The sequence below is a fragment of the Eupeodes corollae genome, chromosome 1 (assembly GCF_945859685.1).
Source record: "Eupeodes corollae chromosome 1, idEupCoro1.1, whole genome shotgun sequence".
Taxonomy (NCBI): Eukaryota; Metazoa; Arthropoda; class Insecta; order Diptera; family Syrphidae; genus Eupeodes; species Eupeodes corollae.
In genome coordinates this window covers 109,266,596-110,399,471 of record NC_079147.1, presented here as the reverse complement: position 1 = coordinate 110,399,471, position 1,132,876 = coordinate 109,266,596, and the positions used below count along the sequence as shown (strand labels likewise).

General features: G+C 35.0%; 17 protein-coding genes, 1 long non-coding RNA gene and 2 other non-coding genes across 42 annotated transcripts; 8 read left to right on the top strand and 12 right to left on the bottom strand.

Moving 5' to 3' along the window:
* Nucleotides 1-177,395: 177,395 nt before the first annotated feature.
* Nucleotides 177,396-625,467, bottom strand: LOC129953701 (protein lap4). 16 transcript variants are annotated; one of them, XM_056067064.1, is made up of 33 exons: nt 623,782-625,467; nt 560,763-560,880; nt 468,692-468,860; nt 468,370-468,615; nt 468,112-468,279; nt 460,297-460,663; nt 453,166-453,217; nt 452,480-452,557; nt 426,870-427,096; nt 422,438-422,695; nt 422,264-422,346; nt 421,916-422,187; nt 359,682-360,037; nt 351,669-351,914; nt 351,302-351,502; nt 351,036-351,222; nt 347,420-347,817; nt 341,453-341,740; nt 331,371-331,481; nt 323,356-323,535; nt 317,096-317,254; nt 312,457-312,655; nt 312,260-312,342; nt 311,995-312,186; nt 307,043-307,210; nt 276,807-278,300; nt 276,264-276,635; nt 264,957-265,056; nt 257,191-257,410; nt 225,665-226,012; nt 225,227-225,359; nt 211,337-211,516; nt 187,621-188,337 (listed from the first exon to the last, which is right to left on the bottom strand). In XM_056067064.1, exons 1-33 carry the CDS (start codon nt 623,941-623,943, stop codon nt 188,329-188,331), a joined length of 7,824 nt encoding a protein of 2,607 aa, XP_055923039.1. In that variant the 5' UTR covers nt 623,944-625,467; the 3' UTR covers nt 187,621-188,328. The 16 variants fall into 16 exon arrangements, with proteins under 16 accessions (XP_055923040.1, XP_055923039.1, XP_055923041.1 ...); XM_056067050.1 differs by lacking the exon at nt 187,621-188,337 and adding an exon at nt 194,978-197,619; XM_056067052.1 differs by lacking the exon at nt 187,621-188,337 and adding an exon at nt 194,978-197,619 and having other exon boundaries at nt 211,337-211,513.
* A 7,442-nt stretch (nt 625,468-632,909) lies between these two features.
* On the bottom strand, nt 632,910-634,610 carry LOC129941532 (mannose-6-phosphate isomerase). The gene is made up of 3 exons (XM_056050203.1): nt 634,108-634,610; nt 633,738-634,035; nt 632,910-633,680 (listed from the first exon to the last, which is right to left on the bottom strand). The coding sequence occupies exons 1-3, from the start codon at nt 634,411-634,413 to the stop codon at nt 633,082-633,084; spliced, it is 1,203 nt and encodes a 400-aa protein (XP_055906178.1). The 5' UTR covers nt 634,414-634,610; the 3' UTR covers nt 632,910-633,081.
* A 6,427-nt stretch (nt 634,611-641,037) lies between these two features.
* Nucleotides 641,038-650,012, bottom strand: LOC129943325 (eclosion hormone). Of its 2 annotated transcripts, none has more exons than XM_056052670.1 (3): nt 649,950-650,012; nt 641,670-641,785; nt 641,038-641,567 (listed from the first exon to the last, which is right to left on the bottom strand). In XM_056052670.1, the coding sequence occupies exons 2-3, from the start codon at nt 641,776-641,778 to the stop codon at nt 641,383-641,385; spliced, it is 294 nt and encodes a 97-aa protein (XP_055908645.1). In that variant the 5' UTR covers nt 641,779-641,785; nt 649,950-650,012; the 3' UTR covers nt 641,038-641,382. The 2 variants fall into 2 exon arrangements, with proteins under 2 accessions (XP_055908645.1, XP_055908644.1); XM_056052669.1 differs by lacking the exon at nt 649,950-650,012 and adding an exon at nt 643,399-643,659.
* LOC129943324 (U-Kazal-Dg21.2-like) lies at nt 646,166-865,734 on the bottom strand. Its single transcript, XM_056052668.1, has 4 exons — nt 865,439-865,734; nt 865,211-865,366; nt 865,101-865,151; nt 646,166-646,185 (listed from the first exon to the last, which is right to left on the bottom strand). Exons 1-3 carry the CDS (start codon nt 865,659-865,661, stop codon nt 865,114-865,116), a joined length of 417 nt encoding a protein of 138 aa, XP_055908643.1. The 5' UTR covers nt 865,662-865,734; the 3' UTR covers nt 646,166-646,185; nt 865,101-865,113.
* LOC129943321 (peroxidase) lies at nt 652,468-755,384 on the bottom strand. The gene is made up of 10 exons (XM_056052664.1): nt 754,598-755,384; nt 711,304-711,474; nt 700,091-700,170; nt 699,931-700,021; nt 668,408-668,796; nt 668,145-668,318; nt 659,213-660,143; nt 658,861-659,139; nt 658,646-658,742; nt 652,468-653,210 (listed from the first exon to the last, which is right to left on the bottom strand). The coding sequence occupies exons 1-10, from the start codon at nt 754,606-754,608 to the stop codon at nt 653,166-653,168; spliced, it is 2,268 nt and encodes a 755-aa protein (XP_055908639.1). The 5' UTR covers nt 754,609-755,384; the 3' UTR covers nt 652,468-653,165.
* LOC129943320 (uncharacterized protein K02A2.6-like) lies at nt 817,029-821,733 on the top strand. Its single transcript, XM_056052661.1, has 2 exons — nt 817,029-817,423; nt 817,482-821,733. The coding sequence occupies exon 2, from the start codon at nt 817,576-817,578 to the stop codon at nt 821,488-821,490; it is 3,915 nt and encodes a 1,304-aa protein (XP_055908636.1). The 5' UTR covers nt 817,029-817,423; nt 817,482-817,575; the 3' UTR covers nt 821,491-821,733.
* Nucleotides 825,068-825,761, bottom strand: LOC129943322 (U-Kazal-Dg21.2-like). Its single transcript, XM_056052665.1, has 3 exons — nt 825,482-825,761; nt 825,262-825,420; nt 825,068-825,208 (listed from the first exon to the last, which is right to left on the bottom strand). Exons 1-3 carry the CDS (start codon nt 825,702-825,704, stop codon nt 825,171-825,173), a joined length of 420 nt encoding a protein of 139 aa, XP_055908640.1. The 5' UTR covers nt 825,705-825,761; the 3' UTR covers nt 825,068-825,170.
* On the top strand, nt 828,783-829,479 carry LOC129943326 (uncharacterized). Its single transcript, XR_008781210.1, has 2 exons — nt 828,783-829,259; nt 829,326-829,479. It is a non-coding gene; the product is annotated as an uncharacterized LOC129943326 (long non-coding RNA).
* On the bottom strand, nt 838,266-841,959 carry LOC129943323 (U-Kazal-Dg21.2-like). Of its 2 annotated transcripts, none has more exons than XM_056052666.1 (3): nt 841,702-841,959; nt 838,495-838,653; nt 838,266-838,409 (listed from the first exon to the last, which is right to left on the bottom strand). In XM_056052666.1, the coding sequence occupies exons 1-3, from the start codon at nt 841,922-841,924 to the stop codon at nt 838,372-838,374; spliced, it is 420 nt and encodes a 139-aa protein (XP_055908641.1). In that variant the 5' UTR covers nt 841,925-841,959; the 3' UTR covers nt 838,266-838,371. The 2 variants fall into 2 exon arrangements, with proteins under 2 accessions (XP_055908641.1, XP_055908642.1); XM_056052667.1 differs by having other exon boundaries at nt 838,495-838,650.
* Nucleotides 865,735-871,433: 5,699 nt separating the features above from the next.
* LOC129942691 (uncharacterized) lies at nt 871,434-871,964 on the top strand. The gene has a single exon (XM_056051741.1). The coding sequence runs from the start codon at nt 871,434-871,436 to the stop codon at nt 871,962-871,964; it is 531 nt and encodes a 176-aa protein (XP_055907716.1).
* Nucleotides 871,965-877,130: 5,166 nt separating this feature from the next.
* Nucleotides 877,131-877,841, bottom strand: LOC129940553 (uncharacterized). The gene is made up of 3 exons (XM_056048930.1): nt 877,561-877,841; nt 877,347-877,502; nt 877,131-877,286 (listed from the first exon to the last, which is right to left on the bottom strand). Exons 1-3 carry the CDS (start codon nt 877,778-877,780, stop codon nt 877,234-877,236), a joined length of 429 nt encoding a protein of 142 aa, XP_055904905.1. The 5' UTR covers nt 877,781-877,841; the 3' UTR covers nt 877,131-877,233.
* Nucleotides 877,842-881,510: 3,669 nt separating this feature from the next.
* Nucleotides 881,511-882,947, bottom strand: LOC129942684 (uncharacterized). Its single transcript, XM_056051727.1, has one exon. The coding sequence runs from the start codon at nt 882,945-882,947 to the stop codon at nt 881,511-881,513; it is 1,437 nt and encodes a 478-aa protein (XP_055907702.1).
* Nucleotides 882,948-885,661: 2,714 nt separating this feature from the next.
* On the bottom strand, nt 885,662-886,380 carry LOC129943262 (U-Kazal-Dg21.2-like). The gene is made up of 3 exons (XM_056052570.1): nt 886,142-886,380; nt 885,917-886,072; nt 885,662-885,857 (listed from the first exon to the last, which is right to left on the bottom strand). The coding sequence occupies exons 1-3, from the start codon at nt 886,359-886,361 to the stop codon at nt 885,808-885,810; spliced, it is 426 nt and encodes a 141-aa protein (XP_055908545.1). The 5' UTR covers nt 886,362-886,380; the 3' UTR covers nt 885,662-885,807.
* A 182-nt stretch (nt 886,381-886,562) lies between these two features.
* On the bottom strand, nt 886,563-887,960 carry LOC129941723 (U-Kazal-Dg21.2-like). The gene is made up of 3 exons (XM_056050424.1): nt 887,695-887,960; nt 887,457-887,633; nt 886,563-886,725 (listed from the first exon to the last, which is right to left on the bottom strand). Exons 1-3 carry the CDS (start codon nt 887,906-887,908, stop codon nt 886,679-886,681), a joined length of 438 nt encoding a protein of 145 aa, XP_055906399.1. The 5' UTR covers nt 887,909-887,960; the 3' UTR covers nt 886,563-886,678.
* A 5,511-nt stretch (nt 887,961-893,471) lies between these two features.
* Nucleotides 893,472-893,544, top strand: Trnak-uuu (transfer RNA lysine (anticodon UUU)). Its single transcript has one exon. It is a non-coding gene; the product is annotated as a tRNA-Lys (tRNA).
* A 7,650-nt stretch (nt 893,545-901,194) lies between these two features.
* LOC129938800 (leucine-rich repeat protein soc-2 homolog) lies at nt 901,195-929,109 on the top strand. 2 transcript variants are annotated; one of them, XM_056046566.1, is made up of 4 exons: nt 901,195-901,461; nt 913,333-914,365; nt 914,419-915,920; nt 928,255-929,109. In XM_056046566.1, the coding sequence occupies exons 2-3, from the start codon at nt 913,449-913,451 to the stop codon at nt 915,287-915,289; spliced, it is 1,788 nt and encodes a 595-aa protein (XP_055902541.1). In that variant the 5' UTR covers nt 901,195-901,461; nt 913,333-913,448; the 3' UTR covers nt 915,290-915,920; nt 928,255-929,109. The 2 variants fall into 2 exon arrangements, with proteins under 2 accessions (XP_055902541.1, XP_055902540.1); XM_056046565.1 differs by having other exon boundaries at nt 901,195-901,465.
* A 6,463-nt stretch (nt 929,110-935,572) lies between these two features.
* Nucleotides 935,573-935,644, top strand: Trnad-guc (transfer RNA aspartic acid (anticodon GUC)). The gene has a single exon. It is a non-coding gene; the product is annotated as a tRNA-Asp (tRNA).
* A 9,906-nt stretch (nt 935,645-945,550) lies between these two features.
* Nucleotides 945,551-946,450, top strand: LOC129939588 (protein CREG1). Its single transcript, XM_056047656.1, has 3 exons — nt 945,551-946,040; nt 946,111-946,192; nt 946,249-946,450. Exons 1-3 carry the CDS (start codon nt 945,582-945,584, stop codon nt 946,383-946,385), a joined length of 678 nt encoding a protein of 225 aa, XP_055903631.1. The 5' UTR covers nt 945,551-945,581; the 3' UTR covers nt 946,386-946,450.
* A 6,814-nt stretch (nt 946,451-953,264) lies between these two features.
* On the top strand, nt 953,265-1,034,946 carry LOC129942925 (transcription factor IIIB 90 kDa subunit). Its single transcript, XM_056052078.1, has 7 exons — nt 953,265-953,865; nt 953,938-954,042; nt 1,032,978-1,033,127; nt 1,033,200-1,033,426; nt 1,033,488-1,034,227; nt 1,034,352-1,034,470; nt 1,034,534-1,034,946. The coding sequence occupies exons 1-7, from the start codon at nt 953,424-953,426 to the stop codon at nt 1,034,665-1,034,667; spliced, it is 1,917 nt and encodes a 638-aa protein (XP_055908053.1). The 5' UTR covers nt 953,265-953,423; the 3' UTR covers nt 1,034,668-1,034,946.
* LOC129942924 (BTB/POZ domain-containing protein 3) lies at nt 970,481-1,001,332 on the bottom strand. Of its 5 annotated transcripts, none has more exons than XM_056052075.1 (6): nt 1,001,131-1,001,332; nt 995,842-996,333; nt 972,089-972,457; nt 971,877-972,024; nt 971,603-971,819; nt 970,481-971,532 (listed from the first exon to the last, which is right to left on the bottom strand). In XM_056052075.1, the coding sequence occupies exons 2-6, from the start codon at nt 996,215-996,217 to the stop codon at nt 970,627-970,629; spliced, it is 2,016 nt and encodes a 671-aa protein (XP_055908050.1). In that variant the 5' UTR covers nt 996,218-996,333; nt 1,001,131-1,001,332; the 3' UTR covers nt 970,481-970,626. The 5 variants fall into 5 exon arrangements, with proteins under 5 accessions (XP_055908050.1, XP_055908048.1, XP_055908051.1 ...); XM_056052073.1 differs by lacking the exon at nt 1,001,131-1,001,332 and adding an exon at nt 996,959-997,227; XM_056052076.1 differs by lacking the exon at nt 1,001,131-1,001,332 and adding an exon at nt 996,959-997,227 and having other exon boundaries at nt 995,842-996,296.
* Nucleotides 1,034,947-1,132,876: the final 97,930 nt, after the last annotated feature.

Genomic DNA, 1,132,876 nt, shown 5'->3' with positions numbered 1-1,132,876 from the left:
TAATCCTCGAAAAACAGACCTCGTCCTTTTTACACGGAAACACAAGATCCCAGTAATTGTACCTATTTCAATAACAGGTGAACCACTAATCAAGCCAAATATCTTGTTCTGATTTTGGACAAAAAATTAACTTGGAAAACCTAATATTCAAGAAAGAGCTAAAAAAGCTACAGAAGTTGTTTTGCTTTGCAAGAAATCCATAGGAAGCAAATGGGGTTTTTACCTCGTATAACCTATTGGCTATCCACATCGGTCATCCCGACCAATACTTATGTACGAGGTTGCAGTATATGGTGGACTGCACGGGAGAAAGGTCACATACTACGACAAACTCAGCAGAGTCTACGCACTGCATGTCTCTGCATAAGCGGAGCATTGCGAACCACACCTTCAGCAGCGTTAAACACTCTCCTCCATTTGATACCCCTCGACTTCTTCAGCAAACAAGTGGCAGCGAGACTTAACGCCTCATCTCAAGGGACCAACAACAATGTGTTGCACTCCATCATTTTGAACCTCTTTGGTTCTATACCAAAGTACATAGACTACACTATTCCTAAACCCAAATTTGGAAAAAAGTTCAAGGTATCCATTCCATCCAGAGATGAATGGGAAGACAAAAAACTCCTGGATGACAAAACCATTAATTTTTAGATGGATTCGAGACAAATGAGGGGGTTGGTAGTGGTGTTTACTCAGAAAAGCTTAATCTCCCTAATCATCGTAGCGTCTTCCAAGCGGAAATTTTAGCGATCAAAGAGGCTTAGAATAAACGCGATATCAACTTCTGATATCCGCATCTTCTCTGACAGTCAGGCTGCTATTAAATTTTTTGACGGTTTTTTATTATTTTGACAGGTCTTCTTTCTGGCTACTGCCGATGAGTTTTCTTGGGAATTTTGTACTATACTATTTATAGAATTCCAAAAAAACAAGGGTATTGTACCATAAGGAATCTAACTATCTATTTATCACTACTCTACGAACACATCCATAGAGCCTGAAGGAGGTATCGAACGTACCAACGTCCAAAAATGAATGAAACTAAAATAGACTTAGATACTGGAATAGAAGTTGAATCTCTCAGTATCAGCAGGATTCCAGCTTACCTTTTATTTGCAGTGATGCTACTGTGGATGTTACATTTGTTCAATACTACTGATGGCATTTCCGAAAGATCACTCCTACTTCTGGTGAAACACCAGATATAAAATCAAAAATCCTTGGCAAGTTCCCATAGATCGATGATGGGTTATGAACCTAGACATTTTCCAAGGACTTATTTCTTAGTCTAGATACTCAAAGAAAATAAACGTAACAAACTCATAAATAAACAAACCTAAGCAAATTGCTGAATTCGGTTTAAATTTTTTAAGCAAAACTCTGGGTGTGATAAATACGAAGGAAGTATGAAAACACTTTCACGTCAATCATATCCAACAAGGAGACAGAATAATATAAATATACTTATGCTTATAACATAAAACATTATAAGTAGTCACATATGCGTGGGGTATACCAAAACGAACCACCGCACTAGCACCTACCCTGTATAAATTCTACCAAAGCTATAGATACACCTCAAAAAGGATACATCTCTAGCTTCCTCTAGGATCAAACATTAACGTACAAGAAAAGTATGAAGAAACTTTTTCACACGACCCAACTCATGGAAAATGATAGAAGAGAAGATATTTTCTGGTCTTTTCTTTAAAATTACCATACCGTACCATAACGATTTCTTTTTCGGAATTTTTTCGTTTTTTGAGAAACTTTATTTTAAAAACAAAGCGGAGATGTTAATACGAGTATAGGTATACGACCGACAACGACGAACTCGAGGCTTGCCTGTATATAGTGTGGTGTGCTCTTTAAGTATAAAGTTCCAGGATCCAGATGGAGGACTTCCATCAACAGCACAACGCGCGTTATAGTAATTTAAGCTCTCAAGGCACTCATTAGAGTCAAGCAAAATAAAAGTCCTGTACATTATTCAAGCCGTTGCCATCGCCATAGCCATCACCATCACCATCGCCAACGCTATCACCATCGCTGTTGCCATCATCGTCATCGTTGTCATATACAGTGGGCCAACTAAGTAGGTATTATAGGAATTTTTCAATGTAATTTACTTTCAAGTTTTGGGTAAACGAGCAGGTAGTCCTTATGTTTATGAAGTCTTTAAAAGGGTGATTCGTAGATGATGCAATGAAAACTTATATTATGAACGATATAATACAAATTAAGTCTGCGTCAATGCAGCACGTAATTTTTCCTTAAAATTGTGGTACAAAACAAAAATAGTATTGGACAAAAATGGAAGTGAAGTTAGCACGAGCGAGCATTAATGACCACGGATATATGATCCTATGATCATATATCCGTGTGTCCTGTGTGGTTCAACGTTGCCCCTTCCCAGATGGAGAAGTTTCGGGTGTTCGAGCGGCAGTGTTTAAGACGCTGTACCGGCTTATATCGAACAGCCGAATCTTCTTATTGTGCATTACTTTTCAAACGAGGTCCTATACAACGGGGCTCGAATTAACAGAATTGACAATTTCGTGATAAAACTCGTTTGAGGTCTCATTGCAAGAGCTATGTCTTCGACCAACAATTTAATTTTCGGGGCGTTCTATCCGAACGACGAGTATTTTGAGAGTGCACGCTTGAGCGGCTTCATTCCCCCAGAGGCATTCCTCTTTTTAGATAGATGCGGTCTGATACAGGATAGATTGGCAGTTCCGTTAATCTACCACGTCAGACGAAGAACCGTGGATAGGCGACTCCTGTACAATCGGGACGTCATGGCACAAGGCGGAGCAGAGCTCTTTCGGTTCAGTAGGGCTGTGTCCGAACGGACCGAACTGATAGGGTGAAGCAGGAGAACCAGTTTTGGTGGCTTCAATCGGCACTTGATATTGGGTAGTTGGGATTTGGTTTTAAGCCTTGGCCGGCTTACATACTTTGTTTTATGTTTAGGGTTTAGTTTTAAGTAGAATAGGCATGGTGGCACGAAAAAAAAAAATTAAAAAAAAAAAAAAATAATAATTAAAAAAAAAAACATTAAAAAACATTAAAAAAAAAATAAATAAAAATAAAAAAAAAAAACACAACGAAATATGAAAAACAAAAATGTTAGATAATTAGATTTGCTGCTGTGGTTGTTCTAGTTTTAAGTAGTTTATAGGTAGAATAGGTAGTTTAAGTTAGTTTTTAAGTTTTATTTAAGGACCTTATTTTAAGTAGTTTGTAAGTAAAAATAAATAAAAAAAAGGTTATTGATATTAGTTTTTTCAAAATTTTCTAATAAAAACAAAACAAATAAAATTTAAATTGAAGTAAAATAGATCTTAAGGCCGAAAGGCATTAGTAATTAGTGATATAGTTTAGCTTAGAGTGTCCGTATGGGACCATTAAGTTAGTTGTAAGTTATGGATAATTAGGCTAGTTTTATGAATTTTTGTCTAACTTTAAGATAGGTTTAAGATTGAATAAATAAAAATGAATTTAAAAAAAAAAAAAAAAAAAAAAAAAAAATATATGATCCTATGGGATGTCGACCGATTAAGTTTATTAATGGGAACTTGCTGACATAATAATTTTTTGACGCTGTCGGGCAGGATGTTCCATTGAAATATAGACGACGATAGCCAATAATCCCGTCTTCCCGACTTAGACGAAGTGACGATTACGATATCTGAGCTGATGTCTAACTAAGCCACTATAGCCAACGGCTTGAATACCGAGCTCTTCAAAGCGATTGGAGATATATTGTGTTAGGAGCGTGCACCAACTTATTTGTAGGATTTGGACGGATAAATGGAACCTTAACATTGTTTGCCGAATACTGAAAAAAGGAGACCCTTTTAACTACAGCAACTACAGAGGAATCAGTCTACTTACCATCGCTTACAAAATCATCTCTGTCATAATATGTGAACTACCTTTTAGGTCCATATCAGTGTGGTTTTAGACAGGAAAATTTCACAGTCGATCAAATATTCACATTACGGCAGATCCTGGAAACAAAACCAAGAACATCAAATCGACACCCACCATCTCTTCATCGATTTTCAGGCCGCATATGACAGAATCTACTGCAAAACTTGTACTTTTGTACAGGATAACCATGGAGAATTCTCGCTGCTACATTAAGGTTGGAAACAATTTAACAGAACCTTTCGATGTCAAAAAAGGTTTGGGACAATATTTGCATAGCCATGCACTTTATTTAACATCTTCCATGTCGACACTAGAGGCACTATCTTTCAAAAATCTATCCAATTATAAGCATATAAAATATAAGCTTTATATTTTAATTCGAGTTGGATGTGATCAACGCTGAAGGCGTAACAGAAGCGAATTCGATGGCAAAAATGGCGGCGAAAAGAAATTATATTTATTTGACAGCTAACTGAAGATGTTTGAAAGCAGCAGCAGGGTTGCCAGAATACATGAACTTCCCCTTACTTAATTTAGATACCGTTCGACCTGTTTTCGGGGTCGCTCAGATCGTCTCAGCTCCGGTGTCGTACTCGAGGAATTCTTAACTGGATTCAAAGTTTGCTGTGATGATTCCAGATTCACGTTTACTGAAAGTGAAGACGAATTCAGCGTTATATCGTTATTACTTAAGTTCTGTTGAAAGAAAAAAAGAAAATGGACTACATGGAAAAGCAATACAAATCCAATCACATCATTTTTTCTATATGAAACAATTTAAAGGAGAACGCATCTGAATCAAATTTTAGACCGCCAAGACTTAACCTTCGAAGACGTCACAGAGCTTCTTTCAAGAAGAAGTCAAACTCGGTTGCTTGTGAGAACTGGAAACAACAAATTAACCTCACAAATCTTAAACAATTCCGGCAGGTTAAAGGGATCTCTTGTTTACATAAATTCTGACTAAACATGAGATGAGCAGAGAAAAAGTCAAATCTTGTTGCAAATAAGACACGCTATCAAGTAAAAACATCCATCCTCTGGAAAACTTTATTGTGATAATCGAGATGGGCTGGAGGTACTGAGAGAGATGTTTTGAGAAATACCCCAGCGGAGAGAGAGGTCCAAGGTTTGGATCCTTATAAAAGGATACCCAGTCGGCCAAGACCGATCTTGGCACCTCCCAGACTAGAAAAACCGCTGACAATACGAGTGGTTAGAAAGGAAAGACACCATACTGTAGCAGCGCAACCCATCGTGCCAAAATCCTCGGTGAGCTCCACCATGGCAAAAGTCCGGGAGCAGCGGGTACAGGCCCTCCAAGCCTACAAGGAGAAACGGAAGATGGACAAGGTGGCCAACCGATCGACTATTAAAGTCGTTGTCACAAACCGACCGGATTGAACCATGGTGGACCAACACAAACCCAGTACCAGTCGCCAAGACATGGCATGTTGTGCCATAATTGAAGGAACTGGCCCGAGTCCAAGTGATCCTTTCGAGGGGATCCAACTATCGGGAAGAATCACCAAAGAAGGTTTATGGTCCACCGCCCGCCCCTGGGGTTCAGTAATGGTGTTAATGAACCGAATAGGAACGAGGAACCATAAACAAAAATAACAATCAACGTACCGAATTGATGACATAAGTTAATTTTTATTATGAATTGTTAATTATTATTTAATAAGGACTGAACATTTTTTTTGTAAAATACTTACTTATACTTACCGTTTTTTTATATACCAGGAAACCTTCAAAACGAGAAGGTTCTCGTCTAAAAAAGGAAGCGAGATGTGTAACGAAGCGTCACACTCCTACTACCGGCGACACCAATCAACCGCCATATGCATACCCACCAAGTGAAATAAGTGACACCAACACGTCATTATAGAGTTCACATTTGGTTCCTGCAGGAGAATTGGCTTATGGACCCAAGAAATCCGAAGAAATTTAAGCTTGCTCGCCGAAGTTTATTAAAGGTTTTGAGCTTTATATTCAGAAGCACAAGTTTCCCCTTCTCTATTAAGAGTCGATGGGCCGTTGCTCCATAGCGTGCTGTGTAGTAAACAACAAAATATTGTGCTGTTCCCCTTCACACTTCTGGTGTCGAAGGGCAATTGCCGAATTATTGTGTTATTCCCATTCACCCTTCCGGTGTCGACGGGCTCTTGACCGTAGAATTAAGTTCGTATATAACAGGTATTATTATCTATAGGTATCCTATTGTTTAGTCTTTATCTTAGCCGCTTTTTTGGTTTAGAAAAAATAAAATCTGAAAAAGGAAAATCCATTTGGAAAAGAGTAGTTTGGTCAACTCTCTATACTCGAGTTTCGTGCTTTCTCGAGACAACCCTGGAGTCCGGCGAGCTAACCTCAGCCTAAGGAAAAGAAGCATCGCAAAGTTAAATTAAGTTAAGTTTGCCTTCACTTGACATCTTTTGACTTAATAAATATTTCTAGCTCCCTTTGCCGTTAGAACAGATTTAGCTTTCGGACAGAGTAGAAAATTTGTTTCATCTCCGTTGAATACACGACTAGCTAGTCCTGTATAGAGTCAAACCAATGGAATAAATCAGTCACAGACACATTTGTGCTGGCCGAAGAAACAGGATCAACTGTTCTGAAGGTCACAGAAAGATGACGTTTTACAAAGGATGTGAATCACCCTCTTCTAGGCATTTAATCGCTTCCGAATGAAATTTCTCTTTGATTTTGTTTCAGGAACTCCTGCAAAACATAAACGAGATCCTCCTCTCGTTTGGGAATTCCCTTTTCTTGACACACTTTTAACCAATCAACAGTTGGGCCGTTTATTTTGAAAATGGCATAAGTCAATTTTGTTTTAAGTCGAGATATTTAAGATATTTGTTATACCGTTAATTACCAATACTTCTCTCGAAGAAATCTCAATAGTTCTCAACTTATTGAGTGCAAATTTTTTAAAAATGAAAAGATACCGTTCAATTGTATTTAGAGTTGCCATTAACTCGTTTTTTTTAAAAAAAGTGACTTATGCCGCTTTCAAAATAAACGGCTCAATTATTAATTCTTCTGCTTATGTTAAAACAGTTTCTGGTCCGGGACGTGTCATCGAAAAATAAGAGCTTAAACGAAATTGTAACGTAGATCTGGGCATTGAACTTAAAAGAAGCTGCTTTTTTGGATATCAACCCTCTTCTTATTTTCGTTAAAGCTTCCAAGATGTTTTCTTCTCCATAATTCTTTGAAAAAGAATTATATTTTTTTAATAGCTGACTGAAGTTTTCATCGCTTGAAAGCAGCAACACAGTTGCCAGAATATATCACAAACCTTTTAAGCAATACAAATCGACAGACGAGATGGGAATTTATCAGTGTGGGGGTCGCATCCTAGCCTCTTTTTTCACATATTGACGCTAATCAGTGGGTTTTGAAATTAGGAAATTATGGTTTCTGTGTGGTTTTTCGTTTTCGTTCGACGCCGCTGATGTACATTTTTCTATGTCCTGTATACTGTTTCTTCCCATAATATGGAAGTCTTAAGTCATAATATTCAACAACCTGTCTGATACTTCTTATTACAACTGCAATTCACCTCACCAAGTCCAGGAATATCAAAGTTTGTTTTATTGCTGAGATAGATCAAAGAGACGAAAATAATTTAAAAAGTTGAGAAATAAATTTTCAAATACTTACCCTGGTTTTTCCTAATTTTCTAGTGGATAACAGATGACGAGCTTTTTCGTATCTCAATCATTTTCTGAACTCGTTTGGTTCCATCGATGAATGTTGAAAGATAACAACAATATAAAAAGTTTTTATTGATAAAAAAATACCATGTCAATTAGCGTTCATTCGTATTGCAACCCAAAAAAAAAAAATAAAAGTATGAAAGAAGTAAATAATTCAATGCAAAGTATCCTTGATTTCATCGATACTTATAAATACATCTACATATACTAGTATTACTCTTCGATCAGAAGACCTCCTTTTTAAACTCCTCGTCGTCGTCAAGTCAGCGACATGGAGCAAGGACTGCCTCGTAAAATATCACAGTTAATGGCTTGGAATAACGTAAACAAGTCAATTAATGTGATTTACTCTTTCAACTTTGGTAGGTAAGGCATATTCATCCCCCTACAATGTATCTGATGGTCTCCTTCATACATATACAAGTATACATATACGTAATGTACAAATATACAGTTGAACTAATAGGCAGGAGACGTAAAGAAACCTTGTCTACTTATATTGGCATTGATGATCCATTTAAATTCAATTACCGGAGCAATTGATCGTAAGAATCCTTTAAAATTTAATTTATTCCTGGAAGTGAAAAAAGGTTGTTTACTACAAAATATATGAAATTAAAAAAAAAGAAAATTAAGAAAATAAACATTTTTGTCTATGCTTGATAAATGTTTAATTAAATAAATGTTTACTAACTAATACATGAACGTTCAGCAGTTTTTTGTTTTTTATTGAAGTAACGTCTTATACGGGTACTTACTCTTTCTGATGTAACCCTTGCCTTAATTTCTTTATGCTTCTACAGGAGTCAACTTACACACCGAAGATGTGATTAAACTCTGGTAAAAAATATGTTTATAATACGACAGAATTAGTACATGTTTTTTTTTTAACAAAAACTAAAAAATATATATTAAGCAAAACATAAACCTTACCCCAAATGTGTTATTACTGAAAAAAATGTACAATTTTTATGTGACAACGCATTAAAAGTATAGTGGCTTTATCCTGCATAACAATTTACTTGAATATCTTATTTTAATTGATATTAAAATCCTGTCTTTGTCAATTTTCTAATTTTCATTAATGTATTGCTTTACGTATTGCGTACATTTCAGAAAAGAAAACGAAAGAGTATTTTTAACGGATCCAGGCTATTAATCAGGGGCAAGGGGTCACACACTTAACATAAAGACCAGTTTTTACTCATCACTATCAGTTCCAACTCTCAACTAACCGCGGTAAACATCGGGTGAATAGAACCTCAACTGGAGATTGGGTTCTAACCCCAGTGGAAGATGTTGGGTGCAGCAAACGAAAGAGGGGGGAGTTCTTTCCACTAAGGAACCTATCCTTATCCAGACGGCAGGGGGAGAATTCTCGAGTCCAAGGACTTAGATGGCTAGGGCATTTAGAGGGAATGTACATCAACGCTCCAGCCCGGAATGTCTTGGAATCTAACCCCGCGACTCAGGTGGCGTACGCTGGTGGAAGAAGACCTCAACTATCTCAACCAACTTGGCGTCCAAAACTAGATAGAGCTAGCTAATGACCGAGCTGGCTGGACACGCATGTTGGTTGAGGCCCAGGTACACCCCGGACTGTAGCACCATCTTAGGTAAGTCAATACCTAAAAATGTTCTTGAATGTTCTGTAAAGGAGGATGACATTGCATTTCACGCAAAAATAAAATAAATTGTTTTAAAATGTAGCTTGCTTTAAAAAAAAAAACTGTTCTAGTGATAGAAGTATCTCACAGACTTTAATCAGTGAGAGGAACCAATGGTTAAGCTAAAACGGTACGGAACCGAATTTGGCCGGGATGCCACAACTATACATGGTTTTATACTGCTCGTCTTTGTAGATGCTGTCATATGCGGCCTTGATTTAGATGAAAAGAGAGTGGGTGTCGATTTGGTGTTCTTTGGTTTTTTCCAGGATGTACCGTAATGTGAATGTTTGATCGACTGTGAACTTTTCTGGTCTAAAATCACACTGAAAAGGACCTATCAGGTTGTTGACGATGGGCTTTAGACGTTCACATAATATGTGGCGTAATATTATAACGCCAGAGAAGGTTTTGTAAGCTATGTTAAGTAGTCTGATTCCTGTATAATTGGTGCAGTTTAGAGGGTCTCTTTTTTTCAGGATCGGGCAAACAATAATCAGGTTCAATTCATCGGGCATGCTTTCTTCCAACCAAATCTTACAGATAAGTTTATGCACGCTCCTAAACAACTTATCTACAGCTGCTTTAAACAGATCGGCATTCAAGCCATATTCTCCGTCGGCTTTTTTTAGATTTCAGCTTAGTTATGGCAATCTTTACTTCGTCTAAGTCGCGAAGACGGAATAGTTGGCTTTCGTCATCTTCCTGCCTGACAGCGGAATATGGTTCGTTGTTGCCATTACATAGTCTGCAGAAGTGGTCCTTACATATCCTCAGCATTGACTGCGGTTCCACTATGATGTTTCCACTTTCGTCTTTGCAGCCTTCTGTTCTAGCTGCATGTACTTATGAATTTCCTTTCACCTGTTCATAAAAAATTCGAACTTTATTCCTGCTTTTAACCTCTCAACATCTGAGAAGTCGGTGTTGCTCATGGCTCTTCTGCTCATAGTGTTCATAAACAGATCTCATCAAACCTAGGCTTCGTTGTTGGTGGTTGCTCGAAACCCAGCACGTCAGAGGTGAGAACTTTGGGAGAGGTTACTTTTAACTCGGTCGCAGAAGAATTTGGCGATCTCTTGCAATTGTAGCCGTTAGACGTTGTACCTTCTCCCTGCATCTCCCTGTTTTGCCTTGGGTCTGGAAACCCAAAACTACCTACTTTACAACAAGGTAGTGGTCCGAGTCGATGTTAGCTCCTCGGAAAGTTCGGACATCCATGATGCATTAAGCGTGTCTAGCGTCGATCGCAATATGCTCAATCTGGTTGACAGTAGATTTATCTATAGAACTCGAAGATCCTTTGTGGATGTTGAGGTGCAGAAAACGCGTACTGTCGTACCATGACGTTTCGCCCCACAGCAAAATCTATGAGCCTGAATCCGTTGTCGGAAGTGTTGTCATGCAGGCTGTTTTTCAAGATTATTCCACCAAAGATGTCTCCCTTCCTAGCTTGGCATTAAATTCGCCCAGGACAATTTTAATATCGTAGCTAGGACACTGCTCTTACACTTTGTCTAAGAGCTCGAAGAACATATCTTTGGCGTTGTCATTCTTCTCTTCTGTGTGCGTGTGAGCGCATATCAGTCTAGTGTTGTTGAATTTCTGGCCGCTTGTGTTCTCTTGAATGCACTTGTCTGAACATTTTTCCACAATAGAGTCACTTTTATTTTCACGCTCTTGTCAAAAAATATAAACTGCTCTCCTTAAGAATGAGTAAGACAGACTTTAGTTGTGACCACAAATATACAAATATTGACCTTGAAAATAATTATTGTACGTAAATTTAATTGCCAATGACGTCGTAAAAGATGTCTCGAAGTAATTAAATTAAGTGTTAACAAGTCAAAGACCATGAATAGGTGGATAATTATCCAATGCTCCCAGGCATTGACAAAGTGCAACTTGCCATGAAGCGAACAAAGCTGTATAATGCGAATACTTGCCGTAAGCGTCAAATGTTAATAATTTAGCTTTAATCATATTAAGACGCACAACACAAAACACAACAAGGATGAAGTTAACATCGTATAAGCATCTTTGCCTTTAGGCCATGTTCATATGTATCTATCTCTATCTTTATCTGGTACATACAAGTACACAATCACACTCGCTTAAAGAAGGATGGCGATGAGGAGCGAAGTGAAACAGGAACAGGATGTGTGAATGAGAATGGTAAGGGTGGTGTTTCAATACGTTTCACCATCACTAGAACCATGACACCATAGCACCAGCCACACAACACATATAGAATGTATACATTTTACCAAGACCAACGGCCGACGACGAGGACGAGAGCAGAAGGCACTTTGCTTTGAATTGGAAATAGTTTGAAAAGGTCTAAGACGAAGAAGAAGGTCAGTTAAGTTGGGCTTCGGTTTGGTCTATAAAAAATAACTCCTTGCTTAAGTGGTACAAAACGTTACGGTGAATGCTTTCAGTGTTGTGTCGGTCGTTTCTCGTTCTCGTTCTCGGTTGTTCCAGACACGCACTTAACAATTCAATGTGTCACTTGGCTGATTTGCAAAAGGACAACGTAATTGAATGTAAAACCGAAAGGAGTTTTCATGGAAATCTTTTATTTTAACTTAGCTCGTGGGACAGGATGGGACGGGACGGGATAGACATTGTATATGTATTGTATAAAGTCAGAGTAAAGCCAGCACTTAAATACGACGACTTATCTCTTATGCAATGGTGGCACTGGTGGTTTCGAATGGCCCATACAGTTTTCTATATACGAGTATGTAAAACAAATATGAAGTTGAAGTATCCCTGAAGCCCAAAGGCTGTCTTTTGCTATACTATAGTATAATTTTAGCTATGGTTCCTTTTGTGTACCTACATTTTGGTCTTAAGTAATGGCTTAGTAGAGTGCTTTTAAGAATTACTGTTCTGTTTGATGTACTCTACACATAAGAAATTAATTTGTGAAAAGAGGTACAATAAGCTCTGATGTAAAAAATACCTAATTATGTGAATTTTATTTTGAAACAGTTAATGGGTTTAAAAAGAATCAACAATTTCATGCGAAGTTTCTTATGTCTCCATGATAATGTAAGGAATGCAGTGTGTTAGGAAAATTTCATAGAATTTCAATACTGTAATGTACTTTCATCGAAAAAAATATAGGTTAAAAGTTAAATTAAATCAAAATTTATTCTTCCAAGTTCTGTTTTAAAAATTAAGTTTCTTATAATTTTGTGAAGATATTTTCTTAAGTGCTGCTGCTCCAAGGCCCAAACAATCTGAAGCGATTACGAAGATTGGACTTTTTAAGCGCATGGCCAGAAATTTAGTCAAAATTCTCTCCCGGCTAGTTCGTGAAATAATGAACTTAAAAATTATTGAGATGGATTGAGTGTTTTTGTCCTTGAATTAAGTTTTACACTACCGGTTATACAGGCTTCAATTTTCTTGAATTATATTTCAGCTTCCAACCAAATTTTGCTTCAAAGCTCAAATTTATTGTATTTGTTCAAGCTTTCTGTAGTTATTCTCAGTAAGTTTTGCTTTAAATGAAGTTCGCAGAACCGTGTTCAGCAGCTGGTCAAAACTTAATCTTTTTTCTACGATTGAGTGTAACACTTTTCTTGGGATGAGTATTTTCCAGTATTAATTGTCTCTGATGTATGACCTAAGATAGACTGCTCAAAAAGTCATAATACCGCTTATAGCGAAAGAAGAATAAGTACCAACTTACTTATTGACAGAAATGGTTTTTCAATTGGCGCGGTAGTATTTTGGAGCCCCGTGGTGGCCATTTTGTTTAGGTAAAATTTGTCAAATCTTTTGTTTATTATTCAGTTGTTTATCCCAAATCATTATGGCAAGTAACACGATTGAATAGAAGCGTTCAAATGATAAAACTTTATTATCAATATGAGTAATAGTTAACGCAAACGGTGCGTGCATTGCACCCATTTACGGTAGACGACCGGTTCAGTCAATCAACCATAACCGCCAGTTTAAGGAACGCAAGATAGTAAGAGAACCTCGTGGCGTCTGAAAGGACCCGAGGTGGTCTATTCCTCGCCGTGCACAAAAACTCGGCCTTTCGTAGACTTCAACTTAGTAGAGTGCTTTTAAGAATTACTGTTCTGTTTGATGTACTCTACACATAAGAAATTAATTTGTGAAAAGAGGTACAATAAGCTCTGATGTAAAAAATACCTAATTATGTGAATTTTATTTTGAAACAGTTAATGGGTTTAAAAAGAATCAACAATTTCATGCGAAGTTTCTTATGTCTCCATGATAATGTAAGGAATGCAGTGTGTTAGGAAAATTTCATAGAATTTCAATACTGTAATGTACTTTCATCGAAAAAAATATAGGTTAAAAGTTAAATTAAATCAAAATTTATTCTTCCAAGTTCTGTTTTAAAAATTAAGTTTCTTATAATTTTGTGAAGATATTTTCTTAAGTGCTGCTGCTCCAAGGCCCAAACAATCTGAAGCGATTACGAAGATTGGACTTTTTAAGCGCATGGCCAGAAATTTAGTCAAAATTCTCTCCCGGCTAGTTCGTGAAATAATGAACTTAAAAATTATTGAGATGGATTGAGTGTTTTTGTCCTTGAATTAAGTTTTACACTACCGGTTATACAGGCTTCAATTTTCTTGAATTATATTTCAGCTTCCAACCAAATTTTGCTTCAAAGCTCAAATTTATTGTATTTGTTCAAGCTTTCTGTAGTTATTCTCAGTAAGTTTTGCTTTAAATGAAGTTCGCAGAACCGTGTTCAGCAGCTGGTCAAAACTTAATCTTTTTTCTACGATTGAGTGTAACACTTTTCTTGGGATGAGTATTTTCCAGTATTAGGTGTCTCTGATGTATGACCTAAGATAGACTGCTCAAAAAGTCATAATACCGCTTATAGCGAAAGAAGAATAAGTACCAACTTACTTATTGACAGAAATGGTTTTTCAATTGGCGCGGTAGTATTTTGGAGCCCCGTGGTGGCCATTTTGTTTAGGTAAAATTTGTCAAATCTTTTGTTTATTATTCAGTTGTTTATCCCAAATCATTATGGCAAGTAACACGATTGAATAGAAGCGTTCAAATGATAAAACTTTATTATCAATATGAGTAATAGTTAACGCAAACGGTGCGTGCATTGCACCCATTTACGGTAGACGACCGGTTCAGTCAATCAACCATAACCGCCAGTTTAAGGAACGCAAGATAGTAAGAGAACCTCGTGGCGTCTGAAAGGACCCGAGGTGGTCTATTCCTCGCCGTGCACAAAAACTCGGCCTTTCGTAGACTTCAACTTGGTGAATTTCGGGTCGGGAATTGGCCTACATGGCCATAAGCAACGCCGTTCGTTCGCTGACTGGGCCTCGAATCGTTTGGAACAGGACTCGTTTTTGGATAAATGGCTGTGTTAATAAGCAAAATAGCCGTATATGGGACGAAAAGTTACCGTTTTGTGTGGGTTTTGGCCCGGTGGCGCGGCGTGACTGGTCCGTATTTTTTTTTAAAACGACGTTAGTGAAGCGGTCAGGGTCTTCAGCAAGCCCTACATAAGGATGATAACTAATTTCTTATGTACCAAATTGAACAGCTAGACTTTTTGCTGTGGGGTTTCTTGAAGTCGCAGGTTTATGCAAATAAACCAAAATTGATCGATGCCGTTAAAAAGAACATAGCACATGCCATCACTTAAATTCAGCGGATCTATGCGGAAGAGTCATTTAAAATTGGACCACTCGGGTCCGTGCCACTGTAAGAAGCCAAGACGGGTATTTAAATGATGTCATATTCCACACTTAATGGCTCACATGCGTCTTTCAAATAAAAAAGAAATTTTGTTAGTACCTAACACACAGCTTGTTTTATTCCATTGCAACATCTACATAACTTTTCAACAAAGATTTGAAAATAAGATTTATTTCATTTTCAAAAAACTAATTAACAACTATTTAGATTCTCAAATCTATTAAGCATGGCATCAGGCAGACGGCAAGCCCGATTGACATAATTTACTCACAGTCAATGGTATTCTAAAAGTTAAGGTATATTGAGCACTTTTCGATGAAATGCAAAATGACTACCCTCACCGACATGTTACAAAATGTGCAAGTGCTTGGAAGATCGTCGCTGTGCGACATGAAGTTCTATCTTACCATCTCTTCTCTTAGCTTAAATAAAGCCGATATTTATTTTTGTTTAGAATCAATCCTAAACTAATTTCTTCCACAAAGATTTAGTTGAAGAACAGTGAATTTCGCGGTAGTTGTCTGGATACATCTCCTGTTTATGGATTGGGAATAATATCGCTTCATTGAAGCTATTGAAGGTTTCCAACCATTTCAAAAAATTCAACCGTAATTCTAACAGCAAGTGTTGCTTTTCCATCTTTAAGCTTGTTAGCAGCCAGTGTTTGTTAGCATTTCAACAGATAGTTTGTCACTAATTTGAATTTACTTTGAAGCCATAATCTCAATTTTTTGAAAACATATTTTAGTCGAAAATCAACTTCTACCCACTTTTAGTAAAGCTGCCAATTCAATTTTTCTCAGAATTTTACCAGAGATTAAAAACGTTATTTATGGAAAATAACCTTCTTTGTAATACAAGGAAATTTTATAAGTTTATAAATATCAAACGTAAATCCGATGGGTTTCCACCTGCAATGAGTTTCTCCAACATAATCTTCTCAGATCCAACAACCATACCAAATCTATTTGCTAAATACTTTAGCAATTAATATACCGAATATCTTGATGAACATGATCCACACTACTTTAGTTATTTAGAAGGTTGCACTCAAACCTCTCTTTCATCGTTTACAATAACTGAAGAAATGGAACTTGCCAAAATCGTAAACCTCAAAGAAAACTTTAGCTATGGTCCTAATGGCGTCCCATCAGCTGTTCTAAAAAAATATATGCATTCTCTGTCAAAGCCTGTTTTTGTACATTTGAACACTCTCTTTCTCAAGGTGTGTTTCCTCATATATGAAACGATTCATGAATATTTCCCATTCATAAACAAGGACATAAAATTGAAATTAACAATAAAAGACCTATTGCTAAACTTTCATGCATTCCAAAACTTTTTGAAAGCTTAGTTCATGATTCCGTTTATTTCCATTGGAACCCTTAGTCTCCCCGCTCAACATGTTTTTTTTCAAGGTAGATCCACCACGACTAACTTAATTGAATTTATATGCCCTCGAGAATGTCAATAAAGTTGATGTTGTATACACTGGGGTGGAATCGGCTGAGGTGATTGTTGATAAATGACAATCAAAATGATCGATTTTGATCAACATAAGGTGATAGTCAAATTGATACCTAAAAAGCTATCACGAAAAAATTTGATAGTCGTTTTCAAACAAATTTGTTTATTCCGAATAGAGCTACCAGACGCTTACAAAAACGACTGAAAAATGTTCTTAGTTCACTTTGTTTCTTTTAAAAAACACATTCCTGTGGCCGACAAAGCTTACGACTATCGAAAAAAAAGCAAGAAAAGTAAGAATTTTATTCAAAATCAGCCAATTTGAAACTTTTATTTAGATATTTTATAAGAATCAATTTAAAATTTCACCAAGGCAACAAAGAATTTTGACAATTTGAATCTGAAATTGTTCAATCGAATTGAATTGAGTTGAATCATCTTACGCAGACGGAATGAAAATGATAGTCAATTTGACTATCCAAAAATTGTTAGTCAACAATCACCATAGCCAATTCCGCCCCTGATTACAGCAAAGCCTTTGATAAAATATCCCATAACATAATTTATCTCAAACTAAGAGCCCTATAGGCTTTCTATCTATATTTATAAACTGGATAAGGTTCTATCTTGCGAATAGAACTTATAGAGTCCTTTTCCGTAATTATACATGCAACTTCTGGAGTCCCACAAGGTAGTCACCTTGGTCCCCTTATCTTCGTCTATTCTGTTAGCGATGTCTGTCTTAAATTTAGTATCTCAGAAAAAAATGTTTAAGACTATCGCTACTTCATCTGATTTCTTACTTTTACAAAATGATCTTAATATCTTTTTGTTTGGTGCATGCATAATTTCCTAGAGTCAAATGTAGGTAAATGTAAGCAAATAAACTTTTGATTAGGGCCCACATGAATTAATGTTGAAAACTGATGACAAGAACTTAAAAAAAAAACTGTTAAGTTAGTGTTAAGTTATAGCTTGTAATAAGCTGAATAAATAAATAAATATGGTTAAATTAGTTAAAAAATTATGTTTTAGAATAACTTGTTTTCAATCCGAAAATTAAACATCAACTGCATTGGCTGGCACTGTCTCACAACCTATAGAATAACTATAGGGAAGACTTAAAAACGTTCTTCTTGTAAGACGACATTCTCGCTACTTTTAATCAGTGTGCTGCATAGTTGCTTCTTTAATTTTGTTAAAGAGCACGCTAAGAACATGAAGACATTTTTATTTCTGCAAAAGTAAAACTATTTTTTTTTGTCTGAAATACATGTGTTTTCAAGGAGAATGTGTAGCGTTTCATATTTTTGACGGTATCACTTGTCGAAGCTTGCACTATTTTCTTCGAATTAAGTCGGGTAGCATTTCTGATACACCTAGAATATTCACTTGATTTGATATTTATAATTTACTTTTTCGCCTGATGCTAATGGCTGATTGCTTTAAACCTTTATTCCTACTTATCAATTCATTTCCTAAAACATTCAATTTTGTTTTTAATTATAAATTAATGTTTATATTTAGGTTGGTATAGAGTTAAAGAAATAGTTCTTTCTATAGAAGTTTCTATAAATAGAATAGTAAATCTCTTCCTGTATTATTATTTATTCAGCAATATCTCTTGAGACGTCATCATCATAGTGTGCTATTGACAGGACACAAAATGTGACATTTATCGCGATGCCAACAACCTATGTGTATCCAACCTACCAATCCAGGACTATCCGTCAAAGTAATCAACTAGAAAATAAATTAAAAGTAAACACTAAACTCTAAACAACCAGGTACAGTGCTACTTTTCTGCAGTTGCTAACATAATACTCAGACGTCTATATCCGCCTACCTACCTTTAGTCGTCTTCGTTGTAGGCATTAAACAAAGCCGAATAAGAAACATGTGGCCATTTCAAAAACCCCTACAAAAATAAGAACACAAACAAAGAACTAGGGGAACAAATTACACATTCGTGAGAGGACATTAATGAAGCGAAATAAAAGAAAACATAAGACGACGACACGATGCGAAGGAATGAATCATAAATAAACAAGGAACAACGTAAGGAAGAACGAAAATTAAACAAAGACAAACAGAAGCACTTTTTCTAGAGCTTTACAGGATCTATAGCTAATACCTGCTACGTCTTGTAATGGTTGCCACTATAGAAATGTGTGTGTATTTTTTTAGAGGGTTTAAAGCTCCGAACAACAATTTTTGTTTTAAACTGAACTTTCTTTACAAACTTTCAAAAAAACAAGCTGGTAATAATAATTATGGTTATAGCCTTCAACCTGAAACACCAAAGTTGAAAAACTAAACTACTAACCAATGGAATAAATTTTTGCTGCAACGCTTTGTCTTAGGTAATTATTCCAATGATATGCATTCTGTCTTCATGAAAGCTCAATAAAGTAGTGTCGATATTAATTAACTGATATTTGGAAATGGCCTTTTTGACAAGACGAGATCAGAATAAAATACGTCATTTAGGAATGATAGCATTTCACATTCTCGATGTGCGGTTAAAAAAAGAATCTCTATACCTGACGTTACGTTCGAAATTGTGCTTAAGGTTAAACTGATGAGCATTATGAAAATTGCGCATATTGTAGTTGAATTGTTTGAGGAGGGAAATACAACGGGCTTATTTGACAGAACACTGTTTGTAAAAATATTGGTAAAACAACAGAATGCATGAAACATTGCGGCGATGTTCAAATGATGTAAATGTTTAGGTTATAGTTCTACCGCCTATTATTTTCAAAGCGGACCAAGAGACTTAAATTTGTTTTAGGGTCACTTGCCTAGATATGCGAGTCTTATTCAATTTTGGAACAAATAAAGCCTTTGTAAATTATAGCCATATCAGTAATGATGAAAGTGTAAGTGCCACTCATTGAAGTGGCATCGGCAGCATTGAAGGAGGTGGAGGAGAGTAGACAGGTTTTGAAGCAATAAATTCTGTACGAATATGAAAAACTGACGGTACCTACTGTCATCAGTGAAATAATTTAGCGGGTTAAAAGGTTCAGACCAAAAAGATTACTTATAAAAATAAAGAGGAACGTTGGAGGAAAAACGGAGCCCTGGTGCACACCAACGTTTACTCTGTGGATATCAGATTTGAACCCGTCCAATACGGCTTGAATTGTACGGTTCGACCCAACACAGAAACAATTCATTAATACCAAATGCACGCATTTTCCATAAGAGAACTTGATGCCAAACTATATCAAATTCCTTTAAAATATCAAGGGCATTAATCTTACTTCTCTAAACGATGTGAAGTGGACCTTTTCCTATGAAATGTCATTAAGAAGATTTCTTAAGCTTCCATACTTTTTAACAACTTGTGAAAGGAGTGGCGTAAGTTCTATATAACAGTTTGAGGGGAAGAATGATTCGCCTATTTTAGGGACAGGCTGGACAGAAGCTAGATAGAGATATAAGAGATTGAAAAGCTGACGCATTGGTTTTGCCAGCGTTTAAGAACACTGCTTCAGAACAATAGCGGTCATACTATTCGGCTGGATAAAATTAAGAGAATTGCAAGGCATATATAATAAAAACAAGCAAAAGAATCGACGAAGACGTAGTGTTGAGCACATTTTTTACAAATGAGCAGAAATGTGTACTACCTTTACGACATTGTAATATTTAAATAATAATTAATCCAATATGTCCCTCACAGGTTATTCTAGGTTCTTGAAACTTATTCCGGTTTTCCTCAGTTGGGTTGGCTTCGAGTATCCGAAAACTAACGTCTTTAACCCTAAGAAAACCTTTTAACAGCTCGAACCAAACCATTAGTTCTTTTAAGGGCTTAATAGATTTTACCATATTCAAGATAAAATGTCTCATTCCACAAAGAGTTAAGCATATCAAGACTGGAATCGACGTCACTATCTATGAAGCATAGTAACCAGTTAAAATCCCTGAAGAAGTCGTTGCGACCGTCCCAGTTGGTTTTCATATGGTTCTTGTAGGGGTTTCAACTTAAACTGTTTTTTAACTTCCCATAGGAAGTTATTGTAATGGGTCCGATTTGTCAAATTGAAAATTTTGACATTTCTTGACGTTTCAAGATCCCCAGAGTCGAAATAAAAGATTTTTAGAAAGATGTCTGTGCGTGCGTGTGCGTGTGTGTACGTCCGTACGTTCGCGACGTTTTTTCGTCGTCCATAGCTCAAGAACCAGAAGAGATATCGACTTCAAATAAATTTTGTTATACAGATAATAAGGCAGAAAGATGCAGAAGGGACTCTCAAGAAAATTGCGTGCGTGGTTTTTTTACCATAGCAGTTTGAAAAAAAGGTGAAAATTTTGGTTAACCCTAAATATCTTACGAACCAAAAATGCTAGAGACTTGAATTAAATTTTGTATAATATACTAACGTGATACCCAACAGGTATATTTTTTGAAAAAAATTAATATAACGGTTTTTTTTATAAACCTGAAAAAAAATTTGGGACCTCTAAAATTTTACGACTAAAATATGATTTCATCTCTAAAACAATTTTGCGCAACGAAGAATAATGTTTTTGACATCTGATAAAATTTTGAAAAAAATCTTATTGATAGTTTTTTTTATAAAAAATAAAAATCTAAAAAAAAACATTACTCAAAGTTCGTAAAAATTAAATATCGATTCAAATATCTTTTCAAAAACTTGAAATTTAGGTTTCAAGCTTATTTTATCTTATAAGAAATATTGTTTTCAACATTTGGTAAATTTTTTTAAAAATTCGAATTGACAGTTTTTTTACAAAAAATTAAAATCTAAAAAAAACAATACTAAAACTTGGTCAAAATTTACTTTCGGCTCAAATAGTTTTTCAAAAATGAAAAATATTAGCTTCAAACTTATTTTATTTCACAGAAAATATTGTTTTCAATATTCAGTCATTTTTATATAAAAATCTTTTTTTCATAAAAAATAAAATCTAAAAAAAATAGTACGCAAATTTGGTAAAAATTGATACGAGTACATATAGACAAACTTTTAAGCAAGACAAATCGACAGACGGGATGGGAAGTTATCAGTGTGGGTCGCATCCCAGCCTCTTTTTTGTTTTGGTATGTGAAATAAGCAGAAATAACACAATGTTTTGATGTGCTAAAGGTAATAATACACTAAAAATAAATTCGGTGTTGCAGCAGTCCGTTGAGAACTAGGGCCTAGTGACTTACAACTATTAACCATTCCTTTGTGAGAGTAATATTCTTCAGGATGGAGGGGACCTACAGTTTTAAAGCCGAATCCGAACGGCTAATTTGATAAAGCACTTATCATGAAAAGATTTAATGTTATAGGATTTACCAATACCTCACAAGAGGCAATACCCGGGAAAAAAAAATTAGGTGGCACAGGCCAAGACCCCAAGACCTCTCGCATGACAGTGCAACGCACTAACAATCATGTCAGGGGCACTACGGCGATAATACACTGACCGTATATTTATTAGGATGATAGGTAAAAAACAAGTAAAGAGTGTTGAGGGACTGACCTACAACGTCAGGAATTCTCTTCAGAGTTGGAAAGCGCATGTAAGAAGTCGAATTGCCATCCAAACTTGGGCCACCATAAATAAAACAGGTATGAATGATGCGCCTTTGGGCGGTGAATTTAAGCTACATATGATTAAAATATGTGTTGATGCACTGACCATACTGTGATAGAAGTTGATAGGCAACATCATTCCCTTTATATACTGCTATACCATGATAATATGCCCATAATAAGAAAAGAATAAAGGCACTAAACTTTGACCGTGAAGGTTAAACCCCCAGTGATCGGTGGTTTCACCAATCTGAGTCTCGCTAATGATCGCTAGATCCAAATTTGAGGTCTTAGCATTTGTCTATTTAAAAACAATTCGATACGCTTAATATATTTTTATATCGGGCTTATTTATTCTCTATTGAGTCAAATATTAAATATAAAAGTGAACATTTTTGTAAGTTCATTAATAATAAGAGCAAAACCAATGGCTATCTTAGCTGTATGAAGTACTTGAATAAATCACCGAGTGATGTTGAAGAAATTCGTAACTTATTTGCTGTTTATTTTCAGTCTGTTTACTCCACAAACATTCTAACGAATGTTTGTATACCAAGAGTTTCTTCTATAATTAACATAGGGTCTATGGTTCTGACGTTAGTAGAATCGGCATATAAGATTCAGATACCAACACAAATGCAGGCCCTGATGGGATCCCACAAATTGTATTGCTTAAATGTGCCTCATCTTCAGCTATTCCATTGACAGCCATTTTCAACATATCGCTCTCGAAAGGTTAATTTTTAGAGTGTTGGAAACTGTCTTATATTACACCAATTTTTAAATCTGGATCTGAACAAGAAATTACAAACTATATACCAATGAGAAAAATATCTGCTATTCCTAGATTATTTGAGAAATAAGTCTGTGACAAGCTTACTTTTCAATTAAAAGATTTTTTATCCGATTTCCAAAACGGCTTCATATCTAGAATATCCACAACACCTAATCTTACATTAATGACTAACTAAATAATAAATAATTTTGAAACCGATCGTCGTTTTACTGATTTTGCTAAAGCATTTGACCGACTTAACACCCATCATATTGTTTTGCACAAACTTTTGAAACTAGGATTTCATTGTAAGCTTCTGGATTGGTTGAAATGTGATTTAACATCGAGAGTTCAAGTCGTTAAGATTGACGAATATTACTTTGTTCAAATATTGGTTCCAGCTGGTGTCCCTCAGGGTACCCACTGAGGCCATTTAAAGTTCCTCCTTTTTAAAAGTGATGTTCCCAAAATGTTTCAAAATTCGCAGTGTCTTTTTTTTGCGGATGACCTTTAACTATATCGTTGTATTAAATGTTGCGAGGATTGTGTTTCATTAAATTATGACGTAAATAAATTAGCAGATTACTTTCTTACTTATTTAACGTGGCGCTACAGAACGAGGCGGACCAGGGTCTCAACCAACATGCGCCTTCAGCCAGCTCGATTCCTACCTCGCTGTCTCCAGTTTTGCACGCCAAGTTGGTTTAGGTACTCACCCACCTGCCATGGTGACGTTTTGTCCAACACGCCTTTGTTCAATGGCCTTTTTTTGTGACAGCATATACTTGGTCTTCCCCTCATTGACCACTAAACCCATCTTCTTCGCTTCCGTCGCAATACTCAAAAACGCTCCACTGATATCATGCTTTGATCTTCCAATTATGTCAGTTTCATCTGCGTATTCGAGTAATTGGATGGCCCTTTGGAAGATAGTGCCTCTAGTGTTGACGGTTGAGTTTTGCACAATTCTTTCCAGAACGATATTGAAGAAGTCGCATGGCAGTGCATCGCCTTGTCTAAAATCTATTTTTGACAAATGCATCGGTACGATCTTTTCCGACCTTGATAGAACAGCGTGCAATCTGCACAAACGGGTAAGTTTGAATTTGAAGCTCCTGGGTTTTTTCCAAGATCTTTCCGTAATGTGAATATTTGGTCGATAGTGGAATTTCCTGGTCTGAAGCCACACTGATAATGACCTATTAGGTTGTTGACGAACGGCTTCAGACGTTCACATATTATGGCAGAAAGGATCTTATATTTATGTCTCTGTAGTTAGCGCAATATAGAACATCTCCAATTTTATGTGTTAGGCAAACTATGCTGAGCATGCATCGGGCATGCTTTCTTCCGACCATATTTTGCAGATGAGTTGGTGCATGCTCCCTACCAAGTCATCGCCTGCTGCTTTGAATAATTTGGCAGCGATGCCGTCAGCTCCATCAGCTTTGTTTGGCTTTAGTTTACATAAAGCTATCTTTGCTTCGTTCGCTGCGTGCGCTTGCCCGCATTTGTCGTCAAATCAGGGGTGCCGCTGCTTAATGCAGGTAGCATAGGACTCCTCTAGAGGTTACTAGAGGCTCGATCGGAAAAGAACATGGCAGGCTCTTATGATTGAGCCGCCTAACGTAGAAACTTCTTACTCAACTTAATTGTTTTGGCGTGGATTTGGATATTCGTTGCCGTACCTTGGCTAAAACGAGGTAGTGGTCCGAGTCAATGTTGGCTCCTCGGAAAGTTCGGATATCCTGTATACTGGAGAAGTGTCATGCGTCTATCACAATGTGGTCAATCTGGTTGACAGATGATTGATCAGGAGGTTTCTATGTCCCCTTGTCAACATAAAGATGTGTGAACTGCGTACTAGCTACCAGAACGTCTCGACCCGCAGCGAAATCGACCAGCCTGAATCCGTTATCGGTGGTAGTGTCGTGCAGGCTGTATCTCCCGATTGTGTCACCAAAGATGTCTTCTCTTCCTAGCTTGGCGTTAGAATCTGCTAAGATAATTTGAATGCTAATCCAGGGCACTGCCTATACGTCTGTTTCAATTGCTTGATGAATCTGTCTATGCTGTCTTCATCTTTCTCCTCTGTTGGGGCGTGCGCGCATATTAGTGTTGGAGAATTTAGCCTTGATGGGGATTTTCGTGATGCGCTCGCTCACTCCGTTGAAACTCAAGACTTTTTGACTTAGTCTAGTTCCAACAACAAATCCACACCCAAAAGACGCTGTCTTTGTTCTCGGTAGCAGTCGTCGTAGTATACATCGCATCTTTTAGTTTACGTTTGCCCGATCCTTCCCATCGCACTTCTTGGATGACGTTTATATCTGTCTCACACCAGTTTAGGGCTTCCGCTAATGGTTCAGCTGCACGTGGTCTGTTAAGGGACCTAACATTCCACCTACAGATTCGAAGTTCGTTGTCTTTAATTCGCTTGCGTGGGTGGTCAACAGTGAATCCGTGCGTATCCGAGTCTTGTAGATGCTTCGCAACTAATGTATTTTTTACGTAGTCAGGAAGTCACGCCGATTTCCGAGGAGCTTAAATCGACTCGAACAACTACCTCCTTGTTACCAAGGAGGTGAGAGTAGGAGTTGATAGAGAGAGTATTAGTAGATTGGTTTCATTTAAACTCCTTATATCTTAATATTTCAAAATGACAAGTTATATCTTGCTTTCGTTAGATTTCTCCAATCTTTTACTAGCATTAAATTGATATTTTTACATTGGATCGTGTGGCATAAAAGAAATGTTTAGGTGTTATCCTTTATTTTTCTTCCGATCGATCTTTTCTTAAGTACTGCAACACAGTTTGGATGCCTTACTATAATAACTCAATTGTAAGAATCGAGAAAATCCAGAAAAATATTTCAAGGTTTATGTATTAAAAACTTCATAGTTGTATTGTTATTCCGTCGTATGAAACTGGAGGTCTCTTATTTGGAATATACACTGCGATAATGTTTATTAGAGATGTACTTACTAATCATACTGAATGTGTTCAACTTCCAGCAGTTCTATCAGTTTGTACTAGTATGGACGTTTTAAGAATTGCACTAGAGATACCTTTAAAATGTATGTTTTAAATGTACTTAGATCTACTTGACGTTTGTTGGAAAATAGTTTTGATTTAAGTTTAACTTAAATTCTCCTTAACAACTCAATGTTAAATTATTAAAAGTGGCAACAGTGCCTTCCAAAAAGTAAATACTGCTTTCTTTTTGTTTTTACTGCTCTGACACCTATCAGACACAAAAATTGTACTTGAATAAGCAGTACATCAAAAAATGTACATTTTTCGACGTATATTGAGGCATGCATTTCAGTAGCAAGGAAAAAAACTAAGGATCTCATTAAAATCCATGAATGTTAAACAAGCATTTTTATATTTTTCGTCTTCTGATGCTGCTTTTTTGTAATTGTGTCGAGGAATTCATTAGGGTTTTTCTTTCTTTGTATTACACGAAATGTTGTATCATAAACAAAACAACAACAAAAAACAAAGAGATTTTTGATGTTTAAAGAACGTAGTTGGTTTTGGTTGGTTTAAATATTATACCATCATGAAGCTTCCTTGAGTGTTATGAGATAACATTATATATGGAATAATATTTACATTTCATATTTAGCAAAAACAAGAAATCTGTTGCAGGTTATTACTTTTAATATAAATTAACAAAAATGAAAAATAAAAACAATATTGAAAACAGTAAAAGAACATTCCATTGTGCCCGTGACGTCGATAACAAGGCAAGACTATACGTTAATTGGAATAATTATGAAAGTATCCAATCTTTTTGGATAAATGAGACAATTTTTTTTTAAACTCCCAAGGAAATAATTAATTCTTAAATCCTAGATGTGCCTTTCACTAACTTTCACTATTTCACTTAATAAGGTGGCGCTACGGTCAGAGGCGGACCTGGGCCTGGGCTAATGTCAGCTTAGTCCCTAGCTAGCTGTCCAGTTCCGCACGATAAGTTGGTCAGGTCCTCACCCGCCTGCGTTTGCCACCTGATTTTTCTTCTGCGCCGTCTCTCTTGATTGAATTTGAAGACTTTCCAGCCTAGAGCGTTGACGTCCATTCTCTAAACAGCCATCTAAGTCATTTGATTTGTATTCTTCATCTTCTCATCTACTCTCCATCTATGTAGATGGGACCGAAAATCACCTGAAGAATTTTTCTCACGAAGCTGGCTAAGATACTCTGATCTTTCTTTTAATCAGCGCTATTGAAAAGAACCAGTATGATGAGCGACTCAAAAATGGTGATTTTAGATACTTGAAAGTTTACTACCAATTGCCTTCTAAGTCCAAACAAGCAGAGTTATCTGAATTTATATTGGTGCCTAGGCAGAGAAAGTCCTTAACTACCTCAAAGTTACAGCTGTCCGTGGTGAAGTTTTGTTCAAGACGTCGTCGTTCAATTTCGTCTTCTCTGCTTCCGTCGCAAAACTTTTTTGACATCAAATGCATGGGTGAGATCTTTTCCGACCTTGATAAAGCAGCGTTCTCTATTGTTCTCAAAGCTTGCCAGGGATGTTGAAACTGGACATTGTAAAGCTGTTCCCTATAGTTGCTGTTATATCACGGCTTTTAAATCTATTAGGAAATTATGATTACCCTACTCTACCTAACGCTCTTGATATACAAAGCAAACAAATAGCTGCAAGCTCTCCTATTCGCCTCAAAGCTTCATCCCAGTGGGTTAACAAAAACATTGGCCACTCCAAAATTCTTAAGTATTAAAAATCAATTTAAAAGCACACAGACTTCACAATTCAACATAAAATTCAAGATGTTTGTACCTTCCAGATCTTTCAGGGAGAATAGGGCGTTCCTGGAATGGAATTCTACGGGTTGATGGAGATATGTACTCTTAACAACTAAAATTAAGTCTTTCATTCTGATTTCCCAATTGTTCTAGAGTATTCAAGGCAGCAAATTTGCCGATAAAAGAGGTGTTGTCTTTACTTACTTCCTACTTAGGTCCTCAGACCTGTTAAGTGCTTTGGGAACCCCTGAAAGGGCATAGAGCCTCTCCGGTTTCCGGAGGTGTGTTTCAGCTTCCTCCAGCTTTTTCCTAGTGACGCTGATTCCGCCTCGACTGTCCTGCGCCATGTGCTTATTGGTCGTCCAGCTCTTGCGTGAGAGGATTCCACTGCATTGCTTGGCCTGCAATACAGTCGTTACCTTTTCAAAGCGTATGTCAAATCCATTGCCACTTACGCCTTCGTATTATAGGGCCTATAGGTTCCTGGCCTGTCCTTCTATGAAGGACCTCATTTGATAAAAGTTATTTTCGACAGCATACCGAACACCGCTTTTGCTTTGCTGATGAGGCAGATGACGTCTTGTTTAGTCCCGCCTTCGATTGAGACGATACTTCCAAGGTTGCGAGGAAACATTTATTTGAGAGGATGGTCGGGTTCGAGGCTGATAATTTTTGTTTTGCTGGCATTAATTTTCAGCCCCACAACTTCTACTTGTCTCTCCACACTTGTTGTCATTTGATGGAGCTCCATGATCCTATGAGATAGTAAGAAAACATCGTCAGCGTAATCTAAGTGCTTTAAATAGGATATCAAATTCCGTTGGATGACTCCGCTACCTGACAAAGCTGCGTGCAGTATATCGCTTATCACCAACAAAAACAATATTGGCGACAGAATACTGCCCTGTCTGACTCATATGTTGCTTTAATAATAGCAATTAGTTTTTCTAAGATGCCTCTCCTTCGTAAAGCTAACCAGATATACTCCCTGTTAACGCTACCAAAGGCCTTCTCGAAGGCGATGAACAGCAGGTGTAGTAGTGATCGATATTCAACGCAATGTTCCATAATGATCTGCAGGGTGTTGATATGATCAATACAGGAGGATCCAGCGTGGAATCCTGCTTATTCAGCATCGAGTGTGGAATCAAGGTGTTCTCTGATGCGTTCCAGTATGACTTTTGCTACTATTTTGGCAACGGCAGGTAGAACGCAAATTAATCTCCAGTTTTCGCACTTTGTAAGATCTCCTTTTTTTGGGAGATTGATGATAATTCCCTTCTTCCACTCATGGGGGAAGCTTTCGGTGGCCAAGGCTTTTTTTATGAGCGAATGAAGCAGTTGGTGACGTTGGCGCTGCTTGTAAAAGCTCTGCGGGAATTTCATCAAGTCCTACTACTTTGTTGTTCTTAAGTGCTTTAATTAAGGCAACGATCTCATCTTTACTGCAAGGTGCGTTGACGATTCGTGGATTAGTTTGTTCAGGCGCTTTAGAAGGTTTTTAGCTGCATTTTGTTTGCAAACACTGGATTAAAAACCAAGTAAAAGTGTTCTTTCCACCTTCTGACTTGCTCATCCACCAGTTCGGTGATGGTAGACAGTACCGTCTACATCTTTCACCAGGTGTTGACTTAATCTGTGTACACCGGCCAGCTTTTTGGTTATTTTGTAAATAATTCTGCTCTCGCATATGTTTGCAACATCTTCTGCTTCTTGCGCCAATGTATTGATGTAGCTACGCTTGTCACTGCGCACACTGCGGTGAACCTCTATCTTTTTCATGTGGTACGAGGAATCCAGCTGATTTCTTTCTTCCCCTTGTGCAAAAGCTATTCGAGCCCTTAACTGTTTGCGTTCGTTAATCCTTTCCCAAGATTTTTCTGAAAGCCAAGTGTTATTCTTTCCCTCTTTCCAACTGAATATTCTGTCAGCACCTGAAATGAAAACATTTTTCACAGCATTCCAATGATGTTCGATGTCGTTATGTACTGTGCTACTGATTTTTCTGATTTCGTAAGACACGTGGTCCCTGAATTGTTGACACGTTGTGATACCCGTTAGTCTGGCGATAATGAATTTATTATTCTGATGGATCTTCGAACTCTAGCTGTCTTAGGTAGCTATCATTAAGTGGTAGTGACGGGCAAGACCCATGTCGGCACCTCTTCTGTTTCGGACATCCAAGACACTGTTTAATAAAAATATAATTTAAAATCATGAAAAATTAATTTAAAATAAACCAATATGGTGTTCAAAATATGCGTTTCGACCCGATGCAATGGTTGGGCTCATCAGAAGATGACCATTGCACGTGCACCTTGTCTTGACGCATATTTTCTCGAATAAATCGAGAATCCATATAATATGACCTACATAGAGCTACTGTGACTGCTTCTAAAGCGTCGACTAATCGCGAATATTTAATTTGGTTGGAAGACACTTGCTTTTCCGTCGATACCCGGCTGATTTTATGACCCAGTTTGTGTTCAAACATAGTCCCACCAATCACAAGGCTATTGGCGTTGCAGAAGTCAATGCACCTTTCATTGAATTTGCCAACACCATGAACACCCATCTCATGCCTTACCCCTTTGTTGTTTCTGCCAACATACGCATTGAGGTCCCCATAACCAAAATAATATATCCGCATGCAATGTAGGCGGATCCTAGTTAGGTGAAAAAGCATTCTTTCTTTTCATCAGTCGTACTCTACTCTGAAACCTAGCTTTGATAAGCCTTTCTACCAAGGGGCTCCCATGAAATAAGGCTTCTGATTGCCGTTTTTGCAAGGAGTTACCAAACTATACGAGTAGCTTCTTGAGCGTTTCCTGGATCATGACCAGAGTAGAGCAGTACAGTGTTACGTGTCGGTGACTTGTATTTTCCCGACCCCAACTATCGTACTTCCCTTAACCCTTAGATATCTATCCTGTACCGCTTAAATTCTTTCTTAAATTGGAAGAATCTGGCATTGTGCGGACCTTCATTCCTGCTTCCAGAAGCGTTCTCACAATGTTCGGGTACAAGAGCCAAAAGTCGTCAACGAGTTATCATTAATTATCTTGTCTTACAGACTGAAACATTGAGCTTAAAAGAAAGCCTCAAGATTCATTTGGTATTACAATGGTTGATTGAACTGGCCTACTCGATTATGGACAACTACTTTAACCTAACGTAACATATTGGCATAAACCTCCTCAAGGCTATCTATGTTTCTTTTTTTTTGTCTTCTGCACTGGTCGTCCTACTGGTCTCTTGCTTTCTAGTCTTCATTTCGTTGTCATTTTTGTCCAATTTTGCCCCTAAAGTCTAGATACATGACCTGCGCAGCTCCATTTAAATCTTCTTGTTATAATAATTCCGGTTCTATTGCGAATATCTTTATTTTGTTCCCTTTGACTTGATCGTATGTTCAGAACTTTCCTTTCCATGTTGGTCCTTAATTAAGAGTATTTTTAATACTTATCTAACTCTTAAAGGAATAATAATTTCGAGTCTTAGAACTCATTGAATCCTGTAATAAATTGTACGAGATATTAAATATGAAACCAAAATACCTCAAAAAGTTTAAAACGTCTATAAAACAAAACAATTCGCTTCTTCCACTTCCATTTCCAGGGCCATCACAACAACACCAAAACATATAAAATTGAAAACGATTTTTCAAAAACAGGACTTAACCTTTTTTTTAACCTCCATCATTCCTTTTCTAGCCCAACACCTCCCTCAAACCCCAAAAGAGCAGGACAAAACAAATAGGTGCGTTACTATATACCCAGGCTAAGTTTACAAATTCCATTTCTTCATCACCTCCCTCTTAATACCTTCCCTCCGATAGGATACTAACATGTATACGAGTATATGTGGTTCGAACATCGTCGAAGGTTCTTTGAATTATTTAGAGCTTTACTCTTTACATCTTTTGCAAGTTTCAAGGATAAATATCTCTGACATACGAATTTCGTTGCACTTGTTTATAGTTAGGTATGGTATCGGGTTAGGTAAGGTTAGGCAAGGATATAGGAACACCAAACATCCAATTCATCTCTTTGCGAACGTCTATAACATTATTTCACTCAATAAAGTTTGTCTTCCATGTGGGTTGAGTTTAGATGGGTACCCGAGCCCGTGTGTATAGGTTTAGGTATGATACAGTATAGGTATACAGTAGAAAACCCCTCTCTAAGCCTCTGTATATCTCTGCACATATAGGAAAAAAGGATGCATTACACCAACCAAACCAACCAACCCTCCTTTATTTAGACAAGGGTGAGTATTGATGCAGTGGTTACCCATCGATCCGTGGAATGAAGTTGCTCTACAAATATAAGTAAGGCGATATTTGAAATTTCCGTTTACTTTCATGAAATGCCAGGTAGGGAAATGGTGTTGCAGATTACCAAAACGTCCGTAGTTCCTCACAACACCTATACCAAATCATATAAGTCCTATCCTCTGGGAAATTGAAGGGCGTTAGGGTGGAGAAGTGAGTATCGGTGAGATAGATTTACTGTACATAGAAAAGTAGCTGCAGATATACAAACATTTCGGGCTGTACATCTTTGTCTATAGATCTCAAGCTATTTGGTACGCCTCAGGTGCGGTGGTAATTTATTCAAGTTGACTATTTCGCAATTTTGCTCAAGCTTTTTTTATTCTAAATTGTTGTCCTCGATGTGGAAATGTGGAAGAAAAATGAGACTGAAATATCTCAGTCAGTAGTGAAGATTTTCATTCATTTGTTCTTGGCCAAAAGGCGAAAAGAGAATTTAAATTTACTAGAATTAGGTTTATACATATAAAAAATGTATAGATAAGGTTCACTATAGAAAATAGAAAGATGCTGCAAGGTTTTGATTTTCTATCTCTGTTTCTCAAGACATTGGGCTTCTTTATTTTTAAAGTATCTATCCGTTGGTAAGCCATCAAATATGTGAAATATAGGAAAGTTGTATAAGCTTATTTCTAGGTTTTTTGTATTTTATGTCAATATCAGTTGTAGAAAATTCGACTAAGACATGCGGACATATTTTCAAATAAAATTACAACAGACAAATCGAATACCTTTAAATATAGCGTTGGAGGTATGTCTTTAGTATGTTTTCATGAATTATTAGACTTAAGTAAAAATTGATGTGACAAGGTGTAGATTTAGCAGGTAATGATGTTTACCTCATGCATTAAAAACATTTATCTCTATATATCCAAGTAGATAAGGAGGTCTAGGTTTTGGGGCTAAAATGTATTGCTTTGTATTTGGTTTTTGTTAATCTTCAAAAACAAACATGACCTTTTTTGTAAGATTAGATAAAACTTAATGGAAAAGAAGAACAAAAAAATATAATGCGCAATATCAATCGATTTTAATTTTTTTTTTAAATAATTAGCAAACACTAAAAGGGTTTTTTATACTTTTAATATGCCAAAGACACAGTGTGAGCATTAGGAAAAGAGGGAAGGGTTGGATAGGAGGTGTCGGTGTACATTGGTTTTAAATTTCTGAACATTGCAATGACAGGGAAAGATAGAGCGTGGCAAGGCGTTCCACATTCGCGTAGTACGGCTAAAAAAAGAATCTCTGTACTTCATAGTACGTCCGAAGTTGGGCTCAAGGGTAAACTGATGGGCATTCCTAGAAGCGCGGGTATCACGGTTAAATTGTTTAAGGGGAGGAATGCAACTGGCTATTTCACTAGAGCATATTCCGTTAAAATAACGGTAAAAAAGGGTGAGGCAAGAAACCTTGTGTCGATGTTCGAGTGATGTAAACGAGTTGATGATGTTTATGTCACCAATCATTTTAAAAGCTCTTTTTTGAATACTGTCCAAGAGGCTTAAATAAGTTACTGGAGCACCAGCCCAGAGATGAGAGTTATATTTAAGTTTCGGACGTATATAGGTTTTGTAGATTGTAGCCAGATCAGACGGAGAAAAAAATTTCTTGCAACGTCTCAAAAAACCTAGACATCTTGCGGCATTTTTGGCAATATCGCGTATGTGATCGCTCCACAAAAGGTGGTTGCTGATGCACATTCCGAGGATGTCAAGATTTTATGTTTCGTTGATGCAAGTGCCACTCATAGATAGTGGCAAAGACGGACGAAGCAAGACAGCATTGCGTTTTCGAAGCATTAAATTCCACACGATTTTTTATTCCCATTGTACAATGCTGTGTAGGTCGGAATTTAATGAGCTAATCATATTTTGCCGTTGCAGTTCCACATCCGAAGAGGAGGGTTGTGAGTCTGGAAACGAATATGAAAAGCTAAGAGTGCTATCGTCAGCGAAACAATGTATTGGATTAGAAGTAGCAGACAGGAGATCATTTATAAAAATCAGGAAGAGGGTCGGAGACAAAACGGAGCCCTTGGGCACACCAGCGTTTATTTTATGAGCTTCAGACTTGAATCCGTCCAAAACAACTTGTATTGAACGGTTCGAAAGAAAATTTCTAATCCAACGAAGAAGAGATTCGTCGATACCGAAAGCACGCATTTTCGATAAGAGAGCAAGATGCCAAACTTTATCAAATGCCATTGAAATATCAAGTGCAATAATCTTACTTTCTCCAAAACGATGTAAAGATCTGTTCCACTGTTCGGTGAGATGAACCATGAGATCACCAGTGGACCTATTGCTACGAAAGCCGTATTGCCGGTCATTAAGAAGCTTCCGTTCTTCAAGATATTTCTTAAGCTGATAATTAATCAGCGTTTCCATGACCTTAGAAAGAAGGGACGTTAGTGCTATCGGTCGGTAATTTGTGGGAGAAGAAGATTCGCCGTTTTTTTGGAATTGGCTGAACAAATGCAGTTTTCCAACTACTCGGAACGAGCCCAGAAGAATAGGATAGATGGAAAAGCTTACGCAGTGGTTTTTAATAGCGGGGATACCATCTGGGCCAGCGGATTTATGAATGTTGAGATCTTTAAGAACTCTCGCCACAGTTCGAGTACGAAAAAAGATTGGTCCCATAGAATCATTTACGCGTTCAAGAACTGGAGGAGTCATGACACTATCTGGTTAGGTGGAATCTTCGGCGAACTGCCTTGCAAATAAGTTAGCTTTATCAATAGAGCTAACTAAAGTAGTGTCATTGACAACAAGACAACAATTTGTCTGCCAATAAATGTAAGTCCAATGCAAAGAAGAAAAAAGTTTTTACGTCTTCAATATTTTTTTCAATATAGGAATACAAGAAATCATTGTGTTTTTCGTTTATATTTGCGTGTTCTAGAATGCAATTTTTGAGCTCCGAACATTTTATTAAGTAACTTTAATTTAACATTGTAGTTCATGTTTTTGGGTCATGTGTTAAAATTCCCATTAAACATTTTCGAATGATTTATTTGTTTTGTCAAATTGTTAGGTTAAAGTGGCTGTCCCACATGGAAACGGATAGACTTAGGCCAGTTTAATGGTCCATTGTGTTGAATTGAAATTGGTCCATTGTGATACCACATGAATCTTCAGGCTTTCTCCTAAGCTCAATGGAACAAGGGTGAGTCCCTTACGAAACGTGAGAGGCTGATTATGCTGATATGATCTAGATCGTTTAAAACGTTAAAGAATAATCTCCTAGGTATTTCTTGCGTTTTTGTTGGGTTAAACTTAAGCTCCCGCAAAAGTTTTAAATAATTTGAAATTTGTTAATTAGTCAAACATTTATTTAGTGTTAAAAGCGTTCTGGGGCTAAATAAGGAGGTGAGTCAGCAGTTGGTGTTAGATTAAGTAAACTAACAAGCATATTTACACCAAAATGTCCTTGAGACGAACGCCCCCTAACAATTCCCAACGCAAAAGAAATAATGCTGATAATTCAGCAAAGAGGCAGCATAGAGACTTAAATCCATCTCCCTTATCATCGATGGGCAATTCATCGTTATCGGATTCGTCGAGAATGGTGGTAGGGAATTTGGCAGTTGACGATCTAAGATGATAAACTTCTTGATGATAAACTGAAAAACATGGCAACGAAGGCGGACATGGAGGGTATTAGCACTGAATTGTATCAGCTTCAACAAAGTAACAAATCGCTGCAAACACAGCTGGAAAACATGCAGACACGATATTCAACCTTGGAGCGACAGGTGGAGATGCTCGAAAAAAAGTCCAAGGAGCAGAATGTAATTGTTCACTTGCCAAAACAAAATGGTGTTAGTGCCATTGAAAAAACGAAATCTCTTTGTCTTGAAGTGTTACGGTCTGACAATGTTGACAAAATCAGAAGTGTAAGTGAGCTCCATTCGAATGGAAATGTTGCAAATATTATTGTCAAGTTACAAGACAAAAATGATGCAATTCTAGGGCAAATTTTGTCGCCACTGGTATTTCGATGCACAAGGACTTTCCCATGGCAGCTGTTTGGAATGGAGAGGAATTTTTTTTTATGTTTTTATGTGAATTCAATATTTTAAGGTAACATTTAATTTACGTTTGAAATTCATCCACTTTTCTAATGAAACAATAGACATTTTCATTAAAGGAATATGATATTTCAATAGAAGATTTTTGGAATGGTTTCAAACGGAATCAGCTGTTCGACAAGGCTGTACGCTGAGCCCTCTTCTATTCGAACTTTTTAACAGATTATATTTCTGGAGGAGTTGAGTTTGCGGGACCACTATAAAGGCTCTTTTCTTCGCTGACGACATAGTACTTCTATCAGCAGCACCACAAACGCTTCAATTGATGATCAACCAACTATATAGGTACTGTACTACGTGGAAACTCCAAGTGAACCTTAACAAATCGAAAATACTGGTCTTCTGAAATGGAGGTGGAAGAAATAGTCAGAATGAAAGATGGTCCTTTAATTCAATACCTATTGAGGTCTTAAATGAGTTTAAATACCTAGGAGTATGTTTTACAAAAAACTTAAGTATGGAAAAACATCTTAATAAAAAACTCTCTAAGGGCAAGAGTGTGATTGGAGCTACAAGGAAAAAGTGTTTTGTAAACAAAAGTATTGCGCATAGCTGTAAGTTTCGTTTATTTGAAGCAGTGTCCGGAATCAGTACTATTTTATGCATCGCAAGTATGGGGTTACAAACAATACGATAGCGTAGAAAAGTTGCTGAGATTTGTTATCAAAAGGATATTTCACCTGCCGCCCAATACACCAAACTACGTAGTTGCATTAGAAACTGGTCTCTCACCACTCTTTATTCAGACGCTGAAAAGTCAGTTATAAAAGTTCTACATATGAATAATGATAGACTTCCAAAGAAAGCAGCTTTGTACGTAATCAACCGAAGTCTCAGTTGGTATGAGGAATGGAAGGAGCTCGCGCAGTGGTGTGGTATCGAAGTTAACCTACATGTTGGAAATCTCAATGAATGGAGGGGTAAACAGTACGAGCTTATTGCCTTCGTTGACGAGAAGCTTAGGGAGAAGTACATTCAAGATGCAGTCAGCTCTAACCACAGAGTAATCTACACTCAACTTTGTCATAATCTAGGCCCAAAACTCTAGAGATGAGAATTGTGTGGAAGAAATTTCATCGATGTTGAGACTTCGTGGTGAACTTCTTCAACTAATTTATATGCCACACAGAGAGGATCTCCCAATCTTATGTAATTTGTGTAACCTCAGGGAAAGAGAAGATGTTTTTCATTTCCTAGGGAAATGTCCGGATTTAATGGAAACTAGGCGATCTTTCGTCGTCGGCTGCAACTTCTTAACTGAGGCAGAAATGATAGCCTATCTAAATTAAATGGAGGTGAAAAAACTGTTTATGTAGTGCAAGATAGCACAAGCTTATCGAAACAGAATTCTCAATGAATTCTTGAACAAATTTATATTAATACAATTTTTTGATAATTAAAAAGCTTGGACACAGTGTGATTATGTTATAGTAATTTAATTAAAATGTTAACCTGGCAGACGGCATTGCCATGCTATACTTGATTATTTAATCTTTATACTGTACATTATTTAAATTTGAAAATAAAATCACTTTACTACACTATTTTCTTTAGTACATCAGGTAGAAGACAATACTATAGAAAAACTTTGTAAATAGTGATAAGCTTATGAAACTTGAATATGTACATATGTATGTACAATACACACATGTACTGATTAGTTCTATAAATAGTTTTTATGTGAATTCAATATTTTATGGTATTATTTAATTTACGTTTGAAATTCATCCACTTTTCTAATGAAACAATAGAAATTTTCAGGAACGGAAGATGATATTTCAACAGAAGATGAGCCCAAACGCTTTCAAAATGTATTAATTTTAAGAATCCAACATTTCATGGAATTTCATATTTTTTTTGTTTGTCAATTATAATATATGAGCATACTACTTCTTCAACAACACACTAGCGCCCTCTGCTTTGGACACACTGACATAAATTTATGATTTGATAAATTTACGATTCCATGTAACTATATACATATGAACTATATCTATGAGTGTTGTTCTATTGTAGCTCCATATAGACTTTTGATTGCTCTTCCCTTGAATCATCATGCGATGATAAGGATGATGACGATGGCGAAGGTTTGTAGTTGTAGTCTTGAAAGTTTCATAGTGACAATTTTCCTAGCTGCTTTTGTTATAATGTTCGTCGTTAAGAGGACACGTTGCTGTCATTGTCGAGATGTGTATAAGAATGAACAATAACCACCGGACTCGTTCGAGTGAAGGCGTATATTATATACCTATGTGTATGATGTGTGTGCTGTGCTGTACTTTGCTGCAAGCTGCAACTGTTTTGGAAGTTTATATGCACGCAGCATCCTCATTACCATTTTCATTATGACCATCATCAGTGCCGTATTCCTTTTCACTGTCAGTTTGCATTCGCATCTACACAACATACTCGTAACATTTATATGGATATGCGCATATTGCAGAAAATTATATAGACAGGGATCCAAGAATAGCTCCATACCCTTTAAGGATATGTTATATGATTTCGCCTTGGTGTCTACGGTTCAGGAGTCACACATCTATACTCGTAACTCGCGTTGCACATCAACTTCAGCTTCTAGCCAAATGCGAATACGAATGCGAATGCGAATGAGTAAGCATTAAGCAACAACATTTTAAGTTCATATTCAACATCATCATGTTGGAGTGCTGCAATCTGATCTCCGCATTTGCAGATGTGAACTGAAAACTGAGAACTCAGAACTGACGCATCTGAATACATATCCTTTCCAATTTGTTTAGCCTTAAGTTTGAATTTTCTCCGCTTTGCTGTCTGTGTCCCTGGTCCTGTTCTTGTGCCACTGATGATGGAGTCTAGTCTAGGTTTATAGGTAGATTGTGAGTTGGGGGAGGGGGATCTTTTTTTTTTGAGAGCTTTCTTACTATATTTGGTTGGGTACGTCTACGTATGCACAATCGTTAATCGTATTATAACATAAAAGTTTAAAACGCACGCGAGTGTATCCTGACAGTTTTCCTGAGCTTAGTGAGATGTCGGGGTGTATATATATACAGAGGGGAGACAAGAAAGGACACATCATGAGCATGACCTGCTGGTATACTCAGCATTAATCATCAAGAGTCCTTCTATTTTCACTTTAGTTTTTCAAGCCATGGTCTTTGTGATCTTCCCACTGTTTTTTCGCCTCTATCCTTATACATATACGCATGTGTATGTATTTACCCATCAGTGTGTTCAGTATGCACATTGCACACCCACTTTAGGTAATATGTATACTTGGGACAGAACAAAAAAAGGAATACATAGAAGGAAGCGGAAGGTCCTGTCCCACATGGCTATGAAAGTGTGTTCAAAAGACAAACGAGTGATGAGAATCTCTAGAGAGATTTAAAATGAAAACACACAGAGACAAAAAAAAAACAAACCTAGCGTCCTCGTCCTCATCTTCGTCCTCATAGCCGTTATCGTTGTTGGTATAAATACGGATTTGTGAGGCAAGAAGAGGGCATATTTTACAGAGTTCAACGCGATGAACACTTAGCACAAAACAAGGCAAACAATTTCCTGTACCTCATTATTATGCGGAAGCAGAGGGATTGAGGACACCATTTCTCTTTCTTTTTTTTGGTTGGAACAAAAAAAATGTTAAGAAATTTTGTTACACAAACTTTTGAGCTAAAACGAAAACAACAACAAAACCATTCCCAACACTACATGTGTGTTTTTAACGTTTGTTAAGATTTCTGAATCGCTGTTGTTCCTGGTTTAAGAAAGATATCAAAGCGTTTTTGCAAACTTTTTGAGTGCGATGTTGAACATAGATTAAAAGATAATTTTCGGATAAAAGTGCAAGATAGATATGGGCTAAATAAAGACTACCTAGGTACCTACTATATGGATGTGGTTTGATGTGATTGTTGCTTAAAAAGCCATAAGAATATAAAGTTATAGCTTTAAGTTAAAGAAATGAACATGAAGACGCATAGAGCACTCTAGTATTTTTATTTAATCGATAAATAAATGGAATCGACTGAAATTGTTCTTTTTGTTAGAGCAAATTGTATTCCTGAAAACAGGGATATAGAAGGTTAAGGTTGGGAAAAACAGCATTGTATAAAGTACTCCGCATTCTTGATGTGTGGCTGAAAAGATAATTTGTGAATTTAATAGAGCTTACCTAAGGAAGTACCGATGAGAATTCCGTGAAATAAGAATATTACAGTCGAATTGTTTGAGAGGCTCTTTAGACAGAACTGATCTATGAAACGAAGAAAGAGATTGATAATTTCTATGGTGTTAAAGAGATGTCGAAAATTCTGCTATAATATTATTTTTTTTATTTTAAAGGCTTTTTAGATTATGTACAATATATCTGATAGATGTTTTTTTTTAGAGTCAGAGGGGTTTAAATTGGCAACACTATTTTAATTGAAGGCTATTTTTACAGCCGTTAAGGGTTTTATTTACTTTCCATAGGAAGTTATTATAATTTGTCTTATTTGTCATATTAAAAATATTGACATTTCTCGACGTTAGAAGCTGCTAAGAGTCAAAATAAAAGATATTTAGAGAGTTGCCTGTGCGTGAGTGTGTACGTATGTACGTTCGTACGTTCTTAATCCTTACGATGGCGAAGTTTTTTCGTCCATAGCTCAAGAATCAGCTGAGATATCAACTTCAAATGAATTTTGTTACGCAGATAAAAACACAGAAGGATACAGAAAGATGCAGAAACGACATAGCAATTTAAAAAAAAGTGACAATTTTAGTTAACCCAACACATCTCACGAACATCCAACTAACTATTTTTTTATGAATCAAAAAACTCATCAAAGCTGATCATTTTTGTTTTGCAGGGATTAATTTTCAGCCCCACAGCCACAACTTCTGCTTGTCTCTCCACACTTGTTGTCATTTGACGGAGGTCCATGGTCCTATGAGAGAGTTAGCAAATATCGTAATCCAAGTGCTTTAAGTAGGATGTCAATGTTCATTGCATTGCTCCGCTTCCTGACAAGCTGCGCAGTACATCGATTATCTCCAACGAAAACAATATTGGCGATAGAATACAGCTCTGTCTGACTCATGTGTTGCTTTAATTATAGCAATTAGTTTTCCTGAGATGCCTCTCCTTCGTAAAGCTTACAAGATATACTCTGGGAATTCCATCAATTCCTACCGCTTTGTTGTTCTTAAGTGCTTTAATTGCCACAACGATCTCATCTTTACTGTGGGTGTGCTGTGGATTCGTGGATAAGTTTGTTCAGGCGCTTAAAAAAGCATCTGCTTTCTGACTTGCTCATCCACCGAACTTATCACAGTACCGACTACTTCTTTAACCAGGCGTTTTCTAAAGCTGGTCAGCTCTTTGGTTATCCGTACTACATCCGTTGATGTAGTTACGCTTGTCACGGTACACACTGCGGTGTACTTCTCTCTGTTTTCTTTCTTCCCCTTGTGCAGCAGTTATTCGAGCCCTAAACTGTTTGCGTTCGTTAATCCTTTCCCAAGATTCTTCTCAAAGCTAAGTATTGTTCTTTCCTTCTTTTCCACTGCTTATTCTGTCAGCACCTGAAATTAAATCATTTTTTACAGCATTCAAATGGTGTTCTTCTATTTCGGACATCCAAGAGACTGCTTCTAAGGCATCGACTAATCGCGAAGTGGTCAATTTGATTGGAAGACACTTGTCTGTCCGTTAACACCCAGCTAATTTTATGACACAGTTTGTGTTCAAACATAGTACCACCAATCACAAGGCTATTGGCGTTGCAAGAGTCAATGAACCTCTCAACATTATCATTGCATTTGCCGACACCATGAACACCCATTACATGCCTTAGCCCGTTGATGTTTCTGCCAACTTTCCCATTGAGGTCGCCCATAACCAAAACAATATCTCCACGGAGAATGTTGTTTTAGGCGGTTCCTAGTTGACTGTAAAACCATTCTTTCTCTTCATCAGATGCGAACTCCGTCGGGGCGTAACACTGTATGATGGTGACGGGTCGTACTCCTCTACTCTGAAACCTAGCTTTGATAAGCCTTTCTCCCAAGGGGCTCCCACGAAATAAGGCTTCTGATTGCTGTTTTTGTAAGGAGTAACCAAACTCCAGCTTCTTGAGCGTTTCCTGGATCATGACCAGAGTAGAACAATATAGTGTTACGTGTCGGTGCCTTGTATTTGCCTAATCGCAACCATCGCACTTCGCTTAACCCTAAGATATCTATTCTGTACCGCATAAATTCTCTCTCTAATTGGAAGAATCTGGAAGCGTCCTCACATTCCAGAAACCAATCCTCAACAAGTCATCATTAAATATCATAGGCGTAATTTCGGTTTCAATGGGGGATGGAGTTCAGTAAAGCAGAGTGCTAATCTGCGTAACGTATCCTGAAGAGTCATTAAACTTCGCCCTTGCAATCTTTGCTAACTTATGTAAGTTGTGATACACAAATCATTGCCTGGGGCCACCGCGAGCAAGAACTTCGACATGACAAGAAAGTTGCATTGCTGACCAAGTTTTACGCAATCACCAACTACCCGATCTGCCATGCCGCAGGCACCCCACAGTTTTCTTACAAAACATAAAACCCTAAAAGAAACAACACTAAAACTTGGTTAAAATTTACTTTCGACTCAAATATCTCTTCAAAACCTAAAAACATTGGCTTTTAAATCAATTAAATCATAAAGAAAATATTGTTGTTGGTAAATTTCCTCTAAAAATCAAACAATTATATTACTTTAAGATAATTTCGGTCATAGAATTTGTATTTATTTACAAAAGAAATCAAACTTTTAAGAAATTCTACTAAATTTGATAAAAATTGGTTTTTCGACTAAAATCTCGTTAGTTAAAAATACATTTTGATTTCAAAATACTATTTCAGTATTTTGCAAAATATTGTTGGTAATTCTTAAAATTTTAAAAATAATTCAATTCACAACTTTTTTAACAAAACATGAAAACCTACAAACTTTTAAGCAAGACAAATCGGGATCGGAAGTTAGCAGTTTGGGTCGCATCCCACCCTCTTTTTTAAATATGGTTTAGCATTTTAACACAAATCATGCTTCCTTTTTTTAATTTTCATGGGCGGATTGAGTTTAGCCATGGAGCTTATTTTTGGTTGAAAGGAAATGTCAATCATATATGTATATGCTAAATTGCTAGGACAACGTTAGATCTGATTTTTTTACATTGTGCAGTCTTTTCGATGAAAGTACCATCCATTGGATAGTAGTATTGGGGGACGGTTACGGTTTTGTGACAGTAGATAGCATTGAGTTTTTGAAGCATTAAAAGCGTTTCTAATACCCCATTGAACAATTCCGTCAAGATCAGAAATTAATGAACTTATCATAAGCTGCCGTTGATATTTCACATCTGAAAAACAAGGATGAGAATGTAAAAACGAAAATGAAAAGCTGAGGGTACTGTTATAAGCGACATAAAAATAAGGAAGAGCGTCGGAGACAAAACGGAGCCCTGTGGCACACCAGCGTTTATTTTGTGGATATCAGATTTTGAGCCCGTTCAATACAACTTGAACGGCCTGACCCAACAAAGAAGAGATTCATCAATACTAAAAGCACGCATGCTTGGTGCCAAACTCTTTCAAATGCCTTTAAAATATCAAGTACAACAATCTTACTTTCTCCAAAACGATGTAAAGATTTGTTCCATGGTTCGGTGCGACAAACCATGAGATTACTAGAGGATCTATTGCAACGAAATCCATACTGCCGGTCATTAAGAATTTTCCGTTCTTTTTGATAATTCTTAAGCTGAAAATTAATCAGGGACAAGTTGGACAGATTCTGTTTTCCATCCGCTCGGGAAAAGATCTGTAGAGTAGGGAAGATTTAAAAGCTTATTCAGTGGTTTTATCAACCCGACGATTGACTACTTTCAGCGGGGATATGTAAGCTTACTAGTCTACTGTACTCGGTGAATTATGAATATAAAAAGTGCCATTTTTCAAAAAGTATATAATGTTTTTGCTGTTTCTTGCTTCTACAATCCCATTTAGAAATATTGATCAATAGCTAGCTTTATTCAAAAAGTAGTCTCCTACAAAAAATCATATAAAAAGTCAGTTTAAATGGTTTATTTTGTATTATAACTGCTTCAGAAAAGATTCAACAACGTTGCTCACATATAAACCAGTTTATTCAAAACCATAGGTAAACTACTGTTTAAGGGTTAAATGGTCAGTCGTCTAAGGATTTTCAAGAAATAGCCAACAAACTAAAATTTGATTGGTTTCCATAAAAAAGAGTTTGGATAAGGTAGCTCACTTTATCTTAAAGTAATTGGGCATTATTTCTGTTAACGTCAAAATGTACCTACCTTTGCATACTTCCATACCGTAACACCTTCTTTTAAGTCTTTTTCCCACAAAACAAATAAGTTTTCTTACAAAAATGTGCGATGAGCATTAAACTTTGGGTGGATTATCAATTATTTGAAAAAATAATGCAAACTGTATCAATCGATATACCCAGCCAAGATACGTGCCTTGGATAGTGCGTTCGTCTTACATCGCAAACAAGTGAAAGCTCATTCCAAACACATTCGCTCACCTACGCACTACAAAGCATCATCTCAACTTAAAACGGACAAGAGAAAAATATCCTTTGCCAAACTATCTCAACCAAGTTAATCCAATTTCTGAGCCACATAATTATTCCCGTGCTACCGAACCGACAGCCGAACCTAGCATGTTTGTCGACTCTCTACGTGTTTTTTTACTATAGGTATACCTACCTTCCCATCCTCATAATATCGAAACAAAAAAGAGATAAAATATATACGATAAGCCACCCACTCTTCCAGGCCCTATAAGCTATAACTATACACTTGAAAACAACCACGTCTCAAGTTCAGCTCGTTCATAATACAACAACGGCAACGAAAAACGAAACGCTCCGGCATGCACGGCCTGATCGGCAATTCCACATCACACTTTTTAGCCGGGTCTGTGATGGACGAAACGATGAATAACCCTGTAGCAGGGCTAAATTGAGAGAATATACACTGTCATAACTGCCTGCCTGAGGCTGGAGCGCACCGTAGGAGCCTGCTTATAACATAGAAACTCAAACTAAAATGGTAAAACCAAAACCTATTATGCTTAATCCTCAAAATGATGGCCATGGTAATAAAAACTCGGAAATAAAAGCTCACCTAGCAAAAATATTTTTGTAGCTGTTTGTGTGAGTATGTTCAATCACAACACACATATCTACATATATCTATTTTTATACATGTATAGATATACAAACGTGAAGAAGCTATGAAAGAAAAAGCAGGACGAAGCTTTTCAACCATAATACATTTTCTTTAACCCATGCGGACACGTGCACATAGACGAGACGCAATCAGACTAGCTTGATACACCTCTGTTGCCTTGGACCCGGGAAGCATGGACTTTGGAAGAGACAAGCTGTGTCTTTAAGAGGCATCACAGTTATTTGCAAAAATAAACAAACATTTATGGCAATCTGGCGAGATTCTGGGAAGCCAAGTTAGGAGAATTTCGGAACCATTTGAAATTGATAAAATCAAAAAGACTTACATTTTCAAACATGACCATTTGGGTTGTATCTCTTAAAAAATTCGTGTTATACAGCGAATAGTTCAGGGCTGATAGAAGTAGAGATATAAATGACACAAGAAAATTTTTCCGTAGTTCAGAAATATTTTAACATTATTGCAAATTTTGTCTTTCTCGTCGTCTCAAATTTTGAAACTAGGATTCGAAGCTTTGCTTAGCTGGAACGTTGATGTTCATTCAGTGGATGTTACCGAGCTATCGTAGTCTTGATACAGCTCGTACCATTCACGACTAAATCTTCTCCTTCATTCGCCTTTGGAAAATATAGGGCCAAATATTTTTCCGCGGTTCGTTAGAGTAATTCTGTAATCCTTTTAAAGATAGCGCCATTAACATCCAACACCACTTTTGCGCGCTATCTGATCCAGGACTATGTTGGAGTAAACCACATGATAGCGCATCTCCTTGCCTGAACCATGCATATTTCGGATGAGCTGTAACCGCGAATTTTATAACATCACGCGACATAGATTTTTCGGGATCGAGTTAGGAATCCTGTAGGAAATACTAAGGAAGGTTATACTCGTACCTCTGTTTTTTGCAGGACATAATATGGTGTTTTTGTATATTGGGCATATTGAGATATTTGTTCAATTGAACCATTTTTGTTATATGAAGGCCAAGTGACGATGCGTAGTCAGTTATCAGCTAATCAGAATACATAATTTTGTAAATTAAAACATTCACACAGATATCTACAAACTATGGTTTTGAGATTATTTGATGACCAATCAAAATATCTTCGATTATGGTTGATCTTAGCCAACGTTGTCAACCGAGTTGGTGATGAACGGTAAGGAAAGAGCAAGTCTCGTTGTCGGCAAAAAAGTCTTCCCTACTGGGTGTTGAGACTTTGTCTTCATTGAATGATAATATGCTTCTCTGTTCTTCAATTGCTTCCTAATTGATACCTATTTAGCAGCTGTTGGAAAAGCTGCGTAAACACGTCTACAATTCCCTGTGCTTCCTTCAGTGATTATACAATTAAATTCGTTGTTTAGAAGAATCAGCAGCATCTGTTCCTGGTGGTACTGGACTCGAGATACCAGAGCTGAAAAGCTTTGAATGATCTTTTCTTTAACGTTACTCCTCTAGATGCTCTTGTTTTCCGAAGCAGCATATGCATTCGTGAAGTTTCCATCTTCTGCTTCAGTAACGCCCATTCATCATCATACCACGACTTCTTTTCCCTGGTAGTCTCGGGTTCTTCTCTTGACGCTTGTGCATGGGATTACGTCATTCTGTTGCTGCTAAGGCATGCAATAAGGAATTTCTGCTTTTGTTGGTTGTGATTGCTTTCTTTTCGTTGCAGATTCGGGCTCTAAATTTTGTCACAACAAGAAAGTGGTCAGAGTCCACATTTACATCCGGGACGGTTCACACGTCTTAGATGTTGATCAGTGCCTTGCACCAATTGGAACTTAATCGATTTAATTGGCAATTTGACCATCCGACGATCACTGTATCTATCCTAGTATCCTACTTATTGCAATATAACAAGCTGCTTTCAATTAGTTCATATTTCAATTTATGGCTTTCGCATTAAAGTCACGGACCACAACATTGACATCGGATAAAATCCGTCCAGGAAGTTGTAGAACACCTCCAACACTCCTCCGCTCAACTGTTAGAAGCTGGCTCGGAAGGTGGATCTGAAGTGGATCACAGCCAGGATCGTTAATTGGCTTGAAGTCAATGTCTTACGCACTAACCATCAATCTGTACAGCCATGGGTTTGGTGTTGCAAATTTATCCGTTAAATTATAGCAAGTCATGATATAAAGTCATGAATTTTGCCTGGCGGTTAACTACTTGGATATAATGTAAGCACGTGACTTGTATGAAAATATACAGCTCGAGGCCCTCAGTTGTCAGTTCCTACAACACCCAACCATTCACAGTAACCAATTTTAAAGTTAGCGTTGTTTGACCGAAGATGGCTCTGCATTCTCGAGAATTTTCTCAGATGACTCCTGAAAATAAAGGACTTTTCTATCCCTCTACCTTTTCAGAATTATCACCCCTTCCCACACAAAAAAAGTCATACAAGCCAACGTTTATGTAACAAGTCACGTTTATGTTAAGAACTGGGGCCTAGTGACTTACAACTCTCAACCATTCCTGTGTGCGAGTAATGTTGTCAGGAATGGAGTGGACCTACAGTTTATATGCCGAATCCGAAGTGCTTATTTGAGAAAGCACTTTTACATGACAAGAGTTACTCTTGGAGAATTTGTCAATTCCTCGCAAGAGGTAGTACACGTGAAAAGACTTTAGATGGCATAGGCAGGGATTGAACTCAAGACCTCTGGCATGATAGTCCAACGCACTAACCATCATGCCACGGGTACCACTTAACCTTAGGATTAACTAGCCTTATTTGTATATGCAAATCTTTGAACAGGCGGACCTCTCTTTCTTCGCAACTCGTGGGACCAAAGATGAATACAAACAAAAAAGAAAAGAATGATGAGACCGGTATATCTTCAAGACTGGGTGGCAGTTTGGCGTCAAAGCTTGCGGCCAACAGAGAGAAGGGAGTAGTGGTAATCCATGGACCCTTCACTGCTGTTGGTAGTAACGAAAGAAGGAATTACAGTAGTGGCAGGGTTGTGAATAATGGCCCTACCACTATACGACTGAGATTACATCCAGAAATTGAAAGGGTGATCAAAGGCGGCAAGCTGCGAAAATCTTAAAGGCCTCTGGTGCATCATTGCCAACTGAAAGGACACCGCAGCAAACCATTCGTGTTTTATGGGCAAACAGTGTTCTTGCTGCAACAAGGACCAGGAAAGACTCTACGTCTAAACGTGTAAGTTCTTTTGATGGGGCCATATCGACAACACGTCCATCCTGAAATCTGATCGTCTCGATCAGTTCTATAAATATATTTAATTACTTTATAATTTGCATTAATTTGATAAAAAGTGATCCTTCCAAATATATTATCTTATAGTTTGGTATTCTTATGTTGATGTTCCTGGTCATTATCCGAGTCCATGCGACAAGCCTAAATAATACCTTCGTATGGTAGTTGTGTCATTTGACAATCCTCTATATCTCTTACCACGTATCTATGATTCGGAAGAACCTCATGTATTTTATAGGGTCCCTTATATTTTGGTATAAACTTTTTGTTCGTTCCAATAGTAGTGTCAATATTCCGAATAACCACGAAATCTTTTATAAATTCAATAGGAGGTCGATAACTTCTGGCAATGATCTCCGAATTTCTAATCTGTGAACTTTCAATATTCTTTGAAGCATTCATTCGCATACTGTCAAGGCTTCGATCACTTGATTCAAACTTATTATCTAAGCATTCAGTAAGAGCATCAATTTCTATTTCTCTTTGTTGTACATAAAATAAAAATTTAGAAGAAATCTGTCCAGTGGCTGAATGAACGGAATTATTTACAGCATACTTAACTTTCGTTAGCATCTTTGTCCAATCAGAGTGTTGTATAGGTTCAGATAACTTACTTAACATTGATTTCAATACTCAATTCACTCGCTCTACCTGGCCATTAGCTTGAGCTGATCAGTGGCAATTTGTACGTGTTCAATGTTATTTTTAACCAGGTATTTGCTAATTTCTAAAGATGTGAAACAAGTTCCCCTTATCACTTACGATTTTCCTAGGCCGACTAAAATATTAAAAATATTTAGCTAAACATTCACAAACTTCTTTTGAACTTGTTGAATTAACTGCACACAATTACTAAAATATGTTTTCCTTTAGAACGAATACTTGGAAGAGGCCAAATTGGTCAATATGGACTGTGTCAAACGGAATTGCTTATTTCGGAATGAAACGAAAAGTATTGTTTCTATTTTGGACCGGAATCGAGAACATAATACACTTTAAACAATTTTTAATAAAATTTCCTACCTTTTCTTTAATTTTCGAAAACCAATTTGTCAATACCCAAATCACATATTTTCTAAAGTGCAGAACGAATGATGTTATTTTCCATTTCAGTTTGTACATATTATATAAGTAATCTATCTGCAGGAGTTTTTCTATAAACTAAACCATTTTGAAGGACGAAATTAGAAGCTGAGGCAATCTCTAATCGGTTTCTTAATTGTACAATCCTCTCACCCCTATTTTGTGTGAGGTGCAACTTTTAATCGATGTCATCGGAATCGGAATCGATAACGCAAATTGTTTGTTCGTTTTCTCCATTAGTTTTAATCGAAATTGGACGGTGCCAACTCAAAGCGTCCACATGACCCATTAATGTACCACTTGTATGTTTTATGCAAGTGCAACTGCTCCAATTTTAGGTTCCATCGAGCTATGCGCTAAACTGACTTTTTGCCTTTCTAACGTTAATGCTAAAGAATCACAATCTGTGATAATTCGGAACGGAATGCCATCCAAATAATTATGGCACTTTTCTAGCGAATAAATTATTTCCAATTCATAGCTATGAAATTTATATTCAGACTCAGTTGTTGATTTCGATAAGTAGACAACTGGATGGATCATCTTGGCGCTGCATGAGAATTCCACCTTAGCCAAGCGAACTAGCATCAGAATGTAGTTCTGTTTCTTTTTCTAGACTAAAAATTGACAGAAGTTGACTCGTTATTAATTTACTATAGAGAAGCTCAAAGGTGTCAACACATTTTTCATCGAAATTAAACGGAATGTTTGGTTTAGTCAAATCTTTTAATGGCTTTGCAATGGCTGAAAAAGGCGGAATAAATTGTCGGTAGTAGGAAAATAATTCTAAACATTTTTGTAGCGCTTTAACATTTTTCGCAATCGGAAGATGCTTAATTGCAGTCGAATGATTATTATTTGGCCGAATGCCTTTTGAACTAACAGTAAAACCTCAATATTCAATTTCTTCATAACAAAATTTGTATTTACTCGTTTTAATCTCTATTCGGAACTCAGCCAACCGCCTTAAAACTTTTTTGAGATTGTACAATATGTTCTTCAATAGTCGCAGTGGCTAACGTAATGTCATCAAAATATACTACTACGGAACCTTCATCAATAAACTGACGTAAAATAAATATCATAAACCTCTCAAAATAAGCCGGACCTTTTTTAAACCATAAGGCAATCTCGTGTATTCATAATGTCCATCAGGCGTTACAAATGCGGTAAATTGTATTGAATCTTCGTCAATCGGGATATGATGGAAACCATTTCTTAGATCCAAAATTGTAAAATATTTCTTTCCATCCAGTCTTCCTAAACAATCGTCTATTAATGGAATAGAAAAACTATCTAGCACAAGAATCTTATTTAGTGGTCGATAATCAACGCATAGCCTTTTGTCATTATCTTTTTTTTGGACTAAAACTAAGGGGAAAGTGTATGCAGATTCACTAAGGCTTATAATTCCTATTCCTAATAAATTTGTACTTTATTTTTTTTTTATTTATGACAATTTTCTTGTCAGAAAAAGATAGTCTCCAAGAAGGATAACTAATCGGCATATTAGAGGTAAGACGAAGTTTTATAGAGAAATCGTGCTTAATAGCTGGGAATATTGTCAAGATCGAAATATTACATAACATAAGTTTGGATTTATGTCATACTTATCTTGCGTTTCTTTTAATATATCGATAGCAAACACATAAGGTAATGAATTCTTTTCAACTTGTTGAAGCATATCACATGAAGCAATAATCGTATGCGGAAGTAGACTCCATAATGAACAATGGACCGACATATCAGGATAATGTTTAGGTAATGACTTGAACACACAATGTAACACTTCATCATTCATTTTTATTTTTTTTTAAATCTGAATTTACATTAATTTTAATTTTGATTTGAAACGATTGTAAAAATTCGGACCCAACAGAACAGAAGGAATACAGAGTCCGGAACATCATAAATTAATTTTTTTTATAAATATCATTAAATCCTATTTTAACTCCATATTGTCCCAGTTGAAAGCTTAAGTAAATGTATCGGACTACCGGTATCAAAAAGAGAAAGATATGTGTTACAATGCGGAACAGAATCACTAGTAGGAAAAACAGAACTTACAGAATTTACTTCTTTACAAATCTTGACATCGGATCCACATCAGAATGGTTTTGATTAGGACCGGAACAGAATTCGTCAATCAATGCAACAGTGCGTGCATTTTTGGGGGTAACTTCAGGCAATCCTTCAGAATATGAACTGTTGGACCACATCTGAAGCATGATCTTTTTTGTGGTTTAGAATGTGGACAAGAAGTGGAAAAATGTCCCATGTCAGAGCAATTGTAGCATTGAACAAGTATTTTTTCGAAGTCACCAAAGGAAAACTTGAATTTAGGTTTGGATTAATTTTGATGCTAGGCAACTTGCGCTGAATATGATGCGGAATTTGTCGTTCTGTTAATAACTGAATTTGATCCTCGTAGTTGAGCATAACGGTGGGCCAGTTTTTTTAATTCATCGATTGTGCGTGCTGAGTACAATGCTGAGTGGCGATGCAAGCGGAACGCGCATGGAACCCATCAATGATAAATTGAATAATTTGTTTTTCATCAATATCAGGACGTGATATTGATGCATTTTAAAAATGTAGCCAATAATGGACATTTGCTGACACAAATGGAGTACTTCGCATCTAGCCAATAATTTCGGAAACTGAATAATTGTGTGTTAAAAGCAGGAATGAAGTTCGAAAGTTTTATGAACAGGTGAAACGAAATTCACAGGTAAATAAACCTAGAACCGAAGGCTGCAAAGACGAAAGTGGAAACAACATAGTGGAACCACAGTCAATGCTGAGGATATTTAAGGACCACTTCTGCAGACTATATAACGGCAAAAAAAAAACGAATTCCGCTGTCAGACAGGATGATCCATTCAACATAGAAGACGGAAGCTAACAATCCCGTCCTCCAGACTTAGACAAAGTAAAGATTGCCATATCTAAGGGTGAAGTCTAATAATTGAATACCGAGCTCTTTAAAGCATAAAATAAGCCGGTTAGGAGCATGCATCAACTTATCTGTAAACATGGTCGGAAGAAAGCATGCCCGATGAATTTATTGTTTCCCCGATCCTGAAAAAAGGAGACCCTCTTGACTGCACCAACTAAAGACGCATCAGTCTACTTAACATCGCCTATAAAATCTTCTCTGTCATAATGGGTGAAAGTCTATGGCCCATCGTCAACAACCTGATAGTTCCTTATCAGTGAGGTTTTAGACCAGGAAAGTCCACAGTCGATCAAATATTCACATTCCCGCAGATCCTGGAAAAAAACCAAAGAACACCAAGTCGACACCATCTTTTCATCGATTTGAAGGCCGCACATGACAGCATCAACAGAAGCGAGCTGTACAGAGCAATGTCTTGTTTTGGCATCTCTGCCAAAACTCGTCCGTCTGTGCAGGATGACCATGGAGAATTCACGCTGCTCCATAAAGGTTGGAAACAACTTAACAGAACCTTTCGACGTCAAAAAAGGTTTTATACAAAGTGATGCGCTGCCATTCGATTTTTTTAACATCGTTCCTGAAAGAATAGTTTAGAGCCCACATGTCAATACTAGAGGCACTTTCTCTGTCCAATTACTAGCATATGCTGATGACACTGACATAATCGGAAGATTATGAAGAAATGCATGCTGTCGTCAAGAAAGGACCTATAACACCGACGTTTTGGTCAAAACTTCACCATAGACCGACGTAACTTTGAGGCAGTCAAGGACTTTATTTAACTAGGCTCCGCTGTAAACGCAGAAAACAACACCAGAGCGGTGAGATAAAACGTAGAATAACTCTTGCCAACCGCTGTTTCTTAAGGCTAAGAGAGCAATTGAGTGGTTAAGTAATCTCTCGAGGGACCAAAGTGTCGCTATATAAGAACGTTATCATCCCCGTTCTGCTATACGGTGCAGAAGCATGGACTCTCACAAAAGCGATGAAAGCACAGGGCAGTGCAGTAGGGGAAGACCATAGATCAGGTGGCGCGCACAAGTGGAAAGTGACCTCATCCAACTTAGATTGCGAAACTGGAGAAATCTAGCTAGGGACCGAGCTAGATGGAGAAGTTTATTTTGTGAGGCCATAGTTCACACTTGACTGTAGCGCAACCTTAAGTAAGTAGGAATAAGTGTTTCCAAAATAATCCAAACAATTTGGTCCAGAAATCAGAACTTGATTCGTCAAGTTGTAAGAATATATATCGGCGAATTATAATTTGAACACATAATCACCGTGAAGGGAATCACATGCTCGCTCAAAAGTTCAGATCTATTTCTTAGCATCGTATGTATCATCACCAGAAAACAATATGGTAAGGAATATTAAATGTCCTTAAACGAAGGTTGATACGAATGCCACGAAGAACTTGCAATTAGCTTCTTGTCGAGCTAGTTCACGACTCAATTCAATAAGCTTAAGTTTCTTTTCAATCATCTGAATTTCCTTATCCATCTCAGCTTCATTTCCAGGAACGGATTTTTAAATCTGTTGTGACAAATCGGAATGTATTGTCTTAGCAAGACATTCAATATTTTCTGCTTCCATGAAATGGTCTTCGGAATAATTGTCTTCAGAATTTTCTTCATAAAGCTCACGTAGTTGTGCAACTCTTGCATTTGCTGCAAATTGTATATTTCGCTCGGTTGACCAAACTACTAATTCTTGCTTCTTCATTGTTGATGACATTATATCTTGGCTTATATTTAAAATTGTGGAAAATTAAATAAACGTTGAAGGTATTTAAGGCTGGCCCACTTCTGAAATTGTGGACGATGACTTGGTTTAAAAGATATTTTTATATATCAATTTGTTTAATGATTTTCATATTCTCTATTTTTACTCTGACATCGATTTAATAAAAAATAGTAAGCACGAAGTTAAAATTATACAAGTAGATAAGAAATACATGAATGTGAGATATATGTATGCAACTTAGGATGGTATAAATACATATTTACAGATTGGATAAAATAGCTCAAATCGAACCTTAGTATATGAAAACAATTGTTCTAGTGAAATTCGTATTTCCCATTTCTCACTGTCTCACCAAATTTATAGTAAGATCTAAAGGTAAGAATGGGTGTCGCCAATGTCGTCTACTCCATTTTACGTAACTACTGGTCCTTGGACGAAAATCTATATGTCCATATGTACCTCGTAGACAAATATACTTATAGGTACTTCATAGAATGGAAGGCATAACAACCTTTGAAATCGTTTATCAAACAAAAAGCCTGTAATTATAATGGCTACACCGGTGTTGCAGGTGAACGGACGGATACGGATACGATTGGCACTCAGAATAACTGCTGAACCTAACTTTAATACGACCGACGTACTAATACCTAAGTGTATAGGTATATGGTGATGGTGACGACCACGACGCACATTTAAAAGGCCTTAAAGGTGATTTGTTTACTTCATGTGAATCCTTCGGGGTTTTCAGTCCTTCGAATACTTTGGACATATAGATATGCTTCCATAGTCCCTTTTCGACGCTTTATGTTTGGAGGCAAGAATGTTTTTTCTTTCTTGTCGTTTGGTCACTTTTGTGTGATTGCTAAAATATATGTATGGGTATGCGTACGAATGGTCACATTAAGCTAAAATAAAAACAAAACAAAATAAAAGGACAACCATCAGCACCGAGCTATAATTGAGCAAATTATTTTCGTTATTGTGCATTATACAGCGTAGCGTTAAGACGTAGAACAGTACGTACAACACATAACACTATCAGCTATATTATGGGAAGTGATATTTCTTCAGTATTGTGACATTAAATGCGAAGACCTGCTATGAACGGAAGTACCTTGCTATTTCCGAAAGAAATTATTCGTGTATGCAAACAAGTGTGTGTTCAAACGGCATATACTCAATACTCATACACGAACGTAGTAAGGATTTCTTGATGTAAGGACTACATACAATACAAATGACAAAACAAAACTTACTATATTAATTAAGTGTAATGACCGATGAAAAAAATCGACGGAAATATACATACAGAAGGCAGAAGGTGGGTGTTTTATTAATGAAGTGTTTCAAAAAGGACATTCAAAGGAGCGAATAATTATTTCGTTAGGATGTGCTTTAATTTTCCATTTAGAGTATAAATAATAATTTATTTTCGTTCGCTAACATACTTACAATGACTATGTTTTAAGCTATGATTTTTAAAATTTGAAAAAGAGGACATAAAGGATAAAAGGATAAAAGGACTGCTACTTAACTGCAATTAAACTGCCCTGCACATTTAGCTTCGTGTCACTGGTGACTGGGTGCGAGACAAAGACCAGTTTATCGATCATCCATCAGCTTTTAAACATAGGAAGGGAGATCGTAGTCATCCGTTTGTAGATTAATAGATGTGATCCTCCACTATCCATCTAGGTAGACGGGATCAAAAATCACCAGACGCATATTTCTCTCGAAGCATAATACGACGCTTTCTTCTTTATATGACAGGATCCAGGCCTCAGCGCCATAAAAGAGAACCACGATGATAAGTGTCTCATACTTACTTACTTAAGGTGGCGATACAGTCCTGTGTGAACTAGGGCCTCACCCAACAAACTTCTCCATCTAGCTCGGTCCCTAGCTAGATGTCTCCAGTTTTGCGATCCAAGTTGGGTGAGGTCACTTTCCACTTGACCCAGCCATCTTAGTCGTTGTACTTTTACCCTTCTAGGTAAGTCTACGTCGCTGTACAGCCCGCACAGCTCGTCGTTCCATCTTCTTATCCACTCCCCTTCGATCCTGTATATGCTGTCATATGTGGCCTTGAAATTGATGAAATGATGGTGGGTGTCGATTTGGTGTTCTTGGGGTTTTTCAGGATCTGCCGTAATGTGAATATTTGATCGACTGTGGACTTTCATGGTCTAAAACCACACTGATAAGGAACTATCAGGTTGTTGACGTTGGGCTTAAGACGTTCACATATTACGGCAGAGAAGATTTTATGGGCGATGTTAAGTAGACGGATTCCTCTATAGTTGGTGCAGTTAAGAGGGTTTCCTTTTTACAGGATCGGACAAACAATACTGAGGTTCCATTCATCGGGAACGCTTTCTTCCAACTATATCTTACAGATAAGTTGGTGGATGCTCCTAGCCAAAATATCTCTAGCTGCTTTAAAGAGCTTGGCATTCAAGCCATCCGCTCCAGCGGCTTTATTAGACTTCAGCTTAGATATGGTAATCGTCTTAGTCGGGAGGACGGGATTGTTGGCTTTCGTCGTCTATGTTGAATAGATCATCTTGCATGACAGCGAAATTCGGTTCATCGTCGCTGTTATGCAGAGCTCATTAGCAGCTTTCGTCCTTTTATGCAGCACCGCTTTGCAAGCCTGTTGTTTGGCTGGATTTTTCTGCTGACGTTCCTCATCAAACCAGGGGTTAATAGCTGGTGACAGCTTGAAACCCAGCACTTCAGAGGCTGCTTCTGTGATTGCATCTTGGCAATGTTACCACTGGTTTTCGATACATTCTGTTGGCGGCAGTCAACTTCGAGAGAGGTTACTTGTAACTCGGTCGGAAAAGGATTTGGCGATTGTAGCCGTTCGACGTTGTACCTTCTCGCAGCAACTTCCTGTTTTGCCTTGGGTCTGGAAACCCGAAGTGAACAGAACGAGGTAGTTGTACGAGTCGATTTTAGCTCCTCGGTAAGGTTGGATACCCATGGTGCTGGAAGTTTGTCTGGCGTTGATCGTAATATGGTCAATGTGGTTGATGGTAGATTGATCTGGAGAAGTTCAAATGCCTTTCTGGATATTGAGGTGTGGAAAACACTTGCTGGCTAATATGACGTTTCGCCCCGCAGCACAGTCTATGACCCTGAATCCGTTGTCGGAAGTGTTGTCGTGCAGGCTTTTTTCCCCGATCATTTCACCAAAGATGTATTCCCTTCCTAGCTTTGCATTAAAATCACCCAGGACAATTATAAAATCGTCGCCTTGATCCGTATGGTCATGAGGCGCTCATTGATGTGCCTATAGCTCACGAATTCTCGCCTAAGTCTGGCTCCAATGACAAAGCCGCATCCAAATAAGAGCTGTTGGTTTTCGTGGTAGTAGTCACCATACTAAATGTTACGGGACCTTACATTCCATATCCATAGTTCGTGCTTATCCGAAGAAAAACCCCAAACAAGAGGGTCAGATCCTTAGTATAACTCCAAGAATGGGGAACCAGATAAAATCGCTCCTTATATGACTGGGCTCCGAATAAGTCGAAGAAGCCCTATAAATAAAAGGTGTTCACTAAGAAGTTCAACCTTACTGGAACTGTAGGCACCACCGTTGATTCCATCTCGGGAATTCCTTGGCTGCCGTCTGCATAAGAAGAGGTGCCTTAGTGAAAATACCTCTACCCATCTCTCTCGTTTGCTGACCCCAACAACTTTCCACTGGGGTTGGATCCCAATCTACAGTTGAGGTACTAGGCACCCAATGTTCACCACGGGGAGGTATGAGTAGGAGTTGATAGACAGAGGTGGGTTTTGTGAAAAACCTGTGGACGCTTGTGTCCTCTTGAATGCACATGTCTACCATTTGAGCATTCAGTCTCATAGATGATAATTTGAGATGCTCGAGAGATAGCTATACTACTTAATTACCCTCTCCAAAGAAGAATCGATTTGCAAGAGTTATTCTTCGAGTTATTCAGTGTTGTTGACGTTGTCTATATTTATGGCAGTGTCTATGAAGACAAAGTGCTTAAGTACTACCAAGTTAGGACGTTTGTCCAAGTTGTAATATATTTTTTTGATGACAGCATAACATTGGTATTGCTCTTATTGACCACTAAATCCATTTTCTCGTCTTTGGTCTAAAAACGCACCAATTACAGCACGCTTTGTCAATATCATCGGCGTGTCCCAGTAATTGTATAGACGTTTCGAAGATTGTACCACTAGTGTTTACGGTTGAGTATTGCACAATTCATTCCAAAATAATGTTGAAGCAGTCAGATGACAGTGCATCAAAAATCAAATGGGGTGGCGCAACAGTCCGTTGTGAACCAGGGCCTAGTGACTCACAACTCTCAACCATTCCTGTGTGCGAGTAATTTTGTCAGGAATGGAGGGGACCTACAATTTTATGCCGAATCCGAACGGCTAGTTTGAGAAAGCACTTTTTCATGACAAGAATTACTCTTGAAGGATTTGTCAATTCCTCGCAAGAGGCAGTACCCGCGAAAATTATTTTTTTTTTAAATTAAGGTGGCACAGGCAGGGATTGAACCCAAGACCCCTTGCATGACAGTCCAACGCACTAACCATCATGCCACGGGTACTACTGACAGTGCATCACTTTGTCTTAAACTTTGTTTGACTTCAAACGCATCGGTAAGATTTTTTCTGAACTTGATAGAGCACCACGTATTCTACAGAACGCTGACTTTTCTGGTCTGGGGCCACACTGATATAGATTAAGATGTTAACATAACATCTTCCAAGTCATCGCCTGCTGCTTTGAATAATTCTTCCAGGTGGGGTAGGAAGAATCGCTGATCTGCGCGCCCTAGGTTAAGTGGTTCTATCTCCCTTACAACGGAATTCCATTCATCATCTCCATTACAGATTTCGGTTCGTGGCTAGCACGATTGGCAGATTTTTCTTAACCTTTCGTTAAAATTTACGAACCTCATTCCTGTTAAGACATCCCTTTATCTCAACGGTCACACGCTTCTCGTGCTAACTTTTTTTCATATAAACAGCCTCGCCAGCAGCTCTGGTCCTTCTGTAGAGTGCCGTTTTGTATGTCTGTTTCTTAGCTTCATGCATTGGCCGGCATTCGTCATCAAAGCAGGGGTTACACTGTAGTGGCTTTGTGAAACCTAGAACTCCACAGGTAGCATCTCTGATGGCTGCAAGACAATGTTGCAACTGGTTATGCAGGCAGCATAGGATTTCTTAAAAGGTTGTTAGATACTTGATCAGAAAAGGACATGGCAGGCCCTCTCGATTGTAGCCGTCTTACCTGTACCGGCATCTTCTCACAGTACTTTCTTGTTTTAGCTTGGCTCTGACTATCCGTAGCCGTACATTGGCTACAACGAGTAATGGTCCAAATCAATGTTGGTCCCTGGGAATGTTCTGACAACCTGTATACTGAAGAAGTGTCGTGCGTCGATCATAATGTGATCGATCTGGTTGACAGTTGATTGGTCAGGAGATTTCCATGTCCCCTTGTGGATATCAAGATGTGTGAACTGCATGCTCGCTACCAGAACATGTTGTCGGAGATATTGTCGTGAAGGCTGTATCTCCCGATTATGCCAATAAGGATGTCTTCACTTTCTACCTCGGCGTTAAAATTTCCTAAGACAATTTTAATGTCATAGCTTTATCTTTTTCTTCTGTTTGGTTGCACTTGGTGTCTATTAAGGGACCTAACATTTCACGTATAGATCCGAATTTCGTTGGCCTTATTTCGTTTGTTTGGTCATCAATCCGTCCGTATCCGAGAATTGTGTTCAGGCAGTCAGCCCGGCGGCAAAACCTCCAATCTTGAGGGCCAGATCCTTCCTTAGTATAACACCAGCTTCATAAAAGGCTGGTCTCCGAATATATCCTGTAAAAGCCCTTTAAAGTATATAATAAGTAGTTCAACCTTACTGGAACTACAGACGTCGCGTTCGTGAGCATAGATTGAGCGTTCTTCTTTATTTGAACTTTGAATCCAATGCTCCATCAATTAAATTTAAAAATCATAGTACCTACTTTGAAATACAAAAATTAAACTTCCGTCAAAATTTAATATAATAGCCTTTACGTTTATGTACACATCACTTTCCTTCATTAGTTTATGTTCTCTCCCTGGTATGTTTCAAAATTGATTACTGATAGCTCTTACTTCACTACAAAATAAATTAATTTCATACCGAGACTCAGCTTTGGTTCGAAGGACACTGATAACACTGGTTGAAGTTTAATTGCCAACCAACAAAGCTGCATACTGCACAGCTTATTATATGATTGCATAAGTGGCTGCTACATAGTGCGTTCGTTCGAAGAAAAGAGCCCTTGAAACGCTTGTATCCCTATATTTCCGTAACTATAGATTGACCCATTGCATATTAGACATTGTATACCTACAACAAAACCATCAGATCCTTAAACATTTGTTTGAAATACGGAAACTGAACTCAGGGCAGTTGAGTGTGTATCAAATGGAAATAAAACTAATTAAGTATAGCCACTCAGGTGTGCACCATGTTTCAAATTCTACATATTTTGTACGAACATTTATACTATGTCTGATGTGATTGAAAAGGATCTGAAAAAAATAAAAATGTCCCATACACATTGGGATAGCAGACAAAATGTATTTAGATAGTTTTGGCCCACCTGAGCATGACAAAAGATAAAATCATTTATTTTGTATGGTTTCGGGCTTTGCACAGAGATGTTAAAGTTTTATTTTTAAAAAGTGATTTAGGTCATATTTTTAGATGTTGCAATTTTGTCCTTTTGGATTGTATCTATTGTCATGACTTGTTTTTTATTAATGATATACGAGTAGACGATGTAGCATTGTATGATCAACTTTGCGCATCTGCTTTATCAAAACATGACTTAATTTTTTCGAGGATCATATCCATTTTTGAATATTCTGACAAAAAATATCATACTGTGAGTTGCGACTTCAAAAATAATAATAATCAGCTTCTTAAAGAGCACACTAGAGTCATTAATTGCTAGAGTATATTTTGTATGCCGTCCACTAACAAACAATTGCAATTCCTTAATAAAATTTTCCAAATCCTTTACAATACTTATGTTACTTTAAAAACTAAAATTCTTAAACAAAACCCTAGTTTGAGTTCTGTGGATGCTGCTGATGTTGTTGAAAGTCTGCTTTCCGTGAAGTCAAGTGCTGTCGGTGTTAACAAAATTAACCATACATTTTTAAAATGGTTTTGCAAATTTGGTTGGCATACACTACATTTGCGTTAAATATTATGTTGATGTCTAGAGTTTTTTCAGACCTACCTAAATATACTAAAGGAACTGAATACAAACCTATCTCAATTCTACCATAGTTGTCTAAATTTTCGAGAGAGTTTTTCAGATACAAATCAACACTTATTTCACAGCAAACTGTTTATAAAAAATAAATTAGGTAACTTAACAGTCCATAGAGAACCAGGGGCTAGTGACTTACAGCTCTCAACCATTTCTGTGTGCCTGAAACTGCAGGGATAGAGTGGACCTACAGTATATATGCCGAATCCGAACGAATAATTAGAGAAAGCACTTTTTCATGACAAGGATTACTTTTGGAGAATTTGTCTTTTCCTCGCAAGAGGCAGAACCCGTGAATTTTTTTTCAATTAAGGGGTCACAGGCAGGGATTGAACCCAAGACCTCTCGGATGACGGTCCAACGCACTAACCATCCCGCCACGGGTACATACCAGCAAACTGTTTGCTTTCGGAAAAAACACAACTTCCTTGCATTACTGAAGACATAAGACAAGACGATGTAACTTTCTTAGTTTTGCTTGATTTCCAAAGGCTTTTGACACTGTCAACCGCTAAGTATATGTTTTCTTATTTGACTAACAGTTCAAATTTGAAGCAGTTCAAATTGGTGAATGTTTGTCCAGGTTTTTACCTACTTCGTCCGGTGTTCCTCAAGGGTCGATATAGGGTCCTCTACTATTCTGTATCTATGTCAATGAGCTTCCAAGTTTGATTGAAAACTGTTGACGACATTCAACTCCATCAAAATGTGCTCCCCTTATATAAATGACGACCTTGACAACATTTCAAACTGGTTTAACTTAAATAGTCTTTTCTTGAGCTCTTAAAAATCAAAAAGCGTAGTGATTTCTAAAAAGATTCTTGATCTCTAAAAACTTGGGGGTAACTTTAACTGCTTACTAACATGGGACAACCTTGTCAATACAATTATAGGGCAAGTGTATGGGGCCGTACATTCTTTATGGGTAACCCAGTATTTTACACCCTCACATGTTGCTTATTACCAAAACTTTGTTAATACAAATCTTAACATATGGTTGTGAATTATAGTGCAACTGTAGTTATGATAGTAAACGTAACTTGATGTTACTTTCAACAATATTGTTTTCATATTTTGATAAAATTAATTTCCCTACCTCTTGAGGATCTCTTAAATTGATTCATTCTCGCTATAAATATTTAACATCCCAACGTCAACAAGAATTAAAAATACTATAAGAGATTATTTTTGAAATACTTACCTACTTACTTACTTAAGGTGGCGCTACAGTCCGGGGCAGACCTGGGCCTCAACCAACATGCGTCTCCAGCCAGATCGGTCCCTAGCAAGCTGTCTTCAGTTCCGCACGCCAAGTTGGTTGAGGTATTCACCCACCTGAGTACGCCACCTGAGTAGCGGTCTCCCTCTACTGCGCTGTCCCTCGTGATTGGATTCGAAGACCTTCCGGGCTGGAGCGTTGATGTCCATTCGTTATATATGACCTAGCCATCTGAGCCTTTGGACTTTAATTCTGCTCACTTTGTCAGTGTCGCTGTACAGCCCGTACAGTTTGTCGTTATATGTACTCCTCCATTCTCCATCTATGCAGGCGGGACTAAAAACCATCCAAAATTTTTATGTTGAAGCATCCTAAGACGGTCTCATCTTTCTTTGACAGAGTCTAGGCCTCAGCGCCATAAATAAGTACCGGGATAATAAGTGTCTTATAGATGGTGATTTTAGATGCTCGGGATAGGTCTTTACTATTCAATTGCCTTCTTAGTATGATTTCAGCGCTAGTAAAGTTGTCGAAATTTATAGCGGTGCCTAAGTAGACAAAGTCTTCAACCACCTTAAAGTTGTAGCTGTCCATGGTGACATATGCAATGTTAAGGAAACTGATGCCTCCGTAGTTGGCTCAATTTAGAGGGTTTCCTTTCTTAGGTATTGGGCAAACTATGCTGAGATTCCACTTTTCGGGCATGCTTTCTTCCGACCATATTATGCAGATGAGTTGGTGCATGCTCCCTAATAAGTCATCGCCTGCTGCTTTGAATTGTCCGGCAGCGATGCCGTCAGCTCCAGCAGCTTTGTTTGACTTAAGTTTAGATAAAGCTATCTGCACTTCGTCAAGGTCGGGTAGGGGGAATTGTTGATCTGGCTTACAGGCTTCGGTTCGTGGCTGGTAACCTTGGGAGTTTGTTTTACCTTTTAGTAAAATTTACAAACCTCATTCCTGCTGTGACATCCCTCTTTCTCCTCGATCACGCGCTTCTCATGCTCTCTGCCCTGCTGGTAGGGCTCACGAGCAGCTTTGGTCTTTCTGTGCAGCGCCTGTATGCCTCTTGTTGCGGTGGCTGTGTTAAACCTATGACTTCAGAGGCGGCATCTCTGATGGCTGCAAGGAAATGTTGCCACTGGTTTCAATGCTTTATGCAGGCAGCATATGACTCCTTAAGAGGTTATTAGAGACTCGATCGGAAAAGGACATGGCAGTCTCTTGCGATTGTAGCCGTCTAACGTCGAATCTTCTTAGTGTACTTCCTTGTTTTGGCTTGGATCGGGATATACGTAGCCATACCTTGGCTGCAACGAGGTAGTGGTCCGAGGAAATGTTGGCCCCTCGGATTGTTCGGACATCCTGTATACTCTTGTGGATATTGAGATGTGTGAACTGTGTAATAGCTACCAGAGCTTATGTTTTCGAATTTAGCCTTGATGCGGATTGTCGTGATGCACTCGCTCAAAATAATCAAATCAAATGGGGTGGCGCAACAGTCCGTTGTGAACCAGGGCCTAGTGACTTACAACTCTCAACCATTCCTGTGTGCGAGTACTGTTGTCAGGAATAGAAGGGACCTACAATTTTGGGCCGAATCCGAACGGCTAGTTTTGAGAAAGCACTTTTTCATGACAAGAATTACTCTTGAAGGATTTGTCAATTCCTCGCAAGAGGCAGTACCCGCGAAAATTATTTTTTTTAAATTAAGGTGGCACAGGCAGGGATTGAACCCAAGACCCCTTACATGACAGTCCAACGCACTAACCATCATGCTACGGGTACTACTCGCTCACACTGCTGAAACTCAAGACTTTTTGCTTGAGTCTAGTTCCATCAACAAATTCACACACAAATAGACGCTGTCTTTGTTTAGGGCTTCCGCTAATTGTTCGGCTGCACGTGGTCTGTTAAGGGACCTAATATTTCACGTACAGATCCGAAGTTCGTTGTCCTTATTTCGTTTGCGTGGGTTGTTAACAGTGAATCTGTCCGTATCCGAAACTTGTTGGTGCTTCGCAAATAATGTTACTTATTACGTGGTCAGAAAGTCAACCCGACGGCACAACCCCCAACCTGGAGGGCTAGATTCTTAGTATAACTTCAAGGACGGGGAGCTGAATAAACCGCTCCTCACAGCCCTGTGCTCCGAATATGTCGAAGAAGCCCTAAAGGGTGTTCATTAAGTAGCTCAACTTGACTGGAACTGTAGACGCCAATGTTGATTCCATCTTGAGAATTCGTCCGATGCCGTCTGGATAAGGAGAGGTGCAACCTCTCTCCCCTCTCTCGTTTGCTGCCTGGGGTTAGAACCCAATCTGCAGTTGAGGTACTAGGCACCCGATGTTGACCGCGAGGAGGTGAGAGTAGGAGTTGATTGACAGAGGTGGGTTTGAGAAAAACCTGTGGACGCTTGTGTTCCTTGAATGCACATGTCTATAATTTGAACATTTGATTTTATTTTTGAAATAGCATTCAAATATTTTAAATTATATTATTCCATTGTTTAATTGAAATTAGTCTTTCTCATATTAAAATTTCGCTTGCTCTTTAAGATACTAGCTGATCCGAGGAACTTTGTTCCGACTTTTTGTTTTATAATCAGGTGCGAAAACAAACAACGCAGGTGGTCTTCCAACCACTGAACATTCGACATATAATTGACCATGAGAAAAATATGGGTGTTCTAGATTGAAACCACAAACTTTTAAAGATTGGCCTTATGATTTGTTGATGGTCATGACAAATGCAAGACGGATCGGGAATTAAACTCTTTTTAATTCAAACGACAGGTTGGTATTGGTCATCGGGATCCACGGAATGAGAACTTTCTCAATTTAGTTTATATGGATTTGAGTTTCGGCGATTTGAGGCAAGCGTTTATTTCGTCGGCAACCGTGGATCTGGGAATTACTGACAGTGTTTGGTGGAAATCGCCAGACAGTAAAAGCATTGCTCCTCCAAAACATCTCGAGTCATTTCGTAAATCTTTCAGTGTTCGGTTAAGTGTTTCTTATATGAATACAATGGCTCAGGTGGTGGAGTCAGCAATGGCATTATCACTTTACGGCTTTGTCGGGAAAGATTCGATCGTCTAAGTCACGGCATTGTTAATTAAACTTTACTTCAATTCAGTGTGAGTCATTTGCGATTTGTTATTCCAAGTCTGATTCTTTTTTGTAATACCACGTTCTAATGTGACTGGCGTTTTATGTCAAGTCATACGGGAACGCTGTCGACCGGTCCGTCACTTGGCTCTAAGCTACCTACCATCATTTTAAAACCCATGCTTCGAAGTCTCTTTTTTGTTGGATTAGTAATTTCTTGGGACCATTTAGAAACAATACATTTGTGGGATATTCTCAAAATAAATTCTGGTGCACATTAGGGTTCAGTTTTTGCTCCTATACTCTTTCAGCACCGAACTTTCATTTTTAGAAATTTGGCTTTACTTCTGATATGGCAGTAACCTATGGTGTTTATTATTGTGGTACTTGAATGCAATAAGAATTCGTGGTGTTCAGCACAAAACATTATAATAATGATACATCTTTAAAATGCTTTCTCAAACACAAGGTATAATCTTAAAAGTTTTCAAAATTCCCTGAATAAAATTATTTAACCATCACTGTCCCAACAACTATGCCCAATTGCAAGTTGCAACAATCTGACCCAAACTGCGCTTCGTCCTTCTGCAATGCCAATCCCGTATCCTAAACTCTACTTTAAATCTTTTGACATGACTAGCGACAAATTCAATATGTAGGTACGAGCATACCCCTCATATTTGAGTTCTGCGACTGTGACTGCAGTTTTGCTCAGTAGATAGGTATCCTGAATCCTCATGATGCAGGATGAAGTCTGTCGTAGTCCTCGTCTTTGGTACAACTATATGACAGCAACTAGATTTAGACAGATGTAGCAACACAAGCATGCAGCTGTTCATCATATTGAAATTCAAGCCAACATTTCTCATCATACGAATCTTTTATTTCACAATTCACATACAAAAACCGTTCTCCGTTTCTGATGATGTTCTATGCCCGTCGCTCGTCCCGTCGTTGTCGTTTAAAAAGGTTTGAGGGTAAAATATTAGAAAATGCATGCAACCTTCATCCAGTCGCACCCAGCCACCCAGGATGACAACGAAGACACATAATGTCGTCGTTGGATTAAAGCCTTCGTCTCTCTCTTTATGAACTCAAGCCCAAGGACATCATTCAACCTGGGTTATGTGTTTTGCCTTATTTTCTACTCGCAGAGAAGTGCCCGTGTACTCCTCGATTGCAGGGCCTGCTAGCAAGTGCATGCATAACTGCACGGGCGATGAGCACACGCTACATGGACAAAGTTTTTGGAACTTTTATCCTTCCAGCCCCCAAAAAGGATTTCATATTTTGTTTTGAACTAATCTAAACAATACGTTTTGGGTAAAAGAGAGGTGAGGGAGGTAATATATGTAGATTTAATCGAGTAGTTTTGTTTGGGGTTGAAGTTTTAACCTCATAATTATTCATATGGTATTGTGAAGCTGCCTGTAAGGGTTCTAACGAATCGATTAGTAAACTTGACGTTTTTTTCATACGTTAAAGTTCAATCTAATGGATTTTAAGAGTTATAAATGTTTATAGAGCGCAAAGGGGTTAGTGGTTCAGAACGAAAAAAAAAACATAATGAATAATGCCTAGCAAAAACACTGGAAAAATAGGAGTAAACCTTAAAAGTTACAAGGAGGTCAATCTTAAGAAGGACAAACGTTTACTTATGTAGATTTTAAATGCCAAGGAGTTTGGTTCCTCTAGATTTCAATGTAACAACTTCCTCCTATGTTCGCCAGATTATTTCTTATGTTGTGAAGATTTTGGAACACTCGGGATTATTTGCTGAAACCTTTGTCTAAGCAACATTATATCCAGCCTCAAATCAGAGTAGTTTGTAGCTTCAACATTTCAGATTATGTTTAAGCCTTTTGTATTTTTTTTTTTGTCATTTGGTTCATAATAACCAAATGTCAAACAATACATTTTAAGGTTAAAGATAAAATAGATGGGAATTGCAATGTTCCTAAAAATCAATAGGATTTTCAATTTTTAAAGCTCTATGCAGAAAAAACAAATATTTTCTTTGTTCTTTCATTTTCTTTAAAACAAACATGAATTGGAAATATGAACACTATTGGTTTGTAGACCCAATAAAATTAAAGCACTTTTCATAAAAAGATTTTAATTATTTTTTGGCCCGTTTCTTCATCGTATTGTCGACCCTCATTTTGCAGGAATTAATTTAATCACTTCATGCCGAATCTAGTTTCTGATTGTCTCCCTGTCATTTTTCTTAAAAAAAATATTCTTGCACACTTTCTCAAGGTGAATTTTCACAGATTTAAAAATTCTCATTTGTAATCCTAGTAGACAAGAAGGGCTCGAAGGGAGATTTTAACAATTATCGACCCATTGCCAAGCTATCTCATATAGCTAAGCTTTTTTAAAGTATTTTGTACAGAATGTTGAGTTACTACTGCAAATCACTTATGTTCCCTAGACAACATAGTTTTTTATATGCAGCTACTAACCTTGTTGAATTTGAATCTTTCTATGTTAATTTCATATATTTCAGTGAGGCATTTGACAAAATCTCTTATAGACTTATACTCTTCAGATTGTTATTTCTAATTGTGGGGTGCCATTGGCATGCTAGATCGGGTAGTTGGTGATTGCCTAAAACTTGGTTTAGGCCAGCAATGCAACTTTCTTGAAATGTTGAAGTTCTTGCTTTACCTCATCGTGGCGGGCCGCGGGCAATTATTTGTGTATCCCTACATACATAAGTTAGCTAAAATTGCATGGCCGAAGTTTCCTGACTCTTCAGGATAGGTTACGCAGATTATCACTCTGCGTAACTGAACTCCATCCCGCAACAGAAACCGAAATTACGCCTCGGATATAATTAATGCATGTGATGGGTGTTAATGGTGTCGGCAAATTCAATGATAATGGTGAGAGGTTCATTGACTTCTGCAACGCCAATAGCCTTGTGATTGGTAGAACTATGTTTGAACACAAACTGTTTCATAAAATAAGCTAGGTGTCAACGCACAAGTAAGTGTCTTCCAACCTAATTGACCCCTTGGAAGTCCGAAACAGAAGAAGCGCAAACATGGGACTTGCCCGTGACCACCATTCAATGATAGCTACCCTAAAATTGCGTACAGCTACAGTTTGAAAATCCAACGGAATAACACTAGCCCCTAAGTTCATTAACTTAAGGATCTCACGACGTGTCAACAATTCAGGGACCACCCGTCTTACGAAATAAAAACAATCAGCAGCACAGTATATGACGACATCAAACACTATTATAATGCTGTGTAAATTTTTTTCATTTCAGGTGCTGATAGAAAAGTCAATCGAAAAGAAGGAAAAAACAACACTTGGCTTTCAGAAGAATCTCGGGAAAGGATCAACGTACGCAAACAGTTAGGGGCTCCAATAACTTCTGCAGAAGGAGAAGAAAGAAATGTACCACAAGAAAAAGGGAGAGGTTCACCGCAGTGTGCGCAGTAACAAGCGTAACTACATCAACGCATTGGCACCTAAAGCAGAAGACAGCAGGACCGTTTACAGAATAACCAAAGAGCTGACCGGTACACACAGCTTAAGGCAACAGCTGGTGAAAGAAGTAGACGGTACTGTGATAAGTTCGTTGGATGAGCAAATCAGAGGGTGGAAAGAACACTTTTCCTCGGTTTTTTAACCGAGTGTTTGCAAACAACGTGCAACCGATGCCTTTTGAAGCGCCTGAGCAAACTAATCCCCAAATCCGCATTGCACCTCCCAGTAAAGATGAGATCCTTGCCGCAAGTAAAGCACTTAAGAACAACAAAGCGGAAGGACTTGATGAAATTCCCGCAGAGCTTTTACAAGCAGCGCCAACGTCACCAAGCAAACTGCTTCATTCGCTCATAAAAAAAACCCTTGGCCACCGAAAGCTTCCCCAATGAGTGGAAGAAGGGAATTATCGTCCAGCTCCCAAAAACAGGAGATCTTACAAAGTGCGAAAACTGGAGATTAATTTGCGTTCTACCTGCCGTTGCCAAATTAGTAGCAAAAGTTATACTGGAACGCATCAGCGAACACCTGGAGGCCACACTCGAAGGCCTTTGATAGCGTTAACAGGGAGTATATCTGGTTAGCTTTGTGGAGGAGAGGCATCTCAGGAAAACTAATTGCTATTATTAAAACAGCATATGATGGATCCAAGTTTCACATTCTGCACGATGGTAGTTTTTCAGATGATTTTGAAATCCGAAGCCGAGTCAGACAGGGCTGTATTATGTCGCCAACATTGTTTTTGTTGGTGATAAGCGATGTACTGCGCTCAGCTCTTTTAGGTAAGGAAGGGATATAATTGACTTTGACATCCTATTTAAAGCACTTGGAGGAATAACTCTATCAGCTTAGAACAAAGCTGCGACTGTTTCGCACAAATGTTGAATCTGTGTTTTTTATGGGTGCAGCACTTGGATGGTTACTTCATCCATTACAAGAAAGCTACAAACCTTCGTGAATAGATGTCTTCGTAACAATCTAAGGATTTTCTGGTCAAACCGTATATCAGATGAGGTCCTTCATAGAAGGACAGGTCAGGAACCTACAGAATCTATAATAGGAAGACATAAGAGGCAATGGATTGGACATACACTTCGAAAAGGTAACGACTTTATGGCAGGCCAAGCATACAGTGGAATCCGCTCGCACAAGAAGGAAAAAGAGCTGGACGATCGAGAAGCACATTTCGCGGGACAGTCGAGGCGGAATCAACGTTACTAGACAAGAGTTGGAGGGAGCTGAAAGACATCTCCGTTAAACGAACACGATGGCGCGTAGGCGTAGTACAGCCCCTATGTCCCTTAAGGGGTTAACAACGGACTTAACAGGTCTGAGGACCTAAGTCAGTATGTGTTTCATCAATACATGACTCTTCCCCAATTCGACATGATTTTCACTGTTTTATAGCTTGGTATCTTAAAAACAGGTTTGAACTTAATATTGCCAAGCAATCCCTCTTTCAATTTAACGCTTAAAAACTCCTCCCCGTCTCTAACTTTTGCGTAATCAAATTCACATTTACCGTTAATAACCTTGAAAGTTTTTTTTTATCCCTATGTAACACGGTCCCTAATAACCTAACCTTTGTTCGCCCATCAAGTTCGCGTCACAAGTTTGATCCAGCTTGATGGAAAATTTATTTCGACTTAGTCATTTCATTTAGGCATTTTCTTAACAAAATGTGCTTACGCGCGCTTAAAGTCGTTTGTATGCTAAAACGGTATCTCGACATATTTTTTTAAGCTCTCAAAAGAACTTTTAAAAATGCTCAGATTACGACCACAATAATTGCAAACTTCAAATGCTTTTAAGCGATTAAGTATAGATTTATATATCGAAGATAAAAACAACGCCAAAAAACACTTTGAGCGCTGTCGCTAACTCTAAGTGGAGCGCTTGCTGAACATACCAAGTTCATATCACTTTACGAGGTGCACACACCACTTAATTCTAAGACGAGCTTAGGATAATGTCCCAATAAGCAATAAGTATTACTTTTATAGATAGTCTTTTCGAAGGACAAATACCTGACCATTGACTTTGAATACGCATCCTCCGCACTTGTCGATTCTCACGATTGAGTGTGCTGCCGGGACCACATGTCATGCAGTTCCATATAGTTCAATTTGGGCCATAAGAAATTAGTTATCATCGTTATGTAGCGCTCGCTATTGACGGTGACCGCCCCACTAACGTCATTTTCAAAAATATACGCACCAATTACGCCACCGCCGGCCCAAAATCCACACCAAACGGTAACTTTTTAAGGATGCATTATGGCGTGGGTTGGTGTCATCCCATATACGGCAATTTTTCTTCTTAACACAGCCATTCATACAAAATTGCACCTCGTCACTAAAGACGATTTTTCGGGGTCCCCTTCCAAACGATTCGAAGCATAGTAAGCGAGCAAATGTTATTTTCTATGGTCATGGGCTTTAAGTTCCTGTGTCGGTTGGATGTGGATCTTGTACGGGTGTAGGCCCAAGTCCCGACCCAAAATTCGAAAAGTTTAAGTCTGCGAAAGGCCGAGTTCTTGTGCACGGCAAGGAATATACTAACTCGGGTTCTGCTGTACACTTTCACGGACCGCGGCGATGTTTTCCGCCGATCTTTGCCTTCCTTGTTCTAAAATTTGGCGACCAAACGTTGAAGAACCCACTGTGAAGGGCCACGACGTCTATCGTAAAATGGATGCAATGCGCAGAACGTTTGCGTACACGAATAATCATTTTGAAAACAAAGTTTTATTATTTGAACGTGCTGTTCAATCGTGCTACTTACCATGTTGATGATTTAACTGATGTCTCTAAATCAAAATGGCTACCACGGGGCCTTAAAATATATCCACGCCATTTTATAAACCCTACAATACCGGCAATTACTTTTGTTTGAAAAAAAGTTTTTGATATTGGTGCCTGCGTGGCGACTTTACATACCCTCAGAGAAACAATGGAGTGTGAACTGGTGTGAACCCCGAGAATTGGAGGTTAAATCCAGAGATCCCGCCATGGGGTCCAACCGCAGGTGCTTTTATCCAATAAAAACTGTTGATATTGGCGTCTGCCTGGGGACTTTACATACCTTTGTTTTAATAATACTAAGCAAGGATAAGGTTGTGTCCAACATTTTTTAAACTCTGCCCATTTTCGCTTGATGTTCTTCTGCTTAGCACCCTCTGCAGCTTTTCATTCCACTTCATGGCCTTTGTTGTTTGTGGCTCTTCTCTTCACCGAACTGTCAATTTTGCTCTAAGGCATTCTTTTGAAAGATCTGAAATAACCTTGCAGAGGCCTACTTGCCTTTGGTTGACTATCAATTCGAAGTGTCTTTACCACTCTTCGATACTATTCTATGTCCTAGGAAAATAAGTTTCACTTGAAGTGGCTTCCGTTGTCCCGAACTCGGGCTTGTACCAGGCTCTTGATTTCGAGTCGACCCATTGTCGTTGGAACTACAAAAAAGTAGCTTCAACCAGCCATCACTTTGACTCCGACAGTAGCTGAATCGTCTGCCTTGTTCGTAGCAGGATGCTTTTTCACTCCTAGTATATATCCTTTGAAAGTACAAACAGTTCACCGTCAGTATATTTAATACGCTCGACAATGTTGATTTCCTAAGGAGTGGTGGGCTAATTAAAGAGGCTTGCTCGCATTCAATGAATCCATTTTCTGAGCGGCTTTTGAGGAAAGACTTGGACCATCCTCTACGGCTCTGCGGGACATTCTGTATAGAAAAAAAAACATGTTTAATTTACTCTTCAATGATTAATTAATTGATGGATAAATTTGCAAACAATATTTAGTGATAACTCTGACTGGTTGACCGTAACATACAAACAAAATTAAAATAAAGTTTTCTTCTGTGAAATTGAACCAAGTTTTTTTAAACAGCCCTCACGGTTTTGATAATTTTATACGAAACTTTAAGAAACAACCTATGAAATTATTTTTAGACATCTTTCCTACAAAACTTTTAGTCCACAGAAATAACTGAATAACCAATATTTCAAATTGTACTTCAATAAAAAAAAATTCAATAGAACCCAAGCAAAAAGGATAATTCTTCATTTCTATTAACACCTCAGCATCGCATCAGCTAGCTGAAGGAATATCAAATATAGATAAAAACTTTTCCTTTCTGAAGAAAACACAAATTCTTTAAAAGAAAAACAGTATTATTCATGTGGTCTTAAAGTTGCTATACCTAACCAAAAATCTCCATAACTATGTTGTAGGTGTAACGTTTGGAGGAATTTCTGAATTTCTTATAACTTTTGTGATTGTAGATAAGTCAGATAAATTGAGTTTGCCGTTTGGTTTGCTTGCGAAGAGGCTGGCATTTTGTTCGAAAACTGGGATTAGTATATCTTGTGAAAGTTTAATAAATTTCGTAAGTGTTCTCAGAGTTCACTCTCGCCAACTTCAATCCTTATTCCTCACCTTTCAAGTATATAATGGCAGAAGCCGTGCGCCATCCATGGTGCAGAAATCGATTAAATGTGCGGGTTTGGTTTGTCGGAAAGTTATGCCAAAGTAATTTCGGATAGATAATCTCATATTTCTAGCTGATAAAATTATTATTGTTATTGACTATTGTGATTGATGAGGTGTTGAATTTCAAATGTTTTAGTTTGATATTTTTTACCGATTATTGTTTTATCAAATTGATGCAGAATCCGCATTGAATCCGCACTCGCATCCTAAAACCACAATTACTTTTATTAAAAAATATCATTTCTTTGTGGTTTTTTTTTTAATTATTGAAGGCTTATAAAGTGCTTACTTGAATTTATGTTTTTATATTATTTTAATTCATAAGGAATAAGTCATAAGCTGGTTCCGATGAGTTGAATATTTATACTTCATTCCTCTCATTTTTGTATTACATTTTATAATAAAAGGTTGTAATTTCTGTCTAATAACGTTTTATCCATTTTGTGGTTTCAAAAGCATATAGGGCTGGAATTCGACGTATGTCAAACTAAGTTGTCAAACCAATTTTTTTCCAATTAAAAGTCAGACAAACAACCTTTTTATTTTGATTTACTTAACTTTCCAACTACTTAAGCAATTGATTGTGATAAAATTGGAGGGGACTAGACTGGTTACAAATAATGTAAGGCCTGTGCGTGTGTTTCTTTGTTTCGCTAGAACCACTAAAAATACCGCTTCCACGTCTTTCTCAGGAATTACGACTGTCTTACGTATTTTGCATTTGGACCTACACCCAGTGGCGTAGCTACCGCTGTATCAGCTGTATCCATGTAGCAGGGCCCCCGAGATATAGGGGCCCCCAAAGATATAGAGCACAAGACGTGTGTAAAAAAACTCACTTAAATATTTAATTAAGTTTTATTACAAAAAAAATGTTCTGATCATAATTTTTTACATGCGTCAAATATTTTTTTTCCTGTGTATCTTTTTCTTTTTTTCATGTCCTACCAACCAACAATACTACAACTTCAACCTGCAAACACTTTTTTATTCGAGCTTTCAAAATATATCGTCCTGCCTGACACAGCCACCAACTCCAACATCACACAGAAATACAAACCAGCGACCAGCGGTAGATTAAAAAATACTAAGGTACTTGCATGAACTAACAGCTGAAAAATTCGAATACTCCATTCCGAACCCTGTATTTATCTACAACCAAAAAAAGTCCCGTTAATTATTGTTTGAGTGAACTAGGCAAACCGTATTTCAATTCAACACGGCCAAGAAAAAGAAAGAAAACAAAAGAAATTCAGTGATCTACTTAAAAAGTCCAAGGATTTAGCCAACGATTGGGGAGTGACGCGTGTCTTCAAAAATAAAAGGAGGAAAATAACGAAGCGGTGTTTTGATGAGTTGGCAGAAGATCATAGAATTTTTGATCTGGAAATTTACTTCAAAGTCAATATTTACTATTCCTGCTTGGACATTTTGATTGGACAAACTCAGCAAAGATTTCAAAGCCTTCATAGTCTTAGTAGTATGTTTGAAGTTTTGGAAACGGATAAGCTTTTATCGTTCTTAAATGATGAGATAAATCAAGGTTCAAAAAAGCTAGTGGAAAAGTACAATATAAGTGCAATCAACTATAGCTCTAAAAACATGCCTTAAATCCGAAATCCTCAAAATTCATTCCATAAAAGAACTTGCTAAATTATTAGTCATCGAATTTAATAGTCTTGCTTCTAGTTTTCCTGAAGTAATAACAGCATGCTTTCTCTTTTTGACTCTTCCGGTAACCACAGCAACAGCTGAAAGATCTTTTTCCAAGCTGAAAATAATAAAAAATTATCTCAGAACTTCAATGGGACAGAAGAGGTTGTTCGATTTATCAATTTTATCAATAGAAGCAGATAATCTTGAAAAACTGAAATCTTCTTCAGGTATGGAAGATTTAATAAATAAATTTGCAGACAAAAAGGCAGGGAAAGTAGTACTTTGAGAAGAAGTGCAAATATTATTTAATTTTTGTTTGAGCTTTATAAAACATGTATCTATATATTATGTAGTATGTATTTATGTTAAAGTTCCTATGTCGTTATACATTGAATTAAATTTAACTTATTTATTGACGTTAGTTTTTTAATTTAAAAAAAGGTTATAAGGTTATGGCCCAGTTTTGGTAAGAGGTAGTGGGGCCCAAAAAAAATTGGATACAGGGCCCCAAAGGTCTAGCTACGCCATTGCCTACACCTACATCCATATTAAGTCCAGCTCATACAACAACAGCTGTTGCAATATTATAAGCTGGCATCAAGCCATATTTTTATAATCATGCTTCGTTATTTTTTTAGTTTTCTTCTTATTAGTTATTAAATCGTAAATTTGTTCAAAAAATGTTTTTCTTTGACTTTTTTTATTATTATTTTTTCGAAATTTTCATAAATAATTTCATTCTGATTTCAAATCATCAAAGGATTGTTTAGAAAAAAGGAAAATTATATGGCAAACCTTACAATTCTCAACCAGAATAACGTGCAAGACCTACCATTGCTTCCTGGGGAAAATTGACGTGAGTGGCTCTATTTTGAAGAAGTTTTTAAAACAACAACAATCGAAGAAAGATTCAGCAACAAGGAGAATGTTGCTCGTCTTCATAAGGCTTTGAAATGGAAAGCATATACAAAGTTGGCGTCAAAGAGTGATCCCAAGATTTGCTTGTTGGCAGTAAAGGTAAATGGCTACGTTGCTGATGTCAGATCTATGAACAGGGAAGCTGATAGATCTGAAGCCTCAAAACTTCGTGCAGGTTTATACCAAGAGTGGAAGAAAATAAAGTCGAGTATTCAGAATATTAACTTTGTTGATTTAGCAAATTTGTTATCGAAAAGTTATTGATTTGCCTCCAGATCTAATTTGGCAACTAGCTTCTGTTCAATCTGAATCAAAAAGATGTGAAATTTACTCGACAAGTTTTGACTCATCAAACACAAACATTAAAAACTTCTGTTGTTCAGTCGTTGTGTAAGCAGTGTAATAAAGAGCAACATCATTTATATCAGTGTGCTCAGTTCAAAGCATTGCGACAGGATCAAAGACTTTCGTTTGTAAAAGAGAATTTTATATGCTCCATTTGTTTGGATCCCTCTTAACACGATTGGAGAGTTTGTGCCATGAAGAGAACATGTGGTATTAACGCTTTCCTTGACGATGGTTCGTCCTTGACAATGCTAGAAAAATAATTGTTTGATGATCTTGGCATAAATGAGTTCCAGAAGATTTGACTCTGTAAGGAATTAAACGTGTGACTCGTTTGGAAAATTCTTTTCAAACAACTTTGGCAGTGTCTGGTTTTTATAAGTCAAAGCTAAATTTTTAAAAAAACGTGTATGCAGTGAACTTAAAGTTTAAGTATCCTCATTTGGTATATGCTAAGCCAGAGATTTTAATTGAACTGGATCAAGCCCAATTTATCTTGGGTCATGGACAACGTCACGGAAATGACGAAGAAAGAAGAAACGTGTGCTCAAAAAATTCTTCTTGGGTGGATGGTGTATGGAAGCACTAATCAAACTTCTTCAAGCCCATGTGTTTTTTGTGTTCACAAAGTTTGCAGATCTACAATGATTTCCCTTTTCATGATGCTATAAAACAAGAAGATGATTCAAGGCCGAGAAGTCAGTCGAGGAATTGATATAATGGAGAGATGCCTAAAATGTGTGGGCATCGTATTTTGTACATTGTTGAGAATACAAATAAGATGCCAGTTAAACCAAGATGCGTTGATTATGTATCTGCTAAAGTCAATGGAGTTTGGCTTGTTTAAATTTCGCGAGCAAATGATAGCTGTAAATGCTGATGTAAAAGAGATGTTCCATCAAATCCTTATCAAGGAAGAGGATCAGCAATGCCAAAGATTTTTATGGAGAGATGGTGACAGTGCACGCCAGCCTATTTATACTTTGGTTGGGTGGTAATTGATCTCCCAGCTTACTAGCTCTCTAGCTTGCTATCTCCAGTTTTGAATAGCTGGTGAACTTCGACCTTAACTTAATCAATCCTGCAGAGATGAGGTCTGCCTCTGTTTCTGGTTCCCTCAGGCTTAGCATTTGTTACCCTACGTGCTGGAGCTTCAATGTTCATTCGCTCTTCATGGCCTAGCCATCTTAAACGTTGAACACGTAGTTTTTTGAACAGTGACTACGACAAGTCCCTGTTCGTACAGTTCGTGATTGTATAGTATCCGTCAGATATTATTTTGCCTGTCAACACAATCCGGTCCATATAATGCACGTAGAACCTTCCTCTCGAAGATATCAAGGGATCCTTCATTCACCCGGAAAAGCGTTCATGCTTCTGCACTATAAAGTAAGACTGGTATGATCAATGTTTTTTACAGTGTAACCTTGGTACTTCGCGCGATAGGACCTTATTCCTCGATTGCTTAGTAAGGCCTAAAAAACAGTGATAGTAATTCTTCCTTCAATTTCAGCACTAATGATATTTGCAGAATGTACCAATTATATAAATTCGTTTTCCAGATTTTCCAGCCCTTAAGCCAAACTGATAATGGCCAATCAGTTCATCTGTGCTTCAGGCTTTTTTCGACTTCAGCCTAGTTCTAGGAACTCTGATCTCATTCAGGCTAGGTGGGTGAAACTCTAGATAATCAACTAAATAGATTTGTCAACTCTGCTCGTTGGCGGGATCGTGGGTTTCGTAGCCATTAAGCAACTCTCCACTACAGTATTTCTATCCTTATCTTTGCATGCTCCAAGGCGGCTATTGAATCCCGTTGTTTGCCTCTTGGTTCTTCTGTAAAAGCTCTTCACCTTTTTTATACTAAAGCATTCTTGGATTTCCTCGACGCCAAGGTAATCATGGCCATGGGCAGACGAGAAATTCGTGTCTTCCTTTGATGCCATAGTCTGTATGCCTCGTTTAAACCTTCTCCTCCTGGTCGATGTTCACCTAATAGTTTCCATGGATATTCGCATGCGCAGATTTGCACCAACAAGATGGTGGTCGGAATCTATGTTGGTTGATTTGTACGTGCGAACGCCAAGTATGCTTTCGCCAATAGGAATATGATCGATTTGGTTGCGGGTTCGATCATCAGGGCACCGCTAAGTAGTTTTATGGATATCCAAGACGAGGGAAACTGGAGCTACTCAGCACGATGTTCTTTTCGGCTAGGGAGTCAATAGGCCTGAGTCCGTTTCCAGACGTGATGTCGTGCTGGTTATTTCTTTCGATTGACATACTAAAGATGGCTTCCTTACCAATCTTGGTATTTAAGTCTCCCAAGAGAATGTTAACGTCATTCAAGAGGCATTGGTTGTAGGTTTTGTGAGGAGCTCATACAATTCTTTGGGCATGCACTTTAAAAAAGCTCAGGTGGTGGAATTTGTTGCCCGCATCTAAATAAACGCTTCCTCCCATCGAGTTAGCACTTTCAATAGCAGGATATCGCATCCTGCTATCTTCCTATTGCCTCGTCCATTGCATCGCATTTAGTGCTGTCGCATGACCTTTGATTTCTGCGAGGGTATCGACAAGCTGCTTTGCTTTTGTGCGGCCGATTGAGTACCCGCACATATTATACACAAGCACGTAATAGTTTGTCCGTTTTTCGTATGCGGGGGAGGGGGTGTCGTCAACGCTATTAGTCCATTCAACCGACGCACGCTATTACTTGTTTTTTCATCACAATCGGGTTTTCCTTTTAGAGGTTGCAGCTGGTGCAGCGATCTTATGTCTTTTGCTCCTACTTCCTGAGAAGGTAACTTAGGTGTCACAGCTCTGGATCCAATGGATCCTTTCGGCTATCCAGCAGGAACAATTTAAAATTTGTTTATCTCAACATAAATGTTGTTATTAATATTCTGTTAAAGTTTAAAGAAAAATAAATCTACAGACGGGGAAGAAAGTTATCAGTGTGGGTCGCATCCCAGCATATTTTTAATTAATTCAAATTTGGTTTTTTTTAGGGTTTTGATTGGTTGTGTCCTCCAAAACAAACAGTGGCATAATTTTATAATATTCGGCCACATTTAACCCGTCAGCCTTATCCCAGGAGCAAGTTCGTTATTCATTTATACAACTCTAAATAAAAACCATGCAGAAATCCTTTTTTAACTTCATTTGCAAGGACATCAAATGCTTTCTGTCCAAGCTTTTATTATTCATGGCTTTTACTTTTTAAATAAGTTAAAACCATCTGTGGTACAATTTTCATTAAAATGTTTCTTTTTTTTTTATTTATTTAATTGTTTTAAAAAGTAAATTACGAGTGTCCATGGATTGTCATTCTAGATGTAATTATACTCATGTGTGTGTCAAATCGTGTTGCGTATCACAAACATCACTGCTCCACTTGTCATTCAGGTTATGGCTTCATTATCCTGTCAAGGTCATTTTATATATTTTTTAGCATCCTTGAAATATTTATGTAGGAATAAGTTTTTTGATTTATATTCATGATGTAACATACTGTCTGCGGAGTTAATACATAATTCGATTAACAAGTCCATTACTTTTTTATTTTTAAATATATGTGAAGGTACAATATCCTGTATATTAAGGTACATCGCCTTTATGTACATATGTATGTACAGATGTTGTCGGTGTTTATGTTTCGAGAATTATTTGTCTTTTGTTGAAATATGCAACAATTCTCTTTTGTCTAATTTCAACCTTACACACAGAGAAAAACCAATGTAAATTCAAAAAAAATAAACATGATTCAACATTTTTTACCAATGATTTTGCTTCATAGATGTTTCATGTTGATTTAATATGTTATTTTCGTAAAAAAAATAAAATTAATTTAATCTTAAATCATGTTATTATAACATGTGAATTAAAGTTAAATTGATATTGATCTCATGTTAAAATAACTTTATAATTCATTTTGAATCATCTTTATGGTCATGTCGATTCAACTTGGAAGACCTTGTTAAAACAATTTAGTTTTCCTTTTAAATTGATTCGAACATTCCTTTTGAATCGTTTTGATCATCATGTTAAATCAATTTTACTAATCCTGTTAAAATAATTTTGTTCACGTGTTTAAACAACATGACTTTTCCTTTTAAATCGTATCGCAAGATATTGTTTAATCGTCAAAATGATAAACAGGTATAAATAAAAAAGCAAACAAATATGTTAGTTATATTATATATTTTATTTTTTTTGTATTAGTTTATGTATATTAATGTTAAACAGTAATTTCAAATCTTTGTTTCTTAAATATATTTACCCATAATTCCTAAAAAAAGACGTAAATGAGGTTTGTGAACTCTTAGAGTTCTTAAAAAAAATGATTGAACACGTTTATCAAAATGTTAAAGCTCAACTTCATAACGCAAGAAATAAATTTTGTACAAACTTAAGCAAAATAATATGGTTTATAAAGTTTACACAATTCATTGGCTATATGTAGTTAAAAAACAGTTTTTTTATATTTGCAAACAAAAGATTTGTATTACATCAAAAAATAAATTAGCAAAGATTTTATGAAAATTCTCCTATGGTTCAGTCTTAATTTAAAAAAAAAGTGTAAACTTACTAGCTTGGGAGCCTTTGGATTAGATTAGTGTCAATTCGTCAAAAAATCGAAGTAAGTTGCAGATGATTTTAGTGCCAGTTGTAATGTAAATGTTCGATGCCTTTATCCTTCACATCCTTTCAATTTAAAGAAATTTCAAGATAGAGAAACTTTTAAAATGGACACGTCAACCTCTGTAGTGGTACGAATCTGAGTTAAAGGTTCGTTTTCCAATTGTAAAGATTCATTTATTTTGCTTCCAAAGCTTACTTCCAGGGCTACCACAAGGAATGAAGTAAGATTCCTGAAAATTAAAATCTAAAATACAGTTATTTATCGAAAAGTTTCGACAAAATATGCCTACTTTTATTTCATAAGGGAATCGCTGCAGTATGTCTTCTAATTATGTTAGAAAATCCTGCTGCTGTTTCAATAAATGTCACCCAAAATTATATTGATGAAACTAGCTAGAAAGGAATCACTTCAATGGCCGTTGGTTTCTAAAGTCTAAAACTAAAAAAAAATTAGTTTTAACTTCTAAAAATAAAATTTAAACATTATTCAATTATTAAAAATATTATTTTTTGTCTACCTTAGATAGGTTTAAGTTCCGACTTGCCCAAACACATGTAATAGTTGATGTTGGCGCAAAACTGGTCTGGCTTCCCAACCAAAAACCGAAAGGGTATCATCATCAATTTCAAACTATGTCATAAGTAGACAGGAAAACAATTAAATATAAAAATAAATAAGTGCATTAACAAATATCTCACTCTTTCTCCAACTGAATAATGTTTCTTGGAAACCCGCGCTGAGATCAGTCGGTTGAATAGCTTCTTGAATATATTCTTGTTACAAGTCAATTAAATTTGTTCAATAAATCGTCCAACTTTTTTTTTTGTTCATTTTGTTTTCTTAAATAATTTGTAGGCTTATTATTATATTGACTTCACTGTTCGTTACAAAATTTATTGTTTCATCTACTTCGACCTACTGTGAATGAACAGAAGAATATTCGTTTTCTTTTGAACTTATTTAAACTCACTTTTCACTAAGAAACTTTTCACTTCATAAAATCCTTCGGACACGAGACGCGACTATAATATAAATAAACTGATAGACTTCTAAATGTTTTCCAGTTACCTAGTTCGGAAAAATAACGGCACTTCATATTAATTTTGTAGAATTCAATACATAATAATATTATTTCAACAAGATCTCATATTAAAATAAGAACTATCAATTTAATTTCATGGAGCTTCGATTTGTTCTAACACGACCCAATCTTATTTCAATATGATTAAATTTTGAAACAAAATTGAATTCGTGTGATTGCGTTATTACAATACATTCTTTGTAACGGAATAGTTTTTGTCATTCCTAAATTAAATAAAAGGGTATTTATGTGGGGAATACTGAATACAACTCGATATTTATATTTTCAACTTTCTTTCATAATAAATATTTCATTTAAAAAGTAAAATTAATTGTACTTTAATTCTGAAAAAAATTCAATTTGAACAATATATGTACATATATGATTTTATGTAAACGTTACGATTTCTTCAACACGACCCAATCTAATTAAATCAACATATTAAGGATTTTTATTTCAAATAGCTTTCACTTACTTATTCAAGATGTTTCTAAGATCAAAAACTTTTATTTTAACAATAAACAATTTTATAATGGAATTTCTGTATTGAGCATTTCATTTTAACATTGTTGAATGTCAATTCTATATGAAGCAATGTAATTTTAACATGAATCTTCTTGTGTTGTCTTCCATACCTTGCGTATTTTTAAATTATTGATATTATTGTACACAATGACATGATTTAATATTAAATCAAAATGAAACAACATTGAATCGTAATTAAATCATTTAACAAAGAACACATCGCGTATTATAAAAATCGACAATTCTTCCCTTTGATTTTACATTGCATTATTTTTCTGTGTGTAAGCCTTCAAATCCTGTTTTTTTTGTGTGTCTTTGTTGGTTTTACAAAGGTGAAATCATTTATGAGAGTTTGTTTGAATGTAATAAATATTCCTTTCAAATAATTACAACGAAATCCATTAGGGACTGGTTGTACATGATGTGCATTTTTATGAGTCAAATAAATGAAAAAGTGAATTTTTTGTTGTTGTTGCTTTTGTTTAAATAAACCAAATTGATATGCATGGTGTGTTGTAAACCTTCCTGGACTTTGACTTTTAGTAGATATACCTATCTAATCTATGTATGTTTTCCTATGCTACCCACTTTTATTCTACAGTGCTGTTTAAAAAAAATCAACATTCTCGATGCGCGGTTTAAAAAGGATCTCTATATTTGAAAGCACGTTTAAAATTGAGCTCAAGGGTATACAGATGAGCAGTGTTTAAGATGTGGAATCCAACCCGCTAATTCGACAGAAACAACGCGGTGAAAATGTGTCCGTTATAGCTGTACCGGCTTTAATTTTCAAACCCCTGATTTTTGATTCTATTTAAAGAGATTTCAACTTGTCTTAGGGGTTATATTTAGCAACCAGGTCAGAAGGGGTAAAACACTTTTTGCACCGTCGTCGTCGGGATAAATCTTAAGTGCTTAGCAGAATTTTTACAATGTCGAATATGTGATCATTTTATAAAAGGTGATCTGTGACACACATACCAAACCGAGTACTGAAAATTGATTAGTTTCTTGAATTTAAGTGCCACTCACGAATACCGGAATCGGGATTGATTTATTCTTTAACGAAAAGAGACAGCTATCTATCTATCCAACAATCGTCCAATTGCACTTACGTCCTTTCTTTACAAGATCATGGAAATGGACCAACGGCAGGTCATGATAAGCTCATTAGATTCTGATATTGACAGCATTGTCCGATGGGGAATCAAAAACTGTGTAGAATCTAATGCTTTGAAAACTCAATGATGTCAGTGGTACTTCCATCGAGGAGACTGAACAGCTTTCAGTCGTAGGTATGAGCTTTACAACCCACTTGTTGTGGCGCTATCACATATTTGACATCGCCAAAAATGCTGATACTTGTTCATTTCTCTCTGGAGATGCAAGAAGTTTTTTACCCTTTCTTATCTGGCTATAATCTATAAAGCCTATATTTGTCCGAAACTCGAGTACAATTCCCACTTGAGTCTCTTGGACAGAATTAAGATGAGAGCTCTAAAATATAGAAAGGTGACAGTCGTCTAAATGAAACTTTTGTATCTTTCGAGCACCGTCGCGTCGTAGCCTGTCATCATTTGATAGCTATTTTAATACACAATGCTCTAATGAAATAGCCAGTTGCTTTCCTTCCCTCAAAGAATTCAACCGTAATACCCGTCCTCCTAGGAATGCCCATCAGTTTATTGTTGAGCCCAATTTCGGCTGTAATGCAAAGTACAGAGTTTCTTTCTTTAGTCGCACTACACGAATGTGGAATGCTTTACCAGACACAATATCTCCAAATCATTACAATGTGCAGAAATTCAAAACAAATGTGCATTGTCGTCGTCGCGAATTTAAATAGACAAAAGTGGCCGAAAAGCCCTAGTTTATTAACATAAGTAAGAAAGTCGGAAATTAAACACCAGCATTTATTTTAGGAATATCAAAATCGAAATTGTTGAAAGAAGGTGTCGGTGCACATTGGTTTTGAACTCCTGATAATTCCAATGGCTGGGTGAAACAGAGTGTATTAAGGCATTCCACATTCGCGGAGTACGGCTAAAGAACCAATCTCTGAACTTGACACAAGAGTCTTGAGTAAGTTGCAGGTGCACCAGCCCAGAGATGAGAGTTAGATTCAATCTTTGGACGTATATAAGTTTTGTAGATAACACCCAGATCAAAGGGAGAGAAAAAATTCTTTCATCGCTTTTGAAAACCCAAACATCTTGCGGCATTTACATTTTTGGCGACATCGCGTATGTGATCATTCCACAAGAGGTAGTTGGTGATACACATACCGAGAATATCAAGATGTTCGGTCTTCTGCAAGTGCCATCTATGTATAATAGCAAGGGGGTATATCTCGCTTTAACGATACAAGAAAACATTGGGTTTTCGAAGCATTAAATTCCACTCGGTTTCTTAATCCCCATTGTAAATTGCTCTTTAGGTCGAAATTAAATGAGATTTTTATATTTTGTTGTTACAGTTCCATTACCGGATGAAGAGGGATGTGAATCTGTAAACGAATATGAAAAGCTAAGAGTACTATCGTCGGCGAAACAATGTGTTGGTTTAGAAGTTGAAGACAGAATATCATTAACAAAAATGAGAAAGAGTGTTGGAGCAGCATTTATTTTATGGTTTTCAGACTTGAATTGATCCAATACAACTTTCATTGAACGATTCGAAAGGTAATTACTTATCCAAAAAAGAAGGGATTCATGAAAACATGGGAATAGTCTGCTCGGAACGAGACCTGAGGACAGATGAAAAAGCTTTCGGAGTGGTTTTGCCAGCGTTGAAGAACACCTCTTCAGAACAATAGGGGGGTACCATCCGGATCTTTTAGTAGTACAAGTGCGAAAAAAGATTGGCCCCATAGAATCATCAACGCGTTCAAACTTATTTCGCGTTTTGAATTAAACCATAACTTCTCTTTGGGTTTAATAGATTATACCCGTATCGGGTAGATAAATCATAAAAGGATTAAAACCGCACAAAAATAAATCCTTTTAAAATTTAAAAAGTTTCTTAAAAAGTTTTATAAAATTCAAGAAAAAAACTTGGCCAACATTTTCTTCAACGGCACTGTATAGTGTTAGCTCCTTACAGGGTTTTTTCGATGTTAAACACATATCTACATAAAGTCAGAAGTCTTACTTATTTGTGAGTGTTTGTGTCAATATAGATAGTGAGGAAAAAAGTTTCTGGGATTTATAGTTTTAAACTAACACAGATATTGTGAAACTAACCTATAACTTTTTCTCTTTTTTTTAACTAAACAAAACTAAAAAAAAAGGTTTAAACTAAAAAATCAGAAAATTTAATTATTGATTAACATGGCCTTAGGTACCTTTTTTCGGTTAGATATTTGCTTCAAAAACAACAAATTAAAGTAGATGTGTGGGTTTATTGACAAGACTAGCCTTTGGGAACACACTCGGTACTTTTATATCTAATAATTTAAATATGAAAAATAGAATCGGATTAATTTTTAAACGCATCGAAATAAGCGAAATTTTCTTTATGCCTGTTTGCGTTGGTAATTTTTAATTTTTTCACATCGCAAAGGAATTTTTGCATGAAAACCACATCACAACAATGGTATCATTTCCTTCAAACCTTCTAAACCTTCTTCGTTATTTTGAGAAATCAAAAATTTTCCTCTTTTTAGTATTTGTTCATATCTTATTTAAGATACTTATACAAAATAATGTTAAAGCGATATTAAATTATTGTGAGTGTATTATGGCACAATTTATTCAACAATAAGATAAAGTTGATTTAACTGAACTAAAGCGAATGTGGAACGCATTCTTGAAAGTGTTGTGGATAGTCCAGAAACAACGCAGGGTGTTTTGGCCAACTCGGATTGTTACACATCATTGAGAAGAGTTTAATAATCGTATTAAAGATGTTTAAATACAAAATCCAATTGTTTTAAGACACAAGAACTTATTGAAACCTTGCTAGACTAACAAATTTTACTCATTCAAATTATTGGGCTATTCCTTCACTTCTACTGCCGTCAACATTGTAACCAAGTGAAAGATATCGCTTTATGATAGCTCATTCTTTGAGGCTGGCGGTTACTGATAATCCTTAATGTGGATTCACTTACTTACTAAACTTCCTACTTGGGCATCAAAGAGCAAACTTTTCCTTCTATTACGGTCAATAGCTATAGTTTTTTTAATTGCGCACTCCAAGTTATATGAGGCCACTTTCCCCAGTCATCCTCTAATGCCCTGTTTTGTGAACTGGATTTGAAGACTCTCCGGGCAGTAGAACTGGTTTCCATGTGCTCTAAGTAACCCAGCCATCATAGCCGTTTGACTTTTATCCTTCTGTCTACGATGCTGTACAGCTCATACACTTTATTGTTCTAATTTCTCCTTCAGCTCACATTCTATGCATACGGGACCGAAGAAGCGAATAAAGGTGCTTTCATCCGTTTTTGTCATAGTTAATGTTTCTGAGGTAAGATGGTCTTATATAGTGTCACTTTGGTAGCTCGAGAGAGGACTATACTACTCAACTGCTCAATCATGAGGTGCTCGTTGATGCACCTATAGCTCAAGACTTCTTATCTAAGTCCAAATCCAATGACAAACGTACTTACTAACTTAGGTCCCCAGACCTGTTAAATCCTTTGGGAACCCCTTAAGGGGCATAAGGCCTCTACTACGCCCTACGTACCATCGTGTACGGTTTACGGAGATGTGTTTCAGCTCCTTCCAACTTTTGCCTAGTGACGCTGATTCCGCCTCGACTGTTCTGTGCCATGTGTATCTCGCTTGTCCAGCTCTTCTTCTTCTTGTATGAGCGGACTCCACTGTATTGCTTGGCCTGCAATACAGTCGTTACCTTTTCGAAGCGTATGTCCAATCCATTGCCACTTACGCCTTCGTATTATAGAGTGTATAGGTCCCTGGCCTGTTCTTCTATGAAGGACCTCATTTGATATACGGTTTGGCCAGAATGTTACGAAGACATCTATTCACGAAGGTTTGCAACTTTCTTGTTATGAATGCACTCATAAAAAGCACAAATTCGACATTTGTGCAAAACAGTCGTAGCTTTGTTCTTAAGCTGATAGTTATTTTTTCCAAATCTTCGATAGCAAACCCAACGCAGCGGATGATGCAGTTCGCTTGATGACGTTTGCGCTGTTGTAAAAGTTCTGTGGGAATTCCATCGAGTCATACCGCTCCGTTGTTCTTAAGTGCTTTAATTGCAGTAACGGTTTCATAGTTACTGGGAGGTGCGGTACGGATTCGGGGATTAGTTTTCTCAGGCACTTCAAAGGCATCGGATGCATGTTGTTTGCAAAAGCTCGGTTTAAAACCGAGGAAAAGTATTCTTTCCAGCTTCTGTCTTGCTCATATACCGAACTTATCACAGTTGTGCACCGGCCAGCTCTTTGGTTATTCTGTAAACGGTCCTCCTATCGCACCTGTAAGCAGCATCTTCTGCTTCTTGAGCCAATGCGTTAATGTAGTTACGCTTGTCACGTCGCACACTGCGGTGAACCTCTATCTTTTTTACGTGGTACGAGAACTCCAACTAATTTCTTTCTTCCCTTTGTGCAGCAGTTATTCGAGCCCTTAGCTGTTTGCGTTAGTTGATTTTTTCCCCAAGATTCTTCTGAAAGCCATGTGTTGTTCTTTCCTTCTTTCTTTTCGACTGACTTTTCTGTCAGCACCTTAAATAAAACATTTTTTACAGCATTAGAATGGGCCGTTATGTACTGTACTGCTGATTGTTCTCATTTCGTAAGACAGGTGGTCCCTGAATTATTGACGAATCGTGAGATTCTTTAGTCTTGCTATAATGAATTTGGGGGCTAGTGTTATTCTGTTGGATCCTCGAACTGTAGCTGTACGCAATTTTAGGGTAGCTATCATTAAGTGGTGGTCGCGGGAGAGTCCTATGTAGGCGCCTCTTCTGTTTCGGACATCCAAGAGACTGCGACGACTAATCGCGAAGTGGTCAATTTGGAAGACACTTGCCTGTCCGTTGACACCCAGCTAATTTTATGACACAGCTTGTGTTCAAACATAGTGCCAGCAATTACAAGGCTATTGGCGTTGCAGAAATCAATGAACCTCTCACCATTATCATTGCATTTGCCGACGCCTTGAACACCCATCACAATATGCCTTAGCTCGTGTTGTTTCTGCCAACCTTAGCATTAAGATCTCCCATAACTAATATAATATCTCCGCGGACAGTGTTGTTGTAGGCGGATCCTTGTTGACTGTAAAAGCATTCTTTCTCTTCATCAGATGCGAACTCCATCCCGTTGTATGATGATGACGGGTCGTACTCTTCTCTAAAAACTAGTTTTGATAAGCCTTTACCCCGAAGGGGTTCCCACGAAGTAAGGCTTCTGATTGTCGTTTTTGTAAGGAGTAACCGAACTCCAGCTTCTTTTGCTTTTCGTGGATCATGACCAGAGTAGAGTAGTACAGTGTTACGTGTCGGTGACTTGTATTTGCCCGATCCCAAAAATTTCGCACTTCTCAAAACCCTAAAATATCTTTCCTGTACCGTATAAATTTTCTCTCTAATTGGAAGAATCTAGCAAGAATCGTCCTCTTATTCCAGAAACCAATCCTCAGCTAGTTATCATCAATTATCCGAAGCGTAATTCGGTTTCCATAGCGGTATGGAGTTCAGTTAAGCAGAGTGCTAATCTGCTTAACCTCTCCTGAAGAGTCAGGAAACTTCGCCCTTGCAAATTTTGCTAACTTATGTATTATAGGGATACACAAATAATTACGCGCGGACCACCACGAGGAGGTAAGGCAAGAACTTCAACATTCCAGATGCTTAGCCGAATTTCATTGTCCTTAAATAGTTTGCCTGGGTTTTCAACAGTTAATACGTCCATATACTAGTCTTGTTGGTGCTTTTCCCTTAAGTGTTCAAGAAGTCAACCTGAGGCACGAAGAACCTAGTTCTTGATTTAACTCCGAGGGCAAAGGCCGGCATAATCGCTCCTTACAGGCCTGGACTCCTAATATGTGGATGTCCAACTTAACTGGAACTGTAGACGCCATTGTTGATAACAACTTAACAATTTTTTACTGGTGTTGGAACTCAATCTCCAGTTAAGATACCATTGACCCGACATTCACCGAGGGGAGTCAAGAGAAGAAGTTAATAGAGTGTAATAGATTTTGAAAAAAATCTGTTCCCTCTTCAATGCAAATGTCTACCATTTGTACAATGTGAATTCAGCAAGATTTTATTAACAAATTAAAAATACAAAAGATAGTTTCACTTTAAATAAAGTTTTTTGTCCACCCTGTATGAGTGTGTTCGACTCGTCTTTATATGAATTAAAAAGATTGCGACTAAAGCTTAATGTTTTTGCGTGATTAAATAAAATATATCAGTTCTCCATCGTTTTATAAAACGGATTAAATTCAAACAAATCCATATTAGCCAAAGTGAACAAGAAAATTCTCATACTTAAAAACTTAGCGCCTTATGAAACCACAAACAGAATATTCGAATCCCTTATATCAGATTACAATATTCTTGCTTAGATTTTAAAAGCACAAAATTATATGCTCTAAGCATAAATTGGTTATAATCCATTCACACAGTTTACACACAGAAGCTAAACAACGAGGTATAGGTGTATGGAAAACTGTCTCCATATCCGACCAAGAGCCAGACCAGACCTATGGATATAAGGACCAAGGACGAAGAGTCCTGACTCAAGGTGCTTCTGTTTATTTCAATCTGCTTCCATGTACAAATATACATATGTATATTTAAATTCTAGTATAAAGTGTGTGTGGTATAGTGTGTTTGAGGGGGGTAGGTGTTGGTATATGAGTTTGGTATATGGGAATTTCCATTAAATCTTTCATTTTATCTCGGTCCTTATACTCCTTCCTCTAAAGAATGTGACATTCAAAACTAATGATAATAAATTTTCGTCTTATGTTTCCGAACGCAACAAAGATAAGAAAACAACGTAATTTATAATACCAACTCGCTTTATATTATGTACTCTGACTCTCTGTCTCTGGAACTCGTACTTTGTTGGGAACTTTGATTCCAAAGCCAAAACGCTTCGCCTTTTCCCAAACACCCCTGATAATTTAACTTAGCTTCTATTCGAAGGCACACAGAAGAAAAGGTTGTATTGTCTAGGGATGGACTGGAATGGGTTGAGATGGAGATGGAATTTTTTTTCTAATAGCTTAGTCATTTCTTCGGGCAAGAGAAATTGAAAACATATTTTCAAAAATGTTTACATTAACATTATTTTCCTTGACTATTTTTGCTACAGCTTGTGTATATTGTGACGTGACGAAAAATGTTTTCGAAGTTGCGTGTTCACAACAACACCAACGATAATGTTATTCGCTGTCATTCCAGTGTTTCCCAAGTAATTGAAGTCAATATGAACATTGAAAATCAAAATGCCGAGAGAAGTTCCACTTTGATATGAATTTTCAGTATTTGCTTCCACCTCTCAGTAGATTTTAGTCTTTTAACCAAATGCTAAGTTATACACATTTTTTCTGCTCAAAACAGTTTTTTGTTTCTTAGGAAACTTAATTGCATTAGGAAAAAAATTATAATATTGTACTAGATGTCAAAATTGCACGTCATGTTTTTTGGATTCCAGTGGGGAACGCTCAAACTATGTTAAACAAAAATTTTAATAAATTTTCTACGATGGGTGAGTCCCGATTCCTAAAAAATGGGAGCTGCAACGAAAAATATACAAAGCTTGTCGTCGCTCAAGCTACGAGCACTTTAAAAGACAATATCTTCAAACAAACACCAATTGCAAGAACTTGTGTTTCCAAAAAAAAAGTACTTTGAGACAGAAGCTAGATGGTTAACGAATTGTATGAACTTCATTTTGGACACAGATAACCAACGAAGAAGTAGATGCAGCAATGAACAAAATGAAAGATGGAAAAGCGACAGGCTCCAATGGGATACCAGCGGAAGTTATTAAGTATGAACCCTTGATTTAATAAGCAGCTTACTGCAGTTTACAACGAGGTGTTGGGAATAGGTATGTTTTCTCGAGAATTTAGGGAATCAATAATTTTTCCGGTCCACAAAAAAGGAAGCTGGTCTGAGATGTCGAACCATCGAGGAATATGTTGTTTAAATTCGTATTATAAAATATTACATTACATTTAACACTACTCAGTACATAAATGTACAGAGTAGAGAACACAGCACCTTGAGCAAGTAGACTATGCAAGGTGATAACAACACAAGACATTAATACAAGACAGAAGGACAGAAGAGAAATTACAACATACAGAAAGAAAACATGACAACAGAACCCGGTAGGTTTCGAGACGGTCCCCTATCTATCTACTAACCACACTCACTGATGCTTGATTTCGGTGATCGATGGGAACTGAAGCTTTATCAGTGACTAGGCCGTTGCCCTATATTATAAAATATTTACAGCTCTTCTGCAAACACGGCTCAGTAAATGGATTAAAGATGATAAACTGTTGAAAGAATTTCAGGCAGGCTTTAGATCTGGTAACTCAACAATTGATCATATCTTTGTTCTGTAAAGCTTTGCGGATTCATTTATAAAAAGAAGTTATACGTGTTTTTTGTGGATTTTAACTCTGTATTTGACACGTTGTACAGGCAAGCTCTTTTCTATAAGCTCTTTGCTATGGGAATGTCGTTAAAATTTGGGAGAGTCCAGCAAAGCCTGTATATGGATACTAAGACAGCAGTTTGGAATGGTACAGAAAGGTCGGATTAGTTCAGAATTGAATCAGGCGTTAGACAAGGTTGTACGATGAGTTCAAGCCTTCGCTCTATTATCGAAGAATTGGTATTTATCGATGAATTTGTCGACTTCTTACCTTCTGGTATCGAGCACGCGGATGATTTTGTGGTTCTCGCGTCATCTCCAGAATCACTACAGCTTATGATAAACCAGATTTGTATGTACTGTAAAATATGAAACCTAATAGTAAACATGGAAAAGTCCAAGACCACGATTTTCAAGAACGGAGGAGGTAGAAACTGCCGTAATGAAAAATGGAACTACAATTGTGAAAATATTATAGAGATTGTCAAAGCGTTCAAATACCTTGGAGTGATTTTGACAACAAAATTTAAATATAGCCACGCATCTGAGAGAAAAGCTTACAAATGCAAAAGCAGCCATCTTGGAGTAGGTGTTTCTCAAACAAAAATATCGCACACAGCAGTAAGTATTCTCTTTTAAAGACAGTAGCAGAAAGAATCTTGTTCTATGCAGCTCAGACAATATGAAAATGTATGCAAATTGTTACCCTTCTACGTTTAAAGGGTCTTCCGGCTGCCACCAAATACGCTAAATTATAAAGTTATGTTGGAAACGGTACTGCAGCCACTCTTTGTGCGATGATATGTTGTGGGGAAAATGCCTTAATGAAGCAACTGAGTCTCTGCACAGAACAATTTACAGTCAACTCAATCACAATTTGGAGGCAAAACAATATGTCTTCGGTCTGAAGGTTCGGAACACATCCAAAATCATTACTTCTTCACCATAAAGGTGAGTTTAAGAAAAGCATGTTTGACAATTTCAAAATTCAATCTATCAATCTACGGTAAATTTGAAAATGCGAAAAAAATATGGCTTATAAAATTTTGCGAAACGATTTGGGTTAAGCATTTAGACTGCCTTATTTTGTTTTATGACTTTTATGAGCATCTCCAGCCAGTTAGAGATCCTGAATGAACAAAATTTGCAATGTGATGAAATCATACCTCACACTTTATTAAGAGCAATACAAATTGCTCAGTTTATTGTTTCCTTAACTGTGATCAAGCAATTTTTAGCCTTTTTAAGAATCTTACTGAGTTTCTCCAAAAAAATTGCTATCTCAGCTGCTGCGTAAAATATGCGCACCATCTTTATGAAGAAATTGTTGAAATGCGACATAATTCCGAAACAAGATTTGATATCATATTTAAAGCAGCTAAGGAAATGACTGATAAAATGGAGTTACAATTGGAAAATCCACGAATTGTTGTCAAACGGACAAATCGAGATAACTATGCGGGTGACCCGGAAGAATATTTTCGTCGGCCTGTCTGTGTTCCTTTTTTGGACTATTTGTTGCTTACTTACTTAAGGCCTCACTCAACAAACTTCTCCATCTAGCTCGGTCCGTATCCAGATGTCTCCAGTTTCTTTCTCCAGCTCTTCCTCTACTGCGTTGTCCTGTGGGTGTGGATTCGAAGACTTTCCGGGCCAAAGAATTGGTTTCCATGCGCTCTACGTGACTCAGCCATTTTTATCATTGGACTTTTACCCTTCTGGCTAGGTCTACGTTAGTGTACAGCCCGTATAGCTCGTCGTTTCATTTTCTCAACCACGCTACTTCGATGCATACGGGACCTTAGATCACACGAAGAACTTTCTCGAACCGACCCAAGGTGCTTTCATCCGCTTTTGTAATAGTCCATGCTTCTGCACCGTATAGCAGGACGGGAATGATAAGGGTCTTATAAAGCGACACTTTGGTCCCTCGAGAGAGGACTTTACCACTCAATTGCTTTCTTAGTCTAAAGAAACAGCGGTTAGCAAGAGTTATTCTGCGTTTGATCTCAGCGCTGCTGTTGTTTTCAGCGTTTATAGCGGAGCCTAGGTAGACGAAGTCCTTGACTACGTTACGTCTATCGATGATGACTTTTGACTGAGACCTCGGTGTTGTATGTCCTTTCTTAACGACAGCATGTACTTTGTTTTGCCCTCATTAACCGTCTAACCCATTTTTGGCGCCTCTGCCTCAATACTCAAAAAAGCCCCATTGACATCACGTTAAGTTCTTCCGATTAAGTCAGTGGCTTCAGCATATGCAAGTAATTGGACAGACTTTTTAAAAATAGTGCATCTAGTGTTGACGTGTGAGCTCTGCACTATTCTTACAGGTACAATGTTAGAAAAATCGCATGACAGCGGATTACCTTCTCTAAAACATTTTTTGACATCGAAAGGTTCTGTTAAATTGGTTTTAAATTTCATGGGCAGCGTGAATTCTCAATGGCCACCCTGCACAAACGGACGAGTTTGATAGGCATGCCAAAACTAGACACGTCTCTATACAGCTTGTCATATATCATATAAATATCATATGCAGCCATGCGGCCTTGAAATCGATGAAAAGATGGTGGGCGTCGATTTTGTGCTCTTGGGTTTTTCCCAGGATCAGGCGTGATGTGAATATTTGATCGACTGTAGGATTTCCAATTCTAAGCCACATTGATAAGGACCTATCAGTTTGTTGACGATGGGCTTAAGACGTTCACATATTACGGCAGAGAAAATTTTACTGTAGATGTTAAGTAGACATTCCTCTATAGTTGGTGCAGTTTAGAGGGTCTCCTTTTTTCAGGATTGCTCAAACAATACTGAGGTTCCATTCATCGGGCATGCGCTCTTGCGACCATATCTTACAAATAAGTTGGTGCATGCTCCTAACCAACCTATTTCTAAAGATCTCGGAAGGCTTTATTAGACTTCAGGTTGGATATGGCAATCTTTACTTCATCTAAGTCGGGAGGATGGGATTGTCAGTTTTCGTAGTCTATATTTAAGCACCCTGAATGACAGCGAAATTTGATTCGTCGTCGTCGTTATACTTGTACAGTCTGAAGAAGTAGTCCTTATATATCCTCAGCGTTGACTACGTTTCCACTATGATGTTTCCACTTTCGTCATTGCAACCTTCGGTTCTAGGTTTATGTACCTATGAATTTCGTTTCACCTGTTCATAAAACTATCGAACTTCATTCCTGCTTTTAAACCTCTCAACATCTTCGACCGCACGCTTCTCATGCCCTCTCTTTTTCCTTCTGAGAAGTCGGCGTGAGCAGCTCTCGTGCTTTTATGCAACTCCCCTTTGCGTGCTTGTTGTTTGGCTGCATTTGTCTGCCGACATTCCTCATCAAACCAGGGGTTCCGTGTTGATGGCTGCTTGAAACCCAGCACATCAAAGGCGGCTTCTCTGATTGCATCTTGGCAATATTGCCACTGGTTTTCGATACATTGTGTTGGCGGCAGAGAACTTCGAGCGAGGTACTTGTAACTCGGTGGGAAAAGGATTTGGCGATCTCTCGCGATTGTAGCCGTTCAACGTTGTACCCTCTCCAAGCATCTCCAATCTTTTCTTTATTTTTGTAAATAATTTAGCTAGTATTTTCCTCAATTTTATAGTCAACTTCTTTTCGCCGATGACATGAAGTTTTTTCGTTGTATAAAATCTATTAATGGCTGTCATCTCTTACAAAACGATATTTCGAAATTATCCCAATGGTGCACGAAAAGCAATTTATTTTCAAATATCGCTTAATTTCAATGTTTTTCCTTTTGCTGCAACTTCTCTGAAATCATTTTTGACTACAAAATTGAGAAGTTGAGAAGTTCTGGAAAGAGCAAGGGAGAAGAAAAATCTTAGTGTAGCTTTTGACCCTAAACTTAACTTTGTTAGACACATTGAATTTAGTGCATCAAAAGCAAATTCCATGCTCAGTTTTATCAAACGCAAACGTTAAAAATAGACGCAAACTGTTTTATGTGATGTTTATAACTAATATTCTATCATATCATAATCAAATATCCTTTTTTGTTGTCTTTAATAAATTTGTACAGCTCATCGCGATAACTTGTTTTGTTTGTTTTGAGAAGAGAGTTAATTACGTAAAAACTGAACCAATATCCCGCTGTGTCAAAGAATTAAACTTAATTTAAAATTGTATTTATTTTGATTTTCAATTAAGGTCTTTGAAAAATAAACTTTTATTGTGTTTTCATTTTAATTGATCTTATATATTTTGATTATGTATGAACAAATTAATTGTATATTTTTATTTATATTTTATTTTAACAAATTTTTTTAATAAAATTATATTTTATGTGTTAATATTAAACTCAAGCACATTCAATAAATTGGGCCTACATACACATGTTAATATTTATCTAATGGTCTAATTGTAAATTTCTTATCTTGTATTGATAAATAAATAAAATACAAACAATTTTAATGAACTAAATAAAACAACATATCAGCGACTACAAATTTTCAACCTAGTGCTTATATTAATATGGTCAACTTACTTTTCTCGAAGCCTGTAGTAAACGAAGTACAACATCTTACTTTTTAAAATAAAAATTAAATCGCAAAATAACGACTACGATTAAGATTTACTATGGTAACAACTCTCTATTAATAAAAACAAGCTAAACTACATTATACTTACGATTTAAACTCACGATAATTTTAATAGGATCAGTATTGTTAACCCAAGATTTCACGATACCTATGCCTTTACAAATTCGACATTAAAAACCACCATTCTAAGCTTATTAAAAATCTCAAAAAACGGTAACTTTTTATTACCAATCCTGCCTTACATTTCAATTAAGAAACTTCCTATTATGGTTGATTTATGTATAAAGTCATAATGCATTTTATGGTTTTCCTTCATGCATGCACTCGAACTTACTATAAACTAGAAGGGCAGAAAGGGAGTTATCAAAAGTGCTCTCTCCTATACCTCTTAAAGGCTTTAAAACACTACTTTATTGACTATCGTTGCCAACATCTAAAGTGATTTTTATTTACACACTCGTTTCAGACTTGTCATCAGTCGTTGTCGTTCTCGTCGTCTTTATCGTCTCGTTCTCCTCGTAAAACTACTTAACAATAAGGCACAATAATAAAATCGTATTTACGAATAGGTAAGCTACATATATGACAGTCAGGCAGTCTTTTCCGTCACGGAACAATTGCATTGTTGTATAACTTAAAGCTTTTATAAATGCACATTGCATATATGAGCACAGGCATACGGAACACTGATGGCGGATCTTCCGCTAGACCACAGAAGCAAAGTAAAGTCCTCGGAAATTCTATTATTTCCGTTAATGTAAGGAAAACTCTTCAAAAACCACTTGAAGGAGACGAGCAAGGCTCCTGTGGAACTGAAAATGCATTCAATCTCAGATGTATAGTCCCAACTTCAACCAACCGTTCTGCGTCATGACAAAATAACATTTTGACGTAACCAAGAATAAGTAGTGTATTCTAAGTTTAAACGAAGACAAAATTCAAGAACACAAAACCCTACCCCAACTCACCCTTCCACCGCTCTTCCATGCCGACGCATTTGATGAGTGACGTTTATTTCTTTGTAAAACCGACATTCGCCATTGACATCCTGTGAGTGGCCACTTGAAGTTTATATGAAAGTTGTATATTGTAACAATGTATAAAAGGAAAGCAACAAGTATCTGCATAGTGCATAAGCCCCAACAAAAAGTTTTCATGGAAAAGGAGAATCTCACCAAGCTTCGTTTTAACTTTTGTTGGTAATCCAATTTGTTTCATAAAAATATTGAAGTAGTTTAGAGACAATGATTGATAGAATTCTTAGAGTTTGGCGATATTCATTTTTCTAATCGATATCCTAATATTTGCATAATTTACTAGCTGACCCGGCAGACTTCGAACCGCCTCAATCGATAAATAAAAGACCTACACTTTTGTGTGAAATAAACTAAAAACAAACAAAAGCGACCGGATGTAGGTCCTCGACATGTTTTTTTTTTGTCGCCAAAATTCTTCGTTCGATCAGCTAATTTTAGTCATTGAACTGTCATGCTATAGGTTGGAAAAAACGCTGTATAAGATCCACTTTAGATTCCACCAAAAATTCAAGACCAAAATAAGCCGGTCTGGCCGCTCTCGAGCTTAAAATTGATAAAGAGGTAGCATTAAAACAAGAGGCCGTCATTGGACACTTAGATACATTTCATCCCGTCTGACCACGTTTCCACATTCCACATTCGCGTAGTACGGCTAAACAAATAATCTCTATACTTCGTAGAACGACCGGAGTTGGGCTCAAGGGTAAACTGATGGGCATTCTTAGAAGCGCGGATATTACGGTTAAATTGTTTAAGGGGAGGAGTGTAACTGGCTTTTTCACTAGAGCATAGTCCATTTACATAGCGGTAAAAAAGCGTGAGAGTTGATGATGTTCATGTCAGCAATCAATTTAAAAGTTCTCTTTGAATAGTGTCCAAGAGGCTTAAATAAGTCACTGGAGCACTAGCCCAGAGATGAGAGTTATATTCAAGTTTCGAACGTGTATTGGTTTTGTAGATTGTAGCAAGATCAGACGGAGAGAAAAATTTCTTAAATCTTTTCAAAAGACCTAGACATCTTGCCGTATTTTTGGCGACATCGCTCCACAAAAGGTGTTTATGTGTGTTGTGTGTCCGATATGTGCGAGATGGATGTCGAGGTTTTCAGTTTGGTTTATGCAAGTGCCAGTCATGGATAGTGGCAAAGAGGGTTTATCTCGCTTTAACTATACAAGACAGCATTGTGTTTTCGAAGCATTAAATTTCCCAATTGTAAAATGCTGTGTAGGTCGGAATTTAATGAGCTTTTTATATTTTGCCGTTACAGAAGAATATGTAAAGCTGAGAGTGCCCTCGTCAGCGAAACAATGTATTGGATTAGAAGAAGCATACAGGAGATCATTTATAAAAATGAGGAAAAGGGTTAGAGACAAAACGGAGCCCTGGGGCACACCACCATTTATATTATGGGTTTTACTCTTGAATCCGTCCAAAAAAAATTGTAACGAAGAATAGATTCGTCATTACCAAAAACACGCCTTTTCGATAAAAGAGCAAGATGCCAGACTTTATCAAATGCCTTTAAAATATCAAGAGCAATAATATTACTTTCTCTAAAACGATGTAAAGATTTGTTTCACTGTTCGGTGAGATAACCCACGAGATCACCATTAAGATGCTTCCGTTCCTCATGATATTTCTTAAGCTGATAACTAATCAGCGTTTCCATGACTTTTGAAAAAAGGGACGTTAGTGCTATTGGTCGATAATTAGTGGGAGACGAAGATTCAACTTTTTTTGGCATTCTCTGAACAAATGCAGTTTTTCAACTACTCGGAACGAGCCCAAAAAAATAGTATAGATGGAAAAGCTTACGCAGTGGTTTTACCAGAGAATAACTGCTTATAACATCAACACGCGGCAGTGAGCCCTAATTTGATGGCAAGTTCTGCTGCCTCAGGCATTGTTTATCGCATAGTTCTTGAAAATAACCAAAAGGATTAACGCAAATATTTACTCTTTCTTATTTGGGCAAATGATTCGAGTGAGTTTCTCTTTCTAAGCTACCAAAACACAACAATTACACTTCCTTGTTAACCTTTGGTATTGGCTTAGTCTATATATATACTTTTTTGAGCAATGAAAAACCAATACCCTATGCATAGAGGATAAACCACAGACACCAGGCTTCATTTGTATATCTACTGGTACTTATTGTTTGTATACAGTATACAGTCCTGTGTTTACCACCTTTCGCAAGATTTAATCTTAGGAAGGAAGTAAACCGCAGCTTCTTGCGTTCGGTCACAAGTTGAGAATTTTCTCAATGCAGTTTTAAGTTATGCCTTTTTTAATAACTATGAATTACTCAGTATCATTCATCATCCAGCTGCACTGATTTCTCTTACTTGCTTCCCAGCGGCCACTTCGTGCAGGTGCAAGTAAACGCTTCTTCCTTCCAAATTGTAGACAGGCATATAGCATCCCCACATCTACACGGAAGTCTGTTTGACTCCCGGTTTTGCTGGCGTGCAAGAATACCTCTCAGAATAATAGCGGGGATACCTTCTGGACCAGCGGAATAATGAATGTTGAGATCTTTAAGAACTCTCGCACAATTCGAGTAGTAGTAGTAGTAGTACCCGTGGCATGATGGTTACTGCGTTGGACTGTCATGCAAGGGGTCTTGGGTTCAACCCACACAAAATTTAGTCCTGCTTTCGAGGAAATACAAATTCCGCATGTTCATTGTTCCACCTACCTATATTGAAGGAATCCAATTGAAGATCTCAGACGAGGCTAAGTATTGAAGTATTATTTTGGGCCAAAAAAACTAAATTGGAAACGTAATATACAAAAAAGAATCAAAGAAGATCCTTTAGCTCTCTTTTCTTGCAAAAAAGCTATTGGAAATATATGGGGCTTACAACCCTCAATAAGATCGATTTTAATGTACAATGTGGTAATATGGTGGATAACTTTAGAAAAGGCTATTAACCAAAGTATAACGTTCAGCAGACATTCTATACCCCCTAGATATTTCTGGGAGAATAGGAAGACGAGTCCATTCACTTTGTACTCTGACCCATTAAAGTTAAGTCTCTCATTTCGCATTCTCAATTATTGTAGCGTGTTGCAGGCGGAACTTTTGGAGATAAAAGAAATCTTGCCATAGCTTAAAGAACACGTGAAATCCGTATTTTCTCAGAAAGTAAGACCGCTATCAAATCTCTGGACTCTGACTCTACAAACTCTAAACAGTCGATAACTGTCGATCATCTCTAATAGAGATGGCACAGCAGTTTAATATTTACTTTTGCTGGGTTCCGGGCCATAGAGACACTCTAAACCTGATAAAAGCTGGAATTCCAATCGATACATGGAAACTATTGCAAATGCAAGATGCTATTAAGAAGGCAAGCATAAGAGGGAATAGCATCACCACGTGTCGGGTCAGAAAAAACATTTGGCCTACACTCCATTTAAAGATCTTAAGCTGCTTGCTATCTCTAAGAAGATCGCATATAAGTTCGATAATCGGGGTCCTAGCCAAACACTCAAGACACTGTTTAAAAGAAAAGCACACCACGTGGCTAAGGCGTATTGTCAAATGACTTTTGCAGAAGCTATATGGATCAGAAAATTGGATTAAACAGTTCTTCACTTCCACTGTACATGCCCTACACTACTTGAGGTAAAGAAGGGCAGGTACGCAATAATTACCTAGGAGAATTCTTCTACAATTATTTAATGACCTCAATCATATTAACATAACCAGTTTTTGATGTTTCGTTAGGGACTCAAACTGATTTCATTGACCTTAGAAGAAAGCTTCAAGTAGGCACTTAAACTGTCATAAGCAGGGTTAGGATTTTGTTGACCTACAAAATTTAAAAAAAAGTCAAAACAAAACACTTAAAAAGGCAAAGAAAAGGCATTTATTAAGAAGTTATAACTAAAGTAGTGTGTGAAAATAAACAAAAATGCATTTTATTATTGTAGCATTGGAATACCAAGAGTTTTTTAAAGTTCCCAGGTAGCAATCTTCTTGGGTTGTCCCTTAGAAGTTCTTTCAAGGAGCTAAAAGATCTCTCAACTTCAACTGAAACGAGTGGAGCCCATATAAAACTTTTAACATTATTCATTTCGTGGAGATCATTAACAAAAATAAGATACAGTGTTGGCGATAGAACAGAGCCCTGGGGCACACCAGCATTTATTTTGTGGTTTTCAGACTTGAATCCATCCAATACAACTTATATTGAACGATTCGAAACGTAATTATTAATCCAAATTAGGAGGTATTCATGGAACCCGAAAGCACCCATTTTCGATAAGAGAGCCTGATGGCAAACCCTATCAAATGCTTTTGAAATCTTGAACTCGTGAATTTAAAAAATTAATTCTGAGCAGACTTCGCTAGTTTCAAAATAATTACATACAATTATTTAATTACTATATATCGTTTTTAAGGTGATTGAAAAGGCTTCTCGATTTCGAGCAAATGCTTTAAAAATTTAATTCCGGTTTTAAAGCTTCTGAAAACTGTTATTAAACACGACCGAACTGGAATGTGGTGCACATGAATATTGTTATAAGTTTAAAAAAGTCAGTTTTTTTAGTTTTATATTCTCAAATCAGGCTTAATTTTGCTTAAAACGTGGTTTTTAAGAATACAAATCTTGAGTCAAAAAGAAAAAGTGAAGGATAATTAAAAAGGAAAATACGAATATCTAAAATTGCTCATGCTTGATTTGTGTGGCCGTGTGATGGTAAGTGAGCAGAAATGTTATGCCAGAGGTCTTATGTTCAATCCTTGCCTGTTCATTCTAAAGTGTTGCGAGGAATTGACAAAACTTCCCACAGTATTTCCTATTATGAAGAGTGCTTACTAAAATAAGCCGCCAATTAAACTGCAGATCACCTCCATCTCTGACATTACTTGACATATCACAAGAAAGGTTGAGCGTTATAAGACACTAGACCTTAGTTCTCTACTGCATATATTAACTTCATATAAGAATTTATTTTAATGGGTCCGATTTTTCAAATTGAAAAATTTGCCTTTCCTCGACGTTTTAAGGCCCCAAGAATCGAAATAATAGATTTTTAGAAAGATGTATGTGCGTGGCGTGTGTCCATTAGGGTGTCCCTTATTTTCCAACAATTTTTTTTTCTTACGCACACGGCATAATTTTGTTCGTTAGAGCTTAAAACCGTTGTAAACAAATTTTTGCATCATTTGAAATTCATTTACTATACCCGACTTCCAATCAAAGTATGTCATGCAGTTTATGTAGGGAAATAGCGTATGTCCCAAAATATTTGCTAGTATATCGTCATTTTTAGATTCGATAACAATTAAAATTAAATTTTTAGAAGATGGCAAAGCAAGTAAGAACTGCTAAATTTATTTTTTTAGTGGGAAATATAAACCACCAAATAACAGGAAAGTTCAAACCTCGTTATTCGTGAGTGCTTAATTTTTTGGGAAAAGGCAAGAATACCCACAAAGGCACTTCCTCATTGTGTAAAAAAACTTGTGAAACTGTATGAGTGAGGTGTGGAAAGACCTGCAAAAAAATTCAAAGAAAACTCAGGATATATTCAAACGAAGGGAAGAGGAGTTTCAAAGTGATCTGGATAATCTGTTTGATTTAGCACATGCCGATGCATTGGTAAAAATCAAAATTGAAGAAGATAAAATGTTTTTACTGCGTCAGAGGGAACCAGGAAGACCAGGTTGCCTAATTGGCGTCGACAAAAAAATGATGGAAAAGGAAGAAAGGGCTAAACAAAGAATATTACAAGAGGAAAACAGATTACGAAAGTCGACAATACCATCTAGCTCTACGGCTTCAACAGGGTGTTTACTGTACCAACAACTTGGCGATGATACCGATACGACGTCCATTAGTTCTGAAGGCCATATAGAACATCCGCCAACAACAATTGAAACAGAAACAGTACAATCTGAAATTTTGAAAAAAAGAGGAAGAAAAGAATTTCTCAGTGCTAAGCTAGTATCAGTCCTAGACAGATGCCAATTAAGCATTCGAGATTCTGTTTATATTCTTCAGGCTACAGTAGAAGCCCTCGGACTAAACGTTGAAGATTTTCCAATCAATAAATCCTCAATTCAACGTGTTCGGACGCAGATGAGAAAAAAAAGAGCTGCATCTATAAAAACTGATTTCAGAAATGATGTTCCTGAAGTTGTTACTGTTCACTGGGATGGAAAATTACTACCTGGGCTTACCGTAAGAGCTTGCAAAGAAGAACGACTTCCTATCGTTATAACGTTTGGTAGTAAGGAACAACTCCTTTCTGTTCCTAAGCTTGAAAATTCTTCTGGAAAAGAACAATCTGCAGCTGTTTATCGAGCAATAAGTGATTGGAACCTTGAAAGTAATATACAGATAATGTGCTGTGATACAACAGCATCAAATACCGGACGCTTCAATGGTGCGTGTGTGCTTTTAGAGCAGATACTTGAAAGGGAATTGTTACTTTTTGGGTGTCGACATCACATTTATGAACTTGTTTTGAAAAGCGTATTTGAAACTAAAATTCGGCAGGTAACAATAAGCCCAGACATTCCCCTTTTTAAAAAGTTTCGAGACAATTGGAAAAATATCGATTCTTCTACTGTTCAAACTTGCAGTGAGACTAAAAGAAAGCATTCCCGAGAAACAACAATAAACGAATTGCTTGGTTTTTATTCTGCTGAACTGCAGAAAACAATAGTGAGAGATGACTACCGCGAGCTTATTGAGCTTTCTGTCATATTTTTGGGAGGAAATAGTAAAAAAAGAATTTAAGATCCGACCACCAGGTGCAATGCATCAAGCAAGATGGATGGCAAGAGCAATTTATTCACTGAAAATATATTTATTGCAGTCCCAGCTTAAATTAAGCAAGCAGGAAAGGGAAGGGCTTGAAGATATTTGTTTTTTTATTACCACCACTTACGTTCGACCATGGCTTGGGTGCAATTTGGCTGTAAAGGCCCCATTTCAAGACTTGGGTTTTATAAAAGCCTTAAAAAACTACGAACGTATCGATTCGGCAATTTCAAGTGCAGCCTTAAATAAATTTTGTCTGCATTTATACTATTTTACCGAAGAAACAGTACTTCTATCCCTTTTCGATGACAATGTTGATGTTGAAACAAAAACAATTTAACGAATGATGGTTCTTTAGATAGCTTTAAAAGATATGTTCCTTCAAAGGATGAACTGCGATGTTCATTATATGGTATTTTTCCTTAAAACTTTTGCATTAAATCAAGTTTTTAAAACAAAATTTCAATTTTATTCTAGATAAAACCCTCGAACAATTTGTGACCGTCAAGAGTAAAAATTTGTTTTCTCGGTTAAAAATAAATGACTCTTTCCTTGACACTGTCCATATCTCAGAAATCGACTTGAAATAAATTTTCTCATCTCACGAACAAATAACTAAATTATATACTATCTATTGTAACTTTATACCAAACAAGTATTTTTTTGGAAAAAAATCCAATAAACGGTTCTTTTTATAAATAAACAAAAACTGAAAAAAAATATTTGTTCCCTCGAAAATTGTACGAACAAAAAATGATTTAATCTCCAATACAATTGTGAGCAACGAAGAATAAGGTTTTTAACATCTCGTAAAATTTTGAGAAAAATTGAATTAAGTTTTCTTTACAAAAATTTAAAACCTAAAAAAAAATAACAAAAGTTGATAAAAATTGTAAAACTTGAATTGCAATTATAAATAAAAAAGAACAATAAATAATAATAAGACTTAAATAATAATTTTAAACTATAATCCATATTAATACTTCATAATTATATCTATAATAATAATATAAAAATATCAATTAAAATAATACTTGTTATAATAAAACATAATTATAATACTAATACTTAATATAATACTGATACTTCATAATAAATAAAAGTATAGTATCTTAACCTAATAAACTTAATAGTAAAACACGATAATAATGCATTATGATATTAAAACCTAGTAATAATACTTATTAATAATACATAAAATATCTATAAGAATACTTAAACATAATATTAATACTTAATAATGAAGCATAAAACATACTTATAATAATATCTTAACTATAATATTACCTACTTCTAATAGTAACAAATAAATACATATGCCAATAATATTATAACTACTATTATAATAATACGTACTTACATACTTATAATAATAATAATGATAATAATAATAATAATGATAATAATAATAATATTAATAATTAATCGAGCGATCCAGAGTGTTCCTACAGCAGAACATGCCAAAATACCGATCGTAACGGTCCATAACATCACCCGATGTACACACCAAAAGTACAAAAGCACTTCTTGTAGACGAAATTTTCCGACAATTGAAGATCAGGTAGCTTATCTTTTTGTTCTTCGATGTTGTCTATGAGCTTAAGGTATTCCATAGATTTAAAACTAGGATCCTCAAGATTAAAATGCAACACATCGCAGGGATTTTTCAACATTGAGACCTCGGAAATCAATGCGTCAACCCCATGTACTCGCGAAAGCGCATCCGGTACCACGTTCTGAGATCCTTTTCGATGCTCTATACACTTCAACCACTTCAAACTCGCATGATCGGTCAAAATTTTAAACGGATGGCCCTCTACGTATGCATGAAACTTCAGCCAGGCATCTACGCTCAGTCACACTGTAATTGCGCTGGGCCGAGTTAAGCTTCTGAGAGTTGTAGTAAATAGGACGTTCATTGCCACTTTCGTCCAGCTGGCTAAGCACACAACCAACACCGGGGTTAGAAGCATCGCAAAGAATGATGAATTCCTTCGAAAAATATGGGTTTACTAGGAGCGGCGCGGAAGTTAGGGATGTTTTGAGTTGGTGGAAAGCTTCCACTGCTTCTTCGTTGAAGACAAATTTCTTACCTTTCTTTAAAGTATCTGTCATCGGTGCAGCTAGTGAAGAGAAGTTTCTAACAAACCGTCTATATCAACCTGCCATTCCCAAGAAGCGTCTCACTTGTTTCGGTGTTGTGGGTGTAGGAAAATCCGTCATTAAACAACCATCTCCAACTATGTAACCCAATTACTTCAATTCCTTGAAGCAGAATTTCGACTTCTGGACGTTCATTGTTAGTCCTCCTTCTTTCAGACGACCAGCCAAAATCTTCAACAGTTCGGTGTGCTCTTCAAACGCGCTTGATACGACCAGAAAATCATCCAAGTATGGGAAGATTTTTTCTCGCAGCTCATGAGGTACCACTTTGTCCATTAATCTGACCATGCGTTGTGGAGCATTACAGATACCGAATGGCAATACGCAGAAATTACTTTTGCGTATTAACGATTAAGTTGCTTAAGCAACAGTAATTATATAACCTGTTTATCATGAGCTGTAACGCTTCCGGCGAATACGCAAACATGACAATATCATCTGCAAATAATAAGGCCTTCATATGTGTTCCTGCGAAATCCACGCCACCAGGAAGATAATCAATCAGGTCATTTATAAAAAGTGAGAACAAAGTGGGGCTCAATGTGCAGCCTTGCCTTACTCCCGATGAGGTCACAAACCAATCTGACAACACTGCACCATTCCATACAGCCGCTCGAGTTCCTCTATAGAGATTCTCTAGCGCACGTCCAAATTTCATCGATAACCCCGCGTTATATAGCTTATAGAATAAGGCACCTCTATTTATTGTATCGAATGCAGCTTGAAAGTCGATGAAAAATACATATAATTTCTTTTTTTGAGCGATAAAGCTTTCTGCAAGACTCGGAGTACAAAAATATTGTCCATTGTAGAGTAGCCTGCTCTAAAACCTGCTTGAAACTCTTTCAGTATGTTCTGAGACTTAATCCTGTTGTTGAGCTTTTCTGCATCATCGTTGTGAGAATTTTATAATATGTTGCATTCAAGAAGGAAATGCCCCGATAGTTTGAAGCATCCGAGTATGATCCTTTCTTATGTATTGTGAATACAACAGCTTCTTGAAATTCATTCACTACCAAATTCCCTTCTATGACTTTATTGAACATCGTTAGAAGTCGATCATTAAGTGCAGAAGTGCCATATTTGTAAAATTCGGCTGGGATACCGTTTGCGCCTGCTGCTTTTCCATCTTTCAGAGTACATAATGCTTGGTCCAATTCTTGTGCAGTAAACTGCGAGTCCAATATTTCATTGGTTATACCAGGTGTTGCATATTGCCACATAGATGGCATCATTTCTGGGTTGAGGAGTTAAATAATATTGGCTTCAACCTAATTTTACTTACTTACTTACTTAAGGTGGCGCTACAGTCCGGGGCGGACCTGGGCCTCAACCAACAAGCGTCTCCAGCCAGCTCGGTCCCTAGCTAGCTGTCTCCAGTTTCGCACGCCAAGTTGGTTGAGGTCCTCTCCCACCTGGGTGCGCCACCTGAGTCGCGGTCTTCCTCTACTGCGCCGTCCCTCGGGATTGGATTCGAAGACCTTCCGGGCTGGAGCGTTGATGTCCATCCGCTCTACATGACCTAGCCATCTAAGCCGTTGGACTTTGATTCTGCTAACTAGGTCAGTGTCGCTGTACAGCCTGTACAGCTCGTCGTTATATCTTCTCCTCCATTCTCCATCTATGCGTACGGGACCAAAAATCGCCCGAAGAATTTTTCTCTCGAAGCATCCTAAGACGCTCTCATCTTTCTTTGACAGGGTCCAGGCCTCAGCGCCATAAATGAGAACCGGGATAATGAGTGTCTTATAGATGGTGATTTTACATGCTCGAGAGAGGACTTTACTTCTCAATTGCCTTCTAAGTCCAAAGAAGCAGCGATTTGCAAGAGTTATTCTTCGTTTGATTTCAGCGCTGGTGTCGTTGTCTGCATTAATAGCGGTGCCTAGGTAGACAAAGTCCTTAACTACCTCAAAGTTATAGCTGTCCATGGTGACGTTTTGTCCAAGACGTCGTCGTTCAGTGTCCTTTTTTGATGACAGCATATACTTGGTCTTGCCCTCATTGACCACTAAACCCATCTTCTTCGCTTCCGTCGCAATGCTCAAAAACGCTCCACTGACATCACGCTTTGATCTTCCAATTATGTCAATATCATCTGCGTATCCGAGTAATTGGATGGATCTTTGGAAGATTGTGCCTCTAGTGTTGACGATTGAGTTTTGCACAATTCTTTCCAGAACGATGTTGAAGAAGTCGCATGACAGTGCATCGCCTTGTCTAAAACCTTTTTTGACATCAAATGCATCGGTAAGATCTTTTCCGACCTTGATAGAGCAGCGTGCATTCTCCATCGTCATTCTGCACAAACGGATAAGTTTGACAGGGATGCCAAAACTAGACATTGCTCGGTAGAGCTTTTCCCTATAGATGCTGTCATACGCGGCTTTAAAATCGATAAAGAGATGGTGGGTATCGATTTGAAGCTCCTGGGTTTTTTCCAAGATCTGCCGTAGTGTGAATATTTGGTCGATAGTGGACTTTCCTGGTCTGAAGCCACACTGATAAGGACCAATCAGGTTGTTGACGAATGGCTTCAGACGTTCACATAATACGGCAGAGAGGATCTTATACGCAATGTTAAGGAGACTGATGCCTCTGTAGTTGGCGCAGTTTAGAGGGTCTCCTTTCTTATGTATCGGGCACACTATGCTGAGATTCCACTCATCGGGCATGCTTTCTTCCGACCAAATTTTGCAGATGAGTTGGTGCATGCTCCCTACCAAGTCATCGCCTGCTGCTTTGAATAGTTCGGCGGTGATGCCGTCAGCTCCAGCAGCTTTGTTTGACTTAAGTTTAGATATAGCTATCTTCACTTCGTCAAGGTCGGGTAGGCGGAATTGTTGATCTGCGTCGCCGAGGTTGAGTGGTTCTATCTCCCTTACAGCGGAGTTCGGTTCGTCATCGCCGTTATATAATTTGGAGAAGTGATCTTTCCATATTCTCAGCATCGACTGTGGTTCTACTACGATGTTCCCTTGATCGTCTTTACAGGCTTCGGTTCGTGGCTGGTACCCTTGAGAGGTTTTTTTTACCTTTTGGTAAAATTTACGAACCTCATTCCTGTTGTGACATCCCTCTATCTCCTCGATCGCGCGCTTCTCATGCTCTCTTTTTTTCCGTCTAAGAAGCCGGTGTTCCTCTCTCCTCTTCTGCTCGTAGAGCTCGCGAGCAGCTCTAGTCCTTTTGTGCAGCGCCGTTTTGTATGCCTCTTGTTTCTCTGCGTGCGCTTGCCGGCATTCGTCGTCAAACCAGGGGTTTCGCTGTGGTGGCCTACCTAATTTTACTCACAGAAAATATAATTTTCGACATTCAGTAAGTTTTTTATTAAAATTCAACAGACATTTTTTTCATACAAAAACAAATAGAATGAACAAAAACTATTACGCCAATTTGGTAAAAAATGATTTTCGGCTTTCGGTATCTCATGAAAAATAAAAGTCACATTAATTTCATTCATCCAATTTGTATTTGTTTATATAAGAAATAAAAACTTTGAAGATATGCTACTAAAATTGGTCAAAATTCGTTTTCGACAAAAAGCCCGGTTAACAAAAATAGATTTTGAAATCAAATCAATTTCCTCGTATGCAAAATGTTATTGGTGATTTTTAAATTGTTTAGAATAATTTAACTGATAACTTTTGTAACAATGCACGAAAACCTAAAATCTTTTTAAGCAAGACAAATCGATAGACAGGATGGGAAGTTATCAGTGTGGGCGCATCCCAGCCTCTTTTTTTACTCCTTATAATGACGCATAAATGCTCGTAAGGCTATTTCGTAAACTTCAGTTTTGTTGGAATTTTTGGAAGACAAACTATTGAAATCATTTTGTATTTCCTCGTTGAGGCGAAATTCAGCTTTTTTAAGTGGTAATTCAGTTATTCTCGAAATCTGGTTACAGTGATGAATTATTTAGTTAACATGAAACATGTTTTCTACAGTGTATAAGAACACATTAAATTTTGCATAAAAGCCCACATAAAAACATAACTGTTATAAAAGGCTTAAGTAATTTGTAAAACATACAAACAAAAACATTTAAATAATTTAACCACTGCTAAACAGAAAAAACTATGGAAATATGTGTGACTTTATTATATTAATAAATGTCACTGCCACATGCATAATATTGTTAATATATGTACATATGTTTTTCAACACATGTGTTCTTTCCACTATATAATATTAAGTATATATACAAATGTATATAATATCTAACATAGAACCGGAAGTGAACTGTTAAATTTTATTATCTCTCGACTTTAAATTAATTTGGGTTAATTAAAATGCAACTGCTGCCTCAGTGGGATAATTTAGGTGTCATTTTTTGAATTTTGCAAAAGTCTACTCGGCTTGAGCTTCAGTGCAATTTATTCCCATAGACTTATATCTAAATATATTCAATAGAGATGAATGTATATATGATAAGAAAAAATTGACAAAAATGTGTATTTGTTTATTTAATGATGCATTACATGGTATTTATTCATCATGGGATTTAAGCAATTATTTTTATGTTTTGTTCAATTTAATTATTGAAAACAAAAGCATAACACACGAACAAAAAAAGGAGTACATTTTTAATATTTAAATAAAGAACACAACAACAAAAACATAGCTTAATGGCTTTTGAATCAATTGCGCTCAATTTATTTAATCGCATTGAATATCTATATTGGGAATTTAATTGTTAACATGTGTACACGTTTATATAAAAAGAGAATTAATATCTTTGATAAGGTTAGCGTAAATATTTTACCATACTTAGCTTTAATAACAGTTTCTTGGAATGAAGGTAAGATATCTTTAAGCAAGCATGGTTAAACGTTAAAGGTTAAATGTTAAAGATTAAAAATTAAAGGTTAAAGTTAGAGTTGGTTTAAGTGGGCCGTGATGGAGTAGGATACACTCAGCCAAGTTTAATAGAACCTTGTGATACTACATGAATCTTGAGGCTTTCTTCTAAGCTTAATAAAACCAGTTTGAGTCCCTTACGAAACGTGAAAGACTGATAATGTTAATATGGTTAAGATCGTTTGGATCTATATAGACAAATTCTCTTAGGTTATTTTTGATTTTTTGAGCTAGAACGGGGCATTTGCAGAGAAGCTGAAGAACTGTTTCTCTTCCTTATACTAACTGCTTCTAAAAAAGTCATTTGAGAATACACCTAACCGCATAGCGTGCTTTCCTATTAGACCATGCCCGGTTATGACACCGATTATCAAGGTTTTATATGATCTGCTAAGAGACAGCAAGCACCTTGAGCACTTGAAATATAGTGTGTTGCAGATGTTTTGACACGTGGTGATATTTCAACTGATATTTGCCTTCTTCATAGGCAATAGTTTATGACTTGGTTATACTACATTAGCCGAACTTGGTAAAATGTGTTGTATTGTAACATTCCTGGCGAGTTCATCTGCCTTACAGTTTCATGGAATTTTTCTTTGGCCCGTTTATCAGAAAGGGTGAATATTAAACAGTTGTGCCAACTTCATCAGAGTTCATCGACAGTTATGGACTGTTGTAGAGTTTTGAGGGACAGAGTCCAGGGATACAATAACAAGCTGACTATCTGAGGTAATACGGATATCAGATGTTCATATCACGTTTTATTTGAGCCAGGACAAGACATCTTTTATCGACAAAAGTTTTACCTGAAATATGTTACAATGGCTAGAAAGGCGGAATGAGAGACTTAATTTTAGTTGTTTAGAGTACACATCTCCACCAATCCCTTCTTTTGTTGTTTATCCATCTGTGTAAAAGTGGATCGTCTCATCTTTCAGGATTGTCCTATCGCCCAGAAAGATCTGGAAGGTAAAGATATCTAGAAGTGTCTGTTGCAGAATTGCAATTGGGGGACAGTGTAGTCTGTGCTATTTCAAATAGATTATAAATACTTAAGAACTATTTAGTGGAAAATGTAGTTGGTAACTCACTGCGATGAAGCTTTGAATCGAATAGTAGAGCTTGCCGCTATTTGAATTCTTTTTATATCAATGGGTATCAATGAAAACAAATGAAACGCGATAAAATAGCAAGCTTAATATATTTTATTCTTTATTAAATAAACGCGGAGATGATCTGTCGATAAATACTAATAATGGACTGTGTCCTGCGCCCACAAAGTATAGGTTTTTATACTTCTTTCAAGTTCGCAACTACCGCTATTTGGGAGCGACAATGGAGGATGGACAATATGGTGTATGTCGATTCTGTTGATGTTGATGCTCTGTGGTCATGTTATAATTTGTATTTTTCGGTCGCAACAACAGTTACTTGGGATTTGGGAACGACCGATGTTGATGATGATGTTGACTTCTAAGCTTTGTATTTTTCGGTCGCAAGTACCGCTAGGTGGGAACGACGGATGTCGATGGTGTAAGGCAGGGTTGTTGCGGATGTACAACTTTTGACATCCGCGGAAGCGGATGCGGATTTTTTGAGGCCCACATCCGCGGATGCGGATTTTAGAACATATTACTTAAAAACAATTTTAAGTCCAAAAATAAAGGAAATTTTTATTGATTATCTTTGCGTTTAATATTAAATTTAAAATGGGTGAGTCATATTTAATAAAAAGCAAGATTGCAGCCTTCTCAGACTGTAATCTGTTTCTTAGTGGATCGTATATAAATCCAGCTCCGCTAAATAGTTATTCGCTGAGAACACTGGCTGGTGGAAGTGATAAATACCTCAGTGCAGCTTTGGAGAGCCTTTTAAAGTCTGTGTGATGGACTTTCCAGCAATCAAGTGGATTATTATCCAATTCTAGTCTTTTTTTATTTCGGTAACATGCTCCCTTCGGAGAAGTGCTTCGTGACTAGCGTTAGTAGATTCTCCTTTAACTTCGTCTTCAGCATCATTTTCATATGGCTTCTGAAGCAAGCCTTTGTTTTATGTTTATAAAAAAATATCATACCTGCATCTTCTTTCTTTTTTTTTTTTAAATATTTTCATTGTTGGCGCTCTCAAATAAAACAAACTCTTCTGGGTGCTTTGACTTCAAGTGGTTTTTAAACGAGGAAGTCGTGCGTCCTTTTCGTGAGTATGTTTTACGACATATTTTGGATTGGAACTTGTCAGGATCATTTTTATTTAAATTAATTATTTTGTTGGTGGTAGCATTTATGTTCTGTATTAGTATCACTTTTTCACTTAATATATAAAAATAAACTGTGTCCTCTTGCCACTTAGCAAGAGCTTTTATGTTCTCAAATCTGTGACCATTGCATATGACTTGTTGTTGCTTTTGTCGTCGCCTAATTGGGAACGATATTTTTTAATTTAATATTTTTACTAAGGGTTAAAGGGTCGTTTGTATTGATCATGGTATAGTATGCCGTGTTGTTGCTTTTTTTCGAATTTGAAAAAAAACGTTAAAAAACATCCGCATCCGCAACAAACTTCGCATCAGTTTATGCGGATGCGGATGCTGATGTTGGAATTATTGTGAATAATCCGCAATTGCGGATGCGAATATTCGCAAACATCCCTAGTGCGAAGACAGTGCAAGTGCATTAGATGGCCTTGGCATTGGACTAGTTGTGAGTAGATGATTACTTCTGTGCTAGGGCAAGTGCGATTGACAACAACAGCTATTCTTGACAGGTTAATGATGAAGGCGTGCTAATAAATTGCAAAGGTTTTATAGCTGGCCATGGCCAACGTTTGCTTTTGGCATTTCAATGCGAGGTTCTGCAATACTGGAAAGTGGTGACCCAACCAGAAAATGTCCTGGTGTGAGGGCTGTCAAGTCGTTAGGATTACTGGTCATTGGAGTGAGAGGCCTGCTGTTTATAACTGCCTCAATTTGGCAGCAAACTGTTGTCATCTTTTCAAATGACAGCAGCACTTGACCAATAATTCGTCGAAGATGGTGCTTGGCGACCTTCACAGCTGCCTCGCAGATACCTCCAAAGTTGGGGGAGCGTGGTGGAATAAAACTAAATTAAATTCCATCTTGAAGACACTCTTGACGAATGGTTTCTTTGTGCTGCTCAGACATGAACAATGTATGCAACTCTCTAAGTTCCCGAAGTGCTCCTGTAAAATTAGTAGCATTGTCTGATTAGGTATATCTTCATGCACTTACCCCTGCGAGCAATAAACCGCTTGAGTGCCAAAATGAACGATGATGATGAAAGGTCAGATACTAATTCCAAATGGACGGCCTTAGAACTGAAGCACACGAAAATTGCCAAATAGATTTTGTATTGTGCAGGTCCTCTAATGCGATGTGAAACATATAGTGGTCCACAGTAATCAAGTCCTGTTATGCTAAAGGGTCTAGGGAGGCTGCCCATTATTTGTTGCGCTAGAACAGGCTTATTGCGATAGCACATGTAACATCGATGAAACAAGTACTCCTCGTACTGTGCTTTTTACATCCAAAATCCAAAATCTTTGTCTCAAGATATTATACAATGTTTGAGGACCAGCGTGTTTGTTGCTATAGTAATGATGAAGAATGAGGGTGTAAATGAATGGATGCGATTTTGGCAGCAAAATTAGGTGCATTGCATCATATGTTAGTGTTGAGTTTGATATTCGTCCTCCAACTCGGACAAGTCCATTTTTGGTGAATGGTAAAAGTTGTTGTATACTTGATTCAGGAGGCTTTCCTTTTTTAAGGTTATTGATTTCCTCGGCGAAAGTGTTGTGTTGAATCGTGCCGAGTAGGCACCTGAGAGTTTTGTCAAATTCTAATGCTGTTATGGGTCCACTGATATTGGGCTTGGTTTTTTTGAAGACACGGTTGTTAATGTGCCTGCGAACATAACAAAATATACAAATTAATTTGGAAAAATTGTAATGATATTTGCCATTCAAAATTATGTCAAAGGTGCGATGTGCAACAAGAATTATATTTTGTTTCCGCTGTTCAGTAATCTTTTCTTCCTCGGGATTGTTGTGAAGTTTGGGCCAATCTTGTTCGGATAGTCGCAAAAGGTTAGGACCCTGAAACCAAAATTTGTTACCAATGAGTTCGTGTGGGAACACTCCTCGTGAAACCAGATACGCAGGATTGTCCGAAGTTGAAATGTAATTCCATGTGAAGTGTGGAAAATTTTGAATTTTTGCGACTCGATTGCTCACGAAGGTGGTCCATCGACATGGTTCAGATGCTAGCCAAGCCAGAACGATCGTTGAATCAGTCCAGCAGTAGGTCTTTATTTATTGTTCAATTGGAAACTGTTGTGCACCTTCTCACTGCTAAGTGTGTGGCACAGCTTGTACCATAGGTGACTGTTTTCAGCATATAGCTTTCGATTGCCTTCGTTTTGTAGTTGCTTTCACTTTCTGCAATACCTGTGAAGAAAAACCAGATCTTTATTTGGAGTGCTTCAACAAAAAACATTAATTTCAATGTATTTTTATGCTTTACATTATGTTTCTAAGAGTTAAAGTACTTATTTTTTATTTTTTGCATAAAAGTCCAAGAACTTCAGTTATTTATGAATTGTTTTTAATTTTTTAATAAAAGTGCCAATAACATCCAAAATTTTCGAGATATCAGACTTTTTTTTTCTTACTGTAAAATAACTGACTTTAAACTAGGTGCCCAGAAAGAAAAAATAATGTTTTACTCTTGCACCACTGAAATAATGCTGGAACAAGAACATATAGAGCATGGACCACCGGTGGTAAATGTGGCCTCATGGGAATAATTTTCATGACCCACCAATGTGTCATGTGGCATTCAACGTCAACAACGAGCGGTATATAACGATGATAACTAAGTTTTCATGGTCCAACTTGAACCATATGGACCTGTGGTTTTTGGAACAAAAGATAGTTACAGTAGCTCTTTGGGCTCTTTCTTGTGTATTGCGTTTCCAAATTAGTTTTTTGTCGGTCTAAAAATAAGTCCAAAATACTTAGCCTTGTCTGAAAGCTTCATTTGGATACCTTTAATATAGGGTTAGGTTAGGGTTTACATATGAAATTTTTTATTTTCTTGAAAATAGGGCCGAATCGGTTTTGTGTGGGTTGACACCCAGTCCACACCGATCAGACCAAGGTATAATTTTGGCATTTTGTAAGAGTTCTTTTAGGGTATTACATCATCCGCATTATATGTCCGCTTCGATAAGCTTAAATTTCATTTATCACCAGGTTTCAGAGAAGAAGGGATAGAATAACACCTTGCAGTGTCTCTCTACTAACAAATCTTCTAATAGAAAAGTTATGCAATTTTAAGTTAAGGATTCTGCTAGTCAGTATTAATTTAATTAACTCCTCAAGCGAACGATCTTCATTGATAAATGTTAGTGCAGATGCCAAATAATTATGAAGAAAACAGCACATGAATGAGCTCGGTAATAAGACTTCGAAAATGTCTTTTGGTTGAAGACCAATCCTGTTTTAAGCTCAGAGATTATGCTTACTTTTGCTGCTAACTATGGCATTGTGTTATCATTGACTAACCAAGTGATTAATTAAATTCTTGCCAGTTAAGCAGAGTTTGGTGTTTGAACAGTAAAATTTCCGATGTCTTGAATATTTCTTATTGGTCATTCTTCTTCCCGTCATTTGGTAATCAAATATGAAGTAAGATTGTTAATCAAAACCAAAAGTCCTAATTAATCAGCAAATGTCAAACTCTAAATAAGAAAATCAAATAAGCTAATTCATTCGAATATGCTTTTAATTAAAAATATAGGTCCAACATGGCAGTCCTATGGAACTTCTTGCAGCCAGATTAACTGGTTCTAACATATCTTCTTTTTTTCAAAAGAACAACGTTATTTAAAGAAAAGAAGCCAATCTATACATAAGACATAAAATATCCTTACTTTCCTCCTACCAAAATAAAATGTACTTAAAATCATATTTTTAATATTTTCCCAGAACTTTAATTCGAAAAACATGAAGAAATAAGCGGCCGGAAAAAAATGATTGCACAAAAAATAAATGTTTGCTCTGTCATCTTGTCGAGTCTTCGGTTAAAAAAAGGGATATAAACGCAAAATCTGAAAGTGCACTTAGTTTCAGTGCCGTCGGAGGAATAAATTATTATTTTCAAGGCATCGTGAAGGTAGAGACAATTGTTCTTTGGAGAATTCTCTTATTTTCACCTACTCAAAATATATTTAAATTCCTATAAATATATGAGAGAAGGGAGATACGATGCGGATTCCGTCATCTGGAAGGGGAATGATTGATGTGATGGTATGTGATTGTGGTAAGGATATTAATTTCAAGATTTAGATGAGGAAAAACCCAAAAAAAATATTAAATGTCATTATTATTTTCAGGTGAAAGCACTTTTTATGATGACGTGGTGGTATCTGGGGGACTTTGAAATTAAGTTGCTTTTGGATGAGAAATTTGTTTTTAACCTTAAAATCCTAAAATATTGCACCCCATTTCTGCTGCTGTTTATTGACAAACAAAAAAGAAACACTCAAGTGGGCAACAGGGGACATAAGAAAGTGGAACTTTTTCCAATATACGTTCTTTTTTCTTCTTGAGAATAAATTAATTTATATTTGGATTGAAGAATCACAATTGTGACACTTCTGATTCACGTGTGTAGGGGTTTATCGTATAAACCTGGAAGAATCTTTCTTTATTGTTTATGTGTTCATTATTTATAAGAGTAAAATACACCTAATAAAATTATGTCAAATTTATGTCAATTTCAGCACCACATAATGGAAGAAGATTTCTTGAAATTTGGAATCAATTCATGTGGATTGTGATAAGGTGCACACGTGCATAAGAAACATTCTTATGTTCAATTCAAATACCTACGTCAGCAAAAGGTCCTTAATAATAATTCAAAACAATGGCTTCACTTAAAAAAATGTCGTTTAAAGGGTGTCTTAAAATAAATCAAAATTTGTCATTATTTTATATCTGGTAGTTTAGAGCGTAAGCAGTTTTACAATACTTCTCATCCGTTAACCCTAGGGGCACAACCGTTTAAAGGTCCATCGAATAACTTAGATACTTCCATGATATTGACACAATTGGAAGATCAAAGCGTGGTTTCAGTGGAGCGTTTTTAAGCATTTCTACTGAACTAAGAAGATGGGTACATGCTGTCATCAAAAAAAAAAAAAACTTTGAACTATGACGTCTTGGACAAAACATCATCACGAAATTTAACTTTGAGGTAGTTAAGGACTATTTCTTTCAAGGCACCGCTTAAAGCTCAGAAAACGACACTATCGCTGAAACAAAACGAAGAATAACTCTTACAAGCCGCTGCTTATGGCGATGAGGCCTCGACCCTGTTAAAGAAATATGAGAGCATCTTTTTAACGTCTTCATAAATGGAGAGTGCATTAGAAGATACCACGGCCAACTGTACGCGCTTTACAGCGACACGGAATTACTGATTAAAAAAATAAAAGTCCCACGTTTAGATTTCTGAGTCATGTAGAGCGAATGGACATCAACGCCCAGCCCGGAAGGTCTTCGAATCCAATCTCAACGGCCAGCGTAGGAGAGGAAAACTGCGACTCAGGTGGCTCATGCAGGTGGAAAAGGCCCTCAACTAACTTGACGTGTGAAACTGGAGAGAGCTAGCTAGGGACCGAGCTGGCTGGAGACGCGTGTTGGTTGAGGCCCAGGTCCGCCCTGGACTTTATCACCACCTTAAATACATAAGTATTATGTTCACGTACATTACTCGCAAACAAGAATAGTCGGAGTGTTTGAAGTCATAAACTCTTGTTCCCTAAAAAAGCGTATCCGTACTAAATATATGAATTCAATCTTCGATTACGTCTACGTAAAAGATCAAAACAACGTCTGCCGCATCAGAAAGTGATTAATAGAGTAGACCACTCCTGTAATAATATTATAGGTATGAATTATACTATCAGAGCAACATTATTTATTTATTTATTTCTTTATTATCAAGTAAATAAATTACAAATGACAATAATTTTTGTATAAAGCCTAGCTACCAGGGACTATCAGCTAGATACATAAAAATCTTAAGAGTACAAAAAATATAATATGAGCAAATACATAGGTACAGGGTGTTATAATTTGCAAATAATAATAAACTAATGATAACATTATTTAGTGAATAATTAATTATAATAATTTGGATAATAAATGAATAACTTAAATTAGATGTTCAATTTTTAATAATTTTAATATTTTAAAAACAGTTTTTATATTAATTTCGGTTGGATTTTTTAGCAGATCGACAAATGAACAGTTTTTAAGAGTATTAGATGTCTGGTTTAACTTCTGGCATAACAATAGATGATCGAATGTAAGGGTGGAATGTGTATCACAGAGATGGCAAGCTGGCGGTGAAGATCTAGTGAAAAGATGACTGTGCGTGAGATTTGTGTGACCCATGCGGAGACGGAGAAATGATCTCATCATAACTTTAGGGCAGTTTGGCGGATAGAGCATCTGTATAGAAAGTGGTTTTATTCTGGAGTAGTGATGAACGTAATCCTTCCAGACGTCGATTTTTTTTTTGTGCCAGTTTTTATGAATTAAAGCTTTTAAATCTTTGTTGTTGTGGAGATAAAATGAAATTAGTGGTTCTTTGCTTGCCGCTTTAGCAGCCATATCGGCTGCCTCGTTACCATTAATTCCTACGTGACCAGGTATCCACATAATTTTCAGTTTAGTGGAATTTTTTATCAAGGAATCTCGGATATATTCTATGATTGGGGTTTTGTTGTTTACGTTTTTGATGGCGTAAATTGTAGATAAACTGTCAGTGCAGATTATCGTTTTTTTAAAAAGATTAATTTTTGTAGCTTGGAATACAGCTAGAGCTTCAGCCGAAAACACCGAACAAAATTGTGGCAACAATCCTTTGCTGAGGAGATTTTTATTTTCGTCTACTATAGCGAATGTAGTAAAATCATCGGTTTTTGAGCCATCGGTGAATACAAGGTTCCAATTTTCGTTTTTATATTTGTTTACTATATCCTTGTACAATGCTTGGTATGTTTGGTTGTTTGTGGAGTTTTTAGGCATCTTGTTCAGTTCCGTGTTAAATGTTGAATCTGAAATTAACCAAGGAGGATAAGTTGTAGCTTTATGGGTTCGAATATCAAGTGAGATATCCCAAGATCGAGCAATGCTTATTGCATTATATATTGTAGATTGAATTTTTGGTATCCTTTTCCGAGATAGAGTTCGTTTGGCATCGATAGAAACAGGCGATTTAGGTGAGAATATCAGCTTCGGGATTAGAAGAGAGGTTAAATAGTCAAATCTTTCCTCGATTGAAGGGAGGCCAGCTTCTGCTAACATGTTCTTAACTGGGGTAGTCCTAAATGCTTTTAGGCAACATCGGATAGCTGAGTGATACTGGGGTCTTATCAATTGGAGTGTATTGTTTGCGCATTTTCCGTAGATGACAAGGCCATAGTCGATTTTGGATAAGATAATAGATTTGATGACTCTGATAACTGCATTCATATGTGAAAAACTTTTGTTTGAAGATAAATATTTTACTATATTTAATCTGGTAACTAGGCTTTTTTTAAGCATTAAACAGTGATTCTTAAAACTAAATTTATTATCAAATATTATACCTAAAATTTTAATAAAATCAACATTATTTATATTTGTGTTATTGAAAGAAAGTGGTATTGTTTTCGGACAATTTGTTTTTTTACAAATGTGTAGAATTTTGGTTTTATCAAAGGAAATGGAAGATCCAGAAAGCTTAGACCATTCGTTAATCTCTGAAAGCACATTTGAAAACGTGTTATTTACATGTGAAATTTCTTTTGATTTTGACATAATAATCAAGTCATCGGCGTACAGGGAATGACGAAGGCTGCTAAATCTTGTTAAAATTTCACTTAGTTCGTTAAAAGCTATTATGAATATAGTGACAGAGAGTGGAGATCCTTGTGGGATACCATTCTCTGTGCCTTTTATAGATGAATAAACATTGTTTACTTTAATGCGAAATTTTCTATTTGTTAGGAAAGCTGTTATGTACTTTAACATTTTTGGACCGATTTGCCAATCTATAAGTTTTTTTATAATAATGTGTATTCCAATCCTATCAAAAGCCTTCTCAAAGTCAATTGATAGTATTGAAATATGATTTTTAGTAGAGAGAGCGGAGGTTATGAAATCGTCGACATGCAACAAAGCGTCGGTTGTTGATCGACCGTGCTTAAATGCAACTTGGTTAATGTCTGTAAGATTTTTCTTTTCTAGGTACCATAGAAGTCGTTTTGAAACAATTTTTTCTAGTACCTTACCAACGCAAGGTAATAAAGATATCGGGCGGAAACTGTTTATTTCATTTATTGGTTTTCCAGGTTTTTGGATGGGAACAATGGTCGCGGTCTTCCATGTTTGTGGAATAACTCCTTTGTCAAAAACTTGGTTGAAAAGTGAAATTAAACGCAATTTAAGTAAATGAGGTGAGTTTTTTAGCATAGGGTATGATATTCTATCGAAACCAGGTGTTTTACCTTTTGCTGAGGCAAGAACACTTTCGAGCTCAAGAATATTTATTGGAAGTTCTATAGATCGAGCAGAGGACGATAATCTGTAGGTTGGGGGAGAGTTACTATCAGAAGCATATTTGGCATTAATAAATTCAATTGGGAAATTTGAGTCTTCGGCATAAGAAGCCCATGTATTTGCAAAGTAGTTAGCTATATCGAGAGGTGAAGTAAGGGTTGTAGTTTCAGTATTCATAGAAATTAAAGAATGGGTAGTGAAGTTGCCAGTGAGAGATCTTATGCCTAACCAAAGTTGTTTTGTTGGAGTTTGAGGGTTGATGTTGGATGTAAATTTTTCATAAGATTGTTTTTTAGATATTTTGGCTGCCTTGCGAAATGCTGCGTTAGATTTACGATAAGCTATAAGATTACCTTGGCTTGGAGATTTTTTGAAGTTTTGCCAGGCTTTTTGTTTGACCTGTCGGAGATTTTTTATTTCTTCATTGAACCAAGGTAAATTCCTTTTTGGGCAGGGATGAGATTGAGGGATAGCTACATTAGCAGCACTTCTGATACATTTAGTGATAATTGCTGCTTCCTGATTGATATTTAAAGATGGTGAGGTAGAGATTAAACGATCATTAATTTTAGTTTGAAAGATAGGCCAGTCAGCTCTGTCAGTCTGATACTTTGGCTTGCTTTTTTGTATATTGTTTCTAGATCCAAGATTAATAGTGGTAACAATCGGATAATGGTCACTGCCATGTAAATCAGGAAGTACTTGCCAAGTGGAAATGGGATAAAGCTGGGGGGACACAAGAGAGAGGTCGACATGTGTAAACGAGCCGTGAGTAGAAAAGTGGGTGGGGGAGCCATCATTTAATATGGCAAGGTTTGAGGTGGACAAAAAATTTTCAACGATTTTTCCCCTTGAATTGGTTATTGGAGATCCCCATATGGGACTCCAAGAATTAAAGTCGCCTGTTAACAGCACAGGAGTCTGAATGCTATTAGTAATAGCTTCTATATCATATGCGGAAAAACTTTGGCCTGGAGGAATATATAAAGATAGAATGGTAATTTTACTTGTTAGTTCAATTTCAACTGCAATAGTAGAAATTGGTGAATTAATTTGGATATGTTTGTGAGGAATGGAATTATGGACTAAAAGCCCAGTGCCTTGCTTGGCAGATGAATTTATTGGGAGATTGTGGAAAAATGAAGAATAATGTTTTGGTGGGTGTGAGTTAGAATTGTTATGTAAATGAGTTTCTTGTAAAGAGATGATTGAAGGTTTGAGATCATTTATTAATAACTGCAGTTCGTGAAAGTTATTAAAATAACCGTTTAGGTTCCATTGCAAAACCTTGAGCATAACTGTCATACGAAAAATCATTAAAAACAATATAATTAAATATTGGGATAAGATTTGAACTGCAGAAAAATCATTTGTCAGCGTCGGCCTCCATCGGTGGACGAAAAACAACACCCTTTACTGTCCAAAACTCCAACACAAGATCGAAAGTAGCATGAGAGACAATTGGTGCAATCAATTAATCATAGCTCCACTCAACCCTCAGGCCCCGAACCTGTTATGAAGCATAATAGGACAGCAGAGTGAAATTCTCACCACCGATGGAGGCGTTGGGCTGACAAAGACAAGTTTACTTACGTATCGTTATCTACATTCATATCGGAATAAAAAAAGCTTTGTTGTTCAGAGAACATTTGAGATGTGTTGTTTTGTTGCTGAGAGATAATTTGAGAAGAAGAGTTGTTTTGTTGTTGAGAGATAATTTCAGAAGAAATGTTGTTTAGTTGATGGGAAATTGTGATTGAAGAGTTTGGATTATTTATGTTAATTTCGTTAATATTAGCTTGTAAAGGGGGGTTTGAAGGGGGAATACATTGAACAGTTGGATTATTTGCGTTTGATAGATTTGTTTGGCGTGAAGGAATGGGAGGTAGTAGGGAGGAGGGGGTGGATTGAGGTTGGGATTTGTGAGTTTCGTTTGTAATTTGATTATTTTTTTGGTTTTTCTTTTCGATATTATTATTTTTTTGTTGGTAATTATTTTTTTCTGAGCTAATGTTATTTTTCGTTAGGAGGGTAGACTTGTTATCTATGTTATAATTTTGTTTGGATGGGTTTAGTGTGTTTGCTGTTAAGAAATTTGGATTTACTGTTTGTTTAGTGACGTCAGCGAATGAACCGGTTGATATTTTGGGTTGTATAGGATTGCTCTCCCTATGTAAGCGTTTTGCTTCTGAAATTGTACATTTATTTCTAGTTTGAATAGTTAATATTTCTTTCATTTGTACGTATTTGGGACATGTTTTATCAGAGGAGCGATGTGGCTCACTGCAATTTGCACACATGGTGCGGTTACAAGGGTCAGGGACGTGAGGAGGTAGGCTACACGTTTCACAAGTTGGGTTAGCGGAACATTTTTTAGTTGTGTGTCCCAGAAGTTGGCAGTTTCTGCACCTCATGGGATTAGGGATATATTCATTAACCTTAGCATTGTACCAGCCAATTAAAACGGTTTCAGGTGGTTGGAAACGGTCAAACGTAAATAACATTAATCCTGTCGGCTTTTGTTTACCTTCTTGTAATTTTGTAAATTTATATATTTCGGTAACTCCTTGTGTTTTCATCTCCGACACAATTTCAGTTTCTTCGACATTAATTAACCATGGAGCGTAGACTATTCCCTTGGAGGAATTAAGTCGCTCGTGGAGGGATACAGTGACAGGGCAGAGGTTGGAGAGGTTGGTAACAGCTAAGAATCTGTCCGCAACTGTTTGATCTTTTGTTAAAATGAGGAGCCTACCATCCCGTAATTGAGATATACTTTCGTATTTTGTGCTGATTGCATCGATAGCTTTACTTAGCAAGAAAACACTCACTGAAGACAAAGGTTTATCTGGGTTCTGGGGGGCTATGAGGATAAATCGGGGGTTATTTTTGGGTGTGGTGATTTTTTTAATAGCAGGAAAGTCAACGAAAGAGGAATGTCCAGTTTTAGATTTTTTAGATAGAGGTTCGGGAGGAGGATCGACGATTAGGCCGTCGAACATGTTCCCGGGCCTTAATTTTGGCCCTGGGGCCATGCTTTTAGAGGTTAGGATTCACTACACTCGCGAGGTGTAACACACGCGGAACGGGAGTAGGAGAAAAAAGCACAGAGGAGTAAAGGTATGGGAAATAAATAGAAAAAAGAGAGCGTAGGAGTACGCAAGCGAAACACAAGAGATCACAAGCCAATAAACGAGATGTTTGCTGCTTGAAAGCTAGTCGGAGACCGAGAGCAACATTATAGAACAGCATCCGACTACCTGATTCCAAACATATTGAGGATTATTTCCTAGAAATGTCAAAATCCTTCAGTTTAACACAAAAACAATCTCCTCCCGTTATTTTACACAAATATTATCTTAAAAGCAAACATTTCTATCAACATACATAAATACTATACAACCAACAGTACAAAAATAAGAGTATATACTTGACTAGAAATAGGAATACCTACATAAGCTAGATCCGTTGCTCTGACATCTTCCTGTGAGGAAGAGAAAATAATAATTGAATTGGAATCCAGGCGTCACATTTATGATATTATATTATGATGATGCCAGGATAGAGACGAGGACGAGGACGACTCGACGCAACGCACGAGGATGTATCCTGTTTGTATATTCACATTTAAGTTCCACCCTAATGGTATGTTGTTTAAATACAAGGACTTCTGTTTTTAGTTTAAAATATATATGAATATTTACGCCACCAAACATGGTGACCATCTGATGTGAATTTGGGAAACAAACATTTGTATCACTCAGCTTTTGCTTGATTTTTACTAACCCTTAGATTTTAAATATAATTCGTTTTAAAAAGCCGGTAATAAGTCCGTTGGGAACCCCTTAACGGGCATAATGCACGGTTTCCGGAGATTTTTTTCAGCTCCCCCCCTATTCACGAAGGTTTGCAGCTTCTTTTTCTGTTTCGCCTCCGATGGAAACGATATTTCCAATGCATTAAAAGTTCTCCACTTTTTCCACCGGTTGCGAGGAAATATTTATTTGATAGGATGGTCGGGTTCCGAGGCTGATCATTTTTGTTTTGCCGGAATTAATTTTCAGCCCCCCACAACTTCTGCTTATCTCTCCACACTTGTTGTCATTTTATGGAGATCCATGATTCTATTAGTTAGTCTGGGATGCCTCTCCTCCGCAAAGCTAACTAGATATACTCCCTGTTAACTCTATCAAAGACTAAGGGACTTCTCGAAGTAGATGAACAGCAGGTGTAGTGGTTATTAATATTCAAAGTACTGTTCAATTATGAACCCAGGGTATTGATGTGATTAATACAGAAGGATCCAGCGTGGTATCCTGCTTGTTCGGCATCGAGTGTGGCCTCAAGGTGTTCTCTGATGCGTTTCAGTACGACTTTTGCTTCTATTTTCGCAACGGCAGGTAGAACGCAAATCACTCCCCAATTTTCGGGCTTTTTTAGATCTCCTTTTTTTGGAGCTTGATGATAATTCCCTTTTTCCACTCATCTGGGAAGCTTTCGGTTGTCTAGACTTCTTTTATGAGCGGATGAAGCATTCGCTTCATGACGTTGGCGCTGCTTGTAAAAGATCTGTAGGAATTCCATGAAGTATTACCGCTTTGTTGTTCTTAAGTGCTTTAACTGGGGCAACGATCTCATCTTTCCTGGGAGGTGCTATGCGGATTCGGGGATTTTTTAAGGAATTGAGGAATCGTGGTCAGTTATATGAGTATTTTGATCAAGACTCAAGCGGGATTTAGATCAGGGTACTTTACAAAAGATAATATTTTCATTGTCAGGAAGCTAGCTGAAAGCTTTATTAAACAAGGAAGAAAATTGTATGCATTCTTTATTGACTTCAAAACAGAATTCGACTCAATAAAACCAACCGAGGTGCTTCATTCTACAAGCTATATGCTCTGGGCTTGTCTCTGAAGTTCGGACGCGTTCTCAAAGAGCTGTATAGAGGAACATAGGCTGTAGTGGGGAACAAAGCTGAGCTTCCTGATTGGTTCACAACCAACTTGGAAGTAAGACAGTGTCTTCATAGATGACCTTGTAGATTACCTTCCAAGTGTTGTTGATTTAGCAGGATTCCGTATTAAGGAATTAAGGTTTGCTGATGATATAGTAAGTAATTAATTACTTGATTATGCTAGAAACCGGACTATCACCTCTAATTATAAAGACCCTAAAGATGCAAGCGGATTATCTCCTGCGCGTTTTTCCTATGAACGAATACCGACTTGTAAAAAAATTAGTAGTAAAACTTGTAGAAGACAAAATCATTGGTACAGTGAGTGGTCGAGTCTTCCAGAAGGATTCAACTTACATTTTAATTTAAATGGTACAAGGTTATAGCAGCGGTAGATGAGAAGTGTAGAGCAGAATATGCTGCTGAAGCAGTTGGGTCCTTGTTCAGAACAACTTACAGTATTCTCAACCATAATCTCGCAGAAAGGAGCTACTTCTATGATGCAAATAATGTTAACGTCATTGCTACAATGGTCAAGTTAAGAAGCGAACTTATCAACACGAACTTCATACTGCACAGACCTGATTTACTACTGGAGTGTACTATTTGCAATTTAGCAAAACGAGAGATCGTCATACAATTCGTCGGAACGTGCCCAACTTTAACTTTAAGGGAAACTAGAAGAAATATTCTTGGGAGTGACTTTTATCAGGGGAACAAGTTTTTAAGATGCTGAATGAGATGGATGTCTTCAAGCTCTATAACTATTGCAAAGTTGGACAACGATATAAAAATAGAGTTATGATTGAAGACTTGTGACGCTTTAAATTTGCTAGTCATTTGTTTTTTTTTTCTCTGTTGTTAAATTGGCCTTTTTAAAATGCTTTTTTTTTGTTAATTTAATGTATTTAAGTTGCAAATACCATGCTATTATGATTTTTGTATTAAAATACTCATATAATAATTGTAAAATTAATCTTTAAATCAATAAAAATCAATTATCTATCTATCTATCTATCTAAGGAGTTTCCAGAAGGTCATTTAACATTCAATGTTGTTAAGGTGCCGTATGAAACGTTGCAAGTCCCAAACAGATAATTTTAATTTTATTCTTTCGAATTGAAGATTGTTCTGAATGCATTCGTCATTAAAAAAGTCCACCTATATTAAATAAAGGATTAACTTCTGTTGAATTCACATACAACGCATACGGTCACCGTATTAAATTTGTATCTGCATGTCCTTAAAATATCTCAGCAAGTACAAGCAGGCGAGTGGATTACGCTGTTGATAATTATAACTTCTTTGGAATTTATCTTTTAGTTAAATATTTCGTAGACAGAAGGAAAGTGGTCATAAGATGTCAAGACGACAAAAATATTATGTTTTCTTAACTTTTGTTGTTGTTGTTGCAGGAGCGTTATAATGAAATAAATGTCTGGTGTTAGCAGCATACATTTTCTCGCGTAATTTATTACAAGCGAATAATTAGATTTTTTTTTGTCTGTCTAACTTTACTTAGCTTAGCTTAGCTTTTCCTAAAAGTCATTGTTTTAAGCATTTTATTAAAATCTCATTGGATGGAATGTTAATGTTGTTTCAAAATATTTACAGTGTACTTGTATACGCACAGGAAGGGGGTGGTGTATATTATGTTTGTTAAACAGGGGAGCACATTTAATTGATTTATTAACAAGCGAATGGTCCCGCTTAGAAAAGTAAGTTGGTATTGAATGTTTATAAAAGACAAAGAGTGACAATGTGACAGTCGAAGCGCATAAGTTGATGCTGCTTATGTAAGTGTAATTAACATTTTTGTTTAATGATTTAAATGCGATAATAAGCGTGCTTGACATTGTAATTATAAATTTAGACGACACGAAGAGGGATAGCTAACTGGTATATATATTTACTATGGTATAATGCTGTAATGCTTATACTCAGGTTCTATCTGATGAATAAGGATCAGTGCTTGATAAAATAATGTTGTTACATCAGGAATGATTCGTTTTAAATTTATGACATTTTACACCGGCGAAGTGGAGAGGACTCTTCTTCTAATTCCATAAAAGTAAAATACTTGGTTGCAGGATTAAAATAATTATTCTGCATCGGAATACTGTTGATATTCAAGAGCTGCAATGTTCTTAATACAAGAACTAGTACCCGTGGCGTGTTAGTTTTGGGTTCAATCAATGCCTATGCTATATAAAGCTTTTTTCACAAATCTTTCAAGAGTAATTAATATCATGAAAAGTGCTTTTTCAAATTATCCGTCCTGAAACATCATAAAACTGTAGGTCCCCTACATCCCTGAAAAAGACTAAAAACCAGTTCAAGTACAGAGAATTATAAAAAGTGATTTATTAGATATTATTTTTTTTTGCAACACTGGCTTAAACAGCTGACACACGTTTCGCGTTTTGTCTCACTGTCAAGCGTCTTCAGAACAACGTTTGCAAATTGTTGAATTTTATTATCAAAATGCGTGCTCTGTTAAGAAAAATCGTTGCGCGCTTCTTCCATTTTATGGTCAGTTTAATCCAAAGAAGCGGCAATTCGGACCATTGTGATTAAATTTTGCACTAAATTTACATTTTTGGACATTAAACTACCCACAGGCTTAAGTAGAGTGTGAACTGAAGAAAATATCGCAGCTGTTTCGGACAGTGTTAATGATGACCAATTATCGATTCGTCGCCGTTTGCAGCAATTGGGACTCTGTTACTCAACAACGTATAAAATCATGCCGAAGGATTTAGGTGTGATGACTTTCAAAATACAGTTGGTTCAAGAATTGACGCCGAACGACCTACTGCAACTTAACATTTTTGGTAAATACACAGAACAAAAAAAGTCATTCTATTGACTATTTTGGTAGTCAATATAACTATTTGGTAGTCAATTTTCAGCCGATAACAGCGATAGGCAATAGAACAAAATTTTGGGATCCTACAACTGTAGTAGTCAATATGACAACTTTGGTTGAAGGAATTTGAAACGCCGGTTGTCATATTGACTAATATGTAGCAATCAATATGGCAACTGCGGTAGTCAATATGAAATCTGCGGTAGTCAATACGACAACTTTGGTAGTCAATATGAAAACTATGGTAGTCAATATTATATCTGCGGTAGTCAATACAAGAACTGCGGTAGTCAATATGACAACTGCGGTAGTAATACACCACAAATAAAACAACAGACTTAACGTAGGTAGCATTATTGACAGTTTTGAATTCATGTTTCTATGAAATTCCAAATATGTTCACACGCTGTTGGATATTTTAAATTGAACAAAAAAAGCATTTGAAACAGATGCCCAGAGCTCTTGATGCAAGTATTAGAGGTTGAATAGTTTCACCTCTCGATTTCCGGAATGCTATGTTGTCCTCTAATACTTTGCGTTGTCTCTCATTCAAAGATGAATGCCACCAGTAACTCTTGATGGTGAACTTGCTTCTTGACTTGGCTCCGGTGTTAGATTTTCTTGAAACTGCTGCTATATAAAATAATTACAAGTGAATACTTTTAATGTTTTCCTTCAGCAAGTTTTTTGATGCTTTCCAATGATTTTGCCAAAAGGAAGGTATTGATGTGTTGGTGCATAGAACATTAATCTAATAACGGAATAAAAAAAACATGCATATAAACGTGGTCATAAGTTTGTAGCAAATTTGTGCTCACTTAAGAACTGTTTTAGAAAAACTTCATATCTTCGAAATAAAAAAAACTTACCTGTTAATAATTTTTACCTTCATTTAAGTATTCAAAAAAAGCATTGCCTAATGTGTAGAAAAACAAATTGAAAATATATGAAGGTTTTTTTTTTGTATTTTTGATTTTCAACAACTCTTCATTTGAAACTAAAATCAAACGAAAATAAAGGCGCAGCATTTTTTTAAATTTTGGACTCTTTTAGAAAATTTCTAAATATTTAGGGAATTACTAACTTGTAAATTGTTAAACCCATAAAAAAAGATTGTTTAAAATGTTGTGTCAAAGTTTTCAACAAATAATTTTATGTTATTTGATTAATTTTAAAAGAGGTCGTCATAATTTGGTTAAATTTCAGGTTGGCTATCGACGATTGTTAATACGACGACTTTTTTTTCTGTGTGGGCCGTAGATCCACTTTTGTACCGAAAAATTGTGTTTAGTGACGAAGCCTATTTTTAGCCCAATGGGTACGTAAATAAGCAGAATTGTCGATTTAAGAGTGAATATCAGCCAGAAGCATTGCAAGAGCTACCAATGCATCCAGAAAAAGTTACAGTTTGGTGCGGTTTATGGGCTGGTGGCATCATTGGACAGTACCAAAGATAATGCGAATCGTAACGTAACTGTGAATGGTGAGCTGTACTGGAAGAAAATCGGCTTTATTAATCGAGCTTGCAAGAGAAGTGTCATCGGAAACGAATTCCGGAATCGACGACGACCCAAAATATTATATAAAGTTTCGAAAGATGATGGATGGACTTATTCGGGGTATTCTTTGATACTCTGATTTTCAGCAGTAATAGCGTCTTCGGTACGTACACAACGGCAGCGCGGAGGCGTCTCTGGTGTTAGGTACTTTAAGAACAACTTTATTTTGTACATTAAAACTTCTAGTCGTGTCGTCTAGACACGTTTTTGAATTTTAAACATTTTTTAGCCATTGTCTTTATTTATTTCACTATACTAACTTAAACATTTTACCGAACCTAAGATCACGTAAAGCAATCTCTTTATATTATTAAATATACTCATAAGGCCCTTTTTACTTGAGAAATTTTAAGAACTATATAGAAACTATTTTGAAGTCTTGATCTTAATTAAACATTACGATGGTATAGAAGCCGTCAAGAGTGGGTCCCACGGTTCAGTCCGTCTATCTGTCTGTCAGTCCTCTGACTACAGCCAAGTCAATTTGGTTGAAAACCATTTCTTAAAAGTTTTTAGTTGTTTTTGTTGGTTTTCGTGTTTTGTTAAAAAAGATGTTGGTTTAATTTTTCTAAAATGATTAAGGAAAAAACCCAACTATAGTGCGCATATGATGAAATAGTTAGATTTCAAAATTTTTGCTTAAAAGATCTTTAGTCTAGATTTTTAACAATTTATGTAGCATTTCTTGAAAATGTATATTTCGTATACCTACAGGGTTATCCATTTTAAGGTTTCAATAATAAACGTAAATATAACGCGTATAAAATATTTTTTTTCATGATATTTCTTTTTTATTATAAAGTTTCAACGTTGAAACTATGTGAAAGACTCCATCAATTAAATGAGCATTACGCGAATTGTTGCAAGCATCGACAAATATTGGGCGGTATCTCAGCCATAAATAAAGGAATGTTGGTTTTGTAGTGCTCAAGAGTTAAATATTCATCTACTTAAACAAGTTCTTTCGCATAGCCCCAAAAAAAAGGACAGCGGTGTCAAATAGCATGATCCTGGTGGCCAGTTGATATCGCCAAGATGAGAAATTACGTGACAAAGAAATGTTTCTTGCAGTAAAGCCATATTTGCTCGAGTTGTGTGGGTTTTGTGGTATGTGGCACAGACTTGTTGAAATCACATATTATCCAAGTTGTATTTCTTAATAGCAAAAAAAGTCGGTTATCGTATGACCATAACGCTCCGGATTTCGTCGTCGTTTTGAAGAAGTAAGGTCCAATCACACTGGAGAAATGTGCTCCGTTGCTAAAAAAGACTTGTATACACTAATTGTATATTGCCGTTCTCCTCCTTTTGTTCAAGCACCCATTCAACGTATCTCCGACGTTGTGAATGGTCAGCTGGCTCCGTTATTGTGTGAGCTGGACTTAATATGAATGTAGGTATAGTTCCAAATGCAAAATACGCCATATTATGCCGTAAGACATTAGATAGTCCTATATCATAAGAAAAAAGAGGCTGGGATGCGACCCACACTGATAACTTCCCACCCCGTCTTCCGATTTGTCTTGCTTAAATGTTTGTCTATATGTACTCGTATCAATTTCTGCCAAATTTTGTAGATGTTATTTTTTATGAAAAAACGGACTGTTGGATTTTTATATACAAATTACTGAATATCAAAAACAATATTTTTGTGAAATAAAATAAGTTTGAAGCCAATATTTTTAATTTTTGAAAAGCTATTTGAGTCGAAAGTAAATTTTATCCAAGTTTTAGTATTGTTTTTTTCTTAGAGTTTTATTTTTTGTAAAAAAAACTATCAATTCGATTTTTTTCAAAAATTTACTGAATGTTGAAAACAATATTTCTTATAAGCAAAATTAGTTTGAAGCCAATTTTTCAAATTTTTGAAAAGATATTTGAGTCGAAAATCAATTTTTACCAACTTTTGTTAATTTTTCGTAAAAAAAACTGCCAACTAGTTTTTTCAAAATTTTACTGAATGTTGACAACAATATTATTTGAAAGATAAAAGTAAATCAAAGCTAATATCTCAAAGTTTTGAAAAGATATTTGAGTCGAAAAACTATTTTTACCAACTTTTATTAATTTTTTTTATATTTTTTTGTTTTTGTAGATAAACTGTCAATTTGATTTTTCTCAACATATTTCAGAATGTTGGAATCCACATTTATTATGAAATAAAATAAGTTTGCAGTCTAAATTTCAAGTTTTTGAAAAGATATTTGAATCGATATTCAATTTTTACCAACTTTGAGTAATGATTTTTTTAGATTTTTATTTGTTATAAAAAAAACTGTTAATTCAATTTTTCTCAAAATTTTATTAGATATCAAAAACATTTTTTTCGTTGCACAAAATTGTTTTGGAGATCAAATCATATTTAAGTCATAAAGTTTTGGGGGTGACAAATTTTTTTTTCAGTTTTTTTGATTTATAAAAAAAAAACCGTTGAATGGATTTTTTTCAAAAAATGTACTTCTTTGATATAACGTTACAATATATTATATAAAATTTATTTCAAGTCTCTAGAGTTTTTGGTTCGTAAAATATTTAGGGCTAACCAAAATTGTCACCTTTTTTTCAAACTGCTATGGTAAAAAAAAACACCCACGAAATTTTCTTGAGAGCCCTTCCTGCATCTTTCTGTCTTATTATCTGTATAACAAAATTTATTTGAAGTCGATATCTCTTCTGGTTCTTGAGCTATGAATGACTAAAAAAACGTCGCGAACGTACGTACACACCCACGCACAGACATCTTTCTAAAAATCTCTTATTTCGATTCTAGGGACCTTGAAACGTCGAGAAATGTCAAAATTTTCAATTTGACAAATCGGACACATTACAATAACTTCCTATAGGTAGTTAAAAAGAAGAATCCACATATTCGGTTCTTCAGCAAAACGTTCACTTACAGCAGCGATATTTTCAGTGGTACCAGTGAACGGATAATGTACACTGTACAGGTCCTATAATATCTGTTACCAATCTAGGCTCTTCAAATTTCTTCACAATTTTGCCAATTGCGTGTCTAGTTGGCAGATTATATAAACCATAATCTCTTCTTAAAGCACGTGGCTGTGGGAGAATCATAATTTTTGTAGTATGTTTTATTTTAACAAATTGTATGCGCTGTGGGATAGTTAGCGATCCATTTTCGTAAATGTGGGACTTTCAACTGAAACAAACATTTTTTTTTGAGATAAATCGAATTAACATTTTTTTCTTACAAAATATAAAAAAACACAATACTAAAACTTGGTAAACATTTATTTTCGACTCAAATATCTTTCCAAAAATTAAAAATATTGGCTTCAAACTAAAAAAAGTAGTACTAAAATTAGTTAAAATTGGTTTCCTACTAAATATCTCATTAACAAAATTTGGGTTTGAAATCAAATTATTTCATTATAAGCAAAACATTGTTGGTAATTTTTTTAATTTGTATGAATAATTTAACTCACTACTTTTTTAACAAAACACGAAAACCTCTTAAGCAAGACAAAACGGCTGACGGCATGGGAAGTTATCAATGTGGGTCGCATACCAGCCTCTTTTTTTCAAAATTCCTCTAGCGGTATTGGTTCGTGAAATATTTTGGGTAAGCTACATTTTTCCCTTTTTTATTTTTAAATTGCTATGGTAAATAAAAAACACAAAGCAATTTTTTTTGAGATCCCTTTCAGCATCTTTCTTTATTACACAATTCATTCATTTGAAATCGATATCACCTCGGCTTTTTTTTATAATAAACACACACTCAAGGGGATATTACTACCCTTATTATGCAGAGGCCCAGTGTGAGCAATAGAAAGAGGAGAGAGGGTTTAAAAGGAGATGTCGGTGCACATTGGTTTTGAATTCCTGAACATTGCAATGACTAGGAAAAACAGAGTGTGGTAAGGCATTCCACATTCGCGTAGTACGGCTAAAGAACGAATCTCTGTATTTGACAGTACGACCGAAGTTGGGCTCGAGGAAATACTGATGAGCATTCCTAGAAGCGCGAGTATTACGTTTGAACTGTTTAAGGGGAGGAATGCAACTGGCTATTTCACTAGAGCATAGGCCGTTAAAATAACGGTAAAAAAGGGTCAGACAAGAGACCTTACGCCGATGTTCAAGCGAAGTAAATGAACTTATGATGATATTATCATCTATCAATTTAAATGCTCTATGTTCAATACTATCTAAGAGGCTTAAGTAAGTTGCAGGAGCACCAGCCCAGAGATGGGAGTTATACTCAAGCTTTGGACGTATGTAAGTCTTGTAGGTAACAGATAGATCAGAAGGGGTGAAATATTTCTTGCATCGCCTAAGGAAACCCAAACACCTTGTGGCATTTTTAGCGACATCGCGTATGTGATCATTCCACCAGAGATGGTTGGTGACACACATATCGAGAATATCGAGGTGTTCAGTCTCTCATACAAGACAGCATTGGGTTTTCGAAGCATTAAATTCCACGCGGTTTTTGAATCCCCATTGAACAATGCTGTTTAGATCGGAATTTAATGAGCTTATCATATTTTGTCGTTGCAGTTCCACATCTGAAGAAGAGGGATGTGAGTCTGAAAACGAATATGAAAAGCTAAGAGTACTATCGTCAGCAAAACAATGTATTGGATTAGATGTTGCAGACAGAAGATCATTAATAAATATGAGAAAGAGTGTTGGAGATAAAACAGAGCCCTGGGGCACACCAGCATTTATTTTATGGCTTTCAGACTTGAATCCATCCAATACTACTTGTATTGAACGATCCGAAAGGTAATTACTAATCTAATGAAGCAGGGATTCATTCATTGAGATATGGACGACGAAAAAAGCTTTCCAAACGTATGTACAATGTACACATACACACGGACACACAGACATCACTCTAAAATCTTTAATTTAGATTCTAGTAACCTTGAAACGTCGAGAAGTGTCAATTCGATAATTCGGACCGATTAGAGAACTTATTAACTAACTAGAATTAAAAAACTTGTAAAGCGAAGGTTTTTGCTTTATTAAATAGCATGTAAATTTTTCAAAACAAACTTATTTTGCAGTTAGATTTTTAAGTACATAGGAAATATTTTGTAAAACACTTCTCATCAAGTTTATGTGATTTACACGGAGTTATATGTTCATTCCTTCAAATAAATATTTCGTCCACATTATTCTGTTGGGATACTCATATCCGTAAAATGTTAGTTATAGCTTAAATTGTTTTGGGGAAAATAAGAACAATTTGTCAAACTACCCATTTTCGAATCTCATTCCAGATACAACTTCCATCAGTGAATACTTTTTACAAAAGTAAAGAAATGATTAATGAAATATCCTGTTCTATAGATCCCATCAAAAAACCCTTTAAACAGCAGAACAACAACAAAATTTCACATTAAGCATTAACCTTCCAGCTAAAATAGTTTTCCAACGCGCACCAAACCCGTACCGAAACATTCCAAACTTTTACCCATTATTTTGGAGCAAACGACTCGTCGTTAATATTTCACACGCTTTCTTAATTATGATCCACCATCATAATTCCTTACCATCCCCTATATCCACCCTACTGTTATTGGTTGACGACGGCAGCCGCGCGCCGCCCGCCGCGCTGCTATACAATGTGAGAGAGTAAACTTAATTTTGAATTAATTTTTAATAGCTCAAAAAACGTTTGTATGTGTTTCAACCTTTTTTCTTGTTAAATGGGTTAATTATAGCAGAAGCAGGTTCAGTAGTCAGAAAGTGCACGGCTTGATTCACACTCCAGTCAGTGGACTTTTCCTATTTTGGCTAAAAGCCAACTTTTAATGGTCGGTCGCCTCAACAAGAGTCTGAAGCAATCCGATGAAGATGTCGTTTCGTTTGGAAGGAGGCACTGCTGTGGCGGCGGCCAGTGTCAGCGTGCAACAATTTAGTTGCACTCGCCACGAATTGTGTGCCAATTTACACCCATCAACGACCACGATAGCGACTGAAGGCAATTCCACCACAACCATTGAAAGCTAGAATAGAAAAATACTTATACATATAATCTTTATAAAGACGGACTTGAAAATTGACCAAAAAAGAGGACGAAGTCTTACAGTTTACCTATCATGAAAATTTAATCCCATTATTTTATGGTCCGTCTGAGCTAAAGGCGACTGAGCATGCAACAAAATAAGGATAATTGTTGCTTCTCAATAAAGGATATACTTTTAAAAAGGATTTATCTTAATTAAGATATTATAAGCTTTGATTAGAGACACTGACCAGGGGTTTAATTTATTTTGGCACATATTATGGTCATCGTTTTCGTCTTCGTCTCCGAGTTCGGCGTCGACGTTTTTCCTGGTATATGTCATAATCCTTAATTTGGCAGGATTTTGTAAATTTCATTTCAAACTTCTCTAGGAAGTAATGGACTTACAATTTTTTCCCATCAGATGCTTCTCTGCTTCATTATAATAGTATGGTATGGTCTTTGGACTTGGGATGGTTGAGAATTATATGAGAGGTAATTATAGTTCTTGTGCACATGAAGCTAATTCTGGAAATTCATTATTTAATTATAAGTTAATCAAGGCGAGAGGAGGAGTGGTTGTGTCTGTGATGTGGGAAAGGGAAGGAAGTGAAAGTTTTGAAATTGCTTAAAATGACTTTAATTGAATTTTGTTTCAAGTCATTAAATTTTTATAAATTATTGTCTCACTGACTACTCATGGAATAAATTGAAATATTTTTTTTTGTATTAAAGGGTGTAAAAGGTAAAAGTATAAATTAAATTGCTAAATAACACCGTTACTAAAATATTTGAGGAAAAGTAATTTTACGGTCTCACAGACCAATGCGCGGGTATAGGAAGGTAAAACATTAATGTAAGATCTTGAGAGATTTCCAAGTGGATAAAAAACAGCATTTGTCCAGCCTTTTCTCCTAACCCTTTAACTATCGTTCTATTGCACTTACGTCCCTTTTTTCCAAGGTCATGGAAACGCTGATCAATTTTCAGCTCAAGAAGTATGTTGAAGAACGGAAGCTTCTTAATGACCGGCAGTATAGCTTTCGTAGCAATAGGTCCACTGGTGATCTCATGGTTTATCTCACCGAACAGTGGAACAGAGCTTTACACCGTTTTGGAGAAAGTAAGATTATTGAACTTGATATTTCAAAGGCATTTGGCAACAAGCTGTAGTATGTCCTGTCATGCAAGGGTTCAATCCTTGCCTGTGCCAATTAACTTTTTTCACTGGAACTGCTTCTTGCGAGGAATTGACAAATCCTTCCAGAGTATATCTTGTCTTGAAAAAGTGCTTTCTCAAATTAGCCGTTCGGATTCGGCACATAAACTGTAGGTCCCTTCCATATTTGATAACATTACTCGCACACAGGAATGGTTGAGAGTTTTAAGTCACTAGGCTCAGGTTCTTCAGGGACTGTTGCGCCACTTCATTTTTAGATGTTCATTCTTGTTCTTCGCATGAGGAAAACCAATGGCAGCGTACGATAAGTTCTGATCTTGACAGCAATGCCCAATGGGGATTCAAAAACCGTGTGGTAACTCCACACTTCGCTTCGAAAACTCAATGCTGTCTACTGTTGCAAAAGCCAAACAATTTAGCGGTAATACGTGTACTTCTGGAAAAACTTACCAGTTAACAATTAAGCCCAACTTCGGACGTAACTACTGTTAAGTATACAGATTCTTTCTTTAGCCGGACTATACGAATGTGGAACGATTTACCAGCATCAATATTTCTCATACATTACAATGTCCATTGGCGTCTCGCATCCCCTTTCTAATTGTGTCCTATTTTCCTGATTGCTTGCTCTGTGTTTAATAATTAAAAGAGTATTCATAAAGATTTTGGGCCCGCAAACAGGGCCCAGTCGGTCAGAACAACACTTAAAAAAAGAAATCTTAGTTTTGTATTGTCATTGGAGTAGAAAAACCCTTTTTCCATAGTTAAACATTTTTTTTAAAAACATAGTTCACGGTAAAAGTTACAAAAACAAATAAGTCGAGAAAAACTATACCAAAGAAAATCGTTAAAAATGCTAAACTTGAATTGCTTTTGAAATAATTTGTATCTCGTTAAATACTCAGTTCTTACTAACTTCAGACCGTCAGCAATAAAATTGTCTTGATATATTTCAAAATCTTAAGTACACAATTGCCAACAACTTCAATTAGTTCTCTGATTTTAGAACACCCTTTTTGTTTCTATAAAAATTAAAGAATTTATTTGACTCACTGTCACAGCCAACGACGCTGCATTTTTAACATTAGACTGGGTCTAATTTTACCAATGGAGCTATTTTTAACAAGAAAGATTTGGTTTGAGTATAGTAAATAGATAGGGTAGCTTCCTACCATCTACCAAAAAATAGGTACAAAATAAATGCTATGTTTTTGCTGAATCGTGGGAATTCAAGCGAATATGTTGTTTCTTCCAAAAATGTTTACTTTTATATTAAACATTTATTGCTACCACGAAAAGCAAAAGTTTGTTGAAAAATTAATATTCTGTAAATTAAATACGATAGAATGTCAGATAATTTTTCTGGATAATTCATCCGCAATATCAATTCTGAGTAAACACTTACAATTTATTTTACGCAAATACGTGAAACATTTCCGGGAAAAAGCAAAATGAGTTGAATCAATATTCAATCATTTAAATTTGTATTATTAAACGATAACTGTTTACATTTTCAAAGTAATATCTGTAAAGTATCATCGTCATTTATTTAGTCTATTCTTTCAAATCATCATGTCGCACATGTAGTTCAAAAGTGACACAACTCAAAATTTGAGTTATTATCAAAAAAGTTCCAAAAACTTTCACACAACATATTTATTAAAGGTGCATTTACCTAGAATGAGATCAAACTACCTTCGACAAAAATCACACATTTTCAGTTGTTACCTGGTCCTCGCAGCAAACAAGTGTGCCAAGTGAAATCCAAAGTGACTTATATTGAGTTGTGTCATTTATGGTGTTTAAAACTATAAAATTTCTGTGCGTTAATTTGAATTGAGACACTTTTGTTGATTCCTAGGTGAACATTTTTGTATGTTATTTTGAGTTAAACCACTTTAGTTGACTGAGGTAAATATGAATACTTTGTTTTATTTTGAGTTCCATCACCATTGAAAAATGATCAATTGAGATTTAGAGTTGTGTCTCTTTTGATGATTTATTAAAAATTTAAGTTTTTTAAGTTTAAATTAAGACAAAATAGTTTCAATTTAAAACAAAACTTTCGATCTGTATGTCGCGAATATGTTTATATGTTTAGTTCCTAAATATTGTCTTTTTTGATACATTTTTCGACCGTTTTTTGAGTTATGACACTTTTGATGTTTGAATTTTATGTATGTATACATTTTTTTCAGTAATTGAAAGATATTTACAATGCATTCAATGAGTCGTGCAAGATTCATGGTGCTAATGGCAACCCACAATTTACAAGCTCATTCATATGCAATCTATCCCAAGCCAAACGATGATTTGCTTCAAAATCAAGAAAACCACCAAACAAATTTTATTAATTTACCGACGGAGATCAAGATAATCTCCACCTGCCCGATCTCACAACGAATCTTGATGAAAGTAATGCAGGTAATGTGTTGTGCAATTTAGATGATCATATGATGCAAATGGAAACCCAAAATTTTAAAATGGTTACATCTACAATTAATTCGTTGAGCGAGGGTTCGATCCAAAATATAGAAAACGAAAAAGAATTCAACAATTCAACCACAACTGAAGATTTAACCAACCAGCCCAGCACATCAAATCGTGAAATTTCATATAACTCGGAGTGCCCCTCACAGATTCGTTTAACTAAGCTTAAGCAAGTAAACTACAGCATTTCTCCTATAAACAGCGTGAAAGTGATCATAATTCTGCTGACTTTGAAGTCAGTTCTTCCAACTGTGGAGGTAGTTCTTCAGACGCCGCCGTGTCGGTAGAAAACAAAGAAGAAGTAGAGAAAAAAGGAAGAAAAAGGGAACGAAAACCTGAAAATTGGACAAAAAAAAAGTTAAGCTGTTAAGAAACTCTGGGAAAGCATATGTGTCATCATCGAAAATTAAGAAACAATTTTCTGCGAAGAAAGTTCGTTTACCATGTGGAGAAAAGTGTAGATTAGGTTGCAGTGCGAAAATGAATGACAATACCAGGAAGGAAATTTTCAAAAACTACTGAGATCTTGCTGATGTGCAAAAACAGAGAGAATTAATTGCCAGACACACTTATGAAATCAAACCAAAATACCGGTATTCAAGTACAAATGATTTTAGAAAATTAAATACAGGATTTTTTTTGAAGTAAGCACCAATCGTATAAGAGTATGCAAGGCATTTTTTAAAGCCACCCTTGACTTTAATGATAGACCAATTCGAACGGCATTACAGAAGATAAATGACACCGGTTTCGTTCAGTGCGAGATGAAAGGAAAGCATGGGAAACAGCCCAGTGTTGATCCTGAAATTAAGGAGAGTGTCAGAAATTTTATTAACTCTATTCCTAGAGTAGAATCACACTATTTAAGAGCTCAAACTACACGGGAATTTATTGAGAGTGGAAAAATCTTTCAGATCTTTACCGTGATTAAAAAAAAATCGAGAGGAAATTCAGCTTCCATTTGCTCAATCTTCAATGTTTAAACGCATATTTCAAGGAGAGTTTAACATCTCATTTTATATACCAAAGAAAGACCAGTGTGATCTCTGTGAGTAGTTTAAAAATGCAGATGAAGAAGGGAAACAGTCGTTGCTCGAGTCTTTCAACACCCACCAAAAAGAAAATGAGCTATATCGCAAAGAAAAGGACACTAATAAAAAAATGTCAAATGGTACACACGTTGCGGTGTATGACCTACAGGCAGTTATGCCATTACCAAGAGGACTTGTTTCTTCATTTTATTACGAAAATAAAATGAACTGCTTCAATTTCACCATAAGTGACTTAAATCTGAAATTTGTGGAGTGTTACTTCTGAAATGAGACAGAAGGCAAACGAGATGCAGTGGAAATTGGGAGCTGCGTGCTTCATTATATAAAAATGTTGTCAGAAAAACACAATAATGCAGATTTGGACATTGTTTTTTACTCAGATAACTGTTGCGGCCAACAGAAAAACAAATATTTGCTATCTGCCTACGCATATGCGTTCAACGTTCAACGTTCTAAAAAAAATGGTCCACCATATCACGTTCACGAGCTTACTTACAAGGATTTCTATGATTTAAAAACTCTGCAAGAAGAACGGGGAAGTAAGTTTACAGTTGATACTGATAGGATGCAAGTGAAGTGGCACGATATTAAGTTTATACGTGTGGAAAAAGAACACCCTTATGCATTCTTCTACTTAACTTCTTATAAAGATGAGGTTTACAAAAGATTTATCGTACGCAACGTAAGAAAAAGACAACCTTCAGAATCTATTAATTTTTATCTCGGATTGACCCAAGCGTACTCAAAAAAATTCCTTTGGCTGACAACAAAAAAAAGATATACAAGATCCAATAAACAAAATATAATTCCAAAATCTTATTTCGATTTATTTTATAAAAACATACTTGCTTTAGATTAAGAAACATTGTATGATTGTTGTATGAATCTTCAACATTATTTCCTTTTCATTTTTAATACATTAATCATAAATTTAATCATTTAATCATAGTTATTACATTGCAATATTTCCTTATTTCATTATATTTATTTATTTATTTAGATTAACGACTTTTATGTTTATTCTGCTATGACTTTCAAAAAGCTTTTTTAATTCTTTTTATACCTAAATAAAAACAAAGAACGGTTTTAAAAATGACCTTTTTCTTATGATGATTTCTTAAAATCTTATCCCCCGACTCGGTAAGGTAAAACTACTTATGAACTGGTATCATCCAGCATTTTTCTTGACAATATGATTTAATACTAAATCAAAACTGTCACAACTCAAAAAAAAATCAACAATAGTGGCACAACTCAAAATAGTACATTCCTGTTGGAAAGAAATGATCGTCAAAACTGTCATAACTTTAAAAACATAGTTTTCAAGGTTTCCAAAACAAGATTAACGCAAATATTATTTCCATTGTGATTCATTTGCTTTTGTCAACACAGTTCAATTTGTAGTTAAACCTAGTCTAACAATATCGTTTTTTGCCTTTTCTGAAAAACTAAGATTTTTGAGTTGTGTCACTTTTGAACTACATGTGCGATGCATATTATCCTCTAGAGTTTATGAATAACTTACAACCAATAGGCTTTTCGCACCAAGTCCTAAGCCCGGTTTCGCGAAATTATCGGTTTTTGCCCGAAAAACTATCTCGAAAACTCAAGTTTTTCCATACATTTTTGGTAAACCACAAGTTTTATATAAAACCTCTCGAAACTAGTAGTAATTCAAAGAATTTAAAGTTGAACTAAACAAACAAACCTTTCGAAACATTTAGACAAAACAGCTGATGACTGCTGTCAAAACAAATATTTCATTTTGAAATAAATTTGGTTGTGTAACATTATTTATGAAATTTCCTTACAAAATAAGAATTATTGCCTTTTTTTATTTACAGAATATGGAAAAAAAAAAAGGAAAACTTTGGGGGAACTGCGTGGCAACAAAAAAACGTCGAGAATAAAAGCCCGGTGACTATTTACGGCATTGGCGGTTCTTTTATGATCTTTCAGAAGTTCAAACGCTCTTTGTTAGGCGAGGAACCGCAATTCACTATGGTTGATGGCGTGACATCCCCAAGGACGAGGAAGACTTGCTCATAGTTCGTAATAACGTTTCCAAGGGATGGGTCTTGTTGCAACAAATATGTTCGACGCTTTCGCTTACTACCTGGAGAAAGACTTTCCGGTAACTCCGTTCAAGAAAGGCCATAAGTTCATTTGTGGAGGCTATGTGCTATGTCGCAGCGGGCTAGGAAAAGTTGAAAATTGTTCCAGTGAATAAAACCACAACAGTGGGCTTGGGCTATCGCCCCTTGATGGACAGCGATGTCAACATCAAGAAGATCCTCAGTCCTTTGGACAAGCCAGTCGAGTCCTCAAAGGAAGAGACCAAAGAGATGGTCAGTGATCTTCAGTGATCGCTCTGGATGAGTGTGATTTTCGTACGAATCTGAAACTAGCAATTGACCTTTCCTGCTCCGGCCAAAAGGACCTACACGAAATCGTTCAGAATCTTCTCAACCCCACCTATATAAGTTGCTCGGACGGCCACAATATATGGCGATTCTGAAGGGCCATTTTGCCAGCAGAATCAATTGTCATAAGCTAAGTATTTTGGATTGAATTTGTTGCGAAAGAAGAAGAAAATGTTTTAAATAAAACGAATTTTTATTGTAACAGTTTTGTTTGTTGTTGATTCTATGATATATTTTCTAGACAATTAGCTTCTCCTTAGTGACTTGTTCATACTGATTGAAGTGAACAAAGAGGAGGAGGACTTCAGTTGAAACTCTTCTTCGAGACAAGCTAGTGTTACGCTAAAATCAATTTGAATTGGTTAGAATTCATTTTATTTTTACAAATAATTTGAGAAGAACAAAACTTTTTACTCCCAAGTTTTTCCATCAATACAACATTTGACAGCCGGTGTTAAATAAATTTAAATGTCAAATGAAAACGTGTCAATGTTCGGCGTGAACGACTTTCGGCTTTTCCAAAACTTTTATCCGAAAAACCGGTTTTGGGTTTGGTGTGAAAATGAAAAGGCTATAAGGGTGGAGCTACAGTCCACAAGATGTCACCACCTGATCCTCGGTCTTCTACCTCCTGTCCTGTGAGTGTGGATTTGAAGACTTTAAGGGCAAGAAAAATGGTTTACATGCGCTCTACGTAACTCGTTATGAGAAGTCGAGGTTCATCTCTCCTCTTCTGCTCATAAAGCTCGACTGCAGCTCTCTTCCTCCTATTCAGTGCTTATCTGTTTGCTTGTTGTTTGGCTGCATTTTCCTGCCGACATTTCTAACCAAACTAGGAGTTCCATGTTGGTGGCTGCTTAAAACCCTTCACGTAAGAATCCGCTTGTCTGATTATGCATTATCAATATTGCCACTGTATCTCGATCCATTGTGTTGGCGGCAGAAAAGGTAGTTTCTTGCGATTGTAGCCGGTTGAAGTTGTATCTTCCCCCAGAGTCTCCCTGTTTTGCCTTGGGTCGGGGAACCGGAAGTGCTTCCTTGGCTACAACGATTAAGTGGTCCGTGGTGATGTTAGGTACTCTTGAATTTTAGACATCCAAAATGCTGGAAGCGTATCTAACCTCGATCACAATATGGTTAATCTGGTTGACGGTAGATTGATCTGTAGTATACTTAAAGTTCCAAGTTGACGTTTCGCCCGCATCAAAATCGATGAGCCTGATTCTGTTATCTGAAGTGCTGCCGTGCAAACTGTTTTTTCCGATTATTCCACCAAAGGTGTCTTACCTTCCTAGTTCAGCAATAAAATCGCTTAGAACAAATTTAATATCGTAGCTAGCACACTGCTCATATGGTTTTTTTCTAAGAGCTCGAAGAACTTACCCTTGGTTTTGTCATTCTTTTGCTCTGTAGGGCGTGCACGGCTAATGTTTTTGAATTTAGCCTTGATGAAGATGGTCTTGAGGCACTTGTTGATGCACCTAAAGCTCAAGACTTGTTGCCTAGGTGTGGCTCTAATGAAAAAGCCGCACCAGCAGTTACCATCGTAAATATCCTCCTTTTGCCCGGCCCATCCAATCGCATTTCCTGAATGACAGTAATATAAGCTTTAAAGCAGTCTAGAGCCTCTGCTAATTCTTCGGCCACACGTGGTCTGTTAAGCCACCTAACATTCAAAGTGCATATCCGAAGTTCGTTGTCCTTAATTCGTTTGCGTAGGTTGTCAACAGTAAATCCGTCCGTATCAGAGGCTTGTTGGTGCTTCGCAATTATGAGGTTTTTACGTGGCCAGGAAGTCACCCCGACGGCACAAACCCCAACCTGGAGGGCCAGATCCTATATAACTATAAGGATGGGGAGCCGGATAAATCCGCTCACTATAGGCCTGGGCTCCGAATAATTCGTATAAGCCCTATAAGGTTTGAACTAAGTAGTTCAATCTTACTGGAACTGTAGACGCCACCGTTGATTCCATCTCGGGAATTCCTCCGTTGCCTTAGTGGAAAAACCTCTCCTCCCCTCTATCGTTTGCTGCCCCAACAACTTTCTACTGGGGTTGGAACCCAGTCTCCAGTTGATTTACTAGGCACCCGATGTTCGCCACGCGGAGGTAAGAGTTGAAGTTGATAGACAGAGGTGGGTTTTGAAAAAACCTGTGGACGCTTGTGTCCTCTTAAATGCACATGTCTACCAATTGAACATCAAAAAAAATATTCTTATAAATAAACTATTGTTGCAGACATTGCTTGAGTATGTCAAATGAAAAACAGCCCAACAACTTTATAGAATGCCTTTAATGCTTGCGATGCGTCTTTATATACGACAGTTCATCGTTAAAAAAATCCATCCTGAAAAAAATTCTTTTGAGTACACAATTGAAATCAGCAGAAAAAGACAAAATCTTCTTTTCATCTAGCGCTTTCTTGTGTTTCATGCTTTAAAATTCAAATATAAAAAAATAATAAACTTGATCTACTACAATGGGGGAGACTAACTAGATAGCTGTCACTGTCAAAATTTGAACAGTCAAAGTAATTTTGCTTTGTTGTTAAGTTTAAACTGTAAGATTGTTTTCATTTTCATTACAAATTTTATTCATAAGAATAATTGTGAAAAATGCCTGGAAAGGGCCGAAAACTGACTTCACTTTCAATTAAACAAAAATCTACAAATCCTCCGTCTGGTTGAAAGCAAAACAAAATCAAGAAAGGAGATTGGTGAAGAATTTAAATTAACCGCGTGGGAAAAAAACAAAACAAAGTTGGAAAAAGCTCCACAAACAAACCAAAACTCTAAACAAAAAGTAAAGAAATGGTTTGATCAAATGCGATCCCAAAATGGAATAATCAGGCGAATTCAGGTAATGAACAAGGCTAAAGAGCTTGCTGTTAAATTAAATGAAGACTTTGGGCCAACAAGTCACAGTAGATTGATCTATAGAACTCCAAGTTCCTTTGTGGATGTTGAGGTGTAGAAAACGCGTACTTACGTACCATTACGTTTCGCCCCACAGCAAAATCGATGAGTTTGAGTCCGCTATCTGAAGTATTTTCGTTCAGATTTTGTTTCCCAATTATTTCACCAAAGATGTCTTCCCTTCCTAGCTTGGCCATAAAATCGCTAAGAACAATTTTGAATATCACAGCTAGGGCACTGCTCATATGCTTTTTTCTAAGAGCTCGAAAAACTTTTCCTTGATTTTGCCATTCTTTTGTTCTGTGGGGCATTGCTTGGAGGGCGCTCGTTAATAGGTGCATCAATGACTGTAATGACAAAGCCGCTCCCAAATAAGCGTTGTTGGTTTTCTCGATAAAGCAGTCTAGACTTTCCGCTAATTCTTTGGCTGCACGTCGTCGTCTATTAAGAAACCTAACATTCCAAGTTCGTTGTCCTTAAATCGTTTGAGTGGGTTGTCCGCAGTGAACCGTCGCTATTCTGGGCTTGTTGATGCTTCGTAACTAGTTTGTCTTTTCGTGGTGAAGGAGTCACCCTGACACACGAATTTTAATTTAAAAAAACCAGGTCTTTGATTTAACTCCAAGGGCAAACGTCGATATAACCGCTCCTTACAAGCCTTGGCTCCGAAGCCTATAAGGTATTCACTATGTAGTTCAACATAACTGGAACTGTAGGCGCCACCGTTGATTCCATCTTGAGAATTTGTCCGCTGCCGTCTGGTTCAGCAGATTTGCCTCAGTGGAAAAACCTCTCCCTCTCTCTCGGTTTTCACCCCCAACAACTTTCCAACAGAGTTGGAACTCAATCTCCAGCAGAGGTACTCATCACCCGATATTCACCGTGAAGGGGTGAGAGCAGGAGTTAGTAGACAGAGGTGGGTTTTTTTGAGAAGAAAAACCTATGAACGCAATTAAGTGTATAAAATCATTCCATTAAATTAATAAACAATCATTCAAGACGTATGCCAGTGAAATGCAAGACTCTCCGAAAATATAAATACACCAGAAGTTGTCGAATTTTGTAAATAATCTTCTTAGTCTGAAAAAGTACGAAATTAATTGAGTTTTCTAAATGAGGTTTCGAGATGGAGACACTGCAGATTTCCAAACATTGTTAAGGACAATAAGCAATAAACCTACCAAAACGAATAAAAATATCGATGATATTTCTGATTGCACTTAATGAAGGACCCTGTACACACAAATGCGTTTCATCCTGAAATTCCATCAATCCCTAATGATGATATAACTCTAACCTGGTTGAGTTTTGCGACTCCAGCAACAGTATAGGTTAACCACTTTAAATTTACTTTGAAGCTGCAAAAAAAAACGGTAAGCTTCTACACACAAAACTATTGATTCGATTACGAAATAAAGGAAAACAAACTATACTTTTTGCTTTAAGCCCTATTACCCACTCGTACCCACTCTCATTGAAGCTTTTGAGAATGTTTTTTATATTGCAAAGTGTACTTCGAATATCGTTAAGGCTATAAGACCCTTAAAGACAACAATATACTCTATAGTCTTGTATACGACATCAGATAAAACACAAGCAAAAATGCATCCTGTAAAATATCGAACGTTAACTAGTTCATGAAAGAAAGACCGAACGAAAAAAGCTTCCAGGGTGATGGCCCAAAATTCATGGAATCATGGAAAACGCTAAGGAGAATTAAAATTCCTTTCCACGCCCAAAACCACTTTTCTTTTATTCCTGTGTGAAATATGTGTGCCAATGTTTGTGAGACAATTGATTCAGAATAAAGCAACAATTGCTTTCTATTTCACTTGGCCGAGTTCGAAATTGAGCAGTATTTCAAGTCGGGGAGAGAGATTGTGAACCGTTTGGTGGGAAGGGTCCTGCGCAGTTGATGGGAAAACCGCAACAGGCAGTTTTGTTATTAGTATTAATTTTCCTACACACAATTTTCTTTCCCTTTTTTTGAAGTTTTGAAACGCAAAACCGTAAAACGAAAACTGGGTATGTAGGTTTTTAGGGATTTGATGTTGAGGAAGGGCTATGCAAAGGTATTGGTATACATCACTCGTATACTGGTTGCAGATGGTTTTTACTATTTTAACAATTTAAGAATCGGATTTTGTTCGTTATTCATTTCTTTATTTCTGCCCTTAAATGCAGAAATCATGCCATTAAGGGAAGTATTATAAAGCACTCTTGGAAGGATTCAACCCAAAACATTTCTTTTTATTGATTCTTTGCCTTAAAATCAAGAGCGTTGACTTAACACTGAATGATTTATGAATTTCTTGGGAATTCTGAAAACTCAATGGGATTTATTTAATGACAAAAAAGAAAACAAAAGAGATTTTATTTCTGGGAAATAAAAATACAGTTTTTATTATGTCCTTTTGTTCTGAGAAGTAAAGTTTGTTTTTGAGTTGCAGAAATACAAGTTAGGCAAGGTGGGTGTATATTAATGAGGAAGACAGGTATGAATGTGCCACTAAGCATTTTAATTCAATTAAAAATTCATTTTGAACTTCAGACAGTGATACAAGATTCGATTGAATACTCGAACGTTCATATTTGCTCATTTTAACCAATCTCGAAAACAGTTTGAAAACGCTTTTAAGAAGAAAAAAGATCAAAATCGTCTATCTAATGAAATCCAAAAGTTGAAGCTACCTAAATTATACACGTCAACTGAAAGTCTGAGTGAAACATAATATATTGTTTTTGACAGACGGCTCATGAATAAATCCTTTAAGTTCCATTGATAAACATCAGACCTCAGGCAACAACGGATGGGTTTGCGTTAGATTGAATACGTACATATATGTATGTTGAGCTGGTTCCCCATCTTCATACCCTTTACAAAAAGTAAGCATGTCAATGAACCATGCATATTATATTGTATCGTATGATGTTGAAGCTCACAAGGCCCGCGGGTGTTTTCTTGTATGTTTCTTTGGCTTTTGTTTCAGAAATAAAAAAAATTGTAAATAAATATAAGTTGAGTTTTGAATTTGTAGCAAAATAAATTGAAGTCGAAAAACTATCACAACAAACTCATTCCTGAAAAAATCGAAACTCTTTTTCAAAATGGTGAAAGACTTAAAAAGAAAAATGTTTGTACCAGTACCAGTAAATAATTATTTATGTGGTCAATCATAATATTAAATGGCCATTTACCAACGGCTATAGGTTGGGTTAAAGTGATGGAGTAGGACACACTTAGAACGGTTTAATGGCCCATTGTGATGCCACATGAATCTTGAGGCTCTCTTCAAAGCTCAATGAAATCAGTTTGAGTCCCTTAGGAAACTTAAGAGACTGATTAGGTACCTCTATATGATTGAAATCTCCGTAGAGCAGGGCATGTACGGAAGAGTGAAGAACTGTTTCCTCCTCTTCCTCATCCATACAGCTTCTGCTTCATTTGAGAATACGCATAGCTGCCTGGAGTGCTTTTAGACAGAACACGGTTCACCGATTATTAAGCTTCATTATATCTGTTCAGAGAAAGCAACAAAGTGAAGATAGCTATATATAAACTGAAGTCAAACAAAGCTTCAGGAGCTGACGGCATTGCTGACGAACTATTCAAAGCAGCAGGCGATGACTTGGTAGGAAGCATGCAAAAACTCATCTGCAAAATATGGTTGGAAAAGAGCAAGCCCGATGAGTGGAATTTCAGCATAGTTTACCGATACATAAGAAAGGAGACCCTCTTAATTGCGCCAACTATAGAGGCATCAGTGTCTTAAACATTGCATATAAGATCCTCTCTGCCGTACTATGTGAACGTCTGAAGCCGTTTGTCAACAACCCGATAGGTCCTTATCAGTGTGGTTTCAGCCCAGGGAAGTCCAACATCGATCTTAAAAAAACTCAGGAACTTCAAATCGATACCCACCATTTTTTTATCGATTTTGAAGCCTAGTATGACTGCATTTATAGCGAAGAGTTCTACAATGTCTAGTTTTGGTATCCCTATCAAACTTATCCGTTTTTTTGGAGAATGCACGTTGCTCTATCAAGGTCGGAAAAGATCCCACAGATGCATTTGATGTCAAAAGAGGTTTTAGACAAGGCGATGCACTATAATGCGATTTCTTCAACATTCTTCTAAAAGAACTGTGCAAAACTAGACTTAACTAGAGCCAAAGTCTCGGACAAAATGTCACCATGGACGAGCATCTTAAAAGGAGTTAGTTGAGGACTTTGTCTACCTAGGCACTGTTACAAATTTAGACAACTTCACTAGCGCTGAAATCGATAGAAGAAAATCTCTTTCAAATCGCTGTTTATTTGAACTTAGAATGCAATTGAGTAGTAAAGTCCTCTTTCGAGCATCTTAAAATCAATATCTATAAGACACTCATCATCCTGATTCTTATTTATGGCGCTGAGGCCTCGACCCTGTCAAAGAAAGATGAACGCGTCTTAGAATGCTTCGTGAGAAAAATTCTTCGGGTGTTTTTTGGTCCGGTATGCATAGATGGAGAATAGAGGAGAAAATACAACGACGAACTGTACGGGCTGTACAGCGACACTGACCTAGTAAGCAGAATTAAAGTCCAACGGCTTAGATGGCTAGGTAATGTAGAGCGGATGGATATTAACGCTCCAACCCAGAAGGTTTTCCAATCCAATCCCGAGGGACGGTGCAGTAGAGGAAGACCGCGATTCAGGTGGTGTACGCAGTTGGGTGAAGACCTCAAAAAACTTGGCGTGCGAAACTGAAGACAGCTAGTTAGAAACCGATCTGGCTGGAGACTCATGTTGGTTGACTCCTAGGTCCTCCCCGGACTGTAGCTGTAAGTAAGTAAGTTGGAGAAAGCAAGCATCCTGAGCGTTTGACAAGAGTATCCAGTTTCGCACTCCCCCACAGAAAAGAAGGATGACAATACCAAAGATATGTTCTTCGAGCTCTTAGACAAAACATATGAGCAGTGTCCTAGCTACGATATTAAAATTGTCCCAAGCGATTCTAATGCCAAGCTAGGAAGGGAAGACATCTTTGGTGAAATAATTGGGAAAAACAGCCTGGGAGACAATACTTCCGACAACGAATTTAAGCTCATAGATTTTGCTGCGTTTGAATTCCGCTGTCAAGCAGGATGATCCATTCAACATAGCCGACGAAAGCCAACAATCTCATCCTCCCGACTTAGACCAAGTAAAGATTACCATATCTAAGCTGAGTCTAATAAAGCCGCTGGAGCAGATGGTTTGAATGCCGAGCTCTTTAAAGCAGCTGGATATAAATTGTTAAGGAGCATGCACCAACTTATCTGTAAGATATGGTCAGAAGAAAGCATGCATGCATGAAAGCGTAATATGTAAACGTCTTAAGCCCATTGTTTACAATCTGATAGGTCCTTATCAATGTGGTTTTAGACCAGGAAAGTCCACAGTCGATTAAATATACGGCAGAACCTGGAAAAAACCGAAGAACACGGTGTCGAAGTATGGACTATGACAAAAGCGGATGAAAGCCCCTTGGGTCGGCTCGAGAGATAAGTGCTTCGTGTGATCTACGGTCCCTGATGCATCGAAGGGGAGTGGAGGAGAAGATAGAACGTACGGGCTGAACAGCAACGTTGACTTAGCTAGAAGGCTAATAGTCCAACGTTTAAGATGGTTTTGTTACGTAGAGCGCATGGAAACCAATTGTCGGCCCATAAAATCTTCGAATGCACACCCACAGGACAGTGCAGAAGAGGAAAACCGCGGATCAAGTTGGCGCGCACAAGTGGAAAGTGACCTCACCCAACTTGGAAACTGGAGACATCTAGCTAGTGACCGAGCTAGATGGAGAAGTTTGTTTGGTGAGACCCTAGTTCGAACAGGACTGTAGCGTCACCTTAAGTAAGTTAGTAAGCCCCATATATTACCAATAGCGTTTTTTCGTGCTCGAAATAATTATCGGTGAAAAAATGTATGTTATAAAATGGCCAGCGTAGCCCTTTAAATTGAATCACGCGCAAAATCTATTGAGGATTCTAGAACGAAGAGCAAATCTCCAGAAACTGAAAAGGAAGCAGAAATCAACATGAATTTTTGCACTGAATTATTTAAGTCACAACGGTGTGATTTCAAACGTATATACTTTTACTAAAGAGTATTAGCGCAACAAAATTAGATATTATTATTTTGTACTTACTTACGATAGAACTTAAGTCTGGAACTGTCCAGGGCTTCAAAGAACATGAGTCTTTAGCCAGCTCGTACCGTAGCTAGCTATCTACAGTTTCACACGTTCTCATCTTGCCTTGACAACGTCAATCCGAAGCTCCATACACCTGAATGATGAGTGTCTTGTAAAAGGGGATTTTAGTTCCCAAGGAGATTACTTGTCTCCTGAATTGCGTTCTGTCAAATAGTTATTCTCCGTTTCATTTCAACTATTGCGTGGTTTTCTAAAATAAAAGTAGTACTCATGTAGACAAAATCCGCAACTACTAGTACTTCAATGTTTTAGCAGTTCATGTTAACGTTTTGTTCTTTGTTTTTCATTTTGTGTGTTGAGTGTTATTGCTAACTTTGATTGTTAAAGAAACTTAGTACAAAACCTGGAAAAACAAATACTTTCTTACTTATAAACGGTCAGGTAGGAAGATACTTTTTCCTTCAATTATTTTGCGTTCTGGGCTGCAAGGTCCCTTCTGTCGTCGAATTCAAGCGCTCTGTTGAATAACCGCCTGGTCCCTGTAGCGGAGATATGGTCTTTCTCGACTTCTTGAACCTGGGACCTGAGTCTTGACTTAATATTCGTTATCGTTGGTCTTTTTCAGAATTTGCGTTAATGTGAATATTGTGTATATTGTTGATCTGCCTGGTTTGCAGCTAGAACATTGGTACGTGCCGATCATAGGGTTGCAAAAAGGTTTAAGACTCTCTCAAAATACGTTGTATAGAATCTTGTAAGCAATATTAATCAGGGACGTGCCTCCCTAATTTTAGCTAGACACAAGGTAATTTTTATGTAGATTGGGCATATTGAGTAATTTGACTAGTCATCGGTCAAACTTTCGCTACCCAAATTCGGATGATTAGCTAGTGCATGCCCCCTCTCAGTTACTAGAAGAGTTCCACAGCTAGACCACCATAGCCCGCGGCATTTTTAATCTTTCTTATCTTCAATACTGGTTCTTCATTAACTGATCTTCTGCTTCTTTACTCCTCAATTATTTCCACTACAAAATTTTCATTCAGCAGTTATTAGAAATGCTGATGTATGTCTACATTGCACTGTGCTTCGGCGACTAGGCTATTTAGAGTTGCTGCTTCTATAACCAGATGAAGTTTGCTTTGCAGTTTTGTTAGACCGGCATTTGATGATAGAGATGCTGGAGATACTTGAGTTTAGAAGCTGTAAATGTACAGCGCACCCTCTACCAAACCACGAATTCTGAAGTGTCTGACATTTCCTAGAGTTCAGATGAAGTTTATAATTTGTTAATTTCGAAGTTCTTTTTACTTAACATTACATTACACGCTACTCAGCACATAAATGTACAGAGTAAAGAACGCAGCACCTTGAGCGACTAGATTATATAAGGTGATAACAACACAAAACATTAATACACGACAGACTGACACAAGAGAAAGAACATATGACAACAGCACACAGGTTTCTAGACGGTTCCCCATCTCTACTCTACTAACCCCGCTCACTGATTCTTGATTTCGGTGATCCTAGAAACCGAAGCTTTATCAGTGACTAGGCCGTTGCCTTACCTTCTGGTCGGGTTCTTAAATTCGTCACGACAACGAAGTGGTAAGAGTCAACGTTTAGCACCCGCAAGTTTCACATGCCAAAACACTTTCTTGTTAGACTTCTCAGTTTCATCGGCTCGAGCATGTCCACATATATAAAGCTCATGTTTTAGAAGGTAGGTTTAAAGCGGAACACAGTCATGAACCATTTCTCTTTCACTGGCTTTCGGCACAACAAAATACTTGCCACTACAAACAGCGATCCATAATAATAATTTCCCTAGATTTTTGAGTTAATTTTCCATAATCGTAAATTTGTATTATCATATTAAAAAAAATGCGGGAAAAAAAGATAGTAGACATAACCTTAGTTAAATTCTTTTATCTTTAACAGTATAGAGTTTTGGAAAGGTCCTTACCGTACGAGCATCTCTACTTTTGATATTTTTTTTTTGTTTTTTGCAGACATAATAAAACGATATCGTTACGCTGAAAGAAGCAATTTCGTTTCATTGTTATGGGACCTTGGAACTCTAAGAAAACACCCTCTTTCCTGACCCCTTTCCCATTATTACGATAAATATTATGTGTTCAACTTATTTTACGATAACCCAATGGAATATTCTTTTTGCACGTAGTCTATACTTCCCAATTGGCATCAGGGAGGAATATTTAGCGCATGTACTGAAACAGCAAGGAAACAGCTAAGAATTTTGAATAAAATTATTTATTTTGGCATCAGACGCCTTTTTCCGAGAAAATCCTCAGGAACACAACACAATGACATTGACAATGCTACGAAACAAACAATAATAAGCTTTTTGGGTATTAAACGAAACACGTTGTATAACTTTGTTCAGCCTCCATTCTCAAGCCTCCCACTGCCGCACTCTGGCACTTTAACAGGTGATACAATCTGAAAATGTAGATATTTGGTGTAAGTATGCGTCACCCGCACCATTTGCACGTTCAATCAAACGCAACGTGCCATCAGCAGCCAGCACAGCTCAAGAAGTGGCACGGTAGCTCAATGCAGCATGAGTATTGACTGCACACGCACTTTAATATCCTTTTCGAACTCGAATAACGTGACTTGAATATTCACCTAAATATATGTAAGATGGGTTTTTCTACCGTGTCGAACCGAACGAAATCGACGTCCGTTATTCCTTGCATTCGAAATCATGTTTCTTACAATATTCAATACTATTTGAGGAGGGAGAGAAAGAGGTTGTTACAGTTACAGGCCGATGGACGAGGCAAATATGCTTACTTTATAACTTCGCCCATCTGACAGTTATCTCCGGTTGCTATTAATCGAATAAAAAGCTCATCTTCTCCGACCTCTTATCCATCTACTCGTACGTATCGGTTGGTGTCGGTTTAACGTTTGGCACGTCTACCGCTCTCACACCTTTCTAGGTACGATTGAACCCACTCAAAGATTGCATTCTAAATATTGAAGGGTTGGCTGTAAAATAAGGTTGAAACTCCATTAAGCAAACGAGTGCGAATAAATGTGTCTATGTTTTACTTGTAAGTGGGTTTAGGTACACCATTTACGAGTACCTCCCTTCTAACCTACATATTCTCCATCGTTCCATCGTTCTGCCAGGTATGTGGGAGTCGAGTAGGTATAACCAAATATTTATCGAAAATCCTTCAGGCACAGTCGTCGGTGGCGGCGGCGTCATCGTCATCGTCATTTCGTCGACATCGTCGTCGTCTTCAGAAAAAGTAGCATGGAATTACCGAACGTTATCCCAATCCCAATTCCAATCTTCTCCCAGGGCACGTTGCTGAGCTGATACGAAGTTAAAAAAATGGTATAAGTAACCATCGGTTTTATGTTCATGGATCAAAGCGAGCTAAAGATACGTCGTCTACGTCTAGCATTGCGAATGGGCCAAAAATTCGTAGTTGGTGAGCGAAAACTAAGTAGAGATATATAGAAAGCTCGTTTTCGATGGCGTGGATTTGCTTGAAATATATTTTTAAGAAGACCAAGTTAAAGCACCAATCTTATACTCGTATACACCAGAAGCAGAAACACCCATCGCCCAAATCTTTCGCTGCCATTTGTGACAATGTGAGGATTAAAAGACCATTATTGGTGGTTTTGTATAGATTAGTAGCGTTCCTTTCTGGATAAGCTTTGGTTTTGAAAAAATAAAAGATATTTAATATTTTGTGCACGAATTCGTATGTATATATTTTTGGTAACCTAAAAATAAATTTGTAAATATTTACAGTCTTCTATTTCAATGTGTACCTGTTAAGGGATTCCTAAATAGCTGGGCCATCTAGACTTAATGCGACAACATAAAAACTCAAAGCATAAAGTTTAATGTTGAACATAAGCTATGTTTCCATACTTTCAATTTCGTCGCTCTTAATTGTTTCCAGCAGACGAAGAAGAGAGGAGTTTTCGAAATATTCCTAACCAACTTACTTAAGGTTAGAGCGTTGGACTGACGATCTGAGAACCGCGGTTTCACGGGACCAAGTCCCTTGTTAGTGACGAAGGTTGAGCTTCAGCTCATCTTCGACTCAATAAAAAACAAAAAGTCAGCAGGTGTCGACGGTATATCTAACGTTGTACTGAGACATTTACCGATGGAGGCAATTGACATTTATACTACACTCTTTAATACTGCATATTTGCATTGGAAAACCGCTGTGGTTCATCCTCTCCCGAAAAAGGGAAAGGACAACTCCAACCCGTCAAATCTTTGGTCGATAAGTCTTCTTCCGAGCATCAGCAAAGTTTTCGAAAAGATCATTAAGAGCGCTCTGACTAAGTGGGCTGCGGACAACAAAATAATTCCGGATAAACAGTTCGGGTTCAAGGCCGGTCATGACACAATTCATGCTGCGTCTTAACTCCTTTCTGATATCCAATGGAATAAATCAAAACAACAATTCACAGGTGCTGTTCTGGTTGATTTGGAAAAGGCCTTTGACACCGTATGGTTAGAGGGTTTTTACCTAAAACTGAGCAGGCTTGGCATAAGCAAGCCATTGTTGTATATATTTTATGATATGCTTAACGGCAGTAAGTTTGTTGTCAAAAGTGGCAATGTAACTTCTGACACAACGTTCTTAATTGAAATTGGTCTTCAACAGGGAGGTGTGAATTCGCTGATTCTCTTCAGCGATCTGATAGATAGACTAACAAAGGCAACTACATACGCCGAAGATAATTGCGTACAGAACGGCCCGAAAGGTTGAGGTTATTAGAACTCTTGCAGCGTGTTTTTGACAAGAATCAGTGATATTGCGACGACTTTAAATCAAAAATAAATGTCCAGAAGTGGGAGACAATTCTGTTCCGGGATCTGTTGGCTAGGGCCACGAGGGATACATGTAAGAATTGGCGCAAGATGGTCATCGTTGATCTTCACGGTTAGCCATTAGCGAGCAAAAGTGTAGTAAAGTACCCCGGTATCTGATTAGATCAGTATTTATATTTCGACAGACATATAAATGCTGCTCTGACCAGGGCCTTCGCTCTGACGAAACGCTTGTTTTAGCAGTCGGCTTGACCCAGAGTGAAGGTAATTTGCTACATGGCCCTCATACGGCCGATGATCGTTTATGGTTGTCCTGTGTGGTTCAACGTTGCCACTTCCCAGATGGAGAGGTTTGGGGTGTTCGAGCGGCAGTGTTTACGACGCTGTACCGGCTTATATCGAGCAGCCGAATCTTCTTACGTGATTACTATTCCACCGTGGTCCTATGCAACGAATCAACAGAATTTACAATTTCGTGATAAAGCTTTGGATAGGCGACTCCTGTATAATTGCGACGTCATGGCACAAGGCGGAGCAGAGCTTGTTCGGTTTAGTAGGACTGCAATTGCCTTCTAAGTCCAAACAAGCAGTGATTGTTTCCATCTACGAGTAAGAGCCGTTTTGTATGCCTGTTGTTAAGCTGCGTGCTGTTGCTGGCAATAGTCGTTAAACCTTTCGCTGTTTTGTTCGTGTGCACTTCAAAGGCGACATCTCTGATGGCTGGAAGACAATTGTGCCACTGGTTTTAAATGCTTGATGCAGGCAGCATAACGATTCTTAAAATGGTTTTAATGACTCGGATGAGGACATGGCAGTCTCTTGCGATTGTAGTCGTCTAACGTCAAATCTTCCAACAGTACTTCCTTGTATTGGCTTGCTTTGAGATATCCGTAGTCACGTACAACGAAGTACTTGGCCAGCAAAAAATTGGTTGCAGGCTGTATCTCCCGATCGTGTCACCAAAGATGTCTTTTCTTTAATGAATGTCATGGCTCAAAGAATATGTCTTTGGTGTCTTCACATCCGCTCATATGAGGTTTATGTTGACAAATTTAGCCTTGATTGTAGTGATGCGCTCGCCTAAACTATTGAAATTCAAAACTTTTTGCCTGAGTCTATAGTTCCAACAATAAATCCACACCCAACTAGTCGGTGGCTTTGTTTTCGAATTAGTTAGCCTCTTAATATGTCAGTCAGTGGGATTCGTCTTCATTCTTCTGCCCATAGTTGATGATTTCGTCAGAGAAACTACTCAAAACATTTATTGGATACTGTTTACTGATCCCGAAAATTAGTTTTTTTCTACGACTTCCCTCGCGAATATATTCAGATTGTATTCAAACCATATAAAGAAAACAAATCTTATAAACTACAATAAAAAGTCTCCATTTTTTTGGTTAAATGAAAAAATAAGGAAATACAAAGTTTATCGTAAACTTTCATGTTTTTATCAGTTTGTAATTATTAGATGGACGAAATTACGAAATTCTCTTGTTCAATATTCACTTATCCTAAGAATGTCAAGTTAAATCAAAATATCGTAATCCTATTTATTTACTTGGACCAAAATTACTTATTCTATTTTTATTTTAAATGTAACCATTGAACATAATCAAGTTTCATTTCTTCACTCCTTATTCAAATTAGTTTATTTCAAATCCAAAACATTTTCGTTTGTCGGGTTTTAATTTTAAAATTTTTGTGTAGATATTGTAATTCGAGACCTCGCAGGAAAATAATGAAATAAGCAACAATAACCCTACATTCAACTTCTCATTTATAACTTCTTCAGAAAATTGAATACCATATAATCGTACCTGCTACGAGAAAACTTTTTCATTATAAAATCTTCACTGACATAGCTACAGCAAGCCTTTCCTTAGCTTAGTGTATAATGCATCCATTATAAAACCTTCATACATTTAGTATAACAAAACGTTCAAACTCTTCCACGTGGCTAACTTCAATTTCTTTGGGCGGGTTAAAAAAAACAAATTCTTAAACAAAAATTGCCATTTTCTAAAAACAAAATATATTAAAAAAAGCTGAAAAAACTAATATTTGTCACTCCTTTCAAAGACACTTTAAGGGCTGTAAGGGTAAAATTTCATTCCTAATTGAAAATACTTTGAATTTATAACCGTTCCTTAATCTGTCAATTTCCATGCAAACTCACAGCACTTTATAAGAATTTGTCATCTAGAAAAAAAGGGGTTAAGAGAATAGCTTCATATAAAACCTTGTCTTCTATAAGGGAACGACCTACTTTCATAGACTTTTAACTCGACGCTCCTTTCTTGTTTCTACCAAAAGGGGTGTACTTTACTTACTTAGCTACTATATAGTAGTTAAGTGACGCAGGCAGTAGTGAGGCGAATAACTGTGTTGATGTCTATCACAGTGGGACAGGTACAGGTTTTCATTAGGTTTTTTTTAAATTGAAAACACTGCACGACAAGATTTTGTTTCAGGCATTCAATTGTACTTTTTCAATCGGTTTGACTTTAAAAAAAGGTTTTTGGTTGGAAATATTATTTTTCAAAATACAAGTTAAAACACATTTACAATAATTTTTTGGGCTATCTAAATTCATGAAGAAGCTTTTTTTTCAATAGAACTCTTGATGTTTTCCAAATGTGTCGTCCTTTTCTTCGATATGTATTTGGAAAATTTATAATATATGACAAAATGTTCAAAAAATTTTCATAAGTTGTTACGATTCCCGAAAAAATCTTAAAGAAATGTTTAACCATTTGTGCAAAAACAGTTTTCAACCGAAAAAATCAAAACGGATTAAGGGAATTTTTTTCGTGACAAATCCGTCGCTTAAACAATTTGATCATATAAACTTTTTGAAATGCAAAGAAAATAAAAATAATGTTGAGCAGATAGTTAAAATCACAATTCGCATTTACAGCCAGAACTAAATATTAATTAAAAAACGTATTTTTCAAAACTAATAAAGACTAATAACTAATGTAAACTTTCAGAGAGGTAAGATGATAAAATTATTAAAAATGTTTCTAGAAAAGAAAGATTTGTACTTTACCAAAACATCACAATTAAAAAACGTATTTTTGTCTAGACTGGAGACTGTAGATTAAATTGAAACGCTATGTGCTTTAATAACAAACATACTCTTCTTAAAATATAATAAAAGCGGTATAACTGTCAACTTACCAAAACAACACTTACTGATCAACTTTTCGATTTTACTTTGGTTTTTATCAAGTTTTTGAATTTTAATTGTGTCCTTCTATTTTGTCAGCGTTACTAGAAACCAACTTAGAAAGTTAACCCAAAAAATAGATTTAGAAGTCTTATCCTGAATATTATAGGATCATTTAATTAGCTGATATATAGTTCTAACATAGGTGTTATAATTTAGAAGTCATGGTCCAATAATTTTATTTCTAGCCCACTCAGAAAAAGGGGTTAAGTGTCTGATATTTAATATGTGTATTGTAATGATTTGTGACAGTTCTAAATTTGTCAATGTATTTTATGTTTACATTTAATAAAACAAAATGTTTAGTACAATGATGCCAATAAAGAATTTCCAGGCCTGTGCATTGGTTTTCATGCGATCTACGTAACCCAGCCTTATCATTCATTAGACCTTTATCCTTTTGGCTAAGTCTGCTAAGTCGTTCTATTTTCTTCTCCAATCACCTTCCATGCATAGGGGACCGTATATCACGCAAAGAACTTTTCTCTCGAAACGACCCCAAATGCTTTCATCCGCTTTTGTCATAATCCATGCTTCTGCACCGTATAGCAGAACGGGGATGATGAGGGTCTTATATAGCTACGCTATGGTCCCTTGAGGGAAGACTTTCCTACTCAATTGCTTTCTTAGCCCAAAGAAACAGCGGTAAGCAAGAATTATTCTTTTGTCAGCGTTACTAGAAACCAACTTAGAAAGTTAACCCAAAAAATAGATTTAGAAGTCTTATCCTGAATATTATAGGATCATTTAATTAGCTGATATATAGTTCTAACATAGGTGTTATAATTTAGAAGTCATGGTCCAATAATTTTATTTCTAGCCCACTCAGAAAAAGGGGTTAAGTGTCTGATATTTAATATGTGTATTGTAATGATTTGTGACAGTTCTAAATTTGTCAATGTATTTTATGTTTACATTTAATAAAACAAAATGTTTAGTACAATGATGCCAATAAAGAATTTCCAGGCCTGTGCATTGGTTTTCATGCGATCTACGTAACCCAGCCTTATCATTCATTAGACCTTTATCCTTTTGGCTAAGTCTGCTAAGTCGTTCTATTTTCTTCTCCAATCACCTTCCATGCATAGGGGACCGTATATCACGCAAAGAACTTTTCTCTCGAAACGACCCCAAATGCTTTCATCCGCTTTTGTCATAATCCATGCTTCTGCACCGTATAGCAGAACGGGGATGATGAGGGTCTTATATAGCTACGCTATGGTCCCTTGAGGGAAGACTTTCCTACTCAATTGCTTTCTTAGCCCAAAGAAACAGCGGTAAGCAAGAATTATTCTTCGTTTGATCTCAACGCTGGTGTTGCTTTCTGCGTTAATAGCGGAGCCTAGGGAGACGAAGTTCAAGACTACCTCAAAAGCTCCTTGACATCACGCTGAGTTCTTCCGATTATGTCAATGATATCAGCATATGCTAGTAATTGGACATACTTTTGAAAGATAGTGCCTCTAGTGTTATAGTCTGAGTTCTGCACTATTCTTTCAAGCACGATGTTAAGAAAATCGCATGGCAGCGCACCACCCTGTTCAAAACCTTTTTGACATCGAAAGGTTCTGTGAAGTTGTTTCCATCCTTTGTTGAGCAGCGTGAATTCTCTGTGTTCATCCTGCACAAACGGCAGGGATGCCAAAAAATCGAAAAGTTAGAAGATGCAAAACTCGGCTTCAATTAAAATTTCAGGTAAAATTATAAACTAAGTACAACCTAAAAACTAAAACTAAAAGCCTTATATTGCAAGTTTTAAGATCCTATAACAAACTGTGAAATAGTTTTGAAATAGGGGCGATAGTTTAGAATTCATAGTCCGGTATATTTATTTCTAGCCATTCACGGGTTTAAATGTCTTATATTAAATATGTGTCTTCTAATTTGTCGAAATAAGTTGTGACGGCTCTAAATTTTGCAATGTTTTTTATGTTTAAATTAAAAAAAAAAACCGTTTTCCTGATAAAATGTCAACTTAGCAATGAACCCACAAAATACCTCAAATATAGGAGTTATGGTTTATTAACTTTGTCTTTAACTAACCGTTTGTTAGTTTTGATAAATTGTATTTTGTTTAAGTTGTAATACATGTGTAAAATAAATAAAGAGCTTTACCCTAAAGATTCTGTCCCCAAAATTTTGGAATTTTGAAATATATTAATTTCAGAATCAGAATAAAAAAATTTAATATGTTCTCTGGTTTATTCTAATTTTTTTTTCATACCAGCACCGCTTAAAAAAGTTCTCTAAAGGATTCTGACAAAGTCTAAATTTATGTGTACCTTAACCTTAGATTTATATATTTCAAGGGCTTAAGTGACAACTTTAGTTAAAAGATTATTTTAGAGAAGCTGTTGTCCAGCCAGATATGATTTAATTATTTATTTTGGACGACTCTTTGCATATAAAAGCATTCCAAGATTCCAACAGTTTCCTAAATATAAAAATAGTATGTCCTGGTCTTGTTGGTCTTTCCATAAATGCAAAAAACGCTACAAAAATAAAGATGCAGTAACCCAAAACATGCGAAAGTTCACCAGAAAATTATGATATTTTTCGTAGTAAAATACAACAGGATCTGTTATTAAACATTTTCTGGATTTTGTTGACGTATTCTTTTCGGAATTAATATCCTTGAAATTCTTATTCAAATCTCAGTTCTCGAGTATCCAAAGCCAATCACTTTAAAAAGTAGATATCGTTAATCTTTTAAGATCCTAAAAATGTATTTATTTAAAAGAAAATTTTAAAAACAATACTATAAGAAAGCTTAACATTTGTGCGTCAAAAAAACAACATCGAGTTGAGGCGAGTTTCAGGAACTTTAAGGCAAGTAGAAGTTTTGTGATTAGGATATTAAAAATGCTGTTTACTCAAAATACATCGCTATAGGTTCCCATAATCGCAACCACTTTAAAAAAAGCTTTAAAACAAAATAGTTTCACTCGAAATATTATAGAAATTACATTTTGTGTGCAAAATAATAATTAAAATGCTTTTTTTATTCCCTTAAATACAAAGTTTTGGTATTCCAATTTCTTACGAATTAAGTTTATTAAACACAAAAGTTAAGGTTTATTTCTTTAAGTGAAACTACGATTATTTTTGTGAGTATTTTTAAGATTATTAAAAATGTTTTAGTTGTTTTTGAAAAACTAAACGCCTTTTTGTGAATACAATTACTAAGAAATCTGCAGATGAAATTCTACATTATACGTATTATCACCCCTATCTACTTGCCATGAGGTAAATATTGGTTTAGATATGCTTGTTTGGTATCACGTTACAATATATACTTTAAAATTAATTAAGTCTTTGGCATTATTGGTTCGGGAGATATTTTGGGATAGTCAAAATGTTCACCTTTTTTTAACTTCCCATAGGAAGTTATTGTAATGGGTCCGATTTGTCAAATTGAAAATTTTGACATTTCTCGACGTTTCAAGGTCCCTAGAGTCGAAATAAAAGATTTTTAGAAAGATGTCTGTGCGTGCGTGTGTACGTACGTTTGTACGTCCGTACGTCCGTACGTTCGCGACGTTTTTTGTCGTCCATAGCTCAAGAACCAGAAGAGATATCGACTTCAAATAAATTTTGTTATACAGATAATAAGGCAGAAAGATGCAGAAAGGGCTCTCAAGAAAATTGCGAGGGTGGTTTTTTTACCATAGCAGTTTGAAAAAAAAGTGAAAATTTTGGTTTACCCTAAATATCTTACAAACCAAAACCGCTAGAGACTTTAAATTTAATATAATGTATTGTAACGTGATATCAAAAAAGTATATTTTTTGAAAAAATCCATTTGCCGGTTTCTTTTTATAAATCAAAAATGATTTCATCTCCAAACAATTTTGTGCAACGAATAATAATGTTTTTGACATCTGATAAGATTTTGAGAAAAATCGATAATTGTCAGTTTTTTTTTTATAAAAAATAGAAATTAAAAAAAAAATTACTCAAAGTTGATAAAAATTGAATATCGATTCAAATATCTTTTCAAAAACTTGAAATTTAGGCTTCAAACATATTTCTGAAAAATGTAAAAAAAATCAAATTGACATTTTTATTACAAAAAATAAAAACCTAAATACAAATTAACAAAAGTTGGTAAAAATTGATTTCCGACTCAAATATCTTTTGAAAACTGTGAGATATTGGCTTTAATTTACTTTTAACTTTCAAAAAGTATTGTTGTCAACATTCAGTAAAATTTTTGAAAAAAAAAATATAATTGACAGTTTTTTTACAAAAAATTAAAACACCGAAAAAAAATTAAGAAAAGTTGATAAAAAATGATTATCGACTCAAATATCTTTCCAAAATTTTGAGATAATAGCTTCTAACTAATTTTACTTATAAGAAATATTGTTTTCAACATTTGGACAAATTTTGAAAAAAATCGAATGAACAGTTTTTAAAAAAAAAATAAAAACCTACAAAAATTGTATAAAAGTTGGTAAATTTGACTTTCGACTCACATATCTTTTAAAAAATTGTAGACATTGGCTTTAAACTACTTTTATCTTTCAAAAAATATTGTTGTTAACATTCAGTAAAATTTTGAAAAAAATCGAAGTGACAGTTTTAGTAAAAAAAAATTTAAAAACCTAAACAAAATTTAACAAAAGTTGGTAAAAATTGATTTTCAACTCAACCTCAACTCAAGTACGATAACTTTGGCGCCGAGATATAATAACGGTTTTTGGTAGAGGGGCTTAATACAAGCATTTTTTACTATAGGAGGGGGGGGGTCTATCTCCCCCCGTTTAGGCGGTAGGGGCAATTTAAAAACACATGTACTTTAAATGGAAAAAAAATAATTAAAAAATAACGGTAATACTTACAATTAAGTATTATACCTTTTTTTAAAGCCAACACTTGTGTCTAGTAGCTTGTTTTTAAATCAAGTCAAAACTATGCATAGTTTGCGAAAAACACTGTTTTGAACTCAAAATTTGGTCAAAAAAAAAGTTAAAAATATGGTTTAGAGTGTAATATTTCGAAACTTTTAGATTATCTACAATTTTTTTTTTTAGAATACATTGCCCTTATTTATTTTTTAACGAAAACTGAAAACTAGATGTTTCTATGTCTTCTAGTTTTTGAGAAAATTGAAAATTACCAAAACAAAATATTTCAATTAAATTACTTTTTTATATCCAGTTTATTTAGATGAATATGAAATTTTGCATGCACTCACCGAACCTTTCACCCTCTCCACCTTGCACCCACCCTAACTCGCACCCACCCCAAATCCTATAGTGAGCCCAAGCAGGGGGGCATCTTAATGTTTGCATTAGAAATTTCGTATATACCTACTTTGAAAAATATACTATAAATATAAATACTTTGAAACTTTGAATGCACCTCATCTTGCACTCACCGAACCTTGCTCCCTCCTCACTTTGCACGCACTCCAACTTGCACCCACCCCAAATCCTATAGTGAGCCCAAGCAGGGGGGTTGCAGGGGGGCAGCATGCCCCCCTTACGGATCCCACTGTTGCATACAACCAAACTTGCACCTACCATTGTTACTATCAAAATAAGATTTTTGAAGCAAAAAAAAAGAATTAAATTAAAATAGTAGTTGTGGTTATTTTCAATTTTCTCAAAAACTAAAAGACATAAAATCATCTAGTTTTCAGTTTTCGATCAAAAATAAATAAGGGCAATGTATTCTAAAAAAAAAAATTGTAGATAATCTAAAAGTTTTGAAATATTACACTCTAAACCATATTTTTAACTTTTTTTTTTACCAAATTTTGAGTTTAAAACAGTGTTTTTCGCAAACTATGCATAGTTTTGACTTGATTTAAAAACAAGCTACTAGACACAAGTGTTGGCTTTAAAAAAAGGTATAATACTTAATTGTAAGTATTACCGTTATTTTTTAATTATTTTTTTTCCATTTAAAGTACATGTTTTTTTAAATTGCCCCTACCGCCTAAACGGGGGGAGATAGACCCCCCCTCCCATAGTAAAAAATGCTTGTATTAAGCCCCTCTACCAAAAACCGTTATTATATCTCGGCGCCAAAGTTATCGTACTCGTGCCAATTTTATCTTATAAGAAATATTGTTTTCTATTTAAAAAAAAAAAAACGAATTGACAGTTTTTCCTACAAAAATTAAAACTTAAACAAAAAAAAACATACTAAAACTTGGTAAAAATTTACTTTCGAATCAAATAGCTTTTCAAAAATTAAAAATATTGGCTTCAAACTCATTTTATTTCACAGAAAATATCCCTTTTTTCATTAAAAATAGTACGCAAATTTGGTAAAAATTGATACGAGTACATATAGACAAACTTTTAAGCAAGGCAAATCGACAGGCGGGATGGGAACTTATCAGTGTGGGTCGCATCCCACCTCTTTCTTTTTTAGGTTTTTAGTCTTTTGTATAAAACTGTCTATTTGATTTTTCTAAAAATTTCACCCGATGTTGAAAACGTTATTCTTAGTAGAACAAAATTGTTTTGGAGATAAATATTTTTTTTTTCAGATTTTTTGATTGATAGAAAAAACAGTTGGTTGGAATTTTTTTCAAAAATATGCTTGCTTGATATCTCGTTACAATATATACAATATATAATTTAAAATTTAATTCAACGCTTTGGCGTTATTGGTTCGTAAGATAATTGGATTCAAATGTCACATTTTTTGGTAAAAAAAAACCACCCACTTAATTTTTTTGAGAATCCTTTCAGCATCTTTCTGAATTATTATCTGTATACCTAAATTTATTTGAAGTCGATATCTCTACTGGTTCTTGAGCTTTGGACGACGAAAAAAAAGTCTTGAAAATATGACAAATCGGACCAATTAAAGTTACTTCCTTTTGGAAAATAATAGTCTGCCAGGGGGGTCATGGCCCCTTCTACTAGAAACTAAACGAATTTTGCTTAAATTTTTCATTACAATCAATCATTTTATTAAACAATTTGATACGTTTTAGTCAGCTTTTTGAAATTTGCCCTTGTTTTTCATACAACCAACCCCACTATGACAGTCGCATCTTGTTTTTTGAAGCAAAAATTTGTTGCAAGTAGGAAGTATAATTCAATTTCCCAGATGAAATATGTATTAAAAATTGTTTTGGAAGAAGACTTCCTTTTTCTCTTTATTTAAACATTTTTTATTTTTTACTTTTACTCCAGATATTTCGAAAAATTCACTTTAACACTCCTTGCGTCCTTTTTTTTTGTTTGAATTTGTCATAATAAACTTTTGATTGACATTCAAGAGTCAGTCCTGATAAAGTTGAATTGATGTTTGGGAGCCGTCAATAAGAAAAAGAACTTAGCTTCGAATACGAATTAATTATTCATGAGTATTGAACTTGGGATACAAAATAATAATAATAAAAAAAGGACATTTTTCTCTTCTGCCTGTGTGTTATGTACCACCTTATAGTTTTGTTTTATATCTACTTTGAGCAAAATTACATTCACATTAGTTTACATTTCAGGACAAGAAACTGTATCTCAAGACGTGTCAGCTATACATTCTATATATTCTTTTTTGTTTGCTATTTTTTGTATAAAATGTTTGGACTTTTTGGTGACATTAAATAGTTTGACATATTTGACACACTGACATGACATAAGAAGGCGAGATTGTTATTATTTTGTTTTGAAGAAAACTTTGTCGATAACTAGCTGTCACAAGAGTTTTGAACATACATAACATAAAAGGTGTTAATTCCAGAATTTTAAATCTCTGGCATCATTTCTACTTGTCTATAGTTTATATAAAAGTTACTGTTCATGATTAAATTATAAATTATGCAATATTAAATTTTCAACTTGGTACCTGTTTGGGTATAGTTTTAAAAAGCTTAATATATAATGCATGACTTATGGAAAACGATTCGACACAAAGATTAAAATATTCATAATGCTTAAATTGTATTTCCAAGGAAATTGTCACACAAAACGCTGGGAACACATTCCTGAACCGATTCAAGAGCATATGTAACATAATAAGCTGTATGGAAAACCATACGTTAAGTTGAAGTGTGGTAACTCAATATATGAAACTACCTTATTTAAAAATTAACATCATGACTGGTTCTTGCATTTGGTATTCTAAATTCTGACTCTGGTGGGTAATTTAGAACTTTAATTAATAACGTGTTCGTAAAAAGCAAAAAATATAAGATTCAAAATAGAAACATAAAGAACAGAATGTTGGATAAGTGAACGTATAGATGGAAGACTGTTTAAAAAATAGTAAAAAGTCCTTGATTTTTAAGCCAACTAGCTATGTATTTTTTAGGTGAAATGGTATCAAGAAATACCATTTCAACTTTTAAGATTAATATTTATAGGTCACTCATACGTTTTTCTTTTGTCCCTTTAAATTGTATGATAGCTTTATTTTGTCCATAACTTAAAGATGTTGGTAAGACATATTCTTCGAACACTTTTATAAAACAAATAATCAGACTACGAAATTAGCATTGTTTTAGGAGATTTCAACGACAAACTAGCAAAAGAAGACATTTTTGGTGGCACAGTAAGGAGATACAGCCTGCACGACACCACTTCCAACAAAGGATTCAGGCTGATCGATTCAACTGTCAACAAAATTGAAAACATTGCGATGGCACTTCTCCAGCATACAGGATTAAAATAAATATATAAATAAATAGAGTGGCGCAACAGTCCATGAAGAACCAGGGCCTAGTGACTTACAACTCACAACCATTCCTGTGTGCGAGTAATGTTGTCAGAGATGGTAGGGACCTACAGTTTATATGCCGAATCAGAACATAGGACCCCTTGCATGACAGTCCAACGCACTAACTCTCACGCTACGGGTACTACAGGATTCCGAGGGCGAATATTGAGTCGGACCACTACCTCATTGTAGCTAAGGTACGGCTACGGATATCCCGATCTAAGCCAAAACAAAGAAGTACTGTGAGAACATTCGACGTGACGGCTACAATCGCACGATATTGCAATGTCCTTTTCCGATCGAGTCTCTAAAAACCTTTCAAAAAGTCTTATGCTGCCTGCATCAAGCATTTAAAACCAGTGGCAATATTGTTTTCGAGCCATCAGAGATGCCGCCAATGAGGTGATAGGTTTCACACCGCCACTACAGCGAAACCCCTATTTTGCAACAGGCATATTTAACGGCGCTGCACAGAAGCCAGAGCTACTCGCGAGCTCTACTAGCAGAAGAGGATTGCAAAACACCGGCTTCTTAGAAGGAAAAAGGGCAGCATGAGAAACGCATGACCCAGGCGATAGAGGGACGTCACAACTGGATAAAGCACGTACATTTTACCAGAAGGTAAACAAAACTTCCAAGAGGAGAGGCCACGAACCGAAGCCTATAAAGACGATCATGGGAACATCGTATTAGAACCGCCGTTTGTGCTAAGAAAGATGAAAAGACCATTTCTCAAATTTATATAAAGGCGATGGTTATAGAATTGCGCTGTGATTGAGGAAGGCGACGCAGAACAAAAATTCCGCATATGAGAATTCGACGAAGTGAAGATAGCTACATAAAAACTGAAGTCTAACAAAGCTGCTGGAGCTGACGGCAACGCTGCCGAATTATTCAAAGTAGCAGGCGATGACTTGGTAGGGGGAGCACCGATGAGTGGAATCGCAGCATAGTTTTCCCAATACACAAGAAATGAGGATCTCTGAATTGCGCCAACTACAAAACGAACGGCTGAATCCGTTCGCCTACAGCCTGAATGGTCCTTATCAGAGTGGATTCAGACCATTGACCAAATATTCACATTACTGCAGTTTGAAATAAAAATAGGAACTTCAAATCGATACCCACTATAGCTTGATCCATTTTAAAGCTGCGTATTAAGACCATCTATAGAGAACAGCCTTACAGAGAAATGTCTAGTTTTGGAATCCCGGTCAAATGATGATCGAGAAATCACGCTACTCTATCAACGTCAGAAAAGATCTTAACGATGCATTTGATGTCAAAATGTATTTTAGACAACACAAAGCAATGTCATGCGAATTCTTCAATATCGTTCTGGAAAGAATTGTGCAAAGCTCAACCGTCAACACTAGAGTCACAATCTTCCAAAGGTCCATACATGTAATTACTTAATTATTTGGAAAAGCTGAAGATATTGACATATTTTGAAGTTGAAAGCGTGATATCCAGTGGTGGGTTTTTGAGAATTGCAACGGAGGTAAAGAAGATGGGTTAGTGGTCAAGGAGTGCAAGATCAAGAATATGTTGTCATCAAAAAAGGACATTGAACAACGATGTCTTGGACAAAACATCATCATATACATTGTACAGCTATAACTTTGAGGTAGTTAAGGACTTTGTCTACAAAGGAACTGCTATAAATTCAGTAAATGAAACTAGCGCTAGAATCAAACGAATATTAACTTTTGCAAATTGCTCCTACTTTGAAAAATTGAGAGTAAAGTCCTCTCTCGAGTATCTTAAATAAGCATCTATAGGAATCTCATCATCTCGGTTCTAATTTATCGGGCTGAGGCCTGAAACCTGTCAAAAAAAGATGAGAACGTCTAAGGATGCTTCGAGGCAAAAACTCTTTAGGTAATTATTGATCACGTCTGCATAGATGGAGAGTGGAGGAGATACAACGACGAACTGTACAGCAACACTGACCTAATTAATAGAATAAAAGTCCTACCACTTAAATGGCTGGGTCATGAAGAGCGAATGGACATCAGCCCGGAAGGTCATCGAATCAAATACCGAGGAGGCGTACGCAGGTGGGAGAGGATCATAGACAACTTGGAGTGAAAACTCCGAATTGGATGCATACACATGTCTCCACCCCGGACTGAAGCGCCTTCTTAAGTAAAGTAAATCAAAAACTAAAAAAACTTAAGTTTGTGGTACGAATCTGCCAAATAGAGAAGTCAACCCACAAAATTTGAAAGAATTGAAAAAAATTAGAAAAAGACTATCGACTATCGTTGTTCGAAAGATAGGATAATTTTGTAAAGGGTGTCCCAAAATTAACGCAAGATTTGAATTAAATAGAAAACGCCGTTTTTAGTCTTTTGATAGTTATATTTTTATTGACTCGTAAAGTACATAGGATTGGGTTATGTATGGAATAACACATCGGACAAACGGCCTCCACGGCTTTGCATGCACATGCGCACTCTTTTGTTGAAATTTTCCATGACCATTCTGCATAAATGTGGCTGAATTTCGTTGATGCAGCGTTGAATCTCCTCCTTTAATGCACGGGTTGTTGTGGGCTTGTTTAAATAGACTTATGATTTCAAATAACCCCATAAAAAGAAGTCTAATGGTGTTAAATCACACAATCTAGGAGGCCAATTTTGATCACCAAAACGAGAGAGTACACGACCTGGAAATGTCTCATGCAGTAATTGAATTGTTTCACGGGCTGTATGACATGTGGCGCCGTCTTGTTGAAACCGCATATTGGACTCATCAATATCATCCGATTTTGGCAGAAAGAACTGTGTAATCATGTCGCGATATCGAGCACCAGTAACAGTCACTACTTGACCAGCATCATTTTCAAAAAAATATGGCCCAATTATGCCTCCAGCCCAAAATATACACCATACAGTCACGCGTTGTGGATGCATTTGTTTTTTGACAATCACATGTGGGTTCTCCGAACCCCAAATGCTGCAATTTTGGCGATTGACAAAGCTATCAAGATGAAAATGTGCTTCATCGCTTAGGATGATTTTGCTCGAAAAATCAGGGTCTATTTGTTGATGTCTAATAATCCATTCAACGAACTCTCTTCTCTGTCCATGGTCATTAGGCTTCAATTGTTGTGTTAATTGAATTTTGTAAGCATGAAGACACAGATCTTTGGTGAGTATACGCTGTAGAGAGGTTCTTGAAATTTGCAATTCTTGTCCACGACGCACGTCGAATTGAGGTTCCTGGATTGTCCGCAACACTCTCACGCACTGCTTCGACATTCACATTTGAACGGCTTGTTTTTGGACGACCAGTGTGTTTGGCGTCTACAACGGATCCAGTCTCCATGAATTTTTCAATTAATCTCTTCACAGTTGACGAAGTTAAAACACTATTCCGACCATATTTTGTATGAAATTTTCGAACTGCAGCCGCCAAGCTTTCACTATTTTTTGAAATACTCTTTAATAATGAAGACACGTTATTCTATCGTGTAACACTCCATTTTTAATAACCCTATACTGTTAGCTGTCAAATTGCTTTTTTTTCAGGGTTGCCAACACTTCACTGCACAAATGGCGGCAAATTCAAATCTTGCGTTAATTTTGCGACATCCTTTATAAGTGAAATGACACCAAAACGGTGCTGTTACTCCTATTAGCTTCATACTACCATGGCAACCACGTTTCAACGGTCTGCAGAAGTGATAAATCAGAAGTACAACACAAATTAAGCTGTCCAAAAGACGTAAAAGACTTTTATATATTCATGGGAGAACGAGACCACGTTTATCAACTTCGAGCCGCATATGGATTAGACCGAAGGTCCAAAAAGTGTTGGCATCGTCTTTTTAGGGGAATGCTATCAATTTGTTTCGTAAACTCATTTATCGTTCACTCCAAAATAAGTGTAAAAGTATCCCTTCTGGTGTATAAGAGATGTGTTGCTCTAGGACGTCTGTCACAAAGGATTTTCGTGTTGACAAACGTGCTTTAAAAAGAAAATCACATGATGACGAATCGCCACAATGCAAAAAAAAGGGTGCAAGGTACTAAATCCCCGGGAACCTAGTACACTGAGGGACTTGATTCAAACTCAGTGAGAACGAAATCCACTTTAGGAAAGTCGTTTTAGTTGTTTCCAAACTTTGTTGGAACTTACTCCACTTTTTAATGAGAAGTTTTTACACGTTTAAAAATAAGATCAGGAAACTAATTTTCAACAACAGCTAACAAGCTGTTATAACTAACTCTAGTCTAAACAGTTAGTTAATATTTTTAAAAGTCTGAATCGGGATTTTTTCGACAGTATCTTCTCGATATTCTGAAATGAATCAAAAGAAAGTTTAAAAAATTCTGAATCTCGCAAGTGGTGCTTTCAAGATTCTGAAAATAATGACAAAAAAAATCGCGTGATTTTCAATAAAAAAGATGACTTACAACACGAAATGTCAGCAAAATAGGATTCAGAGCCACAGATCGCAAGACCCTTATCAAATAAAGAATGATTTCTTATCTACTATCTTTTTGGCAATACTGGTTTAAAAAGCTGACGCAAGTTTCGTGTTTTGTTTCACTGTCAACATTTTTTAATTTGGTCTATAATTTGACCATGAATCGTCTTACGAACGAACAACGCTTGCAAATCACTGAATTTTATTATCAAAATGTGTGCTCTGTTAAGAAAGTTCATATCACGCTTCTTCCATTAATGGTCGACTATTCGGGCTATTAAGACTATATTTCGCACCAAATTTACATTGTTGGTCATTAAACCAATTCGTCGCCGTTCGCAGCAATTGGGCCTCTGTTACTCAACAACGTGGCAAATTTTGCGGAAGATGTGATGCCCTTCTAAATACAGGTGGTGCAAGCCACCGAACGACCTACTCCATCTTAAAATTCTTGGTGAATGGGGTCTCGGGAAGTCGGCCGAGGATCCAATTTTTTTCCATTCCGCTCACGTTCGGGAGCGGTCAATTTTCCGCCTAAATCGTGCAATTTATAACCTTCAGACAATTTTTTGTGGAGCTATGTTAAAGCTCATGTCTATACAGACAAGCCTGCTTCAATTGACGCATTGAAAGACAACATTGAAGCATTTATTCGTGAAATACCGCTGAAATGTTGGAAAGAGTATATCAAAAATTGGACTTATTTGCATGAAATAATATTCGAACATTAAATTATATGGACCGTATTATCGATTGTATGTGTTTTTTTTAACTTTCCTAAAGCTTTTAAAAAATCGTTCCATCGGTCGTACTATGCCCTTATTGTAGAACAATTGTTCAGGGATTTTCGAAAGTGTTTTTGTAGATCATTAAATTGTTTCGTTTTTCAAAGTTGTTTCTTTTTTTAATTTGTTATTTTTTTTAGTTTTCTGACATGAATTATTTAAAAAATAGGATTTTCTTTTTAAATACGTACATACATATCTAGGCACATTATACCTTTAGTTCAAAATTGAAATTATTTTTATAATTTAATTTGATGTAAAGTTTTTCAAAATAGCATTTGTTTCAATTAGTTTAATAAAATTTACCATTTAATATATTAAATTCAATTTTGTCTTTTTACAACTTGGAATTAATTGCACTTTCAGAGGGAACTAAAACTGCATCCTTTTTTCAGAAATAGATTCCCATCTAACTTGAGAACATAGGCCACTTTGCTAAAGTGCATTTCGTTCTCACTGAGTGGGAGCTAAGTCCCGGGGACTTCTTAACTTAGAGCATACTATAGCCTTCTCGTTATTGAATAGTCTTATCTTTAAAATAACTTAAATTTGTTTCCCAAACTGTTATTCCAAGCTTCTTGCATCTTTCGTCACGGGCGGCGGCGGAGAGTGCTGCCATTTTTATGACCTTCTTTTGTGAGACTTTATTATGGATTGTTAAAAACTTCTACCCTTACTTTTTTTGACAAATAACCAAAAAAACCACTTTGTCACTTTCACCTTGCTTCGACAAAGTGCTTTGTGGTATGATTACAAAAATGATTATCTTCAAAGCGTTTTGTATAAGTTTAATGAACTTTTAAAAACAAAGTGTACAACATTTAATTGAAGATACTTACTTTTATTATCCCAAACTTAATGCCGATCTATTTATCTTAAAGAAAATAAACAAATTTGATGGAACATAATTTTGTATGTTAAACTTTATTTTATTGACAAAATTAAGTAAAACAATAAATCTTTTATTTGAAATGTCGAAAATCAGTTTTAGCTTACAATTTTTCACATCAAATCATCGTTACCGTACAAAAATATTTCAAATCTAAGTTACCTTTCTTGCATTATTATACATAAACAATTTTATAAAAATAATTTTAGGTACGTACTCCTTTTTTATATCGTTAGTTCGTTTCAAGTCCCGCAACTTAAATTCTTATGAATACAAAAGCCTCTCAATAATAAGTAGAAATATAGGTTGTAAAATTTCATTGCTTTTGGTGTCCTTTTTTATTTGTATTTTGTTTTTGTGTTTCAAGGACATTCCTTTATTTTGTTGCTTTATTAAAATCTCCTCCAATTTACATCCCGAATCCACTCCAGAGTCGTTGTAGTATCGTGTTGAAGCTGAATTGGATGTTTTCAATGTTGTGCGTACATCGCCATTCATGTTAATTTGCATAAAGAAAAAAATAAAAGAAAGAAATAAAATTAACAAAATAAAAATGAAATCATTTGCATATGCATAGTCAATTAAATTAAAATTTGAATGTCACAATTTTTCAGCCGAAATATAAATTTGAATTGCTTCGCTTGAGCTTGCAAATATTATGGAAATACCCAGTTTTATTAACAAGGCTAAAATTATTATGACGGTACTTCTCGTCATCAAAACGAATTCCATCTTGTTTCCGCTCCCTATTGTCAGTGCATAAAGCAGGTATTTATGTAGGGTACTATAGGTACTTTTACATAAATTCAAGGAATTTTACAGGATCTCTTCTTAATGTGTTTTGGGACTTACTTAAATTAATTTGATTTCTTTAAGTTAAATGTAAAATTATACTAGTAGCACTTAATATAGGATTTAGGCCAAAGTTTCATTTCTGTAGATCGATTTAAATGGGAGGATACTAGAGATGTTAAGAAAGAGAACAATTTGTGTATCGGAAATATCTGTATCCAAGTACTTGAATAACTGATTCTGAGAATTTCACTACCTCGAATATTTAAATAACCCTTTAGACGCGAGCATACTTTGTTAGCTATTCTCTAAACTACTTTAACTACTTTCTATCTCCCCTCGTTTATTCGGTAGGGGAATTTAAAAAAAATATTATTTAAAATAGAAAAATACTATTTTTCTAAATAAATATACATGAGATAGCAATAAATAAATGTCAATTGTTGTTTGATTGAAAGCCTAACTCCAAACAAATGTTAAAACAATTAGCAAGAGTTGCACCATAGAGAAAGAGTTAAACAAAGGGTAAAGGGCTTAACAATAACCTCTTTAATTGGAGATAGATGGATTCTTGCAGCAAAAGAAAAAAACACAAAAGTCCCTATGGTTCAATGTTGAAGAAGATTTCTTTAAATTCTTAAGAAAAAATCAATCGAAGCAGTATCAAAAAAAAAAGGACTATGATCCAATCACGTTGTAGGGTTACAAAAGTTGTTAGTTGAATTATTGTTTTAAAATTACCAACAATATTTTTTATGTAAAGAAATAGTTTAGTTTGAAAATCTAGTTTTGTTAAATAAATTTTTGGTCGAAAACAAATTTTTACCAATTTAAGTAGCATTTCTTCAATTTTTACAAATTGGATGAACGAAATTAAATTGAGAACCGAACATCAATTTTTACCAATTTTGCGTATTATTTCTATTTAATGGTAGACATGTGCCTTCAAGAGAAGACAAGCGTCCCAAGCGCCTCATAAACATCCGCATCAAGACTAAGTTCGGACAAATAAGACTAATATGTAGCACCCGTAGCATGATGGTTAGTGCGTTAGACTGTCATGCAAGAGGTCTTGCATCAATCCCTGCCTGTGCAATCAAAAGCTTTTTTCACGGGTACTGCCTCTTGTGAGGAATCGACAAATCCTAAAAGAGTAATTCTGTCACGAAAAGTGTTTGCTCAAATTAGACTCTCGGATTCGGCTTAAAATTGTAGGTCCCGTCCATCCCTGTCAACAGTATTCGCACACAGGAATGGTTGAGAGTTTAAAGTTACTAGGCCCTAGTTCTCAACGGACCACCTAATTCATATAATTTTTTTAAGACCAATATTCTCACACGCCCTCATAGAAGAGAGGGTGACATTTCCAAGGATATATTCTTTGAGTTCTTGGGAAAAGCTCTTTTTTATACTTTTATTTTATTATTTACTCAGTAAAATTTACAATTTGTACGTTTCTGCAAAGCCTAAGCTTTATACAGTCAGCAAATTCACAAAGCAGTTGTCCTGTATTTTTGTTCTTTTGAAACCCGTACTGACTTTTGTTTAAGTGAATGCTTTTCGATGAATCTTTGCAATCTGTTTAAAACTATTCCTTCATGACAATTTATGAGGACAGGGAGTATTGAAATCGGTCTATAATTTGATAGTTGGTTCTTCAATCCACTTTTGTAAATTCATCTTACAACAGAAGGTTTAAGATGATTAGGTATTTTTGCATCGGTTAGGCTTAGATTTATTTTGTTTGTACAATATTGGAACAAATAAATCAGCATTATTCTTAATGTCGACCGAGCTTATCCCATCTATTCTAGGGGACTTATTCAGATTCACCCCAAGTGACTTTATAATCGTGTTAACCTCACAATCATCTGTAGCATATGTAAAAATTGTGTTTACTTGATGAGTATTTGTGGGTATGGATGTTTTCAAATCACATTAATGTATTGTATATATCTTTAAGTTCAGAAGCGACAGTATTATACCTACATTGTTCCATTTTCCTCTTTTAAAATAGAAAAAAGTTGGTTTAATTTATAATTGTTTATGTGAGTATTACTAATAATTTGTTTTTCATCGTGTCTTTCAGTTTTAATATAATACAGTGGTGGTAGTGGTCAGGGTTCAAACTTCACTTTGATCGAAGCAAATCTACACCAGTTTTGAGGGAGAAAACAAATCTACTTCGCCACTCCGCTTTTTTCAGATCGGCTCCTTTATTCCACATTAAAAAATTGTTAAACCAAAAATGTTTCAAAAGAAAGTGTTTTCGAAATAAAACACAATATTCAAATGCGGGACTTACCATCAATTTTGAAATTGATCCAGCCATTTCCTTATAATAAAATACCTCTATTGAGGTATTAAGTGATGAATGGAGATCATTCATTATACACAATATAAGCAACGTAGTTGAGCAAGATTTAGTTAGCTTTTGGTACTCATTAAAAATAACCACTAATAAAATGGAAGAACTTATGTTCCAAAACTTATAGCCGCAGCTGAGAGAAAGTGTTCCGAAATGAATTTATTGAAAACTAAAATAAAAAATCGTTTGCATGTCAATACAATTGAAAATTTAATGTTTTCACGATCATTAATAGCAGACCAAAAACAAATTTTTGAACCACCGCTTGAACTGATTAAATTTATAAGAAACTTTAAATTTGTCCAAGACAAATACATTCTTAAATAAAATCAATAAAAACCAGAAATATTTATAGTATGCATTATGAATAGTTTTTAGTTTCTGAAGTCTAAAATCGTTTGTGATTAATTTTTTGTTTAAAAAAACTAATATTTTTGTTAAAAATATAGTTTTTGAAAACTTTAGTTTTTTTGTTTTCAACTCTTATTTCTTATTTAATTTAGTCTATAAGATATTAAGTTTAAGGTATTGAAGTCTGAATGAATTTATGTGATTTTTTTGTTAAAAATACCTATTTATTTCCGTTAAATAAATTTTTATTAAAAATACAGTTTTTGAAAACTTGAGTTCTTCTTTCATTTTAAAATCTACTTCGCAAATTTTTGATTTACTTCACTTTTGCTGCAAATCTGCTCTGAAATTTTGTTATTGAGGTTCGAACCCTTGTAGTGGTCTGTAGTTTTCTTTTCAATTACTACAGTGTTAATTGGATTATCTACTTTACTAACTAAGATGTGATCAATCAAAAACATAGTTCCATTTTGTGAATCAATTCTCATGCACTTTGTAATTACGTTCAAAAGTCTCGACGATGATAGCATCTCCAAACAGTGGCCAGGACCCGCAATTAATTGGCCCCCAAATCCACCAACTCAAAATAAATGAATCTATACAAGAATTATACTATACAGAAAACGAAATTAGGTTAGTAGATAGTAACAGAAAAACAAGCTTTATTTTACTCTCCGTTCCGTTAAAATTCTCCTCCTCAACATCTTAAACTTCTGGCAACATGAATCTTCGGCACACATTTTGACTTTTCAACTCACTCCATAAACAAACACAAAGTTGTCCCATGATAAATCATTCATCGCAGATCATTTATACAAATGTGGGAACTCAGGAAAAGGATACATTCCCTATTTATCAGCAAATATTTGTATTTAGGTGAAATTAGATCAGCAAAATATTTTTCCCTAAGTGTTGACGGTACACCCGAACTTTCTCATATCGACTAATTGACTTTTGTAATTCGGTATGTGAAAAATTGTATTCCCATCCAAAGGTTTTAAAAATGTAAACCTTTTCAAGAGCATAAATCTGCATATTTGGTTGATTCAATCTTGAAATTTCTAGAATACCATAATATTTCAATAGAGGATTGTAGAGGACAAAGCTATGATAATGCGTCTTATATGTCGGGAAAATATTCTGGTTTGCAAGCAACATTAAATGAGAAGTGCGAATTTGCTACCTTTGTACCTTGTGCAGCACATTCTCTTAACTTAGTAGGCCTTCATGCGGCTGGTTGTGTGCAGGAGGCAACAAGTTTCTTTCAAGTGGTTCAAAAAATATACAACTTTTTTTCTGCTTCTACCCATCGCTGTAATAAGTTGAATGAATGTTTAGGTTCATATAGAGTTTTTAAAAGCCTTTCTGAAACAAGATGGTCTGCACGAACTGATGCAGTTAACGCGCTCCACCCTGGTTATAAGCAAATAACTGAAGACTTGACATCTATCTCTAGAGATCCAGAGCAAGCTCCTGGCCTAAAAAGCGAAGCTCTAAGCCTGTCCAAGAAAATGTCATAACTGGAGTTCCTCATTTCAACAGAAATTTAAAGCACAATATTAGAAAGAATTCAAAAAACCAGCATGAGTCTTCAAAAAGAAACTATAACGATTGACGTTGTTGCCAATTTGCTTTGTTCACTATGTTCTTTCATAAATGATATAAGGAAGAATTTTGATAAATTTGAAGCGTGTGCCAAAATTCAGAATCCGGATGCTAATTATAAAGACTTAATACAACGAAAAATAGTAATTAATTCATCGTTTGTGGCGTTTTTTGTCGATTGCAATATTTGACTTCAGTGGAGTTGAAAAGTTCTTGCGAACAACTCTCAAAAAACCATAGATAAAAAATGAACTTCGAAGCACAATGGAAGATAGACTAAACAGCTTGTCAATTTTATCAATTGAAAAGGAATTACTACAGAAAATTGAATTTGATGACTTAATTCATGATTTGGCAACTGACAAAGTCAGAAAAGTATGCCTTCAATAATATTTTATTGTAAACTTAAACTAACATATACATATATCTAAAAAAAACATATCCATACAAACATATAAAAGAAATAACCTTACATAAAATGGAAGGTAAATTAAAAAAAATATATAAAAGTATACAAAAATACCTGTTTAAAATTTGTTTTAGTCCTTTTTAAAAAGTAAAGATATTTTAAAAAGAAAACACAAATCAATTTTAAAATGATTTTTTTATCCTAAAGAATTAAAAAAAATATATTATACCTACTTTTTTTGGCCCCCAAAAGTCTAAAGATCCTGTCTCCAAATAGTCTTTTACACAGCTTATATTTAATTTAGATTTTTTAACATCAATATTTATATTACCCATAACAATACATTCTCCTTTTTTTTTCTTTTAAATCATTACCAAGTTCTTTAATAAATGAAACTTTGCTTAAACCAGGAGGTCTATTTATTGCAGCCATATTTGTTGTTTTATTTTCCTCTGTGAACTGGATTTTAATGCTTTAAAAAAAATGAGGACGAAGGTACTCTTTGGTGATTTATATTATTACGAATAAACATTATAATTCTTACTCCTCTTGTCTTACTACTGCGATGTAACGTTTCTCTTTAAAATCCATTAAGTTTTTTACTTTGGTGGAATAATCAGAAAAAAGCAGACTGCACGACAATACTTCCGATAACGCATGCAGGCTTGTCGATTTTGCTGCGGACAAAATGTCATTGTAGCAATTACATTAGAAATGCTTCCAAATCCACTGATACCATTACCTCGTTGTAGCCATGATCGGGTTTCCAGACCTAAGGCAAAATTTAGTGAACGTAGAACGTCAAACTTTTAAAACGCAAGATATCGCGAAATCCTTCTCCGACCAAGTTACAAGTATCCTCTTTCGAATCTTATCTGCAGCTAATACACAATGGCAGCATTGCCAAGATGCAATCACAGAAGCCGCCTCTGACGTGTTGGGTTTCAAAAACAGAAAGCATATGAAGCGTGCGGTCGAAGATGTTAAGCTGTTCTAAGAAGTTCGAAAATTGTATGGCTCCGACTTCCCCCTCTTTCCGACTTAGACAAAGTTAAGATTGAAATGGCTTGAATACCAAGCTCTTCAAAGCAGCTGGAGATAATTTGGTTAGAAGCGTGCACCAACTTATCTGCCAGATATGGTTTCAAGAAAGCATTCCCGATGATTGGAACCTCTGCATTCTTTGTTCGACACTAACCTTCTCTTTATCGAGTTCAAGCCCGAATATAACAACAATTTCTTTCAAAAGTCCGTCCAATGCCGCAATTAGTAGCATATGCTGATGACATTGACATAATCGCAATAACTTATGGCGATGTCAATGAGGCTTTTATAGGTATTGGAGCAAAGCCCGAAAAACGACTACATACTGTCATAAAGAAAGGATCTACAAAACCGACGGCGCCTTAGTTACTTGGAATTAGTTAAGGACTTTGTCTACCGAGACTCCGCTATGAAAACAGAAAATAACACCAGGCACTGCGAATAAACATAAATTACAGGATTGTAGCGCCACCTTAAGTAACTAAGTAAGTTAAATAACGAATTTTTGAGGATATTTTATAATAATGCATAAAATATTTCTGAAGGAACCTTAATCGTTTTCCTTAATTTGTTCTACGACTCAGGAAACAAATTTAATATTTTCTAGACATGAAAACCTTAATTGGAAATAATTAAAATCAAAAATTAAAATGAGCCTTGAAAGCGTGACTATTCCGAAAAAGGAAAAAAAAAGATGTATTTAAAAAACTTGCAATACATATCTTAGAACTTATTAAAGTAAGAAACATTCATCGAAAAAATTACCGTCAACCCTTTTCTTGATAAATGTTTTCCCATTTTAATAAACGCATTACTGAGCAGATACAAATAAATCGTAATAGAAAATGGAACACAAAACTGAGCTTTATGGATAAAAACGCAAAACCATTCTGGAACATTGTAAAATTAGTTAAGAACAAAAACCGTAAAATACCATTTTTGAAGGATTCTTCTCAACATTTGTTCCACGCATAGCAAATCTATTTTGTACAAAGTTTTTCAAAAAATCACTTAGTTTCTCAGCATTGGGAGGACTTTAGTAACTAAAGAAATTGCTAGTAAAACAATTGAAAGATTCGATACTACAAACGGAATAACTCCTCTTAATGCATTTGTAGAAAAAGGAAATGTAAACAATGCAAACTCGAAAGCAAGGAGGTCTGGACAAATTAAAAAATAGTTACACAAGTAACTGACTTACGTTCGAATAAAATATTTAACGCCTTTATAATTAATTCGTGCTTTAAATTGCAATACTTCCCTCATAATTGGAAAAAATCAAGGGTTGTCCCTGTGCTTAAGGCTGGAAAAGCACCAGATGATCCTGAAAGCTACAGACAAATCAGTTTGCTGAGCAACATAAAAAAAAGGTTTTTAAAAAAATACTGAAACAACATATTTTGAAAGTTATTTCATATAAAGACATTCTCCCCGATATACAATTTGGCTTCCGGAGATCTCACAGCACAACTCACTAGATTAAACGAATTTGCAATCATGTTCTAGACCATCGTTCCCGTATTCAATCAACGGGCATGATATTGTTAGACATCGAAAAGGGTTTTGATTCCGTATGACACAATGGTATTATAAACGGTGATTTTTTAAGAGCTTGAAAACTTTTTTAAAAAAAAAACGCATACAATTTGCAAAATCGCATCGATTCTTTATTTGAAACGTTAGATTAGTCCATGAAATTTACTTTTTGAAGATAATTTCATTTAAATGTTGACCGCGGCTGCGTCTTAGGTGGTCCATTCGGAAAGTCCAATTTTGGGTAACTTTTTCGAGCATTTCGGCCGGAATAGTTCTTCCATTTTTGGCAACAAAAAGTTTGTTAGCATTGAACGATAGCGATCGCCATTCACCGTAACGTTGCGTCCAACAGCATCTTTGAAAAAATACGGTCCAATGATTCCACCAGCGTACACACCACACCAAACAGTGCATTTTTCGGGATGCATGGGCAGTTCTTGAACGGCTTCTGGTTGCTCTTCACTCCAAATGCGGCAATTTTGCTTATTTACGTAGCCGTTCAACCAGAAATGAGCCTCATCGCTGAACAAAATTTGTCGATAAAAAAGCGGATTTTCTGCCAACTTTTTTAGGGCCCATTCACTGAAAATTCGACGTTGTGGCAGATCGTTCGGCTTCAGTTCTTGCACGAGCTGTATTTTATATGGTTTTACACCAAGATCTTTGCGTAAAATCTTCCATGTGGTCGAATAACACAAACCCAATTGCTTCGAACGGCGACGAATCGAAATTTCACGGTCTTCAGCAACACTCTCAGAAACAGACGCAATATTCTCTTCTGTACGCACTGTACGCATTCGTGTGGTTGGTTTAATGTCCAATAAAGTAAACTGAGTGCGAAACTTGGTCACAATCGCATTAATTGTTTGCTCACTTGGTCGATTATGTAGACCATAAATCGGACGTAAAGCGCGAAACACATTTCGAACCGAACACTGATTTTGGTAATAAAATTCAATGATTTGCAAGCGTTGCTCGTTAGTAAGTCTATTCATGATGAAATGTCAAAGCATCCTGAGCATCTTTCTTTTTGACACCATGTCTGAAATCCCGCGTGATCTGTCAAATACTAATGCATGACAATCCTAACCTCAAAAAAATCACCCTTTATTATAATTGGAGGATTTGGAAATTGATTAGTTCCTTTAATACTTGGTGCTCCTGATATAGCTTTTCCTCGTATAAATAATATAAGTTTTTGATTAGTACCCCCATCTTTAACTCTTCTATTAGTAAGAAGAATAGTTGATAATAGGGCTGGAACTGGTTGATATACAATTTGGCTTCCGGAGATCTCACACCACAACTCACCAGATTAAACGAATTTGCAATCCTGTTCTAGACCATCGTTCCCGTGGTCAATCAACGGGCATGATATTGTTAGACATCGATAAGGCTTTTAATTCCGTATGGCTCAATGGTATTATACATAAAATGATACAGTTTGACTTTCCTTTGTATTTTTGTAAAATTCTTCAGAGTTTCTTTTTCGATAGATGGTATCAAGTTCATGTCAATTGTAATGTTTCTATGTCGTTATTTGTCAATTTCGGCGTCCTCCAAGTCTCAGTACTTGGTCCGGCCTTGTATTAAATTTACATTTCGGATTTTCTAGGTCTACCGCAATGCGAATCAGCTATTTTCGCTGATGACAATGCAGTATTTTCATGAATTTTCTCTCAACATTGAGACAAATCTTAAACATGCGATCGAAGTACTTAAAAAATATTATACAAAATGGAAAATAAAGCTGAATGTGGGGAAAACGCAAGTCATCTTCTTTACACGAAAATGAAAACCTTGCTATCTTCCCAGCAATCAGCTATATGTAAGTGGTACCACAATTAAATGGGAGCACTCTGTTAAGTAATTAGGTGTTCATCTCGATTCAAAACTAACTTTTTACCAACATGTTCAAAATACTCTTAAACAAATGAGTAATATTTTGGATAAAGGTTTTTTAAGTATATTTCTTCTATTTTCGTCTTAACTATTTATTATATTTTTTTTTCTCCCAAGATAATGTTTCATTTGTAAGACATAATTATTATCAAATTTCTGAATTGTAAAATGAGCGGTCATAGACTTTTTTAAACATAGTTTTTACAAAAAAAATAATCTACTACTAAGTCTCACGATACAACTACATTTAATTACAAAATTAAATACTTACCTTTATATTCATTTAATTAACTATTAATTAGCCACAAAATAAAAAAACCAAGCGTACTTCTTTTAATTTGAAATGCTTTTATTAATTATTTTTCTTTTATATGTATATTCATCTACGTACAAATATCTTAATTAATGTTAATAGCTTACTAATATTATAATTGTATGCGTATTTTATTCTGATTAAACATACATACATATAACATTTGGTTGCATAAAAAGATATACAATATTTAATCATTATATAATTTTTGTATAAAATTTATTTTTGTTTTGTAAAATTACAATTATTTATGCACTACAAATACACGTAATTAATTTTTGTTGTTGGTGTACAATATTAATGTAAGAAAATATTCAAAATTAAAAAATAAAAGTGTATTAATTATAAGACAATTAAAATACAAACAAAACTATTTAGGTATTAAAATATATAAAATAAAATAGCAACATACAAGTATTATTATAATTCTTTTTATAACAAATAATGTTGAGTGGAATGTAAAGATTTATTTTAAATATTAAACAAAATAAAATAACTTGGTCATAAAATAGACATACTGACTACAGGACGCAAATATTTGTATGGTTTTTATTAATATCAGTATACTTTTAAAAAATAAATGTCAGAAACTGTTTGAATTTTGTTTTAATTTTTCAAAAAGCTTTCAAAATTGGAATGTCGATTTTCACAAAGTCCCCTCCGAGATGAATATTTATTGATTTCTGTAAGGTCTACAGGAATTATGTGTGTGATGGTTGCAGCTTACGATTTCTAAAATTTAAGCAAATAAAAATGAATAAATTAAAAACTTAAAAATATATAAATTTCTTTTTATTGTATTTAACTATGTACGTAAAAAAATGTAAAAAATATTATAATTTTTATAATACAAAGGGTGACGTTAGCATATTATTTCTTTTCATTGGGAGCAAAGGGAAAATGATACTTGAAAATGATGTTTTATTTTTCTATATGTAAATAAATGAAAAACTTTTAAAGTTTCAAATACAAAAATAAACCAATGAAGTATGGATTGTTTATTTTTTGTTTTACTAAAATTCTATTTAAGATGATGATTAGCAAAAATGTTTGATGTTGATTTAGCGGAATAAATAAAAAAGTACCATTTTTATATACAAAGTGGTTCACATAAATTTCGAAAGTTAATAAGAGGATAATTGGTTGAAATAAAAATAATAATTGATATTTGGTATGGAGTTTGTGTATGTCAAGAAATTACTAAAATAAACTATTCAAGGTCGCAGAAACAACATATATACTGTGCGATAACTTCTTTTTCTTTACGTCATTGTTTAATAGTGAGCATTAAAAAATAAAACTTATTCCATAAAATTGTGTGAAAAAGAAGTTTTACAATTTGATAATGAACAAAAGAATCCCCTAGAAGAATTTGTTGTGGAAAATTAAATAATTTATTAATTTATTAAAGTTCTGAAAATAAAAATGGGAGAAAAAAACAGATTTGCCTAATGACTTCAACATTCTCGATGTGCGGTTTAAGAAAGAATATCTGCACAATACGCCGAAATTGGATCTGGCCCTCCAGGTTAGGGGTTGTGCCGTCGGGGTGACTTCCTGACCACGGAAAAATACTTTAGTTGCGAAGCACCAACAAGCCTCATATACGGACGGATTTACTTTTGACAACCCACGCAAACAAAATAAGGACAACGAACTTCGGATTTGTACGTGGAATGTTAGGTCGCTTAACAGACTGCAATTAGCGGAAATCCTCAACTGTTTCAAGGCAGATATTCTATATTACATCAAAGAAGTGCGATGGAATGGACCGGGCAAACGCAAACTAAAAGACTGCGTGTATACTACGGCGACTTAAGCTTAATATGTCCGTATGCTCCAACAGAGGAGAGAGATGAAAACACCAAAGACATATTCTTTGAGCTCTTGGACAAGACATATGAGCAGTGCCCTGGCTATATGGCCTGCCTGCCGCCACCTCCGAGAACGAATTCAGACTGATCGATTGCACTGCGGGGTGAGTTGTTCTGGTAGCTGGTACGTAGTTCACACATCTCAATATCCACAAGGGGACATGGAAATCTCCTGATCAATCAACTTGCAACCACATTGACCACATTGCGATCGACGCGCGACACTTCTCCAGTATACAGGATGTCCGAATATTCCGAGGGTCCACCATTAACTCCGATCACTACCTCGTTATAGCCAAGCCTCTAATAACCTCTTAAGGAGTCCTATTCTGCCTAAATACCTGGTTTGACGACGAATGCCGGCAAGTGCACGCAGCGAAACAACAAACATACAACATGTACAGAAGTACCAGAGCTGCTCGCGAGTTCTACGAACAGAAGAGGACGAGGCACACCGGCTTCTAAGATGGAAAAAAAGAGACCTTGAGAAGCGCGCGATCGAGGAGATAGAGGGATGTCACAACAGGAATGAGGTTCATAAATTTCATAAAAAGGTAAAAAAAACTCCCAAGGCTACCAGCCACGAATCGAAGCCTGGAAGGACGATCAGGGGAACATCGGAGTAGAATATAGGAAGACCACTTCTTCAAATTATATAACGGCGATGATGAACCAAATTCCGCTGTAAGGGAGATAAAACCACTGAACCAAGGCGACGCAGATCAACAATTTCGCCTACCCGACCTCGACGAAGTGAAGATAGCTAAACTGGAGTCAAACAAAGCTGCTTGGGCTGACGGCATTGTTGGCAAACTATTCAAAGCACCAACTCACCTGCATAATATGGTCGGAAGAAAGCATGCCCGATAAGTGCAATCTCAGAATAGTGTGCCCGATACATAAGAAAGCAGACCCTTTAAATTGCGCCAACTACAGAGGCATCAGTCTCCTTAACATTGCATATAAGATCATCTCTGCCGTATTATGTAAACGTCTGAAGCCGTTCGTCAACAACCCGATAAATCTTTATCAGTGTGGCTTCAGACTAGGAAAATCTACTATCGACTAAATATTCCAATACGGCAGAAAAAACTCAGGACCTTTAAATCGATACCCACCATCTCTTCATCGATTTTAAAGCCGCGTATAACAGCATCTATAAGGAAGAGCTCTACCGAGCAATGTCTAGTTTTGTAATCCCCGTCAAACTTATCCGTTTGTGCAGAATGACGATGGAGAATGCACACTGCTTTATCAAGGTCGGAAAGGATCTTACCGATGCATTTGATGTCGAAAAGAGTTTTAGACAAGGCGATGGACTGTCATGCGACTTCTTTAATATAGTTCTGGAAAGAATTGTGCAAAACGCAACCGTCAACACTAGAGGCACAATCTTCCAAAGGTCCATCCAATTACTCGGATACGCAGATGATATTGACATAATTGGAAGATCAAAGCGTGTTGACAGTGGATCAATTTTGAGCATTGCGACGGAAGCGAAGAAGATGAATTTAGTGGTCAATGAGTGCAAGACCAAGTATATGCTGTCATCAAAAAAGGACATTAAACAACGACGTCTTGGACAAAACGTCACCATGGAAAGCTATAACTTTGAGGTAGTTAAGGACTTTGTCTACCTAGACACCGCTATTAACACAGACAATGACACCAGCGCTGAAAGTAACTCTTGCAAATCGCTTCTTCTTTGGACTTAGAAGGCAATTGAGAAGTAAAGTCCTCTCTCGAGCATCTAAAATCACCATCTATAAGACATTCCGGTTCTCATTTATGGCGCTGGGGCCTGGACTCTGTCAAAGAGAGATGAGACCGTCTTAGGATGCTTCGAGAGAAAAATTCTACGGGTGATTTTTGATCACGTACTCATAGATAGAGAATAAGAAGAAGATATAACGACGAACTGTACGGCCTGTACACTGTACAGCGCTACTAACCTAGTTAGCAGAATTAAAGTCCAACGGCTTAGATGGCTTGGTCATGTAGAGGTAATGGACATCAACGCTCCAGCCCGGAAAGTCTTCTACCTTCTACTACTTCAATATTCTCATTACTTCAATATTCTGTTTGAAAATGTTTACTTGCCATATCAAACCTATGAATTCCCGGGATGGAGTAGGACACATTTAGTCCAATTTAATGGCCTATTGTGATACCACATGAATCTTAAGGCTTTCTTCTAAGCTCAATGGAATCAGTTTGAGTCCTTTATGAAACGTGATTATGTTATGATTGAGATCGTTCAGATTGTTATAGAAGAATTCTCCTAGGTAATTTTTGCATTTTTGAGCTAGATTAGGCCATGTACAGAGAATGTAAAGAACTGTTTCCTCCTATTTACATACAGCTTCTGGAAAAGTCATTTTAGAATACGCCTAGTTGCGTGGCGTGATTTTCTATAAGACAGTGCCCGGTTATGACACCGATTATCGAGCTTATATCCAATCTGCTTAAGGATAGCAAGGACCTTGAGCGCTTTAAATTTAGTGTAACCCTGTTATTTTTCGTCACCTACCAATCTTTATCCTTAAAAAAATGCTGAAAAATGTTAACTAAATCGTTCTCAATAGACAAACGCAGAACGGTATAAAAGCAATGTTTGGCCTCATTACGAATTCATAGTCTTAAGGTTACAACCTGATGTTCTTGGAATATATACACATATGTAAAATTGGAGTATAGATTAGAAATCAGCACTAAAAATTGACTCTAAAACGAATTAGTCAAAAACATAATAATAGGTACATTCAAAGTTAATTCAAAACTAACTCATCTCGTCATATGAAAAATTCCGAAAAGTAAGTGAGGTACAAAAATGATTCAAACTTTATCTAAAAGTCAAAGATTTGTGCTTCGCAAAATCACCACACAATTAATTTTTAAGTGATATGATGTGTGACTTTGACTTTGAATAAAAACGTTTTTGGTTGTCTTAGTCATTTTTAAAATGGCATATTTTATAAATATTTAAAAAAAAGTTTCTTTTGTTTGTGCAACAGAAAAAGTAAACGAAATTTTGTTGACCAGTGTAATTTGCCATGCTTTCAAAAAAGCTAAAAAAGGATTTAATAAAGCAATAACTATACTTTACGAAAATGTATCGTTTTAAGGAGATCATCGTGTATTGAAATATGCCTTGTTTTACTTTAACGTGCAGAACTTTTTGGAATGTCAATAATATTCAAATACTAGGGATTTAATATATTGAATCTATTAGTAGCCAAATAATAGTCATCTTTTTAGCTAAAGCGTTCGAAAAACGTTGTTGGTTGTGCATCACTCTACAATATCAGTGATTTGGGATGCACATACCAAGAGGTGAATGCTGTTCAATCTCCTCGATGAAAATACCACCTATTTTGCGACAAATGACAGCATTGAGTTTTTGAAGCATAAAATTCTACACGGTTTTTAATTCCCCATTGAACAATTCTGTGAAGATCAGAATTTAATGAGCTTATCATACGCTGCCCTTGGTATTCCACATCCGAAGAACAAGGATGAGAATCTAAAAATGAATACGAAGAGCTGAGGGTATTATCATCAGTCAAAGAATTTAGTGGTTTAGAAGTTTCAGACAAAAGATCATTTATACAAATTGGGAAGAGTGTTGGAGACAAAACGGAGCCCTGGGGTACACCAGCTTTTATGTGTGGATATCAGATTTGAACCCGTCCCATACTACTTCAATTGGATAGTCCGAAAGGTACTGAAGATTCTTGCAAAGGACCACATAAATTATGTAATTTTTTATTAATGTATCGAAAGTTACCAGCGTAGGGAAAGATTAAAAAAAAAAATCATATGAAATTATGGCCGATGATCGCTTATGGTTGTCCTGTGTCGTTCAACGTTGCCCCTTCCCAGATGGAGAAGTTTCGGGTGTTCGAGCGGCAGTGTTAACGACGCTGTATCGGCTTATATCGAACAGCCGAATCTTCTTACGTGCATTAATATTCCAATGAGGTTCTACACAAGGAGGCTCAAATCAACAGAATTGACAATTTCGTAATAAAACTCGTTCGCATCTATCCTAACGACGAGTATTTTGAGCTCCTTCATTTCATCAGAGGCATTCCTCTTATTAGATAGATGTGGTCTGATTCAGAATAGATTGGCAGTTCCGCTAATCTACCACGTCAGACGACGATGGGCGAATCCTGTACAATCCCTGACGTCTTGGCACAAGGCGAAGCGAACGGGACCTAACTGATAGGGTGAAGCAGGAAAACCAGTTTTGGTGGCTTTAATCGGCACTAGATAGTGTATAGTCAGGATGGGATTTTAAGCCTTGACCAGCTTACATCATTGTTTTATAGTTTTGGGGTTTAGTTTTAAGAAGAATAGGCAACTTATAGTAATCGTATGGGACCAGTAAGTTATGGTTAATTAGGCTAGTTTTATTTAATTTTGTCAAGCTAAAAGAATTAATAATTAAAAATTAATTACAAAAAAAAAATTTAAAAAGTGCGTTGCATTGTCATGTTGGAGGTCTTGGGATCAAACCCTGCCTGCGACATGTAAAGTTAGTAATTCTTGTGATGACAAGTGCTTTCTCAAAATATAAACCGATCGGAATCGGCTTAAAGCCGTGGGAATAGTAAACAGTTATAAGTTTTCACTAGGCCCTGTTCTCAAAGGGCTCTTACACCACCTAATTTATCTATTTTTTATAATAACATTTTTGGCAATTTAAAAAAAAATTCTGCCTCTGAACTTCTTAAAGCTTTTAGTTTCTGTTTTTGAGAATGAAATTTTCAAATCCTCGCAATTTAAAAAAAGGAAGAAACAAAAAAATGTTATCCCATTTTTGAAACTATTCATAAAATAAATCATGGGTCAAATTTTATATGTTTTTTTTTACAGTTATTTAAAAAACAATATAAATTAAAAAGTTGTGGTACGAATTGAGTTTTCAATTTTGATATATAAAACAAATTTTCAAAGCATACGACAAGTTTTATCATGTAACAACTTTATTCATTTAAATGATTTTGAGACTATTTTTCATAAAAAGTTAATTTTCAAAACAAACTGCTAAGTAATTGGAACAAAACATGGCCTTTATTTCAATTCTAAGATAGAAACCATCCAAGATCAGATTTAATACAGAGCTGTTGAAAAGACGAGAGACCAAAAGTCAGCATTATGTTTCAACTTATAATTAAAGTTTTTGTGTAAAATTAAATCGAATAATTTCAATTTCAAAAATGGAACATCCTGTCTGCAATGTTTAAATAAATAAATATACAAAAACAAAAAAAATAAAGTTACCTATATTTCGAAATCACTCACTTCTGTGTTCCTTCCCCCATCAAAGCCACTTGAGGGCATATACGAGTATGTATAAATCCTTATAGTTTTGTTTTTATTGTTTTGGTTTTTCTTGTGTTTCATCCTTTTAGCTTTGTTGATTTCCTTCAATGTATACGAGTATGAGTTGAGTGTATGCGTCTAATTTAATTTAGTTTACAATTTTATACTTTTTGTTTTTCTGTTTTGTTTTTTAGTTTTATTGTTTGCTTCGTTCTTTAAACAAAATTGTTTACATCAATATCTCGAATGGCTTTTGTTTATCAGGGTTATTGTTGTGTTTTGTTTTTTGAGAGAGGTTTTCGGGTTATCCTTTGAGCGGTATTGAATCGTAACACACGGGATTGGAGACGACTACGACGACGAGCGACGTGGTTGAGAGGGTAGGAGGAGGTGAAAAGGACGATGATGATGATGATGAAGGACGGTTATGGTGTATAGTAGCAAAGGGGACGAAGAATATTCATTTTGCTTTCCTTTGACCCTTTCGTTTCGCTTTTCCTTTATTGTTAGAATTATTTACCACAGTTGTGGAGGAGTTGTTTGTTGAAGAAGAGGAGGAGGAGGATGATGAGGAGATTGGTTTAGTGCTGCTACTTGCCATAGCTATGCTCCGTGGTATGCCACTGCTGGTGATGACCTTTGTAACCGTGGTTGTGGTTGTTGTGATGCCATTCGTAGAGCTCACAGATTTGGTTGTCTTTCGTATTTCGGACGATGATTCGTAACCATCTTCTGGTGGGCTATCGTAGTCCTCGTCGTTGTCCTGATTTCGGCCTGCATCACCATCATCATTGTTATCTACGATAACTTTATCTAGATTGATGTTTTTCTTGGTCTCTGCTGGAAATATTTGGGCCGACGACGATGACGCCGACTCCGACAAGGACAACGACAATGAGAAGTCTTCATCATTTCGACTGGTGTGCTTGTTATCAACAGCATCATTTTCAAATTGAATATCTACTGCTCCTTCGTCCTTCAATTGCCCGAAATGTCCCTGTGACAAAGACGATGGGCATATCGCAGTTGAAGGCGAAGGCGAAGTTGAAGTTGAAGTTATCGTCGCATGTTGTTTATCTTCTCCTCCAGCAAAAGCAGAATCAGAAGCAGCAGCCATGACATAGTCTTTCTTGTTTTCGTCTTCGTGGTTTCCATTGTTTTCGCTTGTTGTCCTAAGGTTGTTGTTTTGGTTTATTAGATTTCCGGAAGTTGGAGCTGTTGTTGCCGGCAGTGGTTGTGGTAATGGTGGCTGTGGAAGGCTGAGATCGAGAGGTTGAGATGATGATGATAGTTTTTCTGTATCTTGTTGGTTTTCAGATTTACCATCTGTTCCAGCGCTATTTGCTTTTGAAACCAACTGCAATTGAGGGGGTATTATTAAAGTTTTGTTTAGATTTGTTACAGAGAGATCTATCGGAGTCATCTTGGATTTGGTGGACTGGCCGTGAAGGGGTGTGGTTGTGTTCGGATTTGTATACACTCTACAACCGTAAACTTCATCATCGGTTTCTCCATCATCATCATCATCATCTTCATCATCGTCGTCATCATCATCATCGTCGTCATCATCATCATCATCATCTTCCTCATCACCATCCTCCTCTTCTTCTTCATCATCATCATCGTCATCATCGTCCTCATCATCATCATCTTTGTTGTTTTGAGCAAGGAATTGTTTCAATTTCATTTGAATTTGATTTCGATTTGAATCTTCAGAGTCTGTTAACGTTGTCGTCGATGATAGCACAAAAGTTCGATTACCATTTCCATTTTTATCCTTGTAATTGATAAAGCTGTTACATCCTCCTCCATCCACTTGGTCGTCCCCGTCGTCATCGTCATCGCGTTCAAACCCATAATCATCATCCAAGTCCTCATCGTCATCATCTGAGGATTTTGTTTCTTCTTTTTCCTCAAGGCTCCTCGATAAATTCAACTTTACTCTTTTATTCTCCAACAGTTCCTCAAGGACATTTTTCATTTTTGCATTTAATGACAACTCAGGCTTATCTTCGCCGTACACTTCAGTTAGAGATGACGGTGTCGTTGGTGCGGTGGTGGTGTACGTAGACGTAGTAGACATAGAATAACTGTAATCCTGGGGGTGTGAAATTATTTTGGTGTATCGTTTGGATTGCCGAGGAGTGTCCTCCTCAAGTTCGTCCTGTTGTTTTTCTGCTTCTTCTTCTTCTTCATGGTTTTTCGTTTCCTCCCCATCGTTATCGAATGATGGATAGCTGCAATCTGTTGGTCGACCTACCGCTATACTTTGGGCACAACCGTCACCGGCTATGATCGGGTTTATAACTTCGACAATTGTGTGTTTGGGGAAGCAGGCACCATCGACCGAGGACGATGAAGTAGTCCTAGTCGTGGCTGCCTCAGATGAATTTTGCTGCATTGTTAATGCGGTGCTAGTAGTTGTTTTTACAACCGTGCTGGTGGTGTTTAGTGTTTTAAATACTCTATCTTCTTCTATAAAATTACCGTTTTTGTTCATTTTAATGATATCACCATCACCATCACCGTCGCTATCGCCATCCTCGAGGACGTTATCGTCCTTTTGGTTCTTCTTTTTATTTTTGGCATCATCATTATCATCATGATTATCATGGTCGTTATCGTTATTGTGGTTGTCGTTGTTCGGATGGTCGTCATCTGTTCGAAGGAATAACTTTTCTGAATTTGCATGAACCGTTACTATGGATGCATTATCGTCGTCATCCTCCTCACTAGCCGATACGGTTACGGTTTCCTTTTCCGGATCTTGTAATTCCAATGAGATTATTTTCTCTCGACATGTTTCAACCTAAAATTATTATGACGACAAAAATGTGTTGTGGAAGAGACAGAGGTAAATATTTATACAAAATAAAAATTTTAAAAAAAATAACTACTTATTTTTAACACTGCAAAAGCATTGTGTACAGAAGAAAAAGCTGATAATAAAACAAGGTGTCCTTTTTCCGAAAATGTAGATATAAATAATTATAAAAGCTTGTAGAAAAATCAGTGTGATACAAAACAGTTTAAGGATAATAGAAGAAACCAAATTTACACAAGAACAATAACTTTTTGTCGAATGTAAAGCAAGATCTTATAATATTATTTTTTGTATTAAAATTGTCAAATAATTTCTATTGCAAATAGCACAGCACGCCTCATGCAAGTTTAAATAAAAATTTTTATAAATAATGTTTTCATAAATAACATGCATAAAATATTACAAACACATTGGATTTTTATCTTAGAAGCAAGGAACTTACAAATTGAACCACCTTAAACCACAGTTTGACATAAATATAAAATTTTGACTTTTTAATAAAAGAATTGCTAAAAAATTTTGAGTCAATTTGAAGACCTGGCAAAATATACAAGAAAAATTTAAAATCATCAAAATAAATCAAAAAGTCGATTTTTAAAATAATTTATTTTTGTCTAATAAATACCGGATAAAGAGTCCATTATTAATACAAACAACTATTAAAACGTCATTGGCATTAAATGTAAACAATGGAAAACATTAATATCGTGTACTCGTAATTCCTTATACTAAAGATTTTAAAAAAACGATGTTATCATTCCAAAATATGTATAACTTTACGGAGTTTCCAAACCTTATACCCCCCCCCCCTCTGCGAGATTACTGTCTTTATTTTCGTAGGAATTCAATTGGATTCAATACTTAGCGTATTGCGTTAATGCCTTTACAGTTTAGTTGTATAAGTAAAGATTTCATCGACAGTTTTATAAGTTATTTAACGATATTCACCAAAAAGCGGTTTGCTTACAAAAACTACTAAAATCTTTGTTTTCACACAATTTATAATTTCGAAAAACTTTAGTAAGATCTTTCCTAAAAGAAAGGGCAAATATTCAGGTTCTTCAGAAGTAACCTTGAATAGGAGATCAATAATTTGATATTTAGTTGCCTCTAAAGTCCAGAAATTTTTCTTCAATTCTATCTAATTTTTTTTACGCACGGATTTACGTGCATGGATTCTGTAAGTATTTACAACTTTCAAAATTGTTTTTTCTTTATAAAATAGAAAAACTTTTAATATCTTACAAAGTTAAGAAATCTACGTTTTAAATTTATATTGCTTGGACCACTCTAGAACTGAGATTTACAAAAAAATTCCAAGAATATAAATTTCACAAAAACAGGTAAAAGATTCATATTAATTATTTCAATATAAAATCTATGAATGTCCCGAGAACTGAAGTGAAAAGAGATTCCGGAATGTGTAATTTGTGAGTGCAACACTAAAGTCTCGTCCCAACTTATTTGTTTACCTTTAATTTGTATAGTAAATATGTACTAAGATGCACATATATTTTTTTTTCAAGAACCAAACATTTTTATTTTTTTTTTTGATTTTTTTAAGATCAAAAATATTTTCAAAAGATTCCTGCAAAACAGTAATTTTCTAGAATTTATCTTCTAGCACCAGCTTCAATCTTCGAATAAGCAGACTGATAACGATATTAATAATTGAGTCCGAAAAAATACGTCATAAAAGCAAAAAAATTCTTCGCAAACGATTCTGTTTTATTTTTAACACAATTTCTAACATTTCTGAGTGAAATGCACAAAAAACCCTTTTAACTACTGTATTTTAGCTCTCAAATATGGCATTTTTAGAAAACTATTGCAATATCTATGATAGATAAAGATATTTACAAATAGAAACTTTGTAAATTTGTTATTAGGAGATCGATATGCTTTAAAACCCTCGTTAAGGATTGTGTGAAAACGAAACAAAAACATTAAACGATGAGAATTGGGGCATTCTCATCGTAGCTTTTCTACAATCGAGTAGTTGTTATTGAAGTACGACCTAGACATTTTCAACAGCCCTTTTGACTGGATATTATAATAAAGGTCCTTCATCAGAAGTGGGATTCATCCTAAGCCAGCGTATAATCAATTAAGAATTTTGATTATTGGGAAAAAAGTTTGCGATGTTTCTGAATAAATAGTTGGAAGAAAAGTCCAGGTATTCGGAGTTTTGGAATGAGAAAGGAAAAAGATTTTTTTTTTTATTTTTGTCTTATATTTTTATTTGTCCAGTTCTGTGTTTGAAAAGAAATACAATACAATAAACACGGCTATTAATAAAGGTCGGGAGAGTGGTGTTTGGGAGGTTGCTGTTCAGAACGATCAGCAAAATTTAATCAGTTAAAAAGCAGTTAATGATAGACAAAAAATAATTAATAGTTTTCTTGTCTTCGACTCTGTTCGTTTGCGTGTAGATATTAAAAAATGGTGTGAAGATTTTAATTTAAGTGTTAAGCGAGACAGTTTAGAACATTTTGATATTATACCACGAATTCAATCTGTATTATTGGGAAGACCTTAAGCCTGGTTTGAAAAATGTGGTTTCTGCATTATCAATGGGTAGATTTGCTTTCGTCGTTGATTCATAACTTTGCTAGTGGTATCAATGTTGTCGCGGTTTCGGGGAGGGTGGCGAATTTTTAAAGTTATGAATCTATCTCACACAATGATTTTATCATGGCGAAAATTGCTTAAATTCACCAGTTACCATTTGAAATTCCTGAAGAGATGATAGTTCGATTTGTTATTGGTTGTTGAGATAGTTACTCTTCTTTTGCTAGCCCTGTTATATTAGTTCAATAAAGAATGGTAATCATCGAATGTGTGTCGATGTTCGTACAATAACAATTAAAGACCGTTATTTATTGCCAAGAATAGATAATAGACCAATAAGCTAGGACTACATTTTTCGTCTTTGAACATGTCATTGGGATTTTGTCAGATGCCTATAGCTGCAGCTTCAATGGAAAAAAACTGCATTTGTGACTTCTGAAGGGCATTTCAAATTCTTAAGAATGTCTTTGGGATTATCAAATTTTTATGCAGTTTTTTAGACATTACGCCTTTTAGGATTGAAATTAAAAGTAAAATTGCATTGGTTTTATATAAATGATGTAGTTATAACGTCATCAAGTGCCGAAGAAGGCATAAAGCCTTGATCTTGTATTGAAAGCTTTTCATTGAATATTGAAAAATGCAAATTTCTTCAGATACAAATTAAATATCGTGGCAGAGAAGTATCAGTTGAAGGTATAAGCACGAGCTCCAAAAAAAGATGCACTTATGCCTAAGTTATCTTAGTCTATTTGGTGTGGCTTAAAGCCGTCTACCAGGTTGACAGTAAATAAATAAATATCGTAAGTTAATTTACAAACCAAATTTAAAAAAACTTAAAAAAAAAGAATTTCTAAAATATTAAAAATATTAAAAATCTGCCTCTAAAATTCGTTTTCTGTATCGAAGTGCAGCTACTGTATAGTTGTATAAAACACCCCATCCTTTTTCGCCGTTTAAGATGCTTATTGTCTCTCCTTCTTCAAGGGTTTTTTTAAGAAATACCATAACACGAAGTTCTTCTTAGTTGGACAAACCGCAAGAAAATGGAAAACGTCCTCCCTGGTGTTGATGTTGCAACTTCGCAAATAATTGGTAGATCCGTACGGTGCGTGGGGTATAAAATTTAAACTTATTATTTCACCTCTTATTTTAAAGACATTACTGATTTTTCAACAAAATAGCAATCAAGAAAGTATGTGTTTTCACAAAGATAATAGTTTAATTTGCTATAGTAATTCCTATACAGTGAAGCTAAAGCATCTTCAGTGTATCTATCTTATAAGATTCTATCAAATTTATCTAACAACAAGTTGAATTTCTCTCTTAGTTAGGAAGGTTGTTCTTTTGTCTGGATATCTAACTCTACTCCACACTCTGATGCGATGTCTATCCACACATTGCAAATACTTCCACCCGTTCGAATAATATTACTATGTTTGGTATTTTAGTGTCTTCCATCTCTAGAACTTTGACAACATAATTAAAATGCAATTTTAGGGTATTCAAAAACATGGGGGGAGACAAGTTTCAATAATCAACATATAATTTGGAGTATTTTTGGAAAATGTCATACATGTGTGTGTTGTGGATTGCACAATCATCATAGTATAATATCTAAGGTAGGTAGGTTCATAAAGCTTGTTCATATCCAATTTACACCTATATCGCCCGTATCAACATTAAAACTTTAATTAATGTTCAAAGTCTTGATTCGGCGATAGCTTCCACAAATCACTCGAGTATAAGAATACCTTGAAATTTCTTTTAAAATTTACGACACCACATCATTAGCAGACGTAAAGAATATTTTCAAATACGTCAAAATACTATTACATATGACAGGTGAAGTAGTAAATTTTGGATAATGACAACTCTTTAAAAAATAGCGAAGACATTTTTCGACCGATTCATATTTTCTGTATCCCCAAACTGTGCGACACGTAATTGTAACTAATTCAGCGTCCCCAAATCGATGAAATTGCTCGTTTAGCATCTGATAGTTTTTCATCGAGATGTATATTTACATTTAAGTTCGCCGATATTATCATACCAAGATATTTGTATTTGCGTACTATCTCCACATCTTCTCCATTGAACTTCTACTTTTCAAAGCAAGCATATCGACCGCCACCGTCTCTGAACGCCATTGTTGAATAACCCTTTCTAAACCAAGCTTGGAATTCTGTTAGAATTCTCTTGTCTTGCACCCATTGACTAAGTCTTTTGTATAATAACGCAGCAAACAATTTGGCTGAGGTGTTTAAAAACGAAATTCCCCTGTAGTTTGCTGAATCTTTGTAATCACCTTATTTGTGAATCGGAAAAATAATGGATTTTTAAAACTTTCGGAAACTTCGGCTGTTTCGAAGATTCGGTTGAACTCCACGGTTAGTAATTTCATAAACTCGTTTGTTGAATTTTTATAAAATTCAAATGGGATTCGATCATTTCCCAGGGCTTTATTTAGCTGTGAGTTGTTTATGGCTTCCTGAATATCTTCAAGAGCAAAAAGTGCATCCAAATTTCCATCTAGAAACATAGGGGCCGCATATTCAAATAAAGGAGATAATAATGGGAAGAAGGCTTTTAAAGAGGGTTCTCAGCAGAGGAGCATTTAACGACAGCGAAATAGTCACAGTTATATTTTGTTGTTCACATGCTGCCTGTTTATCATAACAAATTCGTTTAAAATCGTTGTTGGCTTCGTTATAGAGTACTTTGAAAATATTGGAATTATATTTATTTGATCTCAAAAGTTTTAAAAATTTAACAGATTTATTTCTAGCTTTCAGGCATTCTGCATTAAACCATTTTTGTTTAAATAAAATGTTAACACTTGGTAATTTACTAGGCGGGATAGCTTTCTTTATGAATTCCGTTAAGGTTTCAGTATCAACTGGGCTATGTAGCAATTTTAGATTTTCAAGATTTGCATTTAAGTTGTGCTGATAGCTTTCGCGAATTCTTTTGTTCCAAACAAGTTTCGGTAAAAGTCCTAATCGCCTTATGCTCTTCTGGTTTAAGCTCGCAGTAAAGGAAAATGTGACTTATAATGGCATATGAGACAAAATATAACAGTTTCGAGTTGGAAACTAATTTTTTAGGTATTCGATTTACTTTAGTAAGTGACTCTAAAGCAATAAAAGCCACAAAAGATAAACGCAATTTAATGCCAGGAATTGGACGATGGTGGATTTATCTATAAGATTTTGAATTTGATATAGTTTATCGCAAGGGGTTAATGGTTCAACATGTCGATTATCTAAGTAAAAATCTACCCACTAAAAATGTTACAGACTTTAAAATTTCAAAGATAACTGTTTGTATGTAGAACAAACATTTGATATAATGAATCAAAAGTAAGAGAAAAAGATACTCCATCTATTTCAAAAAACACTATAGTCGGAGGTCTTTTATACCGAAAAGATAAAAGTGGCGCTAAGTTATGCCTTTCCCAAAAATGTTGATTGATTTCTATTCGAAAATAACATGAAAGTAATGGCCCTATAGGTTTGGAAAAAACTATTTTGAAAATTAAAAACCATTTTTGGATGCCGTCGATGGCAAGGAATGTCAGAAAATGTATAGAATTACGAGTATGTACGATACAATGCATTATAGGTTTTATACCTTGGAGTGCCTTTGATGACTTTAAGAAAATGTGTTAAGCAAATGGAATTGAACACCATATGATTGCTCCAGGAATAATCATAGTAAATGGTTAAGTAGAACCATATGTTGACACGGTTGCAAATCTTTTAAGAACTTATTTTGATATTAACACGGAATGGGCATCTTACCTTAGTCGAATATAACTTACGTTGAACAGAACAATCAACAATATTTAAGTGATAGGAATAATGCTTTTTGACCGGTATAAGATAATGTTGATCACTAGATTTAAAGGTAAATTTATTTAAATGTCTAATTGAGAAATCGGTGATCTGTTTCGAGTTATAAAATGTTTTGTTTCAAATTTTGTATGTAAATTATGCAATAGAAAAGCTTTAGATTGCCTCCGAGCTATTGTAAGGATTTAATCAATTAAATCAATTGGTTTATTTTTGAAAACCACTTTTGAATTTGTTGGTACAAAAGACAAGCTTAATATTGCCTCTAAACAATTGTAAACTTTGAAGTTGTTGGGACAATAGACAAGCTTAAAGTTGTAGATGTTCTTAATGGTGAATATGTTCAACCTTTTGCATTAAATCTTGATTCTACTTTCTTTATTTTGTTAATAAAGAGAAAATGTTGTTATTGCGTTATAACAAAATTCGTTTTGTTTAAGATTTTGCAACGATTTAAAAACAATCTGGGAATGCGAACATTTTTGTGATGATTATGCCTGAATTCAATTTAATTTTGTTTGTATTGGTTCAAATTGTTGACAAAATTATAATTGTTACTTTTCTTTTTATTGTTAAATGTTTATTTCTTTTGATGTTCAAATTTACATATTATCCCTAATGTTGATTCAATAAAACGGTTTGATATATTAAATCGGATTCAAAATAAATTTTTAACTTATAAATTTGAAATGATTGAGAGCGCTGCATATTGCAAGATGGCCGTGATAGATAAAGATATTTACAAATTATAACTTTTGTAAATTTGTTGTTAGGAGATCGATATGCTTTGAAAACGTCGTAAAGGATTGTTTGAAAACGAAACAAAAACAATAAATAATTTTCGTCTAGTGAAAAGTGAAACAATGAGAATTGGGGCATTCTCATCGTAGCTTTTCTAGAATCGAGTCGTTGTTATTAAAATACGACCTAGAAATATTCAACAGTCCTTTTGACTGGAAATTATTATAAAGGTCCTTCTAGGCCCTTTCATGTATATTCATAACAAATGAAACAAAAAACTCTTTACACATATTTTTAACTTTTTTCTTGGGCGATGCTCCTACATCGCACTGTGCGTGTCGCATCGATCACGTATATAGCCCAAAGTTTGCAATTGAAAAAACGTCAAAAACGCCTCTCTCGATACTTTGTTTGGATATCTTGAATCTTCTTTAAAATTTGCTTCGAACAAAATTATTCAATAATAATAATTCAAGTATTATTTTCGTACTGAATGTCCACAGTTTCGATTGTATGGTTTGGATTTAAATTCATAACTAGGTAAGAATTTTTCATATTCATCACCTTAGGTTTCAATTAATTTCTCAACTTCGGTGAATTTGTTTGAATATCAAAAAACTAGGTTAACCCTTGTTTGCATATCAAGGTTAACATTTTGTGTACCTCATTTTTCAATTTAATAAAGTTTTTTTATTTTCTATAGTTTCTTTATTTTTCTCACTCAAAAATATTATTTGTTTACCTTGACTCACCTTCGAAAGGAATCAAATTTCTTAATTTTTAATAATTCAGCTTTCAAAAACCTATTTATATGTATAGTGGCAGTAAAAATTAAAGCTGTAATAATTTAAACGATTGCAAATGTTTAACATAGAGCCCGCACCTTTTGCCAGAAACATTAACGAGAAAGGAAACCTTTCAAAGTTAAATTATTATTATTATTTTTTTCCATCAGAAGTTTTGTGGTAATAAAATCCAGAAATGGCGAAAAAAAAACTCCCAACACAAAAATCCAGGTTAAAGTAAAAAGTTTTATAAATAAATTAAATAAACACAAATACATAACCAACAATAACAGAAAGTTAAATTTATAATCCCAACAAAATCAAAATAAAAGTATTTAGGAATTTTGACGTTTTCACAGCACAGCCATTAGTGTGTGGCTAAAATGTGTGTGTGCAAGGAGCATCAGATGAGCTTAATTATTATATTGTTGGTAGACCAAAAGCATGTATGTCCTTAGTTCAAGTCCTCTCGTCCTGGCTGGCTGAATGGTAAGTCGGTTTTGTGTAAATAATGGTTACTTGTTGTAGATTTTGTTTTGTTGCAACTTTGTTTGTCCTTCTCTTTATTATTATCTTTTCGATAGAATGTAAAAGTTTTATTTTTGTTTTTTAATGGAAATGCAACAAAAGTTTTTGGTCATAGTTTTGACTATATTTGCAATGTTATTTTTTCAATCTAAAGTATTATTTTTTTTTTCAGCAATTTAAGTTCAAAAAATGTTTCATGTTTTTAATGTGGGAAACAAACATAATTTTTTGAATAAATGTCAGAGGAAAATTTATTCGAAAAAAAAAATTATTTTTTTATTCAAGACGTCTGGTTAGAGTAAAAATGTTAGATTTCAATAACTTGTGTGCTAAAAGGCAACACTGTTTGTCTAATCATTTTTTTTTATATCAGCTGTCATCCTTCATACAGCCCGATTAACTGGATATGTGAAAGGGACTCTGAGGAGTCTTGCATCAGGATATAGGGACGACAAAGGCATGGATTCGAAAGCAGAGATCATTTTGGAAATGGAGCCAAATTAATATTTTGGTAAAAGATAAACGATTTTCTAATGATATTTGTTTTTTTTTAGCTGAACTTTATGGCAGAAATGGGGCCAAGGCAAAAAGTTGAGGAATTTAGGCGGCTCATTAACACAAAGATCAATCAAAATCAAACTATGGCAGAATGTATTCCAGAGTTTAAAACAAAGGTGTGTGTTTCAAGTATAGTTGCTGAAGACCAAATTGGACAAGGATTTGTTGGTCTTCATACTCCTGGATAGGCTTTCGGATGACAATAAAGACATGCAATCTGGTTTTGATGCTCAAAGAAGTTTCACGGAGCTTGACATAGTGTTCACTCGGCTCTTAGAATTTAGTGACCGAAAGAAAGATTCAACAGTGACGACAAATACAGCATTCTTTTCCAAAGGAAAGCTCAAACCGAAAAGGTTTTCTAACTTAAAGAAAGATAATTCGTACGACTACCGAAAGTAAAAGAATGGGAGGAAATAAGGCGAAAGATTGTCTGCAACGTAGTGAAAAGATTAAGAACGTACAATCGATTGAAATCGATGATAACAAGTACGGGTTTATTGTTACAAGAACAATTTGCTTTCGGAATTTCGAATGAAGTGACAGTTTGGTGCCTTGATTTTTGAGCCACGTGATACATGTGCTCGAACCGATAATTTTTTAACACTTTAAGGACTTACTTATGGAAATGAGGCAGAAAATCTTTTTTTCCATTAGTAAAGCAACCAAACTTGGAATGAAAGTTACATTTGAAGATCGTCATGCTAGAATATACGAAAAGAATCGAAAGCTTTTGATAACGTCAGAGAAGAAGCCTGGACTTATCCTAATATAGGCGAAAATATCAGGCTTTTTTGGACATCCATGGCATTTACTTGCAAGAAGGATGTGGCACAAAAGGATGTTGCATGTTTCAGTGTACATATTTCAGTGTACTTAATAAGAAGCAAAAATGAAGCGTTAAAAAAATGCAAGGCCTACGAAACTTTTGCAGAAAAACATGTGGATTTTTGGAAATGTAAGTCCATCGGAAAGAGAGCATATGTTTTGGATTAAGGGAACAGCATTGGGAGTTGGTAGACCAAGTAAAGTAAATAAGATTTTTAAAAGAAGTTTAAAGCACACGGTTTCGTAGAGAAGCAAAAAGCAAGGCTGGTGAGTAAAGGGTATGAACAAATTCCTGTATTTGGCAGCATAGATACGTACTCCCTCGTAGTTAGCAAACAGACAACTAATTGCACGATTGTTGCATTTTTCAACATTGAGCAGACCATGTATTTCATTAATTGTAAATGCTCTATCCCAGTATGTTATGGAACCTACACATCAAGACTGAACTGTCATAAGGTACTTAGTTTAGGTTAGGTTAAAGTGGCTGACCGTGATGGAGAAGGACACACTTATAAATAAATTAGGTGGCTCAGCAGTCCGTTGAGAACTAGGGCCTAGTGAATTACTTTTGGAGGATCTATCAATTCCTCGCAAGAGGGCGTACTCGTGAAAAAACTTTAGATGGCACAGTCAGGGAAGGACACACTTAACCCAGTTTAATAGCAATTGTGATGCTACATACATTTTGAGTCTTTCTTCTTAGCTCAATAAATCCAGTTCGAGTCTCTTACGAATCATGAAAAAACTGTTTATGTTGATATGTTTTAGATCGTTTATATCGTTATATAGGGCCCGTCAAGTAATTTTTTTTTTGAAAAGCTATAAAAACACGAAGTGTAGCTTTGCCTTCCTGTTAAAACCAAATGTTGCCAATAGCCTGCTCTTCATTTTTTGTGAACACAAATTCGTTCAACAGGCAATTGACTGTAACTGCCACTCATTTTAGAAGAAAAAAGGCCCAATTATGCCTCTGGACCAAAATCCGTACCAAACAGGGTCTCGTTTTGATTGTATCGGCTTTTCAATGTAAGCGTGCGGGTTCTTTAAGCCCTAAATGCGACAATTTTGCTTGTTTACATGCCCTCTAAGACCAAAATAAGCTTCATGAAAAGATGATTTTTTTGCCAAAATTGGCATCTTCTTTAAGCGTTGCTCCCAGTATTGTTCAAGCTGTTGTTTTCTTATCATGTGCGATATTATGATTAAAAAAAAGTTTATAAAGTTTGTTGGAAATTAAATTGAATTAAAAAACCACAGTGTGGTTAATAAGGCCAACACCATGTTTTCTCGATTGCATTTTTTTGTTTTATTTTTTTTATTTTGAAGGTTAAAATGTCTAAACAAAGTCCAAAACAACGGAAGACATGATGAAAGCCATATCTGCAATAGAAAACAAAAAAAGGGTTCTTTGAAGGGGACCAAAACTTATAATGTTTCGAGAACCACACTGAGGGGATTGGCGGCAAAAAAAGAAGTACCGTTAGAAGAAGTGGTCAGCGCCAAACTAGGAAGAAAGCCTATTTTTCTCCTGAATTACAAGAGTAACTAGTGAATTACTTTTTGGAAATGAAAAAAAAGAAACTATTCTGCCTAACAATTAACCACATTAGGTCCTTAGCTTTCCAGCTTACCATTAAGAACAGAATTCCAAATCCATTTTCTATTACCAGAGAAGTTGCATGCAAGGACTGGCTTCGTTTGTTCCTTCGACACTATCCATCATCGTCGTTCCTTCAGCCGACTGGAACATAATTAGCAAGAGCTTCCGGATTTTCGAAGGAAAACGTCGCCATTTTTTCGACAAACTGGAATTGCTTATGAACAAGTACCATTAACCTCTAAATAAAATATATAACGTGGATGAAACGGGCATTTCTGTTGTCCTGTCAAAAATTCCAAAAGTACTTGCGTTTAAAGATCGAAAACAAGTTGGAGCATTAACTTCAGCAGCAAAAGGTTCTTCCGTAACTTCTATATTGTGCATGTGTGCAGGAGGTTCATTTGTTCCTCCTATGTTTATCTTTCCGAGGAAAAGAGATAACCCCCAGTTAATGAAGATTGCGCCACCAGGCTCCATATATTCAAATCATCCATCCAGATGGGTGCAAACTAGCTTATATACTAGATGGTTCAAGCACTTTTTGGAATTGGTCAAACCATCCTCATCATCACCGGTGCTGCTTATAAAGGATGGGCATGCAAGTCATACCAGGAATATAGAAATTGTGGACCATGCAAGAACAAATTATGTGCACATTCTATCGATTTCTCCGCATTCATAAATTGGGCCATAAAATACAGCCACTTGACAAGACCTTTATGGGAGCCTTAAAAAAGAACTTGACTGAGGAAATTCGACGATATGTTATCAATAACACAACAGCCTTAACCCACTTCGACATAATTGAGCTATTCGGTCGAGCCTTCCTTAAGAATCAAACTGGCAGTTAATGGTTTTTCGACGACAGGAATACGTCCATTTAATAAAAAAGTCTTTTAAGACCAAAATTTTTAGGTATCAGAAGAAATTGATATAACAGAAACTCAACCTAATGTGGACAATCCTGCGTCTAACAAACCATGTCATATCGAGGGTAAGATTCATATGGAGCCATCAACTTAAGCTGGAATAAGATTTATTTCGGAAATAATGAAATGCAGACCAAAACCTACAAATGAACCGGAATTGCAAGCTCCTGGAACTATTTCTAAGAAGAGTCTTCTTCATCAGAAAGCAATGAAAGCAATTTTATTATAGACCAAGGTTCCCATCCAAGCCCCGATAAAAGTAATCAGGAAGATGCTAAACGCATCTATTGCTTGAGCTTATACTCGGATGATAAGGATGGCGAGACTTGGGTACAATGTGTTGTGTGTTCATTCATTAAAAGTATTAAGTTACTTTCCCGAGACCGCTTTAGTAACGTCATCCGTATAGACAATCACTCTGAAACCCTCCGCATCCAGGATTTCATTTACTACCAGGTTCCAGAGGAGAGGGGATAGAACACCACCTTGTGGCGTCCCTCTACTAACGTATCTTCTAGCAGAAGAATTGCCAGTTTTGTGTTAACTATTCTCCTAGTCAGCATTAAATGATTTAACTCCTCAAATACTCTACAGTCAGAGATTTCAGTGCAAATGTGCCCACGTTGTTAAGAGCCCCTGCGATGCCAAGGAAAGCAACGATAGTGAAATCTCTATGATTGAGTGAGTATTCGATGATGCATACTTATGTGTGTAACGCCGTTTCCGCTGATTTGGCTTTTCAAAACAGACAGAAGTCCTGTATCAATATATGCCGTTCAATGGGTATCAATCAATCTTTCATAAGGTACTTACTTGGCACTAAATGTTCTAAAATTGTTTTCAGAAAAACAAACCAAAAGCTTGAATACAATTTGTTTACAAAAATCCTTAAATAATTTGAATTCTTGAAAGGACATATTTTTTAAAACTTCAATAACCGTACCTAGAATCATTTAACAACTAGGAATTTCAAAATTTTTGATTTGATGTGCCTTAAATATAATAATGTGCATAATGGTGCCTTGAGAACGATGATAAAGGTGCAGTTGTGCAAATGAATGGGTGCTAAAATGTTATGTATATTGTACAAGAGAAAATGTGATTGAATCATATGTATTTTTGAATATCAAAACCGAAAAAAATCAAGATTTTTGTACATAAGCTTAGGTACTAAAAAAAAGTTCTTTCTAATTTTCCAAATTCTCTACCCAATAAAAATAAGCTTCTAATTGACTATAATTACAAAAGGTTTTGAAAAAAAAAGAACACAAACACAACATAATGGATATACCGCAACAAACTAACCTCTGTTTCGATGATTTTTTCAATATATTCAACAGTTCGGAATTGAGGTCGTCCAGTTAATGGACACGGAACCTCTTCTGTTCGTCGTACAACTTTTTCATCAAGGACCTTTTCCCTTTCGCGAACAACAATTGGCCCCTGACTTGATTTAATAGCAATTTTTGGAAAAATAACTATCTGCTATAAGAATAATAAAATTTAAATATTTATATATATTTTTTTTCTTTTAAATAAATTCATAATGGATAAATAGTAAAAAAAAGTAAACGATATAAATAAACAAGAGTATAGAAATAGTGGAAGATAATAATGACAAATTTATCGACAATAATTGAATATCAGAAATAAGTCTATTAAGTTTCATTTTGCACTTTGAAAAATCTTATTTCATAGTGAATCACCATCATGATGATGATTGTTGTTAAAATCTATAGTTTCGGTATTATATAGATGTTTTGCATAAGGTGGTTCAAAAAATTAAATTGGTTGAATCTTGCAAAGATTTATTTGGAATTTTAATGATTTTATGTTTTTATTTAAGTTGACAACATTATAACATTTAAATAAAAAGATTTATATGATGAAATAGTTACAGGGGTCATGTCCTCCCACCCCTCTGAGAGATCATTTTTTTTTTTTCATTTTCGTAAGATTTTTTTTGCTAGAAATTCTACTTTTAACTGAGCAATTGACCAAGAACATACTATGGATTGGAAAATCTAGGCTAATTCTAATCGCTCAACACAAATTCATAACCAGGGTAGGCCCTTAAGCTAATGCAGTGAAGTTGTATAAGTAAAGATTTCATCGAGAGATTTTATAGTTATTTAAAGATATTAACCAAAAACAGGTTTACTGTCATAAACCGCTTAAATCTCTGTTTTCACACAATTTATAATTTAGACAAACTTAGTAATTCTTCTCTTTTCTCTGGTAGAAAGTAAATATTCAGGTTGTTAAAAAATAACCTAGAATCACAGGTCAACAATTTGATATTCAGTTGCCTTTAAATTTCTGAAATTCTTTTACAATTATAGGTTATTTTTGTTTATGCACATAAAAAGTACAAAGCTTTCTTAAAGTGGGTTGTTTCTTTTAAAATTGATTTTCTGTTGAAAAAAATTTAAGATCTTACAAGATTAAAGAAATCTGCTTTTTGAAGTGAATTTGCTTTGCGTACTCTATTTTGTTAAACAATTTAACAAAATAGTAAAAGTGACACTTTTCTTACACTAATGGCGTCTTACACTACCTTGAACGTCGAACTTGTCGATTTGTAGAAGCTGAGTAAGGTCAATGATTCTTGAGAATTTTCTATTGATGAGTCCTAAAACTAAAGGACGTTCTTCCCTCTATCTTTCCAGAATCATCACATTTCCCAAATAAACAAGTTCAACAAGCCAAAGTTTATGTTGCCGACTCCCAACCCACCTCCCACGTTGTAATGGCGAAAAAGCTAGACAACGCTCCTCTCTCCGGTGATCCTTCTCACCCTAGATAACCTAGCTCAATTGATGTTTACCGATCCCAATCATTTCCTTACATATCAGAATGATGATCTTAACATAAACTGACTCGCTATCCTATCTCTTAATTTCCAACCGCTAGCTTATCTCGACTCTAAAAAAGACTCGTGCCGATGATCAGCCTGGCTGGGGGCCCAATTCAAAAATAGCTCAGTCTCTAACGGAGTATCCGGATAACCTGACGAACTCCAGATTAACTATGCTTATCTGTATATGCGAATCTCTGTACAGACGGACATCTCTTTCTCTTTCTTCGCAACCAAAGATGAATACAAACAAAAAAGATATGAATGATGAGACCGGTATCTCTTCAAGACCGGGAGGCAGTTTGGCGTCAAAACCTCTTGCCGTATCTCCTGCGGCCAACACAAAGAGTAGTGCAATTCATGGACCCTCCTCTGCTGTTGGTAGCAACGAGAGTGGGAAGGTAGCGATACCTAATTCCAGTAGTGGCAGGGTTGGGAATAATGGCCCTACCACTACTACTGAGAGTACATTCAACAATGGAAAGGGGAAACTGTCAAAAAGCCTATGCAGACAAAGGCGGCAAGCTGCGAAAATCCTAAAGTCCTCTGGTGCATCATTGGAGGCTGAAAGGACACCACAGTAAACCGCTCGCGTTTGCAAACAGTTTTCTTGCTGCAACAAGGACCAGTAAAGACTCTACGTCTATACGTGAAATGTCTCTTGAGGGGGCCATACCGACACCAAAATGGCCTCGTGTGCACAACACAAGCACTCCCCTCAATCCCATCAAGAACTTAGCCAGCTTCAGTGACGACACGAAGGGCAAAGTCGTGGTTGCGGTCATTGACAGGAGTGATGATGATGACACAATATCAGCTGATCGTTGCGGCAGCTGGTCAAGGTTTTATACCGATGGTTCAAAAACAAAAGAAGGGGTTGGTGGAGGTGTGTACTCTGAACGACTGAAATTAAGTCTCTCATTCCGCCTTCCCAATCATTGTAGCGTGTTCCAGGCGGGAGTTTTGGCGATAAAAGAAGTCTTGTCTTGGCTCAAAGAAAACGTGATATCAACATCTGATATCTGTATTTTTTCAGATAGTCAGGCTGCTATCAAATCTCTGGACTCTGTGTCTACAAATTCTAACAGCCTATAACTGTCGATCATCTCTTATGGAGATGACACAACAGTTTAATATTCACCTTTGCTGGGTCCCGGGCCATAGAGACATTCAGTAAGGTAGATGAACTCGGCTGGAACGGTACAGTGCAGCCCATCCTACCACGTTTGGCTCACACTGGCAAACTAATCGCTACTTGTAAACTGTTGCTAATGCAAGAACTTATGAAGAAGGCAAACACCAGGTGGAACAACATCACCACGTGTCAGGTCACAAAAAACATATGCCGAACACTTGATTAAAAATATTCAACGTGCTTGCTGTCTCTTAGCAGATCACGTAGTCGATAATAGCTGTCATAACCGGACGCTGTCGTATTCTCAAATGACTTTTGCAGAAGCTGTATGGGCGAGGAAGAGGAGGGAATAATTCTTAATCATCGCTGTACATGCCCTGCTCTGGCTCAAAAACACAAGAATTAGGATTATAAGGAGAATTCTGCATTACTAGCGACTGGCAAGTTTCTACCCACTATCAGTGAACAAACCGAATACGCCCTCTCGTTGGTAAGCAAATGGACGAGGAACTGTGGGCTGACAGTCAATCCAGTTAAAACAGAACTAGTGCTATTTGCAAACAAGCGCAATATACCTGATTTTAAAATACCTTCAATTGAAGGCTGCCCTCTTAAAATCTCTGATCACGTAAAGTATCTCGGTGTGATCTTAGATATAAAACTAAACTGGGACCTGAACACCAAAGATAGATTAAAAAAGGCATCAATTGCCTTTTACTCCTGCAATAGAATTTTCAGGAAAAACTGGGGACCAATCCCTAAAATTATCAGATGGATGTATTCTGCAATAATTAGACAATACTAACCTATGGTAATTTGGTATGGTTGAAAGCTTTAGAAAAGAGCACGAACCTGCAAGCTTTGACAAAAATTCAAAGACTTGCGTGCACTGGCATTACGGGAGCAATAAGATCCACTCCAACTGCGGGAATGGAAGTTATACTCAATCTAATTCCCCTAGACCACCTTGTTGAAGAATCTGCGGCCAAAAGTGCCCTGAGGCTTAGTCAAACTAAAGTCTGGATAAACAGTTCCATAGGACATGCCCAGATCCTTCATAAAGTAATGGGTCATAGTACTACAACAGACTATAAAATACCCGAACTTGATTTTCATAAACCATTCCAGGTTGCCATCCCAAGCAGAGAGGAATGGATGGATAATATACCATACTCCAGTGAGGCGTCAATAGCTATCTATGCTGATGGCTATTAAATGGACACTGGTGTAGGGGTAGGCTTCTATTCTGAATCTTCCAAGGTAACCGCCTCGCTTAGGCGTCCAAACTGCAGTAGCGTCTTCCAAGCGGAGGTCTTGGCAGTGACAACAGCTGCTAAAAAGGTATCAATGATGGCGATACCACGAGCTGATATCACCTTTTACATTGATAGCCAAGCGGCAATAAAAGTAGTTACTGCAACTGAGGTAAAATCAAAGTTCGTTTTATGCTGCCGCGAAGAGCTTAAGGTTCTTGGCGCACAGCACAACATTTGACTCTGCTGGGTCCCAGGCCACAACGATATACTAGGCAACGAGAAAGCCGATGAACTAGCAAGATTAGGGTCAATGCTTCACGTAAGCGAAGCTCAGCTAGTTACAACCCTAACAGTTATTTAAAACAGGAAATCTCAAAAAGTATAACTATCAAGGCCGATGAAAGGTGTGACCTTCTTGCCACCTGCGGCACTACAAGAAAGATCTGGACTTGTTTTAATAAACAAAGAACGGAAAGAATTATGCAGCTACACAATGGATCACTTCAATCTCTTGTAAGTATAATCACCGGACATAATCTGTTAGGTTTTTAATGTGAAAAAGATGAGAATCAGTTCAGATGATCTATGCGGAGTATGCGGTGACGAAGAGGTTCATGAAGACACTCCGCACTTTTTGTGTCACTGTCCCGCACTCTCCCATCAAAGGAAGAAACTGCTTGGCAACAATTTCTTCGGGGATTTAGAAGAACTCTCTAGTACGCCAGGTACTAATATTCTGAACGCCGTCAAAGCCTCTAAATGGATTGACTAACTGAACACATAGGTTTTTCTTATTAGTTGAGTAGCAATACTCACGGGTATCACAATGGATCTGTATTGATCTAAGTGTGACGGTAAAGACATCAACTGTCAGCCCCTCAACCTAACCTAACCTAACCTAACCTAACATAGAAGAATTCTTCTTTAAAATTACTCCAAACTTGTTTCTTTGTCCTTATTTGTTTTTTTCTATGGGGGTACAGTTCTGGAGCAGTTCAAAAATATTTTTTGTTGGATTGAAAGAAGTCAAGACTTAAGAAAATTTAATAAAATTTATAGTTTCGTTTTTTTTTTAATCAAAATATTTGTATGGTGCTTAGTTTAACGCTTAGTAACGCGAATTAGCTTAAAAACTTAAATTCCAAGTTTGATCTCAATCAACCCAAAGGTTTTGGCTGTAGGGGCGGGGACAGACGTGCGGAATAGTGGGACCCGTTTTTTTAGACTTCTCTACCATCGAAATGTCAAGTTTGTTTAAAATCTCAACACTTGCCATATTTGTAGTACCTATGTGTTTCAGTTAAATAATATAATTACTAAAAGTGTCACTTCAATATGTGATGTATGTAGGTACGAGCACGTAAGCGTATAAGCTTAAAATTCACAATATGTTATTTTAATTTTGTCAGCCTCCTTTACAAACCATTATAAAATATTTTCAAGCAGTCCCCAAAACCTCGTCTTTATGTTAAGTGTATGACTGACCGGACCCCATCCCCCTGATTAAAAGTTTGGATTCACCCTTGCGGACGGTATTGCTGTTAGGGATAGGAAGCTCCTAATCAATTAGTTTGAGGCTACTTTTTTCCAAGGGCGCCACAGACATAGCTTCTCGTGTGAGGCCAAGTACCGATTATCTTCGGGATTGCTGCCAGGAGCGCGAATGATTTCAGCCCTCTGTTTTATTCTTTCATCCGCTTCTCCTAAATGTATGACGGACAAGCTTAGGTCACCGAAGAATATTCTAGTTTTCGACAAGGGACAGGGAACGTAGTAAGTAGTAGTACGAGCCGAATATTCCGGGGTAACGGTCTAAGAGAATATCGGACAAGCCCAGCAAGACACCTCAAAATGTAAACTACGACTTATTGTTATCTATGCAATAACAAACAAAAACCAGCTAACCATGACATGACAGACAAAGTTGTGTCGCTCCCAAGTACATGGTTTATTTTTGTAATATTTCTTGCGTTAAGTTTTGCGTTCGAATGCAAAGAAGAACCGGAACAATACAATTTGTGAACATATTCTCGATACATTAAGTATTTCCAAGGAAAATAGACTTTTGTCTAATCATTTTGACAAAAAGTGGAAATCAGCTGGATTGAGAAATGACAGATTTCGCCTGAAGTACAAAGAATGGTTGAAATTTACCAGTTTTAAATTAGAATGTTGCAATTATAATGATAATTATGAAGGAATGGATCAGCAGCACTCTAAGAGTGAAAGACCAAAACAATATGTTGCTGAATGCACACCTTAATCTGAACGCTTAAAAGTCGTGCTATTTTCGAGTCCAGAACTACACCAAAACTTATGCATATACGACCCAAATAGATTCACCTTCCAGTGAAATCCACATAGTTGCCGATGTTATACAAGAAGGAATATAGCGTCCCCATACTGCTAAAAAATTTAAGATATTACTGAAGAAGTTTAATCAAATTCGGCAACACACCAATGTGGAGGCACTTTCTTTATACATTGATACAAAACTCACGAGGTCACATATTGTATCCGTCAATTTATAGTTTAGCAAAAGCTAAAAAAGAGTGCTTTCTGCCTGAAGATTCAAATTGTTTGGAAGAATTAAGTGCTTTCATTAATATAAAGGATAGAGTTTTAAGAATATGGTTTAAAACATTTACATGCTTGAATTAAGGCACTTTAATTCTTTTTAAACAAAGGTCACAGACTTATCGTACGAAAATAGGCTGTAATTTTCAAATTTGTTTCAAATCGGAAATGGGTTCAATTGTATACAAACCAAAACCTGGCCTTGGAAAAACACATGAAGGCAATACTGAGCTTTGAAAATGATAGGCGATAAAACTATAACCGAAACAATTACGTCACTCGAACACTGCCGCTATGTTTCATGCCTTTCGTTGTTCTACCGATATTTTTACAGTATTCTGTTGAATTAGCCAGTTGCATTCCCTCTTCAAACAATTCAGTCGGAATACTCGTACTTCTAGGAATACACAGCAGTTAAACCTTGAGCTCAATTTCCGAAGAATTTCAAGAATGTGGAATGTTTCACCCAGTTTTGATTTTCCCATCATTTTGATATTCAAAACTTTAAGCCCAATTTGTATTGGTATCTTCTATTTATTGCTTTCCTGTTTTCCTAAAGCTCGCACTGTGTTTAAAATTTAAACATGTTGAGGGTATAAATAAACCCTTGAAACCCGTAAATCATAAAACAAAAATAGACAACTGATACTGTAGCTGCACAACGGTAACCCAATGCCAATCTGTGTTCACAAATTTTTGGCAATATGCCAATAGGACAACTCTCTGAGGAAAGTCAATAGGCTTGGAAAAAAGAGTGCAAACATTTCTGAATTTTTCATATAAGAACAAATTCTAGGATTAGCTCTGAAAGAGACCTGTTAAATATATGCTTTTGATAACATTAGATCCTTTCATAGATTCTTTTCGATAAAAACCCTTAAACAATCTAACTTTGATTGCATCGCGAGTCCTCCCATTTTAAGTAGGAAAACCTAATTCAGCCGCAAACGCAAGCTAGCGAACAAACTAGGATGATAGTAATTTGAATTTTGAACCCTAAGGTCTTAATACACGTCGTAAATTATATATACCTAATGTATCTTAAAAGTTCTAACTCTTATTTTTTAAGGTATTGTTCATGTCATGCGTTCTAAAAATACACTTTTAATCCTTGAAATTTCAATTAAATGTTTCTAAATTCAGTTTGGTTTTTTAAAGTTTCATCTTCTCTTTAAAAAGAAATATGTATGTAAGTCTTTGAGCAATACCAGACACACACGATACATTATCCCACCAAGACATTCTAACACTTTTCAAGGCTAATTTTCAAATGAAATATATTATAAAAAAAAACTTTACTTCTATCCTTATCAAAGTTTGTTTTTATATCTGAAATCGATGCTCAACTAAACTTCATTTACAAATATTTTATTCATTCGTTTCAAAATAAGGACGAATTTCGCTGTAACACATTACTGACCCACAAAATCCATTTAATATACTTTCGATCTAAATATTTATGAGAGAATTATATGCACATTTGTATATATATGTATATTCATGCATAACTAGAAGCACATGCACGTGCACAGTACGTATACAATATTATAGCTAGACCTAGAAACTCAAGCTTGACCATTACAGTTTTATAGGGAAATTGAAAAAGCCTGCAATTGATTTAATCCAATTTGAGTGCATTTTCATTTCAGAATGTACTCCCTTCAACAAATTTATTACTATTCGGCACGATTCTGTACTTTTTTTAAAATAGTTTTTTTTTTTTAGATTAAACTGTTTTACTCGATTGGTAGGAAATGTTTTATCTTCTTAATTAAGTTCGAACTCATGAAAGGATTTCACGGATATTTTATTTTGGATTTTATGTAAAAGGATAAAATGTCACAAATCAAAGTCATGTCAAATATGTACAATATTTGTCCACGTCTACTTGACTTTCGTCATAAACTTAAGTAAATGTAGATACTCGTTTAAGGTACTCTGAAGTCTGAATTGACATGACTATTTAATCATTCGTTAATGAATTTAAAAAAAAATTAATTGAAAATATATACACAAATGTACATATATAAATATATTTTATTGAAAATAATATAGACTACTCAGAAAAATAAGAAATAAGTAGTATCGGTCTAGGAGAACTAAAGGGTTTATTCAATTGGCGCGAGTAGATTTTGGCGCTCTGTGGCGGCCATTTTGTTTTGGTGACATCTGTAAAATCTTTTGTTTATTATTCAGTTGTTTATGCCAAATCATCATGGCAAGTTGCACTATTAAACATGACGTTCAAATGATAATACTTTATTATCAAAATGAGTGTTCGTTACGGCAAATATTTTGCGTCGGGACTTGGGCCTACACCCGTACAAAATCCAACTGACGCAAGAGCTCAGAGCTCATGACCATAGACAACGCAGTTTGTTCGCTGACTGGGCTTCGCTTCGTTTGGAAGAGGACGCCCAATTTCGGTTGACAAATCATTTTTAGTAACGAGACGCGTTTTTGGATGAAGTATTAACAAACAAAATTGCGTGTATGGGACGAAACCAACCCACGCGAGGTTCATCAGGTGATAATGCATTCTCAAAAAGTTACCGTTAGGTGTGGATTTTTAAGCGTCCGTACTTTTTTTGAAAACGATGCTAGTCAGGAGGGCACCGGCAACAGAAACTATGATAACTAATTTCTTATGGCCCAAATTGAACCGTATGAACCTAGACGACATGTGGTTCCAGCAGGACAGCGTGCCACACAGAAAAACGCTACGATTGACATTTTGCATTAATGATTTGAGGGTAACGTTTTTTATGGCAGTGGTGATGTGAATTGGCCACCAAGGCCAAGGTGATTTAACCCTGCTAGACTTTTTCCTGTGAGGTTTCTTGAAGTCGCAGGTCTATGCAAATAAACCACAATCGACCGATGCCCTAAAGTTAAACATAATTTAGAATAAATAGACCAGAACGTCGTGGACATCCTAAGCAGTTTAAAACAACCTGATTTAATCTTATAAAGATTAGATTTCTTCCTGGAAAAAAGTTAATTTGCTGAATAGATTTGAAAGGTGTTTCAAGTTTAAGATGTGATTTTTATCCATAGCTGGGAAAGACAGAGTGTGGTAAGGAATTTCACATTCACGTAGTACGGCTAAAGAACGAATCTTTATATTTGACAGTACGACTGAAGTTGGGCTCGAGGGTTTACTGAAGACCATTTCTAGAAGCGCGAGTATCACAGTTTTACTGTTTAAGAGGAGAAATTCAGCTTACTATTTCTCTTAAGCTTAAACCATTAAAGTAGAGGTGAAAAAGGGTGCTCTACGTTCCATACTGTTCAAAAGGCTTCAGTTAAGTTGCAGGAACACCAGCAAAGAGGATTGGAGTTATATTCAAGCTTCGAACGTATGGAAGTCTTGTAGATAAAAGTCAGCTCAGAAGGGGAGACAAATTTCTTGCATCACCTTAATAAAGCCCAAACAGGTTTCGGATTTTTTGTCGGCATTGCAAAAGTCTCATTGATTTCGCAAAACATTTTATTGGATTAGAAGTTGCAGACAGGAGATCATTAATACAAATGAAAAAGAGTGTTGGACATAGAACAGAGCCCTGATCTCTTAGAATTATTGCCATATTACGGAGAAGATTGGTCCCATAGAATCAACAAAATCTTCAAGCACAGCCGGTGTCATAACACTCACTCGCAGCGTTGAACTGGCGGCGAATTTCCTACAAAGAGATAAGCTTTTTCACTAGCGTATTTGATGGTATGGAAGTGCACGTCTAAAATGAATCTCCATAACCAACTGGATGTTGTAAAAGACTGTTTCAAACGTTCCAAGTTAGACAAAACGTATCAAACAAAAATCCTAAAAGAATTGTCTTGAGGGCGTTGTATCATCAATGAAACCTTAAAATTACTACTATGTTTTATTGAAGGTTAGCTATTTAAGGCTACTATACTCACATGCTCATTAAAGCTTGCCATCAAAATTGTTTTTACATGGAGGTTTTTTGGAAGAGATCTAGGGCAATTTAATTCGAAGAAGGCAAGTTGTTATGAGAAAGTGGAATAACGTTTGCTTTAAGAAAACATTTACTTATAGTACTTTAAAAAAAAAACTTTTCATACAATTTTTCTGATGGAACTCTAAACTTATGTCAAAATGCATTAATATGTAAAAAGAAATTGAATATTATTGTAAAACTTTAAGCTATATTTAAATGGAGGCGGATTCAAATTCTGCTAGTGAACCAAAAATACAAAATTTTTGTGAAGTGCTTGGTCTAAATCTAATGTTTAATTGAGTTCGCTCCAATAATGACAATTTTACTTCTTGGTATAACAACTAAGCCATCATTTTTAGCTTGTCCGAGAAATAAAAATGTCACTCGGATATCAGGCCAACATTTCAAGTGCATATTACTAACAAAACCTTTCAATGTCAAACAAGACAAGGTCCTTGAAGGAATTGTGCGGAGCTCCTACGTCAACACTAGACGCATTATCTTTCAAAAAACTATCTGAAATGACAATGACATAATCGGAAGAATTCAGTGTGATGTCAATAAGGCTTTTTGTGAGTATTGAGTTAGAGGCGTCTCAAATACAATAAACGGTTAAAAAGTATATGCTGTCATCAAGAAAGGAACTACAACACCCACGTCTCGGTTATAATGTCAGCATCGACAGACGTCTACCTAGCAACCGTTATGAACACAGAAAACAACACCAGCGCTAAGATCAAATGAAGAATTACTCTTCCTAACCGCTGTTTTTTTGGGCAAAGAAAGCAATTGGATAGATATACCGTGCACACTGTACATGCACTATAACCAAAGCTGATGAAAGCAACTTGGGGCGTTTCGAGAGAAAAGTTCTTCAAATGATCTAAGGTAACGTATGCATAGAAGTTGTGGAGTGAAGGACAAGATGGAACGACGAGCTGTACAGGCTGTACAGCGAGGTAGACTTAGCCGGAAAGATGGCTGGGTCACGTAGAGCGCATGAACTTGACAGCGCAATAGAGGAAGACCGCGGATCAGGTGGCGCGCAGAAGTAGACAGTGCCCTTACCCAACTTGGATTGTGCAATTGGAGACATTTAGCTAAGGACCGAGAGCTAAATAAAGAAGCTTGTTAGGTGAAGCCCTAGTTCAGTAAGTAAATCTAGATAACTATAGCGTGAGTTAAAGTCATTGGGAATTTGAAACCGTTAAAATCATTTCTTCAAAATTTGTTTGTTTTATGTCTTAAAGTAAAGAGGAGTGTATTTATACCCAAACGTTTTACAGAGCGAAATATTACAGTTCGAAACTTTAATGAGCGATTTTCGGAAGAAAGCTGAGTAATAATTTCGGATAGGCCCAAACAGTACGTAGTGAAATGTGAAACCTTAACTTATTATTTACTGATATCTGAAGCCTTCAAATTTCAGCAACAATCAAACATGTTTTAATAACAAATTGGTTTTTGCGTCGTCGTGTTAAAAGCTGAAACATTGAATGCCTGATATGTCAGAGAAGTATATTAAATTCTACACAGTTTATGATTCCCCATTTTAATGTTGTTAACTTTTTGGAAGTAATCATCTTAGGTGATATTTCATAATCGTTCTCTTTCTCTATAAACATGAACATTATAGAGACAGCTTTTGTCAAAACGGCTTTCAGTTTATATAAATATCGTTTTTTCAGGCTATAAGTGTCTACAGTTGAATGAGCTTCTCAAATGATGTATTCAAAAAATCTAGATCTGGTTCAACTTGATTCGTAGAAGATACATCAGGGCCGGATTGAGGGCAGGGTAACCGGGCGTGATTATTTAATTATATTAATCTTAAATAACATTATTTTTGTTCACTCCAAACAGGCAATCAGTGAAATATCAAAATCATATTACAATGCTACAAATATTAATGGCAAAAACAATGGGATGCAGGCTCAAACCTTGTTGTGGTCATTCTCTGAATTTAGTGGGAAAGGCCAATTTTTAGTCTTGAAAAAGCTCAGCAACACTCGTTGACTTTGTCGAGCTGAAGCTACGAAAGCCTTAGTCAACGGCTATTCGGAAATTGAAAAAGCTCTTACCAGCATATCTTCCAATAAAGAACAAAAAGACAATGAAGCAACGCACTTTCTACAGTGGTCTCGAAACCGCTGCATCATTTTGGAACGATATCCTGGAGCGATTTAACGCAACAAAAAAAATGTTGCAAGACCCGAAAACGATTCAAATCTGTGACGCAAGAAAAAATACAAAGTATCCGCCTTCATCCCAGTGATTCACCAGCTATCCGTTTCTCTTACTGAAAGATTGCATGCCTATGAAGCTCTGCGTTCGAGGTTTGGGTTCCTAAATCACATCGAGAAGATGGATGATGAAAATTTGCACGCTGCAGCACAGTCATTGGTAAAAGTGTATGCGAATGATTTAGAGCCTAGTCTTCGTTATGAGTAGGTTCAATTTGTGTCTTTGATTGGCTCAAACAAAAAGGATTATGGAACAGATCAACGGCCGAACTATTTTACTACCAAATTCTCGAAAGTCAAAATTTCAGTGCTACATTCCAAAACGTGTATTTGCATTGAGAATGTATTTAGTTTTGATTGTAAAAAATTGCACTGGGATGCTCTCATTTTGAAAAATGAAATTTATAAAAATAGGCTTCGAACCACCATGGGACGAAACCGTCTATCGAAGCTTTCTCTCCTGAGCATTGAAAGGATTTACTCCGAGAACTGGATTTCAACAAAATCATCAACGATTTGTCGGCGAAAAAAACTCGAAACGTTCCGTTCGTCAATTCAAAATTTAATTTCAGATAATTTTTTGTCCGTTTTTATTTATATGTATGTTTTTGTTCAATACTAAAGTAATCTGCTTGGTTTCACAATTAATTTATTTATTGAAAAACTCGAGTGAAAAAAATGGTTTACTTTTTTTTGAAAATAATTTGTTGCGAAGGAGCCTCGTCCTAAACCTTATTGCGCCGAGGCCTCTGGACCTCTAATTCCGGCCCTGCCATTCACTTCCAAAACCCTTACAAAAATTGAAGCTTTAAAGGTTGAAAACAAGCTCTAATTCCACGGGACAAGAGTGTTTAAGCTCATTTGTTTCAAATGGCCCACATTAAATAGGAAAATCCTGTGTTTTTATAAGATGGCAGCTAAATTGTAGTTATTTCAGGGAAATACAAGTCTAACTCCGTGGCAGGAATAATTTTCTTTTTTTTTTAAATTCAAAGTGAAGAAATTTTGTTAGTAACAGTATTTTCTTTTTTTTTAATATTTATTTTAATTTAATTACACTCATGCAACCATTTTGTGTTAATATTAAAAAACAAATGTTATATTTTATCTGTCCTACTTAATTAGATATTAATTTAATTTTTCACATGCGGTGTCAAAATCATACCTGATGAGATTGTGTCTCCTCCAAAAGATCGTCTGCCATTTTACTCATATTTTTAATGACATCTTGTGCCTGGACTGCGCCTTGTTCAAGTGACTTGAGTCTAGCTGCTCTCCACGCTGCTCTTTTTTCGGCACTAAGCAAAAATAAAATTAAATTTTTAGTTATTTTTATTCCATTAAAAATAATATTAAACATATTTTGATCACTTTTTTTTTGTCACAGAAAAAGATAAAAATGCAAATCACCAAAAACAAAATTCGAATAGAAAAATCGAAGAAAAAAAAATAAAATATTTACAAAATTTTCATTCACCACTACACACTAGGTATAGATACATATACAAGTATATCAACTGAATACATGTGCAGACGAATTTTTGAACAATAAATTTAAGCAATTTTGGAATTTATAAAAATTGTAAAAAAGAAATCAACTTACTTCTGTTGCGCCTTAGTTAGACGAGTCGCGGTCAAAGTCGTCGAAGCATCAACTTGACTCGTATTCGAATTCGAATCGGGTGTTGACGTTGAGCTTTCTTCAAGTAGTCGGGCGCGTTTTTCAGCATTTGCTGTGCGAACAGGTATACGACTTGTTACCGGAAGCTGTGTCGTGTCTAGCTGTAGTTGGGGTGGTGCAAATACTGGTACCTTAATCTTGGGCTTTGGCAACAATGATGGCTTGTTCAATGGGGACTTAGAACTAGCTGACCCCGAGCCTTGAGATGGAATTGTTGATGATGTGCTTCTTGATGCTGTTGTTGTTTCAGAGGTGGTTGTACTATGTGCACTAGTTTTGTTTTATTTTTTAAATTTGATTTTGAATTTATTGAAGTTTTGATTGTCGAATTCAATTGGAACCACATTTTTGATGAGCCAATTGAAATTGTGTATATTTGTGTGTGTTTGTGTGTAGAGTGTGTAGATTTTTAAATTTATGGAACATTGTAAGAAAAGTGCCCAAAGAAATTCAAAAAATATAGAAAAAAAAGTAAAAAAAAGGAAATAGTAAATATTGTAGCTTAAAAATTGAATCCTTTATTTCGGTGAAAGTTTTTTGTTTTGATGAATCTCATTGATGTTGAGGGTTGAGAGGTCTGGCTGATGGTATGATGATGGTTAGTTACAGGAAGTTTAGATTTGTTTTCACAGAAATTGCAGATGATATGTTTACATGGGAGGATGATGTACAGTGGGGTATGTAATGCAAAAATTGTAACACATAAAGCATGCTCTAGAGAACTTCTATTTCATTAAACTTTTTTTGTAATCTGTTCCAATATTTTTTTTAAACGATTGATGATTTTAACAATGCAAAAATATCTGTAGTTTTTGTTATTACTTAATCAATAAGGAATTGGAAATGATTTATGTATTTTCCAGCTTAAGAATTTTTTTAATTTTAGTGGGGGCTTAACCCCTTAATACTTAAATACTAACTTAAATGTTAACCTATAACTATAGTTGAAGTGGGTCAAAAAGAATTTGAGGTTATAGGTGCTAATTTTGAAATCAAATGAACTTGGATTCGAATTAACCTACCGAATCATATAGGTTAAGGTGACATGAGTTGGTAAATAGAAATGGCGAAGAACAGTATGTCAGCAATTTCTTTCCGGTCCTGTAATGAGTTGAGATTTAACAGACGAAGATGATCACGATAAGGGGGTAAGATGAAAAGATTTTCTCCCAAGGAAGGTATTTAAGAAATCCTCATTGGATGTTTTCTATTCTTGATGTGTTATCTTGATATGGAGACTATATCTGGGTCACATATTCAAGTAGACGTCGGAAAATGGCATGGAAAGCGATCGGGTAACGTAAGGGTTTCGACCATCTTTTAACAAAACCTAATGCAGAGCTGCGCAAAAACATATGAGCAGTGTCCTAGCTACAATATTAAAATTGTCCTGGGAGATTTTAACGCCGAGCTAGGAAGGGCAGACGACAAGAACATGGTAGCCAGTACACGATTTCATATCTCAACATCCATAAAAGACCTTGGAGTTCTGCAGATTAATCTACTGTAAAATAGATTTAACATATTAGGATCGAGCATCATAGATGCCCGAACCTCCAGAGGAGCTTACATCGACTCAAAATATTATCCGTTGTAGCCAAGGTAGCATTATCGGTTTCCAAACCCAAGGCAAAACACGGAGATGCTGGGAGAAAATACAACGGCTACATTCGCAAGAGATCCCCAAATCCTGTTCTGAACGAGTCTCAAGTAACCTCTTTAGAAGTTATCTACCACCAACAAAATGTATCGAGACCCAGTGGCAACATTCTTAAGATGGAATCAGAAAAACTGCCTCTGACGTTCTGGGTATCAACAACCACCCACGGGAAACCCTTGATTTAATGAAGAATGTCGACAGGTAAATACAGCCAAACAAAAGGCACGCAAAGCGGAGCTGCAAAGAAGGACGAGAGCTGATCACGAGCTCTCCAGAAGAGGAGAGAATAACTCCGACTTCTCAGAAAGGAGCTAGGAAACGATCTGGATGGAGAAGTTTGTTAGTTGGCGTCATAGTTCATACAGGAATTTGGCGCCAACTTAAGTAGGTAAGTAATGCAGAATTGGCCTTGTGAATTATTTTGTCAATGTGAAGTAAAAATTTCAGTTCAAGGTCACATAAAAGGCGGAGTTTTGGTATACCGTGTTGGGAAAGCACTTTTTCATGAAAGAATGACTCTTGGGGTATTTGTCAAATTCTCACAAGAGACAGGTTTATTTGCACAGACAGGGATTTAACCCACGACCTTTTGCGTGACAGTTCGACCATCATTTCAAGGGTACAACCATGGATTGCACTGATTTTGAAAAATTTCTAATCATCAGCGTGAAGGGATATTTGACAATATTTAATGACCAGGTCAATGTCATTAAGGATAAAGAGGAAAGAACCTAAATGACTACCTTGGGGAACACCAGAAGTGGAAAGAATAGGATTGGGTTAAGCGGATCTAATCCATTTTAGGAAAAGAAGTTCAAAAGCTAAAGAGGAGAGTTTGAAGACTATAAGACTTGATAGACGCATTGAAAGAGAAAAGGAAAATGGCAGGAAGATCATCAGGGTTCGGAGTGAACTTATTATTTAGTTGAGAAAATTTGTGTTCAATGGCTGATGGAGAAATGCAATCGGGGCAGAAAGGATCCAACGAAGAATTCGGTAAATACTTAAACTAGGTCTGATCTGGTCTAAGGAAAACTTGTGAGAATACATTTTTAAAATGTATCGCCATTTGAAGTTTCTTTAATGAGGCAATAACTGAAAGAAGGATTAGGGATCATTGATACGGTTAGCTTGAGTTTTATGTACTTAAAAAAAGTCAGTTGGGTATTGAGAGCGTAAAAATATTACCCACAGTTTGTTCCTTTGGTTGCGCAGCTTTCTAAGTTTTATACGGTTTTTGATTCTTATAATGCTGTCAAGTTCAGATTTTAGTAAGCTTATTATACGCTGCCGTCGCGTCGGTAGTCGACATCCGAAGATGAAGAACAAGGACAAGAATCTAAAAATGAATATGAAAAGCTGAAACAATACTTCTTGAATTATACTGTTTCGAAAGGTAATTTTTAACCCAACGAAGAAGAAATTTATCAATACTAAATGAAAGTATTTTCGATGAGAGAGCTTGATGATAAACTCTTTCAAATGCTCTTGAATTATGAAGTACAATAATCTTACTTTCTCGAAAACGGTGTCAAAATTTTTGTCCACTCTTAGGTGAGATAAACCATTAGATCACCAGTGAAAGACAGACTGCCGGTCATTAAGAAGCTTTCGTTTTTCAAGATATTACTTAGGCTGAAAATTTATCAGCGGTTCCATGGTCTTGGAAAGAGTTGACGTAAATGCAATCGGTCGGTTTTTAGATGGGTTAGAGTTAAGCTGGGAAAATGCTGCTTTTCATCCACTGAAAAAGAGACCTGTAGAATAAGACAGATAAAAAACTTAGGCAGTGGTTTTGTCAGCATTGAAGATCTTTAAGTAATCTAGCATAGCAGCTGTAAGAGTCCAAAAGAAGATTCGTTCCATAGAATCGTTTCCTCTTTTAGGTACAGAAGTAGTCATGTCACTCATTGGCAGCATCGCATAAACAGCAAGCTGTGTTGCAAGCAAATTGGCTTTATCAATCGAGCTTACAAAAGAAGTGCCATTGAAGCGTAGGATCCGACACACATTTTTTAAGAAAGACCAGACATTTTTACTACCTCTAGGACTTTGCAGTATTTTTCGTCGTAATTTCTGGCAATATGTCTGTTACCGTTATTTGTGGATAGTTTGAACATATTCCGGTTTTAAACAGTGGCGTTGACTTTATAAATTCGGAAACTAAGATCTTTGATCCTAATAACTAGCTTGAATCGAACCGTGAGATTTTCACTAAGAATTAAATTTGTAACCATATATGCGCTGGAATCTACCAAGTCCTATCGAGGAAGCATGGTGACCAGTTAAAGTTCCGAAAGAAATCGTTGAGACCTTCCCAGTTGGCTTTCTCATACTGCTTTAACTTTTTCGTAGGGGTTTTCACTTTAATTTTACCATATTTATTAGGATCGGAGGTAAGAAACAAGTCAATAGTGTTGGCGGATTGAACGTCAGAAATCCTCAACAAAGACATCAACATACTTTCCTTTGAGTGTTGTCTGACCAGAATAGCGCAACCAGGTAGAATTGTGTTCATTAAAATGGCCGGTAGCAACGAACTCGCTGTGCCGAAAATGGAATACAATTCTCTGGATAGTGAAGGACAGCGCATTAAATTCGTTAGAAGTCGAATTGCTATCCAGACTTGGAACGCTGAATTTGAACCACTTATAAGTAAAATTTGTGTTCGTACACTGACCATTGTACGTTGGTAGAAGTTGAAAGACAACATCATCAGGTTCATTAACGGCTAGACCATGATGAGAAAAGAATAAAGGCACTAAGCTTGAACCGTGAAGGTCAAACCCCAAGTGGTCTGTGGTTTCACCAACCTAATTTTCGCTTAGTGCCAAAACAGCTGCCCTATTCAAAAAACCTTTCACTTTTTTAAATTTAAACAATTTAAAAGTGCACAAAATTGAAGCCAAGGTAACACAAAGACTAACTTTTTTCCTTAATTCCATCATTTCACACTAACATCCGACATGAAACATGCATTCTTCTCCTAAATCTTTCTTATTGAATTTCATTTTTCTTTCGACATCAAAATCAATTCGTAAAATCTCAATTGAAAATCACTCTTCTTACATTTTATAGTTCAATTCAAACTTCTCTGTTGGCAAACCTCAAGAGTTAGTATGGCATTTTGTTATACCTGATGGGTTGGGTATTATGGCTTAGGATGAACGACATTTAACCTTCGACTTAAATTAAAAAATAAAATAAGAAAAAATCGCAAGTGCAAGAAAATAAAAGTTTCCATTTTTTGTTTTATTTTTTTTAAACAAAACCAAAAATGGGGGTAAAAAGTTTTTTCAATTGAAAGCTTAAACGAACAAGGATGAAATAAAATAAATGAAACAACAGAAAAAGAATTTTAAAAAATAAATCTGCCAAAAACAACTCTCGTCAATTAAAATTGAAACTTGGTCCTTTCGAACAAATCAGAGCAAATAAAATGAATATAAGTAACGATGTATGTATGTATAGGTACAAGTACAAGTAACGAACTTTTGTACAACTTTAACACAAGAACAAAACTTATTCCACAGCGTCAATCGGCTTTTAATTGTTAAATGTAAGTTTTTTTTGTTTATTTATTTTAGTTTTCAAAAAAAAAAGAAGATATTTTCAAAAACAAAACAAGAGATACAATCCATTGCAAACGACGCACGGCGCGGCGGCGACGGGCGATGCTTTTATGTATTATTAAAAGCCTTTTAATTTAGAAATTAAATGCACATTGAATGATAGAAGTTTGCAATTGCAATTGACCTAGTTCCCCGAGCTCTTTACATAGGTTAGGATAGTTAAGGTTAGGTTAGATTAGGTTAGTGTATACACTTGAGGCAGTGAGGGTGAAATATTAGTAAGCAAATGAAAGCAAAAGCATGTTTTTATATAATTGTTAAATCTTTTAACGTACAAATCCAAATTTACAAACTGAAGCCCCCCAACTACACAATAATTCATCTCAATCTGACTTATATAGGTTAGGATTTGAGTCTCGAAAACAACCACCAATCAAACATTCGATGTTAGGTTTATTTTTGTTAGTTAAATTATGATTTCGATGACTTTTCATGTGACTTCGTGTCACATGAATAGGGATAAGGTTTTTTCGGTATTATTATTGACGATATTTTTCAAACCCTTAGGTTTTTTGGAAAAACCCAAAATGTGGTATGTATAAAGTTTATATTGCAAACACAAATTTTAGATTAAGTCGATAAATGTAGGTTTTCTCCAGGTTTGTGTGTCACATAAAAAGGGACACGATCTAAGCTTGAATTTAAATAAAATTGGGTGGGGCCAAAGTCCGTCGCGAACTAGGGCCTAGTGATTTACAACTCTCTACCATTCCTGTGTTGGAGGACTGTTATTAGGGATGGAGAGGACCTACAGTTTAAAGCCGAATCCAAACAGTAATTTTGACAGCACTTTTTCATGACAAGAATTACTCTTGGAGAATTTGTCAATACTTCACGGCAGTACCCGTGAAGTAACTTTAGATGGCATAGGCAGGGATCGAACACAAGACCTCTGGCTTGACAGTTTAACGCACTAACCATCATGTGGATGTGTGTTTTAAATCAAATAAAAGGATACTCTGATTGTTTGGGAGCTTAAATTGATAGAATAAATAAGTATGGGCAGAGGTAAGGGTCTAACCAAGTGGGAATTTGAGTCCATATCTTATAGTCAGCAAAATTAAAAGAATTTCAAATGTTGTATGCAACTACATCAGGGATCCAGAAAGATATGGAATAAACCACAAAGAAGAGCTAAGAAAGCCACACCATTTCAGGAAAGGCAGGCGACAGTGAGAGTTGTTTCAAGGCTTTCCAACAGTAAAACCTTGCTCGGTGATACAGAAGGCATACCATTTACAACAACAACAAATTTAGAAAAAAACACCTTTGAATGCTGCACGCAAGAGCCAACGAATTTATTTTGCAACAAATCACATCAGGTGGAAGTGAGCTTGGCATACCATCGTCTTATCCGATGGAAAAAAATTAACTTTGACGGACCTGATGGATATAACTGCTATTTCCATAATTTAAGAATAGAATAAATCTGTCTTGAAAAACGGCACAGCGTAGGAAGCTTTTACAGGACCATACAGCTGGATTTTCAAAGCTCTAAAATGAAGGGAAGCACTTAACAATCGATTTCGGGACGAGCACTTGTTGTCCTTGCGGTACGTATTAGTGAATTATTTTGTTGGAAAGTCCATCGATGTTCACTTAATATAATTCACTAATACATAATGCAAGAAAAACAAGAACTTAGATTTAGGGGCAAAATGTAAATCTTTTACCATGGCTCTCATATTCTCCCAACCTAAACATTATGGATAACTTTTAAGGAAAGTCTACGAAGGAGGGCGGCAGTACTAAAAAAAACGAAGAGATTATTGAAGCCATAAAACGGTCCTGGGCCCAAATTTCGCTTAAATATCTGACAGCACTCATACACCACAGGTTACTTTGAAGTAATTTAGAAATCAGGAGGCGTAAGCACAAATTACTTAAAATTATTTAAATCCATTTATTGAAACCAGTATTTACCTTGGTTAGGCTAGGACACACCAAGGCCAGTTTCATCGCCCATTGTGATACGACATGAATCTTGAGGCTCTCTTCTCATTGAAAACAGTTTGAGTCTCTTACGAAACGTGAGAGGCTGACTATTTTAATATGATTGAAATCGTTTAGATCGTTATGGAAGAATTCTCCAAGGTGATTCTTGCGTTTTTGAGCTAGAACAGGGCATGTATAGAGAAGGTGAAGAACTGTTTCCTAATTACACGGATTATCGAGCTTATAAGCGATCTGCTAAGAGAGCTCTTTAAATCTAGTGTAGGAGAGATGTTTTTTGTGACTTGACATGTGCTGATGTTATTCCACATGATGTTTGCCTTCTTCATCTTGCGTTAGCAACAGTTTACATATAGCGATTGGTATGACAGCATTATCCAAACGTGGTAGAATGGGTTGTACAGTACCATTCCTGGTAAGTTCATCTGCCTTAAAGTTTCTTGGAAAGTTTCTATGGCACGGCACCCAGCAAAGGTAAATAATTAACTGTTGTGCCTTCTCCATTAGCGATGATCGATATTTTATGGACTTTTTAGAGTTTGCAGAGACAGAGTCCAGAGATTTGATAGCGGCCTGAAAAATACGGATAGGACAAGACTTCTTTTATCACCAAAAGTTCCGGCTGGAACAATCTACAATGGAAGGCGGAATGAGTGACTGAATTTCAGTCGTTCAGACTGCACACCACCACTAACCCCTTCATTTGTTTTTTATCCATCTGTTTCAAAGTGAATTGACGTGTCTTCCCGAAATGTTCTATCCTCCCAGAAATATCTTCAGGATATCGAAATCCGTAAGATTCTGCCGAATTGCAGTTCGGGAAGAGTGTAGTCTGTGTGCCTTGGAATTGATTCTTATTACTTAAGAATTATGGAGTCCAAAAAGCAGAGCTTGCAGCTTTTTGTTTGCTAAATATATCAAGACTTGTTAGGGAAAGTAGGGTATCCAGTGCCACAGGTCGGGTCGTGCGAAGTGATCCGCTTATACATAAGCAAGTTGAGCATTGGCCTTTATTTAATTTGTCGCGTTTTATAACTTTTCCAATTGACCAATCCACCATACTGGCACACCGGTCATTAAAATAGGTCCCATTTATTACCAATAGCTTTTTTGCAAGAAAAGAGGGCTACAGTAGTTTTTTTTTTACTCTTTCTTGTATATTACGTGTCCATTTTAGTTTTTTGTCTAGAATAAGACCCACGAACTTAGGATCGCCTGAGAATTTTAATTGGATTTATTTAATAAAGGAAAGGTTAACAAATGGAATTTTGTATTTCATCGAATTCGGATTTGTGTGGGTTAACACCCAGTCCACATCGATCAGCCCATAATATTAAGTGTAAGGCATTATGAAAGAGTTATTGAAAAGTGTTAAACCTAAACCATAACATTAATTTGTTATTTTCTTTACTTTAAAGGGGTTTTACAAGTAAACTAAGATCTAGTCCCTATTCATGTGACACGGAAAAGCCACCATAAAACTTTTGTTTATCAACTAAATTCAAGTTTTTCTTTTGCAATAAAATTTAGTACATACCTTATTTGGGTATTTTTCTTAAAAACGTAAGGTTTTAAAAAATATCGTCAACTAAAAACAAGAAAAAGCTTATCCCTATTGAATTGACACGAAGTGTATGCATAAGCTTGGTGCATGGGTAGTAAGTTAAATAAAAATAAATAAAACAGGTTACCAAATTGTTTTTTTTTTTAGTTTAAATTTTGTGCTTTTATTTATAACAAACAAATAAAAGTTTTATTTTATTTACTTGAAGATTTTTTTTTTTTATTTTACAAAAAGAGTGATAAAAATGTTTTAATATATTTTTTGTTTTGTCATTTATAAATATAAATATATAATATGTATAATATGTAGAGTTTTCATATAAAAACAGCAGAGTTAGCATTATTAAAAATTAAAAATTAGTATTAAAAAGACATCATTATCAACATTGTGTACATAAAATGCTTACGTATACCTTTTACCAACTAGCATAAAAGATTTTATTTAAAATATGTTTACTTTATTTTTAATTTTTATTTATTTTAGTTTAACAAATTGAGCTACCTATAACCTAATACTAAAAGATGAATTATAATGTTGGTATATTTATATATTTGCCATACAAAAATTTACTTTACATTGTGAAATAAAATAATTAATTAGTTAAAATTGTTTAAAAAAAAACAGCACAGAAGAAAAATACTATTCGTTGAAATGGATTTTGTTTTATTTCTAGTCTAGATTTTATTTTATTTTAAATATTTATTTTTAATTGAAAATAAACAAAAACAAAATGTATGCAGGTGTTTTTGTTTTGAGGAAACAGAAAACATGTAAATGTAGTTTAAAAATAAAATTTAAAAATTTTAGCTTCTAAATACTGCTTCAATTTCTTCGAGTGGATTCCTAGAAACAATGTAAAAGTAAAAGAAAAAAGATTGTGTGAATGTGACAAATTTTAATTTCTGACAAAACACGCATTTTATTGAATGAGCTGATAAAAAAAAAACAAAAACGAACACAAATGATGATTATATTTTATTTTATTTTATTTCTTAAAATTTATTTTGATTGAAGCACAAAACAGTGAAATTCGGTGAAGGTTTGTGTGACGTTGGGCGGTGAGAAGTAATTTCGAGTTTTAAATTAAACATTTTTCAAAAAATAAAATGATAAAACAACAAAGGAAGATATAAATTGTAAAATAACAAAAGATTCAATTTTCTATTTGTTTAATATTTTATTCTAACTTTCCCTAAACTTTCATCTAACGAATACTTTTTTTTTAGGGGGATTAACTACAAAAGCTCAAACTTTGACTGAATGTTGATTAAGTATTATAGACATATTTTCAAACTCTTGGACAAGACATATGAGCAGATGCACTTTCCATGACATTAAAATTGTTTTAAAAGCTTAAGAGATTTTAACGCCAAGCTGGGAAAAGACGACATCTTTGGTGGCTTAATCGGGAGATACAGCCTGCACGACACCACCTACGACAACGGATTCAACCAGATTGACCAGATTGCGATCGACGCACGTCACTTCTAAAGTATACAGGACGTCCGAATATTCCGAGGGGCTATAATTGACTCGGACTACTAGGATACGGCTACCAATATGCCGATTCAAGACACAACAAAGGAGTACTGTGAGAAGATTCGAAGTTAGACGGTTACAATCGCCAAATACTGACATTTTCTTTTCTGATCGAATCTGTAACAATATCCTAAGAAGTTCTGTGCTGCCTGCACTAAGCATTAAAAACCGTCGGCAACATTGCCTTGCTGCCATGCGAGATACCGCCCCTGAAGTGTAAGGTTTCACACGGCCAGCAAAACGAAACCCTGGTTTGACGACGAATGCCGAAAAGTGCACGGAGCTAAGCAACAGGAATGCAAAATGGCGAAAGACCAGAGCTGCTCGCGAGCTCAACGAGCAAAAGAAAAGAAAGGACGACCACCGGTTTCTTAGATAAGAAAAAGAGCACGAGAAGCGTGCGATCGAAAAAAAAACCTCCCAAGGGTACCAGCCACGAACATCGTAGTAGGACCGCAGTCTATCCTGAGATAATGGAGAGACCACTTCTCCAAATTATATAACGTCGAATTCTTCTGTAAGAGAGATAGAAGCAATTAACCTAGGCTACGCAGAACAACAATTCCGCCTAGTCGAAATCGACAAGGTGAAGATAGCTATATCGAAACCAAAGTCCAACAAAGCTGATGGCATCGTTGTAGAATTATTCATAGGAAAAGGCGATGACTTGGTAGGGAGCATGGACCAACCCATCTGCAAAATATGGTCGGAAGAAAGCATGCCCGATAAGTGGAATCTCGGCATAGTTTGCTTAATACTCAAGGAATAAGACACTTTTGCGCCAACTACAGAGGCATCAGGCTTCTGAACATCGTATACAGGTAAGATATTTCCTGCCGTATTATGTGAACGTTTAAAACTTTTTGTCAACAACCTGATAGGTTCATATCAGCAACGTAGCTTCAGAATCGGAAAGTCCACCATCAACCTAATATTCACATTGCAGCAGATATTAAAAAAAACCAAGAGCTTCAAATCTATACCACCCACCTCTTTATCGATTTTAAAGCCTCGGCAGGAGCTTCTGCAGAGAAGTTTTGTAATCTTTGGCAAACTTATCCGCTTTTTGCAGAATGATGATGTTGAATGCACGCTACACTGTCAGTATTTGAAAAGGTCTCACCGATGCATTTAATGTCAAAAAAGGTTTGTGACAAAGCGATTTACTGTAACGCGACTTTTTCAATATTGTTATGGAAAAAATTGGGCAAAACTAAACTTAACAAGAGGCACAATCTTCCAATGGTCCATTCAATTACTCGGATACGCCGATGATATTGACACAATTGGAAGCTCAAAGCGTGATGTCAGTGGAGCGTTTTTGAGCATTGCGACGGAATCGGAGAAGATGGATTTAATTGTCAATGGGGGCAAGACCAAGTATATGCTGTCATTAAAAAAGGACATTAAACAACGACGTCTTTAACAAAACGTAACCATGGACAGCTATAACTTCGAGGTAGGTAACGACTTTGTCCACCTAGATACCACTTTCAATTCAGACAGCGCTGAAATCAAACGAGGAATTACTCTTGCAAATCGCTGCTTCTTTGGACTTGAAGGCAATTTAGTAGTAAATTCCTCTCTCGCGCATCTAAAAGGCAATCATTATACCGGTTCTCATTTATGGCGCTGCAGCCTAGACCATTTTAAAGAAAGATAAGAGCGTCTTAGAATGCTTCGAGAAAAAAATTCTTCGGGTGATTTTTGGTCCCGTTTGCATAGATGGAGAGTGGATGAGAAGACATAACGACGAACGGCACGGTCCTGGGCCATGTATAGCGTATGGACATGCACGCTCCAACCCGGAAGGTCTTCGAATCCAAAGGCGAGACACGGCGCAATAGAGGAAAACCGCGACACAGGTGGCGCACGCAATTGGAAAAAGACCTCAACTAACTTGGCGTGCGAAACTGGAGACAGCTAGTTAGGGAAGAAGCTGGCTGAAGACGCATGTTGGTTGAGAACCAGGTCCGCCCCGGACTCTAGCATCACATTAAGTAAGTATTCATAAATGATGAGTCTCAAACAACGTGAAAAACACAGGCATTTGGATTCGAAAGGATCTGCCATTCAATTGCCGAAAAAAGAGGCTAATGCTAAGTGGGTTATGCAATCAAGCCAAAAAATCCTCAGATTTCATCACATTTTTGTTTTAAGAAATATGACACAAACGTTCATTGATAAAAAGTTAAAGTTGTACGCTCTCTTTGTTAACTTTGAAGCCCCCTTTGACAAAGTAAATCGTCAAGCTCTGTTCTTTAAACTTTAAAGTAAAGGAGAGACAACTATCTGGTTGGTTTTTTAATATTTACAAGCGTTTAACAAAGATGCAAAATAAGTCCAATTTGCTTCATCGTTGATGATCTTTAGCTGAGGGAGTAGAATTTGCAGGAACAAAACTAAGGGGTTGTTTTTTGCTGATGATCTGTAGCTCTCTGCTTATTCTCCTGAAGCTCTGCAAATGATAATAAGCGGGCTACATGCTTATTGTCAACACTGGAGATTGTCTGTTAGTTTGGTGGAAAAAGGTATGCCAGGACGGAACAGTGGAACTACAGTCGAAATATTATCGAAATTGTAAAACACTACGAATATGTCAAAACATCTGAGCGAAAAGCTCGCTGGGGCTATAACGATTTGAACGCTTCCTCGAGTCAGTCATGTTTTATGTTGCGCAAGATTGGGGTTGTGAAAAGTTTGGTATTGTAGAGCAAATTCAAAGATTTTTTCTAAAAGGAACTTACGGTCTACCCTCAAAATCACGGACGGCTTGAGCTCTTTAAAAACAAATTTAAATTGCATATTGACTATTTTATAAAAGTTATGCTTCTTCCAAATGACACCTGCCAAAAAAAAGCTCTATTTGCCTAACAACGAAAATCATTGTGGTTTGAATAATGGTGCAACATAGCAATGGTATGTGGAATGCAACTGAATGTTTCTTTGGGAAACGTCGGGAATTGAAAGGAACTTGGAGATCAAAACTACTTTCAGGTCATATCTTCAACTTCTAAAATGAAAGAAGAGTTTAAAAATCTTAGCTATCAGCGGCACAGAGAAAATCTAAGAACAGAATGTTCAATGTGTCTTTCATTTCTTGCTCGAGTGCCCGGTACTGCAGGAATTCGGAAAAAAATCTATTCAGTGAAATTGAAACGATGAAATACTTGATTGGAAAGGGATTGGGAAGCAGAAAGATGTACAGATTACAAATAATCAATAAGGTACATATTTTAGAACTCAATTAAGCATAATAGTTAAATATCTATCTATCATAAAGTATGTTAACCATTTTCATGATTGTTTTATTTATTTGTTCCATTAGTATATTTATTTGTATCGTCTATCAAATTTTACATCATTCAATTTTATTGTAGAGAAAAATTATGCATCCATGTTTATGTCGTGATGCTTTATTATTCTTTTTTAATTAACACAAAAATATGCAAACAAACTGTTTCCTTCCCATAAATGAAAAATAAAACTTAAAATAGTTCGTATAAACTTTTATAGCGGCAACATTTTTAACATTTTTTTGGCATCATATATTTTCAAACTAACAAAAATATGCTTTTAAGAGAATCTATGATGGTGTAGGAAAGCAAAAAACTATATTTTTTAATTTACGTTTGCTGCTCTATGCCTTCACTATCTCGTCCTTTAATTTGAAATTGTAGGAAAATAAAAACTCGTCACGATAGAAAGTATAAAAATAACGTATCCTCTGTTTTTTGTCTGTTTTAAGGGCTTCAAAAAAACAAGGGCATTAACCACATTGGGGTTTTAATTTATGACTGACTGGAGGCAGAATTTATTACCCAGATTCATTCTAAAGGCTGTTCTGGACTGCACACACTAAATCTCAAATGTATGTTTGACTATAATAATTATGGTGACCAGATTACTGACTATATCTTTTATCTTTTTTGTGCTTTTATGGAACCTTAAAGATATTGAGATCGAATTTTTTAAAAATCACTTTAAAATTTTGAATTGTACACAAGAATATCGACTAAAAATAAATAAAATTAGATATCAAAACAAATTTGAAGCAATTTTTAGAATTTTCGTTTGGACATTGCACTTTTAAATGTTTTGCTAGCTCTTTTGTTGAACGAATTTCCGAAAAACTAAAATTGTGTTCAATATTTTTTTTGAATTTTTTTCTAACTAGACCAACTAAACTCACTGTGAGATATTTGATTTATTTGAATGTTATCAAATGACTTTTATATTTCAAAAAATATAGCTTTTGATGTTATTTATTTAGCTTTATCCGGTATAATTCGTGATGGTTTTTTCAAATCTAAAGTCTATTTCTTCGGTTTTCAGTCAAAATATTTATAGTAAAGGGTGACGTACAAATGGTGCTACGAAAATAAAACGTAGTACCATGCTTTGCAGTTCGTCATTTTCGTCTAAAGGGAATTTAGGTGGGAGTTTGGTGGTTATCCCATAAGTAAATGGACAATTATGAGGCTGGCGAACATGTTTGCCTAATCTGAAAGTAGTGTTAGGGATTCCAATCGCCACTGTAGCATTGGCAATACAGGCTAATTCAAGCTTTGTGACTTCAAACTTGTCGGGGCATATTGGAGGTAGCAGACGGTCATTACAGCGGATAATTCAAGATTACTTAAACTTGTTTCCGTACAAAATCCAATTTACAATAAGGTAAACCCTCAGGAAAAGACAACACATTGATTTATTGTGTGTTCATGTTAGAAGAGGCCCATTATGACCTAAACGGCTAAAAAGCAAAATTGCCATATTTGGAGTAAATAAATCCAGAAATTCTCTATGAGACGGAACTTCACCAAGAACGAGGCGCAGTTTCATCAAGGTGTGTTGTCGGCCATACTTCCTTAGAAGAATACGGTATAACAGCAACTGTCAATGGAAACCGTTTTTTAAAGATGTTAAATGAATTTTTCTGAACTGCACATATAGCCAGCCAAATAATGTCGAAGCTTCAAAGAAAATTCTCGAAAAAATTGATTTCTCCACTCCAGAACTTCACTTTGAGCAGGCCCTCAAGGTCACCTGACCTGAAGCAGAAGGTCTGCAAAACGAAACCCATGAATTTGATTGAATCGAAGCAGCTCATAATGACAATAACTAAGGCGATAAAAACTCCAACGTTATCAAGATATTAAATTAATCTTAAAGAAAGGTTGAAGCATTTGTGCTACAACGGTTTTCTAAACGGATTGAGATTAATTTTTGTTTGTCTCTCGATTTTTTCAAAACTTTTATAAAATATTAAATACAATATGTATTTTGAATGAGATCAGTTTGTTGTTGTTTTGGAAAAATAACTTGTCCATTGCACTTTTCTTAAAAAAAAATAACTTAAAGTGGATTGAAATATCAGTTTTAAGTTCCTGACATTCTTAGTCGCAAACCCATTTTTATCAATTCTAGCAACGTTTTTTGAAAGTTTTAATTTATTATAAAACAATCACTGATTGGGTTTTTCTTAAAACGTATCTTGATTTAGGAAATGACATTTTGCATAGAATTAAATAATTTATAATACCTTTACTATTCTCGAAATAAACAATTCGAAACATCAGTTATTACCAATTTTGCATAGTATTTTCCTGCACATTCTAATTTTTAATGAAAAAAAAAGCTGACTGAGAGTTTTTCACTGTGCTTTTATTCTTTATAAAAAATCCGTTACTTATATTTTTTTAAAACTTTTCTCAGCTTTTAATATAAAGTTATTATAATTTAATCCGATTTGTTGTTTTCTACATTTCAAGGTATCCTAGGGACCTTGCAAATTTTTTTTCGAGACATGTCTGTGTATACGTTCGGAGGTCCGTACGTTCGGAAAGCTTTGTTCGTTGTCCAAACCTCAACATATAGTAGATATATCGGCTTTAAATAAATGTTCTTATACAGATCATAACATAGAAAGATGTAGAAAGGACTTTCAAACCAAGTGAGTGGGTGTTTTTTTTTACCATAGCAATTTAAAAATATCCCACGAACAAAAAACGCTATCGAATTAAGTGTTAAATTATGTAATATGATGTGATACCCGACTTATAAAATTTTGAACTAACGTTTTTTTTTATAAATACAAAAAAACTGAAAAAATAATAAAATTTCACCTCAATTATTTAAAGAACAACAACTTATTTTATTTCCAAAATAATTGTATGCAACGAACAAAACTTTATTATCTTTTTAAAAATTAAAGATATTGGCTGTAAACTAATTTCATATTATGAGAAATACAGTTTTTAACATTGGATGAAACTTTGAGAAAAATCGTATTGACAGTTTTTTTCTTAACATGGCAAAAATTGGTTTTAGACTCGAATATCTTTTCAAAAATTCAATAAAATTTTGAGAAAAATCGTATAAACATTTTTTTTTACAAAAGTTGAAAATCTAAGAAATATTACTTAATATTGGCAAAAATTGGTTTTCGACTAAAATATCTTTTTAAAAAATTAAAAATTTGGATCCAAACTAAGTTCATAGCATTAAAAACATTATTTTTAACATTTAAAAAACTTTTATAAAAATCTAACAGTCAGTTTTTTTCATACAAATTTGAATCTACATAAAATACTACACAAAATTGGTAAAAATTCCCAATACCTCATAAAGAAATGAAGGTATTGACTTCAAAATGATTTTATTCTGTGCTAATTTTTCTTAAAAGAATCTTAGCTGTATTAGTTTATATGAAAATGCTACTAAAATTGGTAAACATAGATTTACGGCTAAAAGTCTCGTTCACAAAAATAAATTTCAAAATCTAACTATTTCAACAGATGCAAATTGTTAATGGCAATTTTTAGTTCATTAAAAAAATCAACTGACAACTATTTTAATAAAACACGAAAACCTACAAAAACTTGATTAGTAAAGGTTTTCGACTCAAGACATAGAAAGATATTGACTTCAAATTATTCATCTCACAAAAAACATTGTTATGAATATTTGTATCTATAGTAATGGGTCGCATCCTCGCCTCTTTTTTAAAATTGTTAGAGCAAACAAATCACCTACTTCATTTTTGTAAGTCTTTTTCATTTATTTGAAGTCAATATCTCTACTGGTTCTTGAGATATAGTAATGGTACGTTCACATGCACAAACAAGGCAATTTTTTTAAACGTATTTTTCAAAACTATGAAGGTACTAAATTCAATTTTTGTTCAAAACGACATTTAGAGTCAAATAAAGATTAAAAACTAATGAGAATTTCTAGAAACTAAGTAAGATAGTAAAATGATTTAAGTTGTTTCTAGACAAAAATATTTAAACAAAATTGGATGATTGAACTTATAATGAGAAAAAGTTATCGAGGAGGAATGGTCACCGTATAACTCTAACGTGTTCTCATACAGGCTTCATATTTAGGACATTATGTTCGTAATTTTGTGTGCTTTGTTCTCGCTTATTTTGAGAAATCACATATGCATATGGTGTTAGTGCGGAATAGATACATACATGTGTTTGTGTAAGATCCTTATTAGAACAATCAATGAACACACAAAAACCAAAAAAAGGTTTTCAATTACCCTCACACACACATAATCAACCAGTAAAAGTAATTATTGTTTTTTTCTTTTTGTTTTCTTTGCTTTGTTTGAGTAAATTTTAAAGGATAAATAATTAAAAATCGATTTGGGTAACAAAAACACAAAAGGAATGAATACGGGATGATTGACTTCGATGATAAGAAGATTTCCGCCAACGGCCGCCGCCACCGTCGTCGCCGCCGCCAATTGTAATAAAATTTATGAATAATTAATTTAGGATGTCGCTATTGGGTTTGGTTGCAAGCAAAGAGGTTGAGAAGGGTTTTGCCAGCCCAGATGACGGCAATTCCAATTAATTTACAATCCTGCCTCTGAAATTGCCGCCTATATACTATATACCGCTACTCGCATCCCCACTTAACTATGTACATACCATCAAATGGAGATTAAGATTATTTGCTGTGCGATGATGGGCAAACAAAACGAAATGAAAACACAAGACAAAAAAAAGAAGAAAACTGTTTTTAACATTTAAATAAATTAGGGTTATTTTCTGTTCCATCGAGCGTCTAATTTGAAATTTCATTCTTGAGGGATTTAATATTTTTAATTTGATCTTCAACGTTTAACTGTTTGTTTTTGGGATGTTATGCCTACACTACATGCTTCTACCTTTTTTATTCTGTAAGTTATTTTTTTTTGTTGATAATTAAGAAATAAGAATGATTTTTGAAAACCACTCTTCGAAAATTAGATTTTTCTTAGTATTTTAATGAAAGGGTTATCATCTTATTAGCGCGTGAGGGTAAATTATTTTGTTTTTTTACGATTGTGAGCCTGGTTTCAAGAATTTTCCCTGGTGTTCCATCTGCCGGATACATGGTTGAAAATCTTTCCCTATATCGAGGAATGTTGGGAGTGGCATTATAGCTTCCTCGCAGCGGGCGCTGGCAGCCGAATATGGTAGGACTAGTCCTCCAAGGTTTGGGAAAGGGGATAGTGACATCTTACCAGGATAACCCACAACAACTAAGAACCGAAAAACAAGTCTCGAAAACGAAATGGAAAGGAACATTGACGACGACATAAGTAACGAAATCGGCTTAACCATTTATGAATTTTCTAATAGAATGTAAGAATGCTCTTAAGAGCCCGATCTGCACAATAGCTAGCCGATGTCCTTAATATTTATAAGTCAGACTTAACAGCACTGAAAGAACGATTATGAGAAACATTACAACAGCACCCCCCCCCCCAAAAGTACGTGCTCGGGGTAGGTTTTCTAGACAGCCAAAGAGTAATACATTGTACCCGCATCATGATGGTTACTGTGTTGGACTGTCATGCCAAAGGCCTTGGGTTCGATCCCTTCCTATGCCATCTAAAGTTTTTTTTCCACGGTACTGCCTCTTGTGAGGAATTGACAAATTCTCCAAGAATAATTCTTATCATGAAAAGTGCTTTCTCAAATAAGCCGTTCGGATTAAAACTGTAGGTCCCCTCCATCCCTGATAACAGTACTCGCACACAGGAATGGTTGAGAGTTGTAAGTCGCAAGCATCTAGTTCTCAACGGGCTGTTGCTCCATCCAATTTATTTATTTTTTTTTATAATCAATTTCAACGCTATAATTGATGCCTGTGCAAAGTTAAGAGCTCCAACCACATTAAAGTTCACGAAGATTTCTACTCCGAACTCGTAGAGTGGAACTTCAACGCCTGCCCAAGGTATGGCGTTAAATCATCCTTAGTGACTAGAACACGCCAGTACTCAGGAACACTAAAGGAAATGGCCCCCTGAGTACTAAGTTCCCGCGTAAAGATATCTACAAGTTCACCTGAGTATCTCTTAATGGAGTAATTTGCAACCAAATTGACCAAACGAGTTGATAGACTGCCGCCGAAGTGCGAGTGTGATCGCGATACGTTCGTATCGAGGTTCAACCATCGACTCGCAAGATAGTGATACGAGTCAATGGCGGCACCTCGATACGAACGTATCGTGATCACACTTGGTTGGTATGGTGCTTTAAGGGCGGATTGCCAAGATTAGATGGTTTTCAAGCTCGAATTAACATGGCTGTGCTGCGAGATGAAAATATTTGCAATGACTTCATGAACGCATACTAAGGCCAACCTTCAAAGAGCTCGAAGTAGAGGACAGAGTAAGTTCAGCATCCAGTTTTTCGGGTGTTGAAGGGAATTGGAAACGCCTTAAGACTAAAGCCATTAGTACTGTGAACTCCATCTCAGCCAGAAGTCACAAAGATAGAACACTGTAGCAATCTCATTAAACCTCATATCGAAGACGCTCAGCAAAACATTGGAAAAACTTTACGGCGAAAGAAGAAAGCTTTCAACAAGAACATCAGCTGTAAAGTGGAGAAACATATACAGCGAAATACACACCAAGCACGAAAGTTCCAACAATCCGTCCAAAACATGACGCAGTAAACAACTGTCTGATGTTAAGATGGAGAGGGAAATCTGATCACCGATCTCAAAGGCATTCTGGATAAAGATCAGCTTACCGAACAAATAGTGAATTCATCATTTCAAGAAGACAATGTCATGCTGCAGCCACTAAGCATTAAAGAAGTCGAAAAGGCGGTAAAGCGGCTGAAAGAAAACAAAACCTCGGGTGCTGATGAGCCAAGTAAAGGTACTCGGATTGCTATCCAGATCCAACGATATCTTCAATGGGTTCCGACAAGTGAACGGGATTTCCTGCCAACAGAGCCTACTATATCTTATCAAGAATCTTTAAATCCAAATATCTCACCGTAAATTCCTAACTGTTGCTTTATAAGAATCTGGTCGTGACAGTTCCCAGCCAAAGCCACCTTAGCCTTTTAACAGTGCTTCATAGAAAAGTCTTGGAGAAGAATAATTGGCCCAACAATTTCGGACGGGGTTTAACTATGAGATATACACAATAAACCGCAAAGCCTGGGCACGTAGCTCGCATGAGCGAAGAAAAAACCGCCCGCAAAGACCTTTTCGGTATGATTTATGATACAACATTGCGGGGAAGACAATCCTTTGTCTGAAAGATACGATCGGTGCTTTTTGGGGGTGCGCAATTGGATAGCGTCGGCCAGTAACCAGGAAAAATGGAGAACTATGTTGAACGAGGACCGGACCAGATCTTGGTTGAAGCATTAATGTCAGAGTCACTGGCCACACTAACGACAACAAAGAGTAAAGTGCTGTAGCCTGAAGATCAGGGTAAAGATTAAAAATTGATATACTATCTATAAGACCCTCATCATCCAGATTCTCATTTATGGCGCTGAATCTTCGACCCTATCAAAGAAGGATGAAAGTGTCTTAGGGTGGTTCGGGAGAAAATTTTTCGGGGGTTCAACGCTTAAGATGGCTTGGTTATGTAAATCAAATGGACAATAGCATTTCAGCACGAAAGGAGGGTTGGTTGAGGCCTAGGGCCACCCCGGACTGAAGCCACCTTAAGTAAGTAAGTAAGCCATGTCAAACATAAGGTGTTACATTATCAAAGGTCAAAGTTGGTGAAGTAATATTTGTTGTTAAAGATTTTATAGCAATGTTACTAATTTAAAATAGTTTTTTATTGCAGAGATAAAAACTTTTTCTGTCTTCAGAATTTCATTGAGAATTCCTCTCATTAAGAAAAATATAGTCCTTAATTTTTGAATTGCTTTTGACGTACAGTACATAGGCAGACAAACTTCCTTCCTTCTTTAAGAATCTTTAACATTATAAAAATTAAATTTTCTTCATGCTTCTTTATGAAGTACAAAACAAACATCCAACAAGGACCAAATTACTTATACAGCTACTGGCAATTTTACCTACGGTTCTTTTTTAATCATTATAATGTACCCACCTATATTGCGCTAAGTATAGTGGTGTTCCTACGCATTCGTTACACCTGATCTGTATCAATTTAGGGGCAAGTTCCATAAGTTCCAGTGTTATGTAGTAACGAAGGCGATGTTATCAGGATGCGGATGGTGTAGAAGATGGCAGCAGCTTTTTGTAGGACTATTAACAAGTGCTTGTCACGTTTTAACGGATGGCAAAATGAAAATGAGGGAATTACAAAAAGAAATGGAGATGAAGATGGAGGGAAGAGAAGCCGCCCATCCACAATATAACGTAATTCTTCTGGCAATTTTATAGATACTTTTGCTTTACATTTAAAGGTATTTTATATAAAAAAGAAATCAAATAAAATAATTTTTACTTTTTTAAGAAGTAAAATGATAAGAACTAGATTTTTTTTTAAGATGTTCTTTCGTGAGGGAGTTCGTAAAAATTAACAACATGTCGTTGGCTAAATAGAAATAGATGTCATTCAGAATTCACTGATAAATTTTCATTGCCCAAGGAATTTGTAAGTTCTGTAAAATGTATCCAAATCGGTGTGTCAAGTTATCAGTGAAGGAGGCGGCAATTACAATGTGGTTTTGAAAATCGTTATTATTTAAAGCCGTTTAGATAAAATGAAATTCAGAAATTATTTTAAATTTGTAAGACGCATGTTCTTCGTAATATTTAAGGTAAACAAGTGAAGCATGAGGATTTAAGGAGACGCAAATATAACTTTGAGAGGGTTCGAAAAGATATTTCGGTGAACATTGGTTTTGAATTCTAAATATTGCAATGATAGGGAAAGACAGAGCGTTGTGAGAAAAATTTCACATTCGTGTAGTTCGGCTAAAGAACCAATATCTGTACTTGACAGTACCATCGAAGTTGGATCCAAGGGTATGATGATTACTATTTCTAGAAGCGCGAGAATTGGGGTTGAACTGTTTAAGAGATGAAATTCAACTCGTAATTTCTCTAGAAATTAAACTTTACGACGACGATGTTCAAGCGACTTACAGGAATCAACGATGATATTATCACTAATCAATTTAAATGTTCTATGTCCAAAGATGAGAGTTATACTCAAGCTTTGGACATGTAAAAGTCTTGCAAATGACAACCAGATCAGAAGGCGTGACAAATTTTTTGCACCGCCTTGTTTGGAAATCCAAACACCTTACGGAATTTTTGGCGAGGTGGTTGCTGACACACATACCGAGAATATCGAGATTTTTATTCTCATAGATGTAAGTGCCATCCATGGATAATGGCTTGAGGACTATATTTCCCTTTCACCATACAAGACAGAATTGGGTTTTCAAAGCATTAAACTCCATGTGGGTTTTTACTCCCCATTGACCAATGCTGTTTAAGTCGGAATTTAATGAGGTTATGATATTCTGTCGTTGCAGTTCCACATCAAAAGAAGTCGGGTGTGAGCGTCAAAGCGAATATGAAAAGCTAAGAGTACTTTCGTCAGCGAAACAATGCAATGGTTTAAAAGTTGCAGACTGGAGATTATTAATAAAACAAGAAAGAGTGTTGGAAATAGAACAGAGCCCTGGGGCACACCAGCATTTATTTATTTTGTGGTTTTCAGACTTGAATCCATCCAATACTTCTTGTACCATGAGATCACAATTGGACCTATTGCTGCGAAAGCTGTACTGTCGGTCATTACGAAGCTTTCGGTTGTTGTTTCCATGGCCGTGGAAAGAAGAGACGTTAGTGCAATCCTTCGCTATTTAGAGGGTGAGGAGTTATAAGGAGTAAGACAGATAAAAAAGATTACGCAGTGGTCTTGGTAGCCTTGAAGAACACCTCTTTAGAACAATAGCAAGGACATTGAAGGGAACTGTCTGGCAAAGAGATTAGGTTTCTTTAAAGAGCAAACAATAGGAAAGTCATTTACAATGAGCTTAGGAATTGAGGAAGAGGAAGAATTCTTCAAATGACCAAAGGTTTTAACCGCCTTTGGGGCAATGCAGTTTTTTTTGCCGTGGACATGTATAAATTTGGTCAACCGAATTAGACATTGAAGGCCTTCCTGGCTTGATTGAACTCTTTTTGGAATGAAATGTATATTGAATTCTTTTCCACATAAAAACCAATACTTTTTAATGTTTTAATTGATTAATCAACGAATTTTGTTGAGATAAAAAACTAGATGTCAACCTAAATACCTCCAAAACCTGCCAGGTTTTATTGATGTTATGGTCGCATTTGAATTAAGGCTACGATGTTAACTAGCGAATAGAAAAAAAGACTGACCACTATCAGTAAAGTCAGAGCAAGCTAACTTCAAAACTGAAAGAAAAATTGTCCTTAGAACAACAAGACCGCAGAATTTAGAGGCCTTCATTTGAGATATTTAAATGCGGAAGTTTTACTTGAGAAGTATTAAAAAGTTATAACCTACAAGGAATATTGGTTTGAGGACAACAAACAGAGGACTAGGCTATTAGCGTAACCTTAAGGGCACATCGCTATATGTGGCCAAGTCCTTCAAAATTTGTTTAAAAAAAAAATCAACTAAAACACAGGTCGTAAAACGATGTTTCGTATCTGCAAATTAAAAGTTGTCAAATATTATTATCCTTATATCTTCCAAACTAAAAATACTCCTTTCTGTTTCTACTTTGATCACGTTGTTGTGTTTTCTAATTTTCTCAAAGTATTCTAAATAAAATCATCTTAAAATTTATTGGAAGAGAAAAGGAACCAAGAAGGGAAGTTACAAAATATTGGCAACAAAAAAAAAAGAAAATTAATGAAAACAAAGAAACAATCAAAGAAAGTTTTCTCATTTATTCGTCTAAGAAAATTCAAATACCGCGCCTTTCGTTGAAAATCGCAACTTTACAATTCACAAACATACATATACCATTAAGAGAGGAATGTAATATCGCTGTTTTTTTTTTTATTTTTTGCTTTAATCAACTTAACTTGTCAAGGAAAAAATTCTTTTTTTTATTATTTTTGTTGCTCTTTTTATAAGGACGACGACTTTGCAGACGACGCGGAGGATGAACTTCGCCTTTTATTTTTTGGGATTAAATCGACAGATGATACACCATGCAAACAAAAACAAACTCTCACACTTTGGAATGAAAGGAATTTCTGAATAAGACCGACAAAATGTTTATTAATCTTTATGCTTAGATAAATACAAAATTTGTATTTGCTAAAAAAAGAAAAAAGTTATGCTTCTTGTTTTATTAATAAGGATATAATTTTATTCATACAGGATATTCGCAGAGATTTCCAAATAAATACATATTTATTTTTCTGAGAGGGATATGAGATGGGTATAAACATAAAGATATAAAAAGTCTTTAAACTTAAACAGAATATGTACTGATATTATACTTTTTGCTTGGGTTGTACAATCGATTTGACAAATCTAATAAAGTTTTTAAGATAATGAATGAAGATAAGACCTTGAAGAGATATTAGAAATATCATCAAAGCATACACATAATATAGGGACTGTTTGGAACAGCAGGAGACATGGCGACATTATTAGACCTAATGTTTTTCAACTCCCCGTCGTAGAAGTTATACTAAGGCTTTGGTCTTCTAATAAAAATATCCTAGTTGCGAAGCACCAACAAGTTTCTGATATGGACGGTTTTAATGATGATGAACCAAGCAAACGAAATAATGACAACGATTTTCGGATCTGTACGTGGAATTTTAGGTCCCTTAATATACCAAGTGCAGCTGAATAATTAGCGGAAGCCCTAAACTGCTGCAAGGCAGAAATTACCGCCATCCTAGAACAAAGGCAGCGACGATTTCCTGTGGATTTGTTGCTGGAACCAGACTCAGGTAGAAAGTATTGAGTTTTAATAGTGTGACCGAGCGCATCACGGCTATACGGATCGAGGATAAATATGCAACATAAGCCCATTATGAGGGCGCAAGTCCCAACAGAATAAAAAGGTGAAGAGAGAAATATTCGTCGAGCTCTTAAACAAGACATATGAACAGTGCCCTGTTTAAGACCTTAAAATTGTCTTAGGAGCGTTCAACGCTAAGGAGGGAACTTTGGTGGCACAATAGGGAGATACGGCACACCGCACAGCAAAGCTGCTAGCGAGCTCTACGATCAGAAAAGCAGAGAGGAGCACCGACTTCTTAGGTCGAAGTGATGTCACATCAGGTATGAGGTTTGTAAATTTCAACATGAAGTAAAAAAAACCTCCCAAAGCTACCAGCCACGAACCGAAACCTTTAACAACGATGAGGGGGACATCGAAGTAAAACTGCATTCTATGCTGCGAATGTGGGAAGAACATTTCTTCCAAGTTATATAACGACGATGACGATTCGAATTCCGCATTAAGGGAGATAGAACCACTCCACCTAGGCGACATAGAACAACAACTCTGCCTGCTCGACCTCGACGAAGTGTAGACAGCTCTTTCGAAACTAAAGTCCAATAAAACTACTGGAGCTGATGAATAGCTTCCAAATTATTAGAAGCAGCAGGTGGTGACTTGGTAGGAAGTATGCACCAATGGAGTATTTACGCTGCTCCACCAAGCTAGGAAAAGATTTCACCGATGCATTCGATGTCGAAAAAAGTTTTAGACAATTCACTGTCATGCAACTTCTTCACCATCGTTCTGGAAAGAGGCACAATCTTTCAAAGTTATATGCAATTATTCGGATACGCCGATGATATTCACATAATTGGAAGATCAAAGTGTGATGGCATCAGCGCTGAAATCAAACCAAGAATAACTCTTGCAATTCGCTGCTTCTTTGAAATTGGAAGGCAATTAAGTAGTATAGTTCTATCTCTAGCATATTGAATCACAATCTATAAGACTCTCATCATCCTTGTTCTCATTTATTGCTCTGAGCTCTGAACCCTGTCAAAACAAGATGAGAAAGTTCTAGGACGCTCCAAGAGAAAAATTCTTTGGGTGATTTTTGGTCCTGAGAGTGAAGGAGAATATACAACTGCAAACTGTACTGGCTGTACAGTGACACTGACCTGGCTAAAAGAATAAAATTCAAACGACTCAGATGGCTGAGTCATGTGGAGCAGGTGGACATTTACGCTCCAGCCCGGAAAGTCTTCGAATGCAATCCCGAGGGACGGCGCACTACTCAGCTGGCGAAGGCAGGTTGGTGAAGACCCCAAACAAATTGGACGCGATACGCGAGACATCTAGCTAGAAACCGAGCTGGCTGGAGATGCATGTTGGTAAGATCCCAAGTCCGTCCCGGACTCAAGCGTGACATTAAGTAATTAGCTTGATACTTACTTTCGAGACATTATTGCCGTAATAATTCCGCACGATTGCTTAATAACTGTTATCAAAAACAGCAGGAGCAGCCATTTATGTAAATGTTCAATATGCACCTGATATCATTCATGTTTCTTCGAAATTGAATCCATAATTCAGTTCCTCAGAGACTAAATGTTTTCGGTAGAAAAAAATTTTATTATAGTTATAGTTCTTTTAAAAAAATATGAAAAACTATGTTCAAGCTAAACTGTTGACGAAAACCAACCCAACAATTGATGTAATTTGAAAACCCTAAGGTCGCGAGACACAATCTAAAGCTCAAAATAAAGTTTTTTTAATCTGTTACACGGATTGCATATTGCCCCAAATTTGGCAATATTCGAGGTTACATTTCCAATTTATAGCAATTAGTTTTACGCCTAGCGGTATTGGTCCGTGTTTCTTTTTTTAAACGATGTCTGCTCCTTTTGATGTTATATACTGTCTGTGAAACGAAATTTATTTGAAATTGATATCTTCTCTGTTCTCTAGATATCTATATGGCCGTCGAAAAAAGGCGTACGGACTTAGGTACATAACACATATCTTTCTAGAAACCTTTGATTTGGATTCTAGGGACCTTTAAATGTGGCCAAGAAATTTAAAAATTTTCAGGTCGACGAATCGTACCGATTTCAATAACTTGCTATGGGAATTAAGGTTACGCTAGTTTAAAGTTAAGAATACGCGTGGCGTGTTTTCCTATTCGTTTATCCAGATATGACATCGTGCCTGTCCACCTCATAAGTGTAACCAACCCGTATTTGAATAGCAATATCAAATTAGCCGTAAATGACGGTGCAAATTCCTTTTATGAGTATCTTACTTCCTTTGTCCTTGTTTACTGCAAGAATCTCTTAACTTAACTTAACAGATTTATCAGTGTAAAACAATTATCTGATGAGATAATATGCTATAAAACAAAATAACATAGTTTTTTTTACCTACTGTAAACCTAGTGACATACTCTTAGAGATACGAGGTTGAGAAAGAAAGGGTTTTACTGTACCATTTCTGTGGAATTCATCTGCCTAACAATATGGGAAGTTAAAAACTACAAATTTCTAAAGAGTTCTCCAAAATTCCAAGTAATATGTTTAGTTAGCAGAATTAATCATGACAATGAAAACGGCTTAAAACGATTTAAAAAAAAGAGTTGGGATGCGACCCACACTGATAACTTCCCATTTCGTCTGTCGATTAGTCGTTTGCAGGTCTTCGTGTTTTGTTAAACAAAAGTTATCAGTTAAATTGTTCTAAAAAATATAAAAATCACCAACAATATTTTGCATATGATAAAAGAGGTTGAATTCAAAATCTATTTTTGTTAACGAGATTTTTATTTGAGACCCAATTTTTACCAATATTAGTAAATTTCTTAAAAGTTTTTTTTTGGAAGAATGAAATTAATTTGAGTTCAGTGTATTCTATTATTCACGAGATTCGAGGACCGAACATCATTTTTTACCAACTTAACTTCCTATTTTGTTTAGCTACTAATTTTTTATGAAAAAACTGACTGTTAGATTTTTATAAAAAAATACTGAAAGTTGAAAACAATATTTTTTATAAAATAAAATTAATTCAAACCCAATGTCTTAAATTTTTGAAAAGATATTTGAGTCAAAAATCAATTTTTACGAACTTTTATTATTTTTTTTAAGTATTTATTTTTTGTAAGAAAACTGTAAATTCGTTTTTTTATTAAAATTTTACCGAATTTTCAAAAAAATATTTCCTATAAGATAAAATTAGTTTGAAGCTTATATTTTTTTTAATTTTTGAAAAGATATTTGAGTCTAAAATATGTTTTTACTCACTTTTATAAATTGTTTGTATGTTTTTATTTTTTATAAAAAAACTGTCAATTCGATTTTTTGCAAAATTTTACAGACATACAAAAGATAAAATAAGTTTAGAGCTAATGTCTTATAAAGTTTTGGAAATATATTTAAGTCGAAAATAAGTTGTTTACCAATTATTGTTAATTTTTTTTAGGTTTATGTTTTTTTTTGTAAAAAAAACTTTCAATTCGATGTTTCTCAAAATTGTTCCTGATAAAACGTTATTTTTCGTTGCACAAAACTGGTTTGAAGATAAAACCATTTTTTTTAAATTTTGGAGGTGACACATTTTTTTTCAGTTTTTTTGTATTTATAAAAAAAGCGTTGATTGTTTTTTTTTTTCAAAAATATACTTGTTTGGTATCACGCTACAATATATGCTATACAATTTAATTCAAGTCTATAGCGTTATTGGTTCGTGAGATATTAAGTGTCAACCAAAATGTCACCTTTTTTACTTGGGACACATAGGATACACATACATATGTATATGGCAAGTTTTGCATTCGTGCAAAATTTCGAACTCGAGATTTTAATCAAATATGATATTATGATGGTAGAGAAGTCGAAAAAAATGGGTTCGCCGATGCCGTCCGGTGTGTTTTGTCTCTTTGTCCACGCTCCTACAGCCTAAACCATTGCGTCGATTGAGTTCAAACTTGGAAGTTAAGATTTTGAACAGATTCGCATTAGGCGTTTTTTTTTCATTTTTGTTTTTTATCAAAACTAATAGTGGCCACCATACAATTTGTTTGGTTAAAAAACCAAAATTTGAATTTTCTCAAAAACAAACCGATAGATTTTTTTTTAATTTTCTCTAAAATTTTATTTTCTTGACTTCTTGTAATAAGAAAAACATATTTTTGTATTGCCTCAGAAAGGTACCGCTCATAGAACCGTTATTTCGTTTTTTAATTTTCTCAGCAACTTATGAACCGATTTCAATAATTTTTTTTTGAATAAGGTCTTATATTGTCTTTTCAAATTTTTATTTTTCGGATTTTAAAAAAAATCATTGAATTATTTTTTCAAAATTCTATATCTCAAAAACGGGTCAACATTTATTCGCGAAATTGAAATGTAGAGCGTATATTTACAATTACTAAACAATTGCATACCAAACATTTTTTTAAAGCAAAATTGGAAAATTTTATATATACAAAATTAATTTAAAAAACCACTGCAACGATTTTCAAAAAAAAATTGAAAAATCTAGGGTTTTTATTTATAAAATGGATTTAAAATTTTTTAAGGAAAACTTATTTTTCAGGTAAAATTTTGAATCCTAAATTTTTTTTTCAATTATTTTAACTCTGCATGAGCCCGAAAGAGCGTATTGTTTTCCATTATTATCTGTAAAAAAAAATTATTTAAAGTCGATATCTTTTCGGGTTTTTAAGCTTTGGATGACGAAAAAACGTAGAGACCGTTTGGATGTACGAACGTACGTATGCCCGCAGGCACAGGCATCTTTCCAAAAATCATTTATTTCGACTCTAGGGGCTTTGAAATGGAGAGAAATGTAAAAATTTTCAATTCGACAAATCGGACCCATTACAATAATTTGCTATGGGAAAGGGTTTTCCTATAAAGAGGAAGAGCATTTGAATACGTACGTATAAAAATATAAAGAAAAATCAAAGTTAGTACCGGCATCAAAGTTTGTTTGTAAGGAAAAAGTACTTACATCAGAACATTATTTTACCTTCAGTACTGCCGAATCCATGAGTTATTTCTTAATTTATTTATGGTTACAGTAACTTGCATCTTTATTTTAAACTTAAAAGACACAGCAGAATAGAAACATTCTATGTTAAAATGCTGCTAAGTGAAAAAGAATTGGAACCTCACCATAGTCCTAGAGCTACTTGCATCAATATCTATTCAAGCAAGATACCTGCACCCTTTTCTAACTTAATTTCGAACTTTAACCTTCAAAATTCTTAATTGAATTTAATATAAAACAAATAATTTAAATTATATGATACAGTTACATGTATTTTATTTTCTTACCTAAAACCTTAATTTTTAATTGAAATTCTATTTAAAAAATTAAATTGAAAAAAAAACATTTGTTATTAAAAGCAAACAAAAAAATAATACTACGAAAAAAAAAGAAGAAAACTCAAGCAAAATAAAGCAAAAACCCGAAACCACTTCTCACTTCCCGTTATTTAAGGACTATATTATTATACTTTCTGCAGTGCAGTGTGCTATTTTGAGTGTATTTGTGTATTATTTTTGTGCATATGTATAAAAATTGAGTACATGATTGTAAGTAAAGTAGGATACCTACATTTTATTATTTTTGTTTAAGAAGAAAACATTTTAAAGAAAATAAAAATAATTAAAAAGAACTCGAACTTTCACCGCAATTTACAAAGAAAAGAAGAAGGAACAAAAAATAAGCGAAACGAGAGAATAAATGGAAGAAAAAACTGATTGAAGGACGAAAAATGGTTTTAAAAAAAAAACAACAATGACGATGAAGACGGTGACGACGACACAGAGACGCGGCGCGTCCTGGCAGTGATCATCATCGTGGTAGTCATCATCATCATCATCATTTTAAAAAAATCATCATGCACTTACCTCGTGTCCTCGGAATCACAGTTCTCATTATCATCGCCGCCATTATCACTGTTTGCATTATCATCCACATCGTCCTGGTTATGTTCGCATTGCTCCATTATGTCATTGGATCCGTCCAGTAATCTGGTCTTCTTATCACGTCTTATTGTTGCAATTTTTTTCTCTTCTTCTTGTTTCAACTTTTCAACTTCATCTTTCGATAGGAAGGAGAAAACTTTTTCTATTTCGTAGAAGACAAAAACAAAAAAAAGAAACAACAAACAGAACAAAAATTAAAGTAAATGAGTGGATACCGTTACGAGCTTCAAATCATAAAAAGGACTTCTATAGAATACCTAGTCTCCTCGTAGTGTATGTAGGAAAAGGAATATAGAACGAAAGAAAACAAAAAATCATCTTGTTTCGCTGAGTGCTCTTTGCTTCAACTCAGCCCGTGCCACGCCGGCCACCGCTCCGCATAAGGAAAAGAAATAGGTGGGTGGGTCTGGGATCTAGGATCTGAGATCTGGGGTATCTCGGTTGGGTGGTTTATTTTTTTAAGTGGTGTTAGCCATTTTTTCTTCTCCTATTCAATTAATACAAAGGAACTAATTGTGAATGGTGGAAGCAGTAAAATAACTAAAAGTTGCCATTCAAAGAGAATAATATGCAATAAGAACAGCAAGTGGGTGCGGATGCGGGAGAGTAATTTGAATTGAAATAAGTTGAAGTCCTGAAAAAGGCGCACGTTGTTGAAATTATATCCACTTTCCACTGGATGGACTTTAATGTTATATATAAGAGCGAATCGAGATGTTTTAAATGCGTTTTTTGTTTTTTTCGTTGAGGGAATTGAGTAGGGGGTGGAAGTAAATGGCTTTAGCTTTCCATACATTTTTGTTATGTTCAGCTTATAGTGCCCAAAAGAGGAAGACCTGATTAAAGAAAAATTAAAGACTTCCAACAGAATTCAATGGGGCACGTGTGAGATATAAAGTAGTAGGGTTTTAAATTTGATAAAGAAGTCTCTATAGTTTGACCTGGTTAACTAAATACTTGTACGTTCCAGTTAAAACACAAAACACATAGTTATTTGATGTGTTAATCTTGTAAGTTTGACGGCTAAGTCAATCTTTAATCGCCATAAAAACTATAATTAATAGTGACTTTTAAAAGCCTACGGTAAATAGAAAAAACTTGCTAGATCGCCACACGCATAATCTTAGGCTTATCAAAGTTTGCAAAACTATCCATTTTTAAGTCTTGATAGTTTGAGTAATACTTTAAGAAAATAAAATAAAATTGATGAGTTCACCTCTTAACTTAAATAACAAACTGATTTTTTGTATACTGTTTTTTGCCAAGAAGTAGGTTTTTTGGTTCAAGAAAAAGTTAACTTTACTGTAGTAAGATGTTTCAGCTTCACTCATAAGCTTATCGTATCATGTTGCCGACTTTTTTCAGCAAGTCGTCAGAATTCCACTTAAGCACCTCGATACTTTCGTCTGCTGATATTGGAAAAGTAGTTGAGCATTCAATAGCCAGTTTCTTGCACTCTTTAACACACGAAACTTCAGAATTGATAGCTTGTGTGAGTACTGTTGGCGGAATTCTTTCGTCACCCATCGCCAAAACTCTTGACACGTAGTTGAAATGTATTTTAAGTGTGTCTAAAAAGAGGGGTCCTATTCCTGTTTCAAGATGTAACATATAGTTGCGCCTCGTACTTGGCAACTTGAAAGTAATTTTAATAAAACAAACGGATGAACTTTTTCATAGCTTCAAACGATCGATATCCCCAATCCCCATACTTGTGCTCCGTAAAACAGTATTGCAATTGCGGTAGCTCAAAATTCTTTGTGTTTAGCTATGTGCGAAACCTCATTTCTTAGAATGCAACTTCTCCACACAGAAGACGTAGCACTTCTTTGCGTAGACTTTGCTTCAGATAATTTGGATTGTAAATGTTTTTCTAGATTCAAGTTAGAAGCAAAACTCTCAGATACTATTATTCCTTTACTATTTCTATCGGTTCCTCGTCAAACGTCCATTTCTCCCTCCTGAAATATCTCCCCACCACCGTTTCTGAATATCATCATTTTTGATTTAGAAAGCTTTACTTCCAGATTCCATGTTTTGCAATAAAGTTGAAGCCTATTTATCTTTAACTGCATCCCGTCTATAGTTTCAGCTAAGAAAACTATATCGTCCGCTATCATCAGTCCTGGAATATTCTTTTCTCTTATACTATTATCTACCACCTTTTAACGAATCAGTTATGTCATTAATGTATGAGATAAAGAGAAGATTAAAACGCATCCTTGCTTAACGCCCATTGACGTACCAAACTTATCTGAAAGATAATTTCCATCCCAAACTCGTACGACATTTTTCTTCGCACGTGGTTCTAATGACAGGTATAAGTTTAGTTGAGATTCCATATTTATAAAGCTTGTAAAAAAGAGTTTCCCGGGGAAAATCCACAAAAAAGCGTAAAGCTTTTTTCCTTTACTTTTATTAATATTAGCAATATTTATTAAGGAAAGAATTTGGTCAATTGTAGAGTAGTTTTTCCTTAATCCAGCTTGGAATTCGTTTAATGTTTGCTCATATTTGAGCTACTCGTCGAGTCTATTATATAATACAGAACCAAGGATCTTTATTTCTGTGTTTAAAAACGAGATGACTCTATAATTTGATGGATCTTCAAAACTACCTTTTTATATAGCAGACAAATAATTGCCTTTCGAAAACTCTCTGGGACGTCAGCGGTGTCGAAAATTGTGTTGTACTCCAAAGTTAGAAGCCGTAAGAAATCTGGTGTAATATTTTAAAAATATTCATACAGTGTTCTATCCTCCCCTGGTGCTTTATCTTTTTTTGCTTTTATAATAACTTTTTTTACCTCATTTTGGGATATAGTCGCATCCAGACTCATTAATTAATGAAAGCGGTGCATATTGAAATAATGGTGCTATGTGTGAAGTGTTGAACAAACTTGTAAAATTGATTTTCAATTGTTCAATGTGCAGTATTGTAGCCGTTGGAATCTTTTTTCCACTCACAAGGCCAATTGCTTTCCAGAACTCCATGGAGTTATTCGCGCTGTTTACTATTTCGATGTTTTTTCCATCAAAATTTCGCTTTTTTGCTTTACAAAGATTTTTTAATTGTTTGTTCGCTGTCACATAGAGGATTCTAAAATTGATGTTATTGGTCGTTCTGAATAATTTGAAGTACGCAAAAGATAGGTTCCTAGCTCTCATGCAATCACTGTCAAACCAGTTTTGCTTATTTATTCAAGTTATTCAATAACACTGGTCGACAAGATGTTCTTAATGGCATTAAAATTGCATTTTTCGAACTTTTTTTGGTGGCCTTAATTAAAATCATACTTAAAAATTAATGTATCACGGCAGGTTTTTGAGACATCACTTTTTGAAATTCGAAAAAAACACGTATAGCTTTTTGAGCCTATCTCATTTGGTTTTCGAAATCTATAATCTTTTTCTTTAATATTTTTTTGAAATATATATGTACATAAATTATTTCAAATATTTATAATATTCAAAAATCCTTCAAAAGTTGTTAGATTTCATCTGTCTCACAAAAATCTAAAAGAAACGCTAAATCGTTTTCACTAAAATTATTTTTCACAGAAAAGGAAAAACAGTTTGAAAATAAGTATAATTCTTGTAATCTGTTGTCTAAACAGTTTTTTTAAATATTTTACAAAATATGAAATTAGTATTGGAAACGGGTATTTTTAAAATTTGATCTAATAGTAAACTTTTTAGTTTGGATTCAAATTTTTCATATAATAAAAACCTGAAGTGAAAGAAGCATTTAAAGGCGATATTCGAATTTAGGACATCTTAATCCTCTAATTAAGAGTATTGTTTTATTTTTGGGACACAAAAAAAAAGCAATTTGTTTGAACAGCGTAATTGTTGGTCTTTGACTGTTGGTAGCGGCCATATTCTGAAAACTACATTCATCCAACTGGCTATCATTTAGGTTAGGTACATGGAATGGCGATTGATGACGTTATCGCCACAATTAGATCAATGCATACCGATTGTTGTGATACCATGAAGTGTTGAATTTTCCTGAGAATTAAATATAAAGACCTATGATGTCTATGGATTGTCTTCCTCTTGCTATTTAAAGGTTTTGATAAAGCCTAATATGCTTCCTGAAATGTCTTCCAGTTCTTCAAAATTATTGAACAAGTGTATGTCTAAAAGATTTCTTCTAGTATGGCATAGTGATGTGTTTACATCATTTCAGCCTTTCCACATATTATCGGTGGTAAGCCGCAAAATTGTGTTAACCTAACAAATTGTAACCTGTTATTATGCTCACAAGCAATCTTACGGATTAGTTGTCGAATTTGGCCATCATTTCCAAGCCGTTGCACCGATTTCAAAGCTTTTCCGTATTTCATTGGTTTCTTTAAGTATCATTTCAACTAAGGACCTGTTTTAGTTCACCCACAAGATGGGGTGTTTATACGTCAGTCTTTTTACGGGATTGCTTAAGTGTTCTACCTAGCCTGGCCAGCTCATCAGCTCTTTCGTCCCCACGTTCATCACTGTGACCTGGTACTCAGAAGCAGAAGCTTTAGTTCTTTGCGACAATAATTTACAAGCTTCCATCGTAATAGCGTTATCATTAAAACCTGTTTTGCGGCGTTACTCATTACCAATACCTCGACTTGAATGACACTGCTTTCATCTGGGAGTCTAAAGGAGTTGGCAAGATTGAGACTTTTAGCATCCGTTTCCGAGCCTTCAATATTTATATGGATATTTTTGACTCACTCATGTGTGAAACATTGTTCACCCATTTGTTCCTATCAGGAAAGATAGCACTAAAAGGTTTAGTGAAGTTCTGACAGGGCGCCATTAAGTCTGTGATAACATTGTTTTCTATGTACTTCCGTAGAATCTATGCATATCCTAAAAATAAATAAATTGGGTGGCGCAACAGTCCGTTTGAGAACTAGGGTCTAGTGAATGACAACTCTCAACCGTTCCTGTGTGCGAGTACTGTTGTCAGGGATTAAAAGGACCTACAGTTTTAAGCCGAATCCGAACGGAAAATTTGAGAAAGCACTTTTCATGACAAGAATTACTCTTGGAGAATTTGTCAATTCCTCACAAGAGGCAGTACCCGTGAAAAAACTTTAGGTGGCATAGGCAGGGATCGAACCCAAGACCCGGGCATGACAGTCCTTCGCACTAATCATCATGCCACGGGTACTGGACTATGCATAACTTATGTGTCTGATTTTCCAGCAACCGAAAGATACTATTTGCAGCAGTTTTTTTGTACATATAGATCCAGGGGTAAGAGATTGATTATTGCTTCCATTTATACAGTGGTCCTCATCGCCTCTTTTATGAATATACATGCCATTCTCTGTACCCTATTGAGTCTATTGAGGGTTCTTAAATTTGTAGATTTGTCTAACGCAATTTACAATAACATTTTACCGTAAGTGAGTAGTGGTCTGACAATTGCAGTGTGCATCCACAATATTGTCTAGAATAGTAATCTTTGATTACTTCTAGCTTTTTTGCTGATTTGATAATTTAATTGGAGTTCCATCTATTCTAGCGATTGTATATTCTGGAATGTTCCTTTTATTTGTAAAAAGATCTAAGTCTGTTTAAGAGGGTAAATCGTCAAGCCACCATTTTTTTCGTCAATGTACAAATTTTTGATACAGCTTAGTTCAGTTCTTCGCTTATAGTAGTTAAGAATTTTCCTATCACCAGTAGAGCCAAATCATCAGCGTAAGCTACTGCTTTGACACCACTGTATTCCAGTTTGTTAAGGATTTCGTCCATGACTGGAATCCAGATTTTTCTATTTGGAAACCTGTGAGGGGTTTTTTGACTGCACTGGAGTAAAAAGTTTTACACCTCTTCTTTACCTGCTGTTCTACTTTAAAAAAAGACCTTTCTAGAAGACTTCTATTATAACGATCTAACCGAATTGAAACACACTAACATGATTACCTTTTCAAGTTTTATAATTTACTCCAATGTTTTCAATGAGCTCAGATTCATCTGGTATTACAATGGGCAAAAAGAATGGCGTAAGTGTGTCCTAATCCATCATGGACAGTCATTTTAACCTAACCTTACTTTACCTCAAGGTATATAATTTTCGGGTAGACTACGATCAGAGCAATGTCAAGTTTTGGTATCCCTGTCAAACTTATCCGTATGTGCAGCATGAAGATGGAGAATACACGTTGCTCTATTAAGGTCAGAAAAGATCTTACCGATACATTTGATGTCAAAGAAGGTGGTTTACTGTCATGCTACTTCTTCAACATCGTTTTTGAAATAATTGTGCAAAACTTAACCGACAACACAACAGGCACGATTTTATAAAGGTCTATACAATTATTAAATTATTGTAATACGCCGATTACATTGACTTAATAAGAAGAACAAAGAGTTATGTCAGAGAAGCGTTTTTGGCCATTACGACAGAAGCGGAGAAGATGGGTGTAGTGGTCAATGAGGCAATGGTATGATATCATAAAAAAAGTACACTGAACGACGACATCTAGGACACAACGTCACTACAAACAGCTATAACTTTGAGGAAGTTAAATACTTGTCTACGTAGGCACTGCTATTAATTCAGACAAAGAAACCAGCGCTGAAATCAAACTTGCAAATTGATTGATCTTTGGAGGTAGAAGGCAACTGAGTGGTAAAGTCCTCTTTTAGGCATCTAAAATCACCATTTGTAAGACACTCATCATCCCGGCGATGATTCCAGGGCCCTTTCAAAGAAAGATGAGAGCGTCTTAGGGTTCTTTGAGATAAAAATTCTTCGGGTGCTGGTTAAAAGAATAAAAGTTCAACGACTTTGATGACTGGGTCATATAGAGCGAATGGACATTTCAACTCCAGCCTGGAAGGTTTTTGACTTTTAACCAACTTAATATGCGAAACTGGAGACACCGAGCTAGGGACCGGGCTGGCTGGAAACACTTTTGGTTCAGACCCAGGTCCGCCCTGGACTGTAACGCAACTTTAAAAATTGATGAACTTCTAGACGGATGAAAATTTTCAGGAATTACCTCTTCAAATAATATTCAGTTAAAAAGTTCAAGGCATTGTTCTAGAAAGAGTTCTACAGAAACCCTATTAGAAACTGAGAAAACTTTTCCACAAGGATGGATTAAGCATTTTGACATCTTTTATAGGGTAACAGTAATCTTTCCAAGATTAAAACTAACAGCAGTGTGGTGGATGCATCTAGCACCTACTAAGCATTCTTGGGTCGACGGAAATCGGTCTTCCGTAGACTAAAACTTGGCAAAATTTAAATCAATTCAGAAAATAATGAATGGGCTCAAAGATAATTGGAAGCTGATTTAATGTGCATCGAAAAACCAAAAGATTTTTGAAAACATGAGTACTACAACAAACAAAATTGTGGAATATGATATAATCCCAATTTCTAATTGACATGTCATCCAAGACATCCAACGCACCTGAAAAAAGTCCCTGTTTAGTTTAGGAGAGCAAAACAGGTCGGAAACTACCCAATTATATTTTTTGGACTGAAAGGATGATATTGATATGACACCAAGATATATGGTTTCAGCAGGATAGAGAGTCACCATGTGGTACGATTTTATACTATTATAGACTTTTCTTAATGGGTTTTCCAAACTCTATGGTCGTCGTTTTTATGATTTGACTATATTTAAGAACAATTTTTTAAACAAATAAGAATGAAAATAATAAACTCACCTGCTTTCTGTGCGGGCTTATGTTGATCCTCCATAGCCGATTCAAAGAACCTCTTTTTATCCGAAACTGATTTGGGTGTTTTAGCTGATGTTGGTGGGGACTGCAAAATGATTAAATCAAATTATTATAATTTACAAAAAGAAGCAAGAACAAGAAAATTATAATAAATGATAAAATAATGTTAAAGAAAAATAAAAAATATAAATAAATATTAAAAAAAATAATAATAAATACTATATACGTAATATTTCGTAAGCGCACCAAGGGGAAAAGAAAAAAACAAAATCTCGCAACATCACAAAATTACGAATACAAAAAAAAACAAAGTTAAAGTAAAAGTAAAAAAAATATCAAAACAAGGATAAAAGAATAAATTCAAGTTTCATAAGTCAGTGTAAAATTACAGATGCTTCACCATTAATCACCAAAGATAAAGAAAGGAAACACAGGGCAAAACTTGTAGGTGTATATTATTATCGCCTTGCTCATTTTGAGGGCGGACGGGGGAGGAAAACTTATTTTCAAAGATTAAACATATTTTTCTCCGATGGGATGTTGAAACAATTCAAGAGGAGCAGAGCAGGTTGAAGAGAAGAGGAGGAAAATTTTGGGGTGGGGGTGGGGAGAAAGAATGCAAATTCTGAACAGTCGTTTAGGATTGTTGTTGCAACAATTTCCCAATCTACTTTCACATTCAAGCCCTCCTCCTCCCACCTCGTTAGTTCTTAAAGCCAACAACACCATCAGCTCCCATTAATTAGAGCTGTTCGAACAAAAATTAATTTCACATCAGATTAGAATTTTCAATTAAATTCAATATCAAGGATAAGAAGGAGGCACTCCTCCATTTCGTCGGTGGGAGCGGGCGGCGCGGCGCGGTCCTCTTCGGAGAGTGCATCTCAACAACCAACGCTATCTCTGAAAATAGCTCGTTGCTCGTTTTTAATCCGGATCCCTTGCTTGTGCTGGTGCTTGCTCCTTTAGAAGCCATCTCCACATCTTGATAGGATTTTCTCTCATTATGGGAATTAATTTCATATTTATGGGAATTTTAATACGGTTAGTGGCATGAGAGACGAATTCGAGGTTAGAGAAGTTCAAGAAATCGTTACACACCGGCATTTTACAAAATTTTAATTATGCCATCGCATCGCATCGTGTCATTTTTATTTTTAATGGCTGATGGTGGATACAAATAGCAGTAGCAGTAGCAGCTGGGTAATCGCGCAAAAAGGGTCGATATAGGGTACAGATCAGATGTGGGATATCTTTTCCTAGTTTGGTTCGTCAACACAGCACCTCATAGCTCGAACTCTATGTTATTCTCTTGAATTGACACCAAGGCAAATTAAATTTCAAATCATTGATTAGCTTGATACGAGATTGGTTGGTTGATTGGCTGGTTGGTTGATAGGTTGGTAAGATGGTGCTCCTGGTCCTGGGAGATTTAGCTTCTTGGGCAAACACATTAAACGATATATAAAGGAACGAAAATGGAGCAAGTTTCCGTGGTGAAATGTCAATTAGCCGTTTATTGATGTGGATGCAATTATGTGGATGATTTGCTAATGACACGAGACGACGAGAACGAGGACGACAACGACAACGACGACGCCAACTATTGGAAAATTAAGGTTCTCCTAGAGCTCTAAATTAAGATAAGATAGATTTTAGGTTCAATTATAGATTGTATATAATTATTTTCGAATTTGAGGTTAACGTTCAGGGTGCTACTTTGTTGGTAAATGTATAGACAAAAACTGTTGAATTTTATTTAATGGGCCATAAATAACTGGAAATAATTTAATTCCGGGGTTGTGTGATGATGATGATTTATTAACTTATTTATTTGGATGGAATTATGAATAATATTGAGAAATATTTGTTGGTTTTTAAATTCAAGTTTTTTTAAAACCGTAAATGACTGATTCTTCTAAAATGTTGCTAAGTTATTTATTGAGCACAAACATTTTTATAAGCCAAAGAGCTTCTTAAAAAATCATGAAATATCCGTTTTTTAAATGTTTCTTAAACCAGGAAGATCCTTTATTACAAATCGGAAAATTTTGCCAAAGAAATGTTTTCATTTTTCTAACATTCGAAGCTTTAGAAACGAAGTGTCGAAGTGAAAACTAGAAATGGAATACTTGATAATTTTATACATCTTCATTTAAAAATACAAATCAGAAATCAAAGAATGCTTTGCCGTACAGATTTGAAAAATTTGAAAAATTGTTTTAAACTCCAAACAATATTCTTTTTTCGGTCAACTTAAATTTGTAGGGTATAATTTGTAACTTTTTTTGTAAATCAAAACTGTCGGTAGATACTAATTGAAGAAAAGAGGCTGGGATACGCCCACACTCATGACTTCCCCATCCGTGCTCATCTGTCGATTTTTATAAAACTTGAACAAAATTCTATCTTTTTTTATAATAAGCGCACCCTCAAGGGGATATTACTACACTTATTATGCAGAGGCACTATGTGAGCAGAGAACTAGGAACACACATTGTATGGTAAAGCATTCCACATTCGAGTAGTACGGCTAAAGAATGAATCTCTGTATTTGACAGTACAACCGAAGTTGGGCTCGAGGGTTTTACTGATGATGAGCATTCCTAGAAGTGCGAGCATTACGGTTGAAATTTTGTATTGGCTTTTTCCCTATAGCATATATCATTAAAGCAACGGTAAAAAGGGTAACACAAAAAATGTTACTACAATTTTTAAGAGACGTTAAGAAACTAATGATGATATTATCACCAATTTAATCAATGTATATGCTCTACGTTTAATACCGTCCAAAAGGCCTAAGTAAGTCGCAGGAGCTCCAGCCTAGAGAAGGGAGTTATAGTCAAGCGTTGGACGTATGTTTTGTATGTTTTTTTACAAATGACTTAAAATGTGTACTTCCTTTGGGACAATGCAGTATTATTTTTTGGCGAAATTTTTAGTCGCATTTCTTATTAATTTTCTGTCGTTTTTGAACGTCTGTGCGCGCCTGTGTACGTTTATACGTTCGCTATTTGATTTCGCCGTCCATAGGTCAAAAACCAGAAAAGATATCGAAGTCAAATACATTTTTTCATACAGATAATAATGCAGAAATTTCCAGAAATCATATATTGTAATGTATTTTTCTGTATTAACGTTTTTTTTTTATAAATCAAAAGAAACTGAAAAAAATGTGTCACCTCGAAATTGTACGAATACAAAATGATTTCATCTTCAAACCAATTTTGTGCAACGAAAAATAACTTTTCTAACATCTGGTAAAATTTTGAGAAAAATCAAATTGATAATTTTTTTTTATGAAAAATAAAAACATAGCTTAAAGTTGATGAAAATCCAATTTCGACTCAAATATCTTTCCAAAAACTTGAAATTTTGGCGTCAAACTTATTTTATATTATAAAAAAATATTGTTTTCAACGTTCGGCAAAATTTTGAGAAAAATCGAATTGACAGTTTTTTTAAATAAAAACATAAAAAACCTAGAAAAACATTAACAAAAGTTGGTAAAAATTGAATGTCGACTCAAATATATTTTCAAAACTTTGAGCTGTTAGCTTTTAACCACTTTAATCTTTTAAAAAATATTGTTTTTAAATTTTCAGTAAAATTTTGAGAAAAATCGAATTGACAGTTTTTTTACAAAAAATAAAAACTTAAAAGAAAATCTAACAAATGTTCGTAAAAATTGATTTTCGACTCAAATATCTTTTAAAAACTTTGAGATATTGGCATAAACTACTTTTCTATAAAAAATAAAACCCTAAAAAAGAAAACAATACTAAAACTTGGTAAAAATTTACTTTCGACTCAAATAGCTTTTCAAAAATTAAAAGTATTGTCTTCAAACTTTTTTTATTTCACAGAAAATATTGTTTTCGATATTCAGTGGTTTTTTTTTATAAAAATCCAACAGTCCGTTTTTTCATTAAAAAATAAAATCTACAAAAAATAGAACGTAAATTTGGTAAAAATTGATTTAAAAAAAAATTTTGCAAATTCGGTAAATTGATGTTCGGTTCTTGATACCTCTTAAATTATTTTATTTATCCAACTTGTAAAAATTTAAGAAATGCTACTAAAATTTTTGAAAATTTTGAAATCTATTTAAAAAAAATTGATTTTCACACTAAACTATTTCCTTGTATGAAAAATATTGTTGGTTATTTTAAAATTTTTAATTATATTTTAGTTTTTCAATTTTTGAATTCTTTAAAAAATCGTTGATTGAATATTTTTTAAAATCAAATTTAGTACAAATTCAAATTATATAATATACAATTTTTCTGTGTTATGATCTGTATACAGAGGTTTATGTGAAGTCAATATCTTTACTGGTTTTTAAGATAGATATGACGAAAACGGACATATGTATGAACGTACGCACGCACAATGATAAGCACAGACATCTTTCTTAGAATCTTTGATTTAGATTCTAGGGACCTTGAAACGTCGCTCGAGAAATGTCAACATTTTTAATTTGACAATCGAACCAATTACAATAACTTCCTATATAAAGTTCAAATTTTATAATTACAATTTAAATACTCTTAGAGTTTAGTTTGTTTATCGTTCGTGGGGAAATAAAAAATATATTTTTTCTTGAATTTAAAAGCAATGATAATTTTCAATTAACTTCAACATTGTTAACAACAACCTAGAAACAAAAAAAAATCAAGTTTCTGGGAATCTTTCAAGTTCTCGTAGATTGTTCTCATAATTTGCATACAATGCATACATAGCCTTAAGACTACACTTGCTCAATTGTGAATAGCTATAGGGTCACAATCCTAAAACAAGTAACAATGCTTCATCTCTTGAAGTAATTCACACGATATCAGTGCTGTCGTCATCATGACACTCAGTTGAAACAAAAGCAGTTTTAAAACTTTGAATACTTTTAAACAAGAGTAAATACACTTAATTTTGAAGTAATCAAATAGGTTATATTTTAAAATAAATATGAATGTTTATTTTTAATTCAAGAAAATTTTATATGTTCAAATCATCAAGTTGAAACGCTCTAAAATTTATTTTCAAAAATACAAAAAAGTCAAATAAATAGAAAAAAAGAAATTTGCATTTTTAAGATTAATGACAATATAATAAGTAAGTTTTTGTATGTCCAAAAAATATCTCAATTTGTTGGTACTATTTAACCTAACTTACAAAAACGAAAGCTCTCTCTTCAAAACAACACTTTATATCTTATCTTTCAAAAGCATTACAAAGTTTCAAAATATTTCTACAATATGGCAACGCATACCGCTCTAGAGTTATCCATTATTGTGTCATGCTTTTAGTAAGTCTATAGTTTGAAGCTAACTACAAGATAAGATAAACTTTATATGTTTTGAAGGTAAACACATTTTGCAATTCGTGGAAATCAAAAATTAACTTTACTTTGCAGTCAAAGGTTTCACTTTAGTTATCTTTTGAATTTCGTTGGTGTAATTACATTAGCTGCTCTACAGAAATTTTAGCAGTATATTGTTTCGAGAACTTAAGGAAGAACTAAAAATATAATCGAAGGAGGGGCAGTTGCTTTTTATTATAGTTTTGTTTTTTTGTTAATATATTTTGATTAATTTGTTTAATGTGTTGAATTTAAGGAAAAATATACTTGTTTTTGGTTTGATTTTTTTGTTGGTGATTTTATTTCATTTTTTTTCTGGAAATTATTCATAAAGAAAGAACAAAAAGAGATAAAAATGAAGAAAGTTCATTATGAATAAAAACGTTCATGCCAGAAATGTAGGTCAGTTTACCAAAACACTCAAAATGTCTTATTGAACCTAAATTATAAAGGGTGTCGAACATTTGTATAGTAAAGTTTTGGCAATCTTAAATTAAAAACAAAGTAACAACGGACTGTTTGAGGTCAGTAAACACGAAGGATTAATAAACAAGACAATAACAAAATTTAAGAATTTAACAAATAAAAAATAAATAAATGAAGAACCAGGGCCTAGTGACTTACAACTCTTAACCTGTGCGAGTAATGTTGTCAGAGATGGAAGAATTTAACAAAATATGGTTAAAATATTTAGTCAATTTCATAAACTTACAAAGAAATTAAGATCGATTGTTTTGTTAAGGTTTTACTTGAACATGACATAATATCGAGCGTCTTGACATATTTAATTTGTGAACGCATCCTTTTACTAATCATCGAACTGTCATTATCAACCTATTCAGTATTCATTTCCAACAAAGTGAAGTAGAAGAACGTCTCCAAATTACAAATAATTTCTATTGGAATTGGGAGTTGGTGACCTCAGCTTTTAAAATCCTTAAATTTTTAAGTGACGAAGATCATTTTTGGCTCAATAAGTTCGTCAATAAAAAAATATGCCTTATGGGTTGGGTCAAAAATCAATATTCACATTTGCTTTATGAAGCACCACTTCATCCACAAAAAATAACTTTTTGGTGCGATTTAAATGTCAGTGACGTTATTGGGCCACATTTTTGTCTGCTGTGAATTACGGAATACTTTTGAGCCGAATTGGACGGTATAGTTTTGGACGACATGTAGTTTCAACACGATGGTGATAGAAGCAACCTACATAAACTAACAATTCATTTATTGAAGAGTAAGTTTGATGAGCATGTTGTCTCAAGAAAAGGGGCTAGACTATTTTCGTTAGGGCTAAGTTATGGTTTATGCCAACATGCCGACAACGTTAAAAGACGTTAGAGCCAACATTGATGAAAAAGACGAGGTCGATTTAACGAAAATTAGATATAACGAATCGAGTTATGCAAAGGTAGCCACTGTGGTCATGAAAATGAGTTTCATTCACCATTGTTTTGGTTGTACTTGAAGTCGACAGTAAAGTTCCGAAATATCTCTAAATTTTTACCTTTTACGTTCATATTATTTATTATAACATGACGATCTTTGAACTTATTTGCAGAGGCTTTTGGTTCAAATCAAAACTTGTAACTTTTTATGAGTCAATCTTTAAAGATAGTCCTTAAACATAGCCCAAAGATTACATTTTTCAATATCTCAGTTTCTTAAAAAGTGAATTTCTTGGGTACTTACGTACAAAGTAGTGTTCTTCTCCAAATAAGTTTTGTTTGCCAACAAAAAATAAACACTTCCAATTATGTTTCTACGAACACCTTTTCATCAATATAAAAATACCATAAATTAGATCATTTTGAGAGAAGAAATTAAGTCCTAAAATAAAGTGAAAACAGTTCAATGGAATACACACTTTTTTATTGTTTGAATTAAAACGACTATTTAATCAAATTAAATGCAAGAATTTCTTAACGAACAATGAGTGCGTTCAGTAACTAATTATTTTCTTTAAGTCGAGTTCACACCAAAGTGTTGTAAAATCATTTCGCATTTCTATGTTATGAATCACGCTCAAGGAAAAAACAAAGAATATTTTTTAAATTTCTATTGATGCAAAAAACATCCTTAAATTTTATTGAAATAAAAATATTGTTTTGACTAGCTAAAAATGTAAGCACTTAGTCTTCTAGTGAAATAGTCTATGGTTATCAAACCTGAGCTGACAACTGTCAAACATTTGTTTAAAGGTTGCAATCACTTAACTTAATATATTCTATAGGGTTTTTAATTTGGCGCGGGTAGATTTTGGCACCGCATTACGGCCATTTTGTTTTGGTGACATCTATCAAATGTTTTGTTTATTATTTAGTTGCTTGTAACAAATAATCATCATGGCAAGTTACACGATTGAACAGCACGTTCAAATGATAAAACTTTATTATCGAAATAAGTGTTTCGTTAACGCAAACGTTGAGCGCATTGAGCTTATTTTACGGTAGACGTAGCGGCATCTTACAGTCGACTTTTCAACGTTTTGTGGCCAAATTTGAGACGACTGGTTTAGTAAACAATCAGCCAACACCCGTACGTTCAAGTAACAGCCGAGAACATCGCCGCGGTCCGTGAAATTATACACCACAACTCGAAGCAGTCTATTCCTCACCGTGCACAAGAACTCGGCCTTTCGCAGACTTCAACTAAGCGAATTTTGCGACGGGACTTGGGCTTACACCGGTACAAGATCCAACTGACCCAGGGGCTAATAGTTCATAACCATAGGCAACGCGGTTTGTTCGCTGATTGGGATTGGAATCGTTTGGCAGAGGACCCCAATTATGGCCGAAAAATCATCTTTAGTGACGAGGCGATAATGCATCCTTGGTCCGCAGTTTTTTAAAAACGACGTTATTGAGGCGGTCACCGTCTTCAGGATAGATTGGCAGTTCCGCTGCTCTACCACTTCAGACAACAAACCGTAGATAGGCGACTCCCGTACAATCGGGACGTCATGGCACAAGTCGGAACAGAGCTCCTTCGGTTCAGTAGGGCTGTGTCCGAACGGGACCGAGCTGATAGGGTGAAGCAGGAGAACCAGTTTTGGTGGCTTCAATCGGCACTTGATAGTGGGTAGTCGGGATGGGGTTTTAAGCCTTAGCCGGCTTACATACTTATGTTATAGTTTTAAGGTTTTAAATAGAACAAGCATGGTCGCACAAAAAAAAGGACAACAAATATGAAAACAAAAAATGTTAGATATTTAGATTTACGGCTGTGGGTGCTCTAGTTTTAAGAAGATTTTAGGTAGCTTAAGTAAGCTTTAAGTTTTATATTAAGGACCTTTCTTAAGTAGTTTTAAATAAAAAATAAAAAAGGATATTGATATTAGTTTTTTTTTTTTTCAAATTTTCTAATAAATACAAAAATAAATAAAATTTAATTGAAGTAAAATAGATCCTAGGGCCGAAAGGCCTTAGTATCTAGTGTTAGTTTAACTTAGAGTTTCCGTATTGGACCAGTAAGCTAGTTGTAATTTATGGTTAATTAGGCTGGTCTTATGAATTTTTGTCAAGCTTTAAGATAGGTTTAAGATTGAAGTAATAAAAATGAATACAAAAAAAAGTGCAATGGACTGTCTTGCAAGGGGTATTGGGTTCAGTCCCTGCCTGTGCCACCTAACTTTCTCCACGGGTAGGTACTGCCTCTTGCGAGGAATTGACAAATCCTCCAAGAGTAATTTTTGCCATGAAAAGTTCTTTTTAAAATTAGCCGTTCGGATTCGGCATATAAACTGTATGTCCCTTCCATCTCTGACAACATTACTCGCACACAGGAATGGTTGAGAGTTGCAAGGTTCTGGGTCTTCATGGACTGTTGCGCCACCTAATTTATTTTTATTTATAAGGAACAGATCTTTTTTTAAGATCTGTAGGTGAAGTTTCAGGAAAAGAATTGTTACCAGCATTACGAATGGTTTTAATAATTTTTGCAGCTTCTTTGTTGACACAAATGAAGTTAGTTTCAGGTGGAATGTTTTGAAAGCTATTTTTGAACCTGTCCCAGTTAGCACGTTGAATGATATATCTTGGAATATGTACCGGAAGATTATGCTGTGTGTTAAGTCGGTTGTTTTTAGAATTTTTAAAGGGGCATATTTTAAAAACCATATGTGATAAAAAAATGTAAAGGTGAGATTCCAACTAAGGACATCTTTATCCTATAAATAAGTATTGTTCTGTTTGTGGAACCGAAAAAATTTGTCTACCAGTGTGATGTAAAGAAAGCTTGAAGAATGTAATTATCTTATTTCAAAATCGTGCACTGTATCAAATGGTTGATACAGACATTTAGAAAAAAAAATCTATTCAATTATTTACGCAAATTCAATTCCAAACTGATATTTCTAACAGGCGTATTAGTATTTTATTTGTCTTCTATAAACTCATTTCGCTTTGATAAAGTTATTGAAAAAAACTTTTGCTAAATTAGTTAGAAAAAAGAAAGATATTTGTAAAGTTCAGTTTACAATTTAAAAAGAAAGTATTTTTCTAATCAAAACAAAATCGAAATTCAGTTGCTACCATCAATGTCCAGAATTGAAATGTTTCAAATATCAGGATACTTATAAATAAGGCAACTAAGATCCAGACTATCCTAATAAGTCCAAACTGTTTCAGAAGTTTAACACGAATGATCCGGTTCATATTCGACACTATCCGTATTAGTTAGTTTAAAAAACAGGTTCTTTATTTTACTTAAAACATTTAAAAAAAAACAAATTCTATAAAAATTTAAGGACAACACAAATTAAAAAACCATACAAACTTTTGTAGATTTATTATTAAAACAAAAATATAATAAATCAAAACTAATAAAAAGTATTTCATTGAAATGGTGAAAATATGTCTTAAAATAAAATATATAATGTGTCCTTAATTGTGCATTCTATTTCTATTTAACAAATTAAAAAATAATATATGTAAGGGTCTTTATAACTGTTGTGTTGTATAATAAAATGTTAAACTAAACTCACTGTACTATGGGTATGGTTATATAATGGATGAAGGGCTTAATCAATCAAGAGACAAGAACAAGGACGACAGAACGGTCGGTGTGTACCTGTATGGCAAAGGGAATTTGTGAATTTTAATCATCCTGAAAATTAAAGACACGTTCAACGGAATTTCGATTTTTTCCAATTATTGCGGAAAAAAGGATTTGACTCTACAGTCTACAGTCCTACATCAGACAGTTGTCTCTTTTCCAACAGAGCCTGTTGGTGTAGTCGGTAGCGAAGGCAATGGTGATGACTTGCATCCTTGTGACGTCATAAAGTCCAGTTGAGGCTGCGACAGGGAACGAACTTTTATCGGAATTAAAGGGCCACCTGGTTTTTTTGCAAATTTCTTTGGCGGCAGCGGTGGAGGTGTGGAGGGGGAGGATGGGCTGCGGAAGTATGCCACAGATGCAGCACTATTGCTGCGACTACCGAAGTTCATGCTATCAAAGATGGCCGCCGAATTACTGTAAATGGATTCTTCCTCTATGGTCGAATAGATTTCCTCGGCAGTTTCGTAATACGAGTTGACATCATTATGCGAGGGAGCTGGTGGCGCTGTTGGTGGCGACGAGGGAAGCTCGGGCTTCGATAGATTATGGTAGGTATTTTCAAAGAAAAGTTTTTGAGACAGTTTGGTCTGAGCTTGGGCTTGGTGTTGGGATTGGGATTGAATGGGTTCTGTTAAGGGTTTCGGCGGCGGAGGAGCAGGATGCATTGGTGCAGACAAATATTCACTGCTTTGAATATTCAAGACGGACGACAACGACGGTGGTTTCGAAGAGGATGGTTGAGGAAATAGTGTTTGTGGTGGAAGCGGCGGTGGTGGTTGTTCAATTGGTGACTTGTTCGGCTGCACTAGAGAGGGTAGCACCACATTACCATTTTCTGTCGTAGGACTCACCACCGTTGTACTGTCACTCACCATTAAACGTCCTGGTGTTAGCTGGTAGTGATGATGATGATGATGCTGCTGTTGCTGTTGTTGCACTTGGAACGGAGATGATGCCCCACCGCCGACACCGGGAGATATTGGAATCGGTCCGAGGCTTGTGGACGACGAGGACGCAAAGCTCGTCATACTGGGATAGCCTAGATGTTGGAAATAAGGCGATTGAGGTGTGGTACTGTGGATGGGAGATGGTTGGACATTGTAATAATGTGATGTGTGTTGTGGAATGGGCAAACTGTTGTACTGTACAGGAAGGATTTGTGGCGTTGGGAATATTTGTGTGGATGTTAGTATGGGTCCGTGATGAGACTGTTGATGAGAATAAAGGGATGATGCTTGCTGCTGCTGATGTGTTTGTTGTTGTTGTTGTTGTTGTGACAACGAGGACCAGGATGACGTTTGAAAGTTGTTTTCAGTTTGAGTTTGATACAATAAGGATTGATTAGTGTAATTGGAAATTGTCGTATCGGATGATACATTAGAAGGGTCGGAATCATAATCTAGAAACGGATTTACCGGATGTTTTCTGGTTAAGGCGTTACTCCTCCATGTTGTTGATGTTGCTGTTGCTGATGCTGCTGCTGCTGATGATGATTCAGAGGCTGTGGTCGAGGATGATGATGCTAGGGATCTACGAAGCTCATTCTCTTGAAGCAATATGGTCCTGTGTACTTCCTCTGTAACGAGGATACTGTCGGGTGAGTTTTCATGGACAAAGTCCTTTGGTCGTTTAGCTGTGGCCGGAGAAGGAGGTGGTAATTGCGGCTTTTGTGTTGGCGATGGACTTAGGGCAAGTGGCGGTAATACCTCTAAGTACTGCGAATTTAAATCGAATTGTTTCGGAAGAGTGTCATAGTTTACCGGTGGTGGTGGAGGACTTTCTTTAGGCCGCGTCACACCGATTTTCGCAGGAATTTTTGGATTTTTCACAACCTCATGAATGGTATTAGTCTTGGCATTGTGTTCGAACACTGCAAAATCACCGTGGCCAACGTCTGCGTTTTGGAATGTTTCAAGGGCCTCATTACGGCGTATATCAGCGTGCTTAATTCTTGGCTTTGGAGGTGGAAGGGGTTTCATTGGTTTATGGGATAAGTTTTCGGTCGACTTCGAATGAGATGGAGAGCTTAGCGAAGGACTGCTTTCGGAGAGAAGATCATCGTTCGATTTCGAAAGCGAACGGTCATTTCTCCCCAGAACAAAATTAACCCTCGATCCCTTCTTTTGGGAATAGAGCTTGGCCATTTTTTCATATTCGTCAGGTTGACTTTTTTCAAGGAATGCTTCACGGAATGGATTGTCGCGTTCGATTTCATCGAATGTCGATGGCGTTCGTCGTCCAGGAATGTCATAGTCGAAATGTTGGTCCTGATGTCTGATTTCTGCGAGTACGGGTGACTCAATTTCTTTAATTCGGGCAACCGTAGGCACTATTGGTGGCAGTTTTTCAGGTTTGTACTTTTCCAGGGTGGAATTGTTCGAAGAGGAAGGACTGGACGATCGCAGGATTCCTTTGCGTGGACGTCGTCGGTAGTTGTATTCCTGTTCGGAGTCATATTGACGACTGCTCATAACCGACGTATCGGGTGTTTTGGGTCTCTCATAATCTGACTTGGAGCGTTCGTCTGCGCTCAGGTCGAAGCTGACTGATTTTCTATGACTGTAGTCAGGGGTGCTGCGGCCGGAGCCGAATTTCTGTTGCGAGTGGTATTGGTCCTCTGAGTCTGATTCGAATGGATGACGTTGAGAGCCAGATTCGTCATCTTCATTCTCGGCCTCCTCATCATCATCGTCTTCTTCTTCTACGTCCTCGATAAAGACCTCTTCGACCTGCTTAATTGGCAGAACTTTGGGTCTTTCCAGTCCAACGCTTTGATTGTGAACCATTTGCTTGTATTCGAACCTAGGATCGACTGGTGCACGCTTAGATGTTTCATCTTGTTTGCCACCAGTTGGCGTTGGTGATCTCGGTAATAGTGGAGTTTTCTCTTTAATTTGTTTATGAATTGTCTAAAGTTTTCGATTTGTTTTTTTTTTTTTTTGATAATTTCAATTAGTATTGAATATTTTTTTATTTTTGTTGCAATACAAAAAGAGAGAGAAAAATATAAATTTATTATTTAGTTAAAATGTTATTGTAAAAATTGTTTATTTTTTGTTTTCAGTAAATCGCCGATGAAATGTTTTTTTGTCAAATAAACAATAAAAAGCACACTGAATTTTACGAATTAGCTAGCTTTTGTGATAACTTTTATATTTCTTTCAGAACTGAATGTAAGACATGTTTTGTGTATGAGATCGGTGCTGATATGAGATGACGTCACAAATTTATTTTGATTTTTGGTTTTATATAGACGGACAAATAATAGACATTTTTTCTAATTAAAATGTTTGTTTTTTTTATTGACATGAGTGAAGTTTAAAAAGTCTGTTTGGTATGAAGTTCTTAAGGAGACAACACAAATTCTTTTGAAATTATAAACACAAAAATATACATTTGTATAAAACATTGAACTTATTGCAAAGAAATGTTAAATTTTTCGTGAAATTATATTAACGACGTGGCATAACAATAACGTCAATAATAAATGCAGTAATAAACTAATAAATCTATATTAAATTCTAAATTTTGTTAAAGCAACAAATGACTTCTAACTATAAACTACATTTGGTTGTTTCGTGAGTTTGATAAAGAACATTCATAAAAAACAGTTTTGCATATTTTTTTTTTATTTTATTGTTAAATAAGAATTAATCAAATAAATTTATTTAGTTAAAAATAAAAGATTTAGATTTTAACTACAAGTTTGAAAATATGATTTTTAGAACACTGTGGTAATTGCAGTTCAAGCCGATTAATCGAGTCGATGGCTGTCGAATTCAGATGCAAATTCAACTCTAGCAAAGATCAATGGCGAATCTAAGGAGGGAGAGATGGGTCCTAGGGGTCATGAAGACTGTAGACTAAGAACATAATGTACATCGGAAATCCAGCCCTATTCCAATCGCTAGGCACAAATTTATAAACTTTTGACCATTTAAAGAACAATTTCAGAGAGGGGTCATATGAGCCATGAAGCTTTAGTTAGTCATTAAATGATATTCACCAAAAAAAGGGTTTTCTGTCAAAAACAACTAAAATATTTGTTTAAACACAATTTAGAAATTGGAAAAACTTTAAATTATTTTTATAAGATATTTTCTAAAAGAGGAAGAGCAAATATTGAGGTCCTTAAGAAGTAACCTCACAAATTTGACATCAAGTTGCAAATTGACTTGGTACGTGTTTCGCAACATTTGAAAAATTTTAGCGGGTCCCAACAGGAAGCTATCAGTGTGGGTCGCAAGTCTCTTCTTTCTTCAAAGTTGATTTTATATCAGTTACAAAAACTTTTAGATCTTAAAAAAATTTAAGAAATTCGCTTTGGCTTTGGCAAAAACAGCAAGTGGCACTTTCGTAAAACAAATCTATTTTCTATATTCTATTGACTAAATATTAAAGCTTTGAATCTCGAGAAGTGAAGTGAAAACAGATTCTTCATAATATAATGTTTTCAATTTAGGTGCTGACAGAATATTCTGTCGTCAACGCAATCAGTTAAGGTCTTAAATAACTGATGCAGAAGAGAAAGAAAGAAACAAGCTGGAGTCCTCGTATCGCATGAAAAAGAGAGATGTTCACCGCAGTGTGCTACATCAACGCATTGGTGCAAGAAGCAAAAGATGCTGCAAACAGGTGCGACAGCAGGACCATTTACAGAATAACCAAAGAGCTGACTGGTACACACAGCTGAAAGCAACTCCTGGTGAAAGAAGAACACGCTACTGTAGTAAGCTCGGTGGATGAGCAAGTCAGAAGGTGGAAAGAACACTTTTCCTTGGTTTTAAACCGAGCGTCTGCAAGCAACGTGCAACCAATACCTTCTGAAGCGCCTGAAAAAACTAATCCACGAATCCGCACCGCATCTCACAGGAAAGATGAGATCGTTGTCGCAATTAAAGCTCTTAAGAACAACAAAGCGGTAGTACTTGATGGAATTCCCGCAAAGCTTTTACAAGCAGCGCCAACGTCATCAATCGAACTGCTTCATAAACTCATAAAAGAATCCTGGACCACCGAAAGCTTCCCCAATGAGTGGAAGAAGGGAATTATCGTCAAGGTCCCAAGAAAAGGAGATCTTACAAAGTGTGAAAATTGGAGAGGAATCTGCGTTCTAACTGCCGTTGCCATAAAAGTAGCAAAAGTCATACTGCAACGCATCAGAGAACACCTTGAGGCCACACTCGATGTCGAACAAGCAGAATTCCGCGCTGGATCCTCCTGTATTGATAATATTAATTATTGAACAGTGCGTTGAATATCGATCCCCACTACACCTGCCGTTCATCAACTTAAAAAAGGCCTTTGATAGTGTCAACAGGGAGTACATCCGGTAAGCTTTGCAGAGGAGTGGCATGCCAGAAAACTAATTGCTATTATGAAAACAACATATACAATTATACATGGATCCAAGTGTCACGTTCTGCACGATGGTAAGTTCTCAGATGATTTTCAAATCCCCAGCGGCGTCAGAGAGGGCTGTATTTTGTCTGTACTGCGCTCAGCTCTGTCAAGTAGCGGAGCGATCCAATGGACTTTGACATCCTATTTAAGGCACTTGGATTACGCGGACGATGTTTGCTTACTCTTTCATAGAATCATGGATCTCAATCAAATGACAACAAGTCTTTAGAGAGAAGCAGAAGTTGTGAGGCTAAAAATTAATTCCGGCAAAATAAAAATGATCAGCCTTGAAACCCGACCATCCTCTCAAGTATTTCCTCGCAATCGTTGGAAAAAGTGGACAGCTTTCAATACCTTGGAAGTATTGTTTTCATAGAAGGCGGAACCGAGCAAGACGTCATCTGCCGCATCGGCAAAGCAAAAGCGGCGTTCTGTATAATGTCGAAAATTTGGAGGAATAACTCTATCAGCTTAAGAACAAAGACTGTTTCGCACAAATGTCGAATCTGTGCTTCTTTATGGGTGCAGCACTTGGAAGTTTACTTCAGCCATAACAAGAAAGCTGCAAACCTTCGTAAATAGATGCCTTTGTAAGATCCTAAGAATTTTCTGGCCAAACCGTAATTCAAATGAGGTCCTTCATAAAAGGACAGGTTAGGGACCTATAGACTCTATAATACGAAGACGCAAGTGGCAATGGGTTGGACATACGTTTCGAAAATGTAACGATTGCATTATAGGCCAAGCAATGCAGTAGAGTCCACTTACACAAGAAGGAAGAAGAGCTAGTCGACCGAGAAGAACTTGGCGCTAGACAGTCAAGGAGGATTCAGCGTCACTAGGCAAGAGTTGGAGGGAGCTGAAACACATCTCGGGAAACCGTACACGATGGCGGATAGGCGTAGTATTGGCCCTATGCCTCTTAAAGGGTCCCTAACGGATTTTACAGGTCTGAGGACCTAAATCAAAAATCATAATATAATTTTCCAGTGTCACATTAAAGTTTCTTCAAAACTTTTTTTTTAGCATTAATTTTGTTCTATATTTAATTTTTAGAAAAACGCTTTGAAAAGAGTCAAAAACCCTCTAAACTATTGTAATTTAGCTTCAGACAACTGAGTACTAAAATAATTATATAACTACAGCTACATAGGTTCGCAATATCGTGGCATTTAAGGGGTTATTAATAGCCTTAACATGTTTAAAGTTTAATATTTAAACACAGTGCGAGCTTTAGGAAAATAGGGAATTAAAGAGGAGATACCGATGCACATTGGGGTTAAAGTTTTGAATATCAAAATGATAGAAAAAAAAACAGAGCTGGGTAAAACATTCCACATTCTCTATGTGCGGTTAAAAAAAGAATAACTATACTTGACAGTATGTCCGAAATTGAAATTATTTTCTGTTTTCTAATATTCGATCGATTTCATAATTTCGAATACTTTTTGAAATGACTTCAAGTGAAATTAAAACAACTGACATACATCACAACGGTCAGTAAATAATTTTGTTCATTGTCATAAAGTGTGCTCTTTAACAAAATATTTATACAAAAAATGGTGTTTCCTTATTTGAACTGTATTGATCCACATTTTCCAACACAGTTTGGGAAAGACTCTGCTATCGAAGTATAGTTTTTAAAAGAACGATATTTTTGGTATAGAGAAGACATTTGGTATGTTGGGAAATCATTTTATGGTAAACGCTTTATTCCTTCGTTTAAAAAAAGTTGGAAAAAGGAACTTCTATCGAATCATGTACATTCTGTAAAAAGCTTAAGATTTATTTCCTTTAAGTCCAAATTCTAATATTTTTCAACAATTTCTTAGAATTCAAATCTAAAAACACGCAAGCTTAATCTGGACCAGTGTGTTTTCAGATTTGAATTCTAAGAAATTGTTGAAGAGTATTAATATTTTGACTTAAAGGAAATAAACCTTAATTCTCTTGAAAATCGCAAGTTTCGAAATTATAGAACACAGAAATTAGCTACGTTTTGAAGTAAAAAAAGAAGGAAATCGATTTGGTAAAAACGAATTTCAGAACTATAATCAGAACTATATTTTAAATCCGTTTCAATTTATTTCGAGTGAAAATGAAATGTAGAACCTATCTGTTATAGTTGGCACTTTAGCCCCAGAAATATGTAAATGTATAAGGTTAAGATACACTTTATGTGATTTCAATTCTGTCAGCCTACTTTGCTGAACATTAAAGCACATTTCTAAGTGGTTTTTAAAAACTCGTCTTTATGTTAAATGTGTAATCAATCAAATGGTTTAAAGTCTTAATCCGCTTCTGCTAAGAACTAGAAATGTTTTTAATATAATCACCAAAGCGAAAACATGTATGCGAGAAAAGTTCCTAGTCTTAAAACTTCCGTAAACTATTTTTGTATTTACCTAAACTAAGTTGAAACATAGGCGTATAAAAATTAGTGCTTCTGTAAAGAAAATTAGAGTCTTACGCATTTTTAAAACACAATATTTTGTATATTAGGCGTTAAAAACCTTAATTTCATTTCACTAACTGCTAAATTCGATTCTAATTGTATTTCAAAGGTTTTAAAAATATTAATTTCCGAGAAAGAAAGGACACTCAAAAGTGGTTATTAAAGTCACATTCTATTCCATCAATTCAAATAAATGAACAACAACGACGTCGAAAAGGACTACTAACTCAAACCACACAAGTCATTAAGGACAATAGGTAATTTATATTACAAACACCATTATCATAATGAAATAAAAAAAATATAATTTCACAATAAATTTCATAAATGAGAAAATAAAAATATATAAAAATTCTACATAAATTAAACAAAAACATCACAAAAACATATTTAATGACTCCAGAACAATAATCATCAGCGTCAACATCTCCATCACCGACCGCAAATCAAGAGCTGTTGAATAAGGACCTTTTACGAGTACCTACTACTTCAAAATTTACTCGAAGTATATTTAATGTTAAAAATATATAAAATTATAAATAAAAACAACACTGAAACAAAACAGTTGAGAGCTCAAAATTCCTTATTTTTGCTTGCTTTCTTTGGAAATTATGAAAAGAACAATATCTAGGACGACTATACTTACGACGAAAACAATGGATATGCCATTTGAGATGCCTTGACAGGAGTCAAGACTTTTTATTTTCATTCGCAAGACTTTATACCAGTTAAATGTATGTTTTTTATGTGTACTACCCTCCACCCCTTCCGCATTAAATTTAAATGTAAAAGAAGCAAAGTTAAAGCGACCGAAAAAGAACTTATTTTTCATTTTTATTATCCTTTTTCTGCTTCACAAACACAAGCTACCTGTCATCTCCGAAAGTGTACCGACTTTTTTATTTTTCTACTCGTTATTCAAAACGATGTATAATATGACATCTGACAGCATAATGCCATTAAAAACCAATTTACTATAAATTGCGTATGTATGCGTTAACTTCACAGGACTGGATGGGTAGCTAGATGGGTATGGAATGGCTTGAAAGAGCTTCGATTTCAAGCTCTGACATTTGCAAATAGGAAAATGATATCCTGTCCACGACCAGTCGAAAGGGGGGGGGGGTTGTTGTTGAGATATAAAATGAAATGGGGCTTACATACAGCAATTTAATAAATTAAATTAATTGCTCGCTGATTTGGTAACGTTTGCTCTCTGAAATAATTTGATTGCTTCTTCAGTTTTTTTTGTTGGAACAGTTGTTGGGTATCTGGCTCCGTTTTTGTTTTCTTACTTTTTTTTCGTCCTCTCCGGTTGGTCTGTTTTTGTAAATATTATTATGAGACTCGTTCCCCCCCTAAGTTAAAAAGATTACAAATTCTCTTAAGAAATTACTTGGGTCTATTGGGAGAGACTTTCCTATTTTATTTTTATTTGGTGTTTATTTGATTTTTCATGCTTTAATGCTTATTTCATCCACAAAATCGCACAAAAATGGAACAAGGACACGAGGACAAGGACAAGGACAAGGACCTTACCTATACTCTACTACTTGTGTATTTGCGTTGATTTAATTTGTATGCAAAAGTTATTCAGTGCGAGATAAAGGGACAAGGACATCATCAGGACAACAACATTTTTGGTTTTGTTTAAGTGTTAAACAAGTGAAATAATGTAAATAAATTGGTCGCACGTATTTCTCGCACTTAGTTTATATAGACTGTTTAGGGGATGCTTATTTGGTATAAACATGGGTTTGGCATTCCTTCCCTACTCCCCATTGTATATACTACGTGTTTAGTTTTAAAATTTAATCTAAATTCAGGGGTAGGTAGGTATTCAAAGAATTTACAGAATTTAAGAATTTTCAATGAAAACAAAACAAAACAAAACAAAAAATACAAAATTAAAACACCCAAAACATCAGCACACAAAAACACACAATATACTCCTATTTAAGAATGTATATGTGCCTGTTTTAATACCTTCCAAAAAAAGTGTGTGGGCTTTTGCACGAAAGCAATAATTTAAAATGTTGTTTAAAAGAATTTGAAAATTTAATTTAATGATTTCGTAAAGTTCTCATTATTCTTGTTCAGGTTTCAAACTTATGTTCGTATATAAATTTGGGTAGATATTGAGAAAGTTATGACTTCCTTTTGTATAGTATCGTAAAAGAACTTAGTTGGAAAGTTAAAATACCTACTAGTAAAGTTTTGGGGAGTAAATTATTGCCTTTTTGTAAATATAAATAAAAATCGTCAGGGAGGACCTTAAGATAAACACAAAGTATGTACTTGGTCATTTTAAACGTTTTGGTTCTAGTGAAAAAGATGAGTTGATTTCGAAATATTGCCCAAATAATGGTGATGAGCTTTCCTTAGATAAGGTATTTTAAAGATTCTGTTTAAAAGAGGAATTTGAATTTTATAGGTGGGTATTTTAAGAGACGAAACGGAATTGAAAACCATTTATGGAGCGACAAATTGATTTTAGATATTTCCAAGAAAAAATACTTATATTCTATAAAATCATAGAATGGCACACACTCAAGTTTACTTCTGTTGCAACAATTGTTTCCAATAATATTTCTTGCCTAAGCTCGATTGATAAAGCCAATTTGCTTGAAGCACAATTTGCTGTTTTTCAAAGCGGCCAATGAGTGTCATGGCTCCTTCCTTACTCGAAAGCGTAAACGATTTTATGGAACGAATCTTCTTTCGTACAGTTGCTAGAGTACTAAGAGATCTTGACATTCAGAAATCCGCTGGATCTAATAGTATACCCGCTGAGAAAACCTCACTGTGATAGGTTTTTGATGTATCCTATTCTACTGGTCTCTTCCCGAGAGGGTGGTAAGCTGCATTTGTCCAGCCAGTCAATTAAAAAGGCGGATTCTCTACTTCCTCCAACTTTCGTATTGTCGCACTTACTTCCCTTCTTTCCAAGATTATGGAAACTATGATAAATTCTCAGCTTAAGAAACATCTTGAGAACCGAAAGATTCTTAATGAACAGCAGTATGGTTTTCGTAACAATAGGTCCAATGTGTGATGTCATGGTTTATCTCACAAAGCAGTGGGACAAATCTTTGGGACAAATCCACAAACCATGTGGAGAAAGTAAGAGTATTGCACTTGATATTTCAAAAAGGCATTTAATAGAGTTTGGCAGCAAGCTCCTTTATCGAAAATGAGTGCTTTTGGTATTGATGAATCTCTTCTTTGTGGGGTTAGAAATGACCTTTCGAACAGTTTAATTCAAGTAGTATTGGACGGGTTAAATCTGATTTCCACAATATAATCGCTGAAGTGCCTCAGGGCTCCGTTTTGTCTCCGACACTATTCCTTTTTTTATTAATGGTCTTTTGACTGGAACTTTTAACTCACTAAACTGTTTCGCTGATGACAGAACTCCCAGTTTTTCATATTCGGTTTTAGATTTTAAATCCTTGTTCCGCCGATGTGGAGGCGCATTAAATTCGGGCCTTGATCAAAAACCGTGTCGAATTTAATGTTTCGAAAATTCAATGACTTCTACTGTCGAAAAAGTGTATAACTCTCTCCTAATGCGACTATCTCTAGGTGATACCTGTATTGAGGAGACTGAACAGCTTTCAGTTCTAGGTATGTGTATCACAAACTCCTAGTAAGTGTTTAGGTTGTCTCCAACGATGCAAAAAGTTGTTTACCCCTTCTGATGTGGCTATAGTTTACAATTGGTTTAGTTTGGAAAAAATACAACACCGACGGAAGGTCTCATTCCTATAACTGTCTTTAATAACAACGCTCTAGTTAAATTCCCAGTTGCCTTCCTCCTTTTAAACAATTCGAACGTAGTACCCGTTCTTCGATAATGAGTGTCATAACCGGACACTGTCTAAAAGGAAAGCACGCAACGTCACTAGGCGCATTCTCAAATGACTTTTGCAGAAGCTGTATGGACGAGGAAGAGGAGGAAACAGTTCTACATCTTCTCTGTACATGCCATGCTCTGGCTCGAAAACGCAACAATCACCTAAGAGAATTCTTCTTTAACGATCTAAATAATATCAACCTTGGTCCATTGAAGGAAGCCTCAAAATTCATGTGGTATCACAATGGGGCATTAAACTGGCCAAATGTGTCCGTTTCCATCTTAGACAGCCACTTTAACCTAACTAACCCGTACTTCTAAGAATGCTTATCAGTTTGCCCTCTATACCAATTTCAGACGTACTGTTAAGTATTGGGATACTTTTTTAAGCCGCACTTCATGAATGTGGAATATTAATACTTTCTTATTGCCTGCATTGTAGCTTATCATTATAAGGCTAATTATATGCCCTTGAGTGCGCGCATAATATAAAAAAACTTCCTTTTTAAAATGGGGTATAGAGCTACTTTTTCAATTGAGAACTTAAATCTGAAATCAGTGCAAACATTCGATTGCAAGCATGTGATTTAGTTGAGTAATTGCTATAATCAAAAATGAAGCACTATGACATGAAACGAGTTTCCACCATCATTTTGTTGAACCAAACGTTTGTTGACACAAATTATCTCAAGAAAAGGGACTCGTGAATTGGAAACCTCTATCAGAAATTATTTCATAAGCCAACATTTTAAAAATTTTAATTCCTTTTCTTATTTTATTGTGTAATTTAATTTATTGACGACTAACATTTATTTGAATTTGCAGAATTGCAGAACTAGTAATAAATTACTAGAATGCATTACGTGGCGCAACAGTTCGTAAAGGACCAGGGTGTAGTGACTTAAAACTCTCAATTATAATTGTGTGCGAGTCATTTCAGGGATGGATGGGACTCACAATTTGCTGATTCCTAACGATTCATTTAAGGAAACAATTTTCATGACAAGAATTACTTTTTAAGGATTTGACAGAAGCCGTGAAAAAAAACTTTAAGTGGTACACGTAGGTATTGAACCCAAGTCCTCTAGCAATACAATCCAACGTACTAAAACTGCAACAGTAACTTATTCAAAGCATAGGTAATTTGTATAACAGTCTTTTTCTTCGATGGCACTCCAAATGATGATTAGACCCAATTCAGAAAAAAAATACAAATGTTCTAGATGACAAATTTTGTAAATTGATTGACAATTTTTGCAGGAATTCCAGTATGCGCCATACAGAAACGCTTATGCACATTCTACACAACTGAAAAACATTTAACACAACTGAAAAACATTTAACAGTTAAATTTAATATTTGAACCCAATGAATACAGCATCTCTTCCACACATGCAGGAAGAGATAATTCATATTTATGTTTATTAAAAAACTAAATTGAATTTTCAAAAACTCTTGACATCTCTCTCGCAATAACCCAATACGTCTGAAGCCACCCGTAGTTTTAATTTGATTTTATAAAGTTAGCAGAACAAATATTAGCAGAGAAAATATTAATCTTTGGTATAAAACCAATTTTCTCACCCTGAATTTCCACCTTCCCAAAAATTATCCTAACCTACTTTTATTATCTTAATATTCTTAAATACCGATCAAAATAAAACTGAGCATAGACATGATTTTGTCTTATCGTCAGAAACTTTGTTTTAAATCCTGGATCCTATAAACTAAACTTCGAAAAGATGAATTGCAAACCACTTATCTTCGTTACCATTGATAAGCATTAGCAGCGTTACACAATTTTTATGATGAACTTCTGTTACCGGCAGAATGGTCCACACACCACCGTTCACAAAAATATTCCACACGTTACATCTTCGGCCTTAACTCAACCTAAGACCGCTTATGATGTAAGAGAGAACTCATCCCAACACATTAAAATACTGGGATATTAACTTATCGCAGGAAATGGTTTGTGCATTCGATTACTTGGTCCAAGTACACAAACCATTTAATTTGATATATTGTTTTCCCAGTATTTTACATGTTCATTATAATAAATAGTTCAGTTTTCAAGAAATTATAAATTGTTATATGGATTAAAAATATAATTTGTAGTCTATAAAATGCCATTTCCTTAAACAACTTGTTTGTTAAGATTGGTTATTTTAAAAGCTGGGAAAAGGAGTCTTGCTAACGACTTGCTTAGAGCGATTTTAGGTTGCTCAGACCCTACACAAAATGCCTTTTTTTGGTATTTTTATGTAACACAAAGGCATTGAAGCCTTATAGAATCTGAAACTATTTTTAATATGGATTTACGGAACTTTGAACGAAGCTTTTAAAAAACACTTCGTATTTACTCACACGTTGAAAGTTGTTCTTTATTGTAGTGCCAATCAATGTTTTTACATTCAAAATTTTCAATCACATTTTTTGGAAATATTTTAATTTTAGGTAAGTAGAATTTTCTTCGCACAGGGTCTAAGATTTATCTTTAAATAAGGTTTCCCTCTTTGAAGACTTTAGGAACTTTTTACTCACTCCACTAGGTTCTACATACGTTTAAAGAAACGGTCAAAAAAGTACTCAGGTGAAAAATTAGAATTCCCTGGTTCCCTAAATTCGAAACTTATAATTCTTTTTAGACAAATAAACATTTTGAATACGTTAACAAATATATATATTTATATATTTACTTTTGTTTTGTTTATTTTAAATAAATTTTAATATAATTATAATTTCTCTTTTTGAAATATACATTTTACAATTATTAATAAATCCTTTTTGATAATATTCTTAATAATTAAATTTTAATCCTATTTATTTTTATTTTCTTTAATTTATTTAAATATAAATAGGAGACTGTTATTTGTTTATTTAAAAAGCTTTTATTTTTGTATTGCATTCTTTGTGTAGGAAAAATATTATTAAAATTAATAAAAAAACCTATAAAGTTTGATGACTGATGTAAAAAAAAGTTGACATTTAAAACTGTAATTAATAATTATATTTTTTTGAGTTTTTTTTAATAGAAATTTTAAATTCTGTTTTTAATTTTAAAACTACTGTAACAAGTGTCAACAATTTATTTGTTTAAAATTAGCTAACATTGATTGCTTACTTTTTATTATGTGTATATAGTTTTGTTGGTTTTTGCAATTAAAATTATTAATTTATGGAACTTTAAGTTACTTAATTTTTTGTTATATTTGTTTTGTTTTAGATAATCTGAAGCATATTTTGAATAAATTTTATTTTATTTAATGTTTTTTAAAAAACCTATTTGGACCTTGATAAGTATAATTTTGTTTTATTTTTGTATTTTTTTTTTTTGTTTAACATTTTTATAAATTTAGTTAGAAATTAATTTTGTATTTGTTATTGTTTTACGTAGGAGGGATTTGTGTCATTGTAAACTTTTGTCAAATTTTGACAAGTAGTATTTTGTTCTTATTTAAAAAAGGAATTATTAAATTAAATCTTTGTACAACTATTTTTTGTTTTGGATGAAGAACTTTGTAATTGAAGTTGTGCAAAATGTAAAAAGGTTTTTGAAAATTATTGAATTTATAAACTATTATCAAGCGAATTTAATTTGTTTTCAAAATGAAATGCATTTGACCTAAATTTTAAGGATTCAATCTAACTCAGAGAAGTTAAAGTCGACATCGACGATTACAATTCAGATGCATCGCTATTTATATGAAAGTAACCACAAAAACCATCAAATTAGGACAAGCTTCAAGATTGTGCAATTTATTAATTATAGTTCGTGGGATTTTGAAACCACATGAAAGCGATTCAAAAGAATCGTAGTATTTGTTACTTATACCCGAATTATAATTACGTATGCATATAATTAAGACTTCAAGTACTAAGAAGCCCTTCAAGAGGTATTTCCAAATGGAAGCTTACACCTTAGAACTTTTACTGTGTACCTCTAAACCAATAAATAAATTGTCATTGTGCCATAAGCCAGTTATTAAAAACTCAATTAAAGGAATTTGTTATATCAACAAATTAATCGGGGGCTTAGAGCGTGAGAAGTATCAACTCTTCTATGGACTTTATTAGTTTACTAAACTTTAGTAAAAATGGACAGTTTTTGTGAAAGTAGCTTTTTCTTTTAAATATTTAAAAATAAACTGATTATGCAATTAATGGTACCTTATTGTTATAAATTAGCTATAAAAAATAAATATGTTTAGCACTTTCAAAATTGGGAAAATTAAGTATGGAATGAATTGTAGCCTTTGTTTAAAAATAGTTCTCGAAAAAAAAAGCTCCAACCAATGATTTTAACTAGATTTAAAAAGACAGTGTAGACAGGAACGAACTATACCGTGCCATGTTGGGTTGTGGTATCCCTACCTAACTGATACGACTTATCAGGATGACGTTGGAAAATGCTCGTTGCTGCTTCTAAATTGGAAGAGACTCAAGTGAAATCCTCGAAACCACCAGAGGCATTCGACAAGGCGATGCAATGTCATGTAGCTGCTTCAATATTGTTCTTGAAAGATTGGTGCGCAACACCAACGCTAATACAAGTGGCACATCTTTCAAAAATCCACACAACATCTTGGATATGCAGATGACATCGACAGTATGGGAAAAAACCAATCGAGCAGCGACGGGTTAATTCTCTTATATTGAGTCTGAGGCGAAGAAAATGGGTCTTGACATTAACAAGGACAAAACGAAGTATTTACTGTCGTCAAATAGAGTCCAGTCACACCGTTGACTAGGTCAAAATGTGACATTTGACAGGTATAACTTCGAGGTGGTAAACGAATTTGTTTATGGGCACTGCTGTTAATTCCGCAAATGACATCAGCGCGGAGGTCAAACGTAGAATTACCCTTGCTAATCGCTGTTTCTAAGCAAGCAGTTTAGTAATAAGACCCTATCCCGAAGTACCAAAGAGACACTGTACAAAACCTTAATCATCCCAGTCTTGCTGTATGGTGCAGGAGCATAGACCCTCTCCCAGGCGGATGAAGGATCTCTTGCTATTTTAGAGATGAAGGTTCTTCGTACGATCTAAGGTCTGGTTTGTGTCGACAGGCAAAGTAACATATGAGTTAGGCGAACTGTACAGCGACTAGTCACTGGTAAAAAAAACTGCATGTTCAACTCTTAAGATGGCTAGGGCATGTCGAGCAAATGAACATCGAAGCACCAGCCCGTAAGGTATTCAACGCCAAGTCTGAGGGATCAAGAAGCAGAGGCAAGCCTCATCTCCGGTGGAGTGATCAAGTTGAGGTCGACGCACGTCAACTTGGTGTTCGAAACTAGATGCAGCAAGTAAGCTGACGCAAGTTATTACCAGGAGCACAATGCGCTGTAGCGCCAACTAAGGTACAGAAAATATATTTAAAAATGGGGGATGTGTAATTAAAACTGGATGATCAACTTATTAAAAAAAAAAGAATCTACGATTAATTTCATTTTTAGAGGTCCCAATTTCTAGCATTGTAGTACCCGTGGCATGATGGTTAGTGCGTTGGACTGTCATGCAAGGGGTCTTGGGTTCAATCCCTGCTGTGCCACCTTAATTTTAAAAAATAATTTTCGCGGGTACTGCCTCTTGCGAGGAATTGACAAATCCTTCAAGAGTAATTCTTGTCATGAAAAAGTGCTTTCTCAAACTAGCCGTTCGGATTCGGCATAAAAATTGTAGGTCCCCTCCATTCCTGACAACATTACTCGCACACAGGAATGGTTGAGAGTTGTAAGGCACTAGGCCCTGGTTCACAACGGACTGTTGCGCCACCCCATTTGATTTTTGATTTGAATTTCTAGCATTACTTAACATTGTCCATCGCTTCAAGGTCTACCTGGGAGAATAATTAATTTTTGACAGATTAACTTTTATACATACGACGGGGTTGATGGAGTTGTGTTCTTCTACGCACTTAATCTGTGTCTCTCATTTCGACTCCCGATCCCAGTCAGAACTTCTGGAAGTCAAAGAAGCCTCTTCTTGGCGAAAACGTGATATGGACTACCAATATAGGCATCTTCTCAGATAGTCAAGCTACCCTAAGATGATTGGACTGTGTTTCAATAAACTCACCAAGAGCCCGAAACTGTCGATCACCTCCTATGTGGAGATAGCGGAGCAGATCAACATTTAACTACTTTGGGTGCCGGGTCATTGAGACATATCAGGAAATTTCAAGGTTGACGAACTTGCAAAATTATGCAACAACCTTAGCTTTGATGGGGACAACATCCAACATCGGTATAACCCTAACTACTTCAAAAATTATTCTAAAGCATGATACCATAAAAAAAATCAAACTACATATGGTCTAATACAACCACTCGTCGGCCAACTAAATTAATTTAGCCAATGCTTGATGCTACCAGGCGACTCATTTTGATTGGTAGATTGCACATTAGCTCGGTTATAGGAATTTTTACAGCCTTTATACGTTGCTTAATGCGTTTCCACTTGGAAATCATAAATAAATTGGGTTGCTCAACAGTCCGTTGAGAACTAGGGCCTAATGACTAATAACTCTCAAAAAATCCTGTGTGCGAGTACTGTTGTCAGGGATGGAAGGGACCTACAGTTTTACGCCGAATCCGAACGGCTTGTTTGAGAAAGCACTTTTCATGACAAGAATTAATCTTTGACAGTTTGTAAAATTTTCGCAAGAGGCAGTACCCATGAAAATACCTTTAGATGGTACAGGCAGGGATAGACCAAAGACCTCTGGCATGACAGTCCAACGGACTAACCATTATGCCACGGGTACTGACTCATAGTTAATACAAGCGATTTTTGAAGAAGCTGCATTGTAAGGAAGAAGAAGAGGAGACAGTGTTTCACTTTATATATTCATGTCCGTTCCTGTCACAAAGACGAAAACTCTATCTTGGAGACTTTTACTACAATGATCATAGTGATCTAAGCAATTTCGACATCTATTGTCACAAATGCTTGATATCCCGTACCTCTAGCTGGTTTAACGTGTAAGTTAAATCTTTAAATCCAGGGGTATCACAACGGACCAACTATTGGTCAAGTGTTTTAGGACGTTTTTTCGTCAACAGCCACCTTAACCTAACCTTCCCCAATTTTACCAAGAACAAGGTTAGTCCTGAAAGTACCCGACTTGACTTTTAGTTAGTGGTTGTTGTTGTAATGAATGACTACAATAGAGAGTACCAATTTTATAAAACTTAAGTTCGTAGTTTGACAACGATACGTTGTTCAGAATTTGTTTGGCAGCCATCAATAGTGTACGCTCTCACTGAATTTGTAAACATGGATAAATGTGGTGATACAATACTTTCATTTGAAAGGCCTCATTCCTACCAATATCAAAGTAAAGCTAGATTCTACTTTGGGGCAGTCTGCTTCTTTGCTTACAACAGTAAAATATTGATTGGCAGAGTTTAAACGAGGTCCTACGAGCTGCCAAGCCGAATTGAGGTGACCACGCCAGAAATGGTGAATAAAATCCACAAAATGATATTGGGTGACCGTCGACTAAAAGTGCGCGATCTAGCAGACATAGTTGGCATTTACAAAAGTGCTGTACAACGGATATTGGACATAAGAAAGCTGTGCGCAAGATGAATGCCGCGATTCCTCACATGGAACAAAAACAGCGTAGTAAGGATATTGCAATCGAGTGTTTGACGAAGTTTCACAGCAATAGAGCAGAGTTTTTGAATTAATTCATAACCAAATGATTCCAGCACTCCACCTCTGAGACGAAGAAACTGTCAAAACAATGGACTGAAAGGGCAGAATCAGTTCCAAATAAGGCGAACACAGTTCCATCTGCAGGCAAGGTTATTGCGTCAGTATTTTGGAATACGTCTGGGATAATTTTCATTGATTATTCTCACAAGGGAACAACTATCAACAGCGAGTATTATGCGAACCTATTGCAGCGTTTGAGTGACGAAATCATGAAAAAACGGACGCATTTGGCGAAAAATAAAGTTTGGTTTTATCAAGACAAAACCAGTTAACACATCCCTTATCGCAATGGCCAAAATCAATGAGCTAAAGTTCGAATTGGTACCTCACGCACCTTCTGCTTCCAAACTTGAAAAAAAATGTGTCGGTGGTAAAAGATTTCAACCACTCTGATACGCAGATGATATTGACATAATGTGAAGATCAAAGCGTGATGTCAGTGGAGCGTTTTTGAGCATTACGGCGGAAGCGAAGAAAATGGGTTTAGTGGTCAATGAGGGCCAGACCAAGTATATGCTGTCATCAAAAAAGAACAAAGAACGACGACGTCTTGGACAAAACGTCACCATGGACAGCTATAACTTTGAGGTAGTTAAGGACTTTGTCTCCCTGGGAAACGCTATTAATACAGACAACGGCACCAGCGCTGAAATCAAACGAAGAATAACTCTTGTAAATCGCTGCTTCTTTGGTCTTAGAAGGCAATTGAGAAGTAAAGTCCTCTCTCGAGCATCTAAAATCACCATCTATAACACATTCATCATCCCGGTTATCATTTATGGCGCTGAGGCCTGCACCCTGTCAAAGAAAGATGAGAACGTCTTAGGATGCTTAAAGAGAAAAATTCTTCGTGTGATTTTTGGTCCCGTACGCATAGATGGAGAATAGAGGAGAAGATATAACGACGGACTGTACGGGCTGTACAGCGACACTGACCTAGTTAGCAGATTCTAAGTCCAACGGCTTAGATGGCTGGGTTATGTAGAGCGAATGGACATCAACGCCCCAGCCCGGAAGGTCTTCGAATCCAATCCCGAGGGAGGGCGCAGTAGAGGAAGACCGCGACTCAGGTGGCGCAATCAGGTTGGTAAAGACCTCAACCAACTTGGCGTGCGAAACTGGGGACAGCTAGCTAGGGACCGAGCTGGCTGGTGAGGGTGACGCATGTTGGTTGAGGCCCAGGTCCGCCTCAAGACTGTAGCACCACCTTAAGTAAGTAAGTAAGGTAAAAGATTTCTTGTTTAACTTAATAGGTTTGTTAATCAAAAGATGCGTTAAAGTTCGGCTAAACTTCCACACTCGCTGCATAAATCACCGCTTCATCTAAAAACAAATAACTAACAAATAACTATTTGGTACGTTTTACATACAAAAAAAATAAATTAGGTGGAGCAACAGTCCATAGAAAACTAGGACCCAGCGACTTAGCATAATTCTCAACCATTCCTTTAGACATTTCTGTACTCTACGGGACCAACAGTTCTTATGCCAAATCCGAACGGATAATTGGAGAAGCAATGATAACTCTTGGAGAAATTGGTGTCAATACCTTACAAGAGACAGTAGACGAAAACAAAACTTTAGATTACACAGCCAGGGTTTGAAGTAAAAACCTCTAGAATGACAGTCCTATGCACTTACCATCACGCCACTAGTACTGCACTACATTACTACTAAATTCGTTTTGCATGCTGACGGTTTTATTCATCCATATTTTTAGTCGTGTTGTTTTGGATTGTATTTGAAGATATGGACTTGGATAATATCTGGATTGAACAGGAAGCTCCACAGCACAGCTGACAATATATTTATTGAAGAGTAAGTTTGATGAGCGTAATTTCTCAAGAAATGTATCAGTCAATTTTTCGCTTCGTTCGTACAGTTTAAACTCTGTAGACTATTTTCTTTAGGGCTACGTTAATTTATTGGATTATGCCAATAAGCCGACGCTACACAATTTCGCAACCAATTTCGTTAGAAATCTGTGGCCAAGTCATCAAAAATTTCCCTGGCCGTATGAACGAAGTCGACTTTAATTCAAAAATGTTTTGATTGCCCTGCAAGGGGGTGATGATAAAGATTGTGAAATATCTTAAATTATTTGCGATTTTTTTAACAAAAAAGTTGCAAACTCCTTATTTCAAAACTGTTTAGCTCTTGATTCTTTTTTTAAACCATTGCTCAAGAATTCATTTACAACAAAAAAAAAGCTACAATTAACTACATACTCAATTTTTAACTGCTAACTTAAAAGTTGTAGTCTTTTCAATATAAAAACCATAATTGCAAATAAATTTAATTTTTGAATTTTATGGTAATGCTACATTTTAAACTTGTAGGTACTTTCTTTTTCTATTTTGAAAATATTACGTGCATTTACGATATAAGACCTTATCTAAAACATATCAATTCAAAAAGATACATCTACACTTACTACCTGAATATATAGATATTTAATTAATAATAAAAGTTTTAAATAGTGACGATAGTATATGTATTTATTAAGGTTAAGGTACATTCATGTGAGTTCAGTGTTTTTTTTTAATTTTTTGAGTTTTTGCAAATAGGTAAGTATGTATATAATGTATTCTATATGTGTGTATATATATATTTATATGTATTGTAAAAAAGTATTGCCGATATACCATGGATGTTAGTTATTGGTTCTGTATTTCATTTGTTTTTGTTTTGTTTATACATTAATTTTTATCCCAGTTTTGTCATGTACATATTTACAAGGACTAAAAATATGACGACCTATCATATACACATACATAGTACACATATAATGAACGTCGACATTTATTTGTTAAGTTAATTTGCTAGATTTTTTTTAAGTTTAATTTATAAGAGTGTTAAACATTTAAATTTTAAAATTACACTAAAATATAAAATTTTAAATTAAATATAATTATTTTGAAGGAAATATATATTATTTTTTTTCTGTGTATTTTCTTTTGTTTATTAACTACTTTTTTTTTACTTTTTTCATTATAATTTTTAAACTAGTATTTCAGTCTTGTATTGAGTAAATTCCGCTTGTTAAGTTATATTTTGATCGTAATTCTGTAATGAGTAAAAATAAAAGTTTTTTTTGTTGTTTTTGTTTTCTTTTTAACAAAATAAATTAAAATTTTTAGTTAATTGATTTTTTTTATTTTTACTTGACACCAAATAGAAGATAAAAAAACACACATCGATTTTTAGCAAGCTTAATATAATATTTAATAAGTCTGGCAATAGTTTGAAATTATAGAGAAAAACAAAACATACGGAAATTACAATATACACACATCTCACATTATTCGTATGTTTTTAAATTTTCATGCAATTATTGTTTAAGTAGAGAAATTAGGTTTTAATAAAACTCGTTAAATTTTTATGTTAACGTTCAACGAAAACATGCTGTTCATTTTTTACATTTTTGTAGAACCATTTTTTAGGGTTCTTTGTCGTTTTCTAAAAAATACAGTCTTGAAAGAATAAGTAATTTATAAATAGTTAACTTTTATTAAAAAGTAGGATCAAAAATAAACTTATGTATAAGGCCCTATCGAAAATCCTCACAGGAGTAACTTTTTGCTTGTTACCCCGCTTTTAGAAGCAGTGCCAACGTCATCAAGCGATCTGCTTCATTCGCTTATAAACGAAGCTTGGCTCGCAGAAAGCTTTCCCGATAAAATTCCTACCGGAGTCATCCAAGCTTAATTTTTGTTACAAAGCCACCATTTACGTAGATTGCGTATATATCATTTGTGTAAAGTCTTCTGAATCGTCCCTCTTTATAGCAAAACTATTTTCAGTGACTTTTCCTAAACACTCATATGTATGGTTGTGTTTCTGAATGTAAAGAGCTAAGACAGACTACTAGACTCTGTTTCATTCTTGTTATATTCCTGTTTTATATACTTAATAGCTAATAGCTAACCAGAGCTTCTATCTAAATTATGAAAAACATTATGCTGCGATTTTGGTTGATGGAAAAGCAGTGGTAATTGCATTGAGACCAATCCAATATTTTTTGGCAGTGCAAATAAGAACAACTCAGTTTTAATATATCTTTTTTGGTGGATTGAAAGTTTAGTTTAGCTAACGAAAGGAGGTTGTTGTTTGAGTCAAAAATTGCGAAGGAAGTACCTTTTTCGTATTTGCAGAAATTAGAAAAGATAATTGTCCAAAGGATTCAATAACTCTTGAAATTAGAGGGCTGATAGTTTTTTTTAAGATTTTGATTCAGTCCGAGAGAATTGGAGATTCATAGGATACAAGTATTTTTTCTACAAGTCTTAATTAAAGGAATTCTTTTTTTCTTTGATTGATGAGAAACCACCTTCTTCGAGGATACTTTTTATTTAACTGGTTCTGAAGGCTTTGATACTGGTTTAGATTGCGGCGTGGTAGTATGCTTTTAGAGGTTGGCTGTAAACCAAATTTTGCAAAAATAGCAAGGTCGTAATCAATTTTCGATAGTATAACAGCTTTTGTAACGTTTATCAATCACTTGATATTTATTTATGTTAAGCCTGTTAGCCAAATTCATTCTTAATGCTAAACAATGTTCCTTAAAGCAAAATTTTCAATCAAAAACAATTGCAAGTATGCTTAGTTTACTAACAGCAGGAACTTTCTACAAATATGCAAGAATTTGCTTTGGTTCAAGGATTCAGCTTTCAAACTCAATGTTATTAAAGGGATCTCAATGGCTTCAGCACAGGGGGTTAACGAAGGTAGCACGTAGTTTGTATTCATGGCAAGGAGTTTGGATTCACGGAATGAGCAGGAGAAGTTGGAGTGGCAAGATTATGTGGACCAACATTCTACATTGTGAAATTTTTGCCGAATCTGTCAGAGGACCGGGCCTCTTATCAATATAACCTTGATAATATAAGGCGAATAGTTACCAGTGAGGATCTTTATGTGCTCGCTTCCATGAAGAAAAGAGTTTCTCTTCAAAGAGGCCAAAGGCAAGTGTTGACCTTAAGCAAACGATTTTTGAGTAGAGCAATGAAAATAACTGAGTTTCATTTGATCCCAAAAAAGGGAGATTTTACAAAGTACGAAAACTGGAGAGGGAATTGCGTTTTACCTGCCATTGCGAAAATAGTAGCAAAAATCATATTGGAGCGCATCAGAGAACACCTTGAAGCCACAATTAATTCCGCAGATTCCCGAGCGGGATCGTATTAAGTACTACTACACCTGCTGTTCATCGACTTTGAGGGCTGTATTCTGTCGCTAATATTGTTTTTGCTGGTGATAAGCGATGTAATGCATGTATATGGTTCAAAGTCTATTGGATCCAATGGACTTTGACCTCCTATTTAAAGCACTTGGATTACGTGGACGATGTTTGCTTCCTCTTTCATAGGATTATAGATCTCCATCAAATAACAAGTGTGGAGAGAGAAACAGAAATCATGGGGCTGGAAATTAATTCCGGCAAAACAAAAATGATCAGCTTCGGAATCCGAACATTCTCTCAAATAAATATTTCTTTACAATCGGTGGAGAAAGTGGAGCGAATTTCAATACCTTAGAAGTATCATCTCCATCGAAGGCGGAACCGAAGAAGACGTTCGGTATGTTGTCAAAAATTTGGAGGAATAACTTTACCAGCTTAAGAACAAATCTACGACTGGACTTGGAGGAAGCTGAAACATATCTTAGGAAACCGGCCACCTACGGATTTAACACGTCTTAGGACCTAACTAAGTAAGTAAGTCGTTGCCCGATAACAATAAACGGGGGAATATTTTTTGGATAATTATGCGTGCACGTTAATTCCCAAAGTTCTAGTTAGGGAGCGTTCGAACATTATTTTAATACCATATGGTCAATTTAATTTAGACCTTACCCATTCTTAAATCTTAAGCCTTAACGTGGTTTAAATTTAAGGTAGTATAATTTTGTACATTATAATAGGAGCAGAGAGAATTACAGATAAGACTTATTTCAATTCTTCCAATAGATGATTTTTTATTTAAAAAATTAGAGGTTGAAATATAAAGTAATATACCAAATTAAAATTAAGAATACTAACATTAACAAGTAATTAAAATAAATTAAAAAGATAAGCTTAAATAATAATAATAAAAAACATTAACATTATTATTTGCATTGTCCTTGCGCCCGAGAGGTTTTGAAAGGTTTCAATACACATGGGTTTTGAATTTCTAAATATTGCAAATTGATAAATACAGAGCGTGGTAAGAAATTTTACATTCGCTAAAAAACGAATTTCTCTATACACGAAAGTACCAGCGACATTGAGTATAAATTGTTAAAATAATATTTAAAAAGGGTGTAACAAGAAACTTCAGGACGCAATTTAACCAATTATAAAGCCTGTCAAAGAGGCTTAAGTAAGTTGCAGAAACATTAATTCAGAGATGGGAGTTATAATTAAGCTTTGGACGAATATAAGTCTTGTAGATATCAGCATAATTAGAGAAGGAAAAACATTTCTTGCATCGACTTAGGAAACCCACACATTTTGGGGCAATTTTGAGCGACTTATCGTGTGTGATCGTTCCACAGGCTATGCTTAGTGATACACTTACCGAGGATATCGAGAATTTTTATCTATACAAGACAGCATGAGGTTTTGGAATCAATAAATTTCATGCGTTCTTGTATGTCCCAGTTTGGAAATGCTGCTTAGGTCGGAATTTAATGAGCTTATCATATTTTGCCGTTGCAGTTCCAAAACCGAAGAGGTGGAATGTGTGTCTGAATACCAATATGACAAGCTAAGAGTACTATCGTTAGCGAAACAATTAATTGTATTAGAAATTGCAGACAAGAGATCATAAATGAAAATGAGAAATAGAGTAGGAGACATAACAGCACTCTGTGGCACACCAGCATTTATTGTTTAGTTTTCACACTTGAACCCATCCAATACTTCTGTTATTGAACGATCCGAAAAGTTATTACTAATCCGATGAACGAGGGATTCATAAGAATCAAAAGCACGTATTCTCGATAAGAGAGGCTGATGCTAAGCCCTATCAAATGCTTTTAAAATATCAAGTATCAATAATCTTAAGATGTCTCATTTTTCACTGAGGTAAACCATGAGATCACCAGTTATCCTATTTTTACGAAAGCCGTACTGACGGTCATTAAGAAGCTCTCAATATTCGAGATATTTCTTGAGCTGATAATAATTAATCAGCGTTTCCTTAACCTTGGAAAAAAGGCATGTAAGTGTTCGCCTTTTTTGGAGATTGGCTCTAGAAATGGTGTTTTCCATCTTCTCCGATCAAGACCTTCGGAGTAGATGCAAAAGTATTACGCATTGGTTTTGCAAGCGTTGAATATCATCTCTTCAGAAAAATAACTGTGATACAATTAGAAAGAGAATGCAAAGTATAAAAAGTTTGAAATTTGTTTAGGTCCATTTCATCCCGACAATTGTGTATATATTCAATTGCAAGGACTTTTTCCTAAAAATAAAAATCATTTTTATTTAGTATAAAACTACTTACATAAAATAAACAAGTTTCTTTTTTTTAAGTTATCCCAAAAATCAAAAATCGTTGTAAGGATATGTAGCTATTTAATATTTAAGACAATATAAATGAAAGAATACAAAATGGGACCACATTGAAAACATCAAAAAGTAGTTTATGTCCTTAACCCAACGTAACCTAGATTACCTATGTAGACAAAGGATTCTTTATTCAAAGCTTCAATAAATAAACCTAGACATTCCCAAAACGAAACGAATACAAATAATAAAAAAAAAAAAACAAAGAAAAATAGACAAAACACTCGTTGGAAATTGAAAATTCTTAAGCTTGAAAAAGATCTACTCGGACGTAAAATGATATAATTGCCTCAGAGACAAAATGTATATACACAAATACAGAAACATATACATATACAGACGTATAAAGACAAGATAACTACATATGTTAAAGATTATGTATAATGGAGTATGTTTGTGTACATCTATGTCCAAAATAAAAGGAACACTTAAAGAAAAATCTAATAAACTAGTTTTTTTTTTTTATTTTAGGGGGCATTGATTTAAAAATTATGTCCGTTTTCTTAAATATAAAAGGAGACTAGCACTTAAAAACCGCTTGAAGTAATTTCAAAACCGCATAAAAGAAACACATCCAATACGAAATTTTTGTGAAGCCTTTAGAAAATACGGACTCCAAAACATCGAATATTCTTCTTTAGAAATCTCAAAGTATCTAGTGAGCTAAATGAAAAAGGTTTTACTAAAAACACAAAACTGTCTTCAAATATAATGCATACCCATTTCAAGGATCTACAGCTAGCAAGTAACCTTTGAGACGCTGAAAGATGGAAAAGCAGAAGGTTCGAATGATATTCCATGGAATTATTTAAGAACTGTCATGTTCCTAGATCACCGTTTAAAACTTTTTAATAAAGTTTTGGAGGGAGAACTGTCGTCAAAGAATTTCGGGATGCCATTCCCATCCACAAACTACAGAGGGATTTCCTTTTAAAATGCATCTTACAAGCTAAGACCCATAAGCGTCTCGTTAGTTGGATTGAGAACTTGCTGAGGGAGTTTCAGGCTTAATTTAGACCAGGATATTTAGCGATAGATAACATTTTTATATCTAGGAGCTTAACAGAGGAAAAATCTGATACAATTGATCAAAGGGCACTATTATATAAGCTGTCTCGGGTTTTCATTAAAGATTGATCGTGTCCTTGAAAAGTTGTATAGAGGAACCTGGGCGGCAGTAAGGAATTCTCTGACTGGTTTGAAACCTTATCGTGAGTGCTACAAGGTTGTACAGAAGGGCTACTTTTTTGCACTATTCATAGACGATATAGTCATGTTTTTGCACACTCTCCGGAAATTCTGCAGCCCATGATTAACATGGTTTATCAGTATTTCCAGCTGTGGAATTAATAATTAACACTCGTTAAGAAGTTTGTGATTATTAAAAGTGGTGGTGGACGTATTGCTTCATAAATAAGTCTATAGCGCAAAGCAGCAAGTTTAAAGTCCTTGGGTCTATGGGGATGTAAACACTACAATTCGGTGGAGAAACTCTTACCGCACTGTTTAAAAAAAATATTTCATTTGTCGCAATACGCTAAACTACGTCGTCATGTTGGAAACAGTTCTTTATTCTTTGTTTATAAGAAGATTGAAGTTACACACCGGCTTCTTGATGAACGTTTCTAAAATCAATGAAAGGAGTGGCCATAAAAGCGATTCAAGATCAAAACAGTTGGTTCCAAGAAATGAATGTCAAATAAATTTTAATATACCCATCGAGGATTTTTCAGCCGCTAAAGAAATCTTGTATGAAGTAATTTTAAGGGTTGATAAGAAATTAAAAGCTATTTTTAGCATTCCAATAATGTCCATAAGATCTCTATGATGCTCAGGTTAGGTTAGGTTTGGTTAAAGTGGCTGTCCGTGATGGAGTAGGAAACAATTTGGTAAGTTTAATGGCCCATTGTCAATACCGCAGGAATCATAAGGTTTTCTTCTAAGCTCAATGAAACCAATTTAAGTCCCTTACGAAACGTGAAGGACTAATATGATTTAGATCTTTTAGATCGTTATAGAAAAATTCTCTAGGCAATTCTTGGATTTTTAAGCTGTAACAGGGCATTTACAGAGGATGTGAAGAACTATTTCCTCTTCTTCCTCATCCATACAGTTTCTTCAAGTCACTAGAGAAGTGCCGTGCCAGGTTATGACACCGATTATGGAGCTTATATGCGATCTGCTTAGAGATAGCAAGCACTATAAATAAATAAATTAGGTGGCGCAACAGTCCATGAAGAACCAGGGCCTAGTGACTTACAACTCTCAACCATTCCTGTGTGCGCGTAATGCTGTCAGGGATGGAAGGGACCTACAGTTTTAATACCAAATCCGAACGGCTAATTTAAGAAAATACTTTTTCATTACAAGAATTCATATCGAGCATTTGTCAATTCCTCGCAAGAGGCAGTACCAGTGAAAAAAGCTAGGTGGCACAGGCAGGGATTGAACCCAAGACCCCTTCCACGACAGTCCAACGCACTAACCATCACGCTACGGGTACTACTAACGTCACATACTAGTCAGATGTTTTTCTTAACCTGGCTTCTTCATAGCGTCTTGCATTTGCATTAGCAATAGTTTACATGAAGCGATTGTAATGGCAGCATTAGCCAAACGTGGTAGAATGGGTTGAACTGTCCTATTTCTGGCGAACTCATCTGCTTTACAATTTCCTTGAGAGTCTCTATAGCCCGTCACCCATAAAGGGTGAATATTGAACTGTTGTGCAAACTTCATTTATGGACAGTTATAGAGTTTTTAGAAACAAAGTCCAGAGATTTGATAGCGGCCTAACTATCAAAGAAAATACGGATATCAGATGTTGATCACAAATTTTTTTTATTCCAAAACAAGACTTCTTTTATCGCCAAAAGTTCCACCTGAAACTTACACGATACAATGAGCGGGAAGGCGGAATGAGAGACTTATAGTCGTTCGAAGTACACAACTCCACCAACATCTTCATTTTTTTATCCATCTGTGTAAAAGGTGGCTGACTCGTCTTTCAGGAATGTCCTATCCTACCAAAGAGATCTGGAAGGCATAGAAATCTGTAAGATTCTGTCGAATTACAATTGTATGGGATGGTATATAGTCTTTGGGCTTTGGAATTGATTCTAAATGCTTAAGAATTATGGAGTGGCCAGTGTTGTTGTTAATCCACTGCGATGAAGCTTTGAAGCGAACAGCAGAGCTTGCTGCTATTTGTTTGCTAAATGTTTAAAGAGGTATTAGATAGAGTAGAGTGTCCAATGTCGCAGATGGTTTCGTGCGAAGCGATCCCCTTATACACAGACAAGCTGAAAGTTGGACTCTATCTAGTTTGTCAAGTATAGCTTTTTCTTCAGCTTTTTGGTCAGACTAAAAAGTGAACTTATTGTTTTCAATTGCATTTCATACTGTTCTGAGTTACCGCTAGAGTGTAGGTAATATGTTGCAACCTGTCAAAAAGTGTGGATACTCATACTCACACTTCTTGGCAAAATGCCTTTTTCTCAGAGAAATCAGAAGAAATGTATTCTAAAAATGTTTTTTTATCGGAAAATCAAGTTATACGTTTATTGAATTAAATAAATGTTGTCAAACCGCACGAATTTTGCAAAATTGCGCTAAGATATATAACTTCTATGATGAACGAAGATTTCTGTTTCTACTAATTTCTTAATTATTTTTTATTGTTCAATCCCTTTTTTTAATATTAAAAAGAAATTATATCGAGGGTTTTTCATGTTTATTGTGTTAACCTGGTATAATGACTTTAGTAAACTTTGTAATTTGTTATAATATATATTGTAAATGTTGCTGGAATTCAATTAATTTTTGTATCTATCTATCTATCTACATGTGTACTTTACTAAATATTTATAATTAAAATTTAGATCTTCTGTCTTGCAATACTGCAAAAGAAACAAATAGCAAAAATTAAGTTATGTTCCTATTATTTTGGCCATAACTGTTATGTATGTACCTATCTTAGAATCTGGAGCTGAACATACACACAAGCAAAACAACACCAATTAAAAGAAAATAAGATAAGCACACCAAAAATCCAACATCAACACAGAATCAATGAAAACAAAAAAGGACACAAAACAAACTAAACTCACTGTGCGTGAGGATAAAGAGAAGTTAAGCACAGGATAATGAAAGGATATCGTTTAATTTTCCTCTTTATAAACTCATGAGTGTTACTTATTGTGGGTGTGTTGTGTGTGTGTGTTGTGTTTTGTGTGCGTCAAAGGAACAATTAAAAGGTTAGAAATTGAGATGGCCTTGAGAAATAGAAACATTTATCATAATTCAAGAATTTCCGACTTACAACCAAAAAAACATACAATAAAAATGATTTGAGTAGGAATGTATCTCATTTTTTCGTTAATCGAATTTTCATAACATTCTGAATTAAATACATAATTAAAAAAAAGGATGAAAAATGTTAAACGCACATTAATATGGGGTTTAACAAATATGTATGTATGTATTGTATAGGTATATATGCAACACGTTGTAATGGGAGCAATAAATTATAACAACACTATAATGAAATGGCAAAAAAATTATAATAATAATAAAAATAATGAATGATTTGAGTGCGAAAATGGTGCTTTTACATCATAATGAAGTTTATTTTTATATGTATTTTATTTAAGGACATACCTGTGATTGGGGCGGTCCTGGTATTGATGGATTTGTATCCAATGTATGTTTTGATATGACCACAGTTGTTGTTTTTTGGATTTTATCTTCATGATGTTCCGATGGGGATTTTGGTGGAACATTATCGGCTAAGGCTAAAACTTCAGCTGCTCTAACTATATCTAGTACCTAAGAAACAAATTAAAATATTAAGAATTTAGAATTAGTAAATTTTGTTTGTTTGAAAAAAAGTATTTCGAAAACTGTTTTGACAATTCTTATCTATACAAAATATCAAAAATTCTGAAATCCTTAACACAGGGTTTTTCAACAGGGACGCTACAAAAGAAGAGCTACAGGGACAGCAAACGACACCATGTTTCTTGCCGCTATCTTGACATTTCTCTTCAGTAAGTTTTGCCATTTCATGATGAAAAGATATACGAGCCAAAAACCAGTCCAAATTATTTAAATTTAATACTGAATGTCGGAGTCAGTGGCATCAAGGTTAATCGTCATAATAATTGAGCGTCTAGAGGAAAAATTTGAATCTACTGGCATAGAACAAAATGTTCCCGTGCCAGTGAGACAAAGAAGTGCCCGCCCGTAGTGTCGAGAATATTGCTGCCCTTAAGCTCCAGTTGCAGACAGCCCAAATGTGTGTCTCACACGTCGCGTCTTTCTCAAGCGTTGGGCAAATCTGTGACGTCGTTGTGGCGAATTTTTCGAAAAGATTTTGGCCTACATCCTTTCAAATTTAAATTGACGCAAGAACCGAAGCCGCTGATCACCAGAAGCGTTGTATGTACGCGAATTGGGCTGAGCAACAACTTGAAAACGATTCGGATTTTCAAGTTGACTATTGCCTGTGGGGCTACGTCAAGTGTATGGTCTATGCCAACAAGCCAGCGACGATTGATGAACTTCGTACGAATATCGAATTTGAAATTGCAGCAGTATCGGCAGATTTATGCTTGAAAACCCTCGAACATTGGGTTCAGTGCCTGGACTTCTGCAAGCGTGCCCGTGGTCATGCAAAAGAAATCAAGTTAAATACATCGAACGTACTTTCACAGGAATAAAGAATTTCATTGATATCCAAAACCGTTTTGTTTTATTTAAAAAACTTTTGTAGCGCTCGTATTTTGTAAACAGCAGACCTAAGATCGTTTTTTCGGTTAGATTGTTTAAGTTTGTTTTCCAATTATAATGTTTTACTACATCTTCTTTTTGAAACAGGTTTTATTCATTATTACTGAATTGAAACGGATTATCCATTTTGCGGTTTCTAGAGTATAAGGCTGGAATTTGACAATGATCAAACTAAGTTGTTAAACCAATTCTTTGTTGTTGTCAGTTTGACATTTACCAAAATGGATCGCTAAACTATCGCACAATACCTTCAAATTTTTAAAACCTTCAACAAAAAAGGTGATGATTGGTGTTATAGATATTTAAAGGCCTGTGCATCATCGCTCGTACCACTCAAAATATCGCTGCAGTAAGTGCAAGTGTTACTGAAGACCCGATTGTGTCGATTCCTCATCGTTCTCAAAAATTAGGACTGTCTTACGGCACATCTATAACTACATCCATATAAATTCCAGCCAACACAATAACTGAAGCCCGCTGAGTGCCAACCATTCAAAACGTCGTAGATACGTCTAATGGGTGCTTAAACAACAGACGGTGGACTGCAATTTTTTTTAGCGACGATGTACATTTTTCACTCGGTCGGTATTTTAGTAAACAAAGTTGTCGTATTTCAGGTTTTTGAGAATCCTCAAGTAATTGAAGAGAAGCCATTACATCCACAAAAAGTCACATTTTTTGGAAGGTGTGATTGGACCGTTTTTTTTGCCTCCTATTGAAGAATACGGCTTTGGGAATATGTGGTTCCTATAAGACGGTGCCACATGCCACACAGCTCGAACGAATATATCTCAATTGTAAGAGACATTTCCTGACCGCGTAGTTTCTCATTGTGGCGTTATCAACTGTCCATTTCTGAGAGGCAATTCGAAAGATCGTGTTTATGCAGACAAATCTTTCACTCTTTCAAAAATAACGTGGGGGTCATTTAAATGTTGTAGTAATTCACACATGATGTCAAAGTTCAAACTTTATAAAAAAAATAGCAAAATGGGTAAAATTGTATAAAATAAAATTTAATTCGCTAGCGTTATTGGCATAGACATCTCTCTAAAAATCTTTTATTTAAATTCTTTAGACCTTTAAAGTAATGTCGAAATGATTAATCCGACAAGTCGGACCGATTACATTGACTTCCTTTAAGATGTTAAAACGTATCTGTGTTGCATATGCAAAAAAACACTGGTCCCCTAAATTACTTCATTTTCAATCCCACAAACAAAACAACAATTTTTTAAGCCGTCCAAAATTCGAATCTTGCCTTCAAAGTTTTCTATCACATCAGCTTAAAAAATGCTTGAAACAACAAGGCTAAGTTTACAATCAAACTATTTCTTTACAATAAATTGTATGATGATTTTGGAACGTTCAAAACTGTCTCTTCTTCATTTTATTAATGATTCATTAGTCTCGTAAATACAAGTTATATGTAAATATGAGTCTTTATTTGACTTTATATGAGGCTTTGAGAAAACATTCAATTTGATACCCTCATAGTTTTTGAAAAATACATTTTGGCCTTAATTTTTAGTGTTAATTTTGAATCCAAACTTTAATTTAAACTATTTCCTCAAAATCTAAAAATACCCGTTTTCAACATTACTTTTTTAGTTTTTAAGATTTTTTTAAAAACTTGATGTGTGTTAAAGATTTGTGTAGACAACAAGAATCAACCTACTTTCAAACCGTTTTTCTTTTTTCTGTCGAAAACCACTTCAGCAAAAATGGTTAAGCGTTTCTTTAATATTTTTGTTAGACAAGTGCAATCTAACAACTTATTAAGATTTTTCTAATATCATATGAAAAAATATAAATGAAGCGTTTAGTTGAAGAATGGAGTAAGTGACATGTTTTCGATTTTGGTTTTTTTTTGTCGAAAAATGAGAATGCCTTGCGAAAATTTTAATTTCTGTTTGATCTACGTGGCGCTACGATTTCTATTTTCTTGTTTGGCGCTTTCATTTTTGGTATAAAAGGTTTACTAACAACTAAAAATTGTATAATATGAGTGACAGAATGGGCTAACATCGCTTAACTCCTTTTTGGGTGGAATAAAAATAGCTTTAAGAAAATGTATTTTGCATGAAGGAGTTAAGTGCTTATTTAGCCTTTAAATTGAAAATAGCACCGAATAAGAGAAAAATGTCGAATATTTTGTCAGTCGACATTTTTACCGACAAATAATTAACACGAAATTTAATCTGTCTTTCTGCCTACCAAGAAGTGACACTTTTAGCATTTGTGACTCTGGTAAAAACTCAGCTAAACACCAAAATGATTCTTAAGTCGAAAAATTGACTGAGAAAAAGCTCGGTCCGATCCCAACGTCTTCTATAATACTTTTGACCTCAAGCAAATCAATAAATTAAAAAATTTGGTGGCGCAACAGTCCGTTGGGAACCAGGGCCTAGTGACTAACAACTCTCAAGCATTTCTGTGTGCGAGTACTGTTGTCAGGAATTTTAGGCCCAATCCGAGCGGATAATTTGAGAAAGCACTTTCATGCTTTTACTAAAATTAACCACGTCTAAGGTATTTTGCTTAAGGCAGGTGTTGTTCTATAAATCTAGGAATCCATGTCATTACTTCCGATGTCTAGATTTCGTATATGTTAACCTGGACCGAAGATGTTGCAGACAGAGGATGCACCGAGGTAATGAGTGGACTCTATACATTCTTTCAAGAATGTGAAATCGCAGAAAAGAGGAAACATCTGATTGCATGTACTGATTCTTGCCTTGGACAAAGCTAAAACTTCTTTTTACTGTGCCTATACAAAGTCCTCATTTTGACGGAATATTTTGAACTGATTGAAGACAATTTCTTGAAGTTGGCCATATTTTTCTTGACAGCGCCAGCGATTTTGGAAGAATCGAAAAAGTTATAAAAAAAGAAACCATTTACACTCTGAGCAATACCGACAAATACTAAAAAGTGCCAACGAACAAAGAACCACTTTCGATCATTAGAAAATCTTCCAGTAAAATTAAACGTTAAAAATGATACAAAAAATATATTAAATGAAAAAATCAATTTTCGTGATAGCGTTACATGACTTCGAATAAACAAATATGGATTCTTTTCTTCTAATTAATGCTACGAGAAAGATGCTTTATTCAATGGAGCTGTTATAACAAAAAACATCCGCATAGTTCCAGACAAAAACCAAGATTTTTTCGTCCGAGAAAAAAAAATAAAGCAGCTTTCTGTTGAGAGTATAAAAAAATAAAGAAACAACAACCATGCGATAAGAAAATAACTTTTCAAAATAAAAAGAAAAAAAATAATTTGAATGTTAGCCCCTTTTTTTCTTAAAAATTCAAAGCACTAAACACATTAAATATAACCAGCTTCTCGATTGAAATAATAGTAACATTGGTTAAAAGGTATTATATTTCTTGTTTTATTAGTTCTCAACAAAAAACTTAAAGTCCTTATATCTCGAAATGTTACAAATGTCATTTAATCCCTTCTTCACCCAAACGCTTCAAATATTTCAACTGAATATTGAAGAAATGAAATATAGATTTGGAAAACCATCGTGGATTTTAAAGCTACTTCGTAATTTTAGATAACATCATGTTCCTCGAATTTTAAAAAGAAATATCTCATTACCTAACGTAATAGGTACACTAATTTTGAAGTCGAATTTGAATTAAGATCATCAAAATCAAAACCCATCGGAGAAGGGCAATTTTATTTAATCACCAATTTTCAATCCGTAAGAGTTTACATTTTTAAATAAATTTGTATTTTTTTTAAATATCCATGTTTCGAAATTTCTAATGTTCGTAAATTTTAAAGAATTAACACTAAAATACCTTTTCGGGGGTGCTCTTTTCTTTCGTGCTAACCAATGACTGCTCAGAGTTGACCAAAGCAACAACATCTTGCGATGTTTGAGGAACTCCACTATTTACAACATTATCTGAATGTAAATTGCTCTGCAGCGGCACCTGTTCGTTATTCGTGTTCGTTTTTGTCGCAAAAACTTCGAAATCCTGTAAATTAGACTAAATATAATATTTTATTTTTTTTAAATACAATTACAATTTTGTAACAAAAAACTAAAAATTTATTTCTTACTTGTCGCATACGATCATCTTCATCTCGATCCAAACTTGATATACTTTGACTTAGTTCTGAGCCAGTTTCCGAAGTTCTTGATCCTGAATTATACAAGAAAAAAAAGGAAAAAATAAAAATTAGTATACGGATTTAATTTAATTTTTTTTAGCTGAATAAATTATAGTGAATATATTATTATTGATTTCAAGACATACCACGTCCACTGCTTGTTGAATTTAATCCTGTACTCATGCCTCCAGCTGTGCCAATAGAATGAATTAAACTCGATTTGTCATAGCCTTTGCATACGACCAAGTGTATCTCATTGCCAGCTGTACGCAGGATATTCACTGCATCCTGGTGTGCAGCACCCAGCAGGGAATTTCCATTAACTTCAAGAAGACGCATTCCAACCTGATGAAAGAGGATTTGATTTAGAATTCAATATATAAACGACGATAAACTACAAGACGACAAAGACGAAGGAAGACGACATTGGGTTTGAGCTTTAGAGTATATATGTATAGGGAGATGTTAATTTCAATTTGGTTTTGAGTGTTTGGATGGAAAATAAGGTGTTGAACTCGATTCCCATTGAATATGGATGAAGTACAGAATTGAATTTGAATTTATATAGCACCGTTTTTATTTGCACATTCACATGGTACACGGTTGTGCAATTAGGGAGTGTTGAAATTACAACTTCAGGGAATTTAGATATTCAGCTAAATATACTCCTGAAGATTTAAATGAAATTGTCCTTTAGTTTTATTGCATTTTCCTTTTACGAGTTTTTAAAACTTGATTAGATCCTAGACGTTCTTTGTTCATGTGAAGATAATGCAAAAATTCAAAGGTACCACAAGTGCCATGAGGACTACACCAACTGCAGCCTCAGAGACATTACTCTCGTTAGCCCCTATCGATATATTCGCGAAGGAACTGGCGGCCAAAAGGGCAAACAGGAAGAGTTTTTGCTTTGGTCACTGGAACACAAGGATCACTTAAAACGTAGACATTGCCACTTAGGCAAACTATTTAAAGCCGCTCACAGATTCTAACAAAGTAGAACAACAGAAATTCCTACAAAGTAGGGCTAGATGGAAAACAAGGTAAAGCAAATAAACCCTGTTACGGATGGTTCCAAAACGGGGGAGGGGGTAGGGTCTGTCCTATTTAAATGTAATATTCCCCTAGAAAAATCAATAAACATTCCAAATAACTGCAGATTTTTTCAAGCAGAAGTACTTTCGATTTCTGAAGCCGATTAAGATCTTTTCCATATTTGGAAGACAAATGCAATCAAGGTTATATTTGACACTGTCCCAAAGTCAAGACTGGTGCAGCAATGTCGTAACTCAGCGAAACTAACACGGTCACCCTCTGTTGGATCCCAGGACACTGTGACTTTCACAGTAATCAAATGGCAGACAAATTAGCCAAAAAAGGATGAAGACTCAGTCAAAGCCATATGGTATCAATACTCGTGTTTTTTCTAGTATAGTAGAAAATTTCCAAGAAAACCCATCGTAAGAAGACCTGTCAGAATAATAATAAAAAAAAACACAAATAAAAAAAAGTTTTGTGAAAATCAAAAAAGTACCTTCAACAAACAAAAAACTAACCGAAACTAATAAAATGGACAATTTTGGAGAAGAAATGGTAAGAAAACATCTGGAAATTGAGATTCTATAAAAAAAGTTAATTCAATAACTGCAGATTTGACATAAAATAAAAACTTCAAGAAGGGGGTTTGTTCGTAGAGTACTACATTAACATGTGGTGTTTCTTCTTTATTTACCTAAATCGAGTTGAAATGAGCTTGATTCGACTCGATTTCGGTTGGGGATCGGAGTCACCATTTGCATTTTAGAAAGTGCTGTCAAACTTAATCATTTTTAAATCTTCTTGTGCGGTGAAAACACATGATTCCGAATGCACAACTACTCAACGAACACTACATTTGAGAACGGAATCACATAAGATCCATTCGAGACTCGTATAAATGTCGAAAACCCATCCGTTGTAAGATTTTACTTTAACTTTTATCGATAGTATTCATACTGTGGACATTGTTTTTGTTATTCGTGTAAAGTTCTACTGTATTATTGATATATATTTTCCAACAAAACACGGGCAATGATATACAGGTCAATGAACAAATTCGCCAAAGTTTCATTAAAACCGCAAACAGCAGTTGAGCAGCTTTTGAAACTTGCAAATTTTCTAGGAATCTTTGGCCAAAGATTTCCACCGGTAAAACAAAATTCGTTTTGCCTCTGCTGTTCTCAATAATAGGTCACAGCTAATTGGGCTCCCGCATGATCCCAATCCTTTCAATTTCGTGGTTAACACAATAAATCCAAGTGAGGTGTTTTCTCGATCTTAAAAGATGCATCGCCCCATACAACTTCGTCGCATTGTACCTTTGACGTTCGTTAGTCAATAAGGTGTACAAATATAGAATAATTAATAAACATTGTACTTGCTTAAATTTTCGTATAAGACTTATAGCTTTGCCAAACCACTAAATAACCTTTATTTATAGGGACCAACTTTTTTCGTTTTTTATTTAACGATATTTTTTGAACTCTTATGTGTTTTTGTAGTTTAGTTTATATAACGAACAAAATGTTTGGATTTAAATGATAAATACAAGCTTTATGGAGGTCACTTTCCACTTTCTCTACTGCGCTCCTGCTTGCCGGAGCATTGGTTTCCATGCGCTTTACGTGACCAACCCATCTTAGTCGTTGGACTTTTACCATTCTGGCTAAGTCTACTTCACTGTAAAGCCCGTACAGCTCTTCTCCTACACTCCCCTTCGATGCATACGGGACCGCTGATCACACGAAGAATTTTTCTCTCGAAACAACACCAAGGTGCTTTCATCCGCTTTTTTCAAGGACTTTACCACTTAATTGCTTTCTTAACAGAATGAAATAGCGGTTAGCAAGAGTTATTCTTCGTTTGATCTAAGCGTTGGTGTTGTTTTCTGCGTTTACAGAGGAGTCTAGGTAGACGAAGTGCTTAACTACCTCAAAGTAACGTCTGTCGATGGTGACGTTTTGACCAAGACGTCGGTATTGTAAGTCCTTTTTTGACGACAGCATGTACTCTCAAAAGCCCCATTGACATCACGCTGAGTTCTTCCGATTATGTCAATGTCATCAGAATAATTGGACAGACTTTTAAACTTTTTTTTGACATCGAAAGGTTCTGTTAAGTTGTTTCCCATCTTTATGGAGCAGCGTGAGTTCTGCAATATGGTCAATCTGGTTGACGCTAGATTGATCTGGAGACCTCCAAGTTTCTTTGTGGATGCTGCCGTGTGGAAAACGCGTACTGGCTACCATGACGTGTCGCCCCGCAGCAAAATCTATGAACCTGAACCCGTAGTGCGAAGTGTTGTCGTGCAGGCTGTTTTTCCCGATTATTCCACCAACGATGTCTGCCCTTCCCAGCTTGGCATTAAAACCACCTATTACAATTTTAATATCATAGCTAGGACACTGCTCATATGTTTTGTGAAAGAGCTCGAAGAACATATCATTGGTGTTGTCGTCTTTCTCTTCTATCAGGCTAATGTTGCCGAATTTAGCCTTGAAGCGTTCGGTCATGAGGCGCTCGTTGCTGCACCTATAGCTCAAGACTTCTTGCCAATGACAAAATCGCATCGCAAATAAGCACTGTTAATTTTCGTCGTACCAGTCACAGTAGTAAATATTGCAGTTTTTCATCCTCTTTTTGCCCGGCCCATCCCATCGTATTTCCTGCTTTATAGCAGCCTAAGGCCTCCGCTATTTCTTCGGCCGCACGTGTTCTGTTAAGGGACCTAACATTCCACCGGCATATCCGAAGTTCGTTGTCTTTAATTTGTTTGCGTAGGTTGTCAACAATAAATCCGTCCGTATGCGAGCTCAATTGTTGCAAAATTAATTCAATTGTGTTTTTTTTTTTTGGTGTCGTATATGGTCGGCTTTCTGTATTACCCCAGCAACAGTCAATCTACTAGCATTTACCTTACCTTGATTTTGAAGTAGATCTGAAATGATGTGGCTCTAACTTTGTGATTTCTTTCAATACCTCTTTGGGTCCGTGAGGGTATAAAGTGGAATTTTGGCCTTTGTTAGACCCTTACCTCTACTCATACTTCTTGATTGTATCAAATTAACACTCGTATTAAGCTCTCAGACAATCAGAGTATCTTTTTATCTAATTCAAAACACGCTAAAAGGTGAATTTAGATCTTGTCCCTATTTATGTGACACAAAAAAAAAATGTATAGAACTTGCATTTATCAACTTAATCCGAAATTTTGTTTTGAAATATAAACTAAATACATACTTTATTCATTTCTCATTCGGGGTTTTCCAAAGATCCCAAGGGTTTGAAAAATATCGTCAAATAAAGAAAAAACAAGCTGGTCCCTATTCATGTGACACGAAGTGTATTTATCCCTTTTTTTTTGTTCATTAGGCAGTAAAAATAAGTCAAAATAAAAATATCTGTGCGGCTCATAAAGATTTTAAAATTAAATGAAATAAAATAAATACATTTTCAATATTAAGACGAGTCTGGAAAAATAAAACACAGAAATCTCCAGGGGATGAAGAAAAACAAAGACATTGCAATTTTTGTCTTATTCGTGTCTGCAAGAATTAAATCCATTTCAATGAACGAGTAACCCAATTAAATCAACAAAAAAGAAAAACAGGATCACACTGAAAGGAGTAGGGAGGAATCCTTTAAATTTATACAAAACATACAAGAAAGCAAGAAATAAAAACCCATCCCCTAACCACCCCTAGGGATACAGAAAAAAAGTAAAATAAATAAAATTGTGAAACTCACCTTAAGCCTTCCGTCACGTCTTGCAGCTCCTACTGAATTAATTTTGGATACAAATACACCCTCGTCTGTTGGATCCACCGGATTGCCGCGCTGACCATTCAGGCCACCCTTAATGTGCATTCCCAGGCGTTCACCGTCAGTTTTTCGGATAACAATTGTCTGTGAAGATAAGGTACAACAAAAAAAAGAAAAAAAAAAGGAAAAAGAAGGGTAAGTGAGGAAAAAACAACAACAAGAAATATTGTATCCTTTGACAAATGAGAGAAAGGATTTAATGTTCTTTTTTTTTGTTAATTTCTATCTGAAAAGTTATAGTCCCTGAAATAGAGTTGCAAACAACTTTTTTTTTCAAAATTTTAAAATCCCTTAAAAATAAATCCAACAAATATAATGTTCGTTCTTTTTTGTTTAAAAATTATATTAAAGACAGTAGTTGAAGATAATCAAAGTTAGTTTTCTGATAAATTATTGCCAATGAAGCTCTTTGTAAGATAAAGCAATTAATTTATAAATTATTGGAATCAAATATAAAACCAAATTCATAAAATGCAACTCTATAGTCCCAGGATATTACTTTTTCTAGCTTGATTCAGTTAATTAGGTATTGAGTTTTTTTATTTTTATTTTGTTATCATGAGCATCTCAAAGATATAAGAAGCAAGGTTACGGATTGTGTAATTAAGCTTTTCTACAAGTAAAAATATATTAAATAATTAGAAAAAGGGTTGCTGTGGAAATTTATGTCCGTTCTTTTCTTTTTTTGTTGCTAAGTACTTCATTAAATTAGCTTTGATTTTTTGTATGATTTTTATTTAGATTAATCTACAGGCATAAGATTAAGTGTGTTTGAATAACTTGTAGACTTGTGTTTCTTATATTTTTTTGGTGTAGTTATAAAAATTCTTTGAAATTCAAATTGTTTAAAAATAGAAGAAAAATTTATATTTTTAGTTTTAATCAAAATGTATAAATTTCTTATTAATACAAATTATTATTGTTTAAAAAAGAAATTGGCCCGAGCACAATCTACGACCCCAGTATCAATCTAGAGCAAGCTGCCCCTATAACCCCTCTGCTTTATTACATTATAGGATTTCAGATAGGTGCGAAGATGAGTCTTTGCAGAATTTCTTACTTCTCGTGGACTTAGTTCACTGCACCGTATCGATTTTTAATTGAATTATTGTCATGGCACTAAGACTAACAAAAAAAAGACCTGGGCATAACTCTTGTCTCCGAAACTATTCATCATATGATTTTGAACAAGAAAGAATCCAAAAAGCACTTGTTCTTTGATCATAGATATAGCCAATTCAATATTAATGTGGATAAAAACCCTAGTCCAACGACGGAAAATTAACGTTTCTACATTTAGAAACATATTCAAAGTTTAATAGAACCGGGATTATCTAGTCCTTTCTCTTAAGCCCGTAAGCTTGACAATAAAGTCAACGACCTCACATTATCTTTGAATAGATCGTTAGACTTAGAGCTCGATTTGCTCAGAAGAGAATGTAGGAAACTCTTTATACAAGCCAAAGCTACAAGACTATAACTTCTCACTAGGATTCTGACCAAGAATCTTAAAGAAGTTTATGAATTTATAAAAAGGCACTAAGGAAATCTAAGCGATTTTCCTGTCAGTCTTTCTGTGTCATAAAAAAATGAAACTTTTGAAACCTCCAGGCTACGGAATATTCTCTGAACTAATAAAGTGATAATAAGCTTCCTGAAAAATGCAGACGACTCCTAGACAATTTTAAGTTCGGAATCGCTGAACTTACTACTGGATACTCACTTTCCTAGTAGCTTTCTAACCGCAACTTGTAACAATAGAATTCGTTCAAGTTTTAGTGTAACATATCTACAAGATCTGATCACAGGGGACAGTCTGAATAAGCTCTAAACAGTTTCGAACCAATACATCTGCAAGAACCAAATGGCATATCAGCTGAACTACAAAAAGCCTCAGTTATAAATACAAAAGGCCTACAAGCAATTACAAGCTATCTCTATCTGGTTCATATTCCCTCGGAATGGAGAGAAGTAAAAGTAGTTTTTATACCCAAGGAAGTTAAATGCTATCAAGTCAACTTTAAAGAGCTGCCATCATTTATTCTTAAGACCTTAGAAAGGTTGATTGATATCCATCAAAGGGCAAGTATTGATACAAGATTTCTGTCTATGTCGAAACATGAATAATGTAAAGGCAAATCGGTGGCGGAAACGACCATCATCTGCTATTAGCTACAATTGGACTACGAACAGCTGCTATCCAGAGACGTACACGGCAACCTGATAAAAATTTAATACAATCGCTTTTAGTGACCCACATACTTGTCGTGATTTTGCAAAACTCTTCCCATTGAGACGTTGTGGGGCACGGTAAAAATAAATATAAATAATAAAACTGATGCTGATGTGTGAGACGAGACAGGAGGGTCAGATTAGACAGATTCTCAGAAAGCGCTGAGGAAGCTGCAAGAAGAGGTAACGCGAGGATGCTGTACAAAATCACTAAAGATCTTGTAGGCCAACAAAGTATTATCAACCGCCCTATTCCTGACACGAACGGTAGACTTTTAGTGTCAATGAAAGATCAATTGCGGAGATGGAAGGAGCACTTCTGTACATTGCTGAACGATAACCAGAATGCAAATGCAAATGCTAATGCAAATCATCTAATGTCGAACACACGCAGATCTACCAGAAGCATTAATATTGACCCCCCGACTTGCACGGAAATAAGAACCGCGTAAAATCTTTTAAAGAATAACAAAGCAGCTGGGCTGGATGGCATACCTACCGAATTCCTCAAAGCAGACCCAGACTTGGCTGCCGGTATTTTGTTGCCAATTGTTAAGTCTGTTTGGGAAAACGAAACCTTTCCCAGGGAATGGAAGGACGGGGTTATCGTCAAGCTACCAAAAAAGAATTGCAATAACGGGCGTGAAAGCACAATTCTGTCCGTATTTCCAAAGTTAAGGGCAACCATCAATCTCGAGAGGATAAATATAAGTTCGAGTTGGCGCTCAAGAGCCATCAAGCGAGATTTCGCAGTGGTCGATAATGTGTCGACCGCACTAACACCTTGCGAATTATTCTTGAACAATCGTCGGAGTACCAAGTACAAAGAGTCTTACAACAACGCAAGGTGTTTCGTTTTGCACAATGGACAGCTTTCCGACGCATTTGAAGTGCGGCAGAGAGACAGGGTGATGTCTTGTCACCGATTCTGTTCTTGCTTGAGATGACTGCTACGGTGGGTGAGCACGAGAGACTGGCGAATAATGAAGAAAACAATGGCGCTGGAAGGAAGCATTAAGCCATTTGGACTATGCTCACGACATATGCTTAATGGCAAACAGAAATGGAGACCTCAACCAAATGCGCCACTCTCTTCAACAAAATGGGGAGCTGGCTGGCTTAATTATTAATGCCAGTAAGACTGAGTTAATGTGAGACAAGCCACTTGTCTCACATTAACTAGTAGAAGAGGTCACCCAGTTCAACTATCTGGGAAGCTTTTTGGCACTCGATGGTGGAACGGATCTGGATGTCACCAATAGAATAAATAAAGCCCGTAGTGCATTCGGAATACTTTCTAAAGTGTGGAACTCCAGGAAAATAACGCTCTGTACCAAGTTAGAGTTGTTTGAGTCCAACGTAAAATCCGTGGTGCTATATGCCTGCGAAACGTGGAAGTGCTCTGCTGACATGTCGAGAAGGTTGCAAACTTCTGTCAACCGCTGTCTACGTTACATCCTGAACATCCGGTGGCCACAAAGCATATCTAACGATGAACTGTGGCTCAGGACTGGGCAAACAAAAGTGGATGTTGACATCGCGCAGAGAAAGTGGCACTGGATTGGCCACATATTGAGGAATCAATAGCAAAGCACTTGGAGACATGGTCCCAGCTGAGGTATTGTGCTAGAAATAGAGAGAGATGGAAGGAACTGGTTGCCGCAATATGCTCCAGGAAGAGTTAAAGTGCTGCTACTAGCAGCCGGAAACGAAGAAGAAGAACACCCGTGGCATGATGGTTAGTGCGTTGGACTGTCATGCGAGAGGTGTTGGGTTCAATCCCGGCCTAAAGTTATATTCACAGGTACTGCCTCTTGCGAGGAATTGACAAATTCTACAAGAGTAATTCTTGTCATGAAAAAGTGTTTTCTCAAATTAGCCGTTCGGATTTGGCATATAAGCTGCAGGTCCCCTAAATCCCTGCAATTACTCGCACACAGGAATGGTTGAGAGTTGTAAGTCACTAGGCCCAAGTTCTCTACGGACTGTTGCGCCACCTAAAAAGTTTAGCTATAACGATGCAGTTCCAATTTTCAAGGGACATTAATTTCAAATTTTTTAAAATCCAAATTTTTTAACAGATATAACAGATACCGATTAAAGAATCGGTCAAAAGCTTTCTAATTTTTTTTGTCGTCAACGACTTTCTATTTCGGTAGAAGTTGTTGTAAACTTAGTTTTAATATTAGTTTGCTTACTAATATTTTAAAAAATTTTAATATTCAAATAATTTATTACTAAAATTTTGGAAAAGTTGATAAATTTGTTCGATATTTCTTTTTAACTTCCTCTTTTCTATTTAAAAATTTATAAGCACTAAGTTATTAGGATTATCAACTTTAAAAGCGTCCAAATTAATACAACTATTACATTTTTTAATTGACCGAAAAATAAAAAATTAGTTGTTTTTGAAATATTTTGTGTGATTAAACAAAAATGTTAGTATTTAGAATAGATTTTAGTTTTTTCATAAAACTAGAATAAAAAAAAGGGCTTACAAATGTGCTGAAAAACATGCGTTTGTATCTAATTATAATTAAGTTGTCTTAGACTCTAGCTCACTACAAAAATCAAAGCTTGAACAAGCAAAATTCTTTATCAATTCAATTTTTAATTTAATTTATTTTACAAATTATATCCCAAAAAACGTTTTTAATTTGAGTTTTAAAGTTCTTAAACTTTTGTAGGAAAAACAACGTTTAAATAGTTTTGATTAGACAAATACAAACGCACGCTTAACAATCTCTTCCTCCCTATTAACTTTAAGACTAATCCTTTTTCGAAAACATAATTACAAATTTTCAATATTACGTGCAACTCAGTGGTGCTTCAAACGAATCAAAAAATCAATAAAACTACTTAAACATGAAACTTTAAATATTAATTTTTTTTAAACATTTTTTCTTTTTTGGAAGTAAGTTCTTGAATTTAAGTAAAACGAGAATCCTTGTGGCAACACTTAAACTAATTTCATGGGAAACCAACCTTGAAAACTTTTACTTTCGCTGCACCTATACTATGCATAAATATATATATGCATTGGATGATGGTACGAAAACGAGGCAAGGAAAGGCAATTACCTTCTATTCAGTCGGTATATAGCTTAGCTACATATTTTCACAAGGCTTTAGATCTTTACAAAATTTTCCTGTACCTAAACCAAAGTCTCAAAGTACCCAGAAAGAATAATTCAAAAGTAATATAACTAAAGTAGGTAGGTACTTAGTTTTAGTTTTTTTGTTTTTTTATTTTTTGTCAAGCTCATAGAAAATATTCTCAAGAAGTCTACCACCAAGATGCTTTGAGAGCTCTTGATAAAAGTTCACCACTTTTTCCTGGTTTATTCTACTTTCATTTTATTTTTTACCATAACCACAAATAATTATGTTTTAAAATATAAGAAAAAATAAAATATTTTCTACACTTAAGGTCTTGAAAATGTTATGTTAGGTACTTGAGGAAATAAGAAAGAAAGAATTAAGATGTAAAAAGTATCTTATGAGCTTATTCAATTCTTCAAGAAATAAAGACAAGTGTAGTAGGACACGTAAGGTTTCATTTCAATTGAAGTTTTTTGTTTGTGTTTGTGTTTGTGTCGGTGTGTGTGTTTTGTTTTTAATTCTTTTAATGATGTATGAAATTTAATGTATCTTTTGTCTTACCTCAGTTGGTACATAATTAACTTGGCAGTGCTTGCGATTATTAGAAGCAAAAATTAAAAGAGGGTATTTATAATTTTGATTAAGCATATTTAATTAAAATGACTAAGATACAAGATGCTAGCAGTTCTTGATATTTTTAAATTTATATTAATTTAATTAGTACTAAGGAAGGACATGCAATCTAGTGAAAATATGCATTTTCGAAATATATCTACAGTTAATTTATTAATAATTATCTATAAAAAAAATGTAAATTTTTGTATGAAATAATTGATATACATTTTTATTTACCTGGAATCCAACTGGTAATGGGTCATGTTGAATAAAAAGTGAGATTTCATCACCAGGTTGGAGTAATTCCATGACCGCCTCTTGATGTGTGGCCCGGGCAACATCAACACCATTGACCTTTAAAATCCTATCACCCATTCGAAGTTTGCCACATTTTGCTGCAATACCTTCTGGTACAATCTGCAAGGTTCAAACAAATGATATTTTATGATATAGTTTGGTAAATATTTATGATTTATTAAGTTAGTAGATACATTTAAGTTAGGTATAAATTTTAAGGATTAATAAGTTTGTCAAAAAATTTAAGAAAGGTTTGGGATACGGCAACCTTTGATTGAATGGTCTTTTTGAAGGTTTTCCGTTTGAAATATCATAATGAGAAGGATATTTTTATTAAACCTAAGAATTTTGCTATAATTCAGTTTTCAAAAACATAATTGTATATGCAATGAGTTACAAAAAATGGCCCAATCATACTATATCAAGTGTTGTTATTATTTCGATAAAATACCGCTTCATTTTTGCAAAAATATTAGGTGTCAACGCCTTCGAGATCGTCACCAAACAGCGGTTGAATTCTCTCACAGACTTTAATCAGTGAAAGGGATCACTTTAAATGTTTAAATTTAAAAGGTGGGGCGGTATTTATTTGAGATTGATCTGGTCGTACACCAAGACTCACGATACAGCACGAGCGAATGGAATTTGCTCGCCTTTACCAAGATTGAACGAGGCCGACTAGGGTATAGTTCTCTTCACTGATAAGTCCAGGTATTGTCTACGCTCACCAGATGGACGTAAGAGAGCGTGGGGAAGATCAGGTGAAAGATGCAATTCGACAACAGTTGACCGGCGGAAAAATTTTTGGGTAGGTCACGTAATGCTGTGGGCAGGAATTTCCGCGCACGGAATAATTGAGTTATGCAAAGTGGAACTCCAATTGTTACATCTACAACATTTCGAAGAAAATGGGTTAGTTTCGCACTATTTATGAGTAAACATTTCTTGCTGATTAAAGATAATGCGAGACCTCACGTTGCTAAAAGTGCATCAGGAACTACTTGGAAAAAATAGAAATTGTTTTGATGGCTTGGCCTGCCATGATCCCAAACTTTTTTGGTACCTGCTGAAAAAATGATAAGCTTTTCCCGAGACACTAAGTGGGCAGAGATCTGGTCAGATTGAGGAGTGCCATAATTAGGACGACAAGATCGTAAAAAACCTTATTCAAATCATGCCGAGGCGAATTAAAGCTTTAATAGATGGTATAGGGGAGACAATACCAATTAAGAATAAGAGGACAGCCCTATTACAAAAACATTAAACAATTTCATACAATTTTGACCAATGGATGATCCAGGGGGGTCATATGAGCCATAAGGCTCATACCTACACTTAAGTTGTATAAGTAAAGATTTCATGTAAAGATTTGTTAGTAATTTAACGACATTCACCAAAAACTGGTTTTCTGTGAAAAACAACTTAAATGTTTGTTACATTCGTTACATTTTTTCATATAATTTGTTTCTAATAAAAAGAGCAAATATTGAGGTTTTTAAGAAGCAACTTTGACTAAGAGATCTTGCGTGCCCTACAGCCTAACATTTATTTAGGAAATATTTGTAACCTAGTTTGCAAGTTCTAGCAACCTAGTCGTGCATTATATTTCTTTCAAAATTGATTTTCTGTTGAATAAAACTTTAAAGATCTGAACAAATTAAAGAAATATACTTTGAAGTGAATTTGCTTTAGATGTTCTAGAACTCAGATTTCAACACGAATTTCAAGAATATAAATGTCCCAAAAACAGCAAAAATTGGCACTTTTGTTAAACTCATTGACTAACATTTTTATCTCCACAATTTTTAAGTTTTGTTGACTCCTTTCAGATCAAAATATTTTCTAGCACCAGCTCCAATCTACGAGTAAGCAGACTAATAGCGATAGTAATAAAAAACACCTAAAAACTAAGTCCGAAAAATGTACTTCTTTCTCATTTTCTGGGTTTTTGAATTTTTGTTTTGTTTTTCACATTAATAAAAATGAATATTTTCTTTTTTGTAAAAAAGCTACGTTTAAAAATGTCTTCCATTTCTGCGTGAAACCAACAAAAATCCTCTAAACTATTGTGTTTTGCTCTTAAATATGACATATTTAGAAAACTGTTGGAATCTTGGAATGCTTTCATGTGTAGAGAGCCCCCCCCCTGATTAAAAGTCTAGATCCGCCTTGTATATGGCGGTCTAGGTATATATTTCGCGGTTTCAAAAGAATAGGGCTGGAATTCGAGTTCAGTTTAATGCCAGACATTTACGAAAATGGATCGCTTAACTATCGCTTATTAAAACCTAAAATGGTGATTCTGCCACAACCACATATCGTGCTTTAAAAATAGATTATGGTTTACACAATCGTTTGACTACGCAAGCAATTGGCAAAAATGTGAAGAAATTTGAAGAGACTGAATTGGTTACAGATATTGTAAGGTAAGGTGTGTGCATCCTACCATTGCTCCTACCACTGAAAATATCTCTGCTGTATTTGAAGACAGGTTATTACATTCACAATAAGTCAATGTTTAGTTCGCTCTTTGGTCCGGATGTGTGACTGGACCTTACTTCTTCGAAAACAACGATGAAACGGCTGTCACTATAGGAGCTATGATAATAATTATGGTGATATGATAACCGACTTTTTTTGCATGCTATTGAAGAACTGTCAAACTTAATCATTTTTAAATCTTCTTGTGCGATGGAAACACCAAAAAGATTAATTTAATCTAAACTAAAATAAACCTTTGGTGGAAACATAGCAAACCTTAATTATCTTTTCTATTGTTTTCTCTTGCAAAATAAGCCCAGTTAGTCCATTTTAATTAACAAAACTAAATAATATCAACAGTAACAGATTGATTTGTTTCCCAATGGATAACACATGATTTCAAATACACAACAACTCAACGAACACAGTCATCGAGATACAAATGCAATATCAATCTAACCAACATTTGAGAACGAAATTACACAAGATCCATTGACCATTCGAGACTCGTATAAATGTCAAAAACCCATCAGTAGTTAAATTCTACTTTAACTTTTATCGGTAGTATCCATACTGCGGATATTGATATTGTTATTCGTGTTAAATCCTTCTATCCTATTGATAGATTTTCCAAAAAAAACACGTGTATTGGTTCGTGGGATATTTTAGGTTACCTAAAATGTTCACTTTTTTTTGAATTGCTATGGTAAAAAAACACCCACTCAATTTTTGTTAGATTTTTTTCTTCATTATTATCTGTGTAACAAAATTTATTCAAAGTCGTTATCTCCACTGGTTATGAGAAAAAAACTTCCTAAACGTACGGATGTACGGGCGGTCAAAATTACAGTACCGAAGCTTTTTCTAGGGACCTTAAAACGTCCAGAAATGTGAAAATTTTCAATTCGACAAATCGGAACTTTTTTTTATTTAAAGCAAACAATTCTGGGCCTAAATGGCCCCACATGAACTTGTCATACATTTTGTGTCCAGAGTTTTTATTTCTTTCTTTACTAAATGTCAAATTTAATAATTTAAGAATATTAAATTTTAACAATATATCGCAACAAAGAAAGCATACAAATTATTTATTGTCCAGTTTTATGCATTTCTCATAAAAGAAACATTAAATTTAGTATCAATAGCCACTTTAAATTGTTTTCTTTATAGTTTTAAGGTTCACAGAGCTTGTATAAGCATAAACACATAACAAGTTCCGATCAAACAAATTAAATTCTTCGAATAAAATGTTTTTTCTTTGAATTTTAAATTGTTCATATTCAAAAAATCAAATTCTTAGAAAATAAAATGTATATAGACAAAAACAAAAAGATTCGGATACATATACTTTTACTCTTGAATGCCGACTTTGTATAGATTTAAATTTCCATCTGTGTTTCATTTTTCTAATGAATTCATAATTTGAACATCTGCTTCCGGGAAGAAATTATACTTTTAAAGGATCTATTTAAAATGTTTTTTAAGCAATTGATATGCTTTATCGTGCAACATATGCCCTTACATTTATATATGTACCTAATAAAATTTATATTTTTATAGACATCTAGAAATACGTTGAAATTGATTGAAACTGAATTGTGAAATTGGCAATTAAAGACAAATTATATTATTATTGGTCAAAAATTAAAAATAGGTCTTATTAAAGGCAAGAAAAACTGAAACTACATATGTACTGAAAGCTTTAGACAAATAACTACTTTTAAATAATCTGTAGTTGGGGAGTTCCTGGCACGGGTTCGCCATTTTATTAAATTTTAATACAAAATTGTATTCATTTGTTCATAAAGACATATTTTTGTGTGTAATATTTTACCAATCTAAAACTACTGTCATAATTGTAGAAGCAATTAGTTTTGATAAAATATGTATAAAATGTATAATGAATTCGAATCTTTGCAAACAAACATTGGTTAAATTTTAAAGTATTCAAAAACTATACTTTATTGACCATAAACAGCAGCGGAGGAATTCGCAAGATGAAATCAACGCTGGTGTCTATAAAGAGCGGTTATGCCGGCTCTCGCCCTTGGAGTTTATACCAAGGACCTGATTCTTCAGGTCGAAAGTCGTGAGTCAGGGTGACTTTCTGACCACGTAAAGAATAACCAGTTGCCAGTACCATAAAGCCTTGGATACGGGTGGATTGAATGTTGACAATCCTGGTAAATGATGTAAGCACAACGAACTCCAGAATGTTAGATCCCTTAAGAGACCACATGCAGCTGAAAAACTAGCAGATGCCTTATAAGCAGACATTACCGTCATCTAGGAAATGCGATGAGATGGGCCCAGCAAAACGATCGAAAACTCTACTATATTGACTGTTACAGAGAAAACCAACAACGCATACGTGGAAGTTGCATTGTAGTTGTAACCGGACTTAGGCAACAAGTCTAGAGCTATAGGATCATCAACGAGCGGCTAATGTCCATGCGCATCAAGGCTGAATTTGGCGACACCCACAAAGGAATTTAGATCAATCTACCGTTGTCCCGATTGACCGTATTGTGATCGACACTAGCCACGTTTTCAGTATCATGGATGTCCGAACTTTTCGCTGCATAGATGAACGAGAGCTGCTCACTATCTCTATGAGCAAAAGAGAAGAGAAGAACACCGACTTCTCAGGAGGAAGAAGAGAGAGCATGAAAAGCGTGCGGTTGAAGATGTTGAGAGGTTTAAAAGCAAGAATGAAGTTCGAAAAAACGAAATCCACCGAACCAAAAACAGGAAAGACGAAAGTGAAAACAACATAGTGGACCTGCAGTCAATGCTAAGGAAATTGATGGACCACTTCTGCAAACTTTATAACGCCGACGACGAACCGAATTCCGCTTTCAGGGAAGATAATCTCTTTAAAATAGACAACGTTAGCCAGCAATCCCGTCTTCCCGACTTAGACGAAGTAAAGATTGCCATATCTTAGCTGAAGGTGAAGCTAACAAAGCCGATAGCTTTGATGAAAAGCTCTTCAAAGTAGCGGGAGATAATTTGCTTAGGAGCATGTATAAACTTCGGAAGAAAGCATGCCCGATGAATGCATGCCCGATGAATGGAACCTTAGCATTGTTTGCCAGAACTAAAAATAGGAGACCCTCTAAACCACATCACTTATAGAGGAATTGTTCTACTTAACATCGCTTATAAAATCTTATCTGTCTTAATATTTAAACGTCTAAAGCCCATCGTCATCAACTTGATGGATCCTTATCAATGTGTTTTAAGACCAGAATGACCATGGAGAATTCGTGCTGCTCAATCCATAAAGGTCAAATACAACTTACTAGAATCTTTCGGTGTCAAAAGACTGTCATGCGACTTAATTAATAACGTCCTCGAAGTGCAGAGCTCCCACACTAGAGGTATGTCCAATTACTAGAATATGCTGATGATATTGACATAATCGGAGGAACTCAGCGTGATCTCAATGGGGCATTTGAGAGTATTGAAGCAGAAGCGGCAAAAATGGATTTAACGGCTAATAGGTGCAAAACAAAGTACATGCTGTCATCAAGGAAGAACTTACAACACCGACGTATCGGTCAAAACGTCACCATCGACATACGTAACTTTGAGGTAGTCAAGGACTTCGTTTACCTAGGATCCGCTATGAATGCAGGAAACGACACCAGCGCTGAGATCAAACGAAGAATAACTCTTGCTAACCGCTTTTTAATTAGGCTAAGAAAGCAATTGAGCAATTGAGCCCTCTCTCGAGCTACCACAGTGTATATATAAGACCCCCATCATCACCGTATTGCTACACAGCGCAGAAGCATGGACTATAACGAAAGCGGATGAAAGCACTTCGGGTCGTTTTAAGAAAAAAATTGTTCGCTTTATCTACGGTCCCGTATGCATAGAATGCGAGTGGAGGAGAAGATGGAACGCCGAGCTGTACGGGCTGTACAGCAACATAGATACCAACGACTTAGATGGCTGGAAAAGTCTTCGAATCCATGCGCATGGGACAGCGTTGTACAGGAGTGCACAACTAGAGCTTTAAAAAAAGAAAAAAGAATTTCTATACTTGACAGTACACCCGAAATTGAGCTCAAGGGTAACTGACGAGCATTCCTGGAAGTGCGAGTATAAACGCTGAAACGTGTAAGGGGTGAAATGCAATTGGCTAATTCGACAGAGCATTGTTTGTAAAAATATCGATAAAACAACGAAAGGCATGAAACATTGCGGCGAAGTTCTAGCGCCCATCATTTTTGAAACCTTTTTGTATTATATTCAAGAGATTTAAAGTTGTTTTATTGGAACCTGCCCAGATATGCAAATTATATTCAAGCTTTGGACGGATGAAGGCTTTTGTAAACTACAGCCAGGTCGGAAAGGGTGACAAATTTCTTGCACCGTGCGTCGAAGAAGTTATAAGCACCTTGCAGAATTTTTGGCAAAATCAAATATATGATCATTCCATAAAAGGTGATCTGTGATACACATACCGCGAGCTGACAATTGATTAGTTTCCTGGATGCAAGTGCCACTCATAGATAGTAGCATCGGGGGTGTGTTATGCTTTAACGACAGGAGATTGCATTAAGTTTTCGAAGCATTCAATTCTACACGGTTTCTGACTCCCCATTGCACAGTGCTGTCAAGATCAGAATTTAATGAGCTTATTATGCTGAGGGTTCTGTCGTCTGCGAAACAGTTTATGGATTATAGGTGGCAGACATAAGATCATTTAAGAGGATCGGAGACAAAACGGAGCCCTGGGGAACACCAGCTATTGGACGATAGTTAGAGGGAGAGGAGGATTCGCCTTTTCCTTTTTTAGGTTCAGGCTGAAAAAATGCTATTTTCCATCCGCTCGGAAAGAGACCTGTAGAGTAGAAAAGATGTAAAAGCTTACGCAGTGGTTTTGCTAGCGTTGAAGAACACCTCTCCTGAAAATTGAGGAGATGCTATCGTTGAATATGAAATAACAGGTTTTTCTAACTTGTTTGAACTTATTCTGGTTTCCGTCAGTCGGTTTGGCTTTATAACAACGGAAACTTGCATCTCTCAACCAAATTACCTCTTAACAGCTTGAATCAAACCATGAGTTTTCTTTGGGTTTGATAGATTTGACCCTATTCGGGATAAAGTTTTTCATTCCACAAAGAATTAAATTTGTAACCATATCTGTGCTGGAATCCACGCAACTATCGAGGAAACATAGTGACCAGACAAAAAAATAGGTACTTTTGTCGATCTAAGCACTGAAAATTGGAATACAACTCGTTCGAACAAAGATTTGTAAAATTTTTCACTAATATTTGTTAAACTGTGATTGTAGTGTTTTCTACAAAAAAAACTTAAAATTTGTTCTGATCCATTCATTTTCCCAAAATAAAAAAAATAATTATCTTATTTTAAACCTTCTTAATTTCATCACTGATTCTTTTTCAAAAAACATTGGTAAGATGCAATAATTTAAATTTAAAAATAAATCTACTTACGTGAGAAATAAATACTCCAGGTTCTCGTGCCCCAAACGGCACACAGGAATGATCTGTACCACCGATTATGCTAAAACCTAAGGAACCTTGATTCTTCGGCAGAATGACTTCCTAAAGGTTTAAAATAAAAAAAAAATAAACAAAAAATAAATTATGGAACATTTTCTATAAATTAAAAAAATCAATTTACTGCTGTCAAAGAGATACAACAAAAGAAACTAAGCTTATAGAGTTTGTATATAAAATGTAGGTCGAATGTGAATTATGATTTAAGATATTTACAAAAAAATTTACATTAACATTAAAAGAACAATAACAAAAGCAAACCCAACGAATGAAAGTAGGTACGCGTATACATATATGTTTTGAAATTTCGGTATTAACAGAAAATAAAATCCAAAAAATACAAAAAAAAACAACCATTAAAACCATTTCCCAAAAAAAGATACAAAGATAAAGATAAAATTTCTGCAAGAACACTGTGATGGTGCATGAGAGACTATTATGGGAACAAAGAAAAACTCCTCGCATTTATCTAAAGCGAAAATGCATACAAGGATGTGACTGTGTGTCTTTTTATGTATTTACATGTGTTTTTATTTGTTTTAGATATATATGTATTGTATATGAATAAAGGCAAATCCATTCGATGATTCCAAAAGCCCCAGAAGCAATAGGATAGCAGAAGCAGCAGGAGCAGCAGCAGCAACAACTGAAAAAAGGACTCTGCATCCGATTACAGAGTTTCCACAAAAACATACATGCACCAACACCAGTTCAGCTAGTATTCTCATCACAACTAGAAAACTGTATATAATAAATTAGGACCAACATGGCCAAAAAACAGAAAAAAAAACATGGAAAACGGATGCGGATGTTGTATGATTGTGTGTAGATTTAGATGAAGAGTATGTGAATGAATGCGAATGAAAATATATAAAAGTATGCGTAGATCGGAAAATGAATGCAAATAAAGTGTAAATGAGCCATGTGCCAGGCCAGCAGCAATATTCCCTTGTGATTAAGCTTGAGGATGAAGATGATGGCATATAGCTGTATGCGGTGCGGAGGGAGGTACTTTCCCATTTATACATTTTAAGCTGAAATCAGTAGCAAAAGCTTCAAATTTTTTAAACTTATTTCTTCTACGAGTAAGTACATATGTATAACCACAGTACCGCGAGGTAAATGAACAAAAATAAAGGACCTCTTTTTATATATAGCTTATGAATGGAAGAAGGTACAAAAGAGAGATAAAGTATAACAGTAAGGAATGCTATGTAAATTTTATTTTTATTTTTTAAAGTGTGCATCACGTATCAATAAAAAAAAAAAAACATACAAACAAATTTGTAAGGAAAATTTAAAAAGAAAAACTCTAAGAATTTATACATTTGGCTGTGATTTTCATTTAAATACAACATTAAAGGTTTTAACTACTTGAAATTGTGCGCATTATATATATTTAAGATTTAAGAAAGAACCAACACACACACACACTCGGTGAAGACAAATTTTAAGTAATTATACAATCTTAAGAATACAAAAATAAAGCTGTGAGAAATATTATTATTAAATTTGAATATTTTCAGGAAGCTAAGTTAAGTTTTAAGGATAACGAATGATATCTTATTTAATTTGATATTCTGATAAATAAAATTGATTAAAGTCAAATTGTATTATTTAAAGTATAAAAGAGAGTAATATAGTGTTCGAAAGTCGCATCATAGAGTTAAAAAGGAGGCTGGGATGCGACCCACACTGACAACTTCCCTTCCCGTCTGTCGATTTGTCTTGCTTAAAAGTTTGAAGGTTTTCGTGTTGGGTTAAGAAAGTTGTCAATTGATTTATTCTTAATAATCAATTTGAGAGACATCAAGAACCGAAAATCAAATTTTACTAAATTTGCGTACTATTTTTTGTAGATTTTATTTTTATTTTATAAAAAACGAACAGATTTTTATAAAAAAAAAATACTAAATATCAAAAACAATATTTTCTGTTAAGTAAAAAAAACAATATTTTTAATTTTTGAAAAGCTATTTGAGTCTAAAGTAAATTTCGACCAAGTTTAAATATGACTTTTTTTAGGTTTTTATTTTTTTGTAAAAAAAACTGTCAAATAGATTTTTCTCAAAATCTGAATAAATGTTGATAACAATATTTCTTATAAGTGAAAATTAGTTGAAAGCCATAATCTCAAATTTTTAAAGAGATATTTGAGTCCAAAATCAATTTTCCGAACTTTTATTTATTTACTTTTGTAAATTTTTGTTTAGGTTTTTAATTTTTCGTAAAAAAAAATGTCAGTTCGTTTTCATTTAAAATAAATACAAAAAAAAATCGTTTTTTTTTTCGTAAAGTTTTCGAGTTGACACTTTTCGAAGTCGATATCTTTATTGGTTCTTGGGATATGGAGGACGAAAAAAACTTCCCGAACGAACCCACAGATTCTCTCTCTAAAAATCTTTTATTTAGATTTTAGGGACCTTGAAACGTCGAGAAATGTAAAAATTTTCAATTCGACAAATCGAACCGATTACAATAACTTTCTATTTGAATCTAAAAAATATTTTGAGTAATTTGCAAAAAGTGTACTTGATCTCCTAATATTATGTTGACCTGTTCCAAAATAAGAAGACTTTTTAGATGTTCACTTTTTCAGGACTGCTTTCAAAGTCATAATCTAATATCAATGTACTATTGCCTATACCGTTTTTAAGTTCATAAAATTCATAATGATACAAAAGAAGTCTTTTCTATTTACAATCACATATCAAGATTCCGTTTGAAACTGAAATCAAAGACAGTCAAGTTCTAATGTTTCTGTAAATCTCATTTTAGATGTTACAACTTTTGACAGGAAATCGGTCATAAATTAAAAAAAATATAGGTTACTATTTATATGTTGAAAATATATTACAAAATTATTGTGGCTATTTTCTTTTTATTCCGAAATAGCTATTTCAGATTTTTTAGAATGTTAACTAAGTTCAGTTTATAATATGAAAAATTCAATTGTTTAGTCAAATTTTCAAAAACTATATTCTTGTACCTTGATTCCGAAAGAAGGCATTCATTTATGACAAATATTTTAAATATTCGCTTATCTGTTTTTAACCAAATTTGAACACATTTATTTTCGACAGTTTTAAAGCTTGCTTTTAGAAGTTATTGAGAGTTTTTTGAAATGCTTCTACAAATCGAACATTTTGCAGCTTTCAAATAAGACATTATTGAAAACATATAATACATATGATCTATGATCTTCATAAAAATTAAAATTCCAAAAACTAAATAAAATTAAAAAAAAAAAAACAAACATTTATTAAGTAAAAAAAAGTTAAAATTTTGTTTTATGTTGTTTAATTTATGTGTAAATAGGTTTTCTTCATCGACTTCAATAAAAACTGTGAATGTTGTGAAAGATGTTTAAGAAGAAACGTGTTCTTTTTCCTACATGTAAAATGTCAAATTTTAAGTCAAAGTTTTTCAAGACGAAAATACTAATTTTGTTTCTATTTTCAATGTAAAATTGTACTATTAATCCAAGAAATGAAATTTTATCTTGGCTAAGGTATAAAAAAGTTTTTGAAACTATTTTCAGTACTTACTCGTCAGATGGTGAATTAAATTCATTTTGCACCCGTGTAGAAGACTTGTTTTAAATGACAATACAAAAATTATTAGAAATTTTCAAATGTCGTATGTCAATGGTATCTGACAGTTTCAAACGTAATCTGATATTGGTTCCGAAATTGTAAAATGTCTTAATCAATGATAGTTTAAACGTCCGGGGGGAGCGGTGATATTTGACATCGATTCATTTTCAAGAGTAACGATTGCTACTTTACTGAGCGTTTTTTACTTTTACGACGAATAAGTACGGCGGACTCCCGAAAACATTGAATTGATGGAAAAGGACAACCTCACTGGGACGTCCAAGAACGATTATTTAACGATTTATTTAAAAAAAGGATTTAAAATTCTATCAATTCAAAATCCAAATCGTTCAAGTACTCGAAGAAGTGATTTTGATTCACGCAAACATTTTTGTGTGACGATCTTGTTGAATCCCATTTGTTTTAAAGCGACGAAGCTCATTTTCATTTAAACGGTCACGTTAATAAAGAAAACTGCCATAGCTATACTCCAAGAACCCATAAATCTCGATTAAAATACCAAAAGCTAGAACATTGCCCAAGGTTAACTGATGTAGTGCGCCTTATCCACATGGAATAATTGGACCATTTTTTGTCAATAGTGAAAACAGATTTTGCTGAACCTTAGTTAATCCATTGTTTTCATCGTTAACGTGGTTCTAACAGGATTCGATGAATTTGCTTTAGGAAGCTTTAACTCAAAAACTTATCAGTATCTTAACACCAATAGATTTTTTTTATGGGGATAGCTCAAAGAGAGAGAGTTTACAGAAACAATCCCCGAACTGTAATGAACCTAAAAGGAAATATTCCTCGAGAAATCAGGGCAACTGAATCAAGTTTACTGAAGCGTCTGGCGCGTAATACCAGGTTCTATTTTGAACAGTGCGAGCAACTCGACGGAAGACATTTCGATGACATTTTATTTAAAAATTGAAATCCGCATTATTAGAGTGTAGTTTAATATTTTAAATGAAACAATATATCAAACAGATTTGTTTTAACTAAATATTAGAAACAAAAGGGTGATTTTTAAGCTATTATCTTTTTGGCAATATTGGTTTAAACAGCTGACGCCCATTTCGTGTTTTGTTTCACTGTCAAAAATCGTCAGTTTGGCCTATAATTTAACCATGAATCGTCTTTTAAACGAACAACGCTTGCAAATTATTGAATTTTATTATTGAAATGCGTGCTCTGTTAAGAAGGTTCGTAGCGCGTTTCTTCCATTTTATGGCCAGTTTAATGGACCAACTGAAGCGGACATTAAACCACCAACACGCTTTCGTAGAGTGCCAACTGAAGAAAATATCGCAGCTGTATCGGCCAGTGTTAATGATGACCCACGTTTACAATTTTGCGGAAGGATTTAGGTTTGATGCCTTTCAAAATACTGCTAGTGCAAGAATTGAAGCCGAACGAATTACTGCAACGTATAATTTTTGATGCATCTAGGAAAGTTGGCCGACGATTCACTCTTTTATTGAAAAATTGTGTTCAGCGACGAAGCTCATTTTTGGCTCAATGGGCACGTAAATAAGCAGAATTGTCGATTTTAGAGTGAATATCAGCCATAACCATTGCAAGACCTACCAATGCATCCACAAAAAGTCACAGTTTGGTGCTGTTTATTGGCTGGTGGCATTATTGGACCGTACTTCTTCAAAGATGATAAGAATCGTAACGTAACTGTGAATAATGAGGGCTACCGTGAGATGATATCCAACTTGTTTTGCCCAAAACGCAAGAGTTTGATTTGCATGGCATTTATTTTCAACAAGACGGTCCAACATGCCACACAGCACGCGCAAAAATAGACTTATTGAGAGGCGAGTTCGGTTTACATTTTGTTCCACGTTCGGGACTGGGCAATTGCCCGCCTATATCGTGCGATTAAACGCCTTTAGATTATTTTTTGTGGGGCTATGTAAAGCTGATGTCTATACAGACAAGCCTGCTTCAATTGACACATTGGAAGATGACATTGAAGCATTTATTAGTGAGATACCGACCGAAATGTTGGAAAAAGTAAGCCAAAACTTTAAATTAAATGCACCGTACTATCGATTCAAATAAAGATTTAATGCATTTTTCTGATTTGTATGTGTTTTTTTTTTCGAAACACTTTTGCCTTAACTGATTTGAAGAAGATGAGTCCTAGCCAATTTTTTTTATTTTTTCCCTTTCTATTGTTCTAGTTTTCAAAAAAATATAAAAATTACTTCGTCTTTTTTAGAAAAAAAATTATTTACAAACATGTAAGTAGCTCCCAAAAAGATGTTAACTTTTGTGACACCTCTTTCAAATATTTTGGACTTTATGTGTGTCCACGTTGTCTTTTTTTTAAACTAAAGCACTTGGATTACGCGGACTATGTTTGCTTACTCTCTCATAGGATCATGGATCTCAATCAAATGACAACAAGTGTTGAGAGAGAAGCAGAAGTTGTGGGGTTCCAGCAAAACAAAAATAATCAGCCCCAAAACCCGAGCATTCTCTCAAATAAATATTTTCTCGCAACCGTTGGAAAAAGTGGTACCTTGGAAGTTTCGTTTTCATCAAAGGCGGAGCCGAACAAGATGTCATCTGACGCATAGGCAAAAGAGACGGTCGATATGTTGTCGAAAATTTTGAGGAATAAATCTGTCAGCTTAAGAGCAAAGCTACGACTGATTCGCACAAATGTCGAATCTGTGCTTCTTTATGGGTGCAGCATTTGGAAGATTACTTTAGCCATAACAAGAAAGATGCAAACCTTCGTGAATGGATGTCTACGTAACATCCTAAGGATTTGCTGGCCAAACCGTATATCAAATGAGGTCCTTCATAGAAGGACAGGCCAGATAATGGATTGGATACGCTTCAAAAAGGTGACGACTGGAATCCGCTCACACAAAAAGGAAGATCTATACGACCGAGAAGCACATTACGGAGGACAGTCGAGGAGGAATCAGCGTCATAAGGCAAGAGTTGGAGGAAGCTGAAACACGTATTCGTAGTACAGGCCCTATGCCCCTTAAGGGGTTCCCAAAGGACTTAACAGGTTTGAGGCACTAAGTTTGTTTTTAAAATAAGCACAAAACTACTAATTTGGCTTCCTTTCCTTATCAGTGTTATAAAATTGTAGAAAAGCATTCTCAAACGGATGTGGTTTATTAGTCAAGTTAATCACCTATTTTCAATTTAAAACCTATCTCACAGGTAGAAAACAAATTGTTAGGCTTGGTGACTTGGAGTCTAGACCGATCTTAGTTCATTTAAGTGTTTCCGAAGGTAGCTTGTCCAATTATGATTCTCCATCAGTTTCAACATCTTAATATTTGCATACGAAATTAAAATTTTTAAAGTTACATACTCGTATAATTATAATGTTGCAAACAATACATTTTAAAGTTTGAAAATTGGTGTGAAAAAAACTGATCTTAACCTTAATGTGTCAAAGTGTTCTGAGTTAACTTACAGTCACTTAGCAAAACTCAGTAAGAGTTCGCGAGATTAAGAAACCTTGAATCAAGGCGTAAAATGTTTAGTGTTTTGTTTAATAGTAATATTCTTTCAAATTACATTGATTAGGATTTTTGCTTTCTTTGATTAATATTTATGCACCTTTTCGATCTTTAAGGACGCTAAATTTCATATTTAATGTTTTCATTCAATAAATTATAACCAGCGTCAGCGTTGCACGTTGTTCAGTTTTGAATATGTACTTTAATGAACTAATAACACACATAGTTCAAAAAGTCTCCGTACAGCAGCTTTTTTTTTGTTGATTCTGAGATAAAATTCTTATTATTAATCATTATTAAACAAGTATTTTGAAAATAGTTTTGGGGTCGAAATAATGTATTTAAAATACTGTTTTTCAAAATGCTGTTAATAAGGCTAAAAAACAAAAATCGTTTGAACAATGTAAAAAAGTGCGCACTTTTTTACATTATCAAAACGCTATTTACAGCATTTTGAAATCAGAATACTTTTTTGAACCAAATTAATTGATCTTTCAAAACTTCCAGTATTATACAGTAGTATGAGTTACAGTATTTTGACAATACAGCATTTTGAGACACAGTATTTTAAATGTACAGTATTTTGAAAAACAGAATATTAACCATACAGTATTATGATCATACAGAATTTTGACAATACAGTATTTTAAAATACAACATTTCGACCCGCCCCTTGAAAATCGCAATTTTTTTGAAATTTGGTAAAAAAATATAAAGGTGGAAACTAAGTTTTTTATCAATACTACCACTTTGGTTTTTACATTAATTCCTACTTTTTTTTCAAAAAACACAAAAATTAAGCTGCTGTTCGGAGACTTTTTGGACTATGCGTATATCTTACAAGAAATCAATTTAAAAATTCATTATTAACATTATTGCATAAATTCTTGTAATTTTTCCGATTTATGTAAATCAATATATATATTTATCAATATTTAATTATAACAAAAAATTTGTATATATTTTATAAGCAAAACTGTGGATTGTAGATTTTTTCAAATGCAGTTAATTTTTTTGTTATTTCTATTTCCTTTCTACTTATATCAGCTTTTATTTTATTTAAACTTCAAGAATATACAAAATATAAGCTTGACTAGACCGTAAAGGCTCTTAATGTACTTTTAAGTAAATTTGTACAACCAAAATGGTGCATTTATAAAGAAAAAATAGGCTGGGATGCATCTTTTACCAACAATATTTTTCATATAAAGAAATAGTTTACTCGTAGTTTGAAAATCTATCTCAAAGTTTTGAAAAAATATTTGAGTCGAAAATCAATTTTTATCAAATTTTATTAATTTTTTTGTTAGTTTTTTCGTAAGAAAATTGCCAATTCTATTTTTCTCAAAATTTTTCAGATTGCTGAAAACAATATAATTATAAGCTTAAATTAGTTGGAAGCCATAATCTCAAATATTTGAAAAGATATTTGAGTCGAATTTCAATATTTACCAACTTTGAGTAATGTTTTTTTTAGGTTTTTATTTTTATAAAAAAAAACTGTCCATTCGATGTTTCTCAAAATTCTACTAGATGTTAAAAATTTTATTTTTTGTTGTTTTGGAGATAAAATTATTTTGTATTCCTTAAATTTTAAAAATGACAAATTTTTTGTCCAGTTTTTTCGATTTATAAAAAAAAAACGATAATTGGTAAAAAAAAAAACCAGCCACGCAATTTTTTTGAGAGTCTTTTCTGAATCTTTTTGAATTATTATCTGTACAACAACATTTATTTGAAGTCGAAATCTCTTCTGATTCTTGAGCTATGGAGGACGAAAAAAACGTCGCGAAAGTACAGAAATACGGACGTTAAGACGTACGAACGTACGTAAACACGCACGCACCGACATCTTTCTAAAAATTTTTTATATCGACTCTAGGGACCTTGAAACGTCGAGAAATGTCAAAATTTTCAATCGGACACATTACAATAACTTTTTAGATATCAATTTTATCGATCAAAATTTTAGTTCTGTTATTAACCGTAGGAAAATCTTGAACTCATAACTTTTAAAATCGTTTTTCAAAGTTAAAAACAAATTTAAATCTTTTTTGCGTTAATTAATTAAGTAAGAAAAATAAATATTTTTTGTGTTAAATTTGATTTTCATTTAAGTAGCTTAACAGAAGTTTTAGGACAAGCATTTTAATTTAGATTTTTAGTGAAGAACTTAAATTGGTTGAATAAATTAGAAGTAATTTTATTTTTTATTTTTTTATTTAAGAATTCATTTTTAAAAAATATTTAAAAAAAATTTCCTGCGGTTTTAAAACTGGCCCCGATCTTACTAATGCCAAGAATTGTTTATTTAGATTATCTAACTTATCGGTATAACTTTTACGCCTGTTATAAATAAAATTCTCAATTAAGTTCAATTTTGTTAAAGAATTAAACACGACAAACATAAGTTTGATTTCAATTTCGGATCCAGTTTTTTAAAATGAGTATTATTCTGATATTATTTTAATTGAAAAAACCATGTTTTCGTTTTAGTATAAATAAATAAATGCTTGTTTTTAGTTTTAAGTTTTTGTTATTGTGATTATTAAGTTAAAGTATAAAATTTAAAACCTTAAAAAATAAAGAGTGTGTGTGTATTGATTAAATTTATTTACATTTCCTATCAACTTTTTCACGACACCAATGAGGATGGTTTATAAAAATAAGGTATTTATGTGTTTAAATGTTTTTTGTTTTAGTAAAATTTTTATCAAAATAACAAGAAAAAAAATATTTCTAATTTTTTAAAACAAAATTTAAAGAATTACATTTATTGTTTTTTTTTTTATATTACAAAAGAAAATTGAAAATTAAAAGTTACAAATTAACAAAAAAAAAAAATTAATAAATAATTGAAGTGAAGCTTAGCATTTTACGTGTTAATTTTTTGGTTTGATAACGTGATAATCACCTCACTAATTAGCGGTTCCATCAAATGATTATCAGTGACCCGGGTCATAACCGTCTCCGTGAATGTCGACTTTGTTATTGTTTCTGTTATGAGACCTAATTCGGTGGGTGCCGGAGGCAACATTGGTAGATCCGGTACGGCCTTATTAACGGTGACTGTGACAGATGGACCAACACCATCGTGTTTTGCCATATGTACTTGATGTTGGCTACCACCACTCAAAAAGTGCGCAGGAATCATTGCTTGGAAATCATCACTTGTCAGTGGCCTTGGTGGGGGTTGTGCCATCTTAAATTTTGGATTTTCAATTTTTTTTTTGTTTATTTTTTTAATTTATTTTTAAGTTTAGTTTTGTCAGTAACATCAAAGGGAAGTGTGGTTTAATGATTGTTTTAGCAATGAACCAATTTTTATTTTTTGGTTATAAAACATTTTTGTATTTTTATATATATATAAAAAAAAGAGAAGAGAAGAAAAAGGAAAAATAAGATGATAATAGGAATTTTATAATTTTGTTATGTTTTGTTATTCCTATTTTCTTAATGCTTTAAAATTTAAAAAAAAGCTTAAAATAACTTACATATAATGTAATTTTGGTTTTAATAAACTATGACATTTTTTGCAATTTATAAATATTATCTTTACTTTATGTTAAATATTATTTATTTACAAGTCATACATTAAAGATGAAGGTAAAAAGTTACTTTAAAATGATGGAAATTAAAAAAAAATGTATGTAAAAATTATTTAACAATAAAGTAGACATTACAATAATTGGGGATGCAAAATTTAATATTACATTTGCCAATCCAAAACGACATTAAATTAAATGATTTTATTGATCTTATGATGCAGATGCTTATGGGTGCATGCACGATTTATATTTGCAATGAGTTTTATTTCGCCAAACTAATAAGAAATCATTTTTTTTATATAAGAAATTTTTTTTAAATAATAAATTTGTTTTATTTTGTTATTATTTTTTTAATTTAAATAAATCACTCAAAAAATAAATCACACATTTGGGATTTTAGTTGAATTATTTAAAAAGGAGATTCAGGAAGGTATAAAAACGGGAATATTTGTATTATTTGATATTTTTTTAAGATAAATCAGCAGAGAAAATAAAAAAATATGTTTTTTTTAAACAAAACCAAAATTCCAGGTCGAGCCCCCAAATTTAATTTAATATCATAATGTAAGTTCGGATTTGAAGTATTTTTTTTATTGGGGTCAATAATATGATCTTAACCTAGCCATTGTGGATAGACTTAAAAGGTTATTGATACCTTTAATTTGGTTGTTAAAGAAACCTATAAACAGATATAAGAATTACAATATAAATGTATTTATTTCACAGGAATAAAAACTGGTTGACGATATAAATTGTGGATTTCAATTATCGAAGTGCACAATTTTATTTTTTTATGCACTGGAGCGTGTGCGCATCATTTTACTTTATAGAATTCTGAACCAAATTCAAATCGAATTAATTTTCAAAGTCTGAGCTTACAACAAACAAAGCTTATGTGGAAAAATTAATAATAAAAAATATTGTAATTGGAAAATATTTGAGATGTTTTTTTAAAATTATAAATTTAATAAAAAAAAATGTTATCTTTTGAGAAAAAGTTCTTCAATCTTTCGCTTGAGAATGCGACCATTTAAAAACGTTAAGCATATTACGACCATTAATTTTGATTAAGTTCACCGACAAATATTTAAACATCTTGTGTTTTTTTTGGGATTTCATATATAAATTAGTAAGAAATTGAAATTATAACTTAAGGAAACTGATTGGTCGTATAATCAAACTGCCGGTCCAAACTGTTAAGAGGTTCAAAAGCAAAAATGAACTTCGAAAGTTTTATGAGCAGGTGAAACGAAATTCACAAGTACATAAACTTCAAACCGAAGGCTGCAAAGTCGAAAGAGGATATATCTCAGGACATGGAAATACCACTCTTGCAGATTTTATAACGGCGACGACAAACCGAATTCTACTGTCAGGCAGGATGATCTATTTAATATAGACGACGAAAGCCAACAATCCCGTCTTCCCGACTAAGACGACGCAAAAATTGCCTTATCTAACCTGAAGACTAACAAAACCACTTGTGCAAATGACTTCAATGCCGAACTTCTCAGAGCAGCTGAAGATAATATGGTTAGGAGCATGCACCAACTTATCTATGTAAGATATTGTCAGAAGAAAGCATGCCCGAAAAATGGAACATTGTTATTAAGAGTTCGATTCTGAAAAAAGGATACCTTCTTAACTGGACCAACTATAGAGAATTCTACTTCTTGGAGCTCATCGTCAAAAACCTAATAGGTCCTTATCAGCGTGTTTTAAGACCAGTAAAGCCCATAGTCGTTCAAATATTCACAATAGGGCAGATCATGGAAAAATACCAAGGACGTCAAATCGGCACCAACCATCCCTTAATCGATTTCAAGACCGCATATTACAGCATTTACAGCGAAGAGCTATATAGAGCCATGTAATTCCTGGCAAACTTGTCTGTTTGTGCACGATGGCCATGGCCACATTTTTGGATGACAAAAAAGTCTTCTTTAACATTGTCCTTGAAAAAATGAACACTTTTTTAAAAACTCTGTCAAATTACTAGCATATGCTAATGATATTGATATGATCGGGAGAACTCAGCGTGATGTCAGTGGGGCTTTTGTGAGTATCGAGACAGAGGTGACTAAAGTGCCGCTAAACGAGTATATTGCCCTCATCATCCCCTTCTTAATATACGCTGCAGAAGCATTGACTATGACAAAAGCGGATGAAAACACTTTGGGTCCTTTGGGAGAAAAGTTCTTCGTATGATCTACTTGATGGAAAAACGAGTTGTGAAGTCTTCGAATCCACCCGCAATGAGCAGCGTGTTAGAGAAAAACCTGGGATCAGGTGGCAAGTGGAAAGTGACCTCACCCAACTTGGAGTGCGCAACTGGAGACATCTAGTTAGGGACTGAGCTTGATAGAAAAGTTTGTTGAGTGCGGCACTAGTTCACACATGACTGTTCACCTTAAGTAAGTAAGTATACTACAGATAATATCTATTTCCGTATTATTTAACAACTTGGTCGAGACAGCTTACAAGAACAATGCTATATTTGTATTATTAGATTACATCGACCAGAGAATGAAAGACCGATTTGATTCTAAACAAAGTGTAAACCAGAATGGAAAGAAAGATTTGAATTTTCTTAGCTTCAGTTTTTTAAAACACTTGCCAAGAAAATTTTGTAGATTTAATTCTATAAGCCAGTTGTATTACAGTTGGTACGGAGTCACCAAAAGATTTTGTAGGACTATACAAAAATTCATAACAAGCCTTTAAAAAAAAAGATCAAATAAAAATTGAGTCTTCATCTCATTGGAAAACACAGACAAAAATTAAATTACCAAACATTAGCTGAAATAAATTGAAAAAAATCGAACGTCAACGAGTTATCAAACGTTCCAATGTCTTAAAATGAAAAACTCTTAAACTGATTTCGATACTCAAATAAAAGTCAAATTCCTATCTGCAGCACAATTTCACTTTGCCTTTTATCTGCAGTGGTCCTACTGCCGATATTTTACTCAGAACCGTCTTTTGTTGGAAAATCTATCAAAAGTATAGTAAGATTTTGCACGAATAACAAAACCAATATCCGTAGTATGAATAGTACCGATAAAAAGTAAAGTAGAATCTTACTGCGGATGGGCTTTTGACATTTATACGAATCTCGCATGGATCTTATGTGATTTCGTTCTCAAATGTTGGAACGATTGATATTGAATTTGTATCTCGATAGCTGTGTTCGTTGAGTAGTTATAAATTTGGAATCATGTGTTTTCCATTGGGAAAAAAATCAAGCTGTTACTGTTTGTATTACTTAGTTTTGTTAGTGAAAATGGACTAACTTGGCTTATTTTGCAAGAGAAAACAATAGAAAAGATAATAAAGTTTTACTGTTTCCACCAAATGTTTATCGCAGTTTAGTTTAAATAAATCTTTTTGGTGTTTCCACCGCACAAGAAGATTTAAAAATGATTAAGTTTGACAGCACTTTCTAAAATGCAAATGGTGTTTCGATGTGTTAAGTGATGACAATGAAGAACTGATAAGTTCAGCACCATATAAGAATATGGAGTAGCATGTGCAACGGACATGCAAATACACAGACCATAATGCATTATCAGTGTAACCGACTCCTATACAAAAGTTTTTCTTTAGAATCAAGCTCATTTCAACTCGATTCAGGCATATATAGAATTAAGGCTAGCTTCAAGCTCGCTAAGGCACCACATGCTAATGTAGTAGTCTACAAACAAACCCCCTTTTAGGAGCAATTGTTAAATTAAATGTTTGTATAGAATCTCAATTTTCAGATGTTTTCTTAACATTTCTTCTTGAAAATTGTCCATTTTATTTGTTTTATTTAGTTTTTTTTTTTGCTTAATTTAATTTTAAATTTTGATTTTCACGAAACTTTCTTGTATTTGTGCTTTTTGTATTAATTTTCAATTTTTAAATACAAAAATTTGGCTACTGCCGATGCGTTTTCTTGGGAATTTCTTACCATAGGTACTATTTATAAAATGCCAAAAAAACACGGGTAATAGAAATGGAAGAAAAACACTCTTATGTTTGTTAGCAGACTTAATTAAAATCCTTGTACTTTTGTATGAGCATAAATTGGAAGTTGATAGATTCACAAGAAAGGAATCAGAACAGATTTTTAAAAAATTTATTAAAGTCCATTCCTTACTTATTCTCAACTGACAGTTTTCAAATTATACCTTACCTTTTAGAAACCATAGTACTAGTGTAAATTTCTCTTAATTCAATCAAAATGGCATAATTTTATTTTTTTAAGGAAAAAACTACATTAATTTAATTTAAACTGCGCCTACAACACGTAATTCTTGAAGGTCTTACACTATAGTTGAATCCTTGATTAAACTTATCTATCATCTTTATCAAAGTCTTTTGCTTCGCAATTAAGCCAATTCAACTAATTCCCTTCTTTTTGTTTTTATTTTTTTTTTGGCTTCAACTTTCTTCGTTTAAATGAAACACTAAAGTCAAAATGAATTGATATTCATTAAATTTGAACGAACGAAACGCTTATTTCAATTTAAGGATAAATATTTGTTCTAAATCCTTTCGTTTCGTTTCTTTTACTTTTCTTTCTTTATTATGATACGTATACATTATATTAGCTTAGCTATAAAGCTGAGGCTACATCATAGATAAAGTATTATATAAAGATAAATAGCATTCATTAAGACTATAGTATTATCCGCAAGAAAACTACTTAATTCAATGAGGTATCCCTTTTCATTAACCCCAAAAACAGTGTAGCCTTGTTAGCCGTTGCGTTCGTTTGTGGGGATGATATGATGGCGGGCTAAAATAGGGTCAGCTATAAAAGTTACAAGGGTGAAGAAAAGAAGACAAATATATAGAAATATAGAGAGATAGAAAGAGAAAGGAGAGAAAGTTAAGAAAAATCAGGACTGAGGACTAAGGACTTAGGACAAACCAAACAAACAGAACGACCGAATGTAATTTAATTAAATCTTACTGCTATTCCTATATAAACGTCAACAACAACAACAACAATTTGAACAAACACAACAACAAAACATATGATTTCTTATTAGTTAATGAAACTTTATGAATGGCGATTTGGCGAGCAAAACAAAAACAACAAATATTTCTTTTTCATAATTTTGTTCCCATACGAATACGAAAAAAATACATATTGGTTTATGTTAAGACTTAAGGAACACACAATTTTAATAAAATGAAATTTAATTTAAAACTAAATAAAAAACATATGACAACATAAACAAAATATGTAAATAAAAATTTAAAAACCTTAAATTATAAATTTAAACAAAATAATAAAATACAGGATATATTAGTATTAAGGTATTTGAAGCTATAAATCTTACCTGAGTTTCGACATCTCCGCTGGTAGTTGTTGTTGCTGTTGAAGTTGAAGTCGAAGTTGAACCATTTTGCGACGGAGGCGAATGATCCGATGGAATGGAATTTGAATGTTGTCCCACCCGATGGCGTGGCGCTGGAACTGGTTGTCCTGTAACAGCATCAACAATTGTGTCCGGGGTAGCTGCTCCTGATGGCGTTGGAATGCGATTTGAGTCGAAACCATTTGTCTTTGTCGTCATTGCGGTCGATGGCGATGGCGGCGGCGGCGTTGAATCATTTTTATTGTTCGACGAATCGTAGGCAAATGATGGAGTGATGTATTTGGGTTGTTGTTGGTGTTGTGATTGTGATTGTGGGGCGAATTCTTCGGCAATGTCACCGATGGAACGATTCAGCCCAGCTGTTGGTTGGAGTGGTTGTTATGGTTTTACTTAATTGATTTAATTTTATTTTTGTTTCTGTTATTTTCTTTTTAATTAGTGAATGGGATATCTTTTGGGGTTTAAAATTTTCATGTTAAATTTAATTGACCACAATCATTGTTTTTTTTTTGTACGTAATTCTGTTTTGAGCCCAGAAATAAAATGGTAGCTTTTGGGTGTTTCCATAAATCTGAAATTTATTTAAAGTCGATTGGAAAGTGAAATTAACTCGGTGTACTTTAAACCCTTCAAATAATGTGGCGGAAAAAAACGGTTGAGACGTGGTCAAGAAGAATGTATAATTTGTGTACCTTAATACATAAAACAATAAAGATAATACCTCTTTGATTAAACTTAAAGTTAACTCAATATTTATGCCTACAAATTAAATTGAATAGAATTCAGTCAAAAAATTAAACTAAAATATTTTACTTCATTTCATTATTGATACGCGTAATAACCATCATATCTAATTTATCGATACACAAAATAAAAAAAGTCACCATATTGGCTATTTCGGTAGTCAAATTGACAGCAAAATAATCAATTTTTAGGCGATAAACGCGAACGTCAATAGGACAAATTTTGGTTGTCAATTTTGAGAACCGACCTTTTTTACCAGTCAATAGTCAATATGACAAATTGGCAGTCAATATGACAACTGCGGTAGTCAATACGAAAACTGCGGTAGTCAATATAGAAACGTTGGTAGTCAATATGACAACTGCGGTAGTCAAAATGATAACTGCGGAGGTCAATAAGAAAACTGCGGTAGTCAATATGAAAATTGCGGTAGTCAATATGACAACTGCGGTAGTCAATATGACAACTGCGGTAGTCAATACGAAAACTGCGGTAGTCAATATGACAACAACGGTAGTCAATATGAAAACGTTGGTAGTCAATATGATAACTGCGGTAGTCAAAATGATAACTGCGGAGGTCAATGAGAAAACTGCGGTAGTCAATATGAAAATTGCGGTAGTCAATATGAAGACTGCGGTAGTCAATACGAAAACTGCGGTAGTCAATATAGAAACGTTGGTAGTCAATATGACAACTGCGGTAGTCAAAATGATAACTGCGGAGGTCAATACGAAAACTGCGGTAGTCAATATAGAAACGTTGGTAGTCAATATGATAACTGCGGTAGTCAAAATGATAACTGCGGAGGTCAATAAGAAAACTGCGGTAGTCAATATGAAAATTGCGGTAGTCAATATGACAACTGCGGTAGTCAATATGACAACTGCGGTAGTCAATACGAAAACTGCGGTAGTCAATATGAAGTTGTTTTATCAACTACTTTTGTTGTCATAATTGAATATTGATCTATTGACTAACTTGTAATCAATTCTTTGAAATAAGGTTGTCATGTTAACTATTTTGGTAGCCAATGCGACAATTTGGCCAAATTTTAAGTTGACTATAGACAATATTACAACTTTTTTGTTTTCTGTGTATGATAGACGGTGTCGTATTTTTTAAATGACATGAAATGTCAGTACTTATTTAAAACTTTTAAAATTGAAAGCTATAAAATACACTCAGGAAGACATTCTTATAAAGATATCTTAGCAGAATAAATCGTTACTTGTATTAACGTTTAAACAATTAAAATGTAAAAAAGCTGTAAGAAGTTTTTCCTTAAAGTTTTGAAAGACTTTGGTAAATTGGAAAATTTATGTACAGAATATCTCAACAATTTATTTGTTTTCTGTTAAATGTTTTCAAAATTAAGGAATAGCAAAAATAATTTATGGTCAAAAATGTCAAAGCATACATTTTAAGAATTTGCAAGAAAATTGCTGGAAACGTTCCTAAAAATTATAAGACATTTGTAACAATGAATTCGAGATTTTGTGATACATGATTTGGTTTTTTAAACTATCAAAAGTTAAAATCAAATGTCAGATTTCTCATCTTTACCATTTTACACTATTTTGATGTTTTTAAAGCTAATAAAATCTTAAATCAGTTATTTTCAGTCAAAAAATGGTTAAAAAGAATACAAATTAAGTTTAATATTTCCAAGTTGATAAAATTTAATTTTTGGTATAAATAAATATATTATAATTTATTTATAAAACAAAAAACTTGTGATTTAATTCATTGTCGAAACCTAATAATATTGGATCAAAATAAATAATTTCTTAAATAGAATTGACTTAAAATTTTATCGTGAAATTAAAACATATATTTTACTAATTTTAAAATTTTTGCTTGAACCAAATTTTGACTTTTTCGTTTGCTTACAAAATTATTGTAATCTAGTCACGTTATACAGAAAATTTTAATACACTGGTCGGCAAAATACCCTTTACTTTCTGTCCCACAAAGAAACCAGATGTCTTTAATTTGAATCTCGCCTTTAAATTTACCTTTTAAATCAGGTTTTTCAAATATGCCTTTTTAAAAATGCTAAAAACAACTAAAAACAGGACTAGGCTTAAACTCTAAACTATTTCTTAATAATAAATTGTATAATGATTTTGCAAAACAGAAACCTTTCTCTTCTTGGAAAAATTTAAATCATTTTAGTGTCTTCCTTACTTTCGGAAAATTGGTTATAAGTCTTTATTTGATTTTATACGAAGTTTTGAGAAAACCTTGAATTTTATACTTTTATAGTTTTAATAAATACATTTTGAAGTTAATTTTCAGAGCGATTTTAGAATCATAACATTAATCTTACCTATTTGCAACCATGTTTTGAAAATAAACGTTTTTAACATTATTTGTTAATATATTTCGAAAACTTGATTTAAAAGAATCGTTAGGATAATAGAATCTTAAATAAAAAAAGCTTCATATGAAATCCAAAAACGTATGAAGATTTTTCGAATATTATTTGAAATAATATAAATATTTCAACTAAATATTGAAGAAAAAAATCTACTTTTTAAATGTAGATAGACTCAAAAATTCTATATCCGTGTTCTTCTCGGATAACATGTTGAATTATTTCCCAACACCAATAACTACCTGTTTTGCAAGAAACTGAAATACTCTATCAATAGAATTTATTTTTAAAACTAAAACAACACTTTCTAACATATATTTCCAATACCATTTTATCCTTGGGTCATTTCCATTCAACAGAAAAAGATCCTTGTTCATATTAAACAAGTATTTGCCAATGATTGTACGATTCTTTTTTCCTATTTATATTTCATGCTCCTAGGAGTATACTCACCTGGACGATTGGCCAAATATCCCGACGGGCTTAATGCATTTAAAACTGACGGACTACGTGGACTTAATGGCGGCTCTAGTGGTCCTTGGATTTCACGTTGCAAAACCAATCGCACGAATCGCTGGTGGTCCGTTAAAAGTTGTACAGCTGCGTCATGGTAGGCATTTGTCATATTATTTCCGTTTATCTGATAGAAAAAAGGAATAACACGTAACTCACGCCGTCGTTTCGTAAAAAAAAAATCATGAAGAAGAACCACAACTCACCGCCAAAACCCGATCGCCAACCATTATTTTACCATCGCGATGAGCCAAACCACCTTCGGTGATACGTGATATGAAAATACCATCACAGTTATCTTTGAACGGCGGAGAACCTTTACCACCGGCAATACTAAATCCTAGACCCTGGTTAATTTGATCCCTTATCAGTGTTGTATGGAGGGTAACTTTATGAACAGGAAGGTCCTAAATAATAAATCAATGTACGTAATTTTTTTTGTTTGGTTTTTTGGTTAAGAGGGATTTATTTGTTCGTCCTTTTCTTTAGGAGGATTTTAAATTTTTTGAAAGGTGAAAAGGGTACATGAAGTACCTATGTAGATATATTTAGCTTTTTGGGGCTAGAGCATACCTTGCCATTTTCTAAAGTTCCATTTGTGGTAGCCGGGACTATGTTGGTTGTGGCAGGTATAATATGTTCAACATTTTGTGGCTGATACTGTTGCTGTTGTTGCTGATGTTGTGATGCGGTAGCGTTGTTGGTGGTTATCATCATATTCTGTTGGTCCTGATAATTGTATTCATTTGGGAGGATTTCAATGGGCGGTGGGATGGATTTATCGTGACGGACATTTTGTGGTCGGGTTTCAACTGAAATCTAAATATTTTGTCGTTTTTTTTTTTAATTTTGTTAGGTTCGAGACCATTTTGTTTTGTATGGTGTAATGCGTTGGTTTTTATTTTATGTATATTTTGCTTTTGTAAGTAAACCATTGAATCACTTGTTTAATAATTTTACTAGCAATGCATTTTTAAAAAATATTAAAAACTATTAAATTTAAGATCCAAAATAAAAATGGTGCAATGGATCGCTCAAGACCGTTTCTGAAAACTTAAAACCAATATCAATTTGAATTTCTTCACACAGATATTTGATGTTTGATAAACGTAAGTTGAAATTTCTATGCATATACATATATTTGACATTTGTACACTTAATGTCAACTTTTTTGTATTGGAATGGATTCACAATAAAATTGTTTCGATTAGGTTTGGATTTTAAAACAGCAAATTTGTGCAGCCTGTTTTTAAATTTAATCAAACCAACAAAACCAAATTTTCCTAAATATTGATTAATGAATTTTCAAATTTTTTAATCGAGGCATTCAGAGTGTAATGCAAGTATAATATTTCATATGTCACTATGTGAGTAAAGGAAAGGGATCGTCCGTGTGAATGAATTTTAACCTTGTCTATTACATTATATGTACATAAATGTTCTCATTAAACTCAGGGTTCAAGATAAAAAACTATTTTTATCTAAAGCTTTTGACAACAAAGTTAGAAAACATATGATACGAAAGTTAAAATTTAAGTACATTTTAAAAGTCTGCATTGGATTTGAATAAAATGTTCGAATTGAAATTTATAAAAAGCAAAATATTCTTGGCGTTTTTAACTTGATTTTGCATTAACTAGTTCTCTGTCAAAGTTCTCAAGATGATTGCATGAAAGCAAAATCAAAGGAAAATATTGTAAACATAGAAGATTATTTTTTTAAAGCTGTATACAAAAAAAAAACGATTTCTGTTTATCTCCAAAATTTTAATAATTTTTTCAAAATTATCAAATAAATTGATACTTTTATTAAATTGTTACTTACACAAAACAAAAATTTCCAATGCAAAAGACAAAGTTAAAAATGTCATTTTTTTTGATATAGAAACGTTTGGAAGAATTTACATTTAAACAAAAATATTGATAGTCGAGGTTTCCGGAGGAAATACCTATTTTAAAAGCTTTTCAAGAAGATCAGTAAAAGAAACAGTGACAGCTAAAAAATTCACCAAATATTAAAAACAATGACGCAAAATTTTAAACAACCAATTGTTAAGGGGTTAACAATTTACTAGTTATCAATTTAATAACTATTTATCAATTTACTAAGGGAGTCCAACATTTTAAACCTATCTTTTCGTTTTGCTTACTAGTGAGTTGATAATTGTCTTTTATTAAGGAACTTGCATCGAAACATGTCTAAAAAGTGACAGTTCGTGAAAATAAAAAACAAAGCAACTACGCTTAAACGGACCCATTAGTTGGAATTTCAAACTCTAGACTGGACCATTCCATCCACTGCTCTTATAAGACTAATTGTACAGATGTTATATGAATTTAGTAAATTGTGTGATTTAGACTTTAGTAAATTGTTGAGGGGTAGTAAGATGTTAAAATTGTTTAAAATTAGGTAAATCATCCTTTAAGTTAAGCAAGTTGTTAACAATAAATTTGACAAATTACTAAATCATTTGAAATTTTGCGCCAATGACTTTTATTAGATAAAATTAGTTTGAAGTGAATACCTTCAATTGTTGCCAAGACATTTGCGTCGAAAATCAGTATTCACCAAATTTTGAAAGTGTTTATTTTTTTAGGTTTTTATTTTCTGTAGACAAAATAGATACTTCAATTTTTCAAAAACAATAAAACAAATAATATATTCAATAAAATATAGGTTTTGAGTTTAGGAATTAAACAAAAAAATTATATATTTTAAATATGCAGAACTTTCTAATGAAATATTGCATTTTGACAACTTAGAAACTAACTCTAAGGAATGGAAACAAATGACACAGAAAAAAGTGTCAAATTATTTAAATGACAAAAGAAATTATAATTAGTGAAAACTGACGTAAAATTAAATTTATTGTCAGTATGATTACATTTTTAAAGTGTTGCATACTTTATGGTACTAACACAATTTTTTTTAATACTTTTGGCAAGCATTTTTAATCATCCACTTAATAGGTTACTGTCATGCAATGTGTATAAAAACACTAATAACTTGATTGTATAAACTTACGGTTTAATGATCTTTTCGTTTTAAAATTCTAAAATTTCAATCCCCTAGAACTTTTTAAACCAGCAATTTATATTTTCCTGAATTATGTTGAAAGCTATACATAGATTGGTCAATTCATCAATAAACATTCCTTGCAACTTTACTAAAGAATGCTTAGGCTGCTCTTTTAGACGTGTGGTTTTTACAAAAAAATTTAAAGACGTGTGGTTTTTTAAAAGTTGGGGCCGTGTGTCAGCAAAAACGCGCCAAATATTCTCTTCAAAGGTGTCAATAGTTTTGGGCTAAACAGCGTTGACAAGCGACTTCGAACAACAAAATAAATAAATAAACAGTCCATGAAAAACCAGGGCCTAAAAACTTACAAACTCTGAAACGTTCCTGTGTTCGAGTAATGTTGAAAGAGATGGAAGGGACATATGTATGCCGAATCCGAACGGCTAATTTGAGAAAGCACTTTTCATGAAAAGAATTACTCTTGGAAAATTTGTCAATTCCTAGCAAGAGGCAGCACCCGTGAAAAAGTTAGGTGGCACAGGTAGAGATTGAACCCAAGAACCCTTGCATGACCAACGCACTAACCATCACGCTACGGGTAGGAAACATAAAGCATACTAATGTTAAATGGCACGATCTTGGACCGGAAATATTTTAATTACCAAAACTTTCCATTAATAAATTGATTGTTTAGTTTTCGACAACATTTCGTTGGTAATAAATTTACGCTACTTGCAAATGTTTTTCAGGAGTTAGTCTATGCATTAAGAAATGGCAAATCAAATTAGGTTCAGGCGACTTATAAGAGACTTGAAAGTAAAGCAAGTTTCTATAAAATCCAATTGGCCAGCTGCCAAAAAATTGCCTTTCAATTAAGGCAACGCGAACGATGTTTCCTTACTTTCTCATAGGTTCATGGATCTTCATCAAATAACAACAAGTGTGGAGAGAGAAGCAGAAGTCGTGAGGCTGACTATTAATTCCGGCAAAACTAAAATGATCAGCCTCGGATCTTCTCAAATAAATATTTTCTCGCAACCGGTGGAGAAATTGGAAAGCTTTCAACACCTTGAAAATATCGTTTTCGTGGAAGGCGGAACCGAACAAGACGTTATCTGCTGCATCGGCAAAGTAAAAGCGGCGTTCGGTATGTTGTGAAAAATTTGGAGGAATAAGTCTATCAGCTTAAGAACAAAGCTGCGACTGTTTCGCACAAATGTCGAATCTGTCCTTTTTTATGGGTGCAGCACTTGAAAGGTTACTCCAGGCATTACAAGAAAGCTGCAAACCGTCGTGAATAGATGTCTTCGTAACATCCTAAGATTTTCTGGCCATTTCATAGAAGAACAGGTCAAGACATATAGACTCTATAATACGAAGGTGTTATTGGCAATGAATTGGACATAAACTTCGAAAAGGTAACGACTGCATTGCAGGCCAAGCAATTCAGTGAAAGCCGCTCTCACACGAAAGAAGAAGATCTGGACGACAGAGAAGCACATTGTGCAGGGCAGTCACTAGGTAAAAGTAGGAGGGAGCTGAAACACATCTCCTTAAACCATACACGTGGCCCCTTTGCCCCTTAAGGGGTTCCCAACGGACTTAACAGGTTTGAGAACCTACTCGTAAGTAAGTAAGTAAGTAAGGCAACTTTATTGCAAAGTTGACTGTAAAGTGAGACAAAAAATTCCTCGGTTCCACTCGTGTCAAAATGACAGCTAATCATAATGTTGCATACAACTGAAAGCTGAACTTTATTAAAATGTAATTAAATTTTTTTGTAATATTCTAAAATTGGAAAAGGAATTAATAATATCTATTCAAAATACAATCTACAAGTCGAGAAGGAATTGTAGCTTGCCTGAGGAGTTTTTGTGTATTCAATTATATTTGTGGTAGTTTTTGCTCGATCAACTGAAGTTAGAAATTAGTGAAGTAAAGTTCCGAGTTTAAAGTTTCAAAAATTTGAAAAAACTAACTAGTTGCCTTAGTCTAAATGTACGTTCAAGGAAAGGAAATTACTGCTAATAAAGTCGCTTATATTGGCTGAACCTGTCAATTTGAAAACCAGACGTCATTAAAAACACTCTTTACTTAAAATTAGGTGATTGGCCCTTCGAATAAGAAGATGTGTAGAACCAAGGATTCTGAGACATTTTTCGACAAAAACTTTCCTAACTTAAATCAATAAAAGAGCTAGATTGCAACTATGACTATTTTTGCAGACATCACTGAAATAAATTTATGTCATTTCATTTAAGGCGCTTTTCAAAAATATATATAAATCTCATTAGATACCAATACAGTTTTTGAGTCTTGACATTAATGTCAAAATTTAAATTATAATGCAAATTTGTGTGTCTTATGGAAAAGTTAATGATACAAAAAGAAAACCAAATTTTCTAAGAAACTTATCATATCACTATCGTATTTAATGGTAGTGGTGTGCCCCAAACCCCTTTCATTCGTTGTAGATGTTGACGTTGTTGCCTTTGTCGTCTGCTCTGGTTTTTGGTTTTGGTTTTCGTTTTCGGTTTTGGTCTTCAATATCAATAGCATCTTCAAAACGAAATATGCATCCAAAAGTAAATTTGACAAGAAATCGATTCGATGACGACGGGATAAATTTCTTGATAGCTCTTTGCACCCTTGAATTCGAAGAATCTCAGCTGTACACACTTTTCCAAGTAAATTATTCACATTTATTGGATTTTTCTTTTTCTTCTTCTTCTTGAACTTCCCGTCTTTGAGGAGAAGACTAGAAATGTTACCATATGTGGTGTTTATGGTGTACTCGTGACCGTATAAGAGTATTCTCAAGAAACAGTCCAAAGAACCTCTTTCGAGTCACTTAAATTTTCTTCTACTTTTACTTTTTTTTGTGTGTCGTTTCTTTGTTCCTTTTTATTCGGATAGCTGTACAGTGCTCAAGTGAATATGTATATGTATGTTCACTGAATCTTCGAAATATAGGACCGTTCGTATTTTTTTTTATTTCAAACGCAATCTTATGTCACTTGTTGTATTTTCCCCTCGAGACGAATTTTATTTCTTAGATATTTTTGTATTTTTCGTTAAGAAGAGTTGAGCCTTTATACGAAGTAAACTTGGGACACAATAGTTGTTGCATTTTACTTTTGATAGTATGCGAGTACGTATGTATAAATGAAATGATCCTTGGAAGAAGTTTTTCTAGTTTTTGGAAAAAAATATTTTAAAATTCGTTTAGTTTTGGACAAAACGACACAAGAAAGCACTTAATGTAGAAGGTCTGAGACGTTTGCCTCTTTTTTCCTTCTTTGAACCTGGACTTACTCCTATATACTAGTGTATATCTTAATAATAATATATGTACAATAATTTACTACTTTGTTGACAGACAAAAGCAAAACATTTATCTTGATGGAATGACATATGGATGAGATACTTTTAAGCAATTTGTTAAGATTTATAAAAATTATTTTTAAAAAAGTTTTTATTTTTAGGATAGAAAGAGAGTAGAACTGTGTCACTAAGTTGATGGGGAACTTTACCCTTTACAAAAAACCATTATTTTATTAATAAATAAGTAACTAAAGATAAATCATTGATTGGAAAACAAGGACACCTTATTGACTATTTGAGAATATTGTTATTTTTTAAAGTTTTTTATGACTTGGTTCAGATAATTCTTTTAGTTTTCCATTTTTTTGGAAGCAAAAACTACAACGCGCACTTAAAGGGTTACGACACAGGCAAGCAATTAAGAAAGGAGGATAGGGTTACTAAGGGGAAACCGATGAACATTGGTTTTGAATGTCTGCACAGTATAATGAGTGGAAAACATTGAGCCTGGTAAAGCATTTCACATTCGTGAAGTGCGGCTAAGGAAAGAATCCCAGTACCTAATATTTCATCCTAGAAGTACGGCTATTACGGTTAAATTGTTTAAGGGGAAGAATTTTTCATGAAAATAACGATAAAACATTCATGACCATGGCGGTGTTCAAGAGAATCGAATGTTTTAGAAATAAAATGATCTCCTATCATCCTTAAAGCTCTCTTTGAAAAGACTCATGTACATTATTAGGACTCCAGCCCAAATATGGAAATTATACTTGAGTTTTGGACGAATAAAAGCTTTTTAAATTATATCCGGATCAGAAGGGGTACAACACTTTTAGCATCGCCAGAGAAAACCTAAACACTTAGCAGCATTTTTGGCGATCTCGAAGATGTGATAACTCCTCAACAAATTGTTTGTGATTCACACACCTAGAACTGAAAGCTTTTCAAGTACCACCTACAATGGATAGTGGCTTTGGGTAAAGAGCAATGCTTTTGCGATAGTAGTTTTCGAAGCAAGGTTTTTGATGTCCCATTGCTGTCAAGATCAAAATTTAATGAGCTTAGCAGACACTGATGTTCGCAGTCAACATCCGAAGAACAAGGATGAGAATCTTAAAACGAATATGAAAAGCTGAGAGTATTGCTATCAGCGAAACAATTAAGTGGATTAGAAGTATCAGATAAAAGATCATTTACAAAAATAAAAAAAAACAGAGTTTTTTTTTGTGGACATCAGGTTTGAAACCGTCCAATACTACTTGAATTGATAAGTCCGAAAGGTAAATACTAACCCAACAAAGAAGATATTCAACAATACCAAAGGCGTGCATTTTCGATAAGAGAACTTGATGCAAAACTTTATCAAATGCCTTTGAAAAGCTCAGTGGTAAATATGCAAAATAATTGTAATAATTTAAAACACTACTCGAGCCCGATGGCTAGTGCGTAGGACTTTGATGGCAGAAGTCTAAAGTTGAACTAATTTCTGTGCCATTGTAAGTTTTTTCATAGGTACCTGCCTCTTTCGAAGAATTGAAAAGTGGAAAAGTGTGACTTCAAGAAATTGTGGACCATAATTCATCAAGTGCTTGTAGACCTTAATTCATCAACGAGTTTGGTGAAAAATACAGTAGCTGAATTTTGCATATTGGACGCTAGAAATGATTGATCGAAAAGTCATCTTTTTGGTCGAGGTCTGTTTTGGAATCAAGTTTCTCAAAAGCCGTCGAAAATACAGTAATAGAGCAGAAGCTATTTTATGTGTGTACTGTTTTAAAAAGTTTAAAAGTATTTCTTGCAACTTTCTTATGATTGAATGGATCATTTCTTTACTTTGCAGACAATTCAAGTTCTTAACACCCATCAAAGCTTATGCTTTGGTGGATGCCAATATGGAGGATTTCTACTGCTACTGAAAAGACATAAAGAATTTGGTTAACAATAAAAGATCTTGCACAGAATTATAGGACCTTCCCTTTGTGCTTGAGCCCTTTTTTTCTATATATTTTCAACAAGCTTTCATATTCATAATAAATTCAACACGCACTTTTTAAAAATGAAAAGTCGATAGAAAAACTTTTCTTTTTTTCCAAATTCCATCATTGAAAACTTTAAAAATCTCATTAATTTTTCCTTTGACAAATTCCAGATTCAATATTTTCAAAACAAACAACAATTTTAACTCTCTTTTATCCTAACAAATAAGAACTACCCCAACCATTATAACAATCCCCAGCTTACCTGTGATAATGAACCATCTTCGCTGAATATTGGATGACCTATCAGTCGAGTTACCTCACGTTGCACAACCAATACCAATACAGTACCACAAGCCTTCAAAACTTGAACAGCCAAATAATGATCAGCATTCTCTACAGATCTTCCATTAACTTTGATAACTTTATCACCGACTTTAAGCCCCGACAAATCAGCTGGTCCTCCTTCGGTAACACGTGAAATGAATATACCCTCATCGTTACCCTTAAACGGAGTTGAACCCTTGCCACCGGCTATGCTCAAACCCAATCCAGCTGCTGTCCGTTCAATATGGATCTCATATTGCTCTGTTCGCAGTTCTGTAACACCATCTGGGACATCTGAAAGAAAATATAGAGAAACAACAATGACCACAATTAATATAAAGCTCTACAAGTATAGTCGAATGCACATAAAGGACATAAAAGGGAAAAACTAGTTGCTGATGCCATGTTGCAATGCAAACCCAACAACAAGGGTTGCATAACTCTGTTTGTATTCAAGTCACGAAATGTAATTACAGGTATAAAAGGACAAAGCCAGACCCAGACTCAGACCTAGAGCCAGAGCCAAAACCACCACTGTTACCAAGTTACCATGGAGCCATGGATAGATACATCAAAAATTAATCAAAACCATGGCAGGAAAAAGGCCACATAGAAAAATCCACCTCTATATGGATGCGAATGGAACATTGTACTTTTACACCATAACATCAGCTACCACACCACCTCACCTCACCACCTCTGCTGCCCTATGGAACCTCTCAACTATACGAGGACGAGAAGAACTAAAGTGCAGCACGGTCGGTGAGGCTGTGATTGTTGCTGTTGCCGGTGTCCTTTTTAAACATGACTCTCAGGTCGCTCTCTCACCGTAATAATTCTTGTCCCTGTTCGAACTAGAACCAGAACCAGAGTACGTTGTGATTATTCGAACTTTTTTATCCTTTCTCTTTAGCGAATTGTAGGGACTCCTGCCGGATGACAGAGAACTGCGTAGACTTCCGGTTGCTAACGAGGGACTGTTTCTGCCATCACCGCCATCGTAAAATGTTGGCCTGCTCTGATTACTTCGTGAGAACAACGATGAGGACTGCCCACTTGAACGAGGCAGAGAATTGGTGCCCTCTTTGACTTTTAGTTTCACGCTAAACATTGTTTCAGCTTTTTTACGGTCGTCGTCGCCGCACCGTGCGTCGTCGCTCCTCCAGGGGTTGTATCCTGTGTGCTGCTTTTCGGTTTTAATTTGCTTTATCTTATGGGAATTATATCCTTTTCGCACGAGGACTTCTATTCATGTGAAGTTCCTACAACATTTTTCTGACCTTTAAACAGACATAGAATAAAAGTTAGAAAAGAAAAAAAATGAACATTTGTAAAAATTGATTAAGTCCTGTACGTATATCCTTTTTTTCCCCAAGGTTAAGGGTAAAGTGCAATTGGAATTCTATATCACATTATATGTATGCAGTGTGAAGGAGATGCAAGACCTATATCGCAAGGAGGAGAGAATTACACTTCCCTTTTTATTCGAATTGACGTTCGGTTTTCATGTGAAAAAGATTAAGTCAGTGGCAATGGGAAAACTTCGTTTACACTCATGAAATTGCAATTTAGATTGTGTTTCTTTTTTCTACCGTCTCAATGTCGTCGTGTCGGAGTCATTGTCGGGGTCGTTCTTGTATCTTCCTTTGGAATGTGAGTCATGTCGAAAAGATTTGTGACAACGAAAGAACTTTGGGAACATTAGAAAACATCATTGTGTAAAGTTTTCTTTGGGAGCGATGATTGGCAAGACAAGTCCGTAGTAAAGGTTGACAGCGCCCTCTCTTTAAAAAAGAAAAATTGACTTCTTACCGAAAACTGGTTAGAAGATTAATTTAGATTAATAATTTCTATCTACAAGATACATTTGCAAGTAAAGTTCTTAGACCACCCCCTCCCTAATTTTACGAATACACATTATAAACCTTACGAAGGTTTGAATTCACTATCATCGGTGTTGAAGGTTTCTCTTAAAAATCGAGATTTATTTGAAATTTAAGGACCAAAATTATGATCCAAAATGATCAATCTATAAAACTCAAGACACACTCGAGAAATTGGCCCCAAAATTCTCTTCGGCTGTCCGCCCATATGTCAAGTATATTTCGTATTGAAAAGTAAATCCTGCACTGACAACAACAGTCGCACTCTAATGCTTTAGCACCGAGTATACGAGGATTGTAATTTGACATAAAAATGGAATAAAAGAGCTAAGGACACATCTTTCGAACATGATGTTGTTTGACATAAAAATGAGTTTATGAGATGAGATGAGAATAAATGATGAACAACAACTATATTACTTATGTACATATTCTGCGGTTGGGTTGTTTAAGGATATTTTTGTTGTTTTCTTTTATGAGGTTATAATCATTTTGGTTATAAAAATACGGATGAGTTGGAGTATTCTTGAAGTACAAGTACATTTATGCAATACTTTTTTTGATCAATAAATGTATCTATAATACTTTATATGTAATGAAGTTACACCTAATGAAATTCAGATACATACATGGAAAGAGAAAAAAAAAACTCTAATAAAATTTTAATTTTTTTATATTTTATGATTTTACCAATTTGAGTTTTTTTTACTACCAATTTTAAAGACAACGTGTACAAAAATTGAAAGGGACATGAATCTCTTAATACAATTCATATTGCACTAACGGGTGTTTTTTAAACGTGTGGTTTTCAATTAGACAATGCCTTTCTTTGGAATTGATCCTTTTGGCAGATGTCAATTGATTTAAGCTTGTGCAAATTTATTACCAACAAAAAAACAACACAGCATACATTTTTATCGAAGGAGACTTTATGAGCGCTATAATAAAGTGTTTTTTTACTTGTAGCAGCGTGACCTCCAAGATCGTGCGATTTAACGCCGCTGGATTACATTTTGTGGGGTTATGTGAAGTCACTTGTCGAAACTGCCTTCATTGCTGCAAAATGTGGTCGAAAATTTGGACTTCCCGTAGGAAGCTATTGTAACATTTTTCGAATTGAAAATGTTAACATTTCTCGATGTTTTAAGGTCTCTAGAGTCTAAATAAAAGATTTTTAGAGAGATGTCTGTGCTTGCTTGTGTACGTACGTTGGTACGGATGTTCGGGATCGACTTAAAAAGGTGCTCTCAAATAGGTAGAGTGGATGAATTTCTTACCATAGCAATTTTAAAAACCCAACATATCTCACAAAACGATGACACTAGGGACTTTAATTAAATTGTTAATTAATATTGTGACTTATCAAATTTTGCAACAATTCAACAAAGGGTTTTTTATAAATTCAAAACAAACTGATTAAAAACAAACTGCAAAAAAATTAATATCACCTCGAATATTTTACGAAAAAAAAAATTATTTTATGTCCAAAACAATTTTATGAAACAAAGAATAACGTTTTTGACATCTGGTAAAATTTTGAGAAAGTAACTAAAAGTTGATAAAAATTGATTTTCGTGTCAAATATCTTTTCAAAATTTAAGATATTAGCTTCAAACTAATTACGTCTTTTAGAAAAAAACTAAAAATTTGTAAAACATGGGTTTCGACTAAAAATCTCGTAAGCAAAAATAGATCTTGAAATCAAGCTACAATCATTATATTAAAAACATTGTTGATAATTTGTAGTTATTTTTCTTTAGAAAAATTTAATTGACAAATTTTTAAACAAAACGCGAGAACCAAAACAAAAAATTAATAAGAAAATGTTTTTGACTCTAGTCTTAGGAAAACAAACCAAGAGATTCACTACGAATTATTTACTTCACACAGATTATTGTTATAAATATTTTTTTTTCAACGTTTTAAACAAGACAAATCGGCAGACGGGGTTAAAAGCTATTGATGTGGGTCGCATCCCAGCCTCTTATTTTACTTCTTTTCAATGAATTTGGGAACGAAATAGACAATTTTTTAAATACAGAGAAATATCATGTTTTCCAATATGGACTTGTCAATTTTTGTTTTTAAATAAAACGCAAACCATTTCACAGAAATTTCAAAAATCTTTTTTATTGACTTGAAGAAAAATTTAAAATATTTATGAATGGAACTCGATTGCCATAATGTGGCCACCGTAGTCACGTTTTCATCGGTCAATTTGTTGCGATCTTTTTCGATGATTCCGCCACACATTTTACCTGAAGTAGCAGCTATTTGCATTCAATTATTATCTCTTAAGATCTCATTGACTTTGGTAGTTTGGCATTACCCAATGACTTAACTTGGCCCCAAAGAATAAAGTTTAAAGGCGTTATATCGCCCGAACGAGATATCTCATATCTTGAGAGATAACACGCTAATCAAATATACTCTTTCATATCTTCTTATTTCGTCAAAAAATAATCGGTAATCATTGCAGTAAAATGAGGATTGCCCAGTAACGATTTTACTGAATAAGTTAACAATGACAGTTCGATGAGTAGTGAAAGAGTGTGTTCACAAATTAAATTCAAAGCTGTCAAGTCATTGCTGAAAACCCCTTTATTTGAAAAAAAAAAAACACTTAAGTTAACTAGTTTGAGCCAAAGTTAGAATTTTGCATATGAATGCGCAGACTTGTATAATACCCTTTCGTCGATATTAAAGGGAACAGCAATTAACTTGAAATATTTTTCTAATACGATAATTTGATATTTTTTTAAATAAATAAAGACAATGTTCTTCCGGAATTTATTCTCCCTACATTATTTAATTCCGAAAGGAAATTTTTAAACATTATTAATGAAAGAGAAACATTCAGAAATTCCCATAAAATAATTAGTTTTTTACTTTTTTAACGATGATGTTTAAATCTTTACACTATAAAACCTTGATTAATATCTTTGTGATGTAATTTGAATTTATTTATGAATTTATTAATTCGTAAAAAATGGATTTTAAGTTCTACTTTCCTTCAGTTCCAACCTCTTAAAACACATAAGCTCAAAAATAAATTAAAACCCCAAAGTTGACATTACAAGAAACCATTTGCCATTTGGTAGAAACATGCTTACTTTTAGGAAATCTTCAATAAGTTTGACTCATACAAATTAAACTGCCATCCTACTGCTTCAAAATGAATTATTTACAAAATATTTGCCTCTTACTTTCCTCATAAAAAATGACTAAAATATGAAATATGAATGCATATTTCTACAAGTGTTCAAATTATAAAACAATTAAAGAAAAACTCAGCTGTTCGTATTAGTGGTGCTTCCGAATTACCGAGTGTTTGAACTACTGTGATCTTATTGTATTCCTTTTCAATTCGATATTTCGGAACAGTACCATTGATAACTTTTTTTGTTTTTGAGAAAATATTAAAATAACTTTACAAATTTCATTGTGAATATGCAGACAAATTACATGTCGTAAATAACAAGTAAAATTCAAATAATTGTTATTAATTCAGTTATAAAAATGTTACAGCCATTTTTAGAAATTTCCTAAGCTTAACAGTTTCCTAAAGTTAAAATTACGAAAGGGCTGTTTTAAGAGCAGAAGATGAAATAATTTATTCAAAAGTTGGGAATTCCAATTAATAAGTCCTTTTAAGCGTAATTGCTTTGTTTATTTTTACGAACTTTCACTTTTTGAACATATTTGGATGCTACATTTTTTTTTGTAGTACCATACTTGCTACCTAGCAAGTTGTTGAAATCTGAAGAAGTAGTTTAAAATATCGCGCCTTTATATTTATTGTGGGACAAGTGCTTAAGAAAGTAAGTCTATAGTTGATTCGATAATTCATACTAAAAATGGTTTATATATCCATATTTCAAATATTTATTTTTGAACAGTTCATTTTTTTAGTCATTCTGAAATTTCATCAAAATCGTTCTATTCGTTCGAAAAAAGTTCAAAAATCAATTAAAAAAAAGAGACGTGACAGTTAAATAAGTTACAAATTAAATTTATCAGGAAGAAACAAGATCCTGTAAACGTTCCATAATTTATTTCATTTACAAAGAAAAAATTCTGTCGATTTATCTTGCTTTACAAGTTTGTAGGCTTTTGTGTTTTGTTAAAGAAAAGTCGTCATTTGCATCATTTAAAAAAGAGGCTGGGATGCGACCCACACTGACAACTTCCCATCCCGTCTGTCAATTTGTCCTGCTTAAATTATTCTTAAAAAAATTAAAATAACCAACAATATTTTTCACAAAAGAAAATAGTTTTGTTAAATAGATTTTCAGTCGAGAACAAATATTTACTAATTTTAGTAGCATTTCTTAAATTTTTACAAATTGGATGAATGAACTTATTTTGAGAGATATCAAGAACCAAACATCAATTTTTACCAAATTTTCGTACTATTTTTTGTAAATTTTATTTTTGTATGAAAAAACGGACCGTTGGATTTTTATAAAAAAAAAACAACTGAATATCGAAAACAATATTTTCTGTGAAATAAAAAGTATGAAGACACTATTTTAAATTTTTGAAAAGCTATTTGACTCTACAGTAAGTAAATGTTTACCTACTTTTATTAATTTTTGTTTAAGTTTTTATTTTTTGTAAAAAAACAGTCCATTAGATTTTTATCAAAATTTCAATGAATGTTGACAACAATTTTTTTTTTTAAGACAAAAGTAGTTCTAAGCCAATATCTCAAAGTTCTCAAAAGATATTTGAGTCGAAAATCAAGTTTTAACTACTTTTGTTAAATTTTGTTTTAAGCTTTTATTTACTTTTTGTAAAAAAGGGTCTTTAAGATTTTTATCAAAATTTTACTGAATGTAGAAAACAATATTTTTTAAAAGATAAAAGTAGCTTTAAGCCAATAACTCAAAGTTCCGAAAAGATATTTGAGTCGAAAATCATTTTTTACCAACTTTTGTTAAACTTTCTTTTAAGTTTTTATTTTTTGTAAAAAAAAAATTGTCAATTTGATTTTTGTCAAAATTTTTCCGAATGTTGAAAACAATATTTTTTATAAGTTAAGATAAGAGGGAAGCCATAATCCCAAATTTATGAAAAGATATTTGAGTCGAAATCAATTTTTACCAACTTTTAATTTTGTTTGTTTAGCTTTTTATTTTTTTTTGTAAAAAAAACTATCAATGCGATTTTTCTCAAATTTTTCCAAATGTTGAAAACAATATTTCTTATAAGATAAAATAAGTTAGAAGCCATAATCCTAAGTTTTTGAAAAGATATTTGAGTTGAAACTCAATTTTTACTAACTTTGAGTAATGTTTCTTTTTAGGTTTTTATTTTTTATAAAAAAAAACTGTCAATTTGATGTTCCTCAAAATTTTACAAGATGTTAAAAACGTTATTTTTGTTGCACACAATTTTTTTGTGTGGAAATCATTTTGTATTCGTAAAGTTTTCGAGGTGACAAATTTTTGTTTCAGTTTCTTTGATTTATAAAAAAAAATGTTAACTAGATTTTTTTTACAAAAATATGTTAGTTTGGTATCACGTTACAGTATATAAAATAAAATTTAATTCAAGTCTCTAGCGTCATTGGTTCGTGAGATATTTAGGGTTGACCAAAATTGTAACCTTTTTTGTAACTGCTATGGTAAAAAAACCACTTACGCAATTTTTTTGGAAGTTCTTTCTGCATTATTATCTGTATATATAAAATTAGGTTGAAGTCGATATCTCTTCTCGTTCTTGAGCAATGGACGACGAAAAAAACGTCGCAAACGTACGAACGTACGTACACACACAGCACAGACATCTTTCATTAAATCTTTTATTTCGACTCTAGGGATCTTAAAACGTCGAAAAATATCAACATGTTCAGTTCGACAAATCGGACCCAATACAATAACTTCCTATGGGAAGTTAAAAACGACTTGATACACATATTTTGTATCTTAAGTTTGGGATAAGTTAAAAAATGGTTCACTAACCCTACATCTAAATATTTCAATTCGAATTTCTGAATTGATTTTGTAATTAATTTTCTCCATCCAAATTTGTATCGAAAGCCACCCTCCAGCACAAAATTTGACTATGTTATGAGTATCTACATAAATATATACATTTCTAACCAAACCAACTTGAAAAATGTTCTTACACGTGTTAAACATCCCTTAACTCAAAAATATTTTAACTTTATTTAGATACGTTACATGATTTGCATGATTTTGTTTGATTTAACTTATTGTTTTCCTACAAAAAAATAATACCTATAATCTTATTCTATCATGTATCCCACTTGATTTAGGGAAGTTATCCTTTCAAAACCCTTATAATATCCTTAATACATAATCCTCATAATATTTTATTTTGAAACAAAAACAGAAACAAAAGACAAATATAATAATATAATAAAAACAAAAACAAACAAACCTAATTTACATACAAACATGCATAATATCAATTCAAATCGAATTACAATAAATCTAAATACAAAACATTTCTACAAATTTTATCTATAAAAACATCAAAAAAATGCCTTCGGTGAAACTTCGCTTAACCATAAAGGTAAATCCTGCCTATCTATTATACCTTGTATTGTATTTTGCTGTATTGGAAGGTATATTATAGAAATAGATACATTTGAGCTGTAAAAATTCTATTATCTATTGAATATGGTTGTTTTTTATTTTATTGTTTTTTATTTTCTTTACCCTTCGCAGAGATAAAGTTTAAACTATATAAATACACTCAGGACCTAGTCTTCCATAAAATAATCTTGTTGCATATCAGACTTTCAGGAACACAAAGCTTCCTTCCAATCTTCATATATCCACATTTGTTTTTGTAAAGAAAACAAACTGAAAAAAAAGTAAACAAACAATAATAAAAAATAACAGAAACAAATATAAAACACCTTTTAACAGCTCATTCGCCAAAATATTGGCACCCTTATTGTTTTCTCTGCCAGAACGAAAATGAACGTATGGTTCCCTTCATTGATTTCTGCCATTTCCGTCGCCCTATTCCTACGACCAACCTACTGCTATCCTCATTTCAAAGTGAACTACCTACCTACTAAAGGTGCGAAAAAGGCTATGAAAAACGGTAGCACTACCTGAGCTGAGATCCGTATCCGTAGTATACTTTTACCCAGTTATACGCCGAACCGAACAGAAGGACGAGGTCGAGAAAAGACGAGTAGCGTATAGAAGCGTCTTTTTATATTTCCTATCCAAAGTCATAAAATTTGTTCGCCAATATATTTTTATATTTTTCCATTTCCGATTTATATCTTTTCGATTTTTGTTGGTTTTTTCATCTCACACCAAATTCGATCATAAGAAAAGATATCTCTTCCCTTCTGCTTTTAGTAATGGCAGCTTTTTTCGTTTTGTTCTTCCGTTTACCATTGACGTTAGGGCGTTGCCGTGTTGTCGTTGTCGGCAGGATGGCGCACGGAAGTGTATCTTTTCCGCTGTTTTCGCTCGCCATTTACTGGGTATTTATTTAGTTACTTTATTTCGGAAAAAAAGGAAGGAGAAGAGCAAAATGTTCATCCTTGGTTGAGTTTTGCGGTGGGTTGATGTTATACAATTAACACAAAAGCGTAGATATAATCTCCTGAGCCTACAAAAATCTCCTGCGGAATCAAAAGTCCTTAATAATATTGTGGCCCTATATTGTAAATTTGAAAATGATATTATTTGGAGAAAAAATATTTTGAAGAATTAATATTTTCTCAGGAATTCATAGAAAAAATTTGTAGCCTAACAATAATTAATTTTAAGAAATTTTAATGGTTAATGTTTTAAACTGAGAGGTTTTTTGAATTTCATGAATTTTAACGAGTGAATCCAACCGTTGGGCCTTAAGTTGATAGGGAACAGCAAAAACTAACTTAGTAGACATCAATATTCAACTTAATTTAAAAAATACTAGATCACTGGTATTTTTTAGAAAAGCATCAGTAGGTTCCTGTAGTACCCGTGGAATAATAGTTAGTGCGTTGACTTCCAAAGAGATAGCAAGTGTTTACAAGTGATTTATAGTTAATTTAAAATTAAAAAGTGCATTTGTAGGGTTTTCTTTTTAAGAAGGCAGTAAGCCACATTTTCAACAACTAATCGGTAGCCTAGTGGAGGTGGCGTCCGAACACAACTCCAAGGGTCGTGGGTTCGAATCCCGTGCGGAGTGCACTAGAAATCTTGAAGCTTTTTTTCACAATCGTGAAATCGTAGATTTTATAGATTGGGAAAAAAAGCAAATGGAGAAGGAGAGGAAAGCAGGGGTATCGAAAGATACCTCTGCCAATACATCAGGTGATGTTACTGTGGCGCAAGCAGCGGTACAAAAAATCACCGAAACAACATCAGACCAGTCAACGGACCAATGGGCCATTGTTAAGAGAAAGAGGCAATCTCCCAATTTGGTAAAGCGAACCAATCCAGCTAAGCGGAACGCTAATAAAAAAAAAATGGAAGAAAAGACGAAAGGTGTGACGTCAGAGCACGAAACATCGGAGAGTGACGACTCTGGGAGCCCAGATTACGTCTCAGAGGGTGGAGAAGGGCAGTTTAGGTCACCGAAATATAGGAACAAGATCCTATCGGAGCCAGAACCGCCAACAAATAAATCGTTGGAGGGGGAGGTGGACCAAATCCTCCAAGAAGAGAATCAACTGATGGAGGCACTGCAAACTAAACAGGCTGCCATCAGTAAATTTGAAGAAAGCCTAAAAAAACTAAAGGAGGAAATAGAGCCACTCCTCAGTCAACTTAAGCTTAAGCAGGAAGCGCGCCGGCAGCAAGTGGCAGCGCAACGCCAACTGCAACAAAAACAACAACCACAGCAGCAAAAACAACCACCACCCAAGCCCGCTCCCAAAAACACAGGAGCGGAGCAAAATAAAAAGAAGCCAGCAGCAGCGACAGGCCCAATTGCTGAAGGCCCATCGACGTCGGCTAAGGCCAAACAGCAGCAACAACAACAGCTTAAACAACAGCAGCAGAAACAGCAGCAGCAGCAACCGAAACAGCAGCAGCCGAAACAGCAGCAGCCGAAACAGCAGCAGCAAAAACAGCAGCAGCAACACCAGAAACAACCACAGCCCAAGGAGAAGGTGCCACCAATTAGAACCTATCAGGTTGACCTGCAGGACTTGAAACAGGTATGTAAGTCGGCCACTAAGGGGAATTTTTTACTTAATATTTTGAACGAAAAAGAAAAGCGGTATTCGGTGCAGTGCTTCTCACTGGCCGAATACAAGCTAGTGAAAGAGTTATTAAAAGAGGCCACAGCTGAGTTCTTCAGCTTCACGCCCAAATGTGAGAAATTTAAGACGGTCCTTCTGAAGGGCATAAGTTCCTGCACGGAACCGGAGGAGCTCTTAGCTGAGCTCCGCCAAAAAGCTAGTGACGATCTCGATTTTATCGGGATCAAGCCTTTCACTACGGTGAAGTCCAGACGAGGGGGTTATAGGCTGCCAATGTTCCTCGTAACATTATCGCCCCAAAGCAGTGTTAATAGTGTCAAGGGAATCAAATCTCTCGACAATCAAACTGTACGCTGGGAGACATTAAAAAGGCACGACGACATTCTACAATGTACGAAGTGCCAGAGGTTTGGCCATGCCAATGCCAATTGCAATATGCAGTTGCGTTGTGTGAGGTGCGGAGAAACCCACAAAGAAGGAGAATGCAAGCTGGGGAATGAGCGGGTTGAGGATTTGACCCTGCTCAAGTGTGTCCTTTGTGGAAACCAAGGGCACCCGGCTAGCTATAGGGGTTGCCCTAAGGTCCAACAAATGAAACAGAAACAGGCCAGTCAAAAAGCCGAAAAAAGTAGACAGGCTCCAACACAAAAATTCGTAGATCCCAAATTTTCCTACGCCCAAATGGTGTCAGGGAATGGGAACACGAGACAGGCTCCACCAACGGTTGCCCCAAAGGCCTCTGTGCCTAAGGCACCAGAGGTGCAGCCTGACATTGTAGCCTTGTTGTTGAGCATTCAAGGTCAACTAACAGGACTGCAAAGTCAGATAAAGGAGCAAGGCAAAAGGGTAGATCATCTCTACTCTTTGTTGCCTGGCCTGGCGCAATTTAGATCATAATGGGCGCGCTGCCGGAGACGCGCCTTAAAGTCCTAGCTGTGAATGTAAATTCACTGATTAGGATTGAACGAAGAGCCAATATGTTCCAAGTGTTGACAGACTACAGTCCCGATGTGTTTATGGCTAGCGAAACTAAGCTAAACCACAAACACAAATTGACTCATAAAAATTACAATATCGTAAGAAGAGACCGGCCCGACTCCACTCAAGGGGGTGGTGTCGCTCTCTTTATACGAAAAGGCATTAATTATAAAGTCATATACAACAATGAATTGCGAAAGCTCAAGACGCTAGAAGTTTGCGTTGTATGCATCTCTCTCACTCAAGGGAAGCGGATGTATATGATTGCTGCTTATGCGGCTGGAGCTCCGCAGGTTACTTACTTTGTTTCAGAACTCGAGATTCTTTTTAGGGAACTGAAACTGAGCTTGGAAGAAAACTATTTCATCATGGCCGGTGATTTGAACGCAAAACATGAAGATTGGGGAAATCAACATAGTAATCCCAGAGGTAATCATCTTTTTAATTTGATGAATCTTTACAGCGTTGAATATGGCATCGACCTGTTGGCTACCGAAAAGCCATCGTATCCAAGAAGCGGCTCCTTTCTGGATCTTTTGCTGTACGATACTAGACTGACAGTAACAGACAAAGTAGGTAATCACCCTCGAAACTGCTTACAGACAGTCGAGTACGACAGTGATCACTGCGGACTGGCTGCTGTAATGCAGATTCCGAACGAACGCGTAGAGTTGGAGGAATACGTTGCAACGCACTCTTACAATTACAGTAAGATGCGTTGGCCTCGTTTCACCAACGCCTTAGCGAGAGAACTTCGTTCGAGTGACATAGCCCCACCAAACAACAGAAACCTGACAAATACAGAAATTGACCAACATTTACAACAGATGGACGAAACAATAAAACGAACGATGGAACGGACAATCCCAAAGTACAGAGAACGGGACCAAATGGACGCTTACAGAAACGCGACAATTGACGCACTGCGAAAGCACAAGAGTGGCTTACTGACAAGACTCAAAAACTTGTACAGACGACTTACAGACCCACACGACTTGGAGGTTAGGACACTGAAGTCATCAATAAAAAATGTCAATCTGTTGATTAAGGAGAACTACAGGCTATCAATTAACAAGTACTGGGACTGCAAGATCCGGTCAGTTAATTCGAGTGACCCTAGTATGTTCCCCAAAATCAACAAGATATTCAGGAAAAAGAACGATAATGACCTTCCGTGTCTTAAACTCCAAAGAACTGAAGAGAACAGAGACGTACTCAGGACAGCGCAAATAGATCCAGAGGAAGCCATCTTTGACGATGACTTTTACATAATTGAAGATCCGAAGGAAAAAGTGGAGGCGGTGGGAGCTGCTTTCCAGCAAGTGTACAAGGTGAATGTTAGCATTCGCCCCAACCACGACCTGGAAAACAGAGCCCTACTTAATCACTTTTACCTCCGTAATGATATCACACATTGGCGATCTGAGAACCGCGGTTTCATGTGGTTCAATGACGATTCCTTGGCAAATGCCATAATCGCCGAGCAAACGGGACCAAGTCCCTTGTTAGTGACGAAGGTTGAGCTTCAACTCATCTTCAATTCAATAAAAAATAAAAAGTCAGCAGGTGTCGATGGCATATCCAACGTTGTACTAAGACATTTACCGACGGAAGCAATTGACATTTACACTACACTCTTCAACAATGCACTGAATAATGCATATTATCCAGTGCATTGGAAGACCGCTGTGGTTCATCCTCTCCCGAAAAAGGGAAAGGACAACTCCAACCCGTCAAATCTTCGGTCGATAAGTCTTCTTCCGAGCATCAGCAAAGTTTACGAAAAGATCATTAATAGGGCTCTGACTAAGTGGGCTGCGGACAACAAAATAATTCCGGATAAACAGTTCGGGTTCAAGGCGGGTCATGACACAATTCATGCTGCGTCTAAACTCGTTTCTGATATCCAATGGAATAAATCAAAACAACAATGCACAGGTGCTGTCCTGGTTGATTTGGAAAAGGCCTTTGACACCGTATGGTTAGAGGGTCTTTACCTAAAACTGAGCAGGCTTGGCATAAGCAAGCCATTGTTGTATATAATTTATGATATGCTTAACGGTAGAAAGTTTGTTGTCAAAAGTGGCAATGTAACTTCTACCACAACATTCTCAATTAAAAATGGTCTTCAACAGGGAGCGGTGAATTCGCCGATTCTCTTCAGCATTTACACCAGCGATCTGATAGGTAGTCTTACAAAGGCAATTGCGTACGCCGACGATCTAATTGCGTACAGAACGGCCCGAAGGGTTGAGGTTATTAGAATTCTCTTGCAGCGTGATTTCGACAAGATTCAGCGATATTGCGACGACTGGAAACTGAAAATAAATGTCCAGAAGTCAGAGACAATTCTGTTCCGGACTCCGTTGGCTGGGGCCACGAGGGATACGTGCAAGAATTGGCGCAAGATGGTCATCGTTGATCTTCACGGGCAGCCATTGGCGAGCAAAAGTGTAGTGAAGTACCTCGGTATCTGGTTAGATCAGTATTTATATTTCGACAGACATATAAATGCTGCTCTGACCAGGGCCAGAGGAGCCTTCGCTCTGACGAAACGGCTGTTTTTTAGCAGTCGGCTTGACCCCAGAGTGAAGGTAATTTGCTACATGGCCCTCATACGGCCAATGATCGTGTATGGTTGTCCTGTGTGGTTCAACGTTGCCCCTTCCCAGATGGAGAAGTTTCGGGTGTTCGAGCGGCAGTGTTTACGACGCTGTACCGGCTTATATCGAACAGCCGAATCTTCTTATGTGCATTATTATTCCAACGAGGTCCTGTACAACGGGGCTCGAATCAACAGAATTGACAATTTCGTGATAAAACTCGTTCGAGGTCACATTGCAAGAGCTATGTCTTCGACCAACAATTTAATTTTCGGGCCGTTCTATCCGAACGACGAGTATTTAGAGAGTGCACGCTTGAGCGGCTTCATTCCACCAGAGGCATTCCTCTTTTTAGACAAATGCGGTCTGATACAGGATAGATTGGCAGTCCCGTTAATCTACCACGTCAGACGAAGAACCGTGGATAGGCGACTCCTGTACAATCGGGACGTCATGGCACAAGGCGGAGCAGAGCTCCTTCGGTTCAGTAGGGCTGTGTCCGAACGGGACCGAACTGATAGGGTGAAGCAGGAGAACCAGTTTTGGTGGCTTCAATCGGCACTTGATAATGGGTAGTCGGGATGGGGTTTAAGCCTTGGCCGGCTTACATACTTGTTTTATAGTTTTAGGGTTTAGTTTTAAGTAGAATAGGCATGGTGGCACAAAAAAAAATACAAAAAAAATTAAAAAATAAAAAGAAAAAAAAAACAAAAGAAAATTAAAAACAAAAAAAATCAAAGAAAAAAAAAAAAACATGGAATAAAAAAAAAAAAAAAACATACAAAAAAGACAGTAAAATATAAAATCAAAAAACGTTAGATTTGCTGCTGTGGTTGTTCTAGTTTTAAGTAGTTTATAGGTAGAATAGGTACTTTTAGTTAGTTTTAAGTTTTATTTAAGGACCTTATTTTAAGTAGTTTGTAAGTAAAAATAAATAAAAAAAAGGATATTGATATTAGTTTTTTGTTCAAATTTTCTAATAAATACAAAAATAAATGAAATAAAATTTAAATTGAAGTAAAATAGATCTTAAGGCCGAAAGGCATTAGTAATTAGTGTTATAGTTTAGCTTAGAGTGTCCGTATGGGACCATTAAGTTAGTTGTAAGTTATGGATAATTAGGCTAGTTTTATGAATTTTTGTCTAGCTTTAAGATAGGTTAAGGATTGAATAAATAAAAATGAATTTGGAAAAAAAAAAAAAAGTGCGTTGGACTGTCATGCCAGAGGTCTTGGGTTCAATCCCTGCCTGTGTCACCTTATTTTAAAAAAAATTAATTTTCGCGGGTACTGCCTCTTGCGAGGAATTGACAAATCCTTCAAGAGTAATTCTTGTCATGAAAAAGTGCTTTCTCAAATTAGCCATTCGGATTCGGCTTACTGTAAACTGTTGGTGCCCTCCATCCCTCAAAACATTACTCACCAGAAATGGTTGAGAATTGTAAGTCACTAGGACCTAGTTCTCGACGGATTGTTGCATCACCAAATTTAATTATTTATCCGTAGGTTACTTAACATTTTAAATGAGTATAAAAATACAAATATACTGAATAATACGATACTCGTAAGTTTAAACTTAAAGTTTTAACTTCACATAGGAAGTTATTGTAATGGGTCCGATTTGTCGAATTGAAAATTTTGACATTTCTCGACGTTTCAAGGTCCCTACAGTCTGAATAAAAAAAAATTCAAGAAAGGTGTCGGTGCGTGCGTGTGTACGTACGTTCGTACGTTCGCTACGTTTTATCCGTAGTCCATAGCTTAGGTTAGGTTAGGTTATAGTGGCTGTCCAAGATGGAACGGACACACTTAAGCCAGTTTAATGGCCCATTGTGATACCACATGAATCTTGAGGTTTCCTCCTAAGCTCAATGGAACCAGTTAGAGTCTCTTACGAAACGTGAGAGGCTGATTATCCCGATATGATTTAGATCGTTTAGATCGTTAAAGAAGAATTCTCCTAGGTAATTCTTGCGCTTTCGAGCTAGAGCAGGGCATGTGCAGAGAAGATGAAAAACCGTTTCTTCCTCTTCCTCGTCCATACAGCTTCTGCAAAAGTCATTTGAGAATACGCCTAGTCTCATGGCGTGCTTTCCTATTAGACAGTGTCCGGTTATGACACCTATTATCGAGCTTATATACGATCTGCTCAGAGAGAGCAAGCACCTTGAACGTTTTAAATCCAGTGTTGGCCAGATGTTTTTTGTGGCTTGACACGTGGTGATGTTGGTCCACCTGGTGCCTGCCCTCCTCACAGCGTATGCATTAGTAGCAGTTTACAAGTAGCGATTGGTATGCCAGTACTTGCCAAACGTGGTAGGATGGGTTGTACTGTACCGTTCCTGGCGAGTTCATCTGCCTTACGGTTACCTGGAATGTCTCTATGGCCCGGCACCAAGCAAAAGTGAATATTAAACTGTTGCGCCATCTCCATTAGAGATGATCGAGAGTTATGGTCTGTTATAGAGTTTGTAGAGACTGAGTCCAGAGATTTGATAGCGGCCTGGCTGTCGGAGAAAATAAGGATATCAGATGTTGATATCACGTTTTCTTTGAGCCAAGACAAGACTTCCTTAATCGCCAAAAGTTCCGCCTGGAACACGCTACAATGATTGGGAAGGCGGAATGAGAGACTTAATTTCAGTCGTTCAGAGTACACACCACCACCAACCCCTTCTTTGGTCTTTGAGCCATTTGTGTAAAAGTGGATTGACTCATCCTCTAAGAATGTCCTATCCTCCCAAAAAGATCTGGTAGGTATAGAAATCTGGAAATTCCTATCGAATTGTAGTTGGGGGATGGTGTAGTCTGTGTGCTTTGGAATTGATTCTAAGTACCTTAGAATTACGGAGTGGCCAATGTCCATAGCTTAAGAACCAGAAGAGATATCGAATTCAAATAAATATTCTTATACAGATAATAATGCAAAAAGAAGCAAAAAGTGTTTTCAAGAAAATTGCGTAGCCATTTTTTTTTTACCAGAAGCTTATTTTGGTAAATCTTAAATATCTCACGAACTAATTACGCTACAGATTTGAATTAAATTGTATATTATACATTCTAACGTGAAAAAAATCTAATTAACGGTTTTTTATAAATCGAAAAAAAAAACTGAAGAAAAAAATGTGTCACCTCGAAAATTTTACGAATAAAAAATGATTTCATCTCAAAATCAATTTTGTGCAACGAAAAAAAATGTTTTCAATACCTGGTAAAATTTAGAGAGAAATCGAATTAACAGTTTTTTTTATAAAAAATAAAAACCTAAAAAACAATTAACCAAAAGTTGGTAAAAATTGAATTTATAAAAAAATATTGTTTTCAGCATTCAGAAGAATGTTTAGAAAAATCAAATTGACAGTTTATTTTTACAAAAAATAAGAACCCAAACAAAAAATTTAATGAAAGTTGGTAAACATTTATTTTCGACTCAAATATCTTTTCAAAACTTTGAGAAAGTGCCTTTAAACTACTTTTATTTTTTTAAAATATTTGTTTTCAACATTCGATAAAATTTTGAGAAAAATCAAATTTTTAGTTTTTTTTTACAAAAAAAATAAAAACCTAAAAAAACATTAATGAAAGTTGGTAAAGATTGATTTTCGTTCAAATATCTTTTCAAAACTTTGAGATAATGGCTTTTAACTACTTTTGTCTCTAAAAATTATTGTTGTCAACATTCAGTAACATTTTGAGAAAAATCGAATTGAAAGTTTTCTTTTACAAAAAATGAAAACCAAAAAAAAAAACAATACTAAATCTTGGTAAAAATTTACTTTCTACTCAAATAGCTTCTCAAAAATTAAAAATATTGTCTTCAAATTTTTTTATTTCACAGAAAATAATGTTTTCGATATTCAGTTGTTTGTTTTTTAAAAATCCAACAGTCCGGTTTTTCATAAAAAAATAAAGTCTACAAAAAATAGTGCGCTTGATATCTCTCAAATTAATTTAGTTCATCAAATTTGTAAAGATTTAAGAAATGCTACTAAATTTAGTAAACATTTGTTTTCGAATAAAAATCTTTTTAAGAAAACTAGATTTTTAAACTAAACTATTTCTTTATATAAAAATTATTGTTGGTAATTTGAAAATTTTTAGGAATAATGCAACTGACAATTTTTTTTAACCCAGCACGAAAACCCACAAACTTTTAAGCAAGAAAATCAACAGACTGTATTTAAAGTTGTTAGTGTGGGTCGCATCCCAGCCTCTTTTTTTTTAAAGTTTGACTTCAACTTCAAAATCAATTCATCCCATCAGGTTTTTCAGATGCAAAATCTAATGGTTCGAAAAAATCTTTATACTAGGCATTCTTAGGCCATTTAAATTCATTTAGTAGTTTTTTTCCGGATTGATTTTCCAAATATTCAATTCCTAACTTTTATATTTGGAGTATACATTTTGAGTAGGTATCTAACTTATTTTATAAGAAATCCTCCTTATTTTCATGTCAGTCCTTACCTGCCATATATTAACGTTAAAAGAACGCTAAAGCATTTATGCTAAAATGGTTCCTAACAGAAAAACACAAAATCAGCACTACAAATTAAGAAGTAGAAGTACTATTCAAAAACATGAAAGAATTATATATAAAGTCAAATGAAGACTCATAAGTCATCTCATTAACAATGAGATGTAATCAGCCAGAAGCATTGAAAGAGCTACAAATGCATCCAGAAAAAGTCACAGTTTGGTGCGCTTTATGGGCTGGTGGCGAATTGTAACGTAACTCTGAATGGTGAGATGACATCCAACTTTTTTTGGCCAAAATGCAAGAGCTTGACTTGCATGACATGTGCAGGTTTCAAAAAGACGGTGCCACATCACCCACAACATGCGCAACAATGGACTTATTGAGAGGCGAGTTCGGTAAAATGTTGGAAAGAGTATGTCAAAATTGGACTAAGCGGATAGACCATTTGAGGCGCAATCAAGGTCAATATTTGCATAATATGATCTTTAAATATTAAATTATATGGACCGTACTGTCGATTCAAATAAAGATGTCATGCATTTTTCTGAATTGTATGTGTTTTTTTTTTTAAAACTTTCCTATAGCTTTTAAAAAATCACTGTTTAGAAAGACGAGATTCGAATTAAGGCCATCTTAATCCTTAAAAAGAAAGAGGCTGGGATGCTACCCACAGCATGTCCCATCTGTCAATTCGCTTACTAAAAACTTATAACAAAAATATTCATAACAATATTTTGTGTGAGATAAATAATTTAAAGTCAATATCTTTTTTTGTTCTCCTAAGACCTTAGGCGAAAACCATTTGTTATCAGTTTTTGTTGTTTTTGTAGGTTGTGTTAAAAAAGTTGTCAATTGGAAGTTTTCTAAACGATCAACTAAAAATTATCCACAATATTTTGCATATGATGAAATAGTTTGATTTCAAAATCTATTTTTGTACTCTACATTTTTAGTCGAAAGTCAATTTTTACCAATTTAAGTGGCATTTTTTAAAAATTTGTATTTCTTATATAAACAAATACACATTGGATTTTTCTAACAAGATTCGGCACAAAATAAAATCATTTTGAAGTCAATACCTTCATTTAATCAATCAATCGAACATCAAGCTTTACCGAATTCGGGTACTATTTTTTGAAGATTTGAATTGTTATGAAAAAAACTGAGTGTTGGATTTTTTTTAAAAATTTGACTACATAAATGAACATTTTACAGAAAATAAAAAATCAATATATGAAGATGATGATAAGATACATATGCTTTAACGTGAATTCACCGATGACGATGTAATATTAAAATATTAATTTCCATGTGACTGATGTATAATTATTATTCCATTCGACATATTTTTTGAAAGAAGAAAAATAATAACTTCCTTTTTCATGTTCCCTTCCTTTTTGTCAACGTACTTTTTTCTTTATAAAGTTAATCAAAAACAAAATGTATATGTTTTACATGCTTCATGTTCTTCAATGGTCCTTCCGATTCTGTTTCGAATGTTCTTATTTATTTTTTTAACTTTGATCAATGAAAGTAACAGAGAGAATGTACCCAGCTTTCTTTGATGTCGATTTAATGGTTTCCGGCATCAGCTGCTATATTTGGTAGTAGATCGGATATACAAATCCATTTAAAATGACTAATTTAATAATCCAAAATAAAATCTTGTTCCATTTAAACCTATGTACATATGTACGTATATGAAGGTTCTCTGCCCACACATGCACACGTGGTGTATAAGCAAATATACAATAGACCCAATCAATTATTATTCGACATAATAGAATCTCTCATCGAAGTTAAATCCTGAAATAAGTTTTGGGCAAAAGATACCAAACAAATAGAATCAATAAGACCAAATAAGTAAAAACTTTTACATGATTTGTATCTTTATATTCACATCATTCAAGTCGACTTCTTTTTCGACGTCTTCAAAAAAAAATAAAACTTTATACAATTAAGTATTGTCAACCAACCAAACTACTGAATACGTAATTTAAGGCAAAGTATAAAAATAAAACATCTATGGGTTCCAAATTGAACAACTTTGAGAAACTAAAAAAAGGAAATACTTTTTTGGCTACTTTCAATTAAGTCTATTCATTTTCTTATGTCAAAGATTCTGATTTTGAATAAACAAAAATTTATTAAATTAGACGAAACCCAACAACCAACTTTTGACCATCATGTATCCCGCATCATCAGCAAAAATCAACACCTCTTCATCTTCTTCCACTTCTAACTCAAGACGTACGTAATGTAAACACAATTTCATCTTTTATGCTAACAGTAAGACAAATGTTCATCAAACAAGAAGAAGTTCAAAGAAAACCACCAAATGATGACATTGTGGTCAGGTCACCTTCCATATCGTTCCGAGAAGATTTCAGTTCTTGAGGCTTTGACTTATACGTAAATTTGAACAATCAGCACATCTTACCACACCAACCACCAGGCCACAAAGAAAATTAACGAACATTTGGGTTTTGTAATCGAGATCGAGTAGAAACTTATAGAACCACCAGCAACGCTAGTTCCAAGGAAAAGTTAAACTTGTTTAAAAGATTTTCTGTGCCAAATTGACGTCGAAATATTCGCAACCACACAAGATTTAAATTAATTCCGAATTGATGCGTTGGTCGACCTTTGATGTTGATGGACTGACAATGGCAAGAAATGATATACATTTATACCCGCCCACCCACTAAGCGACAAGATTATATTTTTATGAAACTTTCTTTAGAAAAGTGAAACTACAAGTTGAACTATTCCGGGCTCTATCAAGAGTCATTTAGAAAAAAGTTTTAACAATTTACTCCTGTACTTATACGAAGTACCTTTTAATTAAGCGCATGTACTCGTATCCGATGATGCGAAGATGGGGTTTTTAATTAAAAATTGATGCTGAAACATTGTACAACAGTCATCTTGGGGATAATTTTGTACTTGACACTGATGTGACTCTTTAAAAGAGATCGTTTTAAGCTAATGAAATCAATTTATTATCAATCCGATATTAATAACTATATTATTTCAGATGTAGAGAAGATGATGTATGAATAGTGTTTAGTTTATGGTCAGTTTAAATTACCCGTAATGCTCTTAATGATTCATCGGATAAAAATTAGTCTTCAACAATTTTTTTTTATTTTAAATAAGTGAGTCCTAATAAGCTCATTAATGTACCATATCCACTTTTTAAAAATTTAATTTAACGTCTTGAATCTGTGGTGAAAGAGAAAAAAATTTGTTGCAACATTTAACACTAGCAGAAAAAAACTTTTTTTAAAATAAATATAGTTATGATATCTAAGGCCGGCCATTTATGACACAAAATAACTGCGAGGCTTGATGGTGTTGTAAAAGGGTTTTTTTTTGTGCGGTTTGCACAATTAAATGTTGCTTTGATGCTTCCCAAGCCCTCAGAGAGCACAGCGGCCAGCGGGTACCAACTATAGTACTCCTATGATTTCTAAACCGACAAACCTAAGCAAACCCTCGGGTAGCAAAGCCAGCCATAGCAGAGCTACTCAGGAACCAGTTTAACAGAGCCACCTTCATTCTTCACAAAATTGCCAAAAATAAAGCGGCCGTAACAGTTCATGGAGAAGGACGCTGAGGACGAAATTAAGTACCAAAAAGTTATCGACGAGTACAATAACCTTTTGGCTACTCAAGAAAAGGCCGTTAAGCGTAACAAATCTCATTCTTGACGAAATTACCAAACATGAGGCGCCCGGAACAGTTCATGAGAAGGACGCTGAGGACAAAATTAAGTACCAGAAGTTTATCGAGGAGTGCAATAACCTTTTTGTTTCTCAAGAAAACGTCGTTAAGCTTAACAAATCTTAGGAAGTGGCCCTTCCAGCTGAGAAAAAGAGTAAGCTTGATAGTCGGACAAAAAAAGGTATTGTGCCATCTCCCTGAGCAGCACAATCGCATACTCTAAGTGAGGTTGTCAGGAATGACCTTAAATTATCGATGAGCGCTCAACCAACAGCAAAGGTCTGCTAGCGGTGTGGAACGGCATCGAAGGCAAAAGCCTTTACTTATACTTTTTTTCAAAAGTGAGGAACCCTACTCTAGTTTTGACTCTGGTGAAATTCGTAAACGAGTTTTCCAGGGAATTCTTTAGAGAAATCATTGCTAAGAAATTACTGGGAGAGCTTGAAGCTCAAGTTCATCTCAGCTAAGGACTTTCCTAGATAGCCTAAGGCTCGCATTTCCCTTCATGGTCATTAAACCAAGCGGACAGGAGCTGACCCACAGTCTTCAGAGGATATATGCTCTAATTCCAATGAATGACTGGGTTGTCATTAAGGCAGAAGAGCCGCAGAATACCAGTGCCTCTTACCTTCTGAAAATTACCGAGGAACGCAGAGGGGCTCTTGAAAAATCCAGTAACAAATTGCATTTAGGAATCAGGAACGTTAAAATTAAAATCCCGCAAAACCAGGTACCAGTAGCCAACAAAGGTGATAAAGAGGTTGTCGACGATACGGTGGTTCCTAGTTGCACAAGCTCCACTGGAAATTGGAAATGCTTAACGTTGTCCAGGCTATTCTGAAACAATCTAAGTGTTAAGAATTCTGATAATTAAAAATCAAGGATGCGAATTGAAATAAAAATTGAACAAAAATATTCAAATGCCTACCCTGATAAATAATTTCCTAAATAATTCAAGGTCTTAAGAAAGTCCAAAGCAGTCAGAAGTCAGGTGCTGAAGTGGATGATATTTCTTAACCGTTGTTATGGTACTTTCCAATGGAAGGCCATTTTGTTTCACGGATCTAAATTGCTGCAAGAACAATCAAGGCAAAGCATCTCATTTCCATAAAGGTTGGCAGATGATGCTGCCATGTACATATGTTTTAAGGGACAAAAATGCAAACCCATAGTCTCCAAAGCAAATAAAAATAAAAAACTTCAAATATTGAAAAGTTTCGCAGATGTTGAAACACCAACTTGGACTTCTACTAATAAAATATAATTTTCTAGAGCACTAATGACAAGTTATCAGTGTGGGTCACATCCCAGCTTTTATTGACACCGCAATTGTTTATTTTTAAACTAAGGTCAAAGCAGGTATAAAAAGTCTAAACATTTTATAGGATATTTTAGTTTTTCGAGAATATTTTCTTTCTTTTGTTTGGAAAACTCAAAAAAAAAAAGTATATTTTGATTTAAAAAGTGCTAAAAAATATTTATCAAGGTATCTTTAAGGTTGCCTATCATTTTAACAGATTTTTGTTTATGTCTAAGCGAATACAAAATAGTCAAAAAGGGATTTCTAATTATATTACACAGAAAATATTTGTTTTTATTTTTTAACAAAAGGGAAATGAACACAAACTTTTTTAAACACATAATTAACGACTTAACCAAAGGCGAAGAGCGAAAAAGTGGAACAAATTGCACCCTGATTCTTATTAACAATAATTATTATATTCGTGCCTAAAATGAAAATGGTTAGAAAAAAAATAATAAAAACTAAAAACCTATCTTAGCTACACTGAAGTGACAAAATATAATTCAAATTGTATTACTCATCCAAACAGTATAAATTGTATCTATGGACATAAGTACATGTACTTTTACATTAACATTCAATACACTATACCCATCGAAACAGGTAACAGAAAAATATTATTTTATTAGGCAATATGTATCTACAGAATGGAATTTTATACGCCCTCCTATACATTTATGTCACCATTACAAATTTTGATAATCAAGATAATGAACATAGCAAACATTCATATCTGAAAATATGAAAATATGAAAACGCTACTACAAAAACAACAAACAGAAAAAACTGGGGTGCTTTTGGTGTGCGATTGTGACACACGAAGAATAACTTTACAACAATTTAATCAGTTTTAGACTGATAAGGGCGTCAGGTAGAACCTAAAGCGACTTCACCCTTTACTTATGGAAAAATAAAACCACAATAAAATCTGATGCACTTGATAATATTTTAGGACGTTTTTATTTTTTGGTGAATGTTTTTGTGTAACAGTAACAGTAACCTTGGCCATTTAGCGATGATATTATAGATTTATATGTGTGTTAAGGTATATAGCAATATTGACCTTTAGATAAAAGAAATATATAATATCAATCAATATTGTTTTATTTTTAGGCACAGGTGAAAATGTAGAACAGTCACGATAAACAACAATTTGATAAGTATAGAAACAATGTAAATAAATAAAAGAAAAAAATGTACATTCCTCAGCAAAAATTATATAATTTTTCAAAATAGCAAAATGATGACAAATAAAAAAAGATAAAGCAGGAATGAGTCAAAGTTTAAAGACACTTTTTTAATTTTTAACTTCCCATAAGAAGTTATTGTAAACGGTCCGATTTGTCGAATTGAAAATTTAGACATTTCTCGACTTTTTAAGGTCTAAGTAAAATAACTAAATTAGCAACAATATTTTGCATATGATAAAATAGTTTGATTTCAAAATCTATTCTTGTTACCGAGGTTTTTAGTCGTAAACCAATTTTTACCAATTTAAGAAGTTATTTTGGAAAGTTACTGTTTCCTACATAAGCAAATACATTTTGAATTTTTCAAAGAAAATATAGCACAGAATGAAATCATTTTAAAGTCAATATCTTCATTTATTCACGAGATATTGAGAATCAAACACCCATTTTATTAAAAAACTGTTGTGTTTTTATAAAAATAATTTACTGAATGTCTGAAACAATATTTTTTATAAGATGAAATAACTTTGAAGCCCATGTTTTTAATTTTTGAAAAGATATTATAGTAGAAAATCAATTTTCGACAACTTAATTAATGTTTTTTAAGTTTTTATTTCTTTTTGGAAAAAAAATTGTCAATCTTCAGATGTCGAAAAATACATTCTTCGTTTCGTAAAGTTATTTTCTAGATACAAAAATACGAGAGGACAATTATAGTTTTAAGTTTTTTTGATTTTTTTGATTTAAAAAAAAACAGTGAGTTTTATTATATAAAATTTAATTCAAGTCGAAAGCGTTATTGGTTCGTGAGATATTTTGGCTTAACCACCCATTAAATTTTTTTGAAAGTTCTTTCTGAATCTCTCAGTGTTTTTGTCTGTATAACAAAATTTATTTGAAGTCGATATCTTTACTGGTTCTTGAGACATGCACGACGAAAAAAGCTCTCGAACGTTTGTAAACAAAAAATATATCTCTCTAAATATCTTTTATTTTGATTCTAGGGAACTTTTTATTTATTTTTGAAGAATTTTTAATTCTACAAATCGGACCGAATTACAATAACTTTCTTAGTTAAAAACTTTAAATATATTTGTCGGCTCGAATATTTTAAGATTAAAAATGATTGTATCTCCTAAATAATTCTATGCATCGAAGAATAACGTTTTTGACATCTGGTAAAATTTCAAAAAATGTAATTGTCAGTTTTTTTTTTAAACTACAAATCTAAAAGAATTACTCCTAAGAATTGGTAATCATTGATTTTTAAATTGCTTAAAGACAAAACAACCAAAAACGGTTTTTTTTAAGCATAAGTTAGTTGCTGTTGATTCTCATTGTTTTGAGTTCTTATTACAATTAATATGAAGTTTCTAAACTCCTTTACCAATCCACTTGATCTCATTGAGACAATCCAATGGGGAAGCACCAAAAAATCCTCTGGACCTGATAAAATTTCCAATTTCGTCCTAAAAAGACTTTATATCAACAACAGTTATTTCCCCGACAAATGGAAAACAGCAAAAATATTCCCAATCCCCAAAAAACAGGAGCAAGTAGTGTGAATGACTTTCGCCCTATATCCTTGCTTCATAATCTCAGCAAACTTCTTGAACTGCTGATCCTCAGAAAACTTCACTTACTAAGCCTAGTGCAGCATAACCAGTTCGGCTTTAAGGCCAAACATTCCACGTTCAACGCATTGTACTGCTCACACCATCCGCTACTGATCATCATTAAAAACTATAATTAATTTTATAATGTTAGTCTCAGATAGAATATTTAAAAATATACTTTAAAATTTAACTGAATACCTAAGCAGAGCCCCTTCTGTGGTCGCAAATTCTTATCAATGTCATAGCTCGCTCCAAATTGTACAAAATTAACATAATTATCTTGGAGCTTATAATAAATACCACTAGATGGGTGAAGTTTCAAAAAAAATTGAATTTCAAACTTAAATAGTCTTAAAAAAATACGTTTTAGATTTATTTTTTGGTACTTATTTCGAATTCAAGCTCTAATTCTAACTATTTGTTCAAATTTTAAAAATACCCGTTTTCAACATGGTTTTTATATTTTTTAATATATTTCTAGAACTTGATATAATAGGATTGCTTAGATAACAGATACGTTCAAACCGTTTTGACTTTTTCTGTTGAAAACCATTCTAGCAAAATGGTTTAGCGATTCTATTGGATTTCGAATATTAAATGAAACAATATAAATTTGTCAAATTAATTTTGAAGAAAAGGATTCCTAATTTGGAGAATCATGACGGATTTATTGAAAAAAAGCTACTTCATAAATTTAGATAGCTGCAAAAAACCTTAGAAATTTGAAACTGATATCTGGAAAACCTGACGTGATATATTAATTTTGAAGTCGGATTTGAATAAGGCCGCGAAAACCTATTGTAAAAGTGCAATTTTAGTGCCTTATCGACCAGTTTATTTAAAAAAAAAAAAATTGATTGACAATTTTTTTTACAAAGGAAAACCTACTAAACTAATAAATTGCTTATTGCCTCTTATTAAAAAACGAACATCCAAACAGGTCTATAAAATGAAAGTTCATGAAAATATACAAAGCAACTACGCTTAAATGGACCTATTAATTGGAATTCCCAACTGTTGACTGGATCAATCTATTCACTGCTTAAGAATAATTGTACAGATGTCATATAAAGTTAGAAAATTGCTAAAAATTAAAGTCAGCCATTCCGTGTTTTTAAATTTGATAAATTTTTAAGAGATAGTAAGATGTTAAAATCGTTCAAAATTGAGTAAATCATTTTTTAAACTTAGCGAATTGCTTGAAATGGCTTTAAAATTATAAAAATATATTGATTTAACTGACTAATCTTAAGATCAGTTTAAACTTAAGTTTTTGATTGCATATCTAAAATTGAATCTAATTTCTTTTGAAATCTTGTTACAATTAAAACAAGATTCAAAATCTGTCTTATAATTTTCACACTAATAACAACAGCTTTTAAGAATAATCTAACTTAGGTAATAGTGCGGTTTAATTCCAAAAGGGCGAGAATGCACAACTTGACAAAATAAAGGCAAACCTCCATCAGCTACCCTTGTGTTAAATGTTAAGCTAGACAATCCATCTATACGAGAGTATGTGTGTTCTAAAATTCATTTGCCTATCAAATTACATCAAACTAGGTACTTTTAATTTTTGCTAGTCACAGACATTCGGCTGCACTTTTAAATATATTCACGTAACATTATCCAAAGCTCAACATGTCAATACTTATTATGCACATTCGTCACATTGTGTCATTAATCCCATAAAAAGAAACCTAATTACGACCGATAACACTAAAGTGCAATAAAATATAACAAAAGAATTAAAACAAAATTGAAATTTAAAATAAAATATAAAACGCACATTCGAGTGCGCCATTATTGATTTTATTTCTTCTGCTTCCTTACTTTCCAAACCGAAGCAACAATAGAAAAAAAAAATATATAAAAAATGAGCAACACAACAGAGAAAAATCAATTTTCTTTGAGAAAATACAAAACATAATCAAAGAAAAAAACACAAAAGCAAAACACAAAAGCATCTAATAAAATAGGTATGAAAAATATAACAAGTAAAATAACTTTTTCCAACAGAAAACAGAAAACACCATCACATCACATTCTACGAATATGGCTTAGAGTTTGAGGATAATTTTGAAAATATCTAAATTGAATCTGACAATAAAAAGCATCTAGTTGTTTTCATTTTGACAATTCGTTCCACAATGTCCAACATCCATACGGAAAAAGAGTTCAAAAAACAGAGAGATATCCGAGGGATACAAAAAATAAACAAAAACTAAAATAAGATATATATATTTTAGATACAAAGATAAACATCACTCACAAAAGACACGAACCAGCAGCTACAGCAACAGCAACAGCAGCAGCAGCAACAGAATGTATGAATAAATTCACTCACGTCCTGCAAACAATCAGTCAGTGAGTCAGAAATCAATTACTGAATCCCACCTCCTGGGCCTGGCTTTAGCTCTATGTGTCTTCTGCTTTAGTTCTGGGTACTGGCTACTAGATACTACATACTGGGTGCTGGGTGCTGCTGCTGATGCCATAGCTGTCATCTAGTCTCTATGCATGCAGATGACCAAAATCACTCATGCGATCGAATGAAAACTAAATCTCAGTACAAACAAAACCAGAGAATTGTTTTGTATCTCATTTGTCAACATAATACTCGCACAAAAACGTAAACAGGACCGAAAAATCACCGAAGGTCAGAAACATCAAAAGTAAAAAAACATCAAAATATACTGACTGCTAGATGAGGGAAGTGATGAAATGGAGTGGGCAGGGGACAGAGGGGGAGAGAGTGGGCGTCCGGTGCATAAAAGTTTTCCCACAAACTGGAGTGACCATTTTTCGAGTCTGTCAACAGCAGAGTTAAGATATAAGAAATAATTTTCGAAATCAATTTCAACTTTTAATTCAATTACAAGTAATCAGTCATTAGTAATTGCCCTTTTTCCATTACAATTACTTGTAATTAAACAAGTATTCGTTTGAATTACTTTTACTTGTAATTGAAAAAAGAGGCTGGAATGCGACCCAGCCCAGATAACTTCCCATTAGTACCTGCTAAAAACCTTCACCTGGTACTTTTTGTAACAAATCAATTCTATTAATCCGAGATATTATTAAAAGAGTGGAGTGGATATGTAATCCCGTGGCAAGATCCACAAGGCATTAGGGAAAAGAATGATAACGAACTTCCCTGTCTGAAACTCAAAGGAACTGAAGGGAACAGATCTAGACGAAGCCATCTTTGATGATCACTTTTATATAATTGAAGATCCAAGGGAAAAGGTGGAAGCAGTGTTAGTAGCTTTTCAGCAGAGTGTACAAGATGAATTCAACCCAACCACGAGCTTAAAAATAGAGCCTTACTTCATCACTGTTACCTTAGAAATGACATGATAAAAAAGCGACCTGAGAGCCACGGTTTCATGCGGTTCAATGACGATTTCTTGGCAAATGCTATAATCACCGAGGAAACGGGACAAGCCTCTTGTTAATAAAAAATAAAAAGGCATTCGGTGTACTAAGGCATTTACCGATAGAGGCAATTCACATTTTTAGCACAATAATGCACTTAAGATGCATATAATCCAGAAGACCGCAATGGATCATCTTCTGACCTCTCCTGAAAAAGGGAAAGAACAACTCCAACCCGTCAAATCTTCGGTCAATAAGTCTTTTTCCGAGGATTAGCGAAGTCATCATCTGACTAAGTGGGATAGACAGTTCATGCTGCTTCCAAACTTATTTCTGATAACCAATGGAATAACAAAAAACAATGCACATAGTCTTTCGACACGGCATGATCAAAGGGTCTTTTTCTAAAATTAAGCAGGCTTGGCATAAGCAAACCATTATTGTATATACTTTGTGAGTGGTAATGTAACTTCTACTACAACATTTTAAATTAAAAATGGTCTTTAACAAGAAGAATTAACCGATTCTATTCAGCATTTCCATCAGCAATCTGATAGGTAGTTTAATAAAGGCAATTGCGCACGCCGACGATCTAATTGTGTGGAGAACGGTTTCGAAAGGTTAAGGTTATTAGAATTCAGCGATATTACGACGACTTGAAACAGAAAATAGACGCCCACAAGTCGGAGACAATGCTGTTCCGGAGTAAATTGGCTAGGGTCACGTGGAATACGTTCAAGAATTTGCGCAAAATGGTCATCGTTGATCTTCACAATCAAAGATTTACGAGCAAAAGTTTAATGAAGTACTTCGGTATTTGGTTGGATCAATTTTCATATATTTCGACAGACACATAAATGCCAGAGGAGCTTTCGGTCTGACGAAACGGCTGTCTTACAGTAGTCGGCTTGACCCCAGGGTGAAGGTAATTAGCTACATTGCCCTGATTCGGCCGATGATCGTTTATAGTTGTCTTGTGTGGGTCAACGTTGACCCTTCTCAAATGGAGAAGTTTACTATTACTACTATTCAAAGGAGGTCTTATAGAACAGGCCCCGACAATTTCATGATAAACTCGTTCGAGGTCACATTGCCAGAGCTTTGTCTTTCACCAACAATTAAATTTTCGGGGCGTTCTATCCGAACGACAAGCGGCTTGAGCGGCTTCATTCCACCAGTGACATTCCCCTTTTTAAATAGATGCAGTCTGAAACAGAATAGATTGGCAGTTTCGCTAATCTACCATGTCAGACGAAGAACCGTGAATAGGTAACTCCTTTACAATCGGTTCGTCATAGAATAAGGCGGAGCAGAGCTTATTCGGTCAAGTACTTGTATTGCTGCTTCCGAACGGAACCGAATCAATAGGATGAAGCAGGAAAACCAGTTGTGGTGGTTTCAATCGGCAATTGATAGTGAGTACTTGGGATGGGGTTTAAAACCTTTGCCGGCTTACATATGCAACTGTTTTATGGTTTTAGGGTTTAGTTTTAAGGTTATAAAGAATATAGAAAAAAAAAAAATATAATATAAAACACAAAAAAAATTGACCATTTGACCAAAAGCCATTAGAATTATGTATTACAGTTTACCTAACAATGTCCGCATATGTTAGTTGTAAGTAATGTTTAATTAGGCTAGTTTTATGAATTTTTGTCTAGCTTTAAGAAAGTTTTAAGAAAATTATTAATAATTTAAAAAAAGTGCGTTCGACTGTCACGCCAGAGGTCTTGAATTCAAACCCTGTCTGTCTGGCAAATCATTCAAAAGTAATTCTTATCATGAAAAGTGCATTTTCAAATTAGCAGTTCGGAATCAGCTTAAAACTGTAGGTCCCCACCGTTCCTGACAAAATTACTCGCACACAGGTATTTTGTTTCTCTCAATTGTTAAAGGTAATGAAACAACTCGAGGTAACTTTGATTCAAGTTTTTGGGTTCTTTTACATCTTTTCTCATTATTTTGAATATCTATAGATTTTATATTTAATTTTAAGTTTTCGTTAAAATAAATTGAACCAAAATGGAAATACATTTTTCCTTCGGGTTTTATTTTTTCTCTCATTGTAAGAGTTATCGTAAATTAAATTTCCTTCCTTGAAACATTGAAATTTTTCTAAAAAATAAATTGAAATGTCGTTGGATTAGACTGTTCAAAGAAAATTAATTTTGAGGGATAATCCATGTATGAACAGCATTTTTTCGAGGAAAAGTTATTTTTCGCTGGGAATTAAAGTCCTTTGGGGTCAATTTTTGTTTACAAAAAAGTACAGCACAATAATTCAATTCATCACTGTCGGAGTTGGATAATACTTGAGTGGATTTCTATACATATTTTTTAAGAAAGGTAAAAATAATAAAAAGAAAAATTCGTTGATACAGAAAACTGAATTCTGAAAATCGAAGAAGTCGAATATAATGTGAATGTTACTTTTTATTATGCAAAGAATTACACAAGAACAACTTTTAGAAATCGCAAAGGGATCTTAACTTCTTTTTATTCCGTAAGAAGGCAGTGTTTGGTTCATAAACGTAAGACCGGGTATGCTCGAAAAAGTGGCTTAAACTTTTACCGACAGAATGGTGTTCATCCAACTACAAAGCAATATTGCAGAAATTACTTTGTAACAAAAAATGTCATTTGTAATCTTACAAATCCCAAATGATAATGGTTTCATTGAATTTATTGTTCTATTTAAAAAACGATTCTCAAGAAATGACTATAAAGAAAAACGGTTATAAAACTATGGTTTAGTTAGCAAAGAAATTTGTTTGGATCAACAAATTTGTTCCAACTGACCTCGACTAAGTAAAGCCAACTACATGTGGTTCATTTATTTCAATTCACGTTTAATTTTGTGGGTCAAATGAAGTTTTCAAAACTGCTTTTTTCACAATTTTAACGATTTTAAACACGCGTGTTAAATATTAAAAATATAAAACTTCACCTAGGTGCAGTAGGTATGACAGTGAAACATTAACATTGATGTATAAAAGTCGGCACTGGCTTAACTCACATTAACAGTAGCAGCATAAGTCTGATTATTTCACGTTAGTGTCGACTGGAATTGACAAGTCACTCATCTTGTTTCTAACTCCCAGTCTTTCGGAATTAGTGTCCATCAACTATTGGAAAGGAACAAACACCATACAAAAATGGTTAAAAGATGCTAACCAAGAGAGCATGGTTTTCAAGAACCTTTACATTCTTCTTCAATTTCGTATTTAAAATAACTTAAAGTTTCTAAAAACAATGATAATTCTAGAGCTATAAAATATTCGTTCAAAGTATTTTTATATTATTTTGACCGAATTTTGAGCTTCACCTGAGCGAAATATCAATTTAAATTAGGAATAAGTGTTGGACCACAGATTCTAGATATTGAGAAACCAATTCGAATAAATTACGACAAGATCAAAAAGAGACATTTATTTCCAATTTTTCCGATGAAACTAACAGTTGGAGTCAAATATCTTTAACTTCACATAGAAAGTAATTGTAATCGGTCCGATTTGTCAAATTAAAAATGTTTACATTTCTCTACGTTTCAAAGTCAATAGAATCTAAATAAAAGACTTTTAGAGAGAGGTTTGTGCGTGAGTGTATACGTACGTTCGGGAAGCATTTTTCGTCGTCCATATCTCAAGAACCTGTAGAGTTCGACTTCAAACAAATTTTGTTTTTAAGAAAAACATCGGTTAAAATTTTGAAAAAAGCCAAATTGACAGTTTTTGATGAAAAATAAAAAACCTAAAAAACATTACTACAACTTGTTAAAAATTGCGTTAATATATTGGCTTCAAACTAATTTCTTTTTACAGAAAATATTGTTTTTGACATTTAGTACAATTTTTATAAAAATCCAACAAGGAATTTTTCATAAGAATTGAAATCGCAAAACTGATAAAAATTTGGTGTTCGTTTCGAGATTTCTCGAGAATAAATGAAGGTATTAACTTCAAAATAATTTTCTTGGAAAACATGAAATAAGAACTTTCTAGAAATGCTTAAACAGAATTTGAAATCAAACTATTTCATCATATGCAAAATATTGTTGGTAATTTTTAGTTCAACATTTACAAAAATTAAACTGAATTTTTTAAAGAAACACGAAAACCTATAAAATCAACAACTCATTGATAAGAAATGGGTTTAGACTCAAGCATTAAGAGAATAATAAAAAATATTGACTTAAAATTATTTATCTTATTATTATTTAAGTTTTAAGTAAGACGGGAAAGGAAGTGTCGGATCCTAGTTTTTTTTTTTTGTTTAAAGTCATAAAAGGACTGGTTAAAGTAGCCTCAAAAACACAAAACAGTTTGTTTTCATGAAATCAAATACAAAATGTCAACGGTTTATTAAAAAAAACATGGAATGTGAACAATGCTCAAAATGATTATAAAGGAAAAATAAAGTTTTCAAACATTAATTTTGATTGAACGAAAACATTTAATTTGTGGTGAAAAATCAGGGTTCAAGCTTCGATAACTGCAAACACTTAAAAATTCAAATACAGACTTACTCAACCTATTCTTAGCCATATAAGATCTTTAAACTTCACTATTTACACCAAAAAATAACCCAGAACGGTCACACTAATTTGAAAATCCATTTGCGTGCATAGTCAATATATCTATCTATCTTTCTATCTTTTCATCCTCAATGATGGTCCACGACAAAAATATTTAAGAACGGATGTTGAATTGAAAAGTGTGTGCGGGCTATAGTGGGGGTCCGGGTGTAGATAAATTTCGTATCTTTTTATATATACTTCCTGTGTGTTGTTAGTCCTTTTCATGCAAATATAATGCATCTGGCGAATTTTTATGCGTGTGTGTGTGTGTTTCTTAGATTGAGAGTTAGTGTGAGTAGTAGAGTGAGTGTTGTGATGTGATGTCCAAACAAGTGTATATCCTTTCCTGCCAATTGGGAAATTTATTTTCCTGGGAAAATTGTATATTTTGTCCTTGTATCTATCTATGTTTATGTTTAGGTATATTTTTATTTTCTTTATGTGATGTGTATCTGTTTGTGTTTTACATATTTACGAAAAAAAGGAAAAAATCAAATGTAAAAGAAAAACAAAACTTTTTCCTTTGAATTTGTTGAAACATTCCAATATCTGAATGGACTCGTCTTTATCATCATCATCATCATCCTCATCGTAGTCGTCATAATCATCATCTAATCCACAAAAGGACCAAGTTGAATTTGGTAAGTAGGTATAGGATTTTTCTATATCCTCTCAAAATTAAATTTTCAAATTTTCAAATTTTGTTCCAAGTCAAACCAACCAAACAGAAAATTTTTTTTATATTATCATGTGCGGTAGTTTCGAAGCACGAAAGTTGCTGTTTTTACATAAGTTTTTGAGTTAACCTCCCTCTTTTTTTTAAAGAATTCCAATTGCACTTAATATTTTATTCCAAGCAAACCAAATTTGCATAGTTTCGATAAAACAAAAATAAAAAAATACAAAACAAAAAAGAAATATTATGAATAAACGAATACCGTTCTAGCCGGAAACTTAGTCGGTCGTTTAAATTTAATTGAATCAACAACAAACAATACGACAGAATAGAAAAATTATTTCAAAACAAATATAAACGTCAGTGTATACGTATTTATATAGAAATATAAAACAAAATCATTTCGGAAAAAGCAAACAAAAATTTTAGTTTTTTTTCTTTTTTAATGAGCGCAAAAACAAACGTATCTTCCCAACAAATGTTAAATTATGACTGGACTTGGTTGACGCAACCATTGATAAAGTATCGCGAAACACCTTCGCTCGATATTCGAGATACTAGATACAAGATTGTGTGTGGCAGTGGAATGGTGGAAGCACTTGCCTCATACCGCCAACGAATGTGACTTGTGGTAGGGGAACAATAAAAGTCTGATATAATTAAAGGTACTTTTGTCAAGTGTTTTGCTTTCTTTAATTTTTCATTTTCATTATTTGTATGTCTTTTTATGGAGTCTCATTCTCAGTATCTTCTCTTTTATTTATTCATCACATTTCATCACATTTTGTTGTGTTTCTCAACTTCTATGTACGTAATGTACTTATACTCGTACAACGTATCTAGGTACTGGTATTATGTTTATTTTTTTCAAAATGTTGGTTTTATTGAAAAAAGCTTTCGTCTAGCAGGGGATATTTTAAGTATGGTTGTTTAACACTTTATGCCTATAATGATACTCTCACACCTCGCTTCATTTGCTGTGGGAGAATTTTTGGGTTAGTTTGGGGAAAATTATAAATAGAAAAATCGAAAGGGGTGGAAGTACACTTGTGGCGGAAAGTATTGTGTCGCTTTTTTTTAGCTTTTTCAAAAAAGAAAGAATATATTCTAAGGATAGAAAATTACAAACCTGTTCTATCAGATAACAATAGGTATTTCGATTTAAGTGAATTTAAATTTTTACTTAAATTTTCTGCCTTTCGAATATCAATTTTATTATAAATGTTCTGTATTCAAAGTTTTGGAAGAATCCGTCTTAAATGATTTTATAGTTTATTCTTACAACAAAGTTAAATTATTAATGATTCGTAAAATTAAATGTTTCCACGAATATAATTTTCAAACATTTGTATTTGTTTTGTTCTTTTACGATTTTCCAAAAAGTCGAAAAAAAGAACACTATTTGCACTTAAAACATTAAAAAATCTAAATTGTCAGTGAAGTTTGTTAAGAAAAATATTTGCTTACATTTTTGTCAATCAATGAATTAAAAATTAGTAAAATGTATTTTAAAATGTTTGTGCTAAAATATAATGAAAAACTTAACTTATGGCAACAAAACAAGCTGGGGATCTATTTATCACACCGCCTCACGGGCTTCTTTAGACTTTTCGGGGCCCTGGGCCCAAAAGGACTTCGTACTATTTTTCGTTCTATTAAGTCTTTATAATTAGCACCTGGATTCTGAATTTTGGCACACGCTTCAAATTTCTTAAAATTCTCCCTTAGATCATTTATAGAAGAACATAGTGAACAAAGCAAATTGGCAGCAACGTCAATCGTTATTGTTTCTGTTTGAAGGTTTTTGCCGGTTTTATGAATTCTTTCTAATATTGTGCTCCAAATTTCTGTTGAAATGAGGAACTCCAGTTTTTAAATTTTCTTAGACAAGGCTTCAGTTATTTGCTTTTAACCATGATCATGCATCATCTCGTGCAGACCATCTTTTAAGAACTCTATGTGAACCTTAACATTCATTCAATTTAGTCCAGCGATGCATAGAAGCAGAAAAAAAGTTGTATATTTTTTGAACCACTTGAAAGAAACTTGTTACCTCCAGTTCATAACCAGCCGCATGAAAGCCTACTAAATTACGAGAATGTGCTGCACAAGGTACAAAGGTAACGTATTCACACTTCTCCTTTAATCTTGATTGCAAACCAGAATATTTTCCCGACATATTAGACGAATTATCATAGCTTGTCCTCTACACTCCTCTATTGAATTATCATGATTTCCCGAAATGTCAAGATTGTGTCAGCCAAATATTCAGATTTATGCTCTTCAATAGGTATACATTTTAAGAACCTTACGATGGGAAAACAATTTTTAATATAACGGATTAGAAAAGTCAGTATAACGGATATGAGAAAGGTCGTGTGTACTGTCAACACTTGTAGAGTAGAACGAAAGCAGAGTTGTTAAAATAATGTTGACAGCGTGTGCAGGTGTATGATTAAGGATGAATGTTGTTAGAAGTTTAAGACGCCACAGTACCGGCTGACATACCTCCGAGTTCTAATAACGACGTTTACAACAAATTAAATGACTGCATAGAAAATATCGATGTTCTTTTAGAAATAGAAGATGAAGTTTTAATCGTAGGTTGCCTACCATACCTGAATTGGGCTAAAATGAATAACGATGCCAACAGTACTTACTCCTCTTTTAAAGGAAATGTTCCTCACTTAAATTCAATTAATTTTAAAATAAACAAAGATACAGTTGCGCAGCGTATCATGAAATTGGATGAGTGTTTAAGTCCAGGCCCTGATAGTGTACCATCCTCCATCTTAAAAAAGATGTGTTGCTTATTTATCATATATACATGTTTATTATGTGTTTAGTTAAAGAGTTCGCTTTTCCTTATATCTGAAAAAGTGCATTCATTATACCTGTGCACAAGAAAGGTGCTTAAAATGAAGAAATGAACTACAGATCTATAGCTAAATTATCTGTGATACCGTAACTGTTCAAGTCTATTGAATGTAATGTTCTTTCATTTCATTAAACTTAAATCATATGTTATAATCGTTAAAAAGAAATCTATAATTAGTAATTTAATCAACTTTACAGCCTTATGTTTAATGTTTTTGGAAAACTTGGATAAGTCGATTGTATATTTATTGATTTTAGTAAAGCCTTTGACAAGTTATGTAACAGAACATTAGTCTTAAAAATAAACAATCAAGGTTTTAACATCAACTTTTATAAATTTATAGTATTGTATTTCGTAATGAGTATTCGGATCAATTTGTTGTAAGTTCTGGAGTCTCACAGAGAAGCCATTTAGGTCCAATTTTATTTATTTTATTTACAGGGTCCGGCAAAAAAACCTCCCGTATTTTTAGACGTTTATATATAGAGCTATTTATAGATAAAATGGTATTCCGGGTATAGATAGATAGAGGTCTACGTGCCGTCTTTAGTTATCATAATGGCGTGGCATGGTGAGCATCGCTCATTTGTCCGTCATGGTGGTTCTGCGGTTAGTAATCGTAGAGCATTTGACACTCGATTTCAACTTGGACGACATGATCCTGTTCCGGATAGAAAAAAATTCAAGTTTAGTTATCAAACTTAACAGCAACAGCAAGCAATAACGCCGGATAATGTGGCACGTGTAAGTAAGTCTATCCAGCAATCTCCGAGGCGTTCATCACTTAAACATGCAGCTGCCATTGGATTGTCTGATAGGAGTGTAAGACAAATTTTGCACACACATCTTCATATGCATCCCTACAAAATGATGATTGCACAAGAATTAAGTGAGAGAGATTTTCAAACTCGCAGAGCTGTTTGTGAAGACATTCTTCAAAACATTCCCGTTGGTGCTGTTTTAATTTCGTCTGACGAGTCCCATTTCCATTTATCGGGTACTGTAAATAAACACAATTTCCGATACTGGGCAACAGAAAACCCTCAAGAAATTCATTAACGACCACTATACAGCCCTTATGTGACAGTTTGGTGTGCTGTTGCTGAATTTGGTGTGTTAGGTCCATATTTTTTCAAAAAAAGTTACAGTGAATGCCAATCGCTACTGTCACATGATTGAGACCATCCTCCAACCAAACTTAAATCAGTCAACTAAGAACTACAAAGAAGTCTGGTTCCAACAAGATGGAGCCACAGCACACACTTCACGGCGTTTACTAAGCATTTCTAGAGAGATTTCACTCAGTAAGTGACAGCCATAAATGACTCGGTTTTGATCATACAAAATTCGGTCGACCTTATTTACGCTGACGGTATTAAATCAAAAATATAAAATAAACTTCTGACTGTTTACATTTGCAAAGAGACTTGTAAGTTTGTAGGGAATGGTGATGGTCTTAAATGTTGACAACTGTAAGATTATAAGTTTTACACAATGTTTCTGTGTTTTCTGATTAAGGTGTTATTGTTGGATCCAAGTTTACTTTTAATTATCAGTTAAACAACATAGTTAAGAAAACTAAAAGGATTCAAGGATTTATAAATAGATTCGCTCGCGATTTTCATGACTCTTAAGATCTAAATCTTCTTGTTTTCATTTGTAAGACTTAAATTTGAATATTAGTTGTATATTGGTCACCTAACTACGTCGCCATTCATACATCAAGACTTGAAGCAGTTCAGAAAAAATATATGCGTATTTGCCTCTGTTTTCTTCAATAATTACATATGAACACTTAAAGGCTCGGTTAAGTAAACCTTCCAACACTCAACAGTCATAGAAAGTATTTGGAATTTTGTTTTATAGTTGGGTCAATATTATCTCAATAAGTTCTTAGTCAGTCAAATTTTTAGTAGTTTTAGTCCTAAAAGTATAAGATTAAAAAAACTTAAATAGACGTAAAAATCCATATAAAAATGAATTACAGTTCGTTACTCTCGCTAAAACTCGAGAACGGCTGGACCGATTTGGCTAATTTTGGTCTCGAATTATTTTTGTAAGTCCAGAGAAGGTTTAAGCAATGAATAAATATTTAAATTCTTGGAGTATGCGTTGAGCCAGCAGTTGCAACGAGAACAAAATTACGACATTGTAGCATTGGTCGAAAAAGTTCATAAAAATGTTTCACAGTTTAATCAACAACAAAGAATTGCGTACATCATTTTGATAGAAGTTGTAAACAGTAGATCTGGTTGATTTTATGTTCATGCTGCTCCCAGAGGAGCCGGAAAAACGTTTTTAATTTCATTACTTTGTAGCTCTAGCTTTGGTTTCATTTGGCTGTGGATTTTGCTATAAGTTGAGCGAACTACACATTCTACCATGAAATTTTCTATTATACACGCAAATCAACGAAATGGAAGCGGGGAGAAATAATGTATTTTAAAATACTGTATGGTAAACATTCTGTATGATATTGTATGCTAATTTAAAAAAGTGTATTTCAAAATGCTGTAGACTCAAAATACTTTATCTCATAATACTTTATCTTCAAATTCTTTATCTCAAAAAGATGTAATGAGGTAAACATTTACAAGCTTTAAAACATAAACATTTTGTGTTTCAGTATTTTGCTCACACAATATTTTGTACTTAAAATATTTTTAATGACAGTATTTTGAAATAAATTATTTTAAATACAGTATTATTATCATTACAATATTTTGATTTCAACCCTAACGCAACATTAATTTGCAACGAAGCGCCTAAAATAGCGCAATAGACTGTTATAAGGTGAATTTCGCAATATTCTTCCATTGATTCCCCATTCAAATGTTACAGATGAATTAAACTCATGCCTAAAGTCATCATACAAGTATTTGTTTCAGTTAGTAAGGACACTCTCATTTATAACTAACATGCGAGTATTTTTGCAGAAGATGAATCTGCAAGTGTCTTTGCCGAGCAGTTTTAAGTCGTTCGACATTTTTAAGTCGCCTCGACCGGAGTCCTCCCATTCTATCACATCCCAGACTAAAAAGAGGAGCTTGTACAGCGTGTTTTTCGAAATATGGTGCAGAACAATTCAATACAAGTTATTTTTGGATTACTGGAACACAAGACTAAATCTTTCTTATTGTTGATTTCACCGATCATTCAAGGGCTAACACACATCATCAAAAATAACACGATTGTCTAATCTTTTTTTTTCATTAATATACTATTATTTTCAACTCGTACAACTCTCATTACCTAATGCAGATTTAATATTTGTCTGGAATAAATTAAATTCCAAATGACAAAAACTCATATTTATTTTCCACATTATCAACTTTCGCTTACCACTGTTTAGGTATTTCTTTCTTAATTATAATTAAATGATGAACCTCATTATATCGATAATTGAAGCATTAACATGCCTAAAGAGAACCCTTGCGCAGCTCTGCTCGACTCTGCGACTTTACAACTTTCCTTATCAACATATAAAGTGGAAAGCGATAAGAGCGATTAATGCCTATCATTAGGTAAAACGCAAAAGATATACAGCTCGCAGAAGTATTCGTAGGTAGGTACGAGTATGGAGTATAGCTTTTAGGCGTGAACTTTTTGTTGGAAACAGGTGGTTAGCACAGGTGTATGATGTGAAAAGACCCACTCACCTACTGTGAATCGTGCATCGCTGCCGTATAATTTCATGAGCATCGCAGTATCGTCGTCATGTCTCTGAATTGTATATAGATACTTTTTTCATAATCATGAATGTAGTCCATGTTTTTCCCAGGGTCGTAGGCATAAAAGTTATTGGGAGGGGATTATAGAATAAGGTTCTCGAAGACAGTGCAGCTCATGGCAACTGGATAACTTTTGAGACATCATCTTTTTTGTAATATTAACTTAGGCGATTGTTCAATACCATCTATAGCCCCTTGACTACGCCTTTGACATTAGGGAAGAGTCTAGATTCTGTAGTCAGCACTCGCACGAAAAATTGTCGAACAGGGACAAATATTGATAAATTGATTATATACGTTTTTGTTCTGTTCCCTCAATAGGTACGTGGTAGTTTCGGGGGATGTGTGGATTCGTGGATCTATGGATGCATGGATGTGTTTTTTTTTTTTTTGGGTGGCAGACTCTCTTGGCAGACGCAACACTCTCCCAACCCCATCACTGCAAAACACACATCACGTTCGCAGAAGCTTAATGCTTCCACCTGTACGTGAGAGGCATAGTAAAAAAAGGTCGATGATTTCCTAAGAGTAATTATAATGTGCACAACAAGTAGAAGTTGGAGCTGAAGCTGAAGCACTGTAGTGGCATCAGTAGGCTTGGCAGTGGCACAAAGTCAGATATACTCCGAGAGATGGAGAGAGAATATATATGTGCGGTCGTGGTGTAGTCACAAGCCCAGAGTCATCAGAGTCGGAAAATGTTGAAGAATGTGACCTAATTTATGCATATCGCATGTGTCGAGCCTCGTAGGTATCTGATTGCTAGTAATTGGAGCAAAAATTTCATCTTCAGTTACACACAGGGATGTACGAGAGATGGGATAGCTCAATCGATCATTAGATGCGTGTATAGTCCGTGTATAGAATCCGTATAGAATCCCCGAAGTCGTTGTCGTTGTCGTTGTCAACTATCGTCATCGTTTGGTGTTGTTGTCAAATAAAAGAGATGATGCTTCAGCAAAAGGTGTGGTTCATTGAAAAGGCTTCATTAATAGACAGAAACACACAACAAAACAGATTAAGAAGGAGGGAGGGGGCGAATATGTATGAATTTGATATCATCCCAACTAAACTTATATTCGCAAAGGTATAGTATGTGATGCATCACAAGGAATATGCGTTCGATTGGATTGCAAGCAAAATGAAAGGATGCCGATGATGCGCCGCTCTTTGTGCATTAGAGCATAATTAAAATAAACAGAAATAAGTTGGAAAGTAAACATCTTATACTCGTACTAGAATATAGTCTGAGCATCTGGAGTTGAAAGGCTTTGAAAATGGGAAAGAAATTTGTCTCAAGTGATGATTATAAAAATATAAGATTTTCCATTGTATTGAACTTACAATAAGGTTTGGAGTAATTATCATTGCAAAGTGGGTGATACCTCTAAGCAGAGAGCAAGCTCGATATTTGGTGTCATAACTGAGGAATTATCTAATAGGAAAGGCTATATATGTGCATAAACATATTACAAAACTTTATAAAACCGGGACTATTTAGTGCTTCCACTAACGCTTGAACTTGACAATAAAGTCAATGACCTCTCCTTAGCTTTGAATAGATCATTAGAAATTGCTTGTCCACTTATACTCATAAGAGGAAACCACAATGGGTGGCCTCACAGCTTGACTCGCTCAGAGGAGTAGGTAGGAAAAAGAGTTTCCAAGCTAAAGCCACAAGACAAGCCTCTTACTGGGATTCTTACAAGGAATCCCTAGGAATTTATAAGAAGGCACTAAGGTAATCTAAGCGATCTTCCTGGTGATCCTTCGAGGCATCTTTCAACTTATTCAGCCATACCAAGCTGTCTGCAAAATGCAAATGGCTCCTGGACAATTTCAAGTGAAGAATTGCCGAACTTACTGCTGCTACTTTTAACAATCGAACTTCGAACCATTTAAACATGCAATGGCCAAATGGCATAATACCATCTGAACTACAAAAAGCCGAAGGCATACTTGCAACAATCCTTGAGGTAATTTTGAGACGCCGTTTATATATTTTGTATTGGTAGAACCGAAAAAGGGAAAGGACAACTACAACCCGTCAAATCTTGGGTCGATAAGTCTTCTTCCGAGCATCAGCAAAGTTTTCGGGAAGATCATCAGTAGGGCTCTGACTAACTGGGCTGCGGACAAAAATAAAAGTTTGTTGTCAAAAGTGGCAATGTAACTTCTACTACAACATTCACAATTAAAAATGGTCTTCAACAGGGAGCGGTGAATTCGCCGATTCTCTTCAGCCTTTACACCAGCAGTCTTACAAAGGCAATTTCGTACGCCGACGATCTAATTGTGTACAGAACGGCCCGAAAGGTTGAGGTTATTAGAATTCACTTGCAGCGTGATTTCGACTAGATACAGCGTTATTGCGACAAGTGGAAACAGAAAATAAATGTCCAGAAGTCGGAGACAATTCTGTTCCGGACTCTGTTGGCAATGGTCACGAGTGATATCTACGTGCAAGAATTGGTCATCGTTAATCTGCACGGGCAGCCATTAGCGGAAAAAAGTGTTGTGAAGTACTTCGGTATCTGGTTTGATTAATATTTCGGAGCCTTCGCTCTGACGAAACGGCTGTTTTACAGCAGTCGGCTTGACCCCAGAGTGAAGGTAATTTGCTACATGACCCTCATACGGCCGATGATCGTTTATTATTGTCCTGTATGGTTCACACTGCCCTTCTTAATGGAGAAGTTTCGGGTGTTCGAGCAGCAGTGTTTACGATGCTCTACAGGCTTATATCGAACAGCCGAATCTTCTTACGTGCATTACTATTCCAAAGAGGTCTTATACAACGGGGCTCGATCCAACAAAATTGACAATTTCGTGATAAAACTCGTTTGAGGTCACATTGCCAGAGCTTTGTCTTCATTCCACCAGAGGCATTCCTCTTTTTAGACAGATGCGGTCTGATACAGGATAGATTGGCAGTTCCGCTAATCTACCACGTCAGACGTCATATATAGGCGGATAGGCGACTACTCCTGTATAATCGGGACGTCATAGCACAAGGCGGAGCAGAGCTCCTGCGGTTCAGTAGGGCTGTGCCCTAATGGGACCGAACTAAAGCAGGATAACCAGGTTTGGTAAATAAAATTGAATTCAAGTTAAATAGAACTTAGGGAAAAGGAATTAGAATTAAGTTTAACTAAGAGTGTCCGTATCGTCCGTTCGGATTCGGCATATAAACTGTAGGTCCCCTATATTCCTAAAATTACTCGCACACAGATTTGGTTGAGAGTTGTAAGTCAATAGGCCCTGGGTTTCTGCGGACTGTTGCGCCACTAAATTCATTTTATTTTTAGAGTGTCCGTATGGGACAGCAAGTTAGTTCTAAGTTATGGTTAATTAGGCTAGTTTTATGAATTTTTGTCCAGCTTTAAGAAAGGTTTAAGAATGAATTAATAAAAATGGATAGATACAAAAAAATAAAAGAAAAAGTGGTGTTTTGTTCGATCCCAGCCTATGACATCTAAAATTTTTTTTTCACGGGTACTGCCTCATCCAAGGAATTGACAAATTCTCCAAAGGTAATTCTGTCATGAATAGTTCTTTCTCAAATTAGGCGTTCGTATTCGGCTTAAGTACTTGCACACAGGAATTAATGAGAGTTCCAAAGTGATCAAAGTGCTTGCTTCTCCAAGCAAATCGCATATAAGCTCGAAAACCGGGCACTGTGACATGCTGATGGTATTGGAAAGCAAGCCACACGGCTAGTCTTATTCTCAAATGACTTTTACAAACACTGTATAGATGAGAAAGAGGAGGAAACAGCTACTCACCTCCACTGTACAGTGTACATACCATGCTCTAGCTCAAAACACAAGAATTGCCTAGGAGAATTCTTCTATAATGATCTAAACAAGCTCAATCATTTTAACATAATCAGATTCTCACGTTTCTTAAGGGACTCAAACTGGTTTCATTGAGCTTAGAAAAAAGCCTTAAGATACATGTGGTATCACGATTGGCCATTAAACTGCCCTAGCTTGTATCTTACTCCATCACGGACAGCCACTTTAAACTAACCCAGCCTAACCATGTTCAATTGCATTAAGGCACTTTTACTCAAGACCAAATTATACTCGTCCAATAAAAAGATTTACTGGCTAAGATTCAGATCTCCGACCGTCAATAAAGGACATTATTCTATGTATGTCACACAAAAGAAGCATTTTATTGTGTCTCGAAAAATCTACACTTAGCTAGGGCCGCCCAAGGGTATTTTGTATCTAAAATTGCTTAAGAGCTTCAGTTACTGTAAGCGGGGAAAACTTCATTTCAAGTTATAGCAAAACTTCTATGAAATGTATTTTTGATTTTTCCACCATGATTTGTGTTTTTCTCTTTAAAAAAACTCTTAATCGAAAACAATGTGGTACACATGTACATAAACCTTAAATGTTTTTCGTAACTTCCTTCTTAAAGATACCATCACATTCCCCAAACATAGGTATAGGTACATTTTTTTAGTCCTTTACCGAGAAGTTCTTTTTCGTATTTTTATTTAACTTTGTAAAGTTCGATCGTTAATAAAGAAAAAAGAAAAAAACGAAGTTCATTTGAAAAGTTTTCAGCCTAATAATAATAGATTGTGCAATTGTGGATTTTTTCTCGGTCCATTATATTATTTTTCCATTATAATCTTTTTATTTTTTAACTCTAATGGCATATATTATATTCCGTAAAAATATACACTAACATACAAAAAGAAGAATGTGGTGAGATTGTATCCTGTTTTTTTGAAATAGCAATCATCAATTGAAGAAAATTGCTTATACCAAGAAAAGAAAGAAGAGAAAGTTTATGAAGTTTAGTTATGAGGGCTAAGACTTAATCGTAGGGTGGATGGTAGTTAAGGACATGCAGAAGTACATTCCATTTTCTTGTTTGTTTGTTTATTTATTTCTTGGAAAAATTTAACTTTTATTGAAAGAGTTTTGGTTGTGATGTTCTTAGAGACTTATTTAAGTTAAACAGAATCTATGATGGTAATTTGGCAATAATAGGATTCCAAATTTTCTTTTAGGAATTATTTTGAGTGTGAAAATAAAAATGAAAAAAAAAACAAGAAAATGTTTTCAATGTTTACCCTTAGCCCTTCACGCTACAAAGTTTTATATAGATCAAGAATAAACTTTGCTTAACTGTTGCAGTTTATAAGTTTAGTCTTCTATTATACGCAGGAAAAAAGAACTTTTTGGAATAAGTACCGTTTAAATATAACATCCCCTTTTAAAAGTTTTGCTTACTACGAGTAGAAAATGTTTTTATTTTTTTTTGCTAAGGTATTATCTGTCAAATTAGAAGCTTAAAACACAAATTTGACAATTGACGGTTGAAAGCTGGTAGATGAAAATTGAAAACTTTCCTCGTCGACTATTAAAAAAGTAATTGAAGAGTTTAATTTAGGGATGTTTAGTACACTGTTTTTGAATCGGTTTTATAAGAGTCCACTTTATGTTTAATTTTTTCTGAAAATTATCTGTCAGCTGCTGTCTATCTTTTTTGTTCAGCCCTGTCTACAGACGGCTTCTGATTTTGGTTTTGTCTTTACGCTTCAGGTTGCAAAACTGTTGAACACGTGGCAAATGAGAATATGGAAATATGAAATACATACTATCCGAATTCAATTTTCTACGAAACGTTTGCAAAAATGTAAAATTCGAGGAAATAAAGTCCAAATCTGTCAAATCAAGCCAAAAATAAGACATGAGTATTAAGGTAGCGATACCTAAACAAAGGTGGCAAGCTTCAAGAATCCTGAAAGGCTCTGGTGCATCATTGGAGGCTGGAAGGACACCGCAGCAAACCGCTCGCTTCGGTGTGCACTATACCAGCACCTTCAATATAATCAAAAAACCTAGTTTCAGTAACATCACGAAGGGCAAAGTCGTGGTTGCGGTCATTGACAGAATGATGTCACAATTTCGGCTGATCGTCGGCAGTTTGTCAAGGTAAAGCTCTCGGGTGTCTTTCAAAGCATTTTGAGAGAGCTTCCAGAACCCCTTCCCTTCACAAGCGATGGGGGTTGGCATCAAGGTCATGTCAAACTTATGGTTTGTGGCGATCAGAGGTCTGCTTACATGTATATGTACAAGCTTGCTGTCAGACGGTAAGGTGAAGTTTTGCCAGATGCGAAGCTCGAGGTTGATGCTAAGGAAGACATTTCTAGTGGACCTAGAGCCCATATTTGGATTCCAATCGAACCTCTTGGTATCGAGGACATTCTCGCAATGATCAAGGTTTGCAATCCATCCCCGCCGACTCACTATTTTAAGATCGCAAAAGCTCGAGGAGGTGAAGGATAGTCTTAATAAGAGTACCATTAGGGAACTCAATAAAGAATCCCTTGATCCTCTAGGCCTGACCTCAATTAACTATGGATTTAAAACAATCAATATTTGATACAAAAAAAGATGAGGATATCGCAGATAGCTGGCCTCCAGCAACACTCGAAGGCGAACTCGCGGTTGGAAGGCCTGGGACGTCGTCTTCCCTCCTACCGGAATTCGGCGATGTACCCATGCCCTCTTCGATCACGACTCGACCTTTTAAAAAAGTCGACAACAGTCATACCTCCATGGAGACTGGGAACTACATAAATATGGTTCTTTTGAGCGAGGACGAACTCTTTAGTTCATCCTCAGCTCGCTTAATTTTTGGGAGAGACGTTAACGCTCATCACACTGTATGGAGGAGTCCAGATATAAACGACAGAAATGAGTCTCTTTTTGATTATATTCCACTACTGATACTAATCTCTTAGTAAGTAATGTTGGAAATGAACCAACCTTTATTACTACTAAAACTCGACTAGAAGTCCTAGACATAACTCTTGTCTCCGATACTATTCACCATATGATCTTGGACTGGAAAGTATCCAAAGAACACTCGTTCTCTGATCATAGATATATCCTGTTTAATGTCAATGTGGATGAAAACTCTAGTCCATTGACTTTTCCAAATTATTGGAAAACCAGCTGGGCTACATACAGTAACTTATTACAAAAGTTACTAAAACCTGGACTATCTAGTCCTTCCTCTTAAGCTAATGAACTTCACAACAAAGTCATTGACCTCACCTCAGCTATGAACGGTTAGCTAGAAATTGCTTGTCCATTTATACACATAAGAGGAAACCACAATGGTGAGCTTGACGCGCTCAGGAAAGAATGCGAAAACTTTTCAACCGAGCCAAAGCCGCAAGACTAGCCTTGTAAGAATTTATAAGAAGGCAATAAGGAAATCTAACCGATTTTCCTGGCGATCCTTCTGTGGCACGAAAGAAGAAACTTCTGAAGCATTTAGGTTACGGAAAATTCTTTCAACTAATCCAGCGATATCAAGCTGCTTGAAAAATGCAGACGGCTCCTGGACAAATTCAAGTAATGAATCGCTGAACTTACTACTGGACACTCACTTTTCTGGTAGTTCTCTTACCGAAACTTGCAACAGTCATATACATTCAAGTCTCAATACAACATATCCACAAGGTCTGATCACAAGGGACAAGCTACAATGGGCTCTCGACAGCTTCAAACCATTTAAATCTGCAGAACCAGATGGAATAATACCAGCCGAGCTACAAAATACTTCTGACATAATTGCACCAATCCTTGAGGCAATTTTTACCAGCTGTCTTTACCTGGTCTATATTCCCTCGGCATGGAGAGAAGTAAAAGTTGTTTTTATACCCAAAGCAGGTAAATGCTAGCAAGTCAATCCTTAAGATGTACGTCCTTTAAGTCTATCATCATTCCTTGTTAAGACCTTGGAAAGATTGATTGATACAAGTATTGATACAAGACTTCTGTCTTCGTCTCAACATGCTTACGGTAAAGGTAAATCGGTGGAAACAGCGTTACACACCTTAGTACGCACTGTCGTATATTCTTTCCATCATAAAGAGTTCACTATGGTTGCTTTCCTTGACATCGAAGGTGCCTTTAACAACGGGGACACATCTGCACTAACATCTCTAAATATAGAGAGTTCGCTTCGAGAGTTTATTTATTTATTGCTGACTAGCAGAATAATGAACTCAAAACTGGAGGAACACCGCAAGGTGGTGTTCTATCCCCTCTCCTCTAGAACCTAGTTGTGAATAAAATCTTAACTAGTCTGGATGCGGAGGGTTCAGGGTGATCGCCTATGCGGACGACATTGCTATAGCAGTTTCAGGAAATCATCTTAACACTTTAAAAGAACTCTTACAAAATGACTTAGACATTTGTCAACCCTCCCTATATTAAAGGAATCCAATTAAAATTATCAGACGAGGCCAACTACCTTGGTCTTGTCTTAGATACAAAACTAAATTGGAAGCGTACATGAAAGAGTTAAAAAAATCGTGTTCCAGGAAGAACTTATGGAGATAAAAGAAGTCTTGTCCTGGCTTAAAGAAAACATAATATCAACATCTTATATCCGTATTTTCTCAGATAATCAGGCTCTACAAACTCTATAACAGTCCATAACTGTTGATCATCTCTAATGGAGATGGCATTACAGTTTAGTATTCGAGCTTAGGAAAAAGCCTCAAGATTCATGTGGTATTACAATGGACCATTAAACTGGCCTAAGTGTGTCCTATTCCATCACGGACAGCCACTTTAACTAACCATGATGATTTTGCAAATGTGTGTAACGACGTTTCCACCGATATGCCTTTACAATAAACGAGGAAATATGGACCAGATATAAACAGATGTTAAAAATTGTCCCAAGGATTGGTGCAATTATGTCTGAGGCTTTTTGTAGTTCGGCTGATATTGTGCCATCGAAATTCTAAAACATATACATATGTATATCAAAGTACCCGTGGCGCGATGGTTAGTGCGTTGGACAGTCATGCGAGAGGTCTTGGGTTCGATCCCTGCCTGTGCCACCGAAAGCTTTTTTCACGGGTACTGCCTCTTGCGAGAAATTAACAAATTCTCCAAGAATATATAAACTGTAGGTCCCCTTCATCCCTGCATTTACTCGCACACACGAATGGTTAAAAGTTGTAAGTCACTAGCCTCTGGTTCTCTACAGACTGTTGCGCCATCTTATTTATTTATTTTTTTTATATCAAAAATTTTAATATTTTAGAAACTTTTTATTAGAAATTTTAATTTAATAAAATGTGGAAAAATCGACGGAAACAACAAAAAGGCAGGAGCATCTACCTAATCCTTCACCATCTATCCTATTCGTTTAATTTTTATATTTTGTTGGCCAAGGACATGTTGATGTCCTTCTACTTAAGATGTATACATGTTCTTCTTCTTTCAAATCGCCGATAAAACTTCTCTCTCAAAAAGATATCTTAAACTTTTTAATACGTTATGACGACCGTGAACCCATGAATTCATTTTTCCTTAATAAGGGACGAATTTCAAAAAGAGTAAAGAATTTTGTAAGTTTACATTTACCTATATATTTCATTAGGAGTAATCTTTCGATAAAATGTATGGGTTCTTTTTGGATTTTTTCCTTTAAAGTTATGAGTGAGGTAAGGCGAAACTGAACTTAGTAAAATATTTTATTATATAATCGCCTGATCAGCAGTTTCATTGACATATGAAAATAAAATAATCTTTTTGTTATAAAATGTTCTTAGAAAAATCTCGACATGGAAAGAAGAATATTTTCGAATCTAATTCCTTGCTTCGTTCCATAAACGAAATGTTTGAAAAAGGTTACCTAGATGACTATGCCTTGGAAAGCCTTAAGTATAAAAAGAAAAAGGATATTGCTTTTATGAACCTAAAATTGAAATTAAAAGATAACATTTTCCGGATTCTACATTCAACTTCAATCATAAAAATACCTAAATCCTCTAAAAGATATAAAACGATACGAATTCTTTGATTCCAACTACAAATTAACCATCATCACCAGCGAAATACCTTTAAAAATATCCTAATCGTGGAATTATTTGATTCAAAGCTCAAATCAACCATCAGATGAATGAACCTTCCATCAACTCCCCACACAATAAAATGAAAGATATATAAATCCTCCCTTCTACAAAACTCCGATGTCTGAGTCTGTGAGTCATTCTGTCAAAAAAAAAGGAAGAAGATGAAGAAAATCCTTCAACTTTTTTAAATTAAAATTCAAAACAAAAAAATACGACAAATTTAAATTAAGGTACGAGACAGTACAATGTCTTAGGTTGGGTACATTATGAGATATTCCAAAAGAAGCAAAGCCACTGAAGGCTTAGTTTTTTTTTTTCTTTTATTATTTTTGTTTAAAATTTTATCCTTTTAGCGCTATCGACCGTTTAAAAATGTATTTTGACCTTTTTCTTTATTAACATTAAACAAGATTACACAAGTCGTCGTCTTCGTCTTATTTTTCTTCTTCTTCGTCATGAGCTTAGAAGAAAATTTTGCATAAACAAAAAAAAGATACAAATCTGGTTAAAAAGCTGATAAAATATCTTTGTATTCCGGTTGGCCTTAATGTGAATCCCATTTTCTTCTTACACGTACTATATAAACTCTTTGCGATTAAGGGTTGACATTCTTTAAAGAAAAAACATTTCCTTTATTAAGTTTTTTTTTTATTTTTCATTTTGGTGGTTGATTGAAAAATGCAAAAAAAAGAACTATTTGACAAATGGAAGCTTAGGAGTTTTATGAACTGGATACAAAACTGTTGTTGTCTAATTTTTGAGACGTTTTTTCAAGGAAAAGCTTTGGAAATAAAAGAAAGGTAAAATTTATATTTATGTTCCTTAATAACGTATGAATATTAAATTTTTAGGATAAAGTTGAAAAATTTGTTGTTATTACTTTGTATAAATTGGTGGTATGGTTTTAAAAAAACTATCCTCTGTGAAATTTTAAAGTTATGGCATAGCCGTCAGTTGGCAAAGTACATATTGGTGCATCTATATGTGTAAAGCGATGTATATTTATTATATTTGAGTGTGTCTTGAAAATAATTATTATTTGATTGGTTAAGGTTGAGATGGGAGCAAATAAGTCTGGTCTCTGACTGTTGAGCTTCTGTTTAAAACGATTCTCGTACAAAGTCTTCTATTCTAAGGAACATTTTTCTGTCGATATAAGTTGTTTAGATCGATGTGAATAATTTGTTTACAGGTATTGGAAATATTCTGCCACTTTATGATCCACCAACCCATGTTGCGAAATTTATACATGAGCATTTTCTTTGTCAAACGAGTATCTATCTGATTGTGAAGCAACAAATTTCGTTGGAGTTCTTCTACTGCTTCAAATTCATCTATTCATCAATTATGGTTTGAGAAAATACTCCTCCATGTCATATTCAATAAACTTAGGGAGGACTTCGACTTTTCAATAAGATGGTATTGGAATCCATAGCTGAGTTGAACTTGACTCATAGATAATCATAGTCTTTAGTGACTTCAAGACGGTGTCCAGTGCAGTACCAACTGCCTCTTACAACACTATGAGATCTTTTAAATACTTGCATGATTTTGGATTTTTCGACATTTATTGTAGGTATGTTTAAAGCCGGTTTATCAGGAGCTGTGCATTTTCTGGTGTCTCTGAAAAAACTTACACTTAAATATTTTTTTCACGGGTACTGCCTCTTGCGAGTAATTGACATATTCTCCAAGAGCAATTCTGGTGCTTATGCTTTCTCGAATTAGCCGTTCGGATTTGGCTTGAAACTGTATGTCCCATCCATCCCTGATAGCAGTACTTGCACACGGGAATAGTTAAGAGTTGTAAGTCACTAGGCCCTAGTTCTCAACGGACTGTTAGGTTAGGTTATGCTAACGTGGCTGCGGATTTAGAATCCAATAACTGAGGCCAAAAGAAAAGTCCCATTGTGATACCACATGAATCTAGAGAATTACTTCTTACTAGTCGAACCATTTTGAGCTTTTTATAAAGCGAAGAAGATATTTGATATCCTTTTTAGCTAGTTCAAAAGAGTAGTCTCCCAGATGAAGTTTGCGTCTTAGTGAAAGAGCAGGGCAAGTGCAGAGAAGGTGAGAGATTAGGGAGCTAATATGAATTCTGATTTGAGATAACAAATTTTTAGAGTGCTTTAGGTCCAGTGAAGGCCATATGAGTTTTGTGGCTGCGCATGTTGGTAAATTGTGCCACCTAGGGTTTGCTATCGTAAAAGCTCTTTCTTTTAGCAGAAGTTTACATGTAGCTATCGGTATACCTATTTTCTCTCTTTCAGGTGAAATAGGTATGACGGTTCCATTTTTAGCGAGTTCATCGGCTCTACAATTTCCTGTGATGTCTCTGTGGCCCGGCACCCAACAGAGGTGAATGTTAAATTGCTGTGCCATCTGTATAAGAGACGATCGGCAATCGAGGGCCGTTTGGTTGAGACACCGTCAAGAGGTTTAATAGCAGCTTGACTGTCAGAGAAGGTGCGGATATCAGAAGTTGATATCACGTTTTCTCTTAGCCAGGAGAGAACCTCTTTGATCGCTAAAATTTCCGCTTGGAAGACGCTACAATAAGCTTTTCTGAGTACACACTACTACCAACTCCCTCATTTGTCTTGGATCCATCTGTATAAAAATGAATACTTTTGTTATCCAGGAGTTTTTTGTCTTCTCATTCATCTCTGGATGGAATGGATACCTTGAAGTTTTTTCCAAATTGGGGTTTTGCAATAGTGTAGTGCATGTACTTTGGTATAGAACCAAAGAGGTTCAAAATGATGGAGTGCCCCTCATTGTTGTTGGTCCATTGAGATGAGGCGTCGAGGCTTATCGCTGTACTCGCTGCCACTTGTTTACTGAAGATGTCGAGGGGTATCAGATGAAGGAGAGTGTATTAGGATGTTCTTCTGTGACGGCGATATCAACACCATCGGCATATGCAACCATTCTGTAGCCTTCCCTCTCAAGGGATATTAGTAGTTCGTTAACCACTATGTTCCACAGGAGAGGGGATAGAGCACCACCTTCCGGAGTGAATCTACTCACAGACCTTTTTATGTAAAAATCTCAGAATTTAGAGTTGATGATCCTGCTTTTTAGCATTAGATTAATCAACTCACAGATTGAGTATTCGACGTTTAGGGTCGTCACAGCAGAAGTGCAACGGTCTGTTGCGCCACCCGATTTATTATTTTATTTTTGAAATCGCAAATTTCGAAAACTGTTGGAATCTTGGCTTCTTATATGTAGGGACGAGGGAGTAATCCAATTGAAATAATTAGACCATGTCTTGCTAGACATGGTCTATTCTTATAACTAAAGTTTTCACTTTAGCTCTTGAAATATGTAAATGTAAAGTTAAGATACACATCATCTTATATAAATTAAAATTAAATAAAGTTACATGACGAAGAGCCTTGACTATGATATAAACCACCGGTTTCAGAAAGATCAAGAAAAATCATTGAGCGCTCTTAGTGAAAAGATGAAGGACCGTCTGAAACATGTTTTGTAATTTTATATAAGTATTATTTTTCTATTAGAACCATCTTTATGAGAAAGAACTTTCGACACAAAGCTACAGAATTTTTCGTCCCAGGAACAAAAGCATACTTTTCTTATAGTTTTTGATGCACTGAATTTGAATCCAAAGTCGAAAAAATTCTTTCATGTCAGAACTTTGAAATATATATGAAAACCTCAAAGAAAATGATATGCCCCAAAAACGAGAACTGATCGAAAATATTGGAATCTAAATTCGAAATCAGAAGACATATTGACAAGATTGAAACTGAATTTAAAAGCAAAACATAAGTTCTCTCATAAACCGATACAAATTAAGTTCAGAAGATTACCTTACTTGAAAAGCGAGTTTTTGTAGTTTTGTAACCTGAATATTTTAAAACCTCACGTACTACAGCAATTCTGACTTCAGATTCGGAATTCGCATACTAAAATCCTTAAGAAAAGTATAGCTTTATTAAAAGTTGGATTTCGTTGAAGACCAGTGTAATTTTATTGTTTACTTATCCACCAATCCATGCTGCCCAACTTTAAGGTTCATGATTAAGGTTTTTTTTTTAGAGATTCCAAGTTAAGAGAGTTTATACATAACTTCGTTTCTATTGATAAGGTCGACAGCTGCTTAAATAAAAAAAAATATTTGTCCACTGTACGGTAATTCTTCCTGAATCCGATTTTTCTAATCTGTTCATTAGAATCCCCCAAATAGTTTTTCTAAACAATTCATAAATGAAATTCTCCGGTAACTTGCAACATCGTTCGGATCACCTTTCTTATGAATAGGGAAAATAACTGAATTTTTGAACGAAGAGAGGAAGATGGCGGTTGTTAAAATGTTATTGAAAAGTAATTCTAACTTTTTCGTAAAAGTCGGTGTTACATTTTGAATTATTTTTACGGAAATATAATTCACCTAAAATGCTTTTCCATCTTCAGCTTTTTGAACGACGATTATTATTTCATAAGTGTCTATTTAAGAGTCCAAAATTTCTTCAATAACCAGGGGTTCTACATATAGGCAAAGGATAAATTGAACTTACTGGACAGTAGGTTTTTGAAATGGTGTGGTAGTTGATTTGAGGACAGATATATACAAATTACAAAATTGAATCCATATAACTTGGCTAATTTTCAAAAGTCTTTTCAATTCAAGACCCAACTTAAAGATTTAGCTTGAATATTTCCAAAGAAGAGGCAATGTGCAATGCAAAGGTGTATCAAAATGGAAGATCTTCAGGAGCAGGATTTGACTGAAAATTTCTAGATTATGTTTAATTCAATTTATAAAGAAATTGAAGAAACTTCCGAGGAATCGATGCTACGGGAAATTCTTTTTACTCTTTCCAGCTATGTCAAGCTGTCTGAAAAATGCAGATGGCTAATGGACAATTTTAAGTGAAGAATCGTTGAACTTATGAACTTTCTACTGGATACTCACTTTCCTGGTAGCTATCTAACCGCAACTTGTAACAATCAAATTCGTTCAGGTCCCAAGTTAACATATAAACAAAGTCTGATCACAAGGGCAAGCTACAACAGCTTCGAAGAATTGAAATCTGCACGAAAAGTCTCAGTCATAATTGCGCTAATTTTTGAGGTTTTTTTTTTTAAAGGCAAGTATTGATACAAGACTTCTGTAGAGGGTTCACTTCAGGACTTAAAACTGGGCAACTATTAGAAGATTCGTTAGTAGATAGTTAGTGTATTATGTAGTAAATGAAATTCTAATTGGTCTGTATGTGGAGGGTTTCAGAGTGATAACTTTGTTTTAGGAAAGCATTTAAACACTAAAAGAACTCTTAAAAAATGCTTAGGACAAACTAATACTTTTGGCTGATCGTCGGACTTGGTGTTAACCCACACAAATTCGAATTAGTCCTATTTCCGATGAAATACAAAATTCGATATGTTAACCCTCCTATACATTTAAGATTTAAGGTATCCAATTAAAGCTCTTATACGAGACTAAGTGTCTGGGTTTTATTTTAGAGAAAGAAATATTTTTTTTTCATATATCTTAATTAAGGATAAAAGGTTTGAATCGCTCGACAACTTAAGTAAAAAGAGATTCTGCAATCTGTAAATTGTGAGTGACACACTATAGTTTTTTTCCAACTTATTTGTTTACCTTAATTTGTTTTTATTTAGTTTTTAAACAAATTATGTTCTTAAATGCACCTATTTCCTTAAATTCAAGAACCAAGCATTTTTCTCTCTTTAGTTTTTAAGGTTTGTTGACTCATTTAATATTGAAATGTTTCAAAATGCTCACGCAAAATAGTCATTTTTTTAGAATTTTTCTTCTAGCATCAGCTCCAATCTACGAGTAGTTTAGTTAAAGTTTAATGGACTTCTTTATTTCTTAGAATAATAACATTTCATAATATTAATTTCTAAAGCCTAATTGGTATGGCCTATTTGGCCGTTTACCAGAGTGACATATTATAATATGAATTCATTAAAAAAATACAGAAATTGTTAAAATTTGTTTTGTTTACTATTTTATATAATTAAAAATCTTCTTCAATAATAGCTTTTCTATAACGCAGTGCTGTGATAACATAGTTGTTAAGTCCATCCCATCCCTGGTCGCCGTTGAGTATGCTGAGCATTTCTCCTTCTTCCAAGTTGCGTTTGTTGAAGTATCTCAACCGAATTTCAAGCAGAACAGGACATATTTCAATAAAATGAAATGTATCTTCACGCGCTTTCAAGTTACATAGACTACACAGTAAAGGAAGATCTGGTCGGTGGGGTACAAAGTTGAGACTAAGCAATTCTCCTCTTGCTTTGAAAATAATATTTATTTTATTTGATGAGTTCTTATTTAGAAGGTACGAGTTCTGTTGAAGGTTATAGTTAAGACGATTATAGTAGCATCTAGACAGAGAAGAACTTGCTTCCGATGCAAATCTCTCAAACAAGATGCTTCCAAAATTTTCGAGGATCTTATTGAACTTTCTCCTTAGCATTGACGGTTGTTCCCTTGAGGATATGTTCATGATTGTACCACATGTTTCGGCGAGGTTAGTCCATTCTTCGAACATTGATCCTTTTCCTTAATTAGCTGCTCTTAGAACTTTTTTTGGTATCCGATTACCATCCATTTCAAATACCTTTACAATGTAGTTGAAGTGTATTGCGAGGGTGTCCATAATCAAAGTAGGTGTACCTGTTTCTAGGTAAACCATGTAGTTTGGGGTAGTTTTTGGTAGTCGAAGTATTCTTTTCAAAAAATATCTTAGGAATTTTTCCACAGATTCAAAGGAGGAATATCCCCAAACTTGCGTTCGGAATGTTGTCTCATATTCAGGGTTGAGGTTACCAAAACTCCTAGGTATTTGTACTCGCGCACAATGTCGATTGTCTGTCCGTTATATTGCCACTGCTCATTTCTTGAATATCTGCCACCCCCACCTCTGAAAATCATCATCTTCGAGTTTTGCAAATTAACTTCCAGATTCCATCGATTGCAATATATTGCAAGCCTGTTTATCATCAGCTGCATGCCATCTACTGTTTCGGAGAATAGCACGATGTCATCTGCATACTTAAGGGCTGGAACAGTCAATCTTTCTACGGTGATTCCACCTCTCACTTCATCAGTAATATCATTTATGAAAATTATAAATAGGAGGGCGCTAAGAATACAGCCTTTCTTAAGACCAGTTACTGTTGCAAACTCCTCGAATATAGACTCGTCATCCCAAACGTAAGCTAAGTTGTTGTCGTACATCGCTCTTAGCACGTTTATAACTTTATTTGACACACCTGATACAGATAGCTTGTAAAAGAGAGCTTGACGGTCGACAGAGTCAAAAGCTGCACGGAAGTCTATAAAGAAAGCGTATAATTTCTTCTGCTTCCTTTTATAAAGATCAGCAATGTTCAGCAGTGAAAAAATATGGTCTATGGTTGAATACCTTTTCCTGAAACCAGACTGGAATTCCGATAGAATGTTCTTGTCCTGAATAAGTCCAGCAAATAGCTTAGCGCAGGTGTTAAGAAAAGAAATCCCTCTGTAATTTGCTGGGTCCTCGTAGCTACCTTTTTTGTGAAGCGGAAAAATAATTGACTTATGAAAAAGTTCCGGAACAGAGGCACTTTCGAAAATTCGTTTGAGTTCGGATGTTAAAAGAAAGATAATTTTTTCCGTGGCGTGTTTGAAGAATTCAAAGGGGATCCGGTCATCCGCTGGGGCTTTGTTTAATTTTGCATTTGCAAAAACTTCTTTCACTTCTTGGATCGAAAAAGGGGCATCTAAGTACTCATCGAGGATCGAGGGAGCTGCATATTGCACCAAAGGACCATTTGTTGAGCCATTGAGAAGGCTGATGAAGTAGTCTCTAAGATCAGATGCCTGCAAACCCAGAGCGATAGTAATAATTTTTCCATTGAGATGCTTAAGAGCTTTCCAAAACTCTGAAGATGAGCGGGTGTTATTTATAGCATTCAACATCAAACCATTTTTGTTTAATTAATGCTTTATATTTTTTTTTTGCGGATTGTTTTTCGGGTTTGCTTTCTTAATCATTTCTAGAAGGGTGTTTATATCAGCACGAATATCCAAATTTCCAAGCGTCTCCAGTTCTTTGTTTAAGTTTGTTTGGTAAACGTTTCGGTTCCTATCGTTCCAAATCAGTTTTGGAACAAGGTTAAGCTGTCTTGTATTGACTGGAGATTGTGATGTTGTACATTTCAAGCGGCATATGATCTGAAAACGTTTCGACTCCTATTTCAAAATTACTTATGACATCATTTCATTTTCCAGATATGAAGCAATAGTCAATGACAGAACAACTAGATCCTCTAATGAAGATATACTCCCCTTTAGCGACTCCTTCACAACTTCCATTTAGAACATGACAGTTGAATTCATCTTCAAGTTCCAAGATTTATCTACGAGTAAGCAGACTGATAACGATAGTAATAACCGACTCCTCGAAATTGAGTCAGAAAATAATAAACGTCAAAAAAGCCAGAAATTTTTCATATCAAATGATGCTTTATTTGCCTACGAAAAAAGATCATATTTTTCTGGCAAACTTTTCTTGAAAATATGCGTTAAATGCATTAAATACACTCTAAACTTTTATATTTTAGCTCCTTAATAAGGCATAATTAGAATACTGTTAGAATCTTGGAATATTTTCACATATGTATAAGGAAGCCTTCCAATTAAGTAATGAGACCAAAACTTGACAACAGTGTTCTAAAATAATCTAAAAACTAGAGTTATCACTTAAGCCTTTGAAATGTGGAATTAAAAAGTTAAGATACACAACATTTTGTTATTTAAATTGTATCACCCTCCTTTAAAGCGGTGCTCAATAGCTCATCTTTATGTTAAGTTCAGTGTTATGTTAAGTGACCCCCTCCTGATTAAAATCAAAGCTCTTTACATTCAAAAACCTAACCATACATTCTATGCTTGCTTACCCCAAATATACGTGTTTAAGAAAGAGCACTTAAAATAGTTATGGTATAAAGAAGAATGATCCCGAAGACATTACACAAATTAAATGTTGCAATCTAAGCTCGGTTAAATCCGGTAGGCATTTTAACCAAAGAACTAGGAATATCTCACGTCTCACGTCTATCTCATTTTTGTGCCTTAAACCTGGACTTCTTCATTTTATTTATATGTTAAAAATTATCTTGATTCTCACTGTCCAAACACTTCCTGCATTCTTAAGAGTAGAGTAGTGCTCCTAAGAATTGTTCAGCAGTGTGTAATGAACTATTAAATCTTGGCTCTGATTTTCAGAAGTCATAACAATCTAAATTGTTATTCCTTTTTAGTGATAATCAAAAACACCCCCTTTACAATTTATTCTTACATAGAACAAAAATCATTTTCCAATATAAAAACAATACAAAAATTTAAAAAAAACTAACATTTTAAAAACTCATAGAGAGTACAAACCACCAACTAAAATGAACTTTTTCCATTTCATAGTTTATTTTGGAAGCGAACATGAAAATTCAACCAATTAACAACGGTTGAATAAATTTGAAATAATTTTTTAACTTTTTTGAATACTCGTATGTTTTTACGGAGAATCGCCACAAAATAAACATGAAAAATGCAAATCGTTTTCAAATGAACAACAGAAAAACAAAATGAAGAAAAGTGCATTTCATATGATACACAAATAAAAAAATAAAAAATCCCATCCACCAAAAAATAATAAAAATAAATTAAAAATCAAAGTGAACCCAAAATATACCAACAAAAGAAAAGAAAAAAAATAAACAAAACAATACAATATTATTAAATACAAACCAAAATAAAGAATTTTATTGAACAAAAGTTATATAAATTAAAATAAAAGAAAAACAAAAAGAAAATTATAAAAAAATGAATCTTAAGTCGAGAGAAAATTTTGTTAACAGAAAAAAATAAAACAATTAAAAAAAAATATGTAACTTTAGCATCTTCGTGACTTGAAACAGTAAAAATTCATAGAAAAGATTCTTAGAAATTATTTATGAGTATTTTATGTGCGATTAACGGTTTGTTTTTGTTTTTTAAAGACACTCACCCTCATGCATTTGCACGGGTATTGGGGTTGAGGCTTGTGATGATGGTGGTATGGGCGATAGGGATGATTCAAATGGAGCCCCAATTGAGTTATCATTGGTTGCTTCAGCAATTAATTCGGGAGCTTCTTCGATTGGCGATGTAACAGTTGTGATAACTACTTGCTTAGTTTGAAGTTCTTGTTTCTTCATAGCATTTGCTAGCAATTCAGTAGTTTGCTTATCAAGAACTCCGTGTTGGACACGTTTGTTTTTCAAATGATGGGGTGTATCTCTGAAATAGATTTCAAAACCAAAATCAGTTACAACTTTGAAATTAATGTTTATCGTTATTAAGTAAGCTGACTTACCTTCGGTGTAGTTTCATTGGCCTAGTATAAAAGTCATCTTCTTTATCGTCTACATTGAAACCAACTTTTCGTTCATTAAAATCCTATTTCAAAGATTAACATAAATTAATTTAAATGAAACGGTTAAAAATGTTGTTGAATGTCCAGGAAGTGGTTTATGTTTGAAATACTTACATATTCGTCGTCATCGTCTTCTTCATCTTCGTTTGAAGATTGTGAATTGGCCGCTTCTCTTGCACCAGTTGGTGAAACCAAGGGTTCTTGTTCAGAATTTAGTGTGGGTTTATGGTTTGATGTTGAAACCAAAGAGGGCGCTACAATAGCTTGAGTTGGTGAAGTTGGAAGCAGTGGTTCGGTTTGTGTTTCTGCTAAATTTTCCATTGTTGATGAATTCATTTCGTTTCTCACCGACGATGAAGGTTTCGATGAACTCTGTACAAATAAGAAAAATTACGAGTATAAACATTTGTTTCTGTTATCTACATATTATACGAATTATGTACATGGGCATTTCTGTTATTTATCTGTTTAAAATGTAATGTTTTTGAAAGTCAATAATAATAGTTATTGTACAGTGGATCCCACGACTTATCGGCACATGGAATATATATTTTTGAATTACATTTTAAACGAGAAAACGTAAGGAGAGTGTAGAACTTTATAACCATTTTATATGACATATGTATATACACGTTTATGTTTTAATTAAGCGAAAATTACAATTTAAAACATTAAACAGCAAATTAATATTAGAAATCAAAAGAAACTCTTTAATTTCGTATATTACACATAATAGGACACTAAATATTTATTACCAGGTTGTGTAACTCTTCGATTTAATGGCATCGACATACTAAAGAGACAAGTTTTTACCATACTTAAGGACGTCCTTTTTGCCATTGTTCTTGAAGGTTCGTCTTAAGTTCGTTAATGCTTCTAAAGTTCTTTTGAATAACTCGAGGTCCAAGTTCATCTCAAATATCCTCGAGTGCAGGTTAGGTGACTTTATCTTTATTTTAGGTACCTTTGGGCAGTTATACAATAACCATGACCTTGCTGTGTATTATGAGTCCTGGTATAGAACTGGCACTGTTTCAAAATATGGAAGTTAGTAATTTGATATACACAATATGATAGTTTCGAACACCATAACTTGCAACACATCTTGATATATTGACCGACCTACCGCCATGGTTAACAGTAGATCGAGTATAAAAATAAAAAACTAGGTGGCACAACAGTCCGTAGAGAACCAGGGCCTAGTCACTTACAACTCTCAACCATTCCTGTGTGCGAGTAATTGCAGGGATGGAGGGAACCTACAGTTTATATGCCGAATACGAACGGCTAATTTGAGACATAACTTTTTCATGACAAGAATCACTCTTGGAGAGTTTGTCAAGTCCTCGCAAGAGGCATTAGCCTTGAATAAAACTTTAGGTGGCACAGGCAGGGATCCAACCCAAGACCTCTCGCATGACAGACCAACGCACTAGCCATCATTCCACGGGTACTACAGTAGCTCGAGTATGCTTAAGAGAAAATTCTTCATCTGTTTTCCGACATACAGTACTGCTATTAGATGGGACTTTGATCGATAAAACGGGTTTTTTAAGATAAATTATTCTTTTTAAATTGAACAAAAAAAATTGTTTAAAAATCGCGGGAAAAAAATATTATAAAAAAATAAAATGCAGAAATGTTAGTGCTTTGAAAAAAAAACATCACAAAAAGAAATTTCAAAGAAATATTCCATTCAAGAATAAACTTTTTATAGAATCAAAGTGGAAAGGTGTTATGCCATCATAAAGGAAGAAGGCCTCAAAGCACAACAGTAAAAGATGATTGAAAAATAACAAATTTCTTCCGAAGAAAACCAAGAAAAGCAAAAATTCAACTTGGGTTAACCATTGACCTATCAACTATCAGACGCCGCCGCACACTGCAGTTTGGATTGCGTTGGTTTTAAATAGCAAAAGAGCCATTTATTGTTAAAAAATGTGAAAGCTCGTTTGGCTTTTTCAAAAACTCATCTCAATTGGAGTCCCCAAAAATGGGAAACGGTCTTATTTGCTGACGAATCAAAGTTCAGTATGCACGGATCGGGTGGAAAACATGTCAGAAAGCCAAGAGGAGAGAGGCTAAATCCAAAATACAATAAAGGGACGATCAAGTATAGAGGTAGTTTAATTTTGGTCTTAGACTGCTTCTTTGGCCAAGGAATCGGGCCAATTTGACAAGTGGAGAGCATAATGAAGTCTGAAGACTATGTAGACATCGTTTGTAACAGCATGCTGCCTTATGCTTATTGGGATATGGACGTTCCAACAAGACAATGATCCCAAATACAAGTCTAAGTTGACCACAAAATGGATTGCAGAAAAAAGATTGAGGTTTTACCATGGCCAGCCCATTCCCCAGACCAAGACCCAATGAGAACTTGTGGGAAATTGTGAAGAGAAGAACTTGGAACAACATTTTAGGCACAAAAGTGACCTCTTCGCTGGAATTCAGAGGCATTGAAATGATATTCCAAAAACGCTTTTTAATAACCCTATTGCTTCAATGACCAGAAGATATACAGCCGTTATTAAAAATAAAGGGTATGCAATTAAATATAAACATTTCCTTGCCTTGAAGTAAGAAAACAGTTTGAAATTTAGTTGTAAGACCTAAGTTGCAAATGTTTTGCACGGCAATTTTACCAACTATGAAAGTATTTTGTTATTTATTTTCTAATTAAGTGAAGAGTGTTCATTTTGTTTCCAACAATTATAACGTAATATCAAAAGAGTTTAAAAAACTTAAAAAATAATTTTGCTGCTTGATTTTCTAAACAATTGTTTTTTTTTTTTAAGAAAAATGTTGGAGGTTCTAGTTGCAAATGTTTTGCCCAGTACTGTACATGCGTACATTATTCCATTTGAACCATTAAGGTTCATTTTTCTTTCGTCCGTGAATAAAACCTGATTTATAATATTTTTCTATATCTACGGATTGACAAACAATGAACAGCTTTTTAGCTTTCGTCAACAACCTGATAGATGCTTATAAGTGTAGGTAAAGACCAGAAAAGTCCACCATTGACCAAATATTCACATTTCGGTAGATCGAGGAAAAACCCAGGAACTTCAAATCGATACCAATCTTCTTATCTAGTTTTGGTATCCCTGTCAAACGTATCCGTTTGCTATATCAAGGTCGAAAAAGATTTCAAGATCAATTTAGTGGTCAATGGGGGCAAGACCAAGTATATGCTTTCATTAAAAAAAGGACATTGAACGACGACATCTTGGACAAAACGTTAACATGGACAGCTTTTATGGCTGAAACACAAACACGCTTCAGCTTCAGTTTCGCCTGATGTTTACGAGTTCAGCCATAGGAATTCAATGCATGCTATCACAATGAAGCTCCGATCTCACGTTTCATTTGACATTCGTAAGGAAAACGGGAACTCTAGTTCAAGTTTGCTGAACATTTGCTTTGTCTGAGAGCTTAACACCTGTAAAAAAGTCAACAAACAAAATACATTTGCCTTTGGTGGGATTCCCATTGGTTATTATAGGCTGTGTTAGCTACTTCCGCGATAAATTAAATTTGTTCGATTTTAAAACTCATATTTTTTTTATTTTGAGAAATAATAACAGCTGTTAATGATAGAAGTGCCATTTTAGAAATTTCATATTGGAAGTGTCATTCAAAGCAACCTCGAAGCAGGCACAACGTAACGCAGACGAAGCTGAAGCGTGTTTGTGTTTCAGCCATTACTTTGAGCTTGTTAATGACATCAACGCTCCAGCCCGGAATGTCTTCGAATTCAATCCTTTAAGTAAGTAAGTACACCTTTTTATGCAAGGCTGTACGGTCATTTCGGTCACTAATTCGATAGTGATACTTCTTCTGGTGGTTTTTTTGCTGAGTTTTTTACTTGTGGCGTCTTTTAAAAAAATCTTTAGAGATTCCAAAAATAAGAAGAGATTTTAGTTGATTAGTATAAAAGCTAGCTTCTCATCATACTCATCTCCAGCTTTTAATTTTCTGTTCACATTGTATCGTAAAATTATTTAATGGACTGTGTAATGGCTCTGTTGAAAAGCTTTTGCTATTTCTAATACTGATCTCCTACCCTGGCTACGAACGAAAACAATTTAAGAGTTTCCAAAGCGTTTATTTTCTTTTTATTTCGACGTTAAGCAGGAAGCTACCTTAAACATACGTAAAAGTCTTCTGTAATACAAGGTTAATAATAATATTGTCAATTGGCTTGAAAACTAAAACGTTACAGAGTTACTACAGTTTAAAAACAGTTAGAACTCGACTACTTATTTATTTAAACTTACTTTAGGCTTAAATGTGTTTTAAAGTCTTGCTTAAGTTCTACTTTGTCTATACATTTCCTTGGAGAAATTGCATTGCAAAAATGTACATTCTCTTTGTCCGATTAGACGTGGGAGCCACTGTATACATAACATAATGTGAACATTTTAAACTATATTTTTACATTTCTATATTTTTTTCTAATTTATCTGTTTTTAATAATAATATGTCTATTTCTTCGCATTCAGAATCAGCATATTTAATCAAGCTTAAACTTAAAATTTACCTCTTCTGACAGTGTATCCAAATTGGTTCCTTCTTCTGCTCTACTGCGTTCTTTCGCAAATAATTTGTGCGCCTTTGCTTTAAGCTCCTTGGGATGAGGTGTATTTTGTCGCACAAAAGGTGTATCCTTTTCGGTGCTGGAATCTTCTGAAAATTTAACGGAATGTGTTCTCGATTGTTCGCGTTCTTCCCAACCTTCGGAATCGGATTCTTGGTCTTTTCCAGTTCCTTCAATAAAAATAGAAAAAAATATTATTATTGATTTATTAAATAATTAAATATTAAAAGTAAAATACTATCATGCTAAAAATATCTTTTGTATAGGTTTGTATGTATTTTATATAAACTTGCTAATGTATTATTCAAAATGCTTAGCAATCGGTTAGGATATAATTTGATATGAATAACAAGCATTATTGTTAGCGGATTAATATTTTATAAAAATGTTTATAGTCGTTTTGTTCGATGTTTAAGACACATACAAGATATTCTTTAGGTTTACTTCAATTACATGCTGATATATTTTATATGAATTGAACGGAACTACCATGAAGTAATTTAACTAATTTATTTTTGTTTATTATAATTTAAAAATAATAATACGTTTTTATTTAGCAGTATTCGCTGCTCCAATGATGAAACCCTTAATCGTATTTAAAGTTTATTTTTGATATATTTCAAAAAAAAGTCTTAAGAGTCATGTTTAGTTGTAGTTTCCAAGTAGTGTCCAAGACTCAGACCATTTTGGCAACTTCGATTGCTCTATAAACTAGCACGTTGTGAAGTTTTATAATGGAATCATGCTTTTAGCTTTATGCCATATCAGGTCTTTTAAAATGTCATACCATCGTTTTTAACCATAAGAAGGTTTGGATTGTGAGTGGTAAAATGCATTTTATTACATTGGTGTTGCAAATGGCAGCATCTGTCAAACCTATCATGACATTTGGTAGACCTACCTACTTTGATACTTGACAATTCAACTAATTATAAAGAGGCTGGTTTGCCACCTATACTGATAGCTTCCCATCCCGTCTGTCGATTTGTCTTGCTTAAAAGGTTTGTAGATTTTCTAGTTTTGCTAAAAAAGTTGTCGATTTAATTATTCTAAAAATGATGAAATAGTTTTATTTCAAAATCTATTTTTGCTAACGAGAGTTTAAGAGAAAAACAATTTTAGCAGCATTTATTGAAAGTTTTTATTTCTTATAAAAAAAATACAGATAGGATTTTTTTTAAGAATATTATTCACAGAATAAAATCATTTTGAAGTCAATACCTTTATTTAAATAAACCCAACATCAATTTTTACCAGCAGCGTACTGTTTTTTGTAGATTTTAATTTTTTTGAAAAAAGCTGACTTGGATTTTAATAAAAGTTTTACTGAATGTCGAAAACTATATTTTCTATAGGATGAAATTAATTTGAAGCCAATATCTTTAGTTTTTAAGAAGGTTTTTAAGTTGAAAATCAATTTTTACCAAATTTTAGTAATGTTTTGTTAAGGTTTTTATTTTTTGTAAAAAAAAAACTGTCAATTTGATTTTTTTCATAACTTTACCAGCTGCCAAAAACGTTATTCTTTGTTGCATAAAATTACTTTGGAGAGAAATATTCGAGGTGTTGTTTATTTTTTTTTATTTATAAAAACGTTAATTCACTTTGCTATCACTGCACAATAGGGCGTCTCGTCAATTTTTTTTTGGAACAACTTAACGAAAGACCCCTCAAAAGTATTGACGAATATAGTTTGGCAAAAATAAGAAAGAAAAAATCAAGTCTACTTTTGGGCCTTTACCGCGTCTTGAAATGTATTAAAATATGCAATTTTTCTTTCAAATTTTTGCATTTTCAAACTTTATTTATTTAGTTATTTAATAGTGTTTTTAGCACTTGGCGCTGATATATTGAAAGTTTGGTAGGTAACATCTTTTTGGTTTTTATCAGACTTAATTTCTTAAAAAATGGTTAATTTGTCCTTATTAGGCACCTACCAATTATACTATTCGTTCGTCGCAAGATTCCTTTATATTAATTTAGTATTTATGAATTCTTTTAATTCGTATTTCAAAATAAAATATAAGTATAACGGATCTATATCTAGTTAACTGCGGTGTGAAACGCAACGTTTTTCAAATTTAAAAAAAAAATCGAACATAAGATTTGTATGTATTTGTTCGATTCGCTTCATCGCTAGTAGAAAAAGCCGCCTACTTGATTCTTTTTAAAAATTCAGTTTTCTGTGACGTTTTCTATAAAAGTTTTGGTAACTTGGAAAAGAAATTATGTAAATAAATCAATTGTTGAAGTGTTTATGGTAGTGTTTGTATTGTGTTATAATTGGGTTGTATTTTTGCTATTATTTAATCATCTTCGTCAAAATGAGCTCTGGACCTCAACGACAAGAAACAATGGTACCTTTTTCGGACCCTTTAGAGAACTTAAAAAAAAATCAGTTACCAACAGTAAAAGAAGTAGTAAAATATGTTCTTTTGTCACAAAGCCATCTGAAAACAAAATATAATGGTAAAAATCCGACAAATTCCGAAGTTTTTCATATTGTGAGTACAGAAATCGAAAATATTTGGAAAAGTGCGTCGATTCCAGTTGTGTGTCATAGTCGAATCTTACAATTAATCAAAATTCACTTCGATAAATATTTGACTCTTAAAAGATATCCTAATTCGAAAAAAAAATGTAAGCTATAACAGCAAATTGCAAGACTTTATCAATCTTTTAAGTACAAAATTGTTTGACATTGCATCGTGTAAGTGTGATGCATTTGATAAATGTCATTGTGAAAAGGATAAAAAAGTACCTGTTAATGAAAGGTCATTTTTAATAGACCAAAGAAGTGATAGCAAAATGGTGATCGAAGCTGTTGACAAAGTTGAAACTTTAAGAATTCAAAAGCGAAAAGAACGTTGTGCATTAAATCACCAAAGAGTTTCCTTTTCTGTCTTACCAAGTTTATTAAATGTGGTCGATACAGCAGAGTCCGTTGAATCTATAGAAAGAAGAAACAATTCAGTGGAACCATCCGAGACAGTCTATATATCAGAGCCATCAACATCATCAGGTAAGCGCAATTTACTTGATCTACCATCTGTAGCAAGAGTTTGCGACAGATACGGCCTTTCTGTCCGATCTGCTGCAGCGGTGGCTTCAGCAGTCCTCCAGGATGTTGGAATTATAAAAGCCGATAATACCACTCTTGTTATTGATAAAAACAAAATACATCGAGCATTGTTGAAATCAAGAGACAGTTTATCAAACTAAAATTATGATATCTTACTTCGAGGTATATATTTTTATGGAAGAAAAGATAAGACTCTTATTTCAGAGAGAAAAGAAGCGCTTCATTATCAAAAATAAGTTCCAGAAGAGCATATTTCAATTCTTGCAGAACCACAATCAATATTCTTGGGTCACGTAACTCCGAAGCATGGTACCGGAAATGATATGCAATTCAATTTTAGATTTTTTAAATATAAGGGATTTGATTTACAAACTGATGGGACTGCCACCAATACGAGTTGGAAAGGAGAAGTTATTTGCAACATTTAAATGGAACTAGGTCGACCATTACAGTGGGCAACATGTTTACTTAATGCGAACGAATTGCCACTAAGACATCTTTTCACCAACTTAGATGAATTCTGGCCCGATTGGTAAGGCACTAAATGATTATGAAAACACTAAAGTTCCTTAGTTTTCACCTGTTTTTGGAAATGTACCTGATATTGAACAAAAAATCGTTGATCATTTGAGTACAGAACAAAAATATCTCTTTGAAATGTGTCAAGCTATCAAATCGGGTTACTGCTCTCCCGGATTAGCAATCCGACACTCTTGGTTCCAGTACTCCATCTGAGAATCTAAAACTGCTTGTAGAATACATAGTCAAAGTTTAGCAAGATTTTTGTTTTCTGTTAAAAACAAGCCGTTATTGATAGATGAGGCCAATCACATATTTGATTGAATATTTTTCTCAAGACGGTTACCGCAAAATTTGATATTAATCATCGATGCTGTCATTGAAAGAAATGCTTTTTATGTGCACCCCGAGAACCTTTTAGTGGCAATGCTCTTCGTCAAAAGGATTTATGTCAAAGAACCTGCTCTAAAACGGATCTATAAGGCCAGACAAAAGAATATATCGAACCGAATATTTAAACCACCAAGTATAAAATTTAACGCTACAGAATATACCGATATAATTTTTTGGAATGAATGTGAAATAACACCACCTGTTTTAAAAGATTTATATTATATACAATTTTATTCAAGTCGGGGAGGTATCAAACGTACGTAAAGTCTTATAAAAGTCAAATCTTTATCCGGACCAGGATTTCACTTTACATTTTATCTGCGGTGATTCTACCGCAGAAGTTGTATTTGTTTTTTAAACAAGTTTCTACTGCTAACACTGCTAACTTGTGTGAATAACTTTTGTTAGAAGCATTAATATTTTCATTAAAAACAAAATTATTTCAATTAATACTATTTTTTCTTAAATGAGTTCAAGATCGAATGACGTCTTAAAAAATTACAAAAGTTAGTAAATTATTATATTTTTGAAAATGATTTAATAAAGATTCATAATTTTTTTATATTTCAAACGAATTGTGAAAAATTATGAATGAAATATAAATGTTGTTTTTTCTTACCATACATTTTTAAGAACTTTAAAAAATGATTTATTCAATTAATGTGTGGAAAGATTTAAATTAATAGTTAAAAAAAAATCTTATCATCACTTCAGAAATAAGTGAATATTCTCAAAAAATATATTTAAACGAATAATTTTAAATAAGAAAATTGTTTATTTATTTTTAGTTTTTGTACATTTTAACATTTGTTTAAGGAACAATGCTCTTGTTTTGTTATGTGATGTCAGTTCGACACGATTCAAAATGCAAAATAACATCAGAGTCTTTTTAAATAAGGCGAAACCGGAAGACTGATTTATATGAACGAGGGACGATTAAGTTTTTTTAAATTCATATTTGTATAATTAATTGACAATCAAATTAAATTTATGATTTTTTTTGATAACAGCACTTTATAGAATATTTCATTTTAATAAAATTTGTCATCAAAACAGCTTGAAGTGGCATATTTTTAAATATACGAGTATAACGTTGGTTTATTTTTTTCAATATAATTGATACACCGATTTTCAGGAAAGCACTTATCCATCAATGTCAATCTAAATCATCATATCAAAGAAGCGGAAATCTTGTTGTATTCCTAATAAAAAATATGCGTTTGTTTCAAAGGAAATAATTTGAGGGTGGTTATATTTTATTGTCGTTTATCCTGAAATGGGGTAAAACAAAAGTAGTACCCTAGTTTTGAAGAAAAATAACACACTTTTGACAGATTATGTTTGAAAGAATTTTGAGGATGGAGTATTTTATAATTAAAGCATTCGTTATTTAACAATATAGTTTCATATTTGAATGGAAGAATTTAAATGCGTAATTTCAGAATAAAAGCGGCTACACCAATAAAGTTCCAAATGATGATCACGAAGCTTTATTAATACTGCAAAATGTGAAACTTGACAGTAAATCCCAAATAATGGTATTTGGGAGAGGAAAAATACAGCGTCACGGGAATTGTATATGGATATATGAAAGAGAACCAGTTACGATAGTGGAGCACTATAAATATCTTGGCCTTACAGTAAAAAAATAACTTAAATATCCATTTAGAAGACAAACTTAAGAACGCAAAAACAGCTTTAAAATATACACAAAGACATTAGTTTACGAACAAACTACCAACTCTTTGAATCAACGACGACACCCACGTAAAATGTTCCACATTGCGACAGAGCTCTCATCAATGTTCATTACGTCTTTGAAGCTTAACTTCGATTATATCCTTTAGGTTCTTAATATAAACGTTACACTACTAACTGGGATTGTGGTAACAATCGTTCTTGAAAAAAATGCATAATGTTTTGAACAGTGGAAAGAGCCGACTGAGAGAGCTAAATGTCCTCTACTTCTAGAAATAGGAAATTCTCTGCAGTTGAAAGCAAATTTCATGTATAACATCCTTAATGTTCTCGACGAAAAAAAAATAGATAAGAATCATTCATAGAAGTAGTGCGGTCATTCACCTATACTATAAGCTATTTTGATATAAGCTCCGGAGTTGACCAATTATCAACAAGCAAGAGAAGAGCTTTTGCGTAAGACAACACAAACCAGACCTCTCCATTCAATTCAATCCTTGTAATATGAACACCCGAAAGATCAATTGCACTTCACAGAAATTTGCCTAATACTTATCGAACCGAGAAAACTATATCTTGGAAGAAGCCATTTATACAACGAACAAAGTTCTTCAAATAGTTAATGGAAGAAATTGAACGGCTTTATATACAAGGGAGAGAGGATTTGAAAGGAGGTGTCGGTGAACATTGGTTTTAAATTTCTGAATATTGCAATGACAGAGTGGGATTATGCAATATGCATTCGTCATTCTCGCAGAAAGGTTAATTAAACGAATCACTGTACTTGACAGTACGACCGAAGTTAGGCTTGAAGGTATACTGAAGAGAATTCCTGTCTGTTTCTCTAAAAGAGCATAAACCGTTTAAGTAAAAAAGTGTAGGCCAAGAAACTTTACGACTATTTTCAAGCGACGTAAAGGAATCAAAAATGATGTTATCACGAATCAGTTTAAACGATTTACGTCCAATACTCTCCAAGATGCTTACATAAGTTACTGGAGCACCAAGCCAAAGATGGGAGTTACACTTAAGCTTTGGACGTATATTATCTTGTAGATAACAGCTAGATCATAGAGGGAGACAAGTTTCTTCCATCGCCTTAGAAAACAGAATCACCTTGCGGCGTTTTTGGCGATATCATTCATGTGTTATCATTCATCAAGAGGTGGTTGGTGAAACACATACCTAGAATATCGTGTTCAGTCTCATTGATGCTGTTTTTACTTCCTCGTGGCATGACTGTCATGCGTGAGGTCTTGGGTTTGATTCCTGCCTGTGCCACCTAACTTTTTTCACGGGTACTGCCTCCTGCGAGGAATTGACAAATTCTCCAAGAGTAATTCTTGTCATGAAAAAGTGCTTTCTCAAATTAGCCGTTCGGATTCGGCATATAAACTGTGGTCTCTTCCATTCCTGACAACAGTACACAGGAATGGGTGAGAGTTGTAGTCACTAGGCACTGGTTCTCTACGGACTGTTGCGCCACCTAATTTATTAATTTTATTTTTTACTTCCTCATTTCACAATGTTGTTTAGGTCGGAATTTAATGAGCTTATCATTTTTTCCCCTGCAGTTCAACATCAAAAGAAGCGGGATGTGAATTTGGGAACGACTATGAAAAGCTTAGAGTACTATTGTCAGCAAAAAACATTGTAGTTCATTAGAAAACGCAAACAGGAGGTCATTATTAATAATTATAAAGATGTTGGAGATAAAACAGAGCCCTGGGGTACACCAGCATATATTCTGTTGTTCTTAGACTGGAACTCTTGCAATACTATTTGTAATGAACGATCTGAAAGGTAATTACTAATTCAATGAAGGAGGGATTCATGGAAACCGAAATCACGCATTTTCGATACAAGAGCCTGATGCCTAACCTTATTAAATGCTTTTGAAATAACAATAATTTTATTTTATCTAAAACGATGTAAAGATTTGGTTCACTGGTCGGTTGAGATGAACCATGAGATCACCAGTGGAGCTATTCCTGCGAAAATCGTACTGTCAGTCATTAAGAAGCTTTCGGTCTTCAAGATTCTTGAGCTGAAAATTAATCAGCTTTTCCATGACATTGGAAAGAAGTGACGGTATTACAATCGATCGGTGATTAGAAAGTGGGGAAGATTCGTCTTTTTTGTGGATGGACGAGACAAATGCTCTTTTCCATCCGCTCGGAACGATACCTGAGGAGTAGGACAGATGAAAAAGCTTACGCAGTGGTTTTGCCAGCGTTGAAAAACACCTCTTCAAACCAATAGCGGGGATACCATTCAGGCTAGGGGGTTGATAAATATAAACCAACGGTGTCTGATTTTTAGAATTTTTGTAATGCGTCTTAAAACTTAATTCAAAAATCGATGATGGATGGTTTCAAATGTAATAAATTTAATAAAATACAAAATATAGTAAGAACACGGGTAAACATAACTCTGTTTTTTTATTAGTTTTATTTAAATTATTTAAATTAAAATAAACGTAATGCATGTATCCAAACACACATTTTGCATAAGATTAGTAATTATTTCAAATAGATTCATCTGAAAGGGCAGAAAAATGACTACCGGGTCAGCTAGTTAGTAATAAACAAAAGAAAATTTGATGTCGCATCAATTGAAGAAATTTTGTATATGAGTCGGAAATTGTGCCGCTGATAATTTCTTACGCCCGACTATTAAATGGGCAGTCTAAGTAACTCAAAAGCACACAACGCACTTGGACTTAATTGAGCTAAAATTAATTTGAATTTAACAATAACTCTTGATGGATCTTTACAAAAAGAATGTCTAAGCTGTTGGTAAAAAATCTTAAAGATGTTTTCTTCCAAAATTTTAAAAGTAAAATTGTCCTTCTTTAAAAATCAATGGAAACTTTGTGAATGTGTCAAACGCCATGTAACGTTTTCTTTTTATCTAGTGCTTATTTCGTAAATGGTAGCACTAGGTCATGTCTGATATTACAGATAATAAGTTCTATCCTTCCGCTGAACGAATATGGTTGTGTATACGCTTGAACAATGCTGGGAACAACGCTTAAAGAAGATGCCGATTTTGCCAAAAAAAATTATCTTTTCAGATGAAGTACATTTTGAGCGGGTATGTAAACAAGCAAAATTGTCGCATTTAGGCACAGAAAACCCGAACGCATAATTAAATATCCGTTACACCCAAAACGAGTCACAATTTGGTGCGGAATTTGGTCCAGAGGTATAATTGGGCCATTTTTCATCGAAAATGAGCGCGGAGTGTGCGTTACAGTCAATGGTCATGTTGAACGAATTTTTATTCACAAAAATTGAAGAGGGGGATATTGGTTTCAACAGGACGGCCGGCGCTGCGGTACGTGCCACGCCCAAGCTGCACTCGATGATTTTAAAGCATTTAAAAAAAAAGAAGTTATTGGCGGACCCTTTATGAAAAGTCTAAGTATTCTTTTTCGACATCCACCGAATTCATTATAAACTTTTTATCTTCAAACTTAGACGCTAATCCGTCACTATTTAAATGCTATAAAATACTAAAAACTGAATGTGAATCAAATCTAAGATTTATTTCTTTCAAAATTGGAGTTAATGCTGAGTTTGCTAATTCTATATTCAAACCATCATTTGGCCTTGCAGGATCAAAATTCGGAAATTTGAACACATTCCAAAAAACATACCATTGATGGGGATCAAATAAAACTATAATTAATGATGTACTACCATAAATCCAGAGGGGTTCGAACTAAACTACCTGCTTTATACCTTGCATCTAGTCTTGACGACTATGATATAATAATTATTGTGGAATCCTGGCTTTGGAGTGGAATCTCTGATTCTGAAATTTTTGAAACTCTTACATCACCTTTCTCAAGGATCGTTGTTTTACTGGAGAAGATTGTGGTGGTGGTATAGTTTTTGGAATCTCCGTGGTATAATAGGAGGCTGGCTCACCTTAAAAACCTAAAAACAAATCTTTTGCCAGGTTTAAGAAACCCAACGATTTGAAAGATAAAACTCAATTTTGTAAGCTTCGTAAAGAATTAATTGTTCTCAGTAAATTCTCCACAAAAATTATGTCATGAACGCTGAAGTGAACTTAAAATGCGACCCAAAGCGATTCTGGTCTTTTAATAATTCTAAACGGAAATCAATTGGGATCCCCATCTATGAATTTTAAAGGTGAAAAATCTACTGAGGTTAGTAAGACACTTGAACTTTTTGCTCAGTTTCTTGAATCCGTATACTCTAACGCTTAGCGATATACTTTCATTCCTTCTCATGATCAGCCCAAAGTTGATATTGGGTTCATACAGCTTAATTTTGCGGATGTTTTAGAAGGATTACAAAGTCTCAAACACAACGCTAAACCTGGTGTGGATGGCATTCTTGCAATTGTCTTAAACGATTTTTAACCGTTCTTTGTCTTCCGGAATATCTCTGAACGAATGGAAATCATCTTTCTTAATTTTAATTTTTAAATCGGGCTCTAAAAACAACGTTGAAAACTATAGGGGAATTTGTAAGTTATCTGTCATTCCTAAACTTTAAGAAAGTTAAATTAAAATAAAACTTGATTTTCTTGTGAAGGAACATGTTAGTGTGCCCAACATGGATTTATCTCTGGAAAAATCTATTGAAACCCCAAGCCAAGTTGATGCTATTTATACTGACTTCAGCAAAGCCTTCTATTCTGTATGTCACAATATATTGCTTCAAGTATTCGACATACACTCGAGTCTACTTCAGTGGATCGGCTCATTCCTAATTAGTAGAGTGCAAGGCCTATAAAATGTACTTCAGGTGTCCCTCAAGGTAGTCATCTTGGTCCTTAGCTGTTTATAATATTTATTGATGATATTGTCAACCATATTAATTTTAGCCAATGTTTAATAAAGGGTGATTTTTTTGAGGTTAGGATTTTCATGCATTAGTATTTGACAGATCACGCGGGATTTCAGACATGGTGTCAAAGAGAAAGATGCTCAGTATGCTATGACATCATTTCATCATGAATAGACTTACTAACGAGCAACGCTTGCAAATCATTGAATTTTATTACCAAATTCAGTGTTCGGTTCGAAATGTGTTTCGCGCTTTACGTCCGATTTATGGTCTACATAATCGACCAAGTGAGCAAACAATTATTGCGATTGTGACCAAGTTTCGCACTCAGTTTACTTTATTGGACATTAAACCAACCACACGAATGCGTACAGTGCGTACAGAAGAGATTCGACCACATGGAAGATTTTACGCAAAGATCTTGGTGTAAAACCGTATAAAATACAGCTCGTGCAAGAACTGAAGCCGAACGATCTGCCACAACGTCGAATTTTCAGTGAATGGGCCCTAGAAAAGTTGGCAGAAAATCAGCTTTTTTATCGACAAAATTTGTTCAGCGATGAGGCTCATTTCTGGTTGAATGGCTACGTAAATAAGCAAAATTGCCGCATTTGGAGTGAAGAGCAACCAGAAGCCGTTCAAGAACTGCCCATGCATCCCGAAAAATGCACTGTTTGGTGTGGTTTGTACGCTGGTGGAATCATTGGACCGTATTTTTTCAAAGATGCTGTTGGACGCAACGTTACGGTGAATGGCGATCGCTATCGTTTAATGCTAACAAAGTTTTTGTTGCCAAAAATGGAAGAACTGAACTTGGTCGACTTGTGGTTTCAACAAGATGGCGCTACATGCCACACAGCTCGCGATTCTATGGCCATTTTGAGGGAAAACTTCGGAGAACAATTCATCTCAAGGAATGGACCGGTAAGTTATCCACCAAGATCATGCGATTTGACGCCTTTAGACTATTTTTTGTGGGGCTACGTCAAGTCTAAAGTCTACACAAATAAGCCAGCAACTATTCCAGCTTTGGAAGACAACATTTCCGAAGAAATTCGGGCTATTCCGGCCGAAATGCTCGAAAAAGTTACCCAAAATTGGACTTTCCGAATGGACCACCTAAGACGCAGCCGCGGTCAACATTTAAATAAAATTATCTTCAAAAAGTAAATGTCATGGACCAATCTAACGTTTCAAATAAAGAATCGATTATGCGTTTTTTTTTTTTAAAGTTCTCAAGCTCTTAAAAAATCACCGTTTATATGCTGATGACCTCAAACTTTTTTGAAAGTAACAAGCGACTACGACTGCATTAAACTTCAAATGGATTTAGACAACTTACCCTGTTGGTGTAAGTCAAACAGCCTTAACCTTAACTTTAAAAAATGCTTTGTTATTTCTATCTCCAAGAAACATTTTATTTACGAGTTTCCTTATACTCTGGGATCCAAAACTTTTAAAGTTAAAGATCTAGGGGTTACATTCGATCACAAATGTTCTTTTGTTTATCATGTTGATGCCATCGTCGCCAAAGCTAACTCAATGTTAGGATTTATAAAAAGAAATTCAACTCATTTTTCCGACCCCTACACCTTTGTTGCATTCTATACTACTTTGGTAAGATCTATTTTGGAATATGCTGATGTCATCTGGAACCCTCACCAACAACTATTCTCCGATAGAATTCAAAAGATCCAAAATCGTTTTACAAGGTATGTTTTTTATAAAATCCATTGGAATTTCTGTCCAAACTCCCTAGCCAGGCAAAGCCTTCTAGGTCTGCAGATGCTCAAATCTCGTAGAACTATTCATATTATAATTTTTGTGCGTGATATTATGTGCTACCATATTAAATGCTCTACATTACTGTCTTTAATTTTTATTTATGCTATAACAAGACCATTGAGGGAAAGACACCTTCTTTTTCAACCTAGAACTAGAATAAAGTACGGAATGAATAAACCAATTTCAAAGTCAGTTAGGGAGTTCATTGAAATAAATGGACCGGACGTCTTGATCTTTCATTTTCCAGAATAAAATTAAAAAATGATTTATTGTACTTATTTATAAGAATGTAATTTCGTTATTGTTTAATGTTAACTTTATTTACTAAATAATTCTAAAGTAATCTGTGGAGCTTCTTACTCGTAAGTTAAATAAATAAATAAATCTAAATAACTATCAAGTTAATGTGATAATTGTTTGGAATCATTACTGAACTAGTAGACTTAAGCGCCTAGGTGCTATTATGATTACAATTATTTGGAAAAGTCTTAAAATGGCAATCTATTTTTTTGTCAAATGTCAAATCAAACTTATTGACAATAGCATCAACAACATTTACTTCCAATATAAACAAATTTAAAGCATGCTTCTCTTAATCAAATTCTGAAGCCATTTTTTATTTATTTTAAAATGTATAGCTTTTTCGTCAAAATCAAAACAATGAGGCCTTCATCATAAGAACCACCTTAATGTTAATACTCAAGAATTAAAAGATTACACTTTATAATACAAGTTTCATTAAAATATTCTAATTATTTTTGGCACGCTTCGACTTCGACACACAATTTTAAAAGTCTTGAATTGTGTTACAAAAAAGGACATGTTGTGTTTTTGTGATGCAAATAAGGACATTTTGTTGACATGTATGAAGCAAATTTATTAATTGGAAAAATGCACTAAATTGTTTTAAATATCATCATTATTATGATGATCATTTTGCTTATACGTTTGATCTAGTTTAAAAACACAACTGGAATCACCCACAGCCCAGGCGGCGCAACCGGCCGCTGCCGTCGAGCTGTTCATCGTCGCCGTCGTCGGTCTCGCGCCGCCCGCCCGCCTCCGAATAAGTATGTTTTCTATCTTCATTTAAACATTTTTTTTTTTTGTTTATTTAAACAAAAGTAAACGTGTGCGCATAGTTTTCTCAAATTCTAGAAAATGAAATTAAATTTTAAAAACAAGAAAAGAAAAAGAATTAAAACAAAACATTCATCTCAAACTCAAAAATTCAATTTGTGTTTTCGAAAATAAATCTGGTATGTATATTAATGTGTATTTATTCTTCTTGTTTTTAACTAATTTATAAGAGTACAGCTATTTAATTTCGATTTATTTTTAGGATTTGTATTCTCTTATATTTTTTTTTCTTTTAATCATTGAACAAAATAAAAATTCGAAAATTAAAAATATTTTCTTTTTTTTGTCTGTATTTAAAATTAATATGCATCACTTTGCATTTTACACAAAGATGCAAACATAAGAAAATGTACGTATTTCATAAATAATTATAGATACAATTATTTTGAGGAAGAATTGGGTCAAGATGCACCATCAGTGCAATTAACAGCTGATTGAGAGATGTGCGTCTTATTTAGAGTACAGATTTTAATGATAAATCACTTGACTTTTGAAATTTTGTGAGAGAAATTTATTACACGAGCCAAATCAACTCAAAAGTGAATTACCTATCTATGAATATGTATCTTTTTATGTTCTTTCTTTTTGAATGTGTATAAAAATGTAGATATGTATATATTTTGATGAAGTGTCTTTATTGAGTGGACATTTATATTTAACACTTATATTTTGGTATTTAAGTGTAAATTGAAAACTGACATGTGTTCAAATTTATGATTTGCAAATTGAGAGCAAACATTTTATACCTCCATTGAGTTATAAACAAAAGAATAAATTGAATAAAGGGTGATTTTTTAACTATTATCTTTTTGGCAACACTGCTTTAAACAGCTGAAGAACGTTTCGTGTTTTGTTTTACTATCAAACATCTTCAGTTTGGTCTATAATTCAACCATGAATCGTCTTACAAACGGACAACACTTGTAAATTATTGAACTTTATTATCAAAATTCGTGCTCTCTTAAGAAAGTTCATCGCGCGCTTCTTCCATTTTATAGTCAGTTTAATCGACCCACAGAAGCGGCTATACTAAGCAGAATTGTCGATTTTGGAGTGGATATCGGTCAGAAGCATTGCATCTAGCAAAAGTCAGAGTTTGGTGAGGTTTATGGGGTGGAGGCATCATTGGAACGTACTTCTTCAAAGATGATGCGAATCGTAACAGAACTGTAAATGGTGAGCGCTACCGTGAGATAATATTCTTTTTTTAGAAGAAAATGAAAGAGCTTGATTAGCTTGACATATGATTTCAACTAGACGGTGCCACATGCTACACAGCAACAATGGATTTTTTGAGAGGCGAGTTCGATGAACATTTTATTTCACGTTCGGGACCGGTCAATTACTTGCCTAGATCGTGCGATTTTAAGCCTTTAGACCATTTCTTGTGGGGCTATGTCAAAGCTCATGTCTATACAGAGAAGCCAACATTGAAGCATTTATTCGTGAGATACCGACCGAAATGTTGGAAAGAGTATGCCAAAATTGGACTAAGCGGATGGACCATTTGAGGCGCAGTTAAGGTCACCATTTAAATGAAATAATCTTCAAACATTAAATTATATGGACCGTACTATCGATTAAAAGAAAGATGTCATGCATTCTTCTGAATTGTATGTATGTGTTTTTTAACTTTCCTATAGCTTTTAAAAAATCACCCATTACAATTTTTTTAAAATTATTTTAAGTTTATCAAGTTTATGGTGACAGAGATGTTTTTCATAAAATTAATACTAAGATAATTTTGGAACGTCTGTGAAATATGTAGGATATTTTCTCTAAAATTGTTTTATCAGACCATTCAATAAAAGTAAGGTAATTGTAGGTTTGGTTAAAGTGACTGTCCGTAGTACAGTAGGAGACACTTTGGCCAGTTTAATGGCTAATTGTGATACCACATGAATCCCTTACGAAACGTGAAAGACTGATTATGTTAATATGATTGAGATCGTCAAGATCGTTATAGAGGAATTCTCTTTCGTTTTTGAGCTAGAGCAGGGCATGTACAGAGTAGGTGAAGAACTGTTGCCTCCTCTTCTTCATATATACAGCTTCTGCGAAAGTAATTTCAGAATACGCCTAGCTGCGTGGCATGCTTTTCTATTTGACAGTGCCCTGTTGTGACAACAATTATCGAGCTTATATGTGATCTGCTTAGAGATAGCAAGAGCCTTAAACGCATTAAATCTAGCGTAGGCCAGATGTTTTTCGAGCCCTGACATGTGGTGATGCTATTCCACCTGATGTTTGCTTTTTTGATAGCGTCTTGCACTGGAAATAGTTTACATGTAGCGATTGGTATGCCAGCATTAGCAAAACGTAGTAACATTGGTTCTACTCTACCATTTCTGCCGAGTTCATCTGCCTTTCAATTTCCGGCACCCAGCAAAAGTGAATATTAAAATATTGTGCCATCTCCATTAGAGATGATCGACAGTTATGAATTTTGATAGATTTCGTAGAAAAAGTCCAGAGATTTGATAGCGGCCTGACTATCAGAGAAAGTAAGTATATCATGTTGATATGACGTTTTCTTTAAGCTAAGACAAACCTTCTTTTATCGTCAAAAGTTCCTCCTGAAACACGCAACAACGATGAAATGATAGACTTAATTTCAGTCGTTCAGAGTACAACCCGCCATCAAACCTTGAAATTGCTTTATTCAATGATTATACTACGGCTTTGGTCGGTTCGAAGAACTTAAGTATTCTCGAAATTGGACCATACCACAAATTACTCTACGCTTGAATCAAAAAATGTTTTATTAAAAGCTTTGTAGAAAATATAGTTAACCACCTAAAAAAATGAGTATTTTAAATTAGAAAGAAATTAGTGAAAACCCTATCTTTTTGGATTTTTGATATATTTAAATTATTTTAATGAAAACTTTAACGGCTAATTCCTTCACAAAGTTCTAAAAACATTTTAAATCTCGATCTACTAACTCTTGGTTTATACTTGAAATTTAGTTTTTAAAATATTAAGAACTCGGAAATATCTTCATTTAAAATAATTTGTATGGAACTGAAGTTAAAATCTGTCTCTCTGAGTTTTAAAGACATGGATCCAGTTTTTTTTAAGTTCTACGGAATATATTCTTGCTTTCCAGACACCCCTTCATTTTGCTTGACATTACAAAAAATGTTGTTTGAATTCTGCAATGTTTTCCATTTTTGAAGTTCCCATTTCGTCAAGTCGGGATTAGAGCACTAAATTGACACAAAAAGAGCCCTTAATTTCTGCATCATTAGAATTTCGAAATTCGATTGTGAAAGCTGGAAAAGCTTTACGGACTTATTTTTTTTTTCAATTTTAACTTAAATCAATTTATTTTTAAATTAACATAATAAAAATTGGTTTTAGGTAAATTGGAACAAAATTAAGATACGGAAACTTGAAAAACGGAAAACTTGGTAAACTTCCGGTAAAGTTTGGGTCTCAAGGAATTTTGAATAAGGAAACAAATGGAGGAACCAAAGGTTTATAAAGGAAAGAGTAAGACGTCGGGTGACATACAAAAAAAACGTCTGCATTGCGCCAGTATATCTCAGTTGACAGAATACGAACTGGCGGTGGACCAGAAAATTCACCCAGAAATTTTGAAACGGACATGACCGGTGAAGTATTGCAGATAAAAAGTGTTTATGGCGTTTGTATGCGTTTCCATGGTGAACTAATAATCTTAAACATACGACCATTTATATCTAAAGAAGATATAATGGGCCCAAAAGCTCTAAAAGCTAATTCAAAGCTCCGCTTTAACTATTGAAATAACTTCTTCTTTATAAAAAGAATCAGTAACAGCAAAAGTTGTTCGACTTGCTGAATTCCATGAGCTCAGATTGACGTCTTTCCGCCTGGACAGTGCAAAAAAAATGTCTGAACATCAGCAAAGACGAAAGCTGCAAAATGAGCTGACAACAAAATAATTTGAGTTTTGGAATGCGGCTATCAAATTAAATCAATTTATTCGTTACCTTGGATGTGGATGATGTAAATGACTAAATGAAGCATCTCCATACATTATTTTTGTCAGACGAAATCATCGAAAAAAAATGGATGTTGTCTCAATTATTAATTGTAGCGCGTTTCTTCAAATAAAATATTAGTTTAGTCGCTATAATCATGGAAGAGCCAATCACGAAAAATTTGATATTTTTACAAAGTTATACAGAAACTCAATAAACCAATTTCAAAAATGTGTGCACATGGAATACATAACTAAAAAATGTTCGCTTTTGTTTGTTGAGGAAATTGTGTTTCAATTAAACCAAATTTTCGAACGAACTAGACTCCCAATTTATCGGAGTTTTAAATCAAACCAAATTCTAAATTCAAGTTCTCAAGGGCTTAAAGCGACTTGAATAAATGAGTTAGATCTCGATCGATTTCTAATTTTTACTTTAACCGAGTTTTTACGGCTAGAACTTTGTGAAGAAATTGGATGTAAGTGAAACAAAAACGAGAATTCACACTATTGTAAATATTATAATTTCTAGAAAAATAAACCAATTTACGGGTATTGAAGGCTTTTCAAAGGGTTTTTTGGTGTCCCGTGGCAGCCACGTTGTTTTGGAGACATCTGTTCAATCTTTTGCTTCGTCCTATTTTACGGTAGACGTGGTGGCCCTTTACAGTCGACTCTGCAACGTTTTGCGGCCAAATTTGAGACGACCGGTTCAGTAAACAATCAGCTCGTACTTTCAAGGAACGCAAGATCGACCGAGAAGATCACCACGTTCCGTGAAAGTGTACATCAGAACCCGAAGCACTCTATTCCTCGCCGTGCACAAAAACTCGGACTTTCGCAGACTTAAACTTGGCGTATTCGCGTTGGAACTTGGGCATACACCCGTACAAGATCGAACTGACCCAGAAGCTCAAACTTCATGACCATAGACAATGACGTTTGTTCGCTGACTGGGCATTAAATCGTTCGGAAGGAGACCCCAATTATGGCCGAAAAATCATCTTTAATGACGAGGCGCATTTTTGGATGAATGGCTGTGCTAACAAGCAAAATTTCCGTATTCGGGACGACACCAACCCACGCGAGGTTCACCAGGAGATAATGCATCCTCAGAAAGTTACCGTTTGGTGTGTATTTCGTGATTTTGGGCCGTCGGCGTAATTGGTCCGTACTGATTTGAAAACGACGTTAGTAAGGCGGTCAACGTTAATACCGAGTGCCACAAACTAATTTCTTATGGCCTAAATTGAACCATGTGGACCTAGACAACGTGTGGTTTCAGCAGGACGATGCTGCATGCCCGACAGCATTAACCAGTTGTCCAGTTATATATTTCAATATAAACTGAAAACAGTTTTATCCGCGTTAGAATTTTTCATTTCAGAAATTTAGCAATACAAATTACTTGTAATTGTTTTTATCTTTTTTGGCTAAATGCCTTCAATTTAAATTTACAAATAATAACTAGTTCAGAATAGTACGCGAAAATCTATATTTTTAATACTTCATCATACTTTAAACTAAGTAATGTATTGTAACCGATTTCTTATAAATGAAAGCTGCTATGTGTCAACAAATACTAAATATGTTTTATCTTTTAATTTCATATAAAAAGTAAGCATGAGTTAAAATTCTACAACAGTTTCAGCGTAAAAAAAAATAACAATTGAATATCTATGGAACTATAAAACTACATTTACTGTTCAAAAGTTTTACACGGAAATTGATTACTCTGTCTTCATGAAAGAAAACGTCCCATAACCTTTTCTCTACAGAATTCTATTTTCAAAACTTCTTAAAAGTTTTCATATCTACATATTTTGAAATTTGTTTCTAAAGAACCTTATATAACTCACTACGCTTGAAGTTAAAAATCTTGACTTATATTGGCCTTCTTTGACAAATTTTCATTTGATTGTAACTCTATACTTTCAAATTACACTAAGCGGCCAGTACAAACCACACTTGTGTGCACAACGGTGTACTGACACCCGTGCGGCATTCTGCCACATTAAATCGTTTTGTTGTGAAAGAGATCTCAAAGAGGAAAGGTCAGAATGGATGACGTTTAAGTTTTTAATAAAACAACTTGCTACGCACCACACTCAACTTAGATGCAACTGAATAGTTAATTTGCACATATGCGCGCGTCCTCGCCCCATACACATCACATCGATTAAGATGCCAACACAGAAAAATCAAAAGCTTTTGATTGTATATGCACCGTGTATGACACCGAAAATCTTTGTCTGCTCCAGCCCACAAAGAGCAAACATTTCTGCACACCTAAAAAAGTGTGACCACAAGTGTGGTGTCTATGGGCCGCTTTAAATACTCAATGTCAACATTAATTTATTTCTCAAAAAAAAAAAGAAAACACAATTAAATTATGTTTAAAGTAACGAATTTCCGGAAATGATTTGATTTTGATTGCCGATTTGAAAATTCTATCCTTAATTAGTAAAACAAGATACCAACGTTGTGTTGATATGTGCGGTTTTCAAATTATGTGTCTGATTTGTAAAGATACATTCTATTGGAATGAGGAATTTTAACTAACTTATATATCTTATTAACATTTAAATTCCAAGTGATGGATTTAGACAATAGATATTCAATTGAATGCATTTTAATAATCAAAACTCATTAAAGTGATAATTTTGAAACCTAATTTAATATTTTTTTTTTCAATTTTACTTTAAACTGATTTCACTTTGAAAAGAAAACACTTACTTTTATCGAAAAAAAAAGAAACTCCCCGTTAATATTATGTTAATCAGTTGAACAATTAGCAAAGACTATTACCCTGAAATTGATATTGCAGTGCTTTTAAAGGAACCCCTCAGAATTCATCTTAGAAATTAATATATAAGAAAAAATAAAGTTTAAAGTTTATTATCTACTCTACTTCTATACTTTGCCCTCAGAGACTTATCTTCCTGATGCTCAACTTTGATTATTATTATACGAGTAGTTTCTTAATTCCTATGTCGTAAACACTTGTTTTTTTTGTCTGTTGCACACTTATTATGGCAGGATGCACTTCAATGGAGCACTAAAACTTATTCACAGTTAATTAAGATCCCCAACAATTATTCAGCAACAAAGTTTGCACCCAGGATAAGCAGACCCGGATTTACACAAAAGACACCGGCCTGGAAGGGCAGGTAACTGCGGCGCAATAAAAATGAGAACAAAATTGTGAAATTCTGTAAACCAGAAATATTTTAGTAGAAATGTTAACACGTCCTTTAAGCAATATTCAAAACCTCAATGAAAAACATCATTTGGTTAGGTCAACAAACCGGCGGCACGCACAGTGATTCCTCAAATAGCCCAAAAGTCAGTTCTAAAGAAAAACACATCAAGTGCCTATAAATCAAAATGTATATCAATATTTCTTCTTTCAGAATATGTATGCCTTTTTTAGCTCAAATTGGCGAAAACCTTAAAATTTGTACCAGAATTAAAACACTGATTTCCACTTCTTTAGATTGAAGCAATATGATCAAGCGAATCGATATTTTTATGCTGAAAGAACTTACGAAACATGGACAATATTTATAAAAAAAAAATTATAAAATCGATGATTTAGGAGAAGAATAGTAAATTCTGGAAATCTCTGGTTGGAGCTTGTTCAGAGAAAAAATAACATGCTTTTAGCTTAAAACAGTGCCTGGCTTGATTTTGATTAATATTTAAGTTCTGAACAAGACCGAGTAGATGTGAATAATACGCAAACATGTCAAGGCAGACCAAAAAAGCCATTTCTGGAAAGCTCGTCTAGAACCAAGATTAGACTTATTACAGAGATAGTTAACGTCATCGATGAAGATATCGCTTGTGCTTAAAAAAAATATCAATCCAAAGATAATGGTCCAATTAAACAACTTGATTCAAATAATGGTTTAAGGCTTTTGGCTGAGGCAAAATTGTCAAAATATCAGGACCAAATCGTATCAAAAACTTGGTAAACCAAAAAACTAAACCCGATGTTTCTCCAAGCTATGTAAAGGTTCTTAAAAAGAAGCAAGAATGTTAGCTAGGACTTCGAACAATACAAATATCGGATTTATTAGCTGATGTTTCGCCTGAAGAACTCGTTAAACATACACCTGAACGCATCGTAGAACCCCAATGAGAAATTTTTGGAAATTTTGATTGTTATTTTCGCAATAAAAATAATTAAAAACAAAGTTTTGTGTGATATTGTAAAACTAGTCCCTTAATTGTTTAACTGTGTTAATAGTAAAAATGTTTCGTGTTTGCTCCAACGGATAAATTCCGTCTCCAATATATTAGTGTCGTATGTCTGAATAGAACCACGTGTTGTGTTCGTCGTTTGGAAGAATATAACTTCACTCTGGCTACATCAACTCTTGATTTAGACAATCCAACTCTAATCGGCGAATGGGGATTTGATGGAAGCAGTGGACAGTCCGAATGTATAGCAAATTCAGCGATTCGCAAGAAGGCTCTGAATATGAAATTAAAATTGTAAGTCGAAATCCTCGATCAGTATCAACTCGATACTGCCAACCCATACCTTTTCAATTAAAAAAAGACATGGCTGACTTGAGCAGAGTTGTATAAACGGACTCAATGAAACAATTATACATATGTTGGACCGTTTTATCAGCGTAAAGCATATACTTAAATTGACGGTAAAATATGCAATGCCTTGATGTGACTAGGCTTCACAACAAGTATTTTATTTCGTGGAGGAAAACCAAGTTGTATGAATGACATTCGAAGCTCCTTAGAAAGAACCACAAATGCAAATTACCCAGACTTTGGCGTAACTCCACTCCAGGTTTTTTAAGTTCTTTATCTATTTAGCCTATAGGTTGGATTTTAAAAAATGGTGTACAGGTAGTAATGAGAAACATCTTATGGACACAAAACGTATCCAAGTAGAATTTAGAAAAATTGTGTTGATAGTCGACAAGCCGAAACAAGGTTTAGAGAAATCAAACAATGGAAATACTTCCCGCAGATTGTTCTCAAACCCATCTGTACCTTCTCAAATGACTGGAGTAAAACAGTCGATTATCGAAAGATGTGCTGTCATTTTTAAAACTTTAGCAAGCTGTTTTTCAATAAATGCCGAAACTTTTCAGGAATACACTCAAGAAACAGCCCGAGAAATCGTTGCAGAGTATCCTTGGTACCCATTGCCAGCTTCGGTCTAAAAGGTTCTAATTCATGGCGGTCAAATAGTGAAATATTCCATATTGCCTATTTCCGTTCAAAAAACATGAGTCAAATATCAAGGACCTCAACAAACACCGATTTGTTAAATAGATAAGTGCTGACTTCAAGCCCTTTGCTTTCTAATGGAAGAAGGAAATATATCAACCGTTTCCATCTGAATGTGTGTGTAAGTTATCGATGATTAAGAAAGAAAATGTTACTACCGATAAATACAAAATAAAACATACGAGGGTGGTCCTGCAGTCGGCGCCACTATCACAAGTGTAATTTACTAACGTATAGAACATTTTCTTAGACTACTACAATCGAAATTTCAAAATTGGTAAATCGCCTACACGACATCCCATCTGGTAACGGACTCAGACTTATCGACATCTTAGCTGAGAAAAACCTGGTGTTGAGTAGCACCAGATTCCCTCGCTCAGATATCCACAAAGGTACTTGGCGGTCCCCCGATGATCGAACATGCAACCAAGACCCACTGGCAGCTTTGCAAACAATCCATCAGGAATGATGCTAGGTTTTTCACAGCCGACACCAAGGTTTGATTTTGAATGTGCTCAGGCAAACAAAGCCAAAACGGAGGCATACAGATTGTGGCAGCAAAGGATGACACGATCTTCCCGCCAGGTCTACGTCGATAAGAGAAGGGATGGGAACCGCTTGCTGAGAAGTAAGAAAAAAGCCCTTGAGCAGAGTGAAGTCAAGGAGATCCAGTTATGTTTGAACAGGAAACAGGTGCGGGGTTTTATAGAAGAGTCAAAAAGAAAACAACGGGATTCACCAGCCGCCTTAGAGCCTGCAAAGATAAGGAGGGGAGATCATTTCAACCAGCTGCTTAATGGTGATGAACAGCCACGTCAAATCCATTTGGTTGACGATCTAGAGTTCCACCCACCCGACCAGAGTGAGATCAAACTAGCCGTCATTAGGCTGAAGTTGAACAAAACGGCCGGTGATGACGGTCTGCTGGCGGAGCTTTTTAAGTACGCTGGAGCAGATCTGGTAAGGAGCATGCACCATTTAGTTACTAAAATTTGGTCGTAAGAAAGCTAACTACAGAGGTATTAGCCTTTTAAACATCGCGTACAAGATCTTGTCCAGCGTATTATGTGAACGCCTGAAGCCATTTACTGACGAACTACCATCTACCGTGTCATGTTGAGTTTTGGTATCCCTACCAAACTGATATGACTTATCAGGATGACGCTGGAAAATGCTAGTTGCTGCGTCAAAATTGGAAGAGAATCGATCGAAATCACCAGAGGACTTCGACAAGGCGATGCGCTGTCATGTAGCTGCTTCAATATTGTTCTTGAAAGAGTGGTGCACAACACGAACGCCAATACAAGTGGCACCATCTTTCAAAAATCCACATAATATATTGGATATGCGATGACGGGTGCTTTCTCCAATGTCGAGTCTGAGGCGAAGAAAATGGGTCTTGACATTAACGAGGACAAAACGAAGTATTTACTGTATAGACTTCTTCAAAATGTGACAATTGACAGGCACAACTTCGAGGTGGTAAACAAATTTGTTTATCTGGGCACTGCTGTAAATTCTGCAAATGACAAAATCGCGGATATCAAACGCAGAATTAGCCTTGCTAATCTCTGTTTCTTTGGCCTAAGTAAGCAGTTGATGAATAAGGCCCTATCGCAAAGTACCAAAGAGACACTGCACAAAACTTCAATCATCCCAGTCTTGCTGAATGGTGGAGAAACATGGTCCCTCTCCCAGGCGGATGAAGGACCTCTTGCTATCTTCGAGAGGAAGGTTCTGCGTCCGATCTATGGTCCGGTTTATTTCGACAGGCAAAGTAACATCTGGCGGAGAAGATTTAATTAGGAGTTATACGAGCTGTACAGCGGAAAGGTAATGGCCACTGTTTTCTGGGTTTTACAAGGTCTGATCTCAATCGAAGACCTAGAAAAAGGCATCACAAGTCTTTACTATGCCGAATTATTGGCCCGCTTTGAACAGGAAGAACGACCGTATTTGGCAAAGACCATCATGACAACGCACCGGCTCACACCTCCGCCCTCGCAACAGCCTGGACGCAGTCACTATCGCCACAGGAGCATACTTTACAGACCCTGAGAAAACCTAATTTTTAGACGGATTAAAGAAATTGGAAGTTAAAAGTCGACTATGTTGAAAAATAAATGAAAACTTTTTTAAAATATTTTTACATCTTTTTCTCTAGAATGCGGCCCTGAAAAGAACACACACTACCTAATCCTTGCCAATGAATTGTAAACTTATTTTAAAAATCCAATTAAGCAGAAACTTTTCCACAAGCAAACTCTTCCACAATTGCATGGAATTCGTGGTGTTAGTTATTTTTTGTTTTCAAAATATTTTCCAAACTATTAACTTTAATTAACTTGCAGGCTTGCAGCACAAATAATTGTATTTTAAGCAACACCAACAACAGGCTGGATAAGTCAAACAAAATAACGAAACATGGGAAACTTATTTGAAAATATGACCAACTTTTTAAAGTTAGTCTTTTTAATTTCATGTATGTACATCGCCAATTATTTTTTTAAAAAGAATTTGAATTCAACATGTTTGGTTCTTACAAGGTCTACAATCAAATAGCAGCAAATTGATTAATTAATATTTAATTTTTAGTTATAATGTTTTATTTTGCTTCATATCTATATGCAAGACGTTAAGCGTATCTATAAATATGGCTGCTGCGTATCAAAAAATTAAAAACTAATTAGTTAATGAAATAGTCACACAAACAATCAACAGAAACATAATACACAATTTTATGCAGGCTTAATTTTTCAAATGCTTTATGGATGCGGTATAACGATTATAATATTATTTTAAAAATTTTATTTTTATTATTTATTGGTTATACTCTTGCGTGCATATTGATAAGGACTCTCGGAGGGAGGCCGCTTCAAACCTGGTTGATGGTATGCAAAGAGGAGTTCGGCTGAGTTGAATTTTTCGCTAGATCTGTATAGTTGGCCCGGGGAATAATCTTTTGGGAAATTTATTTTATTTAAATAAAAATAATATTGCTAAGTTTTTATAAACTAGGGTAAGTATAATAAGTTGAGGGTTAAGTTTTTTTATTTTTGTTTTGCAGAAGTTCACTGAAGAAATTGTAAATTTAGTCGAAAATATTTTTGCAATACAATCACATGAGATACAAATTCGATTTATCATGTGGGCTTTAGTTTAAAAAGTTGATGAAAGCATCAATTGATTATTGAAACAATTTGTTTTTTTTTTAGTAATATTTGAATATCATAAACTAATGGCTTTGAGACGATAAATGTAATTTACCAATTATCAAGAATTGTTTATTTTCTTGATATCATATTGTGTAAGAAATTTGGAAAAAGTGAACTAGAACAATAATACAATTTCTTGAGTGACATCTCAACTTTATATTTGTTTAAGAACTTGATAAATTTATACATTTTTGGAAACTTGATTTTTAAAGAAAACAAAATTATGCATTATTTCTTAACTAAATGTGTGTTGTATTCCAAAGTTATTTTATATTTATGTTAAAAATATATTGAATGTATAATTTTTTGTCTGTTCTCAATTTTCTTTATTTAAACAACATAAATTACTTACCAGGAACTGTTGGTTGATATTCTAGTTGTGGTAGAAGAAAGCATGTTAGGACCTACAAAAAATAAAAGAAAAACAAATGTTTTTGAATTTGATTTGGAACAAACATTGATAATTGAGGTAAATTATAATAATAATAGTAGAGGTGGTAATATGGAACCTGTTGTTAGATCGGAGCTTCTAGAACCAAGTATTTTAGTGCCGTTTATTTTTTACATTTTACATTTCAATAAATTATCCCTCCTTGGGCCAACTGAGACGTTTGACGCCCGAGCATAAGGTTCTACAAGAGAAGCAGTCGAAAGCATTGATAAGATTTTGAAAGAAGTGTCGAAGAACAACTTTCCGCCATGCAGAATTTTTAGTGTGGATGGAAGTCGTATATCTGTGGGTCAAGGCAAAGTACTACAGTCAATTGCTTCGCGAGGAAAGAAGCATGTTGATGGTGTGTAACTGCTAAAGAACTTGGCCTATTAATTACAATTGTGTGCGCCATGAGTGCTAACGGAATTTTCATACCATATGATGATATTTCCACGAAAAAATATGAAAGATTTATTTATGAAAGGTGCTTCACCAGATGCAATTGGCAGATTCATGAATACAAATGAACCTGTTTACTACTAAAAGGTTTGAACATTTTACTGAAAAAACTATACCATCCGAAACTTCGCCAGTGCTTCCGATTTTGTATGGTCATAACACACATACCATTAATTTATATGTTCCTGAAAAGGATCGAAACATTCATGCATACATCATAAGCTTGCACCCTCAAGACATTTATGGAGCATTTGAAAACCTTTTTTTTTTTGTTTTACGAACAAGTTAACTATGTGAGCAATTAAGAAAAAGATCATTAGGTCTTCTTAATCTCTTGAGAAGATATGAAATTCCAAGTGTAAGGTTAGATTACTTGAAGATTAACAAACTTTACAAAAATACTTGTAAAGACAAAAAAAAAGAAGTATGAAGAAAATTTAGTCGTTTACTTAAGTCGAAGTAAAGATTCAGCCGAGTTTTGGCCTATAACGAGGAAACCTAATGGAAATTCTAAAGTAAAAATTTCAGCAGCAGTAGTGCAGGCAATAAGTTATCATTTTTCTTCACTTTTAAATTCTTCAACACAAATATCTTGGAGTTATGCACGACTATCAACTTGGATTGAGAAACTCAATAAGAATATAACTGAAAATGAAGTGAGTTGTGTTCTACAAAGTCTTAAAGATTGGCAAGGCCGCTGGATCAAATGGTTAACCAGCTGAGTTCTTTAAAAATAGCAAAATTTTGTTTAAGATGAAATTAAAAGAAACGCTAAACATTATGTTCAAATTTGGAGTTTCACTTCTTTGAAACCCTAATAATGCCAATCCACAAGAAGGTTGATGTAGAAGACCCTACAAAGTATAGAGGAATATCGTTTCTGAATGCAGCTTGAAAAATAGTCACAATCGTTCTTTACGGAAGACTGAACAGTTGGGTTCAAGAAGAAAACAAACTAAACTAATTTAAAAGTGGTTTTCGTAAAGGATATATTACAATGCTTCGTTTACTTGCGCAGTGGAAACTGGACGCATTTTTTGTCGATTTCCAAGCAGCTTTTGATACTGTAAATAGTAATGCTTTACTATACAAGCTATTTAACCAAGGAGTGGCAACTAATTTTGTCAACATTATTGAAAAACTGTACCAAAACACCACAGCATACATTTATAATGGAAAAGAAATATTAGAGAGGATTGAAGTGAACTAAAAAGTAAGCCAAGGCCCTTTGATGTTAAAACTTTTTCTAGATGATTTGGTTGAATATCTCAATGGTGAGGTGGAGTTTGCTAACAAAAGGATCAAAGTGATCATGTATGCTGATGACATTGTCATTCTTGCGGGGTCACCAACTGCTCTACATTTGATGATCAATAAACTGGAAGAATATTGCCAAGTGTGGAATCTAGAAGTTAATCCGGAAAAATCAAAAGTCCTGGTTTTTAAGAATGGAAGAACGGCAAGAGGCGAGCAATGAAAATATTCTATTTATTTAGGAACGGAGTTCACTTTCAATTTAAAAATAGACCCTGAATGCGGTTCAATTGAAGAAGATGCTTTACCAAGTAATATCCGTCACTGGTGAGAATGAAAGGTATGCGCATATGAAAGAGGTCGCTCATCAACAGAGAGGCAATATTATTCAGAGTACGTATTTCATCTTAACGACAGAAACCAGTTCACCAATATAACAATTCTATCATTGGATCCTTATTTAGGATAAGAGGAGAAACAATCAGACTAAACTTTAGGCCCATCGTAACAAGGTTATCGATCTTTGCACCTCCTGTAATCAGCATGAGAGAGTATTACACTTCGTGTACACGCTTGTCTAATGCTGACGGAGATAAGGCGTATTCACTTTGAAAAAAGCTTGCTGCAAGTTGAAGAGGTTATGAACTACCTGAATGGTGCGAACTGGATGCGCCTTTGCGAATTCTACAAAGAAGCGATAAAATACAGAGCCCGAATCATCGATGAATATATTTTGATCAAACCAATAACAGGCATAAGAATCCGTTTACCGAATACATTTTTGTCCAAGATTTAGGGAACAAGCCTTCGGCTATATGTACATCATCGAGCACCTCATGACTATCCCCATCAAGGCGTAGTTCGGCAACGTAAGCTTAATATGCGCATTGCGCATACGCCCCAACAGAAGAGAAGGAATACAACTTCAAGGATATGTCCTCCGAGCTCCTGAACAAGCATATGAGCAGTGTATCTACGATATTAAAATGGTCCTGGTCGAATTAAATGTCAAGCTAGGAAGTGAAGACATCTTTGGTAGAATGATCGGGATAAACAACCTGTACGAGAACACTTCCGATAACGGATTCTGGCTAATTGATTTTGCTACGGGGCGAAACGTCATTGTAGCCTGTACGCCTTTTCCACACCTTAACATCTACAAAGGAACTTGGAATTCTCCAGATCATTCTACCGATAACCAGATTGACACGCATCCAGCATCAAGGATATCCAAACTTTCCGAGGAGCTAACATCCACTCGGACCACTATCTCGTTGTTGCCAAGGTAGCAATTCAGGTTTCCAGACCCAAAACAAAACAGGGAGATGCTGGAAAAAAATACAACATCGAACGGCTACAATCGCAGGAGATCGCCCACTGCTTCTCCAACCGAGTCCCAAGTAACCTCTTTTAAAGTTCTCTGTCGCTATTACAATGTATTGCGAACCAGTGGCAACATTGAGAATATGCAATCAGAGAAACTAGCTCTAACGAAATGGGTTTTAAACAGCCACCAACATGGAACCCCTGGTTTGATGAGGAATGTCGGCAAGCAAACGTAGCCAAACAACAGGCACTCAAAGCGGGGCTGCATAGAAGACCGAGAGCTGCTCACAAGCTCTATGAGCACAAGCGGAGAGAGGAACACCCACTCCTTAGAAGGAAAAAGAGAGACTTTAAAGGAAGAAATTTAGTTCGAAAGTTTTATGAGCAGGTGAAACGAAATTCGCAAGTACATTAACTTCGAACTGAAGGCTGCAAAGACAAAAGAAGAAAGTGTAAACATCATAGTGAAACCGCAGTCAATGCTGAGTATGTGGAAGGACCACTTCTGCAGACTATACAACTTTAAAAACGAACCGAATACCGCTGTCAGGCGCGATGATCCATTCAATATAAACGACAAAATCCAATAGTTCCGCCTTCCGACTTAGACAAAGTAAATTTTGCCATATCCAAGCTGAAGTCTTACAAAGCCGTTCGCCGGAGCATGTACCAACTTATCTGGAAGATATGGTCGGAAGAGCATGCTCTATGAATGGAACCTTAGAATATGAAAAAAGGAGACCCTCTAAACTGCACCAACTATAGAGTCTACTTAACATCGCTTACAAAATCTTCTCTACCTTAATATGTGAACCTGATAGGTCCTTATCAGTGTGTCTTTGGAACAGGAAAGATTATTGTCGATTAAATATTCAAATTACTGCATATCCTAGAAAAAACTCAACAAACTTCAAAACTTGTCGGTGTGTGCAGGGTGAATTCGCGGTACTTCATAAAAGTTGAAAACAATTTAAATCTTCGAATCTGCGTCCAGAGAACAGCGCAGTAGAGCTTTCTCTATTAGGTGGCACGTACAAGTGGAATGTGTCGTTACCCAACTTGGAGTGCGCAGCTAGACATCGACTTATTGACCGAGCTAGATAGCGAATTTTTTTGGGTAAGGCAATTGTTCACACAGTAAGTATCTTTTTTAGATCTCTTAAAGTTGATTGTATTTTCAGACCAAAGTTTTATTAAATAAACATAACAGCTTCATAGATGTCGAAGTTGTATATAATTGAGTTTTAAGTAATTTAAAAAATTCGTTAAGTCCGAAGAAAAATTTTTTAAACATTTCAGAAACATTTAAACATTTCTAAAATGGTTCTGCAATGTTTCGCAAATGTTTCTAAAATATTTTCTTTGGTCTAGACGCTCGCAAAACATTCTGTTGATGTAACGTTTTTGTTTTATCAAATGGTTTTCTATTTCCCATCGAATAAGAACATTTTTGAAATGTTTCTGCAAAGTTTCTGAATTTTTTTTAAACAAAAGGGAAACATTTTTAAAAACAATATTTCCTGAAATATTTCTTATGGTGTGGACACATAAGAACATAATTTTAGTTGCGCAAAATTTTTCCTAACAATTCGTCTCAAATCTAAGGTTCAATTTAAACACCGACCGATATATGCTCAAACAACAACTTCAAAGTATTTTCTATTCCTCTTTTTTATAAATGGTGGTTAAACTTTAAGGGCCGTTGTGGAATGTGAACCATACCCAAACGTTTTTTTCTGCATTTTATTTGACATTTCTTTATTCCAGACTAATTTAATTTGAACCATGGAAAGATACACAATCAAGAAAAGCGTTAAATTTATTCAGGCTTTTCATGAAAATGGGCGTTCAAATCAAAATGGAGTGTGGCTAAAAAGAATTCCACATAAACTCGTCGTCGTGCCAAACAATTGCACTTGCCATGCTCGTCGTTGGTTAACATTTTACATAAAGATTGACAACAACTAAAGCCTCTTGAAAATTATGATTGTTGAAAAACAAATGTACCCAAAAAGGAAACTGTTTTGTGCGGTTTATGGGCTAGCGGCATCATCGGGCCGTATTGCCCGTGTTTACGATTTAATTTACCCGCCAAGATCAAGTGATTTAATACCATTGGACTTCTTTCTTTTGGGTTATTAGAAAGAATAGATGAACGTCGATAAGCCAGCAACAATTCAAGAGCTAAAGGATAGAAAATACGGCGGCACATTAACGGCATCGAACATCAACAATGAATCAGCGTCATCAAAAATTTGAGAACAATATTATCATTATTAAAAAGAAGTGACAATAATTTTCTTGATATTTCAAAAGCATTTGATAGGGTTTGGCATCAGGCTCTCTTATCGAAAATGCGTGCTTTCGTTTTTCATGAATCCCTCCTTCACTAGATTGGTACCTTTCGAATCGTTCAATACAAGTACCTAGTATTGGGTAGATTTAAGTCTGAAAACCACAAAATAAATGCTGGTGTGCCCCAGGTCTCTGTTCTATCTCCAACACTCTTTCTTATATTTATTAATGATCTGTCTGCAACTTCTAATCGTATTGGATTGATTGTTTCGATGACGGTAGTACCCTTAGTTTTTTATATTCGTTCCTAGACTCATATCCCACTTCTTTGGATGTGGAAATGCAACCACAAAATATGATAAGCTCATTAAATTCCGACCTAAACAGTATTGTACGGAAATTTTCGATATTCCCGGAATGTGTATCACCAACCACTTTTTGTGGAAAGATTACACACGCGATGCCGCCAAAAATGCCGCAAGATATTTAGATTATCTAAAGACGATGCAAGTAGTTGTCTTGCAACTCTAATATGGCTGTTATTAAGAAGACTTATAAATGTCCAAAGCTTGAGTATAAATCTCATATCTGGACTGGTGTTCTAAGCCTCTTATTTAAGCCTCTTGGACAGTATTGAACGTAGAGCATTTAAATTGATTGGTGATAATATCATCATAGGATCATTTACGTCGCTCGAACATCGTCGTAAAGTTTCCTGCCTCACCCTCTTTTACTGTTATTTTAACGGCCTATGCTCTAGTGAGCCAGCTGCATTCCTCCCCTTACAACATCTCAACCGTAACTCGTACTTCTAGGAATGCTGATCAGTATACCCTCGAGCACAACTTCGGTCGTACTGTCAAGTACAGAGATTCGTTCTCTTGTTGGAATTCCGTCAAACACTCTGTCTTTCCCAGCTATTGCATTATTCAGGAATTCAATCCCTCTTTCCCTTACCTATTGCTCACACTTTGTCTTTACATAATAAGGGCAGTAATATTCCCTTGAGTGTGCTTCGTTCAAAATCAAATTCGATTCTTAAAATTTAACCACCCTTTAAATACAAACAGAAAAATGTTTTTTATTTGTTTTCTTATTATTATATTTGACTTTTTACCCTTTAACCAAAAAAAGGAAATCTCCACACAATTGTACATAAGTTTGAAAGTGATCGGTAGCGGCCTTTATTTTAAATTGTTGTAAATTGGCTGATTAATTATTTTCTCGATGTCTACGCATCACTTTAAGTTTAAAACAAAACTAGGGGCAGTCACATAAGGAACGCCTTGTTTTGCAACTAAAAGTTCCATGTGAGCCCTTGCGTTAAGTAGCTAACACAGACTGGAGATCGTTGATATTATTATGTATTTCCGGGATCAATTAATGTTGTTGCACAAATTTAGAAATCTTTTTTAAAGATACATTTTATAAGCACTCTGGTTAATGAGGAGCTTGGCCTAAGAAGATAGCAGAATATCAAAGCATTAAAACATAACTAAGAATAAAATTTTCCAATTTCAAATGCATATCAAAATCATTAATTGCATTCTCGTTTTGCGCTGTCGGGGATCTCTGAAATTAAAATGTACCGCCACATCGGCATAACGGCTTCTACATTATTAATTAATATCATTACCAGAATTTGCAATGATTGTACATATACATAATGCATACATAGGAGTATAATGTAAGACTGCAGTTTAATTATAATCTTACCTGTTCGCCAGTTGTTTCATCAACATCCGGTTGAAATGTCAGCAACGGTTGAGCTTGATTCTCTGACAGCCATACAGCTTTCAATTGTAAATTAACTAAAGAATACGGTAAATACTGCAGCTGATTGCCAGATACATCTAAAACATGTAACAATGTACAATTGCCCAGCTCCGGTGGAAGCTTCTTCAATTTATTATCCCTTAGACTAAGAACGCCCAATTTTGTGCACATACCAATTTCTAATGGTATATAATCGAGGGCGTTACGATCCACATTTAAATTACTTAATTTAGTCATCCGACCAATGGATGGGGGAAGTTCCGTTAAGAAATTTTCAGTTAATATTAATTCTTGCATATTTTCACATCTGAAATTAAAAAAAGAAAGACAGAAAATTAAATTTAATGAAAGACATTTGATATTTCCAATCCAGAGATTTATTAAAGAATTATTACTAATTTAAGATCATTAACCTTTGAAGCTATGTAAATACCTTACCTACTTACAATAATCAAGAAAAGTATCTACAAATAACTTTTAACTAACGGTGAGAAACTTAATCGAGTTCTTCTTTTTCTAATTATTATTTGCATCTTTTTCTATTCGGTGACTTCATCTGTTCGGGTGCTAGATAATTATTCATTTCTATTTTTACTAAACATATTCTCAAGCCCTCACTCTGTTCACAAAGTATACATTTATAGACTGGTTTATGGTTAGAAGTATCATCTCTTTATTCCAACTCCAAGCCAATAAACAATCAGTAATAAATTCAAAACTTCTCCAATTGAAATAGATGATTCCGAACATACCTTTTGTAGCTATGTCAAGGTCAACAACTTTATTGGTATTAAAAATAAACAACTCTTTTAATATTGACATAAAAACCTGTTAGAAATATTTACCTGTTAATCAAGTGTTGCACCGTTTGAATACTCATACTCATAAGCTGAAGCTCCATAATGGAAAATGGAATGGAAATTGTTTATCTTTAAGATTATAATAAATATGGGAGGGAGAAGAAAGATTAATTTACCTATTTCGTCATAACTTGTAAGCAAAATGCGTATTAAAACTTGTTTGTAGTGTGATTTTATTGATTTAAAAAAAAGATAAAAACTGAATTCCTAAGCGCCAAAACATGCGTATCATAAACATAGGCTCGTTATCTTTTGTTTATGGTATTACAACACACATTTTAAAAATATTTACTATAAAGGGTGTTCCATAATTACACTTTTCTCATTAACGAAATTTGAAAATGCACTAATGGTCTATTTTTCTTTGAAATGACAAAATTAACACATACAAATAAAAGGTAATGTCTAGAAACTGAGTTATTAACATACAAAACATTGCAGGGGATAGTTTTGACAACATGCACGTTAAAAATGTTAAAATTTTTTAAGATGGGAAAATTTTATTCATAATAGCTCCAAATGGACCGGAAACCACAACACATAGAACTTTGGCCTGATTCCTTAAAATTGTCAAGCGAAAATTCTATAAATGTATCACACTTTTCTGAGAAGTTTTTATTTTATGAAATATTGACAGGTTAGGCGTGAGTGGGGCACTTTTGGACACTTTGAAAAGTGTTGATTAAATCTGATTTTAAAGCATGCTGGGACAGAAAAGAGCTACAGAAGTTAACGAAGATGACATAAAGAGGGCTATCACATCCGTTTAAAAAAAAAACAATGACCCTTAGAGGTGCTGATTTTATAGAATTAAAAAATATAAACAAAATGAAGCGCTCAAAAGTCAAGACTATTCAAGCAATTTCTCTACAAGACAAGTTTTTACCACCACTGAAAAAGATATGCTAGAGTATTACTTACTTTGAAGTTCAAAAATGAATTATGGTTTAACATATGTACATCCAAAGTCGAACGTTAGCATTCCAAGTTGCTACACTGCTAAAAAAATTCCCTAAGCAGTGAACTGAAAATAGACAAGCTGGGATCGATTGCATTAAAGGCTTCATGAAAAGACACACCAACCTAGTATGCTTGCTGATGGAGCACGCACCAATCGGTAGTGTAGGTTATGTTAACAGCCCCACTACACTAGTGGTTGGATGACGGGAGTGCTTTTCATTAAAGTTCTTGAACACATAAGAAAAAGCAAGTTGAACAAATAACGACATGATCTTACAATTGATGGACAATCATGAAAGCCATTGCACAATAGAAGCAATCAAGTTTTGCTGAGAAAATTGTATTGTTCTGGTTACTCTTCTCCCTAACTGTACTCATGGTCTTCTGCCTCTCGGTGTAGTTTGGGGACCATTTATAATATAATAATAATCCTGGTAAAACTATTACAATAAGCGATATTGCTTGTATTGCCAATACTGCCCTTACTGCAGCATTTGTTCCAAAAAATATAGTTTCAGTTCTTGCAAAATCTGAAACTATATTTCCGTTTTAAAGAAATTTTGTCACGGACGAAAATTTTGTGTGCAGAGCTCACAAACCGACAATTCCCAGAGTATTCTACTTCTCAAGTAGAGTAAAATATTTTTCCTTTACCACAAGTTGTTGAACCAGTACTGTTCGCTGAAAACAATGAATCAGATACTTTCAAGGAAATTCTTATTTCACCTCAATTTGCAAGGCCGCTCCCGAAAGCTGGTCTGAGACAAAACACTAGGAAGAACGGAGGGAAAATCCCGTATTTTAACAGAGACACCAAACAAAAATGAGTTTCAGAATTCCTGCATGAAACGTCAATATCAAATATAATTACTTGCTGCATTTCAAAACTGATAACAAATCGAGATCGTTTAAAAAAAACTAATTTATAGACTCAAACTTAAGTTTATTTGCATTTCTATCAGTTCAATTATGTAAGGAGTCAATAATTTGAAAACAAAGATTTTTAAGATGGTTGTAAGCAAAAAGTTTTCAAATGTGCCCCTCTTCCCTACAAATTTTTCAGAAAAATACAATGACAAAATTGTCCTGAAAATTTTAGTGTACAATCTTCAAATGTGTTAATATCTAAAAACGATAAAGTAGGGAACAAAACCTTTGTATTTCGTTTCATTTTTTATCGCTTCTGGAAGAATTTTGTTAATGTTAGAAGAACAGAACGCTGGCATTCTTCCAATTTTTAGAAAAGCCACAGTTTGCGAAATTCCCGATGGAGTCTATAACAACCTCTTAAGGAGTCCTATGCTGCTTGTATTAAGCATTAAAAACCTTTGGCAACATTGTTTTGCAGTCATCAGAGATAACGCCTCTGAAGTGCTAGGTTTCACACGAATACCACAGCGATGACGAATCGAATTCCGCTGAAAGGGAGATAGAACTACTTAACCTAGGCGACGCAAATCCGCCTACCCGAACTCGACGAAGTGAAGATAGCTTTATCGAAATTAAAATCCAACAAAGCTGCTGGAGCTTACGGCATCGCTGCCGAACTATTCAAAGTAGCAGGCGATGACATGATAGAGAGCATGGACCAACTCATCTGCAAAATATTGTCTGAAGAAAGCATGCCCGATTAGTGGAATATCAGCTTAGTTTGCCCACAACAAAAGAGACTCACTGAATTGGACCAACTACAGAGGCATCAGCTTCTTAAACATCGCTTATCAGATCCTTTTTGCCGTTTTATGTGAACGTCTGAAGCTGTTCGTAATCAACCTAAAAGGGTTATATCAGTAAGGCTTCAGACCAGGAAAGTCCACTATCGACTTTAAATCTTCGTATGACAGCATCTATAGGGAAGAGCTCTACAGAGCAATGTCTAGTTTTGGCATCCCTGTCAAGCTTATCCGTTTGTGCACAATGATGAAAGAGAATGCACACGGCTCTGTCAAGGTCGGAAAAAATCTCACCGATGCATTTGATGTCAAATAAGGTTTTAGACAAGGCGACTTTTTCAACATCGTTCTGGAAGGAATTGTGCAAAACTCAACCGTCAACATTAGAGGCACAATCTTCCGAAGGTCCAATCCAATTACTCGGATAAGCCGATGATAATGAATATCAAAGCGTAATGTCAGTAGAGCGTTTTTGAGCATTGCGACGGAAGCGAAGAAGATGGGTTTAGTGGTAAATGGGGCAAGACCAAGTATATGCTGCCATCAAAAAAGGGCATTGAACAACGACGTCTTGGACAAAACGTCACCATTGACAGCTATTACTTTTAGGTAGTTAAGGACTTTGTTTAGCAAGGCACCGCTAAATTCAGACAACGACACCAGTGCTGAAATCAAACCAAGAATAACATTTGCAAATCTCTGCTTCTTTGGACTTAGAAGGAATTTGAGAAGTAAAGTCCTCTCTCAAACATCTAAAATAACTATCTATAAGACACTCCTCATCCCGGTTCTCATTTATAGCGCTAAGACCTGGACCCTGTCAAAGAAAAATTAGAACGTCTTAGGATGCTTCGAGGCTAAAATTTTTCGGGTGATTTTTGGTCCCGTCTGCATAGATGGAGTGGAGGAGAAGATACAGCGACGAACTGTACGGGCTGTACAGCTACACTGACCTGGTTAAAAGAATAAAAGTCCAATGACTTAGATGGGTGGGTCACGTTCACGTCAGACGACGCAGTAAAAGAAGAATACAACTCAACCTCAACCAACTTGTCGGGCGAAACTGGAGACAGCTAGCTAGAGACCGAGCTGGCTGTAGACGCATGTTGGTTAAGGGCCTGGTCCAACCCGGACTGGAGTACCACCTTAAGTACGTATGTAACTAAGTTTGCAAAATTGGCAATAATCTCATATCCATAAGTCAAGGAAAATTATTTTTAAGTATCCCAATACATTTTCGACAAGCCTTCTTTATTTCTTATGATCCCTTAAAAATGTTCTCAGTGCTTTATTTTGTTTGATTTGGTGTGCGATTACATGTGCGTTTTTTTTCAAATTGACAATTTGTTCGTCCATAACCACTGTCCCCTTATAATATGAAAGCAGTAGAAAATGGCTTCATCCATTTTGCCATTTTCTTACTAATAAATTGCTTCTCATAACCCTAACATTTTGAACGGATCCTGGCCACCAGGCAGAGACATTAAAGAACTCTAAGTTCGAGCCACAACCATTGAATGGTCACCATTTCTATCCAGGAACGCTCTTCAAGGTGCATAAATTCTTATAAAAGAACCATCAAAAATTCCAGAAATACATGAACAAATTGAACAACTCTTAAAACGCTGTAATACTGATACAGAAATTCCGGCCAGTGCATTTCTTCTAACAAAAGTTGTTCTACCATTAAATAGCAAACACAAATTGATTGTTTTGAGTTCCACTTTGAGTTGCATTTTCAACTTCCCATATGAAGTTATTGTAATTTGTTCACTTTGTCGAATTGAAAATTTTGACATTTATCGACGTGTCAAGGTCTCTAGAGCCGATATAAAAGATTTTTAGAGACATGTCTGTGCTCGAGTGTGTATTACGTTCGAGAAGTTTTTTTTTTGGGAATCCATACCTTAAAAACTTCACAAAAAAAAAAGATTTTATCTTCAAAATAGTTTTTAACATCTGGTCAAATTTCGAAAAAAATCGAATAGACTTTTTGTACAAAATAATAAAACCTAAAAAACAATTGACAAAAGTTGGTAAAATTTGATTTTCAACTCAAATATCTTTTCAGAATATTAAGATATTGGCTTTAAACTAAATTTAAAAAATATTGTTTTCAACATTCTATTAAATTTTGAGAAAAATCGAATTGATTTTTTCGTTTACAATAAATAAAAATCTAAAAAAAACTTATGAAAGTTGGTAAAAATTGATTTTCGACTCAAATATCTTTCCAAAAATCAAAAATATTGGTATCAAACTAATTTTATTTCACGGAAAATATTTTTTTCGACTAAAAATCTCGTTAACTAAAACAGATTTTGATAACTTTTTTAACAAGCTTTTTAGCAATACAAATCGACAGATGGGATGGGAAGTTATCAGTGTGGGTCGCATCCCAACCCCGTTTTTCAATTCATAAAAGAAATGTCAGTAGGTACAAATTTTTCGGAAAAATACGTTACGAAAAGATGACAATTGTAGGTTATTTTAATATTAATCTAGAAATTTGTAAAATTGTTTATGGGAAAGATTTTGAAAATTGTCAAATTGTAAATTAACAAAGTGTGTTCTGCCGCAATTGTCAATGTTTATGAAATAGATCCCCCCGTGAAATAAAGCCAAGTGAAATAAGGCTAAATTTCAAGAATTTGTCTTATTTTACGTTTGTAAAGTGTAATAAAGCCAATTTTCAACAGCTGGTCTCACTTCAACTTAAACAAAGTGCAATATAGCCAAATCGGTTTTATTGGTGTGGGTTGTCAGTAATGGAAAGAAATTTGGCATACAATCAACCTCGCACCTTCCATAAATCGTATAGTGGGGGGTTTCAGGGATATTATTTCTCAAAGTGGTTTGGTCTAATTTCACTTGGTAACTGCTGAAAATTGAAATTATTAGTGCAATAAGGCCAGGTTTTGAAAGTTATTCTTACTTCACTTGGCATTGGATCTGTATAGCTTTTCTTACACATTAACGCTTTTACAAACTTTCTCACTAAACCTGGAATTTACTCTTTCAAACTCCCATTTTCGTAAACAATTATAATTTCAGTCTTAAATATAAATGTTTTAACTTGTTGTTCGGAAAGACTACAAACACCAGCGTATGATAAACTCATTAAATTCTAATCTGAATTTAATGCTGTCCACTGTTGCAAAAGCGTAACCCTCCCCCAATGCCACTATTCATGGATAGTCATTAATTGGTTGGTTGAACGCTTTCAGTTCTAGGAATGTGCATCACAAACCACTTGTTGTGGATTGATTACATATTTGACATCGCCAAAAATGCTACTAAGTGTTAAGGTTTTTTCCGAAGATGCAAGACTCTTTTTACCCCTTCAAATCTGGCTATAATTTACTAAGCTTTTATTCCTCCAAAACTCGGTTACAACTCTCATATTTTAGCTGGTGCTCCAATAACGTACTTGAGTCTTTTGGATAGATTTGAAACAAGAGCTCTAAAATGATAGGGGATCGATCTCTTACCTCTGTGAAGTATTTAGTTGCATTCCTCCTCTTAAGCAATTCAACCGTAAAACCCGTTCTGCTAGGAATGTCCATCAGTTTACTCTTGAGCCCAATATCGGACGTACTGTTAAGGACAGAGATTCTTTCTTTAGCCGCACTACACGAATGTGGAATGCTTTACCAGATTCAATATTTCCCTCTAATAACAATGAACATACATTCAAAACCAATGTGCATCGGTTTCTCTTTTTTAATCCTATCCTCCTTCCTAATTGCTAGCACTGTCTTTCATCATTATAAGGATGTTTATAACCCTTTAGTGCGCAAAATATAAAACCGATTAAAACTTAATCTTTAAAAACCCAAATTTTTGAACACCAATACATACGAAAATATTGTATTCTTCTTTGGCTATATAATTCGAATACTAGCACAATGGTTTTTGAAAAATAAGTTAAAAAAAACATGGTCCTACAAAAAAAACTGCATAACTTTCATAACGATTTTTTTCAGCTTTAATGAAAATCAATAAATTTATGATGCTCGAGGGACTTAAAATATCAAGTTAACGAGAATAATATAAAAACCTTAAAAATTACATTTAATGGATTCTATTTTTATCTTCTCATTTCCTAGAAAAAATGAATTACGTAGGCTTTTTTCTTTTTTAACTAAGAATACCCTATGTTATGGTTGTCTCTTGCATATGTAATACACACATAAATACAATTTTCATTTAATCAAATTTAAATAACTTTAAAAAAAAATACATAAAAATATAAAACTTACGCTCCAATAGTTGTATTTACACTTTGTAAACGATTTTGGTCCAATTTTAAAATAGTTAAACGACTTAATTTAGCAATTCCATCTGGCAATGATTCTAATAAATTTTGTGATAAATGTAAATCAGTTAAATTTTCCAGGCCACCAATTTCTTCGGGCAGTTCTTCAAGTCTATAAATAAAAAAAAATAAATTAATTAATTTTAATTGAAAACTAGATATGTCACTATCACAATCATTCATGTCTAAAAAGAAATCTTACCTATTTTCAGATACGTCAAGGCAAATCAAATTCCGCAACAAACCAATTTCAGGTGGTAATTTCTGCAATTGATTGTGATCCAACCAAAGTTCTTGCAGTGCAGGTAAATACCCCAAATGTGGGGGTAAATCTTCGATTTCATTGTCACCTAAATCAAGACGTTCTAATTTTGTTAATCGGCTAATTGATTCAGGAAGAAGTTTTATTAGATTCTCTCTCAGTTCCAGAGATTCAAGTTGTGTTAAACTGGAAAAAAGTTTCAAAGAAATAAATTGTGATTAAAAGTTTGTAAAATCACTTCTTAAAATGACTTCAAACTCACCTTCCGAAATCTGCCGGCAGCGATGTCAATGACATATCATTAAGGCCTAACACTGTAAGATTTTTTAACTGTGAAAATCCAGCTGGTAATCTTGGAATTGGATTTGAACTAAAATCAGCTACTTGTAGGCTTTGTAGATGCTTAATGTCATCAGGAATGTCTGGAATATCTATAAAAAAGAACAAAATAAAAATCAATAAGTAAATTCAATCATAGAATTGGAAAAATTCATATCAAATTTATTTTCAAAGGCAAACAAAATTTTAAAAAATTCCAACAAAATTCTGTTTTCGAATCAAACACAATAATCCTTTTTGTGTTATGGGACATAACCGCATTAGTTGTTGGGATATATTGGCATTTGGATGAAAGGCCGTGCACTTTATTTAATTTTATTGCCTCACCGCATTTACCACAACAGCAATAAATGTATGTAGGATGAAGGGTAGGTGCTACAATAAAACATTTATTTTGTATATGGTAGGATAGTGGCTAGTTCCACACCCAAAAAGTAAACATTCAACGGACAATATGTACTCAGAGGAATGCGACAGAATTTAGCTTTTTTATATATTTTTTAATGGCTGTTTTTTCTACACAGGTTAGCAAAGCTTGAAAAAAAAATTCATTAAAAGGGCCCCAATGGGTTTCGTTTTCTTGCTTTTCAAGTTGAATTAGTACTATAGAGCTTTCATTTTGATATTTAAAAACAATCAAGTATTTTTTTTTTGAAAAATCAATGAATTTTTCTTTTATGGTAAAGAACAATGAAATATTGTAAACTATAGCATGAATTTCCCATAGTCAATTCGCAGTTGTAGCAAAAATAGGAAACATTTCTGGTCATTTGTAACAATACGTCATCGTTGGTTCCGACGCAAGCTCGTTTCTAATGACATTCCCTCTGTTAGCCTGATTGATAAAGCCGATTTGCTTGCAGCCCAATTTGCTCTTAATTCGATGCTGCCAATGAGTGACATGATTCCGCCTGTACTTGAAAGCGTAAACGGTTCTATCCAGCGAATCTTCTCTCGCACTCGTATAGTTGCTAGAGTACTTGTTCAAAAGAGGTGTTCTTCAACGCTGACAAAATCACTGCTTAACTTTTTTTCTTTTCTACTCTACAGGTCTCTTTCCGAGTGAATGGAAAACAGCATTTATACAGCCTCTCTCTAAAAAAGGCAAATCCTTTTCACCCTTTAACTATTGTCCAATTACACTTATGTCCTTTCTTTTTAGGGTCATGGAAACGCTGCTCATTTTTCCAGCAGTATGGCTTTCGCAGCAATAGGTCCACTGGTGATCTTTTGGTTCATCTCACCGAACATCGTTTTGAAGAAAGGACACTTATTGCACTCGATATACTTCAAAGGCATTTGTTGGGTTCAGAACCTTTCAGACTGCTCAATTCAAATAGAATTGGACGGGTTCAAACCAGATATTCATAAAATAAAAGCTGGTGTACCCCAGGGTTCCGTTTTGCCTCCGAAACTACTCTTTTAAAAATGATTTTTTGTATGAAACTTCTAACCAACTAAATTGTTTCGCTGGTGGTACTCTCAGCTTTCGATATTCGTTTTAAGATTCCTATCCTTGTCTTCCCGATGTGAACTATCAACGGCAGCTTATGAAAAGCTATTATATTTTGATCTTGACAGCATTGTGCAATGAGTAATCAAAAACCGTGTAGAATTTAATGCCTCGAAAAGTCAATGCTGGCTACTGTCTCAAAGGCGTTACTCTCCCCCAATGCTGTCTACTATCCATGGGTCTTTCGATCTAGCTTCTTATTTATAAAGCCTATATTTGTCGGAAAATCCAGTACAATTCCCATATCAGGGAATAACCCACTTGAGTCTCTTAGGCAGAATTCAAAAGAAAGCTCTAAAAATGATAAGTGACGTTGTCGACGAGTCATAAGATTTCATATCTGTCATTATTTTATCGTTATTTTCATTAGCAATGCTTAAGTTAAATATCCAGTTGCATTCCTCCCCTCAAACACTTCAACCGTAATAAGTCTAAGTCTAATCATTATGAAGGTGCTCATAACACCTTTAGTCCGCGCACAATATACAAACAAATAATAATTCGAATAAGTCACGAATTCTATTTTTAAGTGATAGCATAGACCCGTGGTATGATGGTTAGTGGGACTGTCATTCTAGAGGTCTTGGGTTCGATCCCTGGCTGTGCCATCTAAAGTTTTTTCATGGGTACTGCCTCTTGCGAGGAATTGATGCATTTTACAAAAGTAATTCCTGTCATGAAAAAGTGTTTTCTGAAAAATTAGCCGTGCCTTAAAAATTGGGTGGCGCAACAGTCCGTTGTGAACCAGGGCCTAGTGACTTACAACTCTCAACCATTCCTGTGTGAGAGTACTGTTGTAAGGAATGGAAGGGACGTATAGTTCATATGCCGAATCCGAACGGCTAATTTGAGAAAGCACTTTTTCATGACAAGAATTACTCTTGAAGAATTTGTCAATTCACCAATGGCACAGGTAGGGATTTAACCCAAGACCCCTTGCATGATAGTTTAACCATCATGCTACGGGTACTATTTATTGCCTTATTGACAATAAAATATTATAAAATGTTTTATTCTGAGTTGCAACAGAAATAAACACCTAAATCTTTAAATGTGACAGAGTATTTACTGTGATATACAATAATCAAATACACTACCAATTCGTTTTTTAGTAAAAGTTATCGTCTGACATTTTAAAGGGTTGAGGGCAAGACTATTTACTATTTTTCCCACACAAAAATCCAAAACTATAAATGTCGTATTGTAAACTTTATTATTTTAAAAATGTTAATATCATCATCAAAAATGACTTGCGCGCTGACAGACGTTTAGTTGTTAAAAGACAGGATGAATAGTATGGGACCAAGGTGGCTTCCCTGGGGAACACCAGCTTGAGCAACAATATTTCTTTTTTAACTCATAGTATCTGTTTTCAAGGTTAGAAAAATGGTAAAAACAGAGTTTTAAGTTCAAATAAAATAATTCCATAGATAAGCTGGTCAAAAGTTTTAGAAGGGTCAGTGTATACACAGTAAACTTCATAATTTTGTTGTAAAACGTATGAAAATATGTTTGAAAATGTGAGAAGATTTGTAACAGTTGATTTGTTTTCACAAAACCATGTTGCTTTTGGTAAAAAAGACATACTAATAAATCATACAATCTCACAAACAACTTGTTCGAAAAGTTAAGCAAGGCAAGAACGTTTTGAAAATGGGCGTGTAGTATTTTATAACTGTCTTGTATTATTTTTTCGTTTTTATTATAATTGGTGTAAAACATGAGTTCTTCCGTATACTTGAAAATTTGCCTGTCTTTAGGAAAAGTTTGAAGGGTTACACTTTTTAAATACTATATTGAGGAATACCAATTGGAAACCAATCATCATTTAGCAAAAGAAGATCAAGGAGCGTACTTTATAGCACAAGAATATGACTGCAGCTACTTTACGAAAAGATGGAAAGATTATGAAAATATACAGTCTGTTTCACAGGAATAGAGACCAAAACAAGTAGATATAACTCATGATGTTTTAGACGTACAATTATTTTATTAGTATTCTACCATACACAAATAAGTGCCATTTTAAGTTTTGAAGCGAACATCGAGCATATTACGTCCATCTTGTTTGAAGCAAGAAGTCAGTGAGTGAGGCAACTTTTCGTCTATTAATTAAATTTCCGTATTCATTACATCCTCAAGTTCGTCTAGAGTGCGTAGTCTTGCCTGCATATCTCCGAAACATAAAACTAGGCGTCTGGGAAACTCCTCGTGTACGACGTTCATTGTGGCGTTCGCAGTGTGACTAGTTGCTCCATCTTGTTGAAACCAGACTTTTGACAGTTTGACTTCTCCTACGAAACTAATTTTAAAAAGATAGTAAGCATGTAAATGTAACGGGAACTATTGACAGTTGCCGTGGATCTTTGTTCCTCAAAAAAGTAAGGACCAATGACTAATATTTTTTTGGAAAGGGCACACCAAACCGTCATCGACAATCGTTTGTGGAGGCTTAATGGGTTTTCCGCAATACAATAAATGAATTTTTGCTTATTTACAAAACCGTCGAGGTGAAAATGCTCTTCATCACTCATAAATAACAGCAAATCGTCATTCATTTCAAATAACGTCAGCAACTCTATTGCAAATTCTGAAGGTTAGTGATCATCAGTGGGTTTCAACTGTTGAACAATTGTCAACTTATAAAGATGGAAGTTCAACTCTCGCTTGACGATACATCGAACGAATGAACGATTAATGCGTAAGACCTAAGTTTGTTTGCGCGTCTTGGACTTTGTAGAACAGCTGCTCTTGCCATTTCCATATTTTCGGGAGTTGTTACACTACTTACGTGGCCAGGTGAGTCGTACGGGAATACACGCTAAAGGAAACTTCACAGCTCCATTGTGGAAACTTTATGGCATTAGGTATCAAATTATCTAAATGAGAACTTTCCGACTTGCTCACACTAAGAGAAAAATCCATCTATTTTTAGCAGTGAACTCAATTCTTTTTTACATGTTCTACACTATTTTAAGTCAAGTTGTCTTTTCTCTAGACAAAAAAGAGCCGTACCCGAAAATCCACGAAATTCTACTTCTTTATGACGTTGATTGGTCCTCTGAATAATCCAGGTTTTCGACCTCGAGGTCTGAACGAAAGATAGCAAAAAATAGATAAAACCGCCAAAATCGTTAGTTTTTTTCAGGTATTGCTGGTTTCAATCCTGATCGGTTTCGAGCCATTATTTTTTTCATTTTGAGCCCATAAAACTATTGATCTATCGATATCAAAGCTCAACATTTTATATTTTTTGACTGATGCAATTCAATTTTTCTTTTTCCAAATCCAGTACTGACTTCATTCATTTTTTCAACTACGATTTGACATTTCAACTATAAAACGAAAACCCGGCATTTGCATAGTGGTTTTCTAACTCTCTATACATACGAGTATTGTTTGTCTGCCTATACGAGTATTGTAGAATTTTTGCGGTAAGGTTAGCCAATTAATTAGGTGGTTCGTGAGTTTGTTTACCTACCTTCATATCTCTACCATTCTAATGCGGCCAAGCATTAATCATTTACAATTGGCTACAAAAATTAAAAAAAATATAGAAGTTAAAAACCTTTTTATAGCCGCGCGACTTTTTCATTCAAATGGCCGGCACATTGTATTGTTTAAAATTCTAAATGTTTTGTTTCTATTATTCTTTTGCAAGGTATGTAATATATACAATACATACTTAAGGGTTGTTGACCAAGCTGAAAACAAGCTCATTTGTTGGTCTAAATAAGTTGTCTGGCTTTGTGGGTTGGATGTCAGTCGTTGAAAAATTCAACCCATAAAGAATAAAAAAGAAAGAAAAAATAAACTAGAACGAAATTATAAACGGGGAGACCTCTATATAAAAGGTTGTAAGTCGTTTATATAAAGGTTTAATAAGCTGCTTGATACAGAAGAATGCATTTGTTTTCTTTTATTTCCTATTTTTTCTGTGGTTTCAAAATAAAAACGTGGTAAGAAACAACCTAGGTAGGTATATAACGCAACAGATATTTTATACCTACCTATATGGCTTACACATTACACCATATATGGCAGGGGAGGGGCTCACAGCTATCCGTCACCGATCCGATGGCTTGATATTTTTTTTTTTTAATTTTATTTCTTCCGTCTTTTATTTCTATAGCATGACACATTTGGACTTAGGCGATGATGTGAGCGAATATGAGCCCAATGACCTATTTTATCAAAGTTACACAATCATTTATTTTTTGAGAGGCTATTTTTACGAGTGGGGAGACGAGTATTTTAAAGAACTTACATTTTTTGTCTGATTATGAGTACAATACAACGGAACTTTTGGTATAAGGATGAGCTAATGAAAAAATGTAGAGCAATGTTCAAGGCACATACAATGGATTTTAGAATTAGGTTACTTAGAAGCGTGCGTAATGCAGGTAAGAAGTATGAGGTCCTATACGACGTGGAATTAAAAAGGTATTAAGGCACGGAAAACTTATGGGGTATATCAGATTTCACACTAATTATCACACCACTGGTTAAAGTTTTTGGTTGGAATATGTCATCGCTAAGGTTTAATGATAGAACTTTGAGATTTTTGAGCTTATAGGAATAGACTAACTTAATTACATGAAGCCATATCAACAAAATTAAAAAAAAAGGAAGTTCGTTTTGCAACACTTGAAATAAGAACTATCAATGAAGTAGGAACATACAAACGTAGGCACAGAAATAAGAAATTATAGAATGCTGCACGGAATTTCTTTACAACAAATGAGTTCCTTCTGCACGATATTAAATAAAGTTAAACTAAATGTTCTAATAATTTACATTTAGAATGGTGATAATTTATTACGGAAACTCGTGTTAAATGGAGGAAATGTTAATTTTGTTTTATTTTGAAGGTAACCTAGATTAAGAACGATTACGCTTAAACATTTTGAATGTTTACATTATGTGAGAAAGACTACATCGTTTAAATGACCGCCACGCGAATTGTTGCAAGCATCGATTCTTTTTAGGCAATTTTCAACCACTTTTTGTGTTATCTCAGTAATAACTTGACGAATATTGGTTTTTAAGTGCTCAAGAGTAAAGGTTTATCTCCACAAACACGGTCTTTCGCGTAGCCCCACAAACAAAAATTCCAGCGGTGTCAAATCGCATGATCTTGGCGGCCAGTGGCATTTCACATTAAAGTCTCAAACGCTAAAAGCTGTTGACCAGAGTACTTCAAACAAAACTTGAAGATCATCTTACAATCTAAAGAAAATTCCAAATTATTTTTTTGAAGATGCGTATTATCATTTCAAAATAACGAAAATCAGTGAAGATACGTTACTATCTGAAAGGTATCAAAACAGAGATTGTATATTTTGGACCGACATTTGAAAGAAAGACGTTCTTTTCAATTTTTTCGGATAATTCCCCCTCTCCAAAGAACACTCATCTTCTGATCAAAGCTATATCCAGTTCAATATCAACGTGGATGAAAACTCTAGTCCATTGACTTTTCGAAATTATCGGAAACCTGGCTGGACTTCATGCAGGAACTTAGTACAAAGTTTGCTAAAACCTGGACTATCTAGTCCTTCCTCTAACGCTAAAGAACTTGTCAACAAAGTCAATGACCTCACAAAAGCTATGAACAGATCGCTTGAAATCGCTTGCCAACTTTTACTCATAAGAGTAAACCTTAATGGTGGGCCTCAGAGCTTGACTCGCTTAGAAGAGAATGCAGGAAACTCTTCAAGCGAGCCAAAGCCGCCAAACTAGCCCCTCACTGGGATTCTTGCAAGGAATACCTAAGAATTTACAAGAAGGCGCTAAGGAAATCTAAGCGATCTTCCTGGCGATCCTTCTGCGACACGATAGAAGAAACTTCTGAAGCCTCTGGGTTACGGAAAATTCTTTCAACCAATCTAGCGATGCCAATCCGCTTGAAAAATGCAGACGGCTCTTGGACGAAGTCAAGTAATGAATCGCTGAACTTACTTCTGGCCACTCAATTTCCTGGTAGTTCCCTTACCGAAACTTGAAACAGTCATATACGTTCAAGTTCCAATACAATATGTCCACAAGGTCTGATCACAAGGGACAATCTACAATGAACTCTCAACAGCTTCAAATCGCTTGTCCACTTATACTCATAAGAGGAACGATGAAACCACAATGGTGGGCCTCAGAGCTTGACTCGCTCAGTAAAGAATGCAGGAAACTCTTCAACCGAGCCAAAGCCCTAAGACTAGCCTTTCACTGGGATTCCCTAAGAATTTACAAGAAGGCGCTAAGGAAATCTAAGCGATCTTCCTGGCAATATTTCTGTGGCTGATAGAAGAAACTTCTGAAGCTTCTGGGTTACGGAAAATGCTTTTAACCAATCTAGCGATGCCAAGCCGCTTGAAAAATGCAGACGGCTACTGGACGAACTCAAGTAATGTATCGCTGAACTTACTACTGGCCTTTCACTTTCCTGGTAGTGCCCTTAATGAAACTTGAAACAGTCATATACATTCAAGTTCTAATACAACATATCTACAATGTCTGATCACATGGGATAAGCTATGATGGGTTTTCAACAGCTTCAAACCATTTAAATCTGCAGAACCAGGTGAAATAATAGCAGCCGAACTACAAAAGACTTCTGACATAATTGCACCAATCCTGGAGGCAATTTTTACCAGCTGTCTTTTCCTGGTACATGTTCCCTCGGCATGGAGGGAAGTTAAAGTTGTTTTCAAAGCAGGTAAATGCTCGCCAGTCAATCCTTCTTAAGACCTTGGTAAGATTGATTGATATCCATTTAAAGGCAAGTATCGATACAAGACTTCTGTCTTCGGCCAAACATGCCTACTGTAAAGGTAAATCGGTGGAAACAGCGATACACACTTTAGTACGCACCGTCGAATATTCATTCCATCATAAAGAGTCCACTATGGTTGCTTGACGTCGAAGGTGCCTTTAACAACGTGGACGCATCTGCAATCACATCTGCACTAGCATCTCTAAATGTAGAGAGTTCGCTTCAGGAGTTAATTTATTTAAAGCTTACTAGCAGAATAATTAACTCAACACTGGGCAACTCTTCTAGCAGATAATTCTATAGTAGAGGAACACCGCAAGGTGGTGTTCTATCCCTAGTCTGGGTGCGGAGGGTTCAGGGTGATTGCCTATGCGGACGACGTTGCTATAGAAGTTCAGAAAAACACCTTAACACCTTAAAAGAACTCTTACAAAATGCCTAAGACAGACTTATACTTTGGGCTGATCGGTGTGGACTGGGTGTTAACCCAGGAGGAGATATAAAATTCCAATTGTCAACCCTCCCTATATTAAAGGAATCCAATTAAAATTCTCAGACGAGGCCAAATACCTGAGTCTTGTCTTAGATTAAAAACTAAATTGGAAACGCAACGTAAAGGACAGAGTCAAAGAAGCTACTGTAGCGCCCTTTTCTTGCAAAACAGATATTGGTAATAGATAGGACTTACAACCAAGAATCACGGTAATTAGACTGATTTAAGTGTACGTTGTGGCAGTATAGTGGACTGCTTTAGAAAAAGCTATAAGCCGGGATAAACTAAATAAAGTCCAAAGTTCAGCTTACCTATAAATAAGCGGATCGCTTCGCACGACCTCATCTGCGGCACTGGACACCTTACTCTACATAACACTTCTTGATATATTTATCAGACAAATAGCTGCAAGCTCTGCTATTCACCTCAATGCTTCTTTGCAGTGGACTAACAACAACATTGGCCACTCCGTAATTCTTAAGTATTTAGAGTCAATTCCAGAGCACACATGCGACACCATTGAACTGCAATTCGACGGAACCTTTCAGATTTCTAGACCTTCCAGACCTCTTTGAGAAGATAGGGTTTTCCTGGAAGACGAGTCAATCCATCTTGTATAAAATTATGTATCGTGTTTTCTAATACTTTGAAATACATTATTTTTCTTTAATTTTATAACAATACTATTTATTTAAGTAATGAATGACAGAACTTCAACATTCAAAACGTTACTTAAAATTTCCTTAAGATTTTTTTTATATAGCAAGACATCTTCATTACCCATGGCCTAAACATAACTAGTTACTTACCGACTTTTTGTACCGTCTTAAGTCTCAACCAACAATTCTATCAGGGTGCTTGTGAACAAAAATGATACCGAGGGTCATAAAATCCATTTCTGTTTTCTCGATAAGAGGCACTTTATAATAAGACAAGACTGTGGTTATCCTCCTTTTAGCAGAATATAATGCTTTTCACAGCTATACCATAAAACGACCCCAAAAATCATAACATAACCTTAAACCAATGTATAATTAGAATTTAACATTTCATTACAAACATTCTTAAGATTCTCTCTTTTCTAAAAAAAAACTTATACGAAAACACACAAAATTAAATCGATTTGAAATCAAAAGAAAATAATAATCCAGATTCATTTTCGAGAGTTCTGAGTGTGTATACAATATTTTTGATTTAATATTAGAGAAAGCGGAACAAAGGGGGATTTGAGAAAAAGGAAGGCATATTTCAAAAGCACTTATCCTATAAATATTTCCAAAACCATTGTCAAGAGAGGAGACACAATGCCTTGAAACAACAACAATACAAAAACACACAACATAAGCACTTCATAATTTTACATTTTACCTACACTGCTTACAGTTATGGCCAAAATAATATGAACAGAACTTAATTGTTAGTAATTATGTATGTTTGTTGGACTTGTGAGAGGTAACACATTTTTCAATTAACATTTTCTTAATTTTTGGTTTTTAAAAAGCAATATTGGATGCCATTTTTGGCAATTGTAATGAGTTTGAAAAATTGTGACTGGTAAAGCATTTCACATTCGTGTAGTGCGAAAAAAGAATCTATTTACTTAACAGTACGAAAAAAATTGGTATTTCTAGAAGACGGTTGATTTGTTTGAGGGAAGGAATCCAACTAGCTATTTCTCAACAGCAATATTTTATGTCAATAGCGATGAAATAATGACAGATAATAAACTTGCAACGGCGCGCACAGTGGCCCGTTTTGAATTCTTTGGTTCCAAAAATCATATCTCCTAAAAGAATAAAGATATTACTAAATTCTTTTTTATCTTGAAGGAAATTTTCAAGGCTAAAAAAATTGTTACTTTAAAAGAAATTGTTAACAGGATGTTTCTGAAATTTGTGTTAAAATAAGAAGTTTTAACACAGGTGATAAACATAACGGTATTTTAAAATGCAATCTTCAAAATCAATTTTTTAAGTAATCTGAGTGAATTGAAACAGTAGAGCAAAAGGGACCAATTCGAGTAAAACTAAGAAAAAAGTATTTTTTTTTTTAATTTTCAGGCATTTTTTTATTTTCCAGTATTCAAAAAACATAATGTATTTGGTTATTTATTACAAGTCAAACAGTGGAAAAATAATTAAAGACAACACAAATTAATATATAAACACTAAATTTTTTGAAAACTATCATCTAAGTCCGGGGAAATGTGTAATAAACTCATAATTTCTGAAGAGTTCCGTTCTTTCAAATCTTTTTTGGCTTCTCACATGCCTTAAGGAAGAAAGAAGAGGTTGCAAGCATGTTAAATAGGTCCTCATTCTGCCAAATTCTTGAAACTTTACAAGTATATTGATATTGATATTTCTTATAGTCTTTATTTTTGCATTCCTGATCTTCTTCTGACAGTTCTCCAAGTGGTAGTGATTGATATTCAATGATATTTTGACTATGAACCAAATTTTTGTTTTAAAAGCTCTGCCGTTTTTTTAGTATACTCCCAAAATTTATCTGCATTCACTACGTCTCTGCAATTCAAAACGTGCAATATTACTTTCAGCCTCATTATAACTTCTCCATTGACTTCTCCAGGTATTCAAGTGGTTGCACAAGACCGTTCAAAAAACCTTCTTGATGTGTTTCCGTCATAAGTGTTTCCAAACCCTTGCTTTGGTATATCCACATCAAGGCCAAGTTCATCGCGAAAACGCCTTTGGATCTCTTGTTTTCTTCTCTTTTCAGCCTTCGTGGTCCCAATCAAATCATCAGTGCCATCTCCTTCTTCTCGAAGGGTATACGCAACCTTAAAAATAAATTAAATGCATCTGATTCTAGCGTGCAGTGGAGAGATTCCATATTCGTAATTATGTTCATCCACAATTAATTCATCTTTATTGAGGTTTTTTTGTGTCGTTTTGCATATAGGACATGATTATTTTAGTCTAATGTTTCATCTTTTTATATCCTAGAGTAAATACCTGCATTCAAGACTCTTTTAATACTCATACTAATTTTACTTAAAGACACCTTAATAAAAATACCTGTCTGTCTACCCTTATACTGACATGTTCCAAAATTGTTTTATCCTTAAATCTTATCAATAAATTCCTAATATTTATCATAAAAATAACTGATCATTATTCAATCGTTCTTGAAAGCAAATGCATTATTTAAAATTTTATAACAAGATTAAAAATGACTCAGCTGATCTTTTGGGTTTACGTTAAGTTATGTATAAGGATTCCGAATCAGAGAGTTGGCACCACTTGTTGTATCTTTTTTTTTCTATAAAAATTGAAGTCGAAAAAGTGTGCAAAAAGTAATGTTTCCAAAAACGTTAAATTTAAACAATTACGTTTTGTTTGAATTATCAATCTAAACAATGGCAAGGCATATTATGAAAACAAAAACGAAAAGCGTTTCGAAGCCCTTTTTCTAGATTTTACATTCAAAGTTAAGAAAAAAATTAAAAAAAGTATCATCATAAACAATCATTAACTTTGGCCTGCTCTATAAGGAACACCAATAACCTAAATTTAATAATTTTTTCGATTACTGGAGCTCCAAATATCTGTGAATCCAATGAACTAAAAAGTTTTTCATTAAAGACCCACTCGAAAATTGAATATTGCAAGCAGTTTTGCATAAACGGGCCACTGTGCGGCGGCGCTCAGTCACCTATTATTTTTAAAGCCCTCTTTTGAATTCTTTGTAAGAACCTCAAATGAGCTTTTGATACGCTTCGGTTGGTAGTCCACATCCGAAGGACAAGGATGAGAATCTAGAACCGAACATCAAAAGCTGAGGGTACTGTCATCAGTGAAACAAGTAAGTGGGTTAGAAGTTTTAGATAAAAGATCGTGTATAAAAAAATGAAATAGTGTTAGAGACAAAACGGAACCTTGGGGCACACCAGTTTATTTTGTGGTTATCAGATTTAAAAACGTACAATACAACTTGAATTGAACGGGCCAAAAGGTAGTTTCTAGCCCAACAAAGAAGAGATTTATCAATACCAAATACACCCATTTTCGATAAGAGAGCCAAACTCTATCAAATGGCTTTGAAATATCAAGTGCAATAATCTTTCTTTCTCCAAAACGATTTAAAAATTTGTTTCCATTGTTCGGTGAGATAAATCATGAGATCAATAAAATGATTCTTAAGTCGAGGCATTTAGAATGCCACTATCATCAAAGTATACTTGGGATTATTATCCTGCTTAAAACAACATTTCAAGAAATACAATTTTCATCCCAAAAGCAAGAAATGTTTCTATTATTTTGACCACAACTGTATGTTGATGAAAACATAATTGTTGGTATTGCTATATTCGTGCAAAATATACTTTCCTACCTACTTTTCAGGTGTAGAATATATGTATGTATGTGAGGAAGGTTGATAGATAGATATGTTATATGTATCTAAGCCTGATGTGATGTTATGGACAATGTACAGTACATCGGAGAACAATAATGATGTGAAGTGTTCTATAAAGGTATATCTACAGTCTACACACATACAAGACACTCGAGGCGATATAAATAAATTTTGTGTTGTCTTCTCGAATCCAACAGGCCAAAAGCTAAACAAAATCAATAATTGTCTAGAATTGGAACATCCATAAATCAAGACGGAAAAAGAGAAGGTTCTGCTTGTTTTCGTAGTTCCTTTCGCTCAATTTTTTTCATTTCTTTTTTAGCTTAGCGAAATACAGTTAACCCATAGTCATGTATTTGACAAGAAATATTTTCATGCCGTCCGTCCTACCTCTGTGTATAATTCAACTTGAACTCAAGAACTGGGAGATTCTGCGGGGGCTTTACACAAGCAATCCAATGTCACGGATTTGCATCGAGAGCTCATGAGTAATACCTATGATATCTATGTATATAATTCTTCTGTTGCCAACAGCGGCATGGCTATCAGCTTAGCATTGTGGTAATGTGTCTTATTCAGCCCACATGAAAGCCGATGAATGCAGTTAACTGTGCTTGAGCTAGAACTATACTTTCCTCACACATCATCGCCTTGCTTCTATTTTAACGCAACGCAGCGAAGGTGGCAATTAAAGTGGAGGTCTATCGTATATGCGAATTTACTGTCATGTCATGGAGATTATCAACAATGCTGTGTAGACTTTTTTTTGATTCAAACTTTTACTGAAAAATGTCAATTGGAAATGTCAAATGTCAAAGGCTCAGATGAAAAAAGAGTCCGAAACTACAAATAACTTTTGATTTTGAATTATTAATTTCAATTGGAAGTTTCAAATGCTCAATTTACACGGGCAAATTTTGGCGCCCGGTTGCGGCCATGTTGTTTTGGTGACATCTGTCAAATGTTTTGTTGATTATTCAGTTGTTTATTTACTTTATTATCAAAATGACTGTTCGTTAGCCAAACGTTAAGCACATTGCGCCCATTTTACGGTAGAAGGTGTGGCCCTTCACAGTCTTCAACGTTTGGTGGCCAATTTGAGACGATCGGTTCAGTAAGCAATCATCCAACACCAATTCGTTTAAGAAACGCAAGATCAGCAGTCGTCGTTCATAAGAACTCGACATTTCGCAGACTTTGCGAATTTTTCGGGACTTGGACCTGCACCCTGGATGCACCATGGACAACGCCGTTGTTTATTTGCTGACTGGGCTTCGAATCGTTTGGAACTCCAATTTTTGCCGAAAAATTATCTTTAGTGACGAAGTGCATTATTGGATGACTGGCTGCGATAACAAGTGAAATTGCCGTATATGGGACGACGCCAAACCAATCGATATTCACCAGGTCATAATGTATGCTCAAAAAGTTACCGTTTGGTGTGTGATTTGGGCCGGCGGTGTAATTGGTCCGTACTTTTTTGAAAACGAGGTTAGTGAGGCGATCACCGCCAACAGCGAGCGCTACATAACGATGAAAACTAGTTTCTCATGGCCCAAATGGAACCATATGGACCAAGAAGACATGTGGTTCCAGGGGGAAGGTGCTTCGTGCCACACAGCAAACGCCACGATCAACATTTTGTATTAACGATTTGAGGGTAAAGTTACCTCTCACAGTTGTACATCACCCCTGCCACCAATGTCATGCGCTTTATCCCTGCTAGACTTTTTACCGTAGACTTTCTTGAAGTTTCATTTCTATGCCAATAAACCCCAATCGACCGATGCACTTAAGGTAAACAGAACACAGACCATCGCTCAAATTCAGCCGAATATATGCGGATGAATCATTGAAAATTGGGCCACTCAGATTCGTGCCACAACCGAAAGAAGCCGAGGGGGTCATTTCAATGATGTGATATAAAAAAATAATTTAGTTAATACCTCGCACACAGCTTGTTTTATGTCATTTCAACATCTCCACGCCCTTATTTCTATTTTAAGCACTTTGAGGAAGATTCTTACTTCGATTCTACACGAAAGGCTTACCAAATGGATCGAAGAAAAAAACCTTTTAAGTATAATCCAAGCTGGTTTTCGGTCGCTTCTCAATTATGGATCAAATATTTGCTTTGTCAAGCATTGCTAGAGAATCCATTGAGCTTGCTTCGTAGATTTCAAGGCAGCATTTGAAAATGTAAACAGACAGGCTTTGCTGTTCAAGCTTTCAACGATAGGAATCTCTCGAAAATTATTAACCATGTACTCTAAATATCTTGCTTCATCTAGTGCATCTGTATGTGGCATGGAATGGACTTCTAAGAATGATTTGAAACAACTGTAGGTGTTCCACAGGGCTGTATTTTAAGTCCACTACTTTTTGCTTTGTTTGTTGACGACATTTGTGATATACTCCCAGGAAGGATATCGTATGCTGATATACAAATTAATGTTCTGTTATATGCTGATGACTTGGTACTCCTCTGCAATTACTAATAAACACGCTGAATGCATTTCATCAATACAAGAAAGACAAAGGTGATGATTTTTGAAGCACGTCAAACGAGAAGACAACTCGACGAAAAATGGTCTTTCAATAATATAAAAATCGACGTTGTGCAAGAGTTTAAGTACCTGGATTACACACAATCTCAATTTTTCAAAATATGCCAAACAAAAAAGTAATGAAGCAAAACTAGCCTTCATTATGATGTGGACTAAGTTCTTTATATTTATAACCAACATCTATCCAGAGCGAATTCAACATTGTCTGGGAGCACTTATAAGAATCTCAATCACCAAATTTCTTCCGGAATGAACTATTTCCGTAATGAATACTCGGCTGAAATTATAAGCTACATATTTAGAGCACGTGTGGAAGTTCTTAGCTTTAACTTTATGCCTCATCGAGCAGATTTACCACAAATATGATGGCTTTGCAATAGAAGAGAAAATGAAGATATGAACTATTTTATTGCCATTTGCCCAATACTGCAGAAAATCCGCCTACTCTATTTTGTTGAGAGCAACATTTCTCCAAGCAGACTTTACGAAATATTAAACGGAGAAGTGTTTCACATCATTTCAAAATTGGCAATTGGTCTACTATTTGGTTCTTTTATAAGCTGATCTCATCTAACATCTGTCAAATTTGAATTCACTAAAACTAACGTCGTTAAACTTCTACAAATTAAACTCTTTTAGTTGAATTCATTCCTAAAAGATTGTACTCTTTTATAAACATCTGACATCTGTCAAATTTGAATTTACTAAAACTAAAGTTGATTTGTAAAAATCATCTCACACAGTACTGTTTCAATACCCTTTTAAATACAAAAACATAGGGTAGATAAATTGGGTTAATACTTTAAAGTTGTTAACTTGATTTGAGATTTGAATGAATTGCAGTTAGAAGGCACACCACCTTTACCTATGACATACATTTTTACATACCTAAGTAGGATTTTATATGTTTTATAAAAACAACAGGTGAACGACTAGAAGACGCCAACGCCAATACCAATACCAAGTCATCAACAACTTTTAACTAAGCTTCTATAGGGCCTATGATAATAATGGCGGCGGCGGTGATGGTGTCATCGACCTAGACATAACCATGATTAAGATCTTCGCGCGAACCAGAAAGATTACCGCGGTGGTTATTTCGCACCGTTTCAGTACAGCTTACATATGCAAATGCGAAGATTAATCATCAAAGCGATGTGTGTACGTCAAGAGGGTACAGTATAATGTTTGCGTTCATTGGCCGACCGACATATCATCCACAAAACGTCAAACGAGAACATTAAAAACACTGAATGTAGGTTTATATGTACTCTAAGAACGTAGGAAAGAACATATAAAAATACATGATTATTATGGTACTTGTGTTCTCATTTTTATGATGCGGTATATGAGCCATGATTTTGGTACGAAGAGTTCGGTGTGGCCGCGGCCCCGGCCCTAGCGCTCAGAGACTTCGTGTAAGTGAAGTGTTTCCTCATTGTTTACACTTAATGAAAGAAATTGCTTGAGGAAAGGTAAGTACTTTTCAAAGAGTTTATAGAACCTATAGCTATACCATACGTACTTTTATCTAGCCAACCAACCGACCACATAAAAACACTTTTGGTGCATGTATTATAGCCCTTTAGTGCAAATACATACATATACAAGACGCATACAGTTGTATTATGGTTAAGTTCTTATAGTCTACTTTATTTCTTTTTATAAATGCACTTTAATGAATAGACGAAGTTTTAATGTTGAACAAAAATATGGAAGGAAGTTAACAAGGGTGGTCGCCAACTATAAGATTGAAAAGTTCTTCTTTTGTTGATTTTGTTTTAAGCTTTTATTGAGGCCAAGTCAAAACAAAAAAAAAATTATACTTTTGTGGGATCACTTTATTTACAACTGCACCAAAGGATATAACTACTTAAAGGGGACTACAATTTGGGTTAAGTTGTTACTTATGTAAAGCGTTTTGGTACTTGAAGTTTTTGAGTACAAGGAACTCCACATTCGTGTAGTACGGCTAAAGAACGAATCTCTTTACTTGACAGTACGACCGAAGTTGAGCTCGAGGGTATACTGAAGAACATTCCTAGAAGCGCGAGTGTTACGGTTGAACCGTTTAAGGGGAGAAATGCAACTCGCTATTGCCCTAGAGCATAAACCATTAAAATAACGGTAAAAGAGGGTGATACAAGAAACATTTCGACGATGTTAAAACGACGTAAATGATCTTACGATGGTAATATCACCAATCAATCTAAATGCTCTACGTTTAATACTGTCCAAGAGGCTTAAGTAAGTTGCAGGAGCACCAGTCCAGATATGGGAGTTATATACAAGCTTTGGACGTATATAAGTCTTGTAGATAACAGCCAGATCAAAGGGGGAGAAAAACTTCTTGCAACACCCTAGAAAACCCAAACATCTGGCAGCATTTTTGGCGACATCGCGTGGGTGATCTTTCCACAAAAGGTGGTTGGTAATACAAATACCGAGAATATCGAAATTTTCAGTCTCCTCGATGCAAGTGCACTCTGTGAATAATGGCAAGGGGGGTATATCTCGCTTCAATGATACAGACAGGCAGACAGTATTGGGTTTTCGAAGCATTAAATTCCATGCGGTTTTTTAATCCCCGTTGTAGAATGCTGCTTAGGTCGGGATTTAATGAGCTTATCATATTTTGTCGTTGCAGTTCCATATCCGAAGAAGAGGGATGTAAATCCGAAAACGAATATGAAAAGCTAAGAGTTTTGTCAGTAAAACAATGTATTGGATTAGAAGTTGCAGACAGAAGATCATTAATAGAAAATGAGAAAGAGTGTTGGAGATAGAGCAGAGCCCTGGGGCACACCAGCATTTATTTTTTGGTTTTCAGAGTTGAATCCATCCAATACTACTTGTATTGAACGATTCGGAAGGTAATTACTAATCCAATGATGAAGGGATTCATGCAAATCGAAAGAGATCCTGATGCCAAACCCTTTCAAATGCTTTTGAAATGTCAAGTGCCAGTAATTATGCAGGCTTTTGAAAAAAAAATGCCCCTAGTGTTGATGTTGGAGCTCTGCACTTTTCTTTTAAGGATGATTTTAAAGTAATCGCATTGCAGCGCATCACCTTGTCTAAAGACTTTTTTGACATCTACCGATTCTGTAAAGTTATTTCCAACCCTTTTGGAGAATACAGCTGGTCCCTGTAGATGCTGTTATATACGGCATTGAAATCGATGACTAGGTGGTGGTTGATAATTTGATGTTCTTGGCTTTTTAAAGTCTATAGGTATTCAAAATTATGATATACTTTCAATTCAAAATTAGAGAACTTTTTTACTGAATTGTTTCCATTTTGCAACATTCTACTTTAGACTATTTCGAAGACACAAAAGACAATACCTTTCTAAAAAAGGAATGCTTCAATAAAAACAAGGCACATTTCTAGGGAAACATTAATAAAATTAGCCAGTACTTGGTGAAGAAATAATTGCTTACTTCAAATGGTACACTGACTCGATTGTGTTCTTGTGGTGTAAGAATTTTAATGGTGGATGTTTATAAGGGGGATTTTTATATTCTCTACTAAAAAAGAAAGGATTAGGTTTTGGTTTAACTTGATTATTCGAATGGTTAATGGTGCCAGTGAGTTTAAGATTTTTTTAAAAGTATTTTGAAGAAAATTTAAAAACAAAATGATACAATTTTACAATTTATTTATATTACTTATGCTGAACTACATTTTAATTTTAGTCTAAATAAACTAGCGACTAGCTTTTTAGTGATGTTTTGAGATTGTTATTTGCCTACTGTAAAGGCCAATCGGTGGAAACAGCGTTACACACCTTAATACGTACAATTAAATACTTCCTTCATCAAAGAGAGTTCACCTTGGGTGCTTTCCCTGACATCGATGGTGCTTTTAACAACATGGACACATCTTCACTAACAACTAGTTCACTTAATGCTACTAGAAGAATATTTAACTCAAAACTGGACAACTCTTCTTCTAGGAGATTCTTAAGCAGAGGGAACAAACTAACGTTAGAACTTAAGACTAATATTATTCTTAGGTTTATAGATTTACTATACTTTAAGTAATTTGTAAAAAAAAGCTAAACTGAAGTATTGAAACAAATTAATTTAACTGTTTTACTTTTAAAATCATTGCTTACTGAAAATATACATGTATAAAAATTAATACTTGTTGTAAACTGAAATCAATTGGTTGAGGGGACTGTTTTTACCATAGTTCGATCCGCTTGATATACGACGTAAAGGAACTTGTCGTCTAATACTTGAACGGGTTTAAATAAAGTTTAACTGTTTCAAAATTGATGGTGATATGACTGACCCATTCATTAATTTTATAATAAAGCACAGCTGAATGTACTCTCTGTGTTTAGAAAGCGATAGAAGATTTATGAGCATGAGTCTATGATTGTTTGGTGGAAGTTCGTCGAGCCTATTGAACTATTGGAAGAAATGGAGGCAGAAGCGCATGAATCTTCTTTTTACTCCTTCTACTCTGTTTATATCAACTGAATAAAAGGGAGCCTATATTATGCAGCCATATTCCAATATTGGTCTTACAAATGACACTTAAAGAAGTTTAAGAATATAAGGGTCGCGAAAATCATGTGAAAACCGTTTTATAAACCCGAGTGTCTTAGTTGCTTTTTTAATAATGTAGTCATAATGATTTGTAAAAGTTAATTTTAAATCAAGAATAATACCTAGGTCAGAGAAAGAATAGAGAGGTTAGTCAAATAAGAAGAGTCTAATTGATAACTAAAATTCAAAACATTTTGTTTGCGTGTAAAACACATTGATTTACAAAATAAACAGTTAAGGTCCAAAGTGGCTACCTTGTGGTACGCTAGAGTTGGTTTACAAATATGATGACCGCTTATTCCTTAAAACTACTCTGTATGGTCTATTGTACGTCGAAACCCAACTAACAAGCTTATCGTTAAAGCCTTGGGATTTAAGTTTGGAAGTTAATGTTTTATGGCACAATCTGTGTGAAGACACAGTCAACTTGTTTCGGTTTTTCAAACGAATCTTAACAAAAAGAACTGAAATGAAAGAGGTTGAACAAAACCATGTTGACTGTCACAACTTATAGACTTACAATTAAACGATATGACTTTACCAATAATGGGCTCAAATAACTTAGGGATGACGGGCAGTTTTGCGATGGGAAGATAATCTTGTATTTCATTTTTACTACCCTTTTTATGTATCGGTGTTATGTACGAACTCTTCCAAATTTCAGGAAAAATTGAAGATTTCAGCGATTCATTTAAAAGAATATGAAGAGGATAGGATAAATAGGATGCGCATTTTTTCAAAATATAAGAAGGTACACCATCTGGAAAAGGGCTATACCAAACTTCAAGTTCTGAAGCTTTGCGAACGATTTTTTCAGAGATTCAAAGACTAATTGAATTCAAATGAGGGAAATTTTGTGAGAGGGCCAATGACTCAGGCGTTTGACAGAAATTCGCTACTTCGAAAGCATCTTCGAAAAATTTTGCAAACATATTTGAAATTTTTTCAGAGTCATGGCTAAGTTCGTTGTTGAAAGACATGCAGTTTGGTTACCCGTCAGTATTTCTCTTACTATTAACAAAGCTCTAAAAGTTTGTTGGGTTGTCTTTTATGTCGGTTTCAGTATTTAAAATAAAGTCATAATAAAGAATATCTGAATAGTCAATAAACATATTTCTTATCAGCTTTTATTTTATTATATTTAATCCAGGACTTGTTTCTTTAAATTTTTAAGTTTTTTAGGCAAGAGTCAAACCATGAAGGATATTTAGAAATATTGCGCGGTTTTCGATGATGTGGTCTCATAAAAAAAGTTAAAGAGAAAACAGTAGAATTTATAGAACATAGCATTAATGTCACAGTTCTCAAACAAATGATTCCAGTTAACATTAAATAACAGATTGAAAAGTTCATTAAGTCCGCATTTTTTAAAGTTAAATTCAAGATTTTCTTTGGAGCAATTAGGAACATTACATACATTTAAATTAAAATATAGGTCTTATGTTGGGTGATGTCGGTCTTCTTCGACAACTAGGGTATTGGCTGAATTAACAGCAATACCAGCATCAAGTGTGTCCGAGAAGATTATAAGGTTCAATAATTTGTTGAAGTTAAATTGGCTTAGTCCACACGAGGAAAGACCGTCAATTGTCAAGAATTCGATGGAAAAGGACATGTTAATACCCTCTGCTATGGAACCTGGTGGAAAATGAAATCCTAACTCGTCTGAAGTACCCGTTGTATGATGGTTAGTGCGATGGATCCATCCCTGATATGCCACCTAAAGTTTTTTTCACGGGTACTGCCTCCTGCGAGGAATCGACAAAGTCTCCAAGAGTAATTCTTGTCATGAAAAGTGCTTTCTCAAATTTGCTTAAAACTTTAGTTCCCTTTTATTTATGACAACAGTACTCGCACACAGGAATGGTTGAGAGTTGTCAGCCCTAGTTCCCTAACTCATCTGGATGCGAAGGGTTTCAGAGTGATTGCCTATACGGATGACGTTGCTTTGGAGATCTCAGGAAAGCATCTTAACACCTCAAAAGAAGTCTTACAAAATGTCTTATACAAATAAATACCTTGGGCTGATCCTTGTGGACTTGGTGTCAACCCACACAAAACGAATTGGTCCTATTTTCCAGGAAATATTAAATTCTACATATTTACCCTGTCTATATTATAGGAATTCAATTAAAGTTCTCAGACGAGGCTAAGTACCAGGTTCTGATAAAGAAGACCGAATTTGAAACCGTAATGTCAAGAGATAGTCTAAAAAGATATTGCAACTCTCTTTCCTTGCAAAAAAAGCTATTGGTAATAAATGGGGCTTAAAACGCATTGGTTATACACTTCGGTAATCAGACCGATTTTAATGTACGGCCGACGCGGCGGCAGCCAGTATGGTGGATTGCTGGGGCTATGTTCAAGCCGATCGCTTCGGACGAACCCTTCTGCGGCACTCGATTCCCTACTGTACCTAACACATCTTGACATACACCTCAAAGCTTCATCACAGTTGGCGACTCAGTAATTCTTAAGTATTTAGAATCAAAGCACACATGGGACACCGTCCCCCAACTTTAATTCGACAGAAAGATCCTGATTTCTATACTTTCCAGATCTTTCTGGGAAGATAGGGCTTTCCTGGAAGACGAGCCAATCCACTTTTACACAGGTGGGTCAAAAACATATGAAGGGGTTGGTGGAGGCGAATTATTCTGAACACCTTCCCGATCATTGTAGCGTACTCCAGGCGGAACTTTTGGAGATAAAAGAAGTCTTGTCTTGGCTTAAAGAACGCGTCATAACATCTGATATCTGTATTTTCTCAAACAGTGATGCTACTGTCAAATATCTGGGCTCTTTCTTTACAAACTTGATACCAGTCTATAACTTTGATCTCTAATAGAGATAGCACAACAGTTTAATAGACACCTTTGGTGGATGCCGGGCCATAGAGAAATTGAAGAAAATTGTAGGACAGATGAATTCGCCAGAAATGGTACAGTACAACTCATTCTACCATGTTTGGCTCATGCTTTCTTGGCATACCAATCGCTACATGTTACCTATTGCGAAGGCAAGTTGCTATGAAGAAAGCAAACATCAGCTGGAAAAACATAACCACGTGTCAAGTGACAACACTGGATTTAAAATGCTTATGGTGCTTGCTATCCAAGCGGATCGCATATAAGCTAGCTGCTAGATTATCAGCTTTAGCTAAAAACGCGAGAATTACCTAGGAGAATTCTTCGATAACAATCTTAACGATCTGAATCATATTAACATAATCAGTCTTTTACGTTTCGTAAAGGACTTAAATTGGTTTCATTGAGCTAAGAATTTAATGAACTTATCATACATTGCCATTGAAGATGAAAAATTGAGTACTATCGCAGCAGGTAAGTAGAAGTTTCAGGCAGGAGGTCATTAATAAAAATGAAAAACAGTTCAGGAGAAAGAACACAGCCTTGGGGCACACCAAAAATGATTTTGTGTTTCTCAGACTTCAAACAAAGGTTCGAAAGGTAATTGCTAATCCAACCCAGAAACGATGCCTCAAAACTGATAACTGATTCCAAAATATTTCAAATGCTTCGAATTATCATGCGCACTAATCTTACTTTCTCCTAAACGATGTAAATATTTGTTCCACTGTTCGGTTGGATAAACCATCAGATAACCAGTGGACGTATTTCGACTAAAGCAATACTAACGGTCATTGGGAAACCTTTGGTTTTTCAGCTCTTTCTTGAGTTAATACTTAACTGGCGTTTTCAGGATATTGGAAACAACGAACGTAAGTGTGATCAAGTAGATAATTCGAGGGAAAGGAGGATTCGACTTTCCTGGACATTGACTGAACAAATGTCGTTTTCTATCTGTTTGGAATGAGACCCGAAGAGCGGGATTCTTGAAAACCCTTACGCAGTGGTTTTGCCCGCATTGACAAACAACTCTTCAGAATAAAAGCGGATTGCCAAAGCGGGCTGCCAACAGGGTCACCGGATTAGCTTGTGAAGATCTTTTGATAATTCGGTTAATAATCGTGTAGGAGAAAAGATTGGTCCCATTAAATTATTAACAGTCTCAAGTATAAGCGTATTCATAACTCTCTTTGGCAGCGTTAAATTGGTGACGAGCTGCCTAGTGTACATAAGTAAAAAAAAAAATGAAAGAATTTGCATTCCCGGCTAAGAAATAAAATTTCAACAAATTTAAAACAGATTCACGAAACGTTCTCACGCATGTAAACACATTTACACTACTTTATTAAATATCATTCATCATTTGTAAAACAATAATTTCCATCATTTAAATAAAATTAATCCTACAAGCTTATGACATGTTCATAAAGCCGAAATCAGGTGAACAATAAATGAAATTCAACATTCCACACAACCCACACATCCGTTTGCCACAACACGACCACCTCAACTAAATTAATCATCAACTGGTGGTGTTTAACACTCTTTGTGAAAAGCATTAAAAAAATGTAATAAATTTTCAAAATTGCACACGAAAAACATAAGATTATATATTTATGTTAAAAATGTCCTTTAGCAATATTGTGGTAAAACTTAATCACTTAATCCATAAAACGAACACGTGTTTTGTTTGGGTTTAATAAATGTGGAACAACATTATCATCATCATTATCATTGTCGTTTATATCAGAAACTATACCTTTTCAATCTCACTTAGTTACCATATCAGAGGAACCCTCGAAGCACATATCGCAGCATCGATCGCCCTCTGATGCTTTATTTGACACATTTCGAATGAAAAGATTCCGATGTGATATCCGAAAGGCATCCTACAGATACACTACACAATAAAGATACCTGAAAATGCTTCAAAAACTAAATTTCCCATCTGTGATGAAACTGTGAAAATTTCCAGAATTCTATAGTCAACGCTGTTTTGAATAGAAATCCTATTTGTATCTAGTTTCTATAGTATAGAAGTGGATGTTATTTCGTCATTTTCCGAATACGTAGGTAGGTTTACATGATATCTATAGACATCGCACAATATAAGGATAAAAGACTCCTTATAGACAAAACAATAACTCTAAAGAGGCGAACATAAAAGAGATGAAAATCCATTTTCAGTTCTATGTGCTACATGACCATCGGATGTAGATAGAAAAGCTTTGCCAAGAAATATTAGGCAAGCAAAAAGGTATAGATAAAATCGGGTGGAGTGGAGGAAAGAAAAAATTCGAAAATTAAATGCACTCTTTTGAACGTTTGCCAAAATCAAGGCAAAACTTAAGGACGCGGCGACATGAAGGGGTTCCATTAACGTGCTTGAATAAAACTTTGAATAAATTAAATTATTTTACTATTTTTGATTGACATAATTCAAACCATCTTCAAGAACTTCAAATAAGTCCACTATTATTAAAAAACTTTTCTTTGTTTTTTAAAAACTTAAGTGGTTTTGAACTAATGCATATTCGAGGCATCAATTTTTTGCATGATCAAAAATACTAGTATAATTTCCCCAAATGTAGTCTTTCCTGGTAGCTCTAATATAATTAATAACATTGTACCAAATAGGCGTGACAATACATTATATCCCCCACAAGGTCTAGTCACTAGGGAAAAACTCAAATGGGCTATTAACAGCTTTAAGCCATGTAAATCTGCAGGTCAGGATGGTATAATTCCAGCTGAACTGCAAGAATATGAAAGTTTTCTAATACCCATCCTAGAAAACATCTTCAAGGGATGCCTTAAATTGGCATACATCCCGATGTCTTGGAGACAAGTTTAAGTCGTTTTTATAAAAAAAGCTGGAAAATCCAGCCACGGTAACCCTAAAGACCTAAGACCTATCAGCTTATCATCATTCCTTCTCAAAACTTTTAAACGTTTGATCGATATCCACTTAAGGGTAAGTATTGATAAGTCTCTCCTTTCAAAGGCTCAACACGCCTACAACAAAGGGAAATCAGTTTAAGCGGCTCTACACACAGTAGCCCTGTTCTCCTGTAAAAAGGCTATTGGTAATTAATGGGGCCTACCACCCCGCATAAAACACTGGCTATCTCGGTCATATAAGACTGATCCTTATTTATGGAGTAGAGGTATGGTGGACGGCGCTGTCCAAAGCAAAGTCCAAGCCTGCCTCAGTATGGGAGGAGCACTTCGATTTACCACCTGTGACTCACTGTTCTGTTACATCTAATACCACTGGACATTTTCAGCAAGCAAACGGCCGCTAATAGAGCCATACGGCCGCTAATAGAGCCATACGGCTTCAAGCCTCCTCTCTGTGGATCAATAATGGAATTGGCCACACCACTATTTTGAACTCGTTCAGAACTATAAACAGTAATATTGACTACAACATACCCCATCCTCAGTCTAATAACTATAGCTTCAAAGTGACTATACGTCCCAGGTCTTCTTGGGAGAATACATCATTTTTGAACGATGATTCTATAAACTTTTATACTGACGGAACAAAAACGGAGGATGGGTTGGTGGAGGCGTATACTCAGGTAGACTAAACTTAATTCTATCCTTTCGTCTACCCGATCATTGTAGCGTGTTCCAAGCAGAAATCTTGGCTATAAAAGAAGTCCTATCATGGCTTAGAGAAAACGTTATATCAACTTATGATATACGCATCTTCTCATCTCTTACGAAGATGGCTACACAGTTCGACATTCACCTTTTCTGGGCGCCGCGCCATAGAGACATTCCAGGAAATTGCAAAGCTGACAAACGTGCAAAAAGAGGAACAATTTTACCTCTGCTGGCTCACAATGCTAGCATAGGTATCCCCTTAGCTACATGTAAACTCATGCTAAAGCAAGATACCATAGAGAAAATAAACTTCAGGTGGAATTACACCACCACCACCTGTTTAGCGACTAAACTAATTTGGCCTAATCTTAGCGCCAGGGGCTCAAAACAATTAATCTCTCTGAGTAGATTGCTCATTAGCTACGTTATTGGTGTCCTGACTGAACACTGCTTGATAGAAAGGCATGCTATTCGACTTGGAGCCCCTGCAAATGATTTTTGTAGGAGTTGCATAGACGAGGAGGAGGATGAGACAATCTCTCATCTTCTGGGCACATGTCCTGCCTCATCACAAAGACGTAGTATCCACCTTGGAGACTACTACTTCAACGATACCAGCGACCTAAAAAATTCTGACATTATTAGTCTCCTACGCTTCATTCGGAGCTCCAATCGGTTCGACGAGTTAAGCTGATCAACTGATCCATGTGGTATCACAACGTACCATACTTTGGTCTAAGTGTGTTGGACTTCCCAACCAACAGCCACTTTAACCTAAACTAACCTTACTTAACCGCAAAGCTAGTACAAATTTTTGGTAAATTTGTAAAAATATGCGCAACACTCTTCATCATCTGTTCTTAAGCTCGATTTTAATGACACTCCTGTTGTAAGCTCGATTGATTTGCTTGCAGCACAGTTTGCTGTTAATTCTATGTTGTCAAACAGTGACATTCTCCTGTACGAGTACTTGCAACCGTAAAGGGTTCTATGGGACGAATCGCTGGCCCGGATAGTATCCCCTCTATTGTTCTGAAGAGGCTTTCTTCAACGCTTTCAAAACCACTGCATAAGCTTTCTATCTGTCCTACTCTCTTTCAGGCCTATTCTTTAAAAGCGAATTCTCCTCTTACGTCTCTTCTTTCCAAGGTTATAGGAACGCTGATCAATTTTCAGCTTAAGAAATATCTTGAAGAATGAAATCTTCTTAATGACCATTAATTGGCTTTCATTACAAAAGGTCCACTTGTGGACAAATCTTTTCATGGTTTTGGAGAAAGTAAGATTATTGAACTTGATATTTCAAGGGCATTTGTTAAAGTTTGGTATCAAGCTCAGTTATCTAAAATGGGTGCATTTGGTATTGAGGAATCTCTTCTTTATTGGGTTGGAAATTACTTCTGAATTCAAGTATTGAATGGGTTTAAATCTAATATCCACAAAATAAATGCTGGTGTGTCTCAGGGTTTCGTTTTGTCTCCGACAGTCTTTCTTATTTTCATAAAAGATCTTTTGTCTTAAACTTCTAACAAACTAAATTGTTTCGCTGATGATAGTACACTCCAATTTTCGTTTTTAGACTTCCATTCTTGTCCCTCGAGTGAGGACTATTAATGGCGGCGTATGATAAGCTTATTAGCTTATGCAATTCTGATCTTGACAACATTGTCCAATGGGAATTTAAAGACCAAGTAGAATTTGATGCTTCAAAAACTCAATGCTGTCTACTATCGCAAAAGCGCAACCGTCAACAATGCTGCTATCCAGGGGTGGTACTTCCTTCGAGGAGACTCGGCTTTCTGTTCTAGGTATGTGCATCAAAAACCAATTGTTGTGGAGTGATCACATATTTAATACCTCCGACGATGCAAGAATTTGTTTACCCCTTCTAATCTGGCCATATTTTAAAAAGATTTTTTAAGTCCAAAACTCGAGGATAACTCCGATATTTTAGATGGTGCCCCAATAACGTACTTGAGTCTTCTGGATAGAATTGAAAAAAGAGTTCTAAGATAATAGGAGATTTTGCACACTGCCGCAAGGTCTCATGACTGTCATTATTCTGTCGTTATTTTTATAAATAATGCTCTAGTGAAATAGCCAGTTGCATTTCTTCCCCTAAACATTTCAATCGTAATACTCGTATTTCTAGAAATTTTCATCGGTATACTCTTGAGAACAATTGTAGACGTACTGTTAAGTACAGGAATTCTTTCTTTAGCGGCACTACACGAATGTGGAATGCTGTAGCAGGCACAATATTCTCAACAACAACACTCATTCAAAACAAATGTGCATCGGTTTCCCCTTTCGAATCTGATCCTATTTTTAATTGCTCGCACTGTGTCTAATCATTATAAGGCTATTCATAACCCTTTTAATGCACACTTAACATAAAAAAGAACCTCAAGAACACGAAGAAATAATTCCACTTGTTCAAACAGGTATCGGAGCATAATCATTATTTAAATTGTTGCTCAATTAAAAAAAATATCTTAAATAATTCACTTTTTCTTTTAAAGAAGAAGTGAATTTGAAAAGGGAAATAATGCCACTATTTTAATTTTAAAAAGAAGATATTTCCCATATTTCAGAAAACCACTTTTTCAAAAAAAGATTGCTATTTACATCGAGAACTATTATGTCTTTTTCACTAAGGGATAGAAATTGTTTCCAAGTGTAGAGGAGGATCATAAAATAATTATGTACGTTATAATTTGGAAAAGGAGGGAAATAATTCCACTTTTTGAAATTTTCATAGTTTTCTCCTTGAATCTGTACGTAACTCCACTCTATTTTAAAAGAACTTGTTTCCAAATTCCAACCACATAGAGAAATAATCATCTTTTTCTTAATTCTTTTCCGCTATAAATTAACATTAGGAAATAATTACACTTTTGCATAGTAAAAGTTGTAAAAGTAAATAATTCCACTATTTTGAAATGTTGTTATTCACATTTTTTTAAGAAAACGGCAAACAATTCCATTTTTTATATAAAAAGAAGGAGAGAAATAATCTCCTTTTTTAAAGTAACTTGTTTTCCGCTATAATTAACATTAGGAAATAATTACCTTTTTTGCATATTAAAAGTAAATAATTCCACTATATTGAAAAATTCCTATTCACATTTTTTTCAAGAAACCAAGAAAAAATTCCATTTTTTATATAAAAGAAATTGGAGATAATTTTACATTTTGTTTGAAACTGTTAACTTTTTGGGTTGATGTTACACTATTGATTTCTTTTTTTTGCGAATCCATCTGTGACCTTTAAGACACAATATTTTAACTTCTCTTGTAATAAAGAACACTAAAGAAATATATAAATTTAAATGAAGAACAAGTATTGTGCTTATTTGTTTTTTTTTTTTTTTCAAGAAGAGCATCATTTTGTTGGTTGGTTAGACCGAACTCTTTACAAAAGCCTAAACCCATGGCAGACATAATAATTACCAAATAATGGCTTTTTGGGTGGCTGTGGTTTTTGTTTTATTTTCTGAATTTTGTTTTATTGTAACATAGTAGCGCGATTGAGATGGTGGAGAAAGTCAATGACCCTGAGATTTTTTTGGTTTTGGAAATTTTGCCAACAGGAAAGTCACAACTTCTGGATAGGAAACTCCATTATAAATGGAGGAAAAGTAACACTGGTTGACTAAATATGTGGATATAGCTGGCTATGGCTAGGCTATATATCTTTCTAGATTAGACTATTTTTCATTTTGTTTATAAGGGTGTTCTTTTAGTGCCCGCTGAAAATTGATGCAGAGATTATTTCCGGTGAATAACCGCAATTTTAAATTTGAATAATGGCTGGAGATGGGTGGGCTTTATAAGCATGGGTTTTTCTTTTCGACATCTATACAAGTCCATCAAACTTCAAGAATATAATGTGATATAATGGTGGGAAATGAATTTAAAAGCTTTTGTTTAGAGAATAAAATAAAAAGAATTGTTAGAGTTCATATGTGCAGTAAATTAATTTTTATTTTTCCTTAAAACGGAATAAATAACCTGGATACAGTTGAAGAAACTTAAAGGCTAAGCCTTAGTTGATTGCGAAAAAATAATAAGTTTAAGTGTAAGCAGTCGATGAATCGAAGACATAGCCGGGAGAAGGAATACAACTTTTTATCACACAAGTCCCATTAGAATGATGGGATACACTGGGTTGGATAAAGGTCAATGCTGAGAAAATATGTACTAATTTAATAACATCAGGAATGCAGGGCACCCGTAGTTGTTAAGAACTACTATTGGAGGATTATTCAATTCGTTGAAAGACGCAGTTCCTATACAATATGTAGAAGACACAGGCAGACAGTGAGCCCATGATCTGACAGTCCTTCGAACTAACCATTACGCCACGGATTTTGAATGTCCTTAAACTGTAAAAAGTTTAAACACAATTGAGCGTTAACTCAACTAAAAGCTACAAAAGCTATGCTACACCATGAGCAATCTTAATTTTTGAATATCATATTGAGCATCAAAAATAGATTTTTAACCTCACATCAAGAATTCTGCATTCTTGATGTGCCGCGAAGAAAAAGAGACTATACTTGGCAATATGTCTAAAATTGATTCAATTATTTTAGTTTTGGTTAAAGGTAGATGGGCAGAGATGGCATTCACAAGCAGATCTTGCTGCGGGACTTAATTAGCGATGCTTTCTCAAATTTGCCGTTCGTATACGGATTAAAACTGTAGGTCTCTTCCATCCCTGGCAACAGTAGCCCTAGTTCTCAACGGACTGTCGTACCAATCAATTTATTTTTTTAAACCTGGGTCTGCATAAAATTTAATAGAACGGATTTTGTTATAGGTAGGCCATATCTTCCTTGATATGGTACAGTTCGTTAGACTAATGAGTCAGAAAAACCGAACAAATTATCTCCGAGAGAAATATTGATACCTTCCCCAAGTGGGCTATAAAGGGCCGATCCTTGCCGGGCCAACTCAACAACCCATTCATTTACATCAATGACCACTATGACCTGGAACCCAAATAAGAGTGATACGGAGGTTGATTTGAAGGTGGATAGTTCATCCCGTCATTGTTGGACCAGTTTAGAGAATGTTGTGGGCGAATTGACAACCATAACAGACGGCTAGGTGTATCCTTGTTTCTATTTTGGTTTGACATTGATTTGAGTATCATGTATGTTTCTCTAATTGCTAGTGATTTCGCTTGAAATACAGGTAGCAGAAAAGAATTAGAGACATTTAAGGATTCAGAGATGATTCCCGTACCAACTCCACGCTCTTTCCTTAACCCGTCAGTAAAGATAGTGGTAACTGGTATGTCTTTTGTGAGCATGCCATCCTCCCAATCCTCTCTGACAGGTAAGATAACTTTGAAATCTTTACTGAGGTTCAAGGCAGAGCCGCAGTAGCCGGTGTCTGTTGCAAAAATATCCGCTGAAATTAATTTTTTAGTGTTCCCATGTCCAACGGGTCCGAAAATCCAACAGCTTGATTCTTTAAGCCAACACGATGCTAAATATTTAATGTGTAGGTCTACTGGTAGGAGATGCAGAATAACATTTTAGGCATCTGTTGGGCAGGATCAAAGGGTCTTTGTAGTGTCGACACTAGCTATTCTTTGAACCTTCGTTAGTTTCTCGAGATTGTATTTCTTGTTAAGCGCAGGCCACTACTCAATCAATACATTTGACAAAATAGAATGTAAAAGTTTTCCGACAGTCGTAAAAGGCAATGCAGACCTTCTTAATCCGTTCTTCAATGTTTATTTTCCGATTTAGTTTGGTATCTAGAATAACTCTTACATATTTCGCGCTGGAGGATAAGACAGGATTTGACTGTTCAGTCTTGTATGGTGAAGTCAAGTATTTTAGTAAAGAGCATTAGTTCAGTATTGCTCTAATTAACTCTTGGTTCTGCTCGTGGCGGCCCAGCTGATAAATTTCTTCAGAGCTATCTCTGGGATTTCGCTAATCACGGTGACGAACTTTCTCGACACCAGTAAAACCTAATCATCAGCATAAGCTTCCGCATTCAGTCCAAAACTTTCTAACTTTATGAGGATTTTATTCCCTGGGGTGTTCCTCCGTTCACATGTTTGGAAGAAATTGTGTTACCTAATGAAGCCGATATCTTCTGAAGTGCCTGAAAAAACTGATCCCCGAATTCGGACCGCGCTTCTCAGCAATTAAAGCACTTCAGAACAACAAAGTGGTAGGACTTGATGGAATTCCCACACAGCTTTTACAAGCAGCGCCAACGTCATCAAGCGAGCTTCTTCATCCATGAGTGGAAGAAGGGATTTATCGTCAAGCTCCCAAAAAAGGTGCGAAAACTGGAGAGGAATTTGAGTTCTACCTGCCGTTGCCAAAATAGTAGCAAAATTGGAACGCATCAGAGAAAACTTGAGGCCACACTCGATGCCAAACAAGCAGGATTCCGCGGTGGATCCTCCTGTATTGATCATATCAACATCCTGCGGATCATTATTTGACAGTGCGTTGAATATCGATCGCAACTACACCTGCTGTTCATCGACTTCGAGAAGGACTTTGATAGCGTTAACAGGGAGTATACCTGGTTAGCTTTGCGGAGAAGAGGCATCCCAGAAAAATTAATTGCTATTATTAAAGCCCCAAGATCCAAGTGTCACGTTCTGCACGATGGTAGATTGTCAAACGATTTTGAAATCCGTAGCAGAGTCAGACAGGGATGTATTCTGTCGCCAATATTGTTTTTGCTGGTGATAAGCGATGTACTACACGCAGCTTTGTCAGATAGCAGAGGGATCCAATGGACTTTGATATCCTATTTAAAGCACTTGGATTACCCGGACGACGTTTGCTTACTCTCTTAGAAGATCATGGATCTCCATCAAGTGACAACAAGTGTGGAGAGAAGCAGAATTTGTGGGGCTGAAAATTAATTCCCGCAAAACAAAAATGATCAGCCTCGGAATCCGACCATCCTCTCAAATAAATATTTTCTCGCAACCGGTGGAAAAGTGGAGAGCTTTGCAATACCTTGGAAGTATCGTTTCCATCGAAGGCGGAACCGAACAAGACATCATCTGCCGCATCGGCAAAGCAAAAGCAGCGTTCGGTATGCTGTCGAAAATTTGGAGGAATAACTCTATCAGCTTAAGAACAAAGCTACGAATGTTTCGCACAAATGTCGAATCTGTGCTTCTTTATAGGTGCAGCACTTAGAAGGTTATTTCAGATATAACAAGAAAGCTGCAAACCTTCGTGAATAGATGTCTTCGTAACATCCTAAGGATTTTCTTCATAGACGGACACGTCAGGAACCTATAGAATCTATAATACCAAGACAAAAGTGGCAATTGATTGGACATACGCTTCGAAAAGGTAACGACTGCATTGCAGGCCAAGCAATGCAGTGGAATCCGCTCACAAAAGAAGGAACAAGAGCTGGACGACCGAGAAGCACATAGCGCAGGACAGTCGGGGCGGAATCAGCGTCACTAGGCAAGAGTTAGAGGGAACTGAAACACATCTCCGGAAACCGTACACGATGGCAAAGAGGGGTGGTAGAGGCCCTACGCCCCTTAAGGGGTTCCCAACGGACTTAAAAGCTAGAGGTCCTAAGTAAGTGATAAAGCTTTAATTCTTCTATTATTTTGAAAATTATTAAATATTGAATACAAATTTCTAACCCGAAGTTTATAACTCATTCGTGAATCAATTTATTAAGGAGTTTCGGTTGTAGCTCTATTGCTTATCATTTTTAAAGCTCAGAGTACACGTTGTTAAATATGTGAACTACAAACAATTTTAAGCCGAATAAGGGTTAACTATTTGGCAGCAAGATTGAAAAATCTGTCATCACCATAGAAATGCAGTTGTGATTGCTAAAATGTATATTTTGCATTGGTATCTCTTTTGATGAAACTTTTAGGCTCCACTAAAGATTCGTAGATTCAAGTTCTGATGACTTAAATACTAAGAGCTCCAAAGAAAATCTATAATCGAATGCAAATGTGTGTTTTTAATTCTACGAGTTCTTATCCCCTTTAAGGTATCTTTGTCGTCTTTTTAATTTGTTTTTCTCATTTTCAGCATTTTCAGACCAAGAAAAAAATAAAATATTTTCTTTAGGTTTTCCCTTAAACACATTTCATGCACACACGACTTATCATCTGCTCAATCATTTTCCTGCTTTTGTTGTTCTATTTATGTTTGTTGTTTGTCAACTTTTAATGAGAGACTCCTCTCTCTGTCATCTTCAACTTCCAGAACATCCTTTTTAAGAAATTCAATTAACTTTAAGTACATAATGTCCTAACTTTCCTTTGCGTTTACACCATCGCATCATCATCATCATCATCGACTTCATTCTTTTCATCATAGTACTCATAGCATAGCATATAGACATGGAGGTATAAACTAATTTAATTATTTTTATTTTATTTAAACAACCAAATGCTGATGTTAACGACGACGACGACCGACGACTAACGACGACGATGACGCCATCTGCAGGCACCTCTGTGACCTACATAAACTATTCACACCATTTAAAGTGTGAAAACAATGTTTTGTAATAATAAGTCATATAGCTTCTGGGGATATACCCATAAAGACAGATAGAGAGATTCTAGCTGAGCTCTAAACAACAATCCTCAATTTCACACTTTACATCCCAAGGACAGACGCATCGCATCTACATGAGAACGAGCAGTTGTAAATTAAACAGACTAGAGCAATGGGAAGAGGCACAACAAAAGCAGGCCAAAACGCTTAGCACTATGGCACGCACAGAGATGACTTACAGTGAAATTAAAATTAAATCGAAAATCTCAATGAATGCGGTTGCAGGTTGAGAAGTACCAACGCGACATTATGCTTACCAGCAAAGCACAACAATCCATTGGTTTAGGACGACCCACCACCGCCTGCCAGCCACCATGCCAAAGCAACATCCGCTCCACAAAACGACCGCCGGGCCGACTGACGACGAACTACAATGACGACGACAAACGGGGAAAAGGGAGACAAAAGGCACCCTGCACCCTCTAGTTCGTTCTTCATTAAAAAGATAAATTCCTTCAGATATGCAGAAACGTACTCATTGTACAATGTACACTGGCGGTCAAAAGTTTGAGTCCAATTCAGTCAATTGACTTTAAATTCATGCCTGGGGTTTGATTTTATGAATTAAAGTGTAAATTTTTAACATTTTAGACCTGGATTTGCAAGTTTATAATACAAAAGCCACGTTTTAAGGTAAAAACCTTTACTATATAATAATGTATTTAAATATGGAAAAAGTTACGGACACAAACTTTCTGCCACCATTAGTTTTATTTAAGAAAACACATCACAACGGAAAGTTGCTTCGCAGTTGAAAATATCGAAGGGCTTCGGTCAAAGTGCCATTGAGGGCGGTACACTCAAACCGGACTTCTTGAGGAAAAATCACGCTCCGGAGTACTTTGATCTACAAAGAATAACATTGCATATGCGAGGTCGGTCCGATAATTGCTAAGCCTCGCCGCCTGAGGGCGACACTATCGCAGGAGAAAGTTACTATTGTATACAACTCTCGTAGACTACTTATTACAAAATTTTAGCCGAATCGGGTTTGTAGTTATGTTGACTAAAAAGCAAAAAATAATATCGTTTGGTGATTCGATGTTTGTTTCTAAAAGGAAAATCGAGCTCGGTAATCAAAGAACACGTGGACGCTGTGTATTATGCCGGATTTTTGCTCCAATTCGAACCCGAATTGCAGAAAAAACGGCAGCATTTGGCAAAGAAAAGCGTGCTCTTCCACCTTGACAACGCACCGGCTAACAGCTTCGCCCTTGCCACGGCCAAATTTGATCGAACTTCGCTACGGATTGCTGCCACATCCACTGTATTTTCCAGATTTGGCCCGTGCGACTTCTTTTTATTTTCAGACTTGAAAAAGTCGGGAAAAAATTTACGTCGGAAGTAGAGGTCATTGCTGTAATTGAGTCCTACTTTGTAGACCTTGAGAAAACCAATTTTTGAGACGGGCTAAAGAAATTGAAGCATAGTGAATATGTCGAAAAATAAATGGATTGGTATAGATGGTATTTCTTTTGTAGGCTAAGAATTTATCAGACCGTTTTTGTACGCTATGGAAATAAATACAAAATGGGACAAACCGCTGACATTGACAACGGTCAAACCCAAGGCTAAGAGAGAGAGCTGGACTATTTGGAAATGGAGTTGCAGTTCGAAAACCACTTCTTCGACAACCACAAAACTAAATGAAAGGGTTTAAGTTGGTCAGAAAGCATAGAGACTGGACGGAAGAAGATTTAAGCAGTGCTTTATGGAGTTATGAATCTACGGTTGGGGTATTTGGCACAAAACGGAGGATTTACGTTCGAAACAGCGCTAGCAAAAAAAATCTGCCAAATTGTATGGTTCCTATTGGATGTTTAGAGAATTTGAATTGCATTATAGGTAAAATTAGGAAGGAAGCGTAGAAGTGTATAAGATATTGGAAGAATACGCTGTGATTTCTGGATTAAGATTGACTGGCCAAAATTCGTATTTCAACACGACAATGACCCTTAACACATTTCTAGAATTTGCCGGAATTACCTCAAGATAGGGTAGCCTACCGCATATTGTGGAGGAGCTGGATAGAAGGCTCCGGAATCAATGCTTAAACGGAATCTGAATTGTAAAATCCATCACAGGATTGCTGAAAAAATGTACCACATGAAACAATTAAAAAATGTACCCATATATAGAACTCCCTGAAAAGCATCAAAGAAAGAGAGAGAAAAGCCTTTGTTTGCCTTTTTTGGTAGAAGATGGGGTCTAATCCCTAAAACCATTCTGTGAATGTTCACTGCCATATTAACATAAGCATGTTTGGTATGGTGGCCAGCACTTGAAGGGTTACCAATCTTAAAAATATATCAAACATTCAAAGAATTGCATGTATAGGTACACCAACTGCAGTCCTAGAGACATTGCACTCGTTAGCTTCTCTCGATATATTCGTAAAGGATTTAGTGGGCAAGGGCTATGTTTAGTCACAGGAACATAAAGAACACTATTAACAATGACATTGGCACTCAGATAGACTATTTAAGACCGTACATAGATTTTAACCTAGTTATCCAAACAGAAATTCCCACAAGGAAGGATTGGATGAAAACCTGGGTCATATAAATAAATTATGTACCTGTCTTTAAGGATTGTTAAAATGAGGGAGGGCGGGTAGAGTCTGGCGTCTTTTCATGTAATCCTTCACAAGAAAGATCAATACAATTTCTGAATTACTGGAGTGTCTTTCAAGCAGAAGTACTGGCGGTTTCTGAAGCCACTAAGGATCTTTCTTCCCACAATTTGACAACAAGACCGTTTCTACCACTTTCACAAAAGTAAAAACTGGGGTGCCAGCACGTAACTTGATACAACCGAGTTTATTCGATACAATCGAGCATTGGAAGTACACATTTTGGTTCAGTCGAGTGTCCTCGATTGTTTCGCCAGTTTTGGCAGCATACAAATTTCGAATTGACGTTTGAAACAAAAGTTTTCACTCGACAGAAATTAGTTATCGTCGGGAGTGATTTTTGTGTTAGAAAAATGGAAAAACAAAATAATATGTCAATAAATAAAAAAACACACTGATATTTTGATCAATTTTATGAGTTCCCACGCTGATTTAGAGAGGGAAATTCTTAAAACTGCCCGAGGAAGGAAAAATATGAGTACCATAAATGCGGCCCACTATTCCCAGTAGTTTAAATTTCCTATAATAATACTCTTTGCTGTCTCCAAATTTAGAGTTATCAAATTTTATCCATTGCGGACAAAAGTTATTTTCAACGAGACTCAACGTTCGGCGAAAAAACTTGTAAACTTTGCGTGTGCCATACTTAGCAACACATTTTTCCCAACATTGGTTTGGTGACTCCTACTGGCTAGGAGATTTAATGTTGCACAAAGCTTTAGAGCTGGTGGAACTGATGTTCATCTTCTGTCTTCTGGAAGATCTCACAAGTTGAGTATCGTGTGAAAACATTCCTTGTTGACTCTAAACTGCTGCACTAATAAAAAAAAAATCATTATTTTACAAATTTTGTACATAATCTTTCTTTTCTTTTTGAATATTTACTCATTTTCACTCAATTCGAATGGGTGGCTATTATCTCTCAAATATCTTCGCCTTCACTTTGAATCTCCGAAACAAAGAAAAACATTTCGAAAAAATCTTAAAATTGAAAGTAGAATTAAACAATTTCAAAGAAAACTCATTTGACACTTCATTTTATAGTTCACAATGACTTTTTTAAGTAAGTCACAATGGAACTCGTCTCATATTACGTGCTGTCAAAAATAATTTGTTTCGAGTTGATCGACAAACCTCGATTGTATCAACTTACGTGCTGGCACCCCTGGTACAGCAATGCCGTAGGGAGCTTCGTTTGTTCAGCTCAACTAAGACTGTTAGCCTTTGTTGGGCCCCAAGGCACTGTGGCATCGACCGTAATGAAAAGGCAGACAAATTCGGCAAAAAAAAAATGATGTATTGTCAGTCCAAGCCAAATGGTAACAATGATATACAGGCCAATAGAATACGTAAATAGGTGGTCAGGACAGCTCTTGAAACTTGCAGTGCTTCTAGAAATCTAAGGCCAAAGATTTCCAAAAGTAAAACTAAATTCATTATGCAACTAGGTAAGCCTCAGCTATCCTTACTAATAGGTACCCTAAGGGGTCACAACTCATTGGGCACCCACAGAATGGGTATCGGATCATCTGATTTATGTAGAGAATGTGAGGAGGAGGAGACGGAGGAAGACACTTTCCATTTTCTATGCGAATCCCCAAGCATATAAAAAATTAGGATGGTTCAGGAAGGCGCCGTCAAGAACAATGGATCCAAAGAAATCCAAGTGAGCTGTTTTTTCGATCTTTACAGATGCAGCACCTCATGAACCCAACCTAACCTATGCCCAGGATTGCAATTAAACATCGAATAGTCGAATGTAAGAGAGGCTTTTTTGAAAAATCGCTTTAAGCCAATTCAAATAAATTCCACAAATTAACAACAAAATGTTCTTCTTAAATTGAGAGTGGACTCAAACTTTTAGCCTTCAATGTACATTCATACAAGTGGCGGTTGATGCCATTGCCAGTTGCCATAGAGAAGTCTCATTGTCATCGTCATCATAGTCATATAGATCGTCCTCGTCCGCGTTCTCGTCTTCATCTTATTTGCCATCGTCGTTGTCATACTTGTTCAATAATAAAAAGTACAACCATTTCGTTGTTGTTCAGAGATAAATTTTAATTAAATTTTGTCGTATTCCTTGTGTTTTCATTCAATTTCTATCTGCATATAGTTTTTTTTTTTGTTTTTGTTTCAGCCCACCCTTTCATTGAGGCTTTTTCCTTTGTCATTGAATTTACTTGGGAAGAAGAAACAACAAAATCTCAAAGTGCGTTTTATCTCAACCTAATGCCAGTTGTGGTCACTTTGCATTAATTGGATGACCCCTTCTGTTTGTACTTACATTCATAAGATGCAACAACTAGCAGTGTTTTTGAATCTGCCCTTTAGTGTCACAGTCGGACGAAACAGATCAAAATTTGGAATGAAAAAAATCAGGAAAATAAATGCGAGAATTTCAAGTTGAACTTGAATTGAAAATTTAATGAATTAACTACGAATTAAAAATACAGATTTTATGTACGTTTCTTTTTAAGCTCTTAAGGTTATTAGATTTGCTCAGTTTTAATAACCAAGGTTACATGATTTGGGTTTACTTGTCTCCAAGTTGTAGTTTAGAGTTTATGAAAAATAAATAAATAAATGAATAAATACAAGTTACCTATTTTGTTTGTTTTAATTTTATTTTTTTAATACTATAAAATTAAAATAAAAACAAATAAAATAACTTGTATTTATTTATTTTTCATAAGCAATTTTTTTGAAATGTTGGTCTTTCGGGATTTTGTATTTTGGGATTTTTAATTTGAATAGTATAAATATAAATAAAAACACCTCTTATATTTCAAAACTTGTCAATTATTATCCAAAAGTTAAATTAAAAAATAAAGGCAATACAAAAAATATAGTTTAAAAAATTGAGAAAAAAAATTGATCTTAATGAACAATGTTTTTACTACAAATTTCAAGAAAATAATTGCGTTAGCAACTTAATCATCTTTTTTGGGGACATTTTGTTTAGGAGTCCAAATCTTCAATTGTAAGTATTTAAACTGTAAAGCACGAAAATTGAAATTAATTCTTCATTTATATAAAAGAAAGTCATGATAGTAACACTATTTATATTTTCAGAAACGCTTTGCAGATGTGGTGAAAATTGGTAACTTGGAACTAGGCGACGGACAGGATTCTTTCCATTGCGTTCATTAGAAAGCTTTCGATCTTCGACGTATTTCTTGAGCTGATAATTAATTAGCATTTCCATGACCTTGGAAAGAAGGGACGGACGTGCAATAGGCCGGTAATTAGATTGTGAGGAAAATTCGGCTTTTTTGGGAATATGCTGGACAAATGCGGTTTTCCATTTAATCGGAACGAGAGCTGAGGAGTAGGACTGATAAAAAAGTTTACGAAGTGGTTTTGCCAGCGTTGAAGAACACCTCTCCAGAACAATAGCGGGGATACCATCCGGACCAGCAAAATGAATGTTGCGATCTTTAACAGTACGAGTGAAAAAAGATTGGTCCCATAGAATCACTAACTCGCTCAAGTACAGGCGGAGTCATAACACTCACTGGCAGCGTTAAATTGGCGGCGAACTGCCTAGAAAAGAGATTAGCTTTCTCTAAAGAGCTAACAAATGGAGTGTCATTGACAACGAGCGTAGGAACCGAAGAAGAGGAAGAATGCCTCTCATTTTTTTCAAATAACTAAAAACGTTTACTGCATTTGGGACATTGCAGTATTTTTTGCCGTCATTTTTGGTCATGTAAAAATTTGGTCCGTCGAATATGAGCGTTGCAGGCCTTACTGGCTTGCTTGAACTAATTCCGGTTTTCCTCAGTTGGATTGGCTTTAAAACAACGGAAACTTACCTTCTTGACCATAATAACCTCGAATCATGCGTTTTTCTTAGGTCTGCTGCTTTTAACCCTATTGGGGATACAAATTCGAATTCCCAGGAGAATCAAACTTGTGATCATATTAGCGCTGGCGTCAAAGTCACTGCGAGGAAGCTACAGATCCTAAAATAATTATTGAGACCGTCCCAGTTGGCTTTCTGGTATTGACAAACGGTTTTCTTACCAGGGTCAGAGGCAAGAAACAAGTCAAAAGTGTTTTCTGCTCGACCTACCATGTCTGATATTCGAGTGGGCTCGTTGATCAGCTGAGTTAGGTGGTTTAACTCAGCGAAGATCTCAGCACACACTCCTTCTGGTGTTGACTGGCCCGAATGTTAAAACCAAGAAGAATTGTGTACATTGAAATCGTCCGTAACAACGATTTCAGTGAGAGGATAGGACGAAACCATTCTTTGGATGGAATCAGATAAAGCACCAAATTCGCGAGAAGTTGACACTCTGTCTACATTAGGGCTTCGATAAAGAAAGCAACAGTGAATGATTTGCTAATTCACGGAAAATTAAAACCACATAAAATTGAAAAAAGAATTGGTGCAGAGACCATATTGTGGCAAAAACTGATAAGCAACATCATTTCTAATGTATATGGTGAGACCATGGTGGGAAAAGAATAATGGCACCAAGTTACATATACCTTTGAATAAAGAATTCAGTGGGATCGAAACTCTAACCTACTTAGTGCCAATACAGCTGGCCTGTTTTTATAGCAGTATGGGAGTACACAGAAAGAAATTTCGATCTAACCCTCGAATATTACAATAATCTACCCTGAAATTTCCAGGCATTGCAAATAAAAGAATACATACAATACACACACTTCAAGAAACAAAACTTAATACAAAGAGGTGTCAAAGCTCTGGCAACTTTGAGAATGAAACAAATAAATGAATTAGGTGCCGTAACAGTCCATTGAGAACTAGGGCCTAGTGGCTTACAATTTTTAACCATTCTTGGTTGCGAGTAATATTGTCAGGGATGGAGGAGACCTATCCGAACGGCTAATTTGAGAAATTACTTTTCAAGACAAGAATTATTCTTGGAGGATTCGTCAACTATTCGCAAGAGGCAGTATCCGTGAAAAAAAAAAATTAGATGGCACATCTATGACAGTCCAACAGACTAACCATCATGCCACGGGTACTACAGCAACTTTGACCATGGTGTCTCAAAAATCAACATAAAACAAAAAATTACCACCATTTGTTTTTCAAGGTGATGTGAAAAAGTTAGTTGGTTACTTGGTGACTTGAGGTTCACGGTTGCTCAAGCGAATGGCAAAAAATAATGATAAAGTATGAACAAGGTAACAGGTTATCTATTTTGCGGTTTCGAAAGTATAAGGATGGAGTTTGACATCGATCAAACTAAATTGTTAAACCAATTTGTTTTGTCAGTTGAAAGTCAGACCTTTACGAAAAAGGATCGCTTAACTGTTGAACAATGCTTACAGATTGTCAAAACCTACTACAAAAAGGTGATGATTGGGATTACAGATATTTGAAGGCCTGTGTATCATCGTTTCACTCTTGAAAATATCACTGCTTTAAATAAAAGTGTTGCCGAAGACCCGAATGTTTCACTTCCTCATCGTTATCAGGAATTAGGATAGTCTTACGCCACATTATGCATTTAACACCTACATCCACATGAAATTCAGCCCATTCAGCAAATGAAGCCAGCTGACTACTTACCATTCACAACGTCGTAGAAACGTCGAATGAGTACTTTAACAACAGGCACTGTAATTGAAGAGAAACCATTACATCCAGAAAACGTCACTGTTTTGTCTGAAGGTGTGGACCTTACTTTTACGAAAACTACTGTCACCGTCAATTCGGAGCGACTTTTTCTTACACCACTATTAAAGAACAGAACTTGGAAAATATGTGGTTTCATGAGCAAAAATATTTTATATGTGTTATATTTACATTTACTTTTGAAACCCCACAATGGATAACCTTTTTTTTGTATATAAAGTACCATAAAAGTCAAAGGTTTTTTTCTAGACGAGTGTTTTTATGAAAGAAATAATCAGCACATAATTTTAATGTTATAGCCAACAATTTAACTTTATTATAAAGATTTTTCATTTCATTTTTATTTTCATTTTAACTTATGAATGTTAAGCCAATTTCTGTAGCAATAGTCGAGCGGTGTTAAGCCCCACGTCAAAGGCTACAACGAGAAATAAAACGTTGACAAAAAATGTCCTTTTAGTTTATTCATTGTTTCGTTACGTAGCGCGAACTGTATCATTATAATGCTAATAAATGTGAACGATTTGCAATAGTTGTTTGGAAGTAAGTCTATTTAGTTGAAATGCTAAACTTAACTGAGCATAAATCAAGTGACAGCTGTCAAAAATACTAACGACGAAAAAAGTTTGGCTAGATAGAGCGAACCGTACAATGATTTTGGTTATAAATTTGCAGGATTTGCAATCGTAGTTCAGGAGTAAGTCCATTTGTTATGAATGGCAAACTAATCAAAGCATAAATCAAGTGACAGCTGTCAAAAAGCCCAACGACGAAAAAAGGTATTAGCGCACGTCTCTAAAAATATACACATTATATTTTAAGTTTTTTTTAAATGTATGAGTAGTTAAGTTCTCGTGCCAGCTTCTATTACATACAACTGTCTATCCTTTTTGAATTTTTTCCATATTATTGCATAAATTGTTCTACAGTTGAAAAAACGTCATTCGCTTATACTTTGTATCTATACTTAACTTGTTTGTTTCATTTGGATTTAAATCTCCATAGTGACTTCTGTTTTGTTTAGGAGCTTATTTTTTGTATTTTCTTTTTTTCAAGAAAACACAGAAGCTTACAGATTCAAATCTTACAACTTAGGTATGCTTCTATATGTAACTTGAGTTGGTTTTTGTAGAAAGACAATTGCCTTTCTTCTTCTTCAATTTGTGTTTTTTTTTTTGTAAGCGCATTATAAGAATGTTCTCGACAAACTTTCTTGTATATGTCTTGACAACTTTTGTGCACACTTTCTTTTTTAAAATGCGACGACAAGCGATGATGGGAAATGGGATATTTTGGATGCATTCGTTATGAAAGAACATAGAATGTACTTATAAACTTGTAGGTTTATAAGTTTTACTTCTTAGATAGATACATGTAAAAATGGACAGATGAACGATGACTATGACGACAACTATAAAACCACAACCTACGAAGACAAGACGCACGGACGAATTCAAGAAATGCAAGTACATAATTGAATTAATTAGCCATAAATTGCAAAATTAAACTTTCAAATGCAATTTAACTTGATTAGAAGCCTAATCGAATTTAGTTGTTGTCAATTTTGTTTTCTCTTAAAACGTTCCCTATCAGATAAAAGCATCAAGGAAAATTAGTTTGTTTATGAAAATATGAAATGTAAATGTACATTGAATTTAATTTGTTATAAATGAGAATCTTAATTTGAAGTTAAATATTATGTAGATTTCAAAATTCTACTTAAATAAACTATTTTATTACCTAAACTACGAAATGTAAGTTTTTCTGTTGCAGGCAAAACACTTAAAAACAATTTTAATAGATCTTTTACATTTTTAACCTTTGGTTTATTTTTGCTTTTTATCTGTAATAAACATTTTCTCAGGCATTTTCGAGACTTTAATAGGTAGGTAGACCACATCAATTACGCCACAAGCTCTGATGTGAAAAACTCATCATCACATCATGCCGCCGCCCGCAGCCACCGTGCTAAACTAAAAACCAATAAAAACACAATTAAATTATTTTTCATGCAACAATTTTATACACAAGCTCAATAAATCTACTCATCTATTTAAAAATATGAAAAAAAAATTCACACAAAATTTAATTTCCCATACTTCAATAATAAACTGTTGCACAATCAGGAAAAACTCAAAATCCTGGCAGGTGTTGATATTGAAGACTTTAAGTTACCAACTGCCTTTTTTTTGCAAGCTCTAACACTTTATGTGTCAAGGTGAGCTTAAAGCCTTTTTCATTCTTTTTTATCTATTATATAAAAATAAATATATAGCAAGGAATTAGGTCGATAGAGTTACCGAGAATGCATTTTCAGAATCTAGTTACTGAGAAACATAAAAGCTATAAAACATTCTTGTAGAATGTTAATTTTAAAATTTTAGATAAATCGGGTTCGTAAGTCTGTTTTGACCAAGCTTTAAAACAGACGTGTCCCTGAACTTTAGTAAAATGGAAAAGAACAATATCGTTCGGTGATCTGATTCTTGGAAATTGCGGAGATCAAAGAACCTACGGTTAATCTCCTTTTTCGATGGCGACCGTCATGAATTAGTATAACGAGCCACATGCAGGTGCCCCGAAAACGACTACTTCGGAGGATAACGTAACAAAAATCTACGATCTCATATTGGCTGAACACCACCGATTTAAAGTGCACGAGAAAGCTGAGACAGTAGGCATCTCTAAAGGCCAGGTAGGTCATATCTTAAATGAAGTTTAGGGTATGAGAAAGCTGTCGGGGAAATGTATGTCGGGTTTGCTCACTTCGAAAAACAAGTGCAGTTGTGAGATGACTTCAAGCACAATCCGAAGCAGATTCTGACCGTCAACGAAACATAAATCCACTGGTACACTAAAGAGCCCAAGGAACACTCGAAACAGTGGATTTTACATATCGGCTTGAAAGGTAATGTCCACTGTTTTCTGGGATTCACAAGGTGTGATCAACATCGACTACCTGGAGAAAGTCAAATCCTTCACTGAGCTTTATTATGCAGGATTATTGGCCCGATTCGACCTCGAATTGCATAAAAAGCGACAGCAAAAAAAACTGCTCTTCCTCCATGACAACGACCGGCTTACAACCTAAACCCTCGTCACAGCCAAAATGAACGAATTGACATATGAACTGCTACCACATCCACCCTGTTCTCCAGATTTGGCCCCGTGCGACTTCTTTTTGTTTCAAGTCTTGGGCAGAAATTTGCTTTGAATGAGGATGTCATTGCGGCTACGGAAGCCTACTTTGCAGACCTTAAGAAAATCTATTTTTTAGACAGTTTAAAGAATCAAGCTCGCTTGTATAATTGTGTGGAGCTTAAACTTAAAGGCGACTATGTTGAAAAACAAATGGAAAATTTTTCAAAATGTTTGTTTTTCTTTTATAGGCTTAGCAATTATCGGGCCACTCTCGTATTTATGACCTATTTACGGTCGTCGTCGGAGAAAGAGTGAAAATGTATTTAAAACCAAAACTTAACTAAAGTTTTAACATTTATCTCGAACAAATTATGCATATGGTAACACCATTCGCTTTTACGTGAATACCTTTATCTCTGTGTATAGATAAACAGTAGATAAAGTGTCGGACAAAATAATTGAACCACTTTTATTGTGTTCAGAATTTTTTGAGAAAATTTAAATATTGAAAGTCCTCTTCGTAAAAAATTTAAAACTTCCTGACCACGTAAAAATATCCTAGTTGCGAAGCACCAACAAGCCTTGGATACGGACGAATTTACTGATGACGAACCAAAAACAACGATCTCACGTGGAACTGTACATAGAATGTTAGATCTCTTAATAGACCACGTGCTGCCGAACAGCAGAAACCCTAAAGCACTGCATCGCAGATATTACCTCCATTCAAGAAATGCGATGGACTGTGTAGACACAAACGAAAAGACTGCGATGTACATATATTACGGCGATTGCTAACGAGAACAAAAGCAGCGTCTATTTGGCTGTGAATTTTTTCTTGGAACTAGACTCAGGCAAAAATTCATGAGTTTTGTTGTTGAAAAACTCAACAGTGTGAGCGAGAGCATCACGACAACCCGCTTCAAGTCTAAATTCACCAACATAAGCCTAATATGCATAGTGCCGGTGGCAAAATGGTTAGTGCGTTGGAGTGGCATGCCAGAGGTCTTGGGTTCAAACTCTGCATTTGCCATCTGAAGTTTTACCACGGTACTGCGAGAAGTTGATGATTCCTCCAAGAGTTACTCTTGTCATGAAAAGTGGTTTCTCAAATTAGCCGTTCGAATTCGGCTTAAAACTGTAGGGCCACTCCATCCCTGACAACAGTACTCGCACACGACAATGGTTGAGAGTAGTAAGTCACAAGGCAAGCTAAGAAAAAGCGGGAAGCTAGAACGCAGTTCATACATGTTAATACTAACAAGGGGACATGGAAATCTCCTGATCATTCAACTGTCAACCAGGCTAACTACATTGCGATCGCCGCACAAAACTTCTCCAGTATACAGGATGTCCGAACATTCCGAGTGGTGAACATTGACTTGGACCACTACCTCGTTGTAGCCAAGATACGGCTACGGATATCCGGATCCAAGAAAAAACAAGGAAGTACTGTGAGAAGCTACGACGTTCGACGGCTACAATCTCAAGAGATTGCCATGTCCTTTTCCAATCGAGTCTCTAATAACCTCTTAAGGAGTCCTACCTCAATTAACATTGAAAACCAGTGGCAACATTGCCTTGCAGCCACCAGAGATGCCGCCTCTGAAGTGCTAGGTTTGACACGGCCACCACAGCAAAACCCCTGGTTTGACGATGAATGCCGGCAAGGGCACGCAGCTGAGCAACAGGCATACAAAACGGATCTGAACAGAAGAACTAGAGCTGCTTAACGGCTTTTCGAAAAGCGGAAAGAGAGAGTTACAATGGCTTCTTAGAAGACAAAAAGGAGTATGAGTGCGATTACGAAGATTGCCACAACAGGAATGAGGTTCGAAAATTTTACCAAGAGGACAAACCTTATAAGGGTAATAGCTACGAACCAAAGCCTGTAAAAACCAGCAGGGAAACATCGTAGTAAAACCATAGTCCATGCTGAGAATGTGGAAAGGCTACTTTAAAAATTATAAGGGAGATAGAACTAACAAGCCAACCTCAACAAAGTGAAGTTAGCTGTGTCGAAACTGAAGTCCAACAAAGCTGCTAGAGCTTACGGCAATACTGCTTAATTATTCAAAGCAGCAGACGTTGACTTGGTAAGAAATATGCACCAACTCATTTGCAGAATACGATCGAAGGAAAACTTGCCCGATGATTGGAATCATAGTTTGCCTATAAGAATGGAGACTCTCCGAATTACGCTAACTACGGGGCATCAGTCTCCTTAACATCACATATGTATAAGATACTTTTTGCTATATTATGTGAATGTCTGAAGCCGTTCGTCAATAACGACAACCTCCTTGGCAGTGCTGCTTCAGACCAGGAAATTCGCTTCAAATCGATAGCCACCATCTCTATCGATTTTAAAGCTGCGATGACAGCATCGATAGAAAAAAGCTCTACAGAGCAATGCCTAGGTTAAGCATCCATGTCAGACTTATCCCTTTATGCAGAATTAGAATCGAGAATGAACGTGTTCTATTAAGGTCAGAAAAGATTTTAGCGATGCATTTGATGTTAAAAAAGGTTTTAGACAAGGTGAGGCACTGTCATGCGATTTCTTCAATATCGTTCTGGAATGAATTGTGCATAATTCAACCGTCAACACTAGAGGCACAATCGTCCGAAGGTCCAATACAGTTACTCGGATACGCCGATGATATTAACATAATTGAATTTGATCAAATCATGATGTCATTGGAGAGTTTTGGAGCTTTGCGACCCTCCGGCTGATCTTGGAAAAAACAAAGGAGCTACAAATCGATACCCACCATCTCTTTATCGATTTTAGCGCGTATGACAGATCAGACAACGACACCAGCGCTGAAAACAAACGAAGAATAACTCTTGCAAGTCGCTGCTTCTTTGGACTTAGAAGGCAATTGAGAAGTAAAGTTTTCTTTCGAGCATCTAAAATCACCATCTAAAAGACACTCAGATAACCGTGATGGGTTCTCATTTATGGCGCTGAGGCCTGGACCTTGTAACAGATAGATGAGAGCGTCTTAGGATGATTCAAGAGATACAATTCTCAGGCTGAGTTTTGGTCTCGTCTTCATAAATGGAGAGTGGAGAAGAAGATACAACAACCAACTGAACGGGCTGTTCAGCGAGACTGACCTCTTTAAAAGAGTAAAAGTGCAAGTCTGGAAGGTCTTCGAATCCAATCCCGAGGGACGACGCAGTAGAGGAAGATGGGGACTCAAGTGGCGCACACAGGTGTGAGAGGACCTCAACCAATTTGGCGTGCAAAACTGTAGACAGCTAGCTAAGAACCGGCTGGCTGGAGATGCATTTTGATTGGGGGCGAGGTCCTCACTGGACTATATGGCGCCATATTAAATAAGTAAGTGGAACTGTTACGAAGATAATTGTAGGAAGTCATTTTAGAAAGCTAATGCTTTCTTAAAAAATAAGATGTAAGAAAATAAATTGTTTAAACAAGCTGACAAAACAATAGGACCACTTTAAAAATGGTAAATACAAAATTACTTGAGCCTTCGTAATTTACTATTATCAGTACTTTTTAAAGGCAGTGATTTACACCGATTTTTTGTTCTTTAAATGTTTTATTCTCTTTGGTAACATTATTTTAGGTATTTGTTTTCTTTTTAATATTTATTATTTTATAAAAATTGAGAAAGAAGATCACGGTAGTAAAACAACTTCATGTTGTTTTACTTTTTTGCCATGGAGTGGTTTATTTTTTCTGTCTGTAGCTGTATTGTCTTTTATCTGTATAACAAAAATATTATAAGAATACACAACAAACACTTAAAATTTCCTCTGTAGTTAATCCCCTACATTTCATTTATACCTATACATATGTATAGGCACATGCAAGGTCTTTTTCTGCTACTTAAAGTTCACTCATCTAATTATGAAAAACCCATTATCCTTCCCAATGAATGTCCTTGTACAAATTTGTAAAACAAATATATGTATGTTTGTATTTTGCGAGTGTGTGTTGTATACTTATACATTTATCAACATATACCTTAGTTAAAAGAATATAAAATCGTTACACATGACATTGATACTTTTAGCGAGAAAGAAAAATGTCGGTTGAACACGATAAACATTCACAATATACAAAAGCTTAAATATATAGGTCAATGTGCGCGGGGACCAAGACCATACACAAGGAGGATTTCACGACGACACCGTTTTATTCGATTGTTACAAGCATAATATTGGAACTATAAGGACATGTAAGGGATTCTTAAAAGAAACAAAAAAATATTCAAAACTTCCTGAGAATCTTAGAAATATTTAACACAAGTTACTAATCAGGCTTGAGTACTACTTGCTTTAAAAAAAATGGTAACACCTGGTCCTGGTTAGAAACCATTACTTATTGTGCTTGACTTTCAAATCAAAATCTTAAATTACAAAAAAAAAAACAAATTGGTTGGCGGGGATGGGGGGGACCTACAGTTTTAAGCCGAATCCTAACGGCTTATTTGCTAAAGCACTTTTAATGAAAAGAATTGCACCTGGTGAATTTGTCAATTTCGGTGAATAAGGCTTTAGATGACGCAGGCAGGGTTGGAACCCAAGACCTCTGGAATGACAGTCCAATGCACTAACCATCATTCCACGAGTACTAAAATCTTAATTTGGTCAAATTATTATAGCCGGCCTCGTCTTTTTGTTCAGGATGACCATTTGGAAACAACTTAACAGAACCTTCCGATGTCGAAAAGAATGGTGAATAGAGCTCCCCAGTAAAGACTAGAGGCGCTATCTTTCAAAAGCTTTTCCAATAACTCGCTGATGACATTAACAAAATGGGAAGAACTCAGCGTGATGTCAATGGAGATTTTGTGACTATCGAAACATGAGGATAAAACAAAGCACCTGCTGTCATGTAGAAAGGACCTACATCACCGACGACGAACGTCTTGGTTAAATCTTTCCTATTGACAGACGCAGCTTTGAAGTAATTAATTACTTTGTCTATGAAAACAATATAAGGGCTGAGATCAAATGAAGAATTATTCCTGCTAACCTCTGTTTCTTTGGGCTTAGAGATCAATTGAATAGCAATCCTCTGTGGATCGACCAAAGTGTCGCTATTATAAGACCTTCATTATCCTTGTTCTGCTATTGAACATGAAAAAGGCGAATGGAAGCATTTTGAGTAGTATTTTTTTTTGTATGTATTATGCGAAAACTAAATGGGTTAGGAATACCCTTATAATGATCAAACACAGGCGAGCAATAATGAAAGGAGGATAGGATTAGCAAGGAGAAACCGATGCACATTGGTTTTAAATGTCCGCACATTGTAAAGAGTGGGAAATATTGAGTCTGGTAAAGCATTCCATATTCGTGTAGTGCGGCTACAGAAAGAATCTCTGTGTTTAACAGTACGTCCCATATTGGGCTCTAGGGTAAACTAATGGGCATTCTTAGCAGTATGGGTATTACGGCTAAATTGTTTAAGGGGAGTAACGATAAAACAATGACAGGCATCAGACGTCTCGGTAAGAGAACGATCTCTAATCATTTTGAGAGTTCTTTTTGAAATTCTATCCAGAAGACTCAAGTACGTTATTGGAGCATCAGCCCAAGGATTGATGAAGGACCTAGGACTGATAGTAGTTCTATCCCCTTGATGCAAGTATCATCCATGGATAGTGGCATTGGGGGGAGTGTAACGCTTTTGTGACAAAAGACAGCATTGAGTTTTCGAAGCATTAAATTCTACACGGTTTTGAATCCCCATTGAACAAAGCTGTCAAGATCAAAATTTAGTGAGCTTATCATACGCTGTCGTTGGTTGGTAGTCCACAACTGAAAAACAAGGATGAGAACCTAAAAACTAATATGAAAAGCAGAGGGTACTGTCATCAGCGAAACAATGTAGTGGGTTATAAGTTTCAGACAAAATATCATTTACGATTATAAGGAAGAGAGTTGGAGACAAAACTAAGCCCTGGGGCACTCATGCGTTTATATTGTGGAGTGGATATCAGGATACGTAGGAAACAAATGTTTCGGACCGAAAGTCTTCAAATTAAGGCCCATAAACTGCTGTAAGGCCTTTTTTGACATCAAAAGGTTCCGTTAAGCTGTTTCCAACCTTTATGGAGCAGCGCGAGTTCTCCATGGTCATCCTGCACAAACTGAGGAATTTGGCAGGGATCCCAAAACTAGACATGGCTCTATACAGCGCGTCCCTGTAGATGCTACTATATGCGGCCTTGAAATCGATGAAGAGTTGGTGGGAGTGTCGATTTGTTGTTATTGTTTTTTTCAGGATCTACCGGAATGTGAATATTTGATCGACTTGGGACTTGAACTCTTGATTAAATCAGACTGATAAAAACCTATCATGTTGTTGACAATAAGCTTTATACGCTCGCATACTACGGCAGAGAAGATTTTTTAAACGTTGTTTTGCAGTTTATAGGGTCTCTTTGGTTTATAATTTTTATTCTTTAAGCTAACAGCAAAAACCAACAACTTCGATGTGAGCTTAAAGTTTTTAGTCCTTATACATATAGTTAGTACCACCGAGTGGTACGTTTGTACTTATATATAAGTTGTACTAGAAATCTGCCACTCCTGTCGATGTATGTAGATACCTTCACAATATTCTATACCTATGCACTCAAAGCTATACACGACACGTTTTCTATGATCAACAAGTTGAAAGGTTGACTACCGGAAATCGTGTTCGCACAGACTCAAATCTCAATCCTTGACTAAAGCGATTTCCTTTGTATCGACGTCATTTGCCATCACTATAGATACATCTATATAACATATTTTATCTACCAATTACTATACCTAACCATCATAAGATTTAGTTAGACTTGAAAAGGGAAAATATTGTTATGTAGAGCAAATAGAGAGAGAGAGAGATGGAGTAGTAGAAATATGTATAAAGTTCTGTCAGCATCAATGTTGTTAGATTGTCATACAACTATGCGACATAATAAAATAGAAAATCAATAAAATTGTCATAAGCTTTTGCTTATATTTATTTTTACAGCTTTGGCCAAAATATTAGGAACAAAACTTTATTTTTGGTTAAAAAAAACTTCTTGTTTTGTCATTTAAAAAAAGGAAAATTGTAAAGATTTCGACAAACTTATTTATTTTTTTCTTGATTGATTATATTAAACATTCATAGTTGAAGAATTTTTCTTTTACTTCAATTCATTCAATGTAATTTTTCATAGAACCAATTTGGTAAAGAAACTAATCTTGACGAATTTAGAACACCACATGAGAATGACAGTTCGCCAAATTTAGTTTGTTAGAAGGCTGTCAATCATTAATTCAAAAAGAAAATTTGATGGTCTTTTCTGTACCTTAAATTTTTACAAACACCTCATCTGCTGAACCAAAAGTAATTATCAACCTCTTAGAAAATTTGTATTAGTCAATCTTATAGAAATTTTGGTAATAGTACTGATTCAGAATATTTTGAGTATTTGTGAAGTAGTGATTTTGATATTTCTCTTTTGTGGGTCAGTGAAAAAAAAGCTGACTTAAAGACGATTTTTTTCCTGGTCCTGGGTGACATTTAACTCATTTTGCTCGAAATATGTGTTAACACTCACTTTCGTAAGCAGTTTTCCATACTTTATGAACAAAAATCTTTTTTATTCTAATTTACAAAAAGAGCAATAAGAGAGAAATACCTTCTATTTCCCGATAGCTTAACTTTCTTCAAAACCCTAGTCCTTCAAAAGCATTATTTATGAATCTTCTTGTTTTCGTTGTAAGTCATCAGTTTCAACTGACTTCAGTAAAGATTTTGATAAGATCTGTCGGCAATTTATTTTGTATGAGCCTTCGGGGTTTCCCCAATGTTCATCTAATGGGTGAGATCCTACTTGGAAAACCATCTTTAGTGTTGCGTTTAAATGTTCTGAGTCCGCTGCTTTCAATGCTACCTTAGGTGTTCTTCATGGTAGTTATCTGGGGCAACTTTTATTTGTTAAGTTCATTAATTCTTTCTAATACTTGGTTAAGGCATGCAAATTATAATTGTTATCGATTTTTCCCTTCAAAAAGACTTAACCTTATATTGTGTACTACTACAAATGTCCTAAAACTCAATGTCTCCAAATGTCAACATATAACTTTTTTCTCGCTAACGCTGCCCTTACCCTCTTCTCAATATCATTTTTGGTCTTTATAAGTGCTGCTGGCTTGAAAATTTGTCATACCCATACGTAACAAAGTCACTCTTAACCACATTTGATAGACCTACTTGTGAGTATACAAGTCAAGCTTGGTCTTTTTATCAATCAAGCCAATCATTTATAATAAAAGTTGTATAACGTAGGTTCTTTCTTATCGCTTAAGGAAATCTCCCAAGGTATGACCTTTATTTCTTACCCATTTAGGAACAACTTTAAGAACTGATCATCTTCAACAACTTTGTAAGACATCCCGCCGTTGTACACTTACCATTTAGCAAGTCAACACAGGTGCTGTTGATTTCCAGTTCTTAAAAGTATTTTCGTTAATCTTCTGCCATTTTTAGTTACTGAATTAATTATGGTCACTTTAACTTAATTACAAGAATGTTACGTTTAGCCAACTGCATCTCCCGTATTTCTACGTCAGAAGGGACATTAACTCTAAATTTACGGACGGTTCCACACGGGCACGCTAATTGTTATTATTATTCATGAGCTTAAATTAAAAAAATAATTAATTATATAGGGTTTTTATGGCGCGGGTAGATTTTGGAGCCCCGTGGCGGCCATTTTGTTTTGGTGAGATCTGTCAAATCTTTTGTTGATTATTCAGTTGTTAATGCCAAATCATCCTGCCAAGTTACACTATTAAAAGGCACCATCAAATGATAAACCTTTATATTATCAAAATGAGTGTTTGTTAACGCATTGCGACCATTTTACGGTAGACGTGTTGGCCCTTTACAGTCGACTCTTCAACGTTTGGTGGCCAAATTTAAGACCACCGGTTCAGTAAACAATCAACCAGCAGAACTAGAAGCATTCTAATCCTTGCCGTGCACAAGAACTCGGCCTTTCGCAGACTTTAACTTGACGAATTTTGCGTATAGACTTGGGCCAACCTACACCCGTACAACTGACCCAGGAGCTCAAAGTTCAAGACCATAGAGAACGCCGTTTGTTCACTGCCTGGGCTTGGAATCGTTTGGAAGAGGACCCCAATATTGGCCGAAAAATCATGGATCTTGTGCCGGAGGCGTAATTGTTCCGTACTTTTTTGAAAACGACGTTAGTGAGGTGGGCACCGTCAACAGCGAAAGTTACATAACGATGATAACTAATTTCTTATGACCCAAATTGAATCAAATGGACCTAGACGACAAGTAGTTCCAGCAGGACGGCGGGCGCTACGTGCCACACAGCAAACGTCACGATATCTACACACAACATCTACCCGCCCTTACTTTGGGCCATTATCCTTCTTAAAAAAGGTTTGGTCACACAAACGAAGTTACCCTTAAAAATTATGCTATCACCTCCATGGTTGAATATTGGTTTTATAAGTTTGAGGTTGAATGTTTCTCACGTCTGAGAATTTATTCCAAATAAATTAATTTTTGTTTCAACACTTTAAGACATCATCGTTTATTCAGCATATTTTTGAAAAATGAATCCATGATAGTGTGTTGCTGGCTCGAATATATTCCAGCCTAAAGACCCAGTTTTCGACCACTTTTTGAAGTAATAGGAGTATGTGAGCAATAACGCTCCAAGGCGGCTTCAAATGTTTGGAACTTATCTGCGTTGACAAGATACTTCACATAACCCGACGAAAAATAGTTCAACGTTGTTAAGTAGTAGGGCCACACCCGCAACAGGCCCAGGACCTAGATAATGCGTTCACCAACAATTTTTTTCATTAATTTGAATAATTTTAAATCCGAACCAATATTTTGGTAATAAATTTCGCGAATTTGTAAACGTTCTTCAGGAATAAGCCATTATAAAATGGCAACCCAAATTGAGCTAGAATAAAGTGAGGGCTGTCAAAAATACCAACAACAAAAAAAGTACCGGTAGTTGCGTTATTGTAAATCCGTCCGTATATCCGAGGCTAGTTGGTGCTTCGCAATTAGAGATTTTTAAGTGGTCAGAAAGTCACTTCGAGGGAACAACCCCCGACCTGGAGGGTCAGACCTTTAGTATAACTTCAAGGACGTGGAGCCGGATAAACCGCTCCTTATAGGCCTGGTCTCCGAATAAGTCAGAGAAGCCCTATAAGAGGTTCACTAAGTAGTTCAGCCTTACTGAAACTGTGGAGCCAGCGATTGATACCATCTCGGGAATTCCTCCGCTGCCGTTTGGATACGGAGATGTGCCTTAGTGGAAACACCTCTCCCCCATCTCTCGTTTGCTGCCCCCAACAACTTTCCACTGGGGTTGGAAAACAATCTTCTTTTGAGGTACTAGGTACCCGATGTTAACCACTTTGAGGTGAGAGTAGGAGTTGATAGACAGAGGTGAGTTTTGAGAAAAACCTGTGGACGCTTGTGTCCTCCCGAATGCACATGTCTAAGGCAAAAATGGGGTTAACGGTTAATGAGGGCAAAACAAAGTACATTCTGTCGTCAAGAAAGGACCTAAGACACCGACGTCTTGGTCAATACTTCACCATCGACATACGTAACTTTTAGGCAGTCAAAGACTTAGTCTACCTATACTCCGCTGCAAACGCAGAAAACAACACCAGCGCTGTGATCAAACGCTGTTTCTTTGGGCTAAGGAAACAATTGAGTGGCAAAGTCTTCTTAGTCTAAGAAAGACTCTTATCATATATATAAGGTGCAGAAGCATAGACTATGACAAAAGCGGATGAAAGTTACGAGAGAAAAGTTCTTCATGCAATCTGTACGGTCTGTACAGTGACGTAAACTTAGCCAGAAGTTCAACGACTAAGATGGCTGTGTCACGTAGCGCATAGAAAATAATGCTCCGGCCCGGAAAGTCTTCGAATCCAAACCCACAAGACAGCGCAGTAGAGGAAGACCGCGAATCAGGTGGCGCGCACAATTGGAAAGTGACCTTACCCAACTTGGAGCGCGAAACTGGAGACATCTAGCTAGGGACCGCGATAGATGGAGAAGTTTGTTGGGCGATGCCCTAGTTTATACAGGACTGTAGCCCCACCCTAAGTAAGTAAGATGCGTTATTGTACCGAGGGTATCTGGGTCGTATTTTAAGAAAAAAAAAAAAAACAAAAAAAAAAACAAAAAAAAAACAAATTGAAAACGCTATATACGAGAAAGAGTCAAAAAATTGCTTAAGAAAAAGCTATATACCACGAAAAACTAAATAAAACTAAACTAAACTAAAACTAAGTCCAACGTTCAGCGTGCCTACGTATAAGTGATTTGCTTAGCACGGCCCCAACTGCGAAACTGGATACCTTTCTCTACCTAATTCTTAGCAAACAAAGAGATGCAAGCCCTGTTATTCGCTTCTAAGCTTCATCGCAAGGGATAAAAAAACAGCATTTACCGTAGTTCTTATGAATTCCAAAGCACACAGACTACACCATCCCCAACTGCAATTCGACAGATCCCAGATCTTTCTGGGAGGAAAGAGCAATCCTGGAAGACGAGTCAATCCGCTTTTACACAGTTAGATCAAAAAGAAATGAAGGGCTTGGTTAAGGTGTGTACTTTGAACGACTTAAATAAAGTTTCTCAACACGTCTTCCTAATCATTGTAGAGTGTTTCAGGCGGAACTTTTGCCCTGAAAGAAAACTTGATATCAACATCTGATATCCGTATTTTCTCGGATAGCTAGGCCTCTGACAAATCCTTGGACTCTATCTCTACAAACTCCATAAATGTCGATCATCTCTAATGGAGATGGCGCCCTTAGCTGGTGCCGGTCCATAGAGACATTTCAGGTAATTGTGAGGCAGATGAACTCTGGCCCTTAAGTAAAAAAAAAAACTTTAACTCAAAACTAAAAAATGTTTCTATTATTTTGGCCATAGCTGTACATACATACATAATGTATCGTTTTGAAAACACAATCAAGTTTATAATACCAAGTCCAACAAACAACCAATGTTTAGATAGGTACCTTCCTAACCCAGAAGAATAGACAGACGAAGGGCGAGTATATGTATATTTATGAATGTTTTTATTCCGGTGACGATGGCTTAAAGGCGATTGATGGCGGGCGGTATATAACGATGAGCATTGGAAGGATGTGAAGCAAGGACTTTTCATCCTGCAATCATTTTTATTTTTACATCACAACAGAAAAGCTGTCAATTTACATACAACACACATAAAGTACGTTGTATTCATACTCATTTTTGATGTATCTACAAAAACTTTACATGAAGTTCAGCTTTTAGGTTAAGCGAAATTGGAAGATAATGTGTAGCCTGATTTAATTAAATTCTTATAAAAGCCACTTAAGCATATCTCCCAATGTCCATATGATGATGAAAACTAATTTTTTATAGATAGTAATTGATGTAAATATGATGGTTTTAAGTCTATTAGTCGAAACTGATAGTCGAAACTGATGTGGCTTCTTTGTTAAGACCTGGACCTGATGTAGTGTAGCCGGTATACGAATCAAATTAGAGCTAATCGTAGTTTTGACGTTGAGTTGCTTTGCGTGAGGGCTGTGATGTACGGATGTAACTATTTGAAGTTGAAGTGGTTTGTTTTAGTTAAATTTAAGATGGGATTTAAGTAAGGTCAAAAAGGGAGGGGGGAAAGAAAAATAACTGCAGCTTCTAAAAAAGTTTTAATTTTTTCAATTACTCCAACATGCATATCTGCGCGTGGAAGCATAAATTTCAAATTTGTATGCATGAAAGAATCTCCAAAAAGTACTCATCATCCACAGCCACCAAAACCAACCAACTTAATAACTTTAAGGAATCTCACTTCTGGAACTTGACATCATTTTGAACGTTGTCGTTATTAGTTTGACATTTTTTAAAAAAGAAATACGCTCTTACGCTTTTAGCACGCAGTTTATGATGAGTCAACTTCAATTTTTATTTTTATTTTTCAACATAACTTGAAATACAATTTATATACCTTCACCATCTCTATATCAAAATAAAGTTTGAATTTTGCATGCATAATAAATCATTTAATTAAAACTTAAAATTGAAGCTTTATGTAAAATGGGAACATGATTAAAATTTGAATAATTTACCTATACAAATAATAAATTAATATTTATATAGATTTATATGTTTGCATATAACATCAACATTTTTTTTAACTTGATTTTTTGTTTAGAAGTTTAATTAAAATTTCAGTGTTTGACGCTAAACTTATCGGAGATAAATAATTTAAGGAAAGATACTTTTATAATTAAATAAGAACTTAAATTAGTATTTAAGTTGTGATAGGTATTTGAAGAGAGGTATCTGAATTAATATAAGTTAAATAGATTAAAACAAGCAAAATTATAATGAAAGTATACGATGGGATGGCCAATTTAAAGGCCCATTGTTATACCACATGAATCTTGAGGCTTTCTTCTAAGCTCAATGAAACCGTTTTGAGTATTTTACGAAACGTGAAACACTGATTATGTTCATAGGATTGAGATTGTTTGGATCTTTAAAGCAGAATTATCTCAGGTAATTCTTGAGTTTTTGAGCTAGAACTTCTCTTCGCCATGCATACAGCTTCTGCAAAAGTCATTTGAGAATACGCTTAGCCCCGTCCGTGGCCTCCTTTCCTATTAGACAGTGTCCGGTTATAACACCGATTAACCAGTTTATATGCAATCTTCTTAGAGATATCAAGCACCTTGACCGCTTTAAACCTATTGTAGGCCTGATGTTGTAGTGGAGATGTTTTTCCACCAAACGGGGTAGAATGGGTTGTACTGTACCATTTCTGACGAGTGCATCTGCCTTACAATTTCCTGGAATGTCTCTAAGTAAAGTTCTGCAACCGAAACAAAAGTTCTACTGATTTTACGATTTTGTATCAAATGATGATTTTTATATTCCTGTTGCCGACTGTTCGTATAACATTATCGTTCTAACTGAAACATGATAAACTGATAGTTTTCTTTCAACCGAATATTTTACATCGGATTTTAAAGTTTATCGAAAGGATCGCTGGCCTACGAGTAAAGGCTTAAAAAGAGGCGGCGGTGTTTTATTTGCCATCCGATCTGGATATATTTGTAAAGAAATTTTTTAATGCGATAAGTGGTAAGTCCACAGCAACAAATTTAGCAATTTTTACAAATTATTGTCTTGGTTGTTTAGAAAATCGTACTCAAGGCGTTTGATCGGGTACAACCCAATGTTTTCTTGAAAAAACTTGAATTGCTTGGCTTCCACTCGAATGTCCTTAAATGGATCAGAACAGAAGCTATTTGGTTGGACGAAGACAGTATGTTAAAATTGGTGATGTTCTTTCCAATGAAATACAAAATTTGTCCGGTATACCAAAAGGTAGTCATCTTGGTCAACTCCTTTTTATTTTATTTATAAACGGTGATTTTTTAAGAGCTTGAGAACTTTAAAAAAAAAAAACGCATACAATTTGCAAAATCTCATCGATTCTTTATTTGAAACGTTAGATTGGTCCATGACATTCACTTTTTGAAGATAATTTCATTTAAATGTTGACCGCGGCTGCGTCTTAGGTGGTCCATTCGGAAAGTCCAATTTTGGGTAACTTTTTCGAGCATTTCGGCCGTAATAGCCCGAATTTCTTCGGAAAGGTTGTCAGTTGCTGGCTTATTTGTGTAGACTTTAGACTTGACGTAGCCCCACAAAAAAATAGTCTAAAGGCGTCAAATCGCATGATCTTGGTGGCCAACTTACCGGTCCATTCCTTGAGATGAATTGTTCTCCGAAGTTTTCTCTCAAAATGGCCATAGAATCGCGAGCTATGTGGCATGTAGCGCCATCTTGTCGAAACCACATGTCAACCAAGTTCAGTTCTTCCATTTTTGGCAACAAAAAGTTTGTTAGCATTGAACGATAGCGATCGCCATTCACCGTAACGTTGCGTTCTTTGAAAAAATACGGTCCAATGATTCCACCAGCGTACAAACCACACCAAACAGTGCATTTTTCGGGATGCATGGACAGTTCTTGAACGGCTTCTGGTTGCTCTTCACTCCAAATGCGGCAATTTTGCTTATTTACGTAGCCATTCAACCAGAAATGGGCCTCATCGCTCAACAAAATTTGTCGATAAAAAAGCGGATTTTCTGCCAACTTTTCTAGGGCCCATTCACTGAAAATTCGACGTTGTGGCAGATCGTTCGGCTTCAGTTCTTGCACGAGCTGTATTTTATACGGTTTTACACCAAGATCTTTGCGTAAAATCTTCCATGTGGTCGAAGAACACAAACCCAATTGCTGCGAACGGCGACAAATCGACATTTCACGGTCTTCAGCAACACTCTCAGAAACAGACGCAATATTCTCTTCTGTACGCACTGTACGCATTCGTGTGGTTGGTTTAATGTCCAATGAAGTAAACTGAGTGCGAAACTTGGTCACAATCGCATTAATTGTTTGCTCACTTGGTCGATTATGTAGACCAAAATCGGACGTAAGGCGCGAAACACATTTCGAACCGAACACTGATTTTGGTAATAAAATTCAATGATTTGCAAGCGTTGCTCGTTAGTAAGTCTATTCATGATGAAATGTCAAAGCATACTGAGCATCTTTCTCTTTGACACCATGTCTGAAATCCCGCTTGATCTGTCAAATACTAATGCATGAAAATCCTAACCTCATAAAAATCACCCTTTAAATGATTTACCGAATTGTATTCAAAGTTCTAGATGTCTTTTATATGCTGATGATCTCAAGATGTTTAGTTCTGTAAGTTCTTGATCAGATGCTAGTAAAATTCAATTGGATATTGATAATATTACCAAGTGGTGTTTCTTAAATGGTTTAAATTTTGATGTTAGAAAGTGTAGTATTGTGAGGTTTTCTAAAATAAAGGATCCGATATGTTTTGATAACACAATTATGAATCAGTTCTTGATAAGGTTAACAAATCAAAAGGATTTTTGACTCGAATATGAATTTTTCTCTCCAAATTGATAATGTTATTTCGGAAGCTAACGCCATGTTGGGATTTATTTCAAGAACTTCTAAGTCATTCGAAGATCCACATACTTTAAAAACTTTTTTTGTAACCCTTGTAAGACTCTTACTTGAATATTGTTTCATAATATGGAATCCCTTCACACAATCAAGTATTTTAAGGATTGAAAAAGTTCAGAAGAGATTTACAAAATATGCCAGAAAAATATTCAGCACTCTTTGTTTAAGATGTGTAGATGTTCCATCTCGAATTTGCGTCCTAGAAATAGTAATTTTCTACATGTTCCTTTTCAATAAATGCTTCTTCCATTGCTTTTAACAATTTGAGTTTGTAATAGATTTTAATAAAAATAGATTAGATATTAAGAAAGATGTATTGAGTTTTTTGTAACGCTATGTTTTTACCACTGTCAATTGTAAATAAAATGTTTGATTTTAATGTAGTCTCCTTAAAGTATTGGAACTTGAAAGACTAATAAATAAATAAATAAAGGTGAATATTAAACTGTTGTGCCATCTCCATTAGAGGTGATCGACAGTTATGGACAGTTTTAGAGTTTGTAGAGACAGAGATTTGATTGCGGTCTGACTGTCTGAGAAAATACGGATATCAGATGTTGATATCACGTTTTCCTTAAGCCAGGACAAGACTTCCTTTATCGCCAAAAGTTCCACCTGGAACACGCTACAATAACTAAGAAGGCGGAATGAGAGACTTAATTTCAGTCGTTAAGAGTACACCTCCACAACCTCCTTCATTTCTTTTTGATCCATCTGTATAAAATTGGACTGACTCATCTTCCAGGAATGAAGTATCCTCCCAGAAAGGTCTGGAAGATATAGACATCTAAAGGTTTTTGTCAAGTAACAGTTTTGCGATGGTGTAGTCTGTGTGGTTTGGAATTGATTCTAATGGCTTGAGAATCAAAAAGTGGGCATAAGGGTGGTCCTAATTTTTTTAATTTTTAATTTTCCCCAGGGCACTTTCTCAACCGAATATATATTCTTAAATATGAAGTGAGTTTTTTTATTCAATTTTTTTTTTTAAGATTTAGAGGTCGCTACCAGCTGTCAAACTTTGTACAAAAAGCATCGAATAACAGTCTTAATGATAGTTCCAGTGATGTTTCGCACAGACAATCGCTGTCTATCCCCTTCAACCTTTCGAGGGCTCATCTGTACCGACGCGTCAAAATCTAGCCCGCCGCGCACTTCAGTTTAAATAATCATCAACGTATGCGCACGCGCCTTGAGTTATAGTGACGTGTTTCAACTTGCAATGGCGTCTACAAGTAGCGGACTCAGTAAAGCTACTAGAAATCAAAGTAAAGTTTGGCTTATCGGTCAATTATTATCCGAATTAAGCCAATCAACGTTGCCACAGATCTGTGAAGTTTTCCGGTACTCTTTTCATTACAAAAATGAAGCAAACAAAAGCGTACGTGAACCTGCGACTTTGACGGCTTGTGCATTTATTAATTTGTGGGAAAAAACTAGTATGTTAATTCAGCTACTATGGTAGTGACGTCTACTTTAAAAAGTGCAGTCTATGATCTATCAGAATTTAATGTCAATAGATCTTCTATTCGTCGGCAGCGTGTGAAAAATCGCAAAGCTGTTGCAGAGTCTCTCAAAAGCGAGTTTAAACATAATTCTTCATTAACAATCCATTGGGACGGTAAACTGATAGAAGATATTACTGAACACGAAACTGTAGATCGGCTGCCAATTTTTGTATCAGGACATGGAGTTGATCAACTACTCGCAGTTCCAAATTTGCAACGTGGAACGAGCGAAGCATGTGCGTCAGCTATTTCCGAAGCTTTGAGTGATAAAGTTAAATGTTTGTGTTTTGACATTAATGCTGTAAATACGGGCTTAAGAAGTGGAGTATGCGTTCTTTTGGAACGAAAAATTAATAAAAATATGCTTTAGCTTGCTTGTCGTCATCACATAATGGAAATTATGTTGTCAGTTGTAGTGGATCAATTGCTGGCCCCATCTAGTGGTCCTGGTATACAATTATTTAAAAGATTTAAGAACAATTGGAACACTATCGACCAAAGCAACTTCAAAACAATAACAGATGACTCTGATATAAATATTCCTGCAGCAGTGGCCGCAGACATGATTTTTTTTTGCTAAAAAACAACAACAAGTACATCAATCTCGAGACGACAACAGAAAACTGTTGAATCTCACGACCATTTTCTTAGAAGGTATTCCTGAAAAAGGTGTTTCAATTAGGAGGCCTGCTAGTGTAAATCGTACTGTTTGAAAATTTGAAAATTTATTTATTCAAGCATCAGTCCAAGTTTACAAAGAAAGACGAAAAGGCTGTGAGAAAAATATGCATTTTCACAGTGGTAATTTATGTTAAATATTGGTTTCAAGCTCCTAGTGGATGGTCAGCTCCAAAAAACGACCCACAATTATTGAAAGACCTTAAGGCCTTCGAAATCTTCAACAAAAATATTGCTTCTGTTGCGCTGAAAAGGATTCTAAATCATTTGTGGTACTTGTCGGAAGAGCTAGTTTCACTTGCCTTTTTCGATGACGTACTTTCAGTTGAACACAAGAGAAAAATGGTAGACGCACTGAGAATTAAAGGCACAGAAGATTGCTTTAAATGAATAAGCCTTGATATCACACATATCCATGAAAAAAATGTAGAAAATTTCGTGAGTAGTAATTCCTTAAGATTCTTCAAGATCCTAGGTATATCATCAAGTTTTCTGCAAAAAGACGTTAAAACTTGGAACTCAACAAAAATACTGATTTACTTTCTCATGGTATATATTAAAATTACGTGGTGGAATAAGGACCACCCTCAACGGTCTCCTGCAAAATTTAGCATAATTTTCTTTCAATCTGCAAAACTTTGAAGGTCGGAGAGGCAGCAAGCTGCTACAGAAAACAAACGATAAAATTGTGTTTTCGTTAATAAAAAGATCTCTTGTGCTTTAATCCTCATCGATTAATTAAGTCCAGTAGATAAGAAAAAAGTGTTTTTATCAACATAAATAATAAAACTCGCGGAAAAAAATAAAAAGTGCAAATATCCATATAATCCATAGTAATGACAAATATTGCGGTACAAAATTTGATAATATTGTTGACTTTGTTATGGAAATAACGGCTTGTCCTACTGAAAATAGAAACAAAATTAAAACGGAGCTCCGGAACTTCAAGACCCAGCTACATAGTAAGTGGATGATGTATTCTAAGCGCAATGAATGACTTGGAGCAAATGAAAAAAGATGATTGGAACAGAGTTGTGTGTTCCAAAATTCATGTATTCGTAAGGTGGGGATGGGAAGACGTACGTTAGAGTTTGAGGAGTGAAGTGATCAAACTAAACGTAGAAAAACGGCTAGCTTGCGCTCTGCAAATGGTTTGGCTTTCACTGATTGGATGTCTTTTAGGGCTTCAGGTAAAAGTCAAGGAGCAGAAGTTATTAAGAGAGTCACATACCTACGCAAAAAGATTGCCTTGATTTAAATATTAATTCAAAAATTAAAAAAATTGTCGCCACGAGAAGCACTTTTAATGATCATTGAAGCTCAACTGTCAACAAAACAATACGACACTGTCAGGAACTTTGCAAAAGCTCTGTTTCCATCATATAAAATGATTCAGGCAGAAAAGGCTTAGATTGGATTAGAACTTTCTTGGCGTGTCAATAAAGAAAATATATTAATCGTTGAAGAAGAAGACGACAGAATTCAAGAAATCCGGAAGTTATCAGACGATTTTATATGATACTACAAGCCATATCCAGCGGCGTTAGTATCAACTCTGAAAAATTAAAAAACTACTGCCAATCCAATCCGTGGATACCAATGACCCCAACTGTTCACAAAATTCTTATTCATGAGTATGAAACTATCAATAACGCTTTGTTGCCAACTTGGTATGCTTGGCGAAGAGGCGCAAGAGTTTGTTCGCTAACTGAACTTCGAATCGTTCGGAAGAGGACCCCAATTTTGGCAGAAAAATCATCTTTAGTGACGAGGCGCATGTTTGGATGAATTACGGTGTTAACAAGAAAAATGTCGGTATATGGGACGACACCAATCCACGCGAGGTGGAAGACACCAATCCGTGCGAGGTGGACGACGTCAGTCCATGTAATAATGCATCCTCAAAAGGTTAACGTTTGGTGTAGATTTTGGGCCGGCGGCGGCGTTATTGAACGACGTTAGTAACGCTGTCACCGTCAATGCAATAATCTTAATTTCTCCAAAACGATGAAAAGATTTGTTCCACTTTTCGGTAAGATAAATCATCAAATGACCGGTGGACCTATTGCTGCGAAAGGCATACTGCCGATCACTAAGAAGCTTTCATTCTTCGCTATATTTTTTAAGCTGATGATAAATCAGCGTTACCATAATCTTGGAAAGAAGGAACGTAGGTGTAATTTGACAATAACTACATGGGAAATGCGGATTCGTTTTGTTAAGGACAGGCTGGACAAATGCTTTTTTCCATCCACTCAGAAAAAGACCTGCAGAAGAGGAAAGATGAAATAGCTTACGCAGTACTTTTACTATCATTCAAGAACACTTTTTCCAGAACAATAGGAGAGAGACTATCTGGGATAGAGGATTTGATTATGACCAGGCTTTTCGGAACTCTTCCAACTGCACGAGTTCGAAAGAAGATTCGTCCCATAAAATCGTAAAACCACTTAACCAAGCGAGACGATACTCAATAATACGAAACCAAGACGAGATTTAGACAAGACGAGACTATTAGCAGTCTCGTAACATTTTGTTCTGTGGCCAGCCTTTACACGTTCGACGAATGACAAAAAATACCTTGAAAGCTTAATAACATTGGTTACTTTGACTGCTTCTACTAACTCACCCAAATTTTCTAAACAAATTCATTAATATCGCAAAATACGATTCTTTATCAAAATTTAATATTGAAATATTAATAAGTGAATGAAAAACATAATAAACTCAGGTTATGTTTTCAAAATTCATCAAATATTTACCTGTTCCATAGCATTTCCAAATCATTTTATACTAATATTAATATACTTTGATGTTTGGATGTTCTCTAAAAAAAACAATAATAAGCTCTTCATTAACCTCCTGACCTAGTTCTTGATAAGGTATATGAACATTTGTAGTTTGCTTCGATGCTGATGCACATCAACAATATTGGACGATGGATGACAAAGAATATCGAAATATTACTAACAAATTCTTAATATGGGAAAATTCACGCTCCTGGGCATAAGGGAAAGACACATAACCTTGTGCCATTTTTATAACACCCATCCATTGAAATAGGTATTAAAGTTATTAGAAATATTATTTATATTTCGAATTTCTCAGCCATGACTTGACAACCGATACTTAAAAATTTATGAAAATTGATATTTCAAAAAAAAACATATAATTAAAGATAAAAATAAATCATCTCAAGACATTGGGAATTTATGAACAAACGACAAACTGCATGTGGCACATGGGAAATGTTGGTGGTATTCGACTCAAATAACAGAAATGACCTAAGAAATGAAGAGAACAAAAATACAAATATTAATAATTATTCTGTTTAACGCCACATCTGTTACTGAAATGAAATGATGATTTCCGCTATCATCGCTGTTAAATGTTTTTGAAACTGACATCGAAATTAATATGAAACTAAATAATTGATAGCTGATGCGTAAATGTATGTTATTGGCAAACCTTTGAATTTTGTATTTTATATAATTGCATAGATGCGAAAATTGTCAGAATTATTAAACAATTACTTCATTGTAATGCATAGAATTAGAAGAGTAATAAATGTTTAATTAAAAACATTAGTGTATAAAATGTTGTATGAGTATTTACAAAATTTCATATTAACATCTATGTACAGTGTTGGAAAAAACAATAGAAACAATAGTAGTAATCATTTTCAATACACAATATTTTAGTTAATTTAAAAATAAAGCTTTTAAAAAATTTAGAAAGTCAAATTTTGAAGCTGCCAATTTCGTAAAGAATATGATTTTCTAAAGAATCCTCGGATACGGACGGATTCACTATTGACAACCCACGCAAACGAAATAAGGACAACGAACATCGGATATGTACGTAGAATATTAGGTCCCTTAACAGACCACGTGAAGCCGAACAATTAGCGGAAGCCCTAAACTGCTACAAAGCAGATATTACAGCCATCCAAGAAGTGCGCGCATGTCCCAACAGGTGAGAAAGATGAAGACACCAAAGACATATTCTTCGAGCTCTTGGACAAGGCATATGAGCAGTGCCCTGGCTATGACATTAAAATTTGTCTTAGGAGATTTCAATGCCAAAGATAGGAAGAGAAGACATCTTTGGTGGCATAATCGGGAGATACAGCCTGCACGACACTACCTCCGACAACTGATTCAGGCTGGTCGATTTCACTGCGGGGCGGGACGTTCAGGTAGCTAGTACGCAGTTCACGCATCTTAATATCCACAAGGGGACATGGAAATCTCCTGATCAATCAACCGTCAACCAGATTGACCACATTGCGATCGACGCACGACACTTCTCCAGTATCCAGGATATCCGAACATTCCGAGAGGCCAACATTGACTCGGACCACTACCTCGTTGTAGCCAAGGTACGGCTACGGATATCCAGATATAAGCCAAAACAAGGAAGTACTGTGAGAAGCTTCGACGTTAGACGGCTACAATCGCAAGAGACTGCCATGTCCTTTTCCGATCGAGTCTCTAACAACCTCTTAAGGAGTCCTATGCTGCCTGCATTAAGCATTGAAAACCAGCGGCAAAATTGCCTTGCAGCTATCAGAGATGCCGTCTCTGAAGTGCTAGGTTTCACACGGCCACCACAGCGAAACCCCTGGTTTGACGACGAATGCCGGCAAGCGCACGCAGCGAAACAAGAGGCATACAAAACGGCGCTGCACAAAAGGACTAGAGCTGCTCGCGAGCTCTACGAGCAGAAGAGGCGAGAGGAACGCCGGCTTCTTAGATGGAAAAAAAGAGAGCACGAGAAGCGCGCGATCGAGGAGATAGAGGGATGTCACAACAGGAATGAGGTTCGTAAATTTTACCAAAAGGTAAACAAAACCTCTCAAGGGTACCAGCCAAGAACCGAAGCCTGTATAGACGATCAGGGGAACATCGTAGTAGATCCGCAGTCGATGCTGAGAATATGGAAAGATCACTTCTCCAAATTATTTAACGGCGATGACGAACCGAATTCCGCTGTAAGGGAGATAGAACCACTCAACCTCGGCGACGCAGATCAACAATTCCGCCCACCCGACCTTGACGAAGTGAAGATAGCTATATCTAAACTTAAGTCAAACAAAGCTGCTGGAGCTGACGGCATCACCGCCGAACTATTCAAAGCAGCAGGCGATGACTTGGTAGGGAGCATGCACCAACTCATCTGCAAAATTTGGTCGGAAGAAAGCATGCCCGATGAGTGGAATCTCAGCATAGTGTGCCCGATACATAAGAAAGGAGACCCTCTAAACTGCGCCAACTACAGAGGCATCAGTCTCCTTAACATTGCGTATAAGATCCTCTCTGCCGTATTATGTGAACGTCTGAAGCCATTCGTCAACAACCTAATTGGTCCTTATCAGTGTGGCTCAAACTACGGCAGATCTTGGAAAAAACCCAGGAGCTTCAAATCGATACCCACCATCTCTTTATCGATTTTAAAGCCGCGTATGGCAGCATCTATAGGGAAGAGCTCTACCGAGCAATGTCTAGTTTTAGCATCCCTGTCAAACTTATCCGTTTGTGCAGAATGACGATGGAGAATGCACGCTGCTCTATCAAGGTCGGAAAAGATCTTACCGATGCATTTGAAGTCAAAAAAGGTTTTAGACAAGGCGATGCACTGTCATGCGACTTCTTCAACATAATTCTGGAAAAAATTGTGCCAAACTCAACCGTCAACACTAGAGGCACAATCTTCCAAAGATCCATTCAATTACTCGGATACGCAGATGATATTGACATAATTGGAAGATCAAAGCGTGATGTCAGTGGAGCGTTTTTGAGCATTGCGACGGAAGCGAAGAAGATGGGTTTAGTGGTCAATGAGGGCAAGACCAAGTATATGCTGTCATCAAAAAAGGACACTGAACGACGACGTCTTGGACAAAACGTCACCATGGACAGCTATAACTTTGAGGTAGTTAAGGACTTTGTCTACCTAGGCACCGTTATTAATGCAGACAACGACACCAGCGCTAAAATCAAACGAAGAATAACTCTTGCAAATCGCTGCTTCTTTGGACTTAGAAGGCAATTGAGAAGTAAAGTCCTCTCTCGAGCATGTAAAATCACCATCTATAAGACGCTCATCATCCCGGTTCTCATTTATGGCGCTGAGGCCTGGACCCTGTCAAAGAAAGATGAGAGCGTCTTAGGATGCTTCCAGAGAAAAATTCTTTGGGTGATTTTTGGTCCCCTACGCTAAGATGGAGAATGGAGGAGAAGATATAACGACGAACTGTACGGGCAGTACAGCGACACTGACCTAGTGAGCAGAATAAAAGTCCAACGGCTTAAACGGATAGGTCATGTAGAGCGGATGGAAATCAACGCTCCTGCCCGGAAGGTCTTCGAATCCAATCCCGAGGGACGGCGCAGTAGAGGAAGACCGCGACTCAGGTGGCGCACCCAGGTGGGAGAGGACCTCAACCAACTTGGCGTGCGAAACTGGAGACAGACGCTTGTTGGTTGAGACCCAGGTCCGCCCCGGACTGTAGCCCCACCTTAAGCAAGTAATCTAAAAAATGTTAAATAATTATTGTACACAATATTTTATATATGTATGTCTATGAAATAAGAAATCTATTAAGACTTGAACAAAACGGCTTAACACTCTAGGACGTATACACAAAAATCTAATGTTCGAAAATGTAATTAAGGAATTAACTTTCTATGGCGAAATGTCACTCTAACTATTAATTTTCATTCATTGATAAAACTGTCTTGATATTCTTTCTCTTATAAAATTCGATCATTGATTATTATAGAAAAAACTTATGTAACAAAACACAACCTTCTCTTTCATAAAACTATAAAACATTCTTGACCCCAAATATATTACAAAACAACAAAATAAAAATTAATATGAGCTTGACAACTTGTTAGCTTAATAGGACTTCAAGATTGTCAAAAGTATTTGTCATTTATAGACCTCACTTCATATTTGGCTAAACCATACAAACATTGTTTAAAAATGACGAAAATTAATTCAACTGGACAAGCATCAAAGTAATTGAGCGAACAGACCCTATTGTTAACCAAATAGAACCAACAAACGACATATAATAAAATATTTTCAGGTGTGGCAGCCACTGCACCATCACCACCGTCACCACCGCCACCACCAGCGGCCAATATTATAAAATGACTCAAAGTATAGTTATAGGAGATAGTTCAATGTTCAAAATGTATTCCAAACTTACTCAAGCGGTTCATACCTCAATTAATATTCCCCATATGCATACGAGTTTATAGTTCTTGTTCGCGCAACCTGTCCACATATCCATGACTGCATCACTGTAGTCTATGCTTAATTTTACGGTGCTGGAATAAGCCATAGAAACCACAAGGGCCCTCGAAAATGTTGCGTTTTATTATGAAGTTTCGATCGTTGACAACAAACGGAAACGGAAGTTATCAAATCTTTCATTCATAAATTGAAGCTAATTTTCCAATAGAAGATAGCAAATTCCAACTTTTAGTCTAAATCCGAAAATAAAAAAAAGTTGATTACAGAAACTAAAGTGGTAGCTGTTGCTAAATCAATATATCACGCTAAAGGCAGCAAAAAAATTACACCACCACCAATTATGATCTCAGGATTTGCAATTTTTGGAGATCTTTAGAAAATAATAGAAAAATGTACTAAAAAAGCTGGCAAATACACATCGTACAACAAAGACAACTGGAAAGTCACAGTCGAAGAAGCTGACGAGTATAGATCTGTCACTGAAGAACTGAGCAAACACCAAATACAATGGCACTCATATGAGAACAAAGCTACAAGGTCAATAAAAGTAGTAGCCAGAGGTTTTCGTTCCTCGTGCTCTCCCGAGAAAGTAGTAGAAGATCTTGTACAAAAAGGCTTCCAAGCCCTTGATGCAGTCAATCTTTTTAAGAATGAGACAATTAAAAACTCCTCTGGATAATCAATGATAAGTAAGAGGTTGCTGCCTTTCTTCATGCTTACTTTTGACTGCAAACAAAGTCTCGAGGAGATTTTTTAAAGTAAGATCAATCTTGGGCATAGATGTAAAAATTGAGCCACTCCGAAAATCTAAACCCAAAAATACTGCAACCGAGAGTTTGCTTGTATAAAGTGAGCAAAGATCAGAAAGCAAAATGTGTGAACTGCAAGGGTAATCACCCGGCAAGCTATAGAGGCTGTCCAGTTGCCAAAAAATTCCAAGAGTTCAGAAGCAAAAATACATCTGCTAGAGACAAACTCAGAAACACAGTAAATAACGATTTAACTGCTGAAAACAATACTAAGAAGAAACCGCCTACAAAGGCTGTTCAAAGTAAAAGCGATGAAAAGAAAGCCTATTCTCAGATTGTTAAAAATATGCGGAAGAATGAAGAGACTTCCATAAAAGAAATGCTACAACTTATTCTTAAAAGAATTGATAAACAGGATTTGAATATAAAACTGCTAAGCGAAAAAGTCGCTCTTGAAAAACAATGATGGACGGAACACTTAAAATCGCTACATGGAATGCAAACGGTCTTATACAACATTCATCCGAAATACAAATCTTTTTAGATCTAGAACATATCGATATTTGCCTGGTGCCCGAACCTCATTTCTCCAATGGGTACAGTCTAGATAATGTAATAGAAAACTATTCATGTTACCACGCTCCACATCTAGCTGACGAGGCAAGAGGTGGATCGGCGATTCTAATAAAAGAAAGCTTTAAACATTATGAAGTAGCCAAGTTTACTAGTAAAAATAAGCAAGTAACAACTATTAGTATTGGTATGAAAAAGAAAGAGTTTAAGATAGCAGCTATATACTGCCCACCAAGGCGCTCCCCGACAGAAAATGACCATACAGATCTATTTAATCTTCTTGGGCATAACTTTCTTGTTGGCGAAGACTTTAATGGGAAACACACCCATTGGGGTTCAAGACTTATATCAACAAAAGGCAAAAGACTTTTCCAAGCAGGCCGTAAATACAATTGCGAATTCTATTCCTCCAGGTCGCCAACTTACTGGACTTCCGATACTAACAAAATACCAGACCTTATTGACTTTTTCGCAGCTAAAGGAATCAAACGAAATCACATTAGTGTCGAAGGTAATTATGACCTGTCATCATATCATACTCCAGTGATTCTATCACTAAGTGAATCGGAAGTACTAGAAAAAAGTAATCCAAAGCTTGTAAATAAGAAAACAAACTGGAATGATTTTAGAGAAAAGCTTTTAAGTTTTATAAATTTATGGATACAATCGAGCAAATTCACCATAAAGTGGAACAATTTATTGCCGCTGAAGAAAGTACTCCAACATTTTCCAATAGAAGACAAAATGAAATAAAATATCCTTTAGAGATAAGAGAGTTGATAATAGAGAAAAGAAGAGCTCGAAGAAAAACGCAATCTTAAAAAACAAATTTACAAATTCAAAAATGATTCACTCAGTACATTCCTAAGGAATTTAACGACTGATGCTTCAACCGATTTTTCGCTATGGAAAGCAGCCAAGCGCCTGAAAACACCGCAGTTACAAAACTCGCCCTTGAGATCTCAAGATGGGAAATGAATCGGTAACCCGAAAGAAAAAGCTAACCTTTTCGCTGAACATCTTGCGAATGTTATTAAGCGGTACTAATAAAACGCGGCTGAAAATAGCTTACAGTTTGTTGATAAAATAGATGAAAGTGCAATAACAATTGTTAGACCTAAAGAAATAAAAAGAATGTGTTTACATCAACTATCAAATAAAAAATCACCTGGTTACGATCTAATTACTGCTCAGGTTATGAAAGACATGCCATTGAAAGCCTTAAGCAACTGTAAGTCCCGCACCATGGGAAAATTGCTGAAGTAATTGTCATACCAAAGCCAGGTAAACCACCTACAGAAGTGACGGCATACAGACCAATATCGCTTATACCAATTATGGCAAAAGTTTTTGAAAAACTGCTTCTGAAGAGACTTAGCAAAATCATAGAAGAAACAAGGTTAATCCCAAACCATCAGTTTGGCTTTAAAAATAAACATTCCACGATAGACTAAGTTCATAAAATATCGGATGTAATAGAAAAAGCATTAGAAGAAAAACAAGCTTAAGCTTTTGACAAGGTTTGGCATGAGGGACTTGAGTACAAACTGCAAAGGGATCTTCCCAGGCAGTACTTTGAAATATTAAAATCGTACATCTCAGACCGATTGTTTAGAGTAAGGTACGATCCAGAATACTCGGAATTGAAGAAAATAGAAGCCGGTGTACCACAAGGAAGTGTCCTAGGTCCTACCCTATGTTTACTATACACAAGGGATATTTCAGTTGGTAATCACACCGTAATGGCTACTTTTGCAGATGATACCTCAATTTTGGTACCCGACAAATGTGTCTCTAAGGCAGCAATAAAACTACAAAATGCCGTCAACACAGTGAGTGCTTGGACCGAAAAATGGCGTATCAAACTCAATGAAACAAAATCTTCACATATAAATTTTACAAATAAAAAGATAAACAATATTCCAATAATCATTAATAATCAAGCTGTACCTTACGCCAATACGGCCAAATAACTTGGAATGGCTTTGGTTGCAAAGCTTAAGTGGAAAGGGCACATCAAAAAATGTACTGGTTACTTGGTAAAAACTCTGATTTATCAATCCAAAACAAAATAATGCTGTATAATCAAGTACTAAAGCCTGTTTGGACCTATGGAATCCAATTACGGGGCTGTACAAAGAAAACAAATACCGAAATCATCCAAAAATTCCAAAACAAAGTCCTTCGTGGAATAGTTAATGCACCTTGGTACATAAGAAATACCGATCTACATCGTGACTTACAAATAGAAATGGTTACAGAAGTTGTTAAAAAATACGCTGTATCGCACAACCAGAGACTGCAAAGTCATACTAATTCTGAAATGGAGTCCGTCTTGAATATAAGAAACCATATTCGGAGATTAAGAAGAACGAAGCCTCATGAGCTTATGGTCTAAAAAAACATGGAGAAGTATTAAAAGTTTAAACTTCCCCCAAAGTGATTTTACAAAATTAAGAAAGAAAAATCGGAAGTCGATCCTTCAAGATTGGTCCTGATGAAGAGGTGGTTTTAGTGGTTAAGAATCCCACACTACTTGGTGTCGAATACTGCCAAGTGTCTTTTGAAGATTTCCTCCTGTCAAAAAAAAACTTTGTCTTGAAGCTGCTGAAGATCCCAACAATCCAATTCGGATGGCCTTAGTTCAATAGATGGTACATAAATCCAGCACTGTTTGGTATGTTGACGTGTTTTTAATTTAAAGAGTGAGTATGCTAATATTTTAATCGAATGTGAATTGAATATTCAATTACTTTACATATGTTAAATATAACACAATATATTATCCACACGACAATGTAAGACTGAAAGCCAAATTCTATTTCAGGTTTTTCAAAAGTCAAAAATATCTCCGATGCCAAATTCCATACAAATCCATAAAGGCCAATCATTATATTTTAACGACCTGATTAATCAAAAATATAATTTACATTATGTCCGTCATCGTCGTGTTTTATTATTTATGAAATGTTGCAATGAACATTTCCAGATATTCAAAAGAACTCCCAATATTTAGAATTTTAAAAACAAAAATAAAATCAAAACAAAATCAAAATCAAACATCCCCGATATACTACACTCGAAAATTGATCGGCAATAAATCAATCAAAAACGGTCTGCTACCGCGCGCACCGTGTCGTTTCTCGTGATGCATCTGCTGCGGTTTACCTAGTTTTCTTATACCCCATCATCCCGCTCGAATCAGTGCATCGTCAGCGTCGTCGTATCAAACGTCAGGCATCATTTTTATAGATATACAATGGCAGATGCAATAACCAACCAATTATTCCCAAGTGTATCCATCCTAGCGATCAAATAAAATTATAATAAAGTGCATGGAAATTCAATTCAAGTCAATTTCCTTTGCAATTTACAATGTGCTGTGCCATTCCACCTAAATTTAATCAAAATGCGAGACCATTTTCGGACACACTCATCATTCGGATCCAGGATGGGTGTAAATTGTACTTTTTTTTTTATTGTATCTTGTTCTTTTTTTTTGTGATTTTCTGACGCGCTAGAAATTTTAAGCACAAAGGAAATGTTTGTATATATTCAAACAGATTGTGGCTATTTTAAATCAGAGATTGGAAAGGGTGAGATTGAAATTTAAAAAAGAAAAAAGAGGAAACAACAATCGTTATGCATGGTAGAACTTTTAATGTGAGTTTTATTGTGTTTACGTATACTTTTTTTTATTTTAAATACAAAACTACTGTATTTGGGATGTTTGGTTGAACAACGCGTTTAAAGCAGATGGTTGCGTCACTATTATGTTTATCATGTATCAAAAAAGAAGATACATCTTACATAACTTGAACATTTTTATGGTTTTAAAATATTTGAGCTGTTTTATGTTAAGAAATCCAAATTTTAGTTAAAATAAATTTAGTTTATTGTTATTTATATTTATATAGCGAATACGATTTCCAATGATACGTGCGTTTTGGTTAAAGATTGATGTTTGAATACAGATTTGAATTTGAATCAAAAGTAGATGCTAATTAAAATAATTGAAGAGAAGTGGCCCCAATATTTATCCTTGCGGCACACCAATATCAGGAGCGAAAAATTCATAGAGTTCATTATTTACCACAGAACATTTTAAGTTTTACCAATCAGGTATTATTAATTAGAGAACCGTTGAAATTTTAAATAAAAATGTTTTCAGAGCAGAAAACATCAAACGCGTGAGATTAATATAGAAAAACCATCTTATGGTAGGTAGGTAGAAATGGCGATCTACAGGGAACCTAGCCTGAGAACCAATTAGCGCTGTAGTACGCCGTTTGACCTGTGATAGAAAGGGAAAGATTTACAGAGAAGCTTTATAGCGATTTCGTTAGAGCCATTTTATTGAATTGAGAAAAAAGATTAGGTATCTAATCTTTGTTTCAGATAGCTCATCAAGTTCCTGGAAGAATGCTTTTCCAAAGTATTTAATTTTAGTGTTTGCCAAAGCAGGACATTTGCAGAGGAAATGGATTATAGTTTCACTTTCTCTTTGGTCACTACAACTACGGCAAAAGGTGTTGTAGGAGATACCCAACTTCTCCGCATGAACTCCTATAGGCCAATGTCCGGTACAAACCGCAACAATCCTGGCTATGTCTTGCCTTGGCCTGCATAGAAGATCGTTTGTACGGGTTTTGTTATAGGTGGGCCATATCTTCCTAGATATAATGCAGTATGGGGTAAATTGCTCCACCTTCGGTTTGGTTCAGTTAGGTAGATAGAAAAGATTTTACCCTTCATAGCTCCAAGAGGAATGTTAACCATTTCCGCAAGTGAGCTATGAAGGGCCGATCCTTACCTGGCTAGCTCGTCAGCCCGTTCATTTCCCACGATACCACTATGGCCCGGAACCCAGATCAGGATGACATCGAGGTTAATATTCAGGCTCGCAAGCTCATCGCGACATTGCCATTGGACCAATTTAGATGAGGATGTGGCCGAGTTAATGCCTTTGACAGCTGCCTAACTTTAAAGATAGCCGCAGTTCGGTTTTGGTTTGGGCCTTGTTTAGGTATCTTACATGCCTCCCTTATTGCCAGAAGTTAAGCCTGAAAAACGCTATCAAAGTCAGGAAGCCTAAAGGACGCACTCCATCTTTGAGCCGTCAGTAAATATGGTTGTGTCGAAACCTATCGAAACGATGTCATCCTCCCAATCTTCTCTCGATGGGAAAATAACCTTAAAACCCTTACTAAACCTCAAAGTAGGAGTGCAGTAGTCAGTGTCTACCGAGATAATATCTGAGGGAATCAATTTCGTTGTGTTGCTGTGACCATAAGGTTTTAACAACCAGCTATTTGCTTCCTTCAGCCTAATAGCGCTGCAGGAAACTATGTATTTAATAAAAAAGGTCGATTGGTAGAAGATCCAAAATAACGTTTAAGGCGTCCGTTGGGCAAGTACGCATGGCCCCTGTGGTGCCCACGCAAGCAGTTCCTTCTTTAGCTTGTCAATATTATAGGCTTTGCTAAGAGCAAGCCACCACACAATCGACCTATATGTTAAGATTGGACGTACTACGGATGTGTACGTCCATAAAATCATCTTCGACTGAAGTCCCCACTTTTTGCCGAAAGTTTTGCTGCAGGCGTAGAAGGCAACACAGGCCTTCTTAACCCATACTTCAATATTTAGTTTCCAGTTTAGTTTATGGTCGAGTTTAACTCCCAAATATTTTGCACTGGAAGACAATGATAGGATTTGACCGTTGAGTCGAGGTAGCGTGAAGGGCGGTACTTTACTATTGGTGGTAAAGAGCAACAGTTCAGTTTTACTTTGGTTAACTCCTAGTCCACAACTCGTGGCCCCGCTGCAAACTTTCTTCAAAGCTGACCCCGTGATTTCACTAATCGCACCAAATCATCCGTATAGGCTACCGCCTTAACTTCACATCTCTCCAATTTAACGAGAATGACCAGAAGCCATAGAAGAGGCGAAAGGACCACCCTGAGGTGTTCCCCTACTCACGTGTTTTGTTGCGAATGTATTGCCTAGAGTGGCTCGAATCTTCCTACCATTGAGCATGGCAATAATCCATTCTCGAACACCGAACTTGGCAATTCTTCTATGGATTCGGTAAGAACGTTGTTGGTGGCAAGAGTAAATTCTTTATAATGGATTGTTTTTTCTACAGTACGCACTACCTCATGGAGGACAGTCTCCGTAGATTTGCCCTTAAGATAAGCATTCTGAGAGCTTTCGAGAGGTCGTCCAACTAGGATTTCTCTAATATGGTAATCAAGAATGCGCTCCAAGGTTTTAAGCACAAAAGATGTTAAGCTTATTGGTCTGAAATCATTCGCGGATTTGTGACCTCGCCTACCGTCTTTCGGGATAAAAACTACACGACATGGACACATGTTTGAGAAGGAGGCATCCTTTGAAAATTTGTTCCATCAATGGAGCTGCCACATCATGCAAGTTTTGAAGCATAACTGGCAGTTTCTCATCCATGCCTGGGGATTTATAAAGAGAAAAAGTATTGATGGCCCACAAAATATTTTCTCTGGTTATAACGGAATTGACTTGCTCCACATGCGCTACATTTAGCTCTGTGGTTTCAAGCGGTTCGGGGTTATCACTCTCGCAACCCGGAAAATGCGTCTTCATAAGTAGCTCAAGAGATTCGGCTGGAGAGGCTGTCCAGGTTCCATCAGGCTTTTTTAGAAATGAAGGATTACAATGTTCCTTCGATAAAACTTTTCTGAGACTTGCGGAGTCCTTTATTTTTTTTTGATTGATTGACAGTATTTTCTCCAGCCTTGTCTTTTGACTGGTGACAGGGCTTGCTTGTAAATTATAAGAGAGTCTTTATACTGTTGGTTAAACTTATGTTTTTGGCAGATATTGAAAATTGTCCTCGTCATTTTCCTAAGACTGGACAGTTTTTTATTACACCGAGAAGGAAGGGTTTTACGGCTATATTTAACTGTGTAAGAAACTCTAAAAGCTGATAGCACTGAGTTTAGATTCAATATCTACTACTTTCTGTCCATCGAAATTCAAGACATCTTTGATTTCTTCCTGTAATTTCATCAATCTCCTTAAAAGCACGGGGAGAAGGTATAATTTTATTAAGACGTATTCTGAACTCTTTCTCAAGATCATATTTTACTCTCTCTTTTATTATTTTACTTAGATACTGTATTTACGAGTGAAGTTGTTGATACTCTAACTTGCGTCTATTTAAATGCTAATGAAAAAATCTCTTTAGTTTTCTTAACCGAATGTTAAGAATTTCCTTTAAAAAATATATTAAAACAACTTGATGAACTAAACTTCAGAATAGATAGATTCTTCGTAATCAAATAAAAAACTAATTTTATCAACTCTTCTAAAAACTCTATAAGACTTGACTATAAGTTCAAAATGCTCAACAAGTGACTCATTCATTAATTCTACAAAAGCAGAACATCAGTCAAACAGCATTCCGTCATAATTTTCATATCTCTTCACTGAAATCCCTTTAATAGAAGTATAAAGATACATTTCACAATCATATTACGCTATTACGCATAGATACGTATCTGGAGCACATTTTAAATTACGATATCTCTTTAGCATTTATTTTATTCTTGAATATTAGATGGATAGTTAATGATGGGATGGAAGTGGAGTTGGGATGAGTTTGGAATTGAAATTAGAATAGAATGGAGCCGGTTGTTGTCAGTCGCACGATTGTTGAATAGGGTTGCCAAGCTACACAAAAAAAAACTTCATTTGGAAAGATGTAGCCAATGACTATTAAGCTGTCAGTTGTCAAATTGATTTGCATCGCAAATGGCGACATATTAATAGTTTGACAAACTTTAAGAAACCCTTTATATAATTTTGTTATGGTTTTATAGACTGGTTAAGATTCTTAAATTCTTAAAAGATCTAAATAAAACTAAGCTTAAGGCAACACTACTTTCTGCATGAGAGAAGATACATATTTCCTGAATTTCATTTCCCTGTTTAAACTGCCGTTTACAAGGCGAAGTTCCTTTTTTATTCTATAACCAGAATGTGAATAGATGTCAACTGTTTGTTTCAATGTTCGTTTGGAAGCTTTATGTTAAAACTCAAATAAAATCAGATAAAAATATACAGTTTATATCCACAAGTAGGCCCTTCTTCCAGTCCAGCAGTCAGTGCAAGTAGACAATAGACTCACTCACTCTTGATGCCCTGAGTTGCACGTAGTTTAATATGCATAGTGGCTGCAAGAACTGCAAATGGCAGATATTTTCATTCATTTGTAGATACTTGTTCTATTTTTATTTTATTTTATTTTATAGTTTTATTATCACTTATCTAGTTTTTCTTTTTTGTGTTTTACAATTTCATTAAAACGAAGTGGTTGTGGCATTTGATTCTTTCAGATAAATACTCTTGTAGTATTTTTTTTGTATCAGAACGATGATGGTGGTGGAATTTTGCATTTATTATTTTCCCATTGAAAATGAAAAACAATTCATGATGATGACGAGGATGATGATGATTATGATGGGCAGCAAAGAAGGTTCACTCATGGGGGGCTCATGGCAAGTTCGAGTATACCTATAGAGCTATGTTACACTGATACTGAGTATTTCTTTCCTCTAGTGATATGAGGACTGGCGTTGCCGCAACTAAAAATAAAACAGTGCGAGACTTTTCGTAATGGTGTTGGGATTCTCCAATTTGTTTAAGTTTAAGCAAATAAAAAAATAGCAGTCTATCACAATTGTTATTTAATTTTTTGATTTTCTAGCAGTTATTTACAAATACTTGAAGGTGAGGGCTTACAACTTATATTTGTATTCTTTTAAAAAGATCTTTTTTTTAGTTGGTTTGAACTAGGGCCTAGTGAATTACAACTGTTAACCATTCCTGTGTGCGAGTACTGTTGTCAGGGATGTAGGGTTCCTACAGTTTTAAGCAGAGTCCGAACGGCTAATTTGAGAAAGCACTTTTCATGACAAGAATTATCAACTTTAGATGGCATAGTCAGGGACCGAACCCAAGACCTCTGGCATGACAGTCCAACGCACTAACCATCATGCCACGGGTACTACAAGATTTTGATCAGGATTAAAGTTGCTACAACTGTTATCGCTCTTCTTATTATCATTGTAAACAATACTTATAGTTTTTAAAAGCATGAATAACTTTATGCAGGGTGTCTGAACAACCTGATTGGTCCTTATCAGTGTGGCTTTAGACCAGGAAAGTCCACTATCGACCAAATATTCACACTATGACAGCATCTATAGGGAAGAGCTCTACCGAGCAATGTCTAGTTTTAGCATCCCTGTCAAACTTATCCGTTTGTGCAGAATGACGATGGAGAATGCACGCTGCTCTATCAAGGTCGGAAAAGATCTTACCGATTCATTTGATGTCAAAAAAGGTTTTAGACAAGGCGCTGCACTGTCATGCGACTTCTTCAACATCTTTTCGGAAAGAACTAAGCAAAACTCAACCGTCAACACTAGAGTCACAATATTCTGAAGGTCCAATCCAATTACTCGGATACGCCGATGATATTGACATAATTGGAAGATCAAAGCGTGATGTCAGTGGAGCGGTTTTGAGCTTTGCGACGGAAGCGAAGAAGATGGGTTTAATGATCAATGAGGGCAAGACCAAGTATATGCTGTCATCAAAAAAGGACACTGAACGACGATGAGGTAGTTAAGGACTTTGTCTACCTAGGCACCGCTATTAATGCAGACAACGACAAAAGCGCTGAAATCAAACGAAGAATAACTCCTGCAAATCGCTGCTTTTTTCGACTAAGAAGCCAATTGAGAAGTAAAGTCCTCCCTCGAGCATGTAAAATCACTATATCTACCTATAAGACACTCATCATCCCGGTTCTAATTTATGGCGCTGAGGCCTGGACCCTGTCAAAGAAAGATGAGAGCGTCTTAGGATGCTTCGGGAGAAAAATTCTTCGGGTGATTTTTGGTCCCGTACGCATAGATGGAGAATGGAGGAGAAGATATAACGACGAACTGTACGGGCTGTGCAGCGACACTGCCCTAGTTAGCAGAATTAAAGTCCAACGGCTTAGATGGCTAGGTCATGTAGAGCGGATGGACATCAACGCTCCAGCCCGGAAGGTCTTCGAATCCAATCCCGAGGGACGGCGCAGGAGAGGAAGACCGCGACTCAGGTGGCGCACCCAGGTGGGACAGACTAATAATGCGGATTTCAACTTATGAACATTATGTCTTCCATTCAAACTTACCTTACTTACGCGGGTTACCGCGGGATATCAAAGTGACTGATAAGGTTTCGGGGGAAAGGTTCCCGAAGCAAATTGATGGAATTGCAGATTCGGCAAAAAGAAATTCGTTATCGTGCGTCAGAAATTGTCACTTTTGATATTTTATAGGCTGGCCCATGCATTCTCGAAAAAAAATTGGTCCAATTATCCCATGCGTGTATAAGGCGTACCAGACAGTTACCCTAGAGCAATGCAACATCTTTTTGTAATTCCTTCAAGGGTTTTGAGTTCTGGAAGCTCGTGTCGGTAAAAAAAAATGGGATATACAGTACGAAAACACTCCAACATCATCTAACAAAAATGTTCGCGTGAAACAAAGTCACTTTCTTTCAGTTCTTGAACGATTTGAATTTTGAAATAATGACTTTGAATCCTTTTTTGAAATTTCATGAATTATCGTTTTTGGAAGTCCCATTGAGGCTGCTCTTTTCCGTATCGAATGTTGTGAATTTTCACGTTAACTCCCTTCAACCACTACAACGTTTTCAGGAGTTCTTAAAGATCGACTGGGATCTGGCTGTGAAGTGTTTTTAGCCAAAGCAGTTGCTGCACTCAGGAACGAAGTTTATACAAAACTTTACAAATCTACAATTTTTTACTTCAATACCACATTTAAAAAATTTCAGCATCTTAGGGATTTTTGAAAAAGTTGTCATTAGTTGTCAGTTTTCACCTGACCCATAAGTCATCATATAATTAAAGACAACTTACGAATACAACTAAGTGAAATACTAAATTATTTTAACTATATCTTGAAGTCAAAGATTCGTACTTTGCAAGGTTAGGTTAGGTTAAAGTGAATGTCCGTGATAAGGAACGGCACACTCAGGCCACTTTAATGGCCCATTGTGATACAACATGAATTTTGAGGCTTTCTTCTAAGCTCAATGAAACCAGTTTGGGTCTAGAATTCGCCTAGGTAGTCCTTGCGTTTTTGAGCTAAAGCAGGGCATGTACAGAGGAGGTAAAGAACTGTTTCCTCATTTTCTCTCCATGTAGCTTCTGTAAAAGTCATTTGTGAATACGCGCTTTAAATCTAGTGTAGACCTTTGCAAAGGTGAATTTTTAACTGTTGTGCCATCTCCATTAGAGATTATCGCCAGGTTTGGACTGTTATGGAGTTTGTAAAGACAGAGTAATAGCGGTCTGACTATCTGAGAAAATACAGATATCAGATATTGATATGACGTTTTCTTTAAGCCAGGACAAGACTTCATTTATCTAAGAATTTCTGTCGAATTACAATTGGGAGATGATGTAGTTCTGTTGTAGAGTAGGCAAACTGAAAGACTTAATTTAGTTTGTCGCGGTTTCTAGCTTTTTTTTAAGCAATCCACCATACTGCCACACCGTACATTAAACTCTGATTTCCGATGTACTCACAGTCCAAAAATTCTCCGTACAGCAGCTTTCTTTTGATGCTTTCTGGAAACCGCTGAAGCAACATCATCCACTTATGCAATCGCTATAAAACCCTCCGCACCCAGACTAGTAAGGTTTTAAGCCACCAGGTTTAAGAGGAGAGGGGATAGAACACCACCTTGCGGTAACCCTCTACTAACGAGTCTTCTAGCAGAGGAGTTGAACAGTTTTGAGTTAGTTATTCTGCCCAAGCGAACTCTCTACGTTCAAAGATGTCAGTGCAGATGTGATTGCAGATGTGTCCACGTTGTAAAAGCGCCTTCGATTTCATGGAAAGCTATAATAGTCTATGATGGAGGGAGTATTCGATGGTGCAAACCAATGTGTGTACCACCGTTTCGACCGATTTTTCTTTACAGTAGGAATGTCGAGATCTAGGCAGAAGTCTTTTCTTGCCCTTAAATGGATATCAATCAGTTTTACATTGTCTTAAGAAAGAATGATAATGGACTTTAGGTTGGAGATCTTTAAGGTTGACTTGCTTTTTGGGCATAAAAACAACTTTCACTTCTCTCCATTCCGAGCGAATATGGACCATACAGACAGCTGTTAAAAATAACCTTAACGATTGGTACGTAGCATAACCATCGTACAATTTACTATTAAGGGATACTAGCCTTTTTGGTTGTCTTTAAATTTAACATATTTTGAAAATCTGATATTATAGAAAAATCTTAGGGAGAGATTTAAATTCAGGAAATCTGAATCCCCTTAAAAAAGTATTGATTTGTTTCTTTGACGGAAATATAACGTTACCTCCAGAAAGTTCAAATACCTTTTAGCAGATACAATACTGTTGAGATGGCTTATTAAATCAATAAACAAAAAATTGAAAACCTTTTAAATAAATATTCCATAACAACGTTTCTTATCCCTCTACATTGATCCTACCATTTAACTGCTATAATCATGGTTTGCTACTGAGAAATGTTGGTAACTCTTATGTCATATTTTCAGAGCAATAGAAGTAATTTGAGAATTATATTAAAATGTGGTTAAGTGAACCAAAATTATTCTAAAATTTGCAATTTCAATAAATTTCAAATCTAAAATTTTAAAAAGTGTAAGTTTGTAAATAATTGCATAACTCTAATAAAGTCTTAGACAGTTCGCAAAGTTCTAGAGAATAGCGTTCACGTTTTTAACGATTCAGTAAATTATTAAATTAATTTTTAGTAATTTACTAGGCTAAAAAGATTATTTAGTTAGAGCGCAGCCAATGGAATAGTCCATTTTGCAGTTCGGAATCCCAATTAATAGGTCCGTTTAAGTGTATTTGCTTTGTTTGTTGGTTTTCACGAACTGTCACTTTTAAGGCTTGTTTGGACGCTCGATTTTAAATAAAGGGCAATCAGCCATTTACTAGTTAGCAAATATATATAAAGGGTAATTATCTATTTAATAGTTAGCAAAGGTTTAAAATTTCGAACTCGCGTAGTAAATTGCTAAATATTCAGCAAATTGCTAACTATTTAGTAAATTGTTTAACCCTTTACAATAGATTCTTGAAAATTTTGCTCCAATCATTTTTAACAAATTTAAAAAAAAATTTACGAATTTCATGATTTAAGGGCAATTTTATTAAAGTTGAGTGATTTGTGGCAACGCTGAAGCGGATATTTTTTACAGAGACGACTACAACCAGTTGGATGTCTTTGCCATAGTTGAGTTTTCATGTTGTGCTTCTGTTTTACAAGAGAATGCGGCGGCAATGAATATGACAGGCTATTTCAAACACAATAAATTGTCATTTCGAATGGGGACGCCGTCGGCAGTTGATGATAAAAAAAAGAAACAAAAATATGGAGAAATAAATATGAATATGTACTATGTGCAGATTACAAGAACATGAATATAAATATAGAACAACAACATCAACAGTTGTTGTTAAAAAAAAAAAAAAAAAAAAAACGAAAAATGCAAAATGCTTTTATGAGAATCAAAAAAAAAATATAAAAAGTTGTAAAATAATGAACTTTCTGAGGCATCAAATGGAACAAAAGAAAAGAAGGTAGTATTGTAAAAGTAGAACAAACAAGAAAGGTGGTAAACGAGTAGGAAGGTGGAAGGTGGACTTAAAAAGTGACGAACGCAATCTTAATTGTTTTTTAATGGAAATGAGTACATTGGTAGACATCTGCCTTAAAAAAATCTTAAAGAAATTGTATTCTTTTAAATTGTTTAAAAAACGCTTAGAAACTTTATTCTTGTAACGAAGCTTATTTGAAAACTAAAAATAAGGTGATTTCATGATTTCAATGATTGTCCAGCTCCTAAAAAATGGAGACGCACTGAACAAGCAGGATTCCGCGTTTGATTTTCCTCCATTGATTACATCAACACCATTCGGATCGAGGGCTTTTGACAACGTCAATAGGGAGTTTATCTGAAGGAGCGATATCCCGGATTAACTCATCTCTATTATCAAAGCGACTTATAATGGGTCTAAGTTGTCAGAGAAGTTTGAAGTCTAAAGTGGTGCCAGGCAGAGTTGCATATTGTCACCAAATTTTGTGTTATTGATTATTATCATTGATGTGCTGCAGATGGCCTTGACAGGAAACGGAGAAATAAAACGGGCTCTGACATCATACCTTAAACATCTTCATTATGCAGACGATGTATGCTCGCTATCTCACAGAATAATGAATCCCCATTAAATGGCAACAAAGATAGAGAGAAAAGTAGAAATAGTGGGGCTGAAAATCAATACGGGAGAAACTAAGATGCTCAGCAATCAATTGCAGAAAATGTTCAGTATCTTAGAAACATGGTTCCTACCGAATGCGGAACAGAACTTATAGAAAATCCAGGCTGTGTTAATTTTGCCCAGGCTGTATTAGAAATGTTTTCCAATTTTTGGAGGAATAACTCTTTCAGCTTAAAGACAAAATTATCACTGTTCCTCTTAAGCGTCGAATCAGTACTGTAGAATTGAAGAATCAGTTGGAGAAGAACAGTCGAAGAGGAATCGTCGATCTTGAAGAAGAACAGGGAGGAGCTCAAACACATCAAGGGAAAACCGAACTATGGCACGTTGGAGCAGTTGAGGCACCTATAGTTTTCAAGGAAATGTATGACGTTAAAACCTTCTGGTACATATTCATGTGCACTAATTTGGATTAAGGTAATTTGCCCCCATCACAATAGCTTAAGTTATATTTGATCGATTAATAAATGAATAAATTAAGTGGAGCACCAATCCGTTGATAACTGGGGCCTTGTGACTTACAACTCTCAACCATTTCTGCATGCGAGTTATGTTGTCAGGTATGGAGGGGACCAACACTTTTAAAGCCAAATCTAAAAGGTTTATTTGAGAAAGCAATTTAATTGCAAGAATTACTCTTGGAGGATTTGTTAATTATTCTTAAGAGTCAGTAGCAGTACCATTGAAAAAACTTCAGATGCCACAGGCAGAGATTCAACCCAAGACCTCTGGCATGACAGTCCAACGCACTAACTATCAGAATAAAAGTGAGTAGGTAGCTGTGTTGGTAGAGATGGCAGCCTCAAGCAACCCTTGCTGCGCGTCTCAATTAGCCTTGCAAAACGCCGTTTTGGTACTTTAAACTCTTTGGACCTATGATTACAAAACTTACATTATGAAGGATTTATATTAACAAAATTAGCGATCCTATAGTAATTTCATCGCATTTAGAAAGGAAATCAGGTATTTGATTTTAATCTTAAAAAGTTTATCAAGATCTTAAGGGAATGTCCTTCCGAAGCCTTAAGTTCTAGAACTGGCCAGGGCAGGACATTTACAGAGGAAGTCGATCATAGTTTCCCTTTCAGCTGCGGCAGTGAGTATTTTGAGGTATACCCAGCGTTGATGCTTGCTCTCCTATCGGTCAATGTCCGGTTCATATTGCAGTGACTCTGGCTACATCATGACTGGTTCAGCATAAAAGTTCGATAGAACAGTTTTTGTTATAGATAGGCCATATCTTCGACGATCCTTTCTAGGCCAACTCATCAGCCAGTTCACTTCCTTCAATGTCACTATAATTTGGAACCCAAAGAAGACACTTAGGATAATGTTTAGGCTGGATTGTTCATCCCGACATTGTTGGACCATTATAGGGGATGTTGTGGCTGAATTGATAGCCATAACAGCCGCCTGGCGGTCAGTAAAGATAGCTGCGTTTCGATTTTGGTTTGAGTTTGATTTAAGTATTTTCCATTCTTTTGTGGTTGCTAATCATTCCGCTTAAGTCGAAAAGACTTAGATAATTCTAAAGAGAGAAGATTTCCGAACCGACTCCACACTCCATCTTTGACCTGTAAGTGAAGATCGAAGTCTTTCGTAACCATGCCATTCTTCAAATCCTTTTTGTCAGGAAAGATGATTTCATAATCTCCCTAGAATCAGTTCGTAAGCGTCGCCCATAGGGTCCAGAAAACCAACACCTTGATTCTTGAAGCTTTAGCGCGCTGCAATTTAATGTAAAGGTCTACTGGCATCATAGTGGAACCGCAGTCAATGCTGATCATATGGAAGAACCACTTCTACAGACTGTATGACGGCGACGAAGAACCGAATTTCGCTGTCAGGCAGGATGATTTATTCAACATAGACGAGGGAAGCCAACAATCCCGTCTTCCCGACTTATACGAAGTAAAGTTTGCCATATCTAAGCTGAAGTCTTACAAAGGCTCTGGAGCGGATAGCTTGAGTGCCGAGCTCTTTAAAGCAGTTGGAAATAAGTTAGTTATGAGCATGCACCAACTTATCTGTAAGATATGGTCGGAAGAAAGCATGCCCGATGAATGGAACTTCAGTATTGTTTGCCCGTTTCAGTCTACTTAACATCGCATATAAAATCTTCTCTGCCGTAATATGTGAACGTCTAAAGCCCATCATCAACAAACTGATAGGTCCTTATCAGTGTGGTTTCAGACCAGGAATGTCCACAGTTGATCAAATATTCACACTACGGCAGATCCCAGAAAAAACCCAAGAGCACCAAATCGACACCCACTATCTTTTCATCGATTTCAAGGCCTTATATGACAGCATCTACAGGGACGTGCTGTATAGAGCCATGTCTAGTTTTGGCATCCCTGCCCAACTCGTCGGTTTGTGCAGGATGACCATGGAGAATTCACGTTGCTCCATAAAGGTTGGACACAACTTAACAGAACCTTTCGATGTCAAAACAGGTTTAAGACAAGGTGTTATGCAATATCAAAAATAGAAAGGACCGACGCGACTTGGTCAAAACGTCACCATCGGCAGACGTAACTCTGAGGTAGTCTAGGACTTCGTCTACCTAGGCTCCACTGTAAACGCAGAAAACAACACCAGCGCTGAGATCAAACGCAGAAATCAATTGAGTCATCTCTCGACCAAAGTGTTTCTATATAAGACCCTTATCATCCCCGTCCTGCTATACGGTGCAGAAGCATGGACAAAAGCGGATGAAAGCACCATGGGTCGGTTTGAGAAAAAAGTAGTTCGTGTGATCTACGGTCCCGTATGCATCGAAGGGGAGTGGAGGAGAAGATGGAACGACGAGCTGTACGGGCTGTACAGCGACGTAGACTTAGCCAGAAGGGTAAAAGTCCAACGACTAAGATGGCTGGGCGCATGGAAACCAATGCTCCGGCCCAGAAAGACTTCGAATGCCCTAGTTCACACAGGACTGTAGCACCATTAAGTAAGTCTAGTGGCAGGAGGTGCAGAATAACATTTAAGGCTGAGCTAGATGGAAAAGGATGGGCAGGATCGAAGGGCCCTTGTAGGGCCGACATTTGCTATTCTTTAACCCTTCCTTAGTTACTATTGTATAATATTGTATTTCTTGCTCCATAAGACAAAAAAGGAAGCTGCGTACGTCCTCAAAATGATCTTCTTCTTAACTCGTTCTTCAATGTTTACATTCGAGTTTAGTTTGGGATCTAAAATGACTCCTAGATATTTCACTCTGGGGGATAAAGACAGGAGTTTGGTCGTAAGGAGCATTAGTTCTGTTTGATTCTGATTAACACTTACTCGTGGCCCAGCAGATAATTTTTGGTCAAAACCATCTCCGTGATTTTGCTAATCACGGTGACGAACTTTCCCGACACCAGTAAAGACAAATCATCACCAACTTTATGAGGATTTTATTTATAGCTTGAATCCATAGCGGAGAGAGAACACCACCCTGGGGTATTCCTACTACTCACAAGTTTTGAAGAGATTGTCTTACCGGAGGAAGCTTGAATCCTTCTATCACTTAGCATAGACATTATCCATTCTTGAATACAAACCTTTATCTCCAAGTGAGCAAGTGATTCGTAAATGGATTCACTAAGGACGTTATTAGGTCATTTCCTACTACGTCTAGGAAGGTAGCAAGAGTAAATTTATAAAAATATGTCTTGTCTTCTCAAAGGTACGCACTGCCGTCTTAGTAGTCTTGCCTTGGTGACATGAGTGCTGAGATTCTTCTAGTGGACATTTTTCGAGAATGTCCCTGATATGGGTATCTTTCATGCGTACTAGTATCGTTATTTCTATGTAACAATGTTGAATTTTTGTGCACCTTGATTCGTTGTGTACAAAAATTCACATTAATTTGAAACGTTTATTTTGTTGGAATTTTTTTACACAAAGTTCAAGAAATTCAATTTCATCTAAAAGAGATATATTTTTAACTTTTATTGTTTAAGCTAGACTTACCATTACGGGATACATCTAATTCAACTAGATTTTCAAAATTTTGAATATCTGGTGGTAGTCTGTTGATTTCATTGTCACTTAAGCCCAGTTTACGTAATCGGTGTAGTCTGAAGAAATTCTGAAAAAAAAAGAAAATGGATTAATATTATTATTTTTTTTAACAATATGCATAATATAAAAAAAAGATTTTTCTTATTTTGTAAAGATGCCAAAACTCCTAAGCCAGAATCATACCTATAGAAGGGTTTATATCCAATTTCCTTGCCTTTCTAAAATGATCAAACAATAGCTACTCTCTAAAAAGGAAAGGCAATTTGCTTGTCTCTCTAATCGGAATTGTTGCCCATTTGTCAACTTAATCAAAAAAAAAGAAATCAAAGAAAAATCTCCATAATCCCGCACCCATATGGAATGGTAGTTTGTATCTTTCCTGATGCAGTACCGAAGTATAAATGTATCTTAAACCTATGCAGATACATATGGGTGGAATTACAATCTAAACAGTTAACACACTTTTTGAAGTTAGATACTTTCAAATAAGATCCTCATCCACTTTGGATTTCTTATAGATGCTTTAGATATCTAGAATAGAAAAGTACATCGTGCTCTTAGAAAAACGAATTCAAATTCAAATGCTAAACAATTTATTATAAACATCACGATTCCATTTTCATCCATAAATCCATTTTTGGGTTTTAAATGAATTGGTTTGGAGCGCGCGAAGGAAATTCTACAAATCCTAAAAAGATACGATAAATCCATTTTCTTTTTCTTGGATGATCGTCGTGGTCGTCGTCGTTCGGTCGGTCGGTGGTAGTGGTTGTTGATCGAATGACCTTACCAACATATAGACATCCTCAACGCCATGGCAAAAACGTTACTTTACCTCTGCCATTTTTCAATAAAAAAAAAAAACAAAAGTCGTGCTGTATCTGGAACATGGAAGCAGCAAACAAGAGGAGTGCGCATAAGCAACGGAAAATTCAACAACCAACATTAATATCACCCGAATGGCATTTTCCACTAAGAAGAATTATTTTGATGGCAGAACAAAAGACAAAATGAAATATCAATTGCACATGGAGTCATAGATCGAGCGCGAGAGACAAAGGAAGACACATCCAAAGCCCGTTTGGTAGTCAAGGTATAAGCCAAGCCATCAGGGCTAAAACCAAACCAACCATACAGAACCATCACAACACAACTATCCAGAGTTAGGAGTGGATATACAAAATTCTTCTAGGTAGGTATATTTCTTTAACCTATCTATTACAAAGGGAAGAGAGAACCGAAAAGGTCAGATTTGAAGTTCAACTCATTATATTATGGCATTCGCTGATTCTGTCAGATAAATATTGTTCTTCCCAAATGAAGAAATAAATCGCTTTCGCATAGTATAAAAGGTTGCATTGATTTCTTCTAAAATTAAAATAAAATTGAGATAATGGGGGCTTAGCGAAAAACCGAGACAAATTACTGAAATTCTAATTTTCAGACTTAGTTGAGGGAAAACTCACGTTAAAAATGTACCCGTAATATCCGTGACGTGATGGTTAGTTCGTAGGACTGCCATGCCAGAGGTCTTGGGTTTAATCCCCCTTGTGCCATCTTAAGTAATTTTTCACGAATACTGCCTCTTGCGAGGAGTTCACAAATTTTCCAGAGTAATTCTACGGCTTAAAATTGTAGGTCCGTTCTATTCCTTACAAATTTACTTGCACATAGAAATGGTTGAGAGTTGTAAGTCACTAGACTCTTGTTTTTGACGGCTTTTTGCGCCAGCTAATTTTTATTCTTAATTTTAACTAAACTTTAACTGATGCTCATCGTAAAACGGTTCTGCGAAGTGAGTATAGAGCAGCTCAAAAAGTAGTGCAGAGGTGTGTGAGACGAGATAGGAGGGCCAGGTTTAGACAAATTGGCAGAAAGCGCTGAGGAAGCTGCAAGAAGAGATAACTCGAGGATGCTGTACAAAATCACTAAAGATCTTGTAGGCAAACAAAATATTGTCAACCATCCTGTTCGTGACACGAACTGAATACTATTAGTGTCAATGGAAGATCAATTGCGGAGATGGAAGGAGCAATTCTGTACATTGCTGAACGATGACTAGAATGCAAATGCAAACGCTAATGCAAATTATCAACTGCCGAACATACGTAGATCTACCAGAAGCATTAATATTGACCCCCCAACATTCACGAAAATAAGAACCGCGATACATCTTTTAAAGAACAACAAAGCAGCTGGACTGTATGGCATACCTGCCGAAATCCTTAAAGCAGACACCGACTTGGCTGCCGGTATTTTGTTGCCACTTGTTAAGTCTGTTTGGGAAAACGAAATATTTCCCAGAGCATGGAAGGACGGGGCAATCGTCAAGCTTCCAAAAAGAAGGTGATCTTAAGAACTGCAAAAATCTGGCGTGGAATCACCATTCTGTCCATATTTCCAAAGTAAGTGGCAACCATCATTATACGCTTAAGAGACATCAAGCGGGATTTCGTAGTGGTCGATCATGTGTCGACCACATTAACACCTTGCCTTGCCTTCGATCGCGGTGGGTAAACACGAGAGACTGGGTATCCAATGGCGCCTGAAGGAAACATTAAGCCATTTGGACTATGCTGACGACATATGCTTAATGGCAAACAGAAATGGAGACCTCAGCCAAATGTTCCACTCCTTTCAACAAAATGGGGAGGTGGCTGGCTTAAGGATTTATGCCAGTAAGACTAAGTTAATGCACACTAGTCGAAATCAACAACAATAGGTTATTGTGAGACAAGTGGCAGTAGAAGAGGTCACCCAAGTAAACTATCGGGGAAGCTGTTTGGCACTCGATGCTGGAACGGTCTTGGATGTAACCAATAGAATAAATAAATCCCGTAGTGCATTCAGAATGCTTTCTAAAGTGTGGAACTCCAGAAAAAAATAAAGCTCCGAACCAAGTTAAAGTTGTTTGAGTCCAACGTGCTGCTATATGCCTGCGAAACGTGGAAGTGCTCAGCTGACATCTCGAAAAGGTTGCAAACTTCTATCAACCGCTATCTACGTTACTTGCTGAACATCTTGTGGCCACAAATCATATCTAACGATGAACTGTGGCTCTGGACTGGGCACACAAAAGTGGATGTAGACATCGCACAGAGGATGTGGTGCTGGATTGGCCATACATTGAGGAAGCCGGACGACAACATAGCAAAGCAGTGCTTTCGATAGAATCCTCAAGGCAGAAGACGGCCTGGAAGACCAAGAGAAAGATTTAGATCATCTGTCATGAAGGAAACTAGGTCCCAATTTCGATCACCACATCACATATTGTTAATCGATTTTAAGTCCTGGCTTGCTAAGTGGAGGAGGGGTATTCCAGATAGACTTATTTCTACTTATCAGGGGACAAATGTCACGTCTAACACGGAATTTGTCAGAAGAGTTTTTAATCCAAAATGGAATCAGATAGGTTCTTATTGGTAATCAGTAATGTGTTTCGGGCAGCCTGGACAGAAACGGGAGAATAATACGGGCTCTGACATCTAACCTAAGTATGCTCATACGATAGTAGATATCACATAAATGACAGAAAGGGGGGAGGAGGAAGCAAAAATCGACTGGCATCACAGCAAAGAGTATGCTGTTAAGTCTTGGAAACTCCCAATCATTCTTTTTGTTTAATATAACATAACAACCAGTAGAAGCATTGGAGAGTTTTCAGTATCTTGGAAGTATTGTCTCTACTGACTGCTAGGCGTATCGAGAAATCTAAGGTTGCGATGTTATTCAATGTTTGGAGTAACAACTCTCCCACCTTGAAGTCAAAGCTACCATTGTTCCGCTCAAACATAGAATCAGTTTTTTTTAAACTGATGAAGCACCTGGAATATCAGCAACGATTACCAGGAAACTGCAGACCTTCGTGAATTGGTGTCTATGAAACTTTTCACGGTTTGTCTTGCGTAACAGTATTGCAATGAAGAACTATATAGGATAACGAGTCATTTAAGGCAGATGACTTCGCCAGTAATGGTACAGTAAAAAACCCATTCTACACGTTTGGCTGATGCTGGCATACCAATCACTACACTACAAAAGGCTACGATCTCCAAGCAGATCGCATATAAGCTCGATAATGGGAATTATTACTGGGCACTGGGCAAACGATTTCAATCATGTTAACATAATCAGTTTCTCACATTTCGTAAGGGACTCGAACGAGTGTCATTGAGCTTAAAAGAAAGCCTCAAGATTCCTTTAGTATCACAACTGGCCTAAGTGTGTCCTACCCCAACACAGGCATCCACTTTAACATAAACTAACGGGTCAGGAACCTGTTGCAATAAAGGTAATGCAGTGTAATCCACCCACTCAAAAAGGTGTAATAGTCGCTAGACCGGGAAGCACGTGGAGAAGAATACTCGAGGAGGAATTGTCGAGATTGGTGAAGAGCTGAAGAGAGCTCAAACACTTAGATAGGCCGTAGGAGTAGTTGAGAGCCTAAGGACTTTAAAGGTCTGAGAACCTAAGTTAGTAATCATGAATTTCTTTTGAAAATTAGAATGAATCGTCTTAACTAAAGAGTTTTTAAGTAAGGGCGAGTAGATATCATGGCGTTTGATGTGTGGCACGTAAGGCCATCCTGCTGGAATCACATGTCGTCTAGGTCCATATGGTTCAATTTGAGCCATAAGAAATTAGTTATCATCGTTAATTAGCGCTCGATGTTGACGGTGACAGCCTCACTAACGTCGTTTTTAAAAAAGTACCGACCAATTACGCCACCGGCCCAAAGGCAACACCAAAACGAGAACTTTTTAAGGATGCATTATCCTCTTCCAAACGATTCGAAGCCCAGTACTAAAAGTCTAAAAGTCACCGAACAAACGGCTTGTCTATGGTCATGAACTTTGAGCTCCTGGGTCAGTTGGATTTTGTACGGGTGAAGGCCCAAGTCCCGACACAAAATACACCAAGTTGAAGTCTGCGAAGGGCCGAGTTCTTGTGCCTCGGGTTCTGCTGTACACTTTTGACGGCCAACGGCGATGTTCTCGACTGATCTTGCTTTCCTTAAACGAACGAGTATTTTATGATTGTTTACTGAACCGTTCGTCTCAAATTTGGCCTCTAAACGTTGAAGAGTAGACTGCGAAGAGCAACCCAAAGCCAAAGTTTGCTCTCCTTTAATGTTTTATCATTTGAGGCAGCCACGGGCGGCCAAATCTATCCGCGCCAAAAAAAAAACTCATAAGATGTTACCTTCCGATCAAAACGACTTACAAGCTTTGGTACGTTTAAATAGGGGTTAATCAAGCAAACTTGGCTATTTTGTATGTTTATTAATTGATCAAATAATTTTAGAAGTTCTAACTGTTTTAATAATAAAAACACTGTTAAGACAGTTAAAATTTGTTGTGTACATGTGAATATCTAATTGCAACTGACAAATGCCTGACTATAAAAAAGATTAGAATAACGATTGTGAAGTCGATGATGATGATGCTGGGTTGATGGTGATATGATGATTCTACGGTGACTGTCAGGGATATCCAGCTTGTTAGTAATTTTTCCAGAACTTTATTAGAAAACCCTTCAATTCGTGATAGAAAAATATTTCCATCAAACGAGAGGAATGAAAAACTAAAAAACGTGAAAAAGCGTTCCTCTTTTTTCCAATTTTTTGTCTAACTTTGAGTTAATTAGTGTTTGGGAATCTGTTCTGGTTGTCCGTATGCAAACAAAACGTTAAAAAAGAAAAAAGAAAAACTGGTGAAGGTGTTAGAATGTTGATATTTCAAGGTGGGAGGTTCGAAGAAGGTAGCTTGTTTGGTTCTAGCTTCTAAAAGTGTATGCATTGTTAGAAAGTAACAAAACCAGGTGGTACTGGATTGGCTGATGGTATTTAGAAGGTTCTTTGGAAAAACAAAGATCTAGGGCAAACTGTGTCACGTTTTTGTTTTTGTGATTTGTTTGTATTTTTTTCTTCTTAAAGTTTATTCTAGATTATCTTCAATCTTATAAAGACCGTATCGTGACGATGGGATTTTGATATTGAACAAAGGAGTTTAAGCTTCTTTGCTGGTGAACGGTGTGGAACGAATTGATTTAATCAGTAAAGTAGTTAAGATAAATTGGTTTCAATGAAAATGTTGCTTTATGGAATATTCTCTTTTATAATAATTTTTTAATTAGCTATTATTTTAATATTATAATAAGTTTATAATTTTTTAGGAAAAAGCTAATTCTTAAGTTGTCTGGTTGTGGAAAAATTGCTATACTTAATTAAGGCATTTAAATTGCATTGTAGTCGATGGTAAAAATTTCGATCTCAGGATTCCTTTAGTTTTGCAATCCTGGTTCCAAAATCAACCCTTTTCTTAGGGAACAAAACGGGACAAAGGTTTTAAATGTTACTTTTTGAAATCGTAGGTTTTGTAAATTAAGGAAACAATACAAGAACCAACAATTTTTATTTTATTAGACTTAAAATTAACAAGGACGAGGAATGCGGACTTAATGCTCTAATGAAAAAACTAGTTGCATTCCTCCCCTCAAACAATTCAACCGTAATACCCGTTCTTCTAGGAATGCTTATCAGTTTCCCTATGAGCCCAATTTCGGACGTGCTGTCAAGTACAGAGATTCTTTCATTTGTCGCACTACAAGAATGTGAAATGCTTTACCAGACTCAATATTTCCCACTCATTGCAATGTGCAGACATTCAAAACCAATGTTCACTGGTTTCTTGTTTCTAATCCTATCATCCCTTCCTAATTGATCACACTGTGTTTAATTATTATAGGGGAATTCTTAAAAAAGGAAAGCGTGTCTTTTAGATGGGATTTGGAAATGTTGAAGTCGAAGACTAGCATAGCAGCGTTGCAGGGACGAAGAATTCTGGACATTGATTCAAAGTGCCCGGATTTAGTGCAGTGATGGGTGATATAGAAAAGAGAGACGGATCGCAGATCTGGAGGTTTAGTGTTAAGATGAATTTCACTCAGGTGTGTCGGGGAATCTATATTGCCCCTTAACAATTGATGAGCAAATAATATATCAGCGTTTTTTCGTCTTGTTATATAACGGTTGCAAACCTTACAGAAAAAAGGAGACCCTCCAAACTGGACCAACTATAGAGGAATCAGTCTAATTAACATCGCCTTTAAAATCTTCTCTGCCGTAAATTGTGAACGTCTAAAGCCCATCGTCAACAACCTGATAGGTCCTTATCAGTGTGGGTTTATACCAGCATAGCCCACAGTTGATCAAATATTCACATAACGGCAGATCCTGGAAAAACCCCAAGAACACCAAATCGACATCCACCATCTTTTCATCGATATCAAGGTATAGAACCCTGCCAAACTAGTCCGTTTGTGCAGGATGACTATGGAGAATCCACGATACTCCATAAAGGTTGGAAGCAACTTAACAGAACCTTTCGATGTCAAAAAAGGTTTTAAACAAGGTGATGCGCTGTCATGTGATTTTTTTAACACCGTACTTGAAAGAATAGTGCAGAGCTCACACGTCAACACTAGAGGCACTATCTTTCAAAAGTCTGTCCAATTATTAGCATTTGCTGATGACATTGACATTATCGGAAGAACTCTCAATGGGGCTTTTGTGAGTTAGAGGCGGCAAAAATGGGTTTAACGGTCAAAACAAAAAATAGAAAGGACCGACGCGACTTGGTCAAAACGTCACCATCGACAGACGTAACTTTGAGGTAGTCAAGGACTTCGTCTACCTAGGCTCCGCTGTAAACGCAGAAAACAACACCAGCGCTGAGATCAAACGCAGAATAACTCTTGCTAACCGCTGTTTCTGTGGACGAAGAAAGCAATTGAGTGGTAAAGTCCTCTCTCGAAGGACCAAATTGTCGCTGTATAAAACCCTTTCCGTACTGCTACACGATGCAGAATCATGGACTATGACAAAAGCGGATGAAAGCACCTTGAGTCGTTTCGAGAGAAAAGTTCTTTGTGTGATCTACGGTCCCGTATGCATCGAAGGAAAAGATGGAACAACGAGCTGTACAGCGACGTAGACTTAGCCAGAAGGGTAAAAGTCCAACAACTAAGATGGCTGGGTCACGTAAAGCGCATGGAAACCAATGCTCCGGCCCTCAAAGCCTTCGAATCCACACCCACAGGACAACGCAGTAGAGGAAGACCGCGGATCAGGTGGCGCGCACAAATGAAATGTGACCTCAACCAACTTGGAACGCGAAACTGGAGACATCTAGCTAGGGAGCGAGCCAAATGGGACCGAGCTAGATGGAGAAGTTTGTTGGGTGAGGCCCTAGTTCTTACAGGACTGTAGCGACACCTTAAGTAAGTACAAATTACAGTTTAAATCGATATGCATAAAGAGTCAACTTGGTTGTATCATCCCAGGGAAGGCCACGTTAGGCAAATACAACAAAAAGTCATGAATATTCAAGATGAGGACGTACGAGGGAAATATAGAGCGCTTTAGTTACATTGGGTTTGGAAAACTCTTTTGACCATCTCTTAATGAAACCGAGAGATCTATTAGCTCTATTAATAATTTGGTCAAATTGGCAAGCCAAGTGTTTGTCACACATTATACCAAGATCTCTAATAGAATCGACTACGTTGACGCCGTCATTATGGAAGTAGTATACGCTGTGAGATGGGATTTGTTTCCGCGAAAAGGTCACTTGTTTACATTTATCTCTAGGAAATTATGCATGCACCAAACAAAAAAGATATTTAGATCATTTTGTAAAAGTTAGGAATCAGATGGAGTTGAGATAATCTTTAACATTTTCTTATCATCCGCAAACATTAGGATATCTGAGCTTTTTAATTTAAGACAGACTCGTTACAGCTAAAACAAAGAGTAGGAGGCCAAGGTGACTACCTTGTGGGACTCCAGAAGTTGCATGCATTTGACTGGAGACTGAGTTTCGGAAGAGTACTCTATAAGTTCTATTCGCAAGGTAGGAGCTTATCTAATTTATAAATATAGATGGAAAGCCTAGGGCTATAAGTTTGAGATAAATTATCTTCTAAGAGATATTTTACCAAAGGCTTTGCTGTAATCAGTGTACACAACACCAACTTCATTGCCATTTTCGAGGGCTGACAAAACTTTGGATATAAATTCAATGATGTTAGTCGTAGTGGATCTACCTTTAAGAAAATCATGTTGAGTGGGGGAGGATAAGGACTTGCAATGGAAATAAACGAAATGATAAACAAAGCTTTCAAAAAGTTTTGGTCTATAGTAAATTGTTAATTTCAGTTTTATTGTCTTGTTTATGAATCGGAAATATGAGTTAATCTTTCCACATATAAGGAAAGACACCTTAGGAAAGAGAGAATTCAAAGAGTGCAGTTAGAGACTTTGACAGAGAATGCATAATTTTTTTAGAACAACGGCTGGGACGCCATCAGGACCAGGGCTAAAGTTTTCTTTGTGGCTTACAATTTTGGAAAGTACCATTTCTTAACTTTTTGTAAAAGACGAATCAGAGGTTTAAGTGCAACCATCTAAATCATTAAGTAGTGAGGATCAGGATCATGAAGATGTTCAAAATACGATTTGCTAATAGATTTAAGATGGTTGTTGGATCTGATGAGATTATGTTGAAGAAACTCATTGGAGATGGAAACCCATCAGATTTTCGTTTGACATTTATGAACTTGAAATATCTTCTTGCATCAGAAAGTTGTGGTCGATTTCAGATTTGGACTGTAAAAAAATCTTTCAAAGCTTGTTACGTTTATTTCTTAGGCTGCGGAGCTCTCTGTTGTACCAAGGGGGGAGTAAAACTTCCTTAGGAGAGAACGGTTCTGATTCTTCAATACAGTATGAGTGAATCAAATAAAACCAATTTGTAAAAGATTCTACTGTTGAGTGGAGGAAACTTAATTCAAAGTCGACTTAGCTAAAAAGATTGTTGATTTTCGGGAAATCAGCCCTTCGAAAATCATAACAGTAACTCTCCATTTCAAACAAAAAAAGAAAATCTAATCAAAGGAAAGTGACAGCTTTCAAAGAGACCATCTTTGAAAAAAGAATTGCCAGTTGAAATCTACACGTCTAACAAAAAAAACAACCGGTATTTTTCTATTTTCTTTCATGATCGAGGCGCGTTATAAATAACTTTTTTTTTTAGTAAAAGCCCCTCCTTATCAATAAGTTATTTTTATAAGTATTTTTGTGCCAGAAATAATAATATTCACAGATGTGTTTTTAATCTTAATTTAATCACCATGTTTTTTTATGAAGTCAATATTATATTCACCTTTGAGCTCTAATGTTTCGTAAACATTTGTATATTTTAGCGCCACTTGATAAAGTTATGAATATAATTAGGTACTAAAATATTGTTATCACCATTGAAAAAATATTATTCTTATTATAATTTGGTTTTGGATGTTAGTTTTTGTATGCTAAAAAGGTAATTTTTTTTTAAAGATTATTTTTAAGATTTTAGTCAACAATCAGAAGTTATGTAGTTTAGTGGAAATAAGATTATATTTTTTTCATAACAAACATACGCTTTAAGATATAATATCTTATTAATATAGTGAAGCTTTTATATTGTACAAACGAAATGTTCAGTGTTTTACAGTTGAAAGAAGTTCTTCGATAAAAGTTAAAATAGCACTGGACCGAGAATAGATCCATGTGGTACTCCAATACTATTTAATACAAAATCGGAAAGAGCTTTACAAAGTTCGTCAGTTTGTAGTCTGTTGGTTAAGTAAGAGTTTATAAGTCGCACTGTACCAGAAGAAAACGAAAACGAGTACAATATCAATGAAATTTTAAAAGTCCAAAAGCACAAAAATGTTATATACTTAAAGATGGCTATTCGAAATCCCCTGACACTTATTATCACTGTAATACAACTATTTTTCCTACGGAAGCCGGACTGCTTAGAAGCTAAAAATGTTCATGGTTAAGAAATCTAAATATTTGACCTTGGATGATTTTTTCAAAAACTTTTGAAAGAAGAGATAGGAGATATCGGCCTAAAATCACACTTGGAGGACTAAGGCACTAATATCATGTGTGCTTTTTTCTATTGAATTGGAAACTCACCTGTCGAAATAATTGAATTAAATATGTGCGTTATATATATATATATCAGACGCATTGGCAATAAAAGTTTAAGAAATGAGGGATGTGTTTGATCAAGACGTACTGCGTTTGAATGAATAGAGAGGACACTTTCGACTACATCTACAGAACGAATAGTAGTTAACTTAAACGATCGTACACTAAAAGTTTCTCTATTTTAAGCGGTTGCAGTACTGTAATTGGAAGTTCTGTTGGAGGTAGATCTGGAAACGATATTCCGGTTCAAGTTGTTATTTTTCAACTCTTCAATCTGATAATTTTGGGACTTACATAGATTAGGTTAGGTTAGGTTAAAGTGGCTGCGGATTCAAAATAAACACACTTAGGGCAAAAGAAAAAGGCCCATTGTGATATGAATCTAGGGAATTCCTTCTTACTAGTCGAACCGTTTTGAGCTAGTTCACTGGGATTACCAAACAGTGGTTATCAGATAAAGTTTGCGACTTAGTGAAAGAGCAGGGCAAGTGCAGAGAAGGTGACATATTGTTTCCTCGTCTTCCTCGTCCATATTGCTCCTGCAGAAGTATTTGAGGCTACACAAAGTCGTATTGCATCTCAGTCTATAAGACAGTGTCCCGTAAGGTCACCTATTAGAGAGCTAATATGAAGTCTAGATAAGATAAGATAACAAGTCTTTAGAGCGCTTTAGGTCCAGTGAAGGCCATATGAGTTTTGTGGCTGCGCATGTTGGTAAATTGTGCCACCTAGAGTTTGTTATCGTAAAAGCTTTTTCTTTTAGCAGAAGTTCATTCAGCTATCGGTATACCTATCTTCTCCCTTTCAGGTGAAATAGGTATGACGGTTCCATCTTTAGCAAGTTCATCGGCTCTACAATTTCCTGTGATGTCTCTGTGGCCCGGCACCCAACAGAGGTAAATGTTAAATTTCTGCGCTATCTCCATAAGAGACAATCGACAATCGAGGGCCGTTTGAGGTTTGGTTAAGACACCGTCAAGAGATTTAATAACAGCTTGACTGTCAGCGAAGAAGTTGATATCACGTTTTCTCTTAGCTAGGAGAGAACCTCTTTGATCGCTTAAATTTATGCTTGGATGACGCTACAATGATAAGAGAGGCTTTCTTGCAAAGGAAAAGAGCTACTGAAGCTTTTAATTTGTTGTCCAATATCAGACCAATAACTAACAGATGCCAAATTTATTTGCAGCTTTGGCAATTATTAAAACTTTGTGTTTCAAAGTGAACAATATTGTTGATACAAAATGTCAACACGAAACCTCTTCCATCGCTTGTAAGCCAAAGACTTCCTGCATGGAAGGTAGCTTTTAGTTTTTAAAGGAACATGCATATCGAAAAGACTTCGAAAAAATATGATCTCAAGGAAGTGCTGGACATGTACATAGGAGGTGTTGGACTGTTTCCTCTTCCTCCTCGTCCATGAAGCATCTACAGAAGTCATTTGTGTAGACCCCTAGCCTCAGAGCATGTCTTCCTATGAGGCAGTGTGCCGTTATTACTCCAATTGTAGAGCTTATACTTTGTCTGCTTTTGACCGTTTTAAGTCTCTACTTGGCCATATTTCCTTGGTTGTTAGGCAGGTGTTACTCTGTGACCATCTAGCATTTGTTGTTTCTAGAGCATATTGCTTCAAAAGATATTTGCATGTAGCAAGTGGTGTTCCTATGTTATGTTTTTGTCTAACGTTAGGCAGAAGTGTTCCGTTTTTTGCGAGCTCATCGGCTTTGCAATTTCCCGGAATGTCTCTGTGGCCCGGCACCCAAATGAGGTGAATATTAAACTGTTCCGTCATCTCATTCAGAGATGATCGACAATCATGGACTGTTTGAGAGTTTGTGGAGACAGACGAGAGAGATTTAAGAGCGGCTTGGCAGTCTGAGAAGATTCGTATATCCTTAGAAGATATAATATTTTCTTTTAGCCAGGATAGTGTTTCTTTAATCGCCATTACTTCTGCCTGGAATACACTGCATTGATTGGGAAGTCTATAGGATAGACTGAGATTCAGTTGTTCCCAAAAGATACCACTTACAACTCCATGATCGGTCTTTGAACCGTCTGTATAGAAGTGTATCGCATCGTCTTCCAGGGGTCTCTCTTCTTCCCAGGAGGATCTTGAAGGGATGGACACATGGAAGCTTTTACCGAATACCATTTTTGGGGTGGTATAGTCTAAGCGATCTGGGATGGATCTGAAATTGTCTAAAATATTAGTATGTCCAGTATTGCTACTGTTCCATTGAGAGGTGGCTCTAAGCCTCACACATGAGTTGGCTGCCACCATTTTGGAGAAGATGTCAAGTGGTGTTAGGTTTAAAAGCACTTCCAGTGCTGCGGTTGGTGTTGGGCGAAGTGCTCCTGTGATGCACTTGCACATACCTGCTGACCGCTGGACTTTGAAGAGCTTATTTAGATTTACCATCTTGTCCAGTGCGGTCCACCATACGACAGCTTCATAAATGAGTATCGGTATGATTACCGAAGTGTAAAGCCAGTGGGTTATTTTTGGGGAGAAGCCCCATTTTGATCCTATGGCCTTTTTACAAGTAAAAAGCGCTACAGTAGCCTTTTTTACTCTTTCATCAATATTTGAATTCCAATTAAGTTTTTTGTCTAAAATGAGGCCTAAATATTTAGCTTGGTCGGAAAAGCTTAATGGTATTCCTCTAATCTTGGGTGGGCTAATCTGAGGAATTTTATATCTTCTCTAAAAAAGAGTATTAATTCTGTTTTATGTGGATTGACGTCCAATCCACATTGCTTAGCCTGTTTAAGGCGTTTTGTAAGAGTTCCGAGAGAACTTGGGACTTCTTCCCAGATACGGATATTGCAACGTCGTCAGCATAGGCAATCACCTTGAAACCTTCTGCTTCCAATGATGTAAGTAGGTCGTTTACTACCATGTTCCATAAAAGAGGCGAAAGGACCCCACCTTGGGGAGTGCCTCGATTCACCGATCTGGTGGTAGTAAAACTTCATGTTAGATATTATTGTCCTGCTTTTGAGCATGATGTACACAGACAATATACAAATCATGAGTGGCTGGGAGAAAGACCAATTAAAGCAGCCAAAAATGTGGATGTCAACGAATTAAATCTCAAGATACAACATTTGTTACCAGGAGACTTGGTGTCATACAAATCTATTGATACAGTTTGTGATGATACCGGAGCTGTAAACTATCAAACTAATTTTTTGAACTCATATTTACAAGAAATGCCAACGCATAATTTACAACTGAAGGTTGGATCTCCGGTTATTTTGTTTCGTAATTTGAAATCACCACGGTTGTGCAACGGGGCACGCGATTTGTAATACAGAAATTAATGAAAAGTGTTATCGAAGCCATAATTCTGAATAAAAAATATATACCTCTCCCACTTTTATACCAGAACCAAAAATATTCTCTAGAAATTATTAATATGACAAAACAACGTTTGCCGGGTCAGCTAGTTTTTATATAAATTAAACCTTATGTAAAATTGTCAAACAAGAATATTTTACTTCAGAAGGTTTCAAGTTTAACCCCCGCAATTAAAAGAAATCACTTTACTATATTGACATTCTTTTATGTCAAGTCCACAAACATTCGACACCGCATATCAATGTCAATCTGTACAACCAGCACCAAATCATGTCATTCAAGTCGATACCTAACCTATAGAAAATAAAAACCTGATTAATATCAATAGAATTTTACTACACTCTGCTAACTTTTCGCTATGCCATATAAATTTTATTCCAGGTTAAAACAATTCCATCGTAAGTCTACATACGTTTATAAAAATACATGAAACTCCTTCAGTTTTAGATTTTGAAGTAATAAAAAATCGATGGTAAATTAATTGCATGCGATTCCTCAATTAATTGACGTGAACAAGAAGGAGTGAAGTGGAAAACGATGAACCATCGACATCGCCATCGCCGCCAGCGCCATCACCATCGCCATTCGCCATAACAACCAACAACAAGACTACTTCCAACAACCAAAAGAATTACAACCATACATCGGTCGAATGAGAACCGAACTCATCGAAGAACTTGATAAAAGCCCTAATCAAATCGTTTTCAATTGCTACTTTATTTTAAACCTCTTCTTCGATTGTAACGTGTAATTTATAGGTGCAAGTTGGTTGGCAGTTCTACCTCTTTTTCTTTTGTTGGTTGTGATGCCAACATCAGCATCGGGCCATCATGCCGCTTCGCGCTGATGCTTTAGAATCTGCAAGTGGCCCCGGCGCGGCGTTGTAACCGCATGGGTCGCTTAAACAGACTAACCAACCGACCGAAGAAGCGACCGACGGACGGACTTAAGGGCAGAACAAGCGAAGGTACGACCAACCGACAATTCTTTGAATTTTATCAACATCATGGTTCAGGGGAGTCCCTCTATTCTAGATTCTTTTCTAGAAGTTGCACATTCTCCCGCCACAACAAAAACACCAACAACAAGAACTAAGCAAAAGATGAAACAAAAGACCCACAATCTAAGATGGATATCTAGGATGGATGGTAGATAATTTGTAAAGGTTTCTTCCTCAGCTGAATCCCAGATATCAAGTACATATATAGTTGAACCAACAACCCAATTTCCTCTCTCATCAGCTTCGAGTATGTAGGATCTCATCCATACCACGACACGAGCGAGCGACCTGGAGCGGCATAAAATATCCCTATGTAAGACATTTATAGGATGAGATTGTTTCTGTGTCTAATGCCTTTGCATACGGTAATAAGTGGCACTTTGCTTAGAAAAAGAAATTAATATCCGATATCATTTGATTCGGGTGCCGGGCTTGACGTTTGCCTTTTTACGACACTACAGCTTGGATTAGAAGTTACCAGGCGCACAGCAAACAGAGCATGGAATTATCTACTATACCATGGAAAGACCTGGAGTAGGTACTTCCTCCCATCATCAACATCATCATGTGTAATATGACCCTCACTGTACTATTTTTCTATGCTGATTTATGTGGGCCTTCCTTTAGTGTTTCTTATACCTATAGTCTTGAACATATGTGTAGATATATGCGAACTTACTTCATCTTAAGTCTTGTGGAAATAGTTTCAGGAAGCCTTTCAAGTGCATCTTCTTTTTCCTCTTCCTCTACAATTTTTTCTTTGCTTTTTTTGTATTTCTAGTTTTTGTTGTAATGCTACAAACTTTAGTCCGGGCAAATGGAAATCCGAAGACGAACCACAAGAAGAAAAAGGAAAAACAACCTAACGACGAAGTGAACCACTAAAGACTCGTATGCTCATATCACGTTTTGTTATACTAAATAAGAACCCATCTTAAGATGTACCCGTGCTAGTTACAGTGGGAAAATAGAGTTTTACAATTAAGACTTTTATAGAACCGTTCTGGGTGAAAATTCGGTTGGATTTCGTCAAACTTGCATCAATAAAAATGTTATGTTGAAAAGTACATGTTTTCGAACCCAAACTTAATTTTAACAATTTGTTCAAATTTTGAAAATACCTGTTTTCAACATTTTTTGTAAATATATTTTAAAAACTTGATAAAATAGAATTTTTTGGATAACAGATTCGTTACAATAGCAAAACGGACTTTATAACGAGAAGCGAATCGAACTTTCGGCTGAAAGCGAACGTTTTTGAAATCACTCATTTCGCGAATACAGTTTCAAAACTGCAGAAGCTAACTTTTTTGGAAAAAAAGATGTCAACCCATTTGAACGTCGAAATTCACCCATATTAATTTTGCTATATATTGGATTTCTCAAATGTTCGCTTAAAGTCGAACTTTCGATTTGGTTCTCTGGCATTTTCTGATAAAAACCGTTTCAGTATAAATGGTTTAACGTTTCTTTAAGAATTTTGTAAGATAGGTGAAATCTTATCTAATCTTAGATTTTTCGAAAATTATATGCAATATTTCAATGGATAAGAGATTTGAAAAACCATCACGAGTTTTATTGAAAATGAAAGCTTCTTCATAAATTTACGTAGCTTCAAAAAGAACAATATTATACTTGAGTTTTTCGAATTACAAAATAATAATATCTCAAAAACCTGACTTGATTCATTAATTTTGAAGTCGGATTTGAATTAAAGCCACCAATTGGAAAAGTGCATCTTTGAAAATACGTTTTTGAGTTAAATTTTAGAGCTGGTTTTAAATGCAAACTTTTATTTTAACAATTTGCTCAAGTTTTAAAAATACCTGGTTTCAACATTTTTGTAAATATATTTTAAAAACTTGATAAAATAGAATTGCAACACTAATACTCGTTAAAACTAACCAGTACCTCTATAAGGCTGTACCCGTTGCATGATGGTTATGGCATTGGAGTGTCATGCCAGAGGTTTTAGATTCGATCTCTGCCTGTGCCTTCTAAAGTTTTGCGAGGAATTGACAAATTATCTTACAGTAATTCTTGTCAAGAAAAGTTCTTTCTCAAATAAGCTGTTCGGATTCGGTTTAAAGCTGCAGGTCCCCTCCATCAGTGGCAATAGAGCTCGCTCATACGAATGGTTGAGAGTTGTAAGTCATCAGGCAAAAACAAAAAACTCTTAGAGCTATAAGGCACAGCGATGATTGCGATGAGGTATTTACCAACTACAAAATAGCTCTTTCGAACTTTTCTAAAAATGTAAAACGTTTTGCTAAACGCTTCTATGTCACTTCTTCAATGTTATTCTATGCCATACGATGATAAGATTGAAGGCACTATAACTACTGTGATATGCGGAGTGCAGAATTTCTATCCTATCCCAACTATACTTTGGTCTTGAAGATTCCATCTGTACTCTTTTACTTAGCATATTCATCAAGTCTCTCCAAGAATGTATTTTTACTGAATCCATTGCTGCGAACAATCAAACACTTCTGAAATAACTTGAGAGTATTGGTTTTCATTCTCAGTTTCTTCATTGGTTATCTTCATATTTATCTTGTAGAACGCAACAAGTTAAAATTGGAGACACATATTCAAAGGAAATTCAGTGTACATCCAGGTGTCCCCCAAGGTAGCCACTTGGGTCCGCTTCTTTTCATAATGTTCGTTAATGATATTTTTTCCATCTTTAAGTACTGTGAATGTTTAAAAAATGCGGACGAGCTGAAAAAATTTGTAAATGTTTCGAGTTTGAATGATTGTCTACTTATGGAATCTGTTATTGATTCCCTATTAATTTGGTGTCACGTTAATAGCCTCAAGTTGAATATCAAAAAGTTCAATCCAGAAAGTCTCACATTTTCTTATTCAATTATGCAATTGAATCAGTTATTTTAGATAAGGTTTCAATTATTAAAGACTCAGGAGTTATTTTTGATTCCTAACTTTCTGTTAAAAGGCATTTTGATTTTTTTTAAGGTTTTTAAGGCCAATCAGATCTTTTTAGATCAATTTTGGAATACGAAGATGTTACTTGGAATCCTAATTATAAACTTCATTCTGATCGGATTGAGAAAATTTAAAGACTATTCACGAAATACGTATTTAAAAAATGAGTTGGGACTTTAGTTCTAGGTATGAGCATAGATGTCAATTACTTGGAATAAAGTATCTAGAATCAAGATGACAAATTCATAGTATAATGCTCATTTGAGACTCACTTTGCTACCATATCAAATGTTCAACGATTCTTGGATTAATACGATGAGAGATAGAACCTTGTTATTCCAAAACACTCACACTACAAATTACGACAGCAATGAAACATTGTCATATCTATTTCAAATTTTAAGGAAATGTCTTCAAATATTGAGTTTTTAAATGTTAATCGTAATGAATTTAAAACTGATGTTATGATATTTATTTACTTTTTAATTTGGCCTTGAAGTTCGTATTTCTGTTAGCTGTGATATCGCTTGTAGAATTAGGATAAGAATGTAGAAGGAGGATAAGACAATCTACTTGCAATTTAAGACCAATAAAAACATCTGACCAACGCCTGAAGCCAAAAGCCACTTAGCTTGAAAGTAGTTGAGGAGTTTGAAGAACATACATAAGCAGTAGACATAAACTCCTAGCCTGGCAATATTGTGGAAATCCGTCGTACAATTTCCGAAGGACAGTACTACTTTTTCGGTTTGACGATACACTTGAATTTAGAACTCGTCAAGCATAAGAAGAAGTGCTTAAATATACCTAGAAATGAAGAACTGTTATTGGACTTCTTCAAAGTAAGAATTTGGAGTAGCTATAAAACACAATTTTGAGTAAAAGAGTTCTTTGGTGTTGTTAACAGTTCCCCAAGCGTTCTTGGGTGTTATTGTTAAGGCTCGGTAAAAAGGGGACTTTTCAAATAACATTTAAATTAAAAGCCTGTGTAAAAATGAACCACATTGGTTTTTCTATGTCAGCAAATGTAGGCGATTTTTTTTGGTTGAAAAGCGAATTAGATCCTGAGAAGTTTCTAACCCAATAGTTTGTATAACACATTCCAATACGTCCAAATACTAAACATTTTTTTTATTTTTAAATATTTTGTTAGCGTCCTATGAAATTGACGTTATCGGTTTGTTCTGCCGAATTGAAAAGTTTGACAATTAAATGCATTGATATGAATTGAACTAATATTATTTTTAAAAATACAGCCAGTCAAGTTGCAGTTAATTTTCAGAACCGAAACTCGGGTTAGCGCCACACGTTGCAATAAACTTTATTTAATGGCGTTGACTTCTCGGCGAATTTTTTTTCTAAGGTTCACTAGTTCAGGGATTGTAACTGATAAGTTTGTGCGATCACATCATTCCGAAAACGATGGATGAGCTTGCAGGTTCGGCAAAAAGAAATTCATTATCATGCGTCTGTAACTGTCACTATTGACATTTGGCGGTTGGCCTTAAGCATTCTCGAAAACAAATTATCTAATTATCCCCTGCGAGGATAAGGCGCATCACACAGTTATCCTTGGGCAACGCAATGATTTTTTTTGTTTTAGTCGAGTGTTATGGGTTCTGGGAAAATAAGCTTTGTCGCTTTAAAAAATGGGATTCACAGTACAAAAACACTCCAACATCGTCTCACTAATTTAACTTTAAATCCTTTATTAAAATCTCATGAATAATCGCTTTTGGAAGTCCCATGAGGCTCTCCTTTTTCATATCGAAAGTCGTGGATTTTCACGTTAATTCCCTTCAACCACTGCAATGTTTTCAAGAGTCCTTGAATATCGACTGGGCTCTGGCCGTGGAGTATTAATGGTCGAACTCGGCCCATCAATTATAATTAGTCGTTTACCGACGGGTGAACAAAACTGTCAGCGCGCAGTTTCGTACAAATCGTTACTCATGAAAAATTCCTCAATGGCGAACGTGCGATGATCACTTGACAATCAGCACGATTACTGATTCCAATGCCACCACTCATTGGTATAAAAAGCAGAAGATGCTGCAAACAGGTGCGACATCAGGACCATTTACAGAATAACCTAAGAGCTGACCGGTACACACAGCTCAAAGCAACACCTGGTGAAAGAAGTAGACGGTACTGTGATAAGTTCGGTGGAGGAGCGAGTCAGAAGATGGAAAGAACACTTTCCCTCGGTTTTAAACCGAGTGTTTGCAAACAACGTGCAGCCGATACCTTCTGAAGCGCCTAAAGAAACTAATCCCCGAATCCGTACCGCACCTCCCAGTAAAGATGAAATCGTTGCCGCATTAAAAGCACGTAAGAACAACAAAGTCGTAGAACTTGATGGAATTTCCGCAGAGCTCTTACAAGCAGCGCCAACGTCATCAAGCGAACTGCTTTATCCGCTCATAAAAGAAGCCTGGACCACCCAAAGCTTCCCCCATGAGTGGAAGAAGGGAATTATCGTCAAGCTCCCAAAAAAAGATATATAACAAAGTGCGGAAACTAGAGAGGAATTTGCGTTCTACCAGCCGTTGCCAAAATAGTAGTGAAAGTAATACAGGAACGCATCACAGAACATCTTGAGGCCACACACGATGCCGAACAAGCAGGATTCCGCTCTGGATCTTTCTATATTGATCATATTAAGACCCTGCGGATCATTATTGAACAGTGCGTTGAATATCGATCACAGAAAAACTAATTGCTATTATTAAAGCAGCATACGAAGGATCCAAGTGTCACGTTTTGCACGATGGTATGTTGTCAGATGATTTTGAAATCCGAAGCGGAGTCAGACAGGGCTGTATTCTGTCGCCAATATTGTTTCTGTTGGTGATAAGCCATGTACTGCGTTTAGTTCTGTTAGGTAGCGCAGGGATCGAAAGGACCTTGACATCCTATTTAAAGCACTTGGATTAAGCGGACGACGTTTGCTTACTCTCTCACAGGATCATAGAGAGAGAAGCAGAAGTTGTGGGCTGAAAATGAATTCCGGCAAAAACAAAAATGATCAGCCTCGGAACCCGGCCATCCTTTCAAATAAATATTTTCCGCAAGCGCTGGAAAAAGTGGAGAGCTTTCAACACCTTGGAAGTATCGTTTTTTTTTCGACGGCATCTGCCGCATCGGCAAAGCAAAAGCGGCGTTCGGTATGCTATCGAAGACTTTTGAAGGAATAACTCTATCAGCTTAAGAACAAGGCTACGACTGTTTCGCAAAATTGTCGAATCTATGCTTCTTTATGGGTGCAGCTCTTGGAAGGTCACTTCGGACATAACAAGGAAGCCGCAAACCTTCGTGAATAGATGTCTTCGTAACATCCTAAGGATTTTCTTCATAGAAGGACAGGTCAGGAACCTATACAATCTATAATACGAAGATGTAAGTGGCAATGGATTGGACATACGCTTCGAATAGGTAACGACTGCATTGCAGGCCAAGCAATGCAGTGAAATCCACTCACACAAGAAGGAAAAAGAGCTAGGCGACCGAGAAGCACATCGCGCATGACATTCGAGGCGGAATAAGCGTCAGTAGGCAAGAGTTGGAGGGAGCTGAAACACATCTCCCGAAACCGTACATGATGGCGCGTAGGCGTAGTAGAGGCCCTATGCCCCTTAAGGGGTTCCTACAGACTTAACAGTTCTGAGGACGTAAAATTGTATTACTTTCCGAATAATTTTATAACAACATTTTTGACCCCTGGTAAAACTTTCTAAAAATCACAACTGTGCTTCGTCAACACTGTTTTTCAACTAACTCGGGGCATGACGGTTGTTGTGTAGGACTGTCATGCAAGAGGTCTTTTGTTCAATCTTTGCCTGTGCCAGTTTAAAGCTTTTTTCACGGGTACTGCCCTTTTTGAGGAATTGGTAAATCCTAATTTTTGTCATAAAAAGTGCTTTCTCTAATTAGCCGTTCGGATTCGGCCTAAAAAGTGTAGGTCTCCTCCATTCCTCCAATTATCTATACCCGGGAATGATTAAGACTTGTAAGTCACTACGACAAAGGTTCCGTAGAGAACTAGAGACTACCGAATTACAACTCTCAACTATTGCTGTGTGCAAGTCATGTCAGGGATGGAGTTGACCTACAGTTGTATGCCAAATCTGACCTTTTCATGGCATGAATTAGGTACTTTAAGTTGATTTGTCAATTGATCGCAAGAGGCAGTACCCGTCAAAAAAAATTAAGGTGGTTCATTCAGAGATTGAACCCAAGACCTTTACCATGGTAGTCCTACATACCAACCATCACGTCACGGGTACGATTTGACGCAGCTTAACAAATTCAGAATCGAACCTTTTCTAACATTAAATTTATGAATTTCAACACGTCATATGTTGAAGCTAAAGCCGTTTTGTGATTTAAAGATTATAAATAAACAAAAGCTAATTAAAACTTTGCACCAATTCTCTTTACTACTTTAATTTCACTATAGCCTTGTCAAAAATTTATACTTAAGAACGTATAATGGTTAGCTAGCAGAAGATTTGATTTTTATTCCCAGCAGGCACAATTTCCTTCAATTGCACCATAGTGAGTAGAGTAGAGTAGAGTTGAGTAAGAATAGCTACAACGCTACGTAATATAAAAACAACAACAATGATGACGTTGTTGGCATTATAATTTTTAGCCATTCTTCATGAGTGCCAAGAAGCAAGGTGCTGTTGGGTGCAGCAGCAACAACAGCAGCCCCAACTGCACCATCACCATTGCCATCACCAGCTCCAGCAACAAAAACAACAACACCAACAAAACTTGAACCATGCATGCACCAACTCTTGGCAAGACAATTCGACTCGGCATTAATGCACATGAAATGAACGTGTGTGTCCCTGGTATCGTATAGTCGAGTCGTAGGTATCTTTAATCCGCTTCGCATGAACCATCCATAGCATGGGGATCTATAGAGTTGAACGTTCACATTTTGTAAGTTACAAATGTGCAGCACCGACCGGCTTAACTATACCTATACAACTTATAAGCTATAACTATTGGAACCAAAGGAAGTTTCTTGGCTGGTGCTCTTGCTGCTGTTGCTGCGGCTTCTGATGGGTTGACTAGCCTTACCTACTGCTGTTCTGAATTCTGAAAGCCTGATACAAATAGTTGAAATAGAAAAATTGCTCTCGTCTAGAGAACTAGCCTAGGTTTGAGTTGTGTGTGGTGTTGTTTTGGTTGGTTGGTCTTAGGTCTTGGGTCTTGAAACTATATAGCGTGTTCCTATAAACTTATTATTCGGCTTTCAATATTCGATGGGTTTGTTGTGTGTGATGGCTTTGGTGATGATGCCTAGGTAGGGTAATGGGATGTTTTTAGCTATCTACGTTATGCCTTATAGTATAGTAAGTATAATATGGCGAAGCCGATATACTGTGATGCCGGTTGGGCCGGTTTTTTTTTTTTTTTTTGTTTTTGCTTGAATAAATATTTAACTCATGGATGCTTGGATCTTGATTGTGTTATGCATAATAGCAGGCATTCGCATTTAACTATAGTATTTTACTTAGTCATTGATGCCATTGGCAAGCCTAGTTGTGTACCATCATCATAAGCAAGCAAATAAGATGATGTTTTGTAGTGTAGAATTTATTTTTAGAATTTCAAAGAGGCTGAGATGTGAGATAGGAAAAGAAAAGCAAAAACAAAAATTGGTGAATTTTCTTTTTAATATTTTTGTTAAGATTGCATATAGTTTGGAGTTAAAGGAATAGCCTTGGGAGATTAGAATTAAATCATTTATTTATTACATATTATTTAATCTTGCACAGTAAGATACAATATCTTTTAAGGTAGTACAAGCTTCAGTTTTATAATTGGTTTATATGAAATGAATGAAATACAAAATTTTAAGCAAGATCACGTGAAAAAAATCATCGCAATGCCTCAAAATATTGTCTAAGCCTTAATCTAAACCGAGTAGTGCAGCCTATCATCCTTATAGTTTGAGGTAATGAATTCCAAACCGCGTGAATGGAAAATTTACGGCTCGCGAGGTGTTGCCGTCATTAGTGTTGCCATACCCAGCCTTTGGAATGACCACCAGTAAGCCGATTTTATCGTGGAACTCTTTTTGTATTTGTCTCTTGTCTCTAGGTAGTGTTACTTCTTCGCTAAGCCACTCTTCATTCTTATCCAAGAAACGCTTTTCTGTCCAGTTGCAGAGTTGCCATCTCCGTTTATAGTTTGCAAAGCAAGATGTGTCTATAGGGTCTTTTAAAATGACTTAGCATTTTAACTTAGTAGGATTCAAACAAAATCCGTTTGATCGAGACCAAAGCAATATCTTATTAAGATCTTCTCGCAAATACCATTTTCAAACAACCTCAGTGGACAACTATATCTAAGCTGTACATCATCGGCATACGATATGGATGAGTTAAATCTTAGAGACGGGAGCTCAATAACATACATAGTAAAAAGTAATGGACCCAAACTAGACCCTTGGGGAACACCTCGTGTAAGCGGAAGAAAACTTGAAAGTTTGGTTTTTAGCAACTATACTGCTTAGTGTCTAGAACTAAGATATGAGAAAATGAGCCGAACTGATAATGACGTAAATTGAAACTCATCCCTTAATTTGATGCATAAATTACGGTGGTTGACAGTGTCAAAGGCTTTGGAAAAATCCAAAAGAGTGAGAAAAGACACGAAATTCTTATCTACACTATCTCTTATTTCTTCCACCAAATTTATAAGGGCAGTGGTGCAACTTCACAAACACGAGATGGATTTCGGCAAATGCTATTAAGTTTGATTTAATAGATGAACAGGTTTTTAGAACAACTTCATTATCAATTACTGAGAAGCTAAAGCCCTTTGTAGAAAAGATGTCGGTTTCTAAAAATCCAGAAAAATCTGCGCTATCATTGAGCTCAAATGATGATAGGGATGTGAAATTGGTATTCAGCTCATCACAATTAAAAATACTAGAAACAATGTTGAAGTGCTTACCAAAACCAATTTCTTCGAAATTCTATGACCGGCTAATGCTAATAATGCTTAATCTAGCGAAAAAATTGGTTGCTTTAATGAAAAAGTTTCATTAAGAATATCGGCAGTTTGAAAAAGAGGATACTAAGTGAATTATAGATTTTTATAGAATGAAATAATTTTGAAGTCAATACCTTTAGTTATTCCCGAGATATTCAGTTCTTATCAATTTTGTGTACCGTCTACACACTTTGGAAGTTCCTCTTTGGCCTTGTGGGGTGACTTTGGCTTTTGAATGGACATTTTTTGAAGACAAAAAATCAAAAAGAACGACACGAAAAGCCTTATAAAAACTATATCAGCTAGGAAGAAGTTTTATTTAAAGTTAGGGAGGGCCTAATGTCTATAAGGCTGCTAAAAAATTTTAAATCTCCAGATCGACTTTTCAAAATTAAATTAAAAAAGCCACATAAAATCTCTTGGTGGTAAAATCGTGCTCTTGGAGAATTAAGAAGCCTGCATCGTTAAAATGACAACTTTTACCGACAATTTACCATCAGGGAAGGATTAGTCAAATGTACTTTTACAAAAGGCTTAAATGCAAAATAAAATCTTAAATGTGCCAAAATATAACTACATCAAGACAGTCATATCTGTTTCAATTATGTCCAACATGAAAAAATTTCGTCCAATTCGGTTGACAATGGAACGCATCCTAGATACTCATATCAAAGACACACTCTACGAAAGCCCGCTAGAAGAATCTCAGAACGGATGTATCAAAGGCATATCTTTAGAAAGGGGCCCTGCATGAGGGAGTGCGTACCATTGGGAAAACAATGCACTATAAAGAGTTTACTCTTGCTTCCTTCCTAGACGTAGAAGGTGCTTTCAATAACGTTCTTACTGAATCGATTCACGAATCCCTCACTCATTTCGGGGAAGAGGTTTTTATTCAGGAATGAATAATTTCTATGCTAAGTGATAGCTTCGTTAGGAAACACAATCTTTTGCAAACTGGTCAAATCTTGTGTTTATCCAACAGCGCAAATTATCTAGGAGTCATTTTAGATCTCAAACTTAATAATGAAAAATGGGTAAAGAAAAGGCAATGCAGGCCACTTTTTACGCTTGTAGAAAAACTTTTGGTACAAGTGAGGCCCTTAATCGAAGATGACGTTGTGGACGTACACAGCAGTTGTACGTCTTAATTTTGTCTTAAGGATCGATTGTTGTGAGGCCTGCACTTAACAAGAAGACTCGAGAAACCATGGAAGGTTGAAAAAAAAGCTAATTTCAGCACTCCAGGGGCCCTTGGATCCTGCGAACAGATGTTACGTTAAATGTTGTTCTGCACTTCCAGCGCGCTAAGGTTTATAGAATTAAACAGATGGTTTTCCGACACTATAGGCATGGCAATACTAACGAACTTATAACAGCAAATATTTGCGATGGTGGCCGACTACTACACCCCTGCCTTGAAACTCAGAAAAGATTTTAGGGTCATATTTCCTGCCAAAAACCTAAATAGAAACACTTACAGCCAGGCGGCTATTATGGCTATCAACTCGACTTGATCTGTTCTTCTAAGATGAACCTCAATTGATATACGGTTTACCCAGCAAATCCTTAGGATGTTAGAGATCTATTCGCCTAGGTTTGCAGCTTTCTCGTTATTGCTGAAGTAACTTTCCAAGTGCTGCACCCAAAAAGAAGCACAGATTTGCCATTTGTGGAAACAGACGCAGCTTTGTTCTCAAGCTGATAGTGTTATTTCTCCAAATTTTTGACAGATGACGTCTTGTTCGGTTCCGCTTCGATGGAAACGATACTTCCAAGTTATTGAAAGCTCCACACTTTTTCCACCGGTTGCAAGAAAATATTTATTTGAAAGGATGGTCGGGTTCCAAAGCTGATCATTTTTGTTTTTCCGGAATTAATTTTCAGCCTCACAACTTCTGCTGCTCTATCCACACTTGTTGTCATTTGAAGGAGATCCATGATCCTATGAGAGAGTAAACAGACATCGTCCGCGTAATCCAAGTGCTTTAAATAGGATGTCAAAGTCCATTGTTTCCCTCCGTTACCTGACAGAGCTTAGCGCAGTACATCGCTTATCACCAACAAAAATAATATTGGCCACAGAATACAGCCCTGTCTGACTCCGCTTCGGACGAATTATCCGAGGCGTTCGGTTTCCATAGCGGGATGGAGTTCAGTTACGAAGAATGCTAATCTCCGTAACCTATCCTAAAGAGTCAGGAAACTTTGTTCTTGCAATTTTTGCTAACTTATGAATATACACATATCATTGCCAAGGGGCCACAACGAGGAGGTAAAGTAAGAACTTCGACATACCAAAAAAGCTGCATTGCTGGCCTAATCCAAGTTGAAGGCAAACTACCCGATCTGACATGCCGTAGGCACTATGAAGAGAAAATTTTATCAATTTTTCGGACACAATGCAACTATAGGTAGAACTGTCTGACGTGCGGTACCATATGCAGGAAGATATGGCCTATCTATAACAAAAACCGTTCTATCTAACATTTATGCAGACCCAGGAATAATGTAGCCAGGATCATTGCAATATGTACCGGACATTGGCCGATAGGAGAGCATGCAGCTTAGCTAGGTTAGGTATCCTCCATAATACTCAATGGTGTAGCTTCAGAGACCAACATGAAAGGGAAACTGTGATTCACTTCCTCCGTAAATATCCTGCCCTGGCTAGTTCTAGAATGTTTAGCTTCGGAAGGGCATTCCTTAAAGAAATTGATGAACTTCCCCAGAAGAAAATCAAAGACTTGATTTCCATTTTAAACGCTCTAGTGTCTCTTATTTTGTCAATATAAATCCTTCATAATATTAGTTTTGTAATCATTGTATTTGTCAGCACATAGGTTATAGGTCCAAAGAGTTCAAAGTATCAAAACGGCGAAAGCAAGGGCTGCTTGTGAGTGTCTAGCTACGTTAGTTATAGACCCAATAAGCAATCATTGGTAAAAATTTTACCAGCCTTTTCTCAGAAAGAAAATGTTAACTTTTTGCACTAAGTTTATTTGTCTTTTCTGAATTGCTCTCTAAAGCACAACTACTGGATTTGTCCCTCTTTCGGTCTTTGAAAATTTTGTGGCGGAAGACCTTTACAACCTATATGCTAGAAAACTCGAAAAAAAAGTGCCAAAAGAAGTGAAATCTAGGCTTCTAAAAAATGTGTGGAACAGCTTACATTAGAACAATAATGCGGTAGAAAATTTAATGTTAAGCTTTGGGGCAATTCAAATTCCACAAAATGTTTATAGACAAGCTTTCACTGGACTGGAAACAAACTGATTCAAGAAAACCTAAAGATAATACTACCAGCGACATAATGACCCTTGGCAGTTCAGTATTGGGTTTTATGAAGAGCCTCCGGACCCCAGATACCGCAAGCAGAAACACAAGAACAGCACACTCTACTTATTTTCCAAGCCTCAGTCTCCCAATGCAGAAGCAACTCAGGATAATACTGAAGAATTGGCAATTAATAATAAAAAGATAAGCCTGGTCCATCTTTCTCTGAATTTGTTGATGTTATTCAGATGTAAAACATCATTTATTAACAAATTACAAATATAAAATACATATAACCAGGTTTTGTTTAAATTGGAATGAAAGTTTTGCACTCTTCAATACACTAACGCGGCCTATAGAAACCACACTTGTGTGCACACCGGTGTACTAACACCCGGTGTTATATTCCGCCACACACGACACACTAAATCGTGCACACATTAGTTGTAAAAGAGATCTCAAAGAAGAAAGATCAGAATGAGTGACGTTGAAGCTTGAAGCTTTTATTGAAACAACTTGCCACGCACCGTACTCAACATCGATTCAGAGATGCAACTTAATAATAAATGTGCGCGCTCATCTTAGTACACATCACACCGAATAAGACACCGACACAGAAAAATCAAAAACTTTTCATTTTACTCGCTTCATGTCTGACATCGAAAATCGGTGTCTTCACCAGCACACATTTCTGTACACCGACACAAGTGTGGTGTGTGTGGGGCGCTTTAGCTATCAATGTGGATTGTTTTTAAATATTAATTTTATTTATACAATTTTTATATATTTATTAACAAATTGATAATTAATTGATATAAGAGAACTCATCGATGAAAATTCGTAGTTAAGTATTCCACTTAACGGCAACATAAAATGTATCTTGTATTTCACTCTTCAAATAAAAATGATTATACTTATATAAAATTTCCCTATACTCATCTACATACCTAGATAAATGTATCTTATTTTGTATTCAAGCTCTCTTGAACAAAATATCCAATAAAAATCAGTGTGCTTTTAAGCATCCTTCTGAAATGTTAAATCTTCTTTAATGGGAGGATTGAATTACCTGTCTATACGTACCTTGCCTATAAAGTAAGTAACATGGGCGGTCTCTTCACATGCACTTTGTATGTAAATAAATTTACATATTTTTTCTTTTTTTTTCAGGATATAGTGCGGAAGAGTTTTATAAAAGGTACAAAAAGAAAGAATAATAATGATGTCAATACTCATTATATGCGCTATCAGTGACGCATATACAAACAAATTTAATTTCATTGACCTAAAAATAAAAAAAAAAAACATATCTACATATTTCAAGGATACTTGTTGTTATGTTGGGATTCCTTTTATGTGTTTTATATTTTGTTTTATTTCTATTTTAAAAAAGGTATTGGTTTTGAAAAATCCTTCAAATATTTGTTTATTTCAATGGTGGATACAGAAGTTTGTAGATATCTATGTATCTACAAGATGTAATTTAAAAGTTAATTAAGACAAGTTTTATTTTAGGAACGTGTGCTTGACAAGAATAGAAAAAGGATACAAGTGATGAACATATTAAGAAAAATGGCTTAAATTGCCAAAAGGGTCATAAATGTAACCATTTCTTGGAAGCACCGATGGGCATTTGCATGTTCTTTGATGAGATATTCTGATGGGCGATTTAAATTAAAGATCATCCTGGCTAAGGAACAAGAGTTTCTTTTATTGAAAATGAAATTGTAAATTTTATTAATTTTCTTAGCTCAAGCTACACAAAGAGGCGTTTCCACCTCTCCTTATCCAGACAGCAGAGGAGGAATTCTCAATTGGAATCCACGGTGACACATACAGTTCCAGTTAGGTTGAACTACTCAGTGAAATCGTTAGAGGGCTTCTTCGACATTTTCGGAGCCCACGGATGTAAGGCGCGGTTAAACCGGCTCCCCGTCCTTGAAGTTATATTAAGGATCTGGCTCTCTTGGTTGGGCCGTAGGGTTGACTTCCTGACTGATGACGAACCAAGCAAACGAGATAAGGACAACGAACTTCGGATCTGTACGTGGAACATTAGGTCCTTAATAGACACCATGTAGCCGACCAGTGAGCGGAAGCCTTAAGCTGCTCCAAGGCAGACATAACCGGCATCCAAAAAGTGCGATGGGATAGACTGGACAAACGCAAATTAAAAGACTGCGATTTTACTTCGTCGATGCCCATCGAGCACAAAGGCAGCGACTATTGGATTGGAGGGTGTGGATTTGTTGTTGGAACTAGACTCATGCGTTCATGCCCAAACAGAAGATAGAGTTGACATTTTCTTCTAGCTCTTTTACAAGACATATGAGCAGTAACCTGGGTATGACATTAAAATTGTCTTAGAAGACTTTAACGATAAGCTAGGAAGATAAGGGATCTTTGGCGGCACAATCGGAAGATGCAGCCTGCACGACACCACCTCCGACAACAGATTTAGGCTGATATATTTCGCAGAGTCGTGAGACTTTCTGATAGCTAGTACGCAGTTCAAACATTTTGACATCCAAATGGAGACATGCAAATCTCCTGATCGATCAACTGTCCACATTGCGATCGACGAACGACACTTCTCCAGTTTACATTCCAAACATTTCGAGGAGCCAACATTGACTCCGACCACTACATCATCGTTGCCGATAGAGTCTCTAACAAGCTCTAACAACTCATCCACCAAATATGGTCGGCAAAAAACATGCCGGATAAGTGGAACGTCAGCATAGTTTGCCTAATACTCAAGAAAGGAGAATTGCGCCGACCACAGACTCATCAGTCTTTTTAACATCGCATATAAGGTCCTTTCTGACATGTTTTGTGAACGTCTGAAACCGTTCGTCAACAACCTGAAAAGTTTACCATTGACGAAATATCTGATTATAGCAGAGCTTTGAAAAAAGCCAGGAACTTCAAATCGATAGCCATCATGTCTTTATCGATTTCAAAGCCGCGTATGACAGCATCTATAGGGAAGGGCTTAACAGGCCAGTGTATAATTTTGACATCCCTGCCAAACTTATCCATTTGTGCAGAATGAAAAGGGAAAATGCGCGTTGCTGTATCAAGGTCGGAAAAGATAGCATAGATGTATTTCATGTCAAAAATGGTTTCAGACAAGGCGAAACTCAACCGTTAACACTAAAGGTACAATTTTCCAAAGGTCCATCAAGTTAATTTTATACGCCGATGATATTGACATAATTGGAAGATCAAAGTGTGATATCAGTGCAGCGTTTTTGAGCATTGCGACGGAAGTACAGAAGATGGGTTAAGTGGTCAATGAAAGCAAGAGCAAGTATTTTCAGTCATCAAAAAACAACATTGTACGACGAGTTACCTTCAGTGAATAAGTTATTAAGCAAGTAAGTTAGTAAGTAAGTAAGTAAGTAAGTAGTAAGTAAGTAACTAGGTATGTAAGTAAGTAAGTAAGTAAGTAAGTAAGTAAGTAAGTAAGGAAGCAAGTAAGTAAGTAAGTAAGTAAGTAAGTAAGTAAGTAAGTAAGTAAGTAAGTGAGTAAGTAAGTAAGTAAGTAAGTAAGTAAGTAAGTAAGTAAGTAAGTAAGTAAGTAAGTAAGTAAGTAAGTAGGTAAGTAACTAAGTAAGTAAGTAAGTAAGTAAGCTAGTAAGTAACTAAGTAAGTAAGTAACTAACTAAGTAAGTAAGTAAGTAAGTAAGTAAGTAAGTAAGAAAGTAAGTCAGTAAGTAAGTAAGTAAGTAAGTAAGTAAGTAAGTAAGTAAGTAAGTAAGTAAGTAAGTAAGTAAGTAACGACTTCAAAAAGATTAGAATGAAATTCTGGCAATCCTATATGGAGCTTCTTTTTTTTAAATAATTACAATTTCCGCTTTCGTGAAGCACGGTACACATATGTTTCATCTAAAGTTCGAACATGCCTAAGATTTCACAGGGGCCCTATAATCAAACCAAATTTGTACCAGGGCGTCCGTAAGTATTTTGGATCAGAATAGAATAATAATAATCGAATAAAAGTGGATGGTACGTAGTGTTCTGTTCGTCCTGTATGTTGGTATTTATAAAAACCGTTAGGAATTTTTGGCTACTGCATTATACTACTTTTGTTCTTAGACTTCAATGGACCACGAAGATATTGAAAGATTATTGAATGATGAAGGATAAAATTTGGGTGAAGACGACCAGTATTCAAGCTCTGGAGAAGTTTCAGATGAAGAGATATTTGTTCCTGAAATCGGTAGTAACAATCTTCGTGAAGTAGTCTACAGGTGATATACAAGCTTCGGATATAATTTGGACTATAGTCACCGGTGTATTTGTTATAAAAAAAAAAAACAGTTTTTCCTTCACGACCATGCAATATATCACAGACCATTCACCGATCGTTCTCAATCCTTCAAATTTTCCACAAACCTTGGCCAAGATCTGTCTGCATATATATTGCATAGTTCACAAACGAACGCTTGGAAATTCAACGCAGCTCATCAAAAAATAAACGCTGCAAGACTATGGATCCAACTAACGCTGATGGAATAGAAGTAATCCAAACGTACAACCAACGCTTACAATGTCCTACAACCGGGTGCCAAGCCTAAAAGATTATTGGTCAACGCATTTATCGCTGGGAAACCAAGCAGTAAAAAATGCAATAACTCGCGATCGGTTCCTCATGATTACATCAAAAATGTATTCCTCGCTACCCGAAAAGCCAGCTTACTGTTGTAAGACTTACTATGTCCAGGATCTAGTTGAATGCTTGAGAAAAAAAAAACCTTTCAAAACTGCAGACATAGATAGAGCTTATCAGAGCTCTTACGAGTCAATGACTAAATTTAAAGGGCGCAGTAACGTCAAACAGAACATGCCCTAAATCCATAAATGCTCTGTAAAACGTTGAATCAAAATGTGGCTTCGATGCGATGCCCTAACTGGGTACACGTATGATTTCAACATTTACAACGGAAAAGAGTTAGAAGCACTTGAGGGAACCTTGGGCGAGAGAGTCGTAAATAAATTGGCTAGCACGATAACTGAAGTAGATGTAAACCTATGTGTTGACCGTTTTTTCACATCCGTCAAATTATTGGAACCTATTGGACTCGAAAAAAAAAACGTTCCCAAATTTGCAAGAAAATTGCAGAGGGGAGAGAACTACTGAGTTCAAAGGATCTTTAAGTGGGCTTTTATTGGCAAGATACCAAAGAGGTTGTAGTGCTTAGCAATTGCCATAACAATAATATTGAAGTTGTTACAAAAACCTTGAAGACCGGTAAAAAAAATTCAAGTTCCTTGCCCACAAATGATTAAATTTTATAGAGTTATAACGGGAGTCGTTCATCTGACAGATCAAATGAGCGACCTCTATGAATACGACCGAAAATCTGATAAATGGTGGAAGAAGGTTTTGTACCGGCTGAAGTGAACGCATTGGTTATTCACTCAGAAATGAATCGACAAATTAAACTTTTTTGGTAGATTTATCAGAGGCCTTGGTTGCTCAAGGACTAGAAAAAACAGTGGTACGAAGATCGAGTCATCGAAGTTGTCAGCCAGCGAGAGGAGTGGGGTCTCGACATTTGAAAATCGAGGTCACTTCCATATGACGCCGCCGTTGCGTAAATTGTAAGAAGTCTAAAAATCAAACGCGCCCCAAAACTATCCGAATGGTACACATATGCCCCTGGTCACGCCCATACAACATTTATTTTTTTTAATATAAATTATACTCTCGAACAACCCCTTAACATCTTCTGAAATAAAAAATGTCTCTACCTTCATCACCTGAATTGTGTCCCGAAAGGGTTTAAAATATACAAAAACAGACTTGAAGCTATCCAGCAGGGATTAAGGTTCCAGTTTGAACATTCTGTAGCCAAACTTCTTCAAGTCCAACTTTTCTTCATATGAATTGCTTTTCTGCTCTTTGAAAGTTGTTGCTCTCTTGAACTGCTTACCACGACTCTGATTGAAAACTATAAATAAATATCCAGGTAATACAATTCATCAACGAGGAATGCAACTATCATCAAATACCTGTCTATTAATTAAAATGTGAACATTGTCACCTTAAACGTGTTTCGTAATCAATCTGAAATAATTAAACATTTTCTAACACCTACTTTGTGGTTTGGCTGAATAATTTTATAAGAATTTAGTTTTTTTATACACTTATACCGAGTACCTAAACGGAAATATGGAGCTTCTCAAATTAATGTTAACACATGCTTTAACCTTGTTGTTACCTAAGATAGATAGTTTTTCATATTTATGTATATTAATTATAAATTTCCACTCGAGGCTTTGATTGAATAATGTAATCAATATCAGTGATGATAAAGAAAACTACGTCTGCCCTCTCTCATATCATATCTAATAAAGTTTTCTAGCTCGAAGTGTATAAAATAATATATAGCATCTCCGGTTTCGGTTAACTCAATCAATTTATAAAGATTGAAGATGAAATTCCCCTACTCCTATCATCCTTTACACACTTTCTCTCTCCTTCCCGGCTCGGCTCGGGTCTTCGCGATAGATAAATTCAAATCCTAGGTATACCTATTTATAATGAATTAATACAAAACTGCACACTCGCAACAAGTGTTTGCAATTTTCTTTAATGTAGTTTTCATCTTATATAAACACATCACGACACACCACGACCCAAGGAGTAGGCCATCCTAATCTGACGTTCTATGTTTGCACTACACGACACGGGTAAGCTATTATCCGGTCATAATCTCTAGTTGACCTCATTTTTGTATTTTATTTTTTGTTTGGGACGAAAATTTTCTCTTCTAAATCGCATCCTATTAAGAAAAGCTAAAAGTGGTAGGTAGCGTATAAGACAGCGCAGCGGCGAGCGGCGAGAAGAGATAGCGGCTCTATGACGAAGACGACATGCTGACAAGACGACGACGCACGACGAAAGTCCTCTTCCTTTGAAAAGACTTTAGGTTTTGTATCCCAGAATAGCGCCAGCCGACAACGTTGCTTACAATTGTGAAATGTGAAATATTATACGATTAAGCTATTGTCTGTTGAGAACAATTGTTGTAATACCCTATTTTTATTGACTTTTTCAGTGCCAACGAAAATACATAAAAAACATGATATTACAGAGCACGATGAGAGTGGAGTCAGGAATACTTATGTGTCACCGTATCCCATGGTTGTTAAGGATTTTATTAAGTTGACTTTGGGAAGACATAAGAGTGTGTTCAAAAAGTGTTCTTTGGGAACAACATTTTAATCAAACTATTTTAAAGATCTGTATGAAAATGGGATGGCGAGCAAATGTCAGGATGGCTCCAAACTTCAAGTGGGTTTCGGCAAGGAGCGCACACTCAAGGGGATATTACTACCCTTATTATGTAAACCACAGTGTGAGCACAAGGAAGAGGAGAGAGAGGTTGAAAGGAGAAGTCGGTGCACATTGGTTTTGAATTCCTGAATATTGCAATGACTAGGAAAACAAAATTGTGTGGTAAGGCATTCCACATTCGAGTAGTACGGCTAAAAGAACGAATTTCTGTACTTGACATTACGACCGAAGTTGGGCTCGAGGGTAGACTGATGAGTATTCCTAGAAGCGCGAGAATAACGGTTGAACTGTTTAAGGGGAGGAATGCAGTTGGCTATTTCTCTAGAGCATAAGCTGTTTAAATGACGATAAAAGTGGCTTAGCCAAGAAACTTTACGACAATGTTCAACCGACGACACAAATGATCATATTATGGTGTTATCACCAATTAATTTAAATGTTCTATGTACTTTCAATGCGGTCCAAGAGGCTCAAGTAAGTTGGAGGTGCACCACAGATGAGAGTTATACACAATCTTTGGACGTATATAAGATTTGTAGATAACAGCCAGATCTGAGGGGGAGAAAAACTTCGCTTATGTGATCGTTCCACAAAAGGTGGTTGGTGATACACACACCGAGAATATCGAGGTGTTCAGTCTTCTCCATGCAAGTGCCATTTATGGATAACGGCAAGTGTGTGAAGACAGCATTGGTTATTCAAAGCAATAAATTCCACGCGGTTTTTTATTCCCCATTGTACTGTTTGGGTAGGAATTTAATAAACTTATCATATTTTGTCGTTGCAGTTCCACATCCGATGAAGAGGGATGTGAGTCCGAAAACGAATATAAAAAGCTAAGAGTAATATCGTCAACGAAACAATGTATTGGATTAGAAGTTGCAGACAGGAGATAATTAATAAAAATGAGAAAGAGTGTTGGAGATAGAACAGAGCCCTGGGGCACACCAGCATTTATTTTGTGGTTTTCAGACTCGAACCCATCCAATACTACTTGTATTGAACAATCCGAAAGGTAATTACTAATCCAATGAAGTAGGGCTTCGTGAAAACCTAAAGCACGCATTTCCGATAAGAGGGCCTAATGTCAAACCCTATCAAATGCTTTGAAATATAAGAATTTGCTCTACTGTTCGGTGAGATAAACCATGCTGCGAAAGCCGTACTGTCGGTCATCAAAAAGCTTTCGATCTTCGAGATATTCCATGACCTTGGAAAAGGGACGCAAGTGCAATCGGTCGTTAATTACAGGGTAAAGAGGATTCGCCTTTTTTGGAAATAGGCTGGACAAATGGTGTTGGCGGATGGAAATCCGCTCGGAACTAGCCTTAAGGTGTAGGACAGATGAAAAAGCTTACGTAGTGGTTTTACCAGCGTTGAAAAACACCTCTTCAAAACAATAGCGAGGATACCATCCGGACCAGCGGATTTATATATGTTGAGATGTTTTAGGACTTTCGCCACAGTACGAGCGGAAAAAAGGTTGGCCCCATGGAGTAATTAACGCGCTTAATGCAGGTGGAGTCATAACACTCACTGGCAGCGTTAGCGGCGAACTGCCTAGCAAAATGGTTAACTTTCTTAAGAGAGCTAACAAATGGAGTATCAATTAAAATTTAAACATTCAATGGCTGCTATAAATTCAACTTGGAAAACCCTCTTTAAAAACATAGCGTGCGTTAAATTTAAAGTATTTGAAGCTGCTCTGAGGTCTTTAATGACTTATGGGTCTCAAGTATGGAGATATCATAAGTATGATCTTTTGAAAAAATTCATCACGCATGCAGTGGATATATGCCGAAATCTAGGAATTTATGATTCATGGTTTTATGTAAAGAGCTATAAATATCATTCATGTTACTGGGCTTTGCTCCGCAAATATAACAAAACTGTTGGAAAGAATTATGTGACAAGGCATAGCATACTTTACCGTTAACTATTGTCAATTTGAGGATGTGTTTTACATTTTAAGAGAGGTCAGTTACTGTAATTATTGTTCCATTTAAGTTATTTATCTGGTTCTGCATGCATTTCTGCTCAGCTCTGCTCAACTCTGCCGTTTCTTTTTTTAATTGAAAACGTATTGGTCGACAATATCGAGTTTTTTGCCATACAATTTTCTTTTCAGAATTAGAACTCTCTTGCGAACAAAGTTGAATCGGGACATAAGATCTTACAAACATAACTGCATCACTATATTCGGACTGTCCACTGCTTCCATCAAATCTCCATTTTCCAATTAAAGTCAGATCAACTAAATCAAGAATTTATTTAGTCACACTGAAATTTTTGTTTTAACATTAAGACGAACACTGCATTATTCTACCTCCTGTGATTAGATTTAGACTAGAGACACTGTTAGAATTGCAACTGAAGCTATATCGGCTGTTGCAAGCACGAGACATTTTTAACACAAACACACTCAAAAGAAAAAGTAGAAAAGTTTTACAGTCAAACACACAGATATTTTAATTATTATCTACATTAGTCTCCGAATTTTCAGTAGTATGGTTAAGGAGGCCTTGAAGGGTAACCTCGGCTGAAGAATTGGAAATGTTGATTGTATCCAGCTCTGGGTAACATTTTTGTTTCGCTTGAAGAACCTTAGCATAGCTTCGAAAAATATCAAACTTAGTTTTGTGGTTTACCCAGTTCTTGATAACTTGGTACTGATGTTTTGCCAATTTTTCTCGATCAAAATTTTCAAAGCATCATTTGAATCGAGTTGTCTTACTTTGAGATTGTCTGTAGACTGGCAATGTTTCAAATGGTCCATGTTTCATTAATTTTGGCATCACTGCGACCTTTCTTCAGCGCATGCCATATGTTAAAAATATCAATTCGCTTGATCATATTGCTTGAATCTAAAAAAATTTGACGCGACTGACTGCCTACAACTAATTTAAGAGAAGAAATCTTACTGCAACATAATTGTCTTTTTATAATAGATAAAAAAGATTAAAAAAAATTAGTTTTTTCAACCTTGAAATTTTGACTTCTGGTGTATTGGAGTAACCACTGTGAGACAGTTTAAACCAAGGCCAAATTCTATTTATTATGTTTATAACCATTAATGTAAACTTTATATTAAACAAAAATAATTATTCCAATCTATTCCTTGATGTTCTATTACATTCTATTTTAAAAACATAAGTAACATACCCTATGGACACACACGAAAGGATGATAACAAAACTTAGTGACAACATTCCTATTTGGCTCTCACCTGGCTTTATTATGTACCTCCATACGTACATATATGTAACCTTTGCACCTCGAAAATGATGGCGACATAGATGAATGAAAACGACGAACGAAGACGACGACAGCGACTACGATGCAAATCTGTAGAACGTAGACTCTCATTAGATCAGGGGGCATCTTGTTTGGTTGTTATCGGTGAAAAATATACAAAAACAAAAAAAGTGAGAAAACGAAAACGAAGTTCCTAGATTTCCCTCTTGACAATGTTTAACACACCATGTCGACGACAACAAAAATCTAAAGACTCAAACATTAGAATTTTTTAATGGAAAAATTGAACAAAACACATTTGCACATATGCAACCGAAAAAGGGAATAAAAGGGACAATTATTTTTGAATTTGGTTATAGAACACTTTATTTAAATAATTCTTATAAAAAATATAACAACTCCTATAAAATTCCATGTAAATCTCTCGTTAGATTAAAAACTAGGGTTCGGATACAAGGATACAATTTATTTCGTTCGTGATCGAAATACTCAACCGCGAATTTAATTCTTTATTCGTTCGCGAATTTAATTCTTTATTCGTTCGCGAATTTAATTCTTTATTCGGTCGCGAATTTTATTTTTTGGATCTTTGAAAATTAAATTTGTATTCACGAACAATTTAATTTTTTGTTGGAATTGTAAAATTAAATGCGTTTTATTTTATTAATCGCAACAGACTGATATACTAATAGTTGAGGCACCTATCGTAGATGAAAATGGAAAAAAAATATATTTTAATTTATTCAAATAATATTTTACAATTTAAGATTTCCGATCAAATCGCTTAACCAGTGACACATTATTATGAATTGCTTCTTTTTGGAAGTTTGATCCTATTTTCGTAATAGTGATTTGTTCCTTTTGAAATTGTAAAATCGAAATCTTTAGTTCCATATTGGTACGATCAATTTGGTGAGTGCTTCATATGCACTCAACAAAATCCAAAAAGCTGAACCAGAAAATAGATGGTTTGATAATGACTGCCAGCGACTACAAAGAAATCCTTTGTGTTTTTAAAGCTTCCCAGATCAACCAACGCTGATTTCTTCAAAATCCAGTATCTGCACTGTAACTCGCAATACAAACAAACGAAAAAGATCGATTATGTGAAACTTGTTGCTTATAAACTCATCTCTTTTAAGGACTCGAAAGAAGTTTGGAACAATGTAAGGGAACTATTAGGACGCTCTCAAAAAACTGCAAACAATAACTCTATAGGAGAAGACAGTCTTGTAAATCATTTTAAAAAGCTGTTAGCAACTAAAGATACCACCATTTTAGAGTTTAGCTATGCGCAACCACACACCTGTGCATACGAACTAGACTGCCCAATTTCACTGAACGAACTGCATACACTTTTGGATAAAATAAAAAAGAACAAGGCACCTGGTGTCGACGGAATCCCTTCCGAATTTTATAAATTCGCCACTTTACAGTTCAAAAACTACCTGGTAAACATCTTCAACCAACTGTACGATGATGCCTCCGTTCCGGTCTGTTTTAATAAAGCGATTATCTATGCCATTTTTAAGAAGGGGGAGACGAGCGTTGCTGAGAATTATAGGGGCATATCTATCCTACCTAAATACGCTGCGAAAAGAGTTTAGCTCAATTCTCTATGAGAGGCTTATCAGATGGATTGAGTTAACAAACAAACAAGCAGGGTTTCGGTCAGCTCTACTGTGGATCATATCTTCGCGCCGTCTAGTATTGCCTCAAAGTGTTTGGAGAATTCTAAGAGGCTCTACGTTTGCTTCGTAGATTTTAAAGCGGCCTTTGACACGGTAAATAGGCAAGCATTGATCTATAAGCTATCATCTATAGGTGTATCTAGGAAATTTCTCCTATTATACTCTAAATTCCTGGATTCAACAACTGCGGCAGTTTGGAATGGAAGCAACTTACCGGAATGTTTTAAGACGTATACGGGTGTTCCCCAAGGATGCATTCTCAGTCCAATTTCGTTTCCCCTTTATATCGATGCTATCACTGACATTCTTCCGGGAGGAGTATTTTTTTCTTTGGGGGCTTCTTAGTCAAAGTCTTAATGTATGCTGATGACCTGGTGCTATCGGCTGATACACCATGTGCTCTGAAACTGCAAATCAGCAGACTTCAACACTACTGTTCAACTTGTGGCCAAAAATCAATACAAGTAAAACAAAAGCTATGATTTTTGAATCTAGGCACCGAAGAAGTCTACCGGAGGAATCATGGACCATCAACAATGAGCACATCGATGCAGTAAAGAAGTTCAAGTACCTGGGAGTGTTGATAATATCTAACCTTAACTGAAGTAAACATTCAAAGGAGAAAGGTAGGGAAGCAAAACTATCTATAAATCTGATGTGGCCAACGTTTTTCATATGTATATACATATACTTTTATATTTTACTTTTTTGTATTTTAGTTTAAAAAAAAATGGCTGACGGCAGCTTTGCCATGTCCTCATGTTCTTAGTTTTAATAAAATGTAAAACTTATGTTTTGTAATAAAGAAATGTATCTATCTATCTATTTATCTAGTGAAATTAAAGCCCTTTAAAATCAAAGAAACAAGTTATGGTCAGTATACAAAATGTTAAGAGTTTTAATATGGACAGAAACGTTCCCTGTTCACCGGAAGAAAAAAGAATAGTTTTACAATTCAGGAATGAAGATAAACGTTTAATTGTATAGGGGAAGTCCTAAGAAGATCCGGGGAAGACCGAAGAATAATCAATTACTACTGATCGCCGGGTCCTTTTTTTAGCAAAATCAAACCCTTTTGCTTCATCAAGCACTATAGGCCCTGAAATAAATAATGATTTCAGTGCAAGCACAAATCGCAGAAGACTTCAGAACTTCAATATACCAGGAAGATTACCCAGGAAAGTCCCCTTACTAAGAGCGAATAATATAAGTTCACGGAAAGAATTTGCCTTAAGCCAAAGAAGTTGGAGTGGACCTGAAGGAGCTAAGAAATGGCGTTATGTACTCTGGAGTGACGAAACAAAAAAAAATGTATTCTTATAGGATTCGGGATTGGTAATTCCGAAGACCAAAAGGAAACGACCATCACCCACTTAAAAAAAAAACTATAAAACACGGTGGAGGAAATATTATGGTTTGGGGCTGTTTCTCCTGGTATGGTGTGGGTCGTATATTCCGTATCAGTAACATTCTGATCAAATGCGGGTATAAGCATATTTTGAAAAATGTTATGTTCCCATTTGCCTAAGAGAATATGCCTCCCCAATGGAAGTTTCAACAGGATAAACATTGGGCGGGAAGGAAGTCTCCATTTTTTCATGGCGAAGTCAATCCCCAGATGTCAGAGAACTTGTGGAATGAGCTTAAGAGAAAACTAGGAGGTCAATATTTTACAAATGTAAACCAATTGTGGGATGCTGTTTAGAGGGAATGGTATTCTGTACTCCAAAAAGCATGAAAAAAGCTTGTAGAATCAATGCCACGCAGACTTCAAAAAGTTTTGGAAATTAATTCGGACACTCCGGATATAAGAAAAAGGTAATCAAAAACGATGATCAAACGCATCAAAATGTGTATACAAACGACCATTTTTGAAATTTAAGAAAGACGCACCATTTATTTGTCCAGGCCCAAATGTCTATACCGACAGTTTTATTCTATAAAATGTATAATAACTCAATTTAAAAAGCGTTTAATGTTAATAGTTTGTTAAATATTTACAGTCCAATAACAACTATTGTTAAAATAATATTGTATAAAAAAATTTTAAAAAATTGAGTTTATATAAAAAAACAACAATTGCACTTATTTTTTTGGCCAGCTGTATACATACATATATCGGACGAATGGATACCTCAATTACTAATCATAAGTCAGTTGAATTAAAATTTGGCATATAAACTGTAGGTCCCCTCCATCCCTGCAATTACTCGCACACAGACATGGTTAAGAGTTGTAAGTCACTAGGCCCTGGTTCTTTACGGACTGTTGCGCCACCTAATTTATTTATTTTAGTTGTGGAAAGAATCAGAAGAAATCCCCTCCGAGAAATTAAAACACCCACAAGAACGACGTCACGCTTGGCACTTAACTTAGAAGTAATGGACAGCGCCTGACTGATGCTCTGCGCAAGACAAGAGCGACAAGATCTAAGGAGTTGCTTCAAAGACACGCAACGCAGGACACAAAAGTATTCCTTTAACAGATGAGAAAGTTTGCACCATGGAACAGAAATTTAATCACCAAAACAACAGAACTTACGCTTATACCTCCAAAAAAAGCTGCTGAAAAGGTTGGACAAATTGAAAAAGGCTTCAGTGATAGTTTGATGTCGAATGACGGTGTTACAAATTTGCATTTTTTGAGCAGGAAATGAAAACACGTGCTTTCAACTATCAAAGTGATGTTTTAGAGATGGTTTTGAAGCTCTTAAGTAACACTTTATTTGCAAGCAAGCGCAAGATTTTTCAGCAAGACAACTTTGCCTAAAGGACAATTTACCGGGTCTTATCACCGCTGAAGATTAGCCTTGGGACAGCCTAGATCTTAATCCACTGGGTTGATATGTATAGAATGTCTTGGAGGAGAAGGTTTACTGTAAGCCTCATGGAAATTTTGAGTCCTCTAAAGTTGATTTTGTTAACACAGCGGCTTCGATACCCCTGGGAGCCGTGCGTGCAGCGATAGAAGAATAGCCAGATCGTTTAAACAAAGTGTTTTAAGAACAAGGATGGAAACTTTGAATAAATTCTTCAAAATTTTTTAATGTCAATTTAATACAAAACAAACATCGTGAAAAGAATTTTGATAACTAGTTTATTGTTTGAATAAGTCGTGTTTTTGTGAGGAACGGAACTTATGGCAGGTCTATGTAAATAATAAAACAAAATTTTGTTCTTATTCGTTTGTTCGCAAGCTGAAACGTTTCAAGTCATGATCAACTGGTTAGAACTCAACTTTTTTTCGAACTTCCCTTAAAGTGCCAGTACATTCAAGAAACACGAGATCTGCCGAGAACATCGCCACAGTCCGTGAAAGTGTACAGCAGAACCCGAGGCAGTCTATTCCTCGCCGTGCACAACAAGTTGCAATTTCGCAGCCTTCAACTAGGCGAACTTTGCGTGTCGGGACTTGGGCCTACACCCGTACAAGATCCAACCGACCTAGGAGCTCAAAGGTCATGGCCATAGACAGCACCGTTTGTTTGCTGACTGGGCTTCGAATCGTTTGGAAGAGGACCTAAATTTTGGCCGAAAAGTCATCTTTAGTGATGAGGCTCATTGTTGAATGAATGGCTGTGTCAACAAGCAAAATTGCCGCATATGGGATGACACCAACCCACCCGAGTTTCACCAGGTGATAATGCATCCTCAAAAAGTTAACGTTTGGTGTGGATTTTGGGCCGTGCGTCGGCTTATTTGGTGCGACTTTTTTGAAAACGACGTTAGTGAGGCGGTCATCGTCCACGATGATAACTAATTTCTTATGGCCCAAATGGAACCATATGGACCTAGACCTATATTATTTGTCAATCACACTATTTTTTTGTTAAATTTAAGATCGTTAAAAATCAGCACGATTTTAGTATGGAGCTCCTATCTCTATTTTAAATGGAATTAGCTGAAGCAAAAATCAATTGGACTATATTTTTACTGACTTTAGTAAGGCGTTTGACAAACTTTCACATCAAGTTTGGCATGCGAAATTAATTAAGCTGGGGTTTAGTACACTTTTTCAATCTTATTTGTTAGTTAGATCATACTCTGTAATTTTAAATAGTTGATAATTAAACACGCTCAAAGTTAACTCTGGAATTCCACAAGGTAGTCCTTTAGGACCCATTCTCTTTATTTTATTTATAAATATTAAATATTTATCGTCTGTGTTGAAGCACCCGAAGTGTATCATTTATGCCGCCGACTATGTTACAATTTTTAAAACTGTTCGAATTCTCCTGATTGTGAAGAAATGCAATGTGATCTTAACTCGTTTTTGATTGGTGTGTTCGTAACTATCTGCTTCTGAACGTTGAGAATTATAAAACTATTAGCTTTACGAGAAAGCTTTCTGTAATTTCTTTTGAAGTAACAAGACTTTTTCTTAAGGAAATTTCTTGGTATGTTATTCGATGGATCACACCACTTCAACTCAATAACTTATGAGGTATATTCAATTCTTGGTTGGATTTAAAAAGATTCGAAACAATTTTTCGGTCCTTTTGTTATAAGGCAGCTTTTTATGAAATTTGTACGGCCAATTCTCAGGGTTGGGCGACAAATTATACCTGTCATAAATCCAGACTAAAACTGGTGCAAAAACGTTCCTGAGATTTGCACTGAGGGGTTAAGATGGGCTTATCCCTACGATATTTGACTTAATCAGCACAGACTAAAAAAATTCTACTTGTGAAAAGATGGAATCAAGTTTAAAAAAATAAGCCTCTATTAAAATTAAATGAATAAAAATTGTATGAAATTTCATTATTAAAATGAATACAGTTTTTTTACAGTACGCAAATCATTTATTTACAGTGATGTTGTCGTCGATATAGCTTAACACAAGGTCTAGCGATTTTTCATTTTAATTCAAAATTTCGTTATGTTAATGAAGTCCAATTAAAGTTATATAGTCTTGAATCGTTCGACCTGAGGTTACGAGTTGATAACAACTGTCAAAAAGTTCAGAATCATTGATTACGGAGTGTAACTAAAATTCTCTGAGTGAAATTATATCTTATTACCAGGTACATGTAGAATAAAACAACTTATTGGTCTTAGTCGTAAGGTGAGAAGATCGGTAAAATGTTAGAAGTATTGATATTTTTCAGGTCGCGTACGATATTTTACAAACTCTGTTAAAAGCTACCTTACCCTAAGTCTCTACCATGTCTCCGACACTGTTTCTAATTTTTACTAATAATCTACTGTAGCCCAGGAAAACTAGATGAAGAAAAAAATGAATGACTTAATAAACAAAATCAGTTTTTTGTCAACTTTAGCACTCAACTATTCTGCTATGTGACTTTATGTTCGGTTAGACAAGTAAGTAAGTCGACCTTTCGAGATACAACTACGATGAAAGTTTTCTTGGCATGTACGGAATGCATGCTTAGTCACATTGTAAGAAGAAACATACAGATCCGCCCAGCTTTAAAAGGTTATGCTTTATGCATAACTCCCATCATTTTTAAAATGCAATCTCAAATTTTTTTAAAGAGTTTTAAAATTCAAAGTTATATTTTTCTAGTGTGAAACAATGTACGACAACAATTGACTTTTTCCCATCAGTTGATGAAGATTAAATGCAATTTTAAGCTTGACACACATTGTGACTTTAAAATTTATTAAAATGAACAATAAAAATGAGAAAAGTTTTTGTATGTGGAAAATATTCTCACAGTAATAATTGTTTATTGTTTTTTTTAAATAGTAAAATTGTTCAGGGTAAAACTCATGTCATGTCTATAATCTGGCATTTGAAGTGCTTGAAACTATAGATGCATTCATCCAAATAAAAATTAATATCACAAAGTTGATCCAGATCAAAAACAAATATAAATATGGATAATTGTGTACCAGCAATAATACCGAGTCTAACTTCATTTTTCTTAAATAAGTTAATAGAGTAAAAATACTCGAACCTATGGCTGAAACATATTAACAATGGTCGATAGTCAACTTGAAGTTTAGCCAAATTGTTACATTGACTACCAAAATAGTCAATATAACAAATTTATTTTAAAAAATTGACTACTGGATAGCCAACATAGCAATTTTCGATTGTCAATTTTGAGTAGTCAATAGAACAACTTCGGTAGTCAATATGATAATTTGTTTGTCATATTGACTACTAAAAGTGACTATCGAGAATTTTAATATTGACTACCCGGTAGTCAAACTAGATTTCGGTTTTCAACAAAAATTTGTTGACTACCGCAGCTCTCATATTGACTACCAATATGTAAACAAATGTAAATAAATACCGAATTGTAAACAAAATATAAGTGCACGGAAAGGCTGGGCAGATGCTGTTCTCTATCCATTTAGAAAAAGACTTGTTGAGAAGGACATATTAAGAAGGATATAGAAGGATATTGCCAATGTTAATGAATCCTAGTTCAGACAAAGATGATGAATTGAACCAGAAATTAGATAAAGCTATTGAAACAAACGTGATTATTTTGTCTCCAAAAAATGATCCAATTATTGAAAGACTTGAACTTATTGCCAAATGAACTAGTCGGTGAATTAGAGCTAGAATGCATATTAGACGATCTAGAATGTGAGCCAAATGATTCAGAAAATGCATCAACATCACAAAATATTGCATCAACTTCTCAAAAGGAATCGACGTCTTTTCAATAAAAATTACCAAAGTGGTCAAAGAGCCATCGAGTTGGCTTTTCAAATACTCCAAAAGACGTATCAAGTGAAAAGATTCAAGCGATCTATAACAAAATAGGTAGGTTTAAAATAAAAATCACTCAGAACTTCCTAAGTTGAATTCAATCCTTTTTTCTTGTAGGCAGTTTCAATCCTCTTCAAATATTTGAATTATTTCTTGATAATGAGATTATCAATTTCATTGTTGAAAGCACCAATACGTATGCTAATGGGGATAGAAATAATTTAACATTCAAGACAATAAAATCCGTACATTTATTGAAATAATGTGTTTTTCTGGATTGGAATAATGTATCAGTTGGATTTATATTGGTCGAATCAACCAGTCTTTCGCTGCAATATAATAAAAGAAGACATGAGCCGAGACCGCTTCAAACTTATCAAATCGTTCTTACATGCCTGTGATAACAGTTTGCTAAAGTCTCAACTCTAAACAACATACTCAATAAGAATTTGATGCAGTTCGGAGTACTTTCCCGTCACCTTTCAATAGACGAACAAATGACACCCTACTATGGACGTCATGCAGCAAAAATGTTTATAAGAAAGAAGTCAATTTGTTTTGGATACAAATATTGGGACCTGTGTTTTTACGATGGATATTTATATCAATTCATTCCGTATGATGCTACATGTGTTGATAATTCCCCTGGATTTGGTTTAGGGGAAAATGGTGTTCTGAGACTTCTTTCTTATATCTAATATGTTCCAGACAAACTGATATATCGTCTCTCAGAATTGGGTTACTTCGCAACAGGTAATTTTAGCTAACCATTTATTTATGCTAAAAAATTAATTTATTTTATATCAATCTACAGGCACTGTTCGTGAAAATAGAACTGGTAAAGTAAAGTTGACAGAACTCAAACAAATGAAGAAACAAAATAGAGGAACTATGGATTTTGCATTCGACAAGGAAAACGGAATTGCCGCTATTCGTTGGAACGATAACTCCATTGAAACAGTTCCTTCAAATCATTTGATGGGCCAACCAATCACCCAAGCAAAACAGTTTGATCGGAAAAAAAGTAAGCACGTCAACATTGCCACGCCCAATGCAATCCATGAATATAATTCCACGATGGGAGGTGTGGACTATTCAGCAATTACCGGACTATTCAGCAATTACCGGACTATTCAGCAGTTACCGAATACGGATTCGAGGAAAGAAGTGGTACTGGCCACTTTTATCAAATGCACTGGATGCACCATTGGTAAATGCATGCAACTTTTATAGCATTTGCAAAAAGTTTGCAAGGGAAACACCGATGTCACAATTTGAATTTAGTACATATGTTGTAGACTAATTACTGCGATCATCAAATATTCCGCCAACACAACAAAGGGGAGGAAATCCCAACGAAGTGGTTCGTTTTTGTTGCAAGAAGTGTAAGATCCCGATTAATCCGCAATGTTTTGATCCATACCACACAAGGACCCATTCTTCATACTAATATGTATCAGTATCATCATGAAGTTTAGAGCACACAACCACTAATTATATTATATACGTGTTCACCTTTCCAAAAACAATAAAGCTCATACCTAAATTTAACAACAAAAAAACTCTAATGTTTCGAAAACGCAACAAGAATTTTTCGGAAAATTAGAAGGTTTTAACCTTTTTTTCAGATTTCACTAAGTTCAGATATAAATAGACAGCATATGAAATTTTATGCTTCTAGCTCACCTGGAAATGGGTTAAAGAAGACTTTTACACTGAAAAATAGAAATCTTTGGAGTTCTTAAATACAGGAGGAGTCATTTCATTCTCTGGCCGCGTCAAATTACCAGTAAACTTTCCTGGAACTAAATAAACATTTTATATTGATATTATAGAAAAAGTTTCACTGAAAACGAGCACTTACAAAAATGTAGTTCTTGGAATATATGACAGTTACGGGTCTTTTTAGCTTGTTTAAATTTATGCAGATTTTTTTTATTAGTATAGTAGTTTTAAAACATAAAAACTTATCACTGAATTTAATAAATTCCATACAACTCAAATCAAATCAATTAAAATTTCCTGAAAAAATCGTGAATCTAGTCCCCGTTGAGTTTCTCATTTTTGTACAGTTTTCGTTTGACTTTTTCGTCTTTCACGTATAGGTTACATTATTTTGACGTTCCTAGAAACGTTAATACACTAAACGCAAATTTGACTAGCTTAGAACAGAATAGTTCCAAGTGATATTTTGTTATTAGTGAGCTAATGATCAAAGTATTGATCACAGTATTGTCTCAAATCTAACGTCTGTCTGTCAACTCATACTCTAACCTTCCCGCGCTAAGATGATTAGAACCTCAACTATAATTGGGTTCTAACCCTAATGGAAAGTTGTTGGTGGTAGCAAACGATAGAGGGGAGAAGAGGTGTCTCCACTAAGACATCCCCTTCTCCTTTCATCCAGACGGCATCAAAGGAATCCCTGAGATGAAATCTGAGTGGCGTCTACAATTTCAGTTAGGTTGGTTTCATGAGAGCTACATAAAAGGCCAAGAGATGCTCATGAGCTCAATGATCTGAAGAGGAGAAAGGACACCGACTCCTCAGAAGCAATAAGAGGTGAAGAAGTTGAGAGCTTTTAAAGAATAAATTAAGTTCAAAATTGTGAGGAGCAGGTGAAACGAAATTCACAAGTTTATAAACCGAAAACCGACTACGAAGACACAAGACGAAACATCATCGCAGTAAATGATGGGGTTATGGAAAATCAACTTCATGGTCGGAAAAAAACTTGCCCTATGAGTCGAATCTCAGTATTGTTAGCCCTAAGTCTACAACCTTATATGTCCTTATAAGTGTGGTTTTAAACCAACAAACTCTACACTCTACAGTTGATGAAATATTAACATTACGGAAGATCTTCGAAAAACCGAAGAACATAAAATCAACAATCTCCATTGCTTTATCGATTTCAAGGCCTCATATGGCAGAGTCTACAGGGACAAGCTGTTTAGAGCCATGTCTAGTTCCATTCCTGCTAAATGCGTCCGTTTGTGCAGCATGACCATGGAAAATACGCGCTCCTCCATACAGGTTTGAAACGACTCAATGGAATCTTTCGATGTCAAAAAAGGCTTTAGCCCATTTGATGCGCTATTATGTGATTTCCTTAAAATCGTCCTTGAAAAAATGGTGCAGAGTCACACGCCAGCATTAGAAGCAAAAGTCTGTCGAATTAATCGCATTTAAATTATCAGAATAACTCGACGTCATTGGCATAATCAGAAGAACTCGAAGTAATGACAGTATTGAAACAGAGGCTTCAAAAATGGGTTTAGTGGTTAATGAGAGCAAAACATCAAGAAAGGACTTACAACACCGACGTCTAGGTCAAAACTTCACTATTGAGAGACGTAGCTTTGATGTTGTTAATCACTTTGTCTACCTAGGGTCCGCTATGAACACAGCAAACAACACCAGCTCTGAGATCAAATAAAGAATTATTCCTGCTAACAAGTGGCGATTGCAATGGTGCAGAACCATGGACTATGACAAAAGGGATGAAACACCTTAGGTGGTTTCGAGTAAAAATTTCTTCACGTGATCTACTACAAGTTGAGTGGAGGAGAAGATGGAACAATGAACTGTACGATCTGTACAAGCGACGTAGACTTATCCAGAAGGATAAAATACCAACGACTAAAATGGCTTGATCACTTAGGGCGCATGGAAACCAATTCTCCGGTCCGGAAACTCTTCGAATCTTTGCCGACAAGACAGCGCATTAAAGGTACATAATTTCAATCAACTTGGAGTACGCAACTGGAAACATCGACCTAGGGATCAAGCTAGTAAGTAATGATCAAAAAGCATTTCAATTAACATATTATATTGTGTATTCGATTTATTACAAAGGAGTTTAGACCTTAGGTAGGTAGAACTGGCGATCTCAATGCAACCTAGCCTGAGATCCAATTAGCGCTGTAGTGAGCCGTTTTGATACCAAAAACTCGTTTGACCTTTGATTGAAAGGGATAGATTGATAGAGAAGCTTCATAGCGATTATGTTAGAGCCATTTTGTCGCATTGAGAAAAAAGATTAGGTCTCTAATCTTTGTCTCAGATAGCTCATTAAGTTGTTGAAAGAATGCTTTTCCAAAGCATTTCATTCTGGTGTTTGCCAAAGCAGGACATTTGCAGAGGAAATGGATTATGGGTTCACTTTCTCTTTGGTCCCTACAACTACAGAAAAAGGTGCTGTAAGAGATACCCAACTTCTCTGCATGAACTCCTATAGGCCAATGTCCGGTACAAACCGCAACAATCCTGGCTATGTCTTGCCTTGGCCTGCATAGAAGATCGTTTCTACGGGTTTTGTTATAGGTGGGCTATATCTTCCTAGATATAAAGCAGTTGGGTAAATTGCTCCACCTTCGGTTTGATTCAGTTTGGTAGATAGAAAAGATTTCACCCTTCATAGCACCAAGAGGAATGTTAACCATTTCCGCAAGTGAGCTATGAAGGCCCGATAATTGCCTGGCTAGCTCGTCAGCCCGTTCATTTCCCACGATACCACAATGGCCCGGAACCCAGATCAGGGTGACAACGAGGTTAATATTCAGGCTCGCAAGCTCATCGCGACATTGCTGGACCAATTTAGATGAGGATATGGCCGAGTTAATGGCTTTGACAGCTGCTTGACTGTCTGTAAAGATAGCCACATTTCGGTTTTGGTTTGGGTTTTGTTTAAGTATCTTACATGCCTCCCTTATTGCCAGCAGTTCAGCCTGAAAAACGCTAGCAAAGTCAGGAAGCCTAAAGGATTTGGCTACATTTAGGGACTCAGAAAAGATTTGATTTCTTTAGCCTAATAGCGCTGCAGGAAACTATGTATTTAATAAAAAGGTCGATTGGTAGAAGATCCAAAATAACGTTTATGACGTCCGTTGGGCAAGTACACATGGCCCCTGTGGTGCCCACGCAAGCTGTTCTCTAAATCTTCTTTAGCTTATTAATATTATAGGCTTTGCTAAGAGCAGGCCACCACACAATCGAACCATAAATCCTAAAAATTCTAATTTCATGTGCCTACAAAAAATATCAATGGGAGAAAATACTTTGACACTATAAATTTTACACTCATTAACCATTCAACTTTCAACAAAATGCAATTTAAGTGTTTTATTTCTAAGTATACTTTCCCTTCAATTGGGAAAATTTTAATTCCACTAATTGGTAACAAGAATTAATTGAAAAGTATTTCTTTGAAGTTTTTTTATTCGTAACCAAAAATCAATAAATAAATACGATACGACATTTTAGTCTTTGTATCTAAATATTTCTTAAGTATAATAAAGAAAGCTTAAATACATATTTACAAAAAACATAATATTCTTACTTTATTTAGTTAAAGTCCCTGTGGACTTGCTAGAAAGGTCAATTCTTTCCAATCTAACCTACATCTAGGTTTCACCTCTTGGCATTTCAATTCTTTTTTTCTTTACTCGTTACTTGTTCCTGCCGCCATTTAACCATTATCTTTTTGTTGTAATCTCTAATGTGTCAACCTCACTTGAAAAAATATACATTCCATAAAATATAATAAAATAAATTTATCAAAGCTTTCAATTCTTGGAATAACAAAAAAACAATAGAAAACAACATAAACCAACTTATACATAGGTACCTAAAATGTCTTCCCTCAAACGCACGTGTCCTGTCCAGATCAAAGGAATTCAATTATTTTCCTGTGCAATGTACATATATAATGTGGGTACACAATTTATCCTCCTCTATGTTGGACCTTGTGCCACATTACACTCAATGAAACATGTAACAACGTCAATAGCATTAGCATACTCTCTAGAAGCCCATCCTTTCAGTCAACACTCTAAATCAAATGACTTGGTTAACTGCATCCTAGTTAGTTGAAGTAAGTAGGTAGGAGTACCTTTATGTAGCACCACAACAATGAACAATTCAATGTCAATGGATGACATTAATTTTGTAAATTCTCACTCGCTTTACCTCTAAGTTCAAGCATTTTGCGGTCAGAATCATTAGCAAAGAGCAGATTAGTCAATTGATTAAAAACAGTATGTTAAATTTTATTCCAAGCAATATGTTTATAAGTGATGGAAGCTTTAGGGTTTTTGTTATGCTAGAGAAGAGTCAAAAACCACGTTGATGATGATGATGACATCATTGCGAGAACATTTTCCCATGGTTTTTTGATCGTTTGAATTTTGTGTATGTGGGAAAGAGTCTAATTAGAATATTTGTGTAACCGATATACAGTGTTGGTCAAAAAACTTAAACAACTTTTTATTTTATTCGTATTTCATATTAAATATCTTGTAGTTGAGTTGTTCGTATGTATCAATACTTTACGAATCTTAGGTACACAGGACAGAAGATCCAACATAATGGCATGTAGCAAACTTCAGTAATGATTAAAATAGGGTGTCTGCTGCAACTTGACAATTTTTAATTTATTTTGTGAACGCACCCTTTCGATAATTATAGAACTGCAAATGTAAATTTATTCACTAAGCCCAAAACCTTTTCATATTGGTAAAGTACGTGGGCAAGTTAAGTCTGCAAGAATGTTTTACACCAATTTTAGGCAAAACCAAGTATGCTGCAAAAGTTTGTTGTGTTATTTTGCCGTTTGAGTAAAATAACGGGTTGGTCGAAGTGTTGCAAATACATATATGTATCGGTCAGACGTCCGTATCAAACAATCCAAATCAGTCAATTCTGTGGTGTACTCAAGAATTGGGCATATCGCTAGGACCACATTATGTCGTGTTATGGAGTCTATTTTAAACACATACAAAAAAAGAGGCTGGGATGCGACCCACACTGATAACTTCCCATCCCGTCTGTCGATTTTTCTTGCTTAAAAGTTTGTCTATATGTACTCGTATCAATTTTTACCAAATTTGCGTACTATTTTTTGTAGATTTTATTTTTTATGAAAAAACGGACTGTTGGAATTTTATATAAAAATCACTTAATAACGAACACAATATTTTCTGTAAAATAAAATAAGTTTGAAGCCAATATTTTTTAGTTTTGAAAAGATATTTGAGTCGAAAATCAATTTTTGCCAACTTTTGTTAAATTTTTTTTAGGTATTTAATTTTTTGTACAAAAACTATCAATTCAATTTTTTTTTAAATTTTATTAAATGTTAACAACAATATTTTTTGAAAGATAAAAGTAGTTAAAAGCCAATATCTACAATTTTTGAAAAGATATTTGAGTCGAAAATCATTTTTTACCAACTTTTATAAATTTTTTGTAAGGTTTTTATTTTTTGTAAAAAAAACTGTCAATTCGATTTTTCCCTACATCTTTCAGAATGCTTAAAACAATATTTCTTATAAGATAAAATAAGTTTGAAGTCTAACTTTCAAGTTTTGGAAAAGATATTTGAATCCATATTCAATTTTTACCAACTTTTGTTAATTTTTGTTCGGTTTTTAATTTTTTATAAAAAAACTGTCAATTCGATTTTTCTCAAAATTTTATTAAATGTTGAAAACAATATTTTTTGAAAGATAAAAGTAAATTAAAGCCAATATCTCAAAGTTTTGAAAAGATATTTGAGTCGAAAATCAATTTTTACCAACTTTTATTAATTTTTGTTCGGTTTTTAATTTTTTATAAAAAAACTGTCAATTCGATTTTTCTCAAAATTTTATTAAATGTTGAAAACAATATTTTTTGAAAGATGAAAGTAAATTAAAGCCAATATCTCAAAGTTTTGAAAAGATATTTGAGTCGAAAATCAATTTTTACCAACTTTTATTAATTTTTTTTAGGTTTTTATTTTTTGTAAAAAAACTGTCAATTCGATTTTTCTCAAAATTTTACTGAATGTTGAAAACAATATTTCTTATAAGATAAAATAAGCTTGAAGCCTAAATTTTAAGTTTTCGAAAAGATATTTGAATCGATATTTAATTTTTACGAACTTTGAGTAATGTTTTCTTTAGATTTTTATTTTTTATAAAAAAAACTGTCAATTCGATTTTGCTCAAAATTTTATCAGATTTCAAAAACATTATTTTCCGTTGCTCAAAATTGTTTTGGAGATGAAATCATATGTAAGTCGTTAAATTTAGGAGGTGATAAATTTTTTTTTCAGTTTTTTTGATTTAGAAAAAAAACCGTTAGATAGATTTTTTTTTCAAAAAATATACTTCTTTGAGATCACGTTACAGTTTATTATATAAAATTTAATTCAAGTCTCTAGTGTTTTTGGTTCGTAAGATTCTGCATCTTTCTGCCTTATTATCTGTATAACAAAATTTATTTGAAGTCGATATCTCTTCTGGTTCTTGAGCAATGGACGACGAAAAAAACGTCGCGAACGTACGGACGTACAGACGTACGGACGTACGGACGGGAGAGAGGGGTTGGAAGGAGGTGTCGATGAACATTCGTTTTGAATTCCTGAATATTGCAATGACCATTCTCGTAGAACGGCTAAAAAACGAATTGACAGTACGAACGAAGTTGGGCTCGAGGGTACATGACCATTCCTAGAAGAGCGAGTATTACGGTTGAATTTTTTAAAGGGAGGAATGCAACTGGCTATTTCCCTAGAGCATAAACCGTTAAAATAACGGTAAAAGAGGGTAAGACCAGAAACTTTACGTAGATGTTAGAGCGACGTAAATGATGTTATGATGGTAATAAATATATATATATCACCAATCAACCTAAATGCTCTACGTTCAATATTGTCTAAGAGGCCTAAATAAGATGCAGGAGCACCAGCCCAGATATGGGAGTTATACTCAAGCTTTGGATGTATAAAAGTCTTGTAGATAACCGCCAGATCAGAGGGGGAGAAAAACTTCTTGCATCATTCTAGACAACCCAAACATCTTGATACAAATGGTTATTATGGTTTACATAATCGTCCAACTAAATAAGTCGTTCTCAGGACTGTCTTAGGGCACATTATGGCGTATTTTTCATTTGGATCTACATCCATTTAAAATCCAGCTCACACAACAACTAAAGCCAGCTGGCCTCTCACAACGTCGTAGTTAAGTCGAATGCGCGCTTGAACAACAGGCCAGGCGGTGGACGACAATTTTTCGAACAAAATTTTCTTCACCGACGAAGCACATTTCTAACTCGGTGATATGTTATTTAAAAAAAATTATTTAGGGTTCTGAGAATCCTCAAGTAATTGAAGAGAGGCCATTACATCCAAAAAAAAAGTCACTGTTTGGTGCGCTCTTTGGTCCGGAGGTATGATTGGATCTACTTCTACGAAAACGACGATGAAAAGACTGTTACGCTCACCGTCAATTCGAAGCGTTATGGTCATATGATAACCGACTTTTTTTGCCTCCTATTGAAAAATAAGACGGTGCCACATACACGCTCAAACAGAAAAAAATCAATGATCTTTTGATAACTATTGGTTCTTGCATTTTAGTTCACGTTTTTCAAAATTCATAGTATAAATTGTTTTAAAAATATTTGTCCACCCAACGGATCCGTTCATTACACCAAACATTTGTACTTTAGAGAGGACACTATGTTGAAAATAGAGCCTTCGAATTTCTTGTAGTATCGGACAAATAGCTATGAAGTGGTAAATATCGTAAGGCTCACTTCTGTTACAATAATTGTAAAGGAGAGGTAGATCTGATCGATGCGGTATATAATTCAAGTTCAATATTTCAACCCTTGCTCTGAAAATTGTACCTAGAGCTCTCGCAGAAAGTCTATTATTGAAATAATTCGTCACACTAGTATTTAAAGAGTGACTTAGATCCCTATAAATGTCTCTTGTTGACGATGATGATGCTCTATTTATATGTTGAAGATATATATTTTCAACAACTTTTGCGATAACATTCGAAAAGATATCTTGCTAATTATCTATGTTAAACTCAGTCAGTTCAAGAGAAACATTATGCAACCGGGCAAGTTGAGTCCACTCCTTAAATGGCGATGATTCTGTTCGCAGAAGAACCTTCATTATAGATGTGTGAAGATTCATCACACTTGCTAGAAAATCTGCATGCAATTTGAAATTTTTAACATAAATCGGTGCAGTTCCAGACTCAACATGAATTGCATAGGTTGGAGTCGAACTAGATTACCGAAATAATCTTTTTAAAAAAAAAGTCGTTGTATCAACTCAAGTTCTTTAAAATAGGTGTAACCAAAAACTTGGATATCGTAAGAGAAGCAAGTGTTAATAGTTGCTTGGAAAACTCGGTATTTAGATCCTAAGCTTATGTTTTTGTTTGAGGCCACACTATGTTGAGAGCTACTTTAGCTTCTTTACTCTTATGCTGAACATGTTTATTGAAGCTACCGTTAGCAGACAGACACCAACACTCCCAGATATTTGAATTCCTGTACTATTTCAATAGGTTGGTTGTTATGGAACCACCTTTCTTCTCTCAACCTTCTACAACTTTGTTTTCTCTGAGTTTATTTTAAGATACCAAATATTGCAGTACGTTTGGACCCTATTGATTTGTAGCTGGAGAGAAGATGGGTTATCCGCTTGCATAACCAAGTCATACCGTAAAGAAGTACTTTTATACAAATATCAGAGGCCATTTTGTAAATGAGAGCTTGTCGATTGACGGTATTAAATGCAGCTTTTAAGTCGATAAAGCAAGCATACATCTTCTTTTTCTTTTGGACAAATTTGTGCAAATAATGTAGTCAGAAATGGAAGGGACCAATGGTTGATATGCCGAATCCGAAAGGCTAATTTGAGAAAGCACTTTTCAATACAAGAATTGCTCTTGGAGAATTCGTCAATTCTTCGTCGTGAAAGAATTTAATTGGCACAGACAGGGATTGAACCCAAGACCCTTGCATGACAGTCCAAAGCACTAACGCTACGGGTACTACTACCGTTAAAAAACCCAAAAACCAGCTTGAAACATACTTAAGCGATTGATTGATTTTACCCAATTGATAAGTCTTTTGCATAGGATTCTAGCAAATACTTTTCTAATGGAATTTAATATTGAAATACCTCTGTAATTCTCAGGTAAGCTAGCATCACCTTTCTTAAATATTGAAAATATAACAGCTTTATTAAAGCTCATGGGAACCCAAGCGGAATCGTTCAAGTTGTTGTAAAAAGAAAGAAGATATTGCTTGTATTCTAAAGATGAGTTTTTAGAAACACCACGGGAATGCCATCAATTACTGGGGACTTATTGTTTTTCATATTAAAAAGAGCAAGTTTCAGTTCCATCAAGGACTATTTCAGAATCAAGCAAATCATTGGCTGTGTCTGGCAAGTGTGTCTGGTCAATAGTCGTCAAGTTATGGCTGCGATACCAACTAATATGTGTCAAAGAGTGCTCGGAAAATTACCTCAAAAGAATCGAAGCTTGCAACAATTCGCGTGGTGGTCATTTATATGATGTAGTGTTTCACACATAATGTCAGCTTTACCTTCGCTTTTAAAACCACAAAATGGATAACCCTGTAAGAGTAAAAAAACTGAAGAGTATTGTGTTGGATGCGATAAAAAAACCTTTGAAAAATCTGTACAAACAATATTCCTTATAAAAAGACTTTAATTTTCAGATCGTAATCTTTACCATACTAGTCCATCGAGCCCGGTTATAATCTTTTATTGGAATATTAATCAAGTTATAATGTCGTACAGCAAAGTTAATCAAATTCAACATTTGTTGATCGTAAATTCTCTTTCAGTCACCAGTCAACGTATTGAATCCCGCATCAAAGCTCTCTCTAAGAACTGGGATGAATACAAAGATAACCACAATTCGTTGGGTAGTCTAAAATCATCATTTTAAGCTGACCAGAAGACAGAATATGACGAGAAACCATACTTCAAAGAAAAGGCATACGTGGAATGTGAAGAAAAATATCTAGATTCAATGGAGCAAATGATGATCTTGTTAGAAGAAATCATGCCGAAACCTTCCATTGATGGCGCAGCATTATCAGATATCTCCATAGTTCGATCCCCATGCTCGGCGTCCACATCACATGTTCGCTTGCCAATAATGAATCTTCCTATGTTTAGTGGAGAGTTTTTGGATTGGGCTCCATTCAAAGACGCCTTCAAATCTCAGATAGGTGCCCATAAGTCTTTGACATGTGTTGAGAAATTACAATATTTAAAAACATGTCTCGCTGGTGGCAAAGCAGCTTCCCGTTTGCATAGGAACCCTCTCACAGCAGCTAACTTTAAGGTTGCACGGAATGACCTTTTAGAACACTACGACAACAAGCGACTCTTAGTTGACTCAGCTTTAGATTTACTCTTTTCCGAATCAGTAACTCAAGAAAGTGCAGAAGATCTTGATGGTTTACTGAACACAATAAATCAAGCAGTAGGTTCCTTAGAAGCTCTTGGTTCTGAAGTCCACCATTGGGATGAGATTCTAGTGTTTTTAGTTTCTCGTAAACTAGATTCTGCGTCCATAAAAGAATGGGAAAAGCATTTGGGATCATCATCAGAAACCTCTTCTTGGAAAGAATTTAAATTATTAATACAAACTCGCAATCGTTTTCTACAGGCTTTTGAACGAGTTAATCCCAAACAGCAAGACACAAGAAAGTCAGCAACAAGCAAAAATCAGTTTTCCAAAGCAAGATCACATCAAGTTGCTATGCGCAGCTCTTCTCAATCGTGTTCTCTGCGCAACGGGAATTATTTTTTATCAGCTTGTACAAGTTATTTATCAAAAACCTTTAAAGAACGTCATCAGTTTGTCACCCAAAAAAAACTCTGCTATAACTGTCTAGGTCCACACTCAATCAACAGCTGCTTTTCTCAGAAAAGGTGTAACATGTGCAGTGGTCGTCATCACACTTCTATTCACCCAGAAGGCAACAGATCTAATCATCAGTCGAACACCTCATCACAGAACATATCAACGATAGAAACAGTATCAACTACACCATCTTTTACTGCTGCATCTGTTATCGGGTATAGGAGCAGAAGCATCATCCTCACACAAGGCAAATGGAAAGGTTACCTTGGATATTCAATCATGTGTTAATGAATACACGAGTGTTTTTGAAGCTTAAATTTTACCCAAATTAACAAATTATCTTCCTTCCACAATGGTAGCTGTCAACAATTGGCCTCATCTCAAAGGCCTGCAACTTGCAGATCCTGAATATTATCAGTCCGGCCAAATAGATCTCCTCCTGGGAGTAGAAGTGTACAGCCAGATAATACAGAATGGACTTCGAAAAGGACCAATGGAGGCGGTGGCTTTTCATTGTCATATTGACTATGACCTCAATGACCTTGTGAAGCGATTTTGGATTCAAGAAGAAGTCTTTTGTTCACCTGAGAATCAACTAACTTCAGAAGGAAACCATTGCGAGGAGATTTTTAGGACTACCCAAACTCGAAATTCAGAAGGAAGATATATTGTCAGGCTTCCATTTAAGTCACAACCCACATCCTTTGGAGACTCAAGAACGCCAGCACTGAACATGATTTATAGGATGCAAAAACGTTTCACCAACAATTCATCGTTCTATGAAGACTACTCAGACTTTATCTACGAATATGAAAACTTGGGCCACTTGCGCCGAACATCTGAGCCTCCAAAATCAGCTAAACGAGTCTTTTATTTATTACATCATGGTGTTGTTCGTGAAATGAGTGCTACAACTAAGCTCCGAGTTGTTTTTAACGGATCTTTTAAGCCGCCACAAGGTTATTCACTTAACGAATTTCTTCACGAAGGCCCTAAGCTTCATGTTGATCTTCCTGATATCTTAACACGGGGCCGAATAAATAAATTTGCATTCTCATCAGACGTCACAAAAATGTTTAGACAAATTCAAGTTCATCCTGACGATTGGGATTGGACAAGTCCAGCTCCTTACCTCGCCAACAGAGTTCTCCGTCAACTTAAATCAGACGAAGGCCATCTTTATCCTGAAGCTAAGACAGTAAGTACTAAATTTCGCAAGAACATATGGAAAATATAACATAGTGGGTCTACTAGATTATTTTTAAATAAATAAATAAATTAGGTTGCACAACAGTCCGTTCAAAGCTAGGGCCTTATTTACAACTCTAAAAACACTCCTGCGTGCGAGTACTGTTGTCAGAGATGAAGGGGACCTACCGTTTCAAGCGGAATCTGAACGGCTAATTTGAGAAAGCACTTTTCATGACAAGAATTACTCTTGGAGAATTTGAGGCAGTACCCATGAGAGAAACTTAAGATTGCATAGGCAGGGATCGAACCCAAGACCTCGGCATGATAGTCCAACGCACTTTTATTTAAATTCATTTTTATTACTTGAATCTTAAACCTATCCTAAAGACAAAAATTCATAAAACTAGCGTAATTAACCATAAGTTACAACTAACTTACGGCACTAACCATCATACCACGGATACAACAAGGATCTAGATTGTATTTGCAGAATTTAAGAAGAAGATGCAATAGATAAACCGTTGTCTAGAGATGTATAAAACTCTCAACACACCATCTGTTAACAAACAAAGGCTACCAATAAAAGTGCCTAAAAGTGTCTAACTTGAATACTTACACCGTACGGATACTAGAGCCTAAATACTAATAATCCACTACAAACATTACATTTTTTTCTTTTTACATTTCATCCAAACGTTGACCATCATTTTATCTTTGACTCTCAAGTGCGTTGCGTCCTGGGTACACTCAAAGTACACATTCAAGCAGTTAAACAAATTTTAATTTTTTTTTTATTTTTAAACGACAAAATAACTGTATTTCCAAGTAGGTACCTACATCAAGTCGCTTATCTTCATCATAAAATTTATAATCAAACTGGATAATTGCTTATCCAAGACGCACACAACCATCAACAACAACAACTAAATGAAACGGGTTCCCCATGTTTGTTTGATTGCGCATATCAACGCGCTATGGAAACTAATTTTAAGCCAATTACCCGAATCACCTGCATGAGTTCAAAAAAAAGCAAAAAAAAAAAACATAAATGAAAAAGATTTGAATCCAAAAACAACAAAATTATGACTAGAAAAAGAAGAAGAAAGCCGGTTGATAGATAGAAATTATGAAGACGCGATTAGAATAATTATGAATTTGATTTTAATGCGAATTCCTTCCTTTCTTTGCTTTGGAGTTTGTTGGACTTACACCTGGTGGATCCTAGCAAAGGCAAATGAAATCCAATGGAAATAATGAGGAAAGTTAAAGATTCTACGGCTCCATAAAGCAGAGAACGATTTGATCATTTAAAAGAAGCTTCTTTAAGGTCTCCCAAATCTTTTGAACATATATTAAGATGTGACCGACGTAAAACGACAGTCTCTTATCTTAGAAACCGTCTTCGTCATCGTCATTGTTTTCTATCGAATATAAGGGTTTACCTTCCCCCGTCATAAAAATAAATAAAAATAAGAATAGGTTCACAGACTTACCTTGGGCAAATCGCGAATATGATTTGCATCCAAAAGCAACTCCTCGAGACTCCTTGAATAGCGTAAAATTTCTTCAGGCACTGTCGGCAGCGAACAATGCCGCTTATCGACAAACTCCACTTGGCGATTGCAGCCCTTAAATATTGGAATGCACTTAAACATTATATCCTGTTTTGTAATGCTTCCACAGCTTGTTTTCTTTTATATTCTATTATTTTGTTTATTTTATTTATTTCTAAATATTATTGGTATAAACTGATGAAACACTTTTGTAATAAAATTTAGATCCGTTTTTAATTATTCCGGCAAACATTGAATTAAAAACAAAAAGAAACAAAACACCACAACTTTTTTCTTCTCTCACTCGTTTTTACTTGGATTTTTGTTGTTGTTTTTTTGTTAATCTTTTATCTTTTTTTAATATATTTTCAATTTTTAAACAAAACTCAACATTTAAATATGTAATTTATATAAAATTAAACAAATAAAAATTACGAAATACTTCTTTTGCTTTTAAAAATAATGTTGACAGATGATGAAGCCAAAGAACACCACCACAAAACAGCCACTACACATAGCTTGCTCTCGCTCTTCCAATTCTAATCCGATTAGAACGTTGCACGCGTTGGAATGGAACAGATATATATATACACACAATACACAACACTACTCTGTGACTTGACTGGAGGAGAAGCGTTCAGCGAAAATGACAGTCGTCCAGCAGTCCACACGAATAAACGAGTTTTTCAATTTTATTTGTTACTTTTCACAGATATTTCGTAATTATTTGGCAATTTATTATGCTTTATGGGTGCTTTACACTTATGCCTTGAGTTTTAGCCATAAAAATGGCTACACAACGAGAGGAAAAACATATTTTCTATGTCATTTAGCGAGGTGAGTTAACAGGTGCACGAGAGAAAAATAAAACAAAATAAAAACCAAAATGGATTCTATCCGAGGAATTGATTTTTCTTGTGGCCTTCTGCTTCTACCTGTGGTGACTGAGAGCTATGCCTGAGACCGAAGGGGCATGGGGGGTTATTTGGGGGTTTCAGCCTTAGTGCTGTGTTGGATCGACGACGATGGATGAGGAACGGGGAGCCTCGTCTACATTTTCCAGTAGTGGCGCGGTGGGAAAGCAATAATTCCTAGGCATATGATTAGAATTTAGAACCGATATTCTTCCACGCTCCACGACAACGACGACGACGGCAAACGATTGACGATCCGATCACGAAAGCGGTAGCGGTAGCGGTGGCGGTGTCGGCGACGACTACGACTCCGACGACGATGATGAGAACGATGACACGCCCAAATTATGTGAATTTTTGTGTCTGTTTTTGTTTTTATAATTCTTTTTCTTGGATTCTGGAATTGTTGGTGGAGTTTGTTGTAGATTTGAGCAGGTTGAGGCTATAGCAGGGTTTTTCTTTTTCGAAATATTTTGATTTTGATTCTAGTCTGGTGGAGGCGCAGCAAACTGAATTCAAAGGAATGAACCGAAACGCGGCAATAGGATGATTTTAGTTTTCTAAATGAATAGACACATAGCTAAGTATTAAAAAACACTTTTATTTACTCAGGTATGTATAATTCTACATTGAAAAATAAATAAAACATAAAAAGCGATGGATTTATCGAATTTTTCATAAACTACGTGCAACTACACGAAACGACACGGTCAACTCAACTAAAGTTGGTTTTTTCGTGGTTCGTGGTTGATGCAGTGCAGTGATGGGCTAACAATTTTTTACGGCGAACGAATGGAATAAATGACGTTTCATTTTGTTCCAATAGCGTGTGAATGCGTTGATTGCCTTGGATGTACGTCAAACAAAACGTTAGCAGTGCTGCCAAGATTTTCCTATAGGGCACGTTTATAAAGCTGAAGATATTGAAACTTCGTTTAAGAACTCACTTTAGGTACGTTCTAATAATTAATAGGCTTTATACGTGTGACGTAACAGAAAACCGAGTTTTCGGAAAAATCGTTCACACTAAATTCTTACTCGTTTTCGATAGACTTTTGAACTTTCGCAACATCGAATTGCATAAGCAAACATCAGCTTATGTCAAAAACCCAACGAAAATGCACTTAAGTTTGTGAAATTACTGCATAGCCATAAAGCAATTTTGCTTACGTATCTGCATTTCAGATTTTACTTATGCGGCGAACGACTGGGATCGCTCTTGCTTAAGTTTGCTTAAGTTAACGAAACTGAGAAAATTTTAACGAAACGGAGCTAGACTCCATTATGTTAACTCGTATTGAGATTCTTTGTATTCGCACGTTTACTTATGCGCGTATATGCTAGCTTATGCCCTTTTATAGTTGGGCCTTTAGAGCTTCAATTTATTATTTTCGAAGTGCTTCCTGATGAATTGAAATTGATTTTAATATGTGAAAAGAGAGCTTAACAAACTAAGAAGGTTTTGTAAGACTTTTTTTTTCATTATCCAAAGCGTCTATCATCAGAAAAACGTTTTATTTGCAAATAATATAAATAATCTTTATGACTAATATTAATAAATACAGCCAACTTGTAAGTTTATTTAATAACACTGTTTCGTTGGAATTAAAACTGCAGTTTTGTTTGTTTTGAGCAAAATTCCATAATAAAAAAGTGAAATATTTGATTTGACAGTAGCCATCAGCTGTTTTGATTATATTTAATTGAACGCTGAATGTTTCAAGAGGTTTGTTTGTTCTGGTTCATCTTTGAGCTCCTACTAATTTTCAAAATGTTTTATAATAGCCTTTTCACACCAAACCCAAAACCGGGTTTTCGGCAAAATGTTTTCGAAAACCCAAAAATAGTTCACACCGAACATTTACACGTTTTCATTTGACATTTAAATTTGTTTAACACCGGCTGTCAAATTTTGTATTGATGAACAGCCGGTGTACCAAAATCGCACTCATCCAAAGCGATCACTGAAGCTGTTTTGATGGACTGCAAATTCTCCATGACTATCTCTTTGACTTCTTCTTTGAGGGCTCACCTGGTTTGTCCAATGCACTGAGGATTTTCTTGATGTTGGCAGGCTGTTCATCAAGTTGCGAAAGCCCACTGGAACAACGATTCCCACATCGTGGATAGTTTTGGCGCAAATTTTCCTAGCCCACTGCGACTTAGCCTCCACCAGAAATTTTCTGTCATCACAAATTAACTTATCGCCTTTCTCATACCTCTTAATAATTGTGATGTAACGGAGTTACCGGAAAGTCTTTCTCCAGGTAGTAAGCGAAAGCGTCGAACATATTTGTGGCAACGAGTTCGAAGACGCATCTCTTGGAAACGTCATTACGAACTATGAGCAAGTCTTCCTTGTCCTTGGGGTCGTCAGTAACCATGGTGAATTCCGGTGCCTCGCTTAACAAAGAGTTTTTAAAACTCTGGAGGATCATAAAAGAACCACCAGTGACGCAAATAGTCACCGGGGCTTTTATTTTCGACAAAGTTGGCAAATTTCCCGCAATTTTTTTTGTTGCCACGCAGCTCTCCCAAAATTTCCTTTTTGTTTTTTTTTCTTAAAATGTATAGGAAAACTTGAGTTTTCGATTTAGGTTTTCGACGAAAAGCGATATTTACGGGAAAACCGGGTTTTTGGTTTGGTGTTAAAAACCTATAAAACTTGTTGTTTACGAAAACTTTTGGCTTAAAGGCTTTCTACATCGAACAGAAAACATCGCGAGAAAATAGGATTTTGTCGAAAACCTATACCTCGTACTCGGTATATATTACCTACGGTACTCGTAGGTAATATTTTTTATCAATCATACAAAATAGTAAATAATTGTCCTTTTTCTTTTTAGAAAATGGAAGAAGAGATAAACAAAAAAGAACAAACCAAGGAAGTTATGGTCCATTCCCGACGAGGAACTCCTCCTGGAGTTATGGGCCGATATGGAGTCGGGATTGCGTGGTCCAAGAAGAAATCTCCACATTTACAAAGAAATGTCGGTAGCATTTGAGGGTGGGCTAGTGGAGCACACTCCCGACAAAGTGAAGGTGAAGCTGCACAACCTCACAACGAAATATAAGTAAGTGCATAACTACGTCCTACATACATAAATAATTTTACATCGGCCAGGATCTATATTTTACTTTCACTCGAAATAATATTGAAATTCATTGAAATTGGTTAGATTACAGCTTTATTTCGAATGAAAGTGAAACGTGTTGATGGTGGACGATAGAATATTTACATTCACTAATATAATTATTCTTTAATAGCCGCTATTCTTTTTTTTCAAAGGTATGCACTTTCTAAAGTTGGTATCGTGCATTTCTAGATTTTTCAGCTCATTGCACAATATGTCGAATGTTTCACGGCTCATTCTAAAATGGTGTTTAAAAAACTCATCATTGTTTTCTAAAAAGTGCTTGTACGTATCTGACATTGAGGTAGAAAGTTTGTTTTTATAATTTAAAGGTAAATGGTATTATCGAAGCTTACCTTTGTCCACATGCTTCTTTGGCGATGATGATTCTTAATTGCATCAATCATACTCTTATTTTTTTTCATTTTCAACATTTTCAAAATAAAACGCTGGCGTTTTCTGGTCATGGTAGAGACTTTAGGTAATGATATGAAGTTGAGCAGGAACTTCATGCTTTGTTCCATTTTCTTTGTATATATGGAAATCAAACCAATTTGGCGAGAATTCATTTTAATTCACTAATTATTCGAAAACCAATAAATTTTTAAATTAAAAATATACTATTTATACAAAATTTGACAATTAGTATCAAAATAATGGAAATGTTAAACGAAAACTTGTAAATACTCGGTGTGAACACTTTATGAGTTTTCGAAAACTTTTCGCCGAAAACCGGGTTTTCAGTTTGGTGTGGAAAGGCTATAATAGCCTACGAACAATGTATGTTAAAACTTGAATTTTCGACATAGTTTTTCAGCCAAAACCGACAATTTTGCCAAAACCGTGTTTTGGGTTTGGTTTGAAAGGCCTTGTATGCCTTGGGTATGTGTAGTTATTAAAATCAAAATAGCAGTATTCACATGAGCACGACCAACGAACGACGAATGAATTACAAAATGTGAGTTTATATACGTTTGAAGACATATTTCCACACAAATTCTTAACAAAACGATATCAATACAGTTTCTATTTGATTTATTACTTACTTACTTTTACTTTTCAATATCATATGTTAATAAATTTAAGAAAACAAATTTATCCGTCGAGAAGAAAATTGTAGTTGGTACCAACTGTCAAACTTTATTCGTGTTCCACATTGTTTTCATTAATTCGCGACGAATTAAAAACTCTCATGTAAAAGAAATGTCAAAATCGGCGAATATTTGTTCATTCATTGGTCGTTGGCTGTGCTCACATAAATAGTGCTTAAGAATGTTATTTGGGTTACCACAAGGCAGTCACTTAGGGCTATTTAATGTTCATTATTTGCATTGATAGTCAATGTTTTATGTCCGCCGATGATGTTAAATTATTCTCAGAAATTTCCTTAGTTTCGGATTGTTGCCTTCTGCAACAGGGTATTCTAAGTTTCTTGAATTGTTGTGAATGTAAACATAAACATGGTTCAAACTCATTCTTACAAATAAATTTTGCAAGCAAATATTTTGATGAATTACTTCTTACTTTCTGAACACAATAATGACAGCTGGTGGTGCTGTCAAAGTTAAAAAGTACAAAAACAACACACAGCGCTACAATGCATAGTTCAAGCCGAAGCGGAAGCTGGGTGAACTTTTACTTTTGAGTTCATGCTGGATCAGATATTTGACATTTGTATGGTTTATAAGGATAGTTGAGGAAGCCAGTTGAAAACTTTTGACTTAATACTATGAGGATTCAATTCTTGTCACACGTTTAGGTGGTTAAAATTGAAACTACCAAAGGTCTTGGAGCTATTTTAAATATGAAACTTGGTTTTAAAGATCATGGTTTTTTAAAGCGAAATTCTAATGTATTTAAGGCTAGGTGCGCAAATGCTAACTTTTTTCGAAACCAAATAGTTCGATCGTTAGTTGCCCAAACATTGCGCACATAAGCAACTCCGAAAGTAATCAACGAAATAAACCAATACACAAGAAGTATTTATTCACTTTGATTTAATTTTTTTCTCTCTTGCACTTACAGAAAATTATTGATAAAATAAGTTGAATTTCCGCGCAGTTACCTTTAATTCCTTGTAACACAAACTAAGAAATTTGTTCGAGGTGATCGTCTAGTTTGTGTCAAAACACAAACTAAAAAGTTACTCGAATCTCTTATAAGTCTATAGTGCTGTGTTTAGAAACCAAACAGTTTCGAAACAAAAAGTTGCATGTGAGCGCCTAGCCTAAGGGTGCATGTGCTATAAGGACACTATTTATGTTTTTGGTTTGGCACTTTTTAGAATATTGTAACGTAGTTTGGTCGCATTCATATGAGAGCAGTATATCTTGAAAATTGAAAAGATATTGTTTTATGTTTCATCAACATTTCCAACAAAATAATTCTTCGAATACCCTGAAAACATTAATTAAATAATTGGAATGACAGTAATGACAGTTCACTAAGCTCTAGAGTCAAACGTTAAAAATTATTCACATGAAAATTGAAGACAAAGTCTTTTTGATGACAATTAAAAACAAAATTTTTCCCATCAGTAATTTTTTTCAAAATTGAGCTATTATTAAAACAAATTGCATCTTTTAAGGTTTATAATAGGTTTAATAAATCAATTTATTTTTGATCTAAATCTGTCAAAGCAGAAATTTCCCGTTTTTCATTACATGGGGCAGATCTTGCTGATCTTGATTTTCGGGAGATGAATTAGTTCCAATCGTGTTCCATGCGCCATAAAAAAATCAATTTATGACAGAAAATTGAATTTACCCATAATTTATTCTGTTACGTTCAGGATTTTTAGGCGCGTTCAGACAACTAATAAAGACACCTTTAGACTTTGCCAAACCACTGCGATCACGATTTTAAAATAGATGATCCTATGGATTAACAGAAGACATCCATTCGAACTTAGAATTATATTGCTCCCGCAGTCATCAAATTGTGAGATGTTGAAGGTCCTCAAATCTTATGATCACCCTTTTGTGTATTAAAATTGCACCTATGTATTAATTTTCGTTGACAGACTGACTTAAATATTCTTAGAGTGACAGCAAATGTTTCTTTTTCACATAAATTGAAGTCCTGCCAAATATATTAAACTGATTTAATACCGTGTTTCCGCCTACCCGACCTTGACGAAGTGAAGATAGCTATATCTAAACTTAAGTCAAACAAAGCTGCTGGAGCTGACGGCATCGCTGCCGAACTATTCAAAGCAGCAGGCAATGACTGGAGCATGTACCAACTCATCTGCAAAATATGGTCGGAAGAAAGCATGCCCGATGAATGGAATCTCAGCATAGTATGCACGATACATAAGAAAGGAGACTTTCTAACTTGCGCCAAGTACAGGCATCAGTCTGCTTAACATTGCATATAAGATCCTTTCTGCCGTACTATGTGAACGTCTGAAGCCATTCGTCAACAACCTCATAGGCCCTTATCAGTGTGGCTTCAGTCCAGGAAAATCCACTATCGACCAAATATTCACACTACGGCAGATCTTGGAAAAAACCCAGGAGCTTCAAATCGATACCTACCATCTCCTTATCGATTTTAAAGCCGCGTATGACAGCATCTATAGGGAAGAGCAATGTCTAGTTTTGGCATCGCTGTCAAACTTATCCGTTTGTGCAGAATGACGATGGAGAATGCACGCTGCTTTATCAAGGTCGGAAAAGATCTTACCGATGCATTTGATGTCAAAAAAGGCTTTAGACAAAACGATGAACTGTCATGCGACTTCTTCAACATCGTTCTGGAAAGAATTGTGCAAAACTCAACCGTCAACACTAGGGGCACAATCTTCCAAAGGTCCATCCAATTACTCGGATACGCAGATGATATTGACATAATTGGAAGATCAAAGCGTGATATCAGTGGAGCGTTTTTAAGTATTGCGACGGAAGCCAAGAAGATGGATTTAGTGGTCAATAAGGGCAAGAGCAAGTATATGCTGTCATCAAATAGGACATTGAACGACCATGTTTTGGACAAAACATCACTTAGGGCAGCTATAAGATTGAGATTTTTAAGGACTTTGTCTACCTAGGCACCGCTATTAATGCAGACAACGACACCAGCGCTGAAATCAAACGAAGAATATCTCTTGTAAATCGTTACTTCTTTGGACTTAGGAGGCAATTGAGAAGTAAAGTCCTCTCTCGAGCATCTAAAATCACCACCTATATGGTTCTCATTTATGGCACACTGAGGCCTGGAACCTGTCAAAGAAAGTTGAGAACGTCTTAGGATGTTTCGAGAGATAAATTCTTCGGGTGATTTACGGTTCCGTACGCATAGATGGAGAATGGAGGAGAAAATATAATGACGAATTGTACAGCGACACTGAACTTGTTAGTAGAATTAAAGTCGAACGGCTTAAATGGCTGGGTCATGTAAAGCGAATGGACATCAACGCTCCAGCCCGGAAGGTCTTCGAATCCAATCCCGAGGGAATTAAAAAATATTACAAGTATGCAATTTGCTCGAGACCATAGTAACAAGGATGAAACGTCTTTTGATACGGTTACTTTCATAGACGAAAGTAAATTCAACCTTCATGGATGGGAAGGCATACGTTTGGAGAGGCGCTTAAAGGCACGGAGGAGGTCACGTTATAGTTTGGGGTTCTATGTTTTTTTCAGGTATCTATAACCTTTTTTTTTATCAAAGGAAGCATGGACAAAAATATGTTTTGAGATATTTTGAAACGGAATTTAATACAAACTGTAGAAAAGTTAGGCATAAGGCATAATTTCTGACTTTGAAACACAAATCTGGAATTGTTAAGTCTTTTTTGAATTGGAACAGCCCTCATGTTATGCAACCACCCGCTCTATTCAGATCTGAATGTAGTTAAATATTTGTGGGCAAAACTTGAGTGTGAAATAAAGAAACATCAAATGAATACAAATCATTCGAAGCTTGCATTTAAACCTACAAATATAGTCTTTTCACATGACCGATTTTAATAGGATCTTATCTAACTTTTTAATAAAATATTTAAAAATTCTTCGACTCGACTTAAATGTTTTCCTTAAAATGCGTGTAGTAGCAAATTTATTAAACGTTTCAATAAAAATAAGTAGTTAACAAATTTTGAGTATTTTGTTGTTATTGTAAATCATACACAACAGTTTACCGGTATAAAATGCTGTTAAAAGCAAATTCATGAATTTTGTGTATAAGTGTTACAAATAACTGTTATATTTTGCAATATAGCCTTGAAAATTATCAGCTTTGCCTTCTTTAACTTTCAAAGTTAAGTTCTCGCCAATATTTCCGGGAATGAAAATAATCGATCCTCGTTGAACATTCAATTCCTTGCCATCGCTGAAAACAAGTTGCCTCTCGCCGTTCAAAACCAACATTATACCACCGTACTTATCCAACTTAAGGTTATATTCCTTCAATGAACTGGGAATACTTAGCTTGTCGACTGCAAAATCTTTGATGGGAGGAGCGAATCTTTCGAGGCATTCATCAATTTGGGTCGGTTTGAATAACTTCATCTCTGGGGGTGTACCTTCAAAGTTAAGCATCTCGATGAGACAAGCAACATCCTTGTACTTTGGAGTCAGTCCGGCACGGACTACATTGTCTGAACACGACATGCACTCAACGCAGTCTCCCTCGAGATAGGCGTGAATTTCATTGGCAGCTAGGAATATAGCTTCTCCCGGTTGAAGACGAATGAGATTAACAAAAAATAATGCAAGGATTCCCGAGTCACCGGGGAAGTCTCTTTTGATCTTGTTGAAACTCTCCAGAAGCCCCATTTCCTGCAGAACTAAAAGTATCATCAGTTTTTGTTTTAGTTAAATCACACACGAAGTCATGAGCCTACCTGAAGTGTACTTCGTTGCAATTGCGTCTATGCATGCATTTGTAAGATTTTCAGGCGAAGTCATTAACTTTTCAAAGCAGGTTCGTAACCCTTTTGCTCCGGTAGAAAGCAGCTTCACATTTTCAGAGCCCAGAAGTTCTGAAAGGGGAGGTAGTCTTGTACATATTTTCTCAATTTCTTCGTTGGTTCGGAAGCCGCAAAGAGCATCGAATGGAGTTAGTGCAATGGCAATCTCAGGTTTGTGGTTAGGATCTCTGTAGACATCAGGTCGCTCAGCATTTAATCTCTCGGCGTTTTTCTGTTTCCAAAAAGCAATAATTATGAATTTCATTTATGTACACAGAAAAGATTAAAATTAATATAATCTCACCTTATCGGGATGAACTTGAATACTCAATGCCTTCCGTATACTCAGAACCTTAAAGAGAAATGGAAGTTTGTCCAGATCACCAATAAGCCCGTTGCCATTATTGTCGGCAATGAATTTACCAAGTTCTACTTGGCTGGATTTAATGACTGAAGGTCCACTGGGATGGTCACCCATCCAGAGTTCAGAATATGGAGTTTTTTCATCGGCTTTAAATTCTGAAGAATTCAAAGCGGCTAATTTTGCCGCTTCTGATTGGGTTCCTAGCTTACCCCAATCGTAGTTGTTTACTTTGCCCACTAATTCCATAACTTTGCTTTAACTTTTAACTCTAGTAGGTTGTGTAATTAGAAATAGTAAAATACGTAGGTTACCGGCCCAAGGTCAAATCTCCAAATAAAAATAAAACGTGAGAAGAAAATGCCTGCTGTTATCTCATTATTATTCTTATTTTCTATCAATTATCAAAGTTCAAGCCAATTGATAAGAAAAATAACACAATTCTTTTTAATTTATGACAGTTGACATTTAAGGCCTGTTTGTGTGACTGAGAAACCGAAAAAGTTACGCTGTCATGTTATGAACCACATAAAATTAGGAACTATTCACAAGAGGCACGTTTAAAAATAGAAACAAGAAAAGATAGAAGCAAAACATTAAATGAATATAAAATTAATCTTTATTTCTCTTGATCATTGTATGAGGCGAAAACGGATGGAAAGATTTCTCTCATTATTTGTTTCTTGTGTTTATTTTTGTCCGAAAAAGGTTCTAAGTAAAATAAAACAACTAAGAAAGTTGAACGAAACATTAAAACCATTAATGTCCGATTTCATAAACAAACACTAAAGCAGTATTCACATAAGCACGACCAACGAACGACAAATGAATTACAATATGTAAGTTTATATACGTTTGAAGGCATATTAAGACACAAATTCTTAACAAAACGATGGCAATATAAGTTCCATTTCATTTACTATGCATACTTTTACTTTTCAATATCATATATTAATAAATTTAAGAAAACAAATTTATTAGTCGCAAAAAAATTGTAGTTGATACGAACTGTCAAACTTTATTCGCGTTCCACATTATCCACACTCCCAACGCATAAAATAATCGCGAGTGAAACTTCATTCGCGACGAATTAAAAACTCTCATGTGAAAGAAATGTCAAAATCGACGAATATTTGTTCATTCGTTGGTCGTGCTCATGTGCTTTAAATTTGTTCAGTTTTACCAAGCTTAAAATGGGAAATTTCAGTAATATTTTTTGTTAAAAAAGAGTTCTCTTCACAACCCTGTTAAAGAAAAGGCCCTTTTTTCTTTCTTTTAAGCGAATTGTGTGAGAAAAAATGGGCATTATATATTGAAACAAATGATGTATGGTGGGTTACTTTTAGTACGATGCGGCAAACAGTTGATTTTGAGATATTAAAACATATCTCCGACGCAGATTTGGAAAGATCCTGTGGCATAAAATCGTTAAGTAATAAACACTTGTTTTACTGCATTGACCACAGATGCTTTGGAAAGTCGGAACCTCATTTTGAAGTCAATATCATCATAGTCTAAAAATGTTGTTCCTCTTCGTCAGATGAAGATGACTATCTAATATTCTAATTAAAATCATACAAATTATATTATAAATAGTAGTGCAATGTTGAATTTGTTTACCTATTCATTCTGCATCTCCAAATATTGGGATTACAAATTTTACAAAACAAAACATAAGCTGTCAATCTGTCATATTTATTTTTTAATGACACTTTTAAAATTTAATAAGCCAAAAATGGGCATTTAGTTTAAAAATCTGTTTAAGAGCTTACTTACTTAAGGTGGCAGTCCTTTGTGAACTAGGGCCTTACCCAACAAACTTCTCCATCTAGCTCGGTCCTTAGCTAGATATCTCCAGTTTCGCGCTCCAAGAAGGGTGAGGTCACTTTCCACTTGATCCACGATCTTCCTCTACTGCGCTGTCCTGTGGGTGTGGATTCGAAGACTTTCCGGGCCGGATCATTGGTTTCCATGCGCTCTACGTGACCCAGCCATCTTAGTCGTTGGACTGTTACCCTTCTGCCTAAGTCTACGTCGCTGTAGAGTCCGTACAGCTCGTCGTTCCATCTTCTCCTACACTCCCCTTTGATGTATACGGGACCGTAGATCACTAGAAGAACTTTTCTTTCGAAGCGACCCAAGGTGCTTTCATCCACTTTTGTCATAGTCCATGCTTCTGCACCGTATAGCAGGGCGGGGATGATAAGGGTCTTATATAGCAACACTTTGGTCTCTCGAGAGAGGACTTTACCACTTACCACTTTCTTAGTCCAAAGAAACAGCGGTTAGCAAGAGTTATTCTGCGTTTGATCTCAGCGCTGGTGTTGTTTTCTGCGTTTACAGCGGAGCCTAGGTAGACGAATCCTTGACTACCTCAAAGTTACGTCTGTCTATGGTGACGTTTTGACCAAGACGTCGATGTTGTAGATCCTTTCTGATCGACAGCATGTACTTTGTTTTGACCTCATTAACCGTTGAACCCATTTTTTCCGCCTCTGCCTCAATACTCACAAAAGCCCTATTGACATCATGCTGAGTTCTTCCGATTATGTCAATGTCATCAGCATATGCTATTAATTGGACATTTATGGAGCAGCGTGAATTCTAAATGGTCATTCTGCACAAACGGACGAGTTTGGCAGAGATGCCAAAACTAGACATGGCTCTATACAGCTCGTCCCTGTAGTTGCTGTCATACGCGGATTTGAAAGCGATGAAAAGATAGTGGGTGACGATTTGGTGTTCTTGGGTTTTTTCCAGGATCTGCCGTAATGTGAATATTTGATTAACTGTGGACTTTCCTGGTCTAAAACCACACTGATAAGGACCTACCATTTTGTTGACGATGGGCTTTAGACGTTCACATATTACGGCAGAGAAAATTTTATAGGCGATGTTAAGTAGACTGATTCCTCTATAGTTGGTGCAGTTTAACCAACTTATCTCCAGCTGCTTTAAAGAGCTCGGCATTCAAGACATCCGCTAGAGCGGCTTTATTAGACTTCAGCTTAGATATGGCAATTTTTAAGTCAGGAGGACGGGATTGTTGGCTTTCGTCGTCTATGTTGAATGGATCATCCTGCCTGACAGAGGAATTGGGTTCGTCGTCGCAGTTGTACAGTCTGCAGAAGTGGCTCTTCCATATCCTCAGCATTGACTGCGGTTCCACTATGACGTTATCACTTTCGTCTTTGCAGGCTTCGGTTCTAGGTTTATGTACCTGTGAATTTTGTTTCACCCGTTCATAAAACTTTCGAACTTCATTTCTGCTTTTAAACTTCTCAACATCTTCGACCGCACGCTTCTCATGCCCTCTCTTTTTCCTTCTGAGGCTCATGAGTAGCTCTCGTCCTTTAATGCAGCGCCGCTTTGAGTTCATGTTGTTTGGCTGCATTTGCCTGCCGACATTCCTTATCAAACCATTGGTTCCTTGTTGGTGGCTGTTTGAAACCCAGCACATCAGTGGCGGCTTCTCTGATTGCATCTTGGCAATGTTGCCACTGGTTTTCGATACATTGTGATGGCGGCAGAGAACTTCCAGAGAGGTTACTTGTAATTCGGTCGGAAAAGGACAAAATTTGCATTTTGCATCTCTAAAACAAGAACATTTTGTAAAACAATATTGTGCAAACGAATTGCAGTATTGTTGCTACAAAATGTCAAATTCTGTTCGCGTTCCACTTACCATCCACATTGCCACGAATAAATTGTTCGCACTCAAATAAACCTCAAAATTACACCACTCTTGTTTTTTTTGTGTGTGAAAGATTCTGGCTGAGGAAAATATGGAGAAAAGAGTAATTATGAATTAGCAATTCGTCGCTGAAATAAAGCTCATGTGAAAGAAAAGTCAAAATATGCGAACATCCATAGTTCACAGTTCGTAGTTTGTAGCTCATGTGCAAGATGCTTTAGGGGCCAGTTATAGCTATCATCGAAATCAATCCCTTAAAATGTTTGAAAGGACATTCGACTGTTTGATTGAGAATCACTCCAAGAGGTTTTTTGCTAAATATGCGTTTTTCTGAACGGTTGATTCTTTTTTGTCCAAAAGTAAAACAAATCAATCAACTGATCTGTGTTCCGATTTCACACAATTCCAAGGAAAGATTTATGTCAGAGTTGTTTCAATTTGATTCTATAGGTACTATCAATTTATGGAAGATTTAAACATTTTGGCTCGCTCCTCTCAAACGATTTGATAAAATTTTTAAGTCGTTCTTAGCAATTTATACTAAGCTTAACAATTTGCTAAACTTAAAATCACGGAATGCCTACTTTTACTTTAATGGCTGAATCACAAACACGCTTTAGCTTCGGCTTCGTCTGCATTACGGTGGGCCTGCTTATAGGTTGCTTTGAATGACATTTCTGTTATTACATCCTTTAAAAAAACAAATATTTTGTTTGTTTACATTTTTTTACAGCTGTTGTGCTGTCAGACAAATCAAATGTTCAGCAAATTTGAACTAGAGCTTCCGTTTTGAGTCACAATACGTAACATTAAGTTATTTTCTTACGATTGTCAAATGAAACGTGAGGTCGAAGCTCCATTGTGATAGCATGCATTGAATTCTTATGGCTGAACTTGTAAACGTCAGACGAAGTCGAAGCTGATGCGTGTTTGCGATTCAGCTATAAGCAATTTTCTAAATGAATTTGATATCTATACAATTATATTTCAAAATCAAATGGTGTGGCGCAACAGCCCGTTGTGAACCAGGGCCTAGTGACTTACAACTCTCAACCATTCCTGTGTGCGAGTACTGTTGTCAGGAATGGAAGGGACCTACAATTTTAGGCCGAATCCGAACGGCTAATTTGAGAAAGCACTTTTTCATGACAAGAATTACTCTTGAAGGAATTGTCAATTCCTCGCAAGAGGCAGTACCCGCGAAAATTATTTTTTTTAAATTAAGGTGGCACAGGCAGGGATTGAACCCAAGACCCCTTGCATGACAGTCCAACGCACTAACCATCATGCCACGGGTACTACTACTACAATTATATTTATAGGTTCGTTTAAACGTATTTTCTTTGTTTATTTTCACGAACTGTCAATTTTTAGACATGTTTGGATGGTTGTTTTTTCTTTAATGAAATGTAATTAGCAATTTACTTTTAAGCGAAACGAGAAGAAAGGTTAAAATTTTGAAGTTAATTAGTAAATTGCTAAATATTTGGAATACTGCCAACTAGTAAATTGTTAAACTCTTAACAATATGTTTTTTAAAATTTTGCACCATTTATTTTGATAATATTTTGATTCTAAGGAGATTTTTTTGGTAATCATGTTATATAAAGGCGTTGGTCAGATGCAGGAGGATATTTAATATAAAAGTCACATTTGTTACATTAAAAACAACAAATTACAAAAGATTTTCAGGAAAGCAAAAATAGAGGTGATGTTTCCTAATTACATTTTTGTCAGCATTTTAAAGCCTCTATGATATTCAAGCAACACAATTATTACTCGATTACAAAACTGAAGATCACTCTTTATAAAGATAAATAAAGCCAAAAAGGCCTTATAGTCATTTATGGCTCTAAGTCCCAGTTATTGCTATGATTGGTTTTCACTATTAAACATTTTTTTTCGAGATTTAAAAGCGATTGGGAAAGTTAACTTTAACATTTTTGGTATACTTTACATGTTTCTCTTAGTTAATTTTTAGTTTTTCAAAGATTGAATAGTTTTTAATGACCAGCTGATTATTGCTTTCACGTTTCGGAACAAAATCCTTCCACTAAAAGCGTTCCATTTTTTGTTTGTATCCAAACTGTCAGTTTTATTTCAATGATTGTTAGAGTTGATTATTAAAAGTAAAGCTGATAAATGCGTGATTCCAATTCGGAAATGGAAGTTCAATGACAGACATTTTCAATGGAAGCTATAAGCAAACTGTCAGGAAAATTCCAATGATTGGTTTCATAGGTGAAAACCAATGATAGCTATAACTGGCCAACAAAGTTACTTTTTCGCAAAAGCAAATTTAGGTTGGCTTAATCCCATATATTTGAGTTTATTATAAACCAGTTTTACTAATTTCTAGGCAATCAAATCAAAATAGCGTTTATTAAGCAATAAATATGTACTTAAATTGTTAAAAAAAATTAAAGTTTTAAATTAACCGAAGTCTGAAGTTTGTACTAGAAATGTCAAATTGACATTTGATTAATTGGCTAAAGACAATTGTGAAGCTGAAGCTTGTGTAACTTTCAAAGTTGAAGAGTAGGAGAACGATTCACAGCTCTACAATGCGAAGTGAAGCCAAAGCTGGAGCTTAAGTTGGATGAATTTTTACTTTTAGCTTCATAATATGGTTTATATGAATAGGTGAGGGATCAAGTTGAAAACTTTTGACTTGATGCTGTGCAGATTTAATTGAAAGTAATTAATTTATTCAACAAATACAGCACGACGACAAACACTTGAACACGAAATTGACACCTTCAAACTTCAATTCTTTTCGCTTTTCTTTGCTTCAAAATTCGCTTTTTAATGACACCTTCTGCTTTAAGCGTTTTTTTTAGCTTCAAGCTTTACGCGTTGTATTCAGGCTGTAATTCAGCAGCCTCATCTCATCGCATTCTATTTGTTTATGTATATGTTCTTTTGGCAATTTTTGTATGAAACATGTGTGTGTCAAAATTGACATTTGATTATCCTTGGTTTACACGTATGAGTTTTTAATGGTAAAACGTAACGTTAAGGACAGTTTATAATCTTTTGGTTGTTTTGAATCCTGTCAATTTTGGATTTTCAGATACATTGTTTTTGATTTTTGTTGGACCTTTGGAGTTGCGTTCAAACCATAAACGACTTATTTGCCAGTAAAATTAAAACAAAACTCAGTTTTATGCAATTTATTTACTTTATTTTGTTTACATTTTTTAATAATACGTTTTGCTTTAAACTTATAAATGTAAATAGGAACTATGCAGTCTCTTAAAGTTAATACTGTCTCTATATATAAGGTGACATTTAATTTTTAGAAATAAATTATAATAAATACATCAATTAATGGTTTTGTTCTTATTTTAAGAAAACGAGTGCAACACAAAATAAGCATATGACTATAAGATACAAACTACATACATTAAAGCCATTGCTAAGCCTATATAAATATATAAATAATCTCGTTGAAGTCGATCCAGAGTGTTTTATAGTACAGTAAATGTTTTTTGTCATTTATGGTCATTTACATATTAAAATTATTACTCGAAGGTGTTGAGGAATGGCGCAATGGATCCAATATCTTCACAATCTGGAATGGCTTTTCCTTTGAACTTCAAGCATGATTCAGCACATGTTTGCCCTTGGAAATAGTCACCAAACATCTTCTTGCACTGAGCACAATTATTAAGACAAACTTGAATATAATCCAATCCACTCATGGTGTCTGTTTTTGTTTTTTTTTGTTGAAAGTGAATGTTTTTTTTTTTTGAAAGAAAAGAATCAATTAAAAAAAGTTAATAATTTTTGTTTTGTTATGCAAAAATACCAAATCTTTTTCCATAGCCGATGGCAGGGATGCCATTTGTTGGTGTTGTAAAGCACATGGCGATGACGACAATGATGGCAGCAATGGTAACAGTCTTTGATGAAAACATGTTTAATCTGTGATTTAATAATAATTAATTAAAATATACACAATGTTTTTGATGTTTTGTTATTTTAGAAAAAAAAACGCATTAATAGATTTTTTGAATGATGAAATTAATACTAGAAATATCACAACCAGTCAGTTAAGTGACTAAACCTTATGTGTCAAATCGTAAAACATTCTTAAAGATGTCAAGGAACAATGTGATTCATTTTAACAATAAGTTTTTGAATAAAACAAATATGTAAAATTTTATAAAAGTAAAACTGCTAGAAGAAAAAAAGAAATCTACAAGGTACTTAACAAATGTCTAACTGAATAGAAACAAAAGTTTTAAAGTAATAAAATGTTACAACGAATAAAGAAATTTAACAACCCTGGTCACAATTTAGTAAAATTTAATAAATCTGAGTACAGGAACATGAACTCACTTTAGAAGTTGTAAAATCATTTCTTGCACTCACGCATCAAAATTTAAAATATACAAATTATTAAATCTGTCAAAAAAAGTGAGATGACTTTTAGTTAAGTGAAATAAATAAGGTGGGGCAACAGTCTGTAGAGAAGTAATGGCTGAAACACAAACACGCATCAGTTTCGGCTTTGCCTGACGTTTACGAGTTCAGCCATAGAAATTCAATGCATGTTATCACAATAGAGCTTCGACCTCACGTTTCGTTTGACAATCGTAAGGAAAAGAACGTAATGTGACTCCAAACGGAAGGTCTAGATCAATTATCTGAACATTTGCTTTGTCTGACAGCTCAACAGCTGTAAAAAATGTTAACAAACAAAATATTTGTTCTCTGGAGGGATGAAATAATAGAGATGTCATTCAAAGCAAACTCGAAGCAGGACCACCGTAACGCAGACGAAGCCAAAGCTGAAGCGTGTTTGTGATTCAGCCACAAGGCTGAATCTGAATTGTCATTCAGAGCTGACTAAAATTTGTAGAACAATTGTCACATGACAGTCAATTTTGACAGCTTCTGGATCATTTAAATTTAATTTAAAATCAAATTTTTAATTTCGATGGTGCTTCAAAATCTTTCTACAACAACACAAAATGAATGTTCTTTTGATTTGAATTTGAAAATCGGTAAGATGCACTAACACCACACAACTAAATGTCAATCATCAAATGAAACTATCTTTGAGTTGGAGAAAACCGGCATTGTAAATTTTAAATACATTGGCGCAGAATTTTAAACGATTTAATAAATTGTTAAAGCCAAAGGTGATTTAGCTAATTTCAAACGATTTTAACATCTTAGCAATTTTAGCATTCTTGTGAAATTTGGAAATTCCAATTAATAGGTCCGTTTAGGCGTATTTACACCCTTTTTATTTTTACGAACTGTCACTTTCTAGACATGTTTAGATGTTTATTTTGTAATAAAATGCAATTACAAAGTTACTAATTATCAAAGATTTTAAAATTTTGGAGTCCCTTAGTAAATTGCTTAATTTATAGCAAATTGCTAACTAGTAAATTATTAAGCCCTTACCAAAAGGTTGTTTAAAACTTCGAGGAATTAATTTGAATGTAAACGAAACGGTCTAATTTCACTAAAACTTTAAATTAAACAAACAATACACTATAAATCAAAAGTTTTAGGGAATATACCTTTTTATGACAATTTCTCAAGGATTATAAGTTTACTCAAAGGACACTATAACACTAGTTGACACAATATTTAAGTCAATCGAAAATTTTTGCAAACACTATTGATTTAAAATCAAATACAAAATAAACACCGCTAATAAACTCTCGTAGATTCAACCACTTAGATCACACAAATTGTTAATAATACATCAAACATAAAATCCAGCATGAATTTTATACAAAATAATCTTCGCAGGGTAGTTTCCATATCTATCTAGATAGATGGATATTCCATATGATGGGAATGGCCAAGCGGCCGGCGGCGTGTGACTCCATCGGAATCTTTCCAACAAAAAAAAAATACGTTCAAGTTGTCGCGTCCATCATCGATGTCACAAACTTGTTTCCAATTATTCCAACGCTAACATAAGTAAACATTAACGAAACTAGCAATTTATTGTTTAATATTTTTAACTGGTATATTAATAATGTCAATAAACAAAAACGAAAAAATAAAACAGTTCTTAAAGAATTATTAAAGTGTCGTGTTTAGTGGTTTATCATATCATCGAAATAGTTAACAACCAAAACAAAGAATCCAGTTTGTTAACAAAATTCTTTTGTACCGCACAAGTCTCGAGTATTTGGTCTCAAATTGTAGCCCAAGCCGACCGACGCATGGCGCGGCGTGATAAAGCAGCAAGACGCCGCGATACTATAGTGTCTCAGTATCTTTAATAAGCAGCAAGACGGAACCAGGACTTAATTAGTACTAGATCGAAGCAGAATTGTATCTTTTTTGCCATCGAACCAATTCAAAATAAATAAATTGGTAATTACAAGTCCGAGTACAATGGTTTGCAAAATATTCTGCAAAGTAAAGGGGCCAAGACTCATGTTCTTACGAGTACTCAAGAGTGAAGCCGAAAAAAAAGAAAAAAATAAACATGGGCGTGAAGTTGTTATTATTCTGGCTTATTTAGGTTTTGTTTTAGTGGATTGCGGAAGTACATATCGTTTTTATCTTTCTTAAGCTTAATGTTGAACCTACTTATTAAATCATATAGAATATAGGTAGTACGAGTATTATATTAAGCAACGGCGATTTTTGTCTTCCTTCTTGACGAGTCGTTGTGATGTCAACGTGCCTCAGGTTGGTGTCTACGTTTGTAGAAGTCACGGAATCCCCTGACTTTGAATGGTTTGGTTGTGGGGTTTTTCCATAAGTTGTTGGGCTCTGATGGCTCTGGGGAACTTTAGCACTGTTCAACTTTACTTTTCCATGTTTAGGTAGTTGGCATGGCTTTAACTGCTTTTTACCAATTGGCTTATTTGAATGACATGGCCATTTAGAATAAAGGACATCGCCCTGTAGACTCTATTATAGTGGAGAGTTTTAGTTAGCTGTTCGCTTAGAAGACGAAAAACTGAGTGAGTAAGAAAGGTTGCAAGACAGAGCTTTTGTTTGCTGTTGTTGGGTTTACGTTTCCATTGGTTTTTTCATGAAAATTAGCACCTTGAATTTTTACGCCCCAACTTTGGAGGCGTCTTGAAAATTGATTCGAGTGAAGCTTGAGTTAAATTTAGAAATATTGGGAACATCCATACGTCAATACGTTCCGGAATCTTTTTTCTTCGTCAATATCTCAAGAACCCGTAGAAATATCGACTTCAAATAAATGTTGTTATGCAGATAATGATGCAAAAAGGACTCTCAATAAAATTTATAAAACTAATTTTATCTTATACAAAATATAGTTTTCAGCATTCAGTTCAGTTCAGCTTCAGTTTTGTTAAAAATAAAAACATATACGAAACATTACTGAAATTTGCATGACAGTTGTCTAATGACATTAGTTTTGACAGTTTCTGGATTATTTAAATTTTATTTTTTTTTTCAATTTATATTTAAAAAATCCTTCTGAAGAACATAAAATGAAAGTTTTTTAGATTTGAATTTAAGAATCGGTCAGATGCACTAAAGCAGTATTCACATGAGCTCGACCAACGAACGACGAATGAATTACAAAATGTGAGTTTATATACGTTTAAAGACATAAGTTGACACAAATTCTTGACAAAACGATAGCAATTTATGTAGTTTCTATTTGATTTATGATGCATACTTTTACTTTTCAATATCATATATTAATAAATTTAAGAAAACAAATTTTTATGTCGAGAAGAAAATTGTAGTTGGTACCAACTGTCAAACTTTATTCGTGATCTACATTATCCACACTAGCAACTAATGAAATATTCTTGTTTTGGTTCATTCGCGACGAATAAAAAACTCTCATGTGAAAGAAATGTCAAAATCGACGAATATTAGTTCATTCGTTGGTCGTGCTCATGTGAATAGTGCTTAACACCCCACAATTAAATGTCAATCATGAAATAGAGCTATTTTTCAGTTGGAAAAGGATAACCGGTATTTTAAATACTAATGCAATGATTTAGTAAAATGTTAAAGCCATTTTTAGCAATTTACTCAGCTTAAGAGATTTAAATTAAATTAAATTGGGTGGCGTAACAGTCCATTGGGAACCAGGGCCTAGTGCCTTACAACTCTCAACTATTCCTGTGTGCGAGTACTGTTGTCAGGAATGGAAGGAACCTACAATTTTAGGCCGAATCTGAACGGCTAATCTGAGAAAGTACTTTTCCATGACAAAATTTACTATTGAAGGGTTTGGCAATTCCTCGCAAGAGGCACAGGCAGGGTTTGAACCCAAGACTCCTTGCATGACAGTCCAACGCACTAACCATCATGCCACGGGTACTTAAAGAGATGCTTTGCCTATTAATAAATGATGTAACATATTTCTATCTCTTAACAATTTGCTAAAGTTAAAATCACGGTAACTTTTAGCAATTTTATTAAATCCATATGACATTTCCACACCTATGGCTGAATCACAAACACGCTTCAGCTTCGTCTGCGTTACAGTAGGCCTGCTTCGAGGTTACTTTGAATGACACTTGAATTATTTCATCCCTCCAAAGAGCAAATATTTTGTTTGTTGACATTTTTTTACAGCCGTTGAGCTGTCAGACAAAGCAAATGTTCAGAACTAGAGCTTCCGTTTGGAGTCACATTACGTTACATTACGTTCTTTTTCTTACGATTGTCAAACGAAACGTGAGGTCGAAGCTATATTGTGATAGCATGCATTGAATTCTTATGGCTGAACTCGTAAGGTGAAGCCGGAGCTGAAGTATGTTTGTGATTCAGCCATTATTCTTATAAGAGCAGTGGAATGGAATGGTCCAGTCAACAGTTAGGAATTATACATAATAGGTTCGTTTAAGAGTATTTGCTTAGTTGATTTTAGCGAACTGTCACTTTTTAGACACGTTTGGATGCTCTTGAACTCCCTTAGTAAATTGCTTATACAAAAATATTACTAAAAGCTGGTAAAAATTTATTTTCGAACCAAATATCATTTCAAAAATTAAAAATATTGGGTTCAAGATAATTCAGTACAATTTCGAGAAAATCCGACAATCATTTTTTTTCATAAAAAATTGGTATTCGATTCTCAATATTTCGTGTATAAATGAAGGTATTGACTTCAAAATGGTTTTATTCTGTTGTAAATTTTGTTGTTAACTTAAGATATCTCAGAAAGACCCGAACTGTATTTGTTAACATAAGAAATACAAATTTTTAACAAACGCTAAAAATCACATTAACGAAAATAGATTTTGAAATCAAAGTCTTTCTTCCTATGCAAAAGATTGTTGTTAATTTTTAGTTAACGTTTTAGAAAAATTCATTCGACAACTTTTAAAAAAAACACAAAAACGTACAAAAACAACAGACAACTGATAAGAAATGGGTTTCTACTTAAGTATTAGGAGAACAAAGAAAGATACTGACTTCAAATTATTTAAGAGTATCTCACACAAAATACTTGGGCAAGATTTTAAGGAACCTATTTTTAAGGGTTTTAAGGGTTTTACTAGTTAGCAATTTGTTTAATATTAAGCCTTATCGAAAATTTGTAACCTTTGCTGACTACCTAATTGTTAGTTGCCTTTTATTAAAGAAAACTAGCATCCAAACATGTTTAAAAAGTGACAGTTCGTGGAAATAAACAAAGCACATATACTTAAACGTACCTATCAATTGGAATTCCCAGCTGTTAACAGAACCTTTTCATCCTCTGCTCTTATAAGAATGGGAAGGTTCAGACGAAAGTAAGGCGCCACTTATATCTATCATTGGTTTTCACCATTTTTGGCAGGTCGTTTATAGTAACATTAAAAATGTCTGTCATTGAAAATAATTAATACAAATTTTTACTGACAGAAATCTGACATTGGAATTGTGTGAACTTAAAACACAATTCAGTGGAACGATTCGTTTCACTTTTGAGCAAAATTAAAATTAATGAATAGAAAAATACATTTTTTAAGAAAAATAAATGTGCAATTAAACTTTTCATTTCTCGGTATATAATTTTCATTTCTAATAATCATAGGGAAACTCTGTCAAATATCGATTCAATTTTTTTTCCTGATCGATAATCAATAATAGCTACAACTGGAGCCTAAAGCAAGCTTCTAGTATCTGACTGGCCAGCTGCCATAATATTGCCTTCTAATTTAAGCAGCTTTATTGGAAAGTAGACTGAAAAGTTAGTCAATAAAAATCTCCCTTACTATCAAGTCAATTCCACTAATGTCAAATTAACAGTCGAACATGTTTTTTTCATTCAACAGATTGCTTTACGTTATTATTCTCTGTAGACTAGAATTTTGTTAATAGCTTTTGGACAATCAACTGAAAGAAGTGGTTGGTGAATTAAAGTTTCCAATTTGGTGTTTATGACACTTTACCAACTTACTAGTTGCCTTGTTTAAAATGTACGTTCAAAGAAAACAGTTGACAGTTAAAAACGCAGTCCCTTGTGTTGCGTGAACCTCATATGGATTTAACAAATTGCTAAAAGTTTAAGTAGTAGCGATTTTAATTTTAGCTAATGGTTAAGAAATAGCAAGATGTTAAAATCGTTTTAAATTAGGTAAACCATCTTTTAAGCTTAGTAAATTGCTGAAAATAGCTTTAACAATTTACTTAATTGTTTTAAATTCTTCGCCATTGTTGTGAGTATTTTGTTAAAGTTTAAAGAATGATACATTGACAGAAGGATGGAAAGTTATCAGTGTGGGTCAAATCACAAACTACCTCGCATTTAAGATATTTTTGTAAAAAATTACATTACATTACATTACATTTCACACTACTCTGCACATAAATGTACAGAGTAGAGAACACAGCACCTTGAGCAACTAAGGCTATGTAAGGTGATAACAACACAAGACATTAATACAAGACAGAAGGACAGAAGAGAAAGAACAACAGAAAGAAAGAACACATGACAACAGCACACGGTAGGTTTCGAGACGGTCCCCCATCTTTCTACTAACCACGCTCACTGATGCTTGATCTCGGTGATCGATGGGAACCGAAGCTTTATCAGTGACTAGGCCGTTGCCCAATGTAAAAAAAAAAAAAAAAAAAAAAAAAAAAATTATTCAAATTCAATTCCATTGAAATAAAAAAATTTGAAATGGAACTGTCAACCGAAAGTTGAAGTTTATGTGATACGTCATCCCGGTGCATTCTACACCTTTCAAAATGCTTCGAGATGAATGAAGAAACGCGTCAGTATTTGAATTAAGAGCGGGAAAGAAGCACTTAGGCAATTAATATGTAAATGGAAATTTAAATCTTGAAATGAAATTTCAGTTGTGATTTGTGATTTGAGAATCATGATAATAAATTCACAAATTTAGCAAGTTGATATTACTGACTAAGTTTCTTTTTCTAACACTACGTTTTCCTAAAATACGCTTAATTCTTCTATGGTTTTAAATAAAAGCGCAAAAAAAGTAAGCAAATAAAACATCGTGGTAATAATAAAACTAAAACTATAAAATTCCTTTAGTCAAAAAACTTGTAGGACAATAAACTAAAATCAAGTATGCAATAAATGAAGAGTTATTGTTATCTATAACTTGCCAGAGCAGATATACATGTTTTCTTCTTAAAAAACAAATTAATGGATCTTTAATGAATTAATATTCTGAGTGAGATCAAAATAAATAAATAAAATAAATTAATGCTAATAAGTCACACTTATTCAGAGATAAAAAGTGTGTCATTAATTGATTTGTTGAGATTTTATATGGGATTTATTTTATGCGTAATTTGCAAAGAACCTGATTGGAAATTTTCACAAGTTTTATTTTTAATTAATTTTTTGTTGCTGTTGTGGATTAATGTGAAGATTAATACGGAAACCAGAAAAAAGCACCTTTTTACGTTTGTTTTTATAAATAAAAAATGTATCTATTAATAAATATTTATTGAATGTTATAGTTTGAACACATGTATCTGCATAAACACAATTTTAATTTAATGCCAGGACATCTAGCTTCTATTTTTATGAAATAATTAGCTTAACAATTTTATTGCTTAAATTTTTAGTCTTGAGTTTCAAAATTAATTGTAACAAATAAATAATGTCATTTTTACTTTGGTTTATGAAGCTTTTACTTACCTTTTAGATTCTTTTTGAACTGAGAACTTTGAAACTACACAAATAAGAGTTGTAAGATAAACTGATACCGTTTGATCGAATTCAATCCTTTTTATATGAAATTTATTCTTCTTGGCTATAGTGAAATCCCTAGAAAGAGTATTTCTCCTTATTCAATAAGGAAGGAAGTTGAAGATAAATATAAGTCTCATCATCCACAAATTGAACTGTCTAATTGTTTAAGTGCAGTGTCCTTTGGTATTCTTAATGTAGGATTTGAATCCTGTATCCTGTGGTTAGAGTAGGATTTAATTTAATAACGGTAGTGATGGGGGGAAATAAAAATTCACGATTAAGGAGCTTATAATTAAGTTTGGGAAAAAAAGAATCTAGCAGTAGGAAAAAGTGGTATATTTTTATTTGGCAAATGCAATACTTTGAAATAACACATAACTTTTGATAAGCAAGTCTAAAGATTTTTGTTAACAAATTGTTTTTGAAATTTTTGACTATTTGACGATTTTATCTTGTAAATGATTTAGTCTAGGTTAAGACTCAGGAGTGTATTTTGACTCAACTAAACTTTGAGCAAGTGTTAAAATCGAAAAAATAAATAAATATCCGATTGATCCAGCGTATGAACGAATTAAGTAAATAGAGTATCTTTTTAAATTCTTAAGGACATTCTTAACTTCCCATAGGAAGTTATTGTAATAGGTCCGATTTGTCGAATTGAAAAGTTTGACATTTCTCGATGTTTTAAATTCTCTAGAGTCAAAATAAAATATTTTAAGAAAGATGTCTGTGCGTGCGTGTGTACGTACGTTCGTACGTCCGAACTTCCTAACGTTCGCCACGTTTTTTTGGTCGTCCATAGCTCAAGAAGCAGAGGAGATATCGACTTCAAATAAATTTTGTTATACAGATAATAATACAGAAATATGTTGGAAGGGCCTTTTATTTATTTATTATTATCTGTCGACTTACATCTATCAGACTAACATTAACAATAAATATTATAATAATGATAAAATAAAGTATATAATGTAATAATATCTACAACTTAAATTAAAACTTAGTTTCCAAGATGCAAAGCACCAATATATATAACGTATAGAAAATTTTGTTTAAAAATTGATCTCACTTGACTAAAGTCGATTACATTGGAAATGGAGTTAAACGCAGTACAAGATTTGACTAAAGTATCATTACGGGCATAGTTTGTTCTATAATACTCAATATAAAACAAATCTCTAGATCTTATAGATCTTTCAGGTGCATAAATATTAAAAAGAGAAAGAATAGCAGGACATACAATATGGTTCATAAGAACATCTCTAGCAAACATTATTACAAAAATATTTTCTTCTAGATTGAAGATTCATTAGCCCGAGAGGATTACATCGGTCTTTATAAGAAGGAGCAAAATCCCAATCTCGCTTTCCGATAGCATAACGTGTAAATCTTTTCTGAATGTTTTCAATTCTATTAATATGACAAACTAAATTTGGATCCCATATAACAGAAACAGATATCAAAGCGTAAGGATTGGACAAATCTTGACAGTTTCTTCTTAGGAATCAGAACATGGCATTGGCTTTCGAGAATAAATGATCATAATGCGGTACAAAAGCTAAGTTTCTGATCAAAAATTACGCCTCAGTCCATTTTAAAATTGATTCTCACTAGATCTGAGTTTGAGATAGAATCCCACCCCTAAATGGCCAACACGTTAAAAAAGGGAGACGTTAACTCAAATAGTTAGATGAGGGAGTATTTCTTTTCCCAAAAAAAATCTTAATATTTTTTTCAATATTTTAATATTTAAAAGAATTTTAGTTGGTGCACAGGGTAAAGTTGATATTATATCAAATTAATTATTGTTGGAATAAGATTACTATCATTTTATACTTTTAAAAACAATGCTCTATTGAAATAGCCAGTTGCATTCCTCCCCTTAAACAATGCAACCGTAATACCCCTACTGCTAGGCATGCAGATCAGTTTACCCTAGAGCCCAATTTCGGACGTACTGTTAAGTACAGAGATTCTTTCTTTCGCCGCACTACACGAATGTGGAATGCTTTACCTGACTCAATATTTCCCACTCATTACAATGAAGAGATATTCAAAACCGTTTGCACTCATTATAAGGGTATTCATAACCCCTTTAGTGCGCGCACAATATAAAAAAAATGTTTGGTATTAATATTTTGTTAAATTTTTGGAAATATTTATCAGTGTGGACCCTGACTTTTTTTAATAAGTTGTTGGCTAGTTACTTTGATTATAATTGTTATTTTACATTCTCGTCTGAATAAAAGGAATACGGATTGTTTCTGATAACTTAAAATAATTTCTCATTCGAAAATTTAAAAATTGATTAAAGAAAAAATATATTATTTTTGTTTCAGCTTATTAATTATTTCTAGACTACATTTCAATAAAAATAAAAGGAATACGCTTTGTATTTATTTATGATAATTTATTGAGGAAAATTTAATATAAATCTTACAAAATGAATGAAATTTAATATTTACAAAAATAATATGACAAACAAAAACAATTACTCTAGACATTCAATAATAAAAACAGAAATCAACCAAACAAAATCAGTATAATTCTAATTTTGTTTATAAATATAATCTTAAATGGCTGCAAGTTACAAAATAATGCTGATATCTTTATGTTTAATTAATTCTTGATACATTTTCGAAAACTTAAGTCTCCATGAAAGAAATGAAATATTTTAATATTAATAAAAGGACAATAATTGTTTATAGTAAGTAAAAAGGAATATCAGCTTAGTAAAATTTAAGGTGACTTAGATTACGTATAAAATTGAATAGAATTGTGAGAGGAAAATTGAAATATGTATTAAAATAAAACAATTATCAAAAACTTTAGTAGATATGGAATAAATTCTTCTGCATCAAAACTAAACCATAATAAAATATTATAATAGAAAGAGAGCTTAGATAATAGAAAAGAATATTGAGCTACTTTTTGATTCTTGTGTTTAAATTAACTCTTAAATAAAATGTAAATGGAAGACTTCTTCCCATAAAATGTGGTCTTGCAGAGTTTTCTTTCAATTCTTGTCAATGTTCTTCTTTAAGTCTAAAATGGTTTTAATGACTTCATGATATGAGTTTATGTTTTTCGCTTTTATAATTTAGAGAGCAGGATATCACGTCTATTGATGGATTTACATTAATGTAGATTTTAGACGAGTCTCTATTTCTTCTTCAGCAATGTGTCAGGGATTTCATTCAGGAAGTTCTGGAAAAGATACAAGAAAACAAAATTAGATAAGCAAAAAGTTCAGAGTCAGTATAATATCACGACAGAAAGAAGATAGTAAAAGTTATACCTCCAACTTAAAAAAATGCTTTTATTTGACATAACATGTTGTTGTGGAAATTTTGATTCCAATTCTAATTTCAATTCAAATTATACATTTCGAAAAAAAATAAATTCAGATTATACGAATAATTATGGTTTAACAATCAAGGGTGGATCCAGACTTAACATAGAGACGAGTATTTGGGCAGTACTTAAAAATGTTCTTTAATACAGAAAGAAAAAATTTAAATAATGTAATGTGTATCTTAACCCCATTTACAAATTTCAAGGGCTAAAGTTACAACTTAAGTTATTTGATTATTTTAGAAAACTGTTTTCCAGCAACATATGGTCTAACTATTTAATTTAAACGTTACCCTACATATGAAAGCATTTCAAGATTCCAGTTTTCTAAATATGCCATATTTTAGAGCTAAATTACAATGAGGGTTCTTGGAGCATTTCACGAGGAAATGTTAAAAATAGTGTGTCCAAACATAATATATTCTGTTCTTGTTGCCTTTTCTATAAACGCTACAAAAATATAGATCGAAAAACCCAGAAAATGAGAAAGTTTTTCCGAAAAATGTGATCTTTTTTTGCAGGAAAATAAAATAAAATCTGTTATGAAGACTCAATTTTTGAGAGTCTATTATTACTATACTTAAAAATTTAAGATTTGAATCGGTTCTTGAATTTAAGGAAAAAGGTGCATTTAAGTACATAATTTATCTAAAACTTAAATAAAAACAAATAAGTGTGGAAGAAAAATAAAATGAAATTGAAGACGATTTTTAGGAATTTAAAGGCAACTATCAAATTGGCGATCTCTTATTAAAGGTTTCTTTTTTAAGAACCTCAATGTTTGCTCTTTTAAAAATAATTCAAAGCATGGCTAGAGTTTTTCCAAATTCTGAACCTTAGTTTTCTTTGACAGCAAACCGCTTTTTGGTCAATATCGTTATTTTTCTAACAAAATCGTTAGATGAAGTCTTTATGTACTTATGCAACTAAACTGCTTTTAAGCTCCTATGACCCCCCGCATCGTTAATTACTCAAAAGTTGAATTTAAGCTGTTCTATTGGAATAGGGTTGGATCTCCGATTCATATTTGGAGTTATCGGGAACTTACTTTCCCCATTTTCAAAAAATTGGTATCGGGAATTTTTCGAAATTGGAAAAAAAAAAACAAAATAATAATGAAAATATTAATAAAAATGTATCTTTTTAGGGTCCAATTAATTCAACAAATACTTACCAAGTTCACGTTTTAATTAGTTTTATGGAACAAAACGAGATATTGCTAATGGCTTCACAACAAATCGTTTTAAAGAAGATGTATCAAAATTTTGGAAAGAAGTAGAAAAAGAACTTAACAGTTTGGGCCCACCAACAAAATCTATTTCTGAATGTTAAAAAGTAGGTGATAAGTGGATAACCATGATTTTTGTTCTTAAATAAAATAATTAAAGGTATGGCTTGGTAAAAAAATGTTTGCGTGGAAGAAATTGTCTGAAATTGTCAAACAAGGAGTATACATTTAGTGCGTTGGAGGAAACGATAATACGAATTTGTGCCTTAGAAGAATCGGTGGAAGAATGCCCAAATGCTTTAACTTTTCGTCTCCCAGCTGAACATTAAAAACAGGGGTGAAATTGGCTAGGGTGATAATTGACTTTAATTTTTTTGATAGTCAAATTGACTATTATTTTCATTCCGTCTGTGTAAGATGATTCAACTCAATTCAATTCGATTGAACAATTATTTCGGATTCAAATTGTCAAAATTCGTTGTTGCCTTCAGGCTTGCCAGATTGGGCTATTTATCGGAAATTGGGCTATCTTTTTCCAAAATTGCCGACAGCAATTTCACTATGACAGCCCAATCATAATTGGGCTATAAATAGCCCAAATCATATCTTTGACGGTTTTATTTTCCGTACACATGAAAAACAAGGAAAACAGTACAGAATATTCAAAATTTGGAAGAACAATGGAATAAGCTCCCTTTATTCGATCTGAGTCCGTTTTTTCCCTCTAAATTTCCAACGAAATTGGAAGAATTTTGGACAGAGGTGGCTTTGAATGTAAAAAACTTTTCGGGTGAATTAGTTTTCGGGGATTTGGCGTATTTCGTAATACAATTGTTAACTTTACCTGTGAGCAACGCTGTAGTAGAAAAAACACTTTCTTTCATGAATTGTGTAAAAACAAAACCAATAAATCGATTGACTACAGCATCGCTCGATGCAATTATGCGCTTACGTATTGATGCTACAGTTAAAAAAAATTGTTGTAAAGATTTTTTACCCTCGAATGAAATGATAAGTAAATTTAATCAATCAATGTACCAGTGTGATAAAAATGCCCGTGACGATGACAGTGACGATGACTATAATTCTGATAAGATATCGCTTTTCTAGACTGATTTGCAGCAGTTACTCTAATATGTTAAATGTGATAATATGTTAACTCTTCTTTTTTTTATGGACTTATGTTTGTTTTTTCGTTGTTTTTTTTTATATAAAAATGTATTGTAATATTTTTTTTTAATAAAAATGAATTGTGATTGAAGTTATAAGAAATGTTCTGTTTTTTATTGGTATTGGGCTACTATTTGGGCTACTTTTTCGGCTCCGATTTTGGGCTACAAACATTTTTAAATTGGGCTATGAAACTAGTTCAAAACATGGCAACCCTGGTTGCCCTGGTGAAATTTTAAATTTATTCTTATAAAATATCTAAATAAAAGTAAAAAATTGGATGTGTTTGAATACAAATCTTACTTGTCTTGCTTTTTTCGAATGTCGTCAGTTTTGTCGGTCACATGAATGTGATTTTTTTTAGCGAAACATAGTAAACTAAGAAAATTTTCCAGTCGTTTGTACAAGTGTCTGGTAGCTAGAAAAAAAACATATTTGTCTGAAAATGACTATCCCTTTTTTTTGTGAAAGCTTTTTATTTGATCCACCTAATTTGATAGTCAAATTGAAAACCTTTTGACTGTCATTTGTCAACAATTACCTTAGCCGATTCCACCCCAGAACTTGAACTCCTTGTCCTACAAAAAAGCCACAAAACCCATAACTTGTAACGTCGCTTTGGAACGAGAAATTGAAATCCAAAAAAAACGCTGCAATAAGATTGAAGAGGCAGTTGAGGCTATGAAGCGACACCAAAATGGAATACAATTTCAAGAAAACATACAGGTCCAATGACTTATTAGTGAGGTCAGAAGAAGATGTTGGATGAAACCTCAAGGCACAACCTTGAAAAGGAAGTAATAAGAATGCAGGAAGTTAAAGCAAAGCTTGAGTTTCAAAAACGTTTACCCAACAAAAACTTTGTTTTATTTCATCAATTAATAGTAACAATGATATTCTTTGCATTTTTAATTAGGGATTAGGTCTAGGACGAAAACAAACAATTTTTTTTTACTAAGAACTGGCTGTCGAATCATTCCAAAACTATGTTCGAAGATACATTTTTTATTTTCATGTTTTCAAAATTTGTTCCCAAGGAAAAAAAATTCCGTGAGGAATTTCCGATAGTAGGAACTTGCTCCCGGGAAGGGAAAAGTTCGTGGGGAAAAATATTTCCAGTCCTCTATAAGAAGTGGTTATTTTTGCAACAAAGTTTTAAGCAGTAAAATACACATTATATTTTTATATAATACAAAATAAATAATAAAATATATAAGGAGGGGTCCCCTACGACTCCTCAACCTAAATCCGCCATTTTTCTATCACTGTCACTTTTTTAATATAAGTTCTATGCTAGTGCTTGATTCAAAAATTAAGTTATAAATTTTGTTGTAACGGGTTATTCATTTTCCGATTTCAAAAGTGTAGGGCTGGAATTCGACATCTATCAAACAAAGTTGTTAAACTAATTTTTTTTGTCAATTAAAAGTCTGGCATATTCGTATATGTATATGGATCCCTAAAGTATCGCACAACGCTTTCAACTTGTTCAAACTTTCTACAAAAATAGTAATTCTGCCGCAGCCACAGCTACATATCGTGCCTTAAGAGGTGATTGTGGTTTACACATTCGTCCAACTAAACGAGCAATTGGCAAAAGTATGAAGAGACTGGATTACGTACCACTGAAAACATCGCTTCTGTAAGTGAAAGTGTTGCCGATGAATCGAATGTGTCGATTCCTTGTCGTTCTCAGGAATTAGGACTGTCTAACGACACATTATTTCGTTTACATTTGAATCTACACTTACATGCATATGAAGTCCAGCACAATAGAAGCCAGCTGACCAATCACAACGTCATAGATACACCGAATGGGTGCTTGAACAACAGGCGCCACGATTTTTCGAACAAAATTTTCTTCAGCAATGTAGCACATTTCTCACTCAGTGGGTATGTTAATAAACAAAGTTGTCGAATTTGGGGTTCTGAGAATCCTCAAGTTATTGAAGAGAGGCCATGCCATCCATAAAAAATCACTGTTTGGTGCGCTCTTTGGTCCGAATTTATTTAAAAGGAATAAAGAGCAATGGCTCAAAATGTTTGCCCTGCGGTACTCCAGAAAAGTGTTTGATTTCTCTTGATAAGTCCAACTTACACAACAACTAAAGCTAGATGATCATTTACAACGTCGCGGTGTTTGATCAACAGGTGGTGGACGGCGATTTTTTGAACAAAACAGTGGGTATGTTAATGAAAAAAAATCTTGTATTTGGGGTTCTGAGAACCCTCAAGTAATTGAAAAGAGGCCATTACATCCACAAAAGTCACTGTTTGGTTTGGTCTTTGGTCCGTAGTTGTGATTAGACCTTACTTTTTCGAAAACGATGGTGAAATGACTGTCACCGTAAATTTGGAGCGTTTTTTAGCCACGTGGCACACAACTCAAGGCTTTTTTTTGCAAGAGACATTTCTCAGTGCCGATATCAACTGGCACCAAGAGGCTACGTGAAAGACCGTTCTTCTGCAGAAAAACTTTTAACCCTTGAGAATTAAAAAACCAACATTCGCTGAGACACCACCCAATATATGTGTCAAAAAGTGGGCGAAAATTACCTCTAATTAATCGATGCTTGCAACAATTCACGTGGTGGTTAATTGATAACGTAGGATATTAAACATAATGTACGTTCAAACTTCATAATATATACAAAAGATATATAATCAAACAAAATATTTTAAATGTGTTTTATTGACGTTTACTTTTGAAACCGCAAAATGGATAACTTTTTATTAAAGCTTAACCTGAGCTCTTAAAAGCAATATTCAAATCAATTTCCTTCCTTGACATATTCCATAATTTAAAGTTCCTACGATCCCACATGGGAAAAAAAGTTCCATTGCTCTAAGAGACCGCAAACTTTTTAAAAGATTTATATTCATAACTTACATAAACTGGCGGCGAGTAATCCGATCCACTGTAATCTGCCCACTTGGAGATGTTTATTGATGGAATCACTCCACTCTTGCAGGGAACCCTTGGATTGCTATCGGATATGAAACAAAATAAAATTATTAAAAATTGCATCACAATAAAAAAGAGAAATTAAAAACCAAAAAAAACGACATTTAAATCTATATATATGTACTCATAACTTGACTTACATTTCATGATCAGGTAGCACCATTGGATAGATTTGAATAGTATCTATTAAATCTGTATTATCGCAAATCAAACGTGAAAGTTTCGCCTTTCTAATTTCCTGTAATTGTTCGGGCGTAAATGATGATGGTTGATTTGGCATCTCATACCAGAAACGATCACCTCGCCGAACGTAGCTCATCTGGGTGGCGATTATGCAAGCGAAAGTAGGGCCTAACATAGATCCAGGCAGTGACTTTTCCGACACACCACCCGACCATAAATCAATATCCGCTGGATGTCTATAAATTAAAAAAAAGTTAAAATTTGTTGTTGAAATTGTAATTATCTTAATCAAAAAACACGCAAACTCACTCAAAAATACTTTCATATCTGACAATTGTCTCATTCGGCATTGAACCGAACATCTCATCCCACGTGTTCGAGGTCGGCAGACCGCAGAACTTTCTGAACTCCATGTAACCAGGTAAGCCGAACTCACGACCACGCTGCATGTTAAACGAAACCAAATCCATACCGAATCTAGCACCTTCCTTTTTAAATAGATGATTCGTGACTTCTTGGGTTATTGAGTCATCCATGGCTTGGGCAACTTGGTTCATCAAGCCCATGAAGTACTCATCAAGTACACCGGCGCGGTACAGATCATACGGACGACGAATCAAATCGGACAATCTCTTGGATGCAATAAATTTGTGTGCCTTCGACCAACGTTCAACAGCAGTGGGTAATAGGGAGTGGCCGAAGCGGAAGGCAGCACCGGCGAAAGCATCAATTATGCCTGGGTTAACCTTAGGGTCATAGCCATCCCAATAGCCATCCTTTTGTAAGACCAAACCGAACTTTTCCATTATCTCTTTGCCCAGAAGAATTGGCAAAAATTCATTGAATGTAACATGTTGGACGATGGCAATGTTAATGCGTCTTGCCTCTTGGAACAGCGTCTCGTCGTCCCAATGTTTGTTGATTTCAGCCAGAGCGGTAGCCAAGCGATTGTGTTCGCGTGCCATAAGGGTGTGCATGCAGGTGAGAACAAGTTGTTCGTTGACACGAATTTCGCCACCTTCGAAACAGAACATACTTTTGTTGGGTCTGGTGCAACCTTCGTCCGGAATGTCTAACTTAAGTGGTAGTAAGTCTTTAAGGCCATATTCTTGGAAAACTGGATTCATGCGCATGAGACCACCGTAGCCGGTGCGGAGTTTGCGGGCGAAGTGTTCCTTTACACCATAGACAGTATTTGCATCAATGACACCGGTCAGTGTGTTGAATTGTTGGCGAGAACCTTACAAAAAAATAAAACAAATTTAAATAATTAAAAATTAATAAACTAATAAATATTTAAATGTTAATTATTTAAGAAATAAAAATATCAAATGAGTGTTTCATCTAAATATGAGGATGAGAAGGAGATTTCTTGGTTTGCAAAAAGGAGTGTTTTGTTGTTTTTTAAAGAGTCTTTGTCAAAAATATCTATCTATAAATTGAATAAGATTTAAATGTTTGTAATATTATTCATAAAATAATTTTGTTGATAATTTGACTCAAAAAGAATAAAACGTGCCTAATATATTGTCAAATTACTTATTATTTCACTACAACTGCATTCCTTGAACGTACATTTTGACCAAGTCAACTAGTTAGTTTTTCAAGCGTCATAAACTCTAAACTCAGAACTTTACTTCCATAACTTCTACCTTTAGTTTACCGTACAAAAACTACCAAAAACATTATTGTCTATAAAACACTCCTCAGGTAAACTACAAGTCCATTCCAATTTGCATTCCGTTTTGTAAAGAAATATTACTTATTTCTTTTCCAATTTGACACAAAAAATACATAAAATATTAAACGAAATTGTGCGAAAAATAAACAAATAGTAAAGGAATAAAGTTAAACTTTCAGTTAATTAAAAAAACATGATCGATTGTCATTCTGACATAAGTTGACTTGCATTGATAGTTAGGGAGATTTTTCTTGACTAACTTTCCAGTTGCCTTAATTGAAAGTCAATTTTTGGCAGCTGGCCAATCAGAAGTTAGAAACTTGCCTTACTTTCAAGTCACTTATGTCACCTGGACCTGCCCAGTGTTTTTTTGTTGAAAAATGTCATACGAATTTGTTGACAGCTCGAAATATACGTCGTATTATAACCCTGATTTTATATCTGGGTTAATTTCAAAAAACAAAAAAATAGTTTTTATTATGGCGGATAGATGGCTATTTTGTATGTTGAAATGGTAAGGGAGTGTGAAATTGTAGTTGTATGAAAAATGGTAGACAATGTTTAAAAATTAAAAGAACATACGGAAAAAGAAGGTAGCTATATGAAAGTCTCTTGTCTTGTATCAGGATACACTATTGGCCATAATAAAACGAAATAATAATACCACTGGAAATGTACATGCAAAACTTTCACAAGTTGTCGTCTACACTAGAGTACAACTTTTATAGCTAAACCATAACCACACGTTTGGTCGCGCCTAAGACCTCTTTCACAAGAGACGGTTTCGTCCGTACGGTTAAAATCCGTAAGATTTTTTTCCGTACGGACTTTGTTTTCACACATAACGTATTTTTCCCTTGAATCGTGTACGTTTAATAGAATATAATATTAAAATGCTTTAGTACAAGTAACCACAAAAACGGACGGCAGACGAATAAAAATCGTCTTTTGTGAATGCGTTCGCGTAGTCACGTACGCCATTGATAGACGGCGACGGCACGGTCGCCGTATATTTTAGTCTTTCAGACGGCTGTTTTAAATCGTCCGTACGAAAAAAACCCGTCTCGGTCCAGTGTGAAAGCTTCAGTTAATTTTATTAGTTTACTTTCAATGACTCACGGATAAAAACCGTACGGATTTTAACCGTACGGACAAAACCGTCTCGTGTGAAAGAGGATTAAGGTTTTTCTTCTGCTTCAGATCGTAAAAATCGTAAGCCCGACCAATTTCTCTTTCTTCTCAAGGTTTGAAGCTTTATGACACATGATACCGCAAAATATAGTCGGTAAGAATCCTGTTAAGAGGCCGACCGACCTAAAGCGTGGTCGTGGTTTAGCCGTAAGGACAGAACAGTTTTAAAGTTGAGGATAAATTAACTAATATGAGAAATAATTAAAGTCAAGGCAGATGAGATAAAATATTATAGTTTAAAGGGTGCCCTTCATGAAACGTAGCCTTTTTCCAAAAGTAATAAAGTCTGTTTTGTCTTGTTTGGGAAGAACCCATAAAATGAGATAGTTTGCCAGAGGTAGGGCAACGCTAGGTTAAAGTGGTTGGAGTAGGGCACACTCAGGCCAGGTTAGTGGCCCATTCTTAAACCACATGAATCTTAATAAGGCTTTTTTTCCAAGCTCAATGAAACCAGTCTAAGTCCCTTACGAAACGTGAGAGACTGATTATCTTATTATGATTGAGACCGTTATAAAAGAATTCTTCTAGGATATTATTGCATTTTTGAACTAGAGCAGGGCATGTACAGAGGAGGTGAGGAACTGTTTCCTCCTCTTCCTTATCCATTAAGCTTCTGCAAAAGTCATTTGAAAATACGCCTAGCCGCGTGGCGGGCTTTCCTATAACACAGTGCCCGGTTTATCGATTCCGGATTATCGACGGTATATGCGATCTGCTTAAAGATAGCAAGCACCTTGAGCGCTACCAATAGTTTACATGTAGCGAATGCTACAGATTTGACAGCATTAGCCAAACGTGTTAAGAAGAGTTTAACTGTACCATTTCTTGCGAGTTCATCTGCCTTAAAATGTTCGGCACCCAGCAAAGATGAACATTAAATTGTTGTGCCATTCCCTTTAGAGATAATCGACAGTTTTGGAAAGTTATAGAGTTTGTAGAGATTTTATTTCAGTCTATTTTTTCGGACTCAATTTTCGGGAGTCTATTGTTTTTACCGTTATCAGTATTCTTACATTACAACGACGTTGACACATCCGCTATCACTTCTGCTATGATGACCTTAAACGTCGAATACTCAATCTATGAGTTGATTAATCTAATGCTAAAAAGCAGGATCATCAACTCCAAGTTAGGGGATTTTTGCACATTTATCCTGTGGAACATAGTTGTTAACGAAATACTAATATCCCTTGAGAGGGAAGGCTACAGAGTGGTTGCATATTTCGATGATGTTGCTATCGCCGTCACAGGGGATCATCCTAATACACTGAGAGACCTCCTCCAAAACGCATTCAATATGCTCACTAGATGGGCTGATCACTGCGGACTTAGTATCAATCCTCAAAAAACAGACCACGTCCTTTTCACACGGAAATACAAGATTCCAGTAATTGCACCTTCTTCAATAAAAGGTGCATCACTAATTTTTTCCAATGAAGCCAAGGTCTGATATTGGACAAAAAATTAAGTGCGAAATCTAATATTCAGGAAAGAGTTAAAAAAGCGACGGTACCTCTTTCCTTTGCAAGAAAGCCATAGGAAGCAAATGGGATTTTCAACCTCGCATAACCTATTGGCTACACACATCGGTCATCCGACCAATTCTTATGTACGGGGTTGCAGTATGGTGGACTGCACTGCAGAAAGTCACATAATTCGACAAACTCAGCAGAGTCCAACGCACTGCATGTCTCTGCATAAGCGGTTCATTGAGAACCACACCCTCAGCAGCGTTAGACACTCTCCTCCATCTGGCCCCCTCAACATCTTCAGTAAACAAGTGGCAGCGAGTACAGCGATAAGACTCGAGGTCTCATTTCAATGGACCAACAACAATATGGTGCACTCCATCATTTTGAACCTCTTTGGTTCTATACCAAAGTACATAGACTACACTATTCCTAAACCCCTATTTGGAAAAAACTTCCAGGTATCCATTCCAGCCAGAGATGAATGGGAAGACAAAAAACTCCTGGATGACAAAAGCATCCATTTTTATACAGATGGATCCAAGACAAATTAGGGAGTTGGTTTTGGTGTGTACTCAGAAAAGCTTAATCTAAGCATCTCATTCCGCCTCCCTAATCATTGCAGCGTCTTCCAAGCGAAAATTTTAGCGATCAAAGAGGTTCTCTCCTGGCTAAGAGAAAACGTGATATCAACTTCGGATATCCACATCTTCTCTGACAGTCAAGCTGCTATTAAATCTCTTGACGGTGTCTCAACCAAATCTCAAACGGCCCTCGATTGTCGATCGTCTCTTATGGAGATGGCGCAGCAATTTAACATTCACCTATGTTGGGTGCCGGGCCACAGAGACATCACGGGAAATTGTAGAGCCGATGAACTCGGTAAAAATGGAACGGTCATGCCTATTTCACTTGAAAGGGAGAAGATAGGTATACCAATCGAGTAACCGCCGATAATATGCATGATGTTTATCTTATTATTAGTTATATTCCACCAAAAAGTTCATTTGAATTGTATAAAACTCATATCGATAATTGCTCTTTTATTATTAATAATCTTAAAGAAAATCAGCATATTATAATTCTAGGTGATTTTAATTTACCAAATATAAACTGGCTGTTAGATTCTGATGAAAATTGTTTAATTCCATTTAATGTTACTAGTGAGTGTGAAAGTGTGGTTGTTGATACTCTAGCTGAACTTGGACTCAAACAGATAAATAATTTTCGTAATAAATTGAATCGCTTTCTTGATCTTGTTTTTATAGATAACGAATTTAGTGTGAGTATCGACAGTCCCATGCCACGCACCGCCTGTACCAAATTCTGAACATCATTTAGCGCTCTGTATGAGCTTTACATTTTATAAATATTTAAAACAAACTTCCGTTGTTAACAAACAATACAATTTCAATAAATGTAATTTTAATGAGATTTCTAATTTTATTAGTAGAATCGACTGGGTGCCTGTTTTAAATAACTTAAAATTAGTTACAGCTTTTGATAAATTTAACTATTTAATTAAAGAGGCAATAGATTTGCATACTCCTAAATCTCTCCGGCAATCATCATCTAAACCATATTGGTATAATACAAAATTGATTAATATTAATAACAGAAAAAACAAAGCTTTTAAGTTGTATCGTCAATCCAATAATAATTGCTTGCTTTATGATAGGTATCTTCAGTTACAGAGGCAGTTCGACTTTCTTAACAAGTTCCTTTATAATCAATACGTTCTTAGTATGGAAACAAAACTAAAAAAAAAATAGCAAATGTTTTTGGATGTTTATTAATAATAAAAAACGTTCTACTGGCATTCCAAATTCAATTCATTATTTAGGTGAAACGTCAAGTGATACCTCAAGAATTTGTAATCTCTTTGCCAATTTTTTTCGTTCAGTATTCAAGCCACCTGACAGTGGGAATGCACCTGATGTCAACATTTCACACGAAATAATAAACATTGGTGACCTACAGGTACGCACAAGTGAAGTTGAGGAAGAATTGAAAAAATTAAACGAAGATAAGCAACCTGGATTTGACGGTATCGCTCCCGTCGTTTTAAAAAAATGTGCATCTGTATTGGCAATCCCTCTTCAAATTATTTTCAATCGCTCTCTTCGAGAAGGTGAATTCTTGAGTGAATGGAAAATTTCTTTTATATCACCTATTTTCAAGTCTGGCTCGAGAAATGAAGTCACCAACTACCGTCCCATTTGCAAAATATCGGTCATTCCCAAACTTTTTGAAAAAATTATTTATAATAAGCTAGTTTTCCTTCTTAAAGAAGTAATATCTCCTCTGCAACATGGTTTCATTAGTGGAAGATCTACTACAACAAACTTAACTATTTTCAGCAATTATGTCTTAGGCATTCTTGAAAAGGGTCTTCAATGTGACGTGGTGTATACCGACTTCTCTAAAGCTTTTGATAAAGTCAATCATTCGCTTTTAGTTTCCAAACTCAAAAATTTAGGTTTTCACTCTAATTTACTAAGATGGTTTGAATCGTATTTAGTAGGTAGAGTTCAATATGTTCGGATCAATAATATACTTTCGGATCCAGTGGAAGCTACTTCTGGCGTTCCACAAGGAAGTCATTTGGGGCCAATCCTATTCTTAATCTTTATTATTGATATCCCATCACTTTTAAAAAATTGTTTTTGTCTGATGTATGCCGACGATCTGAAACTATTTTTAAGTATTCGAACTATATCTGACTGCATACATCTGCAGAATGATTTGTCCAAGCTGAACGCTTGGTGTGTTATAAATGATCTACATCTTAATGTTTCTAAATGTCAGAGTATGACATTTTGCAGAAGTTTTTCACCAATCATCTATCCTTACAATATTGAAGGAATCTCTTTATCTAGTGTAGACGAAAAAAAGGAGCTGGGTGTAATTTTTGATCGAAAATGTACGTTTATTAGCCATATTGACTACGTAGTTGCCAAAGCCAGCTCAATGCTTGGGTTTATTTCCAGAAATTCTAAGGACTTCTCTGACCCTTTTACTTTTAGGTCACTCTATTTTAGTTATGTTAGATCAATATTAGAATATTGTTGTACCATATGGAACCCAATTTATGCAGTTCATTCCACAAGAATTGAAAGAATCCAGAAAAGATTTACTAGGGTTGCTATTAAGATCTTACGTTGGAATGTCGATTTGCCTTCTTATAGCTCAAGGTGCTTGTTACTAGGCATCCAAACTTTGGAATCACGAAGGAAATATTTTGATGTAATGTTCGTAAGGGATGTTATCAATTACAAAATTAATTGCCCCGATTTGCTATCATTAATTAATTTGCATGCACCTTGCCATGAATTGCGGCACAATATATTCTTTTATGTCCCTTTTCATAGGGTTAATTATGGAAATAATGAACCCATAACTCGTTGTTTAAGACAGGCAAACTCGGTATGTTGTGTACTTGATTTTAATATGTATTTAAGCAGAGATAGCTTTAAAAAACAACTATTATCATTTATGAACACTGGTGGATAATCTGTAGGTATGTTATTTGTTGATTGTTAAGTACTTTTAGTAGTCTATAAGAGACATTATTGCTCTGCTTGATGAATAAATAAATAAATAAATAAATAAATAAATAGCTACATGTAACTTCTGCTAAAAGAAACAGCTTTTACGATAACAAACTCTAGTTGGCCTTCACTGGACCTAAAGCGCTCTTAAGACTTGTTATCTCAAAGCAGACTTCATATTAGCTCCATAATAGGTGTCTTTACGGGACACTGTCTTATAGACATACACGCAATACGACTTGGTGTAGCCTCAAATGACTTCTACAGGAGCTGTATGGACGAAGAAGAAGATGAAACAATCTCTCACCTTCTCTGCACTTGCCTTGCTCTTTTACTAAGACGCAAACTTCATCTGGGAGACTTCTCTTTTGATAATTCCAGTGAACTAGCTAAAAAGGATATCAAATATCTTCTTCGCTTTATAAAAATCTGAAAATGGTTCGACTAGTAAGGAGTAATTCTTTAGATTCATGTGGTATTACATTGGGCCTTTTCTTTTGGTCTAAGTGTGTGGATTCTAAATCCGCAGCCTCGTTAATCTAACCTAACCTATGACTCATATGACCTTCCCCTCTTTTGGATCATCCATTGGTAAAAAATTGAGGAATTTCATTTGAGCGATTGGAATAGGGTGAAATACAAAATTTGATTTTTATATATCTATGAACGTAATGCGATAAGTTTTAAATTCAAGGGAATTCCAACAAAAGTTAAAAAAAATAACAACAGCGGGGGCCATGACCCCTACTACCTCTCCTGAATACGCCGTTGATCAGAGTTAAATATCTTAAATTTGGTCACAGATTTAGAAAAGACAAACTCAAAATTTTCATAAAATTTACACCTACCTTATTCACTAAGTACATTTTATATGTATTTGCATAATAAAAGTTGTTACAAGGAAAAATTCAACCTTCGGTGATAGTATAATTCCTAACAAGTTAATTATGTCCCACTGTCATATCGTTGGTAAAAATAGACTTAAGCTGAATTCAAATCTATCCAATCATAACCAAGTTAGAAGGTAAAAACAACCTTGAAAAATATGTGTTTTTAAATAGCTTTACGTTTAAACTGTTGTGTAATAAAATAAATACTTTATCACTCGAACTTTTACGAGCTCGTGGTGCAAAATTCTTATGTTCCGAAGTATGGTATGATATGGTATGGTTAACTGAACAAAGTTATAAATTAAGTTATAATTAGTAAACAACTTCAAGCCTCACATATTCTTTTAATTACAATGGCTTACTTAGATTAACTATACTCAACTTAAGCTATGTCTTATACAATCTTATAACATGCAATTAAGAACAATTTTTAGACTTTTAACTTAATTTTTAACCTACCCAATCTACATCCAGGCCTGGGTGAAGGAAATCCACGGACAAAATCAATACACTTGACATTGAACAGTCTATAGAAATAATCATCATCAGGAATACGAATTTCATTGCAATATGGGTGTTTCAAGTGCAATGGCCGCTTGCAGCATTCCTCCGGATCGTTACGGTTGATTGGATCTTAAAAAACAAAAGTTCAAATATAATTTGTTTGTCCATAGCTCGATGCATGTTGTTTAAGGTCATAACACAAAAACTGCAAAACTTACCAAGTGGAGTGCCAGTGAGCGTGAAGTCATGATCCATAAATTGTCCCCAAGCAATAACCATCACAGTTCCGGCATGATCGTGGAATCCATCGTCTGGGTGCATGGTACGTGATACAACACGAGAATAGGGCAGATCTCTTCCGGTGACGGAAATTCTTGGTGCATTTATACCATCCGAGTATAGAGGCCCGACCAAACGTTGGAATGGTGCCATTGTTGCTCCCCATGTTGGATGCTCGATGTTGTTGCATAAACCGTCATATCGACGATATTTCCCTGGGCGACATTCAACTACCGAAAAGAATGGCGGGCAAACTTCTCGAATAAGGGTTTTGGATGTATCAATGGTTGGTAATCCCTTTTCAATTTCTTCATAGGATAGGCCATAACTGAAAAAAGAGGTAAGAAAATGATTATTTTTGATGTTTATTAGGAGGCTTTGTAAGGTAAAAATTGTGCGTTTTCACAGTCTTTAGGTATGAGTTTATTTTGGTTTTAGAAGAACTAGTATATTGTATTGTATTGTAGATTTACAATGCTTATATTATAAATTAAGTAGAAGACGTTCGAGATACACATAGCATTTATCTCAACAAATTAATATTAATAGGTACCTACATAATAAGCCAGCTAATTTTATTATATAAAAAAAATTAAGAAGAATTTACTCTTTGGCTTAGCTAACAGCTAGAACTAGTGGTGAATGCTCATATTGACAAAATTATCGAAATAGTTATGTGCAAGGTGATAAAAACAAATATTATTTGTTTTGTTTTTTAAAATTAATTAGTTATAGATAAAAAGATTTCAATTTGTACGTGATCGTAATCAAACAGCCATGACCTTACACTTTGTAGGAAAATGAACAATACTCTAAGACTTCCTATTGAGAAAGGCAATTTATTAAAAACTGAAGGCGATATTATTGTGAAGAATCTGTGAAGAACTTTAAACTCCTGAAATAATTTTAAACTATTATGAAAGCGATTTTTTTTTTTACAAATAATTCTTATAACATGTTTTTGAAGAGTAAGAAGCGGATTGATTTTATTTTTATAAAACCCACCCGAACAAGTTATTCCATACTGAATTTTAGAGTGAACAATACCAAAGTAGATCATAACAAATATTTTTTTCGAGCAGTATAAACCAAGTGAATAGAACTGTCTAGAGCAACATAGTAAACAATTGTTTAACAATGAATGCATGAATGTTCAGACCAATTCATTTCACTATCATGTATGACACCAAGGTATTTAAAGGTATTCACTAACTTCACCTGAAAGCAATGAGTTGAACAGTGCTCTTTAGAGACAGAACTATCAGATTCATTAACACTGTATTTAAATTTTTGTCAATCTGAGGAATGATAAATATATTGCAATCAACTAAGTTAGAAGATCCTGACAGACTAAAGTACATACGTTTTTGTTTTGTTTGCTTAATACCATTGTATTAACTGCAGACCAGCGTCTTAAGATATCCAAGTCTGAGTTAATGTCAGAAATTAAGTTAACAGGAGAACTGCAACTATATGAAAAGGCCTTATCATCAGCAAATACTGTAATTTTGCCTTCGAAATTCTGATTAAAAATAGAATTAATGAAAATCAGAAAACGCAAGGGACCCAAAACCGAACCTTGTTAGACACAAATACTTATATCACAAAAACTAAAATAATTAACTTTCGAAGTCTATATCACTCTACTTTTTCCTCAAAACTAGAAGTTGAAGCGGGGTAAAAAGATAAGATATTTAGAATTATGTTTAATTTTGACACGGATAAGAAACACATCAATTATAATTGTCAAATATGAAAATGAAAAGTTGCACATATTTTTTTTCTTTAGACACAATTCACAAGAGGGTTAATAACACTTCGATGTGGTATAAATTAAGTTAAAAAATGTCTATTCTGACTTTAAATATAAAGACAATATCAAGGCAAAAGGGCCACTTCCAAAATATTTTTTTTTACTTATACGTGTTCTAAAGTAAATTCTTGCTAATTCTTAAAAGTATATAGCCGCATCGAAGAGAAACAAGGAGTATTCTTTTGTGTGAGTTGTTGTCAGTTCTTTTTATAACTTTGGTTAAAAAGTCGGCATAAGCCTTCGGGTTTTGTATAAAAATTAAAGGTAAACCGGACTCAACGTAAATGGTTTAGTTTTTATTTGATTTGAGATTTGAGGTTAATTTAAATATTTTTGAAGAAAAATGTTTGGAATTTTTCAATAGCGGAAGCTTCGTTACCATAGCGGAAACAGGTGTTAATTGTGACCATTGAATTAACTGGCTGACTTGGCTATCCAGTTTTCTTTTATTTGCTTTTACTGGGAGTTTACATAATAAACTTCAAACGACTGCAATTCAATTTTGTTATACAGATAATAATGCAGAAAGATGCAGAAAGGGCCTGCAAGAAAATTGCGTGGGTGGTTTTTTTTACCATAGCATTTTAAAAAAGGTGAACACTTTGGTTCACCCTAAATATCTTACGAACCAATGACGCTAGGGACTTGAATTAAATTGTATATTATATATATTGGTAACCCAGTATATTTTTGGCAAAAATCCAATCAACGGTTTTTTTTTATAAATCGAAAAAAAACTGTGAAAAAAATATTACGAATAAAAAATGATTTCATCTACAAAACAATTTTATTCAACAAAAAAAAAACGACTTTAACATCTGGTAAAATTTTGGGAAAATCAAATTGACAGTTTTTTTATAGTTGTTCTCTATTTAACAAAACTAGATTCTCAAACTAAACTGTTTCTTGATATAAACAATATTGTTGGTAATTTTACAATTTACAATAATTCAACTGACAACTTTCTTAACCAACACGAAAACCTATAAACTTAAGCAAGACAAATCGACGGACGGGATGGCAAGTTATCACTGAGGGTCGCATACCAGCCTCTTCTTAAATTTTGGTTTGGTTTTTAAAGGTTTTTAAAGTATCAAGCGAGCTGATCAACAAAGAAAGGATTTGGAGTCGTTACATTCAATGAGATTCTTACCCGGTTTTTCATATAAAGTTCATAATTCTTTATAGATTTTATTTCGTTGCAGGTAAAGGCATTGATTTTTTACTCCCTAAAAAGTTTTTAAAATTTTAAAGATTTATATCTACATTTTCTGCAGTTTTCATCGTACCATTTCGACTCCGAACAATGTCGTATTATCTGAAGTGCAAAATGTTTCCCTACTTCTACTGAATTAGGAATTTGAACATTTGTAAAAATCATTTGGAGTCTTAAAATATGCTTACACAATTATCAATTGTGAGGCATCCATGAGAGGAAATGAAAGTATAGTTCCTTGTAGGATCTCCAATTGTAACAGAATGTTCTATCATTTCTACCAAACATTGGAATTAAGTTGGAATTTAAATTTTCATGAACCGAGTTTCTTTAAAAAAAAATAGCTATAATTCAAAATTGAAGAGTTCTGGAAGTTTCCTATTCGCCCATAAAAATCACCTATTTGCTTTATATTTTCATTGTTGTTATTTGAAAGAAAATTTTGAAGGTCTTCCAAATCTAATATCCATCCACCATAATTATAATAAAAACGAACAATTTGAAAATGTGTTCAATCATTAATAATAACAATTACAATTTTGAATTCACTGCTTCTTAAACCGAATAGAATGATTGATATTATATTTTTATTGTTGCCAAGTAACATTCCACCACTACACATTTGAGGGCTTATGCTTTTTCTCCAAATGTCTCTTTGCACACATTATGGCTATTTTAAATGTTTGATTCTTCTATACAAGTGAACTTATCAAAGTTTCATTGGACCGAAATATTAAGTCACTTATCAGAATAAATAAATTATTGTGCGCAAGAGTCCATGAAGAACCAGGGCCTAGTCACTTACAACTCTCAACCATTCCTGTGAGCGAATAATATTCTCAGAGATGGAAGGGACCTATAGTTTATATGCCGAATCCGAAGGGCTATTTTGAGAAAGCACTTGTATTAAATTGTTGGTCGAAGACGAAATTGTCAATTCTGTTGATTAAAGCCCCATTGTATAGGACCTTGTTCAATGAACGTAAGAAGTTTCGGCTGTTCGATGTTGGCCGTTACACCCGAAAGTTCTACATCTGGGAAGGGCCAACCTTAAACCATACAGGACAACCATAAACGATCATCGGCCGTATGAGGGCAATTAGCCTTTACTCTGAGGTCAAGCCGACTACTATAAATATAGCAATTTCGTCAGACCGAAGGCTCTGTTGGAATGCAATGGTATAAGTAACATTTTCAATTTTTACAACAAGCTTTCTACCATATTATAAAGCATAATACATCAATGGTTTGCTTATGCCACGTCTTCTAAGTTTTAGATAAAGGCTCTCTCTCCCATATTGTTTTTTTTTTATATTCTATTTGATATCAAAAATGCAGCGCGAATTATGCCATGACCCGCCTAGAACCCGAACTGTTTATTTTGTTGTCAGCAGCCCACTTAGTCTGAGGCCTATTGACCCCTTTTCGAAAACTTTGCTGATGCTCGGACTTATCGACCGAAGATTTGACGGGTTGGAAAGTCGTTTCCCTTTTTCAGGAGAGGATGAACCACAGCAGTAATACCATTATTCATTGCATTATTGAAGAGGGTGGTAGAAATGTCAATGGCCTCCATCGCTAAATGTTAAAGTATAACATTTGATAAAACTTAGATACCTGCTGAATTTTTGGTTTTTATTACTTTGAAAATAAGCTGGAGCTCAATCTTCGTTTTGTTCGGCGATTGAAGCATTTAGTAAAAGTGCTGATATAAAGCTTTGTTTTCCAGGTAGTGGTTGGGGCGAAAGCTAACATTCACCTTGGACACTTGTTGGGAAACAGTTTCCACTGTCTCTACCTTTTCCCTCAGATCTTCAATTATGTAAAAGTCATCGTAAGAGATGGGTTCTTTTGGATCTATTTACGCTGTCATAAGTACTTCTGTGTTCCCTTCAGTTCTTTTTAGTTTCAGACACGAAAGGTCTTTATAATTATTTTTACGGTCTTTATCATGCTTTTTTCTTTTTTGATTTAAGGACACATACTGAACTGGAACTAACTGACTGAATCTTGTTATGGTTCCATTACTTGTTAATTGAAAACCTGTAGTTATCCTAAATCAAGAGATTGATATTTTTTATTGACAACTTCAGTGTCCTAACCTCCAAGTCGTACGGCTCCTGTGAATCGTCTCTATAAGTTTGTGAGTCTTGTCAGTAAAGCACCCTTGTTTCTATGTAGTCTGTCTATAGTTGCATTTCTCTAGGCATCCATTTGTTCCCGTTCTTTGTACTTCGGTATGTTCGTTCTATCGTTCGTTTTATTGTTTTATCCATCTGTTGTAAATGTTGGCCAATTTCTATATTTGTCAGGTTTCTGTTGTTTGGTGGGTCCTTGTCAATCGAACGAAGTTTAGTAAAACGATACCAGAGCATCTTCCTGTAACTGTAAGAGTGCGTTGGAACGTATTCCTTTAACTTCACGCGTTCGTTCGGAACCTGCATTACAGCAACCAGTTCGGAGTAATCACAATCGTACTCGAATGTCTGTCAGCAGTTTCGAGGCACTACAGAATTGAAATTTGCCAGCATTTAAAAAAAATGTAAGAATATTTTTAAGTGATTGCGAGTAACATCGCTTAAAGTCTCGTTATGGCTTAAGCGGGGATGCCGGGAAATATGACCAATTCTTGGCCAAACATGCATAATAAGACCTATTTGGCATATTACTCTTTAACAAAGTCAATAAAGAAAAATAATTTTGAGACATAAAATCAACTTTTTTGTACGGTCAGTAAAAGCTGTAAAGTCAAGAAATAAGATCAATTCTTCAAAGTTGGCCTCATTGCACTTTGGAAAATAAACAATAATTGGTTCTGTTTCGATCAAGTACAAAGTGAATTATAATTTTTTTTCTATCAAAACAACATTTTCTTCCAACTCTTTTACACCTACAAATAATTACGTTCAGCCTCTAAATATTTTCTTATTTTAAAACCAAATAGTAATTGAACATTAAATAAAACCCAAGAAGTAGGTATACCAGCTATTAAAACGGTTCAATGTTCATTGCTTAACACCGCCCATTGTGCAATAACCTTCGTTTAAGAAGATCAATTCTCCGGTCTTATGACCACAAAACTATGTACACAAATAAAACTAAACACATAACCACAAAGCAGACACAATCTCTATTCAATTCCTATTATTCCTCAGTCCCAGCTCCATCTCAAAATATACCATCAACTTTTTTGTTTCTCGAAGCACTCGAAGTACGAGGGCAACAACAACAACAACAAGCTCTAAACACAACAAAAGAAGCCGCTCCTGCTTCATCGAAATCGTTGATCCATTTATGACATCGTGTTCCAAGAAAAAAAAAACTAACCAAAGCGATGGAGCAATGTATGCCAAGGTTTTTTTGAAATCAACCTATTTTTATCGTGAGGACATCAAAGCTCAGTTTACAGCTGACACGCGCTGGCTTAGCCGATAAAGTTGGTAGGAGTAGGTATAGGTTTGTTTTTACGTAAGCAATAATTTGGCTAATAGGTTTGTCATAAAAAGCATCTGGAATGCAATGAGTAATGGATTTTGTTTTATTAAGAGTAATTTTCATGTTAATTGAATTCTGACATTCGAAAGTGGGACAGTTTCATAGTCGTTTTGTTTGTCTGAAACGATGATGATAGTTTTGCAAGACGCTAAGACTTCTTCATCACATGACATTCCTAGATCACCTTTTCCAGCCAAAGAAAAACAGCAACTCATGCTTATTAAAAGCGTTCCAACTCAACTAACTCAACGACCGCCAGCCGTAAGTCGCCGTATTGTCAGTCGTCACCGGCGCGCCGCTTAGCCGCCGTTAAGCCTTTTGTGCGATAAATAACTACTAAACAATATAATATGGAAAATCGATAGTGATACCATTGCCATCACCATAATACCACCATACCACCTGGAGGCGCAAAGCGCAACAACTTCACGTGATTTGTTTTTATTCTTCAGACTTCGGGTTTCGGGGGTGCCTATACCAATACTTCATCTTAGGTTTTGAGATTTGAACTATCGAAAGTAATCCAACTGCAAATATACATAAAACTACTTCTATGCCGGTTACACTTCATAAACGAGACTTAAACTCCGTGTGGGTAATTATAACAACATTGCACCAGCATCAGCATCAGCTTCACAGCATCAGTAGTGCGCCAACTTTGAATCCGTTGGATACGAACAAATTGCAGCAACTGTTTCTGTTTCTGTTTTGGATTTAGATTTGGATGGAAAAAAAGATAAAACCCACGAATGTGATGAATGGCGATTCATAACTTTATTTAAACCAAATGGTACTGTACGTACATATTTAGGTTTAGCATGCGATCGACATGGACTTAAATTTGAGGAGGGGAGGCCGAAAACGTGGTAGTCTTTGATGAAATTTGGTTTTAATGATCTTTTTGGGTTATATTTTAGTTGCAGTCATAATATTTGATTCGGGATTTAATTTAGGGTAGTTAAGTAAGTCTAAAACAATTATTTATCTTGACATAATGGCATACAAATGAAATAAAGGCTGTCTTTTGAAATAGTCGAACATTTAAATTTGACTATTAAAAATTAATTTCTAAAAGGGGTTGTCGAAATCTCTGATCAATCAGCTTCCAACCAGTTTGCCCACATCACCTTGTCTAAAACCTTTTTTGATATCAAATGAATCGGTGAGATCCTTTCCGACCTTGATAGATCAGCGTGCATTCTTACATCGTCATTCTGCACAAACGTATAAGTTTGACAGGTATGCCAAAAATAGACTTGCTATCGTTCTTATAATAAAGCAGAATGGAGCTTTTAAGTGTGTGATGTTGAGGAGACTGATGCCTCTGTAGTTGGTGCAATTCAGAGGGTCATCTTCTTGTGTATTGGGAAAATTATGCTGAAATTCCACTCATCGGACAAGTCATAAGAAACCGACCATATTTTGCTGATGAGTTGGTGCATAGTGCCTTGTCATCGCCTGCTGCTTCGAATAAATCGGAAGGATTCCCTTCAGCTACAGCAGTTTTGTTGGACTTCAGTTCAGATATAGCTATCTTCACTTCTACAAGATCTGGTAGGTGGAATTGTTGTTCTGCGCCGCCTATGTTGAATTATTCCATCTTCCTTACAGCGGAAATCGATTCGTCATCGCGGTTATATAATTTAAGAAATGGTCTTTACATATTCTCAACATAGATTGCGCTTCTACGATGATGTTATCCTCATCGCCTTTACAGGCTTCAGTCCGAAGAGTTTATTCACCCTTGTTCATCGAAAATCCACGAAATGTAAGAGAACTACGTCAGTTTCTCAGAAAATCAAATGGAGTGGCGCAACAGTCCGTTGTGAACCAGGGCCTAGTGACTTACGACTCTCAACCATTCCTGTGTGCGAGTACTGTTGTCAGGAATGGAAGGGACCTACAATTTTTAGGCCGAATCCGAACGGTTAGTTTGAGAAAGCACTTTTTCAAGACAAGAATTACTCTTGAAGGATTTGTCAATTCCTCGCAAAAGGCAGTACCCGCGAAAATTATTTTTTTATTTAAATTAAGGAGGCACAGGCAGGGATTGAACCCAAGACCCCTTGCATGACAGTCCAACGCACTAACCATCATGCCACGGGTATTACGTCAGTTTTTCGAATTAGTCAATTACCTGGGTAAGTTCGTTCGATACCTTTCTTCAGTAAGCCATCCATTAAATGAGATTTTAAAATTCCAAATAGATTTTCTTTGGACGCCGCCGATGCAAGAAGAGGCTTTTACTCAGCTAAAGCGAGCACTTACTTCAGCTCAGGTGTTGAAGGCGTACTATCCAACACACAAAACCATTGTGTCGTCTGACGCTTCACCTTACGGACTTGGAGCTGTCCTTCTCCAGACGGATGTCGACGGCATTCTCAAGCCCGTAGCATACTCCTCTCGAACCATATCCGACATCGAGAAAAAGTAAGCCCAAATCGAAAAAGAGGCTTAAGGTATCAAGTAGGCATGCAAGAAATTAAGGGATTACATCATTGGCATTCACTTTACGATTGAAACGGATCACAAGCCGTTGATCCCAATTTTCACGACTACAAATCTTGATGACTTAACGCTAAGAACTCAACGGTTTCGTATGAAGATGATGGGCCTTACATTCAGCATCATTTTTACACCTTGTAAGGATCTAGTAACAGCGGATACATTGTCTCGAAATCTTGTGCAGGAAATAGGGCAAAATGAAGAAGAAGAAATCGAAACGTTTGTCAACAGCATCATCGAAGTGCTACCTGCATCAACAGACAAATTAAATAGTATTCGAAAGGCCCAGCAAGATGACCCAGCTATCAAGAAATTGTGGAATTGTGTGAAAACATGGTTCGAAAATCGTCATTATTTAGCCATTAATAGCCAGCTCTTGATGCACGAGAATCTATTGGTCATCCCACCGGTTATGCGTAAGGAGATGTTAGCAACAATGCATACTGGACACTTGCGAATCGTTAAATGTAAAAGCAGAATGCGGCAATCGGTTTGGTGGCCTGGATCTTCAAAGGAAATGGAAGAGTTTGTTCGAACTTGCACCACCTATCTACAATATCTGGTCCCTAGACACGAACCGTTTATAAGCTTCTCATTGCCTGAGAGTCCTTGGCACACAATAGCAATGGTCCTTTGCGTATGATATGGTAAAACCTTTTTAGTAATTAGCGATTATTTTTCCAGATTTCCGGAGATAGTTCAATTGGAAAACCAGACATCTCGATGCATCATCAAGCACTTAAAATCAATTGTTGCCAGGATTGGCATCATCGATGAAATCAAACGTAGAATAACTTTTGCAAATCTCTGCTTCTTTGGAGTCAATTCCGCTTTAAAAAACTTATTTTAAGGAAACATTTGTACTTATGACTTCCTCCTCAAAATTATCTTTCAAATACAAAAAAAAAATCTTTAAATTAGAGTTGTAGTTTCTGAAATTACTCCCAGTAGCAATACGATTTCGGTTTATCAATTTAAATTACTTACTATGCTTTTATGGCATAACTCTTTTGCAAATCCACTAATGCCAATATCACGAAGCATATAAAAATGTTTTATTCAAACCTGATTTATAATTGTGGAAAAAGCTTTATAGCCTTCTATTTCAGATATGTTGCCAAAAAAATTGCAATTATAGAAACCCATTCTTTAAAATCCATTAGTTCGCAAGTTAGTCAAACTACGTGCACTATTACATTAGTTTATAAGGAAAACTTACTTAAAAAAGTTTCATTCTTAATCTGAACGTCTTAACGTCGCTCGTTCATACGTTATTTAAATATTTGCCCTAAGTTAAGTGTAATACTGATTCGCTATATAATCTATCTTACTTTAGTTGGATTAAACAACAACAGCTTGTGGGAAACAAACTGCTTACGGCTCGCAGATTAATTTAAACTATCTAGTATCTATCTTTGCCAATCCTAGAAATTGACTAAGTTAAGTACAATACAAATCTCAGGGTATAAAGGTTTACAAATTGCTCTAGCTCAAATGTGGACTTAATATAATACAAACAAAATAACAAACAATAATAGTTGCAGACCGGTTGCAAGGTTAAATTATTTTATATCTAGGTAAATGTATTAACGATTTTGTTTTTCATTTTCCGGTTGTTGGCTTAAATATGTAGTTCCATACCACATCTTTCGTAGATGCAAAAATAAACCTTGTAAATTACTGTCAATCATGGGCTTCCTTCCTTTATTATAATCGACAATGCGGACGGATTTCTTGCCTCAACTTTATTGGGGCAAGCTATACATATTGGTGAGAACCATTCGTGATTCAAGAAACCCCATTCACCTGAGACATAAGTTGCAAGTTGCTAGATCACATGACGTTTATATCTTTAATTACATAACATTTAGTTAATGGTGTCATATATTTACTTTTTTAATCAAGTTGTGGAATTTATTGAGACACAATTATGAGCAGGCTATCTTTTTTAGCATTTTATTCGATATCTTTGAATAAGTTGCCGCATAAACCACCAAGTAACATAACACATTTCCTGGATTTGGTAATACTCTTATTGTTATCGAGAAAATAGATATAGCCCCAGGATACAATTGACAAACTTTCTGCAATATCTTTCTCTCTTTATAAATACTCGTACATATATATTTTTTCCTCGTTTACCTACAAAGCATTATATTTCAAACTTCCTTCCTTAACTACTTGTATCAACGTATAAGAGTCGTTAAATGAGCAATCAAAATGATGTTTGCATCAGAATTGAGATGAATGTCGGAATTTTTTAAAGACTTTAATCTTTGCAGCATTATCATCATCATTAAAGTGTGGAAAAGTCGTGATACTACCAAGCTTGCAGCTTGCGCTTTGTTTTCAGTTTTTTTTCTTATTTAAAACAAAAAAACCGTTTACCACACGTTCAATGGGATTTGATTATTATGGCCAAAGATTATGCACACGACAAATTTAAAAAGAAAATGTTGATTTTTTTAGAAGTTACAGTGTAAATATTTTATTTTAAATACAAAAACTACAGAAAGTTTTTAATAAATGCTTATTGCTCATTAAGTGCATAATTTATGTGTTTAAAAACTAATTGAAAACTATACAATACGAGAAAAAGTTTAGCAGATCTTTTCTAATTGTTGTCACTTGTTTTTTTTTTTTTAATTTGAATTTAAGAGTTCAATTTTTGTCCAGAAAAATAAAAGCATTGGAGCAAAGTTTTAAACGATTATTTAATTTTTAAATCCATTTTTAGCATTAACTAGGCTTAAAATGTGAGTTAGCTAATTTTAAAGGATTTTTAAGTCTTAATATCTATTAAGAATTCGCTAAAGTTAAAATCAAGAAATCGCTGCTTTACATTTAAGTAATTTGCTAAAACCTTATGTCATCTGCATGGATGAAATGGTTCAGTTAAAAAATGGGAATTCCACTTAATAGGTCCGTTTAGAAGTAGTTGCTTTGTTAATTTTCTCAAACTGACATTTTTTAGGATTTTAATTTTTTTTTTAATAAAAGGCAATTGGCAATTCACTTGTTAGAAAAGTATTAAAGTTTTGGACTCCCTTTGTAAATTGATAAATATTCAGCAAATTAGTAAATAGTAAATTTTTAGACCCTTAACAATAGGTTGTTTAAAATTATTTCTAACTACCAAAAAGAGAGGGCCTCCTTAAAGAAAATCAAATTTAGAACAATTTGCGCCTTTGAACCTTTGTTGAGGAACCACCTTTACAAAACTGCTTGATCTATTAATTCTTGTTTAAAATGAAGCAAACGCAGGTTTTTGAGATCTAAAAATTAATACAGGGTGTAGCAGAAAAAGTAAAAGGATTTTAACAATAAAAATACGATTGATTGCGTTGGAAAAAGAAAAGATGCACAACATTTTCATACTATAACGAACCATGACTGGATTACTGGTCTGCCAAAAAGCAAGCTTTTGGAGAAGAGTGTTTTTTTCGCCATAGTTTCTAAGGGGGCTATTTGAAGACCAAAGTGTATGAAACTAAACCGGTTAACTCGGAAGAGCTGATATCTTCATAAATTATAAATACATTGGATGGCACAACAGTCCGTTGAGAGCAAGGGCCTAGTGAGTTACAACTCTCAAACATTCGTGTGTGCGAGTACTGTTGTCAAGGATGGCGGGGACCTACAGTTTCAAGCCAATTTCGAACATATTTGATATGTGATAAAACGTTTACAATACTGTAAAAATTTTACTAAAACGTAATATTGTAAAAAGTTTACCATCTTTTTTAATTCCTTCGAAAGAATTGAAACATGATCGACTATCGCAAACGATTTTGTGTTGTTAAAAAAATGATATACATTTTTAAAGGATGGTTTTTTTAAAGTTATAGGAAAGTTTAAAAAAAAAACACATACAATTCAGAAAAATGCATAAAGTCTTAACTTGAATCGATAGTACGATCCATATAATTTATTGTTTGAGGATTATTTCAAGCAAATTTTGACCTTTACTGGGCCTCAAATGGTCTATCCGCTTAGTCCAATTTTGTCATACTCCTTCCAATATTTCGGCCGGTATCTTACGAATAAATGTTTCAATGTTGCCTTCCAATGCGTCAATTGAAGCGGACTTGTCTGTAGAAACATAAGCTTTTAACATTGCCCCACAAAAAATAGTCTAAAGGCTTTAAATCGCACGCCAATTGACCGGTTCCGAACCTGAAATAAAATGTTCACCGAACTTGCCTCTCAATAAGTCCATTGTTGCGCTCACTGTGTAGCATGTCGCACGGTCTTGTTGAAACCATTTGTCATACAAGTCAAGGACTTGTATTGGAAGAAGCTCGTGATGAACTTTCTTAACAGAGCACGCATTTTTATAATAAAATTCAATAAATTGTTAAATTATAGACCAAACTGAAGATGTTTGACAGTTAAACAAAACGAGAATCGTGCGTCAGCTGTTTAAACCAGTGTTTCCAAAAAGGTAATAGCTAAGAAATCACCATTTATAACAATAACTAGTAAGCTGATAAAGCCACAATGATAAATCTTGGCAGACTTTGAGGATCCCCGGAGCATTGGGGTCATCTAGATGAAGTCGGTTTTTATTTTTTCCTCAATTGGTAATAGCTTTACAAAATGTTGATAACAACATTTTGGATATGATGAAGAAACTTTGAAGTCAATAGTATTTTTTGTGCTCGAGATACTTGAGTCGAATATCAATTTTTACCATTTTTTGTAAAGTTGTATACATAAAAATCAACAACAATTTTAAAGTTAAAACTTTCATTTGTTTTCGAGATATTCGAGTCCAAATCCATTTTTACCAAATCCTTCTAGTACTTTAGAAAGGTTTTAATTTTTCGAAAAAATGCCAATTGGATTTTGCTGAAACTATTATCTAATGTTAAAATAAATGACAATGATTTTGAAGACAGCAAAGTTTGGGTCAAAAATCAATTTTTTACCAATTTTTGCAGGTTTTTATTTTTGTTAAGAAAACTGTCGATTGGATTTACTTTAAATTTATGTTAAGATCAATATCACTTATACCATACCATCCCGGCTGTCAATTTATCTTCCTAAAAATTTTAACAAAATAGTATTCATAAAAATAATTTGTTTGAGATAAATAATTTTAAGTCAATATCTTTCGTTGTTCTTCTAATACTTGAGTCGAAAACCGTTTTAATTACTTTTTACCTTTTCTGTATTTTTTCGTTGTTTTGTTAAAAAAGTTGTCAGTTTATTTTTTTTTAAATAAATATAACTAAAAATTAACAACTACATTTTGCAAATAATAAAATCGTTTGACTTCAAAATCTATGTTTTTACCAATTTTGGCAGCATTTCTTGAAAGTTTTCATTTCTTACATAAATAAATACAAACTAGATTTTTCTGAGAACAATATCTTAGGTTAAGAAAAAAATTTATCAGTGAATGAAATCATTTTGAAGACAAAATTTTCATTTATTCACGAGATATCGAAAATCAAATATAAATTTTTATTAAATGTGCGTACCTACTCATTTTGGTAAATTGTAATTTGTATGAAAAAAAAACTAACAGTTGTAATTAGTTGCATTTATATAAAAATTATTAAAGCCAAAGATCAATGTTTACGAATTTTTAGTACTGTTTTATTTTTTAAGGTTTTTATTTATTGAATTTATCAATTCGATTTAAATCAATCTTACCAAATGTGGACAACGTGATTTTTCGGTGCAAAAATTATTCTTGAGATAACTGTCGCCTTTTTCAACTTCTAATGAGAAGTTATTGTAATCGGTCCGATTTGTCAAATTGTCAATTTGTTTCGACATATTTCATATATTTGTCACCTCGAAAATTTCATATAAAACAATGATCTCCAAAACAATTTATAAAAAAATAAAAAAACCTAAAAAAAAGCATCACTCAATGTTGGTAAAAATTGATTTTCAAATCAAATATCTTTTCAAACATTTAAGATTATGGCTTCAAAGAAATATTATTTACAAAATTCGTTATCATTTTGAGAAAAATCAATTTGACAGTTTTTTTTTATAAAAAATATAAAACTAAAAAAAACACATTATTAAAAGTTGGTAAAAATTGATTTTCGGCTCAAATATTTTTTTTAAATTTCAGATTATGGCTTCAAACTAATTTTGTCTTACAAGAAATATTGTTTTCAACATTCAGTAAAATTTTTAGAAATATTGAATTCACAGTTTTTTACAAAAAATAAAATCCTAAAAAATACAATAATTAAACTTAGTAAAAATTTAGTCTCGACATCAAACTTATTGTGTCTCACAGAAAATATTGTTTTCGACAATTAGTCAATTTTTTATAAAAGTCCAACAGTCTTTTTATAAAGAATTAAAATCTACGAAAACTAGTACGCAAAATTGGTAACAATTGATGTTCAGTTCTCGATATCTAGTGATCAATATTCCAATCCAATTTGTATTTTCGTATGTAAGAAATAAAAACTTTTAAGAAATGCTCCAAAAATTGGTTAACGACTAAAAATCTCGTTAACAAAAACTAGTTGTGTTTTGTTGAAAAATCTATCGATAGTATAGTAGGGTTTTACAAGAATAACAAAAAAAATACCCGATGTATGAATACTACCGATAAAAGTTAAAGTAAAATTTTACTCCAGATGGGTGTTTGACATTTATACGAGTCTCAAATGGATCTTATGTGATTTCGTTCTAAAATGTTGGTACGATTGATATTGCATTTGTATCTCGATGGCTGTGTTCGTTGAGTAGTTGTGCATTTGGAATCATGTGTTTTTCATTGGGGAAAAAAATCAATCTGTTACTGTTGATAGTATTGAGTTTTGTTAATGAAAATGGACTAACTGAGCTTATTTTGCAAGAGAAAACAATAAAAAAGATAATTAAGTTTTGCTATGTTTCCACCAAAGGTTTTTCTCAGTTTAAATTAAATAAATCTTTTTGGTGTTTCCACACCACAAGAAGATTTAAAAATGATTAAGTTTGACAGCACTTTGTAAAATGCAAATGGTGTTTGGATGTTTCTTATGAAGTTCAAGTGTGATAGAAGAACTGAATAGTTCAGGAATTCAATGCATTCTATCACAATGAAGCTTCAACCTCACGTTTCGTTTGACAATCGTAAGGAAAAGAACGTAATGTAACGTAATGTGACTCTAAACGGAAGCTCTAGTTCAATTATCTGAACATTCGCTTTGTCTAACAGCTCAACGGCTGTAAAAAATGTCAACAAACAAAATATTTGCTCTTTGGAGGGATGAAATAATAGAAATGCCATTCAAAGCAACCTCGATGCAGGCCCACCGTAACGCAGACGAAGCCGGAGCTGAAGTGTGTTTGTGTTTCAGCCATAAAGTATTGATGTGAGCTTCAACACTACATGTTAATGTTGTAGTCTACGAACAAACCCCCTTCTTGAAGTTTTTATTTTATGTCAAATTTTATGTCATTACACAGACGTATGTTCTTGGTTTTGATTGTCAACTGAATGTAGCTATTTTTTTCCGAAGTTTTTTTGGTAATATCTCACTGCACTATATATGGAATAACAAAAACCACGGCTAATGATTTTGAAATCAAATTATTTCATTATGTGCAAACAATTGTTGGTAGTTTTTAATTTTTTTATAATAATTCAACTGACAACTTTTTTAACAAAATATGAAAATCTACAAACTTTAAAGGAAGACAAATCGACGGATGGGGTGAGGAGTTATCAGTGTGGGTCGCATCTTAACCTTAGCCTTAGCTTTAGTTAAAAACCACCAACTCTATTTTGATCTTTCTGCATTATTATCTGTATTACAAAATTAAATTGTAAAACACAATTAATAAAAAACAGTTATAGAGATATAGTCAAATTGTTACCCCATTTTTAAAAATAAAACTCCATTTCAAATAATTTTACCGATTCAAATACCAATGGCCTATCTGATTGGGGTCGAATTTCACTTTTTTATTTCTGAGTTATCTGATTTCTAGAATCACTTATCGAAACAAAAAAATACCAACATATATTGATTTGAATTTATTGACAAAGATAAATACTTATGACCTCATATAGATACCTTACTCTTAAATTTTAACAATTTAAATTCCTTAAGGCTCCAAGCTCTTTTTTTTTGGGTACTTTTAAAACGATTGACGTTTGACTCATACTTCTTTTGTCCTCGCTACACCCACAATGTAGCCAATTATATTGGAATCCCGCTTTAACAATATATGAATGGTGAGACATATCTCCTTCTCTACTTGTGTCTTGTACATTCGCATTTATGCAAAAATAACCCTTAATTACCAGCATTTATGATGTCTTTGAGTTTGAGTCTTTGAGTCGATACAACAATTTAAAAAAAGCCTTAAAGCCATAAAAGTTTGGCGTTGATTTAAGTGTTCGACTCCGAATTCTAAACAAACTTGTCCTTAGGCCTTGTTTTCGTTGCATGGTCGTCTTAATGCTGCTTGTTGCATAACAATATTGAACCATTGTTTGTGATATTGGCCTGGCTCTAAAGCTTAGTTGGTGGCAGAAACCTTTCACTTTTTCATTTGTCTTGTACCCACACAAGTTGTAATGTAATTTTGTTTGGGTTGCATATTGTAACACACAAGTGCTTATATTCACTTTCGGTTGTAACTTGTAACAATAAAAACAATGTTGGAATTGTAAATAGTACCGACTTAGTGCGATATTTTAATAATGTCGGCCAATATAAAACTTATGTACCTGTTGTTTTATATGAAATAAAATTCACTTATATTTCGTAACAAAGAAATCAAAGCAAAAGAATGTGTGGTACTGTTTGATGTCTAAAGTTATGGCAATCCAACTTACACAATGTTGCGAAAATTAAAATTGGAAAGCTTTTATTCATTATGTGTTACATTAATGTATAGTGTTACTTCCCGCCTTTAATTCAATCAAACATAATATGAATTTTATTTCATAATAATTATCACGATCCCATCCTATCTACTTATAGAATCACCTGTCAGCACGTGATGCATAATATATCACTAACAACAAACTACTTGTTTATAAACAATAAAAATAGTCTCACATCAAATAAAAGTCTTACCTGTACCTTTACCCACATAAGATTCGAATTACAAACTTATTAAAAATTCATACCTCGTAATTTGTGTGAAGTTATTTTTAAGAGGAAAAAACGAAAACAAAAAAATAATTTGAGAAATTTTTTGGGATCTTTCCAAATCAAAGTGTTATAGTTTAAGCACACTAACCCACTAAATTACGTGAGGTGAACAGTTATTTCGATGTATTCTTTTGGAAGCATTAAGAAATGCTTGATGAAGAATGAATTAAATTTTGCATGTCGCCAATAGTCATCTTAAAAAAAATGTACATACGTATATCTAAAAATGGAATTTTAACGTGCTATTTTTAGAAATTTTACGGCTAAAATCTGGCCAAGTTTGTTATTTCTTATATTTTTGAAAGATAAGATAATAATTGAGTCTTTGATTGATGTTCAAATGGTAGACATGTGCACTTAAGAGGACACAAGCGTCCACAGGTTTTTCTCAAAACCCACCTCTGTCTATCAACTCCTACTCTCACCTCCCCGCGGTGAACATCGGGTGCCTAGTACCTCAACTGGAGATTGGGTTCCAATCCCAGTGGAAAGTTGTTGTGGGCAGCAAACGGGAGAGGGGGGGAGAGGTGTTACCACTAAGGCACCTCTCCTTATCCAGGTGGCAGCGGACGAATTCTCGAGATAGAATCAACGGTGGCGTCTACAGTTCCAGTAACGTTGAACTACTTAGTGAACACCTTATAGGGCTTCTTCGACATATTCGGAGCCCAGGCCTGTAAGGAGCGGTTTATACGGCTCCCCTTCCTTGGAGTTATACTAAGGATCTGGCCCTTTAGGTTGGGGGTTGTGCCGTCGGGGTGACTTCCTGGCCACGTAAAAATACCTTAAGTTTCGAAGCACCAACAAGCCTCGGATACGGACGGATTTATTGTTGACAACCCACGCAAACGAAATAAGGACAACGAACTTCGGATCTGTACGTGGAATGTTAGGTCCCTTAGTAGACCACGTGCATCCGAACAATTAGCGGAAGCCCTAAACTGCTGCAAGGCAGATATTACCGCCATCCAAGAAGTGCGATGGGATGGACCGGGGACACGCTTACTAAAAGAGTGCGATGCATACTACGGCGACTGCTACCGAGAACAAAGACAGCGTCTATTTGGTGAGGATTTGTTGTTGGAACTAGACTCAAGCAAGAAGTCTTGAGTTTCAACAGTGTGAGCGAGCGCATCACGACAATCCGCATCAAGGCTAAATTCGCCAACATAAGCCTAATATGCGCGCATGCCATAACAGAGGAGAAAGATGAAGACACCAAAGACATATTCTTCGAGCTCTTGGACAAGCCGTATGAGCAGTGCCCTGGCTATGACATTAAAATTGTCTTAGGTAATTTTAATGCCAAGCTAGGAAGAGAAGACATCTTTGGTGGGGTAATCGGGAGATACAGCCCCTGCACGACACTACCTCCGACAACGGATTCAGGCTGGTCGATGTCGCTGCGGGGCGAGACGTTCTGGTAGCTAGTACGCAGTTCACGCATCTCAATATCCACAAGGGGACATGGAAATCTCCTGATCAATCAACCGTCAACCAGATTGACCACATTGCGATCGACGCACGACACTTCTCCAGTATCCAGGATATCCGAACATTCCGAGATGCCAACATTGACTCGGACCACTACCTCGTTGTAGCCAAGGTACGGCTACGGATATCCCGATCCAAGCCAAAACAAGGAAGTACTGTGAGAAGATTCGACGTTAGACAACTACAATCGTAAGAGACTGCCATGTACTTTTCCGATCGAGTCTCTAATAACATCTTAAGGAGTCCTATGCTGCCTGCATTAAGCATTGAAAACCAGTGGCAACATTGCCTTGCAGCCATTAGAGATGCTGAATCTGAAGTGCTAGGTTTCACACGGCCAACACAGCGAAACCCCTGGTTTGACGACGAATGCCGGCAAGCGCACGCAGCGAAACAAGAGGCATACAAAACGGCGCTGCACAAAAGGACTAGAGCTGCTCAAGAGCTCTACGAGAAGAAGAGGAGAGAGGAACACCGGCTTCTTAGATGGAAAAAAAGAGAGCATGAGAAGCGCGCGATCGATCAGATAGAGGGATGTCACAACAGGGATGAGGTTCGTAATTTTTACCAAAAGGTAAAAAAACACCCAAGGGTACCAGCCACGAACCGATGAATGTACAGACGATCAGGGGAACATCGTAGTAGAACCGCAGTCGATGCTGAGAATATGGAAAGATCACTTCTCCAAATTTTATAACGGCGATGACGAACCGAATTCCGCTGTAAGGGAGATAGAACCACTCAACCTCGGCGACGCAGGCCAACAATTCCGCCTACCCGACCTTGACGAAGTAAAGATAGCTATATCTAAACTTTAGTCAAACAAAGCTGCTATAGCTGACTGCATCGCTGCCGAACTATTCAAAGCAGCAGGCGATGACTTGGTAGGGAGCATGCACCAACTCATCTGCAAAATATGGTCGGAAGAAAGCATGCCCGATGAGTGGAATCTCAGAATAGTGTGCTCGATACATAAGAAAGGAGACCCTCTAAACTGCGCCAACTACAGAGGCATCAGTCTCCTTAACATTGCGTATAAGATCCTCTCTGCCGTATTATGTGAACGTCTGAAGCCATTCGTCAACAACCTGATTGGTCCTTATCAGTGTGGCTTCAGACCATGAAAGTCCACTATGGAACAAATATTCACACAACGGCAGATCTTGGAAAAACCAAGGAGCTTCAAATCGATACCCACCATCTCTTTATCGATTTTAAAGCCGCGTATGACAACATCTATAGGGAAGAGCTCTACAGAGCACAATCTAGTCTAGTTTTTGGCATCCCTGTCAAACTTATCCGTTTGTGCAGAATGACGATGAAGAATGCACGCCGCTCTATCAAGGTCAGAAAAGATCTTACCGATGCATTTGATGTCAAAAAAGGTTTTAGACAAGGCGATGCACTGTCATGCGACTTCTTCAACATCGTTCTGGAAAGAATTGTGCAAAACTCAACCGTCAACACTAGAGGCACAATCTTCCAAAGATCCATCCAATTACTCGGATACGCAGATGATATTGACATAATTGGAAGATCAAAGCGTGATGTCAGTAGAGCGTTTTTGAGCATTGCGACGGAAGCGAAGAAGATGGGTTTAGTGGTCAATGAGACCACTTTGTCTTGGACAAAACGTCACCATGGACAGCTATAACTTTGGGGTAGTTAAGGACTTTGTCTACCTAGGCACCGCTATTAATGCAGACAACGACACCAGCGCTGAAATCAAACGAAGAATAACTCTTGCAAATCGCTGCTTCTTTGGACTTAGAAGGCAATTGAGAAGTAAAGTCCTCTCTCGAGCATGTAAAATCACCATCTATAAGACACTCATCATCCCGGTTCTCATTTATGGCGCTGAGGCCTGGACCCTGTCAAAGAAAGATGAGAGCGTCTTAGGATGCTTCGAGAGAAAAATTCTTCTGGTGATTTTTGGTCCCGTACGCATAGATGAAGAATGGAGAATACAACGACACTGACCTAGTAAGCAGAATTAAAGTCCAACGGCTTAGATGGCTAGGACAAGTAGAGCGGATGGACGTCAACGCTCCAGCCCGGAAGGCCTTCGAATCCAATCCCGAGGGACGGCCGGAAGACCGCGACTCAGGTGGCGCACCCAGGTGTGAGAGGACCTGAACCAACTTGGCGTGCGAAACTGGAGACAGCTAGATAATAACCGAGCTGGCTGGAGACGCTTGTTGGTTGAGGCCCAGGTCCACCTCGGACTGTAGAGCCACCTTAAGTAAGTAAAGTAAGATAATAATTGGTGTTTTTTTAGATGTGTGTTTTTAAGTCTGGCAATACTGTTTTCGGTGTTGATCTTTTTGACAGCTGTCACTTGATTTATGCTAGATGCTAGAAAATATTTTGATCTTAAAGGAGTAAAAAAAACGTAAAAAATTCTAAAGACAAAAATGGTTGGTTCTTGAATTTAAGGAAATAGATGCTGAGTACATAATTTCTCTGAATATAAAATAAAAAACAATTTAAGGTGACAGTCACAAATGACACGTTTTATAATCTCTTTTCATTTCAATTCTCAAGAGATTCAAAGCTTTTACATTAATAGATTTGAACCGTGCATTGTGTTTTTCAATTAGCCATTAGTTTAAAAAAAAGTGCCACTTTTGCTGTTTTTGGGACATTTATATTTTTTAAATTCCTGTTTAAAACTCAGTTCTAATACATCTAAATGAAATTCACTTTAAAAAGAGGATTTCTTTAAGTTTTTAGGATCCCAAAAGTTTTATTCAAATCAATTTTGAAAGAAATATAACGTACGACTGGGTCGCTAGAATTTGCTTTTGTCTTCAAAAAGGTCTATTTAAAAATATTTCCCATATTTTAAGAATTTAAGATGTAGGTAACTGCAAAATAAGTTTTTCTCAATAATTTAAATGCCATTTTATTTCTCAAAAAACCTAGATTCACTTAATTTTTTTTGAAAAATCATTAGAGAGTGTTTTTTTAAATTAATTTTTATGTACATAATTTTTAAATTTTGTCTTTAAAATATTTTTGGTATGTAGTTATTTAGTGGTTATAAATATAAATGTTAAATTTAACATTTGTTACAAAATGTTCACCTCTTTAGGAGATATCAAGTTTTGTAAAAAAATTAAATTTAAATCGAAAAAAAGTTATGACATTTTTGATAATTGACTAGGCCTTGAACTGAAAGAGAAGATTATTAAAATAGGTCGATTAAAAAAAAAATGGGTGTTGAAAAAACTTAAAAAGAAAATTAAGGTTTTATGAAGAGTACCTTTATGCTGCAATACCAAACAAAACAAACATTAGAAAAAAATCGATTGGGTCATTTTCAAAAAAAGATAGAATTTTCGATTTTAAACCAAAAAATGCATATGGGAACTGCTTTCCGTATTAAAAAAACAAAAAAATGCCTTAAGCTAATCGGCTGAAAACCTTTATTTCAATCGGTACAGACAGATAGACGGAAACGAGGGACCCACTTTTTTAGACTTTTCTACTTACGGTATAGTTTCTATACGTCGAAAGTATAAATCACTTTAATGTCCACTATTTAAAGTTTCTTCTTAAAAACCTGAATGTTTGCTCTTTTTTCTTAGAAACACATATTATGAAATTAATTTAAAGCTCTTTTTTCTTAGAAACACATTTAATGAAAACAATTTAAAGCATTACTAAAGTCTCAAAAATTTAAGTTGTTTTTGGCAGCAAAACACACTAACAAATCTTTAAATGAAATCTGTAATGAATCGTATAAGTTTTATTGCTCATATGACCCCTATGGATTGTTCATTGGTCAAAAGTTGTTGAATTTGTGTTAAGTTTTTTAAATAGGGCTGAATTTCCGATTCATATTATGTTGTTATTCCAGTCCCCAGTTTAAAGTAGTACCTTTGGCAACAAAGTTTAAGGGAGTAAAATACAAATTTTGTTTTCAGAAAAAATTACGTTTAGCAGCTATCATCTTCACAAATTGTTAAAAGGCTAAAATTTCAAGATTTCACTGTTTAACTTAGCTGGCTGAACAAACTATATGCATTCTAAGTTGCTTTTTAAACCCTCCAAATTCTATATTCGTTAATATTTCTTTAAATCAATTTTATTTTGCATCAGAATACTCAAGTATATGTATGAATGCACTTATGCAAAATCGCAATAGTTGTTTATGAGCTAAGGTAAAATAAGCACGAGTTTGCTGTTAGCTAATACAGTAGTCATGTTTCTTTTTGTTCTTCTCGTGACGTTTAACCTAGAGGGTCTTGTGACAAATTAATCTACAAAAATTAAAATGCTCATACCTTCCATACTTTAGATGATTGGAAAAACAGAATAAACATTTAACTACAAAAAAAATACAAATTCTGACATTGAAGCTACACATTAATTTACAAATAAAGCTAATGGCTTATGCACTACTCTTTATTTCTAGTATGGTATTTAGATGGTTAATTATAAAAAAAAAAAAAAAAATTATTATTGTTGTTAATAAAAAGAAGAAGTGAAAGGCACCAATGTGTTGTAATAAGTTGTACATACATAGATGAGAAAAAATCCATTAATGTAAAGCTGTTTTTCCAGTCACATGAATCCAAATCCAATTATAAATTAAAAGAAGGATAATCTCCATTTAATATAAAACTATCTTCTTCTTTCATTTTTGGTTGTGAACATTTTTAATGCGTGGAGCTTACGTAAATGTTCATAATAAACGAGTAAGTACGCATAATATGTATATACATTCGTAAATTAATGAATTAAAGAGACTTTTTATCGTACCCCATTAAGCGTTAGATGAATTTTTAATAATTATGAATGAATTCATAATAAATAAGAAATATTTGTCAAATTTGATGCTATTTCAAAAATTGCTCATTAACAAAACTTTTCTGATGGAGATGGTAAAATCAGAAATACATTTAATTATTCGGCTTTACAAATATTGAAAAACAAATGCTTTTTGAAAAAAATAATTCATAATGTAGCAAAAATAGGAAATACTCCTCATGGAAATAATTCAGATAACCGCTGCAATGCTCACGGCTGAACTTTCTCAAATATTTTCAGTATACTTTTCATAACATTTCCAATAAGTGCCTCACTTCTAAGAAGCAACTTAATTGACAACTTTGACAGTTGATCAAACATGATGGTTGAAAAACTCATTAGTCAGAAAACAGCGTATTTTCCCGAAACTTAATGTTAATGTCACTTTCCACTTGTGCGCACCACCTGATCCGTGGTCTTATTCTACTGCGCTGTCCTGTGGTTGCGAATTTGAAGGCTTTCCGTTCTACGTGACCTAGCCATCTCAGTCGTTGGACTTTTATCCTGCTGGCCTAGTCTACGTCACTGAACAGCCCGTACAGCTATCGTCGTTCTACCTTTTTCTCCCCTCATAGTCTATGCCTCTGCACCGTATATATGGATGGAGATGATAAGGATCTTATAAAGTAAAACTTTGGGTGCTCGAGAGCTTTAGTACTTAATTGCTTTTTTTGCTCAAAAAAACTGCGATGGTGATGACCGATACGTTGATGTAGTCCTTTCTTGATGACTTCTTGTTTTTTTGTTTGCCCTCATGAACCTAAATAAGCTAATTCCATTTTCGCCACCTCTGTTTTAATACCGATGAAGAGATGATGGGTGTTCTTGGGTTTTTTTCAGAATGTGCCGTAATGTGAATATTTGATCGAATGTAAACTTTCTTGGTCTAAAATACCACTGATATTGACATATCGGGTTGTTTATGAGGCCCTTAAACTTTTATACATATTACGGGAGAGAAGTTTTGCATACGATGTAAAGGAAATTGATTTGTTTATAGTATATGCAGTTTTCAATATTGGAAAAACAATACTGAGGTTAATTTTATCGCATATGCTTTCTTCTAACCATTTCTTACAAATAAGTTAGTGCATGCTCCTAACCAAATTTTCTCAAGTTGCTTTTAAAACTTCGGTATACAAGCCAACTGCTTCAGTGGCTTTGTTAGACTTAAGTTTAGATAGGGCAATCTTTACTTCGTCTTAGTCGGGAAGACGGAATTGTTGGCTTTCGTCGTCTCTATTGAATAGATCATTTTCCCTAACAGAATGTTCCTTCTATATCCTCAGCACTGACAGTGGCTCCACATTCGTCTTTGCAGCCTTCGATTCTAGGTTTATGTACTTGTGTAGTCGTCTATAAGAAATAGATCATCTTGCTTGACAGAAAGGTTCCTTACATATCCTCAGTATTGACAGTGGCTCCACATTAGTCTTTGCAGCCTTCGTTTCTAGGTTTATGTACTTGTGAATTTTGTTTCACTTGATCATAAAACGTTCGAACTTCATTCCTGCTTTTAAACCTCTTAACATCTTCGACCGCACGCTTCTCATGCTCTCTCTTTTTTTTCTTCTGCGAAATCAGTGTTTCTGTTCTCTTCTTCTCATAGATCTCGTGAGCTGTGCTTTAGTCCTTCTATGTGGCGCCGCTTTGCATGTTTGTTGTTTGGCTGCATTACTCGCCCAAATTCCTGATCAAGCTAGGGGTTTCTCGTTGTTTCCAGCACATCAGAGGCGGCTTCTTTGATTGCATCTTGGCAATGATGCCACTGGTTCTCGGTAAATTGTGTTGGCAGTAGAGAATTTCGAAAGAAATTACTTGTGACGCGGTCGGAAAAGGATTAGCCCATTTATAGATGTTTGACGTTATATCTTGTCCCAGCATTCCTCAAGTCTGGAAACTCCTAGTGCTTCCTTGGCTACAACGAGGAAGTGCTTCGAGTCGATATTAGCTCCTCGGAAAGTACGGACATCCATAATGCTAGAAGCGTGTCTAGCGTCGATAGCAATATGGTCAATCTGGTTGACGTTAGTTTGTTTTGGATAACTCCAAGTTCCTTTGTGGATGTTGAGGTGTGGTAAATGCGAACTGGCTACGAAGACATATCAATTCGCAGCAAAGTTGATGAGCTTGAATTCATCATCGGAACTGTTATGCAGGCTATTTTTCACGATTATTCTACAGAAGATATCTTTCCTTCTTAGCTTTCCATTAAAATCCCCTAGGACAACTTTAATATCGTAGCTAAGACACAGCTTATATTCTTTGCCCAAGAGCTCGAAGAACATATCCTTGATGTTTTCATCCTTTTGTTGGGGCGTACATATACTTGAAAATATGTATTTATGAAACAGGAATAGTTTTGTTCATCTCACATTTTAATTTTAACTGAAACTGTTTCTAATGTTAGTCAATTTTTCATAGTTGACAGCTTTGAGGTTTCAATCGAATCATCTGCCACAGTTGACGACAACTATTGCAAACCGACATCAATATTTGATTCATTGTATACTCTTAAAATAAATCTTATATAATCGTTGCCATGTTGAAATAAACATAAAGTATGCCTCCAAATGTATAAAGATTAGATTAGAATAGCAAGTACTATAGTTTTACTAGCTACGCATATGCTCCTAACAATAGCTCCAAGCTAAACATTCTAATCCACCTGAAGCGTGCTTAAATCCTGACATTAATTACCTGCCAACCGAACATTGGTTGGTATGGCTTCTACTTCTTAACTTCTAACTCTATTACATTACTCAATGACATATGCCGTGACAAATCTAATTAAGAAATTATATATTGCTATTGGCAAATAAATCAAATCTTGATAATTGCATTGTCACCGCAGCACAGTTTGCCTTTCAAGAAAAGCTAAAACAAACGTTTATTGTGTTTTATAAAAATAGCAACAACAAATAAGGCTTATAGAAAGACATGTAGTTGAGTGATGTTTATATCTTATAACTGTTGTATTGATTGTTTGACAATAATGGTTGCTGTTAAGTTAACTGATCTTAAAAGTGACAAACAGCCAATCATTAAAAGTGAGCCCACTAAATTTCAAATCGTGTCACGGCTAAATAAGATTCTGTGAGTAGATAAATAACAATGTGCTAACCATACTTTTTAAATGCTTTGATGTACATAATACCTAATAAGTATAAGAAGTTCTTTCCCTCGTTAAAAATGTTAATTTTGTTTTTGTTTATGGGAACTTTGAAAACTCTCTGTTGCTTCAAATAATTGTTTAGAAATGAGAGTGCTCGCCGAAGGGCAATTAGGGGGCACCTAAAAGATGATAACCAATTTTAAATTTACTAGTATATTTTAAATTTACTATCATGGGACCATTTTAGTAGGAACTGTTGTCCTATGATGGACATTTTGAAAGACCACTTCTCCAAATTATAAAACAGTGATGACAAAGTGAATTCCGCGGTAAGGGAGATAGAATCACTCAACCTAGGCGAAGCATTCCGCCTAAGCCAACTCGACGAAGTAAAGATAACTTTATCGAAACTGAATACCATCAAAGCTGCTGGAGCTGACGGAATAGCTGAAGAATTATTCAAATCAGCAGGCGATGGCTTGATAAGGAGTATACAGCAGTTGATATGCAAATATGGTCGGAAGAAAGCTTGCCCGATGAGTGAAATTTCAGCATAGTTTGCGAATACACAAGGAAGGAGACCATCTCAATTGCGTCAACTACAGAGGCATCAGCCTCCTGAACATCGCGTTTAAGACCCTTCTATCCGTATTATGTGAACGTCTTAAGCTAGGTCCTTATCAACGTGGCTTCAGAAAAGGCAAGTCCACCAATTACCATAAATTCACATTACGGCAGTTTTTGGATAAAACCCAGATACTCTTTAAAGATTTTAAAGAGAGGGGAAAGGCTTTACATAGCAATGTCTAGTTTTGGCATCCCAATATCAATATTATTCATATTATCATTTGTGCTAAATGACGATGGAGAATTCGCGCTGCTCCCTAAAGGTTGGAAACAACTTAACATTCTATGTCAAAAAAGGCTTAAGACAAGTTGTGCCCCATTAATGCGATTTCCTTAACATCGTCCTGAAAAGAATAGTGCAGAGCTCACACGTCAACACTAGAGGCACAATCTTCCAAAGGTCCATCCAATAACTTGGATACGCCGATGATATCGACATAATAGAAAGATTATACTTGGGAGCAATAGAAATGGCAGTGTTCAGTTCACAGTGATGAGGTCAGCATCTTCGACTGTCTGGTGCACGTAGATATTAGCTTTTTGTAAAGTCTTTCTCAGCAGTTCAATAAAACGTATCCTATTGCTTTCATTTTCAAGCAGCTTTTCTTATGTACTTTTTAACACTGTTTCATCATAAAACACTACATCAGAAGAGCAATGGGCCGCCCGTCGAACTCGTTCAAAATTGTTGTTGCTCTTTCTGTCTTCATCAGGGTAACCATAAAAAATGACAGCTATATCTTGACCGTAATGATTATGCAAGTATTGAACATAGCTATCAGCTATAGCTCCCAAAGAGGCTTGTTCGCCAAACAACTTTTTGTAGTAAATGGCCACAATCAACCACGGCATAATGGGATCCCACGGGTATTTCATCCTCTGTAATAGGTGTGATTGATGTGTATAACGAAAATTTTGTCCCCTTACGCATACCCTTTTTTTTGGATAAAAACATAACAAACGGTGACAATTCGAATTTTAAAAATGCTTTGCTATGCATAGCCTGTGAAAAAGCATAAGATGATCTACAACAATGCTGATGTTCCCAATTTTGGCGGTATTGTTAATAGAAGCAAGCGTGACTACCTTTTCTTCCGTTTGAAGACATATGGCAATTTACTTCATCACTTCCCATAATTCCTAAATCTATTTACATTATGACCTCAAGTTTAGGGATTGGATTGTGTTCTGAAAGCCTCTGAGAGAGCTTTGCTGCACCTTCATTATCACGGGCTATTCGAGTAGGCATGTTGTTCAGAGGATGCTAATGATATTTCGCAAAAATTTTCAATTTCAGGACAAATGTTTTGGAGATGTATCATTCCAAGCGTCCGTCGAGTGAGCACTCCATCAGTTTTTCCTCTACCTGTTGTCAATTTAAAAGACTATATCTCAGAGTCTATTAGACCTAGTAGAACCAGTTTGGTCTTAAACTTTAGATATTTGACTCTACTACAAATGTTATTTTGTCAAACATTGGCTTTGGATTAACCATTTACTTGGTATCAAGCTAAACTAAAAAATCTGTACTTTTTACATTTTTGAGAAAAATTCTCAAAATTTAAAGAGCTCTATCTCGGGAACAATTAGAGATAGAAATTTCGTTTTGGTCTCGAATTGTAGGTTATTTAATTTAATTTAAAAAAGTTATTATCTTTGTTTTTCTCAAACCAATACTTTGAAAGATATTTTAAAAACGCAAGAAAAAGCCGTACAATTGAGCAGTTTTTTTCAAGATGGCGGCGCTCGCGGTGGTGGGGGGAATTATAAAACTTGAATTTTTCAACAGCATGCCAACGCAAACAACATATCAAAAAATGGAACTACCTTAATTTATGTTACCATTCGAGTTTTATGGTGACAATTTGACTGGCCTATGATGTTAATGAAGCGTTTGTTTTGGTAGTCATCGTCAAACGAAGATTAACTTTTGCAAATCTCTGCTATTTTCGACTTAGAAGGGAAAAAGGTAGTAAGTTCCGCATTGAAGTCTCTGGGGGAGAAGATACATTGATGTACTGCTATACGGGCTGTACAGCGACACTAACCTAGTTAAAAGAATAAAAGTCCAATAAACGTTCCAGCCCGGAAGGTCTTCGAATCCAATCCAAAGAGACGGCACAGAAGAGGAAATCTGACTCAGATAGGGCACGCAGGTGGAAGAGGATCTCAACCAACTTGAATTGCAAAACTGAAGTCAGCTAGCTAGAGATCAAATTGGCTGGACCCTTAGAAAGGTAAGTAAGTTACATGCCAATATTCAATTGATATTTTTAAATATATTTTAAAAACCTGATGTAATAGAATTGCTTAGACGTTTTGTCTTTTCTGTTGAAAACCGTTTTAACATACATATTTTAGTTTAGTGTTTTTTTTTACATTTTTCTAAAATAGGTGAAATCTAACAGCTTTTAAAGATTATTATGCACTAAATTAAGAAATACAAATATTTTAACTGAATATTGAAGAAAGGGATTATAGATTTGAAAAACCATTAAAACTTCTCCAAAAATTTAGAAAGGCTCAGAAAGACTTATATACGAGTACGTTTTTTTTTAATTTTAAAGAGTAAAACCTGACTAAATTAATTTTGAAGTCGGATTTAAAATAAGGGCTCCAAAACCCATTGGAAAAGTACAATTTTATTCCCAGTAAGAAAACCTCGTTGACCAGTGCTGTTATATTTGCCGTCAGGATGAGTTTTTGTTTCTGGTATGAGGAGTTCCTAAGATATAGCTAAAGGGGCTGTATTCACGACAAAAACTTTCTGCAAACTTTACCTCCTCACTTAGCCTATTTTAAGACCGCTCATAACGCAAGAAAGAATTTGTCCCAAGAATTATGTAATACCGAAATACTTAACTATCGAAGGAAATGATTGCACAAATCGATTAGATCGTTCAATCACATAGGTCTGTTTACTGTGCTGTCGCGTTTTGACAGCTGTCAACTATATTGAAATTGTTATTTGGTTTATTTTATTTCAGAGATCTGGGTACCTCTAACAGCAGTTTCTTCTCTTCTGTTCTTTAATTTACAAAATAATATCATTTATGTATAAATAAATCAAAAACAAAAACTAGGTAAACTTAAGTAAACTTTATTTTCAACGCCCGAGGTTTGAAGCAACATTACGTTTTGAAAATTCTTAGTTCGCGCTTTATGACATATGTTATCGTAAAATATTGTCGTAAATCGGTAGGGAGCCGACAGTGGTTTAGCTAATACTATATAATATATAAATAACTTACGTTCTTGCTAATTGTATGGAAATATCCAATAATAATTCTCCAACTGTTGCAATATCTTCGGTCTTCCATTCACCTTTTGGTGCTGAAACATCTATATAAATTTTTATAAATTAATTTATAGTATACTAAATGTAATAAGTCATCATAAACTTTTACTTACGAATTCTTTTCCTTGCATCCAAGTAAGCTGCATTTACTGCATCATATGTTATACAATTGTTATCGCCATGATATGGATTTCTGTTAAATAAGATATAAGAAAAATTACTTTTTTATTGTGGATGTTACTTTCTATATTTATCTATAAAATGCAAGTGTTTTCATAATGCCTCAGACAACAAAAGTAAAAAAGACTCGAATCGATTCATCCAAATGGGATTCTCCTGTTCCTATTTGATTTAGTTTAAGATTCACTGTTGATATGTGTTATTGGTACAGAAGGTTGCTTGACGCAAAAATATGACTCAAAAGTACTTGCGCAAAATTCGTAATGATAAAGGATGATTTACCTAATTTTAAACGGTTTTGACATCTTACTATCTCTTAACAATTTAAATACATAGATTGGGTGGCGCAACAGTCAGTTGAGAACTAGGGACTTACAACTCTCAACCATTCCTTTAGTTTTAAGCCGAGTCCGAACGGCTAATTAGAGAAAGCACTTTTCATGACAATAATTACTCTTGGAGACAATTCCTCACAAGATGCAGAACCCGTAAAAAAACCCAAAATCACTGGCTTGACAGTCCAACGCAGTAACCGTCATGCCACGAGTACTGACAATTTGCTAAAGTTAAAATTACGAAATGGCTACTTTATGTTTTGGCAAGTTGCAAAATTTATATAACATCTGTTCAACTATTCTTATAAGAGCAGTGCATGTTCCAGTCAAAAATTGGGAATTGCAATAAATAGGTCAGTTTAAAAGTATTTGTCACTGGCTTTTTTAAGACATTTGTGGATGCTCCTTTTTTAACAAAAGACAATTAGTTTACAATTTTGGAGTCCCTTACTAAATATTAATCAAATTGCCACACATGTCATGCCAGCGGTCTTGCGTTCAATTCCTGCATGTGCCATCTAGAGTCCATTTCACTGGTACTGGCTATTGTGAAGAATTGACTAATCATCTGACGTAATTTTTACCTCGAAAAGTGCTTTCTCAAATGAGCCGTTCGGATTCACTTGAAATTGTTGGTTCCCTCCATCGTCGACAATATTATCCGCACCAAGGAATGGTTGTTCGAAGATCCAAAGGAAAAACACGAGCCCCCAATTTCCACATCGCCAGAAATAAAGGATCTGGGACTAGGACTAGATCTAGAGACTACCTGTCACACGAGATGAGAACAATCAGCAGCACAGTACATGACGACATCGAACACCATTGCAAATTAGGCGATACCTTCTGAAGCGCCTGAAAAAACTAATCCCCGAATCCGCGCCGCACCTTCCAGTAAAGCTGAGATCGTTGTCGCAATTACAGCAATTTAGAACAATCAAAGGACTTGATGGAATTCCCGCAGAGCTTTTACAAGCAGCTCCAAGTGAACTGCTTCATCCGCTCATAAAAGAAGCCTGGACCACCGAAAGCTTCCCCCATGAGTGGACGAAGGGAATTATCATCAAGGTTCCAAAAAAAGGAGATCCTACAAAGTGCGAAAACTGGAGAGGAATTTCCGTTCTCCCAGCGGTTGCCAAAATAGTGGCAAAAGTTATATTGGAACACATCTGAGAACACTTTGAGGCTTCTGTATTGATCATATTAACACCCAGCTGATCAAGTAGTATATCTGGTTAGCTTTGCGGAGGAGAGGCATCCCAGAAAAACTAATTGCTATTATTAAAGCAGCATATGATGGATCCAAGTGTCACGTTCTGCAACGATGGTAGATTGTCAGATGATTTTGAAATCCGAAGCGGAGTCAGACAGGGCCGTATTCTGTTGCCAATATTGTTTTTGTTGATGATAAGCGATGTACTGCGCTCAGCTCTGTCCGGATCCAATGAACTTTGACATTCTATTTAAAGCACTTGTATTACTCGGACGATGTTTGCTTACTCTCTCATAGGATAAAAGATCTCCGTCAAATGACAACAAGTGTGGAGGGAGAAGCAGACGTTGTGGGTTGAAAATTAATAAGCCTCGGAACCCGACCATCCTTTCAAATAAATATTTTCTCACAACCGGTGGAAAAAGTGGAGAGCTTTCAACACCTTTTAAGTATCGTTTTCATCGAAGGCGGTACCGACGACGTCATTTGCTGCATCGGCAAAGCAAAAGCGGCGTTCGGTATGCTGTCGAAAATTGTTGGAGGAATAATTCTATCAGCTTATCTGTGCTTCTTTATGGGTGCAGCACTTGGAAGATTACTTCAGCCATAACAAGAAAACGGCAAACCTTCTTGAATAGATGTCTCCGTAACATCTTAAGGATTTTCTAGCCAAACCGTGTATCAAATGAGGTCGTTTATAGATGAACAGGTCAAGAACCTATAGAATTTATAATATGAAGACGTAAGTGGCAATGGATTGAACATACGCTTCGAAAAGGTAACGACGGCATTGCAGGCCAAGCAATGCAACGGAATCCACTCACACAAGAAGGAAGAAGAGCTGGGCGATCGAGAAGTACATGACGCAGGACAGTCGAGGCGGAATCAGCGTCACTAGGCAGCAGTTGGACGGAGTTGAAACACATATCTGGAAACCGTACACGATGGCCCGTAGAAGTGGCCCTATGCCCCTTAAGAGGTTCCCAACGGACTTAACAGGTCCGAGGACCTACGTAGGCATGGTTGACAGTTGAAGGCCCTTGCTCTCAACGAACTGGGAGAAGAAGAAGTTATTTTAGACAATATTTTTGTTTTACACATAATTCAAGTTTTAAGAAGTTTTAAGAAAGAACTACTGTAGATGAAAGGTTATGGCAGTTGTGGGAGTAAAATTAATAAAAAGGAAATAATGTCCACGAGTTTTTCTTTATTTCCGCCAAATTTTGCTTTCGAAAGAAAACTACCTGGATTTTAAATTAAACTAAATTTGAAATTCAGAAAACTTTGATGCCGAAACATGAAAAAATATTTCTGAATACGCCTAATTCTAAAATTTGCTAATGTTTGAACAAATAAATTAAATAATTTTCCCCAGATAAATCTTTTGGCATTCATTTATCAAAAACTAAACTTATGTACTATGTTTCATGAACCAGTAGTAGAGTCTTGATCTATAGTTTACAATCGAATTGTTTTTGGAGCTTACACTAATTTAGGTCTTAAAAGACTCTTCTGGCAATCTTCAGGCAAGGAAGAACATATTTTTGCAAATAACACACGTTTTAGTGGATACAGCGCTTCTTGAGTTTAAGTATAGTTTTGAATTTTAAATTAATCTTTTTAACTTTTGTCATACTTTTAGCACAAAATACACCAATATTTGCATCAATAAGCTATGCCATGGTTATCTGATGCAAAATATAAATTGCAGAATAACTGATTTTCTCGTTGTAGTAGGAGGAGGAGTTTATACGCTTTGGTTGGACTTAAAAGTCCTATCTTACAATCTCTACTCTCTGAATGCGTAAAATAAATCGAAGACCATCAAGTGTAAACATTTGGAATAATAATAAATTACTTCCAGAGCTTGTGCAAATAAGTTAGTTATAGTGAAAGTCGAAGTCGAAGTGATGCTTATTGCAAGTTAAAAGCCTTCTTCGGACATCATATGTCAATGGTAACAAATTATATATGTAACTGTTATCCGGTTTTGGTTATGATTTTTGGCAGACAGACATTTATGCGTAGCATGTTCAATTTTGAAAATGAAAAATTAAACGTAGGCGATAGTGGAAAGTTTTTGGTGAAAAGTGAATAATATTGTGTGAAGATTTTCACATTGTATATTTCTTTATTTTATTTATATTTGTTTAAAATAAAAGAGAAAAAGTATCGATTTAGGGGAGGATTGAATATTTTCAAAATTTACAGCTGTAATGCCAGAGGCTTTAGTTAATGTGTTGAGTTCGTCGTTTCATTTTCTCCACCACTCAACTTCTATCCATACCGAACCGAAGTTCACACGAAGAACTTTTTTCTTAAAACGACCAAAGGTGCTTTCATCCACTTTTGTCGAGGGATGGGAATGATTACGGTCTTACAAAGCTACTCGAGACTGGGCTTTACAACTTAATTGCTTTCTCAGTCCAAAGAAGCAGCGGTTAGCAAGACTGGTTCTTCGTTTGGTCTGAGTGCTAGTTTTTGGTTTTTCAATTATAACAGAGCTCAGATAGACAGAGTCCTTAACTACCTCAACTACCAACATGTTTACAGAGACGTCCCGTCGGTGTTGTCGTTTTGCCCACATCAACCCCTAAATCCATTTTTGCTGCCTCTGTTTCGATACTCACAAAAGCCTCACTGACATCATGTGAGTAATTCGACAAACCTTGAAAAGATAATTAGTCTAGTGTTGATAAGGACGATGTTAAGAAAATCACACGACGGCACATTACCTTGACAAAACCTTTTTTGACATCAAAAGGTTCGGTTAAGTTGTTTTGAACTTTTCTGGAGCAATACGAATTCTCCACGGTCATTGTACTCAAACGGATGAGTTTTGCAGGGATCCCAAAACTAGACATAGCTCTAAACAATTCGTTCCTGTAGGTACTGTATATGTGGCCTTGAAATCGACAAAAAGACGGTCATCTTGATGTTCTTACCTGTTTGCTAAGATCTATCGTAATGTGAATGTCACCTATCGGGTTTTTGGCGATAGGCTTTTGACACGCGATGGAAAAGAATATTAAGTGAGTTATTAGTGACATAGGGCCCCAAACCTGACCGAGTGGTCGATAATTGAGCCTCTCACATGGAATTTATTCGTTATCGTTTATCGACCACTTTCCCGAAACATAGTAGAAAACTATTATATTCATAATAAAGCTACATAATTGGGTGTAGCATTAAATATTTTTTCTTGAAAACCACACGTCGAAAATAACATCCTTTATGGTCACGAATACGAAAATAATCGAAGTACCTCTTAATTTCATGATATTCTTAAATAAGATGACAGAGATTCAAAACACGCCATTCGTTTCAAAATTCGCTAGATTGCTTTCCTCGAAATAACTTATTACATGTTTAGAGGGTAAGCATTACGTACCTTAACGTTTAAATCAACACCACTCTAAATACAACATTCACCATATTGCAGGAGCTTTTAAAAATTGTGTCTGGTCGTTTTGCTCTACACTAGCGACGACGACGATACCTATAGTTGGATTTCCGGCTGAAAGTAATCGGCCATGAAAATAAACGTACCGCATTCACATCACGTGAGCTTAACAGAGCATTTCACTTTCAGTCTCAAGGTGCACATTGCACATCAAAAGACATGAGCTTGAGTCTTGTCTGTGCCTTAGTTTACCATTTAAAGGTCTAGACCACATTAAACTTGTACCATTCAACTTGAGTTTCAAAGTTGCACAAAAATGCACAGCAAATACATTTGGGTGGGTATTATAGGAGGCACAAACAGTTCATCATCTAAGGAATTTCCACATCTGTGCAACAGGAATGAAAAAGTGTGTATATACTATGTGTGTGTCTTGAACTAGTTCAGACTCAACGCAACAAACTGCACTTTCCATGGTTTTTCTTTTTGTTTTTCTTGGATTTTACAGCTAGATCACAAGACTGATGTGATGTCCCAAGCCCCACGGAGGCATGCAGTTTAACTTTGGTTTAAGATAAGTTTAAAAAAGTGCAGTTTTTTTGAAGATAATAAGTTACATTTTTGAAAAATAGTTTTATCCAAAATCAGGTTTTACTGGATGAGCAAGTAGGAAAAATACATTTATTTTCACTAATATGAGGTATGAATGAGGAAACGTCATTTTGGTCTTAGACGTTAAACGTTAGACGAGAGAGTGCGTACCATCGCATCGTTGGCGGTGGTGGCGCAGGGTTTATCGTGTTGCAGTGCAATTTAATCATGAAAAGTGTTTGAAGAAATTTTTCTTCCAACCGTGTTTGGGGGAATTTTTGTTTTGTTTTTGTTATATTATGGACATCATCTATTAACTATGAATGCAACCTCTAAAATTGTTTAGGAAAAATATTATTATTTGTGACAATCACAGTTGGAATTGTTGTTTCCTGTTTGCCTAGTTGAGAGGAAATTCATTTTCATTTGATGTACTTGCTTGTAGAAAGTCTAGGATGACAATTATGTCTGAAGACGGTAAAACAGAAAGATTCATTATTATTATTTTTTTAAAACGTAAAACTACCTGAAAAGATAACAATAACTGTATACCAAGTTCATAAATTAAAACAGAGTTCCTCAGTCATTTTATCAATTAAGTTTTACAAGGCCAGTTTGATAAAGATTTGTTTTTCCAAAAACTTCATAAGCGAACAGAAAAGCTGAAGGACATGTTTTAAAAAATATTTATTTAAGAGATAATTTTTAAAAACTTGACTTAGGTGCTTTATTTTTTTTTTACACTTCAGAATTTTCAGGAAGTAGTAAGCTTGAAGCAAGCTTCAAACAACGATCAGAAGCTCATTATAAGTGCTTGTGTTAGTTATTAGTAAAAAAATAATACAATTATTAAAGCCTTACACACGCACAAAATACAAAACATAATTAACATTTAACTATTACAGAACACAAAATAAAATAAGAACGTTTACGATTGTGGAGCACTGGTTCCAAACAATGATTTTAATCCCACCTTATTTAAATTTAAATCTATCGATGAACGGTCTAAGTTATAAAAAATGCTCATTCGACTTAAAGCTTCATTCTTCCCATAGTTAGTTCTATGGAAGTCAATATGTATAAAATCAAATGTACGCAGGTGATGAGTTGCGCCTCGGTAATTCAAATGTACACAAGATAGCAAATAAGGTGCATCAATTCACCGTTAATGAGTTGATGAAGAGATTGCAATTGAAGAAGCTGAATACGATGTTCATAGGGAGCAGATCGTAAAGATCATTCCAAGAAGGTGAGTGAAAGGCTATTTTTACCACACCAAAATGTGAAACTATCAATGTCGGCTTGTAAAAGAATACGATCATGGGTGGACTTTATTATTTTAAAAATCTTCATGTCGTCAGCAAAAACATGAACTTTCCTTGAGCGTAGACATGACGATACGTTGTTAATAGACAGGATGAATAGAAAAGGGCCAAGATGGCTTCCCTGGGGAACACCAGATCGAGCAACAAAAGGTTCAGAATGTCAATTTCCAAATTTTACCTCATAGGATTTGTTTTCAAATTATGATTTGATCCAAGCTAAGAAAAATGGTGAAAAACCAAGAGCTTTAAGTTTAAATAAAATAATTCCGTGGCTTAGCTGGTCAAAAGCCTTGGAAAAGTCATTGTATACAGAGCCAACTTCAGAACCTTGTTCTGAATCGTTTGAACATGAGTTTGAGAATGTTAGGAGTTTTGTAACGATTGACCTTTTTTTCACAAAACCATGTTGCTGTTGGCAAATGAGATTCTTACTATAAAATGCTACACTTTCACAAACAAATTGTTTAAATACTTTTAGAATGCAAGAAAGCTTTGAAATGAGCCTGTTGTTGTTTTCTACCATATACTTGGAAATTTGCCTGTTTTTAGAGAAAGTTTGAATAAGAACGTAAGGGGTTTAGCTAAAACATTACTAAATTTTTTTAATACTATCGGGAGAATACCATCGGGACCGACTGAACAGTCATCCTTCAACGCAGATAAAAGATCGAGGACCGTACTCTGAAGCAAAGGTATGTGACTACAGCTAGTTTCCGAAAAGGAGTGAAGATTATGAAAATATTTTACATCAACTTTTTCAGGGTTATTAACAAATGACTCACGGATATTTTGTTGCGAAAGCATTACAGATATCAACAGTTTTATCTAATGAAAGGTTCTTGTAGGTGTCGTTAGCTAGAAAATTATTAAGCATTGAAAACCAGTGGCAACATTGCATTGCAGCCATCAGAGATGCCGCCTCTGAATTGATAGGTATCACAACAACGAAACCCCTGGTTAGACGACAAATTCCGGCAAGGGCACGCAGCGAAACAACAAGCATACAATACGGCACTGCATAGAAGGACCAGAGCTGCTCCCGAGATCTATGAGCAGAAGAGGAGAGAGGAACACCGGCTTCTTAGATGGAAAAAAAAGAGAGCATGAGAAGCGCGTGATCGAGGAGATAGAAGGATGTCACAACAGGAATAAGGTGCATACATTTTACCAACAAGGTAAAAAAAACCTCTCAAGGGTGCTAGCCACGAACAGAAGCCTGTAAGGGCGATCAGGAAAACATCTTAGTAGAACCGCAGTCCATGTTGAGAATATGGAAAGACCACTTCTCCAAACTATAAAATGGCGATGAAGAACCGAATTTCGCTGTAAGGGAGATAGAACCACTCAACCTAGTCGACGCAAATCAACAATTCCGCCAATTCCAACAAAGCTACGAGAGCTGACGGCATTGCTGTAGAATTATTTAAAGCACCAAGTGATGAATTGGTAGAAAGAGTCCACCAACTCATTTGCAAAATATGGTCGGAAGAAAGCATCCCCGATAAGTGGGGATGTTTGCCCGATACATAAAAAGGGACCCTCTAAATTGCGCCAACTACAGAGGATCAGTCTCCTTAACATTGCATATAAGATCTTTCTGCCGTTTTATGTCAACATCTGAAGCCGTTCGTCAACAACCTGATAGGTCTTCATCAGTATGGCTTCCGACCAGGAAAGTCAACCAATTACCACATATTCACACTATGGCAGATCTTGTTAAAAAACCAGGATCTTCAAATCAATACCCACCATATCTTTATCGATTTTAATGCCGCGTCTGCATCCATAGGGAAGAGCTCTACAGAGCAATGTCGAGTTTTGGCATCCTTATCAAACGTATCGGTTTGTGCCGAATGACGATGGAGAATGCACGATCGAGGTAGGAAAAGATCTCACTGATGCATTTGATGTCAAAAAAGGTTTTAGACAACGCGATGCACTGTCATGCGACTTCTTCAATATCGTTGTGGAAAGAATTATGCAAAACCCAACAAAACTAGAGGTACAATCTTCGAAAGGTCCCTCTAATTACTTAGATACGCAGATGATATTGACATAATTGAAATATCAAAGCGTGATTCCAGTGGAGCGTTTTTGAGCATTGCGACGGAAGCGAAGAAGATGGGTTCAGTGGTCAATGAGGGCAAGACCAAGTATATGCTGTCATCGAAAAAAGACATTGAACAACGATGGCTTGGACAAAACAAAAACGATATAACTGTGAGGTATTTAATGACTTTGTCTACCTACTCAACGCTATAAGCACAGACAACGACACTAGCGCTGAAATCAAACGAAGAGTAACTCTTGCAAATCTGTGCTTCTTTGGACTTAAAAGGGAATTTGATAGTAAAGTCCTCTCTCGAGCATCTCAAATCAGCATCTATAAGACACTCATCATCCCGAATTTCATTTATGGCGCTGGACCCTGTCAATGAAAGATGAGAGCGTATTAGGCTGCTTCGAGAGAAAATTCTTCGGGTGGTTTTTGATGGAGAATAGAGAAGAAGATATAACGACGAACTGTACGGGCTGTACAGCGAAACTGCCATAGTTAGCAGAATTAAAGTCCAAGGGCTGAGATGGTTAGGTCAAGTAGAGCGAATGGACATTATCGTTCCAGCTCTTTGAATCCAAACCCGAGGTCCAGCGTAGGAGAGGAAGACACTCAGATGGCGCACGCAGGTGGGTGAAGACTTCAACCAACTTGGCATGCGAAAATAGAGACAGCTTGCTAGAGATCGAGCTGGCTAAAGACGCATGTTAGTTGAAGCCCAGGTCCACCTAGAATGTAGCTCCACCTTGAGTAAGTAAGTAAGAGTAGCAATATATTTTATGAAGGATTCTAAAACATTGTAAAAGTATGAAACTGCAACGTCAAATTCATTTAAAATTATGGTATATTCTTCATACCACAAGAAGTTAGATGTTCAGAGAGGTGCTAAAAATCAAATTTCCGAAAGTCAAGAAAAACTTCAAGTTGGGGATGGTATTGAATTTACTACTGCCGTACTTATAGAGTCAGCTTTTTGAAGGAATTTAGAATGTCTCCAAAAACAAATAAATCTTTTAACTGCAGCGATAAATCATGGCAAATAATTTAGAATTTTCAGAAACATGAATAAATTAGAACACAATATCCTGAAATTGGCTTAGGAGCAAAGTGTAAGTGTTCCATACATAAAATTCAGTTTGATACACAATATTTCAAAAATGCACGTTTAAATCCTTTCACAACTTCAAGTAAGTTTTGAGAAGTCAATATGCAATATATTTTAAGATTAATAGTTATCTGCTCATGCAAAATCTCCAGCTTCAAAAAAAAATACATTATAGCCGCTAAATAAATCAACAAAATAATCTGATAAATTCATCAAAACCCCAAACATATTCCCATGAAAATGTGCCTGAAGTGTTTTGCAAATGTAAATGTTCACACCTTTTGTGACAGTTCAGGAAAGTAAATTATGTATCTTATGCCTACAGCAGTTCTGCCATTCAAATATTGTTAAAAGTATATTTTTCATATTTTTTCTTCCGAGCTAACAATTTGAGAAACAGATCTTTGTCTCTCAGCACAAATTTGATTACATATGTATGATTCATTTTGGCACAACTAACTCAGCTAACAAGGCCACAATCATAGTCAAGAAAATAGGAATGTACAACAGAAGATCAATCTTATAGAAGTTAGACAGAGTGACCTGAATACCATTATTATTATTATAAAATAAAATTCTCCAACACTGCCCCCATGAACTGCAGATCGGAGCGTATAGCAGATCGCAATATCAACAAGTAGTGAAAAATCTGGTTAATGCCACCGTGTCTTGGCACGAATTAATAATATGCATGCAAACCACTTTCGCTTTCTTCATACATATGCAACATACCTACGAGTACACCTAACACACGTACTGGTTTTCAAGTTCTTCACCAAGTAGTCGACATTTGTAGATATATTATGCTAGTAAAGCATCTTGTTATGTTGCACTGCGCTAAGATCTGATTGAGATTACATCACCTCATAGATCAAAAGCAACTGAAAAATAAACAGTGATTTGAATCTCCTTTGCCTTTGGTGTGACTACACTATGCACTTTAACATACATAACATATGTATGTAAATCAAGTTGGGGCAAGTGGCATGTGGTCAGAATTTGTTTTGTTTTTGATATTAAGTCAAATTTCAAAATAAAGTTCTTTGCTCAGCTCTTTCATTTCAAGCAATCTGTTTTAGTTTGTATGTAGTTTAAAAATGAAAAATTGTTTTACTTACACTGTTCCTCTAAAAAGATTAACATTGTAATCATAGACTGATGATCTTCCAGGTCCAGATAACATAAGCGCACAATCCTGTCCATATTCTGTGTTTATATTCTGTCCAAAGGGATGAAACTGTCCTCTTGCAACATTCACGCTGGCTAATGCCACAGCTAAGATAAATATTCTAGAAAGAAACAAATTATACAAAATTAATAACGTGATTTTCTTAAAAATGTTATATAATTTTAAAATGTTGTTATTTATTTAACCATTTATCATCATCATCGAAAATAATTAGCACGCACTTGTTCCTTCTGTTTCCATATGAGTATGTTATTAAGTGATTATCTTCAACAAGAAAAAAGGCAGTGAAAGTAGAAGTTCATTATATTTTGAACCGAAAGTCAAATCATAAAATTAAATTCATTTTTTGGGTTTTGATTAATGATGTTACTCTTACATGTAACAATCAAGAAATCCGACACCCCATGTTTATTGTTCATCTTTTTGATTCAGTATCCGCGTATATTATGCTATATGTGGCCTTAGGTCAGTAATCCTATTAAAATAAGAAAATGAAGATAGGTAAAGGTAAACCTCATTATATGGCACAGTAATGAACTTTTAAATTTTAAAGAATTGATGTACTTTCATTTTTCATATTAACTGAAGTTGAGTTCATAGTTATATCTTCATTTCGTGGTTGTTTTTTGTGTAAGTTTAATTATACTAATTTTTAGAATTAAAAGTACGTGAGTACATTCCCTTATTTTTGGGAAGAAATTGATAGATTGGTTTTTGTGGTTGGTACATATCAGTTTTTGTTGTCATGCATGTCTCAAGGAAATGTGAATTTTTTGATTGTTAATAACTTAAGTTTTACAGATCAAGATTTGCAGGCGCACAGAGGAATTTTAAAAAAAATTATAAGTATTATTTTTGCTATGTCAACTTGAAAAAAAAAAACACATTTTAGTAGGCCTCAGCTATCTCACAAACCTATATTGGTACTAACTTCAAGTCTACAAGTTATTACGTTATTCACACTATAAATAATTTTACAAATAATGAAACTATTTTTTTTAAATCAAAGAAAACTGCAATAAATATTTTTCAACAGCAGAATAATTTGAAAATTGACAAATGTTGATGTTATTAAAAGCCTAGCTTCTGTAAAAACAGACAAATGTATTTTGGTTTGTAAAAAACTGTTTTTTTAATAAGTCTTAATTAAGTTAAAAGACAATATTGTACAAAAAATTGTATCCCATTTTCCGCATAGTGAGATCGCTGTTAGGTTCGATTTCAATTTTCACAATTCCTCGTGGCTGGCTATTATGGTCAGCTGAAACCTTGAGGAAGGTATGTCGTGATTTTTTCGGAGTTAAACCATCTGACTCAGTTAGTTAACGAGCAAACTCGGATAACTGACGTTGCAGTTGGTGTGTTATCCCCTCTAGAGACATCAGACCATTATATAGTATCTGCCAATAAAACCCAGTTAAGCTCCTATGAGAACCGTTTGGAAATATGAGAAAAACAGCTGGGACAGTCTCAACGAATTATTAAGGAACTTTAACTGGTCACTATACTTCCTGGATAGTGACGTGGATTCCAGGGAAAATATGGTTACAAATTCATTTATATAGGGAATGATAAACTTTATCCCGAAAATGGTCAAATCTATCAAACCCAAAGAGAACTAACTCATGTTTTGATTTGATCCATATTTATTAGGTTCAAAAATTTGTGTTTCCGTTGTTATAAAGTCAACCCCACTGAGGAAAACCGGAATAACTTCAAACAAGATAGAAAGTCATATTCTAGTCATATGCATGACTAGAAATTACAGCAAAAAGTACTACAATGTCCCAAAGATAATAGAAATGTCTGGTCATTTGTTAAAAACGTACGAAACACCATAGCAAAACCACTGGGTTAGCTTTTACGTCTTTTCTTCTCTGAGAGTCTCTTTCCGAGCAGATGGAAAACAGCATTTGCCCCACCTGTCCCTAAAAAGGAGAATCCTCCTACCCATCCAACCATCGCACATTTGCACCCATGCCGCTTCTTTCCAAGTTCATGCAAACGCTGATTAATTATTAGCTTAAGACAGTGTTTTTCAACGTGTGAAGTTCATGAAAACACTGTCTTAAGCTAATAATCATTCTTACGAGGAATTAAAAAAGGTTGAGAAAATATTGCAGTTAAACAAACCAATAAAGTTAAAAGAGGTTTATTAAGAAAAATTATAATTAAAGGAAACATTCATTTGTGTCAAATAAACAAATAATAAAAATAAACTATGAGATATAGTCCATATTAAACATTTGTATCAAATTAACAAAAAGTTATTCTTAATGCGAGGGTTGCGCTTGTTTTTCAGAAATCAATTTCTCCCAACGTGAATCCGCTACGTTGAGAATTAAATCGTTTTCTTTCCTTACTTTTAATTTTGGCCATTGATGCAAATGTACACTCGCACAGGTACGAGGTGGTAAATGGAATCAAATACTTCAAAGCCTCTAATGTTAATCCAGGATATTCTAATTTAATTTTTAACCAAAAGTTATCCAAATTAAAAGACTTTAATTTTAATTGCAGCATTCCATCGGCAGATTGATCCAACAGACTTTCCTTGAGCTTGATTGACAATTTTGTCTCATTTACAGCTGCATTTGAAAACGGATTAAGGATCCGCTTTGGCTCAGTATTCTTCGATATCTCTTGAGAAGTAATGACAAATTTCTTCTTTCACCTTTCTAACACCTTTATCATACCAGGTATAAATTCCTTGATATTTGTCTCAACTTATTAACTTTCGGTACTACGTATGTGTTTCACACATCACCTCTTATGGCAAGGTGCTTAGGATTTCTTCGACCGTGCAAGTAATTTGTCAACCTTCCTGATTTGTCTGTAATTACCAAAGCTTTCATCTGTCCAAAACATGAATGTAACTCACATTCTTGGGAAGGTTTCCCCTATAACAAATTTAAGTCTTTTAGATAGAATTCAAAAAAGAGCCTTAAAAATTAACAATTCAGCCGTAATGCTCTAACTTTTAGGAATGCTCATCAGTTTTACCATGAGCTCAATTTCGGCTGTAATGTCAAGAGAGAGAGATTTTTTTTTAACCGCACATGGAGAATGTAGAATGCTTAACCCAACTCTCTCAAATGCGCTCCGGTATTTCCTCCTTTCTTTAAGCTCGTATTGTGTTAAAACTTCAAACATGTTAAGGGTATATGTAACCTCTTGCGCTTCCAAATGTTTTTCATAGCTTTTGAATGGTGGATTTTAAAGTTTAGAATCACAATCATTAACTCTTTTCTATTATTTTATATAATAACTAGCTTACCCGACAAACGTTGTTGCTCAAATCTCAGTAGTAGACAGACATCGTATCGCCTTGAGACCTATTGATAGTCACTACAAATTCCAATCTAATTGGAAATTAAAGGCGTTCGAATTGAATTGGCACATCTGTGGGTATAATAGGGATTCACGGTAATGATACATTTTTACCTCAGAATTTGGCATTTAGAATAATGGCTTCGATAAAATTTTTTCTTATTTTTGTAATTACTAATCGCGTGCCGTTGCATAACCATGGTGGGTTCAAATTACGAAGCAAAATTACCGGAGATCCATCCCTAAGTTGAAAATTAGGCGGTGGCATGCCACGTAAATCCCATAAATTCAAAAACTCAGTTGGATAATTCTTCGGTGGCATCATAAACTGGTAATTTTATGCACCCAGTTTCATCGGTAGTAACTTTTCCGTCGCCTATATCTAACAGTTGTTTTGAGAATGTTTCAGCGGATGGATCTTGAAGCATTTGAACACGCATATTTACTTTCAGTTGTACTTTTTCAATATCACGCCACAGTGGCGTGGATCTTATCAGCGTACGTTGAACGCGGAATAACGTTAAGTGTTTGTCTAAAATCACCTGAAAGAAGTAACAGAGTGCCACCAAATAGTCGGTCATTGTTTTTTTATTCGATATTGATACAATTAAACAATAGCACTTAGGAATATACAAAATAGATAAAAACTTATTCTCAAACCTACCGATTGTATATGCAAAAATTTCATTGAAATTGGTTAAGTCGTTTCGGAGGAGTATTGAATCTAACTAACACTGTGACAAGAGAATTTTATATATTAAATAACAAAACAAAACTATATAATTGTTTATTATTGACCTCCACCCCATAAGGAAATAATTCTACAATATAGTTTCTTAACTGTTGTTTTAATTTGTCTAGATAAAAATCAAATCAAAATTAATTGGATTATCGTAAAGATACACAAATACAAACCTAGCGCACTTGTATAAACCAGAATAAGATCTTGAACCTTTGTAATCTTTTGTCCAAGAAAATGTTGAATCGAACAAAAATCACCTTGCGGAATTAAATTGAAAAAATAAAAGCATTCTAATCAAAGAGAGAAGCTGACCTTTATAACTTCATCATGAATGATGAATGTTAAATGTTATTAATTTGTAACTAAGAAAAATATGTAGCTATTTAAATTATGGGTACCTACAAATATTATTTTATAATTAGGTTTTGTTTTTATGCGGTACTCCACCTATGGAAAGTCAAAACATAAACCTGTCCTGGAATACAAGCTGAAGTTAATAATATTTAAATTTAATTTATTGCATGAAAATTCTACTTGCTGCTGTGGTGTTAGTTTGTCATCTTTTCCATTTAAGTTGACCTTAAAAAAAGAACGGAAAATTCTTTAACTTTATTTATGCAAACATTTATATTTACCATCAGAGAACTTAACACTGTTTGGTGTAAAGTGATTTGTTGACTTTAAAATCATTGGAACTACTCTAAGCATCAGGTATCTATCTGCTTGATTTTGTATTTGAGAAAGAATTATAAACCTTCTCAATCTCTAAAAACCAATCATATGAACTCAATCGAGCGATGAAGACTGTATAGTGTATTTCTAACTGCTTATTTGTCAACTTTTAGTCTTTGTGAGGAATAGCAATTAACTATATTGACCACGAGTCCACAACGAACGCACCACGACGACGGATATGATAATTGCAAAATCGTTCCAAATGGTCTTCATACATATTCCTAACTGTTGAAATCAAAGCAAATAGGTAGCTGTTAAGTCCACTCAACACACTTTTTCCACACATTTACCGTTAGAAGTCATTGAGAATAAGACTTTTTGTACTTCATTTCGCAAATTTAAATTGTGCAACGCATTTGCGTGTTACCGTCTTTTATTACTAACATCAGAAAAAAACCTAAGCCAACAAGATAGACACTTAAAGTTCACTAAGAATTGGACTTATTTGTCAGTCGTAAGCATAAACGTCACCTCAACCGTTTCGTCATCGGTCGGTCGCTCGCCACCACCGCCAACTGCTACCACTCCCTTTCAATCACACATAAAACAAATCAGCTATGGCACAGAATTGGCTCGGGCTTTCGAACAGAATCAGCGCAAATCTGCATGTAAGCGCCGTATTCGCCACATTAACCCATAGCAGCTGCATGTTGTTTTCTTAAGGTTCACATGTACCACAAATTGCAGTAGTGCCGCCATTAGTTGTATACGGTTTACCTGAAATGCATAAATAATATAAATATCAAGTCCCCTAACTAATCGGGGGTCAATAAATAAACCTTTTGGACAGCTATATGTAAAACAAGAAAAATATAACCATCCGTAAGTGATCTGATAAAATTTGGGGGCGGGCACTCGAAAAACAATCTAGCGAAAACGCGGATTTCAGAGACCAATTGCCGAGAACTCAAGTAACAGAGAGCTCAAGCTTCAATCTTCACTTATAATAGGAGCTTCCAAAAACGGAACTTCTCTGAGAACAACACACTACCATATATTGATGTTAACCATACAAAGTTATAGCCTTTAAATTGCGCCAAGTCTCGAGCTGCACTGTAAGACACCACGAACACACAAAAGAGTCAGCATTCCTTTAATGGTAAATGCCAAGTTGCTGGTGGACTTAATGCTTTTGTCTCTCGGTGGCCTCATGTTGTAGGTATTTATGAGACTGAAGTCTTTTTTGTCTTCTTTGTTAGACACCATTATTTGCCTCTGTATTGCAATGGTGTGTTTCAAGACCGTCAAATTTGGTTAAGAAATTTATATTTGTTTCTTTAAGTGATCTAGATCCTTTTGATGGTTTTTCTTAGATATGGTCATTAAACCTTGATCGAACTCAATTAATCTTTGTTTATACCACGTGGTGACGTGATGCATTTAATTAATCAAAAGCCTTTCAATATCACATTAATCGCATGTGGCAGTGGCATAGTTGCGCGCCTTAATGCATAGCGCAATGGGCATAATTCATGCGGTAACAAATTTAACTTTGCTTTTAAGGAGGTCGTTTGTTTTTTTTATTTTGTTTATAAAAGAAGTTAAACTGATTCTGAATTTTTGTTTAAAACAAAATAAAACTTAAATTTCAGTTTTGGCCATGAAGTATGATAAAAAGTAATGAATGAATGAACTACTGTGATATATTATTTTGAATGAATGGAATTTTTAAATTCAGTGTGTGATCGACATTCTTTGAAAATGTTCCATTTTTGGATAACAAAAAAAAAGAAACTCAGCAAAGTCCAATTGTGAAACCGTCGAACTAACTTTAGGCTTATTTGTATTTGGACACGAAATTGGGAGCGACAGAATATCACCTTGTTTTTCTTTTACAGTGTCAAAATCTTTTTGCTGTTTATGTACTCTTATTTCATTTTGGTATTAACTGAATGAAAAAGAAATATTGGTAGCTTTAGTTTTAATAATGATAACTTAGTCCAAGCCTATGTTAAAAACGTGTTCTGAATGTCGAGTACATTTATTTACAGGACTAAACTCAGAAATAAATTATTTCTTATCCTGCTTAAGAACGAAAGTTTTGATACCTGTTACATACTACTGACACTTAGAACCTCAGACCTATAAACTGAGATGTGATGGATAGACAAGCTTCTTAAAATTAAATTGAACACGTTATAATAAGTCGACGCTTCAGAAGCAGTCTGTCAGAATAAAATAGGTGCTAACATAAAGCTTGTCCGTAATCGTCTTTTCAGGGTAGCTTCCGAAACCTTAGAAAACCATTAGTTCTGTGAGAAATGTTTTCATATCAGGTTTCGAAAGAATAATCGGTCATAAGTAATAAAGAATCAACACCTGGTTTTTGGACGAGACTTCGGTAAAAAACATTGATAGGACGGAATTAAAAGCTCATTTTGCAGGTAATCGAGGTGAAGGAAGCTACGAGCTAGAATCATTATGCAGCATGAATATTAAAAAGGTACATAGACGTAGCGCAAGACGCGATAAAAAGAATTAAATTAAAAATTAAATGGTATCATAAATAAAATGAAAATAAATTAAGTGCAGCAACAGACCGTCAAGACCGTTAGTGACTCACAACTCTCAGCCATTCATGTGTGAGAGTAATGTTGTGAGGAATCGAGGGGACCTACAGTTTTAAGACGAATCCAAACGGCTAATTTGATAAATTACGCTTCGAGACTTTTTAAAAACCTTGCAAGTGGCAGTACCCTTGAAAAATACTTTAGATGCAGGCATCGAACCAAAGACCTCTGGCATGACAGTCCAACCCAGTTTTTTTTCAACACCTTCTCGCCTATCCACGGTTCGTCGTCTGACGTGGTACATTAGCGAAGCTGGCAATCAATCTTGTATCAGGCAGCATCTATCTAAAAGAGGAATGCCTCTGGTAAAATGAAGCCGCTCAACCGTGCACTCTCAAAATACTCGTCGTTTGGATAAGAACGCCCCCATAATTAAATTGTTTGTCGAACGAGTTTTACCACGAAATTGTCAATTATATTGATTCGGGCCACGTTAAATAGGACCTCGTTGGAAAAGTAATGCACGAAAGAAGATTCGGCTGTTCGATATAAGCCGGTACAGCGTCCTAAACACTGCCGCTAGAACACCTGCAACTTATCCATCTGGCATAAACGATCATCGGCCGTATGATGGCCATGTAGCAAATTACCTTCACTGTAAAACAGCCGTTTTGTCAGAGCGAAGGCTCCTCTGGTCAGAGCAGCATTTATATGTCTGTCAAAATATAAATAGTGATCTAACCAGATACCGAGGTACTTTACTATACTTCTGCTAGCTAATCGCTGCCCTTGAAGATCAACGATGATGATCTTGCGCCAATTCTTGCACGAATATCTCGTGGCCCCAACCAACTTAGTCCATAACAGAATTGTCACATTTATTTTTAGTTTTCAGTTTTCAGTTTCCAGTCGTCCAACGCACTAACCTCCGCCCCACGGTTATTAAAAGCAGAGCAGCAGGCGATGAGTTGGTAGGGAATGTGCTGCAAAGTATGCCCGATGGGTGGAATTTCAGAACAGTTTGAACATTACACAAGAAAGGGGACCATCTGAATTGCGCTAACTACCAATCTCCTGAACAAAGCATCAGTGGCGAGGCGTGACTTATTTATAAAGTTAAGTCGGAGAAAAATGAGGGACTAGAAAAAATATCAGAAATGTATACTTGCTGAAAAAGATCTCCCAACTGAAGTAACACCATTCGTAAGTGTTAAAAACAATCTACTCAACTTAAAAATTTGAGGAAATGTGTCGCGTAACATGTCTAACATGGGTGCTTAATCTTCAAGGTGACGAAAGGATGGAGTTGTATGCAAAAACTTTAAGTTCATTTTTTAAAGCCTTAAAATCGAATATTCCATGAAAAATATTTATTAAAGAAGATATTTTTTTATACGGCATTTTTGCTACAAAAGAATCCTATTTCGATTTATTAAGAATGTTAATCTAAGAATACTAAATTAGTAAAAGATTTATATCTTGCATTAGTTTGACCTATAATATAATCTTGAATTTGTGTACAAAAAAGCGTTTATAGCGCGTTTTTGATTCCGTTTCAAGCAATACCCTTTTCAATGGCGGTTCTCCACAACCGTTAGCGTTTAGACTTTTGAAATTGATTCAAATTTCTCTATGAAATCAGAGCCAAGCCAAGACTCAAAACATTCTATTTCTCTCTTTGCGATTTCAACATCCGTTTGTTTATTTGGAATCAAATTGAAAAGAACACCAGAAATATTTGCTTTCTAATTTAATGGATAAGCTCAAAGGAGGGGTAGAGTTGCCTATTTCTACCACTTTTTTTTTCTTTAAGAAATTAAGTTTCTCAAAGTCATTATTTTCATCTAACAGAAAATCTCTCAAACAGCAATCTATTACTATAAGAGCCGTTGTGACTTTTAAGTTACTAAAATTTAAACAAAATGCGACCACATTTCACAAATCACTTCCAATTAAAATTTTGTTCACACTTTTATTTACACACCTTGCACTGCAAATCTGCCTCATTAATGTTGGCTACTTGTGCCACTTAATTAAAATTACAGTAACTTTCTGCCAAAAATAATTCCACTACGCAATTTTGTTAAGTGGCAACCCCTACTTATTAAACTTCATCCGCCGAGAATGAAGGAAAATATCGAATAAGTCGATAGAAGACGGGTTACGTTTGGCTTTTTTTCTATACAGAATGGATGAATTTTTGTTTGCTCTATGAATAACAAATGTAGTGCGTCAACGCACTGCTTTGCTTAGGCTCAACCTGACATGCGCACGCTTAATGCGTATTTCTCCATTTCCAACAATCTTGTTTGTTTTTGCACAAGCAAGTGAATTTTCAGATACACAGAAATTCATCGAAAGAAAGGCGGTGAACATCGGGTTATTTCTATGCTTAAGAAAGCGTTGGTTGAATAAAGAAGCACGCGCCTAGCGAGAAGTAAAAGAGGAAACGGGAGAGAAAACAAATGTTGCTCTATTCAGCAAAAAAATAATAACCCGGCATACCTTTGAAGAAAAAAATACATGTTGATTAAATTATTGTAAAGTAATGTCGATGTCACAAGGGTTGCTGTTGTATGATTTGTTTATATACATGTTGCATGAAGTTTTTCTTGTTGATATTGAGATTTACAAAAGGTAAGTCGATAGGAATCGACTTATATGGTGCCTTCGCCACTGCAAAGCATACACCTACATATATGATAATTTCTGCTGTATTTTGTTAATGTCTAAAGCCGTTTGTCAACAACCAGATATGTCCTTATCAGTTTGGTTTCAGACACAGAAAGTCTACCATTCACCATATACTCATATTACAGCAAATTTTGGAAAATACCCAGGAACTTCAAATCGATACCCACCATCTCTATCGATTTTAAGGCAGCGTATGACAGCATCCATAGGGAAGAGCTCTGCAGAGCAATGTCTAGTTTTGGCATCATTGTCAAAGTTATCGGTTTGTGCAGAATGACGATGGAGAATGCACGCTGCTTTATCAAGATCTCACCGATGCATTTGATGTCAAAAAATGTTTTAGACAGGGCGATGCACTGTCATGCGACTTCTTTAACATCGTTCTGGAAAGAATTTTGCAAAACTAAAACATCAGTACTAGAGGCACAACCTTCCAAAAGTCCGTCCAATTACTCGGATACGCCGATGATATTAACATAATTGGAAGATCAAAGCGTGATGTGAGTGGTGAGCTTTTGAGCATTACGATTGTAGCGGAAAAGCTGGTTATTGATGGCAAGACCAAGTATATGCTGTCATCAAAAAAGACCATTGAACGACTACTTTTTGGACAAAACCTTACCATGGACAGCTAAAATTTTGAAGTAGTTAAGGACTATGTCTATCTTGGCGCCGCTATAAATTCAGAAAACGACAACGCTGAAATCAAACGGAGAATTAGTCTTGCAAATCGCTGATTCTTTGGACTTAGAAGGCAATTGAGAAGTAAAGTTGTCTCTCATCATCCCGGTTCTCATTTATTGCGCTGAGGCTTGGACCCTGTAAAAAAAAGATTCGTTCATCTTAGAATGCTTCGGGAGAAAAATTCTCTGTGTTTTTTTAGTTCTGTCTGCATGGATGGAGAGTGGAGGAGAAGAGTGAGTAAATATCGGGAAATCTAAAACAGTGTTAGGGATGTTGCTAAATGTTATGGTGTTATGTTGGTAACACCTGGAAAATTACCGATAATTTTCAAGAAACTGCTAAAATTCATTGATGGTTGTCTATGAAACATCTAACGGGTTTTCGCGACCAATGAAGATCTATATAGGATAACGTTTCAGGAACCCATTGTCACTACCAAATGGTAGTGGATTGTACACACACTTCAAATAGGTAATATGGCTGCTTTACAGGAAATGCATAGCCGAGAAGAACATTCGAGAAGGAATTGTTAAATTTGAAAAAGAGCACTGAAGAACTCAAACACATCCCCGGGAACCGAACACGATCGATGGCGAGTAGGAATAGTTGAAGCCCCATGTTGGTATTTCCCTATTGACAAGTTTTGAGTTGTTACTTTGCATTTCGTGTATTGCATTTATTATTATAATAGCATTTTACTTTACTTGTCATTTTGAATAGAAAATACATAATTATTTAAAAGTTTAAAAGAGGCCCACTCACACTAAAAACTTGAAAAACTTACGAACTTGTGCCCAATTTTTTTAAGTATAACTTAATTCAAAAATATTAAACAGCTTTTAAGGTGACACTGAAATATTTTAAAAACAAATTATTCTTCTTAACTTTCCCTTAGAAGCAAGAACACATTAAATTTACATAAAATATTAACTTCTATCTATCATAATAATAATTTGACCTCCAACGAGAATATTTTTAAGTATGTCCAAGTCTATTAAGCAATAAACCTTAATCTTAATAAAAATCCATTAGAATTAATAATTTCGCTTATCAAAATCACACTCCAAATTCCATTCAATTTAACGATATAATTTTAAAAGTACGAGTACGTACGTAAATTAATCAACCTACACACTTATTTGAGTTGAGACTTGAGGCAGCCAGAGACCTATGATGTGTTGATTGCAATTGACTTGCGCACATTGTATACACAAATTATACAATCAATCACATGATTTTATCAACTCTTTTATGTAATATACATGACCACTAATTAAATAATACACACCATTTGTATAAAAACGCAAAAATATATCAATTACTCTATAAAAACAAAAAATCACTCTCCGTTCCAATAAAATAAAAAACATAAAATAAAAATTCATTAATTTTTCATCAAAATCAAACTCTGCGATTGGCAATCGGAATTTTTGAATTTATCGGTCCATTCGATTAGATGACGATCTATAACTACAACACCTTGATCAAAGTCTCTAAGTCTATGTGGTGTCTTGCCTTCTTGTCTAAGAGTCTATCGAAGTCTGTATCTTTTGACTTTAGTAGGTATGTGTCCTCCTGCGCTGCACTCCGATAACCAAAGTTAATCGCCTTGACTTTATTAAGTTGTGGTTTGGTGGTGCCGTGCGTATAGTGCAGAATTTATCTAAATGCGATTCTTTTTTGGTTAGAGCGTATATTTCAATTCTTGGCACATGATTCGTAAAATTTGAAAGTCTTTTTGGTAAAAAATAAATAAATAAATAAATTATTATACTAGTAACAGTATATGTGCCATGTGCTCAAAGAAGTAGCATAGTCTGGGGATTAGAGTTGTCACATTATTTATGATTAGATATGTCTTAAATTATATGGGTCATAGTCATATTTAAAACCCGAACTAGAGTCTAAATTTATCATAAAGAATTTGGCAGATCTTTTTAGTTAGAAACATGTTTAAGGTATATTCTACTACAATTCTAGTACAATGTACAATCTCACTTAAATCTATAGAAGATGGCTTAGCTTGAGAGCCAAAATCTTTTGAGTTCCTTTAAATTATTCTGTTTGCTGTTAGTTGAGAAATTTATTGTTGGTCGCACTTGAGAGGGAAGGCTACAGAGTGGTTGCGTATGCCGATAATGTTGCTATCGCCGTCACAGGAGAACATTCTAATACAATCCAATGAATGGGATGACAAAAGCATTTATTTTTATACAGATGGATCCAAGACAAATGAGGGAGTTGGTAGTGGTGTCTACTCAGAAAACCTTAATCTAGACAACTCAATTCGCCTCCCTTATCATTGTAGCGTCTTCCAAGCGAAACTTTAAGCGATCAAAGAGGTTCTTTCCTGGCTAAGGGAAAACGTGATATCAACTTCATCTGGGGGACTACTCTTTTGATAATCCCAGTGAACTAGCTAAAAAGGATATTAAATATCTTCTTGGCTTTATAAAAAGCTCAAAATGGTTCTAATAGTAAGAAGTAATTCTCTAGATTCATGTGGTATCAGAATGGGCCTTTCTTTTGGCCTAAGTATGTGGATTCTGAATCCGCAGCCACTTTAACCTAACCCTAACCCTAACCTGGTTCTGTTAAAACTTTTAAGAACATTTTAATTTTTGTTTTTAAATGTTCAAACAAAATATCTCATAACGTAGTTTTTTCAATCAATTTGTTTATTTTTGATGTTTTATAGATTTTTAAATAGCTTAAAAATAGGTTCCGTAAAATGGGTCTAAATTGTCCATGACTAAAAACATAAACTGGAGTTTAGTTTAGCAAAGACAAAATCTGAACTTTTCAAAGATCTACGAATAGGCCCTATATATTTTAAATTTCATTAATTGTATGATTAGGACACACTCAAAAATGTTTTGTATAGCTTAGAATTGATTTTTTTAAAATCACAATGGCAAAAAAAAGACAGCGTGTTAATGCATTTCCCATTCACTTAGTAAGGCTAAAGATCGAATCTCTATACTTTACATTTCTGACGAAATTGGGCCGTGATAGGCAACTATAGGGTGGCTCACGAATTGTGCTACAAAAACAAAGCGTAATCATTTTTTTTTTGTTGTTTTGATTTTGAAGGTTTCTATGTATTTTTATTTATTAAAATGAATACTGAAAAAAGAATTTGGATAGTTCAGCGGTGCAACCCTTTTCAGTCAATCATATTCGTCCGAAGAGAATTTAGACGGAAGTTTCGTGGTACACCCCCGAGTATATGTATAGTTATGAGGCTGGTGAATCTCGAAAAATTACACAAAGACTGTACCATCGAGGTTCCAATGTTAGTGTTCGGTGTACAATCGCCACAAGCATCGACAATACAGTCAAGCAAGCAAATCAAATCAAATGGGGTGGCGCAACAGTCCGTTGTGAACCAGGGCCTAGTGACTTACAACTCTCAACCATTCATGTGTGCGAGTACCGTTGTCAGGAATGGAAGGGACCTACAATTTAAGGCCGAATCCGAACGGCTAGTTTGAGAAAGCACTTTTACATGACAAGAATTACTCTTGAAGGATTTGTCAATTCCTCGCAAGAGGCAGTACCCGCGAAAATTATTTTTTTTTTTTTTAAAATTAAGGTGGCACAGGCAGGGATTGAACCCAAGACCCCTTGCATGACAGTCCAACGCACTAACCATCATGCCACGGGCAAGCAAGCGTTTTAACTTAAAACTTGTCGGGAGAAATTCAAGTTCGCAGACCGTCTTGGTTAGGGGAGACCTCAATGCTAAGGTTGGCAGTACAACAATGGGCTGAGGCATGTGATGGGTGTTCATGGTGTCGGCAATTGCAATGATAATGGTGAGAGGCTCATTGACTTCTGCAACGATTGTTGGCAATATGTTTGAACACAAACTTTGTCATAAAATTGAATGGCCGAAACAGAAGGGGCGTCGACATGAAACTTGCCCGTGAAAACCACTTAATGATAGCTACCCTATGATTGCGTACAGCTACAGTTCGAAGATACGAAATAACATGAGCTTTCAAATTCAACATCGCCAGACTAAGGAATCCCACGAATCGTCAACAATTTAGGGAACACTTGTCTTACTTGTCTGTGGAAAATGTTTTAATTTCAGATGCTGACAGAATAGTCGGTGAGAAAAAAGGACGCAACCACACTTGGCTATCAGAAGAATCTTGGGCAAGGATCAACGAACGCAAACTGAAAGTGCTTAAATAACTGCTGCCCAAGGGGAAGGAACAAATGAGCTTGAGTCCTCGTACCACATGGAAAAGAGAGAAATTCAGCGCAGTGTGCGCTATGACAAGCGTATTTACATCAACGCATCATTGCATGAAGCCGAAGATGCTGCAAACAGGTGCGACAGCAGGACCGTTAAATGAATAACCAAAGAGCTGACCAGTGCACACAGCTCCAAGCAAAACCAGGTGAAAGAAAGAGACGATACTGTGATAAGTTCGGTGGAAGAGCAAGTCAAAAGATGGAAAGAACACCATTCATCGGTTTAAAACCGAGCGTTTGCAAACAGCCTGCAGCCAATGCCTGAACAAACTAATCCCCAAATCTGCACCGCTCCTCCCAGTAATGATGACATCGTTTCCGCAATTAAAGCACATAAGAACAACAGAGCGGTAGGACTTTATGGAATTCTCGCAGAGCTCTTACAAGCACCGCCATCATCATCCAGCGAACTGCTTCATCCACTCATAAAAGTAGTAGACACCACTAAAAGAGATCTAACAAAGTGCGAAAACTGGAGAGGAATTTGTGTTCTACCTGCCGACGCCGCCGTTGCCAAAATAGTAGCAAAAGTCATTCTGGAATGCATCAGAGAACACCTCGAGGCCACACTCGATGCCAAACAAGCAAGATTCCGCACTGGATCCTCCTGTATCGATCATATACACACCTTGCGGATCAGTATTGAACAGTGCGTTAAAGATCAATCACCACTACACCTGCTGTTCATCGACTTCGAGAAGGCCTTTAATAGCGTTCACAGGGAGTATATCTGGTTAGCTTTACGAAGGCATCCCAGAAAAACTAACTGCTGTTATCAAAGCAACATATGATATATCTAAGTGTCACGTTCTGCACGATGGTTGTCAGATGATTTTGAAATCCGTAGCGGAGTCAGACAGGAACAAGCCGTCATCTGCCGCATCGGCAAAGCAAAAGTGGCATTCGGTATGCTGTCGAAAATTTGGAGGAATAACTTATCCGCTTAAGGACAAAGCTACGACTGTTTCGCACAAATGTCGAATCTGTCCTTCTTTATGGGTGCAGCATTTGGAAGGTTACTTCAGCCATTACAAGAAAGCTGCAAACCTTAGTGAATGGATTTCTTCGTACCATCCTAAGGATTTTCTGGTCAAACCGTCTTCCATAGAAGAACATGCCAAGAACCTATAGGCTCTATAATACAAAGGCGTAAGTGGCAATGTATTGGAAAAACGTATAACAGTAACTAGTAAGTAAGTAAGACAGTCTTTACAGTGGATACTTCAAGATGACTTAAACTTAATTCCGTACAAAGTCCAAATTGCAAACAAGGATTTTCCTGTCTCTATTAATTTTGCCCAAAAATGATTGCAATGGCCAAAGAATATACATTGATCAATTGTTTGTTCATGTCTGCTGGGCACTTTTTGAATTAAAAGCAATGTTTACAAACATATTTGTAGGGAACCAAATCCATAAATGCTCAAATGCTCCATGAGGCGCAACTGCACGCAGAACGAGTAACAGTGTGGTGCGCTGTTTCATGAAGCTGTATTGTCCAGCCATTCTTTTGTGAAAAAAACGTATAACAGGGAACCGTCATTTGATGATGTTGAATGAGCTTTTTATACACAGAACTGCGTTGAAGAGTGAAGACGTTTTCCAATGAACCGCATTTGGTTCCAGCAAGATGGAGCAACTACACATATAGAGAGATTAGTTATGGCAGATCTCCAACGGAAATTCTCAAACAAATTAATTTCCTGGAACTTCACTTTTCACTTGCCCCAAAGGTTACCTGGCCTGACTGCATCAGGCTTTCTTTATGTCAAGCAGAAGGTGTACAAACAAAACCCAGGAATTTAACTGAATTGAAGCAGTCTATATTGACAATAATTGAAGCGATACTAACTTCAACCATTCAGGCCGCAGTGAACAATTTTTGTATAAGGTTTCGCATAGGTGTAGATGAGCGTATAGATCATTTGCGGTCCATCATCTTTAAATACAATAAAATATTTAAAATAAAATTAAATATTCTATTCAAATGACCAATAGTTTGTATGCCGAATCCGGAAAAATAATTTGAGGAAACACTGTTCATAACAAGAATTAGTCTTGAAGTGGCAGAAGTCATGAAAAACAGAGGCAGGGATTGAAGTCAAGACCTTTGCAAGACGGTGTTAAGCACTAACCATCACGCCACTGATACAACTTCCATTAGTTCATTTCCTGTTAAAATAACGGTAATAATGTAATCGTATGTAGAGTGTATAAGGGTATAAATATGTTGGTGTGTCCAGGCTGAGGGACCAAATCTGTGTTTGGAACCAAAAAGGTGTGTGAAATAATTATTTTTAAAATATTCCACCTATTTTATTTCTATTTATTCTATTCAATTTTTCTTATTCCCGGGGTCCATAAATTTGTATTTCTCAATCAATGTAAAACTCTAAAAATTGAATATGATTGATATTCAACTTTTCAGCTTGAACTATTTAAAGTTTAAACGTCCTTGCTAGTACATAATTCATTTCGAGCTCGATTGGATGTGCGTAGAAGTACGATTATGGACTATGAATATACATAAAATAGATTTTTTGTTTTTTTTTTTTTAAATTGGTTGCATTTATTGGGGCACACACATGACAAATGGTGGTAATATATTCAAAGCTATGGGGGCAATATCGCACTAAAAACACATTTGTACATAATTACTATTAACGAGAGACAGACGTGCGTTATATTTTAAGGCACATATGCAGGAGGAAGTTGCGTAATTTTGTAGGAGACTTTTTCAACTCAAACCCAATCTACTAACAGAAATACAGTTATTTGCTCTAAATGCCTAACTACCTACTCACTTGCAAATCATGAGCTACGTGATCAACAATATGGTGAATATAATTAACAGTGAAGTAAAACAAGGCCTATATAATGGCAGACTTCATTTCATTCAAAGCAATCCACATAAATATCTTTTTTTAACGTATAAGATATGTTTTACTTTTGAAAGCCTATATTTTAATTTGCAGTAGAAGTATCAATAGAAAAATGATAGATTTGCTTATCCATGAGCTTATGTTCATACGTTAGACTGATTTTTGAAAGGCGAAGAATGTGCGAAAGGTGCGTAAATTAATACAACTTGCTGCTAGCTGATGCTAATGGCGATGAAATTAATATAATTGCTTTATCGTTTAAAGGCGTTTAAATATTTGAAAATGGGGTTGGTCTTTCATTAAATTTAATAGCTTAACTAAATTTTTAAGAGCGATATATCCTTTGGCGTTGCTTGAAATGGTTTTTGTACTTGGTCTGGTCAATAAGTTAAATATTAAAATGATCAGAAGCACCCTAAACTCTTAGCTCATATGGCTTTAAGTATACTAGTGATTTATTTTAAAATAAACTGTCTGTGGGAGGATTTTTTAAAAGTTGGTACGTTGGTTTTTTTTTTTTTAAAGATTATAAGATCAAGATGTGTAGAACTATAAATCAAATTCTATTGATGGCTTTTCTATTCTAGAAATTTAAAAAAAAAGGGGCAGTAATGTTATTGACGTTCAATCAAATTATTACAAAATTCAGTTGTCAGGAGGTAATAAATTGTTATTGGGACAAAAATAATCTGATTGAAGTTCTTACCGTAAGTATAAAAATTATCTAAACAATCCCCAAACGTTTAATTTTGAAAACATAGATGCTTCAAACACAAAAACCGGCATATTTGAATACTACTAAATTTTTAAAATGTTAGGGCAACATTTTTAACAAGCTATTGTTAAGGGCTTAACATTTTACTTATTAGCAATTTATTAAATATTAAGTTATTCTAACTAGTTAACGGCTAATACCCCTTTTTTTAAAACCGGCATCCGATTTGGTCCCAACCCCAGTGGAAAGTTGTTATGTATAGCAAACAAAAGAGGGGGGGGGTGTCTTCCAATAAGGCATATCTCCTTTCATCCGGACGAATTTCCAAGATTGAATGGCGTCTACAGTTCTAGTTAGGTTGAATTACTTAGTAAGCATTTTAAAAGGCTACTCCAACGTATTTGGAGCCCAGGCCTGTAAGGGGCGGTTATGTCGGGTCTTGCCTTTGGAGTTAAATAAAGATTGTTGGTCGTTTGTCAGGGTAAGAAAAGAAAGGTGCGAACCACCAACAAACCTCGGATAAGGACTGGTTTACTACTGACAACCCACGCAAACGATTTAAGGACAACGAACTTCGGATATGCACGGAGAATGTTAGGTCCCTTCATCTTATAAAGCAGATATCACCGCCATCTAGGAAATGCGATGGAGTGGGACGGGCGAATAAGGATGAAAACTGCGATATTTACTTAGTGACTACTACCGAGGAAGCCAAGAACGCTTGTTTGGATGCGTTTTTGTCATTTCAGCCAATCCTAGGCAAAGTAAGTACTTCGGGTTTCCAGACCCAAGGCAAAACAGGGATATGCTGGGAGAAGATACACCTCGAACGGCGAAAATCACAAGAGATCACCAAATCCTGTAATTTGGTAAGTCACAAGTCACCTTTTTTCGAGAACCATCATTGCTAAGATGCAATCAGTGAAGCCGTCTCTGATGTGCTGAGTATTTACCAGCCACCAACAAGAAACCATTGGTTTGATAAGGAATGTCGGCGGTGTAGAGAAGGACGAGAGCTGCTCACGAGATTTCTGAAGGAAAAAGTTCGAAAGTTTTATGAGCAGGTGAAACGAAATTCACATGTACTTAAACCTCGAACCGAAGGCTACATAGCCGAAAGTAGAAACATCATAGTGTCAATGCATAGGATATGGAAGGACTACTTCTGTACACTGTGTACTTAGCCGAAGTAAAGACTGCCATACCTAAACTGAAGTCTTACAAAAGCCACTGAAGCAGATGGTTTGAATGCTGAGCTCTTCAAAGCAACTGAACTAATTTGGTTAGGAGCATGCGCCAACTTACCTGTAAGATATGATCGGAGGAAAGCATGCCTGATGAATGGAACTTCAGTATTGTTTCTTCGATACCGAAAAAGAGAGACCATCGACATAGCACCATTTTTAGAGTAATCAGTGTACCTAACATCACCTGCAAAATATTCTCTTCCATGGTATGCTTTCCGGTGCAGAAGCATTTACTACGACAAAAGTGGATGAAAGCACATTGGGTCGTTTCGAGAAAAAAAGTTCTTCTCGAAAGCTACGGTACCGTATGAATTGAAGGAACGACGAGCTGTACGGGCTATACACTTAACCAGGAGATAAGAGTAGAATGACTGAAATGGATGGGTCACGTGGAGCCCATAGAAACCAATACTCTGGCCCGGAAAGTCTTCGAGTCCACGCCCACAGGATGGCGCAATAGAGAAAGACTGCGGATCATGTTTCTCCGAAAGTTACCAACTTGGAGCGCTCAACTAGAAACATTAATGTTTTGCCTAAGCTAGATGGACAAGTTCGTTGGGTGAGACCATAGTTCAGACAGAAGTGTAGCGCCTACTTAAGTACGTAAAGGGCCTCCCAATATGTTTAAACAGTGAAAGTTCGTAAACATTAATGAAACAAACAAATTTAAATAATTACTTCTAGTTCCGGTAAAACTTTAAGTCTATACAATTTGTGATTTGGTCTTAACTGTTTTGGTGTCAACCAAAACCCGACTTGTTGCCTTGTCAAACCTTTATCTACAGCCAAATCCTCCACGATCCCGCAACATGATGTCAATGTTTTTAGCTTAAGAATTAGTGAAGAAGATCCCTGTTGTTTTGATGCCAAATTCAGCAATCGCTTTCTCAAAACCTAGGTACTGCCATTTTAACTTAATTTGCTATATTGGTCCTGGTCAAACTGTATAATTTAGGTGAAAAGTTGGAGAGGAGCATTGTATATATTTTTCGTTGGCGGGATAGAGCAGAGTATCTTTTAAACGGTTCATAAAAACGTTATGCTTCTTTAATTGCTGCAAGTTGTGAAATCACACTTCTTATGCAAGTGATAACTTTTTGCAAGTCTTGTAGCATTTCTTCTTTTTCTTCCTATGTATAATAAATCAAATGTTTTCTATGCTCCTTTATGTCTATCTGGTTTCCAAATATGTACGATAGGTATTGTGAAACTGAATATAAACAAAACTTTCAAATATACTATAAATTGAAATGGCTATGCTGTGCCAATGTTTTTTTTTCGAAACGAAAGGACAACATTATCCAACCATATTTTCTCTAAAGCCATTAATTACATGGGTACACAATTGAAAGTATAGCACAGGCGTTTTAATAAATTTTACTGCGCCACCCATAGCAAAAATATAGTTCATATTACCACACAGTGGCCCAAATAGTTTTAAAAATTGTATTACATCTATTTGATTAATTAAACTAAATTTTCCTAATACATCGAAAAACCTATACATTATAATGATGTTTTGATATTTTTCTGTTTTAGACTTCTTCAAAATTAATGAAGAGACGAAGTGCAGGCTGTTTAAGAAGTTTCAATTTAATCAAAATATTAAGCCTTATAAAATTTAGTTTTGTTGTTCCACTGTCATACATTTCACATTGGTAACCTCAATCAAACACATTCGTAGCATACTCATTGCTACTTATATCCGCAAAATAGGTGCGGGGAAATATTTTTGTGTTGAAAAGATTACAGCGAATGCAAGAAATACAATTTATTATATTTATAAAGTGAAAGAAAGACAGCTTGTCTTGTTTCTATGTCTACTATAAAATAATAAATATGTTTATAATGGAGTTGCATTTATTTTATTATCATTTGCACTTGCGTAATTGTTGTAAAAGTTATATCTTTCATTCAAATAATGTTTTCGGCATCAATTGTACCGTAAGCACTAAAATAAATTTATTAACTACACATTAACATCATCTCAAACATTAAATGACACCAAGTAATAAAAAGACTTGGAATATTTTAAGCAAATTGTTTTTTTAATGTTTTTAAGTTTTCACCTACCAGTTATAAGAGACTAAGAAAGAAAATAAATATTAATTGAAACAATGGTATCAGAAATAAAATACTGATAAGAGTAAATGTAGCTTAATAACGTAAGTGAAACAAACTGTGATCTGAATTCAATTTAATTCGGATATCTCCGAAAAAATTCAAGATAGAATGTAAAAGAACTTGGATTTTAGGCACAGCCTGGTCAAATTGGAGAACGAAACAAAAACAAGTCCAGCAGAAATTTGTAAATGTTATCAATTATTTGTAGAAAGAAGTATGGGAATCAACTGGGCAAAATGAGAGAAGTCTAAATAAAGATTTAGGATAACGTTTGTCAAACATGCGGCAACCTTTCCGACCTACCCAAGAAGAAAACTAAATGCAAAATAAAAAAATTCAAAGTCTCCAAAGAGAATTGGCTGACAATCACAAGAAACTATAAGTGTTAATGGCATTGGCCAAGGCGATTATTTCGAAAATAAAGTATACGAAAATACGATACAAATGTTGGAAGAAATTGTCCACGAAATGCGTCAAGGTCTTCCTGATGGTAAAATACAAGGACAAACAGAGGACCAACCTTCGAAGAAATAAAAACCCAAGCAATTTGGGATTAACCGATTTAAAATGAGACTTTTGAGTACTTTAAGCAGTTGGTACAGGCAAAATAAAATATTTTAAGATCTTATTTGGAGAAATGAAAAATCTGTATACCAATAAACTCTCGGAATACAACTATAAAGAAGTTTATACTACAAATGCTAGAGGAGTATTTTAAAGAGCTGCCCAAACTAAAATATGATTTGAAATATAAACAGCCAAATATTGCACACAGTGCAAGAGAATCAAACAAAGATGGTATCAAAGTGTATGAGCAAACCATAGTGAAGCCAAAAGAAGTTTACGCTATGAACGGTGACACCTTAGATCCACCCAGTTCCAGAATACGAACACGGTAACTGAGGAAAAGTCGCTATTCGGATTGATATCTGAGGCTTCACCGAATGTATCCAACAATTGTGAAAAAAAAAACGAAGAAGTCATTTTTCTACATTCTACCAGATTGCAGATTTTTTTGTTATACTAAGCGATCACTAAAAGGGTTTTGTATACCCTTAATATTCCAAAGACACAGTGTGACTATTAGGAAAAGAGGGAAGGGTTAGATGAGAGGTTTTGTATGTTGTAGCCAAATCAGACGGGAGACAAATTTCTTGCATCTTCTCATAGAACTTAGATCCTTTTTGGCGATATCGCATATTTGATCGCTCCACAAAAGGTGGTTGCTGATGCACATTCCGAGGATGTCGAGGTTTTCAGTTTCGTTGATGCAAGTGCTACTCATGGATAGTGGCAAAGAGGGTATACCTATCTCGCTTTAACGATACAAGACAGCTTTGGGTTTTCGAAGCATTAAATTCCACGCTGTTTTTTATTCCCCATTGTACAATGCTGTTTAGGTCGGAATTTAATGAGCTTATCATATTTTGCTGTTGCAGTTCCACATCCGTAGAGGAGGGTTGTTAGTCTAGAAACGAATATGAAAAGCTGAAATTGCTATCGTCAGTGAAAAAATGTATTGGATTGGAAGTTGCAGACAGGAGATCATTTATAAAAATGAAGAAAAGGATCGGAGACAAAACGGAACCCTGGAGCACACTGGCATTTATATTATAGGTTTTAGATCTGAATCCCTCCAAAACAACTTGTATTTTTTTTTACCAATTTTTCAATACCAAAAGCATGCATTTTCGATAAAAAAGCAAGATGCCAGACTTTATCAAATGCTTTTGAAATATCAAGTGCAATAATCTTATTTTCTCCAAAACGACGTAAAGATTTGTTCTAGTATGGACCTATTGGTACGAAAGCCGTATTGCCGGTCATTAAGATGCTTCCGTTCCTCAAAGAAGGAAGGAACTTTAGTGCTATTGGTTGATAATTTGTGCGAGAAAAAGATTCGCCTTTTTTTGGGATTGGCTGAACAAATGCAGTTTTTCAACTACTCGGAACAAGCCCAAAATAATAGGATAGATGGAAAAGCTTACGCAGTGGTAACGTAAAAGAACAACTCTTCAGAATAATAGGGGGGATACTTTCTGGGCCAGCGGATTTATGAATGTTGAGATCTTTAACAACTTTTGCCACAGTTCGAGTACGAAAAAAGATTGGTCATATACTCGTAGAATCATTTACGCTTTCAAGAATTGGGGGAGCCATGACACTATCTGGCAATGTGAAATTTTCGGCGAACTACCTTGCACATTTGTTGGCTTTATCAATAGAGCTAACTAAAGGAGACTAATAAATCATTTTAATTTGATAGAAAACAATAACACTATAATATATTGCTAACACCTAAAACAATGGTTTCAGCGATTATAAAACTAGCAATGGAAGAGATACGTACCGTCTAAACTACAGTTTACTAAAATGGTGTGTACTCATCAAAGTGTAAGGTAACTGAAAATCTGGACACGGCTAATTTATTTCCGTTTGAAAAAGCTAATAATGAGAATCAGCATACAAATAACATAAATATTAATCTTGACAACATGAACAAAAGTACAGGCACCTCTTTCCAAAAATGTCATCTTCTTCACCAGCTCCAGCTAATTCAACAAGTGACGAAAATTCCAATTGTTTAATGCACAAAGAACATAAGTTACAATGCGATATCTCTGCCATAATTTTGAAATGCATTTTTCATTGAACGAAACCTGTACAGTAGCTGAAAATTATTGACCACCCACAGGATGTCCGCAAATGAACATTTATTCCTGGCCAGTATTTAAAATGTTATAAAATATCCCTTTCTGGTCGCTCTAAGAATATTCTCTGTTCTGTTTTTATCAGTATCTTATCTCATGTTCCTTAGATTTAAGTAGGTATAAATGGATGTAAATAGTTTCAGCTTATTTAAGTTAAAATAAAACACACACGAAATAAGACGTGTTTTTATTTCTTTGCACAATTAATTTCACAGAAATTATTTTGAAGTTCTTAACTCAGCTCACAGAAATTATTTTGAAGTTCTTAACTCAGCTCTTTTGTTTGAAATTGGTTTTTGATTGTTCTTGTAGAAATAAAAATAACTTGGAATTGATAAACGAGTTGTGTTGTGGGTCGAGGCAGAGCTAGGTCAAACTGGTTACCAAAAAATAAGCACATCCAGTAAAACCCGGCAAAAGTTTTTAATTTTAAAAAAGCAGTATGAGAATCAACATTTTAAAAATAATAGAAGCCTTAATGCAGATTTCGGATAAGGTTCGTCAAGCATACGGCAACCTTTCGGACCACCTTTACCACGAAGAAAAAAGCTGATAAAAAATTCAAAGTCTCCAAAGTTTCCACAATTAATTTCACATAAATTATTTTGAAGTTCTCAACTCAGCTCTTTTGTTTGAAAGTGCATTGATTTAAAAAATTAATGAAGTCGGAAAAATTTTCTCGGGCAGCTTTTGTCTCTGAAGAAACAAAATCTTCTTTAAAGATTTCCATCCAGAAGAGTCCTGAGCAATAATTTTTTCGTTGTTTACTTGTCTTTGTAACGTAAGTACCCTTGGAAAATGTTTCAAAATCTTGAAAGAAAATTGACATCAGAATCCAAAAATTCGCAAGATCTTTCAGTGCAAGTCCTTTTATGTAAGTGGTTTCGATTAATTAAAAATCGGCCTTCTACTTACGATCAAACGTTTTATTGGTTAACAACATTCCACCAAACGAATTCTTCATTTTTATCGGCCAATTACCTGACATCGCGGCTAATTAAAATGCTGCGTTTGTTTGAATGATATGTTTCCGATAGTTTTCAATCAGGAGATATAAATAGAAGTGAAGAGGAAGTTAAAGTGGTTTGAGTATTTTATGAAAAAATGAACCAATGTCTTCAAAGCAAAACCAACCTAACCTTTTTTAGCTTCCCATTCATTTATCTGTTTATGCAAGTCATGTATAGCACGAGGGACGGAATAAGACATAAATTTACACCATTTCCGTTAGTATACTCTTTAGTTAGTTTTTTATTTTTTAATTAATGAGCTCGAACCCCTGCCTGGCATAAATCGGCCTAAGTATATATGTATCTAGCTACCTCTTGAATCATGATGATGCGTCTTTTGCACACATTTAACATGAGCTATGCCAACTTTAATGCAAAACAACACCGCAACTTATTTATATTATGTATAAATGATGTGTGATTTATCTCATTTTAATCAGATTATTGTTAGTAACGACGTCGTCGTCTTCGTCGGCCGCATACATAGTCCGTTAAGGTGAATATTTTAATTCAATTTTAGCTAAAAGTTGTTGTTTGATGCGGCTTGTGGGTGCACGTTCTTCTTGAGCACACCTTATACCCATCGGTCTGTTTTGCACTGTAGATATGTTAAGTTCAACCAAAAAAATCCAAAATCACAAGTCTGATGGGAATATTTTGTAAGCAACACAAGTGGTTTGGGTTTCTTGTTTGAATGCGTTAAGTCTGTTAGTTTCCACCTGTAAGACGAAGTGCATTTGTGGTGCTTATGTAATATTATATCGCATTGCCGTTAGATTGAAGACGAAGACGCCAACTGACTTTTAAAGTAGTGAAAGGAAATTTAGTTTTTATTTGTTCACACAATTCACTCACGATACTTGTACTACATCGTTTCACGTGAGTAATATAGAGTGGCATCTTCTGGCTTAGGTATGTACTAAAAAAAAGCTTGGAAAAAATGACCAATCACGATATTGAGGTTCTTGCAGAGAAGATATATAAATTGGCAAATACAAAATATTTTGTATTTAAAGACAAAGTTTTGATATGTGAGTGCATGATGTACATATATTTGTAGGTTACATATAGAATTGATAAATGTTGACAGTTGAAATAGAAACGCATTGACATCATCATGTATCGTTTGAATGTCACGTTGATAAGTGGCTGGTGAGTATTTAATGGCCTGGTTTTGACATTATCAGAAATTAAAAGACAGACAAAATACCTGATTGGAACCAAAATAATTAATTATTTATTTATTTATTCGTCTACAGACTATTGAGTTTTACAGACTTCTAGCAATATTTACAAAGCACTTTAGCACTCATCTTAACAAATAAAGTATTTAGGTAATTCATTCGTTTAAATATATAATAAATAAATGTATAACCCTAGTGAGAGGTGCATTGCAACAATAATCAGACTTATGTTTAGGACAGTTTAAAAAACCTCACTGACGCATTCTTCTTCCTCGGACACATCTTTCAAATTCATTTAATATTACAGGGCTTTTCATTCTGTAAGAGAACACATTATGAACAAACAATAAACTGAACAGATCGTCTTTTTGTGTAGGGAATCAAGATCGATTATGGTGCATCTTAAATAATACAATGGAGTATCTATATTTCATTGTAGTTGTTTTCCACGAAACTGTCAAAAGCGTTCTGAGCTCTTTCAATTCGATTAATGCCAACAGAAGTAGATGGACTCCAAACAATTGAAGGATACTAAGGATAGACTAATGATTTCAAAGCGTAAGGATTTGTGAATTCATTACAGTATTTTCTTATAAGAAAGCCGAGCACAATAATAAGCGCACACTCAAGGGGGATAACAGTAGCCTTATTATGCAGCGACACAGTGTCAGCATTGGGAAAGGGAGAGAGGGATTGAATAGAGGTATCGGTGCACTTTGGTTTTGAGTTCCTGAATATTGCAATTGCTTGGAAAGGCAGAATGTGGCGAAGCATTCCACATTCACGGAGTACGGCTAAAAACGAATCTCTGTACTTGTAGTTGGCAGTACAACCGAAGTTGGGCTCTCGAGGGTATATTGATGAGCATTCATAGAAGAGCGAGTATTACGGTTGAATTGTTTGAGGGGAGGAATGCAACTGGCTAACATAAACTGTAAATGATCTTATGATGGTAATATCACCAACCAGACTAAATGCTCTGCGTTCAATACTATACAAGAGGCTTCAGTAAGTTGCAGAAGCAACAGCTCTGATATGGTATACATAAGCTTTGGACGTATGGAAGTCTTGTAGATAACATCCCGATAAGATGGGGAGAAAAACTTCTTGCATCGCCTTAGAAAACCAAAACATCTTGCGGCATTTTCGACGACATCGCATATGTGATCGTTCCACAAGAGGTGGTTGATATGTTCAGTCTCCTCCATGCAAGTGTCATCTATGGATAATGGCAAGGGGGTGTATCTCGATGTAACGATACAAGACAGTATTGGGTTTTCGAAGCATTAAATTCCACTCGGTTTTTTATTCCCCATTGTACAATGCTGTTTAGATCAGAATTTAATGAACTTATTATATTTTGTCGTTGCAGCTCCACATTCAAAGAGGAGAGTTGTAAGTCTGGAAACGAATATGAAAAGCTGAGAGTGCTATCGTCAGCGAAACAATGTATTGCATAAGAAGTTGCAGGCAGGAGATCATTAATAAAAATGAGAAAGAGTGTTGGAGATAAAACAGAGCCTTGGGGCACACTAGCATTTATTTTATGGTTTTCAGACTTCAATCCATCCAATACTATTTGTATTGAACGATTGGAAAGGTAATTATTAACCCAATGAAGCAGGGATTCATGAAAACTGAAGCATGCATTTTCGATAAGCCTGATGCCAAACCCTATCAAATCTTACTTTCTGCAAACCGATGTAAGGATTTGTTCCAATGTTCGGTGAGATGAACCATTAGATCACCAGTGAACATATTTCAACGAAAGTCATACTGCCGGTCATTAAGAAGCTTCTTTTCTACAAGATATTTCTTAAGCTGAAAATTGATCAGCGTTTCCATGACCTTTGAAAAAAGTGACGTAAGAGCAATTGGACGATAGTTAGAGGGGGAGTAGGATTTGCCTTTTTTAGGGGCAGGCGGGACAAATGCAATTTTCCATCCACTCGGAAAGTGATCAGTAAAACAGGACAGATGAAAAAGCTTACGCAGTGGTTTTGTCACTGTTTAAGAACACCTCTTCAGAAGAATATCGGGATACTATCCGGCCAGCTGATTTGTGAATGATCTTTTAGTACTTAAGCAACTATACGAGTGTGAAAGAAGATTCGTCCCATGGAAAAGTTTACGCTTTTAGGTACAGGAGAAGACATGTCACTCATTGGCAGCATATAATTAACAGAAAACTGTGGTGCAAGCAAATTGTTTTCATCAATCGAGCTTACTAAAGTAGTGACATTGGAAACGATTGTAGGAAGTGACGATGAGGTAGTGTTGCTCAAATTTTCTACAAATGCCCAGAAATATTTACAACCTTTGGGACTTTGTAGTATTTTAAGCCGTAATTTTTTTGTGATGCAAACATTACAACCGTTACAAGTCTTTCTAGCTTGTTTGAAATTATTCCCGTTTTCCTCAGTAGGGTTGGCTTTATAAATACGGAAACTTACATTACATTTCATTAATAAAAAAATTAAGTTCTGGGCTGAAATCCACGTCACTATCAAGGAACCATAGTGACCAGTTGAAGTTCGTGAAGAAGTCGTTGAGACTGTTCCAGTTGGCTTTCTCATATTCCCATACGGTTCTGGCATGAGAAATCAGCAGATATGACACAATGGTCTGATGTGCCTAGAGGTGATAACACCCTAACCGCATATTTAGTAGAATCAAAGGTAAGAAACAAGGCTTGAGTGTTAGCGAACTGACCTGCAACATCAGAAATCCGAGTTGGCTCGTCAAATAACTAAGTCAGCTGGTTTAACTCAGCAATAATCTCTACATACCTTCCTTCTGATATTGTCTGACCTGAATAGCGCAGCCACGAAGAATTTTGTACATTGAAATCACCCCTTACAACGACCTCACTGTGCAGAAAATGGGATACAATTCTGTTTGCTATTGTGAGAAAAGAATAAAGGCACTAAGCTATAACCCTTAAGGTTAAACTCCGAGTGGTTAGTGGTTTCACCAACCTGAGTTTCTTTTAGTGCCAAAACAGCTGGCCTGTTCAAAACAGTATGATTCTATGCAGCATGGATATTTTTCCTAAGCCCACGAATGTTGCTATACTGAACACAAAACTTACCAGATGTCAAAATACACAAAAACAGAAAAATAACCAAAACAAGGCAGCTCACTATGTAGCAAATTTATGTATGTATTTGACAGTGTTTTGATATTTCTTAGCCCAATTTTTGTATAGACTTAATTTACACTTAATTTTTTTAATTTTTTGGTTTGAATTTACAAATTTTACAAATTTTACTTTAATCATGAACTTGACAGCCTCGGACATAACAAGAGTGTCACACATTATCAAACAATTTGCAATTTTAACAAATTTTAAATTAATTGACTGCTGGTAAGAGTATCAACAAGTAATGGTATTCTTTAAAAGTGAGTTTTTCAAGCGGTTGTTCTTTAACTTTCTAAATAGACAGGCTAAAACTCAATCTAATTGTTATTAACTAATAACCAGAACACTCGTTACTTTTAATGAAGAAGTTACATTCTTTTGATAAGTAGATACCTGCTTGCGACACCTAAAAGTTTATTTTTCATTGGTACTACATCTTTCGAGGAATTGACAAATTCTCCAAGAGCAGTTCTGTCTTGAAAAGTGCTTTCATAAGGTCCCCTCCATCACTATGATATTACTCGCACACAAGAATGATTGAAAGTTGTAAGTCACTAGACCCTGGTTTTTTATGAGAATTAGCGCCACATTTTGTTGCATATTTACAAATAATTCTATAAATGTAATTTGTATCTTATAATCGTTTAAGAAGTAATAAATGCTATTAATAAATATAAATTTATTATTGTAAGTAAAAGTTGAATGGATTTTAAATTATTTTAATTAAGTTAAAAAATCAACGCCTTGTGAATTGTGACATAGTTTAATTGATTAATATAACTTGCAATATCCTTGAAGTATTGCATCACTTCTTAATAAGTAACTATTAACAGTATACAATTGTTACAAGCTTATGTCGAATTTAGAAAATTTAAATAAAATAATTTAAATGTTTGTAATTTATTAGTGCACTGCACTGAAATAATTTAAAAGCGGTTCTCTTTGTTATAAACAGCTTCAGCACCTTATTACGAACGTAGACGTGTAAAAAAACTGTTAAAAAGACGTTTACCTCGGAATGAGAGATAGTAAGCTGCAAATATTCTTTTACCTCCATTTGGTGTTCTAAACATTGTGTTAAGTCTCACTAGATCTTGTTTTCGTGTCGTAAGTTATAGACTGTCTAAAAGTAGCGATTTTCTTTTGGTCGAATAGTGTTTACAACTTTTTCAAAATTATTAACGGTCCATAGCTTACCCAAGATTTTCCGAGACTTTTTATAAAATTTGCTGCGAAAGCAGTTCTACCTGTTATTAAGAAGCTATCGTTCTTTAAGATATTTCTTAAGTTGTTAATTTATCAGTCGTCATAGGGACGACGTTAGGAAGATTGGCCTTCTTTGAAATTGTTGTTTTCCAAATATTTTTAATAAGCCCAGAAGAAAAGAATGGTAGGAAAAGCTTACGCAGTGGTTTTTCTAGCGTGGAAGAACACCTCTTCGGAATAATAGCGGGTATAACATCCACCCCAACAGATTTATAAATGTTGAAATCTTGGCGAACTTTCTTGCCAACAAATTAGCTTTCTTAATAGAGCTAGCTAAAGGAGTCCATTTCCTGTAGAGAGCTTGTGATATCAGTATTTGAAATAAAGTCGCTGCTTAGGATAAGTCTTCTTATTTCTCTAAATATCACAAATAGTCAAACAAAATGAAAAACATCCTCGCGCTCCTTCAAGTTGCAGAGGTTGCATAAAATCGGTCCTTACGGTAGTTCAGATTAAGGAGTTCTCCTCTTAGCCGGAACATGCTCGAAATTTTTTTGATGGGATATTTGTCGTGGAAGAAGTTTCTTTCTAGGAGATCGTAGTCTAGTCTACTGTAAATAATGCGGTGGAGAGATCTTTTGGCTTATTCCGTGTAAAGTGATCTTGAGGCTTCATCCAGACGAGCTTTTAAGCGATATAAAGTTGGTTTCCAAGAGGCAAGGTTACTCTAGTTTAGGTAAACATCCACCTGCTCGGCTAGATCTATCCAGTCTTTAAACTATCCACTTCGGGATTGGATTGTTTGAAATACTACTTTCTAAGCTTTAATGTAAACGCCTGCGTACTCGATACCTGCTGGTAATGCTTCGACGATATTATCAATGAAGATTGCAAACAAGCTTGGACTGAGTGCAAAGCCCTTTCTAACTCCTGATTTCGTTTGGAACCATTCTGATAAGCATTGGCCATTCCACACTGATACTTTGGTAGTATTGTATAAATTTTGCAATAGTGTACCAACCTTAAGTTACATTCCTTTTTGGAAAAGCTTGTAAGACAGGGCATTGCAATACACGGTGTCGAAAGCAGCTTTGAAATCAATGAAAAATGTAATAGCTGAACTGATTTGGGATGGTTCCTTCCTCAAAGAGAGGTTCCAAAACTCAGTCGACTTTCCACACTTTGCAATCTGATAAGCTTGGGCTTCCGAATAGTCTTTTTTCTTTTTTCGGCAGAAATGTTTATAATTCTGATTATACTCCATGTAACGGTCTTTTGAAAAATTTGTATAATACTTCCGATATGCGTTCAGTTAAGTGTAATTAAGGCTTTTCGCTTTCTTATCAAACCAAGGTTCTCTATATTCAGTTTTTCTTTGGCTGTTATTCTTTAATGCTTTTTTCTGCGTAGTTTGGGAATCAGTTGCATTGTACATTGGTTTCATATTTTTCTTTTTTTTGGTGGTTGATTCGTGGAACTTTAATTCAATGGATCAAAGTCTCCAATCTTCTTAGCTAAGTGTGTCTTTCAAGTAAAAATGGGGCCAAAAACAACGTCACACTTTCAAAAGTGTAGGAAGAAAGAATTGTTACTTATAAGCTCGAAATTGTTTAACTTAGTTCCATTGAAGCTGCATAAACCTGGACGAGGCAAGATTGGTCCTCTATTAAAATAAACCATACAGAAATACAAAATTCATTACTGACTCATGGGAGTTCTCATTATTTTCAAACACAGTACCAGAAAAAAATTTTATTTAAAACAAGTTCAAAACAACAATTGTTCTTGGACATTTTTTCTATACAGCAAAAACTTACTACTTGTTTCATTTAACCGCACCCAAATATGAACTCAAGATAAACAAAATCTATACAAAACGAAGCAGCATATTATTAACTTTTTTTGCAATGCATGTTATAGCTTCAAGAGTTATTTTAGGCATATTATAAAGTCTGTGTACCCATGTCTAGTTGTCAAAGTGGTGTAAACATGCAGTTGGCATGATTTTTTAATGATCAAAGCTCAATTTTAACATCACATAAGATGTTATGCCAACCAGATACTAACATATCTTGCTCTTAATTGGGATAAAGTAGCTTCTGTTTCAAATGCGAGCTTAAACTGTTTTTGTTTTTTTACTAAACAAAATAACACAAACAAGATGGAATAGTATTATGTTTGAGGCAAAATAACATCGTGGCAAAGGTTAATCACAACCAAGTACAAGCAAATTTCAAGACTCCATCAGATGTACCTATACGTATAAAAATCTTCCAAAAAAAGAGTGATAAACATTTTTAGTGAAATTAACGATCAGGTGGTATGTGTCATTGATCCCACAGCAAATGAAATAAAGGAGATCAACTCTCGAAGTACATGTTCGTATAAGATGAAGACCACCAATACCGCGAGGTGTTGCTATTCCAAAAGAAAGTGGTTTGCCAGTCTCGTATATGAAATCTGAAACGCATTTCACAAGGGAAACGACAACGACTACGACAACGACGAGACGCGACGCGACGCACTAAAAAAAGAGAGCATACAAATCCAGCATTCATCACATGACGTTTGACTATACCTTAAGCTATATAAATATACCTACCTAGAGGATTGCCATATACGATACACCGCACATATGCGCAATTGCAGATACATGTTCTGCCAGAAAACCAACTTACCAACCAACCAGACAAAATAAATATACTATATATAAAATATATGCAAACTTTACCTACCTCTGCCTACGTTTCTCGACTTATACAGCACCTGCTAACGCAAAGCTTACAACACGGATACACCTTAGTTTCAAGCAGTCACACGCAAATTAACCGCACAAGATCGGAGATTGCACAGGAGTATCTGTTTTGGTGTGTCGTAAAAAGCTGAAAATGTATCTTTTATGCCGCATGCATTCTTTGAAATTGATAATTTGATACTGTTTTTGAATTGCATCAAACAACTTAAAGTATGTAAATAGTGGACGTGAGACGAGACAGAAAACCGACCCACTGTGTTGAATTAGTCTTGTTTACCCTTCCCCGAAACAAAAATGCAGAACATAACATAAGAATGTCTGTAATTTTAAAACATACGTTTCTCAAATTTGTGTAAGAACTGTGGTAGTTCAAAATCGAAAGTTCATGATGGCTTGATGACAATCGTCAATCGAAAATCTTCATTCAGTAAAGAAGGATACCAAATTTCTATAAAACGAACTCTTTGATTTTACCGAAATTACCCACTTCTAAAAATGTTTCAAAATCACCTTTCACCAATTCCTGGTAAGGAGCTTGAAGATTACCTCATATTAATGAGAATTTTTGTGTCAAGCTTAATTGCATGTCCAATTTTCCAATACTCATACTCGTGTCACTTTAAAATCTAAAAATAGATTGTTCTGTTTATAAATAGCCATCATATACTCGTACATTAAAAAAGCATTCACTTTTATCAATACTCATTACGATAGGAACAATTGCTTTACTTTCTCCCCGAAAAAAAGTGTAAGAAACCTGTTGCAAGAACGTTTTTCAATAACTTCCTTATACTTCATGCAACACAATGTTAAAAGGAAGAATGCAGCATTGCTGACTGGTTTTGCCGTTCATGTTTTTGTTTCGTTATGAGAAGAATTGCACATCCAATCCCATCAATATATTTATTCGCTCAAAGTGGAATTCATGTCAAGGCTGTAGTGGACTGCATCGATTAATTGGTATATTTATAAACCATAAACATGGCTTTAAGTTTGTTGGTTGGTAAGTGAAGTGTCCTTTCTCTATGAATCTCTTGTAATGGTCCCTTAGCTTGTAATCGTGCTAAAGGTCAATAAAAATACTTTTACCTTCGTTACGAACATAATAATTGGATTCATTTTGAAGGGACACAAATTGTTGAAATTGAAAGAGCAACCAAAAGGTACAAGGTTACCTAAATGTTTGACAGTCTTTCGATTTCTTAGGATTCCATAATAAGAAATTTAGAATTAATTTCGTTTATTAAAAGTATTTTGAAAATAATTTGCAGCACTATTGAGATCTTTATAAAATGGAACTTTTTCATGCTTTCATTGTTTGGATGAAATCGCAGAAGCTAGACGAAATAAGAGAAACAGCTATAGGTTCTACATTTCACTTTCAATCGAAATGAAATTGAAATCGCTTCAAAATTAAAATTGGAGTTCTGAAACTTACTCGACACAATTTTTGCTTCGACCTTCAAAGGAAGTGAATTTCCTTTTTCTATCTTATTTGAAATTGACTAATTAATTTGAATTCGGTAAGAGGAAATCGTTTAAAAAAAGTAGTTGATCAACTTAAAGAAAATAAACCTTCACTTTTTTAGCACACTTGATTGGTGAAAAGTTGGATTTCCTACTTTGAAATTAAGAGGAACAGACAAAGCCTTTAAAAAAACAACAATTTTCTTCGACACAGAGTCAACCGATAATTTGAAACTGCTTCTGACAATCAACTAAATTGTTTTTTTTTTTTACTGATGTGATGCAATATGCAAGCTCCTTTAATTTTACTTGACGTGATTGTGAAATGTATTCAAAATCATTAAATCCATCGAATTTAAGAACCCTGAGAAAATTTGACTTTCTTTTCAAATTCGATTTCGATTTTATTTCAATTGGTTTTGGGAACTTAGCTGAAAACTTATTTCATTTTCAAAAATCAAGTGTGTGATGGAACACCGTGGTTTTTTGTGTACATTTATCTTAGTATATTTCAAAAGCCAGGTTTGTATAAAGTTTGTTATGAAAATTTTTTTGTAACTTACTCTACTTATTTCTTAATAAGGACCAGACAGGATAGGTTAAGTTGGCTGTCGGTGATGGAGTAGGACACACTTAGGCCGGCTTAATGCACCATTGTGATCTTGAGGCTTTCTTCTAAGCTCAGTGAAAACAGTTTGAGTCCCTTACGAAACATAAAAGACTGATTCTGTTAATATGATTGAGATCATTTAAATCGTTATGGAAGAATTCTTCTAGGTAATTCTTGAGTTTTTGTTCTAGAATAGTGCATGTACAGAAAAGGTTAAGAACTGTTTCCTCAATTTCCTCATCCATAAAGCTTCTGAAAAGTCATTTGAGAATACGCCTTGCTGCGTGGAGTGCTTTGCTATTAGACATCGCCCGGTTACGACACCGATTATCGAACTTACAGCTGAATCACAAACACGCTTCAGCTTCGGTTTCTTCTGTGTTACTGTGGACCTGCTTCGAGGTTGCTTTGGCCGACAGTTTTGTTATTACATCCCTCCAAAGAGCAAATATTTTGTTTGTTGACATTTTGTTTACAGCTGTTGAGCTGTCAGACAAAGCAAATGCTCAGAAAGTTGAACAAGAGCTTCCGTTAAGAGTAACATTACGTAACGATTGTCAAACGAAACGTGAGGTCAAAGCTCCATTGTGATAGCATGCATTGAATTCCTATGGCTGAACTCGTAAACGTCAAGCGAAGTCGAAGCTGAAGCGTGTATGTGATTCAGCCATTTTATGCGATCTGCTTCATTTTTGAAATTTTGTTACAATTTATTTGTATAAATAACAGAAAATCTCTCCTTCTCACATGAAAAAAGGTCAAACTGCAAACTTGGCTGTTTTAATTTATTGTAATCTTACGATGTCCAGATATGGTATGTGATAGATTCTAACTCTTTGACAGGGGCGCTTATTTTAACTAAAAAGTTTTTGAATGCATTCCTTTTTTATATAGGGAGAGAGGGTTTGAAAAGAGGTGTCAGTGCACATTGGTTTTGAATTCTTGAATATTGTAATGACTGGGAAAGACCGAGTGTGGTAACACATTTCACATTCGCGTAGTACGGTTACGGAACAAATCTTTGTATTTGACAGTACGACTGAAATTTGACTCGAGGTTTACTGATGAGAATTCCTAGAATCGAGAGTATTACGTTTAAACTGCGGAATGCAACTATTTCTCTAGAGCAAAAACCGTTCAAATACTTAAAAAAAATGGTGAGAGAAGAAACTTTACTACGATGTTCAAGCGACCTTAAGGCACTAAAGTTGATATTACCACTAATCAATTTAAATGCTCTCAATGCTGTCCAAGAGGTTTGAGTAAATTGCAGGATCAGCAGAGATGGAAGTTAGGCTCAAGCTTTGGAAGTATATAAGTCTTGTAGAACACAGCCGGATCTTGCAGCATCTTAGGAAACACAGAAATCTTGCGGCACTTTTGGCGTATGTTTTCGTTATACAGGAGGTAGTTGGAGACGCACATACCGAGAATATCGAGATTTTCAGTCTTATTTATGCAAGTGCCATCCATGGATAATGGTAACCCCCTTCCCATTATGCTGTTTATAATGTATTGCTTCAGTATAGTTGCAGGCAGGAGATCATAAATAAAAATGAGAAAGAGTGTTGGAGAAAGGACATAGCCCTGGGCACGCCAACATTTATTTTGTGGTTTTTAGACTTGAATCCATCCAATCTACTTGTATTGAACGATTCGAAAAGTAATTACTAATCCAATGAAGCAGGGACTCATGAAAACCGAAAGTAATCAATTACGATAAGAGAACTTGATGCCAAACTATATCAAATGCTTTTGAAATATCAAGTGCAATAATATTACTTTCTCCAAAACGATGTAAAGATTTGTTCTGCTGTTCGGTGAAATGAACCATGAAATCACTAGTATAGAAGCTTTTTGTTTTCGAGATATTTCTTGAGCAGATAATTAATCAGCGTTTCCATGGAACTTACATGTGTATGTTGATATCTCTTAGGACTCTTGTAACAATACGAGTGCGAAAAATAATTGGTCGCATAGAATCACTAACGCTCAAGAGTACAGGTGGAGTCATAACACTCACTAGCATCGTGGAATAGGTCTCGAACTTTATTTTAAAAACAATTGCGCACCTGACCGTAAAACAGAAAGAAAATGTTTTACTGTAAAGATAGAGGCTGATTATTTAATCAAATTGTTTTTTCTACGGGAAACTCGGTTATGTGAGATAATGATGCTATACTAAATTCGGAATAAGAACTGGTAGATGAGGACATGGGAAAACATTGCTGCTCCCTGTAGAGAAGTTGTGCAGATCAATCTCAACAATATTGTTCAGATGAAAACTAAGTTCTACGAAATCATCCAAAAACTTGAAGAACATAACCGAAATCAGATGGTTGAAAACGCACGTCAATCGGAGAGCTGATTATTTTATAGCCAGCTTAATTATAACTTGTGTGACAAGAACGTGCGTGTCCAATTTTTAACTACCAAAGAAGAGTAGATAATTTTTGGTACACTATCCCTATCAGTACAGGAAACGATTAAAATTTTAAATGGATCAGATTGGACGTACCTTGTCAAATTTGTCAGAGCTAGCTACTACTTCAGAATGCTTATAATATTGGAATACATATAAATTATGTTATGCAGATATGTATATGCAGATTTATATTTTCAAATCAAACCTTGTTTCCTTTGTTTAATTTTATACCAGTATACATATGTACTTGTTCAATTGTATACTTAAATATTTTAAAGTTACCTGACTGCTAAGCCATCATAAAAGCTTTTATTAAGTTTATAATAATTACTTACAATAAATGAATTTTTTAATTGAATGAATATATAGCCAACACATAATCTAACATAGAATTAAACTTTTTTTCTTGTAAAAATTAAAAAAAAAAATTAGTCAAAAACTGACAATGAAAATAAATCAAAAGAGCTGATATACAAACATTATTTGTATGTTGTAATTTTATCATAATTAAATTGTATTAGTTTACTTTTTTTTATTCAATCTTACAATCCTGGTCTTAGTACGTATTTGTAGTCTTAAGAAACCTTTGCTACAAAACATAAACAAAGAACTGTATTTTCATGCAGATATGCGGGGATATTAAAAAAAGGGCTACATTTTGCAACATTTTAATGCAACCAAAGTTTTTTATATTACATCATTTTTTAGCTGCGCAAAGTTTTAGTAACATTGTGTTTTTTCTTGGTTATTGATTGGTCCTCACATGATTATAGAGAGGAAATAAAAAGATCTGCGATGGCAAACCTTATTGTATTTTCAATAATTTTGTTTTTAAATGTTGTTATAGTTTCCGAATTTGTGGTAATCTTGTATTTTTTTTGTTGTGTTGAAAATTGTTTGTTTTCTAGGTCTCAAGCCGCTAGTAAAAGTTTTCTTTTAGCTTCGCTTATTTTCTATTGTTTTTTGATGGTAACTTTAAAACTTTTTTAATTGAGACTTCAAAAGATTACTCATGTTTTCTATATAAGATTTAAACAGTTTTATGATTTCAGTATACAGGACATCAACTTGTCTACCCTTTTCAACATGACCTAATATGTACTTGAATCGAAAACAATTTCTTATCACTGTGCTGTTGTTTTTCTAGGTTTAAAAGATTAGCGGCTTTTAAAAGCGGAAAAAAGTTTTAGAACCTGGCAAAGCAACTGAACGGAAAAAAGTTTTAAATCCATTTTAGTAAAGGTTCTGATCAGCTGGCAGATCACTTTCAGAGTTTGTTGAATCCAACAGAAGGGAAACTTGTTTTTCAATAAGCTAATCCGGGTTTTAAAAATGAAATTCTTAATGCTGCAATAAGACAACAAGAAGTGATTTCAGCTGTAATGTAACTTAAAGATTTAAAAGCATGCGGACCAAATGGCATACCACCAGAATTTTATAACTATGGCACAGCAGAAGTAATCAACCGTTTGACAGCTATATATAGTAATGTCATGGAAACAGGAATGATACCACTAGAATTCAAGGAGTCCATCATTTTCTCGATTTATAAGAAAAGGAACTTGGCCGAGATGTCTAATTATAGAGGAATATCCCTTCTAAATACTTCATATGAAATATTCACGCTGATTTTGTAAAAACGTGTTAATAAATGGATAAAATACAACAAGCTCTTAAAGCAGTTTCAAGCTGGTTTTAGGACAGGTTATTTGACAGCATTTGAAGTTCGGAAGAATTATTCAGAATCTATATGCCGACACAATTGCTAAGGTATGGAATGGAGAAGAGTTGTCGAAAAGGTTTAAAACACAATCGGGAGTCAGACAAGGCTGTAAATTGAGTCCGAGTCTGTTCGCCTTATTAATTGAAGATCTTATAGACCTCTTACCAGGTGGCATACAATTCGCCGGACAAATAATAAGAGCATTGCTGTTTACGGACGACATTGTTCTTTTGGCAGCATCACCTGAATCATTGCAGTTAATGATAAATCGCCTGTATCAATATTGTCAGCTTTGGAGTTCGATGGTGAATCGTAATAAGGCCGCAATCCAGCGAAAAAAAAAACGATTCTATAATGGAAAGGTCATTGAAGTTGTCATGGAATTCAAATACTTTGGAGTTCAACGAAAAATTTGAGCATGAAAATTCATCTAAGAAAGAAACCAGTTAAGGCTAAAGGTGCAATTAGTGCAACTTGGAAAAATTGTTTTTCTAACAAAAGTATAGCACATAGCAGCAAGTTCAAGATATTTGAAGCAGTATCTGAGTCTGTCATATTTCACGCGGCATAAACTTGGGGAACGAAACAATACGAAACAGTTGAAAAACTTCACCGATACTTTATTAAGCTAATTTTTAGACTGCCATGAAATACACCCAACTATGTTATCATGTTGGAATTAGAATTATCACCTATGTTCGTACGAACCCTAAAAATGCAAGTCGATTACATCGTGAGAGTTATGATGATGAGCAATAATAGGCTTGTAAAGATAGTAGCGCTTCAAGTAATACGAACCAAAACAAGTTGGTGTGCTGATGGGATAAATTTGGCAAGGGAATATGGAATGGAACTTAACCTTTTGTGTAATAATCAGGATGACATAAAACACCGGGAGAAATACTTGAATGACCAATGTCAGCTAAATCACAACTTGGAAGAGAGGAATTATTTTAGGGACGATAATAGCATTGTCAAAATTTCAATGATGGTTAGATTGAGAGGAGAAGTTATGCAGCTGAATTTTATGCGTCACAGTAATGCCTTACCAATTATATGCTCAATATGCAATTAAAAGGAAAGGAAGGATGTTTTACACTTTGTTGGAAGATGTCCAGTTGTTAAAGAAATAAGAAGGAATGCTTTTGGTAGCGAAATACTGACGCAAAATCAAGTAATACTCTTTTCCAACAATATGGAAGTTAACAAATCATATCATTTCTGCAGGCTAGCCTTTCTCTATAGAAGTAGAATTATAAATGAAAGTTTTTAAATATATTATTGGGCTATGTTTTATTTTTTATGATTTGTCAACTAGGCAGACCGCAGCAAAGCCACGCTTTTTGTTTTTGTTTGTAAAATTTATAAAAAAAATTGTAATCAATGTTATCAAAATAAAAACCAAACCAATCAATTAATCAATCAATAATAAGTAATATCAGTTAAATTAATATACCGAATAATTTATTGAATTCATTGAATTATCTACAAAACTCACACTTGATCTAATCCGTATTCAAATATTGTCATTCTGTTATTTTTTTATTATTATTTATGTATTTTACATACAATTTATGCGTTTCCAACATATTGACGACAAATTAATTGATATGATTAATAATACTTTCGATGCATCATTTATATTAAGTGTTAATATTTTTCTTAACATATTCCTCACTCAATGATTCATTTCAATAAGAAATATCATTTATGCAAAACAAAATAAATGAATCAGATTCAGGTCAATATTACAATAAAAATGTATATTAAGTAATATACCTATAATTTTATAATAAATATTGATGAACTTTTTTTCGAAGTCACTGACCATTTAATTTTGTGTTTTTCTTATTTTGCTCTTCCTAAAAAATTTGTTTAGTTTCGTTTATTATTTATACATAGCCAATAATAACATAAATTATTTTGTTAGATTTTTCTTCGATTACTATTAATTGAAAAATTATTTTTATTTACTCGCTATACTAAATAATAATTAAAATTACACCATGTTACCTCATACATAATTTTTAACACACTTAAATTTTTCTCTTTATGGGCAAAAAGCTATTCACGCGTCTGGCGTGCTCATATATTTTTACGACTAAATTTATTGAGTAAGTATGTAAAAAAAATAACGTATAAAAAGATAATGTAGGTATAACCAAACTGTAAACCTTGCTGGCTTCATGACCTACTAATCGATTTCCAATGCAAATATTGTGAACAAATTCATACAAAACAAAAATACATAAATCCACCGACTGTAGGTATAATTTTAATAATATTTTTATTTGTCTTCCAGCATCACCAACGCCAGTAGTGTGTATCTGAAGAATTAAAGAAGACAAGATAAATAAACTCGAACAGATTGGTATCTTTTTATTTTCTTCAGATTTTCATGATTATCTTTGCATCAGACATATAATACGAAAACTATCTACTTATAAGACAAAAACAACCATAAAGAAGTCAATAAAAAGATATACCTACTGCCATCATCAGATCTACAATGTTTACTGTATGGCTCTATTGACCCCAATCGCCTCAAATACGAACAAATACGATCATCAACACTGTCTGACAGACTTAAACTCATAAAAGCGATCTAAAAAAAAAACATCACGTACCGCACATATGTATAAGATACAGATACAGATCAATAGTTAGATTCTTCTTTCCTTCAGAGATGTATTAGAATAAGAAAATAAGAAAAAAAGAACTATACTCATAAGATACTTTGTGGCTAAAGTGTGGTGCGTCGATGGTTAGGGTTACACAACCTATATTCTGTCGGTTTGGTGACATAGTAATAAAATCAACCTACAAAACTCATGTGTCATATATATGTTAATTTTGTAACGGTACCTGCGTCCTCCACGACACGACACCAAACAAAACGAAACGAAAAACAAAACCTCTTCAAGATACTTAAATTCTTCCTCAAAAAAGATACACGCCACAAACAACTCAAATAAAAAACAAATAACTTGCATTGAACAAATATAGCGATTAAGTGCAATTAAAAGTATAAAATGTATCTTAAGAGCTCTACCTGACTTACCTTATAATCATGATGTTAGTTTGGCTCTTAATTAATCCAATTATGGTAACGGATAAGAAATAATAAGACAACAACAACACCAGCGACAAGTAATGCACTAAAAAAGTTTACCGATCTGATTAGCTATACGCGCGCTTAAAACCAATGCAACGCAACGTCACTGGATCTTTAATTTTTTGAGATAGATCTGAAGAAATATTTTTCGAGGATATCAAAGGCTTGTTTCTTTTTTGGAATGAGAGTGAAAAACAATTAAAATTTCTTACTTTCAATTCTGATCACAAATTTTTATAAAAAAAAAATAATTTCAATTTAAATTCAACACATGCACTCTTAGAGATACTTTTGGGATTATGGCTTTCTTTTTGTTAATCAAGAAGCGACGTCGTCGTCGATCGGCCTTAACTTAATTTTGAATGCACTTCCTTGATCAAAAAATTAATTTACCCCGACACTTTTATCATATTTGTTATTTAAATTTAATAATTATTGTTAATTCAATCAAATTTCAATTTCAGATACAAAATCCACGCCACGACCAAAACGAAACTACAAAATTCTGTTATTTTTTTGAGCGACAAGTCTTTCGGTGTTAAGCCAAAAACTGCGAAGTCCGTGTATGTAGTGTGAAAAGTAGGTATATTTTACTTTCCAACCATACCAGCGAATGTCCAACAATTAACTGACTTCTTGGCAACCAAGTCGGTGAAGAAAATCCTCCAAGTTACCATCGAAGAATTGTCAGCAAAAGCCATAGGCAGCCAGAGCTATAACCAACCAGCCAACTAACCAACCCACTGACACCAACATATTACAGTAAATTTCTGTATATGGGTACAGTGGGAATGTGTAAAAGAGTTGTCAGCTAAAAATTGCTGGTGCTTTGTAATAGTGCACGCTGCTGGAAAGTTTGTAAGGTAAGCTTTTATGTTGGTAAAATACTGATACACTACGTTTCCATTGATATAGGTCAGGTGTTTATTATTTTCTTTGTAACTTTGGTTACCTTCAGTCTTCTGGTTTTTATTGTTCAATAATTCATTAGTTAGTAGCAATTAGGTCTGAGCTTTTTGATTATACAGGGTTAAAAATTTTGGGGTTTCAAAAGTAAACGTAAAGACTTATAAAATATTTGTTTTCATGATATTTTCTATTTACTATGAAGTTTGAACGTTGACATTATGTTTGAAAAACTACATCATCGATTCTTTTGACGTCACTTTCGACCACTTTTTGACATATACTAGGCGGTATATCAGCCTTGACGACTTGACGAATGTTGATTTTAAGTTCTCAAAAGTCCAGCGGTATGAAATCGCATGATCTTGGTGGCCAGTTGATATCGCCACGAGCGACGAGAAATTACGTCGACAAGAAATGGCTGTTCCAATAAAGCCATATTCGCTCGAGTTATGTGAATTATGGCACCGTCTTGTTGAAAATACATATTCTTTAAGTCGTATTCTTCAATAGAAGGCATAAGAAAGTCGGTTATCATATGACCATAACGGTCCGAATGGACGGTAACAGTCGTTCCATCGTCGTTTTCGAAGAAGGTTCATTCACATAAACTCTAGGACATTTTACAATACACATATTTTGTGAAACGAAATTCTATCCATTCTATCCGAAAATGTTTGTTGGAAAGGATTCCATATGACATCATCATACTCAAGTAATGATCTAACTAATGAGTTATATAGAGATGTAAGCGTGTAGGGATCCGAAAACACAGTTGAGTTTCTTTTAATGAAACCAATCATAGAGTTGGCTTTAGCAACAATAGCATCCATGTGCGGAAAAAATTCAAATTTGGATTCAAAGGAGACACCAAAATCCTATACTGTAACAGTTCTCTGAAGAGCGATACGATCAAGAGAATACCCAAACTCATAATTGGAGAGTTTCCTAGAGACAGCGATAGCGAAGCATTTCTTGACATTAAGTTTAAGACAGTTAACCAAACACCAGTTTTATAAATGATCGAGGTCTATTTGGAGATTAAAGCAATCATAAATAGAATTCATTTTTAACAACAATTAAGATCTTCAGCATGTATGAGACACTGGCTGAACCATACGTTTTTGTTAATATTATCAATAAAAATAAAAGTGGGCCAAGATGACTGCCCTGGGGAACTCCTGATGTATATTTAAAAGATCTCAAAGTTTGATTAATTTTGGAACCCTATCAAGTAAAAAAGATGATATACACTGAGGGAGATTATAGTGAACCCCAAAGTTATAAAGCTTACGAAGCAGTATGTTGTGGCATACGGAAACAAATGCATTACTAAAATCCGTGTAGATAGCATCTCCTTGACTTTGACTATCTATACAATTAATAACGAAAGAATAAAAACATGCGGACTAATGACAGTTGATCTACCCGATATAAACTCATGCTCAGCATCACTTACATGTTCTTTTACGAACAAATGAAGTTTGGTCTTTACTAAACTTTCGAGCAATTTAGGAATTGTGGAGAGGCTTACAGCCTCTGTAATTTTCAACATTATTTTTTAAACCAGACTTATAAATTGGGGTTAGAAAAGGAGAGTTCCATTCGTCCAAAAATATTCCGGACGATAAAGATAAGTTGAATATAATTTGCAATGGAATGCATACAGAACCAGAGCATTTTTTTAAGACAAGAACAGGAATGCCATCGACACCAGGATTGTGATTGGGTTTGAGATTCTGAAGACCATTTAATTCTTCAGATAATTCTAAGTGTATTGAGGCAATATCTAGTTTAGGGGCAATATCTGAAAGAAAATCCAAGTTTCCTTGTGAGTAAATTGATTAAAAAAATTAAGCAAAAACATTGATAGTTTTATTAATGTCAGTAGACTAAAATTCATCGTATTGGAATGCCAATTGATTTCCTTTTACAAATAATAGAACGATTCTGGATCGTTTCGGATCACTTTTCAAATTAGGCTCAATATATAAAATATAATTCCCGTGAAAGAATTTGCTGAGAACCATTAATTCTTTACAAAATGATTGTTTGTCATATAAAGTTTTTGACATTTTATACTTGATAAATGATTTATTTTTAAATGAGTCAGCCTTTTGACGAAGAGGAATCGACACATTTGGATCTTCGACAACACTCCCCCTTACAGCAGCAATATTTTCTATTTTTGTAGTAGGTTTAAACAATTTGTAAGCTTGTGCGATAGTTAATCGATACGTTTTCGTTAATGTCAGACTTTCAGTTAACAAACTCAAATTGGTTTAACAACTTCGTTTGACAGATGTCGAATTCCAGCGCTATACTTTTGAAAACTCAAAATGGATAACTCGTTGTAATGCGATGTTTTCTATCTTTTTTCTGCATTCTTGTTGAATGCTCTAGGAAAATAAGTCGTTAATATAACTTTTAATGAATTAATATAGAATTTTCCCATTAGTTATTTTCCCTATAAGAACCCGCTGCTTAGCGAGCACTTTTGAGGCTGTTGTTTTCCGAGATTTCATAAGTAAAAAATACGATATTGCTAAAACAGGCAACGAAAAAATAACTACTTTTAAGAGAAAAAAAATTCCAGCCACAGATATCTTTTAATTTAAGACCCTAATACTTTTTTGTTGGGGCCTGTGAAAGATAAGGCATTCCTGAAGAGTATTATACAAACAAATCTGCTTGTGTACTTCAATAGGCTATACAATGACTCTCGGTTTGAGATGGATCAGAGTTTAGAGACTGTGACTGGTTTGAAACGATAGCTGATGTTCCCCAGGTCTACTTTTTAAATCCAAAAATGTTTGATTTGTTTATTGATGATTTCTAAGTTTTTAATTTATTTTTCTTAACAACTTATTAGATTTTGATAATTATAAATTAAATATTTAATGGAAATGGTATCCGTATTTTGAATTTGAAACGAAGAAAAAAAAAACATGGATTCCTCTGTAGGAGAGATGGAACCACTCATTTAACAATGCTGCTGGAGCTGACGGCATCGTTGTCGAACTATTAAAAGTAGCAGGCGATGACTTGGCAGGGGGTATGTACCAACTCATCTGCAAAATATGGTCGGAAAGAAAGCATGCTCGATGAGTATAATTTCAGCAAAATTTACCCAATACTCAAGAATGGAGACCTTCTGAATTGTGCCAACTACAGAGGTATCAGACTCTGCCACAATATGTGAACTTCTAAAGCCGTTCGTCAACAACCTGATAGGTCCTTATAGTGTAGTTTTAATCATTCACCAACATTCATGGAAAAACCCAAATTTCATTTTCGATACCCACCATCTCTTTATCGATTTTAAGGCTGCGTATAACAGCATATATATCGGGAAGAGCTTATATCTAGAGCAATATCTAGTTTTGGAATCCATGTCAAACTTATTCGTTTGTGCAGATTGACGATGAAGAATGCACGCTGCTCAAAGTCGGAAAAGAACTCACCAATTTATTTGATATCAAAAAAGTTTTTAGTCATGCCACTTGTTCAAAATCGTTTTGGAAAGAATTGTGCAAAACTCAACCTTCAACCCTAGAGGCACAATCTTCCAAAGGTCCACCCAATTACTCGGATACGCCAATGATATTGACATAAAAAAAAGATCAAATCTTGATGTCAGTGGAGCGTTTTTGTTGGCAAGACCAAGTATATGCTGTCATCAAAAATGGTTATTGAATGACAAAAGACGCCTTGAACAAAACGTCACCATGATCAGCTATAACTTTGAGGTAGTTAAGGACTTTGTCTACCTAGGCACCGCTATTAATTCAGAAAACGACACCAGTGAAGAATAACTCTTGTCAAATTACTGTTTCTTTTGAATCAGAAGGCAAATGCGCAGTAAAGTCCTCCCTTGAGCATCTTAAATGAACATCTATAAGACACTCATCATCCCGGTTCTCACCGAGGCCTGGACTCTTTCAAAAAAAGATGATACCGTTATTGGATGGAAAAGTGTGATTTTTGGTCCCGTCTTCATAGATTTAGAGTAAAGAAGAATATACAACGTATGTATGCGCTGTACAGAAACAATGACCTACTAAAATAAATAAAAGTCCAACTACTTAAATGGCTGCGGAAATGGACATCAACGTTTCAACCTCGAAGGTCTTTGAATCGACCCCAAGGTTCGGCGCGCAGTAGATATGACTACTATTAAAAAAAAATTATAAGGAACATTTCTAATAACTCTTAACTTCTAAACGTGTTTCCTCGAGCTTTGAAATCAAGTTTTAAATATGTTGTCAGAAAAAGAAACAATTTGAAGAATAACTTATCAAAATTATATTAGTTATATAGTGATTTATTCGGCCTCAAGCCATCAAGACGTAGTGTAACTGTGCAAACTTAAACGAAAAACAAACCTCTTGAAGTGGTCTTTCTCTGACAGTCTTGTTGTGCTAAGCTTTTTTGGTATTTCGTTGTGCTACGATGCGATATGGCTGGCTTGCTGGCTATCAAAGAAGGAATATAGAGTTTGCAATGCAAGAGATCATGAGTGATCTCGAATAATAAGATCCATTGTAATCTGACGGATTAACTTTGGCTTACAGATGCAATATGCTTAGGTAGGTACTATCGAGTCATGTGATGTGTCTCTAGTCTTTAGCTTACCTAGTGTTTGTGGAAAAGCTCGATTTACTTTTTTTTTGGGTAAGATACTTTTTTTCTTCATTTTTTGAAAGTGAAGAGAAGAAGCGGGTTATGATTGTGGTTGTTTATTTTTGTTTGATTTGTGTATCTTTTTGTTTTTGGGGGATTGCATTGCATCGCAAGTGAGAAACGTGTGCTGTTTTATTGGAAGTGAATGTGTGTAGTGTATGGTGCATGGAAATCTATTGGAAGGCATATTGGAGCTGAAGTTGGTGGCCCACCACGTAATACTACTTGTAATAGGTACCCCGTGACTCGTGATAAGTTTGTTTTAGTTTAGTTTAGTTTTGTTTTTTTTTTTTTTATTTTTATTTTCATTTTATTTTATAAGAGGAACTCGTGATATACACTATGCAAAATGATGGGATTGATTGATAAATGATTGATTAACGAAACAGTTAAAATTATTACGTGTTTATCTTTTGTTACCTTCAGATTTATCCTTTATTTAAATAGCTTGCCATCCGTTTGTCCGTTTGTTGATTTTTCTATAAGTTTAACAACATATTAATAATAACATTTTTTGTGAGATAAAAAAAGGTTGGAATAAATACACCAAAAAACATTTCTTATCGGTTTTTTTTTTAAGGTTTTCGTATTTTGTAAATAAAAGTTGTCAATTTGAATTTTTCTAAATAATTAACTGAAAGCTAATCACAATATTTTACATAGAATAAATAAGGTAAATTTTAATATCTATTCCTATTCCTGTTTATGAGATTTTAAGTCGAAAAAGTAATTTTTACCAATTGAAGTTTTTGAAATATTTAACGTTGACACAAAAGGTTTACATAAGATGAAATAGCCTTCAAGTCAATACATTCATTCGTTCCCGAGATATTCGAATCATCCATCAATTTTTAACCATTCTGTTTAGTAACTTTTCTGTAGAGTTCCATTCTTTCAATTTAGTTGAAGGTCATTTCTCCATATTTTGGTTTTATTATGAGGCGTTGCATTACTAAAATGACTTTACAATCTATTTTGAATAAGGACTTAGATCTTTAGTATTTGTTCAGTTATCACGAGAACCCAAGCCAGCAACGTCTTATATTTGCTGATAAGTTTATTGAAATACATTCAAATGATCCGAATGTTATTGGAAAAGTCACATTGAGCGATGAGGATTGTCACATTTGAAGCTCGGTAAATGAAAGAATTATCGTTGAACGGGATTCAAATCCTCTGGCGTTTTGGAGGACGAACTAGAACTTTCATTTTTATCAAGATGAACTACGACGTGTAATTTCACACACATTTCCTGATAGATATATTTTTTAAACATTAATTGATTTCTTTTAAAAATACTTTCATATTTCTGTCGCATCTCTAACTAGCTTACTTAAGGTGGCGCTACAGTCCGGGGAAGACCTGAGCCTCAACCAACATGCGTCTCCAGCCAGCACGGTCCCCAGCTAGCTGGCTCCAATTTCGCACACCAAATTGGTTGAGGTCCTCCCCACCTGAGTGCGCCACCCGAGTCGTAGTCATCCTGGAATATGCGCAGTCCCACGGGATTGGATGCGAAGATATTTCTGGGCTGAAGCGTTAATGTCAATTCGTTCTACATGACCCAGTCATGTAAGTCGTTGGACTTAAAACTAAATATTTGGTCTATGGTGGATTTCCCTGGTCTGAAGCCACACTGATGATGACTTATCAGGTTGTTGACGAACTGCTTTAGACGTTGAAATAATACGGAAGAAAGGATCTTAGATGCTATATTCAGGAGACATATGTCTATGTAGTTGGAGAGGGCGTCCTTTCTTGTGTATTGGTAGATGAGCTATGCCATCAGCTCCAACAGCTTTGTTGTTCAGTTTCGATATAGCTATCTTCACATCGTCTAGGTCCGGTGGGTGGCATTGTTGTTCTAGGTTGAGTTGTACTAACTCCCTTTAAGCGGAATTCGATTCGTCATAGCCGTTATAAAACATATTCTCAAGATGGGCTGTGGTTCTACTACGATGTTCCCCTGATCGTCCTTACAAGCTTCGGTTCGTGGCTAGTACCTTTGGAGGTTTTTTACCTTTTGGTACAATTTACGAACTTCATTCATGTTGTAACTTCCCTTTTTCTTCTCGTTCGCGGGCTTCTCATGCGCCCATCGTAGAATCCGGTGTTCCTCTCTCCTCTTTCTGTTCGTAGAGTTTTGCCAGCAGCTCTAGTCCTTAGTAGTACCCGTAGCATGATGGTTAGTGCGTTAGACTGTCATGCCAGAGGTCTTGGGTTCGATCCCTGCCTATGGCATCTAAAGTCTTTTCACGGCTACTGCCTCTTGCGAGGAATTGACAAATTCTCCAAGAGTAACTCTTGTCATGAAAAAGTGCTTTCTCAAATTAGCCGTTCGGATTCGGCATATAAACTGTAGGTCCCCTCCATTCCTGACAACATTACTCGTACACAGGAATGGTTGAGAGTTGTAAGTCACTAGGCCCTGGTTCTATATGGACTGTTGCGCCACCCAACTTCTGGTCCTTATGTTCAGCGCAGTTTTGTGTGCATGTTTCATGCGCTGGCTGGCACTTGTCGTTCGCTATGGTGGCCGTGTGAAAACTAGAACTTAGGAGGAGGTATCTCTAATGGCTGCAAGACAATGTTTCCACTGGTTTTTAATACTTAATGCAGGCAGCATAGGTCCTCTTAAGATGTTGTAAGAGACTCGCTCAGAAAAGGTTGTGGCAATCTCGTGTGATTGTAGCCATCTAACTTTGAATTTTCTCACAATACTTCCATGTTTTGCATGGATCGGGATGTCTACTACTTTTCACTGGGGTTAGAATCCAATATTCAATTGAGGTAATAAGCTCCAGTCCAGATGTTCACAGCGGCGAGGTAATAGTAGGAGTTGATAGACTAAAGTGGGTTCTGTGAAAAACATGTGGACGATTGTTTCCTCTTGAATGCCCCTGTCTACCATTAGAACACCAAATCAGTAAATTCTTTTTATTTAGATTTTAAATTTCCCCGAACTCTTTGATTATTTCCTATATTTGCAGTCAACTAATAAAAGATTTTAAAGTCCAAATTTGTTATATCATTAAACCAAACAATTCTTCTATTTATGAAACAAAAGTGTAACTAAGCTACAGATATGAGTTTTTCAAAACCACATTTGTTTCTTAAATCGCCTTATAAACGGCTTTATATAATAAAAAACGATTTTACTAACGATTTATTGTTAAATTTCTGGGTCAATATTTGTAAGTACGTATAAAGCTTTTATCTTTCTTTCATCTTTCCCCCAAATATAAACAATATTCATCACCTAACATTGACAAAAGACACGCGACCTTGCATCTTAGGCCGCATTTTGTAATAAAATCTTATTTAACACATAATAATCACCGCATCTAGTTTTCTTTTATTCTGTCTTATAGATTGTGTCAAAGTCGCAAATTCAATACAATAGCTCCATCAAGGTCGACTTTTGTATTTTTTTACACTAAACGATATCATTCTATTGTTTGTCATCTACTTGGAAGCGTGTGCTTCACAATCCGTCTTCACCGTCATGTCATCACCGTTATCGTCAACATTTATAATAATCTAATGAAGATATTGAAACCTTTTATAAAAATATAAATAAATTAAAAGCCCATATAATCAAGCACCAAGTGATTTTATTGTCATCAGATCTCTTGAGCCATCATCGAATCGAATCGCCATGTAACTGAATAAAACTTTGCAACTGGATAAAAAGAATAAAATGCCAAATAAAATTTCAATTAAAATTCATTGTCAATTATTATTTCTTAAGCTCAAGTTTCTTTGTCTTTTATTTATTTTATACACAGGTATTACATTAATTGGTTGTGTTGTCACTATATTGACGTTGACGATGACGACGATATCGATGTTGAGTGTGATTTTGTCTTATGAAAAGCCGCTATTGATTTCATTTAAGGTGCGGTATTGAATTTTTCTCTGTTGTGTACAACTAAGAATTTCAAATTAAAAACAATGTTTTAAGTTGTTTATAAAAAAATGTAGTATTTTGAGTACTAGTTTGTCTTGAAGCGAATTGAATAATATTTCTAAATCATCAGAAATTGTAATTGTTTTTTATATTGAGTTCAAAAGGTAAAAGCCTATTTGTATAGTTTTTCAGAAAGTGTTTACAATAATAATAATAATATAATTGATTTAAGTTTTACTTTCATTTTATTTTTACCAAAATCACTTCTGTCATTTCCTGATAAATAAAATTAATTGATACATAAGACGAATCATTCTATACTTAAGTTGATTTTCTTTTTGCAAGACTGTACAAATTAAACTTACACTACTTTACAAAAGGTCATAATTTTCTTGTTTTAAAAGATTTATCAACGAAGATATAAAAGGATTAAACGACTTAAGAGGCTTTACCTCTTGAGCACCTTATTTGGCTGGAAACGTGTGGAGCTTGCAAGTATCGTTCAGTCTCTAAAAAATGTATTTCTGACTAAAAGTCAGTTCAACGATTTCTTCTATTTACTAATATTTCATTAAAAAAATACTATAAATATGCTTTTAATAAAGAAATTTTAATTTTTCAATATTTCAAGTTTAATGTTAATATCTAGTATACTCTACTACTATATCTACTATAAAAGTCTGATTGTGAGATAATACTTATTTTCTTACGTCCCTCCGGAATGGGTTCGAAGACCTTTTTCGGTCTGAAGCGTTGATGTCCATTCGCTCTACAAGGCTCAGCCATTTATATGGTTGGAGTTTTATTATTTTTTTTTTGTTGTGTCTCCTCCACTCTTAATGAATGCAGACGGGACCAAAAATCTCGAAGCATTTTAAGACTTTCTCATCTATCTTGAACATAGTGCAAGCCTCAGTGCCATAAATGAGAACCAGTCTTATAGTCGAAGACTTAAGATACTCGACAGAGGATTTTACTACTTAATTGCTAAGTCCAAGGAAGCAGCGATTTGCAAGACTTTTTCTTCGTTTGATTTCAGAGCTCGTGTCGATGTCTGAATTTATAGCAATGCCAAAGTCCTTAACGACCTCAAAATTATAGCTTTCTATTGTGAGATTTGTCCAAGACGTCGTTGGTTAATGTCTTTTATTACCTCATTAACCACTTATCGCATCTTCTCCACTTCCGTGGCAATGCTCGTACATATCTCCACCAGCGTTGCCGATTTTTTTTATATCGGGCCTCTTTTGAAAATAAATCGGGACATTTTCGTCATTTCGGGGCCAAAAACAAAAATGAAGATCCTATCGGGCCATTTTGGCAACACTGCGGCTCCACTGTCATCAAATTTTGATTTTTGTCATGAAGTCGCATGACAAAGCATCACCTTGTCTAAAGCCTTTTTTGACTGTCTTTGTTCTTTGGTAGCCGCGTAGGTCTATTCCATATCCCCTAACTTTCCGGCTGCACGTGGTCTGTGAAGGGTCCTAACATTACATACAGATTCGAAATTCGTTATCCTTATTTCGTTTGCTTGGTTTGTCGTCAATTATTAATCCGTCCGTATCCGAGGCTCAGAGCCGGATTTAGGGGAGGGTAATCAGGGCGAAAGCCCCAAGGCCTTTTTTTTTTGCGTACATTGTACGTACATGATGTAATGTCCGAGTTTAATGAAATGAAATTCAAGGTTAAATAATTATAATGCTTCTATAATTAAATGTAATTCAACTTTATAATAATTTAATATGAGTTATTTAATGCGCAGATGTCGACAAGTTGAAGGAAGAAAAAAGTGAAAAAAAGGAAATATTAATATTATGTCAAACTTGTAGGCTCGTACAGAGTTGTTCGATAAGCCGTGTTCAGATGTGAGTGGATTTGTGCTTCAGAGAATTATTCATAACAATTTGATTATACATATTAATATTAAATAACAGAAATCACTGATCTATATTTGTTCACTTCAATCAGACAATCAGTGAAATATCAAAATGGAAACACTTCCAATTCACTACCCATCTTAAGGGAGTACTCCAATCGCTTAATGGCTGAGTGGTGTGGTACTTGCCAGCAACCTCGCAGGTTGGGTGTTCGATCCCGTGTCTCGGCAATAGTTTTTTCTCATATATGTATATGTATATGTATATATATATAAATATGTACATAAAATTGCTGTATATGAAGAATCGGTGTTCTTCTGATTGAGAAATTGTCGGAGAAGAAAAGCGGCCAGTTTTTAGTCTGGAAAAAGCTATACGAAAGCCTTAGTCAATGGCTATTCGGAAATCGAAGAAGCTCTAACCAGCATATCTTCCAATAAATATCAAAAAGACATCGTGAGGAATGAAGCAACGCACTTTCTACAGAAGGTGAGTGGCCTCGAAAGCGCTCTGTTTGCAACATTTTGGAACTATATCTTGGAGCAATTCAACGCTACAAACACGATGCTGCAAGACCCGAAAATGATTTTTGAATCGGCAATGCGTGCACTAGAATCATTGAAATTATTCGTGGACCCCAAACGAAATGATTTTGATAAATACAAGGAAGTAGCCAAAAACATATCCCATACTAATGAATATGTACAATCACGCACCTGCACCAGAACGAGAAATGTGAGGTAAAATCTGCTCGATTACGGGAAATCACAAGACGCAAATCTGTCACCGAAGGAAAAATGCAAGTGCCCGCCTTCATCCCAGTAAATAGCTATCTGTTTCTCTTACTGAATGATTGCATGCCTATAAAGCTGCACATTCGAGATTAGGATTCCTGAATCACATCGAGGCGATAGATGCTGAAAATTTGCAAGCTGCAACAGAGGCATTGGTAAAAGTGTATCCAGATGTTTTAGAGATTAGTCTTGGTAATGAGTTGGTTCAATTTATGTGTCTTTGATTGACTCAAACAAAAAGAAACAGGATTATGGAACAGATCAATCGTCAAGCATTGAGAATGTATTTGGTTATGATGGTAACAAATTACACTGGAGAGCGCTCATTTTCAAAAATGAAAACTATAAAAAATAGGTTTCGAACAACGATGGGACAAAGCCGTCTATCGAAGCTTTCTCTCCTGAGCATTGAAAGCAATTTACTCCCAGAACTCAACGAAATTATCAGCGAAAAAAGCTCGAAAGATTCCGTTCGTTAAATCTAAAATTTAATTTTGGATAATTGATTTTTTCGTTTATATTTATATGTGTTTGTTCAATACTAAAGAAATCTACTTGGTTTCAAAGTAAATTATTTATTGAAAAACTCGAGTGAAAAAAATGGTTTACTTTCCGACGGGGCCTCCGCTTCTTTATTGCCTCGAGATGTCTGGACCTTTAAATCCGGGCCTGCCGAGGCTTTGTGGTGCTTCGCAACTAAATATTTTCACTTGGTCAATAAGTTATTCCATCCACATAACCCACAACCTTAAAAGAAGAAGTTAAACTCCAAGAACGGGGAGCTGGATAAACCACACCTTACAGGGCTGGGCTCGAAATATGTTGTAGAAGCATTAAACACTGCCGCTCGAACAGCTGAAATTCCTCTATCTGAAAAAAGGCAACTTTGAACGAACCACACAGGACAACTATAAACAATCATCGACCGTATAAGGGCCTTGTAACAAATTACCTTCACTCTGGGGTCAAGCCGACTGCTAACAGCCGTTTCGTAAGAGCGAAGGCTCCTCTGGGCCTGGTCAGAGCAGCATTTATATGTCTATCAAAATACAAATATTGGTCTAACCAGATACCTAGGTACTTCACTAATGCGCCAATTCTTGGACGTATCTTTCGTGGCCCTATCCAACGGAGTCCTGAACCGAATTGTCACCGAATTCTGGACATTTATGTTCAGTTTCCAGCCGTGTCAATGTCGCTAAATCTTGTCGAAAACACTCTGCAAGAGAATTCTAATACCTTCAGCCTTTCGGGCCGATCTGTTCGCAATTAGAACATCGGCGTGACAACAAACTTTCTACCGTTAAGCATATCATAAAGTGTATACAACAATGGTTTGGTTATGCCAAGCCTGCTCAGTTTTAGGTAAAGGCCCTCTAACCATACGGTGTCAAAAGCATTTTCCAAATCAACCAGAACAGCACCTGTGCATTGTTGTTTTGATTTATTCCATTGATATCAGAAACGAGTTTAAACGCGAACTGTTTATCCGGAATTATTTTGTTGTCCGCAGCCAACTTAGTCAGAGCCCTATTAATGGTTTTTTCGAAAACTTTGCTGATGTTCGGAAGAAGACTTATCGACCGAAGATTTGCGGGTTGGAGTTGTCCTTTCCCTTTTTCAGGAAAGCAGTCTGAATAATGAATATTATCCAGTGCACTATTAAAGAGTGTGAAGTATATGTCAATTGCGTCCAGCGGTAAATGTCTTGGTACAACGTTGGATCTATCGTCGACACCTGCTGACTTTTTGTTATTTATTGAGTTGAAGATGAGCCGAAGCTCAACCTTCGTTACTAACAAGGGACTTGGTCCCGTTTGCTCGGCGTTTATGGCATTTGCCAATGAATCGTCATTGAACCGCATGAAACCGCGGTTCTCAGATCGCCATTGTGTCATATCATTTCGAAGGTAAAGGCTCTGTTTTCCAGGTCGTGGTTGGGGCGTATGCTAACATTCACCTTGTACACTTACTGGAAAGCAGCTCCCACCGCCTCCACTTTTTCCTTCGGATCTTCAATTATATAAAAGTCATCGTCAAAGATTGTTTCTTCTGGATCTATTTGCGCTGTCCTGAGTACGTCCCTGTTCTCTTCAGTTCTTTGGAGTTTCAGAGACCGAAGGTCATTATCGTTGTCCGTATAAGTTTTTAAGTCTTGTCAGTAAGCCACTCTTGTGCCTACGTAGTGTGTCAATAGTCGCGTTTCTGTAAGCGTCCATTTGGTCCCGTTCTTTGAACTTTAGTATTGTCCGTTCCATCGTTCGTTTTATTGTTTCGTCCATCTGTTGTAAATGTTGGTCAGTTTCTATATTTGTCAGGCTTCTGTTGTTTGGTGGGGCTATGTCACTCGAACAAAGTTCTCTCGCTAGGGCGTTGGTAAAACGTGGCCACAGTCCAAAACAATAACCATCACTCCACGGATACCACATCGGTCTTATAAGAGTTTAATATTTTGATTCTGTTTTTGTTTCTTGTCTTCAATACGGAAAGATAATTCCTTGCTCTCTTTAACAGCCTTTCTATGTCTACATTTTCCAGATTTTATTTTTAAACTCCAAGCATGGCTTGATATAGAAGCATCGGCTAAAAGTTTTATATCGTCTGCGTACAAAAGTGCTTGAGGCCCAGAATTTAAAAATCAAAATGCCATATCATGTAAAAATACATTCAATAATTTTGGCCTAAGTAAAGTTCCCTGAGCAACTCCAATAGAGGCTGTGAAAGAATTTGAAATTCTTGAATTGAGAACACTATTTATTATTCTTATAAGAGCTTCAGAACAGCTCAATCTCATTAACTAGAAGATAACACCCGTATGCCAAATAGAGGTGCTTCCAAATCAATTTAAAAATCGTTGAAGAGTTATCTAAGCGTGTGTTTCAAAAGTCTATTAATTTTAAGACTGTCTTGGGTCTACAAAAACATCAGCATACATAATCCCAAATGCACTAAGCTTACTCTTAACATCGACTTGTTTCTGTCCATCGATATGCAAAACATCCTTGACAATATCTATTCCGAATTCTTTCATTCTTGTAATGTTAACAATCTCTTTAAAAGCGTGCGGTGAAAGTCTAAAATTATTAAGACGTGTTTTAAACTCTTGGTCAAGACCATGCTTCACTATGTCCTACGAATAAAGTTGTTGATACTCTGAGTTGCGTTTGATTAAATGTCTGCGAAAGATTCTTTTAAATTTTCTTAATCAAATGTTTCGAATTTTTAGAAGATTCTAAGTAAGATCTGAAATATTTTTGTTTATCGTGTTTTAAATTTCTAGAAGTTGAATTGTCTAAAATTGTCTCAATCTTTGTATCTATATTGGAATGGTCTCTCTTGTAAGCGTATTGTAGAGTCTTATTCTAAATAGATCCCAATCAGTGTTTCCAAACTTGATATAACATTGGAGTGATACAAATGTTGGATAAAGGCCAAAAACAAATCATTTGAAAACATGGGAAATGTTTTGCAAAGCCTTTTGCTGTTATTATTTGAGGTTCGCAAAACAGAACTAGATGTAAAGAAGTCATCTTATATTGATGAGGACTGCGGAAATGTTGGTCTAAAACGAGATACAAAATCAAGGTTTGGTGCCGAGCTGAAAAGATGTCATTATGGAAAATTAGGTTGTTGAATTTTAATTTTCCATCAACGATAAAGATAGAAGTTCCTCTGCAACCGTCTCGTTGAGATGTTTTCCATATAAACGTCTAGTCTTTAAATTATCATTACTAAACGAAAAGAGTTGATTTTTTACTATTTCTCTAAAATGTGTCGATTACAAATTTATACATCCTCGTTGATGCAACATCGCGCAGAAACACAATTATTTTAAACAACCCAAAAATTCATTTGATATGCTTAATGAATTTTTAAAATTTTTACTTATGGTAAACTTATGTAGTGCTTTTCCAAAATAACTTTCCGGCAAAAGAATTCCCATCACGTTCTATTTCGTTACACTTTGATGGGCGGGTGGTCGAATACCAATGTTAATTTTCACTTAGATAACAAACAGAAGCAGTAACAGAAAAGACCCACATAATACTGAAAGATTATATTATTATGGTCAGGTCACATTTTGGTCTTTAAAATAAGAGCCAGCCCAATTAAAACGGTACCAAAACCGCCAACAGAAAAATAAAACCGATAATGTTTTTGTTGTTGGTAAAACGTACAAGCTTATAACTATCTCTATACTGTCTGAGATATTTACAAATTATATTCTTAGATAGTTATCCAAGTAAATAAGCTCCATGAGTACCTACAGTAAAATATGAAAAGACCAGTCTTAAGGCTTTGAAGAAATACGAACCAAAAAACTAAAAAAAAAATAATAAAATAAAATAGAAAGTGACTTTGTGTACGCGACGGCGACGCGCGCACCACGCTACGCAGTCATGTGATCGTGGACGTGCGTTGTAGGGGGCGATATTTACCACCTCTGTGTAAGGTAGGTGAATAATATTTGCCACTATGGTTAACCACTTTAACAACATAAGGAAAAAAGTGAATTGGCTAGCGATTCGCAAAACCTATAAAATAAACTCGCCATCGTCTAATAAAATCTACAAATCTTTATCTTTATGTGTTGGTACTATTTAAATGACCTATATAATTTTTATGGACGGGTACTCTAAATGATCTAGGAAAAAATAAAACGAATAAATACACAAAATAATGTACTTTTGATTGTTGTGGAGATTTATCTTCGGTTGCAGGAAGTATTGCAAAAACACTTAGGCGCATTGAACGACCTCTAAATTAAACTTAACGACTACGACGACGCGACAAGACGACGACGGTAGTGTTTTTTAAATATTTGTGTGTAGAAAGCTTATGTTTTAGCCATAATTTCTACATAGTTTAATTTAAATCCAACTCTAACCAATTTAAGTAGCATTTCCAAAAACTCCAACAACATTTTGTACGTAGTCTGCAAAACTTTAAGACCTGAGTTTGATATAAAATAATAACCTTATTTTTTAAATATAGGTTTTTTAAATTGGCGCTGGTAGGTTTTGGCACCCCGCCGTGGCGGCCATTTTGTTTTTGTGGCATCTGCCAAATCTTTTGTTTATTATTCAGTTGTTTATTTCAAATCGTCATGGCAAGTTACACGAATGAAGATGACGTTCAAATGATAAAACTTTATTATCAAAATGAGTGTTGTTAGCTCAAGCGTTGCGCTTGACACAACGGTATACGTTGTGGCCCTACAAGTCGACTTTTCAACGTTAGGCAGTCTATTCCTCGCCGTGCACAAGAACTCGGCTAATCTCAGACTTCAACTTGGTGAATTCCGCGTCAGGACCTGCGCCTACACCCGTGTAAGATTCAATTGACCCAGGAGCTCAAAGTTCATGACCATAAACAACGCCGTTTGTTCGCTGATTCGGCTTCAAATCGTTTGGAATAGGACCCTAATTTTAACCGAAAAATAATCTTTAGTGACGAGGCGCATTTTTTGGTGAATGGCTGTGTTAACAAGAAAATTGCCGTATATGGGACTACACCAAATCATACAAAGTTCACCAGGTGATAGCATATCCCCAAAAAGTTACCGTTTGGTGTGGATTTTGGTCCGGCAGCGTAATTGGTCCGTAATTTTTTTAAAACGACGTTAAAAAGGCGGTCACTGTTTTCAGCGAGCACTACATAACGATGATAACTAATTTCAAATGGCCCAAATTGAACTATATGGACCTAGGCGACATGTGGTTCCAGCAGGTCGGGCGCTACCTGGCACACAGCAAACTTCATGACATCTACACCCAACATCTACCCGTGTTTATTGAAAAACCCTATATTTACATTAGAAAGCAAAGAATAAATATAAATTTGGTTTCAGTTACGCTTATGTTACCATTGGTAATACAATTTACTTGTTTTAAAAACTACTATAAACCGCAATATTGTTGGTAAATAGGGTTCTACTTCAGTTTCTCCAAGAGAAGATGACCCAACGAGTAGTACAAGATTCTGGCGAGACTTACAAAGCTAAGACAACACAAAGAAGCTTAAGATTGGCTCTGGGGAAGTCCATATTTTAATTCCTATTTTTTGTTTTTTGGTCAGAAATTGAGAATCTGATTCAAAAACTTCTTACGGGAATTGACAAACTCTTTAGATAGAGTTAACGCTTAACGGAAGCAGTGTGAAAAATATCAGTAGAAACAGAAACTGCCACACTATAGTTCGACGACCACAACGTTTAAGGGCTGGTATTCTGAGGTTGTCTATTTAAAGTATAATTATATTTTAAATTAAATTTATACAAGGACAAAATAAATGAAACCATTTTAATAATTTTTTGGAGACTTGAAGAAATTGGCCAAAGAAATTTAAAATGTCGGAAATTCTTTTTCGGATCCAACGCGTCAACAGAGTAATGGACCGTGTAAAATCTGCGCTAGTAAATGTGCAACCCCGAAATGTTTTTCCTCAGTTTGTAGATGTTGGGAGATGATTATCGATGAAAACCAAAACTTCAAAAACGAAAATTCTAAATTCTATAAAAAATGCAGATGCATCTGCAAACATTCGAGAATTAAAATGGAAAGCAATTTGACTTGACAGGACATCACAGAATTTATCCAAAATTGATATAAAACTGTTGCCACTAAATAGAATAGTTTTATTGTTACAAATAAACCGTTGGAACTATAAATGCCAAATTTGGAAAAATACAGGCATAAGGTTCCCCTATTTAACTGTGGCTAGAAGATAGAGGATAAGATGGTAAACCAAGTGAAAGTGAAGACATTGATAGTAAGGATATGACTTTACAATTTTCATCCGATAAATCTTATGATGAAAATTGTAAAGTAAAATAAAACGGTTTTTATTAAATTTGACCATTTACTATGAGTTTGGCAATTATTGGTTATACCTAAAATCAAAGATGCATCAATTGAAAAATGCATTTGAAGAAGCTTAAAATGTGTCTGGAAAGCAGAAATCTGGAAGTAAAACGTCTTGGACATACATTTTTGTAATTAGGGGATTTAATGAATACAATTGCAACTGCATGCGTTAAAAAAGATTTTTTTTTAATATATAAACAAGGGGATTTGAATACCCTTGTAATGAAGACAGTGCGAGCAATTAGGAAGGGAGAATAGGATTAGAAAATAAAGAGGGTAATTAGTAGGAAATATTAAGTTTGGTAAAGCATTCCACATTCGTGTAGAATCTTTGTACTCAGTACGTCTGAAATTGGGTTCAACTGTAAACTAATGAACATTTATAGAAAAACGGGTATTACCGTTGAATTGTTTAAGGGGAGGAATGCAACTGGCTATTTTATTGTTTATGAAAATAGCGATTAAATAATAACAGTCATAATTCGCTACCAACGGTACTAAAGGGATACAAAAGTGTCATTAAAATAACGGTCAACTTTAATTTTTAGAGGTTTCTTTTCAATTCTATCCAAAAGACCGAAAAAAGTTACTGGGTAACCAGACTTAATGTAAGAATTACACTCGAGTTTTGGTCAAATAAAAGCTTTGTCAATTGCATCCAGATCAGATGGTGTAAAAAACTTCTTGTATCGCCGGAGAAAACCTAAACACTTGGCAGCGTTTTTGGCGACTTTATATATACACTGCCGGTCAATCAAATAGACTCAAGGCTTTTAAAAAGGATATTGATTTTTTTATTATTAAAACACTGACAAAGTGTATGAAAATATTATGTTTGTATTATTCAGTATTCAATTCTAAATTAATTAAACAAAAATTACCATTCTAGGCCAAAGAGTTGTTTAGAAAAAAAAAGTTTGGGGATAAACCTCCAAAAAGGGCCACTTTTTATTGATCAATCAAATAGACTCAAGGTCTAAAATTTATTAAAATAACAGATTCTTCAAGAAAATTAGTACTTAATTGCAATGTTTTTATCAAAGCTAATAATGGGTGTAGCCACCTTTATTTGAAATCACTTCATAAATTCGGTTAGGCATTGAATCGCAAAGGGACTTTAAGAGATCCAATGATAATTCGTTCCAGGCGCTCCTTATGGCATTTTTTAATGATTCGATATCTTCAAATTGTCTGCCACATTGATACACCTTACGCGAAAGCCATCCCCATACGTTCTCAATGATGTTGAGGTCAGGAGAGCATAGAGGCCACTCCATTATAGTCACGTATCCATTTCACTAATACATTTTTTACCACTCGAGCAGTATGTATTGGGGCATTAACGTGTTGAAATGCCCATTAGATGACCCAAAAGTGTTGGAAAAGAAGGGAAATCCTTTTTGAAGCAGTTTCTTGTGGCGTACGGCATTCATAATATTTGAAACAAACTGGAGTTCGAATGCACCATATTAGGATATGGCACCCCACACCATTATTCCCCCCTTACGGCCATGGTGACGGGTAATAGCGAGTTATTCCATTCTTATGTCATGTAAATAGTAGTTGAAACCATCTGGTCCATCCAAATTTAAGCGTTTATCATCGGAAAAAACGATTCGATACCACTCCCTATTCCATGACATGTGACTCCGACCAAAAAGACAACGAGCATGCTTACGAGACTCGATAAGCGGTGTATTTTTTGTATTAATTTTATTCTTTTAAGATGTTTTGATTTCCTCATTACTCGCCGTACGGTAGCTATACTCGCATTTAATCCCAAATTTAATCGAATTTTGGCTGCAGAACACATTGAGTTTGAGGCTTCTCGGAGAATTCTTCGCTCTTTTTATGCCGTAAGTACTTTCCTAGCAGGCTTTTTCATATTTTTCCCATAACTTGATGGACTTTTGAGAAAATGACAAGCAATACTCTGACTTTTGGAAATGTTTCTACTATTTGCCTCGTTGTAAGCTTTCTCTCGAGATACGCAAGTATTTTGCCCTTTTCCTCCGAAGTTAAAGCTGCACCATCACCCATTTTTGTTCACTTAATCGATAATTATACGAAAATAACTAAATTGACCCTTTAAATTGAACAGCTAATCGCAAACTAAAATTACAACCTCTGAGTCTATTCTGGTGATCGCCCAAAAAGAACATTTTTTTGGCAAAAACAAATGCAAATAAGAATAGAAAATAACTGTAAAATTTCTGCAGCCGACTCTTAACTCTTAAATTTGTCTAACTGTTTGCTATAAAAAAACAACAAAAGTTGGGGCTATAGCTTTTTGCAATAAAGAGAAAATCAAAGTGTAAAAGGCAAAGCATTTTGAGTTTATTTGATTGATCGGCAGTGTACAACTGTATATACACATATGAAGTCGCCAACAATGCTGCCAAGTGTTTAGGTTTTCTCCTGCAATACAAGAAGGTTTTTATCTGATCTTGATACAATTTACAAAGCTTTTATTCACCACTCCACAAGAGATGGTTTGTGATGCACATACCTAAAACTAAAAGTTGTTCAGTCTCCTTGATGCAAGTACCACCCATGGCTAGCGGTATTGAGGGAGGGCTACGCATTTGGGACAATAACAGCATTGATTTTTCAAAGCATCAAATTCTTCACGGTTTTTGAAATCCCCATTGGAAAATGCTGTCAAGATCGGAATTTAATGAGCTTATCGTGCACTGCAATTGGTAGTCCACATCCGAAGGACAAGATTGAGAACCTTAAACGAATATGAATAGCAGAGGATACTGTCGTCAGCGAAACAATTCAGTAGGGAAGAAGTTTCATACAAAAGATCATTTATAAAAATAAGAAAGAGTGTGGGAGACAAAACGGAGCCCTGGGGCACACCAGTGTTTGTTTTATGGATATCAAATTTAACCCCGTTCAATATAGTACTTAAACAGTCCAAAAAGAAATGTCTAACTCAACGAAGAAGAGATTTATCAATACCAGTTGCACACATTTTCGATAATAGAGCTTAATGCCATACTCTATCAAATGACTTTGAAATATCAAGTGCAATAATCTTACTTTCTCCAAAACGATGTTAAGATTTAGTTATAGAAACCATCAAATCACCGGTGGACCTATTGCTACGAAAGCTATTTGTTGGTCATTAAAAAGATTTCGTTTTTCAAGATATTTCCTAACCTGAGAACTGATCAGCGCTTTCATGACGTTGGAAAATAGGGACGTAAGTGCAATTAGACGATAGTCAGAGATTGAGGAGGATTCGTCTTTCCTAAAAGACATACTGGACACATGCTGTTTTCTATCCATTTGGAATGAGACTGGTAGAGTAGAACAGATGGTCAAATTTACGCAGTGGTTTTGCCAGCAAAGAGAAACACCTCTTCAGAAAAATAGCAGATATACTATTCGGGTCAGGGAGCTTGTGAATGTTGAGGTCTTTTAGTACTGTAGCCATTGAACGAGCGCGAAAGAAGATTTGTCCCTAAGAACTTCGTATGCTTTCAAGTACAGGAGGAGTCATGTCACTCATTGGCAGCTTCGAATTAAAAGCAAACGTAGTGTTACGCAATTTTTTTTTACAAATGAGCTGATATTTTTTACAAGCTTTAAGAAATTGTAGTATACCCAAATTCAATGCGTAGAATGTATCCGTTACATTTCTTTATAGCTTGTTTGAACTTACTGTGGTCCTTTGTACCTAATAACCTCCTTACAGCTGAAATCCAACCTTGAAATCTCTTGGGCTGGATAGTTTTTACCCCATTGGGTATAAAATTTCTCATTCCACAAAAAATTAAGTTTGTATGGGAGATATTAAGGTGGAAATTTGTTTATAAATTGCTCTTGGTTTTTTAAACATTGTGTAAAAAGTCTCATAATTTTTTTGTCAGCATCGAATGTTATAGACCACCAAAATTCATGAAAACGCCTTTTTCGTGCTCTAGTTGTGTTAAGACCTTTACTAAAATTGTTAAGCATAACAATCATTTTTTTTATACGCTCAACCGCTTCAGAGATAGAGGCTAAATAAAGTGCAACCCAAAACACTTTTTAAAGATTAAATTGTTTTTTAAAACTTCAATTTTATGAAAAAAATAAATATATTCTTTTTGAAATGTCTAAGCTTTTAACTAGTTGTCAATTCTTTCACCGAAAGTACAAAATAGCACTAATATATTTACATATTCTATTTTCAAAAATAAGAATGGCCATAATTTAAGAACCCAAGGATAAATCGGTGTGCTTAAATTGTAAAGCTTATAGACCAAGTTCTTTCCAATTTCAAATAAATACATAAAACGCCAAATCAAATTTCAACTCACTACATAAAATCCTTGGAAGAAATTAGCCATGTACGTAATTCTTTTAATCTTGTTATAATTTGGTTCAAGACATTGCTACTTTTTATCGGAAAATCATATCAGCTTGAAGGCAAAATAAAATTATTATAACCATAATTAAGTCTCCGATGAATATAAAATACTCCTTTCAATGCAACTCTCTCTCTCACTATATACATATGTATATTCAAAACCAGTCGTCCTCCGAATATTCGGGTCCAGGAAAATGTTCACATAAGTTAACCCTCAATGAAACGTCACAGAAAGTCTAAAATAAACTGGATTTAAATAGTTAATATTTTAGTGGACAATACTACACGCAATTTTTGTATTTACCAAAAAGTAAATTCATTTCATTTACCCCACTTCTGAGAAGTGTAAGAGACATAGTTGGTACGCACGCGTGTAAAGTGCTTAAAGTCTTTCGCAAATATTTGTGCGATTGCAACATAACAGCTTCCATGAAATGAGCAAATGAAAAAGACAAAATAACGAATTAGTATCTTGTTTATCAGTTAGTAAAATAGGCGTTCAGGCGCTTACATAAAAAAGCTACACAGTCTTAAAAAAAAAAAAAAAATAAAAATAAAAATAAAAACGTTAAGGTTACATACGGGTTTGTTTCTTATCCATCACCTCCTTTAAAAAATGCAATTTTTGATATCGTAATGTCCATTTATGGTTGTTACTAATGAAGACATTGGAATTTTTTTTCCGTACGTCACGTCGCGTCGGTCGCGACGTCTGGCCATTTCTTGAATTCACATATGAAAGCCTACCTCGTGGTAAAGTTGATATGCTAGAGTACCTGGGTACACCTTTATCTACATAGATAAACTTAGAAGACTATATACCACCATGATAAATCATTCATTATTAAATATTTTTATAAATTTATACTCCCCAATTACTACATACACACATGTGTATATGTATATTTATATGAGATTTTAATGAATCAGATATTTTTTTATCGAAAGAATAAATAACGATGTCTTGGGAAAAGAATTTTAATTCTAAGTGAATGTTTTGGTAGGTAATCGAATAACCTTGGTATTAAAACATATAATAATTAGATGTGTAGGCCTAACCCTCCAATTCTTATGAAAGCAACTGATTGTGGTAGAACACAATCCTTTAAGAGACTGCGTGTGAATGAGATTTCTTAGAAAAATTTACATAGTTGCTTAAATGAGTCCAATTGAAATTAAAATTTGTATTCTTTAAATGTAAAATCAATGTTTAAATTGGTAGACATGTGAATTCAAAATGACATAACATCCACATGTATTTCGCAGAACCCACCTCTGTCTATCAACTCCTATTCTCACCTCAAGCATGACCGATGAATGGAAACAGAGTATTGTTTGCCCGATACTCAAAAAAGGAGATGCTCTGAGCTGCACCAACTATAGCTGCTCTGTGCGATGTCTACATCCACTTTTGTGTGCCCAGTCACTAGCCACAGTTCATAGTTAGATACGGAGCGCTATTTTTCTGGAGTTCAACACTTTAGAAAGCATTCCAAATGCACTACGGGCTTTATTTATTCTATTATGGACATACATGCCCGTTCCACCATCGAGTGCCAAATAGCTTCCCACATAGTTCAACTGGGTGACCTCTTCTACCGCCACGCTATAACCTGTTGTTGTTGATTTCAGCTGGTGTGCATTAACTAAGTCTTACTGGCATTAATCCTTAAGCCAGCCAGCTCCCCATTTTCTGAAGAGAGTGGCACATTTAGCTGAGGTCTCCATTTCTGTTTGCCATTAATGTTTCCTTCAGGCGCCATTGCATACCCAGTCTCTCGTAGCAGTCATAACATCATCAATAGCAAGCAAGAACAGAATCGGTGACAATACATCACGCTGTCTCACTGCCTGTCGTGCTTCAAATGCATCGGTAAACTGTCCATTCTGCAAAACGAAACAGCTTGCGTGGTTGTAAAACTCTTTTATTATAGCAACAATTTTATCAGGAATACCTCTAGCAACAAGCGATCTCCAGATAACATCACGACTAATGCGATCGAAGGCCTTTTCAAAATCGACGAATACGAGGTAAAGCGGTGATTGTTACTCCGACGATTGTTCAAGAATAATTCGCAAGGTGCTAAAATGTGAACGACACATGATCGACCACTGCGAAATCCCGCTTAGATCTTATAATGGTGATTTCACGCCAGTTATTGCAGTTCCTAATATCACCTTCTTTTTGGAAGCTTGACGATTACCCCGTCCTTCCATTCCCTGGGAAAAGTTTCGTTTTCCCAAACAGACTTAACAAGTGGCAACAAAATGCCAGCAGCCAAGTCGTGGTCTACTTTAAGGAATTCGGCAGGTATACCATCCAGCCCAGCTACTTTGTTGTTCTTTAAAAGATTTATCGCGGTTCTTCTGGTAGATCTACGTATGTCCGGCAGTTTATGATTTGCATTAGTGTTTGCATTTGCATTTTGGTCTTCGTTCAGCAAAGTACAGAAGTGCATTTTCCATCTCCGCAATTTATCTTTCATTGACAATAAGAGACTATTGTTCGTGTAACGAATATTATGGTTGACAATATTTTGTTGGCATACAAGATCTTTAGTGATTTTGTACAGCATCCTGCATTACCTCTTCTTGCAGCTTCCTCAGCTCTTTCTGCTAATATGTCTAATCTGGCCCTGATATCTCGTATCACACACCTCTGCACTACCAAAACTTCGCAAAACCGTTTTAGGATGAGCATCAGTTTAATTATTTATATTTATTTTGAGTGCTCTGCGGTGTGTAATTTTCTCAAATATATCTTGAGATATCCACAAATCCTTATCTTATTGCCTCGATATCGTTTCAGATCCAGCTTCAATAAAAACATTTTATACGTGCTCCACAACGTCTTAATGGGAACATTTGCGTTTAACCCCTCATTTGACGCCTTTGACGTTAAGAGTGTTTGTAAAATCACGACTGATATTTAGGTCACTAAAAGCGATTATATTAAATTTTTTTCTGGTTGCCGTGTCTATACGTCTCGGGATAGCCGCTGTTCGCAGTCGAATTGTCGCTAATAGCAGATGATGGTCGCTTCCTGCATCTGCATGTCTCTCGTTCCTCATCGCAAAGTGATTTCCTCCATCGTTGTAGTATTATAAAATGGTCGTTTTGCTTTTCTGTTCGACCAGGTTACCAGGTTACTTTGTGGCAGGTCTTATGTGGGAAAAGGGTTTCACCTACCACAAGCTGACGGGCATTTCAAAAGTCGATAAGCATATCCCTATTGTCATTTTGTTGACCTATGGCGTGTCTACCCATAACTCACTCAACGCCTATGTTATCCGAGCCAACTTTGGCATTGAGGTCCCCCATGATGATAGTTATGTCACCCTTTGGAACCCTGCTGTAGACCGAGTTCAATTGAGCGTGGAATGAGCTTTTGTTTTCTTCTGCTGCATCATTAGTAAACACAGAAAACAACACCAGCGCTGAGATCAATCGATGAATCACTCTTGCTAACTCCTTTTTTTGGCCCAATAATCTATATCTATCACTATATAAGACAAAGTCACTCATCATCCCTGCTATACGGTGCAAAAGCATTGACTGTGACAAAAGCAAATGAAAGCACCTTGGGTTTCGAGGGAAATGTTCTTCCCGTGATCTACGGCCCCGTAGTGATAGAGAAGATGGAACTTCCTTGCTACTCGCTGTTTCTTTGGCCTAAGCAAGCAGTTGATTAATAAGGTCCTATCGCGAAAAACCACTTTACAAAACGTTAATGATCCCAGTCTTGCTGTATGGTGCAGAAGCATGGACCCTCTCCCAGACGGATGAAGGCTCGCTTGGTATCTTCGAGGGGAAGGTTCTGCGAACGATATATAGTCCGGTTTGTGTCGACAGGCAAAGTAACATCTGGCGGAGAAGAATTAATCAGGAGTTATACGAGCAGTACAGCGACTTGCCACTGGTCAAAAAACTACGTGTTCAAAGCTTAAGATGGCTATGACATGTCAAGCGAATGAACATCGAAGCTCCCGCCCGTAAGGTATTCAACGCCAAGTCTAAGGGAAGAAGAAGCTGAGGCAGGGCTCATCTCCGGTGGAGTGATTAAGTTGAGGCCGATGCACGTCAACTTGGTATTCGAAACTGGAGGCAGCAAGCTTGAGATCGAGTAAGCTGGCAAAAGTTATTACTTGAGACCCAGGAGCACAACGCGCTGTAGGGCCAACTAAAGTAAAGTAAGACCTTAAAAATGATTATTTCTTGCAATGGTAATGTTCTTGTAATTCTGTGGACTAAAGACGTGCCAAAAAATAAGCTGGGTGTCGACGAATAGACAAGCTACTTCTAAATAAATTGATCACTTTGCGATAAGTCGACCTTTCAGATGAAGTCTATTAGATGTCTGAAATGGAAGAGTTACTAACATAGGGCTTGCACCATCTTATGGTACCTACTGTAAAATTATGTAGAGCTGCAATTTGGAAATCGGATTTGAATATTAGAATGATTAAGTTTAACATTAACGATTAAAGGACCCTACAAATTACCAACAACTCAGGGACCACTTTATCAACATAGAAAAATCGGCAGGACGGGATAAGTAGTAACATAAAAAACCATTGGAGTGTTAAAAGAAGAGCGCGTAAGAAATAATCAATACCTAGCTTTCATGGGAGACTTAGGCAAAGTTGATTAATAGGTGACACATGATCTCATGTAGCAGCTGCCCGAGATGAAGAAAGCACCGATATAGAATCCCCAAACCGCTTAAAGATGAGAGAAGTTTAACGTAGCCTAAGACGTGGTAAGCAGCATTCTCAGTTGCCTGATGCAACAAATTTGAAATTTTCAATTAAGCACCTCACACCTAAATAAGTAAGAGATATGTAAAACGATCAAAGCACTGGAGAACAGCAAAGTGGCTGGGCTGGACGGAATTCCAGAAGAATTGCTGCAAGTAGCGTGAAGTTCCTCGAGCGATCTGTTGCAATTGTCCGTCATACGAGCAGAAGCAGCATGAGTTTCTGAACTCTTTCCCAAAAAGAGAACAAAGGGGGTATGATTGTCGAGCACCCTAAAAAAAGTAAAAAGCCCAAAAACTGAAGAGGCATTTGCGTTTCGCCTACAGTCGCTAAAATAATAGCGAAGTAGCAACACCTTATGCTGAATAAATAGGTTTCCGTCATGCCTCCTTCTTCTTTGGATACATCAACACCTTTCGGATCTTCATCGAGCAATGCGTTAAATATCGATCACCACTTCAATTTCTGTTCATCGGTTTTCGGAAAGTTTCTTGCAGCATCAACAGAGAGTTTATTTAGATTTCTTTATGGAAGAAAGGTATTCCGGATAAACTCATTTTTATTATAAACGTGAGAAAAATAAAAATCATGGGGGTAAAATTCAACACCGGAAAAATTAAGATGTTCAGATGTTCAAAACCTCCTGCTCTCTAATAAACATTGCTCAACAACCAGTAGAAAAATTAGAGAGTTTTTAATATCTTAAAAGTACTGTCTTAACTAAAGTTGGAACCGAACAAGATATCGCTAGCTGTATTGGTTAATCTAAGGCTGCGTTCGTGATGTTTTACAACGTTTGCAGGAAAATCTCTATCAATATGAAGACAAAGCTGTGACTGTTTCGCTCAAGCTTTAAATCAGTACTGTTAAACGGTTGCAGAACCTAGAAAATAATAGGAATTATTACCAAGCAACTGCAGGTCTTGAGGTGTCTATGAAAGATTTCTGGCCTAATCGTTTACCTAATGAAGAAATGTATGTAACAGGCCAGGGATTTAAAACTGTTGTATAATTGCCAAAGTGGCACTGCATTGGGCCACGCTTCGAAAAGGTAATGACAGAATCCAGGACGCATGTGGAGAAGAACAGTTGAGGATGAATCGTCGAGATTGGGTAAGTGCTAGCGGAGCTTAATAACATTGACGGAAATGCACACTATAGGGCCTAGGAGTAGTTGAGCACCTATGTCGATCTAGGAACCACCTACGGACCTTGTAGGTCTAAGGAAATATCTAAGTAAAAAAAAGTAAGAAATATGTCAAAATGATAACACTGTTATAAACAGTATTGCAAATGTTTTCTTCTAGTTTATCCTCAAATGTAATAAATTGTACATTAGGGCATTTACGTGCCGTTCTAACTACTATTGATTTATTAAGAAACAAGTTATGTCATTAAGAAATCAAAGCCAAGAAAAACTTCCATAAATCTAAAGCTGAAATATGTGCGGCAAAAGTTAAAGGAATTGCGTATGTGTATCCATATGATATTGAAAAAAAAGAAAAATAAACATAAATGAGGAGTCTAGTTCAATATTATCGAATTTCAATCAAACTGAAAGTAAATCATTATGGTTAAAAATATACGAAAAGAAATTAATAATCAGAGGAGCCAGTTACCTACAAACACAAATGGTAAAAATATTTTGAAATACTTACCTTTTTCTTAAAGAACTTAGTAGCTTTAGTTTCCAACACAAAAATGTGTAAATTCCAATCACATAATTAAATTCTGCAAAAAAGTTAACTCTACCACTTCAAACTATTTATCCTCATTGACATAATGTATATCAAATTTAGAAACAAAATAAAAACGCCCAGGTAATGAAATAAGACAAAATAAAAACCTATACTCATATACTTTGTAGATCTTAAATACAGTTAAAAGTCTTCTGGAAAACACAGCATGATCTGGACCATTTTCTATCTGATATCTTTTAAGCAACCAACCTTACAAATGAGCACTTTAACTTGCATTATTTATGATGCTATTAAAAACCGATGAATAATTTATCGGCTTTTTTCAATACACTTTTCATACTGTCTGTATGTCGTCTATAATATCTCGTCTTAATATGAATTGAATACATAGTTGACAATTTAATGTAATTTAGTCCATTCCAGTCTGCAATAGATCACTATAAATGTAGTACTCGTATATGCATTGGCATTTTTATTATAGGTTTATGATATTTCACAATCCTTATAGATCTTTAGCTAAAAGCATGCAGCAAAGGCTTTTGGTAAGTTTGGTTAAGGTACGGGTATTTATGTAGATAAAAGAATGATTTTTTAACTTACATAAGTTCTCTCAACAACGGTTAGTACTATCGTTAAGTTTTTAATAACGATGTACAGTTCTGTCCAATTAGCCAATTACACTCCACCCATTTAAAGATTCAACTTAATACTCGCTGTCAAGTATAGATATTCTTTTTTAACCACACATCGAGAATGCGGGATGCTTTGGTCAACCCTGTTCAGAACTTTAAGACCAATGTGCACCAGTATCCCCCCTTAAATCCTTCCTATTGTTCAACTGTGTATAAATATAAAAACTATTCGGATTAAGAGCAGGTCACTCCACCTCCCACGTACTTAGAATTAAAAAATATGTACAAACAATCTTGTTTTAAAAAATTCGACGGGTCTAGTTTTGTTAGATATAGAAAAAGCATTTGAAACTGTTTTGCCCGATGGACTCATCTTTAAGGTAATTTTGTTGAATTTTCCACGATATCCTATCCAAATTATTAGGAATTTTTTGAAAAACCGAAAGTTTTTTGTTAGTACCTACTGGACTTGCAAAATCTTCTTTATTGGACATTTGATTTGGCGTTCCTCAAGGATCTGTTTTGGGTCAAATTCTCTGTATCGATTATTATTAAGTATTATCCGATCTTCCTAGACTTGAAAATACTGAAATTTCCATGTTCGCGGACGACACTGCCGTTTTTGCATCAAGTGTTTTTGCTCAAGACGCACAAGTGGAAAATTAAAGTTAATGCCGAATAATGCCAGGCCATTTGGTTCACATGAAGCAAAAACAATGTTTTCTCCCACAAACCACACTCAATATAAGTGCAACTAATATCGTATGGTCCGAAAATTTTAAATATCTTGGCATTATACTTGATAAAAATCTCACTTTTCAAACACAATCCATGAAACAAATTTATTAATTAAAATATTGTATCCGTTTATCAATAGGAAGTCTCGTCTAAAAATAGTAATAAAATATTAATTTATAAAAGCATATTTCACGAGCTCTGTGAGCAGGAGAGGAGAACACTGGCCTCTGAGAAGGAAACACAAAGTGAATGAAAAGCGTCCGCTCGAAGATGTGCTAAAAAGCAGAAATGATGTTCGAACTTTTTATGAGCAGGCAAAAATACTCCATTTAACAAGTTGGGAATCTCAGACTGACATTTCGCTTTGCCTAAAAGCTAACTGCACACTAAATCTGAGAAAGTGTGCTTGAAATGATGCAAAAACCAAACACATTCTCACATTTAGTGTTCCGGCCCATCAAAATTCTTGATTTTAGTCCTTAGGCACATCTAAATGCTTTATTTTGGCCTTCGTTCAAAAACGAAACAATTCGAACCAACAGAATTTGAAATGCTGACATGGTCTTAAATTAGAAGATTTGTATAGCTTTTTTATTTCAATCCAAATAAATGTTGTAATTGTATATTAAATAAAATAAAATTGACCAAATACATATTCAATGATTTATTGGTGCTTTATTTTTTTTACTTAAATTATTTGCGAACGCAACATGCGATGTAACTGGTTAAGTATAATTGGAAATGGACAAAAGTGTAACTCAATACTTTGTAAAACAACAAATAAGAACATTTTTTCAGCTGTAGTTTGCTTAGAGCATTTTTTTGGCGACGTTAGAAGTTCAGGTGGAAACAATAGGCGGGTGTCTCCGTATTTTTGTTTGTATAGATAATGCTACGAAAAGCAAAGTTATGAAGTTGCATTGTCAACTTTAGATAGTTCAGATTCCTTAATTAGATTATTATTTTTATCATTTAAGCAGGACGATAATTGCAAGATAAAATTTTAGTTTTGGTTGTTGCAGAAATATTCAAGAAAATTTCTTTTTGAGGGACCATGTTAGAGTTAGAATTTTGTTTGCAGTTAGATTTTGCAATACAAATTTGAGGGAACCATGTTTTAAAAATAAGTTGCTTTGTGTAAAGCATCAAAGGAAAAGAAAAAGTCCATGTGGTTACAAACAATACTAACTAAATGAGTGCAATAAATAGATTTAAGTATCTTTTTTTATTCCAGTATGGGGAAACAAAACACCCAATAGAAAAAAATCAGTGAACGCGTCAAAATGCATACTTCTTGACTAAATAATGTTATTTTCTATGCTTTCGCATAAAATGACGAATTTTGTAGCATATGAAAATTTCTAGACAATTTTCAATACTATGAAATAATTGGCTGCTATTATTGCTAATTTTTTTCATAAAACAACTTAATGAAGGTTCCTGAAGCGGAAATTTACCTAAAATAATATTGGCTTTCTCAAAAATATTTTTCTACAGTAACCTCTGCTTTATATTTAAAAACTATTGTTTATGTATATTTTCTTCTATGTTGTGCATTTATAAAATGTTATGTATGGAAGTATTTATTGTTTGAAGAAAAACAAAAATATATACGTAAAACTCATTAATGTTTTTCATTATTAGCAGCACTTTAATTAAACATACCCTTGAAACAATAATAAGTAAACTTGAACTTAGGTAACTAAACATTTTTAAGGAATGAATGAAAATTATGTTTTGCGTTAAACTGTGGAAGTTCACTAAAAAAAACTTCTGTACGTCAACGATAAACATTAATTTCTATTGCTTGATCTATTGAATGAGTTGGGCATGAATTCGGAACGATTTTAAGACGCTTTCATTTTGTGATATATGTCAAAATTTGGGTTTTATTTGCTTTACATTTATTCCAGAGTTCTGATTATTTTTTTAAAACTTTGGTGTTCCTTTGATGCATAGTTTTTTTGATACCAAATACATGTTTGCTTCCATCAATAAAGAATGTTATGGATAAGTTATTTTTCGATTACAACTCTTTTTTTTTTTAAATTTTATATTTATTAATCAAAATGGAATTGAAAAATAGTTGCAAGCTTAAATCATTAAAAACAAACTATTAATATACTTGGATTAGTTAAATTGGTACAGATTTGAATTACTTGCAAGAAAAATATTTGGGCCGTTCATTACCGAACATTTATTAGAATTCAATAAAAAAATTGCACCCTTAACTAGATGGTTCTTTGAACGCATCTTTGATACAATAATTCGAGGTTAATTATGAAATTTAAAGAATTTCGTAGTGATAACTCTAAATTAATGAGTTAATTATAATAAACTAATTTTGAACATGCTTTTTTCAAGACAAAAATGTACATTGGTTCGCTATCAACAAAATGACTGCAAAATTAAAGCTTAAAACTGACTTTTTCATAGAAAAAGTAAAAAGAAAAACCTGGAGAAAACTTATTAACCTCCTCATTTTGTTTTTGCTTTGCACAAATGGTAACAAATTTAATTCTTTGTGGAATGAGAAATTTTTTCTCCCTATCTAAGCTCGATTGATAAAGCCAATTTGTTTGCAGCACATTTTGCTGTTAATGCGACGCTACCGGATAGTGTGATGAGTCCTACTGTTCTTCAGAGCGTAAATGATTCTACGGGACGAATCTTCTTTCGCACTCGTGCAGTCGCAATAGTACTGAAAGACCTTGACATACACAAATCCGCTGGCCCGGATAGTATTCCCCTATTGTTCTGAACAGGTGTTCTTCAATGCTGGCAAAACCACTACGTAAGCTTTTCCATCTGTCCTATTCTACAGGTCTATTCTCGTGTGGATGGAAAACTGCATTTGTCCAGCCTGTCCCTAAAAACGGCGAATTCTCCTCCCCCTCAAACGTCCAATTGCACTTACGTCCCTTCTATCTAAGGTCATTGAAACGCTGATTAATTTTCAGCTTAAGAAATATCTTGAAGAACGGAGGCTTCTTAATGACCGACAGTATGACTTTCGTAGCAATAGGTCCACTGGTGATCTCTTATTTTATCTCACCGAACAGTGGAACAAACCTTTACATCGTTTTGGAGAAAGTAAGATTATTGCATTTGATATTTCAAAATAGAGTTTGGAACTAAACTCTCTTATCGAAAATGTGTGATTTTGGTATTGATGAATCTCTTCTTCGTTGGATTATAAATCACCTTTCTAACCGTTTAATACAAGTTGTATTCGATGGTTTCAAGTCTGAAATTCATAAAATAAATGCTGGTGTCCCCCAGGGCTGCGTTTTGTCTCCCACTCTCCTTCTCATATTTACAAACGATATTTTGCCTGTCACTTCTAATCCGTTAAACTGTTTCGCCGACTACAGTACCTTTATCTTTTCATATTCGATTCTAGATTCACATCCTTCATATTCGTTTCTAGATTCACATCCTTATCCTTTGAATGTGGAACTTTAACGGCAGCGTATGATAAGCTCATTAAATTCTGATCTTGACAGCATTGTCCATTGGGAATCAAAAACCGTATAGAATTTAATGTTTCGAAAACTCAATGTTGTCTCCTGTCGTTAAAGCGTAACGCACCCCCGATGCCACTATCTATGAGTGGCTCTTGCATCCAGGAAACCAATCAAATATCAGTACTCAGTATGTGTATTACAGATCACCTGTTATGGAATGATCACATATTCGATATTACCAAAAATGCTGCCAGGTGCTTAGGATTTCTCCGAAGATGCAAGAAGTTTTTCACCCCTTCTGATCTGGCTATAATCTACAAAGCTTTCATCCGCCCAAAGCTGGAATATAATTTGCATATCTGGCAGGTGCCCCCAAAACTAATTTAAATCTCTTGGATAGAATTCAAAAAATGGCTTTAAAAATGATAAGCGACAGAACTACATATAATCAACATTCCACCCCTAAAACAATTCAGCCGTAATACTCGCACTTCTAGGAATGCTCATCAGTTTTCCCTTGAGCTCAATTTCGGGCGTACTGTGAAGTACAGAGATTCTTTCTTAAATCGCACATCGAGAATGTGAAATGCTTTGGCCAACTCTGTTTTTCCCTCCCATTTTGATGTTCAGAACTTTAAGACCAATGTGTACATGTATCTCCTTTTAAATAATTCCCTATTTTCCTAACGCTCGCACTGTGTTTAAATATAAACATATAAAGGGTAATAATAACCCCTTGAGTGCTTGTTTTTGTTTTGTTCTTTTTTTTCACATCTATTTATGGACTCATTTTCAAAATTACGAATACAACAATGCAAGCAAATGGGTTTTTGGAGAGTGAAACGTACGAAAGATTCCGATCTTGGTAAATGGAGTATTTTCGTAGGTCAAATGAAATTCAAAAGCACATAAACCCCAAACCGAAGGCTGCAAAGACGAAAGTGAAAACAGCATAGTGGAACCGCAGTCAGCGCTGACAATCCAACAGCCAAAAATCTCGCCATATCTAAGCTGAAGTCTAACAAAGCCGCTGGAGCAAATGGCTTAAATGCCATGCTTTATAAAGCAGCTGGAAAAAAATTGGTTAGGATCATTCACCAACATATATGTTTGATATGGTCGCATTCAAGATGAATGAAACCTCAATGTTGTTTGCCCGATATTGAAAAAAAGGAGACCCTCTAAACTGCATCAGTTTCCTTAACATCGCTTACAAAGCCATCTCTGCAGTAATGTGTGCACGACTAAAGCCCATTGCCAACAAACTGAAAGGTCTGAAGTGTTGTTTTAGGCCAGGAAAGTCCACAGTCCATCAAATATCCACATTACGGCAGATCCTGTATAAAAAAACAATCAACACCCATCATCTCTTGATCGATTTTAAGGCCGTATATGACAACATCTACAGGGACGGGCTGTTTAGAGCCATTTCTAGTTTGGGCATCCCTGTAAAACTCATCCGTTTGTGCTGAATGACCACTGAGAATTCGTGCTACTCCCTAAAAGCTGGAAACTACTTAACAGAACCTTTCGATGCCAAAAAAAGGCGTTAGACAAGATGATGCCCCGTAATACGATTTTTAACTTCCCATGGGAAGTTATTTTAAAATAGTCTTTGAAAAGAATAGTGCAGAACTCTCACGTCAACACTAGAGGCACTATTTTTCAAAATCCTGACATTGATGTAATCTTAAAAACTCAGCGTGATGTCATCGGAGTTTTTGTGAGTATTAAAACATAGTCGGCAAAAATGGGTTTAGCGGTTAACAAAGTACATGCTGTCATTAAAAAAGGGCCTACAACAGCGTAGTGTAAAAGATTGAGATGGCTGGGTCACATAACGTGCATCTAAGCTAATGCTCCGTCCCAGAAAGTCTTCAATTCCACACCCACAGGGCAGTGTATTAGAGGAAGACCGCGGATCAGGTGGCGCGCCAAGTGGAAATGACCTCACCTAACTTGGAGTTTGCAACTAAAGACTTGGGACCATAGTTTGTTGGGTGAGGACCAGGACTGTACAGCCACCTTAAGGTAGTAAATAAATGAGAAAGATTTGGTTTAATAATTATATAATACTTTTCTGTGGTTGGAGTTTTGGATATCCCATTAAGGTCATAACACAATTTTTGTTGTTTTACTAACATAAGAAAGACAAACCGTTTTTGTTTAAGATAAACATAAAATAACCTACAAATGTATGCATGAAATCATTATTTTCACAATCAAATTCTATGAACTTTATGGCTCAGGGGGATCATGATCTTTTTGTGGACGCTTTCAATAATGCTTACCGCCCATAATTTTCTTGCAAAACTCTTTCATATAATAAAAGGTTTTGTTGCTTTTCCAATGATTTGGTGGTACAATAGCATTTGTGCTAACTAGTTTCTAGTGTGATTTGACCTCTAGATGGTAATTTACGGCATGAGCCTTGCAGATAAGTATTTTCTTATGAAATAGAATTTCTTCGTTATAAACACCATTTCCTTCTCATAGGTCAATCAACTGTTTCGCAAAGACTTTTTCAGAGCTTCCCTTCGACTTTTACAACAATGACATCGGCAAAGACTTTTACCTACAGAAATCAGACTTTCTAATAATTCTTCTCCTACTTGGCATAGTCCATAGTGAGGTTGAGAGAAAACCCTTCACATGGGGACAGCCCGTAATTTCCTTTGTCAATATTTTAATATCTTTATGTAATTTATTTTTCTATACAAAGTTTCTCGTAGTAATACAAAACTCATCACAACACTAAAACCTCAATAAAACTACAACGCCAAAAGATAAAACAAGAAGAATGCAGCCCAAATATGTAACCAAGACTTATCAAAATTCGCTTCTTTATTGCACTAAGCGCAAGTGCGCATCATCGTCCTTACAGTATAATAATTTATTTACAAGCTTCTGTCATCTTCATCTTTCCTTTTTTGTTAAATTGACGGAAACTCATATTCGTCTTTCACTTTCACCTAGCTTTTATTGCGATGATCTCACCTGACGACATTCCCAAGTATCTGGTTTCTATTGAATTATGGAGCCCCAGTGCACCCATTACACACATTATTACTACCGTAAAATGCTAAGTCGGTGAATAGTTGTTATAGAAATAGATAAGTTACTAGGTTTCCATTTCCACCATCGCATCGTCTTAACCCAAAGCCAGCAGCTGTAAGCCGATTGGTCCTTAATAACCAACGAACGTGAGCTGGCTTTGGAGCTGGCTTTGATGCTGCGGTCATCTAACTAGTTGAACACGAAAGTGTGTGAGGTGAGCTTCAGGCCCGAATGCCATGTCTGTTTTAGCCCTAGAGGAAGCATCTCTGTAGAAAGAGCTTATCAATATATTAAACCACATGCTTCTTCATTATGGACCTGGATGGAGGTGGAAAGATGCATCACGGGACACATAACCATGTGACTGGGGTTGTTGTGCAGTTTTACGATGACTGCACAAACTAGTTGCCCCTTAATGTTTGCCATTACTTTGATGCATAGCTTCCGCGTTGGTTGCCTGGTGCAAATACCTCTCGCCAAGCTATGGAAATGCTTGCATGCCGCAAGGAAGTGGAATTTTTCCACCAACAACAAAAGTATGAGATTTTTGGAGATGATTTAGAAGAATTAATATTGTTTTTCTTTGTTTTTATTTTTCTGAAAGTGAAAGCATTAAAAGACGGAAATTAAGAATTAGATTTAATGGGTCATTCTATACAATCATTAAAAATGTTAACGTATAGTTTTGTTTTTTATTAAATGAAGATTGCTTTCGGTTTAACGCCTTAAGCTAAACAGGCACAAGTTTAAATGTAAAGGAAATTAAATGAAGCAAACAGGTGATTGATTGTCTTCAGCAAAGGGTCATTTTCACTGAAAACATAATTTTGAATAAATTGTAGATTGGCAAAAAAAAATAACAGTCGGAATTTTAAATTATAATGATTCCATTCCTGGGTAAAGTGAATAGCCACAAGCCAGACACGAGCTAACAATGATTCTTTATTCGTGTGAAATAATCTTTTTCTTTCAATCAATCGAAAGATCTTTTCAATTCAAAAGGTTTTTGTATGTTGTTATAAATGGGGAACATTTTAACCAATTTCCATAAAATTTTAAATTTGTCGATGTTAATTTTTTGCCCAGAAACTAGACTGTTGGAATATTATTGCAATGACTGGGAAAGAGAGAGTGTGGTGATGCATTCCACATTCGCGTAGTACGGCTAAAGAACGAATCTCTTTACTTGACAGTACGACCGAAGGTATACTGATGAGCATTTCTAGAAGCGCGAGTATTACTGTTGAACAGTTTAAGGGAGGAATGCAACTGCCTATTTCTCTAGAGCATAAACCGTTAAAATAACGTAATCAAGTGTCACACCAGAAATCTAACGACGATGTTCAAGTAAATGAACTTATGATGAAATTATCATCTATCAATATAAATTCTCTACGTTCAATACTATCCAAGAGGATTAAGTAAGTTGCAGGAGAATCAGCCTAGAGAGCCTAGGAGTTATACTCAAGCTTTCTTGTAGATAACAGCCAGATCAGAGTGAAGAAAATCTTTTTACATTGCCTTAGAAAAAACAATCATCTTGAGGCATTTTTGGCGGCATCAGGTTTGTGATCGTTCCCAAGAATATTGATATGTTTAGTCTCCTCCATGCAAGTGCCATCTATTGATAAAGGCAAGGGGGGTATATCTTGCTTTAACAATACAAGACAGCATTGGGTTTTCGAAGCATTAAATTCCACACGGTTTCTTATTCCCCATTGTACAATGCTGTTTAGGTCGGCATTTAATGAACTAATCATACTTTGTCGTTGGAGTTCCACATCCGAAGAAGAGGGATGTGAGTCTTAAAACGAATATAAAAAACTAAGCGTAATATCGTCAGCCAAAGAATGTATCGGATTAGAAGTTGCAGACAGGAGATCATTAATAAAAAATGAAAAAGAGTGTTGGAGATAGAATAGAGCCCTGTTGACACCAGCATTTATTTTATGGTTTTCAGACTTGAATCCATCCAATGAAACTTGTATTGAATAGTTCGAAAGGTAATGACTAATCCAATGAAGAAGGGATTCATGAAAACCGAAAGCCCGCATTTTTGATAAGAGAGCTTGATGCCAAACCCTATCAAATGCTTCTGATTTAATGGGTCATCAAGTGCAATAATCTTACTTTCTTCAAAGCGATGTAAAGTTTAACTTCACTGTTCAATGAGATGAATCATGAGATCACCAGTGGACCAATTGCTGCGAAAGCCGTACTGGCGGTCATTAAGAAGCTTTCGGTCTTAGAGATATTTCTTAAGCTGATAAATTATAACCAATTCCATGACCTTCCAGAAAAGGGACGTAAGTGCAATCGGTCGATAATTAGAGGTTGAGGAAGATTCGACTTTTTTTGGGAATGGGCTGAACAAACGCAGTTTTCCATCCTCCCGGAACGAGACCTGAGGAGTAGGACAGATGAAAAATATTACGCAGTGGTTTTGCTAGCGTTGAAAAACACCTGTTTCAAGTTTTTCCAGGTTTGTTAAGCATTGTTCCAAAGTTTTTTTTTAAATAGTCAAAAATGGGGTTTCTAGAACCGAAAAACTAGTTTTCACCTAGCCCCTCCTCTTTTTCATTAATTCATTTCATTTTTAATTTCCGAAAAGTGGGCTAGAACAAGGAAAACATGATTTTTCTACCGAAAGTGTTTGTTTTTCAGCTTAAAACCTTTATTTTTGAATGAATCCTTTGGTAAAATTTGATTTCAGTGATTTTAGGTAGGGAACGAGTTTTAGATTTTTTATTTTGGAAAAGGGGGGTGGGTGAGTATGTTTTGTAAATTGTCCAATTTTAAGAAACAAATCTCTGGAACAATTTAGAAAAGCCTTGGAACTGTTGGGAACAAGTTTTAGAATTTTTAATTTCAGGAAGGGGGTAAAATAGAGTTTACAGATTAGTACACTGTTAAGTGTTATTTGAATTCTTAATTTTTATTTCTATCTAAACAATTAATCCGGGTGGTTATAGATATAAGATTTTTTGAAATTGTGGGTTTTTGTTGTTTTTTGAAGATAAGCATAATCATTATTAATTTCTTAGAATTGAAAATTGTTTAGGATTTTGGGTCTTTCTTGAAAGAATACAGCCTTGAATTTAAATTTTAAATTGTCACTATTTTTTAATTTCTATTTAAAAAAAAAAAAACAGACTCAATTTTCTTGAGAATCCTTTCTGTATTTTTTGCATTATGTATAAAGTAATTTATTTGAAGTCGATATCTCTACTACTTCTTGAAATATGGATGACGAAAAAAGCTTCCCGAACGTACGAAAGTGCGGACATACTGCCTTACGGACATACGGACGCACGTACGAAGGGACGTATTGTGAGCATTCCTATATAAGTGCGAGTATGAATGTTTTAAGGGGTACAATGCAACTATTTCGGCTATAGTTCTATCGCCTATAAGCTTTGGACGAATGAAGGCTTTGCAAATTACAGCCAGATCAGAAGGGGTGAAACATTTCTTGCACCACCGCGAACTTGACATACACAAAACCGGGGGCCCAGATAGTACCGATCCTCTATTGTTTTGAAGAGGTGAGCTTCAAAACTTCAGGACTCTTTGTGAGGGGATGGAAAACAGAATTTGGCCAGCCTGTCCCGTAGAAAGGTCAATTCTCCTCCACCTCCAACAATCGACCAATAGCACTGACGTCCCTTCTTTCCAAGGTCGTGGAAACGCTGACTTATTATCAGCTTAAGATATATCTCGAAGAACGAAAGCTTCTTAATAACCGGCAATATGGCATTTTTCGTAGCAATAGGTCCCCTGGTGATTTGATAGTTTATCTAACCCAATAGTAGAATTAATCTTTACATCATTTTTGAGGAAGTAAGAAGCTAGTAAATAATTTAGGTAGGCCATTTTCGAAGTAGATCGCAAAATTCGGCGTGTTGATAAGTAGGTTGAAGATTTTGATTGATGTCATTATTTCTTTGAAATTTTTCAATCTCCTCATACTCCTCCATTCCCCAAACTTGAGCTGCATAACACAAAGTAGACTTTATAACTCAATTAAAAATTTGGTACACAAATAAATTAGGTTCTTCGTGAAAATCTTTCTCCATGTTAAGTTTAATAGATTTTGTGATGTTTTTGCTTTAATGTCAACGTGCCTACTAAAATTCAGCAGTGGGTTGAGGTTCACTCCAAGATATCAAAATTCGTTTATCAATTTGAAGCTTCTGTCCGATTGGATCATTATTTTTGATTTGTCTGTATTGATTTGTAATCCCCATGTGTCGCAGTATGTAGACAGTCGGTTTATCATCAATTGAATTTTTTTTTCGATTCCGATAATATGACCATGTCGTCAGCATATAGTAACACATTTATCCGAATTCCGGCCATTCTAATTCCTCCAGGTAAGTGGTTAACAATATCATTAATGAATAGTGAAAATAAAAGGGTATTAAGCGGACAACCTTGTTTGACACCAGAATCAGTACTAAACTAAGCACCCGTCTGTCAAAGTTTGTATATTAAAGCATTGCGATTTAAAATCAAACGCTGCTTTGAAGTCGGCAAACAGCGAGTAAACCTTTTTTTTTTCTTGCCTCAAATGATTTGATTTATCGATGACAGAGTAAAGATTTGGTCAACAGTGTAATATTTTTTCCTAAATCCATCCTAGAGGTTTGATAGTATATTTTTTTCTTCTACCCACTTTTCCAAACGGTCCACAAGAACTCCGCAAAATACCTTAGCTATGTAGTTAGATACATCATTTCGGGACCATTTTTATGTATTGGGAAGGTAAACGATTTTTGAACCAGGAAGGAACTTCCGCATTCGTAAGAATTTCGCTAAAAAGCACAACAAGTTACAACTTAAAACTTTGAGATGAATTCTTAAAAAATTCGTACGATACGCCACCTTCTGATGCCTCATTATTTTTAGTTTTCGTAAAACTTCATCTATCTCAAACAAAGATATCTCTCATCGGTGATAAGAGGTTCAGCATAAGTATAGACTTAGTTAGAGTTTGCTTGAAAAAGGTTCGAGAAATGAGAGGAAAGATCAGGGGTGGATACACCTGTGCCAATTATGTGTTGTGTACCATTAATATCCTTCGCAAGTTTCAAAAATTAATTTGTATTTTTTCTTTTGCCAAGTGATTGTGCTTGTTCAATTTCAAAACCAAGTTTTTTTACATAGCATAGACGTTTAAATTGAGAATTCGATTCCATGTACCACTTACGAAATTCTTCATTGTCGGATCTCTTAAATGCTTTTAAAAGAGCAAATGATTTTTGTCTTGCTCTCATACACTCTTTATCAGACCTTATTGCTTGATTTGTTTGCTGCATTCCATTTGCATGTTAATATTTCATTTTATAGAGTATCTGAAGATTCGTTGTCAGTTAGAATTCTTGAGAGACAGATATCTAGTTTTTGTTAAAAAGTTTCAGCTTCGTCTTCTATCCATCTAAGTTGGGGTAGGGTAAGGTTAGTTTATAGTGGCTGCTGTTTAATGGCTTATTGTGATACCACATGAATCTTGAGGCTTCCTCCTAAGTTCAAGGGAACCAGCTTTAGTCAATTACGAAACGTGAGAGGCTGATTATACCGATAGAATTTAGATCCGTAAGATCGTTAAAGAAGAATTCTCCTAGGTAATTCTTGCGTTTTCGCCCTGCATTCTTTCCTGATGAGCGAGTCAAGCTCTGAGGACCACCATTGTGGTTCCTCTTATGTGTATAAGTGGACAAGCAATTTCTAGCGATCTGTTCATAGCTGAGGTAAGGTCATTGACTTTGTTGTCAAGTTCATTAGCGTTAGAGGAAGGACTAGATAGTCCAGGTTCTAGTAAACTATGTAATGAGTTCCTGTATGAAGCCTAGTCAGTTTTCTGATAGTTTCGAAAAGTCGATGGACTCGGGTTATCATACACATTTATATTGAACTGGATATATCTATGATCAGAGAACGAGTGTTCTTTGGATACTTTCTAGTCCAAGATCATTTGGTGTATAGGATCTGAGACAAGAGTTATGTCTAAGACTTCTTGTCGAGTTTTAGTTATGAAGGTTGGTTCATTTCCATTATTACTTACTAAGAGGTAAGTACCAAGAATATAATCAAAAAGAGACTCACCTCTGTCGTTGATATTCGTGCTATTAGACCTTTCCGCTTCAGCGACAACTTTCTCCAGGGTTTTTCCAGCGAGAGGGCCAAGGTGGTCATGGCCAAGATACTCCGACACTAGTCAGATGGTATTTTTGTCACTGAAATGATGGAGTAAAAATAAATTAATGCTAGGTTTCACTAGTATGCAAGATCTAGGTTCACCTTTATCTGTCACACACAGTCTGTAGTACCCTGGAGTCCTGAGTCCTCAAACAACGGATCCCACAATCAATGGCTCTTGGATCAGGACAATGTCTTCCCCGTTTCTTGGCAGACGGAGAAGAGATTAAGCTGAACTAAGTGCAGCATTTTGACTACAATTAGGCAGATCAAACTCCACCACGGTTTTGTTCTAATCCTCTGTGTCTGAGGATGAACCCAAGAGTTCGTCCTCGCTCAGAAGGATCTTATTAAGGTCATCATCAGTCTCCATTAAGGATGGAATGTCAACGACTTTTGTAGAGGGTGGAGTCGCGATTGGAGAGGGCATGGGTGCATCGTCACCCTCTGTTAGGAGAGAAGAAGATGAACCAGGCCCACCAACCGCTAGTTCACCTTCGGTTGTTTTTGGACGCCCACTCGAATATTAATGGATTTAATGGATTCGAACGTCAAGCTTTTTTATGAGTTCAATCCAATCATTATTAATCATACGGTAATCAATTACTGATTTGCCTGATCTTTCAATAAACGTTTATTGACCACCTAGTCACCCTCGGCACATCCATTCAAAAGAACAAAATCATACAATTGAATCATATGCAGTAGTGCAGTACCATTACTATTACATGTTAAGTCTTTTGGATGTTCTAGTGTTAACGTTCAAACAATTATTACCCGTGTTTGTTGGGAAATCTATTAATAGTATAGTACGATTTTACACGAATAGCAAAAACAATATCCGCAGCATAAATACTGCCGATAAAAATTGAAAAGTTGTCTAGTCTTGAATGGATCTTATGTTATTTCGTTCTCAAATGTTGGTACGATTGATATTGCATATGAATCTCGATGGCTCTGTTCGTTGAATAGTTGTGCATTTGGAATCATATGTTTTCCATGGGGGAAAAACAAATCTATTACTGTTGATATTATTTAGTTTTGTTAATGAATAGAAAAGATAATTAAGTTTTGCTATATTTTCACTGAATGTTTATCTCAGTTTAGATTAAGGGGGTATTCTGGTCTAGAAATACAAAAAAAATCGATTTTTTTCCATATTTTCATAGTTTAACTATTTAAGAATATGTCTACGAGAGGATTTTCCCAAATTCAAATTATTTTCCGAGAAATAAGTATTTTGCTGAGCAGCCATCCAAATCGGTTGGGCTGCAACTAATCGTACAAAATACATAATGGGGTACTTTAAACGAGTTTTTCTCAGAACTGTCTTTTTGAATCTGATACCCACGATTTCTCAGGTTCTGCCGAACCGATTTACTTGAACTTTTAAGAGAGTCTTATTTAGGGACTTGTCTACGTCCGGAACTACGGCCATCCCCAAATTTACATTTTTACTATTTTTAACAAATCGAAGAATGTTCAAAAAAATGGTAAATTTGTTTTATTTTTCTTTAGACAGTCGCCATTTTGTAAAAAAAAAATGTTTGTAACTAATAACTAACGGAATTTTCATTTTTTTTTTACATTTTTATTTTTTTTTGTGTGCTTCTAATGTGAATAAATAATGTATAAAAAAATTGATGCTAAAATTGTTGCTTGCTTTTTTACAGCACTTCAAAAATTACATAAAATTCATGTCTCTAGACCAGAATACCCCCTTAAATAAAACTTTTTGGTGTTTCCACCGCAGAAGAAGATTTAAAAATGATTAAGTTTGACAGCACTTTCTTAAATGCAAATGGTTTTTCGATGTTTCTTATAAAGTGCAAGTGAGATAGTTTGATTCGTGTTAAACAATTAAGAATTCAATATAAGAATACTACCTACTCCATGTGAAATTTTTGTATAATTTGATTAAAACAAAACTTTATTTTTTGTTCACAAAAATGCAAATAAACAGACCATAATGCAGTATCTGTAAAACCAACTCCTCCGAAAAGGTTTTTTCTTCACAAATTTTGAATCGACTCTGATTCCAGACCGGAATCGAGTTGAATCAAGCTCATTTCAACTCGATTCAGTTATATACAAAATTGAGACGAGCTTGTTAATGTAGTAGTCTACGAACAAACCCCCTTCTTGAAGTTTTTATTTTATGTCAAAGCTGCAATTTTGAAATTAACTATTTTTTATAGAATCTCAGTTTCCAGGTGTTTACCTACCATGTCTTCTTCAAAATTTTCCATTTTATTAGTTTTTTGTGCTAAGTTAATTTTAACTTTTGATTTTCTCAAAACTTTTTTTTATTTGTGTTTTTTTTTCAGTTGTACCAACTTTTAAATACAAAAATCTGGCTACTGCGGATCATTTTTTGGCAATTTCTCACTGTACTATATATAGAATACCAAAAGAACGCACTTAAATATATCCTTAGAAAATGATTGAACCCATTCCATTAATTGCTTTAAAAATAAAACCAAAATGATGGTATCCAATCCACAATAAATTGCAATTCAACAGTTGTGACCCACTTACAGAAGTTGTAAATTTGAGTGATTCATTGTTAATTTTTGTTAGTTTTTTTTTGTTTTTGATTAATCGCCCAATTTACACTAAATTTAAATTAATCATATCAATAATTTTGTTAGTTTAAAATAATTATCAAAGTTCATTTTTAATATACAAAATAATGATTCCTTTTTTTACTTTTGCATACATTCATTTGCAACGCCACAGGAGTCTGTATGCAAATTCGCTATATAAACAAAATATTAATGCACCACAGGCTACGAATAATTGTAGAAAAACACACTTTTCGGTATATACCATACCTAATGTCTTGTATACAGTATGGTAAGGTACCTTGGCATGTATCTAACCTACCCATAAGAAAAACGGGTGCACCTTCGTGACTAAGAAGCGGCAATTTGAAAAGTGCTTCTACATAATATCTCAGGAATTTTGTGCTCTCGAATAGCTCGTCGTCGTCGATCGATACCATAAAATAAATTTGCAATAATTTGTTTCTAGTCTACCTAAAGGCTGAAAAGACTATAGATATAGTCTGATAGTGCGTGGCAGTGGCTGAGTAAGAGAATGCAGCAACCTGAATCTTAAACAAGCTATTCAAACACAAAACACAACATAATTATTCAGTTTTCAGTCGCCTGACAAATTCTCAATAATTTATGACAATTTTAAAAATATTTATGTAGAATTGAGGCGTTACACTTGTGTCTTTGAGGTTAAATTTTACTACGTAAGGCAAGTGCGTATTTGCCCTCAATTTAGTTCTATTATGCATTTAGTTTATAAATCGCAATTTTGTTTTTTTCAAGAAACCTAAGAATTATTACGTCACTTTGTAAGGTTTCAGATGGTATGGTATCCAATATCAGATAAGAAAGTATGGATAAGGTTAGGTTAAAGTGGCTGTCGCTGATGGAAGCCAGTTTAATGGCCCATTGAATCTTGAGGCTTTCTTCTAATCTCAATTAAACCAGTTTGAGTCCCTTACGAAACGTGAAAGACGGATTATGTTAATACGGTTGAGATCGTTTTTGAAGAATAATTCTTGCGTTTTTGAGTTAGAGCAGGGCATGTACAGAGGAGGTGAAAAACTATTTCCTCCTCTTCCTCATTCACACAGCTTCTGCAAAAGTCATTTGGGAATACGCCTAGTCCTGTGGCGTGCTTTCCTTTTAAACAGTGACCGGTTGGCGGTTATGACTCCGAATATATCCTTAAACTAGCGCTTTGTCAACGTGGTAGAATCGGTTGTACTGTACCATTTCTGGCGTGTTCATCTGCCTAACAACAAAGGCATAAATATTAAACTGTTTTTCCATCTCAATGAGTAGTACTCTTGGAACTATGGTTAGTGCGTTAGACTGACAGTCGAGTACGACAGTGATCACTGAGGACTGGCAGCTGTAATGCAAATTTCGAACAAACGCGTGGAGTTGGAGGAATACGTTGCAACCCACTCTTACCATTACAGAAAGATGTGCTAACCTTGTTTCACCAAAGCCTTAGCGTGAGAACTTTGTTCGAGTGACATAGCCCCACCAAACAACAGAAACGTGACAAATAAAGGAATAGAAACAATAAAACGAATGATGAAACGGACAATACCAAAGTACAAAAAACGGCACCAAATGGACACTTACAAAAACGCGACTATTGACGCACTCCATAGGCAGAAGAGCGGCTTACTGACAAGACTCAAAAAATTGTACAGACGACTTACAGACCCACACGACTTGGAGGTTAGGACGTTGAAATCTGTTGATTATGGAGAACTACAGGTTATCAATTAACAAGTACTTTGACCGCAAGATCCGGTCAGTTAATTCCCTAGTATGTTCCCTAAAATCAACAAGACATTCAGGTTGTACGATAATGGCCTTCCGTATCTGAAATTCCAAAGAGCAGAAGGGAACAGAGACGTACTCGGGACAGAGGAAATAAATCAAGAAAAAGACATCTTTGACGATGTCCTTACATAATTGAAGATCCGAAGCAAGTGTACAAGGTGAATGTTAGAATTCGCTCCAACCACGACCTGGAAAACAGAGCCCTACTTTATCACTTTTACCTTCGAAATTATATGACACAATGGCGATCTGAGAACCGCGGTTTCATGCGATTCAATGACGATTCCTTGGTAAGTGCCATAATCGCCGAGCAAACGGGACCAAGTCCCTTGTTAGTGACGAAGGTTGAGCTTCAGCTTATCTTCAACTCAATAAAAAACAAAAAGTCAGCAGGTGTCGATGGTATATCTAACGTTGTACTAAGACATTTGCCGATAGAGGCAATTGACATTTACACCACACTCTTCAATAATGCATATTATCCAGTGAATTGGAAGACCGCTGTAGTTCATCCTCTCCCGAAAAAAGGAAAGGACAACTCCAACACGTCAAATCTTAGGTCGATAAGTCTTTTTCCGAGCATAAGAAAAGTTTTCAAGAAGAAGACAACAAAATAATTGCGGAATAAACAGTGCGGGCTCAAGGCGGGTCATGACACAATTCTGATATCCAATGGAATAAGTCAAAACACCAATGCACAGGTGCTGTTCTGGCTAATTTGGAAAAGGCCTTTGACACCGTATGGTTAGAGGGTCTTTACCTAAAACTGAGCAGACTTGGCATAAGCAAACCATTGTTGTATATACTTTAACGCTAGAAAGTTTATTGTCAAAAGTGGTAATTTGTAACTTCTACCACAACATTCTTAATTAAAAATGGTCTTCAACATTGAGCGGTGAATTCACCGATTCTCTTCAGCATTTACACCAGCGATTTGATTGGTAGTCTTACAAAGGCAATTGCAAAAGCCGGCGATCAAATTGGGTACAGAACGGCCCGAAAGGCTGAAGTTATTAGAATTCTCTTGCAGCGTGACTTTGACAAGATTCAGCGATATTGCGACGACAGGAAACTGAAATTAAATGTCCAGAAGTCAGAGAAAATTCTGTTCAGGACACCGTTGGCTAGAATTGGTGCTCTGAAAAGTGCCAGAGCAGCCTTTGCTCTAACTAAATGACTGTTTAACAGCAGTCAGCTTGACTCCAGAGTGAAGGTAATTTGCTACATGGCCCTCATACGGCCGATGATCGTTAATGGTTGTCCTGTGTGGTTCAACGTTGCCCCTTCCCAGATGGAGAAGTTTCGGATATTCAAGCGGCAGAAGCTTACGACACTGTACCGGCATATATCGAACAACCGAATCTTCTTTCGTGCATTACTATTCCAAGAAGGTGTTATACAACGGGGATCGAATCAACAGAAAAATATGAAAATAATAAAAATTAAGAAAAAAAAGTGTGTTGGACTGTCATGCCAGAGATCTTGGGTTCGATCTCTGCCTATGCCATATAAAGTTTTTTTTTACAGGTACTGCCTCTTGCGAGGAATTGACAAATTCTCCAAGAGTAATTCTTATCATGAAAAGTGTTTTCTCGAATTAGCCGTTCGAATTCAGCTTAAAACTGTAGGTCCAATCCATCCCTCACCCATGGAATGGTTGAGAGTTGTGAGTCAATAGACCCTAGTTCTCAATGGGCTGTTGCGCCACCGAATTTATTTACTCATTATTTCCCATTCCCATTGTATACAGTTAAGACTGTAATAGAGTTTGTAAAGACATAGTACAGGGATTTGATAGCGGCCTGACTTTCTTAGAAAATAAGTTGATATTATATTGATTTTGCTTTAATTCAGGACAAGACTTATTGTTTTCCGACGGGTAAACGCTACAAGAATTGGGCAGGCGAAATTAGAGACTTAATTTCCGTCGTCCAGCACAAACCCTTGCATTTGATTTTAAGCAATCTGTGTAAAAGTATTGGACTCATCTTCCAGGAATACCCAATACTCTCAGGAAGACCTGGAAGGTATATCAATTTGAAAGTCTCTGTCAAATTGCAGTTGGGGGATGGTGTAGTCTGTGTACTTTGGAATTAATTCTAAATACTTAAGAATTACAGAGTGTCCAATGTTTTTGTTAATCCACTGCCATGAAGCTTTTTTTTTTTTGGTAAGTATATAAAAAGGAGATAGGTAAAGTAGGGTACCCAGTGCCGGATGGGGTCGTACGAAGCGATCGGCTTCTACATAAGCAATGTGAACGTTTGACTTTATTTAGTTTGTGGTGGTTTATAGCTTTTTCTAAAGAAATCCACCAACTTGGTCTTATAAGCGATGTGTATAACCAAATCATAATTCGAGGTAGTAGCCCCATTTATTACCAATAGGCTTTTTTGCAAGAAAGGAGAGCACAGTTGCTTTTTCGACTCTTTCTTCTGTATTACGTTTCCAATTTATTTGTTTTGTCTAAAAGAGAACTTTAATTGGATTTCTTTAATATAAGGAGGGTTGAGATATGCAAGTTTGCATTTCCTCGAAAATGGAACCCGTATTTCCTAAAAAATAGTACCAATTTGGTTTTGTGTCCGCACCGATCAGCCCAAACTATTAGTTTGCCTAAGGCATTCTGTAAAAGTTCTTTTAGGGTATTAAGATGCTTTCCTGAACCGCTATAGAAACGTCGTAAATAAGATAAACTCCAAGCCTTCAATTGTTAACCTTGACAAATCAACAACCTACCAATGTTTTGTAAGAAATCCTTAAAAATAATATACAACTTTGGAAGCAACTTTTCCTTCTGACACATTCACTTTGTCATAACATTAAAATTGCAATTTTATATCGATCATCAATATCTTTCGGCCCATTTTCGTTTTCGTTATGTGTCATGTAAGCTCTCATAAATTAAAACAAAAATTTGTAAGAAACATGTAATATAATTTAGCTCAAAGCAAAAGTTTCATCTTATCTAACCAAAGTTTAACACCATAAACCATTACTTGCTGATTCTTCTTAAAACAGACTCGTGGTACGATAGTGGTGGAATTCGTTCGATATAATATATAACGCACATTTTACCCAATTAAGTATAATTACTTTTAAGAAAATTGAAAGTTACCAAAATAAGCAATTCACTATATTTCTTATGTAATTTGAAGTTAGTAGGTAAGACGCAGGTTTATACGAGTATCAATCAAAATGCGTTAATTTGTTGTCTCTTGTTTCGAATCAAACTAACCCTTTTCTTTATATCTTGACGTTTAAACAGGTAAACAATTTTCAAAAGAAAATTTTATTCAAAAATTTGACAAAAGTCTAACGGGCAACGCACACAATCGTGCGGTGGCAGATCAGAGCCTTTGGCCAAAAGTGTGACAGCCACACGCTTTCCTTCGTTTCTTATGTGTGGCTTAAAAGCACAAGCACGAGCGCTTCGGGTAATAAATTGTTTGTGTTTTGCGTCAGTCGTCTTATAAGCTAGGCAGAAGTGCTGCATTGGCGGGCGGTGAAGGGGCGGCGCTCGCACGTTAGCGAACTTTATAGGTTTCATTTTAGGTACACTGAGGAAAATTTTGTTACGATCTAAGATCTAATGTTTTTGTAATAAAGTTTGTAATGTATTTTCTTTAAGATGTTAAAAGTTTGGCCACAGTTCGAGCTTTAGTAATATAGTGAAGGATTTAATAGGCGATACCGAAGCAAATTGGTATTAAAGGTATGAAAATCAAGAGGGGGGAAAAACAGAGTTCGCCAAAGAATTCCACATTCTCAATATGCGGTTAAAAAAAAGACAGTATGTCCGAAATTGAGCTCAAGGATAAACTAAGGAGCATTACTGGAAGTGCGAGTATATACGGCTGAATTTTTTAAGGGGATAATGCAACTGGCTTATTTGACAGGACATTGATTGTAAAAATATTGGTAAAATAACAAGTGGCATGAAATATTGGGGCGGAGTTAAAGCAATGTAAATTGCTATCATTTTCGAAGCTCTTTTTTTGATTACCTATATCTAAAAGACTATCTGTCGATAGCATGTGTCACAAAGCGATCTTAGAATTTGCAAAACGTTGTGCAGATTCAAACCTTGGGCTTTGTTAAGAAAGTTTAATCAATTATTTTTGCTTTCTTAAGTTCCCATAAGACTTTCTTTTGTTCTAAATATAATAATGCAGCTCTATTCGGTTAACCCAAAATAGCTCACGAACTAATAGCTCTGGCGACTTGAACTAAATTTTATATTATATAATGTTACATGATACCAAACTGTTATATAATTTTGAAAAATAACTTTTTTTATAAATCAAACAAAACTGTAAATAAAAATAATTGAAGTGCTTAGAAGATGAAGGTGTTAAGTGACATTTTTTTATATTTATGTAAGGTTTCCCCTAGAAATGAATGTCTTATATAAAAATTCAAATTTCTGACTTATCTGTTATCTTTTATCACCTATAGATTCGTATTCATCTGAAGGTAAAGGTGTTAAATGAGTTTAAGTTTTTACACATAAATAATGGTATCTGACTTATTAATTTTGTGAAAAAAGGTGTTATGTGCGAACTTAACACCTTCATTCAAAATTTATTTTAGTCCATTCATGAAAAAATTCATCAAACTATGATTACACTGTAGTTTTCGACAATATTGGTATCACAAACAATATTGGTTAAACAGACAACTTTAAATTTGGTTATTACTGTGCAGATGCCCTTAAATTAATGCTCTATATTTCGTATAAACGCAAATTTCTGAAGAAAAATCGCCAACTTGGTGAATACTCAAATAGCACGAATGAATGTCAAAGTAAGATTAGAAACACAAATGTTTACAGTTACATGTACTGAAACTGATGCTTATGATGCCCCTTCTGTGACATTAAAAGCTGCTCTTCCAGCTCTCAAAAGTCTTAATGGTAGCGAAAATGAGATGGACTTTTCAGTAGAAGACCACGATGAGTACATCCCCGATTTAGAAACAGAACAGAAGCAGTATCAACGATACGGATTTTAGGGAAAATGAGACCACGTTTGAGCCAGAAGTAGAACATTAAGAAACAATAGGATCTGATGTTCTTCCAAAATCTCCAAAAAAGCAAAAAACAAATCGAAAGACCATACCCAATGGAAAAAACGAAAGATTGCCTTGTTAAGAGCACGAGCTAAGGAATATATCTCTCAAAAAGGTGTAGTTATGAAAGAAATAAAATGCACGAATGGGTCGCACGAACTTGCTACTGTATGCAAAAAGTCTGTTTAAAAAAGTACTTATATAAGATTTTAAAATATATCTGTAAAATAAGTTTGTCTTCAAAGATATAAATGCCATTTGATTAGTAAAAAAAGCAGCAATTCATCCACATAACTCATCCTAGGACATTTCATCCCGCAAATGAAATATACTTGTAACCGTACTTAACGAAAACAATTGTCTATATATTCAACTATTTCGTTCAATTGGATAGCCTTATTTTAATTTCATGTTAAGAGAACCAGGATGGAAAGTAAATTATCTGAAGATAAGAAAGAGGAAGAAAATGTGTGTTTAAATTGTAATCACCTATTGATTGTGTAGTTAGGTAGGTGTCTAAAACGAACATAGAATAGTTCACTTCGCGTGCTCAGCTTTATGCAGATAGATAGATAAAGACATGTTTATGATAGTGAAAGAATGTCATTGGTAGGTATCCTTCTTTCCTACAAGTTTTCAGCGCAAACATGGAGTTATTCCGTTCAGTTTATTTTTTTCGTTAAAGTTCAAGAAATTGCTATTCCTGTGTTGGTTACAGTCAGGTTCTTGTGCGTTTTGGATTTTAGTTATGAAGTGACACGTAAGCAGTAGTTGTAGAGGTTGTACGTTTCTTTAACTAGTACTAAGTATTTATTTTTTATATAATCGAAAGGAAGTAAAATATGTGTTAAAAAACCTTATTCTTAAAGAACTATATTTTAAAAACTTATATACAAAAGTACCAAGATAATACTTCTTGCTAGACACTTTAAAATAGATTGTTGATTAAACATATCATAATCGTTTCACGGCCATAGTTGGTATTTACAATAGTTATAGTTATAAAAATACATAAATTGTACCAAATGCATTAATTTAGATAAAAGATAGGATTGTAATTAAAATGTTGTCAAAATAATTTACTAAAAATATAAATAATAAATTAAAATAATTAAAAAAAATATTTTAAGATTCAAAATTTTACCTGAAAAATAAGTTTGTCTTCAAAAATTTAAATGCCATTTTATAAATCAAAAAACCGTTGATTTTTCAATTTTTTTTTTTTGAAAATCGTTAGAGCGGTTTTTTTTTAAATTAATTTTTTATATATAAAATTTTTCCATTTTCTTCTAAAAATATTTTTGGTACGCAGTTGCATAGACATTAAAAATATACGCTATGCATTCGAATTTTGTAAAAAAATGTTTACCCGTTTTTGAGATATCGAATTTTGAAAAAAAAAAATTCAATATTTTTTGAAAAATCCAAACAATAAAAAAATGCACTTTTGATAATGAAATATTGTTAAGGCAATATAAGAGCTTATTCAGAAAAAAAATTATTGAAATCGGTTGATAAATTGCTGAGATAATAAAAAAACAAAATAACGGTTCTATGGGCGGTACCATTGCTGAGCAATACAAAAATATGTTTTTCTTATTAAAAGAAGTAGAGTTAAAAAATAAAATTTTAGAGAAAATTAAAAAAAAATCTATCGGTTTGTTTTTGAGAAAATTCAAATTTTCGTTTTTTGACCAAAAAAATTGTATGGGAGCCACTGTTAGTTTTGATCTTAAAAAAAAAATGAAAAAAACGCCTAACGCGAATCTGCTCAAAACCCTAACATCCAAGTTTGACCCCAATCGGCCCAATAGTTTAGGCTGTAGGAGCGTGGACAGACAGACAAAACCGACCGGACGGAATCGCGGGACCCACTTTTTTCGACTTCTCTACCATCGTAATATCATGTTTGATTAAAATATCGAGTTCGAAATTTTGCACGAATGCAAAACTTGCCATATACATAGTTCCTATATGTAGCAAGTAAAAAGTGTTAACAATGAAAAACATAAAACATAAACATAAATTGGCACTATCAGTGTTCACAAAATATCGATTAGAGTGCAACTTGCAGTGTTGTTTAGAAGCACTCAAATGAAATCTCCAAAACGTAGGGCAACCTTAAGCAAAAGAACAGTAACCTACGAATATCACATTAATCTTGCTGGAAAATCAGTTAGGTTTAAAAATAAAACAGCAAAAGCTCAGGTCTGGACAGTCAGTTCCCTCTTCGGACAAAAGAGGAAAAAATATTGTTCGGCCAAACAAAGGAGTTTATTTGCGGAAGAGTCGCATTGTTCCAAAAATAAAAACTCATCTAAAATATTTCTCCTCTTCTGAGCCTGTCCAAAATGCACAAGCTGTATATTGAAAAATGTAACCTCAATAATGAAGAACATTGTTTTGCATTTTACAGCAATATTTTTGTTAACTTCCCATAGAAAGTTATTGTAATGGGTCTGATTTGTCAAATTGAAAATTTTGACATTTCTCGATGTTTCAAATTCCCTAGAGTCGAAATAAAAGATTTTTAGAAAGATGTCTGTGCATGCGTGTGTACGTACGTTCGTACGTCCGTACGTCCGTATGTCCGTACGTCCGTACATCCGTGCGTTCGCGAAGTTTTTTCGTCCTCCATAGCTCAAGAACCAGAAGAGATATTAACTTCAAATAAATTTTGTTATACAGATAATAAGACAGAAAGATGCAGAAAGGACTCTCAAGAAAATTGAGTGGGTGGTTTTTTTACCATAGCAGTTTGAAAATAAGGTACAAATTTTGGTTAACCCTAAATATGTTACAAACCAAAAACGCTAGAGACTTGAATTAAATTGTATATAATATATTGTAACGTGATACCAAACAGGTATATTTTTTGAAAAAAATCAATATAACGGTTTTTTTATAAATCAATAAAACTGAAAAAAAAAATTCAAAATCCAAAATTTTACGACTGATATATGATTTCATCTCTAAAACAATTTTGTGCAACGAAGAATAATGTTTTTGACATCTGGTAAAAATTTGAGAAAAATCTAATTGACAGTTTTTTTTATAAAAAATAAAAATCTAAAAAAACCATTACTCAAAGTTCGTAAAAATTGATTTTCGACTCAAATATCTTTTCAAAACTTTGAGATATTGGCTTTAATTTACTTTTATCTTTCAAAAAATCTTATTGTCAACATTTAGTTAAAGTTTGAAAAAAATCGAATTGACAGTTTTTTTACAAAAAATTAAAAACCGAAAAAAAATCAACAAAAGTTGGTAAAAAATGATTTTCGACTCAAATATTTTTTAAAAACTTTGAGATAATAGCTTCTTGCTAATTCTTTCTTTTAAGAAATAATGTTTTCAACATTTGGTAGAATTTTTAAAAAATTCGAATTGACAGTTTTCTTACAAAAATAAAAACCTAAAAAAAAATTAATAAAAGTTGGTAAAAATTGATTTTCGACTGAAATATCTTTTTAAAAATTTTAAATATTTATTTTATCTTATAAGAAATATTGTTCTCAACATTCGATAAAATTTTGAAAAAATCGAATTGACAGTTTTTTTACAAAAAATAAAACTCTAAAAAAACAATACTAAAACTTGGTAAAAATTTACTTTCAACTCAAATAGCTTTTCAAAAAGTAAAAATATTGGCTTTAAACTTATTTTATTTCACAGAAAATATTGTTTTCGATATTCAGTAATTTTTATATAAAAATCCAACAGTCCATTTTTTCATAAAAAATAAAATCTAGTACGCAAATTTGGTAAAAATTGATACGAGTACATATAGACAAACTTTTAAGCAAGATAAATCGACAGACGGGATGGGAAGTTATCAGTGTGGGTCGCATCCCAGCCTCTTTTTTGGAACTGTAATCTTTCTTTTCGACAACCTTGTAGTGATACATGAAGCACTTGTCATGCGGGAAACAGCACTGCAAAGCATCGATTAAGCTACAAGGCCGCATTTTGAACACAGAAAAAATATAGAGAAAAAGCACTTAATGAGAAGACTGTTAAGTATTTAACTGTTGACTTGGAATAAATAATGCCCTTGTCGAGACCTACAAGTCACAACATCGAAGGCATTTTATTTGAGGCAGATGTAGTTCTAGAATTTAGGAGTTCATTCTATAACGTCAAACGGGGAAAAACCTTATACGTGTTTACATGGTCTGAAGACGTGGGCGATAGAGGGAGTACGGAAGTGGCTAGCTCCCTATGGACGATTGTTCAATCAAACAGTGACATTAAGCATAGAGATCATCTTATTATTTGGTCTGATTCATGTGCTGGACAAAACAACTTTCTGCAGACAAAATTAAAAACTTACAAGAACAGATGAAATTTGTTCCTCTAGATATAGAACATGAATGGTTTAATTCTCATGCAATTTCAGCAGGTCCTCGAGAAGGTAAAGAGAAAAAACAAAAACTGCAGCCTTTCAAAATGTAACTTAACACCCTTTAAAAAAATGAATTAAATAAAAAAAAAAATCCTGGATGAAGGTGTTATGCGCAAAAAAAAAGTAAAAAACTAAAAAAACCATTTGCGAAGAATAAAAAATAATACCCCAACTATACTTCCCTAATTTTATTGACTTTAAATTATACAAACAATATTTTAAATATTTTCACAAGAATATTTGTAGACTCAAATCTTTGAAATCTTTCATCTTCTAAGCACTCAATTGTCAAATCTAATATTTTACGAACAAAAAATGATTTTATCGCCAAAATAAATTTTATGAAGTTTTCGACATCTGGTAAATTTTGAGAAAAACCGAATTGATATTTTTTTTTTAATTATTTAATATTGATTTTCGACTCAAATGTCTTTCAAAAATTTAAAAATTGCCTTCAAACTAGTTCCTTCATCTTATAGAAAATACAGTTTTTGACATTTGTTAATATACATACCTATTACCTAAGAATACAACAGTCATTTTTTTCATAAAAATTAAAATATAAAAAATATAATACCCAAAATTGGTAAAAATTTATATTCGATTCTCGGTATCTTAAATGATGGTATCGTCTTAAAAATAATTTTATTCTGTGCTAAATCTTGTTGGTAAAGTGCGAAATTGTTCTTAAAAAATCGAATCTTTATTTATTTATATGACGAATACAAATTTTCAAAAAATGCTACTTAAAATTGTAAAAAATTGGGTTTCGACTTAAAATCTCGTTATCAAAAATAGGCGTTGATATCGAACTATATCACCATATGCAAAATATTATTGGTAATATTTAGTTAATCTTTTAGAAAAAATCAACTGATAACTTTTTTAGGAGAAAAAAACACAAAAACTACCAAGAACTGATAGGAAATGGTTTTCGAATCAAGTATTACGAATTACTTATCTTTTTTTTCTCTCTTTTTTTATGATAAGCGCACACTTAATGGGATATTACTGCCCTTATTATGTAAAGACACAGTGCAAGCATTAGGAAGAGGAGAGAGGGTTTGAAACGAGGTGTCGGAGCACATTGGATATGAATTCCTGAATATTGCAATGACTTAGAAAAACAAAGTGTGGTAAGGCATTCCACATTCGCGTAGTACGGCTAAAGAACGATTCTCTGTACTTGACAGTACGACCAAAGTTGGGCTCGAGGGTATACTGATGAGCATTCCTAGAAGCGCGAGTATTACGGTTGAACTGTTTAAGGGGAGAAATGCGACCCGCTATTTTTCTTGAGCATTAACCGTTAAAATAATGGAAAAAAACGTGAACTTTACGACAATGTTCAAGCGATGTAAATGATCCTATGATGGTGTTATCACTTATTAATTTAAATGCTCTACGTTCAATGTCAAGAGGCTTAAGAAAGATGAGAGTTATACTTAAGCTTTGGACGTAAATAAGTTTTGTAGATAACAGTTAGAGCAGAGGGGGAGAAAAAGTTCTTGCATCGGCTTAGAAAACGCAAACATCTTGCGGCATTTTTGGCGACATCGCGTATGTGATCGTTACATAAGAGGTGGTTGGTGATACACATACCGGGAATATCGAGATGCATTTTCCTTAGGTCTGATAAAAGTTAAGTCTCCTCGATGCAAGTGCCATCTATGGATAATGAAAGGGGGGTTTATCTCGCTTTAACGATACAAGACAGAATTGGGTTTTTGTAGCATTAAATTCCAGCTGTTTTTTTAATCCCCATTGTAGAATGCTGGTCGAAATTTAATGAACTTATCATATTTTGTCATTGTAGTTCCACATCCGAAGAAGAGGGATGTGAGTCTGTCTATTAGATTAGAAGTTGCAGACAGGAGATCATTAAAAAAAATGAGAAAAAGAGTTGGAGATAGAACAGAACCCTGTTTCACACCAGCATTTATTTTATGGTTTTCAGACATGAATTCATCCAATACAACTTGTATTGAACGATTAGAAAGGTAATTTCTAATCCAATAGAGCAAGGACTCATGGAAACCAAAAGCACGCATTTTCAATAAGAGGGCCTGATGTCAAACCCTATCAAATGCTTTTGAAATTAAAGTGCAATAACTTTACTCCCTCCAAAGCGATGTAAAGATTTGCTCTACTGTTCGGTGAGACGAACCATGAGATCATCAGTGGAACTATTGCTACGAAAGCAGTTTTGTCGGCCATTAAGAAGCTTTCGATCTTCGAGATATTTCTTGAGCTGATAATTAATCAGCGTTTCCATGACCTTGGAAAGATGGATGTTAGTGCAAACGGTCGGTAATTAGAGGGTGAGGAAGATTCGCCTTTTTTGGGAATAGGCAAATGCGGTTTTCCATCCGCTTCGAACTAGACCTGAGGACAAGGACAGATGAAAAAAGTGCGAAAAAAATTGGCCCATAGAATCACTAACCCGCTCGATGACAGGCGGAGTCATAAAAGTTACTAGCAGCGTTGAATTGGCTGCGATCTGCCTAACAAATAGATTAGCTTTCTCTAAAGAACTAACAAATGGAGTGTCATTGACTTCGATCGTAAGAACCGAGGAAATGGAAGACTTCCCCAAGTTTTTTGGGACATGTTTTTCGCCGTAAATGTTCGTCATCTTAAAATTTGGTCCGTCGAATATGGGCGTTGCAGGCCTTCCTGGCTTGCTTGAACTTATTTCGGTTTTCCTCAGTTGAATTGGCTTTAAAACAACTTAAACTTACGTTCTTGACCCTAATAACCTCTTTACAGCTCGCATCGAACTATGCGTCTTCCTTAGGTCTGATAAAAGTTCTCATTCCCAGGAGAATGAAACTTGTAATCATATCGGCGCTGGCGTCGACGTCACTATCGAGGAAGCATAGTTACCAGTTAAAAATCCTTAAAAAATTATTGAGACCGTCCCAGTTGCCTTTCTCGTATTGCCAAACGGTTCTCCTAGGAGCCCTGAAGAATTTTGACACTAGAAATTTGCTGATATAACACAATAGTCAGATGTGCCTAGAGTAGATATAACACTTATTGTGTACTTACTAGGGTCAGAGGTAAGAAACAAGTCAAGAGTGTTTTCAGCTCGACCTACCACGTCCGATATTCGAGTGGGCTCGTTGACCAGCTAAGTAAGGTGGTATAACTCAGCGAAGATCTTGGCACACACTCCATCGGGTGTTGTCTGGCCTGAATGTTGAAGCCATGAAGAATTGTGTACATTGAAATCGCCCGTAACAACGATTTCAGTGCGAGGATACTTACTTACATAAGGTGGCGCTACAGTCCTGTGTGAACTAGGGCCTCACCCAACAAACTTCTCCATCTAGCTCGGTCCCTAGCTAGATGTCTCCAGTTTCGCGCTCCAAGTTGGGTGAGGTCACCTTCCACTTGTGCGCGCCACCTGATCCGCGGTCTTCCTCTACTGCGCTGTCCTGTGGGTGCGGATTCGAAGACTTTCCGGGCCGGAGCATTGGTTTCCATGCGCTCTACGTGACCCAGCCATCTTAGTCGTTGGACTTTTACTCTTCTTGCTAAGTCTACGTCGCTGTACAGCCCGTACAGTTCGTCGTTCCATCTTCTTCTCCACTCCCCTTCGATGCATACGGGACCGTAGATCACACGAAGAACTTTTCTCTCGCAGCGACCCAAGGTGCTTTCATCCGCTTTTGTCATGGTCCATGCTTCTGAACCGTATAGCAGGACGGGGATGATAAGGGTCTTATATAGCAACACTTTGGTCCCTCGAGAGAGGACATTACCACTCAATTGCTTTCTTAGTCCAAAGAAACAGCGGTTAGCAAGAGTTATTCTGCGTTTGATCTCAGCGCTGGTGTTGTTTTCTGCGTTTACAGCGGAGCCTAGGTAGACGAAGTCCTTGACTACCTCAAAGTTACGTCTGTCGATTGTGACGTTTTGACCAAAACGTCGGTGTTGTATGTCCTTTCTAGACGACAGCATGTACTTTGTTTTGCCCTCATTAACCGTTAAACCCATTTTTGCCGCTTCTGCCTCAATACTCACAAAAGCCCCATTGACATCATGCTGAGTTCTTCCGATTATGTCAATGTCATCAGCATATGCCAGTAATTGGACAGACTTTTGAAAGGTAGTGCCTCTAGTGTTGACGTGTGAGCTCTGCACTATTCTTTCAAGCGCATCACCTTTTCTAAAACCTTTTTTGACATCAAATGGTTCTGTTAAGTTGTTTCCAACCTTTATGGAGCAGCGTGAATTCTCCATTGTCATCCTGCACAAACGGACGAGTTTGGCAGGGATGCCAAAACTAGACATGGCTCTATACAGCTCATCCCTGTAGATGCTGTCATATGCGGCCTTGAAATCGATGAAAACATGGTGGGTGTCGATTTGGTGCTCTTGGGTTTTTTCCAGGATCTGCCGTAATGTGAATATTTGATCAACTGTGGACTTTCCTGGTCTAAAACCACACTGATAAGGACCTATCAGTTTGTTGACGATGGGCTTTAGACGTTCACATATTACGGCAGAAAAGATTTTATAGGCGATGTTAAGTAGACTTATTCCTCTATAGTTGGTGCTGTTACATATTTATAGTACATATACATGTACGTCACTGATCACCCGATCACTTACATATATATATTACTACCTATGTGTACATACCGCCTTATATTTCTGACGTTTTGTCATTACATTTTCAGTTCTCGAACAAGTCAGACCAAGTAAAAATTAATCTAATACCTATTGTACTTTATTTCTATTATAAGTTTAGTTTTCAAATAAAGTGAATTAAGCACAATTGTTTATGATTATTTCAAGATATAATAAAATGGCGACGAGAAAATAAAAATAATTTGCAAAAAAAAAACAAAGTAAATTCTAACAAAAAAAAATCCAACTCGTTAAAATGGCTGATGCGCAAATTGAAAAACTCGTGAGACTTGTTGCTGATTTGTACACGCTCCAAGCAAACGCCACAAGTGATTCCATAACACAAAATTCGAAATTCTTTTTCAATGAATTCAATTCTAATTCCAGTGAATCATTCGAGGAGTATATAGATCGTTTTAAATTGCAACTAAAACTTTGTAACATTCCAGAAGCAAATAGAGCACCCCAACTTCGAGTGCACATGGGTGCAAATTTAAATTCAACCTTGAGGAATTTATGCTATCCTGAAGACGTAAGTAGCCTCAGCTTCGACAAGATTGTAGAAATTCTTAGTGCTCATTTCATGGCAACAAAAAATAAATTCAGTGAAGCAATTCGATTTCGAGGTATTTTGCAAAATCCAGAGGAATCGATTTCGGCTTTTGAAGAGCGTCTGAGAGCAGGTGCAAGGTTTTGCGAATTCAGCACATTCCTCGATTATTCTCTAATTGTCCAATTCATTCATGGTGTTAGTCGGGATGATATTCGTGATGCTATAATAGCGAAGAAACCTGAAAAATTCGTCGATGCAGTCAAAATAGCAGCTTCGCTCGAGGCAACAAGACATGCATCAAATTCGATTAAAGCTAATCCCAGTTCTACGAGTGCTTCTTCAGCTTCCATTCACCAATTCGTACATGACTCTCGTCCTCGCATCAAAAAATCATCTGGGTCTCGATCTCGCTCTCAGCAAAACCGAGACAAATCTCAAAGTTCCAAAACACCACCAAAATACAAATGCTTCGGTTGCGGAGGAAATCATTGGCGTCAAGACTGCAAGTTCAAAAACGCTGTATGTCGTCTTTGTAAGAGTAAAGGTCACATTGCAGCCGTATGTCGCCAAAGTAAAGCGCAGAAAAATAATAACACAACTAACACAAATACCAGCAATGGAACTACTGCAACTACTAGCAGTTCAGATGGAAATTCAATTAATTTTCTGCAAGACGATGCAATAAATAAAATCAGCGAGAGGGTTCCACCAATTATGGTAGATGTTCGCATCAACAATAAGCCGCTTAAGATGGAGCTAGACACAGCTGGAGCAAGTTCAATGGTCAGTATTGACACTTTTAAAACTTTACTGCCATTGCAAAAGCTCACTCCTTCTGAAAGAACATTTTGCAGCTTCACAAAAAACAAATTCAAGTGCCAGTGCACACAAGTAAACGTCACATTCGAAGGACGATCTAAAGTACTTACCCTGTACGTTACAGATTTTCCATCCGACAACATATTTGGTCGCGAATGGATAGTACATTTTTCCGATTTAATTTCTTTCGAAAAATATTTCAAACAATTATCCACAATCTCCGTTAGTAAAATTTCAACAATTTCTGATAATACAAATTCAATAGAAAAACTGCTAATTAAATACGAAGACTTATTTAGTGAAACTGCAGGTACCATGACGGGACCACCAGTTGACGTTCACTTCAAAACCGACGTGCAGCCAGTTTTTGCAAGAGCCCGACCTATTCCATATTCGCTTCTTAATACTTATTCTTCAGAAATAGATAAAAAACTTCAATCCGGATTCTACAAGAAAGTCACTCATTCCCGATGGGCATCGCCAACTCATGTTGTAGTCAAGGGAAATAAAATACGTATCACTGGTGATTACAAATCAACACTCAACCCACAGCTGATCGTCGATGAACATCCAATATCCAAAGCAGAAGATATTTTCAATAAGGTACGTGGAGCAAAAGTTTTTTGTCGATTGGATATAACAGATGCATTTATGAGTTTGCCGTGCAGTGAAGAATTTTCTGAAGCGATGACATTAAATACACCTACTCATGGACTTATTCAACCAACAAGGGCACAGTATGGTGTTGCAAGTATACCAGCTGTATGGCATCGTAGGACACAAGAAATCACACATGGTCTTAAAAATACAATCAACTTCTTCGATGATTTCCTGGTTTTTGCTGATACTGTTGACGAGCTTTTGATAGCTTTGGAAGCTACATTCGTGAGATTGCATCAATTTGGACTCAAACTACGACGTTCAAAATGTGCTTTCCTCATGGAATCTGTCGATTTCTTAGGACATCGTATCGATGGCGCAGGGATTCACAAACTGGACAAGCATGTTTCCGCAATACGAGACGCCCCCCAGCCTACAACAGCAGCAGAACTTCAAACTTTTCTAGGTAAGATTACTTATTACCATTCATTTATACCAAATTTGTCTACGATTTCTGCACCTCTTCGCGAAATGATTAAGCAACGTAAATTCTACTGGACTTCAGAAGGGAGAAAAGCATTCGAATTTTTAAAAAAAGAACTTGTTTCTGATAATGTTCTGATTTCGTATCATCCCAACTTGCCTCTTTTACTTGCTGTTGATGCTAGTCCTGTTGGTTTGGGTGCAGTGCTATCCCACAGAATGCCAGATGGTCGTGAGCGCCCAATTGCATACGCTAGCAAATCATTGAATTCAACCGAACGTGCCTACCCACAAATAGACAGAGAGGCTCTAGCTATTGTGTGGGGAGTGAAAAAATTTTTCCAATACCTTTACGGAAGGAAATTTATAATTATCACAGATAATAAACCTGTTTCTTATATATTTGCCCCAAATGCATTGCTTCCCAAATTTACTTTGTCCAGATGTTCTAACTATGCTAGCTACCTTACAAACTTTAACTATGAAATTCAATTAAAAACATCAAATGCAAATGCGAATGCCGACTACCTATCCCGTGCCATCTCCATCCAAGAATCAAATACTGTGGAAGCTGTCAATCTCATTTCCTCGCCAGACAATGATGATTTCGATCAGTTTGTGCTACAGCAAATACGTCAGATACCAGTCACCGCCGATGACATAGCTTCCGAGACAAGGAAGGATACCGAACTATCTCCAATGCTTTCTGCTATTCAGGATGGGAGAAGTCTATCATCACTTGGTTACACTGGCAACCAGCTTAATTACACTCAATCTTGCGGATGCCTTCTACTTGGACACAGGGTAGTTATTCCTAAGAAATTCCGTCATACACTTCTTGAAGAGCTTCATACTGCCCACATCGGAATCACAAAAATGAAAGGTATTGCTAGATCCCTAATTTACTGGCCTTCTATAGATCAAGATATAGAGAAACTAGCAAAATCATGTTCCGAATGCCTTAAACACGCCAAATTGCCACCGAAATACAACACTCATCACTGGGAGTATCCATCCACTTCTTGGGAGAGGGTTCATATCGATTATGCTGGCCCAGTGCAGGGTAAATACTTGCTTATCATAGTCGACTCTTATTCCAAATGGACTCAAGTGAAACTAACTACATCTATTACTGCCGAAGCCACTTGTAAAATACTAGAAGAAGTCTTCTCAACGTTTGGGGTTCCTACTACCATAGTTTCGGACAACGGTCCTCAATTTTGTTCGGAGACATTTCAAGAGTTCTTGAAAATACAAGGCGTACGCTTCCACAAGCGAACGGCACCCTATCATCCTTCGACCAACGGCCAAGCTGAGAGATATGTGCAAACTGTTAAAAGATCTCTTTTACTATCTGGAGCAAATTCAACTAACCTTCAACATTGCATCAACAAATTTCTTATTCAATTCCATAAAGCACCTCATCAGACGACTGGACAACCTCCATCATTACTCTTTTTGGGTCGAGTAATAAGATCACGTTTAGACTGTTTACGACCGGAACTAAAACTTAAAGTCTTAGGAAAGCAGCAACCTGAAAATCTTCATGAACCAAGATCTTTCGAACCAAATCAACAAGTGATGTTCCGTTCATATAGTTCTTCAAATTCTCCTTGGTTACCGGGTACGATAGTTACTAAACTTGGAAGCCTACACTATGAAGTTGAATACAAGGGAGTTCGACATAAAAGACACATCGACCAGCTCAAAGAATATACTTCAACAATTCGAAATTCAAATCCAGATGTTAATTTAGAAAGGCGAGTTAGTTTCTACGAAGATTCGACAAGTCCAGATCCAGCTCCAGTGCCATCTACTCCACCTGCAGTCACAATTAGTCAACAGCCAAGACAAATACGAAACATACAGGCAAGGTCTCCAACAGTCATACCTCGATGTTCCGGAAGAATTCGAAGAGGCCCATTGAGATACTCACCCTAAGACGTTTAACGAGTGGGGAGATTGTTACATATTTATAGTACATATACATGTACGTCACTGATCACCCGATCACTTACATATATATATTACTACCTATGTGTACATACCGCCTTATATTTCTGACGTTTTGTCATTACATTTTCAGTTCTCGAACAAGTCAGACCAAGTAAAAATTAATCTAATACCTATTGTACTTTATTTCTATTATAAGTTTAGTTTTCAAATAAAGTGAATTAAGCACAATTGTTTATGATTATTTCAAGATATAATAGGTGCAGTTTAGAGGGTCTCCTTTTTTCAGGATCGGGCAAACAATACTGAGGTTCCATTCATCGGGCATGCTCTCTTCCGACCATATCTTACAGATAAGTTGGTGCATGCTCCTAACCAGCTTATCCCCAGCTGCTTTAAAGAGCTCGGCATTCGGCTTTATTAGACTTCAACTTAGATATGGCAATCTTTACTTCGTCTAAGTCGGGAGGATGGGATTGTTGGTTTTCTACGTCTATATCGAATGGGTCATCCTGCCTGACAGCGGGATTCAGTTCTTCGTCGCCGTTATACAGTCTGCAGAAGTGGTCCTTCCATATCCTCAGCATTGACTGCGGTTCCACTATGATGTTTCCACTTTCGTCTTTGCAGCCTTCGGTTCTAGGTTTATCTACCTGTGAATTTCGTTTCACCTGTTCATAAAACTTTCGAACCTCATTCCTGCTTTTATACCTCTCAACATCTTCGACCGCACGCTTCTCAAGCCCTCTCTTTTTCGTTCTGAAAAGTCGGCGTTCCTCTCGCCTCTTCTGCTCATAGAGCTCACGAGCAGCTCTCGTCCTTTTATGCAGCGCCGCTTTGCGTGCCTGTTGTTTGGCTGCATTTGCCTGCCGACATTCCTCATCAAACCAGGTGTTCCTTGTTGGTGGCTGTTTGAAACCCAGCACATCAGAGGCGGCTTCTCTGATTGCATCTTGGCAATGTTGCCACTGGTTTTCGATACATTGTGTTGGCGGCAGAGAACTTCGAGAGAGGTTACTTGTCACTCGGTCGGAAAAGGATTTGGCGATCTCTGGCGATTGTAGCCGTTCGACGTTGTATCTTCTCCCAGCACCTCCCTGTTTTGCCTTGGGTCTGGAAATCCGAAGTGCTACCCTGGCTACAATGAGGTAGTGGTCCGAGTCGATGTTAGCTCCTCGGAAAGTTCGTACATCGATAATGCTGGAAGCGTGTCTGGCGTCGATCGCAATATGGTCAATCTGGTTGACGGTAGATTGATCTGTAGAAGTCCAAGTTCCTTTGTGGATGTTGAGGTGTGGAAAACGCGTACTGGCTACCATGACGTTTCGCCCCGCAGCAAAATCTATGAGCCTGAATCCATTGTCGGAAGTGTTGCCGTGCAGGCTGTTTTTCCCGATTATTCCACCAAAGATGTCTTCCCTTCCTAGCTTGGCATTAAAATCGCCCAGGACTATTTTAATATCGTAGCTAGGGCACTGCTCATATGTTTTGTCTAAGAGCTCGAAGAACATATCTTTGGTGTTGTCGTCTTTCTCTTCTGTGGGGGCGTGCGCGCATATCAGGCTAATGTTGCCGAATTTAGCCTTGATGCGTATGGTCATGAGGCGCTCATTGATGCACCTATAGCTCAAGACTTCTTGCCTAAGTCTGGCTCCAATGACGAATCCGCATCCAAATAAGCGCTGTTGGTTTTCGTGGTAGCAGTCACCATAGTAAATATCGCAGTTTTTCATCCTCTTTTTGCCCGGCCCATCCCATCGTATTTCCTGGATGGCGGTGATATCTGCTTTATATCGTTCTAGGGCCTCCGCTAATTCTTCGGCCGCACGTGGTCTGTTAAGGGACCTAACATTCCACGTGCATATCCGAAGTTCGTTGTCCTTTATTCGTTTGCGTTGGTTGTCTACAGTAAATCCGTCCGTATCCGAGGCTTGTTGGTGCTTCGCAAGTTTGAAAGCTTTTACGTGGCCAGGAAGTCACCCCAACGCACAACCCCCAACCTGGAGGGCCAGATCCTAAGTATAACTCCAAGGATGGGGAGCCGGATAAAACCGCTCCTTACAGGCCTGGGCTCCGAATAAGTCGAAGAAGCCCTATAAGGTGTTCACTAAGTAGTTCAACCTTACTGGAACTGTAGACGCCACCGTTGATTCCATCTCGGGAATTCCTCCGCTGCCGTCTGGATAAGGAGAGGTGCCTTAGTGGAAACACCTCTCCCCACCTCTCTCGTTTGCTGCCCCCAACAACTTTCCACTGGGGTTGAAACCCAATCTCCAGTTGAGGTACTAGGCACCCGATGTTCACCACGTGGAGGTGAGAGTAGGAGTTGATAGACAGAGGTTGGTTTTAAGAAAAAACCTGTGGACGCTTGTGTCCTCTTGAATGCACATGTCTACCATTTGAACATCTTCAGTGCCAGGATAGGACGAAAAAATTCTTTGGATGGAATCAGACAAAGCATCAAATTCGCGAGAAGTTGATACTCTGTCTAAATTTGGGATTCGATAAAGGAAGCAGTAGTGAATGATTTAGTTATTTATGGAAAATTTAATCCACATTTAATTAAAAAAGGAATTGGTTCAAAGACTATATTGTGGTAAGAGCTGATAAGCTGTAGATGGCGAGGCCATGCAATGCTTGGAAAAGAATAAAGGCATAACTATACCCATGAATAAAAAATTCAGCAGGACCGGAATCCACACCTATTTGGGTTTCACTTGAAGCCAATACAGCTGGCCTCTTAAACACAGTGTGAGAGTACGCCGAAAGAAAAATCGCTCTTAGCCCAAGAATATTACAACAATCTACCCTGAAATTTACAGCCATTACAAATTAAAAAACAACAAAAACCAAAACAAACTAAAGACAATATAAAAAACACACAAAATATTGCTATAAATATTTCGTTAAATTTTTAAGCAAGGTGAATCGAATTGGGGTTCATCCAAGCCTCCTTTCCAAAGTTTGTATCTAGCCAGAAAAATCTTCCAATTCGTCAAAAGCGAACAAATTCAGCGTGCGTAGTCTACTTATCGGTCTTATGAATTACTGCAGTCTAGTACCGGTTCGGTTTCGGGAATTTTTGTAAGGTTTTCAGTTTGAAATAAAGTCTAATAATTTATTTGTATTTGAAGGAATTGGAAAATGACTTACTGTTTTTTGTTCTCCAAAGATATAAACTGCTGTTCTTTTCCATTGTAATATAAAATAATTTGAAATTGTTGACAATTCTCAAATAGCAAAAATCTTAATTCGCCTTAGAATATGCAACAATGTTTAAATATTAAAAACTGTCTTTAGAATTCATCCAATTTTAAAGCTCTTCAGATTTTGGGCACCTAAAAACAAGCACATGTCTCGAGCCACACATATTGCTTACAAAAGTCCAAAAATGTATCTAAAAGCTTATGGATATGTGTATGTTTGTTTTGTTTTTTTTTTTTGCAAACTTATTTACAAATGCCACTCAAGTCTTTGCATTGATGATTTAATGTTAATTCCTCTCAATCTCATTAAGGTTGATTGTATCCATCAAAACAAGTTCAAATGCAAAAAGATACCAGAGTTGTGTTAGAAAACAAGTTCGAGTTTTATTTAGAAAGAAAAAAGACTATTTTCTATAAAATTTGAAAGACAACGTTTTTGTATTAAAATCCTTCACTACATCGTTAACCCTTACACTTGCCAACAGCCAATAGATCAAAAGCTGGAAGAATAATGTTCTTAAAGTGTACAATTTTATTTGGAAACTATATTTACTCTTTGCGGTCTCACAAACGTATTTCTTCATATCACACTCGCTTGGAAAAGTTTTCCGCTCATCTTCGTAGTACCCACAAACTGGGTGATCCTCTGTCGGGCATGGTGGAGCGGATTTGCATAGATCTCGACATTTGTCCTCATCTATTTCACGGGCTTCTACAAGAAGGAAGGAACAATATATCAAACTATTAAGCGGATACGTTTGTAATTCGCAAACCTGGTTCATCTCTGTTCACACGCTGGCAGTTTTCATTATTCAGATAGCATTGATTCCTAAATACCTCACAGCTCAAGCCATTGGTAGTGGTCCATACTGGTTTAGGTATCGTAGAACACTTATAAGCTATGTTACAGCGTTTTTGCCCCTCTGCTTGGGAATCACCGAATAAAAGAGTACACAAGTGTATCAACAAAAAAACTAAAAACAATGAACACTTCATCGTAGCAGCGGATGATGATTCAATGAACAGAGTTAAACTTATACTGGGGCTGGGAGCGGGCTATTTTTGTATACCAGGTTTATAGCTACACGATAAAATATATATTTCATTATCATATTTTATATTTACGAATTTTTTGTTTTAAACAGTAATAGTAGACACCTGGAAGTAGAGCTGAAGCTGATACAGGTTGAGATAAAAATTCATTGAGAAGTGTTGCATTTGTACTGAACTGAACTTGAAGATAAACATCTGAAAAGATATTGTACTTTTTATTTTATTTCAATTTATTTAAATTCACTCATTTGTACTCGTTTCAATGTTTTTAATGATTAAAAATTAACTGTTGCAATATATTTTATTCAGGGTAACAGACGATTTTATTATTTTTATAGGTATCAATAAGGGAAACATTTTAATAAGTCAGTTAATAAATAGGTTTTTGGAGGTTATCGCAAAGTAGGTTTGTTTTTGTTTGGAATGTTTTCATCTCTCGAACACTTTGAACATAAATTATGTTCGGAATTAGATATCAATCATTCCAATTTCTTTGAATTCGAGGGATATGTCCAATAACCATTTCCAAAATAAAGAAATAATTCATTCCTATTTTGCCTCTTAAAATAACTCACTTAGAGGTAGAGGTATCACTTGAGTAGATAAAACTGCTAATATTTGTAAAGCTTACGCAACCAATTTCCGTATGTAACTTGTTAATAGCCCTAAAGTAATTGATGAATTATATTTTCAAATTCTTCACTTCTATTCGCAAATTAGCTGTAGTCATATGCCTGTGCTAAAGGGTACGATCCTTGATCTTCTATCCGTGTTTAAATATTGTATGATAACTGTTCAGCCGGTCCCGATGGTATTTTCCCGATACTGTCTTGTGGAAATTAATTGGGTCAAACCGATTTTAGATGATTTTTTTTTCGTTTATTGTAAATAATATTAACTATAAAAGGTACACATTATTTTTAATATTTTACATGTTTTGGCATCGACCTAATCCACAAATATTTTTAATTTCAGCATCGTGAAACCATGTATCAATTATTGCTGAAATCAGCTTGTTCTTCGTGGTGCAATCCTTCTATCGAAGCCGTGTCTCGATTAGGTTCAGATTAGGTTAGTTTCCAGGCCATTCAAGCACTTTCATATTTTTCTCCTCGAAGAATTGCTTCATTTTTTGCGGAACGGAGCAAGATCTTGTTGTAAAATCGTCTTCGTATAGTTGGAACAAACATTTGCATCAGGACCAGCATATTTGACGCTATTCATCATGCTTCAATGGGCTTCAAGTTCCTAGAAACCTTAAAAGTAAAACAGCCCCAAAACATGACTTTTAGCGGGTGTTTAGGAGCTTGGACGATATGGCCAAGTCGGAGTTTTTCTTTTGTACTTCTTCTCACGACATTCATCCTGTACCCTTGGACTTCGAAATAGCTTTCATATGAGAAAATTACTCTTTTCCAGTCTTCTTGGGAACAGCTCTGGTGACTTTTAGGCCATCTTATAAAATATATAGCTATATTCAAATGGTAGAAGGTGGTGGGTATCGCCATTACTCACGTAAACGGATAGACAGTATTGAGAAAAGAATAATGGCACTAGGCTGAAACCTTACTTACTTACTTAAGGTGGCGCTACGGTCCGGGGAGGACCTGGGCCTCAATCTTAGCTAGCTGTCTCCAGTTTCCTCTACTGCGCCATCCCTCGGGATTGGATTCAGCGCAATAAATGAGAACCGGGATGATGAGTTCCTTATAGATGTCTTATAGATCAATTGCCTTCTAAGTCCAAAGAAGCAGCGATTTGCAAGAGTTATTCTTCGTTTGATTTCAGCGCTGGTGTCGTTGTCTGCATTAATAGCGGTGCCTAGGTAGACAAAGTCCTTAACTACCTCAAAGTTATAGCTGTCGATGGTGACGTTTTGTCCAAGACGTCGTCGTTCAGTGTCCTTTTTTGATGACAGCATATACTGGGTCTTGCCCTCATTGACCACTAAACCCATCTTCTTCGTTTCCTTCACAATGCTCAAAAACGCTCCACTGACATCACGCTTTGATCTTCCACTTATGTCAATATCATCTGCTTATCCGCGTAATTGGATGGACCTTTGGAAGATTGTGCCTCTAGTGTTAACGATTGAGTTTTGCACAATTCTTTCCAGAACGATGTTGAAGAAGTCCTGTCAGGTTGTTGACGAACGGCTTCAGACGTTCACATAGTACGGCAGAGAAAATCGTATATGCAATGTTAAGGAGACTGATGCCTCTGTAGTTGGCTTAGTTTAGAGGGTCTCCTTTCTTATGTATCGAGCACACTAAGCTGAGATTTCACCCATTGGCCATGCTTTCTTCCGACCATATTTTGCAGATGAGTTGGTGCATGCTCCCTACCAAGTCATCGCCTGCTGCTTTGAATAGTTCGGCAGCGATGCCGTCAGCTCTAGCAGCTTTGATTGACTTTAGTTTAGATGTAGCTATCTTCACTTCGTCAAGGTGGAGTAGGCGGAATTGTTGATTTGCGTCGCCTAGGTTGAGTGGTTCTATCTCCCTTACAGCCGAATTAGGCTCGTCATTGCCGTTATATAATTTGGAGAAGTGGTCTTTTCATATTCTCAGCATCGACTGCGGTTCTACTACGATGTTCCCCTGATCGTCTTTACAAGCTACGGTTCGTAGCTGACTGGTTATTAGAGACGCGGTCTCTTGCAATTGTAGCCGTCTAACGTCGAATCTTCTCACAGTACTTCCTTGTTTTGGCTTGGATCGGGATATCCGTAACTTGGCTACAACGAGCAAATGGACCGAGTCAATGTTGGCCTTTATCTTCTTTTCGATGAAAGAATCAGTCTTCAATTTGATTTTCAAGCCTGACTGCTTATAAAGCAATTTTGTATTATGTAACCAATAACTTTGTTTAATTGACAAATTATTGGTTTTCCCCACACAAACATGATTTTAATTAACACCAAGTTAAAACGTTTTTAAAGTTTTTTTTTATTTTAAAGCTCAAACCAACTTTACAGTGCTTAGATATTTCCACAAAACACACAAGTGTGTTTAAAATTTACTCTTGAGCTTTATTTGCTTATGAATTGAATCATATTGGACTTGGACATTAGAATTAAAATAGATATAAGTAATAAAAAATGATCAATACATTATTAAATTTAATTACGGGTTCAAAAAAATGTTTAATCTCATCTCTGGTGAATTCCCGCCAAACCTGACTATTTAAGAGCTGAACGTGTTCTGTTCTCTTCAGTTTTCACGTGCTTTCCGTTTTAAAACAACCAAGCGAACAATATTCAAGCCATGAAGCATACTAACTTAGTATTTTTTACTTTCTGTGTATTGACTTATTTAAGTGTTTCTGAAGGCCAGCAGCAACGTCCAATAAATCCCGAATGTTTGGTAAAAGGCCTTTGTAGTAGCGATGCTCCACCAGTATATGCATCTACAGATGGTGGAAAAACATGCAAGACTTTTGGTAATATTTGCTTCCATAAGGACGAGTGGTGCCAAAATGATTATGATGGTCTTCCTGGTAAGAAGCATTCAAAATATCAATTTTTTTTAAAAGCTAAACAAAGTATTATTTATCTCCTTATAGAGTTGAAATTGACACCCAAAGAGAACTGTCGTAGTTTTATTTAAAGAAAAGATCATACTCACGGAATCAATAAACCGAATAAACCTCCTCAAAATGATTATCATTTGAAATACTTTTTTATTGATTGATTAAAAATCAAGCAAGTAAAAATCAATGCCTCAAATGTTTTTTCTTTAGTTTCAGTTTACTATTTACTTAGGCTTCTTAACGTGGATGGAGATGTAGTTGCGTAAGTTTTCTAAAATTATCTTTTCCGAATAACGAATCTAGCTGTTAATCAGGTAAATCCTTAACGTTAGCCTTTTTCTTCCTTTTTTGCTTTGTTATTAAATTTTGTTAAGAAATAACTAGTAATTGGTTTAGCTTTAAAAGAAATACGAACAATTTCGTATACTGTTGAGAATCTTTAGTTAAAAATCTTGTACAGTTTCAAGCAAACACAACAATTTTTCATACAAATGATGGAAAATGTTCGAATTTATGCATTAATTAATGTTTATCTGCGCAAAAATGCTTGGTACTTCTTCTTCGCCTGCGTAAAATCCAAAACTGTTTTGAAAGACATTGAAGAAAATTTTAAAAAAGGAGAAGGGCCCATTGCAGAGGAAGTCTTGAAGAAGTTCACTGCCGTTTTCAATGGAAATACATGGGCTAAAACGATTCAGCAGATAAAATCTGTAAAAACGGCGACGTGGATTCCAAACTTCCAGGAAACATTAAAGTGAATAATGTTGAAAGTTCAAGATGGGATCCACTCGTTACAGCCGAAGTTGAGAGATCAGTTAGCTCCTTTAAAGCCCTTTTTAGGGACAACCGAAGAAGATTGCTACCTGAGAACTTTAAAAACTCTTGGTTTTCCAATGCTATACTATAATAAAATGTATTTTTGTCTGTTTTCCTACTATTTTTTACTAATTACCTTTTATTTACCTTTTTATGTATTTTGTTTTGCCTTTTTCAATTTTCTGCGTCAACAAAGTCCTAACCCTGCTAATAAGGTTGCTTAATTACTTATTAATTATTAACAAAAGACCGACTCGGGAATTGTGGTTAAATGACTGTACAAATTTTCGTAAAGATCAAATCTGAACATAAAATAAAAAAAAAACACGAAAATTCAGGGTTTCAAACAATTAAATTACTGCATGCACAAGCACTTCGTTAGCTTTTATATCTGCCCTATTTTATAAATTTCTTTAAGGGTGGATGGAAAACAGCATTTGTTCAGCCTGTTCCACTGTCCAATGTTGATCTCTTGGTTTAACTCACCAAACAGTGGCACAAATCCTTACATCGTTTCGGAGGAAGTAGATTATTGCACTTGATATTTCAAAGGCAATTGATAGAGTTTGGTATCAAGACCTTATACCGAAAATGCGTGAATTTGGTATTGACGAATCTCTTTTTTATTGGGTTAGAAATTTCCTTTCAATTTTAGTAGAATTGAAGGGGATGTCGACAAAAAAAAAACAACTTTTTTTTTGTCCCAAAGCTCCGTTTTGTCTCTGAGACTCTTCCATGAAACTTCTAACCCATTGAATTTTTTCACCGATGACAGTACCCTCAGCTTTTTATACTCGTTTTTAGATTCTCGTCCTTGTTTTTCGGATGTGAACTTCCAACGGCAGCGTATGATTAGCTCAAAAAATTCTGATCTTGAACGCATTTTTATTGGGAATATAAACTTAATGCTTTGAAAACTTAATGATGTCGCAAAAGCGTTACCCTCCCCCATAGCTACTATTTTGCTAAATTCATACAACAACATTCATCTCATTTAGCCTAATGAGTTCTTGTTTTTCTGATAAAAAGTCACTTCCAAGAACGCTTTTCCTACAGTTTCCCTGAGAATTGGACAGCTTCCAACGAAATTACGTCTTCTCTTTCACCTAAGTTTTAAATATTACACGAACACTCCAAATAAATAAATAGGTGCAGATATTTAAGTTATAAGCATGGTAGTTAAAACGACCATGAATCGCTAAATTAGAACAAAAAATTGTATGCTTATCTTAAAGCCTCCCTGCAAACTACGTTGGCTGTGGTATTTGTAGGTGGCAACAAAACGTATTGATGTTCAGGAGATCCTACTTGAAAAGTGCCACATACGATTGCCCGTGGGAAAAGCACTTTTTCTTAAGTTGATACCAACTATGGAAAAAGTTTGTCCCTGGGATTTATTTATTGTTGGGGCAAAGGATATTTTTAAAGGGAACTGTAACCTTTTAAAAGATATGGAAAAATCAGTTGGTATCACCGGGATCCGCGGAACATGTGCGAGCTGACCGGTCGTGGGACCCGTTATGATAGTTGCTGCAGTCACATTATCTCTTAATTCTTTGAACAATAGTCTTGTACCATTTGACATATTGGGAGGGATTAAATTTCTTAAAAGCATAACAGACGTACCTTTTTATAAATTTTAGTTCATGAGGTGGTGGATTGAGGGAATTTAAAAATTCCTGTGGGTAGTGCACTGTATCTTCGATGTTGTACACGGTGTCAACAGATTTGTAACATTTAAAATCACCTGGTACTTTCTCAATAATAATTTTGATTATCTCATTTACTGAGTCGTTTCTGGGTGACAATATCTCTCTCGAACAGAGCCAATGGAAATATCTTACTTTAAGATTGTTGATGTCGCGCTAGATTGTGTCTATAAGAATTTCTGTGAACAGTTTGAGCCAATTCAATATCCAACAATACTTGGGAGCTGTTTGCAATTGGAGTAGTAAATTTTCCGTGTCCTAATTTAAGTATATTTTCAGAAAAATTACCACCGCGGTTATTGCATAAATGTGCTCTCATATTCGTGCGCAAATTGGCAGTTTTAATTGATAGCCACAAAGGTGATGATTTGAACACGCTTTTATAACGTCGGCATGTGTACCTTTTGTTACAACTGGTAGAGTTTGGCGAAAATCTGCAGAGAAAACAAAAGTTTGTACAGATCTGTTGTAACCAGAACTCGTAGGTTGCAACTCGGATTTCATTTTTTCATACTTGCGCAGAATGTTTTTTGAGATCAGCGATGGTATTTGCAGTAAGCATGATTTTCTTATTAAATATTGAATCAGGGATCCCCTTGATTATATAGGCAATCACATCCTAAAACGATTCAGCAGATAAAATCTGTAAAAACGGCGACGTGGATTCCAAACTTCCAGGAAACATTAAAGTGAATAATGTTGAAAGTTCAAGATGGGATCCACTCGTTACAGCCGAAGTTGAGAGATCAGTTAGCTCCTTTAAAGCCCTTTTTAGGGACAACCGAAGAAGATTGCTACCTGAGAACTTTAAAAACTCTTGGTTTTCCAATGCTATACTATAATAAAATGTATTTTTGTCTGTTTTCCTACTATTTTTTACTAATTACCTTTTATTTACCTTTTTATGTATTTTGTTTTGCCTTTTTCAATTTTCTGCGTCAACAAAGTCCTAACCCTGCTAATAAGGTTGCTTAATTACTTATTAATTATTAACAAAAGACCGACTCGGGAATTGTGGTTAAATGACTGTACAAATTTTCGTAAAGATCAAATCTGAACATAAAATAAAAAAAAACACGAAAATTCAGGGTTTCAAACAATTAAATTACTGCATGCACAAGCACTTCGTTAGCTTTTATATCTGCCCTATTTTATAAATTTCTTTAAGGGTGGATGGAAAACAGCATTTGTTCAGCCTGTTCCACTGTCCAATGTTGATCTCTTGGTTTAACTCACCAAACAGTGGCACAAATCCTTACATCGTTTCGGAGGAAGTAGATTATTGCACTTGATATTTCAAAGGCAATTGATAGAGTTTGGTATCAAGACCTTATACCGAAAATGCGTGAATTTGGTATTGACGAATCTCTTTTTTATTGGGTTAGAAATTTCCTTTCAATTTTAGTAGAATTGAAGGGGATGTCGACAAAAAAAAAACAACTTTTTTTTTGTCCCAAAGCTCCGTTTTGTCTCTGAGACTCTTCCATGAAACTTCTAACCCATTGAATTTTTTCACCGATGACAGTACCCTCAGCTTTTTATACTCGTTTTTAGATTCTCGTCCTTGTTTTTCGGATGTGAACTTCCAACGGCAGCGTATGATTAGCTCAAAAAATTCTGATCTTGAACGCATTTTTATTGGGAATATAAACTTAATGCTTTGAAAACTTAATGATGTCGCAAAAGCGTTACCCTCCCCCATAGCTACTATTTTGCTAAATTCATACAACAACATTCATCTCATTTAGCCTAATGAGTTCTTGTTTTTCTGATAAAAAGTCACTTCCAAGAACGCTTTTCCTACAGTTTCCCTGAGAATTGGACAGCTTCCAACGAAATTACGTCTTCTCTTTCACCTAAGTTTTAAATATTACACGAACACTCCAAATAAATAAATAGGTGCAGATATTTAAGTTATAAGCATGGTAGTTAAAACGACCATGAATCGCTAAATTAGAACAAAAAATTGTATGCTTATCTTAAAGCCTCCCTGCAAACTACGTTGGCTGTGGTATTTGTAGGTGGCAACAAAACGTATTGATGTTCAGGAGATCCTACTTGAAAAGTGCCACATACGATTGCCCGTGGGAAAAGCACTTTTTCTTAAGTTGATACCAACTATGGAAAAAGTTTGTCCCTGGGATTTATTTATTGTTGGGGCAAAGGATATTTTTAAAGGGAACTGTAACCTTTTAAAAGATATGGAAAAATCAGTTGGTATCACCGGGATCCGCGGAACATGTGCGAGCTGACCGGTCGTGGGACCCGTTATGATAGTTGCTGCAGTCACATTATCTCTTAATTCTTTGAACAATAGTCTTGTACCATTTGACATATTGGGAGGGATTAAATTTCTTAAAAGCATAACAGACGTACCTTTTTATAAATTTTAGTTCATGAGGTGGTGGATTGAGGGAATTTAAAAATTCCTGTGGGTAGTGCACTGTATCTTCGATGTTGTACACGGTGTCAACAGATTTGTAACATTTAAAATCACCTGGTACTTTCTCAATAATAATTTTGATTATCTCATTTACTGAGTCGTTTCTGGGTGACAATATCTCTCTCGAACAGAGCCAATGGAAATATCTTACTTTAAGATTGTTGATGTCGCGCTAGATTGTGTCTATAAGAATTTCTGTAAACAGTTTGAGCCAATTCAATATCCAACAATACTTGGGAGCTGTTTGCAATTGGAGTAGTAAATTTTCCGTGTCCTAATTTAAGTATATTTTCAGAAAAATTACCACCGCGGTTATTGCATAAATGTGCTCTCATATTCGTGCGCAAATTGGCAGTTTTAATTGATAGCCACAAAGGTGATGATTTGAACACGCTTTTATAACGTCGGCATGTGTACCTTTTGTTACAACTGGTAGAGTTTGGCGAAAATCTGCAGAGAAAACAAAAGTTTGTACAGATCTGTTGTAACCAGAACTCGTAGGTTGCAACTCGGATTTCATTTTTTCATACTTGCGCAGAATGTTTTTTGAGATCAGCGATGGTATTTGCAGTAAGCATGATTTTCTTATTAAATATTGAATCAGGGATCCCCTTGATTATATAGGCAATCACATCCTGTTCATCAATCTCTGCGGAAGAAGCTATCTCCTGCATGGATAAAACGTATTGCTGGTAATTTTCATCTCTAAGTTTTTTACGATTTCGCAATGTGTTTTTGACGTCTGTTGAAGTTGTATGGTAGTGAAACTCGGACATCAGAGCGGCTCTCAGATCTTTCCATGATCGAAACGTTCTTGACCGCAAAAATAACTTGGCCGTACCTTTAAGGAGTCTTTTGAAATAAATCAAAGCATCTGACTCACTCAGATGGTAAGTGACCATAGCATCCTCGACGTTTTCAATTCACTTACTAATAGGGTAATTATCGTCGCCACTAATTAATGGTAAGAACTCCTCGATATCAAGTGACGAATGTGCACTAACGTGCTGGAACTCACAAATAGGGCTGTTAGTGTTGAGTTCAGCCAAACGTTTTTCCAACGCAGCGATTTCTTCCTTTTTCTTGACTAAATCACGGAGTTTTTCAAGACGTTGTGATACAGCGTCATCCTCGTCCTCATGTGCGTCATTACAACTTGCCTCATTTTCCTGGTCAACAACAGGGAACAGATTTTCAATCTGCTCGGGTTCAAGCAAATCAATGGCTTCATTTAAACGGGCCTTAAGTGAAGTCTTGGTACCATGAGTGCTTAAATTCATCTGGACAAGCTTCTCTTTAAGGATTTGCACAGAAGCGATTTCCAAAAAACTCATAACACGAGCCATTGCATTTGCATCCATGTTTGGAAAAATTTTAGGATAAAATTTTAGAAGAAAAAAAAAATTTTTTAGTAAATTTTCTTTAATTTATCGTAAGAAATGCAAACACTATTCAATTAAATGAGGAACTTTATCCCACTTCTGATTCATTATAGAGCTTTTCTTGATCAAAATAAGAAACAAAACGTATTAACTTGAACAAAACTTCTTTATTACTAATAAAAAATATTATTTTTATTACATACAAACAGTGAAAAATAAATAAGCTTTCATTTGATTATTTTGAGCAAAGTAATTATTAAGTACAGTGATATTTCATATCGTAAGAGATGAAGCCTCTTACACTGTTATTTTCCACACTTTCAATTAAAGCATCGTAAGCTATTTTTTTATCTGTCACTAACTTGGGTACATTTGAATTGATAAATTCTGACGACTCGTTAACATCATATGGCACGGTATGGCATCAACTACATTTTGTGAGCTATTCAAAGAAGGTAATGCAAAGTCTCTTAAACTTATGTCATTTAATTCTAAAAGTTTGTTTTCGATTTGTATAAAACCCTCGTTATATACATCATAATCGGAACTTCGTTCTTGGGCTGTATGCCTGATGTCTTTACACAAATCATCTTTAAACGTGTCCCATAATTTGAGAGGTTCTGAGGGAAAACATAATAATAATAATACCACAAACAACTCTCTCAGCCTTAACGGGCATTGAGAAATCGAAGCTTTCCTCAAAGTGGTTTATCATCTTCTAGCAAACCCCTATCTCGGTAAGCGGCTTTAGTGAGTTTCTTTAATAACTCCGTCAACGGTTTTTAAATCTTGGAACGATATTGGGCCACGTACATGATGAAGCAGTATCCTGAGATAAAAACACTCTTCCGAGTGCCGCATCTTTTCTTATACCGGGATGTCCAACTACTTCTTTGCCACATTTCCTTCTAGAAAATTTATTGTATAATAATGAAAAACTTCGTGATAAAGTAGTGCTTTAACAAATTATCACTGTAGTATAGGTCGAAAAACGCCGTAAGTGTGATCGTTTTGGTAGAGAGGCTGAGGAGTACACTCGTTGTTCATTTTCTAGGTGTACTACGATAGGGTGTCTGCCATGTATAGGAAATTCTAATATTCTTCACACTGCTTCAGATGTAATTAAGTACCGGCCGTTCAAATAATTTTCAACTTCATCGTGAGCATTTCTGACACTGAAAGTTGCTTGATCTGATCATTTTTTAGTGTATTTATATGTATTTTATGACTTGTATTCTTCACTACTCTTCTCAGCGTATATGATGAAAGACATTTTATGGCTAATTTTTTACACCTTCGGTTGGTTTTAATAGGATTTTCAATAGTAGTCTAGTTCTAAATATAGCCTATGTTACTCAGTGATAATGTAGCTTTCTAATGCAAAAAGAATTATTAAAATCTCTCCAGTTCTTTTTGAGTTTATTCATTACTTAAAAAATACAAATCTTTTCTTTTTATAATATTAGTGTGATACTCTCTAGAACTGCTTCGGATACCTTGTGAATTTTGATATGAGCTATGTTTGAAAAAAATTAAGGTCTTAATACGGACTTTGAGAAATCAACACCAAAAAGGAAAGTAGTCGATGAGATCTGTAAAGTGAAAATAGTGAAAACCTGCCTCACTCCCGTTGTGGTTATAAACCAAGCTGAAACTGCAGCCTGTGTTCCTATATTAACCCTTCGCTCTCAAAATTCAATAACAATCTTAGACCTTATAATTTGTCCAATAAAGCATCCCGGTTGTTTGAGTGTAAAAAAGAATGCATACAATTTTCTATCCTTCCTACTAAAGCTCTCTGCTAGACTTCAGAGAATAAAAATATTAAATTTTGTACAGTACCCTGATCTGGAGCCAGTTTCAAACTATTTTAGCACGTTTTGTGTTGCAACTTACGTTATAAGTCGGCTATGCAAAATCGTTGTCAATATCTTATTATTTTGTTCCATTCAGAAAAGAAATTCCTTGAAAAAGTTATACTTTTTTATGTATTGGAAATAGTATCGCATCCTAGAATTCATTCACCAAAAGACCACTCTCCATTACCTTTTTTAAAGCATTACAAGACGTAAATGACGCGTTTCAACATTGACAGATTTGTCAAAGACCATTAAAAGTCCTAAAGCGAAAATATATCTCACTTTATATTTCTTCGGGCGGCATTATAATGTTTTACTTTTAAACATTAACTACTGTAAATCAAATTTGTTATTAATGTGCCAACTCGTGCGCTAATTCAACAAACGCTTAACACGCTCGTCGTATTAAACTTGAATAACCTTCTACTAAATGGCTTCTGTTTCATTTTTTGTTTACATACTTTATCAGCTTTTATTAGGTAGGTTAGGTATGTAATTAGATGTTCACTATTTTGTATAAATTTAAAAAATATTAAAGATTAATAAAGAAAGGAAACGTGTTCAAACATCAGTTCTATTTGTTTGAGTTGGATCATTAGAATTTCGATTTTTTTATAAAAAATGTCGTAAAATTAAAATTAAGCACGGATAATTAACATTTAAGTGAGCTTGGAATATTCTTTTTTAATAAAATAATGTCAGTTAAATGAACTTTTTACCTATACTAATTTTTAACAACTAGAAGAATCTTAATAACAAATTACTTCAAAAAGACAAATATGCGTAATTTATTTCAATGCTAACGAACATTACAATTTATATTCAATCTTGTTTGAAATATTTTTATATAAATGTAGATACGAACACGATTTACAGTGGGCACGGTCCTTCCCTGAAGAGACTAAAAGCTAAAATTTGAAGAAAAAAAAATAGATATTCATTTAAAAAAATCAAGCAAATAATAAAAAAATCGTTTCAAAAAACTCAATTTACTTTTTCCAGTGGCACAATTTAAATTATCCATTTCACATTGACTTCTGAAATTGCGTTTTTGATCATTGTAGGAGCCACAAATGGGTTTGACATTATTGTGGTTTACACAAGATGATTTACACAGCTTTTGACATTTCTCTTTTCCAATATCTCGGGCTTCTAAAAAAGTTTATTTATTAATAAAAACAAATATAATAATTACATTTATTGTTATTTGTTTAAATGTCAACACTCAAGTAAATTTAATTAAACTACTTATAAAGTCAATATGAAAATGACATCTGGTTTACACGCGTGTGTTCTTTGTTTTGTTTCATTAAAATTTTTGAATACTTGATTCTTTCTTCCTTAAAGTCAAACATAATAAGAAAACAAAGTTTTTTGTTTATATTGCTTATCCTTATATGTTTACTTCTACCATTTAATTATAATTTAATGCTCCAAAAAATTGTTTGTTTTAATTTGCGTTGGTTCTTGAAATTAATTTATTTAAACAGTCAACATTTGTACGAATTTTAATCTTTCTTCAAAAACGTGTTCAAAATATATGTCATAATAAGTGTCATTAAATGTTCAAACAAATAGAAAGACTTGTCATTTCTAAGTGTATACTTGTCAAATAAAGTAAATGCTTGGTTTTATCACCTAAGTTATGTTATTTTAGGTTAAAGTGGATTTTCGTGACACCACATAAATCTTGGGACTTTTTCTAAGCTCAATAAAATCAGTTTCTGTCAATTACGAAACGTGAAAAACTGATTATGTTAATATGATATCGTTTAGATCGTTGTAGAAGGATTCTAGTAGGTAAGTCTTGCGTTTTTGAGCTAGATGCATGTACAGGGGTGGTGAAGAAATGTTTTCTCCTATTCCTCAATCATACAGCTTCTTTAAAAGTCGTTTGAGTATACGCCAAGTCGCGTAGCGTGCTTTTTCAGACATTTTAAGGTTGTTGTGACACCGATTATCGAGCTTACATATATGCAATCCGCTTACAGATAACAAGCTCCTTGAGCACTCTAAATTTTGTGTAGAAAAAATGTTCTTTGTGACCTGACATGTTCCACCTGAAGTTTGCCTTCTTCAAAGCCTAACGGGGTAGAATGAGTTGTACTGTACCATTTCTGTTGAGTTTATTTATTGACCAATTTGTGTAATAATTGTGATTATTAGTATAGCTTTCCGTCGGCTTTTCTGGCAAGTTCATCTGCCGCTGCTTTAAAATTTCCTCGATTGCTGTTTTCACCAGCAAATGTGAACATTAAACTGTAGTGGAATCTCAATTAGAGATGATCAACAACTATGGACCGTTATAGAGTTTGTAGAGACAGAGTCCAGAGATTTGATCGCAGTTGGCGTGACTATCTGAGAAAATAATTATACCAAATGTTGATATCACTTTTTGTTTAAGCCAGGACAAGATTTCTTTTATCGCCAAAAGTTCCGCCTGGAACACGCTACAAATATTGAAAAGGCGGAATGATAGAGTTTGTTGCGGATGCAAATGTTTTTAACACTTTTTTTTTCAAATTCGAAAAAAGTCAACAAAGTACTCCAGGATTGTGTGGCACGCATTAAGTCTTTATGCCAATGACAACAATATTGAACCAATTTTGCCAAAAGAATGGAAAATAATTGAAAGCTGCCTTGAACTACTCAAACCTTTTGAAAAAGCTACTGTGAAATGAGCAGCTGTCAGGCAATTATATCATCTGTGATTCCTATAATTCAAATGCTTAAAAAAAAAACTTGATGAATACTTATCAAAACCATCGGACACTGATGCCATTCGGCTGGCAGCCTTAAATCTGAAAACTAATTATTCAACAAAATTTTCATCTTTGCAAGACAAGGATTTGTATGCGATTTCAACATACTTAGACCCTCGCTATAAGCATACATTTTTCAAACCCATCACCGAGGAAAGAATAAAAGATGTAATTCTAAAAATGATAAATGATCCATTAAGCACCAGTTCTCCTACGTTGTCACCAAATGCAAACAACACAAAAAAGAAGAAAATGGATGAGACTTTACATTCGGAACCAGGAACGTCCGGTTTAAGTTACAAGGCTTGCTTCAGAAGCGATTTGGCAATGATGCTAGATTCATCAACCGAAGACGAAGGTGAAGGAGAATCTGATAACGCTAGTCCCGAAGCACTTCTCCGAAGGGAGTAAGCATGTTACCGAAATAAAAAGAGACCAGAATTGGATAATAATCCACTTGATTGGTGGAAAGTCCATCAAACAGACTTTAAAAGGCTCTGAGGTATTTATCACCTCCACCAGCCACTTCTCCCAGCGTACAACTATTTTGTGGAGTTGGATTAATATACGATCCACTAAGAAACAGATTGCAGTCTGAGAAGGCTGCAAATTAAATTATTAAACGCAAAGATAATGAATGAATTTTTCCTTTATTTACGGACTTAAAATTGTTTTTATTTAATAAATTCTAAAATCCGAATCCGCATTCGCATCCGCGGATATGAGTCTCAAAAACTCCGCATCCGCTTCCGCGGATGTAAAAATTTGTACATCAGCAACAACCCTAGTTCAGAGTACACACCTCCACCAACTCCTTTATTTGTGTTTGATCCATCTATGTGAATTGACTCGTCTTCCACGAATTCCTATCCCCCCAAAAAGGTATAGAAATTTGAAAGTTTCTGTCCAATTGCAGTTGGGAGATGGCGTAGTTCGTTTACTTTAGAATTGATTCCAAATACTTAAGAATTACGGAGTGGCCAATGTTGTTGCTAACCCACTGCGATGAAGCTTTGAGGCTCAAGAGGTGTTAGGTAGAGATAAGTGTAAACTGTCAAGTACGGGGTCCAGTATGAGGTCGCGCAAAGCGATCCGCTTATGTACATCATTGGCAAGTTGAACGTTTGACTTTATATAGTTTGTCGCGGTTTATAGCTTTTTCTAAAGCAATTCACTTTTATACTAGAAACACTACCAACTAAAGCCCTTAAACCAAAACCTTTAATTTAAATTTTCAATAAAACCAAACCATGACCAAACTAAAGTTGGCCGTACTAAAATTTATTCTTGAAATGAACGATTCAAAATGTTATTTATTCGACTTTATTCCAGTTAAAAACAGTTTAGAAACCTCAATTATTTGTAACTTGGGTTCTAGTTTACTGAAGTTGTTTATATTTATAATTTCTAAATTAAGTAGATAAATAAAATAACATACCTGGTTGGTTGGTACCAATACGGTTACAATTAGCTGTCATTAAATAACATCCATTTCGATAAACTTTACAGGATTTATTGTCCGTTGTTGTCCATACTGGTTCCTCCACAGATGAACACCTAACGAATATATCACATCGACCAGGTTTATTTTGTACTAATTCTTGAGAAGTACTCAGATTGACAATCACAAGCAACAATAACGAAATTACTAAAACCTTCATAGCGATTCAAAAAAGAGTTATTGCGGTAGTACAGGTACAATAAGAACTGAATAAAATGATTGACTGTATTTAGCATTTAAATAGAATTTTAAGCAAATCAGAAAAACAAACAAACGATTCAGGAATGATTCAGACAAATAATTAACAGATTTAAGAGAATACTACTTTAAGAGAATTAAGAGAGATTAAGAGTTAAAAATAAAAATATCAACCAGGGTGGCAGGTTTTTAAGAACGCAATCCTTTGGGAATGCAATCATTATTAATCATTTATTGAATTCAACTTAAAGATAGTATTTATTGAATTCACTCAAAGATTACATCTAAAAAAGACTGCAATCATTTGAAATTTCATACACTTCTTATTACATGGATAGGAACAAACTTTCTTTATTTTTTAATTGACTAGGTTGTTTGTAAAAATGTTAGATACTTACTTCCTTAAGGTGGCGCTACAGTCCAGGGCGGACCTGGGCCTCAACCAACATGCGTCTCCAGCCAGATCAATCCCTAGCTAGCTTTCTCCAGTTTCGCACGCCAAGTTGGTTAAGGTCTTCACCCACCTGAGTGCGCCACCTGAGTCGCTACTACTTCTCCGTCCCTCGGGATTGGATACGAAGACCTTCCGGGCTGAAGCGTTGATGTCCATCCGCTCTACATGCCCTAGCCATCTAAGCCGTTGGACTTTAATTCTGCTAACTAGGTCAGTGTCAGTGTCACTGTACAGCCCGTACAGTTCGTCGTCCTCCATTCTCCATCTATGCGTACGGGACCAAAAATCACCCGAAGAACTTTTTTCTCGAAGCATCCTAAGACGCTCTCATCTTTCTTTGACAGGGTCCAGGCCTCAGCGCCATAAATGGGAACCGGGATGATGAGTGTCCTTTAGATTTTACATGCTCGAGAGACGACTTTACTTCTCAATTGCCTTCTAAGTCCAAAGAAGCAGCGATTTGCAAGAGTTATTCTTCGTTTGATTTCCAGCGCTGGTGTCGTTGTCCAAAGTGACAAAGTCCTTAACTACCTCAAAGTTATAGCTGTCCATGGTGACGTTTTGTCCAAGACGTCGTCGTTCAGTGTTCTTTTTTGATGACAGCATATACTTGGTCTTGCCCTCATTGACCACTAAACCCATCTTCTTCGCTTCCGTCGCATTGCTCAAAAACGCTCCACTGACATCACGCTTAGATCTTCCAATTATGTCAATATCATCTGCGTATCCGAGTAATTGGATGGACCTTTGGAAGATTGTGCCTCTAGTGTTGACGTTTGAGTTTTGCACAATTCTTTCCAGAACGATGTTGAAGAAGTCGCATGACAGTGCATCGCCTTGTCTAAAACCTTTTTTGACATCAAATGCATTGGTAAGATCTTTTCCGACCTTGACAGAGCAGCATGCATTCTCCATCGTCATTCTACACAAACGGATAAGTTTGACAGGAATGCTAAGACTAGACATTGCTCGCTAGAGCTCTTCCTTATAGATGCTGCTATACGCGGCTTTAAAATCGATAAAGAAATGGTGGGTATCGATTTGAAGCTCCTGGGTTTTTTCCAAGATCTTCCGCAGTTTGAATATTTGGTCGATAGTGGACTTTCCTGGTCTGAAGCCACACTGATAAGGACCTATCAGGTTGTTGACAAATGGCTTCAGACGTTCACATAATACAGCAGAGAAGATCTTATATGCAATGTTAAGGAGACTGATGCCTCTGTAGTTGGTGCAGTTTAGAGGGTCTCCATTCTTATGTATCGGGCACACTATGCTGAGATTCCACTCATCGGGCATGGTTTCTTCGGACCATATTTTGTAGATGAGTTGGTGCATGCTCCCTACCAAGTCATCGCCTGCTGCTTTGAATAGTTCGGCAGCGATGCCATCAGCTCCAGCAGCTTTGTTTGACTTAAGTTTAGATATAGCTATCTTCACTTCGTCAAGGTCGGGTAGGCGGAATTGTTGATCTGCGTCGCCGAGGTTGAGTGGTTCTATCTCCCTTACAGCGGAATTCGGTTCGTCATCGCCGTTATATAATTTGGAGAAGTAATTTTTCCATATTCTCAGCATCAACCCTTCGAAGGTTTTTTTACCTTTTGGTAAAATTTACGAACCTCATCCCTGTTGTGACATCCCTCTATCTCCTCGATCGCGCGCTTCTCATCCTCTCTTTTTTCCATCTAGGAAGCCGGTGTTCCTCTCTCCTCTTCTGCTTCTAGAGCTCGCGAGCAGCTCTAGTCCTTCAAAGGCGGCATCTCTGATGGCTGCTAGGCAATGTGGCCACTGGTTTTCAATGCTTAATGCAGGCAGCATAGGGATAGGACTCCGTAAGAGGTTATTTGAGACTCGATCGGAAAAGGACTGGCAGTCTCTTGCGATTGTAGCCGTATAACGTCGAATCTTCTCACAGTACTTCCTTGTTTTGGCTTGGATCGGGATATCCGTAGACGTACCTTGGCTACAACGAGGTAGTGGTCCGAGTCAATGTTGGCCTCTCGGAATGTTCGGATATCCTGTATACTGGTGAATTGTCGTTCGTCGATCGCAATGTGGTCAATCTGGTTGACGGTTGATTGATCAGGAGATTTCCATGTCCCCTTGTGGATATTGAGATGTATGAACTGCGAAACACCTTAATTTTGTTACAAATCACATCAAACTTGGCATACCGTGTCGCCTTTTTCAATGAGATAAAAGTTAATTTGGGCGGACCTGACGAACATAGTTGTAAATTCCATGAAAGGAAGAAATCTATCTAGAAATAACGGCACATCCAATAAGACGGTGTAATGGTATGGGGAGCAATTACCTAATGAGTTACTTTTAAAGCTCTAGAATGAAGGCAATCACTAACAAATCGATTCTGAAACGAGCTTTTCCGCAGTTTCTGAATTATTTGATGGACAACGATGGACTTTCCAACAAGATAATGCTACAACAGCAAATGCCTATATTTAGGGGCAAAATGTGAACCTATGATAATTTCCCCCATATTCTCCTGACCAGAACATAATGAAAAACGTGTGGGAATGGGTTTCAAGAAAAGTCTACGAAGAAAGACAGCAATTCCAAAAAACCGAAGAGATTATTGAAGCCATTAAACTGTCCTGGGCACTAATTTCGCTCGATTAGCCGACAGTACTCTATGAATCCATACACAACAGGCTACTTAACGTAATTCAGAAATCAGGAGGCAGCGCACATTACTAAAAATTATTTTAATCCATTCAATTAAATCACTATTTGATTTAACCATAGATTTTGAGTTATTTTATGTACTTTAAAAGGTCTTGCAGCTATGTTTAGAACTTGCCCCTATCCATGTGACACAAAAAACAGGTTCTTTTTACAACCTTCTTCGGAAAAACCGCCTAACAACTTGTTATCATTAGCTTAATACTAACACATTCATTCCACATTGTGGTTTTTCCAAAAACAATCTTAAGGGTTTGAAAAATTTCGTCAAATAAAAAATATAAAAAGAGGCTGGAATGCGACCTACACTGATAACTTAACATGTCGTCTGTCGATATGTCTTGCTTAAAAGTTTGTAGGTTTTCGTGTTGAATTTTGTGTAAAGTTGTCAGCTGAATTATTCTTAAAATTTTAAAATTATCAACAATATTTTTCATAGGAAGAAATAGTTTAGTTTGAAAATCTAGTTCCGTTAAATAGATTTTTAGTGAAAAACTAATTTTTACCAATTTTAGTAGCATTTCTTAAATGTTTACGAATTGTATGAATGAAATTAATTTGCGAGATCAAGAATCGACTGTAAGATTCTTTTAAAAAAACTACTGAATTTCTAAAACAATATTCTCTGTGAAGTACAAAATTTGAAGACATTCTTTTAATTTTTGATAATCTATTTTAGTCGAAAGTAAATTTTAACCAAGTTTTAGTAGTGTTTTATTTTGTTAAGGTTTTTATTTTTTGTAAAAAAAACTGTCAGTTCTATTTTTGTCCGAATGTTGGAAACAATATTTCTTATGAGTTAAAATTAGTTGGAAACTGTACTCTCAAATTTTTGAAAAGATATTTGTGTCAAAAATCAAGTTTCACCAACTTTTGTTAATTTTTTTTTAAGTTTTTATTTTTTGTAAGAAAAACTGTCAATTCGATTTTTCTCAAAATCTTACCGATTGTTGAGAACAATATTTCTTACAAGATAAAATAAATTTAAAGCCATAATCTTAAGTTCTTGAAAAGTCGAAGTTCAATTTTTACCAACATTGAGTAATGTTTTTTAGGTTTTTATTTTTGATAAAAAAAACTGTCCACTTGATTTTTCTCAAAATTTTACCAGATAATTTGGAGATGAACTCAATTTTTATCCGTAAAATTTTCAAGTTAACAAATTTTTTTTTTCAGTTCGATTTATAAAAAAAAACCGTTGATTGGATTTTTTTTTTAAAACATATTGGTATCACATTACAATATATACACCGGGGGAGATAGACCACGCCCTCCGATAATAAAAATGCTTGTTTTTGACTTTTTTTTTTAAATATCTTGTCGTCTGAGTTATCGTACTCTCCCCGATATTTTAATTAAATAAACCAATGTTTTAAGAATAAATTCATTTTTATTTACAAACATTTGAAACTTTTTTTATTTAGATACATTTTTTGATATGAACTCATGGCCAATCAGTATTTAAACATCAACATTTCCTAAATAACTAAATTCTGTCAATATTATAAAGAAGATAAAGAAGAAGCCTCAGTACATAAAGAGTATCATACGCAAGAAGTTCAACAAACAATCGCTATGATAAATTAGACAATTAAACAACGTCAACAAAATAAATTTGTTTTATTTTTTTTGCTTCTAATGAGTTATTTTATGAGTTCTATTTGCTTGTGATACATTTTTTTTTTATCATTTATGAGGTTAATTCAAAAGTTCTTAAGGAGCTGAATCTACCTTATTCCCCATCAGTTAGGCTCGAAAGCTTTATAAGATATCTTCAAGGCGTTGCTTCAAGATTTTAATTATGATGAGACAAAGCGTTTTACTTTTTATCCTATGTTTTGTATTGACTTATTTTAATTCATCTGCCTCTCACCAAGTGGAGGAAAGCGGACCTCCCAACTGTTCGATTGCAATGCTTTGCATCCACCCTTCTGACATCGTGTATGCATCTTCAGACGGTGGAATAACATGCAAAAGGTATTCCAGTTTTTGCGATTATCATGACAAGAGGTGCAAAGCTATAGGGGAGGGACTTTCAGGTAATAATGATACTTAAATATAATTAAATTTTATTTAAAAATGTTAAACATGACATTTATTTTGAATCATTTAGATATAAAACAAATTTCTGAGGATAACTGCCAATCTGTTTTATAGTGACCATTTCATGTTCAAAGATTTGTTTCTAGTTTTAACAATATAAAATAAACAAAATATAAATATAAATTGAATAATTTAAATGTCTTAGAAGAAAATTAAAAATAAATAGTTCATTGGTGTAAAATCCAGTTTTGAGATTAAATTATTTTTTACTTCGATTTTTCGGATTCTAGTTTTAATCGGCTGTCTATGCGTTTCTGTGTCATTGATTCTCGTTGACATTTCCAAACTTATTTTCACAGAAAAAGTTCATCCCTTTAGTGATAGATCAAACAAGTAAAGAGAATTAAGAGACCGTAGCAAGTTCAAGCGTTTTGAAAGAAAAGCCTGATTATTGTGACAAAGCTGGGCAAACAGTAATTTTGAACAATACAAAATATGCAATATATTGCATACTTTTATTTTCATTTCTAAATGAAATAAAATCTGCAAATTACTTTAATAACTCTTCCTATTTTTCAAATAACACACTTTTCTTAATTTTACATATCCATGATCCAGTAATTGCAATCGGTCCAATTTGCCGAATTGAAAATGTTCACACTCTTAGACGTTTCAAGTTCCCTAGAATCTAAAACAAAAAATTTTGGAAAATTGCAAAGTTTAGAAAACCATGGGGATGGTTAGGTTAGGTTAGGTTAGGTTAACGTGGCTGCGAATTCAGAATCCACACGCTTAGACCAAAAGAAAAGGCCCATTGTGATACCACATGAATCTAGAGAATTACTTTTTACTAGTCGAACCATTTTGAGCTTTTTATAAAGCGAAGAAGATATTTGATATCCTTTTTAGCTAGTTCACTGGGATTGTCAAAAGAGTAGTCCCCAAGATGAAGTTTGCGTCTGAGTGAAAGAGCAGGGCAAGTGCAGAGGAGATGAGAGATTGTTTCCTCTTCTTCTTCGTCCAGCATCTATCTCTCCTCCTACATCATCTCCTACAGAAGTCATTTGAGGCTACACCAAGTCGTATTGCGTGTCTGCCTATAAGACAGTGTCCCGTAAGGACACCTATTAGGAAGCTAATATGAAGTCTGCTTTGAGATAACAAGTCTTTAGGCGCTTTAGGTCCAGTGAAGGCCATATGAGTTTTGTGGCCGCGCATGTTGATAAGTTGTGCCACCTAGAATTTGCTATCGCAAAAGCTGTTTCTTTTAGCATAAGTTTACATGTAGCTATCGGTATACCTATCTTCTCCCTTTCAGGTGAAATAGGTATGACGGTTTCATTTTTAGCGAGTTCATCGGCTCTACGATTTCCTGTGATGTCTCTGTGGCCCGGCACCCAACAGATGTGAATGTTAAATTGCTGCGCCATCTCCATAAGAGACGATCGGCAATCGAGGGCCGTTAGAGATTTGGTTGAGACACCGTCAAGGGATTTGATAGCAGCCTGACTGTCAGAGAAGATGCGGATATCAGAAGTTGATATCACGTTTTCTCTTAGCCAGGAGAGAACCTCTTTGATCGCTAAATTTTCCGCTTGAAAGACGCTACAATGATTAGGGAGGCGGAATGAGATGCTTAGATTAAGTTTTTTTTAGTACACACCACTTCCAACTCCCTCATTTGTCTTGGATCCATCTGCATAAAAATGAATACTTTGTTGGATGGAATTGGAATGTATACCTGGAAGTTTTTTTCCAAATAGAGATTAGGAATAGTGTAGTCTATGTACTTTGGTATAGAACCAAAGAGGTTCAAAATGATGGAGTGCCCCACATTGTTTTTGGTCCATTGAGATGAGGCGTCGAGTCTTATCGCTGTACTCGCTGCCACTTGTTTACTGAAGATGTCGAGGGGTGTCAGATGGAGGAGAGTTTCTAACGCTGCTGAGGGTGTGGTTCTCAAAGCCCAGTAGGTTATGCGAGGTTGAAAACCCCATTTGCTTCCTATAGCTTTCTTGCAAAGGAAAAGAGCTGCTGTAGCTTTTTTAACTCTTTCCTGTATATTAGATTTCCAACTTAATTTTTTGCCCAATATCAGACCAAGGTATTTGGCTTCATTGGTAAAAATTAGTGGTATACCTTTTATTGAAGGAGGTACAATTACTGGGATCTTGTATTTCCGTGTGAAAAAGACGAGGTCTGTTTTTTGAGGATTAATACTAAGTCCGCAGTGATCAGCCCATCTATTGAGCATTTTGAGTGCGTTTTGGAGGAGGTCTGTCAGTGTATTAGGATGTTCCCCTGTGACGGCGATAGCAACATCATCGGCATACGCAACCACTCTGTAGCCTTCCCTCTCAAGGGATATTAGTAGTTCGTTAACCATTATGTTCCACAGGAGAGGGGACAGAACACCACCTTGCGGAGTGCCTCTACTGACAGACCGTTTCGTGCAAAAATCTCCCAAACTAGAGTTGAAGATCCTGCTTTTTAGCATTAGATTAATCAACTCACAGATTGAGTATTCGACGTTTAAGGTCGTCATAGCAGAAGTGATAGCGGATGTGTCAACGTTGTTAAAAGCGCCCTCAATATCCAAGAAGGCCACCATAGTATATTCCTTTTTTTCTAGGGAGTATTCGATAGTTCTTACCAGAGTGTGCAAGGCTGTTTCTACCTACCCTTTGCAGTAAGCATGCTGAGACATTGATAGTCTCTTCTCAATGTTGTTACGTATATGGATATCAATCAATCGCTCCAGAGTTTTGAGAATGAAAGATGATAGGCTAATAGGTCTTAGGTCTTTAGGGTTGACATGCGAGCATTTGCCCGCCTTGGGAATGAAAACTACCTTTACATCTCTCCATCGCTGAGGTATTTAGACCAGATTTATACAACTTTTGAAGATCATCTCAATGATGGGCGAAGTTATATCAATGGTATATTGTAGCTCAACTGGTACGATTTGATCTGGACCTGGAGATTTGTAAGGTTTGAAACTACCCATTTCACTTTTTCTTTTTTAACCAGACCTTGAGGAAAAATTATGTTAATACGCCACCCAGGACTGTTAGTTGTATTAACGGGAAGTGGGTGTCTAAAAGCAGGTTTAGCGTTTCTTCGCATGTGGATACTTTTAGGAGATTTACGTTTGTCTACCTCGAACTAACTGCGCCTGCAGTTACAAACGTCTTCGGAGAATGCTAAAATCACTGGAAAATGACAACGTCAGCTTCCGAAGTCAACCCCTTGTTTGGCCCAATATAGAATTTTGTAGGCTACCAGGATTAACACAAAAAGTAAACAACAGGGAATAATTTTTGTTTTTTTTCATTGAATTGTTTTAAAATTAGAGTACACGTGTATGATTACCTCCATCAACTCTTTAAATGGATCAAGGCATTTCTTTTTGATGTAACACCTCCACTGGTGCTCAACAACCCAGTCAGCTCCGTTGGGTATGTGTGCCATCCTCATGTCGCAAACGGATTATGGGGTCGTTTGTAGTTCACCTTTTTATGAATGTAACCATGCTCTCCCAAACAATCATACGCCCTTCAGAAATCAGTGTGGATTTTCAACGGATTTAGTACCTGACATAAGAAATATAATTTATTTATTATAAAAATTGCGTACATTCCTAGTGCACACCTCCAACCTGAGATCCTCAGATACATCCCCTATCACTTCAAGGACCTAATGTACATCAACCTGACGACCTTTATTAAACTTTCGCCCTCAATATTTACTCTCGTCAATTCAGGACCACCAATTTCAAAACATGTACATCGAGTACTAAAAGAACGTGATATTTTTGTTTTGAACCGGCACGTACCCTGAAAAAAAAAACAAATTCAATTGAAACCCAGCTCTTCTGCCAGTCTTACTGCCAAGCGTTCGTCGCTGATATATGCGTACAGCTTAACCAAATTTCTTAAATAAACTTATTTGTAATTACCGCTGTTTCCGAACTTCGTCAGAATGCAATCTTTATTTCGCCGTATTTTCTTCTACTTTAATTACTTTTGAACACTTTCACTACTTTCAAAAAATGCAATATCATTTTCCTAAGATTGCAGCATATTTCCCGTTAAATATGTAAATGCGTTTTATCAAGTTATATTGTAAATATTATTGTTTTTAACCATAAAAAAGTGAGAATAGTAAAATTATCCGATTTTTCCCCAAATTTACCCACAATTTGCTTAAAAAATCAAATAAAAGGAACAATTTCTAATAAAGTCCAAAAAAAACAAGTATGTTTCGCATCACTGAAACGACTGGAAATTAGGAAATGTGTTAAGAAGGGAATCTTAAAAAATGGTTTTCTCCTAGCCCCAAAATTGCGATTAATTTTATTTACCGCATATCTATTGAATATAAAACAAAATGCGTGTAAAAATGTGTGCTCCGTAAAGAAAAGTTGAGCACTGATTAATACCGGAATTATTCAATTTCAATCATAAATAACAGTTTAAATTGAAATGTACAACTACCTGGTAAAAGAGTTTTGCGTAGATAATGACCGAAGGTTCTTGTGGCTTCTCTGGGGAGGTCCATCTTACAAACCTTCTCGTTCAGTTAAGTTCTTCAAGCGTCAGTTTTTCTTCAGGTGTTATAGATTTCGTACCAGGTCCAGAATTATGTTCCTCGATGGCGTGTATTTCAGGACTCAACATTTCATACACATCAAGACTTTCACTAAAATATTGTTTAAGTGTCGAAAAATGTTGGCACCAATGCTTCTGCATGGCATCTATTTTCCACTAAGTATTTTAATCACAATATCGTACTCCTCTTCATAGTCAATTTCAAAACTATCTACATTTTCGTTGTTCTTGTTCCGAAAATTGTAAATACAAAATAGTAGCGAGGTTTTGATGAATAACTCAATTTTTCAGATTCTAAAATTAAAGGGCTTTATTTAAGTACTCGGACTTTTAAAAATAAAAGAGGCTGGAATACGAAGCACTCCGATAACTTCCCATCCCGTCTGTCCGTTTGTCTTGCTTAAAAGTTTGTAGGTTTTTGTGTTGGGTTAAAAAAGTTGTTAGTTGAATTATTCTTAAAATGTAAAATTTTTAAATTATCAACAATATTTTTAATATAAAGAAATAGTTTAGTTTGAAAATCTAATTTTATTAAATAGATTTTTAGTCGAAAACAGATTTCTACCAATTTAAGTAGCATTTCTCAAATTTTTACAAATTGGATGAATGAAATTAATTTGAAAGATATCAAGAACCGAACATCAATTTTTACCAAATTTGCGTACTATTTTTTGTAGATTTTATTTTTTATGAAAAAACCGACTATTGGATTTTTATAAAAAAAAAAACTACTGAATATTGAAAACAATATTCTCTGTGAAATACCAAAAGTTTGAAGACAATATTTTTAATTTTAGAAAAGCTTTTTGAAAAGTCTGCCGACGGATGCTTCTACAGAATACTCCTTATGGAAAGCAGCTAAGCGCCTAAAAAGACCTCAGACACAAAACCCGCCGATAAAATCTCAAGATGGTAAATGGATCGGAAACCCAAAACAAAAGGCTGATCTCTTCGCTGAACATCTCGCGAATGTTTTCAAGCCATTCCCAGCAAGCACAGCTACAGATCCCTTACAGTTTGTTGACAGAAACGACGAATGTGAAATACCTTTTGTCACGCTCAAAGAAGTAAGAAGCATGTGTCAACATAAGTTGTCAAACAAAAAATCACCAGGGTACGATCTTATAACTGCTCAGGTTCTGAAAGAAATGCCTCTTATAGCCTTCAAGAAACTCCAATTTATAATAAACGCATGCCTTAAACTAAGATATGTGCCACATCATTGAAAAATTGCGGAAGTCATTGTTATACCTAAACAAGGTAAGCCACCCACATCTTACAGACCAATATCGCTTATACCAAACATGGCAAAAGTTTTTGAAAAACTGCTACTGAAAAGGCTTAGCAAAATAATTAAAGAAAGAAGACTAATTCCGAGCCATCAGTTTGGATTTAGAAATAAACATTCCACGATAGACCAAGTGCATCGAATTACGGATGTTGTGGAAAAGGCACTTGAAGAAAAACAAGTATGCTCGTCTGTATTCTTAGATGTTGCTCAAGCTTTTGACAAGGTTTGGCACTTGGGACTTGAGTACAAACTGCATAGGGACTTCCCCAGGCAGTACTACAAAATACTGAAATCCTACGTTACGAACCGACTCTTTAGAGTACGGTACGACCAAAATTACTCGGAACTTAAGAAAATTGAAGCCGGTGGATCACAAGGAAGTGTCCTAGGACCAACCCTGTATCTGTTATATACAAGGGATATTCCAGTGGACATCAACGCTATCATGGCCACCTTTGCTGATGATACTGCAATATTGGTGCCAGATAAATCCGTTACGAAGGCTACACAAAACTTGCAAAATGCAGTCGATAAAGTTAGTGATTGGACGCACAAATGGCGTCTCAAATTAAACGAAACAAAATCGACGCATATAAACTTTACAAACAAAAACATAAACAATGTTCCAATTTTTATAAACAGTACAGAAGTACCTTACTCCAATACCGCCAAATACCTTGGAATGAATTTGGATGCAAAGCTTAAATGGAAAGAACACATCAAAAAGAATAGAGAAGAACTAAACTTGAAGTATAGAAAAATGTACTGGTTAATAGGAAAGAACTCTGACCTATCTATCCAGAACAAACTAATGTTATATAAGCAAGTATTGAAACCCGTTTGGACATATGGCATCCAACTATGGGACTGTACAAAGAAAACAAATGCTGAACCCATCCAAAAATTCCAAAGCAAGGTCCTTCGTGGAATAATAAATGCCCTTGTTATATAAGAAATAGCGATCTACATCGTGACCTTCAAATTGAAATGGTTACAGAAGTGGTTAAGAAACACGCTGTATCACACAATCAGCGACTGCAAAGTCATACTAACTCTGAAATGGAGACCGTATTAAATGTACGAGACAATGTTCGGAGATTAAGAAGAACCAAGCCTTATGAGCTGATGGGCTAAAAGCTACGGAAAAGTGTTATAACCTAAAACTTCCCCCAATGCGATTTAAGAAATAAAAATCATTTGTCGATCTTTCATAGATTGGTCCTGATTCACCGGTGGTTTAAGTGCGGTAAGAGTCCTACACTACTCGGTACCGATTCTTACCGAGTGAGAAAAAAAAAAAAAAAAAAAGAAAAGCTATTTGAGTGGAAAGTAAATTTTTACCAAGTTATAGTTTTGTTTCTTTTAGGTTTTTATTTTTTGTAAAAAAAACTGTCAATTCAATTTTTCTTAATATGTTTCCCAATGTTGGAAACTATATTTTTTATAACTAAGAGGTAGTTGGAAGCCGTAATCTCCAATTTTTGAAAAAAAATTTGTGTCGAAAATCAATTTTTACCAACCTTTGTTTAATTTTTTCTTTAGTTTTAATTTTTTGTAAGAAAAACTGTCAATCTGATTTTTTTCAAAATTTTACCGGATATTAATATTTTATACTGCAAAAATTTGTTCAGGAGATGAAATCATTTTTGTTGCTTCAGTTTTTTTGATTTATAAAAACAAACCGTTAATTGGATTTTTTTTCAAAAATGTATTGTTTTGTTATCACGTAACAATATGTAATATAAAATTTAATTCAAGTCTCTAGCGTCATTGGTTCGATGGTCCGAAAGATATTTAGTGTTTACCAAAATGTTTACCTTTTTGTAAACTGTTATGGTCAAAAAAAACCACCCTCGCAATGGAGGGGACCTACAATTTTTAAGACGAATCCGATCGGATAATTTAAGAAAGCGCTTTTCATGACAAGAATTACTCCAGCAGCATTTGTAAATTACTCACAAGAGGCAGTAGCTATGACCAAATCTTAAGTTTGCACAGGCAGGGATTGAACCCAAAACCTCTAGTATTGCAGTCCTACGCACTTTTTTTAAAATTAATTTCTATTAGTTCATTGTTAAAACTATCTTAATTTTAGACAAAAATCATAAAACTAGCTTAATTAACCATTACTTACAACTTGCTTACTGGCCCCAACGGACACTCTAAGTTAAACTATAATAATTATTTCAATATTTTGTGCCATAACCTCCTGATTGTAAATGATCGCCTATCCACTGTTTTTCATCTGATGTGGTAGATTACTCGTCTCGTTGTTGGATAGAACGCCCAGAAAATTGTTGGTGGGAGACATAGACAAAGAACGAGTTTCATCACGAAATTGTCAATTCTGTTGATTCGAGCCCACTTATATAAGACTTCTATGGAATAGTAGTAAACATAAGAAGATTCATCTGTTTGATGTAAGCCCGACAATGATCTATTGGGGAAGGTGCACCTTTGAACCACATAGGACATCCATAAACAATCATCGACCATATGAGGGCCATGTAGCAAATTACCTTAACTCTGGGGTCCAGCCAACTGCTGTAAAACAGCTGTTTCGTCAGACCGAAGGCTCCTCCTATTTTTTGTCCACAGCCCACTTAGTTAGAGCCCTATTGATGATTTTCTCGAAAGCTTTGCCGATGCTCAGAAGAAGATTTATCGAACGAAGATTTGACGAGTTAGAGCTGTCCTTTCCCTTTTTTCAGGAGAGGATGAACCACAGCGGTCTTCTAATGTTTTTTTTATAATATGCATCACTCAATACTTTATGCACGTTGGATATACCATCGAAACTTGCTGGCTTTGTGTTCTTTATTTACATGAAGATGAGGTGGAGCTTAGGGTAAGTTCATTAAAATAAAAATGCAGCAGTAATGCAAGATTCGCGTTCATAAATGTAAATAAACTGCGTTACAGCAGTCAGTAACACTGTTCAAAAAAATATTCTAGTAAAAATAAATTCTTGAAAAAAATAAAATGTATTGTTATTAATAAGTTGAAATATAATATTAACTTAAAGAAAAAAATTAATTATTTCTATTATCCTTTTTTTTTAAAGACGCCTTCTTTAATGACATTTATGAACTGGTTTCTTATATTGTATATCTGCCGCATTCTTGCATCAGTTTTTCTGTTCATAAATGTATTGCATGAAATTTGTGGACATAACTCGTGCAACTAATTTTTTAACATACCCTTGATCTTCGTTATTAACAAGGCACTTTGTCCAATTTACTCGACGGTTATGGCATTTGCCAAGAAATCGTCATTGTGTCATTGAATTTTCAATATAAAGTGATGATACAAGACTCTATTTTCCAGATCGTGGTTGGAGCGAATGATAACATTCACTTTATACACTTTTCTGAAAAGTTGTTCCGCTGCCTCCACCTTTTTTCTCGGATCTTTAATTGTGTAAAAGTCACTGTCAAAGATGGCTTCTTCTGTTGCGTTCGTCTATTTGCGTTGTCATAAGAACGTGTCTGTTCTTCCCGTTTCTGAATATGTTGTTGATTTTGGGACACAAACTCGGGTCACTGAAATTAACTGGCCGAATCTTGTGGTCTCAGTTTTTAGCTATACCTTTAATCAATGGATTGATATTTTTTATTGACGACTTCAGTGTCCTAATATTTAAGTCGTGTGGGTCTATGAATCGGCTTTATAAGTTGTTGAGTTTATGTATTGCGTCTATAGTCGTGCTTCTGTAGACGTCGATCTGGTCCCGTCAGCCTTAAGCACTTACGATCACGCCAAAGGCACTATTTGGAAATAATCAAATAAAATATTCTACCAGAATCTATCTCTTTTAAGTTACATATTATAACAGATAATCGCTTGAACAAAATGATAGTTTAACTTAAAGGTACAAAATTATCGCATCAATTGTGCGTTTCGTAGGTGTTTTTGTTGTTTGCAACACCAAGTCAAAACAATATTGTTTTTTTTTTCTCACATAATAAATATTAACAATATGCATGATAATAACATCAGTATAAAAAGAGAAACGTCTTAAATCAAAGCGATGGTTTAGGTCATAATCATCACCCAACATCAAACAATAATTAAGTAAAATCTTTTATCATTTCAATAACCATATAAAATTTATTATATTTATATTACACGTTTAAAAAATGTCTTAGTTATTATAAAAATATCCCAAAAATATTGAAAAATACCGTCAGAGAGTGATGAAGAAATCTAAGATTTGTTGAGTTGTTAGAACGGTTTTCGCACATTTATCATCTGACATTTATCCTTACTGATCTCTTTGAGTTCTAAACAAAAAAATAATAATTTAAACAAAAAGAAAAATATTTAATAAATTAACTTACCAGGCAAACCCTCTTCATCATGCTTGCACCATTCATCCGTAAATGTGCAAATGTTTTTGAATTTATCACAACTTTTTCCACTATTTGTTGAAGCATAAATTGGAGCAGCATCACTTGCACAATTGGCAACCACTGTACAACGAGGATTTACACCATGAGTTGAATAAACATTAGCAAATATTAGAAGGACCCACATTTTTAAAATCATTAGGAGCATTATTTTCATGATGATTGATCTTGTGATTGACTGTGAATGTAAGAAGGAGCTACTATTTGCACAAAGCTACGCTGTTTGTTCTTTGAGGACTGTGATAGAACTGCATCTGGATTGCAATTTTCTTCAAAATTGTCCAACCTTTTCAAATACCTACTCATAACTCAAAAAACATCTTTTGTACGGTGACCATTTGATCTTTATTTTTTAATTTCTACATTTTAAATATTAAGGTTTTCAATTAAACTCATCCTCAATTTAATGTGGGATATGGACGATTGGTAATATGTTGGAAATGGAAATTGCATTCCAGTCTTATAATGGAGTTACAAAGTTCCGAAGTACCCGTGGCATGATGGTTAGTGCGTTGGACTGTTAGGGCCGAAAGGCATTAGAATTAAGTAAACGGTGATTTTTTAAGAGCTTGAGAACTTTAAAAAAAAAAAAAACGCATAAAATTTGCAAAATCTCATCGATTCTTTATTTAAAACGTTAGATTGGTCCATGACATTTACTTTTTGAAGATAATTTCATTTAAATGTTGACCGCGGCTGCGTCTTAGGTGGTCCATTCGGAAAGTCCAATTTTGGGTAACTTTTTCGAGCATTTCGGCCGGAATAGCCCGAATTTCTTCGGAAATGTTGTCTTCCAAAGCTGGAATAGTTGCCGGCTTATTTGTGTAGACTTTAGACTTGACGTAGCCCCACAAAAAATAGTCTAAAGGCGTCAAATCGCATGATCTTGGTGGCCAACTTACCGGTCCATTCCTTGAGATGAATTGTTCTCCGAAGTTTTCCCTCAAAATGGCCATAGAATCGCGAGCTGTGTGGCATGTAGCGCCATCTTGTTGAAACCACATGTCAACCAAGTTCAGTTCTTCCATTTTTGGCAACAAAAAGTTTGTTAGCATTGAACGATAGCGATCGCCATTCACCGTAACGTTGCGTCCAACAGCATCTTTGAAAAAATACTGTCCAATGATTCCACCAGCGTACAAACCACACCAAACAGTGCATTTTTCGGGATGCATGGGCAGTTCTTGAACGGCTTCTGGTTGCTCTTCACTCCAAATGCGGCAATTTTTCTTATTTACGTAGCCATTCAACCAGAAATGAGCCTCATCGCTGAACAAAATTTGTCGATAAAAAAGCGGATTTTCTACCAACTTTTCTAGGGCCCATTCACTGAAAATTCGACGTTGTGATAGATCGTTCGGCTTCAGTTCTTGCACGAGCCCTATTTTATACAGTTTTACACCAAGATCTTTGCGTAAAATCTTCCATGTGGTCGAATAACACAAACCCAATTGCTGCGAACGGCGACGAATCGACATTTCACGGTCTTCATCAACACTCTCAGAAACAGACGCAATATTCTCTTCTGTACGCACTGTACGCATTCGTGTGGTTGGTTTAATGTCCAGTAAAGTAAACTTAGTGCGAAGCTTGGTCACAATCGCATTAATTGTTTGCTCACTTGGTCGATTATGTAGACCATAAATCGGACGTAAAGCGCGAAACACATTTCGAACCGAACACTGATTTTGGTAATAAAATTCAATGATTTGCAAGCGTTGCTCGTTAGTAACTCTATTCATGATGAAATGTCAAAGCATACTGAGCATCTTTCTCTTTGATAACATGTCTGAAATCTCGCGTGATCTGTCAAATACTAATGCATGAAAATCCTAACCTCAAAAAAAACACCCTTTATTATTGTTTAACTTACTTGTAGAGTTTTCGTATGGGACCAGTAACTTAGTTGTAAGCTATGGTTAATTAGGCTAATTTTATGAAGTTTTGGGCTACAGCTTTAAGATAGTTTTAAGAATTAATTAATAAAAATGATTAAAAAAAAGAAGTGCGTTGGACTGTCATGACACAGGTCTTGGGTTCAATACTTTAATCCCTGTCTGTGCTATCTATAAGTTTTTTTTCACGGGTACTGCCTCTTGCGGGGAATTGCTTTCTTAAATTAGCGGTTTGGATACGGCTATTAACTGTTGGTCCCCTCCATCTATTAAAACAGTTCTCTTACATAGGAATGGTTAAGAGTTGTAAGCCACTAGGAACTATTTTTCAACGGACCGTTGCGCCACCTTATTTATTTATTTATTTTGTGCATATCCGCTCTAAATTTGTAATTATTCGTATTTTAATGTCAAAGTTTTTTTTTGTCGGTTAAAACTAAGTTCTTATTCTTAACGCAATTTTTTTTATTTTGGAAGTTTATTCGGTTTCCGTTTGGGTTTTATAAAGAAAATCAAAATCATATGGATTGACTTTTAATTTTGATGAGAGTATGTTCTTAATTTATTCAAATAATAATCTGAAAAACTTTTATTTCTTCTAATTTAGCAGCAGAAGGTAAGCCCATCTTTTTCTTTCTTATTCTTATGTGAAATATCAAGAGTCGGATTTGAACTCATTAAGATAACATATGTATGGAGGTTATCATTCCGATGGTTTCCATCAACAGAAAATAAGTACCTAGTACGCTCGTGGCTTTATACCTGTTTTATAATTGATAAGCAGTGGAATACAATTCGATTCAAGCGCTATATAATATGCCCTTGAAAACGAAAGGAAGTCAAACACTTTTTGGGATGACGTACTCTTTTTTGACAAGAAAAGAAAAAAAGTGTGGTGAAATATCAACACAGTGTTACAAAAAATAAACTTCTTTACTTACTCAAGGTGGCGTTATAGTCTGGAGCGTCAGCTCGGTACCTAGATAGCTGTCTCTAGCTTCGCACACCAAGTAAGTTGAAATTGTCACGGTCTTCCTCTACTGCGCTGTCACTGGGGATTGGATTCGAAGACCTTCCGGGCTGGAAGTTGATGTCCATTCGCTCCACATAACCCAGATGTTGATTTAAGGTACTCGAGAGAGGACTTTACTACTCAATTGCCTTCTAGTCCAAAGATGCAGCCATTTGCAAGAATTATTCCTCGTAGGAAGACAAAGTCCTTAAATACTTCAAAGTTATAGCTGTAAATGGTGACGTTTTGTCCAAGACGTGGTTGTTCAATGTCCTATTTTGATGACAGCATTTAACTTGGTCTTACCTCCATTGACCACTAAACCCATCTTCTCCGCTTGTATCGCAATGCGGTAACGAGTAATTGGATGGACCTCTAGTGTTGACGGTTGAGTTTGGAAAACATTCTTTTCAGAACTTTGTTAAAGAAATTGCATGACAGTGCATCACCTTGTGTAAAACCTTTTTTGACATGCAAATCCCATCATCGCCGGACAAAACGGGACTAATACCTTTTTAGACAAGAAGATAGAGCTCCAGCACATCTTCGATTCATTAAAGAAAAAGAAGTCAGCAAGTGTCGATGGTATATCCAAAATTGTACTACGTCATTTACTTCAGGAAGCTGTGCACATTTACACAACTGTGTTTAACAACGTTCTGAATAATGCATATTAAACGTTCCGTTGGAATTACAGCTGTGGTACATCCTCTCCCGAAAAAGGGAAAGAACAACTCCAATCTGACGAATCTCCGGTTGATAAATCTGCTGCCGAGTATCAGTAAGTTATAGAGAAGGTTATAAATAGATCTCTGTCCAAGTGGGCTGAGAACAACAAAATAATTCCGAATAATCAGTTCGGCTTTAAGACGGGACATGACACTATTTATGTTTCTAATATCCAGTGGAACAAATCTAAAAGACAATGTACGGGTGCTTGTATCGTTGACTTGGAGAAGGCAATCGACACCGTATGGTTAGAGGGTCTGTATCTAAAGTTAAACAGACTTGGCATAAGTAAACCACTGTTGTATATGCTTTATGACATGCTTAATGGTAGACGTTTTATTTTCAAAATTGGCAATGTAACATCTACCAAAATCTTTGATATTAAAAATGCTCTTCAACAGACAGCGGTTAACTCCCCAATCTTATTCAGCATTTACACCAGTCATCTGATAGCAATAGCTTACGCCGACTACCTAATAGCGTACAGAACGGCCCCAAAAATTGAGGTTTTCAAGACACTTTTGCAGGGTGACTGCGATGAAAAATCAACATTCAGAAATACTAAACTATTCTGTTCAGGACTCCGCTGTTTGGAGCCTCAAGGGATACGACAAAGAACTGGAAAAATCTAGTGATCGTTGGATCAAATTGCCAGCCACTGGCGATTAAAAGTGTTGTAAAGTACCTTGGCATCTAGTTGGACCAGTACTTGTGACATATGAGTGCTGTTCTGGCCAGAGCTAGGGGAGCCTTTGCCCTGACAAAACGGTTGTTTTTTAGCAGCCATCTTAAGAGCAGGGTGAGGGTGATTTACTACATGGCCCTTATCCAGCGGAGGATTGCCTATTGGTGCTCGGTATGGTTCAACGTTGACCCAACTCAAATGGAAAAGATTCGGATGTTTAAGAGACAATGACTGCGAAGTTGCCTTGGACTACACAGAACACCAGAGTCGGAGTACAAACATTAATATTCCAACCAGGTTCTATACAACAGAGCCAACATAAACAGAATAGATAATTTCTTGATGAAGCTTGGTAGGGGTCACATTGCAAGAGCGATGTCGTCGACTAACAGCGTAATTGTTGGGACTTACTACCCCAACAATGAGTACTACGAAAGTGCACGTTTAAGTGGCAACATTCCGCCCGAAGCTTTTCTCTATTTAGACGATCAAGGGCTGATACAGGATAGGGAGGCGATTCTGCTAATCTACCACGTCAGACGTAAAACTGAAAATAGAAGACTCCTTTGCAGTCGAGACGTCCTTGAACGGGATGGACGGAGCAGAGTGCCTTCGGTTCAGTAGGACTGTTTCCGATAGGGCCGGAAAGAGCTAGGGTGAGGCAGGAGAACCAGTTTTGGTGGCTTCGAATTGATTTGATTGATTGATTGATTTAAGATTAGGTTAGGGATAGTTAAGGTGGCACCAAAAAATATTATTTAAAAAAAATCAAACTGTGGCGGTTCTAGTTTTGAAGTAGTTTTAAGTATTTAAAGTAGTATTATTGGTTTTGGTTAGTTTTAAGGAGCTTAAGTATTATAATGGATTTCAGTTTTTTTTTATTCAGTGTTAAGTTTAACATAAAATAAAAAATAATGATAAAGACACTAAATTTTTTTAATAATTTTCTTGGTTTTAGGTTAAGTTCATATTATTAGTATTAAAATTGTTCTAAGCAAGGGCGGATCCAGACTTTTCATCAGGGGGGGTCACACTCTTAGATGAGTTTTTACTTACCGCTTAAAAATGTTTTCTAATGTTTTGTAAAGGATGCTAACAAAATTTAATAATTGCTAAAATGACAACTTATTTAGAAAGCATTCCAAGATTCGAACAGTTGTCTAAATATACCATATTTCAGAGCTAAAATACAATAGCTTAAAGGGTTTTTGGTTCATTTCGCGCCGAAATGTAGGAAATTGTTTTGAAACGTTACTTTATTCCAAAAACAATACACACTTTTCTTGTTTTCATTTCTATTAAGGCCAAGAACGCTGCAAAAATTTAAAAATCCAGAAAATGAGAGAAGATCTGAATGTAAAAATGTCGGTCTTTTTTTTCACGTTGTTTTATCGAACTTAATTTCCGTTAATCTCTTATTACTATTGTTATCAATCTGCTTATTTGGATCTTATAAAGGCGTTAACAAAACTTAAAAATTGTAGAGACCAAAAGGTTTGGTTCTTGAATTCAAGGAAATAGTTGTATTTAAGAACATAATTTATCTAAACAAATTAAATTAAAACAAAGTACGGTAAGTAAACAAATAAGTTGGGAAGAAAAGTTTTGTAGTTTTATAAAAGTTTTATATCAATAGATATGAAACGTTTATTATGTGTTTCAGTTAGCCATTAGTTTAACAAAAGTGTCACTTGATTTTTTGGCACATTTGTATAGTTCTAGAGCATCCAAAGCAAATTCACTTCAAAAAGTAGATTTATTTAATTTTTTAAGATCTTTTGTATTCAACAGAAAACCAGTCTTGAAAGAAATGAAATTCACGAGTGGGTCGCAAGAACTTGATAATTTCTTTCAAAAAGTCTGTTTAAAAATATTGCCTATATTTTAAGATTTAAAAATGTAAATACCTCCAAAATAAGTTCTTCTCAATAATTTAAATGCCATTTTATTTGTCAAAAAATCTAGATTAACCTCTTTTTTCGAAAATCATTTTGAATTTTGTCTTAAAAATATTTTTGGTATAAGCACTAAATAAAGAGCTTATAAATATATGAACATTTTACATTTAGATTTCGTACAAAAATTTTGCCCACTTTCTGGGATATCAAGTTTTGTAAACAAAATTAGTATTTTATTAAAAATTTAAAAAAAAACCTTTTTGATCATAAAAATCATCATAAATATGATTATTGACAAGAGCTTGCACAGAAAGAGAAGAATTTTGAAATCGTTCCATTAGTTCTTGAGAAATCTTAAAAACAAAATAAGATTTTTTTGAGGGGTACCCTTCTGGAGCAATACGAAAATATGTGTTTGTTGTAGAAAGAAGCCAAATTAAGAACAGAAAATTTTGAGAAAGTTAAGTAATAATAAAGTTGAAGGCTAGTTTAAGGAATTCAAAGGTAACTTAATATAAAATTAATGATCTCTTATTCAAGGTTTCTTCTTAAGAACTTGAATATTTGCTCTTTTTCTTAGAAACATTTTTTATGAAAATAATTAAAACATGACTAAAGTTTTTTAAAGTTCTAAATTGAGCGAAAATAAAAATTTGAGTTGTTTTTGACAGCAAACCACTTTTTGGTGAGTGTCGTTAAATTACTAATAAATCTTTAAATGAAATCTTTACTTATACAACTTAACTGTATAAGCTTTATAGCTCATATGACCCCTCCCTGGATCGTCAGTTGGTCAAAAGTTGATGAATTTGTGCTGCGTTTTGGGAAAAGGCTGAATTTCCGATTCATATTATGTTCTTGGTCCAGTCCTCAGTTAAAAGTAGTACTTTTAGTAATAAAGTCAAAAAAATAAATAATTAAAAATATAATGGGGGTCATATCTATTAACGCAATACGATTAGTTTTGAATTGAAGGGAATTCTTACGAAAAAGCAAACAAATTATCTTCCAGGGGGGGTCATGACCCCTACGACCCCCCATTGGATCCGCCATTGGTTCTTAGTCCGAAAGGCAGTAGTTATAAGATAATAGATTAACTTAGAGCAACCGCATAGGGCCAGTAAGATATTTGTTTAAGTTTTTAAAATGTACGCTCGTCTAGCCTTAAGATAGCTTTCAGATTTTGATAAAATAAAAATATTTATTTTGCACAGCTTTGAATCTTAATGCATTGAAATGTTTACAACATTGTCAGATTTTAGAACTCGATATTATTTGATCTTCATTGTACGAGTAATATTTAGAGATATTTTTTTTACTTCTATTGAAAAATAGTTTATTTTGTTTTGTTTTTATTTTTTAAATTCGTTAATTTTATTAAAAAAACATCTATGCACATTTTTAACATATATAATTGTTCAAAAATGCCTATATTGGACACGCTTCCAATTTATAAAGGCTGTAAGCTGAAATAAACAAAAAGAATTAATTTCGAATATTAGGCGCAGTAAAATTTATAACTTACATTCTCCAGTTGTACAAATATGTCTTTCCATCTCACACTCATTCCCGAATGTCATAAATTTACCATTATATGACCCACAAACAGGTTGAAAAAGTGCCATACACACCATCTCTTTACATAATTCCTGACATTTTGCTTGACTTATTTCTCTGTATTCTGTAAAGATAATTTATTCCAAAAAAGTTGTCAATTAATAGAACACTTTATCAATTATCCATATTTTCTTACCAGTTTCATTATTATTCAAGCGATCACAGTTTACACTTGACATATAGCACATGTTCCGGAAGACTTTACAGAAAATACCATCACTTGTTGCCCAAACTGGTATTTCTTCATCGGAACATCTGTAAGCAACATTACAGGGCATAGTGGGAGGAACATTTGAAGTACAAAAACAATAAGCTCCAGCTAAAAGGCACAAGGCCACACAAAGTCCTAAAATCTGCATTGTTTTTTTTTAATTAATAGGCAAACACACGCTTAACGAATTCTGTAGAACTGTTGAGTTTTTTTTCATTGTTTGGCCTTTTAAACAATTTCTTAAAAACGTAAAACTTAATTGAATCCACGATAAAAATATAACCGTTCTATACAACAAAAACCTTAATTTGTTTACTTTTAGAGTCGTGTCCTAATTGTTTTGTATCTATATAGCTACAGTCTTCACATGTGGGTAATAAAGTTTTTGATAATTTTAATGGGTTAAGTATTGGTTTCCTGCGAAAATTTCAATGTTTCGGTTTTTATATCAGTATTTGAAATAAGGTGGGAAAGAGAATCATATTCCTTAAAATTATTGTCAGATCTTTGATCCAGAATTTCGAAAAAAAAGAATTTAATAATCTATTTAGTGTATCAAAGTTCAAAATAACTGCAATCTATCCCAAATTCTAAGAATTTTACTTCCGGTAAGTCAACTTGTTCCACTGAGCTGTGGCATTCGTTGTAAAACTTAATCATGAAATGTATTCAGCGCATGGACGAGATTGTCGATTTCTAAGATAAGGTTATCATTTCTGAAATTGTCTATCGACGACGCGACGCTATCATTTTTTGACATTTTAACGCCATATAAAATGTTGAAATGCAACACGTTTACGTCTATTATGATTAACGTTTATCTAATATTTTTGAACTTTTTATCGTATATTTTTTTCGTTTTGTTTTTGTTTAACTTAATATTAACTTCAGATTCGTCACGAAATTGGCGCGAATGACAGATAAAATTCGTATAGGGTGCAAAAGGAGTGCGATTTCAGTTATACAAAAAGAGGCTGGGATGCGACCCCTACTGTTAACTTCCCATCCTATCTTTCGATTTATCTTGCTTAAAAGTTTGTAGGTTTTAGTGTTGTTAGGAAAGTTGTCAGTTAAATTATTCTTAAACAAATTAAAACTATGTACCAACAATATTTTGTAGTACCCGTGGCATGATGGTTAGGTTTGCCGTTCGGATTTGGCTTAAAACTATAGGTCCCCTCCATCCCTGATAACAGTACTCGCATACAGGAATGGTTGAGAGTTGTCAGTCACTAGGCCCTAGTTCTCAAACGGACTGTTGCGCCATCTAATTTATTTATTTTAACAATATTTTTCGTATGAGGATATAGTTTAGTTTGAAAATCTAGGTTTGATAAATGGATTTTTAGTCGAAAACTAATTTTTACCGATTTTAGTAGCATTTAATAAACTTTTACAAATTTAATTTTGTAAGAACCGAACATTAATTTTTACCGAATTTGCGTTTTATTTTTTGTCGATTTTATTTTTATATGAAAAAACGGACTGTTTGATTTTTATAAAAAAAAACTACTGAATATCGAAAACAATATTTTATGTGAAATAAAAAAACTTTGGAGACAATATAGGTTTTCATTTTTTGTAAAAAAACTGTCAATTCGATTTTTCTCAAAATTTTACTGAATATTGACAACAATATTGTCAATAATGGAAGTTATATCAAATTTATCAAAAGATATTTGTGTCCAAAGTCAATTTTACCATCTTTTGTTAAATTTTCTCTTAAGTTTTTATTTTTTGTAAAAAAAAAACTGTCAATTCGATTTTTCTCAAAATTTTACTGAATGTTGACAACAATATTTTTTAAAGTTTAAATTAGTTGGAAGTTGTTATATCAAATTTATCAAAAGATATTTGTGTCAAAAGCCAATTTTTAAAAACTTCTGTTAAATTTTCTTTTCAAGTTTTTATTTTTTGTAAAAAAACTGTCAATTCGATTTTTCTTAAAATTTTACTGAATGTTGAAAACAATATTTCTTATACGATAAAATAAGTTTGAAGACATAACCTCAAGTTTTTAAAAAGGTGTTTGAGTCGAAATTCAATTCTTAGCAACTTTGAGTAATGTGTTTTTTTAAGTTTTTTTTTTTTTTAAACTGCCAATTCAATTTTTCTTAAAATTTTACCAGATGTCAAAAACGTTATTTGTTGTTGCACAAAATTATTTTGGAGATGAAATCATTTTCTATTCGTAAAATTTTAGAGGTGAAAATTTTGCCTCAAACGTTATTGGTTCGTGAGATATTTAGGGTAAACCAAAATGTTCACCTTTTTTCAAATTGCTATGGTAAAAAAAATACCCACTCAATTTTCTTGAGAGCCCTTTCTGCATCTTTTTGAATTATTATCTGTACGAGTATTACAACATTTATTTGAAGTCGATATCTCTACTGGTTCTTCAGCTATGTACGACGAAAAAAATCGTAGGGAACTTACGGACGTACAGACAGAAGTACAAACGAACGTACAAACACCCGCACATAAATCTCTCTAAATATCTGTTATTTTGACTATAGGGGCCTTGAAACGTCGAGAAATGTCAAAATTTTCAATTCGAAAAATCGAACCGATTACAATTACTTGCTATGGGAAATTAAAATGTATTACAGCAATGTTGGTAACGACATTCTCAAATTTCTTTTGTTGGATTAAGTAATGGCAAAAGTGTGTTATATACAATTTGCAGTTGTCTAAATATTGCTTGCAATATTGAGCAGGTTCAAGCGACATAGGGGACTTGAAAGTAAGACAAGTTTCTATTATCTGATTGGCCAGCTGTCAAAAAATTGCCTTCCAAATAAGGCAATTTAATTGAAAAGTTGACTGGACACATTATGGCGTTTTTCTTTTTTAGTTACGAGCAGAACTCGAACTGTCAAAAAATGATTGTGTTTCTTTTTTAGCTCTGATCGTTCAGAGCTTCAAATTCGTGTTTCTTTATTAGTTCTGTGAGCTCATTACAAAATAACAGAGTAAACGGAGAAGAATGCTGAACACAAACAAATTGATATTTGAAAGCCGGGAAATAAAAAAAAAATCATCTTCAAAACAATAAAAATAGCGGAAGAGGTTGGTCGCTCGTTGCAGAAGGTAAGATAATTTAGAAAAAACTAATTGCATATAGAATTTTCATGAATCAAATTTATTTCAGGGGTCAAATGGACCAACGCCATGACTGTTTTTTTTTAATTAATTTGATTAAAGACATTTTTAAAAAATTAACGGAGAATTAGATGTTAAGATAACATTTGAGCAGGTCGATTCCAAATGGAGCACCCGAAATCCATCCGCAAGCTGTAATTTCTTTCGAAGATATTATAACAAATATATCAAATATTACCGTTTGACAGTCTGACATTTGACATTTCAAATTATGACAGTTTAGTGCTCAAGTTGTTTCATAATTAAATCAGAGAGCTCTGAACATACTCTGCTCAAAACTCTACTCTACTCTGTTCGCTCAGGCTCTGTTCAGTGCTCAGCTCTGAACTAAAAAAGAAAAACGCCAATAATCAAGAAAAATCTCCCTAACTATCAAGTCAAGTTTACTTATGTCAAAATATAAGAAGACTATGCTTATTCATTTAACTGAAAGCTGATTAATTTATGATTTATGTATTTGACAAATTGGAAAAGAAATAAGAAATGTTTCTTCACAATACCAAATGCAAATCGTGATGGACTTGTAGGAGTGTTTTGCAGACAATAATGTTTTTGATAGTTTTTGTATGTCAAACTGAATGTAAAGGTTAGTTAAGCTGCCTTGGTAAAAATATTGGCTCAAAGAATGCAGTTGACTGCAAATGAAACCCCTTATATTGTCTGAACCTGGCCATTTTGTTTTAGACTGGTTTTGATGTTAATCATGGAGCGATAGAACTTTGCATGCGTTGTATGAGTGAATAAAGTTGTATTTTTTTTAAGATCATTTGTATTGGATTTATTTGTTGCACAGTGATTTCTTGTTAATTGATAAATTGTATCAATCTTCAATTAATTGATCTTTAACAACCGTCATAAATCCTTAAAGCTTATCAATAAAGTTCTATGGAAAACTAATCTTTGTTTTGTCAATTCCGGGCCTTTGAACGAAACCCATTGCAAAGTGTGGCACAATTATTCACAAAGTTTTATTCAAGACTCAAGAGTGAAAGCTTAGCAAAACAAAACTGCAGTCTTCTTCTTTTGGTAGTGGTCGGTCATTTATTCATCAAATCTTGCCCACTAATTTGGAATGCTTTGAGCTGTTTTTTTGTATAGATTTTTCTAACAACATAATAAAATAATATACAATTTGTTTTAAACAAAAGTAAAAAATCTTCATGACTCCAAACGTGTATCTTAAAGCTTTAGTATATTTAGAACTCACGAGTAGATAATAAATCAAAAACAACACGTGCTACCTTTTAAGACTTTCACTAATTCTTAGAAGAAATAATATAACAGTTACTTTTCTTAAGCTCAAATTAGCGAGACTGCTATAAATAATGTAGCTTATCTATCAAAAACAAGTAAACAATAATTAAAAATAACAAACCACAATTATTATTTATCTTGCTCCAAGTCTCTATAATTTTAAAGCTTCGATTCTGAATACAAATTACAACTCGTTTATTTGGTAACCCTAGTTAGAGTCAATTAATTTAATGCTTTGAAGAATTTAATAGCATCATAAGACAGATCAATACAATTTTATGTCCGTTACTTATAAATCATCATTAAAAGGTTCAAGGTAGATTTAACGGATTGATTAATCAGTTTAAAATAAATTTATTTGTGTAATGAAAACACAATTAGAACATCAGAGCAAAGAAATTAAAACTTTCTGTTGCAATTATTCATACACAATATGGACAGAGAATGAGTATGTTCAACCTCTGTATGGACTTCACATAAACGATCTTACTATTCTAATTCATGTTTTCTAATCACTGCAAAATTTGAAATTTTATAAATAAGGATGAATCTATGTATATAATATATTAAACTGAAATCAAGCAAAAGGGGAAATCTTTGTTACGGTTTGGCTTCAAAACTTCTTATCCAATTGTTATGCATTTTGTTTAATGAAAGAGGATAGCACGGAGCATGTTTTAGGCAAAATAAAGTCCGATAATGTAAGCCAATAATTTGTTATCTATCTATTTGTTAAATATCACTGACTCACTGATCTCACGTTTCGATAGGAAATATGAATATCAAGTGCAATTTCTGTCCTGCATTCAAATAGCCTCTGCTAATTAACAGGAAAGTTTTATTAGCAGAAATTGCTGATCCACCGGAACCATTAAAAAGTCTTTTAAATCATTCTCATCGAGATTCTAAACATTTTCTTGATATGATTCGTGTTTACAATTCTACTTTCTAAATAACGCCATTCGGTGCCAATGAAATCAGACATGGAGATTTTATGCCTATACATTTAAAGTTCAGGATCAAGTCTATCATTTAGTTGAATCTCTTTTACAAAACAATTCTGACGAAAAAATATGAAAATATGGCATCTGACATATTGCAACAACACAGGCATAGTTTAAACATCCGGGAATCAGCATTCACTCCACAAATTTTGAATGAGGAATCTCCTACAGGATTGAAGAACGTGACAGACAATTTCTTTAGGACAGGGATTATCTTTCAAAAACAACGTACGATGCCAACCAACTTTCAACAAAAATTAACCGACTACCAGCGACTTGCATACAATACTATGATCGACAACGTGATGCGTAACAATGGTAAAATGTTGAGTAGCATCATCTTTAATTGCTGCAATATTACTTCAGAATGGAAAAACCGCTCCCGCAACTTTCAAATTGCCTTTAGATTTACAAAGCCAAGAGCGTCCATTTTGTAGTATCTTGAAACAAAGCTCACTAGCTAAAGTGCTTTAAGAAACGACGTTTATTGTGTGGGACGAATGGTAAATAAAGGTGGGCCTGAAGCTGTAGATCGTACACTTAAAAATTTTAGAGCTGATGAAGGTCCGATGGTAGGTGTTGTGATACTGTTCGTTGGTGATTTTCGGCAAACATTTGCAGTTGTGCCAAGAGGTACAAAAAGTGATGAAATAAATGCTTGCCTAAAATCGTCGTTTCTTTGGGCTTCTGACAAACTTTTAAGATTGACCACAAATATGCGCGTACATTTGGTTGTGCATAATAATGCAGCACAATTTTCAAGAACTCTTTTGGATAAAGGAGATGGACATATTTTAAATAATGATGGTGAAGTACTATTAGAATCTACATTTGCCACTAGCGTCACTGGACAAGACGAATTAATGTATAAAATTTATCCGCAAGTCACCCAAATTTCAGAGAAAACGGATGATTGGTTACGCGAACGAGCGATTTTAGCACCTAAACACGATTCTGTTACAAGCATAAATAATAAAATTCTTTCAATGTTTCAGCCCATCAGCAAACATATCTTTCTATTGATAGTCTGACTGATCAAGATAATGGTATTGACATTCCAATTGAATTTTCGAATTTATTGAATACATCAGGACTTCCTCCGTATAAACTAGACTTGAAAATTGGGGCTCTAAGAATACTTATGAGTAATTTAAATGTACTAAATTACGGATAGTATAAGTATGCAGAGGAACGTGATTGGAGTTAAAATTCTTTCCGGCATTTTCATTTCCAGGATACCGATAATTACTAACGAATATACCCGTTCGAATATAAACGAGTACAATTTTCTATAAAGCTTTGTTTTGCTATGTCTATCAATAAGACACAGGACAGACACTGAAGGTTGCAGGCCTTGACATCAAAGATCCCTGTTTTACCACGGAAAATTATATGTTGCTTGCTCCCGTGTCAGCTCGGAAAAAATCTATAAGTGTATGTAGATAATATAAATTAATAAATAAAACAGTTACAATATTAGAAAATAGTAATTTTTTTATCTTCATTTCTTTTAAAGAAAATAGTTGAATACCTTCCGGGTGAAGCTGACTAAACCAATTAGTTAAATATAGAATTTAAATTCGCAAACAACCCTTAAATCGTAACAACAATACAATCATAAAAATAAGTACTTTCTTACTTACTCAAAGTAGAGCTACAGTACTGTGTCAACTAGAGTCTTACCCAACTTCTCTTAGATAGATCCCTAGCTAGATGTCTCCAGTTGCGCACTTCAAGTTGGTTGAGGTCACTTTCCATTTGTGAGCCCTACCTGATAAGCGTCCTTCCTTTACTGCGCTGTGATGTGGGAGTGGATTCGAATACTTTCCATGCGCTCTTCATGTCCCAGTTATTGGACTTTTATCCTTCTGGTTAAGTCTACATCGCTGTGAAGCCCAAACAGCTCATCGTTCGATCTTGTCCCATACTTACCTTACCGGTACCGTAGTTCACGCGAAGAACTTTTCTCACGACAAGACCCAAATTGCTTTCATCTCTCTAGCAGTTCAAGAATGGTATGGGGGATTTTAAAGCGAAGCTTTTGTTGCTCGAGAAAGGGTATGCTACTTAATTGCTCACTTAGCCCAAAGAATCAGCGATTAAGAAGAGTAATTCTTCGTTTGATCTTTGTTCATAGCGGAGCATAGTTAGAAAAAGTCCTAAACTACTTCAAAGTTACGCACGTCGATGCTGACGTTTTGACCGAGACGTCGCATCGTCGCGCTCGGTGTTGTATATCCTTTCTTGATCACAGCATGTACTTCGTTTCTTCCTCATTAACCGTTAAACACATTTTTGCCGCCTCTGCCTCAATTCTCACAAAAACTCCTTTGACATCAGGCTGAGTTCACATTACTGTAGAGGTAGAGTAGATTTGGTAGGCGATCTTAAGTAGGCTGCTGCCTCTATAGTTGGTATGGTTTATAGAGTTTCCTTTCGTAACTTCCCATATGAAGTTATTTTAATGGGTCCGATTTGTCAAATTGAAAATTTTGACATTTCTCGACGTTTCAAGGTCCCTAGAGTCGAAATAAAAGATTTTTGGAAAGATGTCTGTGCGTGCGTATATACGTACGTTCGTACGTTCGCGACGTTTTTTACGTCGTCCATACCTATAGAACCAGAAGAGATATTGACTTCAAATAAATTTTGTTACACAGATAACAATGCAGAAAGATGCAGAAAGAACTCTCAAGAAAATTGCTTGGGTGGTTTTTTTACCATAGCAGTTTTAAAAAGATACAAATGTTGGTCAACCCTAAATATTTCATGAACCAATGATGCTTGAGACTTGAATTAAATTTTATATAATATATTGTAACGTGATACCAAACAAATAATTTTTTGGAAAAAAAATCCAATTAACGATTTTTTTTATAAATCAGAAAAACTGAAAAAGAATTTGTCAACTTAAAAATTTTACGGATAAAAAGTGAAATAGTTCAAAACCAATTTGTGCAACTAAAAATAAAGTTTTTACAATCTTAAATTTTAAATTTTTGAGAAAAATCAAATTGATAGTTTTTTTATAAAAAATAAAAACCTTAAAAAACATTACTCAAAGTTGGTAATAATTGAATTTCGAATCAAATATCTTTTCAAAAATTTGAGATTAAGGCCTTAAACTTATTTTATCTTATAAGAAATATTTCTTTCAACATTCGATATAATTTTGAGAAAAATTGAATTGACATTTTTTTAAATAAAAACTTAAAAGAAAATTTAACAAACTACTTTAATCTTTTAAAAAATATTGTTGTCAACTTTTAGTAAAATTTTAAGAAAAATCAAGTTGACAGTTTTCTTACAAAAAATAAAAACTAAAAAAAAAACAGTTCTTAAACTTGGTAAAAATTAACTTTCGACTCAAATAGCTTTTCAAAACTTTAAAATATTGTGTTCAAACTTTTTTTTTTATTGCAAAGAAAATATTTTTTCGATATTAAGTAGTTTTTTGTTATGAGAATCCAACAGTCCGTAAAATCTGCAAAAAATAGTACGCAAATTTGGTAAAAATTGATGTTCGGTTCTTCATATCTCTCAAATTAATTTAATTCCTCAAATTTGTAAAAATTAAAGAAATGCTACTAAAATTGGTAAAAAATAGTTTTCATTAAAAGATAATGTATTGACCAATGAATATATACTTATGTGTATTGAAAAAATTAGGTTTTCCTTAAAAAATTAATTTTCGACAAAAATCTATTTAACTTTATCTTTCTGAGAATTTGGTCTTCCTCTCTCCTCGTCTGCTCATAGAGCTCGTTAGCAGCACTTGTCCTTCTGTGCAGCGCCAGCGTCACTTTACTTTACTTTATTTTTCTACCGATATTCATCACCAAACCAAGGGTTTTGTTTTTAGTGGATGTTTCAAACCCAGCACGTCAGAGGCGACTTCTATAATTGCATCTTGGCAATGTTGCCAATGGTTCTCGATAAGTCGTGTTGGCGGCAGAGAAGCTTGAGATAGGTTACTTGTGACTCATTGGGAGAGGATTTGGTGATAACTACGATTGTAGCCGTTCGACGTTGTATCTTCTCTCAACATCTCCATACTTTCCTTTAGGTCTGGAAACCCGAAGTGCTACCTTGGCTAAAACTAGATAGTAGTCCGAGTCTATGTTAGCTCCTCGGGAAGTTCAGACATCCATTATGCTGAAAGCGTAAACCCGACTCAAATAATGCAGACATTGAAGTTGAAGATGCTCCCATGGCAATGTCAACAAAAATCAACGAATGTCGTAGAAGCAGGGGAAAGTTTGTGGATGAACGAGTCAAACTCTTCCAAAAACAAACAGAGACTCAAGAAAAATTTCTGTTGCGTCGGATTCCATTCAAAAATCTCTGTCTTGTTCCACTGCCTCTGGATCTGGAATGTTGTACTTTCTAAAAATATTATGCAGTGCGCAAGAAGCGTTAAATATTTTGATGGCTTTCTGTGGACTGTAGGGCAGTTTTCGCTCATTCAAAACTGACCTGAATCTACTTTTTAAAATGCCAATTGTTCTCTCAATAATGTTTCTTACCTTAGCATGTTTTTTATTGAATAGTCCTTTTCTAGACCCCGAGAAGGCATTTCTAAATGGAACGATTAAATACGACAGTAGAAGATATCCTGAATCTCCTACAGTTAAAAAAAAAAATTGTTTAAACATATGCTTATATAAGAGTATGATTCACATACCAAGATATCTTGACCGCTCTCCATTTACCCACCACCTTTCTAACAAATCCTTTAACGCACTATGATTCCACACAAACGAGTCGTACGTAGAACCAGGATAATATAAATAATAAATCTTATTATTGTCACAATCCTTAAAAAGTTCTACCTAAACATCAAGATTCAATTTTGAAGTACTTTACCACTATCGCATTTAAGCTGTAAAAACCTTTTCTATTTAAATATTGGTGTTGTAACTGAGCAGGTGCTATGAAACCAATGTGAGTTCCGTCTGCACATCAAACTATTTCTGGTAAGCCTGCTCCTTGAAAAAATAGTTTCTCGCTTCTTGTTTTTCATTAGTGGACATATCTGCATTGATCCAAACTGGCAGATTCTTGCTTCAAGCAAATTAAGATCTTCGCTTAAAACTACTGAAACTGTAGATTGGGAGAAACCTAGCTCGAAGTCATTTCCTACACTATTTTAATAACTTCCACATCCGAGAAATCGTAGTTCGCACTCAAGTTTTAAAATTGGTGAAATTGCAGAATTTTGAGTCGTTTTTATGTGACTTAAAACATGTTTAAATGCGTGTTTGCTAAGCCGAAAGTATAACACAAATCTATGAAAAAAATTTAGTTAAATTTTATCAAAGTTATTGTTAATTTTATTACAAATTATCTAGTACTTTCAGTGGGTTGGAAGCATCTCTTAAACTTCTCCTCAATCTGCAGATCATGATTTTTTCTTCTTTATTTGTAATTTCTTCATTTTCGTCCTCGAAAAACAATTCAACGCTGCTAATTATCTTTATTTTTATATACTTTTTTGCACAAAAAACAATATTCTTCAATCTGACTTTATAAATATTCATGACATTTCACTTTCAGTTTTTAATGTTGGCATTTTGTTTTCAAAGACGAATTACGGAGTTCGTCATTGGTAAAACCACCAAACTGTTAATTCGCCAAATCATTGGACTTTAGGCGAATTTTCGACTCGCAAGCGATAATACGCCCCTTATTTTAATAAGTTGTATCAATAAGTAGGTGTTTTGTTCTAGTCTACAAGGCTCAAGCACAAAAGTGACTTCTGCTATAGCAAGTTGTTTCTATAGTGGGATTAAGAGTTGTGTCTGATGCTTCTTCTTACATATTATTGTATTTATAACTAAACCTAAAAATCTTAAAAACATGGCATATAATTTGCACACAAAAACAACATATATTGTTAAACAATATTCCAAGAATGTTAAAAGCTATTTAGCCACACTTTGAAAAGTATGATCGAGCCTTTTCACTGACATTCTGATGCACTGCTTTTTATATTCGTTTTTGTGTTTCAAAATTTGATAAAAGTTTTCATACATTTGTGTTCAAAATCAAAATTACATATTTTTAACATAATTTAAATTTCTGCATGGAGTTTCCTAAATTTCAATATTCCTAACTAATATTTTTACACGTGGTATTCACTCGTTGCTAGCCCTTGTTAATAAAATTTGGTAACGTACTAATGAAAGGCTAATTGATAAGTTTACATTTGTTCAAAATTTTACTTTATTTATTGTTAGTTTAGTAAAAATTAAATAGTTTTGAATATTAAATGATCGTATTATTAAAAGATAATATACACTATTTTTGTTTCAGGTTTTCCGGGCATGCTTCTGCCCTAAAGATGCTATAAGCTGTACAAAAAGAAAATATCAATTAACACACTCTTTTTGATAAATTTTGTCTTTTCGTACTTAGCCCCGTTTTACAAATATGATTTTCCAATTCGCATTGATTTCCGAACGTTTGCATTTGACCTTCATTTAGAATAGCACAAATTGGCACAAAAAACGGTGGGCACATTTGACCACACTTTGACTGACAAGAATCCTTATCAATTGGTATTGCCGCTGGAGAAAGGATAATTAAAATTATATTACAAGTAAAACTTACACAGTATCAACTAACGAGGTTCCTCCCTATTAACTCGATCGCAGTTAGCACTTAGAAAATGACAACCATTTCTGTAGACTAAGCAATCTTGACCGGTTGTAGTTGCCCAAACGGGTTTCTCTTCATAAGAACAGCGAAATGATGTGTTGCAACGCCTTTTGATTAGATTTTGGGAATTACAAAAGGATCCTAACAAAATAAATGTTAAAACGAGCAAAATTGAATGTTTATCCATTGTCTATTGAATTTAAATTTTTGATATGTAAAGCTTCATACACAAACTACGGGAAAACCGAAATGAATCAAACTTTATAAACGCTAATTTTATCTAGTTTTTAATCTCTTTATTAAATAGATTGTTTAAGCGAACCTATTTTAATTGTTATAATTGTACACTAATATCATTTGATGTCTTTAAACAAAAGAACCAGCTGTTAATAATTCCGATGAATTTATTATTCCTATATCATTATTATTAATAAAAGCTTATGCTACATAAACTATTTGCTTTTTTTACCATTTGGAACATCACGAAGTTTACGGAAGACCTAAAGTTTTGTATCTTTCCTCATTGTTAAGGTATTTTGTCAATAATTGCTTACGTGGTTTTGTTAATAATTTATAATTGTATAGGACTTGCAACAATGCATGCTCATAACATTAAAAACGGTTTTTACTGCTCCTATTAAACTGTGTATGCATCATAGCTTGGTAATATATTTGATACCCTTTATTTCTGTTGACTAATTATTTGAATGTTAATATTTATTTTCTTCCCCTAAGGAATCTAAGAAAATCCAACGAAACGAAAGAACGAGTATGAAATAAAAGTCACTTTGATTCATATTTTTCGACGTATGTGTAAACCGTCGAAGTTTAGGTAGCACATGGATTACATGAATTTTCGAATCATTCTTTAAAAAATACACTTCAACTCTTTGAAAAAAGAGGCGATATTGTTGAAGACTCTGTTCGGTTATAGTTGTGGGTAGGTGAAAAGATTAAGATTTAGCTATTTGCGTTGTAAAAGAATTTATTATTGGTTGGTCTTCCTGAACCGATAGTAGGTGACAAATCTCATGCAGGGGTTACTCGCGCAATAGCACTACAAATTTTACAATCGGTTCTTTTGAGAACCAAACCAATTAAAGCATTCAGTGTGATAGTAACATTTTTTCAGGATTTATGAAGGCATCAACCAAATGATTTGGTGTAACCTGTTACAGAACCTAACGCAGGAATTAAATATTTCGGGCCAAATTATTGCAAATATTAGCATTTCATAGCCTCCCTTTCCATATAAACATGACTTTAATTTTCACCACCTACAATTTAAGCTCACTAATTTCAAATGACAAAAAAGTATTTTATTTTCTTTTGTTCCCACGGTTTAGAAGAAATGTTGACGAGTATAGTTTGTTAGAAATGATCAAAGACAAGGAACAGGAATTTTAATAAAAAATAAAGAGTTAAAATAAAATAAAAGTTTTAGCTATTCAAAAATTATTAACTTACTTAATGTGTGATCTAGGTTCCATCCAGAGCTATGGATTCATTTGGAGACGATTTGGTGATAACAGCATCTCCCTGTTTTACTTTAGGTCTGGAAACCCGAAGGGCTACCTTGGCTAAAACTAGAGTCTATGTTAGTTCCTCGGGAAGTTTAGACATCCATGTTGCTAAAAGCGTGAACCCGACTGAAATGATGCAGACATTGAAGTTGAAGATGGTCCCTTGGCAATGACATCAGCTCAGTCAACAAAAATCAACGAATGTCGTAGAAGCAGGGGAAAGTTTGTGGATGCACGAGTCAAACTTTTCCAAAAACAAACAGAGACTCAAGAAAAATTTCTGTTGCGTCGGATTCCATTCAAAAATGTATTTCCGAAATGGCAAGATATTCAAGGAAGAATTATGAACTTATCAAGGAACATGTTGAGTTACTCAAAGCAAAGGAAAACGGAAGGAGCAAGAAAATGTGCAGAAGGCGGAACAACATAAAGATCTTTTGGATTTATTGTTATTAGTACTTAATTACCATGAAATATTTGTAATAACCGGAATCACTCTTTCTGGGGTGATTCAAGAACCAACACAAATGGAACGCAGTTATTTAACTGGTTTTCAAGCCGGCATTATCTTGACTTAGATATCATATACTCTGAAGTACTAGGGTACATTGTAAAATCTCATTGCATTTTAAAGCTGAGTTGATATAAACACGAGTCTACCACCTCTAAAATCGCACAAAGTTCAGGTTTCAAAATCAAATTTACTCTGGGCCAGACGCCTCGGGACAATAAAGGAACGGAGTTTGAAGCCAATATTTTTAATTTTTGAAAAGCTATTTGGGTCGAAAGTAAATTTTTACCAAGTTTTAGTATTGTTTTTTTTTTTAGAGTTTTATTTTTTGTAAAATACTGTTAATTCGATTTTTTCAAAATTTTATTAGAGTCGAAAATCAATTTTCACCAACTTTTGTTAATTTTTTTTAGGTTTTTAATTTTTTGTACAAAAACTGTCCATTTGATCTTTTTCAAAATTTTACTGGATGTTAACAACAATATTTTTTGGAAGAAAAAATTAGTTTGAAGCCAATATTTCAAATTTTTGAAAAGATATTTGAGTCGAAAATCATTTTTTACCAACTTTTGTTAATTTTGTTCGGTTTTTAATTTTTTGTAAAAAACCTGTCAATTCGATTTTTTTCAAAATTTTACTGAATGTTGACAACAATATTTTTTGAAATATAAAAGTAATTTAAAGCTAATATCTCAAAGTTTTGAAAATGTATTTGAGTCGAAAATCAATTTTTACCAACTTTTATTGATTTTATTGAGAATGTTGAAAACAATATTTCAACTATCTCAATAATATTGTAAGATAAAATAAGTTTGAAGCCTAAATTTCAAGTTTTTGAAAAGATATTTGAATCGATATTCAATTTTTACAAACTTTGAGTAACGTTTTTTAGATTTGTATTTTTATAAAAAAAAATGTCAATTCGATTTTTCTCAAAATTTTATCAGATGTCAAAAACATTATTTTTCGTTGCACAAAATTAGTTTTGGAGATGAAATCATTTTTATTTGTAAAATTTTGTTAACACCACCGTAACAAACTCGTTTCTTTTGTTGGTAACAACGCCATCTATACATTTTTCGAATCTGCACACTCCAACATTTGATTAAGAAGCTTTTTTTCCATCGCCATTCATTGCAGACTTAATACATTCTGTAAACAAAAGAAAACGGCGGACCCGGACCGAATCTCAATTTCGTTTTAATAAAAATAAGCTTAAACTTCCATTTAATTTCTATTAAATATATTATTTCCCCTCTGAGTGGAAAACAGCTATCTCTTAAAATATATACAAATTAATTTAAAACCGAAGACTTGATACCTTACAATAAGGTTCAATCCTTAAACCTCTGTTTTTTTAGTATACTTCTGTATGCCTTCCCCAACGCACTATATATCGAATGCATGTCAAAAAAATAATTCAGATCACATGATAATTTTTGACAATGCAATGAAATACCACAGTGAACAGTCACTTACAGTGACGAACAAAAGTGGTCAAATGTTTTCAATGATTTGAATAATTTTCTAAAACTAAGCGTTTGAAATAAAATTGAAATCTTTTTTTATTATTTACATTATTAATCTTACTTTTATGATTTACAATATTATTTTCAAAAAGGATATAGGGTAATTGCGGGAGAGATGCCGCTCTTTTTTTTTTAAAAATTGATGTAATTTTTTATAAAAGTAAAAAAAACACAATTTTTCAAAAACAACTTAAAAATGGATTTATTTTCTACCATTATAAAACATCAAAATAAAAAATTATAAATTATTTCATAAATATTAATAATAATATAAAATGTATTATGTGTGCCATCTCTCCCGACATGTGTGGGAGAGATGCCGCATATTAAATTCATTGAATTTGTATGTTATTTTTATTTTGTTTTATCTCCAGCATGTTTTTTTCGTTCCTCATCACGTCCACAGTCTGTGCAGAGGGAAAATTCTGGTTTTTTGTAGCGTGTACAATTTTCATGTAGCCACTTACTACATTTTGAACATTGGATCCAATCCTCTCTTTTTTTTGTCAAAAAATAATTTTCCCAACATTCCGCACAGACATTAGGATTCGCAGCCGGCTCAATCTTCCTTTTTGAAGCTTTTTTTTCTTCTTGGGGCTTTGGAGACTTAATTTTCTTCTTTTTTTCTATTGAGTTGGGTGAAGTTAAGACTTCTGCCTTCTGTCTTCTTCTTGAAAAAGTCAGCGCTGGAATTTTGGGCAGTGGTGAAATTTCTTGAAGTAGTTTTGTTGGCGTAGGTTTATTGAAGCATGTTGAAGTGTGTGTTTCATTTTCAGAATGATTACAGTTGTGCGATGCATTGCTGGTGGTTGGAATTACCGGTTCCAAGTTCGATTCAGGAGATAAAACGATCGTTTCTGACGGAAGAGCTGCCGATTGCTGAACCTCGACTGCAGCTGAGTCTGATATGCTAAAGAAGTGATCTGGAATAGCTTGAGGATTAAAAGGGTAGATTCCTGTGGCTCTGAAACCTGAAGCTCCATTTCCAACAGACGCTGCTTTCTCCCATGCATTCCCAATTAAATGCCCAGCCTGGTATCTCGTTATGGTTCTATTTTTATGATGGTTCATCCAAGCCTTGGCTTCGTTATGGAAAAACGATTTTAATGGCTTGAAAAAACTTCGATCTAAAGGTTGCAGTGCTTGTGTAGTATGACTTGGTAAGCAGAGGATAATGATTTTGTTGTTTTCAGCAAATTCCAGCATCTCCAAGGCGTTGCTGTGAGACGTGTGACCATCCAAGATTAACAGTGTCTTACCTACAGGTTTTCGTGGCATGAAATGTTCTTTCAACCATCTAAATAATAACTCAGTATTGATGTACGATGATTTTTTGTTCATGTAAACATCGGAGCCACTTGGTAATCCGTCCATAAACTCTGCTTTTCTATTTACTCCTTTCATTATCAAAACAGGTGGTAAGAAGTTTCCCTCTGCGTTACAACATGCTACAACAGTGACATTTTCTCCTTTCTCCTTAGCAGTTACCACATGAATGTCCTTAACACCTTTTTGCGTTAACACCTTTCCCGGTTTATTGTTCAGTTGTAATCCGCTTTCGTCCATATAAAATATATTTCCAGGTTTGTCCATTAAATTGTTTTCAGTTAAAACTTTGTGAAGAACTTCAAAAAAGTCATTTGCTGACGATCGATTCATACCCTGAGCACGGGAAAGGGAAAGTCCTTCGGATTGTCTTAATGAAATGTCTTTATTCCTTTCCAAAAAGGAGGCAAGCCATGCATATCCAGCTTTTTTTTTAGTTGAGTTAAATTTGTGTTTGATATTCATTTTCTCCGCTAGCTTAAACGCCAAGCTCCTAATTCCTTCTCTGTCAACACCAAATCCTGCAGCCGCTAATTTTTTTATGTGATCTGCTAGCTTTCTTTCATTTTCTTTTCCAAGAACACCTGTCAATAGATATACAAATTACCTTCATATACCTTCACAAAGTTCAATAACTAATTAATAAATAATTACCCATAAAGCCTAGTGGTTTCTTTTCAAAATTTCCATCTTTTAACCGTCTCGAAAGAGTTCTAGCCGGTACACCAAACAATTTTTCGGCTTTCCGAACGGACATCCCATCTTCAATGCTTTTTCGAGCATCCTCCAATGCCTCTTCGCTCCAACTTCCTCGGTTTGTTGTTCTTTTATATTTTCGTGGCATTTCTTATTCCTATATATTAAATTTTAAATGCAAAATAAACAATTTAAATATGCGGCATCTTCTCAAAAAAAAAGTGCGGCATCTATCCCCGTAGTGAGGGAGAGATGCATGCCGCACCACGTTTCATATCGAAAAAAAAAACGAAAACAACAAAAAATCACACCAACCACTTCTTTACACACTATTTAATGACACAAAATATTTACACTTGAGAAAACACGCGAAAACTTGTTTTTGGATCCACAAACTGCAACATACTGAAAAATGTCCATAGTCTAAAAGGGTACGTAAAACAAAAGAAAGAAAAAAAACTCGCGTTACATATTCTATGCAAGTTGTTTTTTTTGTGTACGTTTTCTTTTGAGTACTTTATGAACAGAAATCAAAAAAAAAAAAATTCCGTGGATGACTAGATGTATGAGTTTGGTTGAGTGCGGCATCTTCCCCGACGCGGCATCTCTCCCGCAATTACCCTACATATTCTACAAAACAAAAATTATTTGGTTAATTTTTCGACTTGTCGAATTATTCACGTTTAAAAAAATGTTTTTTTTTCTTTTAGTATTTAGTTCATTATCCCTTTTTGTATTACTTGTTAGCAACGCTTATGCAAACTTTCCACCAAAGTATGAAGAATATCTTCTTGAATATGACTATTCCAACTCCATTCGTTGCTAAAGCTCCTGATCATTCGATGGGGGATTTTTGTACTACCCCAACCCTCGTTCCACAATTGACCATTAATTTTCAATTGGATTGAGGTCAGGGCTTTGTGCTGGCCATGACATCGTCATAAACTGTTGATTTCTCAACCATTCTGTTACAATTTTCGAAGTTATTTGGGATTTTCGCCTGAAAGTTATTTCACACTCATTGTAACACATTTATGCAGCAAAAGGTGGCAAAATTTGTCTTCAAAATGTCGAAATAATTTTCTTTGTTCATGATGCCATCGATTTCTACCAAAGATCCGATAGAGTTTCACGAAAAACAGCCCCAAGCCATCACCGAGCCTCCTCCATGTTTCGCGGTCTTCTGAACTTGATGTTGTTGAATTTTTTTTCGTCCGACCAAATGACTTTTTTCCATTGCTCCTTTTTCTCTGCTTTTTAGCAAAAACTAACCTGGCCTTAACATTCTTCGCTGAAAGGAGAGGCTTCTTTGGTTTCTCTTTAGAGGCTAATCCAATTCTTTTAAGTGCCGGCGTGCAGACCATTCATTAACTGACTTGTTTATGTTTTTGGCTGCCTGCTTAGGTGTTTTTGATCCACAGCCACAACTTCTCAACTCCCTTTCCATTCTTTTAGCATGTACTTATTAGCAATTAGCTAAATATTTAGGAGTTTACTTAAGGCGTCCAAAATGTTAAACCTTTATTTTCGTTTTGCTTACTGGTAAATTGCTTACTGGCTTTTATTAAAAAAACAGCATCCATACAGTTAAAAAAAAAAAACAAAGCAAATAAGCCTAAACGGACCTTTTAATTGCAATTCCCAGCTGTTGACTGGACTATTACATCCACTGCTCTTAAAAGAATAATTGCTTAAAGTTAAAGTAGCCATTCCGTAATTCCAGGTTAAGCAAATTGTTAAGAGATATTATGAAGTTAAAATCGTTTAAAATTAGGTAAATCATCTTTTAAGCTTGCAAAATTGCTTATGATGGTTTTAAACAATTTTTCTAAATCGTTTACAATCTTGCTCAATTGTCCTTTAAAATAAATGGCAGTAAAAAAAAGTTTTCTAGTCCGTAGTAACCAGTAACACATTTTTAGAGTGCCCAATTCTTAAAAAAAACGTTTTTCGGAAGTGATGATACTATAAGGTCCACCAAGTAACTTTTTTGTTTTGAAAATGCTATAAAAACATCAAGTGTAGCCCCGTCCTGTTGAAAGTAAATGTTGCCAATATCATCGTCTTCAATTTTTGTTAGCAAAAATTCGTTCAACAGGCCCGACAACGATCGCCATTGACTGTAATGGCCACTCACTGCTCATTTTCGAAAAATCCATTTATGCCTCTGGACCAAGATCCGCACCAAACAGTGACTCGTTTTGGGTGTATCGGTTTTTCAGTGCATGAGTGCGGGTTTTTTGTGTCCTAAATGCGACAATTTCGAAATGAGCTTCACCTGAAAAGATGATTTTCTTGGCATAATCGGCATCTTCTCTAAGCCTTATTTGTTCAGCGGAAGGATAAAACTAATTATCTATCAAATCAGACATAAGCTCTAGTTAACAAAAAAAAAAGGTTAGATATCAGACCCTATATAAAATGCGACTGAGTTTACAAAAATTAACATACTATTAAGAATTAAAATTTTTAGAAAATGTTGTTTTCATTTCTTCCTTCGGATTACAATTTAGAACATTTCTGACACTTAAAAGAATGCTTATTGAATACTTAACACAGCTCCATATCCAGTAGTTTACAGCTTGGATGTTCTTTTTCTTCTTGCAAACTTAACTATACCCTTTTTGCTTTATTCAAGACGACCCTTTTCACAAGCTCCTCGTTTATAAAGGCTGAATGCTAATTCGAAACATCAAATTAAGACAGATAAGATCGTACAGGTAAATCTAAAAACTTACTTTGACCAGTTTTGCATATATATCTACTCATCTCACAGTCATTACCAAAAGTACGTTTTTTATTATTGTAAATCCCACAAACTGGTGTATAAACTGTCAAACACACTTGAGAACGACACAGCTCTTGACATTTCCTTCTAGATATCCTCTTTGCTTCTAGAATTTTTTAAAACAAACTTCTTAAAATTTTTCAAAAAATTAGAAATTAATTTTAAAAATTAAAACCTGGTCGATTTGTATTGACACGATTGCAGTTTTCACTCAAACGAATGCATTCATTTCGAAATACTTCACAAAATTGTCCATTAGTCGTTGCCCAAACAGGGTTTTCTTCATTAGTGCAATCATAAGCTATATTACATAGTTTAGGAGTTCGAGCTTCTGATTTATAAAATATACCCAAAAACAGAAGAAATGGAAGTATTAACGTTATTGGAAACTGCATTGCTTTATAAGTGCGTAGTGTATCTGTACTGAGACAAAATTAATTTCCATCACGATTTTTATACAATTTCGACTTTTTTATTCAACAATATGTTTTTAATTGCTTTTTAAAATATTACTTATTGTTTTTTTGTAAAAAAAAAGACAAAGGTATCCCTAAGAAAGAAAATTACACAATTCATCTCCCATTCAAGAAACTACATTTAAAAAAACAACATCCAAATTTATTTAAAATAATTCTTTAATATGGTTTAAGGTATGTTTATATTTTTTTTTTTTGAAAATTTAAACGTTTCTGAATGCCCTTAATCAATTCAATTAATCCTCTTCGAATCCGCAATCATTAACTTTCACTTGTTTCCATTCTGAAAATATTAACAATAAATTATTTGTTATTCTCATTTCGTCTAGTAGGGTATTGAGTTTTAAGATAAAATCTGTAAGAAATGTTGTTTTAAAAATTATCGCGTATTCGATTGGTGTCCAGAGGACTTTAAAAGCCTTAAAGATGACAGATCTTCTTTTAAAAAAAAGGTAAAATTCCACTGAATTTGAATTGAGAAGCACTTAACTAATCAAAAAACTCCAAACTCTATTGGGTTTGAAGCGGCCCATGCAAACCACACTTGTGTGCACACCATTGTAATGACACCCGGTTTGGAACTCTGCCACACATAAAACACCAAATCGTTTACTCATTAGTTGGGAATGAGTGACGTTGAAGTTTGAAGCTTTTATTGAAATAACTTGCGACTCACCGCACTCAACAACGTTTTAGATGCAACTGAAGAATAACCGCGTGCGCGAATCCCAATTCACGTCATACCGATCCAGACACCGACACAGAAAAATCAACTTTTGATTTGACTTGCTCGGAAAATCGGTGTCTGCTATAGTGCTATACCCAAACACAGCAAACATTTCAGGTGTATATTTGCTGCTTAAGACGTTCTATGGGTATAGATTCATCAATCAAAAACGCCATTAAAAAATATGATCTGTCATGAAAAGTCAGATGATCTTTACTTTTAAGACAGGCGAAGGCAACCCAACCCAGAGACTTTGAAAATGCAGAAATCTAAATCGTTTAACTTACTGTTATCTGTGAAGCAATTTTCCATATCATAAATGCAACTATTTCCAAAAACTTCGACATGTTCTCCATTGGAAGCACAAACTGGTTCGTAAATAAATGGACACGGTCTTAGACAATCTTCCAAGATAATCGGATCTATCTGGTGCAGACACAATGTCATGTGAGTTGGTGTCCATGCTTAAAAGATTAAACAAAATTATTGAAAATAGATACATTTTTCTTTTTTACAATAACTTACAATTTCCATTTCGACATTTATTATATCTCATCAAACATTCATTGTGAAAATATTTAAATTTGTTATTTCCGTCGAATGCACAAAGAGGATCGATAATCTTCGGACATGTCTCAGGACATTCATAGTCGAGTTCATTCTCAGTTTTATAACTTCTCACTTCATTTATTATTGAAAATAAAAATAAAATTGAAACTAAAACAATTAAACTTTTCATTGTCACTAATCTAGCTTAGCATGCGTTATGAACTTAATTGAAGCTCAATGCGTTTATATATAATTGCACTGCTATCGAGTGGATGAGAATTGAGATATCCATCAATAAGGTACTTGAAGAAATCTAATTACTCATCGCACATCCGATATCGCTTTGAATCAATAATCCGATAAAATTGATATATTAAGTTGCATTGCTACAACTTATGTACTTCTTGCCTTGGATTATATGTTTTTACAAGTGGCGGGCGCCTATCTGAATTTATATCTTCTTGTCAATATTGGGTTTATTTTTATAAAAGATAATTCCATTTCGATCTCTTTATCAATCTGGTGGCCGGGGCGAGTAATGTGATGCTTTTGAGGCCATAAATGCTATTTTTATAAGTTGTTGGTTACTTGCGGAAAAAATGTTATATTCTCTTTACACTTATAACATGACCACAAAAGAATATTTTTCCAATTGAAATGGTAGATGATACCTAAGAAGTTTAAGATTAGCAACCAACAGGTAACTATAATTAGTGTGAGCTTGAATGGGCTTACTGGCATAAAAAGATATTACTTTAATAATTTACACCATAGATAAGTGGTTAATTGTTGTTGATTGTTGAGTAATGAAATCTCGGGAAATGTAAACTAAAAACTTTGATGTGATTCTTACTTTGTTGGAATAATTGAATTTTTGAACTGTTTGCACGCTTAGACCAATAGTTGCTCCATTGCGATAACACATGAACCTAAAGATCTACCTTACTAGTTTAACCACTTAGAGCTAGCTATGAATCGTTTGCAGAGGCTCCATGTTGAAAAGCATGTATATCCATTAAGCATTGTCCTTTAAGACGCCTATAACGGAACTAATGTGCAATCTTACTTACTTACTTAAGGTGGCGCTACAATCCAGGCGGACCTAGGCCTCAACCAACATGCCTCTCCAGCCAGCTCGATCCCTAGCTAGCTGTCTCCAGTTTCACACACCAAGTTGGTTGAGGTCCCAACTGATTCGCCGTCTTCCTCTACTGCGCCGTCCCTCGGGATTGAATTCGAAGATCTTCTGGGCTGGAGCGTTGATGTCCATTCTAAGCCGTTGAATTTTAATTCTGTTAACTAGGTCAGTGTTGCTGTACAGCCCGTACAGCTCGTCGTTATATCTTCTCCTCCATTCTCCATCTATGCGTACGGGACCAAAAATCACCCGAAGAATTTTTCTCTCGAAGCATTATAAGGCGCTCTCACCTTTCTTTGACAGGGTCCAGGCCTCAGCGCCATAAATGACAACCGGGATGATGAGTATCTTATATACATAGATGGTGATTTTAGATGCCTTCTAAGTCCAAAGAAGCAGCGATTTGCAAGAGTTATTCTTCGTTTGATTTCAGCGCTGGTGTCGTTGGCTGTATTAATAGCGGTTCCTAGGTAGACAAAGTCCTTAACTACCTCAAAGTTAAAGTTGTCCATGGTGACGTTTTGTGCAAGACGTTGTTGTTCAGTGTCCTTTTTTGATGCTTTGATCTTCCAATTATGTCAATATCATCTGCGTATTCGAGTAATTAGATGGACCTTTGGAAGATTGTGCTCCTAGTGTTGACGGTGGAGTTTTGCACAATTCTTTCCAGAACGATATTGAAGTGACAGCACGACAGTGGATCGAATTGTCTAAAACCTTTTTTGACATCAAATGCACCGGTGAGATCTTTTCCGACCTTGATAAAACAGCGTGCATTCTCCATCGCCATTCTGCACAAACGGATAAGTTTGACAGGGATGCCAAAACTAGACATTGCTCGGTAGAGCTCTTCCCTATGGATGCTGTCATACCCGGCTTTGAAATCGATAAAGAGATGGTGGGTATCGATTTGAAGCTTCTGGGTTTTTTCGAAGATCTGCCGTAGTGTGAACATTTGGTCGATAGTGGCCTTTCCTGGTCTGAAGCCACGCTGTTAAGGATCTATCAGGTTGTTGACGAAAGGCTTCAGACGTTCACATAATACGACAGAGAGGATCTTATGTTAAGGAGACTGATGCCTCTGTAGTTGGCGACATTAAGAGGGTCTCCTTTCTTATGTATCGGGCATGCTTTCTTCCGACCATATTTTGGAGATGAGTTGGCGCATGCTCCCTACCAAGTCATCGCCTGCTGCTTTGAATAATTCGGCAGTGATGCCGTCAGCTCCAGTGGCTTTATTTGACTTCAGTTTAGATATATGTAGCTATCTTCACTTCGTCGAGGTCGGGTAGGAGGAATTGTTGATCTGCGTCTCCTAGGTTGAGTGGTTCTAAATCCCTCAGAGCGGAATTCGGTTCTTCATCGCCGTTATATAATTTGGAGAAGTGGTCTTTCCATATTCTTAACATCGACTGCGGTTCTACTACGATGTTCCCTTGATCGTCTTTAAAGGCTTCGTTTCGTGGCTGGTACAGTTGGGAGGTTTTTTTTTTAAATTTTGGTAAAATTTACGAATATCATTCCTGTTGTGACATCCCTCTATCTCCTCAATCGCGCGCTTCTATTGCTTTTTTTTCTATCTAAGAAGCCGGTGTTCATCTCTCCTCTTCTGCTTATAGAGCTATCGAGCAGCTCTGGTCCTTCTGTGCAGCGCCGTTTTGTATGCCTCTTGTTTCGCAGTATGCGCTTGCTGGCATTCGGCGTCAAATCAGGGGTTTCACTGTGGTGGCCGTTTGAAACCCAACACTTCAGAGGCGGCATCTCTGATGGCTGCAAGGCAAAGTTGTCACTGGTTTTCAATGCTTAATGCAGGCAGCATAGGACTCCTTAAGAGGTTATTAGAGACTCGATCGGAAAAGAACATGGCAGTCTCTTGCGATTATAGCCGTCTAACGTCGAATATTATCACAGTAGTTTCTTGTTTTGGCTTGGATCCGTAGCCGTACCTTGGCTACAACTAGGTAGTGGTCCGAGTCAATGTTGGCCCCTCGGAATGTTCGGACATCCTGTATACTGGAGAAGTGTCTAGCGTCGATCAGGAGATATCCATGTCCCCTTGTGGATATTAAAATGTGTGAAATGCGTACTAGCTACCAGAACGTCACGCCCCGCAGCGAAATCGACCAGCCTGAATCCGTTGTCGGAGGTGGTGTCGTGCAGGCTGTATCTCCCGATTGTGGTACCAAAGATGTCTTCTCTTCCTAGCTTGGCGTTAAAATCTCCTAAGATAATTTTAATGCCATAGCCAGGGCACTGCTCATATGTCTTGTCCAAGAGCTCGAAGAATATGTCTTTGGTGTCTTCATCTTTCTCCTCTGTTGGGGTTCATATTAGGCTTATGTTGGCGAATTTAGACTTGATGCGGATTGTCGTGATGCGCTCGGTCATACTGTTGAAACTCGAGACTTTTTGCCTGAGTCTATTTTCAACAACAAATCCACACCCAAATGGACGCTGTCTTTGTTCTCGGTAGCAGTCGGCTTGACTTCTCCTAAAATCTAAAAACTTACATGTCTTCAGAGAAGATAAATTGTACCTATTTTTATTTCCTTGCTACGGAAATAGCTACAATTTATCTTCTCTGAAGACTTGTAGCAACCATATAATTCACAGTAGATCTATGTAACTCATATTATATGGAATCTCGATTTATTCGAGAAAATATGCGTCAAGGCAAGGTGTAATGGTCATCTTCTGATGAGCCCAACCATTACATCGGGGCGAAACGCATATAAGAATACCTATGCTGGTTTATTTTTATTTTCATTTCATGATTTTAAAAATAAAAATTTTATTTTCATGATTTTAAATCATATTTTTTAAAAATTAATGACTTATTTTTTCTAGGTACTCGTAGATCTAGGAAGAAATTGACTCTTGGAAGTTTGGTTTAATTGTAGATGAGGGATTATATATTATCAAAATTATTATTGATCAACTATGAGGAGGTTTTAAGTTAAATGGCTGTATTAGAGGCTGATTGTTTGGAAAAAAATATACAGCGGTAAGATTGAACTCGACACCGTGATTAGTGAAATCACGGAGATAGCTTTGAAGAAAGTTAGGAGCTCTTAACGACCAAAACTAAAATACCTTTTAGCTCTTTACCACTGTTGCAATTTTAACTTCTTTCCAGTCAGATTTCACTGGATTTTTTCTTTGTTATCTGGAAATAAAATACAGATCCAGTTAAAAATTCGAAACACTTTCTTCAATTATTTTCTCATAGTTAACCAAGTGCAAGCGAGTTATTATAATTTCTAACTGCAATCAATGAACACACCCATTTTGCAATCTCTTTGACAAGCTAATTTCAATTGGAAGCATCTATTAGAATGTTGGCAACAACTAAAAGTTGTTGCTAAGTCGAGGTAGAACGATTTTTTAGCCAATTAAAATTGGTCAAAACCAAGCAAAGAAACAGGTTGCGTTAAATTTTTACAAACGCTATTTTAATTATAAGAAACAATTTGCGAGGGGTGCCATAGTTTTATCATTTCAAATGAAGTTACGATCAAAATTGGAACAAATGTAATTTACCAAAATATTTATACGGAAAACAATCACCCCTATTACCGACATAATCTGCATTCCATAAGTCGTTTTCAACTTTTCTCACTCGTTTTGTTGTCGTGTGTAAACGTTAAATGTGTTGAACGCTTTCATTCAGCATTATGTGAGACGAAAGGAAACGACGACAATGAAAAAGAAAACAACGGTATCTCTCGTTTGAAACTTTGCTCACGACAAAGAAAGGAAGTTCGCAAAATTGTAAGTTTCCTTGTTAAATAATTTATTTTAAGGAATTTATTAGTACTTTACTTGCCATAAATAAAAACAAAATATTCGTTCACATTTACAGTTGAAATAATCAAATCAGAATCAGTTCCAAGCTTTCAAACCCTCGTCGAACTGATGGAGAGCAACGAACAGTTGGCTAGGGGATTTTTGAAGGGAATCAACAAAACTGACTAAAAAGGGAATCGAATTCTATAGCACTGTAGTAGTTCGTTCAATACTAGGTTTTATAGGTGAGGAGAAAGAACACTTCCTTTCGGCGTACCTCTTCTGACAGCTCTTCGAGTAGTAAAACCATCCAGTCTTGACTTCAAAATTCTCCTTATGAACATCTGATTTATCGACCTTCTGATTGATTTACCTTCTATATTTCAATAACTAAGAAAGCGACCAAAGTGAACAACTTGTGCTAAGGGGATTGTTCAAAAGTTCCAACTAGTGTGTGTAGAGTTGTTTCTTCAGATATCCCTTTATTGTATGTATCTTGAGCATCGAATAACAAAGATTTGTTAATGTTTGCCCTCAAGTGGATATCAATCAGACGTGCAAACTGTAAATGTTTTAAGAAGGAATGGTGGGAAGCTTATTGGTCTTCGACTTTAGGGTTAACATGGCTAGGTTTGCCAGCATTATTATATCCATTCTTTTAAGTCCTATTAAATTTTGGGTTGAATAATATTTGTTCATAGGGTTGCCACCACAGAAAATGCTACAAATATCATCGACTATCAGAAGAAAAAGAACGCTTTTCGTCTGAACAAAATGTTGCTATCATTCGTTTGTTAATATGTGGCATTTTGCATACGAAATTTCGAATGCCCGGGTAGCTCAGTCGGTAGAGCGTTGGACTTTTAATCCAACGGTCCAGGGTTCAAGTCCCTGCTCGGGCGAGCACTTTTTTAATTTTCTCTTTTACCGCATAAGAATATTTTAAAGCAATTCTCTGAAACTACAAAGATGATATAATTTGAAATTGAAGACAGACATGAGTTGTAAATATTTGGTTAGTATAACTCAAGATTTTTAAGTTAGCTTATATGCCTATAATTTGTTACATTTTTTAATCTTTGGTTTACTTAAGAAAAATAGGACAATTATGGCATACGAGCTCAAAATTTTAATCAAACATGAATTACGATGGTAGAGAAGTTGAATAAGTGGGTCCCCAAATAGAGTTTGTCTGTCCTCGCCTCTACAGCCCCAACCATTGAGGCTATTGAGTTCAAATTTTTAAATGGAGGTTGTAAGCAGATTTGCGTTGGACCTTTTTTCATTCTGGTTTAAAGCGCCCAATACACGATACAATCTATCGTACCGACTTGAGTTGTACCGATATCGGTAGCTCACGATCTGATCAACTGTCCTCATTTTTATCTTCTATTCTTTTTTTAGAGTTTTATTTTGAGATTGTGGCAAAAATTAAATCATGAGTGACTTAAATAGAAGAAAAAAAGTTTTATTAATATGTGCCAGTGTTATATTAAGCGAGAAACTTGAAAAAAGAAGAAAAAGAAAGTGGGCCAAGGAGTGGCTCCTAGAAAGATCATTACATTTGGACATTTATCTGGTTAACAAACTTAAGTTAACTGAGCCCGAAGATTATAAATGCTATTTACGCATGAATGAAAGGCAATTTCGGGTGATTCTTAGTTTAGTGGAGCCTTATATAAAAAAAACAAGACACTTTAATGAGATCAGCTATATCGGCTGAACAGCGATTAATTTTAACACTACGATTTTTAGCCACGGGAAGTGATTATAGTGATCTCCAATTCAGGTCACGAATATCTTTTCAAAAACCAATTAAAATCAATCTGGAACACACAGATGCAGCTATTTTAGCTTGCTGTGCTCTTCACAACTTCTTAAGAGCAAATTCCTTGGAATATATTACCCAAAAATGCGTTGATCAAGAAGATATTGAAAGTGGAACTATAGCTCCTGGAGCTTGTCGTCAAGAAGATGAGTTTTTACCTTTAGAAACATACAATCTTGGACGAGCATCTAATTCAGCAAAGGAGATTAGAAACAAACTAAAGGATTACTATAACAACGAAGGCAAATTGGCGTTTCAAAATGAAATGTGTGGTTTTGAAGATAGTTAATAACTTTATATTTAATATTTTTCTTAATATGCGAATACACAGTCTTGAAAAAACGGATGTACAGTACATTATTATCCTTCCGACAACAACACTTTTAAAATATACATACACCACAACAGGGGTGGCATGACACCCCTCCAGGAATAAATAAAAACAAAATACTTTAAAAGACAACATATGAGTACATTTTTTATTCAAACATAACAATTCATATATGTACATACTTTATTGAAAATATAAAAAAAACTTAATTCATTAAAAAAAATAAATATTTTTACAAAAAACGGTAGAAAGGAGAATGAAGCAAAATCAAAATTAAATTTAAAATAAAAATTATTCCCTGTTATGATTGAAATAAACCAATTGGTTAAATTCTTCATTGCTTGAAGATCGGTTTCACGGTCGTCACATACGTTACAAACGGTACGATTCTCATCAAAGCAGTCGTATGCAACCTCTCGTTTTCGCTCGATAGCATTCGACCATGCGATAAGCACAAAAAAAACGGATTTTTAAGCAGACCTAGTGGAAGGGGACGCAAGATCTCGACTCAAGAAACTAAAAGGCATATTATTAGAATCATCAAAAATTATCCCAAAATTTCAGCTGTTGAAATTGCCGATAGCTTTAGCCCAAATTTGGAAATTTGGTGTCGAGGGAAACATGAATAAATGGATTACGTCAACATTTTGAAAAATAATCTGCCGCAAAATTAAAAATTGCAGGTAGTTTCTGTTTTCTTCACGACAATGACCTCAAGCATTCTCATTTGTTGTAAGAGAATGGTTGCTGTACAATGTAAAAAAAGGTACTTCCTCACCCTCCTCAAAGTCCTGACCTTAATCCTATAAAACATCTGTGGGCTCATATGAAAGAAAATTGAGAGAAAGAACGGTTAAAACAAAACTGAACTAAAAATCGCATTACGAAACATATGGGATGAAATAAGTCAAAATGTTACCAAAATTTTGGTTCTATCAATGCCCAGAAGGTTACAGGAAGTTAAAGATGCTAAAGGGCACCAAACACAATACTAAATTTTGAAATCTTTTCACAAGATTGTGTTTTTTTTTAATCAAAAATAATGAAGTGTACAAGTTTTTTTTTTTGGTTGGTTAAAATTGGCTATTTTTAGTTTTCTGTAATTTTGTCTTCAAAAATTGTTTCATTAAATAAATAAATGTTATGTGTTTGAAAGTTGATAAAATACCTTTTTATAGTTTTCGACATTTCAGGTTATAAGAACAACTGTACAACTTTTTTCGGTTCACTGTATATTCTGAGAAGAGCACATTTTTATATTTTCTTCACTGAAACTCTATTCTATTTTATTGACACACATAAAGGCATTCTTAAAGTTCTGTTTTCTTTCAAAATCATCAATCAAATACAAAACTTTTTAAAATCTTAGTAAATTGAAGAAATATACTTTTTAAGCTGAATTTGCTTTGAATGCTCTAAAATTGAGATTTAAACATGAATTTCAAGAATATAAATGTACCAAAAAAAATGCAAAATGTCTAATGTCTAACTGAAAAACATTAAGAAAGTTTATATCCTTTATTTTAATTTCAAATCTCTTTCGAGAATTGAAATAAGAAGAGATTCTGCCTCACGTAGTTTGTATAGGTAGTTTCTTTACAACTTATTTTCTTACATTAGTTTGTTTGCTTTTAATTTGTACAGACATTATGTTAGTGGTTCAGAGCTTGTTCATCCACCCCTTATTAATACTCTCAATTGAGTATACTTCGTTTACAATAAAATTTATTAAAAAAGTACAAATGCAGGAACTTTAATTACGATTTAATCTTTAAAATAATAATTTATTTACTTACTTAAGGTGGCGCTACAGTCCTGTGTGAACGAGGGCCTCACCCAACAAACTTCTTCATTTAGCTCGGTCCCTAGCTAGATGTCTCCAGTTTCGCGCTCCATGTTGGGTGAGGTCACTCTCCACTTGTGCGCATCACCTGATCAGCGGTCTTCCTCTACTGCGCTGTCCTGTGGGTGCGGATTCGAAGACTTTAAGGGCCGGAGTATTGGTTTCCATGCGCTCTACGTGACCCAGCCATCTTAGTCGTTGGACTTTTACCCTTCTGGCTAAGTATACGTCACTGTACAGCTCGTCGTTCCATCTTCTAATCCACTCCCCTTCGATGCATACGGGACCGTAGATCACACGAAGAACTTTTCTCTCGAAGCGACCCAAGGTGCTTTCATCCGCTTTTGTCATAGTCCATGCTTCTGCACCGTATAGCAGGACGGGGATGATAAGGGTCTTATATAGCAACACTTTGGTCCCTCGAGAGAGGACTTTACCACTCAATTGCTTTCTTAAGGCCCAACTATAATAGGCATAAGCAAACATAAGCTTATGTCAAAAACCGAACGATAATTCACTTAAGTTAGCGAAATTACTGCATAGCCATAATGCAATTTTGCTCACGTATCTATAAATGTCAGATTTTACTTATGCGGCGAACGACTGAGATCGCTCTTGCTTAAGTGTGCTTAAGTTAACGAAACTGAGAAAAATTGAACGAAACGGAGCTAGACTCCATTATGTTCACTCGTATTGAGATACTTTGTATTCGCACGTTTACTTATGCGCGCATATGCTAGCTTATGCCTATTATAGTTGGGCCTTTAGACTAAAGAAACAGCGGTTAGTAAGAGTTATTTTGCGTTTTATCTCAGCGCTGGTGTTGTTTTCTGCGTTTACAGCGGAGCCTAGGTAGACGAAGTCCTTGACTACCTCAAAGTTACGTCTGTCGATGGTGACGTTTTGACCAAGACGTTTTTTTTGTAGGTCCTTTATTGACGACAGCATGTGCTTTGTTTTGCCCTCATTAATCGTTGAACCCATTTTTGCCGCCTCTGCCTCAATACTCAGAAAAGCCCCATTGACCTCACGCTGAGTTCTTCCGATTATGTCAATGTCATCAGCATATGCTAGTAATTGGACAGAATTTTGAAAGATAGTGCATCTGACAGCGGGATTCGGTTCGTCGTCGCCGTTATACAGTCTGCAGAAGTGGTCCTTCCATATCCTCAGCATTGATTGCGGTTCCACTTTGATGTTTCCACTTTCGTCTTTGCAGCCTTCAGTTGTAGGTTTATCTACCTGTGAATTTCGTTTCACCTGTTCATAAAACTTTTGAACTTCATTTCTTCTGTCTCTCTCAACATCTTCGACCACACGCTTCTCATGCCCTCTCTTTTTCCTTCTAAAAAGTCGGTGTTCCTCTCGCCTCTTCTGCTCAAAGAGCTCATGAGCAGCTCTCGTCCTTTTATGCAGCGCCGCTTTGCGTGCCTGTTGTTTGGCTGCATTTGCCTGCCGACATTCCTCATCAAACCAGGGGTTCCTTGTTGGTGGCTGCTTGAAACCCAGCACATCGGAGGCTTCTCTGATTGCATTTTGGCAATGTTGCCACTGCTTTTCGAAACATTGTGTTGGCGGCAAAGAAATCGAGAGATGTTACTTGTAACTCAGTCGGAGAAGGATTTGGTGGTCTCTTGCAATTGAAGCCGTTCGACGTTGTGCCTTCTCCCAGCATCTCCCTGTTTTGCCTTGGGTCTGGAAATCCGAAGTGCTACCTTGGCTACAACGAGGTAGTGGTGCGAGTCGATGTTATAGTTCCTCGGAAAGTTCGGACATCCATGATGCTGGAAGCGTGTCTGGCTGTGATCGCAATATGGTTAATCTGGTTGACGGTAGATTGATCTGGAGAACTCCAAGTTCCTTTAGTGGATGTTGACATATGGAAAAAGCCTACTGGCTACCATGACGTCTCACCCGCAGCAAAATCTATGACCCTGCAACCGTTGTCGCAAGTGTTGTCGTGCAGGCTGTTTTTCCCGATTATTCCACCAAAGATGTCTTCCCTTCCTAGCTTGGCATAAAAATCGCCCAGGACTATTTTAATATCGTAGCTAGGGCACTGCTCATATTTTTTGTCTAGGAGCTCGAAGAACATATCTTTGGTGTTGTCGTCTTCTTCTTCTGTGGGGGCGGGCGCACATATCAGGCTAATGTTGCCGAATTTAGCATTGATGCGTATGGTCATGAGGCGCTCATTGATGCACCTATAGCTCAAGACTTCTTGCCTTAGTCTGGCTCCTATGACGAAGCCGCATCCAAATAAGCGCTGTTGTTTTTCGTGGTAGCAGTCACCATAGTAGATATCGCAGTTTTTCATCCTCTTTTTGCCCGGCCCATCCCATCGTATTTCCTGGATGGCGGTGATGTCTGCTATATAGCAGTCTAGGGCCTCCCGTAATTCTTCGGCTGCACGTGGTCTGTTAAGGGACCGATTGTCTCTAAAAATCGTTTTCGGTCGTACGGTAAAAAAACCGATTCGCCTTATCGTGGCAATTTATTAATGGACAGTGCGTTCAGACGATTTGATATTTTTACCGATAGTGCGTCATTTTTCGTCTGGGCTACTGTCAAATAATTTATTGTTAGTATAATATAGTCGTTTTTGTGTACGAGTACGAGTACGGTGTAGGGTTGAGTACGGTGTACGGTTAAATAACCGTACCGTCTGAACACTCCAACCGAAAGACACTGAATCGATAAAATATCCGATACGGTGAAAATATCAAATCGTGTGAACGGGCTCTTACTGGAACTGTAGACGCAACCGTTGATTCCATCTTGGGAATTCCTCCGCTGCCGTCTGGAAAAGGATAGATGCCTTAGTGGAAACACCTCTCCCGGTGTTTTTCCAAATGAAATTATTAGTTTTAGTTATTTTTCATAAAGGCAGAACGTTTTTTTAACAAGGGAAATCTAACAACAATTGAACAACGTGGAATTGTTCTGTTTAATCACAGGAATGGACTTTCTCGGAGGAAAAAAGCGAAAAATTACTAATATTCCAGAGGGCAGGGTCAAGGCCATAATCCACCTTTTTGTTTTTGAAAATCGTTTGGAAAATAAGGAAAGAAATGCTAGTGAGGTGGAAAACGAGCTCGGAAAGTCTTGCTCTCCCGTAACCATGAGACGCTTTTTTAGGAATAGAATGGAAAAGTTGTTTGAAAAAAACCTTTCATTAACCAGACAAACCAAAATAGCCATTTAAGGTTCACAAAAGAACACATTAGAAAGGATATGCTGACTTAATGTATTAATAAGGGGTGGGTCAAATAAGCTGTAAGCCACTGTATCTAATTACACCTTTATTATTAATTACACAGTCGAAATGTTTTTCCTGAACACCGTTTAATTTTAATAAATATGACTAAAAGGGATTTTGAGTGCATTTGGTACTGAAAATTTAAGAAATTGTGTTGAAAATTTGCTTTCTTAAAAAAATTAATATATTCTGTTCTTGTTGACCTTTCTATAAATGAGAAGAACGCTTCAAAAATATAGATGCAAAAAAGAAGAAAATGAGAAAGCTTGCCAGAAAAACTTAAAATGAGTGCCTAGGAAAACAAAACAGAATTTAATATGAAGAATTGTCAGGCTTTTTTGGCATATTTTCTCCTGATGCAAATTTCGATAGTGCTTTTTCTAGAAGACATATTTATAAAAATTGCGGTTTAGCGTGAACCTTTTACAAATATTTTGATCAAAAAGCCGTCAATAAAACTTAGAAACTAGAGACATTTTTTTTTAAAATATGATTTAAAATATAACCAGCATAAGTGTTTATATATGCGTTTCGCCCCGGTGTGTGTAATGGTTGGGTTCATCAGAAGATGACAAGAAAATAAAAGAACGTTTTTTAAGCTGTGCCCAAAAACTTGTCCTTATGTTAAGTGTGTAACTACCCTGATTAAAAATCTCGATAAACCCTCAATTTGTTTTGTGCAACAGAAAAATCATAACAAATAATATGATCAAAACGCGAAATTGACTACCGGCAAATTTTGTATACCTTTAAGATTATTAGATTATGGCATTTTAAGAAATGATTGACTTCGCACGCAATATCGAATCATTCCAGTGCAGTGTGGTTAAACGTACATATCCACAAATTTACAATATTCCAAGAAAAAAAAGTAATGAAACAGAACTTCTACTGAACAAAATAAGACAATTAAAGAAAGAGCAAGCCTCTGTGGCATTGCAATCTCCTTATCCCTTTTTTTGTTGTTTAGAAATCACAGCTGAAAGGAACAAAAGAGATGAAACTACAACCATAGAAATGTTCTCATATATCTATCGTCTCTACAAAATAAAAAGTCTTTCACTTTCAACATACTCTCCATCTCATTTTCACCACTTTGAAAAAGTAAAAATAAAAAACAAATACAATTTCTTTCTGTTCAGCTTCTATTGTCTGTCTCTTGCTTTTGTTCTTGTTCTATTCTATTTCTTTTTCTATATCCATCCCTCAACTATCACTATCACTTTTCTTTCACACCAGAACCAAATAGAAGGTGCAACATTTTTCAATTTGGCTGTGGCTCTGCTCTGTCCTCTGCCTCTGGCTCTGTTCTGCTTACTGCTTTGCGTCTGCAGTATCGATATCGATATCGCGACTAAATTTTCTTTAAACTTTAATTAAATATAAAAACAAAAACCACTAAAGTGACAAAATATAATTCATTGAAACAATGAAATTCATCATCAAAAATAATAATTCAAGTGTGAAAATGTATTTTCGTGAAATAGAATAGAAAGAAAACGATAAAGTTGCTAAATCAAACAACCAAATATAAAGACTCCAAAGGAATTATTGTCTGGTAGGTAAGTAGCAGCTTACAACTCAATACCTTCCTTGAAGAAAATAAGTTTAAAATTAAAAATCTTATCATTTTTAATAGACAAGGGTTTAGGATTTAGTATATTTTGGTCTCCTTTCTTCAGTTCTTAAATATTTAGATGTTTTGGTTTAAGGAGAATTTCAATAAATTAGATATTTTATTTGGTTTCTGTGCGGCGGTGGGTTATGAAAAGAAAGAAAAGAAAAAGAACAGCCCCACCCACCCCTTGTCGAGGGGTCGAGGATATGAGGATACCTACATATTATGTATTTATCAGAGTTTGTATGTTGATTCTTCACTCTGGGGACTTAAATGTAGATAAAATTACTTGGCTTATCATTGGTGAGTCAGGAATTACTTATTTTTATTTCTTTTATCAATTGAATTCACCCAACAATGGGTTTCAATCGACTGTTGAATGGCTGCATTTTTATGGGATATGACCAAAAGCCGTACCTTTGAAAATTAAGCATGGTCCTCCTTTCCACTGCACTGACATTTCAAGTAGCCAGCTAAAGTTATGTAGCAAAAGACAAAAAGCCTAAAACAAGACAATAGGGATAGGGATGATTTTGCCAATGATGGAAAGAAGATGTACCTACCACATATTGGATAGTGACAACTTCTTTGATGTAACTTATATTCATCGAGTATGAGTAGTGTCTGTTTACACATCCTTTTAAAGCCCTCCCACTTTAGATAACCCTTAAATTTTTGCATAAATTAATGTTCTTCCAATAGATTCCCTTTTCATATAGCCTAATTACCTATCTATGTACTTGCATATTACACTAGGTAGGTAGGTAAGGTACTCGTTTTTATCTATTTTGAAGGCAAAGCAAAAATAAAAAAAAGGACATTCTTTTGCATCATTCATATCCATCCATAAAATTGCAATCGAAAACAATGCGCAGAACAATAAACACTCTGTGTATAGAGAGAAAACCATGTGGGATGGATGACCTTCATTCATGTAAGAGAATGCAACATATCGATATAAATTAAAATCCATGGTTCGATGATGAATGTTTGGACAGAGAGGAGGAGGAATATGATGAGAGTTGTTAACAAACAACAAAGGTTCAACAGGATAGGTACCTACTTTAAAAAAAAATTGTGTGTGGGATGATGGATGAATAGCAAAAGAATTTATTCGAAGTTTCTATTTTTTAAAATTTTACCTAAATCATCGAAAAAATATTAGAAGGGTGTAGTTTATTTACTTTCGATGTTATCGAAAAATCATACTTTCTTGTAGTTGCGTACAGTGGTTGTCATACCTATAATAAGAAACACAATCATTCTAAACACACATTATTAAATATAATATTTCTTGCAAGCGCCAGTGTGCTTAGCTGTTGTACCGTTAGTCTATGACAGCGGACATGTATTTTCGGAAAATAAGTTTTCCTGAACGATAAGTTTGTAAATTATTATCACAACTACGACCATTGACAGCTAATTAGAAACGATTTCGTGTTCAAATAAAAACATAGATTTTCTCATTAAATTCTTGAAATATTGACTTTTATTTATTATGATCATAAAATTTGGAATATTTCTCTGATTTGGCTGAGCCAACCAATTAGAAACTTAGAAAAATGGCTGTGGATGTTTATATTTCCACAATAAAAATGCACGTCTTGTTTGTTTCGTTGTCTTTTCTAGAATGTTCGTTTATTTAAAAATAAGGGGCGACTTTCCATTACCGCAGCACGAATTTCCTTCTGATTTTTTTTTACAGTTAGGTAGGAGTCTCAATAGAACATGTTTTAAATATTAGGGCGAGGAAACAACTTTAAGTCATAAAAAAAAATATTTTCTTTTTCGGACTTAACCCTACTTTTTTTGTATTGCATTTTTTGAGCCTAAAACAAGTTTTTTTTAATTGATAGCACGGCGTACTAACAGCTGCAACCCCCCTGCTTGGGGTCACTATAGGATTTGGGGTGGGTGCGAGTTTGGGTATATGCAAAGTACTTTTCGATTTGAGCACTAAAATAAAAGAAATTACCAAGAAAAAAAAACAAGTATGGCAACACTGAACAAAAAACAGGGAAGAAATGTCAAAATCAACCATTTTTGAGTGTTTTGTATGGAAAAAAGTGAACTTTAATAATTAATTAAAAATAGAAATAAATGTTTCCTCGCTCTAAAATTGCTATAGTTATTATTTATTTGCACATATCTATCGAATAAAAAAAACCGCGAGTCGAAATTCGTGCTGCGGTAATGGAAAGTTGAGCCGATTCTTCTCTTGAAGTGGTTTCCTGAGAGCTTCTATTTGGTAACGGATCATCTGGTGTATCAATGGTGTCATAATTTATTGTATGTGCTGGTTTAATTCGATCAATGGACACATTTATGGTTTTATTGTTTTTCAAAACCTTGAAAATTTTTGCCGATTTTTCTTCAACCTTGTAAGGTCCATCATATGGTGGTGTTAAAGAAGGTCTGAGAGTGTCATTGCGAATGAAGACGTGAGTTGCATTTTCGAGATTTGAGAAAATGAAAGTTTTGTTCTTGTTGTGGTGAGCTGTATTTGTCGGTTGAATATTTTGCATATTGCTGACTAACTCTCTTACAAATTCTGTTTGTGGTGAGAACTTCGATGGAGCAAACATATCGCCTGGTAGTTTAAGTGTAGTTCCGTACACGAGTTCTGCTGGTGTTGAATTTATATCAGGTTTAAATGTAGAACGAAGTCCAAGGAGGATAATGGGCAACTGACGAGACCAATTTTGCGAATTTATGCACATGATTGAGGTCTTGAGTGTGCGATGGAATCTTTCGATGATACCATTTGCCTGTGGGTGTTAGGCAGTGGTACGAAGGTGTGTGATGCCCAGTGCATTAGATAATTCGTTGAATAGATGTGATTCGAACTGTCTACCCTGGTCAGTAGTAATTCGTGTTGGAATGCCAAAATTTTTAATCCATCCGTTTATTAAGGCAAAGCTACTGTGTCTGCATTAATATCACTGATTGGGATCGCTTCAGGCCACCTCGTAAAACGATCAATGATGGTTAGGCAGAATTTGAAATCGTTTGATGGAGGTAGTGGCCCGATCAGGTTGATATTAATGTGTTCAAATCTCTGTGATGGTAAGGAGTATCTAGTTAGTGGTGAAGACATGTGTCGACTCACCTTTGTGCGCTGACATGAAACGCAATGTTCTACAAATTTTTTTATGTCATGGTCCATCTTGCTCCAGACGAAACGTTGTTTTATAATGTGTGATGTAGCTTTTTTTCCAGGGTGTGCCATGTTATGAAACTTAGAGATGACTTCTAGGCGGCAAGCTTGTGGCACGAATGGGCGTGCTGCTGAGCCGGAAACATCGCAGATGATTGTTGATGTGCTTTGGGGAAGTTGAATTGATTTGAGCTGGAGTGATGTTGTACTAGATCTGAGCAATATTTGTAACTCATCGCAAGATTTTTGTTGATTAGCGATTTCCTCGTAGTCAATTGGTTCGTCCGAGTTTATATGGAGAGCGTTGATTCGAGAAAGAGTATCTGCTGTAATATTGTCAGTGCCAGCTAAGTGAACGATTTGTGTTGAGAACTGTGACATGAAATCGAGATGGCGAATCTGTCTGGGCGATGCATTGTTAGTTTTGCTGGTAAATGCGAAGATGAGTGGGTTGTGGTCCGTTGCTATGGTAAAGTCACGTCCTTCTAGTAAATATCTGAAGTGTTTAATGGCTGAGTATACTGCAAGCAGTTCACGATCGTATGTACTGTACTTGGTTTGAGCCTTGCTGAACTTTTTTGAAAAAAATGCTAGTGGTTGATGTGAGTTTTCGACAATTTGATGTATCACTGCTCCCATTGCGATGTCACTTGCGTCTGTACACAGAATTATATTTGCTTCGGGAACTGGATGTGCAAGAACCGTAGCATTAATGAGGTCGTTTTTGCATTTTTGGAAAAAACCGGTTGTTTCTTCATTCCAGGAGATAGGTGTTCGATCATTTTTCTTGTTCCCATTGATGTTGTTGTTGATGTTCTATTGCGTGCGGAATAAATCGACGATAAAAATTTACCATAGCTAGAAAACGTTTGAGTTCGCATGCTAACTTGGGGAGCGGAAATGACTTGATGACTTCGATTTGTTCAGGCCTTGGCTTAAGACCATCTGGAGTGATGAGATGTCCCAAAAACTCTATCTCCGACTGACCGAAAACGCATTTTGATGGATTTATTGTTAGCTTAAATTTTCGAAGTCTATCAAATACCAAGCGGATGTGCTGCTCGTGCTGTTGTAGAGTCTTCGAGGCGATGCAAATGTCGTCGATGTAACAAAAGACAAAATCAAGACCACGGAGAGTTTGGTCCATATAACGCTGGAAGGTTTGTGCTGCGTTTCGGAGTCCGAATGGCATTCGTAAAAATTCGTAGAGGCCAAACGGTGTCGTAATTGCAGTCTTTGGTATATCTTTCTCTTCCATCGGTATTTGGTGATAACCACGAGCTAAATCTATTTTAGAAAAAAATTGCTTACCATGCAATCCGCTTGATAGGTCTTGAAGATGTGGCAACGGATATCTGTCGGGAACTGTTTGGGCATTTAGGGCACGGTAGTCACCGCAAGGTCTCCAAGTGTTGTTTGCTTTGCGTACGACATGGAGTGGTGAAGCGTATGAGCTTTTGGATGGCCGACAGACTCCAATTTTCATCAAATACTCAAATTCATCCTTTGCTGCACGGTATTTTTCCTGTGTTAAACGACGAGGCTTTGCAAAAGTGGGTTGGCCATGTGTTTCAATGCAGTGTGTCACAATATTTGTTGATGATGATGTAGAGTTCGAAGGATTAATGAGTGTGATGTCCTTAAATTCGTGGAGTATTTGAGAAAACTTGTCATTTACGATGTACATCTTAGGAGATAGCAGTGGATCGGCGATGGTGCAAATGGCGTGGCTCTTCAGTTTGGTGGTGGTGTCGATGATTAAAGAATTCTTAATATCTACCAGAAGATTAAAATGGTGCAGGAAATCTGCCCCAATAATGTTGTGTGTAGTATTCGCAGCAATGAAAATCCAATCGAAAGGACGTCGAAGTCCGATGTCCAGAGTAAGTCTGACGTGTCCGTATGTATCGATTGTGGAATTATTTGCGGCGAATAGTTTTGTTGCTGCATTCTGGCGTAGAAGGTGTTTATGTTCTTTGGTAGTAATTATAGATATATCAGCACCAGTATCGATCAAAAATTGGCGTTTTGACTTACGGTCTTGGATAAAAAGACGGCTACTCGACCTCAATTTAGTTGATGTGTCGTCAATTTGTTTTAAAGCTGATGTTGTTGTTGATGTGATGTGGGCTTGAATGTTGGACGAGGTGTAGGTATGTCGACAGCGGGGTCACCAAATGTGGATGTTTATATTTCCACAATAAAAATGCACGTCTTGTTAGTTTCGTTGTCTTTTCTAGAATGTTCGTTTATTTAAAAATAAAATTAAATTAAAAGCTATTTACAGGGGTTCTCAACATTCAAACATAAGAATACAGAATTATTAAATCAGGGATGGTTTGTTAGATTAGATTGTTTTCTTGATTGATAGATGTCGTGGAGTCGCCACAAGTCAAACAAAAAGTAAGAAAACAAAAAATTCAGTTGGGTTTTGTGATTTAAAAAGGTTAATATTTTGTCGGAAATCCTCTCTGCTTCAAAACTGCTGCACATCGTCTTTACATTGACTCGAGTAGGTCTTTGGCATTTTTCAACTGGAATCGCATACCAGGCTACTTTTACTCTTTCGAATAAAGTATCAAAATTTTTAATGTTTTGAGTGCTTACGGCATTTTTGACTTCATCTCATAGATGCTCGATAGGATTTAAATCCGGACTTGATGATTGTTCTCGCATAGAATTTTGATCAAAAAAATGTTTTGTGAGTTTGCAGTATGCTTTGGATCATTTTCTTGTTGAAAAGACCAAATGACCGGCATATTTTCTTCAGTCCACGGAAGCATTATGTTCTCTAGTATCTCAACGTATTTCTCTTTGTTAAGAATTCCGTCAATACGATGAATGGGTCCCAAGAAAAACACCCCAAACGCGGATTGAACCACCGCACAGTGGTTCCACTCCCGAACAAAGGCGGCCATAGTTACTAACTCACTTGATAAAATCTAAAAACGATTGGTGCCAAAATGTTTTGAGTTCCCTGATTTCGAATCTGCAATCAGTTTTAAACTATCTCTTCATGACTTTGAGATACGTTCCGTAAAGGGTTGAAGATCTGTTTAATATAGTTTTATTTAAATAAAATTTGTTTTCTTTATTATGCGTACTTGTTATAGGATGCATGATTTATGGCATTAAGTATTCCTCAACCTGTTAGTTAAACGCAGAAACAACTCTAGGTACCAGTATTCAAATAAATTTTTTTTTTCTTAAATTAGTTTTAATTCGAAAATTTTTTTTTATACATAATAATACAAAAAGTAAATATTTTTCAAAAATTATTTATAAAATTACGGCCATTTCAATATTTTAACTTTTAAGTTAGGAAGTTTTTATAAACAGGACGTGTCTTAAATCTTAAGCAAAGAAATCACTTGGTCTGAAAAAGCATAATTTTGTTTTTTTTTTTGGTAATTTCCGCAAACTTGTAATTAAAGGATCGGAATTCAAAAGAAGTTGATGAAAAAGATCTGTATTGCAAACTTTTCTTGACATTTTTCTTGTATGATCTCGACGAAACAGTTTGAAGTTTTTATTTGTAGCCTCTGCAGCCTTTTCAGATAGTTCTCCTATTGGTAAAAGAGCATGATTGATTATGTCTGATCCATGAATCAAGACTTTGTGAACTGAACTAGGGAGATTGTACCATCCATATTCTTAAATAATGAGTTTGGCTGTTTCCAGTGCGAATATTTTAAATTGTTCGCAGTTGATATCGAATCCAGAAGATAAGGTGATCAGTATTGTGTGACATCGCTCAAGAATATTTTTATCGATTCCTGTAATTTCAGCAGAGATTGAACCACTTGCGAAGAATTTTCGTGCCGTGTTTCCATCATTGTTCAAATAGTAGACATGTGCATTCAAGAGGACACAAGCGTCCACAGGTTTTTCTCAAAACCCACCTCTGTCTGTCAACTTCTACTCTCACTTTCCCGCGGTGAACATCGGGTGCCTAGTACCTCAACTGGAGATTGGGTTCCAACCCCAGTGGAAAGTTGTTGGGGGCAGCAAAAGAGAGAGGGGGGAGAGGTGTTTCCACTAAGGCACCTCTCCTTATCCAGACGGAAGCGGACGAATTCTCAAGAGAGAATCAACGGTGGAGTCTACAGTTCCAGTAAGGTTGAACTACTAAGTGAACACCTTATAGGGCTTCTTCGACATATTCGGAGCCCAGGCCTATAAGGAGCGGTTCATCCGGCTCCCCTTCTTTGGAGTTATACTAAGGATCTGGCCCTCCAGGTTGGGGGTTTTGCCGTCGGGGTGACTTCCTGGCCACGTAAAAACATCATGGTTTCGAAGCAACAACAAGCCTCGGATACGGACGGATTCACTGTTGACAACCCACGCAAACGAAATAAGGACAACGAACTTCGGATATGTACGTATATAGCAGTGCCCTAGCTATGACATTAAAATTGTCTTAGGAAATTTTAATGCCAAGCTAGGAAGAGAAGACATCTTTGGTGGGATAATCGGGACAAACAGCCTGCACGACACTACCCCCGACAACGGATTCAGGCTGGTCGATTTCGCTGCGGGGCGAGACATTCTGGGGACATGGAAATCTCCTGATCAATCAACCGTCAACCAGATTGACCACATTGCGATCGACGCACGACACTTCTCCAGTATCCAGGATATCCGAACATTCCGAGAGGCCGACATTGACTCGGACCACTACTTCGTTGTAGCAAAGGTAGTACTGTGAGAAGATTCGACGTTAGACGGCTACAATCGCAAGAGACTGCCATGTCCTTTTCCGATCGAGTCTCGAATAACCTCTTAAGGAGTCCTATCCCTATGCTGCCTGCATTAAGCATTGAAAACCAGTGGCAACATTGCATGCAGCCATCAGAGATGCCGCCTCTGAAGTGCTAGGTTTCAGACGGCCACCACAGAGAAACCTCTGGTTTGACGACGAAAGCCGGCAAGCGCACGCAGCGAAACAAGAGGCATACAAAACGGCGCTGCACAAAAGGACTACAGCTGCTCGCGAGCTCTACGAGCAGAAGAGGAGAGAGGAACACCGGCTTCTTAGACGGAAAAAAAAGAGAGCATGAGAAGCGCGCGATCGAGGAGATAGAGGGATGTCACAACAGGAATGAGGTTCGTAAATTTTACCAAAAGGTAAAAAAACCTCCCAAGGGTACCAACCGCGAACCGAAGCTTGTAAAGACGATCAAGGGAACATCGTAGTAGAACCACAGTCGATGCTGAGAATATGGAAAGGTCACTTCTCCAAATTATATAAGGGAGATAGAACCACTCAACCTGGGCGACGCAGATCAACAATTCCGCCTACCCGACCTTGACGAAGTGAAGATAGCTATATCTAAACTTAAGTCAAACAAAGCTGCTGGAGCTGACGGCATCACCGCCGAACTATTCAAAGCAGCAGGCGATGACTTGGTAGGGAGCATGCACCAACTCATCTGCAAAATATGGTCGGAAGAAAGCATGCCCGATGAGTGGAATCTCAGCCTAGTGTGCCCGATACATAAGAAAGGAGACCCTCTAAACTGCGCCAACTACAGAGGCATCAGTCTCCTAACATTGCGTATAAGATCCTCTCTGCCGTATTATGTGAACGTCTGAAGCCATTTGTCAAAAACCTGATTGGTCCTTATCAGTGTGGCTTTAGACCAGGAAAGTCCACTATCGACCAAATATTCACACTATGGCAGATCTTGGAAAAAACCCAGGAGCTTCAAATCGATACCCACCATCTCTTTATCGATTTTGGGTCAAGTTCCTTACATTTTGAGCATCGGACGTACTTTCTACCGTCGAAACCAATGTGTTTTATCTTTGTCCATCGCTCCATTGATTCACCGTCCAATCGGCATGTCTCTTGGCAAACTGGATGCACCGCTGTCTTTGAACATTTGTGACCATTGGTTTCTTACGTAAAATCCGTCCGTGAAGTCCAGACGACGGGCAACAATTCTTTTTGATACGCGGATATCAGAATCGTCCACTATTTCGCGCTGAATGACTGCTGCACTTCTTCAAGGATCTGCTTTTGACAGGCGGACAAATTTTCTATCTGAGTGAACTGATGTTTTCCGTGGTCTCTTTCAGCGCGCAACATTGTCAGTGGTTTTATAATTACGGAAATGGGCAACGGCACCTGGTGTTCGGTTCTTTTTGTAACAGTTAAGCTGGGTTGCAATTTGTTGGTATGATAAGCCAGCTTTATAAGGCTCGACAATAGCGCTTCGGATTTTTGGCGTACAACTTCTGCCTTTTCCCATTGTGAAAACCGCCTGCTCAACAGCTTCTTGTTAGAAATAAATATTTTGCATAGTAATGAATTAAATATTCACCTTTTAATTTACAATAATACCGACAATTTTGATTATTTTTACCTTACAGACCACCGTTTCTAATTAGCTGTCATATAAAAGAAGCATATGCCTAAACTTAAATCATAACGGTTTGCATAAATATGCTATGCAAAAAACATGGACGCTGGCATGCAAACCGAACGAAACAATTATTTTTTGATGATGATGTGGTGATTCAGGAAGGAAAAGTTAAAGCTCTTGAAGTTGCGCGCACCGAATTCGAATTTTGGTAGAATTGTTTTATAATTTGCAGACTTTGCTCTTTCGTGTACTTTAATATTAGGAAAAATGGGCAGATGCAGATGACATAAGGGACTAGCCAGCTCCAAAAAATTGCTTTCCAATTAAGATAACTTTTTGAGAAAGTTAATTATAAAAATATCTATTTCCTATTCCACTATGTGAAAATGACGACTAATCATAATTTTTCACTCAACTGGAAGCTGAACTTTATAACTCAATGATATACTTATTTTTTTGCACAATTACTAGTTACAAAACCTAGTAACCTTTTTTCGAAATTTACCTTCAAAGAAAGCAGTAGACTGCAAATCAGCTCACTTTTGGTGTCTGAACCTGTTCAGAAAACCCATTTAGAATAGAATCAACCAAAAATAAAAATATCATAGTAGGTTTCTAAAAGATTGACCACTTTTAGACGAAAGAAGGTGTATTACCATTTTAGCCTAATTCATTATGAATTCATCGTTTTTCAAAAAGTTAAGGCAATTGTTTGGTGTTTATTATTTTCTATCACTTTATGTTTGTGATCAATTATTTATAATTTAAAGTGTGATCCTATGTGAAATTGATGCAGAAATTCAGCAAGATTAAGCCGTGTAGTGCGAGACCATTCGCATCAACATCACCATCATCGCGACTATTAATTTTATGGGCGATTTGTTCGCAAAAACACCTTATCAGGAAAATAATGAAAAAAATCGACTAGCTTTTGCTAAGGAGCATATTCCAAAGAACTCGGAATAAGTTGAACATATTTGGCTCCGAAGGAATGTCTTACATTTGGCGCAAACAATACAGAGATTAAGAAAGAAACCCTTCATGCAACTGTAAATCATAGCGAAGAAAACGTAATAGTGTAGACTTGTACGTCTTCAGCCGGTGTAAGAAATGTAGGGTTAATTGAGCGTACCATGTACAAGACTATGTAGGTTAATAAATAAACCGCAACGGTCTGTGGAGAACTACAACTCTCAACCATTACTGTTTGCGAGTACTGTTGTAAAGTATGGATTGGACCTTCAGTTCAAAATTTGTATCTTGTGTATCACAATGCTGGGTAGTGAGATCGTTGTATCTCTTCCATAATTCGTTGTGAACAAGCTACATTTCCTTCCTGTAGTATCCCAACATGTAATGGCCGGTTATTATGCTCACAAACAATCCTAGAGGTTTTTTTGTTCAGTTGCATATTCGTACGTGATCTTATTTTGTGAAATTGGGGCCATGATTTCCTATAAATGGAAATAACAGCCCGTGATTTTTCCATCATTAAGACCTGCTTTGCAGCGTATGTCACTGCCATTACTGCGGCTTTTAAGACAAGATTATGATCGGGAAGTCTGAAGAATTTGGCAAGATTAAGTGTTTCAGAAAAGAAAACTGAACATATTCCAACATTATATGGATGTTGTCGACTCACTTATGTGTGGAATATTGTCTACCCATTTGTTTCTATCAGGGACGATAGTAATAAAAGATATGTATATGGAAGTTCAGACAGGTTGTCATGTAGTCTGTGCTAACATTGTTCCCTATGTACTTCTATTCATGATTTCCAGCAACTGGGCTGTCTTAACCGTAGTGAACTATTATCGGCAGTTTCTTGTACACATACATATGTATGTCCAAGGGTAAAAGGTTGAGTATTGCTCTTATTCCTGCAGTGGGAATAGTCCTCATCGCTCCTCTTTTGCCTCTAGATGTCATTGTCTGTTCCCTTATGAGAGCTTATAGACTTAAACTTTCTCTAACGTATTCCACCATGAACCATGTTACAATAAAAGAATACTAGTCTGACGATCAGTGTACATCCACAATATTTTGATTGACTTTGAGTGTCTCCATTTTCTACTAAAGATCCTATTAAAGTTCTTACAAATGTCTATAGATCCAATGCAATAATATATATCTAATATAAAATATTTCACAAAAAAATCTATTATGAACAGATAAAGTTACTCGATTTTAGGTATCTAGGTTTTATTCAACTTATAAACTTAAAAAATGACTTAAACAGGCACACTTTTCTTAATCTTTTATTGATAAATAATTATTTTCTTTCAGTTGATCCTGTAATATTGACTTAGCAACTTAATCACTTTAATCATACATAAGTACAACGCAATTCAAAGCAAACAAGACTAAAAAATTTTTTGTTTAACTTAAACTCTAAACACTACATGTTCATATTTAAAAAGATTTGCGTATTGTCTGCTTTGAAAGTTGCGTCGACCTGCGCAGAAAAAATCCAAAAATTTCTAAGAGAAAGTATGAACTTGTGTTCATCGATTGGAACAAACACAAGCACTGGTGGTGGTGGAGCAGCTGGCGTATTGGGAATTTGTAGTGCTAGTGGTCAAGGAACTTCAGCTAATTGTAACGAAATGCCTCCAGAAAATCGCCCCAAAGTAGTTACAGTCAAACACCCTGAGTCTAATAAGCCAAAGCCAACAACAAAAAAAGGCAAACCTATTCCAGCCGATCAAGATGTAATCAAAGCTCTTCAACGTTGCCGTGATGAAGGCATTAAACGTTTGGACTTGAGCAAGTCATCAATTGCAGTGATTCCGTCAACCATCAAAGAATGTACACACTTGACTGAACTCTATTTGTACAGCAATCGAATAACAGCCCTTCCAACTGAGATTGGTGCTTTAGTTAATTTAAAGACCCTCGCTTTGAATGAGAACTCTCTTACCACCCTACCACAATCACTAAAATTTCTCACCCAATTGAGGGTGTTGGATTTGAGGCACAATAAATTGGCCGAAGTTCCTGAAGTACTCTATCAGCTTAAGTCTTTGACAACGTTGTATTTACGATTCAATCGTATTCCATGCGTTGGCAGTGGAGTCAAGAACTTAACTAACCTCACTATGTTAAGTTTGAGGGAGAACAAAATTCGGGAGCTGAGCTCATCGATTGGATATTTGGTCAATTTGACCACGCTCGATGTTTCACACAACCATTTGGAGCATTTGCCGGATGAAATCGGTAATTGTGTGAATCTGAACGCCTTGGATTTGCAACACAATGAACTGCTGGATGTCCCGGAGAGCATTGGAAATTTAAAGAACTTAGTTCGCCTGGGCTTAAGGTAAGACATACCAAAATGTTCAAATCATCTGTGAATTATTTGTTTGTTTTTAGGTACAATCGTTTATCGGCTGTTCCAGCTTCGCTTCGAAACTGCAAATTCATGGACGAGTTCAATGTCGAAGGCAACAGTATTGCAAATTTACCAGACGGACTTTTAGCCAGTCTGAACGCATTAACAACCATAACACTATCACGTAATTCATTCCACAGCTATCCATCAGGGGGGCCGGCCCAGTTCACAAATGTAACATGCATCAATTTGGAGCACAATCAAATTGACAAAATACCCTATGGCCTATTTTCCCGAGCCAAAGGTCTTACAAAGCTCAACATGAAGGAGAATGTTCTCACATCACTACCTCTAGATGTTGGCACCTGGGTGAATATGGTGGAACTTAATTTGGCCACAAATTCACTCTCGAAATTGCCCGACGATATTATGAATTTACAAAACCTTGAGATCTTGATTCTATCCAACAACATGCTCAAAAAAATTCCCAACACAATTGGCAATTTGCGAAAGCTACGAATTTTAGATTTGGAAGAGAACCGCATCGAAGTGATTCCCAATGAAATTGGCCTTCTTCATGAGCTCCAAAGACTTGTACTGCAAACAAATCAAATCTCAGTTGTACCCAGGACTATTGGTCATCTAACAAAACTCACTCACTTCTCCATCAGCGAGAACAATCTACAGTTCGTACCTGAAGAGATTGGATCGCTGGAACACTTGGAGAACCTCTATCTTAATCAGAATCCATGTTTGGATAAGTTACCCTATGAATTGGCGCTGTGCCAAAACCTCAAGTACTTGAACATCGATAAGTGTCCATTGAACACAATACCACAAGAGATCCAAGCTGGCGGGCCATCTTTGGTCTTGCAGTGGCTAAAAATGCACTCTCCATACAGGTCAATGTAAACTTTTGAAAGGTATTTTAGAAAACGTACGTACGCCTACTGTGGAACATAAATCAAGAATATTTAAAAAACAAAAAGAAGCAAAAATCGTTTCCTATATTTAAAAGAAAAACAAAAACAGGAAATTTATTTATATATGTAATGTTAAGTGTGTGTGATTATATCAAAACAAATAATAGCTTTAAAATGCTTGAACAAAATTTATTAAAAAAAAATATCATATATACAAAAAACAAAAACCTACACTTAAAAAACAAAACAAAAAATCAATGGAAAGTTACTCGAAATTAGAGTTAAAAACTGGCAGTTTGAAAAATGAGACAAAGAAAGAGTTCAATTGAAAAATATCGTTTGGTTTACATAATATAGTATTCGATTGATTTGCGCATTTCTTTTTGACTGTTACAAAATGACGATCAATCAATAATAAAGATAAATTAAGAATCAAAAACGAAACAAAATAAAAAAAAGAGGAGAATAACAAAAATACAAACAAACAATAAGCCACTTGGAAGAACATCGAACGTGATGATACTGAGACAAAACTGTAATTATTTTACGAACGATAAAAAACCGTTGAAATATTTTAATTTCAATGGCATCGACTTATGGACTGTGAATTTAGTACTAAGGTGAGTTTATATTATTTTACTTTATTTATTTACTTAATTAGTAGAAAAGAGAATTTAAAAAGTGTTGGAAAAGCTTCTATATAGTCGTGCCATAAGTTACTTTACAAGCAAAAAACACGATAAGACAATAACTATTAAATAGTTTGCATTAGTTTTTGTTTAATTTATTTGACCATAATATAAGACCACTTACTTTAAACTTTTAAAAAAATGTGCGCAACACTACGTCATCGTCATTTCCTACGGTCATTTCCAATAACACTCCTTTAGTAAGATCGATTGATAAAGCCAATTTGCTTGCAGCACAGTATGCTGTTAATTCGATTCTGCCAATTTTTATGTTTCAACGGAGGAGAAATGGAAACGACCACATTTGACTTAAGATTAAATTTATTTTATTTACAATAACTTGAACTAACTTACAGCTAATGGTTTAGAGAAAATAAAGAGAAGAGAGCAATGATGATTATATTACAGTGTAATATAAAAGTATTCATACAATCAAATGACTACTCTCAACTTAAAAATGATTTTTCCATAATATCTATTAATAAGCCAAAACCAAAATATCATTTTATTCATTATATCTTTCAAGGGTTTTCCTTAAATTTATTTGACATGCATTTGAACACTTTTTTGATATTTTTAACTTGGTTTCAACATAATGTTTCGCATTTTCTATTGTTTTTGGATTAATATTATCAAGAAGAGTTTTCGGTTTTCTTTCAAAATCATTTCATTTGAACCAAAGTTTGTGGCTGTCGATGGCGTGGAACGGTATTTTAGAAGAAAATAACATATTAGTAATTCTGTAGAAAGATTGACATATTTTGTGTCCATCATCATTTTCTTTAATGATGTTTTTATCGTTTGCACTGCTCTTTCGGTAGCACCATTAGACTGGGGTGATATGGTGAAATTTTCATTCATTTTATATTATTGTCATTGCAAAATGTTACGAACAAAGTTGAATCAAAGGGGGGTCCGTTATCGGACAGTAATGTGAAGGGCAACCCAAAATATGTGAATACAGTTCATAGTTCTTTTACTAAGGTTTCAATTTTTGTATTTTTCATTATCTTAACATCCACCCATTTCGTAAAACTGCCCACGATTATTAAGTAACTATTACCTTGTAAATAAAAAAAATGTATGTGCACTTGCTCAAAAAAATAATTCGATTCTGGCCACGGTTGATGTTGGCTAGACACTGGTTTGTTACTAGAGTAAACACAAGCTTTGCAATTAAAAACGTGGCTCTCGATGTCGCCATCGATGCCAGTCCACCAAAAATATTTTATAGCTAACATCTTCATCCTCACAACACCAATGTGCGTATCATGTAATAATGTTAAAATTGCATCTCTCAATATTCTAGGGACAATAAGACGTTCTCCATAAAATGAACATCCTCCTTCTCGTGACAAAGAAAACTTTTTTTGAACACATATTTTGATTATGCTGAACTGAGTTGGGAAAACCATTTTTAATCATACTGAGAACACTTTTTAACTCCCAGTCTCTTTCGGTTTCTTGACAAACATCTTCAAAATGTATATTCATGTAATTCGTTGAATGTATAGCTTTTATGCTGTCATCTTCTAGACCTGTGGCATACTGTAATGGAAGACGGGAAAGTCCATAGGCGTTACTCATTTGAGAACCCTTTTTGTACTCAATTTTGTATTGATATGCGCTAAGAAAAACAGCCCTCCTATGAATTCTAGCTGCAGCAACAGCTGGCATAGATTTCTTAGGATTGAAAATCTCCCGCAAAGGTTGGTGGTCTGTATATATAGTGAAAGTGCTTCCATAAATGTATTTATGAAACTGGAAATATTATAGCTAGGGCCGATTTGTGTAATTGCGAAAAATTTTGCTCAGAATAGCTTAAGGTGTTGGATGCGGAAAGTACGGGCCTTTCAATACCATTTATTATATGGGAGGAAATTAGCCCGACCCCGTCGGACTTCCATCGCAATGCAATACTATTTCCTTACTAGGATCATAATGTGCTAAAATATTATTTTGCAAAATGATGGTTTTAGTTCCTATGAATGTCACTTTACATTTACTGGACTACAAAAATGCTACTTCCTTTTTCTTTAATTTATATAGAAGTCTCAGTTCAGTAGACAAATTTGGAATAAATAGGGGATAATAATTAAGAGGCCCAAATATGATTTCAATTGAGTGAGATTTTGAGGTTGGGGAGCGTTTTCTGTGGCTTCTAAGTCCTTTGTGCTTGGCTTAATGCCATTTTCACTTATTATGTGACCCAAATAGTTAATTTAATTTTTATAAAATCTACACTCATCATATTTAACCCTGACTTTGAATTTATTTAACCTTTCTAAAACCTTCATTAAATTATTTTTGCATTCATCGAAATTCGCTCCTCCTATAATAATTATGTCATCAATATAGCACTTTACTTTTGATAACCTATTCTATCCATAATATCTTGAAAAATTACTGGTGCACACTTACCACCAAAAATTAGCCTTCTATACCTAAACAGCCCCCAATCTGTATTTATTGTGAGAAACTCTTGGCAAGAGTCCTCAACTTCAACTTGCTGGTAAGCCCCCTCTAAATCCAAAACACTAAAAACAGCTCAACCCTCCATTGCCACGAAAATATCTTCATTTTTAGGTAAAGGATAATGATTTGTTCGTACATAAGGGTTAATGGTACCCTTACAGTCAACACATAGTCGAACTTCACCGCTTGGTTTTTCTACCACAACGATATAATATTTTCTGCTACTAACCTATCTAACTCTTTCTTCTCCCTATCCTTGACTCCAAATAATAGGGAATACGACTTCCAAAAAACTTGAACTGTGTTTTTTCATCAAGCAATATATTTGCTTTAAACCTTTGGATGGCTACTGTTTTTTTCAACCTTAAAAACATTTGGATATTTAGTAAAAAGATCTGTAACGCATTGTTGTATGGCCTCCACCCAAGCAATCAATTTGTTCTATGATACAATTTTATCCCTCCACAACAGAACTATCTTGTCCAACCATGACCTTTCTAGCAATGGAATAAAAACCTTAGGACCACTGATAACAACCAATTCAAACTCATCACCTTCAACCGTTAATTTGACTTTCACAATCGCACAACCTACTATATCGATATATAGATTTCTATTATAATCTTTTATTTCTGTATTTGGGTACAGTGATTTCCATCTAATCTTAATATCTCGAAGAACGAAAGCTCCTTAATAGCCGGCAGTATGGTTTTCGTAGCAATAAGACCACTTATGATCTCATGGTTTATCTCACAGAATAGTTTTGGAGAAAGTATGATTATTGCACTTAATATTTCAAAGGCATTTGATAAAGTTTGTCATGGAGCCCTCTTATGGAAAATGCGTGCTTTTGGTATTGGCGATTCTCTTCCTTGTTCGGTTAGAAATTGAGTTTCGGACCGTTCAATTCAAGTAGTATGGGACGGGTTCAAATCTGATATCCATAAAATAAACGCTGGTGTTCTGCAGGGCTCCGTTTTTTTCCGTAGCTCTTTCATATTATTATAAATGATCTTTTGTCTGAAACTTCTAATCCACTAAATTCTTTCGTTGATGACGTACACTCAGCTTTTTAGATAATTATCCCTGTTCTTCGGATGTGGACTACCAACAGCAGCATATGATAAGGTCATAAAATACTGATCTTGACAGTATTGTCCAATGGGGAATAAAAAATCGTGTAGAATTTAATGCTTCAAAAAATCAATGCTATCTACTGTCTCAAAAGCCTAACCCTCTCTCAAGGTCACTATCCATTAGCGGTACTTGCATCGGGGAGACTAAACAGCTTTCAAATCTAGGTGCATCACAAGCAAGACATTGCCAAAAATGCTGCTAAGTGTTTAGGTTGTCTCAGACGATGCAAGCTGTTTCTGAAATCTGGCTTTAATCTACAAAGCTTTTATTCGTCTAAAAATCGTGTATAATTTTCATATTTAGTCTAATTCCCCAAATTTTGAACAAAATTGAAAAGAGCTCTAAATATTATCGGAGTTCGTTTTCTTACCAAGACATTTGCTTCTCTTGAACACCGCCGCACGGTCTCATGCCTAGAATTGTTTTAATCGTTATCGTTATTTTTAAAAACAATGCTCTAGTGAAATAGCCAGTTGCATTCCTCCTCTTAAATAATTCAACCTTAATACCGGTTCCTGCTTTAGCCACACTACACCAATGTGAAATGCTTTACCAGGCTCAATGTTTTCCTATCAATGCAGTCATTCAAAACCAATGTGCACCGGTTTCTTCTTTCTAATCATATCCTCCTTTCCTAATTGCTGGCACTGTACCTAATCATTATAAGGGTATTTATAACCCCTTTAATGCGCGCACAATATAAACAAAATTTGAAAAAAAGTTTCACTTAAATTGACGACTTCAGCTTTAATACCAGCCATCTGTGAGAAGTCGCTCTCCAATTATGATCACAAAAAATAATCTTAATACACATTTTTGTTTTCTTGGCTATGTCTCACAAAAATCCTGTCGGAGAATCCATCCACACCAACTTCGAACCACGAGAAACAACCCCAAACGTTAAGGGAGCCGCCTCCATGATTTATTATTGGCAAAACGTATTTAGGGTGGAACGCTGTTCCTTTTGGCCTACGGACATAACGTGCACCATCTTGGCCGATCCTATTTATTTTAGTTTCGTCACCCCACACTATGTACTTCCATTCGTTTGTTGTCCAGTTGGCATGTAATCTTGCGAACTTTATTCTAGGTCTACGTTGCCTTGCGATTACTTATGTTTTCTTCCGAGAAACACTACCACGCAACCCAACTTCCACCAATCTTCTTCTGATTGTGCGTGGCCCTATCGGGACATGGAACGCAACCGGGAGTTGGCGTTGTCGCGAAGTTTTGAAAATGCTTAAATGCATTGAAAACTTTCTTTACAGAACAGTTCATTTGAGATACAATTGCTCTATAGGAAAAAGATTATTTTTATTTCACCCAAATCAAATGTAATTTAACTGTTTCTAATTAGTTGACCAGTTGAAACGAACACTTTTTACACTCTACCTTGATTTTATTGTGTACTTTGCAAAGACTTATGCACAAATGATGCTTTTTCAAACAATTATCACATAATGATGGCAATCAAGGGCGGATCCAGACTTTTCATCAGGGGGGGGTCACACACTTAGATGAGTTTTAACTCACCGCTTAAAAATGTTCTCTAATGTTTTGTAAAGGATGCTAACAAAATTTAATAGTTGTTTAAATGACAAATTTAGCTATCAAATTATTTAGAACACCCATATGAAAGCATTCCAAGATTCGAACAGTTGTCTAAATATGCCATATTTAAAAGTTTAAATACAATAGCTTAGTCTTAAAGGGTTTTTGCTGCATTTCGCGCCGAAATGTAAACGTTGTTTTTTTTTCAAAAACAAAACACACTTTTCTTGTTTGCATTTCTATTAATGCGAAGAACTGTGTAAAAATTTAAAAATCCAGAAAATGAGAGAGGATCTGAATGTAAAAATGTCGGGCTTTTTTTGACGTAGTTTTTTCGAACTCAATTTCTGAAAATCTCTTATTACTGTCGTTATCAATCTGCTTACTCGTATTTGGATCTTATAAAGGCGTCAACAAAACTTAAAAATTGTAGAGACGAAAAGGTTTGGTTCTTCAATTCAAGGAAATAGTTGTATTTAAGAACATAATTTATCTAAAAAAATTAAATTAAAACAAAGTAAGGTTTACTTACTTTACTTAAAAACAAATAAGTTGGGAAGAAAAGTTTTCTAGCACTCACAAATTACACGTTTCAAAGCTTTTATATCAATAGATATGAAACGTTTATTATGTGTTTAACTTAGCCATTAGTTTAACAAAAGTGTCACTTGATTTTTTGGGACATTTGTATTATTGAAATTCATGTTTGAATCTCAGTTCTAGAGCATCCAAAGCAAATTCACTTCAAAAAGTAGATTTATTTAATTTTTTAAGATCTTTTGTATTCAACAGAAAACCAATTTTGAAAGAAATGAAATGCACGACTTGGTCGCAAGAACTTGATAATTTCTTTCAAAATGTCTGTTTAAAAATATTGCATATATTTCAAGATTCAAAAATGTACGTATCTCCAAAATAAGTTCTTCTCAATAATTTAAATGCCATTTTATTTGTCAAAAAATCTAGATTTACCTATTTATTCGAAAATCATTTTAAATTTTGTCTTAAAAATAATTTTGGTACAAGCACTAAATAAAGAGCTTATAAATATATGAACATTTTACATTTAAATTTCGTAAAAAAATGTTGGCCCCTTTCTGAGATATCAAGTTTTGTAAATAAAATTAGTATTTTATTAAAATTAAAAAAATACATTTTTGATCATACAAAATCATCATCAATTTGATCATTGACAAGAGCTTGCACAGAAAGAGAAACATTTTGAAATCGTTCCATTAGTTCTTGAGAAATCTTAAAAACAAAATAATGATTTGTGTGAGGGGTACTCTTCTGGAGCAATATGTTTTTGTTGTAGAAAGAAGTTAAATTAAGAACAGAACATTTTGAGAAAATTTTAGAAAATTCACATGTTTGAACCAAAAAATTTGTGTGGGGACTGCTGTTATTTTTTGTATTAATGAAATGATAAAAACTCTCTACACTAATCAGCTGACAATCTCAATTTCAATCAGAACTTGTTTGGACTGTATGGGCCAGGAAAGACAGACAGACGGAAGGAATCTAGGTACCCACTTTTTTTGACTTCTCTACCGTCGTAATGTCATATTTGATTAAAAACTCTAGTTTGAAATTGTTTACTAATGGAAAACTTGCTATATAGTTCCTATATGTCGCAGTAAAAATCACTTCAATAATCACTATTTATGTGGGTCAAAAAAATGTAATTATAAAATTTAAGGCTAGTTTAAGGAATTCAAAGGCAACTTAATATAAAATTGATGATCTCTTACTCAAGGTTTCTTCCTAAGAACTTGAATAATTGCTCTTTTTCTTAGAAACAATTTTAATGAAAATAATTTAAAGCATGACTAAAGTTTTTTCAAGTTCTAAATTGAGAATCAAAATTTGAGTTGTTTTTGACAGCAAACCACTTTCTGGTAAATGTCGTTAAATTACTAATAAATCTTTAAATGAAATTTTTACTTATACAACTTAACTGTATGAGCTTTTTGGCTCATATGACCCCCCCCCCCCTGATCGTCAATTGGTCAAAAATTGATGAATTTGTGCAGTGTTTTTGGAATAGTGCTGAATATCTGATTCATATTATGTTCCTGGTCCAATCTTCATTCAAAAGTAGTGCTTTTAGCAACAAAGTTTAAGGAAGTAAAATACAAATGTTGTTTTCATATACAAAAAAATAAATAATTCAAAATATAATGGGGGTCATATCCATTAACGCAATACGATTAGTTTTAAATTGAAGGGAAAAAGCAAACAAATTATCTCCCAGGGGGGGGGTCATTATGCCATTTGTTAGTCTTTAAAATATTTTTGAGCAGATTTGGATTTGTGCTATGGGTCGTTGTCCCGCTGTAGAAAACTTTGAGAGGCATGTCCGCATAAGGCAGCATTATAGCCTTTATGATATTTACCTTCATATTTTGATCCATTTTACCCTCAATCGAATTAAGCCCAGAGTATGATACTGGCGCCACCATTCTTGACCGTTTTTTAGAATATTTGCGATTTAGTTCTTTCAAAGGAAGCCTCCTAACGTTTTTTCTACCATCACTTTCCAATAAGTTTATCTTGTGTTTCGTCCACAAAACATTCCTCCAATTTTTGCCTCCTTTTGGCCCTCTTCAATCAAAATGATTGTGGGCGACTCTAAACCGCGTTGATATATTTTTTTCTTGCGATCTTTCTGAACAAGTTAGCTTGAAGAAGTCTTATACGAACAGTTCTGGAAGTTATTGGAAGCTGTATTTTTTTTAATTGAGCTTATTGTCTTATATTTGTATGGGCATTCCATCAAAAAGAATTCCTCCGGGAAGAAGCATACTTGATACTAGATGCAGGTTTATTCGCAGCTTCGATTCTAATTTCATGATTAATTATTTGGACCTTGTGGATTAATTTTTGCTATTATTCCTAAACTACGAGGGCGTTCAATATATTCTCGGTATCGATCCCTAATAACATCAATGTATTTGTTACATCTTGAGATAAGCTTTTTTAAACCCTCAAAAAAATAAGTTTCCTCTTTCCCTGCAAAATACTCATTTATTGCCGACTTGAGTTCTTCATCATCCGAAAATCTTTTTCCACGAAGACATTTTTTCAAATCCGGAAACAGGAAGTAATCACTAGGGGTAATGTCTGGACTATAGGGTGGATGTTGAATTTCTTCAAAACCACAATCTCGCACAGCAGCCTTGGAAACTAGCGCCGTGTGAACAAGAGCGTTGTCATGAAGAAGCAACACACGCGCTGCGAGTTTACCCCGTCTTTTCTTTTTAATTTCCTCCCGCAGATTATGGAAAGTGGAAGCGTAGGATTTGGCGTTGATTGTTTCTCCTTTTTTTTTGTACTCAATGAGTAAGATTCCCTTTGAGTCCCAAAAAACTGTGGCCATGAGCTTCCCGGCAGACGGAGTGGCTTTGAACTTCTTCGAGGGGTCTGTTCCTTTTTTATGCCACTGCATAAACTCTTGTTTGCTTTCAGGGTCATAGTGGTGAACCCATGTTTCGTCCCCAGTAACAATCTGATGCATAACACCGTCCGCATTCTCACTATACATCTCCAAAAGCTCTCTACAGCATGCGATTCTCACTTTTTTCTGAGGCGCTGTGAGCATTCGTGGCACCCAACTTGCACTGACCTTTGAAAGGTTAAGATGGTCATGAAGGATGGTGTGAATGGTACCAGTCGAAAGCTTGGTGATCTCTGCCATCATTTTCACCTTTATTCGGGCATCCTCGAGAACAAGTTTTTCGACTTCTTTGATGCTTTCTCCCGTACAAGCACTAGCCGGGGCGCCGGAGCGGGGGTCGTCTTCAATGCTCTCTCTGCCTCTCTTGAACTCACTTGACCACTTTTGCACAGTTGATAATGAAGGTGCGGAACCCTGGTAAACTGCCATCATTTCTTCATGAATACTTGTTTGACTTTTTCCTTGCTTAGTGAGAAATTTAATTACAGCGCGATGCTCAATTTTCACCATCATCGTCTCAGTTGCCATTATGATTCTGTAACGGTAAATAATAATCACATTTATATGAAATTTTACATGAATGCACTAAAATAATAGTATTACTTGATAAATAAGTCAATTTATATATATAACCACAGCTTCACCCCGATACCGAGAATATATTGAACGCCCCTCGTATCTCAAATTGATAGCTACAAACAACAATGGTTAACATACATTAAGAGATAAATAGGGGTTTCTCTGTTGAGCTTTCAGCGTTGACTCGGTACTAAATTCTGATTTTGACACCATTTTCACTTAAGAGAGTTAGCTTGTGGCAGTGGCAATGGCACCATATAAGTCTATTCCCATCAAGTGAAAATTCACTTGCTTGTGCAAAAAACAAACAAGAGTGTTGGAAATGGAGAAATACGCATTGCGCATGTTAGGTTGAACCTAAGCAAAACAGTACGTTGACGCGCTACACAGACAAACGTATTGCGTAACCCGTATCCTATGAACTTATTGGATATTTTCCTTCATTCTCGGTGGATGAAGTTTTAGAAGTAGGGGTTGCCACTTAAAGAAAATTGCGTAGTGGAACAATTTTAGTTAAGTCGCACAAGTAGCCAAAATTAACTTTGCAAATGGAATTTTGTTCTAAAATACAAAAGTGTGAACAAAAAAATTATTAATTAAAGATAAAAAATAATTAAAGTTTGAATTGGAAGTGATTCGTGGTTGCATTTTGTATAAATTTAGATAAATTAGACTTTCTGTTAGATCAAAAAATAATGACTTTGAGAAACTTAATTATAGTGTATAGTGGAATAATTTTTGGCAAGAGCTACTGTATTTTAGTACGCACAAGTAGCCAAAATTAACCAGGCAAATGAGATTTTGTTCTAAAATAGAGTTTACAAGCAGATTGCAGTGCAAGGTGTATAAATAAAAGTGTGAACAAACAAATTATTAATTGAAGATAAAAAGTTAATTAAAGTTTGAATTGGAAGTGATTTTTAAAAAGTGGTTGCATTTTGTATAAATTTCAGTTACTCAAAAGTCACAATGGCTCTTATAGGAAAAGATTGCTGTTTGACAGATTTTCTATTAGATGAAAGTAATAACATTGAGAAACACAATTTATTAAAGGAAAATAGTGATAGAAATAGGGTGCTCTCTACTCCTCCTTTGAGCTTATCTATTCAATGATATTTGTTTTTTTTTGTTCTCATAATTATCTCCGAATTTTTTGCGAAAATTGTTGTTCTTTTCAATTGTATTCAAAAAATGAGGCTGGCATGCGACCCACACTGATAACTTCCCATCCTCTCTGTCGATTTGTCTAGCTTAAAAATTTATAGGTTTTCGCGTTGGGTTAAATAAGTTGTCAGTTGAATTATTCTTAAAAATTAAAAATTACCAACAATATTTTTTCATATGAAGAAATATTTTAGTTTGAAAATCTAGTTTTGTTAAATTGATTTTTGGCGAAAACAAATGTTTTACCAATTTAAGTAGCATTTCTTAATTTTTACAAATTGGATTTGAGAGATATAAAGAACCGAACATCAATTTTTACCAAATTTGCGTACTATTTTTTGTAGATTTTATTTTTTACAAAAAACGGACTGTTGGATTTTTATAAAAAAAAAAAACTACAGAATATCGAAAACAATATTTTTTGTGAAATAAAAAAGTTTGAAGACAATATTTTGTTGGTACGAAATTCACACCTCGAACCTCGCGCGTAATTAGTAGTAATAGGAAAATGCCTAGAAAAGACTTCTTCTCGATTTTTGTTTTTCTTTGAACTTTCTCGAAAAATAAGAATAGTTGAGAAAGGGTCTGAACTCGCCATTATATTTCGGAAAGTTTTGGAAGCTCTTCCAACAACTTGTCGAAACCGTGATTGTGTGTGTGAAAGTAAAGTTTCGCTGAGAGTCAACAACGGTGGCTTTCCTGATGAGCGTAAAACTTCCAGGAAGCCGTGATGCTGTGACCGACAATCACGAAAACGAATGTTTGTGTTGGATGAATGCGTGTGTGACTGGAATGGTCGAGAGAGGAAAAATTAGTTCGATTTTTGTCAAAATTTTATCATAGGTTAAAAACGTTATTCTTCGTTGAACACATTTTTTAGAAATAAAATAAGTTTTTGTTTGTTATATTTTCGAGGTGAAAAATATTTTTTATTTAGTTTTTTTATTTATAAAAAAAAACGTTAATTAGAATTTTTTTCAAAAATATATTTCTATTGTTACACGTTACAATATATAATATAAAATTTAATTCAAGTCTGTAAAGTAATTTTTAAGATTAACTAAAATGGTTAATCGCAATTTTCTTGAGAGTCCTTTCTGCATCTTTTTGCATTATTATCTGCATTACAAAATTTAGTTGATATCTCTTCTAGTTCATGACCTATTGACGTACGTTCACACGAACGCACAGACATCTTTCTAAAAATCTTTTATTTGGACTCTATAGGGACCTTGAAAAGTCGAGAAATATCACCATTTTCAAATTGCTAAATCGGACCCATTACATTAACATCTTTTTCAGCAAGTACATTTCAGTAAGTACATTTCTGATATTTTTTCTAGTCCCTCATTTTTCTCCGACTTACCTTTAGAATTAAGTCACGCCTCGCCACTTGTACATATACAATTTTTTTAAATAAATTAATAAAAATATTGGTTTATTAATGAGTTGTTAATCCTTTGTATACACTATACATCCATTTTTGAAACGAATCCGAAAGATACACAGTTTTGAGCACGCTCTCGATACAACCGGTCCCATTGTACTCCATTTTACAGTAGACATTTTGAGATGTAGACAGAATTCTTGTATCAATACTTTCCCTTAAATAGATATCAATTAATCCATCTAAGGTTTTAAGAAGGAATAATGATAGACTTATACATCGTAGATTTTTAGACTTGACTTGCCAGCATTTTCCTGCTTTAGGTATAAATACAACTTTCATTCCGATGGAACAAATATAGACAGCAATTAAGGAATTACAATTACCCTTGTGTTTAATCTTAAGTTAGCATTTCTTTTATTAAAAACGTTCTTCAGTTGCATTTAAGTTATTATTCCTTATTCATGTTAAAATCAATAATAATATTTATTGCTTTTCTATTCTATTTATTTCAGATTCAAAATAAAAATAATTCAACATCGCATTGCGGGTATCGTCTGTTAATCGTCATCATCTAGTCATTTAAGACGAGATTATTTTTATAAAAAAAAAACAAAAATTTTTAAGCACTGCACCGAACTTTTTATATTAAAAACAAATTACAAATATTTTTTTGTATTACTTTGTTAATTTGTATTTTTATTTACAATATTTGTTTATTTTTTGAGCACAACTGTTTTATTTATTGAAACAAAAACAAAATATTATTTTTTTTCCCAATTATCTTGTTATTTTTTTCTTATTTAAAATAAATAAAATTAAAATTTAAACAAAAACAAAAGTAAAAGTGCAAACGGAATTGTTCATAGTAAAATAATAAGAAAATATTATATAACAAAGTAAATAGGTAATAATTATTATAATATAGAAATAATAAAACAAACAAAAATATTTAAATGCATTTAATGTTAAATGTTAAAAATTTATATAAATATATATATTCATACATATATACACTAATAAAACATAGAAAACAAAACAAATTATCATTGTTTATAAATGTGAACAAAATAATAATAATAAAAAAAAAGAAAACAAAAATTTTCTTGTCACATTACAAAGAAAATTTTAAATCTTTCACTATCGAAATTGTTTAACTTATTTATAAGTTGGTTGATTTTAATCAACTTATTTATTTAAATGTTTTTTCACTTTTTATCGCCATTGAGAAAAAGGCCAGCAAAATCAAATATATTCATCGAATTTAGTTTAAACAAAAATAAAAACAACAAAAATCGTTTTAATTCATTATTTTTATATTTGTTATGTTTTCTTTTATTACTTTTTTTTAAATTTAATAAACTAACTTTTTTTAAAAAAGAAACAAAAGGTACTATTAGTACTAGTACAAAAAGGAGCTCGATTTGCGTGTGTTAATGAACTTTTGCAAAGAGGTCGATTGGGGGGGGTCTTAACTTATACATACGAGTACATCACTTTGCCATGGAGCTTTATATCTCAAAACTCAAGTTTTAGGGCAGGTACTTCAATTGGTACAAAAAGAAACTACTTAAAAAGGTACCTTCAAATTGAGAATACACAGCTCTTCAGGCTGAGCTAAGCATCTATTTCCTAAGATCGTGTGAATAAACTGATTTCTTATTCGTGACTTGGAAGTTGAGGTTAAACTCATCACAATGTTTCAAGTCGACGACCCCTTCAAAATCAATATTGGTAAAAAATGGTAGTGAAACGACTGCTTGTAGAATGCAAACGATTCGTTATTTTAGTTGACAAGAATTTAATTAACTATTTATAATTACTTTTATGAAAATTATTTATTTGTGATACATTTAATATTATATTTTTAGGAGTACATAAAAAGGACATTTTAAGTAATAAGAACAAAACTTACATACAAAATGATAAATTAACATTATCTTATATTGTCTTCTTAACAGAATCAGAAAAGAAAAACAAAACATAAACTGAACGCACATATTTTAAACTAAAAAAATTGGTTCTATAACAAAACAAAAATCTATATAAATATAAATGTATGTAAATTTTGTAGAATTTGAAAATAAAAACAAAAATAGACTCATTTTTTATATTTACCAACAAAATATATTTCTATTAAAAAATTAAAAAAATATTATCTTTTTTTCTCAAAAGAAATAAAACAAAATAATGAAAATTAGAATTATAATAAATTAAAGTTAAAACATGAAACAACAAATTGTCTTTAACTGTACTATGTATATTTTTTCTACTCCAAAATTTCTCTATTCAAAAATACTGATAAATGACATAACAAAAAAAAATATTTAAAAAAACAAACAAAATCATTAAACTTAATAAACTTGAGTGCTGGCTAAACGAAAATAAAGGATTTAAAAAATACTGTTGTTATATTTTTATATTTCCATAAATAATTAAAAGAAAAAGTTAAAATTCAACGAAAATCCAAAAGTAAAAAGTTTTTAAATTTCAGAAAAATGTATTTTATGGATGAAATTAAAAATAAACAAAGAAATTAAAAAAAATAAAATCCTATGTATTTAAAAAAAAACAACACAGTGTAAAGTGGTACCTAATTCAGCACTTAAAAGAAAAAGTCTATTGAAAATATAAAATTAAACAAGGAAAAACTAATAAAAATAAAAACAAATAAATGTATGCATTACTATATTAATACATACTTTAATATCTACTTAAAAAAATAAAATGAAATAAAATTAAAAATACTATTGTTGATGTGTATGAATGTCTGACTACACATATAATTTATATTAATGTTTCTTGTATGAAAGGGGATACAATTATATTATAAACGATATGGCATAAAACTGAACGAAAGAATTGGGAAAATTATAAAAATAATAATAAATTATAAAGTCTATATGTATAAAATGGTGTTTTATTTAACATAAACGTTTTGAACATTTCAAATTAACTATCATTCAAACAAACAATGTTTCAAAGTTGAACTCTTGAGTCTATGGACTATTTTGTGTGGGTTTATGTAGATTGTCTTCGTAGATGAGTGCGAGATGATCGATGCCTTGGATGAGATTATAGAACACCTTATTGCTTACATGCATTTTATTGTTTCAACAGATATTCCATTGCATATATCTTCCTACCGACGATGTAGAGTTGCTTCATTAGCCCCGTTTTGGTATAATCATAGACTTAGGATAATAGGGAAGGATTTAAAAGGAGATACCGGTGCACATTGGTCTTAAAGTTTTGAACATCAAAATAGGAGGGAAAAACAGAGTTGGCCAAAGCATTCCACATTCTCGATGTGCGATTTAAGAAAGAATCTCTGACTTGACAGTACGCCCGAAATTGAGCTCAAGGGTAAACTGATGTGCATTCCTAGAAGTGCGAGTATTACGGCTGAATTGTTTAAGGGGTGGAATGCAACTGGCTAATTCAACAGAACATTGTTTGTAAAAATATCTATAAAATAACGAAAGGCATGAATCATTGCGACGGTGTTGCCCAGATATGCGAATTATATTCAAGCTTTGGACGGATAAAAGCTTTGTAGATTATAGCCAGATCAGAAGGGGTGAAAAATTTCTTGCATCTTCGGAGAAATCCTAAGCACCTGGCAGCATTTTTGGCGATATCGAATATGTGATCATTCCATAAGAGGTGATATGTGATATTCATACCGAGTACTGAAAGTTGCTTAGTTTCCTGGATGCAAGTGCCGCTCATGGATAGCGGCATCAGGGGTGGGTTACGCTTTAACGACAGGAGACAGTATTGAGTTTTCGAAGCATTAAATTTTACACGGTTTTTGATTCCCCATTGGACAATGTTGTCAAGATCAGAATTTAATGAGCTTATCATACGCTGCCGTTTAAATTCCACATCCGAACGACAAGGATATGAATCTAGAAACGAATATGAAAAGCTGAGTGTCGGCGAAAAAGTTTAATGAATTAGAAGTGACAGACAAAAGATCGTTTATGAATATAACGAAGAGAGTCGGAGACAAAACGGAGCCCTGGGGTACACCAGCATTTATTTTATGAATTTCAGACTTGTAACCATCCAATACAACTTGTATTGAACGGTTAGAAAGGTAATTTCTAATCCAACGAAGAAGAGATTCATCAATACCAAAAGAACACATTTGCGATAAGAGAGCTTGGTGCCAAACTCTATTAAATGCTTTTGAAGTATCAAGTGCAATAATCTTACTTTCTCCAAAACAATGTATAAAGATTTGTTAAACTGTTCAGTGAGATGAACCATGAGATCACCAGTGGACCTATTACTACGAAAGCCACACTGTCGGTCATTAAGAAGCTTCCGTTCTTCAAGATATTTCTTAAGCTGAAAATTAATCAGCGTTTCCATGACCTTAGAAAGAAGGGACGTAAGTGCAATTGGACGATAGTTTGAGGGAGAGGAGGATTCACCTCTTTTAGGGACAGGCTAGACAAATGCAGTTTTCCATCCACTCGGGAAAAGACCTGTAGAAGAACACCTCTTCAGAACAATAGGGGGAATACTATCCGGGCCAGCGGATTTGTGTATGTCAAGGTCTTTCAATACTCTTTCGGCTGCACGAGTGCGAAAGAAGATTCGTCCCATAGAATCCGATTAAGATCCGTTCGTTCCAATCCTTTTGGTGTTCCCCAAGGTAATCATTTTAGGTCTTCTCCCCTTTATCCTCACAATTAATGACTTTGACACAGTCACTTAACATTGTCAGATATTCTTGATATCGCTGTTTAAACTCAACTCATTACAAGAACTTAGAGAAATCGCTGTAATATTGTTCATATTTATATCGGCTTCTCTCTGGCTCAGTTGACTGCTCCTCTTTCCATAATTCTATTTCTTTTTACACTAAGAACAAGGAGAAAAAGTTTAACCTTGACAACTTGTATCTACGTGATCTGAGAAGGGATAAGCTTATGTTGGACAGACATCATAGCCATACATCAGATGTAATGGTGTGGGGAGCTATAACCTACTATGGTACAACCGTCTTTATGTATAAATGTTTTTTGGAACGGTCACCCTGCCTTGGATTTTCCAAAAAAAAAAAAACAATGACCCTATTTGCTCTTCGGGGGTTGTTCGAAGTTCAATCAGAAGACGTGGAACTTTTTCCATGGCCCTGATATTCACTGTACTTTAACATAATTGAAAACTTTTGGCCATGGCTTTTCTTAAACTTTATGAATGTGGCATACAATTTAAAGACAAAGAAGCCTTTTGTGATTGAATATCGGTCTTATAGAGTTATTTCCGAAAATAGCGACATAGTCATTACAAATGCAAAAACTTTACTGAATTCAGAATAAATTAAATTTTAATTTTTTACAGAAATTAAGAATGTATCCTCATCCTAGTATAGCACTTTTCTTTACCCTTTTTAAGTTGTTTATTTTTTTATCTTGGGGATCCAATTCGTGGTTGATAGTGTATCTTCTATATATTTTAAGAACTTGATATGATAGCCTTGTTTGTAGACGACTGTTTTACCTATTTCTGTTGAAAATAATTTTTGAACAAATGCTTACTTACTTATTTAAGGTGGCGCTACAGAACTAGGACCTCACCCAACAAACTTCTCCATCTATCTCCAGTTTCTCTTCAGTTTCGCACTCCAAGTTGGGTGAGTGAGGGTCACTTTCCACTTTTGCGCGTCACCTGATCTGCGGTCTTCCTTTACTGAAGATTTTGTTTCCATGCGCTCTACATGACCCAGCCATCTTAGTTGTTGGACTTTTACCCTGCTTTTACTGAGGCTTGTAGGTGCTTCGCCACTGGGTTTTCATTATGTGATCAGAAGGTCACCTTGACGCACGACCTTCAACTTGTTGTAGCTCTAAGGGTGAGAGCCGGCATTACCGCTCTTTACAGGACTTAGCTACGAATATGCCGTAGTAGCCCTATAAGGTGTTCACTAAGTAGTTTAATCTAACTCCAACTCTCTTTTGCTACCACCAACTAGGGTTGGAATGGAACCTAATCTCCAGTTGAGGTACTACGCACCCAATGTTCACCACGAGGAGGTGAGAGTATGAGTTGATAGACAGGGGTGGGTTTTGAGAAAAACTTGTGGACGATTGTGTCCTCTTGAATGCACATGTAACCATTAAAACACACAAATGGTTCAGCGTTTATTCACTTAGTTATGTTATTGTAATCAGTCCGATTTTTAAATTGATTATTTTGACAGTTCTCGACGTTTCAAGGTCTCTAGAGTCTAGAATTTAAATCAATGATTTTCTAGAGAGAAAGTCCGGAAACTACATATTTTCAACGTCCATATCTAAATAATCCGTGGAGATATTGACTTCAAATTAATTTTGTTATACAGATAATAACAATCATTTATTTATATAAGAATTAAAAACTTTCAAAAAATATTGAAAATCTGGGTGAAAACAGATTTTGATGTCTCATTTATTTCATCACGAAAAATACTGTTGATAACTTTTATTAAATGTTTTACAACATTTTTTAAAACCTACAAAACCAACAAAAAAAAGCTAATGAGAAAGTTTTAGAAAAATCGACAGAGTTGCGCGGATGGGAAGTTATCAGTGTGGGTCATATCCCAGCCTTTTTTTAAAGATTGTTCCGAGACATTTCAAATATTTTAATTTAATTTCAACTTTATAAACGAGAAGGGGATTATGGATTTTCAAAACCATCATACATTTTTGGAAAAAAGCTATATCATGAGTTAAGATAGCCCGGAAAGAATCTTACATGTTTTTTAGAATGTCAAAAAATTAATATCTCAAAAACATACATAACTTCATAGAGCAATTTAAAAGTCAGATTTGAATTAAGGTTATTTGATTGCCGTCAACAAAACTTTGTCGACTAATGTAATAATTAACAAGACCTTTACTTGCCAATGGTTGTTGATTCATTCTAAAAGGACGACTTTGCTTTCATCGCTCCACAGAACATTCCTCTATTTCTCCATTACTCATACAACTTGACTATATAAGCTTTATGGCTCATATGACCCCCTCCAGGATCGTCCATTGGTCAAAAGTTTATGAATTTGTGCTGTGTTTATGCTCTTGGTCCAGTCTTCAGTTTAAAATAGTACTTTAAGCAACAAAGTTTAAGGAAGTAAAATACAAATTTGGTTTTCATATACTTACTTACTTACTACAGTCCGGGGTGGACCTGGGCCTCAACCAACATGCGTCTCCAGCCAGCTCAGTCCCTAGCTAGCTGTCTACAGTTTCACACGCCAAGTTGGTTGATGTCCTCTCCCACTTGGGTGCGCCACCTGAGTCGCAAAACCTTCCGGGCTGGAGCGTTGATGTCCATTCGCCCGTTGGACTTTAATTCTGCTAACTAGGTCAGTGTCGTTGTTCAGCCCGTATACAGTTCGTCGTTATTCTCCACCTATGAGTTCGGGACCAAATATCACCCGTGAATTTTTCTATCAAAGCATCCGAAAACGCTCTCATCGTTCTTTGACAGGGTCCAGGCCTCAGCGCCACAAATCACAACCGGGATGTTGAGTGTATTATAGATGGTGATTTTAGATGCTCGAGAGAGGACTTTACTTCCAATTGCCTTCAAGTCCGAAGAAGCAGCGATTTGCAAGAGTTATTCTTCGCTTGATTTCAGCGCTGTTGTCGTTGTCTGTGTTAATAGCGGTGCCTAGGTAGACAAAGTCTTTAGCTACTTCAGAATGTTAGCTGTCCATGGTAACTTTTTGTCCAAGAAGTCGTCGTTCAATTGCCTTTTTCGATGACAGCATATACTTGGTCTTGCCTCAATTTCAATTATGTTATATTATATTTTGTACCTCAATTTTTCAAGTCCTCGATAGTATAGTGGTCAGTATCCCCGCCTGTCACGCGGGAGACCGGGGTTCAATTCCCCGTCGGGGAGGAAAACAGCTGTTGGATTCTTTTTTAAATATTTATTTATTTTAAGTTTTGCAAAAGTAAAGAATAAAACAGAATTTATTTTGCTCTGTAGAATGTAGTTGTTGTCATTCTTTGTTTATTAACATTTTGCATGTTAACCATTGTTTTCATTATTTTTGTTTAGTATATTTTCAATTTTGCATAATGCATGAGTATAGAATGAATGAGTGAAAGTAACAGGTAAATGTACTCGTAGCAGGCACATTATACTCGAGTCGAATGAAATAGTGATAAGACCGAAAGGTCTTGAAGTCGACTCGCACTCGATGTCGATCAGTTGGTCATTTTATACGAGGTGGTCGTTGTTACTTTTTGTTTTGGATCTTTTGAACATTTTACAATTCGATGTCACCGGGAAAAGTTGTAATATTTTAGAGTTACATATTTCTTTGTTTATTGTTGTTTATAATTAAAGATAAAAATTAAAACTAGTTTTTTCTTTTGTTTACAAAAAATTGTTTTGGTAAGTTAACGCCCATTTTATGATAAATTAAATCCATGAATTTATTTTGTTGTTTCTTTATTTGGATGAAGAAATATATAGATTTTGATTGACAATTATTATTGTTTTTATTTAACAAGTGTAGTAATTTTGTGTGAATGTGATGCATATTAAAATCAAAGGTCAACTAATTTGCCGGCATGTCATCGTTTTTGTTTATTGAACAAAGAAAAACTGAATTGATATCATATATGCCCAGACCCAAAACAGAGCGTTACTGATTTAAAATTTAAAATATGTGCTAATCAGAAGGAAAAAAACAGTGGTTTTCGAAATAATATTGTGGTCGTATTTTTTGTTTTACTATGAGTTGATCATAGATTATAGATAAGTGCAACACTAGGTACCTACGCCGAAAGTGTTTTAATTCAGAAATACGTAGACATAGACCTATCTCTATTGTTTTCAAAAACGTACGTTTTTCTCTTTATAATGTATTATGGATGTATGTCCGCATACGTCGGTTTTCTAGGTAAACTAATGCGATGTGAAAATTATCTAGAATACAAAATATCTGCAAAAAGTACTACATTATGAAACGTGGCACTTGAAATCTTCCGATACATATTGTTCTCCTCACTTTTCAATTATAACCCGGTCTAACTTGAAAACTTTAGTATTCATAGGGAAAAACTCATGACAGCTTCTACCTGAAGTAAAATTATGCTTGCATGTATAATGTATGTATATTGTATATTGAAATGAGGTACCTCCTTTGTACTTCGAAGGATTTAAATAGATGTATGTAAGGTATACCTATATTTTGAATGATATTGCAATTAAATGATTTGAAAATAAGAACAAATATTCGAATTGTTTTAATAGTGTTCCCTTTCGTCAACGGCGGATCCAGGCTTTTGATCAAGGGGTATCACACACTTACCAAAACGACGAGTTTTTGGGCACTGCTTAAAAATGTCCTTAAATATTATTAACTTCCCATAGGAAGTTATTATAATGGGTCTGATTTGTCGAATAGAAAATGTTGACATTTCTCGACGTTTAACGGTCCCAAGAGTCGAAATAAAAGATTTTTAGAGAGATGTCTGTGGGTGCGTGTTTACGTACGATCGTACGTCTATACGTTCGCGAAGTTTTTTCGTCGTCCATAGCTCAAGAACCAGAAGAGATATCGAATTTTGTTAAATAGACAATGCAGAAAGATACACGAAATGCTCTGAAGAAAATTAAGTGGGTGGTTTTTTTACCAAAGCGGTTAAAAAAAAGATGAACTCTAGAGACTTGTATTAAATTTAAATTATATATTGTAACGTGATACCAAACCAGTATATTTTTGGAAAAGAATCCAATTAACGGTTTTTTGTTTAAATCAAAAAAAAAACTGAAAAAAAAATGTTTCACCTCGAAAATTTTCATTTTCATTTTTTTAAAAAAATGATTTCGTCTACAAAACAATTTTGTTCTACGAAAAATAACGTTTTAAACATCTGGTGACATTTTAAGAAAAATCGAATGGACAGTTTTTTTTTTATAAAAAATAAAAACCTAACCAAACATTACTCAAAGTTAGTAAAAATTAAATTTCGACTCAAATATCTTTTCAAAAAGTTGAGATTATCCGTAAAATTTTGAGAAAAATCGAATTGACAGTTGTTTTTTTACAAAAAATAAAAACCTAAACAAAAATTAATAAAAGTTGGTAAAAATTGATTTGCTTCTCAAATATTTTTTTAAAACTTTGATATATTGGCTTAAACTATTTTATCTTTTAAAAAATATTTTTGTCAATACATATTCTTTAAATTTTTCAGAAAAATCGAATTGACATTTTTTTTTACAAAAAATAAACAGTAAACTTTTAAAAAATTTACTTTGGACTCAAATACCTCTCAAAAATTAAAAATATTTTCTTCAAACTTTTTTTATATCACATAAAATATTGATTTCGATATTCAGTAGTTTTTTTTATAAAAATCCAACAGTTCGTTTTTCATTAAAAAAAATAAAATCTACAAAAAATAGTACGCAAAATTGGTAAAAATTGATGTTCGGTTCTTGATATCTCTCAAATTAATTTCATTTATTCAATTTGTAAAATTTAAGAAATGCTACTAAAATTGGTAAAAATTTGTTTTCGACTAAAAATCTATTGAACAAAGCTAGATTTTTAAACTAAACTATTTCTTGATATGAAAAATATTGTTGGTAATTTTAAAATTTTTAAGAATAATTCAACTGACAGTTTTCTTAATCCAACACGAAAACCTACAAAGTTTTAAGCAAGACAAATCGACAGACGCGATGGGAAGCTACCAGTGTGGGTCGCAACCCAATCTCTTTTCATTTAATATTTTGTAAAAGAGACCCAACTGTTGATTGTTTTATAAAAAAAAATATTAAATATGGTAAACAATATTTTCTGTGAAATAAAATAAGTTTGAAAAATTTTGTTAAAGTTTTAAAAAGCTATTTAAGTCGAAAGTAACTTTTGAATATTGTTTTTTTTTAGGTTTTTATTTTTTGTATAAAAAACTGTCAATATGATTTTCCTCAAAATTAATCTAACGTTGAAAACAATATTTCTTAAAATATAAAATTAGTTGAAGCCAATATGTAAAGTTTTGAAAAGACATTAACGTCGAAAAAAAGTTTTTACCAACCTTTGTTAATTTTTCTTTAGGTTTTTTATTTTTTGTAAAAAAAACTGTCAATTCAATTATTCTCAAAATGTTATCAGATGTTAAAAACGTTATTTTTCGCTGCACTAAGTTGTTTTGGAAATAAAATCATTTTTTATTCGTAAAATTTTCGAAGTGACAATTTTTTTTCAGTTTTTTTGATTTAAAAACCGTTAATTGTTTTTTTTTTTCAAAAATATACTTGTCTCTAGCGGCATGGTTCGTGAGATATTTAGGTTTAAGCAAAATGTTCACCTTTTTTTAAAACTGCTATGGTAAGAAAACCACCTTTCTGCAATATTATCTGTTTAACAAAATTTATTTGCAGTCGATATCTCTTGTGGTTTTCTAGCTTTAGGCGACACACAAAAAGGCGCGAATGTACGGAGGCACGAACGTACGTACAAACGCACTCACAGACATCTTTCTTAAAATTTATTTCGACTCTAGGGACCTTGAAACGTCGCGAAATGTCAAAATTTTTAATTCGATAAATTGAGCCCATTACAATAACTTCCTAGGGGAAGTTAATAAAGTGCACGAACTTGCCCCTGCATCTAAATAATCTTTACAAATAAAACTTATGTTTTAAAATTTAACAATTTACCAATTTTTGTCTTCAAAATTTTAAATGCTTTTAAACTATGTTTTTATATTTAAAATTTTCATTTCAGTTTAAAAATATTTTTAGTATGCAGTTTCTGAGAGCTTATTAATATGTATTTTTTATTATTTTAATATTTTTTTTTTAATCCAAAAAGTAAAATTTAACATTTGTGATCATCAAATATTATTAACGCAGTATAGAAAATTGTTTAAATCGGTTCATTACTTTTTCGGAAAACTTAAAAACAAAATAACCTTTTTATGTGACAATATAAATATATTATTTTTATTTATTAAAAGTTTTAAAAATAAAATAAACGACTAAGTTTGGACTCAATTCAACCAATGGTTTGAGCTGTAGTGGTGAGGACTGACAAATAGTCGGGCGAAATCAGGGGACCAACTTTTTTGACTTCTCTACCATGTCATATTTAATTAAAATCTCGACTTTAAAATTTTTACTAATGAAATTTAGATCTTTTAAGTCGCAAGTAATAAATAAAAATAAAGTTAAACAAAACCATTTTTTTTTTAAATTCATTTTTATTAGTTCATTCGTAAACCTTTCTCAAAGCTAGACAAAAATTCATAAACCTAGCCTAGTTATCCATAACTTACAACTAACTTAATGGTCCCATACGGACACTCTGAGTTAAACTATAACACTAACTATTAATGCCTTTCGGCCCTAAGATCTATTTTACTTCAATTTATATTTTATGAATTTTTGTATTTATTAGAAAATTTTGAAAAACAAACTAATATCAAGATCCTTTTTTATTTTTACTTAAAAACTATTTAAAATAAGGTCCTTAATATAAAACTTAGAACTAACTTTAACTACCTATTCTACCTATAAACTACTTAAAACTAGAACAACCACATCAGCAAATCTAACTATCTAACATTTTTGTTTTTCATATTTTGTTGTCTTTTTTTTTATTCCATGTTTTTTTTTATTTTTTGTATATTTTTGTTTTTTTTTTTTTTTTTTGTATTTTTTTTGTATTTCTTTTTGTGCCACCATGCCTATTCTACTTAAAACTAAACCCTAAAACTATAAAACAAGTATGTAAGCCGGCCAAGGCTATCAAGTGCCGATTGAAGCCACCAAAACTGGTTCTCCTGCATCACCCTATCAGTTCGGTCCCGTTCGGACACAGCCCTACTGAACCGAAGGAGCTCGGCTCCGCCTTGTGCCATGAGTCCCGATTGTACGTAAGTCGACTATCCACGGTTCTTCGCCTGACGTGGTAGATTAACGGGACTGCCAATCTATCCTGTATCAGACCTCATTTGTCTAAAAAGAGGAATGCCTCTGGTGGAATGAACCCGCTCAAGCGTGCACTTTCAAAATACTCGTCGTTTGGATAGAACGCCCCAAAAATTAAATTGTTGGTCGAAGACATAGCTTTTGCAATGTGACCTCGGACGAGTTTTATCACGAAATTGTCAATTCTGTTGATTCGTGCCCCGTTGTATAGGACCTCGTTGGAAAAATAATGCCCATAAGAAGACTCGGCTGTTCGATATAAGCCGGTACAGCGTCGTAAACACTGCCGCTCGAACACCCGAAACTTCTCCATCTGGGAAGGGGCAAGGTTGAACCACACAGGACAACCATAAACGATCATTGGCCGTATGAGGACCATGTAGCAAATTACTCTGGGGTAAAAAAAAAAACAGCCGTTTCGTCAGAGCGAAGTCTCCTCTGGCCCTGGTCAGAGCAGCATTTACATATATTATTGTCGAAATATGAATACTGATCTAACCAGATACCGAGGTACTTTACTACACTTTTGTTCACTAATGGATGCCCGTGAAGATCAACGATGACCATCTTGCTCCAATTCTTGCACGTATCCCTCGTGGTCCTAGCCAACGGAGTCCGGAACAGAATTGTCTCCGAATTCTGGACATTTTTTTTTTCAGTTTCCAGTCGTTTTAAACAAAACCATGTATACATACATATACTCGATAATTTCTTAGGGGCGTCCATACAAAAGACTAGGAAAACTATACTGTTGTTGTTAATTTTTACAAAGTACATATAGCGACTTTTATTTCACTGAAAACATTTATTTCAAGGAAGTGTTTTCGAAATATTGCGGTCTACGAGATGTTACAAAACTTAAACAAAACATGAACATTGAACATACCGAAATTTTTTTGATTGGAATGCGGGTTTGTGAGTTAAATCTAAAATTTGGCATTTTTGCATTGACAGCAATTGACAATCGTTAACTTTGCCCTTCATAAAGTCGTTTGTGAAATTATAATAACATGACATGGTTAATAATAAATTAATTGTTTAAGTGTCAAATATTCACAATTTCTTAGAATTTACAACTCAGTTTTAGAAGATGAATATAATGTACAATAATCACCTCATACATTTTCTTAAATTCAATTTTTCAAGCAATCTAAAAGCAACGACAATATTTCCTTAGTTATTCATTAATGGGTTTGATGTTATGAAAACATTTCGTTAATTTGTATACGCGTAGTATGACAGTTCAACAATGTTTAACAATGACACTTTAATAATTTTTTTTCTAAACTTTAATAATAAAAAATCAGTACTGACCACTGAAAACCCTGATGAGTTGAGCAGTATTACGCATGAATGTTAAATAAATGGAACAAAATGCAACCGCCCTCTTCAAAGCTTATACGAATTACTAGTCAAAACCGAGTAGACTATATTAAAGTGAGTTAAGCTTATCGCTGACCTGGCTGCGAAAAATCTAGTGAGTTATTGGAAAATTTAATTCGTATAATGACAGAAGGTCTGAATAACCCTTGCATGCTCTGTGACATTTAAAATATGTTCATAATTCTGTCAAAATGAAGTTTTTGTTTGTTTTTAAGAATGACATAAAAACTTTACATGTACTTTCATCACAAGATAATGAGCAGCAACGGCTATATTAACTCGTACAGACAGTTTTATTTCAAACTTTGTATCATTTTTGGGAGTTAATTTTTTTGACAGCTGTCACTTGAGTTATGCTCAGTTTAGTTTCCCGTTTCATAATGAATAGATTTATTTCTGAACAACGTTTACATATCATGCTATAATAGTGGTTAAGTTTTCGCGACGCAACAAAGCAATACAAAACATTTGGTAAGCACATTGGGTCATATTCTAAAAGATGAGCAAGAGCTCAGAGTCTGAGCTGACGAGCTTGAACTCACCGCTGAGATCGATAGAGCAGGGCGGAACTCAGACTCAGTTTTGTATGCAAAAAAACGAGTTCAAGCTCAACAGCTATTACTCGTTGAAATTGAGATCGATCTTAAAGCTCTTTTCGTTGCTTAGTTATGATTCTTCTCTCTATAATAACTCTTTCTTTTGTCAAAACAGCATTAAAATTACGTTTGATGTCATTATTCGTTTCTTTAAACGGGGTTATTAACCATGGAGTAATGCCATAACCTTCATCACCGAGAAGTATTCCTGATGAGTTATTATTATTCATGTGACTATATAGGAAAGAGTTTTTCAAAATACGGGAGTCGTGTACGGATCCTGGCCAGCAAACTTCAACACTTGTACAATTTTCTTCCGCATTGCATGAAGCTTGAACATTAATGGAGTAGTATCCCATACGGTTAATGTACTCCTCATGATAGGTCAAAGGTTTCCTTATTCGGACATGAGTGCAATCTAAAGCACCAATTGCATAAGGAAACTCGTACTTCGAGCTCCATAACCTTTGCGCTTCTAGTATTTCTTCCACAGTATGTGGGAATATAATCCAATTCTTGGCCTGGCTTGCAATTTCTGCAGAAACTTGCTGCACCACTCTAGAGACCGTAGATTGATGAACTCCAACGTCTTCACCAACTCCAATTTGGAACCCCGGGTCTCCTATGTATCACAGAAATGTTCTTATTTTGTCTTCATTTGTGAGAGCACCACCACGCGTTTCTGAGCTCGGGACCAAAAATTCCTCCGTTAACAATCGCACACCTTCTTCGCTAAACCGGTACAAACGACGAAAATCATCACCTATTTTCCTTATAATTTCTTTGTCTGACATAATTAATTATAAATTCAGCCATCCTTACGGTTTTTTGTGGACTGAGTCCGAGAAATACCATGCTTAACAATTTGTGAGATCGATCTCATGTAACCAAGTGTTTACTCAGCTTTTTGCATATGAAAACGAGCACAATCTCATGGCGAGCTTTCGTTTTGAGATCGATCCCATCCCTCTGAGATTGAACTCACCAAGTGAGATCTAACTCGGTCAGTAATTATTTTTTTGCATACAACCTTAAGAAAGTTCTCAAAAAAGTGAGTAAAGAGTTTGATCTCATCTTTTTGCATACGACCCATTGTCTCGAGTCGTAGGCCTCCAATATCGTGCGATTTAATACCATTGGACTATTTTGTATGGCGCCATGTTAAGTCGCTCATCAATGCAAAGCCCGAAACTATTGACGTCTTAACACTCGTTACCCTATTGCTAACATACAGCCTCAATTGCTGCAAATAGTGGTAGAATATTGGACCTCTCGACTGGAATGTATTTGAGCCAGCCACGGAAGCCACTTGCTCAAAATCATTTTTAAAACATTTTGGTAAGCTATGGGTTACTTTGTTACAAATTTTAACCATATAGATAAAAAACACCTTTTATATAAAACCTTCAAATTCCAGCTACGGCTCCATGATAGTACTATAGGTTTTTTTATACAAAGACAGAATTGCAGATCTTTTCGAATCGACCACAGCTTGTTGTCGATTACTCTCTCGTGGGGATAAGTTATCAAGCCACACGCTAGTTCTGAAATTTTAGAATTTGAAGGGAACACCCTAATGCAAATATTTATGCATACACACAAAATAAAATTGATTAGACGATCATTATTAAATTTATTTCAGGTCCCGGAGATATCAAACAAAATTTGATTAAAAACGTAAGTTCAAGACTCAATAAGTAAGATCGAAGGTTAAGGATAATCAAGATTTAAATATATTTTTTTATAATAATTACCCATACAAAAATATATAAAAGAGATTGATTTAAAATACAAAACAAAAACAAAAGTCACTTGTTCGTCACTCTAAATGGGAAAATTTTAGGCATATTGAAATAATCTGCAACCATTAGTGTCACTCTTTAGAGCGCCATAAGATCATTGAGAATGCTTAATTAAATCAAACGGATTTTGTTAGTCATGCGTTTTGACACACTGAGCAGATAATTGTAAATTTTGTACCAGCTTTAATTTCACCATCAGAAAAATTCTAAAATTATTGCAAACATTGACATTTTTGATTCTTTCTCCGATGGAGATAGTGACTTTTTTTTCAAAAAAGACTACACTCTTTTGAGGTTACTCATTTTGACACTTTGACATTTTATCATTTATTTTTGTTCTCGCTTATTTAAATAGTAATTAATTTTGGTCTTTCTATGCTGTCTCTTTTTAAAAGGAGTTGCAGACAATATGAGACTTCAAAATTACTAGTATCAAATGAGTTCAAAATGTAAACAACGACAAAGCTGATAAATTTGTTTGTAGACAAACATAATCAGTTCTAAGAAATGTTAATAAAACAAGTGTTTTCTTTTTGGCGAAATGACAAATCTTACGGGCAAATGTCAATTTCGTAGATATGATAAACAAGTACTTATGGGGCTTTGAATGGGTAAAATTAATCAATCTATTCTTGATTTAGATCTGTCAAAATATAAATTTCCCTCGTTTTTGCATTCCATGGGCAAAATAAATTGATTTATTTTTGATTTAAGATCAAGTCTGCAGATCTGGATTTTTCAGCAGATTTGCCTCTCTGTGCACAAATACAAATACATTTTTTTAAAAACGGTTTAGTTGAGTTTTAACAGCTCTACCGTGCTCTTTAGGACATCCATGAGGTTACACAAATATAATGGCAAACAGGATAACAGATCCTATTGTGTTCTATGCACAACGTAAACAAATCAATTTTTTAAGCAAATCTGCATTTACCCATGGAAAAGCCCATGAATATCTACTGTTATAATATTGTGAAATATTTGACAAATAAATAAGTTAGTCTACAATTTCTCCTTTTTTAATTTGACAGTTATGATGATCTTTTAAAATATGTCCAACAAAATCTTATTTTACTTAACACAATTTCAGATTGAAACATGGTCTACCGGACAATTTTGATCACAACTTTGTTGATTGTTGTGTTATGTCTCGCAATAAACTTTACCGTGGCTGGTTATTTTAAAAGTGAAAATGCTCAACTAACAAGTGCATTCCGACAACGTCTTCTTCAGCCAACTAATGACGCCAGAGTTGCCAGACAACTTGTACATTCAGTCGATTGGGCATCGGTTGGAAGTATATCCACCGATGAAAAAATCAAAGATTACCCAATGGTAAATGTTATATCAATTTCGGATAGTGTCAGGGGAGAGCCTTCGACTGGAAAAATATACTTCCTTCTCGTGGATCTGGATTTCACTGGACAAGATTGGAGAAAAGTTAATAAATTGACTTTTACTATAACCAGTGAACAGAATGGCAATTGCTCGAGGATCGATGTGGATCCTATGGAACCGGTCTGTCAAAGAACATACATCAGTGGCAAGGTTATTGAGGTATGTATTTAGATTTTTGTTTAAATCAAGATTTTGATCTAATTTGTTATTTATTTTCATTTTGTGTCAGCTCAAAAATGGAACAGAAGAGTTTGATTTCGGGTGGAAAGCATTTATTAGTCGACACCCTGCAACCAGTAATTGGGTTGCTGGTAAGTTTTTAATACAAACTTTATTATGCTGTAATTGACATTCAAATTATTTTTAGAGCACAGCTTTTACCTTTGTCTTTTGGATATTGAACATATCTATGTTTTGGATTGGTATGGTGGCCCGAAAGATATTCCGATCGATGAATACTACAGCGTTGTTTTGGAAGACGAAGAAAGTTCATCAGAAATATAGACTTCGTGCGTTTTTTGACGGTTAACAAAATGTTACAATAAAAAGTGTCTTTTATTTCAAAATAAGGGAAGAGTACAAATTATAGCAATTTTAAGACATGCTCTAATTGTTACTTATTTCGAATATAACTTTGAAATTGGTCTTCAAGTGAGGTTAAAGATGCATACATACGTGAACGAGCTGTCAAAATTTGTATGGGATTTTTCACAGAGTAGATGAATTTGGCTCACGAATTTGTTGCGAAAAGTAAGACAAATTATTTCTGATTTTAATGTGACATTTACAAGACAAATTTTAGAAAATTAAAAGAAAACCAAATTATTCTAACTTTCGACAATAATTTTTAAGGGGCGTTTATGCAAACATCTGGCGGGAAATATTAACTGCTTCTTTTGCAAACCGAAAATGTGTCTTATTAAAACACAAGGTCCAGGCCTTAGCGCCATAAATGAGAGCCGATAGAGGACTTTACTTCTCAATTGCCTTCTAAGTCCAAAGAAGCACCGATTTGCAAGAGTTATTCTTCGTTTGATTTCTTCGCTGGTGTCGTTGTCTGTGTTAATAGCGGTGCCTAGAAAGACAAAGTCCTTAAGTAGCTCAAAGTTATAGCTGTGCATGGTGACGTTTTGTCCAATACGTCGTTGTTCAATGTCATTTTTTGATGACAGCATATACTTGGCCTTACCCTCATTTACAACTAAACCCATCTTCTTCGCTTCCGTCGCAATTCTCAAAAACGCTCCGCTGACATCACGCTTTGATCTTCCAATTATGTCAATATCATCTGCGTATCCGAGTAATTGGATAGACCTTTGGAAGATTGTGCCTCTAGTGTTGACGGTTGAGTTTTGCACAATTCTTTCCAGAACGATATTGAAGAAGTCGCATGACAGTGCATTGTCTTGTCTAAAACCTTTTTTGACATCAAATGCATCGGTGAGATCTTTTCCGACCTTGATAGAGAAGCGTGCATTCTTCATCGTCATTTTGCTCCAACGAATAAGTTTGACAGGGATGCCAAAATTAGACATTGCTCTGTAGACCTCTTCCCTATGGATGCTGTCATACGTGGCTTTAAAATCGATAAAGAGAAGGTGGGTATCGATTTGAAGTTCCTGAGTTTTTTCCAAGATCTGCCGTAGTGTGAAAATTTGGTCGATAGTGGACTTTCCTGGTCTGAAGCCATACTGATAAGTACCAATCAGGTTGTTGACGAACAGCTTCAGACGTTTACAAAATACGGCAGAAAGGATCTTATATGCAATGTTAAGGAGACAAAGGCGGCATCACTGATGGCTGCAAGGCAATGTTGTCACTGGTTTTCAATGCTTAATGCAGGCAACATAGGACTCCTTAAGAGGTTATTAGTGATTGGATCGGAAAAGGAGGTAGTGGTCCGAGTCAATGTTAGCCTCCTGTTAAAGTTCAGACATCCTGTATACTGGAGAAGTGTCTAGCGTCGATCGCAATGTGGTCAATCTGGTTGCAAGTTGATTGATCAGGAGATATCCATGTCCCCTTGTCCCCTCAGACGTTTCGTCCCGCAGCTAAATCGATCAGCTTGAATCCGTTGTCGGAGGTGGTGTCGTGCACGCTGTTTCTCCTGATTGTGCCACCAAAGATGTCTTCTCTTCCTAGCTTGGCGTTAAAATCTCCCAAGACAATTTTAATATTATAGCCAGTGCATTGCTCATATGTCTTGTCCAAGAGCTTCATCTTTTTCCTCTGTTGGGGCATGCGCGCATATTAGGCTTATGTTGGCGAATTTAGCCTTGATGCGGATTGTCGTGATGCGCTAGCTCACACTGTTGAAACTTAAGACTTCTTTCCTGAGTCTAGTTCCAACAACAAATCCACACCCAAATAGACAGTGTCTTTGTTCTCGGTAGCAGTCTCCGTAGTATTCATCGCAGTCTTTTATTTTACGTTTGCCCAGTCCATCCCATCGCACTTCTTGAATGGCGGTAATATCTGCCTTGCAGCAGTTTAGGGCTTCCGGATCCAAAGTTCGTTATCCTTATTTCGTTTGCGTGGAATATACATGGATAAATAATACCAAATTGTGGACAAACTGCTCCACCTGTCTGTCCTATCGTTTTTTAGCCGCGCATTTTTTTGTTCGTTATACAGGCCCTTTCTCCGCTTCCAGTGACACACATCAAATTCCGGGTTTTCTAATAGGGACTTGACAACTTTGAATTCTATTTGTGCACATACCTTTTCACTTATCATCAAACTGTCGTTGTCAATTTTTTAAGTAAACTCAACACGAACGATCAACGTTCGAAAGAGTTTCCTACCAAAATTCGGGTAGTTTACCGCAACTTTAATGGGCTTTTGAAAGATGTCTTACAAACTTTACGATATATTACGATATCATCTGCTATTAAGCGGGACCTAAGAATTTTCAAAACGTACCTCGGGCGTTGAGAAGAAAGTTGACTTTTACTTGTTTTTGCACTTCTTACCGAATTTACCTTATCATCATGCTCCATAAAGCACGACCTAAGAATTGACAAACTTTTTGTAGCTTCAAACCTTGGACGATGGGAAGAAAGTTTACTTGCATATTTTTAATTGCGACAAAATTAAAACTTTCGAAAAAATGCTTTAAGGAATTTCGGCCTATGTAAAACGGTGTATATAAAACGTTCTAGAAGCTGATACAATGGCGGCGGATTTTGAAATTGTATTGACAGCAGAGGAGAACCTTCATACTCTAAGCTACGCTTTACAGGATAAGCAAGTGTTTTAACTTGACTCTCAAATTTCACTTCAAGAAATTGAGAAAACTCTTCGGGATATGAAGAACAACAAAGCTGCGGGGAGTGGTGGTATTCCAGCTGAGTTCTTTAAAATCGAAACAGAACAACTGAAGCTGTACATTGTGAATATTTTCAACATGATCGATATTTGTGTGCCAGCCAGTCTTACAAAAGCAAAATAATTTGATACGCCTGCAGGGGAAACACAGAGATGTATTTTAAGTCCTCTTCTGTTTACATTGTACATTGATAATGTAGATACCGAAGGACGTAAAGTCTTGCTGGAGATTTCATAAAAGTTCTTCTTTATACAGTTGACTTGGTGTTGATATCAGATAATCCCTTTGTGCTTCAACTTCAAAAAATCAACTACAAACGTACTGCAATACATAGGATTTTCATATTGACATATTGAAAACGAAAATCATGGTCTTCGAAAATAAAACTTTCAAGGAACGTTACTTAAATGAATTTTAAATTTTTTATCTCACAAAATATTGATATAAATATTTTGTTAGGGCTTTAAGCAAGACAAATCTACAGACGGTATGGGAAGTTAGCAGTGTGGGTCGCATTCCAGCCTCTTTTTTCAATAGTAATTATTCATCTTAGGTGATAAGCACCACTTTTAAAGCAAGGATCGAGTTATAAAATCTGTATTGCATACCTCATATCTTCAAGATCTTCAGAAAACCTGTTATATATGCAACTAAAGAGAATCTAAAAATATCTGAAAATAACTTTTATTTTATTGCTGATTGTCCTAAAGGAGTTCATGAATTTATGAATAAGTCAAACTACCGTATTCGTCAGTATCGAACAACGCTGAACCACGGTCCATGCAGCATAATAAGGTATTAATCTACTACCAAAACTTAAATGGACTTCGGACAGAGACCAACATGGTTTACAAAAACATTAACAATCTTCCTCACGATAGCATAATATTGACGGAAACATGGCTAAACAACTCTATATCGGACTCGGAGCTTTCTGACTCCTCTTATCAAGCCTTTAGACGTGATCGTAATAACTCAGACGATTCAAACGCCGTTGGTGGCGGAATTCTTGTCGCTATCAACAATACTTTCACTGGTTACCTGATTGACGACTTTTGATCAACAGACATCGAAATGCTTGAAAATTAAACTGGCAATAGGACATTTATTTATTTTATCAGCATACATATATATATTCCTCCAAGCTCCAAGAACGAGGTTTATGAAAAAATAAACAACTGTATTGAAAGTATTTATATCTTTTAGGAACCTGAAGACGAAGTACTGGTTGTTGGTGATTTTAATTTACCCAATATCAATTGGATTCCAATTGACGACGATAACTTCTACGTTCCAATAAACGCATCATCTTCAAACGAGTTTTTATTAACAGATTATATGTCTTTATGTGGCTTATATAAGTCAACTGAACGGTGTGAAGAACCGTTTTGGAGAAACACTCGATCTAGTATTTTTCTCCGAAACCATATGCTCTGAAGCAGGAAAATCTTCTGTGTGCAGCTGTGATTTTTTTTGCTATCAAAAATGTGGACGAAGATCGCCATCATCCTGCATAAGACACACCACTTAACTTAAAAATGGCTTCACCTATATGCTATCTAATAACAACAAACTAGAATTCAACTTTCTTTTTAAAGCAGGAATGAAGTTCGAAACTTTTATGAACAGGTTAAACTAGAACCGAAGGCTGCAAAGACGAAAGTGGAAACATCATAGTGGAACCGCAGTCGATGCTGAGGATATGGAAGGACCATATCTGCAGACTATATAACGGCGACGAAGAACCGAATTCCGTTGTCAGGCAGGATGATCCATTCAACATAGACGACGAAAGCCAACAATCCCGTCCTCCCGACTTAGACGAAGTAAAGATTGCCATATTTAAGCTGAAGTCTAATAAACCCGCTGGAGCAGATGGCTTGAATGCCGAGCTCTTTAAAGCAGCTGGAGATAAGTTGGTTAAAATCATGCACCAACTTATCTGTAAGATATGGTCAGAAGAAAGCATGCGCGATGAATGGAACCACAGTATTGTCTGCCCGATGCTTAAAAAAAGGAGACCCTCTAAACTGCACAAACTATAGAGGAATCAGTTTACTTAACATCGCCTATAAAATCTTCTCTGCCATAATATGTGAACGTCTAAAGCCCATCGTCAACAACCTGATAGGTCCTTATCAGTGTGGTTTTAGACCAAGAAAGTCCACAGTCGATTAAATATTCACATTACCGCAGATCCTGCAAAAAACCCAAGAACATCAAATCGATACCCACAATCTTTTCATCGATTTCAAGGCCGCATATGACAGCATCTACAGGGACGAGCTGTATAGAGCCATGTCTAGTTTTGGCATCCCTGCCAAACTCGTCCGTTTGTGCAGGATGACCATGGAGAATTCACGCTGCTCCATAAAGGTTGAAAACAACTTAAAAGAACCTTTCGATGTCAAAAAAGGTTTCAGGCAAGGTGATGCGCTGTCATGCTCACACGTCAACACTAGACTAACGGTTAATGAGGGCAAAACAAAGTACATGCTGTTGTCAAGAAATTACCTACAACAAAGACGTCTTGGTCAAAACGTCACCATCGACAGACGTAACTTTGAGGTAGTCAAGGACTTCGTCTACCTAGGCTCCGCTGTAAATGTAGAAAAAAACACCAGCGCTGTGGTACGAAAGAATGATCAAACCAATTTTTAAAAATAGCAGCTGTCACTGTCATCCATGACGATTTGGAACAACTGTAGTCAACAGGAGATTTAAAATTGTTAAAAGAGCGAGGATATTTTGCCTTTTCAATCACTAAAAGCTTTATTTTATGTTCTCCTGTTGCGTTTGTACAAGCAAGAAAAGTGGCGCGCTATTTTTCCATTTTTCTACCAAGAGTATTTTTTTCTCGAGATGATACGTATGTCTTGTCAGGAAGAAGCTTCCAAAATAATCCGGATTCATCCGCATTGTATATCTGATTGTAAAATAGACCTAGCTCTTTTATTTTGGCTTGCAGCTTGCTTTTGAAAGGGTCCACTAGGATAAAACGCACACCATAACGCTTCTTAAATCTTTGCAACCATCCGTCATTCGCATTACAATCGCCCTGAGTTCCATTAATTTTTGAATGGACAAATTTAGCTTTTTCCTTAACCATCAATCCATTGACTGCATTATTTTTTTTTCTCGCTGTTTGATGAACTAACGGTAAAGAGCTTTGTCCAATTTAGAAAGTTCAGAACGCTTCATTGTCTTCCGCATTCCAGGTCCAGAAAATGTAATTGTTAACACATTTCAAAATGTTCTCCGATTTTTTGTTTACAGCGCAAATTGTTGATTTTGCAACATTGTATTACTTTGCTAAGCTGGTTACGCTTGATCCTCCTTTAAATTTTTTCTAAAGCACTTACTTTGTCCTTCAAAGACAAGAATTTTTGTACTTTTTGCGACATTTTTCAAGAAAATCTTCTTTTTGATTATGCCAAACTAACACCGCGCACTAAGACAAATGTCAAACTAAAGTAAATAATACCTGGAAAATCCTTAACGGCATTCCCCATTTAGTATAACGATTCGAAAAATCGAAAAACGATCAAACGCATTTAAAAGTTGTGCACGTTATAGGCCGGTGTTCACCTAAGATTGTGTTTTTGCTATCGCGAGTCTACAGCAAATTATTAAATTATTTCTACATTTGATTCTATTATATTTATTTTTTGTTGACGTTATAACCGTAATCTGAACGAAAACATTGTTGTACTTATAATATCAATTAAATCAAAATCTTTTCATCTATCTATCTTCTTTTCCTTACCCTTGTATTCTTTCTGTTTTGACGTTTGACAGTCGAGTTCTTTGTACAAACCTAATGCTTAATTTAACCGTAGTTTGAACAATAACGCACAATTCTATAGAAGGCTGGGAAAGTGACAGTCATCAATCTTTTTCTGCCCGTTGTTAGTTAAAAAATCGTTAATTTTGCTCATCACTAGTCATTTGTAAAATTCCATCTCTAACAACATCCCTCAAACAAAACGTCATTTTTGGGGCATTATTTTTGACAGCAAAGTGACACTCTTGCATGCATTTTGTTCACATTCAATTCGAGTTCATTTCGTTTTCGCAGCTGGCGAACATGTGGTATTTTGTTTTTAATTTTTAAAGAAATTTAATTGTTTCTGCATAGAAAATCAAAATAGTTTGTTTGCATTTAATTTCCTTGCATTTCAAAGAACAATAAGAAATCAAAACAAAAATAAACCATGTCGGGAGTGAAGTGTAAGAATTGTGGCTCGACTGACATCGAAGTGGACAATGCTCGCGGAGATGCTGTCTGTACCAACTGTGGTTCTGTCCTCGAGGACAATCTTATTGTATCGGAAGTGCAATTCGAAGAAGCTGGCCATGGTGGTTCGGCAATGGTTGGGCAGTTTGTTGCTGCCGATTCGACAGGTGGGGCAACAAATTATGGTTATGGTAAATTTCAAGTCGGTTCGGGAAATGAGTCGCGTGAGGTAACGATCAAGAAAGCCAAACGCGACATCACTCATTTGTGTCATCAATTGCAATTGAATCAGCATTACATCGATACATCATTGAATTTCTTTCGAATGGCTTTGATGCGGCATTTGACTCGCGGTAGGAAGAGTACGCATATTTATGCAGCATGCGTCTATATAACTTGTCGCATTGAAGGGACATCTCGTAAGTTCAGATGATTTGAAGAGGAACTTGTTATTGTTTTGCTAATGAATTCCTCTTTAACTCTTCTTCTAGACCTCCTGGTGGATATCAGTGATGTGCAGCAGATTTGTTCCTATGAACTGGGACGAACTTACTTGAAACTATCGAATGCCCTGTGCATTAACATTCCTTCAGTGGGTAAGTGAAGTTTGATAAGAAAAGTTTTGTTTGTTTTATCAACAATTTTGATTCGAAGGATGGGATGGGAGTGGGTGTGGTTTTTTTTATTAATATTTTTTCTTTGAGATAGAATCATCATTAAGATTAAACCCTTACGTCGGGCTATGAAAGTGGTTCAAAAGAAAAGTGTAGAGACGCCACGAACACAGTTTCGTGTTCGAATCCCACTTACGTCATATCATTTTTTCTTTTTTTTAACGAAGGTACTTAGCAAAAGTACCCACTTATTAAATTGGATTTAAGGACAAGTGTGCAGCAAATAAACTTCTTATTTTTTGAAAAAATGCTAAATATATACTTTTACGTTAAGAGGTCATCTTTCAGCGCTGCAAGTGAAAACCCATCCGTTTTTCTATTTCTTAGAAAATGTAGCACTGCAATTAAATACACTTTCTACTGACCTCATCAGGTCTACTAAAACAATCGAATCTTAGGCTACGATTATACTATTTGTGTTGGTACCACGGCACATATTTTTAATAATTGATTTTCTCTTTTAAAGTTACAGTGTTGGCCAAAACAAAAGCAACTTTAATTGGCTCGATTATTAAAAAATTAAAAAAAAATGTATATCGATGCCTTCCCGGAAGAATGTATTAAGCGAAATTTTAAGGCAATTATTTGTGTATTTTAAAGTGATAAGCATAATTTTGATTGAGATTCAGGCCACATTTTTTTTGTACCATTACATGGACGAAATTTCAATCAGATAAAAAGTTTTTATCGCTTAGAACATTTTCATGGTCTACAGATTGTCGCTTGATACAGTGGCTAAATGGCGCTTAGAACAATGGATAATTCAGTTGATTTTCTGAAAGCCGTCTTCTTCATCAGTCTCTGGTAAAACATCTTCCTTCTCACCAACAATGTCAATGATTTTTCGGTATTCCTGGATATACCGTTCGGGGATAAACTTCTTCTTGAGTAGAGTTTCTCAGTCCTTTTTCTTTGGCCCCAATATTGGCAGTTTTGCGGTGTATAAAATATCAGGCTCATTAAAATTTTCAAGACATTTAACTTGATTTCGAGTTCGACACAAATCCAACGTGAATGAAGGTGGTTCCATGTCTCCGGACTTAAATATTGAATACTTGATGTCACAGGATGACTTAGAGAACAAAAAAATGTTGGATTCAGATATTTTAAAACTAGTTTGTTCCCTAGTTTTAACTCCCTGCGTTGGAAAATAATCTATAGTTAGTTTTATAACCTGGTAAGGCCTTGGATTTATCCTTGAATTGGCATTCATGGTTATCCATTCTTTCGGCAAAAGGAAGGTGAGAGAGATTTGATTTGTGTTCTTAGCTTTCTTTTGAAGAAACAAAAAAATCATTGTGATAATCTGAAGATTTTTGTTTTGGCCGGGACAGCTATCGCAATAGAAGTCAGAATTTCTCTGCCATCAACAATACTTAAGTACCTACTTAAAGAGAATTGAACAAATTTCATTTGCTCCCCGCATTTCATCAATCTCACCCCAAAGAAAAGCATAGCCATTTTGAGTTCCACTTTTATAGATAGTCTCGTTATAAAATGAGTACTTTCTTGAATAGTAAAAGAGCATGTTTTACGTATGTGGAACGTTTAAGACTTTCTGTAGATTAAAACTAGCACACACGAATGATGGACAGTTTTTGGCCTTTTCCTGATCATCCATAAATAATTTTTGGCTGTTTTCCTTTTGTTGGGAGTGCTTCAAAACGAGAACTTTCTCTTTGTCCACTTGTTTTCGGAACGTGGATGCCAATATTATAGGGTTTGAAAATCCATCGGAATATTTTTTCGGAAACATCATTTTTACCTTCTTCCACTTGTTTTGATTTATAGTTCCTGTATAAATTGGATATGCTAAAGTACTCTGTTGGCAGATAAGTGCGATTGGTCGAGGATCGGCAATAGTGTGATGGGACTTTTGGCAAGCTTTCTATAAAAGTCGAAACAGCTGCTTTAAGTTCTTCTGAAGTAGCATTTGCTGGAAGAGTTTTACCTTTTTTATGCGTAGCTGATGTATTTAATGCAGTTTTTTTTGTCAAGAGCGTACGACACAACCCGGCTTGAAATATCTAGTGTCTTAAGTAACAACTGCATACAAACCTGTTCTTTCTTCCCTTCAAAATTGATGAAATATTTTCTAGTTTCTGTTTTCTTTTCGACATTTTTGGTTCGTCGTCTTTTGATGGGAACTTGTTCAACAGAAGACAAAATCCAATCTATTCGCTGGACATACGGCGGCTTATATAGTGCCAAGAAGAATTTCCATTAGTTTCAAAGGGATCTGATTCTGATCCTGATGTGGATAGCGTTGGCTAACTAAACACAGAGGGTTGAATGGTTTCCAAATGCGTTACCTTAGAAATAAAAATTAGCCTTTTATTTACCGTACCACTAGGCATAATTAAAATACCACTCTAATACGTTAATCGACCTACTTTAACTCAGTCACATTGTTCATTCGATTTCTTTTTCTCTACCAATTCCAGCATTAGTTTGCCTCTTGAAGCAGGCTTCTGTAATAACTTCAAACAATGCGGCAACTATAACTTCAACGTTAACAATGAGAAAATGAATGATCCAATTTTCAAAGAAATTTGGAACAGGCTAAAAAGTAACGTATTTAACTGACTACTAGATGAAATTGTTAAAGTGGCAGAAAAACACAAAAGAATAGGTAGTAGAATGAAGTTTAAGGAAGTATAAAAGCAGAGTTGTAGTTGCATTATAAACCTAACGGAAAATCTTAAAATGTTTCAAGACAAATGTTATGCGTAGAAAATGTATCAAGCGACAACAAATGGAAGAGCTTTCCGGTAGCATGTTCTAAGCGACAACGGTGGAACTATGCGACATCTGACAATTTTTTTTTGTGGAACTTGTCTTAAGCAAGTACACAATCAGTGTATTGACGCCTCTAGGCACATCGGACCATAGTGTTATATCTGCTAATTTCTCGTGTCAAACAAATCCAGTTAAAGAAAGAGCTCCAAAGAGAACCGTTTGGCAATACGAGAAAGCCAACTGGGACGGTCTCAATAATTTTTTCAGGATCTTTAACTGGTCGCTATGCTTCCTCGGTAGCGACGTAAACTCCAGTGCAGATATGATTTCTAGTATGATTCATTTGGGAATGGAAACGTTTATCCCGAATAGGGTTAAAAGTATTTAACCCAAGGTTAAATCATGGTTCGATTCGAGATGCAAAGAGGTTATCGAGGAGAAAGAGGTGAGCTTCCGGTGTTTTAAAGCCAACCCAACTGAGGAAAACCGGAAAAAGTTTAAGCAAGCCAGGAAGGCCTGCAACGTCTATATTCGAAGTACCAAATTTTTACATGACCAAAAATTACGGCGAAAAATACTGCAATGTCCCAAAGGCAGTAACAATTTTTGGTCATTTGTAAAAAACATGAGGAATTCTTCCTCTTCCTCGGTTCCTACGCTTGTTGTCAATGACACTCCTTTAGTTAGCTCTATTGATAAAGCCAACTTATTTGCAAGGCAGTTCGCCGAAAATTCCACCTTACCAGATAGTGTCATGACTCCCCCAGTTCTTGAACGCGTAAATGATTCTATGGGACCAATCTTTTTTCGTACTCGAACTGTGGCGAGAGTTCTTAAAGATCTCAACATTCATAAATCCGCTGGCCTAGATGGTATCCCCGCTATTATTTTGAAGAGGTGTTCTTCCACGCTAGCAAAACCACTGCGTAAGCTTTTCCATCTATCCTATTCTTCTGGGCTCGTTCCGAGTAGTTGGAAAACTGCATTTGTTCAGCCAATTCCAAAAAAAGACGAATCTTCTTCTCCCACAAATTACCGACCGATAGCACTAACGCCCCTTCTTTCTAAGGTCATGGAAACGCTGATTAATTATCAGCTTAAGAAATATCTTGAGGAACGGAAGCTTCTTAATGACCGGCAATACGGCTTTCGTAGCAATAGGTCCACGGGTGATCACATGGTTCATCTCACCGAACAGTGGAACAGATCTTTTGCATCGTTTTGGAGAAAGTAAGATTATTGCACTTGATATTTCAAAGGCATTTGATAAAGTTTGGCATCTTGCTCTCTTATCGAAAATGCGTGCTTTCGGTATCGACGAATTTCTTCTTCGTTGGATTAGAAATTTTCTTTCGAACCGTTCAATACAAGTTGTTTTGGACGGATTCAAGTCTGAAACTCATAAAATAAACGCTGGTGTGCCCCAGGGCTCCGTTTTGTCTCCGACCCTCTTCCTCAATTTTTATAAATGATCTCCTGTCTGCTACTTCTAATCCAATACATTGTTTCGCTGACGATAGTACTCTTAGCTTTTCATATTCGTTTCCAGACTCACAACCCTCCTCTTCGGATGTGGAACTGCAACGGCAAAATATGATTAGCTCATTAAATTCCGACCTACACAGCATTGTACAATGGGGAATAAAAAAACGTGTGGAATTTAATGCTTCGAAAACGCAATGCTGTCTTGCTTCGTTAAAGCGAGATAAACCGTCTTTGCCACTATCTATGAGTGGTACTTGCATCAACGAAACAGAAAATCTTGACATCCTCGGAATGTGCATCAGCAACCACCTTTTGTGGAGCGATCACATACGCGATGTTGCCAAAAATGCCGCAAGATGTCTAGGTTTTTGGAGACGTTGCAAGAAATTTTTTTCTCCGTCTGATCTGGCTACAATCTACAAAACCTATATACATACGTCCGAAACTTGAATATAACTCTCATCTCTGGGCTGGTGCTCCAGTAACTTATTTAAGCCTCTTGGATAGTATTCAAAAAAGAGCTTTTAAAATGATTGGTGACATTAACATCATTAACTCGTTTACATCACTCGAACATCGACGCAAGGTTTCTTGCCTCACCCTTTTTTACCGTTATTTTAACGGACTATGCTCTAGTGAAATAGCCAGTTGCATTCCTCCCCTTAAACAATTTAACCGTAATACCCGCGCTTCTAGGAATGCCCATCAGTTTACCCTTGAGCCCAACTTCGGACGTACTATGAAGTACAGAGATTCTTTTTTTAGCCGTACTACGCGAATGTGGAACGCCTTGCCAAGCTCTATCTTTCCCTGTCATTGCAATGTTCAGAAATTTAAAACCAATGTACACCGCCACCTCCTATCCAACCCTTTCCTCTTTCCCTAATGCTCACACTGTGTCTTTGGTATATTAAAGGTATAAAAAACCCTTTTAGTGTTTGCTAATTATAAAAAAAAAAACAAGACAATAAGATTTTCAAAAATGTCGCTTAGCATAATTTTACTGGCGGATAAAACAAATTTCAGGGAGCAACATTATTTCAGGGAAAAAACTTGGCTGTTGCTACAATTTTATTTTTTCTCTAGTTTCTTTTGTACACATGATAGAAAAGCGAAACTCAGGCCAAAATGTGGCGCTTAATTTATTGTATAGTTCCTCATCAAAAAGTCATTTTCGAAAAAAATGTCGCTTAATACCTTCTTCCGGAAAGTCATCGATATTTTTCTTTTCAAAATTTAAATAAATATCACTTTATAATGCAAAATATTGCTAGTAATTAGTAGCAAAGCCCTTGTTTTTAATCACTTCAGGACGTCTTCGATTCATGTTTGAGATACTTTCCCAAGACAATTTGACTTGATCAGACACATGGTTTTTGTTTTTACAATTAATCCTTTCAATTTTCTATGAGATTAAGATCTGGGGAATTTGCTTGCCATTGTAACACGCAAATCTGGTTTTCTTGAAACCACATCTTAACCGAGTTATACGTGTGCTTGAGGTCGTTGTCCTGCTGAATTATACATTTCATTGCCAACTGATCCTCAGCGTGTGGTAGCATTACATTTTGCAAAATGTCATGGTGCATAAAACGATCACATTTACCATCTATTTGGTGAATCGGTCCCAGTTAATGCCTTGAAAAACACCCCCACGCCATTACCTTACCTCCTCCTTGTTTTACAGAAGTTGGGAATTAGGATTTGGTGCCTATTTAGCTGGTAGTCCAGTCAATAAACAAACAAAATTTCCTTCACCCAAAAAACAATCCAACAGTTTTGAAACTTGGCACTCTTACTAAGGGATGTCTAGCGATGACCAAAAAAAAAGTACTTGAGCTCTAGCGGCAGTTAAGAGAAACATGTTTTTTTTTTTTTCATTTTTTCACGTTTATCTCGAAAACTATTTGTTGTTAATGATTTTTTTCGTATCTGTTATAGTTTATAAAATAACTCTAGCGGCAGTGACGAGAAACATACGGTTTTTTTGGTTTTTCGGGTTTATCTTGATAACTATTTGTAATAATCTTATACAAAATTAAAACGTATTAAATTTTCTAAAAAAAACATAGTATTCATTTTTTGGTGTCTGTAACTTACTTCTGAAACTCGTCGGCCCACTATATGGCTCATTGCCTGCATGCCTAAACAATAAGCATTTTAGCAAGTTACTTAATCATCTCCATGCCACTCGCTATTGACATGATTTCATTTGTCACTGGAAATGGAAGATGGCTTTTGAACCAATTTGACAGGTTTGCAATATCCCCAAAATCTTCATGTTGCTCACTAGTAGAAAAAAGAACGCTGGAGAATTGGAGAATTCTTCGAGTGATGAGACAATTTCATGAGTAGCAGTCAGCCCTAGAACCCATTTGCTAAGTACACTATTAGTGATTCCACGCCCTGGTGTCAAGCCACTCATTCTCTTCATTCCAAGCATAAGATCAATCGTCTGGTCCGACTTGTCCAAAATCAGTCAGTTCTTCTCATAGTAAAGTAACCCTCTTGCACAAAGTTGTTAAATTCATCTCGGGTAATCACAGAAGGCAGTTTTATCATGTCCTGCAAATACAGGTGACATGATTTGGCGTACGAGAAGTGTCCGGTGACATGGAAATATGGACTCATATTCTTCACACAGTTAATACTAGCATTCCAATCGCCAGACCGCTAAGCGTGAATAAAATCTGTAAGCCTTTAAGCAATGTAATCATATTAAACATTTGAATCCGTAAGGCTACTGTTGGTCCATTAGATTTAAGTTTGTTAAGATTTGTTTGTAGTTTCTCACTATTGGATCAAATGAAGGTTTTGTTTTAGTGCACATAACGAAGAAGACTTATTAAGAAAATTTGAGATTTTCGATTTCCTCTAATTCATTTTGGCTTATGTCGTCTTGTTCCATTATTACATAAGCTAAAGATGTCTGTATAAGTATTGAAACAAGAACTACTCTTGCAGCATCTTTTCAACAAAAACCGGGGCGTATATACCTATAGTACTCATTAACTCTTGCAAGCCACTTTCCCTCATCAGAAAACCTATTGGAACAATATAGAACATTAATAGCTGAAATCCACCCAATTGACTACGCATTTTGACAGACGGGACTTTGTATATAAAGAGGCTGGTCAAAAGTTACCACCAGTCATTTTTGGTCAAATTTGCAACACAAACTGCCATTATAGTGCAATGCAGCTTAGAGTGTATTATAGAGTCGGACGGTGGAGAGTTTATGATGTGCAGAGGAATGATTTTAGTTTTTGCACCTGTTGTTATTGGGATGGTTCAGACGATAGTAAAGCAAGTTTCTGGCATCTGATTGGCCAGCTGCCAAAAAATGACCTTCCATATAAGGCAGCTTTAATGGAAAGTTGACTGGAAAGTTAGTCAAGAAAAATCTCCCTAACTATCATGTCAAGTCTACTTCTATTAATATGACAGTTCATCAACTTGTCAATTTGGAAAAGAAATAAGAAATATTTCTTTACAACACAAAATACGAATCGTGATGGAATTATTGTACCTTGCCTAAGTTGTTTTTTGTAGACAATAATTTTGTTTGGTCGTTTTTGTACCATGAACTAAATGTAGAGGTTTGTGAAGTAAAGTTCTGAATTTGAAATTCTTGACACTTGAAAAACTAACTAGCTGCCTTAGTCCAAATGCACGTTCAAAGAATGCACTTGACTGTAAACGAAGTGCATTATTTGGTCTGAACCTGCCCATTGAGTGCATGTACCCTTTCCATCCTGGAACATCGTAAATGCCAATAAACTTTGATGCCTCCAAATACTCCAAGTTATCCAGTTGATTAAGCACAAGGTAGTTTTTTTCAGCTTTTGCCTTCGTGTGTCGGTTTCTTTTCCTATGGAAGTAGATGCAGCGATGCATTTTATTCCGCCCAAATAATGTAGTGTATTTAGTCCACCTAACGTTCTGACATTAAAGTCCTCATTATCAAACAGAAATTGGTGAAATGATCCGCTGGAATCTGGTCGTATGTGGCAAATAGCAGATATCGCCAACAACTGAACTTCATAGTATGAAGAAAAAACTCGGATATAAAGTTTACCAACTTCTTAGAACCAGGTTGTCTGTATATGAATAAGGCGAGGCTGCTTAGTATTGGAGATGTTTATGATGTAAGATGTTCTGTGATGTAAGATTATTTTTAATACGACAAATAGTTTTCAAGATAAACCCGAAAACCGAAAAAAACCGCATGTTCCTCTTCACTGCCGCTAGAGTTATTTTATAAACTATAACAAATACGAAAAAAATTGAATAAAATATAATGAGCTTTGATTTTGTTCAACAAAATATTTTTACACGACAAAAAGTTTTCGAGGTAAACGTGAAAAACTGAAACAAATACCATATTTCTCTTAACTGCCGTTAGAGTTCGGATTCTTGGGGACTTTTTTGTGGGTCATCGCCAGACATCCCTTAGGAAGTGTTCCAAGTTCCAAACCTGTTGGATTTTATTTTGAAGTGAAAACCTTTATTAACGGGACTATGGTCTGCGAACACGACGGAAACCATAGGAAACCTTGAAATTGAGTTTGGACTCGTCCGAAAAGAGTACGTTACTCAAAAATTAATTTTGCTAGCTTGTTTTTCGTTTAAATAAAAGTTTTTTTTTTCAGTTTTGAAAGATTTTAGTCCACCATCAACAGCTCGTCTCCGAATTGCTCTCGCGCTTACGTTTAGGTCGAGTTGAGTTCTTATTTCTCTAGATGTAATAAACGGGTATTTATGAATTGATTTTATCATCTCGGTTGTTGTTTTTATAGGTCTGCCACCTCGATAAACCGTTTGAAATGATTTTTAGGATTCGTTACATTGTATTAATCGGCAAATCTCTGAATTTGGATTGGCATATTTTTCTGATATTACAATTTGACTCATTCCAACTTCTTATTCTTTTATAATTTCAACTTTTATTTCGTTAGAGTATTTGCATTCTACAAAAGTTAGAACTATAAGAACACTGGACACATTTACAAAGCTGTGTCAAGTGTCAAGCTGACGTAGTCGAAATTCAACTAGCTTTGTGAATGCAAAATTGTACTACAAAGCTAGTCAATCCGGAATTGTCATATTAATGACATAATATATAAAACATTTGTGTCTTCAGAACTTTAAAAAGTTTGTTTTCTTTTTAAATTCAATAAAACCAAATAGAAGATATAATATGATTTATTTATATTTATATTTAAATATCGAAGGATTAATTTCATTTTGAATTCTTGTAGCTGATTATAAAACGTCAAAACCAGTGTGAACTGTCTTTGTAGTCGAAATTTGTACATTACGTCGGAGGGGAATTTTTAACTACTTTTGTAGTTGCATTTAGCCAATCAGAATCCCTTGACTACGGAGCCACTAGCTACTGGTGCTGTTTTCTAAATTGAGCACCTGGATTATTTCCGCTTCTGTTAACGAAACTTTCCCGAGGAAGGCCACCCTAAATAAATTTAAACCCGGACATCTTCCCAAGAAGTGCTAGATGTTTCCTTCCTCATTTAAGCTGCACACAGTACATAATGATGATTTGGTCTAGCCAAATCCGTTTCCATTAAGCTTGCTTAAATCACAACTTGCCAAAAATCTAAGTAGATCACTTGTTCGGTTCGAAACCATCATTAATGCTAATCTGTCCTCTTAAATGATCCAGATGTTTGTAGATGCACGTACTGCTCTCAGATGCCCTTCGTAGATTTTCTTGTTGACCTTCTGATTTCAACAGCCGCGATAGATCATTGCCTTTTTGGATCCAATCGATTTGAGAAATAGATCTCATCCCAACACAGTCCAAAACAATATGGTTGGAAAACAAGATTTTTCCAGCCCATCCCAAAAAAAGACGATTCCTCTTCACCTTCTAACTATCGTCAATTTGCACTTAAGTCCCTTCTTTCCATGGTCATGGAAACGCTGATCAATTTTTAGCTTAAGAAATATCTTGAAGAAGGAAAGCTTCTTAATGACCACGAATTGCTTTCGTTGCAATAGGTTCACTGGTTAATCTCACCGAACAGTAGAACAAATCATTACATAGTTTTGGAGAAAGTAAGATTTGTACTTGGTACTTTATCAAAGGCATTTAATAAGAGTTTGGCATTAAGCTTTCTTATCAAAAATGCGTGCATTTGGTATTGATGAATCTGTTCTCTGTTGGCTTGGAAATTACTTTAAAGGTCGTGTAATTCAAGTCATATTGGACCGGATAAAATATGATATCCAAAAAATAAACGCTGGTATGCCCCAAGGCTTCGTTTTGTCTCCGACACCCTTCCTTCTTTTTATAAATGATCTTTTGTCTGAAAGTTCTAACCCACTAAATTGTTTCGCCAATGAGAGTACCCTCAGCTTTTCATTTTTAGATGCACATCCTTGTCCTTCGGATTTGGGCTATCAACGGCAATCATTTTTGATCTTGACAGCATTGTCCAATGGGAAATAAGAAATCACGTTGAATTTAATGCTTCAAAAACTTAATGCTGTCTACCGTCTCAAAAGTGTAACGCTCTCCCAATGAACTGCTTCCAGTTCTAGGTATATGCATCACAAACCACTTTATGTTGAGTTATCACATATTTGACATCGCCAAAAATGCTGCTAAGTGTTTTTTCCGAAGATGCAAGAAGTTTTTTTTTACCGCTTCTAATCGGGCTATAAATTATAAAGCTTTTATTCGTCCAAAACTCGAGTATAATTTTCATATTTCGGCCGATGCCCCAATAACGTACTTGATACTTTTGGATAGAATTGAAAAAAGAGCTCCGAAAATGATAAGACATTGTTCTCTTACCGAGATATATGCTTCTCTTGAACACCGCTGCAGAGTCTCATGTCTATAATTATTTTACCGTTATTTTTATAAACAATGCTAGGGAAATGGCCTCTTGCATTCCTTCCCTCAAACTCATGCTCAAGCCTTGAGCCCAATTTCCGACGTACTTTATCATCCTAATGGCTCAGATTGCGTTTAATCATTATAAGGGTATTCATATCACCTTGAGTGATATATATAAAAAAAATATATATAAAAAAAATATATATAAAAAAAATAAATCATTTGTTCCAAAAACTACATTTCAATATTCTCAAACATGATTTCAAAGATACAAAATATGTTTCTGCTCTTACGGCGATGTATTCCATTTGTATGTTAAAATTCAAGTTCTTCTCGAATAATAATAAAACTCATTTTGTTTTTTAAACTAGATATTTTTTGTTTTAATATATCATAAAAAGTACAGTGCTTAAATAAAAGTAAAAAATAACTCATAATAATTATAATTTTACCCCCTGATGCTTTTGTCCCCATTTTAAATTTAATTTGACTTTTGTTTTAACTTTTTATTTTTTTGTTTACAATTTAATTTGGTCCTTCCCTTCAATAGAAAAGAATAAAATAAAAAACTTATTTTGAAAGAAATTATTGCCTTGTGTTTAAAACAAACAAACAAAAACAAAATTCAGTATAAAAATGCAAAAACTGATATAAAACAAATATTGTATCGTAATAATAATATTAATTAAAGATTCTTATATAAATCTATTTATGTACGTATTGTATAGGTATATTTTTTTGTATGTAATTGTGATTATTGAATGTGTTGTGCAAGAAATTGAATAATCCTTTTATTTGCTTACTATGGCATTTGTATTGTCTGGGTAAATGTTTATTTTCTTTTTTTACCTTTTTTCTTTTAACCAATCAATATACCCAAACAATACGTTAAAGACTGAAAAAAAACTCTACAAAGTTTCTTTTAAAAGAAGTTAATTATAACTTGTTTATATAATTTAATAATTAATTAATGATAATAATATAAGAGTTATAAGAACTTTATTTTTGTGAATTTTTTAACAATATTGTTTTGTTAATTTTGTTTTGTTTGAATAACCATTTTTTATTTCTTGAGATTTAGTTTTGTTTGTTTTTTTTTGTTTATAATTTTTGTTTTTTGAGTAAATAACATTTTTGTTTGTATTTATTTATTTAGAAATAATGTAATTCGATTACTTTAACATTATAATTTTTGTTTGTCTTTTTGTATGTAATAATAATAAGTATTGTAGATAGATAAATATGTGTTTTTTGTCTAATAATATATTTTATCCCCGCTTGATTTTTGTTTTGTTTAGAATTTTCATAATTTGATTGCCTTTCTAGTGTTCTAAAAAACAAAAACAACAACAAAACAAACTGCTTCATTGGTGCAAAAAGTTATTAAAATCTTTTCTGTAGCATTTTATAAAATCTTCTGAATCACTAATTTTGAATCAAAGTTCTTCTTGCATTTAAAAAAATTGTCTTCTTAGAAAAAACCAATCGAAAACCTTCGGGTTATCTTTTTTAAAGTCTTTTATTTTAAATATGTATCAAAAGGCAACTTGAATATTGCTTAATAGTTCTTCAAGTTCCAAAACTAAAGAGAAGTTATAACTGTTTCACGGATCGCTTAAAGACTTAACTTTTATGATGCTAACACTATTTTTTTGACTGTCTAAAAATGAATTAAAAGAAAATATTTATTTGGCAGTTAGAAAAAATTTGACAAAAAGAAGTCATGAAATACTTCAGTACTAAAAAGACTAAGATTTAGTCCAATTCAATGACAGCCAAATTTTGCCTACTTTTAATAAACATCTCAATCTTCGGAGATAGAAACATTTTAGCAGCAAATAAAAGCAAAATTAAATACAACAAAGGTACCTTCAAAGTGGGCCTTTTATTTAGGAAGGAGGGTGTTTTCATAAACGTCCAAAATCTGCGTTGTACAATCGACTTCTGCTTTGTTGCATTAATGAACCCACTTGTTCTGCAGAATATGTGAAGGCCTGGTTGAGTACGATTTTAAATAGTCACAGTTTTCGCAAACGTCACACAAAAATCGAAGATATCCATCGAGAGATTTTTCTAGATAATCAAGATGTCAAAGGAAAACAATGTTTCAACTGTCTTAATTTTTAAAAACACCGTTCTCCAAAATGAACTTTTTAAAGACCTGAATACTGTGTCCTTCAGACATTTCTTCTTTCGATTAGGTTAGATTTAGATTATATTGGTTACAATTTTTTATAAAATTTACAAACTAAAAAACAAAAAGCATGGCTTTACTGACGTCTGCCTAGTTGACAAATCATAAAAAAAAATAACATAGCTCAATAATATACTTAAAAACTTTCATTCATAATTCTACTTCTATAGAGAAGAGCTAGCTTGCAGAATTGTTATAATTTTTTAACTTCCATATTGTTAAGCAAGAGTATAACTTCATTTTGCGTCAATAGTTCACTACCAAAAGCATTCTTTCTTATTTCTTTAACAACTGGACATCTTCCAACAAAATGTAAAACATCCTCCCTTTCCTTTAAATTGCACAATGAACATATAATTGGTAGGTCATCTCTGTGACGTATAAAATTTGGGTGCATAACTTCCCCTCTCAATTATCGTCCCTAAAATAATTCTTCTCTTCCAAGTTGTGATTTAGCTGACAGTAGAGCTGTCTGTATATAGATCCTGTGGCGTCATTCAAGTATTTTTCTAGTTGTTTTATGTCCACTGCGGAAATGAGCTAGTATAGAGAAGCTTTTAAATCATCCTGGTTATTACACAAAAGGTTAAGTTCCATTCCATATTAGCTAGCCAAATTTATCCCATCAGCACACCAACTTGTTTTGGTTCGTATTACTTGAAGCGCTACTATCTTCGGAAGACTATTATTGCTCATCTTCATAACTCTCAAGATGTAATCGACTTGCATTTTTAGGGTTCGTATGAACATAGGTGATAATGCCGATTCCAACATAATAACATAGTTGGGTGTATTTGATGTCAGTCTAAAAATTCGCTTAATATAGTATTGGAGAAGTTTCTCAACTGTTTCGTATTGTTTCGTTCCCCAAGTTTGTGCCTTGAACTTGCAGCTATGCGCTATACTTTTGTTAGAAAAACTTATTTTCCAAGTTGCACTAATTGCACCTGCATTAGCCTTAACTAGTTTCTCTCTTTGATGAATTTCAATATGCTCAAATTTTTCGTTAAGTGAACTCCAAGGTATTTGAATTCCATGGCAACTTCAATGACCTCTCCATTATAGAACCATTTTTCTTTCGCTGAATTGCGGCCCACTCCTTGTTTAAAAATCAAAATTTTAGACTTATTAAGATTCACCATCAAACTGCAAAGCTGACAATATTGATACAGGGGGTTTATCATTAACTGCAATGATTCAGATGATGCTGCCAAAGGAACAATGTCTTCCGCAAACACCAATGCTTTTATTATTTGGCCGGCGAAGTCTATGGTAAGAGCTCTATGAGATCTTCGATGAACAAGGCGAACAGACTAGGACTCAATATACAGCCTTATCTGACTCCCGATTGTGTTTTAAACCCTCTCGACTACTCTTCTTCATTCCATACCTTAGCAATTGTATCTGCATATAGATTCTGTATAACTCTCCCGAACTTCCATGACATTCCGTTACTATACAGCTTGTAGATAAGCGCTTGTCTAACGATCATATCAAATGCAGATTTAAAGTCAACGAAAAACGTATATAGTTTCTTGTAATTATTCAGGAATGTTTCTGCGATATTTTTAAGGGTAAAAATGTGGTCAACCATCGAATAACCTGTCTTAAAGCCTGCTTGAATCTTCTTTAAGAGCTTGCTGTTTTCTATCCATCTATTAAAACTTTTTTGCAAAACCAGCGTGTATATTTTATATGAAGCATTTAGAAAGGATATTCCTCTATAATTATACACCTCGGCCAAGCTCCCTTTCTTATGAATCGGGAAAATGATGGACTCCTTAAATTCTAGTGGTATCATTCCTGTTTCCATGATATTGTTATATATAGTTGTCAGTCGATTCATTAGCTCTTCTGTGCCAGCTTTCCCATCTTTAAGTTCCATTATAGCTGAAATCACTGCAATCATTTTTAAAACCCGGAGTAGCGTATTGAAAAACAAGTTTCCCTTCGGTTGGATTCAACAAACTCTGAAAGTGATCTGCCAGCTGATCAGAAACTATACTAAAATGGATTGAAAACTTTTTCCCGTTCAGCTGCTTTGCCAGGTTCCAAAACTCAAAACAGCTTTGAAGAATGCTGCCTTCTTTAGCTTACGTACTGCCTTGAAAGATCTATTAGCCAACAAATATTGATTTTTGAATAGCCATCATTCGAATATCTGTATGCTCTAAGTCAGCTAAACGATAGTTCCCTTGCCTTTCTACAGTCTACATCAAACAATGACTCTATGAAGTTCAGCCGGGCTTTGCTGTTGGCAGCACAGTTGGATACGACTCCTTGATTAGTTTATCCAGCTTGGATAGATCACAATTTCTTTGACCCAGCAGTGAGATATCAAGCCTTACTTGATATTCCATCTCGTTTGTCGGTTTCCATTTCATTTATAAAAATCCATTAAAATTGTCTTATAGACCACAAACATTATAAGAAAGTATTCTATAATCGTTTCAAAAGTATTTTCATTTTTCTTATCATAAACTAAATTAATTTTATTTCTTCTTTCGATTAGAAGCTTCATTCAAAGTCGCAGATTCTTTTTTTCCTTTCAATAAAACTTATATTTATATTTTACTTTTAACTCGTGTACTTCTGAAGTCAAAAAATCTGCAAATCATTTGAGTTTTGTTCGTTTGCAAATCTGACTTTATGAACATGTCTAACGCTGGTCTAAGTTTATAACGAGACGTTTATGAAAACACCCGAACTCGGAATCAGATTAAACACTTACAAAATATTATAAAACAAAGCATCTCATTTTCATTTTTGACCTAAAGAATCGTTTAACAAATAAATTGTTTTGGCAAAATGCAAATTTTTAATTTATTCAAATGCCACCATTTTCATTTTTTTAAATCAACATCTCTTCTTTTTTTTGCACCATTTTAAATTAAAAATTCATAGCAAAATAATAATCTTAACAATAAATTATATTATTTAATCAAGCACAAAAAAAAGCTTGAATACAAAGAAATAAATAACCCACGAAACAGAAATAAGCGAGTTTTCTAAATTCTATAAAATATAATGTGCATTGCAATTGCAAGTAATACATTTCTCACTACATACACACAGTATAAAATATAATTTGTTTTATTAATTAAAAAATTTAAATAAGAAAACCAAACTTATTCGAGTCTTTTGTTCTTTTAAATAGTACGAGTAGGTATTTAGGTAAAGTTACAAAAACGAAATATATATATTCACTTCCATACCATACTCATTAATTAGCAGCTAATGCACCCTCGTCACAATTAGCCGATGGTGTTGTGCAATGTGAATTTGTTGGGCTATTTAATGGTGAATTGGTCGTTGGCCCATAGAATATCAATTCGGGTATTTGTCCGCCCTGAACTCCTGTGCCATTTGTACTTTCGGACGAGCATTGAAACTGAAATGTCACATTACCCATGCACACTTCGGACATGCCCTCCTGTCCGAAGAAGCTCAATTCATTGCCATCGAGAATCACAGATGCTGTGTAATAGCATTCGGGTTCAATTTGAATGGGATTGGCAAAGAAAACGTGGAACGTATTGCTCGATCCATCGGAGAAAAATTTGGTATCATTCTCGGCCAGAGTTCGGCCCAGTCGTTTGAGTTCAATTTTAACACTGTAATTTGCTGCACCAGTCGACGATCCGTAGAGGCCAAAGCCTACAATGAAAATTCTCCGATCTACCGAAAATTGAATTGAATCACAGCGTCCACGATAGCGCCATTGATTGGAGCGATAAGCACACGATTGGAAACGATGGCAAACCTGGGTCTTCAGTCCAGCACGACATTTTGTCGGATAGTTTAGACTTGGTTTGGCATTCGCAGTGAAGTGTAGAAATATATCGATTGTCTCTGGGGAGGTGAGGATGCCTGTTTGGGCGACTCCATTGGCAAATTCCTCCAGAGTCATTGTGGGAATGCGAATTAAATGCAAAGCTGGTCCAAGGACGTTGCGTTTGTTCTGAGGAGTCGTGTCGATTTCCATCTTTTGACAAGCATTCAAGGCCCAATTAAGAGCCGCTTCAAACAAATGAATCTCCTTGCAGTTGAGAGTTTCTCGTGATAGAATCGATTCGAAAGTCTTCAAGTCGATATCTACGAAGCCTTCTGATTTAATAGCCATTTCCGCCTGTTTTTTTTTTTTCGTTAAGAATACACAATCAATTTTGTATCATTTGAGTGTGAAAGGATAATCTTACCTGTGCGTCTATAACTTCCCAGCATCTCTGCATCAGTTCTGGCTCCTCGAATAGACGGGATTGACTGAGAAGTAGACAGGCGTTTTTTGCCGTCAAACTAACTTCCAAATAATTAACGCATGCCCTTGCTAAATGCGGTACAATATACTTTTTAGCAGCATACAGTGTTGCCAGAATATTATCAGGTTCCAATTGAATTTCATCACAATACAAATATCTACAACAATATTTAATTGAATTTGAATTTAAAAAAATACAAGTTTTTAAGTCTCACCTTAATAAAGTAAGAAAAGCTGATGGTTCAACATCGGGCACTTTGATTTCCTGTTTGTTTTCTGCCAATCCTCCATAGAACATTGCATAAAATACTGAACTTCCAGTTGCGAGGATGTATTTATGTGCAGGAATTGTTTGAATATTATCTTAAGTAAAAATTATGATTTTTTTGAATATGTATATAATTTTTTTTTAAATTAAAACACTCACCATCAGAACCAACAACAAATTTAACATCAGACATTAGTTCATTATTGAACATGGCAGCATTACGCTCGAGTACAGTTGCTTTGGTTGCTTGCCAATTTGGATCGGCTGTATCAACTGCATTGGATGATCCATTACTTGATGGAAGACAAAATGATGGTGAACTGCTTACGGCACCAGGCGATGCTAACGGTGATGATGGGACACTAATTGGTTGTGTGATTTGAATATTATCACGCTGATGGTGTTGTTGCTGTTGTTGTTGTTGCTGCTGTTGTGGATTTTGCTGTTGTTGTTGTTGCTGTTGCGGCTGATGTGTTGCAGAATTGTGTGGGGGCGATAATAATATCCCTCCATTGTTGATTGTTTCCACTAAAATAAGGGGATAAACACAAAAAAGAGTAAGACTTTAATAAATTGTTTATTTATTTTTGTTTGTACATGTTTCTTTATAGAAGTTTATTTAAAGAAACAATTTAGGTTTTTGTGAGATCTGTTTCGATGTAATATTTTTCAATCATTTTTGTCGCCATGGTAAGAATTGGTGTCGACATTGTTTTAGTTAGTTTTTTAGAGTATTTATATTAAAGAATGTTTACTTAGTTAAAATACTTTTAAGATGTCCCAAAAATAAGAAAATGAAAGCAGCACTAATCTTAGTAATAAATTAGTTTGGTGGACTAGTTAAGAATACAGACACATTACGTGTGACTTCTCCGTCGGATTTAGAGCGTCTGAGTTGGACTCTTTATTCATTTAATACATTTTCTTGGATTATAAAGATATGGAGACAGAAATGTTGAGTTATTCTGTATCGTGCTTTTAGAAATTATAAGTACTCCAGTATTATTTTTAAAAGGCAACGAATAATCACTACACATTTCTCTCTTTGTCATAAATGGCAGCGTAAAATCTCAGATCAGATAGATAGGGTATCCGGATACCTGATCCAAAACAATTGATATGACATAAAAGGAAACCAAAGGTACAGCTGATTCGACATATGTATATGTGAATTCGAAGGAGTTTTGCACTTTGAAATCTAAATATTTGTCTGCTTTTTGTGGCCAGCCGAAAGTTGTTTTTATTTTTGCCATCTATATCAATTAAAGTTCAACAAGGTTTCTTAAAATTCACCTATCCAGGATACCCTAGCGAAGACGAGAGTGAACGCAGCCAATGTGTTTTAACAAGTGTTGTTTCAGACTTGTAGTTTTGAATCTGCCAATATTTTTTATCGGAGTTGGTCTTTTTGATAGCTTTGGTTTGGTTTGCCATTTTACAATGAAAACATTTTGTGCTACTGGCTACGAAGTCAAAATTCAGCTTTTTGAATGCACTACGAAGATATTTTATCATTTCGTAGTTTGCCTCAGCGCGTTATTGCTGACAAATTGGTTAAAATTTTGGCTTCCCGCTGAAATTTATTCGAGCATTAACATTACATTAAATTATATGCGTTTCATTTCTTCTCGAAAACCAAACGCTCTCAATTCTCAGAAAATATTTTAGTTTTTTAAATTTAAGAACAACGGCAATTTTGTTCAATCAAAGATGTACAAAACTATGGTTTTATTTCAGTGCCTTTACTTTAATGGGATATTGGTTCATATTTTCCAATTAATCCCTGAGATTAAAACCACTGAGATATTGAGTTTTTAGAAGAAGCACGATGGTTTCTGAGAATGGATCGGATGATCACTTGGGTGCTTGATATATTCAAGTCTAATTGCATGGTTACTATTAAGAAATGTTTTGCACATATTTCGGATTAGAATGAATTTAAAATGAAAAGAAAACAAAGAAAGCGATTTTATCGAATTTAGTCATCTTATCCTTCTTTGATACTTCTTAAACTTAAATTTGAACCATGCACAATCATTATCTTAACAGCCAATGCTTTCTAGCTAAACCGAAGCCACTATACATTTCGTCAACGCCTGCCCAATGTATGTCAAAAGTAAACCTACCGCACCAACAAACCTTTTTCAACCGAATTTCGGTATAGTTTTTCCTTCTAACTGAGCAAGTATTAAGGAGCGATAACCTTAAAAGGTTTCCACATAAGAATTCGTTTTTTTTAAATGATTATGTTATTGAAACGTATCTTGCAAAATACTATTTTATTTAAGTCAAATTATTAGGATCATTTAACTTAAAAATAATCTGGTACTATGCATTTTACGGTCCTAAAGGAGAAGTAGAAGAATCGAAAGAATTGCATAAGGTTGAATTTTCAACACACCAAAAATGTGGTCTTGTTCAATCCATTTTATCTCATGATAACTAAATGTGGGAGTAATAACAAAGATGAAGGAGACTAGTTTTCATTGGCAAATAAGAATTTCCGTATTCCGTATAAGGCGTTGAACATAAAAAAAAACTATAAAGCAAATTTGACATTACATAAGGTGTTCAACACTAATTTGTCGTTTTTCTCTTGTGGGACGTATTCGTTTAATTTGTTTAGTATTTCTCATAACAAATACTTTTGCAAATACGCTTATTTCTGTCGCTCTCGAGCGCGATCTCGCAAGTGGAAATAAAAAAATCTGGAGAGTAGCTCGTGGAGAGTTGACTAATTACTCTCGACATTCGCTCCTTTTGAAAGTCACTCTCAAATGGACATATGTGTTTACCACTATGCGAGATAAGCTCGCAGAATACCAACACAGTTCGTATTTTGCGAGTAACTGTCAAGAGTAAACATTGGAAAGCAGTGGATTTGGAGGAAACCAATCAACTTATTGAAAAATATAAGTCTGTTGAGTTAACAAAATTAAACGAATTGCCTAATTTTTCAAAACCTCTTCAATTCCTGAATTCCTTCATATATAAACCAATAGACCTGTGCTTACGTGACATGGCAAAAGAAATTCAATAGCTGTTCAGATATTATATGCGCCTTTAAAAACATGCCTTTTAGATGCAACTCAAGCTTTGTCTAGAAACAGTAAAATTATCTTATCTTATCTGCGCAGTGTACAGCTTAGGATCATGGTTTTATTAACTAAACAAAACTTGTCTACTTAGCTTTAATTAAAATCAACAATAACAAGAGGTAAATAAATCTTACTACCTGCTTGCCTACCTATTATGCGTTTGCATTACATTATGCGAGATAAGCTCGCAGAATACCAACACAGTTCGTATTTTGCGAGTAACTGTCAAGAGTTAACATTGGAAAGCAGTGGATTTGGAGGAAACCAATCAACTTATTGAAAAATATAAGTCTGTTGAATTATTGTGGAGAAATTCTACATACTGGAATCAAAAAAAGGTACTGAAGGCAGCCGTATGAATCACCTGCACAGATCATAAAATTAACTTTTAGTTTTTCCTTCCAAATGATTTGCGATTCATATGCTTACCGAAAGCTTGAATTGGTTACGACGACCTACCCACGGTTTGACCTAACATTTTTTTAAATTCTTTTTTAACCCGCCAATGGTGACCTGTGAGACCAGGTGTGCGAAAAAATGCGAATTAATTTTCTTGTCCGTTATTGTTTTTTCTTGAATATGAATTTGTGTATTGCAATAAAACAGCTTCTGTTAATTTCTGTCAAGGACCATATATTTAACAAAAATATTAGTAACACATTTCGAAAAATTTTCAGTTGAAAAACTTGGCCCGTGCGACCGGCGTCATCATTGATCAAAGTCAAATTTGCGTCACCAATAGCGGGTTAAGAACAGTGGCAATTATTAAAGCAGTTGCAACCCTTCGCTTGTAAGAATGCATGGCCAACTTATAATATGCTAGTAGAAGAAATCTTTCAAGTGGACACGATTATGAGAGTACCATCAACAAGAAAACTAAATATTCTAGCAGGGAACTGGCGATAGCAAATGCACAGTCTCCCGAGAGTTGCTCTCGAGAGTTAACTAGCAGAAGTACTCTCAAATGGACACGCACCTCGACACCTTTTGCTAGTTTTTGATTTTATAATTTTTAAAATTTTTATTTAGGGTTAAAGTAACAATTCAACGACCGATGAAATGACTCATGGAGAAAATAAGCATCTTGCCAAAAATTTTAAGAGAGGTGTCTCTTCAACCACAAGTAGGAATACTGGATGGGATTCTTTGGCAATGGATTTGAATTCTTCTTTAGGTCTGATGAAAGCAAAATAAACACGTTTTTTTAAACAAAAAAGAAGTCAAGGCCACAGGAGAACAAACTTTTAAGTGTTTTAATAATGTCGACGAAGGAATGGTCAGTCTTCTGTCGTTCTGTATGTTGTTCGTTCCATAATGCTTCTCGAATACTCATTACAGTGTTTTCATCAATATCGGATAAGTCACAAAACTCTTCACCAGCACTTAAAATTACAATTCCGAAATCTTCTACCGCAAATTCTCTATCAGTGGTAACCACTGCTATGCCTAATAAGGAAGTATTCTACGACAAATGTCCGACATCGACATGCTTTAACTTGGTAGACCTTTTAGAGTATTTTATTCAAGGTAGACTTGTTTTTGGTAGCTCCTACTTCAGAACGTATAATTTGATTCAGGACGCTTTGGATGGATATGTTAACAAGCAACTAAAAATTTCATAGATCCCATCAATAAATTAACAAACTTAGATCTCAAAACGCTTCACAGAAGCGCTACTTTTGTATTTTTAAAGCAAGAAGTTAGGGACTTTTATTGCTACTTACTTACAAATATAAACTTGTACAACTATCGTTTACAAAAGCTATAAACCGCGACAAACTAAATAAAGTCAAACGTTTAGCTTGCCTATGTATAAGCGGATAGCCTCGCACGACCCTATCTGCGGTGCTGCATACCCTACAATATCTAACAACTTAATTCCTTAAGTTTCAGATCATATTTTCGACTCAGTAAGGAAGCGTTTGTATTCGTACTAAACAAGTTGTTGGAAGGCCAATTTAAAAATTCAAGAACCTCCTTAATCCCTGCTATACTAAAATTAGCTTCTGCTCTAAGAATTTTTGCTAGTGGAAGTTATCAGAGCAGCGTAGGAAAAGATTCTGACTTAGGCCTGACACAATTATCGGTTTCTTTAGCATTAAAAGAAGTTGTGTGTACAATTGAAGACAAATTATGTCCAACCTGGATCATTCTCAACAAGTCATCCGATGAGAAACAAAACCAGGTTACCAGGTTACCAGGAGTAACCCATTGGAATCATTGCTCCAATTGAATTTGCACAAAATGATATTACAGTTTAAACGCAATGATAGTAAGTTTTTTCCTCGTAAGTAGCTTTTCGTTTTTAGTGCAAGTTTTTAAGGCGTGTAACCATGAAATATGTATTCGTTTTGTTGACTTAAGATATCCTGGATCAACCCATGATTCCTTTGTATGGGACTCCAGTGATCTTAAGTTAGGTCTTGAAACGTGGTACCAAAGATGAGAACATTCAATGTTCCTTGGTAGTATTTATATTTTTTATTTCGTTGTTCAATAGTTTTTCGTTTTCATCGCGAGTAGGCGGCCCAAGTGAGTTGAGGGTTGTAGCAAATTGGTCCCTATATTCCTTTTGGTTTTTTTTCAAGAACCAAACTCTCGCTACATTCGGTTCGATTCCATCATTTCTTTTACATAAGCTACGACCTTTTCTCACACAATGTGAACGTTCGACAAATAATAACATGAATAACGTCCAAATCAACGAACCTTCGATAACGAAAATAGAGTGAGATCAATCTTCTTCGCCTTATTATACCTTTCGCATATTAAAGCCGCTGTTTAACCAAGTTCTAGATAATGGTAATAAAACCTCTTCCTCAAATAAACGAAATGAAACGAATTGCCTAATTTTTCAAAACCTCTTCAATTCCTAAATTCCTTCATTGTTATTAAAAATAGACCTGTGCTTACGTGACATGGCAAAAGAAATTCAATAGCTGTTCAGATATTATATGCGCCTTTAAAAACATGCTTTTTAAATGCAACTCAATCTTTGTCTAGAAACAGTAAAATTATCTTATCTTATCTGCGCAGTGTACAGCTTAGGATCTTGGTTTTATTAACTAAACAAAACTTGTCTACTTAGCTTTAATTAAAATCAACAATAACAAGAGGTAAATAAATCTTACTACCTGCTTGCCTACCTATTATGCGTTTGCATTACATTCTACTAGATTCTCCAAGTTATATACTTGTTCCTAATTCAAGGTTAGGCAGCAGCGAGCATTTTCGTTTTGTTTGTTTATTGTTTTTATTCGTTGCTCTTTGATTACGACGCAGCAGAGTATGATGATAGACCTAGACAGTCATCCACTTATGAATTGTTTGAACTTGACGTATTACGTCGGCGTCATTTTTCGCTTGTTTTTTCTCTCTCCACCCCCATTCCAAAAAGTAGCTAAAAAACTCTGGGTTTGGGTTAAAAATCGATTACGATTCGATTGCATGATTGAAATCTTTTACGACTTTAAGATAAACACAAAATAATAATAAACAATAAATAAAAACAAATCTTTAGTTGGGCTAGAATATTGTAGTTTTAGATTTCTGGATAATAGACTCACCATTCATCCAGGCTTGAATTTGTGAATGAGACATGCTTTCTTGATTTCTTTTTACTGATTTTAATAATGGAAGCCTTGGATTTGGTGTTGCCATTCTAATTTGCCGTCAAATATTTCCAAATATACACTTTTCACATAATAATTTCATAATTTTCAAGGTGAAAAAGAAAAATTAAAAGTTTAAATTAAAATTTTAAATGCACAAGTCGAATGCTTATTGTTCTTTTTTTAATGTTAATTGCATTTACTGCAGCAGACAGAAAAAGAAGCCATTTTTTTTAATTGTTCTGAATCTGAACTGTGTGAGAAAAAAATCCACAATAATAAATGAGAAATATAAATTGAATTGACCAAGAACAACACCGAAGATTCAAGAACAAGAATGAAGATTTTGTGAAGAAAATTGTTTTGACAGGTGGAAAAAGAATAAACACATAAATATCCCCACTTGGGAATTTTGAAAATGGTGGGCATTTGTGAAGTGTCAAATGGTAAGTGGGCATTGTTTGGTTGGGTGAAATTGAAAATGTAGTAGATTTTTTAAGAGGTCGGTTTTATTTGAAGAGGAAAATATTATAATTATATTTTTATTTTCGTTGAACAAAAAGGTGTTTGCTTTAATTTTATATTTATTAAAAATGCATTAACTACGTAAACATGATTTTTCTTTAGATTGATTCTAGATAAATAATGAAAGTACAAAGAAATGCGTAGGCGGTAGAAAAGCGAAGAGAACACATTATTTATTTTGGCATATTTCCTGCTATGTCAGAATATGTCAGATTTTTGTCAAAATTATATCCGCTTGACGCATTTCAGTTTCAGGAAAAGAAAATGGCTGTGTTCAGTCTGAGATAATATCGCGATACATTTTTGTTATGGTGGATTTACATGTATCTGCACTTCGAAGTCTACAAAGAGGATGCAAAATATAAAATCACGTTGGTTCGATATAGAGAGAAGATCAAAAATGCAGATTATAGGAAATCGCTGTTAAATCGAATTATCTTGGAGACCACCACGGAAGAAAAAGAAAAATAAAGGACCAGCTCAGAGATTCGAAAATTATGCGGCGAATAATTTTTAAAGAAATTTCGAAAGTTTTTGAAGTTCATCCATATAGTGACAAGAATTTGGAAACTAAGCTTAAGAACAATTCTTTTGACGTTTGGCAAAGGACTAAATTGAACTTAAGACGCCAATAAAAAAACAAATATGGATTGTTTGTGATTTATTGTCTAAGGATTAAATTAATACAATAGTTAGCCGTTTGGCTAGACTTGAGAAGTTAGAGATTAGTTAAACCAAATCAAAACCTAAAATGCAATTTTTTGACATAAAGAATTATTACGCAGGCATCGTTTCGTCATTGTTCGATGAATCCAATGAATTGTCAAAATTATGACTGGGAAATTTTATTTTAAAATAATTTGGACAGCTGAAAGTTTCAACAAAGCATTTAAAAATTAAACTATCCAAAATGAGATTGAACGCAGCTAAAGAGTTTTGTGTACATTATAAATGCATTTATTTTATTCTTTCACATTGAAAACAATTATTAATGTGTAATAAAAATGATAACTTTTGGTATTAGCTTAAATAAATAATTACTATCAAACTGATTGATAAAATTGAAAGTTGAAATTCTGACAGGTTTAAGTCGAAAACAAATTAAGTTTTAAACTGTTAAACGGTTAATTCAAATGTTATTTTAGTAAGTTATTGAGCTAAAAGATGACTTTGAACATTTTTAAAGAGTTTTGTAACTTAATATCTTTTAACATTTTACAAGAGAAACATTCGAAAATGCATGATTTAATTTATGGTATATGATACAAATATGATTTCTGACACTTCAAACTTAATGACAGAGTTATAGAGCTAACATTTTGATTTTTATTATTTCGCTTTTAGAATTTTTCACTTAATTAACACATCGGTTATAGCGACCATTAAAAGTGTTTATTATTACAAAAAATCTTAATAAATATAATCAATCTTTTTAGGGCAAAGTAATAGGATTCTTAATTTACTTCATCGAAAATTTAGTTTCGAGATTTAAAAGCGCTTAAGACTGTCAAATTTGGTATAAGTGGTGTCAAAATGAAGGTAATAAGTGGTAAATTTTGTTTTAACACAGAATTTTAATTTTATGTAATATGTAAGTGTTCATTGATGAAATCGTTTTAAATGAACAGCTGATTTTTTATTTTATAATTCGGTACAGGACAGGTTCAGACAGCAGGGATTTCATTTGCAGTCAACTGCATTCTTTAGGCAAGGCAGCTAGACAATTTTTCAGATGTATTTCACTTCAAATTTGGAATATTAATTGACTATCTTTTACTTGTAGAAAGTACCGACAACATTATCTATCTATGAATAACCTCCTTATTCTGGTTAACAAGTCCATCATAAGTTGTATTTAGTATTCTTAAGATGTCAAGGAACCCTTTTACATAAAACTTTAAATAAAATTATGCATTTATAAATAAATCACACAGTTATGAAGCTGAGCTATCAGTTGAATGCAAAAAATAATCAGCTGATATTTTGACATAAATACACTTGACTGCCTGCCTGTGTCATCTATTTTTTTTTTTCACGGGTACTGCCTCTTGCGAGGAATTGACAAATCCTCCAAGAGTTATTCTTGTCATGAAAAGTGCTTTTCAAATTCGCCGTTCGGAGTCGGCTTAAAACTGTGGGTCTCCTCCATCTCTGACAACATTATTCGCACACAGGAATGGTTGAGAGTTGTAAGTCACTAAGCCCTAGTTCTCAACGATTTGATGCGCCACCCAATTTTTTTCCAATTCCAGAATCTACGATTACACTGGTCTACTAAACTACGTTTTTTAAGTTCCATAAAGAAAGCAATACATTTTTAAATGTTAACTTTAAATCTCATCACATTGGGTTTCTAAAATATGTCCCTTTAAAAATGCTAAGAACACGAAAAATGGTTTTTTTTTAAGGCAAAGTTAAAACCGAAAATAGCTTTTGAATCATTTTAGTATCTTACTAAGTTTCTGAAAATTCTCAAAAGTTATGACAAAAGTCTTGCTTTGATTCTATATAAAGTCTTGAAAAAAACCTTGAATTTTATGCTTTCATAGCTTTCATAGTTTTGACAAATACGTTTTGAGCTTAATTTTTGGTGCTAGCTTCGAATCCAAACTTTAATCTTAACCATTTGCTAAAGTTTTAAAAATACCAGTTTTCAAAATATTTTTCTCCATATTTGAAAAACTTGATGTAATAAATTTGTGTAGACAACAGATTTCTTTAAAACTGTTTTGCTTTTTATTGTAATTTTATCTTAAAAGAAATATTGTTGTCAACATTCACTAAAATTTTGAAAAAAAATCAAATTGACAGTTTTCATACAAAAAACAAAAACTCAAAACAAAATTTAACAAAAGTTCGTAAAAATTGATTTTCGACTCAAATATCTTTTCAAAACTTTGAGATATTGGATTTAAACTACTTTTATCTTTTAAAAAATATTGTTTTAATATATCCAATAAAACTTTGAGAAAAACCGAATGGACAGTTTTTTACAAAAACCTAAAAACCTAAACAAATATTTAACAAAAGTTGCTAAAAATTTATTTTCGACTCAAATATCTCTTCAAAAATTAAAAATATTGTCTTCAAACATTTTTTTATTTCATAGAAAATATTGTTTTCGATATTCAGCAGTTTGTTTTATAAAAATCCAACAGTCCATTTTTTCATTAAAAAATAAAATCTACAAAAAATAGTACGCAAATTTGGTAAAAATTGATGTTCGGTTCTTGATATCTCCCAAATTAATTTCATTCATCCAATTTGTAATAATTTAAGAAATGTTACTAAAATTGGTAAAATTGTTCTCGACTAAAAATCTATTTAACAAAACTAGATTTTCAAACTAAACAATTTGTTTATATGAATAATATTGTTGATAATTTTAAAATTTGTAAAAATAATTCAACTAACAACTTTTTTAACCCAACACAAAAACTTACAAAGTTTTAAGCAAGACAAAAAGACAGACGGGATGGGAAGTTATCAGTGTGGGTCGCATCCCAGTCTCTTTTTTAAAAATGTTTAGCTTTGAATTCGAATGCTCTACAACACTCGTTAAAAAGTACATGAAGTAACACTAAAATAATGACAAAAAGAAAAACAATTCCAATCGTGTTCCATGCGCCAGGAAAAAAATCAATTTTTGAAGGAAATCTGAATTTACCCCTGGGAAAACCTCATTATGGTCAACTCGATTACCAACCGAATACAAAAAATGACAAGACTTACTTTTCTAATAATACTAATATTAATGAAATTCTTTGCCATAGTTTATATTTTCGAGATTCTACTGTAATTCGATTTTTCATTATATGATTAATTTTTCGTTTTTAACTTTTGTTTTCGTTTTGACCAAAAATTGATTAAAATCTGGATGAAGAAACTAGTTTATTTATATGCAAACTTGTTCTTCTTTTTTTATTGTTAAGATAAACAAAAAGCAAGTGAGTTCAATTTGTTTAGTAAAAAATAATGACAAACGCAAAATAAAAAAAAACTCACGACAAACTAAATAAATGGAAATGTAAACAAATGTTGTTTGATAATTTAATCCATTTTTTGAGGTTAAAATAATAATATTTATTTTGAGTACACGAGCATAAACGAAAACAAAAAACAAAACTAAAGAAGAAAAATTTATTTTGAATAAGCAAATATCACCAAAAATATCAAATATCATTGCCATAACAGCAGAAACTACGAGTATATTATAAGGAAATGGTTTTTGATTTTATTTTGAATTTATATTAATTTATGCAATAAACCGCCACAAGGTATGAACTTGAGTCAGCACAACGTACCTACTTTCAACTTAAAAACAAGACAGGTTAATTTGGTCTCAGTCAAAAATTAGTTGTATTTAGATTTAGACCAATCTATACTTCAAGGTTTAATAAAATAAAAGTTACCAAGACAGTTTTTTCTTTGACACATTGGAACTCGCCAAAGATTGAAAATAAATCTAATTTGACGGACCAAACGAATTTAAAATTTGATCTGTTTAAAGCATTATGACGCTATGGCCTTTTTCTGATAGGGAAACAAACAGATCTTACACATAACCATCATTACCAACTTTAACAAATAATTTAATTTATTTTCAAGGTAGAGATTTCCAAATTGATGACTGTCTTCCGGACATTTCATTCCATTTCAAACGCTCGCAACAAAATATTATTAATCTTTACAATCGTGCTTAGAAAATCTAATATAACATTTACAATAAATAGCTAAAGGGGCTATAATATGTCATATTTGTAGGTAGGCGTGCGTCAAGTTAGATCTGCTGGTCATCGGCCAATTTGCAATTATTCGTATCTATAATCGTTTTGAGTCTTTCAACAACTTTAAAATATTTCCACGCAACCTAACGTGTGGATTTTGTTTTTATAAATTAATTTACTCACGAAATTTTATAGATTCAAGATTTTTTATTTTTTGTTAAGTGTTTTTGAAAGACAAAACAAATATTCTTTGGGTTTATCCAGAAAAGCCGTCACAACATAAAATCTTTTATACAAAATTTACTTAAAATGCTAGTCGCATTTATATTTTATATTATTTGCCGGCATTGCAGAAAAAGATTTGTTGGATTTGAGTATGCACGTGTAACAGAAGATAACTCTTCTGGCCTGACTCACGCCGCGCCGGCCGCAAACGTCCGACGTTAACGCCAACACCACGCTTTGGCTAAAGCTAAAGCTGATGAAGATCTTAATCTCAACATCATCAACATGGTTATATTTTAATATATACTCGTACCTACTTAAGGAATAAATAGCCCTTGATGTTACTTAAGTATAAGTATATAAGATTGGATAATAAAATAATTGTGAAAGTGCGGTTAAATAATAACAGTAAAATATCGAAACTTTGTTTAATAACAATCACGATAATATCATTATAAACAAAAATAATTATTCATGAAATATAAATTCAGTATAAATAAGATATTTACTCCGCGTGTTCTTAATTACATATTAAATAACTTTAAAATATTTTGTTAGTTTTGTTCACTTTTAAGCTTATACAACATTTTTTTAAAGTCTCATAAACAGATTTAACTTTTTGATCTTTTTGCATTTTATTAAATTTAAAGAGATTTGTTGTTAGTTTTATAGAATTCTCGACACGTAGTTATTTGTTTAATGTTTTTTTTAAGTACGCACTTAGCATATATAATAGATTCTTCATTAAATGGAATTATATATTTAGAACCTAATGCAAAAAATAAAAAAAGGGGCTGGGATGCGACCCACACTGATAACTTCCCATCCTGTCTGTCTTGCTTGCTTAAAACTTTGTATGTTTTCGTGTTGGGTTAAAAAAGTAGTTACAAATTTTAAAATTACCACAATATTTTTCATATAAAGAAATAGTTTAGTTTGAAAATCTAGTTTTGTTAAATAGATTTTTAATCGAAAACAAATTTTACCAATTTTAGTAGCATTTCTTAAATTTTTACAAAATGGATGAATGAAATTAATTTGAGAGATATGAAGAACTGAATAAAATATTTAGGCCTCATTTTAGACAAAAAACTAAATTGGAAGGCAAATATTGAAGAAAGAGTCAAAAAGGCTACTGTAGCGCTTTTTACTTGTAAAAAGGCCATAGGATCAAAATGGGGCTTCTACCCAAAAATAACCCACTGGCTATACACTTCGGTAATCAAGCCGATACTCATTTATGGAGCCGTCGTGTGGTGGACCGCACTGGACAAGATGGTAAATCTAAATAAACTCATTAAAGTCCAGCGGTCAGCAGGTATGTGCATCACCGGAGCTCTTCGCACAACACCAACCGCAGCACTGGAAGTGCTTTTAAACCTAACACCACTTGACATCTTCTCTAAAAAGGTGGCTGCCAACTCATGTGTAAGGCTTAGAGCCACCTTTCAATGGACCAGTAACAATACTGGACATACAACCATTCTAGACAATTTCAGATCTATCCCAGATCGCTTAGACTATACCACCCCAAAAATGGTATTTGGTAAATGATTCCATGTGTCCATCCCTTCAAGATCCTCCTGGGAAGAAGAGGGACCCCTGGAAGACGATGCGGTACACTTCTATACTGACGGTTCAAAGACCGATCACGGAGTTGGAAGTGGTATCTTTTCAGAACAACTGAATATCAGTCTATCCTATAGACTTCCCAATCAATGTAGTGCATTCCATGCAGAAGTAATGGCGATTAAAGAAGCACTATCCTGGCTCAAAGAAAACGTTATATCTTGTAAGGATATACGAATCTTCTCGGACAGCCAAGCCGCTCTTAAATCTCTCGCGTCTGTCTCCACAAACTCTCGAACAGTCCACGACTGTCAATCATCTCTGAAGAAGATGACGGAACAGTTTAATATTCACCTCATTTGGGTGCCGGGCCACAGAGACATTCCGGGAAATTGCAAAGCCGATGAGCTCGCCAAAAACGGAACACTTCTGCCTTATGTTAGACAAAAACATTGGAACACCACTTGCTACATGCAAATATCTTCTCAAGCAATATGCTTTAGAGACAACAAATACTAGATGGTCACAAAGTACCACCTGCCTGGCAACCAAGCAAATATGGCCAAGTATTGACTTAAAACGGTCAAAAGGCTTGATATCACTGAGCAGACAAAGTATAAGCTCTACAATTGGAGTAATAACGGGACACTGCCTCATAGGTGGACATGCTCTGAGGCTAGGGGTCTACACAAATGACTTCTGTAGAAGCTGCATGGACGAGGAGGAAGAGGAAACAGTCCAACACCTTCTATGTACATGTCCAGCACTCTCCATTAGAAGGAATTACTTTCTCGGTAATCCCTTCTTCGATAATACCAGTGAACTGGCAACGATTGACACAAAACGTCTCTCTAACTTTATTAAAAGTACAAAATGGTTTGTTTAAATTCAATACTCTCCCATGAGTAACCTCATTAGTGGTATCACAATGGACCCTTGAGGTCTACGTGTGTCAATTATATCTGGACAGCCACTCCAACCTAACCTAACCTAAGAACTGAATATCAATTTTTACCAAATTTGCGTACTATTTTTTGTATATTTTGTTTTTAAATGAAAAAAACGGACTGTTGGATTTTTATATAAAAAACTACTGAATATCGAAAACAATATTTTCTTTGTAATAAAAAGAGTTTGAAGACAATGTTTTTAAAATGTGAAAAGCTTTTTGAGTCGAAAGTAAATTTTTACCAAAATTTGACTGAATGTTGACTACAATATTTTTTAAATGATAAAAGTAGCTTAAAGCCAATATCTGAAAGTTTTGAATAGTTATTTGAGTCGAAAATCAATTTTTGTTAACTTTTATTAAATTATTTGTTACGTTTTTATTTTTTGTAACAAAACTGTCAATTCGATTTTTTCCAAAAATTTTACTTAATGTTGAAAACAATTTATTTTAAAATAAAAAAGTAGTTTAAAGCCAATATCTCAAAGTTTTAAAATGATATTTGAATCGAAAATCAATTTTTACGTACTTTTGTTAAATTTTCTTTTAAGATTCTATTTTCGTCAATTTGATTTTTCTTCAAATTTTACTGAATGTTAAAAAAACAATATTTTTTAAAAGATAAAAGTAGTTTAAAGCCGATATCTCAAAGTTTTAAAAAGATATTTAAGTCGAAAATCAATTTTTACCAACTTTTATACATTTTTTTTAGGTTTTTATTTTTTGTAAAATAAACTGTCAATTCGATATTTCTCAAAATTTTACCAGATGTAAAAAACGTTATTTTTCGTTGCACAAGATTATTTTGGAGATAAAATCATTTTGTGTTTGTAAAATTTTTGTGGTGACAAATTTTTTGTTCAGTTTTTTTTTTTTAATTTATAAAAAAACTATTAATTGGATTTTTTTTTCAAAAAATAAACTTGTTTGGTATCACGTTACAATATATTATTAAAATTAATTTCAAGTCTTTAGCGTTTTTGGTTCGTAAGATATTTAGGATTAACCAACATTTTAACATTTTTTTAAACTGCTATGGTAAAAAAAACGCAATTTCTTAAAGATCCCTTTCTGCATCTTTCTGCCTTTTTATCTATTTAACAAAATTTATTTGAAGTCGATATTTCTTCTGGTTCTTGAGCTTTGGACAACACGCATGCATAGACATCTTTCTAAAAATCTTTTATTTAGACTCTAGGAACCTTAAAACGTCGAGAGATATCAAAATTTTCAATTTTACAAATCGGACCCATTACAATAACTTTTTTTGGGAAGTTAATAAACCAATTTATTGTGCCCCATTTTATTCAAAAGCAGGGGGCATTTGTGTTTTGGCAGATTTATATTAAGAATAAATTGATTTCTTTTACCCATGAAAAACTCCATTATAAATATTGTGCTCTGATCTCCTAAAGCAGATGATATAGTTTTTTTTTAAAGTTTTTAAATTGGACCTATTATATTTTTTTCCTGCAATATCCATGCCTTTCGTTGTTTTACCAATATTTTAATAAACAATGTTCCTACCAATAAGTCAGTTGCATCCCACCCCTTAACCAATTGAGCCGTATATTATATATATACGTGCTTTCAGCAATGCTTATCAGCTTACCCTTGAGCTTAATTTTGGAAGTACTCTCGAGAAAAGTAGAGATTCTTTCTTAAACCGGACATCGAGAATGTGGAATACTTTGATTACCTCTATTTTTCCCTCCCATTTTGATATTCAGAACTTTAAGACAATTGTGCTTTTGTGTATCTTCTCTTAAATCCTTTCCTATTTTCCCACACTGTGTTTAAGTGTAAATAAATGGTACTAAAAACTCCTAAAGTGCCTCTAAATTATAAAAACAAAATCTTAAATGATTGTACAACAAAACTGTACAAAGAAAATTCTGTTACTATTTTGAAAGAGTCGGTTTCTGATTCTTGAATGTTGAAATGGAAGCAAAAGACAGAGCGTGGTAAGACATTCAGCATTCGTGTAGTACGGCTAAAGAACAAAGCTTTGTACTTCATAGCAAGGCTTACAGTATGGGCATTCCTAAAACCTTAAGCATTATTAATAAAGAAGATGTCGTAGGAAGCAGGCAGTCTAAAACCATTTATTAAAAACCCCAATTATTAAAAAAAAAAAGTTTCCAGAAAATATGTGTTGCAAGATATTTTTTTTACAGAAAAAATATTATTTATACAGTCCTTGACCATGTTTTAACACGCACTTTCCATTTTATGCAAAATCTCAATGTTCAGATTTTTTAATCAGGTTTTCGAATATTATATACTATATACTTTTTTATAAAAATAAAACAACAGATTTATAGATTTTTTTATAATATTTAAAAATATTGCGTACCTATAACGCCTCATATAAAAATTCTGCAGTGCGTCTAATAATATGGCCAGGGACTGTATGTACCTACAGTGGCTATCAGCTTAAATGATGCAGTGTTTTGAGTTTAGAATGGTACTGATTCTTCAATACAGTATGACAGAATTAAATAAAACCAATTTGTAAAGGTCTCTACTGTTGATTGGAGGAAACTAAATTCAAAGTCGGCTGAGCTAAGAAGATTGTTGAATTTTTAGAAATAAAGCCTACGAAAATCATAACAGTGATTTTCCATTTCAAAAAAGTTTATTTTCAAATTCAATGAGGAAGGAGATATTAAGGGGAGGATGATAGCGATCCAAGGTTGAGAGAAGGTGAGGGCTCACGGCGGCGCGGAGACAACACAGTTATCGCAATCCGATGAGAAGATGATATCAAGCTGTGTCCCCATAAAGTTTCCTACTCCATTTAGTTGAAAAAGACCACTGTCAGACAGACGATCAATGAACAGCGATTCAGATTCAGAAGAGATATTAGTTGGAAAGAAGGATGTCTGATCATCTGAGGTGCACCAATTGAGATGGGGAAGATTAAAGTCGCCAAGAACGATGATCAAGTCATTAGGTTCCACTTGTTCAGCAGATAATAATCAATGGCATATAACAACAAAGGACAAAACTTAGGGAGTGTAACCTTAGCTGACACACCTTCAAATTCGATTGAAGTAGGAATATGGAGTAATAAACTTTCCAAATTATTATTGATAGCTAAAAGCACACCACGGCCATGTGTATTATTCGCACATTCCATGGCATCTATTCGATAGATGGAATAGTCGTTAGTAAAGGTTTTGGGAGCTATTAAAGACGGCAGACGTTTTAGACCTTAACCCTCTTACATTTTGATAGTAAAGGCTAAGACATTTAGGTTTCGTGGTCCACAGATTAGGAGTGATAGTATTTCTTCATATCTGCACGGGAGTTTTGGATATGAGAATCGTTTTAAAAAGATGAAGGACGCAAAAGAGGTTAGGTCTTCTCTCTCTTTTTAAAGAGACATCTCAAGGCCATCATAAAATTACAAGAATATTTCCATAAGTGCATCACGTTTGGTAGGAAGGCCTTCTTTGGAGATTAAAACTTTTATGTTAGTATTTTTTTTACCTTCAAAGCAAACAGAATCTGGTTTGTCGTGCAAGAAAGCTAGGTAAAGACAAACATTATTTTAAACTTTGTGGTCTCTAAGACGGGACATAACATACCGATCATTAAAATTGGTCTCAGGTAAACGTTTCGTTAACTTGACATTTAGAGGGATCATTGGGTAAAGGAATCCTCGTGGTTCTTGTTTAACTGAGAAGGGTTAAAAGAAATTCTTTTGGATGGAAGCTTTATAGCGGTAGGAGAAGTTTTTCGTAAAAGGGACGAAAGTTGGTTAGGGAGCAAAAGGTTTGGAAAGATTCGTGTTTTCAATATTATTTTTGGGATTAGATTTGAGTTTGTTATACTTAATGATATGATTATTGCTTCTTATTTTGAAAAAGCCGCATTCGACCAAGTCGTATATATTCATATACAACATAAATATAGTCATTTTTTTTACTCACATTCTGTTAGACCACCATCATCATTTTGAAAGTTGAGTGATACCCAAAATTCCTTGATGTGGACCGTCTGGTGGTCGGGTGTAAGCGTTCAAAAATTGATATTTTTCCGATTTTAAGTCGAAAAGATAACCACTGATTGCAAGAAAGTGTATCCAAAACGTTTAACTTTCAACCTTCTGCTTTCCAGATGCATCTTGGCTTTTTCAAATGCATTTTTCAACCTTAAAACCCGATAAGAATGGTATACCAAAATATCAGAAAACTTTCCCTGATTACAAAAATGTATGTCCAAGTCTTTTTAGTTGCAGTCTTCTGCTTGCCAGACAAATTATGTTGGAGTACAATCAGAAAAATTCTCCTACATAAATATAAATACAAAATGCGGTGCCGAAACAATTTCAAGAATACTCAGAGATGAAGTGGGCGTTAAAAGCTGTTCATATGTAGCTCTTGCCAAAAATGTATGTGGCACGGACGTGGTCACGTTATGGTTACCTTGTTTTCATCGAAGGAAAAATAAGCAAAATTATGTACATATTTGGATATTTTGAAACGGAATTTAATGCAAACTGGAAAAAATAAACATGAGGCACAATTTCTGACTCAACCAAGACAACGATCCCCAACACAAATTTCGAATTGTTCAATCTTAATGGATTGGGAACTGCCATAATGTTATGCAACCGCCTGCTTAATCCCCAGACATGAATTGCATTGAAAATTTATGGGCAAAACTTGAGCATAAAAAAGGGGGACATCAAATAAATATGCAAAAAGAGCTGAAGTCTTTTACAAAACAAAAAGGATATCCAACTCAGTATTAAAAACTAATTTTCTACTAAATGTTAAATTCTTTATTATTTATTGTTTTGTTATTTCTTATTTTAACCTGCATCAATGAAGAATTTTAAATTTGTAAAAATTTGTTGTTTTTTGTTTTTTAAAGGATCATATTATATTTTTTTAAATTATGAAACAAATAGTTTTCTTTTATATGGTTGCTATTTTCCTACAAAATAAAACTTTTAATTTTAAAAATGGAGAGCATCATTTAAGCTGCGAGCCACTGTATAAATGTAACTAAAATTTGACATCAGCAAAGTTTTTTGCAAATAAGTAAATAAAATAAATTGAATTGCGCAACAATCCGTTGAGAACTAGGGCTTAGTAACTTACACCTCTCAACCATTCTTGTGTGCGAGTACTGTGGTCAGGGATGGAGGGGACCTACAGTTTTAAGCCGAATCCGAATGAAAAAGCACTTTTCATTACAAGAATTACTATCGGAGAATTTGTCAATTCCTCGCAAGACGCAGTACCCGTAAAAAGCTTTAGATGGCACAGGCAGGGGTTGAACCTAAGACCTCTGGCATGACAGTCCAAAGCAATAACCATTATGCCACTTCGTTGAAATTTAGTTTACCTTTATACATCATTATAGTGTTTGCTTGTGCCAATGCAAAGATTATACAAAAATCTAATCATTTATTTATTCAGTGCATTTATGGTATTAGAAATAATTAAAATTAAAAACGAAATTAATTTCAAGTCACTGATGATCGACAAAAAACGAAAGGTTTTAATTGCCTGCATCTAAATTTTAAAATATATTTAGGTTGTTTTTTAAAAATCGATAAAAAAGCAATTTTGACAAATTTTAAGCGATATTTTTCGTGACGCACGAATATAAATGTTTGTTTTGATACTTAAAAGTTCTGTCACTTCAATGCTTCAATATTTAAACAAAAATAATTTATAAAATATATACAGATTTCTCAAATTCGAATGAAACTACTACATTATTTAAACTGACAGATGACAGACAATTCTGAAAATTTGATCTTCAATCAAAAATAATTCAATTCCTGTACCCAATGAAAAGTTTGTATAGAGAAATTCCTCAGATCTGATTTAAGAAATACAAAATGAATATGAAATTTTGTTTTACCAATGGAAAACCCCATAAAAGTATAGCACTCATCCGTTTCCTGTCATATTTTAATAGTTTTATTTAAATTTGCATAATAAGGCGTGAATATAACGCAATTCGAATCTTCATAAATGTCAAGTTTTCTACAGCTTATAAACACTCTGGGGCATATTCATAGATTGCTAAGTTTTTACTAAGCAAGTCCAGAGTTTAGGCTATTTATTAATAAATTTAAACCTAAGTTTAGAGCTAAACCTGTGTGTTAACTATAAACATATACAATTCTGTGTTTAAGTATGACAGCCAAATGTCATATTTGATTTTTGTTTGTGAATTGAAAAGCTGAAAAGGTAAATCATATCAAATAAATTGTACGTAAACTTGCTGGTGTAGCTATTCTTTTTTGTCAATTTTCGCTACAAAGTTCTTTACTGCGATCATTTTTCCTGCCATTCGCGTTTTATATTTTCCTTGATGTTCTCCTTAAATATTATTGAACTTTGTTAGTTGTTAGTTGTTTTTATTTTTTGATTTTCTATTAAATAGTCATTGACATACTATACATTGACTGCTAGTAGCTAACTTCACGATGGTTCCACTTTTAACGGACAAAACACTAGCGCAAAGAGGGCTATGCGGAAAAATTGTGTAACATTGCTACTATAGTAGTATTTTACTCCTTTCAGAGTGAACTGCTACTCTACTACCCACGGACGAAAACTACTGCCAAAAAAAAAACGGAAAAGAAATTTGTATTTGGTTTACAATACAAACCAAAATTGAAATTTCGTCGGTTCTTTAATCAGTTTGCTCCAATAATAGTGCAACAGCAAACATTTTTTTTCAGATTTTAACCTTATAAAATATAAAAAAAGAAATTCACTCAAGGTAGAAACGGTGAATGCCTTACTACCTGCTAAGGAACTTCTTAAAAGCAATTTCACCGAAAAATGGGAGCCATCGAAAACTTAAATCGAGAATTACAAAACATTGTATAAGGCGACAGTTAAAGTTATCATTGGTTTTCATCATTGCAAACAAACATTGGAATTTTTTTGACAGGTCGTTTATAGCTATCCTTAAACATTTCTGTCATTGAACAAATTTCCCGATTGAAATCCACCGACAAAATTTTATTGACAGAAATCTATCATTGGAATTCTGTGAAATTGGAACACAAATCAGTGGAACGATTAGTTTCACTTTTGAACATAAAGTATCAGCTGTTAAGGAAAATGAGTTTCCGTCCGGAAAATAGAAACATTAATTTATAGAGAAAAAAATTATTTGTGTGATTTCCGATGGATGAGTATATAATTTTCATTTCCAATCAAAGGAAAACACCGTCAAATATTGTTTAATGTTTGTAACTGAAAATATGAAACATCGAATTTACAATAATGAATTTAATTTATTCATGAATATATCAACATGTATGTTGATGTAAAATATAATTTCAATAGTCAATTTCTTATTTAATAAGCAAAAATTGAAGAATTTAAATTATTTATTTTAACTATATTATTTTAAAATGTTGGCCTTTGAGCAGTGAAAGCAAAAGTTTGGTACGACATGACATTCTTCTATTTGTCTGTTTTCGGAACATTAACCTTCGCAGTAGGCCAATTAACTTGGACATTATTATTTTTAGTTTTTAATTTTGTTCATGGGCCAAGCATGTGTTTGTTGTTTTATTTGTTTTACTCGTCAATTTAAGAAAATACTTCTCAAAATGATAGAAAAATACTACTCTTGACATTTTTAAAACGACAGCACTGCTCACAGCGCACAGCCTGCTCCTGCTTCATTTTGAACGAACTGTCAACATTTTTCAATAACATACACAAAAAAGATGGCATAGTTTGCCTTCAACAAATTATACTAGATGTCAATACTTTCTATGTCAGAAAAAGCTTATATCAATTAAATACAAACAGATTTCGCTAAATATTTCATAACTAGCCTGGCAGGCTTAAGCCTCTTGCACATGAGCTACGAACTGCGAACCATGGGTATTCCCATATTTTGACTTTTCTTTCTCATTTACTTTGTTTCTTTTCACGATAGCGACGAATTGAATTACCCTTTTCTCCATATTTTCCTCAGCCATGATATTTCACACAAAAACAAAACAAGAGTGGTAAATTTTGAGATTATGTTGCGCGCGAACAATTTATTTTTTACAGTGTGGATGGTATGTGGAATGCGAATAGAGTTTGACAGTTCGTAGCAACCACATTCGTTACTACCAAACTGTTTTTAAATTTGTTTCTTGCTTTAGATAACAAAATGCAAATTGTATAATTCTAACATAAATGTCAATTGGTTTCTTATAATTTAAATGTGTTTTTGTATTAAATTGACTTTTTGAAATGTGTAAATCACGTCTATTCGTTCATTCGTTGTTCGCTTTCATGTGCAAGGTCCTTGACTTTTTCCAACATCCAATTCGATGAATGACAGCACAAAATAACGAGTTTGAAAATATAACAATATTTTTTTGCTATGACCTGTCATTTGAAGTATAAGTATTGTAGTAGAATACAACTTAAAACTGGGTTTTCACTAAACACATCAGGAAAATTGACAATGAATAAGAGCTGTGTTTATTAAATCAAAAAGCCTTAAACTATAGATCAAGAAATCACGACTTAAGTAATTCTCTATGAATACGCGCCTCTATATTTAAATTTCAAAAGCGTTAATCTAAAATTTTAAATTTAGGATTATTGATTAAAACCGGAGCCATAAATGCCAATTTAGAGAATGCTTAAAGTTGTGCTTTTTCCTACGAAGTCTGAACTCTAAAGCGAAGAATTTTTCTTTGTATCTAAAAACACAACTGTCATTTTGTGAGTTCTGAAAACTTCTGGAATTCGAACAACAAATTGAAAACACGATAACTTTATTTTTCTGCTGGTTTTTAGAAATATTGTTTGAAACAAATCTCGACTTATTTATTTCTTTGGAATAGTTGCCAACAATACAATAAAAAAATAATGTAAACAAATTAGTAACTTACATTTGGGACACCCTTTATTTGAAAAAATAATATAGGAAGTTAAAAATTGACTAAAAAAGGCTATCAGAGCCAGCATAATGTCGCGCATATTAACCGCCTTTAGCACTTTAATGTATTTTTAGTATTTCAAAACTTCCATATACAGTTTCAAATGTTGACGTATGCATTTATTTGTTTTCAAGGTCAAATAAAACATAACATTTCCAAACAAAACTTACACAATCAACCTAACCTAACCTAAGTTAGTAACTTAAACTAAATAATGTAATTATTTATATATATTAACTTAAAACAAAATATATATATAATATTACTTACTATTATTGTAACTATTTTGTATGCGTCTTGTGTCGTTGTCGTTGTTGCTAATATTTCTATAGCTATTCCTTCGGTTACTGGCAATGTTATTATTAATATTATTAACACGTATCATATGCAGGCTTTCGTTATTCCCATCACTAGTTGACTCATAGTTATGGGCATACGCACTACCCCAGTGCACATTGAAGTCCTCTTCGTCCAGTGTTAAGAAATGATCTAGTACTTGAACACCGCGTTCAAGTGGTCCATGGAATTTATTTAATAAATCTACACACTGTCGTCCAATTTGTGAAGCATCCGATTGACCTGTGGCCCAATAAAGTAAATGACGTCCCAAATGACTTCCTATGTGATTGGCGAATGCTTCAATCATTTTATTTGATATTGATAATTTTCATCATTATGACACTAAGACTTTGGTTATGCTTATTTTGTTGGTGTTTTTCCTTTACCTTAAAAAAAACACTTAATGATGACATGCAGCGCGCTCTATAATTCAAAATAATAACACAGAAATTAGTTAAAATTGACAAACTCAAAAAGTTACTTTCACTTGTTTCGTCTTTAAATTATACAAAAAAAAGGTAAGAAAACAAAAGATAAGGAAAAGAAGACATCATTAAGACTTCTCCAGCTATGAATGTGGCATCATTGACTTTGCGATACTTGTGGCAGGCTTTATTCAGAGCAACTTCTTGAGAGTCAAAAGTTATGCAAGAGATTCACATTCAAGTATGGAGCAGTCTCGAGGAACCAATCAACTCCCACGGTGTGAAATGTTTTATTTGTTTTTTGTTGTTTTCTTTTTCTTTCTTTTTAATGTGTTTTGCACTTAAAGATAATTTTCGCGATTCCCTTCTTTTGTATGAAGATTCTTTATTTACATTTTTGAAAAAAATTGTGTTGTTGATTTAAATGATCTAACTTAGCAAGTTATTATTAATATCCACAGTCGAAGATCTCTAATTTGATATAAATCCATATGTCACTTTTGTTACATTTAAAAAGTGAATATTTAGACTAGACATTTTGATTCATTGCTATTAAAAACATATAAAGTTTTATGCTTTAAAAAATAAAAAAAGTCCTGCTTTAAAATTCAATGTAAACACACCTTAACAAAATTTGTAATTGAATCTCACTTCACTCGTTACTTTTGAATAAAAGATCTGTTCCTTTACATTCTAAGTTCCATGATTTTGTGAACTGATTAGTTCAAAGTCCTGTCAAGTTTACAGTGTACAACAAATAAAATTTACAAAACTTGAGACTTAGTTCTTCAGGAATAAAATCACAGAAATTCAAAATAATTTCGAAGAAAACACCAAATCCAACAGACGTTTCAGAACGCTTGCCTTTTTTGAACTAATATCATGTCGATTTGGCCATGACAATGAAACTAACATATTTGTTCAATATTTAAAAATCCAAGTACCTTAACGCATCAATGACTTTTGTTGCGTGTTGAAAAATGTTGCGACATATATTCATAATATATTACCGGCAAAATAATACATTACAAAGTTGGAATAATATTTTATTGAACCATCAACCGCCTTCTATTTGTAAAGTACAAATTATTTTGAAATCTTAATGATATGTTTTTTAATATTTTGTTTTGTTTATTATAAGATAAATTAAAAGAAATCAATTTAATTTATCTGCTAAACTATTTATACATTGGCGCAAAACTTAAATGATTTTGTAAATTTTTAAATCCATTTTTAGCAATTTACGATTTTAACATCTAAGTGTTTAAATAATTAGTAATTTTCTAAATATTTAACTATTTGGCGTTTCGGACCAATACCCTTTTATTTGAAGTGGTATAACTAGACACGTCTAAATAGTGACACTTCGATTAAAAAAAAACTAAGCAACATACCTAAGAGCCCGTTCACACGATTCGATATTTTCACCGTATCGGATATTTTCTCGATTCGGTGTCTTTCGGTTGGAGTGTTCAGACGGTACGGTTATTTAACCGTATACCGTACTCAACCCTACACCGACAACCCACTACGACTATATACAAGCAATAAATTATTCGACAGTAGCCCAGACGAAAAGTGACACACTATCGGTCAAAATATCGAATCGTCTGAACGCACTGTCTATAAATACATTGCCACGATAAGCTGAATCGGTTTTTTTACCATACGACCGAAAACGATTTGCGGAGACAAAACCGAATGACAAACTCGACCTTATCGGTAATTTTACCGTATACAGTTAAATGTCGTATCGTCTGAATATACTCATTTAAATTACTCGTATATTGACACAGGCTTATACGGTAAAATCGACGATACGGCAAAACCGCCGATTCGGGATCGTGTGAACGGGCTCTAAATGTAGGGAACGGAACGGAACATAATAGACTTCATTTGCAGTCAACTGCATTCTTTGAACGTGAATTAAGACCAAAGCAACTAGTTAGTTTTTTAAGTGTCATACATTTCAAACTAAGAACAGAGCTCACTAACCTGTAACTTCAGTTCAATGTACTTAAACTACCAAAAATATTACTGCCCTCAAGCAAACTACAAGTTCATCACGATTTGTATTCTGTATTAAATAAAAATATTACTTATTCCTTTTTCAATTTGATAAGAAAACCTTTTACACAAAACATTGAATAGAATTGTGCTGAAAATAAAATTAATCACAGAGTAATAGAGTTAGGCCTCCATTATGATTAGCGAATAGAACTTAAAACTTTGCCAATTCGCTAATTTCGTTTTAGGAATAGCGATTCGCTCAAATTAAGTTCGCTTTAAATGTCAAAACTTTAGCGAATTAAGTTATCGACGAATTACAAATAGCGAGAGTTCGTGTACTGGTTGATGTAAATGTATCACTTATTTCGTTGAGCACATAGTTAAATGCATCTTTATTCAGGCGAAAATATAAAACAAACCTAACAAAACAAAGAACATTAATCTTTTTGTAGAAATAGATATTTTTTGAAAACTTACAAATGATCTGGGAATCTAAGGGATTGGATCTATCTCGAATGTTTCTCCTAATTCTATCGTAATATTTTCTTCCCTCTTACTTTCAGAATCAGTTTCTTCAAAAAACATATCGACGTTGCTTAGTATTATAATTAATTTTTAATAAACATTTCATTTATCATATGTTATTTCAATGCAATTATTTTTGGCAGCACTGATTTTGAAGCGAATGCGGAGCTCGCTAATGATAATACCGATATTACCAAAGTTCGCTATAACATTCGCTTTTAGTCGAACGTTCGATTCGCTATTCATAATGAGGGCCTTAGGCTTCCAGTTGAATGAAAACACGTTACCAACTGTCATTTTGACATAGGTAGACTTGACTTGATAGTTAGAGAGATTTTTCCAGACTAACTTTCCAGCTGTAGTACTCGTGACAAGATGGTTAGTGCGTTAGACTGTCATGCCAGAAGTCTTGGGTTCAATCCCTGCCTATGCCATTTAAAGTTTTTTTTTTCATTGGTTTAGCCTCTTGCGAGGAATTGATAAGTTCTCCAAGAGTAATTCTTGTCATGTAAAGTGCTTCCTCAAATTATCCGTTCGGATTCGTCTTTAAACTGTAGGTCCCCTCCATCCCTGACAACAGTATACTTGCAAAGAGGAATGATTGAGAGTTTTAAGTCTCTAGGCCCTAGTTCTCAACGGAAACGGACTATTGCGTCACCTAATTTATTTATTTATTGAACTTTCCAGTCAATTTTCCAATAAAGTTGCCTTAATTGGCATTCAAACTCCCCATTGATTTTCATCATTGAAACCAGTCATTGAAATTTTTTGACAGGTAGAGCCATGTCTAGTTCTGGCGTCCCTGCCAAACTTGTCCGTTTGTGCAGGATAACCATGGAGAATTCACGCTGCTCCATAAAGATTGGAAACAGCTATACAAAACCCTTCGATGTCAAAAATAGGTTTTAGACAAAGTTGTGCTCTTTCATGCGATTTTTTTAGCATCGTACTTAAAAGAATAGTGAAGAACACGCACGTCAACACTAGAGGCACTATCTTTCAAAAGTCTGTCCAATTACTAGCATATGCTGATGACATTGATATAGTCGAAAGAACTCAGCGTGTGACAAAAATGGGTTTAAGGGTTAAGAAAAGACCTACATCACTGACGACGTCTCGGTCAAAACGTCACAATCGACAGACGCAACTTTGAGGTTGCTAAGGACCTCGTCTACCTAGGCTCCGCTATTAACGCAGAAAACAACATCAGCGCTGAGACAAACGAAGAATAACTCATGCTAACTGCTGAGCAGCAAAGCCCTCTCTTGAGGGACCAAAGTGTCGCTATATAAGACATCATCCCCGCCTTGCTATATGGTGCAGAAACATGGACTATGACAAATGAGTCCGATTAAACGCAAAAAATGGAGAAACCGGCGTTTTGCCAAGGTTTAACCTATTTTATTAAATATTTTCGGGTTTCACCTGTACAGTTTGAAGCACAAAACTTTTGTTTATTTTTTATAACAAAATAAATAATTAATGATTACGAACTTCCCATAAAATTTTATTTTATTTCATCTCTTTTTGTTCTTGTCCGGATTGAATTTACATCAAAACCCATACAGGTTTTTTTTTATCGGTATAGGTATACCTTTTATTTAAGACAACGCATTTTAAGTTTACACCTGATGCCAAATGAATATGGCCATTTATTTTCTTAGGTCATGATCAATCTTTGAGCATTTAATCCAAGCAATTTATACCGAATTTTTGTTAACATCTCTACAAATGTTTTGTAATGACTCATTTTTCAACTGACAACAAAAATGACAGTGACAGTGACAGTTGTCATAAGAACTGAACTGGTATTTTTAAAAAGCCGGTAGATACGACCTTACAAATGACAGGATTAAGTGTATCTACAGATTCAGTACAATATTGCGAGACTTCTTAATATTCTCCCTGATGGGCAATCGACTATCGATAAAATCAAACAACTTGCTAATTGTCTCTTTAGTTTGCTCAACAAATATCAATATTTATCACTTTTTGTATTTATTTATTGTATTAAATACATTTTGATTGTCACTTTTTCACTTGAAGATCATAACTTCACTTTTGAAATATTAAATGATTTCAATGAGATTCTCTTTTGTTTACATACAACTTATTCACTATATGTACTCGCTTACGAGTAGTCACTTTTTTTCGTAATCACAAAGAAACGATTAACTAAAATGTCACGTGTAAACATACAATTTACAAAACAATTAACGGAATCGGAAATAAATTTTTTCCCGAAGGTAATCCTTTTTACCTATTTATCGTGGTTTGGAATTTCCTTAAACAGCGAACAGCTAAATGTCAAATTAGAGATGCGCTTTAGAAGGTGTCACTCGTTTGTTTGACGATAATTCTATATACTACGTAATCGAATCGAAGACGCGATAGGCATCGACGATATCGACGAGACGAATGCTCTAGGTGTTTGCGCGCCAAAAGTCACTTTGGAAATGAATCTCACCACCGCAATAAAGTCAGTTTCAGGTCTCAGCTCTCAAATCTCACCGATTGCCAACACTGCCCCACCGACATACATTTGAAACCAGTGCCAGTGTCTCACGCCTCAGTCTCTTCGAGTTCGATTGCAGTTTTGGTGGTTGCCGTTGCGGTGGCAGATATTATAGATCGAATTATGGGAATATACCTGCTGTGCTGGTAAATATCGGCGAACGACAACGTAGACGATCGACGACGACACCCCGCTAACCAAAAATGTAAAACAAACGAGTCAGCAGCCAAGATTAGCAATGAAAATCAATCGATTCGCTTATAAGCGTGATGTAGAGATTGGGACAGACGCTGCTGGGACTGTGACACTGATATGGGACAGCCGACAGATGTGAGATGCTACGCACGCAATTGCCATTTTTTGCTGCTCTTTTCAAATTCTGTCAGCAAAATTTTATGGTAAATCAACATCAGTCGAACTGATGTTTGCCATAATTTGTTTTGCTTATGATCATCGAATCGCTTCTTTGAATCGTGTTTTTCTTCAATGACATAGACACTTGGTAGTGGACGCGTACTATTAGATTAGACACGCCACTCGTAGCGTCGTCGGTCAGTGATGGAATGACATTGAAATTGAAATATTTATTTTTTCTTTCATTATATAAAGCTTGAAGATGGAACTTGTTGAAGAAGTGCAGCAGCAGCAAACGGAAAAAAGATGACAAAAATATCAACGGATGAAAAAGTTTACGAGTAAACATAAATTTCTTCATGGTGTAGGTTTTCATATTCAATCTTCTTCAAGTTGAATATTTTTTTCAATAACCATATATGTATGTTTTTTTAAACGCCCATCACGGTAACTGGCCTTATCATCAGAAACACACCTGAGGGGCTTAGATATGATTGTTATAAGTGAGGTTGAACAACCTTATACAACACACACGGTACAGTACGAGCATTCTGGTAAGCCGTACGTGTCATATGTAAGTACACACTCAAAAGACTCTCTGGCTGTCAAGGCCACAACAACATCAGGTCTTGAGATTTGTATTGGCTCTCAAACCGGTAGAATACTCAATGAAAAGTGGATTGCAGATTATCGAATCCTCTTTCCCGTACGCGTTGTGTTATCTTTGGTATTTCTTGGATATTATTTTTTAACGAAGAGCGAGTGAGTAATTTGGTATAAATGGCAGCGAGTAAGCGTTTATGTATAGGAATCAATCTTAAGCATATTTAATATTTATAGTGAGGGTTCTTGCTCGTGTTATTTGTTTGTTTTGTTATCAAACTCGTTTTCAGAAGTCTTCAGAATTATTTTGAAAATGTGTTAATTGAGACGAATGAATTTTTTAAAGGTACATTAACAATAAGTTTACAGCTATGGCTAAAATAATACTAGCATTTCTTACTTTTAAAGTTAAACTGTAAGGCTAAAACGTCATAAAGAGCTATATTATAATAAAGGTTGATATATTGTCAAATTCAAGGAATGATTTTCTGAGTACACAACAGCGAAACAGTGGACTTAAAATATCTTGAAGACATTTTTCCACTTTTTAAAAGAAATACGCCATAAGTTAGAAAATATTCGTTAAAAATTACTTTTAGACATCGAAACTAAAATAAGAAAATTTTGAGCTAATCTATGTTTTTTTCCATGACCAAATCTGCAGCTAGATTTTAATACTCAAGTCAGCTCGAAAACGGTTCTTTATTCATATTCATTTTCAACGGTGATTTAAGTGGAGAGTTATCTTTCATTTCTACTTTATACAGTGAAAGGAGATTGGTTAAATGTAATTATTGAAATTTTGAATTTTGAGATACAAGTTATTCGTCTCATCTGCCAATTATTACTACTCTTATGTTTATCGATATGCCTGAAATGCCGATTGTTACTGCTTGAATATTAATGCCAATGAATTAGAACTGGTAAATCTATCGTGTGAACGGGATGCTGAAAGAATAATTCAATCAATCAAACAATCTAATCCTCCTAACAGCATCAGAAGTAATGGTTTAGTTCCTAAGAAATGATATGACTGGAAATGTCAACAGCTCAGGAATAGTGATGTGAGAAATCAAAAGTAATCTTTACAAAGCACTTCTAGTTACTTTTAGATTTTATTACTTCTATTTACTTTTGGATTTGATTTCTTTTGGTTAGTTTTGGATTTGCATTTTAAAGATACTGATTAAGATTTGAGAAGTAATTGTATGGAAGAGTTTCTGAAATTGTTGATAATCAGTTTCAGTATCATTTAGATGAATTCCGTAACAAATACATGAAAAATCAAATCCAGAAATATCTTAAACATTAAATTCATAATTTACTAAAAGTAAATAAAAAAAGGAATGATATTGTAATAGTTTAAGATATCCGATTTATAATTGAGGTTCTTGAGATATGGCCGTTGAAAAAGTATGTCCCAAACAGAATGTGCAAACATACTTACACACACCCAAAAAACCATTGACTTAGATTTCTGTTTCAGGTTTTATCAAAATCTCCCTATGACCTTGCAATATCTCAAAAATTGTGTCCTCTTCGTGCCTAATTCACGTATTTCCCTTATAAGTTATCACAAACAAATAATTTAAAAGTAACGATTATTTTGGGAAAATAACTAAAGTAACGATTACCTAGAAGTAACTACTTTTCACATCACTACTCAGGAACAAGTCTTTTCGGTTCTTAAAATTATATACTACCTTTAATTTCTTTAAAACCCATTTAATTTTAAATTAAATATATTAACATTGCCGCAAATAGTCTTAAATCTTATTTCAAAACCATCTTCCTTCCATTTTGCTTTACCAGATCTTTACATAGCTAAATTATATGATCAGATAACAAGGCTCGAAACTCAAATAAGTTTTTAAAAAAATCTAAAACAATAAAGCAGTAGGTGTTGATGGAATTCCTATTGAACTTTTTAAATTTGTCACACCTTATTTTAATAAAGTTATACAATTGTATTTGAAGTCGTCTAATTTGTGCAAAATTTCACTCTCTCCGAAGACTATAAAGAAATTTAAATTTTACCGGCTTTGAGAGAAATATATACGAATATTCTTTACCAAATGTTGGTAGAAACAAATAACCTCCTTCCTGCTTCTCAAGCTGATTTTCGAATAGGTCTATCAACCGTGGTTTAATTATTTGCTCTATCGAGCATTGCTAAGCGGTACGTTTACGACAAAAGGCAGCTTTTCACTTCTCTGTAGATTTTAAGGCCGCATTTGACACTGTTAAGCTCTCTACTTTATGAACCTTCAGACATCGGTCAAGCAATCAATACCAATAGGTACTTGGTCTATGGTGATATTAACCAAGGATGTGTCTTAAGTCAAATATTATTTGATAATGTAACCAAAATCTTAGGTAGTAGATGAGGAACAAATAATGTTGCTGCTCTACGCAGACGATGTTATCTTATAAATATTAACATCTCGGCTTTTTAATTACAAAAACTTAGAAAAGTCCCCATAAAAACGTTTGTTTGTAGAATTCCAAGCAGTGCAACGCATCTTTTTCAAACGTATTTTTAGACTGCCTTCGACAACACCAAAGTGTGATTTGCATGTAAACATGAAAAACTGACTTCATAGTCTAAGTAATGCCGCGACCAATCACAAATTTGTAAAAGTAAAAAATAATGCATGGCTTGACATTTTGGCTAACGCCTGCTTCGCTATCGCGGGTATTTATCGAGTTGATCTCAGCAATTCTGTCGTGAAGCATTTTAAAACTGCATTGCAAGGGTAGATGACGATTTTTATCAACAATGGATTCAAAGCTCACAATCCTTTTTCAGTCGGCTGATTTGCAGAGAACTTAACCACTCCTTAAAAAATATAAATTTTTTTAATAACTATCTGTGCACCTCCCAAATTAATACGATAAAGCAAGAGATGAAATCTTAGGACTTCACCTAAAAACGCATAGCCCAAAAATTTTTTACACAGTCACTCGTTCTAGATTTGATTTACTCTAAATACCTTAATTTTTCTAGTTTTCATTGTCGTCTGGGGCCTCAATGGGCCTCATCAGACATGAACAAACAATTAATCAATGTGTGGTTTTTATCGGCCATTGCAATCATTTTTCTGCAAAATTCCTCGCGAACACAAAAATCCTGAGTGTTTAACTTTGAATTTGGACTTTTTAAGGAAACAAGTTTAAGTCTTCTTGAAGTATCCACTGTAATGAATGTCTGCTAACTCGAATTTCCACCGGCAATTTTCGAGTCGAAACGCTTGGATTTGCCTGTATTGCGGATGCCTAAACGGAGATTGCATCCTCAACACGAATATTGAGAGCTCAATGGTACGGTCTTCGTGCGATACTTCCAGATTCGGCAAACAAGTTTACCAGCATCATAATTGTCTTTATACTCGGGAGAGTGCAGCCAAACTCCCGCCTGAATTCCTTTTAGACGGAAACGACGGTATGCAAAGCATTGTACCGTTGTACTATCCAAATTCTTTTATCAGTATTCAGTGCTTTCTTAAATAAGCCGTTCGTATTCTGCTTAAAACTGTAGGCCTCTTCCATCGCTGCCAGCAATACTCACACACAGAAATAGTTAAGTGACAGATTGCTGAGCCACCTTATTTAAATTTTAATCTTAGTGTATATATTCTTACCCGAATAATAAGATTTTTTAATAATAAATATCAAATAAAATTAATCCCCAATTTTATTATTTATTATTATTTATTTATTATCAATTAAAACAATACATTTTGTCGAAATGTATTGTTTTTTGAAGTTTAAATTTCCGATTTGTACTCGTATAATCTTGATCTTAAAAACCATTAGTAATAACAATGTATTTATTTTAAATAAATATTTATTTTTAAAAATGTATGGTAAAAATATTTGTTGTTTTACACAACACAATTTCTTAAGACATATGTATGTAAATATTAATAAATAAGTTTTGTTCCTATTATTTTGGCCATAGCTGTATATTTTATTCATCTATTGAAATTTGATTTGAAAGTATTTCGGCACAAATATTCACATACATAAACATAATAATTAACAACTTATAAGGTCTTGAAACGATAAATAAAATTATTCAGGAAGTAGGTATATAAAATGTATTCAAGTGAAGGTGGTCTTTAATTTAATTTTTTGGAAATGTAAATGTTCTCTGTTTTTGGCACTTTAGTTTAGTAATTAAAATTTAAAAGCTTAGGGTTGGATAAAATGTGTTTGATAGAATTCAGAATGGAACATTTCACATTTATTGGAGGCAAAGGATCATCGTTGATTGATTATGCAATCCTATAGGTGAAGACTGGGAGTCACTGGTGACGGATCTAGAAGTAAAAGCATTTCCGTATTCGGATCACCTTCCATTGTTGTAACATTCCAACGGCGGCGCTTGCAACCAAATTATGATGAAATTATTAGCCCGCAATCACTGCCTAGACTTAACTGGAAGATATCTCAAGCCCCAGCATACAGACAACAACTGGTGGTAGACTACAAGCACATCAAAGACCAGACTTTCAAATGTTACAGCAAACCATAAAGGAATCTTACCCCCAACAGCAGCCTAGCGGAAAAGGACGGAATTCAGGAAATAAGCCTTTGTTTGATCAAAAATGCCGAAAAGCTAGGAAGATTTCTTTTGGATGGTTGAAAAATTTTTGGAGTTCCTCCCAAAGCTCATTTAGAATTAACTACTTAGAGGCCAATAGGAAATTTAAAGAGCTATGCAAAGCCAAAAGGTTGAAATATGAAGAAAAACAAGCATGCAGATTGCTGTCTTGTAAAAACGCTAGGGACTTTTGGAAACTGTCTTGGAAATTAAAAGGAAAACAACCAGTAATACACAAAAAACTGTGTGCAAATGCTCTTCCCGAAACAACATTATCAAACTGGCATTATGCAGTTCCTCGATTTGATTTTAGACCCAGAATTTAGTATGCATGAACTTGAACAAACTTTATGGACACAAAAATGGGAAAGAGGCAGGTTCAAATGGTATTCCAGTAGAGTTCTACAAATACGGAAGCGTCACACTAAAAGAACATCTGGTAACATTATTAACTTCCCATAGGAAGTTATTGTAATGGGTCCGATTTGTCAAATTGAAAATTTTGACATTTCTCGACGTTTCAAGGTCCCTAGAGTCGAAATAAAAGATTTTTAGAAAGATGTCTGTGCGTGCGTGTGTACGTACGTTTGTACGTCCGTACGTCCGTACGTCCGTACGTCCGTACGTCCGTACGTCCGTACGTCCGTACGTCCGTACGTTCGCGACGTTTTTTTCGTTGTCCATAGCTCAAGAACCAGAAGAGATATCGACTTCAAATAAATTTTGTTATACAGATAATAAGGCAGAAAGATGCAGAAAGGGCTCTCAAGAAAATTGAAAAAATGGTGAAAATTTTGGTTAACCCTAAATATCTTACGAACCAAAAACGCTAGAGACTTGAATTAAATTTTATATAATAGATTGTAACGTGATACCAAACAGGTATATTTTTTGAAAAAAATCAATATAACGGTTTTTTTTTTAAATCAATAAAACTGAAAAAAAAAATTTGTCACCTCCAAAATTTTACGACTGAAATATGATTTCATCTCTAAAACAATTTTGTGCAACGAAGAATAATGTTTTTGATATCTGATAAAATTTTGAGAAAAATCTAATTGACAGTTTTTTTATAAAAAATAAAAATCTAAAAAAAAACATTATTCAAAGTTCGTAAAAATTGAATATCCATTCAAATATCTTTTCAAAAACTTGAAATTAAGGCTTTAATTTTATTTTATCTTATAAGAAATATTGTTTTCAACATTCTGAAAAATTTTGAGCAAAATCGAATTGACAGTTTTTTTTACAAAAAAAAAAAACCTAAACAAAAAATTTATAAAAGTTGGTAAAAATTGATTTTCGACTCAAATATCTTTTCAAAACTTTGAGATATTGGCTTTTATTTACTTTTATCTTTCAAAAAATCTTGTTGTCAACATTCAGTTAAAGTTTGAAAAAAATCGAATTGACAGTTTTTTTTACAAAAAATAAAAACCTAAAAAATATAATTTATAAAAGTTGGTAAAAATTGATTTTCGACTCAAATATCTTTTCAAAACTTTGAGATATTGGCTTTAATTTACTTTTATCTTTCAAAAAATCTTGCTGTCAACATTCAATTAAAGTTTGAAAAAAATCGAATTGACAGATTTTTTACAAAAAATAAAAACCTAAAAAAATGTATAAAAGTTGGTAAAAATTTATTTTCGACTCAAATATCTTTTAAAAACTTAGAGATATTGGCTTTTATTTACTTTTATCTTTCAAAAAATATTGTTGTCAACATTCAGTTAAAGTTTGAAAAAAATCGAATTGACATTTTTTTTACAAAAAATAAAAACCTAAAAAAATGTACAAAAGTTGGTAAAAATTGAGTTTTGACTCAAATATCTCTTTAAAAATTTTAAGTATTGGCTTTAAAGTAATTTTATCTCATAAGAAATATTGTTGGTAAAATTTAAAAAAAAATCGAATTGACAGTTTTTGTTACAAAAAATAAAACTCAAAAAAAAATAATACTAAAACTTCGTAAAAATTTACTTTCGACTCAAATAGCTTTTCAAAACTTAAAAATATTGGCTTGAAATTTATTTTATTTCACAGAAAATATTGTTTTCGATATTCAGTAATTTTTATATAAAAATCGAACAGTCCGTTTTTTCATATAAAAATAAAATCTACAAAAAATACTACGCAAATTTGGTAAAAATTGATACGAGTACATAAAGACAAACTTTTAAGCAAGACAAATCGACAGACGGGATGGGAAGTTATCAGTGTGGGTCGCATCCCAGCCTCTTTTTTAATAATGTTTTTGAGGGGAATCTTCCGGTAGATAAATTCAGGACTGCTGTAATAATTCCGATGCACAAAAAAGGATTCTTGTTGGATGCAGGGAACTATCGAGGAATCTCTTTTCTAAATGCAACATATAAGATCTTCACAACCATGTTACAGAAACGCCTTACAAGATGGATTACAACGCAAAACGTGCTAAACGAGTGTCAAGCTGGTTTTAGATCCGGATACTCTACGATCGACAGTATCTTTGTCCTCAAGAGCCTTGCTGAAAGCTTTCGCATGCAGGGTAAAAAATTGTATGTATTTTTCATTGATTTCAAAGCAGCTTTTGACACGATCAACAGAGGTGCCTTAATTTACAAACTGTACAATCTGGGATTTTCGTTGCAGTTCGGCTTAATACTCGAAGAGTTGTACAGTGGAACACGTGCTGCAGTTGGGAATGGAGCGGAACTTTCGAATTGGTTTGCAACTTCGTCAGCATTGAGGCAGGGATGCACACTGAGACCTACCCTCTTTTCGTTCTTCAAAAATGATCTAATTGATTTCCTTCCTGGAGGAGTTGACTTTGCGGGAGAGCGTATTAAAGCATTGATGTTCCATAGAAACACTCCAACTTATGATAAACAAGATTTACAATTACTGTTGTTTAAGGAATTTGGTTGTCAACACTCAAAAATCCAAGGTGATGATTCTTAAAAGAGGAGGTGGACGGAACGCATCTAATGAAAAGTGGGTGTTTAACGGAGAAGACATTAAATGCGTCAAGGAGTACAAATACCTAGACGTCATCTTTTCGAGCAACTTAAACATGGAGAAGCATCTAGTAGAAAAACTGCAAAAAGCAAAAACTGCTATAAATATAGCATGGGAAAGAGTTTTTATGAACGTCAACATAGCACGTAGTATAAAATATGAAGTTCTTGAAGCTACAGCGGAGAGTATTCTTTTTTACGGCGCCCTCTCACAGTGGAGAAACTACTAACTAACAACCTGAAAAGAGTATTTCGTCTGCCATTGAACACACTAAACTATGTTATTATGGTAGAGACAGGACTTTCACCTCTATTCGTCAAAACCCTTAAACTGCAAGCGGACTATTTACTGAAAGTTTTCAAGTTGCCTGATTTCCGACTGGTCAAGAAAGTACTAGACTACTAGAACTATTTATAGAAGTCTGAACCACAATCTTTCTCAAAGAAACTGCTTCAGTGATGCAAATAGTGTGAACGAGATTTTAACAATGGTTAGACTCCGAAGCGAACTTATAAGCCTGAATGGATTATTTGAATACCACATAGACCCGAATTACAATTGGTGCAATCTTAGAGAAAGAGAGGACGTTATTCATTTCATTGGAAAATTCCCTACTTTAAAGAAAACAATCCTTTATCTAAAAATCTACTAACCCTTGGTAAAAATTTACTTTCGACTCAAAATGCTTTTCAAAAATTACAAATATTGGTAAAAATTGATGTTCGGTTCTCTCCAATTAATTTGGAGATTTATTTTTCTCTCAAATGGAATTATTTGCAGTGGAAACCCCGCTTAAGGGAAGAAAAAGACCGTGACATTTCGCCGTTTTTCTTAAGCAGTATTAATTACCTATCAAATAAGCTAACATTAAAAGAAGAAAGAATATAGTTTATAAGAAAGCTTCAAGGAACCTATTTTAGAAGAAAATATCATATGTTGTTTTAGGGGTATATCCAGGTATCCAAAAGCTATAGCGGTCAAACTATTTGTCATTCTACTACCTACTAATAAATTGTATTTGACATTTTTTTAAAGAATATTTTGAGAAATTACCATTCGAGCACTTATACGATCAAAACTTACAAACCTGGAATTTAAAAAAAAGTATCCAGTTTGTCAAATTTATAGAACACTTTGGCAAGTTTGAGGTGCACAAAATCGTTCATCTGAGCAGCCAACACCCAAACGCCATACTGCGGATCAATTTATATTTACCCTCGATACGGGAAGTACACTATTTACAAAATTTTTAGAAAAAATATTGGTCTAAATTTGACGGGTAGATTAGGTTAGGTTGTACGGTAATGCATATGTTAAGTTCGAGAAAACATCTCACTTGGATTACTTTGCATCCATTGGGAAGGGTATGGAAAAGTTGAGGACGCCTCTTTGAACTATGCTGATTCCTTGGAAAATTTAAAAATGTCACTAGGTGGTAAGCTCCGGGTTGCGAGAGTGATAACCCCGAATCGCTTAAAACCACAGAGCTAAACGTAGCTCATATGGAGCAAGTCAATTCCGTTATAACCAGAGAAAATATTTTGTCGGCCATCAATACTTTTTCTCCATATAAATCCCCAGGCATGGATGGCATACTGCCAGTTATGCTTCAAAAGTTGCATGATGTGGCTCCATGGCTGGAACAAATTTTCAAAGGATGTCTCCTTTCAAACATGTGCCCATGTCGTTTAGACAGGTCAAAGTAGTTTTTATCCCGAAGGTGGTTAGGCGAGGTCACGAATCCGCGAAGGATTTCAGACCAATAGGCTTAACATCTTTTGTGCTTAAAACCTTGGAGCGCATTCTTGATTACCATATTAGAGAAATCCTAGTTGGACGACCTTTCGAAAGCTCTCAGCATGCTTATCTTAAAGGCAAATCTACGGAGACTGCCCTCCATGAGGTAGTGCGTAGAACAAACAATCCATTATAAAGAATTTACTCTTGCCACCTTCCTAGACATAGAAGGTGCTTTTAACAACGTCCTTACAGAATCCATAGAAAAATCGCTCGTTGAGTTCGGTGTAGAAGACTTCATTTGATTATTTCCATGCTCAGTGGTAGAAAGATTCAAGCCTCTCTAGGCAATACAATCGCAGCAAAACACGTGAGTAGGGGAACCGCCCTTCACGCTACCTCGACTCAACGGTCAAATGCTATCATTGTCTTCCAGTGCAAAATATTTGGGAGTTATACTCGACCCTAAACTTAACTGAAAACTAAATATTGAAGTATGGGTTTAGAAGGCCTGTGTTGACTTCTACGCCTGCAGCAAAACTTTCGGCAAAAAGTGGGGACTTCAGTCGAAGATGATTTTATGGACGTACACAGCCGTAGTACGCCCTATCTTAACGCATGGTTCGATTGTGTGGTGGCCTGCTCTTAGCAAAGCCTTTAACATTAATAGGCTAAAGAAGGTTCAGAGAACAGCTTGCGTGGGCACCACAGGGGCTATGCGTACTTGCCCACAGGACGCCTTAAACGTTATTTTGGATCTTATACCAATCGATCTTTTTATTAAATACATAGTTTCCTGCAGCGCTATTAGGCAGAAGGAATCAAGAAGCTGGTTGTCAAAACCTTATGGTCAGAGCAACACAACGAAATTGATTTCCTCAGATATTAACTCAGTAGACTCTGACTACTGCACTCCTACTTTGAGCCTTAGTAAGGGTTACAAGGTTATTTTCCCATCCAGAGAAGATTGGGAGGATGACATCGTGTCGATAGGTTTCGACACAACCATCTTTACTGACGGCTCAAAGATGGAGTGCGGAGTTAGTTCTGGGATCTTTTCTGAGTCCCTAAATGTAGCCAAATCCTTTAGGCTTTCTGACTTTGCTAGCGTTTTTCAGGCTGAGCTGCTGGCAATAAGGGAGGCATGTAAGATACTTAAACAAAACCCAAACCAAAACCGAAATGTGGCTATCTTTACAGACAGTCAGGCAGCTGTCGAAGCCATTAACTCGGCCATATCCTCATCTAAATTGGTCCAGCAATTTCGCGATGAGCTTGCGAACCTGAACATTAACCTCGGTGTCGCCCTGATCTGGGTTCCGGGCCATAGTGGTATCGTGGGAAATGAACATGCTGACGAGCTAGCCAGTGAAGGATCGGCCCTTCATAGCTCACTTGCGGAAATGGTTAACATTCCTCTTGGTGCTATGAAGGGTAAAATCTTTTCTATCTACCAAACTGAATCAAACCGAAGGTGGAGCAATTTACCCAACTGCATTATATCTAGGAAGATATGGCCCACCTATAACAAAACCCGTACAAACGATCTTATATGCAGTCCAAGGCAAGACATAGCCAGGATTGATGCGGTTTGTACTGGACATTGGCCTATAGGAGTTCATGCAGAGAAGTTGGATATCTCTTACAAAAGCTTTTGCAAATGTCCTGCTTAGACAAACACCAGAATGAAATGCTTTGGAAAAGCATTCTTTCAAGAACTCGATGAGCTATCTGAGACAAAGATTAGAGACCTTATATTTTTTCTCAATGTCGCATTGATTGGCTCTAACATAATCGCTATGAAGCTTATCTATCAATCTATCCCTTTCAATCAAAGGTCAAACGAGTTTTTGGTATCAAAACGGCGCACTACAGCGCTAATTGGATCTCAGGCTAGGTTGCCTTGAGATCGAAATTTCTACCTACCTAGGTGGTAAGGACGAGATGTCGCATAAGTCGTCGAAAAAGTAATTTCCTAATATTGTCATTCTTCTTTTGGCAAGGCTTTGGCATATCTTCCTTCGTCTTCTCATCCACACATCCTCTAAACAAATCAGATGAGCCAATACCCATTCTTTTCATATGGGTGTCCAATGAGTTGTGACACGTAAGTATCCCTATTAGTAAGGACAGCTGAGGCCTTCATAGTTGCAAAAGTAATTTTGTTTTACCTTTGGAAATCTTTGGCCATAGATTTCTAGAAACTCTGGAAGTTTCAAGAGATGCTCTTACCCGCTCTATTGGCCTGTACATCATTGATACCATTTGACTTGGACTGAGCATTGATCCGTTTTTGACCAATTGATCTGCCTGGTCTGCATTTTCATTACCGTCAATGTTGCAGTATCCTGGGACCCAACAGAGGGTAACCGTGTTGGTTTCGCTGAGGAAACGAAGCTCCCTACGGCATTACTGTACGAGTCTTGACTTTGTGAAAGTGTTAGATACATTTTTATTGTATTTCAAAACATTCTCAATTACCAAAAGACTTACAATTGGCTGGTTGAATGTTAAACATTGACATTAATCAACTATCAATTTACTTATAGTAGTTGACACTCGTAATATGGTTAAGAAAAAAACGTCTATATATTCCAGGTCCAATTCAAGAGGTCAAGTGTATATCTTGCCCTCTCCCGCTTCAAATGCCTATGCTTTGCACCCTTTACGAAATGATAAACCTTACGTTTCCTAAAATTGTCTATCTTTAATACATAATACAGACAAACATATTTTGTATTCCAAAAATTACATTTAAAAGGCAAATTTCGCATAGGTAATGAAATGACAATAGAGCGAAAGTATTTTTCTTTTCTCATTATAGCCCAGGCACTAACCAAATTACTCTGGGATTGTTAAGTAATTTGCTAATTAAGAAGTACCTACATACATACAATTGTAGAAAAAGGTGTCTTTGGAAATAGCAATTAGTCGAAAAATAACGTGACCAACGAATTATATTACACTTTATAGAGAGGGATGTAGCTAATTTCATATCAATCCCAGCACAAGCTGATATTTTTCATCTTTTTTTTTGTTTGTTGCTAAATTAGTTTTAATGATTTTGTTCAAATTATGATTTTATAATGACATAAGACACAATCAACTTTCTTACTATTTCGTTTCAAAAGGTAGTTTAAGTATACAAACCTCTGAAAAGCATCATTAAGATTGAAACTTTCTATTTAACTGAGAGACATAACATAACAACATTTTGAGTGACCATAGCTCAAATTGACCTTACAGAAATAAGTACTGCACCTACGACGACACTTCTGTATCAAAGATTTTCCTACGCTTTTGCTTTTGTGAAATATGTAAAGTACTCTAAAGGTTGGTAATGGATTTGTAAAAAAATATATATTGAATAAAATTCATGATAAAACCTTAACTAAGTGAAAATATTCTCAGATTAGTCATTGGAGGAAAAAGCTGAAAAGAGCTGACAATATATCCAAATACATTCCAATTGCACTACACGTGTTTTGTTGGAAAATCTATCAATAGTATAGTAAGATTTTACACAAGTAACAAATACAATAGCCGCAGTATGAATACTACAGATAAAAGGTAAAGAACAATCTTACTACGGGTGAGTTTTTGACATTTATACGAGTCTCGAATGGATCTTATGTGATTTCTTTCTCAAATGTTGGTACGATTGATATTGCATTTGTATCTCAATGGCTGTGTTCGTTGAGTAGTTGTGCATTTGGAATCATGTGTTATCCATTGGGGAAAAATCAATATGTTATTGTTGATATTATTATTTAGTTTTGTTAATGAAAATTGGCTAACTGGGTTTATTTTGCAAAAGAAAAACAATAGAAAAGATAATTAAGATTTGATATGTTTCCACTAAAGGCTTAGAAGAAGATTTAAAAATGATAAAGTCCCGACCGAAATGTAGTTGTCTACGAACAAGCCCATCCTTTAAGCAATTATTAAAAGAGCTTTTTATATAGAATCTCAATTTTCAGATGTTTTCTTACCATTTCTTCTTGAAAATTGTCCCTTTTATTAGTTTTAGTTAGTTTTTTTTTTGCTAAAGTTAATTTTAACTTTTGATTTTCAACAAACTTTCTTCTATTTGTGTTTTTTTATTATAATTCTGACAGGTCCTCTTTCAGTTGTACCAATTTTTAAATACATGTGGCTACTGCCGATGGGTTTTCTTGGGAATTTTCTACTATTCTGTCTGTTTATACAGTTCACGAAAATGTTTTGTTATAGGTATGTGACAGCTAATAAAGTGACACTAATTGTCAGATAACAAACAACGTGATGATGTTTCGAGCAATATTTTTACCAAATGAAAGTAATACAATTTTAAGAAATTTTGGAAAACATTTTTACCGGCTGGCATCATCTTAAAAAACAACAGTCATGGACGGCCGTTTTTAGCGATCTATTCTGCCTTGATCCGGAAATCCCGTTTTTTTTATAGGATAGGAATTTCATTAATTTCGGCTGGCTTCTGAAATTGTGATTTATTGTTCATATTCTAAAATTTGTATGTCTTCCAGCTGGCTTTGAAAGAAGTGCCATTTCACTTAATTCCTTCAGAAATTTTAAATCCATTTAGCTCCTGCACTACTTAAAACCACTTTAAAATGTAGGGCTTAAAAATATGCAAAGTATGTTTGTCTCGTAGGGGAATTAGCAGACCGGAACTGCAATTCTAACTGTGGCAACTAAACAAGAAACATCAATCATATTTATTAAAATAAACGTACGGATTCAGAAAGAATGTACATCACCTTGCTTACTTATCCGGCTTCCGATCCATTGAGGGTCGGAGTCTGAGATATTACGTTCCTCTTTCATTTGCGGTTCCTCCAGTCACGTGACCAACTGCTCTTGCGTCAGTTTATGCTTTTGTTGCGGACGTTCGATGTTCCTTGTCGTATCGAACTTGGGGGGTTGGGATTCGAAGATTTTCTTTACTGGAGCGTTGCTGTCCATTTGCTTGATGTTGATTTGGACAACATCCTCATCTTGATACAGCTCGTACAATTCACGATAAAATCTTCTCCCTCATTCGGATCTTGTAAGTAACATCAAACAGGGATATGTATCTGTAATTTGTACAGGACTTAGGATAGTCTTTTTTGTAGATTGGACTGGTCACTAGTCCTCGGACATAATTTTCTCTTCTCACATTTATCGGATGAGCTGGTGCATGCAATCCAGGTTATCGCCTCCTTATTTAAAGAGTTGCGTCTTCTGTTTCAGTTCCGCGTATTCAATATTATACCATGGATTCTTTTTCATTAGTAGTAGGATATGGTAGTCTCGGCTACTTCCTTCATGATATCGCGGTACTGGTTTTACTGCTTGTTGACGTTTCCCGGTCAATTCTCTGATGTGTCTAGGAATGCGGCCTTTAATTTATTTTTGCGAACTTTGTCAAAACAAGTAAGTCGTCAAACGCCACATTTGCACCACGGAAGGTTCGCACGCTTAAAATGTTGGATGTGTGCCTAGGGCCTCTTAGGACGTGGTCGACCAACTGGAAATGGCCGGGTTCCTGTATGCATCCTTCGTCTGGGAAACCTTGTGATACTTATCACCGTATAACTCCTTGCTTTTATCGTTAGGGGAGTGCGCACATATTAGCCTGTTGTTTTGGAAGGTAGCTTCCTAACATGTCTATTTTTTTATGACAGCTGTAATAAATGGCACAATCTTTCCTTTTCATCATTCTTGATCCTATTCATCGTATCTCATGAATTGCTGTAATATCTGCCTTGTACCGCGAGAGGACGGATTTAAGTTTTCGTATATCGTAGTTCACAGGTCTTTCTCATAACATTAGTCTTTTTTACTTCGGCCATTAGCTCGAAGTACTAATTTTCAATTTGTAGAGCCATAGGTTTGGTGTTTCAAGTTTTGTTTCCTTTATCAAGTCACATCGCGTCGTGGTAGGTAATTACAAGTGACGTTGTAAGTGACATTACTCAAGCACTTGATATGCAGGAAAAGATACATTGCAAGGCTCCAGAATTCTAACACATCCCTTACCTAAAATGTACGTTAAATCAATTATTTCTAATTTAAAACAAGAAGAAAACAATATTGAATCATTCATAATATTTTTAAATAAGATTTTTTTTTAAACCACAACATGTGACCAAATAAGACACTTTAAAGAAGTCGCCTTAACACTTTATCATAAGTGTTGTTATTATTTTTTTTTTTTGACAAGAAGTGTTATGAATTTGTCTGATCTCTATACTTCAACTTTACGAGTAAAAAGTCATGATGCAAGGCTTGACCAATTTTTTTACAATCTATAACTCTGTGGCCGCCACCGAATCAAAGCTTAATTTGAGTGGGTAACGTTTTGATACCAATGTGTCATGTGAAGATTAATTTTGTGTTCACTCATTCATTGCTGAATGCAACCATCATCGTGTGGTTGAGATTAATCGACTATAAGAAAGATGAAAGGTTGAAGGCATAGTGGATCGCCTTTGTTTCGTCATTTCTATAATTTTGTTGTGTAAATTGTTTCAAGAAAGGGAACAGCAAAACCTACGAAAACTTAATTCATTTTGTTTCTTAACATTAAACTCAGATCAAATTGATACTAATATATAATCTGAGGTACACTAATGTAAAATACTTGTACCTTCATTACCAAAGAGTCATATTAATATTTGGTATAAAATATTTACAATAATCGATTGAATAAAAGAAAAGCTTTTACGTAAATGCTTTTCAGGGTCGTAAAGTCATTGAAATTAAGACTAATAAGAAAGTATTTAAAAGAAACAAAGTAAATTGAAACAAATAAGTAAATAATTAATTTGTGCTTACATTTAATGGTTTTTTGAAAATAAAAACTTAAAAATAATAAATCTTATCTTATGTGAAGCTTTATTTTGTACAACTGAAGATATTTTTAAATTGGCAACACTGAATGTAGTAAAATTGATTTGACAGTTGACAGATGAGTGCTTAGTCAGTAAAGTATTGCTATTTTAAAAGATCATAGCAATACTAATACATTTTTTTGTTGGTACTCAAGAAACTCTGTCGATGTTGGACTTTTTCATCGTAAGAGATCGCCAAAACCTTATACGGTTGAGTCCATGGTTACCTCTTTCGAAGTTCTCTGCCGCCAACACAAAATATCGAAAACCAGTGGCAACATTGCCAAAATGCAATCTGAGAAGCCGCCTCTGACGTGCTGGGTTTCAAACAGCCACCAACAAGAAGAACAAGAGCTGCTTACGAGCTCTATGAGCGGGAAAAAAGAGAAGAACTCCGACCATAGACACACCATATAAAGACAGGAAACAAATCTGTCATTCTGGTTTGCCTACAAGCTGAAACGTCATCTTACACGCACCCTTAGGTCTTACATCAATTCACCACTGCTAACATCAATTCACCACCCTCTAAAGTCAATTCACCACGAAAATAAGGAATAGTGATGAGAAATTCTTTCGGGGTGCACCTAGTGGCTACGGCGACATTAGCTATTGCATTTTTTGGGAAGAGTACGATAACTCAGGCGACAAAGTTTGATGAAGGATTTGTATAGAACAGTTAAAAACAAACATTTTTAACTTCCCATTGGAAGTTATTGTAATGGGTCCGATTTGTCAAATTGAAAATTTTGACATTTCTCGACGTTTCAAGGTCCCTAGAGTCGAAATAAAAGATTTTTAGAAAGATGTCTGTGCGTGCGTGTGTACGTACGTTTGTACGTCCGTACGTTCGCGACGTTTTTTTTCGTCCTCCATAGCTCAAGAACCAGAAGAGACATCGACTTCAAATAAATTTATTATACAGATAATAAGGCAGAAAGATGCAGAAAGGGCTCTCAAGAAAATTGCGTGGGTGGTTTTTTTACCATAGCAGTTTGAACATTTTGGTTAACCCTAAATATCTTACGAACCAAAAACGCTAGAGACGTGAATTAAATTTTATATAATATATTGTAACGTAATACCAAACAAGTATATTTTTTGAAAAAAATCAATGTAACGATTTTTTAATAAATCAATAAAACTGACAAAAAAAATTTGTCACCTCCAAAATTTTACGACTGAAATATGATTTCATCTCTAAAACAATTTTGTGCAACGAAGAATAATGTTTTTGACATCTGATAAAATTTTGAGAAAAATCGAATTGACAGTTTTTTTTATAAAAAATAAAAATCTAAAAAAAACATTACTCAAAGTTGGTAAAAATTGAATATCGATTCAAATATCTTTTCAAAAACTTGAAATTTGGACTTCAAGCTTATTTTATCTTATAAGAAATATTGTTTTCACATTTTGAAAAATGTTGAGAAAAATCGAATTGACAGATTTTTTACAAAAAATAAAAACCTAAAAAATATGTATAAAAGTTGGTAAAAATTGATTTTCGACTCAAATATCTTTTCAAAACTTTGAGATATTAGCTTTAATTTTCTTTTGTCTTTCAAAAAATCTTGTTGTCAACATTCAGTTAAAGTTTGAAAAAAATCGAATTGACAGTTTTTTTACAAACAAATTAAAAACCGAAAAAAAAATTAACAAAAGTTGGTGAAAATTATTTTCGACTCAAATATCTTTTAAAAACTTTAAGATAATAGCTTCTATTTAATTTTTCTTATAAGAAATATTGTTTTCAACATTAGGACAAATTTTGAGAAAAATCGAATTGACAGTTTTTTTACAAAAAAAATAAAAACCTAAAAAAAATGTATAAAAGTTGGTAAAAATTGGTTTTCGACTCAAATATCTCTTCAAAAATTTGAAATATTGGCTTCAAACTTATTTTATCTTATAAGAAATATTGTTTTCAACATTTGATAAATTTTTTAAAAAATTCGAATTGACGGTTTTTTTACAAAAAATAAAACTCTAAAAAAAACAATACTAAAACTTGGTAAAAATTTACTTTTGGCTCAAATAGCTTTTCAAAAATTAAAAATATTGGCTTCAAACTTATTTTATTTCACAGAAAATATTGTTTTCAATATTCAGTAATTTTTATATAAAAATCCAACGGTCGGTTTTTTGTAAAAATTGATACGAGTACATATAGACAAACTTTTAAGCAAGACAAATCGAAAGACGGGATGGAAAGTTATCAGTGTGGGTCGCAACGCAGCCTCTTTTTTACTATGGGAGCCGGTCTGTTTCCCCCATTTAGGAGGTAGGGGGAAAAAAAATAGGTAATAGTAATACTTACAACTAAGTTTTAAACATTTTTCAAAGCCAACACTTTTGTCTATTAGCTTTTTATTTTTAAATAAATATTTATTAATCCAAACATCTGTCATTAAATATTGTTAAACAAAGACCTTATGGTTTCTTATACATAAATCACTTATTAAGAAAACAACATGTTCTACGTTATTGTATTGAAATGTAACATAATATTTAATATCATATTTTATGATCGAGAGGATCGTGCTTAATGCTCATTATTATATTTTGGTTCATATTTTCTAATTACGAATGGAACAGACGTGTTAATTTGCATAGTTTTTTAAAGAAATTGTTTTAAGCTCAAAATTTGGGCAAAAAAGGTAAAAAAAGGTTTGAAGTGTAATTTTTACAACTAAGATTATTTATTATTGTTTTTAGAATTCATTCATCATATTTGTTTTTGATCAAAAACTGAAAACTAGATAAAATCTTCTTGTTCTTGAGAAAATTACCAAAAAAATATAATATAAATATATGCAAACATTGGAATTCATTTGGTCGTGTCCTTAGAACAATAGTGTACCTACAGGAATGGTTTATACCTTCCTGGAATCCTTGAAGTGTGAGTAAGAACTTTGCATTCACACTTTTTGGTAAAAATAAAAAAAAACTTGTAAGAACACGTCCAAGTGAGTTCCAATGTTCGTATTTTCCTATCGAAAATGTTTAAGCAATTTTACATTAATTTTTTTTTCGGCTGACTCGGAGTTAATAAACCATTATTAAAATTTGCATTCGGCTTTTAATTTTTCGGTTCCATTTTCTTTTTTATTATTATTTGAATATATAAAAATCCACTCGAACACATTTTTACATTTTTAAACAAATTAACAAAACAACAAATGCTTCATTTGACAGCTAAAATCAAATCTAAAATTCTCACCACAACAATTTAATAAAAAAAAAACCTGTCAAAACAAGTTAATGCACCGCATCGAATTGTTGTTGGATTTCACATTTCAAAATGGACGTAATGTCAAAATTACAAATACAACAATGTAAACAAATGGGTGTTGGAGGGTAAAATGTACGAAAGATTCCGGTCTTTATATGGTGTGTCTATGACTCCGACACTTCTCCGAAGGAAAATTTTGAGAGATTCAAAAGCGGAAACAAAGTTCGAAAGTTTTATGAGTAGGTGAAACGAAATTCACCATGAATTCAATCGATTTCTAAGAGGATACAGATCAAAGAATTTAAAAGAAGCAATGAAATTTAGATCCAAAAAATGACTTTCTTGATGACACATTTTCTGCTAATAGAGAAAAGTTTACAAAAGCATTCGCTAAAAGTTTTCGATATTTTTGATTTGTTTTCATGCTATACGTAAATCAATCTTATAGGGTCTTCAAAAAGAAATTCGATAGGTCTTTATGAAATGGAAAACAAACTAAGCATAAATTAAGTGACAGCTTTCAAAAAGACCAAACTGAAAACCACACGTCTAAAAAAAAACCTAGCTTTAACTACATTTTGAAAATGTCACCTTTTTTATCTGATTTGTTATAAAATAAATTGTGCAAGTAAAAATCCTGCCATAAGTTCCCTCCCTAACTTATAAATAAATAAATTAGGTGTCGCAACAGTCCATGAAGAACCAGAGCTTAGTGACTTACAACTCTCAACCATTCCTGTGTGCGAGTACTGTTGTCAGGAATGGAAGGGACCTACAATTTTAGGCCGAATCCGAACGGCTAATTTGAGAAAGCACTTTCATGACAAGAATTACTCTTGGAGGATTTGTCAATTCCTCGCAAGAGGCAGTACCCGTGAAAAAGACTAGGTGGCCTGCCTGTAATTGAACTCAAGACCCCTTGGACAAATGGATACCTTTTGTAAAAATTATGAGTCAAATCGAAAAATAAAACGGTACAACGATAAATCCTCTGTTGATTATAGAGCCAAGAAGTGGTCGACCATGTCAAAGTAGGACGCCAGCAGTGAATAAAGCACTTGCGAAAAGAATCTGTAAAAAATCCCCTCCGCAAACGGAAAATTATGGCTCTAGAAATGGAAATACTCACAAAAACGATGTAACTCCTCATAAAACAAGGGCTTACCGCGGAAGTATTAGGCAACACCTGACTAAGGCTCTCCGCAAAAGCGAAAAGAACAAAAGGATTTAAGCGCAAAGCTCCAAGAAAGCTGCTGAAAAGGTTGGACAAGTCCGAAGAGGGAATCGTCCAGCTTGGGGGGGAGTGTCGTATGACGATGTTACAAATTTGCATGTTTTTGAACAGGGAGTGAAAACAAGTGCTTACAACTGTCTTAAGTAACATCTTAATTGCGGGCAAGCGCTAATTTTTTTTGAAAGCCTCTGAGGCGGCTCACAAGGCAAAAACCTCCCAACTTTGGCTTAAGGACAATTTACCGGGGATTATCCGTTAAAGATAAGAGCCTCATCGAAATATTGAGTCTCTTGAAGATGATTTCGTTAAGATGGCAGCTTCGCTACCCTTGGAAGTCGTATAAGTTCTTACAGTTAATTGTTTCCAAAATTCTTTGCATTTTACAAAATGCCAAGTTAAAAAAAATTGTCTTCATCGATATCTTTCACGGTTCCCACTGAAACTATGTCAAGTGCTACACCTATCAAATTCGAATTCTCTTGATAATTATTATGTCACGCTCTCTCTCCATCTATGCTCATATATTTGTACTTTTTTTCGTTCAAAAAGCCAATAGACTTTAAACATAGTAACAACTTAATCTCAATGTCAAATACTTTAAACGTGTATTTTGTTGTTGTTGTTGTATGTTTAGGCCGAGCCGGTTGTTGTTGCTGCCTCGAGCAATAGTAATAGATAAATCTATAAGAAAAGATGCTATAAAACTTTGAAAGACCATATGCGCACTATACATATGTATATGTAGGTATGAATGGCTATAAATGTGAAAAATCCAAGGTTGTTCATCTTTTCAATCTCCCATGACCAATCGAATGTTTGCCTTTGCGGTGTTAAAAGTCTAGTAACGAAAATTACCATTAGTATCTTAACCATAAATATATTTATAAATGAAGTTGACTTTGGTCTATTGACTTAGATGCCTTGTTTTTCAATTTACCGCTGTTGGGGTTAAGTCGTTTTTGTTTTTCAGCATCAATTTATGTTAAGAAAAAGTCTTACATTATGTCAGGTTTTGATTAATGTTTATTTATAAGTTCAATATACTTACTTTATAAAATTGACCCTTGATATTGGGGTATAAGCTGTTTTTTCTTTTGTTTACTTTGACGGTAGTTATGGTTAAAGGTTTTTTTTTCGATTTTAAGTAGATCAAAACAAATTAAAGTAGTTTTAATGGAAGACATATAGATTTGTTAACCCTGGGAGATTTATTATTTACGAATTCAATGTCAAACCATTGGTTATAGGCGTTTGTAGAAGTCTGTAGATGTCTAAATAAAGCCGATTTCTGATGTACTACCATTACTTTTATGAGCTTTATTTGGCTTATGCACTTTTCAATTAGTAATTCGGAAGTCAAAGTTTGAATAAATTCATCAAAATGAGGAAGCAATATGCTGACACTAATCGAAAAGGTCATAGTCATTAAAAGTTATACAGAACTATTCTAACTTCGTAAAGCTTTCTCCTTAAAAAATTTGATCTAACCTACTTCTGTTGCAGCTGTCTTATAACATCAACTTCTTTGGCTTTTTTTTGGTCACAAAAGTCAAAGAACTCGAATGACCTAATGGTTAATTTGTTTAACACTTATCCCCGATTATAATAAAAAATAAATTCCAGAACTCTACCACAGCGAAGCGGTTCAAATTAAAAAAACAAGTGATACTTAAATTGTGTAAATAATAATAAGAATTTTTGCTGGCATAATGTTGGTACACAATGAAATAATTACTGATTAAAAATGTCCTACTCTCCTAGCATTTTTTTCCCATAAGACGAAAGAGAATATTTGACAGGCACATCTTCTTTACCTTCCAGTTCGATTGATTCTCTTAAAACTATCTTAAACAAATCGTTAAAACTAGCCTATACTTATCCATAATTTAGAACTGACTTACTGACTCTAAATTATACTACATAACGGGTGTATTTTGAAACTGTGGTTTTGAATCTTGCAATACTTTTTTCGATGTCGGCCTTTTGACAGCTGTCACTTGATTCATGCTCATGCGGCATAAAGCGGTCTCGTCTGTTTTTTTTTTTCGGCGAGCCGCGGAGGCCACTTGCCTTATATATTTCTTTAGACATAATAGTAAAGCTTTTTTTAACAAAGCTTAATTTTTGGCGATAATATTAAATTAAATTACATGCGTTCTATTTTTATTTGAAAACCACAGGCGTACAAAAACACCCTTTGCTTATTGCTTATGATTTTCGACTTAAAAAACTAACTTAAAATTAGAGATCCTCCTTTCTTCAACGATAAAAAAACCACAGCGTAAGCTTTTTCATCTTCCCAATTCTAAAGGTCTCTTTCCAAATGGATGGAAAATAGCATTTGTCCAGCCTGTCCCTGAAAAAGGCAAATCCTTCTCTACTAACTATCGTCCAAAACACTAACGTCATTTCTTTCCAAGGTCATAGAAACACTGATAAATTGTCAGCTTAAAGAATATTTTGAAAAACCAAAGCAACGGCAGTATGGCTTTCGTAGCAATAGGTCCACTGGTGATTTCACGGTTTATCTCACTGAACAGTGGAACAAATATTTCCATCGTTTTGGAGAAAGTAAAAAGTATTTGATAAAGTTTGGCATCAAGCTCTCTTATCGAAAATGCGTGCTTTTGGTGGTGACGCATATTCTTTGTTGGGTTAGAAATTACCTTTCAGACCATTCAATTCAAACAGTATTGGACGGATACAAATCTGATATCCAATAAATGAACGATGGTGTGCCTCAGGGCTTCCTCCTTATTTTTATAAATGATCTTTTGTCTAAATCTTCTAAGCTACTAAATTGTTTCGCTGATGCCAATACCCTCAGCTTGTCGTATTCGTTTTTTGAATCTCATCCTTATTCTTCGTAAGTGGACTTCCAACGCCAACGGCAGCGTATGATAAGCTCATCAAATTCTGATCTTGACAAAATTTTTCAATAGGGAATAAAAAACCGTGTGGAATGTAATGCTTAGAAAACTCAATGCTGTCTTCTGCCGCAAAAGCGTAACCCATGCCAATATCCATAAGTAATACTTACATCGAAGAGACTGAACAGCTTTCAGTTCTAGGTAGGTGCATCACAAATCATTTCTTGTGCAGTGATCACATATTCGACATCGCCAAAAATGCTGCTAAGTGTTAGGGTTTTCCCGACGATGCAAGAAATTTTTTATCCTTTCTGATTTGGCTATAATTTACAAATCTTTTATTTGGCCGAGACTCGAGTACAATTCCCATACATGGGCAGGTGCTCCAATGATCCACTTGAATCTCTTGGCCAGAATTCAAAGGAGAGCTCAAAAAATGAAAGGAGACATTTGCTTCTCTTGGACATCGCCGCAAGGTCTCATCCCTATCATTGTTTTATCAATAATTTCACAAACAATGCTTGAGTGAAATAGCCTCCCTCAAACATTTCAACCGTAATACCCATTCTTATGGAAATGCTCATCAGTTTACTCTTGAGCCAAATTTCGGACGTTCTGTAAAGTACAGATATTCCTTTTTTAGTCACACTACACGAATGTGGAATGCTTAATCAGTCTCGATATTTCCCACTCGTTACAATGTGCCGACACTAAAAACCAACGTGCATCTGTATCTCTTTTCTAATCCTATCCTTCTTTCTTTATTGCTCGCATTTCTGTATCTCCAATCATTATAAAGGTTTTCATAACCCCTTTAGCCAAGAAGAATTAAAAAACTTGGTATAAGATTTTATTTTTTTATACTAAACTTAATACTATATAACACTAAATTAAAGTAGAAAAACTATTTACAACTATGTTAACCTACCTGTATTGACTTACTTACTTAAGGTGGCGCTACAGTCCGGGCGGACCTGGGCCCCAACCAACATGTTTCTCCAGCTAGCTCGGTCCTTAGCTAGCTGTCTCCAGTTTCGGACGCCAAGTTGGTTGAGGTCCACACCCAACTGTGTGGGCCAACTGAGTCTTCCTCTACTGCTCCGTCCCTTGGGATATGATTGTAAGACCTTCCGGGCTGTAGCGTTGATGGCCATTCGATCTATATGACCTAGCCATCTAAGCCTTTAACTCTGTTAACTAGGTCAGTGATGCTGTACAGCCCGTACAGTTCGTCGGTATATCTTCTCCATTCTCCATCTATGCATAGGGGACCAAAAATCACCCTAAGAATTTTTCTCTCGAAGCATCCTAAGACACTCTAAACTTTCTTTGACAGGGTCCAGGCCTGAGCGCCATAAATGAGAACCGGGATGCTGAGTGTCGTATAGATGGTGATTGTAGATGCTCGAGTGATTTACTACTCAATTACCTTCTAAGTCCAACGAAGCAGCGATTTGCAAGAGTTTTTCTTTGTTTGATTTCAGCGCTGGTGTCGTTGTCTGTGTTTATAGCGGTGCCTAGGTAGACAAAGTTCTTAACTATGTCGAAGTTATAGCTGTCCATGGTGACGTTTTGCCCAAGACGTCGTTGTTCAATGTCCTTTTTTGATGACAGCATATACTTGGTCTTGCCCTCATTTACCACTAAATTCATCTTCTTCGCTTCCGTCGCAATGCTCAAAAACGTTCCACTGAAATCACGCTTTAATCTTCCAATTATGTCAATATCATCTGCGTATCCGAGTAGTTGGATGGACCTTTGGAAAATTTTGCCTCTAGTGTTGACGGTTGAGTTTTGCACAATTCTTTTTAGCATGATATTAAAGAAGTCGCATGACGGTGCATCGTTTTGTCTAAAACCTATTTTGACAGCAAATGTATCGGTGAGATCTTTTCCGACCTTGATAGAGCAGCGCGCATTCTCCATCGTCATTCTGCACAAACGGATAAGTTTGACAGGGATGCCAAAACTAGACATTGCTCTGTAGAGCTCTTCCATACCAAGTGACGGTCGAAAGAATAGCCGATTAATATATTCTAGTATTATGCAATTAATTAAATTCTTGAATTGCTTTGTTGTTACATTTTGTCTTCCGTTTCCGGAAAAAAAATCCATGACATAATGTGTTTTTTACAAATGTTACTCAAATGCTCTTAAAGTGTGTACCTAAGCGGTCAAATATTAGCAGTTTTAGCTAGTAATTGTGTACTGGTTTTTGATCCTGCTCATATTTAAATTATAATTCTTTTAGGTTTCAAGGCCTTGACATGGCATTTACATATTTACACTCAGATAAACATACAGTATGGGCCGTACTCAACACTGCACACCGGATAAACGCCGAATCATTCGTCAACTTCTATCTGATTGAAAAACTTGTGTGAGAATCCAAAACACTCTTCAAATCTCTGCAAAAATGAGTCAAATGCAAAATATTATTAACAAAAATCTAAAATCGCTAAGAAGGATTGTGAGCTGCTGGAAGACCTTACCCCACTTGCCTGCTGCTGAGACAAAAACCAACAAACAAACCAAAGTGTGGAAACATTTAGAAGAACATTGAGAAGAAATCATCTCAACGCCAGAAGCCCAAGTAAAGCCCCACTTTAGACAAGAAATCACATTGTCAAAGGACTTCAGTTTGCGAAGACAAATTCCCCTTCAGGATTGGCGAAATATTTTATGGATGGATGCAAGAAAAATTGTTTTATATGACAGCCCTGGTTCTTAGCCCTCCAAATGCTGAATACGTGCCTAGATTTACCCGGAAAACCATAAAACATGGTGGCTCCAGCAATATGGTATGGGGTTCCTGCTCGTTCATGGTATCGGTCCCATATACCAAATAAATGGTGTGATATATCAGCACGTTTACGTTGACATTCTGCAGGGAACCATGATAGGTCTTCCAACAAGACAATAACCCAAAGCACACCAGCAAAAGAACTGAGAAGTGGTTTAAGGTCAATAATATTTCTATTCTAGACTTACCTCCCCAATTACCTGATCTCAAACCAATAGATAACCTTAGGGTAGATTTTTAAAAAATGGTTGCAGTTTTAAAACCCACCAACAATAATCAGCTTTGGATTACAGTTGAGACTGCATGGACAAATATCCCATTGGAGAGACGTTCAATTTTGGTGGAAGGGGCGATTTGAGGCCGTTATAAGCAATAAAGGTTCTACAAAAAACTTATATTATTATTTATGTGATAAAATCTAACTTTTTCTTGTCATAACATGGAATAAAATGAATTTAGCTTAAGAAATATAAAAATGTATAACGATTAATAAACATAGAGTAGTTATTTTATTCCAATTTTTTCGGTGTTCCCTTCTTGCTACTATTATTTTGACCGCAACTGTATGTAGGTCATCCAAGACAAGAACAAATTTATCCGTGAACTTTGGAAAGCAACCACCAAATCTGATTCTTTTCCTTCACTCTAACTCTTTGGCCCTGAGCGCACACAGTCATACTTAACAGAATTCGCTCTGCTCCGTCTCATACGAGGACGCCTGGAAACTAAAGGATATGCCTATCTAAAGTTCTACTAAATGGCTGCGTTCAATTACATGTTGGATATTTAGATACCTTGTTAAACGAGTTGGATAGCTGTATTCAGATAACTGTCAAAAAATAAAAACAACTTTCAGCTGTTTACAAAAAGAAGAGAAACATTTAAGCTTCGAAGTCAAAATTGTTGTAAGATAAATCATTTAATGGATAATTCAACTGATTCGTCGGAAGATGATGAATGCGAAATCAGACATTCCACTGCTTCTTTTTCTTGAATGTAGACTAGGGCTCCCAACCGAAGATAGGGTCGAGGGCAAACTCGGATAGACCCCAGAGGATGCCCCAAAGAAATTTATTGTTTCGGTGTCACTAGCTTGTGCCTCGTTGAGGTAAATTTCAGCCATCATCTCAAAGTTATTCAAAAACTTTTGCAATTTCTTGAAAAATTGTTCTACCTCTGGAACAGGATGAGGTTCTTCAACTTCAGAATGCTGGACACTAGACTGGAGGTAAGACCTAGCAAATTGGTCATCTACAAAACGAGAACAAAATAAGTCAATTTTTAAGTCCATATATCATAATTACCTTCTAAAATTCGGAGGCAAATAGCTTCTTCATCGTCTATTATGTACAGAACATCCTCAAATACAACTTCAACTTACATTTTGTATCTTTTTGTTTACGAACAAATACAAAAAGCTGAAATCAATTTTCAAGTTTCTTGAAATTCAACCATGTGTTGAATCAGCTGTTCTGTCAGATACCTACATACATACCCCAGAAATTCTTTGATACCTTTGAATTCCTTTTTTGACATTTCAGCTGTTTTTGATCAGCTGTTATTTTACACGTAAAACATTAACAAAAAGGTATCCGGATACCCTATCTGTCTGAGATTGAACGCAGCAAATATGTCACCTCACACACATTAGACTACCCAGAAACGCTTTATGTTTTCTTAGACTGCGACCAAGCCTTAAGTTGTCAAAAGCTTAAGTAAAACTCTAAAATTGTGACAGTATTTCTATAGGAGAATTTCAAATAATTGGATCTCGAACCTAGCTTCGAGAGTACTTCAGGTACAGATATATTTTCTTTAGTTGCACAACACAATATTAAGTTCTGATTTATCTGATCCACTTTAAAATAATTTGGAATATTTATTTGCATGTTCAAACCAAAAAGGAGACCTTTGCCTAGTAAAAGGTGGTTAAATTTTAAGGGCTGATGTTGATTTTGAATAAAACACATAATATAATATTGGTATCGTTCAATTATAAAGGGTGATTTTTTTGAGGTTAGGATTTTCATGCATTAGTATTTGACAGATCACGCGGGATTTCAGACATGGTGTCAAAGAGAAAGATGCTCGGTATGCTTTGACATTTTATCATGAATAGACTTACTAACGAGCAATGCTTGCAAATCATTGAATTTTATTACCAAAATCAGTGTTTGGTTCGAAATGTGTTTCGCGCTTTACGTCCGATTTATGAAGAGCAACCAGAAGCCGTTCAAGAACTGCCCATGCATCCCGAAAAATGCACTGTTTGGTGTGGTTTGTACGCTGGTGGAATCATTGGACCGTATTTTTTCAAAGATGCTGTTGGACGCAACGTTACGGTGAATGGCGATCGCTATCGTTCAATGCTAACAAACTTTTTGTTGCCAAAAATGGAAGAACTGAACTTGGTTGACATGTGGTTTCAACAAGATGGCGCTACATGCCACACAGCTCGCGATTCTATGGCCATTTTGAGGGAAAACTTCGGAGAACAATTCATCTCAAGGAATGGACCGGTAAGTTGGCCACCAAGATCATGCGATTTGACGCCTTTAGACTATTTTTTGTGGGTCTACGTCAAGTCTAAAGTCTACACAAATAAGCATTAACTATTCCAGCTTTGGAAGACAACATTTCCGAAGAAATTCGGGCTATTCCGGCCGAAATGCTCGAAAAAGTTACCCAAAATTGGACTTTCCGAATGGACCACCTAAGACGCAGCCGCGGTCAACATTTAAATTAAATTATCTTCAAAAAGTAAATGTAAAGAATCGATGAGATTCTGCAAATTTTATGCGTTTTTTTTTTAAAGTTCTCAAGCTCTTAAAAAATCACCGTTTATATGGAACAAAATATCTACCAAATTACCGCCGCTACCTCCATCCGATTATCCAAATTGTTGATGACGCTGAGGTGTCATTGAGGTTCAATGCCGTTAATGTGCCGAATTATCTCACATCTTTTAGCTCTTGAACTGTTGCTGGCTTATCGACGTACACCCTTTCTTTCAAATATGCCCAAAGAAAGAAGTTGAATGGTGTCAAATCACAAGATCTTTGCGGCCAATTGATATCGCCACCACGTGAGATAACACGGCCATTGAATTTATCGCGCAAAAAAAATTGGAAAAAAATACGACCCGATGAAACCTCCAGCCCATAAACCGCACCAAACAGGTAGGTAGGTACTTAGGTAGGTTTATTGGTTTTTCGAAAATCACACTTGCATTATCATTCGGGTAAATGTGGAAATTCTGCTTATTGACGAATCCACTATGGTGAAAATTTGTCTCACCGGTGAAGATGATTTTCTTCGAAAATTGATCATCCACTGTTGCCATTTGGTCAAGAGTCGTTAGTTCTTGAGTCCATTGCAAATCTTTATGCATAATATTTATCAACTATGAACGTGAAGGGTGCAATTTTTGGACACGACGACGAGTTGCAGCAGATATGCATTTTGGTTTGAACGCCCTTTTTCATAATAAGCCTCAACAGCTTTTACGCGTTGCTTGATTGTGTATCTTTGAATGGTTCAAATTCAGCTAGTCTTTAATTGAGATATGTGAAACAAAATGCAGAAAAAATCTTGATGTTTAGGTGTGGTTCACGTTCAACATCGGCCCTTAAAATTTAACCACCCTTTATAAGTTCGTTTTTTGCCATCCTTATTGTTTCTTTCTTCCTACACTAGATTTAAAGCTCTCGAGGTGCTTGATGTTTCCAAGCAGATCGTATATAAGCTCTATAATCGGTGTCATAACCCGGCACGCCACGCGGCTAAGCGTAGTCTGAAATGACTTTTGCAGAAGCGGAGGACACAGTTCTCTACCTACTCTTAAAATGCTCTGCTTTAGCTAAAAAAAGGCTCAAAGCTCAAAAGACCCTAGTTCACACAGGACTGTAGCGCCACCTTAAGTAAGATAACTCAAAAACGCAAGAGGAGAATAATTAATCTATTACGATCTCATAACGTAACATAATCCGTCTTTCACGTTTCGTAAGGTACTCAAACTGTTTTCATTGAGCTTAGAAGAAGGCCTCAAGGTTCAAGTGGGAACAAAATGGGCCATTCTACTGGCCTAAGTGTTGTCCTACTCCATCACCGACAGTCACTTTAACCTAACCTTACCTAACCTACACTCATAAGTACAACTTATTAGCTCAAAGGATTAAGCTTAAACGCCTTACACTGCACCATTTTTATGGCTTAAAACATTTAAAATTTACTTGAAATTTCTTAACACCTTTTTTTTGTTATTCATTACAGATCCTTGTATTTATATCATGAGATTTGCGAATAGATTACAATTTGGAAACAAAACCCATGAAGTATCAAATACTGCACTTCGAATAGTACAAAGAATGAAGAAAGATTCAATTCACTCAGGTCGTAGACCAACTGGTTTATGTGGTGCAGGTAAGTTTATAATCTCTAGAATCAATTTTGAATATTGTTAGCTTCTTTTAACTTTGATTTTGTTCCTTACAGCTCTCCTAATTGCAGCTCGGATGCATGAATACAATCGTACCATTCATGATATTGTTCGTATTGTAAAAATTCATGAATCTACTGTTCGAAAAAGACTGACAGAATTTGCTGAAACTCCAAGTTCTGCTCTAACTCTAGATGAATTTATGTCAGTTGATCTTGAGGCGGAGCAAGATCCTCCAGCATTTAAAATGGCACGAAAAAAGGATCGAGAGCGAATAAAAGATGTAAGTTCTAACAAATATTTAAAAAGAAAATTGTGTTCTATTGAAAATATTTTCCTTTAAGATCGGTGAACATGAACTTACGCAGTTGCAGAAGGAAATCGATATTCAACTTGAGAAGGATATGAAAAAAGTCGCCACTAAAGGACGATATAAAAATATGGCTGGTAATGATGTCGAACAAATTGATGCGACCAAATTCATAAACGAAGCGAACATGGAAATCCTAAGCGAGTGCTTAGCTGACGATCCAGATGTTGTGTCAGTTTCAAGTATTCACAAGCCAATTGTGATTGAAGGCCTGAAGCCGGACATTGTCTCAATGTGTACCCCATCGGTGAGTGACCTTCAAGAAAAGGAACCCGAAGATGGTGCTCCCGATGAAGCCGGTGAATTGGATCTTGAAGGGCTGGACGATGAAGAAATCAATAAATATATCCTAACACACGAAGAGGCGAAATATAAAAATGACATGTGGATGAAATTAAATAAAGAGTATTTAGATGAAATGAAAATCAAAGAAGAAAGACTGGCAAAGGAGCGTGAAGAGGGCAAACCAGAGAAGAAAAAACGACCGCGAAAGAAACATATAGGACCATCTAGTACTCCAGGGGAGGCTATAAAGAAGATGTTGCAGGAGAAAAAGATTTCAACCAAGATCAATTATGATATTCTCAAAACACTTACAAGTGTTTCTAAGGGCGAAGAAGATACTACAGCGACAGAAACGACGACGGCCGTTGTGGGCGGCGAAACAGTCGATTTGAAACCGGCTGCAAGTTCGAGTACGGTGCTTCCTAACAGGTTTGTAAAAAAAAAAAATGTCAATATTCCTCAAAAGTTAATCTATTTTTTACTCTTTTAATCATTTTTAAACACATTTTTAAGTGAATTTACTTATTTTTCCATGATTTCATTTTTTTTTTAGAAGCAAGCCGCCAGCTTACACAATTTTGCAACCACAATTTAAAAAACCCAAACTCGAATTAGGTTTACCAGTGGCAACGGAAACCAAACCAAAAGTCGAAGCACTTGTTGTTGAAAATGGTACTGATATTAATCTCTCTTTAAAAATTAGTTTCTTAAATTTAAATTTACTTCCGTCAATAGATGACTTAGATGAAGAAGATGATATTGAGGCTGAACCTGAACCTGAACCAGAGAAGGAATACTCTTCCTTGAAGGATATGCTTAATGATGGCGAAGAAGATGATTACTATGGATATGATGAAGATAATTATTGAAATCTTATCTCATCTTATCTCATCCTGCTTTTAATAATAAATTAATGTCTAGAATATTTGTTTAAAATTTTATTTTAAGAGAATACAATATTATGTATTTGTTTTACATGTGTTTTTATTTTTAAATTGATTTTGTATACTTTATGCTTAGATTTACTATTTTTTTTAATTTAATCTGTAAAATATAATGTATGCTTACATTTGTATGTTAAATACACTGATATCCGATTGTGTGATCAAAAATTAATTTATGAAATATAAAATTAAATTTAAAGAAGTAATTTTTTGTCTATTTTTCTTTATTTAAATAATTTGTATTTATTTCAAAAATTAAGTTGAATCAAAAGGTATAAAAACAATTGCGAGTGAAAATGAATTGGGCGTTGTCAATATTATGGTAACATTAATGTTTGTATTTTAATCCATTTATTAAAACTGAACAAATATAATTTAAAATTGAAATAAGAGTTTTCTTAAATTTAATAATATTCTTGCAAGTTGATTCATATCGATAATAAACCACAAATTTGTGACCCTGACATCATTCGTTTAAGATTCAAGAAGTTAAGAGATTTCATCCATATAACCTGAGTCCATAAAAGAAGAATTTAATGACATGGCCTTCGATCTTCAGAAGGTCATACAACACAGGACTTCAATAAAAAGATTGACAAAAATGTTAATTTATTTTAAAATTCAAAATAGAACTCCACTTAAAGCAATGACCGAAATAACTTGATCACTTTATAAGCAATTTAACGAAATCCAAAATCCAATCGATGCAAAACGAATTGAACTCAGTGAGAATTCAGAATAATATCAAGGTGTAGAGTCAAGAAAGAGATTCCATTTATGACCAACACAACGCTATTTTAGAACTTATCAAAAAAGTTTTGGAACTTTAAGACAAATGAAAACCGAAAGATGAAAGCAATCACCTGGTCTTGAACCAGCTTCAAGTAGAAATCACACGTTTGAAAAACGCAGCAGAAATCCAAGATGTTTTAAAGTAGCCCAATCTTCATGTAAAGTAACCTTATTTCGACAAATCTCAGCCCCATATTTGATTAACACACTCTGCAGCAGAATATTAGCCAATATTGAAAACGATAAACAATAGTTTTCCAAATATTGATTAACATGGAAGGTGACGTTTTGAAAATAAAAGCAGATTTAGCACTTGACCATAGTATCCAGAAGACGCGTTATCTCGCAATAGTTCAATCGTCATGCCATGCCAACATTTTTGGACCCAAAAACTATTCAACAAAAACATACAAACGATGAAATGTTAAAGGAAATGATTCAAAATTCAAGTTTACTAAAAATCCAAGAATTTAATATTGGAAAGGATGGAGAAATTTACTGTGATTAATCAAGAGATACAGCTTCTAACATAGTTCACAATATTTTACATGGTATTGGATGGTGTACTTTAAATTTGCTTAGAGAAAAAATCACTTGGATTGCATTAAGAAAAGATGCATTAAAATGGTCTCAAGAATATGCAGCCTGCTAAAAATTAAAAGTCCAGATCTATAATGCTAACTGATTATAAGGGTTTAGATATCGATGTTAGTTTAAGGATCGAATCCGCAATATTTTGAGCATTAGCAATTCTAATATGGATCTCCTCAATTTAATGGTGTTATAGAACTCTAAAAGCCGCTTAGATGTGTTTACCTAAACCTTGGACAGAAATTCTTTCTTGGAATTCGAACCAGTTTATAAGAATGTATTCAATCAAGAGAGTTTCTGGTATGTTTTCACGGACCAGGAAATCCACAAATACATAGGTATTTATTGAAAAGCATTGGGAAATTATGCGTGGATTGAAACCTACTTCGACTGCTCATCATTCTAAACGCAAATTATTCGTCTTAAAGAATTCACATGTTTTTTTGCTTCGATCATGTCAAGGCACCATTGCTACAACCATACATTGGACAATAAGAATCTTGAAAAAATCATCTGACAATGGGCAGGTTCAGACAACATAAGGGACTTCATTTGCCGTCAACTTTATTCTTTGAACGTACATTTTGACCGAGGCAACTAGTAAGTTTTTCAAGCGTCATGAATTTATTTCAAATTCAGAACTTTACTTTGCAAATCTCTACTACAACAAAATTACTGTATTTAAAACGCTCCTCAGGATAGCTACAAGTCCACCACGATTTGTATTTTGTATTGTAAAATTTACTTTCCAAATTAACAATGAATTCTTTTACAGAAAGCATTAAATAAAGTTGTGCAGAAAATAAATAAATCATAGATTAATAAAGTTCAGCTTTCAGTTGAATGAAAAAACATTATCAACTGTCATTTTGATAGAAGTAGACTTGATTTGATAGTTAGGGATATTTTTCTTGACTAACTTTCCAGTCAAATTTCCATTAAAGTTGCTTTAATTGGAAGGTAATTTTTTGGCAGCTGGCAATTAGATACTAGAAACTTGCCTAACTTTAAGGTCCCTTATGTCGTCTGAACCTGCCCTATATGAAAGATCTTGAAAACAGATTAGATCATATCTATCTAGATATAATAATGCTAACTGATTATAAATGATTTAAATATCGACCGTTTCTCTAGATGGCCAGTAGCAGTTCCTCTCAATAATATTACTGGTAAGACAATTGTTACAGCAACTGGATTGCACTATGGAACACCTGCAACTACTACTTTTGATCAAGGATCGCAATATTTTCAGCACTGGCAAGTCTAATTATAGCTCCTAAAAACAAAACCACTTCTTATCATCCTCAATTTAATGGTGTCATTGAAAGGTGGCATATAGCTTTAAAAGCTGCTTTGATGATGTGTTCACGTAAACCTTGGACGGAAATTCTTTCTTGGACTTCGAACCGGTTTAGGTTTGCTGGCGAGTTTCTTCTAAGTCTTAATGGACCAGGAATATTTTATTCTTAGAATCTTCTCAGGAAAACCGCACCATCCTTCTGTAGTTAGGTTTAGATAAGTGTACTAAGATACTGGTAATAAGATTTTCAAAGCCGTAAAGACAAAGTTTCTTTTTTTGTTAAAAAAATAAAGCACAAATAAAAAAAATGATTGTTCAACAAGAAGTTTGTTTTTGAATTTGGATCATTTCATAAATCGTCATCATTCGTCAAATTCGATGTCAGAAAAATCTGCAGGCTCATTAAATAAATGAATGTGGTTGTGCAAAATGCAACTAGCTGTCACAATTTTACTGGCCATCATAGGACCTCGGCCTTTGGAGAAACCAAAAATTCGCTCTATGGTTATCCTAGCACTGTTAAGGGAGTGTATTAAAATTGTCACGGAAGGGAGTTGTTCGTTTTGATCTAGAGGGTAGGCAGCATCTCGTACCAGATGGTAGTCGACAGGCAACAATTTGGGTCAGAGGACAGTTTCTAAAAAATCTAGCATCATGCGGTCGACCAGGAGCGCCTTCATAAATACGGATGAAATAAGCTCGATGGTCACAGACTCCTGTTAAAGAAACTGATATAAATTATAATAAATTGATTTAAAATAATCGAATGCGCATTTTTTCTGTTGCAGTAGTTTATAGGGTTTTTGGCCGGCTGTTTGATTTGAATGTGACACCCATATATGGCACCAACGATTCTGGGAATATGACCTGATTTTTCTCGAAATACTTTCATAAGATTATTTATGTACACATGTTTGTATGTATGTGCTATTTCAAAATGATGAATTGAATTTGTCAAACATTTTATGTACACATTACCGGGATACATCTTAAGGATATATTGGCTTATTGATGGGTACTTAATGTATTGAGCCAAAAGGGAACACATCAAATTCAGAATCTCACTAAATGATTTGTGTACTGAACTTAGTGCAAAATTGAAACGATCACCAGAGGACCAAACATTTTCTTGTTTGCTTAAAAGCCAAATAAATAAACAAATGTTTTTTTCCAGTTAAATCATAAAATAAAAAGTCATAAAATCCTTTAAAGAACTAATAATTAACAACATATTTTCTGAACAAAAAAAGTTACCGAAAAGAAACTTCGACTCATTCGAAAATGGCACCGGACTTCTTCTAAACTTTAATCTGGAACTACTACTTTATAATATTTCGTATTCCTTACACTCAAAAAATGTTCCTCGTAGACAAAATCTGGTAGAAAATACCTGCCAAAAAAACTGGTACAATAGTCCAGATTTCGTGGTAAATAACTCCAGATTTCATGGTAAAAATAAAAAAAAAACAGAAATCTGGTAGAATCTAAAAAGAACCAGAAGAATTTTTTTTAACCAGATTTCCTGGTAGAAGAAAACCAAGAAAAATGTGGTAAAATACTCCAGATTTCGTGGTAAATAACTCCAGACTTCCTGGTAAAAAGAAATCTGGTTTCCTGGTTAAATTTTTGACAGACAATTTTCTGATAAATATTACAAGCGTCCTGGTAGAAATTATTTTTTTCCTGGTAAAATGAACATTATCTGGAATCTGGGAACCAGGAAATTTATTTTCCGGTATATTTTTTCCTGGTAGATTAATCCAGTCTTATGGTACTTATTACCAGAAATATTGGAAGTCCAAAAAATATCTTTTATCTGGTAAATAAAACCAGGAATTTTATTGTCTAGTAAAAATCAAAGTCTTAGGTAAAAACCAAATTTAAGTACAGTATAGGACTTATCAAGCCCTTTCCGCCAAATAATCGTAGACTACATGGCGCTACCGATAATTTAGCATAGAGACAAATTTGTATTCCTTTTTTTCTTGGAAATATTAGAAACTATGTCGATGTGAATGTTTTTTTTAGGAATATTACCTATGATATGCATAATTTTATAAGGCGCTTACCATAATTTTGAGGGAAAGGCTTAATACTCTACCAGAATTCAGCTACATTTTGATTAAAAAAAATCCCGTTATATTCTACCAGAAATGTGGTGTATTTTACCAGGAATTCTTTGAAAAATCTCCTGGTAAAATTTCCCATGATTTTCTAGAAATCTTAAAACCACTTTGTCTGGATAAATTTAGAGGGAAATCTGGTCACCGGTACCAGTTTTTTTTTTGAGTGTACGCCATATTCATAAATATTTCCTTGAAATTGGTCAGATAAAGAACCGACTGCGACGAGCTCGATTACGACAATCAAAGTTCTAGGCAGCTATTTGGAAGATATATGAATTGTCTTAAATTGACCACAATCAAACTATTTTACATACCTATGGCTTCATCTGCTTCCGAATGCTTATATACAGTGTCGAGCATAAGTCATGGTACTCAAAGTGCCATGTCATTAAAAGCTTTGAAAGAAAAGAAAACTTAAGGACTTAATTTTCATGCATCAAGTTATTTATTACGATAAAACCTTATTCTTTGTTTTACCAATAGAAAAAATTCAAAAACAAATTCTATTTTCTAGCAAAAAATAATAAAACCTTGAAATCTATGCACTTTAATAGTTTTAAATGTTTAAATTTGTAACGGTCCTGTTGGCTTTGTTTTTTTTTTACATGAAGCTTGTAATATGACATGTGTGTGTCAATCAGTACAAAGCGATCGGTCGTGCAGGTTAAGGTTAAAGAAATTTTGTTTTTTAAAACCAAAAAAGCGATGGTTAGAAAAGAATTAACGATAAATGAGCGTCAAATTATTATTAATTGCCATGAGCAAGGTAAAAGTTATGCGGATATTAATAAAATAGTTGGACGACCCAAATCTACCATACAAAATGTGATTAACCGTTACAATAAAGAAAACCGAATCGAAAATAAAATTGCAAGATCGCTCCAGAGATCTGGATTTAAATCGTGCACACCTCGTAAAAAGCCGTTCGTAAGTGAAATAAATAAAAAGAAAAGAATGAACTTTGCAAAGAATTATAAAAATAAATGAAATGAATTTTGGGACAACGTAATATTCTCCGATGAGTCGAAATTCAACATTTTTGGTTCAGATGGGAGGATTATAGTGTGGAGAAAACAAGGCGAAGCCTTGAATCCTAAAAACATAATTAAAAATGTGAAACACGGTGACGGTGGTGTAATGGTATAGGGGTGTATGTCATCCAGTGGTGCCGGGAATTTGACAATAATTAATGGAATTATGAATAAGGAAGTTTATTTGAACATCTTAAAACTAAACTTACAACAAAGTGCAGAGAAACTTGGGATCGTAGACACAAATTACTTTCAACAGGATAACGATCCCAAGCATACGGCTACAAATGTAAAGTTGTGGTTCTCCTACAACACGCCCGATTAACCCAATCGAACATTTATGGGATGTCTTAGATAAACGACTTCGAAAACACAATATAACGAGCAAAACCCACCTTAAAGAGCTCCCGGTATCAGAATGGCAATTCATAGGGTCAGATGTCACGCGAAAACTTGTAAACTCTATGCCCAATCGTTTAAAAGAGGTTATTAGGCTCAAATGTTTTCCCACAAAATATTAGGTAATTATATTCTTGACATAAAACATTCGAAACCGAATTAACTTCTTTTGTCCTTCTAGGGTACCAAGACTTTTGCACTATTGTTGTTAGGGACTAATACTTTTATTTTAACTTTTTTGAGATCCTTGAAGGATAATTTTCTGTTTTTCTTGTGTTAATTTGTTAAATAAACTTAAACTTGAATAAATCAAAACATACATTGAAAATTGTGTCTTTATATCATTTACACAACTCATTTTTCAAGAATACTCACACGGGTAAGGAGACTTTTGCTCGACACTGTATGAATATTTTATTTTTTTTATTTTATTTAAAAATATTGTTTAAAATTCTCAAAACTTTCCCAAATGTTTCCGGTTTTGCGATTGACATTTCAGGATTTGCCACTTTTGTAGTGCAATTTTAAATGTTCTAGTTGAATTTTGACTACGTAGTGACTACAATAGTTTATTAAATTAATTATTATATTATAGTTCTGAAAGTCAAACAAACCACATTTCATAAAAGTGAAAAAATATAATTCAAACTTCAAATAACAGTTTTATTTGATTTAAAAATACTGTGTGTGGATTTATATTTATAAACAACCACATTCTATTTGAACGCATTGCCATCTTTTGTTGAGCACGAGCAATGATAAAAGTTCTTATATAAACTTATCATGTACAACCACTGAAGTCTACACTTTGATTAAATAGAAACGTTTATTCAGCCATTTATTTCTACACTTCCCAATTGAAATATATAGATAATACTACTAAAAGTATGTTGCTTGTTTTGATAAAAATTGTTAACTCCTTTATACCCCCTTCAAATTATGTAAGTTTTCAGCAAGCGTTTCAGTTATTATTCAAATCTAACTTTGAGAAATCAATAGAAATACATAAATGTATTTGCAATTATTACATCCGCCAATAAAGTATTGGTATTACGGTTCAAGTTTATTTTTGCCTCGTGTTGAAAGTTCTTACCACAAGTATTGAGTATAATTGGCCATAAAATAATCATACACAGAATATGGATAGTGAAGGACATAGAATTTAAGTTCTCAAAAAAAAAAAAAACATTTTGGCACATCCAGACTTTTAATCAGGGAGACGAGTTTTTACCCACCGCTTAAAAATGTTTCGTTATGTTTGGTTAAGAAGGAAAACAAAATTAAAATAATATAGTTTGTCTATTAACCTTAAATTTACACCTTTAAAATTTTACAACACTGTTGTTTATCAAGGTATAGTCTAACTATTTGGACTACTCCCTACATATGAAAGCATTCCATTTTGCCATTTCTATGAATGCGAAAAATGCTACAAAAATTCAAAAACCCAGAAATTCGGCTCTATCGAGGTTACTGTCGGAGCGGAATTCTCTCCGATTTCCTCCTAATCGGAGACATTTTGCTTCAAGGTAGTTTTCCGATCGGACATTCTCTCCGACAAAATTCAACGCATTCAATTTGCATACGATGCTTTGCGATGAAGTACTTGTTTGTTTATATTCTTGACAGATACCAACATACAATTTTCCGAAGTCCTCCGACAAGTTCTTGTTGCGGAAAGTGTTTTCTTTTTTTTTTTAAATAGTTAATAATGTAAGTAATACAAAAATTAACTTTATTTTCGTTAAATTGTATTATTAATAATGGACTGTTTGTTTTTAGGCAAATCGAAAAAACAAGCGCTCAGCAGTATGAGGGAATGGTAAATCTGCTGAGCGAATATCTAGACATAGCTCAAAACTATACAAAAAGGCCACTAGAAATTGTGGCTGTGTTTTGGGAAGATCTGGCCAAGCTAAATTCATTGGGACCAAGGCAAAGGGATGTTGGTGGATGGAAAAAAGAATGTTTTTGTGATTTTGTGCATTGATTCCATTGCGATTTAAGGATACATATTTCATTACATTAAAAAAAAGTCTTTCACCCCTTTAGAGGACGCTGTGATAGCCTTAACAAATTTTGGCAGCTTTGTAAGTGGCATTGGAGCTACATCATTTGGAGCAGGAACATTTGGAGCAGAAAGCACATCACGCCAAGTGCCACCTGCGGACTCGTCCACGTCAAATACCGCTGTCGCTGATGAGAGCAAAAAAGAAGACAATCGACCATCACCAATACTCAGCGGAAAATAGGACCAGACGCCGAAGGCCTATGACGTCGATTCAGCTTTAACCAAAACAGATTAAAAATCAAGAAAATTTGTAAAAGGACACAACCAAAACCTTAAAAAGGCTTTCTCGATCACTCGAAGATGAAAATTGAAAGAGAAAAATTAGAATAGACGCAAACTCACAACACTGAGATGAGGAGAATAGCTTTGCAGAAGCTCCAATTGAAAAAAAGAAAATTGGAGTTGGAAATTGCAAAAGCTAACATTTTGATGGAATGATTTTTTTTACTTATTTAAATTTTGGTTCTCATTTTCATTCACCGGCTCTCTGCGCTATGCAGTGTAGGAGTCCTAAATGGTGTCACAAGCCAGGGCTCCAACGGATATCCTGAATCATTTACAAAAAGAAACAAATTCAGATGGTCTGTATTGTTGTAAAAAAAAATATTTCTACGTAACAACCAGCTACTTCTTGTACTTAAATGATTTCTTTCGAAATACCGTCGTTAAGGACTCAAAGCCCAAACATTAGAGCCGTGGTTTACTGCCTGGTAGTTAGCATAAACGGCTCTTATTCTCATTTTGTAGTCGCAAATCTAAAATAAAAATAATTTTTAAGTAGTACTTTATATTCAAAACTTACATCTTACAATCATAAATTCATAACGTTAAGACTAAAATGTTCTTTGCGATTGAAAAATAAATGTTTGTTTTCTACTGGTGTAATGATTTGAACGTGAGTACCATCCACACAGCCAATCACTCCAGGAAAACCAATTTTTTCGAAGAAATATGTGTTGGACAGTTGACATTCTTCATCAGACATCTGTAAAGATATCCAGTTGCTGCACAAGGTCTCTTCGATTACATCTAAAGTTTCCTTTAAAATACTGGAAACAGTCGACTGGCCAACTAAACATTGAAAATCTTTTCCAACACCATGTTGGTAGTTCGCCTCGGCAAAAAATCTGAGGCAAGCTGCTAATTTATGTTCCGGAGTGACACAATCAGACCTATGAAAGTTTTGATGCGTTACGGAGAAGGTTTTGCTCCGACGGTTACCTTGATAGGGTTGAATGAGAGAGAATTTGATATTAAGAATTTTCTGGCTTTTGTTGATCTCGTTTTTTCGGTAGTCTATTATTAATATCGTTATCAGTCTGCTTACTCATTTATAGATTGGAGCTGATTCTAAAAATATTTTGATCTTAAAGGAGTCAACAAAACTTAAAAATTGTTAAGAAAAATTTTATTCAAAAATTGGTTCTTGAATTAAAGGAAATGGGTACATTTAAGCACTTAATTTCTCTAAAAATAAAAAAAAAAAAACAAATTGAGGTAAACAAATCAGTTTTGAAGAAACTTTTGTGTGGCACTTACAAATTACACGTTTCGGAATCTCTTTTCCCTTCAGTTCTCAAGAGATTCAAAGCCTTTGTACTGATAAAATATGAAACGTTTATTGAGTTTTTCGATAAGCAATTTACTTTAAAAAGAAGAATTCTTTAATATAAGTTTTTTTATTCAACAAATGTTCGCACCCCTTTTTGAGATATCGATTTTTGTAAACAAAATTTTTTTTTAATCAAACAAAAATAATGACGTTTTGATCATAAATTTGATCATCGCCAAGAGATTGTAGAGAAAGAGAAGATTATTAAAATCGGTCCATTAGTTTTTGAGTATACGCTTCTGTAGCAATACCAGAAAAGGTTTTTTTCTTGTAGAAAGAAGCTAAATTAAGGACAGAAAATATTTTAAAAAAATCAATCGGTTCATTTAAAAAAAAATCTAATTTTCGATTTTTAACCAAAAAATTTGTGAAACAATAAAAAAACGCTTTATGCTAGTCGGTTGAAAAACTTTATTTCAATAGACACACTAGTTTGTGCTGTAGGGGCCAGGACGGATAGACGGACGGAATCGGGGGACCCACTTTTTTCGAATTATATTACAGAAAGAAAGCCTTTAAGTGATTTAGTGAATTATACCTGTCATCAAAATTAATATTTTTAAGTTCAATAGACGCAAAGTTATCTATTTTGTTCTCTTCCCATAAGAGCAATTAGTATTTGTTCAATTTGTAAGTTTTTTCAAGCAGAAACGTAATTTTTGTAAATTTTTTGGCTAATTAATAAATATGATCCGAAATTTCGTGCTTGAAAATGATTAATACTAGAAACGAACATTTTGATTAGAAATTGGTGACGGCGCATTACCGGAAATGGCTTTGGATGACGCTTTAGAAAGTGATATCTATGAATATTGTTTTTTTTTTTAATAACAAAATTTAGAAAGGAAACTGAAAATAGTTTTCGATCATAGTCTAAGGTGAAGGAATAAATCCAACTAAATTGGTGCTGGATGTATCCATGGAAAGTATTAATATTAACCTATAGATAAAGGAGATATTAACCTATAGATAAAGGAGAAGAATTTTCAGATTATTCTGGGAACGACAGCATTGAAGATGATACAAATTATTATGAGAACGAAACCCTATCTGGCAATAGGTTAAAAGAAGAGCCCGAGAAGCGAATAACGAAAATAATGATAAAGTTACAAAAATGTGTGTAGGAGAAAGTAGGTGGACAAAATCATGTCCTAAAAATGAAAGCGTCATTTAAATAAGCAACTTGAGCCCAAGTGCCCTCCTTATGAAGATTGCAAAGATAATTCAAGACTCCCAAAAATCCAAAAATAATAATAAACCATAAGTGCAAGTCCACGTGTTCGAACATTAATTAAAGCTGATGAAATTGTGTACAAATGTTTGATCTTTAAGCAGACAAACTGTGTTCTTCAAAATATTGAAAGAAACGCCCCAAAAACATCGACGACCTAGAAATGAAAATTTAAATCTACGACAATGTGCAAATAAATATTTTCTTACCCTAGATTAAAGTTGAACAAGAGTCGTTCAGTTTTTCTTAAATACGTTTAATATTTCCAACATTATCAGATTAATAGGCTTTTAGGAAAAAAGAGATTGGTGGTCATTTTTTGGGAGAATATATAAGAAGCAAACATAAATCCCCTAATTAAACAAAACCTGAAAATATTGTTAAGCTCTCAATATTTTCGGATACTTGCGGATATAGTGCAGAGAACTAATTTAAAAATAATTGGTCAAACATTGTTGAAAAGTTATTTTTTTTAAATTCATTGTGTAAATGATTGGCTTAATCTATACAGAGCTGCAAGAGATAGGGTCCAAAATAAGTCCCCATATGAAGTTGTTGAACTAAAAACTTAATTAAAATAAGACAGTGAACGCCGGTTAAAAAATTAACTGCCTTAAAACGAAATGGTACCGGTATGAAAAAAGTAAACCAGGAATTTATCAGTTCAATTACAATTTCGAAGGCGATTTCAGAACATTGAACGTAATAAAAACTTTTCATGGATGAAGAAATCTGCTTTTAACACACTGGCCTAAATTGTGTCAAGAACTCCTAAAAATAAGCCAAGAAAAAAACAAAATGTAATAGAAATGTTTCAAAAAGAAGTCGTTCCTGAATTTTTCCATTTTCGATTCAATTCCTTGCCCTCACATACTAATTGAAAAAACTTATTTCCAGAACTTTTTTCATCAGAAGAAAGCTTATTGGCTCACTTACTGGCCCTATGCGGATGCTCTAAGTTAATCCATTATCTTATAACGACTGCCTTTCGGCCCAAGAAAAATTTTAATACTAAATAACAAGAACTTAATCTAAAACCAAGAAAATTAAAACAAAAATATATCTTTATCATTATTTTCTAATAAAAAAACTTAAAACTAAATAAAAAAAACCGAAACCCATAATAATACTTAACCTCCTTAAAACTAACCAAAACCAATAATACTACTAAAAAATACTTAGAACTACTTAAAAACTAGAACAGCTACAGTAAGCTTTTTTTCGTGCCACCTTGATTGTCCCTAACCTAAGCAAATGACCTTTACCCTGCTGTCAAGACGGCTGCTATAAAACAACCGCTTTGTCAGGGCAAAGGCTCCCCTAGCTCTGGCCAGAGCAGCACTCACATGTCTGTCGAAATACAAGTACTGATCCAACGAGATGCCAAGGTACTGTACTACACTTTTATTTCCCATTTCTGAATGTTAATTTTCAACTTCCTGTGATCGCAATATTGCTGAATCTTGTCGAAGTCACCCTTTAAAAGTGTCTTGACAATCTTAATTTGTGGGGCCGTTCTGTACGCAATTAGGTCATCGACTTGCTATCAGATCACTGGTGTAAATGCTGAATAAGATCTGCGAGTTAACCGCTCCCTGTTGAAGGGCATTTTTAATATCAAAGATTTTGTTAGATGTTGCATTGCCTATTTTGACAATAAACCGTCTACCATTAAGCATATCATAAAGCATATACAACAGTGGTTTACTTATGCCATGTCTGTTTAACTTTAGATATAGACCATCTAACCGTACGGTGTCTAAGGCCTTCTCCAAGTCAACCAGACAAGCACCCGTACATTGTCTTTTAAATTTATTCCACTGGATATCAGAAACAAGCTTAGACACACCATGAATAGTGTCATGTCCCGCCTTAAAGCCGAACTGATTATCCGGAATTATTTTGTTGTTCTCAGCCCACTGGGACAAAGCTCTTTCTATAACCTTCTCGAATACCTTACTGATACTCGGCAGCAGACTTATCGACCGGAGATTCGCCGGATTGGAATTGTCCTTTCCCTTTTTCGGGAGTGCTATCTTACAACGGACCGGATAATATGCATTATTCAGAACGTTGTTAAACAGAGTGGTATAAATGTCCAAAGCTTCCTGAGGTAAATGTCGTAGTACAATGTTGGGTATGCCATTGACACCTACTGACTTCTTTTTCTTTAATGAATCGAAGATGTGCTGGAGCTCTTTCTTCGTGACTATTAGTCCCGTTTTTCACGGCGATAATGGCATTTGCCAAGGTTTCGTCATTGAACCTGGTAAAACTTAGGTTCTCGAAACGCCACTGCGTTATGTCGTTACGCAGGTAGAAGTGGTGCTGCAGGGCTCTATTCTCCAGGTCGTGATTAGGGCTAATGCTAGGATTCATATTGTACACTTGCTGGAAATTAGCCCCACGGCCCCTGCTGTCTTCTGCTGATCTTCGACAACAAAGAATTCATCGTCCAGGACGTCTTCTGGATCTATTCCAGCTGTCAGAAGTTCGTCTTTGTTCTCTGTCGTCCTCTGAAGCTTAAAACGGGGAAGGTCGTTTTGATCATTCCTCCTAAAGATCTTGTTAATTAGCGGAAACATACTCGGGTCACTAGAATGAACGGCGCGAATTTTCTTGTCCCAGTACAAATTAATGTTTAATCGATAGTTTTCTTTAATTTATTTGTTTGTGTTTTTTTATCGACGACTTCAATGTTCTAACCTCCAGATTGTTTGGGTCAATAAACATCCCGTACAAACGTTTAAGGTTAAGCCTTGTCAGAAGTCTACTTTTTTGTCTGTGCAGTTCATTTGTAGTAGCGTTACGGTACAAGTTCGTAGGGTCTCGTTCCTTGTATTTCTGTATAGTTCTTTCCATGGTTCGTTGGATTGTCTCGTCCATTTGTTGTAAATATCCGTCAATCTCGGTATTTGTCAAATTCCTGTCGATTGGTGGGGATATGTTTCTAGACCGAAGTTCTCTCGCTAAAGCGTTGGTGAAGCGTGCCAGTGAGTCTTACTATAATTGTAAGACTGCACCGGCACGTACTCCTCCAAATCCACAAGCTCGTTTGGAAGGCGTATTACGGGCGGATCCGCAGTGGTCACTGTCGTACTCGATCGTCCGTAAACAGTTTAATGGTCTTTGACTCACAGTATCAGTTATGTTGAGTAAAGCATTCCACATTCCCGATGTGCGGTTAAAAAAAGAATCTCAACACTTGACAGTACGTTTTAAATTGAGCTCAATGTTAAACTGGTGAGAATTTCTAGAAGTGCGAGTATTACGGCTGAATTGTTTAAGAGGGGGGGGGGGAATGCAACTGCTCGACAGAACAAAACAACGAAAGGCATGAAACGTTCCGGCGGTGTTGCGGTCATAGTTCTATTGCCTATGATTTTCAAAGATCATTTTTCGATCCTATATCCAAAAGACTTAAGCTTGTTTCAGGGGCACCTGCCAAAATATGTGAGTTATATTCAATGAAGGCTTTGTAAATTACAGCCAGATGAGGAAGGGTTAAAAATTTCTTGCAACGTCGAAGGAATCCTAAGCGCCTAGCAGCATTTTTGGCAATGTCGAATATGTGATCATTCTATAAGAGGACATTGATACAAATACAGAGAAATGTAAGTTGATAATGGCTGAAACACGAGCACGCTTCGGCTTCGCCTGACGTTTACGAGTTCAGCCATAGGAATTTAATGCATGCTATCACAATGGAGCTTCGACCTCACGTTTCGTTTGACAATCGTAAAGAAAAGAACGCAATGTGACTCCAAACGGAAGCTCTAGTTCAATTATCTGAACATTTGCTTTGTCTGACAGCTCAACAGCTGTAAAAAAATGTCAATAAACTAAATATTTGCTCTTTGGAGGGATGAAATAATAGAAATGTCATTCAAAGCAACCTCGAAGCAAGCCCACCGTAACGCAGACGAAGCCGAAGCCGAAGCTGAAGCGTGTTTGTGATTTAGCCATAAGTTTCTGGGATGCAAGTGCCACTCATAGATAGTGGTATCTGGGGTGGGTTACACTTTAACGACAGAAGATAGAATTGAATTTTTAAAGCATTAAATTCTACCCGATAATAATTCTCCATTGGACGAGATCAGAATTTAATGACCTTAACATACGCTGCCGTTGAAGATCTATACATCTGAAGGAGACAACGATGTGAAACTAGAAACGAGTTTGAAAAGCTCAGAGTAATGTCGTCAGCGAAATATGTAATTAAATGAATTAGAAGTGACAAAAAAAAGATCTTTTATGAATATAAGGAAAAGAGTCGGAGATAAAACGGAGCCCTGGGAGACACCAGCATTTATTCTATGAATTTGAGACTTGAAACCATTGAATGGTAATTTCAATTTCAACGAAGAACGCAAAACAACGCATTTTCGATAAGAGAGCTTGATGCCAATCTTTATCAAATGCTTTTGAAACATCAAGTCCAATGATCTCACTTTCACAAAAACGATGTAAGGAATTGATCGACCAGTGGACCTATTGCTACGAAAGACATACTGCCGGTCATTAAGAAGCTTTCGTTGTTCGAGGTATTTCTTAAGCTGATAATTAATCAGAGTTTCCATGACCTTGGAGAGAAGGGACGTGAGTGCTATTGAACGATAATTTGGGGGGAGGAGGACTGTAGTATTTTGGCCGTAATTTTTGGTCATGCAAAAATGTAGTTCGCTACTTTGAAAAGCTCGGCATTTAAGGTATCTGCTCTGTACGCTGTACCATACGCTTGCTTTTATTTGGGCAAGAGGCTTTTAATAAATTAACAAATTTACTTACAACTTATCAAAAATCATGAGAAAGGAAAATTCAAAGTTTTGAACTGAACACACTTCTTGTCAAAGCATATTCACACTATCCACTTTCTTATTTGAAGCATCTTATGCAAATTCTCTGCAAACATAAACCTAAATTAAATAATCACCACCATCAAATAGCCTAAACTGACCTTTAAGGATGCAATTAATTCATGTTTTTTATTATAAAGTCGTTATTTTGTTTCAATTATTAAAGCACTCTTAACAATAAAATAATTTCCAAACATCACTTTCGCGCCAAGTGGGCGACAATAAGTCACGATACCATCTTCGAGAGTCATCCGATTTATTATTGTTAACGTTGGTGTTTTCTGTATTGTTGTTTGAGATTTTCTACCTACCGCGTTGACGTTCTTTCTCTTTCCATTTCCAAGTCCAAGTCCAAGAAGTCAATGTGTGATGCATTTTTAGATTTATATGTTAACAAATCACAATTTATCCTATACACAATTCGATTAAATTGAAAATTCCTTGATCATGAAGGTGCATTTATAAATTCACACAACGTAAATTTTAAAATATTTTCTGTACTAAAAGGTGATTTACGTCCAGGTTATGGCTTCTTAATTAAGCAGCCCAACTTAAGGCTGGAATATTAATATGTACCTATAGCTAGGAACCTATGCGCGGTGTGTGTACATACATTCATAGCTCATGTAACTGACTATTTGAGTTATGAGTGCAGGCCCAACAACGTTTTGATTGGTTTTTAAAGACCTTATTGGGCATTGGTCCAAGTTATCCAACAGGTAAACGTAAAATATGGTGTTACTTTAAAAAGAAAATAAATAAGTTGTAAATTTTTTCTATGTTTGAATAAAATGGTAATTTTGGGTATTGGTTGTTTGAATTTTATTTATTTTCTAGTAAATTAAGATTCTTGTAGTGTCGTTCTACTGAAGCTACTGGTGTTAGCGTTAGTCATGGAAAAGAAAATACCTGCACTCAAATTTATGAATAGAATATTTATCTCAATAGAAAGAAAATTTGTATAAATATTTTATTTGCTTGATTTTAACAGGTGTGATGTTATAAACAATAATAACGTATAACAAATATCGTATGATGTTTTTCGTTAGTAATTTTGAACTCTATCTACATACACTGCTGTAAAAAATAGGTGCAATTATTGTTTTTTCATATAAATATTATTTTAACAATAATTTTTATTGAACCATAAATATTTAACAACATTTTAACATTTAACGCTTTTTAGATTATAGAACAAAACTGTCCGTATATACATTTGCGCCTGGACAAAAAAATAGGTGCGTCTTCCTAAAATATCAAAAATTGTCGTTTGTATACATATTTTGATGCGTTTTATCATCATTTTCGATTTAATACCCCTAGTGTCCGCCATTATTATCCAAAAGTTTTTGACTCTACCAGCTTTTTACATGTTTCTTGGGGTATAGACTAACATTACCTCTGAACAACATCCCACAATTGGTTCTTATTTATAATAGTTATCTCTTAAGCTCATTCCACTGAGATTTGTGGATTGACTTGGCCATGAAACAATGAAGACTTTTTTATCTCGACACCAATCTCGCACAAGACACGCCGTATGTTTCGGATCATTACCTTGTTGAAACTCCCATCGGAGAGGCATATTCTCTTCGGAAAACGGGAGCATAACATCTTTCAAAATATCCCTACACTAGTTTTTGGTTAGGATGTTATTGATACGGAATATAGGGCCCAAACCATACCAGGAAAAACAGCCCCAAACCATAATATTACCTCCACCGTGTTTAAATGGTTTTTTTTTGTTGGTATAGCGTGGGTGATAGTCCTTTCCTTTTGGGTGCCCGACATTATTACGCCCCGAATCCGATGAGAATAAATTAATTTTTGTTTCGTCGCCTCAGAGTACATTACGTTATTTCTTAGCTCCTTCAGGTCCACTCCAACTTCTATGGCTTGAGGCAAATTCTTTCCGTGACCTTAAATTATTAGCTCTTAGTAAGGGAACTCTTCCTGGTAGTTTGAAGTTTTGAAGTCTTCTGCGAATTGTGCGTGCACTGACTTCGTTATTTATTTTAAGCGCCTTTAGTCCTTGATGAAGTAAAAGGGTTTGATTTCGCTAAAAAGAGGAACCGGCGAACAGTAGTAATTGATGTTTTATCCGGCCTTTCCCGATTTTCACGTTTTATCTTCATTCCTTAATTGCAAAACTATTCTTTTTTCTTCCGGTGAACAGTGCACGTTTCTGCCACATATTATAACTCTAATATTTAAAAAACGTGTTATGTCTATAGATGAAAAATAGTTTTAAACAAGTTACCTTAAAAGTTAGTACCCTCTTTAAAATAAATAAGGTATGAAGTTTGATTTAATTTGATGGGCACTTATTTTTATGACCAACTTCTTAAATACTCCAAATCTTAATGCAGCAAAATTAAAAGAACAGCTCATCATATCACAAACAGAATGCAATATGCTTAGCGTCAATGAGAAGAGAATAACCATTATTTCTTAAAACAAAACTTTTTGTAAGATTCGCGATAAAAAAAACAGTTATTTTACATCAAAGACAACAAGTGGTAAGTAAAAATTCAATCACACCTATTTTTTTGACCAGCTGTGTACGTAGGTAGTCGTGCCATAAATTCTGTTACAAAACTTCAAGACCTTGTTGGCCAAAACATTCATTTGATATAAATTGGTTATCTTATTTTTCTAAATATTTACATTATTAATCGAAGAATAAATGTACATTTGGTTTCAGTTTCGCTATTGTTACCATAAAGTGGTGCGCTAAAGAAAATAGAATCCCAATAATTGCCTACCATAGGAAAGAAAAGTTCTGGCGAAATTTTCTCATTTTAAAAACCATTGGGAACTGGGTTCTTCTCCAGTTTTCTATATCTTCAAGAGAAGACGACTAGCCCAAAAAGTAAAGTACATTTAAACGCTTATTAAAGCAGTTCCAGAATGAATACCACTAAAACCACTTTAGGTTTGGAATTATTCACCAGATCCATTTTAATTCCGACTAGAGGGCATATACACATAAAGAACTATCGACGCCCTGCAGATCATATTTAAACACCTCATCTCCAAAAAGTTATCGTGGGAAGAGTCAAAGGGCTTTTACTGTGGCACGCTAAAAATGAGTATGAAATCATTCTTTTTTTTTCGAATGAAAAGATTTTTAACGTTGAAGAAATTTAAAACAAAGAAAGCGATACAATTTATTCAACATCGTCATATCAAAATAAAACTATCATCTAAGTGTCAAAACTAACTATCACAACCCTTCTGTAATTTAATTATTGAAAGTCTAACTCTAAAGTGTCACATAACTCAAGTTTTGGGAACAAATTTCAAAACGGTTGACAAGTTATGCTATATAGAAGTTTTAGAGGGTTTGCTAAATTGTTTAACAAACAGCTTTTTTAATGGAAATAGATAAATCCATCTACAAGACTCTGGTGAAACAAACAAAGCCAGGACAACACAAATTTTTTGTAAAGGTGCTTAGGATTGGCTCTTGGTAAGTCCATATTTTAAACCCTAAGTTTATTTTCTATGGTCAGAATTTGGGAGCGTGCTTAAAAGATTTTCTACAGGAATTTTCAAACTCTTAAGATAGAATTACCAAAAGTAGTGTCAAAAATATCAGCAGAAAGCTTGCCGCTATAGTTTGATGGCCACAACGTTTGAGGGCTTGCATTAAAGCTTAGGACAGTCATAGTAAAGTTTCTTGTCTCACCCTTTTTTACCGTTATTTTAACGGTACATGCTCAAGAGAAATAGCCAGCTGCATTCCTACCCTTAAACAGTTCAACCGTATAATACTCGCGCTTCTAGGAATGCTCATCAGTATACCCTGTTGCAATATTCAGGATTTCAAAACCAATGTGCACCGCCACCTCCTTTCCACCTCTCTCTCTCCCTGTTATTTACATAATAAGGGTAATAATATCCCCTTGAGTGTGCGCGTATTATAAAGAAAACAGTAGTCAGCATGGTCTTCTAGCTTTTTATACCACAGATCTTTCTTCTCAATTGTTTTAAATGCCAGAATTTTTGTGAGTCTTTCATTTGGCACACCTTTTTTGATATAATCAACATGACATTTAATAGTTTTGATGAAGAGCGGTAAACGAAAGCATCTTTTAATGAAGAACCTCTGAAGTTTTTCAAACGTTTCAAACTTCTCTCCTCCCCATACCCGTGGTGCATACATTATAATAGATTTCGCCACTGCAACAAAGAACTTATATTTAACACTATTTGATATTGACTGTTTTGAGAAGCATTTCTTCCATATTGCTGATATTTCACTTTTGATCACCTATTCTTTAAGCTGTGTTTCCATATTATATAAGATTGCTGGTTGTGGTAAATCCTAGATGTTTGTAGGCTTTGACAATCTCGATTGATTCTCTATCATAGTGCTATTTCTCATTCCTAGCTGTTCTACCAGAACCATTCCGGAATATCATCACCTTGGATTTGCTCTAATTGACTTTCAGATTCCATAACCGGCCATACACATTTAGTCACCAACTGCAGGGTTTCGGGCGAGTAAGCAAACACTATTACGTCATCTGCAAAAAGCAAGGCCTTGATGAGTGTCGTCGATGTTTCAATTCCACTAGGAAGAAAATTAATCAGGTCCTCTATGAACAAGGCAAAAAGATTTGGGCTTAAATTTCAATCTTGCTTGACTCCCATCTTCGATTCGAAACACTCCGACATTTTGGCCCCATTCCATACCGCTGCCTTATTTTCATCATAGATGCTTTCTAGTACCTGACATCCCATAATGGTAAAGCTTGAAGAATAGTGATCTGCGTTCAACGGTATCAAAAGCTGTCTTGAAATCGACAAAAAATACGTAGAGCTTCTTTTTTGTTCAATAGAGGTTGCAGCTATGCTTTGCAAGTAAACAAATATTGTCGATATTCGAGTAGCCACTTCTTAAACCTCCCTGAAATTACCCATGCAACTTATTATCATGAATCCAACGAGTCAATCATTATTATTAAATAATAATGATGCGAATATCTTGTAGGTGGCGTTGAGGAAGGATATCTCACGGTAGTTGGATGGATCATTTATGTTGCCTTTTTAATGTATGGGAAAAATTAAGGAATTTTCTAACTGTTCTTGTAGTATTCCAGTATTCGAAATTGTATTGAAAGCCAATGTTAAATTTAAAGTTAGCCTTTCTGTGCCATATTTAAAGAATTCCAGTGGTATACCATCAGGTCCTGAAGCTTTTCCGTCGTACAATTTCACTTATACGGTTTTAACTTCATCATGAGTTATGACATTATCCAAAATATTATTCGAGTACGAAGGTTTAGCGTATTGGATACGTTGCGTAAGACTCTCTGGGTTCTTCTGGGTGGGTGATTATGCAATACATCGATATTTAGTTTCAAACTGATTTTTGATTTTGATCCATTTAATTGGTTAATAGCCATCTAGAATTCCTCTGAATCCTTGCAGATTGTCAATTTAAGACCCTCGGTCTTATACAATTTGTTTTTCCTTGCAAAATTCTTTGAATTATGCGTTTGTTAATATAAACACTTTTTTCAAGGAATGGCAGCTCAATTTTCTAAAAGCTTTTAACCCACTGATTTTTTGCGTGCTTTTTCGCAACCTACGTCAAAACATTGTCTTTACGAATTTTTGCCTGGTATTTTCTTGATTCCGGGCACGAAAGTTTTATAATTTTTTCAATGTCGCCTATTGCAATTTATGTCACTGTTGGAAGATTCCCTTCCAGGTTGCATCGATACTCGTGCGCTCTGCCTTCTTTCCAATTTAATTTTGGTGGCAGCTTTAAAACCGTTACATTGTCTTGCTCTATAGATGTTATTTCGGAATTGAACTTATATATTATGAGCAAATAAATGAAAAGGAAATATTATTTAATTCTTATCTTTTGGTATTTTATACTTGTACCTAACAGGACTTATGGCACAACTACGTACATTTATATCATTTTCATAGAGCCTAATTTGTAGATTATAAAAATATGCGATTTCAAAAGTAAACGAAAATACTTATATAAAATATTTGTATTCATAATCTTTCTTATTTATTATAAAGTTTGAACGTTGACATTTTGGGTGAAACACTACGTAATTTAAATGACCACCAGGTGAATTGTTGAAAGCATCGATTCTTTTGAGATAATTTTTGATCACTTTAAGGCACATATTGGGCGGTATCTCAGCCATAACTTGACGAATTTAGGATTCTAAAAGCTCAAGAGTTAAAGGTTTATCTGCATAAAGACGGTCTTTCGCGTAGCCCCACACAAAAAATCAACCGGTGTCAAATCGCACGATCTTGGTGGCCAGTTGATATCGCCAGGAAATGTCGCTTGTAATAAAGCCAAATTCGATCGTCTTGTTGAAACAACATACTCTCCAAGTCTTATTATTTAATAGTAGGCTAGAAAAAGTCTGTTATTAAATGACCATAACGCTCCGAATTGACGGTGACAGTCGTCATCCTCGTTTTCGAAGAAGTATGGTCCAATCACAACTTCAGGCCAAAGAGCGCACCAAACAGTGACTTTTTGTGTATGTAACGTCCTCTCTTCAATTACTTGACGATTTTCAGAACTCCAAATACGACCATTTTGTTTATTAACATACCAACATAGACAGAAATGAGTTTCGTCGCTGAACAACATTTTTTTCGAAAACTCGATGTCCACCTCCTATTGTTCAACCAAGACGTTGTGAATGGTCTGCTGTCTCCTGCTGTTGTGTGATCTGGACTTTATATGGATGTAGGTGAAGATCCAAATGCAAAATACGATATAATTAGACAGTCATAATTTCTAAAAACGACGAGGAATCAACACATTTAGGTCTTTGGCAACACTTTCAAATGATGCACAGGCCTTACAATATCTGTAACCAATCGAGTCTCTTCAAATTTCCAATTTTGCCAGTTGCTTGCGTAGTTGGACGATTATGTAAACTATAATCTCCTCCTAAACCACGATATGTGGTTGAGGCATAATCAACATTTTTTGGGTAGGTTTTAACAATTTCTATGCGTTGTGCGATAGTTAAGCGATTCATTTTTATAAATGTCAAGATTTCAAAAAAAAAAATTGTTATACAACTTAGTTTCACAGATGTCGAATTCCAGCCCTACTTTTGAAACCGAAAAATGGATAACCCGTTACAACTAAACAGTATGAGTTTAATGGCTTTTATAACCACCCCTGGATCTTGCCGAATTTTTGGTGAATGGGCTGTTTAAAAGTTTGCCGAAGATCTATTTTTTTAATTAAAAAAATGTGTTTAGTGACAATTGAAGAAGCTCATATCTGGTTTAATTTAGGTAAATAGTTCATGAACTATTTAAAGAAGTTTGACGAAAAAAATTATAATATGAAAATTGCAAGAGCTTCCGAAAACTTCAAGAATGCAACTGATGCTACATTTAAGTTTGTTTAAACAATTCTTATTATAAAGAAAGTCAAATCAAGCTAATTAACGAGTGATGTCAAAACTTTCTCCTCTTTGATAAATACACTATCCAGGTTACAAAAAAAAAAAACAATCAAATAAAAAGATACTAATTATAAATTCAGCAAAAGCAAACAATATTACATCTTTCGCGGTTTTGTCAAAAATACAACGAAAAAAGAAAAAAACAAATTGAAACGACCAAAATTCACAGAAATTTGTTTTCTGATGGCCTTTAGTATTCAGCAATGCATTTGGCGGTCAAATCGTTTGAAGCTTCGAAAAAACCTAAAACGCCGCGCCGGCCGCCGCCGCTCAGCTGCCGACATTGTTGCTTTTAAATGTGTACTTTTTGGTCGAAGAAAAAGGGCGGAATCCATAAAAACCATAATACAATAAAAGAAATAAAAATGAAGAAAACAACAAAAACCTCTGAAACATTGGCAACAAAGACCACGCGGGTTTCAGGTTACAACTTCGAATACACGTATAGACGACCTGAAGGCATATAAAACCTAAACTTATGCTATAAGCCTTTGCGGAACAAATAATAAAATATTTTTGCATACGACTAATTTGTATGCGCCCTCGCCATTTGAATTATGTGAATGTCGACATACAAATGTGAGGACTGAGAACTGAGGATGAGGATACCCACTTGGCGGCATGAAAATGAAAACTTGGGAATCACGATTAGTGCTTTGGGACGCTCGCTCTGCTCAGCGATGGCTCACTGGCTGGGATGGTGGTGACCAACAGCAGCAGCAGCTAGCAGCAGCAACAACAGCAGGAACAACAGCACCAACATTTCCTTCTTTGAATTTGTGTTGTGCTGTGTTGTGTTGCAAGGAAATCGGAAGAAACACTATACCACACCAATTCATGTGATTGCATTTAGTTATTTATTTTTAAGTAGCCAATGTCTGATTGTGTATTTTCTGAAGGAACCTAACTACGTTAGTACGCTTCTATACCTTTTTACTTATTTTTTGGACCAGGACCAAGACCATAAGAGTATATTCCTTGTAATCAAGTTCCTCGATGACGGTGAAGAGTGAGGCCTGAGAGGATGAGGAGCTTAGCTTGATAGGTTCCTTCTTCACCTGGTTGGCAAGTCTAAACGTTTATAGCCTACATCCAGATATAGAAGCTTAAAGTGTATGTTTAAACGACATTGTTTACAGGGGTGGACTAGTTATTAGATGCTTCTGGGCGATAGCACTTCCGCTTTATATTGCGTCACAAGAAATATTTCTAGTTATCGTGAACTTTTCATGGAATACATTTTTCATAGGAAAAAGTTAACAACATTGAAAAAACTAAATTATTTTCGGAAATCGAATTGTGTGCAGATCATAATAATATTAAAAGAAATACATTTTAAGTAGAAATTCCCTTTGCAAAAAAAAAATATATCGCAAATATATTTCCCATTTATGTTTAAAAAGAAATAAGTTGCCAATAAGATTTTTGAGTTTCAACGATGTCTTAAATTTCGCAAAATTCCTTCGGAATTTTTATTTTGAGGTTTAAAGCTTCTACCGGCAATTTTTTAAAGTGTGATGCATTTTTGAACACCGCGAATGTAAATAGACCGAAGACAATAGCTCCAAAATGGAAGAATTATAGAATGGAAACACCTGGTGAGTTTTTGGAAAGTGTGGGATATCGGATGAAATTCTGGGCATTGAGAATGTTGCCCCTCTTTCACTATTCCGGCTATTTGGGACAGAACATTTACAAAACATTTTATGTTTTCAAACTAACCTTTACGCAACTCAATCTGGAAAGCCGTATACAACATACAACCACTACAACTGAAGAGCTTGACTTGCGTTAAACTAGACGGGTATAAAAAAATGCCAAGCTACAAGGATTACTGGTCTTCAGCACCTGATTTTCATGACAGCTATGTCTCGAAGTTTTGGAGCTTGAATAGATTCAGTTGGCTTCTGAATTATTTGCACGTGAATGACAGTAGTGTAATGTCTGACCGAAACTGCCCAGATTTCGACAAGCTGTATAAAATTAGACCCCTACAGGACATTTTACGAACTAATTTTTGAAACAATTACAAGCCATCAGAAAGAGTTGCTATTGATAAGAGTATGATAAAATTCAAGGGAAGAAACTTTTTGAACCAATACTTACTTACTTACTTAAGGTGGCGCTACAGTCCTGTGTGAACTAGGGCCTCACCCAACAAACTTCTCCATCTAGCTCGGTCCCTAGCTAGATGTCTACAGTTTCACGCTCCAAGTTGGGTGAGGTCACCTTCCACTTGTGCGCGCCACCTGATCCGCGGTCTTCCTCTACTGCGCTGTCCTGTGGGTGCGGATTCGAAGACTTTCCGGGCCGAAGCATTGGTTTCCATGCGCTCTTGGGTCTGGAAATCCGAAGTGCTACCTTGGCTACAACGAGGTAGTGGTCCGAGTCGATGTTAGCTCCTCGGAAAGTTCGTACATCCATAATGTTGGAAGCGTGTCTGGCGTCGATCGCCAGACACGCTTCCAAGGGCGTGTCTTTTTTTGAACCAATACATGCCCAAAAAAAAACATATTTAAATAGAAAGTTCTTGAAGAAGCTAAAAGAAGACAAACATTAACGCAGAGGCGAATACGATTACCGCATAAGTGAGACAAAAGTTAGTTTGTAAAAAGACAAGAAATCAGTATTGATGTTGTTAAACTATCATGATCCTAGAAACGTGCGTCGGTAAAGTTAACCGTAAAGAGCGCGATGGTACCTGTATCGAGGTTTCCTGTTCAGAAGCCGTAAAAGACTACAGCGTTAACATAAATTTTGTCGATTAATTTGACCAAATAAAATAAAATTATGCTGTTGACAGAAAATCACACAAGTGGTGGCACAGGATTTTTTTTTCATTTCCTTCATTGTTGTGTGGTCAATGCCTGTTTAATTTATAAGGAACTGCAGGCCTCTTCTCGCACGGACTTAATCCTATTGACTCTGAAAGGCTTCAGACGAAGCGTATACCAGGGTCTTCTGGCACAAGCAAAGGCCTGATTTAAAACACAGCAATCGAAGTTCCTCTTCTCTTGGACCTGCATTTAATAAACGCCACAAGCCTACAGTCGCAAAAGAAATCCGTCTAGAATGCAGTCGCCATCAACCACAAAGAAGCACTTGGAGAAGATGCTGCAAACGTAGCACAAAAGTAAATCCAGTAAGAACAATATAGCCCCTTTGCATTCGCAAAAAACTGTTTTGCAGATTTTTATAACAAGTAGTTTTTAACTTCATTTTGTTTAAGAAATATTAATTAATAATAAAAAATATGAACAACCTATCATAGTTTTCTTTTTATGAATTGTCATGAATCATGGTGTTTAGTGTTGCTAACCACCTCATTTCTTCAAGTTAATATATTTTTAGCGAAAAGTTGGCACAGTGCAATTTCTCAATTGGTTACCAAATGATGATCCCAACTTAGATATTGACTCGTAACCTGAAGTTTTCAATGCGGTAGATGCGCAGAAGTTCCAGGAAGTGACAAAGAAGATCTTAAAGAAGCCTAATAAGCACCAATAGTTATTGATGCAAGTGACAACGTGGACTTAGCTTTCGTCCCGACAAAAAACATTTCCTTTCAGTGGAAGGTCTTGTTTTCTCATATATTTGTCTTCAACTATTAGCTGTCTGGAAGGTTTCTGCCTTTTTGTTTATGAAGAGTTCATTCAACTAATAGTTTAAGAAAGAAATATGCATGCAGAGCAACAATTCAAACGCGATCCCATAACTCATGCTTCAAGGAAAAAGAAATTGGTTCCCACAAACGGCACAGAGGCACGAAAATTTATCAGGCTGTTGTTATGGATATATAAATATAACGGCGATGACGAACCGAATTTCGCTGTAAGGGAAATAGAATCACTCAACCTAGGCGACGCATACCAACAATTCCGCTTACCCGAACTCGACGAAGTGAATATATCTAAACTAAAGTCAAACAAAGCTGCTGGAACTGACGCAAGCATGCCCAATGAGTGGAATCTCAGCATACTTTGCCCGATACATAAAAAAGGAGACCCTCTAAATTGCGCCAACTATAGAGGCATCAGTCTTCTTAACATTGCATATAAGAATCTCTCTGCCGTATTATGTGAACGTCTGAAGCCGTTCGTCAACAACCTGATAGGTCGTTATCAGTGTGGCTTCAGACCAAGAAAGTCCTCTATGGACCAAATATTCACACTACGGCAAATCTTGGAAAAAACCCAGGAGCTTCAAATCGTTACCCACCATATCTTTATCGATTTTGAAGCCGCGTATGACAGCATCCATAAGGAAGAGCTGTACAGAGCTATGTCTAGTTTTGGCATACCTGTCAAACTTATCCGTTTGAGCAGAATGTCGATGGAGAATGCATGCTGCTCTATCAAGGTCGGAAAAGATCTCAGTGATCTTATCGATTTTAGACAAGGCACTGTCTTGCGACTTCTTCAACATCGTTCTGAAAAAAATTGTGCAAAACTCAACCTTCAACACTAGAGGCACAATCTTCCAAAGGTGCATCCAATTACTCGGATACGCAGATGATATTGACATAATTGGAAAATCAAAGCGTGATGTCAGTGGAGCGTTTTTGAGCATTGCGACGGAAGCGCAGAAGATGGGTTTAGTGGTCAATGAGGGTAAGACCAAGTATTTGCTGTCATGAACAAACGACATTGAATAACGACGTCTTGGACAAATCGTCACCATGGACAGCTATAACTTCAAGGTAGTTGAGAACTTTGTCTACCTAGGCACCCGTATTAACACACACAACGACACCAGCACTGAAATCAAACGAAGAATAACTCTTGCAAATCGGTGCTTCTTTGGATTTAGAAGGCAATTGAGATGTAAAGTCCTCTTTCGACCATCGAAAATCACCATCTATAAGACACTCAACATCCCGGTTCTCATTCATGGCGCTGAAGCCTGGACCCTGTCAAAGAAAGATGAGAGCGTCTTAGGATGCTACGAGAGAAAAATTCTTTGGGTGATTTTTGGTCCCATATGCATAGATGGATAATGGGGGAGAAGATATAACGACGAACTGTACGGGCTGTACAGTGACATTGACATAGTTAACAAAATTAAAGTCTAAACGGCTTAGATGGCTAGGTCATATAGAGCGGGTGGACATCAACGCTCCAGCCCGGAAGGTGTTTGAATCGAATCCCGAGGGACGGTGCAGTAGAGGAAGACCGCGACTCAGGTGGCGCACGCAGTTGGGACAGGACCTCAACCAAATTGGCGTGCAAAACTGGAAACAGCTAGCCGATCTGGCTGGAGATGCATGTTGGTTGAGGCCCAGGTCTGCCCCGGACTGTAGTGCCACCTTAAGTAAGTTGTTATGGATGGGCGTTGTAAAAGTCGGATTGCTAGAGAATTATTGGTCTTAGATAAATATTTACAATTTTACTTGATCTGCGAAATTTACTCCAGAAAAAGTTCAACAGATGCTAAAAAATGGAAAAGTTTGCACTCCATGCGTCGATAATTTCTATAAAAGCTACGAACTGCCAAACTCCATTCTTGACCAAAAAACGCACGTAGGTGGGACACTTCGAGCAAAAGAAAAATTCTGTTCAAAAAGGTGACAAATGCTCATGGAATGACACCTGAGATGTCAGGATGCTGTCGACAAAAATGCTATCTTTATGTCTGACGTTTTAGACCAATCCATTCCCGACCCGAACATTCCATCCACCAGCAGAGGCAGGTAAACAAACCGACGACGCAAAGAAACCTCTTGCTATATTTGAATATATCAATGGCCAATCGGGCATTGGTCTGTTGGATCAAATGCCTCCCATTCTCGACTCTAAGAAGAGGTATCAAATGATATAGAAAAGATGCTATTGAACTTTTATTGAGAATGACAGTTGTAAATTCATATTAAGTGTACAAAAAAGCCATACAAAAAGTTCGAAAATTCGGAGAAAAATTTGATGAAGAGTTATTGGACCTTATATCTCCACAACCCATTATTTCTAAGAAAAATTTACCAGAAAAAATAAAGGATGCAAATAGTAAAACAGCATTAGAAGAACAACAGCATTATGTCCAGAGTGCTCCAATAAACCTCAGTCACGAAATGTCAAATTATCAAATCGGTTTTGGCTTAAAACTGTAGGTCTCCTCCATCCCTGACAACATTACTCGCACACAGGAATGGTTAAGAGTTGTTAGTCACTAGGCCCTAGTTCCCAACGGATTGTTGCCAATTAGTTTATTTATTTTTTAAGTGCGCTCCTGTAAAACATTGCATCAGCAACAGTGCGATTTTCCACAGAAAATCTTCTGTTCAAAACCTTGTTCAACATTGACCAACAGAAGTGATGACAGCAGTTGGATCAAATGTTTTTCTCCTTAAGAAGAATCGTCATTCGTTTTGTTGTTGTTGTTGTTTTTGTTTTGTGTGTTCATTTTTGTTGTTGTCTTTGGCAAGGTGGTGGTGATACAGCACTCTGGGAGAGATCTCACCTGGAGATATGGAACAGATAAACCTACAACGGAGAAGGGTTAATTTATGATTTTTGAATTCATTTTATATAAACGGTTGCACCAACTGCACACGCAACGTTCAAGATTTGGATTCGTATTCGGATTCGGATTCAGATTCAGATCCAGATCGGGCGACCGCAACATCAGTAGAGAAAATCATCGTCATCATCATCATCGTTATACTCGTTGCTACATAGTAAAAGAACGAGTATAGTCGATTATATTTAGTATAGAAGTTGAGAATTGAATTGGACGGACAGACCGACGACGACGACGGCAGCAGAAGAAGAGTGCGGCACCCGGCAGGGCACATCATCGCCATTCGCCATATCGTGAAGGCTTTCAGTAGGTAGTCGTGGCAGGCAGGCAGTTAGCCAGTTAGGCAGGCAGGCAGGCTATCGTGTTTGGGCTTATGTTGCATCGCTGTTAAACTTATTTAAGACAACAAATTAGACAGCTCAGCGTTTGGCCGTAATTGTGCTTCCAATAATAACGACGAACAAGAACGATACAACTACGACGACGAGCGATGCGACGACCAATGATGACAAGCACAAACATCAGACGAAGGGATATATGCAGCAATGGAAGAGGGAATGTCGACGATGATGATGGTAACGCTGAATGCCTCGAATCGATATCGATACCGTGCCATATTCTGTGCTTAATTTTGATTTGTATTAGCATTTATTATTTTTAACAAGTGTAACAAACAAATTATGATTATTGACACTTCTTGACGATGTTTGTAGTTATGTTATGTGGTATTAAGTCGTTAAAATCAATGGTTTATAGCTGTGATGCTATTTGGGCTTTATAAATAGATTGTTTTTTTTTCCAAATTTATGTATAAGGACCTTGAAATGTGATTTTCTAATGGAGGCTTAAGCGGACAGGTTAGAACACAAGGAAAACCTAACAAAAGGCTAGATGTAATGATTTATTTATTATTTCTAAGCCGCTGTTGAAGTTGTCAATGTCATCTCCAAACGTCAAAATACATACAACAAAAAAGGAGACACACTGATAACTTCCCATCCCGATTTGACTTCCTTAAAACTTATATTCCTAACAATATTTTTTGTCAGAAATTATTTGAAGTGAATATCTTTCTTTATTTTTCTAATACTTAAGTCGAAACCCATTTCTTATCAGTTTTTTCTTGTTTTTGTAGTCTGTTGTTAAAAAAAGTTGTCAGTTGAATTTTTCTAACAAACACTTGTAGATTTGAATTTTTATGAAAAAATTGACGGTTGGGTTTATATAAAAAATTTACTCAATGTCGAAGACAGTATTTTCTATAAGTTTGAAGCCAATAATTCTAATAATTTAAAAAGATATTTTAATATTTTTATATTTTGGGAAAAAAAAGTTGGCAATTCGATTTTTCTCAAAATTGTACTAAATATTGAAAACAATATTATTTTGGTATGACAATGAATGTAAAAAAAGTTTCTCTTACCTAAAATTCTTTAGACAACCTAACAACGAAACTCACAGAGGAAATTACCTTGAACAGAAGATTTGTGTAGACGGAAAAAGCAATTATATTTAATCAAAGCGGATGGGAAACTTGTAGACTGTAAGGACTCAAAGTCATTCTGGTACAATGTTCGGATTTTGGGAGGTTGCAGCAACTCGTAGTGTTGACGATCTGGCCACATACTTTGAAGGTTTATTACTTCCAGATCGTGACAAAAATTCTATTAGTGTTGCCCTGCAAAATGTTTCAATTGATGAGCTAGACTCTCCTTTTACCGTAGTTGAGTTGAGATGTTGGCATCTCTAAGTAGAATAAATAATAACAAAGCAGCGGGTTTGGATGGTATTCTTATCGAATTCTATAAGAATTTAATTCCTAAATTTCTCGAGAATGTGTTGGGGTTATTAAACAAAATGCTTACAAAAGAGTAATTTCCGAGCTACTTTCGTTCGGCTACAATATTTCCTATATTTAAGAAGGGTAATCCGAGCTTACCAGAAAATTATAGAGTCTTTTCAGTTCTGAGCTCACTAAGAAAACTGTTCTCCCAAATGTTGTACGTTAAGCTTGCGAATTACATTGAAAGAAATAATTTGATAAGTCGTTATCAGGCCTGTTTCCGGGCGGGCCTTTCAACGATTGATCAATTTTTTGTTTGTTCGAGCTTTGACAGGCGTTTTATCGAAAAAAAGAAGCCCCTGTACACTTTTTTCGTCCACTTTGAAGCTGCTTTTCATACCATCAACAGAAGATCACTTTTATATAAGCAAGCAGTTATTGGTCTTTTAACCAAATTTATTCGGATTTATAAACAACTTTTATTAAACACGTCTGCAATGGTTTGTAATGGTATATCAATGTCAAAATCCTTTAAAACCGAAACAGGTGTTCCACAAGGCTGTATATTGAGTCCGCTAATGGTCGCTCTTTTTATCAATGATTTTAAAAATAAATTACCGGGAGGCGATTTGTCTTTGAAGATTTTGCTCTATGCTGATGACCTGACCTGGTGGAGTTCTCTGATAACCCAGTGACATTGGAGATTCAGATAAATAAACTTAAACAATATTGCGATTCGTGGGATCTCAAAATCAATATTTCTAAATCTTAAATTATGATTTTTAAACCTAATAAACCGTTCAGATAATAATGTACGAAATTGAACATCAGATGGTACCACTATTGAAGTTGTCAGTGAGTAGGTATAAATAGGAGTATCTTCGTTTTACAATCACTCACAATTTGAACATCAAAAATTATATTAAAGAGAAACTGGTACTAGCCAAATCAGCTTTAAACCCGATGTGGTCACATTTTTTTCAAGAAGTTTGTGGGCCCTACATCGAAATTTAAGGTTTTTGAGACTACCGTGAACAGTTGTTTTGTTATGGGAATCTAGTGTATGGATACCAGTTTCTAGAGGATGTGGAAGTTATTCAAAGATACTTTTTCAAAAGAATATTCCAGCTGCCGCGTAGCACGCCTAATTACGCCATATATGTTGAAAAGAATGGAGAAATACTTTTTACAACTGCTTTAAGATGGTTGATGAGGAAATTTACAAAACTAATCTCGAAAGGGCTAGGGAATCACTTTCTAGAGCAACCTATAGCCGTCTTAATTTAACTTTGTGTGACTATAATTATTTCTGTGCGGACTTTTCTGCTTCTGATATAAGTTTTATATTTAAAATACGGACTGAAATAAAGATAAATAAAGATGAATAAAGATTTATCTATCTAACTATCTATTATCTATCTATTATTTTAAGATGACATTAGTTCAAAATCAATATCCTATATTTTTGAAAAGATGTTTGAGTCGAAAATAAATGTTTACAAGAGTTTTAGTAATCTTTTTTATATTTTTGTTTTAACTTTCAATTCAATCATTCTAACTGAATATTTAGAACTCTAGTTCATATAAAGTGAAATTAGTTCGAAGCCAATATCATTTATTTTTAAAAGTATATTTTAGTCGAAATCAAATTTTAACAACTGTTAGACATTTTTTGTAAGGTTTTTATTTTTTGTAAAAATACTGTCAGTTTGTTCGACTCCATTATGTGTAGCGGTAATTGTCGAAGAGTTTTTCATGTACTTTGTATTGACGCCCTGATCAGCTGCATAAAAGTATTTGCTAAGAGAAAATCTTTTTTTCTACTTTTGTTATGGATGCGACCCGAGGGAAATATTGTTCGATACTTTATAAATATTATCAAGGACCTAGAAAAATTGGAGAAACAATTTTCTTTTCTTTCAAAGAAAGTTGAAAATCTGACCTGCACCAACGGTTGAAAATAAAATTAACAAAGACAGAACTCCTGATTAAGAAAGCAAACAGATGATATTGACTACAAAAATTCTGATATATGCCATTTACCAAAGAAAGCTGCAACTTCCGTATTCAAAGACCTTGCAATATCCCGACAAGTTGCCAACTCAAACAACATGATGTACCTGCTTCGTTATCTATTTCTTTTTTATCATTACCACTGAAACCAGCACCTAATGTTGTTAATCTCTCACCATCTCCTTCAACGACCCAACTGAATATGAATTCTTCGACGTTTTGTCGAACATATTTTTGACAAAAATCACCAACGAAACTACTTCACTAACATCTCCAATTGTATCCGAACTTAAGGCTGTTGAAGGGCAATAAATATTGTTTCTTTCTAAACTTGCACCGTATACAAATGCACTTGACATAAAAAAACACTTGTCCGAAAAGCTGGGTTCCCCATTTAAGTTAAATGTTGAGAAAATTTTACTTCATAATCATACTAAGTATTCGTCCTTTAAAATACGTTTTAAATAGTTTTGGCCTAAAGGAGTAATAGTTCATGAATTTATTAATAAGTCGAACAACTCTTTGCATCAGTATCGGACATAACGCTGAACCACCGTCAAAGCAGCTTAAAAAGTTATTAATCTTCTACCAAAACGTAAATAGACTTCGAACCCAGACCAATATGTTTTGCAAAAACAATTACAATCTTCCCATCGATATCATAATATTGACTCAACTCTATCTCGGACTCGGAACTTTTTGACTCCTCTTACCAAGTCTCAAGACTCAGACGATTCTAACGCTCTTGGTGGCGAAATTCTTGTCGCTATCAACAATACTTTCACTGGTTACCTGATTGACTACTTTCGATCAACAGACATCGAAATACTATGCTTGAAAATTAAAATGGCAACAGGACATAACTTGAGTGTTCCACCATGGTTTGATTCTCACGTAAGAAACTTAAAAAACAAAAGGAACAAAGCTTGGATAAAGTTCATTATAATAAAAAAGCTTTCCACTGACTACTCTAACATCCTATATTATGACTACGTTCGGAAAATTGAATTAAACCTCAAAAATAATCCTGACAGTTTTTGAAAATTCGTTAATCGTAAGAAGAAAGCATGTCGGTACCCTAACTTAATGACTGATTCGACTTCAAATAATAATAATAATGAGCCGAGTATAACTGCGAACATGTTTGCAAACTATTTCAAAGATGCTTTTGTAGATCATAATACTATTGGTTTTCCTAACACATCTACCACTGTTTCAAATTTATTCCACTTAAATTCTATCAATTTTGTTATAAGTAAAAGTTGTCTGAACATTAATTGGTGGACCAATTAATCGAAATCGGTTAAAAATTGTGAAAGTTATGATTTTTTTTTACTGGAGAAAGAAATTTCAATTGATCCAATAAATTGAAATTGATTTATTGAAGAAATCAATATAATGACCAATAGTAGTTATCCAAAATCTTGATTTGGTTATTGCATTGGTAAAATCTTTCGCCCTGCTCATTGCTGAACTTTCCAAGGTTTTCTGGGAACAAATCCATATTTGCATGCAGGAATTGATATTCTGCATACCATTTCCTCATCAGCTTTCAGGAATTAATTTAATACCTCAACATGATTGGGACTTTTATTGCTTCCCCAAAAGTTTTGACATAGCAAAATGAATCTCATCCAAGGTCTTTTTTTTCCATACAACTTGACATTGAAGTTCCTCATACTTTATTTTGTGTCCATAGGTTTATGTGTTTCTTGCATTTCGGTAGTTTATGCTAATGATTGTATTTGATTTTTATTGTGTAACAATATTGCTTGCAGGCCCAATATATTATATATAAGTATTATATATAAGTGAGATATAAGTTAATCAATTAACAATATTAAAACTTATTTTTGTAAGAGCCATACAAAAATAAGCATCAATTCTTGCAGTAAACAAGATTATTGTAAACACTACCAGTAATAAAATTTTCTTCAAAAGATGTGAAGTTCAATTCCCGGAGCAAACGTTACCTTAAAATCATGTTTTTCGATTTTAAATAGCTTAAGGCGGGATCTCAAAACCTCTTTTTCTTCCTTCTTGACAGTCCCCTTAATCACATACAAGGTCATGAAAATAGCATTTTGTTACCGTGACCGTGATTCAGTTGGAATTAATTTTCCAGAACTTCCAACCTTATCAAAGATTTCCTGACTTGTTTGAGAAGACTGTATGCTTCATTTTGAAAGTGCCTTGAATTTTCTTTTGTCACCGGTTAAAGCAAAGTCTTGTTTATATATTGTGTTTTTTTAGACACGTGGTTCTTAAAAGACGTATATAATTTTAGTATGGCCAAGAATTTTAGATATTATAAAGATAAGGGTTTGCCTTCATGTTTTAAAAATGAAAATAAATTCTAGCAGCTATTGGCAGCAAAAACGGTCCATACAATCTTTTCCAACGCGTCTATCGTATCAGTCTTATCTGCCTAGACAATCGACTTCACATTCGATAAAAAATAGTAAAGCTGTGTTAATGGATAAACCAAAAGTGTCTTTTATTTCATTGATTGTTTCGATGCTTCGCAAAATTAAGAGATAGTACACTTCGGTTTCTGAGTCGAGTTTTGCTACTTAAATGAGCTTGATATCAGTGAGATAGGTTGATGCTTTAATGAAATATTAAAGAACATAAGAACACCTACCCCTGACCGAGCAACAAAATATATGATGTCATATAGGAAGTCACTCGAAACAAACAGTTCTAAAATGTGAGGTCACGAAGCTTTAGGGTTTCCAGTTGAAGCGCAACTATTTCGGCATCAATACCAGAATAAGTATTTAAGTGCACGAGAAAAATGCGTATAAGGTTTTACACGCCGCAAAAAGCAGTATTATCCACCCCATGAAATCATCAAAGTTTGAATCTTTTATAGAGGTTACCCTTTAGGCACTGCTAGATTTAACCACAAAGCATTTGGTAGAATCTCAGAAGGGTGTTAATAATCTACTAACAACCGTTGAAATGGACAAAGTGTTTTTATGTGGTCCAGCTTCTGGGATCTTTAATGATATAGATTGTATGTTGACCAAGCTAGTAAAAAGAGGCTCATTCTTCACTGATAAATACTATTTTTCGAGGATAAGACACGATTGTTGTTGCATAAAACAAAAAGATCCGTTTTCGGAAATTCTATTAATAGCAGACGTTTCTTTCAAAATGCTGAAATTTCTAGAGAAACTACAAAAATTGATGTTCAACTCATAAAAAAGGATTCACACTATTATGATTGTTTTGGCTACGACATGTCGAGAAGTTTAAAACTTTTGCAATTGATACTGCAAGATTTTATGTGGACAAGTTTCCTTGATATTATATCTTACCAACCCTTCTTTAATATTTGTTTCATGGACCACAAATAATAGCCGATGCTCTTTTGAAATTGGTCAACTAACCGAGGAAGCCCAAGAGTCAAGAAACTAGGACTTCAAAAATTAGTGAAAACATCACTCTCCGAAAATAGCACCTGTGGAATGACGGTTCAATCGCTTCCTGCGCCATCTAGTATTTTTTCAATGGTAACTGCTTCTTGCAAAGAAATGACAAACTCTTGTGACGAAAAGTGCTTTCTCAAATAAGCTGGTCTGATTCGGCTTAAAATATTACTCGCACAGAGGATAGTTATCTCTCGAATGGTATTATGGTCATTTCTAAGTTGTAAGTGTATAAAACTAATTAATTACTTTTTTTTTTGAAGACAAAGACCATTAAGACTTGAAAGTAAAGAGAAGACTATAATGATGTTATGACTGACATTTAAACAAATAGTGACATCGCGCATGCCAAGATATTAATGTTATTTATTTAGTTACTTTTTTTTTGTTGTGAACAGAATGAGCAATTCTCGGGTCAAACGCTGCGACTCAGACTTTTCAAGACAAAGTCACATAAGTTTTGCCGCGTGCGCACTTTTCAAATTCAAAAAAAAACCCTCAAAAGTGCCGCAAATTTACGACCTTACTTCAATTGGGTTGGACATGGCTCTAAAACAGAGAATGGAGGAGCAGATGACACAAGGATCGGCATTAAATTTTAATTATATTATATTTTGTTGTTGATGCTTTTTTGGCCAGAAATATGTGTGTTCTACTTCTTGAGTGCGAGCTTTTAATTTCTTGTTGTTTAACTGTCTTGATTCTGTTTTTTTTCTTTTTTAAAAAAGATTTTGAATATCTTGCAGAGCAGTAATTTTAAAACAAATTCTTTACGTGCACAGAATATTAAATGAAGTAGTTGAGATCTTGTATACCTCGGGCGGCGGCGACGGCGGGTAGTGCGGTTTGGTTTGGCGATGATAGTTTTGGCTCGTAAACCTTAAGCTGTCGCAAATTTGTTAAGCCCGCGGCGGGATGAGGCTACATAGATATTCCCGTATATGCATTCCGCACAGATGTGCCGCTCTGATCTTGGCTTGAGACATTAGTGATCGTGTTATAATAAAAACAAAAAAACACGTTTTATTTAAAAATTGTATTCTACATGTTATTATTATTCGTTTTTTACATTTTGTATCTACACTTTTTTTACTTTGAAAAGAGTCAGCGTTGTGGCATGTGGACACCTAAGATGTGTATCGCAAAATGTTTATGTCAAATTTGATTTTTGTTTATTTGTCAAAATAGTCACAGTCACAGTCAATACTGTAACGCACAGTTGACACGACACCTAGCTACGCTTTTAGATATAATGCACTTTGAGAAAAGCTAAATAGTTTTGAGAATAGTTTTAGAAATATGGACAGAAAAGCACGAAACTAAATTTTCGATTTATCTGACAAAAGTAGTTACATTTTAAGTAAAATTCAAAGTTGTTGGCTCGAAAATGTTTCATACATCAATGTTATCGAGAATTTGTGGTCTGTGTCGCAAGTATTTCATTTTATAAAAAAATATGACTCGAGAATTTAATCAAACGTAGAGAAGTCGGAAAAACTGCGTCACGCGATTCCCGCTCGTCTATCTACCCTCGCCCCAACAGCCTAAGCCATAGAGTCGATTGAGTTGAAATTTAGAAATTAAGGTTTTAAGCGGATTCACGTCATGCGTTTTTAATTTTTTTTTGTAAGAACAAAAATAACAGCAGTCCCCATACAAATTTGAGGGATTGTAACTTTTTAAGAAAGTTGGAATTAACCGTACATTTTGTGCATCCTTTATTATAATTCAACAGATATTACTATCATTGTTTTCTTCAAAGGTTGCAAACGAAACAAGTTTATAATTTCAGAAAGTTATAGAAATCCTGACCCAGTGCTCACGGATAGTGGAAAAAATCCCTTTTTGTAGGAATTTCGACTCTAAAAGGGACAAAGGGAAAACCACCTGGTTTTGTGGGAATTTTTTGTCTAAACCAAAAAAGTACCTACATTTTCACCAAGTTCTAATTAATTTCGATAGTAAAAGTGAACATGAACCATCCCTGTTCCTTTTTGCTTAACTCATTGTATTTGAGGCTTAAATTTGTCTTCTCTTCTGTAAAAATTTAACAACTTTAAACAAAATTCTTAATTTGAAAATTTTTAAGACAACATTTGAATGGTGATCACTTCCGTTCTACTTCAATGAGGCTCAAAAACAAAATCTTCTCTCACTTCCCATTGAAGAGTTTTGGACAAACATTTTAAATTTGAAAGATATAGACTGATTACTTCCCATCCCGTCTGTCTTATTCTTAACAATATTTTGCGTTTTGTTCTTCCAAAACTTGAGTCGAAAGCCAATATTTAAAATTTTTATAGAGATATTTAAGTCGAAAATCAATTTTTACCAACTTTTACACATTTTTTATTTAGGTTTTTATTTTTTGTAAGAAAAACTGTCAATTCGATTTTTTTCAAAAATTGTCCTAATATTAAATACAATATTCCTTGTAAGAAAAAATTAATTACAAGCTATTATCTCAAAGTTTTTAAAAGATATTTAAATCGAAAAACATTTTTTACCAACTTTTGTTAATTTTTTTTTCGGTTTTTATTTTTTTGTAAAAAAACTGTCAGTTCGATTTTTTTTAAACTTTAACTGAATATTAAAAACAAGATTTTACGAAAGATAAAAGTAAATTAAAGCCAATATCTCAAAGTTTTGAAAAGATATTTGAGTCGAAAATCAATTTTTACCAACTTTTATGCATTTTTTTTAGGTTTTTTATTTTTTGTAAAAAAACTGTCAATTCGATTTTTTTCAACATTTTTCAAAATGTTGAAAACAATATTTCTTATAAGATAAAATAAGATTGAAGCCCAAATTTCAAGTTTTTGAAAAGATATTTGAATTGATATTCAATTTTTACGAACTTTAAGTAATGTTTTTTTTTTTAGATTTTTATTTTTATAAAAAAACTGTCCATTAGATTTTTCTCAAAATTTTATCAGATGTCAAAAACATTATTCTTCGTTGCGCAAAATTGTTTTGGAGATGAAATCATATTTTAGTCGTAAAATTTGGGAGGTGACAAATTTTTTCTTCAGTTTTTTTGAATTATAAAAAAAACCTTTAAATGGATTTTTTTCAAAAAATATACTTGGTGGATATCACGTTACAATATATTATATAAAATTTAATTCAAGTCTCTAGTGTTTTTGGTGCGTACGATATTTAGGGTTAACCAAAATTTTCACCTTTTTTTCAAACTGCTATGGGAAAAAAACCACCTACGCAATTTTCTTGAGAGCGCTTTCTGCATCTTTCTGCCTTATTATCTGTATAACAAAATTTATTTGAAGTCGATATCTCTTCTGGTTCTTGAGCTATGAAGGACGAAAAAAACGTCGCGAACGTACGGACGGACGGACGTACAAACGTACGTACACACGCACGCACAGACATCATTCTAAAAATCTTTTATTTCGACTCTAGGGACCTTGAAACGCCGAGAAATGTAAAAATTTTCAATTTGATAAATCGGGCCCATTACAATAACTTCCTATGGGAAGGTAATAAATAACTTCTTTTTTTAAAAGCTAATAAAATACAGTTTTTAACTTTACGTTGCATAGTTGCATAGGTATATTAATAATAAAATAAAATTCATTCATTAGTTTAAATTATAGTATTATATAGTTTAAATTATAAGAATATGTAGTTTAGTTTCACATAAACGATCAGTGTTTTTGTAATTGGGTACATAAATTATTCATATGTAGATAAAAACCTTATGTTGGACAAAATTACTAAGAATATTTTAAGGAACTTTTGGCACATTTAATTATATCAGTTTTGTTTTTAACGTAATTGTTAAAATCTGAACAGGTAAAGTCAAAGTTAAAGGTTGTATTTCGCCTCTAATCAATTCAGGGAGCATTTATTTCTTACATCCGTCCATTTTAGAACCATTTGCGAAAATATTCTTTCAGCAAAACAATTTGAGCTTGGAATACCAAAGACAAAGAAAATTATTTTGAATATATATGGAATTTCAACAATTGAAAAGCTTTTAAATATTTGGCTCCCTTTTGATAAGGTGTTGAGGTTTTTATCTTTTAGATCCAGAATTACTTCTAATGACGTTCGAATGATTTGATATTCTTCATAAAGAGAATAAACATCTATTTTATCAATATTGAGCAAACTCACAGCACTTTCAAAATATTCTAATTGTAAAGAATCATATCTAAAAAGTCATATCGTTTTTCTATGTATTCAATGAAATTAACATAAAATCTTATAAAGTCAGTTTGCAAATGCTCTTTGACATTCAAAGTCGAATCAGATAGAAATTCTCTTACTCTGCTACCGAAAAACTTATCACTTAGTCTTTCCCTAAACTTGGTACGAATTATTTGCATTTTCAAATGCATTTCAACTACAGTGAGAGAATTTGATTCAATTTGTTTCATTGTTGTTTCGACCGAAAACACCACGTTATGAACAAATGATAAATAGGCAAGCATTTTTCTTTCTCCCCACTCTGTTTCAATAGCTTTCTCAATAAGACGAGGATAATCGTTTCCAGATTCGTGAAAATGTGACTTAAGAGCAGGACATATTTTCAGTAATCTTTCAACCGCTGGCCCAAACATGGTAGTTACATGTTTTAATATTTCTTCCCACTCCATTTCATAACCTTCGAACTGTTGTTGCAAATCAGCTCTTCTTTAAGCCAAACGACTGAAATAATTGTATACTTTCAGTAAAATATTTTCTACATCGTATTCTAGTTTGTAAGTTGAAAATTTAGCAGCATTGTCTAATATATGAACTGGAAAGCCTGCCTTTATAATTTTGTCATCCTTCGCTTTTAAAATTGTGAATATTGAATGGTTTTTGCCAAAGTTTACATTTGCATTGTCAGCAGAAAACGCGGATACTTTGCTTAACGAAACATCATTTTTTTCTGGAAAATGCTCTAACATTTTTTATACTTGATTTGCAGAAATGCAGATTCATCGTTGCTCTCTAAAAAATCCAGGAGATGATTCTCAATGCCCGTTTCACAGAAAAATCGAATGCATATTTTAAACATTTTTCAATTTTTCCTATAACTTGCATCAGTAGCAATCGAGAAACATAATTTTATGTCTTGAATTTTTTTCAAAATTATTTTAATGGATTCCCTAAAGCTTCTGCTTTAGTTCGACGACAACTTATTTTTGGGCTATTTTGAAATCACTTAAAATATATGGCAACAATTTGTGTCCACAATCCATACTGTTGTAACTAAATGAGTGCCTCACAGTGTGAAAGACAGATGTCAGCTCAGCAATAATAACCTTTTCTTCAAAATCCACCGTAAATAGTCCCGGAGTCGAAAAATAATTCAATAAATATGAAGATACTAGGTTCTGGACGATATGAGCGTGAGACTTTGTTAGCGCATGCGATTTCAAATCATTTTGTCCTCCGTGACTACAAGAAAATTATTTTTGCATAAACGACAAAAAACTTTGTAAGGATCTTCTTTTACTCCTCTGGACCATGTATATTTGCTTTCCCATTGACTACTATAAGCGGTAAGCCGTTTGTTTTTCTTCTTGGGAACAACACTTCTCGAACCAGATGCTGAATCCGAAATAGATTCGCTTGATGATGAATCAATCATTTTCACAATTTTATCACATTTAAATCTAAAAAGTAAAATGCTGGTAGTAAATAATATTAATGTACGACTTACCTCTTCCGGAATCCAAACACAATGTGCAAATATTGGTCTTCAAATAATATTTTTTATGACAGCTGTCAGATTGCAAAATAGATTATTCGTTAAGTAAGGTTTATTTTATTGAAATTATAAAATCAATTTCTTAAGGTTAAATCACAATGTAGCGATTAATCTGTATTAATGAAAGACTTTTACATTTTGCATTATTTTTTGTGATTTTCAGTAAAAACCAGGGATAAAAGCTGTCCCGGCGGGACACTGATGAGCCCAACCATTACATCGGGGCGAAACGCATATATGAACACTTATGCTGATTTATATTTATTTTCATTTTTATGATCTTATATCATATTTATTAAAACTTAAATTTATGACTTAAAACCGGGACGTCCTCGGCAAACCGGGACGTCTGACAACGCTATCTATGGGCAACAAAGGGAAAGTCTCGTGCCATTTATATGAACTAAAAAAAGTTAAAACTAAATATACAAAAACGCGATTAAAGCACAATTTTGAAAAGTAGTAAAAAGACGAAGACGTTTTGGTTCTACGGAACCCGTTGATTCCGAACGACATAACAGAACTATAAAAAATTTGTTTCTGAAATATTTTGTTTAGATAATTATACCAATAGTTTAAACAGGACAACTTCTGTCGGGTCGGGTTCAAAATTATATCAGTTTGGTATCGCGTGACATTATATAATGTAAAACAATTTGAGAGACATTTCTTCATCTTTCTGTATTATTAACCTTAGCTGCGGATAAAAAAAATGAAATTTTTTTCGAATATCGATACTCGATCGGAGAAAAATTGAATTTCTTAGGTTAGTAACTCGGATAATTTAAAGAGTCCGAAGGCTTTGTTCTCAAAGTGTAAAGCACTTTAAGTGCGTTTTTTTTAGTTTATTTTGAATTAATATTGGAACGCACAAGGAACGAGTCAAACATAGTTGCTCTATGGTATAGGTTAGGTTATAGTGGCTGTCCAAGATGGAAACGGACACACTTAGGCCAGTTTAATGGCCCATTGTGATACCACATGAATCTTGAGGCTTCCTCCCTTACGAAACGTGAGAGGCTGATAATACCGATATGATTTAGATCGCTTAGATCGTTAAAGAAGAATTCTCCTAGGTAATTCTTGCGTTTTCGAGCTAGAGCAGGGCATGTGCAGAGAAGAACCTTTTCTTCCTCTTCCTCGTCCATACAGCTTCTGCAAAAGTCATTTGAGAATACGCCTAGTCTCGTGGCGTGCTTTCCTATTAGACAGTGTCCGGTTATGACACCTATTATCGAGCTTATATGCGATCTACTTAGAGAGAGCAAGCACCTTGAACGTTTTAAATCCAGTGTTGGCCAGATGTTTTTTGTGTCTTGACACGTGGTGATGTTAGTCCACCTGGTGCCTGCCCTCCTCGCAGCGTCTTGCATTAGTAGAAGTTTACAAGTAGCGATTGGTATGCCAGTACTTGTCAAACGTGGTAGGATGGGCTGTACTGTACCGTTCCTGGCGAGTTCATCTGCCTTACAGTTACCTGGAATGTCTCTACGGCCCGGCACCCAGCAAAGGTGAATATTAAACTATTGCGCCATCTCCATAAGAGATGATCGACAGTTATGGACTGTTATAGAGTTTGTAGAGACAGAGTCCAGAGATTTGATAGCGGCCTGGCTGTCGGAGAAAATACGGATATCAGATGTTGATATCACGTTTTCTTTGAGCCAAGACAAGAGTTCCCTAATCGCCAAAAGTTCGCCTGGAACATGCTACAATGATTGTGAAGGCAGAATGAGAGACTTAATTTCAGTCGTTCAGAGTACACACCACCACCAACCCCTTCTTTGGTTTTTGAGCCATCTGTGTAAAAGTGGATTGACTCATCCTCCAAGAATGTCCTATCCTCCCAAAAAGGGTTGACAAATGGAATTTTGTATCTCCTAGAAAATAAGACCAGATCGGTTTTGTGTGGGTTAACACCCAGTCCACACCGATCAGCCCAAAGTATTAGTCTGTCCAAGGCATTTTGTAAGAGTTCTTTTAGGATATTAAGATGCTTTCCTGAAACTGCTATAGCAACGTCGTCCGCATAGGCTATCACTCTGAAACCCTCCGCATCCAGACTAGTAAGGATTTCATTCACCATTAGGTATAGGTTCCAGAGGAGAGGGGATAGAACACCACCTTGCGGTGTCCCTCTACTAACGAATCGTCTGCTAGAAGAGTTGCCCAGTTTTGAGTTAATTATTCTGCTAGTAAGCATTAAATGAATTAACTCCCGAAGCGAACGCTCTACATTTAGAGATGTCAGTGATGAAGTGATTGAAGATGTGTCCACGTTGTTAAAGGCACCTTCGATGTCAAGGAAAGCAACCATGGAGAACTCTTTATGATGGAGGGAATATTCGATGGTGCGTCACTGAAACGATGGAGTAAAAATACATTAATGCTACGTTTCACTAGTATGCAAGATCTAGGTTCACCTTTATCTGTCACACAAAGTGTGTAGTATCCAGGAGTCCTGAGTCCTCGAACAACGGATCCTACAATCCATGGCTCTTGGATCAGGACAATATCTTCCCCGTTACTCGCCAGACGGAGAAGAAGTGAGGCCGAGGCCTTTATGGAGTGTTGGAGATTAATCTGTACTAACTGCAGCATTTGGGTTACAATTAGGCAGATCAACCTCCACCACGGTTTTGTTCTGATCCTCTGAGTCTAAGGATGAACCCAAGAGTTCGTCCTCACTCAGAAGGATCATGTTAAGGTCGTTCTCAGTCGCCATTAAGGATGGACTGTCTACGACTTTTGTAGAGGGTACAGTGGCGATTGGAGAGGACAAGGGTGCATCGTCACCCTCTGTTAGGAGAGAAGATGACGACGTCCCACGTTCACCAACTGCTAGTTCACCTTCGGTAGTTATAAAAATTCGAATTTTGATGGATTCGAAGCCATAGTTTATGGAGCCCTCGTTTAGGGCTAGAGGAGCCAAGGATTCTTTGGTATGGTGTTTAAAATTTATTTTTGACATACAAAAATAAGCTTTCTACATCATTACTTTTAATTTTGAGGTGGGAAAACTGTCACAAAATGAGTTTGAAAATTTTCACTTTTTGACTTTTTGCTCGTTGTAGTAAAACCTTTAGGTTCGGGTCAAATTTATGAATCTGACAGCTAAAAGAGGTGGTGAAGCGAGAAAAATTGAAACAATCTCAGATTTCATGATCTACATGAGACTTGAGATTAAAAAAAAATGGATTCGAGATTTAAAAAGCTAAATTTTTTGTAATTTTTTTAAATTAACCACTTTTTGCTAAAAGTGGACGTTGTAATTAAGTAAACGTTATTTATAAAACTTTGTCAGTTAACGCGTCACCATGAGTACCCCCATTGTCAAAATTAAACTTCAAAAGTCTTCAACATTTCACATTCCGAATTTCAATTTCGATCTTTCGAACCTGAATATAAATGGGGCGCCTATAACACCTTCAATTTTATGAACAACGACTGGCCAAATGTACAAACATACCCCAATATTTCAAAAACTTATCTGAAAGCAAAACCAAAATAACAAATCAAACTTTGAACAAATGCAGATGAATGTATACAAATAGAAAATCAGGAAAAAATGTAATTTAGAAAAAAACCTGGACAAAGGAGGAGACTTGCTGGACTTCTACGCTTGTTTTGTTTTATTATCTGACAGCTAAACAAGTCTACCAACTAAAAAATAAAATAAAACATATACAGAAATAAAATTAGGTCGTTCTTGTTAATGATGACGTTTATTTGCCATTCATATCACCTTAAAATTAAAGTATATTCCAAACGTCAAACTTTCGGTTCGTTGATAACGTGGCCGTGGTCTATAATACAAAAGGAATAAGGCGTCGACTTATGTAGTACCCGTGGCGTGGTGGTTAATGCATAGGACCGTCATGCTAGAAGTCTTGCCCTAACTGTCTGTGCTACCTTAAGTTTTGGTAACGGGTACTTCCTTTTGCGAGGGATTGACCAATTCTTGTCATGAAAAGTGCTTTTCAAACTTGTTGTTCGGACTCGAGGAGATGTGAACATTTTTTCTAAAAAATTGTGTTTACATTTCTGAACATACAGAAATCTCTATGAATCTGAGGAATTTAAGTTGGCCAATTGATTTGATATAGTTGAAAGCTCCGCAGCTTATTTATTTGAAAAAATAAACATACATTCATATGAACACATTTATACAAAACCAACCTTTTGGAAATGACTTTACTGATAAATAAGATCTTGTGAGTTCTGTCGGCCATGCTTTTCTGTGCTTTTGTTTCCGAGGCAATGTTTCAAAAATTCGTAATAATTCATTCTTATGACTTACAAAATAAATCCTTTTGCGTGGCAATTAAACCAACTCTAATAAAAAAATATTTGATCTTAGTTAAGTTGATTTTTCTGAGTGTATAGTATCCGTATTCCGTATCCGTAAACCTAGACTTGGGACCAATTCTCTTGAAATAATAGTTCAGTTCGAAGTATCTAGCCAGTACTCGTATACTTACCTTAAATCATTAGTGTGCGTAAAATTGATATGATCATTTCAATTTCAAATGCAAAACAAGACACCATGATGCGAGTGAGAAAAGTCATTAAATCAATGTCCTGTCGCATTTTATTATAGAAACCACCCAGGAGCATGAATTTTCTATAAATCCATGTCCATGGATATACGAGTAGAGTACATATATATGAATTCCTGTACCTGTTATACCTGGTATAGAGGTAAACCAACAACATTTGGAATAAAGTATACGGGGTATACCCAAGTGACAGTTTACATGTTTACACTAATAAATTCACTTGGATTGAGTAATGTGTTCAATCAGAAGTACGATTTTGTTGTCACAGCCTTATTATTAATTCAACTCAAATGCAGCCTTCCTGGAATACCTAGGTACTATATGCGCACTAACAATTTATACGACCGACCAACGACGACGCGACGGGTCTTTTCTGTCATGGCCCGGATGAAGAGGTTTTGTCAGTAAAATATTTGATGCGCATTTGTGAAAGTACTCGTATGCGCATTATGATGTGTTTTTTGTGTCATTCTTATTTTTCAAAATATCTAATTTAAATGATTAATGACTAATTTTTAAGAATTATACACCACACAGCGAACACAATAGACTTTTACATAATTTTGATTTTCAATAGATATTCAGTACAAAATTAAAATTACCACATGCAAACCATTTTTAAATAGGCGGCTAGGAAGCTCATCTCTTACAATGAACGTTTTAAGAGTCATAAGCCCACGCAAAATAATCAGGGAATAATAACATTATACGTTTACGCTCCAGAATAAAATAGTGTTTTGTAGATTTAATTGAAAAAAAAATTGTTGACTTAACTAGAATAGAATAATCTATTGGCACAAACGAATTGCCAGATTGATCAGATCTGGCGATCTAACAAAAGTAAGCTATCAAACCTACCGATGCGAAATCCCAAAATAAGGTGTATTTTTGGCATCGCTATCTGCAGCCACGTTTGACTTGTTTAACTGTCAGATAATAAAGCAAAACAATCGTAGAAGTCCATCAAGGCATCTCCTCCTTTTTTCAGATTTTTTTCTTGATGCTACATATTTTAAAAACGAATTTTATTATGTACCTTTTTTTCCTGATTTTCAATTTTTACTCGTACATCCATCTTTCTTTCTTTTGCTTTCGAATAAGTTTTTGAAATATTGGGATATGTTCGTGTTATATATATTGTTTGTTTTTTTTTAGACAAAAAATAAGCTTTGTGCAGAAAACTTTTTTTTATGTCAAAAACAATTTTTGTAGTTTTTTTCAGATTTCCACTTTTTGCAAAAAGTGGCCCTTGTGTAGTTATGCCTTAAATCTCGGAATGGCAAACGACATTACAGAAGAAAAATATTAATCATCTTAGAACAACTATAATTTGAGCATTTAAATTTTAATTCAAAATAAACTTAAATAAAAAACGCACTTAAAGTGCGTTGCACTCTGCGAACAAAGCCTTCGAGACTCTTTAAGTTATCCGATTATCCGAGTTACTAACCGAAAAAATGTATCGATACTCGAAAAAATGCCAATTTCGTATCCGCAGCTAAATGTATGTTTAAGTTTTATCCGCAGCTGCGTGTTGTATTTGTACATAATACATAGAAGCTCCCACTGCATATATGGGTAGCTGTGCCAATTTAATTTTAAAAAACTTAATAGGCGTGCTTTCTTTTACCAAAAGGCAAGAGGACGTGCGTCATCGATGCTGACATCTTTTCCTCTAACTTTAACAGATACTTGACTTAATTCAAGCTTTTCCGACATAGAGCTTTGAAAGAGAATCCTAAAAAATATTATAAACTTATCAGCTTGAAGAAAAAATCAGATGGCTTTCCAGTTAACTTCACTTACAAGAACTTTTCATTAGATAAATTGTTGATATCTGTAACGCTTTTACAAGCAATTTCCATGATTAATTTGTTAATAGCCCTGAAGTATTTGAAGAAGTTTATTTTCATAATTTGCACTTCTTTTAGCAAACCAGCTGTAGGCATATCCCCGTGCTAAAGAGTACGGTCCTTGATCTTGTATCCGTGTTGACAGAAAAATTTCGCAGTGTATGATAGAATTCATTTATTACAGCAATTTGCAAGAAAGGTAACAAGGCGGATAAAACACTCTTAAAGCCCATTGAAAAATTTCCTTGCATTCCTAACCTTTCTAAAAAAGTTATTGTAGCATTTTTTAGTAAGAATCTCATTTGCGAACAGCCACATGGTTTCGTGAAAAAAAGATCATTCATTACAGATCTCTATATGTTCAATTTAAACACTTTAAAACAAGCTTATGAAGTTAACCGACTTTTCTAAAGCTTTTAACCAACTTAGCCAATGAATTCTTTTATTTAAACTTAAAGCTCTTTATTTTTAGTATTTTTCTTAACTTGGATTAAATTTCACCTTGAAATCAAATCCTATGAGTTAAAATTTAGAAATTGTTATTCAAAACCTTTTATTTCTCAATCTGATGTTCCGCAGGTAAGCAATCGTGGCCCTTTTCTGTTCAACATGTCTATTAACTACGTAACTTTATGTCTGCGCTCTAGTGAAGTCTTCATTTTTCTGATGATCAAGCCCACATTGATAGTTTTGCATATTGGGGTATGAAAAAAGTCTTTCGCAAAACACTCCATTTGTTAGCTCCTTAGAGAAAGCAAACCTCTTTGCTAGGCAGTTCGCCGCAAATTCAACGCTGCCAGTGAGTGTTATGACTTCGCCTGTACTTGATCGAGTTAATGATTCTATGGGGCAAATATTTTTTCGCACTCGTAATGTAGCAAGAGTCCTAAAAGATCTTAACGTACATAAATCTGCTGGTCCGGATTGTATCCCCGCTATTGTTCTGAATAGGTGTTCTTCATCGTTGGCAAAACCACTGCGTAAGCTTTTTCATCCGTCCTACTCCTCAGGTCTCGTTCAGAGAGGAGATATATATGATATCTTCCAATTATTCAAAAAAGTTCCAGTCATTAAGGATTTATTGAAAATCAAGCATAGTGGTAGTGATATTAAAATAGCACAGTTTTTTAACACAACAGGAACCATTCCATCTGGTCCTGCGCTTTTATTAGTGCCCAAATTTAATAACGCATCAAAAACATCTGCTTCATCAATAATCATGTGTCCTATATCAACCACATCAACCGGTGAAAAGGGAGGAAGTTCACATGAATTTGGAATTGAGTAGATAGATTTGAAATAATCAGCAAAAAAATTACATATAACATTCAAATCACTGGAAATGCTTCCAGAATATTCCATACAGTTTGGAAGACCAGTGGTTTTTCTTTTAGTATTTATAAATTTCCAAAACTGTTTACTATCTGATTTAATTTTAGATTCCACTGATAAAATATAATTGTTATATAGAAATTCATTTAGACTGTTAAAATCTCTATGGCATTCTAAATAGTTTTGGCGGAGGATAGCATTATTTTTATCAAGCTTATGCAATTTATACGCTTTATTTTTTCTGTTTTAAAGGTTCGTAAGCCTTTTATTAAACCATGGTAGTTTTGAGCTAGACCAGGCTGATTTTTTGGGAATGAATAAATCACGAGATAACTACAAAATAATTCAAACCCTTGATCTAAGCTTAAATCGACCAAAATCATATTCCATGGAATTGATAACAAAAAATTGTTTATTTCAACGAAATTTGCACGTTTATAATTGAAAAAAAAACTCTGTACTATCAGAAGATTCTTTTATATATGTTAAAAATTTACATTCAGTAGAAAAGCATAAATGATGAATTGAATTTTGAACAACAGGGAATTCATTCTCTTCGATATAAGCTTCATATTCCTTGTCAATAAAAACTAAGTCTAAAATACGATTAAGACTGTTATTTAAACTATTTACTTGAACTAAATCAAATTGACTGTAAAAGTTTATAACTTCGGATTCAATTTCGGTGACAACTTTAAACGGCACTAAGTGCTTATCATCATGATCAAGTTTCCAGCTTATATTTCTAAGATTGAAATCACCCAAGATCATAACATGGTCAGAAATACTTAAATTGTTTAAAAACGAATGACAATTTTCTAAATGCAATTTATACATGTCTAAAGAACTTCCTGGACGAATATAATTTATACTTATTTAAAAATTACAGTTCTTTTGAAATGATATCTTAACAATCAATTGATCGACATCCAAATTAAGAGGATTATTATCAGAAATAAGTTCTATTTGATTGACAACATAAATACTTTTTACACCAATAATTACACTACCACCTCTATCTAAACCTGTAGCAAGAGAACATCGATCTTTCTTAAATACTTTAAATTGTTGACTATTAAATAATTCTGTAGTTAAATGATTTTCATTAAGCCAGGTTTCTGTTAAAACAATGATCTGATAATCTTGAGAAGCAAAATATACATACAATTTATTTAACTTTGTTCTTATTGCAGCTACATTTTGGTAATACACATTCAAATTTAAAGGACAAACAACATAACTATCGGCGAAATTATTTACAGCAGGGTCATCAGCAGCATCAACATCATTAGCAACAAAAACAAAATCATCATTGACAACATTATCTACAGCAACTTCAACTGAATTTGTATCATTTACAACAGCAACAATATTACCATTATTCTTAGGTCCAGACGAAAAACCCATAAGACCAGCTATATTTTCGCCAGGTGCATTGCTAACCTTAAACAGGTCAACCGTAATACTCGTGCTTTTATAAATACTCATCAATACACCCTCGAGCCCAAATTCGGTCGTGCTTTCAAGTACAGAGATTCCTTATTTAGCCGTACTACGCAAATGTGGAATGCCTTACCACACTCTGCCTTTCCTAGTCATTGCAATATTCAGGAATTCAAAACCAATGTGCCCCGACATCTCCTTTTAAACCCTCTCTCCTCTTCCTAGGGCTCATTTGAGTGTGTGCTCATTATAAAAAAAAAATGTTTACGAAAATCAATTATAATATAGTTTTTCTTTAAATAGAAATTATAAAAAAAAAACATTGATTTATTGTGTCCAAATTATCAAAAACAGCTTAAATTTCAATTATTGGCTGCTTTCTTTTTGAAGCTTTTAAAGGTTCATGGTAAAGTAAGCTTACTTAATAATAAAACTGAAATCAAAATAGTAGAAAAGTTATATGTTAGCTTTGATTGATGTTTTTTGAATACAGCAGTAACTAACTTGAAATATAGGTGTGTTCAATTTTAACTTGAAGTTTATAAAAATATCTTAAAGAGTATTAAGAAAAGTAGTTTATCTTTTACTTTGATTTGATTTGATTTGATTATAAAAGTTGTTTAAAGTGTTTGATTACTGATTAGAAACAAGAGCAATAAAAGTCACACAGGGATTGAGGGTCAAAGGGTGTTTTTTTTTAAAGAACAAGTTATTGAACAAGGTTGAACGTTGTCAATGTTTTAAAATTGGTGATATGAAAGACAGCCACCTATTAGTACCTACCACTTATCTTTTCATTTTGCCAAATTTTATTTTGTTACTACTACTAGATGATGCAACTTGTCTGAATCGACCTTTAATTACACATCACACTCAAAGGAATAGGTTCCAATAATAATATTATTCAGCTTGTACAAACTTTGGTCTTTGTGAATTCTATATAAAATCTATACACATTGTTTACTCCAGTTTAACAAAATGGCGTAACAGTAGTTTAAAGTTGGTTTATTTGGTATTCTACACCACATGGTTAGTTGGTGCCTTCTTCAAACCTATGTACGTATATATATAAACTTTCAAGAATAACGCTACCAATCTTAGCATTGTCAAAGAATTTTATATAAACAAAGAAAACCCAAACGATTCCTCCTAAAGGATGTTTAAATGGTGTTCAGTTAATTGGCTCTAAAAGGACTTTGCGAGAAAATTAAAATCTACCAAGAAACCAAATACCAAGACACTAGGATGCGTGGACAAAGTTTCATTTTATTTTTACAAAATAAAAACAGAAAACTCACTTCACGAGTCTTCGACAGGGTATAGGGAATATATAGGGATTGAATAAGAGTATATCGAGTGGGTTTGTTATAGAGTGTATAAGGAGGAGAAAACGAGGAGGGCTGCACTTGTGCACATATCTTTTAAATTCAACACCGTTTTGTCGCCAAATGCAAATGAATGCGCTTAAAGGCTACATTGAACATTAAACCAAAAACATCGATATGTTAGCCGGATTGGTTGCACCACTACCACCGGCACCCAGCATCACCCCAGTACCCAGCACCAACAATCTCGAGACCACAAATGGGCAAATAGCACGTTCTGCGCTGATCTGGCGCACATATTATCATCATCGCGACATTCTGGTGGTTGTGGAGCACCACACGTGATTTATCGGAACCGAAAACTAAGAGATGCTATATACGCTCGTCCAGAGATCTTAAATTATCTGTCGATCGCAGCTCACAAGGACTCGTCGTAGTCGTCGTCGTCTTCGTCGTTGTTGTCGTCGTGTTGTCCAGTTGAGAGCACCAGAATTCCGTTGAATTGCATGCTAAAGACACGGTGACGACGACGACTACGCTATAAGCTGGCTACGTAATGGCCAGGAAGAGATTTTCGCCTTTCGCGCGATTCCATCGAGATTCGAGACTTTCTAGACTCTAAGCGAGCTAATTCCCATCAGCAACAGGTATCGAGACGTCCAAAATGTATAACGACGCAAAGAGCAAGAGACGCAAGGGTCTTAAAGGAGTGTGCCTCTTGCAAGTAAAAATATATAAGTATGTACGTATTCGTTCCTCTGCTTTGGTTTATTAACCAAGTTGTGTATATTGATTTCTCGCGCCTACTCCGCCGCTGTTGCCGCTGCGTCTATCTGTGCTGATGCTTAGCCCGTTTTATTGGTGTCTCTCGAAGTCGAGTCGCAACAAAACTCAATCTTGTTGCGTACCTCCTCAATTTACGGATAGATTGGTGTTGCTTAACATGGTCAGGGGGCTGGACGCACATAAGTGTTGTTTTATGAGAATTGAGAATCGAAGAACTGCTATACTCTTAACTATGGATCTGTAGCTGATGTTTGCGCTTGACATTGCCATCCCTATGCCAGGACCAGGACCAAACCCATAGTCCGTCCAAACCCCAGCCAAAGCCACTAATAAAGATCTCAGGTGTGAACATTTTATTTCGCATTTAATTGATGACATTGGTGAGGAATTTTTCGGTGGTATTTTGGTTTTTCGTTTAACAAGAACGATGATGGTGTCGAGCAGTTGTTAGTTTCTTGAGGTTGGGACTTATATTTATTTTGTATTCTGTTTTTTATTTTATTTTGCATCTTGTCAGCTCCCTTGTCTTCCTATATAAATGTCCAGCATTACAATTCAAGTATTTCAAGTCGAGAACGATCTAAATCGCTTAATTTTCTGATGTTTGTGTATTCAAAGACATCTGGCTTACAAAAGGATACAAAATAATAAAGTTTCGAGAATGTCGGTTGCAGTGTATACTTTTGTATGACAAAACGATAACAAGACTTTAATTTTGTGAAACAATGAATTCATTTGGTGTTTGATGTGAATGTGAATTGAAGAGGAATAAAATGTTGATAGAAATTCAGAAAAAGTCTCAATATTAGGTTAGTTTTAATTAAAGGGGATGAACAACTTTCTATTTGAAGTAAAGGTTATTTGATAGAATCGGAACTACCTGAACTATTTTCGAAATAATTATTAGTAAGCGTCTTTCTTGCTTTTTGAAAATTAAGATACGAGATGTACAAAAACAAATTTGTGTATCGCATCAGGTTTTTCTTTTCAAAATATGCAACTTTAAATATGTTAAAAACAACCAAATTCGGTGTTTTTTAAAAGCTTAAAGCTTAACCAGAACATATTTCTTAACAATAAATTGTATAATGATTTTGGGAAGCACGAATCGTTGTCTTCTAGATATGCGTAAAACATTTTAGTATCTTACTTAGTTTCTGCAAATTCTCGTTAGTCAATATTCTTTATTTGACTCTACAGGACGATTGGTATGAGGTGCACTAAAGGACTAGAGCGAATAGGCTTATGTTCAGAAAAGACACAAATTATATGGGCAGGTAGATCTACTTTTTTAAAACATATATACATTTTTGACCAAACCTTGAATTAAGTGCTTCCATAGTGTTGAAAAATAGATTTTCGAGTTAAGTTTTAGTGCTGATTTCGAATCTGGACTACATTTTAAATTATCTGTTAAAATTAAAAAAAACCGTTTCCAACACTATATATGCATTTATGTTTATTGTTTCTTAATATGTGTTTATCAAAAACTTTGCTTGTATATGTAAGTAAAAGAATTGCCAAGACGATGGATTCGTTATAAGCACAAAAGTGACTTTCAAATAATTTTGAATAAAGTTATTGTGATTGCAAATTGTTGTTAAAAGTAAGTGAAAAGCTATAGTATTTAAAAAACTATATATGATAAAAAAATTTTCACAAAAAAGATAACACATTTGGAAGAGCAGAACAAATGTTATTACTTTAAAAGATAATATCTTAAAAACCTTCTGTGATAAAGTAATTTTGAAGTCGAATATTTTGAAAACATATCGAATTAAGGCCATCAAAATCCAATGGAAAAGTGCAAATTTAATTGTCAGCAACTATAAAACTTCTCGACCAGTGTTATAGACTTTTTAAATCAGTCACATACAATAACTAAAAAGAGGCTGGGATGCGGGCACACTCATAACTTCCCATTACGTATGTCGATTTGTCTCCTTAAAAGTTTGTCTATATGTACTCGTATCGATTTTTACCAAATTTGCGTACTATTTTTTGTAGATTTTATTTTTTATGAAAAAAACGGACTGTTGGATTTTTATATAAAAATTACTGAATATCGAAAACAATATTTTCTGTGAAATAAAAAAAGTTTGAAGACAATATTTTTAATTTTTGAAAAGCTATTTGAGTGGAAAGTAAATTTTTACCAAGTTTTAATTTAGTATTTTTTTAGGTTGTTATTTTTTGTAAAAAAAACTGTCAATTAGATTTTTCTTGATAATTTTAAAAATGTTGAAAACAATATTTCTTATAAGTTAAAATTAGTTGGAAGCCATAATCTCATATTTTTGAAAAGATATTTGAGTCGAAAATCAATATTTACCAACTTTTTTTTAATTTTTTTTATGTTTTTAGTTTTTTTATAAAAAAAAACCGTAAAGTCGATTGTTCTCAAAGTTTTACTGAATGTTGACAATAATATTTTTTTTTAATAAAAGTAGTATAAAGCCAATATCTTAAAGTTTTGAAAAGATTATTCGAAAATCAATTTTTACCAACTTTTGTTAAATTTTCTTTTAATTTTTTTTTCGATTTTTGTCAAAATTTTACTGAATCTTGAAATTAACATTTCTTATCAGAAAAAATAAAATTGAAGCCATAATTTGAAATTTTTGAAAAGATATTTGAGTAGAAATTGAATTTTTATCAACTTTCAGTTAAAAAAAAACTGTCAACTTTATTTTTCGTTGCACAAAGTTGTTTTGGAGATAAAATCATTTTTTATTCATAAAATTAATATATGTATATACGCGACATACGAACGTTCGCACGCACAGACATCTCTCTAAAAATCTTTTTTTTCGACTCTATGCCCCTTGAAACGCTGAGAAATGTCAATATTTTCAATTCGACAAATCGGACCGATTACCGCATTTTCCTATAGGAAGTTAATAAAACCAAATTTTTAATTTATTTATTTCATTTTTATAACGTGAAATAATGCCAATTTTTAAAAGTCGGTCTTATTTCACTTGACCTTATTTCACGGCATCGTTTTTAAGTGTGAAATTTCCATAGATTCCAAGAACTTCATAGTGTTATTGATTATGATTAATGCAGAAAAATCTTCTGTTTGATTAATTAGGTTTTTGTTTAAACAATAAGCAATTATTAAAGTTTTCATGTAGCAATAAAAAAATAGATTTAACACCTTTTTATGTTGAACTATGTGACTTGACCCGCTAGTTGTGATTTCAACGCCAATCTTTTATTTGAAAGAAATTTAAATAATAGCTTATATTCGTTTGGTTTTCGTTCTGCCAACTGTATTATTCCAACCGATTATCGGTCCCAGCTTTTTGGAAGCTTAACTTAGTTTTTCTTATTTACGATTTCAAAACTACTTTTTCAGCACCATAAAAAAAACACAAGATAACTGATAGAAAAGCGTGATCAAACTTACGACCACCATGAAGCGTTTTACAATCGAGGATTTGTACGAAGTTGTAGCTCGTATATACATAATAATGTTCTCCGTGAGCTAAATGCAGCTAAAATTCAATTCTTTTCTAATAGACTTAGGACTAATTTGAAGTGTGAAAATATATTCGCTCTTTAGGTAGAGGTGTTAGTCAAAGGCTATAGATTGCTGCAATCTTGATGGAAGTTTTCAAATGTTCCTACCACAACTCCCTTAAGTAGTTACATTAGAATATCTACTTTGCTATAATTTTACTGTAACAAATCGAAGTTTGTTTTGTATAATTTCTAATTTTCATTCTAAGTTTTTCTCTAAATAAAGTTTATATTATTTGAATTCGCCAAACCAACAGGTAATGGGCCCAGGAGAAAATTCAATAAAAAAAATTTAAATTTTTGTTTGCGTTAAAGGAAGATTTTATTTAAATAAAAATCGCACGCGTTTATTGATTTGGGCGCATTGAATCGGTGTTTCTTTATTATAAAACAATATGGAAAATAATGTACAAAAACTGAAGCCATTTGATGGGACGAATTTTTTTAACTGGAAATACCGAATTCAAATTTTGCTGGAAGAAAAAGGTTTGGAGAAGTTTCTAGCAAATACATTGCAATCGTTGTTGGAGGATGTTCCTGCTGATGAAAATAGTATCAAGGCCAAAGAATCGTTGAAATCTGAAGAGAAGAAATGCAAATCCATCTTAGTTCAATGTATTGGTGATTCCCAAGTGGAATATATCAAGGACAAAATTTTCGCAAAGGAAATATATGATACATTGATTGGTGTATTTGAACGCAAGAGTGTTGCTGGCCAATTACTTCTGCGCAAAGAATTATTGACGATGCGATACAAAGATGGAGTTGAAATCAATGAATATTTTCTTCAGTTTGAGTGCGTGAGTTGAAATCGATTGGTGCAACATTAGAAGAGCTGGATGTGGTATGTCATTTGATTTTAACTTTACCAAAATCTTTTGATGGCTTAATTACCGCACTGGAAACGATGGATACAACTAAATTAACGATTGAATTTGTTAAAAGTCGTCTTTTGGATGAATGTGGAAAGCGTGCAGCTAGTAGTTGTAGGCGTACCATAAAATCAAGCGACTCAATGGCTATGCAAGCAGACCGTTCGAAAATAATTTGTCACAGATGCAAAAAGCCAGGCCACATCAAATCGAAATGTTAAGTTAATTTGTCGAAGAAAATTGATTCGTATGGTAAGAAAACTGCAGGTGCAAATTGTGCAAGAAAAAAAGAAGATCCTGAATTCTTACTTTGTGAAGAACAAATGCTATCAAAGAGAAAGGCGATAGTGAACAACAATGAAATTGCGTCTAGCTGTATAAGTGAATCGTCAAGAAATAGTAATGAGGGCTTTGAAGAAATTAATTTTGTTCTTGATTCGGGTGCTACCCATCATATTGTTAATAAAAAAGTTTTTTTCAACAATATACATACATACAATCGAGCCAATAAATATTTCAACAGCAAAAGCAGGTGATTCCTTGGTAGCAAACCAGCAAGGCGACATTTCGGTCAAGACTTTCTTTAATGGAGATAATTCAACAAAAACTATTCAAAACGTCTTGTTTGTTAAGAATCTAAAATGTAATTTGATGTCAATTCGTCAATTAACTGACAAAGGCTACAAGATCACATTTAATGGTGTTGATGCCCTTATCTCCAAAAATGGTCAAAATATGTTCGCCGCTCGTCGAAATGGTCAACTGTACCAAGTCACTTTTTATGTTGAACGAAGTGTGTATGCTGGAATTGCTGGTGCGGAAAAATTGAGCAAAGCTTCGCAAACGTTATGGCATTTTCGTTTAGATCATTTGAATGTTAATGATATGAAGAAGATGGTGAATCAAAACATGGCAACTGGATTGGTAGAATTAGGTATAAATAGTGCTGACAAATTTTGTAAATCGTGTGTGCTTGGTAAACAGACGCGTTTACCATATCCACCACGAAAGGAAATCCGATCTGAACGTATTTTGGAGCTCATCCATACAGATGTCAGCGGTCCAATGAATGAAGTGGCACATGATGGTTCCAGATTCTTCGTTGCTTTTACTGATGATTTTTCACGTGCATCCATGGTATATTTCATGAAGAAGAGAAGTGAAGTTTTCGAAAAATTTCAACAATACGTTGCTATGGCTGAAGCACAACATGGGCTAAAAATTTCGAAATTGCATTTGGATAATGGCGGTGAGTATTGCTCAAACGAATTTAAATCTTTTTGTGTCAATAAAGGTATTCGACTGAATTACACAGTGCCATACAATCCGGAAATGAATGCGGTATCTGAACGTTTCAATCGCACAGTAGTTGAAAAAGCAAGGACTATGCTTTTGTCGAGTGGATTGAGTCGTCGATTTTGGAGCAAAGCAGTTTTACATGCAAATTATGTTAAAAATCGCTCACCAACTAGTGCTGTTGGCAAACAATTTGCAAATAAAACACCCGCTGAAATTTGGTATGGTAAAAAGCCAGATTTATCTCATCTTCGTGTTTTTGGGTCGCTTTGTTACAACTATGTACCAACAGAAAATCGTACGAAGTTAGATGCAAAATCACTTAAATGTTACATGCTTGGATATGGTTCGCCTTCACAGATGTATCGTCTTTGGGACATCGAAGGTGACAAGCTTGTCATGGGTCGTAATGTGACGTTCAATGAAAAATCAATTTTTGATCGTTTGAATTATATCAACATATTTGATTCAGAGGTAGCTAATTATGCCATCGATGAAAACTGTGAACAAGAAATCCACGGTCCAAATTTGGAAAGCATCGGTAACATCAGTGACAATGTCCACAGTGCTTCAAATAGTGCTGATAACAACAATGATTTGCGTCGCAGTGTTCGTGAGAAAAATAAACCAGATCGATATGGATGTGCTGCATGGTCTGCAAACTTTGCACTTTCTGCTGAGGAATTTGTACAGAATGATCCGGTCACGATGAATGATGCAAGGAAGCGTGTTGATTGGCCAAAATTGGAAAAGGCTATTAATGATGAATATTATTCGTTGTTGAAGAATCGTACTTGGTCTTTGTGTAAGTTACCCACTGGTCGAAAGGCTGTCACTTGTAAATGGGTTTTCAAGTTGAAATATAAGTCAAATGGTGACATCGACAAGTATAAAGCCAGACTTGTTGCTCGTGGGTTCACACAGGAAAAAGGTTTCGATTACAACGAAACATATTCACCAACAGCCAAATTGACCACCTTCCGTATTTTATTGTCCATTGCTAACCATTTTTTATACGATATACATCAGATGGACGTTAAATATGCTTTTCTAAATGGAAATTTAAAGGAAGACATCTACATGACACAACCAGAAGGATTTGTGAAAGATAAATCTATGGTTTGCAAATTAAACAAATCGGTTTATGGGTTAAAGCAAGCATCACGGATGTGGAATGAGCGCTTTAATCAATTCATTCTTAAAATTGGTTTTAATCGTTGTCAATCAGATCAATGTTTGTACATGAAAATTGAAAATGGTATTGTCTGTTACATACTCTTATACGTCGACGATTTAGCAATAATTTCAAACAGTACAAAAATGATAAATGTAATTAAAACTGAATTGTCAAAAGAATTTGAGATGACGGATCTTGGTAAAATCAATTCGTTTCTTGGAATTTCTATTGAAAGAAATTTAAATGATTATTCAATTCAATTAAGCCAGTCAAATTACTTGAAAAATATTTTGAAGAAATTTGATATGAATAACTGCAAAACGGCTGCAACACCAATCGAAAATGGATTACATTTGCAGAATGATGATGGCAATAATTTATCTAGTCAGCCATATAGAGAACTCATTGGATGCTTAACATATGCTACTCAAACAACTCGACCAGATTTATGTGCATCGACAAACTATTTTAGTAGATTTCAAAACTGCTTTACAGATGAACACTTTATGTATGCAAAACGTATTTTAAGGTACATACAGGGAACATCTGATATGAAAATGGTTTATCGTCGTGATTCTGAGGCTGATATTTTGACTGGATACGCCGATTCTGACTGGGCTGGTGATAAGAACGATCGCAAATCAACATCGGGATATGTATTCAAGGTCTTTGGGAATACAGTAAGTTGGTTATCACAAAAGCAACCAACTATTAGCCTGTCATCAACTGAAGCTGAGTATTTGGCATTAGCAAAATGTATTTGTGAGGCAAAATGGTTGCGCTGTCTTTTAAAAGAAATTGGACATCCTTGCAATTCACCAACAACAATATTTGAAGACAATCAAGCGTGCATCAAGGTAGCTGAAGAATCACGTGATCATAAAAGAATGAAACATATTGATGTGAAATACAACTTCATTCGAGAATCTATTGTAAATAAAGAAATCAAACTCAAATACATCTCTACTAACAATCAAGTTGCTGATATAATGACAAAGGGTCTTGTAAAAATTCTTTTTCAAAAGCATCGCTTAAATTTAAATCTTAATTAATTTGACTATATTAACTAATTTTTCCAACTACTTTAATTTAAACGAAATTTTTTTTTAATTGTAAATATTAATTTATTGAGTTTTAGAATGTATAGCTTTAATAATCTTGTTTGTTTGTTACTAATTTGATAACTGATAAAATTAAGAGGCGGTATTAGAATATCTACTTTGCTATAATTTTACTGTAACAAATCGAAGTTTGTTTTGTATAATTTCTAATTTTCATTCTAAGTTTTTCTCTAAATAAAGTTTATGTTATTTGAATTCGCCAAACCAACAGTTACACCATTGATTCAACTGATTTTCCTGTTCCGAATAACGCGAATGATTTGTTTTAATATTTCAATACATGAAGATGAAAAAGTGTTTAATTTTTCTGGAGTAAATTATGTCTACATGGTTGCGAGGCTGTAATTCCCTAATGAAGTTGTAAATTTTTTCGTACAACTCAACTCCTCAAAAGTTTTTGATATTGTTGATCACACCCTACTATACTATGTAACAAACTGAAGCTCGTTTAATTTTTCCAGTTTAACAACAAATACGTTAGAAATGTGTTGTCAAATTATATTCATAATGGTGTTCTGCAAGGATCAATTTCTGGTCCACTTTTGTTCTCGATGTCGATAAATGAGATTCCCAATGTTCTTCAAAATTCAATGATGCAAATAAATGCTAATGATGTATTCATGTCCAGATTTACCAGAATTGTCCCCTAGGTTTCATTGAGAAGTGTGTTGAAAATATTAACCAGGATCTAAAGAACATCTCAGATTTTTCCTTGCAAAATAATGTTACACTAAATTCTCAAAAGACAAATGTTTGGTCATATCCCGAAAAAAATTAGATCTTTCGTACTTCCCACCTATCACTGTTAATAATTCAAATATTCAGATTCAGTAAGTTAACTCAGTTGAAAATTTGGGTATTTTTGAAATAATCATATAAAAAATGTGATTGGTAAGACATATGGTGTGTTCTGCCATCACTTACAAAAATAATGCTAGCCAAATCCCTAGCAATCAGACACTTTTAATTTGGATGACTATTTACTTTTCAAGATTTCAACAATTTTCCAAGATTCCAACAGTTTTCTAAATATGCCATATTTAAGAACTAAATTACAATAGTTAAGAAGATTTTGGTAGACTTCACGCAGAAATGTCAGAAATTGTGTTTGTTGGCAAGTCTAAAGATGAGAAGAACGCTTCAGAAATAAAGATGCAAAAACCCAGAAAATGAGAGTTTTTAAGAAAATTGTGATCTTTCTTCGTATAAGAATAAAACAGTATCTGATATGAAGACCTTTATGGACTTTTACCTATGTTTTCGGAAACAAGTTTCGGGAGATGCTAGTAGACAAATTGTAAAAAATTATTGTTTTGCGTGAATCTTTTGAAAATATTTTGATCTTAAAATAGTCAATTACACTTAAAATCTGTAGACAGAAATAGGTTTGGTTCTTGAGTTTATACATTTAAGTACATATTTTCTCTAACAATTAAATAAAACCAAATTAAGGTAAATGGGAATGGGAATGGGAAAAAACTTTTATGAGGCACTCACAAATTACACTTTGCAGAATCTCTTTCCTCTTAAATTTTCTAGAGATTCAAAGTTTTTATATTAAATAAATAGATAGAAATCAAGTGTTGTTTTTGGGACATTTATATACTTTAAATTTCTGTTCAAATCTCAGTTCTAAAGCATCCAAAGCAAATTCACTTCAAAAAGTACATTTCTTTAAAGTTTTAACATCTTAAAACTATTGTAGTTAATATAGAAATTCAATTTTGAAAAAAAAAATCATTTCAAGAAAGTTTTACACTTAACAGACAAGCTTCAGGAATTTAAAGAGTTCTTTAGATCAAATTTGGCGAAATTATTCAAGGGTACAGTTTTTCTAAATTCGAAATTTTATGAAAGCTAAAATTTTAGTTGTTTTTGACAGCAAACCGCTTTTTGTTGAATATCGTTAAATTACTAACAAATCCTTAGACGAAATCTTTACTTATTTATTTATTAAATCAAATAATTTACAAATTATTTTGTAATAAGGCATCAGGGCAACAAGATAATTCTGGGAGTTCATTATTGTATAGGTGTTTGGTCGTAAAAATAGTTTTTTCAACTCCGATTCGGAGTATCTTTATGCAATTTTCCCTTGTTAGTTGCCTTTCATATGGAATGCGATGGTGAAGTGGATTATACGTACGAAGAAAAGTATTGCAGTTGTTCCAATTAACTTCAAGTTCCACGAGTCAATTGATAGAATTTTGTCGAATCAATAACAAGTCTAAATTTAGTAGCATCTCTGGCTCCATCATCCACCATTCCATTGCATCTGAATTGTTAAAGAGTTAGCATCTCTTTGTTAAGAGCTTGAAACATAATCATTCGTCGTATTTTTTTAATGATGCTTATTTTAAAGCAGGTTTCGTTTCCAAGGGGGGGACTATATTTTATTGAACCTGGTTCAAACAAGAAAATTAGTTGGACTTTTAGCAAGCTAAATACTTTTACAAGTGCAGATATCGAGTTTTTCCGTTTATTTGTTTCTGAATAAGTAATTACCTACATTAGGAATATTATATCTACAAGGTATGCTTTGTATCGGCAAGGGCCTTGCTTGCTAAGTTAATAGTTCTTCTTTTGCCAAAGTAATAAAAAGTGTGATACCCAGTTTCCAGTCTAAGAGTCTCGATCCTTATTGATTCTAGTGCTCCTGTGGCTGAACGAAAGCAATTTTTTGTAGGTTGTAAGTCCATGTTGTAAAGTACCTTCAACGAATGTTTTTGTTATTTTGAAGGCTATTTCAAGATGAGTTCCTTTTTGATTGGAGCAAATCATTTTTTGGAGGTAATATTGTTTTTTTAATTGTAGGATTACGTTTTTAACCTGAATATTCCATTTTAAATTATAACTAAATGTAATAGCCAAAATGTTTAATTCTTTTGAAGCCGAGACTACAGTATCGCAATTGTATGTACTCCTTTGTTCTTTCTAAAAGCGTGTTTTCCTGAAAGTGCCTTGTTTTCTGCAATGCAACATACTCGTCTCGCGATAATTTTTTCAAAAATTTTGGAGGGAATGGGAAGCAGTGCGATAGGTCGGTACTCATCGAAGCTGTGGCGATTCTGGGGGTTTTTAGGAATCGGCTTGAACTGAACCGTTTTCCAGTCGTGTGGAAAAACACCAGTCAGTTAAATGTTGTTGTACCTATAACAGGCATAGTCTGTCTTTTAGGTTATCGGAGCATTTTTCAACTTTATGAATGAATTTGTACTGCGCGATTATAATAGGTCTATTTTTCTGATTCATATTCAGCCCAATTCTTAATATTCCCGGGGAAAACAATTCCCCGGGAGACTTGTTCTCCCGAGAGTAAAATTCTCCTATTTCGAATTCCCCGGGAAGACATTTTTCACTTCGAAATCGGGAATGGAGAATTTTGATTTTCGAATCAGCTGTTTCGTATTGTTTGACAGGAAAAAAACTCGCGAACAAAATTTTCATCATTCAAATTAAAAAAAATTTAAAATGTTTTCACTCGCGAACAAAATTTTCATCATTCAAATTAAAAAAAATTTAAAATGTTTTCAATCGCGGCAAGGATTTTACGTGAAGAATATGAAGAAAGTGAACATGTAAAACCAAGGACTATTAGAAGATCTTTAAGAGATAGTGCGAATCCCTTCGAGTTGCCTCAATGGCTGTAAGTATTCATTCATTCAAATATTGTCTATCATAATTTTTAAAAAATCATTTTTTTCTTAGGTTTCAAAAGCATTATAGAGTAAACAAGGTTTCCTTTAAATACTTGTTGGATGTCCTCATAATGTACAGTAAACCAACAAGAAAGCGTTTTGGAATCCCACCAATCATTAAATTGAGCGCATGTTTACGTTTTTTTGCTGAGGGAGGGTATCAAACCGGGGTCGGAAACGAAGGAAGGGTTGGTATGGCTCAACCTAGTTTCAGCAAGGCTGAAGTACTTGAAGTTTTAGAGGAGCAATTATGTCCACAGTGGATAAAACTACCTAAAACAGTTGCAGAAAAAAGAACGTTGGCGTTCTATGTACTTGTGGTACTATGAACGCAATACGGTAGGTTTTGAATCCAAGGAAAATTGTAGGAACATTAACAACAATATTCTCTCAGAGAGGGGGAATGTTTTCTGATGCCTACAAGTGAAAGTAAAATATAGTACATGCAGTTGTATATGTTATATATAAAAAAATGTACCTACAATTAAATAATTGTTTTTAAAGAAGTTTTAATTTTATAAATGGAAAATTAATCCATATATTTAAAAATCTGTTCCAACAACCAATTTCAGTTTCGTATGGGGTTTCTCATTGGTTAAATAAATCAATTGATTTTTTAACTAGAACTTTCAAAACACAAATTTAACTTTTCTTTGAATTCCTGGGCAAAATATATTGATTTATATTTTATTTAAGATCAATTCTATAGATCAACCTGATTAATCCATCTTGGCACTATACAAAAATGACAAGATGCAAGTTTGACAGCTATACCACACTCGTTAACACTAAGTCACACTAAAACAATGGCAAAAAAGCAACATAATTCCAATCGTATTCCATGAGCCCAAAAAAAATCAATTTTTCACGGAAATCTGAATTTGCTCATGGAAACCTCCGTTAGTTTAACAATTGATGGAAATGAATTAAAAAATCACTTTGAAAGAAGTATTACATATAGCACAAGACTCTAATTTCTTAGAACTTGCCTTTCATTTGTTTTAATGCACATTCTTTCTATAATTAAATTTGTAAGTGTAATTAAATTGCTTAGAGATATTCTAAGGTAGGTACTCAATTTTTTTCTGATTTTAATTGCAATTAAAATAGCAAAAAACACATTAACCAAAATAATAGCAAAAAAGCCCTATATTAAAAAATAAAAATAAAAAGAAACAAACAAAACGTCAGATAAAATGTATCGAATTATCCATAAGGCAAACTTACTGCATGCACATCGCGTATCTCTAGAATTATCACTTTCCAACTGATTCCCTGCGCGACTGTCAAGATTTCTTATCACTTTGATTGACGACTCACCACAGCTGAAGTAAAGAAGAGGCAATCTACCTACCTACATATTTATAGGTTAGGTTAGGTAGAGTGCCAAAGCGCGGAGGTAGTCAACTCAGGAGCTCCCTATCCACTATCCAGCTCGGCACAGCACAGAACAGCACATCACATCACAAAATACGAAATGCCAACAACATATGTCTACAAACATATAATCGAATTCCTCAGCCCATTAATGGAGGACTACATTACAGAGCTCCTTCCCTTTTAGCCACACGAAAGTGTGTTCTTTACCCGGCTGCCCCGCCACCACCGCCGCCTTCGTCGCTCGACGACGCACCAAAAAAACAATGTGGCAATAGCGATGGCGATGGTGAGGTATCCCACAGTTTTGATTTATTCATAGAGCACGCAGATACACTACCAACTTACCAACTTATACCAAGTACCAATCCCGCAACGAAACAAAGTAAACAGAAGCCAATAAGTAGGTGTTTGCGCGTTCAACTTGTGCAAAACAACATTGCGTGAGAACTCGAATTCGACTCGAGCGATGTTGAAGTTTTGATGTTGATGTTCGCATTCGCAGATGGGAAGGAATAAAGTTAAGAAATGGCCAAAACCGAAACCGAAACCAGGAGCGCCCCTCTATTAAAAATCCAAAATCGGGCATACGTACTCGAATGAGACGAAGAAGGATTCCCGCCATTGAAGAGTAATAAAATGCAATTTCCTTCAAATTTATATAAATTGACAACAATTGAATTGATCGGAGGATTGATCGGAAGGATGTCGCACAGTGGAGTAGATTATGTTGAATTGTTGACTGAAAAGAATTATTTAGTATTTAGTAGAAAAAACTTAAAAAGTTGTTAGATTTTATTTGTCTTACACAAATCTAAAAAATATTGGTTTTCAACAAAAAAAGGGAACACATTTTAAAACTAGGTTTGGTTCTTGTAACGAATATGTTGTCTAAACAATTCTATTATGTCAAGTTTTTGAAATGAATTACAACATATAAAAATAATGTTGGAAACGGGTATTTTCAGGAAGGAAATAGTTAAAATTAGTGTTGTGATTAGAAATTAACTGCAAAAATTAAGTCCAAAACGTGTTTTCTAAAACTATTGAAATATCAAATTCAAATTTTTTGAGAAACTTCGTATTGATTGAAATAAAGACTCATTTTTAATGAAAATTTGCAGAAACTATATGTTAGATACTAAAAATGCTCTAAATTCTATCTAAAAGAGAAAGATTTGTACTCTTCAAAAATATCATACAATTTATTGTTAAGAGATATTTTGAGTTTTAGCTTAGGCTTGAAAACCCTTTTTTTGGTTGGTTTTAGCATATATTTTTAAAAACTGATACGATAGAAAAAGTTTAAGGTGAGATTCGAAAGTATGGCATTGAAATCCCTTAAAAAAGAATTCTTTTTGTTTTCGCAACAGAAAAATCACAATCCGCCGCGCCGCGCCGCCGTTAGTTCGACTTTTATATTTGAAAATTGGTACAATTGAGCATCTGTTTGAATAACTTATAACAAAATTGTTAAATTGTTGTCATATTTCAGAGTAGAACTAATTTGAACTTAATAAAATTTTAAAGATGATATGTATGTTGAGAAAATATCAGGAATATATATAAAATTTGTTTTCATATTTTAAATATAGAAAATCGATGCTGAATAAAACAAGACATGATGGAATAGGGTTCGTTCGTAGATTATTGTCTAACTATGTTTAAATCTTCACGTGTAAAAGACGTCTCTATAATTGTTCAGGCACTAACTTTTTGCAAGATAATAAACAAATATTACAGATTATGTCTATATCCGTATAGTTTAAGAACTTAGTCGAGTCACCTTGTTTTTAGTCTTATGATTAGTTGTAAAAAAAGATTTAGGTTTTATCCTAAAAAATAGTAATTCTACAGTTGATACGGAGTTGCCATAAAATGTTTTAGAACTATAAATTGAAAATATTGATTAACAAACAAAAATAAATAAAAGTTGAGTCGTCAGTTCATTAGAAAAACACACAAGTAATTAAACTAGCAAACATCGGTTGAAATAAACTGAAAAAGAAATTTTTTAAGAATCTTTCTGATTCAGAGTTTATATTAAGTTTTTGAATGACGTTATTGTGTTTTGTATGTTGGACATTACTCAACGAATACATCCATCAAGCTTCAAATACGTTTCAAACGTTTGAATGTATAAAAATGAAAAACTCAAACATTGGTTTGATACTTGATTAGAAGTCCAACCTCTATCCACAGCAGGGTTTCACTTAACCTTTTATCTTCAGTGATTCTACTGCGAAAGTTGCATTTGGGCTTCATATAGATTTCTGTTGTTCTACGGATAACTATGATAACTTGAAAAATTATCCTTTTAAGGTTTTGAATCGATAGCGAAACGTTGGCTTTGATCTTTTCTCTGACTTTGGTTCTAAGGAAAAGAGTCAAGGTGTTAGATCACAGTATCTCGGTGGCCAATTGTAATTACTTCTTAAAGAAATATCAGAAACGTCAGATCAGTGAACATTCTTTTCTAAACTTTGAACAATGACTGCAAAATCAACAATTTCACCATTTTTGAAATGAGTTTAAATAATTTAAATGTCTTTTAATAGCAAGTCAAGTATCGTGTTTAAGCCTTGATGTAGTTTTTACTTTTCTGAATTGTCGGCTTGTGATTTCAAGACTTTTTGTCATTGTTTTGTTGAATATGAAGTTTAAGTTTTATTTTCGACTTCTGTTTTGTGTTTTCTGTATTCTTGATGTGCATCTGGTTCTAGTGAAGAAGTTATCAAAACAATTTTTCACATAAAAGATATCTTTATTTTTTCTATTAGGTTTAATAAAACGTCTATCTGCTTCGCTTTTAATGGATTCGGCCTTAAAAGACAAATCTCTTACTCAAATTTATTATTTTTTTTTTCACTGGGAGCGGGTCAAAATGCTGTATTTGAAAATACTGTGTGGTCAAAATTCTGTATGATACTGTACGATATTGTGTGGTCATAATACTGTACGGTTAATATTCTATATTTCAAAATACTGTACATTTAAAATGCTGTAAAGAAGGGTCCGAATTAAAAATTGTTTTGATAATGTAAAAAAGTGAGCACTTTTTTAAATTGTCAAAATGATTTTTATATTAATCTTTATTAACAGAATTTTGAAATTCAGAATTTTGAGATGCAGTATTTTAAATACAGTATTATTATCCGTACAGTATTTCAACCCCAACCCCTCAGCATTACATTGTTTTGCCCTAAATTCGAAAAAGTTTCCGATACCAATCTATCGAAGATGGGAAAATTTTATGAAAAAAGCGGTTCACATCCCAATAACCCCTAGGTTAGGTTAAGTCAAAGTGGCTGTCATTGATAGAGTAGGGCACATTTAGACCAGTTGTGATAGCACATGCCAGAATTTTTTCGTAACCCGACATGTGGTGATGTTATTCCACCTGATGTTTGTCTTCTTCATAAAATCTTGCATTAGCAATAATTTACCTGTAGCGATTGGAATGCCAACATAAGCCAAGCGTGGTATATAGGGTTGTACTGTAGCATTTCCGGCAAGTTGATATGCCTTACAATTTCCTGGAATGTCTGAATAATGCAGCCCTAATATGGCTATTACCAAGACATATCAACAAATTAAATTAGTTGATATTATGATTATCAACTGTATACATTTGTGATTCCTGGTTTAAAAATTAAACACAATAATTTGTTTGGGATTTTTAAAAGGGAAAACAACTTAAAAGTGTATTGATTTCGATAGAATTGTTTTTTTGAACGGAGTTATGATGAAGCTAATATAAATCAGCATATAAAAGCCGAGCCGAGCATTACGGGATATTTCAGACCGAATTTATTTGGACAAACACATGTCATTAATTACTTTTTCTTAATGTTTATTTTGGCTAGTAAAAATCATTTGTTGATTAATTCAAAACTTTAAACTTTGCAAACAAAACTTCTTGGAGGTATTAAACGATATTGTTTCTAAACTTAAACTAAATAAAAAACAAGAAATTTACTAATTGAGCGTTGGAAATGACTTTAATATTGTCATTGCACATCTAGCGGTATCAGTCTTTCTAAGTGGATTTCCTTGTATTTTCTTCCGCATTTCCCTAACAACACAAGGACTCTCTTTCATCAACTACACCATTAAGACCAATTTTACAACAAGTTATGGGCAAAAATCCATGTTCAAACTTAAAATGCGAATATTTTGATTAATATGCGTCCCAGAGGGTCAAAAGTCTGCAATTTTTGATTTCCATTATTTCTCGATCTAGACCACCTAGAGGGCTGAAATTTCAGGATTGTCATTCCCTTTCCATTGCTTTGCCTATCTTTGAATAAGACCAATTTTACAACAAGTTATGGGCAAAAATCCATGTTTCGAACTGTTTTCTGGATGCTTACTATTCTGCTCTTAAATAAAGGAATATCATATTAAGAAACTAAGTAAGTTTTTTTAATCGGCCAAAAAAGCAACAAATACCGCCATCTTATCAAATAATTGATAGAAATTATCTTTATAGTCGATAATTTCTATCAATTTTTACCCATAATAGGCTTTTCAACTGTTGTGCCATTGCCTAGTGATGAACCGCAGTTATGAAGTGTAATAGAGTTTGTAAAGACCAGAGATTTGATAGCGGCCTGACTATCTGAGAAAATACGGATATCTGGACGCTACAATAATTGGGAAGGCCGAACGAGAGACTTAATTTCAGTCGTTCAGAGTACACACTTCTTCATTTGTCGGTATAAAAGTAGATTGACGCGCCTTCCAGGAATGCCCTATCTTCTCAAAAGATCTGGAAGTTTCTGTCGAATTGCAGTTGGTTGATGGTATAGCCTGCATGCTTTGGAATTGGTCCTAAATACTAAAGAATTACGGATTGGCCAATGTTGTTGTTAACCCACTTATGTGAAGCTTTAAGGCGTATAGCAGAGCTTGCAGTTATTCCTTTTCTAAAGAGGTGTTATGTTAAGTAGGGTATTTAGTCCCACAGCGATTTGCTTATGCATAGGTAAACTGAACGTTAGACTTTATTTAGTTTGTAGCGGTTCATAAATTTTTCTAAAGCAATCCACTGTACATGATACTTAGCCTCGTCTGAGAACTTTAATTCAAAATCAAATGGGGTGGCGCAACAGTCCGTTGTGAACCAGGGCCTAGTGACTTACAACTCTCAACCATTCCTGTGTGCGAGTACTGTTGTCAGGAATGGAAGGGACCTACAATTTTAGGCCGAATCCGAACGGCTAGTTTGAGAAAGCACTTTTTCATGACAAGAATTACTCTTGAAGGATTTGTCAATTCCTCGCAAGAGGCAGTACCCGCGAAAATTAATTTTTTTTTAATTTAAGGTGGCACAGGCAGGGATTGAACCCAAGACCCCTTGCATGACAGTCCAACGCACTAACCATCATGCCACGGGTACTACTGAGAACTTTAATTAGATACCTTTAATATAGAGAGGCTTAACATATGGAATTTTATATTTCATCCAAAATAGTATTAATAGGGTTTTATAGAGTTGTGTAAGGCATTTTGTAATAGTTCTTTTAGGTTGTTAAGACGATTTCCTCCTCTTCTATAGAATCTTCTAGCAGAAAGGTTTCCTAGTTTTGAGCTAATTACTCTGCTAGTCAGCATTAAATGAATTAGGAAAATCCTCTATGTTCAAAAATGTTAGTGCAGAGTGTTATTGCAGAAGTGTCCACGTTGTACAAAGCACATGACTTACTAAATTAATTGCTTAGTGGTATTACATTGCGATATACCGTTATCATAATATGGAGAACTATTCGAACAAAAGGGATTATATATTAGTCAAAAATGTATTCAAGAAATTTTTAGAACAACTAACTGATAAGCCTCCATCCATTACTCGCTCACAGGAATGGTTGAAAGTTGTAAGTCACTAGGATCTAGTTCTCAACGGTGTGTTGCGCCACATAATTAGTTTATTTATTTTAACTGATTAGCCCATAGGAATTTCCCCAACTATATATATGGTATAAAAGGTAGAGCAGATGCCATATTCTTCACCAATTCACCATCAGCAAGAGAATCATAAAGATTGGGGATTGTGAAATTTGTATCAGCTTTAGAGAATAAGTGAGTTTAAGTAATGAGACGTGAAAATCGGACACCTTAAACTCCTGATAAGTAATTGTTCTAAGTGGGATTTCTTTAAAAGTTATTATTACCTAATCATCCAAAATATATAAGCTTCCAAGAAATTTGTCAATTAACCTATTCAATTTTACGAAGAAATCTTTGAAAGCAAATAGGCTTTCAGGCATCATTGGATGAACTCGCTCTGAAAGTTGTTTTAAGGATTTCAAGTACATAACGCATTTTATAAATCGATAGACAATTCATTTGTAATTCTCTCCCACTGTTTGGAAGCCCAATATAAACGAATAAACACGGGACTCAGAGTGTACGGATATGGATTGACTTCTGGTCCTCAATTTAAATACAGAAAATTGGATAATTTCCCGTGACAATCAGAATTCTTTTTCCCTTTTGGATTGACTACGATTGATATATGTTTACGCGGACTTATTGTGGCCACCACCACAGCAACCTTTGCAGTCCGTCGCGTTTCCCGATCCCGGCGATCGCGCAGCTCAATTCTTAGAGGAGGCTCCTGAGATCGTGTGTAGCTCTGCAACAACTAACTTTATAAGAAGTAACATCCACCTGAGATACACTCCTCCACGAGTTCGTTTTGTGGGATGAAAGCCAACAAAGTGGGTACAAAAAACTGTTTCACTTCGAAGCTGTTGGTTAGACTGGTCTTCAGGCATGTTTTACATATGTCTGCACCTTTGGGGCAAGAGGACAATAACTTAAATAATTCCAACAGCATATCTGCTTGTCTCCTTGCGGTCGTTGTCGTCTTCGTCTTATATAGCTGTGTCGTCTTTAAGCTCCATCGTCTGCGCTTACGTCCGTGTCCGCATCCGTGTCCATGTCCACATCCTAGTCGTGTATTAGGTTGGTAAAATGTAGCCTCCAGGGCTGCTGGGCATTGCTGCTGCTGATGATGATGAGGACGATGATGATGATGATGGTGGGGATGGAAATTCTTATACTTATACGATGATCGCCATGATCGCCGAAAACGTGATAGGACCACACTGGTTCAATTACGAAAACAAAAGAAGTGTCGCCCTGATCGCTGTCAGCTTTTGTCTTTTGTTCGCCATCGAAAAACTATTCGAAGATTCGTATTATTATTGTTGTCATTTGCATACTCCTGCGGGACTCGCAATATAAATAAATATAGCGCGTCCGCGTTGCTGCTCTTTGCTGCTGATTTCAGTTGTTACTTCAGTTTTGGTTCTGCTGCCTCGTCTGGGAGGAGACCGTCGTAGTCGTAGTCACAGTGGTCGTTTTCTTTTCTGGACCACATTGTAGCATCATCATCATCCACCAGAAAATTGGGTTCCTCGCATTAAGGGACAATTCTTCTTGCGTTTTGTATACTATACTTTTGAGTCCCCGATCCAGAGTGTTTGCATTTATAGAACCGCACGTACCTAGTATAGGGAATTGTTGTAGAGGTACGAGTATAGTGCACAAGAATTTCTGGGCGCCTGCTTTAGCCTGTTTTATCCTTTCCCAGAGAGCTGAAGCTGAAAGGAATACATTCGTTTTGGCAGGTCATATAAATGTGCAGCTAAACAAATGAGCTTATATAAAAGTATATCCCTTCTTTCTTTAGGCATCTAAGGCTATCCTTAGTTGGAGTTTCGTGATTCCTGGTAATCGCTTATAAGTATGGATTACCTATAGATGAAATGAGAAGAAAAAAGTTTCCTTAATTGATTGGGGATTGCTGGAATATGGGAGTCCTTTTCTATACTATACATTTCGACGTTGGACCTGGCGGATTGCCTTGCTTTTTTCGAAGTCTGGACAAAAACATATTGTTGAACCTTTATTTGCATAAATTGTGTTTTGTTGTTGTACTTGGCTGAAATTTAATTAGCTTAACTTTGATGTTTTGGTCATCTTAAAAAGTTTTTGCAGTTGTAGGAAAACAAATAAAAAAATAAAAGTTAGTGGATCAAAGTGGATATATTTTGTAATCGTAACCAACTGAAGGCCAAATTAAAAAGTAAATAAATATAGTACATCAGTTTTACCTCTATTACGATAAACATTTAAAAAATCAATATTTGAAGATACTTGATTTAAACATAAAATAAATTTTGACAAAGTTTCATTTCTGCAATAATTTGTAGTGTGAGTTCTTTGGAATAGCAAATCTTGAGCTCTCATAGACCTAGCGGGAAAGTAGATTGGTATTCATTTAATAAGCGATGGATAGCATTGTAAGTCTCCAACAATCATTATAATATGAATTTTTCTTCTTTATTGTAAAGACTTTATTCCTAATAATTTGCATCTAGCCCCATAACTAGGACTTAAGTTCTAAAATATTTGTTTAAATATATATTTCGTGAATTGTCTTTGAATTTTCTCAATCCGATTAGCATAAACTTTAAAAATAGGACTCCAAATAACATCCGCGTATTCCCAAATTAATCTGACAAGAGATGTAAACAACGATAATACGAGAAAAGGATCTCTAAAATCCTTTCTATTGCGTTTTATAATCCTTTCTATTGGCTTAATAGGTTCCAAATAATCAAAATGTCTTTTAAAAGAATATTGGGAATCAAGAATAACTCCTAAGTCTTTAATAATTGAAACCCTATCTAAGGCATCTGATTCAATTGCATAATTTGAAAAACAAAATGTGAGATTTCCTGGAAAATGATATCGCGTTACACTTTTTGATAACTTGAGGCTAGATATATATGTGACACCAATTTGAAAGGAATCAATGTTAGATTGAATAAGTTGGCAATCAATCCAAGCTCATAACTTTTAAAAATACTTTTAGATCTTCCGCATATAATAAGCATTCACAGAACTTAAATTTAGAAACAATATCATTAACGAACATCATGAAAAGGAACGGACTCAGGTGGCAACCTAGGGGGACACCTGATGTACTTTGAATTTCCTTTGAGTATGTACTCGTATCTCCAATTTTAAGTTATTGCGTTCTACAAGACGATAACCAACGAAGAAAGTGAGAATGAAAACTAACAATCTTAAGTTTTTCCAGAAGTGTTTATTGGTTCACAGAATCAAAGACTTTACTAAAGTCAGTAAATACTGCGTCCACTTGACATTTTTTTCCAAAGGATTAGTGACATACAAAGTGAAATAAGCTTAAATGGACAAAAGACAAAACCATGTTGTACTCTAGTTAAATATTCACTTGTAATAAAATCAAGATTAGTTTTGACAATACTTTCAAAAAATTTGGGAGTTTCAGAGAGTTTACAAATATCAAACCTACTTAATATGTTGCTAATTGCAATGTTGTTAAATCTTAAGTATGAGTAATATGATTTAAAATAGTTGGCAAATAATTCAACTGTGAAGACTAAATTTGAAGATTCATCCCCCTGTTCTTTAGGTGTGTGGATTAATAATGTCTCTGGTTTAGACATTCACTTTACGAAAGCAGTTTTGATTTGTTTCTAATTAAAATAAAGTATAGGTATTAATTGAACAATTTGGGAATATAAATTTTATATACATACATTTTCGAAATTTTTAAATTCTTGGTTTTTGGTTTTCTTGATTCTGTATTTAAAATAAGAATTTCTAGATTTTCGGGATTCAGAAACATAGGGATTTTGAGTTTTTAGGATTTCGTGATTTTGACCACAGCCAAACTTAAGATTGTTCTGAATGTTTAGTAGAGCTTCCGAATTTTCTTATCTTTCTAATTTTATATAAATCAATTTCCTTTTATCCATACAGCTACTTCAAATGAACCATCCAGCCGCACTGGCTGCTGCTGAACTGACAATTTTGTTTTAAAATTTAAATTTCCTCCTTAACAACAAATAACTCCGAACGGAACGATAATTCCACTTTAAAGCCATACATTTAAATAAATGTCTTCATATATCTTCTAAAAACTCGAGTTCTTTGAACTGGAAATTAAGACATTCTTTTAATTTTTTATTTGGACACTGGGCAGTTCTATGTTCCTTACTGGAAAAGGATATTTTGTTAAACAATCATCTTCTTTTTTACTTTGTTTTTTTTTTTTTTTTATTGCTTTACATATTTATTTGAAGTCGATATTATTTGACGGTTCTTGAGATTTGGCCGAAGAAAAAGGTAATCCGAACGTATGGACATCTAGAAGTATGAACAGACATCTCTCTAAACATCATTTATTTACATTTTTTATTTATTTTCCAGGGACCCTGAAACATCGAGTAATGTCACAATAATCAATTCAACAAAACAGACCGATTCCTTTGGGAAGTTACAATTAAAGAAAGTGTTAATATAAAAATGACTTCGTTCATATTCCCGTCGCGGTCACTTGTAAACACAATCAACAAATCGATTGTAACGTCAAAAATGGGCTGTGTGGCACCATCCTGTCAAACCTCGTGTCGTCTAAATCTTTATCTTTCGATTGCTGCCAAAAATAATCGGCTATCATGGTCCTATAATTCTATTCATTCATAGTTAAGTGACGATCATTTTCGTCGACGAAAAAAAATATATGCATAACTCCAATTATTAGTTGAATCTAAAATGTTTATCCATACAAATCAAAATAATCCAATGAATTCACAATTATTGATGGTTTAGCTTCTTGTGGACTTGTTCAATTTAATGGGGTTGCCAATCAATACAACAAATATTTGTACCTAATATTTTTCTCCGATACGATAAATACTGACGTAGCTGTATCCCCAGCCGATGTTAAACTAGTAGAAGAAAACCGCTTTAAATATATAACTGAATATAAATTTGTGCAATATCCCTAATGTATCAAATGGAAAACTTGAATTCAATTTTAAAAAATGTATCTTTGTGTAATGTTGACTGGAATCAACTGCTCCTAAATCGTTATATTGATAACATGTGTCTAAAGTTGTATAGTATTATTTTTACTGTTTTTATGAAACTACGCCATTACGGAAATCTCGCTATAAATCTAAAACTCCACCATGGTTTGACACTCAATTAAAAAACTTAAAAAATAAAAGAAATAAGGCATGGCTAAAATTTAGTAAAACTATCGCAGAAGAAGACTTCAGGATTTACTCCGAACTTAAAAATATTTTCATTGACTACTCCAATATTCTATACATTCTATATATATATAAAAGAAAAACTGACGGTTACACAAACTCTATCTCTTTTAATAACACAACAAGTCATGACTCCCAAATAATTTCAAATATGTTTGCTAATTTCTTCCAAGATGCTTTCGACATGCCTCCTTCTTTTCAAATTCCCGATTCGTTCTTTCCAGCCCAAAATTATCCACACCTTAACTCACTTGACTTGACAATATGTGAGGATTCAATTGTTCGTTGTGTCTCAGAACTTGATGACTGTTTTCACCCTGGCCCTGATGGAGTACCATCATGTGTTTTAAAAAAATATGTGTGTCATTTATCGTACCCTCTGTTTGTTTTGTTCAATGAATCTCTTAGAAGCTCAATTTTCCCACTATTATGGAAAAGTGCATTTATAATTTCGATTCATAAAAAAGGACCTAAGAATGAAATAACGAATTACCGGCCGATTGCCAAACTTTCGGTTATTCCCAAACTATTTGAGTCCATTATCTGTAAGATGTTATCCTTTAATTGTAATTCAATTGTATGTGAAAATCATCATGGTTTCATCCAAAATAAATCAACAATTACAAACCTACTTCTCTTCACTTCTTTCTGCCTTGACTCCTTCGAAGATCGTAAGCAAGAAGATTGCGTATTCACAGATTTCAGTAAAGCCTTTGACAAATTGTGTCACAAGACTTTAGTCCATAAACTTAAGGCCTTAGTGTTTAACGACAAATCCTTGACGTTCGTCTTATCTTAAGAACAGAAGTTATAGCGTTATATTCAGAAATGAATTCTCCGACCAATTTTACGTCAACTCTGGTGTTCCACAGGGCAGCCATTTAGGTCCTTTATTAGTTATCTTATATATAAATAACTTAACATCCGTTATAAAAACTCATCCGTTTTAATATACGCTGATGACATTAAAATTTTCAAATCTATTAGTTCAATTAATGACTGCTCACAGCTTCAAGAAGATCTTCATAGTTTTAGGGAATGGTGCAATACAAACCGACTTTTATTGAATATTGATAAATGTAAAACTATGTGTTTTACACGCAAAAAAAACAATTATAGATTATAACTATTTATTAGATTCTTCCTCCCTTTGTAAGCTTTCCGTTTTCTCTGATTTAGTCGTTATTCTTGATAGTAAATTAACATTCTGTGACCATTATAACTATTTAGTTAAGATTCTAGGTTTTATTAAACGTTTTTCTCGTGAATTTCGTGACCCATACGTCTTAAAACTTCTTTATGTATCATTTGTCAGGCCAATACTTGAATACGGCTTTGTTATATGGGCACCATACTATTCAGTCCAAATTTACAGACTTGAAAGTATCCAAAAAAGATTTATGCGTTTTTGTCTTCGTTTTCTTCCGTTTTCCCAAATATTCACACCACCTCCTTATTTTCAGACACTTTTGCTAATAAACCTCCCTACACTTTCACAACATAGAAAATATCTCCAATTTTGTTTTATTAATTAATTAATTAATTAATTAATTAATGGTTCTATTATATCTGCAACAGCTCTGAATCGTCTTAATTTTAGCTATAGTCAAACTAGCATAAGAAGACAGATACCTTTATGTCCGATCTTTAGCAGAACTAACTATGGTATGAATAACCCTTTAAATCAATTGATTTCAGTCTTCAATAAATTTTATAATTTAATTTCGTCTGTTAATGACAATGTTAAAAGTAAACAATTTAAAGAAAGCTTTTTTAATATGTTATAATATTTATTAATTCTATGTTAATTAAAATTTTAAATTAAAAATTATGTAAATAGCTATAGGTTTAAATTAACGTTAGATAATATTTTTCATATAAAGCAATAGTTAAGTTTGAAAATCTAGTTTTGTTTAATAGCTTTTTAGTCGAAAACAAATTTTAACCAATTTTAGTAGCACTTCTTAAATTTGTAAAAATTGGATAAATGCAATTAATTTGAGGGATATCATAAACCGAACACCGATTTTAACCAAATTTGCGTACTAGTTTTTGTAGATTTAATTTTTTTATGAAAAAAACGGACTGTTGGACTTTTATAAAAAAAAACTACCGAATAAATAAAATAATAAAGTAAATTTTTACCAAGTTTTAGAATTGTTTTTTTTTTAGATTTCTATTTTTTTCTAAACAAACTGTCAATTAGATTTTTCTCAACATTTCACTGAATCTAATCTATTTTTTTAAAGTTTTATTAATTTTTTGTTAAGGTTTTTATTTTTTGTAAAAAAAACTGTAAATTTGATTTTTCTCAAAATTTTACCAGATGTTAAAAACGATATCTTTCGTTGCACACAAATTTTTTGGAGATGAAATCATTTCTTATTCGTAAAATTTTCGATTTGACAATTTTGTTTGCTTTATAATCACGTTACAATATATTTTAAATCAAGTCTCTAGCGTAGTTCGTGAGATATTTAGGGTTAACCAAAATTTTTAACTTTTTTTTAAACTGCTATGGTAAAAACCCACCCACTCAATTTTCTAGAGAGCCCTTTCTGCATCTTTCAGCCTTATTATCTGCATAACAAGATTTATTTGAAGTCGATATCTCTTCTGGTTCTTTAGCTAAAGATGACGAAGAAACGTAACGAACGTTCGGACGTTCTTTTATTTTGTCTCTAGGGTCTTTGAAACGTCGGGAAATGTCAACATTTTAATTCGAAAAATCGGACCCATTACAATAACTTGCTATGGGAAGTTAAAAATTTTTAATTTTCCTCTACACATATCAAAAATCGTATAGACATCCTTTTCGCGACGCAGTTTTAAGTTTCTGTGGACAATGAATGCCGATTAAACTTGGATTTTTGACTCGATTCCTTTATTGAAACCAAGCTGCAATAAAAACAAAATGTACTTGCCTTGGCACTTTTCAACGCAAGAACTTAATTTAGTTACAAATACCGAACTGGTCCAGGACAGAATATTAAAGTTAAATGTGAAATATATTATTTCATGCTAAACATCAGAAAATGTCTCACTTTCTAATCTAATCATATTCGTTATATATTAACCAATCAACTATCAGTACTCGGTATGTGTGTTACCGATCACCTCTTATGGAATGATCACATATTCGATATCGCCAGAAATGCCAGGTGCTTAGGATTTCTCCGACGATGCAAGAAATGTTTCACCGCTTCTGATCTGGCTATAATCTACAAAGCTTTTATCCGTCCAAAGCTTGAATATAATTCGCAAATCTGGGCAGGTGCCCCCAAAACAAGTAAATCTCTTGGATAGAATTAAAAAAAGGGCTTTAAAAATGATAGGCGACAGAACTATAATCGAAACATTTACATCACTAGAACACCGTCGCAATGTTTCATGCCTTTCGTTATTTTATAGATATTTTTACAAACAATGTTCTGTCGAATCAGCCAGTTGCATTTCACCCCTTAAACAATACAGCCATAATACTCGCACTTCTAGGAAAGCTCATCAGTTTACCCTTGAGCTCAATTTCGGGCGTACTGTCGATTATAGAGATTCTTTCTTAAATCGCACATCGAGAATGTGGAATGCTTTGGCCAACTCTGTTTTTCCCTCCCATTTTGAAGTTCAGAGCTTTAAGTAATAATAATATATATATATATATAAATAAAATAGTTTAGTTTGAAAATCTTGTTATGTTAAATAGATTTCTAGGCGAAAAAAATGTTTACCAATTTATGTAGCATTTATTAAATATTTACAAATTGAATGAAGAACCTAACACCAATTTTTAAAAAAATTTGCGTACTAATTGCTGTGGATTTTACTTTTTATGACAAAATGGACTGTTGGATTTTTGTAAAAAAAAACTACTGAATTTGATATTTTATGAGAAATAAAAAAAGTTTGAAGACAATGTTTTTTAATTTTTGAAAAGCTATTTGAGTCAAAAGTAAATTTTTACCAAGTTTTAGTATTGTTTTTCTGTTAGGTTTTTATTTTTTGTAAAAAAAACTGTCAATTCGATTTTTCGCAAAATGTAAATTAATGATGACAACAATGTTTTTTAAAAGATAAAAGTAGTTTAAAGCCAATATCTCAAAGTTTTGAAAAGATATTTGAGTCGAAAATCAATTTTTACCAAGTTTTAGTATTGTTTTTTTGTTAAGGTTTTTATTTTTTGTAAAAAAACTGTGGATTCGTTTTTTTTTAAATGTTACCGAATGTTGAAAACAATATTTCTTATAAGTTAAAATTAGTTGAAAGGCATAATACTCAAATCCCTTGAGTGCTTGTGAATATAAAAAAAAAGTATTTGTTACTTTATTTATTTATGAATTTATTCGTCTTTGTCCATCTATTGGATAGAGTACGTATGCGCCTAGTTATTAATTTGTTACTTGTTAATTTATTAATTTACTTGTTTAAATGTTCATTTATTTATTAAATTTTAATTTCATTTATTTATATATTTATTTTACAAATATTTATTAATCTAATTTTGTTTTTACTTATTAAATAATCGGTTTGTTTGTGTATTTATTAATTTGTTCTGTTAATAAAGCGATATTGGATATTCGTATATACAATTGTAAGTATTTATTTTTATTTATTTATTTTGTTATGTAATTTGTTGCACAAACTGAAAAATGAATGCATCTTGGAAATAACTTCTTTAAAAAAACTACCATCCCTACTCTCATTCCCACTTTAATTTAAGCATATTTTTTATGCAGGCATTGATGAAAGGTTTTTACTATTAGCTTTTCTTTCCAGTTATATTTAATCATGTTCTTTTTATTAATTCAAACATATTATTGACATCAGTGAGCTACCGAAACTTTATTTATGCAATTTCAATTTCTCGATTTTATATTAATATAGTTTTCTTGGTCCAGTCTTCGATAAAAAGGAGTTCTTTGTGCAACAAAATGCAAAGCAATATAAAATACAAAATTTACTTTTATGTCTGTATCTAAAAACTAAAGAGTTTAGTTTTGAATTAAAACGAATTATTAAAATTAAATGAATAAAAGGTAAAGGACTGACTCTTTTAGAGGGTTCATGACTTCTAACCAACTTAAATTGGACAACCTTTAACTTTTTAAAAGAACTACAAATCGAACAATTATGATATAGTGAATTATTGCTAATAAATTAACTATATCATATTACTCAATACAAAGGTCACTAAAATAATCATTTATTTTTACAAATATAACTTTTCTCAAACTTTCATTTATCACTCCATATTAATTAAGTCCTGCATGAATGTAAAACTATAGCCCTTTTTCAGTGGATTTATTAAAACAAAAAGCGTTTATAATGTTTATGTTAGTAATACACATATTGAAAAACTATAAAAATTCGTCAGTGTAAGCTCTATTCTCAAGTCTCAAATGGTCATCGCCATTAAAGCTAATTACTTCAGACATATTTAGGTATAACAAACCCAACAATTCCTTCGATTTTGAGCTCATTATTGAAGCAAGACCGCACATAAAATTAATAAAAATGTTCCCCGGAGGTCAGAAATTCGCTGATTAAATTTTTGGGCGATGAGCCGTTAAGTTTCATTAAACTTCTTCTTAATAAAAATAGTCTGCTTAATGCGCTGAGCAAGATCGCCAAAAGAAAAGAAATAAGAAAACGTAATATTTAGCGATCCATATAAGATTAACAATCGATGCAATTAATGCAGCGAAAATATCGAACTCAAAACTTTGATCTCCGGAAGCGTTTTGCGGCGCGGTGCGTTGCCGTTGTTGCTTCAATATACGTACTTTGTTTTTCTGTCTGAGAGACGCGGTTAAGGCGATTCCATGTCGAAATGGCGATGCTCTGCTGCACCACATTGATTGGGCCAGACCAGCCAGCGTGTACATATTCAGATATCCGCGAACTCACTGCTAATTTCCCAGCGTATATCTCTGATTTAATCTGCATTCAGATAAGACGAAGATTCTTTTGGGCAGGGACCTTGGTAATGTGCGAGCAAATTTACTTTAAACTTTAAGGTAAATATATAGATGCAACAATGGGGTTTATTGATAATAAGATGGTTCGTTCATGCGCTGCTGCATGAAGGTAGGTAAGGTAGTAGGTACCTACAGAGTATGAGTTCCGGAGGGCTATATAATAAGGATAGGTGGAATATCGATACAGATTTATCTTTGAGTATAAATCGTTGTAAATTTGTGCTCTTGCAAATCTGAATAAATTGCTTTGACACCCTTAGTTTACAATAATAATCATCTCTCTAATCGATTTATTTTTGTTTTAAAAACCAACTATGAAGAAGCGTAACATTGTGTTATTGCATATAAACTTCAGTGCATTGAACAATGTACTTTTATTGCAGTTAAGTGTTTAAAATAAAATCCATTTAATTACAAATATAAAAGACCGTTTCTTTAACATCCATTAAAAACGTCATGGGTTAGGATGTTTCCATTTTCATTTCAAATAGAAAACAACTTAAATTTTAATACATTTAAACTTTTAATGAAAGGTTTTATAAATTTAAAATTTAAATGTTCTTAAATTTATTTTGTTTTATTTTTACTTTAGAATAAATATATCTACATTGTGAATCTTTAAGCTAAATCTATAAAGTTAAAGTTTGGCAAGAGTTAATTTAAAGACAAATATGGGTATTTTTAAATATAATATTGAATTATTTTAAATTATATCAGAGTACAACAATTAATTATTAAAATAATGATTACTTCTGGTGTTCTAACAAAACAAAATGTAGACCAAGATTTTAAAAATTCAGCATTTGACAGAAGCTTTTGTTGAAGTTTTTTTCAACTTCTCTTTAACCGTAACCAATTGGAGGAGTCACTACCAAAACTTGTCTTTATTGTTTTACAAATTGACATATCCTTTTCGTATCCGACAGAAAAAAGGTCGTTAGTGTTTGTAGATGACGAGCTTTTGAGCGAAAGTTTGAATATTTAGAAAAAAGACGGAATTGCATGCCAGAGATCTTCTGCCTGTTCCATCTAAGTTCTCAACAAACTGTTGCTCCACCTAATTTTTTTAACTTCCCAAAGAAAGTTATTGTAATGAGTCCGATTGGTCAAATTGAAAATTTTGACATTTATCGATGCTTCAAGGTCCCTAGAAATAAAAGATTTTTAGAAATATGTCTGTGCAACGTTTTTTCCGTTGTCCATAGCTCAAGAACCAGAAGAGATATCGACTTCAAATAAATGTTGTTAAACAAATAAAAACCAGAAAGGACTCTTAGGAAAATTGCGTACGCGGTTTTTTTACCATTGCAGTTTAAAAAAATGGTGACTTTGGTTAACTCTTAATTTCTTACGAACTAAAAACGCTATAGAGACTTGAATTAAATTTTATATAATGTAAATAAAAAAAAACTGAAAAAAATGTGCCATCTCGAAAATTTTACGAAAACAAAATATTTGTATCTCCAAAACAATTTTGTGCAACAAAAAACAAAGTTTTTAACATCATTTTTAACATTTTTAACAAATTTGGAGAAAAATTCTAATTGACATTTTTTTTTTATTAAAAATAAAAACCAAAAAAAAACACAATACTTAAGCTTGGTAAAAATTGATTTTCAACTCAAATAGCTTTTCCAAACTTTGAAATTATGCCTTCCAGCTAATTTTAAATTACAAGAAGTATTGTTTTCAACATTCGGACACATTTTGAGAAAAATCGAATAGACAGTTCTTTTACAAAAAATAAAAACTTATAAAAAAATTTAACAAAAGTTGATAAAAATTGATTTCGACTCAAATTTCTTTTCAAAACTTTGGAATATTGGCTTTAAACTACTTTTATATTTTAAAAAAATATTGTTGTCAACACACAGTAAAATTTTGAGGAAAATCTAATTGACAGTTTTTTCTACAAAAAATAAAAACCTAACAAAAAAACAATACTAAAACTTGGTAAAAATTTACTTTCGACTCAAATAGATTTTCAAAAATTAAAAATATTGTCTTCAAACTTTTTTATTTCGAAGAAAATATATTTTTCGATATTCAATAGTTTTTTTTTTTGTAAAAATCCAACAGTCCGTTTTTTCACAAAAAAAAATAAAATCTACAAAAAATAGTAATCAAATTTGGTAAAAATTGATGTTCGGTTCTTGATATCTCTCAAATTAATTTCATTCATCCAGTTTGTAAAATTCAAAATTTAAAAAAATTTGTTCTCGACTAAGAATCTATTTAAAAAAAACTAGATTTTCAAACTAAACTATTTCTTTTTATGAAAAATATTGTTGGGAATTAAACATTTTTTAAGAATAATTCAACTGACAATTCTTTTAATTATGAAAAATATTGTTGGGAATTAAACATTTTTTAAGAATAATTCAACTGACAATTCTTTTAACCCAACACGAAAACCATCAAACTTTTAAGCAAGACAAACAGACAGACCGGATAGGAAGTTATCAGTGTGAATCGCATCTCAGTCTCTTTTATTTTATTTAAACAGCGAATATTTTTGCCCTACGCTATGAATAAGAGCTCAAAATTTTCTTAGCTTGTCATGTTGGACCCCATAAGGCATTTATCTACTCTTTCCTTAGTGCACTTTCGTTCAAAACATGTTTCCCCTTTCAAAGCCAAGGTACGATATATTTGTAAAAAAAATCATGTTTTATCGTCATTAAAAATATCTTCCAGTTTAAAACATCAAATAACTTTAAAGACTGGGTTGAAATCGTGTAAGTCGATAGTTGATTGTCACTATTTTGATCGTCAATTTTGATTGTCGCCCTTTCTTTGTTCTGCGTAAAGTGATCGCTATAAAGTTTATAGTGCTTGGCAGAAATAGTATATTATAATGTCATTTCCATAATTTGTTGATATTTTTTAATTTTATACAAACACAGAAAATAGTGAAAAACTGCGATTCGATGACATGGAACAATTTCCGATCGAACTTACTAGTTCGCCAAATTGGAGCAAAGACGAAATATTGGAGGACACATGGAACAAATATTCTCCAAACCCACAAATATTTATTTTGTTGATTAACAATCAACTATGGCTTCACGCGATTCCTTCCCTGCTGTTTCCATTCACAGGTTTCTTTTATTATCAACAGAAGCAGTGACAAAACTTTGCTAAAGATACTATGACTGGTTTTAAATCTGGTTAGCAAACCATCATTTGCCTTGAAATTATAGGAAATCCTGAAATGTCTGAAAATTGCAGCACTTTCTTTTCTACGATTGGGCTGCTTATAGGAAAACTATTATTATTATTTATTATTATTATTATTCTTTATTTTCATCTTATCTTTAAAATAATATACAATTTATAGTTAAATTAAAGACTTATATTTCAAGACTTATATTTTATTTAGACTTATATTTCCCGTCTGCCGGAAGGAAAACTATTGCCACGAATTCTTTCGAACCATTTAAAAACAACTTTATCAACACTTTCATACTCACAAGATGTTCACTAGTATTAGCACAACATTCGTGAGTTCTTAATTTTTCTCTTTCAGCCCATATCGAAGAAAAAGTACTCTTGGGAACTCAAAAATCTTCATCAATTTCATAATTTTCTGTTGCCGTTTTCACATACCAAAAATTCGACTTAGAGGGATTGAAAATAGTCCAAGAATCTAAAGAATTTGTTTGAGTAGGAGAGAATTTCGACTTAGAGGATTTCGTATGGAAAATTAAGAGAAATTTAAATTTAATTAAAGAGTAATTCGACTGTATTTACTTCGAAATTATTTTATTCTGCACAAATTAATATTTAATTTTTAGAAACATTTCTTTTGACATAATTTTGAATCACGGAAAATGTATTACTTAATCCATTCGCAGTGAATTGGTAGTGGAAAATCAAATAGGAATTTTGAAATTCAGGGAATTTGTTTATCACCAATTCTAAATGAAACGGAAAAATGACGCCTGACTGAAATACTGCAACTTATTCTTTTCGCCAAGTGAAAAACGGTTTGTTTTAAACTTTTTTTTTACTATGAAAGACCTTTCGAATTTTTAAGTGAAAATCTTAATATAGTATAAAAATAGAGTATACAAATTGGAAAAAGAGGACGTAAACCTTTTCTGGGAGCTCGTTGATGGGGGCTGGAAAGCTCACATTAAACGCAAGTTAGTTGAAAACAAAAAAGATAAGAATGCCACTTATACTAATTGATACTTGAAGAGAGTTCAGAAACACCATATTTTCTAAATGTGGAGTCCAAAAGCTGACAAAAAAAAAAACGACACAGGTTCGAAATCAAAACGCTGAGGGGGTGTGCATCTGATGCGATCCTGTGTCGATGTCTTCAGAATGTGAGATTCATTCAAGTATCTCATTAAGTTCCCAGACACAACAAACTTTTCTGAACTACAAATAGACCTGCACAAAGAGTATTACGAGAAACCGCAAAATTTTTATAACAATCACATTTTTATGATACACAGGAAAACGTACATATTTATAAAAATAGTAAGTACGATTTAAAATATAACCAGAATAAGTGTTCATAAATGCGTTTCCCCCCGGTGTAATGGTTGGGCTCATCAGAAGATGACCATTACACCTTGTTTTGACGCATATTTTACCGAATAAATCGGGATTCTATATAATTCGAGCTACATAGAGCAACTGCGAATTATGTATATGCGTCAAGACAAGGTGTAATGGTCATCTTCTGATGAGCCCAACCATTTACACCGGGGGGGGGGGGGGGTCCATTTATGAACACTTATGCTGGTTATATTTTAAATCATATTAAACAGTGTTCAGGAAAAACATTTCGACTGTTTACAGTCAAATACTTCTTTTTTTTAAATAGTTTCAAGAGGAATTGACAAACTAAGCGATTTAAAAAATAATAAGTAAAGGAGGGAATTTTACAGAAAAAAATTGGCATACAAATGAAAATACTTACAATTGAACAAACTATACTGCGCTAGTCTTAAAGCTTGCAACAATTCCAAAATCTTATTTACCTACTCTTTCCTGTTTTCTTGTATTTTTATGAACTAAATATTTTTGTTTAAAATAAAAACTATTTTGTATTCTCAACTCAAGTTTTGTGGAACATGAAAACGACCCGAGATCAAACTCACGTTCCAGCTCATGTAATACATAAGAGGTCAACACGATATTTCACTTAGACTGCAAAGTAAATATATAATTTCGATATTTTAGGTCGTAATTAGACACAAAAAAATGTTACATGAAGAAGTACGCTTTTGTGTTTAGGAAACTGATTAGACGATATTTCTCAAAACCTCAGATTTTAATTTTTAATTAAAAAGAAACTATTCAAATAAACATGTTTATTGCTTTTATTAAGTTTTTCTATGGAATCAACTTACAAAAAAGTAGAAAATAATTTAAAAGTGCACACTTTTCCTATTTCTTTTATGTTCATAACTACTTTCTCTCAATAAACCCTAAATATAGTCGTCCATCATATTTTTTTGTATTGTCCTTGATAACGTTGTTCATAATTCATAATGTCCTGATGAAAACGTTCTGCTAACTCTTCTAAATACGCTCACAGGTTGTTTTTAAATTTATCTTAATGACATTCTACAGCCTATGACCTTAAAATTTTTCAGCATATCCTCAACTAACTTTTCGAAGTTGCTTTGTTATTTCCTAAAAATTCAGACCATACGGCTTTAAAACTATTCCAACTTGCTTTTTGATGACGATTAAGCAACGTTGGAAATTTTTCATCAGCGAAAATCTGTCTTATTTGCAGACCAACAAAAACCCCAGTTTTAACCTTTGCTTCCGATAACTTCAGAAAAAACCTTTTCAACTATCCAAAAGCTTTTGAAGTTTCATCCAGTTTTTTAACAAATTATTTCCTCAGGCCTTTCTAGTATGTAATATGAATATAGTGTTTAGAATCCGCTCTGCTATCCCATAAGCACAGATAACATGGATACTTTGTGTATCCACATAGTAATCCCATTTTAAAATCTCCAATTAGCTGCCAGTTATAGTCGCAATACTTCACAGATTTAAGCAAGATTTTAACACTTTCATAATTTTCTTTAAGATGCATTGAGTGAGCGATTGGAAGAGATGGACATTTATTTCCGTTGTGTAACAGTAAATCATTCAAGTTTTTAGTAGAGCTGCCAATAAATTAACGCCATTCACTAGGAACACAAGGTATGCCAATTGCTTCGAACATACCTTTTACAACATTACAAACAAAAATTCCATCTTCTTTCCTGTAAAACGTTGAGAATATTTCATGTCTAGTCCGCTGATTCGTGATCTTAACATTATCAAGCAAGTTCCACTGTTTTAAGCGAGAGCCTAAAAGCTCTGCTTTATTTTTTGACAAATTTAAATCTCTAATTAAGTCGTTAAAATCATCTGTAGTAATAAGATGGTGTTTTGGTTGTTCTGGTGTAGGCAAAAACTCCTTATCGGAATATCATTTTTGATAACTAAGAGATTAGCTACATTTCTGCGATAATTTGTTTGTTGGCTCAGGTATTGGTCATGTTGGGTGGTGAGCGTTTGGAGCAGAAAAAGAGTGGCGGTCAGGACATTCGATAGATTTTGCATTTTTACCTGTACGTCTTTTTCTCGGATTCACAACGCAAAAGTAGCAGTCACTGACATGGTCTTTTGGTTCTCTCCAGTTCCTTGGTATTGCAAAATTTCATAGATTAACCTGAAAATGTAGAAATAAAAATTAATATGTCTATTATAATCAATTCATCGCTTAATTCAAAATTGCTTACCCTTCAAACATCTTTTACTAAAACTACAAGCAACATGTGGAGCACATAGCTAGTCTTGATTCCGACCATGACAGTCAAAATAGTCTTCGTAGGCTTTAGTTCGTATTTCACGTCTCGAACTTTAATGAATTGACCACTTATATAACAAAATGCATCAACATCATATTAACATCTTCGTGACGCCATTTTTAGTTTTTCTGGGCTTATAAAAAACACCTGATCGTCGTCTATCACTCGAGTCGAGTGCCATCTAGCGACACTATGAAAACGTTAATACCCCTCTCTCATCGCGCGGTGTTTTTGAAAGATTTGAAATTGATTAGAATTTATAAAAAAAATAAAAAATGAGTATTATGACTATAACTATCACAAAGGCAAACTTTATACCCAATAAAGGTATTTCGTTTTTGTTTTTGTACACCGGAAAATCATAGTATAAACTTTAGGACAATGAACGAACATTTTTTTGTAGAGTCGTGAATGAAATTACTGTTTATTGAATCGGATTTTTTTTAAATCTTTAAGTATTTAATTGTCCAAAACATAAACAAAGTTAAAATGAAAATACATACATACATATGTACACATGTATTTACCTACGTTAAGACATCTTAGCCCACTGGAATTCCTCTGAATTTTCGTATTGCGCTTTCGCCTGGAAGACTCTGTTCGACAAGCAATGATAGAGAAGGCGATTTAATCTTTTTTTTTTTTTAAATAATTTCGATTTAATTTGTTTACAGTATAAAAAAGAATTGTTCGAAAACTCGTTAATTCATCGAAAATTCTTTTCAATAATTTTCCTAAATAATAATGTTTGATATAAAACAGCAGATTTCGAAAATGACAATGAGAGCGGCTAATTAGACAATCGTAACATAACTTACGTTCGTAGATTTTCTACGAATGGATTTCGTGATAGAGCTAAATAATTAAATTGGCTTGTTACCAAAAATACCATTTGAAAATTTTTACCGGGTAATGATGAGAAGTTATCAGTGTCCCATTCCATTTTATTCTAAGTTTCATTTTTGAATTTTAATTCGTTTTGGAAAATTTAATCTTTCATTTTTCTATTTGGCTTTAGAATTTCAAACTATCACTTATTTATAGACATATACATAGCCCAAAAAGTCTACGTACAGCAGCTTTCTTTTTGATGATTCGAGATAAAATATTTACTATAACAATATATTAAAAACGGGTTTTTAAAAATCACAATCCCAATTTTTTTAAATTTGGTATATATATAATTTCAATGTTACCACTTTGGTTTTTACATTTCTTTCTAGTCCTTCAATAAAAAAAAAACACTAAAATAAGGCTGCTGTACGCAGACTTTTAGGAGTAAGTGTACATATATTTGATTTACTTATTTTCCTTTAGGTCTGTTTTCAATTGAGTTTGATTTTCTTCAAAATTCCTACAAAGAAACGGTTGCCGTTTGCAGAACTTTGAAAGGTATATTTTGTCAATGGATAGTTATCATTGGTACTGCTTTTTTTTTAAATTTAACCCAACTGAACTCAACTGCCTTCTGCTGACGTCATAGTCCACATTGGCTGAAAGATGTTCTACAGACACATAGTCACAGTCTTAATTTCATCTTAATTTTGGGATAGGTGAATTTATTTCTGTGTGGAAAAAATAATTTCTTTCTCCAATTCATAAATATGGTCCTAAGCAAGAAGTAAATAACCACCGTCCTATTTGTAAATTATCAAGTATACCGAAACTCTTGAGAAAATTATATGTGATAAGTTGACATTCTTGGCTTTATTGCAGGAAGATCCACTACCACTAATCTTTCTATCTTTTCGAATTTCGTTTTAAATAAACTCAAAGAAGGCTATCAAGTTAATATTATCTATACTGATTTTGCGAAGGCTTTTGATAGAGTTAGTCATACTATTTTAATTAAAAAACTGAAACAATTCGGTTTTGACTCAAATATGTTGAAATGGTTGGAGTCCTATCTAAGAGGTCGTGAACACTTCGTTCTTATTGATTAAGTGCTCTCTAGTCCAATTATTGTTACCTCAAGTGTCCCGCAGGGAAGATATCTTGGTCCCCTTCTTTTTTTAATATTTTTCAACGTCCTGGCTGATATCTTCTAAAATTTTAGTACCTACACTTTTATTTGCAGATGATTTAAAGTTTTTCAGATGCATAAATTCTTTAAATGATTGTATTCTTTTGCAAAATGATCTCCAAAAGTTAACAGAATGGTGTACAACTAATTAATTATTCTTGAACGTTAATAAATGTCATTTTTTTTCCTTTTGTTGCAATTTTTCGAAAATTTCTTTTCATTACAAAGTTAATAAGTTTGTTCTTGAAAGATTTTTGGAGAATAAGGACCTTGGTGTATAATGTTTCATTCAAAGCTAAACTTTAGCAAGCATATAGAATACATTGTAGCTGAATCCAATTCAATGCTAGGTTTTATACATATTCATAATTAAAAAAAACTGTTTTTAAAAAAATTTAACTGAATATATATTTTGTATTATTTAAATAAAATTACATAGAGTTAGACGGTGCAAAGTTTACCAGGTCAAATAGTAGTTTATAAAAATTTAAATAAATAGGAATTACTTAAGTCGTGATTTCTTGGTCTATATTTTAAGGCTTGTTAGTTAATTAAATACATAAGTGCATATTCATTCATTCACAGCTCTTATTCATAGCCAATTTTCTAGCTGTGTTTAGTAAAACACCGGGTTAAGGTTGTATTCTATTATACATTTATATTTCCAGAGCCGTCGAGAGGGATGCCAGGCCCGCGACAGACGAGATTTAGCCCTCGCATATTTACCATTCTTTTCAAAGTTCATGCCTACTTATCTGGTATGTTCTAATTGTATTACATAGCATTAAATTGGTTGGAATTAACGGAAATAATAATGTTTTGTTTCCAAAGTGAACCAAAAAAATCATTAGGTAAATCAATCTGCGGGTATCGTCCAGTTTAGTTAAAATGGAGGATGATTAGAAAATAATTTTACATGCTAGTAGATCAGATTAAGAACAGAATCATACATTCAATTCAATATTGCCAACGACTTGTTAGTTACTGATAATACGGTCGATTAACTATTAAAAAAAAGCATGAGGATCTATTACCTTCTATGAAAGTATTTGAAATTTGTCTTTGAAAAAATATGTTTTTTTTTTTTTTTTTTTTTTATAATTAGCAAACACTAACAGGGTTTTTTATACCTTTAATATGCCAAAGACACAGTGTGAGCATAAGGAAAAGAGGGAAGGGTTGGATAGGAGGTGTCGGTGTACATTGGTTTTAAATTTCTGAACATTGCAATGACAGGGAAAGATAGAGCGTGGCAAGGCGTTCCACATTCGCGTAGTACGGCTAAAAAAAGAATCTCTGTACTTCATAGTACGTCCGAAGTTGGGCTCAAGGGTAAACTGATGGGCATTCCTAGAAGCGCGGGTATTACGGTTAAATTGTTTAAGGGGAGGAATGCAACTGGCTATTTCACTAGAGCATAGTCCGTTAAAATAACGGTAAAAAAGGGTGAGGCAAGAAACCTTGCGTCGATGTTCGAGTGATGTTAACGAGTTTATGATATTAATGTCACCAATCATTTTAAAAGCTCTTTTTTGAATACTGTCCAAGAGGCTTAAATAAGTTACTGGAGCACCAGCCCAGAGATGAGAGTTATATTCAAGTTTCGGACGTATATAGGTTTTGTAGATTGTAGCCAGATCAGACGGAGAAAAAAATTTCTTGCAACGTCTCAAAAAACCTAGACATCTTGCGGCATTTTTGGCAACATCGCGTATGTGATCGCTCCACAATAGGTGGTTGCTGATGCACATTCCGAGGATGTCAAGATTTTCTGTTTCGTTGATGCAAGTGCCACTCATAGATAGTGGCAAAGACGGTTTATCTCGCTTTAACGATGCAAGACAGCATTGCGTTTTCGAAGCATTAAATTCCACACGATTTTTTTGTATTTTAAAAGGTTTAAATTAAATACTTTTTTATAGTTTTTCTTTATATTAAAATATTATCACAATGCTTTCATTAGAGATAGTTTGTATTAAATGACTTTTTAGCAAAACAACTTATAATTGCATTGAAATTTAATTTCCTTGCCAAAGGTGCTTCGATGCATATTGTAGAAAGAAACTCGATCTTGTGATAAGCACGTAGGATGAAAATTCTTTGTTCTGGTAAGGACGCTAAATGAACGTTTGGCACTATCTACGGTTACAAGTATGGTGGAAAACACATGGAGAGCAACACAAATGTGTTTCATATGAATTATTTCTTTTTCCAACTCTTGGGACACATGCGAGTTATACTTTTGGTAACCTTGTAGCGGATGTTTTAATTCCAATTTCATCCATAATTGGAAACTGCCATAAAAATGAAAATCTAGCATTCATTTTTATCATATCATCCCGATGAGAAATTCCAGATATAATTAAATAAACTATGACGTAAAAGGTTATTCTCTTAAAATTTATTTCTTCGTCTGTTTTCATTTGCTCTCCGCGTCCTTGATTTTCTTCAAAATTCTTCTTTAATTGCCTTTTTGGGTTCGATTAGAACGATTCTGGAACATCACTCAGTCTAGTAGCAACTGCTTTGCATTCAAATACAATTTGATCCCATCCGTTTCGAATAATTACCCTTATCTCAAGATCCCTAATAGCAAAGTTCCGAACGTTTCGTTCCGCTACGAATACTAACAATCTCATATCATTAGCCCCGAACGAAATGTGAAAAGGCATTGCCACACAGAAAACATTTATTCGGACTTTCGGAATCAGCTGGTAAGCGTCAAAATGTGAAAATCAAAATTGAAATTTAATCTTGGATCTTGCTGTTTGTGTATTTCTTGGAATGGATTCATTTGCAATCGCTATTTTTGCAATAGATGAAGTAAATTTGCAACGAAAACGCGGATTAGAAATACAAAGGAAAATTTTAAGGGATGCATTTAAGTTAACAAAGCATTTTGAGTTAACAAATTCAATCATTTTCAATCACACCTATCAGCAGACTAGCAGCTGTGCTCAGGTTCCTGGCAGAAGGAGGGTATCAATACTGCATAGAAAAAGACTTCGAGATTGAAATGACACAGTCTACGTTTTCTGCAAACCTGAAAACTGTGTTAAATAGGTATTTTGGAAAGAAAACTGTGTCCAGTATGGATTAAACTGGAAATGACTGATGCTGAAAAACTTAAGGCTAAACGTGACTTCTACTCCAAACCAAGATTCCCAGGAACCATCATGTGTTTCGATGGAACACACATAAAAATGATTGCACCAGTAGAAGACAAATTTGTATACTACAATAGAAAAGGATTCTACAGTCTTAATGCTATGGTTTTCTTGGAGCAAATCCAATAGCCTTTGGTATTGTATTTTGTTTGTAATTAATTTTTTGGACCTTTAAAAGCAAAATATATATTTTTTTCACAATAATTCTGTATTTCAACTTACATTTTTGTTAATTTGTATCCATTCACTTTGGCAGACAAAACTGTTGTGTCTAGTTTTGAATTGCTCCTACAAAAAATCTGTTCGAAGAAAAATCTGTCAAACTTACTATTCATTCGGGGCTAGTGATACTACTTATATCAGAACTCCGAATTTCGTAGCAGTATTTTTTGATACGAACTATGGGATTCGTAGTACGAATCTATTTCGTCGGGGCCTGTGATAAGGTTGAATGGTCAAATCGGAGATCAAATTTTCGAGATTTCGAATTTCAACGTCAATAATAATGTTTTTGGCTTAAAGAATAATATTTCTTTCATTTAAAGCACTAAGAACTTTGGACCAAATCAAAGACATCAATACGCATTTAAATTTGTGCATATATTTTAAAACTCCATTTACATCTCTTCGAAATTTTTTCAGATAATTTGCAAATGGTTTCACTGCCGCAATTCTAGCGGACCATCTTGTATCGGAAAGTTTTTGAAGGGATCCGGGCACATTTTTTTTAAGATTTTACCAACGTTAGGCACTGCTGCTATACAAGTTGAAACACTTTTAAACATCACCAATATACAAATACACACTTTGAGGTGATTTGATATCCTTCAATTCTTCGGTAAACAACTTATTTGAAATAGTAGATAATTAATTAATATTAAAGAAACCACAATTGAAAAACGTTTGCGTGGGATTTTCCGGTCCCCCGAAACCAAATGAAAAATTTCGTTCCAAGCAGAAACCAAAATAGAAGAAAAGAAAATTTATAAAATCAGAAACCGAAATAAATATTTATGTTTTGTTTTAAGTTTCCGGGACCCTTATTTTGACATCACAAATTTTCAAAATGAAATAAATTTACATTAAATTAAATAAGAAAAGCGAAACAATTTATTACAACTTTCTTTCAATAGTTCAGAGTTGCCCAATTTTTCATTAAATATTACCAAGAGCAAGCCAATAATTGTCGAGGGCCCAGACCGGCAAGCTTGTGACTGATAGATTGGTAGATAACATGCAAAACAGGGGCTCGATTGCAAAAACATGAATGATTTTAAATTTTCGGGCCTCTAAAAAAAAGTGGAAATGAATATAGAATATATTGATTTTATTGATAATTTACTTTTTCAGCTTTTTAATTCACAAATAAAAGTCAAATATGGCATTTCTCTGTGATAATAACTACTTAAACAAAGCAATTTCTATGTTTATAGTTAAACCACAGGTTTAACCCTTAACTTAGCTTAATAACAACTTAGCAAGAGTTTAGCAAACATCTATGGATATGCCTCATAGATTTTTAAATAAATATTCATTAAGGTCCTCTTATTGAAAAGCTTTACTTTAATGTAATGAGAAACACTTGATTCCTTCACACATCATAATCACCGCATCTGCATCTCATCTGCTCCTCAAAAACCCAAACAAAACACCTTTTTCGAATTGAGATTTTTATTATATGGGAGTGTAGCAGGTAATAAAAA

Bases quoted from the DNA above. Each gene is read 5' to 3' on its own strand.
- LOC129953701 (XM_056067050.1), bottom strand. From the start codon at position 623,943: ATGTTTAAGTGCATTCCAATATTTAAGGGCTGCAATCGCCAAGTGGAG. The intron at 226,013-257,190 runs GTAAGTGCATGA...AAACAAAACTAG, and splicing joins TGTGATTCCGAGGACACGAG to TGCACATAGTACAACCACCT. The intron at 225,360-225,664 runs GTAAGTTGATTT...ATTTTTGCTTAG, and splicing joins CTAACTAAGGCGCAACAGAA to TGCCGAAAAAAGAGCAGCGT.
- LOC129941532 (XM_056050203.1), bottom strand. From the start codon at position 634,413: ATGGAATTAGTGGGCAAAGTAAACAACTACGATTGGGGTAAGCTAGGA. The intron at 634,036-634,107 runs GTGAGATTATAT...TTTTGGAAACAG, and splicing joins TTCAAGTTCATCCCGATAAG to AAAAACGCCGAGAGATTAAA. The intron at 633,681-633,737 runs GTAGGCTCATGA...TGATACTTTTAG, and splicing joins TGCAACGAAGTACACTTCAG to TTCTGCAGGAAATGGGGCTT.
- LOC129943325 (XM_056052670.1), bottom strand. From the start codon at position 641,778: ATGTTTTCATCAAAGACTGTTACCATTGCTGCCATCATTGTCGTCATC. The intron at 641,568-641,669 runs GTATTTTTGCAT...AAACAAAAACAG, and splicing joins CGGCTATGGAAAAAGATTTG to ACACCATGAGTGGATTGGAT.
- LOC129943321 (XM_056052664.1), bottom strand. The intron at 659,140-659,212 runs GTGAGTTTGCGT...TTTAATTTATAG, and splicing joins AGATATGAAAGTATTTTTGA to ACATCCAGCGGATATTGATT. The intron at 658,743-658,860 runs GTAAGTCAAGTT...CATATCCGATAG, and splicing joins GTGCTACCTGATCATGAAAT to CAATCCAAGGGTTCCCTGCA.
- LOC129943320 (XM_056052661.1), top strand. From the start codon at position 817,576: ATGGGTGCAAATTTAAATTCAACCTTGAGGAATTTATGCTATCCTGAA.
- LOC129943322 (XM_056052665.1), bottom strand. From the start codon at position 825,704: ATGAAGTGTTCATTGTTTTTAGTTTTTTTGTTGATACACTTGTGTACT. The intron at 825,421-825,481 runs GTTTGCGAATTA...TCCTTCTTGTAG, and splicing joins TGTGAACAGAGATGAACCAG to AAGCCCGTGAAATAGATGAG. The intron at 825,209-825,261 runs GTAAATATAGTT...TTATTCTTCCAG, and splicing joins CGTTTGTGAGACCGCAAAGA to CTTTTGATCTATTGGCTGTT.
- LOC129943323 (XM_056052666.1), bottom strand. From the start codon at position 841,924: ATGAAGGTTTTAGTAATTTCGTTATTGTTGCTTGTGATTGTCAATCTG. The intron at 838,654-841,701 runs GTATGTTATTTT...AAACTTTTTTAG, and splicing joins TATTGGTACCAACCAACCAG to AAGCCCGAGATATTGGAAAA. The intron at 838,410-838,494 runs GTAAATTGAGTT...TTCAAATTTTAG, and splicing joins AAATTGTGCCACTGGAAAAA to CTTTTAGTCTCTTCAGGGAA.
- LOC129943324 (XM_056052668.1), bottom strand. From the start codon at position 865,661: ATGCAGATTTTAGGACTTTGTGTGGCCTTGTGCCTTTTAGCTGGAGCT. The intron at 865,367-865,438 runs GTAAGAAAATAT...TTATCTTTACAG, and splicing joins CTTGAATAATAATGAAACTG to AATACAGAGAAATAAGTCAA. The intron at 865,152-865,210 runs GTAAGTTATAAA...TGTTTATTTCAG, and splicing joins TATTTGTACAACTGGAGAAT to CTTACAGCCTTTATAAATTG.
- LOC129942691 (XM_056051741.1), top strand. From the start codon at position 871,434: ATGGTAAATAAAGGTGGGCCTGAAGCTGTAGATCGTACACTTAAAAAT.
- LOC129940553 (XM_056048930.1), bottom strand. From the start codon at position 877,780: ATGGATAAACATTCAATTTTGCTCGTTTTAACATTTATTTTGTTAGGA. The intron at 877,503-877,560 runs GTTAGTTGATAC...TCCTTTCTCCAG, and splicing joins AGTTAATAGGGAGGAACCTC to CGGCAATACCAATTGATAAG. The intron at 877,287-877,346 runs GTACGAAAAGAC...CTTTTTGTACAG, and splicing joins TATTTGTAAAACGGGGCTAA to CTTATAGCATCTTTAGGGCA.
- LOC129942684 (XM_056051727.1), bottom strand. From the start codon at position 882,947: ATGAATATCAAACACAAATTTAACTCAACTAAAAAAAAAGCTGGATAT.
- LOC129943262 (XM_056052570.1), bottom strand. From the start codon at position 886,361: ATGCAGTTTCCAATAACGTTAATACTTCCATTTCTTCTGTTTTTGGGT. The intron at 886,073-886,141 runs GTTTTAATTTTT...AAAAAATTCTAG, and splicing joins TGTCAATACAAATCGACCAG to AAGCAAAGAGGATATCTAGA. The intron at 885,858-885,916 runs GTAAGTTTTTAG...GTTTCGAATTAG, and splicing joins TATATGCAAAACTGGTCAAA to CATTCAGCCTTTATAAACGA.
- LOC129941723 (XM_056050424.1), bottom strand. From the start codon at position 887,908: ATGAAAAGTTTAATTGTTTTAGTTTCAATTTTATTTTTATTTTCAATA. The intron at 887,634-887,694 runs GTAAGTTATTGT...TAATCTTTTAAG, and splicing joins TAAATGTCGAAATGGAAATT to CATGGACACCAACTCACATG. The intron at 886,726-887,456 runs GTAAGTTAAACG...TAATATTTTCAG, and splicing joins AAATTGCTTCACAGATAACA to AATGGAAACAAGTGAAAGTT.
- LOC129938800 (XM_056046566.1), top strand. From the start codon at position 913,449: ATGTTCATATTTAAAAAGATTTGCGTATTGTCTGCTTTGAAAGTTGCG. The intron at 914,366-914,418 runs GTAAGACATACC...GTTTGTTTTTAG, and splicing joins TTAGTTCGCCTGGGCTTAAG to GTACAATCGTTTATCGGCTG.
- LOC129939588 (XM_056047656.1), top strand. From the start codon at position 945,582: ATGGTCTACCGGACAATTTTGATCACAACTTTGTTGATTGTTGTGTTA. The intron at 946,041-946,110 runs GTATGTATTTAG...ATTTTGTGTCAG, and splicing joins TCAGTGGCAAGGTTATTGAG to CTCAAAAATGGAACAGAAGA. The intron at 946,193-946,248 runs GTAAGTTTTTAA...AATTATTTTTAG, and splicing joins AACCAGTAATTGGGTTGCTG to AGCACAGCTTTTACCTTTGT.
- LOC129942925 (XM_056052078.1), top strand. From the start codon at position 953,424: ATGTCGGGAGTGAAGTGTAAGAATTGTGGCTCGACTGACATCGAAGTG. The intron at 1,033,427-1,033,487 runs GTAAGTTCTAAC...TTTTCCTTTAAG, and splicing joins ATCGAGAGCGAATAAAAGAT to ATCGGTGAACATGAACTTAC. The intron at 1,034,471-1,034,533 runs GTACTGATATTA...TTCCGTCAATAG, and splicing joins AGCACTTGTTGTTGAAAATG to ATGACTTAGATGAAGAAGAT.
- LOC129942924 (XM_056052075.1), bottom strand. From the start codon at position 996,217: ATGATTGAAGCATTCGCCAATCACATAGGAAGTCATTTGGGACGTCAT. The intron at 972,458-995,841 runs GTAAGTAATATT...CCCTTATTTTAG, and splicing joins ACAAAATAGTTACAATAATA to TGGAAACAATCAACAATGGA. The intron at 971,533-971,602 runs GTAAGATTATCC...AAAAAAAAACAG, and splicing joins GGGAAGTTATAGACGCACAG to GCGGAAATGGCTATTAAATC.